The sequence below is a fragment of the Pelodiscus sinensis genome, chromosome 1 (assembly GCF_052426305.1).
Source record: "Pelodiscus sinensis isolate ZL-2025 chromosome 1, ASM5242630v1, whole genome shotgun sequence".
Lineage (NCBI taxonomy): Eukaryota > Metazoa > Chordata > Testudines > Trionychidae > Pelodiscus > Pelodiscus sinensis.
Genome location: NC_143052.1, coordinates 252,491,122 through 253,644,554, shown reverse-complemented (window position 1 = coordinate 253,644,554; position 1,153,433 = coordinate 252,491,122). Strand labels below are relative to the sequence as shown.

General features: G+C 42.6%; 7 protein-coding genes, 1 long non-coding RNA gene and 1 pseudogene across 14 annotated transcripts; 4 read left to right on the top strand and 5 right to left on the bottom strand.

The window, feature by feature from the left end:
* The first annotated feature begins 17,900 nt into the window (after positions 1-17,900).
* On the top strand, positions 17,901-77,863 carry TM9SF2 (transmembrane 9 superfamily member 2). The gene is made up of 17 exons (XM_075918754.2): positions 17,901-18,194; positions 24,616-24,683; positions 26,326-26,419; positions 28,805-28,932; positions 38,331-38,460; positions 44,940-45,064; positions 47,224-47,335; positions 56,009-56,088; positions 56,181-56,289; positions 58,832-58,964; positions 59,200-59,319; positions 65,408-65,465; positions 66,086-66,245; positions 67,594-67,745; positions 69,065-69,176; positions 69,773-69,944; positions 76,515-77,863. Exons 1-17 carry the CDS (start codon positions 18,063-18,065, stop codon positions 76,580-76,582), a joined length of 1,953 nt encoding a protein of 650 aa, XP_075774869.1. The 5' UTR covers positions 17,901-18,062; the 3' UTR covers positions 76,583-77,863.
* A 26,743-nt stretch (positions 77,864-104,606) lies between these two features.
* On the top strand, positions 104,607-365,103 carry CLYBL (citramalyl-CoA lyase). 2 transcript variants are annotated; one of them, XM_075918756.2, is made up of 8 exons: positions 104,607-104,747; positions 258,688-258,877; positions 333,829-334,017; positions 337,496-337,597; positions 339,523-339,616; positions 341,011-341,178; positions 346,372-346,496; positions 364,454-365,103. In XM_075918756.2, the coding sequence occupies exons 1-8, from the start codon at positions 104,683-104,685 to the stop codon at positions 364,547-364,549; spliced, it is 1,029 nt and encodes a 342-aa protein (XP_075774871.1). In that variant the 5' UTR covers positions 104,607-104,682; the 3' UTR covers positions 364,550-365,103. The 2 variants fall into 2 exon arrangements, with proteins under 2 accessions (XP_075774871.1, XP_075774870.1); XM_075918755.2 differs by having other exon boundaries at positions 339,523-339,643.
* LOC149525733 (uncharacterized) lies at positions 321,754-323,540 on the bottom strand (annotated as a pseudogene).
* A 42,274-nt stretch (positions 365,104-407,377) lies between the features above and the next one.
* Positions 407,378-414,453, bottom strand: ZIC5 (Zic family zinc finger 5). The gene is made up of 2 exons (XM_014573319.4): positions 413,121-414,453; positions 407,378-407,916 (listed from the first exon to the last, which is right to left on the bottom strand). Exons 1-2 carry the CDS (start codon positions 414,322-414,324, stop codon positions 407,471-407,473), a joined length of 1,650 nt encoding a protein of 549 aa, XP_014428805.4. The 5' UTR covers positions 414,325-414,453; the 3' UTR covers positions 407,378-407,470.
* Positions 414,454-417,348: 2,895 nt separating this feature from the next.
* LOC142827071 (uncharacterized) lies at positions 417,349-422,057 on the bottom strand. Its single transcript, XR_012901461.2, has 3 exons — positions 421,452-422,057; positions 420,686-421,173; positions 417,349-417,931 (listed from the first exon to the last, which is right to left on the bottom strand). It is a non-coding gene; the product is annotated as an uncharacterized LOC142827071 (long non-coding RNA).
* A 1,431-nt stretch (positions 422,058-423,488) lies between these two features.
* ZIC2 (Zic family zinc finger 2) lies at positions 423,489-428,557 on the top strand. The gene is made up of 3 exons (XM_075918753.2): positions 423,489-425,144; positions 426,832-426,995; positions 427,271-428,557. The coding sequence occupies exons 1-3, from the start codon at positions 424,145-424,147 to the stop codon at positions 427,559-427,561; spliced, it is 1,455 nt and encodes a 484-aa protein (XP_075774868.1). The 5' UTR covers positions 423,489-424,144; the 3' UTR covers positions 427,562-428,557.
* A 53,104-nt stretch (positions 428,558-481,661) lies between these two features.
* On the top strand, positions 481,662-956,899 carry PCCA (propionyl-CoA carboxylase subunit alpha). Of its 3 annotated transcripts, XM_075918750.2 has the most exons (24): positions 481,662-481,810; positions 498,772-498,849; positions 502,858-502,905; positions 503,012-503,080; positions 561,614-561,727; positions 563,677-563,730; positions 635,360-635,491; positions 648,360-648,396; positions 657,463-657,541; positions 664,615-664,717; positions 674,003-674,097; positions 678,751-678,901; positions 692,015-692,158; positions 693,620-693,694; positions 699,314-699,382; positions 700,875-700,950; positions 736,160-736,270; positions 759,401-759,503; positions 804,692-804,794; positions 849,787-849,885; positions 874,688-874,741; positions 937,479-937,619; positions 955,791-955,868; positions 956,535-956,899. In XM_075918750.2, exons 1-24 carry the CDS (start codon positions 481,739-481,741, stop codon positions 956,601-956,603), a joined length of 2,154 nt encoding a protein of 717 aa, XP_075774865.2. In that variant the 5' UTR covers positions 481,662-481,738; the 3' UTR covers positions 956,604-956,899. The 3 variants fall into 3 exon arrangements, with proteins under 3 accessions (XP_075774865.2, XP_075774866.2, XP_075774867.1); XM_075918751.2 differs by lacking the exons at positions 849,787-849,885; positions 874,688-874,741; positions 937,479-937,619; positions 955,791-955,868; positions 956,535-956,899 and adding an exon at positions 812,904-812,936; XM_075918752.2 differs by lacking the exons at positions 481,662-481,810; positions 498,772-498,849; positions 502,858-502,905; ... (1 more) ...; positions 561,614-561,727; positions 563,677-563,730 and adding an exon at positions 607,450-607,663.
* A 6,888-nt stretch (positions 956,900-963,787) lies between these two features.
* Positions 963,788-1,013,704, bottom strand: GGACT (gamma-glutamylamine cyclotransferase). 3 transcript variants are annotated; one of them, XM_014573321.3, is made up of 2 exons: positions 1,013,568-1,013,704; positions 963,788-964,901 (listed from the first exon to the last, which is right to left on the bottom strand). In XM_014573321.3, exon 2 carries the CDS (start codon positions 964,894-964,896, stop codon positions 964,423-964,425), a length of 474 nt encoding a protein of 157 aa, XP_014428807.1. In that variant the 5' UTR covers positions 964,897-964,901; positions 1,013,568-1,013,704; the 3' UTR covers positions 963,788-964,422. The 3 variants fall into 3 exon arrangements, with proteins under 3 accessions (XP_014428807.1, XP_075774863.1, XP_006122530.1); XM_075918748.2 differs by lacking the exon at positions 1,013,568-1,013,704 and adding an exon at positions 1,008,114-1,009,502; XM_006122468.5 differs by lacking the exon at positions 1,013,568-1,013,704 and adding an exon at positions 967,544-967,781.
* On the bottom strand, positions 1,012,212-1,086,681 carry TMTC4 (transmembrane O-mannosyltransferase targeting cadherins 4). 2 transcript variants are annotated; one of them, XM_006122464.5, is made up of 18 exons: positions 1,086,529-1,086,681; positions 1,082,779-1,082,994; positions 1,073,715-1,073,830; positions 1,070,321-1,070,537; positions 1,065,660-1,065,747; positions 1,049,128-1,049,225; positions 1,047,150-1,047,242; positions 1,044,646-1,044,807; positions 1,044,044-1,044,246; positions 1,041,525-1,041,696; positions 1,041,302-1,041,433; positions 1,027,199-1,027,278; positions 1,026,894-1,027,001; positions 1,026,652-1,026,793; positions 1,025,743-1,025,857; positions 1,021,994-1,022,106; positions 1,016,295-1,016,364; positions 1,012,212-1,015,772 (listed from the first exon to the last, which is right to left on the bottom strand). In XM_006122464.5, the coding sequence occupies exons 1-18, from the start codon at positions 1,086,667-1,086,669 to the stop codon at positions 1,015,621-1,015,623; spliced, it is 2,418 nt and encodes an 805-aa protein (XP_006122526.2). In that variant the 5' UTR covers positions 1,086,670-1,086,681; the 3' UTR covers positions 1,012,212-1,015,620. The 2 variants fall into 2 exon arrangements, with proteins under 2 accessions (XP_006122526.2, XP_006122527.1); XM_006122465.5 differs by having other exon boundaries at positions 1,082,900-1,082,994; positions 1,086,529-1,086,574.
* Positions 1,086,682-1,153,433: the final 66,752 nt, after the last annotated feature.

Genomic DNA, 1,153,433 nt, shown 5'->3' with positions numbered 1-1,153,433 from the left:
AGCCCTCAATGTGGCTCTGTGTTTGTATGATAAGACGTTCCAGGGACTTTATACTTATATAACCACTGAATGAAGAGCCTGTTCCAAAGCCTACTGACGTCAATAGGAGTCTTGCTGTTGACTTCAGTGGGCTTTGGCTGGTAATTCAAGTATATATGTATATATTCCTACAGATGAAAACTGAGGAACCCCTAAAATCCATCGATCCTGCTGAGTCAAACCAAACAACTGTAGATTTGTATACAGATTAGATGACTCATGAAATAATAACCAAAGGGAATGGGCGGTTGGTGAAGGTAGGGATGGGGGAGGCAAGCCCCAATCCCCACCCCAGCCCCACCTCTTTGACTATGGTCCTGCCTCCCTCGGAATCCAAGCTGCCTCCCTGTCCCCCCCCCACACAAAGGGAGGGGAGGTGGTTGTGTGAGCGTGCATGCCCCAGCCTCCCTGACCCAGAGCACGGGGAAGGAGGAGGACACATAGCTCCAGTTTCCCTGGTAGGGTTGCCAGGTGTCCAGTTTTGAACCGGACAGTCCAGTATTTGAGCTTTCTGTTTGGGAAACAAATTGAGAAAATATAAATGTCCGGTATTATCTAAATAAGATGTAATGTAGATGGTGATGTAATGTCAAGTGTGTCCGGTATTTCTGTTGAAACCATCTTGCAACCCTACTCCCTGGCCCCAGAGCATGGAGAGGGCGGGCGGCATTTGTCCCCAGCCTCCCTGACCTGAAGCACAGGGAAAGAGGAGGACACATGGCTCCAGCTTCCCAGGCCCCGGGGCATGGGAGGGTGAGCAGCACATGGCTCCAGCCTCCCTGGCCCCAAAACATGGGGAGGGTGGGCAGCACGTGTCCCCAGCCTCCCTGGCCCCGGAGCATGGAGAGGGCAGGCACTGGGGGAAACAACACCCTGCCCACAGAACCCCTACAGTAGGCATTCCAGGGGAGGAGTGTGGGTGGGGCCATGCTGGCCATTTGGGAAGGACGTCCATTCCAAAGGGGATAAACCTGTTTTGGGCACTTCTGAAACTGCTGAGATGAAGCGGTATGCAGAAGATGACCTAATACATATCATTTGGGTAATCCCTACCTGCGGTACATGGGCATTCTGAACTATTTACAGGCCTGTACACTGGGGTGTGTGTGCAAAGGGTGCGAATGCACCCACCGTGGCCCTTCATGGTCCACCATGGGGCTGATTCCAACTGACCTAGGGGAGGCTGGTGTAGTGCATTGCCTCAAACTCTCTCCCCTATGCTCCGGCCAGCTGGGAAAGACTGGGCCTGATTCCCCACTTCCTCACCCAGGAGTGAGGCTGGGGGCGAGACTGGGCCTCTGGGGGACAAGGCGTGGCTGCTGGGGGGCAGGGCTGGGCTGCTGGGGGTTGGGGACAGCCACGAGCTGTACCCACAGCTCATACCCCCCACAGAAAGTCCTGCATATGGACTTGATTTAAAAGAAAAGCAAGAAAGGAAGATGAACCCAATTCTCTGTGACTGTCTAGATTAGAATATCTCAAAAATCACTTATGCTTACACCAGTGCTTCTCAAAGTGCCGTCCACCGACCACTAGTGGTCCACAACCACCTCCTAGGTGGTCTGTTGCTCAAGCTCAGTTCCCCCCCACCAACTGGGAAAGAGGCGGTTGAAGTGGCGCTAGCACCAGCAAGCCATAGCTGGGATTATCCATTTCACTCTCTTTGCACTCCTCTGGGTGTCACCGGTTTCCGGGTGTACCAGGCCAATGAGGTAGGGGGCAGGGGCAGTCAGGGTCTTGCAATCTGGGGCAGAATTAGGCACCTGGGGCACCGCGAGTCTGGGGCGAGTTGCGGCTCTGAGTAGTGCTGTGGGCAGCAAGAGGCAGAGCTCACAACCAGGAAGGGGGATTGCAGGCTGGGCACCCTGAACTGGCCTGCATGGGGAACTAGTGGGCACCAGGTCTCTGCTGCAGTGGGAGCTGCCAGGGTTGTGTGGGCTCCCTGTGCACGGGGTGTGGCTCCCAGTGGGCTCCCGCAGCGCCTTCTCTGGAGACTTTTGTCCCAGCAGCGAGCGAGCAAAGGTTTAGTCCGAAGCAGGCTGCAGTGGCTGCAGTGAGGGACCCCCCGCAGCCGGGCTGCTGTAGACTTGACATCAGAGCAGCACCTGGTGTGTGGACGGACTCTGCAGAGGCACATGTAGGAGCCTGGCCTGGGTTCCAGCATGATGCACTCACCCCATGTCAGGGCACCTACCCCCTCTCCCCCCCCCACTTCACTGGGACCTGCCGGCTTGGAGCGGAGTGGCTGAGATTGCAAAGCACAGGTGACACTAACATGCACCGTGAATCAGTTTCCCTGCTCCTCCCTGCAGCCTCATTCTGGGCCGGTGGAATCCGGTGGGATGGCAGTGAAAGATGGGGTCATTTCTTACTGGTGAGAACACGGAGCCATTTGCTCTGCCACTCTCCACGGGCCAGGTTTAGCGGGGAAAGTTGGGGCTTTCTTTATCTCCCTCTGTGCCCTCCGAGTGGGAAGCTGGAGCTGATGCTTCATCCAGCTCCAGGCTCCCAGCTGCAGGGGGAAGGAGAGGAGGGGCTGAGCTCCCCCCTCCCCACCCTGCTGGTGGAACGCAGTGCAATGTAGTGCAGGCTGCAGGCTTCCCCCGCTGCTGACATTGGCTGGCCAATGGCAACAATGAGGGTGTGAAGCCAGGTACCCCTGCACCCCAATCCTCCTCACTCCCCCCACCCCCACCAAGGCCCCATACCCCCAGCTTGCTCCTACACCCCCCCTTGCTCCCTGAACCCTTCCTCCTGGCCATACTCTGTACCCTCCCTTGTTTCTGCATCCTCCCTCCGGGCCAGACACCTACTCCCACCCTGCTCCTGCACCCTCCCTCCTGGCCACACACTGCTTCTTCCCTTGCTCTTGCTCCTTCTCCCCTTACCAGACACTACTACCTTGCCTGCTTCTGCACCCTAACTCACAACCAGACCTTGCACCACCACCCCCTCCTATACCCCACCTCCCACCCAGATCCTGTACCCCCATCCCTATCCTACTCACTGGCAGCCCTGTTCCACACACTGAACCCCCCATTTTTCTCTCCACCCCAGAGCCTAAGGGGGACACAAAATCCACTATCTCCAGAACCCCAGAAATGTAAATATTGCCTATGGGAAGCCATGAACCTCAGTCCCCCTGTCCTTTCCCCTTGCCCTATGGGGTTGGAGTGCCAGAGATGAGGTGTCTCAGTTGGGGGCCACATCAGTGAGGGTTAGCGATTTTGGAGAAGTTTTTTTGCTTCTCACTTGTGTGACCCCCAACTGATTTTTCTGTGGGTCAGTGGCCCCTGACCTAAAAAAGTTTCCCCACGCCTGCCATAAATAAATAAAAAAACATTGAAACCTTGAATAAAGAAAACATTGAAACCTTAAATTAATATTTTACTATATTTAAAATGAAATTTGATAAATTAACATGAGAAAGTTAAAATGCTTAATCTATTTAATAATCTAAATTAAACCGAAGCTTCAGGGAGTAGCCAAGTTAGTCTGTAAGTGCTACCAGACCATTTGTTGTTTTTTCTAAATTAAACCATTCTCCCTAATTGCAGAACTAGCAAAATGGCTTGGGGATAATTATGTAATTAACAGTGAGTTTCCATTAGCAACTGGTGGTCTGCGGAAAGATTTGCATGGAGCCAGGTGGTCCACGGGCCAAAAAGTTTGAGAACCACTGGCTTACAGGATGCTGTAGCCAGATGCTTTGCAGTATGGTAAGTCAGTTGTTCAATTGGCTGCTAATGGAACAGGTTTGACCATGCTCCTTTTTAGGGAGTGGTGGATTTGTTTGATAGTATGCAGAGGCTTGGCAGGAATTTGCTTCCAAAATCACCAGGACAGGAAAGATTTTAAGCTATTATGCAGCAAAATAATAGCACCACCCGAGAACTAAACAGAAGAAATGAGGAAATTGTATAGCTTGTATAAGTATTTTGACTCTGAGCTTTATTTTGCACTGTTTTCTTTATTGTTCTCAATTTACTTATGCAAACTTGTTTTTTAAAAACAGAACCTGTAATGTTTGTACTTCTGCCAGACAGCTGACATCTTTTGTAAGCACCAAATAAAAACAGTAGGTCGTAAAAAAAAATTGCATGACTTTCCCATTATTAATGGGGTACAACTTTTAATATTGTAGAAGTTTTTTAGTTCTTTATATGCCTTTGATTGCCATATTAGCTAAATTAAAATTTGTTTACATATGGAGAGAGTACAGATAAACCCATTGACTCCAAAGCTAGGTGAAACCAATAAATCAGGAAGTAAATGAGATGGCTTAGCCAAAAAGGAATAGTAACAGTAAAAATCCATAATAATCATCATCATCTATATAGTAGCCCAGTGTCTGTGTGTCTGTGTGGACGAGCCGGGGTGCGATCAACCCCTCCCGGGAGGGAAGGGGGGCTCGGCGAACCTCTTCGCCCTCTAACAGAGTCCTGACTTGGGTCCCCGGTTGCAAGCCCATCAGTTGGGTGCGATCACCCTCTCCCGGCTGAGCCGGTGAGGGGGGTTCGGCGAACCCTGTGACTGTATCCTGTCCAGGTGGGGGAAGGGGGGCCGCGCTCCTAGTCTGGACCCTCCTTGGACTGATACCCGGGCCGACCCTAGTGTCCGGCCGTCACCCTTCGCTGACTCGTGTAGGCTCCGCTGAGGATCCGGATTGAATCCTCCAGGGGAATGGGGCGGGGGACCCGGTCCCGCCCTCTCTCCGGGTCCCAGCCCGGGGCCCTAAGCGCAGGGGCTCACTCTCGCCCCAGTGCGGCAGATGGAGGTAATTCCCTCTGTAACCCGTCTGCCCAGGGTTGCCAAAAGGGCCCCGCCCCGGGCTCCTTCCTCCCTTCCCGTGGTCCTTTGTTTTTTTTTCCAGTGTTTTTGGCCTCTATAGGTTCTTGTTTTATTTTCAAGGATCTCTCAAAATTAAGTCTTGGGTTCTTCTATTGCATTAGCTTCAGTTGATTTCTTCTATTTTGAAACAGTAAACATTTCTGTGTTTTTATTTCATGCTGTTTTGTGTAACCTTAAAGCCTCTCCTGATAAAGCCTGTGAAACTCGTTCTGTTTATTCTATAATAACCCCTACCGACTTTGGACTTCATCATAACCTCTGCTGTGAAATCCACAGCTGGGGACTTTGAGGGAAAAATCATCATGAGGATTCCCCGTGTAGATCCTCACGAAGAGTACATCTACACAGCAGGGCTAAAGCTGAAATAAGCTACACAACTAGAGCTATGTCAATTGCATAGCTTAAGTCAAAATAACTTATTTTGGCTTTTGGTGCTGTCTACACAGCAAGAAGTCCAAGAAAGAGCACTCTTTCTCTGACTTCCCTTACTCCTCATAAAATGAGGGTTACAGGAGTCAGAGTAAGAAGTCCTTTTGAATGGATCAGCCTGGACCTGGTGGGACTCTTAGAGATGATGAGCTCTGGGTGCCAAAACATCTTTGTTATTGTGGACTATTTCACTAGGTACCCTGAAGCCATGCCATTGTGGAATACCACCACCCCACCATAGCGATGGAGCTTCTCAAGCTGTTTTCGTGGGTCGGGATAAATAAAGAGATCTTGACCGACCAGGGAATTAATGTGTCTTCCAGGCGGATGGCTGAGTTGTGTCAATTGCTAAACATCCGTGCCCTCAGGACCACAGTGTATCACCCCCCAGACAGATGGCTTGATGGAACATTTTAATCAAACACTGAAGATGATGTTCTGGAAGTTTGTGGAGGAAGACCCCTGAAACTGGGATAAGTTCCTCCTGGTCCTACTGTTTGCAGTATACGAAGTGCCCCAGGCGTCTACGGGCTTTTCACCTTTCAAGCTCCTTTAGGGGGGGACATCTTCGGGGGATACTCAACCTCTTAAAAGAAAATTGGGAAGAGCAGAAGTCCTGGGTCATGGGCATTGTACCCTAAGTGTTGTAGCTCAGGGAGCACCTACAAATGTTGGGTGAGTTTGCCCAAACTAACCTCTTACAGGCACGAGAGATTCAGGCCCGCTATTGTAACCAGGGGGCGAAACTCGGATCCTTCGAGCTGGCAGACCATGTACTTCTCCTGCTGTCTTCTAAAGAATCCAACCTGTTAGCGAAGTGGCAGGGCCCGTTTGAAATAGCACGATGTGTGGGGCCAGTAGACTACGAGGTGAGACTAATGGGAAGGAAGAGGGAGATGCGAACGAAACCTCCTAAAGAAGTGGAAGACGCCTGAAGGCCTGCTGATTGCTCCATGCCCACTGGACCCGGAGTTGGGACTCTTAATTGAAGACTCCCCTAATCCACCCCAGGTCACCATGGGAGAGGAGTTGAGCCAGGAACAACGGGAGGAGTTACAGCAGTTGATCCAGACCTTCTCATGTGTCCTATCTACCCAACCCAGGCAAACCAGCATAATCAACCACCACATTGCCACCCTCCCAGGCCACAAAGTACGAGATCACCACCGGCCCTTGCCCAAGAAGATGTGGGGGGCAGTTCAAAAGGAACTACAAACAATTATAGAGATAGGAATGGTAGAGTCCCATAGTGAATGGAGAAGCCCTATTGTGCTTGTGCCAAAACCCGATGGAACAATTTGATTTTGTATCGATTTCCGTAAGGTAAATGCTATATCACGTTTTGACACCTACCCAATGCGGGTTGATGAGAGGCTGGGCAATGCTAGGTACCCTAGATTTGACTAAGGGATACTGGCAAATCCCTTTTACGCTGACCTAAAAGGAGAAGACTGCCTTCCCCACCCCCTTTGGGCTATTCCAGTTTTTGACCATGCCCTTCGGGTTACATGGCTGTAGTCACATTCCAGCGGTTGATAGACGGGCTGTTATGCACCCACCACCTGTATGCGGCCGCATACATAGACGACATAGTGACCTATAACCAGATATGATGTGAACACTTCCAGCACCTGGAAGCAGTACTGAAAACTCTGAAAGAAGCGGGTCTCATGGCGAACCCAGGGAAATGTCATTTGGGGTGCTGAGAGGGTACATGGTGGGATGACCCTGCGCCCCCTAATGGACAAGGTACAAGCCCTGAAGGAGTGTAAAAACCCCCACCACGAAGAAGCAGATACGCCAGTTTTAAGGATTAGCAGGATACTACTGCTGCTTCGTACCCGACTTTGCAACACTCGTGGTACCCTTGTCTGACCTCATGGGGACTATGTTTATACTGCCCCTCCCTTGCACAAAAACATATGCAAATGAGGTGAAGCAGGGAATATCACTGCACCTCATTTGCATAATTAATGAGCCTCTGTTTTTGCACAAGAGGCTTTTGCACAAAAAGAAGCCATCTACACGGCAAAAAACCCCTCTTGGGCAAGAGCCGTTCTTCTGTATTTTTTTCCAGAAGAACGGCTTTTGTACAAGAGGGGGTTTTTGCGCAAAAAGGAGCTGTGTAGATGGCTCCTTTTTGCGCAAAAGTCTCTTTCACAAAAACAAAGCCTATTAATTATGCAAATGAGGAACGGCAATATTCCATGCTTTGCCTCATTTGCATATGTTTTTGCAGAAAAGGCTATAGTGTAGACATAACCTAAGAGTTCAGAGCCAAAGAAGGTACGGTGGTCGCAGGAGTGTGAGAGAGCTTTTCAGACCCTGAAGGACCGGCTCATCGAGGCCCCAGTCTTGTTCCACCCAGATTTTTCTAAGACCTTCATCCTGCAATCTGATGCCTCCGAGAGGGGACTAGAAGCTGTATTGTCTCAGGAGATCAAGGGAGAAGAACACCCCATACTGTATATGAGCCACAAGATGTTTTCGTACAAACAGAAGTATTCAACCATAGAGAACGAAGAACTTACAGTGAAATGAGCAGTTGACGCATTAAGATAGTATCTACTGGGGATCCCCTTTCAATTAGTTACTGACCATGCCTCGGTAGGATGGTTGAACAGCATGAAGGAGACTAACCGCAGGATCATGAGGTAGTATCTGTCCTTACAATTTTATTCATGCTGTATGCAGCCGTATGATTTTAGTGTGGCCCACCGGCCGGAAAAGCCTCATATAAATGCAGATTTCTGCTTTCGAGTAGGGCAGGGGCCAGCCACCCATTTAAGGGAGAGGGTGGTGGTGACGGGGTGAATCTACCCCACACTAAGGGGCAGAGAGTTGCCCTGGCTCAGCTAGCCAAAAAGGCCCCACCCCCATAGCCCTGCTGGGCATGCTCCCAGGAAAGTCAGGGTATAAAAGCCCTGGGAGCCACTCAGTCAAGGTGGGCTGCCAGAGGGGAAAGAGCTCAGGCTGGAGGCACCCCCGACTCCAGGAACAGTGACTCCAGCAACAGGAGCAGCCACCCCAGGAGCAGCAGCCTCAACAACCGCCCCGGCCAACGAGGCCCTCCAGGAGGCTCCGACTCACCGAGCAACGCGCCAAGAGCTGAGCAGTGCACCAGGAATGGTAGGCAGTGGCCCAGGGCGGAGGATTGCTCTCCAGGAGCTTGGTGTGTTTCGGCAGGCATCCCCGCTGAGCAGGCAGCGGAATCCTCAGGGCCCTGGGCTGGAACTCAGTGGAGCGGGAGGGCCCGGGTCCCCCTACCTCCCTACCCCACACCAACCCTGTAAGCAATTGGGGAGGCTTGCCTTTGGACTAGGCCTCTGGGCCATATATACCCCAAATAGAGGGAACTGTGCTTTGATCCAGGCCTTCAGGCCATATATACTCTTGTTGCCAGGGAAAAGTCATTTAAAGCTATTATGTTCAAAATGGAGCCTTTTTAGATTCCATCTTGTTTCCCTTCTTCTCCCTGTGTTACCCTTTTCCCGCCAAAACCTAAGTGCACACAGTCACCTGCTCGGTGCACCCCGCACTATTGTTTGCACTCAGCCCAAAACTGTGCACTAGGCACTAAAATGAGCTGCACACCGCTCAGAAACTGTGCACCCCTCCCTACTGGAGTGCTGCACACGGCACCATTTGCTGCACACCACCCTTACCACCCTTTTCCCGCCTTGAAGGGCTTATAAGCCCTGACCAAGGAAGGGTTCGGGTTCGGGTTCGCCATTGTCCGTCTGTATTGTAGCCTGTCAGTCACTGTCTGCTGTCCCAAGTCCTGTCGGTGTCTGTTCGTCTCCCATGGTGATCCATTTTAGTTTGTGGGTTCTGGTATAAGGATTTGTTCGAGTGTGGGAGAGAGAGCCTCACGAGTATGGGAACGCCCCACTCAAGGATTATTGGCTTCTGCCACATGGACTCGAACTCAGTTACCATCATCCTTGCCCGCTGGATTGGACTGGAAGTCGAAGGGCTACCAAGCGCCGATCCCAGAGGGAATCTACCCGACTCACTGGAGGCAGAGATCCACCTGCAGGAGGGCCGTTCAACAGGACTACCTTTCCCTGTCAGCGAGGGACTCCCTGCTGTCCTCCCCTAAGGCTTTACACTAGCCACAGGGTAGAAGGTCGCAGGCATCAATCGCCATCTGCCTCTGATTTGTAAAGTATATTCCCCTTTGTTGTATCCGGGACTTATCTATCTTCTTTTCTTCTGGGATAGGGTGGGTTTACACTGTTGTTGTTGGTGTATGTTCTACTGTTCAAAATATATGGTTTGGCCCTAAACATTGGTCTAGCCTGATTTGTGGTTACCCAATCCAACGGTGATCAGATACGTAACACCAGGCCGAATCTGGCTTCTGGGAGGGGGACACCCGGCTTTAGGCCGTGGGCTTAGTCATTGCCATTAGCTTTAGCTCCCACAACAATTGCTTACCTCAGTTCCCCAGGTAACACTCTGATAGAGGGACATTTACAAGGAACTGAGCCTACAGACTGTGTTTGCCCTGTAAAAACGGGGCACTGACCCATGCTTTGGGGACTGCCAGACTGTCGAGTGGGCTTGCCCAAGGACACTACTATGTGTACCTTTTGGGTTCCTGGCTTAAGGCCTTTTCCTTGGTTGAATGATCGAGTGATTTGTTTTACATGTTTGTGGGTTCTTGTTCTTTAATAAAATCTGTTTGTGACCCATGTGTTCATTTTCTATCCAGCCCAAGTGGGGTGAAGATGCAGGAGAGAGGTGAACCTAAGATTTCTGAGCCATCTAGCTTATCTTAAGAAAACCTCATAACACTGGGTATTTGGGTGGCCCATGCCATAATGTGATCTAATTCTCTGGTAATCTAGACAAATGCAAAGTACTCCACTTAGGAAAGAACAATCAGTTTCACACATACAGAATGGGAAGTGATTGGGTTAGAGCGGGTGGGGGCCAGGGGAAGGGGAGAGGAGGGGAGAGGGATTGGGTTAGAGCAGGGGCGGGAGGGTGTCTGGCTCCGGGGGAATGGAGGGGGATTGGGTTAGAGCCGTGATCACCAGCCTGTCGATGGTAATCAACTGGTCGATTGCGGGGGCATGACCAGTTGATTGCGAGGCATTTCAGCCCACCATTCTATCCTACTCACAAGAAGAAGCCCGTGCTGACATTACCTCCAGTGAAAATGGAGGTAGTGCTCTGGCTTCCTGCGGTGTGTGTGTGGGGAAGTCCCACAGCTACGAGCCAGGTCCTGTGTCACAGGAAGCACGCAGGCTGCTCTTTCCCTCCCCTAAACAGCCAGCGCGCTTCCTGAAATGCTGGGTCTGTCGCACTGCTGGAGATTTTTCCCCCTGCTGCCTGCCTGCGCGGAGGGCGGGGTGTGTGTGGAGGGAGTAGGAATCCCGGGACTGCATACCAGCTCCAACTTCTCAAGAAGCACGTGGCTGTCGTGGGCAGCAGAGGAAAAGCACGCGCTTCCTGAGAAGTTGGAGCTGGCATTTAGTCCTGGGACTCTTACACACACAGAAACACACACAAACACACACTGCGCAGGCAGGCAGCAGGGGGAAGGAAGTCCCCGGCGGAGAGACAGACCCAGTGTTTCAGGAAGTGCACAGCTGTTTAGGGAGGGGAGAGGAAGGGAAGAGCAGGCCATGCGCTTCCTGAGACCCGGGATCCCCAGGTACTGGCTGAGCTGATCCTGTCCCCTCTCCCTAGCAAGACCCCATGAGTACCTTGCCTCAGCCCTGACCAGCACCCTCAGAGGCATAGCAAGGGAACAGGGTGGGACAATGGCCGCTGGGCGCCACGCTAGGGGGGCACCAGGATCGGGTGGGACCAGAGCACACAGGCTCATGTGATGCATAGCAGCAAGCTGGGAGCACGGCCGTAACAAGGACAAGGCGAGTGAGGCACTTGCCTTGGGCACACAGATAAGGGGGTGCAGTCCCGTAGCTGCGTGCCACGTCTGAGGTTTCAGGAAGTATGCGGGCTGCACTTCCCCTCCCCAAACAGCTGGCATGCTGCCTGAAAAGCTGGGTTTGTGGTACACCAGTGACTTCTTTCCCCCCGATGCCACAGTACCCTGTCCCCTGCCCCAACACTCACCAGCACCCTGCACCTTGCCCCAGCACCCACCAGCACTCTGTCCCCTGCCCTCACCAGCAAAGTTGGGGCCACATTAGTGAGGCTTGGGGGGGCTTGGAGGGGGTTTTTTTTGCATCTCACTTGTGCGGCCCCAACTGACTTTTCTGTGGGTCAGTGACCCCTGACCCAAAACAGGTCCCCTTTCATAAATAAAGACAACGCTAAAACATTTTGTGTTTGACATTTTGTTTTAAAATTTTATTTAAGAATGTAGCCTTGCCAACAAGCCCGCAATTGGAGCCAAGCCCCCATCTGGCCGCAGCATCATAACACTTCCTGCACCTCCCCAACTCCAAATCTGAGCCTATCGTACACTGGAACCCCCTGCCCCGAGCCCCTCACACACCCCAACCCAAACTCCTGAACCCTCACAGCCACAAGCCTGTGGCTTGCTCAGCACTCCAACCCTCCACCTGACCCCAACACTTTCCAGCCTGGAGCCCCCTCCCTGAGCCAGCATCTCCTTCTCTACTTCCTCCTCACCCAAATTCCCTCCCAGAGCTTGCACCTCTCACCTCTTCCCATACCCAAATCCTTCATTCTCACCCCAGAGCCCACACCTCCTGTTTTAATCCAATGAGAGAGGCTCTTGTCCAAAATGTCCTGAAATGTTATTTTTATCACTATATTTTGTGTGCTAAATTATATCTACCTATATAGATAGATATACAAAAATAAATATACAATACGTGGCTCTTCACACTCTATCCACCGCTATTTTGGCTCTTTGTCCACCCCGATCTAGACGGTGCTTGGTCCTGTCGTGAGTGCAAGACACTGGACTTGATGACCTCTCAAGGTCCCTTCCAATTCTAGTATTCTATGATTCTATGATAATGGAATGCAAAGTAGGACTGATAATATTCCCTTGTGACTTTCCATGTGTGTGCAAGCAGAGCCACCCCGTCCATAAGATGGTTTGTGACAGTCACCCTGAGCCTCATGGTTTGAGGGGCCTCGCGGACAAGGGTGGCCTTTGGGAATACCAGAGGACCTGGTGCCAGCAGCAGAAGACAGACTCACTCCGCACTCACCACCAGCTGTGGGAGCCATGGGAAGTGAAATGACCCAGACCCAGCCTGCTCTTCTCTGCCATCTTCCAGCCAGGTTGCTCTGCTTCACCACTGTGGCAGGAAGCAGAGTGACCTTGGTCACAGTGCACTCCACTCTCCTGAGTGACACAGCTGGGAGCAGAGAGGCCCAACCCCTGCTACCAGTGTTAGGCCTCCTGGTAATCCCCTGGGGCTGCATCACTCATGGGGGGGCAGGGCTGTGGGAAGGGGTGCAATAGGGGCAGGAAAAGGTGGAGAAAGGACAGATCAAGTAGGGGGCTTGGGTGAAGGGGTGCAATGGGAGCATGGCAGGAGCAGGAAGAGACAGGGCGAGGCCTGAGGTAAGGGGGGGACGGGTCCCAAACCCCGCACCGCTCTAGGGACAGTGCTGCATGTAAACTTATAGGCCTTTGGATAAAGTCATTCTCACTTTGACTTGTATGGTTCTATCATGTTTAAAGTCCCTTGTCCACCAAAACATTCTGACTTTTATTCTAATTTTGGATACTTTTTATAGGAGGCCTTCCCTCCACAGTATTTCATGTGCTTTTTCAAAGTAAATTTAGATTGTTATTATGAACTTCTTAGTCCTTATGCTTTTATTGAACCTCCATTTCTAGTCTGACTAGATGGTGAACTGTTCATATTTTTTCTCTGAAAACTGTTTGTCACTCAGTTATAATATAGATTTTCTCTAAGTATTCCAATCATGTTACTTATATTTTTTCCATGATTTTCTCCAGAAATGATGTGAGGGCATGAGCCATACTAGCATTAGGTTTTGGATAGACTAATTCTGTAAGACCTTTGAAACTGCAAAGTTCAACATCTCTACTGTGAATCTGATCATAGAACTGTATTAATGTTTGTATGTGCACTGATCTCTTTTAACCAATATGCTTTTCTTTTTCAATACATTTTAGTTTAGTTAAGAATTGGCTATAGGCATGTTTTTGGGTAAGGTTTGAAATATTAATTAACCTGGGAGGTAATGTGTCAGATCCTTTGGGACTGGAAAAATATATATATGAAAGTGATCCTCATCATATTTGACTTGGCTATCTGAGTGGAGGCCAAAGGCTCAGTTGCTTTAAGGCAGTGGTCACCGATCAGTAGATCGGGATCTACTGGTAGATCTTGGAGCCTCTGACAGGTGATCCTTACTAGTTTGGCCAAAAGGCTACCAAGTGCCAGCACTTCAGCTGCCCTGCCCCCTCTCCCTGCTGCTCATCTTCTGCCTTTTGCCTGGGAGTTGCCCCTCCCCCGGGGAGCCTCCTGCTTTCTGTGCAGGGGAAGGGAGGGAGAGGAAGAGGCTGATGTCAGCATGCCCTCTTTCCCATCCTGTATCCTATCTCCACCGAGCAGAGGGGGGGCACAAGAGGGTTTGGAATGGAGTTTGCTGGCTGCTTTAGGGAGTGGACCAAGGCCAGGCCAGGGATGACCCTGCCTTAGCCCCACTGCAACACTACCCAGGAGCCACCAGCAGTGTCCAGTTGGAGTCCACATCCTAAGATCCTACCCTAGTCATGAACCCCCTCGTTCAGCCCAAGCCCTTGTCCTAGCCCTGAGCACCCCTGCATCCAAACGCTGTCCCAGAACCTGCACCTAGAACCCCCTCCTACATCCCAATTGCCTATCCCAAGAGCAGCACCAAATCCCTTAATCCAAGACCACAGCCTGCACCCCGACCCTCTGCCCCAGCCTGATTAAAGTGAGTGAGGATGGGCAAGAGAGGGAGGACGGAGTGAGCAGGGGAGAGGCTCGGAGAAGGGGCGGGAAGGAGGTAGGACAAGGGTATTTATATTTGAGGTAGATCTTGGATTGCACCTAAATTCAAAAAGTGATCTTGTTCTCAAAAAGGTTGGAGTCCATTGCTTTAAAGGAACTGTGTTGGTGGCTTCTGGGTAACCAGTTAGGTATCACAGAGGCTGTTTTGTGCTGGCTTGGTACATCTAAGTATTGAAATAAGGTTGCTTGACTGGCCCAGGTGTTTTCCACACAGATTTCTCTGTCACACCCATACTCTAGAGACACACACCCTTACCCAATTCTTAGGGCTTAAGGTGTAATCTTGTTAATTTAAATACCCACCCTTACCCAATTCCTAGGACTTAGGGCGTAACTTCCTGCAGGTTTGCAGGATCTTTTACCACTGAGACACTTAAACAGTAATATCCTTACTAGTTATTTATTAGCAATTACCAAGTAAGCAGAATCTATATGCTAAAGCATGCAATGCCATGCTCACCAATCCTGATAAAGGCAGGCGAATTTCCCGTGTTGGCCAGGCAAAGTCAGTCTTGTCTGGATACTGGTTGCTGCACTGCATGTCACGGTCGTGCAGAGGAGCTGTGCTCTTAGGCTATGTCTAGGAGATGAGTTCTTCTTCCACGTCTTTTTCCTTCTTCTTTCTTCCATTTTCCTTTCTTGCTCGTCTCCTTCTTGGACTCCCCAGTTTATATAGTGAAACTTGAATCCTGTTTAGATATTCCTTAACCAGAAGCGGCCTGAGGCTGGCTACGGCAGCTGGTGCCCCAGGTGGAAGACGCGATCGGTGCCCCTGCCTGCACGGTCGCCAATGGCTGTGACGTAATCATTGGGCGCCCGGGCGCCCCATGACATCATCATTGAGCACCCTGGGCTGGCGGCGCCCTAGACGACTGCCGAGTCTGCCTATGCTCACGGGCCGCCCCTGTCCTTAACTAATTGATTTACTAACCAATTGTAACATACTGTAACAGAATTATCCAATCAATCAGAACTCGCCACCTTAATTGATTTGTACCTAGCAAAATTAATTATACAGAAATAACTAAAAACCAGACAGATCATACAGGCAAACAATAGGAAAGTGAAAACCATAATAATAGAATGAGGATTCCACAATCCATACAATTGATAAGGAATTTCTTGTCCGATGAAATGCTATTAAACTCAGTTTTCTTTACTCATCTTGAGATCTACTTCTTTACTGGTGATACTGAGTGCCATTAGGACGGAATCTTCTTCTTAACAGCCTGGTAGCACTCCAGGTAAGGCAAACTGGAAGATTATTTCGATTCCAAATTCAATTTCGCCATAGTTTAAGTACAAATTGGCTCAGTATAAGGCATCTAAGTGTGCCAGTGCAGCTTCAGCATTACCAAATGCAACAGCTCTACTAGAAAAACAGGAGAGCAACTGAAGCTGACAATTTAAAATCTGAAAGGGGAGCTATCTACATTGCAAATGAACTTGGGGGATGCACAGGCAGCAGTCAGAGCAGTGTAACAAGAAAATAAGGATTTGGCCCAGACAAGTAGTGACCATAAAATCTGGAGGCAGCAAATAGAGATTCTGGAAAACATGTTGGCTGCGTCTAGACTGGCAAGTTTTTCCGCCAAAGCAGCTGCTTTTGCGGAAAAACTTGCCATCTGTCTACACTGGCCGCTTGAATTTCCGCAAGAACACTGACGGTCTCATGTAAGATTGTCAGTGTTCTTGCGGAAATGCTATGCTGCTCCCGTTCGGGCAAAAGCCCTCTTGTGCAAATGCTTTTGCGCAAGAGGGCCAGTGTAGACAATGCGGTATTGTTTTGCGCAAAAAAGCCCCGATCGCGAAAATGGCGATTGAGGCTTTCTTGCGGAAAAGAGCATCTAGATTGGCATGGACACTTTTCTGCAAAAAGTGCTTTTGCGGAAAAGCATCCGTGCCAATCTAGATGCTCTTTTCCGCAAATGCTTTTAACGGAAAAACTTTTCCATTAAAAGCATTTGTGGAAAATCATGCCAGTCTAGACGTAGCCGTTGGGAGTCCAGAGGGACGTAGTAGCAGGAGTAAGAGGAGGTGTGAGTGTGAGTACCAGGGACACAGACACTTTGGAGGACTCTTGGAATAGGAATAGTTGGATGGACCCTGAACAGAGAATCCTGAATGCCCCTACTCCCTGATGCTTTTCCTGGGGGGCCCCATACCCCTGCGCAAAGGGAATTACAGGATTTGAAATTAAAAGCACAATAACTCAATCCTGTGGCTCCAGTTATTACAAGGGTAGTAACAAAAACAGAACCTGACGCAAATAATTCACAACGACAAGCGGAAATAAGGCAAAACATGACTGAGATTTCTGATATTACTCCAGATCAGGTATGGGCATGTGCTCAGTTATTGGGACTCCTAGAAAAGGACACAGGTCTGGGTTGGAGGGTAAAGGTGTTGTCATGGACTGGGTGGAGGCCAGCAGATTATGAGGTTTTGGCCCAGACCCATACTAATGCTTCTGACTGAGAAATGCTAAGCGGTGGTTAGGTGAAAACAGTGTTGTTGCTACTGGATGGGACTAAAATGCTCTTGGAGGTAGGGTTGCCAGGTGTCCGGTTTTCACCCAGACAATCCATTATTTCTGGCCACTGTCTGGTAAAAAAAAAACAGAAAATACTGGACATATAAAATGGACAGAAGGCTGGTGGGGACATTCTTTCCCTGCCATGTCTGGTGGGGGTGGGGAGAGTGTGGGGAATTCTTAAAGGTGCAGCAGCTGCAATGGCTTTTTTTTTTTTTTTTTTTTGCTCAACCAAGTTTTTTTCATGCCAGGTTCGGGATTTTTGGTAAAAGCATCTGGCAAGCCTAGCTGGAGGCTGCAAATTAGAAGTGTACGTTAGAAAGTATAGGTAGACATTTTTAAAGGTGATGCAGATCTTTACTACCGCATTGGTAGGCAAAAGACATGATAGTTAATAATATTGCGTATATTCTTACCACTTGCTTTCTTGAAACTAATTTTTAAGAACTATATGCACAATTTGAAAGCAGAAAAACAAATCTGTGGAATTAACTGAACTGTACTCTTGCATCCACAATTTCTGGGCCTAAAAAAAACCCATGATGTAGTTTCGCGGGAACCCAAGCTAATCATTTGGTCAAATGTTTATTTAGGTTCAGTGCTGTAAGAACCAAAGAGCAAGGATCTGCCACTTGCTGAAGAGGCTTAACTAAAAATACGTGACTGTTGCCAGTAAAGGTCAGAGAAATGTCAGTGACTCATGGGCAAAGTTACTCTCCAAAAGGCAACAGGTTTTGCGATTGCAAATCTCAAACGCGCCAGGAGGCGTCACGTGACGTGGGGCTGGGTGAGGGTGGAAGCGCCGGGACGGGGCAGTTTCTAGGTGGGCGCTTTGTAGCGGCCAACAATTGACTCCCCCGCCCCGCGCCCGGCTGCACGCGCCCAGGCCGCCTCTCCCTGGCACGTCACAGGGCGCTGGGCTGACAGCTAGCCACGCCCACCGCGCTAGGGGATCCTCCGCGCTCGCGCTCCCCGCCACGCGGGGGTTAATCCTGTTTCTATAGTGACTGAGCAAGAGGGGGACGTGACCCGGAAGTAATCTCTGTGAGCTCACGCCTCGCTGCGGGGAGTGCCGGAAGGTCAGGGCAGGGTGACGTGTCTGAGCCGGAGGACCGGAAGTCGCGACGGCGGTGCAGGAAGTGAATTGAGCCGCGGTGCAGCCGAGAGACCCGGCCCAGGCCGCCGGCCCCGCTCCTCCCTCGCCCGCTGCTGCTGCCGCGCGCCCTCCCCCACCCTCGGCCATGGGTCTCCCGCGGCTGCTGCTGCCCGTGGCGCTGCTGGCGGCCTGCGCTGCCCGCGGCGGAGCCTTCTACCTGCCGGGCCTGGCGCCCGTCAACTTCTGCGAGGAGGACAAGGCGACGGACGAGTGCAAGGTGAGCGGCGTCTCCCCGGCCCCCCCGGGGAGCCTGTGTCGCGCCTTCGCCTGAGCGTACTTCCGGTCCCCCCCCCCCCGCAGCATATCGCCGGGTCTGGGGTTATTGCTGGGGGTGGGTCGCTCCCTTCCCCCTTTCACTTCCTCTACACGCAGCGAGGCTCCTGGGGGGAACCTGCCAAGCCCACGTCAGCGTAGGGGCTGGGCTGAGGCTGCCCCTCGCTGGGCACTTTCCCTTCTCAAGGGGGTCTGGATGAATGTCAGATTGGTGCTAGGATATATACAGGGCAATGTTCCCGCTAATCTTTTCCAACTATGTGTGGAATAAATTTTAATGTGCACCAAGCGATATGTGAACACAAATCTAGCTGTGGGTGCTTTGCTAATGAGCTGGGCAGCATTTGCATTTCTGAGCACATTTTACAGGGGATACTGGTGGGGGGACTCCTGCCAGGATCTTCTGGTACCCCCCCCCCCCCGTGTTTTCCAGGAGCAGAGTGGCATCTGAGGAGAAGTTACTTCGGTAAAACATCTAATATAGTGCAAGACTTCTTGGTTATTGTATCTGTTCTGTAAGGGTTATTTATCTTGTATTTTAAACTAAACAGTACAGTCTCTGAGAATTCCCCTCATTTCACTGCAATGCTAGTGAATTGGGCTGCCCACTGAGAGCTCATCTGGATGCTTGATCCCTGCTAATGCTCTGCTGGGGTGTGAGATTCTGACACCCCCTCAAAATTCGTGTATGGGTTCTCTGCCCCCCCCCCCTTGCTGTTTCCACTTCACTTCTATTACTCAAACACTAATGTGCTTGGTGCTTTATAAGACTGTGTTTGCATTATCAATTCTCCAGGTATTAAAGTTTAAATCTTACTATGTGATAAAACATTGAAGAATACGTTCACCCAAAACAGGTAATCCTACCTAGAAAGATTAAAATCAGGTGTAATGTAAGACAGTATTTTCATGGCATGGATTAGTGTTAGGGCTTGGCAGTATTTGTGAAATAAGCATACGATGATGCAAAAGATCTTGAATACTATGATTGCATGGGATTGTTATACTTGAAAGAATTACACAGGTTGTTTTTCAGGAGGAGAAGGCAAAATGCCACACTTATTAATAATGCAATAGTGTTCTGGAATATATACATATATTATACTATACCCATATATTTGTGTGTGCACACACACACCATCTTCTCCTTATTTATAGTTACCAGTCTGTTGCTCACATTTACTCACTAAACAGGTTAGTTGAATGCAAGGGATGTTGAGAGAAACAGGGCTTCTTACAGTCTGGACAAACGCTCCAAGGTTTGACAAGACCCAGAAGCTTCATGTAAACATCAGTGTTCCCTCTAAGATTTTCCATCTATGAGCGGAGTGAGCTTTGTTTTGTGCACACCCACGGACGTCCCGTCCCCCTGTGTGTACTTCCAGATAGGGAGCCTCGCTATTCTTCTGAGGGCACCACCAGCTCCTGCCCCTGACCCCACATGCCTTTGGCGCTGATCGGCCTCTTCCTCTCCAGCCCTACCAGCTGCAGCCCCTCCTCACACAGTGCTGTTTCCATCACTGCCAGCTGGTAGTTTGTAGAGAGCTGCTTCCTTTCTGCAGAACTACTGAGCATGCTTAGTGCATCTGAGCGTTCTCAATAACGCTCAAGGAGCAGCTCTCTACAAACCACAGACCTAAGGTAAGACCCTGCAGCCTCCACAAATTTGAAGTGCCAGTGCCAGCTTCCTGCGGGGACAGGCGGGAGAGAAAGCACCGAGGCTCCCCACTGAATCTGGCTTGCAGGGAAGAAGCAGTTGCACATGCTGCCACTTCCCTTCCTCCTCCCCTGGCTGGGGGAGACAACAGCACAAGGATATGCTTCCTGTAAGTTTTTCTCACTGCTGGGCAGGGTGGTGATTGAGGAGGCTTGGGGTGCAGGATCTTGGCAAGACCCCTGCATCCACACCCCCTTGGCTTGGGGGAAGGGATGGAGTGCCAATGTGGGTTCCCAGTGCAGCCCCAGCCTCCTTACTCACTGCCCTGCTGAGACCACATACCCTAGCCCCTTCAGTCACCGCCCCACCGAGACCGCATACCCTATGCTCACTCACTCACTGAGATCCTCACGCACCACCTCTGCCAAAATGCCGAGACCTCCGGCCTCTTCACTCACTGCCTCTATCAAGACCCTGCAGCTCCAGGCTGCTCCTGCACCTTCTCTCCAGCCAGACCCCCAGCCTGCTCCTGCACCCTCCCCCCGCCAGACACCCAGGGTATGTCTACACTACCCCGCTAGTTCGAACTAGCGGGGTAATGTATGCATACCGCACTTGCTAATGAAGCCCGGGATTTGAATTTCCCGGGCTTCATTAGCATAAGCGGGGAGCCGCCATTTTTAAATCCCCGCTGCTTCGAACCCCGTGCAGCGCGGCTACACGGGGCTCGAACTAGGTAGTTCGGACTAGGTGCCTATTCCGAACTACCGTTACTCCTCGTGAAACGAGGTGTACCGGTAGTTCGGAATAGGCACCCTAGTCCGAACTACCTAGTTCGAGCCCCGTGTAGCCGCGCTGCACGGGGTTCGAAGCAGCGGGGATTTAAAAATGGCGGCTCCCCGCTTATGCTAATGAAGCCCGGGAAATTCAAATCCCGGGCTTCATTAGCAAGTGCGGTATGCATACATTACCCTCCTAGTTCGAACTAGGAGGGTAGTGTAGACATACCCCCAGAGAGGGGCTGGCAAGTGTAGTGAGCAGTGGGTGCAGCCCGCGTGTGCATATGTGTATATAAACTTATTTATAGAAAAAAATACTAAAACAGCCCTTTCCCAGTCAAAAGAATAATTAAATCAGAACTTTCACCAAAGCATCCTTATTATTACGGCTGACCCTAAGTGCCAATTTACTGTATCATGCCAACAGTTACAGGCAAGGTAAAAAGACATCTCACACAGACACACCCCCACATACACACATACCTGCAAAGTTTGAACAATAAGCTCTTTTTCTTAAAGACCTGTGCTGTGCTGCTATACAACACCAGTAATCAATGGTGGCAGGAATGGTTTCCTTGGCAAATAGTAATTGCTACTGTTCTCAAGATTGGCAAAACCTGACTTGCCACAAATGAACTGTTTATAGTGCTTTGCAATGGTTACAGAGATGGTGGCTGCCAGAACTGGAGCCAGCCAGGGCTGTGGTGCGGCTTCTCTGGGACTAAGGCTGCAGTGCATGATGACTGCCTAGTGAACTTATTGTAATATGAAGGATTCTGATGATTGTTTCCTACATCTTTGCTGTGATGTTGTGCTGCTTTCTTTTCTCTTGTATGTTCCTTCAATAGGAACTGTATCACATTCTGTGCCTTATACTCACTCCTGAAGTTTTAAAAAACGGAGGTAAGGAGAAATTAGTACAGAGTAACATACAAAAGACTTTTACTCTAGTTTGTTCATGGATAACAAGTAGAGCTAGTCAAGAAATGCTGAAAATTTCATTGGGGGGAAAAAAAACCTACTACTTAAAAAAAAAATTAAGGAAAGTAAACATTTTTCATGGAAAAAAATTATTTTGTCAGAGGTCCAGTTTTCCTTCAAAAATTGTCAGCTGTCCCTGGTGAAGAATAGGGATTTAAGGGAGTACCTGACTATTCACTTGCCCCTACCCCCTTTGCTGCCTATGGAAGCAGGAGCTGGCATTGGGGTTACTTGTACTTGGCTTAAAAGTAAACTACTCAGTTCCATGGACTACTCGCTTAGCTGATTAACCTCCATTTAACGTCCTTAATAAAGAATAGCTTTTAATCAGTATGGTGGGACTACAACTTTATTGTCCATTTCCCCTACTCCAATATTGCCATCTTTTGTAATTTTTATTATGAGACTTGCATTACATTTCCTCACAGGAAACATGAGTTTGCATCACAATGTCTGCTTTCACCTTTTTAAAAAAATTGTATTTGTAGTCCTCGCAATTGCTAGAAAATGTGAAGCAGGTGCACCCTAACAGCTCAGATGCCAGGTAGCAAATTAACTTTTTTTTTCTTGTTTGAGTAATGAATTGTATGTCATTATGGTGATTGCTTTGAGAAAAGACAAACAGAAAGACACACTTAGCAAATGAGTGTCAGTGACATTAATAGACCAGATTTCTTGAAAATGCTGACAAATGTTGAATACCAGATCACTGAACCATAAAAAAAACCCCACTGCTTCCTTAGTCTTTTGATGAAAATATGATCTATGAATACAATGATAACTCTATATGCTTTTTGCTTACAAAAACGCATGGGAGCAGCTGCCGTCCACCACGTGACCCTGGCCACCAGAACGGCTGCCTGGCTCTGTATCCCCTCCTACACTCTTCCCCAGGCCAGAATCCTCTCCTTCACCCAAACGCCCTCCTAGACCCTGCACCCAATCCCCTGATCCAGGTCACAACCCCTTTGTTCACCCCCACTCCCTCTCATACCTCACACCGTCTCCTGCACCCCAGTCCCTTAACCTGTGAACCCTTCTGCACCCAGCCTCCATCCTAGACCCCATATCCCCTCCACAGAAAATTGCAGCACTTGACCACTTTCCAAAACCTTGGAGTGGCCCCTCAGCAAATTTATTGCCCACCCCGGTATAATAGCTGTGAGGGGATGGAGCATAGTCAGAACAGATGGAATCTTCAGAGAATTTAACTGGCACATTCTAACAAACCTTTACTAAGTGTATGTGAAGTGTGATTTCCTTCTCCCAGCCCCCACGGTTTCTAGCTTGGCCAAACTTGGGGGGAACTTTTATGGGAATGGCAAAAGATGCCACTTTCCTACCAACTTTGACATCCTGTTTGCAAAAGCAACTTTTCATTACAACTTCTGTACGAATTTTTCATGTAGGCAAAACAATGTACTTTTTCTATACCGCATACTTTGAAGTTTCTGGTAAGTTGAAACTTTTTGAACAAACAGGAAAAACTCCCCATCTCTGCCTTCTGTGGACACCTGGAATGGAAAATTTTAGCTCAAATGGAATCTGAAAACTGAGTCTTAGAATGGGAAGTGTTAGGCAGCTTTACATATGGGCAGTGCTCATGGGCTCCAGTTTTGTATCATTTTTGGTGATGTCAAGGACAGTTCTAAACCTTCCTGGGCTCTGTGCTGGGAGTGTGGGGGATGGGACTGCTGTACTTCAGGAGGACATGGAGTCCAGGATGGCCTGGGGAGGGGGATCGTTGAGGAGGGCCTTGCATAGGGACATAAGAGATTAGTTGACTATCTGATTCACAGAAGTGTATTGGATAGTCAACTAGTGATACGACTAGTTGCTTCCCTCCCCTCTTGCGCTGTCTATCAGCAAGAGAGACACAATGGGGAAAGAGGGGGCAGAGAGCAGGAGCTGATGCTGGGGGGAGCTGGCTTAGAAGCTGGTGTCTCCCTTCCCCACCCAGCACCGTCTCCATGGGGAGGGGGCAGGTGAGGTAGAGGCACAGAAGAAACTGTGCGAGTGGGGACTGAAGCAGTTGCCGCTTCTGCTGCGATTCTCCTTTTGAAATGTACAAGAACCCCATTTCAAAGGCTGAGGTGCTGCAGAGAGTGCAGGGCCAGTGGGGTTCCCTGCTGGTCCCACACTCCCTGATGTTCTACTGCTTTTGAACAGTAGCAGGAGCCCTGCAGGGCTCTTGCTACAGTTCAGAGGCGGAGGTGCCCTTATAGACTAATTGAATAGTCAATGGAAATCACGTTGACTATTCAACTATTCTAAATGTAACAACCCTAGCCTGGCACTGGCATCAGCAAGTGACCTGGACTAAACCTGCCTTGTTCTCCCTACCTCCATTCCATCCCTGTTTTCAAATTCCTGCCACCTTCTTTCCGGCTTCTGCCCCTTGATGGTGCCAGGTTCCTGCTAATCCCCTTGAGGCATGGGTCCCGCCGAAACATGGAGCCTGGGGTGGTTGCCCCAGTCCATCCTATGGATGGGACATATCTGAAAACATAAGCCCAAATGTTGATGGGCCCATGTTCCTGAATATTGGTGGACCATGGGCCCCATAAGCCCATATAACTTGCCTCCTGTGGGAGTGCTACCAGCTCAGTCTGTAATAATGCATACCATGTTTTTTCCTGTATGTTGAACGTAATTTTAGTGAGATGCTAATGGTTTAACTAAGTAGTTAGATCAACATGTGTTTCTGTTCTAATTCAGAAGTACCATTTTTGAGCATGTTTTTTACTCCTTTGAAGTTTATGTACGACAGCTGTGCAGAGTGGATATGAAATGCTATCTTTCTGTGATATCAGAGTATTTTTACATCTACTTTGGGTAGGTGTAATTAAACACAAGATGAAAGGCAACTTTGAAGTGGCCATAAAATTCAACCCTAATACATACCTAGTTACATAATTTAGTGTAACTTTGCTAATTGTGTCTTTCAGTCTGTGATACAGCTGTTCGTGAACAGACTGGACTCTGTGGAATCAGTTCTTCCCTATGAATATACGGCGTAAGTGTACTAAACTTTATGTATAACTTCATTTGTCAGCTTCTGCAAAAGGCAGTCTCTCTGAAAGATTTTCTTAAAGTATGAATAGAAATCCAGTTTCTATCGTCTCTCCATGGCATAGATTTATTCTGCTGAATAGGTTTCATTTGACTGTTTTGTAACAAACTATATTTGTGAATACAGTTAGCCAAAAATGTGTTAGTAGTGCTGCTGTAGGTCTGCTGTTGCTTTGATTAACCTGCAACCAGAGTATGTTAAAATTGTACAGGTTGGACCTCTCTGGTTTGGCATCTTTGGGACCTGAATGGTCCCTGAAGGAAGGAGTTTGCCAGACCACAGGAAGTCTGGCATCAGGCTCAGCCCCAGGGCTCCCTTCCTGGCTCCTCTTCTGGGGCTGGGCCACAGGGGTTTCCCAGACCCCGATGGCCAGCAGCTTCCCAGGCCAGTAGCCCATCAGGCTGCCTGCCAGCTGAACTCCCAGCCACTGGCAACCTCTGTGGCTAGGGATCTCTGGTAGAGCAACTTCCATGGTCCTACGGCCCCTGATGTTTGAGTCTGTCTGGTCCAGCAACCACAGAGGTTCAGCCTGTAGTAACAAATTATATGATATGGAGATAGCCACAGTTATTTTAATCCGGGGGTAGCCGTGTTAGTCTGAATCTGCAAAAGTGGCGAGGAGTCTTGTGGCACCTTATAGACTAACTGAAGTGTAGGAGCATAAGCTTTCGTGGGCAAAGACCCACTTGATCAGATGCTTCTGACGAAGTGGGTCTTTGCCCACGAAAGCTTATGCTCCTACACTTCAGTTAGTCTATAAGGTGCCACAGGACTCCTTGCCGCTTTTGCAGTTATTTTAATGAGTATTAACTTCCCTGCCAACTAATTAATGCACGATGGAAAATGCGTTCAAACTGTACTAACACTATTGCTTCAAAGAATGCTGCAGTTATTATTAAAAAGGTTGTGTTGTCTTTGTATTTTAATAGATGCATGTATTGTGCATTGTGATTCAGCCTAGGCAATTCTGAGAATTTTCCAGTTAATCCAGTGGTGAATTAAAACATTGATTTTTTTTTTAAATTTGTTTCCTGTGTTCCAAAGGGGTCCTATATATATATATATATATATATATATATATATATATTATATATATATATATATATATATATATAGGACCCCTTTGGAACACAGGAAACAAATTTAAAAAAAAAAAATGTTTTAAAATTCCCAGAATTGCCCCCCCCTCTCTGTATGTGTGTGTGTGTGTGTGTGTGTGTGTGTGTGTGTGTGTGTGTGTATGTATGTATGTGTGTGTGTATATATATATATATATAAAAAAATTAATTTCCAAGTAGCAGTCCAGTGTTGTCCATTCTTAAAGCAGTTGTAGGACCCCATTTGTAGACTTAATAATTTCCTGGCTGAAATCCTAATGAGTATACTGACCTTCCAGTGTATTATTCAATTGTGTGTTGAATTGAAACTGAATTCTGAAATATTTGAAATTATGATAAGCAATCACTGAACTCTGCTCAAAAAATAAATTGCAGGTGTCTTAGATTTGACTGGCTGGGAAGATAAGGATTTTTTTGTACTGTTTATATTTCAGTCCTTGTTAAAGGTTGCATATTCTTCAATTTAGGTTCGATTTTTGCCAAGCAGCAGGTGAAAAACGTCCATCTGAAAATCTTGGTCAAGTATTGTTTGGAGAGAGAATAGAACCATCACCATATAAGGTTTGTGCCTGTTGTGAGGGTTTTCTGCTATATACCTTAGAAAATGTGAAAGTCAATCAATTATACAATTGTTCCTGATTTAAAGATCCATAATAGGTTCACAAAATTCTAAGCATGTATTTCAATTCTGTGTTGTCAATCAGACTTTTGGATTGTTCTTTCTGAACTGGTCATAAGAGGGGATTTTCAGGTCTCTCCTCCATGTCAGTCTTCTCTCTTGAGCCTCCAGTCTCTCTCTCTCCCTCCTTCGCCCTCCTTCTCCCTCTCTCTCTCTCTCTCAGGTCTCCTACGCTTCCTGCCTCGCCCTCTCTCTCTCGCCCTCTCTCTCTCGCCCTCTCTCTCTCGCCTCTCAGGGGACCACGGAGCCCAAATGGCCTTTTGGGCTCTGCGCTCCTCGTGCTGCGTGGGGAGCGTGAAGCCCAAACAGTCGCTTGCGCTACTTGCTCCCACGCAGCAGCCTGGCTGAGTGGCACAGAAGTTGGCTGAGCGCCATAGCAGGAGGTGAAGGGGGGCGGGGTGGTGACGTTCATGACCAGGGGATGGGGCCTGGAGCTGCACATCACCGCCTCACCCCCCTTCCCCTCCTGCCGTGGCGCTCGGCTGACTTCTGCGCCGCTGAGCTAGGCCACCACGGGGGAGCAAGTGACCGTTTGGGCCCCGCACTCCCCATGCAACACGGGCCGCCCAGAGGGAACAGCCAGCATTTCAGTGTTACAGACTCTCAGACATTGAGCTACTAAATATATGATGTTGTTTTTAAATACTATTGTGTGACACAAGGTGTAACACGTTAAGGGTGTAAATAAAATTGTATATCTAAGGATCCCTATATTACACAATTCTGTAGTTAGTGTCCATTCCATGTGCTCCTGAATAGGGATGTAAGCGGCTAGTCGACTATCCGATAAGCAAAAGCTTATTGGATAATCGACACACTAGTAGACTCCCCCTCCCCCCCGCCTTGTTGCTTCTATCAGAAAGCAGCAGCAAGGAGGGGGTAGAAGAGGTGGTGCTGGGGGAGAGCCGGCTTGAAAGCCGGTTCCCCCAGTTCCACGGGAGGGAGGAGGGGGAGCAGAGCAGGGGTGCAGCAGCAGCCTTCCACCTTTGAAATGCACAAGAGCCCCCTGCTGGAGCTCTTGTACGTTTCAAAGCAGAAGCGCCACATGGAGCCCAAGATTAGTGGGGGATTCCCTGCTGGCCCTGGGTTCCATGCAGGGTTACAATCTTTGAAATGGGCACTGCTGGGGGTGTCGTACGTTTCAAAGGCACAACACAGTGTGGCACTTCCGCCTTTGTAATGTAGCAACAGCCATGCCAGCCCTTGATACATTTCAAAGTAGAGGTGCCCTTAGCAGCTATTCAATTAGTTGATTAATCTAATTTTAACATCCCTACTCCTGAACTTGTGTAATTAAAACTTTCTAGCCCTTAGGATCATGGAGAGAATCTTGAAAACTTCTTCCATTTACAGCTGCTCCCCGAGTTACGACCGTTCACACTCTACGACCAAAGCTCCCATGAAGCGGGCGTAAAGGCGGTCCCCGAGTTATGGCCAAGTGTTTGGTCTGTAACTCGTTCGTAACTCAGAGAGAGGCTGTACACTTGATTCAGATATTGTCTTCCTGTGTTTTTCAGAGTGTCTCAAGTTGCTCTGAAGGTTGTGAACAGTTCTGTAAATCTTTGGTAGGGTGTTGCTTGTGCTTCTTTCTTTGAGCTGCAGAATTTGGCATTTTTCTGAGATACCGTGGAGTTCAGCCCTTTCTTACAACAAATTTTTTTTTTTTTTTTTAAACAAGGTTTATTTTTCCTCTGGAGACTTGCATGAATCTGACTCTTACTCTCCAGTTTTCTGCACAGGAAGTATTGTCTGAATTGCAGTGAGTGCTGCTTGCATTGTTTCATGGAGCTAAGCATTTGGGCATCAGGAACCTAGAGTAGGAGTTCTGCTTGCAGTGGGTAAACTCTGTCCATTTTTTACCTACCTGGACAGTGTTGTCGCTGCTGAGATCCATGGAGCCTCAGTGGCCTGGATAAAATAAAAAATATACGTTGATGTAAAATTCATTGACTATTTTCATCAATAGTTTGACATTTTAAACATTGAGGGATATGTGTGCCTGTGAGGAAGGTAGGAATAGAATAAATTATTGCCAGGAAGTCCAGGTATTCTTACTATCGAGTATGTGAAACCCTGATTATATTTGTAAAATATATCTGATCATAACCATAGATATTTAAAATACCAAGGTATTAGGGCTGTTTGCTCGTAGGTTTAATTATAAGTTAGATTTTTTTTATGTGGGTGTTTAGTATAACTTTTGAAATGTACCAAAAAATTCAGACTCTGTAAGATTATTCAACTGAAATCCTGTTGTCTTTTCTTAGTTTACGTTTAAGAAGGAAGAGAAATGTAAACCAGTTTGCACAAAAGTGTATGACACAAAAAAACCAGAAGATAAGCAAAAACTGGACTTTTTGAAAAAAAGCATGTTACTGAATTATCAACATCACTGGTAAGGTGTTTTTTTTTTTTTTAAAAAGAATAAATTGTCTGATTTAACATAATATGTCAAAAGGCGGTAAAGGTTCAGAATAATTGGTTGACGTTAACCAATAGAAATTGGAATTCTTCTGGTCTGTTCATGTGGAGGGGGAAAAGGTAATGTCATGTTACTTCTACATGCCTCTTCCTCTGCTTTTATTGAAACATGCTTGTCATAAATAGATTAGCTCATTTATATAGCTTATGGTTCTGGCTTTACTTTCTGTCTTCATGATAAAACTGCATATTAAATATGATTGTTGCTTTAAGCCTGTAGCACTGGTGGTGTAATCTATGTAGAGGTCATATGTACTCTGTCTTGAGGAAAAGCTTGAGTCAAAGGGCCTCCACTTTTTCCTGTGGCTTCCCTTTTGTTGTGGTTGGGAATACTGGAATCCATGGATTCTGTTGAGGGTATGGGCAGCAGAAAATGTAATGTGTCAACTTTAATGACAGGAAACATGTAGCCAGTAAAAATTAAGTTACAGATCATCAATGAAAGAGTACACTGTAGAAATAGTGTACGAACCTAGTGATTACATATAGCTTAACTGGGTTCAAGAGTGTCTCCCAGACTCCTCAGTCCTTTTGTCTTGAGGAGCTCACTATTTCCAAGTGAACTAGTTGCATTTACTTCTTGGACTAGATCCTTAGCTCCAAGTAGGACTGAATCGAGAATTGCTTCTCCCCTTGTGAGTTCCAGAACTATCTGCTCCAAGAAGCAGTCATTTAAGGTATCAAGAAATTTTATCTCTGCATCCCATCCTGAGGTGATGTGTACCCAGTCAATATGGGGACTGTTGAAATCCCCCACTATTATTGAGTTTTTTATTTTGATAACCTCTCTAATCTCCCTTAGCATTTCACTATCATTGACCTGGTCAGGTAGTCAATAATATATCCCCACTGCTATATTCTTATTATTGGAGCATGGAATTACTATCCATAGAGGTTCTATGTTTAATAATATTTGCAGCCTGGATATCGTTTTTAAAACAGAATTGGGTTGGTCTGGCACAATCAGACATGCAACCTGAAAAAGCATGTGTCTTCTCGAAGAGTTCATTTTCAGTGTATGTCTCGCACTTTCTGAAATATTAAATTCACTTGTTGTGAAAACATTTTTAAATGCTGTTATTTGACCCATAAGGATGAAGAGCTGCTAAAAGTGTAATTTCTAGATTTCTTTTTTCAAACTTATTTAGCATAATTAGTTGCCCATTGTTCAACAATCTATTTTTCAAGTTTGAATACAATGGAGAACTTCCTCAGATTAAACATTTTGAGTAAATTAGCTCTTCAACTGTAGTGTTGAGAGATGACCAGCATGTTTGATGCTACAGATAACTTGATAAAAATTTTTTGGCCCAAACAAGATGCCGCTCTACTGTTCAATAAAAAAATTGTCTTTCTAATATTGTGGTTTTTTAAATTCTTATTTTCGTGTATAGCAGGGTGGGCAATAATTTTTAAACAGGGTCCACTTCAAAAATTTTCAAAGTGTTCATGGGCCACCCTGAAAAGGGTGGGGCCTTTAAATAGCAGGAGTTGAAGGGGCTTGCTCTTGCCTTCAGCTTCCAGACAATGTGTTAGTGGGGGTGGGGAGAGCATGATCTGCAAGCCCTTTCAACTCATGCTATTTAAAGAGCTTGCACCTGCTGGGCAGCTGCTGCTGCATTGCCGGGCAGCCACCCGGAAGGTGCATGTCCTTTAAATAGAAGTAGTTGAAAGGGCTCACTCCTCCCTGGCAACACGTTAGGGGGTGGGGCCAGGAGCTGCCATATGGGCCAGATGAAAGAGCTTGGTGAGCTGGATCCAGCCCCCTGACAGGCTCTTGCCCAGCCCTGGTCTAGAGCATCTTTCTAATTCATCTGCAGGCCTAATTAAACAGTCTGTCGCTGTCTTAGAACTGCAAGTAAATCCATTTGGATATCTCTGACGTTAGTGCAAGGCGCCCACAACTCCAGCGCCACAGAAATGGCCAGTGCATCTTCAAAAGGAGGTCTAATCTGGAAAGAACAAGGCATGACTAGGGCATACAATCTGTGTGGAAGCAGCCCAAGGAATAAACTGGATATGCATAAGCGGTGATGCAGTGTGGTTCTGTTTCCATTACTAAAAATCTCCAAAGAACAGAAATGGTGTAAACAGCACCTTCATGGCTTAAAATGCCACAAGCTTAGGCATCTCCATAAATAAAATATATATATTCCTATCTCCTAGAACTGGAAGGGACTTTGAAAGGTCATCGAGTCCAGTCCCCTGCCTACACAGCAGGACCAAGTACCACCCCTGATGAATTTTTGCCCAAAATCCCTAAATGGCCTCCACAGAGATTGAACTCTCAAGCCTGGGTTTAGCAGGCCAATGCTCAAACCACTGAGCTAGCCCTGAATTATCATATTGAAACAGATAAGTTCATCTAGTACAGCATTTTGTGTGTGACTGGAGAGCTTTAGATGTTTCAAAGGAATGTGTAAGATCCCTTTAGTAGACAGGCTACGTCTACATTGTGCTTTCTTGTGCAAGAACATATGCAAATGAGGTGAGGCGATATTCATTGCCATGCCTCACTTGCATATGTTCTTGCACAAGAGCGCAATGTAGACGTATCTATATACTATCAGCTGCCCCTTCCATTTGTTTTCATCTTAATCTCTAGTAAGAGAGAATCTGGAATCTTATAGTACATCGCATACTTTAGGGCAGGGGTTACCAACCAGTACATCAGGCTCTACTGGTAGATCTTGGAGCCTCTGACAGGCGATCCTGACAGGTTTGGCTGGGAGGCTATCAAATATTGGCACTTTCTCTGCCTGTCTCAGCACTGCTGTGCTGCTCCAGCCCTCTGCCTTAGAGAGACCCTCCGGCCCCCTCCCTGGCACAGAAAGAAGAGGAGGGGGTGTTGATGTCAGGGTACCCCTCTCCCCATCCTCTAACCCATCTCCACGGAGCGGAGGTGGAGGATCAGGGAAGGAGAGAGTTTGCTGGCTGCTTTTGGAAGTGGTACAGGGCCAGAATAGGGGTGAGCCTGCCTTAGTCCACTGCACCACCACCTAGAAGCCCAGCTGGAGCCCACATTCCAAACCCCAGACCCAGACCTGAACCCTCCAGCACCCCAAGTCCCTGCCCTAACCCTGAGTCCTTCTGCACCCAAACACCCTCCCAGTGTCTGCACCCTGAACCTGCACCTCAACTCCCTGCCCCAGACTCAGCTCAGAACCCCTCCCACACTCCAGATCCTTTAGCCCAAAATCAGAGTCCACATCTCTCACCTTCACACCCCAGCCCTCTGCCCCCAGCCTGATAAACGTGAGGGAGGGTGAGGGAGGAAGGATGGAATGAGCTGGGGCAGGGCCTCAGAGAAGGGGCGGGAAAGAGGCGGAGCAAGGGTGTTTGAATTTCAGGTAGATCCTGGGTTGCACTTAAATTCAAGGTGATCTCGTGCTTAAAAAGATTGGAGACCCCTGCTTTAGGGTTTTTCTCCCAAAACGTGTTAGCATTAAGAACAGCAATTTTGGATGTTTCTGTTATCCATAAATGTCCAGCCTTTTTGAATCTTGCTAAATGCTTAAACTTAATACATTCTTAGGGAAAGGTATTCCTCCACCATATTTAGCATTGTTTGAAAGTGTTCCCTTTTTCAGTTTTGAATTCCGCTTTTAAGTTTTGTTCAGTATCCATGTATACTTATGGTATGAGACAAGGAGAGCAGAAACTTTCTGTCTACCTTCCAGTACTGTTAATTATATATGTCATTTCCCTTCCTAATTGTTTCCCTTCTAAGATAAAGGTCCCTGATCTTTTCACTCTTCACATGAGGTTTTTCCATGTCTCAAATCACTCTCATTTGCTTGTTTTGGACCACCTCTAATTCGGCGGTATCCTTTTTTTTTTTTTTTTTTTTTTTTAAGATGAGATGACTTTTACTGTACATCATATTCTGAATAAGGCTGCACTATCTATTTCCCATATTTTCTGTTACATCCTGACATGAAGTAGGATTAAATGGACAATTTGTCTCTAGCCAGCTTTGATCCATGAGAATACAAAGAGCCCTGCAAATCTGTGGTTATTCACTTGATATCTGTAGTTATCTGCACAATGGATGTTGATGCAGATATCCGTGGCTTTGCAGCCACAGAAATTATACAAATTTTGTATCTAGAACCCTGCAAGTTTGTGGATATCTGCTTTGTATCTATGGGTATTCACATCCAGGAATGTCAGTGCTGATATCCAGGATTCATGTTTGCAGATACAGAATTCTGTATCAGCTCATGGTCTAACAATGCTTTGTCTCTCATCCATGACTTGATTTATATAGGAGATTCTTGCAAGAGACCTTATGCAAGGCTTTTTGAGTGTCTAAACTGTCAGTGCATTATCCGTTATCCATTAATCTATGGGTGCACTTAGATGTCATACCTCACTATTAAAATTCTCTATTTTTTGTACCTAAATTGTTCTGTTTAGATTCAATTGTATGAAAATCTTCCAGGTATCTTATTCTTTTTTAACTCTAGCGCCTATCAATGTACCAGTACAGATGTCAGGCTTAATTGGTCCATAATTTTCCAAATTACCTCTTGGATCTTTTAAATATGACTTTTCTACCCTCCAATACTCAGTGATATTTTTTTAGCTGCTTTTAATTAAATTGAATATTTTTAGCAGCTAATCTATTACACATTTATAAGACCAGACAGAACCATTGATCATCTAGTCTGACCACCCGCATAACATAGATCTAGGACTTCCCTGAATTTTTTGGGTTTTTTTTCTTAACAGATGTCCTGTATTCAGTCTTGATTGAAAATTGCCAGTGATGGAGAATCCACCATAGCCTTTAAAGTTGTCCCAATAGTTAATTTCCTTTGCTGCTGAAAAAGTGTGCACATTATTTTAAGTCTGAATTTGTCTGGCTTCAGCCTCAGCTATTGGATTTTTATAGTTTTGTCTGCTAGATAGAGCCCATTATGAAACGGTTGTTCATGTGGGTACTTGCAGAGAGTTTGTTTAGCCTTCTCTTTGAGCCTGTTTAGAGCATGCTTTTTGAACCTTTAATTGTTCTCGTAGCTCTCTTCTGTATCCTCTTCAATTTATCAACATCCTTGAATTGTGGACACTAGAAGCCTACACAGTATTCCAGGAGCAGTCACACCAGAGATAAATGTAGAAGTAGAATAACTTCCGTGCTCATACTTGAGATTCCCCCCATTTATGCATCTCAGGATCACATTGTTTTTTGGCCAAAGGATCACATTGGGAGTTCATGTACAGCTGACTACCCACCAGGACCCCCAAATCTCTTTCAGATGCACTGCTTTATGTGGTAGTTCCCCAGCCTGTAAATATGGCCTACATTCTTGGTTAAATATGTATCTCTACAATATGTATTGTTGGCTTTTGCCCAGCTTTACAAGCAGTCCTATCTGTATCAGTGACCTGTCTTCATTATTTTACTGTTTTCCCAGTCATCTGTCAATTTTATCAGTAAGGATTGTCTTTTGTCAAGGGTCATTGATAAAAATGTTAAATAGCCTACAGTTAAGAACCAATTGCTGTGCAACCCCACTAGAAACAAACCTGCTCAATTACGTTCTGAGAACTGTCACTTTGCCAAACTTTAATCCATATAACATGTTCCATGTTAGTTTTGCATTACTCTAGTTAATTCATCAAAATATCATGTGGTATCAAATCAAATACTTTATAGAAGTCCAAGTATATTACATGAACACCGTTATCTTTATTGAACATACATATCAGAGGAAGACAATAAGTTAGTTTCATAGGATCTATTTTCCAGGTTGATTTGCAGTAATACTATTGCTTTTCTTTTATTATTGTGTAATAGTCCTATTTCAGCCATGCCACTTATTTTGCACTGGAGTAGTGTGAGGCTGGCACAACATTAACTGTCTTCTGGAACTTCCCCTTTGTTACTGAAAATCAGTTATAACAGTCCAGCATGCTCCTCAGCTAGCTCTTTTAATAACTCTTACATGCATGTTATTTGGATCTTCTGATTTGTCTCTAACTTCACTAGCTGCTGTTTAATATTCTCTATCCTTGTTCTGTCAGTTAATTACCAGTAGTTAAGATTTTTTTCCCCCCTTCAATACATATCCTGACGACCTGCTTCAAGATGGAGCTGCCTCTTCCTGCTGCCTGGGGAGCAGCAATTTGAAGCTCATGGGTGAATTAAACCTTGAGTACTTTTTTCTACCTAAAAGGTGTACTATTACACCTTAATGTCAGTGTAATGCAAAAAAAGTATACTAAAGAAAATACCAACCCATCTTATTGGCTTTACCTGGGCTTCCTGGAGAATTAGTTCAAGAAACTTCTCTTCTATAACTAGGGCCCTGCCATATTCATGGTCTATTTTGGTCAGTTTTCATGGTTCTAGTATATTAAATATTTAATCATTTCATCTATTTACATTTGAAATTTCATGCCGTTGTAATTGTAGGGATTCTGACCCCCCCCCCCCCCCCAAAAAAAAAAGGCGTGGGTAAGGAGGGGTCAGAAGGTTGTTGCCTTCAGAACTGGACTTCTGGTAAGCGGTGGCTGCAGGGTGAGAGCCCAACTCTGAAGACAGAGTCTTGCCAGCAGTAGTGCAGAAGTAAGAATGGCATGGTATGGTAATGGTGCATTTCTGAGCCTTCAGTCAGCAGCTGCCTCTCTCCAGCCATCCAATACTGAAGGCAGCAGCATAGAAGTAAGGATCGCATAGTATAGTATCGCCCCATCCTCTGCTTACTTCTGCACAGCTCCTGGCAGGGTGCTGGCTTTCAGAGTTGAGTGCTCAGTCAACAGCCGCTGCTTTCTGACTGCCCAGCTCTGAGCTGAAGCAAGGGTGGCAATACCATGACCTCCCCCCAAACTCTTACAGTTCTCCCCAGAAACTCCCTTCTGGATCAGGACCCCCCAATTTGAGGGAGGTTGATCTCTCACTGTGAAATTTGTCTAAGGGTAAAAACACAAGACCAGATTTTACTGGAGGAATCCAGATTTCTTAGTTCATGAAGAGTTTTTCCAGACTAGTGCCCTACTGTATAACTTTTATTTTACTGGATAACTTGGAATCGTGTGTTAGCATTGCTGGCCCACTGATTATAACAGTAAGACGCTTAATGGTAAAGGTGATTCAATAACTCAGTGCATTTTGTACCAATATGTAGCATTAAGACACAACAGGAAGTTTTATTTGTCCAATGATGCAAATAAAGTGACTGCAGCCTTTTGTCTTCAACCACTTGAAACATTAATGGACCAGTAAAACCTACCCTGGAGTGTTTTAATGCTGTCCTAATTACATCTATTGAATTTTTAAAAATTCTTTCAAATGATTTTCTTTTGGATTTTTCCTTCCACTATGGGGGAAAAAAAACTTCATAGTGGAAAAAGGAGTGGTGGTAGCCAACTTTTTTTTTTTTTCTTAAACGTGTATTTTAGTTGTTGACATTTTTCTTTTCCATTTATGTTAGCACTCCTGTCATATCCTGCTGTCTTGTCGTCCTCTTCTCCTGCAGCTCTTCACAGGGGGCTGGGTTGCTTTCAAGACTTATCTATTATTCCTAAATTGGAAACTTACTGTGCTCTTGATTTTTAGCCTTTTTAACAATAAAACAATCTTGTGAAGAGCTGCTGGAGAAGCAGCAGCTGAGCTCTGGAGGGAGGTGTGAAAACAGCTGCTTTTCACCTTAGTAGAGTAGCTCTCAACTTTTTACCCCATGTAAACTCACTAGTTAAAATAGTTTGTACAATCCAGGAAGCAGAGCTGAGCATGGTAAATCAGAATGCACTTGAGTAAGAAAAAAGACTGCCTACTCCAGCTGCCATGCATTTTCCCCATTTAACTCTTAACAGGATATCCTCATGTGTGGCAATTTTTTTTTTTTACTAGAAAAGCTGATGCTCAAGTGGGAACTCATCTGAAACACTCAATTCAGCTTTCATTAAAAAGTAGAAGCTGAAATATGCTAAGTAAACCCTATTGTAGACATGGGGGGAGGGGGAGAAGAGCCATATGGACCAGAGTTAAGGTTGTACATCAGGTACTGTGGTAGTGAGACTTCTAAGTGGAGAAGAGGGCATGCAGTGTAAGGTAATTTAATTTTTAACTTTTTGTATGTATGTGGGGCGGCAGGCTGTCAGATGTGAAACTGCTTCATTGCAAAGCTCTTTTGTGTACCAACTTAATGTGTGTTAATAAGTAAGCACAACTGAGACGGTCAGGAAAGTTAGAAGTGAAGTTGCTGTTACTTTTGCCCTTAAAAGGTATCTTTGGGTACATCTAGACTACATGCCTCTGTTGCCAGAGGCATGTAGATTAGGCTACCAGACATAGGAAAATGAAGCGGCGATTTAAATATTCGCCGCTTCATTTAAATTTACATGGCTGCCGCGCTGAGCCGACAAATAGCTGATCAGCTGTTTGTCGGCTCAGCGCGGTAGTCTGGACGCGCGGGTGGCGACATCAAAGGTATTTGTCGACCACCCAGGTATGCCTCCTGGGATGAGGTATACCTGGGTGGTCGACAAATACCTTTGATGTCGACACCCGCGCGTCCAGACTATCGCGCTGAGCCGACAAACAGCTGATCAGCTATTTGTCGGCTCAGCGCGGCAGCCATGTAAATTTAAATGAAGCGGCGAATATTTAAATCGCCGCTTCATTTTACTATGTCTGGTAGCCTAATCTACATGCCTCTGGCAACAGAGGCATGTAGTCTAGACGTACCCTTTGTTAGATTTTTAACATCAAGACTCAATTGGAGGTTTTTTATCAGATGAAGATGACTTGTGCATGCAGGGGGCTTCAGGATTAACTGTTGGTGTAAAAAATATCAGTTATATTGAATACTAGTTAAAACTAATACAATTATTTTCTCCAGAAACTTGCATATTGCACCAGCTCTACTCAGGATACACTCAGCTACCAAATTTTGTGAAGAAAAGCCATGACCTTGACAATATAGCCTAATTTCATGAGAAGTCCAATTAGAGAAATTGTATTAGACAGAAAAATCAAACGATATAAAATTAGTACAGTGAAATTTTTCACAGCAGCAGGCTTTCTACTTCTAGAGCAACAAAGTTCCCCCCTTTTTATGATCTGTTTTACTTGCCTCATTATTGGATTAACAGTCACTGGTGCAACTGTAACCGTTAGAATCTTAAAGGAATTGTATTGCTCCTTTCACACTTACAGAATTGCCAGGAGGAACACAATGAGGAATTTAATGTAGCATTGAAGATGCAATTTGTGTTCGTTGACTTTGTTTGCATTTTGAGCAAAAAACTATTACTACAGGTTAAATAGATTTAGGGCTTTTATATTTGTGTTTTTATTTATAGGATTGTGGACAACATGCCTGTAACTTGGTGCTATGATGTTGAAAATGACCAGAAGTTTTGCAATCCTGGATTTCCTATTGGATGTTTTACTACAGAAAAAGGTCATCAAAAGGATGCCTGTGTCATTAATGTAAGCTTAAAGTATTTTTTACTCGTGTCAAGTTCTGTATTGTGATATTCATATGCATGTTCAATTAATAGTGGCCATGCATTCTATATGCTCAAGTTCTGAATCTTATGGCCAGCAAGGTCCATAGTGTGTGTGCGCACCCCCAGAATCCTCTGTACAGATAATATAAAAGGGCAGAGCACCTCCACTGCTGTTCAGTTTTTCTCTCTGCCTCTTGACTTTGAGAGAGAGGCTTGTTGTCTATTATTTGACAGCTAGCAATCTTTTTCTTACCACTTATTTTAACTAGTTGGCATTTCTTTTGAATTTTCAGAGTGTTCTCATTTGCCCACATTAGACTTCAGGCTCCATGGTGGCCTCTACTTTTATCCTCTGGATTTAAATATTATCCCTTCTGTGAGAGAGCAGTGCATTTTTAATGGTTACATCTAATGACAGACTTTTGCTCATGTTCTGGAAAAATATGACCTCTGCAAGTCTCACTTCCAGAATCTGAAAAGACAGTGACTGCAAATATATTTCATTGATTGGTTCATGAGGCAATCGGCATCTGACCCAGCTTCTCAGTATCCTCCTGTACATGGTCCCCAAAAGTGTGATCACTGGTTTGCTGATTTGTAGGGCCTCATCTTCAATCTTGACACCAAGATGGACCAAATCCAAAAAGACACCATCTGAGATGGTACAGGAAGTGAATTGCAGTGATAGATCCTATACCAGGGACACTTGAAATAAAAATCCCACCTCCAGCACCACTTTTTCTCTTAGACTTGATTTTCAAACTATAATGACAACCCCTCAAAGGGCAGATCCTCTGCCTCTTAGACTTTTCCTCTTAGACTTTGCAGCTCTGTGTAGTTCCTGCCACAGTTCACTATCTCACTGCTGTGCCAGAGGGTCAGCACCACAGAAGCAGACTCTGTGGCAACTGATGGCTCTTCAAAGTTCCCTCCTCAGACAGGAGTGTGACACCTTCAACTTCTTATTCCATGGCATTATTGACATAGAAAGCTATCCTGACACCACAAGTCGTGGCACTATCCTCACAGCTAGAGCTTGAATTGTCACCATCACTTACAAAATGGTATCAAAACATCAGTACCAAACCACCACCTGGCACTGATGGCACTCGTTCAGGCCCTGATGGACATAATGGTTTTGCGAGAGCTGGAATCACTTTCTAATGGCCACCTCCATTTCCATATCTCTGATTAAACTCTTAGTATGGTATACTTCTGTAATCTTTCTGGTTACATCAAGGTCTGATGCACCTACCATACAATTTAGAATGCTTCTTTAATTAAGCCTCATCAGAAGCATCAAATTGTAGTAAGGACTCAGAGCAACAACATACATATTCCGCAGAACGTTTCCACGACCTACTTTAATCTTGTAAGAAGATTGAGTCTCATCTTGAAATATTGGGGTATTCACCAGACGAGACAGATTTTCCTGATCTTTACAACCAGAGCGACCGTGGCGAAAACCCACTTGCCAGCCCCTCACCGTGCATGCGCCAGACCTGCACTGCACATGCACGCACCGCCGGTGAACAAGACGACCAGCTGAAATCTACCCACCACGGGCGAGTAGATAAACGGATTTGTCGAGCCCTGTTTATGACCATATTTATCCATGCAGATGTGACCAGAATGTGGACCATGGTCCCATCAAAGTCAAGTTGGCTACAAGGGTGAAAGTCGTCATTTTAGTGTCTCTCCTTATGGCCTCAGTTACTCAGGCTACCCCCCAAACCTTCACAGTAGTACAAGGATAAATAAGAAGATGTTTCACCTCTGTGGAGTCTTTTAAGGGCCTTTGTCACTCTCATTATCCTCTCCTGAGGAAGTAGTCACCCTGCTGTCCCTTTTTTTGGAAAGTTTTAAAGGTTTCTTCAGAAGAGTTCTTAGTGGTCCTGCAAGTTTGAATGGAGAAGTTCAAAAATAGACCAACAAATTGGTGGATATCTGACAGTTTACCTCACCAACTACCAGGCCTTAATGGCCAGTTAAAACTTGGACACAACTACAAAAACAAAACCTTCACCAACAGTCTCTTAATGGCCTAAATTAGTTTCCAGCCTACACCAGATATGATGGACTCAAATCACCTTGTGGCCATCAAAATACAATGTGGCTGTAGAGGTTAGCCTTCCTTCAAAGTACATTTGGTGGTAGAGGGGTTATCGTCATAGTCTGAAAATGGGTGATGCCCTTTGCACATTGAAGGACTCCAGAGCAGCTATCCAATCAATTAGGGTTTACATTACATCCCTTAAAAGGAAATATGTCAGTAGTTCTATGGCCATATTCCTGGATTTTAAAATCCAGGCGATGTAGAAATTGCCTGAGACGCTGATAATTGGTCTCGGAATGAGTTTGGTTTGGTGCGCTCTCTGAAAGAGCCAAAAAATCTTTGACAGATAAGTAGAGTTCTAGTCTCTTGTCTAGAGAGTAAAGATCCAAAAATGCAAATCTGGTCATGAAGTCTACAGAGGAGCTGAACTACACGAGGATATAAATATCTCTTTCTGACTTGCATTCTTTTCCAATAGCCACATATGATATGCCTTGACCAAAGAATTAAAACACAAATGTTTTCAAAATATGCGTATTACAGAGGAAATAGAGCTGTTTAAATTTTTATGTATTAACACACCACTTCTTGCCAATCACTGCAATTGACAAATATGGACAGCAGTAAAATCTGGTATTAATGGGTTCAGTTTTTGACCTTGTTGAACATAAGAATGGCCATACTGGGTCAGACCAAAAGTCCATCTAGCCCAGTAGCCTGTCTGCCGACAGTGGCCAGCACCAGATGCCCCGGACGGGGTGGACCGAAGACAATGATCAAGCGATTTGTCTCGTGCCATCCATCTCCAGCCTCTGACAAACAGAGGCCAGGGACACTATTCCTACCCTCTGGCTAATAGCCTTTTATGGACCTAACCTCCATGAATTTATCTAGAATCTCTTTAAACTCTATTTATAGTTCTAGGCTTCACATCCTCCTCTGGCAAGGAGTTCCCCAGGTTGACTGAGCTATGTGAACAACTTTCTTTTATTAGTTTTAAACCTGCTACCCATTAATTTCATTTGGTGTCCTCTAGTCCTTATATTATGGGAACTAATTAATAACTTTTCTTTATTCACCATCTCCACACCACTCATGATTTTATATACCTCTATCATATCCCCCCTCAGTCTCTTCTTTTCCAAACTGAAAAGTCCCAGTCGCTTTAGCCTCTCCTCATATGGGACCCGTTCCAAACCCCAGATCATTTTAGTTGCCCTCTTCTGAACCCTTTCCAAGGCCAAAATATCTTTTTTGAGGTGAGGAGACCACATCTGTACACAGTACTCAAGATGTGGGCGTACCATAGTTTTATATGGGGCAGTAATATATTGTCTTATTTTCTATCCGTTTCTTAATAATTCCTAACATTCTATTTGCCTTTTTGACTGCCACAGCACACCGCGTGGATGTTTTTAGAGAACTATCCATGATAATTCCAAGATCTCTTTCCTGATTTGTCGTAGCCAAACTAGCCCCCATCATACTGTATGTATAGTTGGGGTTATTTTTTCCAACGTGCATTACTTTACACTTATCCACACTAAACTTCATTTGTCATTTTGTTGCCCAATCACTCAGTTTTGTGAGATTTTTGAAGTTCTTCACAGTCTGCTTCTGTCTTGACTATCTTGAACAGTTTAGTATCATCTGCAAACTTTACTACCTCACTGCTTGCCACTGTCTCTAGATCATTTATGAATAAGTTGAATAGGATTGGTCCTAGGACTGACCATTGGGGGACACAACTAGTTACCCCTCTCCATTCTGAAAATTTACCATTTATTCCTACCCTTTGTTTCCTGTCTCTTAAACAGTTCTCAATCCATGGAAGGACCTTCCCTGTTATCCCATGACCATGTAATTTACACAAGAGCTTTTGTTTAGGAACTTTATCAAAGGCTTTCTGAAAATCTAAGTACAGGCAGTCCCCGACTTACGCGGATCTGACTTAAGTCGGATCCGCAGTTACGAACGGGGCTGCCCCAGAGTACACGGACTGCGGGACCTCGCGGTCCTGCCGCCCGTGTACTCTGGGGCTTTCTCTGCGTCTCCCTGGTCTGCAGACCAGGAAGACGCAGAGCAAAGCCGGGAGGGGCTTGGGCAGCGGGGCACCCCAGGCGCACCTGGACTGCTCCGCTGCCGGCTTCCCCGAGGCTTTGCAAAGCCGCGGGGGAAGCCGGCAGCGGGACAGCCCAGACGCCCCGCGGCTGTCCCGCTGCCGGCGTCCTCAGAGGCTTTGCTCCCCGTCTCCCTGGTCTGCTGGTCTCCAGCAGACCAGGGAGACGGGGAGCAAAGCCGCGGAGGACCCAGGCGGCGGGACCGCGGTGCGTCTCGGTCCGCCGCCCGTGTCTTCCTGGTCTGCTGGGGTGGGGGGGGAGCGCAGCTAGTATGCCCCCCCCCCAGCAGACTAGGCTTTTCTCCGGACGCCTGTGGCAGAGCAGCTGGGGTGCTGCCGGTTGGTCCTGCAGCGCCGCTCTGGGCGCTACTGGTCCAACCCAGCAGCACCCCAGCTGCTCTGGTCCTGATTCAGCCGCTGCTGGTCAGTTTCAGCAGCGGCTGAATCGGGACGCCTGGGGCAGAGCAGATGGGGTGCTGCTGGGTTGGTCCAGTAGTGCCAAGGAGCGGCGCTACTGGAGCAACCCAGAAGCACCCCAGCTGCTCTGCCCCAGGCGTCCTGATTTAGCCGCTGCTGAAACTGACCAGCGCTGACTACAGGAAGCCCGAGGCAGAGTTGCTCTGCCCCGGGCTTCCTGGAATCAGCTGCTGAACAGTTTCAGCAGCAGCTGACTTGGGGACGCTTGGGGTTCTTAAGTTGATTCTATATGTAAGTCAGAACTGGCGGTCAGTTTCAGCAGCGGCTGAATCTGGACGCCAGTTCCGACTTACATACAGATTCAACTTAAGAACAAACCTACAGTCCCTATCTTGTACGTAACCCGGGGACTGCCTGTATACCATACAGGATCCCCCTTGTCCACATGATTGTTAACCCCTTCAAAGAACTCTAATAGATTAGTAAGATATAATTTCCCTTTACAGAAACCATGTTGACTTTTGCTCAACAAATTATGTTCTTCTACGTTTCTAACAATTTTCTTCTTAACTATTGTTTCGACTAATTTGCCTGGTACCAACGTTAGACTTACCGGGATCACCTCTAGAGCCCTTTTTAAATATTGATGTCATGTTAGCTATCTTCCAGTCATTAGGTACGGAAGCCGATTTAAGGGGTAGATTACAAACCACAGTTAACAGTTCTGCAATTTCCCAGTTGAGTTCTTTTAGAACCCTTGGTGAATGCCATCTGGTCCCGGTAATTTGTCACGTTAAGTTTTTCTATTTGTTCCAAAACCTCCTCTAATGACATTCAATCCAGGACAGTTCCTCAGATTTATCTCCTACAAAGGACGGTGCAGGTTTGGGAATCTCCCCAACATCCTCAGCCATGAAGACTGATGAAAAGAAATCATTTAGCTTCTCCGCAATGGCTTTATCGTCCTTGATTGCTCCTTTTGTATCTCTCTTGTCTAGAGGACCCACTGATCTTTTAGCAGGCTTCCTGCTTCTAATGTACTTAAATGATTTTGCTATTGTTTTTTGAGTTTTTGGCTAGCTGTTCCTCAAAATCTTTTTTTTTGCTTATTACAGTTTTACACTTAATTTGACTGTTTATGTTCCTTTCTATTTCTCACTGGTATTGGACTTCCATTTCTTGAAAGATGCCTTTTTGTCCCTCACTGCTTCACAACTAAAAATTGTCCCTTTTTGTCCTTCACTGAAACGCAACTAAAAGTTGGATGCGGCTGCATTCAGTCATATGAGCTCTGAGAGCAAATAGCCCATTGAAAGACATTTTGAAAGCAATGGAAAATGATCTAGTCCATTCAGTTTAACAGTTGAATCAAGCACAGAATTTGGTTCTGCCATAATTTAAGAGGGGAATGTTGATTTGAGGTAGTGTTTGAAGCATTTGATTTAAAAATATTTTGGTTCTATGTTGTAAATCTTATACACACACAAGCAAATAAATATATAATCAATTCACAGAATGGACCACTTGGAAGTCTCTAATAGACCAACATTTTTTTCCATCAAGATTCATTTGGGAATGGTACTTTTTAGAATGATCAGACATTCTTGAAGTGCTCTATGCATTTCTTTAAGCTTTATTGCAGCACCTCAGTTGAAAAGGGAAAGCATGAAAAAATGCTTGGTTGTACACTTCCAAAACTCACCAAACACCTTGTAAGAGAATTTGTAGGCTTTTAATGTTGGCAGTATATCCCTTTTAAAAATAAGTGTATTAATCGTGTTAATCTGAAATTCAGTTTTGAACTTTTGATTTTAAATTGTAGAACAGTTTTATCTCTGTTTTCTTTAATCGTTTATTTGGTCCACAGACAGAGTTTCGTGGAGAAGATACCTTTTACATATTCAACCATGTAGATATTAAGATATTCTACCATGTTGTAGAAAAGGAGGCAGTAGGAGCAAGATTAGTAGCTGCTAAACTTGAACCCAAAAGGTGAGTGCATTTAAAATGGATCTTTAAAATTACCACTTGAATAAATGTTTTAAGATGTATAAAAACCACTAAGTGCTGTACTTCAGTTCTTGTTTAAAATTCAGCTTAAGTTTTGCTTCTTGAGCTGCTATGGCTTTCAACCACAGGAAACTTATTTCACATCGTGAGCCTCTTTATAGGTGCAGGGCATACATATAGGCTGTCTACACACTGGCCACATAACCCGTAATAGCTATGGAAATGAGAGAAGTCAGAATAGGGAAATGCGCGGGGGATTTAAATATCCCCCACAGGATTTAAATAAACATGGCCGCCGCTTTTTTCCGGCTTGGGGAAAAGCCGGAAAAGAGCGTCCAGACTGGCGCAATCCTCCGGAATAAAGCCCTATTCCGGAGGATCTCTTCTTCCTACTTGCATATTTAAATCCCCCGCGCATTTCCCTATTCTGACTTCTCTCATTTCCATAGCTATTACGGGTTATGTGGCCAGTGTAGACACAGCCATAAAGTTCAAATTGACTTTTCTGGTAACCAAGGTGACCTACCTCGTGTTCTAATGTAATAGATCATTCTGCTAACTAGAAACCATAATCTGCTATTTCTATTTCCAGCACATTGAAAACATTGTATTATAGAAGTATATTCCCAGTGTGGGATTCTTCTTTTGCCAGTAGTTGGGGGACGGAATAAGATTACATTTTATGGTATGCATCAACACATTATTCCAGGGATGGGCAATCATTTTTGGTGGGGGGGCCACTTCAAGATTTTGGCAAGTGGCCAAGGGCCACACTCTTCTGTGTAGGAGATGTGGGGTCTAGGATTGAATTTGGGTGCAGAAGGGCACATGGGTTAAGGGATTGGGGTGCAGGAGATGGTGTGATGTCTGAGGGAGTTTGGGTGAGAGAGGGGGTTGTGACCTGAGTCGGGGTTGGAGTGCAGGGTCTGGGATGGTGTATGGGTGCAGGAGAGGATTCTGACCTGGAGGAGGGGTGTAGGAAGGGGTACAGGGTCTGGGAGGGAATTGTGACCTGGGGCAGGGGAGAGCAGAGGGTTTGGATTGTGACTTCGGGGAGGGAGTTGGGATGCGGGAGGAGCAGGGGTGCTAGGGGCAGGCTTTGGCTGGGGGGTACTTACCTAAGGCACCCCCAGGTCAGGCTGGGCTCCCTGCGTGCTGCAGTCCCAGATCACTTAGAGCTGCAGGCTGTTCCCTCCATGTGGCTCTTCAGCTCTGGGAGGGGGAAGAGGCTTGCGCAGCTCCCATCCCCAGGCCAATCTCTCTGCTCCTATTGGCTTGTTGTTTCCAGCCAATTAGGAGCTGAGAGATTGGCTGGGGGTGAATTCCTATTGGCTGGTGGTTTCTGGCTAGTAGTAGGTGAGGATTGGTCGTGGGGCAGGGAAATCACATGAAGCCTACCTCCAGAGCAGAGAGCTGCTGGACTGTGCTTTAAACCCACAGCAGCTGTGTGCCGAGGTTCCCGGCAGGGTGGTCCAAGGGCCGGATCTGGTGGCTTTGCAGGATCTGGCCTCCGAGTCGTATTTTGCCCAGTCCTGCATTACCCCATCCTGAACACTGGTGAATCAGTGTACAACTTTTGACATCTTCAGTATTTAGATATTCTAAAACATTGGTTCCTCCTCTACACTAGTTTTAATTTCCTGTTTTCCATGAACAGCAGAAAGAAGCAGCATGTATTACAATTCTGTGACCTTCTCACAACTTAGTGTTTTCTCCTGCTTCCTCTGGTGTATTTTTGTTGCTTTGCTTTTCCCTGTCGGTATAGTGGTGTTTGCTGTCTTGCAGGTCAAATACTAGTTGGTGGTGGTTGTTGTTCTGGGCTACTTAGCTGTTTTTCCAGCAAAGTTAGGCTGTCCTGTTTTGTACAACATAACTAAGTGACCTTTTCTTTCTATTATATGTTTGTAAACCTTACTCTTTCATAGAGAGGTGAAGATTAAAGAAATGATAGCATGTAATCTTTAAACTTTTTGCAACTATTTTTAATTGGTTTAAAATCTATTTCAAAAGACTTGTATATGAAGTTGATAGTTGAATGTCTTTAAAATTGCAAAATATGTAACTTTGATCTTGTAAAGCTATTGCTAATTAGATTAATGTATAAGTTATATAAATATCTGTATATATTTTTCTTCCCATAGCTTTAAACATACACATATAGATAACCCTGACTGCACAGGACCACCTATGGGTATAAGTAACAAGGCTACTGGGGAGATCAAAATTGCTTACACATATTCAGTTAGCTTTCAGGTAAGTGGTTTTTCTGTTTTGGAGGCCTCATTCTCTGATTGCTTACATTGATATTTTACAAGTTCTAAAAGATGAGTGGCTAGAATTACAGCAAAATATTTTCAGGCTCTTTTTAATAGCATGGTTCCACAATAAAATGCCTTTCAAGTTAGGGTCTTGTGGTCTTTCATTGAGATTTTCATAGCTGTCCTGGGGAGTTAGCTACCCAACTCTGATTAATTTAAATGAGGATTGAGTGAGTAAATTGCCTATTTGACTTTGAAAAATCTCATCTTTCTTGTCTATATAACTTTTCTGCACAGTAAAGCTGTCAGCCAAATACTAACTAAATCAGACCACTTTTGCATTTTTGAGAGAACTGTGTGGCAGATTTCAGGTCTGATGGTTCTCTTCTCCAGCTATCTCTTAGTTTTCTTTCCTCCCGGGCCTTCTCCCACATGTATAACTGCAAAGAATCAGGCAACTATTTTGTGCTACCTCTGCTCTCTTTTTGAGAGCACAAGCACCGCCACAGGAGTGCCCCTGTTGGGGACAAGGTGATGGCACAAGGTATGGCTTTTGATGTAACCGATTGAAGGAAAATTCCGCCAAGTATTGAAGTGTTAAGGTCCCTCTTACTTGTGGTCTGTAAGACCTAATAAAATAGAGAAGGGTTGCCAGGAAGACTGGAGATCATCCTTATCTTCACATATTAAATTACCTTCAGTGGGTATTTATCAGGTTTCATTTTTCTAGCCTTAAATGCCTGTTTGCCTGTATGCACATAGCTTTCTGCATTGAAATGGCAACTATCACTATATTGTGCGATGGATATCTGTTTTAAAATATTAGAAAAATAAGCAGCAACTTTAAAAAATGTATTTTCAGCTATTTATTTTAATAGCTATCAAATTAATTCAAAGAGCAGCGTGAAACCTTGGTATACAGGCAGTCCCCGGGTTACGTACAAGATAGGGACTATAGGTTTGTTCTTAAGTTGAATTTGTATGTAAGTCAGAACTGGCTCCAGATTCAGCTGCTGCCACTGAAACTGACCAGGGGCTGACTACAGGAAGCCGGAGGCAGAGTTGCTCTGCCCCCAGCTTCCTGGAATCAGCCTGATCAGTTTCAACAGCTGCTGAATCTGGAGCCTGGGACAGAACAGCTGGGGCGCTGCCCGGTAGGTTCCCACAGGACCAACCCAGCAGCACCCCAGCTGCTCTACTCGAGGCGTCCCGCAACAAAAGCCTGGTCTGCCTGGGCGGCTTTGCTCAGGTGTCCCTGGTCTGCTGGGGGGGTCCAGCGGCTTTTCTGGACCCCCCCAGCAGACCAGGGGGACAGGAGCAAAGCCGCCCAGGCGGCGGGGGTCCCGCTGCCTGGGCAGCTTTGCTCCTGGGCAAACGAGCAAAGCCGCCCAGGCGGCAGCTTTGCTCGGGTGTCCCTGGTCTGCTGGGGGGGGTCCAGCGGCTTTGCTGGACCCTCCCAGCAGACCAGGGGGACCGGGAGAAGCTTTTCTCACCCTGGAGGACACGAGTGGCGACCTGCTGCCCGTGAGCTCCGGGGTGAGAGAAGCCCCGTTCGTAAGTGCGGATCCGACGTAAGTCAGGGACTGCCTGTACTACACTACTGCCTGATTAAGCATGTTTGTTTAAACAAATCGGAGTTCCTTTAAAACTTATACTGCTTGTTGAAGGCTGTATAGTTGAAGTATGGTGAAATGAAGCTCTATGTCAGAGGTGGCCAAGCTTAATAACCCTTTGGAGCCATATATGGTAATATTCAGAAGGTGGAGAGCCATGGCACCCTTGCAGGAATGAGGCTTCAGCCCTGCACCAGGACTGGAGGGTTGTTTTTTTTTTTTTTTTTTTTTTCCCCCCCTGTAGGGAAAGAGGTCTTGAGGTTCTACAGCTTCAGCTGGCATGGGACTGAGCCCCAGTTGGCATGCCTCACAGGGTAGAAGCCCTAGCCTCACTTCCTTCATCACAACATCACAAAGCAAAATGGCTGGGTTTCTCTCCCGTTCTCCTGTCCCGTCTCCCCCCCCCCCCCCGCCTCTCTGCCCCAGTCAGTTTGGACATCCCTGCTACATATGGAAGTGGTCCTTGTTTTTTAAAATTTTAGTTGAACCCATACCACTTTCCAGAGGCTTCATGGAGAGAAATAGATGCACACTCTTTACACCAGCTAGCTCTAACCATTAGGTCATCAGTCAGTCCTCTTGTCTCCTGAGTGTAAGGCTTAGCAGCAGTTTTGCAAAGACTTTTCAGTAGCACTTCCTGCCTTTTAATAATATTGTGGAAATGTATGCTCTCTTACATGGCCAAGTTAGGATTCATTTGGAAATAAAATTCAAAAGAATTTTGAAAATGAGGACAAACGTAGCTCAGTGTAAACAGAAATATTGCCTCACTCTTGTCATAATATGTTAACATCTTCATGTTCATCAGATACAGACTATATAGAGATACTTTTAATTTGAACTTGAAGTAAATTTTATGCTTATTGAAGAAAGCTGAAAAACATGTTTTCTGCCCTGTTCCTAAGAGTTAAACATTTGGTCACCAATGCTCAATAAGGGCTAAAGTTTAATGCTCACTGACAATCTTAGGTGTTCTCAGGCTTTTGTAGTTATTGTTGCTTCCCTGTTTTTATTTGTCTTTTTTTTAATGGTTTTTAGTGTCAAGAGGTACATGTTTTGCACTCATTACAAATAGTTTTATATTTTGTAGGGCTAGTACACAATGCTATTAGTTTAAATGTCTCAGTTCATTATTGAAAAGTGAACTGACAATCTAATTATGTTACATCTACTTGTCTTGTATATAAGATTTATCTGATGTATTTTAAATATATATCATGGACGTGGTAGACAAGCACTCCTTCTAAGCAATATAATGTAAGAAACCTCTCTTACGTGGGTTAGTCTTACAACATGAACAGTATTTATAGCTTCTTGATAATTACCGAAGTGCAGAAATTAAATATGATTCTGAAAAGTTTTAATTTGTGTGAGGAAAATTAAGGTTGGTTATCCATTCATAAAATTCTAAATAATAGACATTGCTATATGAGCTCTTTCAAAACATGCCTAGCAGAACTGTGTGCTTTCCTACTACCTTTTACCCACTATGTTGCTGTTCAGAATGCTTTTGTTGGAGTTCTAAGAATTTAGCAAATGATAAGCTCATGCAATGAGGAGGATAAACAGCCAGCAGATGTGGCAAAATTATGTCTGTTCTAATGTGGCACAAGTCCCTGTTTAGAAACTTTCTTGCCTTATATTGGTCTCAGTTCATTGCCCATGGATGACTTTATATTTAGTGTCAGACGTAGCAGTGTTAGTCTGTGACTTGAAAAAAATTAGTCCTGTAGCACCTTAGAGTTTTTAAGGTGTTACAGGATCTGTCTGTCTGTCTCTCTAAAAATTTAGTGTCACCTTAGAGACTAACACATATATAATATCATGAGCTTTCATGGGTAAAATGCCCTTGTCATGGCTCCTTCCCCACTCTGGTATGATAAATGCATAAGTGGGGGCCAGAAAGTACCCCGAAACCTTATCTACCAGGCTTTGGTATAAAACTCCCCCTCCTGCCCCCCCCATTCTTAAAACCCTAGATTTTGGGAATAAAACTTCTGCTGCCACCAACCAAGTATTGATGTGAAAAATCAGGGGAGAGATCACTTGGGGAGTCTCAGCCCTAAAGTACAAAGCAGGACACAACCATTAACCAATACCAGGTTAATAAAAGAAAAGAGAGAACTTTTATTATCATCACACTATTCCTTTTGCAAGCATAATGCCTAGATGGAAAAGTAACAAATAATATACTCATGGAGAAACTCAATGGGCATAGAATTTAGTTACGAAGAAAAGCCAACCATTTTTTAAAAAGTGTACAGACAGCACATTTCATACTCAAACCATAAAACAATAAAACCTAACAGATTCATCTAAACTTTACCCTACTTACAGAAAGTGAAGAATTGTTCCTTGGAGCGAGAGACATATCTGTCTGTCTCAGAAACTGGAGGGAACTCTCTGGCCCAAGGAGGGAAAACCAAACATTCCTTTGTCCTAGTTTGAAATTCCTACCTACATTCCTATTGGCTGAAGGTACCTGGTTAGGTAAGGTTAACCCCTTAGTCTTCAGGCTGCTGGCTAACCCCCATGATCATGACAGCCCTTCATTAGGGTTTTTCCCCACGAGAGCTCATAATACTATGTTTTTGTTAGACTGAGGTGCTACAGGATCACTTGTTTTTAAGTTACACTAAAACGGCTGCCCCTCTGAAACATTTTTATATTTAGTGTTTGATAAGTCTCTTGCATGCATTTTTGACATCTTCACAAAATAAGCTTACTAGACAGCTTACAAATAAAGCTGAAATTGTCATGGGCTGTTCCTGCAGCTCCCAGCCACCCTGGGGCAAAGGGTTGAAATAGCAGTAGGGGCTGCTAAACTGCTCCCTTAGCATTTTGTCATGGTTCTAGTCTAGTGTGACCCCCAAATAAAGCAATGTTAGCCCCCGAGTATATGGACAGTCCTCTACTGGATCCCTGGGAAAGATTCAGTGTGGTAATTCTGAGCTCTCTTTTCCTAATGTCCTAGCTTTGGCCACTGAAGATATTTGTAGCTAGCAGTTACAGATTAGCGTTATGCCATTGTAGGCAGTCTAATCATACCACCCTTTCCATAAACTTATCAAGCTTAGTCTTGAAGGCCAGTTAGATTTTTATTTTTTATTTTTTTCCCCTACTGTTTCCCTTGGAAGGCTGTTCCAGAACTTTACTCCTCTGATAGTTGGAAATCTTCATTTAATTTCAAGCCTTAACTTTTCGATGGCCAGTTTATGTCCACATTAATACTTAACTTTAACTCTTCTCCTTCCCTGATATTTATCCCTCTGATGTATTTATGGAGAGCAGTCATAGCTCTCTCTAGCCTTCCTTGGTTAGGCTAAACAAGCCAAGTTCTTTGAGTCTTATCTCAAACGTAGGTTTTCTGTTCCTCTGATCATCCTTACAGCCAGCCCTTCTCTGAACCTGTTCCAGTTTGAATTAATTTTTCTTAAACATGGTAGACCATAATTGCACACAGTATTCCAAATGAGGTTTCACCAGTGATACTAACATTTCTTGTCTCTGTCAGAAATATCTCACCTGATGCATCCTGGGACTGTTAGCCTTTTTCACGGTTGCATCACATTGGCAGCAGCTTATAGTTATTCTGTGATCAATCAATATACCTAGGTCTTTCTCCTCTGTCACTTCCTGTTAAGTTACCAACGTAAAGCAAAAATTCTTGTTAGTCCCTAACTGCAAGACTTTGTACTTCACACTACAGATTGGGTCTCCCTGGTCCGGAACCCTCAGGACCTGAGCTTTCCCAAACCAGGGAGTTTGCGGGACATGGGGAGTTCAGTGCTCTGGATCTGAGAGGTTTAGCTCTGGCACGGGCTCTCCACCCTGTTGCCCTAGGGTTTCCCAGGGTTCCTGGCAGGACTGTTGGCCTCTGTCAGCCCCGCTGCTGCAGAGTGTTGCCTGGTTTCCCGGCTGGGGTCACCCGGCTGCTGCCAGCCCTATTGTGTCCTGGGTTTCCCAGCCACGACTGCCCAGCCACTGCTGCTAAGGCCACCCTACTGCCACTGAGGATTCCGGCCGCCAGCCCCACTTCAGCCAGGGGGTTCCCCGGCAGAGGCTGCCCAGTCACCCTGCTCCATTGCCACTAGGGGTTTCCTGGGGTTTCTGATCGGGACTACCCAGCAGCCCTGCTGCAACTGGGGACTCCCTGGTCACTTGGCCCAGCTGAAGCTGGTGGGTCCCCATCTGGGGTGGAAGCTCCCACCCACTGCTTGGTCCCACTAATGCCAGGGGTTCCCCAACCAGGGATGGGGCTCCCCAACTACCTTGGTTTGCTAATGCTGGGGATTCCCCAGGCAGGGTGGCATGGCTCCCCAGATGCCACCTGCGCCATCCAGGGCTCCCCAGCCCTTGCATTGCTCCTGCCTCCTGTGCTCTTTGGTCCAGCATCATCCGTGGCCCTGCCAGATCGTGGACGTTGACGGACCAGAGAGTCCTGGATTTGAGAGGTTTAGCCTGTATTAAATTTCATCCCATTTTTATTGCTCCAGATTACAAGGTCATCCAGATGATCTTGAATGATATTCTGATCTTTCTGCGTTTTAAGCAATACCGCCAAGCATTGTCTCATCTACTAATTATATAAACTTTTAGTGCCAACGTCACTAGTATAGGGATGCAAATGGGTAATCGACTAGTTGATTAACCAATAAGCCTAAATTTATAGATTAATTTAAAATCCTTGCTATTGAATTGGAGTTTCATGTGCAAATTCCTTTAGTATTTTTGGATGGGGATGATCCAGGGCTCCTGAGTTAGTCCCATTAAGTAGTTTCAGCTGGACTTTCACCTCAGATGTGGTAATTTTTGTGTCCCTATCCGCATTCCCATTAGCTGCTCTGCAACTATCTCCAAGATCTTCTGTTAGTCATAAGGAAAACAAAGGCAAAGTATTTTTTAAAATTATTTAGGCACAGCTGAACACCTAATCTCCTCAGTGGTTAGTAGTACCACTTTCTCTGGTTTTCTTTTTATTCATATGAGCATAGAACTTTTTATTATTGGCTTTAATTTCCTTTGCAAGGTCCAGCTCTGCTTGGATTTTGTTCATTATAATCTTGCCTCACCTTTGTTCTCCTTCTGTGAATAGGCAGAATCTCCCTGAAGAGATCACTTGAGCCTTCATTTCCTTAAGTGTGTTCTCCACATGTTCCAGCAAGAACTTAGCTATGCCATTTGTTCCCACATTTAGGACAATCCTATGCTCATTCGTGTCTTTTTCAGGGCCTGAGGTCCACACATTTTATTAAGGATGTTAGAGTGGTCATTTGGAAAATCGTGCAGTCGATACAATTTGTATCGACTACACGATTAGTCGATAAGGAGGCCACTCTGCAAAGCTGTAGCGGGGGTAGCTCCCGGAGCAGTCACAGCTCGCGTTTGCTCTGGGACTGCTGTAGCTCTGCATTTTAAATGTAGTAAGAGTCGGGACTGCTCAGTCCTGGCTCACACCAGGTCCAGCAGCTCTTGTTCTTGATGGCTGGGGCTGGCTGTGGACAGGGGCTGCTGCCATCAGTTTTATCACTTCTTATAAATGATGATGTTTACAGGTACTCTCTCCAGGATCATGTACATCCCACAGCTTCTGATCCAGTCATCTTCATTTTCTCTTCTACTGCTTGGGGACACCACTACTGCTGCTTTCTGTCTCTGTCATAGCCTTCCCATTTAAAGTCCTCTCAACGGATAAAAGGAGAACAAACGCTAAACACCAAAACAAAACATTAAATGGGAAAGCAGGTTGACTTGGTACTCTAAACCAGCAGTGCCCATTGTGGAAAGTAAAATAGAAGGTTCGAGAATGTGGCCAGCCCCAGAGAGGTGCAGAAACAGGCAGCCTTGTATTGAATATTTTTAACTTTTATTAAAATGCTTTTTAACTATAACTTTTTATTTATCAATTTTTTACATGCGTGGGTGCCAGATAATTATTAACAGTAACAACAAACAAACTGCAATACAATAGAGGAAAATACCCTGGGGTTTCTCTAAGTCTAAGTAATTATCAATAACAGCCCAGGGATTTTTATCAGTTATATTTACATTAATTTCACTCATGAGGTTTAACATCTATTTAAACTCCTAACTATACTATTTAACAAACTTCTAACTAACTTACTCTTAACACTATTATTTATCAAACCTTTAACTAACTTTACACAGCAATACTCACATTTATCAGACATACAAGAGACAACAGAGACAACAGCATATTCGTTATTCGTTACTCTCTGCAAAAGATTCGGTAGATTTGGTGAGCGGGAGGGGGTCCTCGGGTGATCAGCCCTCAGAACCTGGCTCGTGTTCTGCCTTCCAAGTGTTCGGGAACCCTCAACTGCATGCAGGAGGGGTAGCTGTTTTATAGAGAGAGCAAGAGCTTTCCCGCGCCTAGTTGTGATAGGCTTGACAGATTCAGTCTGCCTAGTGATAGGCTGAGGGGGAAGGGGAGGGGGTGAGATGGCCCTTGAGTGGCGCGAACTTTGTATGACCTTTACCTGCCTGGTGTCTTACTCCTGGTTTTTACTGATTTTAAGTCACATAGTGCAGGATTTTTGGTTTGAGGGGAAGGTAAACTTGGGCTAGGAAGGCTATGCACACGAGGCCTGGCCAGAAAAGAGCCTGTTTTCACACCCATGGGTCTGTTTTCCTGGGGAGTCGCAATGCTCCAGTCCGGCCGCCATTTTCTTTTCCCAGCTCGGTGTCTGATGTGCACATAGTGGGGGTGGGGGGAGTGGCAGGAGAGTGGACCAGTGCTTTAAATTAAAGGGGCCGCAACAAAATGTTCCCTGCGCTTTTTTCCCCCCTCAACAAAATGTTGAGCACCATTGCTCTAAACTATAAATTAAAGGTTTTATTGGTTATGGTTTGTCATATAATTTATTTAGTAATCTATGTTTTGTATAGTACTTCTTGAAAATTAACTCTTTGATCCCTTGATGACATTATGGTGCCAGAACACTCAATCTAAAAATATTCAGTTAATATTCTTAAACATTAGGAGAGAAAATTGTTTTCTGTGTACTAACATATACAATGTTTGTTTTTTCCAGGAAGAAGAAAAGATTAAATGGGCATCCAGATGGGACTATATTTTGGAATCCATGCCACACACCCATATTCAGTGGTTTAGGTGAGAAGTTTTAGGCTTCAAATATTACTGGACTTCTTTGTAGGAGCACTAGATGTTGGTTTTTGACAGAGGATTTTTTTTTCTTTATGTAGCATCATGAATTCCCTGGTGATTGTCCTTTTCCTATCTGGGATGGTAGCTATGATCATGTTAAGGACATTGCATAAAGACATTGCAAGATATAATCAGATGGATTCCACTGTAAGTCTGGCTCTTCTAAAAATCACACTTCTGTGGCGCGGGTAGGATATTTGTACAGCTTGAATTTTTTTCTCTTGAACTGGTAACCGCTGTGTTAATATTTGTCATTCTTGAAATCACGTTAGCTAGTTCTCTTGTAGGTTTTTTTTATTTGTATGCATATAAGACCTTAAATAACATAGGGCCTGTATTGAGTAATTATTTGCTGTTAGAGCATTTGGGATTGGGGTTGGAACGGTCATTGCTCTAAAATACAAATTTGTAGATGGAAGTTAGGTCCTTCTCTGAGAGACTGCAGCTAGTTTGGGCCATGTTGCTTTCCTTGTAAAAGTTTCTTCTTCGAGTGTTATTCCCTTTGTATACAGAGGGGTATGTTTACGACATGTCTGAGTTTGGAAGTTTGTTCCAAGCAGGGTTCATTGACCCATACATGCATAGTATCTTTCCTTGTGTTCCTGACTGAAAGTATAAGTGCTGGTCGACAAAGTCGAGTTCCTCTTATTGCCACATGACCTGAGTTGGACCCCTGTCCTCCTTTACTCTTCTTGCTTACAAAAAGACTACTTGTAGATATTTGTTGTGAATAGCTATCCTGCAGCTTAGAATTCTTACTGTACATAGTATAATATAATATAGAAATTGCTCTCCTTTCCCCCGCCCTCAATCCAGGGGAACTGCTTTTTCAGGGGGACGGGAGGCACACATCTCTGCAAAGTGTAGCATCTTTGTCCTTTCTGCCAAGAAGCTGAGAGCTCAGGTTGAGGAAGGACCTAATAGAAGAAAAATGTCAGGGGGTAGCCGAGTTAATCTGTACAGGATAAACTTAAAAAACCCAACAAATAGTCTGATAACACTTTAAAGACTAAAAAAACATGTAAATGGTATCATGAGCTTTTGTGGGAACTGACCCCACCCTGAAATGAGGCAAAGAGCTCTATTTTGTACTGGCCAAAGGAACCAATTTTATCTTCACGTACCTTGACCCACATAAACAGGTAATGCAAATAGCTGTGGAAACAGCTCAGCAGTCCCACAGAAGTCCAACACACCAGACAAGGGGTCAAAGAGCCTGGATCTCCTGGACAGGAAGATCTCCTCTGCAAGCCTTTGTATAACCAACTACAGGGCATTGTTGGCTAAATACATTTTTAAATTCCACCAGGCTGGTGTAGGTATTTAGAGACAAACTCTTTGGGTAAGATCAGGCCCAATTCCAGTTCTTGGTGGAGGTTCGTGGCAAAGGTGATTCTCCAGCAGTGTGCGCTTGCATGGGCAACACCAAGAATTTGAGGCCTGCACACCACCTCAGCAGAGATGTGCAATGGCTGCTTAGCTGCTCCAGGGTGGGGCTCTGGAGCCCTGTCCCAAGCTTAAGCCCTTCCCCAGGGCCAGAGCTGGAGCTGCGCGGTGAGTGGCAGCTGTTCCAGCAGCCCCAGTTGGGGCCGGGCCCAGAGCCGCATGGCATGCAGCAGCTGTTCCGACAACTGGAGCCACTGCAATTGCAGCAAGAAGCTCTCTCCAGCCGCCTGTGGGTACTGCTGCTGGATGTGACCTGGGAGCGTGTCATGGTGGTGGCCAACGAGTTCATGCTGTGCAACCTGCTGGAGACAGGTGAGAGCAGCCAGCGCCCAGCCCTTACTCCGGAGGCAGTGCATTCACATGGTACTGTCTTCTCCGGATTGGGCCACTAGCTTTTGGCCTCGCTCCTGACTGCCCCCTGCCACAGACACTCCCCAGAGACAGCAACTGCCAACTCATCCTTTGCCCTGGGGGCAGAGAGATCAGGACATGGGGCCAGTAGTCAAGGAAGTAGTCGACTATCTGATAAGCTTTTGCTTATTGGATAGTTGACTAGTCGCTTACATCGCTATTCAAAACCTCTCATGATTTGTACTAAACTTGTGAAATTTGCCTTTTTCAAAATGGCTGCTCATTTCCATTATTTGTAAGGGCTAGGGAGAGAAGTGGCAATAAGGAGGGAAGTGAATGCCAAGTGAAGATAGAAGCAGTTGCTGTAACCTGCAGGGAGACTATGAATGGTGATGGAGACTAGGGCCCCAATCCCAATAAATGCACTTATGAGGTTGTAGCCTCTGTTGGACAGAAAGGAGACACCATATTGATGTGTGTGAGTGGCAGTAAGATAGTGTCATCTGTCCTCAACGCAGTGGTAGGAAAATATTCCTTCTAAGTAACTAAGGGGAAAGCTTGCATTTTTTTAGGGTTGAATTTTGAACCCAAAACTTAGGAGTGGGTTACTTCCCCTAAATAGTCAAATCAAAAGGCAGATGGAAAAGCTATATTATCTTTTTCATTTCTTTGCACGTGAAGTTTTGACTTTTTTTTTTTTTTTTTTGAACGCCTGCACATGTTTAATGCTGTATTTGTTGTTAGTAAATGAGTACTGGTTAGTGCTATGTATTAATGGTTTATATTCCTTAGGTATCAAATGTGATTTTTGACAACTAAATGTCTATTTTAACCAAATAGCATTTTTAAAAAGAGATTTAATGCATTAAACTGGCTATATTTCCTTTTTCAGGAAGACGCCCAGGAGGAATTTGGCTGGAAACTAGTTCATGGAGACATATTCCGGCCCCCAAGGAAAGGAATGCTGCTCTCTGTTTTTCTAGGCTCTGGCACACAAATCTTAATTATGACTTTCGTTACTCTGTGTAAGTATTGGTGAGTGGGGTGAAGGGTAATTTTCAAAAAAATAATTATTTCTAATTGCATAAGATTAATTTATGAATTTTAGAAAGTGGAATTGGGAAAATGTGTTTCCTGATTGGTGTATACAATTGATATGAACACTAAGCTGTATAAAGTCATAGGAGATAAATTATACATTAACTAAAGAAAACTCAGATACACAATTTTAGAAGTGTCTTACAATTTTATTTCTTATAGTTTTTGCCTGCTTGGGATTTTTGTCACCTGCTAACCGAGGAGCATTGATGACTTGTGCTGTGGTCCTGTGGGTGCTGCTTGGAACTCCCGCAGGTTACGTTGCTGCAAGATTCTACAAATGTAAGTAAAAATTATATAAGGTGACAGGTTCTAAGTTCATTAGTCTAAATTATCATCACAGTAGAGTAGTGGCTTTTTTTTTTTTCCATTGTTGGGTATCTGTTTTCCCTCAGGAGAAAACAAATCCCACATACATGATTAGATAATTCTCAGTATATTGAAACCTGAGATTAAGCTCCTTAAAACCTCTTCTCAAAGCAGGTATTCTGTGAATCTTTTCAAAATGTGAATTAATTTCATTGCTGTACATTTATAGGAAGGAACACATTAATACTAAGGTGGTAATTTCTGACAGTTTTACTCTATTACAGACTTATGGTAATTGTTATTTTGGGATGGTATGTATTTGAAAACACAGAATTTAGCTTTTTTCCTTTTTCAGTTACCCTTTTCATTGGGGATGGCTCTTGTCCGGGAAATAGATGTCATAATGTCCTTGCTGATTCTGGAGGTCCTCCCTCTGGTGTGTTGGTGCCTTATGGTCAGGGCTCGATAAATTATGGAAAACCCTACTCGCCAGACTAAAAAGGGACTCGCCACCACCCCTCCCCCAAGTGTTCTTTTAATGGCATAAATTCCGAATAAGAATAAGAACAGTAATTACTAATAAGTTATTAATAAATATCACCCAAGTTGTTATTAATAAATATGTCATAAACCTCTACCTTTTCTCTCTGCTGCCATGTCTCTTCCCCTTGCTCCATCAGCGCCCCTGGTGCCTGCTGCCCCCAAATCCCTCACTCTCCTCTGCTGTCCTAACTCCTGCCCTTCTCACTGCCTTCAGCCTTCCTGAGACCTGCCTCCCTCCACCAGCCCTTCTCCCCCCTGTGCCCACTCCTCCAGTAGCCCCACTCTGATCATGTGAGCTACTACCCCTCCTCATCCCCTCTCCTAACACCTCCCTCTACACCTGCCCTGCCTCTCTCCTCTGGTGCTGGTCCCTCCCTTGCAGGTGTCTGCCCTTCTGCTTCACCCCCAGAATCCCCTGGCACCTGCACCCTCCTGGTGCCTCCCCCTTCCTTCACTGCCCCTGCCTTGCTCCATCCCTGCCTTCCTCATGCCCACCCCTTCTTTCTAGCCTTCTCCCAGCACCTCCTGCTCCAATCCCCAATGCCCTCTCCTCTCCCAGCATCACCCTGTCCCCCCTCCCACTGACACCTTCCCTCCTGCCCTTTTCCTCATTGTCTCCACTTGGCCCCCTGACCTTTGTCTCTCCTGCCCCCCTGTCCCTTGGTGCTTTCCCCTTCCTTCTTCTCCTGACCTCTCCTCCCCTCCCCTCAGCACAAGCCCCTTTCCCATATTTTTCCCCTCCGCTCAGCACAGCACAGGCCCAGGTCCCTACCTGGCTTCTGCCTTCCACTTTGCAGGGTTGCCAGAGCCTTTTTGAATCCGGCGGTCACCGGCTGTGACATCAGGACGCCACGTCATGCCAGCATCCTGGTGTCTGCCGGCATCCCGCTCTCTGGCTGGCCCCCCACGTCCTCGCGCCGGAGCTGCACGCAGGCAGCCCGGCGCTGAGAATCGCCGCACTTCTCCCTTCCTGGCAGCGCTCTGCTCCTCCGCTGGCTGGCGGATCGGATGGGGCCGCGCTGCCTATAGTGCGTAAAAACGGCCCACCGGGCCAGTACGCCCCTGCACTCGCCAGCTGGTAAAATCTACTCACCGCGGGCGAGTGCATTTGTCGAGCCCTGCTTATGGTAGCGAGCTGGTCCTAACTAAGCCATTCAAGGACTGCTTTGGGGGAGAGTTGCTGCAGGGCCAGGAATGCCATTCAGTCAACAGCTTTTCCTTACCTGCCTTATTTAGTTTCAGATATGACCTACTTATGACTGACTGGTGCTGAATCTCTTCAGACATGCTTTGGCTATTATCACCGGTTTTAAGAAGGAATTGCCCCAGATGTAAACTGGCTTTAGGCTACTGGGGTCTTTCTCCTTTTCCAAACTTTTCTAGTTTTTTAACTGTGGAAACAGAGTTTCTTCTTGACGTGATTGCTCATGTGCATTCCATGTAGGTGTGTGCACGCAGCGTGCACGCGTCATCGGAGATTTTTTTTTTTTTCCTCAGCAGTATCCGTTGGGCCAGCAGGGAGCCCCCTGGAGTGGCGCTTGTATATTCCCTTGCTGGCCATCCACCCACTCAGTTCTTTCTTACCGCCATGACAGTCATTGGAACAACCCTCAGCTCTAGCGTTAGCAATCACGCTTAAGTAGTTCTTTATCAGTTAATCACCATTGTTAGTTGTAAATTGAGTTGAAAAGACCGTAAATTTAGTTGTTTGTTTTGCTGGCGCCATGCGTCTGCAGCGGGGTATACACGGATTCAAACCCTGCAAGAAATGCAATCGGCCCATGTCCTGTGGTGATCCGCACTTGGCATGTTTAAAGTGCCTGGGAGAGGCTCATCTGTCAGAGAGCTGCAAGATTTGCAAGGCCTTTAAGCCCCGCATGAAGCGCGAAAGAGAGTTGTGCCTTAAGGTCATTCTCATGGAGGCAGCCTTGACAGCAGCACCAACATCGGACCTGGCACTGGCGTCGGTGCGAGATGCTTTGGCCCACTCTCGTGCCTCCCCGGCAATGGTCACAGTTCCTAGTGCCGCAGACTAAGAAGAGGCCGCATAGGGGCCGGTCTCCGAGCCACGTGCCCTCCATGCGCCCCTCAGTGGGGCACATGGCCCACAGAGCACTGAACCTGGACAATCTCTGTTGGGTGGACACTCATCCCTTCGCAGGGGCCTAGCCCTTCTGGGAACTTTGCGGAACCCTCCACCCCCGGAGGCCTTCGAGGCAGTGAGAGTTTGAGACGTCAGGAAACGCCATCCAGTGCAGTCTGTACACTCAGCCCCGGCACCCATGGCACCGACACCAGATGTTTCCCGGCATGGGGCACCCATGCCACCACAACACCACTGTGTGGCACTGACCCCGGCACCGAGCCCTGTGACTCCTTCCTTGGTGCAGCCCCTACCGTCTCCGGGCTCAGTCATGCTGCCACCACCTCCCTGGCACTGCGGCAAACCTGAGTCGATGGCAAGATATGCTCCGGTACTGGTGGTCGAACCCATGATGGCCCCACCCTGGTCAGCCTCTGAGTACTCATCCAAGGACTCCCTGGGCTTATCACCAAAGCCAGGGTGTGGACCCTTCCAGATCAAGTTTGGTTGTCTTGAGACCTCAAGCCCTGCCATCAGCTACTCCCTTGGCCTAATCCCCCACACCGGGGCAGTCGCTACCCCCTGCCAAGCATCCCTGCTGCGGTCGGGATGTGGAGTACCAAGCCAGCTGCCACCACCATCGGTGTCGGGCTCCTCACAGGCCCTGTGGGGATGACACGGAAGGAGTCCTCCTCATCCTCCCCGGATGAGACCCTGGGGGACACTCTACCGTCCATGTCCTCTATGGACAACAGGGCGCATCAGGACCTCCTCCATCGGCTGGCCCAGAGCCTGGGAGTCAAGGCCGAAAAGGTGTATGAGGATTTGGCACCCACGGACAATATCCTCCAGTTGGATGCCCTCCCCAGGGTGACCTTTCTGACCAATAAAATGGTCACTAAGATCTCCAACGGTCTCTGGCAAATCCTGGCCACTATACCCCCAATGGATAAAAGGGATGAGAGAAGATATTTCGTGCCCCGGGAGGGCAATGAGTACCTGTTCTCCCACCCGCCTCCAGGATCGCTGGTGGTACAAGCGGTCAACCAGAGGGAGAGATGGGGGCAACCTGCAGCCACCCCCAAAAACAGGGAGGCCAAGAAGACAGACCTTCTGGCTAGGAAGGCCTATGCATCTGGGTGAACCCAGCGCCGTATCGCGAACCAGCAAGTCCTGCTATCGCAATACGCATACAATACCTTTGCCTCCAAGGAGAAATTCACTGACCTGCTCCCAAGGAAATCCTGTCCTGAGTTCAAGGCCCTCCATGAGACAATACTGACTTCCTAAGGAAACTACAAAACATAGATAACCTCCCCAATAACACTATCCTTGCCACCATGGATGTAGAAGCACTGTACACCAACATCCCACATGAAGACGGATTACAAGCGATTAGAAACACTATCCCAGAGGACACCACTGCCAACCTGATAGCAGACCTATGTAACTTTGTTCTCACCCACAATTATTTCCAGTTTGAGAACAACTTATACCTCCAGATCAGTGGCACAGCCATGGTTACAAGCATGGCCCCACAGTATGCTAATATCTTTATGGCTGACCTAGAACAAGGTTTCCTCAACTCCCGTCCCCTGTTACTCCTTCTCTACTTATGCTACATCGATGACATCTTTATGATCTGGACGCATGGCCAAGAAACACTGGAGGCATTCCACAGAGATTTCAACAACCTACACCCCACCATTAACCTCAGCCTGGACCATTCCACACGAGAGAGCCATTTCCTGGACACCACAGTACAAATCAACAATGGAAAATTAGACACCACCCTCTACAGAAAACCCACTGACTCATACAGTTACCTACATGCTTCCAGCTCCCATCCAGCACACACCATACGATCCATCATCTATAGCCAAGTCCTTCGATACAAACGCATCTGCTCTAATCCCACTGACAGAGACCAGAAACTTCAGGCTCTCTACCAAGCATTTATAAACCTCAACTACCCACCCGAAGAAATACAAAAGCAAATTGAAAGAGCCAAACGAATACCTAGAAACCATCTACTACAAGACAGACCCAAGAAAACCAACAATAGAACACCACTTGTCATCACCTACAGCTCCCAACTTAAACCTGTCCAACACATTATCAATAAATTACAGCCTATACTGGAACAGGACACTAAAGTCCAAGAAGCTCTGGGAGACAGACCCATAGTCTCCTATAGACAACCACCTAACCTCAAGATGATTCTTACCAACAACCACAGGACATACCACACTAATACCATCCATGGTACTTTCCCTTGCAACAAACCCTTTTGCCAGCTTTGCCCACATATTCACTCTGCTGACACCATTATTGGGCCTAACCAAGTGAGTTATAAGATCAAGAATACATATTCCTGCGCATCTAGAAATATAATTTATGCTATCATGTGCCGAAAGTGTCCGTCGGCTATGTACATTGGACAAACATCTCAGACACTTTGCCAAAGGATCAATGCCCACAAAACAGACATTAGACAGGATCACAAAGAAAAAACAGTTCCTTGCCATTTCAGCCAGAAAGGACACAGTCTCAATGACCTAATCACATGCATCCTACTCCAGAAGACTTTCAAATCTCCACTTGAAAGGGAATTCTCTGAACTGGCATTCATGCTAAAATTCGACACTCTCCGCGGGGGGCTGAACAAAGACCCCAAATACCTTACCCTTTACAAAGATAGCTTCCCCAATTATCACCTCTAATACCATTAGCTCACAGACATCCACCTTTCCCCACCTCTAATGTCATTAATTCACAGGCATTCACCTTCCTTCCCCCCCGCATCCCCCTTCTGTTCTGAAATGTGATTTGTCCTTTTCATATCTGTTCATTTTTTTAATTGTATCGTTTGGTATATATGGTTGAGACTATTTTCTTCCACTATTTGATCTGAGGAAGTGGGTCTGGCCCACGAAAGCTCATCATCTAATAAACTATCTTGTTAGTCTTTAAAGTGCTACATAGTCCTGTATTATTTGTTTCTTTTAATATAGGACGTTAATTACACTATGGATGACTAAGCATCTGATTCTGCTTACATTATGTATGCTTTCTATTGAAACCCTAAATTTGGCCCCTACTAACCCAAAATGCATTTAGCTTTGTAGGGAGGAGAGAAGAAGTGTGTGTATAGTAAGATAACAATTCTGATCCTTAACTTATTTTTTTCCTAGCTGTAGTCTTAAATGTTTATTTTGATAGAAACCTATGTAATGGAGGAGTAATCCAATAAAGCAAATTCAGTTTTCCATAATTAAATATTTTTAGTCTAGTGCTTTGACCTTAATTTATTAGAATTCAAATAATTTTCTGCTGGCCTGCCTGAGTATAATTTTTAAATAATGTACTATTAAAATCAACTGTAATCTGTGCACTTAATACACATTTTGATAGTTCTAAAATATTTTAATACAGCATTTGGTGGTGAGAAATGGAAAACAAATGTCCTGCTGACATCATTCCTTTGTCCAGGGTAAGTTAAATCTCTAAATGACTGTTAAATTTCTGACACAGCTAATTTTTAAAGCTTCCCTTATACCTATAAATCTTTATTATCTTTTTGTGCCTGAGGTCACTTGAACAACAAGGTGCATTTAACAAAGACAAATGTGCTAATTGCTCGCTCTCTAGCTTTTCTGTGAATTTTGTTTACTCTCACTGCATGAAAAGGTAGATTTTGTAGTAGTAGCATGTCAGTAGTAAGTTTTTGAACAGGCACACTTCTTCATATATTTGTTTTTACTCTCTAGGCTGTTTCTCAGACCACACCATAGTTGGTCTTCTATGGTGTCATATACTGTACAACCCTTGTGTTTAAGTAGAAAAATTTATCACAGCAAGCAGTCTTCCCCTGAAGTGCAGTTAAGACAGGCATATATTTGAAACTGCTTGGTTGGAACGTCAGCTCCTGCTGGAGTTCAGTCCCACTGGCTAAGGAAAAAAAGACTAGCTTCACCTCTTCATTTGATATTTTCTGTGTCAATTGGTCTTAACATATATTAACGCTAAGAGATTAATACAATAATATGGTTTCAGTAATGTTAAGATAAATATTATTGGGCATTTTTGTTAAGCGTGTTGTATATTTTTCAGAATTGTATTTGCGGATTTCTTCATCATGAACCTCATTCTTTGGGGAGAAGGATCTTCAGCAGCTATTCCCTTTGGAACTTTGGTTGCTATTCTGGCACTGTGGTTTTGTATATCTGTGCCACTGACGTTTATTGGTGCCTACTTTGGTTTTAAGAAAAACGTAAGTGATTATGTGGGTGTATACTGCATGTACTGTGGCTATTGCAGTAACAGAGTTGAAAAATTCTTCTCTAGCCTCAGTTCCTTTAGCATTTAAATGTTCTAGGGATTCTACTGATTTCTTAAGTCCCTTTTAGACATTTGATACTGAATGGCTACGTCTACACTGGCCCCTTTTCCGAAAGGGGCATGCTAATTTGACAGGTCGTAATAGGGAAATCCGCGGGGGATTTAAATATCCCCCGCGGCATTTAAATAAAAATGTCCGCCGCTTTTTTCCGGCTTTTAGAAAAGCCGGAAAAGAGCGTCTACACTGACCCCGATCCTCCGGAAAAAAGCCCTTTTCCGGAGGATCTCTTATTCCTACTTCAAAGTAGGAAAAGGGGCCAGCGTAGACGTAGCCAATAGGTCTTTTTAGTTTAATTTTAGGTCTTAGTGTGGCTTGGTTTGATCAGTGGATTTTACTCCTGGCGCTTCTTTATATTAATGTTGGGGCATTTTAAATATTGATGAACCTTTCTTTAATTTCTAGTAAGTGTACTGATTGAATGAGAGTAACCACTGTTGAATTTCTTAATTGTTCATTCATTGCTCCCCCAACACCCATTATTCTTAATTCCATTTCATAAACTCTGAAGAAGGGTCGAGGCCTATAATGAAATATTTTGATATTCACTTCCTTAAGTGAAACACAGTGGAAGGCCATGTCTCATGTGGCAAAGATAGATATCTTTAAAAGAAAGACTTCATGGACCATTGGGCACAGTCATTTGTGTTGCCTTTTTATGTGGATTTATGCAAAAATAAAAAGGAACTGCTATCCAAAGCTATTGGTGCCCTTCATGAGTTACAAGAATAAACAAAATTAAATACCACTCATCTACTCTGCAAAACTTCCCTCTGCCATGCAGACCCAATTCATTAGTTTCAGCAGCTTACACTGCAAGATTCTCCTTGTAGAATGCCCTGAAAGTTGAAAACACAGAGCTATTCTAGATTGAGAAGTGCAGTTTATTCTGTAGCTGAGAATTCCTCTTTCAGATAAAGGGGTTCTCTTTCAGTGCCTGAGCTGATAAAACCTGTGGCAGTATGACACAAGCAGTGTTGCAAGAGATCAGTTGCTACATCTTTATTATAGTAATCTTTGAAAAACTGTTACCTAATTTATATTTGCTCTGAGGCTGTTGGCAGCTGGGCTGCAAGAAACAATGACAGCATGGTATTAGATGGCCACAAGTTGGTTGTTAAATACAAATTTAAATAGACTTTCACTACTGCTAGTGTCAGATGTATTTAACCATTTCGTATTTAACTATTACGTATTTAGGAATGTTTTCTTTACTTTAAAGGCTATTGAACACCCAGTTCGTACTAATCAGATTCCTCGTCAGATTCCGGAACAATCATTCTACACAAAACCATTACCTGGTATAATCATGGGAGGGATTCTGCCTTTTGGGTGCATCTTTATACAACTTTTTTTCATTCTTAATAGTATTTGGTAAGTTAACTTTTTTGAACTTCCACAACATGTAAGCTGTTACTGTTCTCTTTGAACCTTTAATTTTCTAGAGAGTTTGACCCTGGTAGTAGTGTTTTCTTAAACATTTCCATTTCTTGTGAATTAATCAATATTTGTCATTTAACATTCTGCCACTCAGAAAGCACTGCTTGTTTTCTTTTTTTCTCGTGTGTGTAGAGAAATATCTTTAGTTCTTACCAGCATATTGCTGTTCTATCCCACTACACCTGTGATTTCATACAGAAGTGCCTCTGCAGCTAACATTATGATAGATATTTGAAAAAATGGAACAGTATATTACATTGTTATTGCTTCAGGAGAACTGATTCTCTCTCTCCCCTTCCCCCCCCCCCCCCATCTTCATATAGGCATTAAGGACTAGTCCATTTGACCTTTCAAAATAACCCACTGAATACTCATCCCATGTCAGATGTGTACTCTGAGTGTGCTAACACGACGTTTCTCAACCAGTGGTACGAGTACCCTTAGCGGTAATTAAGAGAAGTCTGGGGGATACGTTAACACAATTGAAATTTTGAGAAAATTGAATTTGTTTTAAGTTTTACGGTGCTTTATTTTTGTACTTTTTACACCCAAAAATATCATCGCCTGCCCAGTTTCGATTAAGTTGTTTAAACAAATGTGTTGCGATGGTAGAAAAAAATGTTGTGTTTGCAAACTGTAGGTACTAGCGGGTACTTTTTTTTTTAAAGTGGGGGTTCTTCATAAAAAAGGTTGAGAAACACTGTGCCAACAAACTGCTCTATTATGAGAAATCTGCCATTCTTCTGGCACAATCTAGTTATCTAATCTAGAAGTAGGTGGCACCAATACACTAATCTAAAGTATTGGCATTACATATGTTTTACTGTCCTGCCCCTTTCTGACTGAAATGTGGATTGAAATCCTGGCCCTACTGAAGTCAGTGGGAGCTTTGCCATTCAATGGACTTCAATGGAACCAGGGTTTCACTGATAGTGTCTCCAGTCAATTTCTCTCTCCTTATGAACCTTCACATCTAAGAAAAGTTTTAGGTATTGAGCTTTTTTTTGCTTTCCATTTTACAGTGGAGCTGCTGAATCAAGCATTCCCAATTTGAAAAGCAAAGGACAAGTTAACTTCCACTTGTGTCCACATCATTGACACACTACCCTCATGAGAGAGAGAGGAAATACTGTTTAAACTTCAGGCTATATTAAATATGAACATCTTGTAATAGTACTGTTTTATCATATTGCAATGTATTTTAGAGGAAAGATAAAATGCTATTTTTTTTAAATCCTCTGTTTTGATTGTAGGTCCCATCAGATGTATTACATGTTTGGTTTCCTATTTCTTGTGTTCATTATTTTGGTCATTACATGTTCTGAGGCCACCATACTGCTTTGCTATTTCCATCTATGTGCAGAGGTAAGAAGTATTCTTCGCTATTTATACTTCATACAATATCCAGGACATTTTCACAAAATCCTACTTCTGTAACTGGAAATATTATTATTCTAGAATTTTAACTCTACTTGGATAGCTCAGATCCTGTTAAGATCAGCTAAATTGTGATTGGACACTCATTACTTCTAAATAAGAGTTCTTATTACAAATATTATTTTGAATTAGTTTGTACTCAGAGTACGATGGAGCTCCTCTTAAGTTATCCATCTCATTATTTTCTGTAGACATCAGTTGACTAGATAGAAGCCTTACTTTGTCAAAAGTATTTTCTTTCCGTGTGTATGCTTGTCCTTATGATATTTGCATGCACCCTAAAAAAAGGCTCTTGTTACTTGGTCTCTTATGTTTTTGGCCTTTTTAGTGTAGATCTTTTACTTTCTTATTCAATAGTATGTGGATCACATACTGTGATAGTATGTGATCCACAGTAGTAAAATTGTATCTTTAGCTGTTTAATGTTAAATACCCAGTAGGAAAAGTTCACCTGAGTTTTGCATCTAGTAATTGGCAATGTTTGGGTTTTCAGGAACTATTACTTATGTTTTCTTTTCTTCTAGGATTATCACTGGCAGTGGCGCTCATTCCTTACCAGTGGTTTTACTGCAGTTTATTTTCTGATATATGCAATACACTATTTCTTTTCTAAACTGCAAATCACAGGGACAGCAAGTACCATTTTGTACTTTGGTTACACCATGATAATGGTTTTGATCTTCTTTCTTTTTACAGGTATGTATATTGAAACCTTAATGCTTGATATTACTAGCTCTACTTTTAGTTGAGTGCAGTGGAACACTAAAAATATAAGTAAAAAATACCTGGATATTTCTGTGAAACAATAGCTGAACATTTAAACACTTGATTTCAGGTCAACTATTATTATTACACTAATGTATTTTGCTATAAACTCTGTACCCAGAAATCTCAGCCTCTGACTTCAGAGGATTAGAATAGTAACTGAAAAATCAAAGGTTAGTACAGTAAACTAATAGATCATTTGTGTTCACCTAATATTGCTGTTAGTAGCTCCTGCTGTTCGAAGTACGCTGCCTTTTAGCACATGCCTGAAATTGTCTTCCAAACATTCAGGCTTGAAATGTGGAGGGCTTTCCAAGGTTACAAGCACCAAAGTTTTTTAAATAGTAACCATATTAGGTACAAAAAATTCAAAAGGCTCATTTTATTAACTGCACATTTCCAGCATTTGTAAACTGATATCCCCTGCCCACCTGTAAGTTAAATACCTTAGCCTTAGTATTTCTGTAAGTCACAATTTATTATCTCCCTATTTGAATTCTATATATTACACATGAACCGCTTTAATCCAGCCAACCCTGGGAAACTGGGAATGCTAGTTTAAAGATTTTGCTGGACAAGGGAGGGCACTGCAGGGTCTGGGCATGAGGGGGATGAGGCACTTACCCGGCTCCCTGCTCCCAGAAACACACATGGCTTCATGCCCCAGGCCGTTTCCAGGTACTGCCCCTCATCCACTATAGGAGCAGCAGGGAAAACCCCACGGGAAGGACGTCACTGCACTGCCATTACTCCAGCTGGGGAAGGGAGAGTGGCAGCACACAGAGCCACTTCCTTCTCCATACTCCCAGTGCTCCTGAATTAAGGACACCCAGAGTACGGAGGTTAAAGTGTAATAGGTTACCCTCTTCCAACATACAAGTTGGAAGTTCTGTTCTTTTATTCTGACATCCTGCTTCTAGATCATACATGAGGGTCAGCTCTCCTATTACTGAGAACTCTAGGCTTGGTTCTTTTAGAAAACTTTCATTACTCTAATGTAGACCAGTTTTTAAATAGACTTAATTACATTGATTCAGACTTCTAATATATAGATATGATATAAATATGCATTTAAAACCTGTTTAAACTTTCCTTAAATGCATTGATTTTAAATTTCACTAACACTTTGTTCAGTGCAAACCAGACCTCTGTTATATTGTAATATTGGCCAGACGCCTAAGTGTATCTGCTTCACTGATAGTCTAGAGAATTATAATATTATACAGTCCATTCTAGTCATGATGGCTGTAGGCCCCAGAATACTGCATATAGTCAGGTATGGACTTTACTTCAGTTCTCTTCTCCAAGGAGGGCTGGTGGTAGACCCAGCATGATAGCCTCTTTGCATCTCAGGTAACATGCACCTGCCAGCTTCCACTTGCCCTTCATCTCTCAGATCAGTCAACATGTCAGAAGATGTAATCTGAGGACATTAAAATATAACCAGTGTATTTCCTGTTGCTCTACCCGCTCAGCCTGGGTTATGAATGGTGCACCAGCAGCTGACCATCAGCAATAGGCTGTGCAGTTTCTGATGATAATTATGAGGGCCTTTTTCAGTATGGGTTCAGGACAAAAAGTACAGGTTGGAGCTCTCTGATCCGGCACCCTCGGGACTTGAATGGCCCCGAACCATATGGAGCTTTCCAGGCCAGGGGAGGTTAAGGCTCTTCTCTGGGCCATGGGCATCCCCAGAGCCTGGGCTTCGCTCCCTGCTGCTGGCCCCATGCTGGAGCTCCCAGGGAGTCAGCCTCCTCAGGCTGGGATTCCCCCAAGCCACTGGCAGCCCCTCTCCAGCAGGGTTCCTGGAGGGGCTGGGGCTTCCCACTGCCACTGGGGTTCTGGACCACTCCTGCCAGGGGTCTCTTCCCCCCCCTTCCCCTCCGCCCCTGGCACTGCCGGCCCTGCTTCTACCAGGGTTCCTGGCTGAGGATTCCCCACACCTACTGTCAGCTTGGCTACTGCCTGGGTTCCCAGCCAGGACTGGGGATTCCTTTCAGCTGCCACCGGGGTTCCCCAGCCTGGGCCTCCCCAGGACTGGACTTCCCACCCACTGTAGGGCCAGCCCACCTGGGGCTCCCCAGCACCAATGGGACTCCCAGCTGACTCATGTACCTCGCCTCCATGGCTCTGTTGTCCAGCAATATCTGTGGTCCCTCCTTCCGGACCACGGATATTGCGGGACCAAAGAGTCCTGGATTTGGAAGGTTCAACCTATATAAGCATCTTACCTTTTATCTGCTATGACACTTTCCCCAATAATCTTTTGTACCTGATACTGAGCTCAAGGGGATGTGAGTTATATTAGACAAATACAATATACTTCTGGAATTCATATGCTTAATTTTATGTGGTACTAAGTTAGTGTCTCTGACTTGAAGTTTGGTAAGGATACAAATTGATATTCATACTTTAATTGAACACTTCCTATTTATAGTGCTCAGATTTTTTGAAATTTTGTAATCCTTGAATGTTGGTAAACGAGGTCAAATGCTCAAGCATAGTTCTAAATTCACTCTTTTGGTCTTAGAATAACATCCGTACTAGAATAGATTTCAGTCTTCTGTTTGTTCCAGTTCTTTTAAAAATCGATGCTCTCTAAAAACTATGGGGTTACTGAAATATGTTAGGAATAAGTGTTTAAATAAAGAAGGAGGGTTAAGAGGTATGTTCTTATCAAAACTCTAAATGAAATAGCTATTTACCAAAAACTGTTACTAAAGGCAAGTAGCTTCCTATGTCAAGATGATAAAGAAGATAAAAGGAAAAAATTGTAATTGTTGTATCAAAACTGTTCTGCTGCTGCTTACTCATCTGTTAAAAATTGTCAGTATCAGGAGGGGCTTTGATGGTGCCCTGCTGCTATGTCAGTGTAACACATGCTTCAGGCACTTGGTTCCATACTGCATTCCAGGTCATTGATCAAACTCAGCAGGCAGGATACTGGGAGCTACATGATAAATCTTTGTGATTCACAGCTGGGCCCACCACTAGTATCATAGTAAATGAGTCAGTTAAACATCACTAGTTTAGCAAGCGTGAAAAAAAATTACCATGATATCATTCATGATTCTTCACAGGATTTTACAGCAATGAGTTACTGCTGCATTTTCATCATGAACCTTGTCAAAAATTAAATCCGTAACTGTTGTCTTAAATATTAGTTGGCCCTTACACAAGTTAACGCTACAATAATTCTAGGTATACTAAGGCAAGATCAGCTATCTGCCTGGCTTTTGTCCTGGCCTGATATTTCTGGGAATATGAGGTTCTCGTAACAGGTGTTATTGAAACCTCTGTGTCAACCATTTTTCTGGCATTAGCTGTAATTTGAAGAAATAATATGTCTCCTTACTGAAAAAGGGTGGATAGAACTATTCTTAATTGCAAATTAAAAAGCCCTCTCAGACATCAAGGAAGGAATTCTCCCATAAATCAGTCTTTGTTTTGAAACTTCAATTCAAATGTGTCTTGAGAATTAAACCTCTTTCAGTATATGATAAAATACTAGAGGGCTGTGCCCTGATCGCTGTGCTTGCTAACCCCCCTCTCTTTGGCTGCAAAAGGAGCTGCCCCCTGCTCGCTACCCTCGCCAACCCCCTTCTCTGTGGCTGCTGTCACTGTTCCTGTGGACTTTTCGATGTCTTTTTAAACTTCATTGTCTTTGAGCATTTTTTACATTATAACATTAACAGAACAGCAGTTAAACTTATATTCTGAACTGTAGTGTTGGAAAATCCACACCTCCGTTTTGAACAGCAGACATTAAAAAATGAAGTTTGAAAGCCTTAGGTCCACTCAAGAATTAGGTGTCCATTAAAATTTTTGTAAACATCCTTATTTATATTAGATTAGTAATATAAAAATCTGCCCTGCTTGATATTCATGTCCTGCATGACATATTTAAATTCTACATAATCTAAGATGCTGCTTCAGTTGGAGAGCCCAGAGGGATTCTGCTTCAGGCACACATGCACCCTGTCTTTGATTGGAGATTTTTGGTGGCAGTGCACATTCAGAGTGTGTCCTACACATCTTTTTGCCCCCTAAAAAGGCTATAGATGCCTCAACTCCTTTTCAGCTGCCTTCCATCAGAGATGGAATTTCATGTGTGCCTGTTTTCTCTTGAGTTAAAACAGTATATAGGGTTTGTTCTTTTGTACTTTATAGTTGTTGGAACTGTTACCATTTTCTCCACTCCCCCACCCCTCCACTTCGCCTGCCTCAAATATTTTCCCCTATCAATGTGTCTGTATTTTTTCCCTTGAATCTGGAACGCCAGACTCCCTGGGCTTTTAAAAGGGGTCTCCAATGTCAAGAAGCTATTCCTGTCCACCACAGGTATTTTCAATGCATGCGTTGCTTGGGAGACTCTCATATACCTAGCAAATGCTAGATTCTTTCTTTAAAATCAGGAGAATTAAGTCTGAACTATTGATGATGAGGGAGAGCCTTAGGATCAGTTTGGATCTGGATACAGAACCCCCCTGTCCAAGAGATCTTTTTGCTTCAGTTAGCACCCCGTCTTTGACAAGATCAGGGTCAGAGAGAGCTTCCAAGGTGAAAGCTGTTGTCTTAGAATACCATTTGAATCAGAATGTTTTGCAACTCCAGTCATGGCTCTTCAGTGGTTATTGGGACTATAGACATCCAGTTCATTGGGCATAGAACGTGTTAAATAGCAGGAGGAATTTACAAGAGACACTTAACTTCCAGAAATAGAGAAGATTTCTTCATTGGTATCACCATCTTTTTACCTGGCCAATTGTCTTTCAATAGCCATGGATTATTTGTTGGAATTGAAAACCTTGGGTCTCTCTGAGTTCTATCAAGTTTCACTTTTATTGTCAATAACAGCTTTCTACTTACCAGTAGATAGTTTCTCCATTTTTGCACATCTGACCAGGATGAGGTTCCTGAATTATCATTGTAACCTTTCTCTGCAAATTAGAGAGAGAGAGCCTACTCTGCTTAGGGTTTCAACCTTACTCTCAACAGGTGTCTTAATTCAGAGGCTGGGTCAGCCAGACAATGCTCTCAGGTTCAGAGGGTAATCAAAAAGGCACAAATTGCTTAATGCAAATAAATGAAAGGTTTATTAGATATTACAGGTGATAGAAAAAGAGAAGGTTTACAACATCCCTTTGACTTGCTGGGAACTCCACAAGGCACCTTGTACAGTTCCAGGTCCTTCAGAAAGTCCAAAGGGCGTTGGCAACATTAAGTGATATATAGCCTGTACACAAAATGCTAGAAGCAGCAACTAACGCTGTGCTAAAGATGAAACCAAAACAAACACCTGCCTCTGATGTGATTCCCATGGGCTGGCATGTTCCCCCCTGAAGCTTATCTAAACTATGCGGTGAACTCCCCCACACTAGGCACAGCCTATCACTCTAACAAGCTAGCTAGCTAGGAATTTTCCTTGCTAACTGCAGGCCAAAGCCTGTTTTCTAGTTTGCAGACATGAGAACTGGGAAGATTCACTAACTCCTTGAAATACAACAACAGGTAGTTGCTCAGAAAGCTTTCTCATGAAACAGTGTGGTGTCTCCCACATTGTTCTATGAAGATGGCCTTTTTGGTGGCCTTCTCTTCTGCACAGTATTGGGAACATTGGGATGCTAGTGGTATGCTCTCTATTGTGTGTTCCAAGGAAAATGTATCATTTTGATCCTTTCCAAATTTTTAACCTAAAGTTTCTTATGAGTTTCATGTTAACCAGACTATTCACCTTCCAGTTTTCTTTTCTAAGCTGCAATAGCTTCTTCAGTAGACTATCTTCCATACACTGGTTGATAAAATTGGCCTTTTACTTGGTCAAAGCCAGAGTATTCAGGAAGTATCTTAGACTTTTGTTGCTATTCTGGATAGGTCTAGAGGATCAATGTAATACTATCTTTATACGTTTGCATGTAGTTTGAAACAGAAATGTGAATTGCTTTGCACATGCTTAATCTAATTATTGCATCAACTGAATAGTGTAATGACCAACTGAATGTCATTACATAGCTGATCACTTGAGCAGATGCAGTAGGGAATGGTGTAGTTGGGGAGCCAAAAGGGAAATATTTTAAGGAGGGAAATGAAGGGCTGGGGGGATATGGAAGAAGGGAGTGAAGGGAAAGAAAAATGAAGAACATAAATGGTACTGGTCTTGAAGATGAGTATATACTTCCACTGGATGTAATGAAGCACTTAACCAAATTTCAATCAAATTTTTGTTCATTAATATATAAATGACATAGTCTATCTTTGTGCAGGCTTTCCATTGACATCAGTAATTAATAAGTTGTGGAGGGTAGCATAGTCCTAAATTTATAGGCTAGTCTACAAAATAATGTAATTTGGTCCTACACACAGAATGAGTTTCTAATTTGTTAGATCTTATATTAGTTGTGATAATGTGCAACTTGGTTTTGAAAGAGAAAATTCTAGCTACATGAACACTTTCATATTTGTGAATCTGCTTCTTGAAAAACTTTTTTTTTTTTTTTGTAGGCACAATTGGATTCTTTGCATGTTTTTGGTTTGTTACCAAAATTTACAGTGTGGTGAAAGTTGACTGAAGAAACCAGAGACTGAAAGTTGGCACAGAAAAGATTTAATCTTCATTAACATAATTTAAAGACCTGTTTTTGGTGATGAACTTAAGCTTTATCAGAAATATTGGCATTCTGTTCCTTGGGAATGATATTGAGTACACCTTCTCAAAACACTTTTTCCACAAAAGCGTTTGTATTGTGATTTAACAATCTGTTTTCATTCAAATCTTCTTAATGAAGACCAGAGTTAAATATTGTATGCATTTGTAAATATAACTATGCTGTAATAGAAACATTAAATTCTAATGACAGAATAGAAATGGCTGTATTACACAAAGATATTGCTGATTAAATTGTAAATAGGATTTTCTAGACTTGGTAGGTGGGATGAACTATTTTTCTTTTGAAGGAAATGAACTTTTTATCATACTAACTTTAACAGATGTCTCCAAGTTGCTGTTTTGGATGTGGCTTTTATTTTGTACTAGTGATATGTTCATAAATATTCCAATTTCTGTGACTTCATTAGTTTCAGTGTTATTGGCCTTTTAAACTATGTGCCTCTGAGTCTTTGACTTTATAAATTCATAACCTGTTGTAAAATGTCTTCAATGGGTAATTACATAAGTTTATGAAGTTATGTAAATACAAATATATTGACAAGGGAGGTTTAAAATTATGTGAAATCTTATTGAATTTTACTGTATTTCATTAATGTATATTGACTCATCTTTTGACCCTAGGGGAAAATATCAGTTATGTCCTAATTAATGTTAACATGATTGTGGTGCATGAAAATGAAATTAGACAACTACATGTATGCACCACAGGATTAATCCAACCCTTACCCAAGCTACTTTTTCTATGAAAACATCATCATAAGTGGAGAAGATCATTCTCTGCTGATTTTTCTTAACTGATCTTAATAATGCATAAACCAACTGTGGCTACATCTATTTAAGCCAAAAAACCTGAAAGAACAACACAAAAAGAACCACTGTTTTTGCCTCGTTAAGAGAAAACTAGATAGTTCCAGATGACTGACTAGAGTTAATTATTCCACAGTAAATGTTAACAATTGAAATGTTATCTGATTCAATAATTTAGATGAACAGTATTATGAATCAAACAGCAAGAGCAGCATGTTTCCCACCATATGATACAATTTTATTAAACTGCATGTACTAGTTGTCACTCAAATTATATTTTGTTTGATTTTTTTAATGGTATGCTTTTGTAAAAGATCTTGCCCTAATGATGATTGAATGCTGAATTAATAAAAATATCATTGGTTAAGGTAACTTATTATTAACGTATCCAATCTGATATGTAAACTACTTAAGATAAAACAATTTTCCAAGTTTTCTGTTTAAAAATAAAATACAAATTGGGATAACTTTTGTATTCTTAGGTCATCTGGTTAAAACTTAATTTTGAAATATTTAGACCCCTATTAATTTATAAAACTGGATATATTTGCAAAGTGACAAGTATGCATATCTATCACATCTAAAAAATGTAAACATTTTAATTCAGTGAAATTGGACTGTGCCCAACTGATTAATGTATAAGCAAAAGTTTATAGGTTAATGCTATAGACTACACACATTTCTCTTCTCCCCTCTGCCAGTAAATTTTTTAGCAGCCTGGCCAGAAGCCCAGCTCAGTCCTGACTTGCGATGGTTCTGGGTCCTACCCCTGCTGTGGCTCTGCATTTAAAGTGTATTGGGAGTCGGGCAGGCAGACAGCCCCACTCAGTTCTGGCTCACACCAGGTCTGGGAGCCCCAGCAGTGCGGGGTGGCAGCAGCCCCCTCTCCGACGCCCCGCCCCCCCCAAGGGCTGCTGCCACCCTGTACTGCTGCCTCTTTATCAGAGGCAACAGCACAGGGTGACAGGTTTTTAAACTGGCTCCCCTCGCAGACCAGCTCCTACCTGGCACAGGCAGCAGCATGGAATGGCAGGGGACTCCTTGGGAGTGAGGCATACTAGCTGCTGGCCTTGCCCCCAGGGTCTATAGAATAGTTGACTATCTGATAAGAATTCATGAAGTTACACGACTGTTCAAGTAACCAATATTAACATCCCTAGTGCCCACAACAAACAGTATTTACTTCTTAAAAGTATAAATACACCGCTTACCACAACATCCTAACTCTGACCCCTGCATTGTTATATATTTTGTTACTTTGATTTAGGGATAGCTTTAAATGGATAATTTAAATGCATTAATAGAAAGGGCTTTTCTTTTTCTAAAATAGCTATAATTAGAGCCCATCAGAAATTTGCCAATGAAACTGATTTCCATAAAAAAAGTCAGTTGACCAAAAGCAATTGGTTTCTGTGCAGCCTAGATCATTTTCATCATGCTGTTTTCACTATTGATCAGCACAACTCATGTCAATTTGTTTGGGCTAGTCTGCACTACCTTGTTATTGGCATGACTATGGCTACTTAAAAATACACTGGGCCAGCAGGAAAGTGACTCCCACTAGTACAGTCCTATGTAGACGCCACTTTAAGTTGATGTAACTTTTGTCAGTTGGGAGTGCCTTTTTCACCCCCGAGTGATGTAAGTTACATCGACTTGAGTAGTGTGAACATGCCCTTAGTGGGTGTGAGGGAGAGTTCCTACACTACATACTTTACTTTGGAAACAATAGTATGTTTGCTTGTTTATAAAATAAAACCCTATGGAATTTTCATTACCAGAAATATTTAGTCTGAAATGGAATGCTGTAGAGGTTCTTGGATGATTTAACTGAATGGAAGGTTGAAGGATAGCTCAACAGCTTGTTCTGATCATAAAATGAAACAATGTTGGATAAAACTCCAAATCTTTGTCAAATTTTAGTGACTTATGCCCAAATTGATTCTGTGAAGCTTGAAAGAAATACAAAATTCTCCTGTGAACTCTGAAAGCAATCTTCAGGTCAAACTCCTTTTACAAACTAGTTACTGAGATGGCTAAAATAGAGCTCTGTAAAGGAAACTTGTTCTACTCTGAATTAGCCAGAGGCTACCTCTACACAGCAGTGGTTTCTCTGTGCAGTTTTCAAGTGCATGTTTTGCATTTTAATACTTAATCTACTATACTAAAATGAATGGTCCTGTAGCACATTAGAGACTAACCAAAAATATAGATAGTACCATGAGCTTTTGTGAGCACAACCCACTTTTTCAGATGAATGGATCAAGGAGTTTAGAGGTACACGTATACAGCAGAAAAATCTCACTTAAACACTACCCTTCCCTACAGTCTCTCTCTCATTTCCTTTCTATTCCCTCAATGCTGTTGTCTTCCACATGCCATACCCTATGCAACTCCCTGCTCCTCATCTGCTTACCACCACCTCCAGAATTAATTGTCACCATCACCTCACTTAGGCTATGTCTACACTGGCGGCTTCTTGCGCAAGAACATCTTGCACAAGGCTTCTTGTGCAAGAAGTCTTGCACAAGAAAACATCCACACTGCCATGTGCGAGCTGTGCTTTTGCACAAGAGCTCCCATGGCAGTGTGGACGCTCTCTTGCGCAAGAAAGTGCTGATGGCCCTGTTAGCCAATAGGGCTTTCTTGCGCAAGAAATCCCTGCCGAATGTCCACACTGCCCTCTGATAAAAAAGAGCGTAACTCTTGTGCAAGGAGCCCTCTCTTACCACCCCATACTGTAAATTTCCTTGTGCAAGGGCGGACAGTGTGGACGCTCTGCAGATTCTTGTGCAAGAACGGCCGTACTTGCGCAAGAAGCCGTGAGTGTAGACATAGCTTTAGTGTCTTGCACAAAGTTTTCATATGGGATTCACAGAAAGCTTTTCCTGTAGATAGATTGTTCTATAGTGGAGATATCTAAAGAAATCTTAGAGGACATTTATCCTTATGTCAAAGCAGGTACTATACAGAATGTAATGCTTTGAAGCTAACAGGGGTTGTACCCAAAATGCTAATGCCATAGGACTACATTAAAAGGGTTTTTTAAATGACAAAAAGTTAAAATCCAAGTTTTATATAGGATTAAGTATAACCAGGAGTATTTTTGGAAGTTCACTCTTAGAAAACTGTGTAGCGTTCATAAGTTTTATTCCAGAATTTTTGTTCAGGTTTCTAAGTCCTGATTGATTCTTAGACCACAACCTTCAGAACTTAGCTGCAAGACATTCAAATAAATTTCTTTATTTTCACAGTCCTCACAGGCTTACAACTTAAATTTAAGACTGTTAATGTGTCCATATTCAAAACCACTATTCGGCAGCTCAGTTTACTCAGCTCAGGTCCTAATTTGTGGGCAGGAAAAAAAGCATTTAGCAATGTAATCCATTTCTGTATTTGGAGTATTACTTCAGACACGTGTCATAACTTCTACAGTGTGTGCACATCTGTATCATGATTTCATGAAACTTCTTTAACAGGGCCATTAGGATGGTATGGAAGGGGCAATTTGCCCCAGGTTCCACATTTGTGAGGGTGCCTGAAATTGAGTGGCAATGTGATGTGCAATGTAGGGTTGCAGCATTACTTAAGTTTGGCCTGACCATCCCTGCATCATAGTGGGAGAAGCAGCTGGCCTAAGACATACTGTCTCTCTCTCAAGTTTGGCCCAGCTGCCCCTCTAAGGAGCTATAATCCCATTCTGAGACTCCATATACCACAAGACTACACTCAAATTTGGCCCCTTGCGGGGGCAGCTGGGCCAAACTTGTGTGAGTGGTGGTGTGTCTTAGCATGTAGGGTTCTAACACCTTGAGCACCCATGGGACATAAGCCATTACTGTGGGGGTTGGTCAATGGGCTGCCTCTCCAGCCTCCTCCTCCTGCTTAGCTTCCCCTCAGTAGTAATATTTTTGGAAGGGTGGAGACCTCAGTTTCACATATTGTCCTGGGCCCTTAAAAGCTCTGTGCACTCCTGCTCTTTAGAAAATGTTTGATATTGTGATTGAAGTAGATCTTACAACTGGCATGTCTTGAGGCTTAATAAGATGAAGTATTGTCCAACAGGAAAGAAATTTCTCAGAGACTCATAGACTTTAAGGTCAGAAGGGACTATTATGATCATCTAGTCTGACCCCCTGCACAGTGCAGGCCACAGAATCTCACCCACCCCCTCCTAGAATAATCCTCTCACCTATATCTCAGCTATTGAAGCCTTCAAATACTTTGAAGACCCCAAGATTCAGAGAATCTTCCAGCTGTGATCTGTACCCCATGCTACAGCGGGAAGGCGAAAAACCTCCAGGGCCTCTGCCAATCTACCCTGGAGGAAAATTCCTTCCCGACCCCAAATATGGCAAAGGAGCTCTCACAGACTTAGTTCTAGGCAAAGTAAATAAAAATATTAGACCTCAGCCTTTCCAATATAAAAGTATGTCATATATATAAAGGGAAAGTGCACCAGTGTGGATAATGGTTTTCAACAATTAGTCCACATGGAAGAGGAACTGAAAACATCTTAAGTATTAGTATGGGCCTGTCTTCATTATTGGCCAGATTGATAGGGCAGCAATTAATCCAGTGGGTGTCAATTTATCGAGTCTACTATAGCCACAATAAATTGGCCGTCCGTCACTCTTCTGTTGACTCCAGTACTCCACCTCAACAAGAAGTGCAAGAGGAGTCAACATGGGAGAGCTCCTATCGACACACCACAGTGAAAACACCACAGTAAGTAGATTTAAGTACGTTTACTTTAGCGATGCTATTCACAGAGTTGAAGTTGCCTAACTTAGATTAATCTCCCCCTGTAGTGTCCAGAAAGACAGAACACAACTGGTCTCTGGTATATATGATACTGAAGAAGTGGGAAACCTTTTTTGTGTTGGGGCTACTGGCCCACAGAAAAATCAGTCCGGTGCTGCACAAACGTGAGACGTAAAAAAAACCCCTCACTGACATGGCCCAACTGAGAAGCAGAAACACTCCCACATAATCCCCATAAACACACCAGAACCTGGGGGGGCCAGGCAGCACTTTACTGTGCCAGCAAGCAAGAGAGGGAGTGAGTGGCAGCGTGTGGATTGAATCTGGCTCTAGCTTGTTTGACTCCAGCCCATGAAGCTCAGGGCTCCTCCCCCAACAGTGGGGAGCTGGTGCTCCAGCCCTACGAAGGTAGCTGAATTGGGGGGGGGGGGTAGCAGCTGAAGTACTGGCATGGGCTCCCCAATGCTGGAGGGGTAGCCCATGCCTCAGGGGCTGGATCCTGGCAAGCCAGGGGCCAACTATGGCCCCTGACGGGTAGATTTACAATGAAACATTTTGTCCTGGCATGGGGCCCCCCCAATGACATGGGTCCCTCATGCCAGGCAGTCCAGCACTATGTCCCCCCAGGTTGTGGCCGCTTGGACAGGGAGGGGGAGTCCATCTGTAGAGAAAGCTGTGGGGTGGGGGCAGAAGAGCAGGGAGACTGAAACCTCAGGACAACCAGCAGGAGATGGCAAGCAGCACAACATGGTCTGGAAGACTTCAGAAGAACACAGGGCAGTCACACAGCTGGCCAGAGCAGTGCTCTGAAGCAGGAAAGTGCCACTTCTCTCTGGCTGTAAACTACCCAGTATTCCTCTGAAGGTTCCAGTCCATGTTCATGTTGCTGGCTGCCTCTTGGTGAGTGGCTGCCACAGGGTGAAGAGAGCGGCTGGCCGTGACTGGCATGGTACGGTCGGGGATGGAGAGACTCAAACTGCACAGCCAGCAGGAAAAAGACACATGTTGAAGTGGGAATGCACTGCTCTCCAGCAGCTGGCTGCGCTGTCCCCTCCTCAGTCCTCCAGCCCCTGTAATGAGCTGCTATTGGCTTCCACCTGGTGAGTGGCTGCTACCTGTGGTTGGGGGGGGGGACAACTGTTGCAAGGGGATGTGGATTGCAACTGCTTTAAACACTAAGGAGAGGGGATCACCACATGGGAGTGTAAAGGATTTTTTATTCAACTAAAACTGGGAAGGGAGGGGAATCTCATTCATACATTCAATCACACTTACAGTCCCAGGCAGGATGATAAGGCGAGCAGAAGGCAGTTCATATTCTTTGATCTTCCCAAGTTGACTCCGCTGGCCAGGCGATCCGAGCAGAGGGCGTTCTGGGAGGCTTCACTTGATAGTCCACCACCACTGTGTCTCTGTCCCTCTCTCCTTCAAGGATCAGCCACATGCAGCCTCTGAGTCTAGGCCTCTTGGGGCCGTGTGCACACCCTGTTGGGGGCCGTGTGCACACCCTGCTGGGGGCCGTGTGTATTGTTGTTTACTCCTGCTATTTACCTCAGACATTCTTCTGCACTCACTCAGGGAAGGGGTAGGGGGTTAACAGACAACACTCCAACAGTTTAAGGAACCAAATAACATTAACAGGTGAGAAAGAACAACCACCATTTTAACTGTCTATTTACTTCTCCTTTGCCTCCAAAACCCTGCCCCTTGATCTATTGATCATCCCATTTGGTGATGTCGTTGGAGGGCAAAGGTTACCTGTTGAAGGCGTACTACTCTATTTACCAATCTACGAGTATAACAACATAGACATAAAAATACAATAAAGAACACAATTAACAATAACAAGAGTCCCACAATAGGGTGGACCAGAACTCGTAGGATAGATCTGGCAGATCCTGACCACCCTTTAAAAATGTCTCACCAATGATGTTGAGTAATTTGAACAGCCTCATCCCCTATTTCTACGAGGCGTTAACTTTGTTGAATAATGTGTATTTCTTTATTTTTAATTTGTTGTGCCACAGCTTTGGCTTTCTTGAGACTATGTTGGGCATCTTTTTGTAGTTCAGCCCAAACAGCAAAGTTAATGCTTTGGGGGGGGGGGGGTCGGTATGACCATATAACTGCTTGTACAGCCAAATTCACAACTGGAGGAGGCAATAAGGCAGGTGAAAATATACCATCCACTACAACCCCGATAACGTTAGATACACAACAAGTATAATTACTGGGTGCACACCAAGAAGCATTGGAAGATGGGGTCCACACCACTGCAGTAGATAAATTTGCTCGAACCACACACATAAATAGTGGACTAGGGGTCAATACCACTACCGGTTCTTGTAATCGCTGCAACACACACATGGTTTCGGCATCCCATGGGGAATAACAGTAATCTTTGGCTGGTGCTTTGGCAGGACATATCCATTGACCAAAGCTTGGGCTTACACACTCTTTGCCTAAATTTAAAAACCCCAGTTGTGGGTGGTGATGGTTGTGAACACTGCGGGGAATCCATAGAGACGGTCCTAAAGCTTGGGGCATAGGAACCAGGGTACACAGGGTAAAGTGTGGGGACTTTTGGGGAACTGCCAATAATGACAAAACCCCTGTCCATGGCCCCTTAGGCACATAGGATATACGGTGAGCGTATTTCCAATCGATTTCAGTAAAATGCTGTTGCACCACCTCTGGAACCAAACCCTGGTCTAGGAGGGTACGTTGCTGGAACCAGCTTACAAACAAAACTTGCTGAACTGTTAAACACTGTTCTGCCCAAGAATGATTGACAAAAGATTTTACCAAGGCCGAAAGGGTATTAGTTAACAGATGGAGGGGTAGAACCCCCATTGAGGCAACAAGACTCTGCCCAGCTGCCAAGTCCTCTGAAATACTAGCAGCCGTTTTTTGGGCCTTTTGAAATAGGGACCCTGTGGCAGATAACTTGTTGGCCACTACTTCAATATCTACAGCATTTAAAATGCCTGCTCCCGTGCCCAAACCTCCCAAAACCCACCCTCCCAAATCCCGCTTAGCACGGTAAGAGGGGTTAAGAGCTAATTTCAACCATGCTTCTACCAGGCGAGAACAATTGGGCCACACGGTGGACACATTAATTAAAGACATGTCAAATTGAATCCGATACAAAACCAATTGAGCCACCGTAACCGCTTCCGCCTGTAGAGAGGGAATTTGGGCACAAATTAGAGGTGACGGCGGAGCCCGAGGGACTATCCGGCCAGGTACCCATCCCCCCCGCAGTTGCAACAGCCATCCTCTAAATCTGCGGTTCTGGCATCCACAGTTTACATATAAGTTTAGAATACCTTTGACACATGGCTCTATCACTTGGACACTGCTATCCCACCATTGGGACCACAAAATCACCCGCTGCTGTGAGCTCAAGTTGGTGGAAAGAAAAATGGAGGAAGTAGTGGGATCCCACCTTTGAAGCCGGGCTCGAAGCCGGTTGAGCCAATCACAAGTTGTAGTTCGTGCAACCATATTAGTGTGCTTCCAGATTCCCTCCCACCAGATAGAGTTGCTTGGGTCAGCAAAAGATCCATTGCCATTCTGCCAGATCAGTTGAAGGGTTACTGGGCCTATCCATGGAACCCAAGGTGTACATCGTGTGTGTAGACGAGTATTATAATAATCTCCTATTCTTGATGGGTTCCCTCCCCAATTTGGTCCTAAGTGGCCACATGGGTCAATTATGGGTAAGGCGGTTCCATCAGCAGTGGAGGCAATAATTTGCAAAAAAAAAAGGCCTTAAAGGAATGGAGGGATTCTTGTCTACTGATTTACACCACAGAGTTGAATTAATGTTGGAATGGTTCACATGCGTGCCTGTTGTCTCATTCCACCATGCGGTCTGTTCTGCAGGTGGTGGGAAAAACTGCAAGTCCAAACGCCCTTGAGCTCCAGGATACTGGCACCATCTGTTTTAAAAGAAAACTCACATAACCAGATTAACATAAAGCATGGTAGTTTTCTTGAATCGCTGACACTCGCTTCAGTTGACCATGGTGAACCAAATGTTTTCTGGGTGAGTGATTGTTTGGGCTTCTGCTAAGGAGGTGGCCTGTCTGTGGGTGGTGGGGTAACAAGGGCAGCCTGCTGGACAGCATCCAGCAAGGCTTCCACGTCTGCAGGTTCCCCAGGCCTCCATCTCCCTATTGCCTGCTGTATATACAATGGGAGACCCTGTGCAATTAGCCTTAATTCATCCACAGGTAAAGCTATTTGGGCTATGGACGTGGGGGTACCACTCCTTGCTGCAACAGGCACACCCCGACCACACAGACATGCCAGGAGAACCATCCTTTCCACAAACCTAGTGGGGTCTTCCCCCGGTGCGGCAGCTGCTGAAACCAGTTCCGCCAGCAATGCTCATGGTCCCACAGCTGATGTCATTCCCATCAGCATCTCAAATATATCTTTGTGTGTGGTATCACAGGCCTGCTGTCGGGCCACCCCCGCTAAGTCTCCTCCCAATCCGGATGCAGCCTTGAGTACCTGCCGAGCCTCTGTCATATTTAGGCTCTGATCCAGGCACAAAGTCACTAGATCTCGGGACCATCCACTGAACCCAGAACGAGAGGGTCCTCCTAAGGTTTTGGCCAACTCCACCGCCTGTGCAGGGGTCAACTCAGTCTCTGCCACTGTATGCCCAATATTCAGGGCCTCTCCTCCCCCTTGGGGCATGGGCCTATAAGTCCGGACCACCCTCCGGATTGCTGCAACCTGATGTCTGAGATCTGGCCCTCCAGGGTCTGGATCTGGGTGATCCAGGTCACCCCAAGTATCCCCATCCCAATCTTCACCCCAGTCTAGGGATTGATCATTTCTCTTAGGAAGCCCTAAAGCTGCTACTCTTCCCTTAGAAAGCAGCCTTCCCTCTGGCCTACTCTCTCCCAAAACTAACTCCTTGAGACACTGCACCCTTTCACTTAAAGTTCTATTCTCCTCCTGGACATGCTCCCGTTCTTCTTCTGCAGCTGCCACTTGTATGGCAGCAACAGAAAGAGAAGAGGCTTGGGCACTGGCTGTAAGCGCCTGAGCTTTCCATATATCTCGTTCTTTCTCCAGTTCCTTCTTCTGTTCATTCAACTGCTCCACATCCTGTGCTAGCTGACTCTTAGCTGCCTGCCACTGATGTACTGCCTGCCATAGCAGCCAAGCAGCTGCTCTCTCCTTACCTCCCTTGTCTGGCTTATACAACAACACATATTTTTCCATCATTAGTTCCAAATCAGTCACTGAAGCACCAGAGAGCACCGCCCCTTGAGTCCAGGGGTCAGCCCCTTTACTTTGGATCCATTCCCTCAGGGGTCCGGGCGTAGGTGCTGCACTACACCCTTCTCCTCCCTTCTGGGAGTCCTTTACACCTCCCTTTCCTTTACCCCAAATGGGCATCTTGTTGTCGGGAACCTGGACTGTGTGCCGTGGGTTGCTAGCCTACGACGTTTCAACGCACCCCAGTCCCCCAAAGTTCACCGTCTCAACTTCCCGTGGGGAAAGGACTTTTACTTATCCCCTCCTCCCTGGCATCTCCACCAAAAATGTTGCAAGGGGATGTGGATTGCAAATGCTTTAAACACTAAGGAGAGGGGATCACCACATGGGAGTGTAAAGGGTTTTTTATTCAACTAAAACTGGGAAGGGAGGGGAATCTCATTCATACATTCAATCACACTTACAGTCCCAGGCAGGATGATAAGGCGAGCAGAAGGCAGTTCATATTCTTTGATCTTCCCAAGTTGACTCCGCTGGCCAGGCGATCCGAGCAGAGGGCGTTCTGGGAGGCTTCACTTGATAGTCCACCACCACTGTGTCTCTGTCCCTCTCTCCTTCAAGGATCAGCCACATGCAGCCTCTGAGTCTAGGCCTCTTGGGGCCGTGTGCACACCCTGTTGGGGGCCGTGTGCACACCCTGCTGGGGGCCGTGTGTATTGTTGTTTACTCCTGCTATTTACCTCAGACATTCTTCTGCACTCACTCAGGGAAGGGGTAGGGGGTTAACAGACAACACTCCAACAGTTTAAGGAACCAAATAACATTAACAGGTGAGAAAGAACAACCACCATTTTAACTGTCTATTTACTTCTCCTTTGCCTCCAACAACAACGGCTGTGAGATGGAGAGCCTAGGTCGGGGAGGGTCGCTGATGGAACTGTATCCTCCCCCCATTCAGGTAGAAAAGTTGAATAAGTTTCTTCAGAGAAATTAAACTTATTTTTCCATTCATGCATCATCTAAACATTTTATTTTTACACATTTTCAACATCAAGTTAATGCAAATACAAGTTTTCATCTAGATCAGAAGTTCTCAAACTGTGCTCCAAGATCTCCATTCAGTGGACTGAGGGAAGGTTATGATGTTTTTTTATATAAATCACTCTTATCCAAAGCCCTTTACAATAGTTAGCTAATGGTACAAACAATATTTGGAAAAATCAAGTGATCCACTGAGACCCTCAGCAATTTTCAAGTGGACTGTGAAAAAAGTTAACTACAAAAAATCAAGGTACCTCACTTTATTTTCATTTACTTATTATTTATAATATAGGAGGAAGATGAAGAAAAAAGAATGAAAAATGGAAGGGGTAGGAAGAGTGAATGTTCTTTTTTTTTTGTCTGGATCCCTAGGGTGGGGGGCAAGCCAAAAATGAAGTTGAGCACAGAGCCCCACTAACTCTAAATCTACCACTGCCCACCAGGCCTTAGGTTCCCCAATGAAATTTGGCTCTAATGTTCCTTCTTTAAAAAAATTACTTGATTCCATCAAATCTCTATCGAGAATTTTAAATGTTTTTGAAAATTACTTCTCTTCCCATTAACACTTAAAGGCTGTGTCTAGACTGGCAAGTTTTTCCAGAAAATCAGCCGCTTTTCTGGAAAAACTTGCCAGCTGTCTACACTGGCCGCTTGAATTTCCACAAAAGCACTGACTTCCTACTGTAAGAAATCAGTGCTTCTTGCGGAAATACTATCTGCTCCCATTCAGGCAAAAGTCCCTTTTGTGCAAAGCTTTTGCACAAAAGGGCCAGTGTAGACAGCTCAGATTTGTTTTCCGCAAAAAAGCCCCGATCGCGAAAATGGTGATTTTGCGGAAAAGCGTCCGTACCAATCTAGACGCTCTGTTCCAAAAATGCTTTTAACAGAAAACTTTTCCATTAAAAGCATTTCCGGAAAATCATGCCAATCTAGACGCAGCCAAACTGTTTTTATTAATGGTTCAGCAAAAGGTTCCAAATAGAAATAGGGCTTTAGAAATTATTCTCGGTAGTAGACTTGTAAACAAGTCAAGTGACTCATCTATGTCTTTCATACAAATGCCATTCCCCACCCCCCCTCCTTTATGTAAACAGCTTCTGGCTGCAGATTTGGTCCTTCATAGAAGAGATTTTGAAGATCCCAGTTGACCTGGCCAGCAGCCTGGTAATCCTCAAATCATCTGTTTTCTGAACTAGTAGGATGATATCACTGAAAAGGCTTGTTAACAACCTTCTGTCTATTGCATTAAAGATAATTCTGCATCACTATGAATATCTTAGTTGGACTTTAAGACAAGGTTGCATAGAGCTGCTCTTGCTGACAAAGTTAAAAAGACTGTTGATAGAAAAAATTTGCATGGAAAAATACTCTTTTTCCAGTTAGCCTTGGGTTAAGCTGACTAGATTAGGGTACTGGCTAAATCTCTCTAACATTTTGTGAATCTATTTCCAACTTTTTTGTGTTTATTAAAACAATTCCTTATTTTAGAGTTATAAACACAATTATACTTTCCATACCGATTGCTGTGCTGAATGATTGCTATTTTCATATATAACGATCTCTTGTATAAGTGTATATTAATAAATATTGTAAGAAATAACAGATTTAAGTAGTTTAAGTTTTCACAGACGTGATAGAAAGGCTTTGATTTGACAGGAAACAAAATAGAAAATGCAATGATCAAATACATTAGCAAGTCTCTTATAAGTTGTTATATCAGCCTCAACCAGTCCTTACAAGGATAGTTAAAAAAAAATTTATTGTAAAATGAATACTAAGCCCAGCTACACTGTTTTGTTACATATGGAACATAATTTGATCCTGATGAGCTGCTTAATCCACTATTTTAGTAATAGTAGATTAAGAGATTTATATTACATAGTGACGCGGTGTATTGAGTTAAAGATCTACTGGGGAACGTTTACAGGAGCCATTGTCATACTAAAAGGAAACATCATATGTTACAGTGTCATAAGTACAGCCATAATGGGCAGACCAAAGATCCATCCAGCCCAGTATCCTCTCTGCCGACAGTGGCCAATACCAGATGCCCCAGAGGGAGGGGACACAATAGGTAATCCTCACGTGATTCCTCCCCTGTCACCCACCTCCGGAGGCTAGGGACACCATTCCTACCCATCCTGGTGTTGCATAAATTGCTGGTTTCGTCCCCTTGGAGGCTAGTCTGATTTACCCCAAGAAGAGAGTCACACTTTCAGGCTGGGTCCAACTCAAGTTTATTGGTTGCAACCAAGGTACGGCTAAGGAACTCAATGTTCAAATCAGAGCCGACCCCCAACATCTCATAGGCAGGGGTTTTTATAGGGTTCACATCTTTCCTGGTTTAGGTGCCTTAACATGATAGGTTACTTCATCTTTGACATTTAGCATTCCTATAGGTCAGGTTAATTTTCCAAATGAGGTTAAATACAGTGCCTACTTGCTGAACAATGGGCAAGCCATACTTCCCTTTTTCCTTTCCTGCTTGAGCCGGTCACAAGTTTAAAGGATGTGGAATCTATCCATATCTCTACTTAACAGAAGACTGGTTTCACTTCCCCTCGTCTCCTTATTATAAGTTATTACCTGTGACAGGCCTTGACCTTTGTCATGTCTTACTCCTATACAAATAGCAAATATATCTAAGCATTAGCAATGTATGTATATTGTACGTGCCCCTCATAGGGGAATCAATGGCTCCGGGGGATTTGACTTCCCTTTTACACATCAATTCCCCCCTCAAGAGGCTTTCTCTTTCTTATACCTCATCAGTTTCTTCTTTGGCTAATCTTTGGTAATGTACAAGCATTTCACGGTTGACAGTAGTCAATACAGTGCGACATATAGAGGCAATTATACAAGGTATAAAACAGGGCATTAAGCATAATATAATCACAACAAAACAAAACTAAACAGGAATGTGTACCAACATAGCACAACAAGAGTTTTCCTCTTTTTCTTTGAAACAGTCGTGGTTCAGCATCATGCAGGGGAGAGGTTACTAGCACATCACCCTGTAATATTTCGATTCTTCTGGTGTCCAACAGGTGGGAAAACAGGACCAGAAGAGAGAGGCTTATCAGCAGTCGGGGTAGGATCATTTTGCAATGGGAAGCATTGGCTAACAGTCAGTTCTTGGCACTTCACAGCGCTGATGGACATAAGAGTCTTTATTCTCTGAGCCAAAAGCCAGCTAGCTCTTTTGGAACCAAGGTTATTTCCTAGGAATAAAGCAAACCGTAAAAACAATCCCACGCGGTTGCTTGATACCGGCCTTATCAAAGTGAGGCCTTTTTGGCATGTGGTTGCCAGGGGAACCAGGGTCGCAGTTACTGCTGTAGCATACGCTTCTCAGGCTGACTTAATGATTTGAGTTTGTCAGTCCTTAGCAAGATACCATGGACTGCCTCAGTTTACTCCTATAGTTCTTTTCTCTTGACTTTGGGGTTCTTCTTAATCTACTAGGTTAAATACAACAATTTAAGGGATTTTAATTTACTCTGGAAGTGCTGGTACAGCACTATCATTATTATAAATGTTAAAATCTAAACTCTCTACATAATTTGGCAAACACTATTCAAATCCATCCCCAAGATATTTCGTCGCCTTACTGGCACTGCCCATGATTATAGGTTTGACCTCTACTGCCTGGTTGAGTGCTGCAGAGATAGGTGTTTGGCATGGTCCACGGTGTTTCCCTATCTGTGTGTACCTCAGACGGCTAGCCCCGATATATCTTTGGGCACTGGCCACCAACTTCTTGATCTTTGCCTGCAGGGCCAGTAAACCCTCCTCTTGCTACTTACTTCCGCCGTGCCACTCAGCATCTCATGTGTAGTTATCTCCACTACCAAGGTGCGATATGTCCACATTCTATTGACGGTTAGGCCGCTTGATGAGGGACTGTTATGCACACAGACGGATATACAGAGGGGCAGGATGGAGTGATCTGTCTGGGTAGTCAAACACCAGTAGGTACCGTTCATTTGGACCAGCTCGATGTTCATTTGTTTTTCTATGACAACCACATCAAGCCTAGGCAGATTCGTCATGATGTTAAATGGGCAGGTACATAAAATTTCCTTATCAAAGTGGGTGCAACAATCCCTGGGTATAGGGAGGCTCCCACACCTTCAGAATAAGCAATGCCTTCTATTCTATCTATATGCCCTTGCTTTGGTACAAGCAGGGAGGTTACCATTCTGATCTGATCTGAGTGAGGAATCCTCAGAGAGACCAAAAACAAATGGTTGTACTATGCCCTGTCCAGGTGGGCCTTTGGGTCCTCATGGATTCTCTCTTTCCCTACTCCCATGGGTAGGCACAGGGGAGATTGGGGACTCACCACCATAAGAACTAAGTGGTAGTGGCTAAAGCTTACCTTATTCTTCAATACTGGCCTTCTAATTTCTTTATTTTACTTCTAATCCAATTAGCTTCTGGTCCAAACATCAGGTTAGGTCTACAGAGCTGGACAGATCCTTCAAACTATTTAGGATCAATTGATTAGCTTGGCTGGTGTGTAGGCCTTTACAGGCACTGGATATTACTGCATTTACAAGTCTGGATTCTCATACAATTTCTGGGCTATGACATAAGTGTTGCTGATAGGGTTACCAGGCTCAAACCAATCTGCGATGGTATCTGCTAAGCCTTGTCATTGCCTAATCAGGCATTTGCCAATTTGATTAACCAGTCTAGCACACAGCTGGTCTGTACCAGTGTGGAACAACATCAAGGTAAGGATCAGTGACAGTTGTCCTTATTCTGGAACAGGGGCCTGTTCAGGGCATGGTGCACAACTGGGAGGCTCCATTTTGTCCTTAAAGTCCTGGTTGATGATATCCAAATGAGGGCAAGTTAGCAATGGCCATTAAAACAAAACTAGTCTGGTGGGAAGGAGCTAGTACTGTCTCCCATCCTTCTGTTCACGTGATGTACTCCTTGCTTCCTTCCAGTTCTTTTTGTTCACCTGTGGAGACATTGTTAACATTCTCCTAGCCTAAACAATTTTCTATTCACAACATTTGCAGTACGTATTACAATTAAGACACACAAGACAAACTTGGACAGAACACAAACACATGTCATGACACAGAACCATGGCATTTTGTTGTTGTTTTTCTTCAACTGGCGCCAGCGCTTTCTGATGATCTGAAAGACAAGAAAACATTTCTCCCCCCCCATCGGGGTGGCCTATTATAACTTAAAATACTGCCTAAGATCTGCTAGGGGAACAGGTTACAGCTAGTTCCTTACCATTTTCATGTGCGAGTGAGCTGCAACTTTCTGAGAACAAGAGCGCTTCATCGGTACTCGTGACCTTTCACTCCCTTGAATTACCTTAGAGTTGCTAGCCCTCCCCAACAGTGGCATGGTTCAGTTTCCCTCTCGTATTGCAGACCGGGCTCTTTTTTTTTTTCCTCTTATGATCTGTCTTGATCCTGCTAATTTACTTTTCTTAATTACACAGATTTGTCTAGCATTAATTTGGTAAGGAGAGTGGGCTTTCTAATTAGCCCCCACACTTCCTAATTCTTTTCAGTATATGATTTTCATAACATCCAGGCTGCAGCAGTTGAGTTATGCTGCTGGCTCTGGGGTGAATCACTTGCTCATGTTCTGTAAGGAGATTTATGTTGCAGAATGTGTCTCCTTGTTAGGGCAGATTTAGTTTTTAGTGATTACATCTTCACATTCAATTTCTACTGGTTGACATTTGGGTGGCTTTTAAGTTACCTTCCCCCACGCCCTCAAGCCAATTATAACGGCGTGTGAGGGAAAGGTTTTAACTGTTTGTTATTTTTTTTCCTCTGGATGGCCCCCACTCATATGTTGTGAAACATCTTTGGGTTGCCTGCGTTTCTAGCCGTAGAGGCTGTCATTTTCTATTTGCTAAGAAGGGCTTGAGAATTTCCTGAAGTTGCTTGGATTCGATCCTTGCTCAAAGCCCGCATTCCCTTTTCAATCTCATAGCTTAGGAAGGTGCATATTTGGGCCTTCTCTTGTGAAACTTTATATCCGTTCTTCCCTAGGGCATTCAACAGGGGCTCCGTTGCCCTTTTTCCCTTTTGCATATCAGGACTGGTAATCAACAAATCATCAATATACTGGAGGAGAGCTATCTCAGGGTGCTGCCCCCTCCAGTCTTCTAAGTCTTTTTGCAATGTCGTCCCAAAAATATGGGGGGATGACACAAAACCCTGGGGCAACACAGTCCACAACAGCTGGGTTTTGTGATGCATCTTTCAAGCATCTTTCAAGTCTAATACCATAAACACTGTTGTGTCTGCTGGAATTTGTGTTAAGATAGTGTGTGGGTTGGGGACCATAGGATGGTCTACAAGAACTTTCTTATTTATTGCCCGTAAGTCTTGCACGAGTCTATAAGAGACGCTATCCGGTTTTGGCATCCCTAAAATAGGGGTGTTGAAGGGAGAGGAACTTTCTACTACCTAGCCATATCTTTTGAATTGTTCGATTAATGGCTTTAAGCCTATCCAGCTGGCTTTTTTTTTCTCTCTCAGGGGATATGGCTTTACACCCACAGAGCCTTTTCCTTCAATGAGAGGAATTCTTACTGGAGTCACAAACTTTGCTCGGGCAGGGGTCTCATCTGCCCATACACATGGATTGACTCCTTCTAAGACCTCAGTCCCTTTTGTCTCTAACAGCATCTCAGCTGCACAGAGAGCCATCTGGTAATTTGAGCCCTGTTTCACCGGCAGCTGCACTACATTCTGATCACTACGGAAGAAAATTTTAGCTTGCAGCTTAATTAGCATATCTCGCCCTAGCAGGGCAACTGGGCATGCAGATGAAACAACAAAGGCATGCTCTAACATAATTTTTTTTTCTAATCTTCGTGAGGAGGGGTCTACATACGGGTAGCCTGCTTCTCTTTCCCTCAATTCCTTCTATCGTCACATGCTTTCCACTTTCTTTAGCTGAAGGGGGTTTTATGGGGATCATAGAGAACGTGGCTCCAATATCCACCAGAGCCTCATAGTCCCTGCCACCCACCCTTATTTTTACCATGGGATCCTTTCGAGCTTTAGCTCGTAGGGTGGTGGCCTTAGATCCCGGTCCCTTTCAACTAGATTCTTCTCCGGAGGATTCTGCCCGCATCTGGCGGTTCTCCGGTTGTCTTTTCTTCCCCTTTGCCTTCTATTTTTGGGCAGTCTCTCTTCCAATGTCCTTTTTCCCGTCAGTGCACACATCCATCAACTGCTACCCGTCCCTTTCCTTTCTGAGGGGGCCCCTTATGGTCCGGCCTCTGGTTGCTGGAGAGTGCTGCAGCCAGCACTGCCATCTGCTTCTGAGCTCTCTTATCTTCCCTCCTCTATTACTTCTCTAAGGGGGCACTGATGGTATGATGATCCCGGATCTGATGGGCCTTTTCGCAAGAAGTATTTTTTTGCCCGAATTGAGTAGTCCACCCTGTTGGCTCAGCCCCCCTCACTTCAGCCTCTGCAGGGGGGGCTGAAGTGAATCCAGGACCAGCAGGAGTCTGATAAGGGGGGGGTAACTTTTCAGATGTAAGTTCACTTATGATTTCAGAGTTACTGTTTCCTCCTGAAGTGGCAGGAGAGGAACAATTCTCATTCTCTCTAATAGGGCTAGACCCTCCTGAAGAAGAAGGGGGTTTCCTCTTCTTTCCATAGGACTCAAATTCCTCATCACTAGAGGGAGCCAGTATTTCAGGGCTTTTACCTCCCAAGGTCTTTACCTTTGCAGCCATGACCTTACACACACCCATACTACATTTTAATATCCATTTTGGTCGATCTGGACGTGGAATAACCAACAATCAATATATGGGAAGTGATCCCACTGTCCGTCCCGCGTCACAACGCTATGTGTTAGGGATACCAGGTTTACATCAAAGGAGCCCGTATCTGGCCATCCGACACCAAAAGTAGGCCACTCAAGTTGACAAAATTTAATTAACTCATCTTTTGCCATTTTTACTCTATAGTCACTTTTAAAATTACTAAAATTCTGCAACATGCATCCCAATGGGGTTGCGGAGTTTTCTATCCGGGAACTTCCCGAACCCATGTCTATATATTTATTATACACACACACATGCAGGCAACAAGCTTTCACCACGGCTCCGTGTGTCGATGGAATGACACCACACCAGCTTTCAGCATCCGAACCCAGAGGGTCCAGCGCTTGGCTGTCTCACTAGAGACACCGGTGTGCCCTTGTGGAACCGTGACACTTAAGACAGGTCTATTAGACAGCAACAAATATAGACAAACAGGGGGCTTGGAGACTCGCTGGGTCACGAGGTTCGGCTGACCCCCCTTGCAATCAAGAAATCCTGGTCATCGGGTTTCCCCTTGCAGGATTCTTGGGGCGGCTGGAGTCAGCTTAAGTCTCAGACCTGGTCAGCGACAGTCATGCTTACACACAAACCTGTGGTTTCACAATTTAGGTTTCCAACAAATCATTAAAACAAAGAACAAGAGTACTCCTACTAAAAACAAAAGCAATCCACTGGAGTTTTCCTAACTCCTCATAACTTCCCCACGCAACCCACGGGTTCATGGTGTTCCTTCTGGGGCTTACAGAGGCTTTTACCATTCGGGTGCGACCCGCCTACCCTATACGTGTTTTCCTACCGGATACACCGTGTTTATTCGAAGTTCCTACTGTCCTCGAAGGACAGTTCTCGAATTACCAACACTACCCAAAACACAGGGAATTATCGGTATACTCACTCTGTCTCTGCCCCGGCGCCTTCTCTTCGGACCTTACAGCCTAGTTGACTCATTCAATAGAGACTCCTTTAACTTTCCGGATGTCCCGACTCACGCTTTCGGTGCCGTGACGGACTCAAACAGTCCGGTGTGCACTTCACGGTCACCTACGGCGAATCTTGTCGTCCGACTCCGGAGTAGTCCAAGGGAGGTCCCATCTGGGTCGCCAATTTGTTGCATAAATTGCTGGTTTCGTCCCCTTGGAGGCTAGTCTGATTTACCCCAAGAAGAGAGTCACACTTTCAGGCTGGGTCCAACTCAAGTTTATTGGTTGCAACCAAGGTACGGCTAAGGAACTCAATGTTCAAATCAGAGCCGACCCCCAACATCTCATAGGCAGGGGTTTTTATAGGGTTCACATCTTTCCTGGTTTAGGTGCCTTAACATGATAGGTTACTTCATCTTTGACATTTAGCATTCCTATAGGTCAGGTTAATTTTCCAAATGAGGTTAAATACAGTGCCTACTTGCTGAACAATGGGCAAGCCATACTTCCCTTTTTCCTTTCCTGCTTGAGCCGGTCACAAGTTTAAAGGATGTGGAATCTATCCATATCTCTACTTAACAGAAGACTGGTTTCACTTCCCCTCGTCTCCTTATTATAAGTTATTACCTGTGACAGGCCTTGACCTTTGTCATGTCTTACTCCTATACAAATAGCAAATATATCTAAGCATTAGCAATGTATGTATATTGTACGTGCCCCTCATAGGGGAATCAATGGCTCCGGGGGATTTGACTTCCCTTTTACACATCACTAGTAGCCATTGATGGACCTAACCTCCATGAATATATCTAGCTCTTTTTTGAACTCTGTTAAAGTCCTAGCTTTACCACATTCTCTGGCAAGGAGTTCCACAGATTGATTGTGCACTGAGTGAAGAACAACTTCCTTCTGTTTGTTTTAAACCTACTGCCTATTAATTTCATTTGGTGACCCCCTAGTTCTTATATTGTGGGAACAAGTAAATAACTTTTCCTTATTCACTTTTTCCACACCAGTCATGATTTTATAGTCCTCTATCATATCCCCCCTTAGTCTCATATTTTCTAACCTGAAAAGTCCAAGTCTTTTTTATCTTTCTTCATATGTGACCCGTTCCAAACCCCTACTCAATTTTTGTTGCCCTTTTCTGAACTTTTTCCAATGCCAATATATCTTTTTTGAGATGAGGCAACCACATCTGTACACAGTATTCAAGATGTGGATGTACCAGGATTTTATATAGAGACATTAAGATATTTCCTGTCTTATTCTCTATCCCTTTTTTTAATGATTCCTAACATTCTGTTTGCTTTTTTGACTGCCACTGCACACTGAGTGGATGTTTTCAGAGAACTATCCACAATGACTCCAAGATCTCTCTCTCTCGAGTAGTTGTAACTAAAGTAGTCCCCATTATATTGTATGTATATTTGAGATTAGTTTTCCAATGTGCATTACTTTACATTTATCAACACTAAATTTCATTTGCCATTTTGTTGCCCAATCACTTAAGTTTGGTGAGATATTTTTTAAGCTCTTCACAGTCTGCTTAGGTTTTATCTATCTTGAGCAATTCAGTATCTGCAAATTTTGCCACCTCACTATTTACCCCTTTCTTTAGAATAGATCATTTATAAATGATCTATTCTATAAGTTGAGTAGGATTGGTCTGAGGACAGACCCTTGGGAGACCCCACTAGTTACCTCTCTCCATTCAGAAAACTTACCTTTTATTCCTACTTTTTGTTTCCTGTCTTTTAACCAGTTATCAATCCATGAAAGGACCTTCTCTCTTATCCCATGATAACTTATTTTGCTTATAAGTCTTTGGTGAGGGACCTTGTCAAAGGTTTTCTGGAAATCTAAGTATACTATATCCACTGGATCCCCCTCGTCCACATGTTTGTTGACCCCCTCAAAGAACTTCAGGGCTGCGTCTAGACTTGCCAGCTGTCTACACTGGCCGCTTGAATTTGCGCAAGAACACTGACGATCTAATGTAAGATTGTCAGTGTTCTTGTGCAAATACTATGATGCTCTCGTTCGGGAAAAAGCCCTCTTGCGCAAATGTATTTGCGTAAGAGGGCCAGTGTAGACAGCTAAAAACTGTTTTGTGCAAAAAAGCCCCGATGGTGAAAATGGTGATCAGGGCTTTCTTGCGCAAAACCGCGTCTAGATTGGCACGGACGCTTTTCCGCAAAAAGTGCTTTTGCACAAAAGCATCCGTGCCAAGCTAGACGCTCTTTTCCACAAATGCTTTTAACGGAAAAACTTTTCCATTAAAAGCATGTGTGGAAAATCATGCCAGTCTAGACGTAGCCTACCAGATTAGTAAGGCATGATTTCTCTTTATAGAAACCATGTTGACTTTTGGCCAACAAATTATTTTCATCTATGTGTCTGACAATTTTATACTTTACTATAGTTTCAACTAATTTGCTGGGTACTGACGTTAGACTTACTGGTCTATAATTGCCAGGATCACCTCTGGAGCCCTTTTAAAATATTGATGTCACATTAGCTATCTTCCAGTCATTAGGTACGGAAGCCGATTTAAGGGATAAGTTACAAACTCTGACTGACGTATAAAGATCTCTGCTATTCTTGGTTGAAAGATCCCATCACTAACAATGTTAGGTGCTGAAACAGGCTCTAGCTAGCCAACCCTAAAAACAACTTTTGATGCAGGAAATTTCTACAACTACTGCCTTATCCTTAACCTTCTCTTGTTAAGTCATTGAGAAATAGTGGCAAAAGATCTAACATGACAAATAATATACTCTGACATATTGCACCATTTGCTCCCCAGTTTTACATTGGATCATGGACATCCAGAGTAGCACTAATGGACAACTTCCTTGTGGAAACAGATAGTGGGCAAATATCAGTGATTATAATATGTTTGTCAGTATCTTTTAACAACTGAAAGTCATGGGGTCCTAAGAAAAGTACTGAAATGTATTAAATACAGTTTGTGTGTCAGCCTATTTTTATCTTTTTATTTCATTTCTTTAAATGTATGTGAAAGTACAAAGAGAGTAAAATGGTGCCCAGACAGAGCCATCTTTCACCCAGCCCTCCCTGGAGTGGGGAGACTACATTGAGTTTGAACTGGAGAGTGTGTTCCCCTACTGGCTAGGAGAGACTCACTGCTCTATTCTCAGCAGGGAGCTACTGCGGTAGCTGAGGGAGAAGAGTTTCCCCGCACCAGGCAGCTCTGTGCGCAGAGCCCTGAGACCCTAGCTGGGCAGAACTTATTAAGCAGCTGTGGGACCATGTTACTGTGCAGCTCAGAGGGGACACTGGAGTGGAGTCCCAGAAGCCTAACAAAATTGTTTTCATATGGTTTGTTTAATTTTTGTTTAACTCTGTTCAGTCTGTAAGAAACTTTTGAAATTATTTACTGTCCCATGTGAGAGTGAAGGAATGTATGGTATGCTGAGATAGGAGGTGGCAGGATGACCAAGGAGTCGAGTGGTGCCAACCAAATTATCAGGATCACTCGGACAGCTGGAGAAAGGCAGATTGACATCCCTAAAGTGAAGACATACACCTCTGAAGAGGAGATAAAAAGTGGAGCTGGAGAGGCAAAATAAGAACTGTGCTGCACAAGCTCCCTCACTGGCTTTTAGTTACGACTATAGAGCAGACTTCACTCTGTGGTCTCAATGTCACTGGGTTACAAGTAGAACCAATGGGATCTAGCTGAGATCAGGGGAGAAGTTAGGCTCAACTCTGATTCAAGCCCATCTGACCCAACCAAATCATTTTCTGATCCAACCAAACCCTTCCCCTGGAACCTGCCTACAGTGTCAGTACAATGATGAATTCATGGTCTGCTCCTGCTATCCGCCATGCCCTGTTGTACTGTATGTGAGCTGCAAAGTGAGGGACACTGTAACTCTTCAGCACATTTGCTCTGCAACACACACAGCAGAATGAGCTGGTGGCAGTCAGCAGGAGTGATTCACACAGTTGCTGCTACCTCCACAAGGGCTACGTCTACACTGGCATGATTTTCCGGAAATGCTTTTAACGGAAAAGTTTTCCGTTAAAAGCATTTTCGGAAAAGAGCGTCTAGATTGGCACGGACGCTTTTCCGCAAAAGCACTTTTTGCGGAAAAGCATCCGTGCCAATCTAGACGCGCTTTTGCGCAAAAAAACCCCGATCGCCATTTTAGCCATCGGGGCTTTTTTTGCGCAAAACAGTACTGTGCTGTCTACACTGGCCCTCTTGCGCAAATGATTTGCGCAAGAGGGCTTTTGCCCGAACGGGAGCAGCACAGTATTTCTGCAAGAACACTGACAATCTTACATGATATCATCAGTGTTCTTGTGGAAATTCAAGCAGCCAGTGTAGACAGCTGGCAAGTTTTTTCACAAAAGCAGATGATTTTGTGGAAAAACTTGCCAGTCTAGATACAGCCAGGCTACGTCTACACTGGCCCCTTTTCCGGAAGGGGAATGTAAATTTCACGAGTCGTCGTAGGGAAATCCGCGGGGGATTTAAATATCCCCCGCGGCATTTAAATAAAAATGTCCGCCGCTTTTTTCCGGCTTTTAAAAAAGCCGGAAAAGAGCGTCTAGACTGGCCCCGATCCTCCGGAAAAAGTGCCCTTTTCCGGAGGCTCTTATTCTTACTTTGAAGGGCACTTTTTCCGGAGGATCGGGGCCAGTCTAGACGCTCTTTTCCGGCTTTTTTAAAAGCCGGAAAAAAGCGGCGGACATTTTTATTTAAATGCCGCGGGGGATATTTAAATCCCCCGCGGATTTCCCTACGACGACTCGTGAAATTTACATGCCCCTTCCGGAAAAGGGGCCAGTGTAGACGTAGCCTGGCTGTATCTAGACTGGCAAGTTTTTCCACAAAATCATCTGCTTTTGTGAAAAAACTTGCCAGCTGTCTACACTGGCTGCTTGAATTTGCTTGAATTTCCACAAGAACACTGATGATATCATGTAAGATTGTCAGTGTTCTTGCGGAAATACTGTGCTGCTCCCGTTCGGAGTTTGACGACTCGTGAAATTTACATGCCCCTTCCGGAAGAGGGGCCAGTGTAGACGTAGCCACAAGGTATATAGCGCTTATGTTAGCTTAGTTAGATTAATTCAGCGTCCATTACACTGCAGCACTTACATTGGCTGTTGGTTATCATTCATATCAATTTCATGACTTCATGGATAGAGCTGTGAATTTGACAAGAGTTGTGCTGTCACGCAAAAGCCTGTAAAACCTCATTTTTGAGGAATAAGGGCTCTTGCGCAAAAAGGTTTTTTTCTGACAAATGGCCCCATCTACACAGGACTTTTTATCACAAAAACCTCTTCCGCAAAAAGGATCAGAAGAAGATATGCAAATGAGAGCATGAGACATGCAAATGAGCACCCATTTGCATTTCCTCTTCTGCAAACACCCGGGCTATGTCTACACTGCAGGTTTCTTGTGCAAGAATTCTTGCACAAAAAGTTCTTGTGCAAGAGTGCGTCCACACTACCATGTACTTTTGCGCAAGGGAGTCCATGGCAGTGTGGACACTCTCTTGCACAAGAACACTCTGATGGCCATTTTAGCTACAGGAGTTTCTTGCGCAAGAAACCTGTTGCCTGTCCACACATGCCTTTTTGCGCAAAAGGGTTTATTCCTTGTGGGGAAAGGAATAACTCTTGTGCAAAAAGCCCTGTGTTCTTATGCTTTACAGTAGTTTTTCTTGTGAAAGAACGGGCTTATAGCGTGGACGCTCCACAAATTTTTGAGCAAAAACTCTGGGCTGTGTCTAGACAGTCAAGTTTTTCCGCAAAAGCAGCTGTTTTTGCGGAAAAACTTGCCAGCTTTCTACACTGGCTGCTTGAATTTCCGATCTCATGTAAGATTGTCAGTGTTCTTGCGGAAATACTATGCTGCTCCAGTTCGGGCAAAAGCCCTCTTGTGCAAATACTTTTGCACAAGAGGGCCAGTGTAGACAACGCGGTATTGTGTTGCACAAAAAAGCCCCAATTGCGAAAATGGTGATCGGGGCTTTCTTGCGCAAAACCACATCTAGATTGGCATGAACGCTTTTCCGCAAAAAGTGCTTTTGTGGAAAAGCATCCGTGCCAATCTAGACACTCTTTTCCGCAAATGCTTTTAAACGGAAAAACTTTTCCGTTAAAAGCATTTGCGGAAAATCATGCCAGTCTAGACATAGCCCTGTAGTGTAAATGTAGCCTGAGAGGCAACCTGGCTCCAGGCAGGAAGCTGCACCCGGAACTGAAAGCTCAGGCTCTCATCCTCCCACACGCTATGAATAGAGGGTAGTGTGGACATGAATTACTGTAGTAATTATTGTGGTGGTTGTAAATTGACCTAGCACTGGTTTAGGTATGTTTCTAATTTAGACATGCCCTGAGTTGGAAAGTGATCTACCAGTCATCCATCCCCATGTCTGATTGTCATACTGCAGAAAATCCATAGCGAGCTGAGTGCCAACTACCATAGGGCTCCTAATACTATTTTAGATGTTGCCTTTTTTCCTCTGGTGACGTGTTGTCACTGCAGACCAGGCTTCAGCAGGAAGCAGCATAGTTTAGAGGAGTGGTATTGCTGAAGCAGTACAAGTCCTGGGGCGTGAAGGATTTCTTTCTCCAGAAGAGAAAGCCATGGCACACAAGAGAACATCTCCCTCCCTGGAGTTGTGGCTGCCCTACCGGGCTGAGGCAGGGACCCAGAGTTCATGGCTCAAATAGTAAAAAGCTCCCGTACAGACAATCTGCTGGGTGCCTCTACGCGTGCTGGCCAGCTCCCAGGACACGCATGGCACCAAGCTCTGAGAGGACCCGGACTAGCAGCAGCACCTGCATTGTGGCTACAACTTCAGGGGCAGCAAGGGGCCCTCCCTTAGTTTTGCCAGACGCTCTCCCAACCCCTCAGCCCTGCCCCCTCCTCTGTCCCCCCCCCCCCGCGCCAAAATTACCCGGCTCGGATTCAGAGGGTGGAAACTAGAAACACGGGGACTAGCTGCCACTGGGGGGAATCCCGTGCGCTCCGGGAGAACTCGGCCATGGGGCCGCTTCAGTCTTGGGGCGCGGGCGAGGCGGCGGCAGGGAGCCAGGGCGCTGCACCAGGCGGCAAGGCCCAGCCGGGAGCGGCGCAGACCCGCCCTTGCCCAGCACACGGAGCCCCGGCTGGGGGGAAATCTGCGGTGCGCGCTCTGCTGGGGGCGGGGCCTGGTCGGGGACCTGTGTCCCACCCGGAGAGGTAAGGCGCACAGACCTTTTAGGCCCACGTGTCGGCCGGGACCGGGACCCACGTGGAGCGTCCCCCTCCTATGGGCCAATCAGCCGGCCGCTGAGCAGGGCTGTGTCGGTCGGAGCCCAACTTTGGGGCCAATAGGCGACGGGGGCGGGGCTGAGGCGACGATGGCTGCAGCGGCAGGGGTGCTGCGGCTCCTGCTGGCCGGGCCGGGTCTGAGGAGGCGGAGACTGTGAGTGACGCTGCCAGAGCCGGGGGGGAGGGGGGCGCTGTGCTCACCCACCGGCCCCACAAACCCTCGCCCCTCCCATCCACTCCCCAACGGCCGCCGCCAACGGCCGCGGATTAACGACATTCTACAGGCTCCGCAGCGCCCCGCTCGCTCCGCCAGAGCTGCTCATTCGCCTCCAGCGCCTCTGTGCAGCCCCGCCCCCTAGCGTCTCCGCATAGCCCCGCCCCTCACCTCCTCGTCCCTCCCCCCACCCGCTCGCCACTAGTGCCCCTACGTAGGTAGCCCCTAGAACCGTCTCCTCCCCCCACTCGCCTCTGCATAGCCCCCTTCCCCCAGGGCGCCCATTAGCCCTGCCCCCGAGCCTCCTCTGCCTGCGCTCAGGCCTGATTCCCTGCCCCCACCTACACAGCCCTCCAGAGCCCCCGACCCACTGCTTCCCCGCAGCCCCCACTCACTGCCTAGGACCCCCCCTTGCTGCAGGAACACAGTAAGGCCCCTCCCTCCCTCCATTCAGCGCTGCTCCTTCATTCAGGTGCTTCAGAGGGGTCGCCCAGCTAGTCTGTAACAGGAAAACCTTAAAAAACAACTAACAGTCTAGTAGCACCTTAAAGACAAACAAAGCATGTAGCTGGGATCATGAGTTTTTCTGGGCACAGCCCACTTTGAAGAAGCTTAAAACATAACAAATAGTCTAGTAGCATTTTAAAGATTACCAAAACATGTAGCTGGGATCATGCGCTTTTCATGGGTACAACCTACTTTGAAGAAGTGGGTTGTACCATGAAAAGCGCATGATCCCATCTACATGTTTTGGTAATCTTTAAAATGCTACTAGACTATTTGTTATTTTTTAAGTTTTTTTCATTCAGGTGATTGGCAGTGACACATACCCCCTTTCAAACTTAAGTGTCCTCCCAGGCTCCCTTGCCAAAGCCCCACTCCTGACAGTCTCTATATGGCTGTAGCACATCTAGTTATTAACCCCACCATCACTTCTGTGCTCTGGCTAAGCCCCACACACTGCTGTAGGAACAAATAGAAAAAGTTACTAGCAGCTCAGACAGTTGTTTTATTACTCATTTCTACCCTTCCTTTTAACTGTCCTGTGCAGTCTCTGAGGGGGTGAGGAGCATGCCTGTACATAAAAGGATGTGGAAATGCCCATTATGTTTCTGGGAGACTCAGGCTACCCATAACTCCTGTCGCTTATGAAGCCATACAGCACAAACCTTGACAGCAACATAGAGTGCTCTTACAAAAGGCTCAGCACCAGCAGAATGACTGTACAATGTGCAGTTGGTAGAATAAACATTTGCTAGAGCTGCCTTTTTGGCAGGTTAGACTTGAGTGAAGAAAATATTCTCATCATAAGTGCTGACTTTGTGGGGTTATCTAACCACTGCTCTGTGCCAGGCCCTTTCCCCATCCCTGCTCTGTTTCTCCCTCTCCCACCTTGATCCGCCTGTCTCCTGAGTGTACTCCCTCTCACCTCCTGTGCGGCACTGAGAGGGGCAGTGGGCAGAAAGTGCTGGGAGGGAGGAGGAAGAGGAAATGATCAGCAGAACTTGCCAATGAGCAGAAGGTGCTGCTCCAGCCCAGGAGCATCCATGCCTTTGGCCTCTGATTCTAATGTAGAACACAGCAGCGTGCTATGACCATAACATTTGTGAAGCCACAAGGAAAACTTTTCCTGGGGGAAAAACAGGGAGATAGATTGCCCGGTGATTTTGAGCAGCCAAACAACAGGGCTTTTAGAGGGTCATGAGAGGGAGAGAGTCTTTTTATCATCTTTGAAGCAGCATTTTGAAAATGAGCCTGTAAGTGGAATTTCAAAAATTGTTAGGACTTTAAAAGAGCAGGGATGTATGCCTGTGTTCCTGGCTGCAGGGCAGCTAAATAGAAACTGTTTATCAGAGCAGCCATGATGGGCATTGTGGGACACATTATGGATCACCTCCTGGAGGCCACATAGGGCAACATAAACAAGTGTGTCTGCACTGTCAGTGCACCACTCTAATTTTGTTGTAAAAGTCTCTGTGCTTGTCAAGGTAGTTTTATGATTATGGTGAATCCAGAGTGTTAAATTGGCAGGAGCATTATATTTCTGCACTTTTGTTGATGAAACCTGACTTTTATTGACAAAACTCAATTTATACTGAAAACCGAACAGAATTAAACTGTAAATATTATATATGTTGCCGTTGCCTTAAACTGGGACTAAGGAGTTTTACTCAGGGTCATAAAACATTATTGTATCTGGTAAAAATCATTTCTGGTAAATGCCATGCCATCCTAGTCCTAAATCACTACCAGTATGCAATGGATCAAAGAGGGGACCTAGATATGAAAGGTCCTGTATCCCATTCTCTGAGCCATCCAATCCTAAGGTTTTGGGACGAGATTGAAAAAAGACTTTTAATTTACAGTACTTGGCTTGAAGGAGGATGGCTGAACAGATTAATCAGATTATCCCAACAGATTTTGGAGATGGTTAGTTTTCTCAAAAACTTTCTAAATGAGCTGTAGAAATATTTTTTTCAAATACCTAATAGAAAAGGCCCTCACACAGTGAGATTGTATAAATATGACAATTAAATAAGCTGGCCGTAGTAAATCTGGAAAAGTACTTATGGAAGACAAGCAGATTTTTAGCATCAGAGTGGGATAGGTAGTCAAGGGTCAATTGACTTCAGTTATTAAAATTAAAAATGTGTGGTTTGTTCTGAGAGCATAATATAGTAGATATTTTAAAGTTTATTATCGAAATTGTGTGCAATTCAAAAGTAATTGAAACCTAGAAGGATATATGAATGCACAACAGGAACTCAGGTGCTATTATGGTAACTACAAGAATAAAGCTAGAGAGGTTTGTGTTGCACAAGAGAGAAATGCTATGAACTGACACAGCCAGAATTAATCCCTTGGCAGTTTCAGTAGCATCGTCCCAAAGAAAACCCAGAAGGACCCTTTCTATACAGATCCTGTGTTACCCATCACTTTTTCAATTGCAATTTCAAATGCCCTGTTTCAGAGAAGGCAATAAAAACATTTCTAGTGTGCAGAACTGTAAATGCCAAGGCTTCAGATAGCCAAACATTAAGGTTTGAATGTTTATACTGTACCATAAAGGAGTCAGAAGTCCCCTGGGAGGCTGTGAGTTTATAAGCACAAACTAATTGATGAAAGAAGTCTATAATGTTTGTTGGCTGATAACAACACTATACCATTGGCACGCCAAGAGTTGCTCTTGCCGCTATCAGTTCTATGTGATGCTGCATCTGGGAAATGTGGCTCCCTCACTTGATTCCCTCAGGAAACCAGTAACCAGACTTTTCAGTACCTAAACCAGGACTAAAGTTTTGTTTTAAGCCAGCAGTAATGTTCCATCACGGCTTTCCTGTCTCTGTTTACATCGAGGCTTTAAATTAATGCTCTTTAGGAAAATAATCCTCTTTCCTATTTATATTATGCCCTGAACTTTTTTTATTCTTGCCTCAGTTGGTTGCCTGGTGCGTCTTTTTTTTAGCAAGGTGTGTGTAATGGTCAGTCTGTAGCCAGCTGTGACTCTCTCCACCATCTTCTCTTTAGTGCTACCTATTTCTGCATAGAAATTGCTGGGAATGGCAGAAGAATTGAATTGAGATTTATATGGAGAGGGCTTATTCCAAGGCTAGTCAATAGCTAGAAGGAAAGACTCTCTTAGTGGGACAGTAATAGGAATGTAGCCATGTTAGTCTAGTCTAGCTGAAACAAAAAACAGGACTATGTAGCACTTTAAAGACTAACATTCTTGGTTTATTAGGTGATGAGCTTTCATGAGCCAGACCCACTTCCTCAGATAAAATTGTGGAAGAAAATTGGCACGACCATATATACCAAAGGGATACAAGACCTGGTTCCGCTTGCTAGATGACCCTTCTATTGCAGAGAGGAAAACATGGGTTTGATAAACTTGAGGGACAGATGTTGGGCCTCAAATTGCTTTCCAAGACCTGACTCAGAACAGTTGTCTGATGTGGAGAAGCAAAAAGTCCTTGCTGTGCAATAACTTAGCTGAATGGGAAGAGAAAACACAGGGGGACATCTTAAAGCAGTGGTGGGCAATAATTATTTATGGGGGGCCACTCCAAGATTTTGGAAAGTGGTTGAGGGCCTCATTCTTCCATGATATTAATGGAAGAGATGTGGAGTCTGGGATGGAGGTTGAGTGCAGAAGGGAGTTTGGGGTAAGGGATTGTGGTACAGGAGGGAGAATGGAGTCTAGGTGGGAGTTTGGGTGAAGGAGGCAGTTGTGACTTAGGGCAGAGGACTGGAGTACAGGGGTTTGGGATGTAACCTAGGGTAAGAGGGGATTGTGATCTGGGACAGGAAACTGGGGTGCCAGATCTGGGAGGGGATATGGGTGCTAGAGGGGGCAGAGGGTTTGGGTATGTTGATAGCGGGGGAAGAGGGTTGGGAAGGGCTGGGGTACCAGAGGCAGGCTATGGCCAGGAGACTTACCAGCCAGAAGCCAAAGCAGCCTGCCTGCCAGCAGAACCAAAGGCTTGCACAGCTTTAAACATTTGCCAGCCAGTCTGCTTGCCCAGCCATGTGCTTCAGTGAATAACTGAGCTGAGGAGAGGGGATCTGGTTCTTTTTGTTTGCCTATTGTCCAAACAGGCAGCTTCCATTGGCCAGTTTCTGGCCAGAAACTGGCCAGTGGGATTGTGCTAGGGGTGGGGACAGCTCCGAAGCTTTCCTCCCTCCAGTTTTGAAACAGAAATGGGGCCTGGCAGCTGCATTTCTGAGTGATATGCAGGGCTGTGGGGCAAGCAGGGGAGCCTGCCTGGGGCACCCTGCTGCCTCCATGAGCTGGATCTGGTGCCTTGGCCATATTTTCCCAATCCTGGCTTAAAGAATGTGCAGTCCATGCATGTGTTCACTGAATTAAATTCCATGTGTCTTAGTCTTTGCTAATGGGAGACTGTGTAGTTATGGAAACAAGAGCAGATGCTTTATGGGGTTTCTGAATAATGGCTGCACATTTAATCTAGAATCTTTCCAGGCAGTGGCAGTAAAGCTAGGTGCTTATGTATCATGCAATGAGTAGGAGATAATACCTAATTAGATAGTGGGGTTGGCAGGTTACAGTGATTAATTGATTCTATATAGAGAGTTTTTCTGATCTGATAGAATTATTTTCATCAGTCACATAAACTGTTCCTCGTGTTGCTGTGACATCATTGTATCATTAAGAATCTGCTTTTTAGAAATGCCATCAGAATACTGAAGAGCAAATGTATGTTTATGTATATAGGAAGAGACCTGTGTGCAAACCTGCAAAATAGTTTCCCTCTGTTTTTTTCTTGTTCATAATGTTCCAAAGGGCATCTTTTGGGCTGGAATTTTCTATAATTGGTATCTGCCCAAAGATAAATATTTTTGAAAGTTTAAACAAAATTATTCCAGGTAATACTTTTGAGTTTGGTAAAGGAGAAATATGTGCTATTCCTGGTTTTAAAAAAATTTAACCACACTTTTTTTTAGATAGGTTTATAGTAAAAACAATTGATGATTGAAGCTTGGCACAGACATAGTCCTTCCGGGTATACTTGGTCTAATACTTCTATATTTAGGATAAGTGTAAGACTAATTTATAGCATTGAGAACTTACTCGTTTTTAGCCCCCTACTGTTCTCTATCTCAGTGGTTCTCAACCTTTCCAGATTACTGTACCACTTCCAGGAGTTTGATTTGTCTTGTGTGCCCCAAATTTTACCTCATGTAAAACTACTTGCTTACAACATCAGACATAACAATATTAAAGTGTCACAGCACATGATTACTGAAAATTGCTTACTTCCTTATTTTGCCTGCATGAAACTTTAGTTTGTAATGACTTTGCTAGTGCATTTTATATAATCTGTTGTAAAAACGGGCACATATCAAGTAGGGATGTAAGAGTTTAACCAGTTAACCGATAACCATTAGTGTATCAGTTTCCTTTGGGGTTAAACTTTTCTGCCATGCAGGCACAAGCTGGCTGCCACCACACGCTCTGCAGCATAAGGCTTATACTTTAGAATCTGCAAGATAGGGTGGCAGTCAGCTCCCCAGGAACTGTGGGGGCACCCCTCCACCATTCTTCCCTCCCTAGTCCCACCCAGACAAAAACAGTTAACTGTGTAATTGCTAGGATTTTTAATGGTTGCATGTTTACTTTTTTAAAAACCTTTTTTACATCCCTAATATCTAGATTAGTTGATGTAACTCCTGGAAGACCTATGGGTACCAAAAACAGTTTAGCCGTGTAATTGCTAGGTTTTTTAACGGTTACATAGCTACTTCTTAAAAACCGTTTTTACACCCCTAATATCTAGAAGAGTTGATGTAACTCCTGAAAGGCCTCTATGTATCCCCCAATGGTACATGCATTTCTTGTTGAGAACCACTGCTCTATTTCACTACAGGAAAGTGCTGCATCTTTATTGTTTATTTAGGAATGCAAGTTTGTGGCTCCTTGGAAAGCTAATAACAATGTAGTTTTTCATAGATAGGACACTGGAGGGTGCTAAAGCAATGGGAGCTGAAATTAACTAGGACATTAAAAGTGTGGCGTGTGTGTGTGTGTGTGTGTGTGTGTGTGTGTGTTAGTCAAGAAATAGTGTGTGTGTGTGTGTGTGTGTGTGTGTGTGTGTGTGTGTGTGTGTTAGTCAAGAAATAGTTTGATACTTTGTTAGTTTACATGTGTTCACATAAATGTTGCAATTCCTCGCTGGTAGCAAATTTTGTTGTTTATTGTTTTTACATCTTAACTGAGACCATCGGTGAAATGTTAAATGTGTCTATGCAGATGAGGTATCTCTTTCCTAACTTTTTAGTGGAAGTAACTATTTGTGTGTTTTTTCAGACTTAAAAAATTTTCTGTTCAGCATTCTGGGATGAATTGTGTTTGCAAGTGTGACTTCCTAATGACAACATTTTTAACTGGCAAAACAGATAGAGACTATTCATATCAGAATCTGCACATTATACCATGTAATTCTGAGTCATTTAAAATAATCTTATCACAAACTGGAGATGGTAAAAGCCACATAATGGTTCATTTGAGGGAAAATATGTGTTAAATTAGAAATAAATACCAGTAATGGTCCTGATCTTTTTATCCATATTTTTGTATGGCCTTTGTGCCTCTGTGGAACTAACTGAAGTCAAGGAACAAAGGGTCTGCCTAGGTGGATCCAGTCTTAGGACCAGCACAGATATTAGTAATGAAGATACACAAAATATTTCCAAATTAAGTAGAATCATAGAATCACATAGAATCACTGGAAGGGACCTCAAGAGGTCATCAAGTCCAGTCCCCTGCCCTCATGGCAAGACCCAGTACCGTCTAGATCATCTCTGATAGATGTCTATCCAACCTGCTCTTAAATATCTCCAGAGATGGAGATTCCACAACTTCTCTAGGCAACTTATTCCAGTATTTAACCACCCTAACAGGAAGTTTTTCCCAATTTCCAACCTAAACCTCCCTTGCTGCAGTTTAAGCCCATTGCTTCTTGTCCTATCCTCAAAATCCAAGGAGAACTGTTTTTCTCCCTCCTTGTGACAGTCTTTTAGATACCTGAAAACCACTATCATGTCCCCTCTCAGTCTTCTACTTTCCAAACTAAACAAGCCCAATTCTTTCAGAGTATTTCTACACAGCAAAGTTATTTCCAAATAACTATTCTAGCATCTACACAAGCCAACCACTATTTTGAAATTAATTTGAAATAACAGAGGGCTTATTTTGAAATTGGTAAACCTCATTCCACGACGAATAACACCAATTTTGAAATTGCTACAGTAGACTTCCGATAATCTGGCACCTTTTGGACCTTGGTGGTGCCAGATTATCAGATTTGCCGGAGAATCAGGAGATCTGGTACAGATGCACGGCTTAACAGCTGGCCAGGACACAATCTCCCTCCCTCTCCCCTCCCCTTTCTTCTTCAGTCTCCTCCGTGCTGTAACCTGATCCTCCTCCCCTTTCCCCTTCGCTGAAGCAAAACGCTCTTCTCCATACTGTAACATGATCCCCCTCTCCCCCAACCTTATGTTCCGTCTGGTTACAGCCAGCACCTGTGTTGAGCGGCAGGCTTTTTAATCAGCTGGTCAGGAGCGCCTGGCATTTTGATGCCGGAGTACTGGGAGTGCCGAACAGTTGGATGCTGGACTATCAGAGTTTTACTGTATTTTGAAATAAGGGCTATGTAGACACTTATTTCGAAATAGAGGGCCTCCAGCCCTTCCCTGGGTGCACTGGTGGCCACTCTGGCCTCAAGCAAGAACACTCCTCTCCCTCCCCCCATCACCGGAGCCCTTAAAGGGATAGACTCTGGTCACAGTGCCTGTACCACCTCCAAGCCAGCCAGCCCAGAGCCAGCAGTCATTGCCTCTGACCCAGTGGCCTCAACACATGAGCAAGGAAGCCACTGGCAGCCAGCCCTCCACCGCTCCCCAGGAGCAGTCTTCCAGCTCCGAGGAGCCTGCCAGGGCCCGGAGAAGGTGGGCACCTTCCTGGTCCACGGTGGAGATCATGGACCTTATTCAGGCTTGGGGGGGATGCCCCCAATGTCCATGATCTCCAACTAGATGGAGGAACATGGCCATCTATGGCAGGATAGCTGCCAGCCTGGCCACCAAAGGCCAAATGCGAACCCAAGAGCAGGTTTGCAGGAAAATCAAGTTAGTCCGGCGAGACCCCCAACCCTGAGCCCTGAGCTTCCCCTCCCCCTTCTTCCCCTTGCTTCCCCTTTTCAGCTCCCTCCCAGGTTTCCTCTCCCACCCTCTCTCCTCTCCTCTCCCACCTCCTTTCCTCCCTGGTCTGCTGGAGGGAAGCAGCTAGTGCGGGGTTGCCTCACCCCATTTGTAAGTAGGGATCCGATGTAAGTTGGATCCATGTAATCCGGGGACTGCCTGTAATGCTGTAGTGTAGACATATCCTCAGTCTTCTCTCATAGCTCATGTTTTCTAGACCTTTAATCATTTTTGTTGCTCTTCTCTGGACCTTCTCCAATTTTTCCACATCTTTATTGAAATGTGGTGCCCATAACTGGACACGATACTCCAATTGAGGCCTAATCAGTGCAGAGTAGAGTGGAAGAATGTCTTCTCGTGTGTTGTTCACAACACTCCTGTTAATGCATCTCAGAATCATGTTTGTTTTATGTGCAACAGTGTCACACTGTTGGCTCATATTTAGCTTGCGGTCCACTATGACCCCTAGTTCCCTTTCTGCAGTACTCCTTCCTAGACAGTCACTTCCCATTCCGTATGTGTGAAACTGATTATTCCTTCCTAATACTTTGCATTTTTCCTTATTAAACTTCATCCTATTTACCTCAGACCATTTCTCCAGTTTGTCCAGATCATTTTGAATTATGATCCTATCCTCCAAAGCAGTTGCAACCCCTCCCAGCTTGGTATCATCTGCAAACTTAATAAGTGTACTCTTTGTGCCAATATCAAAATAGTTGATGAAGGTATTGAACAGAACTGGTCTCAAAAGAGACCCCTGCAGAACCCCACTTGTTATGCCCTTCCAGCAGAATTGTGAACTATTAAAAACTACTCTCTGAGAATGGTTATCCAGCCAGTTATGCACCCACCTTGTAGCCCCATCTAAGTTGTATTTACCTTATTTATTGATAAGAAGATCATGTGATACTGTATCAAATGCCTTATTGACAGGGCTCAACAATTAATGTAATCTGCTCGCCCGTGGCAAGTAGATTACAAGCCGGCACAACCGCACAGCATGGTCTGCGCATGTGCAGTGCGGTCTGCTCATGAGCACTGTGGTCTGCGCATGCTCAGCATGCCAAACCGTGCAGCTGGCGAGCGGGGCTTGCCGCGGCTTGGCGAGCCCTGCTTATTGAAGTCTAGGTATACCACGTCCACATCCATAACCATTTTGTTATGGTTTCCCAAAACAATGCCCCCCAATCTTTTTTTCGTTTCTCAGGGTGTGTGGGTGAATAAGTGTTTGTTGGTATGATTGCGTGGTTGGCATAAGTACATAAGAATGGGCAAGACCAATGGTCCATCTAGTCCAGTATCCTCTCTTCTGACAGTATGCAATACCAGGTGCTTCACAGAGAGTGAACAGAAATGGTAATTGTCAAGTGATCCGTCCCCTGTCACCAATTCCCAGCTTTTGGTAGATGGGTAACTTCTTCTCCCCTTCCCAGACATGTTCTCATGATGTGTACTTGTACGGTTGCCACCTTGTCTATTCTTACCAGTTTATTTTCTTTCTCCTGTCCTTTTAGTTACATTGCTTATTTATAAAAATTATCCACTTTTTTGTTTTTTAATTCTTTCCTATGTTTTTCCTCAATGCACATCCCTGAGGGACCTTGCCTTTCTCCTGATGGCTTCACTTCTGTACTACTCTATTCATCAGATGATGATGTGTGAGAAATAGGAAATTGTATAGAGCATCACTAGAATCTCTTGCGAACTGTGTGTTTGAAGACTTTCCAAAAATCATATATTATAGAATCATAGAACCATAGAGCTGGGAGAGACCTCAGGAGGTCATCAAGTCCAGCCCCCTGCCCAAGGCAGGACCAAACCAAATTAAATCAACCCAGCCAGGGCTTTGTCAAGCTGAGACTTAAAAACCTCTAAGGATGGAGATTCCACCACCTTCTTAGGTAACCCATTCCAGTGCTTCACCACCCTCCCAGTGAAATAGTTTTTCCTAATATCCAACCTAGACCTCCCCCACTGTAACTTGAGACCATTGCTCCTTGTTCTGCCATCCGTCACTACTGTGAACAGCCTTTTTCCATCCTCTTTGGAACCTCCCTTCAGGAAGTTGAAGACTGCTATGAAATTCCCCCTCACGTTTCTCTTCTGAAGACTAAACAAACCCAAATCCCTCAGTCTTTCCTCATAGGTCATGTGTTCCAGCCCCCTAATCATTTTGGTTGCCCTCTGCTGGACTCTCTCCAATGCGTCCACATCCCTTCTGTAATGTGGGGCCCAGAACTGGACACAATATTCAGATGTGGCCTCACCAGTGGTGAATAAAGGGGAATAATCACTTCTCTGGATCTGCTGGCAATGCTCCTCCTAATGCACCCTAATATGCCATTAGCCTTCTTGGTTACAAGAGCACACTGTTGACTCATATCCAGCTTCTCATCCACTGTAATCCCCAGGTCCTTTTCTGCTGAACTGCTATTTAGCCATTCAGTCCCCAGCCCGTAACAATGTTTGGGATTCTTCCATCCCAAGTGCAGGACTCTACACTTGTCCTTGTTGAACCTCATCAGATTTATTTTGGCCCAATCCTCTAATATATCCAGGTCACTCTGGGACCCTATCTCTGCCCTCCAGCGTGTCTACCTCTTCCTCTAGCATAGTGTCATCTGCAAACTTGTTGAGGGTGCAATCCATCCCCTCATCCAGGTCATTAATAAAGATGTTGAACAAAACCGGTCCAAGAACTGATCCGTGCGGCACTCTGCTAGAAACCGACCGCCAACCTGACATTGAGCCGTTGATCACTATCCATTGGGCCCAACAGTCTAGCCAGCTTTCTATCCATCTTACATTCCATTTATCCAGTCCATACTCCCTTAACTTGCTGGCAAGAATATTGTGGGAGACTGTATCAAAAGCTTTGCTAAAGTCAAGGTATATCATATCCATTGACTTTCCCATATCCACAGAGCCAGTTACCTCATCATAGAAGCTAATCAGATTGGTCAAGCATGACTTGCCTTTCATGAAACCATGTTGACTGTTCCTGATCACTTTTCCCTCTTCCAAGTGCTTCAAAATGGATTCCTTGAGGATCCCCTCCATAATCATTCCGGGGGCTGAGATAAAGCTGACTGGTCTGTAATTCCCTGGATTGTTCTTCCTTTTTAAAAGATGGGCACTACATTTGCCTTTTTCCAATCATCCGGAAAAATATGTTCAGTTTCTTTCCTGTTTTAGCTTTATTAGAAATGTGCTGAGCTTCCTTGTTCACAAATATGGAATAGGTTCTAGGGGAAAACCCCTTTTTGGGAAGTAACCGAAGTATAGCTCTGCTGAAAGTTTGGTGGTTTTTTTTATAAACTAAGTTTTAATTGCTCAACAGAATAGGGACACATGAGAATGTAGGGGTGGAAATAACAGTAGTGCTGCAAGTGTAAGCAAGCTAAGTTCATATGAGCCAGAGGAAGAAATTTGGCCCTAAATCACAAAAAGGGACTAATCCCAACTTATTATCCTCCCGTTTTAAATATTTTCTTCTTTCATGTCACCACTTATTGGAGAGTAGTGGGCCATGTTAAGTGCCTTGGCAAAGGCACCAGCTTCCCCCTACCCCAAGCCCTGCCCTCCCACCACTCTTTCTCCCAAGTGCTGCCCCTGCCCTGCCTCTTCTCCACCCCTTTCCCTGAGTGTGACTTGTCTCCACTCCTTCCCCTCTCTCAGAGCATCCTGCATGCCACAAAAAACACTGTTCACAGTGGACAGGAAGCTCTGAGAGGGAGTAGGAGTTGATCGGTATGGGGAAGAAGGGGGCACTTGGGTGCTGAGCACCTGCTAATTTTTCCCTGTTGGTGTTCCAGACCCAGAGCCCCCAAGTAGATGGTGCCTTGGTGATATGTTGGCCCATGTCCTATTCACAGAAAACCATTTGTTATGATGCTAAAAGGCTTTTCATTTGTTCAGTTTCTGAACGTTGTGCCTTCTTTTATCCTTAGAGATTTTGCACTACAGGTTACACCTCTGAAAACTGGTACTCTCTGGTCTAGCAACTTCTGTGGTCCAGCAGGACCACAGATGCTCCGGGACCAGAGAACCCTGGAACCTAATGACAGGAGGGTCAGCTGCCTGGTCAGGGTTGGGAACAGCAGGGTAGCAGGAGTCCCACAGTAGTGCTGGAGCCAGGAACAGGAAAAACCTGGCAGCCTGCAGCAGCGCGGAGCCGGGGACTGGGAACCTCGGGTGTCCACGGCAGCGCTGGACTGGGAGCTGTAGAATCCTGGCAATTTGCGGCAGATTGGAACCAGGAGCTGGGGAACTCCAGGTGCTCACAGCAGCATGGGGCCGAGAAATTTAGAAGCATATGTGCCCATGGCAGCGCAGAGCCAGAGAACCCCAACAGCCAGCGGCAGCGTGGGATCGGGTGATGAAGCATGGCACTAGTGGCAGTGCAGAGATGGAGGAAATCTGTCTGCTTGCAGCAACATAGGCCAGGACTGGAGAGCCCCGGCTGGCAAAGGTAGTCTCAACCCAGGACGAGTGGCAGTGGAGCAGGGAAGAGAATAGAGGGGGCCAGAGGCATGGGGCTGGTTGGCTTAGGGCCCTGGAAGGGGATGCTTACCATGGTCTAGAAAATTCTGTTGTTCGCAACCGGCAGGTCCTAACCGTGCTGGACCAGGGAGGTCCAACCTATATTATGGTACCACCCTTTTAAATTAAAATATTTTAATTTCCCATTGTATGGTGATTAAAGGGGGCTATAACAAATGTACAAGATCATGCTGAGTTAGATCCTACAAAGACACGCATAATTTGTTCCTATTTACTGAGGGAAGAAGGGCCATAAATTCTTCACAGGAAGTGCTAAGCAGCTCATCAGATTGAGCCTTCATGTCTATCCTGTGTTCTTTGCACTGGATGTTTGTAAAGTGATGAACTGATTTTAAGTCTGCTCTCCAGGTTTTTAAATCCCTTAATGGGAAGCACTAGGTAATATTTGAGACTTTCACTGTATGCTTCACCTCAGCAGGAAAATATGATACTAGCAACTTTTTAGAGGTTCCGTTTTTGATCAAAAAGTAATTGAGTTTATCAGTATTTGCCCCTACACTGTGATGTTTGCTGCTCCTCAGCTCACCCCTCTCTACTTAAAAGTAAAACATATGAATACTTTTTTTTCTGATATGTTTTTAGTTTTAACTTTCCTCAGTTCCTGTTCAGGGCACTTCTCTCCAGTCTCTATATTAAGCCACCTTGTTTGGCATGTTAAAGTGTTTTATTTAGCATTCTTATTATGTTAATCGGACTGGGTCTAAAAGTTTTTAAACAGGACCCTAAGCATCTCATTGGGATGGTAGCACTTAGTAAATAGTAGAATATTTTTCGCTTTTCTACCTCACATGGATGTGAAGCCCAAGAAGTTTGTAGTATGTTACACCCAAATGGTGGTGGAAATTAACTTTGACACCAATATATACTAAACTTGAAGTGAAGTCCCCTGTTAATTTCTCCATCTTTTCGTTGAACACTGCTGTGTTACCTCACAATTTTCCTATAACCCCTGTCTCCTGTAGCATAACTTTGAATTATCCATTATCATCATTAGCCAGACAAGGCAGTCGTGCAGTGGTGGGCATCCTACGGCCTATCAGGGTAATTTGATTGAAGGCCACAGTACATTGTGCTGACATTGACTGTCCACCGGCTAGACCTCAGAAAACTCCCAGTGGCCAGAGGTGGAGCCTGCAGGCTAAGGGGAAGCAGGGGTATGCTGACCTGTGCTTCCTGTAGCTCCTATTGGCCAGGAACACTGAACTGTGGACAATGGGAGCGGAGAGGAGCAGTGCCGATGGATGGTCAATGTCAGTAAAATGCCTTGCAGCCCATAATCAGATTACCTTGATGGGCTGCATGCAGCCCACAAGATTGCCCATCACTGCTCTAGTAATCTTTGTCTTCCCTTGTATGCTCCTACAGACTTGATCAATATACAGTACTATCATGGATTGAATAACTGAATGTCCTTCTCTTTATTCTGCTGTTTTAATTAATCACTGTTAGCATCAGGAGTTCCGCAGTGGAGAAAGAGAAATGATAAAACTTTGAAGAATTCAGGGTTGATCTCTAAATTTTAATGTACTCTTTGCATTTAAGCAGTTAATAGATACATTTTATATTGAGCTTTCAGGTGACCTAATTTCCCTTAGTACTGTACATTTAGCTTTACACATCTGCACCTAATTTGTAAAAAGGATTTAATGAGAAACTTCAAACAGTTTAAATGTCAATTACAAAGAAAGCGAGGTTTTAAAGTTCCAGTAATCTGTCCATATTGGTCATCGAAACATGATCCCAGGTGGATGTAATTCAAGACAGATGGCATTCCAAAGGCACAATTACAAAGAGCTTATATATTTTCAACACTAACAAGCTGTCATGCTATGTTGTAGCTACACTTGCAGTACAGTATGACTACAATTACTGTTTTATCTGGTGTGGACTTGATATTAAGAGTTTTAATTCATCACTCTTTAAACAGTCAGCGGGTGTTTTAGGGTACATGGGGTGGGGCAAAATTATTTTGTAGGATTAATGTAGATATATTGGTTCTGTTTTTATCTTAAAAGATGTTGTTTACAAAAAAAGGGAAGAAAATGGAGCATATGTTGAAAGCTTTGTAATATAAGCTAGCTCATCACAGGGTTATTTCTATTTTTTTGCAATAATGAATTATTGTACTTTTAATAATACTTCATAACTATTTCCAAGGAATCAATAAAAGTCCACAGCATTCTGGATGTTTTCAGATGACTTTTTAAACTGAGAACCTATGAAAGAAAGTTTTATTTATCTGGAAATTTTAAAACTAAAGGGATTGACTATGACTTCATTTGTACTGGTGTAAAACAAAAGTAGCTTCCACTTAGATAAATCAGGAGTCATATGCCCAATGTATAAAATCATCTTTGAAGTATATGTAAGGGTCCAATTATGAGTTTAGACCCATGTTTTAGGGAGGAGTTAAACGTACTAACAGAAAATAAATGAAGGATTTATTTTTAATTGAAATCATTAGCTGTGTGCTATATTTTTAGACATTTAAAAGTTATAAAATTAAATCTATTTGGTAGCAGTTTAGACAGAGTATTAATCAAAATTTAAGATGTCTTCCTACATTCAGGCATTTTTTGGTTACATTAAACATACACACCTACAGATACCCTGCTGAACCTATAAGGGTAAATATATATTGAAGAACACACATTTTATGCTAATTCAGCTACATCTCAAGTAAAAAATGTTGAGGAATGAAGAAAGGCTAAGATATTTGTTAATTGAAATGTCTGATTTAAGTGGTGAGTGCTTTGCCCATGAATTTAAAAAAAAAATCAAAGTATGTTGTAAAATGTTCTCAGATAATAATCTAAGATTATAATCTTATCCTGTTTTCCTGCTTGGAAAAGATGCAAGTTCTACTTGATGTGCAAAACCCTACAAAGAAAGAAGCTGGGCTTCAGAGCCACACTTGAAACAAAACACCAATTTTACCTACAATTTACTAGTTTCCTCATTTTATGCAGTGGAATTTGAAATGGCCTCTAGTAATTTTTTAAACAAAAATACAAAACTCGTTAGCACTGTTTTGGCATGTCATGAATCATTAAATCTTTTACCTAAATTCAGAAGTAATTTGCAGCAAATATAATCAGAGGATTTTGTATATTCCCCTCCCCCTTCTCCCACCAAGTCTGCTGGGTTGTGATCAGTTTTCAAAGCATACCATGTCCATTCCAGTAGACTGGGAATAAATACTTGTTAGTTCAAAAATTGTCTAGGTATAGAAAAACTGTTTTCTTTTGGCTGACATTTTGTTCAGCATAGTCAGCAGTGATGAGTAGATAAAAGTATTTGAAAGAAGGAAGGAAAGCATCACCTACTTAGATTTTTATTTTGTGCAAATTAAATTACAGCTAAATTTTTCTACCTATATTTGATACTACAGTAGTAAGTCTTGATCTCTGGTATTTTTTTCCTGGAAGAATTCTCCCTCTGACTTACTTCTACTCTTTGTATGGATAACATACTGCAGTCATATGTTGAAGCAAGCTTCACTTTAAGACTTAAACTAGTCATTAAAGATTGGGTGGGAAAGTTCCTTTGCACCTGGGAAATTAGGAGAGCAGAAGCAAGATACATGTCCGCATCCTTTCCCTGTTGGTTCTTCACCTGTGAATTTGAACTGTGGTGGTAATAAAAGTTTTGTGGACCTCGTTTTATGTGAGCCCATTAAGCAACATGAGAATTTGGGATTAGCTACCCTTCATATTTCAGAATACTGAAAGGTGCCATTTATAAGTTTAAAGTGCCTGCAGGAAGGCAAAACAGGCTTGTAAACTTAAACTCTAGACTCCAGAAGGTAACAGGTCTATAGTGTGGGCTACATAGTACTCAAAATTGCAAATGTGCTTTATGGTATGTTTTTTTTTAATTGGAAAACATCTGCCTATAAAAGCTGATATAGCTTTTCAGACTTCTCACCGGTGTTGTTACTATCTCTTATGTCATAGAAAAGACATGATTGTGAATGGCCTTGTTACAAACCCTAAATTGTTGTTACAGCACCAGCTGCTAGAGTTGAAGGCCTATTATTTTTTATTCATTATAACCTACTATTTTGCTGACCTACTAATTTAGCTAGTCAGATTTGTTTCTGAAAGATGGGGAAGGAGTTGATCTGTTCAGGAGTATTTTACAATCTTGAAGCGTATTACATGGAGTAGGCCTTTTTGTAAAAAAAATCTCAAACTTTTTATTGTTTGAAATAACAATGAATAACATTGTTAGTTATTTAAGTATGATTTTCCATGTTAGTATTGACAATGGTCTGCAGTAGAGCTACAGAGGAAGATGTTAAATGTCCATTCATGCAATAGACTCTAATGGTTCTAACGCAGTGAGCACGGTCTGCTGAGTAAAGAACACTCTGAGTTTCTGTAAGTGCATTAGAGACTATGAAAGGTGCTAGAATGGCAGCCCAGGAAAACTGAAGTTCTGCTATTTGTTCACAGAACGGGTACAGCTTTTCCCCACCAAGTTCAACCATTATATTTCATTCCAAACCTTGTGGAATCACTCAAAGCTATTTCAAAAGTCACCTGGAGAGAGAAACTGCAGAACTTTGGTTTCATTTACAAATTTTGACACTTTGAGTAGATGTTTAAACAAAGACCTGACCTGGATAGGCTGCCACTTTCCACATTCTAATGACATAAAAAGCTAAGCACTGGCTACTCAGAATACTTAGAGCCCACTCTGTTAGCCTCATTTAGCATGGACATTCTAATTGACAATATTTTTTTCTCCATTTTCTCCCCTTTTCTTTCTCTCCCCATCCCCTCTTTTTCTCTGCTATTTATTTGCACTCTGGACCCCTTAACTCCATTCATCTGAAGAAGTGGGTTGTGCCCAAGAAAGCTCATGAGACCATCTACATTTTTTGTTAGTCTCTAAGGTGCTGCAGGACTATTTGCTGTTTGTAAAGTTTTTTCTAGGGACATGATATAAGATAGTTCTTGCCTTGTGCTAGCGTCTCTGGAACTGTCAGTTGTGATGGTGTTTTTTGCGGTTTGAAATTTTGGACTCAAAGGATAAAAATTAGGCACCTGAATCTATATTTATTCACTTAAATAAATGGGCCATTTTTCCATAAATGCTGTGAATACAGAGTTCGCATTGATTCTAATTGATTATTCTCAGCTTCCCTTGATTGTATTGAGATTATTCTTGGGACTAAGGTAACTCAAATACATGTTTAGAGGCTCAGACCCTAAATTCCACAGAAGATGGGAGAGCTACACAGAAGTAACCAGGAATAGAATTTGGTATTTATAATTTTTATTCTAATTTTCTAAGTGTAAGATGTAAATTAAATACTTAGATTAGTGTGTGTCATTTAAAATAAGGATGTTTATGAATATTTTGTCAGTAGTTACTAATGGTATTTCTAAAATAAAATAGTTCAATGTGTAAATCAGTGTCTAAAGATATAATTCTTCTTGAGTATGTCAGTATTAAAAACTATTATTCCGAAATTTTCTTTGTTCTATCTTCTTCACTTACATAAGTTGATCCACTTGGTCCACAATCCTGCATTGAGTTGAATATAGCCCCTGGACTTTTGCAGAGCTGATTGCAATACTCAGACCTTGAAATTTACCTTTAAAAGACAGTTACAAGATTGTTTGTTAGTCCGCTGCTTTGATGTTATACATATGTTGCTAGTTGACAAGATTGAAATTATTTTTCTTTATGCTCATGTTGGGTAGTACCTTACTCTTTATAAGTCATCTCATTGATGAGTTACTCTGTGAATTACTCACTATTCCTTGTGAATATCACACTCTGGCTCTTAGTGCATTGGATGTTCAGTATTTTGTAACAACATGTACATGATTGCTCTCTTGCAGAGGTCTAAAAAAAATCTATATTTTTCTTGTAAAATAAGCACAATTACTAGATGGCATTTAATACATTTGCACAGTAAAATGTTAAGATTTTAAGTTTAAAGTTAAAAAAGGCAAAAGTAAAGACATTAAAAATTATTTATCTTGCCTTTTAAATACAAACATACGTATTTGTTTTGTTGCATTAAATATTGGGTGGTTTGTGGGAGGTGGGTTTGGTTAAATCTGAAACTTATTACTCAAAGAATTTAAAATTGTTGGGTCAGTGCAAAATATTGACTTCAGCATACTGAAAGCATAAAAACTTTTTTGTTGGTAACTAGTTTTTGGAGAAGTTGATAGATGTGAAAAACATTTAGCAGGGTTGTTGTGTTTTTTTTTTCCTTCCCGTGAAGCTAAGCTACTGAGGAAATCTTCCTACTGCTGTACGCTGCAATATGTCAGAAACACCGTTATGTTATAGATGCATCATCATCTAAAAGGAAAAATTGAGTGTGGGTTTGAAGTCGACAAGTGATGAAAGTAGCCCTGAGGTTGTCAATTAGAAAGCCAAGGCCTGGAACTGATAAGTTAATGGGCATTCCCCCTCCTCACCCTGTTCCTTCACCTCCTCCCCCCTTTTCAAGTCTGCAAGACCATTATTGCTCAGAATATAAAAAAGGCATGTTGGTATATATCCTAAAAATATATCCCACTAACAATATTCACTTAAATACCAGTTGCCTTTGTTTGCTTATGACTTTTTTAGTATAAATAGCTAAGCCAGGAAAAATGGAAACATGGCAAATAGAAAATACTCCTCTCTCGAGTTTTGTTTTATGCTGAGTTTTTCTTTTTAATATTAGCAGACCACTTGATGGGACCATATAATATTGTTTAATGGTGTTGCAGGGTTTGTTTTCTACCCCATACTGGCTAGCAGGTTTTAAGATGTGGAATTTAATTTTTTAATTACAAAATTATCTTCCTCTGGAGAGGCAAAATGGCAGCAAGTTTTCTTCTTGAAGTGGCTATTAGTTGTCCCAACGTGAATTTTTTCTTTTTCACTGTTTAAAAAAATAGGTGATTTTTATCAGTTTGTTTAGATTTTAATATTTTGAGGTATATTTTATTATATAGTTTATAGGAGAGAACAAGAATAAACAAAAGCAGTTTTAAAGTAGCCATAGATAGTAGCTGAGACTTGTACAATGCTGTGAAGAAGACTTTAGTTCATTTTAATTTTTTAAAATTACATTTATGTAATTTTTTAGTGCTCGTAAAAGGTTTCATATTGACATCCCCAAAGTGTGAAGTCCTGTATCCACAGCATAGCCATTTTTACAGATTTTCCATATAACTCTGCCTCAAACAGAATAATAAGGGTAATTCTAAGCCCATGTTTACACTACATGATAAGGTTGAATGTATTAAAGTAGATTTCTTGCCACCTGGTTTTATAAAGTCAGCGGTCCATGTCCCTATTGTGTGCAAGAATTCAACATAGATCAAAGTACTGCTACCCCAGTAGGTAGACTGCCCTTCACTTTGAGAGCAATGTCCTGTGGGTAGCTATCCCACAGTGCCTGCAGTGCTTTGCATTCTGGGTTATATTCCTGATGCATGTTGGGATAAAAAATGTGCAGCAGGTGGTTCTGGAATCATGTGGTCAGCATCCCATAATACGCTTGTCTAGTCTCTTCCCCTCCTTCTTACTTGAGATCAATGGGAAATAGTCTTTTCATGCCTAGGGGTTGCGACTGCTCTGGAGAATAGGGTCATAATTCAAAATGATTTGGACAAATTGGAGAAATGGTCTGAGGTAAACAGGATGAAGTTTAATAAAGACAAATGTAAAGTGCTCCACTTAGGAAGGAACAATCAGTTTCACACATACAGAATGGGAAGCGACTGTCTAGGAAGGAGTACGGCAGAAAGGGATCTAGGGGTTATAGTGGACCACAAGCAGAATATGAGTCAGCAGTGTGATGCTGTTGCAAAAAAAGCAAACATGATTCTGGGATGCATTGACAGGTGTGTTGTGAGCAAGATATGAGAAGTCATTCTTCCGCTCTACTCTGCGCTGGTTAGACCTCAGCTGTAGTATTGTGTCCAGTTCTGGGCACCGCATTTCAAGAAAGATGTGGAGAAATTGGAGAGGTTCCAGAGAAGATCAACAAGAATGGTTAAAGGTCTAGAGAACATGACCTATGAAGGAAGGCTGAAAGAATTGCGTTTGTTTAGCTTAGAAAAGAGAAGACGATAGCCATTTTCAGGTTTCTAAAAGGGTGTCATAAGGAGGAGGGAGAAAATTTGTTCATCTTGGCCTCTGAGGATAGAACAAGAAGCAATGGGCTTAAACTGCAGCAAGGGAGGTTTAGGTTGGACATTAGGAAAAAGTTCCTAACTGTCAGGGTAGTTAAACACTGGAATAAATTGTCCAGGGAGGTTGTGGAATCCCCATCTCTGGAGAAAGTTAAGAGTAGATTGGATAAATGTCTATCGGGGATGGTCTAGACAGTATTTGGTCCTGCCATGGGGGCAGGGCACTGGACTCGATGACCTCTCGAGGTCCCTTCCAGTCCTAGTATTCTATGATTCTATGCCCTTTTTAGCCCTGGTTACCCTTAGCAATGCGACCATGAACCCCCTTCATGGATCCCATTGTGCATTAAAGCATTATGATGATGATATTTACCTGGGTGTGCCTAATGATGGAGTATAGCACTCCAGGAAGAGGACAAATCTGGGGATGCTATGGACATGCTGGTCATGCAAGCCCTTGAGCTGAACGAATTGAAAATGCAATTGACATTGGATCCTCTGGAATAGTGGAATGCCAGTTGTGGTGCCATCGGACAAGTACAAACTGGTGGGACTGCAGGGTGTTACAGGTCTGGAATGATCAGCAGTGGTTGCAAAACTTCTGAATGCACAAGGTCACTTTCATGGAACTTTACAGATTGTTTTCCCCCACCCTGAAGTGCAGGAACACCTGAACAAGACCTGCTCTGACAATTGAAAAGTGTATGGCAATTGCCCTGTGGAAGCTTGCAATGCCAAACAGCTACTGGTCAGCTCGGAATTGATTCGGAGTGTGGAAATCTACAGTGGGGGCCGCTATTATACAAGTAGCCAAAGCAATCAATACCATTCTGCTACAGAGGGTAGTGACTCTAGGAAATGTGGATGCCACAGCGGAGGTCTTTGCCATGATGGAGTTCCTTAATTGCAGTGGGGCAATAGATGGCATGCACATCTTCATCTTGGCAGCCAACCACAGTGCTAAGGAGTACATAAACCTCTAGTGGTACTTCTCTATAGTGCTACAGGCACAGATGGATCACAAGGGCCATTTCACCAACTTCAGTGTGGGATGGTCAAGAAAGGTGCATGATGCGTGCATCTTTACAAACTTCTGCCTCTTCAGAAAGCTAGAAGTTGGAACTTTTTTCACAGATTGGAAAAATTAGAATCAGAGAGGTGGAAATGCCAATAATGATCTTTGACAACCCAGCCTACTCATTGCTTCCATGGCTTATGAAACTATACATGGGCAGTCTGGACCACAGTAAGGAGCAGTTTAACTACAGGTTGAGCAAGTGCAGAATGGTGGTGGTATGTGCTTTTGGACGTTTAAAAGGAAGGTTTAGGAGTCTAATGACTAGATTAGAGTTCAATGCATTCAACATTCACTTTATAGTGGCAGCCAGTGATGTGCTTAACAATATTTGTGAGAGTAAGAGGGAAAGTTATCTATCGGGAGGGGGTAGGGCTGAGTCACAGTGCCTAGCCAGAGACTTTGAACAGCCAGACACCAGGGCAATAAGAAGAGCACAGTGTTGGGCAGTGAAAATCAGAGAGGCTTTGAAAGAAAATGTTATGACTGGTCAGTTTTGAGAAACATGCACGTTGCTCATCCCCATGCATTCAGTGTGTTTACCTTTAATCCTTCACCACCCCAGCCATACAAGCAATAAAGAGTCTGTTGTTCAGAAATCGTGTGTCTTTTTATTTAGGGAACACAGCAGGGACAGAAAAGAAGTCCATGGTGGGACCCTCATGTTTTGGGGGAGGGATCAGAAATGCAAGAAGGACCACTTTTTTGCTTCGTGACACTCTGGAGGTTGAGTGTGAGGCTGCCCTTGACCCCCTCTCCTCTCCTGTATCCGAGGGCCCTTGGGGGGGTGGGGGGGAGAGAGGCTATGGAACTGGGTGAGAAGGGAAAGTTGTTCTGCAAGGGAGCTGGGAAGCCCGTTCAGGTACATGTCTTGGAAAGCTACCATGCTCTCCATCACAAGCCTCAGGGATGACAAGACATTATCTTGGTGCTTCACTTCCAGTGTTCTGCACATTCTCTTTTCTTGACACTCCATTCGCATCTCCTCCAGTAGTGTATTCCTCCACTTGGTTACACACTCCCTTTCCAAGTGGGTGGATTGCTCCTTGAAAATGTCTCCTCTTATGCATTTTTGCTCTCGGATTTGTGTGAGCCAGACAGATGGTGGAGTTGGGGGAGTACACAGCAAGCTCCCTGTTGTTCCTGCTGTAACAAAAAGTTTTGAGGGCACACATTACAGGAGATAAATTGTGTAGCCTAAAATCTAATCTGTTAACATATGGCAAAGGTCCCTCTAAAAACAATGGAGATGTGTTGTGTGCAAAGCCAAAGTTATTCTTTAAAGCAGCCACTATACAGCAAGTACACAATGGAGTTTTCAAGGGAACATCTGGACTCACATAGTTTGGAGGCAGGCATGGTAAGGAAACTGCCTGGGCACAATCCTGCGGGTGGGAGGAGGAAAGGGGTATCGTTCTGCTAGTGAGACAGGGTGGTGGCTCACGCGAGTTCCCTTCTATGTGTGGGCCAAACACCACTGCCTGGGGGAGTGCTACTTTCCCATCCCGCTGGAGCCTGCAGGTGAGAGGCCGGGAGGGAGTACTAGAGGCTAAAGCCATGCTTCACTGGGAATGGGCAAATGGAGGTTAGCAGCAGAGGCAGAAACTAATAGCTTCCCTTCCTTCATCCAAGTTGCCATGTAAGGTATCAGTCTTCGAACCACACAGATAGGGAGCTAATGCTGACTGAATGTGGCCAGAAATCTGGGCCTTATGCTGCAATGCTTTGTTCTGCAATGATGCAAGATCACTTACATCTGGCTTGGCATGAGAAGGACAGAATAAGGCAAGCCTCCCCAGAAAACTTGTGAGAAGTATCAGAGTTTCTCTAGGAGAGCTTCATGGATATCGGCATGGAGGATTCCTGCTCCATCTTCAGGAACATTAAAAAGCCCCCCACGCTGTGTAGGCACAGAGTATGCCACACATCACACCCCATTGCTTTAACCTGCTTGTAGCAAGAAAAAAAATGTTAACTCCCCAAAAGTGCCCTCCCTGGCATCATTGCCCAATTGTGAGACATCCTGGGAGGAGTGGATTGGCTCCAAGGTGATGAAAAGTTCTTGGCTCTCACTATTCACCTGCGGATAACTATCTTCCTCCTCCTCTTTTTCCTCCTCTTCCTTCACAGTCACCACTATCACCAATCCAATCACCATCACCACCATGTCCTGCATGCTGCTGCCCTGATGAATATTTTGGGGGGGATTCCATGGTCTGGCTTGGGAAACTAGTTGGGTGCCCTTAGGATTGAATACAGCTGCTCATAAGTGGCATGTTTGCAGCGATGCTCCAGACCATCCATTTGCCTCCTTTCTTTTGGTAGGATGGCCTCGGCTCATTTATTTTCACTCATTACTGCTAGGCATCCTTGGTATATCCTTACTCCACTATGAACTTTGTGATCTTCGCATAGATATCTGTATTTGGTTTGCAAAAATCGACCTTATGCAGCTAAATTTGACCTAAACTCCTAGTTTAGGCCAGGCCTAAGTATGAGAAGGTAGTTCAGTCTCCTCTCTAGCCTACCAACAGCCATGATGTTCTTCAGTGACGTCTGCACATGTGTTTAAGGGCAATGTTTTGTAGTCACTATTCATCTAAGGCACTCAAGTGCAATTAAAAAATTATGGCATGATATGACCTCCAAGAGCTGATTTTTGGGTTGGTGATATTGAGTTATTATCAATTGCATGAGAGGTTCATATTCCTCTCCTCTTCTGCCTCTGATTTTTAAGAAAAATAAAATACATCTTAATTGAGACTTAATATGTTATTCTATAATGGATTTCACTAAGATCTATGCACCAAATTTATTAATTTTCTTTAAGATGTTGAGTGGTAGCTCTTGTCCAATATTTTCTCATAATTTTAGACAGGTAGGAGACTTAAACAAGCGGGATTGAACCTGGGACTTGTGGAGCTTAGTGTATCAGCCTCTACTGAATGAGCTAAAAACGATGTGTCTTTTAGCAGACTCATTTATCTCTAAGGCTATGTCTAGACTACAAACCTCCTTCAAAAGAGTACTACAACTAGTACTTTCAACAAAGCAAGCAGCATTTTTGAAAGAGAGCATCCAGGCAGTCTGGATGTTCTCTTTTGAAAAAGCACAGTTTGGATTACATAGCGCCTTTTTTCAAAGGACTTTCGAAAAAAGCCGTTATTTCTCGTAAAATGAGGTTTTTCGTGGTCAAAAAAAACTGCCACATTCTTTTGATTTACCTTCAAAAGAACACGGCAGCAATCTAGATGCAGGGGAAGATTTTTCAAAAATGGCCACTTTTTTCAAAAAAACCTGTAGTCTAGACACACTCTAAGTGGTCTTGATCACACTAGAGTGAACAGAGCACCACATCCAAGAGGTATGTGGGTTATGCTTGCTCAAATAGATAATGCTGAATCAACAAAGTACATATTTCAGGAAAATAATCATATATTTCCAAACTTCTTCCATCTTTTTTTTTTAAACGTCTGTACATCTACCAGTCTAGTGGCACTGACCAGAGTACACCCATATACTATATGGATGCAGTTTAACTAAATCAATCACTTCCACTGTAAAAGGTAGACTTTTCAAGAAATCCCTAAACTGTTCGTCAGTTTGTGCAGCAGCATGTTGCTGTCTTCCCTTGTCTTTGTTAAAACAACTTTTCCTTGTTGTTAATCTGCTTTTGTCGGCATAAAGTCTATATCTCTGTCCCACCCAGAAAGTGGTTTATGGGACTGATACTTTTTGCAGTTATTAAGTAGACCTTCCTCCCTCCTCTTTGTGAATGGAGCCTTCCCATTTCTGCTATCTATCTATTCACTCAGTATATGATGGGTCAGGAGAATATTTTTGTTCTATCCCTCTTTAGAGGAACTGAACTAAGAGAAAACAAGCAACAAAAAACTAGAAACAAGTGTAGGTTCTTCTGCAAAATATAGTGAGATCTCAGTTATCTGACTCTTCAGATGAACAGTCTGAAAATAAAGGGTACAGCTTATTCAGCTTTGACTTGGAACATTTTAATTGAAAAAATCAAGAAATCAAAAAGAAAACAAAAAGATACATCTCTGACTTCTTCCAAAAACTCACTGAAAGTTAAGTGTGACAAAGAGATCTAGGAATTCCCAGGTCCTGAGTCCTTAGAAGAAATACAGTAGTGGATTTTGGCTTTACAGATAAGAAAAGTCTGTTAAATTAATTATATGAGACTCAATAACATCAACATGGTCCCTAGAACAGATTGTCTCAGCCCTAACTAAAGGACAGCCATCATGCTGGAAAAAGCAGCTGTGCTTTTCCTAGAGCAAAAAAACAAAATTTGAATGTGCCAGGAAAAGGCAGCATTCCTTGGGACAGTCATAGGTTATTGTCAGTCTTTGTGGCTGTCCACTTCAGGCAAAGCAGTTACTACCATTAAAAAATATAAGTACACAGAATGGAAAAATAAAGACATTAAGCATTATCACTAACATCCTGTAATTAAATGTGTGTACATACTGGTGTTACTGAATGATAGTGGTGAATTAAATACTATATATAAAATAAAATTCTGTATTCTTCCCAGCTATGCTTTAACTGTTGGAATTTACATGCACATAAAGTTTCAATGAGACACGTCATCTAGTCATCGTTCAACTGAATTGTATTCTTTAGAGAAGCCTTAAAAAAAGAATAAAAGAAGTAATTGACTTATTCAGATAATAGCAGCTCTTAAAACAGAGACAATTTCAAACCAAATTTAGATCCTTCTGGAAATCAAATAATACTTCAGGTGGTCCCTTTTCATATTCTAGGCCAGGAATCACTCAGTTGGCATTAGGGCCAGTGCCAGTTTTCAAATCCTCCTGAGGGGACAGTGAGCACCCCTCTCTGGCAGGGCTCCAGACATGGGGTCTTTATGCAATTTTCCGATGTGTCTTCCAGCCTGCGTGCTCCCCACTGCCTCCCCATTCATCTCTGACCGTCACTCCTGGGTGAACGAACCCTCCTCCCACCCCGGGTGGCTCCAGCACCACAATCGCTAGTGCATTGGGGCTAGAGCGGCTTTGTACTACAGCTGGCACATCCCGTTTGTCTGAGAGAGGTATGTGCAGAACCGTCCCGTCCATAGAATGGTTTGGCATGGCCACGCCAACTGTCCTATCAACAGGATGGTCCCCCATACTCAGGTTAGCTCATGGGACCCTGGGTGGGTTGGGGGCCAGCAGCAGGGGTTGGGCCCCAGGCACTCGTTGTGGCAGGAGCCACTTTGAAGTGGAGCTACATAGCAGCCTGCTCTTCTCCTCTGTCCTCTCCCAAGCCCGCCCGCTCTGGAGTTAGGACGCTCCACTTCCTGCCACTGGGGCGAAATGGCATGACTGGGCTGGCCTGGGTGATGGCAGCAGAGTAGAGGCTGCTGCATCGCTCCATTTCCCTGCAGCTTCTACTTCTGTGATAAGTGCGGGGGACCCGACCCAAACAGCCGTCCAGTGCCAGGCCTTCTGGTAATCCCTGAAACTGCATCCCTTGGGGGGGAAAGGGCTTGCATAGAGTTTCCAGGTGTCCGGTTTTGAACTGGACTGTCCAGTATTTGAGCTTTCTGTTTGGGAAACAAATTGAGAAAATATAAATGTCCGGTATTTTCTAAATAAGATGTAAAGTAGATTGTGATGTAATGTCAGGCATGTCCGGTATTTTTGTTGAAACCATCTGGCAACCCTAGGCTTGAGGGAAGGGGCGCAATGGAGGGAGGGCAGAGTAGGGGCAGAAAGAGGCAGAGTGGGGGTAGAGCAAGGGCTGAATTGGGATGGACGGGTACACACACCCACCCCAAGGCCACAGGGATTTGCATGCCAGCAGCCCTGAGTGGGCTGGATTGTGGAACTGCTTGGGCAGCATGTGTTTGAGATCCCTGCTCTGGGCCTCAAAGCTATTTTGAAGGGTTGACATCTTAGAGGCTTGCCTGACCATCCCCCTTTCCTGATTGTCCCATTCTAAACAAATAATAAGGAAGGTCTATAGATGAGAGGAGACAATTAGTAGGCATGTTCATATCAAGCACTGGTAAAGGAACCAGTAAATAATGTGAACTTTTTTTTTTTAACCAGTTGTTTTTGATTTTTTTCAAAATTTCATCAACAAATTCAAAAACCTAGCACTGGAAAAAATCTGAAATAAAAAACTAACAAAAAATTGATGCAAAATAAAAATCTGGAAAAATGTTACCATCTGTATTCACAGTAGTGTGTACATAGCAACACCAGGTCATTAGGAAAAGAAAAAAACTCCATAATGAGCTAATCCATAGTCAGGCAGCTTATATTTCTGACAAGTGACAATAAAGCTTCTGTGGGTGAAAACTTACATAGTCAGATGAGTCCAGTGCAAACCCGACACAGGGATCCAGGGATTCAGCCATGAATCTTGTAACCAACTGAATGAGAAATCAAATTCTCTGTCTTTTACGTAAATATTCAGCATGTGGGACAGCCTACAGTGATATTTAGTTATTTCTTCCAGCTAATGGGCAACTCCAGAAAAGTTGTTCCGAGCACTAAGAATGTAAGGCCTAGGGCAGAGGTACCAACCATTTTATATGGGGACTGGTAAACCTGTTCACAAACTTGTGGCTGACTGGCAATTTTTCATATTTGCATATTCATTATGCAAATAACAAATATGCAAATAAAACATTTCGGCTGTATTTCCCTTCGCACCCTTTTCTGGAAAAGGGATGCTAATGAGACACTTTGGAATTGCAAATGCCGCGGGGGTATTTGCATGAGCATGGCTGCCGCTTTTTTCCGGCTTGGGGTTTGCCGGAGAAAAGCGCCAGTCTAGACGGGATCTTGCGGAAAATAAACCCTTTTCCGGAAGATCCCTTATTCCTACTTTGTTCTGGTGGCCAGTGGCAGGGCCTGCACCATGGCTGCATCTTGAGCAGCCAGGGCCTTTGAAAGTAGGAATAAGGGATCTTCCGGAAAAGGGTTTATTTTCCGCAAAATCCCGTCTAGACTGGCGCTTTTCTCCGGCAAAACCCCGAGCCGGAAAAAAGCGGCAGCCATGTTCATGCAAATACTGCGGGGGGTATTTAAATCCCCCGCGGCATTTACAATTCCCAAGTGTCTCATTAGCATCCCTTTTCCGGAAAAGGATGCCAATGTAGACACAGCCTTCCTGTTTGTCAAAATATGTACCTCTGCCCCCTCATACGCTCCAATCCTGAGTCCTGCGGTCCCCCCATATTATTTTATTCGGCCCCAGTGGCCAGGGCAGCCGCCCACCAGATGGAGCAGATCCCGGCCTCTCGCCGTCCCTCTCCTCCCTAAGCTGGTCCTAGCCTCCTCCTCTCCTCCCCCCCCCAAAGGCCTCGGCCTCGGCCTCCCCCGCCACACAGCCATGGCAGATCCCAGCCTTCCTATCAAGTGGCCAGCCTACCTCCTGAGCATGCCCCCCCACCAACCACACGTTTGCGGCAGGCCCCAGTCCTCCTGCCAGAGCAGGACCCAGCCACCCACCACACTGCTGTAGTGCAGGCCCTGCCCCCAGCCACCAGAAAAGGCCCTGGCTGCTCACCATGCAGCCACGGTGCAGGCCCTGCCACTGGCCACCAGAACAGGCCCCACCACACAGCCATGGCCTAATTGCCCCCCTCCGCCCCAGCACCCCAGCCACTCTCCACTTAGCCCCACCAACCAGGCTGTGTAGCAGGTGTTGGAGCTGGAACCAGGGCCATAGTGAGGCTGCCCTGGCCTCCAGCTCTAGCCCTGCCTGATACCCCACTCACCCTGCTCCTGCACAGTGAAGTGGGCAGAAGTGAATTCCCTTATAGGGAACCCCAGTGGGCGGGGCTAATCAAAAGCTGGGGGCGTGGCTGGGCAACGAGCCACGGCCTGGCAGATCGGGGTTCATGGCCCGCCACTGGTCCACGAAAAGTTGGGAACCAGTGGCCTGGAGAATGCACTTCCCTGTTTTCTCACTCGCTACTGGGAAATCAACTTCTATGACTGGCCAGTGATGCCAGCTTATATTACTCACTTGTTAAATTTTCAGACACTTTTATGCGTCTCTCATGCTTTGGAGGAACTCCCTTGCAAACATGAACGAAACTATCTCATTATCCTCTTTCAGCTTCCCCACTTAAAATTCTTCTTTGCCATCAGACTGACAACAAACTTGGCAACAATTAGGCTACTGGTGTGCTGAGGCCACTACTTATCATACGGTCTGTCACATTGTTTCTTACTACGCCACTCTGTATCTATCTGTTGTCTCTTTTTTATGCTTTGATCATAATTTTTTGTAATCTTTTTGTTCTGTTTGTACAGCACCCAAGACAAGGGAGCCTGGTGGTACCATGTTAATTTCAATAAATAATAATAAATAATTTTCAGAGACATGCAGGCCTGCTGATGGGGCAGGGCGGGGGAGAAAAGGCAACTGCCCCAAGGCCTGGTGATTTAAAAGAGTTTGAGGCTCCCGGGCACCACTACTGCTACAGTGGCAGTGGCTGCAGCCAGAGCCCTGGGCCCTTTAAATCACTGCAAGAGCAGCAGGGAGCACTGAAGGGCTGGTGGGGGAAGCTGGCCCTCAGCCCCAACCCTTCTGGGAGCACAGAGCTAAGCACCTCCACCTTGCCCAGGCACCCAGCAGTTCTGTTGGCTCCACTGGAGACATGCATTGGGGCATGGGAATATGCCAATCCTTTGCACTCTCTCAAGGCCCTGAGCCAGTGGCCATTTCCATCAATGGGAATCTGACCATTGACTTCAAAGGGCTTGCTATCAGTCCTTAGCCAAGATAGTTTGTAGGGCAATAAACACTGAAGTAGACATAAGGAAAGAACAAGGAGGGAGGATCGGTGGTGGTGTCGGAAGGGTTTGTAGTTCCTTAATCAAGTTCATGATGTTGAGCAAGACAGAGGCAAATTAATTCTCCTATTACATCAGCCATGCAGACAATAGTTCTTTCAACTGAAGAAAGGCTGATATTTTGTCTTTGATAATCCATGTATCCATAGCCCCATTGTCACTAGGACCAATCCACCATCCAACACAGACAGACTGAACATAACTACCCAAAGACTTCGATGGTAAAATTGATCACATATGGCCCCTCAAGAGTTAGATAATGTTCTATTAACCATCAAGAAAAGTCATGCAAACCATAGTGCAGGATCTGGAAAATGTTCACCACATATGACCAGAATAAACAGACTCAGTGGCTGTGTCTACATTGGCACTCCTTTCCGGAAAAGGGATGCTAATGAGACCAGTCGGAATTGCAAATTCCGCGGGGGATTTAAATATCCCCCATGGCATTTGCATTTACATGGCTGCCGCTTTTTTCCGGCTCGGGGTTTTGCCGGAGAAAAGCGCCAGTCTAGACGCTATTTTCCGGAAAATAAGCCCTTTTCTGGAAGATCCCTTATTCCTACTTTCAAGTAGGAACTTTCAAGTAGGAATAAGGGATCTTTCAGAAAAGGGCTTATTTTCCGGAAAATCGCGTCTAGACTGGCGCTTTTCTCTGGCAAAACCCCGAGCCGGAAAAAAGCAGCAGCCATGTAAATGCAAATGCCGCAGGGGATATTTAAATCCCCTGTGGAATTTGCAATTCCGACTGGTCTCATTAGCATCCCTTTTCCGGAAAGGGGTGCCAATGTAGACACAGCCAGTGACAATATCTATTGGATCTATACTGAATTTCTTTCCTTAGGCTTCAGCAAAGGACTAAAACCTCATTACCCTGTGCAAGTTGCAAGTAATCTCCATCAGGCTTCATTTAAAATCTGCTAAATCAGTGTATTTTCATTGATTACAATAGGGTTTGGATCAAGCCCTAAGTACTTTACAGCTAAAGGAACAAAACTTCTGCTTGTTACATTCTCTTTTTCCTTGGACCAGTAGTGAGACTACATTCAGTAGCCAAACACTCATCTCCATCTTGATCTTGATTAAGGAACTACAAACCCTTAGGACAACACCACCAATCCTCCCTCATTGTTCTTTCTTTATGTCTGCTTCAGTGTTTATTGCTTGTCTGTTAAAATATGCTTCCCATTATTAATGGTCTCTTGGGGTATGTCTACACTACCACCCTAGTTCGAACTAGGGTGGTTAATGTAGGCAACCGAAATTGCAAATGAAGCCCGGGATTTAAATATCCCGGGCTTCATTTGCATCTTGCCGGGCGCCGCCATTTTTAAATCCCCAGTAGTTTGGACTCCGTGCCCGCAGCTACACGTGGCACGGAGTAGGAAGTTCGAATTAGGCTTTCTGATTACCAACCGGTACACCAACTACCGACGTGTACCGGTAGTTCGAATTATCCTAATTCGAACTACCTACTCCGTGCCGCGTGTAGCTGCGGGCACGGAGTCCGAACTACCAGGGATTTAAAAATGGCGGCACCCGGCAAGATGCAAATGAAGCCCGGGATATTTAAATCCTGGGCTTCATTTGCAACTTCGGTTGCCTACATTAACCACCCTAGTTCGAACTAGGGTGGTAGTGTAGACATACCCTAAGAGACTTCATGCACAGGTACCAAGTTTCCATTAAACAATCTATCTCAAGTTCCTTTTCAATAAGATGGTCCTTAGGCCACCTCACAAATGTCTGTCAAGTCTGATACAGGGAGTGAGACAAACTTTGTTTTGTTACCAGACCAGCAGGTGAACTGTGGCAGCCCTTTTCTCTTTTTTGTTCTTCTATTTGTGCCTTATTGAACGTCTCTTGCTTTCTGAGTTGTCTTTGCGACCTCTCCCCACCTCTCCTTTTTGTAGATTTAAACTTTAAAAAATAATTGCGGGTTGCATCCCTTGCTCGCTACACTACCAACCTCCCCTCCCGCCCCCCACTTTCATTTTTGCAGCCAGAGAATGTAATGATGTCATTCTGGTGCTGGGAGGGAAAACGTTTTTTATATATAGAGAGAGATTAGATGATGGCAGCTGTTAATTTTATTATCCAATTACATCAGTGCTTATTGAGACAGTAATCCCTATTAGATAGAATTGAGTACATAACTAGACATTTAAACAGTTCTTTATAAGCATATGGAGCAATATATAATACATACATATTAATAATCACTTTGTAAAGTAAAATATTATGGCACGTCTTTCCCTCCCCCATCACTTCTTGAGGTTCTCTGCTAGAATCCTGAGAATCTTGTATTTTTGGAACCCCATGTCAATCACACTTTTTCCTGCTGTTGTAGACTGAACAGGACGTAGGCCATCAATTCAGCTTTTTAAATGGCCAGAAGGTTAGCTGTTGAATGAGGCTAAGGGTGTATAGTGAGTGAGAGAACTTAAAATAGCTTTGCAGATATATGAAATGTAATTTATAGTGGAAAATACCCCAACAAACAAACAAACTTGGAATTAGTGTAATTTATTCTGTGTGACGCAGGCAGTCTCACAGCCTTTTTTTCTGAATGTGCTTTCAGTATCCTTCACTGTTATTTCTCTGGACTTGCTGCTGATCAGTTTATTTTGTAAGCTCTTCAGGGCAGTGCCATTGTCTTAACTAAAAAGTAAGATACAATCCACCCCATGATGGTATAGACAAATGTTAAATAATGACATAAAGGCATCATCAAGTTGTCATTGTTGTCTGCATATTCAATTAAATGTTTTATTTTTTCCTACTGTTACATAACTTCTACATTAAACACTCTATATGGCTGGAATCTGTGGTCATTAAATGTATTAATTCTGTCCAGCACTGTTGATCTAGAAATCCAGACTATCTTCCTCCATTTCACATGTTATATTTAATAAAATTAACTTAGTTTATTTCCAGGACAACTGAGACCATTTTGTTCTCTGTGATGTGTCAGAGCTCTCAGGGTAAGAAACTTAATTCTGAATAAACCACAAGAAGTACTTTAAAATAAAGATTTTGTTAAAGTGAGCTAGTGCTTGTAAAGGGTGCCAGATTTTAATTACAGTTGGCATTTCTGAGTATACTGTTGGCAATGGTGAACATCTTGCTGAAAAAAGGCATAAATTTTGACACTGGCAATATGGGAGTCCATTGTAAGAGACAGCAAACCTAGTTCCATTCTGCTTTAATAAACTAGCTTAAGGGAAGAAGATGAATGATGAACACTTTATTTAAATATTAAGTGTTAAATATAAAGTTGTAGTAATTTCAGACTTACATGGTATAGTGATTCAGATTGTTAGAGAGCAGCATATAGAATAGCTTCTATCAGTCTTTAAATAAGCATGCTTTATATGGGAAAATAGGATGCTTCATTACAAGAAATAAGGTTGGCATCTACCAGGTTTTCCATTAAGTTCCAGGTCACAGACAAATAAAGAAAGTATGTTAGGGAAAAAACCCTTTTTAAAAATAATTAGGGAGATGTCTGTTTTGTTCACCAGATGGAAAATCAGTAGTTGTGGGTGGTCTGTGCTGGATGGGGCATCTCACAATTGGCAGAAGTATGCATTTAACTTTTAAAGTCCTGGGACAAAATGTGAAAGTAATTGACTGTTCAAAATACTCGCTTTCTGGATACATATCAGTCCTTTTAAAACCAAGATTGGTGAGTTTTTGTCATTTCTTACAGAAATGCTCAGGGTATTGAATTCAGGCCTATTTGTTATTTTTGGTAGCTATTTATTAGGGATGTCTTATTGTGATTATACATGCATGCTCATGTACTTGAATGCACATAGTAGCCCTACCAAGAGTTTTAGAATTCTTCATCAACGTGTTCTGCTTATGCTTTTCATAATATTGTCAATGTTTGCAGTGTCCAGGGCACTTTGTAAACTGTTGGTTAACATGCTTTTATTTGTTTTTGTTGAGCTGATTTCTTTTTAAAATCCAAACCAAAAGATGTACCATATGCCAACACTACATTGCTTAGAAGATTAAATTGACTCCCTTTATTTTGAAGCAATTTTTTGAAGTAAAATCTCCAAACAATATACAGGAATATGAAGGTATAGTACACTTCTTGTTACACCAATACACTTCTTTTTTTAATTTAAAAACAAGTTCAGACTAATATATGTAATATGAGGCTATAAATACACTTGAAGACCTTTTCTTTGGCAATATGTAACTTTGATTGCAGATTATGAATGAGGCATCTCATCACTCCTTTCTAGCTACCATGTTAATTTGAAATATATAATTTCAACATTGGGAGTAAATGTTAGAAATAACTTGTGGTGATTTGAATCAAGAGTAACATATTTTATTATCTAAACGGTGTGAAGACTTTTTTTGTATCGATTGACATCACCACTTAACCAGTTATACACAATCCATTTGAGAATGAGCAACTGCTTTATTGGTTGGCTTACTTTATAGACAAGTTATTTGTAGTTGTATATGTAATAACAGTAGTATGTGGCTATAAAGAAGTGTGTGTAGATAACAGATACAGAAAATCTCTCTATATGTGTAAAACTGATCCTCATTCATTACATATAGTGAAATGGGGGATTAATTCCTTTGATTGCATAAATATTTATGAATCAATTTAGTACATTCGCTACAATATATACACCATTTATTTTACTATTCATGAAATGCTCTGTATATTTCCCTGCATTTTTTACAAAGCTGCCCCCTAGAAAAGACACATAGCACTAGCTTTGAGACTCATGCATTGCATGTACTGTGATGTGGTGTTTTCGTTGCAGGAGATAACTGTGGTATGGCTTAATGTTGTTGTCAGCCCAGAAGGCGAGAGAGTTAAATGTAGTTAAGGATACATACTTATTGCATGTACTCTCTGACAGTGTTTGGTGTTTTAGGAGAATTACGCTGAATCTTAGGGTTCATCTTAGTGTTTCTCTTAGCTCCCTTTGAGGGGGAGTTTTAAAAATGAGTTATATGAATAGTATATTGGTTTCTACTTTAATTTTTTCAAATTATATTCCTTCATACTCAAAATATTAATTATAAAAGTATAAAAACTATTTTAATGTGTGAGGCACAAACTTCAAATGAGTTAAAAAATCCAAACTGGAACACAAATTGGTTCTTCCCAGGCAGCAAACATGCTTGGCTGTTGATATGCTATAATTTTCTGCTTTCCTTAGTAAAAACAGCAATTACTTATTTGTTCCATATCCCCCCCGAAAGCACAGATGCTACTCAGTCTGTCCATTTTCTGGGCACTGTTTTTTTTTTTAAACATAATTTAAGTCAAGTTTTACACTTGCCTACTATACTATTAATAGCATCTATTTTAGGCTCATGCCAGTTTACCACTAGCACGAGAAAATAGTGTGTTGGAATTACCCGTGACTGTGAAAATATTGCTTATTAGTAGTGTACAAATGTTTGCTTCCAGATGCAGCTTTGTGAAGAAATTAGCTACTCTTAGAAATCAGTAGGAGAGTTGAAATACCTGCATAGTCATGGTAGTTAAGAGAACAGGACTTTGGTTTACCTAGGTTGCTATCTTTTTTTTAACATCTTGTTTGTCGTAAATACTTTTTTTTAATTGTCAGGGTTTTTGTACATTTTATCTGTTAGTAAAATGTACATATTTCAAAGCAAAAATCTTGGGTGAAATCCTGCTGCTATTAAAGCCAATGTCAAACTCCTATAGACTTTGATAAGGAAAAATCAAAATCAGTTAAGGTTGCTAAGTGACAAAGATGTATTTACCTAGCTATCACATAATTTACAAAATCAAGTACATAAACCCAAATAAGTAAATAGTTCATCTTTTGCTACCCACATAATAAACATATTTATTTCTTATCAAATGCAAAGAAATGCATGACTACCTTAATTCTCTGGCATATGGATCTTTTGTTTGAAATCTTAAATTCAGTACTTACATATTTTCTTTTAAGGACTACTGTTAACTGAGCTGTTCATTAATTGGCATTAGAACTTTTGGTAAAGTGCTTAATTGCCATTTTTAGTTTAATATTGTAGATATAGTTTAACAGACAGCATAGAACACTAATTTATGGTAAAATATTGTATGTTTGTGGACTTTCAATTGAGGCTTCATTATGACTATCGAGTCTTAGTAACTATCTGCTTCCTTGCTCTGAAGTTGGTGGGATTTTTTTCTTGAGCAAGGGCTACAAGACTGGCCCTTAAATTAGTCCTGTTAGATAGACTCTATGTAGAAAATTTTCAACAGACAAATCTTTCCATGTAGACAGATTTATATGAAGAAAGAGGGGCAGATAAAATATGGCCCATGGGCCAGTTCTGGCCTGCCAAACTACCAGTTCTGGCCTAACACCATCATGTGGTCCAGCAGAAGCCTTGGGCATGTTCCAGGCCTTCTGCACCTGTAGTGGAGCGGAGTGGCTGCCCACTGACCCGGAGGTGGAGCAGCTCTTCCAGGAGCCATTTTGGGCCGAACCTAACCCCTCCCAGTCACCTGACAGGAAGCCAGGAGGCATGACCAGGACTATAAAAGCCCAGCCTGAGAGCTCAGTCTGGGCCCAGCTTCTGGAGGGACCAGAGGTCTGCCCAGTGCTTCCTGCCTGGGAGGCTGAGGACTGGCTTGGAAGGCTGCCCTGTGCTTGAGGACAGGCCTAGACCTTCGGCTGTGCCTGACCCAAAGATCCGTCCTGAACGCCTGGACCAGCCTGCACCAGCCTGCACCCAGGGACTGGCTGGCACCACTGGAGCTGCAAGGGCCCGAAGGCTGGCCTGGACCTTGTTAAGGTTAAAATCCTAAATAGTTAAGTGGAGGTGGACTTCACATGCTGTCCCTAGCATCACACAATCTTGCAACATAAGGCATACAGGCCAGAATAGGGTGGAGCCCAGTTGTTCACAGAGCTTTCTGTTCCTGCCACTGACTTAAGTAAGGCCAGCAATCAATTTGGACCCTCTAGAACTGCCTATTTGACCTCAGGGTCAAAGACTTACTGAGGGGCTCAGGTCAGAAATTGTCTGCAGGCTGCCAAGTGGATGTTGGCTGCCCCAATGAATGTTGTAAATGTGGATTTGAGGCCTGTGATATCCTTCAATCATGTGGTACAGAGACTGATTTAAACAGTAGATTACTTAGCACGGTTAGTAGTAATTCTGCAATTTCGTATGAGTTCCTTCAGAATTGTATGTGACTGTGTAATTAAAGACTGTATTATAATGTAAATGCACAAGGGAGCAAATTATGGTTACCCAGATAACCTTAATTCAGGTATTTCCTAACTCTCATCCTCCTGTTGCCCTTGTTCTCACACCCACTGGCTCCTAGTGTCTGTCTTGTTGCCTAGACAGTTCCAATCTCCCCTCCTTCACCTAACTAGTCATCTGATCTCTGTACCTCTCTGCCAGTTGGCTCCCGGTCCTAATCTCAGCTTCCTTTCTTAATTGGCTCCCACACTTCCTTTCCTTACCACATCAGGCCCAACCTATCCTTCCATCTCATCTTCCAGTTCCAATCTCTTTATCCAACTAGAGCCCTCCAACTCTTAGTTACAATTTATATCCCCACTTCAGTTACATGTGTGAGTCTATTGTTCCACTCTACTCCTTTCCCTACACTGGGACTGACTGTTCCCCTCTGCCCATGCATTTGAATCAGATGGCTTCCTCCTCAAAGCTGCTTGGATGACAGTAGGGATGGGTCAATGAGAGCAGAGGTGAAATAGAGCTGCCTGCTCTCAGTTCCAGTGCCATTCTGGTCAGAGTAGCTGGGAACAGCAGTTATAGGCAAAGTATTTTGAGCCCCTGTAGTCTGGGGCTGGAGCGTGACCTGTTACTCTGCAGGAATGACATTTGTGTAGTGCAGCTATATGTAAGAGTAGAGAGGGAATGGAGCATGCTTACTGAAGACAGAACCTTCAGAGACTTTAGAGCTAAAATCTAAGATGATTTTATAGAGCATGTGCAAACTTGTAACCTCATAACAAGTCTTAATTATGTTAATATGATCTATTTTCCATAAAGCCATGTGAGTTGGTATTCTTGGGCAGTACTTCCTGCAGTATCTCTTCTCCACAGTGCTTCCTTGCTGTGGCTCAGCATGGCCTCCTGGTGGCACTATGGGAACATCAGCCATCCCAGGCTCTGCAGACAGGGATTCTAATCGTTGCTCCTTTCTATAGCCATCTGCAGAGAAGCAACTCCCAACTTGGAATTGCCACCGGGAGGGATTTTCAGGAGATTTTGCTACCAGAATCTTGGCTATGGAGGAGTAGGTCTGAAGAGCTCTTGCTTTGGTCAGCTGGTGATGAGCACCCATGGCAGCTGACCAAAAAGGGGAGTTCATAGCAGCACAAATCAGTGCAAGACCCTAGACCACAGCAAGGGACCCTAGCAAACCCCAGTTATAGTCCCTAAGTGTAGGACTCCAGACTGTGATCTTAGAACACCCCAGTGCATTGAAAAAGTAAAACAGCAAACACAAAATTTCCCTTAAGTTACTGGAGTGTCCCAGGAATAACTTTTTGTATCATAAAGTAGGGGAAGTAAACAAGGGAACAGCCATTTTAGACTTGCTTCTGACCAAACAGGAGGGAATTGGAGGTTGAAAGGCAACATGGATGAAAGTGATCAAGAAATGATACATTACATGATGCTAAGGAAAGGAAGAAGTAAGAGAAGCAGAATAAGGACAATGGACTTCAAAAAAGAACACTTTAATAACTTAGAGAATTGGTAGGCAAGGTCCCATGGGAAGAAAATCCAAGGGAAAAGGAGTTCATTAGAACTGACAGTTTCTCAACGAGATAATACTAAAGATCCAACAGCAAACTATCCTGATCTGAAGGAAATATAGGAAAAATAATAGAAGGCTGATATGACTCTAATAGGGGCTCTTTAATGGCCTGAAAATAAAAAAAATCTATAAAAAGTGGAAAAACGGAAGAATTGTTAGAGTAGCACAAAAGTATAACATAAGAATGTAGGGACAAAATCAGGAAAGCTAAGGCACAAAATGAATTAAACCTACCAAAGGACATAATAGAACCTCTTCTAATTGCCTATAAATGTATTAGAAGCAAGAGAAAGCATGGAAAGTGTAAATCCTCTACTTAGTGGGTAAGGAGAGGTAAGAAAAGTGGACATTAAGAAGGCTTTGGTGTTTTTTGCCAATTTTCTTCAGTCTTCACTAAAAAAGTTAATGGTGACCTGATACAATTAATATTAATATCAAGGAGGAAGTAACAGAAACCAAAATAGGGAAACAGTCTAAAGATTATTGAGCTAAGTTATGCGTATTCAAGACATGGGGCCAAATGAAATTAATGCTAAGATACTTACAGTCTGGAGAAGGGCAAACATAGAATGTGTTGTTTTTTTAAGTCTTACTTATATTTGGGATGTCTCAATAAGATCTCACACTGTATTCTTGTGAGTACAGGGTTTAGGGGTCTCACTTTAGGACTTACGGTCCTGCACAGAAAAACAGGATCATAGAAATGTGGAGATGGAAGGGGTCTTGACAGGTCAAGTCCAGCCTCTTGAGCTGAAGTAGAAACAAGTAAACCCAGACCAATCCTGACAAGTATTTGTTTCCATCCTGTTACTAAAAATCTCCAATGATGGAGAGTCCACAACCTCCTTTGGAAACCTATTCCAGTGCTTTGCTATTCTTGAAGTTTGAATGTTTTCCTAATGTCAAATCTTAATCCTCCTTGCTGCAGATTAAGTCCACTGCTCCTTGGCTTTCTTTCAGTGGACATGGAGAGCAACAGTCCTTAACATATGTGAAGACTGTTATTTGGTAAAGATTAAATATGCCCAGTTTTTTAACCTTTTCTTGTCACATTTTCAAAACCATTTTTGTTGCTCTCCTCTGGCTTTTCCAGTTTGTCCATATCTATCCTAACATGTAGTGCCAAAACTGAACACAGTACTCCAGCTGACACCTCATTGATGCTAAGCATAACACTGAGGCAGGCAAGATACAGCCCGGGGCTGAATCCAGCCTTCCAAGCCTTTTGATCTGATCCACGCCTACCCTTGCAGCAGGGAACAATGCCAATCAAACTGGCTAGCTGCTCCATGTTGCTCTCTGCGCTGAGGGGAGAAAGGAGGGAGTGAGAGGCTTTAGCACACTGTCCTTGCCACCCAGCAAAATCTCTCAGTTACTATTGGCTGGAAACCATGCAATGGGAGCTGAGAGATTTTGCTGTGGGCAGGAGAAGGCAGTATAATTTCTCAGTTCTCATTGGCCAGTTTCTGACCAATAGGAACTGAGAGATTTTGCTGGGGGTGGTGCATGAAGCCTCTCCCTCCCCTCTTCTGGCAGATGGGATCTGCTTAGGTAAGCCCCTCCTGGCCAGAGCCTGCCTCTGGTACCCCAGCCCCTCCCTCCCAGACTCTGCATCTCTCCTAAATCCTCCCCCAGGCTGTTACTTTAAAAATAATCTCACTGGAGACCACCCAGGATTACACTAGTATGGGTTTATTTCCACTAGGTAAAACTAAAGAGGAGAAAGCAGCCACCAAAGATTTAAGCTAAAGAAGATAGAACTCTCTCTCACACACATGCACACACAGATAAGCAAGCAAGCACACACCCCTCGATTCATTCACTCATTCACACCCATTCATTCCTGCCCTCAGGCAATCACACACTTACACAGACATATGGGTCACAGAAGGAGCCAAGGCATGTGGATCCTGGAGGGTCTATCTGCTCATCATGGCTGTGGAAGCTGATCAGGGGGAAAGACACTGGAGGGGAGCTTTTCAGGATCAGTGGAAGGGAAAAAAAAGAGTTTCACATGTGTTCCTTCTCTTTATATAGTGTCTGAATGGCTCCTGTGACTCATTCACCTTGTCATCAGGGAGCATACCGAGACTTCCCTTTATCCAGGAAGGAGCATGGCCAGACTGTGATGAGTTAGTGAAATGTGGTCCATTGTTCCAAGTCTTCTTCAAACACACTCACACTCTCTCTCCATTCACTCAGGGGAGAATGCAGTTTAGAGAAAGTTACAAGCAAGGTCGCTGAGAGTTAAAAAGATTACAAAGTTGCAGTTTACAGTAAGTTTGAGAATTTACAGATTACAAAGCTTGACAAAGATCACAATGAGTTACAGTTTAAAACCTTAGGGTATGTCTAGACTACCACGTTTTGTCGATGGAAGTTTTGTCGACAGATATTGTCGACAAAACTCCATCGACAAAGAGCGTCCAGACACATTGAATTCTGTCGACAAAGCAAGCTGCTTTGTCGACAGAACTCCGTAGTCTGGACGCAGTGTTACAGGCAATAACAACTTCTGTCGACAGAGTTCTGTCGACAGAAGGTGTTATGCCTCGTAAAATGAGGTATACCAGCGTCGACAAAACTGCTGAGTTCTGTCGACATTATGTCGACAGAACTCAGCGGTAGTGTAGACGCTGGTATAGTTTTGTCGACAAAAGTCCACTTTTGTCGACAAAACTAGGTAGTCTAGACACACCCTTAGACATTACGCTTTGGTGTAGCTTCAGAAAATCCATGTGCATAAATCTAGTGAGCTCAGGCGGAGGCTTTTTTATGCAACACAGGCCAGAATATTTTCCTGCACCTATACCCCCATCAGACTCTGCACCTCAATTCCGTGCCCCAGATCACAGCTCCCTCCTTCAACCAAACTCCCTCTCAGACTCCACCCCAATCTCCTACCCTGAGCTCCTTTTTTTATGATACATGATGAAACATGATAGCAGTTTTCAAGTATCTGAAAGGGTGTTATAAGGAGGAGGAAGAAAAAATGTTCTCCTTGGCCTCTGATGATAGGACAAGAAGCAATGAGCTTAAGTAGCTGCAAGGGAGGTTTAAGCTGGACATAGGGAAAATCTTCCTTACTGTCACGTGGTTAAACACTGCAATAAATTGCCGGGGGAGGTTATGGAATCTCCATCATTAGACTAACAGATGTATTGGAGCATAAGCTTTTGTGGGCAAAGACCCACTTCGTTAGATACATCTGACAAAGTGGGTCTTTGCCCATGAAAGTTTATGCTCCAATACATCTGTTAGTCTATAAGGTGCTACAGGACTCCTTGTTGCTTTTGCAGATCCAGACTAACATGGCTACCCCTCAGATACTTTCCATCATTAGAGATATTTAAGAGCAGGTTAGATAGACATCTTTCAGGGACTTGGTGACCCATAAGGGCAGGGGACTGGACTTGATGACCTTTGGAGGTCCCTTCTAGTTCTAGTATTCTATGATTCTGTGATTCTGCACCCAACCTCCATCACACAGCCCCTCCATAGAAAAGTGCATCCCTTGCCCACTTACCAAAATCTTGATGTGCAGTACTTTGCATTTATCTTTATTTAATTTCATCATGTTGATTTCAGACCAGTTTTCCAGTTTGTCAAGGTCGTTTTGAATTCTGATCCTGGTCTAATCTCTAAGCATGGAGTCATTTGTAAATTTTACAAGCATACTTTCCACTCAATTTTTCAAGACATTAATGAAAATATTGAGCAAGACTGGACCCAGGCTGATCCCTATGTAATTACATTTGCCTCACGCTTCCAGTTTTGACACTGAAACGTTGATAACTATTCTTTGAATAAGGGCTTTTAACCAATTTTTCATCCATCTTACACAAATGTCATTTAGACCATATTTAGTTTGCTTATGAGACTGTCATGTGGGACTGTGTCAAAAGCCTTATTAAACTCAAGATATATCATATGCACTGCTTCCCAACTATCCGATATTCAGTAATCCGCCTCTAAATAGCTTTTAACCTGTTCTTTCCCTATTTTGGCTTGCTTTCTTCTTCCTTGTTATCAATATTGTGTTGTATTGAGTCTCAATTAACCTTTTTAGTGAAGACTGAAGAAAATAGTCATTAAACACCACAGCCTTCTTGATGCCAACCATTATCAGTTCAGTAGAGGAAGTACACATTTTCTTTGTTTGTCTCTAGCTCAGGGGTGGCTAATAAATTTTACAGGTGGGCCACTCCAAGAATTTTGGTAAGTGGTCACGGGCTGCACTTTTCCATTATGTTAATGGAAGAGGTGAGGGGGCAGAGACGGAGTTTGGGTACGGGAGGGAGCTCTGGGCAGGGATTGAGGTGAAGGAGGGCATGCAGTTCTCAGAGAGAATTTGGGTGCAGAAGGTGATTCTGACCCGAGGCAGGGATGTAGGGGGGGGGTGTAGGGCCTAAGAAGGAATTCGGGAGCAGGAGGGGCTTGTGATCAGGGGCAGGGTTAGGAGTGTCCGGTGCAGGCTCTGGTTGGAAGACGCTTACCAGCATAGGTGGCTCTCAACTGATGGCACAGCAGAGCACTCAGGCAGTAGGCTGCCTGCATACCATGGTGGCCCCACGCCATGGCTGTCAAATGCTTCTGGTACGTGTATCTCTGCATGCTCCTTGGGGGAAGGAGCAGGTCTCTTCATACTACCATTGCCCGAAAGCACTGTTCCCACAGCCAGAAACTGGCCAATGGGAGCTGTGAGGATGGGGCGTGGGTCAGGAGCAACACGGAGACTCACTGCGCCCTCCCCCTAAGGGGCACAAACTACTTACAGGGACATGCCAGCAGCCTCTAGCCATGGTGCTTCTTAAAGTGGCGGGAACCTTGACAGACAAGCAGAGTGCCTGAGTGCCCTGCTGGGTCAGAGGACATTTTCTTCTGGTCCCAGTCTTGGAGGGTTATGATGGGCCAGAGAAGAATGTTTGGTGGTCTTGATCTGGCCCACGGGCCATATTTTACCCACCCCTGCTTTTGTACTGTATTCATAAAACCTCTTCCAGTTGCCTTCTATGTCCCTTGATAGGTGTAACTTATTTTGTGCCTTAAACCTTTCTGACTTTTTTCCCCCTTGTTGCTTGTAGTGTTCTTTTGTATTCCTCCTTAGCAGTTCTTCCCATGGATTTGCCAAGGGAGCTCCAGCCCTGAAACACCCACTGGGTCGGTGCATATGCATACTGGCCAGTGAAGTTGATCCTGAGCAAGGCACATGTGTGAAGAATGGCACACCAGAACTCTAGAAGCCATTGTGCCTGAGCACAATGCCTCTGGATGCTCCCAAGTAGGGGAGAATAGCTCTATATCACCTAAAACACAGGTCTCTGTTTTGTAAGGTACAATATAATCACCTGTCATAATGGCACCCATAGCAGAGAATATTTTAGAAGAATATTTCTTCCTAATATTTTTTAGGAATATCAAAATGTGATGAGAGAATACTAAATTAGAAGAGATCAAACAGAGGAAAATGAAAGAATTTCCTGGATAATTTGGAGTGGGTTGGATAGAGGAAGTATCCTCAAAAGTGTGCATGTTTCTCCTATTAAATTTTAGAAAATGGACTGTCTGTATTTCCATAGTAAAATTGCAAATATTCTAATTCAAAGAGAGGTGATTGGTTTTCAAAAATTGACTAAGACTGTCTTTTGGGCATATTAATGAGTTCCAAGACTATGTTTACTTTGGGGATAAAGTGAGGGAAATTCAAAACAGACTCAATAGGTCAGATCTTGAAGAAGTATAAATTCAATACACCAATAAAGCTACTCTGTTTGACATCAGCTGAGGATCTATCCTAATGTTTTTTTCTGATTATCTTAGAGAAAGCAGTTTCCAATAACCTTTCCTAGAATAAAAATGTCTTCTGTGTTCCCTTCTGAGGACATGAAGATTTTTCAGCCAACTGGGAAACCAAAATTAGTAACATACCTTTAAATTGTAATGAATTCTAAGAAATCCAGGACAGAAAATTACAAACCCTCCTTAAATGTTAACAAGCTCCACAAATTGTAAAAGACACACATTTGTGAAATATCCATTCTAAAGTTGAAGATAATAACAGAGTTCTGGACTAATTATTTATTGCTGATCTATATATATTTCCTATTCAGAATTTACAGTTATTTGTGTGGCTTTAAAAAAATTATTTAAAGCAGAATAATTGGTGCATAAAAACCAGAAACATTATTTTTAACAGGCCACTAGGTGGCAATCATACCTTACTATTAAAAGAAGGTCTAATATTTTGGCTATTGGAAATTTTCACATGGTTTTAGCGAAAGCTTTGATGCTTTTGATAACTAATAACTGTTGCTTGATTTTTATATTTAGTGGCCTTGAGTCAATTAAATGCAAAAAATAAAATATCTTCAAATCCTCTTGTTTGGTTACATTTTACAGCTAGCCAGTGTATGCATTTGTAAAGTAATTGACAGTGGCAAATGGGTACTTTTTTCTTCTTGTCTGACATTAGCACATTGACAATAAAGAAAAAGGGGTGGGGCAGAGACAAAAAGCTGCTTCCCCAACCTTAAATGTATTTTTTGTGCCAATAACACTGCTTTACCAAACTGTATCTAATATTTGGCTCTCTTTTTCACAATCTACACAGCTGGTCAAGAGCCCAAACTACACTTTCCAGCTGTCCCTTAGCTGTGCATATTACTATATCCCTGATATTCATACCTAATCCTACAATGTACTTTTTGTAAGTAGCTACAATTTCAAAACAAAAAAGATCTCTTTAAATAAATATATAGGTACTGGTTGATTTATATTCGTTTTTTTTTTTTAAATAAAAACAGCCATATTTTTTGCAAGGGGCCAATAATATTGTACAGTACAAACAATAAATGGCATAGGTTCTATATTTGAAAATTTCTTTATTAAATGTAAATGTTCATAATTGAATTATATAAATATTAGCAGTTAACATTCATATTTTATCATCAAGTTATTGCATTTTTTATCACTAACTATACAGAAATGGATACAGAGGCTGTCTGAGAATGTATACTGTGTAAGGGAGCAAGAGTGAGCCTATCAAAATTTAGTCTGGAAATAACGGGCCAAATTCTCTGTTTAAATAAAGTGATGCGACTCCATTTACTTCAAAGAAGCTTTGACAATTTCCACCGATAGAGAATCTGTCCCCACAATTTGATATGGGATTATAGCTGACATCTCTTTTCTGTCACAGGATCTGTATTACATGAAATTAAACAAGTTTTTATGTAATTTAGTGTTATGTTGTACCAAGAATAAGTGAGAGTTCCTGTTTCAACCATGCTCCATGAAGATTAATCTGATTGTTGTCTGATGCAGTTCTATTTCTGCTTCTTGGTGAGATGTTCAGAGCATGCATGCTCAAGTGATTCATCTCTGCAAATCTTAGCTGATACAACAACATTGCAGCCCTACTGTTAAGGTTAACCTGTGCACTGCATAAGGACAGCAGATGGAAATTCTGGTTTGGGACCACTGCAAAAAAATAAAAACATGTTCCAAAGGGAAAAGGATCTTGTATTTCTGTGTTTGAACCTTTGATCTTCATTCACGTCTGAAGGAAAGAGTAGACCTTTTGCTGAAGACACATGGCTTTGCATCTGTGAAAACACAGCTGTATGTAGCAAAACAAAATGGGTGAAAAATACAATGGTTTTGCTGTGTCAGTTTGGCTGCTAATGTTCAAATCCTTTACAAATATTGTCTTTTGATGGATCTTTTAGAAATTGTCTCTGACTTTACACCATTGTTTACTGAAGTTTTATTCTGCCAGAGTTTAAAGTTCATAGGATTGGGTAAGATATCTGCTTTATAGCTTTTGTTAAAAGTGAGTTTATAAAATAGTTTGGCACTTTGGTCAACAATACTATTTTCCTAATCGTGTTCTAAATAAATTAGATGAATGTATGCCAACTTATGAGGAAACTTAAATTGACAAAGTAGTCCTAAAAAAGTAAGCCTTGACTCAAGAAGAAATACCTTAAGCAGCATAAATATTATTGTAGTTAATATATTGTCTTTCCTGAAGTATCTCAAAGAACTTTCGTACATAGATTGTTCAGTGTCTTTATTCAAATTTCATTACATATGGGCGTTGCAGCAGAATTGCTGGTAGGCATGTTTCTGCTGTCCCCATCTTCTCTTTGGCATACAGTGAAATGTGACCACATTTGCTTCACCTTCAAACAAACTCTGGTTGCACATTTGTTTCATAAGTCTAGTCAAAATTGTCCCCCTCTAGTGAGTTTATTATGCATTTCTCAATTCTTTTCTTAAACCCAAACCACTAGAATGAGGTTATTGAGAAGCTCAAGTTCTTTTTTTTTTTTTAGACAGAAACTAGCTCTCATGGCTGAAAAGAAAAACTTGAAAATATGAATTCCAAATACACAGAGATCAGAAGACATATAAAAATGTTATATTTCAAATCTTGTTATTTGTAACCTACTCATAAATTTGGGGAACCTGATTCATGAAGTTTGAGCTCTTGGTAATATCGCTCCTTGCTCTTAAATCTCTCCATGGAGTTACAACCTAATTCAGGAATCACAGGCCAGATTTTTGAAAGTATGCCTATAGGTGCAGATGAGCACTTTGGGAGCTTATCAGAACAGCCTCAAAAGATTAGGACTGATTTAATGGGACTTAAGTGAGGACCTCGCTCAGGCTTTGGAAATCTGGCTAGGTGCCTCTTTCTGCATCTTTAGACATCTAAAATCCTGTGAAAATCTGATTCTTGTCTCTACTCCCCTCCATATTATCTCACTTCATATAATATTTCTTCTTTAATTGTTATTTAATTCTTTAATTTTATTGTTTAATTCTAATTGTATTGTAAGGCATTTTGGAATACAATTTGTCTAAAATACACTATCTAATATTCATGCTTGTGACTGTGATTTGCATTAGTGTCATCTATCTCTAGATTGAATATAAGGGATGAGGAATTAGTTACTTTATCAGTTCCTTTGTATGCCTGTATCAGTTCCTTTGTTTTGTACTGGAAGAGTATAAGGGACAAAATGGCTAGAAAGTACTGCCGTTTTTATGTTTCAAGCACATGGCACGGAGTGAGGAGATTTAACATTGTATTCATAACTCTGCCATAGACTTTCTGCGTGATCTTGGGTGAGTCACCAACTTCTCTGTGCATCAGTTCTATATCTATAAAATGGGGCTATTTCCCTAATTGACAGACTGCTAAGGATAAATTAACTAATGTTTGCATAGAGCTTTGAAATCTTCAGATGGAAGATGTTATCCTGCGATTGCATAGGCACACTTCTGAATTGTATAATGCATATAAGCCGCAAGGTTGGGAATGTGATTTGAGAAAGCAAGAAGGCTGCCAACTGCAATTTTTTTGTCATCGATATTTTCCTTTTCCTCAGAGGGAAAAAACTGGAAATGGAGCTGCGGGCAGGCAGACTCCTCCCTCACCATGAATTGCCTCATAGCTTTTTCTCTGTAATAATAACAACTTCATGAACAAGTTGTTAAAAAGAATGAAAGGGTTTTCAAATATTAATAATTACAACAACTCTGCAGCAAGCAGAAATTTTTTTCTTTGAAGTCGTTGCTTCCCTCCTCGTCCCTACCCCCACTCCCAAAGAGAGAAGGGGGGAAAACAATTGTAGAGATCTAAAGCAACTGAGGAATGCTAAGCTGAGGTCTTTCCTCTCTCTTGCTTCCCCTCCCCCTAGGAACAGTGAGTTTGCCCCTCTGTATGGAGAAGTTTACTGTAATATGGTAATCTCACTTTGTAGCCACTGGACGGTGTTATAGATAGGGAGACAGTAAAGGGGGAAGAAATAAGGAGTGCTCATGTAAATAATTAGGTCGGGGACAAAATCCTCTGTAAAGGCGCAGCTTATGTGTTTCAAAGAAACAAAAAACACCGCTGCATTTTATTTCTGGACCAGTGGGTGTCACCACAGCCTCTGTTTTTAAGCCTTGAATAGGACTGTTGTAAATCCATTAATTTTTCAGGTAAAATGAATCAAGATTTCCTTTTGATGTTTCAGTTGCCTAATTTTATATTCTGGGTGAAAAATTCTATCCTGCCCTCTGCCTTCTTCTATTCAAAATAAATAATTTTGAGATAGATTCGATATAGACACCAAATCAACTTGTATATGGTGGGAACCTTAATATTTGACTCAATTTAACTTTTTAAACATTGTGATAAGCCCGTTTTAGTTATATGAAAAACCACAAATGGTGAAAGCAACGTATACTATCTTTTTTAAAGGCAGCCACTCTAGAATGGGGGAAGAGGGAGGAAGAGTATTGCTAATAAAAGTAACACAAATTCCCATTCAGTAATATATTTCTTCAAAACGGCATAATCTCATAATATTAACTAGCTTCACTCATTAATTGCGACTATAAATGGCTATTAAGTTTTTTTAATTTACTTTTGCCTACATCATGTTCGTTTAAGGTATATTGAACATATTGATTCATACAGTCTCTTGCTAGTTAGGTATAGAATCAAGATATTTTCCTCTTCAGTTTTTACAAATGTATTTTTTCTTAACATTTTCCGAAGTTATGGGATGGCCATGTTCCCACAGTGCCACTTTGCAGTGTATTCACAGCAATTTGCAACTGTTGAAAGCAATTCAGAGTTTCTTCTGAACTTAGTGAAATGCATAGATATGTTAAGTAGGAAAAAAAGTGTCTTCTGTTTCACTGCATATGCTAAAAGCACAGCTTGACTTTTCCCCCTGCATTTGTTAGTCACATCCTGTTGTCCATTGTTTTGTTGTTTGTTGGTGGTAGTGAATGCAATGTATTTAATGTTAAAGTGACAGTGTTTCTATTTCTTATAATATGACAGAAATCATGCAAGGCTTCTTAAAAAATTATAGTGTAAAATTGATTTATAACAAATATAAATGGCAAAAATGAATATGTAGGATTATATCAGCTAAGTAATTGTTGGTAATTTTTTGAAAATGCTTCTGAGTGCTTTGCAGTTGAATGCATAAAACTTGACTGTTTTTCATGTAATAGGTTACATGTTCTGTACCTTTTTTCCTTTTTGAAAGAATTAAAATATTGACCACGGGCCATTATAGGTTAATTTTATTTATTTTTAAAACATGAGCTGAAGACCACAAGAAAGCTGTTTATAACAGATTTCTTTCCAACACTGGAAAGAGAAAGTGGCTACGTTATTTTCAGATTATGAGCATTTGAGAGAAAGAGAAACAAATAGACTCCTTTAGAGAAAGGTGAACTGAACACATTTAGAAACTGTACAGGTTATCATAGTATTAATATTCCAAAATGATGTTATTAAAGATTCAGAGAACACATTTATGATGTTGTTATGGCAACTGAAATACTTAGTTGAAATGTGCATATCTAGAACGTAAGATTGTAAAAAAAAATTTTTTTTTTAAACAGCAAAACAAGAACCACATTGTATCTGGTAATTCAGATTGAACAGTGGTATCCAAATATGATTCCTCTTACAGCTACCATTCAAGGTTACTTAACAGTAGTTGCTTTTTTCAGTGTCTTATGATGGTGATGCCCAAATGAAATTGGCTATAAGGAATTACAATGTTAATTACGATTAAATGTGGTTTAGGGTTTGTTATTTTTTTGCCATTTGATCTGTTGGAGCATGATATTTGATTAGCTATTGTATTTGCTCTTTTATAATATGCAGCTTAATCTTACATTCCTTCATTCTCACATGTTAATGGTTCCTTCTGTCTGTTGTATATCTCCCCCTTGCCTCCCTCAGGAATATCAAGACTGCTAGGACTGAAAATAGTAGAACACTCCCCTTAAACTTTTAAGCTATTAAATTTCATCCCTTTTTGAGAATCCGATTACATTTTTTTTTTTAATGAAGCCATAAAATGCACACTGCATTTTCAGCTTTAGGTCTTATTAAAGTACTGGCAGAAATATTTGTGACCAAAATATGTTGAATAGTGCAGTAACATATTTCAGAAACAAAAACTATTACACAACATCTAAAATGAATGAATTTACATAATATCAAATTTCAGTGCATTTGTAGGTTGTTGGCTTTGTAATTCTGGAAAAGTTGTTTATTTTGCAACTTTTTTTATTTACATTTTTTATAAAGGAGGTAGTGTTACATGAACCAATTTTCAGATGTTAGTGAAAAAAGACAAATGAAACTGCATTACTTGAAATCTCAAAAGTTTGATATCACTTATTCATAAACAGTGCAGTCTTTACTCATACAAAATGTTTGAAGTCAGTGGGAGTTATTTCTGAGTAAGTTCAAGCCCTGTATTAGCAAATAATTAAAATAAGTATTTTTTCTTTTTTAAAACATTTTCTGTAGCAGAGCATTAATTGTAGTTTAGATTTTCCTGCAGTTGCTCTATTGTTAATATATTCTTGTCATGAAAAACTGAGGGAGGCAGGGAATTCAAGGTATTTAAGTAATATTAGTTTTTGCTATTTGTTTAAAGAAAATCTCCCACCAAAAAACCTAGTCTTAATCACTATTATATCTTTAAATAATTCTGAAAAATTAAATCTTATTTTCCTAATATTTTGTGCCTAAATTTATTACTTTAATACATAAAATTACTTGACATTATTTAATTGGACACGAGGGTGTGATAAATGAATTTCCGTTATGTGATGGATTAATTGTTTTCCTAATACTTTAAAGGCTGAGATCCAAACATTTTTCCATTCTATTGCAAAATTAACTGCAATAAATCTGTCAAACCCAATTATTCATTTAAACATTCCACACTAATTAAATCTGCACATTTGTGTATATGCATCAGTGGTGGGGGTGCAGAGGGAGAGAGAGGTGTGTATATGGGGAATTTCAGTTTTATTTTGTTTGCTTTTAAAAATAATAGTAGTTTCAAACACTAGTAGCCAAATTTGTCCTGGAAAATATGTTTAGCTAAATATTCTAACATGATAAGCCAGATATGTTTAGACCCAAGCAGTTAAATCTCCTGGTCACATTTTCACGTTTTAAAGAAAGGGAAGTATAATATTTGATGTTTGCTACCTGAATAATGGGTCTTTCAATGGTTTGTTGATGTTTTTAAGGTTTCTAAACAAAGTCAGATGTGTTAACAGTCTTATTAACAATGTTAAAATGGAATTAACAGCTTGTGGATACTTTTAGAGCACAATAGCATGTCAGGGTACTCTGTTCCCTTATAAATTGTACCCTGCTGGTTTTCCTTTGTTTCATGTCCAATCAGCAAACTAAAGTTTTGTTGAGACAGAAGGCAGTTCAAGTGTTCCTGCTCCATCTGAGGGGAGGAGCTAATGTGGAATTTATCATGAGACCAATCCACACACGGCTAAATCGAAGAATGATCCTCAAATTTGGAATAAGGGCTTTCTTGACCTGCTTGGCTCTCTGACCTCTGGCTTGCCATTTTGTCTGTTTAAAAGGCTTTTCCTATGTTGTAGCTTACTTTTATGGTCCTTTCAGTGCAACAACAAAAGCTTTTGTTTATTTAAGATGTACTTAGTTTAGATTTCTATTTATCTTTGTGACTTCTTTTGTAATTCTGCTGTTTTGTAAAGATTTATTGCTGAAATAGTATTGAATCTGACTTTATGTAGATAACTTTGATTAGAATTTTATAATTCATTTTAGACCACTTAGAAATATTTCTGAATTTCATTGCTCTTTATTTTTTAAAATAAAAAGATTATCAGCTATTGGTAGACTTGAGTTTACCAAATTTCAGTTGGTGCTAAGGAAAATGTCTATTTTATTTTTGACTCTCTTGGATTTACTTCATGCAATCCATGCTGAACTCCTCAGGAGTGTTGCCTGTCAAAGGAAGGCTGTTTATAAAAAAAAATACAATTATAAAATTATATAATTGTTTTATAAAAAATAAAATTATAAATTTATTTGTTCAATTAAAATTTAATTTTTGTTTGTTATGACTAGAGTAATCCTGGATTAATTCTCTTAGGAGTTTTCTTTAAAGTGGAGTGGTGTCACAAGTGAGGAAACTATTAGACACTTTGTATTAGCTATGATAATTATACTTTCCACTCCTACAGCACTTCCATTCAATGATCTCAAAGCCCTTTACAATTCCAAAACTGAGCCAAATAACACTCTGTGAGATAGAGAGGTAGTATTATGTAGGCAAGGAAACTGCAAGTTAGTTGCAGAGCTAAAATACACCCCCAAAATCCTGACCTCGTCTTATTTTTGAACCACATAATCATATTTATTAATGTAATACACTTATAAAACTGTACAGGAAATGTTGAAAATATTTATAAACGTGTTTAGTAACTGCATTGCATTAAGGAACTTTGAGTGCTATTAATACTTTGGAAAATAAAAATATATTATTATTTTTTTTAATTCTTGCTTGGCAAATGGTGTTTTAACCTATATGTGTATGCTTCAATTAGAGAAATATGACAGTACTACTGGATATTCTGTTGGTACATTATGTGGCAGCAGCATTAGTGCATACAAACATTTTATCAAATAATAGCATATACAAAATAGAACTACTATTGCTGTCAAATTCTAGAGGTAAGATTCCCATTAAGGCTAACTACTACTAAAATAATCTTATTAATCTATACAAAAAAGTATGAGGTATTAACAAATTATTAGGAAAGACAAAATATTATCTTTAATATTAAACAACTCTCTTGTACCTTGAGAGCTGTGCGTTCATCGATTCTTCTGTGTCTGTAACTTTAGCATGTTGAGCTACACTGTCTCATTTATTTATAAATAGCTTTGTGTTACATATATATAGTTGTAATAATGTTTTTCAGTCATTGTCTTTGAAAGCTGGTTGTCCTGTAGGTTTATTTTCTGGGTCTCTGGGGCTATTGCACCACAGCAATAATAGCATGTAATGGCTTCCCACCTGCAGAATTCCCTGTGGACTACAAACTTCCTAACAAACCTTAGCTTTTCATAATCCTGTGGCAGATACATTACACATCTACAGAGTTTATTGTCATAATTTCAGCATGTCAGTTGGTTGGATGAATAGTTATGTAAAATTAGAGACATGCCAGATACTGTATGTCACGATACACAAAAAATGTTAGAAATGGATGATGTGAGAGGGATTGAATTTTTCAGGGCACTAAAAATATTAAGAGATAGCATACTGCCCCCACTGCCATTGAGAAATACTCTAGCATTTCATGTGGAGAACAGTAGGCTCTAACTGTGATTTCTATTTTGGCTGGTGATGATCATTATGACTTACAATATTCCAGAACATCAGGTCAAATTCAGGCCTTATTTGTTTTTGTTTTTGACACAGATTCATATACATAGATACCGCTGCTTTTAGAGTATTAGAGAGTGAATTCTGATAGTCAGTGTGCTGACCAGCCTCTCTACCCAGAACTACTGCTTTTGTCTGTGAAGGATCAGCATAGCGTGAACTCTGGGTTTTGAAGTAACTTAAAACAGTTGTGCCCTGCTGAACTACCCCTTTCCTTTTGTTCACATACACAGATGAAGCTCCCTGAATTTGGACCATTATGTCCCCATGTTTCTCCTCTAAGCCATCCAGAAGATAAGAAGGAAAATAACCAGCCAAATATTACTTGTTTGTTTTGTGTTGGATAGAGGGATGTTTCACTTCTAATTTAAGAACCTTTTAAATATCATAAACTCGACAGTGCTTTGTAGTTTGTGTTTTGTTCTGTCTGCTTGAAAAGTGTCATGATCAGATATTACTGTGTGCGTATTTATTTTATGTAATGCTCTAAATGTAACTTAGTCACTTTTTTCCACATACCCTTTCCATGTTGGAAGGTGTAATTAGTGATACAAATAAATAATTTCTACTGTTATGCCAAACAGTTTATTTAGTGCCTTTTCTATGTCCCCATAGAGCCAGGCCACATCCAGCAAGGTGGATTTATCTGCATTATATGTAGGGTTAAACACATTTACTTGTGATTATGTTTATTTCATCCTCTGAAATAATTATGCAGAGGCTTTTAAATGGCTTTCACAACTATGCTACTCATCTGTCTATGTGGTAGAAGATAACATTTTAAATCTTAAGGTTTTAAGTGTTTTTTTTTTCTAAAATACAAACTAATGAAAGAAGCCTATACAGGATCATTCTGACAGGTGCTGAACCTCCTCCACTCCCACTGTAATTAGAGCTTTTGAGCATGTTGAGCCTCTAACATGACAAGGTCCTTAAAGAGACATCTACCTAATAAGATTAAGTACAATTTGTTATTCCTTAAACTCATCAATATTATAGTTCTCAGATTATTTTAATATCAGTTTTATACAAGTAAAATGCAATGTTTAATTTATATGTAAATATTCCTTAATAGAAGTGCTGGATTAGTAAGTATTGTGTTTTATGTTGTTTACAAGACTATTTCAATATTATGTATGGAAATATAACATTTAATAGAATATCCAGTCATTTAACTTTTACTACAGGGTAAAATGTGAATGTTATATACATATTTATATTTTATAAAATAAAACGGTATAATAGCTGGAGAATACTCAAACGGAAGAAGACATTTTAGTCTCATTTTAAAGATTATATAAGATGACAGGCTAAGTAACTAACTATGCGCAGTGCTATTATGCATGATAAAAATGTGCATTGTATTTTAGTATGAAATTTCTGGTATTGAGAGGTGCATTGTTTCTGCTTATCTTTAATACATTTCTACAGAGTGAATAGTTGTTAATTGGATATCATGTCCTTTTTCATTTTTTTGCTAATAAAGAGACAGTTGTACTGAGAATGAGTAATGGGATTTAAACTTGTTAAGAGAATGTCCTGTGTTCATGGAAAATACTGTATTACAATAATACTTTGCATTTTTATTTTACTTTCCAGTGAATAGCTCAAAAGGATTTTACACATATTAAGGGCTAGTTTTGGCCACCCTTATTCACATTAAACATTCTTAGTCTGCAAGTTGTTCTGGTGATTTAAATGGGAATACTTACACACACATTACTACTTGATATGAGTGAAGGCGGCACAATGATATAAATTAGGGTTATGCTCCATTGCAACCAATGAAAAATAACGTATTTAAAAAATTCAATGTTGAGCCAAAGAGCCTGATCATCTGAGCAGTTGAGAACTTGCTGCAAGGATTCCTCAATGGGGATTCAATGTGCTTTAACCATTATAAGTATATAGTGTTACCATTCCTACTAGTTATTTACTGGAAAAAAAGAATTAAGTTGATCTAGATTTCTTTTTTCTTTCAATTTATTTTTAAGTTTTAATAATGTGGAAGCCTATATTAAAGTCTACGCTCTTGGTAAAGCATAGCATGATCTATATAGGTTAGCATCTGGTAATTTTATACAAAACTATGTATAATATTAAGGAATATATTGATCTCTTGTTGAACACAAATTATCCCATTAATATTTGTAAAAGTTGCACAAGTGTATTGTAAGTAAATAAATCCCACAGGTTAAACCACAAAAGTTAAGAGACAGACAATTCATTACTGCTTGAAAAAACAAAACATAACTGAATTATAAGACTACATTAAATCCAAAAGAACTTGTACTTATGGCATTAGGACAAACAAGTCCCCAAAGTATTCTCAGCTAATATCCCCATAGAGCAGTTTCCAGTTACCAAGGTCCATCTCAGATTAACTGAGGTCTTGTCTACACTAACCCTCCCCTTCCCCCCCATTTCGGTCTAACCTATGCAGCTTCAGCTACACAAATAGCATAGCTGAAGTCGATGTACTTTCCACAGTATATTCTGTGTGATAAGGTCTTTGGGACTGTACCTCCATCGACTCTGGCTATTTTTCTCATCCTGGTGGAGTACTGGACTCAATGGGAGAGTGCTTGGAGATGAATTTATTGTGTCTAAGCAGATGCGATAAATCGACCAGTAGTGAATGGATCGCTGCAGTGTTAATCCACCATGAAGTGAAGAAAAGCCTTTGGTAAGGGCAGAGAAAGAAGATATTGTTTATTGTCCATACCTGTTGGTTGAAACAAAGCATGAGGCAGATCCAGACTTATTTGGGATGGTCACATAAGACCTGATATAAAGCCTATCGAAGTCAGAGTATTTTTGGATCAAGCCCATAATGAGTAAAATGCCTCCATGGATATCATAGTTGTGGAGCAAATGAGGTTTTGGGGAAAACACAGTCTGATTTTCCTATTGAACAAAAAGTGTCACTGGCACAAACAGACATCCTCAATCTTGAAATACATACACCTTTCTTAAGACTTATTTAGACATTACAAGATGCATAGTTGAAGTCTACCTGGCAGTGTGATTCTTGGTCAGGTTGAGTGACAGAGACTTGGATAATACTGTATGTAATGATTTCACCAATGTTATGTACAATTAAGCTTAAATCCTTAGTTTAATATGCTATATTCTACTTAATTCTATGCCAGATAAGCTTTTATTTAAGACAACTCGAATAAGAAGTGAAAACTGTGAAGTAGTTACAGTTAATTTTCCTTGTAGAGAAGTAAACTGGCTTCTTATCTTAAGAGAAGTAGAAACAGGTGTGAGGTAACAACATGGGCACACATACAAAGGCAAAGAATTTTTCCACCCAGATGGTGCTGAAAAGGAAATGATGCAAGCCAGTAGCATCCTGGTGTGGGACTTGAAGGTTGCAAGGCCTTGTTAAGATCTAAGTACATATTTTGATTCCTCCAGAGATGTTCAAAGGTATTGTATCAAATTCATAGCCTGGTGATTAATATAAAATAGATCCTTTAATATCACTGTTTTAGTTAGCTGAATTAGGGAACTCTTGCAGTGGATGTACATGAAATTAGAAAATGCTATATAAAAGAAGAGTGCACAATCACATTGGGTTCTTTTTAATGATAAAATCAATAATAACAGCAAACCCTAACAGGCATTTTGGACCAATATCAAATTTAATTTTTTAAAAAATTACTATTTGGCTTTGAATGTTGGGAAATTGGGAAACCCTCTTAAATGAGGAAACAGTTTTATTTATTTATTTTTGTAGTCCTGTAACAGAAAAATGGCCAAACTGTTGGACTGATTCATTTTAGATAAAACAGATGGGATTCTCGGATCATGCACCGTTAAGCCTTTCTTTGGAATTCGCGCCACTGTGACCACAGAGCCCAGATGGCGCTTAAATCTGTCATTTTTTAACAACCCTACGTTTTTGATTTTATACCCAAACATACTGAGCTATTTGTGATTAATTACTGTCCAGATATGTTTGTGCTACAGTAACTAACTTAGGGTTAACAATAATTTTATTTGGAGAAGCTTAACTACTAGCTAATGTCTAAGCAGGTGAAAAAGGGCTCTCTGGAAGATAACTCAGCCATAGGTGTGGTATGGGCAACTTAGATCTTCAGATACTGATACTGCATAATAGAAAAATGGTATGCTTCGCTAATGTTTTCTATAAATAAAACAGAATTTTAGAAGGCGCACTTTGGTGCATGATAATATCTTGAAGCTTATGAAGGTGGCATTTGCCTACTGCCTTAAGTTTAAATTTCACCAAGTCTTCCATTTGCGGAGATTAGAACACAGCCGAGAGACAAACTGATTATTGGATAGCTATCAGTGTTGCCTTTAAAGAATTTTACTTTTCTGTTATCTGCACGTTTAAAAAAATGTGTCTGACATGGTGATGAACAACTAGTTAGAGCTCTCAGTTTTGCCTCCAAAAGGCCCAGCCCTTTTTTTGCTTGAATGTAATGGTTTTTTTTTTTTTTTTTGCTTTAATGTAGATATCAAAATATGTGGCCAGTAGGCTTGAAATGCTGCTGCCCATATTGGCTAGACCAGTTGAGATTTATACGTCTGTGAAGATAATTTACTTAAGAGGATATGTTTTCTTTTTCTAAGTTAAACATAGTTTGAGGTGGCTCTGGAATCATCCAATACAGAAAAAGTGTATGACCAGGTTTTGAACCTGAAATGCTAAAGTTTCTGGGCTTTCTTGAACTTTGTGAAGACATTGTATTGCTCTTATCATGTGAGAATATTAACCATTGGGTATATGTCAAATTCCTTTCCACTGTTAATGGCCACATTGGAGTGGTTGTCTATATCACTGATGCTTTATACATTCATATTCCAGCTGCTAGCTCCATAAATAAAAACAGCCGGTAATGTTAAAGATATCACTGTATCCAAGCTCAGTCAATGGATAATGCTTTTTTCAAATGTTACACTATTTTTCTGAGGCTCAAATAGCCTTACCTCACATGAGGCAGGAAGTCTAAGAATCTCTGGTGACAGAGTACATTTGAATAAATTTATGGAATTTTCTTTTTCATATGAATTTTCTGAGGAGATTTTGGTCAATGAAGGTTTAAATTATCTCAGAGGAAAATTAAATATTTTGGCTCCCACTAACTGTAGGAATCTATTTTGAGTTAACCAATGAAGCAATGTTGGGTACTTATTTGAATAAATGAGTAGATCTCCCTCTGATTCTGTAGGCTTTCATTGCCATAGTTTTTCAAAATTGTTATATCCCATCCAGAAGATTCTGGGATAGGTCCCACTGGTAATACACACTTACATGAATAGCTGGTGACAAGGTTTATTTGGACCAAGATTGGTCAAGATGATTTAGACTTACCTGAGAAACAAGTTTTGGCATTCCTTAATTTTAGCTGAATTTTATGGCTCCTTAGAACACTTTTTAATGAGTTCTGTGTAGGTTTGAATGGAAAGCCACCACTCAGTGTACTTCCATTACCATTATTTCCTTGTGGGGACAATTGTAGGCATTTAAAAAAGCCATTGTTTTATTTTTTTTCTTGTAGTCTGATTGGAACAGGATAGGGAAGTTAAGTGCAGATAGTCAAACAATCAACAGAAACTAATGGGGAACACCTCTGTTTTTTAATGGAAACTTACTGCTTTTATGATGTGAACAGAAGTATAAGAGTGGGATAGTTAAGATCTACTGAAAACATTCTGGACTTGTAAGACTAGTTCAGATTTTTTTGTTTCCATATACAATCACATTTTCCGTTATTTCAGTGAAAATCTTGCAGAAATATCCAGTAATCACATACTGTGGAATGCTGAATTGATATTTTCCATTTATTTAATAAAAAAATAGTATTTATATATTGATGCCTGCAGCAATTTACAACTACTTGGCCAAGCTTGTATGTGGAGACAGAGCATAGGATCCAGAGATGGGCAATGCTGGGACTCTGAGTTACTAGGGGTCACTGATGAGGGCTCTGAATACTTCAGATGATGTATTTAACACCATTTAAACTGTCCAGAATGAAACTGAAACCCATAATGCTGGTTTGTGCTAATGTTTCTGGCATTGTGAATCTTCTAGGGCTTCTGGTACTGCCTCAATCTACAGTTACAACAGCCATTTTGGGATAAAGTTTCTTATAATGCACAGATCCTCCATGTAAAATTCCTAATGTTCGGGGTCTTTGAGTTGTGTTGGCATGTGGTGGTGGTGAGGGGGTGTGGGTATGAGAGAGATCACTGCAGATGTAAATATATCATAAGTTAAATAAATATTTGCTGTAGAACAGAAACAGCCAGGAGATATGGTGACTGAAATGGAAATGTTCAGGGCAGTAGGCCTCCTTAACTATTGCAAATTTAAGAATTTTGAAAATGAATCCTCTAGGTATAACTTAAAGGACAAAAATCCACACTCAAAAACATGACACATTAAAAGTTAATGTGAAGTAATTGTTTTATGTGGTCTGCAGTAGTTTTGGAACTTTATGCACTGATGAGTCACAAGTTTAAATTTAACCCTAACCTCACCTAAGCCCTAAATTTCCTCCCTAATTGTTGTGCAATCTGTGAGGTCTGTTTTAGAGCAATTATATTAACTTGTTGCAATAGGTTAACATTTGCTTTTGCTTTATGATTTAATGATAAGTTGGCAGAATATTGAATAGCTTCTGGAGGGTTTTTTTGTTTGCTTTGTTTTTGTTTTAAAGAAGGATAGGTGTTTTTGGCTTTCAGGAGTCTAGCTATTGTCTCCTCCATTGCTTTTTTGAAACTGATTTTCATATCTAGTGTATAATAATTCTAGACAGATATAAATTGTATATTTATGAATATTTTTCTCTTTCATAATTGATACTATAATATGTACCATGAAGAAAGTGTAGATAAAATACCAAACTTCAGTACCATGTTACTTTGTGGAGATTATTTTTATTTTCAAATAATAAACCTGAAATAGGAGTTCATAGAGGAAGAAATGATAGACCCTTAATTTTAGAGCACTGGCAGGCCTGTCTGTAATAAACAGGGGATAGGCAGTTCAGCTGTTATCGGCTGTAGGAGTCCTGATTGGAAATGGCAATTGGAGTCTTCTTCCTCCTGATGAATAATTCTGTTTGGTAACAACTCAATTGGCATTTAATGATAAAGTCACATAAGATGATGCTTACATGAGTCAGAATGACACTGCTGTGGTTTATCACTTCATTCTGAACCTTAAGGAAGACTCTCTTTTATTTCACTTTCTTTGTCATTCAAGGCTTGTATGAAACACCATTAAAATCAGTTTAGCAACAAGAATTGGTATCGCCTTGAATCCCCTTAAACTTAATAATTATAGTGTCTTTGACAAGTATGGGCTACAGTTTTATTACTTATTTGTTACTACAAATACTGTACACCATATTAAAATTTGTGTTTACAATGCCAAAACTTTTTTTAACTTTTCCATATATAGTGATGCTTCTTTAAGGTCCATTTGAAGGTAATCTTGAGATTCCCATTACTGTTGGATAGATACAGCAAACTGTACCACTATCTGAATTTTCAACATGTAGGACAGTTTTAACTGTGAGGAAACCAGTGTGCTCAGCTGGACAGCTCACACAAGAGTGAAGTCTCATTGACTTGTATCATACTGCTGTGGGTTAGTTGACTTGGGCTGCAAGGTTGTAAAATTGTTGCATAGACATTAACGCTTGCGCTAGAGTCAGGGCTCTGGAACCCCAGAGGGAGGATGGCCCCATAGCCTGGTTTCTAGCCTGAGCCTAATCATTGACACAGCAATTTTCACCCCTGCAGCCTGATCTTGTGAGTCTGACTCAGCTGACCTAGGCCCTCTATGTGCTGTGGGATTTTTGTTTCAGTGATGACCCTCCGCAACAGGATGGTGTTGATGGCCTTGACCCCTATAGAATCATAGAAACATAGGGTTGGCAGGAGACTTTGGGAGGTCACCGAATCCAGCCCCCTGCCCAAAGGAGGACCAACCCCAACTAAACCATCCCAGCCATGGTTTTGTGAACCCAGGACTGAAAAACCTCTAGGGATGTAAATTTTACCACCTCCCTAGGGAACCCATCCCATTTCTTCTAGTAAAACAAGTAAAACAGTCAAACCTGCATGAGCAATGCCCAGCTGTGGATCTCCCCACACTGAATTGGTTCCCAACGGAGCAGTAGCCATCTGGCATGGTGAGCTTCCAGAGAGCAACGACGACATGCTTCTGCGGGGGTGGGGGGAGGGTTGCAAACAGATGCCCTGTCACCTGAGGGCGGGGGTGAGCCAGTTGCAGAAGTCCAGGAAGGTCTAGAGCCACAGTTGGTTGTTCTAGCACTGTAGGATGATGTGGTCCCACCAGTTGGAATTGGACTCCCTCCACCAGAAGTGCCGCTCCATAGTGTGCAGATGATGGAAGGGAATTTGGTGCATCAGGAGTGCAAAGTCCTGGGTGAAGGGGTCTTTGAGTCCCAGCTGGTCATTGTAGTCTTGAAGTACAATGTGGCAGTATGGATAAACTGCACGATAAGGCGCAGCAGGAGGCCCAAGAGCCTGGCACTGCTTTGCAGCAGCTTCGGCTCCATGCTGGAAGTGCTGTGGCATCCGTAAAGGCAAAGCATGCGGCATGAGTTTGCTGTCCCTCAATGGGATAGGCAGTAGAGAAGTGGCGTCTGAGACGTGGCTGTACAGAGGAACCCCTTTAAGCATGAGTCTCAGCTAGCATCAGGAAGCAGCTATAGGAATTGACTGCTATCCTGATGCCTTCCCCAGAGTGCTTCTGGGGACTTTAAATGCAATTCAGGCTCCAATGAGTGTGAATACACTATTTCGATATAATTCTGTTCTCTTTCAATGGTGCATTTTAGTGTGGATGTGCTATTAAGAAATAGTTATTTTGGGATTTATTATTTAAATATAAATTATTTTGAAATAATTTCCCAGTGTAGACATGTCCCTAATTGTAGAGATAAAATATCAGTGTTGGATGAAGAAGGGACAACCATTGTTATGGTGCTTTGTTCTGTGGTTCCTCTGGGAATAGTTCTTAATAACAACCCAAATGTTTGGCTCTTCAAGATGTTGTCATTATAATCAGAAGAAAAGTAATCTTATCTTGAGTGAGTTTTTTTAAACCTCTTCATAATGAATTCCCAAGTGCTTTTTGGCCATCGATATTAAAGCTTGTATGTTTGTAATTTTTCTGGCAAACTGCCTTTACTAGAGAGGATATAGTGTTTTCTTGGTACTTTGCCCGAAGTAATTTTGCGAAAGACTGTGACTGTATTTAGTACATCTCTTTCATTTGAGACAAGTCATTGTAATTGCTTTTGATCACAATCAATTTACGGTTGGTTTATCATGCTTTCATGGTGCGTATCTACTCAAACATAATAGCAAAACTTAATGGCTACTGTTTTACTTCTACATAAAATATTTTATGGCCTTTTTCTGCAGCAGACATCAGGTTTCAATCATCACTGCCCCATAGAGAGAGAAAAAAGTTGGATGAAGAACTATCAAAAATCTTTAACTACATAACATTTTATTTCAGGTCAACTTCCCATAAAAGATATTAAAAGTATTTTTGTGGTTTATTCTGCATGTTAACAATTTTAGAAGGGCAACAGTATTTTTGGAAAACTGTATGAAATGGAGAGGTTAATTCACATAAGATGTTTTAGGTTAGTCTTTCATTGTAAATGTACGTAATAGTATCTTGAATGGCACCTGGATGGGAACATGTCCACATTCTCAGGACTCTTGTTTTTAAAAATCTTACAATTTGCATTTACAAAATTGGAATATCTGATGTACAATAATTGACTTTTAAACATTACACATTGTGAATGAGACATCAAATACACAAACACAGGGCAATTCATATTCCTTAAATAATATATTTTGTCTGAAGTTCTCAGCTGAAAAGTTTAATTAAAGGGGAAACTTTGACATACTGCTGAGAAGATTAATTCACATTAAAAAGGTGAGAGAACAGAAAATTTAGTTCTAATCTAATTAACACCAATTAAAAGTTGTAAAAGAATTTGCACCAGCAAATTGTTAATTATGCATCAATTTGCCTTTTCTGTGGACCACCCCTCTCTCTCTGCCCTCCCCCACATACACAGGGAAAAAAGAAGAAAAAAAGTAAAAAGAAAATCATGTCACATTTTGTTTTAGGATACATACAATGGGATGATGTTCCTACTATCATATTTCATATGTCCTGGGCAATATCTTTCTAGTGTTTTGGTTTGTGTTTAGATTTTAGCAGAATAACATTCAGTTTAGTTTTGTTGTAGTTTGAGGACATATGTGCAGTAGTGATATAACCAAATTAAGGCTTTACAAAAAACTGTCGAGTGCATACATGCATCATGTTTCCTAATACTAACGTATATATTACAATTATTTTATCTGTTGTTTTTTTCTGATATGGTACTCAGAAGAGAATCTTATACTTTTGTGGGGATCTTGTAAAATTTATATCTGGTACTGACTTACTTCTCTTTGAGATATTATGTATTTTCTCAGATGGGCGAGCTGAGAAGCAGTGTTGTGGATTGTGCATGCTGGCATTAACCGAAAACATTGCACAGTATGCAGGCACAAACCATTTTATAAATTGGGGTCCTTGCATCCTGCAAGCCCCTGTTTTGGCTGTTGGTAAGGTGATTGCTCTAAATGTTTTTAATGTTTAACTCAGCAGTTGAAACTATAGAATGCAAATGAACTTTTCAAGATTTTAAACTGCAGAATTTTGCGTCCTGTTTAGAAATAGTGCTAAGGTAGCACAACAGTTGGATTCTCATAAGCGTGTTATTTTGTAATAATAGTTTATTGAGATTGTGTATGAGATTATCTGGTAATAAATAACATTTTAGTCCAGATGCATGAACTCTGTATGGACATTTTAAAAATGGGAAGTCTCAATATGCATTTTTCATTTCTTTAGCTGATGATAAAGTGGTTATAATACAGTACTTACTGTCTGCTGTTTTAGTGGTTAATGCCATTTTGAAAATTTACCAAGATTTTTTTAGTATGGTGCACCCATAACAATAACTAATAAGCAATTAGTCCATTGTCCTTATAACTACTTTCCCCCTTTACTAAGTAAAGAAAATGCAACACAGGTCTCCTTGATAGGTTTTTGTCTCATCACTACTTTTAGCACTTTCCCTATTGCATACCTGAGAAGTCTATCCTAAGGATTAAGACTGCATTTCAAACCTTATTAGTGTCAGTAAAAGCTTGGGTTTGCTGAGGCTGATGCCTAAGTTAGGATTTCAAAATATGTTTGTTACAGAGGAATTGCAGGCCATGTGGTAAAAAAAATAAAATAATAATGGAGGGAAAGCAAATCACTTGCATCATTGTTGGCACAGATAAAATATCAACTTAGGTTAATGTGAGAGATGGCCATAAAGGGAGAATTCAGATGCTATTGTTCATAGAAAGAAATATAGGTCTTTTTCATTTTTACGGATACAAAATTAAGTAAAATGACTAAATCATACAAGTAAATTACATTTAATATAGAATTTTAAAGTCAAATTGTACATATTGGGAGAAAAAAGACATCATGATGAAGGAACAAAAATATTGTTATTACACTGTTTAGTTTTTGGTATCAAACATTATAATTAAGGTTATAAAACTATTTTAGTTTTTAAATTAATATTCTGTTTTCATTTGGTCATAACCCTACAAAAATTAGATAGCACTATAACAATTGGAAACTGTTATTCTTCCATGCACCCCTTCTTTTTCTCTATGCCATGCTATTCTTTACTTTTGTAATTTCTTTGTACAAAGCATTACAAAGGTATTTTACAAAGAAAACAAACCAGTAGCTAGACCATTAAGACTGTATTATATATTTGACCAATCATTTTATAAAGAGTGATACAAGCTTTTAAACATAATCTTAGATCTTTGGAGAATACTTTAGTTTTTAATATTTCTGTGACCTTCTTAAGGGGAATGAACAATTACTTAGAAGTGTCAAAGTGGTGCCTGGAGTTTTAGCTGTGTGATTCCCATTAAAGTCAGTAGGAGCCAGGTAGCTAAAACTCAACACAACTCTGAAAACATACTCCTTGTGTAGTGCTAAGTAGTAAGGCAATTCTCTGAACATGGTCATGGTATTTCTAGTGCATTTGCTGTCTTTATATAGCTCTCCAGGGTTTGTATTTTATCCTGAAGTTTCACTATTCTATGAAGATAAAAAAAATATACACTTATGTTTAGACTAGTCTAAAGGTACAACTGTATTTGAAATGTCAATTTTTATATATTTCTGTAATAAAATGTAATGCTACAAAACCAGTTTTACAACAATTTGTAGCTCCAAGCTTGTTCAGAGGAGGTCTTATCACCAGTTCTTCAAGGGACAAGGTAGGTTATTGGACCAACATCTATTGGCAAGAGAGCGAGAGAGAGAGACAAGGGAGGGGCCAACAGGATTATAAATACTCTAGTCCTGTCATCTTTACAGGTACCAGAAAGTCCTTCACAGATTATCACTAATGGTGCCAGTCTCGACCCTCTTTGTTTGCAACACTAGTGACCACACGGTCCAGCCTAAGTGCAAGGCTGAAATAATTCTTCTTACACAGTGTTGATTCTATTTCTAACAAATGGGGTGTAGAGGCAATCCAGAAGGGCATCCTAGTTAAGTGTATAGAATTTTTCTTCTTTTTTCCCCCCCTAAACAAATTCTTTGAATTTGAAGTGCCCCTAAATTTGACAAAGTAATCTTCAGAATATACATCATGTCTATGAGGCTACGTCTAGACTTCAGGCTTCTTTCAGAAGAAGTTATTTTCGGAAGAGATCTTCCACAAAAACTTCTTCCAAAAGAGAGTGTCTACTCACAAAAGTGCATTGAAAAAGTGAAACGCTTTTTCAAAAGAGACCGTCCAGACTCACATAAAAGGCCACCCGGAACCACTTCAGACAGGGCTTTAGGTCACCAGTTGCTTCTGAGTGCTGGTGCTGGAGCTTTGCAGAGACACTGTGCTTAAAGGGACAACCCCCCCTCCCCCCGCGGAGAGCCATTTCTCTGCTTCTGCTGCATGTTTGCTACCTCTTCGAGTAACAGCAAAGCTCTCGCAGTGCCTACTGCGATTGACCTGTTTTTTTGGGTGCCATAGCTTTTCTCTTGGTGCCACGGATCCAGAGCTGCCCCTGGGCATGCGATGGCCCCACATGGCCATGCTGCAGGTTTTGCAGCACTTTGTGCCATCTGTGAAGAGGCGTTTCTGGAGGCTCAACACTAGTTCTGACTGGTGAGACCTGTTGGTCATGGAGTAGTGGGATGACCAGCAGTGGCTCCAAAACTTCTGCATATGGAAGGCTGTGTGCCTGGCTCACCCCCACCCTCTGGAGATGCAAGACACATTTGCGACCTGCCATCCACCAGGAGAAGTGGGTCTCCATCACCATCTGGAAGCTCGTCACCCCAGACAGCTACTGGTCGGTGGGCAACCAGTTTGGCATGGGGAAGTTCACCATCAGGGCCCTCCTCATGGAGGTAAAATAGTGGTAGAAATGTACCCGTGTTAGTCTGGTGTAGCTGAAACAAAATACAGGTCTATGTAGCACTTTAAAGACTAACAAGATGGTTTATTAGATGATGAGCTTTCGTGGGCCAGACCCACTTCCTCAGATCAAATAATGGAAGAAAATAGTCACAACCATATATATCAAAGGATACAATTTAAAAAAAAAATGAACATACGTGAAAAGGACAAATCACATTACAGAACAGAAGAGGGATGTGGGGGGGGGGGGGGAAGGAGGTGAATGCCAGTGAGTTAATGATATTAGAGGTGGGGAAGGGGAGATGTCTGTATTAACTCACAGACATCTCCCCTTCCCCACCTCTAATATCATTAACTCACTGGCATTCACCTCCTTCCCCCCCCCCCACATCCCCCTTCTGTTCTGTAATGTGATTTGTCCTTTTCATGTGTGTTCATTTTTAAAAAAAATTGTATCCTTTGGTATATATGGTTGTGACTATTTTCTTCCATTATTTGATCTGAGGAAGTGGGTCTGGCCCACAAAAGCTCATCATCTAATAAACCATCTTGTTAGTCTTTAAAGTGCTACATAGACCTGTATTTTGTCTCATGGAGGTAAGGCACTCTCACTGTGCATCGTGTCTTATCCCCTGATGCCATGGCTAATGAAGCTGTAAACAGGCCATCTGGACCCCAGCAGAGACCAATTTAATGCCCACCTCAGCCAGGCCCAAATACAAGTTGAGTGTGCCTTTGGCTGCCTCAAGGTATGGTTCAGACGCCAGCTGACCTGCCTGGATGTGGGGGGCACAACATCCCCAATATGGCGGCGACGGCATGTTGTGTCCTCCACAACATCGTGGAGAGGAAGGGGGAGGTCTTCCTACCAGGGTGAGGGGGGCAGATGCCGGCCATATGGGGCAAGCCTTCCAGCAGCTGAGGACAGCTGCCATCCAATAGGTGCATCAGGCACGTCTTTCAAGAACCCCAGTAACTCTCCCCAGGGCCTCCCCAATAGGAGCCTTTGTCTTGCTGCCCTATCTCTTCCCCACCACAACTCCTCCCTTTACCCCTTCTCTGACCTCTCAATAAACACCTGTGTTGTTTCCAACCAACCAAAGACTGTAATTTATATTACAGTAAAAAAAGGTGTGCAGGGAGTGGGGGGCTCATAACCTGGAGAGGAAGGGGGTGGCTAGATGTGCCACCTTGGGTGTGGGCACCTCATCAGAGTTGGGATTGGAAGGGTCCGGGAACCATAGTGGCGTGGGCAGGAGGTGGGGCTGGAATGAGGTCAGGGATGGTAGGGGGGGCTGGGGGAGGAGGCATAGCCATCCCTTAGGGAGGTGGTATGGACATGGCATGGGCATCAGCTGGGGAGGGAGCAGAGGCATTGCATGGGGGGGCAGGCAGAGGGGGAATAGGCATAGCAGTGGGGACAGGAGGGTGGAAGCCAGGAGCAGCAACAGTGTGCCATCTGCACGACATGATGGCGCACATGTATCATGCTGCTGCTTTAGCTGGTCCAATGTGCAGTTCTGCCACTCCAGTCCTTGTGGACCTTCTGTGCCAGGGTCTGCTGATGCTGACATGCTGGTGCATGAGGTCTTCCTGGACCCTGGCGCGCTTTCGGATCCCCCGGGCTCTGGCAGCTGGCATGGATGGCATGGCTCTCCCCTCAGTCCCAGCTGGTCCGGCTGTGGAGAACACAAAGCAGGAGAAGTGATCAGTCATCCCTGCAGACACTGTCACTGAGGCTGTGCCCTACTCTGTGAACAACAACCAACAGTCTTCGGGGCAGAGGAGCCACAAACAACCAACAGTCTTCAGGCCACAGATAAGCAGTCAAGGGAAGTGTCCGGCCACAGTGGGATCCTCTCATGGACGGCAGAGGAGTCGGGAGGAGTCTGGCCCTCCCTGGTGTCCACACACACAGCGCTGCCCACAGGAGTGGGTGGTGCCTTGCACGTGCAGGCATACCCGTGTGATGTGTGCATCACTCCTTGGTGTGTCTGGGGTTGTGCCTGAGACCTTGTGGCTAGCCTGCTTCCAGCCATGCCAGGTGCTGGGAGGGCCTCCCTCCCCGGAGCCAGATGTGTGTGGCATCCCCTGAGCCTGGTAACAGGATCCTACCTGTTCTCAGGGGCTGCCTGCTGCATCCACATGCCACACACTAACGCTGCACGTGGTTGCATGTGTACAGACTGCAGCATGATGTCCAGCCCGAGCGACATTTGCACCGCGTCCCCTGTGTGCCCATCTCCCCCATCCTGTGTGTGTGATAAACGAAGACTACTCACCTGGCTCACCGCCACTGGCTTGAGGGACAGAGTGACAGTGTCCATCTCCTCCTTCTGGCCTAGTCCTGCTCTTCCTCTGCTGTGACCTCCAGCTGGGCAACGACAGGGGTCTGAAGGCCAGAGTACACCACAATGAGTGGGGAAGATGTTTCCCCACCTCCCAGGATCTGTTACAGCTCCCGGTAGTAGGGGCAGGTGTGGGGTCCTGCCCCTGAGCATGAGCTGTGCTCTCTGATCCAGACATATCCCTGATGGAGCTCTTTCACCTTACTCCAGACCTGTTTCAAGGTCCGGGGTGGGTGTCCGCGCTCTGCCAGAGACTCGGCTATACACTTGAGTATCTCGGCGTTGCAGTGCTTGGAGCGGAGATCCTGCAAGGTGTCCTCCTCGCTCCACAGCTTGAGGAGGGACAGGATCTCCACTCCAGACCAGGAGGGTGTGTGCCTCTTGGTCCCCCTGGGTGGGTCCTGGGACCCTTGGTGCTGCTCCTTACGAGGGCCAGGAGGGTCGCAGGGGGCTTGAGGCTCTGCCATGGTTGGCAAGGGCTGTGGTAGGGAGAACCGCGTGGTGAGGTGCTGCTCTCAGGCCAGCTTCCTGCCACAAGGCTTGTCCAGAGTGCCTGCAGCTTTAAGAGTGGCACCGTTTTTCCAACAAAACTCTGTAGTGTAAACATACCCGTAGTCTAGTCCTAAGCAATGAAGGAACAATAAATCCTGGTCCTCTCAAAGTGATAAAGCCATTAATTTAGTTTTTACATCTGCAGTTACACTCACTTATATCCAAAGTTGTCTGTGACACTGTCCCCCTATTTTATGAAAATACATTTTTAAATATGAATATGCACAACTCAGATAAGCTTTATGCAAAATGCAGCCTGTAACATGTAATTGAAAAGCCTATAATCCACTGAATGTGGATATTCTATGTGTGTGCATGTATCTTTCTTGTATGTGAAGTTAGAAATATGAAGTATAAATCTGCTTATTAATCTACGTCTTCTTGTGAAAGCCATTAGTGGTACTTAAGGAACATAATGGCCCAGTGCTCAAAACAATGATCTGTAGTTTTGTTTTTCCTGTAAGGCCAAACTGTGGTTGGTCCTACAAAGACACATGACCATGCCACATAATGCTGGAATCCATCTTGAATTTTGTACTCTTCCTTCCCCCCTCCAGATTGAACAAAGGTTTCCCTCCCTGGGGAAATTCTGTTGAAGGGATGAGTAGCAAACAACAAATGTCTTCAGCTATCTTAAAATACTGCTTGCCTCCATAAGAGGACTTGTGAAGAGACCTGGAAACAAAGAAACTAACAAAGGAGAAGATGTTGGAGCAGGTCAGAGAAAAGATCAGCTCTGGCTTGAAGAATTTTACCTGAAATGAGGATTAGGATGAGGAATTATGTTTTGTAATCATGTCTTTAGTGTATTAGGCTTAGTTGATTAATTTTGTTTATTTTAGCTTATTAACTTACTTTGATCTGTCTATTACTACTTGTTATACTTAATAAAATTACTTTTGTTTGCTATCAAACCCAGTGTAAATAATTGTTATGAGGGAGGGGGAATTAACAGTTATGCATATCTCTTTCATTGACAGAGTGAACTTTATGAGCTTTCCATGTGTAAAATTTATATAGAGTAAGATGAATTTATTGGGGGTTTAGGTCTCTATTTGGGGCTGTGTCTCTTGGTGCTGTCAAGTCCCTGTAACTGAGTCCTCCCAGAGCTGAGCTTTTATATATGTCTGTGAGAGCTTCTGGCTCAGATGGACAGGATAGTGGGATGCCCCAGAGGGAAGGTAGGTGGGCTCAGTGGTATGACCAGCACATTGGGTGACAGTCTCAAGAGGATTTCTTGCATCCAATCTGTCACACTATCATGCAAGAGAGACCACTTTCTCGCTGACAGACTACTCCGGTTTGTTTACTTAATGGCTCCTGAGCCATGGAGCTTTGTGGCTCCCATTGGCTGTAGTTCGCCATTTGCAGCCAAGGGAACCCACAAGGCTCCATAGCTGCAGAGCCATTAAGTGAACAAACTGGAGCGGCCTTTTAGAAGCTTTCTCAGAGTGGGAAACATTGTCCTAGTGGAATATGTATCTAATTGTTCAGGCACTGATTAGGCCACTGTTATAATTCCTAACTGACATGTCTATTCTTTTTCTGACTGACAATTAGAATAGCCTTACCTTTAGACATTTCCTCCAGTGAAGATCCATGTCTACAGTTAATTTCAAATAAAACCATCCTTTATCTAACTCCAGACTTAGTTCCTGAGGAGAGCTTAGAATACTTTTAGAACCAGTGTCTCCCTCCCATTTTTCTACTTCAAATTCCAAATCCTAGATACAACATAATCGAGATGTTAAATGATACATGAAGTTCTGTTTACACTGTACTAGAATGCTGAGTCAAATGTTCCATTTGTTTTATATAAGAATTACAGGCAAGGATTTAAGGCTTCTAAAATCTTTTATTTCATGATTAATTTGAACAACAATTTTCTGGATACATCAGCTTTCTAATAACATTTTAGCAGCTATATTCTAGTTAGAAAAAGAACAGAACTATATATAAAGGGCTTAAGAATGATAAATGGTCTTTGATTTACATTTTTGTTAATCATGAGACATAATGTCCTAATTCAGAGCCCCTTTTGGACACAGGATGTTTTGGGTTGAAGGGTGGAGAATCCTGCATGAATGGAGGAAGACTTTAGAGCAGAGCTAGTTTGATAGCTGAAAAAGATGGGCAGACTATTGACTGGACCACACATAACGTGGGGCAAAGGTTTCTTGGGCTTGCAGAGGGAGGGCAACTGTGTTTTATGGCTGGGGAGAGGGGAATGAGACCAGAGGCTGCCTCAAAAGGAGAATGGGGGTCAACTTTGGAACGCTGACTCAAATCCCAGGAATGTGAGGTCTGAATGGCATAAAGGTGCAATCCGTGGGCAGGGGAAGCTCCTTTGTTCCCCACAGCACCCTCTGTCCCCTAGAGGAGGTGAATATCAGGTTGGATTAGGACCTGTTATGGGTATGGTACTAGTCACTCCTTTTTGAGGGAGGCCTGCAAATAATTTGCCTGCACCATCAAATTGACTTTGGTGAACTGAGGTGTTTTTCACCTTCTTCACGTGGATTGTCAGGGAAGACCCTTTTCTGGTAGGAAGAAAAGGGAGTAAAACCATATGTTGCAATTTGTTTTGTAAGTGTGGGACAGATGTCCAGTGCAGGTACTCCATAGGGAAGGCATCCAGGGACCAGATAAATGCCTGGGTAAAGGACTTAAAAGGAGGTGCTAGATAAAAGAGCAGAATGAGGGATAAGTGTTGCAGACTCCTATGATTGGTGTGGCAGAGAGCCTGCTTCCCCCCACTCCATTCTCATAGCCCACCTTTGCCATCGTACACAGAGGGCGGATGGCAAGGTCTAAGCCAAGGCTACTCAACTTTGGAAGCCCCGGCGGCCACAACGATACTCACAGCACATGCCAAGGGCTGCAACTTAAGTGTGGTTGCATATATATGCAAACAGCTTCTTTCACACTGACAGGCAGTGTGAAAGAATACAAAGATTAAAGCAAAACTATACAACACGCAGGCCCCATTTAAGTCAGTTCTGCTGATATTAATAAAATGCAGTATTTACCCGATCTCCACCCATGACAGAACTTTTAATGAGCAATGACAGTCCAGAAATTTAACTACTAAAACGCATATCAACAGAAGACCATTATATTGACTCACCATTGAGGAGCGTGTTTCCAGTGGAGGCCATGTTCAAAGGATCCTACCTGCAAGCTGTGTGTTGAGCCCCATAAAAACCGAAACCGCCCTGCTGGCTGCAAACAAATGGGCCGCGGGCTGCATGCAACCCACTGGCCATGTGTTAAGTAGTCCTGGTCTAAGCAATGGGTTGGCTTAGGGGGACTAGGATGGAAAAAGAAAGAGGGACTTGTGGAATCCTTGGGTAATGATTTAAATGAAACTGGATTTGTCTGCACTGTACAGTTCCTTGGCCAGGTAGTCTTAGACATTTTATATAATAAAGTTGCAGCTGGTTTAAAATCCATTCCAGGTGTCCCCTGTTCTTTCTGCATACTCACAAGTGAGTGGTACTAATAAGAGAACTTAAAATTATAGGCAAAGAAATAAATGTTTCTCTAAGTCTTTTTAATGGGTTGCATCAAAGAATTAAAATCCAGACACCCATGAACTTCAAAACTTGTGTCCATCTCTAATTTTCAGGCCATGGTAATAGCACATATAATAGCTAGCAAGTGAATAGAGTTGACTTCTATCACAACACCTTTGTGAGGAAAGTGATTTATGCATTCTTGATAATTGCCAATGGAATACTAGCATTTAAAGTTGCATGTTACAGTATTGAATGTGTATTTTGCAACATATAGTTTGTTCATTATACAGAAGTGAAGTACATTTTGAGTGAACAAGAAAGTATATTTTCAATGAACTAAACAAAGACATTTAAAGAAGTACAAGTAAGGATATTGACACACAATAAAGAATTTATATTCAGTGTACGAATAGACATAATTAATTCAAATATTGAGCTGTTAAAAAGAATAAATCAGAGTGGGTGTCTGTATCAAGCTTTATAGCATTCAAGAGTTTCTTCATCAGTATGTTTTCACAATGACAAGAGAAAAATATTTTAGAATAAAATGTATTTTGAAATGTAATCAATATGTACAGAGACACGAGCAGAATCTATGGAATAATCTGTACTGGATGCCTAAATTTTCATGTGACCATGTCAGTGACAACTTATCAGGAGACCAAGTGCTCCCACTCTTTTTTTCATAAAAAGGAGCGGATTGTAGCATTTCAGCTTTAATGTAAATGGATGGATCCCAGAGACTACAGGTGTCAGCGTGTAAGAATGCTCAATCTTGATACAACCTGCTGCCTCATCCTGTAGTCTGCAGAGATCACATCACCATATTAAAGGTGAGAGCAACTGTGGTGCATCTTTTAAAATTCTAAACTGCACTTAGGCCTTGTCTAGTCATATGCGGAGATCGATGCTCTAGCTATCAATCTTCCAGGGTTTGATTTAGCTGATGGCACCCCCATCAACCCTGGTACTCCACGGGGCGGCGACGAGTAAGGGAAGTCAACAGGAGAATTTCTCCTGTCAACCTCCCACAGTGGGGCTGCCCCAGAAATTTGATTTAAAATATGTCGACTCGAGCTACTCAATTCTTGTAGCTGGAATTGCTTATTGTAAGTTGAATTTCTGGTGTAATGTAGACCTGGCCTTAACATTCATATCGACTACCTCAAATTATAAGGTTATATTAATTAGATTCCCTGAACTTCCTTGTGTCATTCCCGCAGTCCTGTGTTGAAAGGTCACACCTTTTAAAACAGGCTTTGTATGGAACTACTGACCTAAATCATATGATACAGCCTTACTGTCAAGGCTGGAATAGCCAGGCTGCCTGTCACATGCACATTAGCATTATCCTATTGGAGAACTGTCTCAAAGGGGTAGTCTCTATTCTATTGGAGAATGTATGATGATCTTGATGATCTTAAAAGTCTCAGAGGGGTAGATGTGTTCTTCTGTAACTGAAAAAAACGTTTAAAACTGAATAGGTCTGCAGCACCTTAGAGACTAACAAAAAATGTAAATGGTATCATGAGCTTTCATGGGCACAACTTCAGATGAAGAAGTGGGTTGTGCCCACGAAAGCTCATGATACCATCTACATTTTTGTTAGTCTCTAAAGTGCTGCAGAACTATTTGTTGTTTTTTAAGGTTTTTGATTATCTTAATTACTATGTGACTCTAGAGCAGGGGTTTTCAAACTCTGGGTCACAGCTTGTAAGGGCAACATGCTAGCTGGCTGTGAGATGCTTTGTTTACCTGAGCGTCTGGAGGCATGGCCACTCACAGCTCCCAGGGGCTGCGGTATATTGTTCCTAGCCAATGGGAACTGCCGAAAGTGGTGTCCTGGGCCACACCACTTCCTGCAGCTCCCGTTGGCTGGAAACAATGTACTGCAGACACTAGGAGCTGCGAGCGGCCATGTCTGCAGACGCTCAGGTAAACAAAGCATCTTGCAAGCTGCTAGCAGCTTGCTGTTACAAGTCATGACCTAAAGTTTGAAAAACCCCAGTCTAGAGAGTGCCTTTTGTGACTAAGGGTATTTCTACACAGCATACTTATTTCAAAATAAGCTATTCTAGAATAGTTATTCTGAAATAGCTTATTTTGAAATAGCACGTCTACACTGCAGGAAAGCCTCAAAATTAGTCATAGGCAGGCTTCCCTAATGTAGATGTGCTATGTTGATTTAGAGCCCCAGGAGGCATTGGGGATGAATAACTTAGAATGGCCCTGGTGAGGGACTACAGGCAGTCCCCGGGTTATGTACAAGATAGGGACTGTAGGTTTGTACTTAAGTTGAATTTGTACTTAAGTCGGAACTGGCGTCCAGATTCAGCCGCTGCTGAAACTGACCAGCGGCTGATTACAGGAAGCCCGAGGCAGAGTTTCTCTGCCCCGGGCTTCCTGGAATCAGCCGCTGATCAGTTTCAACAGCAACTGAATCTGGACGCCTGGGACAGAGCAGCTGGGGCGCTGCTGGGTAGGTCCCCGCAGCGCCGCACCTTGGCGCTGCAGGGACCAACTCGGCAGCACCCCAGCTGCTCTACCCCAAGTGTCCTCAAGTCAGCTGCTGCTGAAACTGATCAGCGGCTGATTCCAGGAAGCCCGGGGCAGAGCAACTCTGCCTCGGGCTTCCTGTAGTCAGCCGCTGGTCAGTTTCAGCAGCGGCTGACTTGGGGACGCCTGGGGCAGAGCAGCTGGGGTGCTGCTGGGTTGGTCAGGTAGCGCCGCTTCTAGGCGCTACTGGACCAACCCAGCAGCACCCAAGCTGCTCTGCCCCAGGCGTCCTGATTCAGCCGCTGCTGAAACTGACCAGCAGCGGCTGAATCAGGACGCCTGGGGCAGAGCAGCTGGGGTGCTGCCGGGTTGGTCCAGTAGCACCGAGGAGCGGCGCTTCGGGACCAACCGGCAGCACCCCAGCTGCTCTACCACAGGCATCCGCGAGAAAAGCCTGGTCTGCTGGGGGGGGTGCACTAGGTGCCCCCCCCAGCAGACCATGGAGACACGGACGGCGGGACCGAGACGCACCGCGGTCCCGCTGCCCGGGTCCTCCGCGGCTTTGCTCCACGTCTCCCTGGTCTGCTGGCGGGGGGGTCCCAGCAGACCAGGGAGACGCGGAGCAGCTTTTCTCGCCCCGGAGGACGCCGGCGGAGGGACCGCGGCGCATCTGGGCAGTCCTGCCGCCCGCGTCCTCCGGGGCGAGAAAAGCCCCGTTCGTAAGTATGGATCCGACATAAGTCGGATCCGCGTAACTCGGGGACTGCCTGTATTTCAAATAGCAGCAGTGGAGTGTCTACATACACCTTATTTCGGAATAGGCGTAATTCCTCGTAGAATGAGGTTACAGATTTTGGAATAAGCTGTCTGTTATTTCGAAATATTGGAATGATTGTGTAGATGCTCACATTGTCTCAAAATAACGGTGCAGTGCAGATGCACCTATAGTTAATCAGTGGTAGTGTTTGTGTAATTGTTGTCGTCATAGTAAAAATATGCATCTAGTTAAGTTACAGAAAAGACAAGTAAGAAGATTCTTGTCCTTTCTTTACACTAAGTATCAAACTGCTTGCAAGCAGTAGATGAAATAAGAAAATCATTAAATTGCTTTTAATAGACTTTTTAGTTTTAAAGACGTAATGGATTATGGTTATGTTTCCTTACTTGAGAAATATTTGAAGTCTATAGAGACTTAATCTAATTTTCATCACATACCTGGTTAGGGATCAGGTTATATGGCTATAGGTTTCTTTAAGTAGTTTGAAGCAGGAGGGGGAAGGAAGCAAGTCATTGAAGCCTTGGTAAGTTCTATGAGAATATGTATTAAATGCTTATCTCTGTTGTGGGTGTCTAGGTATCAGATACTTGGTTTACTGTGTGAGGTTTAATGCTTTTCTTCTAATTTCTAATGAACTTTACCACCAGACTACTTGATCATGACTAAGCCTATGAACAATGCAAATGGAATTGCCCCCTGATGGTGAGGAATGGGGCCCAGATGGCCCTTAAAAGGTGATAATTAGGAAATATAGCATATCTGAGTAGCTAGAAAGAGGGAAATTTGTTAAAGACAGTCAATCTGTTTGAAGTAATGGTCTTACCCTTAATTATATAGATTTTTGTTTTGGATTGCTTTAAAGTAAATTTTCCCAGAAATATTTTTTTGTAACTAAAAACTAGAAACCACTGATTTTATTATTCTTTGTTTCAAATTATTTTGGAAATAATTTCTTCTTACATTGTCTTCTAAAATGAGTATCAGACGTGCTGTGTGTGTGACAACAATATTTTAGGTCATATTTGCTCTTAAGGTGTAAAACTGTAATGAAAGTGAGAAATACTGTGGTCGATAGGCATGGGTTGTCTAATATCTATTTTATCAAGTTTTTGAAAAAACAGATGTAAATGATAAAATAGTGCAGTTTAGGACTGCGTGGAAAGATTGGGGCACTGTTTTCTTGCTCATTGCCTTTCTGGGTTAACAATATCTGGATTTATATTTCTTTGTTTAATCTCTTGATTATGAAAATGCTGCATGCCAGAAATATTCTTGTGTTTTAAGAAAAATTTTCAGTTAGCTGCAAATTGTATGAAGCCATGTAAGTTCTAAATTATAACTTAAGTGCTAATGACAAGTACAATAAAGATATTTAATAGCTCCCCTTTTACAGTTGTCATAGGAAATTATATTCTACATTGACTATATTTGTCCTGTTTAGTGCAAGAATAATGTCACTAAGATGGGAAGTAGCATTCAAACTGTTGCCTTCTGGAGGTTGAGGGGAAGATGGAGAAGAACCACTTATTAAATCACTGTCACTTCAATAATTTAATGAATGAAAAACTGATTGTTCTGGTTAAAACAGCTCAAGTCTATGCTATGAATTTCACAGAATGAAACTATAAAGACTATTATTTCATTTTTGAACATTGAATTCAAGCTTGAATTAAAGTGTCAAATTAAGTCATTTAAAAATTTCAAACAATAAAATTTCATGAAATTGTTTGTTTTGCTGACATTTACAGCTTAATCCATTTAGTTAGAAAAGTCTCAGCGGGGTAGCCATGTTAGTCTGTAACTTTAAAAACAATGAGCAGTCCTGTGGCACCTTAGAGACTAATAAAAATATATATAGTATCATGAGCTTTCATGGGCAAAATCCAGTTCCTCATGTGAGCTCGTGTGTAGAAGTGGGTTTTGCCCACAAAAGCTTATGATACTATATATATATATATATATATATATATATATATATATATATATATATAGTTAGTCTCAGAGGGTATGTCTACACAGCAACATTATTTCAAAATAACTAGCCTTATTTTGAAATAATTTAGGGGATGTCTACACTTGCACCCTAGTTCGAACTAGGGATGCAAATGCAGGCATTTGAAATGGCTAATGAAGCAGGGATTTAAATAACCCGCGCTTCATTAGCATGATCTCACCAGCGCACTAGTTCGAATCACAGCTGAGTCAAACCAGGAAATGCGCACTGGGACGTGTTAGTTTGAGCCAAACCCCTTGGTTCGAACTAACATTATTCCTCAAAATGAATAACGTTAGTTCGAACCAAGGGGTTTGGTTCGAACTAACACGTCCCGGCGCGCACTTCCTGGTTCGACTCAGCTGTGATTCAAACTAGCATTCCGGCGAGATCATGCTAATTAAATCCCCGCTTCATTAGCCATTTCGAATGCCTGCATTTGCATCTCTAGTTTGAACTACCGTGCAAGTGTAGACATACTGCTAGTCTGTGTCTACACAGCAGACAGTTATTTTGAAATAATTCAAAATACTGTCTACCTGAAGGACTTCTTACTCCGACTCCTGTAACCCTCATTGTACGAGGAGTAAAGGAAGTCGGAGGAAGAGTGCTTTACTGTATTTCAAAATAAGTGCTGTGTAGATGCTCCCAATTTTAAAATAAGCTATTTCGAAATAAGCTATGCAATTGACAGCTCAATTTGCGTAGCTTATTTTGAATTAAGTCCTGCTGCATAGACGCACCCACAGGACTACTCGTTTTCATTTAGTTGAAATGCTTTCAAAACAGAGGCAAAGTTGTGTCTTGGATTCACTATTTTTGAAGTATTGCTGACAAAATGGTTAGAAAGGCTTTTTAACAGGACATTTCTTCTATAGAGCCTCTTGTGAAACATGTTGTTTTAATCTAGATTCTGACATCCATAAAAGTGGTATGTGAGAGGGCCCAAGTTCTACTCCATGATCCAGATTCTGTCCATGAGAAGTCACACTAAAATTTCCCAAGTACAGGGACCCATAATAATGAATTGTAGTACACGGTTGGGGCCCGTAAATACTAACTCATTTAAATAAATACATTTAATAAATAATAAAGTATACAGTGTAACTTGTATAGTAAAGAAGTGTCAAGGGAAGAGAGAACATAAAGAAATGAACTGAAAAGAAACAATTTCTCAGAATCTTCCTGTGTTTTAATTTTGTAAATGTAAATGTAGCACTGTGACATATTCAAAAGCCATACAAACATATATTTATTTTAATTATCACTTTTGATTTGTATAGTAAGTAATTCACTCAAGCAGCATCCCTCCAATACTTTGAGTGCCCTTATAATATTGACAAGTTCTCCATAACTCCACTCTTTAAGTTAGTGGGTATTAAATTATTTTCAGATATATTGTTTAAAAAGTAATCTTGGTTGACTGTTCACTGTAAATATGTTCATGAAATCTGTTAAACACGTGTCTGTGATCATCTTAAATACTCAGGTGTTTTTGCAATTGTAGACCTCAATTCAGGAAAGCATTGAACAACATGCTTAAGTGCTTTCCTGATTTAGGACTTGAAGTGTGGAAATAGAGTTGAGGAAATATTCTACACATTTTCAGAAGATAACATTAGAAATGAGATTTTAAAAAATAATAATTATAGTAGTTACTATATATTACTACTTAATATAATATATTAATATAGTAGTTAAAATCAAGTCAATATAAATTTAGCAAATGTGTGTATGTAAGTGGAAACAAAAGGGTCAAAACCTACATTTTCAGCCCTTCCTCCCTAAGGGTATGTCTACACTACCCCGCTAGTTCGAACTAGCGGGGTAATGTATGCATACCGCACTTGCTAATGAAGCCCGGGATTTGAATTTCCCGGGCTTCATTAGCATAAGCGGGGAGCCGCCATTTTTAAATCCCCGCTGCTTCGAACCCCGTGCAGCGCGGCTACACGGGGCTCGAACTTGGTAGTTCGGACTAGGGTGCCTATTCCGAACTACCGTTACTCCTCGTGAAACGAGGTGTACCGGTAGTTCGGAATAGGCACCCTAGTCCGAACTACCAAGTTCGAGCCCCGTGTAGCCGCGCTGCACGGGGTTCGAAGCAGCGGGGATTTAAAAATGGCGGCTCCCCGCTTATGCTAATGAAGCCCGGGAAATTCAAATCCCGGGCTTCATTAGCAAGTGCGGTATGCATACATTACCCCGCTAGTTCGAACTAGCGGGGTAGTGTAGACATACCCTAACAGAGTAATACTCCATTGAAAACAATGGGGCTGTCTATGAAGTAAAGCCCCCTTCCTAAAATTGGCTGTGGACAGACTTTTTCATCCTGCACAGAGCTGTTTGTACAGTCAGTACTAAATAGTTAAAAATCGGGACATATGTGGAAAGTACCTAAATAAGTCCTTTTGGCCTGCATATATTTTAGATTTTACTGTGTAAGGAGTTAGAAGAACAATGAATGTTTTTTATTTGCCTTTAAAAAACAAACAGGTTATATTTAGTCTCAGGTCCTGGTCTGGTAAACACTTTTGCACATGCCTAACTTTACCCATAGAAATCAATAGGACTTCTATCCTTGTGGGTGATGGATATGTGTGTCGAACATTAGGGCCAAAGTGATGTGTAGTTGATGACTGGCTTAGGAGCGTTTCATAAATATATGTGACTATCTTTCAGAAGTTCTTATGTTTCCTTTCTTTCAGCGCATGTGCTTTCCGCTTTAGAAGGCTTTATCCACATTTCCTGCCTTAAAGAAAGGTTTTCTTTCATCTTGTCAGTTGGTTCACTCTCGGGAGTCTCTTGGGTGCCATATTCCTTTTTGTTCTAGCCACTGTAAGTCAAATAAGCATTCTTGTCTGCTGGTCACAATTGAGCTATTTCCTATGGTTGTTGCATAAACATTTTGAGTTCCTTTCTGTTTTATGTGGAATGTTTTGGTTTCTTCCATTACTCCTTAGTTGATTTTAAAAAAACAACAACGTTTTTTATGTCATTAATTTTGTTTAGGTAGTAAGAGGTGGGGTTTTAATTTCTCTGTCCCCACCTCACCCCACCAAAAAACATTCCATTTTTTATGATTTTACAAATAATTTAAGAATCAGATTAATTTTGCACATCTGGAAGGACTTGGATAGTGATTTCATTATGGACTGATGGAATTATTAATACCTGTTCTGTTTATTATAATGATTTGGGGATAGTTAAAGGCCTTACAGCTGTACACTACTGCGGGGGATTGTGCTGCTACTTACATGTGCTTTTTATACTCTCTCTGAAACCAGAAGCACAAAGTGTTTCTAAATAATTTATATGTTCTGTGTACAATTGTGGAATTTATAGTGTGATTTTGTCAAAACAGATATATTTGTTTTAATTGTGTGGATGCTACTTAAAAACTTTCTTTTACATTGCTAGGTAGACTTTGGACATGGGCTGGCTCCCAGGCTCTAAGACCCTCTGAGGTTGGAGGGTCCTACAGCTCAGGCTCCAACCTAAGCTCAGAAGTCTACATAGCAATAAAGTGAGCCCAAGTCAGCTAGTCTAGGCCAGCCTGTGTGATGGTTTTTTGTTTTGTTTTGTCTTTTGTTTTGGAGACATACCGTTAGTTGGGGTGGAGGGTTAACAGTGGTGTGTGGCTCCCTTAGAAGTACCTTAAATCAATAGATTAGCCTGGCAGTGTCGTCTCAGAGAGCTACCTTTTGTTCCCAGTAAACCCTTCAATACATATCCTACGCTTTTTTTCCAATAACCAAAGGTAAAGGCTCTCTCTAGGTGGCTACACCTAAGAACACCATGGTTCTTGCTCAGTAGATACTATCACAACTCGGAGTGAGTTGCACCTGTGTTCTCTTTCCCAGCCTCTTCTGTGGACACCCTTTCCAAGGGAAAGGCCTTGGCCTATGATCTCACCAAGTTGAACTCTGGGGTTCTCCAGTGTTAAACTGGATCATCTGGCTACAGCTTTCCCTCTTCACTGTCCTGCTATGCTTACAGGCTGAGCAGTGTCTTATACTCACTTGTAGTCCCTCACAACTGCATCCCTTCAGGTTATACTACCTTCACTTCTTTTTGTACACCCTGCATTTCAGCCACTTTTAGGCTATGTCTACACTGGCGGGTTATTGCGCAAGAACATCTTGTGCAAGGGTTCTTGTGCAAGAACTCTTGTGCAGGAACCAGTCTACGCTGCCATGTGCAAGATGTGCTTTTGTGCAAGAGCATCCATCGCAGTGTGGAAACTCTCTTGCGCAAGAAAGCTCTGGTGGCCATTTTAGCCATACGGCGTTCTTGCTCAAGAAACCCCTGCTGCACGTCCGCACTGCCCTCTTGCGCAAGAGAGCTTACACTTGTTAGAAAAGAGTGTAGCTCTTGCGCACGAAGCCCTCTCTTACCACGCTGTACTGTAAATCTTCCTCCGCAAGAGCGGGTGGGCAGTGTAGACACTCTGCGGAAAAACGGCCGTTCTTGTGCAATAACCCACCAGTGTAGACATAGCCTTAGACTGGGTCCTGGGATGGTAAAATCCTGTTTCTAACCATGCTAACATAACAGGACCAACTGTTGTTGGTTCTTGCAAGACCACCCTCTTTTCATGCGCCTGTGACTCGTGGCTGATTATAGCAACTCAAAATAACTTCTTCCAAACAGACTTTTTATTGTCCATTTGCACCAAGGTAAACAGGGTTAAATTCATGACAAGCCTGAACATCTGGGGCTTACCTGTCCCTCATCACCTCTCTCAAAGCTTAGGGAACCTCAGCTATCTCAAGCACCACCTGTTGAGCCCCTACCTTAGATACCCAGGGCTGATGCATCCTCTCCCTATTTCAGTAAATCTCCCCAAGAGCTGATACCCTCTCCCTCTTTTGCCTTTAGGTAGGATTTTTTTTAACAGCTTAGTGTTCTTTTAATGTTAGTCTCTGGATTTGGAAATACAGGCCTGTGAGATGGGTAGGAATTTCCCAATGACTAGCTCACCAGTTGTTTCTCTTGAGGACCCTTGATATCCTGCCTGGAGATAATTTATCATGTTATTGGTTTTTTTTTCCTGCCAGTTCCACCTCTTCAACAGCTTTCTTTGATTTAACTCTGTGAAGTTACTTAGAATATTGTGCAAGTAAACTGAGGCACACATACTGTTCATAGAAATAATGCAGCTATCATCTTCGTTCTTCACAAATGTGCAAGATGGGGAAAATTAAAGAGCGAGTTGCCTTGCTTTTCCTTTATTGTCTCCTGCAGGAAAATTACAAATTCATTTCCTGCATGACACACATCAGAGGTCTGGGGTGTGAGATTTCTAAGAACAGACGTCCCCATCCAGGGGCTCTGATGTGGCAGTGTATCATAGGGGAACTGATATAACTTGGAAATATGCCTTACAGGGGCCTAAAGGAGAGCAAGAGCCCCTGTTACGCCATGTCAAAATTACCCAATCATTGGATAGAGTCTTGGTTTCTCCTTCTACACCATGGCTTAACCCCCCCCCCTTCCCCCTCCACACACACACCATGTCCTGACAGTACAGCTGACCTGGCACAAGGGATGTTATTTATTTCTGGTTTTAGCCAGCAGCAGTTTTTGACATTGCCCATTCCATTCGCCCTAACTCTTCCCATAGCAAGGGGAAAGTGGGGAGGGTATTGTCCCTTGGTTGGATGTTTCAGGATTCAGTGTCTATAGGTGAAGAAGAGTATTTCCCAACCCTTGCTCAGGGCAGTGCTTTAAAGTGCTACAAGCTCAAGTGTTTTGTGTAGGTGTTATATTTTAATGTTCTGTTACATAATCAGTACTGCCAACCCCATGTATTTAAAAATATAGATGTTAAAAATCATTAATTTTTCATTGCATCTTTTCTTCTTTGTTTCAGTTTTACCCTTTGGACTTCACATTTTCAAGATTTAACTCTGAAATTTACTTTTTGTAAAAAATTGAAAATTATCACATACGTTTTCTGGAGCTGAGGCTATAAGAAAAACACCAAATATTGGATATTGTAAATATTGAATAAACTGAAACTCCAAATATTGGATAAACTGAAACTCCAAAGGCAATATATTAATATTCCACAAAGCAGAGAGGTGCAAGTGCCCATGCTGGTGTGGCTGATTGGGGCAATGATCTCTGTTTATTTTTACCTTTTATAGGAGAGCAGTTTCTCTACCCACATGTAGTAAATGTTTTGTCACCCTTCATGGCATTATGCAAAGTCCATACAGTATATTTGTTCCTGGGTGTGTGCAAACTATTAATGGAAGTGACATATATCTAGGAAAGAGCAGACCACTCTTCATAAGTTCTGTGCCCTCATGTGGCTGAGGCTTTGGATCTTCAATCCTTGTAATGTTTCACAAAAATATACATGACCATACATTTGACTTGTGCAGAAGGTTTAAAGCAGATTATTTTAAGAACCATTGAAGCATGAAGCAACAGATTTCTGAGTATAGTCTTAGTCTGCATTTGCATAGTACAGTAATGATTTCTAACATCTATTTTAGTTTGGATTTAGAGAGAGAGAGCCAACCTCCAGTGAAGTGTATTACCATGCTTTGACTTTTGAGCATTGTGTAGGAGGTTTAAAATAGATTATTTTAAGAGCACTACAAGCCTGAAACAGCATTTCTGTGATTACAGCTTTTTTTAAAAAATCCTTTACCCAGAGCAGTAGAGTAGTGAATATTAACATCTCTTTTAGTTTGAGTTTAGAGACAGAGCCAACCTACACTGAATTGGCTTCTTTTGATGTTACAGTATTGACTAAGGGGAGGGACAGATGGGACAAAAGTCCTAATTGCCCAAATTTACAATAGAGTCCCAGGAGCGGCCATCACAAAAGAAACGTTAATGCAGTAAAGAGCAAATGGAAGGAAGCAAAACCCTATTTATGGACAATTCAAAACCTACATCAATGTATTTAAAACTTCTTGCAGACTGTGAATACCTCGCTTGTCATAGTAGGATTTATTTATTTCAACATTAGCCATCATTCTGCATGTCTTACTGTACTTTCAGGATTTGTAAAATAAACTGGAAAATGTAACCAAGCACTGGGGATAAAATATTTCCGATGGCCTTGGATGAGCATTCTTAAAGTTATCTGATCTGAAATGATTAATTCCTCATGCACGTTCGCTACAGCTGCAACTGGAACATTAATTTTTCTAGTGATAAGAATTGGGGGATATCTGCAAATACAACAGATGGCTGTAATGTTTCCATGTTTCAGCCATAAAATGAGGGGCAAAATGTCACCCACCAGCATCCATCCATCTATCCTGTAACAGCTCTGTTAAAGTGTCAGTAGTCGTAATCATGATTGCCCTGGTTTCTTTTCTATTTCCATATACACATATACTTACCTGTATCTCTGTTTATTCCTATTTTAAAATCTTTCTTTCATGTCTGCTACTGTAGTTAGTTAGGAGCACACTGTAAACTGAATTTTTTTTGTAAGAAATGTGTGTCCCTGTTTCATGCTGTAAGATCTCCCCCTAGTTAAACATGTTTTAAGAATTCGTATATTTCATATATTCACTATTCACTGAACATCGTTACCTTTTTTATAATAAAGGGTATAATTAGGGATTGCCATTTTAGCCTTCACATTTACATATTATTTAGGGCTATTGATTAATCAGATTTAACTCATGCAATTAACTAAGAAAATGAATCACTATTACTCTTAATTTTAATTGCATTGTTAAATAATAGAATACCAATTGAAATTTAATACATATTTTTGATGTTTTTGTACATTTTCAAATATATTGATTTCATTTATAACACACAAAAGTATGCAGTGCTCACTTTATATTTATTGCAAATATCTGCATTATAAAAATGACAAAAGAAATTATATTTTTTCAGACTACCTCATACAAATACAGTTGTGCAGTGTCTTTATTATGAAAGTGCACTCTGTTTAACCCACCGTTCTGCCTTCCATTTCATGTTATAGCAGTCTTGGATGATGACCCAGCACATGTTCATTTTAAGAACAATGCAAATAAGGTACCAATGTGAGATTTCTAACATAGCTACAGCACTTAACCCGAGGTTTAAGTATCTGAAGTGCCATCCAAAATCTGAGAGGGACAAGGTGTAAAGTCTACTTTCAGAAGTCTTAAAAGAGCAACACTCTGCTACGGAAAGTATAGAGCCTGAGCCACCAAAAAAGAAAATCTGGTTGTATCTGACTCAGATGATGAAAATGAACCTGCGTCAATGTGCACTACTCTGGACCATTATTGAGCAGAAACTGTCATCAGCATGGACAGGTTCTCTGGAATGGTGATTGAAGCATGAAGGGACATATGAATCTTTAGTACATCTGGCATGTAAATACCTTGAGATTCCAACCACAACTGTGTCATGTGAATGTCTGTTTTCATTTTAAGGTGACATTGTAAATAAGAAGTAGGCAGCATTATCTCCTGCAAATGTAAACAAAGTTGTTTATCTGAGCAATTGGCTGAACAGAAGTAGGACTGAGTGGACTTATATGCTCTAAAGTTTTACATAGTTTTATTTTATTTACAAAGTCTACATTTCTAAGCTAAACATTCATGATAAAGAGCTTGAAATACAATATTTGTATTTTGGTGAATTGAAAAATACTATATTTTTTGCAGTGTGAATATTTGTAATAAAAATAAAGTGAGCACTGTACACTTTGTATTCTGTGTTGTATCAGATATCAATATATTTGAAAATGTACAAAATATCAATAATTATTTAAAGAAATAATTCATTTTTAATTGCATAATTACTTGGCATTTTTAACCGCATTGTTATTTATCTATTTTATTATTTGTATTGCAGTAGCATGTGACCAATTATGGGGCCAGGAGCCCATTGACCTACGTGTTGTACAAACAGAAAAAAAGATGGTCTGTACTTGTAAGAGCTTACAGTCTAAGTAATTAGTACTTAATTCTTTTGTTTAACTTGTATATGTGGTGGTTGCTTCTTAAACTGATCAGATTCCATTGTTATATAATTGATAGATATTTAGGATGATACTTATTTGAGATGTGTGCAATAGTGCCTTTTAAGAGTTAAGCGAGTAGGAAATTGTTGCAAATTTAGAGTAAATTTTGTTTTCTTTTTCACCCTTGTTATCAAAATTGATAATGGCAACTCTGAAAGAGTCACATCCTGAGCTGAAGCTAATGCGGGATGAAAAAGCTTAGCATCTTGTAAGATCAGTGGTAGAGATGTAAGATCAGGTCTTTATGTTCCAATCCTAAAAACATTTGCATACATTCATGACTTCTGGCACCAATGAAATTACTCACTCATCTAACTAAAGTTGTGCGCATACACAAGTGTTTCCAGAATCAGGTCCTTAATAAGCTATGTTGGATAAAAGTTAGATACTTGAATTTAAAAAGAACCAGTGCCTAGAGGTGTAACTTAATAAACCTTGCCATCACCTTGACTTTAACAAAAACTTCTACAATACTTGTCTTAATGTGCACAGCTGTAGAGCCCCATTGTGTGAGGTGCTAAGTGCCTCCTGCCAGGTGTTGAGGGCTCTCTGCACCTGGCAGGAGGCATTTAGCACCTTGGAGGCATAGACTTCTAATGTGGCATTTATTGTTTGAGGTATATATTTAAACTTTGCTTAATACTTTTATTATAAATAATAAAAATAAGGGTAAGTACACTTTCCATTTGTAAGAAAGATGCATTGTTTTTCATAAAAAAATCATAGAAGTTAGGGATGGCAAAGACCAGTGTGAGATTTTTTTTTCTTGCAGTATATCTATGAGCACTTTGTCAGGTGTAAAAGGTCCAAGTAACAAGGCTTCCAGCACTTCCCTTGGGAGACAGTACCAAGGATTAATAGATGTTTTTCTCCCTCCCGCTATTCAACTTACATTTTCCATTGCTCATTTTTATCACATTACGTATAGCTAGAGATGATTGAAAAAAATCATAATTTTCAAAATTGAATTCATTTTAAGTCAGGAGATTTTCCAAAATAAACATTTTCTATTAATAGTAATAGTGTTTCATTTGGGAATTTTTCCTCACTATTTTTCTCTGCTTTTTTCTATTTTGCCACTGAAAAGGAAAAGTGGAAAAATTACAAATTGCAAAATGAAAAAAAAGTGTTAACATTTTCACTTTTCAGTTTTATAATAAATAAAAAATTTTTTGAAAAAAAATAATTTTGTTGTGAAAATTGCTGATTTAGAAAAGGCCATTTGCAATTCAGTTTTTTTCTTAAAAAAAAATTCAACCATCTCTTCTAGTTGCGAATAATCCTTTTCCTTGTTCAATTGCTTTATTGTATCCAGTGGCTTTTTCCATCTATATTTTGTTTAAAAAAGATAGTTGCTTGGGTGAACTGAGAGGGAAGGTAGAAATAGCTTAGGAAGCTTCCTCTCAATTACCTAACCCACCTGTGCAACAGCAGCAAGAATCCTACCTACCACTAGGAAGTAAGCTCAGATACCAAACAAGCTACCACGCTCCAGCCCCAAGAGAGATAATCAGACTGTTTGCAAGGTAGTATCTGTGAGAAGCCTGTCCTAGCCAGCAGCACGCACCGCTTCTCTTTAGAGGAGTTTTTTTCCATGTGTTCCAGCCATGAGCCATCTTTTCCTGTGCCAGATGGATGGCTCAAGTAACCAATGTGTAGCTGGCACTGTTTCATTCTCTTCTCCGTCCTCCCGCAACACAGCTCCAGTAGAAAAAGCAGGATTTAGCCTGTAATTATGAAGGACTGCCATCACCTCTTCCAGATTATTAACCTCTTCTGTGCTGACTGCTTATACCAGTGCTGAAATACCATTTGTCAAAACATATCAAAGGAACATATTTACATACATATGGCAGCAATGTGAGTGTCATAGGCATCTTGCACCTTATGTGTTGTTATACAGTAAAAGATTAGTTAACAAAGATACTAAAATTCATTCCCTCCTTCCATTTTGGTTGTTAGCACTTTCAACAGATTAAAAGTTTTGTATAGAAACTTTAGTTCCCATGAACCAAATTTTATTTTTAAAAATAGTTGTTAAATGCTATGCAGGATCTAGTTTCAGTCCCTTAAAGTGGTGTCACTTATTGGTCCTCTGCTAGATAACATTTCAAAGTCTGTACATTTAGTTATGAAAAGTCATGGGTTAAATGATTTGGGAATAAAATGTCATTTGATGTGACAGAAGTGAACCCTTTGGATGCTTGCATTACTCCTAGGATTTTCTTTTCACTTACAGGTTTAGTATAAAGTCATAATTTTATTAACTGAGAGGGAAAAAACATTCTGTTTGCTGACATTTTTATCTAATTGCTAAATTTATTCTGTGTTGCTTTGTAAAATTTTTAAACTAGTGAGATTGGGAAGGCAATGAAAGTAAAACATGAACTTGTTTTTCTTTTATAGGTGGTGTTTAAAATGTAAGAATAGTAGAGAAGATTAATTGTTGCTTGCAGCTAAACAGATGTTAAATTTTAAAATTATATTACTACAGTGTGTCAGCATAAAAGCTCTGTGTCCCAAGTGTGTCACCTTTTTATGTTTCTGTTGACAAGGTTCACATTTTATAGCACACTACCAGAAAGTGTTGACACATATTTAGATCACTGATTAAATGTTTTAAAAACGTGCCACTCAGAAACTAACCCTGATGATCTTCGAAACAGGCATTTTGAGTATTTGAACGCATTTTTCTTCATCAGGCAGGCTCTAGGAACAGTAATATTAATTAACAACACTTTTTGTTGTTTTTGTACATGGCTATTTTATGTACAGAACTATGGATGCAATATGCCCTCAGTCACATAATTTCTTCTGTTTTTCTTCAGAATTTGTAAAGGAAAGTTGCTAAATTACTTGTTAATACTCAGAGTAAGTTAGCTGGTGAAACCTGAAATATAAAAAAGTGGATTTTTATCCTTGTAGTTTTTTGATATTTTGACTCGTGTTTGAGCCATACAATTAATAATACACTACTTCCATATTATATAATTTATTTTGTCTAAAAGAGAGTAAGTACTGTCTTAAAATGTCACGGTTGTGAGTTAGAGCCAACTCCTGCAATTCATTCTCTTGAGTCAGAGTCAGAAACATGCACCTGTTTGAGCATCTTTGAAATCAATGAAGTCAGTGAGGGCTTCATGCAGAGAGAGGAATCTGACCATGAGGATCAGGGCTTTAGTGCTCAATCTTGCTGAGCGCTCCTAATAAGTACTGAGCATCCTTGGTTCCCACTGACTTTGCACTTTTCAGCATGTTAAGTTAATGCACATATGCAAAGGTGTGAATCTATAGCATGTCCTATATGGTCACTTCTATAATTCAGTGAAAGTTTCATAGTGCAGCTTACAACATAGTTGCTTCAAAGTGTTTGACATGATTAAAATAAAGCGTTTTGGTTTTTTCATTCAAAATGACTTTATTTCAATTGTATTAAAATATTTTAATAAGGTTGGAAACTAAACAAAATATTTTCTCTGGCTTCAAACAAATTATAATTTGATCCACACTGTTTTTTAACTTTTTTCAGAATTAAAAAAAAATGGGCAGAGTCAAAATTGTCTTTTTTAAAACAATTTTGATAAGATCAGCAAACCAAACAAAGTTATTTGTATAGCTTTACATGCAAGGCATAGCTACTGACATACCTCTGTTTTGGATGGCTTCTATTGGCTTCTTTAATGGAACAATACACTTTTAATGCAGTGTAGTCGATAAGTGAGTATTGAGGAGAAGGGAAGAAAGACTTACTAAAGACATGTATTTTTAGTGATGTGCAAAGAAGAATAACCGGGACTTCTTTATGATGTAAAAAGTAGACCTGAGAATTTTGTCAGAAAAATAACTCATTTTTTATTTAATTTCCATCTTAGAAATTCAGGTTTTAAATATCCGAGAAAAACTAAAGAATTAGTGAAATTTTGACATCACAAGAATCAAATGGCAAAGCTGACCAGCTTGGAATGGAGGAAATTGTTAGTCAGACTATATAAAACTTTGTAGATATTTTGTCTATTCATTTTTCAAAACCTTTCACCTTGTACCAAGAAGTAGTAAAAAAAAAGGGACACAAGTCCTAATTTTTATATCAAAGTCTAGTGCAAGTCACCTTTTAAGGAGAGATTAGGAAACAGATTTTTTTTTTCTATCTTTAGGAAGTAAAATGATCCAGCTCTGTGGGGAGTTCAGTCTTTGCAATTCTAAGGCCATGTCTTTAATACAAGGAAGATTGATGCTGTTGCAATCGATCTTATGGAGTTCAATTTAGTGGGTCTAGTAAAGACCGGCTAAATCAAACTCAGAGAGTGCCTCCACCAGTGCAGGTACTCCTGCTTCTCATGAAGAGTAAGGGAAGCTGAGTGGGGGAGCGTTTGCTTCCATCCACCTTTCCCTGTGGAAACTGTGCAGAAACTTGAATTAAGGTACGTCGACTCCTGTAGCCAAACAGAATCCCCCCCTCCCCCGCCCACGAAACTCTGTCTTCAAAGGCTCCAGGGCCTCCAGAGGTGCTGGAATAACTATGGCCCTAGATGCTAGACAGGAACCAGATAACAGCGGCAATTGGGCCAGCAGACGATCGGGGCTTCAAGCTGCCCTTGGCTGGTACCAGTAATTGATATACCTACACACCGTCCCAGAAGAGGAATCTGCTGCCCCATCAGTAAAGAATGTCCGGCCCTAATGATTTAGTGACCTCCACCTCACAGGTGCAAATTAAGCTTTGGACCCCTTGTGGGAATGGGCTTCACAAAGACGTTCCAACTTAATTGGCATTTTAATGACAAGAGAAGTGTCTACGTGACCACAGGGGTATAAAGTGGGGCCCTGTGCTCCACTCTAATTGGAGATCCAATCATATACCTGCTGGTCAGGCGGTCCCGAGACTTTAGGGATGCCTTCGTCTCGTACCGACTGCTTCCTGTCGGGATTGAGAGGAACACTGGCTTCGCCGGAGTAAGGATCGCAGGGGTGAGAATATACCTGCTAGGTGTCTATTTTGCGTGCATTTCAATAAGAGCTCAGAGAACCAAAAGGGTTCCATGGTACCTTTAAGTGACATTGTATTTTTCTGTCTTGTCTTTGTAGTGGCTGTGTTATCTGTAACACAGCAGTAACATTTAACAGCTAAGCTTGCCTTGTAACAATAAAATAGTAACTGTTTAAGCTGTAACCTAACTCCTCCTATTGCTGTAACAGAACCAAACAGAATCAAAAAGAACCATAGCCAGTTTGGCTATCTTGCCACTGTCAGGGATAAACGCAGTAAGAGCTGAGCGTTGAGTCGTGCCGCCTCCACGGGGTAGACTCTTGGGGCACCCGTCAGCCTCCTTGGCTGCCTGCTGTGAAGGGACTTTGTTCTAACAGTTAAAGACTCGGGTGTATTTTTGGGGCACCTGTCAGCCTCCGTGGCTGCCTGCTGCGAAGGGACTTTGTCCTAGCAGTTAAGGACTCGGGTGTGATAAGGCTCACAGACCACTCATTACCCCGGCCACCGGTTAACAACTCCTGCTATATAAATTAGCATATGCTAGTATAGACTTATTAAACCAGCTGAGAATGTCGTGAGCAAAGCCTCCATATTACTGATGTAATACTGTTCTATTTGTATTCCCTTTCAATTGCAGACCATCAGACTGCAAGACAAATCTGTGAATGTGATGTTGCACACAATCTATGCTATCTAGCTCCCACCCCTTTGCGGAGCCCACTCTATGCAGACATGAGGACTTCCACTGAGTCAGGCAAAGGAAGACTATAGTACAGTTGCTATAGCACTGTGCTTTATCTACATTTGTCCTTCTGCATCTTTCTCTTCACAGATCTGTCAGGGTTCACACCCTTTCTGTTAACAGAAAGGGGATCATCTGGCTCTTGGAATTCAGGGAGATTTATGACCATCATATTAAAAGAAATAAAATAATAAGCCTCTAGGAAAAAGGAGAGGTAATGATAACTGTTCCAGAAAACACATTTAAATAGTCCAGGAATCAGGATACATTACATTTCAGAGAGACTGACCAAATGGGTCTTTGCCCATGAAAGCTTATGCTCCAATAAATCTGTTAGTCTATATTTGTATAAGGTGCCACAGGACTTCTCGTGGATTGACTAAATACGCTTTTTGTCACCCATGGTGGTATGAAAAGAGAAGTAATTATATTAGTATATATAAAATAGGTTTGGTATGGTAGGTAAATGATACATGTGGCCATTATATTATGTCGGGATAATTAATGAGGGAACATTAACTTAGGAAACCCCTAGGCTCCTCAAGAGGAAGACTTACACTATTTGGTAAAGGTGGATCATGAGATGATAAAGCTTCCGCAGAGATTAACTCTCCTGGCAAGGTAGTTTCATGTTCTAGACAGTTACTTACTAGATAGAATATAGGGAAATGTACAAGAAATACATGGCCATTTAAAACTTCCCATTGGGACTGCTGTAAAATTTCACACTCCATTAAATTGTAGCCAAATATATGCAAAAATGGAATTTTTAAAATGCATAGGATAGAATTTTGGACCTTCCATTGCAAAACTCTTCATTTACTTATATCAGGCCAGGTTTCACCTATGTCCGTAGTACCCCAAGAGTAAGAACAGCTAGTTCACATAGTTCACAGCTATGCAAAATGTGTCACAGACCATGAAATCTACTGTCCTCCTGTGATATCTGGCCTTTTGTGTGCTTTTACTCTATACTATACAGATTTCACAGGGGAGACCAGTGTTTCTCAATTTGAGGGTCTCAACCAAAAGGGAATTGCAGGGGGCTCAGAGGGCTATTTTAGGAGGGTCACAGTATTGCCACCCTTCCTTCTGCACTGCCTTCAGAACTGGGCAGCTGGAGAGGGGGTGGATGGAAGGTTGGCTATGTGCCAGCTTTGAAGGCAGCACCCCACCAGCAGCAGTACAAAAGCAAGGGTGGTAATACCATACACTTATCCTTCTGTATTGCTGCTTTCAGTGTTGAGTGGCCAGAGAGTGGTGGCTGCTGACTAAGAGCCGAACTCTGCAGGCAGAAGCAGAGTAAAGGTAGTAATACCATACCATGCCATCTTTACTTCCATGCTGCTGTTGGAGTTAGCTTTGCATTCAGAGCAGGATTCCTTGCTAGCAGCCACACTCTCCACGTGCCCAGCTCTGAAGGCAGTGCTGTTGCCAGCAGCTGCACAGAAATAAGGGTCGGAATACCGTGACCCTCATACAATAACCTTGTAACCCCCCCCCACACCCAGCTCCTTTTGGTGACAGACCCCTACAATTACAACATTTTGAAATTTCAGATTTAAATAGCTGAAATCATGAAATGTATCATTCAAAAAATTCCATAGCTGTGAAATTGACCAAAATGGACTGTGAATTGGTAGGGCCCTAAATATAGTTATACCCGGGGCGGATGTAGGGCAGGGAGAGCGGGGTGGCCGCCCCGGACTCCGCGCTTCAAAAAGCCCTGCACATGCGCCGTGGCGTCACCGCGCATGCGCCGTGGCGAAGGGGGGCCCCGCAAAATTATGCTGCCCTGGGCCCTGCAAAACGGTCATCTGCCCCTGGTTATACCTATCATTCTCATAAGGGGCTCGTCTAGACTACGGGGAAGATTTGAAAGAGGATATGCAAATTCCACAGGAATTAAATTTGCATATCTTTTTCCAGTCTCACTTTCAAAAGCAGAGCCCTTCGTCGAAACCCCCACCCCCTTTGTTGAAAAGCCTTTTCTTCAAAAAATGAGGTTTACGTGGTTTTTCGATAAAGGGGAAGGGGTTCGCCAAAAAAGCTGCATCTAAACTACTTTCACTTTTGAAAGCGGAATTTGCATATCCTCTTTCGAATCTTCCCCATAGTCTAGATCTAGCCAAGGTGAAAAATAGGTGAGGAGCCACATTTTTGGTTGGTTAACTCTGTTGACTTCAGTGAAGTTATGCCAATAGAGATTTTGGCCCAACATTTAAGGAAATGTGGAGAAACATGTATAGGACTTAGAGATATCTGATCATAGCCATGGAGATGGGATTTTCAAAAGCACTTAGCCTTGGCCTAACCTTATTATAATTGAAGTCAGTGGGACTTCTGCCATCGACTTCAGTGGAAGCAGAGGTAGGCAAAGACTGAAGGTGAAATTGTGGACCTACTTAAGTCAATGGAAGTGATTCTGTCAACCATTGGCAGAGCAATATGGGCATTTCCAGTCAATGTCTTGATTAATTTGGGGTTTAGAAATCACCTTCCAAAGATGGATGACAGTAGTTTATTATTTTTTAAAAAGGCAAAGATACTGTAGCTTCAGGAATAAATAGCATTACATCAGATTTATGTAATTTGGAAGGACAGAAAAGCCACTGCTATCATTTGTTGCCACCTTGTCAGTAGAGCCGTAGGCAACAGTCTTTTGTAATAATTCAGGTCATGAGCAGTAATAGGTAGGAACACCATTAGTCTGTTTGAGAATAACCCGTTTTTATGGATTCTTGGAGCAGTATCTAACACACAAGAGAAAATGAGCCAAATTATGACAGCCCTCTTTGGGTGTATGACCAGCCTACCCCTGGAGAAGGAAGCCATAATCTGGATACCAATGGTCCTGTATTACAAATAGGGAGATTGGTTAATGTTGCTGGCAACACGCCAGATCCCAAAAAGAGCGTACCCATTGCCTCAAGTCAGCATGCATCAACTTGGAACTGTGGAGCATTGCTGCAGCAGAGCAGTATGTACCTGAGGAAAAGGTTAATAACTATGTTTTCTCTTGGAGGCATTAAACTATGTACTCAGGGTGCACAGGCATATTGCCTTAACTATCCCTGGTGCCCAACCTCTATTCTTTTAACCTGGCTTTATGTCTTAGAAATAAATAAGAGCCCTAGAGGAACATTGTGAGAATAGTTCAGGATTCACAGTGTATGTATCTAGAAATACATGGAAGTGTTAAAAAGCTAGTAATACATCTGCCAAATTTGAGGCATAATTTGTTAAAGGAAGTTAACAATTAACCTCATCAAATATTTGGATGTATGGATTACTAAAAATCTAGTTTAATACCCATTTTAAAAGCTATCACATGGGATTTTGGAGAGATGGAAAGACCTTAATTTCACATTTATTAGACGGAATAAGCCTTAACAAAATATACTTGCTGTCAAGATTTCTACATCTGTTTAGACTTGTTACATTTGTATCTCATCCTAAAAATGATAAGAATTAGGTAAGACATACAAAGATTTTATTTGAAGACAGAAGAGGGAACTGAGGGTATGTCTACACTACCCCACTAGTTCGAACTAGCGGGAGTTATGTAGTCATCCGCAATTGCAAATGAAGCCCGGGATTTGAATTTCCCGGGCTGCATTTGCATAAAGCCGGCTGGCGCCGTTTTTAAATGCCGGCTAGTTCGAACCCCGTGCCGCGCGGCTACACGCGGCACGGAGTAGCTAGTTCGGATTAGGCTTCCTAATCCGAACTAGCTGTACTCCTCATTCCACGAACTAGCCGGTATTTAAAAATGGCACCGGCCGGCTTTATGCAAATGAAGCCCGGGAAATTCAAATCCCGGGCTTCATTTGCAATTGCGGATGACTACATAACTCCCGCTAGTTCGAACTAGCGGGGTAGTGTAGACATACCCAGAAAGAAGGAGGTGTGGAGAATCAGGAACGAGGGAACTGGAAAGGGGAGGAAGGAGAAGGAGAAGCTCAGGGCTTGGGCTGGGAGTGGCACCGGCCTCTGTGGATCCCATCTCCATGGGTGCGGGGGCCTCAGCGTCCATGGGGTGTGTGTGGGAAGGATGTAGAGGGAGAAGCAGGAGGCGGAGAGGGTGTGGGAGGAGAAGTGATAGCAGAGGCTGGAGCAGGAGGAGGCAGCGTGCTCTGCATCAGGGTGTGCACATCATTGCATAGGGAGCGGCCCTGCGCAAGCAGCTCCCGCCAGCTCTCCCACCATAGCTGCAGGTCCTCCTTCACCCAGGAGTCGATGGTCCTGTGTAGGGCTTGTAGTGCCACCAGGTGCTGTTGCTGGTATTTGTCCATTGGACATGCATGCCTATGAAAGCCTCGGGTGTGGGAGAATGTTCCGGGTGGTGTGGTGCACCCTCCATTCACAGCTGGTCCGGCTGTGGAAAACAAAGAAAGATGGTCAGTCATCCCAGGGGACACAGTGCCTGAAACCTAGCCCCCTTCTGCAAGCCCAGAGCGACAGTTCTCAGTGCCATTGTGTCCAATGTCCTTGGAACCAGGCCATGTGCTCCCAGCCACTCCTCTCGCCCCCGCCAGGCTTCTGTGCAATCACAGGCTCCCAGTGTTGATTGTGGCCCTGTGTGAGGGGGTCACTCACCACCGTAGCAGGGGTCCGTCGTCTGTCCCCGGAATCAGTCCATTCCGCCCGCACAGGCCTCCGCTCACGTGGCGTTTCCCCTCTGGAATCTTCTGGTCGCGTTGCTCTCTTCGCCACACTACCCTCAGGCAGTGCCCAAGTCACTCGCTCTGAGCCCCCCTTCCGGGGGTTTGATGTCTCTCCAGCAGGCCTGTCCGCAGGCCTAGCAGGCTGGCCGTCCGAGCACCCTGGCCCAGCCTAACTCTCTAGCCCTGCCCTAGCTCCAGAGAGCGTCCTGCTCCCTTGGCAGCCAGGCTCACAGCCTTGCCGCAGGCCTAGCAGGCTGGCCGGTTGGCTGTCCAAGCGTCCTGGCCCAGCCTGACTCTCTAGCCCTGCCCTAGCTCTAGAGAGCATCCTGCTCCCTCGGCAGCCAGGCTCACACTGCCTTGCCGCAGGCCTAGCAGGCTGGCCGGTTGGCTGTCCAAGCGTCCTGGCCCAGCCTGACTCTCTAGCCCTGCCCTAGCTCCAGAGAGCGTCCTGCTCCCTCAGCAGCCAGGCTCACACTGCCTTGGCTGAAGCAGCCCTTCCCTTTTATAGCCCCCAGCTGGGCCTTAATTGGCCAACGCCGCCCAGCTGGGCTGAACTCCCTGGGCCTGCTCCAGGCTGGGGTTTGGCTCTTAAGGGGCCAGTACAGGGCAGCTGCCCTGTTACACCCTGCCTTTCAGCCTGGGAGTCCCAGCTGGGAGGCGGGTTGCGATCGCCGTTCTGGGCACCCCAGAACAGGGAGGCTTATTATCCCATGTTCCTTTTTTGGGAGACCATCTGGGAACCCTAGGTGTGAGACTCTGCCCCAGCTTCGGAGCTGCCCTCCTTGGCCCTGGCAAAAGCCTGGCGGAGCTCCTTGACTTTCATCCACACCTGTTCTTGGGTGCGGATGTAGCCTTTCCTCCCCAGGCTGGATGCCATGCGGCCATAGATGTATGCATTCCTGCATCTGGTGCAGAGATCCTGGAGGTTTGTCTTTTCCCCCCAAATGTCAATAAGGTCCAGGACCTCCGCACCAGACCAGGAAAACACATGTTGCTTGCGACCCCCGGCAGGCTCCTGGGAGCTGGCTGAATGCTTACGAACAGCGCGGTCGCTATGTAACTCAGTGGGGTCCGAGTTATGAACAAATCGAGTTATGGCTAAGTGTTTGGTCCGTAACTCGTTCATAACTTGGGGAGAGGCTGTAGTTATTTCAGAAAAGCAGTCATTATTCTGAAATAACTTTGCTGTGTAGACATACCCCAAGACATCAGCATGGATAACCCTGGAGTATCACATAGCAAACCCATGTAGTTTGGCAAGACTGAAATACTTTCGAGAAACTGATAATGCAAACTTATATCTCAGACTTGGTATACATGAGGAACAGTAAAGGAAGTTTTAAGCTAATCTTAATTTTGTGCATTTCCTAAAGTATGTCTATACTGCAATCAGAAGTGTGATTGCAGCATGGATCACCTACCCGTGCTAGCTTTACCTGTACTACCATGGCTAAAATAGCAGTGTAGATGCAACACAATGGCATCAGTTCGGGTTCTAACAAGCACACTTGTGATCCCTATAGTTCATACCCTCATTAATAACCCATACTGAAACCCAGGCCATCCCATCTACATTGCTATTTTTAGCTATGCTAGAGCAGGTAAACAGGGCCAGCTTTAGCAAGCGTGGGGCCCGATTCGTGAGGGCAGGGCCATGCATGCGCCATGCACCCGGGGCGACACTGCACATGCGCTACACGCCCGGGGCCCTGCGCATGCGCTGTGCGCTGGGGGGGCCGCACATGCACCGCGTGCCCGGGGCGGCACTGCACATGCGCCACATGCCCGGGAGCGGGGCCCTCTTAGGCACGGGGTCCGATTCCGGGGAATCGTCCGAATCGGCCTAAAGCCAGCCCTGCAGGTAAAGTTAGTGAAGGTATGTCTAACTAAGCCAGAATTTGAACCTGTATTGAACATCTCTCACCCTTGGAAACAGAGGGCTGTGCTATTGTTTTGCTAATAAAAAATTGAAGAACTCCACTAACAATGTGAATTTCCTTACAAATAGGGATTGGGGTTTTTAAAAAGACTTTGACATTGTTGTAAATCTACCTCTCTGAGAGGCAGTAGCTAGGTTTTTCCTAGAGGTGTCTGCACTGTGGCTTAGGTCAGCTTAATTATATTACAAAGGGTAGTGTAGAGAATCCTTAAGTTATACAAGGAGGGAAACTACTGTTTTTTTTAAAACAAAGGCATTTAGTTTTACCTTAATTGTTTTGGGAGCAGACCAACTAGCTCAAAAGTCCTATGATCCAACGATTGAATTCTGAAGTGCCATTATATAGAGAATCTAACTAATACTCTCTCAAAATATTTTAATTTATAATTACATCAAAGTATCAATATTATGTTGTATGCAGACTTATTCACCAGTGGTAAAATCTTGACTCCTTTTAAGTTAATGGAAGTTTGCCATTGACCTCACTAGGGCTAGTATTTTATTCATGCAATATATAAGCGTGAAAAATATGGAAATGTGTGTGCTGCTTCTACACATTCGTGTTTGTGGTTATGTCCAAGTTTTTAGTGCTTCTGGAAGTAGATAAATTGGTTCCTTCTGTAGGTGTTGTGGAAAAACTTAATTCTTGAACCCAATGTATTCATCCTAAAGTAGAGAAAGATTTTAAAATGTTAAAGATGGAAAGGTAAAATGTATTTGCATTACCTTCCAAAAAACATGGCATTGATTCATTAAGATGGCTACTGTAGCATAGCAATTTGGATAAGAGCAACAAAACAGTACTGTATTTAAGCTCAACATCATTCTTACCGGGCCACAGTTACTAAACTTTTGAATTAAATTGCATTGTTTCACCTTATGTGAAGTTCAGTGATGGTGTTTTTGTGTTGCTTAGATTAAAAAAAAAAATTAAAAGGAATTGTGAGTTAGGACAAGGATAAAACACTCAATTGTGATGTTTCATTTTATGTTGAATGTTTTAAAATGTAAAGACTATGCATAATATATAAGGGTATGTCTACACTAGCCCCTAGTTCGAACTAGGGTGGCTAATGTAGGCATTCAGACTTGCAAATGAAGCCCGGGATTTAAATATCCTGAGCTTCATTTGCATGTTCCTGGGCGGGCACCATTTTTAAATCTCCTTAGTTCGAACTGACTGCCCGCGGCTACATGCAGCAGTCAGAAGTTAATCCGAACTAAGTCCTTAGTTTGGATTAACTGTTACACCTCATTGCTGTATCTTGCAGTGTTGGGCCCCCTAATTAAAAAATACACCATGTACGAAAAGACAAAAGTTCCCCTTAGTTAAGCATCTTCCTATTTCAAACAGCATTACTTGTGATATCCCTTGAGTTGCTGTGTTACCTCGTCAATTGTCTGTGTCAATTAATCTGCGAGACAGCATCATTAAATAGTATTCATTATACTAAAAGAAATGGCATTACAACTCAAATGTAGCGTGACCTTTGCTGAAATAGACTGGTGGAAAATAATATTGTAAAAGGCTGAAGTGCATGTCAGGGTAAAGCAAAGCACATCAGGCCCAAACACAGGAATTTGTGTGGGGAGTGCAAACTGTGGGAGGAGCGGGTGGTTGCTCCACCCCCACAACCCAGCCCCACCCCTTGCCTCTCCTCGGGGAGGAAGGGAGGAATCAGCTCCAGGATTCCCCACGCCAGAGCACAGGAGAGGGAGGCTGGCAGCACGCTGCCTTTGCCTTTCCCAGACCAGCGAGAATCGGCCCCATGGCAGACCATGAAGGACCAGGGGCGGGAGGGTGTTCTCACCTTTTGCGCGCGCGCACACACACACACACACACCTCTGTACAGGCCTGCACATATATCAGTTTGGTAGAACTCTCAAGAAAACATTCCAGCCAAGGCAAAAATCTGCTAGTCCATTCTTGCCATTCACACCAAACACACACATCACTCTACTTCTTTCCAGCACATTCTCTCAAACAACCACACACACCCCACCAACTGCCTTTGACTTCAATGGCCTTTGCAAACATTGTGACTAACCTCTTTTCTCCTAAATAAACATGTCCAGTCTACTCTAGATTGTAAATCCACTTCTTATTCTAAATTTTGGGGAGATGTATTCCTTTCTTCTTTTTCACAATGGCTACGTCTAGACTGGCATGATTTTCCGCAAATGCTTTTAACAGAAAAGTTTTCCGTTAAAAGCATTTGCGGAAAAGAGCGTCTAGATTGGCACGGACGCTTTTCCGCAAAAGCACTTTTTGCGGAAAAGCGTCCATACCAATCTAGACGCGCTTTTGCACAAAAAAGCCCCGATTGCCATTTTCGCAATCGGGGCTTTTTTGCACAAAACAAATCTGAGCTGTCTACACTGGCCCTTTTGCGCAAAAGCTTTACGCAAAGGACTTTTGCCCGAACAGGAGCAGCATAGTATTTCCGCAAGAAGCAATGATTTCAGACAGTAGGAAGTCAGTGTTCTTGCGGAAATTCAAGCAGCCAGTGTAGACAGCTGGCAAGTTTTTCCTCAAAAGCAGCTGTTTTTGCGGAAAAACTTGCCAGTCTAGACACAGGCAAAATGAATGTGATTTTACTCAGCAATGAAATTATTCTCGGTATCTTTTGTGATAAGAGACATGGTTATACTCTAGTTTTGTTTTTGAACTACTGTGTTAGATCCTGCTTTGCACGTGGTTTTACTTAGGCCTGGTCTATACCTAAAATTTAGGTCAACGTAACTACATTGCTCAGAAAAATTTCACACATTAGTAATAAGTCAGCCTCCCATAGATGCAGATAGATTGGCAGAAGAATTCTTATATCAGTTGATCCTACTGCTTCTAGAGCGAGTGGATTTACTGCAGCAATGGAAAAGCCCCTTACATCACTGAAGTGTGTTACAGTGATCTAGCAGCATAGGTGGACTTGCAACAAACCCTGTTGCCAGCTTTGTCCACATATTCATTCTGCTGATACCATTATTGGACCTAACCAAGTGAGTTATAAGATCAAGAACACATATTCCTGCGCATCCAGAAATATAATCTATGCTATCATGTGCCGAAAGTGTCCGTCTGCTATGTACATTGGACAAACATCTCAGACACTTCGCCAAAGGATTAATGCCCACAAAACAGATATCAGACAAGATCACAAAGAAAAAACAGTTTCTTGCCATTTTAACCAGAAAGGACACTCTCTCAATGACTTAACCACCTGCATTCTGCTACAAAGACCTTTTACATCTGCACTTGAAAGGGAATCCTCTGAACTGTCATTCATGTTAAAATTCGACACTTTCCAAAAAGGACTCAACAAACACTTGAACTATCTCACCCATTATCAAGATAGTTTCCCCAATTATCACCTCTAATACCATTAACTCACAAACATCCCACTCTCCCTACCTCTAATATCATCAATTCACAGACACTTACCTTCCTTCCTCCCCCCCTCCCCGCATCTCCCTCCTGTTCTGCAATGTGATTTGTCCTTTTCATATTTGTTCATTTTTTTAATTGTATCCTTTGGTATATATGGTTGTGACTACTTTCTTCCACTATTTGATCTGAGGAAGTGGGTCTGGCCCACGAAAGCTCATCATCTAATAAACCATCTTGTTAGTCTTTAAAGTGCTACATTGTCCTGCATTTTGCTTCAGCTACCCCAGACTAACACGGCTACATTTCTATCACTATGCTACAGCAGTGTGACTGTTGTACTTGTAGTGTAGACATAACCTCAATCTTTTTAGTCCTTTTTCAGTCTATCTTTCAATAGGTTACTGTGCTGGTCTCTGTACTCCAGTTTTTAAAAATATAGATGACATTTTCTGTTAATCCCAAACTCGTATTAAAAAGAAGAAATGGTGCTTTGAAGAAAGGAAATTCTGTTGCAATTTAAACATTTAGCGATGTCTTCTCAAACTGCTTTTAGGCAGAAGATGTGTTTACAAGAAGCACTTCTCTTTTAAAACTACATTGGAAATTAGTGAATGGTGTTTACTTCCTTGTTCATAGTAGTGGAAAATACTGTTGCAGCTGTATACGGGACAAGAGGATTATTTCCATAAGCAGAGATTGGCATATGAGTTCCCAGAGTATTCTGTTCAATAGAATATACATTTTGCTCTTTTTTTTACAGTCACTAACTCCACATATTTGGTATCCTTCCATAAGTTTGTCGCATCTCTGTTTCCTGTCTACTTGTATTTTTCAGCTTTACAGTAAGGTTTCACTGCAATTTTTATTTTTTGTAATTTAAATGTGGAAGTATTTTACATAATGCTTGTTTTGGGGGGAAATTGTATATTGTCAAATAGGTAATCCCACAAAAACAAGGTTATCAAAATCCTCACCTGTCCATGTCTGTATTTTACTGTGCACACTTGCAAGGTTATTGAAATGTGCTCTTAGTTCCAGATTAGTAAAACAATCCTCTCCTTTCCTTCTTGTACTGTATTATCAACTGTCTGGATTTGTAATGTTGCAAGGTCACACTAAACCCTGTGTTTACTAGGTAGTTTCCTTTACTTTCAGCATAGTGGTTGGATCAATTTGATAAGATTTTATGGAAACAGTAGTGAAACTTATTATTTAATCAGCAGGATTCATATGTTAAAACTATTTTTGTTGAAACTGCATAATAGGCCAAGATTCTGGAAGACAAGAGTCTAAAACTTCTTCACACAAGGCACTGTCTGCCTGTGGAACTTACTGCCAGCAGATGTTATTAAGGCCAAAAATACAAATGGGTTAAAAAAAGAATTAGATAAGTTCACAGAGAGTAGATCTGTCAATGGCTCTTAACCAATATGGTCAGGGATGTAACTTCCTGTTCTGTGTGTCCCTAATTCTGACTGCAAACAGCTGGGAGTGAATGACTGAGGATGGATCACTAGATAATTGCCCTGTCTTCATTCCATTCTCTGAGAGGCACCTGGCACTGGCCACTGTCAGAACACAGGAAACTGAGCTAGATGAACCTTTGGTCTTACCCAATATGGCCATTCTAATGTCTAATATCTTCTGTTTAAATTGATGGCCCAAATAAGTCTTACAGTCTTGACATGTGATATAATACAATAAATACACCAGGACACTTGGGTTAAAATTGTAGTCTGCTAGATTCATCTGCTGCTCAAGACTTCAGTTCCAGAAATTTGTCTGGTAATTTGTCTGAGGTTTTTTTATATCAGAGAGCAAGTTTTTGGATTTAACCATATCTGGGCTTGTTTCCAAGTGAAGGGAAAGAAGAGAGAGAATCTTCATCAGTTTGCCCTGACCAACAAAGCATAATGCTGAAGCAGTTAGGAATGGCTGTTTCGCTAAATTCAGTAGCTGTGAAGGGCCTGTATTTGAGTCGTCTCCAGCTGTGACAATTACTTTTTTTAAGAATTCCAGGGAGCACAATGAACATTTAGCTATCAGTGTTTCCTTCTCCCCTCCCTCTCCAAAAAAAAAAAAGAGGAAGAAAAAAAATGAAAAAGAAAATGTTAAAAGGGCCTGTTCTTGCTTACATAAAGATTTTATTTTTTAAAATGTCAGGCTTTTATTATGTAGGATCTTTTTGGACTCTTACAAATACATTTGCTGTTTTTATGAAATTTCAGGATAAAAATCTGTTGGCTTTTACAAGACAGCATGCAAAAATTCTGGAAGGGAGAAGAGGAAAAAATGTTTGCCACTTTTATCATTAGTATGGCATTTTGCTTCAAATGAAAACTACACAACCCCTACACTTAACAGAATTACCCATATTGAATAAATTCCTAACTTTTTAGTTGTATAACAAATATATTTATAGAACAAACTTTTCATCTTCAGTTGTAAGGAAGTTTTTTTATTCTGAACACCAGAGTGTTCTGGCATGCAACAGCAAATTGTTAATGTTTCCATAACTGTATCCTCCATTTTTTCCCTCAATATCAGTGGAAAAGATTCTGTAAATGACCCTATATTTTCAACTGCTCTTCCAGTACCCCTCTGGTGGTTTCTTCTCCCATTTCTTCTCCCATTTCCTCTCTGTAAGCAGGGCTTAATGCTTTGTTCCTGAGGAGAGGAAGAGGGAACTCAAGGGTGTCAGCTTGGAGCAATGGAGCTCAGGTTTCAGGTCTACCTGCCAGAAAGGAAGAATTTGGGCAAGCTCAGACTTCGGTCCCCCTTCCTGGGGTCATGTCTTCATTTTTGTTGTTTGAGAGCCCCTGGTAAAGAACAAAAGAAACAATTTAAAGAAATGATTAAATAACTTCACCCTTGATATTTTCCTCAAGGCAGTTTTACATCTGTTATTACACACTATAGGTTGCACCTCTATAAACTAGGACTCTCTGGTCTGGCAACAAGCCAGGAAGCCTGTGGGAGGGCGGGGGGTGGCAATGGGGGGCCAGAAATGATCTCCCCAGTCTGGAAAAATCCCTCATCTGGGACCAGTCAGGCCCCGAGGATGCTGGACCAGGGAAATAAAGAGAGAGAGGTAGAAAAAGAGAGAGAGGTAGAAAAAGGAAGGACTAAAAGAATCAACATGGACATTAATGCAAGATAGCTTGTTGAACACAGGAAATGTCACATTAATAGTGCCAGGACAGGGATAGTGTATTATTGCTTCTTGCTATTGATCCTATGTCCAGAAAGAAAACTGCAGAATATTGTGTCCGGACTTCTGAGGATGCTATCTAAAGATGCAAAGAAAAGTATAAGGGAGGTCTTTACCATCTGTTCAGACAATAAAAATAAAATAAAAAAAGAGAGAACTTCTCTGTTGCAATCATTCTGAACTTTCTATGAATGGGTTTTTAGCACACTGTTTCAATTGAGAAAGAAGTAACAGCTAACACAGTCGTAAAGCATATAGTGAAAATACAAAACATCATCTGCAGCTATGAGATGGGGAGGCTTGTCTTGTAGTCTGGAAAGCATGGGGCTACACCAACATTGATTAGGCAATTCCCTATAGTGCAAAGAAGGTAGCTGCTGTGAAAGGGGAAGCCTAGGGAGTTGCAGCTATGCTGGTGAATACTGAAAGGAGAAAAAGCTATCTCCTGGACTGTGTCTTTGAAAAGCTTGGAGAATAAAGCCCAGTGAGCTGGAAGCTCCTGAAAGGCAGGAAACCATAACTAGGTTTGGGACTAGATGTCAGAATCTTAGTGAGAGAAAACTGTAAGATCTGTCTGGGAGATTAGACCAGGATAGAACAGAGCTCTGGGGATGAGAGAAAATGCCAGAGATAACTGGACTTTGTGTTATAAAATCATAGAAAGGTAGGATTGGAAGGGACTTTGAGCAGTCAAGTCCAGTCACCTATGCCAAAACCTAGACCATCACGGACAAGTGTTTGTCCAACCTGTGTTTTTTTTTTTAAGTTTGCAGGGACTATAAACCCTTAGGCCTTGATCACCTCTACTTTAGGATATTCAGATTAATCTTTTCCCCTAACCAGTTATTCTGAAGCAGCATACTATGGGGGTTTCTTGCTCCTATCTCAAAAGCATCTGGTACTGACCATTGTTAGACACTTAACTCCAGACTAGATGGAGTAATGTTCTGGCAACTGTCCTAAGACTGGACAATTGAATTCCAAATGTTGATTTTTAAAAGACCTGTAATATTGGGATCGAACTCAGCACTAGCTGAGTATATTTTTACTCATGTTTGGTTTAGTTGAAACTTTACAATAGGCTAGGTGCTAAAGAAGTTAATAAATCAAGAAACGCATATCAATATCTAGATGTATTAGTAAATAGATAGAAAATGGATAACTGAATTCTTATGTTTTAGTTATAGAATTCAAAAAATATTTTGGATAACAGAATCCTAGAAATGTAGGGCTAAGAAGGGGCCTTGAAAAGTTATAAATTCCAGCTTCCTGCACTGTAGCAGGGTCAAGTAAATCTAGACCATCCTTGATTGGTTGCATCCAACCTTTTCTGAAAAATCTCCAATGATTGGGATTCTACAATCATCTTGGAACTCCAGAGCTTAATCATTATCGTTAGAAAGCATTTCCTAATATTTTACCCAAATCTTTCTTGCTGCAGATTACTTCCTTCAGTGGACACGTTGGGTATGTCTACACTACAGAGTTAGTTCGAACTAACTTAGTTCGAATTAGTTAATTCAAACTAAGCTAATTCGAACTAACGCGTCTAGAACTAAAAACTAGTTCGAATTAGCATTTTGCTAATTCGAACTAGCATGTCCATATTGAGTGGACCCTGAACAGGGCTTAAGGATGGCCGGAAGCAGTGCCGGCAGGGCATCAGAGGAGGACTTAGAGCGTGGAGATGCTGTCTCAGGCTAGCCGAGGGCTGCGCTTAAAGGGACCCGACCCCCACCCCGGACAGACAGTTCTCAGGGGTGCCTCGCTTGAAAACCAGTCCTAGCTTGGAGTGCCCGGAGTGCCCACACTGGGCACATCACAGCACTCGGTCATCAGACCGGCTGCACTTGCCACAGTCTGCCATCTGGGGAGAAGGGGCAATTGGGGGGCTGCAGGAGAGCTTCCACCCCCAGAAGCCCGCAGAGCCAGCCCAGTGCTCCCCATCGGGGGCTTGTACCCCATTCCTCCCTCACCTCCTTCCACTTACCCTTCCCTAGCCCCCCTTCCTGATGTACAAAATAAAGATAACGTTTCTTCCAACATTGACTCTGTCTTTATTGAACAAAACTGGGGGAGACTGGGAAAAGGAGGTGGGAGAGGGGAAGAGAAAGGCTGGGAGAGGGGAGGGCAACTAACATGATCAGGGGTTGGGAACAGGTCCCAGATGAAGAGAGGCTACAGAGACTGGGACTGTACAGCTTAGAAAAGAGGAGATGGAGCGGGGACAGGATAGAGGTCTCTAAAAGCAGGAGTGGGGTGGAGAGGGTGCATACAGAGGGGATGGGCTGGGGGACATCGGGTGGGTGGCTCTGTGCCGTGCCAGGTGCAAGGTCTGCTGGCTGGGTGCTGGCAGGCTTGCACCTGGCACGGGCACCGTAGCCAGCCCGTGCCCCTTTAAGGGGTCCGGGGCCGGGAGGGGGGCAATAGAGTTTCCCTGGTGTTGGCCAGAGTGGCCACCAGGGAAACCTGGGGAGGGCTAGTCTCCCACTAGTTCGAATTAAGGGGCTACACACCCCTTAATTCGAACTAGTAAATTCGAACTAGGCTTAATCCTTGTAAAATGAGGTTTTCCTAGTTCGAACTAAGTGCTCCGCTAGTTCGATTTAAATTCGAACTAGCGGAGCGCTAGTGTAGCGCCTATGAATGTTAGTTCGAACTAACGTCCGTTAGTTCGAACTAACATTGTAGTGTAGACATACCCAAAGATCAGTTTATCACAGTCCTCTTATAACAGCCCTTAACATATTTGAAGACTGATATCAGGTCCTCCCTCAGTCTTTGTTCCTGAAGACCGAACATGTCCATTTAAAAAAAAAAATCTTAACTCATAGGTCAGGTTTTCTATACCTAGAAAACTATAGTTTTCTGGGACCTTTTCAGTTTGTCCATGTCTTTTCTAAAGTGTAGTGCCCAAAACTGGACACAGTACCCGAGTGGAGGCCTTGCCAGTGCTAAGAAGAGCAGGACAATTACCAGCTGGGTCTTAACACCATTAACACAACTCAGAATGCTGTTTTCCCAGCTGTATCACTTTGTTGACTCTTATTCAGTTTGGGGTCATCTATGACTCCCTTTTCAGCAGTTCTGCCACTTATTTCCCATTTGTGATGGTGCATTTGATTTTTCCTTCCTGTGTGAAGTACTTTGCACTTACCTTTATTAAATTTCATCTAATTGAATTCAGACCAATTCTCCATTTTGTCAAAGTCATTTTGAATTGTGATCCTGGCATCCAAAGTGGTTGCAACTCCTTTAAGCATGGTGTCATCTGCAACTTTTATAAGATACTCTCCGCTTTATTATTTCAGTCATTAATGAAAACATTGACTAGAACAAGACCCAAGACTGCCACCTTACGGGACCTCACTAGACAAGCCCTCCTAGTTTCATAGCATAGAATTGATAACTGCTCTTTGACTATTGTCTTTTAACTAGTTGTGCACCCACATTATAGTAAATTCATCATGAATTTACTATACTTGCTCCAGCTTGCTATTGAGAATTTCAAGTGGGACAGTGCCCAAAGCCTTCCTAAAATCAAAACGTATCACATCTTCTTTCCATGCATTCACTAGGTCAGTAACCCTGTCAAAGAAATATATAGCACTAGAAGATTTATCCAGCATTGAGTCCTTAACCCAATTCTTTTTTTGAGAGGGGAGGAGGTTGGAAAATAAAATGAAAATGTACATGCTTCATTTAAATCATTGCTCTGAGGTGGGGTTGGGGATGAGGGCTTCAGTATGCAGGCAGCCCTGGAGAGAGAGGACTAGCCCAGCAGCTTGGGGCAAGGTGAGAAGCGCCTCTCCATGGCTGCTGCAGCCACAGTGAGCACAGCCAGGGGGAGGGGTGCATGTTCCCTGCTGGGGCAGGTTCAGGCTCATTTGCCCTCTGCACTCACCTGCCAGAGTAAGGAATGCAGCAAACTGTGCCCTTTCCCCTTGCTCCCTGACAAAGGGGAACAGCCAGCAATGTTCCTGTATGAATCGGGGATGGGGGAGGGGAGTGTCAGCCCCTCCCTCCCTAAAGGGTTCCTTGGGGTTGGGATGCTCAAGGCTGGGGCAGTCTCAGGGGCTGGGCACCCCCAGCCAGCCCCTTTCACCTGCCTGGTGATTCTGACTCTTTTCTGTATGAGAAGCAATCCCATTCCGGGCACATCCCATTTTCCTGGCACAACCAAATCCTTGCCTTGTTTAAGTTATGATAAGAGGAAGCTGTATACCAAATTTGATTATCCTAGTTCTTACCATTTAGGAGGAGTTCTTGAATGGACAGACACAGACAAACAAACTCTCTCCAATATATAGTAGAGCTATGCATTTTTGTTCCTTGAGAAATGTGTATGTTTTTAAAAGTGAATCACATATGTGTGTGCTTTCTGTTTAATTTTTATAAAAATGTGGGGGGAGGGAGGGTGATGATGATGGGGTTTTTTTAAGCTGGGGAAAATCTCAAGCCTGCTGTTTTGTAGAAATATTTTAGTGTGTTTTCAGAGACAAAGATCAATCAGCTTCTTAAAATATAACACTTATTTTTGCTTATTTTTAGATTAACTTTCAACTAAACAAAAAAAAAGAGAAAACAACTATAATCTCTCCAAGCATAATGTATAAGAGACTGGCTTTGTAACAGAAGCCATTTTTACCCAACTCACAAGATGTGGTCTACAGAGAAGCTAAGCAGTCCTCTTTACTCCTAGAGGTGCAATGCTGAGGCATCAGTCTTACGGCTACAACCCCCTCACTATTAAGCTTGTTTCCTTTTCTTTGAGGGCCCCTGTGTGTCATTTTGGAAGGCCTAATGATGATCCCCCTTTTTTCCTGTTTTAATGTTGCTGTGAAGCCTTATTTTGTCACACACAGTCCTTCTAGTTGATGAAGAATGGAATGGCCTTCCTTCCAAACTTATCAAACTTCATTCTTTAGATGGGTTAAGTGTTGGAAAAGCATCACAAGTTGATTCCTTTTGCCTCATCCTTACCCCATGGGGGGCTGAGTGGCTTGCCTTTGCAACATGCCTGTTTTTCTTTTTCTAAGAGACTTTGCAGCAGTTGCAGGCTCAGTTGGCTGACTTAAACATAGGAAGATATAACAAGTAGACAATTACAGCAAACATTTCAGATTTTTTAAAAGATACAGTACATGGAGTAGAATTATAAATCATTTTGCTTAAAAATTATATACACTCATATAGCACAAATAGCCTCCTGGCTTTTGCTTTAGCCCTGAACACCAGCAGCACAACCTGCAGTGGCAGCTATAGTGTCCTCTTGAAGAGGGCATTGGGTGCAAGCAAAATTTACGTTTCTCTGAGAACATAACGGTAGAGAGTTCACAGTGATAAAATGAAGAGCGTATAGGACTTTTCTTTAATGGATAAAGAAGTGGGAGGATAATGGAGTCATTTAACTGCCTCACATTGCTTGATGTATGAAGGTGGATTCATGAGTAGTTCCCATAACGTTTTGCTGGTGGTTTAGTACACAGCATCATTACCAAGAGAAAAGGCTAAAGAACTGCAGAGGACAGGACGCTGGGCTCGTTTTTTTTCTTCTGTTTTTAAGAAAAGCAAGTCTTTGATGAGGTATAGCTGCAGGCTATCGTTTTACTTTTTATGTCAGCTACCTTTTGTCAGCAACTCATTATTGATGCTGTACTCTGTTTTAATTCACACTTCTCTGCTAATCAATTACAGCGTTTATCCATTAATCAGGTATTCTGACAGGGTCAATAACTACTTTTCAGTTTTGTGGGCTGATGCATGTTATCAAGCAAATAGCAACAGTCAGTAGATTAGTTTGGAACAGTATTATTTTCACAGGCTGGTGAGCATCCAGAGGGGTAAACATCTAATGAGGTTTTTGGTGATTATCCTGTTGTTGGACGCAGAATCAAAAACCTTAACTGCAGAACTCAACTTTCACTGGGGAGTGGGTGTGCATGCATATCTTCCGTTTTATTTGATTGTCTGTCTGTTTAATCTCGATCTCTGTGTTTATATATCTTATAATGTGCCCACTCAACTATGTAATTTATAACAGACTCAGATGTGGTAAATTATCACAGGAATTAAAAGTTTTTCATTTTAGCAAGTGGTGTAGATAACAGAGGGGGCAACATTTAATTGGACAGTTACAGTTTTGGTAGTTAAGTTACCATCTATAAGATGGTAACAGGTTTCAATTATCTTTTTTATGACAGATGTACCAACATTTAATTGTTTCTCATCAAGTGTGGAAAGAAAAGACACTTCTGTAGATTTTTCAATTCTTCTACATGTCACTTAGCTGTCTGCACCATTGTTTGAGCTCCTTTCTCTCATCCTTTTTGCAGCAATGAGTTGTGTCATTCCCTCATGATCAGCACTTTTGTTGTCTTTGTTTTTTGCTGTACCTCAGAAGTCCATCTTTTCTTTCATCTCCTTCCCATTCATGCATGAGGGAACAGTTGTGCTCTGTTGTGGGGATGTTCCGCTGGATTTCAAACAGTAGGGTTTCTTTTTATTCTGTTCTAAGTAGTACAATAGGGCTGAATGTCTGTTGCAGAATGCACACACTAATATGCCAGGTTATTTGGTTTCTAAGAAGTCAATAAAAATGCTACATTTAGGCTCAGCACTTGGCTTGTTTTTGCTGTTTGCCTTTCAGTCTTCAGTTATAAATCTGTTTGTTTGTTTCTGATGGTAAAATATAATCCTCCATATTAAATCCAAGCATGGAATCAACAAACACTTAAGAAAAAATGTTACTGGCGTTTGAGTTTTTCACATTAGCCGATTTGGCATCATCCCTGATAGGGAAGTGAAAACTGCCGCCAGATCTAATTAATGAGGACTGTAACAAGAAGTGGGGGGGAGGGGAAGATGTGATCATGAGTTGGTCTTGGCAAAACTTTCCTATTTCTGAAGACGTAACAAGTCTTTGCATTTAGAAAGGTAGCTTTAATGAATTTAGTTTTGCAGGACTGTTTTTCTTATATGTGTACTTGTTTTATAAATACTCAAAAGCCTTCTCAATGGCAAAAGATATAAAAAGCTAGATATATCTTAAGACATTTTGTTCTCATATTCAGGAACAATCTTCAAAATCCTTCTTAATGAGGTCATAAAAGAAAAAAAATCGAACAAGTGGTACTTGTGTACCTCTCTAGGATGTGTCATCGAGGTCACTTGCCACTAGGTTATCCTATTTAAAAAGGGATTGGGATAGTTCAATCAAGCATTGCATTAAGAGAGAGACTTTGATTAATTCCTTCTCCTCTGTATTGTGCTATGGATAATTTCAGTAAATTTGTGGTACTTTCTTCTTAGTCAGTGTTGAGGCTTAAAGTTCTTGATGCATCATGCTGAGTATTAGCATTTATTGGTCCTATTTGGCTCTACTAAAGAGGAGAGTAGGCTGCAGACAGCCCTCTAATCTTTGACAAGTGAGGCCATTCTTTCAACATTACTGTTATCTCTGGTGATAGAGAGAAAATGTTTTGTTACAGGTTTGCTGCAGGACCAAATATTGCATGTAAAGGAAGGGGAAGAATAAACAGTAAGTAGGCTAATGATTTATTGCAAATTTTTTGAAAGTAGAAACTGCTTTTATTTAGAAGGTGAGAGTCTGGATAACTTTTTTGGTTTCTGTCACACTGGGACAGTTTACAGTGTTAAGCTGTAAACTTAACTTTTGACATAATGGAAAAATTAAAATACAGCAGAATAACACAAGACTCATTATTATGGTTTTATTATTATTTCCTGTGTGACCTTAATTTTACTTAAAATGTATTCATTTTTAAAATTTTCTTTGTTTGATTTATTTCTTTTTTTAAGTGAAAAAAGTATTTTGCAACAATTATAAAAAATAGTGTACCTATAAGAGAAGGCTAGTTTCTTAGCAAAGCATGAACTTTTTAGGATTGTTATAAGTATTTCTAATGTTAAATATGCATATGTAAATTGTGAAAAATGTCTTTTAAACGTTTGAAAAGTTACATATTGACTTTTTAAAATATACTTTGCTCTCTTTCAAAATGCTCATTTTGAAAACGTGTGGCAGTTACTCTGGAGACCCAAGGCCTATTGGGTGTACACATATTTAGGCACTATTTAAAAAGTGGATTTTTGACTTGATAGACCGTAACGACTCCCAGGGAGCCACTATGGTCATTGTGTAAATCCTTCTTAGTTTTTGGTTTACTCACTTGATATACCGTAACGACTCTTAGGGCCGTTATGGTCTATTGTGTTAAACCAGCTGCTGAGCATGCGTACAAAGCTTTTGTGCCTAAAAATCCTCAGGAAGTTTTGTTGGAAGAGTGGTATCCATGCACAGGATTGCTTCCTTCCTAACTGAAAAAAGTTGTGGCTTTTCTTCATTGCTTTATGACAATAGCCAAAAGCACTAATGCACATTACAGAAGAACAGACAGCCAAGCATCAGATTTTTAAAATGAGCTTCTTTGAAGTCATAGACATTAAAAAAATCATCTGAAATCACCATATTAAAAACATATTAATAACTTTAAAGGAGACATTCTGATTTTTACACCTAAAATCTCAGAGAGATTTTTTGACAACCGAGTTATTGACCCTTGAAAACAGGGAGTTGTAAGTGAAAGGCTGATGCAGTCGTAACTATAGCAACACTGACAATGTTGCTGTAATTGTTAATTTTTCTATTTACAGTAATTAAGAAGCCTTCCTTTTAAAAAAAAACCCACATTTTTATTTCAAGCTGAAAGTATCACCATACAAATGTAGTATACGTAATTCTCAGGATGTTCTTAATATATCTGTTACAATGCCAATGAAAATACTTGGAAAAGTACTGAAGAGGGAAAGCACACATAAAATATTAAATATCACTTGATAGTAGGAATACAATAGCTCTTTTCAAAACACATATTTGAATCTATTTAGTAGATAGTTTAAACAATTGCTTTATACTGTCTTGAGCAAACTGAAAGTTATGTTTACGTATCTCATGTAATTTTCGGTCTAGATATAAGTGCATTGAAAGAGTGATATTCCTTCTTGCTAGAGTAGGTCCTTCCATTTATTTGGAGTTGATTTTTAGTGCATGGGAAGGGAATGGTTTAATTTATAAATGGTTTTGTTTTGACCATAGATTGGGTTGTTTGTGTGTGCCTTTTGCGCAGATATATTTCTTTGAAAGGCTAATTAGTGCTTAGGTTCCATGAAAATGAGCACTTTAAACATTCAGACCACCTCTGAACTGTGACACTGTCCCCAAATCCTTCCAGAAACCCACAAAAACTAGCTTACATTAAATACTGCTTCAGTTGAGGGACCCTTGGGAATTGAGGGTCCCTTGTGATGGCAGAATCTCAGCACATCGATGGCTGTCTCTTGTATACCAACATTTATTTTCTGAGAGAGTATTTTGGTTGCTGTTATAATTTTCTTTATAAGCTTGACCAGTAGTGAAAAAACTGAAAGAATATTAATTGAAAAAACTTCAAAAGTTGAATGATTCTGGAAAATGTAGCTATTTCTATTAATGGATACCTCCTAGCTCATTTGGGAACATGACCAGGATATTGGCTTTCTTACCCCCAAAGGATTTTTTAAGGATTTTCTGTGGGTTGGTAAGATTAGAGAAAAAAGACCTTCACCTGGGATGTCTTTTGTGCTCAGGTTGATTACAGGACACTGTCTTAATTTTATGAGTCTAGATTTTTTTGTTCCAGTGCTGCTCTTTTTAAGCCATTTTCCAACGGGAATGGTAAATACTTGTTTAATTTGAGCACAGCATGTATTTAAGTATAAAAGACAGTAGTTCTTCTATACTCTTATTCTTTGGAATTGGAAATTTTTGTATCTAATCTATTTCTCTGTTTCAAATCAATGGTTAGTTGCTAAGCTTTCCTTGGCTAGTTTTTTAGATAATAGTTTTTGGTTTTGGTCAGCCATCTGTCTCTCTGTTAATTGTGCTTTTTCTACACCCAACCCGGAGTTTTGAGAAAATGGGCCTCAAGAGTTTTCTAGCTAAAATTGCCTTTATTCATTTCCTAGAGGTGAGTACTTATGCCATCATAAGTTTAACCATTTCATGGGCACAGTGCCGTATACCGTAAAGGAGGTCAGAATCAGTGGTTCTGCATCACAAGGGGATATAGAATCATAGAATCATATCATAGAACCATAGAGCTGGAAAAGACCTCAGAAGGTCATCAAGTCCAGCCCCCTACTCTAGGCAGGACCAATCCCAACTAAATCAACCCAGCCAGGGCTTTGTCCAGCTGAGACTTAAAAACCTCTAAGGATGGAGATTCCACCACCTCCTTAGGTAACCCATTCCAGTGCTTCACTACCCTCCTAGTGAAATAGTTTTTCCTAATATCCAACCTAGACCTTTCCCACCACAACTTGAGACCATTGTTCTGCCATCTGTCACTACTGAGAACAGCCTTTCTCCATCCTCTTTGGAACCTCCCTTCAGGCAGTTGAAGACTGCTATCAAATCCCCCCTTACACTCTTCACTTCTGCAGACTAAACAGACCCAACTCCCTCAGCCTCTCCTCATAGGTCATATGCTCCAGCCCCCTAATCATTTTGGTTGCCCTCCGCTGGATCCTCTCCAATGTGTCCACATCCTTTTTGTAATGAGGGGTCCACAACTGGACACAATACTCCAAATGTGGCCTCACCAGAGCCGAATAAAGGGGAATAATGACATCTCTGGATCTGCTGGCAGTGCTCCTCCTAATGCAACCTAATATGCCATTATTAGCTACATAGTTCTGTATTTTGTTTCAGCTACACCAGACTAACACGGCTACATTTCTATCACTATAATATGCCATTAGCCTTCTTGGCTACAAGGGCACACTGTTGACTCATATCCAGCTTCTCATGCACTGTAGCCCCCTAGTCCTTTTCTGCAGAACTACTACTTAGCTGGTTGGTCCCCAGCCTGTAACAATGTTTGGGATTCTTCCGTCCCAAGTGCAGGACTCAGCACTTGTCCTTGTTGAACCTCATCAGATTTCTTGTGGCCCAATCCTCCAATTTGTCTAAGTCATTCTGGACCCTATCTCTGCCCTCCAGCATATCTACCTCTCCCTCCAGCTTAGTGTCATCCGCAAACTTGCTGAGGGTGCAATCCAGTCCCTCATCCAGGTCATTAATAAAGATATTGTACAAAACCAGTCCTAGAACTGAACCTTGGGGCACTCCGCTAGAAACCAACCGCCATCCTGACATTGAGCCGTTGATCACCACCCGCTGGGCCCGGCCTTCTAGCCAGCTTTCTATCCATCTTACCGTCCATTTATCCAATCCACATTCCCTTAACTTGATGGCAAGAATATTGTGGGAGACAGTATCAAAAGCCTTGCTAAAGTCAAGGTATATCACATCCACTGACTTTCCCATGTCCACAGAACCAGTTACCTCATCATAGAAGCTAATCAGATTGGTCAGGCACGACTTGCCCTTTGTGAATCCATGCTGACTATTCCTAATCACTTTCCTCTCTTCCAAGTGCCTCAAAATAGATTCTTTAAGGATCCTTTCCATGATTTTTTTCAGGAACCGAGGTAAGACTGACTGGCCTATAGTTCCCTGGATCGTCCTTCTTCCCTTTTTTGAAGATGGGCACTACATTTGCCTTTTTCCAATCATCCGGGATCTCTCCCAATCTCCACGATTTTTCAAAGATAGTGGCCAAAGGCTCCTCAATGACATTTGCCAACTCCCTCAGTACCCTCGGATGCATTAAGTCCGGACCCATGGATTTGTGTACGTTTAGCTTTTCTAAATAGTTTCTAACCTGTTCTTTACCCACCAGGGGCTGTCCATCTTCATCCCATCTCGCGTCACTTAGCGCATTAGTCTTAGAGCTGACCTCGTCCGTGAATACAGAGGCAAAGAAAGCATTGAGTACTTCAGCTTTCCCCACATCATCTGTCACTAGGTTATCTCCTTCATCCAGTAGGGGCCCACACCCTGTCTGACCACCTTCTTCTTGTTAACATGCCTGTAGAAACCTTTCTTGTTATCCTTTGCCAGTCGCAATTCCAATTGCGCTTTTGCCTTCCTGATAACCCCCTGGCATTCTTCAGCTATAGATTTAAACCCCTCCCTGGTCATTTGTCCAAGTTTCCACTTTTTGTAAGCTTCCTTTTTGTGCTTAAGTTCACCAAGGATTTCCCTCGTAAGTCAATCCGGTATCCTACCGTGTTTGCCTCTCTTGCTACGCATCGGGATGGTTTCTTTCTGTGCCTTCAATAAGGCTTCTTTAAAATTCTGCCAGCTGTCCTGGACTCCTTTCCCCTTCATGTTAGCATCCCGGGGATTCTGCCCATCAGGTGTCTGAGGGAGTCAAATTTTTACTATTCTCTTTTCTTCCTTTGGTCAGTATCCTGAAATCTACCATCTCATGATCACTGCTTCCCAGGTTGTCACCCACCTCTGCTTCCCCTATTAGTTCCTCCCTGTTTGTGAGCAGAAGGTCATATGGTAGGTAGATATGACAAAGGATTGACCAAACAGATACTTTTATTTTGTAGCTTTATGCTTTTTCTCCCCTTTTTTTCTGGTCACAAACTGATGTTGATGTTAAAAGGAAAAATTGTTACCAGCAAATCACTATGTGGAGAAACTGGGTATTTAGGGCAAGCTACAAGATTTCATCTTGGGTTAGCATCCACTTTAGTTCACATATTGAGCTCTCATTAATTTCCTGGGCTTTAGTACTTCTCCTGCTTCTCTCCAATCATTGGCTGTGAACTCATACTGTATCCTGATTCAGCAGGCTACTTCAGCATATGACTCCACTGGAACTATACATATACTTTGCATATGTGCTTAAGTACCATGCTGAATCATGCCATTCCCCCCTGCTTCCCCTCCCCACTCATACATACACTTTCAAGTGTTCTCCTCCCTTGCCTTCACTCTGAAACTCTCCCTTCTGTGTAACTTCCTTCCCTGCATGTATAAAAATACTTTGCATTCTCTCATCTACAAAGTAACTATCCATGGGTATGTCTACACTACCACCCTAGTTCGAACTAGAATGGTTAATGTAGGCAACCAAAGTTGCAAATGAAGCCCGGGATTTGAATTTCCCGGGCTTCATTTGCATCTTGCCAGGCGCCGCCATTTTTAAAGCCCCGCTAGTTCGGACTCCGTGCCCGTGGCTACATGCGGCATGGAGTAGGTAGTTCGGATTAGGTTTCCTATTCTGAACTACTGGTACACCTCATTCCACGAGGAGTAACGGTAGTTCGGAATAGGAAGCCTAATCCAAACTACCTACTCCGTGCCACGTGTAGCCATGGGCACGGAGACCGAACTAGCGGGGCTTTAAAAATGGCGGCGCCTGGCAAGATGCAAATGAAGCCCGGGAAATTCAAATCCCGGGCTTCATTTGCAACTTTGGTTGCCTACATTAACCACCCTAGTTCGAACTAGGGTGGTAGTGTAGACATACCCTATGACCTTTCCTATTTTTACAACTATTAGTCTATTTCCTTCTCTTTGCCTTTAAACTCTTTTAACTGGATGCTTAATACTATTGCATTTCCTTCTTCTCTTCTAAAAGCTTTGGGTCCATTCTAATCTAGTTTCCATTCTCTATGCTTCACTGAATCATCAATAACCAAAATTTCCATTGACTTCATTAGGCCTCGGGATCTTTACATCAGCCTCTCATTTCTTTTTTTTCCTCTGTCTTTGGCACTGCCAAGTCCATCTTCTCCCTTGACATTCTGTTCTCCTTTGTTTCTCCTGGCTTTCCTTCTGCCTCTCTGGCTGTTCCCTAAGGCTGTGTCCAGTCTCAGGGGGTTTTTCGAAAAAAGTAGCCTTTTTTCGAAAACTTCACCTGCGTCTAGACTGCAGCCGCGTTCTTTCGAAATTAAATCGAAAGAACGCGGCTTTTCTTTCGACGGCGGTAAACCTCATTTCACGAGGAAGAACGCCTTTTTTCGAAAGTGCTATTTCGAAAAAGGCGTTCTTGAATGCCAACAGGGCTTTTTAGAAAGAGAGCATCCAGACTCACTCGCTGCTTTCTTTCGAAAAAGCGGCTTGCTTTTTCGAAAGTACTGCTTGCAGTCTAGATGCTCTTTTTCGAAAGAGGCTTTTTCGAAAGATACTTTCGGAAAAGCCTCTTTCGAAAGAGGATTGCAGTCTAGACATAGCCTAAGAGTGTCTTTCACTGGTTCCTCCTCCATTGTACTCCCACTGTCCTATTTGCCAGGGCCTTCTCCTTGATCTGTTTTTTTCTTTCCTATCTGCACTGTATGACTCCACCATCTCTTCTGCCTCCTTCCAGGTTGTAATGAAAACTTACAGTTTGCTTCTACTTTTGGATGCTAGCTTTGCTCCTTCCAGCGTGTCCTAAAGGTTGCTGTCACAATCATCAGTTCTGCTTTTCCCTTTGAATCACTTCCATGCTCCCCATGGAGCTGTGCATCAAATTCAGACTTCTTATCCTCTCTCTCTAGGTCCTACATCTTGTACACCAAACCTCATAGATTTGGTTTCCTTGAAGGTTGCTTCTGTCCTCTGCGTTTTATTGGTGATGCTTGCATCAATACCCTCTCCATCTCCTTCTCTTACAAATGTCTTTGTGATTTGTTCCATGTTGCCCATTCAACTTAAATGACCTTTGAAAAAGTCTCTATCCTTACCGCCTTCAAAGCACTCCTAACCATCCCGTGCTGCAGCATAATCTACAAAGAATACCAAATGTTCACTGTGTAATAAAAATGGGTTGAATTGCCAAGACATGGGTATACCCCTCAATAGCCTGGTATCCTCACTTTTCACTTGTTTCTATCACTTACATTGTAAGGGATTCAAGACAGGACCCTGACTTTTATGTGGTTTCTTTTGAGGCTTATAGCACACCTATGGATTCAAGAAAATAATAAAATATCGTATTTTAAGAATAATGAATGAGTTTTATATTTCCCTTTTAGCATATACCCAGTGGGCTTTTTTAATTGTTACAGTAACTTCCTGGGGCAGAAGTAAATGTATCCCCTGATGTTTAAAATCAGCTCGGGATAAGGTAGTCTAAAGACATGAATGAGTCACGTGAAGCAACCCCATATCATGGAGAAAACATCTTGAATCATAACTGTTAGCATAAAAACAGCCTGCAGCAGGCATAGAAAGTAGGCTTAAACAGAACTTCTGTACTTTGCCAACGGAGAAGTGTGGGGTAGTGGGAGAGGCTTGTTCAGGCCAAACTGTGTCAAGGTTCTTTAGAATAGTAGCCCTATCCCCTGCGCTCAGGAGTCAGAGCCCAAGTTTCAGTGGAGCTGGACCATCTGCACAACTATTTTTAGTGCACTAGACTGAGACTACCTCTTGTTGATGGGTGATTTCCCAACATTAGCCCTTCAGACCCTAATCACCACCTCACAGCACAGGCAGATTTCAGCATGTTAGGAATGAAGAAATCATTGCACTTATGTGAGGGAGGTTTTCTGCTTACGTTTGTTGTTGTTTACTCCTTGTCTGGTCTGTACTTATACTGGATTGAATATTATGACTTTCGGGCCAAAATCTGGGTGTGTGCTTTTTACATGTGTCTGTTTTGTAAAGTCTGGGTTGCGTGCATGCATATCTGATTGGAACATTCTGCCATTCAGGTAAAACTCATCTGTGCAGGCGGCCCGATAGACTTTCTCAGGGGCCAGTCTGAGACTGAATTATGAACTCCTGTACTGAACGTGAATGCCACAAATCATCTGATTTGCTGCACTCCAGAAGGCCTTGGAGAGTAGGGAAAGAGTTGCTAATTGTGAGGGGAAAGAAGTGACAGGGGAGAGCTTGGCTCTGTTTTTCATCTGTGAGTACTCCAGAACCAGAGTACCCACAGAGTCACCCAGTGCTGGGCCACGAATGTTGCCTGATGATAGACTCCCAGATTACAGAGGTTTAACCTGTAGGTGAATGCAAAAGTACATGCTCACTTATCTTTGAAAATATGATCTTTAAACATTATTTTTAAACCCTCTAGTCTGTGCACCTTTTATTTCATAACAGATTGCCCAGCCAAGACCCATCTTAACTATATATTTTAGAAATGTTCATCTGTCCATTTGTGTATCTGTTTGTTCAAGAACTCCTCCTAAATTGTAAAAGCTAGGACCACCAAATTTGATATTCATCTTCCTTTTATCATAACTTAAAGCAAGGACAGGGTTTGGTTGTGCCAGGACAATGGGATGTGCACGGACTTTGATTGTTTCTCATAAAATGCAAAGGGAGAGGTCTGATAGGAAGGCGTTATACTGCAGAATGACCGGGGGCAGCAATGGGCCAGGGATAGGGACCAGGACAGCTATAACCCCATTGAGCCAGCAAGGAGCAGGGATGGAGAAAGGGACAGTTATCTACTATATATTTCAGAGAGTTTATCTGTTTGTGTCTGTCTATCTCCCAGCTGGGGGACATGCACCTCTCCCTGGCTGTGCCCGCTTCAGCAGCCATGGAAAGGCCTTAAGCAGCTGTAAGAAAGATCTGGGGTTGTCCTCTCTCCCCAGGGCAGCCTGCACACTGAAACCCTCAGCCCCAGCCCAGAACAATGTTTTAAATGAAGAAAAACAAAATTTATTTGAGTTAAGAACCCGAAAAATACTGGTTAAATCTTCTAGGAGGGAATACATTAAATATCAGTGAAAGAACTGATCTTCTTGGGCTTGATCAGTACTATTTAAACTATACAGGAGTGCACAATGTGCTCCCAGAAGCGCAATGAAATGTTTGGTTTTGGACTTAGTAAACTAGAAGGAAGACTTTCATTGTGTACCTTGGGGAATGAAGTAGGGATGTGAACAAGTAGTTAGGTAGCTGATTAACTGATAAGCCTGGGCTTATTAGTTAATCTTTTCAGCAACTCGCACCCCTCTCCCCACTGTATCAGACATGCTGATAACGCTGTATCAGAGGCCCCAAGTATCTGGACATGCTGTATCTGGTCCCACAGTATCAAAGGCAGCAAGTAATGGGTGGAAGCAGGAGCCGGTGCTGGGGGGAGCCTGGGCCCGCCATGGGAAGAGGCTGCTTCGCAGCAGCAGCCCCTGTCTGTGGGGGTCCAAGTTCCCCACGGACAGAGTCTGAAGAAGCCTCTGTCTGTAGGGGGCTGGGAAACACACACCACCACCCCATGGACACAGGCTGCTTCATGGCAGCCTTTCCCATCCATTCGCCCCCCCATGGACAGGGGCTACTGATACAGAGGCAGAAGTGCAGGGAGGCAGACTGCTGGTCTGTGAAGGGAGCTGTTTTTTAATTTGGCTCCTCTTGTGATCTGGCTCCCACTTGGCACCCCACACTGCTGCCTCTGATACAGTGCCAGCAGCACGGGGTGGCAGGGACTCTCCAGGAGTGGGGCCAGATTGTACTGGCTGCTGGCTTCACCCTGGGGACTACAGAATAATCGACTAACCACTAAGAATTTGTGTGGTTAATCGACTATTCTATTATCCACTCTCTCACATCCCTAGTACAAAGGGATATATTATAACTGTTATTGGCATTGCCATCACTTGTTACTGTCAATCTGTTTGCTACTCTCACAAATGAAGATACAGATTCCTTGATGGAGACACAGCCAGTTGGCCGGGCTTTTTTGAGATTGGCTTGTGGCTTAACAAGTAATCACTTCTGCAAAAATGCAAGCACATGACTGTTTTCTGTTTTCTGAGTTTATGACCATGCAGGTACAGGCCAAACACATCTTGCCTGTAAAAGGATTATGTCTCAATATCTTTAGAAATGTTATTTCAACGTCTCCGTAATGCTGAAGAGCACTCATGTGCTTTGGGGCAGTGGAAATCAACACATTTCCCCAATGGTATGCAGAGGTCTTCCAAAGGGTACTTCAACTCATCTAGATATTTGCCTATTTTTGCAACAGTCTACATAAAAAAACACTAGCAAAGTCAGTGAAAAATAAAAGTTTATACACTGACTTGTTTATACTGCTCTCTGTAAAATATATTGAAGTGGATATATGTTATTGAAGTTGTGGGGAGAGGCGAGATTTTATGGACATATCCACTGATTAGAAAATATTGAGATGTAATCCAAAATCAAATATGACAAATAGTTGGATATTTATTACCTAATTCTCCTGGGTCTTCCTTGAGGAAATGGTAACATAAAGAAAATGAATGAATCTCTCATCTGCTAGCAGCTAATAACTATGCAGCTACTGGAAAAAAGAAAAATAACCCAACTCTAGAGGGATCATTAAAAAATATGGGAGGTTGTTGTAATGGAAAAAATCACTCACCATTTATGTAACCCCAAAACAGACAAAAATAAATACATATTTGGTTATTTGGTTATCTTTTATGAAGCACGCACACACTCAAAAAACCCTCAACACACCCGTTTAATATTAGCATTTGATAAATATGTGCATTCAGAGATTTCACTCAAGGTAATAAAATCACTAGAAGCAATGTCATAGGAATTGTATTACTATGTAATATGATAACACTTTGTTAAATTTGGTGACTATTACTGTAGATACACCTTCTGATGGGGTAGAGAGGCAAATGGAGCAACTGCCCCAGGGCATGGTGATTCAAAAGTGCCTGGGGCTCACAGCAATGGTGGCACCCAGAGGCCCTGACCCCTTTAGATTTCCTCCAGAGTGCTCCAGGCTGTGTGTACGCAGCGGGAGGGGGGACGTGTGTTGTGCCATGGTCTGGGCAGCGCTAAGGACTGGCTGATCCTGAGGCCCTGCTCCTTTTGGGAGCATGGAGCTGCCCCCCTCCCCTTCCTGCCCACGTGGCCCATCAAGGTTCTATGTGTGGCTCGCAAGACATTTTGTTTACTGTTGCCCACACACAGGGTTGCCACATTCTGCTGATTTCCATCCTCATAGTTTTTTCCTACCAGTATAAAATAAGTGCACGTGTGCTGATTGTACACAATATTGACTGTGAGAGCCATGAACTTCCTCTGCATCCAGTCAAAGTCCTGCTAATGTTCAATTGGCACACCCTCAAATTCTAGGTACACAAGCCCAATTAGCAAAAGTACCCTATTCTCGGAGACTGTCTTAGTTATGACAATCTTGTGGCCCACTGAGATGAAGGAGAGCCACTCATGTAGCCCACTCACTAGCCTATGTTGCCAATCACTGCTGTAGATTGTCGCTTTAAACATATCACTGTTGAAGTAATTATTTTTTTCTGATATTTATGTAGCAGGAATCTGTAAACCTGTCAGTACTTCCTAAAGTAAATGAATAAATAATTAAAAACAAAATGGTTACCCAAACCAAAAAGTAGACAGTTACAAGCACAGGACACTTTTCTCCTTGTTGAGGGTTAGACACGACAGTATATAATTATATTTATTTTCCCTGACAGATGTTTGTCAGAACATGTGATCATGGCAGACGTGGGCTATAAGAAAGGAATTGAATAATGTGGTGGCTTTACAGATTTCCACAGGGAAGTTTTTGAGATGTTTCTGGAGCAATGTGGGAGAAAGTGCAAAAAATCTTAGATATTGAGTTTTATACTGCTGTCCATCACCATAGTATCTCAGCACAATGGTGGTGCTAGGTGTATGCAGACTATCCAGTTGCTTTGGGTCCCAAACTACTATTTCTCTCTCTCTCTCTCTCTCTCTCTCTCTCTCATGTGTTTGTGGAGATAATGAAATTATTATTTTTAAGAATGGGTAAAGGGTCCCTGCAAAATTTTCCTACTTAGGGCTAGTACCACATTTGTCTAAGCACTGAGAAATAGGCAATCAAAGCTGCTGCATTAAATGACAAGAAAAACTGTGGGCATATACCTGATCCTGTTTCTCCTTCTAGTTATTGTTTGTACAAAATCTAGGACATCTACTTACCTTACCAGTTATTTGCAAAATAACAGTATTTATTTATTTATTTTGTGTAGCCACCAACTGATCACACAAGAAGACTAAACATCTCTTTTTATTTGCATTTTAGTCTGCATCAAATACTAAATATTTTCTTGCATAAAATATGTGATTTTGTGATTTACTGCCCTTTCTCTTTTGTTTCCCACAAATATCCAAAAATAAGAAGAACATTCAAGTGAGACAAGGCTATTTTTAAATATATATATATATATATAAAGAGGAGGATTTTGAATGTTGTGCTGTGACATACTGGTATAGAAAATATAAGTGTTTAGGGGAAATAAAACATTTAACATAAGAAGAAGATCAAGTAAATTGGGACCAGTTGGGAGGAGCACAGCTTTGACTTCTGGATATACAGAAGTTTCAATCTGGCTTTATAGTGTTATTCAGTAAACCAAATATTATAGCTCCTATAACCACATAATCTAATGTCACCTGTAAAATACAGATAAGAAACTCCCACTGTTTGTAAATCATGAGTATTTGCACTTTGTACAGTGTAGTTTCAGTGTAATGGGTTTTAGTAAATGAGTAGGCTTTTTCTGTTTTTCCACCATTTTTAATAATGTCTTGCTTTGCCAAATCTTATTTCTTCATCTTCATTGTTCTTTCCATCTTTTCATTTTAATTTTTTGAAATCAAATGTTTGTGAAGTTCAAATGTACATTTTGCAGGTGATGTTGCCTGCAGGAAAATTGTGGAAATCTGGAATGAGGAGCAAGGAGCTTCTCTCATGAGTCTGTTTTGTTAGTCCTATGAGAAGGCAGCAAAGTGAATCGAAAAATTAATCATAGTATTTAATATATTTTCCCTCCCCATTGTTTATACTGAGCACTAGAACATAATATTGAAATCTGTCCTTTAATCACTGTTCCCCTTCCATCTTTCTCTCTCTCTTTCTGTCACACATGGGCATAGGTTTTGTTGCCTTAGGGTTGCCCTTGAGTGCTGAACTGGTCTGCCTGTAGCTATGTAGTGAAAAGAATCTTAAATTCAATGCTGTGAAAATGAATGATCAAGTTCACAATTTATTTGTGAGTTTCACAATATGTGGTGTTTTTCTTGCGCTTCCAGCTGCTAGATTCATGTTATGTGAAATGCTCAGCTTTCAGTTTTGGGACAGCTAGTTTCTGTCCCCTGCTAGAGAGAAAAGCTTGAAACCTGCTGGTTCAAAAACTAGAAAGCAAATAAAAGAGCCCCCAAGTTATTGTTTTTTAAATATCACAACTTTTTTAATCCATCTCATGTTTTAGGGGTAGGGGAACAGACTCATGAAGGCTTGGGGTTGGCAATAATTAAATGGCCTGTGCAAAGAGGTGTACAGCCTGGGTAATGGATGGAGGATTGGGGAATGATAGTAAAATTTAGGCCTACTCCTCTTGCCCTTTAAATGTTATCTAAGAAAGTATGACTAGTTAATATAGAAATCAAATAGATTCCTTTAACTTTTCAAAAAATAAAAATGAGTTGAAGCTTTTGTCAGATTTGTATTTACTGGAGACTTCTGTCTGCCAAGAGTTGCCTAATCCCTCCATTACTTTTTTCTTTTTAGCACATTAAACCTTAGAAGACAAAGCAGGCATGTCTAGAGCCTGGAACAGGCAATCCTATTTACTGCACTGCCATCCTGTAAAGTGGGCAAATAATATCTATTTCTGTAGGGTTCTTTTGAGGTTTAATTCTCAGATGAAATATGCGGGGAATAAATGAATTATTTATTAGTGTAACTATCATGGAAAGAATTCTACAAATCGCTAATGATCCAGAAGAGCAACAGAGGCATACACAATCCATTTGATTTTATATGTTTGCATAGTTAATAAAGACTAGTTGTGTATTACTTTTTCTGATTAAAAGTTCTGGAATTTCAGTGCCATAATAAATTAAGTCTTGTGATTGAAGTTAAGAGGACATATGTTTTATTGCTAATCAAGATGACTTTGGAGCATTTTAAGAAAATGTTATACTGTGCTTAAGGAACATTATACTAAAAATAAGAGTGATATTTCTTTAATTAAAACAGTATGGATATTGCTTAATGAATGCTTTCTTATCTGACTGCCTGGGCATTAAGGATTCATGTTGTTGCCTTTTATTAACTTGTGGGGTTAGTTAAAGAGCTGGTTAAAACAGTGAGTCCATATTAGGCAGCTATAAAATACTTATGCAGACATTTAATTGCTCTTATAAATCTGATTAGTTAAAAAAGTAAACACCAATGCTTGTTTTGTGCCATTCTGAGTAATATTTCCATATAATTCTTTTGCATTCAACCAGTTGCTGAAATAAGGTAAACATTGGTTAGAGTAGAGTGTTTGCAAGCTACTTTTATTTTCAAACTTTTTATCCAGCTACATACTTTTAATGTTTCTATCATCTTGAATGCAGACAGAGGTTATAGATCACTGTGTCAATAGACTGATATTGAACCAATCCAAATACTCACTGCATTATCCTGATTTCAGTCAATCAGGTTCACACATTGCATTTCAGTGTTATAAATATATAAACCATACTTCAGTAATTCAATATTATTAATACCTTGACATGTTTTCAGATATTCTTCAATATCTAATAACTTAGGGTGCGTCTTCACAGCAAGGCTTAACTTGAAATAAGCTACGCAAATTGAGCTACATCAATTGCCTAGCTTGTTTCGAAATAGCCTATTTCAAAATTGGGAACGTCTATACAGCATTTATTTCGAAGAAGAGCACTCTTTGTCCAACTTCCCTTATTCCTCATATAATGAGGGTTACAGGAGTTGGAGTAAGAAGTCCTCCAGGTTGACAGTATTTCAACGTTATTTTGAAATAACTCTCTGCTGTGTAGAAACGGACTAAGTTATTTCAAAATAACACTACAGTAAAGATTTGGTTATCCGACCTAAACGGGACCAGAGGATGGTCAGATAACCGGAAATGTCGAATAATAGGGACGGCAGCAGCAGCAGCTGGGGGAGAGGGGAGAGGGGAGCCTCCCAAGCGGGCTCCGCTCTTTGTCTCGGGGGCGGTTGGCACGCACGCTGCCCCCTCCCCGGCGGATTCTGGACGCCGCGTCCTCCCCTTTCCTCTTCCTTCCTCCTCCCGCAGGCTGCCCGGACATGCCCAAGGCCCCGGCGCTCCTGCTTCTCCTTAGCCCGGTGGCGCCCCCCCTCCCTTCCCTTCCTGCCTTGGCCCGGACTCGGGGCCTCCCGGACGTGCCCAAGTCCCCTGCGCTCCTGCCTCCCCTTGCCACACACCCACCTCCCCTTCCCTTCCTGCCTTGGCCCGGACTCCCTGCTTGCTCCGGCTGGGAGCTAGGCTCGCTCCGCAGGGAGGCAACTCCCTCACTTCCCCCACTTCAGCCTCCCCCTTCCTCTTCCTCCCCCGGGCCGCCCGGATGAGCCCAAGGCCCTGGCGCTCCTGCCTCCCCTTGCCACACGCCCCCCTCACCTTCCCTTCCTGCCTCGGCCCGGACTCCCTGCTTGCTCCAGCCAGGTCCAGGCCCTCTCCTAAAAGCGGAGCCACTCACGCGGCAGGACGGCCAGGATTGGGCCCTGAGTGGGACACGGGCCCAACATACTTGAGTGCCGGGTGCGTCCGCAGCACGGGCGTGAGCTGCCCCAGGTGTGGGGTGGGGAGGTACGGTTGCCAAGCCTGCGCTGCGTGCCATTGTGGTAGGAAGTGTCCCTGGAGCCCTGTGCCATCACGTGACAGGCAGCACCGTCGGATAAAATGGAAGGTCGGATTAGTAAAAGTCAGATAACCGAGACATTACTGTAGTTATTTTGAAATAATGTTGATGTGTAGACATACCCTCAGAATGTAAAACCTCTTGAATGTGTTTAATGAAATCTACAATAGTTCAGCAGCCTAAAACTCTTAACTAGGAGGAATCAGAATTCTGCTTTTCAGTTTAACAAAAAATATCATGCAATATTTTTCTCCATGTACCACTAGGTATTTTATTCTGTGAAAAGCATTCAACAGCTTCATTGCATGAACATGCTTCTATTCCTCAATTTTGCAGGGGTCTATGTATTTCACATATATAATGTGTACAGAACTTAGAAGTAAAGACAAGTTGGCTTGGATAAATTCCAGAAACAGTTGGAAATTGAACTGTTTCAGACTTCAATATAAGCCACAACCTTCCAGATGTTTAAGCACTTGCTTAATTTTAAGCATGTGAGTAGCCCCATTGATTTCATTGAGACTACTCATATACTTAAGTGTTTACAGGGTTAAGGTACAGATCAAGATAAAAAACTACTAGATTGTTTTGCTTTTCTTAGTGCAAAAGTAGATGGGCTTTATTCATCCACATAACTCATTTCTGTTTCTATGTCAATATACAAGAACTGCCGAGCCAAGTCTTGCCTTGTCTAACAACAGAAAGGCAAAGTTGCAAGTCATGGTAGAATGTGCCCTCCTTAGGTGAGTCTCAAGAGCACACACGTTTCCTCAACATAGTTAATACATTTGTCCCTCCTTATTTCTTCCACAACACTGGTCCTTCGTATACATTTTACTTTATTAGAGGTATGTTTCGTTGTTTCAATTAATAATTTTTTTTAATATTCTCAATTGATTAAAAGTCCATTTTTGGCCATGACTTGTTTGAACTTGCAACATAAATCAAAGTTACTATATTTTAATGACACTAACATTTTTCTTTTGTGTTTTACCATGTGGCTGTGTCTAGACTGGCAAGTTTTTCCGCAAAATCATCTGCTTTTGTGGAAAAACTTGACAGCTGTCTACACTTGCTGCTTGAATTTCAGAAGAGCACTGACAATCTCATGTAAGATCGTCAGTGCTTTTCCGGAAATACTATGCTGCTCCCGTTTGGGCAAAAGTCTTTTTCCAAAATACTTTTGCGCAAAAGGGCCAGTGTAAACAGCACAGTACTGTTTTCTGCAAAAAAGCCCCGATTGCAAAAATGGCGATCGGGGCTTTTTTGCGGAAAAGCGCGTCTAGATTGGCCACGGACGCTTTTCCGCAAAAAGTGCTTTTGCGGAAAAGCATCCTGCCAATCTAGACGTGCTTTTCCGAAAATGCTTTTAACAGAAAACTTTTCCGTTAAAAGCATTTTCGGAAAATCATGCCAGTGTAGAGGTAGCCTGTGTTTATGAGTAGCTAACCTGCATAAAAGTTTCAGAGGGGTATCCGTGTCAGTCTGTAAGGGCACATCTACACAGCAGCATTGTTTTCACAAAGGTTGTGCGGGACACATCAGGCTGACACCATTTGGGGGACATTCTGCTCACCGACATCAAGGCAGTGGAACCTCCCCTTCAGACAGCTGAAGGTACCTTCCACAACCATGCGGGCCCTGCATGGTATTAAAACGTTCTTGATGGGGTCCAGGTGTCCAGTGTAGGGTTTCATTACACAGGGGAGCAGAGGGTAGGTTGTGTCCCCTACAATACACATAGGCATGTCCAGGGCTCGACAAATTATACAATCTACTTGCTCATGGCGAGTAGATTGTAACCCAAAAGAGCTGGGTTCCGGCGATCTGTGCATGCGCAGAACGATCTGCACATGCGCAGATCGCCGGACAGCGTGGCTGCCGAGCGGGGCTCGCCGCAGTTCGGTGAGCCCTGGGCATGTCCACATCCCTGACTCTGATACTGCGGTTGAGGAAAAAAGTGCCGGTGTGCAGCTTCTGGAAAAGGCTAGAGTTTTGGAAGATGTATGTGTCATGCACTTTCACCGACTACCCAAAGTAGATATCAGTGAACCTCGGTGGTCCACGAGGGCTTGCAGCACCACAGAAAAGTACCTCTTCTGGTTGATGTATTTGGATGCCCAGTGGTCGGAGGCCCATATAGGGATGTGGGTGCTGTCAATGCCTTCCCCCCACTTCCCTTCGCAGTTGGGGAAGCCCATGGCGGCAAAGCCAGTAACTACCGTGTCTACGTCATCCAGGATGATGAGCCTATGCAGAAGGATGGTATTGATAGCCCACACCTCCTGTAGAAGGAGACACACAGAGAATCACAGGGTTGCCAGGACCCTCAGGACTTCCCTGAACCTAACCCGCCACCCATACATACATATACACCAGGAGCAACCCCAACTTGCCCCATCCCCTGGCAGGAATTTGTGAGGGCGGGACTGAAAAACCTTCCAGGGAGGGAGCTTCCACTCCCCCCTTCCCTAGAGAGCCCCATTCCAGCAGTTCACCACCCTCCTGGGACAATAACATGAGAGGGCCATACCTGCATGACCACGGCCCTGATGGTCCACACCGAACTGGTTCTCATCGGAGCGGTAGCAGTGCAGCATGGCGAGCTTCCAGATAGCAATAGCTACCCACTTCTGGAGAGAGGAGAGGAGGTGCCCCACAATGAACTGGGGGTCCTCTTCCTGCAGGGCCACAAGGGCAGCCTACAGTAATTGCACCAGGAGTGCAGCATGAGACATAATAGCCATTGACTGCTTGGAGAAAGGTCCAGCGCCATGGCGAGAGAGCTATCGTGTCCGCAAGGGCAACCAGAGCACACAGAGAAAAGGCTTTTCTGTCCCTCAAGGAGGTAGGCAAAGGAGAAGAGCCTGAGACTGGACTTTACAGAGGGGTCCCTTTAAGCATGAGCTTTAGATAGCCTCAGGCAGCAGCTATGGGAAGATAGTGCTTTCATGATGCCTTGCCTGAAGTGCTTCTGGGTGGCCTTATGTGCAATTCAACATCCAATGAGTGTAGAAGCTCTATTTCAAAATAGCTCAGTGCTATTATGATGGGCACTTTCTATGTAGAGGCGCTATTTCAAAATAAACATTTCTTAATAAAAATGGCTTATTTCAGAATAAGCATGCAGTGTAGACATAGCCTAACTGAAAATAAACTTAAAAAACAAGGTATAGTCCTGCAGCATGTTAGGGTATGTCTACACTACAAAGTTAATTCGAACTAACAGACGTTAGTTCGAACTAACTTTCATAGGCGCTACACTAGCGCTCCGTTAGTTCAAATTTAATTCGAACTAACGGAGCGCTTAGTTCGAACTAGGTAAACCTCAATCCAGAGGATTAAGCCTAGTTCGAACTAGCTAGTTCGAATTAAGGGGTGTGTAGCCCCTTAATTCGAACTAGTGGGAGGCTAGCCCTTCCAAGCTTTCCCTGGTGGCCACTCTGGCCAACACCAGGGAAACTCGTATGCCCCCCTCCTGGCCCCGGAGCCCTTAAAGGGGCACGGGCTGGCTATGGGGTTTGTGCCAGTTGCAAGGCTGCCAGCACCCGTGCCAGCACACCCAGCAGCTGACACCCCATGAGCCAGCCACCCGATGCCCCCCAGCCCTCCCCCTCTTCCCAGGACCAGCCTGGCGGCTCCCAGGACCCTGCCCGGGGCCACAAGAGTCGGGCGCCCGCGTGGTCTAGTGCGGAGATCGTGGACCTCATCGAGGTTTGGGGGGAAGCCTCCAATGTCCACGATCTCCGCACTAGCCACAGGAACGCGGCAGTGTATAGCCGCATGGCTGCCAGCCTGGCTGCCAGGGGCCACCAGTGCAGCCGGGAGCAGGTGCGCTGTAAAATTAAGGACTTGCGGCAGTCCTACTCCTGGGCCTGCCTGCCAGGGGCCGACCTGGAGGCGTGCCCCCACTTCCAGGCTCTGGACTGCATCCTGGGGGCTCATGCCGTCCCTGCCCCTCGGGAGGTGATAGACCCCGGGGCAGAGGGACCGCTCCCAGACACCGAGGAGGAGGAGGAGGAGGGCTCCGAGAGCCAGGAGCCTGCTGGCAGCCTGCCCAGGACCCAGGACCCCCGAGGCACCCCACAGAGCCGCTCGCCTGTGTTGTCCGAGGCCGGGGAGGCATCCACATGTGAGTACCATCATGCTCCCCTTATGTGTACGGGGGGCTGGGGCGAGAGGGAGCCCAGGGACTGTGCGCCTGGGCCTTGCCCACCACAGAGCAGCAGCTGGGGATCCTGCAGGGGCCCTGGCCTTGCAGAGGGGGGCTGGGTTTCACACACCTGGGCCCCTGGGGTAATTGACCGCTGTTCTTGTTTCACCACAGCCGCAGCACCTGGGGCTTCATCAGCCATGGCTGCAGTGGGTAGGTGGCATCCCCCACCAGGCACATGGGCATGTCCACGTCCCCGACCCTGATGTGGCGGTCGGGGAAGAAGGTCCCGTCCTGCAGCCGCTGGCACACGGAGGAGTTGCGGTACACCCTGGCGTCGTGTGCCTTGCCAGACCAGCCCACATTAATGTCCGTGAACTGTCCCCGGTGGTCACACACGGCCTGCAGGAGGACGGAGAAGTACCGCTTGCGGTTCACGTAACGGGACGCCTGGTGTTCCGGGGCATGGATGGGGATGTGCGTCCCGTCGATGGCCCCCCCGCAGTTGGGGAAGCCGAGGGTGCCGAATCCCCGGATGACGGCGTCCGGGTCGGCGAGGCGGACCACCCTGCGGAGCAGCACCCAGTTGATGGCCTTGACCACCTGCGGAGAGACACAGCAAAGTGCCAATCAGTGGGGCGCCCGGGTGGCTGGGAGCATTCGTGCCCTGGCAGTGCCCTGCGCCCCACTCCCAGAAGCAACTCCCCTGGCGGCGTGTAGTACGGCTGGGACAGACCACCCCTCCGGTGCGGGGCGCTTTCGCCTCCTCCCACCCCCCCTTTGTCCCTGGGGCGGCCCATCCCCTCCTTGCAGTCCCCTTTCCCCCCTGGCGCAGTGGCCGACGAGTGCCGTACCTGCATGAGCACCGCTCCGACGGTGGATCTCCCCACGCCGAACTGGTTCCCGAGGGATCGGTAGCTGTCCGGCGTGGAGAGTTTCCGTAGAGCGATGGCCACCCGCTTCTGGAGGGGAATGGCGGGCCTCATGCGAGTGTCCCTTCTGCGCAGAGCAGGGGCGAGCCACTCACAGAGCTCCAGGAAGGTGTTCCTCCTCATCCTGAAGTTCTGGGTCCACTGTCGGTCTTCCCAGCGCTCCAGGATGATGCAGTCCCACCAGTCGCTGCTGGTGTCCAGACGCCAGATGCGGCGGGGCACGCCGGTGCCGGGGCGCCGCCGCGGCTCCTCCACGGCCCCCAGGGTGGCCAGGCGGAGAGGCAGGGGGCTGACGTGCACCAGGAGGTGCCAGGCAGCCTCGAGCCATTGCTGGCAGGCTTGCAGCAGCAAGTCCAGAAAGTGCACCAGAAGGTGCAGGGCGAGCTCTGGCTTCATGTTTCCACCTGCGGCGGCCCCCCCGAAGGGAAGCACCGACACAGACAGGCTCAGAGACCAACACTTTGCTGTCCCTCGGCGAGGTTGGCAAGCAAGCAGGAAAAGCTGAGAACCGGCTGTCCGGGGGGGTCCCTTTAAGCACGAGCCTCAGACAGCAGCCACACAACGCAACTACTGACCTGATGCCCTGCCGGAACCGGTTTCAGCTGCCCTTAAATGCGCCCCTGCGTCCAATCAGTGTGGACGCACTAGTTCGAATTAGCAAAACGCTAATTCTAACTAGTTTTTAGTTCTAGATGCGTTAGTTCGAATTAGCTTAGTTCGAATTAACTAATTTGAACTAAGTTAGTTCGAATCAGCGCTGTAGTGTAGACATACCCTTAGAGACTAATAAAAAATGTAGATGGTATCATGAACTTTCATCTGAAGAAGTGGGTTGTGCCCGTGAAAGCTCATGATACCATCTACATTTTTGTTAGTCTCAAAGGTGCTGCAGGACCATTTGGTTGGGTTTTTTAAAGTTTTTAACCTGCATAAGTTTTGTGGGGGTTTTTTGGGGGTAGAGGTGGAGGTGGGGTGTGAATAGTCACTTTATTCCAGCATTATGGTATTGAAAGCAGGAATGGCACTTCATGGATTCTGTTGAATGTGTAAGGGGTTCTGTTTGTTTGTTAATTCTTAAGTAGGTTACTACTAAACTCTTCTGGAAGTTTTGGCTGCTTGAGACTCAGATTGTAATCACGGTAATTAGCACTGAATTTTCAAATCTTGATCTTGATCTTGACTTTGTCAATGCGTGCACAGCTGGATCAATGGCAAGAAGTGAAAGAGCTCTGTAATCTGTTTTGGGGACTAGGTTTGACTAAACAGAGAAGTGCAGTGTACAAAAGAGGGGGAAAGTGTAAATCTATATACTCATAGATGTAAAAACATTATTAACAGAATTTTGAAAGGGAAGTATCAGAAGACTGACCAGAGCAGAGAATTTACATTTTTTATAATGAGCTAATGGGGCAGAGTTGATTAAAGATGCACAAAGGAAACCACTTCTCAAAAATCACTTCTGCAGAGTCAACAAACATGAACCCTTTTCAGTGGAAATGCAAGCGTTTATATCTCTATATTTCGTATAGGCCAACCTCCTAAGATAGAACTTTATAGTGGATCTTTCCATATGTTCTGACAGTTCTGCCTCTTAAGATTCCAGGGTTCTTGTCTTTGTATTGTATGGTTTTGAGCACAATGTCGGTATATAATAAATAACAATAAAATATATTCAAAATAATTCTTTATTGGTAAAAGTTCATACATTCTTTTTAGAGGTAACCTACATAATCCTTTCTTTAATACATTTGTGACATTTATGTGTAAATAAGAAATCATTTAAATTAAAAATGTTGTAATAATCTATCACAAACTACTGAGATCAAACTGTATTATATCATTCAGCAATTTCTCCCAAGCAAACACTCTATAATATTTCTTTATAATGATACAGATAAAATGACATGTAGAGTGATATTAATAAAATATGGAAAGAGACGGACATATTTTATGTAAATAAATAAAATACATAAATAAAGGTTTAATGTTATATTGCATGTGATGAGAAATTAAGTTCAGATATTCCAGTCAAGTAAATTATTATTCTAACTACACCTTCCTTTTGTTAATGTCTCCATGTGAATGTCAATCTGTGACAGACAAATTCAGAGGGTTTTTTTTCATTAAGCAACTAAATTAGTGTCCCAAAGAACCTAAAAGTTCAGTAATGCTAAAAGTGAAAGGAGTATGTGTGGCACAGGTAAACTCAATGCTGCTTTATTGACATGGCGATTTATTCAAAGATTGTCACAGTTTAAAAGAAAATGAACGATCAGGTATACATCAAAAGTGTTTATTTGTTATTAATATTTTTAGCTGTTTTAAAGTAGTAGAATAAAAACTGGTCTTCTTCAGTCCAAACTATTGAAGAATGATGGAGCCCTGAATGTTCCTAAACAACAGGGTCAATGTAGTTGAAAGAACATGATGGGGTAAATAAAAGGTCATTTTTTAGGTTTGGGGCTGGTGGGAGGAGTAGGTTTGGTTAACTATTTAACCTATGATACCCTTTTATCATTTTGTTGTTTAGGGGGTCTATTATTTTAAGCCTTTGTTAATTAGCTTCTGGTTTGTGTTCACTCTTTTTTTTTCTTTCTCAGTAAGGTTCTGTTTTCTGGCTACATGATTTATATTGGATTTATTGTGAGAGAAAAAAGTTATAAACTAAAATAAAAATTCTGTGACTTTCATTTAGTTTTTTATTTTTATTAATTGTCCAATTTAAGCATTACCATGCCTTATTCTTCAATGGGTAGCTGCTCTACAGTGGCTTGCTTCAAACTATTCTTTTGAGATCCAGAGCCACTAGCTCTGAGGCTTAAATTTCTAAATTCATTAGGTTGGTTGGAGCTGTTTTTCAGAGTCCACTGCGGTGTCCCCTTTACTGTGCACATATATATATGTATATGGTTATTGGTTTGGAAAAAATGTTTAAGGTTTATAGTTTAAACATCTTAAAGCTTAAGAAGAGCCTGAGCCTGATTTCAGTCTTGCTTACTGGGGTTTTATACTTGTGTAACTGCCTCTACTTGAGTGGAATTAATCTTAATTTATATTATGATCAAATCAGGCCTATTGATGTGTTAGTATAAAATCATACATATTTCAAAATACTTTTATTTATTAGAAAAGATTGATTTTCCAAAGATTTGAAACCACAAAATCTGGTCTCTTTTAATCTTCCAAAACAAATAACTGTTGTCTTATATTTTGAGAGAGAAAAAGTGTATTCTTTGTTTAAAAAAACAGCAAAGAAATGCCCTTATCTGTTTATGAACAAAGGAAGAAATCAAAATGTAAAGCTGTGTGTTTGATATGTTGATATCCCTTAGTTTTTATTTAAGCATAATTGGATCTCTGATAGTGGTATTTGTTAAGTAGAATACCTTAGGAAAGTTCTAAATGTTTTTGGAAGTAAATATCACACATCTTGCCTTTTTAACATAACTTTAAAAAAAAACTTTACCCTGAATTTCCTTATGTTAGGACAAATGTGTATTTTCAGAAGTCCTGCATTCTGATTTTACAGCTTGTAAAGTGATCTTCTGTTTCCCATTAAAGAGTGGTTTGGTCTTTTTTTTTCCATGTTCACTTTTAACAATTGCAGGAAATTTGTTTTTCTTTAAAACTTTATTCCTTTTCTTTCTCCTTTTCTCTCTTTTTGATATTTTTATTTTCCTTTTATATGGAGAATCGTAGATATTGTCACTTCAAACGTTAACTGTTCCTCTTTTCTTTTCCTATACAATACACACTAGCAGAGATTTATTTTTTGCATATTCCTCCCCTTCCTCTGTGAGATATTGTAGTTCACCAAATTTAAAACACTACAGTATTTAGAATCCCTGCAGTGCTATTTTAAGTATTTGGACCTGGAAAGTGCCCGAAGCAATAACTACCTGAATTGCTTTTAATTACACAATATAGCTGCATCATTTTACTTCAGATTCTTTTTGATTGATGCTGTAAGGCAATTGTAACCATGGATGATGGGATTAAGTACCTCTTGAAGTGACTTTAGCTTCTTGTGGGAACAAAGGGAAAGAAGAGAACACTTAGCCTCTTTTTGAGCAAGCAGCCTTTTTTCACTTGCTATATAAAGAAATACAATTAACAAACATTATCCCCAGAGGTAAATTGAAATGTACATGCAGACAAGAACTGCTCTTGACTGCAATTAGACATATATGATCTGAGGTATTCTGGCCATTCATTAGTGCTAATTGTTTGAGAAACAAGCCTGCAGAACAAATGATTAAAATGTTAGTACCATAACTGGGATTATTAGTATGTGTGATAAAATTCATGTGCTGCAGCTGTACCAATAAAACTCTTTAGATTAGACAAATACTTAGCTTAGCTCAGTTGTGAGCTGTTAGTGTTTGCACAAGGCCCACTGGTGTTTATAACAAACAATGTATATCTTCTTTTCTTAATTGGAAGGAATTACTATGCAAATTGTGGTGTTTTGTAATGTCATATCATTTTCCTTTGCCTGTGCCTTTGATAAATTATTTGCCAGTTAATTCCTGATAATTTAAACAAAGTAAACCCAGAAATAGAATATTTCTTTTGGGGGGGTTTCATTGTTATTTTTACTCTGTATATTTTTAAAATCAAACAGGAAAAAATGTAAATGGTTTTTCTTAGGCCGCCTAGATTATACAAAGTTTTTTAATCTTGGTTTTCAGAACCCCTCAACTTGACCATCCTGAATGTATAGAATTGCACATAGCCAATGATTATGTCTCTAGGGCCAATATTTTGAAATGAGTAAATTTGAGTTAATAACTCCTGATTTAACAAATTCGAACTTGTGAGTCCACACTACGAGGAAGCCTCAAAATTAGTCTGGGGCAGGCCCCATTAATATGGATGTGCTACCTCAGACTTAGTGCCCCAGGAAGCATTGCAGAGTCATTAGTTTGAAATAGCGGCACTGGAGCATCCATACTACTGTTATTTCAAAATAACTAATTTGGAATTAATGTTACTCCTGATGAAAAGCAGGATTACAGATTTCAAATTCTGCAGCCCATTATTTTGAAATAATGGGCTTGGTCATGTGGATGCTGCATTTATAAATTCGACCTTCAGGGGGCAGGGGTTATTTTGAAGGTGTAGACCAGGGCTAAAAGTTCAGAAACTTGCACCAAGAGTGCTGAATATGACTTATTTTTATGAATTGTCTCATGTGAACTGAATTGTCTCATGTGAATGATCTCATCCAGGCTTTTTTGAAATGGTATCCCCAAACTTAGACTAGCACTGGTGTCTAGGCTTACAGAACTAGATGTGTGCCATTTCAGTCTGTCATTTGGTAGACACATTATAGCATAGCAGCTTTCTGGATTCACTTGGTCTAGAACAAGGTTTCCCAACCTATGGGTTGGGTCCCAAATATGGGTTGCCATTACATTTCAAAAGGGTCGCCAAGTGTCTTCCCAGGTGGCTCTCTGCCCTCCCTCCTCCCCCCATTTTTGAATTGCCTTGGGTCACCAAGTCTTCCTGAATTGTCAGAATGGGTCCCCATCTGGAAAAGGTTGGGAACTTCTGGTCTAGAATAATAAATATAGGAAAGGACTGGAAACACAGAGAGGTCCTGCCCTGCAAAAATGTATGCACATGGTTGACTTTGTGTAATGTGAGTACTAGTGCTGTTGACTTTCATGAGACTACACCCAGTGTGTAAAAACAATGAAGAGGACTGTGGCACCTTAAACACTAATAAATGTATTAGGGCATATGTTTTCATGGGTTGCAGCTCACTTGACGAAAGCAGCAGCAGGAGGGGAAGGGCAGCCGGGGAGGCTGCTTACTTGATGAAGGCAGCAGCATGGCAGAAGGAGAGGAAGGGGAGGCTGCTATGAAGCAGCCCCTGCCAGCAGCGGGCCTTAGGCAAAGGCTGCTCCTGTAGCAGCCCCTGTCCATGGTGGTGCTGGTGCTGGTGCTGGTGATGGCCATGGACAGAGGGCCCTGCAGATAGGCTTCTGCCCCAGAAGCCTCTGTCCATGGCCAGCACTAGCATCACCCATGCTGCTTCACGGCAGCCCTCCCTTGTCACCCCTCCCCAGCAGCCTCTGTCCATGAGGCGCTCGGACCCCTGAGGACAGGAACTGCTGCCATCCCACACTGCTGCCTCTGTATAGACTTAAAAGAAATGTATGCTATTTATAATTTATAAATTATAATTTATACTATATTTAAAGAAGTATATACTCATTAGGATATACTTAAAAGAAATTACAGTTTGTTAGCCAACTCCTTTTAATATGTCCATTTGTTTGGTTTAAGCTCAATCACTCATAGGTTTACATAATTAAGAAAATATCTATCCATTCAAAGAGATGCATGTGATTCAGTTTTCTTGAGGCTAATAATAGGGCTCAGCTAAGATGGTGATGATTATTCATTGTTACGGATATTTCTGTTAATTCAAAACATCTGCAAAAATGGACATAACTGAAACATTTGCTAATAGAACACTAAAATGTTAACATAGGCAATGTTCTGGGCCTAACTCCTGCCATCATCTCTTTTAAAGAAATATATAGGTAGATTCCCTAATGAAAGATGTTCCATTATGCCTCAAAATTTCACCATCTTTTTAAGTAGTATAAAATGAACATATGATTATGCAGGGAAAATACTCTTTGAAAACAGACAAGGAGTTTACTGGAGAGGAAAAATCCAAAACCTATGTACTGTACATCAAAAAGAATTATGTGTGAAAATGCTTATTGTCATGCCATAACATATATGTTATGAGCTCATTTTGGCCATGTTATCTTTTTACAAGAAAATAGGGAAAAGAATCTGTAATTATGTTTATCATTTGAGACCATTTTCCTGCAACAGCTTTTAAAAGAAAAAACTATGATTTTGTTTTAGATTTACTAAGCCTAAATAACTTGACAGTATATTTGTAAAAATAAAATGCGTTTTAAGAAACATACACTGAGCCAATGGAGCACCAAGATTCAAGAGTTTAAGGGAAATTTCCAGTAGTCCCTGGTTAACAAAAGGCTCAGTCTTAAAACTATGAGGTGATGGTATTTTAAATGGAGTAACACCACTGCTTCTTTAGATTCAGGTGTCACACTGCTGAACTGTCTAAATGAAAATTTAAACTCATAAGTGGTGACGGTTGACTCTCAATTTCTAAATCTGGTCTGAAGGTCATGACAGTTTTTCTTTCTAGAAGCTATATCATGGTGTGCTGTATTCAGAGAGAATCAGTGCTGAATAACATATGTGGTGTCTGAAGATATAAAGGGAAGCTACCTGGCCCCATAGCTTTATTTAATTACAGCTGGCAAGAAGTCTTATGTAACAGGTCTGAAAAGTGTTACATCTCATCTCTGTGTGCTCGGGATTATGGTTTTATTCACAGTTATCAATTTATTTTAGGTTAAACAATTAATAATAGATCGTTATTAAGGATGATTTAGAGCAGGGCTACTCAACTTTGGAAGCCCCAGGGGCCACGATGATACTCACTGCACATGCCTAACTCAAGTGTGGTTGCATATGCATGCAAATATATGCAAATAGATTATTTCACACTGATGGGCATGAATACAAACATTAAGGCAAGACTATACAACATACAGGCCACATTTAAGTCAGTTCTGCTGATATTAATAAAATACAATATTTACCCAATTTCCACCCCTGTGACAGCACTTTTAATGAGCAATGGCAGCTATGTTCAAAGGATCCCACCTGCGGGCAGCGGGCTGCGGGCTGCGGGCTGCGGGCTGCGGGCTGAGCTATGTGTAAACTCAAATCGCATTGCAGGTCGCAAACAAATGGGGTGCAGGCCGTGTGTTGAGTCGCTCTGCTTTAGAGGCTACTTGTCTATACCATCAGAAAAAAAAAAAACAGGAGTGTCCAGTGGGGCCTCAAGCAGAAGGGGCAGGACCAGTACACTTCCCTGCTTCTGCACCCACAGACCATGATTGGTCTGGTGGTGGGGGAGTGAGTGAAGTCTTTGCCCTCCCTAGAGGTTTTCCTTAGGCCGCCATGCCCCTGGCAGTGGGAGGAGACTTTGCACGCTTCCCCTTCTGCCTCCAGGCCAATCAGGGCTTGGGGACGGGAAGGAGGAGCATGTGAAGTCTTCTCCCATCCTGCCAGGGGAGGGGGCAGGGCAGAGGAAACTTTGCAAGCTCCCCCTCTTGCCCCCAGGTCAATCAGGACTTGGGGGCATGGCAGGCGCAGGGCCTCCGCAGGCTGGATCAACCTGCTGGAAGGCCAGATCTTTTGTTCACCTCTGTTATAGACTAACAATTTTATTATGGCATTAGCTTTTGTGAGTTGCAACTCACTACATCAGATACATGAAGGGAGAGAAAAAGAAACAAATAGTAAGGGTACAGAGATGGGAGTGTTACACATCAAGGGTCTGAGTTCTTTGACTTCCTTGTGTCTTTGAGAATTAAAGGTGGAAGCCATGAGAGAAAGAGAATAGAAACTAATTGCTCTGTCACCTCATATATGTGCAGACTTCTTCACTGACCTCTGTCACACTGAAAAAGGCTCTTTCTAATCTTCATTTAAAATTAAACATCTCCTCCTTCTCATCATCCCCCATCCTGAATATCTTGCCCAAAAGTGGGATTGAGTAAAGTTAACTCGCAGCCGTGCTAGTTCTTTCAATTTCTATTATCATTTGCACGTCTCCATAAGACAAGGAACATTAGTTATTAACAAAAAAATTGGAAGACGAGTATGAATCTCAATAATGTCACTTAGGTCCCAAGTATCAAGATCCCCGCTGCATGTTTCTTGAAGCTGCTGCAGTCATAGGTGGAAAAGATTTATGAATAAAGATAGCTCAAGCACTTCTAATAAATGATGTTTAATTTTTATTTAACAGCTCAACTGCCCTGTTGATTAGGTTCCATTTAGTGTTACCAGTCATATTACAAAAAATAGAACAGAAGTAGTCTCTTCCATGCTAAAAGGCCAGTCTACCAAGGTCAATTATATAACTGATGAGGGAGATCATGATATAGTTGCAATTTTCAGGTGGTCCATAGAGTTAAAATCCCAGTAGATCTTTCTTAATACATTTTTAGTAAACATGTTTTAATTGTGAATATAACAGCCTTGAGCTGAAGAAAGTCTGTCCTTGAGAGGGATAGTGATAGAAATGTAGCCGTGTTACTCTGGTGTAGCTGAAACAAAATACAGGACTATGTAGCACTTTAAAGACTAATAAACCATCTTGTTAGTCTTTAAAGTGCTACATAGTCCTGTATCTTGAGAGGGACTGTTATTCATTTCAAAGTATTGTATCTGACATTTTTATAGATTAAATTGATTGTGTCCATTTTCAAGCATTTGGAAGGTTTAGTTATATGTAATTTGAAGCAAACTTCTTTGGCACACTAGCGCTTTGGAGTGATCAAAAAGTAACAATATGGAAGATATTACATTAATGGAAATATAAAAGTATATGTATCAATGATATTTGTATCTTGATTATATATTCTGCATGTCACATGAATGACTTAATATTATTCCTACATGCTGTATATGTGTGTGATAATGCACATATGTGGTAGAAATGGCATGAGTTAATTGTTGAGTTCATTCCAAAGGAGTGCCATTAAAACCTTTATACCACATTACATCATGTCTTCTCTATAGGCCACATATTTTACAACAGGGTTTTTCAAACTTTTTGAAAGCATGAATCACATCTTGCTGGAGATCTACTATGTCTCCTGGATGTCTCTTTTTCATTCCTCTTCCCTTTGCTTCACAATTGCCTAACATCATTGTTAGGCATAGCTTATATAGAGGAGTATACTTTTTATTCTGCCCTGTTCAGCTTCTTATGCCATGTCCATCACTACAGTATCTAGAATCTTTTATTAGGTGACATGTTTGGCATCTGTCATCTCTGGTTCTCATTATCGCTGTGTCTCTATTAAGTTGTCATTTTTATTTAATAAATGCATAGATTCCAAGGCTAGAAGTGGCCATTATCATCATGAACTCCTCTAGTCCAGTAAAACATAGGCCAAGGAAGTTCTCCCAAAATAATTCCCAGAGCAAATATAGAAAAATAACCAATCTTGATTTAAAAATTATCAGTGATGGAGAATTTACATGATCCTTTGTAAATTGTTCCAGAGGTTAATTACTTGCACTATTTTTCATCAGATACAAATCGAAATACTAATTGATTTATGTATGGAATACTATGCAGAAAAACATTTAACAATTGTAGCTGTATTTAAATCCAGTTTAACAGCTAGAAACAGGCATTGGCATTTTCTGCGAGTCCTAGTATAGGCATAAAGTTCCCCTTCCCCAAAATCTTATAACCAGAGCAAGATTAGAGAACAAATCTTCATGCTTCATTATTCATAGTTGTTAGGTTTTTTTTAAAGAAAGCCATAGTTTATTAAGGGTGACAACACAAGCCTAAGTATTTTTTTCACAAGCTTGCAAACTCAAATCCCATGTTAGGTGCCGTGTAATAAAACTGGCCACCTACCTGATTGGTCACATTAGTAAAATGGAGCACTAATGAGAAAGTCCTGGACTCTAGAGATTTCCTCCCTTCTAATGAAAAAGGCACATTTTATTCAGGCTATGCCATTTTAAAAATCTTTGTTTTCACTCATCTGTAACTGTTGAGGCTGATTTTTTTTTCCATGTAGGGGTATGTCTACACTATAGCGCTAATTCGAACTAACTAAGTTCGAATTAGTTAATTCGAACTAAGCTAATGCGAACTAACGGATCCAGACTAAAAAACTAGTTCAAATTAGCATTTTGCTAATTCGAACTAGCATGTCCACATTGAGTGGACCCTAAACCAGGGTTAAGGATGGCCGGAAGCAGTGCCGGCAGGGCATCAGATGAGGACTTAGAGCGTGGAGCTGCTGTCTCAGGCTAGCCGAGGTCTGTGCTTAAAGGGACCCGACCCCCACCCCTGACAGAGAGTTCTCAGAGGTGCCCCGCTTGCAAAGCAGTCCTGTCTTGGAGTGCCCTGAGTGCCCACACTGGGCATATCACAGCACTCAGCCATCAGACCGGCTGCACTTGCCGCAGGCTACCATCTGGGGAGAGGAGGCAATTGGCGGGCTGCAGGAGAGCTTCCACCCCCAGAAGCCCGCAGAGCCAGCCCAGTCCTCTCCATCGGGGGCTCGTACCCCATTCCTCCCTCACCTCCTTCCACTTACCCTTCCCTAGCCCCCCTTCCTGATGTACAAAATAAAGAAAACGTGGTCAAAAATAGAATCTCTCTTTATAGAATCTCTCTTTATCGGGGAGACTGGGAAAAGGAGGTGGGAGAGGGGAATAGAGAGGGTGGGAGAGGGGAGGGCAACTAAAATGATCATGGGTTGGGAACAGGTCCCATATGAAGAGAGGCTAAAGAGACTGGGACTTTTCAGCTTAGAAAAGAGGAGACTGAGGGGGGATAGGATAGAGGTCTATAAAAGCATGAGTGGGGTGGAGAGGGTGCATAAAGAAAAGTTCTTCATTAGTTCCCATAATAGAAGGACTAGAGGACACCAAAGGAAAGGAATGGGTAGCAGGCTTCAAACTAGTAACAGAAAGTTCTTCTTCACAAAGCAAAGAGTCAACCTGTGGAACTCCTTGCTGCAGGAGGCTGTGAAGGCTAGAACTAGAACAGAGTTTAAAGAAAAGTGAGATGAAGTCATGGAGGTTGGGTCCATGGAGTGTTATTAGCCAGGGGGTAGGAGCGGTGTCCCTGCCCAAAGTTTGTGGAAGGCTGGAGAGGGATGGCACGAGACAAATGGCTTGGTCATTGTCTTCGGTCCATCCCCTCCAGGGTACCTAGTGTTGGCCACTGTCGGCAGATAGGCTACTGGGCTAGATGGACCTTTGGTCTGACCCAGTATGGCCATTGTAAGCTCAGGGTCGGGGGTCTCAGTGGACCACCTTGATTTTCATGCACACCTGCTCCTGGGTGGCCAGGCTGGCAGCTTTCCTGCCCTAGACGGCCACTTTCCTGTGCCTAGTGCGGAGGTCGTGGACAAGGTCCACGATGTCCACACCAGACCAGGCGGGTGCCCGCCTCTTGCGGTCCCGGGCAAGCTCCTGGGAGCCGCCAACCTGGTCCCGGGAAGAGGGGGAGGGCTGGGGGGCATCGGGTGGCTGGCTCGAGCCGTGCCAGGTGCAGGGTCTGCTGGCTGGGTGCTGGCAGGCTTGCACCTGGCACGGGCACCATAGCCAGCCTGTGGCCCTTTAAGGGGTCCGGGGCCAGGATGGGGGGCAATAGAGTTTCCCTGGTGTTGGCCAGAGTGGCCACCAGGGAAAGCTAAGGAGGGCTAGCCTCCCACTAGTTCGAATTAAGGGGCTACACACCCCTTAATTCGAACTAGTAAGTTCGAACTAGGCTTAGTCCTCATAAAATGAGGTTTACCTAGTTCGAACTAAGCGCTCCACTAGTTCGAATTAAGTTCGAACTAGCGGAGCGCTAGTGTAGCGCCTATCAAAGTTAATTCGAAGTAACATGTGTTAGTTCGAATTAACTTTGTTGTGTAGACATACCGTAGGTGTCCTCCTCAGGCTAGTTAATTTGGAAAGGTTTGGCCATTTCCATGAACAGTGATAAGGGGAAAATATGTTGTTTTGCACACGTTAAAAGATTTGTACAACTGTTTCATTGAGAAGCTGTACTGCTTCCAGGCTTTGGTACAGGGACCTGAAATTTGGTAGGAGACTCACTCTAGTGCAGCGTTTCTCAAACTATGGGGATGGTCTCCCATGGAAGGTGTGGGAATGTGTCAAAGGAAGTGTGAGCTGGTTGGGTGTGTTTTTTTAAGAGCTCTAGCTCTCAGCTACAGGTGCCTGGGCCTCATGTAGATGGGCTATGTACTCTTGGGAGACAGGGGTAAAGGGAGCACCTGGTCTTGGGCTCTATTCCCCTTCCAGTTCCTTAGAGGGAGGCAGCCCTGGCCAGGGCTCTTGCCTTTCTCCTTCCCAAAAACCATTTAGCTGAAGGCAGCAGAGCTGTGGCTGTCAGCCCCTGGGTGGCAGCAGTAGTGCAGAAGTAAAACTGGTAAAGGGGCACTAAGTCAACTGTGAAAACTAATATTGGTGAATATCACTTTGTCACCCTTTCTTCTGTGCTATTGCTGGCACCACACTGTCTTAAGAGCTGGGCAGCCAGCCAGCAGCTACTGCCTTTAAGCATTGTTCTCTGCTCTGTCTAGATGGCAATGTGATGGGTTCTGCCCCTCCTCCACCCTCGTGCCGCATAAAACTTGGGTACCACGGCAACCTCTGACCCACCAGCCTAGGATGCCACTCATCCTGTAATGCTGTGACACATTCTCAGTCTCACACTTTCACCAGCTCAGAGGTAGGGACACGCCCAGCTGTAATAATATATAGACAGGCTCTCTGACCAGCCCCTGCATGGGAAGACTGTGGAGTTTGGGCACTAACTGGCTTCATTGGTGTATACCCTATCTGGAAAGTAATTCCAAAATTATCCTGTCTTGCACTGCACAGAGAACGGTACAGCTTAAGCTGTATTCACCCACTCCCTCAACTACTAAAGATAGATTTTAATTGATTATAAGAGATATCAAACAAATCAAAGCAGGTCTCTTTAGTCAATAAAAGAAAACATCAATCTAAGTTGAACATATTGAAACATACTGAAATTGAAGATGACTAGCAAATTCACACCTTACATGTTGTTTTAGGCAATTTGCAGAGATTCTTGAGTGTAAGTTGCTCTGGTCTTGCAGTGTAAAATCCCAGGTATACCTTTCACAGACTAGAGACCCTTCTAGCCTTGGTTCAATTCTTCTCCCCCCGTTTATTCATTGTTTTTCAGGTGTTTCCTTTTTGTGGAGAGTCACTGGAGAAGAACCATATGATGTCTTTTCTATGTCTTAAATAGCTTTTGCATATGTCAGGAACTCTTTGTCTCCCAGTTTTAGTTCCCATGCCTTACAGTGGAAAAATACTAGTATTCTGTGATGGAGTCCAGTATCAGATGACTTGGTCACATGTCTCTGTAGGGCCATAGCAGCCATAACTTGTAGGCTGTTTGTAGCATGCTCAGCAAAGCTTCCCAGTGGGAGATTAGCATCTTTTAAAACCGATTGTTCTCCTTCCCAGCCAGCTATCTAGACTGATTGAATTATGCCTAGTGCGTGTTCCCCAGATGTAAACACGTTTGTAATAAATGCATAGATAATATTCCTAACTTCATATACAAAAAAATTATATATGCATACACAGGGCTCGCCAAGCCGCGGCGAGCCCCGCTCGCCAGCCGTGCTGTCTGGCGTTCTGCGCATGTGCAGATCGTTCTGCGTATGTGCAGATCGCCCGAACCTGGCTCTTCCCAGATGTAATCTACTTGCCCTGGGCAAGTAGATTACATAGATTGTCGAGCCCCTGGGTGTATGATGGACTCGGCACAAGGTTGGAGTGTGTGGGGGTGCAGGAGTATTATAGCAGAGGGGTAGTGATGTGGGGGTGTCAGAGTATGGATTGGGGTATAGGAGAGGCTCAGGCAGTGGGGTTGTGTGTATGATGTACTCAAGGCTTGGATGTGGGAGGGTGCAGGAGTGTTATGCTGCTGAGGCCAGATGGGGGTTGGGCCCCAATTGGTGGCTTGTTAGCTAGGCTTCATTTTAAATAAAGTAAAATATGTCCAACACAAAATCAACATTATCTTTATTCATGGCAGGGGTGGGGACACAGGCATGGCATCAGCGGGTTCTTCTCAGGCAAGATGGCGGCCAGGTCTGCTTTTTGTTCCCCGCGCTGCTTTAAGGATCCCTGTCCCAGGCATGGCTTCCCACTGCTCCGTTGGCCAGATTCTGGGCAATGAAACAGCGGAAAAGGCCTCCAGACAGCGTGTCTGGTCCTCCAGCCAGGAGAGGGAGCGTATGCACAGATCTGGTTCTGGTTCTGGCATCTTCCCCGATCGCACAGCGAGACTTGGGGCTTTCTCCAGTCTCCTACCCCCTGCAGGAAGCCAGCTCTGTCTCCAATCTTGTGGGGGGCACAAGGCTGTATCGCGGGGGGAGCAATGCAAGGCTGTGCTTGAGCTGCGAGCCATATATGGTTGCTGACCCCTGCCCTAAGGCTTAGTGTTATGGATGTTCCTTGTGGTGTCCACTCAAGTTTACTAAGTCTTAAGCCTCTGAAAATTGCAGGTTGCATACAGTGAATAGATGTTTGTTATGGCTCTCAGTGTTTTGTTCTGAAGATGTCATCTGCTGTGACCATGTTTCACATAGAACTTATGTGCTAACAGGATTGCACATGCTCCTTCCTAGGCTGCAGTGCCTGAGTAGAGCTTTTCTTGCAATTCCATCAGGGGCCACAAGTGGGAGCAGAGAGAATGTCTCTATTATTTATTGTTTTGATTTAATTACTGTTGTGTTCTGGCTGCCTCCACTGATGGCGCCCAGGCAAAATGGAGAAGGAAAAATCAAACTAATTAGTGGAATAAGAGCAGGCTAAAGGGTGCACCCTGAGGGGGTTAGGATTGAGTAGAACTAGGACAGAGTAGGAGTGAGAAGCACAGAGTAAGAATAAAAGGAAGCAGCCTGGCTGGAGACACTCTAAAGCTGGGGTCTCCACCCTTTTTAAGCGCGAGATCACTTTTTGAATTTAAGTGCAAGCCAAGATCTACCTCAAATCCAAATATCCTTGCCCCACCTCCTTTGTGCTCCTTGCCCCTCTGAGACCCCATCCCTGCTCACTCCATCCTCCTTCCCTCCCTCATCCTCACTCACTTTCACCAGTCTGGGGCAGCAGGTTGGGGTGCAGACTCTGGTCTTGGATTAAGGGATCTGGAGTGCGAAAGTGGCTCTGAGCTGAGCTTGAGGCAGACAGTTGGGTTGCGGGAGGGGGTTCTAGGTGCAGGCTCTGGAAGTGTATTTGAATGCGTGGAGGCTCAGGGCTAAGGCAGGGGCTTGAGGCATAGAAGGCAGTTCACGACTTGGGTAGGGGTTCAGGATGTGAACTCCAGTTGGGCACTGCTTACCTCAGGTGGCTCCTGATGGTGTAGTGGGGCTAAGGCAGGATCACCCCTGCTCTAGCGCTGCACTACTCCCAAAAGAAGCCAGCAAACTTGCTGTATTCCTAGTCCTGTTGTACCCCCTCTCTGCTCTGTGGAGATAGGATACAGGGTGGGAAAAGGGGGCACCGTGACATTAGCTCCCTCCTCTCCTTCCCCTGCTATGCACAGCAAGCAAGCAGGAGACTCCTGGGGGAACAGCTCCAAGGCAAAGGGCCAGAGATATGCAGCAGTGGGAGGAGGAGCAGCTAGCACTTGATAGCCACGGGGACCAACCAGTTAGAATCACCTGTCAGAGGCTCCAAAATCTACCAGTAGATCCCAAACTACTGGTTGGTGATCACTGCTCTAAAAGATGGAGTAAAGGGGGCAGGTCACCCTAACTCCAGCATTTCCTAACTTTTGAATATTTTACTTTGCAACCTTAATGTTCTTTCAGTGTAGTTTTTTAATGTATTTCTTTGTAAGATCGGTTTCTCATGACATAGATTCTGGTTTCAGTAGCTGAGGAGTTGTACCTCAGTAAGAATATCCTCTTCTAAAAAAACACATTAAATATTTTTTAAGTTGTAATCAGGAATGTAACTTAAATTCCTGTTTTTTTTTTCAGGAAAAGTTTCCCGCTATCAGCTGATATTCCTAAACTTGGTTTGCACTCCAAGCCTTCTCACAAGTATGTACCTAGGAGAGCTGTGCTATATGTACCTGCAGATGATGAAAGAAAAATAAAGAAAATTTCATCTCTAAATGTAGATTGTGCTGTACTGGACTGTGAAGATGGTGTGGCTCTGAACAGAAAGGTAATAAATAAATAAATGTGAGTGTCATGATGTCAGTGTTGATCAGAACATGTACAGGAAGACACTATTCTGGTTCTGGGGACTTTAAATGTTGGAGACAAAGACAGTGGGTTTAAGGCTTGCATTCACTTATCCTGAAATCAGTGCTCTGGAAATTAATCTCCCAGGGTTCAATTTAGTGGGTCTGATAAGGACCCACTAAATTGACTGCTGATGATGTCCCCATTGATCCAGTTACTCCACCAAGTTACAAGGAGTAAGGAAAGTCGATGGGGGAGCTGAGAAATTTTGTTGAGGGCAGGGGCAGTATGTGAAGCCTCCCTTCCTCTCCTCTCCCCACCCAAACCCAGAGTAGAGCCACGTGGTACATCCAGCCCACAAGCCTGGGACTGCAGCAGCCAGCCTGCCTCAGGTTCCTGGCAGAGCTGCTGGCTAGGAGCCATCTAGTTTAGCACCTCCTAGCCAGAGCCTGCCTCTAGCATCCCACCTGTCTCTCCCCTTCAACTCCCTGCCCCAGGCCACCATCCAAACCCTCTGTACCTCCTTCCCCCTTCTCCCAATCAGAACTCCCTCCCAGACCATGCACCCTCTCCAACACCCCTCCTCAAAGCCAGAATGCTCTCCTGCACCCATACCCCCTCCTGGACCCTGCGCTCCATTCCCCTACCCCAAGCCATCACTCCTCCCTCACCCAAACTCCCTCTCAGATCCCACACCCCCTCCTGCACCCTAGTCCCCCACCCCAAACTTCCTTCTGCACCCAACCTCCATCCCAGACCCTACACCCCTTCCATAGAAGTGTGGCCCTTCACCACTTGCCAAAATCTTGGCATAGCCCCCCCATTAAAAAAGTGACCAGATGTAGCTTTTTATAGCTTTCCTCATGTTGAATATTTTTATCTTGTTATCTCATTCATGTCATCTCTAAGGCAAACAATACACAGTAACTAAAGTATCTCTACATAATTTTTTCTAAATCTCTGACTGTTTCTTATCTGAATATTTTAACATCAGATGCAGTTGATTCTGCTACCCAAGTCTGTTTATTCTCCTGTGATGGTATAAACATAAACTTTGAATTGATTGGGTTTGTAAACAATGTATTGTGTGTGTATGGCTAAATATTGTAGGATTCATCTCTGGAAATTGTGCAGAATACAGAACAAAGAACACTGAAAGACACAGTTGGTGAATTGTAGATGCTGTTAAAGTCTGTCTGCTGAAGTTAGACATTTTTAAATTAGCAGGTTCAGATAGCTTGTATCCAAGAGTTTTAAAAAAGCTGGCTGAGGACTGCTCTGGATGGTAGTGTTGATTTTCAACAAGCCTGTGAACATTGTGGAAATTCCAGAAGATTATAAGAAAGCTAATGTTGTGCCAGTATTTGAAAAGGATAAATATTATGATACAAGTAATTATAGTCCTGTCTTTTTATATACATCCTAGGCAAGATAGTGGAGCAGCTGATCTGAGACTCAATTAATAAAAAATTAAAGGAAGGTTATATAGTATAATGAATGTGAATCAGCATTAGCCTATAGAAAATAGATCAAAGTAACCAGATAACTTTAAAAAAATCAGATTGTAAAATTGGTTGATGATGATGGTAATAATTTTGATTGAATATACTTAGACTTTGGTTAGATGTTTGATTGGAACTTCAGTACATTTTATTGTTAAAAAACCAGAACAATCTAAAATCGACATGGACCATGTTAAATGGATTAAAAACTGGCTGTTCTCTGGTAGGTCTCAAAATGTTGTTTGCACTATTTCTGTAACTATGTTGGTCCTGGGATATATGAGAGTTCAGGTAGATCTTTCACTGGGTCAATTTCAGTTAGTGAAAGAGACAAGCTTTGAAGCTTCACAGAGCTCTTCAGTCTAGGAAAGGTAATTAGAGTCTCCCAGCTAAATGCAAAGTGAAACAGACTGTTAAACATATGGACTACATCTACACTGCAGGCTTTTTGCGCAAGAACAAATGTTCTTGCGGAAAAACATGTGGAGCGTCTACACTGCATGTGCGTTCTTGTGCAAGTAAATTTACAGTAAGGCGTCAGAACAGAAGGCTTCTTGCGCAAGAGTTATTCCTCTCCCCATGAGGAATAAGCCCTCTTGCTCAAGAGCTCTTCCACAAGAAGGCAGTGTGGACGGGCATCGGGGTTTCTTGTGCAAGAAGCCCCTATGGATAAAATGGCCATCAGAGCTTTCTTGCGCAAGAGAGCATCTACACTGCCATGGACGCTCTTGCGCAAAAGCACATGGCAGTGTGGACATGCTCTTGCGTAAGAACTTTTGTGCAAGAACTCTTGCGCAAAACAGTTCTTGCGCAAGAAGCCTGGAGTGTAGACATAGCCAAGGAGTTAATGCATATTGCAAGAAACCATTCAAAATGAAATGGCTAATTAATACCTCTGCAGTCATAGGGCAAAGGAGAGTTTGTCTGCAATGATACTTAAGAACGCTACAACAGCACATCTGGGTCATTCTTCTCCCACCTCTCTAGTTCTCTCATCACTTTAGTCTCCTCAAACTGGGACTCTTAAGTGTAGACATACCCTCTTACCCTGGGTCCTCAGAAGGAGATCTCTCCAGCTCTGATTTAGCAGGCTCCTCTAGAAGACACTGCCTGTGGGCTACTGTCATGTAATTTTGGGTCATCTTCCCCAGTTGCCAGCCCAGATCTCAAAACGGTGCTGGGCCATGCACATGTGCTTTGGGATCAGTTCCACCTTACAAGGCTAAATATTATCAAATAAAGGTTTCCCCTTAATATCTTTTTGGTGAGATGTGAAGTTGTGCCTCTGACTAGAGTTGCTAGGACACCTTCTGAAATAATAAAGGTGCTACTTCTAATTGCTTTACTTAATTTCAGCTCAGACATGTACATTTGACTTGGTTACATTCAAGCGTTATTTTGCACTGACTCTCCTGAAACTGTTCTCTGTAGGATTGTATTGCTGCTGTTTTTCATATTACAGGTGAAAAAACAATCCCCTATGAGTTTGCAGGCATTTGTGGAAGTGCTTCAGGATCCTTTGGGGTGTACAGCCCTCTCTGTTAATAAGTGTTACTGTTGTCTCTGTCTAACCGCATACCAGTTAACCAATAACATGTACTAGCATTCAGAGTTACACTTTAACAATATCTTGGGCTGGATTGAGCCTCAAAGCTGCTCCCAGAAAGAGTCCCAGTCCCTTCTTACTCTGGAAGGGATTAGGTTATTTTACCTACTTTTGGAGTATTGTTACTTCTCCACCTTTCACCTGGCTATCTATGCTGGCTAGAGTGTTAAGGCTGGGGCAGAAGGCAAATCATTTGCACATGGGAGGGCAGTTGTTGCTCTGCTGTGTCCTGAAAAAATCAATTCGTTCTTTTGAACTGTTTAAAAAATAGGATTAAAACCCCTCCTTTTCACTAACTGTTCCATTATGAGCAGTGTCTACAGCAGAAATAACTCTGGGTTTGTTACAATTAAGAGCAGATCAACCGCCTACATGCTGATTTATAGTCATTTCACCCATAGGTATGCCTTCTACATCATTCTCAGAATCTGATCATGGGATCAGAATGAACAGTACACTGGAAAGACAGCAACCTTTCGATGCACTTTTGCCTAATCTGAGGCTCTCTGACTTTTTTCATTCCTTATCACTGATTAAAAGAGGCTCTTACATGTAGAGTAATACTGTGACTAAGTATAGTGTAGGAGATGAATTCATAAAATGGATCAATATGGCATATGAAAAAAATCCCTTACTAGATTATTAAAAGCTTTTGCAGCATCATAGAAAAAGCTTCAGTAGGTTTCCATAAATCTCTGGCTATTCCAAATATAATCAACAGCTTTTTCTGTTTTATGTATGATACTCTGTTTTTAATAAAGCCGGCTTAGTCAGTATTTATCAATGTGGCAGGTATTTCTCTAGGATCATAGTAAGAATTTTTTATAGTCACAGTTATGAGAGACATTGACAACTAGAGTGTTTTACAAGATCTTTGCTTTATTTATAATAAATTAGTGCACAGCTAATTGCCTTCCTATTACAGGGAAAAAGCTTGCTGACAAGTGTATAAGCAAATGATTAAATCTACACAAGCACTTGGGGGGTTATTTCTCTTCAAAAGATGTTCAAAATTAGAATGGGAATGCTGCTTTCCCAGGTGTCTTGCCATTATTAAAAGACTGAATAGCCTGAGAAATTTCTTCAGTAGGAATTGGAGGGTCCAAGAGTCCTTCTAGTTTAGTGTAGGGAGGTTGAACTGAAAGGAAAAGCTCTGCAAGATCTTTTTGATCTTTGAAGCATTCTGATGAATATAGATTTTTATAAAAGTTGTAAAGTGTTTTTATTCCCCTATTAATCCCTCCACAGTCCTAGAAAATCCATCTCTCCTGAATGGCAATCAAAGTTTTTTGTTCGTATTGTTTTACAGTACAAGCCTTCATCTGATGATTCACGGTAGCTCTAGTAAAGTCACAATATTCAGCAATTTTCTTCTTAATGAGATCAATAAAACTTATCTTTTAGCAAAGAGACTCTGAATTGCCATTTATTGCTTTTCCTTCAGTTCAAATGTATCCAATTAAGTTTGACTTGGACATGATCTAATGTAACTGACAAAAGGGTATCTAGACATGGTTGAGGGAAAATATCTTGGCTTAAATTAACAAAAATTGCATGCTAGAATAGATTAATCAAACTGGGAAATCATTTTGTTTTGTTTTTTAACTTAGCTAATGTTCATATAGCACTTCAAATATTCCAAGTACTGGCTCAGTCCCTGAGCCAGCAATACGCTGTGATAGAGTGCAGTGGTCTGCCCAGACACAGTACATTATAGGGGTGAAGCATGAACATCCAGAATTGTCAATTTGAAGTCAAGAGGAATCATGTGCATGCAGCACTTCCAAAAATGAGGCCCAAACAGTATACGTTGTACACTCCTACAAATAAAAAAACAATAGCCATACTGTGGTGAGGCAAAAACACTGAAGTACACCGTCAAAACTATAATGAACAATACAATGTATTGTACAGGTTGGCTGGTGTCTAAATACAGCAAAAGCTCTGTGGCCATTCAATATGTTCATACCTACAGTTGCAATCCTTTCCTCATCTGCTGCTCCTCACTTTGCTCCTATCTTGCTCTGGCTCTGCTCTTAGGCTTATCCTGGTCTGTTCCTCACACCTTGCTCCTGACCATTCTCTGCCACCTCACATTGCTCCTAGTACTGGCTTCCTTACCCTGTCCCTGGTTCCTGGCTCCAAGAATGACTATTGGCATGTCTTCTGGTTCCTGATCCTGGCTCTGACCATTAGTTTATAGTTCCAGCTCTAACTCCTGGTATAGTTACTGCTTCCTGACTCCAGTCTTAACCCTTGATTTGATCTACTACCCAGTTCTTCCTCTGCCCACTAAGCATGACAGTCCACAACCTAATTTCTAAGAACCAATGAAGTTCTGGAGAGTTCTCAAGGAGAATCTTCTTCCAATGACAGATCGCTACTTAAATGATAGGACATAGTAATACTCTTTTGATCTCCATTATTGATGAGGTGGCCTGTAAGCACTCTCTGTTTATTATCTTCATTCTCATAGATCATCCTGGTTTATGGATGATCTTTGACAAATGAAATAAGATGAGAGACTGTTACACTCTTGAAGTGCTGTTGTCTTGGACCACATAGACTGAATTTGGTGTTTAGCACTCTGAAAAAATCATATGTGCTATCGTATGTGCTTTGCAAGAGCTGTGGGGAAGTGTCCCCAGAATAATGGTATGGGAAAGAGCTGTTTCAAAGGCAGCTGGCTGGCAGTATGCCTGTATGAATTATTTTAGTGCCACTAGGGTTTTCTTGTATTGCTAATTATGTGTTAGGATTCCTAGAGCCTTGATTGGCATCTTTTATTATTTATATCAAAATAAATAAATATCAAAAGGTATAAACGCATGTTTCCCATTAAAGTGTATTGCTTATCAATTGAGATGTCCAGAGACATTTAAGATATATATGAGTATGATATATTTGTTTTTATTGTTATTAAGTATGAACTTTTAGCTTATTCATTAATGTTTGTACAGTGCTTCAGAAATGTCAAGCACTGCGAAGGTATAATTATTTTCTCAATTATAAATGTATAGCTTTGGTACAGCACTCTTCATCTGTCTCTCTCTTTAAAAGTATTTGTGTTTGTTGACTTAGACCAATATTCACTGAAAATTTCTAAGCGTTTTTTCCTTTGTTTCAGAGGGAGATAGAAGATCTCTATAAAGATTTGTGTTTTGATTAGTCAGTTGCACTGGATTTACATAGCACAAGTTTAAATATTAAATTAAAGGCTTCTTTTAGTTCTATGTAACAGTCCACCAGAGATTGCTTCTAAGCACAATAGCACTCAACCTGCCATCATCCAATTTGTGTCTTTTGTCTTTCAGACTATCTAAAAAAAATACAGAGATTCAACAACAAAGCTTGAGGAAAAACATAAAACCCGCTAGACAGTCCTTTAACATAGATAGTATTTCTGTAATCTGTTTCATAAAGCAATGTTTCTGATATCAATAACTCACAGAGATCATAAAAAATAACTTAGCTAGTTAGCTCTATGAGTGGCACAGAGCACCTTTTTATGAGATATAGTTGGGAGTTCATTTTTGTGTTTTGCTTTCTTGTTAATAGCATAGGTTGAAGCTTTCTAGTCCAGCACCCTAGAGACCTGATTAGTGCTAAACCAGAGAATTTTCTGTACCATGAGAAGGTAACCATGGCATGGGAGCTCAAATGCCAGGCCCCTGGTCACCTATCCCTCCACTTTTGTGCCCTGGCCCAGAGCTCCACAGCCACACCCAGCTGTGGTCCCGGCCTGGGGCAGTGAGGAGCACAGGCAACGTGGCCGCACCCACAATCAGCAGACATCCAGCTAACTAAAATCAGGCTGAACCACAAATGTTACTGGACCAGAGAGTGCGCTGCACTAGAGAGGTTCAACCTCTAATATGTTGATGTACAGCAGTCATTAAGCTAGCCTTCATCTCCAGTTAACAGAAATCCACATTACTTCACTTGTCCAATATACCATATTACATATTTAAGACCTGATCCAGGAAATTTTTGCATGAGTAAGAAATACTGGATCTGCCCTGATAATATATATTATTATATGTCAGAATGAAAATCTTGCCTCCCTCTAAGGCAGCTTTATAGTCATCTTTGGTAGCAAATATATTTTGTGTGTAGAATTGCTTAGTCATATCTCCCTTTCGCTAAGTAAATTTCAAATGTGATTCTTTTTTAACTGTGCTGTTGATTCCTCAGGTGTTCTGTGACAGCAAGGAATTCTGGCTTTGAGCTGTATACAGAAAATTTGTCTTTAGAACTTGACAGCCCCAGTATTCCTAAACTTTTATGTATGTCTATCAGTTCTCATTGCATTTATACTCTCGTGTTATGCCACTAGCTTTTCACTAAAACGTTTTAAATTAAACTCAATGATTGCACATGACAAACCATTCCCAAGATAGAGTAGAACCCCTCAGAAACCAGCCTTTTATTTCCATCTCCAACTAAGCCCACACTATGATATCTTCAATGTAGAGTGAAGTAACTTATCTCTCTTCAACAGAAGACAACACATTGGGTTACTTACTAGTGCTTAAAGCTCTAGATCTCACATAAGCTAACAGAATTTTTCCCTGTCTGAATCATGAAAAGACCTTACACTAAACAACAGCTTATAAAGCAAAACAGACAATTGTGTTGAACAGACTGAATCTTAGGTGCCCAAAATAACTGTGTAGCTATAGCTAGTTTACTAGAACTAATGAATGCCCAGAAATATGCATATATTGCACATTAAAATACCAGTTTAAACTTAACTTTGCAAAATGGCATGTGTGCATCTGGTCTCTGTCTTACAACAAAAAGATACACCAAATGGTATCCAGAATGTTAGGAAAGTCCATGCAGAGTAGGAGAGTGCTTCCTGAACATAGCGCTAAAACCACATGGCTGCTTAGAACTGAATTACAATACTAGTGCTGGCTCTAGAAACACAGAAATACCTAGAATGCTCCAACGCCAGCACTTGCTAAAAGATTTCAGTTCAGGCTAACTAAAGAAATGTTTTACAAGAAAACATCAAACATTCAAGTTTCTGTCCTGCTTTAAACTACTTTCGTGAGTTAAAAACAGAATAAACTAAACATTTTCAATCTACCACATTTTGACACCACTTTCAATACATTCATGCACACAATTGTTCTCCCACATGCATGTACACACATGTTCAGTGTATTTCTGTTCCCATGTAAAAGTGCGTGAATTTTCAAAATCCAGCAAGTTACAATGATAGGCTTTTATATTATTGGAACCCTGTCCTCGAAAACTGCCAGCATTTTCTTTTGGCTAGCAATACTACCCAGGAAAATTATAACCTGTCTGCCTTCCTGCTTATTGATAAACAAAGTGGCCAGCCTAGCAATGTAGCTTCAGGGGGTAATGAGTTAGTCTGTTACAGAAAAAACAACTAATGGTCTGGTAGCTTTATAGACTAATGAAACATGTAGATGGTATGAGGGGCTTTGCACCCTTTGTGAAAGAATAAAGAGAACCCTACTGTTTTGTGTGTTTGACTGCAATTTACATCTTTAAAGAGGTTAGATTGCCCTGAAATACATGTAGATGGCATCATGAGCTTTGATACCATCTACATGTTTTGTTAGTTTTTAAAGTGCTACCAGACTATTCGTTGTTTTTTAAGTTTATCCTGAACAGACTAACTCGGCTACCCCTCTGATGCTTCTGAAATACATGTTCAACTTCTGAACAGATGGATCTACTCTGATATATTACATATTATCATATAAACTTTCTGTTTTTCTGTCCCCCCTGCCAGAAAATATTACATTGCTATCAAATATTTGTCTGAAATGGAATAAATTATGCCTATATGTGTTTTTCCTACATTTACTATCACTGAAACACCAGAACACGGTGGCTGCGTCTAGAATGGCATGATTTTCCGCAAATGCTTTTAACGGAAAAGTTTTTCTGGTAAAAGCATTTTTCGAAAAGAGCGTCTAGATTGGCACGGATGCTTTTGCGCAAAAGCACTTTTTGCGGAAAAATGTCTGTGCCAATCTAGACGCAGTTTTGCACAAGAAAGCCCCGATCGCCATTTTTGCCATCAGGGCTTTTTTGCGCAAAACGGTTCTCAGTTGTCTACACTGGCCCTCTTGCACAAAAGCATTTGCACAAGAGGGCTTTTTCCCTAACGGGAGAGTCATTGTATTTGTGGAAGAACACCGACAATCTTACATTAGATTGTCAGTGTTCTTGTGCAAATTCAAAGCAGCCAGTTTAGACAGCTGGCAAGTTTTTCCGCAAAAGCACATGCTTTTGCGGAAAATCATGCCAGTCTAGACGCAGCCCATGAGTTCTGTTAATGATAGTTCTAGACAGCTTCCCATTTGGGAGCAGCATAAGTATGATGATCGTGACTTCACATATTGGGAGTATTGTTTTGAAAAAGGAGGGAGTGGGAAAGCTTGCCTCATTCTCTGACCATACCTCTTTACAGGGTGGTATTAGATTGCCTCCAAACACCTATATTAGAGCACATGCCAAAACTGGGAAAACTTATTTGCATATACAGGGCATCCCCACTATAAGTCGCCCTGATATATACCCGTTCCACACTAAAGTCATTGATGTTTGTAGGAACTGATGCGTTATAAGTCCTCCCATTCCCCGCTATAAATCATGCAAAACACTCTCCCAATATGCTTAAATGGAAGTCAGCTGCAGGAAGAAAATTCCCTGCTTTAAGTTGTTTCGCTGTAAGTCCAAGTTTTTTTGAATGTATCTTGGACTTTTAGGGAGGGTAGACTGTATTGGATTCCAAATATGATCATACATAAAGAGAACGATGTTCTACACGGGTATGTCTACACTGCACATTTATTTCAGAATATCTGATTTCAAAATAGAGCATCTACACTACAGAGAAGCCTTGAAATTAGTCCGAGGCAGGCTTCCCTAATGTGGACACACTACCTTAATTTAGCGCCCCAGGAAGCACGAGGCAGTAATTACTTTGAATGGCTCTGGGGAGGAGCTATCTCAAAATAGCAGCAGTGGAGCTACTGCTATTTCAAAATAGCTATTTCAGAATAGGCATTATTCCTCATGGAATGAGGTTTACAGAAGTTGGAATAAGCTGCCCATTATTTCATATTTATTTTGAAAGAACAGAATTGCTGTGTAGATGCTCGCTTTGTTATTTCAGAATAATGGCTGTTATTCCGAAATAATGCTGCTGTGTAGACGTACCCCAGCTGTGCATTTTCTTTTAGCCTAAGCAGGTTAGATTACATTTTTAACTTTGGCGCCAATCAAAGTAGGCAATATTTTACTAGATGATGATTAGCAATTATTTTTAAATACATGAAATGTCAGTTGTTTTAATTGTATTTTCATTGTCAGAGGGAGAACTAATGCATGTAAACACGGATTAATCTATTTGAATAAACTTTCCGCATAATCCTTACAATATGTAAGCAACATTTGTTATGCCTCAGAGATAGCATACGATTGGACTCATGAGACCCCATTTATCTTGCTGAACAGTTTCCTTTATAACTTCAAAGGGAATTTTATATATTTATACTGGTAGCAGGGTGTTAAGTGTAGCTAGACAGAAATTGTACCTCAGCTATTTAGTTAATGCCAATAGGGATTAAATTAGATTTTATAGCTGTTAGTAGAAGTCTGTTTTGTAACTAACAAGTGGGTTTTTTAAATCCTGGAAAGCATAATCCTATTATAAAACTGGCAGCTGAATTAACATTATCTAGGAAGCAAGTCTTCACGGATTAACATTTTTGACATTAACAAAGAAAAACTAATGCTACAGGGATTTTAGATGCTTTTCCCAAATATAGGAAAAAGGGAATGTGAACAAATGATAGAGGAAAAATGAGAGAGGGAAATGGAATTACTAAATGAAATCCAGAAATGGCATTGTGCTGCTTGTAATATGAAGCAAATACAATGAATCTGAAAAGGCTCTGCAACTGCCACTTCATATGTTATCCTTGTGCATAAATGTATGTGTGTCTTGTGTGTTAATTCAGAACTTTCTAATGTTAGTAAGAGGTGAAAACTTATCCTGTGACGTTCTCTGACACCTCTGTTCTCACTAGATGCATGGGGAGTTGAGGGCTCTCAGCACCCAACAGTAGAGTCCATCACCTAGAAATGTTGATTATGCTCTCATGGATTAGTTTGGAGAACAGCTGTAAAAAAGCCTATGTAAGTCTGTTTTAACCCTTTTGAGACAATCAAAGTTTCACTGCAATTTAAAATTTTGAAATATCTTATTCTATATATTAATAAATTGGAGACATAGGTTAGAGATAAACTACTGCAATAATTAGTATCTATGTGTGTCAATTAAAAGCCTGTATCCTATAAAGTCTTAAAGTTAAAAGACCAAAATTTTCAGTGGCATTTATTAATATGCCTACAGTATGAAGTGTTATCCACAAATGCAGCAGAAATCTTGTGACAATGAAAATGATATTTTAAAAAGTAACTTACTAATTCTGTCTGCTATTTAATACTCACTAGTGCTGAATACACCTTATATTGAAAATATGGGAGTGATGGATGTTTTTGTTAAGCCATTGAGTATCCCAGTGTGAACTAGGTGTTTTCAGAAGCTTCAGCCTATTTAAGTTTTGTGCAGTCAAAATGATGTGTCTCCTCTCCTGACAAATTGAACATATACAAGTGCTCAATATACTAAGCGTAACAATATGCTCTTGAAAAAAACTTTTCTTTAAATTATATTTTCAGAAGGCCTCCATTTTGTACATAGAAACTGTGTTTGTGTACATGTGTAAATAAGTCTTCAAAGTCATTGGGACAACTTTCTTGTTTAAAATTAGACATGTATTTAAATGTTTGCTGGACTGAGGCCCAAATACTTAGTTTCACAATTATCTACTAGGTCAGCGTACTAAGTTTTCATATACCCAAAATGAAGGTCTGATTTCAAAATTTGGTCCTATTTGTCTGGTATAAGCTGTACCACAAGAAGGATATGCTAACCTATGAAATACAGAAATGGTATAAACTTAGTAATTTGCCTAGTCTCAAACTCTTCTTTTAGAATGGATATTTGAAGGTTTTAGTCTCAGAGAATGAAACTTTGACTCCACTGAAGTCACTGGCAAAAACCCCTTTCACTTCATTTAGGCCAAGATATCATGCGTAGTGCATGTTATGTTCATCCAGTGATGACCTCTTACTTTTTTTTTTTTTTATAATGGAGATTGCCTCTCTCCTAGAACTGGAAGGGACCTTGAAAGGTCATCGAGTCCAGTCCCCTGCCTTCACAGCAGGACCAAGTACCATCCCTGACAAAATTTTGCCCCAAATCTCTAAATGGCCTCCGCATTGAACTCACAACCCTGGGTTTAGCAGGCCAATGCTCAAACCACTGAGCTATCCCTCCCCTATACTGGAGGCCGTGATAGTCACCTGGCCGCTATAATGGTTCTGTCAAAAAGAACTGTGCTCCAACTCATCTTAGAAATGTTTTTCTCTTCTACATGTTGAGAATTATTGCCCTCTGAAAGGATGTTATTAACAAAGGTGCTTTAAAATGTGCTAATATTATTTATTGTCCTAGGTCTGTGAAGTGGGGAGCACCTCCTGAGAAATGAGAGATGAGGGCAGGGCTGCTGACAGGTTCTGCAGGCCCCTTAGCAAGATGTATGAGAGGAGCCAGCTCCACTCCCCCAGAAAGGATGGAGGCTCTAGTAGAAGGGGCAGGACCGAGGACTGTTAGCCCTCAGCACTGCACGAAATGCCACTCTGGTGCTCTCGTGGCAATTTAAGGGCCCAGGAGTCTGGCCACGACCACGGCTGCAATAGCAGCAGTGGCAGCTAGGAGTCCTGGATCCCTCTGAATTGCCAGGCCCTAGGCCAATTTGGCCCCCCAACTGCTATCAGCAGGCCTGGAGGAAGGAATTCGTCCCCTGGCAAGATTAGTCCCTTCATTGGTGAAGTAGTATATTTCATGTCCCTGGCCCTGGCAATGTGTATTTTTGTTCCAGGCTTCATAAAACCACCCCTGTCCTTTAGATTATTAAGGTAACTACCAGCCCCTATAGCAGTTGAGTTTGTTTCTGATTGTGCTGTATGTGTTGGTTAGGAGTCAAATTTGGCCTCTAAGTTTGGATTGCATTTAAATATTGAGCTAGATCTTCCGCTGGTGTAAATTGGTTTAGCTCCGTTGATTTCAGCTGAGGTTATGGCCCAGTGTATCTAAGCAATTCACAACATTCCTTGCCTGTGAAAGAGTGGTTTCTGAGATCGGTGTATGATGCCTGATACTGAAAGTAAAGATTTCTCTTGATGAGACCACGGAAGAAAAAGATGTTTGTCTTGTCGGGGTACTTCTTCAGGGCCAGAATACGTATCAGAGACAGCAAACTAGTTTTAAACCCATTTTATCCCAAACTGGCGTATAACTGTATCACTGTTGAAGTAGAATGTCCCTCATCAGTAAGGATCTGGGAAGAGACAGAGACATAATGCAGCTGCTTCCAAGGACAAGTCAGGAGTTCATTGCTTGAGGTTTCTGTCAGAAGGAGTTGCCTGCATGCAGTGGTGGATTGAGAGTTAATGAGGGCCTGTGCTCAGCTTCATTTTTGCGGCCAAGAAAAGGAACATTCACTCTTCCTGTCCCTCCCATTTTCATTCTTTTTTTTTCATTCTCCTCCTATAAGTAATGAGAAGTAAATGAAAATAAACTGAGGTACCTTGACAGAATAGCCAGCCCCCTGGCCAAGGTGTGTGTGTGTGGGGGACAGGTCTGGGCCCTCAGAAGGGCAGGGCCTTGGGTGGAAGTGGTAGAGCTAGGGGCCCAGTGCAGGAGCAGAGGTGCCATAGGGGGCAGAAGAAGAAGACTGACAGAGCCCCCCCCATCCTGGGTTCTCCATCCCCTAGCTGCTCTTTCCCTCGCCAATAGGCAGCCAGTAGTGTTGCCAGATGGTTTCAACAAAAATACCGGACGCACTTGATATTCCATCACAATCTACATTACATCTTATTTAGAAAATACCGGGCATTTATATTTTCTCCGTTATATTTTCTCAATTTGTTTCCTGAACAGAAAGCTCAAATACTGGACTGTTCGGTTCAAAACCAGACACCTGGCAACCCTAGCAGCCACCACTCACCAGGTTGCAGCCTACAGCAGCACAACATTACAGGGGCTGATGGTCTCAGGAGGAGAGGGCAGCGCAGCCACATGGCCAGCTGCTGGAGAGTAGCAGCACTTTCCCGCATCAAAGTGAGGCTTTTTCCTGCCAGTTGTTTAGCTTGTGGGCTCTCCATCCCCCAGCTGTGCTCCCCCGCCGTGCTGCGGTAGCTGCCCTTCCCACCCTGCGGGAAGCCTCTACTCACCAGGTGGTGGCAAGCAGCACGAACATGGGCTGGAAGGCACTGGGTGGCAGCTGGAGAGAAGCGCTGCTTTTCTGCTTCAGAGCGCCACTTTTCTCCATTGCCCCGTGCTCCTCTGCAGCCTTCCAGCCCGTGTTCTCACTGCTCCCTGTCTCCTTCTGGCCCTCCTGAGGCTGCAAGTGAGTCTCCCTGCTCCCCTGTCCCCTCCCCACAGCCCTCTCTGCAAAGGGACTGGCCCCCCACAGAGCATCTGCCCCCTGCGCAAGAGGGGGCAGTCCCAGACCTGGTGCTGGACTGCTTGGCCCTGGGAGCCCTGTGTCATTGGGAGGGCCAGTATATTTCATTGTAAATCCACCCTGCCTTCATGCTTCTTTTTGTAACCACTCCTGTTCAAGGGAACAGGACTCATGTACATATTGTAAATAAGCAAATTACTCTTAGAAAACACCAGACTGTTCATAATAAATTACCAAAAAGGAAAGTGTCCTGCAAGATCCCAAATTCTGAACCTACTCAACAAAGGGACAACAACAGTATATAGAAGACCAGTTAATGCTATATAACTTGATTATTTACAAGTAAGTGAAAAGGAGCATTTGTTGGGTCATTTTAGTTTTGCTCTGGTAATGTTTGGCTTCTGAACAGATTAACTAGGTTGTGTTATGAGAGTGGTAAAAGTGAAACATCCATTGTGAAATCATTAATCATGTATGTGTCTTCCACTCAGTTTATTTTCTCCCCAAACAAAACAAAACAAAAATGATAATTTGATGGACTTTCGGGAACTAATTTGGGTTAGAAATCAAAGGACCTGATTCTCGTACTGCCCCTTTAAACCACTCTTGCAGTGTAAAGGAACTTAAAGTGAGAGTAAAATGTTTAGGTTACTAATCTAATCTAGGGACCAGCTCCTCAGAAGGACATAAACAAGCCTAGCTCCACTCAAGTCAATGGGTTAGCTGGGATGGTACCATGGAAATGTACATTTGTCTTTGCTTAATGTTATACCACCTGTATTGCCAACTTATGGTACTTTAAAAAAAACTTCCTTTTTTATCTTGACAATTTACTGTATGTATTGCTCATGTACTGCAAGAAGAAAAATTGTATGTTTTATTTACAGCTAATGCAGTTGTTTATCCACGATGTTGTCTTTTCTTTCTTACTATTTCTTTCTCTTTTATTTTATAATAGTCTTATACCATCCTAGTTAGCAAGCTTGATTCATGCCTCTTGACTTCACACTTCTGTCTTCAACAGTATGCAGTCATCAATGGTTATCTTAAAGTAGACATAACTTGTAGTTATTTTGTTGATTAAAGTATTAATCCTACAACATTTGTTGTGCTTTCCTTTCATATGAATTTCAGCCATTGCTGCCTATGCTTCCCCTCTGGTGCTATTCTCACCCCAATGTTCAAGTGTTCTTCCTTACAGTAGGAAAGTGTGGAAGTGGCACCACTATTTACCTTGCAAAGTACCGTTCAGCTTCTCTTAGGATGCGTTTACACAGCAGGGTTTAACTTGAAATAAGCTACGCAAATTGAGCTACATCAATTGTGTACCTTATTTTGAAATAGTTTATTTCAAAATTGGGAATGTCTATAGAGCACTCTTCCTCCGACTTCCCTTACTCCTCGTACAAGGAGGGTTACAGGAGTCAGAATAAGAAGTGTTCCAGTTTGACAGCATTTCAACATTATTTTGAAATAACTGCCTGCTGTGTAGATGTGGACTATTTTATTTCAAAATAACACTAATTATTTTGAAATAATGTTGCTGTGTAGATGTACCCTTAGTGTTGGCCTAAGACTTGTGCTGCCTTTGATCTGGTTATATCGGTAAAGGGGAGATTTTCAGAGGCACAGATGGGGATTTAGGCACTTAGGTTCCAGTGGCTTTCAGTAAGAGCTGATTGCCCAACTGCTCTTCCTTTTAGGGGGGAAAATCAACCCCTAAAATTAGTTACATTAATTCTTATTACAGAGTCTAAAATACTGGCTAGCTATAGATATAAATATCAAATGAGACAAGTGATTAGTTGGATATACCTTAAATACCCCACACCAGGGGAATCAATTATTTTTGTTACAGTCCAAATTTCTTGGTCAAGATATAGTCAAGGTCCACAATCCAGAGAAAATAATTAAAAAGTAGCAACTGTAATGATAATAACAAGTAAATAAAAAGATTTTGGTGTTTGTTCAAAAGCATCTGTCAATACAGATTTGGCTTGCAGTCCACTATTTTCTACTCCTGCTCTACAATATTAGGTAATAAAGAGCTTCTTATAGTTCATTTACTCTTGAGCCAGACTTTAGAAATGCAAGTACTGGATTATTTCCTTAATTGCATTGACCCACATATGGGGGTCTCTAATCACATTCTTCTGGTCCATCTTTGTAAAGTTTAGGAGGAGGAGCATCTGGAAAGTATTAAGAACTGTAGGTAGGATAAATAAGGATTCTTGGCTACGCTGCCACTATTGTGGTTGATGAGCTTTTTTCAATAATTATATATTTCCATAAAAGATGCAATGGTTATCACCAGAGATAATGATTCCCATGTCATACAAGTGCAATGTTCTACTGGTTTCCTTTTGTCATTTTACATGTCTCTTTCACAAACACTCACAACACTTACGGTTGTTCACCATAATCTCTTCTCTGGAGACATCGGAATGAATAAATTGATTCTTTATCATTCCTGTAGCTAAACCAATATATGAATATTAAGGTAGTGTAATACGTTGCTTTCTTAGCAGCAACAACAGTTGTAGAGTATTTCTTCTTGTGTTTCAAAGTAGATGCAGCTCAGCATTGTTAGAATAAAGTTTTTCCTTGCACCACTAAACTGTGCCACAATAAGCTAACAGCAAAACTTAAAGAAAGGAAACATACATGCTCTACTTGTGTGAGCAATCTCTGTAACCTAATAAGTATTGTTTATCTTTGATTTCACATCCCATTTTCCACAGAAGGAAAACTTTGTAAGACATTATCCTTTCTTTCTAACATTGAAAAACTTGTAGCCTTGTGTTGGGATTCTTTAAATACAGAGCAGTGTTTTCCCAAGCAGTAGTCAAAGTTGTGGTGCTATCCAAAAGATAAGGTTTAAAAAAAAAGGATGCTGTTGTGGTGTTTTATTTATACAAAAAAAAAATCTCCTTTCCCCTAGGGAGAAGTAGTCACCCTAAAAATTATTTTAATAAGAGAGGAGTTGTCAAATAGAGCAAAGGTATAATGAACTGTCTTGAAGGAGAAACCAAATATTAATGAATGTTGTTAAAATATAACAGAGAGGAAAGTTACGGGGTGAAACATTAAACAGAAAGAAGCTGCAGATTCCAGGCATTCCTTTTGATGGAGCATGTGAAGAAAAAAAACAGATGGGACTGTGCATCCCCTTTGAGACAACTTTACAGGTCATGGATCTGGCCTAAACAAAAGTAGTTTTCCAAGCTACTCCTTTTATTCTTCTAACCTTCATGTCAGAGCACCAGCAGAGTCCTGTAAGCAGTGGAGAGAGCCATTCTGACAATAGTCCACCCTCCTTCCTCTGGAGACAGATTACTCAAATTCCAGGCCATAGTTCACAGTAAAAGTATCTGAAAGGTATTCTTTATAGAATTCCCTGCCTCTCTTATCTGTCCTTGAATAGTTATTTCTTTCCTTCCAGAGTGCACCAGAAAATGGGTAACTCTGTAGTTTACCACTTTCTCAAAATAAAACCCTTTAGTGAAGTCTCCTTAATTTAGAGATTCCAGCAAGTGTGTTCAGTGTACTCTACAGTGTTAACCAGACAAGTGGCTTTCACCTGTGTGAGAAATCATGTGGCTGACTGAACATGCCTGTTGCTCAGAGCTATACATGCAAGTGCTAAACCTTGTTTCACTGCAGCCCTCGAGCATAGAGATTTCTTTGATTTAATGCAACTAAAGTGGCTACACAAAAAGTCTCTTTTTCTCTTTCCTCATCCCCCTGGAATCAGTCCACAGGCTCCAAAGACAGACTAATGAAAATTCCTAAGTAATGGAAATTATCAGAGCAGTCAGAGGTAAGAACTCTCCTCAAGAATGTTACATGAAGCTGGTGAGAAAAGCGTTATCATCCTTCTTCAGCTCTGTGTAAGATCAAAACTTGTCTCTTTCACCAACAAAGTTGGTCCAATAAGAAGTATCACCTCACCTTCCTTGTCTCTGTAATAGCCTGAGACCAGCTTGGCTACAACAATACTTCATCCAAGAGATTCCACTGAGAACAGGAGGGCCCTGTCTTCTGAAACAAATAGAATACTTAAAGAATACGTCTCCTAGAAGGAACTGTTTCCTTCTAGCATTTCAGTTTATTTTTTCTCATCTACACCTCTCATTTTCAAAGTACTGAAGAGACACAAGGTGGTGTTAATTCTATTCACTCCCTTCAGCCTGTTTCTTGGAACTGAAGCACTAGCAGCAAAGTTAAGGTTTAGATTGCAGCACAATAAATCATGTAACTCATACTGAAGTCAGAATTCCTGTCCCTGACAAGTAACTTCTTGAAAGAAGGTTTTACTGTTGACCTTAATCCTGTCTAATCTCCCCAATCTAATTTTATGTTCATATCTACTCTAGTCCAAGAGACTAGCAACACTAAAAACATTACTAAATTTGGAATATGTTCCCAACATTGTATGAGGGTCAGTAATCTCAGACAATGTAAATTCTCTGTATGGGGTGTCCTGGAATTTCAAAAGAAAGGGTTTGATAAGGGATTTATGTAATGCTACAGGAAAATGAGCTTAGCAGTCCTCTGATCTGTCATCATCCTCAAAGGGAACCTTCACAACACCTTCAAAAGATGAGCCTGGGAGTTTACATTCATAATTTTGTTCGATGCTTAAAAATCATGGTCTTAATGAAGACACTGGAATGATAAATTATCACAACAGCCTGTAACGCATTAGCCACCTCCATTTTTCTCCTGTGGCTACAGAGGTATTAAGGGGGCCATTTCACCTTAAGTCAGGGATGGGCAACCAACATCCCAAGGGCCTGATCCGGCTTGCCTTATTCCAGCTCATGAGGCTCAGGGGTCCCCTTCTCTGTAGCAGGGTGAGACAGCACTAAAGCACCAGTGCTGGCTCCTCACTGCTGGGCGGTTAGTCCTGAGCCTTGTAGGCTGGATCAAGGCAGATCGTGGGCAGTATCCAAGTGGTGGCTTCTGTCTGGCAGGGAAACGAAGTGCCTCTGTACCCGAATGCAACTTGCAGGCTCCACCCCGTTGCTCCCATTGGCTGGGATTTCCAGCCAATGGGAGTGGCAAGGAGGCGGTGCCCTGTCAGCCCAGGGTGGAGTGCAGCTACCTACAGGACTCATCCCTGGAGCTGCACCATGTAGCTGCTCCCATCCTCTGGCCCTTTCTCCTGCCTCTCCCCTCCCCCAGACCCTGCACCTTTCACCTGTTCCTGTACCCTCCATCTCCCTTGAGCACTCCCCACAACCCCAGCCCACTTCTGCACCCTCCTTCACAGACTTCGCATCCTCACCCTGCTTCTTCATCCTCCCTCCCACCTACACTCTGTACTCCCAGCCCTCTCCTGCATCCTACCTCCTATACCACCTGTTCAGATCCTTTACCCCCACCTCCAGTCTACTCCCCGGCAGCCCCCTCCTGCACATTGAACTCCTCATTTTTGGCCCCACTCCAGAGCTTAGCCCTAGGACCCAGAAGAATTAATCTGGTCCCTGAGCCTTGGCACCCTACCGCACACACACACGTGGCTGGAGCACAAGGGGAACCCTGGTGTCCTGAGTTGCATGAGTGAGGTGAGGATACATCTAGACTTCTCTCTTCTGCCGAAAGAAGATATGCAAATTTGGAGCTAATTTGCATATTTTCTTCCAATTGCATTATCGGAAGAGGTTTTGTCGAAAAAGAAAGCAGTTTAGACGTGGTTCGTTTGGGAAAAAAAACCCTTTTTCTTAAGAACCCTGCACACCTCATTTTTTTTAGGAACAAGGGTTCTTTCGAGAAAGGTTTTTTTTGAAAGAACCGCATCTAAACTGCTTTCTTTTTTGACAAAACCTCTTCCGATAATGCAATTGGAAGAAGATATGCAAATTAGCTCTGAATTTGCATATCTTCTTTCGGCAGAAGAAAACAATGTAGACGTAGCCTGAGTGTCTCTCTGCTTACTAGTTGGGGGTCATGGCTGTGAGGTTTTTTTTTTTCGTCTAGCTTGCTGTTTTCCCTAACTGTTTACTCTATGGGTCAGTGGTTCCCCCACACAAAAAGGGTTCCCCACCCCTGTAATGATCCCTTAGAATATTTATTATCCACTTACACTAAACAATCCAGTCCACCTTGTGTTTAGCTTAGACACTCTTGAGTACCCTTCCCAGACCTGAAGAACTCTGTGTAGCTTGAAAGCTTTTCTATCTCATCAACAGAAAATGGTCCAATAAAAGATATTGCCTCACTTTTCTTGTCTAATACCTTGGACCTGATGGCTATAATAACATTTTATACATCTCCCTTTTACTTCATAGAAGGCAGTAGCTACAAAAATTCATTTCTTATTTCCTGGGAAATTGTTCAATGTGGAAACATATTTAGCTAGATTGCATGTTAAGAAATTAACTCTTTCAGACCTCAGTGTAATTCAGTGGCATCTAAACACAGCTGTACAGCAAAAGTGCCAGCATTGGCACAAAGTGCATCTGAGAAAATGTCCTATTGTGCCAAGACTGTGACATTGCATTCTGCTGGAAATCTCTTTGGCCCAGTTTCATGCATACCTAGCAGATTTAGCAGATTGTGAAAATGAATGTTTTCCATTCTCATGGCTGATTTTTGCATGCATCTGTTCACTCTTCTAAATCTTAGCTACATGCTGTTATATGAATGAAAGACTGTATTTTTTTCTGTAGAAATTGGGGGTGTATCATGCATCACAATTTCTGCTTAAAAGTCCCGCACTTGTCTTACTATTGTTTAGAAAAATCAGAACGATAGCAGCATATTTTCTCGTTTTGCATACATATCCACTCTTGATGTTGTTAGGAGTTTTGCACATGTATTGAGGAGATAGTGTGTCCCCTACAACATAAAATAACTATTGGCATGTATTGTAAACATAAGTATTTAAACATGACATTTGCATGTAACATTAATAATCCCTTACATATTGTTACAAATCCTATATTTTCATTATGGTGCTAGGTTCAGATGTCACTTGTCAAGCTACTATAAGTGCACAATTAGGCCTTGTCTACAATACAGAGCATTGTTGACAAAAGGCAGCTTTTGTTAACAAACCAATGAATGTATATATACTGAGATGTGACTTTTGGTGGCAAAAATGCCCAGTTTTGGTGACAGCATAAAACCACCCTGACAAGAGACTTGTGGCCTTTTGTGTGAAATGTTTGTTGACAAAGTGCTAGTGTAGACACCACACTTGATTTTATCGCTTTTATTGTTCTTCAGGATGCCCACAATGCCCATCCTGATCGCTCTGGTCAACAAATTGAATGCCATGGCCCTGCAGCCAGGTAAACAACCATCTACCCTTCCCCCTCAGAAGCCCTAGGAATTTTTAAAATTCCATTTCCTGTTTGCTCAGTGTGGAGAGGTCTCATTGCATCTTCCCAGGTAACCATGCAGCTGCACGCATTAAGTGTTCTCCTGCTTAGACCACTCCAGGCTTGCTGAACCTGCTCAGTATATGGGGAGAGGTAGCTGTGCAAACCCAGCTGCACTTGAGCTATAGAAATTTTGATGCCTACTGGCAGATTTTTTGAGGTTTATGCAAAAAGAATTATTACCAAGACATAGAATCCTAGAATACTAGGACTGGAAGGGACCTCGAGATGTCACCAAGTCTAGTCTCTTGCCTTCATGACAGGACCAAGCACCGTCTGGATCATCCCTGACATATATCTGTCTAATCTGCTCTTAAATATGTGCAAAGGTGGAGATCCCACAACTTTCCTAGGTAACTTATTCCAGTGCTTAACCATCCTGACAGGAAGTTTTTCCTACTGTCCAACATAAACCTCCCATGCTGCAATTTAAGCCCATGCTTCTTGTCTTATCAGAAGTTAAGGAGAATAATTTTTCTCCCTCCTCCTTGTAACACCCATTTAGGTATTTGAAAGCTGCTATCACTCTTCTCTTTTTCAAACTAAACAAACCCATTTATTTCAGTCTTCCCTCAGGGCATGTCTATACTCGGAAGTTATTTCAAAATAACTCACCTTATTTCAAAATAACAAGGCAAGTATCCACACTACCAAGCCTGTTATTTCAAAATAATGGACTTATTTGAAAATAATAACTCCTGCTTGTGAAGAGGATTAAGCTTATTTTGAAATAGTTATTTTGGGAGTTATTATTTTGAAATAACCTGCTAGTGTAGACATAGCCTCATAGGTCGTGTTTTCTAGACCTTTAATCATTTTTGTTGCTCTTCTCTGGACTTTCTCCAGTTTCTCTGCATCTTTACTGAAATGTGGTACCTAGAACCGTAAACAATATTTCAGTTGAGGCCCAATCAGCACTAAAGGGGAAGAATTTTCACATCTTGCTCATAACACTTCTGTTAATGCATCCCAGAATCATGTTTGCTTTTTTTGCAACAGTGTCACACTTTTGACTCATATTTAGCTTGTGGTCCACTATAACACGGCATGACCCCTTTCTGCATTACTCCTTCCTAGTCAGTCACTTCCTATTTTGTAGGTGTGAAACTGATTGTTCCTTCCTAAGTGGAGTACTTAGCATTTATCCTGATTGAACTTCATCCTATTTACCTCAGACCATTTCTCCAGTTTGTCCAAATCATTTCACTCTATCCTCCAAAGCACTTGGGAAACTAACACAGCGAGGCACAGGCTATCCAATAAGTTTCTGGACTGCATTGGAGACAACTTTCTGTTTCAGAAGGTTGAAAAAGCTACCAGAGGAGAAGCTGTTCTGGATTTGGTTTTAACAAATAGGGAGGAACTAGTTGAGAACTTGAAAGTGGAAGACAGTATAGGGGACAGTGATCACGAAATAATAGAGTTCATGATCTTAAGGAAAGGTAGAAGGGAGACCAGCACAATTGAGGTAATGGATTTCAGGAAGGCAGATTTTGATAAGCTCAGAGAACTTGTAGGTAAGGTCCCATGGGAAGCAAGACTGAAGGGAAAAACAACTGAGGAGAGTTGGAAGTATTTCAAAGGGACGTTGTTAAGGGCCCAAAAGCAAACAATTCCGCTGTGTAGGAAAGATAGAAAATATGGCAAAAGACCAGCTTGGCTTAACAAGGAGATCTTGCATGATCTCAAAATAAAAAAGGAGTCTCATAAAAAATGGAAATTAGGACAAATAACAAAGGATGAATATAGGCAAGCAACACGGGAATGCAGGGGCAAGATTAGAAAGGCAAAGGCACAAAATGAGATCAAATTAGCTACAGGCATAAAGGGAAACAAGAAGACCTTTTATAAATACATTAAAAGCAAGAGGAAGACCAAGGACAGGGTAGGCCCACTGCTTAGTGAGGAGGGAGAAGCAGTAACAGGAAACTTGGAAATGGCGGAGATGCTCAATGACTTCTTTGTTTCGGTCTTCACCGAGAAGTCTGGAGGTGTGCCTAACGTAGTGAATACAAGCAGAGAGAGGGTAAGTTTAGAAGATAGGATACACAAAGAACAAGTTAAAAATCACTTAGGAAAGTTAGATGTCAGCAAGTCACCAGGTCCTGATGAAATGCATCCCAGGATACTCAAGGAGCTGATAGAGGAGGTATCTGAGCCTTTAGCTATGATCTTTGAAAAATCATGGCAGACAGGGGAGATTCCAGAAGACTGGAAAAGGGCAAATATTGTGCCCATCTATAAAAAGGGGAATAAGAACAACCCAGGAAACTATAGACCGGTCAGTTTAACGTCTGTCCCAGGGAAGATAATGGAGCAGGTAATTAAGGAAATCATATGCAAACACTTGGAAGGTAATAAAGTGATAGGGAATAGCCAGCATGGGTTTGTGAAGAACAAGTCATGCCAAACTAATCTGATAGCTTTCTTTGATAAGATAACGAGCCTTGTGGATAAGGGAGAAGCGGTGGATGTCATATACCTAGACTTTAGTAAGGCATTTGATACGGTCTCGCATGATATTCTTATTGATAAACTAGGCAAATATAACTTAGATAGGGCCACGATAAGGTGGGTGCATAATTGGCTAGATAACCGTAGTCAGAGAGTGGTTGTTAACGGTTCTAAATCCTGCTGGAAAGGGATAACAAGTGGAGTTCCTCAAGGGTCTGTTTTGGGACCCGTACTGTTCAATATCTTCATCAATGATGTAGATATTGGGATAGAGAGTACGCTTATTAAGTTTGCAGATGATACCAAACTGGGTGGGGTTGCGACTTCTTTGGAGGATAGGGACATAATTCAGAATGACCTTAGCAAGTTAGAGAAATGGTCGGAGGTAAACAGGATGAGGTTTAATAGAGAGAAATGCAAAGTGCTCCACTTAGGAAGGAACAATCAGTTCCATACATACAAGATGGGAAGCGACTGTCTAGGAAGGAGCATGGCGGAAAGGGATCTAGGGGTCATAGTGGACCACAAGTTGAATATGAGTCAACAGTGTGATGCTGTTGCAAAAAAAGCAAATATGATTCTAGGTTGTATTAACAGGTGTGTTGTAAGCAAAACTCGTGAAGTCATTCTGCCGCTCTACTCTGCACTAGTTAGGCCTCAGCTGGAGTACTGTGTCCAGTTCTGGGCGCCACATTTCAAGAAAGATGTGGAAAAATTGGAAAGGGTACAGAGAAGAGCGACAAGAATGATTAAAGGTTTAGAGAACATGACCTATGAAGCCAGGCTTCATGAACTGGGCTTGTTTAGTTTGGAAAAAAGAAGATTAAGGGGGGACATGATAGCGGCTTTCAAATATCTAAAAGGGTGTCACAAGGAGGAAGGAGAAAATTTGTTCCTCTTGGTTTCTGAGGACAGGACAAGGAGTAATGGGCTTAAAGTGCAGCAGGGGAGGTTTAGATTGGACATTAGGAAAAAATTCCTAACTGTCAGGGTGGTCAAATATTGGAATAAATTGCCAAGGGAGGTGGTGGAATCTCCCTCTCTGGAGATATTTAAGAACAGGTTAGATAGACATCTGTCAGGGATGGTGTAGACGGAGCTTGATCCTGCCTTGAGGGCAGGGGGCTGGACTCGATGACCTCTCGAGGTCCCTTCCAGTCCTAGGATTCTATGATTCTATGATCTTGTCCCAGCTTGGTATCATCTGCAAATTTTATAAGCATAGTCTCTATGCCATTATCTAAATCATTGATGAAGATATTGATTAGAACCGGTCACAAAACTGATTCCTGCAGAATCCCACTTGTTATGCCCTTCCAGCATGACTATGGACCACTAATAACTACTCTCTGAGAGCAACTATCCAACCAGTTATGCACCCACCTTTTAGTAGCCCCATCTAGGTTGTATTTCCCTAATTTATTGATAAGGTCATGAGACTGTATCAGATGCTTTACTGAAGTCTAGGTATACTACATCTACAACTTCCCCCTTATCCACCAGCCTTGTTATCTTATCAAAGAAAGCTATCAGATTGAGTTGACATGATTGGTTCTTGACAAATCCATGCTGAGTGTTACTTACCACCTTATTAAACATGTAGTGCAAAGAAAAGATAAAGAAACTGAAGCAGGTGTACCATAAAGTGGGGAAAGCAAACCATCACTCTGGTGCTGCACATTAGACCTGCAGAGTCCATAAGGAACTGGTCGCTACCCTCTGTGGTGTCTCACCTCCTCTGCTAAGAGCCCCAAGAATACTTTGTCAGGGCTGGAGGTGACTGAAAGAGGACTTAACCTGGAGGGCAAAGTTTTCAATGAAGAGGTGGAGTTAGACAATGATGTGGAGCTCCTGGCAGAGTTGTCTGGTGAGGCAGACAACCAGAAACTGTTCACTTCTCTGGAACTGTCTAGCCATTCTCAGCAGTTGCTTTCTAGTAATCAAGAAGCCTTATGTCTCTTGTCAGGGTGGTTTTAGGTTGTTGCCATAACTGGGTATTTTTGTCACCAAAAGTCACATTGCCATGTATATGCATGCACTATTTGTCAACAAAAGATGCCTGGTATGTGACTGTGATTTGCGTAATGTGGAGGTGGGTTCAAGGTATAGAAATGTACAAGGCTGGCTGTGTTTCTGTGTGCAGGACATTTCTCTCTGTAACTAATCAGTATTGTGGAACAGGGTGTTGATGCACGCTGAGATTGCATAGGAATCCTCCAGAGCAGTGGTTCCCAGCTGCTGGGCCACAGACTGGTGCCAGGCTGCAAAACGCTGGCTTCCAGGCTGTGGCACACTGCTGGGTCATGCCCATGCTGTGTAGATACACACTGTCCCTGCCAATTCTGCTCCTGAGCCACAAGACAATGCTGAGTCCCGCAGGCTGCCCCGCCCCAAGCAGCGTTGGCTCTGCTGGGCTGCAGGCAACATTGTGGCTAGAGCAGAGCCCCATTGGCATCCTGCTCCTCACTCGCTTCCCCCCCACCAGCGCAGGGTATGTTTACACTAGCCACCCTAGTTTGAACAAGGGTGTCTAACGTAGTCATTCGAACTTGCAAATGAAGCCCAGGATTAAAATATCCTGGGCTTTATTTGTATGTTCCCAGGCGCCACCATTTTTAAATGCCCGGTAGTTCGAACTCCCTGCCCGCGGCTACACACGGCATGGGCTAGGTTGTTTGAATTAAAGCTCCTAATTTGAACTACCGTTACTCCTGCAATGAGGAGTTTGAACTAGAGTTGCAGTGTAGACATACCCACACATAGAAGAGGCACGCATGAGGCTGTGATCCTGATGCTGCAGAAGGAAGATGCCACTGCCTTCAGGGAGCTGCTGTCCATGGGGAATGGAGGAGGTAGTTGCCCCTGTACTGCCCTGGGCTCGACAGGAGGGGTAGGCTGGTCACTGGCCGGCAGGGAGTAGGGGACAGATCAGCGGTTGGGAGGAACTTTGCTCACACGCGTATTATTGCCCCCCCCCCCCCAGCTATGGGGCGCTGATGGCTAGGGTTGTCAGGTGTCCGGTTTTGAACCAGGCAGTCTGGTATTTGAGCTTTCTGTCTGGGAAACAAATTGAGAAAATACCGGACATATAAATGTCCGGTATTTTCTAATTAAGTAAATTTTATTATTATCATGAGTATCAGTACATAGTTGCGTACTGCCTGGCTGGTAGACGTGCTCACGCTGCATAAGCATGTCTATCAGCCAGGCGGTATGCAACTACGCAGTAGAGAGGAGGGGTGGGGCCGGGGCCGGTACCGGGGCCAGGGCGGGATGGAATCCCCAGGGCCAGACTTGCCCCCGTGCATCCTGCTGGGACCATGCGCGGGATGGGCAGCACCCTGGGATCTGTATGTGTCTGGGCCAGCCCTGCTCCCTGCTGACCAGTCTCCCCCCTACCCCAGCTCTGCTGCCCCCAACCTCCTCCTAGCCAGCCCTGCTTCCCATCGGCCAGTTCTTTCCCCTGATCGCCCCGGCCAGCCCCGCTCTCCCTGGCTCCCTCTTGGCCAGCCCCACTCCCCCCCCCAATCCCCTTCCAGCCAGCCCTGCTTTCCACCAGCCGTTCCACCTCCCAATCTCCCCTGGCCAGCCCCGCTCCCCCTGACCTCCTCCCAGCCAGCCCCGCTCCCCTTTCAGCTGCGCTCCCATCTGAGATCAAGTGTGTCCGGTATTTTTTTGAAATCATCTGGTAACCCTACCGACGGCAACAAGCAGGCCAGGAACGTGGCCTGAGCAATATGCACTGCCTGCGTGACAAGCATGGTAGGGGTGGCCTCGCACGGTAGCTGTTGCAAAAGCTGCGGCATCGCCTGGATAGTCGGAGTGTCTGGTGGGCGGCTGTGTGGTATGGGGGAGCTAGGTGCCGAGACCTAGCTTGTTTGGGGCCAGCAAGGCCTCTTTCTCTCTCCCCCTAGAAATGCTCATGTGCCTGTGAGCGCCCTGGAGAATGCAGCGTGCAGGCTCGTACTAGCCCTTTTAGCAGCTTCCCTGGAGGCTGCGGGATGTGGTGCCAGGCTGGCTATGAAGGGAAGCCATCAGGCTGACCCATCCCGACTGGAACCACAGGAGGAGTTTTGATAAACAATACATTTCCTGCCATATGTATCATTTGGGGGTGCCCCAAACCTGTCACAAATGTTAGAGCAAATTTGGTGAATAGTTTCGGCCGGGAAATAAACAACCCCATCAACCCTAAAAAACAAAATGTTCAATTTTGCAAGTGTCAAAACAAGCTATTTTGACAGCTTGTTTTCAGTCAGTGTCTTCTGTAGACATCTGCAAACTCTGATCCGTTACAATGGCATGTATTTTGTATGGGTATAGATGCAGCAATAATTACCATAATGAATATGCAAGTATGCAAATAAAATGTTACTGGTCTATTAAAAGTTTGTGAATGGGTTTGCTGGTACGCGGTATAAAAACAGTTGGGAACCACTGCTCCAGAGAGATCTCTAGGAAAGCTTCATGAAGTTATTCAGTAATCCCCTGACAAAGATTCCTTGATAGAGCTACTTTATTTCTTCCCCCATTGTAGAAACTTTCCTGTGCCATTCAGCAATCATTTGTGCAAATACCAAAGCAGTACACAGGTGAGCAGCAGAGGGACCAGGGCAGAAACCACAAGCATGTCATTAGATATAGGAGTGAGATATCTGCTACCCTGACTATGGAAAAGTGTGGGAAAATTTTAGAATTATTTCCCTAGTCGGCTGTTCTTTTTCTCATCCAAAAGTTCTGTAGCCACTGTTCATCATCCCAGGGTTGCATGGCAATATGATCCCACCATTCAGTGATTGTTTTCTGAACCCAAAAGCAACAGTCCACTATCTGCAGCTGTTCAGTGAAGATCAAGAGCCATCTAAAGTTGCTCCTATCCATATCACACAGCATGTCAGGCAACTGGAAGTCTTCTTCACTTAGAAACTTATGATCAACTGTACTGCCTTCCCCGATGTCATGACAGTTATCAAGAGCAGTGTGGGATCCATTCCTGGTCACAAAGATGCTGAGGTACACAGCAAACAAGGGCCATTGAAAAATGTCATGAAAGCTGGAAGCCCATGGAGTACTGGGACAGAAAACAATGCATCATGGGACACTGAGCCTGGTTCCAAGATGCACCATGATCCACTTTGCCTTCCCGCAGGACCTACTGGCATACAGTGTAGAACTGAGCTGTGTGATAGATACCTGCATTCTTCACGCTGTCCGTGATAATACCCCAACTGTGGTCATGCACTGCTGACAGAGGAAGTGAATGTGAACATGAAATAATACTGATTTTTGTGATAGTTCTTTCTAGTGTCTACATAAATGTTGTCAACAAAACTCAGTAGAGTAGACAAGCCCTAAAAGTTTGTCTGAATATTTATGTGTGAATATTGTATCATTCTAATATTATAGAAATTATGTAGGCATATATCTACTGAACGTTTCTTATTTGCCGGCAACTAGCAATATAATGGATTTAGACAGGTCATGACTAACGCTAGTTTTTACATGGGACACTCCAAAAAGATCAGTAGCACTGCAAAATTGAAAAACATGTACATTCATGACATTATAGCTTTTTTCTGGTTTAATTTTACTATAAACATTTACTGTTTTGTCAACTTTAATAATACTAATGTTTTCTACAGCATCTTCCATCTGGAGGTATCTAAACATTTTGGAAACATTAATGTATCTAACAACAACTATATAATCCATTTTACAAATAAAGATCCTGAGGCACAGACAACTTAAATGTCTTACCAACCATCTCACAGGCAATTGGTGGCAAACTTAAGGACCCAGCTGGCCCACAAAACCATACTTGCAACCTTTGTAATGCTTTGCAATAACTACCTTATCAAACTGCTCTCCCCCAATTATTAGTGCTGTGTATGTTTTTATTCCCTTCTCGATGTGAAGATTTGTTGCTTTATCTGAGCCTCATGTTCATGGCACCAAACCTTATTTAAAATGCACCCATCTAAAAGGAAAAGAGCAGGAGACAAAGGCAGAAATGATATCAGTAGTAATATTGTGCTCCCTGCATGCTTACTGTGTGTGTATCCAAAGTATCAGTTATATTATTTCTCACAGATCATCATCTCTTTTTTTCTGTGAGGTAAAATGTATGGTTTGTTACTTCTCTAAGTCAACTTCTTTGCTGATTGGTGTCACAAACGGAATACTGGTTGAACCTCTCCGGTCCAGGACTTTCATCCGTGGTCCAACAGGAGCAAAGCTGGTCCAGCAGCTGGGAGCATGGCCAGGGCTGGGAGCAGAACTGAGTCAGCAGCCTGAAGGGAGGGAGCCCACCTGGGGCCTGCAGCAGGGTCAGTGGCTGTGAGGGAAGCCTGGGGGCCAAGGCAGGCTAGCCCCTTCCTGTACTGGAGCACTGCGCTATGCCCTAGAAGTGGCCAGCAGATCCAACTCCTAGGATGGGGGCCACAAGGTTCCATGTGTTGTTCCTACTCTGAGCACCAGCTCTGTTCTCCCCTTAGCCTGTTCCTGGCCAGTGGGAGCTGCAGGGCAGTGCTTGCAAATTGAGAGCAGTGTGCACTGCGAAGCTTCCTCCTTCTGTCCCCCCACTCAGCCTAGGAGCTGGACCTGCTGGCTGCTTCTAGAGTGGGTTCTGGGGAAGGAGCGGGACTAGGTGTTTGGTTTTGTGCCAGTGGAAAGCTAGCAGCCCTCACCGGACTCAGCAGAAGAATAACTCTAGCACAGTGCCTGTCTGGCACTAGATATATGTAGTTGTGCTCAAAGGAACATGAGGTTGTTGTAACTGGCCACTGCATAGTGGCCTAAGGAGAGCAAAGACCCCTGCACGGTACCTAGGATCTAAGTCTGCATTGGCACGTTATCTGTTAGACACATAGGCTAAATCCTGCCCTTTTACATAGGTGTTCTGGCAAGAAGAAAAGCAAAAGAAAGCAAAGAATATTTCCTCTTACCAACCCATCCCTCTGCACCCATATAACAACACCCCAAGATACCGTGTGCTGTTCTTACCCTGCCCAATGTACGTTCACTGCTTTGTGCTTAAGCATTCCCTATGAGGGGCCCTTGCTAATATGCCATGTCTGTTACTATTTTTGAGACCTCAGCCATCAAGCTGGGCATGTAGCCTTCCCTTTTAGTGTAGCTTTGTGCTGCACTGGCAGCATGACTCTCATAACAATTACATGTCTGGCACTGGCTCACTTCCACACTAGCTTGCCCAACCTCACCCATCCATGGCTCCAGCAAGTGAGAGCATAGCAAGTCCATCAAAAATTCTTCGTAAGGTCCACTCATCTCCAAGTTGATCATGACTCTCTGAATAGCCAGTAGAGGAACTGTATTCATATTTGGGGTGCCTTATATCTTCTCTACAGAAATGAACAATAAAAACTCATATTTTTATGTGTGGGTTTCATAACAGGAACTAGTGAAACATTAAATAAAACTGCTTTGTCATTGATTTACAACTGAATAAAGGTGGGTAAGAAAAACCTGTTTTTAATCAAACTTGTTCTGTTTCTCATTTTAAAATGTGGGTTTCTAAATGTTGCTGGCCCAGTTAGTTATGTTTCTTTCCATGATAGGGATCTTGTCTGCTTATTGCGGGAGAGTTCAATTACTCATTTTGGTGACAGCTGACAATACATAGTGGCCTTTAGGAGTTTGCCAAAGGTAGTAGGTGAAACTTTCAAGGGCACTTAGCCACTCCTGTACTACTTTGAAAATCTCAACCAGTGTGTCCTTGCCTCTGGATATGAAGCACCTAACAATACATTATTCCTGAGCAGCTTTCTCTGGTTGATGCTGAGTAGCATTGATAGAACCAGTTCTTGTTTGAGGGTATCAACCTCTCATGCCAGAAGGAAAAAATGAATAACATACAATCAAAATAGTGGGTATCCTATTTGCCATAGTGCATTGCATCCTAATAAAACTTGATTATTTTTAACCCATTACAAGCTGGAACTCATCATTCCAACCCCTGTAGTACTGATTTAAAATTAGCATTCTATTGAAATCAAAGGAACATCAGAATGCAGGATATATTATTATTAAAATATGTCATTCTTGCAACTCCTTGGATCCCTGCATCAAATCATGCTACATGAGTGTTTTCTGTACAGCAACTGCAAATGTTTCCATTCAGGATAATCAGTTATAACTAGGGCAGTTTCTTGATCATATTTTTACAAATGTATATTTGGACATGTAAGCCAGGGTGTACTTTTATTTCTACTAATATATTCCTATTTTAATGTTTAGTAGAATTGCACATACTTTGTTTTGACAGGTTTTTTTTAAATGTTCACATTGGTTTCACACTTTTGTGAAATTCTGCAAAGTCTGCTTAAATTTCCTGTTTAATATGAAAGTTTTGCTAAATTGGAATATTATAGCATTCTTTGTTTATGCTGTTATTTGTATACTGGATGTGTCGGAATACGGTCTTGTTTATGTGTTCCTTTCTTTACTGCTTTTTTTCTAGACAGAACTACAAAGTAATTAGAAATGATCATTTTCTCTTGGCAAGAAAAACTGTTAATAGTTGGAAAGTTATGTTTGCAGCATTGATTGCTAATAAAGCACACCTCTTTCTGCCAAAATTATACAATCCAATTATCAACATTTCCCCTGTCTCTCTTTCTATCTCTGCATGAGCCTTTCTCACAGAATGGGATTCACTTCTGGCTGTTTTGTTCGTGTGCTCTGTTAAAAAATATTTTCTACATCTCTAATTTCATCAAGATATGCTTGACTGGGATCATCAAAATCCCTGAGAAGAAGAGTTTTAATTCAAAGTTTACTGTGTCTGTGGTTGCAGCAGCTGAACAACTGAAAAGTCAGCTGGGAATTATGTCCCAGGAGTTTGTTAAAATTCTGAATTACTCTTTATGTGGGAGACTGCTGTAAATGGAGGGTTCTCCTGAAATTGCCAGTTCTTAAATGTGAGTGTTTAAGACTTATTAAATAATGTATGCGTCTCCATACAGTCTATAAATGTTGTATAGAGTTACAGAACAGACTGTATCCTGTTTAAAATGATTTGCATTGAAAAAGGCCTAGAAATATGTCCAGACCCCGTTGTTCCTTTTTTTAGAGACATGTGGCATACTTTAAGAAATCCTGGTCTAGCTGTAATGATAATAAAGATCTCCTTTTATTGCATTGCCAGTAGTAACAATATCAGATGCGAGCTCCTATTTGGATGAAATATCATATATGAAATTTCTAAGGAGCACATACAATCCATTATATCATGTCTAACACCAATTTAGTGGTCTGAGAGACAAATGTGTGTAAACCAGACTATGGATTTAGAAAGCAAAGGAATAAAGGAAAAGGAGGAAAAAACTATTTACTATAGAAATAAAGAATCACGAAAGTGAGGTTATAGAAAGAGTTATTTACACTAAACCGCACTAAAGGAAGCTAACCCTCAGGATTGTCAGTTTCCTGCCTAAATAATTGCTTTGCATCCCTCACTTTGGGTCTTTTGTCACACACTGTGTCCCATATTTGGGCTTTAGCAGGTTGAAGCTTACAAAGCTTAGAATAAAATGTAAATTAAATTAAAAGATACTGTGCCTTTAAAACCGGTTGAAATCTCAGTGGGATTACACACATAGTCTCGTGATCAAGGAGTATAGGTAGACCGCTGGGAAACACATTGTAGAATAGACATTTAGCTGGCCGTTTATGGCCAGGTCTACGTTACAAACTTATGTTGGTATAAATATGTCATTCAGGGATGTAAAAAATCCACAGGAGAGCTTCTCCCATTGTCACATCTATCACTAGAGCCCTGAAAATCCATAGATATCCACTTTATATCTGCAGATCATTTTTTCAGATACAGATATGGATGCAGATACAAATTTTGTATCTAGAACTTGGCAAATTTGCAAATCAGCGGATATGGTTGTGGATATCTGCAACTCTTTTTTACAGATGCAGATACAAATTTTGTATCTGCACAGGGATTTAGCTATCACCTCTTCTGGTGGTGAATTAATGACAGACATCAGTTTAGTAGTGTCTTCACTAAAGCATTATGATGGCTTTTTAACTGTAGATGTAGCCTAAATTTATACTGTTGCAGCAAATATTCACCTTTATAGAGCCATAGAATCATAAAATCATAGGATCATAGGGTTGGAAGAGACCTTAGGATTTCATTGAGTCCAACCCCCTGCTAAAAACAGGACCAATCCCAACTAAATCATCCCAACCAGGGCTTTGTCAAGCAGGGACTGAAAAACCTCTAGAGATGGAGATTCCACCACCTCCCTAGGTAACCTATTCCAGTACTTCACCACCTTCCTTGTGAAAAAGTTTTTCCTAATATCCAACCTAGACCTTCCCCCTGTAGCTTGAGACCATTGCTCCTTGTTCTGTCATCCGTCACTACTGAGAACAGCCTCTCCATCCTCTTTGGAACCCACCTTGAGGTAGTTGAAGGCTGCTATCAAATCCCCACTCCCTCTTCTCTTCTAAATAAGCCCAAACCCCTCAGCCTCTCCTCATAGGTCTTGTGCTCCAGCCCCCTAATCATTTTCGTTGACCTCCACTGGACTTTCTCCAATGTGTCCACATCCTTTTTGAATGGCGGGAATGGGTTCCAAAATTGAACACAATACTCGAGGGCTGTGTCTACACTGCACCCCTTTTCTGGAAAAGGGATGCAGGTTAGACACATCGGAATAGCAAAATCCGCGGGGGATTTAAATATCCCCCGCGGCATTTGCATTTACATGGCTGCCGCTTTTTTCTGGCTTGGAGATAAAGCCGCTTTTTTCCGGCTTGGGGCGCCTTGAAAGTAGGAATAAGAGATCCTCCGGAAAAGGGCTTATTTTCTGGAGAATCACGTCTAGACTGGCGCTTTTCTCCGGCTTATCCCCAAGCCGGAAAAAAGCGGCAGCCATGTAAATGCAAATGCCGTGCGGGATATTTAAATCCCCCGCGGATTTTGCATTCCGATGCGTCTAATCTGCATCCCGTTTCCGGAAAAGGGGTGCAGTGTAGACACAGCCCAGGTGTGGCCTCACTAGTGCCGAATAAAGGGAAATAATAACATCTCTAGGTCTGCTGGCAATGCTCCTCCTAATGCACCCTAAATGCCATTAGCCTTCTTGGCTACAAGGGCACACTGTTGACTCATGTCCAGCTTCTCATCCATTATAATGCCCATTATAATACTAAAAATGGATAATTAAAAAGGTGCATGACCCTGCACCCACCCAGAAAGCCACCCAGCTTGCTGGTCCCTACCCCCAGCACACACTGCATGTGCCCCACTGCCTTTGCCCGCATCGGGACCACACACAGCCAGCTGATACCTGTAGAGGCCTGGCTAACTGACTGTAGTTGTTTCCAGCTTTGAAATCTGCTCCCTTCCCCCCCAATGCAACTATATATGCCAGGGCCATGCTATCTGCCCCCAAACACAAATAGCCAGTACCTGGTCCTAGGACCCACAGCCCAAGCACCGCTGCCCAGAGACCCTGGGCCTGGGCCTGTATCTAACTCCCCCTCCCCGGAATTTACCTGTGCCCTGTATCCCCCACCACAGACAGCTGGTGCCTTTGTCCCCCACCTAGCCAACTTCTGTGCTGGGCCCCCATTGTCCTTGGCCTCAATGCCTCCCCTGCTGGCACAGACCCTGGTACCTGCCCCGCTGCTCTCCCACCTGGGCTCCCACACACATTAAAATTCACAAAAATTGGGGGAGATGAGAAACCCTCAAAGTAATTATTAAGATTAATTCATTTCAATGCTGGTATGGAGTTGTGCTAATAGCAGTAGGGAAACAATGAGTCAAATTCATACCCAGCGTAAATCCAATGGTTTTCAGTGTTGTTATACCCGAGATTAACTTGGCTGAATATGTTTAGCAAGGGAATGCGGATTAGTGGATGATTGTTTTGAACACTTGTGATGAGCTGTCCATTGTATCTGTTTCCCTTGGCTGCTGATACAAAATAACTGACAGATGAAATGTGAGATACTAAATTCTCCTCTTACGTGCTTGGATCTATTTTATTTTGTACCATGTGTTACACTATTGGAAATAGGCTAGAATCTGTAGCTCTTATTTACTACTTCAGTAGCATAAACACATACCACAACACCTTTTGGTGTAATTAATATTATAGTATCCAGTCTATGATGTGATCATTTTCATCAAAGAAGGCCACAAAAACCATCTGATACTGTTTTTGCTAGTCAGAGAAGAGATTAAAAGTGGGACGTTTATATTTTCAAAACTGGACAGTCTAAGTCAAGGGGTCGGTAATAAAACAGAGTGTATTCTAACATTGGTCCTTGGGTTCAGATTCATCCCTGTTTGGGGTGATCATAGGTTTAACTATCTGATAGCAGCGTTGGTGCACTGTGTTCAATGAATAGGGTGATCTCAGTCAGTTTGCAATGAGTAATGCTACTGTGCATAAAAACAGCAACACAATTGTTTTTGGTAATATCAGCAGAGAGCCAAGGGTTGATTAAGGTAGTACCTTGCATGGTCAAAATGCAGATAGACCTTCCAGAACAAAGACAACTGAATTCTGTTTAATGGTTCTTGAATTGTGCTAGCGGTTTGGATTTGGCAGGAGTTTAACATTTCAGTCGTGTGTGCTGTAAAACCAAATTACTGTTTTAATAATGTCAGATATTACTCTTTTGTAATTAGGCCCCAAAACACAGAAAACGTTTGTGATGTAGATGAGACTGTAATCACAAGGGCTGTCACTCTGGTCTGTTCACCAGTCCCTTTGCCCCATTGCATTATAAAAAAAACCACCCAGAAAGCAGCTCCACAAACCTAAAACCAGGATGCTCTTTTTTTTTTTAAATCTAAAATTGTTGAACTAGCATAACTTAGGCTGCAAGTTGTTTCAGTGCATGCTGCTATGTCAGTTTTAACTAATTCCTAATTCAATGGGAAAAAAAACACTTTTCAAACAGCCCCAGTCTAATAGTCGATAGTGTGAATTAGTCCATGGGACTAGTGTTTTTTTAATTTTCAGTGACTGTAATGAAGATAGCTTTTACGTAGCATAAACATAAATCATTAAACTAACTATTATTATTGATTATAATTCTGAGTTGTGGTGCTTGTTTTTCAGACAGGAGGTGCTGAAAGGATAGTCTGAGCTAGGCCTTTTAGTGTCTTCACTCCATGGCTGGCCTGGGTAGGGATGTTAAAAATGGTTTATTTTAGTAGTTGTGTAGCCACAACCATTTTTAGCAGTTACACAATTACTAAAATGCTCCCCCCAGGGGTGGGCCGAGAGCCAGTGCACTCCTAACTCCCGGCCCCACTCCTGAGGAACCCCTTGCCACCCTGCGCTTCAGCAACGCTGGGTGGCAGGTGGAGCCAGTCTGTGAGGGTAGCTGGTTTAAAAATTACAGAGGCAGCAGCATGAGGCCGCAGTAGCCTCTGTCATGGGAGAGCCCAGCATCCCATGGTGCAGCCTCTGACCACAGCGAGCCTCTGAGGGAAGCAGGGCCCAGTTGGAGCCCACATCCCAAAACCCTGCCTAGGGTTGCCAGATGGTTTCAACAAAAATACTGGACACACTTGACATTACATCACAATCTACATTACATCTTATTTAAAAAATACCGGACATTTATATTTTCTCAATTTGTTTCCCAAACAGAAAGCTCAAATACTGGACTGTCCAGTTCAAAACTGGACACCTGGCAGCCCTAACCCTGCCCCAGTCATGAACCCCCTCCTGCACTCCAAGCCCCTGTCCCAGCCCCGAGCACCCCTTCATCCAAATACCCTCCTAGAGCCTGCACCTGGAACCCCCTCCAGCACCCCAACTGCCTGCCCCAAGGTCAGCTCAGAGCCCCTCCCACACTCCAGATCCCTTAATCAAAGTCCAGAGCCTGCACCCCAACCCGCTGCCCCAAACTGGTGAAAGTGAAGGAGGATGGAGTGAGCAGGTGGGGGGGGGGTCTCCGAGAAGGGGCACAAGGGAGGTGGGGCAAAGGTGTTTGGGTATAACGTAGATCTTGGATTGCACTTAAATTCAAAAAGTGATCTTATGCTTAAAAAGGTTGGAGACCACCGGGTTAGATACTGTTGAAAAACAGCTTACTGGGGTTTGGTTTTGTATGTTGTGGCAGGATCAGGCCAGATGGCTGTTACAGAGTGAGAGAAAGACAGCCCAAAAACAGTGAAAGACCTGTTAAATAGAAGCAGAGGGAGGCAGGACAATTAGAAGCAGCTGGTAGGGAGCTGGCCCAGGCAGATTGGGGCCAGCTAACTTCACTTTAGGCCTACTGGAGGCCTTTAAAAGTCTCCCCTGTTGGACGCAGGGAGGAGGAAAGGTAAATGAGAGGATGGAAGGAGAGAAAGAGTCTGGGAGTAAGCCATAACAGCTTTAGAGCAGATAGCAGGGGAGGGAATCCTAGAAGGAGTGGCTGGGCTTTCTACCCCAGAAACCAGCTGCAAGCTCCAACCCCTGGGAAGGGGGCAAGCTGCCAGCCCAAGCAGTGGCCTGGGGAACAGGAATCCTTGCCACAATAGTCTATAAAGGAGAATGGTAATTGCATGCCAAACTGAGGCTCATTGGTCAAATGAGCTCTTCTTTCCCAAAAACCTCTCTCATCTCACACAGTTGCATTTATCTTGCGTATCCAGAATGGTGGGTTCCAGATAAAGTCCTTCAGCATTTATTTCCTGGGTATTTATCCTTTCTACATACCCTATTCTACCATCATTCATATGCAAGTAGTTCCAGTGAAATCTAGGGGACTGCTCAGGGAATATGGTATTATTCAAAGTGAGAGAAAAGAGGATATTAAGGAGAGGTCTTTAAAAGTCATAATGAATCAGTAATATTAGTAGTACAGTTTTCTACAAATCTAGGGAAATGTTTCAACAGTGTATCTAAGGCCTCTGTATTTAAAATCTTTCCATCCTTAAAAATGTGACACATCCTTTTCTCATTTTGAAGATGAGGGTTGCATTCCTTAGGGAATCTTTGGATTGTTTCTAATGAACATCAGTGATTTTTCATCCCATAAATTACAGATGAGCATTACACTTTGCTGTGGGCTAATCTACAGCACACTTTGCTGTTTGGAGATTGGGGGTTAGGAGGTAAGGCAAAGTCAGTTTGTTCTATACACATGCATCTCCTGGAACTCATACCATTATAAAGAGCAGTTGTGCTCTCCTATGCTGATTAATGAAATTAAAAGATGCAGTTCTTCTGCTTGATATGGTACAGAATGTGCCTGTTAAAACTACAAAGTTCTATTCTTTGATAAAATAACAGACCATTGTAAATCCTCTCTGTTTTTTTGAGGGGGGGGGGGTGTCTTTTGGGAGAGTTAGGGGGGAAATTTAAATCAAGATTTACCTTTTCTTGTGTGATTTTTACATTGTTCCCTCATATTAAGTCTCACAGGCCCTTGGGGACGTAATTATCCCCATAGAAGTTATTCCAGTAAATGGGATAATCGAAAATGTTTTTAAAAAGGTAATAAAACATACTGATTTGGACCAGTGTCCTGTTATCAAGTGCTCGAAGCCTCTGTCATGGATACCATGATATCATCAGCAGTAACATGAACCTCCATCACCTGTCCTGTGAGAAAGTCCACAGCATAGGCCTGGTTCTCCTGGAGATATTTCTCTCCCATTATTCTGTTAAGAAACTCCCCTCCATGGAAGAAAGCACAAGGCTAGTCCTCAGACCTTGGATCTGCCAGGATCTGCATAGATCCTAGGAAGCCAATGGGACATTAGGTCACAGAAGCCTCTGGAGTTTCTGGTGACGCCCTTTCTACTTGGGTGGTGCAGCTCCACTGAGATTCTGCAGCAAGTTCTATCCATGAGAGAGAGAGAGAACTGAGCAATGGAGATTGGCAGTATAATGTGCTCTTCCTCCCTCACCAAGGCCTGTCCGAGGATTATGTGTTCCTCCTCCCCAGCCCAGTCCTATCACATCCTGCCCTGATCTGCCTCCTGCTACCTCTCCTTCCCCACAGATTGCTGGAGCTCTCTCAGCTCAGTGCAGGGAAATAAGGAATGCCTCCACAAATCTGACCAGTTCCTTTGCCCCTACCCTCCCTTTATTCTCCATATCTGGAGGCTCCACAAGCATCTCTCAGGGGGTATAATTTGGTTTTCTCTTCTTTCTGATTGGAGGGCAGAGCAGTATGACCATATCTTAGAGAGTTCCCTCCAAGACCCTCTCTCTGAATGACGGATGTCCCTACTAGAGAGCAGGGCTAGTTAAGCTTATGTTTTGTGTATGAAAAATTTTTTTCTAAATGATTGGATTTTTCTCTCTAATTCTCTCAATTTAAAAAACATCCAAACATTCAGTAATGTTATTTCTTACATATATCTGTGTAGTTACAGTAGAATGAAAGGGAAACGTGTCTCCCCCCAAAGAGTAAAATTTATACACTTTCATAACAAGATGTTCTCAGTAGGAAGCAGAAGTATCACTGGCTCTTACTGCAGGCAACACAAAATGAAAATCTGAAAGGAAAAACTACAGCAGAGAGAGGAGGAAGTGACTTTGAGATGAAGAGGGAGAATACAAGTATTTAGACCATATCTGTAGCTATAAAGCCAGTGATAAAAGGCTCTCTCCTTTATATTTTCCTTTTTATTTTATTTTTTATATGCAATACAATACAAACATTACAACCTGGCTGACTCCTGCAGAGATGCCAGGCACTAGCATTGTGTCCAAAAATTAGCTTTATACATATGCTAAATTAAAGATTGGCAGCAGCAGCAGCACAAACCCCATATTGGCAGCAGTTTGCAAATCCCGTATTGGCAGTCTTCTCAACATGAAAGAAGGGAGGAAATACAAAGGGCAAAAAGCCCAAGAGACTCTATCAAATAGCAGCTAGTGCAATTTATAAAATATATGTATGAAAAATCCCAAAGCTACTTAAAATAAGAGTATATTTTTATCTGCACCTAGCCCAACTTAGGCAAAGACAGGGCCATCCCCACTGATACACAAAACATGCAGTGGCATAGGGCACAACAAAATCTGGGGCACCAAATTACCCCAGATTTCATAGTACCCTAAGCAGCCATATACTGCATATGAGCTCTGACTACCTCCATTCCTGGCCTCCCACCCCTGGCTCAGCATCAGTCTGGCAGCCCCCCGCCCAATCCCCCAGCCTCCCTCCCAGGGCTTAACATCCAGCTTCCGCTCACCAGGCAGTGGTGGGCAGCCCTCGCAGTCTGGAGGATTCAGAGGGAGCAGGGGGCAGGCAGGCAGCAGATGAACATAAGAATATAAGAATGGCCATACTGGGTCAGACCAAAGGTCCATCCAGCCCAGTACTCTGTCTGCCGACAGTGGCCAATGCCAGGTGTCCCAGAGGGAGTGAATCGTACAGGTAATGATCCAGCGATCTCTCTCCTGCCATCCATCTCCACCCTCTGACAAACAGAGGCTAGGGACACCATTCCTTACCCATACTGGCTATAGCCATTTATGGACTTAACCTCCATTAATTTATCTAGTTCTCTTTTAAACCCTGTTATAGTCCTAGCCTTCCCAACCTCCTCAGGCAAGGAGTTCCACAGATTGACTATGTGCTGTGTGAAGAACTTCCTTTTATTTGTTTTAAACCTGCTGGCCCCTAGTTCTTATATTATGGGAACAAGTAAATCTTTTCCTTATTCACTTGCTTCACACCACTCATGATTTTATAGACCTCTATCATATCCCCCCTTAGTCTCCTCTTTTCCAAGCTGAAAAGTCCCAGTCTCTTTAATCTCTCCTCATATGGGACCCGTTCCAAACCCCTAATCATTTTAGTTACCCTTCTCTGAACTTTTTCTAACGGCGGTATATCTTTTTTAAGATGAGGAGACCACATCTGTACGCAGTATTCGATATGTGGGCGTACCATGGATTTATATAAGGGCAATAAGATATTTTCCATCTTATTCTCTATCCCTTTTTTGATTATTCATAACATCTTGTTTGCTTTTTTGACTGCCACTGCACACTGCGTGGACATCTTCAGAGAACTATCCACGATGACTCCAAGATCTCTTTTCTGATTAGTTGTAGCTAAATTAGCCTCCATCATATTATATGTATAGTTGGGGTTATTTTTTCCAATGTGCATTACTTTACATTTATCCACATTAAATTTCGTTTGCCATTTTGTTGCCCAATCACTTAGTTTTGTGAGATCTTCTTGAAGTTCTTCACAGTCTGCTTTGTTTTTAACTACTTTGAGCAGTTTAGTATCGTCTGCAAACTTTGCCACCTCACTGTTTACCCCTTTCTCCAGATTATTTATGAATAAATTGAATAGTATTGGTTCTAGGACTGACCCTTGGGGAACACCATTAGTTACCCCTCTCCATTCTGAAAATTTACCATTTATTCCTACCCTTTGTTTCCTGTCTTTTAATCAGTTCTCAGTCCATAAAAGGATCTTCCCTCTTATGCCATGACAACTTAATTTACGTAAGAGCCTTCGGTGAGGGACCTTGTCAAAGGCTTTCTGGAAATCTAAGTACACTATATCTACTGGATTCCTCTTGTCCACATGTTTGTTGACCCCTTCAAAGAATTGTAATAGAGTAGTAAGATGTGATTTCCCTTTACAGAAACCATGTTGACTTTTGCCCAACGAATTATGTTCTTCTATGTGTCTGACAATTTTATTTTTTGCTATTGATTCAACTAACTTGCCAGGTTCTGACGTTAGACTTACTGGTCTGTAATTGCCGGGATCACCTCTAGAGCCCTTTTTAAATATTGGCGTTACATTAGCTATCTTCTAGTCATCAAGTACAGAAGCTGATTTAAAGGATAGGTTAAAAACTATAGTTAATAGTTCCGCAATTTCATATTTGAGTTCTTTCAGAACTCTTGCGTGAACGCCATCTGGTCCCAGTGACGTGTTACTGTTAAGTTTATCAATTAATTCCGCAGCCTCCTCTAGTGACACTTCAATCTGTGACAAGTCCTCAGATTTGTCACCTACAAAGGATGGGGTTGGTTTGGGAATCTCCCTAACATCCTCAGCCGTGAAGACTGAAGCAAAGAATTAATTTAGTTTCTCTGCAATGACTTTATCGTCTTTAAGTGCTCCTTTTGTAACTCGGTCGTTCATGGGCCCCACTGGTTGTTTAGCAGGCTTCCTGCTTCTGATGTACTTAAAAAACAGTTTATTACCTTTTGAGTTTTTGGCTAGCTGTTCTTCCAACTCCTTTTTGGCTTTTCTTATTACATTTTTACACTTAATTTGGCAATGTTTATGCTTCTTTCTATTTACTTCACTAGGATTTGACTTCTACTTTTTAAAAGATGTCTTTTTATCTCTCTCTGCTTCTTTTACATGGTTGTTAAGCCACGGTGGCTCTTGTTTAGTTCTTCTACTATGTTTTTTAATTTGGGGTATGCATTTAAGTTGGGCCTCTATTATGGTGTCTTTGAAAAGTATCCATGCAGCTTGCAGGTATTTTACTTTAGTCACTGTACCTTTTCATTTCTGTTTAACTAACCTCCTCATTTTTGCATAGTTCCCCTTTTTGAAATTAAATGCCACAGTGTTGGGCTGCTGAGGTGTTCTTTCCACCACAGGAATGTTAAATGTTATTATATTATGGTCACTATTTCCAAGCGGTCCTGTTATAGTTACCTCTTGGACCAGATCCTGCGCTCCACTCAGGACTAAATCAAGAATTGCCTCTCCCCTTGTGGGTTCCTGTACCAGCTGCTCCAAGAAACAGTCATTTAAGGTATCAAGAAACTTTGTCTCAGATGGCTGAAGAGAAGCGAGGCTTTCCCTTAAAAGCACCATTTCTCTCTAGCTGGCTGTACAGCTGCCTGCTGCTATTCCATAGTTCTCCTGTCCATGCTTCCCTCCCAGCCATGCTCTAGGTAGCCAACTCTCCCAGACTGGATGTCATTGCAGTAAATGGTGTCTGGTCTGGGAGAGTTGACAACCCCTTGTGTCCACAGCTTCAGATCCCCACCTCACTGCGGAGTGGCCACTCCGCCCCCTTCAAGGGGAGAGTACTGATGCTGGGCTGAGGTAGGGATGGCTCTGGGTAAAAAGTTCGAAGGGTCCATTCCCTATCTTGGGAGGGAAGTCCTTTTTCTCAGTTGCTATCAGGGATCCAAATGTAACTCTGGTATTAGTGGTTATAGCTAGACCAGCTTGAGTGGGATTGCGCACCCATATGTACCAGAGAGGAAGCTGTCCCAGAGGACCAAATGATCTTCTCAATTACATCAGTGTAAATCAGAAGTAACTATTGTAACACTAGAGTAAGTATAACAGCATCAAGCCTGATTGAATCAATTACTCCTTTTAATAAAATGTCTATTGGTCTGTCTCTCCATCCATGGAAACCCCCATTTTGTATTGAAGTGACTTGAACCTGTTTTACACTAATCTGAAATTGTTTTTTATTTTTCCAAGTTGTTTCCAGTCATTTTTGAGAAATGTTTTGTAGCAGGCAACAGTTTTGTTTACATACACTTATGTATAGCAACAACATCTCCTGAGTTTGTCCATTCTGGACATAATGCTTAGCAACTTCGACCAGTCTGCCTAAATTATTAATTCTAAATAGCATTGTTCCAGTTGCCCTCCCGATAAGTTATTAAAGTTTGCAACTTATCAATTGTGGCAAATATTTTTGCCTATATTCACCTGCTGCCTAGATTTTTTAGTAATTGTATCCAATGTGAAAACACAATGTTGCCCCTTTTTGACCAAGTAATGTGTCAGTATTCAGAGCTTTGCTGAGTTGTTTCAAAGAGGAGTTAAAAATGATGATAATCAGGTATTTCTTTGATGGGGTTGTGGGATTTCTTTGAAGCTGTATTTGGGGTCCACTTGCTGCAAGCAGTGCCTCCGGCTGGCCATCACAGGGATTATCTCTGCCAGCCAGTGCACCCTTTCCAGGTCGTGTCTTTCCTGTTGTCATCTCCACATGCAGACCTGCCTCATTCCAAGAACTACAACATTCTTTTTGTGACTCAGGCCCCTGGCTGGGTCACCATCTGTATTTCCCCCTTCAAGGGTTCAGTGGCTGATGAGGAGCGGGAACCCAGGCCTGCCCAGGATCCCTGAGTCAGGACCCACAGTAGATAACAGCCTCCTGTTGCATCTCTAACTTACCCCAATTACCTTGTTATAATTCCCTGAGCCACTTCCCCATGACCCCAGCACCTTCTTCATCCTTACCACAGGGCTTTCAGCCAGCAAGTCTGAGCAGCCAGCCAGGAGCTCCCTCTTGCTCCCCCAGTTCCTGCCAGCAACTGCTTTATCCAAGGTGCTACCCTTCCCTATAGCCTGCTAGAAACACAGTCCTCGCTATTTGGACTCCCCACAGCAACTGACCTTATTCTGCCATGCAGCTCCTTTTATACTAGTCCACAAGGTCCTGATTGGTTGCTTCATGCAGCCTCCCTCTAATTGGCTGCTTTCTGCACAGCCTCCCTATCAATGGGATGTGGCAGGTCCCCAGGGCCTCCATTAACCCCTTCACACAAGCCTTTAGAGATTAAACACAAAGTCCTGTTTCCCTGAATATACAATAGGACTCAATTTCCTTACTTGCAATTCCTGGCCTGCCTTTTGAGCCAACATTCTGCCCAAAAGAAGCTCTCTTTCTTGGCTTCCTCTCAGGGCCATACTACCAGTCCATTGCTATTTGGCTTTCTCATAGCTTTCTGCTGACTTTCTGGCAATCAGCCCCTGGGAAATGCCACTTATTTCTTCTTAGTTCTTGCTTAGGCCATCCATGTGGTCAGTGCTTTAGATGGTGGCTTCTGTTTCAGCTCTTGGACACCATAAAGGAGCTTAATTTCTTCTTCCATATCTTAGCACATTCATCAACTTCAGTGAAGTCTGTTACTGCCCATAGGTCAGATATGCTTGCTAGCAGTCACCAGCACTCCAGCACGACAAAACATATTCTAGCATAGATGGCCAAGTTTGAAGAGAGACATGGGGGCTATGGGGAGAAGGGAAGGGAACAGATTTCAAAGTAGTCACTTCAGGCTTGGCACTAATATGGAGCTATATCAAAGGCTAATTCCCAAGATGCCACAATGCAGGAATACAGAGAATGAGCATGTTTGAACAACTGGCCTTTTTCTGTTCACAAAGTGTTTCTGCTTTTGTAGGCATGACTCTCTCGTGCATCATTCTGGTATCATGCTCCCTGCTTGCTTGCTCACACTGAATTTGGAACTTCACCTTCACAGCCCTCCTCCTGCTTTCCCTTTCTCACAAGCACTGACAGCTTTTTCTTCAGTCTCAAGAGCTCTCTCAAACTTCTCTTCAAAAACTTTGATTTAGGCTGTCTTTGCAGAATTTTTCCAGCTTCCACAGCTCTCCCTTCAGGAAAAAAAAAGTGAGTTACTTGGGGCTGGCTGATCCCTTATCTGGAAAATATGTCTCTTTTGCTACATCTGTTGTTTTATCTGGATATGAACACCTGTTCCAGTAAGTCAAAGAATTTGACAGAAATAATCTCCTCAAGCTATTGCAGCTACAAAAGATACATCAAGAGCACAGGACTTTTCTGGTGGGTGTTTTTTTTCTTTTTTTATTAAATTATTTCATGTGGCCAAATCTCACAAAATGTTCCTGCTGCTCATGGTTAGGAGGGAGCATTGCTACTGCCTTCTTGCAAGAAGTGCCTAGGAGCTCAGAATTTCAGGCTGTGCAGGAACCGATGCTGCAGTTTTGGCTTCAGCTGCCAGATACCAGTGGTGGCAGAATGAGTTGTACGCTTTTGGCAGCCATTCAGCCTGATACCAACAAAAGCTGCTGCAAAACTTTTTGCCTTTGGAGTCTACTCCCATGTTGTGTCCAGCCTCTAAAGAGCAGGGAAGCAGCAGCCCTTGGAGCAGGCAGGTGGAGCAGCCAGGAGCTGGCGTAAGACAAGCAGCAGAGATGGGTTCTAACCACCCTTTTCATTTCCTGGTTTAGTGCTGCAGTTGGAGGGAGCATATATGACAGAAAATGGAGAGAGGAGAAGGGTTTCCAGGGCCACAAGCCCATCACTAACTGCACTCTCCCTGCTCCTTCATTGCTGCTGGATAGAGGGCAGGAGCAGTACAGTAGGGACAGAGATGGGTAGGGATAATATGGCAAAGCAGGTGCAGAGATTGGCATTATCGAGTTGGAAGGAGCTAAGCAGGGAAAGTATCTAGGCTACAGTGGGAAGTAGGGGAGAGAGCTGGTGAACAGGAAGTGTTGTTGGAAAAATACCCTAATATACTTTACATTTAGGGTTGCCAGGTGTCCGGTATTCACCCGGACAGTCCAGTATGTTCACCTCCTGTCCGGTAAAAAAAATTCAGAGAATACCGGACACCTGCAATGTCCGGTATTTTCTGAATTTTTCCCCGGACAGGAGGCAAAAATGCCGGGCACCTGGCAACCCTACAAACACTCAACGCCCGAGCACCCCTAACCCCCAGCACCCCCAGCCCCCATGCTTACCTGGTTCCAAAAGACCTAGGGGAAGACCAATGCTCAACCGCTCCCCTGTTCCTATCCCTGCACTCACTCTTAAAGGGGACATGCTGTTTAAATGCTGTTTTATTTTAAATTTTTTTTGGGGGGGGGGGGGGATTAATAAGTCCTTGGAGTCCTTTTATTTTTTTCAAGAACTTTGGTCTCTACCTTCCCCCCCCCCCCTTATTTCTCCCTTCAACAGAATTTTTTCCCGGTGTTTTTTGGGGGGGGGGCTTCAGTATTTTTGTTTCAACCATCTGGCAACCCTATTTCCATAAGTCAAAGGTTAAGGGGAGGAAAGAAGTGGACTATTGACACGTGGCCTCTGAGAACTCAGAAATCATAAAACAGAGAAAAATAAATAGCATGGTTTTTTTTTAAAAAAAACACATGATTTTTAAAGTAACTCCGTGAGATGTTTACAGTCTGTCTCTTGATTTTTTAATTTCTAGGGTTAGAAATAGTATTTCTTTAAAGAGTAGCTAGTGATATTTTCAACCTTAGCTGCACTATAGATAAAAGACTAATATAAATGATCGATTGTAAAATCTCTTACTCAGAAAGCAGTCCTCAAGGTTGTGATCCAAGCTTTGCAGATGATGAGCTGCATGAATGTAAATTCCAGTTAGGGATATATAGCACTACAAACTGTCATTTATCTGAAACAGATAAACGAGTGCTATGTTATTCATCAGCCAAAGTGCCATACCATGGTGCTAGTGAGTAAGGGTACATCTAGACTACAGGGTTTTGTTGACAGAAGTTTTGTCGACAGTATCTGTCGACATAGAGCGTCTAGACACATTCAGTTCTGTCGACAAAGCAAGCTGCTTTGTCGACAAAACCCTGTAGTCTAGACGCAACCCTACAGGCAATAACACCTTCTATCGACAGAACTCTGTCGACAGAAGGCGTTATGCCTCGTAAAATGAGGTTTACCAGCGTCGACAAAACTGCTGAGTTCTGTCGACGTTATGTCGACAGAACTCAGTGGTAGTGTAGACGCTGGTATAGTTTTGTCGACAAAAGTCCACATTTGTCAACAAAACTCAGTAGTCTAGACACACTCCAAGGGAAGAGAGTGACCTGAAGTAGAGCTCTATGTAAGCTCGAGGGCTTGTGTCTCTTACCAACATAAGTTGGTCCAATAAAAGATATATTATTTCAACCACCTTGTGTCACACCTATATTAGAATAAACTATTATTTTAACATGATGGAAAGACAAAATCATTTGAACCTGCCCTGATCTGCCTTTCTGCCACCTTTTCAGGATCAATACCAGAACATGGAGAAGATGCTATACCACCTCTTTCCTTAGGGCAGGAGGTTTATCTGGATACATCTGTGTCTCTTCTGTTTACTCTATTGGTGGAGAGTTCCTCATTCCAAGTACTTGTTTTTATGATTCTTTAGCATATGGAAAGTGGTGAAAAAAGTGTATTAAATGTCTCTGGATTTTGCACAGCTCTATTTTTGTTCAGTCTTTAAACTTTTTGTCCCAAAAGGATATTAAAATACCTCACTATGTTCTGAACTTGAATCTTGGTTCTATCACAAGATAAATTCTTTCTTGAAACTTCAACAACGACCATGTATTAGGTCAGTCAGTCCATCTCCCTGACAGAATAAGACTATACGTTATAGACTTGCTATTATTTTATCCAGTTTAGTTTTAAATGTGCCATGCAATCAGCTTCAACCATTTATCTTTTCAGACTATTGTAAAAACCAGTCAATCTCAGTTGTAGGATATTTTCCTGCTGTTCATCCCAAATTTTCACCTTAAGTTTATCCCTTAATACTAATCATACTCCCTGTTAACTACGCTTGATAATTCCTCCTCTTATTCTATATTCACGTATTAGTAGGTGTTTATTATATCTTCCATCTGAGTCATAGCTGAGCCAAGCTGTCCATATTTATTCTTTTTTAATTATTCTTTTTTACCTCTGTCCTTCCGGCCCATATTTCTTGCTCTTTTAGGAACTACTTCCAATTGTCAATCTCTTTCTTTTAATGAGATGTCTAGAATTGGGGTGGCGGTGGGGAATTACTGCAAGGTGTGATTGCACCAAAGCTCTATAAAGAAAGGGACATATTTACCTCTCCATTATTTGGCATGATGTAGCCTCATTGGCAATCTTTGCTACCATAAATCTTATCTAATTTTCCACCCCATGTTAGCCCTAACTCCCTTTCTGCATTATTGCTTTGCTGGCTTACGTTTCTCATGGGTTATCTATGTGTTGAATTTTGTTTCTAATCTCTGAATCCCTTTGTATTGTTTCTCATTCTTTAGTGTGTTTACAGTTCTTCACATCTGAATGCCATTCATGAGTTTCATTAACATGCTGTTGACTTCCTCTTCCAGATCAATTAGTGAAGGTGTAAATAAGAACTAAGACAGATGCCTACAAGAACACAATAGGCACTTCTCTCACTATTTTGCAATTTATAAATAGCTTATAAGTGGTTGGTCATTTATTTTTGTTTATGGTCCATGTGACAGTCTTGCTATCCAAAGCAATTTAAAGTTCTGTTTTCTTCAAATTAATTTTAATTAAAACAGAGATCTGGCATTGAATGCACAAATTGGATAAAAAATCACCGAAGTCTTGAAGTTTAAACATGTCTTGCAGTATGCAGTTGCTTAAATTGTCATTCTGACTCCATACCCTTTTTCTTAATTCCATTCTGCAATAGTTTGATATTGCAAGTATGATTAGTATTCTGTAAATTAGGAGTATCCGATTTGTCAGCTTTTTCATCTCAGACCACTGCCTGAGGATTTTGGAGTGGAAGGTGTTCACGCTGTAGGCACCAAGTCTGATTCTGCTGTAACTTGTTTACTCAGTAGATCTGGTCCGTCTGTGTATTCAAAAGCATAGAGCATGCAGTACAGCATGAAATCTCCATCTTACTTGCAGCCCATCAGAAATATTAGTCTAACATGATACTCAACTCTGTTGTGAATATTATTAGTATAATTTTCATGTGATAAATGTTGAGATTTTTTTTCCACAGTAAGAAAGGATTATGCATTTTATCTGGTGTAGGCGCTACTAGCTAAGAAGACATTTGGTACACACATCACTTTGCTACAGTAATGGGATAGATAACATTTTGCTTATAGATATTGGAGCATACTCTTCTTTGTACAAAAAGTGTCAAGGCATTTTTTTTGAAACCAAGCTATGGAAACAGAACTTCATCATTAGAGTTTGTCTTAGCAAGTATATATAAAGAAGAATTATTGGAACACAGTGTATCTTCCTTAGAAGAAGGGCTTAGTCAAGTTACAACCTGGAGCTGAAGAGGTTAGGGATAGAACCTGGAGATGAAGGGATTAGTTAGAACCTGGAGATGAAGAATCTCTGAATAATTAGGCAAATAGAAGCCTCAGGTAAGATTTGTTTGTTTAAACAGCATCATGGTCCAGACCACAGGGAAGATGGGGAACTGTAGTGCGCTCTGTTGTAGAATGCTCCCACTTCCCCATGCAAAACCTTGCTGGTGAAAACTAAAAGATATCTGCTTCATGTTGATGTAGACCGTTTCAAGAAGAGCTATGTCAACACAAACTAAATACCTTTTAGTCTGCACCAGCATGTTCTATATTGGGGCAATTAGTCAGGGGCAGCCCATGGATGTAGGCAACTTCGGCAGTTGTCTAGGGTGCCATGTTTAACGCGGTGCCCAATGATGATGTTACACCATTGAGGGCTATGGAGGTGGGGGCACCAATCGCGCATTCTGCCTAGGGCACCAGATACCGGCAGCTCTCCTTGAGCCGCTCCTGATTAGAGTGCAATATGTTAGAGCAGTAGTTATCAAACTTTTTGGTCCATGGCCCACCTTGTTCAACACAGATCTTTCCACAGACCACCAGCCAACCATGCCTGATGACAAAATGGGTTCAGGAGACGGTAACGGTACAGGAGCAGGCTGAGGGTAGGGTTCTGGGAAAGAGGGTGCAGGAGCAGAGTGCGGGGCCTTGGCATGAGGGAAATGGGGACACTTACCGGGTTCCACGCCCCCTGCAGCTCCCAGGCACTGCCCCCTGCTGCTCCATTGGCTGTCATTCCTGCCAATGGGAGCAGCAGAGAAAGCCTCTAGGCAATTGGTTTCCTGTTCTACTTTTCCCCCAGCTGGGGGGAAGGGGAGCGGCAGCATATGGAGCCACTTTCTGGCCCAGTGAGCTGGATCCAGCCCGTGAGGCTTGCTCCCCTTTTCTCCTTCCCCCTGCAGTGAGAAGCTGGTGCTCCACCCTCGCAGAAGACAGGGCATAGGACTGGGTACCAGCGCAGGCCCCCTGCTGCAGGGGAGGCAAGCCAGAAGCCCATAGCCCACCTGCAAGACTGGACCACACTTTGAGAGCCACTGCATTAGAGTGCTCTATGATTCACACCTCAGTAGCAGTGCCATGTAAACAAGTCCTGACTCCTGAGGTACTTAGTTAACTGAAATTGTCTGTCTCTAGTGCAAAGACACCATTGCTAAGGGCTGTAATTGCTCAGTCCCTCTGAAAAGCAAATCACCTTTTTTAGGTGCCTACATATGGACCTAAGAGCCTTAATTTAAGCAAAAAGGCTTGAAAAATGTTTTCTTTAATTACTTCCTAAATGGATATATTCTTCCTTATTTTCTAATTAAAGACAGATTTTAAAGGCACTTCAGTAGCTCAGCTATTTTTCAACTCATTGCTGAATTTGTCTTGCTTCTTCTTAATAGTAAGCATATGCTACTAAGAATTTTAAAGTGTGTAATCCCATAGCCATTGCCCTGATGAATAAACTTCACATTTGAAGACCAATTTAATACTAAGCCTCCTAACAAGTTTCTCAGACAGCACAATAATGATTACCATGAAATCTGAATAACATTAGCCAATATTGTGAGTAAAATAATTAACACATTATGCAAATTGGAGCTAATTTGAGTATGCTTATTAGTTAAGATAAATATCACAATTCACCTGAAAATACGTATTACATCATTCTAAATCATTAAAGCTGTAAGCCTTATTCTCCAATGTCTTGCACATTGTATAGTCATTTACACCTGTGCATAGTGAGTGCAAAGTGGGTGTGAAATGCTGCTAGCTCAGAATAGTAGAATTATACACCTACTTTGCACAAGAGTAAATGCCAAATAAGATGGAAGGCAGTGGCAATACAGTGGATATGTTTTTGTACTACAATTTTAACTGCAGAATCTACTCCTCAGAATTATGACACATAATTGTGCTACATTTATATTTTCATCAAATAAAAGGTTTTTTATATATATTTGAAAGCACAGCTAAAAAAATTACTATCCTGAAAGTATCATGGGGTATGTCTACACTACCACCCTAGTTCGAACTAGGGTGGTTAATGTAGTCAATCGAAGTTGCAAATGAAGCCCGGGATATAAATATCCCGGGCTTCATTTGCATCTTTCCGGGTGCCGCCATTTTTAAATCCCCGCTAGTGCGGACTCCGTGCCTGCGGCTACACGCAGCACGGAGTAGGTAATTTGAATTAGACTTTCTAATTCGAACTACCGTTACTCCTCATGGAACGAGGTGTAACGGTTGTTCGAATTAGAAAGCCTAATTCGAACTACCTACTCCATGCCACGTGTAGCCGCGGGCATGGAGTCCGCACTAATGGGGATTTAAAAATGGCAGCACCCAGCAAGATGCAAATGAAGCCTGGGATATTTAAATCCCGGGCTTCATTTGCAACTTCGATTGCCTACATTAACCACTCTAGTTCGAACTAGGGTGGTAGTGTAGACATACCCATGTAGATATAGGTTGCACATGAATAGAGAAGAGGTGATAATATTGCGTCCCATCTACATTACAGTACCAACTGAGAAAATTTCTATGAAGGATAAATAAGGCCCACAAAGTACAACAGAATCAAAATTTAGAAGGAAAAAGAAAAGTAAAAGATATAAGGAGAGGAGTGATAGAAATGTAGCCGTGTTAGTCTGGTGTAGCTGAAACAAACATAGTCCTGTATAAGGAGAGGAGGTGATTATTTTATTATGACTCCCTTCTCTAGGCTTGAGAGCCTGAGCTCGGGCCTGAGCACTCAATGTCTACTTAGTTATTTTCAGCAAACTAGTACAAGCCCCACTACGGGTAAGTCTACACTACAGTGCTCTTTCAAATTAACTTAATTCGAAATAGTTCATTTGAATTAAGCTAATTCGAAATAACGCATCTACACACAAAAACTATTTCGAAATAGCATTTTGTTATTTCAAAATAGCACATCCACACTGAGTGGACCCTGAACCAAAGTTAAGGCTGGCCGGAATCAGTGCCAGAAGGGCATCAGGTTAGGACTTAGTGTGTGGGGCTGCCTCCTGAGGCTAACTGAGCTTTGTGCTTAAAAGGACCCAACCCCCACTCCGGACAGACAGTTCTCAGGGTTCCCCGCTTGCTTGTCTACCTTGATGAGGGACAGCAAGTCTTGGAGTGCCCTGAGTGCCTGAACTCGGGATACCACAGCACTCGGCCACATGGAGCTAGAGCTGTCCCTGGGCACGCCGGTACGTCTTGTGGGGTCATTGCCATCAGCCTGGCTGCACTTGCTGCAGGCTGCCATCCAGGGGGTCCGTCATGGGGCTGTCAGGATTCAGGAGGCCCTGAGGGAGAGCGTCCACCCCGAGGAGCCCTCAGAGCCTTCCTGGTCCTCCCCACTGGAGGCTTGTGCCCCGTTTCTTCCTCACATCCTTCCACTTACTCCTCCCTAGCCCCCCTTCCTGATGTCAAATAAAAGACACGTATGTTAAAAAATAGAAACTGGGTTTATTGAACAAAACTGGGGGGGGGGGGGGATGAACCTCTGGGGAGACTGGGAAAAGGAGGTGGGAGAGGGGAAGAGAGAGGGTTGGACAGGGGAGGGGGAAACCTGGGAGGAGGGAGCTGGAAGGGGGAAGCAAGGGGAAGAAGGGGGAGGGGAAGCTTGGGGCTCAGGGTTGGGGATCTCTCCAGACCAACTTGACTTTCATTCTAACCTGCTCCTGGGTTTGCATGTGGCCTTTGGTGGCCAAGCTGGCAGCTATCCTGCCATAGATGGCTGCATTCCTCCGTCTAGTGCGGAGATCATGGACTTAGGGGGCATCCCCCCCCCAAACCTGAATAAGGTCCATGATCTCCACCCTGGATCAGGAAGGCGCTCACCTTCTCTAGCCCCTGTCAGGATCCTGGGAGCTGGCAGACTTCTCCTGGGGAGCAGTGGAGGGCTGGCTGTCAGTGGCTTGCTCGCTCATGTTTTGGGGCCACTGGGTCAGGAGCCCTGATGGCCACTGCTGGCTCTGGGCTGGCAGGCTTGAAGCTGGCACAGGCACTGTGGCCTGAGTCTACCCTTTAATGTCTCCAGGGCTGGGGGAGAAGAGAGTAAGTTTTCCTGGTTGTGCCCAGAGTGGCCACCAGGGCTCCCTGGGAAGGGCTGGAGGCCCCCTATTTCTAATTAATTGTCTACACAGCACTTAATTCGAAATAGCTATTTCGAATTTGGTGTTACTCCTTATAGAATGAGGTTTACCAAATTTGAAATAAGGATTCCACTATTTTGAATTTATTTCGAAATAGCGGTTTGCCTGTGTAGACGCTATTAAAGTTAATTCGAAATAACTGCTGTTATTTCGAATTAACTTTGTAGTGTAGACATACCCTACCAGAAGTCTATCAATCTAGGATAAAAGGCTCATTCCCAGATACAGTGTAGAATTCCTTAGATGCCTGACTCCTATTGAAAGCCCGTGGGAGTTGGACACCAAACTCCTGTTTTTGCTTTCAAAACTCTCCCATATCTACATAAGACAAATTTGTCTCTCTGTTACAACTCCCATTGCAGCAAGCAGAACTGAATCCTACTGGTTGAAGAGCTGTTGGTATGTCCTGTACCAGAGAAACCCAGCTAGTCCATAGTTAAGGTTGTGTACAGATTTGCGCAGAAAGCAGGATGTTGTCATCTTTTATTAATTGAGTTTAGTCTTCAAATTGGGTAAGTCACTTTTTCTTACTGGGCCAGTAGAATTTTCTGTTTTTTTCTATATTTTGTTTAAATATTTTCCAACTCTTGACAGAATGACATTTTAAAATGAGCCCTTTTAAAATTTCCTCTTAAAGTACAGTAAACGTCTGATAATCCGGCACCTTTAGGACCCAGGGGGTGCCGGATTATCGGATATGCCGGACTATCAGAAGGGGGGGCTATGAGGGGTCTGGGTTGGGGTGGGGTGGGGAAGATGCTACCCCAGACTCCTCATAGCCCCTCTTCCGATAGTCCGGCTCTGCCCCAGGTGTCCCCGATTCACCCGCTGCTGGTCAGTTTCAGCAGCGGCTGAATTGGAGATGCCTGTGGCAGAGCAGCTGGGGTGCTGCCAGGTTGATCTGGTTGTGCCGCCCCTCGGCGCAGCGAGACTAACCTGGCAGCCCCCCAGCTGCTCTTGGGGATGCCTGGGACAGAGCAGCTGAAGTTCTACCAGGTTGGTCCCGCAGCGTGGAGGGGCAGCGCTACGGGACCAACCCAGCAGCACCCCAGCTGCTCTGCCTCCGGCTTCCCCGATTCAGCTGCCGGTCAGTTTCAGCAGCGGCTGAATCAGGGAAGCCAGGCGCAGAGCAGCTTCAATTGTCCGGCTGCCCTGAGTACTTCTGGGTTCCCGATGGTGCTGGACCATCAGGAGTGCTGGATCACTGCATGCCGGACCAATGGAGTTTTACTGTACAATGTTTTCAGACTCCTCTAGTTAAAGAATGACAATCCCTAAAACAGGCCCACCAATGGGGGGGGTGTGTGCAAAAAAGACAGTTACCCTGGGGCTCCTTTAAATCGCCACTGGAGAGCCATGTGTGATGCTGAGGGCTGGCTGGGGTAGTCTTCTCTCCCTGGGGCAGCCTGCATACTGAACCCCTCAATCCCCAGCCCCACCCCAGAGCAATGATTCAAATGAAACATGTACATTTTCATTTTATTTTCCAAAAAAACAAAAATGAATTGAGTTAAGGATCTGAGTAACACTGAGTAAATCTTCTAGTATATAATAAAAGACAGCCCTTCCCTAAAGAGTGACAGAAACAATTGAGGGATCATTTAGAAGAATATGTTTTATAAACATTAGTCATGTGCACAATACATAGATGTCATAAGCAAGTAAGTAGCTGTAATCTTAGTTCACTACGTGCCCAGCTGTTACAGCTGGCAGGTTGTGTAGGTATCATGGTAGGAAGTGAGAGCAATGTAAAGGAAGATACATAGTAGCTGTATGGAATTTTTCAAGTCATTTTCCCTGGGCAGAAGGGATAGTATGGGATAAAGTTCCTTTACAATATAAAGTAAACAACTTAATACTTGACCTCGATCTTAAAAAATCATGAATTTTGAATCAGTGTCTCAGTAAAAATGGAAATACTTAGATTTGCAGATGGTAAGTTCCTGGCTGAAGTCTGAAAGGTCTATATTATAATGGCAGAAAATATGTCTATGTACACTTTCTTTCTCTGTCCATCTGCCATTCTTATGGTCTAGTGTGGGGGGTGCTTATATATACATTTGGACTGTTCACAGTCTGACTTCTCATTTCTGCAATGATGTTTGTCACAGAAAATTATAAACTTGTTTTGAAAAACAATTGCAAACTTGGTTATTGTGTGACTTACTAAATAATGGAGTGACTGCAAGGCAAGACAGACTTCCACGGAAAAGATCTACTTGCATCTGCTTCAGGAGAGTATGATGTCATTTCTAGTGGCTACATGTGTGTGCATATTAGGAAGAAGCGTATATTGACAAAGTTTGTTGGTATTTCCTAGAGTTGAAGATGTAGCAGTATAGATAAAAGAGAGCAAAAAATAATTAGAGCTTTATACAAAATTTGGTGGTGATAGGCTGTATTGTTTAGGAGGAGGTCTTGAACAGACAGACACACACACACACACACACAAATTCTTTAAAATAGTCTATATAGTCATTAAATCACAATAAGGCCCAGACTATGGTTTGAGTCTCTAAGATCTGTACTACTGTAATACAAATAATAACAGTAATAGCAAAGTAGTCCTAAGATTGTTCTTGTGATTAAATTAAGAATATGTATGCTATTTAAGTGTGTGAGTGATTTCTAAGGTCCAGATCCTCAGACCATGTAAATTGTTGTTGCTCCTTTATTGGCCGATTTATGTCAGCTGACCCTTAATCTTTCAATATTGCCCATTTAGAAAATACTCACAAAACAAAAGCTATGTACATTAAGTAACCTCTTCTGAAAGATTGCATTTCACATGGTCCTTTACTACCACTGTGTCTAAAAACTCTGACCCTAGCATTTAAATTTAAGAACCAGCCTATGAGTGTTGCAGAAATTAGATGATGATATGCTACTGATCTCCATTGAGCTAGAGTGTTGATGCTGTTATGTTGCTTGGTGGGTTGAGAAATTACTTGTTCTAAGGAACATGACTCTCATTGTCATAATAATTTTTTCTGCATGTGTGCGCTCAGAAACCTACCTTAGCACAGAGCACCTTTGTGAGTGGAGGCCTGTCTTGGACCTGCCTGAGGATATAGTTAAGTCTGGCATTCTGCGCATAGTGCTGCAGCATTTTATTATGATTGTCAAATTTCTAGTGAATCAGAATTGGTCTGTGCAAGGGGTAAAATAGAAAAGGCTTCTAGAGAGTCTTCTTTTGTGTGTTCTAGACATAATCTCCATAAATAAAATAAAGCAATAAATGAGGTAATTATAAAAATCTGTTAAAATATTTCTGTTTAGTACAGTCATGAAAGAGTCTAAAAGAAGCCAAATAAAAATAATTTTTAATGAAGAAACTGAAGTTTAGAAGCCACCAATAATGGTAAAAAGAGCCAAGAAGCCAGTTTAATATCTTGCTCTTCGGTTAAGGAGTACTTTCTGCACCAGACTAATGGCATAGTAAGACTTTTACCTGGGTCTTGCAGATGGCATATAGTTTTCATTTGGAAGCGTGATTTTTACAAACTGTTTAGTGTTCATGTGTCACTACCACTGTTGTGCCAGATTGCACCTGGCATCGATATAAACAAAGCTTTGGCAAGAATTTTTTCCTTTGGGATGGAGACATCTGATATTCAAGCTGAAAACATGTCAGTGCTTCAAGAGACTCCAAATAGCCTGATTTACCAGTATAATAAATTAACCCGCCTGGTGGAGTGTTAAATACTTTACAAACATCAACTGGAGGTGAGGGGGGAAATGGCAAAAACAAACAAAAACACTTCAATAACTTGTTTGTCTAGTGTCAGTGAAAAAAATATAGCTACAGCATGAGAAGATTGTGAGATGCTCGGGGGTAAAAAAAAAACGGAAGAGGAAAATGGAAACCAGAAATGTCTAATCTTTTGTGTTCTTTCCATAAGAATGTACTTTGGCAAAGAGACCAAAAGGTACAACAGGTAGGTAAGTTCTATATAAAATTAAAAGGAATCCCCCAACAAAAATATCTTTTTGAAAAATAAATTGAGTTAACTAAAAAGCTGTAAAAATACTCAATACATCGTTGTCTCTAACAGGATGGATCACTAAAAACACTGAAATGTACATGGATTTCCTTTAATGGTACAAGTTATCTCTAGATAAAGAGAAGGTAGACAAAAAGGAGGAAAACTACTAGTATTACCTCCTATGGCAAAGTAGCTGAGCTGAGCTTTTGGCATACAGAATTCATAGAGGGTAAGCTTTTTGAGGCAGGGTCTATCATTTATTATAGGTTTAAACAGCTCCTGGAACATAGGGCTCAAACTGGTTGTGGCTGCTTGGTGCTATTGCCATTGTTATTGAACATGTATATAATTATAACTAAAATAGGCACTTACAAACAAACTGGAGTTGAATATGAGCGTATGCTGTCTGAGAAAACACACATTTGTTCCTGGAAAAAAATTGCTCTTTGTGAATAAATGGACTAAAGCTGCGCTGAGTTACCATTCCAATATCCATCTCTGTTCAAATCTGTATTCTACAGTCTGCTGTGAATAAAATATGCTACCATGATTTATTATGATTCCTGACCACTTGGTAATTATTACAAAGCTTGTGTTTTGTGTGGATGATAATATTTGAGTTGGAAAGGCTGACTGCTTTTTATTTGAATAAAGATGGAGGACTTTGCTTATATTTAGACAGAAATTATAGCTGGTCAATGGGAAATGAAAGCTGGCCAAGAAACTGCCAACAGAGAACTGAAAGCTGTGAAACCTGGTCAAGAAGATATAAAGCCAAATAATCAAGATATGAAAGATGATGTTAAAGCAGAAATCAAATCACTCAGATGGAAATGAAAAGTACATTGGAAGAGGCTTTCTGGGGATCATGAAGAGACATACAAGTAATGAAATACTAATAATTATAAGTTGACTGCAGTGAATAAGACCACTAATTTGAAAATAATAGACCTTAACATTTCCAAGAAATAAAAAGAAAAAGGTTTTTGGCCATCCTGAAACTTTTGAATAGAGAAATAGAAGAGAGGTCCCTCCGAACCTTGCAAATGACTTTGAATAGAGTATCCAAGTTTTTTAGATCACTTGAGAGGTTACCATTTGAACGAGGGGCCAGAAAAAAAGAGACTTTGGGTCAAACACACATTTTACAAGGCTTTTCTATGCTGTTACATAGTATCCTTGCAGGTCAGAGCACTCTGCAGCATTCAGAATGGGAAGAACAGACTGTCCATGCTCAAGTGTTGTAGAAATCGACGGCATTTGAAGGGAGGTCTTCCTCCAAATTTCATTGAGCCTAATATAATATTGCATGCCATATGCATGGGTCAAGGGTTGAAGAGGCTTAACATAAGTCAGTGGTTCCCAACCTTTTTTATACCGTGGACCAGCAAACCCAATCACAAGCTTTTGGCGGACTGGCAACATTTTATTTGTATTTTTGTATATTCATTATGATAATTAATTTTAAGAGGTCACGTGTTATTTTACATTGCGTCTGTACACACACAGTACATGTCGTTGTAACGGATCAGAGTTTGTAGATATTTACAACAGTAAAAAAAATTCACAGAAAATTCCCCTCGGGCTGCTGGGTGGGGTAGCCCCTCCCCAGAGATGATTGGTGCCTGCAGAGAGAGGGCGCAGGGAGGGGCATCCACAGGGGCAGGGGGCATGTGGGGCACCCTATTTAGCAAGTGACATTTTATCAGGGACATAGGAGCTGGTGCCCCCAAGTGCTACCACCAGTCACCTCTGCCCTCTCCCCTCCTGCCCCATGGGGTGGGGGAGCTGCCACTGTATCTCCCCTGTCTCCTTCTGTACAACCCCTGCCCTGTGTCTCTCCCTTCCCCAGCCAGGCTGCTCTTGCTCCCACAGTCTCCCCCCACCCTCCCCTCCTCACATTCCCCTTTTCCCTCCTTGTGACCCCCCCCTCAGAGTTTCCCTCCATTGCACCCCTGCTCCCATCTGCCCCATAAGTCTCCCCTGAATCCACCTCCCCACAAGCTCCCTTCAGTGCCTCACACATCCCTGTTCCCTCTCACCTCCCTTATCTGCCCTGCCCCCCTTCAGTCCCCTCCTGACCTTCCCAGGGCTGGCTCCCCCCCACCCTGCATACACTGGGAGCTGATGACAGCTTCCCCAGGCAGTGATCGTAGCCAGCTGTGCTGGGAACAGCCTGGGGCCAAACCCTCCCATGCAGCCCCAGGGCACTGGGGGCCCTGCTCCAGGGAGGAGAGGGGAAGGGTTCTCTAGCCTTAGTGGAAGCCCTTGATAAATGGTTTGAGGGCCAGTCATTAGGTTCAGTTGTCAGAGTCCAGCGCAAGGAGGAGAGAAGTCCACATGAGCTATGAGAGAGCCTATACAAATTGACGAATCTGACAAAATTGACCAGTGAAATTAGATTCATATTGACACTGATTTGGGAGGAAACACCAGCCCATAAATGGAGGAAAATACATCTTAAAAGCTGAACCTGTGGAATTTGAGTCTGGTGTTTGAGAGACTGATACAATAAATTACATTCATATTAGGTTGGGAATGCAATGTTTCTAACACCATAATAAATGCCAGTAAAAGATTCTTCAAATTCAGTCCTGGAACATTCCCATGAAAGGAATGAATATATATGTATATGATACAGTCTTTGTATCACTGTAGTCACTGCATCATTGTTTAGAGATGCAGTTTGCTGCACCCCATAGACAAGTTGCCAGTGCCAGTGAAGGATGGATAGCATTAGCACTGTGCTTCTCCATTCACTGGTTCTCTCAGGGGAAAGTAACTTTGTTACATGTAGAAGTGTGCCCAGAGGATGTGCTAAACCTAATGTTTGGTTTGCACTGGCTGACAGCAAATGGAACTTCTGGGTGCCTTGCATCACTACAGCCCTCCTGTAAGTGGACTTTCTACAAGATGGAGACCTGGATTACTGTGGCTGAATCCATTTTAGACTGAATCCAGCCCTGAATCTTCATTAAAGTAGCTATGAACAGAGAAACAGATCCATAAGGCAGAGAGAAGTCTCCTTTTGTAGCAAGAGAAAGGCTGTAGCAGTTTAAAGTAATGCTCTCAAGATCAGAGTTTCCCACTCTACAGTCAGAGAGCTGGCTGGTCACAGTGTGCTGGCTTCTACTTGTTTCATTATTCTTAACTGAATTAAAACAGCTACAGCCACGTTAAATATTTTCTTAATATTACTCATGCATGTGACAAATTACAGTAGTTGCCAGAAGATTTTGAAAATAAATCCAGGAGAATCGTGTGATTATCAAGAAGAGGGCAAGTGGTCAATGGGAAAAATCTCTGTATTAAAATGCTGGCCATAGAATGAAAACATTTAGTTCTTGATTGCCCAATATTCCTGTTGCTTTTGAACAGCAGGTCTTGTGAGGAGTACAGCATGGTAAGTACTCTGCCACCCTATTATAAAAGATGTGTTGGTGTTTGCTAAATCCTTTGAACAAGAATCACATATTTACAAATTGACCATGATAAACTTGCAAATACTAGATTGAAATTGCAAGAACAACAAGAAGTCCTGTGGCACTTTATAGACTAACAGATTTATTGGAGCATAAGCTTTCGTGGGCAAAGACCCACTTCATCAGATGCACGTAGTGGAAATTCCAGAGGCAGGTATAAATATACAGGCTTAAGAAAAGAGTTCCAATCAAGAGTAAGGCTAGAGATAATGAGGTCAATTCAGTCAGGGAGGATGAGGCCCACTTCTAACAGCTGATATGGAGGGGTGAATACTAAGAGTTGAGAAGCTGCTTTTGTAGTTGGCTAGCCATTCACAGTCTTTGTTTAACCCTAAACTGATAGTGTCAATTTGCAGTTGAATTATAGCTCTGCAGTTTCTCTTTGAAGTCTTTTAAAGTTTTTTTTTTTGTTGCAGGATGGCTACTTTTAAATCTACCACTGTGTGTCCAGGGAGACTGAAGTGTTCTCCTATAGGTTTTTGTATATTACCATTCCTGATATCTGATTTGTGTCCGTTTATTCTTTTACATAGGGACTGTCCAGTTTGGCCAATGTATGTGGCAAAGAGGCATTGCTGGCACATGATGGCATATATTACATTGGTAGATGTGCTGGTGAATGAGCCCGTGATGATGTGGCTGATGTGGCTAGGTCCTGTGATGGTGTCGCTGGTGTAGATATGTGGGCAGAGTTGGTACCGAGGTTTATTGCAGGGATTGGTTCCAGAGTTAGAGTTACTGTGGTGTGGTGTATAGTTGCTGGTAAGAATTTGCTTCAGGTTGGTGGGTTGTCTGTGGGGGAGGACTGGTCTACCTCTCAAGGTCTGTGAGAGTGAGGGATCATTGTTTAGGATGGGTTGTAGATTGCTGATGATGCGGTGGAGAGGTTTTAGTTGAGGACTGTAAGTGATGGCCAGTAGTGTTCTGTTATTTTCTTTGTTGGGCCTGTCTTGTAGCAGGAGGCTTCTGGGTGCAAGTCTGGATCTGTCGATCTGTTTCCTCTGTTCCTCTGGTGGGTATTGTAGTTTCAAGAATGTTTGGTGTAGATTTTGTAGGTGTTTGTCTCTGTCTGAAGGGTTGAAGCAAATGCGGTTGTACCTTAGTGCTTGGCTGTAGACAATGGATCGTATGGTGTGTCCAGGATGGAAGCTGGAGGCATGTTGGTAGGCATAGCGGTCCGTAGGTTTTTGGTATAGAGTGGTGTTTAGGTGACCATCACTTATTTGCACTGTAGTGTCCAGGAAGTGGATCTCTTGTGTATACTAGTCCAGGCTGAGGTTGATGGTGGGGTGGAAATTGTTGAAATCACGGTGAAATTCTTCCAGAGTCTCTTTCCTGTGAGTCCAGATGATGAAGATGTCATCAATGTAGCGTAAGTAGAGGAGGGGCACTAATGGATGAGAGCTGAGGAAGCGTTGTTCCAGATCAGCCATAAAAATGTTGGCATATTGTGGGGCCATGCGGGTGCACATAGCGGTGCCACTGGTTTGGAGGTATAAATTGTCCCCAAATCTGAAATAGTTGTGTGTGAGGATAAAGTCACAGAGCTTGGCCACCAGTTGTGCTGTGGCATCGTCTGGGATACTGTTCCTGACAGCTTGTATTCCATCTACATGTTGGTGTAGAGAGCCTCTACATCCATGGTGGCTAGGATGGTGTTTTCTGGAAGGTCTACCAATTCATTGTAGTTTTCTCAGGAAGTCAGTGGTGTTGCAGAAATAGCTGGGAATGCTGGTGGCGTACGGTCTGTGTAGAGAGTCCACATATCCAGAAAGTCCTGCAATGAGAGTGCCAATGCCCGAGATGATGGGGTGTCCATTTCCAGGCTTATGGATCTTGGGTAATAGATAGAATAACCCTGGTCAGGGCTCTAGGGGTGTGTCTGTGTAGATTTGTTCCTGTGCTTGTGTAGGGAATGTCTTGAGCAGATGGTGCAATTTCTTAGTGGGATCTGAGGAAAGCGGCCTGCAGAATGTGGCATTGGAGAGTTGTCTGGCAGCCTCCTTTTGGTATCTGCCCTATTCATGATGATAACTGCTCCTCCTTTATCAGCCTCTTTGATTATAATGTCAGAGTTGTTTCTGAGGCTGTGGATGGCATTGCATTCTTCATGGCTGACGTTATGGGGCAAGCAATGCTGCTTTTCCACAATTTCTGCCTCTGCACGTTGGTGGAAGCATTCTATGTATAGGTCCGGTCTGTCATTTCGATCCTCAGGAAAAGTCCATACAGAATTCTTCTTCTTGTACTTTAGTGGGAGGGTATCCACGTGTCAGTGCACTGTTCAGTGTTGTCTTGAAAGTATTCCTTGAGTTGGAGACGGCAAAAGTAGGCTTCCAGATCACCGCAGAACTGTATCATGTTTGTGGGAGTGGTTGGGCAAAAAGAGAGTCCCCACGATAGGACAGACTCTTCTGCTGGGCTGAGTGCGTAGTTGGATAGATTGACGATATTGCTGGGTAAGTTAAAGGTACCACTATTGTGGCCCTATGTGGCAAGTAGGAGCTTGGAGAGCTTACAGTTCTTTTTCCTCTGTAGAGAAGTGAAGTGTGCAATATAAATCTCCCCTCTTGTTTTAGTAAAGTCCAAGCAAGTTTGTGTGAAAGGTTGGTTTTTTACGAGAGTCTCCAGATCTGAGAGCTCTTTTTTGATGTTTTCCTATTTGCTGTACAGTGTGCTGATCAGGTGGTTCCTCAGTTTCTTTGAGAGCGTTTGGCACAATCTCTCACCATAGTCTGTACAGTATGATGATTGCAATGGATTTTTCGCCTTCAGTCCATTTGGTATGATGTCCATCCATTTGCATTTGGAGAGGAAGATGATATCTGTCTGTAGTTGTGCAAGTTTCTTCATGAAGTTGATGGATTTCCACTCCATACAGCTAAATACAGTGCCTTGCATTGGTGACAAGTATCAGAGGGTTAGCCATGTTAACACGGCTAGCCCTCTGATAGATTAAAATTGAATCTAAGGAAATGGAAACTGTTTGATACAGATGTGCTTTCTCTTGGCCACTTGATCAGGAAGAAAAACATGTCCACTCATAAAAAAACAACACAGAGGCAATTCAGAGCTGACTGACCTCTCAGGTATAAGGAGTCTTATAGAGCCCCCTCCTCCTGTTATTAAATATCATTACACAGTTTGCCAATATAGAAAAAACACTGCATAAATTAATAGAGTATGGAAAACTGTTTGATTGTTCATAGAAGTGCAAATCAGCATTTGTGGAGTTCAGAAAAGCACATGTGACTGTGCCAAGTGCTGGCTTTTCTTTATTTTAAAACACCTTGCCTGATAGAGAAAGATTTAAGTACTTACATATTACAGATAGTTTTGTTTCAAGAAAGAGAAGGTATGGGGAAAGCAATTGGTTAATATAGACTTTCACAATGCTGCAAAGAGAAATGTTTGTGCCACCAGGAATAGCTTTATGACAACTATTAAAGCTATTGGCCATTTTTATGTATGGGAGGAAATTTGTAATCAGAGAACATGTATCTATACAGTGGTTTATTTACATTCCAGAATTCTAAAAGATAGTAAACTTAAACAGTTGTGGGAATTATATAAGGGCGATGGCCAAATCAAGTGCAGACAGAAACATGCTGATGTTTTGTCTAAAGATAAGGGTTTGGAATATTTCAGCTAATGCTTTTGGCAAGAAAGCATTATCTGAGCAAGGCTGGGATCAGTTCTTAGCAGATACACTGTCCACTACATGTGACACGCCAATCAAGAACAAAACAATAGTTCAAAAGTGAAATACTAGGTATCAACAAAACTCAGAGTTCCTTAAATACCCCAAGCTTAAACTGTCTGTCAGCAATTTGGAAAGCTATCAAGAGGTAGATTTCCCCATCCCCAAGACATATTGGAATTAGTGGATATAAGACAGTGCACCTTCCCACCAAGGAAACATCTCTGACATTGTCTGCTGAAGGATATGATCTGTCTTTGTGATTTTAAATGGACAGCATCCCATTCTGACTCTCACCCTTCCACATCAAGATATTGTGGCCCGAGGGCAGTGATTATCCCTGCAGCCCCAGCAGAGGGGAGAGAGAAAGACCAGGTCTGGATGAATGATGGACTGCGCATTCAGAATTCTCATCAGCTTGGGTTCTTCACCACTAAGCAAGCAGCTCTATGGCTTCAGCCTGCAGAATGGGTGCAGGTTCCCTCCTCCATTTGCAGCACGCTGACTCTTCTTCCTTAGCCTGGTCCACAGTAGGTCTTGTGAAGCTTGTTGATGCTTATGGGCTGGCTATTGCTGAATAAACAAGGATAAGTAGTTTGGCCCTCTGTGTTTTCTACTTATAGAGCTGTCATACAATTTGAGTACCCCCACTGAAGCATCTATTTTTGTAACAGATGCATCATATAATTCTAGTTTCTCAGTTGCTGTACTTCCCCTGCCATCTAGACTTTTATTGGCCTTTTAATTTTTCTTTTATGTTGTATTTCCTCATTTCCCTATATTTATTATGTATTTTTGGTTTTGGACATTGTATTAAAATAATGAAGAGATGACTAAATGGCTGTTTAGAACATAAATCTTCTCTGGTCTTTGAGACCCTTGATCTGTCCTTCACTTAAAATAATTGCATCAACAATCAGCTACTGAACATGGAGCAAGTCACTTTTCTCTTGCTAATATTTAGCTAGAATGAGGAGTATGCTGATAATATTAATTAGGAATGCCAACAAAAATGGACGTGTTTTCAATTCACACTTACTTTAAAAAGATGAGTTGCAAACATTTTCATTTTTAGCTTGTTACATATTATGCCACTGTTTTTACATAAAAATAATTCATGAGGACATATGGTTGAGTTCCTGTGACACTATAAAAAATGTTGCAGTGTTTCATTATTGATTACATCAGACAAAAAATTTTGTTGCATCATTTCATCATACAGCAGCTCATTCATACTGTCCGGGAAGACTAATTAACACTAATGCTTCTAAAGCATTTTCATTTGTGATGCTAATCTGTCACACAGTGAAAAGCACCCTCAGAAAGCTGGGGGGTGAGGGAGAAGTAAAGAGTACATCTTGCAGCCACCTGAAAATAGTGTGAGTTTGATTTGTTTTAATTGAAAGGTTGTTTACATCTCTTTCATAAGTGTTTATAAAAGTTGGCAGATAGAAGAATAGCCTCCTCAGTGGGTGGACAAGATTCTCTCATTGGACCTATCGTACATAGCACGCTTATCACACAACTTTTGAATACTGGTGCTACACACAATCTAAATGCATAAATCAAAATACATACAGGCTGTGTCTACAGTGCACCCCTTTTCCGGAAAAGGGATGCAGATTAGACACTTCGGAATAGCAAAATCCGCGGGGGAATAAAAGATCCTCCGGAAAAGGGCTTATTTTCCAGAGAATCACGTCTAGACTGGCGCTTTTCTCTGGCTTATCCCCAAGCCGGAAAAAAGCGGCAGCCATGTAAATGCAAATACTACGGGGGATATTTAAATCCCCCGCGGATTTTGCTATTCTGAAGTGTCTAATCTGCATCCCTTTTCCGGAAAAGGGGTGCGGTGTAGACACAGCCACAATGTTCACACACATGAAAAGTGCCATGAGAGCTAAGTATTGTTATTGCACACGAAGAGAGATTTAGGCTACATTTTAAGACTACAGGCATGTTTGTATACATCTCATCATAGTGACCTCCTTTTAAAATGCCACATTGCTTTGATTATATGAAAGATATAAATGTCGGGAAAAAAATTACACACAATTTGTAAAAAATATTTAAATCACTTGCAATAGTTCTCTCAGCAGCAGCTATCGTGGCTCCTCAGAGTTTCAGCAAATTTACGTAGTCCAGCATCCAGGAACTTTAATCAGGATACATAAACCCTGGATTCTGGGCTGCTGACCTTGTGGAATTCAGATTTTAATTTTCTGATTCCCTCACTTCTGTGGCGATTCAAGCCAAGACACCTCCTGACGGTCATATATGGAAGTTGTCCAACTCTGATGATGTCAGGTGGATGCCACTGAGTAACTTCAGGAGTCCACTCATTTCCACACTGGAGTGGGGGAGGTGAGGAAGCTCAGTGAGCCTAAATCAAAGGAAGAGCTGCCAATACATTTAGAGAGCTTTAAAATGTACTGTTCTTTTAAAACAGAAAAAAATATGAAAAATGCTGTTCAAGAATGCATTGTTTGATTATTGGAAAGAAACCCCATTTAATAAAATGCTGTAGGAGTAAGGCCTTTACATTTCCTAGCAAAGCATATTAACTTTACAAGTTAGTCCATAATGCAGGTTATTGAAATAATGGGCTTCAGTTTTCAAGATGATAGACCATGGAGAGCATATAAATACATTTAGTAGAGCAGAGAGAAAGAGGCAGATGTTATAGATGCATACAGTAAGAAAAATCATTGTGTTTTAATGAATGTCTCTCATCAGATAAGGGAAAAGGACAGTGTAAAAGAAGAAGGTCTCAAAAAAACAAATTGCTAGAGAAAAAAGCTTTTAAGGCTTCAGGGAAGGGGTTCTAAAAGAGAAGATGGAGGATTGTATTTCTCAGTAATTACCTAAATATTTATTTGCCAAAACTGCAGAAGAAGAAAAGAAGCACATAGATTCATAGATTCCAAGGCCTGAAGGGACTATTGTGATCTGATATCCTGTGTAAAACATACAGTACACTGAGTAGAGGTTTCCTCTCTCCTCTGAAACCTTCCCCCCTTTTTCCTTATCTTTTGTTTTCAGTACATTCTCTTATAAATTGCTTGTTTTATTTTATTGAAAGAAAATGTGTTTCAAAATAAATGAGACCACTTCATGTGTCTTAAAAAAATCTTGCAAACAACGAATTGAATTAAAAAACAGATAAAAAAATGGATTTCAGTAAAGAACGCTTTACTGTTTATATGAGGGGTTTTTAGATAGTTTTTTGGTCTGAAAGTCTTAGAAGCCAGACGAGAATATACTTTCAGAGGTTTGTTCATATTTTGGACTGGTGCAAAATAGAAAATAGATATTATGAACTATGTCTACTGTTTTGAGAAATGTTCAGCAGATAAACAAATTGTTCTGCATTGACATTTTTCTTTGCTTTCTTGAAAATAAATATGATTTTCTGTTCCATTTTCATTCTCTGCTGTAAACCTGAAACCAAGAGGCCTAATGTTTTATTTTACACAACTATCACCTCTGTTGAACCAGAGCTTATAAAAAAAATCAGGTTTTCCCTCTGCACAAACTAATTTTGCCAGAGTAACGTTCATTATTATGAATATTCAAGGGCATTTTGAAGAGTCAGATCCGGAAAAAGACATAATCTAGATTTATGCAGCGCTCACTAATAAAAATAATAAAAGATTTATCAGTGTCAAGTTGTTTAAAAATCCACTATAGGGAAGTAATATTAAATCAGAATTGCATATTTTAACCATGTTAATAGTGTCACAAAACATAATTCTAATTGTGACTATAGTGATTAATTTCTGTTGCTGTGTGAAACATACAAAGTCGTTAAGGCTGTCATGTACAGGACATCTTCTGGTCTACCATTGTAGCAGATGAAATTTTTGTATTTCAATATGAAGAGTTAAAGCAAAGAGATGGTAAAAGGCTAATGTCTCAGACATCAGTTTTAACATGTTTTCATTATTCACTTTAACCTCCTCTTCATTTTATTTTGTATTTATTCTGTCTTTTCATTAAGGAATGAAGGTCTTGAGAAAAAATTACTGAGTTTATCCAGGAAGATAAAGTGAAATAGAGATATAACTCACAAAACACAAGACATGTTTATAGGGATACATGCCTAGCCACTCCCATCCCAAAGATAATACAACTCTAACAATTACAGTAATGAGAGATTTGTTTGTAGAATATATTATCAAATACAAAAGAATATATAAAGTATAACTCTTATCCTTGTTGACCTAATACCAAAAATTCCATAAATCTAAGGGTCTTTGTTTAATTATTTCTTTATTAATGTTGTGTCCAGTGTTTGGGAGGATTGGGGGGCTTGTGTTTTGAGGTTTGTTTTTTTTTAGTTCTATGGCATTGCTCCTGTTTCAAAGCTGAAATTTCTATATGTTGACATATAATTTAAAATAAAAAGGGTGCTAATTCAGATGTTCTGAAACGGTGTTAATGCTACTATTTAAGTCATTTATGTAGGTGTGTTTATATTACGTAGTTTTATAAATAAGCCCAAGGGGCTCCTTCTTAGTTGTCACATTCTTCCTTGAATGTCGTATTCTGTCTGTCTTATCCTATCCGACAGTAGAATTGATGCCGCACTAATCCCTGGAAGTTTGGAACTAATGAACTAACTGCTGAGCTGCCGCCACGGAGCTTGGTCCCAAACTATACTGTACTTCACACTCGATTTATTCTCCAGATGGCGAGACTGTGCAGCCCTGCCGCGAGGGACCACCTCTTCCACTGGAGTGTAAAAGTGGACGGATGTTGTTTTCTTTGCAGATTTGATAATTCAGAGCTAGAAACTTGTGAAGATGATTAGTTATTAGCTTTAATGGGTGCCAATTGAACCAACTGCACGCATATTCCCTTCTTTAATTTCAGTGTCTCTGTGTCTTGGTGATGGTTGATTTATCTGCAGTGCTACGTCATCGAAACCTTTATCTTCCCAATTTGGTTGCAGTACATGGCAACAAAAATCAAACTGTGCCCTATGGAGAATCAAATATTAGAATGAATATAATAATACATTTATTAGCTACTGTTTCTACATTTAAATATGCACAGAATGGATTATCAAGTGAAAGATGTCACTCTAATGTACTATAGTAATATCACTATTTACAAGAAGTGTCAGTCATCTTTCTAGCTCGTTCTATTTTATAAGCATCCAATGTGTGTGGAATCCAGATACTAATTGGGCTACAATAATCCCAGACTATTTTGGGAGGGAATAATCTATTGAATTATCAGGTTTTCTCCTTTTTATGCATTCATTCATTCATTGAAGACAATTATCTTATGATACAGTGCTGACATATAGCACAGAGCAAATTTATTTAAGTCTGACCATTTGTAGTAGGGCTTTGGTAATGTCTTTAGAAAGAGGTTTATTCTTACACCAAAGGCCTATGTATAACCTGTATATATATGATTGCAGCAAATATAAAAGCTTTTCTCTATTATTAAATTGAGAGTAGATTAACTAAAAGTTTGAGCTTTTTCATATATTATGTAATAATAAAAACTATTTTATTGCATAATGATGCAGAAACAGTTTTCTTCCTTTTTCATCCATGTTTTGTGCTTTTTTTTTCATTTAGTTTCCTGTTTAACCATGACATTTTGTGTGGTAATCCTGTCTGTGGACCTGATTCTGCACCACTGAAATCAATGAGAGTTTTTCCACTGATTTAAATAGGGACATGTTATCCTGTTCAGGAATGGCTGAAGTACTCAGAATCTTCTGAGTAGCTAATACTTACCAGTCTGGTCTGGTACCTACCAGACTGGTCCATAATTAAAATGTACATAACTGAATTGGGATTTAGAGATCATGAGGACCAGGTGGATTTCATCAAGGAGAAAATCTTCTTCAATGCTGGGGTATCTCTATCTCTGAAGCGGACACAACTAAAATGTAATCGTTCTAAGAAAGTGAATCTGTTTTCAACCCAACAGATGGCATGCGTGTGTTAGCAAAACTGTAACATATTTCTCTATTAAAATATGAAAAAATAACATCCTTGTTGGTTGGTACAAATTCAGTGATGTTATTGATTATTTTGGGATATGTACCAAAGGGATGCACATTTAGTTTATGTAAATTACTAAAAGCAACAGCCTGTTAATAAGTGTTTTGTGTGGAAATATATACCTAGAAGGACATGATCTGTGTTTTTATGGGATGGGGGTTTACAGTCTGAGGGGGAAAACAACTAACAAGAATGCCTACTGCTCACTATTATAATTTGGAAAAAATCAGAGTGTATAGTTTTACTGTTATATGTGCTCAATTAGAATTGGATTCTTCTTTATTGCACAGTTTTGGAAGATCTTTAAAGTGGCTCATTATGTACTGAAACTGTGATCATTTTATCTGGCATTAGTTAAGAGCATAAATTGGTTTAGAGAATGTGTTTTAAACTATCACTCTACACCAGATCACAAACTTTCAGATCAGCTAAGAAATTAACTATTGCTGCTCTGACAATGAAAATTTAGTGGAATTTGAATTAGCCGGTGATGTCATCACATAGTGCAATTTGAAGAAATCAGAAGACAAACAATAGTAGATACCTTTGGAGTCCTTTTCCAGCTAAATATGTTTCAGTAAACTATGTGTATGTTGATTCCATAATGGTGGCAGCTAGAATTCATTTACAATAGCAATAACGTTTCTGATTGTATTGATATTTTAATGAAATGACCTCTGAATATAGCCTTGTATCATAGCATAGGGGTGTGTCTGTGTTGTCATTTTCTATCCTGCTGATGGGCATATGTTAAAACCTTTGGAGAAACATGGATGATAGTACAAAGCTGAAGGCTGTTTGATTCAAGTTTCATTAACCTTCAGCTTCATTATTCTTTCACTTTAACTGGTGAGAGTAATCACTTGCTTCTGTCTAAACTTATCCTAATTATTGGCAATCCAAGTCTTGTAAATCAGTACACTGCAGTGCTGTCTTAAACTGGTCTTGGAGACATATTCTGATCTGACCTGACAACTGGAAGCTACTGTTTCCTCACACTCTTTAACTCGGACCACATTTTGAAATCTCTTCTGCCTCTACTCACAGGCAGAGATTTGTATCCGTCTGGTTTAAATCTACTGTCATGTGTTGTCTTGCTGATTAGTATTAGTCTCATTATTAACTTTGATGATTTTTTTCTGTTTTCTCCTATTTTCTAAATAAGTATTTCTGTTCAGATGGCTGTATATTGTTAAAACAGTTTTTTAAGTAATCATGAGTCAGAAGCTTTAAAGTTTTATTAGTACCATAAAAACTCTTCACAAATGAAACTACTTTTGATAAGTGTTCATTTTCACAATGAGAATTTGTTAAGGGCTGTTGGCAAGTTGAAGGAATTTGTTTTTGAAACTGAAATTGGCAGGAAGTAGTGAGCTCAAGTGCTTTCTTTTCTTTTCTTTTTTTTTCTTTCCCTTTTTTCTTGACGCCAATAGAAGTGTTTCATTTCAGCAAAGGATGTAAGTATTCTGAATGCAAATCAAGTATTGGACAGATAAATAAACTTTCCTCTGTCACCATTTTTGTGAAGTGTGTCAGTTGGAAAATGTTTTTGGAGTTTTTATTTTTGTTGATAACATAGAGTATCTTTTTCACTATCAGTCAGAGTTTCCAGAAAAATCTGCATATTATTTTGGATTGCATGGTATTACTTTCATGTGTGAGTTGCCTACTCAACTGCAAGCATTCATACAGCTTAATGAATAAAAAGGATAATGATACATCAAAACAAAAAATAAGTATATAAGTCTGCATACTGATAACTATAATGTTATTGTGGTCCATTAGAATTATACAGATATTAATTGAAAATATTATTATTTTATGCAATTCTCTTATTCCATTTTTGGCTATATGAAAACTATTGGTATAGAAAGATGCCAGTTTAAAGATTTGTGTTTGTTAGACATTTTTCAATACCTTTAAACATGAAATTGATGTTTTCTTCAAGTACTGTAGTAATCCTATTATTAAGCAGATGTGAAAATTGAGTATTTACTATCAGTTGTAAATAGATTGCTAAAACTAACATTCTGGGGGTATTGGCTATGAAAGGTATAACAAAAGGCAAACAGTAATTAATATTATGGTAAATTGATTTTTATATTGTTGGCTTCATTTTTTCATCAGTTTGATATGATTTCTGCTCGGTAAGTTTTTCTATCAAGAGAAAATAAACTTAATTTTTAAAAATATGTATATTCTAGGGAGAAGCAAGGCTGACAGTTGTGAAAACACTGAAAGAGTTTGCGTTTGGCCAAACTGAAAAGTGCGTTAGGATCAATTCAGTGTCCAGTGGTCTTGCAGAACAAGATCTCGAGGTCCTTTTGAGGTCCAGTGTTCTTCCTTCAAGCCTGATGCTGCCAAAAGTTGAAAATGCTGAAGAAATAAGATGGGTGAGTAGTTATCAAATTGTCATAATCATAGTTTTGGATTGAAGACTTGGGGCCAATTTAGAAGGAGCCATAGGGACCAATGAGCTAGAGTTACAAAGAATGTTATCATGGGACAATGTTTGTATCTAGGAAAGAAAACACTAACATTTCCATTAAAATGTTCATAGTCTGGAGCTGTACACCAAGCATACATGTAGCAACATTAGTTTTTAAGGAAAACTAGTTTTCTTAGCACTGTAATTGATAAAAAGAATAACTATGTTACAATATGTTATCAAAATATAGAAGAAAATGTGTAATCATTTGATTTGTTCCATTCTATCAAACTCTGAACCTTCACTGACACCTGAAAAGATTCTGTATGTCAATATGTTTTATGTACATGCCTGGGAAGTTGTAGATGGAGAAAACATGTTAGCAACATATGAAAAAATGGGGAGGGAAAGGAAAAGGTCACTCCTTTGGGGCAACTAAAGGAACCAACAGGAAGCTTTTAACTAGTGTTTTTAATTACCACAGATATTATTTCCTGAACAGTTCTCTATTTCTTCCTTTTTAATTGCTGACAGGTGTGTTTGTGTTTCATGAATGACTTTTTAGCCAATAAAAACCTGAAATGTAAATGGTTGGCATGTCAAATTACTTAAGAAAACTTTGAAATAGGCCTAATTATGCTATAATTGTTTTAATTGTTAAGAAGAGGTACATTTTATTTAGCGATACCATTATTTCTGCAAAACGCTGCTAAGGAATAATGTTTCATTATGCAGTTCCATACTTTTGAAAACCACAAGTATAGGGAGTATCTAAAATTTATGTGACCTGCAATGAAAGATGTATTATTATCAGGTTTAATCCCAACATCTAACCTTGATCAAGCCTTTAAGATAGTATATGTAACTAAAACTGAACAAATATGTTAGTTATATTACAGTACTTGTCCATTTGTAATAGTGTACCTTCAGTCTTCCCTGTTTCTAATGGAAGGTATGTCCCCTTACACCACGATTTAATTAAATTAACTAGAAAATACCTTTCAAGGTTTACAACCATGTAAGTGTTAGACATAATTTGTCATTTATGAATATTCATGCTTCCAAAATGACAGGAGCCTCACTAGTACCTAATATTGGTTTTGCATTGGTATGAAATCTGAAGACTTTGTCCCTCCCATCCCCCAATGGCTAATTTTCATACCTATCATCATCCCATTTGAAAATAAAATAGCACTAGCTTACGTCTTATTGTCTGTATGTTTGATCTGTTGCATTTTGGTAACAGAGAACATGTTGGATTTAATAACACAGTTTTTAAAAATGTTTAATTTTTTGAAATAACAGAAGCCTTTTGCTGTTTATTTTTCTGCTCATTTTTTTATGTGAAACATAAAACCTGGAGGCTGATGCACAACTAAAAGATGGGCTTACTTGTTTTCTTTTGTGTGAGAATCTCTTGCTTTCCTTTTGTCCCTAGTATGGGTACTTGTTTGACTGGCATGGCTTATTGGACTATAACAAGCGTAACTCTCCCTCTTTTGTCATGGGACAATTCTCCCACAAATCCTGAACAGTGTGCATTCTTCCCAACACACTATTGGGTGTGCACTGGAATTGAAAGAATTGCTGAGGCCTGCTACTTCATCCCCTCCCCAATCTTTGTGTTTTTCCCCCTCTCTTTTTTCCCCCCTCCCTCCCTCACTGAAATGAACACTTTACCAGGCCGGAAACATTTAATCGTCTCCTTTTGAAAAAATTAATTGAAACTTCTCCACTAGTTACCTTTTGTATTAGTGCTTATAACAAATTATAAAAAGAAAGAGGAAGGAGACAGTATTTAATTAAAAATTCTCTTTTTTATCTTCAAAGTAAAAGATATTAAAATGGAGCATTTTTAAAGAAACCTAACAAGGTGGCTATTTAAATGTTTGAAATCTAACGAGTTCTTCCATTTAAACCTTCATCTAAGTTACCAACCCCTACTGTCCATTCATTTTTTTAAATTATTTTTAAAAGTCAAAATCATACAGGGATCTTCAGAACTAAAGCTGAAATTGTTTTAGTGCACTGCTTCCAATGTTCCTACTCTGACCTGTATGAAATTTACGATTTTCTATTGCTCTACCTAAGACACTGTACATATATGCATCTGAATTGCTGTGATTTTCTTAATTCTATATATTTTAGCTGACTTCTTTGGAGAAAAGTTACAGAAGAGATTTTGATGATGATGATGATGATGCACAGAAAAATGTGGGGAAGGCAGAATTCTTCATCGCGAAAAGCTGTGATTTATTTTGGCCCAATTGTAAAGTTACTGCAAATTGCTCGAAAGCTTTTTAAAGATCTCAGTGATTAGATTTTCCTTTCTTTTGGGGAGGGGTGAGGGAGGGAAGCTAAAAGGGGAAATAACACCTCTAATCCAGCTTCTGGTAAATAGGCTGCCAGCTTTTAAAATGAGTTTCCTTTCTATTAGTCAGAATATTATGCTAAGCCTTAAGCATTAGTTTTTTATGTTGCCATAGCAGCCTTATTCCTGCAGGGTTGTGACCTGTGATGATTACAGTACAAAGCTTATAGGGTCTTGAAACCCCCTTTGAAGATGAAAAGTCTTTGATGGTTTATATTTATGCAAATCTCTTAGATATGATTTACCCAACTGAGACTGAATGGAGAGATGATTAAAATTCCCTTTTCCTTTGATATCCATTAATGGTTGCATATTCCTTAAATTTAAAATGGATGCATGTGTTATTTTTGTCTTTATTTACTAAAATATCTTCTACCATACCTGTGATATGTTTATCTCCTCACAAATTACTAGATCTAGACAGACATAATAGATTTACAATATAGGGGTTTTTTTTCTTTTGAAAGGAGAAAAATATGTGCAAGAGCTTTTGTATGTTTCCAGATGATAGATTTTGGAATTTGGGCTACCCCACTGGCAGCTCAGAGCTAGCTGTGAACTGGTCTCATGGAAAAAATTGGAAAGCTTTGGTCTTCAAAGAATTAAACTTCCTTTTTAAGGCCTTCCTAGGTAAGCTAAAAATTATGAAGAAAAGCCTAGTGAACAAAGGGTAACGGTGCCGTAATGAATAATATGGATGCCACTTAGAAGACTGCGGAACAGTTACAGTGATGTTAGTATTAGACATGAAACAAAACAGGACGTCAGGTATATCAATACTTGATTGTTTTTAAGGGCCTGCTGATTTGCATTTAACTCCATCAGGGTGCTAGGTGTTAAGTAAATATTTTTACAATTAAACCCTTAAACTTCAAAATATACGGTAATATTGCAATTCAGAATTGTAGGCCTCAGAACAGACATGGTTGAAAGCTTGAGCATTTTTTTATTACAGTTCTGGTTTTGTTTTGTCATTGCAGCCAGGTGAAATGTCTGAAAAGGTGCATGTGCATGTGGATATTTGTAAATGAATTTTTTTCTTTAGTCACTTTTAATGTTGTTCTGGTTTTAGTTTACAGACAAATTTTTATATCACTTAAAAGGCCGACCACTTGTAGAACCAATGAATTTAATCCCTTTTGTGGAAACTGCAATGGGGTTGCTCAATTTTAAGGTAAGGAACCTTGATGTGGTAAAGAGTTCATATTTTATCCTATCGGCGACCTAGATGTATGTTAAATATTTTATGTCCTTTAAATAAGAAATGTATCTAAATAGGAGCAATGACAAAAAAGGGATTACAGTCCTCTGAAAAGTTTGTTTCTGTTTCTGTAAAGGCCATAACAAAATCCAAAATATGTCAGTAAAATGCCAATACCAGATAATACGTAAAGACCATATAATAAAACCCTGTGAAATAATTTTTGTTTTACTTTTACATTTGATTTTTTCAAAATATGGAGATATTCTTTGAAATTATCTGGAAAGCTTGAATTGTTGTTGTAAAATTGATTGTTTAGTAAGTAGCATAGTTGACTTTTTATAACTGTATTTATAAATAAACTTTTCGTCATTTCAGTAATTTTACCATAGTGTTTTTATTGTGGATTCTCATTATAAAATACTTCAAAATTCATATTATAGCTCTGAGAACAAATAATAATATTTCATATTTGTGCTCATAGGTGTGTTCTGCACTTAGAAGTGTAACTGAAGTTCTAAAGTACCCAACATCTGAACAACATGAATGTTTTATTCTCAGGCTCACTTAAATTCAAATTATATTTTTTCTTTGTCTTGTATAAAGATTTTCTAAATCTTCCTCAGTATTATTTGCAAATTGACTGACTTGATGCTCATGAAATACAAATGGCCCCCAGTCTCAGTATTTAGCCTGTGTTTCTACAGGGAATACCAATGATGATGAAATGGAAAATCAAATGCACTCACTGGAAATGCAATATTCTTCTCCTAAAGCTTCAAAGAAAAGTTTCAGAGTAATTCAAAACTTGTATATATAAAGTGTTTCAAGAGCTGCTGAGAAGCCTCATTGTCTATGTGTATATATATAGCAAAAAACATTTACTCTTACTGCATACCTTAAATATATCTTGGAAAATAATTTAAAATATTACAAGACAAACATTCATATTCACTGTCAGTACTCAGAGAGATTTTATTTTAAATTTAAATTGTTTAGAATTTTGTGTCTGTGATATTTTATAGTAGAATTCCTAATAAATACCATAGTTCTTGGTGCTGGCAGGAGAGTTTCATCTTAAAATATACTGTATATACTACTAGTACTACTAATTTCTTATCTCACCAGCTCTCCCATATGGATGCCCAGTAGTACAATTTGTAATTACATCTGTCTCTCTAGGCATACCGTATGTTTCAAGACTATTAATATCAAAATCTTTTTTTATAAAATAGTAATAATGTTGACATGTATTTTTTTATATATAATACCTTTAAATGCTGCTTGTTTTTACATTAATACACCTCTGCACTACTTGTTGCATTTTTGATTTTGCATACCTATCTCTTAGTTGTATTTGACAGTATTAAAGATTTTAAATTCTCCAGTAAAGAATTCTTCCAGTAAGGAATCCACAACACGTTGAAACCTCCAACTATTATTTATTTAATAAAAGAGATTCTGGTCTTTGTTTCTGATGCAAAATTATTACATGCCAAAGCATAAACTCTTGAGGTAAAGTACATGTGCTTATTTTGGACAGTATTTAATAAGTACTTAGTTTACTGTAATTACATACATTTCTGAAGTGCCAATCACAGTAGTATCCATGGCATTGTGGTAAGCTCATTCATATTTGAAGGGGAAAAAAAGGGTAAGAAATCCAGAATTGTATGCTGTAGCTACCGTATATATGTTCATATGTAGACATATTGTTTTAGATTTTGCTCTGCATCATTTTAAGATATTCTGTGCAGTTTAGTAGTGACAGTATTTTGTTTAGTTTGAGCTATTTTAGCTGAAAGAGTTCAAAATTTTGATAATAAAATGAGTTGGTACAATATGTTTCTGTCATCCCTGCATTCCAGGAGAAATTAATGTTGTGTTCTTATTTGAAGGCAGTCTGTGAAGAAACATTAAGAATAGGATCCCAAGTTGGCCTTCATTTGGATGCAGTAGTCTTTGGAGGAGAAGATTTTCGTGCCAGCATAGGTTCTGACTTGTTTATTTATTTAAAATGTATGACATTTGTAGTTGAGAATATCAATGGTATTTTAACCACTTGTCCTGACTGCACTCTAAAGAACTCTAAACATATGATTCTGCACATACTTATATTGGTACATTTTCCCACTTTTCTGCATAAGTTTTATTAATGTAAATTATGTCATTGAAATTTTGAAATCCAGAGTTTGATAAAACTGTGATTTACAAAACACCGGCTTTTTCCTATTCTTCTTGTTACAACTGTAGCTAAAATTTAAAAACCTGTTGAATAATTAAGCTTATTTTAAACTGTAATATTTATATGACCATCAATCTGTATATTCTCCCAAAAAACATATTTCAAGACAAATTTTCATGTCTGTTTTTAACATGGTTTACACTGAAGTGTATTTTGATATTACTCACAATACTTCCTTATTATGTTTAATAAATGTACTATAAATACTTTCTACATCAAAACAGTCATATCGCCTCATAGACTTGTGTTAAACTGGTACCTCCAAAGCCAGAAATATTTCAAAATTCCTTTTGTAAATTATTTACTAAACAGAGACATTATCTGCTAAAAGACTTTTTAATCTGATTGAGGTATGCACTGCTTAAAAACAACAAGTACAATTGAGAAGGATCAAAGTCATAATGAAATGTGTACATTTTCTAATGTAACAATTAACAACAAATTATTTATACAAATTGAGCATCCGTATCTGAACAGTGACCCTAAGGAAAAGAGAACAGATTTTTATTTTTTCACACCAAGATTCTCATGAGAATGTTTTTATCTGATAAACTGAACTCATGAAATCTTGTGAATGCTTTTGTCCCTCTCAAAAGTCATCCCATAATTTTTCAAATTTTCCCATCCAAATATTAAAGTTTAAATATTTTTCTAAGAACATCATTTATGGCAACAATCACAAACAAGGAAAGTGCAATTCTGTTCTCAGTGTGAGTTTTTAACCATTTTGTTAGACATAGTATGTCCATCTGTGTAATGCTTCTCTTGGTGTAACGCTTTTCAGTGCCATTACAATAAGTAATAGAAGCAAATAATTACTGAAGATGGAATCCTGCAGCCCTTGCTCAGCCAACACTTCCATTGTCCTCAGTCTCAGGATCTATGATTTGAACTAAATCATACCTTACATTTCTGAAGCTAATACACAAAGAAAATATTGTTTCTGGAAAAGTTTAATATTTGCTCAACTAAACTATGTAAGTGATTTCTGTACAACACTTGGTCAGGATACCTTTGTATCCCTCAATTTTTTTCTTTTAAAAAATGATATAAATGAAAACTCAAAGACATTTTCTATTGAAAAGTTTGAAATGAGATTTTAAAAACAAAGTTAATTTTTTTGTGTTCATTATTTTCTTAGGTGCTACAAATAGTAAAGATACTCATGATATTTTATACGCCAGGCAAAAAGTTATTGTCACAGCAAAGGCTTTCGACCTACAAGCTATAGACATTGTTTATATTGATTTCCGAGATGAAGATGGGCTCCGTAGACAGTCAAGAGAGGGGGCGCTAATGGGTTTCACTGGTATGGTTATCTAACAGTGTATTAAAAAAATTATGTATTTTCCTCAATATATATAGGTGCATTTTATGTCACTAAACCTGCAAACTAGTTTCTGTTCACAGATCCTTTGTTGATCAGTCAGTAATATTAAAAGCACGCCCAATTACTTATGCTTTTAAAATTGCAGACAAAAAAAATCAGGCTGCAAAATCATAGGCTGCTTTTTCAAAATCATATCAAATATATCACTACTTGTGTAAAGGAAGCCTTAGTATAAGATGTACCGTGTGTGGTTCCTCCTGACAGTTCAAATGAGAGGTGATATTGTGACTGTGATGAACAGTTTAAAATTTGTATTACTTTACTGTCTTTTTAAATGTATTTATTTATTTATTGTTAGGGAGTAGATCAACCCCCCAATATGCTAATTAGTATAGGGAAGTTATTGTCATGTTGTTTTCTTTTATTTGATTTTCCATATTCTGGCTCCCCTCCCAGTAAGCGCTTATGCACCTGGTGACACCTACAGGTACTGGCAGACTGCAAGGCCAACAGGCTCCTTTGCAACAGAGTCCTGTAACACTGATGGTAATTGGTATTTCACATCACTCACTATCACCAATGACACATTGCAAGAACCAAAAGACGGTGCTTTTGCAATAGAAATGTACCATTTCCTATACATTATAAAATTCTAAGAAATTAGTACTAACACTTTAAATTATTTCTTTCAAAAATTATAATTCAGATTAGACTCAAGACAGTTGCATATTTATTAGCTATTCATTATTGAAAGAATATATCCTGAAGTAATGATATAACAAGAGATGACACTTTTCAAAGTAAAAGTAATGGCACATGATACTTCAAAGCACTTTCATTATCTGAACAAAACTATCAAATGAAAATTAAAGTTAGTCTGAATGGTTCACACTTTGCTATTAAAAACAACACAGGATGCCTGAACAAGAGCTTTGTGTAAACTCAAAAGCTTGTCTCTCTCAGCAAGAGAAGTTGGTATAATAAAAATATTATTTCACCCACCCTGTCTCTCATTAAATTAATAGTAACTCTGGACTCTCTTCATCACAGACTCTGCCTGTTCTCTGTTGAACTTTTGTACTTGCAAAATCTGAATCTTGATTCAGAGGCAAAATTGTTACTGTACCAATGTGATGGAACATATTAATGTCCCTGTGGACTTTAAAGGCCCAATCCTATTCCTGCTGAAGTCAATAGGAATATGACAAAGCTCTTTGATTTCACCATCCGCTGATGGTTAAGACACCTAGGCCAACATTTTCTAATTTATTTAGGAATAAATAAAACAACCTAATTTGTAAAGGTATTGAGCATCTGCAGCTCTTGTTAAAGTCCATTTGAGTTGTGGGTGCTAAGTAGCTTTGAAAATTAGGCCATTTTATTTAGGTGCATAAATTAGAAAATTTTGGTCTTCACTAACCTTCTGATATTTGGGATCTGACAGAACGTGTATAGGAAGTCATCTGATATCAGTATGGTGGGGTTTTGGAGAAGTAACAGTGGAGCTACAAATTATTTAAAAATACGAAGTTGAAAGATTCAGATATGATGTTAGTAAAAAGTGGATATTTGACAATTTAGGGTGCCAAAGGAAGTTAATTCCTAACTGATAATGGAGGGTCTTTGGCCTTCCTAAATTAGACTTAAAGATCTGCAGAAGAGGCAGAACTCATTAACTTGAACTCATAGCCTTTGTTTTTACATATGTCTCTCCATGGCTAGAACCAGGAAATCTTGAAAATGCAATGTCTCATCATATAATCTGATAAACAGTCCAGTCAGATGTGAAGTCATAAACCATGAACTTCCACTGGGCAGAAAGCTGTGGATTGCTTTTGCTTAAAGACCCCCTTATTTCATACAGCTGTCTAGTAGCATGATAATAATATCTTGATGTTCTTATGTTAATACAAGATCTGATTACTTATTTCTCATGTATTTTAAAATCTTTTGGGTCAAGTCCTGCTAGTTTTATTCACAACTAATGCCACTGAAAACAACAGGTGTGACTAAAATGGGGTAAAGAGTTCAAGCAGCTAAAGAAATGGTTAATAATTAATCAGCAGGATACACAGAAAATAGATACTCTGAGGGCCAAATTCACTCTTCCTAAATTAATGCAACTCCAGAATACTTCAACAAAGTACTTACATAGGCTTGCAATAAATGTTAATCCTTTAAGTAATCAAAATATGTTTCTTGAAGTTTAAATAGTGTACACATCTCAGAAACATCTTCAGCATCTGTGGAAGTAAGCTGAAGCTCACAAAAGCTTATGCTTTAATACCCTAATAATTATTTTAGTCTTTAAAATGCCACCAGACTCCTTGTTGTTTTTCCAGAAATATATAGTTACTCAATATAAAATGATATTTCTATTTATTTAAATGCTTATATGAGCATCACCACTATAAGAGCTAAATTTTCTTCTAATTTTCCTTTAAATTAGGCATTGTAATCAGCCTATTGTTTCTGCAATAAATGTGCATGCATGTACTGGATGTTTTCAATCATCATTTAACCACTGTAAATTTTTAAAATACAGGATTACTTTTACAGCAGCATATGTTTTATAGTGCCATAAAATATGGACTTTAAATCAATGTGTTGTCTATATAAATGGTCATCAGTTTTAGGAATCTTTATATCAAAAAATAAGTAAACCTTAGAATAAAGCTTTAACAGCTGACTTACTCATTATAACTACTCCAGTGCTACATGCTGAGAAGCTAGATATAAATATGAAACACTATAGGTTTTCCTCTCTTTTTGCAGTCTTTTGTAGAAGACAAAAATGACACCATCATATAGTTACCTAAAGACTTGACAGGTATTGATTTAAAGCACGATATATCAAGTGGTACTGTAAAAAGGATTTCATGGTCATAAATTTTAATGTCTTCCAATTTTGCACCCTCTCAGTAACTTGTCAATAACAACAGTTCAGTTTAAAATATTTGCTTTATTCCTGCATGGCATTAAACTCTATTATACAGTTGTTTGGATACATAAGATGTGACAAAAGGCAACTCAGGCCATAAATCAAATGTTACATTATATTTTCTATAATCTGTTTGCCAATGGCACACTGGCACAAATAGTGGATTTTTACTATTAATACATTTTTAAAAACTAATTTTAATAAAGAAATGCAGTTGCCTTTTTAAAATAATGTATACAGGTATTTTTATTTGTATTGTATCAAAAGTCTTCGTTATAATGTTACGTACATAATTAAAATATTTTTCCTGGAAATTAAGCTTTGTAGACTTTACTATGAATTATGTACAGAACCTTCAATTTCAAAATTACCAGTTTAACTATTAAAAATAAAGCAAATTAAAACCAATAACAATAATAAAATAATATAATAATAATTTTACTCTAACTACACAAGTAAATACTTTAGCAAAAGAAGTGTTCTGGTTTTTGCATTCTTTTCAACAAAACAGTTCTTAAAAATACTTAAAAGTTTTAAACTATTTTAAATTATTTTTTCTATAGTAGATTGGAGTATCAGAATCTCCTAATGGATAGCCATTAGGATTACAAATAAAGACTTGTGTAACAGGAAATAAAATAAAATTGAGTTCTGTGGCAAATTCTTCTAAGAAATGTGATAATCTGAACAATTCTAACTTGTTTATAAAAATGTGGTGGACTAAACTGGCTCACAAATTTATTTTTATGTACCACTAAATTTTATGATTCTGTTGCATATGTTTGCTAATAATTTTTTCTAGTTGCTAAATTAATTAAAAGTGTATGATTCATTTCCATAGTAATATATATTAATTATTATATGAAATAATTTATTTATATACAATGTAGCCAGCTTTTAGTTTAAATGGGAATTTTTAAAAATACTTTTCTACTTAAAAAAAACCACAAGTTAGAGCCCAGTACCACAAACCTTTACTTACATGTGCCCTGATCTTCCACTGAGATCCACTAGCATGGACCTCTGCACTCATACAGAGTCCCATTGGATCAGTAAGGTACCAGATGGTGCAGGGGTCTGCACTAGCAGATTCTGACACAGGGTTGGGGCCATGAATAGTCTTAATTCACACAGGTAGGCTGACTGAGCAGCCTTTACTCACGTGAGAGATTCCAATCTTGAGTGGTTCTGGGAATATGAGTAATATGGGACCACTTCTAGAAGAAGGACTATTAATTTGAATAAGGGTTTGCAGGATCAGGCCTCTAATTTGTAGCTATTTTATTCGATATAAAGGAAAATTAATATCTCCTCCATGGACATTTAAGTAAAGAGGGATATTACAATACCATTTATTTATAATTAACATTTCAAAATTAATTGAAATAAAAAAAATGCAAAATCACACCCCATGTGAAAATTCCTTTTAAAAAAATTAAGAATGTAAAATACTATTTTAAAAATGTAAAACAAACAATATAGGCATTGTATAAGCATATATAGTATAGGTTAAAATTGAATACCTCACTCAGTAATCAAAAGTGAAAATCTTTACTAAAATTATGAGACAACATTTAATTTTTTGTACACACACACATATACAAAAAAGGATAAAAAGATGCCTATCTAAGCCTCTATGTACCTTTTAAGTTCATTAATATAATAAAAAGAAAAGTATTATTATACAACAGCAACCGCTAACGAATCATTATGGGAATGGGGATTCTGAATATTTTTTATTGCTAAACAATTTATTGTAATGTAGGGATTAATACTTTTGTAGAATTAAAAAAGCTATCAATGAAATATGGTTTTTTTTGTTGTTTAAATATTATTTTCAGGTTGTTTAATTTTTCAAAAAAACAGTAATTGTGGGTTTCTGATGCTATTTTTGTATAGCTACAAAGATATGTTATACTTAAATTGTTATTGACAATATTTGCCCAGCCCTTACACCTGTAATGACAAAAGGAAGATATATGGATTGAAATGGATGAGGGGAAAATGTATTTTTGATTTGTAACGAATATAACTTCTGCTATAGATATATTTGTTCATACAGTATTTAGCTAAGGGTTGTTGTTCAGTTTAATAATAATAGAAATCTAGTCAAATAAGTAGTTATTTAACATAAAGTTTGTGAGGCATTTAAGAGCCTCAAGTGGTTGGAACATTTTGCTGAACATCTGCTTGCTGATGCATGATTCCAGTGTTATTAATCTTCTTTGTAGGTAAGCAGGTGATTCACCCTAACCAAATTGCTGTTGTCCAGGAACAGTTCTCTCCAAGCCCTGAAAAAATAAAGTGGGCACAAGAATTGATTTCTGCTTTTGAAGACCATCAGCAATTAGGAAAGGTAAATATTTTGTTAATACCACATATAGAATACCAATCAGAATAATATTTAAATTTGAGTCTCAGAGGGGTAGCTGTGTTAGTTTGCAACTTTAAAAATGAGTAGTCCTGTGGCACCTTTTTGTTAGTCTGTAAAGTGCTACAGGGCTATTTAAATTTGAGAAAATTTGAAGCATGTAGTGGGGAGTGTTTGTTTTTATTTAAAAAACATACAGTAACATATGGTTTTATTAGCAAAATGTATGCCATGATAGCATACAGATAGAATATTTATAATAAATATGGACCTCAAATACATTTACAGATATATTTTCTGTCTTCCCCTGCATGTCTTAACTTTTATCCTTTAAATAAAATTATTTGCTGCTTAGGGAATTTCTTAAAATCATTTCATAGAAATCATGATGTTATTGTCAGATAAAAATAATTTGCAATTAAAGGACAGGTAGCTTGAAAGTAAAAATACATCCTGCTTGGCTTGGTATTTACTTGTGGGAAGAAATAAATAGTTTTGAAATTCTTTATTTAAAAAAAACTTTAAAATCTCTTTAGTTATAGGGGTCTGATTCTGCAACTGCTTACACATGTGAATAAAGTTACTTATGTGCATAACTGTTCGCTAAATGTGGCTCTTAATAATTAAAAGTGGGAACATTTTCTGTGTATTTGTAGCAATTTTTGGACTTGAGATTTGGATAGAGTGGAAAGCAAATTAACACTAGAATATGATTGTTCCTAATTTAGTGCATCATTGAGTCTCACGTTTCCTGCTCTGTGGGTTTCTGCTATGTAAATATTGCGGTGGTGATGCACAATCTGTCTCCACTTTGTGCCAGTAATACTTAAATTAGGGGTCGCCTGAAGGAAGATTTTATGCTAGTTGCAGCATTGTCAGTTAATTATCTTAAAGGTTATTTGCTATAATCCAGTTTGCCTCTTTTTGAAAGAAAAAAGTTGCAGTTAAGTACGTTTGTCTAAGTTACAGCCAAACCCAAGAACTGTGAAAAAAGCCAGGGGAGTTTTGATGTCCAAAATAGTTAATTGAACACAAACTGAACTGCTTGTTGTATATTTGTGCAAAATGTAAGTGCAAAAAAATCTTTATTACTTTACTTTGCACTTAAATAATATTATAATAATAAGCAAAACATCTTCTGTAGTAAAGTTGAATATACAAGAATCTCTACAGATATACACTTTTTACTGGTGGAGTATAAATGTTCCCAGAAAATTCCTTTATGATATATGGAAATACATTGGAAGTTATATATTCCCCTTTTGTACTCATTTCTAATGCAATAAAGATTGCATATTAGAAATTCTAGAAAGGTGATAGCAGATTTGTGATTTATTTATGCCTACATTTAAGAATAAAGCTATTACAAGGTAACTGTTATTGGTCTGCCCTTCACTATCTATGACATAGAGATATTACTGACATTATGGTATTTGGGTGCCAGTCTTCATAATTGTTTCATTATATTATATTTCTTTGTGCTTATGTCTATGCTTACTGTAAGTAATGTAAAGAGAGATTTTTTTATGCATGATTTTTAAATTTTTTTATATATACACACTATGTCTCTTACAAATGCATTGTGCTGGTCATATGCAATGCCAGTGGTGATGTTTTCCAGGGAAACAATAAGCAAATAAATAATAAATATTCAAATGACAGACTCAGCAGAATATTTATGTTTGCAGCTTCTACATCATGAGCCCATATTAATTTAGTGTCAAAACCCTATCAAAAGAGTACACCTGTAATTTACAAAATTAGTAGCATAAAATAACAAAAAAAACCTTACAATAAAGGCACTTAAAGCGCCTGAATTATGAAAACGTTACTATTCTAATTTGTTTTTAAAGTGTACTTTTAATGGTAGTTTGCCTACAAAATGCTGGTTTCTTGATTAGATCAGTGCTTTATGAAAGTTTTATTGTAACAATAACAAGCGCTTTTTAACTAGGTTAGAAGCTTATATAACTCTTTGGCAAATATAGATTTGCTTCTTTACTAAACAGTTTATATATTTTTTTATATTTTGCATCTAAGAGCTATCAAAAAACATGGGTAGACATGTTATTTTGTAGCCTAGCTGGAATTCTTTACATTTAAATACTACTAGGTTTTCATAACAAAAAAATGGTGAATAAATTGCTGTGTACTGTGTTTCCTGCAAACTTCTTAACTGAGTTTTTATTGCTATATTACAAATGTGTCGCCAAGAAAAGCCTGAACAATCTGATTACTTAATTTTTCCAAAGCAGAGGTGTCTCACAGGAGGGATCTCATGCTGCGTGTCCTAGAGAGATGTTAAAATTACAATAATAATTCTTCCCATCCCATCTTGTAAGAAATATTCCATATATTGCTTTTAGAAATCCTAATGTGCAGATAGTGAAACACCGCTCCTGCTTTTCCTTTTTCTTTTATTAAATTAGAACTTGCATGTCAGTAGGTCCAAAAATATAGCTTTGGTTCATACTGTTCAGTCTTGCATGTTTTTTTATGTTATTAATCAAGACTGAAAGCCTGGAAAAAATAAATGCAAGGGATTTGAGTGGATAGCTTGCTCTCAGATAAATTATTGGTCTTCAACCTCTAGGATCACAGTTTGTTGTTAATTGGTTTCAAAGTTTGATGCCCTTAGTCAACAGTAGTTTGCATTAAAATACAATAATCAGCTCTCATAATTTATCACAGTTTGACAGATACAATAGTCATAGTAATTTTTATTTGAGAAAAGCTAAAATCAGACTACTCTATCTTGGAAACAAAAATGCTTTGACATAGTGGTCCCTCCATGTGAGAACAGAGGTTAGCAAGAATTAGTATATCAGGTGGACTCTAGGATATTTTAGACACTCTTGTAGTCCCCTAGGAGAAAAAAAAAATCTGCTACCCCAATTTATTAGGAATAACAATTATGGGCATGGTCCTGTTTGCACTCAGATCAACTTTAACTTTTTAATAGTAGCTGTACACATTGTGTTTATCATTCCCTTTTTTTGTTGCCTATGCCTAGCTCCCAATGATAAACACAATGTATACAGCACGGATCCAAAAACTGACCACCATCTTGTATATTGTTTGTATTTATTGTTTGTACATTGTTGAGCTAAATTAGCATTCTTTGTAAAGAGCTTTGAGATTTGCAGATGAAAAGAGCTATAGGAAAGCAAAATATTGTTATAATACAGCTTCAGTAATTTTTCAGTGAGAAGTGCATTGTAAAATTGATATGATGTATGATTCTTAAGACTAAATTCAAGTGCAACCCCCATGAAAGTCTAAAAATGGCATAAAATAGATATTAGTTATAGATTGGATTCAAGAAGCAAGATTGTATATCTTGCACTTCAGTGGCATTCGGTAGGCCAAATGCTGTTCTCACTCTGGTTTAAATCTGGAGTAGTTGCACTGCACTGTACAGTGATACAAATCTAAATTAAATTAGGGCAGAAACTGAACCAGCTGGCATATAAAATGAATAACTCACACTCCAAAAAAGTAGGCTGAAGGTAGCTGGAAAACCTATTTAATAGGATGTGAGAAAAAAACAGCTCTTCTTTTAATATAACTACATTACACTTTATCATTTGTCCTCATTTTCTCAGACAAAATGCATCTTACTCCACTATTAGATGACTCATAAATTTGATCCAATATACTTTAAAAACCATAGAAGCTTTTGTTGTTTATTTATAATACAAATAGCATATGATTTTAAAATATATTCAGACTGTGTATTCTTGTGCAATTGGAATTGAAAATATTACATTAGATGCAATATAATTTCAGTAAGGGTTTTTAGCAGCTGTCTGAGTTGTATCTGATACGAAAGCAAAAATGACAAAAGGAGTGAAAAAGGATAAAAGTCCAGTTAAGCTATTACATAAATAATAAGTCATAAATAGTTTAAAGGAACCTGATTGGTCAATCAGGAAAAAAAAACTTAACATTACCTCAAAAGTCATATGTAAATTATGTGTAATTTAAAATTAAGATTAATAATTCACAATTCAAAGCTATAACTTTGAGTGCTTTCGACACCAAAGGGCCAAACTGAAAGAGTGAGAAAGAGAGCGCACACCATGTATGTATAATACTCTTAGCAGGCCTTTGGCATCTGAATGATATGTGAACTCAAGTGATTAGGCAAACTATGCAGTAGCTTTTATGGTCCTTCCTGGAATCCTTTTATTTACACAGTATCTGGTCTGCAAGGGAATTGCTTACAATGGCCCTGTCATAACAGTCTTTGTTTAGAAAAGTCTGAACCAAGCTACTGTATCTGCATGCTAGGACTTATATTTGGGAATGATCCAACTACCCTTGAGGTCAGTGAATGTCTTTCCCCTGACTGCAGCGGGGGTGGATCCAGCATACAGTAAAGATTCTGTCTACAGAATTTGGCTCCCACGTAGCTGTTGTTCAGGAAGAGGGCTGCTTCGCACCTGTGCCAATTGTATGTGTGTGTGTCTAGTTGTGAGGCACTCGTCCCCAAGCTCTTCCTTCATTTTACGCTTGTCTTAAAACAATATAGCACTACCTAACCTGATGGGAAGGACTATTCCATCTCCCCAAGAGGTGGTAGTGAGGTCTCCCATTAACCTAGTACTATCTACACTGGAGGTCGGGTCAGATTAACTGCATTGCTCACGGATGTTGATTTTTTTCTCATAAAATCTAGTCCATAAACTAGCATGTCTTATGCAGACATGTTTATTCAGAAAAGAGATCAAAGAAGTGTGCGATAGTACAGCGGGTGGATTTCCTCCTACAGAAAAGACTATGTGGGGGAAATCATGAACCTCTGTATTGTAGGCACTGAAATCAGATGGACACATTAGCTTGTTATTCCTGCATATGCTGACTCCCAGCTGATACTTCCCATTCTGAGCACAGTTGTGCCAGTGGGCATAGGCATGAGGCAGAAAGGTTCTTCACCTGCTTTGTAGTTCAAGCCTGCAGAAGCTCATGGGAGTGTCACGAGCTTGTACTCATGATTTGTTTGCTCCCTCCCACCCAACCAGGCCCTTTGTGGATATTGATCCTTTTTCCACTGATGCCCTGGGGCACAAGGAGGTTAATACAAACTGCAGCCTAGGCCCATACATCTAAACTGCAGTTAAATAGCCTCTTAGCGCAAGTCAGCTGGCACGGGCTAGTCGCAGGTGTTTTAATTACATTGTAGACATACCTAATGCCAGTTTAAAGGATCCTTTGGGTAAGAAAAGGTAGTCTATCTTCTGCAAGGTTCTAACTGAGTGCCTCACTCTTTCTAGCATCTTTGTATTCTGTATATCTTACGCATCCGGTTAGTTATTTAATGGCTGCTAGTTCCTGCCTACCCTGACAGGGATTAAAAAAAGAAACTGCCTAAGAATCCTGGATAGATTTGAGTAGGGAGGAGGGATTTCATTTGTAAATACTCTCCTGGGAAGAGAGGAACAGTAAACTTCATCCTGTTATAGCCAGGGCCATCTCAGGCGTCCACATACACATCCTCAGCTAGTCCTTAGTGATTTACTAAGCTGTAGAGACGCACCAATAAAAAAGGGGGAGTGGACCATGTCCTAGCTTGTCCTGATAACTTCTCTCTTTGAAAAAAGGTTTTTGGAAGAAAACAGGAGTTCAACTCTGCCTGACCTGTCAGGTACAAATGTAATCTTCCAGTGTTGACTTCTTTGAAAATCAGCCTAAATCCTCTTCTGCAGGAAAAAGTCATCTGTTTGTTGTAAGGAGGTTCCCTGACAAGCATAAACATATGTTCTAGATTTTGGAAAAACCTATACCTGGAAGTAAACCCAAACCATTCTCCTGAGCTCCTAAGCATAGGAGCAGAGGTTTCAAACAGTCAACTTTTTCCCTCCGTGAACTTTGCCTAAGGATTTGTACTTACTGAAAGTGGAATGTTATCTTTTTGAATTCCTGGGTCTTTTTCCATAGTCTTGTGGGGTCCTCTTAATATCCTCCTACTTTTTCCCCTTCCCAGAACAGTCATCTCCCCTTCCTTTCTCCCAGATCAGAAGACTTTTTTCTGTAAACTGCGTAACAGTTTGGTGCATTGAAAACATGTTCCCAGACCCAGACAAACAGGTTTTGATGGATTTATTCCATCTTCCTTGTAGCTTCAGAAAAGGAGATATCAGACCTTATTTTTATTTTAGGATTTGAAAGTGAGTGAATCATAAGACTTAGAAGATAAAACTGGAATGTTTTAGCTAGCAATGGATCAGAATATTTCCTAAACTTGATGTCTGCTTACACATCACTTTCTTTCCTTCCCATCAGAAGTACAAGAGATTTGCATTGGTTAGCTGCTATTTCCAGTTCAGCACCGCTCCATTAAGTCTGCTTTAGAGTGTTCACAGTCAGCCCTCCACTGAAAGGATCTTGCATAATTACTCATTTCAATAACAGATTCATAGAATCATAGAATACTAGGACTGGAAGGGACCTTGAGAGGTCATCGAGTCCAGCCCCCTGCCCTCTTGGCAGGACCAAATACTGTCTAGACCATCCCTGATAGACATTTATCTAACTTACCATATTTTCCGGCGTATAGGGCGACTGGGCGTATAAGACGACCCCCTATCTTTTTAATTAAAAGATAGGGTTTCATCTTATACCCCAGCGCCCCTCCGCCTCCTTTGCTCCCGGTGTCCCTGGTCTGCTGGAGATGGTCCCCAGCAGACCAGAGGCACCGGGAGCAAAGCCGCCAGGAGCGCCTGGGCTGCCCCCCCCCTCCGCCGGAGCTCCTCCGCGGCTTTGAAAGCCTCGGGGGAAGCCGGCGGGGGGCATCCCAGGCGCGCATGGGCTGCCCCGCTGACGGCTTCCCCCGAGGCTTTCAAAGCCGCGGAGGGGCTCCGGCGGCGGGGCATCCGGCGTACAAGATGACCCCCGATTTTTGGGGGATGTTTTTTAACTTCAGAGGTCGTCTTGTACGCCGGAATATACGGTACTCTTAAATATCTCCAGAGATGGAGATTCCACAACCTCCCTGGGATTCAAGTGTTTGACTACCCTGACAGTTAGGAACTTTTTCCTAATGTCCAACCTAAACCTCCTTTGCTGCTGTTTAAGCCCATTGCTTCTTGTTCTATCCCCAGAGGCCAAGATGAACAAGTTTTCTCCCTCCTCCTTATGACACCCTTTTAGATATCTGAAAATGGCTATCATGTCCCCCCTCAATCTTCTCTTTTCTAAACTAAACAAGCCCAATTCCTTCAGCCTTCCCTCATAGGTCATGTTCTCTAGACCTTTAATCATTCTTGTTGCTCTTCTCTGGACCCTCTCCAATTTCTCCACATCTTTCTTGAAATGCGATGCCCAGAACTGGCCTAATCAGCACAGAGTAGAGTGGACGAATTGCTTCTTTCTTTCTTTCTTTCTTTCTTTCTTTCTTTCTTTCTTTCTTTCTTTCTTTCTTTCTTTCTTTCTTTCTTTCTTTCTTTCTTTCTTTCTTTCTTTCTTTCAACACTCCTATTAATGCATCCCAGAATCATATACCCGTGGACAACAAATTGCAGTACTATATGCTCCCCCTGAGACAGCATTTTATGGAACTTTCCTCTGGCTTGCAATTTTCTCTTCTTCTATACATTGGAGGATCCTAAAGAAAACTGAAGGTCACACAACTACTTTCATCTTAGTCACCTTGATCTGGCCAAAGTGATCTTGGGGTGCATAGTTTATCTAAGGCTCTTTCTATCCTTATCTAAGACCTTACTCATCAGGACCCAGTAAGGCCCCATACCTAGGTCCCCTAAGTCACATGATCTGATTCATAGTAGGACCTTCCTGAACAGGTTGAGATCATGGTGGCCCAGCCCATGTTGCACACACATACAAAGAATAATTATCTTGCTTTCTATTAGGTGTGGGCACTTTTTTCCATGTGGTACATGACAATTTTTTCCCAACTAGACAGGACAGATTCAGGTTTGTTTTTCCACAGATTTCTGTCAGTGATCTAGCCCCTAGATCTATTGGATTGAAGTCTTTGCACAAAGTACCTTAGAGAAGAGACAAAAGAGAGCATCAAATCCAGGGACTATTACCCAGAGTTCATCTGCTAATCAGTGATCAAGACAGTACATAATGGAAAAGACTCTCTCAAGAAGCTGGTTCAGTTCACAAAACACAATTTAGGACTTTGATGATCAATAGAAACAACTTGAATTTCATTTGTGACCATTTAGAAAGCCAGTACAATATTTGGAGTTGCTGTGTAATATGATTGCTACAACTTAGGAAAGCAGATCCCATGTTCTATACCTGTTGTAGCTTGAGAGTGGTCTTCAGTAGTGTCCCTCAGATCAAGAACATTATAGCAATCCAGATGGATGGTCATAAAGGCTAGATGGACAATCATTAAAAGATCAAATGCAGATGAAAAAAGAACTTCTGCCCACCCCAGGGATCAGGGAGTATTCCTGAACTGCAAATCTTATTAACAAAGCATGAACAAACTCCTTTAGTATTGGGGCAGTCACTGTCCCACGTACCTCCAAACAATTAGCACTCTATGTTATCTGGATTGGCTTTAGTCCCAAATCACATTCTTCCAAGACTCAATCTCTGTCTCAATTAGGCACAAGGAAATAAAATGGCATACCGTCTGGGTTAAATGAAAGATACACAGAGCTACAAGTCTTCTACATACTGATAATCTTGCCCAGATTGTTTCATTATCTTATCCAGTGGTACATGTAGAAGAAGAGAGTAGAGAGAATAAAACCCCTTAGAACACGGCATGCTGTATGAGAGGTCTCAGCACGCATGAGCAATTGTACGCCATCACCTTCTGGGATCTTTCTGGGGGAAAAAACAGGAATGGAACCACTTGACCGTCTCTGTCATAGTCTAGTCAACAAAACATTACGGTCAATTACATCCAAGATTGCTGGCATATTTAAAGGAGTCAGCATGAATACCTGACTTTTGTCCATGACTGAGGAAGGTTACAGAGTCCATTGGAGTCTCTGTACCATACCTCAGTTGATAGTTCAAGGAAACGTGAAGACTCCAGATTATTAAGAACTGTCTTGCACTATCTTCTCAATAACTTTATAAAAACAGAATTTAGAGGCCAGGAATAATTAACTAGATTAAAATCCAAGATAGGACTTCTTGAGCAGTGGTCTAATGAAGACTTGTTTAATGGAAGGTGGCATTTTACCATCCTCCTTAAGGTAAGCATTGATTACCAAACCCAGGGGAGAAATGGTGCCAATTCACAGTTATATTCCAAAATAGCTCTAGGATCTCAAGAAGCAAAATCAATTGAAACTGAACAAAGGAGAATTTTTGTCCTCTCCAGTTACAGCCTTGCTCTCAACAGAAGGGCAATCCACTCTGCAGTCAAACTCACCTTCAAAAAATTAGTGTGGTTTTGATAGTAAGCCATTTTTATGATGTTTTCATGAGGTGGAAATCTGAATTTACCAAGCTATTTACCAAACAGAAGTAATCCACAGTGTGAAACTTCTTAGATGCTATTGTAGTAGAGAAGAAAAACTTCTCTTCCCCAAGAGCATGAGACTAAAGTTTTCTTTCAGGAAATCTTTTAATCTTGGAATGCAGTGGACCGACACTGGATCTCTTTATGCTGCTCCTTACATTTCATGTGTCACAAGTTAAGGAAAACTTTGAGGATCCCATATAAGGGCAGAATATCCAGAAGCTACTATACGAGTGTTCAAGAACAACAGACCATCATAGTGTACCATTTGACTGGAAGTAGAATGGCTTTCCAATTGTACATTATTCTTTTTTAGAAAACACTGATATCAGCTCAGGTCTATGTTTCCAAGAATGGTATAATGAAATGGGTCCTCTGTCCTAATGAGCACAATCATAACCCAAACTGAAGTGTTGTACAGTTTAGCCCTGACCTCTGATGGCCACTCCACTATGTCTTGATAGAGAATTCCATTAGTTTTCCCTAACATGTAATTTAAATTTCCCCCCTGCTGCATAAATCTTGTTCCTTTTGGTTTTACAGCAAGTAGTGAGAATAATTGCTTTCTGTCCTCTTCATAATATTCCTCTGCCTATTCATAGTCTGTAACATGTGTGTCTACTGCAGCAGCAGCCGGGGCCCTTTGCTCTTTAAATCGTTGCTGGAGTCCCAGGCCGCATGCTATAGGCAGTGCTGAAGACCTGGTGGAGAGAGGCTAGCCCCAGCCCCGCCTCTCACTTTCTGCCTAAGGCCCCACCTTTTCCAAGAGCACAGAGCTATGCTGCCCCACCCAGCCCAAGAGCCCGGCAAGTTTGTTGGCACTTTTGCTGACCATTCTTTTTGTTTACAGCCTTATTTGCCAAACTTTATCATTTTTGTTGGTCTCCTCTGAGAACTTGTTACAATTAAGGAATTAAAAAATTCCTTTCAAGCTTTGTTTCCTCTTGCTATCTCCTGTGTGTACCCTGCACTCCACCCTCCAACTCTCTTTGGGATAATGCTGAATACCAAGTAGATTCTCTAATATCCTATTCGCCGCTGCACACTTGACACATAAATGACTGGTTTTTTTTAATGTTTATAGACTGTTTGTTTGTAAAACACTTTATCTATTTGAGAGAAAATAAAATTTCAGTATAAATTCCTTGAGTCCAAATTTTGGCCCAATTTACAAGAGTGGGAAGGGGCACATAAGCCCTTTAACCCTGGCTATTCACCATGCAGTTTAGGAACGCTGCTCTGGGGTATAACGATATGAGGAGGGGAAAATGCCTGCTTTGCAGGCATGAGTTGTGGAGCTTCCCAGGAGACTGAATTGCCACCTAAATAATCTCCCTGTTCCCACCCACACAGCCCTGTATGTTTTGATTACCTTGTCCACTCTTCCCCCCTTTACAGCTAGAGCTGCAGAAGACTTAACAATTATGTCAACTTCTATAAAGCTCCAGTAGGCAGGGAGAGGGGAGTACCAAGTAGGCTCCTTCTCTCTCCATCTGAGTTATAGTCCTGTCAGCAAAGCAGATGTCTTTGGGACATGTAGGGCCATGGTGCAGTCTTTCTCCAGGCATTAGTTTGTTAGGGACAAACCACAACACCACATGAGTGACAGCAAGGAAGACCTGCCTATACTCTGCCTTCCTGACATTCCCCAATGCCTAAATGCCACATATGGCACTCCAGGGTATGTCTGCACAGCAGGGCCAAAGTTGAATTAAGCTACGCAACTCCAGCTATGTCAATTGCATAGCTGAAGTTGAAATAACTTAATTCAGCTTTTGGTGCTGTCTACACAGCAGGAAGTCAAAGAAAGAACACACTTCCTCTGACTTCCCTTACTCCTCATGAAATGAGGGCACCATGAGTCAAAGTAAAAAGTTCTCCAGCTTAACATTATTTCAAAATAAAGCTTGTAGTGTAGATGCGCACTGTGTTATTTCGGAATAATGTGTGTTATTCCAAAATAATTCTGCTGTGTAGACATACTCTCAGCTGAGCAGAGTCAGAGTCTCCACCTTTGGGAAGGAGAACACATAGTAGCCCTTCCCCAAGATCTGCTTTCACAGCTCGTCAGCCGAAGCAAGATGAAGGACTCCTGCAGCTTTGACATGGGAAAAGCTCTTGGGTGCACCAGGTCCTGTTCTTCGTAACACTGCACCTTTAGCTTATTACTCTAAAATGTTTTTACTCTAATGAGCGGGATTTTTGTAATGAAAATGGAATATATGCAGTATTGTTTGACATAGACATAATAAAGGAAAGTCAAGCAGGTCACATGACCCTGCCTAAAATTTGTAGACAACCACATTTCTGCGACTTCTGGCCGCAAGACTTTGGGGTAATCCTGTAAAATACACCCATATTTAAATACTCTGGAACAGATATTTGTTTCTAATGTACCAATCATAGTGTTTTCATAGGATCATCATTTCATGATTATTCATAATCTGACCTTGGCAGAATGAGTATGAGCCTCCTTTTTTGTTTTGTTTTCTTTTCTTCTTGTTACATTCCTTGCCCCATTCCAGTCTAAGATTGAGGAGAAATACTCTGGGGACTCATTCCCTGAAGTTTTAGGCACTCTCTGCTTAAATATCACTTCGGCTCAAAGAGTCACATCGACTCTCCAAAAGTAAGGCTTGGATAACCAGGAAATCCTGAATTGGCTCCCAGGTTATAGAGCAGGAAGAACAGAGGAAAAAGAGACCAAGGAGTGGGAGTGAGCCATGGAACTGAGACATTTTGCTTCAAGCCCAATCCACAGAGATGTGAAGTATCCCCAAATACTGTACATAGAAGTCAATGAGAATTATGGAAGCCCAGCACTTTGCAGCTGGCTCTCACCACTTCAAAGGACCAGGACTTTAATGAGCCTAGCTAAAGTGCTTGAATGGAGAGTTGGTGGTGTTCTGTGGTTGGCAGAAAAGTAGCACAACACGAGCCAGTTCTGACCCAGACACGAGATTCCCAGCTTGCCAGCTGAAAAATCCCATGTCAGACCTTCCAGAGTTGTTGCTTCCCTAGCTCCACACCTAAAAGGCTTTGGAGCTGACCAGGGCTGGCCTTACCATGAGGCGAACTGAGGCAGCCGCCTCAGGTGCCGGACTGGGGTGTGGGCACCACTAGGACCCCGAGCGAGGGGGCATAGGGGCATCTTTTGAGCTCCCCACCTCAGGTGTCAAAATGTTGTGGGCTGGCTAAACTCTTCTCCACACTGCATATAGACTTTTCCAAGTGGGCCCAGAAAAGTGGTGATGTGAGCACATCTAGTACAGGTGCAGCCAATCAGCAAATAGAAAGTATTGGATCAGGCATGTGTTGGGTATAGTGCCAAAAGAACACTACCTGTGATGTGACATTTTCCAATACATAAAAGGAAAGTATAACATCACCGGTTTTAATTCTTGCATCAATAAGGACATGGCAGTAAATTTCAGAGAGGGAAGCTGAACATTATAGTGCATTTCCAATGGAAAACTGTATATGAAAATGAGGAAATGTATAAACAGACCAAGGGAGAACAATAAAAACTATGAAGTTTGCACAAGTATAAAAGCAGAAAAGCTGCCAACCTTGTGAAAGCAGGCAAAAAATGTCTGTTTGCTGCTCAGAAATAGGGAAAAAGAGAAAGAGAATGATTTCCCTCCTGAAAGAAAACAAGAGCCTTTCTCTTCCACACTGGAACTGAAATGGCGTTTGCCATGTATGCAGTTGGGCTCACTTTTTAGGCCCTAGTTTCTGTGATCTTGTGGCGAGTCCAAGGTTCCTGTTGTGACATGTACAGGAATTCTGAACAAATATTGGGTGAGATTGTGGCTGACTCTTGCCTAGCTGTTCAGGAGGAGGAAGGAGCCAGAAATCACTTTGGGTATGTCTACACAGCAGCATTATTTCAGAATAGCTGACATTATTCCGAAATAACATAGTCCACATCTACACTGCAAGCCTTTATTTCAACTCACGGTATCCTTCATTTCATGAGGCGTAAGGGAAGTCAGAGGAAGTGTGTTCTTCCTTCGACTTCCTGCTGTGTTGACAGCGCCAAAAGTCAAGTTAAGCTATTTTGGCTTAAGCTATGCAATTGATGTAGCTGAAGTTGCGTAGCTTAATTCGACTTTTGCCCTGCTGTGTAGACGTACCCTTTGTCCTTCTTAGTGCAAGGACCACCAACAGTTACAATCATTGCATTCAGGGACATGTTAAAACATGCAGTCTATCCTTTGTATGTTGCATTGCAATCCTTTCAGGCTACATATAGACTGCAGGCTTCTTTCAGAAGAAGCTTCTCTGAAAGAGAGCTTCTGAAAATACTACATCCGAAAGAGACAAAACAATGGATGCTAAAACAATGGATGCTATCTTCCATGTAAGCTGTGATTACTATGGGCCGAGTGGCCACCAGGGCACCTGTGCTTTTTCCTCCTTCCTCTTCTTGCAAAAGAATTCTCCCTCTTTCCCATACACACACATCTTTTTCTGAAAGAGCTCTTTCGGAAAAAGGCTTCTTCCTCGTAGAAAGAGGTTTACCAATGTCAGAAAAGCCCTTCTGTTCTTTAAATTTTCTTTCAAAAGAATGTGACTGCAGTGTCGATGTAATTGAAGTTTTTCCGAAAAAAAACTCTGTACTGTAGACATACCCTCTGGCTAAGGAACTTTTGTTATTCTTCTATATATCTCCACATACATCAGGGAAGGGATAGCAGTAGTAAACCTGCCAAATATAGCTGTGGTTCTGTCCCTAACAACGTGCAAGAGATATACAGGTATGAATTTTATAAGGGCCTTGTTCTCTCTGATCAGTTTTACCCAGTGTAACTCTTACTATCTTCACAGGTGTGAGAATTTTTTAAGATTATATTCACTAAATATGAAACACATGAAATCTCCAGAGGAAGTCACTATATGGCTTGAGTTCCTTGTGCCTAGAGCTGGCATCTCATCTGTGTGAATTGCTTAAACAGAACTATACATTGTAAACTAACAGTTTTAAGACTCCCAGTGGCACACTCATTCCTGAAAAAGGTTTGGTTGTAACCCATTATACAACTATAACCACTACTATATGTCCCTTTAAGGGTACATCTACACTGCACAGCTATTTTGGGATACCTCTGGTATCCTGAAATAGCTACCCCACATCTACACAAGCTGTCCATTATTTAAAAACATTTTTTGAAATAACGGAATGCTATTTCACCATCCTGGTAAACCTCGTTGCATGAGAGATAAGGGATGGCTCCAAATAGGGTGTCATTTCGAAATTTGGCACTGTGTAAATGTGCCACATTTCAAAATAAGCTATTTTGAAATAGTTTTGAACTTAGATATGCAATTTGTGTAGTGTGAATTGCATATTTTATTTCAAGTTTAGGCTGCTGTGTAGATGCACCCTAAGATGGTATGGCTTCCATCCCATCATAGCCCCCACATCTTACCAGCTAAGGATTTGCTCCCTAATTTCAGAAGATCCTGTTATCTGTCCCAGCAAGTCTGTGACCTTGTTGCTTCTGACATCATGTCTCCCATGCCCCGATGCGTCCATAATTTGAGTGTAGGGGTAGCTTAGCAGAATATTGCTGAGCCTTACAATGGAAAGGGTATGTCAATCACTGGGCAAGAAGAAAGGATCCCATTGCATGGTGGTGGCAAAGGAGGGGATGTAAAGGTCTGAAGCCCAGGGTTACAGGAAAGGATAGGGCTGAGGCTTAGGGTAAGAGAGAGTAAGAGACTAGGGGATTCTATCAGAGGAATGCAGACAAAGAAAGGAAAATGGGGAAAGGAGAAAATTCTAAGAGACATTTACAATGACTCTCTAAACATAAAAGGTTTACCCAGCTCTATCACCAAGTGACCTTTTAGAATCTTTTTGATAAAAATTATAAACTTATCTCCGTGAGATACTGGAAAAAGACTGAATGGCTTATGATGCTGATTCTGTGGAGGGTTTGGAACATACTGGAGAGCATGTGCAATCTGAAGCCCCACTTGTTACCAATCATTTAAGGATATTCCAGTTCTTGCTAAAATGAGATTAAGAATTGCATCCTAATAAAGCATTTTAACGACTTAGAAAACTAAGTAAAAGGCTGGAAATATGAGCTTATTGGGAATGCTTGCCAGTAAGAAGATTCACATCTGGAACTAAACAAATCCCTAGTTTAACTTCACTCAGGTCAATGGCATTTATAAAAGAAATCTTGTTATCTTTATCTTAATGTCAAGGGAAATAAAAGGATTTTTTTTAAAAAAGGGAAATTCCATCAAGTGAAATTAGAAAGGAGAATTTAGGGTAATACCATAATTACTGGTATTGCGAGTCTACAGAAAACTGGAGGTGGAAAGAGCTACTGTGAATAGAATATATTCAAATTAGTTGCTTTTTTTCTGGATTTTAGCTCACTATTCCAAATTAGCAGGAAGGTGGAAATAATAACAAAAATCCTGCTAACTTGCTTTGTCTATTTTTTAAAAATGTCAGAAGTGCCTTTGACAGATGAGGATTCCTGCAATATCACTTGGGGCTGTCTTACTGCAAAGCTTTTCAGCTTCTGAATCCTATTTCTTCAACACAAAATGTTAAAGTTTACTATTGGGTTTAATAAAAGGAAAAGGAAACTAAAACATCTGGGCTGTGTCTACACTGGCATGAATTTCCGGAACTGCTTAAAACGGAATACTATTCCGTTTTCAGTTTTTCTGGAAAAGGAGCGTCTACATTGGCAGGCTGCTTTTCCGGAAAAGCCCTTTTTCCGGAAAAGCGTCTGTGGCCAATGTAGACGCGCTTTTCCGGAAAAAAGCCCCAATCGCTATTTTCACGATCAGGGCTTTTTTCCGGAAAAGACTACTGGGCTGTCTACACTGGCCCTTTTCCGGAACAGTGTTCCGGAATAAGGACTTATGCCCGTGCGGGAGCAGAATAGTTTTTCTGGAATAGCGGCTGATTTTGTACAGTAGAGCATCATTGCTTTTCCGGAAATTCAAGGGCCAGTGTAGACAGCTTGCAGCTTATTCCGGAAAAGCGGCTGATTTTCCGGAATAAGTGGCCCAGTGTAGACACAGCCCCAAAGTTGGGGGCTTAGGTTTGGGGCTCTTTAACACCAGATGTTTCTTACAGTTGAGATGTAACTACAGCTTGTGCATCTCATATTAACACTTGTAAGTGTGTTACATGAGCAAAGTACTGATAATGAGAAGTGACTCAAAAATCGGCTCAAGAGTCTTGGATAGTCACTGTTCAGACACTCTTGGTCAATCCTGTATAGAACATAGTCTGGTAAATTCTCCACAACAGGCACAACAGTCATATACAACATGGTCTTCCCTGTTAGAAATCCATTTTCTGAACAATGACATAATCTGCTAGTCATTGGGAACCAGCGCAGCTGAGGAAAGGAGCAGTGCCAGCAGCTCTGGAACAGCAGCATAAGGCCCTGCACACAAACCATCCTACCTGCTACAGAGTTCTGTCTAGATATTTCCCCAAAAAAGTCTAGGGACCGAGCCCTCTATTTCAGTTTCCCCACTGTAACGGATAATAAGAAGAATGGCCATACTGGGTCAGACCAATGGTCTATCCAACTCAGTACAGTATTCAGTCTTCTGACAGTGGCCAATACCAGATGCCCCAGAAGGAGGGATCAGAACAGGTAATCCTCACGTGATCCCTCCCCTGTCACCCACCTCCAGAGAAACAGAGGCTAGGGACAACATTCCTACCCATCCTGGCCATTCCTACCCATCCACCCATTGATGGACCTAACCTCCATGAATCTGTCTAGCTCTTTTTTGAACCCTGTTAAAGTTCTAGCCTTCACCAACGAATTCCGCAGGTTGACTGTGCACTGAGGAAAGAAAAACTTCCTTTGTTTGTTTGCTTCCCCATACTTGTAGCTAGCTCTGAGTTCTGCCAATGGAAGAATGTTGTACTTGGGCACAGTATTACTATCTTGCACTTTGTGAAATGTTAAGTGAAGGGGGCTAAGTGCTGGTATCTGCAGGGAAAGAATTACTAGTATGATGCTACAGTCAGCTAGAAATCATCTACCATGAAGGGTTGCTGAATGTAGACTAAGACCTGTAGCTATTACAGCTCACTTGTGCGTGATGAGTGAGGATGGTCCAATCTGATTTATAAAATGGGCCCGATTTTGTGCTGTAAGGTAGACTCCTTGTACCAGCCTACCAGTTATTTTAGAGCTAGTAAGGTTTTTCAGATTGGAAGCTAAATACATAAGATCTTTCCTGCCCAGAGCGAGGAAATGATGGTTTCATTAAATTTCTCCACCACCCCTTCCCCCCCCCCCTTTTTTTAAATAATTTGCCTGTTAAAGTTTGCCTGGCTCTTTCTGAAGTTATTCAGCACTAATCAGTTTGATTCATATGGGATCTAATGTCTCTGCTTTGATAGATGGGTGTTAAAACAAACAAAAACAAAATAACTTGTGATTTCGAAGGTTCTTTCAGGAAGTTTATATTTTCTGTTTTCCAGGGAGCCTTTACTTTCCATGGGAGTATGATAGACATGCCGTTACTGAAGCAGGCACAGAACATTGTGACGCTTGCTGCAGCTATCCAGAAAAAATGATCTGTTAAATGAAGTTCTTACCATGTGAGCAGAGAAGCAGTTTTAATGAAGGACTGTACTACTTTGGGGAAAATGAAAAGACATCACATTTAAGCAGAAGTCCATTTACATTTCTGCAGATCTGACATAATTTTTCTTGCCAAACTTGCTCATTACCACAATTATGTCTGATTTAAATTCCTGCTTGCTCCCGTGCAGCCCACGTGCTCCTCCTCTTACATCCTGGAGTGAAGTCATATTGCTGGGGATATGACATCACAACAATTATTATAATAACCACAGGGATTATGACTTCACTGGAGGACAGCTGTGATGACAATAACTCTTCTAAAATAACTAATGAAACAGAAAAATCAGGTCAAATACTTTGGTTTTGTCGGTGTTTCCCCCTTGTCCTATGATATTTGCTATAGTGTAGAAGTCCTTTTTCGAAGGGCAAATTCTTCTATAATTACTAAACAGTTGAGATTGTTGTTATGAAACTCATTTTCCCATGTGGGCTTTTTTCTTTGCCATAAATGTACAACTGTCATTAAAAAGTGAATGTGCCATAATGCGAGACTCTTGACTTCTTTTTTTTTAAGTGGCTGGTATTCAACCCCTTCCCTCCTGCAACCCTAAAGGCCCTGGTTGGACGGCAATAAACTTGTAAAGTTTCGAAGACACAATGCAGCAGAACTTGTGCATATGGTCTCGAGTCAGATTTGCATCACATTAGAGATACGGCTACAGGTCATGTGGGCCGTGTGGTTAACGGGCTTAGCAAAGCTGTTTTGAAGAGGTTAACCCAGCTTGTAGTAAGGGTAAATAAACATAACAACCAGCCATTGTTCTCTATTCAGCATGTACTCTTATATCGAAGGCTAAAGGGTATTGAAGCCGCAGAGGATCAACTTGTGGTTGCCAGAGGACTCCAATGAAGTTTGAAACACCAACAATCAGAGATTTTGTTTCTGTTCCTCATTAAATCATGAGCTTTTGTGTTCAGACTATGAACGACTGTTCTTTAAGAAATTACCAGAATGGGAAGTTTTAAACTATGCACCACCCTTTTCATGACCTACATAGCAGCGTTGCCGCTGCGCGCAGACACACACCGCGGGGAAGGCTGGTCTGTGTATTTAAATCTGTGTAAATAGAAAACAGTTGTTTTTAGTTTCATTTTTCACCGCCCCCATCGCCCCTTCGCTGCTGGAGCGGGCGGGCACCGGCCCGTTGGCTTTTGTTGGTTTGTTTTTTGTCTCCACTGGGAACACGTCTCGGTGCCGGGCGGGTGTGAGGCGAGAGCCTCGGGGCGCTACCGGAGCGCAAAGCCCGGCCCGGGAGCGGCTCTGGTCGCGTCTGCCCTGCCCCGCGCCCAGGGAGCGGGCTGCTGGGCCGCTGGGTGGAAAGGACCCGGCAGGAGCAGCATCCCCTCTGCCCCGGCCGCCCCCACGGACAGAGGCGGCGACGCCCGCGCCCCAGCCAGCCGGGGAAGGGGGGCGAGAGGCCCGGGCCCGGGGCTGCGCTAAGAGGCGGCTGTGAACTCGCCCGCTGCGCTGAGCGGGCCCCGCCCTGGCGGTGGCTCCCAGGGCGGCGCTGGCCTGAGGCCCCATGCGGAGTCCCCAGCTGCCGGGTTCTCCCGGGCGGGGCTAAGCCCTCGGGGCCCAGGCCGGGCTGTGCAGAGGGCAGCGGCTGATTCAGGCCCGGGGGCTGCGGCTGCTCTTCTCTGCCCGGGGGCTGGAGGGATCGAGCCGGGCCAGGGGAAGGAGGGAGGCGAGGGACGCACCGCGCCTCCCTGGCACAAAGGGGGCCCGCGAGGCGGGCTGAAGGGAAGGAGCCCGGCTCTGGGCAGACGCAGGGACCCCGGTGAGCCCTTCACACCGGGCAGGGGCTCCACTGCGGGGCGGGGCTGGGGAGCGCTGCGGGGCACAGGGCAGAGGTAACGAGCCCTGCGCCGGGAGAAACTGCGGGACTGGAGGAGGCGCGTAGGGTGCTAGAGCCAGCCCAGAGCCTGGGGAGCTGCGGGCGGGAGGGGCTGCTTGGAGATAGTAGCGCCGGTGTAGTGAGCAGGTGGCAAAGGGGCAGGGCCCGGGCGCTGGCTGGGAGGTGATAGAGCCAGTCCGGGGCCGGGGGAGATACAGGCGCAGGGCGCTGCCTGCGGCGATAGAGCCAGGCCAGGGGGAGCGAGCGGCATGGCCCGGGCTTGGCTGGTTTCTCTCGCCCCGGCTCTGACCTGCCGCACTCCGCGCAGACTCGCCCTGCGCCCGCTCCCCTGGCGCCTCGCCGCCAGCTCCCCTCTCACTTGCAGCAGCTTCGTGCCAGGGGCTGCCCGGCCGCTCTAGAGCCGGCTCCAGCCCCGGGGCGCACAGGGCAGGCGGGGAGCTAATAGCGCCCCTTGGGCGAGGGGCGGCGCCGGGGCCAGGCGGGAGGCGCTGGGCTGGGCTGGCGGGATTTCAGCCCCCACTTGGGGCGGGCTGGCCTGTTCCCGCGCCAGGCGCTGGAGCTAAGCTGATTGATGAACCGCTACCTGCCTCCAGTCCGCCCGCAGCTCCCCGCCCCGTATTAATTCTTGGGTGACTCAATTATGGGTAACACTGTTAAAACATTAGCCCAACTAATGAGAAACAATTACTTAGAAAATGAGCTGGGACAAGCTCGAGCGGCGGCCAGTGGCGGCTCTGCCCGCAGATTGCGCTAATAAATCATCAGGTGCGCTGCGATGCGGGCTGCGAGGCCCCGGCCCAGGCAGATGACAGCGAGAGCTTTGTCATCGCTTTGCATAATTTTTTCATTAATCTCAATAGGACCCGTGCGGCGCAGATTGGTTTAGTCCCTTAACACCGCGCCCGGGGGGAGGGGGAATCAAAACTAATGTCTTCATTGTTTTACTGGAGCCTTAATGACAATCTGTGACAGCCGCATGTCACTGTGCGGAGGCTCCGAGCAATGCGCGGGGGCGCGAGTGAAAAAGTTCAGGGCGTTTGGAAACCCAGGCCACTCCCGCCCCGTCTCAGCCCTGCAAAGCGAGCCCGCGGAAAGTCCTTCCGCACGCGAACCCCGGCACCCGCTTCTTGGAGTGACTTCAGGGCGTGCCCCGTTTCCAGACACGGAAACTAGGCAAATCGTCGCATTGGTTTCTGCGCGTGGGTGCGGGCTGGTTGCCTCCGGGCTTGTGCTGATTTTAGCCCCCGCCCCCAGGAAAATCCGGCTTCCAGTTCGCTTTTGTAGGGCTCGTCTCGTTCTGGAAAAGCCGCTTTGATTTTTCTCAGTTGACTTTGGGAAGCTTTAAGTGTTTTCCGTTTGCCTGCCTTCCTGCCTGCCTTTTTGCCCGGCTCGGAGGGCAACTGATGAAACAAAACAGATGATAAGATTAGCAGCGGGATTTTGTGCATATTAATGAGAGTGAAGGGCACCTAATGGGTTTGTGACTGTAGCGCGCTTGTGCGCGGGACCGGGAACTGCAGCAACTCCCCTGTGAGGTTTTCACGTTGGAATTAGGGGGAACGTGCAAAAGTAATTACCAGAGCACCACAGTGAAATGCCAGACGGAGCGAGCATCCATCCTTCCTTCCTTCCTTCCTTCCTTCCTTCCTTTCTTCTGTTTTAAAGGGAAAACGGAAAGAGCTGGAAAATAAAGTACTTTCCAATAAGTAGGTTAGCACCTGAACGCTACCGCGCCTCTCTCTCGATTTCGTTCATTAGTTAGCGGGGCATCTGCGTCTGAAAGTCCCAGGCTGAGGCTGAGGCTGGGGCGGGTGAGCCAGCACACTGCGGGCAAGGGTGCCACCTGCAGAAACGCGTCTCCCAAGCTGCCGGGTGACACTTGCAGCGGTTTTTGTCCGAGCGCTTGGGAGCCCGCCCCGCCCAGCTCTCCAAGGGCCCGGCGGCCCGGCAATAGCCACCGAGCACCTCTAGGCGCGTGGGCTCCGCAGCCTGGCCCTGGGTCCTCGCTCCCCTTTGCCGGGCAGCGCGTGGGAACCCCGCGGCCGCCTCGCCGCCTTCGCGAGCCCATCGCGCCTTGCCTGGCCCGGCGCGCGGCGCTTTGTCCCTGGGACCCCGCTCGGAGCCGCAGCCGCTGCCTTGGAAGCGGGAGTGTCGCGCGGGCCCCAGCGCTGGGAAACACGCGGGCCTGCCGGCTGCGTCGAGGAGCCGCCCGCTTTGCCCAGCCACGGGCACCTCTGGCCCGGGGGCGCCACCGCCTGGTCCCCTGCCCAGCCCGGGCAGACCCCTGGCCGCAAAGCTCCGCTTCCCTCCCGCCGATGGGTGGGGCCTGGCCTGGGTGGATCCAGGGTGGAGCCTGGAGAAGCGGGGCTGCCTGGTGCCTTGTCCCCGCTCCCCCGCCCCAGGGAAGCTGGTGCCCTGGGAACCCACGGGGCTGAGCGGGACAAACGGGAGCGCAAAGGAATCGAGTTGCCAAAGGCCAAGTCTAGGGACCGGCTCCGGAACTGCCCCTGGGCTCGGGGCAGACCCGCAGCGGGGGCAGGGAGGGCTGGGAGCGGGCCCGGGCCTCACTGAAAGCCGGAGAGCTGCTGCTCTGAGGACAGAAGGAAGAAGCAGCCCTCCCAGATGTGACTTAAGGGGCGGTGAGGCTGGGGCCGCAGGAGCTGGGCTCTTACCAGAGCTTCCTCCTCCGCCAGGCAAAGATCAGGGACATTTTGTGCTGGTCAAAGCCTGAGCCTGCTGCTGGGGCAGGCAATCAGGGGGAGGCTGAACAATTGCTCAGAACAGACCTGCTTCTCCCCCTCCCCTCCCCCTGCCTGCCCAGCAGTTGGCAGACTGGCAGCAACACCCCTTGCCCACGAGAGCCTCTTCACTAGGGACTGGCCACTTCCCTGGCTCACCTTGCCAAGCGCTCATGGCCTTGGGAGTTGAGAGCAGGTGGGCCTGGGGTGGGGGCCAGCACTGCCTCAGCTGCCTTTCTCATGGGCCAGGAGGAGTAGCAAGCCCCTGATGGCCAAAGCAAAGGGCTGTGACTCTCAACCACTTTGGGATCAGGGCCCGTTTGTAAAACCCTGGTGGCCAGTGGCAAACTAGGCACCGTCTGGCTCCCTAACAATTTCGCACCCACACTATGTAAGTGCTAAATAAGTAACCCTGTGCACCACAGCAGCAGCTCCCATGGCTCCTGGCACCAGGGAATGGGCTGGGCACAGTTACCCACTGGAGGTGTCTTTTCCTGGGAGGCCACTGAGGTTTGCCCTGGCCTGGCCACTTGGCACATAGGGGGTCACAGTCCCACTCACTCAAATGTGGCAGCTGGGCCAAACCCGAGTGTCCCTGCACCCTTGTGCACACAGTCTCCATGCCTGCAGCTAGGCCCAGCCAGCCTCACCGCAGGCTGCCTTTCCGGTGTCTGTGCAAGGCCCAGCTAGGCCTCCAATCCACCCACAGGGCTGGACCCAACCTCCCCAGCTCTCCCATGCAATCCTTTGACACATGGTGGTGACCTAGTTTGGGGTCCCTGCCATCCAGATCCCAGGAGCTAGGGGGACAACCCCTTACACCACCCCACTCCCATGCAGGCTTGCTACCACTAGCACATTCCCCTGCCTGGCTGCTGAGGCGAGCTGGGGGAGGGGAGGGCAGCTTTACTGTTTTAAACAGAGATGTTCAGGGTGCTGCTGGCTTTCTAGTTTTTGCCAGCCTGCGTCTGTGTGTCTGTCCGTCTGGCTGACTGTAATGGTGGCAGATCAAAGGCTGCCCCATGTCCTGCAGAGCCCACAACAATCCCACTCCTTTGTCTGCTGTTGCTAGGAGCCCAGGAAACTAAGAGAAAGTGTAAGGAGCATGTTAATCAGCCTCGTTACAGTACAACAATAACGTCTCTCTTGGATAGCCTGCCCAGAACCCCCAAACTGCCCCTTCCGGCTCTGGGACCCGAGGCACCTGTGCTGGAGAGGCCAACCTGTACAGAGCAATGTGATCATCCCAGGTCTCTCATGCATCTCATCCCACGGGCCAGAGAACACTGCGGCCTGAGAATGCCAGCCTCTCTTCTGCCCTTCAGACTAACCACTCAGCATCACCTCTGTGGACAGCCTGTGGAGCCTCTCTCTGAGGGAACGGAAAGTGCCCCATAACGTCAGTGCCAGAAGCGGGCGTAACACTCAGCATTTGACTGAGAGAACAGCAATGTCAGAGTACGTGGAGCGAGGAGAGAGCCGACGCTGAAATACCAACTGGGTTTGGGGTCGTCCAACGCCAAAGAAATTATGCTAGTAAATAAAAATAATGTGCCATGTTATGCACACTCATGTCCCTCAAAAGGCAAAGTGCTCTAGGTTAGCATAATGGGGCCCTATCTAGGCTTGGGGCCTCTGACACTCCTGGAATATAGCACTGCTGCTGCTGCTGCTGCTGCTATTAAGATTGGTGGCTCAAGCTTTAGTTAGCAGCTTCCTAAGCGAAACTTAGCTACCTGGGTAACCCCTTACAGTGAACTAGGACACAGTTTTTACATGGGGTAAATTAACACTGCCAACCAGAACAGCCTGGCTGTTTGGCACACTTGATTTTTCACTGCTACTTTCGTGCACATTAGTTTGGCAGCATTTTGTCCCAAGGCCTGGGCCTCCTTTTAGGCTTTTACCGCACCTTGCACACAGTAGGCTACCATCAGCAACAAACAACAGTAACTGTGCACTTGTGCTCATGGCACTTAAAGCCACAGAGCAGATTCATGTAGTGCTGGGGATGAAGATGTCTGCACACGTTTTTGAAAATATGTCCCACTGGTTCCTGTTTTATTGACCAGGTTTTGTCGCAAAGCACTATAGAGCAGGGATAGTCCATTACATTTTGTCAAGGTCCAAATTTCCTGGTCAAGATATAATCCAAGATAGACCCCATGAACATAATAATAAAACAACAGCAGTAATGATAATAATAGTAATAAGTAAATATAAAGATTTTGGGGCCCATTCAAAAGTGACTTGGGGAATCCAGATTTGGCCTGGGGTCCGCCTAATGACTACCCCTTGTAGAGCTTTGAGACATACATGTGAAACTACTCCCTGATAAAGAAGTAACCCTTGGCTTAAATGAGGGGGGAAGGAGGGAGCCACAAAAAGAGACATTTTAAAAAAGCTATGTGTGGTTGAAAACTCACTTACCAGCCTCCTCAGAATTTTTTTCAGCAGTCTTCTGAAATCCCACCCCTTTGTGTCATCACTGGAGGGAAGGAAAAGAGAAGAATTCTCTCTGCCCACCCTAGGCAAAGGCCAGGCACAAACACACTGCCCCCCACCTTACCAGGTGCCACATAAAGGGAGCCTCTTTCTCTACAACCACTGCCAGACAGAGGCCAAAAGAGCAAACCGGGCAGCGCTGCACTAGGGGCCATCGCGCGCTTCCCAAGGGCTGTTTGCTGGGAAACTGGTCCCCAAAACTAAGGGCCAAACCTTGCCCCTCTTGCTCAGGCCAAGCTCCCCCGGGCACCATGCATTGCCTGGCTGGAGCAGTGGTCTTGGGCCCAAAGGGCTTGTGTAGGGTTCCCCTCCCCAGTGAGAGGGTCTCCTGGTGTCATGAGGCCTGAGGGCCAGGACAGGCAGGACTGAGGCTGCTCTTAATGACTAATCATCCCTTAGCTTTGCCCAGGTGCTGCCACCTTTCCTGGCCATGGGGCTGCTGCTGGAGCAGGATAAGTCCCAGCCGGACTCAGAGTCCCTCCCCGGGTGCTCACTCTGGGTATGTCTACACTACCACCCTAGTTCGAACTAGAATGGTTAATGTATGCAACCAGAGTTGCAAATGAAGCCCAGGATTTGAATTTCCCGGGCTTCATTTGCAACTCCGGTTGCCTACATTACCACCCTAGTTCGAACAAGGGTGGTAGTGTAGACATACCCTCTGGCCTGTGGAGAGCAGCTGTGGTTTGCTGTGCACATGGGGCTTAAGGGCGATAAAAGAAAGGGGGGCAGCCAGGGAAAGATGCACCCCAGGCTCAAGCCCTGCATCTTGTTGTCAGTGTTTTACACAAGAGCCCAAAGCACCAAACTCACAGAACCATGACTGATCGTGATGTCTGGTTTGGTGCAGATGCCTCTAGCCAGGCCTTGCTTAGCAGGGCCAGGAAACCAGGGGCTGTGTTTAGACTGGCAAGGTTTTCCGCAAAAGTAGGTGCTTTTGCGGAAAAACTTGCCAGCTGTTAACACTGGCTGCTTGAATTTCTGCAAGAACACTGACGATCTCATGTAAGAAATCAGTGCTTCTTGCGGAAATACTATGCTGCTCCCGTTCGGGCAAAAGTCCTTTTGTGCAAAGCTTTTGTGCAAAAGGGCCAGTGTAGACAGCTCAGATTTGTTTTGCGCAAAAAAGCCCCGATTGCGAAAATGGCGATCGGGGCTTTTTTGCGGAAAAGTGCGTCTAGATTGGCACGGACGCTTTTCCGCAAAAAGTGCTTTTGCGGGAAAGCGTCCGTGCCAATCTAGATGCTCTTTTCTGCAAATGCTTTTAACGGAAAACTTTTCCGTTAAAAGCATTTGCGGAAAATTATGCCAGTCTAGATGTAGCCAGGGTGTTTATGAAGATGGCAGCTTAAAGTCATGAGTAAACCAAGTGTTGGCTAAATAGCACCTGAAAAGCTGTGATTGCTAGAGGGGCAACAGGCTCATCTGTTTCCCAGTGCACCCCTGGGCTGGCTTTCCATGTTTGGCCAAGGAAGCCCTATTTGGTGGAGATGTACAGGCCAGTTCTCTCTGGCTCCCCTCCTACGAGTGCGTGTGTGAGAAATGTGCTGAGTTTTGTTGGCATAACATTTCATTTTGGGGAAGAGGCTCATAAGCTTCTTTTGATTGATTCCTCTGCTATAAATTACCCTACATTGGGCTACATATGCCCTTGGGAATAAGCATAATGGAGATCAGGGCTGAAGAGACTGGGAGGGGGCTCCAAGCCCCGGGGCTCTCTCCCTCTGCATTGCATCTGAGCAGGGGGCCTCCCCTGTGCCCCAAGAGGTAATGAGCATAGACAGCAGTAGCCGCCCAACAGGGATTTTTACATTGCACTGATTGTTTTCGCAGCTGCATTTTAGGCATCTCCACCCGCCCCCACAAATACAGTGTTTCACCTAAGAATGTCATTTGAAAAATACACCCACAAGGAGCCTGCCAGCCACAGGCCTGCGAACATTTCAGGTCCACTTTACATGAATGTATTTGTTTGCACTTGCAAGTTTGTGGCTCTCGACAACCGTATGTGCGGCTGCACAAATCACGTATCAGTCGGAGGACACTGCAGGCTGGGTTTTGTTTCAGCCAGCACAGCTGTGAAGATGGGTTCTAAACACATTTCAGCTCAATCCTGTTTTCTGGCCATCCCCCAGAGATGTTTCAGGAAAAGCTGACAGAGCTGAATGGGCACTGGGTTCCCATTTGTCCAGCAAAGCAGCTAAGCTTTTTTATGCTGTGGGTGCTTGCAATTCAGTCCTCAGCCTGAAAATCACCTCATGGACCTAGACTATCCCCTTCCATGGTAAAAAAAACTTAGGGGAAGAGGAATTCACTCTGGAACTGTTGTGATCGCATCTGGAGCAACGATGCGCTCGCTGGGATGGATGAGGAGTGGACCATGTGTCCCTAAAAACTGAGGCTGCCTCTGCTTCCAGAATGATCCCTGTTGGCTTTACACAAAAGACTGTTTTATCGTGATGGTTGTGAACACTGCAGTGGGGTCACTTGAAAAGGCTGGCAGCAGCCACACCCTCCTGAGCCTGCCACATGTTGCCGGCCAGTCTTCCCCCATCCATGAAACCTCACAGCAAGCACCTCGCTGGAACCAGATTCCCTCTGCATGGAATCAGTTTGGTGTAGAGCTAAAGATTCTCCGGCCAGTGCAACAACTGGTGAGTTTCCAGGCAGATGGGCTGCCCAGTGGTTGTCCAAGGCACAGACTAAAGGACTGAGAATGAACGTGGGGTAAAGAGAGAAAGAAAAAGTGCAGCAGCGAGGGAGAGGAAGCTCTCATACCATGGCGGGTGAGAAGGATGAGAAGCCAAAGGAGCAGAGAAGCAAGTGAAGAAAAGGAAGAAAACAGAAGCCAAACCTGCAGAAAGCAAAGGCAGGGAAGCAGCTTTCTCTTCTGCCTACTTCCTCAGTAGGCCCAGCTCTCCTGTGGCTGCCTCCCTACCCCCACTGAAATAGCCACTCTCTGTCTTGTTTCCCACTTGGAGAACAGGGTCGTGCCATGAGAGAGTGATGGGCCAGCTTCACCCTCCAGCATTTTACTATCCAATCACAGGGAGCTTGTGCTGTTTCACTTCAGGCCTCCCTCCTTCCCCCACATCTTCCCTTACCTGGAGGTGGCACGTGTGGCCTTCCACAACACACAGATGTTCCCACTACTGCAGGACAACTCCGTGGCTAGCCTGCCTTCTGCAGGACTCGCCACTCCACCCACAAAGAGACATAGGCTGCCACTGACTCCTCCAGGCCTGCTCACCTCCTGCCTCTCCCTCCCCACCGAGGGGAGACAAGCAAAGCCACAATGAATGCTGATGCTGTGAGCACTACATTACAGGGGTGAGGCTCCAAGATGAAGTCACATAGCAAGACTGTCCTGAGTTGCCCACACAACAATCCAGACAGTCCCAACCAGGCCATGTTTCCACCGAACAGCATTCCCAGGCTAGGGTGAGGAAATGTGTAGAGCCACCCTTCTGGGCTTACTGAAGGATATGGCTGGTATTTATGTAAGCTTCATCCCTTCTGATCACAAAAACAGACGATCTGCAGCATAGAAATTAACTATGGTGCAAGAAATAACTGCCTCCTAGCCCAGCATCACAACTCTTTCCCCACACAGCACTCGCACTGACTCCAGTCACAGAGCTATGGGGTAAAAGGCCAACAGACTGAACATAGTCTCATTCTAATAAAAACACTCCCCTACTGTGGCAATTTACATCTGAGAGTCCAGAGGCCTTCACAAACATAAGTAAATCAGTCCTCATCCCTCCCTATGAAACAGGGCTCATTCTTTCCACTGTACAGACTGTCTGAGAAAGCACAGGGAGGTTAAGAAACTTGACAAGGTCCTTCAGGAAGTCTGTGGCAGAGCTGGGAACAGAGCTCAAAAGTTCAAACTTTGGTCCCCTGCACTAACCACTAGAGTAAGCTATCATCGCTATTCTTGATCAAAATCTCCTTAGGTCATGTACATTTAGAGATCCCTGCATGGGACTGGATTTCAGAACTTGCTAATTTCTGCACAGCCACCTAATTGGGTTTATAGATGGAAGCTCTTTCCCTTAGTCATTCCCTTTTTGCTGCTGGGCTTCTGGAACTAGCCCTTTTCCTGGTAAAAATACCTAATATGGGACAGAAGAATGGTCTTCAACTTCTTTTATTGCTCCAGGGACAAATTAGTCTGCAGCAGGCTGTTAGCTGTATCTCTTGAGTTACTGACAGTCATCGGTGCAGATTTAGACATTGTTTTATGTTGAAGGGGAGACCCTCTTCCACAATACTTGAGCATCAGTGACTCAGCAAGATATACAATAGTACCAGCCACAGTGACAGACCTCTTCATGTCACTGCCCTTAAGGCTCAGACAAAATTTATAGTATTTAAGGTTCTTATTGTTTATTTCTCAGTAACAAATACACAACAGACTAACATTTATTTTACAAGGGGCAAACAGTTCTTTCTTCAAAAACCATTAAAGCACTAACTTCTTGGTCACTTTCTGTCTAACACTGTGGTTTTTTCCTGAGGCCAAGTCTAGTCGTTAACTGTTGGTAGTCTTGTAGATGTATGTCATGTTTTTATCTACAGTAATCTATTAAAATGGCATAAAATGTTCAGTCATACGAATTACACAGTGCTTTGTGGGCATTGCTTGAGGTGAAAGGCATTATCCAAATTGAAAAGTGTTTTATTCAGAGCAGTGGCCTGGGTGTGCAGGTAGCAAGAAGCACTTTTCACCATGGGCAAACTGTGAATTGTGTTTGGAATTAATTTTTTGTATTAAAATCTGCATTGCTGAACCTCCTGCTGGTGGCCACCATTTTTCTGAAAAGTGACACCATCTCTGGCACTGATAATACGAGAGCTCGATCACAGACGGCAAATCAATTTCCTAGTGCTGTTTAGAAATCAGAATTGTATGGTGAGGAGCAGTACGAGCCAGCTCTTGCATTCTCTGCATACTTGCATGGCAGAGGGAGTGTGACATGTTCAAGGAACACAGACTTGGGTCCTTGCACATTTTAATGCATAAAGTTATCACTACTATATATTTGAGAGTGTTTGTCTTTGCATCTGTCTGTTTGATCAAGAACTCATCCTAAACTGTAAGAACTAGGACCACCAAATGCAGCATACAGATTCCTCTTGTCATAACTTACAGCAAGGTAAGAGTTTGATTGTGTCAGGAAAATGGGAATGTGCCCGAAATGGGATTGCATCTCATTAAACCAAACAGAAAGGAGTCAGAATCACCAAATCAAATGCAGTCCTCAAAATTGATATAACTGAACAAATGTTGAAAGAGACTGAATCAAGATGAGCCAGAAAAATAGCATGAACCTAGAAAAGGATTGCTTCTCAATAAACATTACAGAAAAGAGATAAACAGGAGAAATGTGGAGTAGTGCTCTGTTATGGCATGGCTAAATCAGTGCTTAAGATTTGAAAACTAAAAGAAAATGTTACTGGAAGCCAAATTGACAATAGCTTTTTTTTGTTAAAACATAGTGAATGAGAAGACTTTAAAGGGGTGAAGAAAAAATACATTTAATGGAATTCCCATTTTAAAAAATTAATACAAAATTAAATGGAAAATGTTAATTCTTTTTTATAAAAAAATCAAAATCATAAATAACTTCACAAAAATAATACTGTATTTTTTGAAAAATACAAGAATTTCAATAAAGTATGTATATTTTCCTTTTATTTAAAAAAAGTTGAGCTTAGAACCTGAGCAATTCAGGGTAAATCTCCTAGTTTTCATATAAGAAAGGAAACCGTTTTTAAAACTGACATTGCTGATGTCACAAATTACATGATTACTCAGCAAGCTGTTGGGCACCAGCAGATTCAGCAATCCCAATCTGAGTTCACAGCTTGCGGCCTGATCGCCCAAACCAACGTCAATTCTGTGCTACATGGTTCCAGGTCCTTGCTCTCGGCTTGTAAATTATAGAAAAGATTCTGCCTACATGAACTTTCATACAAGGTGCTGAGGGGAACGGACACAGCTTAATATATATACAGCTTTTAGGTCTGATGTTTTGCCAATGGCGCTTCTTTATAAACTTTTTTCTATTGCCTCCCAGCCTTCAGAACTGATTAATCTTAATCCAATCCTACGGTCATTTCACACACAGAACTCCCATTGAAGTCAGGGAAGTCCCATTGAAGTTAGAGAGTTTTGCATGAAAAAAGGAATACAAGATGGAGCTGTTCCCTTCATCTTTTAAAATTAGATATTTTTTGTTTATGTGCCTTTAACACCAACCCAGCATTGCTTTTATAAATGCACCTACAGAGATACCTTGACAGCATCAGCTTTTGAAAAATAAAATCACAAAAATTATAAGTATTGAAGCAGTAAAACCAATTAGCTCTTTGGTGGCACTTGCAGTCTGTTTGGTAAGCAATATTTTTAAGATCTGCTTCACCTCGTATTAATCCATTAGAGTGGAATCTTCCATCATATTCTTCCACCCAGGGGACAGGACTGTCTGGGCTGAGGGATAAATAATATGCATTACATGACCCACAGTTGGGAGACACACCAAGAGAAGGAATAAAATTGAGAGCTAAAGGTGAGAGACTCATTATGAGCTTCCCCCCCCCCACACACACACAACGGTGTGAGCCAAAGGTGGAGCGTCCAGCCTCCGCTTTGAATGTCCTGAGCTTTGTCAGTGTGTGTCACATTAAGGATGCGGTAGCAATTGCACATTGGCAGAGAGCTGGATTAGATAACAGACTCCATCTTTGCCATCTCTAAAGTCTCAGGTTCATATGATTCAAATATCACTATGTATTTACTTACATAGATGGGTGTAGCTTCCTCTCGTGGAAATGACACTGAAGCAGGGGATTTGTTTTTCCTCTGGAGAACATCCTTGCTTTAGTTACTGCTACCGTCACACACTAGTAGCTGAGCAATAAACATTCCCCCTTCCAGAAACAAGACTACAGGATTAGAGTCGCTGGGCCCAGGCCTAGACTACCTGATGGTGACCTAACATAGCATTTCCTCCTGGTAAAGTGGCATTGGCACCTTTGAAAACTACCGTGACCTCAGGCATCTGTACATCAAAGGCCATTTCCACAACCTGAGCTTCATTAGCGTTCACAGTTGAAGTTACAGAGCAGTACTTCCTCAGCCTCTAATGGAAAACACGCTGCTCCATTTGCTGCTGAAGTGTTAAAAGTCCCTCTTAGCATCAATGACTGTGCTGGGGCTTCATCGGTATGCTAGTAAAATAAAACAACTTGTGGCATGGGAGCTGAGTTCAAGCTGATGTCGTCCTTACTTTGGCAACACCTCATTAGCATTAATGGGAGCGCCAGGTGAGTAAGGACTGCAGCACAGGGCCCTTTGGGTCATTCCCTTGGCAGGGCCAGGCCCTTGACTGAATTTGCAGCTTCCTAAGGACTAAGGGGAGGATTTCACGTTTCTATAGCAATGGCTTGTGAAAAGGGGCTGGGATGTCAGAAGGGAGCTCTGGGGCCAGTCTTGCTGCAGAAGGAGACATGGAAGGACACACCCGAAGAGAGAGAGGTCGGTCAAAAAGGAAAGGTGGTTTTGTAGGGTATTAGGCAGGCACGCAGGAGATTTAGGTTCAATGCCTGGCTCTAACATAGCCTTTCCATGTGACCTTGGCTAACTCACTTAGGGTGCGGCTACACTGCGCCATTATTTCAAGATAACTAGAGTTATTTCAAAATAACAATGCAAGCATCTACACTGCCATTCCGTGATTTCAAAAGAATTTTGGAATACCAGACAGCTTAATCCGAAATCTGTAAACCTCATTCTACGAGGAATAATGCCTATTCTTAAATAGCTTATATCGAAAGAAGCATGCAGTGTAGACGTACCCATCTGCTACGTCTACACCGGCATGATTTTCCGCAAATGCTTTTAACAGAAAAGTTTTCCATTAAAAGCATTTGCGGAAAAGAGCGTCTAGATTGGCACAGAGGCTTTTCCGCAAAAGCACTTTTTGCGGAAAAGCGTCCTGCCAATCTAGATCCGCTTTTCCGCAAAAAAGCCCCGATCGCCATTTTCACAATCAGGGCTTTTTTGTGCAAAACAAAACTGAGCTGTCTACACTGTTCAGACTTTTGCCCGAATGGGAGCAGCATAGTATTTCCACAAGAAGCACTGATTTCTTACATGAGATCGTCAGTGTTCTTGTGGAAATTCAAGCAGCCAGTGTAGACGGCTGGCAAGTTTTTCCGCAAAAGCAGCTGCTTTTGTGGAAAAGCTTGCCAGTCTAGGCACAGCCTTAATGTCTTCGTGCCTCATCTCCCCCTCTGTAAAAGTGTGATGGAAATACTTCCTTTATGTGCCTGCTCTATTGAAAGCATAAGCTCTTTGGCTCCCAGACTGCCTTTTACTATGTATTTGTACTTAACGTAATGAGGTGGAGCTAGAATGTTGAATAGCACCTATGTGGGTGGTGTGGTTTGGGGGAAGCCTCAGAGCTGATTTGGGAGGGGCTTGTCCAAGGGAGAGAAGTATGAGCTACCATTTGGAAAGTGAGGCAAATCAATCTGTCACAACAAGCTGGAAGCAGAGGAGTTATGTTTATGAATGGGTGCTAGATGCTATGTGTATGAAAGATCATTAATAAGCCAGGGTAGGAAAGCAGAACCCAGCTCCATAGTTGTTTGCTCCTTTCCTCATTTTAAGTGTCCTTCTTGTGAAAGAATAAAGTGGTAGGTGTATTTCTCTCTGAATAAGGGAATGCTTTTCTTTAGTGCTGAGAAAGGCCTCCCTTTTTACTACTGGCAGTGAGCCTCCAGTTTGAGTCAGGCAAGAGGACTGATTAGTCCGGGGTGTGGCTATAAGGGATTACAAAACTAGTCTCCATCTGAGCTGTTCACTACAGTTTGGGAGTTTGCTCCCATTGGAAATATCCCAGAAGACTGAAGATCCTCTTCCATGTCCATGAGGCTATCAGTCGGGAGTCTGGGAGCATAGGATAACTCACATTTCTTCCAGCTCGGATGCTTGATTCAGCTCTGAAGCTTGCTCTGGGAATTTAACCTAACTCAGACAATTGTTCTAGCTTTAGGATCTTATTCCAGTGACGAGAGAGCCCGCGCCTGCTTCTGAAGCTCAAGTTTGTGGTGGGATCTCGGTGCAGATTAGGACCTAGAACTGATAGCAGACATCAGCTAAGTGGTTCAGTTACAAGCCTTTTTGCCTCACAGAGGGATTTATAAAGGCAAATCTGTTTCTCATGAAGCTGCTGCTGGAATTTTATAAATTAAGGTAATAGGAGTCCAAGGCAGCCCTGTATTAAGACCAGTGAGGCCGACAGCCACCATGGACCCCGGGGACAAGGGGAGGCTGGACGGGGTGAAGCCTCAGGTAGAAAGAGCCAGGCCTGGGATAGTCAGCCCTTAGCATCCCCTGGACCACGGCACCCCTCCCCCCACTGCTCGCAGAGCAGCTCTCGTGTGACGATTCAAAGAGGGACGGGGTTCCAGCCACTGCCATGGTGGCTGCCACAGCGATCAGAGCCCCAGCCCCTTAGAACGGCCAGGCCCTGGGGCAATTGTCCTCTTTGTTCCTGATCAGTGGGCATGATTAAAACCCCTTTTAGTCTATATTTTAATGGATTCCTGAGTCTTCCTGCCCTTTCCCTGTTCTATTTACAAGCATAGAATAAATGAAGGTTGTGGCTGCAAACATTTTCTTTTCTTACCCTGAGCACTGTCATTTGCAATCTCCAAAAAGACGTAACATCAGTCAGTAACAATAGTCCTGTGTCGTGTGTGTCCCAATAGTCTCCCCTACCTGTGTCATGTGTGTCCATGTGAGATGCAAGTCAGTGTAACAGGGCACAGGAAAGTGGCACACAGGAGTGTTTTGTCGAGTTTGTCAGTGTGGGAGTATTGCTCTGGAGCATTAATAGACACAAAAGTGTGTGAAAGAGCCCAAGCGAGTGTATTTTGTCTCTTGAGTCGGATTCCAGCCCCAATGCTCTGCATGGTACAGGATCACATCTGGAGGGCTAGTTCAAAAGCCCATCGAAGTCAAGGTGAGTTTTACATTTGGAACGGAGACAACATACTTGAAGTCTAAAAAACTTGGAAATACAAAACCGTCACTCTCAGATAATGAAAAGAGCCCTTCAGCTGTGTTGCCAGCAAGATTTGATTGAAATGAAGGCAGGCGATTGGGATCGCCTCCCTTATACCTGGCTCATCCGGCATGAAAACGGCAAAGCTTGCCAAACCTGTCAAACTCCATGACCTGCTGGGGCTTACAGACTTACCTCAGCCACCCCAAGCAAAACCCCAATTCCATAAAGAAACCTTTTCAGCCAGACCATCTGCCAGGGAGCCTTAAGCCAACAAATTAGTTATTTCAAACACCTCTCCATTCTGAGTTTTGAGATGCCTCCTGCCCCCCATCAAGGGGCTCCCTGGGAGTAATGTATTATCAAATACTCATTTCTGCAGAGCTCTACCACTGCAACCCTTGACAGCAGTTGAAACCTTCAGCCCTTTATCAGGCCAAACTCCTGCTGGTCCAAGGAGAGCTTGCCTGTGTAAGGACGGCTGGAGTGGCCCCTAAATTCCCAAGCTGCCTCCTATCCTGTGGATGAAGCCACAATGCAGTTCAGGGCACAGCATCGGCCACACACTTTGAAGCATGGACTCTTCCAGCTCACTTTGTTCCTCGCAATTGTGTCGTGCCCTGTGGCCCCTGCTACACACAGATCACTGCAAGGATCATGCCTGCCGTGGCTGCATGGTGCCAGGCCATGCTACCCCAAACCAGCTGAAACATTAAGGGAGAGCTGTGGGCCCTGTTCAGGAGCTGTAATGATGGGTGCACTCACAGCTACCTGGGTGATCCCTTCTAGCTGTTCTCCCTTCATTCTTGTGCCTTGAGAGTGAGAGTGAGAGTGAGGGTAGGGACAGAGACCCACACTAGTGCAGGTCTCACAAGTGTAAGAATCACGGGGCCAGTGATCCTGAAATTCCTTCCTTCTCTTCCCACTTGGAGTTTCTTTCTGCTCATCCTGTCCCTTAAGCCTCACCCTGTGCTCACCCTTGCCATCCTTCTATGGAAATGGACATGCTTATTTTAGTGAGGCCACTCCCATCCTGGACTTACACTCCTGACCAGCTCTCCACACCCACACACTCAGCCCCAGACTTCATCTGCTGCCATCCACAGCCCAACATATGGCTGATGAAAAACAATCCTGCAGTCGATACAAGTCTCCAGTCAGCTATACTGTACCATGGACTCCCGCACTTCCTGAGGCCAGTGCCTAGCGACCCCGTGGACTGCAATAACACCATTATTGTACATGTACCCACGGTAGGAAGGGATGCTAGAGTGGTCAGGCCTATTTTTGCCTCCCGCATTTTCAAAGGCTTCTAGAAATTCCTGCTTTTAAGAGTCACATAGTCGATTGTATATTATTCAGTTGCCAGGCCACGTTCTGCTCTGACTGGCAAAGCTGGCCATGAATCTTCAACCATTTTTCACCTTCATTTTGGGCTTGTTCCCCCTGTTGAGTGACGTCAGCAATCATCTGACTAAATTAACATAGCAGTGGGTAGTGCTGTCTCGTGTCAGAGGCTAAGTCACCATAATCCTTTCAGATGAATTCTGTGAAGACCAGTTGTTACATGTTCATGGTGATGGAACCATATATTGACTTAGATAAATAGTTGATGACTTTTTAAAAATCTATAAAACAGGTGGCAACCTCAGAGTACAATTTATTCAGTAAATCTGAGACACGCGTTTCAATGGGTAAGCACCGGTATTGTCAATAAAGCCAGAAATAAATCAAAATGATTTTCTACTTAAAATGTTGGAATGACTAATATAGCTGAAGACAAATTCTGCTGTGGTTTCAATACGCAATAATCTCATCAAGATAAAAACAGAGCCTTAAAAAAGACTTATAATGAAATACAGATTTTGAAACCTAAAACCTGCTGTAAACAGAAATCCTGTTATATTGTAGACCCATTTTAATTCAGATTACATAAACGGATCATCAGATTGATAACCCAAAGCATAATTCAGACCTGATCTTGCAAAGATTTATGCACTAGACCATGTAACTCTTTTTCTGGGTCATCTATGTCCTTAGAAATAGCAGAGGATAATGTAGTGGAGGGAGTGGTGCTTATTGTATTGAGAAAAAAGAATGACTAGTAAATTACCTTGGTTGGAAACTAAATCTGACTTTCTCGCTGCTGGCATGTGGAGTCTAGGAAGCAAAGCGGAGAAGATGGAACACAAATTGGATATGTTATCTCAGGCTGTAGAACAACTGGCCTCAAAAACAGACCTTATAACAGAGACAAATTAAAGTATCATAAAGAAAACCAAACACCTACCAGTGAGGTACAGGGCCGGAATGCCATGTACTGGGACTTCCCATGAGAGAAAAGGACTGAACGTACAGCATTAAAAATATGGCTCCGAAAGCATTGGGCCATATTTAGAAAAGGCATAAATGGTTGAGTAAGTCTCAGATCAGAAAGAGCATAAATCACTTGCTGTTGACAGTGTGTGCACATAAAAGCAGAGCTACAGTAAGGAAAGCAACTAGCAGAGGTGTGTAAGAGAAACCAAGAAGGCCTGGTGTATTTATGTGACACCTTCTTGTTCCTCTTGTTTGATCCTTTTCCTGCTACACTTCCATCCCTTTCACCCTATCACACAAATGTGCATACTGACTTTGAGCCCCTACACCAAAGGATATTCATCTCCAGGGAGAACTAGAAGTATTTTCATTACCTGACTTCATTCAAGGGTTCTGTTCTGGGAAGGCAACATCAAAGTTCTTCAGGAACTGCCTAAGAGCTGTGTTAGCAGAAAAGCCTGAACGTATGTTCTGAATCAGCACATTCCCTGCCTCGCCTAACTGTCACGCTTGTGTGGCAAGGATCTGCTTCTTTGAATATCTATTACTAGTGGCAATGGACAAGCCCAAAAGAACCTCGTTTGACTTTCAGATCTTAGGCTGAGTCTGCAGGACTAGCAGTTAGAAAAAGTCTCCCTTGGGACCTGAGGGAGCTAGCATTGTGTGGCATGCCTGAGACACACTAAAATGGAACTCTACGCTGACATGTTTAATGAGTCATGTTTCAGAGTAGGCCCAATCTTAAGGGGACATAAGAAAATGGTAGAAGCAAAATAAATGCCTATGTAAAATGTGAAAACTATATACTTGAAGATAATTGGGAAAATGTCCTCAAGATTCTACTCACTAGGAAAAAAATATCTGGTAGTTTATCCCAGCTAAAGAAAAAAAACCATGCACTTCGGTTTTGTCTGGCACACCAAAACCAACAATATCCAAGCTCCCCTGCTTTGTGGCTGGCTATGAAGCACTAGTCCCAGAGCTATGCATTTTGTTGCTAATTGCATTGATTATAATGGTGCATGGATAGTTGGTGTAAACACAAGGCAGCCATTTAGGCTTCTGCTCCATTGGAAAGAGGAGAGAAATGATTACCAAATGGAAGCAGAAAACATTGGCAGGAAGAGAGCTTTCATTTACAAGCTTGAATGAAAGCATCACAAATGCTGAAGATTAAAAGTTGTTTTCATAAGGACCCTCCAGTTTCATCCCATGGCCCTTGATTTAGTGTAGGGAACCCACACATTGTACTCTTGGAGCTAATTTCTATGCAAGAGGCAAAATGCAAGCTCAGAACCAACGTCTTATTCTGTGAATGGAGAAGACAGATAGATAAACGTGTGCTTGTCACGGGAGGGTTTGGAAAAGAAGGTGTTGAGAGCCTTTTGAGCAGACTATGATTCACATGCCATCAGAAGTGCCAGTCACCCGAGCCCAGTCTGAGGCTCACAGATGTACGAATTCACTGTTTTTACAGTTTATCCAAAAGAGCAATCCTTCCTGAGGAAGAGAAAGTCCAAGGGAGAGATTGCATTGAATAGCCTAATGATAGCAGCAAAAACCCCAAGACAGAGGCAGGGTACACTCCGCAGAGTTGGTTCCCTCCATTGTTCTACCCACTGCATCCATGGGCTCCAGGTTTGCATAATTTTTTAGAGTGCCCAGAATGGGTCCAGGCAGAGGCAGCTGATCCACAGGATGGACTGAACCAACCCCCCTCGGCCCTGCACTTTGGGAAACCTCATGTTTCAGGAAGATGCGAGTCCAGGGAAGCCTGGAGGTTGGAAGGGGACCTGGCACAGGCAGCAGCAAGCAAACCAAACCCTGCCCATCATGCCGCCAGTGTTGCTTGGGGGAGGGCCAGAAGTCAGAAAGAGGTGGGGTGGGGCTTTAGGGGAAGGGATGGAATGGGGGTGGGTTGGAGCAGGGTCATGGCAGAGACTGGGGGGTAGTGTGAGGTTGGGGAAGTGTGGGGTAAGGTTGTGGTAGTGTGGGGGTGGGGCAGGCTAGGGCTGGGTTGCTCACTGCTGCTGGCACCATTAACCTCTCATGCTGCTCTGGACCCCACAAAGCACACAGCCCCCCCCCCCAAGTGTGAGCCCCATGGTGGTTGCCCTGGTCCGTCCTATGGTCGGGACGGCTCTGGAACTCCTAAAACCAAACACTGGGGAAGAGGGGCCCACATTCCGGACCACTGGTGGAGAGTGGGCACCGTGGGCACGTGTAACACGCTGCCCGTCACGGCATCACTGAGACCTGAGCCTTTCTCCTATGCTTGAGGTCTCCTCTCAGTCCCAGGGCCAAGGTTAAGGCCAAGCAGGCTGCTGATTTACCGCCTTCCACAACTCCCCATGGTGGCAGAATGGGAGTCCAGCTGTGACTAACAGAAATCTGCAGATGCTCGTTTGAGCGTCTTTTTTAAAAACGCTTCCTTTTTTGTTTGTTTTGTTTTGGTTTTGGTTTTGGTTTTTTTTTTTCTTGTCTCGCCTCGTAGGGTTGCCAGGTGTCCGGTTTTCTACCGGACAGTCCAGTATTTGCACCGTCTGTCTGGTAGAAAAATTCAGAAAATACCTGACATGTGCAATATCCGGTATTTTCTGAATTCCTGGCTGGGTGCCAGACCGAAGCCTGGCGGGGGCGGGGGAGCAACTGGGAGGCGGGACCACAATTGGCACTAGGAGCCCTGTGGTTGTGTGCAGAAGCTGGGCGGGGCAGGGCAGGGGCCGAGACTCCCAGCCCCGCCCCCACCTCTACCCGACTTCTGCTCGCAACTAAAGGGAGTGCCTGCCGGGGGCATGGCCCGAAGGACTCCGGCTGTGGCCAGTGGCTGCACACACACACACACACACCCCCGCCAGGTCTGCTTCCTGCCCCCCTTTCTCTGGGCCCCCCTCTCCTCCCATCCAGCCCTGCGGCCCCTGGACCTCCCCCCCACCAGCTCTGCTTCCTGCCCCGCCCACCTCCCGGCCGGCTTTCTCCCTCTTCCCCCCCCCCCCCGCCCACGATCAAGCGTGTCCGTTTTTTTGCCTGGGTCTACCTGGCAACCCTACCTTCTCATGATTGACTGGTTGGGGCCACCTTAGTCCCTTCTGAGCAGAGAAGGCTGTAGAGCCAGGTTATTTAAACAGCTTAAAACACACACATGCAAAGTTGCAGGGTAAATAAGGAGAAACTGGAAGGGGCTGATTGGGTGAAAGCAAAGATGATAGAGCTTGTTCATAAAGCTTCTCAACAGGCCTCAGGCAATACAGTTATTCCAAGACTGATATTAGGCCACATCTCTGTAAAGGCCAAAGCTTCACGATTCTTCCAAAGGGGATATTGTCATCTGGCCCTGTAGCTATTGAGTCAATCCACTAGCTGTCATGGCATTCTAAATACAAATGCACAAATATGAAATCAAACCCTCACTGGTCTCCCTGCTTCCTCCTGACACAAAGCCAAGAACCAGACCATGCTATGAGGCCACTGAATCAGGGCACTTAGTACACAACAAGATCCTGTCTGCGGTGCCAATGGAACACACAGGAAATAACACCTTTGCCATCTCTTTGGACACAGCAGATCCACCACTGCACTTTACAGCAATGTCCGGGCTGTACTTCCAGTGCAAATGTGCTCTGCCAGCCACGGTTCCCATTGCCAATGCAACAGCTGTAGTCTGACAGTTTGATCTGATGTGCTGTATTTAGGAAATTTCCCTTCTAACAGCTGGCAAAAAAATCATTACCAGATGCTGCAAATGTGGCCTCTCATGCATCTAGCTGGAGCCCAAGTACCAGAAAAAACTCCATTTTTGACACCCACTTCTACTCAAGGGCTGGTGGAGCCAGGCTGACAAGTCTGTAGGCTGTAGCTACAAGGGGAGTCCAGCTCAGAGAGGGAGGTAGTCTCTCCCCTTGCAATTCCTCTAATTGTTATTGAAGCTGCAGGTGGCCCAGGGCTCCTACCAGCAGCTCCTTGTCCCCTGTGAAGCTATAAGCTTGGTGATGGCATCTAGCTTTATAAACAGTTTGACCATCTGGTAGGCAATCAGAAGGAGATAAACAAGCCCTGTACTGCCCACTAGAGCACATGGGGTAGACACAGATCCTTTGGGCATCCTGCTTGCCACCTCTAGATGCTGCACAAGGGTTAACAGAAATCACCTGGTATAGCCCAGGTCATCTGTGGGCTTTAAACCAGGCATGGCCAATTCCTATAGGCCAGGGGTTCTCAAACTTTGTGATACCACGACCCCCCTCTAAGTTGCTCGTGACCCCCTGGGGGTTTGGGACCCACAGTTTGAGAAACGCGGCTATTGGCCATTCAACTATCCCCACAACACAGAGGTGATTTTGGTTTACTGCTGTGACTCCCCATAGTCAAAAGTCTGCTACATGGCTCCCACTGTCCTCCATTTGGCACAACTACTGACACAACGCCCCAATGTTTAGAGTTTGCTTCTGAACAGAACCGTGTGAAAAGGGAGTCTCTATTTGCTCCAGCTTGCTCTTTGGATAGAAATATTATAATTTATATTATTGGGGGCCTAGGAGCCCCTACTGCAATGGGAGGCCCCATTGTTCATGGCACTTTACAGATAGAGTCTGAGAGAGTCCCTGCTCCAAAGAACGGGTGAAGAAATACACTTCCCAAAGTTACAAAGTAGGACAGTTGAAAAGCTGGGAATAAAACCCAGGCTATTAGTCTCAATCTATTATCCTGACACTGGACTCACTGTCTCTCTGACAGAGCCCTGCTCACTTCTTCGTGGTCATCAGATCAGAGATAGATACGTTTGGGGTGATACTCTTCTGTTTGGTGTTTTACTATGCACGAGCTGTGGGTTATGGCAAGAGATTTCTTAGGCTGGCATTCAGTAATGACACACCATGCTGTTCTATCTGAGCTGTTGTTTGGCTGGATTTTCTCCGATGACATGGCCATAGCAGCCACAATAATAGTAGTAGCCTGGTAGACCATGTCACTCAGATCTGATAGCTATTATAGGCATATGGAAAGAACAGCCAGAAAAGTGCATTCAGCCCACTTTCTCATTGGAGTTAATGTCCTTTATTGTGTTTGTATCGCAAGTCTTTGTGCTTTGTTTCAGAGAAGAAATCAAAGGCATTTCTCTCCTGTTTGCTCTCTGACAGTTCTCCAATATAGTAAAGTTTAAAAAAAAACCTTGTCAGGGACAAAAAATGTACTTTCAAGTGCTGTTTGGGATTTTCCCATTTCTTTCTTCTCTTCAGCTCTAGGTCTGCTGCAGGCTTTATGAAAGATGGAGAGGAATCACCTAAACCTGCTACTTCTGTATTCTGTGTACACGGCTTTTGTACAGATACCTGCCTGGAATGAGACAGGTGCAAGCCCATAATGTCATGATGCAGCATCCTTAGCATGATCATTGCTTTCTATTTCAATAGCTGCACTAACTCCAGAACTTGAAAAGCATCAATTTTCAATATGATCTAGATATTTGATTAAAAAACAACATTTTGAGGCTAATAGGGAGACGCCAAAGTGAACCCACAAGGAAATAGCAGTAAGCTCACAAGGATTAAGAAATTTGCTTTCCAGGAGGCCACATGGTTTGTTGCAGCACTTAAAGAAATAAAAAAGCTATTTTATGCTTGAAAATAAAGAAAACAAGGGATGCCTCCTCCCTGTTTATAGTGAGATTCAGGAGTATTACATTGTTATAGAAAATGTATGCCAACCAAACTGTAATAGCAGCAAAATACCTAGGACTACAGTTACAAATTGGATGCAATAACATGTATATACATGCACAGCTGCATTTTCTCTTTACCAGCTTTAAAAATATTCAATAATCTATGGAGGCCCTGAGAGGGAAAGATATATACTTCACGTTATCTCCATTTTACAGATGTGGAAAGTGAGGCAGGAATGTTTTGCTGAAAAGGAGATCAGTATTAGAGCTGGGATTAGAATGTGTGTGAGGGGAAGGGGTTTCTAGTTCTCAGGTCCATGCACAACTCATTAGAGTCTGCCGCTCTGCATACATATTTAATGGAAGATTTTTATTTTCCTGACGTAGGAAAGAGAGAGGGGGAAATCTTCCAGCTTCTGATTAGGGGCATTATTTCCTTAGGAAAGAGCTCATTAAACAGCCTTCCAATGTTGTGTTGTTCTATCTCCAGGGCACTATTAGGATTAGTTAGGTTTAAAATTCCCACTACTGACTAAAGTCTAATGTCCCTAAGTGGCCTAACATAAGACATGCATTTTTGAGTAGGGAATAACATCGATTGTAAATAATCATCAGCCATGAAGAGGATGAGATGGGCAGTATGGTCATGGTCATGTTCTGATCTGGGGGGCACCCACATAAATCTATATGCCAGCAGGATGTAATCAAGGTCACACTTCAGACAGTTAGGTTTTTAAACTCCTTACAAATGTTGCTCTTATATTGGACATTCTCATCTTCTTCTCTAGTTCTAGCCACCCATCTCCAGTATGAAGCAACCCGGCTAGTTCCCACTGCAGTCAAAGGCAGAACTTCCTTTGACCTCAGTGGGAGAGAGAATAGGCCTCAACTTCTCAGGGCCGTTGCTGTCTGTCTTGCTTTCTGAAAGAGAGAGGTGGTCTCCCTAGGACGTAGGCAAAATCCAATCTAGGGAAGAGAGGGGAAGTTTTATCTTCCCTTCCTCTTCCATGTCCGCAAGCTGTCACTGAGGGTTATTTTTCCACTTTTGAGCTCAGCCAGCAAGTCTCCAGAGTGGAAAACGGGTGTTTCAGGGGGAGATGAGGCTGAATATCTCTCTGCAACTGACTCTTTCTCCATCTCTCCAAAGCTGACTATGCCACTCCTTCAGCGTTCCCTCCAACATTGCAGAATGAGGAAGAGTGCACCTGGGTGGCAGATGGCACCTCCCAGGCACCATGCCAGCTGGATTGCCCCTTTAAAGGATTATGTCAGACAGGGCTTGAAGATGTGTGTAGCTTTATGTTGCTTTTTCATCTCTGGGCTGGAAGATTTCTGGGAGCATGACACAACTACGAGTTTGTAATTGGGCAATACAGACCTCTTCCTCAAATGGAAATGGGCAGTTTATAATCTCTGCACTGTGAAACATGTGAGTTAGGTAATCTTTGTATTCCAGGCAACATGACAGCAATCAAACCTGTTTATGGTTTAGTAGTGTCCTGCAAATACTCTTGTTTTAGACCCATTCTACTTAGGTGAGATCTGTGTTCCCCACCCCTTGTTGACTGAGCACTGCCTCAGTTACACACATCTGCTGGTGAGGCAGCATAACTTGGTAAAGTAGAAACAAATCCTGAAGAGTTAATGTCTGAACTTCTATAGAAAACGGCCCTAATCAATGATGCCTAGCACACCCTCACTGGTCATTGAAAATATTTTATTGCCAAAAAAGACTTGATGTATAGGTTTAAGTTTCACATATAGAGTCCCAACGTTTTCAAGTATCTTGGAGAATGAAAGAATGTTTATACAGGGGTATGAGAATCCGCTTTTTGTCATTATATATTTAAAACAACCAGTGGGAGGTTAGACAGGAGTTGCTCATTTTCCATATGAATTCTTGCTCTACTGTATCCTACAAATTATGTATGGGAAAGTATATTCCTGTTTTAATCTTAGATTATCAGCAAACATTTGACTGATAAAATGGAAACAAGATGATGCATTTCTCTTCAAGCTTTATACAATCACGCTTTTCATTACCCAGACGTCTTGATTACTATGTTACATCCCTCAACAAAAATATCTTCCCCTGGGGAAGATATTTCCTGGCTGGAGTCTGGGTCATTCAGAAATAAGAGTGTAAAAACAAAGGATTATTGTCAAAACCTCTCTCTGTGTGTAGACTTTAGAAAAATCCACCAAAGGCAAACGTGGAAAGCCAGGAGTGCACTGGGAAATGGCTCCTCCTGTTTCTTCTTTAGCAGTCACAGCTTTTCAGGTGCTATTTAGCCAACACTTGGTTTAGTCACGTTTTTAAAGCTGCCATCTGGTTTCCTGGCCCTGCTAAGCAAGGCCTGGCCTGAGGCATCCGCACCAAACCAGGCATCACGATCAGTCATGGTTCTGTGAGTTTGGTGCTTTGGGCTCTTGTGTAAGACACTGACAACAAGATGCAGGGCCCGAGCCTGGGGTGCGTCTTTCCCCGGCTGCCCCCCTTTCTTTTATCGCCCTTAGGCCCCACGGGCACAGCAAACCACAGCTGCTCTCTACAGGCCAGGGTGAGCACCAGGGGAGGGACTCTGAGTCCAGCTGGGACTTATCCTGCTCCAGCAGCAGCCCCATGGCCAGGAAAGGTGGCAGCACCTGGGCAAAGCTAAGGGATGATTAAGAGCAGCCTCAGTCCTGCCTGTCCTGGCCCTCAGGCCTCATGACACCAGGAGACCCTCTCACTGGGAAGGGGAACCCTGCACAGGCCCTTTGGGCCCAAGACCACTGCTCCAGCCAGGCAATGCATGGTGCCCGGGGGAGCTTGGCCTGAGCAAGAGGGGCAAGGTTTGGCCCTTAGTTTTGGGGACCAGTTTCCCAGCAAACAGCCCTTGGGAAGCGCGCGATGGCCCCTAGTGCAGCGCTGCCCGGTTTGCTCTTTTGGCCCCTGGGCTCAGTGTGTTTGTACCTGCCCTTTGCCAAACGCTGCGCCGCGGCGGGCGGGGAGGAAGCGCGCAGCTGTCCGGTCCCCTGGATGGGTCTAGCTCCCCTGCGCTCCCGGCAGACCACACCCCCTACCTCCGCGCGGAGGCGGCTTGCCAGGAAAATGCCCCTTTTGATTTTAACCCAGGTCAGAGCAAGGCGCGTTCAGTGCAAACCTTTCCCTTCTCCAGCCAGCGGGTGCGGGAGCGGACCGGACCGCGCTGTCCTGCCCCGGGGAGCACTTGCTTTTGTAGGCGCCCCGGAAAAAAGCCAACTCTGCCCGATCATCCCTGTAGACCTGCCTTAAACAGGCATCCCCCCCCCCCCAGTCTCTCTGTGCGAGATCCCTGCATGGGGGCCACCGATGGGGTATTGAGGAGCGCCAGCCTGTCTTCAGATTGGATGCATCCTGGAGCAGACTCGCCACTATTTGACTTCTCTAAAAAGGAAACGATCCCGGAGATATTTGTCGCCTGCCCTACGATTCTGCTAATTATAAATATAGAATTGGGGGCGGGGATAAAATGGGGGAGCAGGGAAAATTGTGCTCACACATATAGATACTTTAAGGGCGACTATTAAACACAACTATAGCAAAGGCTGAGGGGTGGGGGGAATCTCTTGTTTCTACGGTGGTTTAAAGGGAGGAAATGAAACCCGGTTTAAAGAAGTTTCGTGATTAACAAACGCTGCTAAATCCTTAGATCTCCAGCTGATGAATGTCCCCACGTACCTTGGGCATCTGCTCCCCTCAGGAACTTGACAGTGTCTTCACTTTCATGTTTTAAGTGATCTTCTTAGGGTTCTTGTATGTGAAGTTAATAGTTTTGTGCTTACGACCATGTTAATGTGGGTTCCATCAATGTATCCCTAAAACTTCACCTGTGAACCATGTCTGCCGGGCTGGTATCCATGGGAACGTGGTTCATTGTCAAGAACACGGAACGTAAGTGTCAAATAATCCGGGGACACTACTACCAATCAATGAAGGTTAGGTTCAGTGGTAGAACCGATAATTGGTTACATTTCTCCAACCTCTGCAGGATGTAACAAACGGCAAACGCAGCTGGCATATGAACATTGCCAACTAGAGAACAGAAATGTAAGTGCTGACAAAGTCAATGGAAAAAGCAGGGCTCAGTAATACCCTTGTGCAGCTTGGTCTGCGTGCTGACTGGGGAGATGGAGTAGCATAAAATAGTCAAAGATCCCCAGTGAACGGATGATGGACAGTTTGGAGAGAGACTTTTCCAGTGGCATGGAAGGGGAAACAAAATTCAAGGGCTGTCCCTGGAAATTAGGCTCTGTTGGCTGTGCTGTTTAAAACACCGGCTGGGGCTCTTTCCTGGCTAACCACCAGAAAACTTCAACTCAGAAGAGTTTGTTTTAGTTTACTACTCCCTGAGTACCGTTAACGAAACCCCTCTTGCGAGGCAGGAATTATTTTATTTTCAAGACTATCCCCTTGAGCCCGTCCGTAATTCTTGGGGGTTTGCTCAGGATTTTAAAAGAGAAGTTTTACGTCCCTCTGCCTTTTTGTGGGAATCAAATATTCCTGCATTCGCTGTTGAAAGCCCGGGCTGCTTTTATTTCATTTGACGTTGCCATTTTAACATACTCCCTTTTGCGTGTAACAGCTAGGCGGGGAAAGGTTCCAGGGCTGCTTGAAAATATTGTCTCCCCTCCTGCCTGTTGTGTGTGCTCCCAGCGCAACTTTCAAACGGGAGCTCCCATCTCCGGGCTAGGAGAAGCACAGAAGCCTGTTCTCGGGGCAGCCGGGTGTGCCAGGGAGCTGTTTTACAACTCGCCTTTTAAACAACCTTTCTTGTGGCTTCAGGAAAGATGAAAGAGGAAGGCGGCGAGGAGCGGGGGGGCTGGCCCGTGAATGTATATTAACTCCGCGCAAGCGATGCGTTCCCGCTATTCATGGCGCTAACTTCAGAGCCTGCGAACTAGTGGGTTCGCAAGGAAGCAGGCGGGCACTTTCATTCGGAAGCGGAGGGGGGCAGACCTTAGGGAAATCGCCAGAGAAAGGGCAGAAAGGAGGCTGAGCGCTAGAACCGCACCGCATCCTGGGCAGGTGTCGGAAGCTCTCGGTCCCCGCAGCCTGGGAAGGCACCTGGGGTAGGGTGGGGAGGACACGCGCTAGCCATAGATGCGGAGAGCGCCCCAGGCTCAGAGTCCCACCAGAGCGCCCCACCTAGTCTGGAGACAACGTTAAACACGAATTTGTTAGTAAGGGGTCACTGGGTTGTTTTACGCCCTCACTGCCGCCTTTGGACTCCGAAGCGCAGTTTGTTTACCCAAGGCACAAAAGCGACATCAAAATAGGACCCGGCCCGGCGTGCTGCGAGGGGAGGGGGGTGGCGAACGCCCCTGCCATAAACGCTAATATTGGCTGTAAAACAAATCGGAGCTTTGCAGCCGGAGGTTTCCACAAACCCCTCCTGGCACGTGCAGAATCTGCTTGTCATACCCGCATCAGGGCGCTCGCGGTTCCGCACAAACGCCTTAGACGCGAGGTGGGCCGCTGGGGAGGAATGAGCGCACCTAGCCCAGGCTGCGTTTGCACGGGGCCGGGGGATTAAGGCAGGATTCGCTTCTGCCTGGCTTCGCTCTCTGTGCTATTGCTGAGCACGTCTAGTTCGTTTCACTTACGAAATTTCACGTACGAAATTGCTGCTGGCCAAGCGCCTTTCCTTTTCGGGCTCTGGGTTCAGTAACGTTTTGCGTTTACGCTCCATAAAATAAGAGCAGCATAAATTCTACTAACGCAACCAACTGCTTTGGAGACCCTGGTCTGCACCGTTGTTCACACCTAGCAATGATGCCAGAGGGACCAAGGAAGAGGAACACTTGGAAGTTTTTGCAACTTCCGCAGTTAGAAGGACTTTGGTGAAAACTGGCAGCCTTTGGAAAGATTCCGCTCCATAGACTTGCCGAACCCAGCAATGTAAACATATTGCAACAAGACACCAAATGCAGCAGCAAAAATGATCTAGTAGCAGATCTTAAAGGACAATTCTGGCTGGGCCTCCTTGGTAGTTATACATCACCTTTGTCATTCAGTCAAAAATAGCCCTTTCTTGCCCGTCGGAAAGGGTTTGTCCCTGCAAACGCCCTCCCATAGAAAGTCGCCTTGAATGAAGCTGTTTGGCGAAACCTTTGCCAAATATTTAGTACCTATTTTATCAGCTAAAAAACTCGGTCTGATTTATGCTTTGGCAATAGATTTTGCGTTTAAACAGAGCTCACTAAAATGCATTTGAATTGTAAGCGGTTTGGTTTCGTCCTTCAAAAGCTATCGAGCAAAAAAAGGAACTTTATTTCACTGAAAGTGATGCCCGTCCCGGCTGCAGTCGTGCACGTCCCTTGTGAATTCCTCATGACAGACGCCTCCCTCGTGCCCCTTACAATCAGGATGGCTCGGAGTTGCAATCCTTGTAGGATTGAAAAGGGAAATGAGGTTTGATTTGCCTGGATTTGTAACCAAGCCTTTCCCACTAAAGCTGCCGGGGGAGAGGGGCTAGTTTTCGTTCACCATTTATTAAAATAAAACAAAATGGGACTTCTAGTTTCCTCTGCATTGTGATAGATTGCAGCACGTATGCAAAGAAGCATGCAAGTTTTGGCTACCCGCGAAGCACCATGATTTTTTGTTTCCAAAATGTGCACACTTCTATCAAAAAGGATTTGAAGCTACTAAGACACTAGCACATACACAGCGTCCAGGGAGCATTTCCCATTTGTATCCTCTCTGTGCTGCTTTACAAGCAGCCAGGTTAACGCTCTTCTAAATATTTCAGCGTCTCACTGCATGGCTTTAGGGTTTTCAAATCGATTGATTTGCATTTGGGGAAATGAGGTAAAAAAATCCCCCCCAAATCTGAAGTATTTTTTGGATACATGCAGTCACATTGCTCTGTATGCACTTTTAACATGGCGGTTGGAGTTTTATTTTCAGTGTTCGCTTTCCTTACATAACGCGGTGACTATACTCGATCCAAGGCGGCTCTCCTTACTCAAGGCTCTTCCATGCGGCTGTATTGTTGAGGAAGGCGAGCAGGAATTGGTTTCCCTAGACTGGAGAGCACAGGTTTTGTTACTGTGCACTGAGGTGGTCACAGACTTCCTTAATGCAGGCGGCACTCTGAAGCAGGGCAAGACTCTTTGACTCGGCAACCCTGAAAAGCAGGTGTGGGGGCTGCCTGCTTCCAAAAGCGGTTAGACCCACAGCTGCCGTGGATGAAACAGAGCCAAAGAAATGTTCGGACAGGCAACGCTTAGCCTAGGCTTAAAAAAGCAAGTCGGTCCGGAAGTAAAGATAATGAACATTACATCACACTTCAGTGATAACCAAATTGCCCCCTGTTCGTTGCAATGTTTTAAGGAGGTCAAAGTCTCATTAACCCTGTCGATTTTAAGTAGCTAAGGGCTGGCTCGTCGGCTTGGAAAGAAAAGCGCTATGTGGAAAGATGAATAGTTTGGAAACGGGCAGCACGTGAAGAATTGGCCCCGAGAGACCCAAAGTTTGGCAAATAGAAGGTCGAGGCTGGACCTGCCCCTATGCTCTATCCGTCCTGGCTTTGAAATAGTTTGTATCTGGTTTTTCATGCGTTCGTATTTCCCACTGTGGGTGGACCTGACTTTGAGTCGCGACCCTTCTGATTCGGCGTGGGTTTCAGTGACACCCTGGTCTCGCGAAGGTGGGTGGGTTCTTCTATGAGCTGGCCAAGCTTTTTCCAGAGCGCGGCGACGGGGGGGGGGGGAGAAATAACTTCAGTGTACTAAAGATCAACGCAGCTTTTCCTGGCCAGTGACACGCCTGTGGCACCAGAGTTACTGCTGTTCGTTCTGCCCCGCCTCCGCCCGCATAAGTCCCCAGCGCCTCGGACCTCCTGGGGCTTAGGCTAACTGGCTCTGAGTGGGTCTCTAGCCAGCAGCGCCCCGGGCAGCCGTGCTTGAGGGGCGGGGTCTGGGGAAGGAGCGTGGGGCTCCGTACAGGTGTTTTCTTTAAAATCCGCTAAGCAGCGAAAGGTTGCGGTGTCAGGGGTCCTGCTGCATCCACCGCCCTGCGCTCCAGCCGCGGCGCGATAGTGCCAGGGGCTTTGCGAGGGCGTGGGAATTCTCCCGGCTCGCCGCTGCGCTGGAGGGGGAAGGCAGCTGCCGGGTGTCCTGCCCACACCGACAGCCGCGTGCACCCGGCCCTGGCAGCGCCGCGCAGGCTGACAGGAGCAGCCCCGGTGCCAACAGCCCAGGCGCTTAGCCAGCCAGCCGCCTGCAAAGCCACCCAGCTCCCCTGTGGGACAACACACCCGCCCAGGGCCAGCCAGTCCGTGGCATCCCGCCGGCGCAGCCCAGCGTCCCCCGCCCCGCGCACCTGCACAGCCACACCTGTGCCGGGACTGCAGCCAGGCTCCGGCCTCCCTCCCCCGCCCTGCCAACGGCGCGGCTCTCCGCCCAGCAGCCCGCAGCCCCTTCCACCCCCGCTCCCCCGGGAGGAGTCTGACACTGAACTTCGATTCACTGGGAAAGTTTCTCCTCTCCGCAGAGACCGGCGCGTCCGGCTGAACGCCTGGAAAGCCGGCGGGGCGGGGGTCCCTTAAGGTGCATCGCCTCCTGCAGACCCTCCTCTCGAGACCTGCTGCCCTTCTTGGGGCGGGCGGGTGGGTGTCAGCTGGTTCCCACGCGCGGCACCGAAACACCCGTGGGAACTAGCTCACGCCAAGAGACTAGTTACTGCTTACGGGGCACGAGCGCGCACAGTCACAACACACACACACACACACACACACACACACACGGGAAAGCACCATTCTGCCCCTGGCCGGCACACGCTCTTCTCTCCCCCCTCCCCAGGTGCTCTGGTCTAGGACACGCACACTCCCGGGCTCTGGCCAGTGCATTTGCAGCTTAATGTCTGGTTTGTGCTCCTCGGGACCCCCGTCTGGCCCCTTTTGGGCTGGGGCTTGTTGCCCCCTTTCCCTTTTGCCCCTTCCCTCCGTCCCCTCTTCCCCCTTCCCCTCTGTCCTCTCCCACTGCCGCCTCCGCTCCTTCCCCTCCTCTCTGCCTCTGCTCCCCTCTCCCGCCGCTGCCGCCCGACCCGCGCTGGGCCCCGCGCTCCCTGCCCCGCGCCCTGGGCTCCCCAGCCATCTGGCTGCGGCACGGACCGGAGGGGAGCAGCCTCCTCGCCTGCGCCGTATTTGTTTTCCTTCCCCCCGAACGCGGGATGAAGACGTAAAAAGCTTTTTACACTTTTATTGTGACGGCGGAATAATACCCCGAGTCAACACACCCCGCAAACAAAAGTGCTTGTAGTACATGGCCAACCCCGCTGGGAACTGGGCTGCGGGCTGCTGCAAAAATCAAGCTCTTCAGTGCTAATTACAAATAAATGATGATGTGCTCACTAAGTAATTGATTTAATGAAGTTCCTATGAAACTATTAAACCCGGGTGGAGGTCAGGCGGGAGGCGCCCCAGAGCGCCCATTGTGGGATGTTTAACTCCACCAAGCTCCTCGGAAAGACATCGGGGCTAATAGGTGAAGTCACAGCTGCTCCGGGCTGACTTCTGGAGCACCAGGACTCGCTTCCCAAACAGCCCCAGAGACCGGCCCCGGCCCTCTTGGCGGAGGCGCTGGTAGTAACACCCGAGCTCCACCGGGCTTTGTTTCTGCGGCCCGCTGGGCCGGCGAGTTCTCTCCCCCAAACCCCACAGCGCATCCCGCCGCCCGCCCGGTCCCCCCAGTTCAGGCAGGCAAAGTTGATGTGTACTCACTCAAAGTCCAGCCTTGCCGGCTCGCCACTGGGCGCCTTCCAAACGTCTCCCGAGTCTAATTAGAGTGGGGGGGAGCCGATCATTGAACTTGCCTCTACAACTACAAGTCGACTGTAATGTCCCCCACTTCCTCAAGAAACTTAAGCTAGGATGCCAGGTAGGGTGCTTGGAAGGTTTTGGCAAGGTGCCTGGAATGGGAGTGTGTGCCCATTTTTACTTGAAGGGCTTTCTTTTTGAAAGGCCACTTGGAGCTCTTAAAGGGGTGAACCGCCAGTTGTGTGAAAGTTGGAGAGGGAGGGAAATAAACAAACCAAAAAAAAGCCCACCAGAGATTTTATTTTAAGACCCATCTTTGGCTTTTCCTTCCTGCTCCTCCGGCGGGACGGAAGGGGCTTGGCAGATTAGCACTGTTTGCCTTCCTTTTTTTGTAACTCCACATTTGCAAAGTTGGTTTTGAAATGGAGCCCTCGCCTATGTGTGTGACCCTGGCTGCATTTGTGATTTTGCTCTAAAGCGGTCCCAGCTTTCGCACTCTGCGCGGAACAAAGCCCCTCTAGTGCCCCTTTCTCTTCACAATCAATATCTAGCTCCTTTGTGGGTGTAAGAAGGAGAGTTAGAGAGGAAGAAAGAAAAGTCCTTGAGTTCTAACATCATCTATTTGTATTTGTTTAGCACACAGGCGATGCCTCCGAAAGGGAGGGCTGATTGGCATGTCCCTTTCATCCTAGGCTAGTGGTTCCTCCAACAAGAGGATCAAACCCTGCACTTTGCCCTTTTTTTAGCTGGACACTTTATATGCCTCGGGATTCTGGGATGCTACTGTGTCTGCCGCCCTATATTTACCATATACTTTACATCGATCCCATCTACCCCTGTCTTCAGATTTAGGTTGGCTCTTTATAGACTCAGCCTCACTTTTGTGTGGGACCAGACTCGTTTACATTGAGCTGGCAGTTCATTTAGTTCAGGTTTTTATAGGGTGCCTCATAGAAACCATACTTGTTTCTATTTTATGACCCCCTCTGTTTCCCCAAGCTCTCTCTGGAGAGCTGGGTCTGTAATTGCTTCTTATATAAAACCAAGATGGCACGCAGTCCCGCGGGGGGGGGGGGGGGGAGATGTGTTTTCTCCCGGTCCGCACCAACTTCTTCCAAACAATGCCCAAGCCATGTGGCTACCTACAGCTTCCACTTGGCAAAGCATCTGCAGGCTTCTCCTGTTTCCCGTCCCAGCCTAGAGTTGGCTGTCTACACTTGCGGTGGGAGGCTGGAACCCATCAATACAATCTTCCACATTTGCTTTCCTGAGCTGGGGAAGGGTTTTTTTTTTAGCGATTAATTTGAAACAAATGACGCCCGCATGTCTCTTGTTTGCCAAACAGGCTCTTGAAAATGTGCAAACACAGCCATTCACTTCGGCTGCCGGCACCCACTACGCCATTTGCTGCTGTTTGAATTCAGCTCAGGACCTCACCCCCCCCCCCCCGCTCCCCTCCTCCTCGCTCCCGCCCTAATATTCCTATAATACCCGTTGATTACTATATTCACGTTGTCTTTAATGCACGATACGGGTTTCTCTTCAGCTCCTCAATGAGAAGTGACACATGCACCGCGCAGCCCATGTGTGAGGAGAGCTCTGGGTGCAGAGATCTATTGACAGCACTCCGGCAAGGAGACAAAGCTGGAGTCTAGTGGAATCAGGCGCAGGCTTAATTAACACCATCTTAAATAGTCCAACAGGCACCGAGGACAAAGTTGAAGAAAGACTTTAAGGCTGAGTGCCCCTCGACAAGCTCTCCCCCCCCCCCTCGTGTCATTCAATATTTAATGCACCGCTTGCAATGCTACTACTGGTGCTCCTTTCTCAGCGAGTACATTATTTTTTCACGGTGCCCATGGCCAGGGAAAGCCCTTTAGGCAAAGAAAATCAAAATGTTTGTTGTTTTGGATGACTTATAACTCTTGTTGAACACAAGCGCTTCCAAGGAAGTCTAACAGGCGCAGCCTCCAAAGCAAACAACGGGACCCTTGTGACAGAGCCCCTCACAAAAAGCACATTGTGCGCCGGCCCATTCCCTTTCTCCGGGGCTAGATGGGTGCCTGTAGGAGAGGGAACGCCGCGATGCCATTTTACTTTTGAACTATTGTTTTTGAGTTATGCCATGTGCTCAAAAGGAGCGAAGGGGAGGCTGTTGCCAAGCTCCTGAGACAAACGAGTTGCCTTTCATTGAACTACCCCCGCGCTCCTCTACAAGGAGGTTTAAATGTCACCTCCATGTTTTTAATGGACACGGGGCTGCAGGGGCGACCCTTCAAAGCGCCTTCGTAATAAACGACCCTTATTAAATATGGCTCTGCCTGGGAAAATCACTTGGCAGAAGTGGGGGAGGGGGGCGCGCAGAGCTCGCCTTGCGAGAGACCTTGTGGGGAGTTGCCCCGGCTGCGCTCCGCGCTGGGAGGCAGAGAAAGCGGTGTCCCATTTTGAGTGCTTGGGTTTTGTGGAGGGAGAGGTCTGGGGTGTGTGGCGGGAGGGGGTTGTGCGCAGAGGGGAGAGAATCGTAATACAACCGCCTTTTCCTCCCCCAATTCCCAACCCTCCCCCCCCCCAAAAAAAAAGACGCTGAGTGAAAGGTTGGGGTGTTTTCCTCCTGACTTCTTTTTGTCTTTGGGAGAGTGGCGTCTGCAAGTCTGAGCTGGGAAGTTACTGATTTGCAGGCTGCATGTTAAGGCAGCCCATGTAAGTAATTTCTACGGGCATCCCAGCAAAGGAGAACAAATCGTTGACAAAGGCCAGCCCTTTCAATTCAGCAGCGTCGTTAGGGCAACCAAAAAGTATTCCTCCTATAATAAGTTCCACTTCAAAGGATTTCTCATTCAACGGTGACTGCTTCGCACTTTTATTAAGTCCGGGCTTTTTCACTTGGAGGAATCATCTGTTTGGTTATTTTTCATCGTGTTTATTTTTCACCATTCACTCAGTACTTGTATTAAATAAACAAAGAACAATCGCTCTGCAAATAAAAGTGCATAGGTGGGGGGGTGGGGGTGGCGAGAGAAGAAGAGCTCGGGATGGGGCTTTCTTCCCATGTATTTATTTGTTTATTTATTTAAGTTGCCCGCGATGGTGAGGGGCCTGCAAAAAGCACGAGATGGAAGCCAAAAAAATATGAGAGGTTCTGATGAAGTGAAAATTGACTGAACTAACACGGCATGAAACTAAAGGTCAATGCAACTGTATCTTAATAGAGTGTCTCGAATCGAGGTGGACTGTTTTGAATGCAGCCTGCTTTTGCTATCCGCATTGCCATAGCAATACTAACGCTCCATGTTGATGTACCATAAAAGCAGTAGTTTGAATTTCAAAGAACCTGCCTTTGAACTTCTCCCTGCCTGATTAGGCACTTGCGTTGTGTGTGATTGTGTGGCTGAGAGTGTGTTTGTGCGCGCGCGCGCGCGTGTGTGTGTGTGTGTTTATGCCACTATTTTGGGAAAGAAGGAGGGTGTAAGGCGCTCAGATCCTGCAGACATGGAGTGAGAGGGTTATAAAAGGTGGGATCAGACTGAGTGTAGAAGCGATACAACGTTCGTGTGGCTGAGCAGGATTGTACCAATTTGTGGCTGTTGATGTGTGTGTCTCTCCTGGAATACCCACTAGCCTTCCGGCGAAGGAGTACCTGAAATAGTCTCTTTGAGAAACTAGCAGACCATGTTTCCAACTGTATTGCCTTAGTAGCTCTGTGTGCACAAGGTGTAAGGAAAGCACTGGCTATGTCTCCCTTGGAAACAAAGCCTTATTCTCAAACCAAACTATCTGTGGCTGCGGTGACATTGCCACACATGTGCACACTCACGTGAGTGCGTACAAACTATCCCTCCGCCCCAAGACCTCAGCTGTATTGTACGTGGCTATCTAAGACACCCGCCCCTAGAACGTCTTGACATGTAATTTCCCACACTCACACGAATTTTCGGACTCTGTTAAAGTTTGGTATCACTGCCTTACCCCTCAAAGGACTGAAGAGCCCCTGCAAATAATAATGTGTGGTGAAATGTCTCACAGGGCTTAATACAAAGGTAGATGATTTAAACAGTGTTTGTTAGGAACACGTTTTGCCTAGAAAAGATGAAGTCTTTGATGATGGCCAACTTAGTGTCAATAAGTGGCTTTCTTTGAGACATATTCAGATGGGAACGTCTTGCTTGCCAATTGCCATAGAAATCTTAACACACCATGAAGATTGTCCAAGCGCCAAGCCTTCCGTTCTGGGCTAAATTACTTTGAAGTGGCGCAGGACGTGCACTGGTCAATTTTAACTCTATAGACTGGACAGAGAACACTAGGAGTGGGAGATTGTGCGTTTTAAAGCAGAAAATAAGAAGGGGAAACTTGTTTTATACTCTCTATACAAGATTCTGCTCATTGTCAGATATCTTTTATCTTTTATATTTCCCATGAATGATTCATGTCTTGGTGGCTTTGTGTTGCCCTCCTTTTCACAAGAAACTTCATTAGAGAGCTATAAGTTTTCCCATTGATTGGAGCTCTCATTTATGAGTGTTTTTCTGCTTCGTATGTTGGTTATTGTCATTTTGCTTGAAACAACTCTTTGCAACCTGTTTCACCTTTACCACATTTAACAAAACTGACTTAAAAAAACACTATAACCTTTTGGTTAAATTGTTATTGACATTTTGACCAGTCATTTTCAAGTATTGGGACATCACATTCAAAATTCCTGAGCTAGCTTTAAAAAACAAACAAAAGCAGAAAAAAATCTTCAATAAATACAGATATATTACTTTACCTATGCGTTTTTGTATATTAGCTTTTTCTCTGTTTTCATTTTCTGCACAGATATATATCAATGATATATTTTATGCAGCTTGCAAGAAGCTTCTTTGACATGATCTCATAACATATTAATATATTAAATATGTTACATAAAATGTTATGAGATCATTTATATAACCCAGAATAATTTGCTGTAACTATTTTTTTTATGCCAGGATCGCTAACAGTTAAACTATTCGATACTCTACATGCATGGTTTCTCATGAGTGCCAGAAAGGTCCAGCCAGCTACAACAAAATAAACATTCATATTTTAAGTACTGGGATTGTCAATACTGTTAGTTTCATTAGCTGTCATTGCAGAAGCGAGATGTAATATAGCAAATAGTGATCTATCTGTCTATCCCCCTGCATGTAAACATATTAGTAAAATGTTTAACTGTTTCATTATTAGGAGCCAAATCTTGTAACTCTTCTCTATTCAAGCGATTAGCCCGATGGACTTCCGTGGAAACTACTCACGAAAGTAAATATAGCAGAAATGGATGCTGACTGATTGACGATGATGTTTACTATTAGAACCTCCCCATTACATACCTTATTTGTTGACTGAAAATCAAATCTAAATAACAAAAAGAAACATTCTTCACTTATATTTTTGTTGGAATAATCACAGTATGTCACATGACTAAGAAAAATATCCTGAGCATTTGTCTTACTGTTCTTCACAGGTGTATTATGACCTGAAGTACAAAAGCATCATTATCTATCTATTTATGTATCTATCTATTGTATGTGGGTACTTGGTCTCTAGCTATCTCTCATTTATCAGTAAAGCACATGCAATACATAGAAAGAATACTTTTATTTATTTGCTTGATGATCATTCTTGCTTTCTTATGGTCGAGTTTACAGAGATGGAGGAGTTTTTTTTTAGGAGGTATCGTGTCATAAAATGTATGGGCAAACGTGTGACCTTATGTGTGGCATAGTACATAAAAATAGTAGTATATCCCCCAGTTTCATATTTTAAAACCCCTATAATGTAGTAATGTATAGTGCAATCTATTATTGAAAAATTGTATAAATTAAACAATTCGTTATAAATCAGTAAGAAAATTATTTCTAACAAGATTGTATTACATAAATTATCCTTTAAAAGTCCATACCTTACTTTATTATGTTCTATTTATTTGAATGGGCTTTGAAAGTGAAAAAAGCAAATAAAATAAACTTTAAAAATTATTTTCTATTCAAGTTTTCTTGATTTTTAAAAGAATGTCTGTATCTTTAAATTCACCATAACAATATGAAGACAACGTTGAAAGGCTTCCAGATTGACAGCACCATGCACTGTACTAATAATATAATATCTCTATAAACTATATATATCATCACCACACACTGCACAGAAGACATGCAGGAAGAGCTTGTTTTCACATTACATTGTTCATTCAAGTAAGCTGAAAAATATAATGATTTTTTAAACAAACCACGGAATCATAAACAACAATCAATCACCAAAATTAATAATATAATTCTTTGGTGTGTTCTGTACTCTTCCAGAAAAGGATGATGTCCAAAAATAAATTAATTCAACTGTACAAAATAATAGCAGTCACATACAAGTTAGTAACAATGACAAGACTACATCAACCAGTCACAGCACACAAAACAAATTTCTACAAACCCTGTGGGAGGGAAGGCTACCTGTTTACATATTCAGGGTCTCTGAGGATAAATTAGTGCTCTTTAGTTTATTTGTATGATGTTTATGATGGACTAACATTCTGCATGTGAAATGTGTCGTACCAACCGCAAATAAATTGACTAAGAGTTATCGTCATAGTTCCCTGACCTTTTTCCTTAATAGCTTGACAGCTATGCCAAAGGTCATGTACTCATCAGTTTTTTTGCTCTAACTACAAACCTTTTACATTTTAATATTTGTGACAATTGTTTTCCTCTTTTAATGTAACTGGCCACTACACATGGTCATTTGAAGATTGCCTGGAGAGGGGGAAGAATGAATTCAACCATAGTTTTAGGTGTTGAAAAAAATGTTGAAAAAATATGTTTTCAAATATGTCTTCACAATAGTATAAAAGGAGATTGATCCGTCTAAAAATATCAGCTTTCACAAGTGTCACAGCTTCTCATATTTGAAGATTTTAAAGTAATAATGGCTCTGATGTCCAAAGCACTTTTGACCTATCAACACACTCCACTACACACATGGTCTGACATAGCAAGATGCAAGATCTTCTTTTTTCAACAAACTTTGCAAAAAGGGAACTGAATTCACTTTTGAATTTTGTGCGCTATTTTAAAAAAATCACAGTATCACAGTTGTCAGAGAGCAGCAGTTTTCTTTTATTCTCCTTTTTTTGTCTCAGGACTCATCATGATACAACATTGTGGAGAAATGTTAAGAGAAATGCTGCATCTTTTTTTTTCTTTTTAAAAACCCATTTTCACATTGTATACAGCTAAGGGATAAGGAAACAAACCTACGTATACAAAATACTGGATTTGGGGGAACCTAAGGACTCAGATTAAAAAACAAAAGTTACAAAAGATCTGAATTGAAAGAGGGAGAAAAAATTAAAAATGTGTAACCAGTCCACGAGGTGCTGGAAATTCAGCAGGTGGGGCTTGTTTACAATCAAGAAGCCATTGTGGAATTGGGGCCTAGATAGGCTGTTAAGAAGCCCCCAGAATGGTATCTGAAGTATATAAAAGCCACTCCAGGAAATGGAGAGGGTCCTATCAGCTGGCAGGATTCAGAATGGGCACTCTTCCTCTCTCTTTCTCTTTTTAGAAACATCGCAATGGCATTGGCAGTGTATGATCTTGACAAACTGATCTATCCATTGAGCTCCCTTGGCATCCTCCCTATACCTGCAAACATGCAACTTGATTCACTGAGATAGTTCAGCTTGGTAGGTTCATTTATTATTTTGGATATAAAAGGGTCCAAGTGTCTTTAATTAAATTAGTTACGTTTACAAACACCATAGGGTTTTATATACTGAATAAATAGCGGTGAGTCAACATGACGACAATTTTATGCCATCCATTTATTTCAAGCTTTGTGTCCGCACAGTTTGCATGGTCCAAGTACTCCCAAATCAGAAAGTTGGTGTTTTGCTTCTAGCGGATAGTTCTTGTATCAGAGTTTCTATAAGCCTCTTCATCTTCCGAGTCAGAGGATGTAACGTTGCTGGAAGGTGTATGAAGGTTATTAGAAGCCCCACTGGCCTGACAGACGTACCACTCATTGAGGTTGGTGACCTGAGGGGAAAGATTGGCAGAGCGGCCCCTGGATGATTCCTGGGCAGGAGACAGGGGAGCACCTAGGGGGGTTCCTACAGACTGGTAACCGTGAGATCCAGGGGTAGGGGAAAGCGGTGGAGACTTGCAGTGTATCTTCATGTGCTTTCTTAAAGAGCTGGGATGCGTGTAAGATTTATCACAGCCTCTGACTTTGCAGTAATATGGCTTATCACTCGTGTGGACGTGGGAGTGTTTCTTTCTGTCACTGCTGTTGGCAAACTTCCTGTCGCAGCCATCAAATTCGCATTTAAAAGGCTTCTCTCCTAGAATTGAAAACATTAATAATTATCTTTTGGGGGAGAAATCCCAAATCTTGGCCATTTACATTTCAGATCCAAGCCATGGTTAGTTTGAAAAGAAACAAACAACAACACTAAGTGGAACATTTCACAGCTCTTATAAAACACGGTCCCCATGGAAAAATTCACTGCCAATCGTTTCTGTGCTCGTCATCAGGAGACTCATGATATGGTTGGGAAATAAGGTTACACCTGCCTGAGAGTTCAAACTGCGCTGGTGTCACATGAATAATATTTTGTAAACTGTGAAAATTAACTATGATTTTTCAAAAAGGCTCAGAACCATGAAGTGTTTACTTTTTCATGCACAATTTTTTTCTTGAAAATGAAAAATTGAAACGATGCGTTTAACAAACTACCCCCATCAATTCATTTGTCATCGAAGGCTGGCTTTGTCTATAGACTGGCATGTCTCGTCCTAATCCCTTCATAATAGTCTATGCTATATGGAGAATCTTTCCTTTTCAGAAATAAGAACAACACCTGTTTAAGTGCACCACCGTGACGTCGGGATTTTTGCAGGCCATATTTTAAATGTAGAACAATATCTATTCACCTTTATTCACAACCTGCACGTTAGTGACAACAATATACTGTAATAGCAATAGACAGTAATAAAGACAACAGTGGACTGCTATTACGGTATCTATTTACCTGAGGCTAATTTGTGTCTAAAAATCTATAGCAAATCTATTTTAATAGCTTTACGCATTGCTTAACAGTTAAAGTGGTTGTGAAAATCAGCCTCAGGCCTTTTTTGTTTGGCATACCTTTAAGTTGCACCGGGTCCTGTAATACAATACTTTGGTTCATGTGTGTTTTGCTACATATTGCTGTGCTCCAGATAAACTCTTTCCCATAGTTCTTGAATCAGGGATGTGTAAATGCCTATTATTGAAATAACAGGGAAAAATGTGCCATATCATTTTATTACAAATGGGATATAATTGAGAAGAGTAACTTTTCTTCTTTGTCATATTGCACGTGAATCTGATATATCTAAAATGCATAACACCATTTATCGCAAACATTTATTTTTAAAATCCTGAAGTTTTATGCCGTACGATATCTGATGCATACTTTTGAACACATTTTGTTCTAAATTTTCAAAAATAACAGTGTGCTGTAACCCCTACAATAGAACCACTTCGAGCTGTATTGAAGAAAACCTTATTGGTCACTACTCTTTGTATAGTTAATCTTACAGTAAAATATCACTTGAGGACAAGGAAGCACGCTTTTGATAATTGTCTGGTCCTTTTTTTGCTAACGCGATACAAACATTTCTTTCTATGTTCTAATTCCAAATCAAGTTACTCGGTTTGAAATGGTTCACATACATTTGCGCTTAGTCACAACTATCAGAACATGTCTAGTTCCACACAAAATAAACACTATTATCTCTCTCCTCCCCCACAAATTATGTTGATTAAGAAATCCAATCTGGTACTTTTAAAATGCAGTTTTCGTATACACATAAACGCCCGCGCACTCCCACCTCCCACCGAAAAGGATCTCACTACACGGATGAAGTCACTCTCTCTGTTCATTCTATCTGACATATAGCGAATCTATTGGGAAAATTTGGCTACATTTGTACTGTTTGACAAAAATATTAGATTTATAGATCATATTATAATTTTGTACTCCGAATAGTTTTAAGAAAAGCTATTTGACAGATAAACTGATTTGTATTATTCGCCTCAGACACGGGGATTGTTATTAAAAATTGGTTCCATCAGTGTTTCAAAAAAGAAAATGGTTCTTTTCGGAACACCTAGATTGCAGGGATCAAATTTCACAAAATTACAAACAAGAAAGATCCTGAGTTATATTTGGTACTCTGACGAAGCTTTTACGTCAGAGTTTAACCATTTGCAGATTGTTCCCGTTTAATATTGCTAGCTGGAAAGGATTTAAAGATACACAAGGGCATCTTTTCAAAGTTCTTCCGTGAATTAAAAAAATATGAAAACATTTATTTATTGCCAAACAGTGATACTGCTAAACATTTTCCTGTTGAGGGTCCACATTTTTAAGCCATATGTTCCATTAACATTATGAAGCAAACATCTTCGGGGATCAATAAAATATTTTGTTTGCAATAATGGATTAGTTACACTTTACAGTGCTAAACTATTAGACCGAAATAGTTTGTGATCATATTGTCCAGCGGAGCTTAAGAAGGGGGAAAACAATTCAAATTATAGATAAATTTCTCTTGTCCGGGGAGCTGTAAAAAAACGGTCAAAATCCAGTAATAATTAAACATAACATTATTATGGGTTATTTTAAACAATGACACCGAAAATTAATAATCTGTAAATCCTTCAAGCGCTTTGTGCATTGCCGAATGAGAGCTACATGGTAAAATACAATTATCTGATCTTTTCTTTTGACTTTCAGATTTGGGTCTTGCAAACATGGAAACAGCTATTCTGTGCAGACCTGTGTGCGCACGCGAGGAGATGGGCCTCCTAGCACAGAGCAGCCTAGCCCGAGGAATGCCCTAAAAACGACCCCTTTCTCCTTCCCTGGGCCGGGCTGCCAGCGGGCTGGAGGGACGCTTTTCTTTCGCGGCTGCAGCCCGGAAGGGGCAACTTGTCTGTTGCATCCTTCTCCTTCAGTTCCCGAAGGCTGCTGGTCTGCAATGGCCTCCAGTGGCTTGTCGTGTATATGTGTGTCAGTGTGTCTCTGGGCTCGCTATGTGTGTCAGCTTCTCCCGCTCGCGCTCTCTCCGCGTCCCGTGTGTGCCAGTATCTGAACTGCTCGCTCGCGCGTTCTGTCTCCAGAGCTCTGCACGTGGGGCTCGGGAGCTCTTTGCGTGTGTGTGTGTGTGTGTGTGTGTGTTTAGTAGGGAAGCATTTACATCGCGCTCTCCGTGCGTGCCTCTCTCCGTGCACGTGTATAGCGGTGTGCATTTGTGTCGAGCCAGCGCCGCGGATCTCGGTAGCTGTATTTATTTACAGCTGCTCGCCACTCTGCAGAGACCCGTCTGTCTGTGTGTATTTGCTACCTCTGGATGCGCGTGCGAGAGCTGCTGTACCTCCCCGTGGGCATCTCCGCAGCCTGGAGTGCCCAGGGAGCCCGCGTGTTGCCCACTCTGCTTGCGTGTCTCCGGACGCACCTCTAGAACTGCACTTTATCTGCCTCTGGCTGTCCCTCTGCCCTGCATCGGCGGCCACTAGCCAGAGAAGCTTAGGGTTTGAAGGCCCTCTTTCTCCAGCCGTGGCCCGCTTGCCCCAAGAAAGCGCCTCACCCTTGGGTTGCACAGCAAGGGAGAGCTGCCCCCGAAAACCGTCCCTTGCTTTGTAAGCAGGATGCCCAAGCGGGAGTTAAACCCAGCGGATCGCGGGCAACCGCGAGAGCCGGTCCTGGCCGCAAGCCCCCAAACTCCGTTGGCGCTGCTGTGTTTTGTGCCTTGTCAATGTGACTAGAGCTGCTCCCGCCCGGGAGAAGTTGAGAGCAGCGGTAGGAAGGGGAACGCGCTTCCCGAGCCATAAATCTGAGCTCCCTTTTAATTGCAAAAGGGGAAACGTGCTCTGTGGGCTGCCCTTTGTTGTTGTTTAGGGTTTCTTTTTACAAAGATAAATGAATAAGCCCGCTCCGCTCTCCCTCCCGGCCTCCCCACTCGCACTCCAGCCTTCTGCTCCCGGGGCCGGAAAGAGGAGAAGGCTCCCAAGTTGCAAATCATATTTTTAGAATTTGGCACCGTTCCCTTTTCATGTGCGGGGGGCATCCCCAGCGCCTCGCCGGGTGACAAGGACCAGGAGATAGTGGGGCTCGATAAGTGTCGTGTTTAAGTTTTGTTCTCCGAATCCTGGCGGCAGCTGGATACGGCTACGTTACAAAACCACGGTAGGGAAACCAGATCCTCGGAAATGCCTCCAGCATTACACTCGGCCCGCAATGCCATTAGCAAAAAGCTGTCAGCATGCCTGCAGAAGCAAGCCTTCCAGGCTCCGAACTGAACGGCCTGGGCAGCGAGGGCCGGGAGTCCTCCTCTCTCTGAGCGTTAAGTCTGGGCTCTTGTCCGACATATTCTGTAGATAAAATCTATGATCCTTTCAGCCACGGGCCATTTGGCTTTACATTGGAACAACACGTTGCCCGCTTTTCTCTTTGCAGCAACATACAATAAATCAAGAAAGCAATTATGTAAACTCCATTTCCTTAAGTATCCTCCAAGGAATAATATTTGTCTGCAACTATAAATCCCAGCTTCGTTCATTTTCCTCTGAGGGTTTTTTTTTTTTTACCTAAACCAAAATGTCTATGTGTAAACCAAAACAAGTCCCGTAAACAATCCCCCTCCCCCAACGAGGGACCCAGTCTAACGGGACACTTCCCAGAATCTGAAGGGTTTAACTTACGCGTCTTCTCAAAATCACAGCCTAGGCTGTGACTAGGTAAAGGCGGCTTTGAAGCTTCCTCCTCAAAACTACAGTAAGAAACTTCCTTAAACACACACACACACACACACCCCATCAACAAATCCACAACAAATGTTACTTATCTTGGAACCTTCAAGCGATCAGCGTTCTCTAGGGGAACTACCAAGAGCCCAGGTCTTTTCATTGCACCTAGCAAAGGCTTTTGCTTAATTTAAAGAGGAACTGCGACCCCGTAACCCTCCCCCTCCCAGCCCGCTTCCACTGAAACTCGGCCTGGGACAAGCCTCCCGTGCGTCCTCCGGCTGAGACTCTGGCTGGGGCAAGCCTCCCTCCTCCCTTCAGAAGCGCAGAAACCGAAGCACCACCCGGGATTTTCGGGTGGGGTGGGGTTTGGTCTGGAGTGGAAGATTTCCTTCCTCCCTCCCTCCCCCTCGCGTATTCCACGAGAGAAAGCGGGGCCTGTCGACGGGGCTGGCTCTTCTCCTCCTTCCTGGTGTGCTGGTTCCCGGGCCCTGCCTAATTTCCTAGCTCTACGTGTTTCTCGATTGGAGGTGTTTGCTGCAGGTTCCGGGTTTGGCTGTGCGGTGTGTGTGCGCGGGGGAGACACTGTGTGTGTGTGTGTGTGTGTGCGTGTGCGCGCCCTGTGTGCTACTGAATTACTTATTCATGAAAAAAGTCACATGTTTGAATGTCCGCGTGATGAGAGGAGGAAAAAAAAAACAACAAACCAGGCGAGGGAGGGAGAGAGCGAGCGAGGCGGCGGGGGATACCCACCTGTATGAGTGCGCTTGTGAATCTTGAGGTTCTCGGATCGGGCGAAGACCTTGCCGCAGCCGGGGAAGGGGCAGGGGAAGGGCTTTTCCCCGGTGTGCACGCGGATGTGGTTGATCAGTTTGTACTTGGCCTTGAAAGGTTTCCCTTCCCGCGGACACTCCTCCCAGTAGCACACGTGGCTGCTCTGCTCCGGCCCGCCGACGTGCTCCACGGTGACATGGTTCACCAGCTCGTGCATGGTGCTGAAAGTTTTCGAGCAGGGCTTGCGGGCGGCGCCGGCCGGTGGCGGCGGGTCCTGGTCGATCCACTTGCAGATGAGCTCCTGCTTGATGGGCTGCCGCATGTAGCGCAGGAAGGCCGCCGCCGCCGCCCCCGGGTGGTGGTGCGGGGCCGGGGGGTGCCCGTGGCCGGCCGCCGCCAGGTTGACGTTCAAGCCCAGGGCGCCGTAGCCGTGCAGCGAGGAGGCGGCCCCGTAGGGCTCGGCCCGGCCGTACAGCTCGGCGGCCGCCAGCCCCAGGCGCATCTGGCCGTTCAGCGGGTGGTGGCCGCCGGGGGGCGGCTGCTCGTGCAGCGCCGGGAAGACCGGGTGGGCCGCGGCCGCGTCCGACGGGCCGTAGGTGCCGGCGGCGGAGATGAACACGCCGTGGGGGTGCGGGTGGGGCGAGCTGGCCGCGGGGTGCGGCTCCCCCAGAGCCCCGTGCATGGCCGCGGCGGCGGGCAGCTCCCTCCGCAGGATGAAGTCCCTGGCGCTGCTGGAGCCGGCGCTGCTGGCGGCGTAGGGCGCGGGGTGAGCCGCGCCGGCCGGGTAGCTGCTGACCGCGGCGGCGGTGCCGCTCTGGGCGGCCGGAGAGGCAAAGGCGGCCGCTGTCTGAGCCTCGGGATGCGCCGCGAGAGGCTGCGAGGGGCTGAGTTTGAGGACGCTCGCTTGGGCCATGTGCTCGGGTCCGAATGGCGTGAGGGCCACGCCGGGGTCACTGCCCAGCTCCCCGGGGTGGAGGTGAGCGGCGGGGTGGGAGTGGACGTGAGGGCTCCCCAGCCCCGGGAAGCCTGTCATAGTCTGATGAGGATGGGGCTGAGCCGCTGCCAAATCCGCTAATCTCAGTGTCGGGTTCCTCTTGCTCAAAGGGGGCTCCATAACTACACACGCCAGCCCATCTACACTCACTGTTGTTATTTTTTTCCCTCTGCCCGCCTTCAAAAACATGTATATATTAAGCGGCTCTTTAACTTCTTTTGTCTCCGGCTCCGAACTCCGCTTATTCCTTTCCCCACTCTGTCCTCCAGCGATTGGCAGAGCGCTCACCACATTTCAGCGGCACAGTGGGAACCAGAGTTTGGAAATGGCACGGGTGGGATTGGAGGGAGCCGAGTGATTGGCAGAGGCCAGGGCAGCGCGATTGGCTCCCTTTCAGGCCGGCGGCTCAGCGGGGACCCGCCCTTACGCGCGAGCCCCCTCTGCTTGCTTTCCCAAAGTTGGGCTGGCCGAAAGTTCGCGCTGAACCGGCGAGTGCCAGCCGGCGTGCCAAAGCCGAGCGACTCATGCCGGTTACTCGCCTCGTAGTAATCAGGCCCCGGGATCAAACACGCTCTCTCACACACTTACTCAGTCACGGGACGCTGGGCTTCCCAGCCATTCCAGGAAAAAGATTTTTACAACTTAAAAAAAAAAAAAAAACCAACAACAACCCCCACACACACACACCCCCTTATGGCTCATTCTGCTTCATCAGCAATGTGCTTCTGTGTTTATTTTCAGGCTGCAGGCATTTTTACTCTTCTGTTCTTCTGTTCAGAACAACTCTGCCAATTGGAACAAGTTATGCAGGCAGCTGTTTAAAGAAGCCAAGCCATGAGATTGTTAAATTATGGGGAAATAATGTCTTGATGCAGCACTGGAAGACAAAATTTACACTCTTTAAGACTGATTACAGAACAAAGCACATTATTTGAGACAATAACTGCAGAAGCAGCGTATCTTAAAACTTACTTCTTTCGTTACAAATAAAGTAGCAGGCACTTGCACATACCAGTTTTGGAAGGGTCTGCCCAACGTGTATTGTCAAGCTTTATACAGAGATTTAGAACGCTTGCTATTCACAGACCATCGGGCAAAATAACTGCTCTGTTTGGCTCAGGTAAGGTGACCGGAATGATACAAGAGGATGCGAGACCCATTTTCCCTTACATATAGCACTAAAAAGGACCCACGAACAGCATATTTTATATAAAAACACCCCCTCTAAATCGCTCCATCATTTCTCACCGTTTCAATAAAAATAGCTGATGAGGTCACTAGATAAAAAATAAAGATGGGTCTTAAGGTTTTTTTTTTTCTTTTAGAGCATTAAAGTTAGACAGAATAGATAAATTCCATGATGCTGGTTCTTAACATTTAAAAGCCTCAGACCTTCTGAACTTGGTTCTGTGGACAATCTGTGAAATATTCTGAAGGGAAGAGTCTTATCGATTTTTATAAACAGGTGCACAACAGTCGAAGAAAATACTGAAAGTTTCCTTTTGGCTGAAACGTTGTGTTGTTCAGATGTCTTTTGCGTAATTTGGCCGAGATGGAGAACACTGTAAACAAATCCTCGAAAATTAAGCGAAGTTGAGACATAATTCGCTTCTTGGATATCTGTTAACTTTTTCTTAGTCATTTATAAAAGTGATAAGTCTATCCTTTGAACAGGAAAGGTTGATGTTCCTATCTTTGTGAGCTACAAGAATGCTAAATTCTTCTGCAAACCAAATAAAACAAGTTTACCGTCTTCTGCAGCAGCGACATATAAACTAGTAAGAACTATTATTATTGTTATAATCGGTGCTAAATTTGGTGTACATTCTGTACCGAGTATAATTTGCTTTCTCTAGTGGGAAGCTAAGTGGAAAGAAATAATCATTAGACCCAGAAATAAAATAAACGAAAACACTGCACGGAAACTTCAATTTTCTCTATATGTATAAATAAGAAACTCCCCTTTTTAACAGGACGAGAGAAAACCTGAACTGAGGATCAATGTGAAAACTGTGTCATCCTAGATCAGGGTATCCAACCCAACTGACAAAAATGTTATCTATTAAGGAGTAATTCGGGTTAGTTTGTCTGTTTAGTTTGTACATGTGTTTAAGAAAAGCCTGCCATTCCAGCTTAAGGTTGGGTAAGGAAGCAGAATTTGGACCATAATCTCTTTAGAAACAACAGTTCACTTTACATTTCCTTAATTCAGACTGGGGCTTGCGCATCACACGGTATTGTAGCTTTGTGTCACACAGGAATACCTGCAAAAAGTGTTGGAACCCCCCTCTAGAAAGCGTCAGCACTGTATGAAGATCTTCTGGGATTTTAGTCGGGTTAAAAGAAAAGAACAAAAATAAACAATCCCTTGCTTTTAAAATGGTCTGCTTGATGTTTTTATTGTGCAATAAAACTCTTTCTCTTCAAAATAGCTTTTTACCAAAATTCTAAGCACTGCGTTTTATTGAATTACTTGAGATTTAATGGTTTAATGGGTGAATGCATGGAGGAGAAGCTGTAAACGTGAATAATAGTATCGCAGCTATGCGGTATCTTGTACACGCCTCCTTGTACAACTCTTGTTAAACACAGCATGATATGTATCTGTCATCGATTTAATATGTCTTAATTCAAATATATCCCTCTGATCAATTTCATTTTATGGTGACTGTAAAATAAAGAAAATATGTTATGGTTAAACGATAGAAAAAAAGATAAACGAATGAGGTTTAAATAATCTCATGAAAACTCGTCAATTTCTGAGTAAACATAAACCATGGAATATGTAGGCAATTACTCGGGTACTTTGATTTTAGACGCTGGAATTTAAAAAAATATTAATTCAAACCAGTCAAATGACTATCTATGACTACTAACATGATTTAATATCAGGCCTAAATTGTCGTAAAGATTTATATTGTATTTATTTATGTATGTGTGTGAGAGTACACAGAAGATCACTCAAACACAGCATGTCTACGTGAGTATACACAAATACATATGTACATAAATAGGCACAGCTCCATCTCCAGAGAGTTTTAGAAACCCGAAAGTCCCTTTAAACGCTCCTGAATGGATGAATCTCTTGTCCAATATAAATATTTCAAATAAATGCCCAGAAGGCCGTTTATAAAAGCCAAAGAAAAGTATTCTTTAAAGTATTTTTTAAAATATTCTACTTAAAATATACATCTGTCTTGGCCTTTAATGTGTGCTTTAAATATTTTGTTGGTAGTTGTATTATGTAAATATATGCTAATGAGCACCAGCACCATTTATAGTCAATCGCCTTTAATGCAAATCTTATTGATATTTAGGGGAAAAGAGAACAATATTTTATAACATACAAACCTTCTGGGGAACAATAAACATGAGAAAACAATTAAAGCTTGCCTCAACAAGTCCTTAAAACCTGTTAGTAAAGGAAAGCTAAAGTAGATCCTCCCCCTCCCACACACACATTAGATTCCTTTTTAGCAAAACAGTCAACAAGACACCCCCAAACTTTCCTCAGCACCAAACTTGGTTAAACCTCTGCAAGGTTTGGACACATGCAGTGGTGTCTGTCAAGCCGGCCTCCTGTTCCTCCTGCAAGGTGCTCCCCGCTCCATTACCTCGCGCCTTGTAAGGCTGTATTCACAGAGGCTGCCGCAGAACGCGTGATTGCACGCCCTTAATTATTGAACAGATACAAGTTTCTTTCCGAAGGGTGTAGGCAATTAATAAACGATAAGGGACGTGAACGGGAAGGCTTTCTGGCAGCTTTACTTTATTTGTTTGTAGATTTGTTCTTGATCTAAGGGGAAAAGACGTACAGAATGGAAAATCCATGTTTATGGCAACGTAAATTACCCTATAGTCAGCCAGGCGTGGTTTATGGCAGGTTTATTTTCTGACAGGCAAGATATTGAAAACACGACAGAGTGTGTCTGCGAGGGAAGACTCAGGTTGGAAAGAGTTTCAAGTATTAATTCTATGGTAGGCTCTTCACACTAATAATGGTGGAGTCCTCAGAGTTCAAGGGTGACGCACCAATAGTCTCAGAAACTCTTATTAGAAAAGGATGTGAATGCAGAAAGAGTCGCAACCCCATTCTGGGTGCCGTATCTTGGGTAATAATTATTTGTTACCAAGAGCACTAGGGGAAAGAGCCCTGACAAAGACATATGTGTTAATAAACGGGAAGTATTTGTTGACATGAAGATTACCCATGCGCTCACATACCCTGTTTCACACCCCATCACTTTCCCCAAATTCAGATAGAAGAATAAAAGAAGCCAAGGTTGATTTGTTTGTACATTGCACTAACAATGGCATATGTACACAAGACAGGTCCTTCTCTTTGTTTCAAAACAGGGGTCTCTTTACACATGCCTGTTTTTGTTACAGGTTGTGTTGGGTGGTATTGCAAGTTCGTGAAAATGCCATCGAACTGGTTGTTGCTACAGAATAGATGTATATGTGGAATGTACAGTCCAGTCATTGAGAGGACGCTCTTGGCAATGATTTCCAAAAGTAGGACTTCTTGGATTACCACAAAGAAGTCAGAGACTTGGATTTACTTTTGGTCACACTACAGTGCGGGGGTTTAAGATTAAACGTCATATATTCTCGCATAAACACATGGGAGTGAAATGGCCTAAAGATAAAAAGCAGCAGATTTTGGGAGTCCAGATCCCCCCCACCCCGCCACCCGATGCAGTGCTCAACTGGATATAGTTTACACATGCTGGGTCTCTTTTAAATTTCAGCTGTTAACAATAAACGCCAACTTTCCATAGCCTCTTTTTCATATATCCAAAATGAAGGTAGAAGTCATCATCATGGTACATTACACATTGAACGTATTTAATTGAACAGTAGCCATTTAGTCCACAATGCTTTTGTGATAAAGGACTGATAATATTGTTTGAAAAAATAAAGACACTGAATCATATAAAATATGGCGAATGAACTACAATTATATTTCAAATATACTTTTATATGACAACAAAACTTTAAAAGCAGTCCTTTTCAATACACTAGCAATTAGTAAATCCATGTAATAGTTCTAATAGTCCGATATATCCCCTAAGACTTTTCTTAAATAGTAAAGAGTGCTTTACATGACACAGTGTTTATTAATTTTAGTTCAAATTTGGGCGTATTTTTCTCTGTATCTGTACATCAACGTTTGAAGAAGCTGTTGAGATAAATCAAATGGTGACATTTTGACGGCTTTACTTGTATAAGCAATATGGTTACCATATGGCATTGTTATTTATGAATGACAGCATAAATTGTATTACAAAGTCTATCGCAATAATAGTGCAGTTTATTGCAGAGCTGCTCTGCTGTCACTAGCATTTATAAGGCAACCTCCATCTGAAAAAGGTGTGTCAGTAAAATTACACATTCGTGTTTAACATCTTGCTTTTAGTGGGGTTTGGATTTTTTATTTTTACTGTTATAAAAATATTCCTGCAGGCTGGTAGGAGATTCAGAGTGTCTGGTGTGACAAAAATAAACCTGCGGTGCGATGCAGTAGCATAATAACTACTGTTAAAAGATTGTCCAAGTATTCGCTGTTACTTGGCCGATTCTTCATCTCTTTAAAGAAAAACCCCACTGTACTCTGCATCGCTAAATCACTGGCAAATTCATTTTTATATAGCAACTTTTTTATAAGTACAGCTGAGAGAACAATAAATGTTAATGGTATGAAAGAAAGGTGCTCCTTTGTAGGTTCCCTATAGGTTGTAGTGGGTTTTAAGAAATGGCATTTAAAAGTTACAACTTTGGCTGAGATTTTCATTATTTCCCTTTTCTTTTACATTACACTTCTATTAAACTCTGACAAAGAACTTTTGTTCCAAAGTGTGTTTTACAGAGGGAGGCTACAACACAACACATGTGGTCTTCACGGGTCATAGGTCGAACGGCCTAGAAGTGGCTAGGATCGGCAAAATCAAAGGTAACCTGCAACTTAATATCCTGTTGATGATCTTGTTGAATTTATGAGTGTCTGTGATACAGACAACGGTGCAAGTGATTCTGTTAAATTGCTCTGTTCTTTTCTGGTTAAATAGAGCATCCCTCCTTTACACTCCTTCTTTGTGCTCCATAAGGAAACAAAGCTCGGATTTTGTATTGAATTTGCGCACCTTATCTCTATTTTAAATAATGCATTCTATTTTCTTAACCCTAATATTATATAATATTAAAGGCGATCTCTCTCTCTCTCTCTGTCTCTCTCTCTCTTTCTCTCTATATATATAGCTTTAAATTCATCCTCATACAACCAACCCATGCACGGGTCTATATCAACTTTTATAATACAATTACTCCTCACTTCCAATGTAAACAACAATCTCGTGGAAAAAAATCGAGTTGAGTTTACATTCTAACAGTGAGCTGCTCTCTTAAAGGTTGGTACCTCGGCAGTAGAAGATTATAAAAGACGAAGACAATATACGAAGTTAGGAAAAATCCCTTGCTAGCACCCTCGCTGTATAAGCAATCGGTAGTAGTAAGAGCTGTGCAGATTTAAAGAGAAATACGTAACACTTACAAACAGGGATATGTTTCCCCAGTGAAGCGGCTGTTTGTTCTGCGGGTCTGACAGCACTGCACTGCGGGCACTTCCACAAACCTGTTGAAAAACTTATTTCACTAAAACAGTTTAGAAGGGAGTTTGACTGGCCGCTTTCTTCCCTCTAAAGAATGAGCTTAAGTCTGCATTTCTGGCAATGCCCCTGAAAGCGATTGCAGGTTTTCCCCCCCTCCTCTCTCTCTCTTTCCCTTTTCACCCTGTGACACGGGGGAAAGGGGTTTTGCGGTTCGTAGAGAAATAAAGCACTTCTTAGAGGGGACGGCGACATGACTTTGAACTTGGATCAGCTCCTCTGTTTCCTGCAGAGAGAGTAGAACTGGAGCCCTGAAAGAATAGCAAAGTGAGTCCAGCCTGCGGGGTCTCCGGCTGGAATTAACGAATTCTCCCCGAACTGTCCCAATGCAGCCACTTGACGCCGCAGAGCCAGAACACAGCAGCAGGGTGATCTGTGAATAAGAAAGAAAGAAAGAAAAAGGTAGGCATTTTGGATATGTTAACATTGTTTTTCTATGCAATGCATTTACCACGGTATTTTTCTCGGACCTTTGCGGGGGAGGGGACTCGTCCTTTCTCAGAGTCAGAATCTTCTTTTAAACTCTTCTGCTGAAAAATGGTCTAAATAAGTAAGCATATTTGGCTACCAGAGTTCATGATTATTCGATTTTTCCCGAGGCAGACAGCGTCGCTGAGTATAACTTCCACACATTGTGCTTTAACTCCCTACCTTTGATTCAGGAGCTATCCCTCAAATCCTCCTTTTCGGAACATTGTAGAGAAAGGACAATATAATCTATTCGCTGTCTGGTCGCATAGGCTGCAGGGTCAATACGAGGACAACAAATGCACAAATTCTGCAGTCTGGAAAGAGAACTTCTGGGAGCAGCACTCTCCCGTAGAAAGACACGTCCAAGGGACCGCTTGGAAGAACGGTTCCGGGCTTTAGCTAACAGACGAGTGTGTCTAGATTCATTTACAGTTTGTGGGTTTTAACGACCATTTTAGATGAGAAGGAATTCCTGTTATTCATAAAGAAAACCCTCGCGTTTTAGGAAGAGTAATAAACCCGTCGATATTTTTATGTTTCAGCTTGTTCCGGGGCAGGCTTTTAATTGCTTTTAACCATTTAATGGAGGGGAGAATCGTAATGTAAGCAAATCAGGGGAGAAAAGCAGTTTGCAATGCTGTTTTCACTTCGCATAAAGTTCGATACGGTACTATCATCACATCTAATCTATCTCTCTGTCTGTCTGTCCATCAAGCGAGTTTTTTTAAAAATCCTCCTCCACCCATGCAAAGTCCACTTCTGACAGCGGCTGTATATGGTGCAATACACCACAACGTGAGGACAGCAATGTCGCTGGTAATAGTATTTATTCCGCCTCTTTAAAAAAATCACTACATTTTGGGTTGATTCGCTCTGGTGAACACAGAGATGATTAGAGTGTAAACGTCAGGTTGAGTGCAGAAAGGTCAATATTACAAATATTATTTTTTAAAGCGCCTTGTTTATTGGATACTCGCCCCAACATGATTATTTTTCAGCCACTACAAAACAAACCCAACCAGGGGCCAGACATGTATTTACTGGAGGGGGAGGGGAAGCGGACTTGTTCGGTGTGCTGCTTTGTTCTGATTATTATTTATTGTTATTCTTATTCCTCCCCTCTAATAATACGGCTTTTAAAGCACAGCAAATTGTGTTGTTGCGGGTTATTGTTAGAAATTAGAAAAAAAAATCAAACCCAATGGCCTGAAAGGAGCATGCATATGCAGTTTGATTCTTCGGCTTCTAGACAAGTGGTTTAGCAGACCCAATAACTGTTGTTTGGTGTTTCTCTCTCTCTCTCTTTTCCTCTCCCAGATGAAATTGCACTGTCATCAATGCCCTGTTCCATTTCTCTCTCTCTCCCTTTAGAAGCTTTGGTGGATTTGTTTTGGTAGCAAAGAGGAAAAGGGGGAGGGGAGCGGCAGTATTGGCAGGTCCGTCCCCCCCTCCCATGTTCATGTTTTAAGCGCCTGGTTTGCTCCCCCCCCCCCCCAGACAACAAATGCAGGGTGGCTCTGCCTCTTCCCCCAGCAAAAAGGGGCTCGATAAAACCCCCGTTTCCATCCTCGCTCGCACTTGCTGGCTGGAGCTGCGGGCAGCCCCGCGCTGCCTCTCCCTGTGGCCGAGCTCGGGGGCGGGGTGGCTGGGGGGTGGGGAGGGAGAGAGTCCAGCGCCGCTGCTGCTGCTGCCGCTGCCGCCCAGGCTCGGTGCGAGAGGGGGAGGCGGGAAGGAGCCGGGCAAGCGCCAGCCGCGATTAGCCGCTCGGAGGGGGACGCGGGGATGGAAGAGGCCAGTGCGGCCAATGAGCAGGCGCCGGGAGGATGACCGGGCTGCTGTTAAAGGGGGCGTAGGAAGAGGCGCTGCCAGTCCAGTCAGAGAGTCAGAGCGAGAGGCTGGGAGCGGGGGGAAGGGGCGGGGAGGGGGGGAAATAAAAGCAGCAGCAGCAGCGCCCAGCGAAATAAACAGAGGAGGCGAGAAACGGGAGGCAAATAAAACCCCGCGTTGAGGGCGCAGCCAGGAGACCGGGCGAGCCCTGGACGTCCCCCCTCCAGCTCCTCTGCGAGTCCCGCTGCTGAGCCCCCCCACCCCACCCCACCCCCGCAGCGCGCGCGCGGCCCAGAGACCCCGCGAGGGAGATCACTTCTTTTATTGTTGTTCTTGTTTGTACGCCCTGTCCTCCCCCCCTTCCTCCTCCTCTCCCCGCCCCCACCTCCCCCTCCTCCGCTCAGACCCCACTTACAGAGCGGGGAGGCTGCGGAGAGAGAGGAGGGAGGACAGAGACGCGTCGGATTCCTTTCCGCGCTGGGAATTCGTGGCTGCAAGTTTTACTACGTGAGGCACATCTAATGCTCAGCCGGGAAGAAGAGGCATAAAACAAGAGAAGGGGGAGGGGAGGATCCCCCCCCCCAGCCGCCTAGAGCAGAGGGGAGAAAGTGGGGAGCCGGGGGAAGCCAGCGAGGCTGGGGAGCAGGGAGGCACGGAGGAGGCCAGCTCCTGGCGGGGTGCGGGGTTTTGCGGGGCTACAGGGCGGAGGGCGGCGGCAGTGACATTGCCTTGGCAGTGTGTGCTTGTGTGTGTGTGTATGTGCGTGCGCGCGTGACTTGCAGGGAAAGGCAGCGCGATCGCACCCCTCCCTCCATCCCTCCCCCCCTGCTCCCCCTCCTCTGCCCTGCCCGCCCGCCCCCGCCTCAGCTCCTTTAATACACTTTGGTTCTCCGCCTGGCTTTGGACTCTTCTCTCGGTGGCTCGCTCGGCGGCTGCTGGTGCGGATCGGTGCAGCGGGGGGAAGCCTGGTCCCTGGATCCTGCTGCTGGGTGTGCCCGGGAAGGAAGAGTAGCAGCCGGGGGGGGAGGAAGCGGAGCGGCAGGACCATGCTGCTGGATGCCGGACCCCAGTTCCCTGCCATCGGAGTGGGCACTTTCGCTCGGCACCATCACTCGGCCGCCGCCGAGATGCAGGACCGGGAGCTGAGCCTGGCGGCGCAGAACAGCTTTGTGGACTCGGCAGCCCACATGGGGGCTTTTAAACTCAACCCCGGGGCCCACGATCTCTCTCCCGGCCAGAGCTCGGCTTTCACCTCGCAGGCGCCCGGCTACCCGGCGGCAGCCTTGGGTCCCCACGCTGCCCATGTCAGCTCCTATTCCGGGGCGCCTTTCAACTCCACGCGGGACTTCTTGTTTCGCAGCCGGGGCTTTGGGGACTCGTCTTCGGCTGGCGGTCAGCACGGGATCTTTGGCCCTGCGGCCGGGACCCTCCATCACCCGCACACGGACGCTCAGAGCCACATCCTTTTCCCGGGCATCCACGACCAGCACGGCCCCCACGCCTCCCAAAATGTCCTGAACGGGCAGATGCGCCTGGGTTTGCCCGGGGAGGTCTTCGCCCGATCGGATCAATACCGCCAGGTCTCTAGCCCCAGGACTGATCCCTACTCGGCGGCTCAGCTGCACAACCAGTATGGCCCCATGAATATGAATATGGGCATGAACATGGCAGCTCACCACCATCACCACCCAGGTGCCTTTTTTCGATACATGAGACAACAGTGCATCAAGCAAGAGCTGATCTGCAAGTGGATAGACCCCGAGCAGCTGAGCAACCCCAAAAAGAGTTGCAATAAAACTTTTAGCACCATGCACGAGCTGGTCACCCACGTCTCGGTGGAACATGTTGGGGGACCCGAGCAGAGCAACCATATCTGTTATTGGGAGGAGTGTCCCCGCGAAGGCAAACCTTTCAAAGCCAAATACAAACTGGTCAATCATATCCGAGTGCACACCGGAGAGAAGCCCTTCCCCTGCCCCTTTCCGGGCTGTGGGAAAGTTTTCGCCAGATCAGAAAACCTAAAAATCCACAAAAGGACACACACAGGTAATTATGTTGGGGGTTCGAAGATTTAAAAATGGTTTGTTTGTCTAAAAATGCACTTAAACATGCTCCCGGGTGTAAACACTTCCATGTCAGCGTGCTGTTGCCTTTCACCGGGCGTTTTCTCCTGTTCTTTCCTTGTGAACGGATTTGTTTTTTTAATTTTTGCCAATTGATTTATTTCTGTGGTCATTTATGAATGTGGAAATATGTCAAGATGTGACTGACTTCTTCCCGTTTCAATGTAAAATACAAAGCGAACTCTATTCATTAATGCTGTTAAAGTAGGATGGTGATATGTGTCGATAAGATATTGTCCGTAAGTAATGTACACGTTTGGATAGGACTTCGGTGTGTGCCTGCCTATGTATTTTAAATATACAATAGCTCGTAGTAAGCGGCGAAATGCTGCTTTCTGGGAATGTTTTTCATTAAATTTAAATGGTGTGAGTTAAAGCAATAAAATGTCTAATTTAGAAAGTGTTTTTAAAGTCTCACGTGAGGAGGTGGTTTAAGGTGGCGTTGCAACAGTTTATTAAATTATGTAATAGGTAGCAGAGGAGTTGAGGTTCAGAAACTTACACAAAAAATCAGGTCAGATATGAGAGAAGGACACAATACTTCCTGGTAGTAAATTGCGTTAGCTGAACAATAACAAAACAAACGCAATATCCTGCTTCATATATTATTCATTTACTATTCCTCCCAGTTTAGAATTGTGCCAGAGTATTTCATAAAAGACGGACAAATATTTTAGCAACTTCGACTATAAATATTTACTTGAATACGGGTAAGATCTATAGGCCTATTGTTTCCTTAAGTGTTAAGAATGGTGCTAGGTGCCAGACGAGCTTTAACAAGGTTTAAAATTTGAGAAATTTATTTGCATGAAATGCCCGCACTTAAGTCATTGTGTCTGAGCGGATGTCTTTAAGAAACAATTTAGGTGCTAATGGAATTTAATGTTAAATGGCTCCCCCTCCAAACGGGGGGATGTTTGTGTTCTCACCTCCAAATTACTCTGACCATTTGGAATTCTGGCAAGAAGGTGAAGAAATAGAATGAAAATTAAATGGAGTATTTTACAGACATTTAGTTTTCCCAGCGGATGTGTGTTTACTTCGAAGATCCATCCATGAAATAAAATGTGTCTGGCTTTAACTCTTTTATTAATGGTTTATCGTGTGGCAGGATGCTGGATTTTATATGAAGGTGCAAACGGCTCGATTTTTAAAAACCGTTTTCGAGCCGACTGTCTGATAGCACCAGTTGAAACAAAAACAAAATCCGTAAATTCGCTGGAGCCATGTCGTGTCACCAGTTCTGACGCAGAGCTCCTGGCTGGTTTCACTGGGGAGTCCAGCTTAGAAAGCAATGGCAAGATATGGCCCCAATATTTTTTATATTTTATGATAAAACGTCTGCTCTGGAACCAAGTGATGAGTTGAGAGCTGCAAATCACGGCGCCATCAGAAATCAATCCACACAGGGCAATCAATCTTTTAAATCATTTTGGTGAATCGGACGTTTGGTAAAAAAAAATCATTAGAAATTGAAAAGGAGGGGACATACAATTCTTGCCACGCACCCCTATTTTAAGGCAGGCATTTGTGGGCCATTGTGCAATAAGTAGGGGAGAAGTCCAAGTGGATTGTTTACTATACCCAAATCCTCATTGTTTCTCTTCCAGGAGAAAAGCCCTTCCAGTGTGAATTTGAAGGCTGTGACAGACGTTTTGCCAACAGCAGCGATAGAAAGAAGCACATGCACGTCCACACTTCAGATAAGCCCTATCTGTGTAAAATGTGCGACAAATCCTACACCCACCCCAGCTCTCTGCGGAAGCACATGAAGGTATAAGGCCAGGGCAGTGTTGCCAGATGACATGCTCTGAGGGGGTCGGTCTGGGGGAAGGCTGTAGCTTGCATTCTCTGTGGTGGGAAGGGAAGCAAAACCCGGAGCCGCCTCGCCACCAGGTGATAAAGTCCAGGGAGCCTTTGCTTGGCGAAGGAGGCCAGCTGTGGGTCCCTGGGAGCGCGCTACCCCGCGATGGGGGGTGTGAGCTTTGGCTGGGTGCCTTGCGCACGGGGACACTTACTCCACCCTGTCTTGTTGCCTTTGCTTTGCAGGTCCATGAATCTTCCCCTCAGGGCTCCGAATCGTCCCCGGCTGCCAGCTCGGGCTATGAGTCCTCCACCCCCCCGGGGCTGGTGTCCCCCAGCGCCGAGACTCAGAGCACCACCAACCTGTCCCCGGCTGCGGCCGCGGCGGCTGCGGCGGCGGCGGCGGTGTCTGCTGTGCACCGGGGCAGCGGCGGCGGCGGCGGCGGGGGAGGCAGCAGCAACGGAGCCGGCGGGGGTGGCGGGGCTAGCGGCAGCCACAGCGGCCTCTCCTCCAACTTCAACGAATGGTACGTGTAGGGGCCCTGCCGGACTGCTGGGCTCTGGCCCTCCCGCCTGCCCTCCCACCGAGGGGGAGGAAGAAGCAGCCACGCCGGGAAGGTGTTGGATCGTGTTTGGTTTGGGTTTAAACCAGCGAAAGGATTAACAACTTCAGTGGCTCCGGAGCAGAGGAGAGCAACCCCCCTCCAGAGCCTCCAAAACAAAACAAAATCCGCCAGAGCTAAACTTTTCTTGGCCCCCCCCCCCCCTCCGCCTCCTTCCCTCTGCCCCAGCACCCTCCGTCCCGACCAGCTGTGTATATAGAGGACTCCTCCTTCCTCCTCCAAGGTGGTAAACGAAGTTTTATTGGATTCTTGGTGTATAGACGTTCGTCCCATTTGTAAACTACGGATTGATTTCCTCCCATGCCCACCCCCCAAAAGTGATGGACTTTTTTTCTTTTCTTTTTTTAGTTCAGCCATTTGAGAAAAAAAAAGTAACGTGGAAGAAAATGGTTTCTTTTGTAACTGTGATGATGAATATTGTGTTCCTTTTAAAGAGGCAACTTGATTGTAAACTTAATTCAACTATAGACTGGGGGAAAAACTGTGCCAAAGTTTCCATTCTGTTACACACACGCACACACACCACCAACAACAACGCTTGTGAATGTATTTTTCTGTTAGCTGGGTTTACATGTGATGTTTTAGTGCTTTTGCAAGTTCAATTTGTTAGTTCCTGTTTGGAAGATTGTGAGGAAAAATAAACGTCGTGCCGTTAGCTTTTCCCTAATAACACCCTTCCTTCTGTAAATACCTGTTACCATATTTATCCATTTGTAATTAAATTATGGTATTAACTTGCTACAGAGGAAACAGTATTTATAAAGAATGTTTCTTAACTATAAATATGTACAATTGTGAGCATAAACTGTTTCAGATTTTTTATTTGAAGGTTTAAGTGGTTTCATCATTTCTTGTGAGATGTTTTGAGAGTAATGCATACAGAAATATAATAAAATGTGTTGAAACTGCACGTGCTGGTTCTTTTTATGTCTAAAGGCTTTCTTGCACTAGATAGGTTTCACCTAAAGAATGAAATTCAATGTGGCTAGAACATGTAAAATATTTTTAAAAACTAGCAAAATCACCTTAGGGCGATTCTTTTAAAATAATAAAATGTCTTTAGTTAGGACAGCGTTAATTTTCCTCCAAACATCCCTTATTTTTTAAAAAAACAATCCCCTACATTATATGCTAATAAAACAATAACATTATATATCCGTGAGCTATATGTTTACATTGAATATAAGATACCTTGAGCTTTCCTTTGGAAAGTACACATTTGTCTCCTGTATTACTCAATATGTATCAAAATACTGTACACTGGACTGTTGGTGGATTCGAAATTCCCAAACATTGATCTAGAGGTGTGCCTTTGGTCGTGGCATTTGAAATTTATGATTATTTTTTTAAATTCTTAAAATATTTGTACAGTTTATATGAAAGTGACAAAAGGTAGCTTCATTTTTCTTTTAAAATGAATTTTAATAAATCCATACAGTGATTTTACTTCAAATGTATTAAATAAGTAACCAACACAAGGAAAGCTACAGGTATTAGTCGAGCGTTTGCAGGGAAAAAGAATAACTCGTGATCTTAACTCCTATGTACCGCTGGATTTTAGTGAGAGCCTGCAAGGATGTCACAAAGTACCCAGAGTTTCTGAAGGAATTAGATTTCAAATAAAAGGGGATTTTCCCCTTTAATGGGAAGGAAACAGCTTTCTCGGAATACCGGAATAATCAAGACACCCAAGACGTGTGTGGCACAGTTTGGGAATCTTGGAAAGCTTGGACTTTGCCAAACCGATTTCTAGCCACCTAGGTATGGAAATCAGGCTGCTCGAAGAGCCAAATCGTTCGAACGGGTCTCCTAGCGCCCTATTGTGGCTAGTCTGTTTTCAGCAAAAACATGTACAGATACGTTTGCCTCTCAAACATAGCCAACTACGTCAGCTTCCATTCCTTCCAGTTATTTATTTATTTACTTTTGTTCTCCCAGTTTAAATGACAATAGAAGTGTCCCACGATGGCTGGGGAGTTGAGTTCAGAGCGATGTGTTTGTGGGATCCTGTTTTCTTTCTGGATGGGAATAACATACGGATAGGAATGAATGATACATGCCCAGCAGGAGAAGACTAAAGCACATGAGGGGAAAAGGGAAGAAGTCGAGGAAAATCTTCCCAAATGCTGCTCTAGAAGCAAAGTTTTGGTACAACTGTAGACTGTCCTTTCTATACTGAGCCCTTCTGCTGGCTGGAGTCTGGCGTTAATTCGCGTTGCATAATGTAAGACCCTGAAGTAATCAAGTAGCTATTAAAATCTAATTTATGATCTGTAATAATATTACACGAAATTATTAAACCCGCGCACCGCCGATCCCTTGGAGATCTCACTGGAAAAGGCAGCTTGAGTGAAGTTTTTTTTCTTATTGAAAAATGTAACCTCATAACAACAGTCTTGTTCCAGGTTAAAATGTGTTTCAAACCGTGGTTGAAATTCTGGTTATTTTCGTAGCCTCCTCCCCAGCACCAGCAGCCAGTTCTTGTTGCTACCCTCTCTCAGAGCGGTTTGAAGCTAGTGGAGGGGAATCAGTATAGACATTAACTCAGAGCTGAAGGTACCATTGAAGAATGATTCCTCTGCTCTTTTTTAGTCCTAAAAACTCTTCCCCCGCGGGTTTGTGTTGAGTAGGAGGTGAAGTCCCTTGATCCTGGCAGGACAAGGGAGAACAAGGCTGGAGGAAGAGGCAGCCTCTTGCGACTCGAAGTTAGCCTCGGAGCCCTGGCTGGTCCACTCCTTCGCGGCTCAGGGGCTGGCCCGAGCATTCCGGAGCAGCTACTGATCGCTTCCGTGTACCCGCCAGGACAAACCTCGGGAGAAGTTTGCACCGCGCTGGCTAGCGACTGTGGTTTCGCCTCGCTGGCCCTGGCACCAGATTCGCCGCCCCTCAGCTTGAGTTGTGTTTGCGTTTCTTGCAGCCTCATCCCTGCTTTGGCGTGGGATCCCCGCCGTAGGGCCCAATAGCTATATGTTAAAATCCACACACACGCCCCCCAAACCCCTCGTCGCCACCGGAACCACAGCAGGGCCGCCCCCCAGCCCTTACTTCGGAGCAGCAGAGACAGAACAGTAACCCTCGTGCCCGACGCCTGGCTGACAGCGCTGCCTTTTCACGGAGGGCCCTGGGGAAGAGAGGGCAACAGCCGTGGTCACGAGAATGGCTTTTCCCCCTTCGCCTGACTGGCCATGAACTTGAACTTGAATGTGACGTGGCTCGCCGCTGCCTGGAGGACAGCGATCGCCTCCCCCTGTAAGGCTGCCGGGCTTTCCCAGGACCCGGGCAGGGCCCACGCCGTTGATGTTATTAATAGCAATAGTTAACGACGCATTGAACCCGCCTGTCCTCGCTGAGCCCGGTGACTTCTCTGGCGACGGCCAGCCCTGCCGCGTTCCCAGCGGACACTGTGCACAGCCACCCCCGGCTGGACAGCACAGCCCCCCGCGCCCGCAGCCGTGGGGCTGAAGGATGTCTAGGGACCGGGACCAAGGGCTCCGCTGGCCAGACCTCTGCCTCTTTCGCGCTGGCCCTTTCTCTCCCACCTTTCCCCCCCTTTCTCCTCTGCCCCCCTCCTCTCATTTCCCTTTGTCTCTCCGGGTGAGCCGGGGGTTTCCAAACCTGGAGAGTCTCGCTCGCTGCACTTTTGCACACCCTGAAAGGAAACCAAGGGCAAATTGCGGGCAAGGCCAGGAGCCCTCTTGGCGGCCCGGACCCCCTACTGCACCGCACCCCTCCTCTCGCCCCCGCGCACCAAAGAGCTGGAGACAGCAAGCTCCATTCCCCAGCAGACAAAGTACAGGCCAGGACGAAACAGGTCTGCAGAAGACCGGAAGCGCCCCATTGGTCTGTCTCACATGCACCTAGTTCAAGTGAAATTAGGATAGTGGGGGAGGGGGCAGGATTTCGCAGCTAAGGTGGCAGCATTCACCTCGAAAGCCACGATCTAGCAGAAGAGAAGCACAGGTTACGAAGTGCTTGCTGCCAAATAGCAGCTTCTTTTGCAACGAGGTAGCTGTAGGTTACACGGGAAATCAATGGAAGGCAAAACTGTTTTATCTTTCCCCCTTCCCCTACCTTTGGATTTTGATTCTTTCTTCACGTGCGCTGTTGAGTTCATCCAACGGTTTTACCTTTAGCTGGGTTGCTAAAACTTTTGTTCCCCAAGCTACAAACTAAGATTTAATTTATAAAAGCGTTTCGATATTGTCTCCTGATTTCACCCTGCGCCCGTGGGGCATATAGATTGTTTCGCGCACTTTGCTAAAACACTTACCTTGATCTGCACCTTTATTTCACAAGGCTGGAACAAATCAGACTTTTTAAGTACTATTTAGGAATCCCTAGGGGGAAAACCTCCGTGTGTCAGGGAGGCCAGTCTTCAAGTTATATATTTAATACGGTGTGAGTCATTTTATGATTTAATACCCAGAGCATGCTCCCTTCGGCTCAGCAAAATAAAAAATCCAACGTAAAATACAAGCTAAAGGTCAGCTTGCCTGGGATCAGCCCCGCAGAGAATTCATATGGAGAGTCTCCAAGATTGTTCAGTTTCATTCTGTCTAGACTTCACTAAGCCTGTAGCAGCCTTTTAAGTTTCTCCTTTGTTTTCAGAAACTCACACATTCTTTTTTCTGCCAATATGAAGACAGCCAGCGACACAAAACTGCTACCCAACTGCATGTGTACATTGGACATGCTAATTGGTACAGCGAGGTACGTATATTTTTCATCTACAAGCTTGGTCGGGTTTGGGGGGATTTGGGGCTGGTTTCTCCCCTCCAGTCCCCTGAAACACACGAACTGGAGGGCTTCTCCTTTCAGAAGCCGGCCGGCACGCCGGTAGTGTAGTGCAATCCGGGAGTAGCACCGATTAAAAAACACTCGAGGGCAGAAGGACTGCCTGCCTTACTCCGAAAGTTAAATTTAACTCAAGTTCTGCGAATGTTTACTTCCTTCATTCTGCGCCCCAGCCCCCCAGTACACGCTGAAAGGCTGCAAGATTTCCCTGCACAAAATGTCCGTGTTTAGTGCTTGCCCTTTTCAAAAGGGGTGCCAGAGGTTTCATGTCTTTATTTAATCAGACTTCAAAGTAATTGCTGCACTGTTGTCCTAAGGAGAGGAAACCTAACACAAAACGTACTGGCGATCTGACTTCCTACCAGGGAGTTGCACCGGGCAGTAAATAATAACAGGTTATTCCAAATACCTACCATCCCCTAACATTTTAGCATGTTTCAAATAGCTTTTTAATGACGCCCTCGGTGGGATTTTTTTATGGCCGCGCTCCACATTTCCGAGCTGCAAGAAGTTGTTAGTTTGCCATTTTTAGAACAACCCTCCTAAGTCTTGGTGTAACCCCAGGTGTGGGAGCCATCTGTTGCTTCCGAGAGGGGGAAAACACGGCTTTTCTGGAAACAATTTCTTAATAAACCAGGACACCTCGCCTTTTTTTTTTTGCCACCATCCACGCAGAGAACGGATTGAATTTTGATGCAAATGTCACCTCTTTACAATATGGTGAAACTGTGAACCTCCGTGTTTGCATGGGCATCTAGTGTAGGCTGGGGCCAGGGAAGAAGTGACTGTCAATTAGATTTTATATTTAGGGACCATTTTCTAGAGATGGAAAAATAGGTGGGCAACACAGGGTCTTTATGAAACATGGGAAATACACCTGGAGTCTCCGAGAGCAACGGTGCCTTTCCAGGGATTTCCAAGATGCAGCAATTTGATCTCTACTTTCTAGCTCCCCGTCTCGTCCTTTGATGCGTGGGGCACTGCTATACGGTAGCCAGCGAAGTGCTGGGGGTCTGGGTCATGAGGAGGGGAAGGGAGAAACCGCTTGTTGCTCTGGCCAGGAATGTAAAGTGGGTGGTTACTGGGAGGGCTCCTCTTCGCCCCCATTACAATGACCAGAGACAGACTCTGTGGATGCTCGAGTTCACACTCAAGGGACCCACTTCAGCCAAGCAACTTCATCAGAGCTGAGCTGGTGACTGACCATTTCTGTGGGAGTCCCGGCGGAGTTATGGTTGGATCTTCTCGCAGGAGGGAGATTGTTTTGCTTTGTTCGGGTTTCGATATAAGCCAGTTGTTTGTGGCGGAGAAAAGAGCAGTGTCCCTTCCAACTTTTAAAGTGTGTGTGTTTGTGTGTGTGTGTGTGTGTGAGAGAGAGAGAGAACAGCTCTTCCTCTCCTTCTATGCCAGTCTCAGGCTGTGGATTACATAGCAGTTTTAATGAGACGGCAGCTATTGCTGCATTAGGTGGTGCTAGTTATGAAGATGATCTGACCTGTTTTGATGAAGATGATCTGACCTGTAGGGAGAGAGTGAAAGGTCAGCTACATGCAGTGACCAGATTTCTGCTCATTCCTGGCGCATGCTGCTACGATATTGATCCACGGAGAAAGATAAACATAAAAGCCAGATCCTATGTCATGAATACTAATGAGTGTTGGTTCCAGATTTTAATTGGTGTTGACTTCTTTTTTTTTCCACGGTAAACATTTATTGCAGATCTCCATCAAGCCCATCTTGTCTGATTTTCCTTTTTCCTAGTACATCTCTCTTGTTGCAAATTTTCGCAGCAATTTACTTTCCCGAACAGCGAATATATAATCCCAGAGACGCTATTGCCTGTATTCATTTCCATATCACAGTTCACAGGGGGAGATATTACTGAATTAATTAAAATCTGAAATGCAAAAAAGTTCATGTAACAGTCACTATTTCGAGCAGGACCCAAATTTCGATCTTCCGGTTACTTATTCATTATATTCCTTTGTATCATTATGTGGTGAACTTGCTCTTATTTATTTTGTCTCCTTTCTGGACTGTAGATCGAGATTATCAGTATAAATAAGGAGGAAGATTTCTGTTCAGAGTCATCCTACTTCCTAAAATGTTACGAAACTAATCTTCCCTAAACTACTCAATTAGCAATTATCACGAAGAAGCACTCATTTTAAATTAACTTCCCTCTCTATTTTTCTCTGCTCTTTTTGTACAGAATAGATATGGGATCACATTGAAGGGAGCTCAGAAACGTTTCCAGAAATACTCCTCTTACGAATGTATTTGTTCATAATCACTTTATCTGCAAACTAGTATCTGAATGGTTTTGACTTCTGCAATTGACTAAATTAGGTTGGATCCAGATGCAGTTGTATGTGCAGTAGTAAAACCTCCCCTTCATGCTGCTGCTAACTTCACAGAGCCAGACGCACATTGAACAGCAGGCACAATCCTCTGTCCTAAAACAATGACCTCTACCAAGCTGACCTTTTGGAAAAAGTTACACTCACCGGTCACGTGGTTACAAATAATTGTCAAGCAAGTAGCTCCTCCAAAGATCTTTTCCCTCCCTTACACTTTTCAAGCTATTTTTTTTTTAGTCCTGGAGTGATTTATTATGTAACTAATTTTAGGGGATACAGTTTACAGCCTGAATTATTAGACTGAACACCTCTGGCTGACACCATAATGCATTTTTTTCTGCCTGCAGCTGTGAGTCACAACCCCATTTTCAAACCAAACCTCTGCACATTCCTTTACAATGTAGACTTCCTTCTTGCAAAGATCAAACATGTTTCAGCCAATGTGTTTATTTTAAAATACAGGAAAATTGAAACTAAACATGGGCTTGCAAGGAAAACAAATGCATCATTTATTTCCCTGTTCTCTTCCCTAGTTCCCCCTCCCCCCAAATAACCATGGAGCTGAACAGTCCTCTGAAATAAAACATTATCATAGCAGAGTCAAAACAATTGATTTCAACTGAAATGCTGAAACAGAAATGGAGCCCTTTGTTTTGAATTGCGGGTATGTTTTAAATTACACGTGGAAATGTCAGGGGAAAATGCTGTAACACGCGTTTCTTGGTTATTTAACTTCAGTACTACACTCCAAGCCAGACATACTAAGCAAAATACTGTCCGTATTCTGCTAAATGGTTTACCAAAGGGATTCCGGATTTCGATAGCTGCTCAGGGCCTGGTCTTTTGAAAAGCCTCACAGAATCGGGCCCTGTATATAGTAGATATCGCACCCGTCTATTGTTTGGGGGCTGTTCTCTATTATTTGCTTGCTACAGAAGGTGAAAAGTTCCAATCGCCGGTCCTACTTCTAAATTACTTCAAAGCCTTTAACGTGGGCTGAAAAGCCTCCTCGCTGCCCTGACTCTTAGCAATCTTCCTCTATATTAAGCATTGACTTTAGGTAAAGAGAGAGCACATTTAGCGGTCTGCTTTTAAGGCAATTTACTCCTCACTACCTCTCAAAACGCCTTTCGTAGGAACCCCTGAACTTCGAATGTAGCTCCTCTTTCCCCCTGCCTTTTGCCTTGCGCTGGATTCCTAATGTTCTGTTCTCCGTTCAGCCCTGCGCTCTTCATTCATCTCCTTACAGGCAGAGTCGAAGAATGAAATTTCAATATCAGGGAACAGGACAGACGCTCTTTCACTTATTAACTAAATCTGTATTACCCATTAGTACCAAAAAGACTAATTCATGGGAATCAGATCCAAAACTTTGCGAACTGATCAAAAACTTACTGGAACTCCGAATAATCGAATTAAAGATAATAATTGCAGTGTTGTATTTCTGCAGGTGAAAGGCTGAAAAGGTTTATGACTTTGTTTAACTGGAAAAATTCCAGCTTCCCTAAATTACTAATAAGAACACACGGATCACTTTTCGGGAAAATGACTTATCTGTTTGATCCTTTGTGATTGCAGTGTAACTTCTGGTAAGGCGTAAAGTACACATAATTTGGTCAATAAGTCAATGTTTATGTGTATGAATATATTACCAGCACAGTGGTAAAGGCACTGCATAAAATCTACTCACTCAATTGTTAGTATTGTAAGCTGAGCAAAGTGAATAATTAGATGAATGTACAGGTGTCTTATTTCTCTCCCTTAAAGTTGAATCTTATGGCGTGAGCTGGTTGTTTACCAAGGGTCTGATTTTTATTCAAAGTCCAAAGACGTGAACTTCAGCCTCTTTTAGGAGAGGTGGGACAGAAAAGGACTCGGTGCGCCGCATTGTCCGATTTGGATTGCTTTAAAAGTCTGCAAAGCCAACAAAGAAATCTTTAGCCAGCCAGTTCCGCGTGTAGAGACTGTCTGTTCCTGGGGCGGATGTGCTGAATATTTAGATATACTTGACAATGGGATTTTTTTTCTTCTGTTTCACCTGAACATTATAGGAGGCATTGGCTCTCATCCTTCGAGGGGCAGGGGGCTCTAGATCCTACTGACCGACGGGCAGGATCGGGCCACTTAGCACTTACCTTATATTACTATTTGTAATATTTCTTTTGAAGCGTATTACTGTATTTGAATAAAGTCGAGTAACAAGCAGCGAATTTCCAGTACACACTACCAAACACGAAGCGGGAACTCTTTCTACACGGGACAACAAGACTTCTCCATCAGACTCTGGGTCTTTACTTTTGCACTGCGACAGAAACCCATCTACATATGCATAACTTTTGAAGGGAAACCCTTGAACAAGATTTGTGATCTGCTGATACATTGTGAGGAGGAAAAACTCCACAACTGTGGATCTCTCTCTCTCTCTCTCACTCTCTCTCTCTCTCTTTTCACACATTCACATAAACACACCCACCAGTTGGGAAAATACTATTTTTTTCGGATGCTAACATAACTACATACCAAAAGTGTTTGCTGGCAAATAGATCGTGGTCTTTGAAAATTCTGCAACTGACTAGGTTGTTGGAAGTTTCTAATTGTGGGTTTGGCTAGTTCCTTTGGACAGACCTCCAACGCTGTTTTTCCTGGCTTTTAGTTCTTGGTAGACATTTTCCATAATTTTTTTTGTATGGCTTCAGCACTTAAAACGATCACTGAACGTTTACAGGCGAGAATGAATGTCAAAAGGTGCTATGTTTGGCTTGGTTTGCCTGCCTCAAAGGGGATGTCGCACTTAGGAGCTGATGCTTTGGGATGGGAGGCAGAAAACGCGGCGATACATTAGCCTTTATTTGTGCAGCTAAAATTTCTCCCCGGTTGGTGGTCTAACGGTTGTTTGTCCAGTATACGGCATAATATATTTAGCAACAATTTAAAAGTCGCTCTGGACTTTTGCTTTGCTTTGGATTCTTTAACCCGTTGATGCAGGCGACATGTAGCAAGGCTAACTGAAACAAGGATTTACCGAAAAAATCAATTTGCTAAACGTTTGCCTTTTCAAAAAAGCTATGTTCAAGACAACCCTAATCGCTTGTCTCTGACCTTCGCGTTTAATTTGTTTCTTTAACACCTTAATACTTCGAAGAACTAAGAATCAGTCCCTTTTGAGGTACATCAATTATACTGAGTCGTTTCTCTCCACTCTGCTCATCTGATGAAGTGGGTTTTGTCCACGAACTCTCATGATACTATCTATCTATATCTATCTATATATCTATATCTATTTGTTAGTCTCTAAGGTTCTACAGGACTACTCGTTTTTAAAGTCACAGACTAACACGGCTCCCTGAGACTCTGAGCAGTATTTGGTTTCACAATAGTTGTACTAAACAATTGTGAATAGGATAAACAAATATTGAAAATACGTATTGGATATATTCAGAATACAGCCGGGGGTCATTAGCTTTCCCTTACAGATTCTGTTTCATAATTACACAACTTCGTTGTCACCTCTGGTTCAGTGTAGGACAGTCAGATCAAATCCCCGAATTCTCCACCAGGCTGCTGCAGAATGGTTCCTAATTAAACTTGCTATTTGGGTGTCCCCTCTGCAAACCAAAAAACAACCGATCAGCTGGTAGGAGCTTTATTTAAGTATTTTCAAGTCCAGGGTCTCGCTCTGTAACTAGAGCGTGTTCTGTTGCCCAGCCCTGGCTCCTCTAGCTTGATGTCTGGACCTTGTGCCAAGGCGCGTATTTGCAGCAGATAAGTATGTATAACACACATGCGTTTTGTTAGACCTGATGGATGCTATTTTCCCTTTAATAGGTTTGTAGCAAACGAACACAATCGCACAATGTATTCCTTTTCAAGGTGCATTGTTAATCAGGTCTATTAAGAGTGCGCGGAGCTATTTCTCGCTCCTATTGAACAGTCTGTTGCTCAAACACAACAGCCAACAAGCGCCAGCTGCCTCAACAAAAGTAGAAACCTAACCCTTTTATGTCCTGTTTTCACAGAGCGGGGTAGCTGTGTTTAATTAAAAACATGGATGATTCACTGAAACAATGGGAACTCAAGTTCAAGTGGTGCTCTATTGATTTAAGATGATTTTACTAGCAATGGGTATAATTCCTTCTTTCTGCTTTCACTCGTGCTAAAGGGTCCCTTCTTTGGGCATTATTTGGGTGAATGGTAAAAGACAGAGATGGCGATTGCCTTAGAAACCTGATTAGCGCCACTTTGCTACAGGACAAGGTGTTTAATTTCTTAGCGCACCCCATATTTTTTGTCAGTTGATTCGCCACGGGGAAGCTTTGAAAGTAGCTCCTCACAGCAGGTTAAAAAGTGAAGTCTGCGTCCTGGCATTTAAATGTCTTTGTTATTGTGTCAAGGCAAGTTGTTGGGAGCGGCATGACCGGAATACTAAGGCTTGGCTGCGAGTGGCGGAAAAGTGCCTCGTGTGTGTGCGCACACTTAGCACTTCGGGAACAACTTGATCCCCGGGCCGGGCTCGCTGCCCCAGGGGAGATTTCCGGTCCGCTTCTTGGCCGGCTCAGGCAGACCCCGAGGAACGAAGCTGCGAGCCCTGGTCCCGGGATCCAGCGCCGGAGCCGGGCGACTCACAACACGTGGCACCGTGGAGACAGCGGTGCGAGCCCAGCGCTTGGGCGTTGCCTTCTGCGTCCGCATCCCGGGCAGGCGCTAACCCCCTCGCCCCCCGCGCTTCCCCCGGCGCTTGCGGTGCTGCCGAGCCACAGGGGCCGCACGGAATCCACGCCCCTGGCTTTCCAGGCGACTTCAAGAGAGGGCAGCGCAGCCCACTCCCGCCCCGATCAGGTGTGGCTGAGAATCCAACCCCCCCCCCCCCGCACACACCCCGCGCTGGCTGGAAGGCGCACCCAGGGCGCACAGGCCACCTCGCCTTGCCGTAGGTGCGCACCAGCTCTCCCAGCGGAGCCGCGGCGGGAGTGAAAACGCAACTCTCACCGCCCGGCTGCATCCCAGCCCTCTGAGAGCGGGAGGGCTCCTCGCGGCTCCTCGGGGTTGCAATGAGGGTGCATTGCCCAGAGGAACAGGCGCCCTCTTTGCAGTGCATCGGATCGGGCCCCGGCTGGCCCGGTGAGCGAGGAGCGCCCGGAGGCACATGCCTGGGAGGAGTCCCTTCCAGCCGGGAGAATCCCCATAGCCTCTTGCCCTCCAGTGCCTATGGCTCACTCCTCTCCCCACCTCCACTCCTGCCCCGCCTCACCATTCCCACTTCTCTTGGGCCCCACTTCCTACATTTCCTCTCCCTTATCCCCTCCCGACTTGCCCTCTCCCCCCTCCCCGTTGTTCTTGGCACAGCCCTTAGCTCCTGCAGTACTTGCACTCTTATTTCTGTCAAGAACCAGTAAAAACGTTGTCTTGACTCTTACATACTTTATGCCGGCCACTCCTCTTCTTTCAACTCCAACTGACAGGATCCTTGTTTCACAATGTAGCGATATTATTTGCAAAAGGAGATTTATGGAACATAGGGGTTTGGTGGGAGGAATGTAACACAGTGACTTCTAATGCAGGATGGATCTCAGGGTTTTTTCATTATTGATGCTTGCCCTGAGTAATCCTACCTTGTTGATAGAGGCTAGTAGGGGCTAGCTGAAACCTGGCAGAGCATACATGAAATCATAGGTCAGGCATGTCCAAAGTCCGGCCCGCGGGCCAATTGCGGCCCGTGTTCCGGTTTAATACGGCCCCACAGGTAATTTGGCAATATCTATCTTTTATGGCCCCCAGCGAATCCATGTGTATTGAGATGAATACATTGTAAAATCTCAGTTAATGTCAGTTGGTCTAAATCAGTTATAAATATATTTGGACACAATATGTATACTTGGTGTTATGTTCCTGTTCATATTTTTTGAACTTAAAAGTTGACAGACAACCTTTATTACCAATAATATGTAATGAACTTTACAATGTTCCTGACATATATTTCAGCTTCCTGGATTTTTTTTTTTCAGCTGGCCTTCAGATATGAAAGGCAGAGTGATTTAACACCTGTTTAGATTTGTCATCCATGTGACAAAATGAAAAGTATGCCGTTTGCAATAAACTTTGCATAAAATAGTTAATTTGCGTTTAATTTTAATGGTTCAAAGAATGTCAGGCAAAATGGTCGGCCCTCACGCATGTTCACTTCATAAAATCTGGCCCTCTTTGAAAAAAGTTTGGACACCCCTGTCATAGGTGATCAGTGGTTTATTTGTAGGGAAAGGAGAGGGAGTAATTCTTCCCAGCCTCACCCCAGGAGCAACCTACCTAATGACTAAATTCCCTCAAAGGATTTTTCTCTTCTCATTATATATTTTCAGTGGTTTACATTAGTTAGTAATTCTATTAGGAAACGTTTACTTCCCTCTGCAGCTTCCTGTGTGGCCTTCCACATCCACTCCAGTCATTTCACAAATGAATCAAGGCTAGACTGCCATAACACTACTCAATACCTTACAATTTGAGTAATCCCACAGAAGACACTGAAACTGCTTGTAGGATGACATAAGGTGACTAACAGGATCGAGGTGGCCCCATGTTATTAATTAAAATCAAAACTGAAGGTAGAGGGAAGGTCTGCCTTCTCTGTACCGAATGTGGGAAACACACCTGTGCATCTAGGAGTTTACAAATACAAAATCTTGGTTCAAATGTAGAGCTTTACACTTCATTAGACAATTTCATATCCTGTCACCAGCTATAAAGGTTTATTATGGAAAAATATTTATAATTTTTAAAGAATGTTATAAAAACATCAGACAATGTTGGCTCATTCAGCACATTATAATTTTTTATTTATTTTGAGCTAAATAATTATGGGCTCTTAAAAAAGCATTTAAACGTGTTAATGTCTTTTACATTAAATGTGTTAATGTCTACAAAAAAGTGAGAGAAAATAGTGTAATTTATTTATTTATGTATTTGTTTGTTCTTTGCATTTTGTAGCATCTAGGGAGCAGAGCCTCACTGAATAATTAACCATTGGGATAATTTATCAAAAGGTGTGGAGGATTCTCCATCATAGACAGTTTTAAAATCAGGATTGACATTTTCCTGAAGGCTATGCTGTAGGAATTATTTGGGATAAATACTGTTGCCTGTGCTAGTCAGGAGATGGAGACTGGATGCTCTCACATTTACACCAGTCCCTTGGAATGCATGAATTGTGCGAGGCACTGCACACATAGAACAAAAGGGATCTCAGCTCTGAAAAGTTTACAGTCTAGGCAACTAGTATTTGGCGAAGGTATTACTAATATTTTGTAGCTTATCTAGAATATTTTGTAGGAAGGTGGCTTTCCTTTCAAGGTCTAAGCCTAGTTACTAAGTAGGCCCATCGGAGCAGGGATCAACTGATATATCTTATAAAAGCAGCAGAAATCTGGAGTTAGAGAGTAGTGGCAGGAGGAAATAGTATTAGCTCATCTGGAAAGATGACTTGAGACCCAACTAAGAGAGACAGTTACTGAGGTTAGAGCTTGGAGGGCCAATGAGTGTCAGAACTAAATAAACTGTGCTCCAAGAAGATGTTTTAATTACCTCTAGGAGGACCATCATCTGAAATTTTCAGTCCAAGAAGGGAAATCAAGACAGGATAGTGCAGAATGACTTCCAGCCACAAGGGAGTACATTGGGGGTGCTTGGCTTTAGTACAAACAGAAAAATAGTTCCCTTGAGATTCCTGGGGGAGAGGGAGAAAAAATACTCTTGAATATTCTATCCAACCTTGCATGCTACATAAATACAATGTGTATATACATGTGTCATATGCAGATGTAACCTACATACCTAGTAGGGTTCACTGTCCCATGGAGCTCTGCAACCTAAGCTGCAAGGTAGCTGGCTTTATAACTTAAGCTGTAGCGATTCCTACACTAAGCTCCAGAGGTCCTAGGTTCAGATCTATCTGGTGGTGGTTATGCCTACTACCATTTACTTCAATAGAGCTGGATCCAGCTTGCTTTGTTTGTAGGAAATGCTCATCTTTTTATTTTATTTTACAAGTGAACTTTTGGGATTTATTAACCAATTGACAGCAAGAGCCTTGCACTGACTTTAAATGGCAGGTAACAAACAAATAATGCTGTTTGTTCTGATGGTTGTTTGTGGGGGATTGAGTACTACTGAGAAGTCCTTGCACTTTCATTTTCTTTAATTTGTGTTTACATGGATTACATTTGTGAGGCTTTGGAAGAACACCTACACAGGAAGTGATCCTTAGCAGAGCACAAACATCTCCTCTGAGAGCTTAACAAAGGCTCTGTTGTACAAAGCTACAGTAACAGAAACAGTCTTGCCAGAAGAATTAATGTCCAGAACACCAAACCGTACACATATTGAAGTATGTTTTTAAATTGACACCTGTCGAAGAAATAAGCATGTGTAAAGAATAATCCTTTACTGAACATAAGGTACAATGAAGTGTAATGTTAACCTACTATTGAAACTGCTATGCAAAATGATGACTTTTTCTGAGAGCTACACCAATCATTTCCTTCCAATGAAGTTCTGTTACATATTGTAGACAAAAGGGCTACGTCTAGACTGGCATGATTTTCCGCAAATGCTTTTAACGGAAAAGTTTTCTGTTAAAAGCATTTGCTGAAAAGAGCATCTAGATTGGCATGGACACTTTGCCGCAAAAGCACTTTTTACGGAAAAGCGTCCGTGCCAATCTAGATGCACTTTTCCGCAAAAAAGCCCCCATTGCCATTTTTGTGATTGCGGCTTTTTTACGCAAAACAAATCTGAGCTGTCTACACTGGCCCTTTTGCGCAAAAGGACTTTTGCCTGAACGAGAGCAGCATAGTATTTCCGGAAGAAGCACTGATTTCAGACAGTAGGAAGTCATAAGAACGGCTGTACTGGGTCAGACCAAAGATCCATCTAGCCCAGTATCCTGTCTGCCGACAGTGGCCAGCACCAGGTGCCCCAGAGAGGGTGGACCGAAGACAATGATCAAGCGATTTGTCTCCTGCCATCCCTCTCCAGCCTCTGACAAACAGAGGCTAAGGACACCATTTTATCCCCTGGCTAATAGCCTTTTATGGACCTAACCTCCATGAATTTATCCAGCTTCTCTTTAAACTCTATTATAGTCCTAGCCTTCACAGCCTTCTCTGGCAAGGAGTTCCACAGGTTGACTACACGCTGTGTGAAGAACTTTCTTTTATTAGTTTTAAACCTGCTACCCATTAATTTCATTTGGTGTCCTCTAGTTCTTCTATTATGGGAACTAATAAATAACTTTTCTTTATCAGCCCTCTCCACACCACTCATGATTTTATAGACCTCTATCATATCCCCCCTCAGTCTCCTCTTTTCTAAACTGAAAAGTCCCAGTCGCTTTAACCTCTCCTCATATGGGACCCGTTCCAAACCCCTAATCATTTTAGTTTCCCTTTTCTGAACCCTTTCCAAGGCCAAATATCTTTTTTGAGGTGAGGAAACCACATCTGTACACAGTATTCAAGATGTGGGCATACCATAGTTTTATACAGTGTCAGTAAGATATTCTGGGTCTTATTTTCTATCCCTTTCCTAATAATTCCTAGCATCCTATTTGCCTTTTTGACCGCCGCTGCACTCTGTGTGGAAGTTTTCAGAGAACTGTCCACGATAACTCCAAGATCTCTTTCCTGATGTGTCGTAGCCAAATTAGCCCCCATCATACTGTACGTATAGTTGGGGTTATTTTTCCCGATGTGCATTACTTTACACTTATCCACATTAAATTTAATTTGCCATTTTGTTGCCCAATCACTCAGTTTGGTGAGATCTTCTTGGAGTCCCTCACAGTCTGCTTGTGTCTTGACTATCCTAAACAGTTTGGTATCATCTGCAAACTTTATTACCTCACTGCTTACCCCTTTCTCCAGATCATTTATGAATATGTTGAAAAGGATTGGTCCCAGGACTGACCCTTGTCAGTGTTCTTGTGGAAATTCAAGTGGCCAGTGTAGACAGCTGCTTTTGCGGAAAAACTTGCCAGTCTAGACACAGCCAGGGTGTTTTGGAAATGAATGGTGGAATGACCAGACCCTAAACAATTATAAAAATTGTAAAATATTTTATGTTAATTGGAGTTGTATAATCAGTGTGTTTTACTGTCCCATAAAGCCTCAAAAAAGTCTCAGAAGTGGGTTGTGCCCATAAAAGCTCATGATACCATCCACATTCTTTGTTAGTCTCTAAGGTGCCTCAGGACCATTTGGTTTTTTTAAAGTTTTCTCAATTAGAGACTAACAAGACTACCCCCCTTAGTCAGTGAGATTAGTCGATACCGATGGTGTGTTGTAATGTATATTCTGACAGCCATCCAGGGTAGCCAACAGGGTTGTCAAGCTCTTGTCAATGTGGGGAACGGGGACAGCTCTGCACTCCTGGAGAGGGCAGGGCCTTGGCAGAAGGGTGGGGCAGCCAGTCTCCAGTGCTATCTGGAGGGCATGGTGGCCTGCCCTGCCAGCCCTCAGCTGCCCAGTGCATATGGCACTGCACTCCCACCATGATTCTAAAGGGCCTAGGGCTCCAGCCACTGCAGCCGGGAGCCCTGGGCCCTTTAGAATTGTCCCTTTTGGCGCCCGTTTGGTGGGTCTGCAGCCACCTGTATAGTCCAGGTGTTAAAACAGGAGATGTATGGAGTAAATGTAAGATAATTTGTTCGAGCCGTACACCGTTCAAGATATATCTTTAATGGTTTTTGTCAGAAGCTGGGAATGGGCCACAGGGGATGGATCATTTGAGGATTACCTATTCATTCCCTCTGTATATCGTATATAGAAACATAGGGGGTTCTTCCTCTATTTATACCACTTTAAGGTATTACCAACCACATTCAATAGCATTATTTAGTTTGTACTATCAAAGAAATAATGTACTATGTCTAAGTAGTAATAACATCAAAGTTAACTCATATAATTTTTATTTCCCAGTTTGGATCTCCATGAGAGAAGAAAGATTTGAGTAGCCACACACATTATGGATCTGATCCAAAGCTCACTGAAGTCAATGGGAATCTTTCAGCTTACCTCCATACAGAGGTACCCATGATCTTATCATGAAGCAACAGAAACCAATTAGATATTTTTATCCTTACAGTATATTTGTAACAGGGCAGCTGCCCTGTACTGGCCCCTTAAGAGCCAAACCCCAGCCTGGAGCAGGCCCGGGGAGTTCAGCCCAGCTGGGCGGCGTTGGCCAATTAAGGCCCAGCTGGGGGCTATAAAAGGGCAGGGCTGCTTCAGCCAAGGCAGTGTGAGCCTGGCTGCCGAGGGAGCAGGATGCTCTCTGGAGCTAGGGTAGGGCTAGAGAGTTAGGCTGGGCCAGGACGCTTGGACAGCCAACCGGCCAGCCTGCTAGGCCTGCGGCAAGGCTGTGAGCCTGGCTGCCGAGGGAGCAGGACGCTCTCTGGAGCTAGGGCAGGGCTAGAGAGTTAGGCTGGGCCAGGGTGCTCGGACAGCCAACCGGCCAGCCTGCTAGGCCTGCGGCAGGGCTGTGAGCCTGGCTGCCGAGGGAGCAGGACGCTCTCTGGAGCTAGGGCAGGGCTAAAGAGTTAGGCTGGGCCAGGGCGCTCGGACAGCCAATCGGCCAGCCTGCTAGGCCTGCGGACAAGCCTGCTGGAGAGACACCAAACCCCCGGAAGGGGGGCTCAGAGCGAGTGACTTGGGCACTGCTGGAGGGCAGTGTGGCGAAGAGAGCAACGCGACCAGAAAAGTCCAGAGGGGAAACGCCATGGGAGCGGAGGCCTGTGCGGGCGGAATGGACTGATTCCGGGGACAGACGATGGACCCCCGCTACGGTGGTGAGTGACCCCCTCACAATATTCCATTGCTATCCTTAAAAAATCCTTAAATATATTCCCTATTCCATTAATAGGGCTTACGCAGATCTTGAGTGATGCAGAGACCTCGGGTAGCCCATTTACAGAGAAATATATTTTACCCACCATGACTAGTTATTTGCCAAGTAACTCTTGGGTAGGTGCATCAGAAATACTTGGATAAACGACAAATATTTTGATAAAGAAATATTTTCATAAACAGTCCTCAGTGATATCAGCATTAGTTGCCGAAATGATCTGCAGTAAAGAGAGTGCAAATAAGGAATGAGCAGCTAGAACAGATGAACTTCTAAGTAAAAAACAGCTTATTTTCATTCAATAAATGAGACACGACAAATACAGACTATATTAGCTATTTCAGCAGAAATGTTTTGTCAGAGAATGGTTTCCATGAACTGTCAACAGCCCTTTAAGCATACAGCATTTAAGAACATTTATTTTTCCAGTTGTTATTCAGAAGTGTTTTGATATATGTTTCATTTGACCCATCCTGATTCTTTGCCATTTTCTGGCTGTAGGCACCTCATTTTACTGAATTTCTACATCTTCTACCATCAGTCTCTATGTAGTATTGTATCTCTTGAGCATATTGGGCAAAAGAAACACGGAACTATGTGATCTGAACGGCTGACTTGACCAGCTAGTGTAATGGCCTTGTCCTGTCCCCCTTGAACTCAATGGAAAAAGTCTGACGGGAGTAGGATCCGACTTTCTGTAGAAGATGTCAGGCTCTGGAAACTTGGCTGGAGCTTGAGCTGAGACTTGCTGCAGGGACTCAGCCTGCATTTGTCAATCAAAGTACAACATTTGAGCTCAGCTCACTATTCCAAAATAGTGGCTCACCATTTATTTTTTTCCCTAGAGTTTAAATCCAGATTGTAACAGCAATGCAGAAATATGCAGATTGGAATTGTACATACAGGGTGTGTCTAAACTACACCCCTCTGTTGGCAGAGGGATGTAAATTAGACACATCGAAAGTGCAAATTAAGCCAGGATTTAACTATCCCGTGCTTCATTTGCATAATGGCGTCCGCCGCTTTTTTCCGAAACGGGGCTTTTCAAAAAAACCCGACAGTTTAGACGGGGCATTTTCAACAGTAATGCTCTGTTTCAAAAGATTCTATACTCCTCGCTTTCAGAATGGGGCATTTCTGTTGAAAATGCCCAATCTAAACTGCCGGGTTTTTTCTGAAAAGCCCTGTTTCGAAAAAAAAACGGCAGCCGCCATTATGCAAATGAAGTGCGGGATATTTAAATCCCAGTTTCATTTGCACTTTTGATGTGTCTAATTTACATCCCTCTGCCGACAGAGGTGTAGTTTAGACATACCCACAGAGATGAAATAATATGTTCTCCACAAAATGATGTGTTAAAATGCTGCGTCTCAGAGCTTTATTGTTACTGGTTGTGACAGTGACTTAAAATTTACAAGTGAAGAAGATAAATAATGACATCAGAAACTATTCTTCTGTCCTTACAAAACAGGTTGAAATTATTAAGCATGATTATAGTTTTGTTTAACCACATTTAAAATACTGTTTTTTTGTTAAAAAAAAAAAAGAAAAGAAAAAGGGGGGGGGGGAGAATCTGATTTTTAGATAGATTTTTTTTTCTAGAAAACAATTTCAGACAAATCCTTGTTCCAATGAAGTTGATAGAAAAGCTTCTGTTGATTTCAATAGCACCAGAATTTGGCCTGCTGTTTTTCAAGAGTTTTCTATATATAATCATTACAAAATACTATACACGCTCAAGCTATTTCCCAGTGAGCTGGTGTCCACATCTCTCTCTCTTTCTCTCTTTCACACAGGGTATGTCTACACTGCAGAGTTTTTCCAGAAAAACTCCACTTACGTCCACAATTGCATTCTTTCGACAGACAGAAAGTTGAAAGAACACAGGGGTTTTCCCAACAGCAGTAAATCTTTTTCTTTAAGGAAGAAGCCTTTTTCCGAAAGGTGTGTATGGACAGAAAAGAGGGTTTGTTTGTTTTTTTTTTTTTTGTCAAAAGAAGAGGCCTCTAGGAAAAAGCACAGGTGCCCTAGTGACCACTCCATCCATAGTAATCACAACTTAAATGTGAGATAGCGTCCTATCAATGTGGACGCTATCTTTTGAAAAAGCAGATCGCTTTTTCAATGCGCTTTTGCTGTGTGGACGCTTTCTTTCAAAAGAAGGTTTTCCAGAAGATCTCTTCCAGAAAAGCTTCTTCTGAAAGAAGCCTGCAGTTTAGATGTAGCCAAACAAACACAATAAAAACAAAACAAGCAAAATACCACCAGAAATGTCACCATTTTATAAACTTGTGGGCAACTCATTAAGGAAGCCCATTTTTGACAAGGCATGGAAAATGAACTACCTTCAATTCCCTATCAGCTGTTCCTTCATGCCAGGATTAAAGAAAATAGGTAGGGTAGGATGGGGAAGGGCTTGTCCATCTAGTATCTTTCATGAATGTTTCATGCAGACACACAAAATGGCAAGTAAAGAGAAAGCTATGTCTACATTCTGCATACAGAAGATCTGACTACATGCTCCTTACAACATCATCAGGTGCCCATTTGGAAAAAATACAACTCTGATGCTTATAGATATAAAATATAGAAATGTGTCCAAAACATTTTCTTTTTCAGCATGTAAATAAAATCATTTGTCAATCAAAATATTTTGTTGCTAGGCTTCCAGGCTGGAGCTTGAGCTGAGACTTGCCGCAGGGACTCAGCCTGCATTTGTCAATCAAAGTACAACATTTGAGCTCAGCTCAGAAATCTTAGTTTTTATTTTTTTAAGCACTCATTAGGGACATTTATTCCACTTTCAGAAAGATTGGATTACAATTTACCATGATTAAACTGTAAGAAACTCCATAATCATTATAGGATGCTAACTACCACTATAGCACTTAGGAAATTAAGTCCAACATGAGACAGACTGGAAAGATATAGAGTTTATTGCATGTTTGTGTTACACCTTCAATGTTTTAGATGGAGCCAATTTTCAAACTCCCACACAAGCAGTTATGGGTGGTATATAAGACATTTTGAAAGACAAGTAAACACCCAAATGCATAGCATCATGTCATTAGATCAGTTAGGGAGGATGGAGACTGGGAAGGCCTATGAATCTAGACCACATAAACTGTCTTTTTAAGAAATGTCAGGTGGATGAGAGTCATAGATGAGTGAAACCAATAGCTAAGAAAAATTAGATTTATTAGCAAATAACGAAATCCATCAGGTACTGTAGGTAGTGTCAGTTGATGGTATGCCCACAGTACTGCATGCAGTAGTGGTTACCTCATCTCAAAAAAAGATATATCAGAAATAGAAAAGTTACAGAAAATGGCAACAAAAATATTGGGACACATGGAACAGCTTTCATATGAGGAAAGATTAAAAAGAGTAGGACTGTTCATCTTCGAAAAGAACAACTAAGGGAAGATATGATAGAGGTCTAGAAACGCATGAAGGTGAATATGTTACTTATCCCTTTAAATAATATAAGAACTAGGGTTGACCCAGTGAAATTAATAAGCAATAGGCTAGCACACTAAGGGGAAGTATTTCTTCACACAGGGCACAGTCAACCTATATCCCTCATTGCCATGGGATGTTGTGAAGACCAAATAACTGGGTTCAAAGAAGATCTCAATAAATAATGGAGGATAGGACCAAAATAGCTGGGGACCATGGGCGGGTATTAAAGGCTGGGGAAAGCTGAGCTTTCCCCAACAACCCTAGGTGGCCCCACCCATCCTCCACCTTCAGGTCCTCTCCTGCTTTCTGCCATCACAGACTGTAGGGTACGTCTAGACTACATGCCTCTGTCACCAGAGGCATGTAGATTAGGCTACCAGACATAGTAAAATGAAGCGGCGATTTAAATAATTGCCACTTCATTTACATTTACATGGCTGCCGCGCTGAGCCGACAAACAGATGATCAGGATGAGGTTTACCTGGGTGAGGTTTACCTGGGTGGTCAACAAATACCTTTGATGTCGCCACCCGTGCGTCTAGACTATCGCGCTGAGCCGACAAACAGCTGATCAGCTGTTTGTCGGCTCAGCGCGGCATCCATGTAAATTTAAATGAAGCGGTGATTATTTAAATCGCCGCTTCATTTTACTATGTCTGGTAGCCTAATCTACATGCCTCTGGCGACAGAGGCATGTAGTCTAGACGTACCCTCAGACTCTTACCCTGTTGCCAGGATTTCACTTTGGAGCTGGGACTTCCGGGGACCTGGCCTGCAGCTGGGGGCTCCAGGCAGCTAGAGTCAGGTGCTCAGGCCACTCTTCTGGTGATCAAGGGCAGGTCACTTGCCACCTGCCTGGTGCTCAGGAGTTGGAGGCACTTGGGGGGCTCACACTGTCCACCCACTGCTTGTAGGTTGGAAGCTCTGGGGGCTGTGCCACCTGCCCATCTAGAGCTTGGGAACTGTGCAGGCTGGATACCACAGGACTCATCCACCTTGTGCTCCAGGACTAGAGAGGACCATACCTACCCAGAGCTCTGTTGCTGGGGGAGACTGCACTATCTGGCTATACAGAGCTCTCGGGCTGAGGTCATGTGCCTGCCCATCTTCCCGGCACTCCGAGGCTAGAGGTGCTCAGATAGCCTGGGGTTAGGAAGGCTTGTGGCCTTGCTGCTCTGGGCTCTGGTTGGGGAAGAAGGATTGGGGCTGCACAGAAAAGGAGTGGGATAGGCTGGGGGCGGGGAGGAGGGGACAGGACAAAACCCATGCCAGGGACACAACCCTTTCTATAAGTGGTGCTAAACCTTCAACTGCCAGAAGTTGGGGCTGGATATAGAGGATGAAAGGATCAATCAAAACTGTCTTGTTCTGTTCATTCCCACTGAAACATCTGGCACTGGCCACTGTCAGAGTCAGGATAGTGAGTTAGATTGACCACAGTGTGAGCCTGTATGCCCATTCTTACGTTATGGTCTTATACTATACACTTTACATTAGTGCCAAATTTTTAGATGGTGTAAGTGCTCTAAGGGTACGTCTACACTGCAACACTATTTTGAAATAACTAGCGCTATTCCAAAATAATTTAATCCGAGTCTACACAGCAGGCAGTTATTTCAAAACAGTCTCAAAATACTGACAAGCTGGAGGACTTCTACTCAGACTGCTGTAACCCTCATCGTACAAGGAGTAAGGGAAGTCAGAGGAAGAGTGCTCTGTTTCGAAATAAGTGCTGTGTAGATGCTCCCTATTTCAAAATAAGCTATGTAATTGACATAGCTCAGTTTTTAGCCTTCTCAGATTTAATGTAGTAGAATTTGTCTGACTTAACTATTTTAAAGCTGAATAACTGACTCCACTACAAAACCTCGACCTGGAATTCATGAACCAATGCACAGATTATCATGCTTTATTAATACAGTATATCAGTAGTAAAAGAGAGAATTTTGATCCTATATTCTGTATTTTTCATAAGTTTTCACGAATAAACATGAGAAAACATACAAGTACAATTTTATTATAAATAATGGTGTACTAAAAATGTCAGTTAGGATATGAAACATATTATGTGTAGTTTATTAATTAGTATTTGTATGGTATGTGCAATAGGAGACAATTGTTGGTACCCACTATATTTAAGATTGCTAAATAATTTCAATCAGTCATGCTCCTTCCTGTGTTCTCTTTATCATTCTTCTCTGGGGCCTATTCTCTGTATTGATTAGGTTATAAGCCATGACAAAATATGTTTCTTTGGTTTGAAAAATAATGACTTGGATTTTACAGACATATGACTAAAATTTGTGTATTAAGCATAGGCAGCAGGTGGGCTGCTCACACAGGCTTGTTAAGGGTTCAACTTCCTAGTTCTGTGCTTCTTCACTCAAAGTAGCAGTGCTTGTATCATTTACAAGATGAACAGCCTTGGAGGAAGGAGTTTTCAAGCTCCACAAAATGATTAGTTCCAGATTTCTTCTTCTCCTTCCCCACCCCTCCATTCATCTTTTGAAATTCATTTTCTATAAGCAAATCTAAGAAAATTAGCATTAATGCATCATTAAGGTTGCAAGATTAAGCACTTTTAAAGTCAAGAAACTCTCATGCTCAAAGGTGCAATGGCAAGATTTATATGATCTTTGTCTCCCTCAAAATGTCTGTCAAATATTGTAACTGCAGATAGACTCAAGCTACAGTATTTAAATTTGGATTTTGATAATCTGAAAGTTCAGACATTCAGATAATCTGAAAGTTCAGATCCTTCCCATCCCCACCTCTCATGAAACTAGGTTTAAAATGCAACATTCAAATCTAAATCTGGGTTCAGATTCTACACATCTCTTTGATCTGGGAAATGTAAAGATTGAGGCTCTGCTACTAGAGTGACGACAGTTTCCTGCTTTAGGTACAGGGATCTGCAGATAGCAAACGTGAGCAAACTTTGGAAAATTCTGTTCTGTATATGTTCTGTGTGGTTGAGCTCAGTTTTCTCCCTCACCCTCATTTCATAAGCAATTAGGGGTCATGATGAACAAATACCCAGCATGGGTGTGATTGTTCTGTTTATCTAGGGGGAGTCTAAAAACAAGCATTACTTTTTTATCTTTCCCCAAACTAGGACTGAACCCCAACTTAAAGGGAGCTCTTTGGGGGCAGGGAAAGCCACCACAGGAAGTGTGAAGCAACTCAGTGACTGAAGCCAGCAAGAGGTATACTTTTCTTTTTCTAAAACAAATGATGCATGATGGTTATTGTGACAGACCCTCCCATGCTTTGTGAAATACATTAAAACTCCAATGGTCCGGCATCTGATGGTCCGGTACTCCTGATGGTCCGGCACCATCAGGAACCCGGAAGTGCTCTGGGCAGCCGGACCATTGGAGCTGCTCTGCCCCCAGGTTCCCCGATTCAGCCGCTGCAAAAACTGACCAGCGGCTGAATCAGGAAGCCTAGGGCAGAGCAGCTGGGGTGCTGCCGGGTTGGTACAATAGCGCTGCCCCTCGGGGCTGCGGGGCCCAACCCAGCAGTGCCCCAGCTGTCCCCCATTCAGCCGCTGCTGAAACTGACCAGCGGCTGACTCCAGGAAGCCTGAGGCAGAGCTGCTCTGCCCCGGGCTTCCTGGAATCAGCCCCTGATCAGTTTCAGCAGCGGCTGACTTGGGGACACCTAGGACAGAGCAGCTGGGGTGCTGCCGGGTTGGTTTCGCAGTGCCAAGGGTTGGTGCTACCAGACCAACCCCGCAGCACCCCAGCTGCTCTGCCCCAGGCATCTGGATTCAGCCGCTGTTGAAACTGACCAGCAGCTGAGTCCAGGAAGCCCGGTGCAGAGCAGCTCTGCCCTGGGCTTCCTGGAGTCAGCCGCTGATCAGTATCAGCAGCGGCTGACTTGGGGATGCCTGGGGCAGAGCAGCTGGGGTGCTGCCGGGTGGTCCCGCAGCGCTGCTCCTCGGCGCTGTGGGACCAACCCGGCAGCCCCCGAGCTGCTCTGCCCCAGGCGCCCTGATTCAGCCGCTGCTGAAACTGACCAGCAGCTGACTCCAGGAAGCCCGGGGCAGAGCAGCTCTGCCTCGGGCTTTCTGGAGTCAGCCGCTGATTAGTATCAGCAGCAGCTGACTTGGGGACACCTGGGGCAGAGCAGCTGGGGGGCTGCTGGGTTGGTCCCACAGCACTGAGGAGCGGCGCTGCGGGACCAACCCGGCAGCCCCCCAGCTGCTCTGCCCCAGGCGTCCCCAAGAGCAGCTGGGGTGCTGCCAGGTTGGTCTCGCCGCGCCAAGGGTCGGCGCTACCAGACCAACCCGGCAGCGCCCCAGCTGCTCTGCCCCAGGCATCTGGATTCAGCCGCTGTTGAAACTGACCAGCAGCTGACTCCAGGAAGCCCGGTGCAGAGCAGCTCTGCCTCGGGCTTCCTGGAGTCAGCCGCTGATTAGTATCAGCAGCGGCTGACTTGGGGACACCTGGGGCAGAGCAGCTGGGGGGCTGCCGGGTTGGTCCCACAGCGCTGAGGAGCGGCGCTGTGGGACCAACCCGGCAGCCTCCCCGCTGCTCTGCCCCAGGCGTCCCCAAGAGCAGCTGGGGTGCTGCCAGGTTGGTCTCGCCGCGCCAAGGGACGGCGCTACCAGACCAACCCCGCAGCACTCCAGCTGCTCTGTTGCAGGCGTCCCCGATTCAGCCGCTGCTGAAACTGACCAGCAGCGGCTGAATCAGGGACCCCTGAGGCAGAGCCGGACTATTGGAAAGGGGGGCTATGAGGAGTCTGGGGCGGCATCCCCCCCCACTCCACCCTAGGCCCCTCATAGCCCCCCCTTCTGATAGTCCGGCAAATCTGATAATCTGGCACCCCCTGGGTCCCAAAGGTGCTGGATTATTGGAAGTTTACTGTAGATTTATGGACACCAATACATATAACTCAAAGATTCTTGGGACAATTTGCCTCATTTCACGTATCAGTCTTAAAGTCTTAATCCGAGGAGTCTGTATATCTTATTTTGGTGTATGTATCATTCTTGTGTTTAAAGTTAGATACATGGAGTATGGAATGCTTTCTGGTTTTAAAAGTGCAAATGCGAGCCATCAAGGGTGTACCTCTCAAAGTCTGGTCAATTGTAAACAACCCTTTTGTCCTTTAAGTCAGGGCTACTCAACACACATCCCGTGCACTGCATGCGTCCTGTGGCCCATTTGTTTGCAGCCCACAGTACAGTTTGGGTTTACGCGGGGCTCAACACGCAGCCCGTGAGTGGGATCCTTTAAACATGGCTTCCACTGGGAACACGCTCCACAATGGAGAGTCAATATAATGGTCTTCTGTTGATAGGTGTTTTAGTAGTTAAATTCCTGGACTGTCGTTGCTCATTAAAAGTGCTGTCATATGGGTGGAAATTGGGTAAATATTGCATTTTATTAGTATAAGCAGAACTGACTTAAATGGGGCCTGTATGTTGTGTAGTTTTGCCTTAATCTTTGTATTCATGCCTGTCAGTGAGAAAGAAGCTATTTGCATATATTTGCATATATTTTTGCACATATTTGCAACCACACTTAAGTTGCGGCCCTCAGCATGTGCTGTGAGTATCACTGCAGCTCCCAGGGCTTCCAAAGTTGAGTAGCCCTGCTTTAAGTCATAGAATTGGTAGGGAGGGACATGTAACTCTCAACCAATGGAAGGGTGGAATGTAGAAAACAGAGTTCCTGCACAAAGGTGGAATCTATAAAATAATGGGAAGCTAAGAGCTTCTTTGTCTTTGACTGGCATGGCACATCCAAGAAAAGCAACCTGAGACACCAGGGAGAGGGAACTTCTCTGGTTTGAAGGCTTAGCTGGAACAAGAGCAGTTTTAGCATGGGTTTGTAATAAGGTTTTAGTGTTGGAATAAGCTAAGCATTTTCTGCTATTTTAAATTTGTATCTACTTTACTCTGCCTGTTTTCACTTACAACTTTTTAAATCCTACTGCTTGGCCTTAATAAAATCACTTTTATTTACTATCAAGTCTAGTGTAAATCATTGTTACCTGGAGGAGCAATGAGTGTGCACATCCTTCTTTCCTTGTTAAAGGGGGCTTACTTAAATAATTCATTTGGGGAGTGGGATCCCAGGAAGCTGGGCCCAAAACTGCATTTTCTTTGGACCTGAAGGCTACATCTAGACTGCCCTCTTTTGCGCAAGAGAATATGCAAATGAGGCAAAGTGGTGAATATTGCTGTGCCTCATTTGCATACTTAATGAGCCACCATTTTTGCACAAAGGGCTTTTGCACAAAAAGGAGCAGTCTACACTGCTCCTTCTTGCACAAAACACCCCTCTTGCGTAAGAGCCGTTCTGCCTGAAACAAAGCAGCAGAACGGCTCTTGCATAAGAAGGGGGGGGTTGCACAGAAAGGAGCCTTGTAGACGGCTCCTTTTTGTGCAAAAACTCCCTGCGCAAAATGGCAGCTCATTAAGTGTGCAAATGAGGCGGGGCGATATTCACTTCTTCGCCTCATTTGCCTATTCTTTTGCTCAAGAGGGGACAGTCAAGATGTAGCCGGAGAGTTTCAGTGTCTGTACTGCTCCTCAGGAGGGCAGTGATCTCAGCTCTGTTACCTGGGGGGAACCAGGGAGCTGGCCCAGCAGGACAGGGTAGCGAGAAGCCCCAGAGAGCAAGAAGGCGAGTGTCAGTGGCTTTGTCAGTACTCCAGAAAGCCTCCCCAAGGGTCATCTGTGACCTCCCCCTATCACAGTTATTATTAATACTAAGGTGAGAAATCAGGTATAAGAACATACCAGAGGTATTTCTAATGCTGTATTAACATGCCAAACTGCCGTACCTTTTGAAACCAACCTAGAGAACAAAACACCTTTTCCAACAATTGTGGAGAATCAAATTTAGATAAAATTGTCGCAAAAGATCTCTAGACACTTCCTCCTGTGAAGCATCCTGCAGCCCTACAGCCCACAAGTTTTAGATTAAAATAGCTTTCCCTTTTTCTTTTGTTAACCTCCATTCTTATGTAAAGAGCTTTTAATGCAGCTTTTCAGTATAGGTTCATATTTTCACGCTCCAGGCTCACAGCATTCCGACAGACTTTAACATTAATTTCCATAGTTTCAAATGTTCAGTTATTCTTTGTATGATCTCACTCTTTCTCCATATCTTTACTAGCAATGAAACTACATTTTAGGAGGTGTCATGCAATTCGAAGATATTTTTCCCCAGAGTAACTAAGTTACGAGTGGAAAAGGGCAGAATACACAGCAGTAGATGCACCTGTCTCTTCCTCAACTCTGTCTTTATATCTTCTTCACACCAAGCACAGTCAACCTGTGGGAAATTGTTTCCACTGTGATGTCATGCAGGCCAAAAGTGCAACTTCTTTACAAAAATAATTAGATAAATTCATGGCAAGTAAGTCCATCAATGGCTATTTAGCCAAGATGGTGATGCACACAGACCCATGTGGTGGGTGTCCCTAAACCTCCAGTTATTAGAAGCTGGGAATGGAACACAGGTGATGGATCACTCAGTAATTGCTTTGTTTTGTCCCTTCCATTTGAAGCCTCCGGCACCTGCCATATTGTCAAAAGATGGGCTACAGGGCTAGACAGATTATTGGGTGTGACCCAGTATGGCCATTCTTATATTCTTATGAATGTAAGCAAGTTTCTTAATCTGCTGTTGTTGGTCTGTTTTCCATTCTTAGCACTTTGTCCACACTCTTCTCCCTCTCATCAGTTAGAAAAGAGGAAAGGGGAAAAAGTGCAAAAGCAGTAGGTCCTGTGCGAGGGGAAAAAAAAAAGTCAGCCATTTATATACAGCTCAGGAAGCAATTGATAGTAAAAGCTCACTAAATCAAAGAAAAATATTACGTTATTTAAATAACAAATGTCGTAGAGCAATTATTGGAAAGTAATATTGACATAGGGACTGATCTTATTTCATGGGAATTCAGTGGAAGTTTTCCCAGGGACTTCAGTGGAAGCCAAATCAGGCCCAAAATCATTAACCCACTTAATTGCTTCCAAAAAGTCCATAGCAAACTCCAGTAAGCAAAGAAGAGAACATGTATTTTAGAAAAACTGCCACCCATAAACAATATTTGAATGGTACAAGAGAGCTGACTATTTATTTTCCATCCCCTCCTTCCAGAAATTACATCATCAGGAGCCATGCATTGTCACAGCCCATTGAACCTGGGAGCACAGGAGAAATGGTGTTTTATGCTACCCACACATAGTACTGAATTAACTGTGGGCTGCTGGTGGTAACAGTGGGGTGAACAGGCCCTTGTGCTTTTGAATACAAGTGTGGTATCTAGACTGAGTATGGAAAGCACTTGAGTAAGGTTACTGAGTTTCATTTTTAAAAGCTAGACTGATGTTGCTAAATATATAAATTTAATATGATAATGAGAAGCAATATTCAGTGAACAATTTAACTGAGTAGTTCAGCAAGGTACTTACAATATGTATGCTGTGTGTTAAGCTGTATAAGAAATTCCAGCTTGTCTTTATCTGACAGATAAAGGCCACATTTTAAGGTATATGCATGAAGTGGCAGTGATTGAAGTGTATGATAAACCTTTGGAATGTCTTGATTTTTCAGAACTTAATTTCTCTACCTGAGCATGAGGTTATATAGGCTTGTGTGTGTAGTATTAATGGAGGTCAGAATTTTCAAATGTGGATGCATAAAGATAGACATCTACACAGAATCCGCATGATTATTAAATGGTGCTGGGCACAGTCCTCCTTAACTTCATTGGGAGTAGTTGGTGCTCAGCACTTATGAACTTCAGACCTTACTCACATGCCTAACTTTAGGAACTCATATGTGAATGTTTGGAGCATGTTTCCATATGTGAAATATATGGGAAGATAAACCTCAAATAAGGATAGCAGGTCACCAGGGAGAAAGGACATCCATATAAGGGGAAGTGAGACTGATATTAAAGGGGAAGTGAGACTGATATTAAAGTATCAGAGGGGTAGCCATGTTAGTCTGGATCTGCAAAAGCAACAAGGAGTCCTGTAGCACCTTATAGACTAAAAGATGTATTGGAGGATAAGCTTTCGTGGGAAAAGAACCACTTTGTCAGATGCATGTACTGGAAATTTCCAGAGGCAGGTATAAATATGCAGGCAAGAATCAGGCTAGAGATAACGAGGTAAATTCAGTCAGGGAGGATGAGGTCCACTTCTAGCAGCTGATCTGGAGGTGTGAACACCAAGAGAGGAGAAACTGCTTTTGTAATTGGCTAGCCATTCACAGACACTCATGAAAATATTTACATGGTCATGCTGAGACTTTTTTAGGACAAGATGATAAGTCACAAAATATCTTCTCCTGAAAACAGAGACATAAACAGTAAAAACAAAGGACAGAACAGTGGTTTGCCATTAGTTATAAGAATGATTTGCAAAACATTTTAAGGGATCAGAAATGGAGAAACGTTATTAAAAGCACAGCTTGAGTATGTTTCAGAGCAAGAGTATCTTGTTACCTAATTTGTCATTCTCTTCAAATACTGTTCACATTATGGAACAAGAGAAGTTGAGGGCATAGATTTTTCACAAGCTTTTAAAGTAAGTTCATAAGGATACATGTGTAGTATGACAAGTTAATATACTGCAAGCAAGTGGGCACCCTTTTATATAGATTAGGCTCTTGTCCACTCCTGACATTTTTCCACTGAAGTTAGGGAATTTGGTGAGGCAACTAATGAAAGAATTTGGCTCAAATTAGTCATAGATGGAGACTTACAATAAGGAGGGTAGTTACTAGTTTAAGGAAAGACCACATTCTTTATGTAAATAACATGAATGGCATTACTCAAATCAAGCTATTCAGGTTTACAAGTAACAGAAATAATGAAGAACAATGCTGCCAGACACAAGAAAGATTTTATGATTTGAGCAAACACTGGCAGACATAGACAAGTGGGGAGAAAATGTAACAAAGAGGAAAAAAAGGAAACATACTGAATAGTAAAGTACTGGAATGTATGAGATAATGGTTCAGTCCGGCAAGATAATGAGAATCTCTTGGAAGGTTTCAAGTACCCTTAGCCCATTGATAAGCAACCTGAGGCCATGGGCCACATGTGCCCCATCGGGGTTCTATGTATGTCCGACAAGATGTTTTGTTTACGATGGCCCAGCATTGTCACATTCTGTTGATTGCCATCCACACAGGTTTTTCTCCTACTGGAATTATTAAAGTGACACCCATGGAAAACAAGAATATGTAAAGTGAGATGTGTGCTGATTGCACACAACATTGACTGTGAGAGACTGACACTCCTTCTGCATCCAATCAAAGCACTGCTATGGTTCAATCGGCACACCCCATAATTTCTAGGGACACAAGAGTAGTTAGAAAACTACTCTATCCTTGGAGATTGTCTTGGTTATGACAATCTTGTGGCCCACTGAGATGAAGGAGAGCTACTTATGTGGACCACTCACTAGCCTAGGTTACCCATCACTATCTTAGCCCCTCTGAACAGGTGCCCTGTGTCACTCAAGATTTGTTCCTATGGGGGGCAAAGCAGTGTATGTGAGAGTTAATGAACCTGGCCATTTTATAGGAAAGCTAAGCGCCGAGCAAGATTGAGCCCTTAATATGCTCTTTATTATAAAGCAAATAATGTAGTGCTCTTTATGGAATCTTGGCTCAGCACATACCTTAAAAGGCATCTATTTTCTCTGTGCAGTTGATATATGGCAGCCAGAGCCATCCTCACCCATACACAGAATACACAGTTGCTTAGGGCACCTGAAAATGTGGGGCATTTTGGGGGTCTTAATGTTCATTTACCTGCCTCTTCTTATCCCTGTTGTGTGGCTCTGCTTCCTCTGGAGAGAAGCTAATTAACTTAAAAATGAAAAAGCCTGATAGACCTATTAGCAGAACACCGAACCTGTGAAACAGCCATTCAAGTGGTAACGAAGCCATTTAACAGGCATTTTCCAACCCCAAGTATATATTGTCAGTTTCTGAATTTGCTGTGTTAGTCTACAGCAGTGTTTCTGAAAGTGTTCCGCAGAATCACTCTCAGAAACACATTAACTGGCTGCCCAGTTAGTTTATTTACTGGCGCCACGGCCACGGAGCCTCGCGGCTCCCATTGACTCCGTTTCATCCTTTGCAGCCAACGGGAGCCGTGGGAAGCGGTATGGGCTGGGCCACTGCTTCCTGTGGCTCCCCTTAGCTGTAAAGGACAAAACAGAGCCAATGGGAGTGGCGAGGCTCCGTGGCCATGGCGCCAGTAAATAAACAAACCGGGGCGGCCAGTTAATGTGTTTCTGAAAGTGATTTCATGGAACACTTTCAGAAACACTGGTCTACAGGACCTTAGTTTAAAATTTGTTTAAAAAATATTTCATTAGTATGTTGCTGAAGATTATAAGATCACATCTCTAAAAAATCACCCCACTCCCGGGGCTGCCATTGGGCGTAGGCGATCCAGTTCAATAGTACTGCATAGGGCCTCATAAAGCCTAAGGTGGTTCTGTGATCATAGGTGGATCATTGCTAAAAATTTACTATCTTTGTGCAAAATGCAATTTGAAAGCCTCGTAAATCAGCTAAATCTGAACTAATTTTTTTCTGGAATAGTCAAACACATTTTTCTGTCTTCCTGTCAAATTTATCTTTTCAAGCCCCAGCTCTTTTGTATGCACAGAAGATGAGAAAAAAAGGTAATATTTTATTTCAAATGAAGCAAATACAATTTGCACTCTCCTGCTGCTCGAAGATTGTTGAATTGTTGCTCAAACTTTTAATTAGTAATAAAAAAATCACCTTCAACCAGACAGAGAATCTGAAATTTCAGCCTAATGAGGAGTGATACTTCTGGAAAGTTCTATGCCTAAAAACAAAGGCAAACTTCCATCTTGTTAGTCTTGAAAGTGCTACATAGTTTTTCGCTTTGTTTTAAGTATACCTCATTCTTCAGCTGTAATGAATCATCATCTATTTCTTGCAAAGCCTAACATATAGACATTACATTCATTACAATTGTTAATTAAAATATATTTTATTGTTCTTTGGGGAACGCAGACTCAGAAACAGAAGAATAGGATCTGGCAGAGTCAAGGCCCAGAGCAACAAAGATACATTAGTGCCTAAAACTGAAATCTAGGTATCCAGGAACACTGTCTCCTGTATTTCTCTGATGCCTTAAGTCACATTTGAGGCCTGATCCAGTTGATGTGCTCAGAAGCTGCCTATTGGATCACATTCCAGTCAAAATTAGGCTAGAGGGAAGAAGGGTCACATGCCCCCTCAAATGCTATGGGCGAAGGGAAAAGGGGCCAGCAGCTGGCAGCACCGTCCCATCAGTTGGGTGGTTCAGGGCAACTGCCTCAGATCTCTCACTTTGGGAGGCCCCACTGGGCTCAGGGGAGCTCAGGGGACTAGAGGGTGGACTAGCACCAGCAGTAAGGGGTGAGCCCACCCCTGCACTCACTGTTAGCAGCAGGAAGTGGAGCAACCCCAGCCCTTTCTGCTTCCCTAACTCCTAGCTGCTTTGCTTGGGGAAGAGGGCTTGTGGGAAGGGGTGGAACTGCCCCTTGTACTCACCAGTGGTGGGAAGCAGAATATGTTGTGGCTGGGTTGCTCTGCTTCCCACTGCTGCTGCTGCAGAGTGTAGGGATGCCTGAGCCTTGCTATCAGAGCAAAAGCCCCCACTATTTCCCTGAGCCCCATCACTTGGGGGTGAACCTTGGGCAAAAGGGTGGAATGGATGCAGCGGAGGTGCAGGAAGAGGTGTGGTGGGGGCAGAGTATGGGTGGGGACAGGGAAGGGGTGGAGCAAGGGCAGGAAGAGGCAGGGAGGGGCAGAGAAGTGGGATTGGGGGAAGGGGTGGAGTGAGGGAGGGGCCAGGGTAAGAAAAGGCAGGGATTGGGGGACTGTCCTATGCTCCACAGCCTCTTAGGGACAGCCCTCCCCTGGGTTAGGTGTGGTACAGGAAGGAGTCACATGGGGTGTGGTGGTTGTGCAGCCAGTGCTCCCCTTGTGTTCCTCTCCAGCAATTGCCACTGGGAAGAGGTGCTCACCTTCTAACTTCTAGCTTAGTGGAAGAGCACTCCCCTGGGAAGTGGGATGGATACTCAGGCTATGTCTAGACTGCAGATCTTTTCTGGGATACCAGAGGTAACCCGGAAAAGCTCTACCTCATCCAAGGAATGTGTCCACTTTTCTGAAAAAAATGTCATAAAAGTGGACGCATTTTTTTGGCATCTCTGTAAATCTCGTTTTTACGAGAAGAAAGGGATGTTCCGAAAGAGCATTTTCCCCCCAAAATTTGGCCCCGTGTAGATGGGCCAAATTTCAGAAGATCCTGTTTCAGAAGTAAATCGGAAAAAGATACACAATTTGCGTACCGCAAATTGCGTTTCTTTTTCCGATTTATCTTTGTAGTGTAGACATAGCGTCTGATTCAATTTCCCCTCTCTGCCAGAGGTGGAGAAAGAAGATCCCCTGTTCAAATCCTACCTCCAGGGTCTCTGATATCCCAGGACGATGCTCTAGTCATTGGATTACTGAGTCATTCTCTGACCCAGCTATTAGTAAGTGTTTAGCCACAGTAGAGCAGCAGCTGCAACAGGAGAGACTAAGAAAGTCTCTTCCCCCATATCAGAATATTCCAGTGCTCAGTGGTTAGGGCACTGATTTTCTAAAGATAGGGATGACCCTTCAAGTCCTTGCTCCACTGTAGGGGGATGAATAGTATCTGGATTTTGCTCATTTCTGGAGAACCAACGGGCTAAAGTTACAAGGTGGTGGAGTGGGATGGCAGCTCCTTTTCTTTCAGCCATTTTGTGTGGAGCAAGGCAGGCACCAAACTCATTCCTACAAGAAATTCCTTAATATAGGTGACTGGTTCCTGTTTATTGATTCCTAAACAGGGATAGGTATCTCCCTAGCAGAGCCGGCCCAAGGTACGGGCCAACTGGGCTGCCGCCCGGGGTGCCCCATTGTAGGGGGAGCCATTTGGGGCTGCCGGGCCGGGCAGGGGCGGTACCACGCATGCTCCGCGTGCCTGTGGTGGCACCATGCATGCACCACATGTCCGGGGACAGGGACACGCACCCAGGGGCGGGGCCACGCATGCACTGGGCGCTCAGGGGTTGGGGGTGCTGCGCACCTGGGGGCGGAGCCATGTATGACTCGTACTTCTGGGGGCGGAGCCGCGCTCCTGGGACCTGGGGCACACGAATGGCTCGGGCCGGCCCTGCTCCTTAGAGCCCAGAGGGCGCAGGCACAGTGCACATTCTTTTTATCAGCATCTCTCACACTACTTAGTTTAGGGGACTTCCCACCTAATGATTTGGGTTTGCTGGATCACAGATTAAGTTACCCACTTCTAGAGCTCTAGTGCAAATCCACGGATATTCGCTTTATATCTGCAGGTATCTGCATCCATGGACATAGATTCAGATGTCTGCAGCTCATTTTTGCAGATGTGGATGTGGACACAAATTTTTTATCTAGAACACTGAAAATCTGTGGATATCCACTTTATATCCACGGGCATCCACGGATGCGGATACAAATTTTGTATCCATGCAGGGCTCTACCTATTTGCCTCCAGTCATTGTTTAGGGACCTAGGTACCTAACTAAAGATTTATAATTCTGGTTGTTTTGTAGTGTCTAGAAGTTAGGGGCATTGTGATGATTAGCATTGCAGTGCCTAAATCCAACTATGTATCCCACCCAAGTAATTATAAGGAACAACTTAGAAAATCTGCCAAATTCACTTTGGAATAGAGATGGTATTGTAATGAATTAACTCTTCTCCCTCCCCAAAAAATTAATCTCTGCAAACTTCGCATATACAGATGCTCACCTATAAGAATATAATGAAAACTTATTAATTAAAAATGGAAGCTAACGAAAGCTAATGAAAAGTGGAGGAGAATTTGGTTCTCTAAGTGCAGGCAAAATTAGTTCACACAGAAGACAATAAAAATACATGGACTACTTCACCAGATGAAGTTATAAACACAGAGGTGAAAAAGGAGAAGAAAATACAAGTGAAATGAGACCATATTTTCAAATTGTAGAAGCCAAAAACGTTGTGCTCTATCTATTATGTAGCCATATTTGTTTAGCTAATCATCACACCAACATATATAAATTTGTAAACTGTGAGTGCAAATGGATAACTTTGTACTTAATTATCTCTTAGAGGACACAACTGCTAGATTAGTGCATAGTTACAATAAATGAACAGGCAATTGTAGCTGTGCAAGTGCATGCACAATTAGTGAAAGACCTCCACTTTCCATTTATGAAAATGTAGGCCTTTTAGTCCATTTAATTTTCTCAAGATTTCTTGTATTGTAGTAAACTTTTCCTCTGTTTTTTTTTTTTTTTTCAAATATTGAAGATTGACTGGATTTTGCAGCAAGCCCATTATAAACACTAGATAAGTTTTCCTCCCAAACCTATCTATCCCATGTATTATGAAGTTACAAATAATGTGAAAACTAAAGCAGACATTTACAAATGTGCAGTGTCTATTAAGAATCCATTTATCATGATAGGACTTTACTTTCAGACAGATGCTAGAGTAGATCATGATTTGAACATAAGTCATGCATCTATTAGAGAGAGGGAAAATAGAAACAAAAATGTGAAAAAGATATTGAGAGTCTCCTTTGGTGGAAACAATGCAAAAGTAAATATAAACTTCAGTTTTAAAATTTTACATTCTTGTTTGTGTTAGCCTTGTCTCAATAACTGTTAGGTGCTGTGTTGGGTTATAATTTGTGCTCTGCTACAGATTCTTTGCCTGACCTTGCTAAAGTCATTTAACTGCTCTGCGTCTCATTTTCCTCATCTGTAAACAAAAATACTATTACTCTTACATGAGATGGATTTTGTGAGGATTGATTGAAGTATGTACAGTGCAATGACAATTGTTAAGGGCTGTGTTTTATTAGTAAGTCATTCATTATCATAATTTATGTGATAGGTGGGTTTGGCAAAATAGGCGCTGTAAATTAATCCATAAGTGAGCAGTGGTACAATGGCAACTAAGCCACTATTATAGAGTGTGGTGATGTGCTTATATTACGAACATACATATTGTTTTAATCTCTTCACAAAATAAATATATTGTATTATTGTAAGATGCTGTTACTTCAGTGAACCTAACTTTTGTATATCTATCTTGTCATTGTTTTGTAATTTATAAACAAGTCTCAAAGTAGGTTTAAAGCTTGCTTTTAAGGAGCAGTTCAGTAGTATAAAACAACAGTACCTCTGTCTCCATGTATTTTCCACTGTGTTCAGTCTCTTCCCTGAGGTGTTGGACTTCAGACATGTTTTATTAACATTCTAAAGTTGTACCCTTCTGACTAACCAGCCATTAGCTGGCTCACTGATCCTTAACTGCAGATCACTCTCTCTTATATAGGCTGCATTTCCCTTAGGTTCCAAAATAATTAGTCTCACGGCTATGGATGTGATTTCTGTTTAAAGGAATGTAGAAGCAGCACCTCAATCACTGCTGGTGAGTATCCTTATTCATGTTATGTGCCTTTTGTGGTTAGTATTTATAGAATACCATATTCTAATTCTAACTTAACAGTTAGACTAATACCAGAGAGGGTTACGTTTGCCTTCCAGCACAATTTTTCAGCACAGTGAGCAAGGAGTTACACATACAGAGCTCCCATAGCAACATGTTATTGTTAACTGAAGTTGTGTGCATAGCTTCATGTACTAAAAATTCACCAAGGACCAAATAAGCCATCAGATTGGACACCGGTCAAGTATCTGAGGGCAGAATATTCCTGTAAACACATAAGCAGATACTATGGTAATGGAATAGCCCCTAATAATGCAATATTACTATTGTAAGCTGCAGTGTTTTGGAGCGTTAATAAAGAATAATGTGCTTCTTTTTGTAAGGAGTGAACCTAAAGTGTTCATCATTACAGAACATTTGAATATCACTTCTCAAATAGTAGTGCATTGAAAAAGCCCATAAATCTAATCTATTTCAAAATCCCCAAATGAATGTACCTTTATTTCAGAATATGGATGGAGAGGGGAGAATGTAATCAGATACTGCTGTCTTCTTTCAGTCAGCATCCACATTTCTTTATCTTAAATGTTAATATTAAAGGGAAACAAAATGAGATCAATTAAAAAATCCTGACATTGATAGAATAGTAAAATCAATAGGTGTATTACTTATATAATCTATCTTCTTCTGGGATCAAAAGAAGAAACTGAGAGTAAAAATATCTGACAGCTGAAAAGTTTCATTTAATGTAGTCACTTTTAAAAACACTCAGGTAGATCCAGTAGTTCTAATTAAATTAATTAGGCAGCAAAAATGTTTAGCTGTTATAATATTTTACATTTTATCCAGAGGCTTTTATCTTACTGGACATATCAAAAGTAGTCATCTATCAATACTAAAAGACTAATTATTTTAATACTATAAACAGGATTAACTGTCCCAGGAGAAGCTGCTTATTGTTTCTTTATTTTTAAGAGAAATCAGGCAACATATTTTGACACAAGTAAATAGGAACTGTGCATAAATGAGGCACAAAAGAAGCATTAAGGATATAGGCCCAGGTCCCCAAATGAATTTAGGCTGTTAATTACCATTGGTAATTAAGCATCTAAATATTTTTGAGGGTCTGAGTCATGTATGTAAAATGAGAAAACTCAACCAGTTTAAGGATCTGATCCTTAAGTTTAAGGATGCTGAGTCCCTCTTGAGAAGTGCTTGAGTATCTTCAGCTCCTACTGAGTTCTGTAGCAGAGCCGAAGCTATATTTAGGAAAGCTACCCCATGCTCACTGTTCCCTCTTACTGCCTTCTGGGGCACATGCAATCCAAACAAGGAGGAGAGAGGTGCAAGCCTCCCTAGAAAGCCCCATGAAGTGGAGTAGCTTTTCCCCAGTGTGAGCCACATTGTAAATTACACAATCTTATCTAATAGTATGCCTAACTTAACACTTAGGGCTTAATTTGATAGAAATAACTTGCTTTTTTTGCTTATAACTTTTCATGCATAGTTCATTATAGATGCAAATTATAGCATTAAGGTGTCAGTTTTACTTAAAGATACAGCCACCTGCTTAGCAGTAAATACTAGCATTTGCACCTTCAAAATGGTAGGCTGACTGACTCCCCTTTAAAAATCAAGACTTTCAGTTTCAGTACCTATTACTTTGCTATAAGGATATGAGAACCTGTCAAAATCTTGATTAGATAAATATAATAAAAATAAATATTAGGAAATAAAATTGGAAATTATAATCTAATTTTGGAGAATAAAAGCAATCCCCTCTTTGTCTCTTTCTTTCTGTGTATGTGCCAGCCAACTTGTTACAAATGTGACTGTTATTCTTCAATGTGAATCAGATGTATAACAAGAGTCTTTTTATCTCTCTGGGTGGGGAATATTGGGACAATTTGCATATTTACTTTTTTTTTATTAAACTGCATCTTCCTTGCTAACTCATTTAAAAATGCCTATTTCAAACACTGGCTTTGATCTGGTTTCCTGGTAATTAAATTGCCTGCTTTTAAACTTCCATCATTTAAAATAATCCTTATTAAGACAATTTCCCCAAACTTCAAATATTGGTTTTCAATTCTTGTATGAAAGGAATTAATATGTTTGTTTCTGGATATATTTACTTAAACACAGGCTGGTTGTGCCAAACTATAAAACTGATTTCCTTGCCTCTTATATTAACTAAGGGCATGATCCAACAACTTCTCAACCTGTCAGAGGCCTTAGTCAGGCAATAGTCCTATTTGTTTCACTGGAACAACTTACATTAATACATCTACTCAAATGAATAGGGATTTTCAGGATTGGATCCCAAGGCATGCTACTTCCCTTGTAGGCAGAATGAAATAAGCATTCTCAGGCTGGCATTTTAGAAAATGTCTCTTGTGAAATAACTTAAATTCTCAAATACAATGTAAGTAAAGATTTATAATTATATCAGTGCAGATAAAAATATAAATACAATAACCTGTACATCCTGTAGCCTGACTGACCTGCTTCTCATCTGAACTTTAACAGGTCTGAGATGTTCTGATCAGAAGTGTCAGCAGTGTGCATCTTCTTAAGGCAATAAAATAGAAATACATGTAAAGAAATAGAAATACATGTTAGACACACCCATAATAAGTAATTAAATAAAATCTGTCAGTCTTTGTTTTCATTTGATATAAATATAATTACACATTCATGGTATTTTAAAATATCAATCTGGTCCTTCTCTAATTATACATTTGAATATATGGTAATAGTTTTGATTGTGAGATGGTTAAAAATCTGTGCCATACAGTATTAAAAAGAGATTAAAAGGCTTTTTGTTCATATGGAAATACCAAAAACAACATTTTGTTTAACCAGGATTTTATATTTCACTAGTTGAGCGATGACAGGGCTTTTGTAAAGAAAACCTTTCATCTTAAACATTCAGTGCTCCATCACAACATAATTACCCTAATTTGTATTCTGCTGCAGAAATAAGCTTTTTCAGTTTAAACAAATTAAGTGACAATCACTAAGCATACATGACCAGCATTTTTCCAGATAATATGTTATCTGCTCTAGCTACAGCTTTATCTTTATAAGTTAGAAATCCTGTTTTGTTTTCCTGATTTTTCTAAGGATTATGTTAGTCAGATTGTCTAAAGAGGCATTGTGGCTCATTGGTGAGGGCAATGGATTGGGAATCAAGAGGTTATTCTCCACTTTTTCCTCACTCATTGTTTGATCTTGAGCAAGGCACTATGGGCCAAATCCTTCCCTCATTTAGGCCCCAGTTCAGGAAAACACTTATGCACACACTTTAAGTGCATAAGTAATCCCATCCCTCTTTGACAAACCACTCAGGCACATGTTTAAGAACACTTGTGAATCAAGTCTGTTCATTTCCACTGACCTCAGCAAATGAAGTATGACCTGATATATAACAATTTATATCCTTTATAAATTGGGGTAGTGATATCCTTTCTCTGTGTAACTGTGGATGTCTAGCACGAACCAATCTCTAAGCCCTGGTATACACTAGGACTTTATTTCGAAATAACCCCCTCAAGGTTGAATTTATATGTGGAATGTCCACATTACCAAGCCTATTATTTGAAATAACCGGCCACAGAATTTGAAATCTGTACTCCTACTTTTCATCAGGAGTAACGCTAATTCCAGAATAATTATTTTGAAATAGCATTAGCGTGGATGGTCCGGTGCCGATATTTCAAAATAATTACTCCCTAGAGTAATTCGAACTAATTACCCCCCACTGATTCCTGGGGCTCTAAGTCTGAGGTAGTGTGTCCACATTAACAGAGCCTGCCTCGGACTAATTTCGATGTTTCCCCGTAATAAGGACACTTTAGTTCAAATTTGTTAAACAGGGAGTTCTTAAATCAAATTTAGTAATTTTGAAATAGTTTCCTAGTATACACATGGCCAAACTGTGATGAGAGTGTGAAGAAACTTCCCTATGGACAGTTTATTTCAAAATGATCTACTATGGTTTCTTGTGCCTTTCTTTGAAGCATCTGGCACTCACCTCAGAGAAAGGATACTGAACTGGATGGCCCATGGGTATGACCATTCCTGTAAAATCAGTGGAGTCAAACTGCTTTAAAATAAGTGCAACAACAAAATCACGCTCAATACATTCAGGCCCTGATTCAGACATGCACTTTAAAGAGTAAAGCACATGCTTAAGTGCTTTGCTAAATGGGGGCCTCTAAGACTAAAGTGATGAGTCTTTGGGTCTGTCTTCTCTGCAATAAAAAAATCTGTGGCACTGAGTCAGAGCCCCTCAGTCAACTGACTCAGACTTTCTGGAGTCAAGTTGCAAGGGGTGAGTCTTGGAATCCATACTCCAGCACCAGCCCAAAAATATACTCTTGCAATTTTTCAGCTCGCAGTCTGAGCCTCACAAGCCTGACTCCACTGACCCAGGCCAGCCATGCAACAGGTCTCTTTATTATAGTGTAGATGTCTAAGGGATAAGATCAGACCATGTGCAAGCAGTTGCAACTCCCCATGTACTTCATAGAGTTCTCACTTACATAAAATCTGAATATGGTCCCAGATATTTTATATAACAATACAGTAACAGGAAAAAAGTACTGATTTAGATACATCAGCACTGAAATATACAGAATCATCACAGATAGCATTATATGGCAGGACATGGGGCGCAAGAAAGGAAGGAATAGCTCAAGAATGAGCAAACTGAATGAGAAAGATCTTAGTATTATATTTCAGCAATGTGAGATTCCAATGATAGGTGAATATAGCATGTAGGGCCAAATTCAGCGCTGATCCAAATGGGTGGTGTACATTATACATTTAGGGACAGATCCACCATTGTGTGCCAGCTGCTTTTGCCCATTGAAGTAATGCAAAATGCACTTATGGAAATAAACTGGATTTACAACTCCTTAGCATTGCTTAGTGTGCAATGGTGAATCTAGCCTCCAGGGGATATTAATTGGAAAGAGGGTGTAAGTAGGCTTAAATGGTGAAACGGCATAACTTGTGTGGGTGTGCAAAAAACATCCAAACAAAACAACTTAATGTATACCAATTTGATACTTTATTATGAAAAATTCAGCCTTACCATAAAAGGTACAACTGAACTTGGCACTGGCAGTGTCAGAGGTGGTACTGTTAGCTTGCATTATTTTTCACTTCTCTCTTGGTTCTCTATCTTTGTAAGACAAACATGGCATGGCAAACAAATTACATTACTTTTGTATAGGCATCGAATCTAGGTTAGTGCAAGTTATATTATAGTGTCACTTTGCATTTGTTTCTGGCCAATATACAGCTAATGTTTAACATAAACTGCCATATATTCACCTTGAATGTGGTCCAGAAAATTCCAGAAATTGCCCTGCTTACTAGACTGCATTTATATGAATTTGGCCCTGTGTATCTTTTCTGCTGTTCTAGATTTTATAAATAACTTAACAGCTAGATGTATTGGCTGACTATAAGATTCAAACTGTCTTTCATAGAGCATTGAATAGAATGCGAGTACAGGTTGAACCTCTCTCAACCGGGACTCCCTGGTCTGGCAACGTCCGTGGCCTGGTAAGAACACGGATGTTGCCAGACCAAAGACACCCAGTGGAGGGCCAGAGGCAGGAGCCCTGCTGTGGGAATCTGGCTGAGCCAGTGACAGGGTGGCCGGAATGCCAGCAGGCTTGGTGGGGCAGCAGTCTGCTAGGGTGGGGCCAGGAATCCAGTGGCAGGACCACTGGGCTGCTGCAGCCGGGCTGATGGAGCTTGGAGCCCCGGCAGTGCGGCTGGTGCTGCCCCGGTAGGGCTGACAGGGTTGGGGACCCCAGTGGCTGAGCAGCAGTCTGCCCGGGGTTGGGGAGTAGTTCCAGTTGTGGGACTGTGGGCTGGCAAGGCTAGTGCTGCAATGTCAGGGCTGGCGGGGCTGAGTGGCAAGACTGTGGGCTGCCATGGCAGGGCAGCAGGGCTGGTTGTATGTGGAGAGCCCACAGGGAGGCCAGCCCAGGAGTAGAGCCATGCTGGGGGGCTGTGGGGCAGAAATAATCTTGGTCCAGCAAAATCCCTCCTTTGGGACCATTCAGGTCCCGAGGGTGCTGGACCCGACCCAGGAGGTCCAACCTATAGAAGGAAACAGATTACAGAGTACGTAACACACTCAAAAGATTATTTTAGCTTTGAGTCATTTAGGCATAGATTTGTCTGTTATGGTTTTTACATTGTAGAAACCTAGTATTCTATTTTGTTAGAGATGATACAGCAACGAGGGGCAACCTAGGCTAGTGAATGGGCCACATGAGTAGCCCTCCTTCATTTCAGTGGGCTGAAAGATTATTGTAACCAAGACTGTCTCCTAGGGTAGTTTTGCTACCTAGGCTTGCATACTTAGGGTATGTCTAAACTACATGGCTCCGTCAGGACGGCAAAGGGAAATGAAGCCGCGATTTAAATAATCGTGGCTTCATTTAAATCAAAATCGCTCTGTGCCGATCAGCTGATTGTCGCCTCAGTGCAGCAGTCTGGTTGGGGATCTGCCGAACACAGAACCCTTCGTTGGCAGATCCTTTATGCCTCATTAAATGAGGCTTACCGGATCTGCCGACGAAGGGTTCTGGGGTCAGCAGATCCCCATCTAGACTGCCGCGCTGAGCCGACAATCAGCTGATCGGCACAGCGCGGCAGCCATTTAGATTTAAACAAAGCCGCGATTATTTAAATCGCGGCTTCATTTCCCTTTGCCGTCCTACTAATCTACAAGGCTCCGTTGATGGAGCCATGTAGTTTAGACACACCCTTAGAATCTGAGGGATGTTCTGATTGAACTGTAGCAACAGTTGGACTGGATGTAGAGGGAGCACTTGGCTCTCACAGTCAATGTTGTGTGCAAACAGCATACATCTCCCCTGACATGCTCTTGCTTTAAGTCAATTTCACTTTTGCAATACTAATAGGAAAAACTATGAGGACAAAAACCACCAGAATCTGGCAACTCTGTGGGTGGGTGACAGTAAACAAAATGTCTCGTAGGCTGCACATAGAATCTTGGGCTGCAGGTTGCCCACCACTGAGATACAGACGCGAAGATTACAATTACAATATGAAGTTTCCTTTCCTGAGTTGTAGCATGATTTAATTTGAAGTTACAACTTACATTTTTCTGAGTAAATTCAGGCTTATGACCAATTCTCTGAGTAGAAGTCAATTTATAATCCCTAAAATTGTTGGGTTTTTTTGCAACCAGTCAGCATACTGAGAAAACATGGGTCCCAGTCTTGCAGACACTTTTGAACATGTTGAACTTTATGAATTTAAATAGTCCCCGATAATTCATTCAGCTCTCATCAGTAGAGTTACACGTGTACTGAAGTATTTTTGGAGAATTTTGGCCTTAGATTTTAGATTTTTTTAAAAAGGGATACTTATTTTGGAAGTTTAAACAGGTTTATAAATTAATGGCATGTAAGTCTCAAAACCAAATGAATCATTACATCAACTAGTTTTGTTTAAAGAGATATTCTATGATGATATATCATCAGTCATCTATTTTAATAAAGTGATATATTACAACATCTGTGACATATCCTTTCCAATAATTTTATGAATTTGAGTGAAATCTCCAATTAAAAATATTTAACAGACCAGGCATGTCTATGACGTGTTATTTTTAAAACTATGTATTTAGATTTTACAAACAAATCTGATATTCTTGATTCTGAATGGTACTTTTAAAAAAATGCATGTGCCTTTAATGAGTGGGAAGTTTTTATTAGAATTGACCCCCTATTGTTCTTGTAAATTTGGCAGCAATAACTGTGTAATTTTGGTCAATTAAATATTTTTTTTTTTTTATTTATATGCAATTAGTCTTTTTGGTAGACGATGAATGTAGCTTATGCTATACAATTATATAAATAAATAAATACAAAACAAATGTATAGGCTGAAAGCCAAAGTCTAATCATCCTAAAAAGTAGAAAGTCTTCAAATATAGATAAAGGTTGACTGGAATTCTCCTACACTTTCTCTTCTGTCCCTTCCCTGAGTAAAGTGTTCCTACCCTTGCTGAAGAAGGAAAATGACTTGCATTAGTCAATTTCCTACTGCATCAAGTTCTTTATACACCCAGTTGGCTGCAAAGTTTCTCTTTGCAGCCATGTGTCTGTGTAATCCTAGTACATTTCCCTTTGCAACTGTGGGGTGCCTCCTTTGATGTGGCACTGCAGGGGGTTGCCTATGCGTAAAGGAGGGCCTACAAATAGAACTCCTTCTGTGGAGCAAAAGAAAACATTGGTGTGATGTCATGTGACTTTTAAAAAAATATATACAGAGAAGGAACTGACATCCAGGTCTCAAAATTTTGTTATATGCTTTAATGATGTTATTTGGTGGCATAGATTAAATAGAAATAGATATCTCATCTATATCCTGAAGTGTGGGACATCTATTCTAGAGCTCTTTTCTGCTTTATCTTTCAGTGACTTTCAGGACTTTCCAGGGAAGGAAGAATTTGGGGTGGTAACTTGCTGGGTATTTCTAGTAGGATCTTTTTTGTTAAATGGGTTTATCTGTGACATTGATGGAGTAAATATATGATGACAAGTCTTTAGTCAACAAAGGTTTTTTGCATTAGGTTATTTACACTTGTATGGCTTGAGTCAGCATTTCTAATAATAGACACAATATTAAACATGTAATAGCAACAATGAAATGTCAGTTTCATTCTCACAACTCAATTTATATGAGGAAGGCACATAACTCATATTTTTCTCCATTAGCAAGCAACAGGGATAAAACTAGTACAGGCTGAAACTCTCTTAACTGGGATTCTCTGGTCAGGCAACATTCATGGTCCAGCACCGATGTTGCAGGACCAGAGAATCCTGGTGGAAGACCAGCAGCAAGGCCCCTGCCTTATGGCTCCCAAGTCCATTCTCCTGGCTCTTGGCTGTAGTACTGGACAGGTGGGAGGCCTCCAGAAAGCAGCCTTAACCCCCTTGCTTCAGGAACTGCTGGTCAGCCAGCTGGGAGTGCTGTGCAGTGCAGCCCCAGGCCACCCCCCACATTGTCCTCAGGTTGGGGGAGCTGGGAAGCCCAGCCCTAGCTCTTCCTCTCATAAAGAGCTGCCAGCTGGCCAGAGGTCTGACAGCCCAGTTCAAACCGCCCCCCCACCCCCGAGCAGCTTCCTGGGGGGCCCGGCAACCCAGTCTTGGGCCTACCCCCTGCAAGGAATCCTGGAGGGAATGGTCAGCCCAGCTCCAGCCTCTCCTTGGACAAGTGCACACGACATGAACTTTGGTGCATAAGACAAAACACACTCAGCTCACGGATGGGAAATCTTAGTGGGAACACTGGCAGGGAGCCATGGTATGCAGCTGCCTGGTCAGTTCCAGAGCTCCAGTGTGGTGCTTGCAACTGCCCTGCAGGTCCCAGAGGTCCAGTGCGGGGCTGCCCAGCAGAGTCAGCAGAACAGCAGCAGGTGGGAAGCCTTCCGGGAGGCCAGTGGCCGGGACAGGGGGGCTGGTGACAGGGGTCCAGAAATGTCCACCTCTGGTCCAGCAAAATCCCTCATCCAGGACTGGTCAGGTCCCAAGGGTGCTGGACCATGGAGGTCCATCCTGTATTCAACTGTCCACCATGTGCATCTTTTCTTTCGCCATACAATTTCAGTAAATTTATTGAAATGAGAAGTTAGAAAAATGTTGATAAATGTTAATAAATCTAGGCCAAAGCTTTCAAAATCAGGGGGTGATGCAAACAGGTGTTTGAATACCCATTTAGAGGCGTACACTGGAGTTGATCCCTGAGGGAATTTACAGAGGTTGGGGTCAACCAAGCACAAGTATCTGAGCACTCTAAGGGCATGAGAAACAGGCATTGTTTGGAAATTGTCTGAAAAGAAGTTCCAGAAGGGCTCAGAAGTGCACAATAATTGCTGCTGGCACTCAAAACTTAATTGTGTCAGAGGAAGTACACATTCAGGGTACGTCTAAACTACATGCCTCCGTCGATGGAGGTATGTAGATTTGTGTATTCGAAAAAGGGAAATGAAGCCGCGATTATTTTAATCGCAGCTTCATTTAAATTTAAATGGCTGCCCAGCTCTGCTGACAAACAGCTGATCAGCTGTTTGTCGGCTGATCGGGGCAGTCTGGACGCGCCGCGGTCACAAGGAAGCCTTTCTTGATCAGCACAGGTAAACCTGGTTTCACGAGGCATACCTGCGCCAATCAAGAAAGGCTTCCTTGTGATCGCGGCGCGTCCAGACTGCCCCGATCAGCCGACAAACAGCTGATCAGCTGTTTGTCGGCAGAGCGGGGCAGCCATTTAAATTTAAATGAAGCCGCGATTATTTTAATCGCGGCTTCATTTCCCTTTGCCGATCTGTCTAATCTACATGCCTCCATGGACGGAGGCATGTAGTCTAGACACACCCTCAGATATTGTAGCAGCACCCCCTCATTGATTGTTCTTGAGTGTCTGAACTCTAATAAAAAAAAAGACAGCATGAAGGTAGGGATTTGACTCTATGTAAATTTGAGAAAGTCAGATAATTTAACATAGATTTGCAGGATTAGTACCTAGGAAATAGTAATACTAGTCCATCAGTGCATCTGGTAATGTGTATCCAACACTAGTAGGTGAAAGTGAAAGTTTGCAATAATCTGACTATAAAGAAAGTTTCTTCCTTAACAGCGTCACCTGTAAATTGGCTTATGCCTAGAAGCACGAGGGTTTAATCTGTTCCAAACCTTTTAGACATTAAATATAACTATGTATCTATATTTTCTGAATGAGTATCCATTTTTGTGCTGTTGTAGGCCTAGCAATATTTTATGGCAAAGAACTCCACTAATTAACTTCATAATGTGTTCAAAAGTATTTTATTTTCTGTTGTACATTAGTTGCCATTCACATTTATTAAATATGCCCTTCTTGTTTTATTAGTGGAAAGAATAAACATGTAAACCAGTGACCCTTTCTACACTCTATTGTTACTTTGGGTTCCCAGACTTTTTACTGAGGTCCTTTGAAAATTTCCCTTCCAGTTTCCCTACAGTCTATGCTGTAGAGCAGTGGTCTCCAACCTTTTTTAAGATCACTTTTTAATTTAAAGGCAATACAGGATCTATCTCCAACCCAAACACCCTTGTCCCACCCCCTTCCCCACCTTTTCTGAGGCTCTGCATCCCTCCTTTTCCCTCCGCTGCTCTGCATAGCAAGCAGGCAGTGATAGAAATGTAGCCGTGTTAGTCTGGGGTAGCTGAAGCAAAATGCAGGACAATGTAGCACTTTAAAGACTAACAAGATGGTTTATTAGATGATGAGCTTTCGTGGGCCAGACCCACTTCCTCAGATCAAATAGTGGAAGAAAATAGTCACAACCATATATACCAAAGGATACAATTAAAAAAAAATGAACACATATGAAAAGGACAAATCACATTGCAGAACAGGAGGGGGATGCGGGGGGGGGGGGGGGAAGGAAGGAAGGTAAGTGTCTGTGAATTGATGATATTAGAGGTGGGGAGAGTGGGATGTTTGTGAGTTAATGGTATTAGAGGTGATAATTGGGGAAGCTCTCTTGGTAATGGGTAAGTTAGTTCGAGTGTTTTTTCATTCCTTTTTGGAGAGTGTCGAATTTTAACATGAATGACAGTTCAGAGGATTCCCTTTCAAGTGCAGATGTAAAAGGTCTTTGTAAAAGCAGGCAGCTCCTGCGGGACAGCTCCAAGGCAGAGAGTAGGAGCAGCATGGCAGTGGTGGGAACGACAGCTGAAGTGCTGACTAAAACCGTTAGGATTATCTGAGAGGTTCCAGGATCTACCAGTAGATTCCAATCTGCTGGTTGGTGCACTGCTATATAGTGATAATGGGCTCATAGAATCATAGGACTAGATAGGTATTGCAAGGGTCATCTAGTCTAACCCCTTCTACTAAGATGCAAGATGTGTTCTCTCTACATCAGTTATACTCAGACTAAGGCTCATGAGCTGCAAGTGGCTCTTCAATGTGTCTCCTGTAGCTTTTTGCATAACGTTAAAATGCTGTGATCTAACTGTTAATCAGTCTTAGTTATTAACCAATTGTAGTTGATACAATAATACTTCGCCATTTTGCTGCAAGTATATCTATCTACATAAAAACTAAATACTGTTTAAATGTGAACGTAGATCACTATAGCAAATAAAACAATGAATTAACATGATTGTGCTCTTTTGGATGCTGACTGCTAATATAGCTCGAACTACTGCGGTCTGAGTATCATTTATTTGTAACATGTGGCTTTCCAATCCAATCCAATCTCTTTTGGACAACTTCTACTGCAGGTGCTTACACAACCTGCCTAAGTAGTCAGAGCCATTATCCTACTGTTCTTACAGTTAGTTTGCCCCTGACTGAAATTTAATTTAAAGCTGGCATGTTGTAGTTTGAATCCATTGCCTCTTGTCCTTTCCTCTAGAGCAAGAGATGACAGCTTTTCTCCAATAGCCTTTGAAGTAGTAGACCACTTTCATATCTCCCCTATCTCTTTTTTCCAAGCATACCCAGTTCCTTCAGCCTTTGCTGGTATGGCTTGTATTTGATCCCTTTTATCATCTTTATCACACACCTCTAGATCCTTTCCAGTTTCTCTAACCATTGGTGACCAAAGTGGGCTACAGCAGCCAGCTGAGGCCTACACACTGTGGCTGTGTCTAGACTGGCCAGTTTTTCCGGAAAATCAGCTGCTTTTCCGGAAAAACTTGCCAGCTGTCGACACTCGCCGCTTGAATTTCTGCAAAAGGACTGACTTCCTACTGTAAGAAATCAGTGCTTCTTGCGGAAATACTATTCTGCTCCCGTTCAGGCAAAAGTCCCTTTTGTGCAAAAGGGCCAGTGTAGAGAGCTCAGATTTGCTTTCCGCAAAAAAGCCCCGACCGTGAAAATGGCGATTGAGGATTTTTTGCGGAAAAGAGCGTCTAGATTGGCACGGACGCTTTTCCGCAAAAAGTGCTTTTGCGGAAAGGTGACTGTGCCAATCTAGACACTCTGTTCTGAAAATGCTTTTAATGGAAAACTTTTCCGTTAAAAGCATTTCCGGAAAATCATGCCAATCTAGACGCAGCCTGTGAGTAGGGTGGTACAGGCAGTCCCCGGGTTACGTACAAGATAGGGACTGTAGGTTTGTACTTAAGTCGAATTTGTACTTAAGTTGGAACTGGCATCCAGATTCAGCCGCTGCTGAAACTGACCAGTGGCTGACTACAGGAAGCCGGAGGCAGAGTTTCTCTGCCTCGGGCTTCCTGGAATCAGCTGCTGATCAGTTTCAACAGCAGCTGAATCTGGACGCCTGGGACAGAGCACCTGGGGCGCTGCCAGGTAGGTTTCCGCAGCGCCGCATCTCAGCACTGTGGGGACCAACCCGGCAGCACCCCAGGTACTCTACTGCAGGTGTCCCCAAGTCAGCTGCTGCTGAAACTGATCAGCGGCTGATTCCAGGAAGCCCGGGGCAGAGCAACTCTGCCTCGGGCTTCCTGTAGTCAGCCGCTGGTCAGTTTCAGCAGCGGCTGACTTGGGGATGCCTGGGGCAGAGCAGCTGGGGTGCTGCCGGGTTGGTCGAGTAGCGCCGAGGAGCGGCGCTGCGGGACCAACCGGCAGCGCCCCAGGTGCTCTACCACAGGCGTCCTGAGAAAAGCCTGGTCTGCAGACCAGGTAGACGCGGACCAAAGCTGCCGAGGACCCAGGCGGGACCACGGCGCATCTGGGCGCTCCCGCCGCCCGGGTCCTCCGCGGCTTTGCTCCGCGTCTCCCTGGTCTGCTGGGCCCCCGCCCCCCCAGCAGACCAGGAACACGCGGAGCAGCTTTTCTCACCCTGGAGGACGAGGGCCGCAGGACCTCGGCGCGTCTGGGTGCTCCCGCCGGCCGCATCCTCTGGAGCGAGAAAAGCCCCGTTTGTAAGTGCGGATCCGACATAAGTCGGATCCGCGTAACTCGGGGACTGCCTGTATTATCTCCTCCTCCAGAAAGGGTGGGGAAATGGTTTTCTGCTATGACTTATGTAGGCAAAGAAAATCTCTAACTAGTAGCCAGTTACACCGCACACCAGGATGAATGAAATATACATTACTGGCTGTGGTGGACAGGTGTGCAATGGGGGCGGGGAAGACGACAGTATCCATGGCTAATACTTGCTGACCAGACCTAAGAGGCTCGCCTCCTGGGGGGAATAAGTCAGCAGTTCCCAGTAGGCTGGAGTGGCAGGGTGCTTGCATGGCCTTATGCCCTTGCCCCTGGCCGGCCCAGCCCGGACATTTGCTGGCTCATCTCCCAAGCCTGCTAGGAGGCTGCTGTCTCCGGAGGGGGCAGACTTGAGGCTCCCCGCGGTGGGGACGTGGGTACAGCAGCTGCACATCTTGCATCTTGGTAGGAGGGGTTAGACTAGATCAGGGGCTCCCAACCTGGGTTACGCATACCCCCAATGGGTACGGAAGCTTGTCAAGGGGGTACGGGGAAGATTTGGTAAATAACTAGATTATCCTAATTGAAATATTCCAAAAGTAGCAGTGTTAGTGAAAAAAGTTGTGGCTTCTAGAGTCTAGAATTGATTTCGTTTCCTATTGAATAGGGGTACGGGAAGGGTTACTAAAAGCCAAGCGGGTACGGGACGATAAAGGGTGGGAACCCCTGGACTAGATGACCCTTCCACTGCCATGCGGCTCCTACTCTCTGCCTTGGAGCTGCCCTCCAGGAGCTGCCTGTTTGCAAGCGCCCCTCCCGCTAGCGCGCGGACAGTCCCGCTCGCGGCGCCTGGGGCTGGAGCTCCGGGTCCGGGTTGGCAACGACTTGGAGGGGGGCGGGGCCTCTCTCCCGTGGCTGATCCGGGGAATCCCCGCGCGCCAGGCTCCTGTGCGGCTACAAGGCGGCTCGAGGCTGGGCGCTGGACGGCCTACGCGCTCTCTGACGCTCTCCCGCAGCCGGGAGGGGGCGAGGAGGCGGAAGGCGAGCTCGGATTGGCTGAGCGCGGAGCTCTGACCCCGCCCCCTCGCCGAGGTGAAAGAGCAAGCCGAGGCTCCGGCTGGCAGCAGCGATGGCGGCGTCCTTGCGCCGAGTGGCCGCGAGCACCTGGTGGCAGCTGGAACGGTACCTGCTCGCGCTACAGGTGAGCGCCCCCCTCCCCCGCGCTCTCGGGGCGCCGCGTGCACCTAGGGCGGGGGATGCGCGGGCGCGTGGGCGCGGAGCCGAGTCGAGCCCCGCGCGCCCAACGGGCGGCTGCCGGGTCCCCAGAGCTTGTCTGGTGCCGGCGGGAGGCCAGCGGCGCCTTCCCCAGGGTTAGTCCCTGGGCTCTGCTCCAGGTGCGCCCTGGGGTTTGTGCCCTGGCCCTGGGGGCGCTAAGGGCTTTTTCCTGGGCTGTGACAGGCTCGCTGCCCCCTGGAGTGGGCTCGCTTTCTCCCGCTCAGCTCTGGCGGCCACGGCACCTCTCCTTGCAAATTGCAGTGGGCACTAGTTGGTGTATGTATTGCACGAGTTACCGTCTTCAGGCTTTTGGACTTTCCAGCCACGATGAGGGGGAGGGGGAATCATTGCAAAGTGTTGTCCAGCCAGACACACACACAGGCAAGATCTCTTTTCTGACATGTTTTGCAGTCTATCAGGTGATAAACTGTTACTGCCTAAAGGTAGCTCTCAGGAAGGATGTAAGGGCAGATACTTGGAAATGCTGTCAAAAATATTAAAATTCTGTTGTAAGATATTTCATGCATCACCTGTTTCTAGACAGAGGTATTCATGTGCAGGCCTTGACCCTCCTTTAGAGAGGAGAGCAGTGAAGGACAGATCTTGGAGAGAAACTTGTAGAACAAAGCATGTGTCTTGTATAGCTCCCCTACATCTTATGAGCAGAATAGTGCACCCCTAAGTGCAGGGCCAGTGGGGCTTTCTTCCTGTTTACCCTAAGAATACTACAGAAGGCATGCAGTGTGGCTGCCTGTGATGCTTGAATGTTAGTTGCCTAGGAGTGGATATCTAAAGTAGTCAAGCTTAGCTTCTTGCTCTAGACGTTGATGTGTTAGTTAATTACAAAATTATACAGTAAAACTCCATTGGTCCGGCATCCAATGCTCCGGCACTCCTGATGGTCTGGCACCATTGGGAACCTGGAAGTGCTCCAGGCAGCTGGACGTTGGTCCTGTAGTGCAGCCCCAGGCTTTTTGGAGTCAGCCGCTGCTCAGTTTCAGCAGCGGCTGACTTGGGGATGCCTGGGGCAGAGCTGCTGAAACTGACCAGCAGCTGAATCAGGGAAGCTGGGGGCAGAGCAGCTGGGGTGCTGCCGGGTTGGTTCTGTAGCACCACTCCAGGCTTCTTGGAGTCAGCTGCTGATCAGTTTCAGCAGCTCTGCCCCAGGCATCCCCAAGTCAGCCGCTGCTGAAACTGAGCAGCAGCTGACTCCAAGAAGCCTGGGGCTGCACTACAGGACCAACCCGGCAGCACCCCAGCTGCTCTGCCCCTGGCTTCCTCGATTCAGCTGCTGGTCAGTTTCAGCAGCGGCTGACTTGGGGATGCCTGGGGCAGAGCAGCTGGTGTGCTGCTGGGTTGGTCCCGTAGTGCTGTTCCTCGGTGCTGCGGGACCAACCCGGCAACACCCCAGCTGCTCTGCCCCAGGCGTCCCCGATTCAGCCACTGCTGAAACTGACCAGCAGAGGCTGAATCGGTGATGCCTGGGGCAGAGTCGGACTATCGGAAGAGGGGGGCTATGAGGCCCCCAGACCTCTCATAGCCCCCCCTCCAATAGTCCGGCATATCTGATAATCCGACACCCCCTGGGTCCTAAAGGTGCCGGATTATCAGAAGTTTACTGTACTAGGATAATGAAAGGAAACCATAAGTGGAGGCAAAATGCGATATGAATTGGCCGTAGCTTGAAAGTTTTAAACTAAGAAGCCTATTACAAATCCAATTTCTAAACACCTCTTCAAAAAAATCTTATTTTTCCCTTCCGTGCATCTTGCTTATTTCATTTCACAGTGGGCCTTTTTAGGAAGTTTAATAACAATTAGTAAGCAAATTTTTTTCTTGAAGTTTGCTCCCGATTTGTATTTTCCAAATTGGCTTGAACTTAGAGAATCCAAATTTGAGAGATTGTAAATTTTCATTGTATAACTCCACCACAGTGATTCTCCAGTGCCCCATTTTAGACATTATTTTGCAGTTTGTAGTATAGCTATTTCTTTCTTGATAACTTACAGCAAGGGTTCTGATATTGGGTGTCAACCCTATTTTAATGGGGTCACCAAGGCTGGTGTTAGACTTGCTGGGGCTCAGGGCCAGAACCCAAGCCAGTTCGTCAAGGGCCAAAGCTGAAGCCCAAGAGATTCAGCCTGGGCAGCAGGCCTAAGGTTACATGCTCCCCCCTGCTCTGAACAGGAGCCCTTGAGCGGCTTCCCTCTTCCATTGCTCCCACTCTGACACAGAGCAGCAGAGTTTGCACAGGGTAAGGCTTTGGTTCCTCATGGGATCATGTAGCAATTTTTTTTTTTTTTGTCAAAACAGAAGCATGAGGCAATGAAGTTTGAGAACCCCTGGTTTAGGGTCATAGTAAATTGGCTTAGCTACATAAAACTTTAGATGCTATTAGAGATTGTACAGTGTAAATGACTAACTGATAAGCAGATGCCTATTGGTTAATGGGGTCGGTTACACTCAGCCTCCCAGGGAGGTGGCTTCATTGTGGCAGGGCAGGGCAAAGCCTCCTCCCTGGGAGCTGGGCACATGAGCTGCCGGCTCTGCTTCCGGTGAAGAGGCTTCACTGTGGGCTCGGCAGTGTAAAGCCCACCGTATGTGTAACTGCTGAGATTTTCAGTGATTACACATTTTCTATTACACGATTTTTATATCTAGATGCTACTCAGTTAATACTTGGAACAAGACTCTTTGCTCAAAACATTATACAAACTAACGTCTTTGCAGTACTCTAGTTCAATAAGTGGCACACAGCTTGCTGACCAACTTTTAAAGAAGTATAACTTTCTTCCCTCTTACATTAGTGGTTTTTAATTTTTTTTAAAAAAGGTTAAAGGTAATTGGGTAGCCATTTAAAAATCCTAGTAGCTACATAGTTGTATGCACTTTGGGCTCTGCAGTATAAAGCCTATATTGCAGCCGGTTCCCCAGGAGCCAGCTTATAATATATTTTAAAATATAATATAAGCCAGCTCCTGGCACACACCGGCTCCTCTTCCAGGGAGCTGGCTCTTTCCCTGTGCTGCAGGCTCTGATGCAGTGACAGTAGCGCAGGCTGGCAGCTGTCTTCCCCATGGTTGGGGCCAGGAGCCGACTGTACTGTGAGCTCTGCAGTATAAACTTTATATTACAAGGCCCACAGCACAAGGAAATAGCCAGCTCCCTGGAAGAGGAGCTGGTGTGTACCAGGAGCTGGCTTATATTATATTTTAAAATATATTATAAGCTGGCTCCTGGGGAACCGGCTGCAATATAAGCTTTATACTGCAGAGCCCAAAGTGCATACAACTATGTAGTTACTAGGATTTTTAATGGCTACCCAATTACCTTTTTAACCTTTTTTTTAAATTAAAAAAACCCACTAATGTAAGAGGGAAGAAAGTTATACTTCTTTAAAAGTTGGTCAGCAAGCTGTGTGCCACTTATTGAACTAGGGTACTGCAAAGACGTTACAGGCAGTCCCCGACTTACGAACGGGGCTTTCTCGCCCCGGAGCTCACAGGCAGCGGTCAGCCACCTCGACCTCCGGGGCGAGAAAAGCTGCTCCCGTGCCCTTGGTCTGCTGGGGACCGTCTCCAGCAGACCAGGGGCATCGCGAGCAAATCCGCAGCAGCGGCGGGTTCCCGCGCTTCTGAGGCTTTGCCGGAGCAAAGCCTCAGAAGTGGGGGACCCCGCCGCTGCTGCGGGTTTGCTCGCGGTGTCCCTGGTCTGCTGGGGACCGTCTCCAGCAAAGCGGTCCCATGCCAGAGCAAAGCCTCAGAGGCGAGGCACCCCCCGCTGCCGCTTTGCTCCCTATGTCCCTGGCCTGCTGGGGGGGGGGGCGTAGCTAGTGTGCCCCCCCCCCCAGCAGACCAGGATTTTGTTGTGGACCCTGGGGCAGAGCAGCTGGGGTGCTGCCGGTTGGTCCCGCAGCGCCGCTCTGGGCACTACTGGACCAACCCGGCAGCACCCCAGCTGCTCTGCCCCAGGTGTCCTGATTCAGCCGCTGCTGGTCAGTTTCAGCAGCGGCTGAATCAGGACTCCTGGGGCAGAGCAGCTGGGGTGCTGCTGGGTTGGTCCAGTAGCGCCGAGGAGCGGTGCTACTGGAGCAACCCAGCAGCACCCCAGCTGCTCTGCCCCTGACGTCCCCAAGTCAGCCGTTGCTGAAACTGACCAGCGCTGACTACAGGAAGCCCGAGGCACAGTTGCTCTGCCCCGGGCTTCCTGGAATCGGCTGCTGATCAGTTTCAGCAGCAGCTGACTTGGGGTTCTTAAGTTGAATCTGTATGTAAGTCAGAACTGGCGGTCAGTTTCAGCAGCGGCTGAATCTGGATGCCAGTTCTGACTTACATACAGATTCAACTTAGGGACTGTAGGTTTGTTCTTATCTTGTACGTAACCTGGGGACTGCCTGTAGTTTGTATAATGTTTTGAGCAGCTGGATGTGGTGTGCGCTCCCAGCATGCACCAGTTTTCAGCCCCTTTCCCAGGGAGCCGGCTGTGCTGCAAGCTGTGCAGTATAATCTTTATGCTGTCGAGCCTACAGTCAGGGATGGCAGCTGACTCTGCAGGGCCAGGACCAGAAACTGGCATGTAATGGAAACTGGTATGCTGATGCTTATCGGTTGACCATTTAATCAGTTAGGGTACATCTATACAGCGCACTAATTTCAAAATGGCTTATTTCGAAATAGCATGTGTACCCTACAGGGAAGCCTTAAAATGAGTCCAAGGCAGGTTTCCCTAATGTGGGCATGCTACCTTGAATTAGAGCCCCAGGAGGCACTGGGGAGTAATTACTTCAAATGGCCATGGGGAGGAGCTATTTTGAAATAGCAGCAGTGGAGCATCCACACTACTGCTATTCCTAAATAGCTGTTTTGGAATAAGCATTATTCTTTATTGAATGAGGTTTACAGATTTTGAAATAATGGAATTGCTGTGTAGACGCTCACGTTATTTTGAAATAATAGTAATTATTTCAAAATAACTGTGCTGTGTAGATGCACCCTTACACTCTTGCATCCCTATATTACATAGGGAAATATTAAAGTTTTTGCTAGAATTCTCTGGCTTCATCTTTGGACTTAATTGTCTGCTTGTTTTGTGGGAAGGTGAGTTCGTCTAAAATGAAATGTTGTACTTGGGATAAATACTTAAGTCATTGATCAAGAGAGAATGTGACTCTCTAACCTGGTGGTTAAGAAGTCCACCTGGGAGGAGAGACCATGGATTAGTGGCCTCTCTTAAAAAAATTCTCAGTTGAACAGCTTTAAAAGGAAAGTTTGAGGAAGCTTCACATCAGAATTTGCCATAGGTTGATAGTGTAAGACAGTGGTCCCCAACCTTTTGGGGCTGTCGGGCACGGGGCCGCTCATGTGCTGTGTGACCAGGGCAGGGCCGGCCCAGATCGTTTGGCGGGCACACATAAATGCCCCAGTGGGTGCCATGGCACCCGCGTTCACCGTGTTGGGGACCACTGCTGTAAGAGCATTCTGACAGGTGGGAGACATCTGCTCAGCTCCTCTTCTTCCATCTCTCTTGGCAGAGAGTGGAATTTACTTTGGATCTTCCACATCACAGATGAGTGCTCTAAACATTCAGTTTGGTTATAACATGGGTGTTGCCTCTTTCTCCACCCAGATTTTTGAATAGGACCTTATCTGGTAGGTAATCTCTGAGCATGCTTACTAGATTGGGCCCCATATGTGAGAATACTCTAAATCTTTCTTTTCCCAGTTGTGGATTGCTCTAGGATTTAGGTGCCTGGGCACCTAAATTTAAGTGCCCAAGAGAACTTTTGAAGCAGAAGATGAGGCGCCAGTGAGTTTAGATACCAATGGCCAAGCAAGAGTTTTGTGGATTATTGTGATGCCTAGTGCCATGTCTATACTAAAACTTTGGTTGATGCAAATTATGTTGGTGTACAGCTGCTGCTGTTAATATATTGCTTATACATTCTTGGTTCCTTTGAATTCCTACTGTGTGTACTCCCCAGTTGTAATTCTGTATTGATGCACCAGGGGTAGATATTCCAGTGTGCAACTTGTCACAGGCCTCTGAGAAATTTTGGCAATGCATGGTGGGATAGAAGCAAGTGGTGCAGGGATGATTGGGAGAAAGGGATCAAGTTCCTACCATGCAACTTCCTTTCTTTCATAATTTGAATGCCTCTTTTAAAAAAAAAAAACTGTGTAGCATGTCTTTTCAGTTCTCTTAAAAACCATGGAGCCAGCACAGGTCTGTGCTCTCATGAGCTTCATATACACAAGACAGATAATCGTCCAGTATTTGCAGAGACCTAGAAAGTCATTTCCTTTGCTGCTAAGGTTCTATTTCATAGAGGACAGATGGCCGAGGGACATGGTGAAAACTAATTCAAGATTGATTGCATTGTAGATCAGCTGCTGGGAGAGAGGTGCTGCTTCTGAGCCTGACAAACAAGCATTAACTGGTGGGATTGCATTGTAATGTAGGGTTGGGATGATGAGCATTGTCTGCAGAACTTTGAGGTGCAAAATATCATGTTCCTGGGACTACGCCCAGCTTATGGTTGCCCTCCAGCCCAGGGACATGGGATTTGTCAGTGCAGTTTTCATTGAGAAGTGAGTGGTGATCAGTCTGGAAGCTTGCAATCCTGGATTTCTACCCATCAGTGGGAAATCTTTGTGAATTTGGAACATCCACAGTGGGGACCCTTGTCATGCAAGTGTGTAGCACCCAGAGATGTAAGCAACTAGTTGACTACTCAATAAGCAAATGCTTATTGGATAGTTGAGTAGGAACTTGACTAGTTGCTCCCCTGCCCCCTACTCCTTACTGCCTCTATCAGAGAGGCAGCAAAGGGGGGAGCACGAGCCTGTGCTGGGGGGAGCTGACTTAAAGCCAGTTTCCCCTTCCTAGCACCATCTCTGCGGGGGTGCAGAGGGCAGCAGGGAAACAGCACGAGTGGGGATTGAAACAGTGCAGCTTGCGCTGGTCCCATTGCTGCTCCTCTCCCTCTGGAATGTACAAGAACTGCCTGTGGCTCTTGTACATTTCAAAGAAAGAGGCACAGAGGGGAACCCGTGCCAGCGTGGACTTCTTTGCTCCCTTCTGGCACTGATTCCCGCTGCCCTCTTCCCCCCCTCCCTTTGAATTGTATAGGAGCTGCCATGGCTCTTGTACATTTCAAAGGGAGAGGCGCAGTGAGATAACAAGTGCCCCCTTATCAACTAGTCGATGGAAATTCCATCGACTAATCTATTAGCTGATTAATCGCGATGTAACATCCCTAGAAAAGCCATTAATTGTTTCCTGCTATACTAGATTTTCTTAAAAATCATCATCTACATGCATCTGACGAAGTGGGTCTTTGCCCACGAAAGCTTATGCTCAGTTAGTCTATAAGGTGCCACAGGACTCTTCGTCGCTTTTGCAGATTCAGACTAACACGGCTACCCCTCTGATACTAGATTTTCTTAGTAATATTCAAGGGATGGTGGATGGTTTTGTGGCAGAGGTTTCTGAATTGAGATGGGGATGTGCGTGTCTCTAGCACTAGCCTTGCCACAGAGTGCATCAATAGAAATGGCTACTCTTTTATGCTCATCCAAGTGCTGATGGATCAATGGGGTTGCTTCACCAGCATCTATGTTGGCTGCTCAGGGAATGTGCATGAAACTCACATCTTTAAGAATGCAGGAATGTTCAGAAAGTGGCAAATGGGGATGTTTTTTCCTGACCAGTGGATCTGGCATTTAATTATTGTCAGTGCTGTTGTGATCACGTAGGACCTAACTCCTTGCTTTCCTGGCTCATGATGCTGTACATTAGCCACTTCAGTAGTATCCAGAAAAGATTTAACTGCTGATTGGAAGGTGCAGAATAAAAACTGAATGTGCTTTTGGTAAATTGAATGTGCTCTGTACAATAACAAGTAATGGGCGGTGCACACTCTGTATCATTGCTGTGAAGTTAAAGATGATCTGTATACCAAAAGTAAGTTTTATGTACTAAAAGTAGTGCGAAATAAGGTCAGGTCTACACTAGAGGCAAAGTTGAATTAAGGTGTGCCGCTCCAGCTACATGAATAGCTTAGCTGGAGTTGATGTACCTTAGTTTGACTCACCATGGTGTCCCCACTGTGGTGGGAGGGTCAACAGGAGAAACACTTCTGTTGACTTCCCTTACTCCATGCGACCTGGTGGAGTACCAGAGTCAACAGGAATGCAATCTGCGATCTATTAGTGCATCATTACTAGACCCCTGGTAAGTGTAAACAAGACCTAATGTTGTTGTATTTGTTTTGACTGTACAACTTCCATTCCATTAACTTCTGAACTAAGTTAACAAGGAGAAAACATTTGTATCCATTATGGTTCATTTTGGATACAAGTACAGCAATCATGGCACTTACAGGTCAGTGTGTGGTGTTCCCTTTACTCTCCTCTACCATGGAGAGATATGAGTAGGGATGAGTCTTGTTGCCAGGTGGAATATTGGAGGGTATAGGGAGTCCATTGATCACAAAAGGAGGCAGATTCAATGATCATGGGCACATCTGTCAATAAGTCTGTGTGTGCTACCAGAGAAGCCCCATTATATCTTGGTGCATCTCTCTCTCTCCTTTTCCTGCTGGGACCCCTGGCCCTTTCTCCTGTCTGCTCTTTTGTTCTCCATGCCATCTGTTTGCAGTTCATTGCAGCACTGACTTGCAGGTGCTACGTGGACATATCCTCCTATATCATCTTTCTCCTATTTAGGCCATATCTATACAGTGAGATAAAATCAAATTTATCAGAGTTGATTTCTTACCACCTGATTTTTGCAAAGTCCAAGATCCATGTCCCCACTATGTGCAAGAATTCCACGTTTTTTGAAGTAGTGCATCCTCAATAGGAAGACTGCTATTGAGCTTGAGAGCGATGCACTGGGATTAGCTATCCTACAGTGCCTGTGCTGCTTTGCATTCTGGGTTATACTCTCAGTGCACACTGGGACCAAAACTGTGCAGTGGGTGAGGTTCTGGGTTCATGTTGTCAGCGTCCAATAATGTGCTCATCTACTCCCTCCCGCCTTGCTTGAGATCAGTGGGAAACAGTCTTTTTGCACCTTTTTTTTTTTTACCCTGGTTACCCACGCAGATGCCATAGCAGTGCAAGCATCCCCCCCCCTCATGAAGTCCATTGTGCATCAAAGCATAGTGATGTTGATGTCTACTTTGGTGTGCCTAATGGCGGAGTATGTCGAGAGCGTATACACGTCACTCCAGGATGAAAATGAGGAGGAATTTCATGGGTCCATGGGCATGCTATTCAGGTAAGCCCTTGAATTGAGTGAATTAGAAATGCAGCCAACAATTGATCCTCCAGAAATGGTGTTAGACTTTTTCCAGTGCCATCAGGCAAGCACAGACTTGTGGGACTGTGTAGTCCTGCAGGTATGATATGATTGGCAGTGGTTGCAAAACTTTGCAATGTGGAAGGTCACTTCCATGGAACTTTGCAAATGGCTTTTCCACACCCTGAAGTGCAGGAACAGTCAATTGAAACCCAGTTTGATGTGGAGAAGCATGTTGCTATTGCCCTGTGGAATCTTGTAATGCCAGACAGCTACCTGTTTGTTGAGAATTGATTAGGCGTGGGGAAATCTACGGTGCGGGCTGCTGTTATACAAGTAGCCGAAGCAATCAATATGATTCTGCTACAGAAGATAGTGACTTTGGGAAATGTGGATGCCACAGTGGAGGGCTTTGACATGATAGGGTTCTCTAACTGCAGTGGGGCAAGAGACAGAATGCACATCCCCCACCTTGGTCCTGACCATTGTGCCAAGGCGTACATAATGCAAGGAATATTTCTTGGTGGTGCTGCAGGCACTGAATGATCACAAAGGGCCGTTTCACGGACATCAACATGGGATGGTAGGGAAAGGTGCATAACATGCACATCTTTAGGAACTCCTGCCTCTTTAGAAAAATGCACGCTGGAACTTTTCCCAGACCAGAAAATTAGAATCTGAGGTGGAAATGCCTACTGTGATCCTTGCTCCACTGGCTCATGAAGCCGCATATGGGCAGTCTGGATAGCAATAAGGAGCAGTTCATCTACAGGCTGAACAAATGCCAAATGGTGGTGGAATGTGCTTTTGGGTAGTTAAAGGGAAGAAGCTGTGTCCCCGGGAGGCTGTGTATGCTGGACTCAGCAGGAAGTTGCCCTGCCTGCCCTCTCACCTGCAGGTTCCTGCCCTGGCTGGGAAAGAAGCACTTTCCCCAGGAGAACCGCATGTGCCAGACACACACATCCTCTGCCCCCTTTGCACTGGGAAAGTAGCACTGTTGGGGGAAGCTGTGCATGCCAGACCTCTTTTCCCACCAGCAAGATCCTACCCTGGCTGGCTCCTTCCTGTGCTTGTCTGCCTCTGAATTGAGTGAGTCCAGATGCCCCCCTGAGAACTCTGCGTACCTGTTTTAAGTGTCTGCTTTAAAGCAAACATTTGGCCTTGCACAGAACACATCTCCATTGTCTTTACAGAGACCTTCAGTGTAGGCTAAGATGGTGGTAGTGTTCAGCTTAACAGTGTTTCTGCTGTAATGTGTACCCTTGTAACTTTTCATTGCTGCTGGGACAGCAGCCAGCTCACTGCATACTCCCCTTCTTTCAGCATCTGCCTGGCTGGCTCAGATCCGCAGGCGAAAACGCACAATGGAGAATATGTTCAGGGAACAGATGGACTGCATGAACTCTCTTGTGGGGGAGATGTGGGCAGAATGCCAGGACTGGATTGCGGTATGCCAGGAGAGGAGAACCACCAGGAAGCAGCAGGCGAGACAGCAAGAAACCATCTTTGCCTCTCAGACGACTGTGATGGGGCGCTTGGCTGCATGTCTGGAAAGGCCTCCTCCCAGAACCTCAGCCTTCCCAATTACAACAGTCCTTCCTCCCCATCTCTGTTGCTTCCACTCCCAGGGTCTGCTGGAGCCCAAGACACGGGGCAGACCTTGGGAGGCAAAAGGCTATCCCACACACATTTGAGCTCTGTGCCCTACTTCAGCATCTCATTTCTTTAATTTCCCAGTTCTTTTCTCCAAATAAAAACTCTTGTTCTCTTTATTGCTTGAACTGCAGGGGTGGGATGAGGGATTAGATGCAAACACAGGGACTGCAGGGGCAACCTGTAGAGAGCAACGTGGAACCTGGCCGTTCATAAACCTGTCCTTCAAGGTATCTCTGACTCTTGAGGCTCTCCTTATTGCACTGGTGTCTATCCAGAGGGGTTGCACAGCCAGGCACTCTGCCTCAGCTCCTCATCTGCCAGATAACTTTCCCTTTTGGTCTGGCAAATATTATGGAGCACACAACAGGATGCCACCACAAAGGGAATGTTGCATTCACTGAGGTACAACTGAGTAGGACCAATCCTTTAGATGTCCAAAAATCACATTTAGCCACCATTATGCCCTTGTTCAGACTGTTGTTGAACTCCTCCTTGAGGTGGTCTAGGCAACCCGTAAATGGCTTCGTTCGCTACTAGAGCAAGGGGTAAAATGAATCACAATAGGCTCCACCTCCGATTCTGATTATTCCGCATCTTTCAGAAAAGGCAGAGTGGGTCTCATTCTAGTATTCTGGTACCTCAGTGCAGGGGAAAGCCATTTGCTGAGTTTCAAGAAAGTGGCCTTGCACATTCAGAGGTTTTGCAGCCACTGCTGATCGTATTACAATGTGGTCCCACCAGTCTGAGCTTGTCTCTCAGTGACAGAACTGGGTTGCACTGTGTCCACAGGATTGACTGGTGGCTGCACCAGTGATGCTACATTTGATTAATCAACTAATTGAGTAGTCAATGGAATTTTCATCGACTACTGGATTAGTTGATAAGGGGAGGTGCTCACATTCCATTGAGCCTCTCCCTTCCTAGGTCCCCGCTTCTGCCTGTCTCCCTTTAAAATGTATAAGAGTGGAACCCTGCTCAAAGTAAGAATAAGAGCCTCCGGAAAAGGGCACTTTTTCCGGAGGATCGGGGCCAGTCTAGATGCTCTTTTCCGGCTTTTTTAAAAGCCGGAAAAAAGCGGCGGACATTTTTATTTAAATGCCGCGGGGGATATTTAAATCCCCCGCGGATTTCCCTACGACGACTAGTGAAATTTACATGCCCCTTCCGGAAGAGGGGCCAGTGTAGACGTAGCCGTGCAGTATTAGGGATGCCTCTGCTCCCCCCCAAGCAAAGACAATACTGGGGGACACCAGTTTTTAAGTCGGCTTCCCCCAGCACCAACTCCTATCTCCCCTTCCCCCTCTTGTTCCCCCCAACCCCTGGATAGAGGCAGCAAGGGGTGGGGAAGCGACTGGTTGAATGACTGTTTGACTGTCCGATAAGCTTATACTTATTGGGTAATCGACTAGTCGCTTATATCCCTAGGCTGCAGTAGCATCAATGCCAGACCATGCCAAGCTGAGATTCATTGTCCTCCTCCTCTTCCTTGTGGAGCAACATGTATACACTCTTAAAGTACTGTGCCATTAGGTGCACCAAGACACACATCAGCCTCACTATGGTTTGCTGGCTAATCATGTAGGTGATATAATTTGTATCGACTGGATGATTAGTCTAAGGGCTGCTCTGTGGAGCTGCAGTGGGGTGGTCCCGGAACTGGCTGGAACCAGGACTGAGCAGTTCTAGCTCCGGGAGCCACTTGCTGTGGCTCTGCATTTTAAATGTAGTCCTGGCTTGGGCGGAGCCCAGCAGGTTTTGTTCACAGCGGCCAGGGAGTGCTGCCAGAACAGCACCTGCGTACAGCCAGCCTTGGCTACCATGAACAGGGGCTGCTTGGTGGTAGCAGCCCCTGTCCACTTGGGCTGAGTTGTCCACTTGGGCTGAGTTCCCCACTGGGACCCCCATGGACAGGGGCTGGTGCCAGAGCAGCTTCTCCTTCTCCTGCTGCCTCTGATAAAGGAAGAGGGAAGGCAGCACTGTGGAGATGATGGGGGGGGGGGGGGGGAGGGGGAGGGAGGGGGGGGGGGGGGGAAGAGAACTGGGGGGGGGGGGGGAGAGAGAGAACTGACTTTTTTCCCATCCAAGGGGGCGGGGTGGGGTGGGGAATAAAGCTAGTAGTCGACTACTTGCTAACATCCTTATGTAGAAGTAGTTGAAATTACTTTGTCCAGCATGAATTTCTTTATCAACAGTGGGTTTCTATGCCGTTTGTTGGCAAGTGATCTAACTTGAACATGTCTTTTTGACATTGCCCATTGTTTCCTCCACTTTTGGATAGTCTAAACTTTCTTACTGGAAGACTTTGCCACCTAATTGTTTATCATTTTGTCCACCTAATCATTTAAACGTATCAAATACTGCTTCTAGTATAGAACCTTGTGACATGTTTTTTGTCACTATGGGAGCTCTGCTTTTAGCAGAATTAGTAGTAGTTAAACTTGAAATCTCATCACTTGGCAGAAACCTTCATTCATGGTAGTCATGTTGTGAGATTGCATGTTCTAGCTTTTGCACACTTGAATCTTTAAGAACAGCCATACTAGGTCAGACCAAAGGTTCATTTGTCCCAGTATCCTGTCTTCCAACAGTGGCCGATGCCCCAAAGGGGGAGTGAACAGAATAATCATTGCATAATTCCCTCTCCTGTTATCCATTTCCAGCCTCTGACCTCCTATAGTGACGAGGTGACACAGGAATTCCGGTTCCTAGTTCAGGATGGGCAACAAAAGAGGCCAGCAGTTAAAGTTCAGTAGCCATGACCCTGGTTCAGGGCGGGGCCACAAGCCAGTCAGCAGTTCTGAGCCCAGGCCCTTACACAGGGAGGGACAGCAAGCAAATCAACAGTTCAAGGCCCAAGCCCTGGTTCAGGGTGGGGCGGCAGGTAAGCAAAACAGACAGAGGCTCAGGCTTGGCTGTAGTCTGTGATGCTGTTCAAGCAGGTTAGTGCTTGGTCCTGTCTGCAGGCTGAGCAGGAGTCTGGCCTCCTTGTTCTGGCGGAGAGCCGACAAGCACAGGGGTTTTTCTCCATACAGGAGAACCTGTCACCCTGGGTGGTGGGGAGGCAGGCCCACCTGCTCCACTGCATCCCAGCCCAGGACCCTAACAGTGTCAGCATTGGCTGCCGCTGGGTCAGTGGGGATCTTGCCCGTGACACGCTGACCAGGTCGGGTGAGTCAGCGGGGTCCAGGCCGCAACATGCTGCCCCACCTGACCTCCATTTCATCAGCCGGCACTGGGTCCGTTATCCTTGGCTGTTTCCTACTTCCCCCTGGAGCCTGCCTGGTGTGCCTGCTGGTTCTCTGAGTCCTCTGCTGACTACGGCACTGGCAGGGTGTCCATAGGCTCAGGAGCTGAGTCACTCTCAGGCCCCAGCAGCACAGCCCAGTCTCCAGGGCCTGGCATGGCCTCTGGTCATCTGCCCATTCTCACAGCCTGGAAGTGGTTGGGGTAGCCAGGGTGCATCCCCGGAGTTGGGTAGCGGTCCTGGGGACCGAATCCAGTCTCCCTCTAATGGTGGGGCTGCCAGGCCTCTCTCTTGGGGAGGCTAGGGAGAGCATCTGGCCTGTTGGTCTCTGAGCTCTCTACCCCTGCTCTTATAGTCCCAGCTTTGCCCTTCTACTTCCTGGGAGTGGGGCAGGGTAGATCTAGCCCTGCCCACCACAGGGCCTCATGGAGGGCTTCCCCTTCCGGGTCAGCAGGAGGCCATACTGTCCCACTACATAGGTCCATGGTATCATAATGATATCTTGATATATTTCTGGATGCGAAGGAATATGTGTTCTTGATCTTATAACTCACTTGGTTAGGTCCAATAATGGTATCAAGAAAAAACTATTCCTTGCCATTTCAACCAGAAAGGACACTGTCTCAACGACTTAACCACCTGCATTCTGCTACAAAGACCTTTTACATCTGCACTTGAAAGGGAATCCTTTGAACTGTCATTCATGTTAAAATTCGACACTCTCTGGGCGGGATTGAACAAAGACCCCAACTACCTTACCCATTACCAAGATAGCTTCCCCAATTATCACCTCTAATACCATTAGCTCACAGACATCTAACTTTCCCCACCTCTAATATCATTAACTCACAGACACTTACCTTCCTTCCCCCCCCCCCCGCAACCCCCTTCTGTTCTGAAATGTGATTTGTCCTTTTCATATGTGTTCACTTTTTTTTAATTGTATCCTTTGGTATATATGGTTGTGACTGTTTTCTTCCACTATTTGATCTGAGGAAGTGGGTCTGGCCCACGAAAGCTCATCATCTAATAAACCATCTTGTTAGTCTTTAAAGTGCTACATAGTCCTGCATTTTGTTACCTATTAATGTTATTTGGTGACCCCTAATTTTTGTATTATGGGAACAAGTAAATAACTTCCTTATTCACTTTTTCCACACCAGTCATGATTTTATAGACCTCTATCATATCCTCCCTTAGTCTTCTTTTTTCTAAGATGGAGAGTCCTAGTCTTTTTACTATCTCTTTATGGTACCCATTCCAAAACTGCTAATCACTTTTTTTTTTCCCTTTTCTGAACTCTTTCCAATGCCAATATATCTCTTCGGAGACGAGGCAACCACATCTGTATGCAGTATTAAGTATGTGGGCGTTCTGCAGTTTTATATAGTGGAAATAAGATATTCTCTCTCTTACTCGCTGTCTCTCTTTTTGTAATGATTCCTGACATTCTGTTTGCGGAAGTCAAAAAAGCAGCACACTGAGTGGTTGTTTTCAGAGAGCTATCCTCTCTTGAGTAGTTGTAGCTAAATTATTCCACAGCATATTGTATGTCTAGTTGGGATTATTTTTTTCAAATGTGCATTACTTGACATTTATCAACATTAAATGTACCATTTTGTTGCCCAGTCATTTAGTTTTGTGAGATTTTTTTTTTTTTTTTTTTTTTTTTTTTGGAAGCTCTTCACAGTCTACTTTGGTCTTAATGATCTTGAGCAGTTGAGTATCATCTGAAAATTTTTCCACCTCACTGTTTACCCCTTTCTCCAGATCATTTATAAACCTTTCCACTTCACTAGTTTTAAAGAATACACTTAGTGCTTATAAAGAGTTGTTTGATGAGGGAAACTAATTACTTGGCTCTTGTTTTTAAACTACATGAAATGGAAAAAGTTGGATATTGAGGTGTGAACTGCTAATAACACTTTTGTAAATAAATTCCAAAACCAGATGTGTTGGTGGATATACAAGACAGTAGATGAAAATGTACTGTTCTTTTAGTTCTGGGCGCGTAAATTCAAATTAGCATTTTAGCTTGAAGTAAACTTGGTCTGAACCTGGTCCTTTAGTACTTTCTTAGCCACATAAAATCACTTTTGCTTACTTAATAGTTTCTGCTTCAGAAGCACTTGCTCCTAAGTTTGAGATGTACTGGTAGACCAGTGTGGTCAAGCTTTTCTGTCTGAACTAAGCTCTCTCTAGTTCTGGCAGTCTCTCCTAAGATGCACTTAATTCCACTTCTCCCCCTTTGTTTTAATTTTAGAAAGAAACTCCCCTTCTCCCCCCCCGGCCCATGTAAAACCATAGGGAGAAAAGCTATCCTTTTTAAAGGCAGTAAAAATATTCCAGGCTTATAAATTATGGTACTTAATTCTTCTTAAACTTGTTAACTTTAATCGCATGCAATGAAAATGTAAATTGCCATTGTTTGAAAATGGAATAAGTTTTAGATCAAATACAATACATGGGGAGATATTTTTCATGTCCAGTATTTAATGAATTACTTTTTTTTCTTGAAACTTCTTGAATTTTTTAATTTTAATTTTAGGAATTTTGAAGTCCTTTGTCTTCTTTGTAGCTTAAAATATTAGATAAATGTGTTGAAGAAATGCTGTGTTATAAATTCATTTTATTTAATCAGACATTTGTCATTTGAATCTTTATCCTCTTCATGTTTTTTGCAGTGTGCAGCACCTCATTCAAGATGTTACCTTATATCTTCCCGTACTTTTTACACAGCTGAATATGATCCCAATGAAAAGGTAAGTTATAAATCTCTTGACTATCCTGTATGGTAAATGTATGTTTGAAAGCCAAAAGTTAATATTTTCTCCAGTATTTATGTGAATACTAGTAGTTTTAGTGAGACTGCATGGTCACTGGCAAAATCACAGTATGACCAACTAGTGTATGTTACTTTGATATTCCTGGTTTTTAATTTGTGTTTTGTTTTAAACTGAATCACTTTGGGTACTCCTAAAGTTGGATTTAAAAAAAAATCTTATACTTTGGACAATTATCCCTATTCTTGTGAGTGTATTTGCACATGCCCTGAATATAATGTACGTTATTTCTTTTACGTTTTAAAACCTGTTTAAAATTATTCATTACATTACACTTAGTCATGCCTGCCTCCGGGAGGGGGAAGAGATGACAAATGAGTTATTCAAAGGGGCCTGGAACTCCTGGCCAGCACTGCCAATGCGGCAGCTGAGCCTCAGGCACCTATGAATTGCAATAGGAGCACTAGAGCTCTGCTCCATGCAGATCTGAGCACTGGGGAAAGGGCTGCACTGTCGTCTGGGTGTCACTAAAGCTACGTCTATACTATAGAGTTTTTCCGAAAAAACTTCACTTACCTCCACACTGCAATCGCATTCTTTCAAAAAAAAAAAAAATCGAAAGAACAGAGAGGTTCTTCCGACATTGGTAATCCCTTTTCTGTGAGGAAGAAGCCTTTTTCCAAAAGGACTCTTTTTGAAAAAGGCATGTGTGGATGGGGAAGAGGGAGTTCTTTCAAAAGAAGAGGAAAGAGGAAAATGCACGGGTGCCCTGGTGGCCACTCCATCCATAGTAATCACAGCTTAAATGCGAGATAGCGTCCATTCAGTGGGGATGCTATCTTTCGAAAAAGCAGATCACTTTTTTGATGCGCTTTGGCAGTGTGGGCGCTCTCTTTCAGAAGAAGTTTTTTCAGAAGATCTCTTCTGGAAAAGCTCCTTCCGAAAGAGGCTATGTCTAGACTGAAGGCTTAAGTCCCTTCTGGGGGTGCAGAGCCATCCCCCGCACCTTGCCTAGGGGCTGGGGGTGGTTGTCAGCCCTGCTGCACTTAGTCATTATTTTTGAAGAGGTGGAGTCCCCATTTCTTGAGAATCTCTGAAGTTGGATTGGACATTTATAAAATGACCTAATACGCCTCTTGTAAATCTAATGTTTACGAACCATTGGCATGCTCTGTGGGGGGGGATAAAGACACGACTTTATAAGGATAGCAGAAAAGAGTACCTCCTCAAATTTGAGGAGGTTTCCAGATTTTAGTGTGTGTCTGGCCCATTAATTAATTCAGGAAATAACAATTTAGCTTTGCAGCTACTAGCCAAGCAAAGCTCTTTCTAGTGGGAGGTTTGTTCACTTGGCTTCCCTCCTAAAGTAAATATGCTTGAATGATTTCAAATACTGTGACTGGATGTGCTCTTGTATCAAGGGATAAATATGGCAGTTGTGTTTCACTGTGGGGCATGTAAGTCAGTTGCTTCTATAGTGACACTTACATTTATGGCAAGGGAGGTCCCCTATATTAGAAAATGAAGGTGGGAGGGAAAGCATAGGAGCTTTTGAACACCTTCTTTTCATTGAATTTCATTGAAATTCATTCTTGGTGAATTTAGCCATAAATTTGCATGTGAGACATTTTCTCCAGGTTTTGACTATCACTTATTTGAGACTGCTCCCTATCTCTCTCTCTCTCCTGCTATGGTTAATTTCCTCTCTGTCTCTCAAGCATAGCTCTGCATTGATAGTGAAACAGGGTGCTTGGCTTTCCTCAAACTGTTAATTTGTAGTCCTGTGAACACATGCAGGGGGGTAATGGGTGTCAATGGAGTTCAAACACAGTTATCTGAACATCATTTAAAGAAAGTGAAATGGGCTGAATTTAAAGATTTCCACTAATTAGTGGAAATGACATACTCTGGAAAGACAGAGCGTGTTGCTCAAAAAGCAGTATGTGATGTTTATTGCCACATGCAAAACTTGTCCTCTTTAACAGCAGGCACAAGAGTTCATTGTCTCCTCCTGTTTAGTGTGTCTGTTACAAAATTGACTTATTTTATTTTACATAATTGTACTGGTTTATTTCTCAGTGGCCACTCTTCTTCTGGAATAACTGGCTTTAAAAAAAAATTGACCTAAACACCTTCCAAAGCAAGAAACTGAGGGGGTTGGGAAAGGCACTTCTATATTGAAACAAGTGTTTCTGCACAAGGAGATTTAAGGTGGCTTAAATGTGTACCTTCGTACATACTGGCTTCAACTTTATTGTATCAATAAGTATAATTAGTGTAATTGTCTTTGCACTGAGAAGGGACTGTCTCTTAATCATGCCAGTGTAGTTAGACACAACTCCTAAATCAAATTTAAACAACAAATAATCTTGCAGCACCTTAGAGACTAACAAAAATGTAGATGTTATCATGAGCTTTCGTGGGCACAACTCACTACTTCAGATGAATGGAGTTACAACTCCTAAATGTGGACAAAGTCAGAGTGTAAGCCTGATGGAGCAGCAAACTACAGTTCAGAGTTGGCAAAATTACATGTAAGGAGACCAATTTAATCATAGAATCATAGGATACTAGTGCTGGAAGGGACCTCAAGAGATCATCAGGTTTGGTCCCCGCCCTCATGGCAGGACCAAGCACTATCTGCAATCTAGTTAATCTCCGAGAGGTGTTTGTCTAACCTGCTCTTAAATATCTCCAGTAATGGAGATTCCACAGCCTCTCTAGGCAATTTATTTCAGTGTTTAACTACCCTGATAGTTAGCAAGTTTTTCCTAATGTCCAACCTAAACCTCCCTTGCTGCTGTTTAAGCCCATTGCTTCTTGTCCTATCATCAGAGGCCAACGAGAATAATTTCCCCCCCTCCTCCCTGTGATACCCTTTTAGGTACCTGAAAATCACAATCGTATCCCCTCTGTCTTCTCTCTTTCCAAACCAAACCAGTCCAATTCCTTTAGCCTTCCCTATAGCTGATGTTTTTTAGACCTTTAATCATTTATGTTGCTCTTCTCTTGACCTTCTCCAATTTCTCCACATCTTTCTTGAAATGTGGTGCCCAGAACTGGACACAGTACTCCAACTGAGGCCTAATCAGCGCAGAGTAGAGAGGAAGAATAATTTCTCATTTCATGCTGACGGTATTCCTGTAAATGCATTCCAGAATCATGTTTGCTTTTTTTGCAACAGCGTCACACTATTAACTCATTTAGCTTGTTCTCTGCTATGACCCCTAGATCTCTTTCTGCAGTACTCCATCCTAGATCGTCTCTTCCCATTCTATTTGTGTGAAATAGATTGTTCCTTCCTAAGTGGAGTACTTTGCATTTGTCCTTATTCAATTTCATCCTATTTACCTCAGACAATCTCCAGTTTGTCCAGATAATTTTGAATTAGGATCCTATCCTCCAAAGCAGTTGCAACCACCCCCAGCTTGGTATCTTCTGGAAACTTAATAAGCGTACTCTCTGTACCAATATTTAAATTGTTGATGAAGATATTGAACAGAACTGGTCCCAAAACGGACCCCTGCTGAACCCCACTTGTTATGCTATTCCAGCAACAGTTTTCCAGCCAGTTATGCACCACCTTATAGTAGCCCCATCTAAGTTGTATTTGCCTAGTCTATTGATAAGAAGGTCATGCGAGAGCATATCAAATGCCTTACTAAAATCTAGGTATACCATGTCCACCACTTTGCCCTTATCCACAAAACTTGTATTGCTGTCAAAGAAAGCTGTCAGTTTGGTTTGACATGATTTTATTTTTCCTTCATAAATCCATTCTGGCTGTAACCTATCACCTTAATCATTACTGATCTGGATTAATAGTCTAAACTTGAAAGGAAGACAATCATTAATGAAAGGTTTTTTCTTTTTATTTACAGAAGACCCATCTTGTAGAACTTTTATGGGAGCATTTGGTTTTTTTTTTTTTTTATATTTGTCTCTAAAAAGAAAAATGTTGACTTGTCATTTTTCTTCCCCATTCAGACGTTTGAGAAGCTTCTTATTGCCAACAGAGGAGAGATTGCATGCAGGGTAAGTTACAACTATAAAGCGTATTTCCTCCTTCCATTTTATCATGAACTTTTTTGCTATAAGATTACTTAAATACTGAAAACTCTCTCCCTTTTTAAATAAATAGGTGATTAAAACATGCAAGAAGATGGGCATTAAAACTGTTGCTGTACATAGTGATGTTGATTCCAGTGCCGTAAGTATAGTCTGTTCGTTTAGTCCCAAACCCTGTTTTATTTTAAAGCTTACTGAACAGCAAAGGTACTTAAGTGTTGTGCCACTCAGCAATGTGACATCTATTTGTAAGTGTCTGGGAAAAGTCTCTGGACTCTGCTAAGCCTGAAGAAGGTGTTCAGGCTCGCTAGACAATGTCTGGGGAGCAGATAGTGTAGACCTGGCCTTATATAGCAAATGTAAAATATCCTACACTATTTTAGATAATCTTTTTATTACAGAAGAAGAGGAAACTAATGGTTAGTCTTTTTTTTTTTTTTTAATTGAACTGGAAAAATGAGTTTATATTACTCCAAGTGGGGAAGGGAGAAAGAAGCAGTACAAAAATGATGAATGTGAAATTTGGGCTTCAAGGAGGAAGGTATGGAAAGTCTCTTTCTTTTATGGGGTGAAATTATGGGGAATGGAAAAGTTGGTGTTCCTAAAAAAACAAACAAACCCAATACTCAAGGACAGTCAAAAAACATCCTAGGAAACTGAATGTCTGAGGGTCGCTAATGGCATAAAGTCTCTCTTGGGTACTCATAGCCCCGTTGCCACTGTATCAAAACACCTCCCAGTCTCTCTATTGTAGTTATCCTCTCAAAATTATTGTGAGGTAGGGTATACTTCTCCCCATTTTTGTGGATAGGAGAATGGAGGCCCAGAGTTAAGGGCTTATCTACATAGAAGACAGAGGTGTGAATTGTGTAGCTTTCTGACTGCTTCTATGTGAACCATGATGACATGAACATGGAGACATTAGTGTAACAAAGTACATTTGAGTTCATGCCAGCTGCGTCTGCGTGGAACATTTTGAGTGCAACCCTTCAGGACACGCTTCAGTTTATACCCCTGTGGTCCAGACAAACCCCTAATGACTTACCCAAGGTCACATACAAAGACTATTGGAGAGCTGGAAATTGACTCTGAGCCCCAAAACCCAGTTAGTGTCTAAACTTCTTAATGTCTGCTGGCATTCACTCCTCTGACTATAGATCACTACAAAGGAATCAGCTGCGTTCCCTGTTTCCTATGTTTGAGGATTGGGAGAATGAGACTTCCTGTCCCCCTCCCCCACAACTACCACCACAAGACTGCGTGGATTGGGACAGTGACCATTTTAGGCAGCTCTCCCGAAACAAAACACCTACTTGGTGGAGGGAACACCCACCTTGCACACCAAGGAATTAGAGCGGAGTGTCTGCCCAATATGAGGTGAAATCAGGGTGACTAGTAGGATTCAGGCCACCAGACACTTCAAGTCTCCTGCCAAAATTAATGGGGGTATGGATGAGTAAAGAGACATGGGTAATCCCCAGTATTTACGATTAGAATATTTAGATTAAATTCTGTAAGCATTTGAATCCCCTGAATTGGAGAAGTTTGTGTTAGATTCCTAAGCTAAACTAGGTGAAGCTGACCCTGACCATTTGCTACTTAAGTTTACCTATATGAGTAGTCTAATGCTTTTACACTTTGCAACAATTCTGTTACTTTTTTCCTAAAATAACTTTATTTTTACTGCATTTTTTAAGAAGCTGTTTTATTTGCGTCTTATAGTGCTATAAAGCAGAAATGCCAGGTTTTAAAGCTGAAGCAAAACCTCTTAACAAATGGACACAATAAATGATGCATCATACTGACTATTGTAATCTGACTGACTTGTCTATAACTAATAGCTTCCTCTTTGAGGAGTGGCTCCGCTCAAGTGTGAGAGTATCACTGCACTTCTAATTGGAGATTTTAGGTAGCAGTGCCCCCAGTTGGCTGCGCACGTGGAGCTGCTGGCATGCAACGTTTGAAACAGCTTCTCACAGCCAACCATCCCTTCAATTCCTTCTCTCCCGCCATTGGCTTCAGTCGGAACCCAGCAGTTGTCCTCAAGCGTGCATTAGTGTTAGATAGTTGTTAGTAGCAGTTTTTCATCTTTGTTGTTCATTTTTAACAGTTCACAGTTGTAGTTTAATTTTTCTCCTCCCCTTAGGGCAACTAAAGTAGTTACTGCTAGTTCTAGGCTTTATGGTTCTTTCAGCAACTGTTTCCCCTGCTTCTCCCACCCCCGGGACATGCCTGGTTCACCTGGTTATAAAAGGTGTATAACCTGCTGGCTGTCCATTCCTATTTCAGATGGACATTCCCAGTGTGTCCACTGTTGGGGTGAGGATCACTGTACCGCCCAGTACCCCCATTTCTAACCTCAAGGACCAGAAAGCCAGGGTGCTCCAACTGAACATGATGCTCCTTGAGAAAACTGTCTGACCTGCTTTGGATCCGGAGTACACCTTACCGCCCAGGCAACTATCTCTTGGTGCTGCTTCTGAGAGAGTGGCTCCCACAAAGTTGAGCCCCAACGATTCTGACAGGGCTCAGGCGTCCAAGAAAAGATCCCACTCCCCTTGAGGGGCTGACTGCCCCTCAAGGAAACACTCTGCATGAGAGAGTTGCCTTGGCATCAGCTTCACTGAAGGTGCTGGAAAAGCAAACAGCTACCGGGTCCAGCATTGACAAGGGCCAAGACCCCAAGGAGATGGCTCAGTCCTCCTAAGGCACCAACAGAGGCTAAATAGAAGTCCTCCATGTTGTCGGCACCACAGTCAGTGACTAGACCACATTCGTCGGCATCACTGAGCGCTACCATGCCGCCACCCAAACAGCCAGCACGTGCATTGCAGATGAAACAAACAACAATGAGCGATACTAAGCACCTGGCACTGGCAATTCAACCTGCACTGCCTCAAGTCACAATGGTACCGGCTATGTTACCTTCCATATTGGTACCACAGATGTTCACCACAAGTTCTGAGCTCATGGTCTCCTTGGTACTGGGAATGCTGCTCTTTGGCACTGGTGGCACCCCACACACATCCACAGATGTCTCTCAGATTCTCCAATACAGTACTTACTGTCTACAGCATTCCAGTCTATCCCTCAGCTCTATCAGGATGCACATGGCTGCAATCGCAGCATTACTTTACCCCCATTGGTGGCCATTGCATCTTTATTCGTCCATCGACCAAATGATTTCTCATGGTCTTACATGTTTCCACCAGTGAGGGACCCAACTCCAGCATGGGACTTAGTGCTGAGAGCAGTAAGTTTAACAGGCAAATCCTTTGAGCCCTTTGCCACCTGTTTGCTGCTTCATCTCTCGAGGGTTTCCTTTTTCATCACAGTTACCTTGGCATGTAGGGTGGGTGAGTTAGGGGCCATCGTGACGGATCCTCCCTATACGTTCTTCCATAAAGAAATTCCTCCCAAAAGTACTTACCTCATTGCACTGCAACAAACTGATTTACTTACCTGTCTTCTTTCCTAAACCCCACAAGGACAGCAGGGAGGCAGCCTTGCATACCTTAGACATCCGCAGGGCAATTCCATTTTACTTACAATGCACAAAACCCTTCTGCAGATCTCCACAACTCTTTGTTACAGCTGCAGAGAGATCTCAGGGTTTACCCGTTTCAAAACTGACTATCCAGGTGAATCTTAGGATGCATACATCTGGCATACAGCATATTCCAACAAGAGCCCGTAGCGTCTATTCAAGCTCACTCCACAAGAGCAATGGTGGCATCCGCGGTCTTCCTCTAAGGCATACCAACTGAGGAAATCTGCAGAGCTGCCATCTGGGCTTCGGCACATACATTCACCAACCACCATGCTATCCAGACCTATTCCATTCTTGATGCTCAATTTGGCTGAACATTACTCTATCAGTTCTGGTCTCCCAAAGCTCCCACCACCAAGGACGACTACCACTTTGTAATCACCTAAGGTGGAGCACCCACAAGGACAGTCCTCCAAGAAGAAGGGAAGGTTACTCACCAGGTGCAGTAACTGGAGTTCTTTGAGATGGTTATTCCTGTGGGTGCTCCACCACCCACCCTTTCTCCCGTCTGCTTTGGAATCTCCCAGGTCTGAGACAGATAAGGAACTGAAGGGACGGTTGGCCACGCATGCGGAGTAACCATTTCAAATGTTGCGCACCAGCAGCTCTATGTGCATGGCTGACTGTGGGCACTGCTACCTAAAATCTCCAACTAGGCTTGCAGTGGGCGCTCAGACAGACAGCTAAGATGGAGCACTCAGAGGGACAACCATCTTGAAGTAACTGGAGTTACTGCACCAGGTAAGTAACCTTCCCATGTCAAATTTTGTTTAGACAAGTTTAACTTGGTATCCATTCTGGATTTGACATGGAAACACTGTAGTTACTGAAATAGGTTTTATGCACTGAATTAACTTTTCTGGCTCCATGTGAGAGTCTTCAAAACAGAATTCTCAAACTCAATTTACTTCTCAAGTTCTCCTAGCGGGCCAATAATGAATGTCACTGAAGAATCTTCACACACTCTCCCCACCTAAAGCTCTAGGAGGGAGTTTCAATGAGGGAGGGGCAGGCTCTGGGAGGCAGTTTGGGTGCAGGAGTGGTGAAGATCCACCTCTGGGAGGGAGTGGGGAGATGTGGGGTGCTGCACTTAGGGCACCTCCTTCTGGCAGTTGCTCTGGAGTTGCGGGGGTCTCGGCACATTTTCCCCCACTGTGGGCCTGCCACCCCCAGTGATTTTAAAATGCTCTGGGGCTCCCACTGCCATCACTGGCTGCACAGTGAGGCTAGAGTGGCTTCAGGCTGCTAGCATGCCTGTGAGGCTCAGGGGAGGTGTAAGTCTACATGTGCTGCTCCCTGCAGCTGGGGTAGCGCACAAACGCTCCTTTCTCCAGGCCACAGGGACTCTTATGCAGGCAGCTGCGCTAACCTGATTAAATAACTTCTGAAAAGTATTTGGCTGACTGAATTGTGGAACTGCTTAGGGCATTGAGTTTGAGACCTCTCTTTTAAATTTAAAATGCAACAGGAGGGATTGCTTGTAGGATTGGGAATGCTGATAACTATAAGCTACCATGGTTGTATCACTTGATCATAGCGAAACAATAAGTGAATAACTGCAAAAGATGCCACTTGGACCTCCGTTTTGGAATGTACAGCTTGATGCACTCTTTTTAAAGGGGCCTGAGTTATTTGTACTTATTTTTCAATAAAGCTTGCGGGGGGGGAATGAAATTTTATAATATAAAACTTTTCCATAAGTGGTCTTAAAAACGGTTCTTCCATACAAAGGCCATGGGTGTGGCAACACCAGAGCACTCATGGCAGCGGGGAGGGATGGGGATGGTGGGTGCTCATCATCCACTGATGGGCTGCACCAATCAGCTTCTTCTCCAGTTTCTCCTGCCAGCGGTAGAACAGCTGGTTAATAGTGGGCAGGAAGTTCTGGCAGGGAGGCGAAGAGCAGGCTCAGAAAGAGGTGGAGCAAGGGTGCGAGCATGCTTGGGAGAGGAGAGGAGAGGGCGGACTGGGTTCTTGAAGGAAGGGGTAGAGTAGGGACTGAGCGCTCCCAGGGATATCAGATGATCAGCGCATGTGCTTTCATAAGTAATCATACTTAAATGTCTGGAATTTTAGGCTTCTAGTGCTAGAAGCAAGTGCTGGGTCCTGCTGAGAAGTCCCCTCTAATGGTATAATGTGTTGCCAGGCCATGAGGTATTGAACTTTTAGGCTCTAGTCCTGCATGTTTTCTATGTGAGTGGATTGCTGAACTACAGTACAGTAAAGTTCTGCATCCATGTAGCAGTTATCCTTGAATAACAACATGGAACCTCTGGTTGTGATTCTCTTTTATATTTTGAGTAAAGGTGAGGTCAAGAATAAGGTTAAATACCAACTAATTGAATAGTCGATACATTTTGCATTGAATATTTGATTAGTTGATAGCGCACCTCCACCTTTGAAGTGTAGCAACAGCCCGAAGGCTGTTGCTACACTTCAAAAGCAAAAGCACTGCATGGATCCTGGGGTCAGCTGGGGACAGCCCCAGCTGATCCTGTGCTCCTCATGATGCTACCACTTTGAAATGCCATGAGGAGCCCAACACCGGGTTCCCCGTGGCATTTCAAAATGGCAGTGTTGCATAGAGCCTGCGGTCAGCTGAGGGACTCCCCCACTGACCCTGGGCTTCACGTGGCGCTGCCATTTTAAAACACCGCGAGGAGCCTGGGGACACCCTAGCTGGCCCTGGGCTGCATGTGGCGTTGCAAAGCAGCAGTGCTCCACGGAGCCCGGGGTTTGACCCCAGGCTTCAAGCAGTGCTGCTGCTTTGAAGTACCCCATCCTCCTCTTCCCCCGATAGAGACAGTAAGGCGGGGGCTAGCGACTAGTCAACTATCCTGTTGACAAACCAATAAATATTTGCTTATTGGATAATTGACTAGTCCTTCACATCCCTAGTTAAGAATTGAATTTTGGTTATCTTTGGGTCTGAACCAGGGTTTAAAATAACCTCCATCCAACCCTGCCCCCTAAACAAACAGTCCAACCCTTTTTGGATGGGATTGAATAGTTCACATTAGTGGAGCGAATTTTTTTGTGTGGTAAATTATATTCAATAAAACTTTCACTATTTTAAGATATTTGGAAGTTTAGAATGTTGGAATAAATCTCAGAGAAATTAATGGGCAAGAAAAAAGCTTATATCCTTTTGAAAAGTCTGTTTTTATATCTTCCTGAAATATTGAATACAGGTAGTCCCCGTCTTATGAATGAATTGACTTACAACTGTTAGTATTTATGACCAACCTCCCATTAAGCCAGTCCCTGAGTTACGAATGCAATCCGCGCTTATGAACAGTGTGGTCACATTTAAATAAATGGGGTCCGACTTACAAACAGATCGAGTTACAACCAAGTGTTTGGAATGTAACTCATTTGTAAGTCGGGGACGACCTGTAGCCATATAATACAATGTATAGTCCGATCATTATGATAATGACTCTCTGTCAAGAACATCAATATTCAAATTCAACATGCCAATGATCTGATAGAACACAAAAGTGTAAAATCTTGACTTTTTTTTTTTTTGAGGAATCACTTCAGCCATCATTATTTAGAGAAATAGGGTTAGCTTTACACATGCCATGAAGTCTGAAGATGAAAATACTAGAGAGAATATGTCCAGAACGAAGCAAAAATAAAGATGACTATATATAACTGAGAATATACTGATTTTAAAACATTTCATTAAATAGAAAAGTATCAGAAGTGGTATTCAGGATTTTGAAAATACCTGTGGCCCAGGGGAGGTGTGTATCTGTCAAGGAACAGGCAAGAGATATTGCTGGTTATGGGAATTCAAAATCTATACAAAGTAGTAGGTCATGATACACACTCTGGTCTTAAAACACTTGGCTAACGTTCAGGAAATATTTTATTTGAATGCAGTATAAGCATATGAAAAGTGAAAGTGGAAAGAAGATTCATTTTCCCACTTGATTGATTAATAATTGGGCCAGTGGGATTTTGCCTGATGTTTTAACAAAAAGAACTCTGGAATAAACCAAAAGTTGCTGCCTTTTATTGAGGAAAAACAAAGACGTTTCAGCCCAAAAGTGAAAAGTGCTTGAAAATAGGGATTTAGTCTGACAGTATGTCTCCTAGGTATAGCCTTGCTAGAGTAAACAGTATTAAAAGGAAATATTGTAATGGCTAACATAATGAGCTAAAAGCTCATGATAAATGAACAGGCTAACACTAATTAGATCTGAACAAAAGAAGATATAGCATAAAGCAGTGAATGAGAGATAATTTTATTTGGCATTTTTAACACAGCAGGGATTCTATAGCCATAGAATGTAATGAACTATAAATGACTAGAAAAATCCCATGGGAAAGTCATGTAAATCACTGGAACTCTGAACTTAGATGACTATTATACCTTAATGTAGGCTAGTTACTGACATTTGGTTGTTTTTTTTTTTTTCTATTGAAGTCAGGACTCCAGGTGTGATCTCTTTTTGTATCAAAGTATGTTAAAACCCAAATATTTTTCATGTTTCTAACTCTGTGGACTGGATATTTATATTTACCAGACATCAAAACATACTTTCCCTTGAGCAAAACTAAAGCTGACACAATATGCATGCCAGAGTTGTTTCTGAATTTGCAAATATCGTGCTTGTATAAAAACAATTACATTGGATTCAAATGTACTGTATTGGTGTAAAGGAATGGAAAAAGTGACTGGATGACCTAAAACTGTAGGTAACTTCTCTGTTTGTGTGTGTGGTGTTAAGTTCAGTACATTCAAAATAATTTAAACAAAAAATGATTCCTCTTTGGAAGGCTATACACAGTATTTTAAAAGAGTTAACCTCTAGTCAAGAACCAGGTAGCTCAGTCACGTATACTTTGTTATGACTAGTCCAATCTCTGTCTTAAAAAAAAAAAAAGTGCTTCTAGTTTTATTGATGATTGACTGCATAACCTTTAACTTCATGGTACACCGATGTTTTCTGATCTCCTAAATCTACTTTGACAAAAATAAAGAACACTAATGTGGGAGCTGAGTTCGTTGTCTGACTTCAGACTGTTAATCTTCCCACTTGGAAATGTTTGCCATTTGTGTCTCACTTTCTGAAAAATGGAAGCAAACACAAAGTTATGCTGTTATGTATCCGGTTTTGCTAAAGTATACAATTGTAGAGGTCTAATAGTAAACAGGCTGCAGGCAAACTACAAAACAAAGACAAACTTAAAACATACAGGCCTCAAAACACACACAAATATAATAATATAGACATGTAAATGTATTTGTAGTGCAGAAATTCTAGTGTGTATCTGAGAGGAGGGAATTTTGGAACTGTGGCTTTGGTTATTACAGTGTGGGAAAGGCATCTTGGTATCGTGATGCAAGTATGGGAGAATCTGCATACCGCAACATAATCTCAGGGATAAGAGGGGTAGCAATTTCAAGTCATAAGCACCATGGGGTATGTCTACACTACAGCGCTAATTCGAACTAACTTAGTAATTCGAACTAACGCATCCAGACTAAAAAACTAGTTAGAATTAGCGTTTTGCTAATTTGAACTAGCATGTCCACACCGAGTGGACCCTGAACCGGGGTTAAGGATGGCCGGAAGTAGTGCCGGCAGGGCATCAGATGAGGACTTGGAGCTGCTGTCTCAGGCTAGTCGAGGGCTGTGCTTAAAGGGACCCGACCCCCATCCCGGACAGTCAGTTCTCAGGGGTGCCCCGCTTGCAAAACAGTCCTGGCTTGGATTGCCCGGAGTACCCACACTGGGCACATCACAGCACTCTGCCATCAGACCGGCTGCACTTGCCGCAGGCTGCCACCTGGGGAGAGGGGGCAATTGGGGGGGCTGCAGGAGAGGTTCCACCCCCAGAAGCCCGCAGAGCCAGCCCAGTCCTCCCCATCGGGGGCGTGTACCCCATTCCTCCCTCACCTCCTTCCACTTACCCCTCCCTAGCCCCCCTTCCTGATGTAAAAAATAAAGGACAATTGTGTTCAAAAATAGAATCTCTCTTTATTGAACAAAACTGGGGGAGACTGTGAAAAGGAGGTGGGAGAGGGGAAGATGGGAGGGCAACTACAATGATGAGGGGTTTGGAACAGGTCCCATATGAAGAGAGGCTACAGAGTCTGGGACTTTTCAGCTTAGAAAAGAGGAGATGGAGGGGAGATATGATAGAGGTCTATAAAAGCACGAGTGGGGTAGAGAGGGTGCATCCAGAAAAGTTCTTCATTAGTTCCCATAATAGAAGGACTAGAGGACACCAAAGGAAAGGAATGGGTAGCAGGCTTCAAACTAATAACAGAAAGTTGTTCTTCACAAAGCAAAGAGTCAACCTGTGGAACTCCTTGCTGCAGGAGGCTGTAAAGGCTAGAACTAGAACAGAGTTTAAAGAGAAGTGAGATCAGTTCATGGAGGCTGGGTCCATGGAGTGATATTAGCCAGGGGGTAGGAGTGGTGTCCCTGCCCGAAGTTTGTGGAAGGCTGGAGAGGGATGGCACGAGACAAATGGCTTGGTCACTGTCTTCGGTCCATCCCCTCCAGGGTCCATAGGGTTGGCCGCTGCCGGCAGACAGGCTACTGGGCTAGATGGACCTTTGGTCTGACCCAGTATGGCCATTGTAAGCTCAGGGCTCAGGGTCGGGGGTCTCAGTGGACCACCTTGATTTTCATGCAAACCTGCTCCTGGGTGGCCAGGCTGGCAGCTCTCCTGCCCTAGATGGCCACTTTCCTGTGCCTAGTGCGGAGGTCGTGGACGAGGTCCACGATGTCTGCACTGGACCAGGCAGGTGCCCGCCTCTTGCGGTCCCGGGCAAGCTCCCGCCAGCCTGGTCCCGGGAAGAGGGGGAGGGCTGGGGGGCATCAGGTGGCTGGCTCGAGCCGTGCCAGGTGCAGGGACTGCTGGCTGGGTGCTGGCAGGCTTGCACCTGGCACGGGCATCGTAGCCAGCCCGTGCCCCTTTAAGGGGTCCGGGGCCGGGAGGGGGGCAATAGAGTTTCCCTGGTGTTGGCCAGAGTGGCCACCAGGGAAAGCTGGGGAGGGCTAGCCTCCCACTAGTTCGAATTAAGGGGCTACACAGCCCTTAATTCGAACTAGTAAGTTCGAACTAGGCTTAGTCCTCGTACAATGAGGTTTACCTAGTTCGAACTAAGCGCTCCGCTAGTTCCAATTAAGTTCAAACTAGTGGAGCGCTAGTGTAGCGCCTATCAAAGTTAATTCGAACTAACGTCTGTTAGTTCGAATTAACTTTGTAGTGTAAACATACCCATAGTGACTTGGAGAATATGTTCAAATTACAAATTCTAGTTGTTATTATAAAGTGGGTATTAAAATGACTGAATCATTGAGTACACCTATGCACATGGTTTTTACCTTTGTTGACAAGAACAGTGTCCTCCCTCCCAGATCAGATACAAAGGGAGAATCTTTAGGAATCCACTAGTTCCATTTCAGGCAAAAATACCTTGTGATAGTGGATTAGCTCAAGCCTAAAAAAAATAGTTTTATTCTATCTCTGCAAGGGGTTTGGGAGGTGGGATGAGTGGAAAATTCTCTGACAGAATAAAGTAACCAGTGACAAAGCAGGATCTTCAGAAGGACTCAGCAGGAAGCCTTTGAACATAATCCAGAAAATTTCGGATAGGGGAGTTGGAGATAAGCAGGATTGTTTTTTTTTTTTTAATTTATGTATGTAACTGGGTCCCTGTCCTTCAGCTTAGCTATAGGACCAAACAAAATCAGAGCAAACTGACCTACTGGGAGAGAAGGGCTGAGGAGAGGATATTGGTTGCAGGGGCTTCGTGTTTGAGAAGACACAGCATGCTATGGAATAGGGATACTCAACATGCGGCCCGTGGCCTATTTTTTTGCGGCCTGCGGTGTGGTTTGGGTTTATGCAGGGATCAACATGTAAACCCATGGGTGGAAGCCAAAATAACAAAGTAGTCAATATAATGGTCTTCTTTTGATATGTGTTTTAGTAGTTAAATTCCTGGACTGTAATTGCTCATGAAAAGTGCTGTTGTATGGGTGGAAAAATGCATTTTATTAATATCAGCAGAACTGACTTAATTGTGTAGTCTTGCCTTAATCTTTGTATGCATGCTCATCAGTGTGAAATAAACTGTTTGCATATATTTGCATGCACATGCAACCACACTCAAGTTGCAGCCCTCGGCATGTGCTGTGAGTATCATTGTGGCCCCCAGGGCTTCCAAGGTTGAGTAGCCCTGCTATAGAAGAAGGGTCCTGGATGTTTCAAAAGACTTGGACTCCAGCCCAAAGAATGGTCAGGAGAGGAATGTACATAGGCTTTAATATTTTTGTAGAGAACTATATTTCTTGCAGCTTTTTTTAAGTAAAGAACAATGGTGTGTTAGAATCTTATGCACAGCACGTGTGTGCGACACCTATTGTGTACTTTTGAAGAGTTAATCTCTGAATTCTGAGAGAACCAATTTGTAGTTTATATTTTTGTAACACCATTTTTGTATGTGCAGTGAAGTGGGAACATAATTAGCTGATCTCCCAATGTCACCAAAGGAAAAGTTCATTTTTTTTTTATTTTTCTATTTTATAGCTATATAGTAATAGAACACCTTATAGTCTTTAATGAAATGATAAAAGGTACATGATGGTCTCCCTTTAAATGATATTCGTTAGGCATATGCACTGTTGCTTAAAGGCAAAACCTTCTGCCCTAATTATAGCTATTATTATAATTGGTCATTTTCAGACTGAAGATTACAGCTTGGTCAAAAGTAACTTGCCCTTTGTCAAGAAGATATTTAGAGTAACTAAGGGGATGCATATGGTGAACAAGCAAGAGTTGGGATTTAATGTTCCTTGTTTGGGACTATTCACATCCTTGTTTGTTTAATTTTATTTATATAATTTTAAACTTGTATTTTACGTTCAGACCACTTAGTGGAAAATGAACTCTTTTCCAATGATGTACCATGTTGTTTATGTAGATGTGAACATGAGAGAGAGATTTTCACTGAATTCCTGATTTCTTTATCACCCTTCCCTCACCTGCCCCCCATAGTTGGATGTGACATTTGCCCTGGGCATCTCTGCTAAACATTGATATGTATGGAAATGCAGATACACAAATTTTCATTTTCAATGTGTTTTTCGGATATGAAGCTTGGTGTGTACTTTTGGTGAGTGAGGTTCATTTGCTTTGACTTGTTGACTTTGAGAGTTCCCTGCCCGGGTGAGCTGAACAGTGCCTTAGGCGCCTTTGGTAGGTGCAGGGGGGTTTATCCTGTCCATTATTTGGCAATAATGCCTTATGTGGGATTATTGGTTAGCTACAATAAACTATTGGCCGTTTTCATCACCTAAAAGAGTGTTTCTTATCTGCCCATATTTGTAGCAATGTAGCATTTTATTGTTAACAAGGAATGTTACAAATCAGCATTAATGAGACTTAATTTTTACATTCTTGCTTTTTAGTCGCTTGCAGCATATTTGCATAGCTTCTTACCTTTCACTCCATTCCTCTCCTTATGGCACACAAGGAATGAATCTCTCTGCTGACCTATGATTCATTCTTGTCTCCTGTTCTCAAGGAATACTAACTTGTGATGCGTAAAGACAAAAAAGAAGAGGAAAAACTCAAGATTTCTTTCAGTCCCATATGCTGTAATGACCAGATCCTTTCCTTCCCTTCATGTACTCCTATCTTATTATATCAAGGGGCTCTTGTGCATTTCAAAGCCATGGAGCCCAGGGTCAGCCGGGGACTCTGTCCTCCACTGATGCCGGGGTTCATGCTACGTTGCATGCCGTGAGGAGCCTGAGGTCAGCTTGGAGAGTCCCCAGCTGACCCTGGGTTCTGCGCAGCACTTCCCCTTTAAAACGCAGATCAGCTGTGCAGCAGGCTGCCCCTTTAAAATGCTGCCACTGTGGTGATTCAAAGGGGAAGCCATGAGTCAGCTGGAGAGCTGGGGGATCAGCTGAGGAGTCCCCAATTGACTCTGGGCTCCCCACAGCTGGGAATCCCCAGCTGATCCTGTGTTCCAGGGAAGTACCGCGTGGAACCCGGGGTCAGCTGGGACTTGTTAGCGAATCCCGGGCTCCATGACTGCCCCTTTGGAAAGCTGCCTTGGGGTTTCAAAGTGGCAGTGTGTGCGGGGGATATCGACTAGTCAAAATACTATCCGATAAGCAAATGCTTATCGGACAGTTGACTGATCGACTAGTCTTTTACATCCTTAGTCCATATGATGATGTGATTGATGTAGCATAAGTAAAGTAAAGGTGTTAGGGGTCGAGAGCTGAGGAAACCTTGTTCAATGTCAGCCATAAAGATGTTGGCATATTGTGGTGCCATGTGGGTGCCCATGGCTGTGCCACTGACTTGAAGATACAAATTGTCTCCAAATCAGAGTAGTTGTGAGTGAGGACAAAGTTTCAGAACTCTGTAATCAGGTTTGCAGTGCTGTCATTGGGGATGGTGTTTCTGATGGCCTGTAATTCATTTTCATGCGCAATGTTGGTATAAAGGGCTTCTACATCCATAGTTGCCAAGATGGTAGTTTCAGGTAAATTACTGATGTTTTGTAGTTTGATGTTTCAGTTAATTTAGGCACCCTCCCATTTCTCAATTTTAGGATTTCAGACAAAGGGGCCACCTCCTCATATCCAGTTCCTGGGGCTCATGGTGTAATCATCTGTGGGTTTGTGGGACCTTTTACCAGTGAATGAACCTTGCATAGTAATATCTTTAATCTCTGTTTATTAACAGTTTAAAAAAAGGGAACACAGATGCTAAGCATACAATGCTCACCACTTCCAATAAGTTAGATAAACTTTTCCTGATGGCCATGGTATGGTGGGCAAGGTGTTGAGCTCTGACAACTCTGATCTTGGGCTGTGTTCTGGAGTTGGGTTCTGAAAAAACTTCCCTTTTGGACTACAGTTTATATAGTTAAACTTGAGTCCCGCATAACTATACCTTAACCAATCATTTTAAACTAAAGTACTGTGCTTAGCTGGGCATGGGCCACTGCCTGTATCATGCTCAGGGATGTAAATGACTAGTCAACTATCTGATAAGCATAAGCTAATCGGATAGTCAACTAGTCACTTCTCCCCCTCTTGCTGCCTCTATCCGATGGAAATTTCATCGAGTCGGTAAATTTAGTTTAATCAACTAAACATCCCTAATCATACTATTTGCATTTATTTTTAGTCTGTTTTCAGATCAATATGGTTTACATTATGGTGCACCCACTGAATTGGGAGGCTATATGCACCACTAACAGAGTTTATCTTGTGTTGATTTTGTAAACTATGCAGATTACCTAAATTATCACAATTTGTACAGGAAGGTGCCCCATAGAATACTAGAATGGAACCTTGAGAGATCGTGAAGTCCAGTCCCTGTGCCCTCAGGGCAAGATCAAGGGCTATCTAGATCATCCCTGACAGGTGTCTGTCTAACCTCTTAAATATCTCCAGGGATGGAGATTCTACAATGTCCCTAGTCAGTTTATTCCAGTGTTTAACCATCCTGACAGTTAGGAAGTTTTTCCTAATGTCCAACCTAAACCTCCCTTGCTGAGGTTTAAGGCCATTGCTTTTTTTACTATTATCAGAGGCCAAGAAGAACAATTCCTCCTTCCTATGACACCCTTTTAGATACCTGAAAACCACTATCATATCCCCTCTGTCTTCTCTTTTCCAAACTAAACAAGGCCAATTCCTTCAGCCTTCTCTATAGCTCATGTTTTCTAGACCTTTAATCATTTTGTTGCTCTTCTCTGGACCTTCTCCAATTTCTCCACATCTTTCTTGAAACGTGGTACCCAGAACTGGACACACTACTCCAACTGAGGCCCAATCAGCACAGAGCGGAAGAATGGCTTCTCGTGTCTTGCTAACAACACTCCTGTTAATGTGTCCCAGAATCATGTTTGCTTTTTTTGCAACAGCGTCACACTGTTGACTCATATTTAGCTTGTGCTCCACTGTGACCCCTATGTCCCTTTCTACAGTACTCCTTCCTAGACAGTCACTTCCCATTCAGTATGTGTGAAATGGATTGTCCTTCCTAAGTGGAGTACTTTGCATTTGTCCTTATTTAATTTCATCCTATTTACCTCAGACCATCTCCAGTTTGTCCATGTCATGTATGCTTATCAGCTCTTTAAAACTAAGCTATAGCAAAAGCACAGACAGCTATGTTTAAGAGGAAGTAGCCTAACCATAGACTACATGAATTGTTCTTTAGCTGTTAAGAAGGAGTGTATTAGGAAATGTGTTAGGAAACATGATAATTTAGGATAAGCAGTGAAATTTGTAAGAGTAAAAATTCTCATCTGAGTCTCTAGCTCTTGAGTAACACACCAAATTTGGTGTAAGAGAAAAAAATGTCTTGCATCTAATTACAAGAGCCTCATCTAATTCACTAGCCCTTAAGAGAAATTTTTTTTTTGCATCTCAAATTAACCACAGAACTGAATAGACAATGAGAGATCAGGCCATAAATACCCTGCAGTAATGACTGCAGGTACCTCATCATCTACAACTCATTCTGGAAACTGTACTCACGACCTGCTCTCTAACGACAAGAGGCAGGAGGTCCATACCGAGGCAGGCATCATAACAGCATTCGTCGTCCTCTACCTGGCCAGTAGAGACATGCTGTTACACCTGATTGGGTGAGTCAAAAAATCTGACAGTCAAAAAACTTAACAAAAGATTCTGAAAAACGTAACAAAAAGAGTCTAAAAACCTAACAAAAATATTCTAAAAAATCAAGAAAAACAAAATAATCTTGATAAGCTATAAGATCAAGGATCCTCATAGTTGCAGTTCTTTAAAAAAAAAATCTAGAAGAAATTAAAAAACTAAATAACGAGTTAGCTGACGTCACTAAGCATCCTTGTAATCACGCTAGCAGAAACAGTTTGCTTTTTGTATTCTTCTTTTATTTTCTTTTTAATTCTCAGCTGTTATCTTTTGACTTTGTTATTCATTAAGTGGCAACATCAATAAAGTTATGCTCATTGATTAAGACACAAATTGATATTTGGTCTAAATTTATTGACGACTTCCCAGGTAAGCAAGAGGGCAGACCAGAGTTCTGCACAGTCCTAGCAAACCCAAGGGAAGGGGGTGGGTTGTTCAATCGCGACCACTTATAGCAGTCCAGATCATTTTCAATTAGGATCCTGTCCTCCAAAGCAGTTGCAACCCCTCCCAGCTTGGTGTCATCTGCAGACTTAATAAGCGTACTCTGTATGCCATCATCTAAATTGTTGATGAAGATATTGAACAGAACTGTTCCCAAAACAGACCCCGCTGAACCCCACTTGTTATACCCTTCCAGCATGATTGTGAACCATTACTAACTACTCTCTGAGAATCGTTATCCAGCCAGTTATGCACCCACCTGATAGTAGCCCCATCTAAGTTGTATTTGCCTAGTCTATTGATAAGGTCATGCAAGACAATATGAAGTAATTTACTAAAGTCTAGGTTTACCATGTCCACCGTTTCTCCGTTATCAACAGGACTTGTTATCCTGACAAAGAAAGCTATCAGATTGGTTTGACATGATTTGTTGTTTACAAATCCATGCTGGTTGTTACCTATCACCTTAGTATTTTCCAGATGTTTGCAGATGAATTCCTTAATTACCTGCTCCATTATCTTTCCTGGCATAGAATTTAAACTGACTGGTCTGTAATTTTCTGGGTTGTTCTTATTTCCCCTTTTTATAGATTGGAAACTATATTTGTCTTTTTCCAGTCTTCTGGAGTCTCTCCCGATTTCCATGACTTTTCAACGATGATAGCTACAGGGTCAGATATCTCCTCTATCTCTCCTTCAGTAGTCTAGGGTGCCTTTCATTAGGCCCAGGTGATTTTGAAGACATAACTTTTTATAGTAATTTTTAGCTTGTTCTTTTTTAAAACAATTTTTATCCACTAGAATTCACTATGTTAGGCATCCCTTTATCATCATACTGCTTGGTGAAAACTGAAAGAAAAAAGGCTTTAAGCACCTCTTCCATTTTCAAGTTTCCTGTTGTTGTTTCTTCCTCCTCATTGAACAACTACCCTGTCCTTGGTCTTCCTCTTGTTTCTAATATATTTGTAGAATGTCGTCTTCTTGCCCTTTATGTCTCTAGCTAGGTTGAGCTTTTGTACCTTTGCCTTTCTAATCTTGCCCCTGTATACTTTCATTGTTTGCTTATTTTCATCCTTTGTAACTTGACCTAGTTTTCACTTTTTATATGACTCCTTTTTATTTTTAGAAAAGTAAGATCTCCTGGTTAAGACAAGGTGGTCTTTTGCCATACTTTCTATCTTTCCTATGCAACTGAATAGTTTGCTTTTTGGCCCTTAATAATGTCCCTTTGAAAAACTGCCAGCTGTCTTGTTGGTTTTCTTCTTTGTCTTGCTTCCAATGGGACCTTACCTACCAGCTCTCTGAGTTTACTAAAATCTGCCTTCCTGAAATCCAAGGTCTCTATTTTGCATTCCTCACTTCTGCTACGTAGAAGGGAGAATTATTTCATTTTGCTGTTCTCCCCTCATACCATTATATATATTAATGTTGTGCTAGAGCAAATGCCACCTTGACGATGTTGCAGATCGATTGTGCACTCTGTTGGGAGAGTGGCAATGGCATGCTGACTATGGTGTGCTATGAGAGGGCTGTCCATTACTTCTTTAGGTAGGATGCAGATTGGGTGGGTGGTGGTGGTAGTGTCTTCATGTCTTGAAATTATTGGGACCAGTATTCCCTGTAAGCTGTGTGCATGTGCAGTCACTCAGGAGAGATTCAAATGGTGCCCTGTTGATTACAGAGCACTCACAGTTAGGGTTTTTTTCTACTAGTGGTGGTGTACATTTGCATACTTTGCATATAAAATTATTCTGCACATGGCTGGAAAGATTAGTGGTAACATTGATTGGGACCATATTAGTGGCTTTGTTTTATTTAGCTAAATATGGGTGCCTCCCCACTCAGGGATGGGGTGGGGGGGAAGTCCTGATTTTTCACACTTGTTATCTTGTCACTGTAGAGTTGTGTTTGTGTGTGTGTGTGTGTGTGTGTGTGTGTGTGTGCACTGAAATCCATGTTCACAACAATTCAGTGGTTGGAAACCCTGTGTAGAAAGGGATAGGGACTAAAACAGAGTGTCTTGTTTTAAAATTATAGTTGATTTGCTGACATTCAGTTTGGGGGTCAAACAAAACTATTTGAATTTTTTTTCAGTTTTAAAATGATTCAACTTTTCACTTTGAAATTGAGCAACACTTTATTTTGCTAAAAAAAAGTATAAAATAGTCCAAATGAAATGAAATGTTTTCTTCAATCTAAAACAGTTTTGGGGAGGGTAAATTTTTTTTTTTGTTTTTTGTTTTGACCAGTTCTAGTGAAACCGTAGTGGCTAACTGCAATAGTAGCTGCTCAGGAGCTGTGATTCCTGATGGTTTGAATGTAAATTCTATCTTTCCATTTAAAGGCTGGTTTCTATTACAAAGATGCCAGTTTTTCAGGGTCCATAGTGCTGCATTAGAGGCTGCACCAGAGTGCTCACAGCTGTTGTAATCCATGGTCTGTGAGAGTTCCCTGTGGGCCAATTTTCAGTGCTTGTGGAAGACCCAGCATGTGGAGTACCACAGGCAGCAGACCCTGGTCTTCTAGACTCTCCCCAGCCTGTTGATCTCCTGACTGTCCAAATCCTGAGCAGACAGGCCTGGCAGTCAGCTGACTGGAGAGCCTGGGGGGCATGGGCAGCAAGTTCAGTGGGCCTGCGGTGCCTGAGTTCTGGCTCCAGCAAAATTTGGGTCTGGGTCTCTCCCCTGGCTCCACTTACCACCCCCATGCACTTCTCCTCATGCGTCCTCTGACCATACTTCTTTCCTCCATGCCACTATGAATGCCACTTTCATAGACAGGTTCTGCGGTGGCATAGTGGCTAATGGCTCAAAGGGTGGCCTGGTGAAGCATATCAAGGACCAAATTCAGGTCCCACGATGGCACTGGGGGCGAAGGTTTGGACATATTTTCTGTAAACCTGTGAGAAAATGCTTCACCATGGGATGAGTGAAGAGAGAAGCCATCTACCGGCTCGTGAAAGGCCATGATTGCCGACAAATGGACCTGGATGGAGCTGATAGAGAGGCCTGCGTTGCTGAGGCCTACAAACTTCTAACTTGTATTGATTTCTGGGTTCTAAATTCTTTGTGGATCTGGACCTAACAGTCTTACTTCTGAATTTTGTGGTTTAGAGGTTAGAGGATAACCCTTTATCTTGTTTACTTGAAAAAACAAGACAAAATATCACACAATCACTCTGATAACTTGCTGAGAAATTAATTAGCAGCAGTATTAGAAACTGATTAGTGAACTGGGAGGAAAAATGAATGCATATTTTTATAGAAGACTTTAGGGGCCTATCTAAAAGTAAAGGAAGTCTTGTGTACCAGTGATTTTTAAAAACAAAGTTCCTGTTTCTGATTAACAAAAATTAATAGTATATAGAATCCAAATAAACACAATTTTATATTTTATAGAATGTTGCATCTTTACTTTGTATGCAGCATAATTAATATAGGTAGTATATTCTTTATTATTATTTATTAACTGGTGTATTAAGGGATATAGGCAATATTATACAGCGACAATGAAAAGATACTATTGTTGACTTCAGTGGAGTTTTTGTTTGTTTGTTGTGGATTCAATTACTATTGATGAAGATTGTCCCTAAGATAATTTGCATTTCTGCACAATCTGCTTTTTTGTATGTTCTCTATTCAGTTATTTAATGTGAATGCTTTCTGATTTCTTTATAAAGGAATACAATTTTTTCATGTGCAGTATCCCTCTTGCCATCTTCTTTTGCCAATGTCCAAAGATTGTTATATGAACATCATATAACAAGACATACTCCAAATTAAAATCTAATGCAGTCGTAATTCTGTGAACATGGTCATCACAATAGTGGTTATTTTGAATAAAGGGGTTGATTACTTTCCTTTGATCTAGCTCTGTTTTCCACATTATGTAGTGAGTCTTATTTAAACTTCATAAATTTCAAGTTGATTTTTTGACCAATGGAAACAGTAATGACTTTAAAGTTTTTACTTGTCCACAATTTTAGATGTAGATTTAATTTTCATGTTTTCTTTCAATAAAGACTATTATTTTGGTGTTGAATTTATTTGCCTTCATTATTCTAACTAATCTTTAATTTATAGAGATATCTATGCATCATGAATTTGAATTACATGTCACAGATAGAAAATCATGGTAACTTAAAAAAAGAACTCGAAGATACTTTTGCCATTTTTCATCAAGATTAACTTTCACTTGGTCTTCATTGACATTCCTCAAATTATTATGGAATGCTAAATCCAGTTTGGTTTTCCCATAAGGCAGTTGCACAAAGTTTAACCTACATTTCACTTCAACTTGTGGAAGGTTTTGTGAACAGGTTTTTCTTGAATCCTGATAATTGGTTAATTGTGAAATTAATCACATATCACGTTGCTAAAACTACTTATTGTGTATTTTAGAGTCCTCTGTACTGCCATATAGCCCTTACTGTATGGCTACATGTACACTGCGCTGTTTTATGCAAGAAATATGCAAATGAGGCAAAGCGTGGACTATCGCCATGCCTCATTTGCATAGTTAATGAGCGGCTGTTTTTTGCACAAAAAGGAGCCGTCTACACAGCTCCTTTTTGCACAAAAAGCCTCTCTTGTGCAAGAGCTGTTCTTCGGCATGTGTTTTCAGGAAGAACGGCTCTTGCGCAAGAGGGGGTTGTTGTGCAAAAAGGAGCTGTGCAGACAGCTCCTTTTTGCGCAAAAGCCTCTTGTTAAAAAAGCAGCCGCTCATTAATTATGCAAATGAGGTGTGGCGATAGTCTATGCTTTGCCTCATTTGCATGTTTCTAGTGCAAAACAGGCAGTGTAGACGTAGCCTATAACTTAGAAGTAAATGCTGCAAATTCTACTGTTACATCATTCTTTATAGCATATCCTCCAAGGCTCTTCTGTTTAAGCAAGAGTTTAGCAAAACCTTTGAGGTTCTGTTCTCTAAATGTGTTTATATAAGTAAGAATTGACAAGTAATTGTACTGAGAAAAACAGGAGTGGTGTTGTGACACTGATAGGTCCATTATGAAACTCTTGTCCCATTTCAAAACAGTCTGAAAAAGAGCATGAGAATTTCTGCTAAGTTCAGTCATGTGGGCTTGTTGAACATTATATTAAGGCATACGGCAGGGGTGGGCAATAATTTTTGAGTGGGGGCCACTTCAAAAATTTTTTTAAATTGTTGTGGGCCACCTGGGAAGGTGTGGGGCCTCCGATGGAATACCAGGAGTTGAAAGGGCTTGTGCCTCTCCTGTAGCTCCCAGGCATCATGTTCACCGGAGATGGGAGCTGCAAGCCCTTTTAATTCCTGCTATTGAAAGGGCTTGCTGCTCCGGCCTCGCTACTAGTGAGTTGCTTGGGAGCTAGGGACACGAGGCCTTTCAACTGCTTCTATTTAAAAGGCTTGTGCCTTCCTTGAGGCTGTTGCCTGCCAGCCATGAGGAAGGCATGAGCCCTTTAAATAGAAGCAATTGAAAGGGCTTGCGTGGCTCTGGCTCCCAGGTAACACGCTAGGGGGCAGGGCCTGCAACAGCCACGCAGGCTGAATCAAAGTCCTAAATAGGCCAGCTCTGGCCTGCTGAGTGGCTCTCCCCTTCCCTGCTGGCATATGTGGAAAAAAGTCGTTGATGTTAGTCCTTGCAAAACCACTTTTTACTACAAAATATACTGCATGTTTGAAGACTCGCTTGTCTTCCAAGAAAATGCAGTTAAATGTAGAAACATTCATTTTGACCCTTAACTGTAATGCTTCTTGATGTTCTCATCTTTCTTATCACTACAATTTTCGCTCACTTTCTTTGTTCCTATTCCTTATTCACATCTCTTGCCTTGTTCTTTCCCTAAGGTAGCAGTGAACAGGACCTCATCTATACTCATTGCTTTTTCTGTCCTGAGCCTTTTCCTCCTCCACAAATTCTGATTTTCATGTGGTCTTTCATGCATTGCAATCTGAGATGCACCACTTCCTAGAGATTCCCTTATGGTGAGAATCCATCAGAGCTGTACGTAACTTAACCCTTGAAAGCACTGAGTTGTAAAATTTTGCTTTCGTTTTGCAGACTTCCCTTATTTCCATCTTTGTAACATAGGTGATGACACATGTTGTCGATGAATGCCTGCTGACTAGGGTCAATGGTGGTCTAGATTAAAAGAACTGCATCCCTTCACTTAAGATGTCATTGCTTGGCTAGATGGCTATGCGCACACTAAACAATAAATATTGGGCCAAGGGGTAGTTCAGGCTACAAATTAGTGAGGGGTTTCTAGTAGTTGGAGGTAGAACAGGATTTACTCCAGGCAATAGTCCTCGCTTTCCCAAAGTCAGTATTCCTTCTACTCCAACTTCTTCCTTTTTAAAAATCCTTGCAAATAGCTAGCCCTAGCTGTTATATGTTGAGAAATTTAACCATTTTCAAAAGGACTAAGGAAGGGTGTGGAGTAAGGTTTAAGGGGGAGAAGGAAGGGAAACTGGACTGAGGGGAGCTGGTGGGAGCCTGGACAAGAATTAGAAGGTTGCTGCTCTCATCTTTGCTAGTAAAGGAGCGCATGTCATACTCTTGACTTGGCTCTATCATAAATTTTGTGGAAGTTTCTATTCAACTCCTGTGGAGAACTGGGCAGGAATACTGAATTTGTGGTTGTCTACTTTTCTGCCACATGGAAGGCCAAACTGTGTCCCTGACATCTTCATAATTCGTATTGGCATTTTTACTTTCAAATCTGTTGAGTATTTAGGGACAAAAATATCCTTTACTTGTAAATGCTGAAGTTTAAACAAATTTAGTTTTATTAATTTTCAGTTAAAATTACTATTAGACTTCTGAAAAATGTGAGATTGGGCTCTTGTTTGATTTCTTTAAAAATGAATTGCAGGTCTTTAGGCATGTCCTTTCCCTCCAGTGTATAGTACATATGTTAAAATGTGTAAATATTTGACATTTACCATGTTAAAACAAAAAGTCAACAAAATTCATGAAAATCTCTACTGAGAACTGCATTTTATCCTGATGGCCTGCTGCTTGAAATATGACTCCTGGTGTGTATTGTACTCTTAGCCCTAGGATTCAATAATGAGATTGAGTGGTATCTTGTGTGAGCACTCCTGAATGATTGACAGTGAGGTGATGTGAATCATCATTTATCAAGATATTATCATGCCTACCCTTGATAATTTCTCCCTGCTGTCTGGGGAGGTGGTGAGGAAAGATATGACTTTGTGATGTCAAAGTAATTAGTGTTTGTTGGTTTCCAGCTGAACAAACTGGGAGCTAATGATCAGGTAAGTGAAGCTAGAGTGCATTATATAGACAAAGTTGCAAGGACCTTGGGGAAGAATATGAAAATTTCTTGGGGGGGTATTTGAATGTTTTATGTCTCCGAATCGTTTGGTTTTATTTATTCAGTTGAGCCATATATACAGTTCCTAACGTAAGAATTCTTCATAGACTAGCTGTTTTATTTTGATGGCATTTGTTGATTTCTACACTTGGCCAAAGTATGTCTGTCTGCTGTAGAGTTAGAGGCAGACATACTATATTCATAAAATTTGGATACCCATATTCAACGCAGGCAACTGTTAGTTACACTGTATTAAAGAATTATGTCAAGGGTTGTAAAGGATTTTATATACAGTATATGATAAATTACTGAAAATCATTATGCTTTTTGCGCTCTCTGTATTTCCACCTCTCACTTGGTCACTTATTCTCTTAAATATATTTGGTTTGCTAGAACACTGAAAACACACAGATATGCTAGGATATTTCTGTTCCTTTGTAATCTGCATCTGCAACTTCACAGCAGGTACTTAACAAAGATAGTGATTTCCTAATGCAATTTAAAAGTAATGGGATTCCTAGGTCATTACTGAAATATATTTCTGAAACCCTATTATGTTTGTACATTTATTATGTTTCACACGATAGTGACGTTACAAGACCAGCTGAATATAATATAGCTACAAAATCACTTGAATCAATGGCTAGTGACCACAGTTTAATTCTCCATGTTAAGTGTTAATAATTAATTGCTGACTGTAATCAACTTATTGAAGAATTATCAAATATGCTTACTTTTAAAATCTTAAATTTACCCATTCATTTATTAATAAACATGTATTAATAGTATGTCAGCCCTCAAATTTTTTTCATAATTAGTAAGCATTATTCAAGGTAGACTATCTAACGAAATGCAAACAGAATTTAAGTTAATTTTAAGAATAGATTCCTGCTTTTTTTTTTTTCCTCCAAAGGATTCTTCATTGTTAAACCATCATTGCAAAATCATTAGGCTAGAATTTAAATATATGGCTTTGGTATATATTTGTATTTTACTTTCTTGGGTCTCATTCATTCCCTGCTCCCCCCTTCTTTGGTAAAAGTGAGTAGGCTAGAATTCCTGGCAGGAATTTGTCCACATTAATATGGCTCATCAGAGACATTATATTTAATTGGAGAGCCTGCGGTATAGTAGCAGGAGGCTGAAGGGAATTATTTAGCATTAGCAATGGCTCGTCTGGGAGTTGTGCACTAATCAAGGAGCTTGTCTGTTAGCTGTGGGGATGATGGGAATTATGACGATTATGACATGTTAGCACATGTCTATATGAGAACTGGACAGGCAATGAGTTAATCAAGAAATATATTAAATGGCTCCCATGCTGGTTCCTTATTACTCTGTATAGTGTCTGTCAGGTTGTGTACTTCAAAAACAGACAAAATTGCATATATATTTTTTTGCAGGTTAAGTAGTTATTTTTTAACAAAGAACCTTTGTTAAAAAATAAGAACCTTCTTGCTTTGAAGCATATGCATATTATCTACTTTCCATGTAAAAGGAACACTAAGTGAATATTTGGGCTTCAAGAGGCATACTTTAAAAATGTGCCTTTTCAGCCTGCCAGTAGTTATTGTGTGACTGTTTTGTGTACACAGGTCATCCAAATCTTTGCTTTTACTAGATACTACTTTTACTATTTTCTGCTGTGTAACTCTCTCATTTAGAAAATGCAATTGACTTGTTTATCTTTTTAAAAATGGAAAGCAATTCAGTAAGCTATTAATATTTAACACTTGGCAGTTACAGGGAAATAAAAGCATTAATCTCTTCCACCATCAAAATGCTCCAAAACTTGAAAAAAAATCCCCTTAGCTGTAGAGGGTGGTCTGTTTATGTGCCAGGTAGACTCATCCTGTGCCCAGCATGGGTAGAGGCATCCATTTCATATCTGTCATGAAACTATCAGTTAAAAATGCTAGAAATGTGCATGTTTCTAGGAAATAGAACTAATAAATTAAGTTCATTTAAAAAAATAAATTGAAATGTTGCATAAATCCGCAAGCAGACTGGATTAAATCTGTAGGCAAACTTATCTTAAAGTTACTGCAGAGATGAGCACAATTTTTTATTATTGTAAGCACTACCAAATTTAATAAAACTTTCTACCAAACTGTGACCTTCATGTATTAACTTAATTAAAGCAGTATCATGGATAGTACTCAAAGTGTTAACCTGTAGGAGGTTGTTATTGAAATCCATTATCTATGGAGTCAGTATTAGTGGTCAGCAGCATCAGAAGTAAAACTGCAAGTAAGACCCTCCCTTGGGTGCTGTGAGCTCAGCAGGTTAAACTGTCAAAGCTTCTTAAAGAACTGATAGTTAAACCCCCTGGAGTTATAGGTAAACCAATCATTTGCCGTCAGCAGGGAATATGACTTTATTTAGCAGGCAGAAAAAAAATTAAATGCTAACAGGAAAGAGGATTTAGTCAGAACACTCCTATTTGCAATACCAGGTTATGTATATACTGTGTACTTTGGCAAGACTTCCTTAGAATTCAAGGTTTCTTCTTTTATTCAATAGGAAACTAGTTATTTTAGTAATATCTTATAAAATAAAGGTGTTAAGCTATTTGACTTTTGAATATTTTATGCATATTGTAGAAGTGAATAAAAAAAGATTGCCTTTTTAAAAATGGGAGGAGTTGCCAATATGTAGAAATCCTAATTTTTATGAAATTGTTACAGAAATGAAAATAGTATAAATGTGCAGACAAGTTCACTGAATTTTGTATATAATATATCTTTATGAAACATTGAGCACATTATTTATTTATATTTTTGTACATTTTAAACACAAAATATTAATGCTATTATGGTCAGATCATAAAAAATACATGATGAATATCACAAATAAGGTAACATTGTTCTTAAAACATCTGTATTTTTGCCAGAGGAAGGTGGTTAGTTTGCCTTGTTTCCCTCTTTTGTAAAGGAATTTTTTTTAAACTGAACTCTAATGTTTTAGATGGTCCCAATTAATCCGTAAAACTAGCACTTACTGAAGTATGCAAATGGGAAATGAGAGCTGAGCCCATGCTTGTCTGATGACTATTTAGCAAGAAGCTGAATGTGGGACTATGCTAAACTGTAATAATCTTGGCAGTTGTCTGCTGGGAATGCTCCAAGTGATATTTTTCCCAGTAATTTTGACCATTTTTATTTTTTATTCTTGCTGTAAGGTTATATAGTACTTTAAAATAAAACACTGTTTAAATATCAATGACCTGTTTGCACCACCTTCAGCTTGGTGTAATTCTGCTGCACCTTACTAGCTAGATAAGCATAATGCAATGGACAACGAGGCTCAGCTGTTTTTGAGCTCAATCTGTTGAGGCAAAACTGTGCGCCAATATTTTTACCTTGAAGAATTGTTCAAAAAGTTCTAAGCAAGTGAAAAGGAGGTGGTTTGGGTTTGCAATGGAAACTGAATCTGTATTAACTGTATCGTTGATTGCAAAGTAAATACAGATTTCTTTTGATAACTGGAGTTTCATCAAAGTTATGATCAGATAATCTTAAAAATGTGCTGCTGTTGTGCCACAGAATTTATGAAGTTGGGGAGGATCTATTGTCTGGTGAAGGAGCTGGGCCATGGCCTCTCTGTCGTGCTGGCTCATCTTATGTCAGTTAGGGAATCTAGTGGTACTGTACATGGTAGACTCACCCAGTGGTGGTGCTAGCACAGCAAGAACCTGGATTTAGAGAGAAGACAGTGGATCCATGTACTCTTCTGCAGCATGTGCTCAGCAGAGGAGAATTCAGGCTGGCTCTAAAATTTGAGGTTGTAATGATCAACTAGTAATCTGTGAAACAGTTTTACAAGTATTCTGTTATACAGCAATTACAACATTACACGTAACTCCACATACACACTTGCTTGTTGACTTTTTAGGTTTATAGACAGATAGCATGTGTTGGGCAGTGTCACGGGCTAGGCCCCCCCTCAGGCTTACAGCCCTGTCATCATTGGGGTTGCCTGCCCGCGCGCCTTCCCCCCACCTGTGTTTCCCCATGGTCTGCTATAAGTTCTGTGAAAAGTTCGTGGCCTGCCTGAGAGCCCACTGAGTCTGTCTCCCTAGGTGCTATGGGACGGACACGAGGGCGGAGGGAGACTCGGGCCCGCCCGCACTCCGGGACCTGATCCAGGACCCTAAAGGCAGCGGTGCACTGTCACTGCCTGGTTGGTGGGGATTCCCCCGTAACTCACCAACCCTCGGGATCCAGTTGAGGCGCCGCTGTTGCCTTCCGCCCCCGTCCTGGGTCACTTCCTCCTCCTTGCCGGGCTCATCTCTTCTGCGACAAGTAGTGCCGCCTTCGCTGCCGCCGGTGGCCACTCCCACCATGCCGGGCTGGTCGCCCTCTGCCGGAGTGTGTCTCTCCCCCCTCCCTGCCCTCTCTGGGCGTCCTTTGAAGGGCCCACCTTGCATGGTCCCACCCCTCATATCCGGGCGCCGGCTAATGACGTCACCCGGGGGGGGGGGGGTGTCCCTTCCCGGTGACGTCTAGGTCCCCAGCTATCCCCGTACAGATGGGGCACGGGAGCCGGGGCACCGCATGCTGGCGGCCGCGTCCCCGGCTCCCAGCGCCATCTGCCACCGTTGCTTACTCTGCGGCCCTGCCGGCGTCTCCTTTGCCCCTCGCGGACTCGGGAGTGCGGGATGCCGTGGGTTCCTGGGCCGCAGGAACTGGCGCCCTGTCACAGGCAGCATAGTATAAACCCCTGTAAATTGTACTTATAGGTGAAACGGAGACCAGTATAATGCTATAACTAGCATTGTTTAGCTTCTATATGAAAAAAAAAAGAAAATACTATATGAAACACTGTTGTTTGCCTTTTTCATCTTTCTTCCTGGTCTAGGTTTTCTAAAACTCTGTATGTACAACCTCTTCTACCCAGCTTTGTAACTGGCTGGAGACACAGCTCAGTGGTTCTCAACTGTGGACCTCTGGCTGCTGAGTCGCAGAGGCTCTGGGGGCCGGGACTGGGGTACACTGCTCTCACTGCAGCTATTGGGAGAGGAGTGTCCTGCCCTGACTCTCAGCCAACCAGTGCGGGGCAGGGGCGGAGTCTCCTCCCAGCCATGGAAGAGCAGTTCCCTGTGCGGTATGAGGGCCTCTCCCAACAGCTGTGATGGGAGGGGGACACTGGGCACGGATAGAGGCAGTGAGAGGGGGGAGCACCCCAGAGATGGTGCTGGGGGAATTGGCTTCTGCCTTCCCCTCCTGCCCCCCACCTGAGGAGTGCCAGAGAGCATGAGGCAAGCGGGGACTGCTTGAGCAGGGCTCTTGTGCATTTCAAAAGCGGAAGTGCCTGCAGGGGGAACTGGCGCAAGCAGGGACTGAAGCAGTCTCCACTTGCGCCTCTGCCTCCTCTGCCCCCCATGGAGAACTGGCCTAAAACCAGTTCCCCTCAGCAGTGGCTCCTGCTCTTCCCCTTGCTCCTTCTCTCTGATGGAGGCAGCAAGTGGTGGGGAAGCTATTAGTTGAATAGTGACTCAATTATCTGATAATGATTTGCTTATCAAATAGTTGACTAGTCGCTTACATCCCTAATGCATGTATATGGGTGTGTTTAGTTTTAATTGCCCTAGTTTACATAGACAATCTCAATCTGTGCTGTGGAAGTGCGACTCAGCACTACAAGGTGAAATCACACTTAACAGAAAGATCTCAGGCAACACAGAATAATTGATAGGGCAGAACTAACTTTGTTATGCAGTATTGTAATGGCTAACATTGGGTTAGCATTTTGTGGTATATAGTGAGCTTGGCTTCAGTGCTCTAGATTACATCTTGATTTTACATTTTCCTCGTGTTCCCTTTAGTTAAAATGTGTCAACATAATAAACATATCTTGCGGAGTAAGTGGATAGACGGGCCCCATCAAATCCTTACCAAATAATCAGGGCCAGATTAAGCTCTGGAGTAACTTGACTGGAGCAGAATTCTCTCAGATCCAACCATTTACAGCTGTGTAAAATGCTACCAAATTATGCTACACAAGTAGAATAGCAAAAGTCAGTGGCAAAACCCTGGATGTCTTCAGTGGGAATGGTGTGAGGCTGCAAATGACTGGTATCTCCTGAGTTTGTAGGGTTAGACCTTTCAACCTTAATCATGTTTTAACAGTGTGTGTTTTCCTACAGTAGTATTCCCCAATGCGGTGCCTGCGGGCGCTATGGCGCCCTCCCGGCCATTTCTGTGTGCCCGCTGAGTGATCAAGGGCAGCCTCTGGGCGCATGGGCGGCGCTGGCCCCGGGTGTGCAGCACATGGTCGGTGCCGGCCCCGGGTGCGCAGTGGTTAGGCGGCCCCACCCCCGGGTGCATGGTGCAAGGTCTGTGCTGGCCCCGGGAGTGCGGCGTATGGGCGGTGACAGCCCATGTGTGTGGCACGGGGCGGTGCCGGCACTGGGTGCGCGGCACGTGGGCGGCCCCGCCCCGGGTGAGCGATTCGAGGGCTGTGCCGGTCCTGAGCTTGCAGCGTATGGACAGCGCTGGTCCCGGGAGCGCGGCATAGGGGCGGCGCCGGCCCTGGGCGCGCAGCACATGGGATGCCCTGCCACCGGGCGCACGGCACATGGGTGCTGCTGCCACCTGGGCACGTGGCACAGGCACTGGCTCTGGGCATGCAGCTTGTGGGCAGTGGCGGCCCCGTCCCCGGGCACACGGGACATGGGCTGTTCCATCCCTGGACGTGCGGTGTATGGGTGGCCCCACCCCTGGGCATGCAGCACAGTTGCGGCGCCAGCCCCAGGAGTGCGGCACATGGATGGCGCCAGTTCCGGGCACGCAGCCTGTGGGTGGCCCTGCCCCAGGGCGCATGCGCAGCCCCACCCCCGGGTACATGTGTGGCTCCACCCCCGGATGCCCAGCATGAGAGTGGCCCCGCCCCCGGGTGACCGGCAGCCCCAAGAGATTGGGGACCACTGCTCTAGAAGATCATGTTGCTCCTTGTGAATTAGTTTTGACACTGGCATGAGCCTGATGCAGGGTTTTTTCCCTTCCAAAGAATCATGGTGTGAAATCTGATTGACTTTTAAGACTATTGCTTTATTCACTGTACTAAATATTCATAGCTATTTAAAAGAAATAAACCATTTTGATATCAGACTTCACTAAAAAATCCAGAAGTCCTTTATGAAGGACATGTTTTTGTTAGGATGTTCACCCTTTGATTTGCATGCATTGAAAGAGCATAGTTGTTCAAAAGACTGACCATCCTACGATGTGGAAGACAGATATAGGTTCCTATCAATATGAAGCAGAAGCACAGTGCATGTTTCCTACTTAACTGTATCTTTTAAAAGAAGGATGACTGCAAATTGGGCAGTCCACTTACTATTTTAATTAATATCTGTGGATTTTGGCCCCTTTTTAAAATCTGGACACACCACTAAAGGCACTAGGAAATTATTTCAAAAGAACTAAATTTGAAATAACTCCTGAAATAATTTTTGAAATAAGCTTATTCCCCAAGGAAAGCAGGAGAACAGATTTCAAAATAACCTGCCTCTTATTTTGAAATAACGGGCTTGGTAGTGTGGATGCTCTGCTTATTTCAAAATAAGGGGTGTTATTTTGAAATAGCCCTGGTCTACACTAGGGAGTTAAGAGTCTGAACTGGTGGCTTAGAAGGACTGCAGGATAAGAATAACTATGGTAACTTCTTTTTTTTCTTTGACTATTTGGTGTGAGACTGCTAATTTGAAGACCTGATCCTGAAGACTACTGGGCATATTGTCTATTACTGAATTGTATCCTTGGCTTGGATGGGATTACTCATATAAGTAAATGCTATGTACCAAATAAGTGCTTGCAGGATTGTCTCTTGAAGATGGATTTCATTAAAATTAGATTTTTGTGTGTGTGTGTGTGTGTGTGTGTGTGTGTGTGTGTGTGTGTACTCAGTTAAGATTGTGTATGCTTCATAATAGGATTGCTGTTCGATCTGTGTGTGTATGTGTGTGTGGGGACTCGGTTAAGATTGTGTATGCTTCATAATAGGATTGCTGTTCGATCTGCTCATGATGACTTTATGGCTTGATTTATTTATATGCATAAGTGAATGTTACGTAGGTTTTTTTCCCCTACTAAAAGTAAATGTTGAGTATGTGTCTCATTTGTGCTAGTACTATTTCATAGTCCAGCTTCTCAGGGAGTTTAAAAATTCCTAAATATTTCATATTAGGATGAAATATCACCACAAAGTTGAAGAGCTCTGTGTAAGCTTGAAAGCTTGTGTCTCTCACCAACTGAAGTTGGTCCAATAAAAGATATTACCTTATCCACTTTACCACAGGGTTATGGCATTTATCTCAGCTGACAGGGTTATGAAAACTTAGTGTTACAGATTCATTATGTGCCTATCCTTCATATGTTATCTGTGTTTGTGAGAGAGAGTTAGAGAGAAATGGGATATATTTTTGCAAAGTAGTGAATTCAAACTTAATTCTCATTGTTGATTATTTTGGAGTTTTTCATACTACAATGCTTTTTTTTAAGTTACCTTACAAAGTGTTTACTCATTAGCTCCATTTCATAACTTGAGCTAATTGTAATTTTTCTTCTGGAGCTATATTATTCAGTTTGGGTCAGCTGAATGAATCCACTTATATAGATACGTCAGTTGGTGTGTAATATTGATTTGAACTAAAAAAGGAGCATGATGTGTTTGATCAGGTTTTGGTCCAAACAACACTCAAGATCCTGCAATTGTTACTTTTCAGATCTGGCAAAAACTGAATATACAAATATGAATTATGACCATAAAGTATAGAATCCAAAGTGGACAGAGGGACTGGAATAACAAGCTGCCATTTAATGTAACTGCAGCAGTATAAAATTCTGCATATGAAGACCTATAGATACAAAGGGTGACCTAGTCTGAAAAACTGGGACACTGGGGAAGCATAGAAATCTATTTCCTGAGGGATTGGGAGTGTATATTTTTTGGTGGTTTTATTTATTTATTTATTTATTTATTTATTTTTGAATTAGGCATTTACACTCAGGTAATTGGTATCTGTCACATGGTAAACATCAGCAGTTCTCTCAGGTGCGAGACTTGTGTGAAAGCAATGAAGGTGATATTGGCCCTTTGGATTAAAAAGCTGATGTGATGTATGTTTTCTCTTTTCCACTCCTCCCTGCAAATTAACTCTTACTTTTACATAGAGTAGGTGGGAGTTACCCTAAGGAGAAAGACACTTCTATATCATGACATGCTACCCATATAAATTATGATCTGTGTGAAAGAAATTAAGTCCTTTATAGTCAATATATGCTTGTAGAATTAGATGCCTAAGATAAATTAAAGGAAAATGCAGGACAATGTAGCACTTTAAAGACTAACAAGATGGTTTATTAGATGACGAGCTTTCGTGGGCCAGACCCCGTGGGTCTGGCCCACGAAAGCTCGTCATCTAATAAACCATCTTGTTAGTCTTTAAAGTGTTACATTGTCCTGCATTTTGCTTCAACTACCCCAGACTAACACGGCTACATTTCTATCACTAAGATAAATTACACCCTCATAACTTCTTTTAAATTATATTAATTTTATAGACAAGTAGTGCTATAGTGTTTCCATTCAATTTGAAGTGTTCTCATTACATATATGTAAACCGAATTATCCCTAACATTTTCCATGTTTAGAAAAATAGTTGGATTATACACACACAAGTCATTTGGAGCAACTGAATGACTTAATGGTGAAGATGACTACATTTACTCTGCGAGGTCAAACAGTAAATCTCAAGAGATTGTATGTAAATCCTGAACATAAAACCTGCCACTTGTAACTCCTATTCTATAATCTACTATCTAGATGAGAGAGTTTATTCAAGAACTCTTCCTAAACAGTAAGAAGTAGGATCACCAAATTTTGTATACAGCCTTCTCTGATCATAGCTTAAAGCAAAGTAAGGGTTAGGGATGTGAGGATACGTCTACACTTGCACCCTAGTTCGAACTAGGGATGCAAATGTAGGCTACCAAAATTGCTAATGAAGCGGGGATTTAAATATTCTACGCTTCATTGGCATGATCTCGCCAGTGTGTTACTCTGCTCAACAGCTGTTTCGAAAGTGAAAGTGCGCACCGGGATACGTTAGTTCGAACCAAGCCTCTATCACAGAGAAGCAGCAAACGGGGTGGCCGAGTGGGAGCTGGCTTAAAAGCTCGCTTCCCCCACCACCATCTCTGTGGGGGGGAGGGGCAAGGGGCGCAGCGGAGAAAAGGCACAAGCGGGGACTAAAGCCCATGTATATTTTGTATATTTCAAAAGCAGACGCGCCGCAGGGATCATGGGGACTACTTGAGTCCTTGATGGCCCTGTGCTCTCTGCAGCAGCCCACCCCTTGCTGCCTCTGAAAGGCAGCAAGGGGGAGGGAACAGGACAGTGCTGGGGGGATCTAGTTTAAAAGCACTGTCTTCCGGGTGCCAGCTGCTTGCCCCCTGCTGCCTGTATCAGAAGCAGCAGTGGGGGATGATAGGGAAAGCTGCTGCGAAGCAGCCGTGTATAAGGGCTACTGTTGCCAAAAAGCCCCTGTTGATGGCAGCCAGGGCTGTCTGCGGACATGGCTGTCCACCGCCAACAGAAACGGGTTGTTGGACTCAGCGTGAGCCGGGATCAAGCAGTCCTGGCTCACTCTGATTGCTGCACCTCTGCATTTTAAATTCAGTAAGAATCTGGCAGCTCTTGCTACATTTAAAATGCAGAGCTGCAGTGCAGGTGGCTCCAACATTAGAAAAAACATACCATTCTTCTCCAAAACAAGTCACTGGGATATTTAGTCAACTCACATTTGGATATGGTCTGGCTGTATGTACTCAAATCAAGTCACACAAATATTTTAGTACCTTTTATTAATAGAAGCTAACCACGACAACCTAGAAAGTTATCCAGATGAACTGTGCCGGTTACTTCATCATAGATTGTGGATCAGTTTTAGAGTGTCTTCAGTAGTGCTCGCTGGAATTTTTTAATTTTTAAAATTTTGGGGGGGAACAATGCTTCCTGACTTCAGTGACCAAACATTTCTTTACAGAGAAGAAAAAAATCTTTGAAAAAGTCTTGGTTTAGTATGTTTTCTATCTAACATGACTGGATGCTAGGCACTGTCTTTGGGTTCACTTACTGCTAGTGTTGGCTTGTGCTAGTTGCTCTGGGGAGTAGCTCTGACCAGGTATTTTACTGTCCTCTGAGGTGTTTCTCCCATAGTCCTCTTCTCATTTGCCACTCAAGGGACTCCATCTTCTTGACTCAGTTCTCCTGTCAGTTTGCCCTTTATATTTGTCCTCCTAGGGTGGGGGAAGAGGTATATATCGAAGTTTCCTCATATAAAATGGTAGTCTTCCCTTTATTGCTCTGTTCCTCTAGATCCTCCCTCTACTCCCAGTTCTGCTGAGGAGTCCTCTCATCAGCAGCCATGGCCTGATTTACCTCACACCTTGCTGCATTTTCTTTAAGCCTTCCATACCTCTGTCTTTTCCACTTCTCTAGGTTTGCCAGCCCAAACTTCCCCCTACAAGAGAGTAACTATAGGTTGAATGATGTCCCTGGGTGCTCCATTCTAGGTGCTGGTATGTCCTCTTGCTGGTGTCTGGAGACTTCTTCTAGCAGTGCCCTGCCATACTGCACATGCACAATGGTGTGTCCTTGTGTCAGTTAGTGTTGTGTGTGGTTTGGTGCCTCAGTTCCGTCTCTACCATCCTTGGCAGTAGATGGAGCTCCTTTATGGTTGCCCTTCTTTGACTTAAATCAACAAAAAAAAGTTGAAAAGGTCTTCAGTTTTAATTGTTCTCCAATAGGGATGTATCAGATAATTGACTAGTGAAGAAAGAAGAAACCGGAAGGGAACACCATCTAATGAAGGCATAGGATGCATAGTCCTAGGGCGGGATGGGGATTCCATGACCACTGCCCCCACAAGATATCGATGGGTGGTGGTGGTCGGGGACTCCCTCCTAAGAGGGATTGAGACATCCATCTGCCATCCAGACCTGGAATCTTGAGAGGTGTGCTGCTTACTGGGCGCTCGCATTCAAGATGTGACTGAGAGGCTTACAAAACTGATCAAACCTTCGGAATGCTACCCCTTCCTGCTTCTCCATGTGGGAACTAACGATACGGCCAAGAATGACCTTGGATTGTGGACTGTAGATTATGTAGCGCTGGGAAGAAGGATCAAAGAATTCGGAGCGCAAATGGTGTTCTCGTCCATTCTCCCTGTTGAAGGGAAAGGACTGGGCAGGGATCATCGAATTGAGGAAGTAAATGTGTGGTCGCGCAGGTGATGTTGCAGAGAGGGCTTTGGTTTCTTCGACCATGGGACTCTGTGCTGGTCACAAGGATTGTTAGGAAGAGATGGGATCCACCTAACCAAGAGAGGAAAGAGCATCTTCGCGGGCAGGCTTGCAAACCTAATGAGGAGGGCTTTAAACTAGGTTCGTTCGGGGACGGTTACCAAAACCCTGAGGGAAGTGGGAAAGTCAGATACCAGGAAGAAATGCAGAGAGGAACGAGCAAGAAAGGAGGACCCCTGATTTGATCGGAGAAGATAGGGTGATCAGCTGGTTATCTGAGGTGTTTGTACACTAATGTGAGAAGCCTGGGCAACAAACAGGAAGAACTGGAGGCCCTGGCCCAGTCCAAGAAATATGATTTAATTGCGATAACAGAGACTTGGTGGGATGACTCACATGACTGGAGCGCTGTCATGGAAGGGTATAGACTGTTCAGGAAGAAGAGGCAGGGGAGAAAAGGAGGAGGAGTTGAACTATACATAAGAGAGCACTATGATTGCTCAGAACTCCAGTATAAAGAGGGAGAAAAACCTGTTGAAAGTCTATGGGTTAAATTTAGAGGTGCAAACAGCAGTGATTTTGTGGTTGGTGTCTACTACAGGCCACCTAATCAGGTGGATGAGGTAGATGAGGCTTTCTTCAGACAACTGAGAGAAGCTTCCAGATTGCAGTCCCTGGTTCTCGTGGGTGTCTTTAATCACCCCGACATCTGTTGGGAGACCAATACGGCAGTACACAGGCAATCCAGGAAGTTTTTGGAGAATGTTGGGGATAACTTCTTGGAACAAGTGCTGAAGGATCTGACCAGGGGCCGTGCACAGCTTGACCTTCTGCTCACAAATAGGGAGGAAGTAATAGGGGACGCAGAGGTGGTCAACAACCTGGGAAACAGTGATCATGAGATGGTTGATTTCAGGATCCTGACCAAAGGAAGAAAAGAGAGTAGTAAAATACACACCTTGGACTTCAGACAAGCAGATTTTGACTCCCTCCGAGACCTGATGGGCAGAATCCCCTGGGTTGCTAACATGAAGGGGAAAAAGGAGTCCAGGACAACTGGCAGTATTTTAAAGAAGCCTTATTGAAGGCATAGAAAGAAACCATCCTGATGCGTAGCAAGAGAGGCAAACATGGTAGGAGACTGGATTGGCGTACAGGGGAAATCCTTGGTGAACTTAAGCACAAAAAGGAAGCTTAAAAAAGTGGAAACTTGGACACATGACCACTGAGGGTTTAAACGTATTGCTCAAGAATGCCGGGGGGTTATCAGGAAGGCGAAAGCACAATTGGAATTGCGACTGGCAAAGGATGTGAAGGATAACAAGAAAGGTTTCTACAGGCATGTTAAGGAGAAGGTGATCGGAGAGGGTGTGAGGGCCCCAATGGATGAAGGAGGTTACCTAGTGACAGATGATGTGGGGAAAGCTGAAGTATTCAATGCTTTCTTTGCCTCTGTATTCACGGACAAGGTCGGCTCCCGGAATAATGTGCTAAGTGACGCAAGATGGGATGAAGATGGACAGCCCTTGCTGGGTAAAGAACAGGTTAGGAACTATTTAGAAAAGCTAAACGTACACAAATCCATGGGTCTGGACTTAATGCATCCAAGGGTACTGAGGTAGTTGGCAAATGTCTTTGAGGAGCCTTTGGCCATTATCTTTGAAAAATCGTGGAGATTGGTAGAGATCCTTGATGATTGGAAAAAGGCAAATGTAGTGCCCATCTTCAAAAAAGGGAAGAAGGACGATCTAGGGAACTATCGGCTGGTAAGTCTTACCTCTGTTCCTGGAAAAATCACGGAAGGGATCCTTAAGAATCCATTTTGAGGCACTTGGAAGATAGGAAAGTGATCAGGAATAGTCAGCATGAATTCATAAAGGGCAAGTCGTACCTTACCAATCTGATTAGCTTCTATGATGAGGTAACTGGCTCTGTGGACATGAGAAAGTCCAGTGGATGTGATATACCCTGACTTTAGCAAGGCTTTTGATACAGTCTCTGACAATATTCTCGCCAGCAAGTTAAGGGAATGTGGATTGGATAAATGGACAGTAAGATGGATAGAATGCAGGCTAGAAGGCTGGGCCCAGCGGGTAGTGATCAAAGTCTTGATGTCAGGATGGCAGATGGTTTCTAGCGGAGTGCCCCAAGGCTCGGTTCTAGGACCGATTTTGTTCAATATCTTTATTAATGACCTGGATGAGGGAATGGATTGCACCCTCAGCAAGTTTGCAGATGACACTAAGCTAGGGGGAGAGGTAGAAACGCTGGAGGGCAGGGATAGAGTCTAGACTGACTTAGAGAAATTGTGCCACAAGAAATCTGATGAGGTTCAACAAGGACAAGTGCAGGGTCCTGTACTTGGGACGGAAGAATCCCAAGCATTGTTACAGGCTGGGGACCAACCAGCTAAGTAGTAGTTCTGCACAAAAAGACCTGGGGTGTTACAGTGGATAAGAAGCTGGATATGAGTCAACAGTGTGCCCTTGTAGCTAAGAAGGCTAATGGCGTATTAGAGTGCATTAGGAGGAATATTGCCAGCAGATCCAGAGAAGTGATTATTCCCCTTGATTCAGCTCTGGTGAGGCCACATCTGGAGTATTGTGTCCAGTTCTGGGCCCCCCCACTACAAAAAGGATGTGGATGTATTGGAGAGGGTCCAGCGGAGGGCAACCAAAATGTTTAGGAAGTTGGAACATATGACTTATGAGGAGAAGCTGAGGGAGTTGGGTCTGTTTAGTCTGCAGAAGCAAAGAGTGAAGGGGGATTTGATAGCATCCTTCAACTTCCTGAAGGGAGGTTCCAAAGAGGATGGAGAGAGGCTGTTCTCAGTAGTGACAGATGGCAGAACAAGGAGCAATGGTCTCAAGTTGTGGTGGGAGAGGTCCAGGTTGGATATTAGGAAAAACTATTTCACCAGGAGGGTAGTGAAGTACTAGAATGGGTTACCTACGGAAGTAGTGGAGTCTCCATCCCTAACTGTGTTTAAGTCTCGGCTTGACAAAGCCCTGGCCGGGTTGATTTAGTTGGGATTGGTCCTGCCTAGAGCAGGGGGCTGGACTTGATGACCTTCTGAGGTCTCTTCCAGCTCTGTGGTTCTATGATTCTATGATCTCTCTTCTGTGGCTCCGACTGACTTTTCTGTGGGTCAGTGACCCCTGATTCAAAACAGGTTCCCTGCCCCTCATAAATAAAGACAATGCTGAAATCGTTTGTGTTTAACATAATATTTTATTTAAAAATGAAGCCTGGCCAACAAGCCCCCAGTTGGGGTGAAGCCCTCATCTGGCCACAGCATCATAATACTTCTGTATTCCAAAACCTGACCCCAAATCTGAGCCTATCATACACTGGAACCCCGTCCCACACCTCTCACATCCCCAAACTCCTGCACCCCCGCATCCTCAGCCTTCTGCCACAACACTTACAGCATTCACACTCTGCAAATCTGTATCCTGAGTCCATCATACTCCCAACCTCCCTGCCCTGAGCCCCTCATGCATCCCAACCCAAACTTCTGCACCCTCATATCAACAAGCCTGTGGCTTGCTCAGCACCCCAGTGCTCCACCTGAGCCCAGCACTCCCCAGCCTGGAGTCCCCTCCCTGAGCCAACATCCTCTTCTTCACATCCTCCTGCATCCAAATTCCCTCCTAGATCTTGCACCTCACACCTTTTCCCACATTTAAATCCCTCATTCACACCGCAGAGCCCGCACCTCCTATCTCAACCCAGTGAGGGTATGGCTAGACTGTAGGAGTTTTCCTGGCAAACATGCTCTTTTGGTAGTCCCTGTATTCCTCATTCCACGTGGAATGAGGGGGCTTCCAAAAGAAGGGGTTTTTCCAACATTTGGCCCAGTCTAGACAGGCAAAATGTCAGAAAAATTTCTTCAAAGAGAAGGATTAAAAAAAAAGTGGTAGTGTAGCCGTACCCTGAGAGTGTATAAGGGCTGGGAATAGCAAGTGATAGAAGGGGAACAGAGAGGGCGGGGCCTGAAGGAAGGGGTGGGGTCTTGGGGAAGGGGCGGGATAGATTTTTGGCGTGTCCTGACATTTAAAAAGTGATCTTGGGTGTAAAAAGGTTGGAGACGACTCCCATAGAATATCAAAATGCATCTCCTCATGCATCTATGCTTGTTACGCCATCCATAACAAGCAACCATCACCTATCATTATAGCTCATTCCACCAGAGCTGGGGTGTGGTCCCTGCCTTGCTTGGATCTGGTCCCCGCAGCTCTGCATTAGGGAGCTCACGCTGGTGCTCCAGCCTCCCATTGCTCCACTCTGGGGCTGGAGCACAAAAAAAATCTACTAGACTGGCCCCCCTGCCCAGGCTTTGGTCCTTGTCAGTCAGGGGATACATCAGTGAGGTGTGTGTTTTTTGTGGGTATTTTTTGTTTTTGCTTCTCATTTGTGTGTGGTTTCCTCCCTCCCCCCCAAAAACAAAAAACAACCTGCCAAACTTTATGCTCTGACATCCGGCCTAATGCAGTGGGCCAGGCAGTCCTAGCTATAGTCTTCGGGCAGGGTTCCAAAGCCTGCCTTCACGGGACGGATACTGCTCTTCAGTCACCTAGAGTGGAGTATCCATGAGGACATCACTCGAAGTAGAGTTCCTCACCTTGTGCAGTAATCGGAGTTCTTCAAGATGTGTGTTTCCATAGGTGCTCCACTACTCTCGCTCCAAAGTAGGGGAGTAGGTTCTTCAGAGCTATATCCACGGTAGAGAAGGAATGGAGGCACTGCACGCGCAGCTAACGGCATGATGAGACACCACTTCACATGCACAGCATGGCAGGGCACTTCTAAAAGAAATCTCCAATTGCCAGTGTGTGGACACACCAGCAACTAGAGTGGAACACCCATGGGGCATGCATCTGAAGAACTCTCATTACTACACAAGTGTGGCGGGACAGACCGCCCCCGCCCCGCAGAGGCAGATCCGCCCTGCACTGACCCGGCGGTTGCGCTCCTGGGGGCAGAGCAGGAGGTGCGAGCGGTGTGTGGCCCCTGTACAGCGGCTGTGGCTCAGCTCAGAGGTGGGGGAGGAGCCAGCAGGGTGGATGCCGGGAGGAGTGATGGGGAAAGGGCGGCACGGTGTTTCGGCCGTGGCCAGGGCGGCCAGTGACATCACACCGGCAAGGCGCCGGTGCAGCATTTAAAAGGAAGAAAGCCAGCAGCGAGGGGGGGGGGGTGGAGGAGGAAGGTAGCAGCCTGAGAGGTACCCGGAGGGAAGCGGGACCAACCGAGGCTGGGGCAGAGCCAGAGCAGGATTGCGGGGTAGGAAGTAGTCCAGGGCGGGGCTTGGAGCCGGTGAGCTGGTGAGTTTCGGGCATTAGCCCCGCTGGCTGGACAGGATCGGGCGAACCTGTCCTTAGGGCCCTGGGCGGGGGCCCATGAGAGAGGGTGGGCCTGGGCTCCCTATTCCCACAGCCTGGCGGCAGCCGCAGAATCAAGCGCCACATACCAGGGCGAGAGACAGGGAACAGGACTAGCAACCGAACCTGGACAGGGGGAGCATGAGTGGGGTGGCTGGACCCGCGACTGACCGGGCGGTCGGCCGCCCACTCGTACAACAAGGTAACTCTCTCCTACTTGCCTCTGGCCCAAGAGTAATTTTTTTCCGAAGGAATGACTGCAGACTCCTGAAGCCTTCTCTGAAGCCTCTTCTAATTAAATCCCTGCCCCTTTCTCCTTTTCTAGATGCCACCTGGACAGTTAATTGACCCAAATAACCTTCTTAACCCTCCTGGCCTTGGGTGTGGTGGAGCTGGATATGAGGAATATTATTCATTGCACCTCTCTTTTTTTCAGCACTGTGCAGTGTACATATGTCTCCTCCCCACATGTCCGCATGGGTAAAAATAACAGGGTGGGTAGTGAGGCAAGTAGAACTATCTTTAAGTATGTGTCAAGTATCAGAGGGGTAGACGTGTTTGTCTGAATCTGCAAAAGCAGCAAGGAGTCCTGTGGCACCTTATAGACTAACTGAAGTGTTGGAGCATAAGCTTTCGTGGGCAAAGACCCACTTCGTCAGATGCATGTGTGTCACCTAGTAGATGTACTACATGGCTCCCTTATTTTATCAGTGTAGTGCCCTGCCGCCTCCCTGCTGCTGGATCCTTTCTCTATACAGGAAAAAACTCTGGCAATGGGGAAAAGCTCTGGTGAGGGGTGTGTATGGGGAAGTAGCAGGGAAAGGCTCAGGAAGGTCCCTGCTCCTGGAGCCTTTCCCCAAAGGACCTTTACTAACTTCAGGGAAAGGCTTCAGCTGTGGAAAGCAGCTAAATTCTTTCCTCATTGCTTCTCCCTCTGCCAGAGCCTTTCACTGACCCATTTTGCTATTCATACACTATAGACTTTTGCCAGTGGTGCGTAGAGTAGATGTAGCTTTATTGACTGAATAAACAAGGAATTTTTTGTCTTTTGAAGAAACTACAGTTGGATTGTATTTTTGTCCTTTTCATCCTGACAGTGCTGCTTGTTGTGAGATTTATGGCACCTGTCTCTAACACCAAGATCTAGAGGAATAAACACACAGATTAGAGTCCTTGTCTAGATTCTAAAGCAGGCATGTCAAACTCAAAGCCTACTGAGGGCCACACCAATGAAAACTGATAGCTTTCAGGGCCACCTAGGGTTCTCAGATGTTTGACCAAAAAAATTTGTTGTCAAGCGCAAAAAAAAAAAAAAAAAGCGTTTTAGGTGCCAGGCAGAAGGCACCAATATTAGACACCTGGTAACCTAGGGCCACTGAGGAAAATGTACTGTCAGAAAGTCATAGTTATTTATTATTATAGATTATGTTTTAGGTATATTTTATAATATTACAATAACTTGATGTGTAAAATTATTTGCTCATATTAAATAATTTGAAAATTAATTTTTCATAATTTTTAATTTAAATATACAAAATTTAAAAGTACCTTAAATTTATATGATATATAACTTGCTTTGTTGTAATAAAAACAAGTATAGACCATGGTTAACCTAATAGAACAGGCGTCTATGAAAATTTCAGATACTTTGTAAGTTTGAGGTTTTTCATGAAGATGTAATTCATGCAATTGCAAAAAATCAACATCTTTATTGATATAAAATTAATATACATTTTGTGATTTTATCTGGGAATAAATAAAAATCAAAACATTAACAAAATAACCCTTTCCCTTCCCCCCAGAACCAGGCAGTCTTATACCCCCTTCTAATCCAATCCCCCCCTCCGCTCCCCTAGAACCAGGCCCCCCCAACCTAATGCTTCCCCTTTCCCCAGAGCCAGGCTCTCTCAGCCCCCCCTTAAACCTAATACCTGGGTCCCAGAGTGACATTGCTAACTGAGGTACTGGGGCGGCGTGAATACAGCGGCCAACTGTGAGCGCCTGCTGGAGCGCCTAGTGCAGAGCACTCAGCTGGCCATGAGCGTGTGCGCAGAGCAATCCAGCTGGCTGTGAGTGCCTGCTGAAGAGCCCAGCGCAGAGTGCCCAGCTAGCTGTGAGCAGTTGCTGTGGCACAGAGCGGCCCGGCCGGTTGTGAGCAGGCACTCAGCCACATGCTCCGAGCAGCCAGTGGGCCACACTTCATTGTTTTATTAAAATGTTCTGGGGACCGCAGAAAATTTTGATCGGGCCACATGTAGCCCTCCAAATGCCAGTTTGACATGCCTGCTCTAAAGCATGGGTGGTTGGTACAATAGGCCAGGGGAGCCTCTGCTTGTCTTGGTTTTGCCATGGCTGCTGGGCCCCCAGTTGCAGGACTTGGGGAGGAAGTTCTTGATTTATTATGCCCCATCCAGGTTCTGGGGCAGCTGAAGAAGTGGCAAATACTATTCAGCTTCCTGGGTTTATCAGTAATCTCCCTGGACTTCAGGTTAATTAGTAAAGAATGCAGGAAGCTGAGTAGCAAATACTGCCTCCTGAGCCACCCTAGTACCTGCATGGAGAATAGCAAAAGTGTCCTTTTGGGCCTGGGGAGAGGAGGTATCCTATGACTGCAGCTGGCTCACGACTCTGGTGAACAGGTGGGGAGGCGTTTTGGACTTTAGCCGGCCTGGGGCTCCTCCAGCCAACATGTATGTGTGTCTAGGGCCTCCTTTGTGTGGGTGGTCAGCTTGAGTCTCCTTTCATGGGGGGAAGCAGGGAATATGGGGCTCTGGCCACATGGGGCAGCAGGGGTCTTGAAGATCCACAGAGGGGAGGGGAAAGGTGCACATAGGTATAAGGGGCAGATCCAGAGCTAGCCTCTCCTCTAAGGGATACTCTGTTCACCACCCACTAACATCTCCTATTGCATACTTGGCTGTTAGCATAAGTTCTTAACTATAAAGATGGGATATTCTAAAAGTTAATAGTTCTTCGAGTGGCCCCGTGGGTGCTCCACTCTAGGTGTCGGGTCCTGTCCCGGCGCTGCGGCTTGGAGACTTTTCATAGCCGTGCTCCGCCGGCTCACGCATGCGTGGCTCCCCAGGATAGTGTTCGTGCCTTTGATCAGCCGTGCGCGAGCTGGCAACCGTCAGTTCCTCTCAACCGCCTCAGGTCGCGGTCGGAGCTCCCTGATCTCTTCTTCAGTTAGGTTTTTAGATAGTTGTTACCTGTAAATAGTTAAAAAATTTAGATTAGCCGTGTTCCTGTTACTTATTACATGTTCTCTTGTTTAAAAAAAAAAAAAGTTTTTCTTTCAAAGCTGCTTCTCATTGACAAGCGCTGCAGCAAAGCGCTGAACTGTGAAATTGACTACCCACAGCGGGGGTCACAGAGGGATCAGTTTTTTTGTCTTTAACTCTGCTGACAATGCCAGGATCAACTGGTTTTAAAAAATGTTCAGTGTGCCGTGAAGCCATGCCCACGGCTGACGGCCATGACACTTGTATTAGGTGCCTGGGGGAGACTCATGTTCCTGACAAGTGCACCCATTGCCGTAAACTAACTTCGAGAGCCCGGAGGGAGCGGGAGATGAAGATAAGTATGCTTATGTTTGGCAAGGCATTGCAGCCTGACCCTATCCCTTCAGCAGCCATAAAAACCTCCCAGCACAAGAGGAGAGCAGCTTCCCCAGGACTGGCTAGCTCCACAAAGTCAAAGCTGTCCCCGATGCGCTCCCTCCCTGCAGCATTCTCAACCCCTGCAGCGGCTTCTAAGGTGAACCCCGGGGGGTCCAGACAACTTGCTGGGGCTGGCATCAGAGAGCCCCCACCATCCAGGGGCAGATCGGCTTCAGCGCCGATACCGGGAGCAGTGCCGCAGCAGACCAGCAAGCCTGCACCGGCTTCAGCTGCGCACGCTTTGAAATTGACAAGCGCTCTGGCGCCGCAATTGACCAGCCTCCCGGCACCAGCTTCAGCGGCTTCTGCGGCACCCAGCGAATCGGCGCCTATCTTGCCTGCCACGGCGGTGACATCGGCACCGTCTCCTCCAGCACCGAGACCTGAGGTGGGACACGCCAATGCCTCAGACTCGGCACCATTATTAACCCCGGCACCGGGTGTCCTGCCGGCACCGACATCAGATCAGCATCAGCAGCTGATCTCTCTGGCACCGTCCCACCTTCATTTGGTTCCTGGCTCCCCTGTGCTTCGGGGTAGGGATGGGACTTCAACATCTAGGAAGTCATTGTCAAAGACCCATCATAGGGACAGGTCTCTTTCTCCGCCTACTTCACCAAGAAGGCGAAGTCGCTATCACGGTTATTTTTTCCCCCCGCGGATTATGTACAGCGGGCATGGTTATTGGGACGCAGTGTACTTAGATGCACATCGGTCCCGTTCACGATCCTGGTCACCCTCCTGTCTTTCGAGGTACGGATCGGTGAGACGCTCTCCATGCCGCGTCTATTATATCCAACATGGTAGCACACGTTCTTCTCGACACTCCTCGCCGTCATGTTCTGAATGCTACTATGAGCGCTATCATAGATCATATGACGATTGCTCCCAGCGTCACCGTTCACCACCACATAAGGGATCTTCTTACACCTGCCAATCACCATTAGCGGAATACTTACCTCACCGGTCACAACCACTACGTTCACCTTCTCCAACTAAGAGTCCAACGATCCAGCTAGATCAATCCGAGCCAGAGGAGGGACAGCTGTCTGAAGCGGAGGACCCTAAAATGGAAACTTCCTCGGCGGACTGCCCATCTTCTTCCCCGGATGAAGCGATTTTCCCAGTTGACATATCTCCACCTGATGATCTGAAACATTTTGGTGAATCTCTTCAAACGAGTGGCAGACACGCAGGACATAGTTGGCAGATGTGCCTGTTAAGAAACATCGCCTTTTGAAGAACCTCCGCCCACAACAGGGTGCGAAGGTCGCGTTACCAATTGATGAGGCGATTATGGAAGTGGCGGACGAGATATGGCAAATCCCAACATCAGTTGCATCTACAAGTAAAAAAGCTGATAGAAAATATTTTGTTCCGGCGAAGGGGTTGGATTTTGTATTCAATCACCCCCAACCTAACTCGCTGGTAGTAGACGCAGCACAACGTAGGTGTAAGGCGCCACAGTACAGAAATACCCTTCCGGACAAGGACAATAAGAAATTGGACATCTTTGGGAGGAAAGTTTATTCCTCAGCTACACTTTTACTTCGCATTGCAAATTACCATAATTTCGATAATTATTCTAAACTAGCAGATTTGCTGCACCATCTCCCAGACACCAAGAAACTACTCATGAAGGCAATAGTACAGGAAGGTTACGCATCATGTAGCACTGCACTTCAGATTGCGATGAATGTGGCCAGCACAGCAGCTTGGGTCGCTGCTACTGATATTGCTATGAGGAGATCATCTTGGCTTTCGTCAGCAGGGGCGCCGAAGGAGTTGCAAAGCAAGGTTGAGGATCTTCCCTTTGACAAACTTAAACTCTTTGCTGCAAACACTGATGAGGTCCTCCACTCGGGAAAAGACTCACGCACCATGGGGATGGACACACCTTCCTTCAAACGGTGTTATTTCCCTTACCCACGGAGGTATGACTTCAATTTTCCTAAACAGCAAACACGTCCTTTCGACAACCAGCGCCCTAGACAGCGCCCCCAACGCAAGCGACCACAGCAGAACTGTTCGGGTAACCAGCAGTCGACTGAGCAACAGATTTGAGTTGTTTGTCGAGGATGCAAACCAAGTGCCCATAGTCAATGCGGAAACTCATCATCTTTTTCACCATCATCTACGCTCATTTTGCCACAACTGGTCTGCGATCACCACAGACAGATGGGTGCTAGAGGTAGTTCAGTCCAGCCTCTCCATCCCTTTTCTCTCTGTTCTCCCTACCACTCCCTCCTCCCCGTCCCTTTTCAGGGACCCCTCTCACGAGAAACTGTTGAAGCAAGAAGTTCAACGTTTGCTCACCATCAGAGCGATAGAGAGAGTTCCCAAGCAGTTTTGGGGAAAAGGTTTTTACTCCCGATATTTCCTCACACCAAAGAAGTCGGGAGGCTGGAGACCCATTCTGGACCATCGAAAACTAAACCGGCACCTTCAAAAGCAGCGTTTCAAGATGGTAACCTTATAAACCATTCTTCCGTCATTGAACAGAAAGGATTGGTTTGCAGTCCTCGACTTACAGGACACTTATTTCCATATAGAAATTCACGTGGCACACAGACGTTTCCTTCGTTTCCAAAATTGGGGAACGAGCATTACCAGTACAGTGTTCTACCATTCGGCCTGGCATGTGCTCCCAGGGTTTTCACCAAGATGTTAGCAGTGGTCCTGGCCCACCTACGCAGACTAGGGGTGGCGATATTCCCCTACTTAGACGCTTGTCTTCTCAAGGGGACAACTTGTATGGAAACAGGTCGTATGGTTTGGACAGTATCTGATGAATTTGCTACTCTGAGCCTTCTCAAAAACTGGAAGAAGTCAACGCTAGTTCCATCTCAAAATCTCATGTTCATAGGTGCGCGCCTCGATTCAACTGTGGCTTACGCATATTTACCGATGGAATGTTTTATAATAATCAAAGAATTGGTACACACGGTGGTTCATGCTCCAACAATCCCCACACGCGTCTGTCTACAGCTGTTGGGGCATATGGCTGCTGCCACCATCGTAGTGTGCAACGCAAGGTTACGTTTTCGTTGCCTCCAGTACTGGTTAGCCACGGTTTACATCCCGTCAAAGCACAGCGTCCACAGGCTGGTAGTGGTGCCGCAGTATGTCTGGGAATCCCTGCAGTGGTGGACCAACCCGACCAATCTCCTCACAGGCGTTCCATTTCATCACCCTCAGCCTACTACACAAATAACTACAGATGCCTCCCTCATAGGTTGGGGAGCTCACATGGGTAATTTCACGGTCCAGGGACGTTGGTCACCACGAGAAATGCTACTGCACATCAATGTGCTCGAGTTGAGAGCAGTGGGACATGCCTGCAAGCACTTTCAGTCAAGCATTCAAAAGACAACTGCCAGGATTTTAACGGACAACATGGCAACTATGTTTTATATAAACAAGCAAGGAGGTGCCCGATCCCGTTCTCTTTGTGCAGAGAGCATCCGTTTATGGAATTGGTGTATTATCAACAACACTGTTCTAACAGCTTCCTACCTGCCAGGTGTAGACAACTCAATAGCGGACTCTCTCAGCAGGCGTTTTCCACACGACCACGAGTGGGAGATCCGCACGGACGTTCTGAATCGTATCTTCGTTCAATGGGGATTTCCGACGATAGATCTGTTTGCGACAGAACTCAATTTGAAATGTCCCAATTATTGTTCGAGAGCCGGAATAGGACGCCACTGGCTGGGGGACGCCTTCCTTCTTCATTGGGGGACGTCATTGCTGTACGCTTTCCCACCGGCAGTATTAATTCCCAGGGTTCTTGAAAAGATCAAGGTAGACAAAGCCCGGGTAATCCTTCTAGCACCGGCATGGGCTCGTCAGCCTTGGTTCTCAATGCTCCACCAGATGTCAGTGAGAGCGCCATATCCGCTACCTTCTCTTCCGAATCTGTTGACCCAGGACAACGGATCTCTCAGTCATCCGAGACCCGAAGTTCTACACCTCACTGCATGGATGCTGGCTGGTTTACCAACTCCGAGCAATCCTGCTCTCAGCTAGTCAAGCAAGTGTTGATACATAGCTGTAAACAATCTACACGAACCGCTTATACAGCTAAGTGGGCAAAGTTCCAAGCATGGTGTATGGACAATAACGTGGACTCGCGTTTTGCATCTTTACCTTGTATATTGGATTATCTCCTGCAACTACATGACAATGGCTTGGCAATCGCATCGCTACGAGTACACTTGGAATGCATTAATTGCTACCATCATAGGGATGACGATATTTCCTTGTTTGCACACCGCACTACAAAAAGATTTCTGAAAGGACTCTCGAATCTCCACTCTCCGCGGAGGCCTCCTCCTCCCTCATGGAACTTGGATTTGGTCCTACAAACTTTGACTCGTCCCCCTTTCGAACCTTTAGCAACAGTAACATTACCTTTACTTACGATCAAGTTGGTTTTTCTCCTAGCCCTCACTTCAGCTCGCAGAGTGAGTGAGATAGCAGCTTTTATGGCTTTGCCGCCCTATACAGTTTTTTCAAAAGAATCGGTAACGCTGAGGACCCACCCAGCGTTTATTCCGAAGGTGTCTTCTGAATTCCACATAAACGAACCGGTGGTTTTACCATGCTTCTTCCCCAAACCCCATACCTCAACGCAAGCAGCATACTTGCATACGCTGGATGTGAGAAGAACGTTGGCGTTTTACATCGACAGAACATGAGGTTTTAGGGAAACAGACCGCTTTCTAGTGTCAGTGGCGAGTCACTCAAAAGGACAGCCTTTAACTTCTCAGCGTATTTCCAAGCTCATAGCTTTGTGTATATCCATGTGTCATTCACTGCGAGGGAAGCCTCTCCCCTCTCGCCCCAAAGCTCATTCAACTAGGGCAGTTGCTGCTACTACGGCCTTTCTCAGTGGAGTGTCCTTTTGCGACATTTGCAGAGCAGCAACATGGTCTTCGTATGCGACTTTTGTGAAGCACTACGCTATAGTTGATCAGTTTACTTCAGATTTTTCTGTGGCTACAGCAGTACTTAATCATGCTGGTAGTCTTGATTCCGGAGCGCTTTAATTCTGTTCTGTGTACTGCTCCGGAGTCACCTAGAGTGGAGCACCCACGGGGCCACTTGAAGAAGAAAAAGAAGTTGCTCACCCTGTGAAGTAATGATTGTTCTTCGAGATGTGCCCCGTGGGTGCTCCACAACCCGCCCTTCCTCCCCGCTCCGGAAATTTTTCTTTTAATGTTTCTTTTCAGATGAGCGGATGAGAGGAACTGACGGTTGCCGGCTCGCGCACGGCTGATCAAAGGCGCAAACGCTATCCTGGGGAACCACGCATGCGCGAGCCGGCGGAGTACGGCTATGAAAAGTCTCCGAGCCGCGGCGCCCTGATGGGATCCGACACCTAGAGTGGAGCACCCACGGGGCACATCTCGAAGAACAATCACTACTTCACACGGTGAGTAACTTCTTTTTTTGCAGGATGGTAATTCAACTGGAGTTGTGTCAAGGTCAGAGTTCCAGAGATCAATGTATGGCCATGGGAAACTTTCATAAGATCCCTTTTTCCCACTCTTTCATGTTGTGATGGGGCATGTCTCACAAACTGCATTTTTGGATGTGACATGGCATAGTTCAGATGGCGTGCTTTGAAAAACCTCCACCATAATCTGCCTTTTCTTACATTGTGAAATACGCTGCATGTCACAGTGATAGTCTTCTCTCAAAATTTGTATAAGTATTTTCTATTTGGATGTTTCTTGAATAGTTAATTGAAAAACATTTAAATAGATTATTTAGGCAGAATTATTCTAACTTCTATATGGTTGAACCACTAACTAAATATAGAATATTTCCTATGATGTATTGGTTTTAAATGTGGGAATTGAGGAAAAAATAATGCATATATGAGTATAATCTGTTGATTGATTTTTGGATTCCCACACAAGAGTACACCAAACCCACATAGTGTCATGGATTGCTAAATTTTGCCTTTAAATGTGAGTTAGCTGGAAGATGTGTGTGATATCATGTTTTGGTAGATCCTTTTTCACTCCCCTTTCAAAGAAACTTTGTCTTTTGTCAGTCATGACATGAGATATCTAGTCATTTTAAAATGTGTTCTAGATGTATTAGTTTTGGAGATTATCAGCAACCTGTATGTAGGTATAAGACAAGACTTGCTGAAGACTGGTGTTCAGGTTTCCCCTCCTCCCCCCACTCATTTCTTTGAAGGGAGGATCACGCAGTATTGTTAATTTAGAGCAGAAACTCATGTACCTCAAAAACATCCATGTAGAGAAATGAAGTCCAAGCAGGTTCAGAAGTTGTTTAAGAACCAGGTTTTTTTTCATTTGGAAGTAAATAAAGGGAAATAATTACTCCCTTGTGGAGTTTAACCGTAAGTTGTTATGACTAAAGTTAAAAAACCACATACTCATTATCAGGGCTTGACAAATTCTGGAAAACCCTACTCGCCAGACAAAAAAGGGACTCGCCACCGTCCCCCCCAAAAAAGTGTTTTTTTTTAATAGCATAAATTGCTAATAAGAATAAGAACAGTAATTACTAATACGTTATTAATAAATATCACCCAAGTTATTAATAAATAACTCATTAACCTCTACCTTTTCCCTCTGCTGCCATGTCTCCTCCCCTTGCTCCATCAGCTCCCCTGGTGCCTGCTGCCCCCCAACCCTCCCCTGTTGTCCTGACTCCTGCCCTTCTCACTGCCCTCAGCCTTCCTGAGACCTGCCCCCCTCCACCAGCCCTTCTCTCCCCCCTGTGCCCACTCCTCCAGTAGCCCCACTCTGATCATGTGAGCTACCCCTCCTCATCCCCTCTCCTAACACCTCCCTCTACACACCTGTCCTGCCTCTCTCCTCTGGTGCTGGTCCCTCCCCTGCAGGTGTCTGCCTTTCTGCTTCACCCCCAGAATCTCCTAGCACCTGCACCCTCCTTGTGCCCCCCCTTCTCTCACTGCCACTGCCCCCTTTGCTCTCTTTTCCCCTGATACCCACCCCCTCACCGCCCTCTGCCCCCGTTCCCCTCATGCCCCTGTGCCCTCACACATGACTTGCTCCATCCCCACCTTCCTCATGCCCACCCCTTCTTTCTAGCCTTCTGCCAGCACCTCCCCCTCCCCCTTCTAGCCCCCAGTGCCCTTACTCTCTCCTCTCCCAGCATCACCCTGTCTCCCCTCCCACTGACACCTCCCCTCCTGCCCTTTACCTCATTGTCTGCACTTGGTCCCCTGGCATTTGTCTCTCCTGCACCGCTGTCCCTCGGTGTGTTCCCCTTTCTTCTTCTCCTGACCTCCTCCCCTCCCTTCCCCTTAGCACAAGCTCCTTCCCCATATTTTCCCCCTCCCCTCCACACAGTTCAGTCCAGCCCAGTCCCTTCCCCTCTACGTTTTTTGCTGCCCCAAGCCAAACATTTTTGGCCGCCTCCCCCCTTTTGTTTTCTTTTACACGTTTGCATTTTGCAATGGGTTTTGCTTGTTTGTTTTCATTTTTGTCCTAGCATTTTAGCCCTATAAATAGCAAATAGCATTTTCATTTGTTTTTTCCCATAAAGGTAAAGGCGCTTCAAGTGAACTCCTCCTTTCATTAGCTGCTGTATCACAGCAGCCGTTTGCCTGCCCTGTCCAGCCCCTCTCTATGGACAGGCACCCCTCTCTTCCGACCCACAGGGGAAACAGGGTGCAGAGAGCCAGAGGGGTGAAGGGAACAGTGGAGAGGGGTACAGGGGTGGCGCAGGAACGGGAGGCACAGAGCCAGAGGGGTGCAGGGTGCGGTGGAGGCATGGGGAATGGGACGTGGGGAACGGGAGGGGCAGAGGGATCGGGGTCTAGGGGCAGTGCAGGGAATGTGCAGCACAGAGCTGGGGGGGCAGGGATTGGAGGGGTGCAGAGTGCAAGGGCGGCGCAGAACCAGAGTCGCAGGGAAGAGGGAGAGCAGGGGATCCGGGGTACAGGGAAGCAGGGGTGGCGTGGGGAACGGGCAGGACTGAGACAAAGGGATGCGGGATGGGTGCAGTGAGCCAGGTGGTTGGCCAGGAGTGGTCTCTCACTGGCGAGGGGGTTGGGTCCATGGCAGGACTAGAGCCGGCAGGGCAGGGCCTGGCTGTGCCGCAGCCAGCTCCTGGGGCGACGCAGCCAGGGCCGAGCTGCCGCGGCCCTTTAAAATCGGCGGGGCCATGTCACACTGGCATCTGCCAGCGTCCCACCCTCTCGCTTGTGCCCCGCCTCCTCGCACTGGAGCTGCACACAGGCAGCCTGGCGCTGAGAATCACCGCGCTTCCCCCTTCCCGGCGGCGCTCCACTCCTCCGCCCGGCCAGCGGATCGGATGGGGCTGGCACCGCTCGTAGTGCGGGCTTTGAGCAGCCCATCACAACGGCCCACCGGGCCAATCCACCCCTGCACTCGCCAGCTGATAAAATCTACTCGCCACGGGCGAGCGGGCAAGTGCATTTGTCAAGGCCTGCTCATTATAGGCATTTATAACTGGACAGCTAATGCAACTTGAATTTCAGAGGACACCCCTGAAATTCACAATGCTTATGAAGAGAAATGTATTGGAATTTTTTCATGAAATGTAGAAAATGTGCATATAGATTTTTATGGTCTCTTCAGAGAAGGGAATTTTACAGTGTTGCTATGTATATCTGCTTATTGTGAGATAACTTGAAGGTGCTATTGTAATATAGATTGAAATAATGGCTTTGTAATAGCGACCCATAATTCTGGGTAGTGTACTGTATATGGTTTAGTTATTGCTATCTTATTCCAATGTTACTTGCTGACAGTTATGTAATTTTATTTATGGTACAGTACATGAACGTACTGTACTCATCAGGACCCTATGTGTTACATAAGTAATATGACAGTTCTAATAGGTGTTAGTGTAACAGAATCATGACACATGAATGCTAGTATGAAATTGGTCCTAAAAGTTTGACTAGAGCCAGTAAATAATCCGATACACAAAAGATTCATACCCGTGCCAGATTCCTTTAGTGTTTCAAGAGGCTGCCATTAAAGTCAACAACTGCCAACATTGATGACAGAAGGTGGCATGAAAAGCTTTTTGGCTTGGCATGCCGAGAGTCTCTGTGTGCCATTCCAGAGCAGAACAGGCAAAGTAAGTCTGATAAAAGGATGTTGTTAATTCTACTTTTTTGGTGTGCCTACACATGTGGTTAAGCAAAGGAGGGGAAGGACTGAATTGATTCTCAGCTATGAAGTGAGTGCCACATGCCAGCAATTAAGAGAAGATTGAGAGATAAGGGAAACAACCAGGAAACAGGGGGAGGAAGGGAAAAGGAAGAGGACAGGGTATGCTAAGGGATCAGAGATAGCACAAAAAAGGGGAAGAGAAGTATAAAGAAGAGAAGAAAAGACAAACACAAAAATGTCACTTTTGATTCTATTACCAGTATTGTGAAATAGATGCATTTATGTGTTTTGAGTGTCTGTATTGCTTTTGTGTGTTTCTTTTGGTATTCAAAAATGGTTGTCTAACTTTTTGATTATTTACTATTGTGCTTTTTTAATGAAGGCTCCAATGCTACCAACATTTACCTGCTTAGCGTCACTCACCTGAGCAGTCCGGTTAAAGTCAGTAACATTACTCATGAACTTGAAGTTTTAAGCTTGTACATCTTGACAAACTGGGGAAATAGTCATAAATAAATACAGGCAGTCCCCGAGTTATGTGGATCCGACTTATGTCGGATCCGCAGTTACGAACGGGGCCCTCCCTCTCCCTGGTCTCCAGCAGACCAGGGAGAGGAAGCAAAGCTGCGGAACACGTGCTCCGCGGCTTTGCTCTGCTTTGCTCCCCGTCCCCCTGGTCCGCAGACCAGGGGGACGGGGAGCAAAGCAGAGCAAAGCTATGGAGCCTGAGGGCAGCAGGACAGCCACGGCGCGTCTGGGCTGTCCCGCTGCCCCTGTGATCCGCGGCTTTGCTCCGGACGCCTGTGGTACAGCAGCTGGGGCGCTGCCGGTTGGTCCCGTAGCGCCGCTCTGGGCGCTACTGAACCAACCCAGCAGCACCCCAGCTGCTCTGCCCCAGGCGTCCCCAAGTCAGCCGCTGCTGAAACTGACCAGTGGCTGACTACAGGAAGCCCCTGCCCTGGGCTTCCTGGAATCAGCCGCTGATCAGTTTCAGCAGCAGCTGACTTGGGGATGCCTGGGGTTCTTAAGTTGAATCTGTATGTAAGTCAGAACTGGAGTCCAGATTCAGCCGCTGTTGAAACTGATCAGTTTCAGCAGCGGCTGAATCTGGACGCCAGTTCCGACTTACATACAGATTCAACTTAAGAACAAACCTACAGTCCCTATCTTGTACGTAACCCGGAGACTGCCTGTAGACTGAAGTTCAGTAAGGACAAATGCGAAATACTAATCTTAGGAAGAAATAATCAATTGCACAGATACAAAATGGAAATGACTGCCTGAAAGGAATATTGCAGAAAAAAGATCTAGAGGTTATAGTGGATCACAAAATAAATATAAAATCAACAATATAGTACTATTGCAAAGGAAGCAAACATAATTCTGAGATATATTAGCAAGAAGGAAGGAAGATGCAAGAAGTAATTTATCCACTCTATTCAGTATAGATCAGGCTGCAACTACAGCAATATGTCCAGTATTAGGCACCACACATTGGAAAAGATGTGGACAAATTGGAACCAGTACAGAGCAGAGGAACAAAAATGACTAAAGGTCTAGAAAACATGATCTATGACTAAAGCTACAATTTAGTCACAGAGGTCCCAAAAGTTATGGACTCTGTGATTTCCAGCGATCTCTGTGACTTCGGTTTATGAGAGCTACTGGATGCCCCCACTGCCTCTCGTGGCCCCTGCAGCTGAGCTTCTAGCCTCCACCGGGGAGTGCCCTGAGCTCTTCGTTGCTGCAGACCCCTGGAGGTATGGACGGCAGGTGTAATTCACAGCTTCCAACTACTGCAGGCGGCTCCTACTTCCTGTGCAGCTGCCCTATTTCAGGTGGTGTAAGGACACACAATGCTCATTTTGTCACTGATGCTTTTCGTAAAAGTCACAGATAGGTCACAGCTTCCATGAATTTTTCTTTGTCTGTGACCTATCTGTAACTCTTACTAAAAGCATTCGTGACAATTTTAGTCTTACCTATGAGGAAAGAGTAAAAAAAAAATTGGGTTTATTTCATCTGGAAAATAGAAGGGAAGACTGAGGGGGCATATAATAAGTCTTCAGATATGTAAAAAGTTGTTATAAAGAGAACAATGATATTGTTTTCCTCAACCACTGAAGATAGGACAAGAAATAATGGGCTTACATTTCAGCAATATGTATTAAGAGTAGACATTAGTAAAAGCTTACTAACTATAATAGTAGTTAAACATGGGAACAAACTACCAAGGGAGGCTGTGGGATCTCTATCATTAGATATTTTAAGAACAGGTTAGAAAAACAACTGTCATGAGGATTATTAACACTTAGCCCGGTGTAGGAGACTAGATTAGATGATCTATTAAGGTACCTTCCTGCCTGACAGTCTATAAGGATGCATGCAGGTTTTGGCCTTAGAATATTCTTGCTTTTAGTGCTTAATGAAAGCTAATGTCTAGGTTAATTTTGGCAATCTCTTGGCAATCTAAGAATTGTTTTGTGTGTTTTCAAACAGACATTATTAAAATCTCCTGCGTAAAGACTTGGGTATAGTTGGAATAGCTGCATAGTAAAAGCTGTGAGAGTTCACATGTGGTAGATTAGATATTCCAAAAAGTAATGTGCATTCATAGATCCTGATTCAGGGAAGTACTTAAATACATGCCTCATTTTGAGCACATGAGTAGTCCTACCAATTACAATGGGATAAAACATTATCTTAAAATTAAGCATGAATTTAAACACCTTGCTGAATCTGGAGGTGTTAGGGTTTAATTCTCAAAATAGCCTAACAACAAATGAGAAACAAAACTTGGGTTCAGAATAGGCTCCTCTAAAGTATCAGGGCATTGTGCTTCTACTAGAAATATTTTGACCACCTCTTCTTGAATGTTTCCTTCTCAAGCAAACCATTGTGCCATTAAACATTTTTGCTGCCTCTTTTGTCATTTTCTATATATGTGCATTTCTCTACCTTCTTTTTCCTTAAATAATCCTTTAGTATGCAAGAGGTCACATTATAGAAAAATCAAAACTCTGTTTTTATATATAACCATATGAATTGACAGCTTCATACTTTAAAAAAAAAAATAGAAAATTATTATGCTGTTGGAGTAAGACTCCTAAAAGAAGAAAAATCAAAGAACTGAAAATTGTTCTACTTATTTTCATGTAGTTTCATGCAAGTGTCCAACTTCTATGGCATTTTTAAAATATTGGAATAAACTAACGAACAAGCCTTCAAGTGATTTGTATGAATGCTGGAGGGCAAAAACTGATATATTAACATAGACATTGGCTTTAAAAAAATAATCTTTTAACAATTTTGCAAATTGCAATTAAACATTTTTCTTTTATCAAATTATGTATTTTTAAAAACAGAAATATGTAGATAAAAATCACCTTAGCATTCCCAAATCAATGCAAAGATTCTCTCCTCTCTCTCCCAACTAACTGAAAACAACCTAAGTGTGTTATGCAAATGTTCCATTTAAATTTCTCCAAAACATTTCTCTTTAATTGTTCATATAAAATGTGGGGAAAACTTTTAGACTTTTTATGTTAAGATTTGACTTAAAATGTATTTGACAATTGCACAAGTGAAGGAGGATACAATGGATCAGGAATAAAAAATGAGCCTGCTTAAATAATTTTCAAGATTTTCTGGTTCACGTGTAGTGATATTGAACTCTTTAGTCATAGGCTTTAATTTGTGCATGGTGCTGACCTGATGCTGTGCAGGGACACTCACTGCATCCCTTCATTCAATTCACTCTAATTATCCCCAACTTCCTGGGGAGCCTGCTTAGAACTGGCCATGAATGTTTGTTGTTAAGTATTAAGATATTAGGCTACCCTGGTTACATGTAACAAAGTAGTTTTAGGCTGTGAATTTACATATAGATTATCAGTACAGGAAGCTGAAATTATATTTGTCATTATTTGTATGTGATTAAATAAAAGTATGTATTGAAATAATAGAACATTTTGATAGTGTCTTAAGCTTGGAGCAAATAAAATGTGATTTAATGTTATTTTGAGTTCCTGTACATTGTTGTTTAATTTCAGTGCACATTTTCGAAGTGTATGTTAATTATCTTTGAAACAATCAGTTTTGTGTGCATATTTCAGTGTGGTGGTAATTATATTTTCTGGGAGCATCTGTTAATGCAGAATTTTGTCTCTTCAGGTTCATGTGAAAATGGCGGATGAGGCTGTCTGTGTTGGCCCAGCTCCCACCAGCAAAAGCTACCTCAACATGGATGCCATCATGGAAGCCATTAAGGAAACCAGGGCCCAAGCTGTGAGTCTGAATGAGTCTATCTGCTGCAGCTGTTTCATATATAGAAAGCTGAAAAACCAGAGTTTGTATTAAAAAAAAAAAAAGTGATTGAATATGCTATTCCAGTTAGTTCATGTCACATGAGTTAAATGTGGCCGAAATCGCTACTGGAAATCAAAGGCTTTGTAGCATCTGGCAGTGCTGGTCGCTGATCCTGCAGGTGGCTGCTGGATTCAGCTTTCACACCAGGGAGCAGCTTCAGTTCATTCCCAAATTTGCTTGGGGAGAAAAAAACCAATTAGTTTTGAGCGCTAACCCTTTCCATGCCATAACACTTTTTCAGTGTTTTTATAAAGTGTGTCCAAAAAGGCTTTTGTTTAAATTCAATTTTAATCATTTTAAAAATTACACACATAATTACACTTGCAGAAAGGTAAATGGTGCATTCAGTAATTATTTTTGTTGTTTGATAATGTTGACAAAATGCACATTAGCATAGACGGGTAAATACGGCTGCTATTGTGTCTCCCGCATCCCCATAGGCCAGAGATCCAAAGTTTAATAGAGATTATATTTGAAAAAACAAATATACATATAACTGATTGGAATAATGCTTTTTGCTGTGGTATGTAGTGAATTAAATGCATTATGTACAAAAACATCTTTAAATAAAATTTGATGGATGGAGTCAGTCAACACCAGTAATTACCCTGGAGTGGCTCAGTTAGCATTATCATTTCTTTTGAAATAAATGTGTTTCAAATGGTGCTTGCAAAACAAAACAAAAACCCCTTGAAACTGAATTTACAAGGAGTTCTGATGCCCACACTGTTCAAGACACAATGCAGATAAAAGTAGTTTATTCTTTAATCTTTAGTCTTTAAGAAGGTTTCTTTAGTTGACTGTTTATGTAAAATTAAAAACAGTGCTGTTTTTGTATAATTTTGCAAAATTTGTACTAGAATGGGGATAGCATGTTGAGATGCATAATTTTGATCTGAGGACATACTACTTTTATCCCTGCAGAAAAAGCAGAGTGCATTATCCCATTGATCACTAGCAGATCTAGCTGCATTAGAGGTGGAAGAATTTCTAATGGCAGGGTTGTGTCCATGAAAACTCATGATACCATCTACATGTTTTGTTAGTCTCTAAAGTGCTGCAAGACTATTTGTTGTTTAAGTTTTTCCAGTTACAGACTAACTCTGCTGTCCCTCTGAAGCACTTCAACTACTGTTAACATCGTATGCTAGAATAATTCTGGGAGAGAATACAAGATGGGGGGGGGGGGATTGTTGGAGAGGACTAAAAAGGGTGTGGTTGAGTATACACATGGGGTATGTCTACAGAGCAAAGTTATTTCGGGACGCCAGAGGTATCCCGAAATAGCTACCCTGCGTCTTTTGAATGCATTTGCTATTGCGAAATATTGTGGTCGTGCTGTTTTGCCATCCCTGTAAACCCATTGTACGAGGAATAAGGAATGGCTCAAAATAGAGCTGAATTTCAAAATTTGGTGCTGTATAGACCGCACGAAATGACAAAATAAGCGATTTTGAAATAGACTTGAAATAAGCTACTATTAATAATAAGCTATTACTTCGAGTGTCGGGTGCTGTGTAGACGCACCCATGGAGGTATATGTAATAGGAGAAGCGTGCCAAAGAAAAACAAACAAAAAAGATCATCTCTGTACCTATGGAGACAGTGCCTCTCTTCTATCATTGACAAGAGGTGCTTCCTCCAGAAAAGCTGGTTCAGTCAATGCATGTTAGCAGATGTGATTTGGGAGCTCCAAATCACTTAACCTAGACTGAGGACAAACAGTCTTGAAACGTTATGCTAATTTAAATAATAATCGCTGAGACAAATGCCTCATCTTGACAAATGTCTAACTGTGTATTGCTTTCTAGTCTTTGAAATCTTAAATTTTAAAACTCCTCCTGGCTTTTTTTTTTTTTTTTCCAAAGGTCCACCCAGGGTATGGATTTCTTTCAGAAAACAAAGAATTTGCCAGGCGTCTGGTAAGGTGTTCCCCTCTCCTCCTCGCCCCCCATGAATCTTTTACAAAGCACTGGCATGGGAAAGTGTAGTAGATCCATTGGGAACCAGTGTCTTAGACTGAAAACATGATTGTTGCAGCATATGTGGAGATTAAACTGAATGTATTCCAGAACAGTTCTCTAACATGAAGAGTGAGATTGTGATTGAACGTACTTGAAATATCAAAATACCAATTCATATCACGTTTAAAGGTTGTTACAATAAAGGGATTTTGTGGCTTTTGGGGGGTAGAGAGAATGCATTTTAATGGTATCTCTGGATTTTTGCATTCTGGGGAATGGAGAACAAGGGTGTTGAAAGGATTTTTCCATTACAAATTTGAATTTTAGCACGTACTGAAAAGTATGCATATTCACATGTCGTTAACTATGTTTTCATACTACAAATGCTGACTGAATTTATTTAATTTATTTTAATGATTGAACCCCAAAGATTTAGTCTTGCAGATACCTTTATTTGGTATTTATTTGCATAAGTGATTTGTATGATTGGGCTTAGAATGAAAGAACCAAATTCAGCACCAATAGCTTGATTTTGCACCCATTGAAGATAATGATAAATCCTCCATTGTTTCCAGTGGTGTGGGATCTGACAGTTTTACTGTAGTCTGCTTCTCAACTTTCAGTAGAAAAGTGTTTTTGTGTCCTGTGACCCAGAGGACCACTAGAGCCAATGGGGCAAAAGCTTGCCTGTTCTTTACAAGCTACTCTTTTCTCAATCTTGAAAAAATCACTACTCCTAATATATAGCTTATCATTATGCAATGCATGTACGTATGCTATTAGAAATAATGTAACTATATTTTAAACTAGGCATTATGCTTTTATTGTGGAATTGAGTTATCAGGGGAACCCTGTGTCTCTGTGCTGGCCAGTTCAAGAAGGAGGGAGTGGACATCCTGGCTAGCTGTTTATTTAGTGTTGCAATAGTAGACAATTGAGCAATACAACACAGAAAAGTCATTGGAAACCATCAAAGGTAAACTGTAAACATTACTTGGAGGTGAAAAGAGAACATTATGACAGGGGATTGCCCTGACTAGAAATAAAGACAGAAGACAGATGCTCTGTATCTGTGGAGAAGGACATTGCATCCATTTGCTGAGGAGACATCTTGTTGAGTGGGGATTTTTTCATAAAAATTGGATCTTGGTTCCTGAGAAACTAGCCAGCTCTCCTACATACTGAACCTTTGGAGAGAAAACTACTTTATTAAACAGGAAAGGTAACTATTAATAAGTGTAAGCCTTAGTTCACATTTTATATTTTTGTTTTGTATTTTAATAATTTATTTTCATCACTCACATTTCTAGTGAGTCTGTTCTTTTATAAATAAATCTACTTTTGTATTATAGTAGTTCATAAGTTCTGTGCATTATATAGTAGCGATAACTTAAGATAAAACTGTTAAACAGGGGTACCATGCTCTTTTAGGAGTCAAGGTTTGGGAATTTCTGAGAGCATCCCCTCTCAGGGGGCTACATATCACATGAGAATACCTCAAGGGACTTTGTGGGTTGGGATGTGCCTCTCCTTATTTTGCAAGGTAAAAGCAAGGCTGACATAGCCCAGAGCAGTGCCTTTGCTACTCACACGCTGATGGTTTTAGGGACCTAACTCCTACCTACCACAAGCAAAACTCCCCTACCTCCAGCAAGAGGAAGTGACAAGGTTACTCTCAGTTCTGGATATCCTGAGAACCATCACCGCTCCTACCATGTAATTTATTGCATGTTAGTTGAAAAGTGTGACTCTTTTAGAGCTCGTATATTTTAAGTGCTAAGGAATATTTGTTACCATTTTGAAATGAGAAGTTAAGAGTATTTGTCCCCTATTATTTACGTTGGAAGCATGGGCATAAAGGAAAATACAAGAACGAAGAAAAGATTTGTGACTTTACAGATGATATTGATAAATAGTCCTTGATTTTCCTTCTTTGTGCTCCTTTTTGTTCTGGATTCCAGTGATAAGATTGGGGTGGAAGTGGGGGCTTAGTTGTCCTTGCCATTCAGTTTTAATGGATGCCATCCCCCAGTAAGAAAATTTTATTTGAAAATAGAATACAGAACCTTTGCTATCCCTAATCATCGTGCTGTAAAAAGCAGACCGATAAACAAGAGTCCAGATTCTGCATGTTGTCAAATGCATCCTGAAAGCTGTCAAACTCCTTTCCTTCTACTGAAGTTGGAAGGAGTTGTGGCAACGTGGTACCTTACTGGTTTGCCTCCCAAATCTAGTAAAATGTCTTAAATTTTAAATTTGTGCAGCAAACAGTTTTTATCATTCTAATTGCTCTTACTGTATGAAGAATAGTATCTTGGCCAGACCTCAAACTGTCTCCTTTTACTAATGTTGTGTTTAATTTTAACTAAATTCTGTTATCACTAGATTATGATAGCATGATAGCTAGTTTTAGTTGTCTGTTTCTGTAAAAATAAAAGAAGAAACAAAAGTATTTGCTCATGTTGTATAACTATTATGTCATATATTTTGCTGCCAAACTTTGAAATTTGATAGTTTTTATCCCAAACTGGGATAATAACTGGGCACGTTTTCTAGTAATCTGGTGGTTATTTGGTGGTGTGGATTACAGTTTGGGTGACAATCTGAAATGGTCTTTTGGCAGGGTTAAGTAGAATGAAGCAAAGGGGATTTCCTCTGCCGCCTCCTCCCTGATATCTAGAGATGGTGTTAAGATGGTATCTAGAAATATAATCAGGTCTGGCTGGCGTGAAAGAATTAAAATGTTTAAATTGTTTATTTCACACATTTGCTCACTCTATTGGTATATAAAACCAGAATATGATGTATAGTGCTTTTCATTAATTTTTACTTTTAAAAAATGCTCTACATAAAAGTTGTACTTAAGCCCCAATCTTGGTCTCATTGGGTGCAAACTTATGCTCTGAGATTCCTTGTTTTTCTTAATGAACACTGTTGGTATTTCTGATGCATGTATTTAGGCTAGAGATTGAAAACTCATACATTTCTCTTCATTCCTATCAATCACAACTGTCCTGAATTAATACTAGAACTATCAAATAATTGCAGGCATTAACTGCAATTGGTATGTTGTTTTTTTTTTAATGGCATTAATCATATATCTCTGGATGAGGAGGGAGGCATTGGCTGCAGAGAGTCCTGACAGTGTCATACCAGGCACAGTGGTAGAGATGTAGCCGTGTTAGTCTGGGGTAGCTGAAGCAAAATGCAGGACAATGTAGCACTTTAAAGACTAACAAGATGGTTTATTAGATGATGAGCTTTCGTGGGCCAGACCCACTTCCTCAGATCAAATAATGGAAGAAAACAGTCACAACCATATATACCAAAGGATACAATTTAAAAAAAATGAACACACATGAAAAGGACAAATCACATTACAGAACAGAAGGGGGATGGGGGGGGGGGAAGGTGAATGCCAGTGAGTTAATGATATTAGAGGTGGGGAAGGGGAAATGTCTGTGAGTTAATAGTATTAGAGGTGATAATTGGGGAAGCTATCTTTGTAATGTGTAAGATAGTTGGGGTCTTTATTAAGTCCGGTGCGGAGGGTGTTGAATTTTAGCATGAATGCCAGTTCAGAGGATTCCCTTTCAAGTGCAGACACAGTAACACAAAACTCCTCCAGAGGGCAGGAAGAGAGGAGGAGAGAAGAGGAAGTGGCTCTCATCCTAGCTCCAGCAGAGGAGAGAACTTGACACTACCATGCCCTATTGTCCCCAGTCATCCCCTTGCTCACAAGGTACCCTATAGAGAACAGTGAGCTCAGCCTTCCTGCAACAGCCTCTCCTCACCCATCTGCCTTGTCACCCCTAGCTCTCTTGGACTCTTTCCTTGCACGTTTGTTCATGATCCCTAAACACAGAATTCTAAGATGAAACTGTCTTCCTCTTCGAACAGATGGTGAGCTCAGGAGAAGCACAAGAATTCCCCCTTCTGCACAACACCTTTCCCATCCCCAGAATACTGGCTGTGAAATTTAAGAAAACAACAAAAAAACTTCTTGAATAAGCCAAGGCGCTGCTAAAGGAGACCTATACAAAATAGTATACATAATAAAGGCTAACCCAGCAGCAGTAGGGGGAAAAGAGCCTCCTGCACAATAAACTGGATTTTACATCCCTAGTCAAATTGGTTATTGATTAAAGGGGTCATGGGCATGGGGGGTGGAGGGCTGGACTGGCCCTCTGACCTGCTGAGACACCTGTGGGGAGCCCAGGCCCACCCACGTCCAGAGCAGTCCCTGTCCATGACAGGCCCCACATGGGGCTGGAGCAGCCCCCTGCCCTTGGCAGGCGGGGAGTTGCTGCAGTCCCCACCAGTTAACTGGAACCAGTAAGCATCACCATTAAGTGTGATGGCTTACTAGTTAACCTTTCACATCCATACAATTGACTTCTCTGCTGACCGCTAAAATCCTGAGGTAAAATACATATCCATAGTGAGGACTGAGTGGATTTGTAGGGTCTAAAGCAGGGGTAGGGAACCCTTGGCTGGCCTTGATTCGCCCTGTGAGGCTTGTCCCCTCTTCTTCCATCTGAGCCAGGGCTCAGCCCCGAGCCAGACTCTCCCTGGGAAGGGGGAAGAAGTAGCTCTGTGTACTGCAGGGGAAGCACTACCAGTAGGCACTGTTCTCCCCTCTCCCCCCGTAGCTCCCATTAGCTGTGATTACCTGCCTGTAGGGAGCACTTTTCTGCAGTGTGCAGAATCATGCAAATACACCTGGGCTCCTCTTGAGAGCTATGCCAGATAGGTGCCCTAGATCCCCACCTTGCACCCCAACCCTAGCCCACTTCTGCACCCTTCCTTGCACCCAGATCTCTCCATCCTGTACCAGCCCATTCCTCTCTCTGCCTCCCATCCAAGTTCCTCACTCCTGGTCTAAAGTTTTAGATTTATTTTTGAGTGTATTGCATGGTGTTAAGTATCAGAGGGGTAGCCGTGTTAGTCTGAATCTGCAAAAGCGGTGAGGAGTCCTGTGGCACCTTCTAGACTAACTGAAGTGTTGGAGCATAAGCTTCCAGCTTCCACCCCACCATCAACTTCAGCATGGACCAGTCTACACGGGAAGTCCATTTCCTGGACACCACGGTGCAAATAAGTGACGATCACATAAACACCACCTTATACCGAAAACCTACCGACCGCTATGCTTACCTGCATGCCTCCAGCTTCCATCCCGGACACACCACACGATCCATTGTTTACAGCCAAGCACTGAGGTACAACCACATATGCTCCAACCCCTCAGACAGAGACCTACATCTACAACAAGCATTCTGTAAACTACAATACCCACACGAGGAAGTGAGGAGACAGATGAACAGAGCCAGACGTGTACCCAGAAGTCTCCTGCTACGGGACAAGCCCAAGAAAGAAACCAACAAAACATGACTGGCCACCACCTACAGTCCTCAGCTAAAACCTCTTCAACGCATCATTAGTGATCTACAACCCATCCTGGACAATGATCCCTCACTCTCACAGCAGGCCTTGGGAGGCAGGCCAGTCCTCGCCCACAGACAACCCGCCAACCTGAAGCATATTCTCACCAGCAGCTATACACTGCACCATAATAACTCTTAACTCAGGAAGCAATCCATGCAACAAACCTTGGTGCCAACTCTGCCCACATATATACACCAGCAACACCATCACAGGACCTAACTAGATCAGTCATACTGTCACTGGTTCATTCTCCTGCACATCTACTAATGTAATATATGTCATCATGTGCCAACAATGCCCCTCTGCTATATACATCGGCCAAACTGGACAGTCCCTACGTAAAAGAAACAATGGACACAAATCTGATATTAGGAATGGCAACATACAAAAACCTGTAGGGGAACACTTCAATCTTCCTGACACACAATTGCAGATCTAAAGGTAGCCATCCCGCAGCAAAAAAATTTCAGGACCAGACTTCAAAGAGAAACTGCTGAGCTACAGTTCATCTTCAAGTTTGACACAATCAACTCAGGATTAAACTGAGACTGAATGGCTAGCTAACTACAAAAGCAGCTTCTCTCTTGGAATTCACACCTCCAGATCAGCTACTAGAAGTGGGCCTTATCGTCCCTGATTGGATCCACCTCATCATCTCTAGCCTGATTCTGGCCTGCATGTGACCTGCCTCTGGAAATTTCCACTACATGCATCTGACGAAGTGGGTCTTTGCCCATGAAAGCTTATGCTCCAACACTTCGGTTAGTCTATAAGGTGCCACAGAACTCGCCGTGTTTGAGTGTAGTTACATTAAAAACAAACAAAGAATTCTACATTTGTAAGTTCAACTTTCATGATCGAGATTGCACTATAGTACTTGTACAAAGTGAACTGAAATATTTTTTACAGTGATAATATTTGTAATAAAGTACAGAGTAAGCAGTATATACTTTATTGTTATTTAAATCAATATATTTGAAAATGTAGAAAACATGGAAATATTTAAATGGTATTCTGTTTAACAGTGCGATTAAAGCAGGAATTCATGGTGATTAATTTTTAAAATGTTATGATTAATTGTGATTAACCTTTTTAGTCACTTGACAGACCTAATTAATATATAATAGCATAGGTTGGATTTTTTTTTTTTTTGTTCTCATTGATTGCTCTTCATACATAACAGTAATGATAAACATTTATCCTCAGGTGTATATATGCATCAGAAACCATGTCCTACAGTTTTACATAGGTAAAAAAAAAAATATACTAAACATTGTAAACTCACTTTTCTGTCTAAGAACAATGAATGAAAGCAGAACTTTGTCTTTAACACATCAAAGGTCACTTCACATGTAATCCTATTGTGTGATTTGAACAAAATCATGCTTTTTTGTTCATTATAGCTAAAATGATTCATGGAAAAATACATAGTGGCTAACAGTTCTTAAAGGAAAAAAAGTAATCTGCAGTGATCATAATGTGCTCGTCAAATAATCTGTTTGCTTGATTATTTCCCCTGTTTTTCCTGCTTAATTTCTTTTATTCCCTGAAGCAAATAAATAAAATGAAGGAGCATACGTTTGATGAGTTGGGTCACAGGAGTCCCCCTTGGGATTGTCACCCAGTGTGCTGATGGAGCCACGGAGCCTGCCAGCCTGTTCTCTGGGGTGCTCCACCACCATGTCTTGCTGGGACAGAAGCTTTGGTTTTCCCCAGACAAGGCACAGATTTTAGGTAGCCACCTCGCAGCAGAGTAACACAGACACTGAACCAGCTCAGTTCTGGGAGAATTCCGTTATAAGGACTTTGACAGCACACCCCACCCCCGAAAAGGACCCCCAAATAAATCTGTCTTACTATGTATAAAAGTTTTACATAGAGAAAGCTCATGATATCATCCCCCTTTATCAGTGAAAGAGGGAGATGCACAGTGGTTCCTTTCCTCCCCAGGTAACAGTTATTTACACTGGGCTTGATGAAAAACAAATGCTTTTATTAAGTATAAAAAGTTGGATTTAAGTGGTTGTATGTGAAAACAGACACATCAAAGCAAGTTACTAAGTTAAAATAAATAAAAGATGCCCGCTAATTCTAAAATAGTAAGAAATTTGTTATCTGAAATTCTTACCCAAACATCAGAGGGGTAGCCGTGTTAGTCTGGATCTGCAAAAGCGCTTTTACCCTAAACGGTTCTTATCTCAGGCCAGAGTTGATCTTTCTCTGACCTGGGCCCAGCAGCTTTGCCTTCATCCTTTTGCTGCAGTTCTTTGTTTCCAGGTCTCTTTATGTGTATCCCATACACATAGGAAGGCAATAGGGTAGGAAGGCAATTTAAAAAAGCCAGCTGAAGATAAAAACCTGATTGCTTTCCATCTTTAAATAGACTTGCTCCCAGGGTAGGAGCTCTTTTTTCTCTCTCTCCATCCCCATGGAAAAATACCAGATTCAGGATGGGTTCCAGTACCACATGGCACGATCACATGTCTTTCTAGGACCAACCACAGTTTGGGTTAACAGGAAAAGTAAAACTGTTCATGGGTTGTTGATTTGAGTACTGAGTTATTAAGGCCCTAAAGCATCACTAATTAACACATTTAGAACTAAAAACAGATTCACGCTTCATATTTCAAACTTGACATACAAGAATGATATATTTGCAAAAATAGGATATACAGATTCAGCAGATAGTAAGTTTAAAAATGTTACATGGTCTGTTTTACATAAAGTATCTTTGAGCTTTGCATATCCATAACTAATTTTCATAAAGCCTATGGGGCTGTGATTTTTTTTAAAAGTACTGTTAATTTAACAATCTTTTGAAAAAAGTGAAATTTATTTACACCTGAAAATCTCAGGTAGTGTTTGAAAGGATCCTATCAAAGCCCATTACTCGAAGTCCACTTAGTCAACTCTCTAGGTTTATCCATTCCATTTTCCTCTGATGACTTAGAAAGGTAGTGGTTATTTTTTTTTCTGTATTTCTTAATAAAAATTTAAGGTCTATTTCTCAGATATTAATACTTTTTTATGATCTTGTAACTTTAAATAAATTGGTGAGGTAAATAACACTGAAGTTTGCTGTACACAGGGTACTTATATTTTCTTAAACAAAAAACAAAACTGATATGTACATTGCCAAGCAAGTGTATTTGGTAGCTGAGAACCTTGTTTTACATTTTAATGTTGTTTCACAGGTTTGATATTTCCAGCCTGTAACTCTGTTAATGCTTTATGTAGAGTGTTTTATTAACTGGGGCTACTTAATTCAATGCACAAATAGGTCATTACTTGTAATTGTAATTATAAGCATAAACTACAAGTAATCAACTTGAGTTTTGCTGGTGGAATAATTGAATAACATCCTGTATAGACAGAAATCTAAAGATGGAATTGTAAAATTTCCTTTCCTAATAAAAATGGATTTTGAGCATGTTTTACTATGTTTACATGGAAAAGGTTTTCAAAGGCACACATGACAGCGAGGTGTATAATTTAAGTGAAAATTGATGAATAGTTGTTGGGCACCTAACTCTCATGCCCTTGAAATCTGTGTCTGTGTTATAGAGGGAACTGTGGAGACCCCCCTATGTTTAGGTCACATAAAAATTCCAGTATTAAATGGAAAGTGTTCTTCTGATCTCTTTGAGAAGTTCTAACATCTGCATTTTTTGCAACAAGCCTTTGAAATTTGGCCAGGGGAAAGCTCTCTTGCTAGAGTCTTCTTTCTGACCCATGGATCTGTTATACATTTTTTAAAATAGCCATTTCTCTTTCATTGCTGACATTGTCAGAAAAACTTTGGTAGCTTGCTAAAATAACTGAACAAACAGTCTGAGACAGGACCATGCAGCAGCAGCAGCACCATGACTACTATCCTATACACTGCACTGTGAATGCCTGGGAGTTAACAGATCAGCTATATCAGTGCAGGTGGAGAGAACTGAGCCAGAAAACCCCTTTAGTTTCCCTTACTCCGAGCATAGACCTTGCATGTTGTCTCAGTGGCCCATTCTTCTCTGGGGGCACGAATAAGGCAGTAGTTTCCTCAGCTCCGAGGGTATGTCTAGACTGCATCCTTCTGTCGGCAGAGGGATGCAGAATAGGCAGGTCGACATTGCAAATGAGGCAGGAATTTAAATATCCCGTGCCTAATTTGCATTAAAATGGCCACCATGTTTTGCTGACTCAGCACTTTGTCAGCCAAAAGCAGCAGTCTAGAGGGGGATCTGTAGAAAAAGAAAGCCTTTTTCGACAGATCCTGTAAACCTCCTGGCAGGAGGCATAAGGAATCTGTAGAAAAAGGCTTTCTTTCTCGACAGGTTCCCCCTCTAGACTGCTGCTTTTTGCCGACAAAGTGCTGAGTCGGCAAAACATGGTAGCCATTTTTATGCAAATTAGGCATGGGATATTTAAATCCCTGCCTCATTTGCAATGTTGACAGAGGGATGCAGTCTAGACATACCTCTAATGAATGAAGGAGAGAACAGGTGTCGGGCTGGGCTACTTCCACCATCCTCTGGATTCAGCACCTTGCTCCAGCAGCCTATCCATTCCCTTACTGGGATTACCAGCCTTCTCCTGTTACTAGGCAATACAAGTTGGTCTTCCACGATCGGGCATCCTTGGAACCTGACCAGTCCTGAACAAGGGAGTTTGTCAGACTAGGGGAAGTTAATTCTGGCCCTTCTGCTGCTGGCTTCCAGGAAGTCCTAGGGAGCCTCCAGCTTCATGACCGGCTCCTCTCTTGGCCGCCTACCCCACTGCTTGTCACTGGGATCTGCTCCTGGCCCTGGCTGTGAGATCTCGGATGCAAGCCCCTTAGTCACTGGACTGGCTCCACTTCCAACCCTGCCTGGGCTCTAATTTTTTAGTCCTGAAGCTCAATTGGCACAAGTCTGTGCTGCAGTAATGACGATTCAAGGTTCAAACGCTGCTGCTGCATTATGGGGTAGGGTTAGTTGACATAATGGTGTCTTCTTTTTTACCTTAAACTAAACAAAACTAGGAAATCACTATGAAAACTATGTTAAAAGAATATTTAGATTGCAATTGAAAATAAGGAAATTCTGGATTTACATTTGCAGTGCAACCTTAATTCTGTTCCCTTTTGCATATATAACATGGTAGTCAGTGTGATCATCTTCTATTTTTTCCACAGGAATACTGTTCCATTTGGTGAATGGGATAGATGCTCCAAAGAGAAGACATGCAATTTTTAAATTTAGTATTTTCTTAATTTTTGAGTGCTTGGCTTTGCAACTAAATAGTATGGATTTAATAGGATTTTGTGCTATTTCAGGGATCAGCAACCTTTCTGAAGTGGTTGCTCATCAAACACTTATGTTAGTTCATCAAACTTCATTTTAAAGTAAAACTTTAAACTTTTTTGGGGGTTGAGGGTCACTGACTCACAGAAAAATCAGTTTTGGACCACACAAGTGAGAAGCAAAAAAAAAATATATCTGCCAAAAAAAAACCCAACCCTCATGATATGGCCACCTTTCTCTTCTGGCACTCCAGCCCCCACAAGGTGAGGGGCATGGGTAGGGAGGACTGAGGTTCAGAGCTTCCCCTAGGCCAGATTTACTTTTTTGGGATTCCAAAGTTAGTGGATTTTGTGGACACCCTTAGGCTCTGGGGTGGAAACAGAAATGAAGGGTTCAATGTGTGGGACAGGACTGCCAGCAAGTGGGATAGGGATGCAGGATGGGGTGAGGAGGGCAGGGTCTGAAAGGGAGTTTGGCAGCAGGAGAGAGTGTGGGGTGGGTGTACGAGAGGGGAGGCTGGGAGTGGGAGGGGGTGGAGGGAGTAATGCAGAAAAAGTCAAAGGGTTAGAATGCAGCCAAATAGCTGGTTGGGGAGGGTGGCAAAGAAATGGGGAGTAAAGAAAAGTGCAGCTTCTGCAAAGTAAAATTATATCCCCCCACCCTTCACTTCTTCCCTCTGTTCCAGCCTTGTTCCCTTGAATCTCCCCATGCTCCTCAGTGCAGCTCCTCCCTCCTCCCATCCTGCTCCTTCAACCTGATTCCCCTGCATCACCCCATGTCCCTCATTGCAACCCCTTCCCCCTCCCATCCTGCCCCGGCATCCTCCTTCACCCCTCCTGCTCTGGCAACCCTGTGTCCTCAGCGTGCTCAATGGCAGGGCAGCAGCGCTGGGGTGAAGAGTAGGGTTGCCAGATGATTTCAACAAAAATACCAAACACACTTGACATTACATCACAATCTGTGTTGTATCTTATTTAGAAAGTACCGGACATTTATATTTTCTCAATTTGTTTCCCGAACAGAAAGCTCAAATACTGGACTGTCTCATTCAAAACTGGACACCTGGCAACCCTAGTGAAGAGAGGTGTGGGGAGCAGTGTCTCTTTCCTGTCTGGACCAACCCTTTGCCGGCAGGCTGTGACTCCGGGTCTGGGGCAGGCAGAGCCTGGGGCTGCCCAGGGCTGACTTCAGCTCTGCTGGTTGCAGAGGGGTTCTGGGTAAGGGGCCCCAGAACCTGCGGGGAGCTGCCTGTATCGCTGTGCACCATGTGTACTGGCCGCCCAGCTCTGGTTTGGCAGAGCAGGCCCTGTCCCACCCCCTCCTGAAGCAAGAAGCCTGTAGCCAGGAATGGGGGGAGGGCAGGGGCAGCCCCAGGGACATGTGTGTATCTCTCCGGCTCCCCAGCAGGAGGCTGGAGTTTGCAGCTGCATGGCTGAGGCTGGAGCTGCAGCATGAGCTCCTGGCTGCTTGGGTGGCAGGGATGGGGCTGAGCTCCTGCCACGAATGCCATGGGAAATTGGCTCGTGTGCTGTTTGTGGCACGCATGCTAGGGGTTGCCGACCCCTGTGCCATGTAATGTACGGTAGTAGATCTGGATGAAAATCTTTTATGAAAACTTTTTTGTGTTGTGATACAGATCTCACTCATGTAATATTCTGAAGGTTTTTTTATGAATTATTTTTGTTTTAGTGCTGTTCTGGTAATTACTGTACAACATGGCAGAGAAAAGGACAAAGGAGCCAATGGCATTTTTTTAATTTTTTGAAAACTGTATTCAGATTCTTGGTGTAATTAAATTTAAAAAAAAAAAAAACCTTAACAGTATAACTGAAGAAACAAGATTATGTATGGACATAATCACATGATTGTAAACTATTAGGAAAGACAAAGCTATTACCTCAAACTATTCATTCCTTTTGTCTCATCCTTTGCAATAAGAATTAGAAGCCTGTACCTCCAGTGAGCTCAGTGCAGATGGACCTGTGCTTCCACAGAGCTAACTGCAGAATTGTCTGCTTTACAATGTAAGCTTTGGGGGTAGGAAGTAGAGACTTCCCCTTGTGTGTATAATATGTCGTGTACATTTAATGACACTGTGTAAGCAAGTGGGAGGATTTAATTTTGTTTGAAGGAGTCTGCCTTTGACTTAGTCTTGACAAATTTGTGATATGTGGTGGTGATAGGCGCCTTCGTGCTAGCATAATCATATTGAGTCACAATATGCAGATTTTCTCAGAGCTTAAATAAAGGAAGGAAAATTTGACATACCACTTGCTTGTTTTGACCCTTATCTTCCTTTAATTGTTCTCCCAAATATAGTATTTAAGGTTGAAACATAATGACTTGAACTTTGTTATCCTTTGGCTACATCTATACTGCACCTCTCTTTCACAGAAGCTTATGCAAACGAAGCGCAGATTAGCATATTGCCGCATTTCGTTTGCATAATTAATTAGGGGCCATTTTGCGTAAAAGACTCGCTTTGCGCAAGAGGGTTTTTTTGCGCAAAAGCCTCTTTCGCAAAAAAGGCTCCTAATTATGCAAATGAAGCATGACAGTATGCTAACCTGTGCTTCATTTGCATGAGCTTTTGCAGAAGAGGGGTGCACTGTAGACGTAGTCTTTGGGAATGTTTGTTATGAAGAGTGATAAAAGAATGTGAAATAGTTCTCCTTCAAAAACTGCCTATTACTTGACTACTTAGTGTGCATTGTCAACTGAACCCCAATTCCTTCTCTACTGAACCCCAATTTCCTTCTCTACTGGGTTTCACTTGAGTCAGACAGTCAGCAACACCTCCATCTCTCTCAAGTTGCAGATAGCTACCCTTCTTTACAAACTATTCTTCATGGGAGGTCAGTAAAGGTAGGGCTGGGGGAAGCAAGCCGCTTCCCTGCCTCCCCGGGGGGAGGTGGGGCAACATGCCGCTCTATCCCCCCTCAGCATGGGGAGGGCAGGCATGCATCCCCAGACTCCCCTGCCCCAGAGCACATGGAGAGAGGGCGCTCAGGTATAGCAACACTCTGCTCCCAGTATGCATACAGTAGGTGTTCTGGGGGCGGAGTGTGGGCGGGGCCAGTCTGGCAGTTTGGGAAGGCAGTGCCTTCCTCCGCCTAACATACCAGATGCTCGTGCTACTCTTCCTTTTATTTTGTTCTCTTGTTTATTCTACCTTTTACCCTTTACTTTTTTTTTCTTTATAGTTTTTCTTCCACCAACTCTGTTTCTGGCTAGGGATATTAAGTAGCGTTTAGCTAAACAAGTAGTCAATGGACTTTCCATCAACTGAGCAATCCTGGCTCGCACTGGGTATTTGACTGCTGCGCCTCTGCTTTTTAAATGTAGTAAGAGCTGCCTGGCTCCTTGCCTGTCACCAGCTCATGCTCCCCCCCTCCGTTTGCTGCCTATGAGTCAGGAAGGGGAGGGATGCGAGTAGTTGACTAATCGACTAGTCGCTTACATCCCTACTTCAGGCAGACCTCCACTCTGAATAACAGCTAAGTATGCCACTCATCTCTTTCCCTCAGGCATTCCTGGTTCCTCTAAGTGCTGTCACTGTGGGTGTTCCACTTCAGGTGTTGGGGCATCCTTGTGCTGATGATTGAGACTTTTCATAGAAATGGCCTATTGCACTGCACATGCACAGATGGCATCTGGTGCTGTTGGCGCCCATTGAGTGCATGCGTGGTACAGTTCCCTCATTTCCTTCGGTACTGTCATCTGCAGCAGATGCTACCTGCAGTCACCCTCTCCCTGCCTAGAAAAATGATAGAGACCTTAAAAGCCTTGAATTCTCTTCATTCCAGTCTCAATTAACTTCCTCTTTTCCTAAAAAAACCAATCAAGATATTGTTCCAGGCCTTCCTGCCTGTTTGACTCCCTCCCTGCCATGACTTACATAGTCAAACATGCCAGACTACATATGAGATGCCTACAGGCTTGGCTTCACACTTATTATGTAGCACACGGTCAGTCAGTCATTCCCTTCATAAATAGCTTGCGATGCCATGCAAAGTGCAGGATACCTTAAAGTGGTGGTTGTAACTGCAAAATGTCTGCTCAAGGATCCCATTTAAATGAAAAGCTTCTATCATAATTATCAGGAGTTCCATGGGTCGTATAATTTTTCCCATGGAGTGCTTTTCAACAGGAGTTCTGGCACATTTGATGAGGTGTGCTGTACCATAGGTTTGTGGAATTCTGATTTGTAAAATTCATTATTTTTTGACATGCTGTATAACCACAATAGTATTTTTGTTAGGTTCTCCATAATGCTGCATAGTTCTTCTGAAATGTTTTCCTTCTTCTTCCCCTCTCCTTCAAACTATATCGGGTTTATAGAATAAAATCAAGATTTTTTCTGGTTACTTGGAAAATTGCATCTTGAGGTGTACTATTTTATGTGTATGTGGGAGTGGCAGGGGTGATAAGTGGTTTGCAAACAAATCACCAGAAAACTTCTCCTGTTTGATACTGGTAATACTATTACTGCTCTCATTGGCTAGTTCTCTATTCAGTTATTGATTAGGATGACACAGTCAAGCTTGCCTTGTTTACAGTAAACTTCCAAGCTGTCTGTTATGATACACTTGTTAGCTTGTAGTTTTCTAGCATAATTGAAGTGTAGTTTTCTAGCATAATTGAAGTTTTTGTACAGTAACTTTCAGACTCTGGTTATGGGCCTGTTCCTGCTCTTAAACTGTTTTAAGTTGATGGCAAAATTCTCATTGACTTCAATAGAGTAGAACTGAGCCTGAAATTTATATTACAAAAAAAAAAAATCAATTTTTTACAGTTAAAGCAGATCATATACTTTTGAAATAAGAGCTCCTGTTACCACACACAGAAGCAGATGGAAATTCAACTTATAAGGAGACAGTATTCTAATTAATTGATGTATTCTAATTAATAGATATCTGATTTTTTTTGTTTATGGCATAGGAGAACTTACTATAACAATGTTTGGGTTTTCTGTAGAGTCCGTCTCTATGTGCTGTGGGCAGAAATAATTAGATGATTACCACTGTTTACTTAGGAACTTATCCACATAGTCTTCGAATACTTTGTTGAAGTATAATGTTTGCAATATGCTGATTTACTAAGTGGAAACTTCTTTTTGTGTGCTCCAAACTTGCATCCCACTATGTGACATTTACTTAGTCCCTCTTATATGTTCTATAGTTTATAGTTGCTTTTCATTAATCTTCAAAAGTTGCCAAAACAAAGCTGAATAAAATGAAATGAATACTTTCGGCAATAGATGTTTACTAGTAAACAGTTTTTGTGAATAATTAGTGTACTGTTTCTGGTTAAAGTGTCAGAAGGTGGTTGTTGTTTGTTTTTTTTTTCTTCAAAGAATTTGATCTACTGTTATTTTTGTATGTAAGTATGAACACCATGGTACAAATACAGTATGTATTGATGGTAAAGATTTTTAAAAGTGGATGACTAAAGCTCCTAGATCAGGGTTGCAGAACCCTTGCACTCCAGCCCAATGGAGAGGAGGGCGCTAAGGCTCAGGGCTTCCCCCAGGTCCAGTTTAACTCTTCCAGAGGCCTGAAGCTAGTAGATTTCATGGGGACTCCTAGGCATTGAGGTGGGGTCAAAATTGAGGGGTTCAGTGTGTAGGAGGTGACTGCCAGGGAATGGACTGGGGTGGAGAGTTGGGGCCTGGATGGGAGGTAGGGTGCAGGAGCGGGATAGGGGCTGAGAGGCTGGGGGGAACGTGGTTGCAGGAGAGGGCAGGTGTTGTACCAATAAAAGCAAGCAGGATCTTATGAGGGGGATAAGGCAAAAAGCCACATTTATTGTAAAGATAATAATAAAAAAATAAAGAAAAGATAGAAGCAAACAACGTTGTTTAACTACTTATTCCTAACACTACTTAACCCTTATACACTTGTGTGTGTGTGTGTGTATATATATATATATATATATATATATATATATATATATATATATATAACCATTCATTCATACATCCATTCATTCAAGTTCTGTGTATAGTTACCAGCCTGGAAGTTGCTTGTGACAGAATACTGGCCAGGTACTCTGTACACACAAGTGATGGTAGTGGGGAGCGAAGTCCTGATCAGATGCGCATCTGAAGCTCCTGGTAGGCTGGCAGCAGAACCTTGGACTCTGATTCCATAGTTTTTTAGTCCAGTTCTTATAGGAATTTTTTCCTATGCCAGTCTATGGAAATTGCTGCATCATGCTGATGTCTCCAGGGTGGCTGCCAGGTGCTCGTCAGTGATCTCATCGGGTGGACCTCCAGTACTTGGTTTTCTCCACTTGACACCTTTTGGTTGCACTGGCACCTGACGCCTTCTTCAGCCTTTTGTTGCTGTATTCTCAGGCTGGCACCTCTCAGAACCATTCACTCATCATCCAAGCACTCTCTCTCTCTTACATACATTCCCTAATTAATGTTTCCCATACAATATTTTTGTATAATAATAACTTTACATATATCAGAGTTGTAGTTACCAAAAGTTTCTGGGTGGTATTGCTTAAAACATTCTCTGAGTGCTGAATAAAATTACAATGTTTTAAAGAGAACAGGCGTCAATTATGTAACAATGCCCTTAGTCAATTACAGGGCTTGGCTCCCATAGCAGAGTTAGTGGCTTGACAATGCATTGTTACAATGTATCTCTGCAATGTCAATTTCAAGCAGCCCCTTGCACAAGCTTGAGCATGCCCTGGAGCACAGAGGGAGGGCTGTTTCTGGCTACATAGGTTTATATTCTTAACAGTTCTAAGTTACATGACCTAATACATTATATTCTAAAGGGGCAATAATAATAATAAATCTAAACATTAACAATCTTAACAAATAATAATAATAATAATAAGAGGGAGAATTAATAATAAATCTAATACACTTTAAGTTGTGGGGAACAAATTATGGGGAGTCACTTCCATTTGGAGGAATCATTTTCAATACGAGGCAGTCTAGATCCAGCTGGTGGCTTGCCTTGTTCCGGCCTGTGAGGCTTGAGGCTCCCCCCCACCCTCTCAGCAATTGGGAGTTGGTGCTGGTGCTCTAGCCACAGTGCCCCTTGTGTGGCTAGAGTGCCAGTGCTAGCTTTCCCTGCTGTGGAGGGGGGAAGGGGACCCCCCCAAACTCCGTGGGCCAGATCAAGGCAAGCCATTGGCCAGATCTGGTGTATGGACCATAGGTTCCCCACCCTGTCCTAGATAGATGTAGTTGTATAACTATAGATAAATTTGTCTTCCCTCCCCAGCAGCATATTCTTTGCTCGCATACGTGTTAATGTGCACAGAACTGTGCCTGTTTCTCTTGCTGACATAGCTATTGTCATTGGGGCAGCTTAATTATACAGAGCAGCTACACAAGACATCTGTGGTGGCACAGATGCATCGGTACAACTGTGCCACTGTAACATCTCTAGTGTAAACTATGTAAGCATCTTAACTATTCAGTAACTGAGAGAAGGACATTATTAAAATCCATGAGTAATTAGACAGCCCTTGCTGAGAGGTGCAGCCTTCAAGTATGTGGCCTACGTCTTCTAACTGCCCATAAGAGTAAAGTGGCGAATTAAAAAAGCCTAGCAGTACAGTTAATCACTATTCATATGAGGTGATTTGAGTTTTACCGAAATATGTCACTCTCAGGTCAAAACCAGTGGGTTGGGCTATGTCACGTTGCTGAATTGGAGGGAAGCAGCCAGATCGCTGCTGCACCCCTAGGTGGGGGTGTTGGCCCCAGAAATTGGTGTGGGGGGAGCCATGTGGGGTATTGAATGGGAGATTGTTTGTTGATCTTATGTACGCTATTTATGTGAGTGTATAATGTCTGTGTGTGTAGGTAGGAATCTGTAATCTGTGTGGAAGCTGAATATTTCTGTGAATGTGGTTGAGCATTGCTATGGACAGGCTGAGTAGTGAAGCCCTGTGGAACAATGGCCCTTGATGGCCCAAAGACACACCTAAAGCAGGAGGGTGGAGACCCAAGAGCTGCCAGCAGAGAGAGGCTGAGGACCAGGTGACCGGCTGAGACCAGAAGAGGCCAGGAAGGAGGTATAAAGAGGCCATGCAGTCGATGCCATTTTGTTCTCAGCTCAGCACTTCATCCCAGAGGCAGCACTGCAGGGATTGAAGAGCCCGGAAGACCTGTGAACCCATCCTGATCGTAGGATGTGCAATAAGAACTTTTAAACCAGCAGCTGTAACATCTCTGCTAGAGCCTGCATCGAGAACTGGGAGATTCGGTGCATGTAACGTACTGTACTTTAATAACCTTACTCTCATGCTTTTCTTTCCTGTAATAATAAACCTTTAGATATAGATTCTAAAGGGTTGGCCCAGCGTGATTTGTGGGTAAGGTCCAGAGGGTAAATTGATCAGGGATCTGTGGCTGGTTTCTTGGAACCGGACAGAACTTGTTCGGGGTAGGTGGGATTGGGTGCTAGGACCCCCCACTTGTGTATGAGGCCCGGGGCCATCTGGGGCACGGATATTGCTGGGGTGTCGGAGGGGTTTTTCTCGTGAGGCTTCAGGCAGGCAGCTGAAGCGCTCTGTGGGACTGGTTTGTGGCCTGTGTGGAAAGGTCACCAGTCGGGGGCTGTAAGTAGCCCCGGATTCGAGCAATTCGCCCTGAGCGGACGCCCTCAGCTGTGCCCAGACACGGCTCGGTCAGTCACAGGCTATTAGATCTGTCATGTGATAGGCGTGGCTGTATTTGAAGCTTCTTTATCACTTAATATGCCAGCAGCAAGAAATACTGATATTGCTTTAGACTACTTGTCCAAATTGGGTGTCTCGAGTTGAGTGGATTAAACATATCTTTAAACAGAGGTAGAAGCGGCATTTCATGCATCTTAAGGAACATATTCTGTAAGCTTCAGAGGGGTAGCCGAGTTAGTCTGTAACAGGAAAAACTTAAACAACGAATAGTCTAGTAGCATCTTAAAGAGTACCAAAACTTGTAGATGGCATCATGAGCTTTCATGGGCAAAACCCACTTCTTCAGATGAGACTTTACATTTTGTTAGTCTTTAAGATGCTACTAGACTATACATTGTTTTTTAAGTTTTTCATATTCTGTAAGGTCATTTGTTTCCTGATGTCAGGAGACCTGTTGTTGGATACAACCGGCAGCCAGGCCAGATTGGTCAGTTTGATGAGTACAGGCAGTCCCCGACTTACGCGGATCCGACTTATGTCGGATCCGCACTTACGAACGGGGCTTTCTCGCCCCGGAGCACGCAGGCAGTGGTCCCGCCACCTCGACCTCCAGGGCGAGAAAAGCTGCTCCCGGTGCCCCTGGTCTGCTGGGGACCGTCTCCAGCAGACCAGGGGCACCGGGAGCAAAGCCGCAGCCGCGGCGGGTTCCCACGCTTCTGAGGCTTTGCTCTGGCAAAGCCTCAGTGGCGCGGGACCGCGCCGCGGCTTCGGCTTTGCTCCCAGTGTCCCTGGTCTGCTGGAGATGGTCCCCAGGAGACCAGGGGCACTGGGAGCAAAGCTGCAGCCGCGGCGGGTTCTCGTGCTTCTGAGGCTTTGCTCTGGCAAAGCCTCAGAGGCGCGGGACCCTGCCGCGGCTGCGGCTTTGCTCCCGGTGTCCCTGGTCTGCTGGAGACAGTCCCCAGCAGACCAAGGGCACCGGGAGCAAAGCTGCAGCCGCCCCCCCCAGAAGACCAGGCTTTTGTTGTGGACCCTGGGGCAGAGCAGCTCAGGCGCTGCCGGTTGGTCCCGCAGCGCCGCTCTGGGCACTACTGGACCAACCCGGCAGCACCCCAGCTGCTCTGCCCCAGGCGTCCTGATTCAGCCGCTGCTGGTCAGTTTTAGCAGCGGCTGACTTGGGGACGCCTGGGGCAGAGCAGCTCGGGTGCTGCTGGGTTGGTCCAGTAGTGCCGAGGAGCGGCAGCACCCCAGCTCCTCTGCCCCAGGCGTCCCCAAGTCAGCCGCTGCTGAAACTGACGAGCGCTGACTACAGGAAGCCCGAGGCAGAGTTGCTCTGCCCCGGGCTTCCTGGAATCAGCCGCTGATCAGTTTCAGCAGCAGCTGACTTGGGGACGTTTGGGGTTCTTAAGTTGAATCTGTGTGTAAGTCAGAACTGGCGGTCAGTTTCATTAAAGTGCTACATTGTCCTGCATTTAGTTTCATTATAGGCATTTATAACTGGACAGCTAATGCAACTTGAATTTCAGAGGACACCCCTGAAATTCACAATGCTTATGAAGAGAAATGTATTGGAATTTTTTCATGAAATGTAGAAAATGTGCATATAGATTTTTATGGTCTCTTCAGAGAAGGGAATTTTACAGTGTTGCTATGTATATCTGCTTATTGTGAGATAACTTGAAGGTGCTATTGTAATATAGATTGAAATAATGGCTTTGTAATAGCGACCCATAATTCTGGGTAGTGTACTGTATATGGTTTAGTTATTGCTATCTTATTCTTGCTGACAGTTATGTAATTTTATTTATGGTACAGTACATGAGCGTACTGTACTCATCAGGACCCTATGTGTTACACTAACACCTATTAGAACTGTCATATTACTTATGTAACAGAATCATGACACATGAATGCTAGTATGAAATTGGTCCTAAAAGTTTGACTAGAGCCAGTAAATAATCCGATACACAAAAGATTCATACCCGTGCCAGATTCCTTTAGTGTTTCAAGAGGCTGCCATTAAAGTCAACAACTGCCAACATTGATGACAGAAGGTGGCATGAAAAGCTTTTTGGCTTGGCATGCCGAGAGTCTCTGTGTGCCATTCCAGAGCAGAACAGGCAAAGTAAGTCTGATAAAAGGATGTTGTTAATTCTACTTTTTTGGTGTGCCTACACATGTGGTTAAGCAAAGGAGGGGAAGGACTGAATTGATTCTCAGCTATGAAGTGAGTGCCACATGCCAGCAATTAAGAGAAGATTGAGAGAGAAGGGAAACAACCAGGAAACAGGGGGAGGAAGGGAAAAGGAAGAGGACAGGGTATGCTAAGGGATCAGAGATAGCACAAAAAAGGGGAAGAGAAGTATAAAGAAGAGAAGAAAAGACAAACACAAAAATGTCACTTTTGATTCTATTACCAGTATTGTGAAATAGATGCATTTATGTGTTTTGAGTGTCTGTATTGCTTTTGTGTGTTTCTTTTGGTATTCAAAAATGGTTGTCTAACTTTTTGATTATTTACTATTGTGCTTCTTTAATGAAGGCTCCAATGCTACCAACATTTACCTGCTTAGCTTCACTCACCTGAGCAGTCCGGTTAAAGTCAGTAACATTACTCATGAACTTGAAGTTTTAAGCTTGTACATCTTGACAAACTGGGGAAATAGTCATAAATAAATACAGGCAGTCCCCGAGTTACGTGGATCCGACTTATGTCGGATCTGCAGTTACGAACGGGGCCCTCCCTCTCCCTGGTCTCCAGCAGACCAGGGAGAGGAAGCAAAGCTGCGGAACACGCGGGCAGCGGACAGCCCAGACGCGTCTGGGCTGTCCGCTGCCCACGTGCTCCGCGGCTTTGCTCTGCTTTGCTCCCCGTCCCCTGGTCCGCAGACCAGGGGGACGGGGAGCAAAGCAGAGCAAAGCCATGGAGCCTGAGGGCAGCAGGACAGCCACGGCGCGTCTGGGCTGTCCCGCTGCCCCCGTGATCCGCAGCTTTGCTCCGGACGCCTGTGGTACAGCAGCTGGGGCGCTGCCGGTTGGTCCCGTAGCGCCGCTCTGGGCGCTACTGAACCAACCCAGCAGCACCCCAGCTGCTCTGCCCCAGGCGTCCCCAAGTCAGCCGCTGCTGAAACTGACCAGTGGCTGACTACAGGAAGCCCCTGCCCCGGGCTTCCTGGAGTCAGCCGCTGATCAGTTTCAGCAGCAGCTGACTTGGGGATGCCTGGGGTTCTTAAGTTGAATCTGTATGTAAGTCAGAACTGGAGTCCAGATTCAGCCGCTGTTGAAACTGATCAGTTTCAGCAGCGGCTGAATCTGGACGCCAGTTCCGACTTACATACAGATTCAACTTAAGAACAAACCTACAGTCCCTATCTTGTACGTAACCCGGGGACTGCCTGTATACAAACCCCACACTACCAGATGGGATTAAAGGACAGTATTGGGTATATGTGGTCCCGCCCCGTCTGCATTGCAGAGCATATTCCAATTGGACACATGGCTGAAAAGGAGTAACCCAAATGAGAAGGGGAGACACTGGGGAGGAGGGTAGACTTATCTGGAAAGTCTCCCTGAGGGATAAGCTGAGACCAGTCATGGCTGACAGTTTGGTTTATTTTTCTTATCTGGTACCATGCGCTGAGAGAAGCATACGATAGTGGGCCATCTCTTTTACGTCAGCAATCAGAACTTCTGAGTGACTGGCATTCTAGTTCTGAAGTGCCAGACTGCTCTCTAAACTAGTTGGGAATGATATTAGGAGGGTCATTTGTGAAGTATAAAACTGTCCCTCCACATCATGAACTGCTGCTCCTACATGTCACCTTTGTGTAGTTGTTTCACAGGGCCTTAGAAATATTGGATAAAAGGTGTTCCACGTGGAGTGAGTATAACACAGGCAAATTTTTATTTAAATATGGGTCATTCCATTATAGCACGAGATTGTTGGTAACTCTTGTGTTAGGCCCTACAAGAGAATAGTGACAAAGAAGCAAATGTAAGGAGGAAGTCCTATTTGCACTAAGAAAAATTAGGTAACCATATCTGCACTGATAGAGAATTATCTACTTTGTTTCTGCCCCAGTCAGAAAAGGAATTTTTAGAGCTCTAGGAAATACTTTTTGTGGGGGGCAAAAATCTACAGGTTATTCCCCCTGATTTTTAGTGTTGTTGGGGAGGCCATCAGGATTCACTGATGGCTTCAGAACTGTTCCATTGGTATATAACAGGGGTCCCAAACTTTTTGACACAGGGACCAATAAATACATTCACGAACTTTTGGAGGACCAGTAATGTTCATTTGCATATTTGCATATTCATTAACCAAATAATGAATATTCAAATAAGTTGTTTCTGGTCCTCCCAAATCTCCCAGTGCCACTTTAGCAAAGCTTTTGGTATGGTCACCCGCAATATTCTTGCCAGCAAGTTAAGGAATATGGATTGGATAAATGGGCTGTAAGACAGAAAGCTGGTTAGACCAGGGTTTCCCAAACTTTTTACTTTAGTTGGAACCCTTTTTTTTCAGTTCTGCTTTTTGCAGCCCCAAAATATAAACACATGAAAAACAAACTGAGAAAATACCAGACATATAACATGTCTGGTATTTTCTCAGGAGGTAAGTTGTATTATTACTTGATGTATCAGTTTGTAGTTTTGAACTGCCTGGCTGGTAAATGTGCTCAGGCTGCATGAGTGTGTCTACCAGCCAGATAGTTCGCAACTACTCGAGAGGGTGTGTGTGTGTGTGTGTGTGGGGGGGGGGGGGGACAGTAGAATCCTGTGCTGGACTAACTTGTGCTTTGGGGGGAGGGAGGGGAAGAACGGGGTTGGGTCAGTCCCACTCCCTGCAGGCCGATTCATTCCTCCCCTCTGCTCTCCTTGCTACTCCTCTGGCCAGCCCCACTTCCCCCAAACCCCTCCCGGGCAGCCAGTTCTCCCCCACTTCTCCTCTCAATCTCCCTTGCCCAGCCCCGCTGCCTGCGTCCAGCCCTCCTTCCCCCACCCCGCCCACATCTTCTCCAGCCAGCTCCCTGCCCCCAACCTCACCCCCCCCCGGCAGCCCTGCTTCCACCAGCCCCTCAATCTCCCCAGCCTGCCCTGATTCCCCCATCCAGTTCTGCTTTCGGTGGCCAGCTTTCCCCTCCTCCTCACCCCAGAATCCCCTGGCACCTGCACCTTCCCTTAGCCCTGCACCCTCCTGGTGCCTCCCTTTTGCCCTCTTTTTCCCTAATACCCACCTTCCTCATGCCCACCCCTTCTTTCAAGCCTTCTCCCAGCACCTCCCCCTCCAGCCCCCAATGCCCTTTCCCTCGACTCTCCTCTCCCAGCATCACCCTGTGCACCCTCCCACTGACACCTCCTCTCCTGCCCTTTCCCTCATGGTCTGCACTTGGCCCCCTGCCATTTGTCTCTCCTGCACTCCTGTCCCTTGGTGCCTTTCCCTCCCCTGCCCAAGCCCCTTCTCCTTCCCCCCCTCCCCCCCACACCTCTCCTCGCCTCCACTGCCGCATGAGCTGGTTCCCTACCTTCTCCTTCCACGTTGCGGGGGCGGAGTCCGCACTCAGGCCCCGGAGGCCAAACCCGGAGCCAGCCAGGCCCCACAATGTGCCTCCCGTGGGTTTCAAAACCCCGGGCCGTGACGTCATGTCACGCCCGGGCAGCCTCCCTGCCCATGTGCAATGCCACGCGCCAGGCAGGCAGGCGGGCGGGCGGGGCTGCACACAACAGGGACAGTGTGGGGCCGAGGGGGACGCTCTGGGGGGGGTGGGGTGGCTGGCGGAGTGGGGAGTATCCAGGGCCCGCTCCAGGCAGAGCAGGGGAGAGACCCAGCTCCACATAGTGGTGGAGCAGGGCCCTGGCTCTTAACTCGCTGGCACTTCCGGGTGCAGGGGCGTGGGGCCCGATTCGACCGAATGGGTCGAATTGGCGTAAGGGCCGGCAGCCACTAGGCACGCTGAGGCCCAGCATTTTTTCCCATAGTTTGGGAAACGCTGGTATATAATATTGCCCTAATTTTAGGATAATAGCTTGCCAGGGGACAGAATAAATAGTGTTAGTCCCCTTTGCCCATCGGGTGATTTAGTATCAAAATGCTGCTAATATTAGGCTAGAGCTGAACAGATAATTGATTTTTTTGAAATTTGGAGATCAAGTAGAAAAATCCAGAAAAAACGCTGTTTCCTGTGAATTAAAACAGAAGCAATCTGCTTGCTTTGCCACAAGAAATATTTGACTCGTTTCCTGAATGCCAACTATGAGTGTGACAAACAGAAGAGTATGGACTATTTCTCTTCAGCTTGTGACAGTTTTGGTCTCATAATAAACATCAAGAAGACGGAAGTGATGTACCAGCTGCACCAGAATAGCCTAATGTAGAGCCTGGTATCACAATGAATGGCCAGACCTTCTAGGTAGTGGATGCTTTCATATCCCTTGGTAGCACATTGTTACATGCAGGTCACGTCGATGACGAAACCAACATTAACATTGTCAAAACAAGTGTAACCTTTGGCAGATTATGTGCAAATGTGCAGTAGTGCTGATGTATCAATGAACAAGCAAAACTGAATGCCTACACAGCCATTGTTTTGCCAGCTGTGATGTAGGCATGTGAAATCCTGAGTGTACAAATACCACATTATGAAGGTGAATCACTTTCATATGGACTGTCTGAGGAAACAGATGAGGGTAAGATGATGGGACAAAATTCAGGATACCGAGGTTCTCATATGGGCAGATATCGTAAGCACCCACATAACCAGGGCTTGACAAACTATAGAATCTACTCGCCTTTGGCGAATAGATTTCAGCCGCGCGCACCGTTTACCGGCAGCGCTTGCATGCACAGTGCGGCTATTGTGCATACGCAGTACAGGGCTAGTGAGTGGCTTTCGCCACCGTTTGTCAAGCTCTGCACACAACTCTATTGATGAAATTACAGATGAGTGGGCAGGTTATGTCACAAAAATATCTGATGCGTGACTGCCAAAAAAAAAAAATCTTTTTAAGTGTGAGTTACAGGAGGGAAAACTCTCAGGGAGACCGGTTATCCTTGAGGCATTTCAGTGTAAACCCAGAGATTTGTGAAGATGTCTATCTGGTGAAGTCTCATCCATACTGGAACTACAGTCTGTGAGCAGAGAACTGCTGAGGAAGAGCAGAAACATCAGCAGTGATAATCTCACAACACCAGCATGTCTGTTGTTAATCAACCAATAGCAGAATTTCTTTTGTTTAGTGTGCAATAGGCAGTCCAAAGTTCAAATTGGCCTGATCAGCCACTCACATATACACAGAAACCAAACTAGTCAGTGATGTTATGGCCATCTTTGAATTCAGAGGTTGAACAACAATAATCACAAAATAGCATCCCAAAAGCCATATTCACCACTGTTACAGGACTGTTGTGTTGTACAAAGTATGCCTTATGAGATACTAGTTAGAAGGTTGCACTCTATTGAGCATTATTGTTCTGTCAAAATATATTCACTATTGTATATGAAGTTATATGAGATTTTGCTGTAAGTTTGTTACTGATGCAAGTTGTTTGTCTGGGAAATGCCCACCCCTACTCTTCAGTAGCATCAAAGCATCCAGGTGTTAAGTGACCATCATTGGACCATTCACCAGTAAAGGAGTTGTAAACAAGAGACTTAAGATTCACATGAAAAGTTGTTACTGAAACATATATACCATGGAGTAGTTCTGTGGTACCTTAGAGAAAGTGAGTTTTGCCCATGAAAGCTAAGGTGCTAGAGGTCTTCTTGTTGTTTTTAAAATTAGACTCTAGGTACATCGAGACTGCAAGGCTATTTCAGGATACTGGAGGTATCCTCAAATAGCTACCCCATATCCCGGACCGGACCGAGCCATTCCGGCACCTCGGGCAGACAGGTTAATTGCACCCCAGGTTGGGAGAGGGCGTATGCGCGGCCCCACGCCAGTACGTGGGGGAGAGTGTGCGGAGCTGGCAGCGGCAGGACGCATGTACCCAGCCCAGCCCGGCTACCACTGCTGGTGCGCAGCCCGGGGCCACCTGGGGTGGGCCGAGCCTTGCTGTGCAGGGCCCTGCGGCCGCGGGAGGAAGGGCGCTGCTGGCCGGCACTGCGGGGGTTAATGCGGCCCCTGCCCCGGGTAGCCGCTGCAGGGTGGATTCTGGGAGCTGCTGCAGCATGCTATCTGGGAGCCGGGTGCGTGGTGCCTGATGGCATCTATAAGGGATGCTGCGCACCCCTTACAGCTGCTATCAGGCACCCCCCCATAGGTTGGCACCCCGGTCAGCTGCCCGGCTAGACCATGCCTTAATCTGGCCCTGCCCACATCCAACGAATGTGCCTGCTATTTTGAAATAATTTTCAAAATAATGGACGTGCTATTTTGGCATCCCTGTAAACCTTGTTCCACAAGGAATAAGGGATGACTCGAAATAGTGCTTTATTTTGAAATTTGGCACTGCATAGACATGCCAAATTTCAAAATAGACTATTTTGAAATAAAATCGAAATAAGATAGGCAATTTGATTAGTGCAAATTGCATATCTTATTTTAATTTTAGGGTCTAGGCGTACCCTCTCATGGCTATCCCTGATACTTGTAAACACTGCTTTATCCCCATGACACAGCAAGGATTTTTTAAGCACTTGGAGGAGGCTATAAAAAAGGGACAGTGACATCAGCTCTTCTCCAACAGAAAATTTGAGCTGGGAGAAGTGGTCCTAACTGAAAAAACTTTCCAGTTAGCACACACTGCTGTAGCTTTTGGGTAGGAGAAATCTTATTGCTTCAGACACATCTTAGCATGATAAAGTTTAGGAATTAAATTGTAATTTTTTCTTTCTTTATTTTTGTAACCAGTTCTGAATATCTGTGCCTGTACCACTTATAATAATTTACAATCTATCTCTCTGTGGTTAATAAACTTGTTTTTCTCTAAGCCCATGGGATCTATTTAAGCTACAATGACTGGTGCATATTCATACCTTTTGATTGTACAGGCAGTCCCCGGGTTACGTACAAGATAGGGACTGTAGGTTTCTTCTTAAGCTGAATTTGTACTTAAGTTGGAATTGGCATCCAGATTCAGCCGCTGCTGAAACTGACCAGCGGCTGACTACAGGAAGCCCGAGGCAGAGTTTCTCTGCCCTGGGCTTCCTGGAATCAGCCGCTGATCAGTTTCAGCAGCGGCTGACTTGTGGACACCTGGGGTAGAGCACCTGGGGTGCTACCGGGTTGGTCCCCGCAGCGCCGAGCTAGTTCGAACTAGCGGGGTAGTGTAGACATACCCTGAAATACTAAACTAACTAACCTAACTAACCTATTTGAGGAGGTCTGACCTTCCGCCAGCCTGACTCAAGAAAATGCTAGATTATATAAAATAGAGGGAGCATAGCCTTCCGCTAGCTTCTCTAGAAGAATAACTTTACAGGACCACTTGCATGCTCTCTTTCTCTCTCTCTCAACCTAAGCTAAGCCTATCCCGACGGAACCGACGAACCCGACGAAGACCCGACGCGACAGCAACTGCTGCGCGGCAGAGACTTAAATAGTCTAGGTTCATGCATATTCATTAGGTTCCGTGGTATGATCTGATTGGCTTAGAAAAGATGCTTAACAGCATGATTTAAAATCATTGGCTGACATAAGATGCTTATGAATATTTATAGATTATTCAAATTTCAACAGGTATACTAGCTTTGAATTTTAAATCCTAACAGCTTTGTACACAGGTAGCTTTAGTACGTGACAAGATCTTGAACTAAAATGGATGTCAGTAGAATTCTCAACTTAAGATGGAGTTTTGGACTCCATTTTGAAATATGGCATGTTTACATATATACTGGTTTCACATGGGTTTTACATTTATAAACATAATGAGTGGATGTATATTCATTCAGATATTTCAGTCCTATATCATTTACATGCACTGTACAAGGTGATACATTAGAAGCTCACATTGGATATTACATCTGCATTCACTGGGTTACAATACTTAGCAGTTGGATTGTTACATATTTGTTATACAACTGTGGAGTTGTTACATTATTCTGCTATTCTGCTTTACAAGGGAGGCTGGGAGTATGATGGGCTCAGGACACAGATTTTCAGTGTGTGGATAGTGAAGGAGTGTTGTGGCAGAAGACTTGGGATGTGGGGATGCAGGAGTTTGGGGATGTGAAAAGCTCAGTACAGGGGGTTCTGGTGTATGATAGGATCCGAGTTGGGGTCTGGACGGGTACAGGAGTGTTATGATGCTGTGGCCAGATGGAGGCTTGGCCCCAATTGCGGGCTTGTTGGCCAGGCTTCATTTTTAATTAAAATATTATGTCAAACACATAATGTTTCAGCATTGTCTTTATTTATGAGAGGGGCAGGGAACCTGTTTTGGGTCAGAGGTCACTGATCTGCAGGAAAATCAGTCAGGGTCCACACAAGTGAAATGCAAAAAAACAACTCCTCCAAACTCCCCCCCCCCCCCCCCCCCCCAATCCTCACCGATGTGTCTGTGAGACACCTCACTCCCCTGGCACTCCAGCCCCATGCAGGGGAGGGTAGGTAGGACTGAGGTTCAGGCCAGATTAACTCTTCTAGGGTTCCAGGGTTAGTGGAATTTGTGGGCCCCTCTACACTGAGGTGGGGCCAAAAATGAGAGATCCAGTATGCGGGACAGGGCTGTCAGTGAGTGGGATAGGGATGGGGGTGCAGAATCTGGGTGGAAAATAGGGTACAGGGGTAGGTGTCTGGTCAGGAGGGAGGGGGCAGGACCAGGGTGCTGGATGGGTTCTGGCCAGAGGGCAAGGAGCAGGGTGCTGGTGGGTGTCTGGCCATGAGGCAGTGGCAGGGTGCTGGTGGGGGTATGCCAGGGAGCAGGTGCAGGATGATGGTGAGGTCTGGCCAGGGGGCAAGGAGCAGGGTATGATGTCTGGGCAGGGTGCTGGTGGGGTCTGGCCAGAGAGCAGGAACAGGGTGCTGGTGGGGGTCTGGCCAGAGAGCAGTGTGCTGGTGGGAGCCAGGCCAGGCCAGGGGGCAGGGTGCTGGTGGGGACTTGAGCAGGATGCAGTGGAAATCTGGCCAGGGGGACGAGTAGGGTGCTGTTGGGGTCTGGACCCCACCAGCACCCTGCTCCTGCCCCCTGGCCATATCCCCATCAGCACCCTGCCCAGACACTATCCAGCACCCTGACCCGGCCTCGTGGACCAGGCCCTGTCAGGGTCCTGGGAGCTGGCAGACTGCTCTTGGGGAGCGGTGGAGGGCTGGCTGCAAGTAGCTTCCTGGCTTATGTTTTGGGGCTATTGGGTCAGGGGCAGTGATTGCTGGCTCAAGACTGGCAGGCTTGGAGCTGGGATAGGCACTGTGGCCAGAGTCAACCCCTTTAAGGGCTCCAGGGATGGAGGAGGGAGAGGAGTGTTCTTGTTTGAGGCTCGAGTGGCCACCAGGGCACCCTGGGAATGCTGGAGGCCCCCTATTTTGATATAAGTGTCTATGCAGCACTTATTTCCAAATAGCTATTTCGAATTTGGCATTATTCCTCATGGAATGAGGTTTACCAAATTCAAAATAAGCCCTCCACTATTTTGAATTAATTTCGAAATAGCGGTTTGGCTGTGTAGACACTAGTAAAGTTATTTCGAAATAACAGCTATTTCAAAATAACTTTGCTGTGTAGACATACCCTCACAGAAAGAGGGTGTGAACCTTGTGTGAAGAAGTGTCCCTTTTTTACCACTGGAGGAAAGAGGAAGAGAGCTGGAAAGGTAGGTTCTCACGTCTCCAAAGTCCTTCCTCGCCTGGTGTTTCCTCTCTCAAACCTTCTGAAAGGGGTGAGGAGCCCAAAAGGTGTTACTAATATAAGTCTTATGAGCATCCAAAAAACTGTTGCCTGTAGTTGAAAGCAAACCAGCCGCAGGCAGCCCTTGTTAATTCTGCTGTTCTCAGTACAGATGCCTCTGTGGCCCCTGAAACAACAAAGGTTTTGTGGGACTTGGCTCTGCATATCTAGATATGAGGCATGTTAAAATTAACAACAGAGAATGCATGGGATGAAGAGATACAGTTGCTCAAATTTCTTTGGTTAAACAGAGTATAGATCTGGAAATTGACATGTCCCGTCAAATAGCAGTTATTGTTAGGATAATTCAGGATTCTTGTGCCTTTAATCAAGGGACATAAATGTCACCAACATTTAGATGTGTTTGCAAAAAAAAAAAAAAAAAAAAATGTACTACACCAACGAATCCAGTGTTCACTAACAAAAAATCCTCCTTTGCCAGAGTTTTACATGACTCCTTTTCCCAAAAACTAAGTAACCCTTAGTTGTTCCTCACAATGTTGTGTATCAGAATTACAAAACCTTTGAAAATGCGGTGTTCTACTTAGGTTTTATCTATAGTGGTATCATGAAGCACCATATTAATTAAGAAAAAGTACTTTTTTTTGGGTCCCTTAAACCTAGGAGATATTTTTTCCAAACTATATTAAGGTAGGGAAATGTCGCAAGGATTGTGGTGGTGGAAACTGGTTTGTATGAAATGATGGAGGGGAATTTATTCTTCGGGCTAACTTCCTACCTTGGTGAATATTTGCTGACAAGAGAGTTAGTTGTATTCAATTATCTGAAATTTGACACTTAATTTTTTTGAATTTACCAGCTACATTTCTGAAGCAATAACGTTTTAGTCAATCTGATTAAGTTTTATGAGGATGCCAGTGTGGTTGGTATAATTGTGTACACATTTCTGATTGATTAAATAAATGTGTGAAATGCCAAATAATTTTCTTAACTTTTAGGTCAGAATTAGTAGGTAGCAAAAGACTTCTGGATAGCAGCTCTGTTACTGTTTAGCAGATAGGTCCTTTAATTGTCACTGAATTGTGACTTTCAGTACATACAGGGTTAAGTGAAAAGATTGCAGTAATCTAGTGAATATTTTTCCTTGAATGTGCTCATTAGCAGTGGCAAGTCTAGGTTTTAGCACATGTCAGTAATTTACATTTCATTGCTGAGTGGCTGCCCTTGTTCAAGAGTTGTTTCTAAGCCTGATGAATATACTTGTATTGGGAATAAACAGAGTAGAAGAATTGAAAGCCAAATACCCTGCCAGGCTTTTCAGTAGGTTCTGAAGTTTCCAGTGGATCACTGATTAGCAATGCATGGAGCAGTAAGAAAATGCAAAGATGCGGTCTACAAAACTTATTACAGATAAGTTATCCCGTTAAAACCTTTTTAAAGCTACCTGTACATTCATTGTCACCATATTCTTTCTTGGCAGGCCTCCTCTTACTATGGAAATACAATGTATTAGACAGAGGTGAGCAATGCAGTGTCAGCCATGGTCCTTTGCCCCCTCCTAACTACTAAGCAAAGTCTTATTGTTATGCAGTGAGTCTAAAGAAACAAAAGACCTGATAGGCTTTACAGCTCCCTGGGATCAGATTACCGTGATTTGGATCCTTGTGAATATTTGCTTGGGACTCATTTCTTTCCTTCTGCCTGATTTGGTACTAGCTTGTTCTGGCTTTATTTGAAGACTTGCACAGATCACAAAGTGTAAAAGGAAATGTGCGCACACATGTAAAAACACAGTGTGGTTGGCAGCTGAGGTATGGGGCAGGTTTTAAAAAAAAAAGCTGAGAGTTGTTTTGAGAGATTGAATGTAATACTTTCTTGTGGAAAAAATTTATTTAGATTGGTACTAAAACCAGTCTCCCCAGAAGATTATCCAGAAGTATTCCTGATGGAGTGATATTTTTACCATTTTTAAATCTTTTTGGCAGTTTACAGAATGCTAATTTAGAACATTTGTATTTTGAAATGCTTTGTAGACAGGATATGCCATGTTTGAGGGATGTAATAATTCTATAAAAACAAATGAATTTAATAATATGTAGCTATGTATGAAGTTACACAGATTATCAAGTATTTTTATTGCAGATGTCATGCTCGAAAAATACTGACACTCTTCTGAATGGTGAAGCTTTGCAAAACAATGTTGACACACTCATGTTCTCTTTAAAAAAAATAAAGGGCTTGAAGTCTGTGATGTGCAGAAACTATTTTAACAGAGGATTTCAAGACAAAATATATTTCATTAATGGAGCAGGGGAAATACAGTGGAAAGTATTTTTAATAATGATGTGGCGTTATAGCCCCCTAACCACAAGGGTTTCAAACTAATTCAAGCATCACAGAGCTGGGAACTTGGGAGTGAGTTTGTTCTATGCCCACATTTCTTGTGTACATTAATGTTGCCAGCATGCCAGTATGCAGACCAGTTAGGTTTAATGAGGCTATTTCTTGCTTGTTTTTCCTTTGTCCAGTCAATTGGGGTCAGCGTCTTTAGTGGTTTTTGTCTCCAAGTATTCTTGCCGAGTATATCTTACAAGCTAATACCCATCTTCTTCATATTTTCCTTCAGCATCTCAAACCACTTTTTTGAGTAGTGGAGGAGTTCTTTGTGGTCTTTGTTCCATTACTACTCACTCTTCTATTCTCTGTGCACTGTATCCCAGATCTTGTTGTTTCACGTGACCCATCCAATTCAGTGAATATGCTTAGCTTTTCAGTGGGGGGCAGCGGATGACACTCTCCTCCCATATTCTCTATAGATATTTTATTATATCATCATGGCATAACTATAATTTATTTTGTAGGTTAAGGCATGTGAGATTGCTGAAAAGGTTATGATTTACTAAATATGATTATCCTGTTTGTATATATCCTATTTGGGAATATTGCCTATGCTTCTATTACAAATATGTTTACACCTGGGGAACGCCCATTAGATTGAATGCAGTCAGTCTAGATGGCTGTCTGGGAAGGATGGTTAGAGAGAACAGAATGTCTTAGAATATGGTAATCTCCTGGTAGCGAGTCATCGTGGTCTCTCACTGACCTGGAAGAGGAAACTCTCTTGGAGACCCCTTGGTGGGTGGTGCCAGAGCTGGTCCCCTCCAGAAGAAGCAGAAAGGCAGGGCTGGAAGTATAAAAGGAAGAGCTCCAAGCTTAGTTGGAGCCCAGCTGCCAAGCAGGCTGGAGGCTTTGCCCAATCTCCCTAGGAGGAAGGCCCCACTGTGCTGCCCTCAGAGGGAGGACTGGGTTAGGCCTCCAGGGCCACTGCTAGGCCCATAGGACTGGCCCAGGCTGCCACGGCCACTACCAGGCCCCGAAGACTGAGCAAGGCCGCAGAGACCACTGCCAGAGCCCAATGATTTGCCAGGACCTCCAGGACCATTGCCAGACCCTGAAGAATGGGCTGGACCACCTGAACCCTTTCCTGAGCCAGACTTGGAGCCCATGGACATGCTGCCAGCACCTTCGTCCCTGGTGGACCCTGCGAAGCCGAGGTGGAGCCAGGTAGGAGCCCAGGGGTAGCCAACCAAAGGTGGGCAGAGGAAATGGAAGTCAGCTGGGTGACATGTTGCAGCCAGGATCCCTGCTGACCTATGACCTGGGTGGCGTATTGCGTCTAGGATCCCTGGCAACCCATGCCAGCTTACACTGCCACTGTTAGGGCCCTGGGCTTGGATGCAGTGGAGCAAGTGTGCCTGCATTCCCTCTGCAAGCCCTCCCCTTGGGTGGCAGTTTCTCCCTGTAGGGAGAAAACCTCTGCACCTGTCAGCTGTCTGCCTACAAGAAGACCCGACCACTGTGCCACCTGCAGACAGGCCTGGGCTTTAAACTGCTTATATGCTTGTTTGCTGCCCTGCCCTGGCCCAGGGCCTGGGCTCATAAACTGCTGCTCAGCTCATGGAAAGTACTGCTCAATTGTTTGTTTGTTGTCCTATCTGAAAAAGGGTGTAGCCTCTATAAACTGCCCCAGACTTCTGCTGCTTGTAGTGAATCAGCATGGCCTCTCGCTGCCTGGAACTATTACATTCGCCCAGAGGAACCTTTTGGGAAGCCTGACTCTGGCCCTACAGAGTCATGTTACCATGTCACCTGGTACTGGACTCCATTATAATACTAGTGTTTTTGCACTAACCGGGCCTGGGAATCAAAGTTCCTGATATATGCTAAAGCTATTTAAGGCAGGGGATTGACATCATAATGCTTTGTTCTTCACTGACTCCCCACCCAAAAAAGAAAACAGCTGAAAGTATCAGGGATGGTCAAGACTATACTGGGTCCTGCCTGAGGGCAGAAGACTAGACTTGATGACCTCTAGAGGTCCCTTCTAGTTCTAGTATTTTATGATTCTATGAGAAACAAAAAATTGAACTAGAGGAGGAAGGGGTGAACTCGGACCACAGGGTTTTCTAGCCTCTGAAAGGAATATTTGGACCTTATGAATCTCTGCAGTCTTTCTAAAACAAAATTTAAGGTAAGAATTTGCTACTTGTAACCATTTTCTTTAGTATACTAAACTTAGATTGCATTTTGGTTTTTTTGGCTAGGTAATCTACTTTGATCTGTTTGCTATTCCTCATAATCACTTCAATTCTGTCTTTTCTACTTAATAAACTTGCTTTTATTTTTTCTAAAACCAGTGTGTGGAATTCATAACTGGGAACAAAAATCTGTTGCATATCTTCCTCCACATTGAGGGAGGAGGTGAATTTCATGAGCTTATGCTGCTCAGTTCTTTATGAAGCAGAAGATGGTATCATTTTGGGTTTTTCTCCAGGGGAGTTGCATGCCCTAGGAACTGGGAGGTGCTGCTGCTGTACCTTCCCATATAAGGGCTGAAAGAGCAAGCTTGGAGAACTTAGCAACATGTCACAGCATTACAGGGTAAAAAGGGAGCCCGGACTGGCAGATCAGGCGGGCTCAGTGGTTACCATATCCCAGGTGATATCCTGTGAGGGTGTGGGGAACCTTCGCAGAGGGTTAACTGCATCATGGCTCTTACTGTTGCATTGCTTAACCTGTCAACCTCTCATCTTATCTAACATCCCCCAGAGCATTCTCACTTTGGCAGTGTGAAGTACATTTGTTGTTCTTTTCTCTTCCTCATTGGCCAGCATTCCAACTCATGCTCATGTTTAGCCTAATCCTGATCTTACACATGTGTCTTTTTAGTTTGTTTAATTTAAAACTGACAAAGTTTAATAACTGTGCAGTAAATGTCATTGTAGGCATATTCTATATGTAGGATATGAAATAAAAAAAAATTCAGGTTCTAAAATCAATCATTGTGGAGTTAAGAAATGTCAGAATTAAGGCTGCTCTAAGAATCTTTAATTTGGCTCCATCTTGCCAGTGCATTTTGATAGTTGTTAATCACATGATCACATACAATTTGCTTGCATGGTATCTCTTCATCATTCAGTAGGTCTTCAATATTTATTTTTATCTTCCATGTGCAATGTGTAATCCCATGGCTTGACGCATGCCAGCCAACCCAAAATAGAATACAAAATTATTAATTGCCTAGTGGGTGTTTCTTTGGCACTTATCACAGTATGAGTACTTTATAAATGTTAATGAATTTGCCTTCACATCACTCCTCTGCTCCTGCCATTTCCATTCCTTGCCCCTCTGCAGTCCGTTACAGCCTGGCTGCTTCCTCTTTTTTTTTTTTCCTTCTACATGATTGAGATGCTTGCAGCAGGAACCCGAAGAACACCCAAGATACTTTCGTGGGCACTGCCCACTTCTTCATATCTGAAGAAGTGGGCGGTACCCAGGAAAGTTCATTATACCATCTACATGTTTTTTTTAGACTTTAAAATGCTACCATACTATTTCTTGTGTTTTAAGTTTATCCTGTACAAAATAACTCGGCTACCCCCCTGAAACCGAAGATACTGTTTATGGCCCATCAGCTGTTGAGAGCATCAGTTTCAGAAAGAACTTTTGCTTAATTCCCTGTAGCTTTGGCTTAAGTACGCTTATTACAGAGCATTCTACAGAGAATTTTAACTGTCAGACTTGTAAGAAGTATCTACTGAGCTTGCGCAGATTGAACTTTCAGAGGTAGATTTCTTGGCCAAATTTGGGCATATTTTCACAATAATGGAAAAAAGGCCCATCTTTGACACTAGAATACCAACTTCAGATTTCTTGTTCCAAACTATGGTGGAACTAGATTCCCAGTGAAATAGCTGTAGGGCAGGGGGAAAATGTCACTTTTTCATTCTTGGAAACAGCTGAACCATTTTCGTTGAAGCTTTTCCAAAAGAATTTAGCTCAAGGTAGATGCCTGATTGGGAAAACTTCAATACAAACTGATAAAGTATGGCTGAAGTACAAGCAACAAAAAGAGTCTTCTAATGGGGAGTCAGACAATTTTAACTAGAGTAGGAATTATAATGGGGACCAGTTTCACCTATAATACTGAAACCTATATAAGAAATAAAAAGGTGCCTATGATAATGAATTTGTCATGCTTCAGCCACAAAGTTTTTGTTATATTTCAAATATAAATAAAATGGGTACATTATATAGTAGGTTATTTCTTGTACGTTTTTAAGGGTAGCATTCTTTTTTACCATATTTAGTTACTTTAACTAAACTACACAAAACACTTTTATAGTCATTGCAATGTGTGATAACTTCAGGGTTCAATGCCCCTGTACATTTTTCAAATTATTAGCTTCTTAATGCATACGGCTTTAATTTACCCCCTAGTGATATCCTTAAATGGGTTTTCAAGAATTTTGAAAGTGGACGACTATAGTTGTGCTTCAGTGCTGGTCCTGATTGCTGACATAGAATTTCTTAAGTAGCCCCTACAGTTAAAGGGATAGGAGGTTCAAACATCTCCTACGGCAAAAGCTAAAGTTTCTCTTGAAAATAGATTTGAATTTGGTTTCTTAGAGTGTTTTTGCTCTGTTTATTTCTGATGACTTGCCTGTTGCTTTTTTGAATGGCTTTTCCTCAAAAATGTTACTTTAAAAAGTTGAATGCGTTAACTGTGATTGTTCTGATAACTTAAAAAAGTGTAAACCTATTGAAAATGAGCTTTTAAGATTTTATTCAAAGACCATTTATAGCATAAGTCATTTGTCAGCAGTTGTATGAGGCTATGAATATTCCCAGTGACCAAGAAATGAGTACAGACATTGGTCTTAAATCTGTATAAGAAATTTTGCTAAATATTTGCTTAACTAAGTGTCAGAAAGTTACAGAAACATTGATTTTAATTAAAAAATAGTACAGTGAATCATTTTCAGGAGTAAAATGTCAAGTGCTGGATTTTTTCTCATGTAAGTGTATTAAGTTTGTACTCGGTTCCAACCATTTACATTTCCACATTTGTGTTGCAAAGATGTTGGTTTATGCTTGATTTTTGAAGACCTCAGTTATGCTCTTTATCTTTCAGCAAGCTATTGCACTGTTTAATATATTTTGTCAGAGTGAAAATTATTTAAAAATGTTTTGAAATTGAAGTTCTTCTTTGAGGATGTCCCCGTGGGTGCTCCATTGTAGGTGCTGGGCTTGCCCTGGCACTGCAGAACGGAGATTTTTCTGGAGGCAGTACCCAGCCGGACTGTGCATACGCTGTGGCATTCGCGCTTTTTTGCCTGAGTGTGTGGTCTGGCCCCCACCAGTTCCTCTCAACTGCCTCAAGCTGCAGATGGAGGGAACTGCGCTCTTCTTCAACACGCCTTGTTGTGAGATTATCTTCTGCATAGTTCTTTCCTCTTTGTAATATAGTTATTATCCCTCCCGTTCATTTTTTCTCTTAAATTTTTTTTAGAATAATATATATATAGTTAGATACCTTAGAGTTTGACTCTACCCCCCCAACGTTTATACATAGTTATATTAATAATATACAACCCGTTCTCTTTATTTATTTTTTTAAAAAAGGAAGAAACAAAGGAGAAATAAGAAAACTCTAAAAGACCAAAATAATCATTATGCCGTCGTCGCCTGGATAGCCATTCCTCCTGTATCAGATGCCTAGGAGAGGCCCATGTCCCCCAGAAGTGCCTACACTGTACTAAGCTCACTACAAGGGCCAGAAGGGACAGGGAGATGCGGCTGTGAATGATATTATTCAATAAAGCACTTCAACTGCCGCACCCTGCTTCTGCCTCAGAGGATCAGCGCTCAAAGCGCAGGGCTTCGTCTCCCTCAGAAGCTTTGCTCAAGAGATCTCGGGTGTCACCAACCAGATCTTTTCCTGCTGTCTCGCACAGCATAGTCAGCTCTGGAGACAGGCCTAGCACTTCCGGCACAGTGAAATCGTATTAAAAATTACCTGCGGTACTGAAGCTGACGAAATTGGGAGAAATGGCACCATCTGCGGCACTGAGGGTTGCATTGGCTCCGCCTGCACCCAAGCCTCCCACACCGGTGACCAAACCGGCACCAAGAGCATCATCAGCACTGATAGAGACGACATCGGCACTGATTGGCGCTATGGCACCTAAAAACCATGCAGCACCGCTGAGTGCAGCACCGCATCCATCCACGGGAGGCGCCGAGACCCCAGAACCGACAACTCTGAAGCTGCTCCCGTTCACTAGTTTTTTCACCGGCACCATCTCCTTCTCCACTGGCACCGCATTCTCCATCTTATCCCGGTAGCCATCATAGGTCTTCGTATTCTGCATAATGATTACCATCTCCTTTTCTTGCATCATACCCTGACCACGGGAGACATCGCCATCGCTCCATCTCTCCTGCTTCCTCCAGAGCTTCTTACATCCGCTCTCGCTCTCCGCACTATCCGCACATTCATCATTGGCAGTATACCTAACCTGCTTATTCTGAAATACGCTCACCATTGGACAGACTCTACCACCGTGATGACCTTCACCATCATGACTCTCGCAGCAGATATTCATATCATTACAGATCCAGGTCTCACAGGCGATCTTGCTGTGACTGTGCATCCTTCAGGTGCTCGCCAACTCCGGCTCCCCCTACTCCAACAGGGCAAACTACATCTCCACCTCAACTTCCCTCGGAACCGGAGTATATCCATCTTGAGCAGCGGCCACCAGAGGTGTCTCCTGTTGACTCTTCTTCCCCAGATGAAGCTGTTATCCCTGGGGACGTATCTCCACCAGATGACCTTCAACAGATGACCTTCAGGAGCTTTTAAAAAGTTTTTGCTATCAGCCAGGAAATACCATTGGAGGAAGTGAAAGACAAGCAACATTGTCTTTTCAAAAATCTCCAACTGCAGCACAGATCAAGACTGGCAATTCCTTTGGATGAGGCCATCCTACAGGTTGCTGAGGAAATTTGGCAAACGCGGGCATTCGCACCACCAACTAACAAGAAAGCTGATAGAAAATACTTCGTCCTCCCAAAAGGAACAGAATTCCTGTTCACCCATCCCCAGCCCAACTACTTAGTTGTGGACATGACCCTCCACAGGTTCAAGACTCCATAATATAAACAGGCAGCATCAGACAGAGATACGAAAAGGTTAGACTTGCTGGGTAGAAAAGTATACACGTCGGCAACACTAATGCTCAGAATTGCCAATTAAACAGCACACCTATCCAACCATGTCTTCGACACATTCTCTAAGTTGACTCCATTGATGGACCATTTACCGGACTCTAAAAGGCCCATTTTAAAATCTGTGTTTCAGGAGGACTATACGTCAGCTAGAGCAGCCCTCCAGATAGCCATGGATGTGGCAGATACAGTGGCCCGTTCTACTGCCACTGCGGTGATCATGTGCAGGGCATCTTACCTTCAGGCAGTGGGAGTCCCCAAAGAACTACAAAATAAGGTTGAGGATTTGCCATTTGACAGAGAAAAGCTGAGAAGACCGACAGCGTATTGCACTCCTCAAAAGACTCCCACAAAACTCTTAGGACATTGGGTATGTATACCCCTCTGTTTAGAAGGCGACGATACACTCCATACCAGCGAAGATATGATTACCCGTATGTTAGACAGCAGTGGTGGTAGTAACAACAAAGAAATTTTGACCACCAGTGCTTGCGGCAAAGACCTTAACGACATTGAAACATAGGCAACCGTATGCAGACCCCATCAAATAACAAACAGCAGGTCAGGGGCCCCCTTGGTTGGGGGCATGCAAACAGTTTTCTACAGCAGCAACGATCACCACACCCTAATTTTCCACCAACATCTGAAACCATTTTACCATCTATGGGCCAAAATCACTATGGACAAATGGGTGATGGAAATTGTTCAATCAGGTTACACCATCCCCTTCATTGCCATTCCTCCCACCACCCCTCCCACCCCGTCCCTTTTCAAGGACCCATCTCAGAGGCTCTGCTACGCATCGAGGTCAACCATCTGCTCTCACTAGGGGCAACAGAACCAGTCCCGAGCGAATTCGAGGGCAAGGGGTTTTACTCTCACTATTTCTGCACTCAGAAAAGTCAGGAGGATGGCAACCGATACTAGACCTCTGCTACTTGAACAAAATTCCTACAAAAACAACGATTCAGGATGATCACACTAGCTGCTATAATTCCCACGTTAGATCGCGACGACTGGTTTGTGGCCCTCGACCTCCAGGATGCCTACTTTCATGTTTCAATCTATCCGGCACACAGAAGATTCCTACGATTTGTTGTCGGCATGGACCATTACCAGTACAACATCCTGCCATTTGGCCTCTCGCCCGCCCCCAGAGTATTCTCAAAAATCCTGGCGGTAGTTGCAGCCTATCTCCGTCGATGAGGAGTGATTATATTCCCATACCTGGACGAGTGTTTACTCAAGGACCACACTGCTGTCAAAATACTCGATATGATTCGCATCACCAGACAGTCCTTTCACGCCCTCGGACTTCTCGTCAATGAACAAAAGTCCATTTTGCATCCGACTCAAGAACTGGAATTCATAGAGAGCTTGGCTGGATTCAACGACATCCAGGGCATACTCACCTCTGCAGAGATTCAAAGCTATCCAAGAACTCATTCAGATCATCCAAGGCAGCCCCAATGTCCAGCTCATCACTTGCCTGAGATTCATGGTCACATGGCCGCCACCACTTATATGGTATGTTACACTAGGCTACACTTCTGTGCCCTTCAGCATTGGCTGACACTAATGTATAATGGAACCAGACACGATCTTCACAGATCGGTAACTCCAGCACAGTCCGCCCTTCAATCACTTCTCTGGTGGACAAGTTGCAAGAACCTTCTTTCTGGGGTACTGTTTTGTCAATAGCAACCCCAGCACCATATCACAGCTGATGCCTCCCTTCTAGGTTGGGGAGCACATATGGGTATGATCTCGCCACAAGGCCGATAGTCAGCACCAGAGACTCAACTCCATATAAACCTTCTAGAGCTACGAGTAATTTTCAGAGCTTGCAAACACTTCCACGAACATATTCAAGATACGACGGTGTGAATCCTCACAGACAGTGTCACGGCCATGTATTATGTGAACCACTAGGGCGGAGCTTGATCCCTCTCCTTCTGCATGGAATCAATCTGATTTGGGAATTGGTGCATTTGCCACGGAATAACACCTGTGGCATCCTACTTACCTGGAACTACGAATGTCACCGCAGACTTTCTCAGCAGACACTTTGCCATGGAGCACCAGTGGGAACTACATGACACTGTTCTCCACATCCTTTTTCAAGCATAGGGAATTCCGTTAATAGACCTCTTCACGATTTGTTGCAACAGAAAGTGCCACAAATATTGTTCCAGGGCGGGCTTTGGTCCAGGCTCCCTAGGAGATGTATTCCTTACCAACTGGAACAGACCTCTCCTATATGCCTTTCCTCCTACAGTCCTCATCCCCAAAGTTCTGCAGAAAGTAAAGTAAAATGGAGCCAGGATCATATTGATAGCCCCAGCATGGGCGCATCAGCAATGGTTCCCCTTCCTCCATCGCGTGTCATCACGCAGATCGTTTCTCATCAGAAACCTCATGCCTCCCCACGAGAAACAACTCTCCACATGCTCGATGTTCGAAGGGCCCTGGCTCTTTACATAGACCCCACCAAGCCTTTCAGACAGACCAGTCGTTTAATTGTGTCCCTAGCTGAGAGATCTAAAGGACAACCTATATCCTCCCAACGAATTCCCAAGCTCATAACCACCTGTGTAACAGAGGCCTATACTTCTAAGCACATTCCACTCCCAATTCAACCTCGGGCCCATTCTATAAGAGCTAGGCCATCAAAGTAGCCGTTTCTCAAGGGCGTCCCCTTGAAAGATATATGCAGAGCGGCCACGTGGTCCTTACAGGACACTTTCATTAAACATCATGGCATACTTCTGAGGAGGCATTTGGATTCTGCAGTGACATCAGAAGTGCTCTCTACAGGAGATAAATAGGGACTCTGTTTTTTCCCTCCTTCTGGCTTGGCGAGTACTGCTACTCTTCGAGATGGTGTCTCCATGGGTGCTCCAGTATCTGCCCTCCTCCCCGCTTCGGGGTCTGTTCTCTTCTTGTGTCTTATAGATTCTGAGGTGGCCTTGAGGAACTGGCGGGGGCTGGATCGCGCACTCAGGCAAAAGAGAGTGAACGCCATGAGATGCCGAGGCACATGCGTAGTGCAGCTGGGTACTGCTTCCAGAAAAATCTCCGTTCTGCAGTGCCGGAGCAAGCCCAAAACCTATAGTGGAGCATCCACAGGGACTCCATCTCAAAGAACAACAGTTACTGCACTGAGGTGAGTAACTTTACTTTTTTTTCCATAACGGAGCAAAAAAGAACTTTTTCACAATTTTTTTCCTATTTTGTCACAAGCAGTAACACATATACTACTAGTTACATGCTGTTTTCTTCAGGGAAAATGAACATAGCTTTTAATCCTACTCTTAATTAATGAGTCACTTGTACTGAGGGATAAGAGAGTGAGGTCTTTTCCCAGTGAATATGTTCAGTACTTCTATCAGGTTTCCACTAGTCCAGGGATTAGGAGCTCATGATCAAACACCAATATTTGGGAAATAGGGTGTTGGAGAAGAGGCAAATAATGTAGGAAGAAACATATATTTCATTAGATTAGGCTTGGCCCCTGCTACAACTTATGTTTGTTTCATACTAGTGGAAGTTACCTGGTGTTGCTCTGGAAAGTGGAGGAACAAAATTTAGAAAAACAGTAGTTCATTATCATTTTTTGAATGGTAGAAAAGTTGCACTGAGTTCTATAGGGATTAAAATATATACTAAAAAAAGTATAAAACAACCAATTTTACATGGTATCAAAAACTTTATTGTAAACTATATTTTTTGTTTCATTATTCTTAACAAATATGTACAATTTTTTTCTGCTTCCAACTCTTGAACACGCAACATAGAGTTGTCCATGTGAAAAGCAAGATGTCTCCAAATCAATTCCAGCTACTTTAAGTGACTGTCCTTGCACTTTGTCAGTATACGTTGTTGAAATATAAGTTGACAGTTGATATAACTGAGGTGAGGAGCCTTAGGGGAGGGAGGGGGAAGGGAGCTGCGTGCCTGCCACTGGCGCCTGAACCTGTCCTCCGCTTCCTTGTCCCTCTGCCGGCCTTAGTGAGTGACTGGCCCCACCGCTTCCTCTGGGAAGCCACTTCTCCTTGCACTGCCAAGCTCTGTGCAGCCCCAGGAAGAGGTGTCGGTCTCTCATCTCTTCCCTCCCACAGTACCTTAAAACCTTCTCCTGGATAAAAGGTTATCCCATGCAAAGTTTGGTTGCGGTAGCTTTTATAGTGACCAAGTTATTAGTGCACAAACATTCAAACATTCTCCTTTATATATTAGATTATCAACCATACCATACATGAAACTGGTTTCTCATGTGCTGGGTCTAGCTTATGCACATTGGAACAATGACAGTATATCTGTGTTTGAATCTTTTATTCCCATGTGTGAGAGGAGAATTGACATTTGGTCTTTAGAGCATTTGCTGCCGTCTGTCTGTGGACTCACCCTCAATGTGAACCTCTCCATTGCTATGTCTACACTATGTAGCTTTTAGTGACAAGATTGTGATGATACTAGGTTGTAAAATCCTGTTTAATTGGTTAACTGGTTAAACATATTGTATCTAAATTTTGTGTTCAGTTTCTGCTTTATACCTGCGGCTCATTTTTGTGGATATGGATGTAAATGCTGTCAAAGCTGTTCCGAAATCTGGCATTTCATGTGTGGAAGGTATGGGCCCACAAGAGACTTTAAATATCCTGCCACTAAAGACTTCTGTTTAAAAACTTCCCAAGGACTCCCTTAGATTGATATTGCTGCCACCGCTCCAATACAAAAACCCCTTGGACAACCCAGGAAGATGCATTTGGGAATTTATTCCTGTGGGTTACCCTTAGTCTTTTTAACACTCCCTGTGAAGAGAGCTTGAAATAAATTATTTTTTTCTTAATTAACTGGCTTTGCTGTCTTAGGCATGTGCACACAAAACCTCTTGCCTTATAAAACACAGGAATCCACTCCTGTTCTTAAAATCCATTATTTTGGAGGTTGTTATTGAAATCCATTATCTATGGAGTCAGTATTAGTGTATTAGATGACTTTTTATTGACAAAACAAAGAAAACATACTTGGGTGAAATATTATTTGGTTGCAAGGTGTTTCAGAGCAACTGGGAGAAGGAAGATAATGTCACAGTATTGCTTTTCTGGGTTTCAGTTTGGACAGTTACTGTGTAATGCGGGTAGTTACATGTGCTCAGCACAGAGAAGTCCAACAAACCTAAAAATAAAGAAAATAACTTGATCTCATCTGACTAAACATTCCCTGTTTTACAGTAATTCCTCACTTAACATGTACCCGCTTAACACGTTTTTTATGATAGCGTGATTTTTTTGGGGAACATTTTTCAAACAACATGACCCCGTACCTGCAATAACACGATTTCCCCTAGGGCTGGCCAGTGGCTGCAGCTTCGCGAGGCTTCCCCTGCCTCTCTGCTAAGCGGCAGAGGTTTGCCACTCGCAGCGCTGTTCTCCGGTGACCCCCTCTGGCCGGACGCAAGGCACATGGCCAGAGGGGGTCACCGGGGAACGGCACGGTGACCGGCAAACCTCTGCCACTTTGTAAGGAGGCAGAGGAAGCCTTGCGCAGCTGCCCGCGACAGGCCAGCTGAGGAAACCGAGCTGCCGGCTGCAAGACCCCCTTCCCTGTCCTCCCCTTCCCTTCCCCAGAGCCAAACACCTCCCCAGCCCCTTTCTCCCCCAACCTTATGTCCTGGTCCCAGCTGCTAACAAGTGCAAGCTAGAGCCGCAAGCGCAAATGCAACCCCCACCTTTTCCATTTTTTTCAGTGTGAAAATTGACTCCACATAACACGTTTTCACTTAACACGAACATTTTCAGAAATGCATCTATAGTGTTAAATGGGGAATTACTGTATTCACATACTTTTTGCTAAGATTTAGTCCTTCCCATGGCATGGATTTGCTAGATACTCTGTGCCCTGCTCCCTGGTTCAATTCATGTCTCTCAAGCTCTCCTGTGGTCACACACAGACTGGAACAGGAAGGTCACTGCTTCTAATTAAAAAACCCACACTTTTCATTGGTTCTCTTGGCTTCCTGCCAACTCACTTCCTGCTTCCCTAGAATTTCTGGAGACTGTCTAAAACCCACTGTCCATTGTTTTAACCTTTACAGGCAATTTAATTAACTGAATGGCTGGAGTGTCCAGAAAAGGATATTAGCCCTTTCAGTCATCACAGATGCAGATACAAATTTTGTATCCAGAACCCTCCAAATGCGTGGCTATCTGTGTGATATTCACACCCGTGATATCTGCATCCATGAATGTCAGTGTGGATATCCATGGCTCATTTTGTTGGATACAGATGCAAATTTTATATCCATGTAGGACACTACCCATTATGCTAGGTGCTGTACACATAATTTAAGAATGATCTGTGCTGTTTTACTTCAGATTCTGTTAATATCTGAAAAAAGAGGAGCAAATAGAAAACCAAATATGGCTCTTTTGTCTTTCCCAAAATACACACAGCTTTTAAAATTAAAATGAAAACTTAATTTAAAAATTTAAAAACGTGTAATTACTCATGTCAAGAAGATTTGTTTTTGTTTTGGTCAATTTCACTTAACTGTTCATTTTAACAATCATCCATCTTCTCTGCTCATTGATTGGCGTGCATATTCTCTTTTTATTTGATTGGTCAAGAAATCTTTACATCATCATATGTGATGGTGAACTCTGGAATCCCCAGCAGTAAAAATGGTAAAGAAAAAGAGATGACGAGTACCAAAGTTTTCAAAAGGCATGGACAGACTTGTATGCATTTGTGGATAGGTCTAGATCACCAGTGTTCTCTCTCTCTCTCTCTTTCTCTCTCTCTCTCTCTCTCTCTCACACACACACACACACACACACACACACACACACACACACACACACACACACACACACACACAATGAATTTAATAACAAAACATGCAGCATTTGCTATAAAATACCCTGAGGGTGATGCTCCAAAAAAAGCCTTTAAGGAGCTGCAGCGAAAAATGAACATTGACCAAAATAGCCTGCTGGTATGGTCAAAAAAAGGTGGGAGCTTAAATTCCACATTTTTTGCAGTCTCATACAGCATTATTCAGAAGGGGAAGCCTTTCACGGATGGTGATTACATGAAGAGATTGTATGCTAAAAATTGGACATGAACTGTTTGAAGAGTTTCACAAAAAGGACAATATCTTACAGAAAATTCAATATATGCCATTGGCAAAAAGAGTTCATGACAGTGCTGTGAAAATGGGCCATTGAATTGACAAGGAAAAAATGCAGTATTTGAGAACAGCTACTTTTTGTTTGCTTTGCACAAGACAACCGACATGTGACGTTAATCAGTTGTGTATTCTGGGATGATCTATTTGTGGAAATGCTGTGAAAGAAGAAATGATTTAGGCTATGTCTACACTGCAGGGTTTTTCCGGGATACTGGAGGTATCCTGGAAAAACTCCGCCACGTCCAGGGAACGCGTCTGCTCTTCTGACATTCTTTGAGTTGCTCTTTTGGAAGCCCTGTAAACCTCGTTTCACGAGGAAGAAGGGCTCTTCTGAAAGATGAGGTTTTTCCAAAATTTGGCCCTGTGTAGATGAGAAAAATTTTGGAAAAGCCTCTTCTGAAAAAACAATCGGAAAAAGGTACTGTAAATTAGTGAATATATCACGTATCCAAGTATAACATGCATTCATGTATTACCCGCAGTTTTTCTATTTTATGTAAAAAATATATTAGAATACCTGTGGATGTACATAACCCGCAGATTTTTGTAAAGAACAATAAACGACCAAAATCTGTGTTGGCTTCTTTTCATTAGATATAAACATATAATAGAATAGTAGGGTATGGTGAATCATCCTTTCTATTTATGGTACCATTGAAACCCTAGACTGTCTACGGTACTGTAATCGTCCCGACTTTGAAGTTGTTGGCATTCGCCAGTACAGCTATTGCTTGCATGAATGGCAAAATTATACTGGTTTTGCCTGTCTATGAACATATTATCACAGAACAAAGCCGTGATAACAACTATCGTATTGAAGAGGCTTCTGCTGCCTTCATAAAAGAATCTGGTGGTCTTTAATGTGGTTGCCACTTGCCAGCAATAAACATTGAAGATTATGACGTCATGCAGCCTGATGATACTGGGTCTTGGTATACTGGTAATGAACCGCGGCTGAGGCCACTGAGCTATAAAAAGCAATAAGCACTATCCTATTACTGGTATAGAAGACCTACGCCAACCACAAAGTTTTAAAACTTTTTCAGTTTAAACAAATATAGTCCAAGAAAATATTTTTAAATGCCTAAGCGCAAATCATATACAGCCAATTTTAAACAATCTTCTGTTAAATATGCAAAAGAAAATGGCAATAGAGTAGCAGGCAGAAAATTTTCCATTAAAGAAAAGTCTGTTCGCGAGTGGAGAAAAGAAGAAGCGGAGATTGAGAAATTAAATCCTCACAAAAGAGCGTGCTGAGGAAATAAACCAAGTGGCCAAATCTAGAAAAAAATCTCAAAGTGGGTTCTTGCACAGAGAGAGAGCCAACGTGCGGTGTCAACAGAAGTCATAAAGCTCAAGGCTCGATTTATGGCTATGGAGATGAAAATCAATGTTTTTCATGGAGGCTCAGGTAACTGGATTTATAAATTTATGAGACAAAACAACCTTTCAGTTCGAGCACGGACAACTGTTGGGCAACAGCTTCCTGATGAGTGGGAGAAGAAGATGGATGATTTCAAAGATTTTGTCCATAAAGAAATTAACTAGCTGGGCCTATTACTTCAACATGATACAGGTAATATGAGTAAAAATCAAATTGCATAACACACGGACATATACACCCCGTGGGGGGTGAGGGTGCATGGTAGGGAAAAACTTGGACAACCTGTGGGCTATATTCACTAATTAAAAGTACGCAAATTGCGAAGCACAATTTGCGTATCTTTTTCCAGGAAAAAAAAAGGGTAGTGTAGACATAGCCTGAGATATTACCAATGAAAAATCAAACAAGGGTTTAAAGGCATCCTTAAAGTTGTGATGAACTTACTAAATGACAAAAGTAAAGTTGGACAAGTTTGTGTCTCTGTATTCAGACAGTGCACTAGCATGGTTGGCAAATACAGGGGATTCCTTACTCTTGTCAGAACAGCTGAACCACCCGCTTTTGAACTTTCATTGCATTGTGAATCAGGAGGCACTCTGTGTGCAATCTTGTGGAACCGAACTCAGAAATGTAATAGGACTGGTCATTTGCATTGTCAATTGGATTCTTGCCAGAGCCCTTAATCACTGTCAATTTCAGTCACTGCTCAAGGAAGTAGATTCTGAATACCTTGATCTATTAACGTATAATGTTCGCTGGTTTTCGCATGGCAAATTGTCTCATTTTGCTGCCTGCATTAATGAGTTTAAGCCATTTTTAGATATGAAGGGTGTCAAACACACCGAGTTTTCAGACTGTGACTTGTTGCTCAAGTTTTACTATCTCGTTGTCATTACCAATCATTTGAATGAGTTGAACTTTTAAGCTACAAGGGCAAGGAAATATAGTCCTGACTTTGCAGCAGGCAGTGTTTGGATTTGAGTCAAAATTGACTGTCTTCATCAAAGATAGTGAGATGGGAAGACTGGCACATTTGAAAAGATTACGAATCTTTCATGATTCGTATCAGAGAAAGAATTCAAGTAACTGCCTTGATTTGTAGCAGCTTGCCAGCTTTGTTTCTGAGCTCCTGATGGCATTCAAGTCTTGTTTTGTTGGCTTTTGCAAGTACAGTGCCCTGTTTAAATTAATGATTCATCCACATAAAGCAGTGGTCCCCAACCTTTCGTGGCTGCTGGGCGCCCAGGGGCGGGGCTGCTCACATGCTGCGCTTCGGGGTTGGGGCTACTCATGTGCCATGTGCCCGGGTGTAGGGGCTGCCCACGTGCCCTGAGCCCAGGGACGGTACCGTGCATGTGCCGTGCGCCCGGGGCAGAGGCTGCCCATGCGCCTGGGGCCAGTACTGCGCATGTGCCGTGCGCCGGGCGTAGGGGCCACCCACGCACCTTGAGCCTAGGGCCAGCACCTCACATGTGCCGCGCACCCAGGGCAGGGGCTGCCCACACGCCCTGGGCTGGCACCACTCATGTGCTGCGCGCCCAGGGCAGGGGCTGCCCACGTGCCCTGTGCCGGCACCATGCATGTACTGTGCACCCGGGGCAGGAGCCGCCCATGCACCACGCGCCTGGGGCCAGCACCACACATGTGCTGTGTGCCAGGGACGGGACCAGCCCAGATGTTTCGGCGGGCGCACATAAATGTCCCAGCGGGCATCACGTTGGGGACAACTGACATAAAGCGTCCATTGAAGAACTAGATTTGACATTCATTCCAGGGATCTCAGTCAGCAATTTGGAAATGGAAATGGCAGATTTCAAGGAGTTGAATATCTGGGTGGAAAAATTTGTCAAGCTGAATTCTGATTTGGAGCACAATGATTGGAGCTCCAAATGATACTACACCATGCAGAATGTGTGTTTGGCCTTACTTTCACTGTTTGGCTCCACCTATATGCGTGAACAGGCTTTCTCTCATTTGAATCTCATCAAAGGTAGTTTGCGCTTAAGACTGTCAGACAAGAGCCTGAATACATGCATGAAGCTGAATTTGATCAGTCATGATGTAAACTTCAAAGAAATGTGCAAAAAGATGTAGCAGCAGAAGTCCCATTAAATAAAGTCGTTGAGTACAATGTTTCATTTATACTGTTATTAATCAGCACTTCAATTATCAATAATATTAAGTTGCATATTTTCAGTCATGCAAATGGGCATTCTTATACTGGCTCTTTGTTGACCACTTGTTCTGAATTTTGATGTAGCTTGGCTTTTTGGTTTGAAAAGGTTGCCAATCCCTGCTCTAGGTTAAAAAATGTTCAGAACGTTGGTGTAGATTGGGAAACACAAATAGTCCTTTGTAGTAAGCCAGCTCTACTTATACTGCTGATTTGCAACTCAGCTTTGTGCTTGGGCAAAGGCAATACCAGAGAGTGTGGAACATTTTTTTTTCCTGAGGGGAAGGGGCAGGGCGCAGTGGCAGCCAACTTTGAAATGTACAGGAGTTCCCGCTGGGGCTCTTGTATATTTCAAAGAGGAAGTACCGCAAGGCGCCTGGGGCCAGCGGGGGACTCTGTCCCACGATGGCCCCAGGCTACATGAAGGCGTTCCTCTTTGAAATGAACAAGCACGCCACATGGAGCTCTGGGCTAGTGAGGAGTCCACCACTGACCACAAGCTCCATGAGGTGCTTCCAGCAGGGACTCTTGTACATTTGAAAGTGGAAGTGGTCGCATGGAACCTGGGGACAGTGGGACTCCCTGCTGGTCCCGGGCTTCATGCAGGGTTTCAGTCTTTGAAATGCAGAAGAGCCTCTGCTGGGGCTCTTGTACTTTTCAAAGGCAGAACACGGAAGTCCTTATCGACTAATCGAATAGCTGATGGAAATCCCATCAACTATTGGATTATTTAATTGAGATTTAACATCCCATATTTGTTCCAGACAGAAGTTAGTGATTTCCTTATGTTCACATATTTTTCCAATATTATAAAGAACTTTTTGTTAGATCATCCAAAATAAGTGTTAACTCACTTTTAAGATACCACCTCTGATTAATAACGTTCTTTTCTGGAAAATGTGGAGAAGATTTTCCCCTTGACATTCTTGAATTAGTTCATTGAATGTTCCCCTTGAATTAGTTCATTGTGCACAGTTGGTCATACCATTTCTTTTTTAATTTTGTTCTAATGTCTTTTTAGTTTTTCTCTGCAGCATGACATTCAATCAGTTTACAGAGGGCAGAGACTGTCATGAACACACAATCTGTTTTTATTCTTGTATTTGTTTCGACGTTTTGCACATTATATGCTATTTATAGTTTAACTCATGAATACAGCCATTCATGTAATGACTCATTTTAAAAAATTGAATATATGCCATTTTACTCAGAGTTCACTGTAGTTAACAAAATATTCTGTTAGCAGTAGAAGACAGCTAGTAGCAATACCAATTTAATAAAGGTTACCCAACATTTTCTGTTAGAAATGTCTGTTTCCAGTTTCTTATAATTTTGTCATACTTCAACCCTTTGGGCTCTCTCTTTTTTTTAATGTTTGCCCTGTCTCAGGGCTTTCTGTAAAGTTTCAACGAAAACCATAGTCTCATAGAATACTAGAACTGGAAGGGACATCAAGAGATCAAGTCCAGTGCCCTGCCCTCACGGCAGGACCAAGCACCTTCAAGATCATCTCTGGTACATGTCTATCCAACCTGCTCTTAAATATCTCCAGTGATGGAGATGCCACAACTGTCCCCAGCAATTTATTCCAGTGTCTAACCACAGTGACAGGAAGATTTTTCTAATGTCCAACCTAAACCTTCCTTGCTGCAATTTAAGCTCATTGCTCCTTGTCCTATCATCAGAGGCCAAGGAAAACAATTTTTCTTCCTCCTCTTTGTAACATCCTTTTTACCTGCTATCATGTCCCCTCTAGGTAGGTCCTCTCTTTTCTAAACTTAACAAGCCTAGTTCTTTGAGTCTTCCCTCATAGCTCATGAATTCTAGACTTTTAATAATTTTTGTTGCACTCTCTAGACCTTCTCCATTTTCTCCACATCTTTCTTGAAATGTGGTGTCCAGAATGAGACACAATGCACCAATCAAGACCTAATCTGTGCAGAAGAGTGGAAGAATTATTTCTCCTGTCTTGCTTTGCAGAGAGGCGGGGGAAGCCCCTCGCAGCCACTGGGGATGGGCCAGCTGGGGAAACCCAGCTGCCGGCCTGCAAGCGTGGACGGAGGAGAGGAGGCAAGGCGTCAGGCAAGGGGGAGTCAGCAGGGAACGGTGCAGCGAGTGGCGAACCCTCCACTGCTTTGCAAGGAGGTGGGGGAAGCCCCGTGCAGCCTCCGGCAATGGGCTGTCTGGGGAAATCATGTTATTCCGGGGACGGTCTTGTAATTCAAAAAAGTTCCCTAAAAAAAATCATGCTACTGTGAAAACTTGTTAAGCGGGCATGTGTTAAATGAAGAATTACTGTATTCTCTTCTGATCCTTATTGTGGAAGAGGTTTTTGGGAAAAAAACCAGTGTAGACAGGGCCATTTTTCATAGAAAACCCCTTTTGTACAAGATTCTGTAAACCTCATTTTTTGAGGAATAAGGGGTCTTGTGCAAAAGGTTTTTTTTCCCCCAAAAATGGCCCTGTCTACACTGTATTTTTTTCCACAAAAACCTCTTCCACAAAAAGGATCGGAAGAGAGTATGCAAATGAGAGTGTGAGATTTGCAAATGAGCACGTCATTTGCATTTCCTCTTCCGCAAAAAACAAGCAGTGTAGACGTAGCCTTGGTGATTACCTGTTCTGTTCACTCATTCTGGGGCACCTAGCATTGGCCAGTGTCAGAAGATCAGATACTGGACTAGATGGACCTTTGCTCTGATCCAGTATGACCATTCTTATGTTCACAAAGTGACACCTCCAAATTGTGTGTGTGTGTGTGTGTGTGTGTGTGTGTGTGGGCGGTGGGGGGGGGGGGGAGATTCAGCAGCAGTAGTATGACCTTTGTTTGCTTGGTAGCGACCCAGCGGGAGATAGTGGTGAGTTCTAATTCAAGCTATCATGGCCATGCAAAGTGCATCACAGACCATGGAATCTGATCTTTTGTGTGCTTTTACCCTATGCTATTCAGATTTCACTGAGGAGACCAGTGTTTCTCAAATTGGGGCTAATGACCATAAAGATAGTTGCAGGGTTATTTTAAGGGTGTGGGGAATGACAATAATTGCGCTTTCAGGGTATGTCTACACAGCAAAGTTATTTTGAAATAACTTTTCTAGCGTCTACACAGCCAAACCGCTATTTTGAAATAAATTCGAAATAGCAGATCGCTTATTTTGAATTTGGTAGACCTCATTCTATGAGGAATAACGGCAAATTCGAAATAGCTATTTCCAGGGCTCGCTAAGCCGCGGCGAACTCTGCTTGTCTGCCGCACGGTTCAGCACTCTGCGCATGTGCAGACCGCGCTGCACATGCACTGATCGTGCTGCAGCACCGTGCCGGGCTATAATCTACTCGCCTGTGGCTATTTCGAAGTAAGTGCTATATAGACACTTATTTCAAAATAGGGGGCCTCCAACCTTCCCACAGTGCCCTAGTGGTCGCTCCAGCCTCAACCAAGAACACTCCACTCCCTCCGCCCCTCCCCAGAGCCCTTAAAGGGATTGACTCTGGCCATAGTGCCTATGCCAGCTCCAAGCCTGCCAGCCTGGAGCCAGCAGTCACTGCCCCTGACCCAGTGACCCCAAAACATGAACCAGCAAGCGACTGGCAACTAGCCCTCCACCGCTCCGCAGGAATCTGCCAGTTCCCAGGAGCCTGCCAGGTCCCGGAGAAGGCGGGCGCCTTCCTGGTCCAAGGTAAAGATCATGGACCTTATTCAGGTTTAGGGGGGATGCCCCCAATGTCCATGATCTCCGCACTAGATGGAGGAACGTGGCCATCTATGGGAGGATAGCTGCCAGCCTGGCCACCAAAGGCCACATGGGAACCAAGGAGCAGGTTTGCATGAAAATCAAGTTGGTCGGTGAGACCCCCACCTCTGAGCCCTGAGCCTCCCCCTTGTTTTCCCCTTCCAGCTCCCTCCTCCCAGGTTTCCCCCTCCCCTCTCCCATCTTCTCTTCTCCCCTCTCCAACCTTCTTTCCCCAGTCTCACCAGAATTCCATTCCCTCCCCCACCCTCCCAGTTTTGTTAAATAAAGAGAGTTTGTGTTCATGAAAATGTGTATTTGATTTGACATCAGGAAGGGGGGTTAGGGAGGGGTAAGTGGAAGGACATGAGGGAGGAATGAGGCACAAGCCTCCAGTGGGGCAGACTAGGGATGCTCTTAGTGCTCCTCAGGGTAGAAACTCTCCCGCAGGGCCTCCTGGATACCGACAGCTTCCCAATGGACCTCCTGGATGGCAGCCTGCAGAAAGTGAAGCCAGGCTCGCAGCAACACGTCCAAGAGAAGCAACAGAGTGCCATGGGGTGCAGAGTGCTGTGGTGTCCCGAGTGAGGTCAACCAGAGCACGCAGAGACAAAAAGCTTTGCTGTCCCTCATCGGGGTAGACAAGCAAGCAGGGAAACCTGAGAACTGGATGTCTGGGGAGGTCCCTTTAAGCACAGACCTCAGATAGCCTCAGGCAGCTGCCTCACACAGTAAGTCCTGACCGGTGCCCTGCCGGAACTGGTTCTGGCCAGCCTTAAATGCGATTCAGCGTCCACTCAGTGTGGGCACGCTATTTCAAAATAGCAAAATGTGCTATTTCAAAATGCATTTTGTGTGTAGATACTTTATTTTGAAATAACACTGTAGTATAGACATACCCTCAGAGCTGGGTGGCCATAGTGCAGGTGCTGTGGGTCAGGCGTCCAGCTCTGAAGAACATGTACTGCCAACAGCAGTGCAGAAGTGAGGAGAGTAGTACTGCAGCCACCCCTGAAATAAACACGTAACCCTGACACAATTCTTTTTTAGGGGATCAGGAACCTTACAGTAATAACACTGTAAAATTTCAGATTTAAACAATTGAAATAATGAAGTTTACAATTTAAAAAACCCTGTTTCAGGTTGAAAACTCTGGATCAGGGAAGTCTAATCTGTATTATGAAATTGACTATAATGATGAGTTATCATGATACCATGAGTTTTCACGTGCTATTTGTGTCCCTTAATATTGAGGAATTCCTCATGCCGTCTTCCTTAGGAAACAGGTGAATATTCTTCATGTGTGTTATGGCTGGGGTAACTGAGCAGTTGCTTAGGTCAGTTGTAGTCTCAGCTCTACCAGAACTCTGTTCTGTGTTTCAAGTCTGTCTCTTGTTGATCTAGTCACACTGCCTTTCAGAATGAATGTACTGAATCTACATCAGGCCTGGACAAAACACTTTCCACGGGTCAGATCTGGCCCACCGAGCCACCTTCTTGCCCAACTGATCTGGCCCACCGAGTTCCAGACCTTCTTGCCCCACCCCTTCACGCCACCCAGAAAAGCAGCTGCCGGGCCATTTGTTTTTCACAAACTATGAGCAGGGGGCAGGATGGAGTGGTGCTTCATGGCTTCTCCCACCCACAGCACAATCCCATTGGCCAGTTTCTGGCCAATGGGAGCTGCCTGTTTCAAGAACAGGCAGCACGTGATGCACCTCTCTTTTCAGACTCTGCAACTTGTGTGCGGGTGGGGAAGGCTCCTGCCTGAAATACATGCTGATGGAAAGCTGCTGGTGGAAAGTCTCGGGTAAATCTCCCAACCAGTGTCTGCCTCTGGCACCCCAGCCCCTCCCCTTCCTCCCAGCCCTCTGCCCCCCAACTCGTGCCCCCCATGCCCCACATAAGCCAAATCCTTTGCCCCCCTCATAAGCCCGTAAGACCCAGCACCCCAATCCCTTGCTGTAGGTCACAAACCAAACCCCTGCACCTCAATCCCCTGCCCTGGGTCACAACTCCCTCGTGGCCTGGGTCACTACCTAGACCCCTTTTCCCCAGTCCCCTACCCCAGGTCACAACTGCCTCCTTCATCCCAAACTCCCGCCCAGACCTCTCAAGCCCTTCTGCACCCCAAACCCTTACCTCAACCTTACTTCTGCACCTAGCCTCCATCGCAGATCCCTCATCTCCTCTATTAATATCATGGAAGAGTGTGGCCCTCAACCACTTTCTAAAATATTGGAGTGGCCCCCCATCAAAAATATTGCTCACCCCGATCAACATGATAGTTCATGCTGTTTGTAATGCCTGGCCTACATTGCCTTTAGTAACCCAGAAGGGAAGCCAAAATTCCCAGTGATCCACATTCCTTTGCTGTCCAGTAAATAATTGTATAAACCTGTGGTGTCCAACAAATTCTGAAGCAGTAGCCACTATAGTGGGTTCCCTACCTCTGTACTAGAGCAGTGTTTCTCAACCTTTTTTTTAATAAAGTACCCCCTTTAAAAAAAATTATAAGTACCCCCAGTACCTACAGTTTTCAGACACACATTTTTTTTTCTACCATTGCTACACATTTGTTTAAACAACTTAATCGTAGCTGGGTGGGTGATGAAATTTTTGAGTGTAAAAAGTACAAAAATCATAAAGCACTGTAAAACTTAAAACAAAAATTCAGTTTTCTCCAAATTTTAGTTGTATTAATGTACTACCCCCCCAGACTTTTCTTGAGTACCCCTAAGGGTACTCGTACCACTGGCTGAAAAACACTGTACTAGAGTAACAGTCTACTTACTGCTGTGAGTTATTCCATTAACTGGTGGGGTCTGCGATGTGGTTATAAAATCTGCTGCTAAACTCTGGGGGGCTCTGTAATAATACAATTCCTATTTTTTTGCAGTTTGTTTTTCTAAAAATAAAGGAATGACATAAAACTACATAGGATCTACTGTGCTAAAAGAATGTGAGGCTTGCAAAATCAAGTAATCAAAAGGAAATGTCAAGATTAAGGTTGCCTGTATAGTCTTCATTCAGCGCTTTGTGCATAGTGCATTATAATTTTTTCTTTAATAGTGTTACTACTGTTGTTTAATCACATACTGTTTGTTTGCACAATCCCAATCTCATTCCGTGTATTAAGTAGGCAAAGAGTAAGGCAGATGTTTGCAAGAAGATAAGGGGTTGTAATAGGTGCGGTGTAAAAGGTGCAGTAATATGTTTCATTGGGGCCCAAGAGAGCCAGATTCTATCCTCAGCTGTCACAAACTTTCTGTGGCCATATATAAAATACTAACTTCCATCAGCACAAGCTACATCAGCATATTGCTTGTGCCAGTATGTTCTTGGCTGTTTGTATTGTCATATCTGTGTTCACCAAGCACCCGCTAAATTTTTTCCATCCATGTGTGGAATACATTTTGTTAAATGCGCCATGGAATGTGCCTCATCTGGACGCGGAAGTACACTGTCAGGCGACAGCAGGGAAGACAATCTCCTCTCTCCTTTCTCCGCCCAAAAGCAACTGCAATACAATGTACTAAAAAGGAAAGCATCATTTTTCTTTGGCATACCAAAGTTTCAAAACTGTATTAAGTCGATGTTTAGTTGTAAACTTTTCAAAGAACAACCACAACATTTTGTTCAGAAAAAACTTTAAAAACAACAAAAAGTCTAGTAGCACCTTAAAGAATAACAAAACATGTAGATGGTATTATGAGCTTTTGTGGGCACAACCCCTTCTTCAGATGAACATTTCATTTACAGAGGATGTTCATTCCCAAAGTGTTTGTAGCTCTGAGGTTCTATTGTATTGCATGCAGTTTTTTGTGCTCCCGTTTCTTTTTTAAAACTACCACCAGAGCGAAAAATCATGAAAAACTGTATATCCAAATTCCAGATCACCTCTTTCCCTCTCTTTTTTTTCCCCCTTCAGTTTGTGTGTATGTCTTAGCTCTAGAGACATACAAAACTGGCAACTAGTCTGTTCTGTGATACTAAGGGTATGTCTAGACTACATGGCTCATTTCATGAGGCATACCAGAGCGGTCGACAAAGGCTTCCCTTGTCGACTGCGACGCGTCCAGACTGCCCCACTGTGCCACCAAACAGCTGATTGGCACAGTGCGGCAGCCATTTTGATGTAAATGAAGTGGCGATTATTTAAATTGCCACTTCATTTTCCTATGTCTAGTAAACTCATCTACATGCCTCCGTCGACGGAGCCATGTAGTGTAGACATACCCTAATAGTACTACTCCCAGCCCTGTTGAAGCATCTGTGGAGAGAGAGGGAGTTTGATGGTTTTCAGTGGGTTGGAAAATGGCAGCTCTGGAGTTGATGTTGAAATGGTCTTTACATTTTTTAACTTTTTCATACTCTGGATTCTATGTCCATTTAATGCCCTTGTGGAGGTGAATGTTAAGAGTTTTGTGTGAGCTGCATAGTTAGTATGAATTTGCTGACATAATCCAGCATGCCTACCAGCCTTTGTATTTTCTTTTTATCTTCTGGTCTCAGCATGTTCACTGTTGCTTGAATCATTGATTTAACAGGTAAGGTTCCCTTTGAGGAATCTCTTCCAAGCATGTTGTCTACATTGTTTGAAATTTGGTCTTATTCAGTTTAAGATTATTAGCTCTTGCAATTTGCAGTGCTCTCCTCAGTTGTTCCTGATGTTCAGTGACAGTGCCCCAAATCAGGTCATCACTGTACTCTTTAATGCCTGTCAGATCTTCAAGCAGCTGGCTCATTTTCAGTGATCTACTTTGAAGCCAAACAGATTCTGAAAGGCGGTTTTAGGAGGTGGTATTTCCAAATGCTGTGTTGAAACTGCAGATCTGTTTCCTCAGCATCCAAGAGGATCTGCCAGAATCCTGCATCTAAGTTGCTGAAAAATGCTTGCTCCTACCAACAGAGACTATAGTTCACTTCTTGTGGGCAAGTGGAATTGTTCTCTTTTATGTTTTTGTTCAGCTCCTTAGGGTTCATACACAGTTGTAGCCTGCCTCCCTTTTCTGTCCAGTTATTCAGAAGTAAGCCCAGTCTGTTTTTCTCTTTGCCGAATGATACCATTTGCTGTCACCAATGTTCCCTCTAATCTTTTCCATCTAAGTATGGATTTTTTCCATCCATGTACAGAATAATTTTTTTATTTGAACTGATGCATGTTCACGTGCATCACCAATAGAAACAAAAAAATCTAGTCGTGGGTGCTCTACTAATTACCTGGGCAGCATTGGAATTTCTCCTGAGTGGCTGCACAAGCACCTAGCTTACAGGGAACACTGGCTCTCATGTTCTGCAGCTCTTTTTCTAGCCTCTCTTTGAAGGCTTGTGTAACATTTCATCTAGAGTGTGATATAGACTATGCATCTTCTCATAACTGTGTTTTGTATGGTACTGGAAAGCGCTTGTGTCATATGAATACATCTGGACATATTAATACTTTCTGATTCTTTGTTTTCGTGACACATATCCTTTTAGTTAAATTAATATGTGAAGAGCCAAATGACCATGGTGCCTATTTAATGCACCTCACATGTGTGCAGGCCCAAGACTGGTTGCTTACTTCTGCATACCACCACCAGGTCTTGTAATGTAATTTCCCCCTTATATTTAAAATTCAGTGTGCAGTCTTTCAACACTGGAATTTTTCCTTCATTATACTCTTTCACAGATACTTTTGACTCTTCAACTTATACATGCTCTTTATCGCTCTGTTTTAGTATACTACATATATTTGTGTCCCGGTATCTTATCTTGTATGTCATGTAAGTGCCACTTGTGTACTTTTACATGCACACTTTCGTGTTTCCTCTGCACATTTTAGCATCATGGTTGGGGTTTTTACAGTTTCTGCATATTTGCCTGGGCACTTACTGTATTAAGGGTGGTTGCCATATTGCTAGCATTACTTCCCACTGTACACGTTTCTGTTCATGGATAATTTAATTTCTGTGAAATTTTCCATTAACAATTTTAAACTAGCAAGGGACTAGAAGCACTAGTGAGTTTTACCATTCTTTTCATAGCATGTGTAAACTTTACAACATCATGCATACATATGCATATTATTCAGACTTTTGCTATCAGGAGATTCCACTCCATCATATATTTTGTTCACAACTTTCTTACTAATTAGCTTGGGCACTGTTTAGAAGAGGCAGAGGTTAGTATCGGCAATTTAGAGTTGAAATTTAGATAGTAATATTGATGAAAAATACAAATTCATGTAATGGATATTCTAATCAAAATGTTTTGGTGTTTTTTAATACAAGATAAAGGGCCAAATTCTTGCTTTCTTTTACTCATTCAAGTTGGTTGTGGAACTGGGTGAACTTATGCCTGAGGTGAATGTGATTTGGTGGAAAATCAGTGTCACATATTTCCAGTGCCTTTATTTCCAGAGATGTTTAAATCAGCAACTATAACACTTCTCTCAAGGAGGGGTTGCATACAGATGTGTGGTTTAAAATAAACCTCCACACATTTGTACTCAGGAGGAGGAAGAAAACCTGTAATACATTACCTTGACATACTTTTGAACAGTTAAACACTGAGCAATTGGAAGGGAACAATAAATAGCAATAACAGGAAACTTTTCAGTGAGCTTGTTGGTACTAGCAGTAAGAGAAAGTTTATCTTCCGTTAGGAGATAATTAGCTAACAGTTTTGGCCAAGTTTTGTGTGCATAAGTTGAAAGGTTGCTTTTTGTTATAGTAAACAATTTTTTTTCTCTAAGGTGGTTCATTTGACTGCTCTATTAGTTTTCGAGGCTCTGAAGCTATATTATCTCAAATTTCCTCTATTTTTAAAATGGTCTACCAGTACTGCTGTATTGTTGGATGTTGTAGTATATACATTTCTATCATTGTAGTATATACAGTGTTGCATGCACTGTAAATGTGATGTGTATTTAGATCAGTGGTCCCCAACCTTTTGTGGCTGCTGGGTGCCCAGGGGCGGGGCCGCTCACACGCCACACTTCCGGGGGTGGAGCCACACATGTGCTGCGCGCCCAAGGTGGGGGCCGCCCACGCGCCCTGAGCCCAGGATCTGGCACCACGCATGTGCCACGCGCCCGGGACCGGCATCACGCATGTGCCGTGCGCTGGGGGCGGGGCCAGCCCAGATGTTTCAGCGGGAGCACATAAATGCCCCGGCGGGCGCCATGGCACCCGTGGGCACCGCGTTGGGGACCACTGATTTAGATGTCTTTTTTTACTTGTCTTAAAGTTACTTATGGTTGTATAGATATTGAAAGATCTTAAAACACTTTACAACCTTAAACTCATATATTTAAAAATGACTTCTTCTACCAATGGAGTGCCTATAGATGAACAGGAGCATAGTAACAGTGTACTCTTAATTTAAAAGCAGGGAATGAAGAAGAGTACTAAGTCCAACTGAAAAAAGCAGAGGGTTTTAGGCAGGCAGAGTGTAATTACCCAAATTAGAATTGGTTAGGACAATGGGCTTATAGCCTTATTCTTATGAAAAGTGCCACTGGATATTTAATTACCACCTCAGTTTTATGCCATTTGAAAACTGGGACCTCCCAACATCATGATGCTCCAACCACCCTGCTGTGACAATAGCTCATTACTGATTTGTTGAGACAATGCCACTTACTGAATCACCAAAAGCACTATTTACACCACCCAGTTCCACAACCGACTTATATTGGGCAAGACATTTGTTCTCTCTGACTCAGGTTTTCAGTTTGCAATATGAGTATATTGTTGCTTATTCAGCTTTGTAACTACTGCAAGATCTCTGGTGGAAAAAGTATTGGAAAAATATTGAATGTTATTGATTATTATTTGACTTAGAGGCATTCCCTTCAATTCCGATTCACTCTTATATGATTATTGCATAAAAAAAAAAATCCTGTGACTACAAGGCTGAGATTGTAAAATCTTGGAACAGAGACTTTTAAAAAAAATTCTGTTGGATACAGCACTTAGCACAAATTGGTCCTGGTTCATGACTGGGTATACGAGGCACTATAAACATAAATTCTGTTGAAATATTATTATTTGTATTATTATGGTTATTTGTCAAGTTCCAGTTGTGCTCATAGCCATATAAATTAAGCAAAAGCATCATCTTTTGCAAAATTGAGAACAATTGCAAACACTCCAGAGAAAAAAGTTTAATTCTTGTATTTATTTGAAGTCTTTCAAATAAAAGGCTTCATGTTCTCCTGTGGTACTGAGTGAACAAAGTAACAGTTGTAGGATATGTAGATATGTTGTATGCACATATGAATTTTAAATTGTAAAATACAGGTTTGTAAATTACTTTAATTTTTCACTTGGTAAAATATGAAATGTAAAATACTCATAAGAAGTGATCTCAGTTTCCTATAACATGAGATACTAGTTTAGCATAAGAAACACCCCATCCTCTCCATCATGAATGCCTGGTTTTCATTTAGTGTAATGTATATTTTTATATTAAACATCTACTTCAGTGTTCTGTGCCAAGTGCAGTTATTGCTTCCAGACTGACAGTAAAACAGCTTGGAAAATAAAGTACTGGTAACTTTCTCTACTGCAGATAGTACAATCACTCTTGGAAATAGTTCTTCTTTTCGAAGAGATAAATGATAGGTATTAGATTAATCTTAAATTCCCCCCCCCCCCAGACTTTTTTTGGGTGCACTGGTGGAATTAACTAATACTCTGTGAAGAATAAATTTTATGTGGCTGTTTATAAACTGGAGGAAAGTTAAGTTGCTTACTAATTGGTGTAACTAAAAGGGAATTGGTGGAAATGGTGTTGCATATGTTGTACATCAAGTGGGTGAAGAATTTTTTTTCTACTGTGCAACGCTTGCATCTTGTGAACAACAACAACTATCCAAAAACTTGTACTAATGGTGAGACAGATGCTTCCTTTGCCTTTGGCAAAATCCTCTGTCACAAATGGTCTTGCAATGAAGAGAAGTGATAGCACTTTTTTTTTGCACTAAAAATTAAAATGGTCCTTACAAGTCTAGAAGATTGAGATTACGTTTCTTAGTGTTTGCCATTTCCTTTGTGCATACCTGATTTCTTCTCTTTATCTTCATGTAATCAGCAGCTATATCCATTTCCAGAATATAATTGAACGTAATGAAGAAAGAGGTTGGGCTGTTAAGCCTCTGCATTCTCTGCTCTTTGTGCTGAGCATGGTGCTAAAAAGAGATGAGTTAACATAAACCTGAGTAGGCTGTTTAACCTTTTTTCTCTTCTGGAAATGTAGATGCAATAACATTTGCAGCTGAAAAGGCTCATTCCCAGTTTCTAATGTTCAAGGATGCAAATGAAGCATTTTGTCTTTAGTGTAGCCTGGAGGTGTTATGCAAGAAAACAGAAAGAGGTTTCTAGGATTAGTTCCACAGATTTCTTTTATCATGTAAAAACCAACCCTGGTTTCAGTGACATGAGCTGAAGAAAACAATATGGAAAACACCCAGGGAAAATTCTTACATGTTTCTGCTGTTTCTACCTAAATTTTCTGAGTGTTCATTACTTATGAATACTTAGTTCTGTGGTGGTGCATAACTTTAAAGTGAACTTGGTATTCTTTTTGGGATCTTCACTTAGTTGTTTTTTAAAAAAAGTATTATTGAGACACAAATATTAATGATCAATTGTGCTTCTATGCCATGTAAATTTCTGCACACTTAAATTTTATAGTAGATTTTCTTTGTTATAATGTGCTTTCTGATGACTTATGTGGGCCAATACAGGTTGGACCTCTCTGGTTTGGCACCCTTGGGATCTGACCACTCCTGAATGAGGGTATTTTCTGGACCAGGGGAAGTCCCTTCCCTAATGACCCAAGCTGCCCTGATGCCCCTGGACTAGGGCTCCAGCCCAGCCCTGCTGCTGCCCCAGTCTTCTGGGGCTCTTTAGTTGTCACTAGAGAACCACAGCTGGAGCTTTGCAACCAGGGCCAGAACTCCACAGTTGAGGTAGGGGCTGGAGCTCCCTGGCTGCAGAGCCCTGGTCCCATTCTGGCCCCAGCAGCTGGGGAGCTCCAGCCCCAGTGGCAGCTAGGGAGTTTTGGTTCCCACCCTCTAGTCCTGGCCAGGGAGCTCCTTGGCTGTCGCTGGAACTGGAGCTTTCTGTGCGGCCAGAATGGGGCCAGAGTTCTGCGGCCAGGGCTGGATCTCCCTGACCACGGCTGGGCTGAAGCTCCCCAGCCAGAGGAGCAGAACTCCATACTGCCGGCTCTGTGTGCCTCCTCTCCCTCGCAGTGTTCTTGCCCCACCACTAGACCTCCCTGTTCCTGGGCTCTGTGGTCAGAGAGTACCAGTTTAGGGAGGTACAACCTGTACTACATTTGGGTTCTTGAGAATTGTACTGGTATACCAAAAAGATGATTACATAGATGACTGTTAAGGCTTTGATTTGGTATTTTATTAAATGAGATTTGGCTATAATATTAAAATGTAAAGCAAATTTTTGAAGGTTTAGAGTTCAGATGACATTTCAGAAGTCATTTAGCTTGTTGAGAGTGCAGAGAAAGTTTCTTTTATTATTTTTTTTTTACTGTTGTACTCTCTCATTGTTAATGATATTTGTGTTCTTATTGCATTTCTACAATGGGAAATGTCTTCTAAATAAAGAAAATACAATTTGTGCATATTATGAAACTCTTGTGTAATGGTTAATAAATGGGTAAATTAATACATACTGTACAATAATATGATTTTGGAACACTTGTGCCATTATGAAATTAATATCAGAATATTTTTAATTAGTTTCTAACATGTACTTTTTAATTTAAGTATTTGTGCCTTAGATGATGCTGACTGTCTAAATCAGCAGTGGGCAAATGGGCTGGATCTGGCCCGCCAAGTGCATGGATCTGGTCTTCAGAGGCCCTGCTGCTCCCCTGGCCAATTAGGGCTTTGGGGCAGGGAGCACCCAAAGCCTTCTCTGCTCTGCCACCGCCCTGTGAGCAGCATGTGGCACTTTGAAGCGCTGTGCGCTGCTCCTAGGGGCGGGGTGAGAGTGGAGGAGGCTTCGTGTGCTTCCCCACTCTCCCCCTCCCCGGCCAATCAGGACCTGGGGGTGGGGGAGCTGCGTGAAGCTTCCTTCACCCTGCCTTGGTCCTGCGAGGAGCCCATGGCACCTTGCAGGGTGGGAGGAGGTTTCCTTGATTGGCCTGGGGGTGGAGGAGAGTGCCAACCCTCTAATAGGGCATGGGTGCCTAGTGGGAAGGGAGAGTAAAGAGGCTCCCCCACCCCCAGACCAGTTATGGTCTGGGGGTGGGGTAGCCCTGCCCCTTCCTGTTTAGGCCCTGCCCCTTCCGTGATGGCCCAGGGCTTCTTCAAAAAATTTTGAAGTGACTCCCAGGCAAAAATTATTGTCCACGCCTGGTCTAGATATATTATGACTGCTCCTTGATCACTACCTAAGTAATTACATATTTTTCTTCTGAGACAAGCAGTTGCAAGGGTAGTTGAAATAGAGTATTAGAATCTTGTGTCCAGTCCATAGTGGATCAGAAACAATTGTTGGAGACCATATTTAAACTTTAAGCATGGGTCTATATAAAACAGAATTCTGGAACAATTTGACCTTTTTAGTGTTAGTTCTGGTGAAACTGTATATAAATATAGTTTAAACTTTGTGCCTATACTGTCTTTGCAGCCCATTACAGAGAGGGCAAGAGTTTCAGATGTTGGGTGCAACTTCAGATAGTCATTTAGCCAGAAATAAATGTTGTTGCAAATTAATCTTTTTATTAGAAGTGTTGAATGTTTGCCCTATAACACCAATAAAATTACATACATAATCTATCTAACCTACAGGTCTTACGTCAAGCCTAAGCTTCCTATGAACAGGATACAAAATAAGACTCTGTGATCATTATATATTGCCATAACTATGTACATGCAGTCCCCGGGTTACGTACAAGATAGGGACTGTAGGTTTGTTCTTAAGTTGAATTTGTATGTAAGTCGGAACTGGTACATATTGTAGGGGAAACTCTAGCCAAACATTTCCCCAGAGCTCAGTTTTATTCTCCCACACCTCACTTTCCTCAGTCCTTTATTCTCAAGCTGAGGTGTCTGCTGAGAAAAGCTGCTCCGTGTCTCCCTGGTATGCTGGGGGGGGGGGCGCTAGCTTCATGTCTCTCTGGTCTGCTGGGGGGAAGCAGCTAGTGCGGGGTTGCCTCACTCCATTTGTAAGTAGGGATCCGATGTAAGTCGGATCCATGTAACCCGGGGACTGCCTGTATATGTTAGACTATTACTTGGAGTGAATAATAGGCTTAAATTCATAGTAGTTCTCAAAATGTGATGGTGATGTTTTATGGAGGAGTATAAAAATAAATCTTATTAGTCCTTATTACAAAACAAAAACATAAATTTCAGCATTGCAGTTGGTTGAATTCCAAATTGATTGATTACTCTTAAAAAAATGTTAAGGATTTCAGGATTTTAAGTGGGTATCCTATCATGGTCACATTTCCCCCCACTGCTCATAGTTATGAAAGTATTTTTAATGTTTCTATAAACTCAATTTTAAGAAAAGCAAAAAGCAAATTTCTTAAACCTAGTTTCATTTTATTTAAAATGGAGTTCCTTCTTTTTTCAACAACATTTTTCTAAAAAATATTTTTAAGATTAAGGCTATGTCTACACTTGCAATTGAAAGACACAACTTTTGTCATTCACGGGTGCTTAACCATCTGTTCCCGCAATCAACAAAAGTTTTGCAGTGGCAAGAACAAGTGTTTACACTGCTTTGTTGGCAGGACCACTTTCCTGCCTACAAAGTCAAAATTACTCATGGAGACTTGAAGTATTTTGTCTGCAAAAGTGCTGACAAACTGTATTCACATGTGCCAACTTTTAATGACAGAGCTGTGTTGTCATTGCAGAAAGCTGTGTAGTGTAGACATAACCACACTCTGACATGTAATAGTTACATCTACATTAAGAATGTTAAGAAGCAGGTAATTGACTAATCATGTAGTCGATACAATTTGTACTGTCTACACAATTAGTTAAGAGACCCCACTTAGTTGATAAGCTTCCAGGTGCACACACCTACCTCCCCCCTCCCATGGGGGAAAGTGAGTAGCTGAGTAGTGAGTTACAACCCGGTGGGGGAAAATGAGTAGTTGAGTAATGACTTACAATAGTTGATGTAGTTGCTTACATCCCTAGTCTACATTAGTCCATAAAAAATAATATTCATAATGGAAGGTACAAAACTAAAACATTATCACAGGATAACTTGATTAAATTACCATTCATTAGATAAATATAAAAATTTGTGTGTGTGGAAAATTTCAATTATAGGATAATTTATAGGACCAAATAAATTTCTTCTAGAGTCCTTGATCTAAAAGATACTAATGATTCATTGTGATAATAACTTTCATATCATAGCAAACCACAGTACTGCAAAGGATGGGTATATCTTCTTTAATTAGAATCTAAAAGATTTGCATAGTTGTGGACCACTTGGACCTGCCTTGTGCATGCTCCATCTGGCCAGAGACGGCTGTCGTAGTCCCCTTTATAGTGGCGTTCTGGGAGTCCACATGGAACATAAGGAGCCATGTGGTGTTCAGGTGTGGACTCTGAGCACGTCTACGCTGCAATAAAAGATATCCAGCTTTCCCTCAACCCACTCAACATGACTCAATCACTCCTTACTGCATTCATGATCCTATGTGCCTATGCAGGAGGCAGAAATTCATGATGAAATGAATTGTTTGTAATACTGTACGTTTGTTAGATTTTTTATAATAAATAACATTTATTTTCTTTTCTGTCTTCAGTCAATTTTTTAGTGTTCAGAATTATAAAGAACCATAATTAAACAGAGAAGGAAGGCACCTAATAGGATTCTCCTCAAAAAGCATGATTGTATCATGATAAAATGATAATGGCAAAAGGCCTTAGGAGAAAGAGAAAAGTGGAAGTTCTTGACATTTAGTGTAGTGGCAATTTGACACACTCTCAGCCAAAAGGGATTTGGTCTGCTTTTTTTGGTATCTTTATTTGTTTAATTTTCTACAGCATCATACGTTTGTTTCATATGTGCGGAGTCCTGCATTTTGAATGATCTTGCGTCACTTCATACTGTTAAATCATTTTTGGAACAATTTAGGTGGTGGAAAGAAATGGATGGTGAATGGACCCTGTGTAGCTTGTCTAGCTTCATAGGGGGGATGAAGAATAGGTGGTACTTTCAGCTGTTGAGATTTTCAGAATAGTTTAATGTAAATATAAAGGTTTTGAGATGTCAGATGCATAGGATAGTGAGCTAGTACATGTGTCGAAAGGGGGATTGTTTCCCTCTTATTTTTAGGCAGCTCAGTTTTTCAACTAATTTTGAAGATAATTTTTTAAAAACCATATTGGGTTTTTTAAACCATATACATACTTAACTATCTTTCACTTAACATATAGGAACATTGTGAGTCTGTCACAACTCCTGAAAATGTAGAATATAGACTTATTATTTTCTAAAGTGAATAGGCGTTCCAGGTGTCCGGTGTTGACCCAGACAGTCCGGTATTTCCGCCTCCTGTCTGGTAAAAAAAAAAAAAAAATTCAGAAAATACTGGACACCTAAAATACCGGACACCTGGCAACCCTATGACACACTCAGCAACTGGGCCCAGCCCCTGGACCCTTCTCTCCCCCCCCCCACCCCTCCCCCCTCCCCGACCGCCTGCTTACCTGGTTCTGCAGGGAAGCTGCTTTCTGGCTCAACCAAGAAAACAAGATGGCTGCCAGCAAAAAGCCTAAAGACTCCAAGCAAGGGGAAGCAATGGCTTCCCTGGGTCTTAGTGCTCAACTTCTCCCTATCCCTATTTTGACTCTGCATGCACTTAAAGGGACCATGCTGTTTTAATGCTGTTTATTTATTTAGCTTAACTCTTGGGGTCCCCCCCTTTTTTTTTGCTCAACAACGTTGGTCTCCCCCTTTCCCCCTCTCAACAGAATTTTTTCCCCTGTGTTTTTTTTTTGGAGGAGGGGACGGATGGGGGGGTTCGGTATTTTTTATTAAACCATCTGGCAACCCTAAAAGTGGAGTGGATTCACTCATCTAGAATTTGTTGTTTTTAGATAGGCTTGCTTGCATTAGAGAATAAAAGAGTACAGAAGTTTTATCTGTTGGAACTATGGATTCTGTGCAGTACAGTGAGAAATGGTCTGGCCTGTAGAATCCAGTCAATGACTTCTTTAGTGCTCTTCTTACAGAGAGAAATATTCAGAAGTTGATCCTTTGAGCTGCTGAACTCTGGCTCAAATCCAGTAAAGGGTCCCAAGTCACTGGGGAGCACTTACATCCTCAAATAATTTCCTGAACTGGGGGTCACAATACTCAGGTGCTTGTAGAATTGAGCCTGTAATACTTTCCTCTAGGCTTCTAGGTGAAGATATTTTTTCCTCACGTTTTTTAGTCCTTCTCTTACTTTGTTTTCCTGTATTCCTCATCCTCCTCTTCCTTCCCCACTTTTCTAAAATATCAGGGTCCGAGCTGTCAAAGATATATGCAATGTCTGGCACTTCTTGTCAGTGAGATATGTGCTTCATTGTCTGAAGAGGATGAATTTTGAAAATCTGTAATAATGTAATTGTTCTGGCTCCAACTTTTGGATCTGTATAACATTTTCCCTAAGTATAAGATGCTAGGAAACGGTTATGAAAATTACATTTTACATATAAGAAATCCCAATTTTATTGGCTAGGATCATAGGGAACAAATGAGGAAAAATCATAATTCATAGTACTAGTTTTAATTTTTGCCACCCTGTTACCAGCTGAATATAGAAAACCACATTTGTAAGAGTTTGCTTGTCTGGAGGATGCATGCAAATACTATATTTTTCCATATTCCAGTATTTTCAATATTTTTTAAGTTCAGTCTTCAAAGTCTTTTAAATTGTTGAATATAAGACTTTATACTTTCATTTTGATGTTGGGTAAGGCTTTGGTTTAAAGAATGCATAATGAAATCCTGAACTGTATTATACTTTAGCAAGCAATCTTTATAAGTCACTTGTGGCTATTTCAATCTTTGGTTAACTGGACTCCTTTCACTTGAGGGATATTTCTAATTTTCAAGCTGGAATACTTTGACTTTCTGCTGTTTTCTTTGGCCTGGCTTTGATTTATACAGACACTGATTTATACAGGCTTTGAATCTGTGTGTATGCATGTTTAACAAGTCCATATACATTTTTAATGTACCAGCTCAAATGCTTTTTATATTTTAGTTATGTTTCTACATAAATATATTATTTTCCATATAAAGTTTCATTAAGAAACTTTGATTTTGCTTGTATAAACCTATAGAGAACTTCTGCTTAAGGATGTTTTTTCTAAATTTAAATCTTCATTGTCTCCACAGGCATCAGAAGGTGTCACCTTTATTGGACCTGACACACATGCTATTCAAGCTATGGGAGACAAGATTGAAAGCAAATTATTAGCCAAGAATGCAAAGGTCAACACAATCCCTGGCTTTGATGGAGTGGTCAAGGTGAGAAACTGTTTAACTGCTCTCTCTCTCTTTCTAGAATCTCACATTATTTAAATAAAAGTACCACTCTTTCCAAAGGTGTGATATGTAATTCAATTATAAATTCAATATTCTAACTTCAATAGAAAATCCAATTGAAAAATGTCATGATACTGACATTTTTAATGGTAAAAATGCTTCTGAAGAGGAAGAGCTGTTGGAAGAATAGAATCAATTGTCAAATATTAAGCTGTACGCAGCAAATGGCATACAAAGTGTGGTTTCTCAAAACACTCTCTCATGTTTTCAATTGCATTTGAGATAGGTTAAGATGGGGAATATGAGTAAAATACCACCAGATGTGGGTTAATGTATTTTTGTGTGCACGTGCATGTGTGCATATATACTTTGATGTGTGTTTTTCTTCCTTCACTTTTTTCCAGTTGTATTAACTATTGGCGTGACTTAGGTAATGTTTTGCCAAAGCTAATATGTTAAGTATTTTGTTGGCAGCACAGGTTTCACAGTGGCAATTGCAGTGATACACCATGTGCATTTTGTATTTCTCCTCAGTATTGAGTCTGTCGTATACTGCCACATATTGTGAGGCTGTTTCTGTGTTTTTTTAAAAAAAGCTGTTTCTTTTCTTGCAAAGTTATGGGCAGTGTTTATTTGCTTTGAGTAGGAATTCTTATACTATTTCTCATATCTTGTTCAACCATCTTTGTTGTGTTTCTTTGTCTCTTGTACAACGAAATGAAAATGTTTTGATTTCATCTGTCCTTTGACATATTGATTGTGATGTTGGTCTTATATTTTTCTGCCTTTGCATATGTCTGTTTATCGACTACAGATCAGGGACAAATATTACAAAATGGATTTCACATGCTGAAACTTCCATGTTGTGGGGTGAAATTTTTCATGCTTGGTCTTCAACCTCAAGTTGAATTTTTGGAGCAAATTTGAGCAAAATTCCCTTCATTTGTTTTAATTATTGGAAATTTATTTCCTATTTAAAAAGCTAAAATTGAAAAAGCTGAAGTTATAATCTTGACACTCGGCATTGACCTAGTTCTCTCAAGGCTTGTGCATATTATGAAATATTTTTGCATTTTGAAGATAATAGTGAAAAAATGAGTTTCTTGATATAACGCTGTCCATGATTTAGGACGTTGGGAATTGAATGCAAAATATTAAGGCTGTAAATTTAAAGTGTAGTTTAGGTTAATCCTCTTCCAAAATAGACTAAACTAACCTGCTCGAAAGCATTTTATGCATACAGTGTGTCCACTCAACGAGTTGGCACTAAATACTCACGCTACATCTACGCTACAGCAGAAAGTCAGTTTAAGATACACAGGTCCAGCTGTGTGAATAATGTAGCTGGAGTCGACTTATCTTGAGTAGAGTTACCACAGATTCTATACTCTGGGGCGATGATGAGAGACACTTTCTTGTTGTTTTCCCTTACTGTACTCATCCGGGGGAGAGTAACAGGGTCAACAAGAGAGCGATCAGTGGTTAATTTGGCAGGTCTTTACTGGCCCAATAAATCAACCACTGATGGATCAATCTCAGAGCTGTAATGATAGCTATACCATACGAAAGACTCTGGGCTTTTCCACCTGTAGACAAATCATAGAAGATGAGGGTTGGAAGAGACCTCAGGAGGCCATCTCTGCTCAAAGCAGGACCAACTCCAACTAACTCCAACATTTATTTGTCCTGGTTTATGCAGATCACTAGCATTTATCATCATGTCAGTTAACCATGGAAGAACAGGAGGTAGAGAGGATGTGGTGGAGGGAGAAGGCGACGTTGAAATACCATGTCCTATGGACTGTGATCAGAGGTAGCCCTTCACCTCTAAGTTCCGTATTTTCACTAAACCTGCCTTTTCCTGCAGCAAGAGAAGCCATCTTGGCTTTTATAGAGGTAGCTTTGATTCCATTATGCTTTCCCCACAGCAAGAGAGAGCTCTACACAACCATTTTTTCTTATGTGGACGCCTCTTTGATTTGGCCTGAGAATGACCTAGATAATGACTGGCTGGATTCTAGTCACTATGGATCTGCACACACTAGGCAAAATAGCATTGTTAGTGCTGGTGATGGAAGTGCCTGGGGCCTGTGATGTCTGACTGCGTTCACAGATAAATGTTCACAGGCATTTTACAATGGCATTATCATCAATGAGCATACACTGCATTGGATCAAACCTTTACAAAGCCTCTCCCTATATTGTGATAGAAATGTAGCCAGAAATATAATCTATGCTATCATGTGCCGAAAGTGTCCGTCTGCTATGTACATTGGACAAACATCTCAGACACTTCGCCAAAGGATTAATGCCCACAAAACAGATATCAGACAAGATCACAAAGAGAAAACAGTTTCTTGCCATTTTAACCAGAAAGGACACTCTCTCAATGACTTGACCACCTGCATTCTGCTACAAAGACCTTTTACATCTGCACTTGAAAGGGAATCCTCTGAACTGTCATTCATGTTAAAATTCGACACTTGCCAACAAGGACTTAACAAACATTTGAACTATCTCACCCATTACCAAGACAGTTTCCCCAATTATCACCTCTAATACCATTAACTCACAAACATCCCACTCTCCCTACCTCTAATATCATCAATTCACAGACACTTACCTTCCTTCCTCCCCCCCCCCCCGCATCCCCCTCCTGTTCTGCAATGTGATTTGTCCTTTTCATATTTGTTCATTTTTTTAATTGTATCCTTTGGTATATATGGTTGTGACTATTTTCTTCCACTATTTGATCTAAGGAAGTGGGTCTGGCCCACGAAAGCTCATCATCTAATAAACCATCTTGTTAGTCTTTAAAGTGCTACATTGTCCTGCATTCTCCCTATATTGGTGTGCTCTCAGCTTGTGCAGTGCTAATGCTGATGTCAGTACTGATGTACTGCAGCAGTAACAGGTCATCTCCCATCTATTGCAGACTACTATGTCCTGTCTTCCAGCAACTGCTCCATGCAATGTTTGGAATACTTAGCAACAGTTTAGCTGTTACTTAGCTGAACCCTTCCCTTCTGAGCGCCTTATCCCTCTTTTTAACTATCCTAAGAGCAAATGAAGACTGGAGCTGGAAGAAATCCATTGAGTACAACCCTTGGAGTTAAATATTCATACACAGCTTTTATTTTATGCACACAATAATCACGTGTTTATGGTACCTTTAATATTAAAAATTAACTTAAAATTGTTTTGTTTAATATTTTTAGGGTCTGGTTGTTTTGTGCTATTGTAATAATCAAGCCCACAAAATCAGGAAAAACGGTTAGTTAAGCACTAACATCACAACTAATAAAACTAATGGGGGAAATGAACTAACTATATCTACTTTTTCCTGAGGCCTGTGTTTGCTTTTTTTTTTTTTTTTTTTTAATAATTAACTCAAACTCCTGGAAACCCAAAAATGAATGGAAAGAAGAACATTAGTCAGCTATTTCTTAGCATGTGGATAATAGGCAGATGTACATTACCTTTATGCCAAATATAACAAATGCTATCTCCCAGCCTTCAATGTTTTAATGAGCTCAGCACCTACTTGAATCAAGAGCAACATCCATCAAAACTTCTGTCACCTATCCTGCCCCCGCCCCAATCGACATAAAAAACCCCTCACAAATCAGATTACATTTCCAACTTTGTTTATTAATTATTCTTGTGAGGTTCTTGGATACAAGAAATGACCTATAGATATGCACACTAGGCAACACTGCTCCCACATGAAATAAAGCCTTCAATAAAAGAGAGGTTGACTTGACTGGGAAACCCATTTATTGTGTTGTCCATCTTGATTGCAAAGTGTTTCAGCGCTTTTAGTCTCTTGTAGTTTCTTGATTAATTAGTCAGCATGCAGAGCAGCTCTGCATTCCCTTTGCCTGTTCACCAAGGCAGTGAGGAGCTCAGTGGATACTATCACAGGGAAATGAGGAGCTAAATCATGGTGTTTAGGTCACAGACTTGTAGCCTTTCTAGTAGCCACCCACTTGGCCAGTGAGCAGGTGTGCCTTCAGGCTCTTCTGTGTTTGGAATCCCTACCTAGCCTTTCATTAGGACAAGACAGTCATAAGGAGTGGTATTTTTAAAGACAAAAAGGGCTGTTAAGTTCTCTATTTTCCCTGTAAATCATTGAGAATTGGGTGCCTAACTCTCCTTTGTACCTAAATCTGTTCTCCTTTTTCCATGCTAAGATGACTTTCCTTTTTCCATTTGGAACTAAAAATGCCTTCACACTTGCTGTGTGAAGAGGATTTTGTGTAATATTGTAAAGACAACTTCATAGGTTAGAAAGACTGATCAGGATGTTTTTTTTTTTTTTTTTTTTTTTTTTTGGTGGACAAAAAAACATAAGAAAGATCTAGTGCTTCACTGTCTTGTTCAATTCAAGACTGCATTAAAGACAATTCAGGGCAACTGCCCATGCCCTGTACTTTGGTGGGGAGCAGTCTGAAGGGCTAGTGGGGCACAAGGTGCTGGCAGCAGAGGTCGGGCCTGTCCCTGCATTCACAGCCATTGGTACGAGGTAGAATGACTCAGCCCCAGCTTGCTTTGCTACCCTAACTCACAATCATGTTGCTTGGATAAGGAGGCTTGGAGTTAAAGCATGAAACCACCCTGCACTCTCTGGCAGTGTTGAGAAGCAGAGAAATGTGGCTGGGAGTTGGGGGAGTGGAGAGGCTAGGGACAGGTCGCTCTGCTTCCTGCTGCTGCTGCTGAGTATGGGAGTAGACCTGACCCCTACTGCTAGTGCCAGGCCCTCTGCCAGTTCCCCTGGCCGTGTTGCTCATGGGAGGGCATTTGGGGGAAGAGGTACAATGGGGGCAGAACAGGGGCTGAGGCTTGGGACAAGGAGTGGAGTGGTGATGGGTCCTGGGGTGGAGTGGGTGTTATCCCAGGCCCCACATCTCCCCCCTCTCCCCAAAGATGGCTCTGGATGGAAGACTGTTCCCAGGGGAGTGATCATCATAAATGAAGTTCTGAAGTCAAGAGTGGAAGAGGGAGATGAAGGGATCACTGAAGATATAGAGTATTGGGAGGAGCAGCAAAAGTGAGTTGAGGAGCAAGAAAAAATAAGAGCACAGCTGCAGGTGAAAGCAGGATTATGCAAGATGATGAGGTTGAGAAGCTTGAATCTGATGGAGTAAGATAAATGGAATCAGTAGGGGGATTCAAGGTTGTGGGGTGATTGCTTGAGAACTTGAGCAACTATTTTGGTTGGACTGGGATGTGGCCATAGGGTTGCCAGGTATCCAGTACAGGCAGTCCCCGGGTTACGTACAAGATAGGGACTATAGGTTTGTTCTTAAGTTGAATCTGTATGTAAGTCGGAACTGGCTCCAGATTCAGCTGCTGCCACTGAAACTGACCAGGGGCTGACTACAGGAAGCCAGAGGCAGAGTTGCTCTGCCCCCAGCTTCCTGGAATCAGCCTGATCAGTTTCAACAGCTGCTGAATCTGGAGCCTGGGACAGAACAGCTGGGGTGCTGCCCGGTAGGTTCCCACAGGACCAACCCGGCAGCACTCCAGCTGCTCTACCCAAGGCGTCCCGCAACAAAAGCCTGGTCTGCTGGGGGGGAGGGGGGCGCACTAGCTGCGCCCCCTCCCCCCCCAGCAGACCAGGGACACCCGAGCAAAGCCACCGCCTGGGCGGCTTTGCTCCTGTCCCCCTGGTCTGCAGGGGGGAGTCCAGCGACTTTGCTGGACCTCCCCAGCAGACCAGGGGGACAGGAGCAAAGCCGCCCAGGTGGCGGGGGTCCCACTGCCTGGGCGGCTTTGCTCCCAGGCAAACGAGCCAAGCCGCCCAGGCTTTGCTGGACCCCCCAGCAGACCAGGGGGACAGGAGCAAAGCTGCCTGGGCGGCTTTGCTCCTGGGCAAACGAGCAAAGCCGCCCAGGCGGTGGCTTTGCTCGGGTGTCCCTGGTCTGCTGGGGGGGGTCCAGCGGCTTTGCTAGACCCCCCCAGCAGACCAGGGGGACAGGAGCAAAGCCGCCCAGGCAGCGGGGGTCCCGCCGCCTGGGCGGCTTTGCTCAGGTGTCCCTGGTCTGCTGGGGGGGGGTCCAGCGGCTTTGCTGGACCCCCCCTGCAGACCAGGGAGACCGGGAGAAGCTTTTCTCGCCCCAGAGGACACGGGTGGCGACCCGCTGCCCGTGAGCTCCGGGGCGAGAAAAGCCCCGTTCGTAAGTGCGGATCCGACATAAGTCGGATCCGCGTAAGTCGGGGACTGCCTGTATTCAACCTGACAGGCTGGTATTTTCAGTTCTTGTCCGGTAAAAAAAAATTCAGAGAATACCGGGCACCTGAGATGTCTGGTATTTTCTGAATTTTTCCCTGGCCAGGAGGCGAAAATGCCGGGCACCTGGCAACCCTACAAACACTCAGTGCCTGGCCTCCCCCCCGAACCCTTCCCTGGCTCCCAACACCCCCCAACCCCAGCCGCCATGGTTACCTAGTTCCTCAAGGCTGCTAGCACAAAATGGATGTCAGCCAAAAGACCTAGGGTAAGCAATGCTTTCCCCTGGGTCTTAGTGCTAACTGCTCCCCTTTTCCTATCCCTGCACTAATTCTTAAAGGGGACATGCTGTTTTAATGTTGTTTTATTTTCAATTTTTTTTCTCAACAACCCCCCCCCCCCATATTCCTTCCTTCAACAGAATTTTTTCCCATTTGGGGGGGGGGGGTCGGTATTTTTGTTTCAACCATCTGGCAACCCTACCTGGCCAACATCTCAAAATCTAGGTCAACATGGCGGTATCACTCAGAAGTATGAATAATGCACTCCCCTGAGCCACATAACTATGTTGAACTAACTCACCATGTAGCTACAGATTGGATGAAGAATGCAGTAGTGATGTAGCTATGTTGTCTCTTCTTAGTGGAGACATGACATTAAATGAGGGAAATGAGAAGCAGAGAGTCCAAATAGAAAGAAGTGTTACAGTAATAATCCAGGGTTTCTTGCAGTGAGGGAAGCAACAGAAGGCAAGGTTTTTACAGGTTGCAGAAATGAAAGGGAGAGCCCTAGGTAGAGAGGAGGAAGAGATGCGGTAGTGAAAGACAGAAGTGGGGAATATTAAAGGAGGAAAGTTTTCATTGCTGGGTAATGTCCATTTTACTTGTACAGAAATTGCCAAAATACTGAGTGTGGGTCCAATAGGTTAATATCTGTAGATGAAATCTTCTCCCCTCTGAAGTTGGTGAGAGTTTTGACAGATTTAAGTGGGTTGAATATTTTACCATAGGTATTGTTTTGTTTATCCTGGCATTTTTGAGTTGTGTGCCTATGTTAAAATGCCCCTTACCCTGTTGCAAAATAAATATTGCCACTAGAAGATTTACCTGATATTGCTAGAGTCCTTAACTCAATTGTTGTTTTAATTTAAATCATTGCTCTAGGGGTGGGGCAGGGGATAAAAGATTCAGCATGCAGGCTGCCCTGGAGTGAGAAGACTACACTAGTTCTCTCTTACCACAGCAGGTTGGGGCCAGGAGAGAAGCGCCTCTCCATGACTGCTGCAGCTTCTGCAGGCACAGCTGGAAGAGAGCTGTATGTCTCCCAGGTGGGGTATGTCCAGGTCTGTCTGTCTCCTGCACTTCCCAGACAGAGTGAGGAATGTAGCAAACTGTGCACTTTCCTTCTCTCTCTCTGACAAATGGAAAGAGCCAGCAATATCCTCGTCCAAGGGGTGGCAGAGAGGTTCAGCCTCTTCCCACCTTCCTGCTGCTTTCCCTAAAGGGTGGTGGTAAGCTCTGGACTGGGGCAGCCCCGATTTTGTTTGTGTGTGTGTTTGTGTTTGTGTTTCCAGTTAGAATCACCAAGCAGGTGAAAGGGGCTATCTGTTTTCTATATGCTTTATGAAAAACTATCCCATTCCAGGCGCATCGCATTTTCTTGGCACAACTAAACCCTGATCTTGCTTTAAGTTATGATAAGAGGAAGCTGCATATAAAATTTGGTAGTCTTAGCTCTCACTGTTTAGGAGGAGCAAAATACAGGACTATGTAGCACTTTAAAGACTAACAAGATGGTTTATTAGATGATGAGCTTTCGTGGGCCAGACCCACTTCCTCAGATCAAGTAGTGGAAGAAAATAGTCACAACCATATATACGAAAGGATGCAATTAAAAAAAATGAACACATATGAAAAGGAACATATGTGTTCATTTTTTTTTAATTGTATCCTTTGGTATATATGGTTGTGACTATTTTCTTCCACTACTTGATCTGAGGAAGTGGGTCTGGCCCACGAAAGCTCATCATCTAATAAACCATCTTGTTAGTCTTTAAAGTGCTACATAGACCTGTATTTTGCTTCAGCTACACCAGACTAACACGGCTACATTTCTATTACTGTTTAGGAGGAGTTCTTGAACAGACACAGGCAGATGCACAAAGAGACAAACTCTCAAATATATAATAAATCAGTAACTGCTTACCTATTAGTTTGAATTTTCCAAGTTCCTGTATGCTACCAAACATTTCCATTCCTTAAAAATATTATGTATTTATTAATAATTACAGTTTGGATCTCCTTGGTCTAACACTCTCAGGACCTGAGTGGTCCCGAACCAGGAAATTTGCTGGACCAGGGGAGGTCAATGCTCCCCTGCTGGCTGTCGCACTCCCAGACTCCCACTGCCAGTGGGGGTTTCCCAGGTTCCCCTGTTTGGGTCATCCTGCTGTGGCCAGCCCTGCTCAGATGCTGCTCCTCCTCCCTCCTCCACTTCTCGCTAGGGATTTCCCAGCTGGGGCTCCCTGGGCCGTTTGGCCCCGATAAGCTGGGACTTCCATGGTCGGGACCACCTGGCCCACTGCCACTGGGGGATATCTGGGGTTCCCTGGTTGGAGCTGCCTGACTGCTGGAGCCAGTTCTGCTCCTGCCGGGGTTTCCTGGGGTTCTTTGGCTCTGGTGCCTGGCCCTCTTGCTGCAAGGGGTCCCCAGCCAAGGCAGGGGTTCCCCTTTTGCTCCCTGGCCTGGCTGATACCAGGGGTTCCTTGGCTGGGGCGGAGGCTTCCCGTTCACTGCCTGGTCCTGCTGGTGCCGGGGATTCCTCAGCCACTGCTTGTCCAGCCAGGGCTCCCCAGCCCTGCGTTCTCCCTGGTGGCTCCCTCTCTCTGCCTCTGGGGCTCTTTACTCCAGCAACATCTGTGGCCCTGCCAGATGACAGATGTTGCTAGACAAGAGAGTCCCAGATCTGGGAGATTCAACCTGTAATAAAAATTGTATAGCTCTCAAAGTCTCTCAGGTAGTCAGCCTACTTCATATGTCATCTGAAGAAGTGGGTTGTGCCCACAAACGCTCATGTTACTATGTATATATTTTGGTTAGTTGATAAGGGTATGTCTGCACTAGCCCCCTAGTTTGAACTAGGGAGGCTAATGTAGGCATTTGAAGTTGCAAATGAAGCCTGGGATTTAAACAGCTCGGGCTTTATTTGCATCTTCCCGTCTGGGCGCCATTTTTAAATCCCCTTAGTCCGAACTAACTGCCCGCGGCTACACGCGGCAGTCAAACATTAACTCGAACTAAGTCCACGAGGTGTAACAGTTAACTCGAACTAAGGAGTTAGTTCGAGTTAATGTTTGACTGCTGCGTGTAGCCGCGGGCAGTTAGTTCGGACTAAGGGGATTTAAAATGGCGCCCGGACGGGAAGATGCAAATAAAGCCCGAGCTGTTTAAATCCCAGGCTTTCATTTGTAACTTTGAATGCCTACATTAGCCTCCTTAGTTTGAACTAGGGGGCTAGTGTAGACATACCCTAAGGTGCTACAGGCAGGAGCAGCCTGAGGCCGGCTGCAGCAGCTGGCGCCCTAGGCGGGGCGACGCAATCGCCGCCCATGTCTGCACAGCTGTCGATGGCCGTGACGTCATTATTGGGCGTCCAGGGCAGCAGTGCCCTAGGTAACTGCCTAGCTCACTTAGGCTCATGGACCGCCCTGGCTACAGGACCATTGTTGTTTAATTTTTTTAAGTTACAGACTAACATGGCTACCCCTCTGAGACTTTTGCTTCATCACAGTAGTTTTACTTTTTTCCTGTCTCCATCTGCTGGTACCTGGCAAAGGGTAATTTAAACCAAATAAACAGGTAAGAAACGGCTATTTAATTTAACAAAAATGACTTTTTAATGGCCTTTTAATTTAGATGGTAAACTCAGCCATTTGTAAACATATAATAGTCAACATGACACTACCTTTATATCACTTTTTAATAAATTGTCCAAACTAGTAAAATAATTTATTATTATAATAATAAAATCTGATAGAATTGTACAGTTCTTTTATAATTAATCTGTTCTAAACTAAAACTAGTGCAGCTTATGTGTATTTATAGGAAACATCAGTACGCCAGTGAAACCTTTGCAAAACCCTTAAATCAATGTAAAATGTGTTTTAAATACTCATGTTTTCTTTTTGTATTTTCCATACATGATCTTATACATTGGACTGTACATTATTTGTGATGCTGATTTTTTTTCCCTATTGGCAACTATGCAATGTGTCTGTCAAAACTACTCAGCACCAATAATCGAAATATAACGGTCTTCAATTTTTATTAGAACTTGGATACTTGACATATTTAGATAAGGTTCAAATAATATGCACAATAAAAATTTACTATTTCAGAGAAAGAGATCAAAAGTCAACTGCTAGAGACTAGATTATATCAGCAGTTAGTGCATTTTTCCAAACATTTTCTGTCTTTCCTTTTTACACAGTTCTAAAACAAACAAATTTTCTGTTTCTAAAGCAGATCTTGAAAGCTAAAAACATTGAATATGCATTTAATTGCCATTGTAAAGATATAATTTTAATATGTTAGAGCTGTTAAAGATATTGATGTTAAAATAGTGTAAATAAGTGATATCCTCGGTGGGCAGACTTCTCGGATCTGTTCTTCTCACTGTTCTTAGGATAAAATGATTTGAGGGAATTAATGCCCGTCATTTTGCATGCTTTATTTTTTAAAATTGTTGATTATATGTATAAACCAGTCGTGACTGAAAAATTGTCTTCCAGTAATTTGCTGCTTGTCTTTCTCTGAACTTGCAATATACATTAGCCACTTGTTTGCTGGTAACTAAGTGAAAAAATTTACCCTATTTACTTCCCCCTCTCCCAATTCTAGTTTGCAAATATATGACTGAATTTGCAAGAGAAAAGAAATGTAAAAGTTTCCTTCTTGACTATAATCGTGGCTCTTCATCAGTCATCACTCTTCCTGCATTTTGTTCAAGAGGCTCTAATTGTCTGCATTTGGCAGGTTTAACACTTCCTGACAGAGAGGCTATTAAGGGGAAGTATTCTCGCATAACTGTCACAGGCTGGAACAAAGAACCTTCAAACTCAATGTGTGGAAACCACTAACATTTCTTAAATGACCCTTTTCATGCATTTTTATCCCTCTAAGCTAAAATTTGGAGAGTGCAGGGTCATGGAAAGCAGCAAGGTGTAATAAAACAGTAAACCTTGATTTTATTTTGCAGATTTATCTCTGACTTAAAAACAATTGTTATTTGAAAAAATCTCATTAACAGATGTGACTGCTTGGAGTAAAAAGACTTAAAACTGATGTAGCTTTCAGGACTGCTTTGAACTTAACAAGCACCGATTTGTGGAGCAGACTAGCTAATGAAAGGAAATTAAATTTTCTGACAACTTCCCCTGCCAGCCTCCTTATTCTTCATGGGGTTGTTACTAGGTACTGAAGACTTTTAAAGAGGATTTTGTTTTATTATTGGACATAAATGAACCAGGTATGAACATTTTGTACGTATTTAAAAAAAAGTTCTGTCCTGGGTGCTTTTAAAAGGAATTGCCTTGAAAGCTTTAAAAATATTGAATTTCATTTCAGTGTTCGTAAGTCAACCCCTTAAGATTCAGATGCACTTAGCAGCTGGTGGTTTCCAGACATTACTGCCTTCCATTCAAATCTTTTAATTTATATCACAGAAAAGTATAAATTTTAGGAAATTTGGTTGGAATTTTCAAATTTTATTTCTTTTTACAGTAACATAATGGGAAAATATTGTGAATGAAGGGAAACAGAATTTAACTACTTAATGAGATGTGAACCTGTGCTGAAAGTACCTTGGGAGAATCATTTTACTTCCTTTGGCTTCCTTCCCACCCCCACTTCATTACACTTTCCTTTCCATAATATGTGTCAGGTGACGCAATAGATGATGACAACGAAATAACTTTACTAATTAATAGTATCTTACAAACGGTTTTTGATGGTGGGAACCATAATTAAATGTATGCATTTCATACAGCAGATCAGAACCCTAACAAGTGAGATTAAAGCCTGGAGGCTAAGAACTGTAAAACTGAAGCTAATGTGAAATTTTCCCAAATAAGGTCTGCAAAGATTTAGTCCTGAAAGAAATTCTGTAAGAGTAATTCTAAATCTTATCCAAACAATAGAGAATCAACTCCCCCTGCTGACAGCATCTGGGAAAACATGATACACAAATAACAGGACAGAAACCAGCTAGCAATGGACAAGCTTTAATGATCTGATTTATGATCCATTATTGATTGTAAACTTCTTAAATTCTACCATTTAAATTCTTTCAACGGCAGAAAATCATTTTGAGATTCTGGTAGTGCTTCCTGTCAGCTGATTGCTTGCTGCTTTGAGTTTCTCAGTATAATAATGATGAGATAGAATTTACATTCCACTTATGGCATTAATTTTACATTCCTCTGACTGAAAAGGGTCAGAAGGTTGTAAAATCAAACATTAAATGAATCAGAGGAGACAGTAGTGCAATATATGGCTGCCCTAAGGACATAGTGCAATGGCTGATGGGATTAATGTTTGGTCTCATTTCCTGCTTTTACAGGATGCAGATGAAGCTGTCAGAATTGCAAGGGAAATTGGTAAGTTCTTAAATTAGCTATGGTGGGATTTGTGTGCCTCTCAGCAGACATGGTAGACTAAATTGAATGTGTAATAAGTAATCCCTGAAGAACAAATAATGTTCTAATGGTTTTTAAGTTCCCTCGTGTCTTAACACCCTATCTCTTAAATCATCATATTTTAGCTTTACAAACTGATCTTTAAAGACTTGAGTACATGAATGAGTTGCAGACAGGATATAAGACACAGCGGTTAGTTTAAAATGGAATTTATTTTTAAAGTATTCATGAAATAAATATGTTGGTAGGCATGATACAATTCTCGTTAAATGGAAGATGACAGAATGATGCGTATGCACTTCATTCTTTGTCATTATTTATTTGGACCACAGTTGGCATGAGTACAGTCTGGGCCACCAGCTTTTCTGCCATCCCATGCTTATTAAAATCAAATCCTCATTCTGCTTGAAGACATTATAGGATGCAAAAACCTATCTGGGACTCTTATTTTAGCTAAGACCAAGTGTAATGTGTGATAGATGACTTTGATCCTCATTTAAGCTCCCATTGAAGAAAATATTTGTGTACATACGCGTGCACAGCACATTTCATTAGGGTGTGCACCCAAGGAATTTTATTTTTTATTTTTTTTTAAAGGCGAACATTTCTTGAATACTCAGTCATAAAGGACATGCTGCGAGCGAACACGGGCTTTCTATACATTTCTACAACATCTATATTACGCAATTTGGAGCTTATTGCATAATACAAGAATCCATACTTTAAAACTAAAAGAGCATATCATGCGATTCAATTAAAACACAAAGCCACTTTTTTTTCTTTTTGAGACATTAGGGTGTGCCTGGGCATACCCCCTGCGCATGCCTATGTTTGTGCATGTGCTTAAAGATAAGTCCATGCTTAAGTGCTTTTCTGAATTTTGTCCTAATAGTGTAAAGCAGTAGTTTTCAATCTGTGGTCCATGGATCTCTGGGGGTTCTGCGGACTGTGCCTAAGTTTTACAAAGGGTCCACGTTGCCTTTTGCAATTTTGTAGGGATCTGCAAATGAGAAAATATTGAAAACCACTGGTATAAAGTAGAAGTGATAGCCCATATAGGTTCAGCCTAAGGACTTGTCACTTAAAGGAGGTTTTTCTTGTTTTTTGTTTTGTTTAATTGTATAGCTACACCAACATGAACTCCTACCATGGGTGCTGTACTTCACCAGTCCCAAACGTGACTAGTGCTTTCACACCTTAGACTGGTTTTAAATTGGGATAATTTGGGAGCTGAAAAATGCCTCTATACAAGTACAATGTATTCCACTGAGAGTTTTCACTTGTGCAACTGTATTGCGTTGGTTTAACTGCACCAAAAATCTCAGGTGTAGACAAGTCTTAAATTTAATTCAGCATTTCTGGCTTACTTTTATGTCACTGTTGTGAGATGACTGATCACTCAGGCTGTGTCTACACTGGGCCACTTATTCCGGAAAATCAGCCGCTTTTCCGGAATAAGCTGTGAGCTGTCTACACTGGCCCCTTGAATTTCCAGAAAAGCACTGACGATCTACTGTAAGAAATCAGCTACTTTTCCAGAAAAACTATGCTGCTCCCACTCGGGCAAAAGTCCTTTTTCCGGAAAACTGTTCCGGAAAAGGGCTAGTGTAGACAGCACAGTAGTCTTTTCTGCAAAAAAGCCCCGATCGCGAAAATGGCGATCGGGGCTTTTTTTCCGGAAAAGCGGATCTACATTGGCCATGGACGCATTTCCGGAAAAAGGGCTTTTCCGGAAAAGCATCCTGCCAATGTAGACGCTCTTTTTCCGGAAATACTTATAATGGAAAACTGTTCTGTTTTAAGCATTTCCGGAAAATCATGCCAGTGTAGACGTAGCCTCACTGTCATTCAAGCAGAAATGAAACTAAGACAAGATTAGTAGCCAAGGTAGAATTTAAGTAGGAGAAGTTGTTAAATAAAATTGTGCTTATATATTATGGAACCTTTTGGTACTTTTAAAAGTTATACACATCTTTCTCAGATTCATTTGTATCTTTTGGCTTGCAGAGTTGTTTTTGTTGGATTTGTAACCACTCATCTAAAAGGCTACCTACAAATGTTTCTGTAAATTTAACTGAGTATTTTGAGTGACATAAACAGCAAGGGGCACTGGTGCATTCCACATTACTTTTAAAACTTATTCTCACTTATTTTTCATGTTTGATTCCCTGATATCCTCTTGATCTGTTTCTTTTTCTCATATGATTGCTCCAATAGGCTGATGATATCACTTCAGCCTTTTAACCAAGATGGGCATTGGAGACAATTATAGGGAGTTATGCAGGTAGCGGCAGTTTTTTCTTTTGGTTGTTGTCATCATCTTTTTAAAACTAGGGTTTAAAAGTTTTCCAAATCCTGCTGTATATTAAAAGAAAAAAGCCACTTTCCATTCAGGCCTCTACTAAGCTGAAATAGTTGAATTCCATTACCGTTTCTAAGACTACGTCTACACTTGCAATTGATCCACAAAACTTTTGTTGTTCATGGGTGTTTAACTCTTCCATCCCACGAATAACAAAGATTTTCCACAACAAGTGCAGTTCTGAATGCTGCTTTTTCAGCAGGAGTGCTCTCCTGTAGATGAAGCAAAAGCCTCTCTTTTGGGGTACAAGTATTTTGTTGGTAAAAGTGCCAATAGTGTTCACACACTTTGACTTTTAGTGACAGTGCAGTATTGATACCACCTTGTCTCTAAAAGCTGCATAGTGTAGACATACCCTAAGATGATGTATATTTATCAGCATGGTTAAGTGAGGTGCATCATTTCATTATGAGCTGGTGATCTGTGTTATTAGGGGACCTAAAATGAGAATACAGGATACAATTGAAATCTATAATATGTGTAATGCACCTGTACCCTTTTGCTGTTTGGCGCTTTTGGAATATATTTAGAATGTTTTCAGTTAACCTTTAACAGTGTTAGTCAAAACAGCCTTACTTTTAAAAAAAATATGTTAGAGATAGTTTTTGTAAAAAGCAAAAACCTGTTCTGATGTCCACTGGAATGCATATATCAGTGTTTAGCATTCCACCCAAGTAATGCCCCTGGCTGATAACACTTCCTTCTCCTCAGAGGTGCATTTTGATTATCTGACCATTAGCAATACTGGCTATGTAGCATGCAGTGTCAATGTTCTATGTAGTACTGCCTGTAACTATCTAAGATAGACGTCACCAGCCTTTTTAAGCACAAGATCACTTTTTGAATTTAAATGCAATACGGTGTTTACCTGAAACCCAAACACCCTTGCCCTACCTCCTTTCCACCCTTCTCCGAGGCCACATCAGGATCACTTATCAGAGACTCCAAGATCAAGCAGTAGATCCCAATCTAATGGTTGATGTACACTGGTCTAAGACAAGGCTAACAAATATAACTTGAAAGAAAGAAAAACATATTTTCTTGTCTAATCATAAATTAGCCTAATATATTTCTTTCCCACTTTGAATTGGTGTAGCATTCTCTTGCTTTTCTTCACTTTGCCATTCTCTGCCCTGCCCCCCAAGAAATTAGGATATGATGTGTGTCATTTCTTGTTTCCTCTTATCATTTGCATGTTCTCTCTTCCAATACTTTTTTCTTTTAATTTTACTTCTTCCATAGGTCTTTCTGTAATATATGACCTTGCAAACTCTTCTCCTTTACCATTTTAATAATATATTTATTCTCTTCTGCCATTACTTCTGATGGGTTTGTCAGTCTTTTCCCTTGTTTTGTTATTGTGGTCCATTCTTGCTTTCCTCTTCTCTTACTGCTCCATTTTGAAGAGTTCTGCGTGATGTAAACGCAGAGGAATTAAATCAGCAGGCATTGTCTTTTGGACAATCTCTTGGCTGTTCCTTCTATTTAGGCTGTAAGTCACAAATTGAAACTCTCCTGATCTCTGAAGCATGGTCAGGATCTAGTAAGTTTCACTTTGTAGCTTGCAATCTGAGTGAGCAAAACTGCTAGAAACCAAAGCCAATATAAAACCAAACAAAGCCTGTACAAAAACATAGTACAGTAAAACTCTGATTGTCCGGCATCTGATGGTCCGGTACTCCTGATGGTCTGGCACCATCAGGAACCCGGAAGTATTCCGGGCAGCTGGACCATTGGAGCTGCTCTGCCCCCAGTTTCCCAGATTCAGCCGCTGCTGAAACTGACCAGCAGCAGCTGAATCAGGGATGCCTGGGGCAGAGCTGGACTATCGGAAGGGGGGCTATGAGGGGCCTGGGGTGGCATCCCCCCACCCCACCCCGGACCTCTCATAGCCCCCCCCTTCCGATAGTCCAGCATATCTCATAATCCGGCACCCCCTGGGTCCTAAAGGTGCCGGATTATCAGAAGTTTACTGTAGCTGAAAAACATGATATTGTCATGTTTCAGTCCACTTACAGCTAGCTGATGTTAATGTTACTTATAAGAGTCCCTTTTCAGTATCCATTTTATTACTGTACAGTTTATGGTCTACAGGCTGCAACTTTATAAAAATAACTTAAGATAACATTTGACGATAAGATGTACTGGGATGTACATACATATGATGAAAACTGGGAATTAACAGCAATAGGGAACCATCACAAGTCCTTGTAGACTCCATTAGCCACTCAGATACTGAATATACCTAACTGCAAAGACAGAACAGGCCAACTTAATGATGACAGTTATTTTATACAACATCTGAAATCTACCAGGCTCTGTGTAAATTAGGCAAATAGACTTGTATATTTCCAGTGCCCAGACATGTTTACAGTCCTGGAAAATATAATGCACCGGAAAAGGCACCAGACTTTTCACCAAGATTTGGGTAAAGTCATGAAGCCAAACTTTGGCACATAAAGGTAAATCTGTGGGAAACAATATAAGACCCAACTCTGGTCAGATAATTTGTCCCTACCTGGAAGGTTAATTTAATCCTTGCTGCCAAAATATATGATCATAAATGCTATTGGTTTTGAGTTTGGCTGGATTTTTTTTATTGTTGCTAATCATTAATCCATGTGCATTTATTCTGGCGATTGAGACAGTAGCCAATGTCTGAGAGGTGCAGGTAATTAGTACAAAAATGAGTAGGATGATGATAATTAATGCCTCGGCTTCTTTCTTCCAACACAAAACCTCCTAAACCCCAAGCCAAGGCATCCTCATCTCCTGTATAACAGGTCTGCCAGTTCTGCTAGGTTTGCCAGATATCAAAAGGGCCCCCTTGGACATAAGCTCCATCCTTGACCTGAGGCCTATATCATAGATAGACCCTAAAGCCATATTTAGACATATACATGAACGTTTTCTGATTTTTCAGAAATGTTACCCCCTCCCCCCAAATTCTATTAAAGTGAAAGGCAGCTAGTGTTCTTAGCATCTTTGAAAGCAGGCTATTTTTGTGTTTTGTTTTTGCATCTGTATGTAGGAAACTAACCTTAAACATAAAGTTTTGAAAAATTTGGCCCTATTTTATTATATTTTTTTAAATGTTTTGCTGTCTTTTGACATGAAGCATTTATAATTTACATTTCAAGGGCCATATCTTCTTTTAGTGGGGATTGAAAACAATTTAAGTCACAGTTCAAACAGTACAGTATTGACAAACCCAGAGGCTGAGTCCTATTTCATGTGACTGCATCAACCTAGGGGATGGTATTTTATTCACATAAAATAGGACTCAACCTCTGCTCAAAAATCACATGCAGACTTTCTTGAAATTTGAAAAAAATTGGGTATCCATTTTCCCCTCCATTTTCATTTTTCCTTTATTTCAGTGTATTTCTTATCTACTATTTTTAAACCCTGTTTTAAAGAGAACTGCATATCCCCTACTAACTGGCCAAACTGCGAGGAAATTTTTCAATGGGAGACCTGTTTCAATCACATTCTAATGCAGAAGTAAAATGTGGCACTATTATCTGGGTTTGTTAATACTGTGCTGTTTGCTCTATGACTGAAGTTGTTTTCAGTGCTAGCTGAAAGAAGTTAGGGAGAAACCATTGTGGTATTTGTAATTTTTCCTAATACAGACAAAGCCAAAGAAAGATAAATATTTAACAAAAACACTCACATACATACATACATGCCACTATTACTCTCTCCTCATCACTTCATTTCAGGTTCTGACTGGCAGCAGAATTTGTAAGACTACTGCAGAAATTTTTCCCTTACCATAGAAAGTTGTGTGTGTATATTTAAACTCTTTCTTTGTAAATCTTGTGCACTTTTTACACATATGGTAACTACCTATAATACTTATTTGTCACTTTATATACATGTACAGCTAATATGAAATCCATAGACATAAAATTGCCAAAAAGCAGCAAAAAAGTGCTGCAAAACTCAGTGGGTCATGCCAATAACAAAACCCCTTTACATTTTGTGGTAAGTAACCCAGTTTAGTTATCTAGATTGAGATTTGATCTACAGGTTTTATAATATATAAACATATATACTATACTGTACCTCATTTTTTGTAAAACTGAATGCCAATACAATTATAATTATTCTTAAAATGGCTGTAGCTCCTGTGTATAAGTAAAATCAATGAGTCATTTAATTGAATATAATGTATTATACTAGGCTGAAATCATTAGCTTTATTAGTAAGAAGATGAACTCAAGCTTCATCAAGTGGTATTACTATGGCTCACATAACATTATTTTTTATTATTAACATTAGATTGGAACATAATTATTGTCATACTAGATCAGACTCATGTTCCATCTCATCCAATATGATGTCTGTGATAGTGGCTAGATGATTCAGATAATGGAGTAAGAAATCCACAGTAGGCAGATGTAGTGTAATCTGCTCCTCGCAATAGGGTTCATCTATCTTTAATAGTTAGATATTAGGTAAAGGCCTTAAATATAAGGCCTTCCAATATCCTTTTTAGCCTTAACGATGATAAATCTGGGATATTCTTTTCAACCATAAAATGTATAATCCTCTTTTGATTCTTGCAAAATTTTTGGCTTCATTGATGTTCTGCAAGGATTTTCTTTGATCAGTTTTAAATTTGCTGCCTCAGATTCATTGAATGTCCCATTGTTTTTGTATTACCAGGCAGAATAATTCAAAAGCTTCCAATCTGCCCTCTCTAGACCATTAATTTAAAATTTTTTATCATGTCCATTTTTATTCAGCTCCTTTCAAAGGTAGAAAACTCAAGTGTTCTCAATTTCTTTTGTGTGAAAGTTTTTCCAGGCCCTTTTATTCTTACTGGCCTCCCCTGAATCCCTTGTAATTAAATAGATGTGAACTAGGGATGCCAAAGTGTAGTCCACTACATGATTAACCAATAAAGCTTGGATTATTGGCTAATCTTATTGACTACACACATTGCCCCCTTGCTGCCTCTGTATCAGAGTCAGCAAGGGTGGAGGAAGAGGGAGCTGGTGCCCATGAGGAGCTGGCTTTAAGCAGGTTCCCCAAGAGCACCAGATCCGCCTGTCTTCCATCCCCACTCTGCTGCCTCTGATAGAGAGGTGGCAGCATGGAGGGTGAAGGCAGCAGGCTGGAGCCAGTACGTGTGGGGAGCTGACAAATTTTGGCTCTCTGTGCGTGCTGGCTCCGTGGACCCCCCTGCACTCCTCCTTGCTGCCTCCTACAGAGTCAGTAGGGTAAAGGGGAGGCAGGAGCTGGTGCAGGGGAGGAGTAAGCTTAAAAGCCGGTTCCACCCAGCATCAGCTCTGCGGTGCTGCCTCCCCTTACCCCAGCCATGTTGCTGCTGCTCCCACTCCTGGGGACTATCGAATAGTCATGTAACTGATAAGATTTAATGCAATTACACGGCTATTCAATTAGACTATATCTAACATCCTTAACGTGAACTATTTGAAAAGTGAGGGGCAGAATTATTCACTATTCATAGAGCTAAATAAGCAAACAGTAAAAATTACAATGAAACTTGTTGGAGTCATTAATTTGGGCATTCCTATTTTTTACTCATATCCAAATATTCACTTTTATCCCCAAATATCTTAAATAGTGAAATTCCCAAATCCATCATTCAGAGACAAATGTTCATTTTGCAAGGACAGGTCAAGATTTTAGTGCCAAGATAAATCAGCTGAGTTAGAGTTTGCTCTAATTAGCACCCTCATAAAGTATGCTTGCAGTCCTGTGGCATACGAAAGGTTGTGAATTTTTTCCCTATCTTTGAAAATATCATACTGTCAAAGAAGCTATTCCAGTCTGATCCTTAACTACCATATGTTTCACAGATTAGTGTAAGAGAGAGGCAGATGAATCAATGTAAATAAAAAATGACTTTTGGGAAGTAATTTGTAATCCAAATAATTATGCTACATGTATTAAGCTAGCTCTCTTGCTCTCTCACACTCAGAAAACTTTTAGAGGCAGACTGAAAAATTTATATTCAATTTATCTTATTCTGAAACTAAAACACTACTCAGAATGAGCATGGGTGTCTGATTTTGTCCCTTAATTTGATGTTAGCATCACATCAGTTTGGAGAAAATGCTTCTGTTGTCTTCTTTTGGTATATAATGTTCAGTGTTCTTTATTCACTTGTTTTAATCTTAGTGTGGCATGGCTCTTTAGTTATGTCAAAGAAATAGCACTGCGCCATATGCTGCAAGGTCTGAATATGTAAGTTGTTGCTGTTGGCTTTTGACTAATAACATAGAAACATTCCTTCTCTGTTTCTGCTGATAAAGTATGTTTTAACTTCATCAGCAAAATATTTATTTCAACAGTAGGAAGGTAACAACATTTATTTGTAGAGTAAAATTAACTCAGAAGTGAACTACATATTTTTTTTTATAAATCACTTTTCTACTTGGGTTCTATTCACTCCATATTTTATAGGGTGAAGGGATAAGCGAAATAGAGAGAACCACTTTCTCATGGTATCGTGAATGTACTTACCGAATTAACAGTGTAATCTTAAAAAGGGGAAAAAAAACTATGCCAAACAGTTGTTTAATAAACCAGTTATTTTTGTCTGCTGCATTATTGGACATGTGGTCAGTTGTCATGTTCATATGAGCAACTGATCAAAGTTTGAACTTCTAATTGTTCCCCACTGATAGGCTATCCTGTCATGATCAAGGCCTCAGCAGGTGGTGGTGGGAAAGGCATGAGAATCGCTTGGGATGATGAAGAGACCAGGTGAGATGCTGTCCAAAAAACTAGTCTTGATAAATACTGCTGTTACCAAAGTTCCATTAAACCACTGTGAACTGACAATGAGATACCAAATGTGAAATGAAGAAATTGGATAGTTTCTGCTTTTATCCCTTTTGTAGAAACAATGTGGAAAGTGTGCACTGTACTCTGGTGGCTTCTTTATATATAAACCAGCCTTTGCAAGTATTGCAAACAATTTATAACTTGCTGGAATACGAAAAATCTGCCTTTCTATTGCAGCTTTATTTATTCTATTAATCTGTTGTAAATAATATTTGTAATATACGTCTTTGAATTTGTAGCATTGTCAGTGCATAAAGTAAACAGTTAAGTCCCAGTCTTGCAAACATTTATTTATGTAATTAGTTCTCTTGAATTCAATGGGACTGTTGACTGCTAGTATATAGAAACACATTGGTTAGTGTTTTCAGGATCTAGGTTGTTACTAATATTTTAGTACAAATCATGTAATTGTTACCAATAAACTAGTTATTAGTGTGTGTCCATGAAGAAGAGAGTATATTAAACTCACCCCAAAAGTTTTCAATTTTTTATAATAGGACTTTCCACAAAATACTGAGCCCTTCATAGCACTTTCGAATACATTGAAAATATTTCAGAATGCTTTTTTCTGTGACCTAATAATCAGGAGTCCAGTTTCAACCTAATATGTTAGTGATATCACAGAATGATGCATTTTAGGATGTCTTCAGTACACCAGAATTTGTCAAAACACTTTCTCAGTGAGGAAAAAAGATCTAAGTTGAGGTACATTTTTTCATAATTTATTTTTAAGTTGAATGCAATCTGCGCTAGGGCTAGTGGAAAATCCAACACATGAATATGTAATTAACTCAGATTGATTTTACTTTATAAATTCATCTTTAATGAACTACATCTAAGCATACACAGGCAAATTTGTATCTATAAAAAATGAAATGAAGTATAGGTTCTAAAATCTGGAAGAAAATAAACAAAATGAATTCCAAGGAGTAAACATATTTTACATACAAGGAAAACAATCTTATTTGTTATGTTCATTTCTTGTAGCTTCTTTATATTTTAATCAAAATAGGAAATTAAGGATAGCATTTTAGAATGAGGCTCTGGGATAATATACTTCATATTTACAAGACTGTTTTGTGGCTTTTACTTTAGAAATCAGAATTATTCCCTTGAACTTGTACAAAACTACTTTTGTTGTACTAAAGCAAAAGAGATTCACTTCTGGGTAACTTCTTAAAAAATGAAATGCAATATGAAGCCATGATAGTGAAGAGGTTTTAAAACAATGTAGATAAGTATAGGTGTAGTTAGAAAGTTCTCTAACTTTCTAGCAGATGAGTGATATCAACATAATCCAAGTAAACAAAAGTCACATGGCCTATTTTATTGATAATGAGGAATCCTCTGGCAACTTAATTACTAACAAATTTATTTAGGCATAAATTTCATGGGTAAAAACTACTTTGTCAAATGCATGGTTCCTTGTATCTGACAAAGTGGTTTATATCCACAAAGTCTTATGCCTAAATTACTCTGTTAGTTTTTAAGGTGCCATAGGACTCATTGTTTTTGCAGATACAGATTAACATGACTGTCCTCTGAGATTTATCTTAATGATGTTGCGGTAGGACTTACAGCTAATGGGAAAACTATTGGAGTACCATTCAGTGTTTGTTACTGTTTACCTTGGACACTGCCTCACAGATGGTAATTTTACGTGTCTTACATTTGTCCTGTCTTCTCAAAGTTTCCTTACCCCACCAAAGTGTAAAAGTGGTAGGAAAAAGAACATACAGTCACTAAGAAAAAAGATATTTACAGATAAACGATATTTACTAATCAAGAGGAAATTCCCATTTTATAATTCACAACTGAGCAACAGTGAAGTCTAAATTTTAATTAAAGTTGGCTAAATATGTCGCTGTCTGTTACAGAAAGGTAAACTGATTTTAAAAGTGAGGGGAAAATATGATTTGGAGAGCAGAAATATTAATAGGATACTTCTCTAATTTTTAATAGTTAACATTGATATATGTGTCAGTTAAAACTGTCTAAGAAATATAGTAAATTACGTTTGTGTTTTGTATAGCCACAAGAGAATAGTTTCTGATTTTAATCGCATGAAGCCTATTGATTTTCATTTTCAAAGGGGGTGGCTCCAGAGAGAAGCATTTTGCTGTTCTTACCTTGAGTTTCTTGTTCTGAATGCAGCTAGGTTGGTAATGACGAACAGTTGCCATCTGATTAATTGCTAGTATCCTGTGGGATGAATTTGTAGTCTCAGTCCACTTCCAGTTTTAAAAAGATGCCAATTTCTAGTGCTGATAATCTAAGCAGAGAGGCCAAAGACTTAATAAACAAGGTGACTGAATTATCCTCTCAACATTAGAGGGAGTATTTCCAGAAAAGTTTGGTAACATATTGATGAGCATATATATGCAAATTCATGTTGCTTTTGCCCCTGGAAGGTAGTTCTGAGTGCTGTGAACATAACACTTTCCATAAGTTCTAAATTCATTTGAGGTAACTTTGTTCAAAAAACAATTACAGGTTGAACCTCTCTAGTCTGGCATTCTCAGGACCTGACTGCTGCCGAACCAGAGAATTTGCTGAATCACAGGAGATTGGTATTGTCTAGCAGCATTACAGCATATTGGGCTCTTAAAAGATATGTAGGGATAAATTAGAGCTAAATAACAGCACAGAACACTGAGAACTGAGACTGGGGGCTGTAAACAAATTTTATGGGAAGCTTGGCCACACCCGTGATAAGTAGACATCCAGGTAACTAAAATCATGCCAGACAGACCACAGATGTTGCTGGACTAGAGTGCTGGAGTAGAGAGGTTCAGTCTGTACTTTTTTTTTAAGGATATAGAAAATTAGCAGGTTTACCTGGCATTGCTTGGGACCTTGACTCAGTTAAAAAAAAAAAAAAAGGAAAATGTGCATACAATCATTTTGATAACACTGTATTTTTGAAAAATATAGTGTTATTTTTATGAAGTTTAATTTTAGTCATTTTTTTAAAATACGAATTTCATCAAGTGTATTTTTTTCTTCATCCCTATAAACTCTTATCATTTTCTACATTTTAACAAAAAAGGGCTATAGTCAATTTGGTTTCCAATAATATTGTCTCAGTCTTAAGAAACCCTGAGATTTTGTTATTAATTACTCTTACAGATCACACTCTTTTGAAAAAATTTCTGCCTACATTTTCTTTTATTTCCTACCGTTATTCCTAGTTACACCTTGTTCTACTGCTTTTAATAATTATATTCTCCCTTTAGTGTGTATACTCTTCATGCTTTTGGAAAGCATCTCCCATCGTTGGTGGGGGGCATTATGGACTCATCCGGTGGAGATGATGAAATGTGTGAAGAAGGCACTGGGTCTTCCCTCTGTGAGTCATCCAGATCTTCCATCTCCTCCTGTGTAACATCAGATCTCATTGACTCAGGTGGCCTGGGGACCACTGTTTAAGGTCTATGTGCCACTAGTGGCTGTGGTGCTGGTGCTTGAGCCTTCTTTGAGCCCTCCCATGCATCCCATCCCTGCCAGGGTTGTGGAAGTGGAATGGGAGAGAACCAAGGAAAAGGCTGCTACATCTGGGGCTGAGCCATTTGCTGTTGTTGCTCTATTTGAGTGATTGGTTTTGAAGAAGAGTGTTGTGGGGAGAAGGTGATCTCTTCATTCTCTTCACTGTCGTTCGAGAAGGGAGAGGCCAAGCGTGTTGGCATTGCCAGCCTGATTGGTTCCTCTAATGTTGGTGTGGCTTCAGTACCGAATAGCAGTGTGCCCACTACCGATGTTACTGTGAGATCCTGATGCATAGTCAGTGGCCTTGGTGGAGGGAAGATAAGTTCTTCAGTGTGGAGGGCTGTGGCTGTTGCACTGCCATGTGTCCCCGCACACTCGATGTAGTCAGTAATGGGGAAACTTCAGTACTTGGAGCCAGTACTTCAACAGTTTATGTACCGTCAGCTCTGATGGGCCCTTGTCCATGCTGTGATGCAACAGTTTGGGCACCGGTTTTGTCAGTGCCGATGAGGTGGATACCGACAGCACAGTGGTGGTTTTCTTCAGTTTGGGTACCAAGACTACAGGGTGTGTAATTTTAGCAGACATGGCCCCTTGGGGTTTGTCCGTACTAGACTTCCCCAGTTCCTGCTCATCCTCTAAAGCCTGTACCTTGGGTGAGGAAAGCTTACACTGAGGGGATAGTTTCTTCAGTGGTCTTTCCGCCGAAGGGGAGGCATGCTTTCTCTTGACCATTTTTGTGCATTCCCTATATCCCAGTGATGGGCAATACTTTTTGACTGGGAGGTGGGGGAGCACTCCAAGAATTTGGTAAGTAGTTAAGGTCTGCACTCTATTATATTAATGGAAGATGTGTGGGTTCTGGGATGTAGGTTGGTGTTGCAGAAGGGAGCTTGGGGTAGGTGACTGGAGTGTAGGAGGGGGTGTAAGGTCTGGGAGGGAGTTTGGGTGAAGGATGGGGTTGTGACCTGGGGCAGGGGATTGGGGTGCAGTAGAGGGAGTGTACAGGATCTTGGAGGAAGTATGGGTTCAGAAGAGTATTCTGACCTGGAGGAGAGGTGTAATAGAGGGTGCAAGGTTTGGGAAGGGATTGTGGACACAGAACTGGAAATAAAGTGTCTTTGCATTTCCAGCATTAGAATTGTATTTTTCCCATTAATTAGTATTTGGTTGGCCCCAGTTTAGATATTGTTGTGTCACATTTTACCCTGAGTCTCATACTTATACTCTCTGTTTCTGCCCAGAGAAGGTTGCTTCTGTAATTATAGTGAGGCTGAGCTTTGTATTGGAGGCATGCAGTGGTCCTGCATCATTCCATTTGAATTCAGCCAGCAGCAAGGAAACTTGTTGTGGTTTCTGTTTTACTGAATGCATATATCTTGCCAAGAAGTGTAGTCTAGGTGGAAAAAAAGACATGAAAGATGCCTTACAGCATCCCTGAAGCACCAGTCTAGCATACAGTTCAACCAGAGGAGTGCAGATGCGATCTTTTCACCATCCTCTCCTGAGCGGCCAGTGTGTTCTTCAGCCATGGCAAGGATCTGAGACAGTATTTCCTAATGATCCGGGTTACTGGGACACTAGTTGAGAATTGAATCAAAGGGAAGAGTGAAGTTTAAAATTAATATAATCTTTGTATGGCTTTTATTCAGACATTGTCTCTGCCTGGCTGGTGTAATCTGAGTAGATCTTGTAGTCCCCTTTTAAAATGAATGAAATCTACTCATTTATTAATATTCTTCACTCGGTTGATGGACACAAACACAAAAGGTTTAGAAAACACAAGTGTAAATAAGGTCAAAATACCTAATTGAGACAATCACGTATTTTTAGGTTTTACAGATGTATAGATGAGGTAATTAGGCATATTGATTTTTTTTGAAACAAGCATTGCAGTCTGGATTTTTAATTAGCACATGCTTCAGTGAGGGAAAAATAAAGTAGTCAATCAATTGTGCATAATGCTATCTGATATAATGTTTATAAAATCAGAACCTTTGGTTTAATACGAAAAATGTTCAAAATCAGTTCTGATAAATACAGATGTATCTCTGTGTATGGCTCAGTATTTTGCACCATTCTAGTTTTTAATTTTTTAGTCAGATCAGCTACAGGGGTCTCTACTTGTATACAGGTGGTATAACTTTGTTGTAGAGAGCATGAATACCTTCAAGATCATTGTTCTCTTGAATAAATACATTTAATGTATTGAAGTTAAAAAATAAAGCTGGCCAAAAAGAATAACTGAATGCATACTAAACAAATTCAAAATATTTGTAAACTATAAAGCGACCATTACCTGTATGTATATTTTAAAGAGGATGATAAAGGTACCATTTAAAAATAATATTCAGAAAGGGTCACATTCATCTATTCTACAAAATAAGCTGTCAGGAAGACTTTGTTTAGGACATTGAACTGGGTTTGGAAGAGAAGAAAATCACAGCTACCTCCAACGGATAGGCAAGTGATGATGACAGCATCACAACTTCTTCCCTTGCAACCATTCCAGACCATAGGTTAGAACAGTGACTCCTACCACTCTGCACGCGTGCTATTAGGAATACTACATTCCTGCAGTTGAAGGTACAGTGGCTTGCTACCCACCTCCCCTGTGAAGTGGCTTGTCTGGGCCAGCGTGAAACCTCTTTGTGCTGTGTGAAGGGGTTTCAGAGTCCATCATGCAGCCTTTTGGACCCTGTTCACCATGCACCTTACCCAGTGGAAATTGTACTTAAATTTGTGTTTCACTAGTCCTATCCCAGAACAGTAACTGCTTTATCATGAAAAATGAAACCAAGGCATTCACTATCTCACTAATTAAACAAATGAAAATTTAAATTGTTATATAGGAAAGAGTAAAGAAAGACAGGAGGGGAAATCATAGTAGGAGGCTTAGTGCATGTAATATAAGGCTGAGTTCTACCATAGTTTTGGGGGGGAAATTACAAACATAGCTAAGTATTGTGTTAAAAATTGTGCATTTAGTAATATGTGAAACAGCTGAATTTATAGAGTACAGCATTCCAAATTTGTCCTCTCATTTAATTTTTATATAAATGTCCTGTGGCTCTGCTACTGTTGAGTTTTTGAGATGTTGCAATTCTTTAAATTTGTAGTGGACCTTTTCAAGATGTAAATATTGTATTACATAATTATTTTTAAAATTTTACCATTTTTTTAACCAAATTTTTCTGATGGAAAATATATAACTTGTGCAAAGTTGTTCAAACTTTTCAACTCCTCTGAGTTCTTTTTTCTTTGAAAGAGAAATTAGTGAATTCTTACTTTCCTTCTGCCTATCCAAAAAAGCGCTTATTTTTGCACGCCATTAAAAATGAATGTACACATAGTGAATCTTGTCTTTTTTGTGCTATATACATTAGCTGATGGTGGTCTGATTTAAGAGACTACAAAAACTCCCACTGACTTATATGGAAACGACACCTGTAAGAGGATTAATTTTCTTTATTGTCAGCCTGTTTTGTTTTGTTTTTTTTTTAAAGGGAAGGATTTAGATTTTCATCTCAAGAAGCTGCTTCAAGTTTTGGTGATGATCGACTTTTGATAGAAAAGTTTATTGATAACCCTCGCCACATAGAAATCCAGGTTTGTACCTTTTCCATTTGAAATGATCAGACCTTGAGAATGTGATTAAATACCTACTATAACTACAAGCATGGTCAAATGTATTATGACTTTAAAGAAATTAATGCAGATATCAACCTATATTCTGTTGTTCAGAGACAGTGACTTGGATTCGCTTGCGCTCTCAAGCTTCTTTCAGAGTAGATTCTGGAGATGGAAATTCTTGCAAACTCTCTTTTACCACTGCATCATCCTTTCTGCTAGAAACCAGATAGGTTTATCACAACTTGAAAAGTGCATGGCTGATAAAAGCTAGTGAGGAAGGGGTTTGCAACCAAGGTGGCTATGTGAATTGCCTGTCTAGAACATCGATTGAGCTATCTCCTGCAGCAGGGCTCTTACAGAGTATCCACCATAACTTAAAACTCCCCTGCCTGACAGAAACCATGAATGAGGCTATATTTTATAGTTATATTTTAGCCTCCTCTTCTGTTAGCATCAATTAATTTATCCCAGAGCCATCACTTGCGTACTTCAGATAATAAAATAACATATTCGCTCCTAGTTCCCTCTGCTTTCCAGGAAGATGGGAGAAATGGTGTCCATGGCTCTGTCCGAACTTCAAAGATCTACCTGCCCCTAAAATTCTCCTTTGTTTTTCACCTCTTCATCTCACTATCAAATCATTCTTCAAGCTAAGGTGATATAGACTCAACTTCCTCCAAAGCACATTTAACATTTTCTTATTTGTCCAGAGAGGATTAGTTAATTCAGTCACATACGTTAGAGACAACACAGGAAAATCAAATAAAGATAATTGATGGTTCTGATGACAGAAGATAAATATCATTTGAACTACATGCTTGTAGTCACTATGAAGTCAGTTGAACCACTTACCGTGTGTGTAGGAGTATACAGCTGCTATTTACTTGAATAGCTGAGTTACAAAAGAAGACTAATTTTCATTTTGGGACAGATCCCAAGTTGGTGTAATTTGGCATAGCTCCACTGAAGCAAATGGAACTACCCCAATTGCCCTTTGTTACAAGCAGTTCTTTTTCAGACTTGAAGATAAATATTGTTTGCGTCAGAGACACTACTCCTCTTACAAGAATCCACCAAATCAGAAAACTTAAAACACACCTCTGTTTTGAAAATTTAAAAAGTTAAAGATGTTTTAACCAGTGGAAAAATGTGTCTTCTAAAGTTTATGTATTAGAAGAATAATATAGCAAAATACTAGAACATTTTCCAAGACAATTTCCTTTCAACTTTTAGCCAAGAACAAGACATTTGCAGCCCAAAATGTATCTTTGAAATAGGATATAAATTATCAAAAAATAGAGTTTGAGCAGAAGTGCAATTTCAGTTGCATTATCTTTATCACTATTATATTTAGAAATGCAGCTGAAATTTTAATATTGTGTACATTAGCGAATTGTTCAGTCTGTGCCATTAATGGGTGTATCTCATATTATGCTTGATTCATACTCTTTAACTAATATCTAAGTCATATTTACACTAATTTCAAAGTCAAAACATTATACCAATTGTCTTATCAATTGCACACAATTTTTTGGAACCTTTTACATTTATTTAAATTATGTTAAAACTTTTTGAGAAAAAATGTCTTTAGATTTGATTAATGGATTTTCACACATTCTTCAGTAAAGTACGGTGGTTGTTCTGACTAGGGATGTAAATGAGTAGTTGAGTGTTTTGACTACCTGATAAGCCTAAGCAGCCCCTGTTCATGGCCAGCCCCGGCTGCCGCAAACAGAGGCTGCTCTGGGGCTGGCTGTGGAAAGGGGCTGCTGGATCTTGTGTGAGCTGGGACTGAGCAAGCCCAGCTCAGTTCTGGCTCGCTCTGGTCCGGGACCTACCCCCGCTGTGCCTCTGTAGTTTAAAGGTAGTGTGAACTGGTCTGCCTCTGTGCCTGGCTCCTACTTCATGTAAACTGCAGAGCTTCAGTAAGGGTAGCTTCTGGACAAGTGCAAGCCGGGACAGAGCACCTTGCCCTACAAATTGTATCAACTACATGATTACTCAGTTATCCACCTCTTAACAACGTTAGTTCTGACACTGCTTGTATTGCATCCTATTTCATATGGAAGCAGAAACATATTCGTATAAAACTATCCCCTAAAACTTCCCCCAGTTCTGCTAAAGAAGAAAAGTATTTATTACATCATGCTTATGTTTTGATTTAGTCATAAAATGTGCCTCTAGCTCAGTTCTTATGATTTACTATTTCAAAGTTCAAAACACTGGACATAGAATATGTTGTTGAAATAATTAAGTTGGAGTTTTGCATACAATTCTAACAAACCTGAATGGTATTCTTAAGTTTCTTTTACTGTTTTCTTAAGATTATAGGTAAAGTAATGCTAATAAAAATGTTCATATATATTTATAACTAATTATAATCCAATTCCTATGTCTTATTGTGAGTTTCCTGGCCTATCAGAATTTTGAAGAATCAAAGTTCTGAAGCACAAGCAAGTGCCATCTTTCTTCAGTATGTTTGCATTAATGGAAACCAAACAGTACTATGCTCAGGCATACAGATTTTGGTAATTGAATGTATTTTTTCTTATCTTATGAATGGGACTTAATTGTGGATGTAACCCCTAATGAATCTCTTCTGACAAGAAATGTGTGTGTCATTTTCCTTAATGGTAGTGTCATTTGTTTTTCCGGTCCAAAATGCAAATTCCTTATAATTTCTGTCATATGATTTTTGCACTGAGCCTTCAGATACTTTGACAGCAGTTCAGTAATTTAATGTAAAAAAAATCCCCTTGCTGATTATGTGAACTAGTAATTAAGATAAAACAACCTCCCCTCCCCCCAAAAAAACCTTTAGCAGTGTCAAATACCGGTATGTCCATTCTAACCCAAAAGGCTTAGTATGACCTGTTTTTTTTGGCTTATAATTTTCTTAAACACGGACTTGATATGATATTAAAAAAAAATGAGCATATATTGAATCTACTATGGATGAAGGTTAAAGCCAAAACTATATTGTGGCTTTTCAGTGATCCTGGACTGGTACAGTGTGAACTGGTAAGGTTCACAGAACACAGTAGAGTTCAAACCAAACCTATATAGCTTTTGGCCCAAATTTTCAAAAGTAACTATTGACTTTCAGGTCACTCAACTTTCTTGGGGGGCTCAGTTTTAAAAGGGTTTGGTTTTTCATTAGGTGTTGAACATCTAGCATCTGAAAATCTGGGCTTTTGGACATGACTCAAATTTGACAATCAAAATTACTATTCACTTTTGAAATTGTAGACTCTTATTCTTCCTTTCCGACACCAAATACAATTTCTTTGGTCTCTGGAAAGATACGAACATTTAACAGCTGACATTTTATTAAATTTTAATGTTTTATAAACAAAATTTTAATATTAAATAGTATCAAAGTGACTCCTCATATGTGTAAAATTAAGCACATGCATGTATGGTTATAGGCTCAAGGGCCTTGAAGTACTTTGTTCCTCAACAGAGGTAATGTTGGCAGTCAAATTGTTTTTTATAAAAAGTAAAAAAGGACAACCTCCTTGTTTTTCTTCCACTTTGTCAAACAAGTAAGAAAAACCACCCAGGTGAGTTGATGGCAAAATTTTCTTTCAGTGAATACAGTGTCGGATCAAAAGTGCTATAAAATGCATAGTGCAACTAGCACCTGAACTGGGCTTGTAAGACTATTTTAGAAGCCTGAAAATGGATTCTGAAATTAAATTGATTTTTAAGATTCCCAGTTCAGGAAAACTGTAAAAGTCAATGGGATTTAGGTATATGCTTAAAGTTAAATATGCTCTCAAGTGCTTTATAAAATTGGTACTTAATTTGCAATCCTTTTTTATTTCTTATTAAATAACCCTGCCTGCCTTATTTGGCTTTATATTTAAAAATGTTAGCATATTTCACATTTTAGAACAGTGTCGTTTTATAAATCAAATAATATCTAAGATCAAACAGGATACCATTGATTTTTATAATTTTGGAATAAGCATAATGAATTATAGCATTTATCCTAGTAATGCATTATAATACACCTTTAACAATCTAGTTTATCATTTTAAGTTTCATATTCTAATCAAGTTTAAGAGATTGACCTTGATTCATGTTGAGATGGCTAAACATACAAACAATTTGAGAACAGATGCCATGTATTTATTAATTTTGAAGTAACTTTTAAACAGATTTTTTTTAACATTCTTGCTCACTCCAAATTCCTACATACTTAAAAATGTAAGGGGCTTCCTGTGCTGAGGTAGAAAACAAACATTTGTAAAACATAAGAAAAAGTTGAAACAATTAACCGGAAAAAAGAGTCAAAAGAGACTGTAAGAATTGAACTGACTTTTTGAGTCTTGTTCTCCTTGAATTTCTAATAGGAAGGATCTCATTTTAAAGTAAGATCTCAGTTTAAAGCAAAGGATCTCAGTTTAAAGCAAATGTCTAATTGTATAGTTTTTGGCTAAAAACCAAATATTGCAACTGGAAATGTCATTTGGTTGAATTCAAATAGGGAGTGCAATACATATTTTATTATTGAGTATAATGAGGTGTCAGTCATAAATACAACTATTTAGTTAATCTTGCAGCTTTGCAAAACTATCCCTTTTTCTTCAGTAATTTTTTAAATATCTTAGTTTTATCACCAGTAATTATGAAAAATACTGTAGATGGAACATATATATTTTTAACTAGAGGTGGATAGGAATTTCAATTCACCCTTGTAGTGATTAAAGACTTTTATTTACACCTTCTGTAAATGCATTTTGGCAATGAAATATTTTCTGAAAGCTATTTTATTAAACACTTATTTTTGTTTTGTTTCTAAAAATAACCTGTGATGATGGGCTCCAGATAATTACCCAATTCTGGATGTTCTTTTGCTTACTCTATTGAGCAAGATGGCTAAAAGCAAGATCTTGAGCCTATCAAGTACTTATCTCTGCTTCTTATAAGCCAAGTTTGTTGATAGTGATAAAACAATTGTTTTAAGAAGCAGAGTGCAAATGTGAGTAATGATACAAGCAGTTTCCTTAGGGACTATAGGTACTTTACAGCAGGGCAAAGGAGTAGGAGTAGCCAAGTGGGTTTCCTCACTAGGAAGGAGATAAAAAGAGGGCTGATCAGATTTCCCCTCCTCCCTGAAAATGTGTATGTAAATAGGGGGAAGTAGTCAGATTTAAAAATTGATTTTTTTTCTATTAAAAAACTGTTTAAATGGAAAAGTCCCAATAAAGGGATCTGAAATGGAACTGATCATAGAAAAGCAGAGCAATGAAGCAACCACTGTAGTTACAGAAGAACAATTCCATTCAAGGAAGCAAGCATGCTCTGCCCTTTGGGTGTTACACTGTAAATACTATTTTTAATAAGCCTCCCCATCTCTAAAGACACTTCAGACTTCATGGCTCCAGTAACAGTGACAAGGCCAAGAGCCATGGGCCTTTTTGAATCTCGAGGCCCAAGAGCTGTTGCCCTCTTTTGCTCCCCGCCGTCAGCATGCCTGGCCCTGCTCTGTTGTATTGTCTATCCTTCTGCTCCAGCACAAGTTAATACACCCTGAAGCTATGTGTTGTGTAGCTATATTTCCTGCAGTGCACTTCAGAACCTTCCTTTCAGGAGATTCGGGGACCAGCAGTATAGGTTGAACCTCCCAAATCCAGGATGCCGTGGCATGGCAACATCTGTGGTCTGGTAGGGCCATGAATGTTGCTAGACCAAAGAGCCCCAGAGGTAGAGAGCAGGAGCCAGCTGGGAGAACACAGGGATGGAGAGCCCTGGCTAGGCCAGCAGTGGGTGGACCAGGTGGTGGTTGAGGAGCCCCAGCCTGTCTGGAGAACCCCTGGCATCAGCGGAGCCAGGAAGGGGGGAGGAGCCCTACCCTAGCTAGAGAACTCCCAGCATCAGCAAGACCAGGCAGTGAACAGGGAGCCCCCTCCCCCCAACCAGGGAACTGCTGGTGTCAGCCAGGCCATGCAGCAAACAGGGAGTCCCTGCTCTGTCTGGGGAGCCCCTTACAGCAGCAGGGCCAGATGGTGGCCAGGCAGATCTGGGGAAGCCCCAGTGGGAGCAATACTGGCTATGGTAGTGGAGTCAGTGGTGACCAGGTGACCTCAGCTGGGGAACCCTAGGAAACCCCCGAGTTGCAATAGGCTGGGTGGCCGGATGGGCTTGGCTGGGGAACTCCCCGGTTATTGGGGCCAGGCGGGGCTGGTATGGCCAAGCAACCCCAGCCAGAGAACCTGCAGCGGGGCTGGGTGGCAGCAGATGAGACTTGGCTAGAAAGCAGCGTTAGCAGCATCTGGTGGCCCCGGCAGGGGAATCCCTGGCAGCAGTGAGTGGGAGGCCTAGCTTTGAGAGTCTGGGAGTGGGCAACCAGCAGCGGAGCATTGATCTCCCATGATTTGGCAAACTCCCTGGTTCAGGACCGCTTAGGCCCCGACAGTGTTATACCACGGTAGTCCAACCTGTACTTCAGAAATTCTTATGAATCTTTGCTCCAGCTGCATTTATGCTCTACAGGGCCATTGGGAAACGGGGCTCAAACACCAGTACAAAAAGAAAAGGCATTTATGTAGATTTCTCTTGTGGATCCCCCCAAGTTCCTCAGGTTAAGTGGAGGCAAATTAAGCTCCATCCTCACTTCTGTCCCCTAAGGATTCCTATGAAAATGTTGAGTTTGCTGCTGCAAGTGGCTGACATGGCCCTACTCTAACGAAGCACATTAATGTAGATTAACTTTAAACGCATAAGCTGTTTTCTCAGACTTTTCTCTCATTTGACTAGGTTATTTCTGCATTAGTTAACAATTTTGCTGTTGATGCATGAGCTGTAATAGACTCTAGCTTACTCTCTCCTAGATCTCTTTACTCTGTGGTGCTAAAAGGAACAATAAGTTTTTAGATAGATAGATATAGGTGCTGAAGTAAGCTGATAGGGCTGAGTTCCCACAGGTTTTTGAGTAAGATGGCATTATTTTTATCTAGTCAATTTTGAGTTCAGAACTGCACTTTTAAAGGTTGAGGATTGGCACAGACAATTGTAAATAAGGGAGGGAAGCCTAGTGGCAAAAAGTTTGTCGGGGAAGAAAGTATGCTTCATGCATACAAACAGGGGAATTGCTCTAAGACTAGGTAGCAGCAGATAGGATAACGAGCCTTGTGGATAAGGGAGAAGCGGTGGATGTCATATACCTAGACTTTAGTAAGGCATTTGATACGGTCTCGCATGATATTCTTATTGATAAACTAGGCAAATATAACTTAGATAGGGCCACGATAAGGTGGGTGCATAATTGGCTGGATAACTATTGTCAGAGAGTTGTTGTTAACGGTGCTAAATCCTGCTGGAAAGGGATAACAAGTGGAGTTTCGCAAGGGTCTGTTTTGGGACCCGTACTGTTCAATATCTTCATCAATGATGTAGATATTGGGATAGCGAGTACGCTTATTAAGTTTGCAGAGGATACCAAACTGGGTGGGGTTGCAACTTCTTTGGAGGATAGGGACATAATTCAAAATGACCTTAGCAAGTTAGAGAAATGGTCAGAGGCAAACAGGATGAAGTTTAATAAAGAGAAATGCAAAGTGCTCCACTTAGGAAGGAACAATCAGTTCCATACATACAAGATGGGAAGCGACTGTCTAGGAAGGAGCATGGCGGAAAGGGATCTAGGGGTCATAGTGGACCACAAGTTGAATATGAGTCAACAGTGTGACGCTGTTGCAAAAAAAGCAAATATGATTCTAGGTTGTATCAACAGGTGTGTTGTAAGCAAAACTCGTGAAGTCATTCTGCCGCTCTACTCTGCACTAGTTAGGCCTCAGCTGGAGTACTGTGTCCAGTTCTGGGCGCCACATTTCAAGAAAGATGTGGAGAAATTGGAAAGGGTACAGAGAAGAGCGACAAGAATGATTAAAGGTCTAGAGAACATGACCTATGAAGCCAGGCTTCATGAACTGGGCTTGTTTAGTTTGGAAAAAAGAAGATTAAGGGGGGACATGATAGCGGTTTTCAAATATCTAAAAGGGTGTCACAAGGAGGAAGGAGAAAATTTGTTCCTCTTGGTTTCTGAGGACAGGACAAGGAGTAATGGGCTTAAAGTGCAGCAAGGGAGGTTTAGATTGGACATTAGGAAAAAATTCCTAACTGTCAGGGTGGTCAAATATTGGAATAAATTGCCAAGGGAGGTGATGGAATCTCCCTCTCTGGAGATATTTAAGAACAGGTTAGATAGACATCTGTCATGGATGGTGTTGACGAAGCTTGGTCCTGCCTTGAGGGCGAGGGGCTGGACTCGATGACCTCTCGAGGTCCCTTCCAGTCCTATGAGTCTATGAAACAAGATAAGAAGTAAAAAACAAAAGAAGCCTCAAGGATTGAGGATAGCCTGAGCATAAATTAGAGGATTGAGTTTAGAGTAGGATTGCATATATTTTCCTTTCTTCTGACAGTTTGAAATGCTCATGATCATTTGACAGTCCTATGCTTCTGGCTCGTATGCTTCTCCAGTTAAGATGTGTGAAATGGGACTCTCACTCTTCACCATGTGTCTTGCTCTTCAATTTACCAAGATTGTAGAGGCTGCAGCAACTTCAGCTGCTTAGGAGGCTCCATGAAACAACCAGTTACATTTTCAGCTGAATTGCTGGAGAAATCTGGATGTTATATTGCATATCTCCTTCTTTTTCTGTCATTTTGACCGAGAGAGTTCAGTTTGTTTTTGAATACTTGTTTCCTATTTAAGGGACTCTATATTGTGATTAGCCACTGAGTAGGCTCTATGAGTAACGGTTTCTGAACGCTTTTTATCCATAGATCAATAGCTAAATTTGACATCTTTTGAGATTGTACTCCCTTTTGTTATTATAGGCTGATGTTAACAATATACTTATGTTTGCAATACTATTTTGGGAGCTTACTATATCATTTTGTCCCCATCCATTAATTTTTCAGCTTCTTTCATTTAATTAACTTCATTTTTGTATTGCTCACAATGTTTGAAATGTTTGGAGTGTCCCCTCCTCCCCACAACAGCCAACATGCATAAAATAAAAAAAATAGTGGGGATTTTAGATTTTCTAGAAAGAGAATGTTCATTTCTGTTTTCAGCATGCTTTGGGAGAGTCTGCTTCTTTTTAATGTTTAATTTTGGTGAAACATACATTTGAACACTATGCCATACAATTTATGGCACACAAATCACAGCTCAGGAATCTTATGTTGGAATAATAAAAGGCCAAATATATGTATTTGTTTGTTAACAGCAATATATTCTACTAGGTTTTGGCAGATAATCATGGCAATGCTTTGTGGCTGAATGAAAGAGAGTGCTCCATTCAAAGAAGAAATCAAAAAGTTGTCGAAGAGGCACCAAGGTAAATATAAACTTTTTTCCTTGTATGATTTTATGAGCACTGATTATACTTCAGAGAGCTACTACTTTTACATAATGTACAAATACGAACAGTTTTTATTTCATTAAAACATCATAAAGACAAATAATAATATTTAAGTAACTAATGTAATTCTGATTCAGAGTTTAGTATCCTAGTATTCTGGTCTAGCTGCACATTGTTCATTTTATGTCAAGTTATTACAGTTTTTATTCAGAATTTTGTATAAAATATATATTAAGAATACTGGTCAAGTAGTTGAGACATACATTCTTCTTTTGTAGTTATCTGCTTCCAGTGAGTGTTGAAGCCAAATGATGTCTCAAATGCACTGTTTTTGAAGATGTTTGATTGCTACATTAATGGATAGAATGGCAGAATCTGGCCCTGTTACTCAAGTGTTTAGTAGCTTACTCCATAGCTAGTCCCAAGTAAATTAATGATCTGTAGTAATTAGGACCTCTAGCTAGTCAATGTTTCTTAATTCCATTGATTTCATTAAAGAGTTGAGGCACGTTAGGTCTTCACAGGAATGGGTTTAAAAGCTAATGCACCATCTTACAACATGCTATAAAAGGTTTTCACCAGAAAAAATATATGAAGAGAAAAGGAAGTGGGAAAATCAGGAGTATGTCCCAAACTGCATTTAATTATCTGTTATTACATGCAACCACATTTATGCCCGAATTTGCAGTTGTTCAGTAGTGCAGAACAACATTGTACAGTGGTTTAGGGTGTGCACATCCCATGGGCATTTAGGATCATTGTAAGTTACTTGAGTTAAAATAATTCTGAAACATGGAGAGTGCCATAATGTATTACAAATGGAACTTGAAATTTTAAAAAATGATTATACTGTAACTTCCAAACTCCATAGTACCATAAAAGAAGGGAATTTTCATAGACTTGTTAGTATAAGCTGAGGTATAAAAATATATTTCAGATGTAATACTGCACCTCAGTTCTCAGAAACAATCTGCTTTATATCTGGATGAAGTGAGAAGGAATATTTTGAAAAATATTTTGTTCCAAAATTCCATCCATGAACAGAGATGCTATTGGGATGAGGAATAACATTTTCTCCAGTGCATCCTTGAAGCCATGGACACAATACAAGAAGTCAATTGTATTGTCTTTGATCGGCTGTACAATAACTTGAAGAAGGTCTCATAACCGAAATGTTACATCTGATCCTATTTTCTTTTCACAAGATAAAAGCATCAAGAAGTCTTTTTGTTCTGCAGCCTTCATGTTGCCAGAGGAACTATTTAGTTAAAAGAGTAACAGGTGTATGAGGAGGAGGAGGAATTGAAGTCAAGTTTAAAATGTTACATTTTTAAATGGTGTGTAATTAGGTTGGAGAAGAGGCTGTTTAGGGTTATTTGGAGGGGGATGAATGGTTTAAAAGACAGAAAAACAATATATGTAAAAAGTAAAGGCACTGTAGGGAATAGGAAAACCTCAGTTAATTAACCTAGCTGATTGCAGAGATAATCTAGTCATTTTAGGGTATAAAGCTTAACCACATGGCAGAGATCAAGTTTAGCAGTGTGAAACTTCTGTTCCATTCTTCAGCTGCAGCAGGAGGCAAACAGAGAGACCTAAGATATACATTTGGCAAACATAGGAAGATACTACTGTAGTACAGGGAAGTAACTGTCCTTTTATTCGTAGGAGAAATAATAATGCTTGTTCTTGAAAAGGAGTACCAAGGCTATAATTCCAAATTAGAAATGTGCTGCTCTTCATAAACCATTCAAACTGTGCGCTGCAATTGATGACATCAACGGAAGTCCCTTTATTAAATTATAGCTTGTTATGTAACTTGTTGCTATGCATTATTCTGTTACCAAATCAAAATAATAGACCCCCTTTTCTTTATACTTCCAGTGCAGAACCATGCTCTGGTAAAATGTGTTCATTGCAATCCTCATCCCTGGGTTCCCTGTAATCTCACCAGAGGTATTAAACCAAAGACTGATACCTTTTCTGAAATCAGACATTTTTTCAGACAGTCTTTTGTTATATATATTGCCAGCAAACAGGGATCTCATTCTATAAATCTAGAGAGCTTCTTTTAATTTGCCAAAAATTTCTGGTTTATATCTGTTCATATGAAGTAGCATTTTACCTATAAAGTAAAGGTCTCCCTCATTGTCTCTGCTTAGTCCAAAATTTTACTCCACTTTCCCTTTGCTTGATGTCAAACATAACTCATTTTACTAGCCCAAACGCTCTCCTCATTCATCTTTAACAGTTTTTCTTTCAATTAAGTCAAAGAAAATACTGTAAACTAGGGCCCTGATATAGCATTTGACTCTGTCTAGCCAGTTCTCTGTGATCATGTGGAGCCCTGTGAATTTCATTGGGATTCAAGCAACTACCAGGGCCCTTCTATTTTGGTTCCTTTTGTACATTTGGGGCCTATTTCTATAAAACAAGCAACAGATACACAAACTCAGTGTTGGAATTAAATGATTACTTTCCCTTCTTAACACCATGCACTTTTTTTAACCAGTCGTCTGTAAGCAAAGGCCTTAAAACAACTTAAGGCAAAAATTCTCATGTGGCCTAGTATTGGCTAAAACCTAATATTATATTTTTCTTATTTTATTTTCTTGATTATAGTTCTGATATGTTTCTAAGAAAATTGCAACGAGGGTATAATATATATTTTTGCTCATTGTTTTGTTTCTAGTGTAGTAAAAACTAAGTGTGCTTCTTCCCCCTTCCATTGCTTAAGCTTGAAACAGCACGTATCATTTAGCTGATTGCGCATGTTTTAGAAGCTGTAGTAAAAAGAGGAACTAGTTGTTCAGATCCATTTCTCAAAGACTAGATTGCACGTACTACATGAGTCAGGGAATTTTATTAATTGCTTAAGTAAGCTATACTGGTGGTCGTTACTGAGTGGAATAAAGTTGAAGTATGCTAACCAATAACGCTGCAACACGAAGCTAAGCTAACAAATCAAGACATACCAAGTTAGATAAGGAAGTCAAAGAAAGTTATAAAAAAGGATGCTTAGCCAACGCCCAGGGTCGACTCTTCTTTGAGCAATAGCTCCCTAGTCGAACGTGCTTGCAAGCAATAAAATGGAGTTGGACCCAGCCTGAAAGTGTGACTCTCTTCTGTGGGCAAATTGACTTAGCCTCCAGCGGACGATCCTTGCAATTTATGCAACACTAGTAAGAGAAAAATATGATTTTTTTTTCATTTAAGACCATGTTCAACATCTCCTAGAGAAAAACTTTCCATAGCTTTAGTACAAGCCAAGAAAGTTTCCCTAGATGTAGGTTAACAACCTAGGTAGGTTAATCTAAATTTGAACTTGTGTAGTGGAGAGGAATCATCAGAATATATGTTTCCTTGAGTTAGTAAATTCAGTGGCCTATTGGAGGTAACATATTTTGTTTCCTGAGGTGAGGAAGCTTGACTGTTGGGGAACAACCTTAGCAATGGCTCCTGAGGGAGTAGCTGAGCTGTACTTTGGAGCAGAAGAACAACACTGAATGGTGGCCATGCTGTGTTGAAGGGAATAAATCAAAATCAGAAATCCACATAACTAAAACTTGCAGTTTAAGGGTAAAGTTGAGACAGAATATTTAGGATATGAAGGGTTAAGTTACAAACTGTCATTGGTTATCAGATTCAATATTCTGAATGCCCTAGATTCTTTCATCACAACCTTTGCTGCATGCAAGAAACCCAAATTAAAATAAAACACAGTACAGATGCTTATTCAAACCTTATGAACTTTCAAAGTTTATCATAACTTGAATTAGAGCACAAAGCTATGAAACAGCCATTTACTTATATTTCAAACAGATGCATAAAACAAGATAACCACAACCCTAGGGTGTACTCTTCTTCATCTAGGCATTAATGTTTCCGTAGTACATCTATTGTCTGCAGATTTTATCGTTGACCAGAATTGTCGTTAATGTTGCTTTTTAATAATTAGAAGTGCCCTCCAAATAACTGATGACTTTTTAGGTTATGTTTTTTAAAGATCTCAGTTTTGTACCACATGTACATTGATTTAATTTATATCTTGAAAGCATTTTCCTGTTCCCCATCTTGAAGGTACTCTCAATATTGAAATGCACTAATACTTATTACCAAGAGTGCTGAATTTTGAATTTAATCTTTATTTTTTGAGAAATTTAGAATGAAATAATCCCTCTCTCTAAGTTTTAAAGTTATTAACCTTCTGATCACAAATGAAAGTTTAAGAATTAATAGTCCTTTAGCAATTTTAAAGGAAACTTAATTTGTATTAAGATAGGGTATGAGTGTAAAGCACAGTATTTATTCCTAATTAATTCCCTGTATGATGAAAACTGCAGAAGAAGACACTCTTATTATGGAATAATAATAATTATGGAATAAGAATGTCTATGCAGGGAGTTAATTAGGAATAACCCTTCCAGAATAACTCCTGGTGTAAATAAGCTCTTAACTTTATTCACTAGCATAGATATAATACAGTGTATTTGACTGACCAGAAATGGTGTCCTATTTGATATACATGAGATGTTTTGTTTCCCTCTTTTGTATGTAGCTTAAGAAAAGGTTGAAATGGTCCAATGATGTTTTTGTAGCTAAAGAAAGGTACCTTTTCTGCCTTTGTAGCACTTTTCTGGACCCTGAGACACGAAGAGCAATGGGAGAACAAGCAGTAGCTCTTGCCAAAGCAGTAAAATATTCCTCTGCTGGAACTGTAGAATTTCTTGTGGATGCCAAGAAGAATTTCTACTTTTTGGAAATGAACACTAGACTTCAGGTGAGGAAAAACAAGTGTTCAGCTTTTGAGACAGGATTATTTAAATTGTATATATCCCCTGCAAACATAGAGCTTTACCTCATAAAGACCAATACATTTGAGTAATTGTACACTGAAGTTATTAGGTCTACTTTCATAAGAAAGGTAATATGTAAGGGCCCATTTCTGTAAAGAATTGTGCACAGCATTTAGAAATGAGCTTTCGGTGTTTTGTTTTTTGTTACACTTGACCTAAAGGCCTTGCAAGAGGTCACAGTTAAATGCTACTTTGAACTCACAGTAAGAGTACATCTACACGGCGGGGCTTAACTCAAAATAAACTACGCAAATTGAGCTACGTAGCTTATTTTGAAATTGGGAGTGTATACACAGCACTTATTTCGAAATAGAGCACCCTTCCTCTGATTTCCCTTATTCCTTGTACAATGAGGGTTACAGGAGTCAGAGTAAGAAGTCCTTCAACTTGACAGTATTTCGACATTATTTCAAAATAACAACTTGCTGTGCAGACATGGACTAAGATATTTTGAAATAGCACTAGTAATTTTGAAATAATGTTGCTGTGTAGACGTACGCTAAGTGGCTAGCCTCTGGACTTTGATTTTTTTCTCCCTCTTGGTAGCAGAAATTTCTTCAATAAGTTTAGTTTCCAAAAAGTAATAGAAGCTGCTCTAATATTCAATTGCTATGATTTATCTAGTGCTAATCTAGGCCAAGCATTACAGAATGCTTGCTTGTGTTTAGAAATATTTGCCTATCAGAGTTCAAGTAGCACAGAGATAATCAGTTCCTTCTTGTCAGGGATTTTTATTCCCTTCCCCTGGTATTCAAGCTGATGGGACAAGTCCACCTGCATATCTCCTCCTCTTGGATGTAGGGAGGAGCAATCAACAATTTTTTGTCCTTTATTTCACAATGGCTCAGTTGGGCTACGTCTAGACTGCAGAGTTAAATTGGAAAAAGATTTGCGTACTGCAAATTGTGTATCTTTTTCCAATGTTCTTTCTGTATGGTGCCAAATTTCAGAAAAACCTGCTCTTTTGACACATCCCTTCTTCCTCAAATAAGGTTTACAAAGATGGTGAAAGAGTACGTCTGCTCTTCTGAATTTTTTTTCAGAAAAGCGGACACATTCCTTGGACGCATCCCAGAAAAGCGCTGCAGTCTAGATGTGGCCTTGGTTTCCATAGGCTGCCTTGTGTGCAGGACCTAGCACCTTCTGTAGGAAGCCAGCTTCTCTGTTAATTAATGCTTCTCTCCTTGATGAGCTACATAGGCTTACAATGCAAAAACTGAATCATGGTTACATGTTACATGACATTAATTTAGGCAGTACCCTACAAGCATTTCATAAGCTCTAAACATATTTTTATAAATCCAATATCTATTTTAATACTAGCCAGAATGGTTTCCCACTGTGCATTCATCAGTGTTTATTTGGAGCCTATGGACCTTGGCATAAACTGGCACCTGACACGTCAGACTCAGAGGGCCATATACCTGTCTTCCATTCCATCAGCCTACACTGGAGAGACGACTGAAATACAAATGTGATTGGTAGAGAACCCTTGGGCTCAATTCTCTCTGTAGCTTTTGTTTATATCATTGTCTCTGTCTGTAGGTTTTGTTCTGTAATATGTGGAGGTAAAACTCTTCCAGTTCCTCAGCATCAAACTCATTCAGCTGTGGATATCTCCAAATTGGCAAGAAAAAAATCTATCAGAATGGAATGAATGCCATCTACTTCTTTCAAATATTGTGTAAGCAGTTTGAGAGGTTCCCTCTAATAGTAGGCCCACTCTTTCCAAATCTTAAGAAATTTACTAACCTTAAATTACAATACTTATGTACATTCTCTAATTCTGCGATCTATTTTGGCTCTGTATTGTCTGTAATTAGCTTTTCAGTTTGAGGCCAGAGAGTAGTAATTTTCTTTGTTTCTTCTCCAAGCTTTTCCAATTGATCTGTCACTTTCTCTAGCTCTCAAACTTGAATTTCTGTTCCACTAACAGATATGTAACTAGCATCTAGTTTTTCCTCCTTTCTATTTAGAGCCAAACATAGACATGCTAATGAACCTTTTCCAAATTTAACTTAGGAACCAGGAGAGTCTCCAGATGTCCATGTATTTGCACTCACTTCTACTGGTACATGCTTCAGCCTTCTGCCTCCTGTAGCTTGTAAATGCTTGTTAATCAGGATTGCTAGTGTGTTTGCTCTCAGTGTTTGTTTGTACAGAGCTCCCTGCATTTAGAGAAACTTTCCTTGAGGGGCAGTTAATTAATAGGTAGTGCTTTTTAACGCTTGCCCCATGACACACTTCAGGCACAGTTCCCTTTATCTTTTGGCATCATCAAAATTCATCCCAAATAAAATGTGCAGTTATGTCACAGCCTTCATTTACCCCAGAATCATTCCAGTTAGATCTAGTTGGGATTTTTCTACTATATGGTTTTTGGTCAGAAAATGATGATTCATGTAAACAGAAACTATTAATGGAAACATCTATTTCAACAAACTTTCATCAGGAAGGTTTCTCAGGTCTTAGGATTGGATGTAGGGAGGAGGAGAAATAGGCCGATCCATGTCAGAATACCTCCTAGCAGTGGTTAGGTCATTCACTTGGGGTGTGTGAATGCCCGGGTTCAAGTTACTGCTCTGCTTGATTTGGAATAAAGACAAACTTGGATCTCCCACATCCCAGGTGAGTATCCTAAGCATTACAGCCTCACTCTCTGGCCTCATGAATGTTTAATTATTCACACAAAGCAGAACAGCTCTAGCAAAAGTGAGTGAGGAAGACTTGAAAATAGTCAGTATCCTGGTGTTTAGGGTATCCATCTGAGATGTGGGAGACTCAGGTTCAGATTCTTACTCTGAATGGGACATATCAGGATTTCATATCCCAGTGTGTGTCCTGACCAGCAAGCTATTGGCTATTCTGTGGTGGGTTGGCGTAAGCTTACATACACTGAACTGCCTGGGTGGAAATACTGGCCTCAATTCCAAACTGCTTACTTACCTTCCTTAGGCATGCAGAACATAGGTCAGAAACTTTTGAAATCTGTCTTACCCTATCATGCTGGTTTTTATTTATTTATTTATTTTGTCGGGTTCAATCTTTAGATCAGCTCCTTGGGAGTATTATTTTTTACCACAAAATCCGGTAAACAAGCAAAAAATAAAGGATTCTTATGTTTCTTTTTATTTCTGTGCTAAATGTTGCAATACAGAATGAAGCTAGGAGATTGAGAAAGCTGGTGCACCAGCTATATGATTTCTACTATCATTTACATGAGTTTGTTACAGATGTTTTACTCTCAATCAGTGGTTCAGGGAAAGTGAATTATTATTTGCTGTCAGCAGAAAATTTTTACATCTAACTGTCCTGCCATCTGCTGATGACTACAAGAGGATCTGAGATCAGCTAATTTTTAAGGAATAAATCATTCTTGCTATCATGCAGAAAGTATACAGACTTAGATGCTTCCCATATCAGTTACAAGTGAGCTTGCTGTGTATTGTCATGTATTGCACATTTGGAATAGCTTTCGGGCAGTTACCACTGTTAGGATTGTTGAGGCAGAGCAGATGTTGCATATTTGATACTTCAGAGCCATTCAAGGTGTGCATTGGTTCATGGTGATTAGTTATCATTTGGTTAAAAAAGTAGTCATCAGAAATAGTATAGGCATGCTTTGAAATAAATAAAAAGCAGAATCTCAGTTCTATAGCCTTCCGAGCTTGAGAGCTGGGTCAAAATTTCTCTTTTTAGTAAACACATTCAAAGTTATTTTCTTGCTATATGATCACTTCAGTTGAAATATTTCTATTTGGCTTTTTATCTACAGATATTAATGCTTGTGAATAAGACATATATGTAATGTAAAGGTGTGCAGTGTTGCTAAATTTCCTCTAATGTAAATCATCTGATCAGGGCAAAAAGAAAGTTTCAAAGTGTTAGAAGTAATTGTTTGTAGTACTTCACATTCAGAAACTTTAGCCACTTAATTTATGGAAAATGTATTATGTGGTGTCCAAGATATGACAACATTTACTTAAGCAATTTAGTATGTATAATCCTGGGATTTAGGCCAATCTGCAACATTCATTTTAAATCAGGTTTGATTAATATAATATGAGTTAAAAGATTATTTCTATAAATCGGACTCAGAATGAGATGGAAAATATTGCATGTAGTTCATGAGAAGTGATTGTTACATTCTATTCTCGTGTAACAATTCTGTTGAATATTTTTATAGCATACAATTTTAATTTCTTCTTTAGGAAAAAAGAGAAATTGGGGTTAGATTGTAGTAAGGGAGCATTAGTGTAACATATTTGTAGTAGATTTACTACAAGAAAATTATATTAAGAACATAAGAATGGCCGTATTGGGTCAGACCAAAGGTCCATCAAGCCCAGTGTCCTGTCTGCCGACAGTGGCCAGCACCAGGTGCCCCAAAGGGGGTGGACCGAAGACAGTGATCAAGCGATTTGTCTCATGCCATCCACCTCCAGCCTCTGACAAACAGAGGCCAGGGACACCATTCCTACCCCCTGGCTAATAGCCTTTTATGGACCTAACCTCCATGAATTTATCTAGCATCTCTTTAAACTCTGTTATTGTTCTAGCCTTCACAGCCTCCTCTGGCTAGGAGTCCCACAGGTTGACTACATGCTGTGTGAAGAAGAACTTTCGCTTATTAGTTTTAAACCTGCTACCCATTAATTTCATTTGGTGTCCTCTAATCCTTATATTATGGGAACTAATGAATAATTTCTCTTTATTTACCCTCTCCACACCACTTATGATTTTATATACCTCTATCATATCCCCCCTCAGTCTCCTCTTTTCCAAACTGAAAAGTCCTAGTTGCTTTAGTCTCTCTTCATATGGGACCCATTCCAAACCCTGGATCATTTTAGTTGCCCTTTTCTGAACCCTTTCCAAGGCCAAAATATCTTTTTTGAGGTGAGGAGACCACATGTGTACACAGTATTCAAGATGTGGGTGTACCATAGTTTTATATAGGGGCAGTAAGGGTATGTCTACACTACCCTCCTAGTTTGAACTAGGAGGGTAATGTAGGCATACCGCACTTGCAAATGAAGCCCGGGATTTGAATTTCCCGGGCTTCATTTGCATAAGCCGGGCGCCGCCATTTTTAAATCCCGGCTGGTTCGAACCCCGTGCCGCGCGGCTACACGCGGCACGAACTAGGTAGTTCGAACTAGGCTTCCTAGTTCGAACTACCGTTACTCCTCGTGGAGTTCGAACTACCTAGTTCGTGCCGCGTGTAGCCGCGCGGCACGGGGTTCGAACCAGCCGGGATTTAAAAATGGCGGCGCCCGGCTTATGCAAATGAAGCCCGGGAAATTCAAATCCCGGGCTTCATTTGCAAGTGCGGTATGCCTACATTACCCTCCTAGTTCGAACTAGGAGGGTAGTGTAGACATACCCTAAGATATTCCGTGTCTTATTTTCTGTCCCTTTCTTAATAATTCCTAACATTCTGTTTGCCTTTTTGACCGCCGCTGCACACTATGTCAACGTTTTCAGAGAACTATCCACGATACCTCCAAGATCTCTTTCCTGATTTGTCGTAGCCAAATTAGCCCCCATCATACTATATGTATAGTTGGGGTTATTTTTTCCAACGTGCATTACTTTACACTTATCCACATTAAACTTCATTTGCCATTTTGTTGCCCAAACACTCAGTTTTGTGAATTTTTTTTGAAGTTCTTCACAGTCTGCTTCTGTCTTGATTATCTTGAACAGTGTAGTATCATCCACAAACTTTACTACCTCACTGCTTGCTCCTTTCTCTAGATCATTTATGAATAAGTTGAATAGGATTGGTCCTAGGACTGACCCTTGGGGGACACCACTAGTTAGCCCTCTCCATTCTGAAAATTTACCATTTATTCCTACCCTTTGTTTCCTGTCTTTTAACCAGTTCTCAATCCATGAAAGGACCTTTCCTCTTATCCCATAACAATGTAATTTACACAAGAGCCTTTGGTGATGGACACACGTATTACATATGTGTGCTTTTGTGTTAGTGCTTCCATGTTTATTTCTATTATAGCAGTGTTCCAGATCTATTGCACACAACTATGTTGTTTGTTTATTGTAAAAGTGTGAGCCCTGACATTATTATATACAAAATGTCCATCACATGTATAAAAGTACTGTCCAGCAGAAAAATTCTTGTTTCTCTCATCAAAGTATGAACAACTTTTGCAAAATGTCATGCTGGTAGTTATGGTATGGCATTCTACTGATAACACTCAGTGCACATCTTTAAAGCTGTGATTTTACTTTTGAAGAGTTTTTTCCATCCTTGTATGCTTCTGTATTTTGTTTGCTTATTTTATACTGCTCTGATGAAGATAATTGAAAGAAGGAGACACATCTTCCAGAATAGCTAATAGTCCAGGGTTTAGAGCACTTACCTGGGATGTTTTAAAGTCTCTACTCTGGATTTCCAAGTACTAGTGTCAGTCTTTATTTTTTTGTTTTTTAAAAGAATAATTCAACACAGCTGTGACAGAGTGGGACTCACCATTGTGGTGTCTCCTGCATGCTGTCATGGGGATTAGCTCTGTTTGTCAGTATGCCTCTTTCTGTTCCTGGACCCGTGTCACTTCCAGGAGCACAGTGTCCTCTTTAGGACAGTCCTCTGGCTATGCTGCACTCTGTGGAAATGTCACAGTTCAGTCCAGCCACTTTCTCAGTGGTGAGTGGGGGCAGAGAGGGTGGACCTAAGCCCATCCACTACTTCTGATCTCAGCCCAGGAACCCTGTAAATGACTGCTGCTTGGAGCACTGCTTGTGTTGCCCCTTCTGACTCCTCAGTAGATTTTGCTGGGCCCCTTCCCTGCAGCCTCCTCACCCTCTTTGCCCTTGCCTGAGAGCTTCCACCTCCAAATCCCTGCAGTCTATCAGGAGCTGCCTTTAGATCCCTAGGTCTCTGCCTGCTGCACTACTTCCTCCATCCAGTGCTTGCCAGTCCTGTAAGGCAGCCAGTCTTCTTTCCTCTTCAATCTCCAGGGAATGTAGCTGCTCTGCTCTGCAACCGTTTTATAAGGGTCTGCCCACTCCTGAATGGCTGCTCCCAGCAGCCCTTCTAAATGGCAGCTTCCTGTGCAGCCTCCCTAGTGCTCTATTAATCTCTTACGAGCCTGCTTGGAGCACATGCCCCATCACAATACCCTATGAATGTAAGTATTCTATAAATGGCTCTTATTGTATCTGCTGTAACTGTTGACTGTTGTATGTCTGTATAGCACAATAACGGAGAAAAATATTCTTTCAAAGTAAAGTTGCTGTAAAACTTAAAACAAAAATTCACTTTTCTCCAAACTTCTGTTGTGTTGCTGTTCCCCTCAGACTTCTCTCGAGTACCCCTAAGGGTACTTGTACCACTGGTTGAGAAACATTGTTCTAAAACACCAAAATAACTAAGCTGGGTCTCCCATGTTGCAGGTGAATACCCTGATCAGGGGGCTGTTAGCTATGGGTTGGTCTTTTTTTATTTCTTTTGTGAAAAATGTTGAAAGGTCTCAGTTTTGTCCTGATACAGAATGGGAAAATGTTTTGAAACCTTAAAAATGTTCATGGGGACAGGAAAACTGATTTCCGTCCAGCTGTTGTAATGAGCATAGTGTAAATATCTAGGTAGATAGAGCCAAAAGTTGTTTCCTACTACTTATTGGAGATCTCTGAGAAAGTGATAGTGATTTTTGTTTGTTTGTTTTTGTGAATGAAGGTATGGCAGACACTGTATCAGAAGATTGCAATATTAAGAAATATAAGTATCTCAAAAGAAAATTTAAAATGACTAAAACTCATGCAATTTGTTCAGGCATGTTGTTCCTGTTTCTAAACATTGCATCCATTTCACTTAATTCACCAAAGAGGTATAAAATGGTAAAGAGTTGAAGTTGTTACTAACCTGGGCTGGGTTTGAACTATTGACCTGGAGGTGAAAGGTTTCTTATCTTGTTACCAATCCCCTAAGCCTCCTAGAATCCAGTCTTCACAAAGTTTATGCCAGCTGTTCATGACTGTTTGTAGAGCTGGAGAAAAGGGTGGTTTTGCTACCAGACATCAGTCTTTCATAAAGAAGTTCACCTCACAACAGTTAACTAGATTTTACTGTACTCTTGCTTCCGTAATGTAGCTTGCATTATTTAGTTGCTGATTGCTTTGCAAACTCTCAGAAAGAACTACAGAAAACTTTTCTAATTGTTGTTGACAGAAGAGACTGCATTGTTTCTAAAGTCACTGAATCTGACAGGTGCCATTAGTAGTGTTGCCAGTGCTTGAGGTAAGTCTCAGACCATGTCTACGTTAGCACTTACGTAGGCAAAACTTATGTTGCTCAGGAGTGTGAAAAAAAACACCCTAAGTGATTGTAAGGCTGGCATAAGCACTTGTTCACGTACTACTATGTCAGTGGGAGAGTTCTCTCCTGTTGGCATAATGTGGCTGTGCAAGCACTATTACAGCCTGTAAGTGCAGATGTGGCTGGAAGGGTGGGGGAGGAGTTGTTGAGAATGGCTGCCAGTGGGTAAAAGGTGCTGAGGGGAGAAATAGGAGGAGATGGGGGAGTTTGGCTGCTGGTGGGTGCTGAGCAACCACTAATTTTTCTCTGTGGGTGTATCCTTCACAACCACCACCACCACCTTGTCCTTGCTGCTCATGTCAGAGACCTGTGATTTGGGCTCCTTGGTGACATGCACCTCATTTTATAGGTTTATGACTTGCCACTCGATCAGTTATGTTGGGCTCCCTGGTTTTGTGATATGCCTGCTGCAGTTCCTTTGTTTTGTGCTTCTACTGATCCCCATGATGGTACTCCTTCTGAATCACCCAGATGTCCATGTTTTTATGGCTGTTCAATTGCTGTGCCTGCACAGTCTTTTCTCACAGGCCTAGGCCATCCAGTCTCTCCTGTGTGCTCCAGGACAGAATGTGTCTGCTGTGCATAGCCAGCATCGTCAGCTGGGCAGTTGCACTCAATAATGGAGAGCTACAAGGTATGCTCGCCAAGGTGTACACTCTGAAAAAATCATTTCAAAAATTCACAGGGTTTTAAAAGGCAGGGGTGGTGGTTCTGGTTTCTGTGACCCCGGACAGTGGATTTTACAATTGTGACCAAAACTGTCAGTTTGGGATATTGTGGGAAAGCTGCTGGAGAACAGTTAGTGTTAGTATAGCTGTCTATATTCACACTGCATTGTCCTCAGTGTGTCAATTATTGCTCAGAACTACTCAGGGAGCTGGTATTACTACATGGGTGCAATGATGAACATATGTGGGGGAAGACAAATTAAAGCATAGGTTTGGCCTACCCTAGTGAGTGAGGTTGACTTAAGATGTCTTCCATTGATATAACTCACTGCACTGGCTTAGTAACTCCACTTCTGCAGGAGGCTTACATGTTTATGTTGATGTGGTTAGATTAATGCAGTGTCCGTGTAGACATTGTGTTGCTTACATCACTATTGCTGCATTTCAGAATGCCCACAATGCCCCCTCACGCTGACAGTGAAATCAGTGCAAGAGCTCCTGGTTAGGACATGCATCACTGATACAAGGAATGTAGTGTTGATATGCAAAAGTGATTTAATTACTGTGGTGGCTGTATATCAATGTACCTCAGGCTAGCTTAATTTTGGAGAGTAGATTTGTCTATAGTCACACGTGTAGCTAGTATAGAAATGTAGGTTGGAAGAGGGAAGGAAAATTTAAAAAGAAGATATAAGTCTACTATATAAATCTACAAACTATGAGAGTTTGTCTGTCCTTGAACAAAACCGATGAATGAACTCTTAAGCGGTAAGAGCTAGGACCACCAAATTTGGTATATGGCTTCCTTTTATTATGACTTAAAGCAAGGCAAGGGGTTGGTTGTGCCAGGAAAATGGGATGTACCTGGAATGGGATTGCTTGTCCTAAATCCATACAGAAGACAGACAGAGTCACCAGGTAGGTGACCCCGACTCTGAGCCTCCTTCCCCCAGGTGCCCTTTATGAAGGGTGGAGTGGAGCTAAAGCTCCCTCCCTTTCCTATTCTTATGGGAATATTGCTGGCTGCTCCCCTTTGTCTGGGAGAGAGGGGAAAGTGCTTAGTTTGCTGTATTCCTCACTCTGGCTGGGGAGTGCAGGGGACAGAGGAACCTGGACATGCCCCAGCTGGGAGACCTACACCTCTCTCCCTGCTGTGCCTGCTGGAGCTGCAGTAGTCATGGAGAGGTGCTTCTTACTTGACCCCAAGCTGCTGCGATGAGAAAGGGCTGGGTTTGTCTTTTCTCCCCAGACTAGCCTGTATATTGAACTCCTCACCCCCGACCCCATCCCAGAGCAATGATTTAAATGAAGAAAAATATAAATTAGTTGAGTTAAGGACCTGAGCTATGCCAGGTAAATTTATTATCACAAAAAGTAAGAACAATCTCTAAAAAGAGTGAAAATAAAATATAATAACCTACTGAAAAATATATATTAAATGAGGAAATCAATTTAAAGACAAACAGGTAAAAAAGTAGGAAATAAATCCAAGACCACCATGTTTAAAAAATATTTAGTGACATTATCACAATTACTTCAGGGGAAAAAAAAGTTTGTTTCCTTTTTGGGTGTCAGTTGTCACCTTTACCATTCAGTTACATCTGTAAGATTAGAGCCTTAGGTACAGATCCTCTACATGAGCTCTGTCTGTGTGTGGATACTTGAATCCTTGTGGAGCTTATTACAGGATCAGGGCCATAGTCTGAACAGGATAAAATAGTTTTATACTTGTTGTGTTATAGGCTTATGCTCTGTATATTGCTAAAAATGTGCAAAACCCAGAAATTTCAAAGACTAAAAATAATTAATAATTGACTGCTTCATGCCACTGAGATATTTAATTAAAAATTCAACTTAAAATATACAGTACAGCTCAGTTTCCACTTCATTTTACGGATTATATTTTGGAGATTTAACCACATGAGTGTTTTAACAAAATATTTGACTAGGAATTTCCAATAAAATAGCATATAGATTAGTTCCAATGTAATATGTATATAAAAAGCTTGATTCCCATATTTTCTTAATAGCATTTTCTTCAAATACAAAGGGAGTATTCTGAAGCAACAAGATAATATTGACCAAGTCAAAGAGCCTTATTGTAGAGTAGATTAAATAAATGTTTGTGAGTCTTAAGAACCAAACAACAAAAATATTTCTTTTTCCAGAAACATTCTATCCTTTTTTGATCATCAACAATAAAACTGAAAACACAATGATGCTATTGTGCTTGGTATGCTAAGTGTGATCCAAGAAAAATGATGAGGCTAAATAATAAAAATGTCTATTTTTACAGAAATCTTGCATTTTTTTAGTATTAAAATTCTCAGAATATTCTGAAGTTAAAAGTATTTTTTTAATTTAAATACTAACTGTGAGAGCAAATGTTCTTGGCCAAATAATTGATATATACATAATTTTCTATTAAAATTTATTTTAATAAAACATTAAATGCTTCATTGTAACACCACAGGGTAGTTGCTGAATTGTTTCCCAATTTTTTCAAATAGGGTTATTAAGTATGACATACTAAGAGAGTATCATATTCTAGGTAAAATCAGGATGAATCCCAAAGGTATGTTATTAAACTGCATAATCAGATCTCTATTTTCAATCCCATGTCTATGCTTCAAAGAATAGGTGCTTATTTCAGTGATGATTTGTCATTAAAATTATGTCAAAATGTCTTAAAATGTTGTTGAAACTATAAAAACACTCACAACACACACAGGGCTAATTATGGGTGCCATCTGTTTATTTTTACAAAGCTTTTTTTTTTTTAAGACCAGTGCATCTTCTTGCTCTGATAAACCACAAGATGATTATAATGACTAACTGTTTTACTTCAATTAGTGTATTTGAAGTAAGTAAGACAACTGGTTTGTTCATTGACCTTTTCCTGTGTCACAAAATGTATAAAATATGACATCTCATGATAGAGAAATCATTGTGAAGTGCATTTTCTTAAGATATTTGACCCTTAGAACAAAAACATTTTTTAGTAAAACTGGCAGTTCTGTCAGATTTTTTACTTGGGAAGTTGTAATGGTCTCATTGTGTGTATCATATGCTAATACGGTATGTGTCTTTGATTATGTCTACGTAGTAGGACAATAATCTAAATTCTTTGAGTGCTTTTTCTTTTCATTACATTTCATTTCACAATTGTACCACAATGACTTCTTAGAGACTGATGTAAGTTATTTTCAGTTTACAGTCACGTAAAAAATGTATGTGTGCATGCGTGTAAGTTTGAACACACACCCAGTCCTACCCAGCTTTAATGTGAACGATGGGTATTCCCATGATAGCATCATCCAAAGCCGTTAACAGCAATTTGCTGAGAGAGCAGAGTGACTCGACTGGTCCAGCCCAGCTATTGTGCCTGCTAAGCACTACACAGCTAAGTCTGGAGGGAAAAAAAACTGAAGGATCCATCTGCTCATTTCTGCTACACTGCGCTGATGTAAGATTACGCTAATCTGGTTGCTTGTCAGGACAGGTTAGTGAAAGCAGGCGAATGGGTGAGATTTAGGGTAGACTAGCTCTATGGAAAATCGTAAGCTGCTCCTGTACATGCCATGTTAAGTGTAGCAGAATGGGTTGATTATCGGCTACTTTGAGGATTTCAGTTAAAAGACATTACATTGCTAGATTAAAAATGAGTCCTTTTTAAAACTTCCAAACAAACAAGAAGCTAACACATCTGCACTAAATACCATTGTGTTGTGTAAAAAAAGTTCATACTTTTTGCAGTTTGCTTAGTTAATTGAATTTACAAATTATTTATTTTTATTATTTAGGGATTTTTTCCCCCAGAAGAAGATGGTTACTGTTGTCTCTGTTGTGTGTGTATGAGTTTTGTTTTTGGCTTTGCTTGTTTCCTCAGTTTTGTTTGGTGAAGAAAGCTGGGAGTTGAAAATTAACCTGTTTCCCATTTTTGGCTAGTTTGTTTATCTGTATTTGTTTATGATGGGTTTTTTTGGTTGTTTTTGTTACCTACTGACTGTCAGTTCTTGACCTTGCAGGTTGAACATCCCATCACAGAATGCATTACTGGCCTGGACCTAGTCCAAGAAATGATCCGTGTTGCTAAGGGTTACCCTCTCAGGCACAAACAAGCTGATATTCCCATCAACGGCTGGGCGGTTGAATGTCGAGTTTATGCTGAGGTAAAATAAGTGGTAAGGGGTGGAAAGCTGTATGTGGAGCAGTAATACCCAAGTGTAGCTAAACATCAAGGTTGAAGTCAAGGTTAATAATTTGAGATTTGTGATTTACTGTATATAATACAACTGCTTAAAGAAAGATTATATGGATTTTTATGTTCTTATTCAAAAGAATACACTGATATCAATATTGCCAAATAGTTTCTTCTAAAAATGTATCTCTTGTAAGTAGCCAATAATCATTTCAAAGGAAGTTCACTGCATATTCTCAGCCCAATTTAATATGATGATTGGGTTTTATTCCATTTTCTTTTGAACTAGTATTCCAGGTTTTCTTACCTCCACATTTTTCTTAAACCTTTTGACTTCCAAAATTTTACCCAAATATTTAAGCTGTCAAACTTCTAATGGTACCAAAACATGTGCTAATAGTCCAGGAAGGACATTTGCTCTTCTGAAGTTACATTTTGCTTTATTGACCAACTTGGAAAGTGAATTGCAAAGCCATCAGTGCTTGTTTACACTTATATTATGACTCCCCATACTAGTAAGAAAAAAAATCTGAATTAAAAATTACTTGTACATTAACATGTTACAAGTATTGTTTTTGACAAATGGAAATTTAAACTTTTCCATTAAATGAATGATATTCAAATATTGTCATTTTAAGAATGTTAATGCTTAAGGCAATAGTGTATTTAAAGAATAAAAAAAACATCTTGGTATATATTTTCCCCTTTGACTACTGCTGTTTTTATTGCCCAAGACATCTTAATTTCTCTTGTTCTTCTTGCTTTGTATTTCATAACAAAACAGTTTGCTGCTTGTTCTGCTCATAATGTGATGTATATGACTTTTTGAATGAAGAATACATGAATTTGTGATTTGAATGACTATGCATTGAATATTGTTAAGGTGGCGAACATTGAAAATTTTTGCTCAGCTATATTTGAGCATTAGGAAGTTTGAACAACAGAATCCTATTTTGCCAAGAGTATATTGTTGTTAGCCACCGAGTTTGCTGTACTGGTAAGTTTGTAAGTAGTATTATGTGGGAGATTTTAAAAGGCACAAAAGACCTAATTCATAAAGAAAGTCAAAGAGAGGGCAGCTCTTAACTACCCTTTTTGCTTTGAAAAACTACTTGTATGTCATCCCTCATGCCCCCACACTTACCCCCCCCCCAAATCAAAGCTTGAAGATGGCTTAGGAGTTGATAAAGACTTCACCAAGCATAATTACGCTTTTCTGCTTTAATAATTGCCTTTCAGAAACTTGAGGTTTTCATGTGTGTTCCAATTTAATAGAAGAAAAAGGGAAACCAGACCCAAATTAAGTAATTCTGGAAAAGAGAATGTTAAAAGAAATAGAAATAGAAGCTGTTAATTTTGCAACTATTTAACCTTGTTTCCAGTATGTTATATCTTTAAATTAATGCTTTGTCATGTTTTGCTTTCATTTCAGGATCCCTACAAATCTTTCGGTCTGCCATCTATTGGCAGATTGTCTCAGTACCAAGAACCACTATGTGTGTCCAATGTAAGTGACTTAGGCTCTGATTTTCCCAGGTGCTTAGTCCCTCTGACAATCAGGACCTTAGTTTTTATCAGTTGTTAAAATTAATTTATGGAGTTAATACTGTTGTTGGTACTAATTTTAAAAAGATATAAAAATATCGTGCTAGCCATATGGGATTATAAAGATATAAAGTTTGGTTGGGTTTTGGAATATTTATATTTTCTTTTCCATAGTTTAATCCTTTCAAACAAATCTCCACATGAAAGTATGATGTAGAGCAAACAGCATAATCAGATGTTGAATTAACTCTTTAGCTGCTAAGTACTGAATATCCCATAGAGAAGCTGGATTACTATTGTTCAAATTTTCAGCCTTTAAAAAGCAAATATAGTTTTACACTAGAAGAAAAGTGTTTATTACACATTTTGATACCTAGTCTAACTATTCCCAATGATTGCTTAAGAAACAGTTTTCTGCTGCATGAAAAGAACAGGGATGTCTTCTTTCTGTATAATCAAAGTAATAAGTAATAAATCCACCATGTCAGCTGGTGGAAGAATAAGACACTACCATCTGTGAATATGATTATTCAGTGTGATTACTTGCATGGAAAATAGTGAAAGATTATAGGAGGAATCCTAAATTTGGAGATGTTATTGGATATATGATTTATTTCACTTCTTAAATTGTTTTTGCCCATATGCTTTCTAAAGGGACCTGACCCTTTCTGTGCTTTAAGGCTTCATGCTGTGTTCAAAGCCTGAAAGCAGAAGAAAAAATTGTAAAGATTTAACAGGCATTATGTGACGTTAAATAGAAGATAAGAAAACAAGTATCATGGGATGTAGCTAAACATTTTTTTTAATGAAACAGAGTGTATTAAATAAGAATTTATAATGATTACTCTAGTGGTTGTTAGACAATTTTGCCATGTTGTAATAGCTAACAGGGTGTCAAACATTTTGCCCTTGCAAGTTTTTGCAATTTGCAATTTTCCAAACGTGAGACCTGTTGAAAGTACAAGTGATAATGGACAAACTATACCCCCTACAGTCTTTGTCCCACCAAATCTTTCTTCAATTAATGTTGCAGCAGGAGTTTTATGTAATAACATTTGCGCTTGTGAGCCATCCATAGAAAGAAAAAACAATTAAAATGCCTTAAATGTTCTGCTTACTGCTGTTATTTGCTTGTGTGAATGTTGCATGTCAGCTAAATGGACCACGGAACAGATAAAGTGATTGGGTGCAGGAGAGTGCACACCAAGCTTTGTCTATCATTATTGCTGGGAGCAATCAAATTGATGCCAGCAGGACAGTAGACGTGTTGACAGCTGTAATTATGTATCTCCATGGTGATCACTTTTGGCCTGTCATGGAGGCCCACAAGTCCCCTCCCTTGCAAGTATTTAATCAGATTGGGCTGTCACTTGTCAGGTAGACAGGGAGGGCTGGGATTTGTGCTTAGGGGGAGAGGTGAATTGAAAATGAAGGGTGGGAGATGGCTGATAGCTTCACGTGGCCCGTCGTGGTACCGAAGAAAGAAATTTTAATTATTCTGGATGCTTCAGAGAAATGGTTTGAGGATCTCATACAGAGTAGCTTGGCTGTTTTCTTTCTGTTTACTCTCGTTGGCTTATTAAAAATAGCTGTTCTATTTTTATTTCACAAACCATATATTTGGTCTGTTCTTCTGTGGCAGCAAAAAATGTGCAACACTGGAGATTAATTTGTCTTCTGAGGATGTCACATAATTAAGAATAAAATTGATTTGACCGAAGAAGTTGAATATTCTACTGATGCTATTAGTATTTCAGCATTTCTTTTATAAATTCCTGTTTTCAAAAGGTAATAAGTTGTCAATTCTCTCTGAACTGAAATTTGGCATGGAAGGTATCAGGAGTGACATCTTACAAATATTATTTAAATGTGGCTGTTTTTCAAATTTAAATAAGGTAAGGGTATGTGAATAAGTGGACAGAAAGTAGAAAGGGGACTAGAAAAGTTAGGAAGATGGGGCCTTACGGAAATGTTTTTTTCTGTGGTCTAAGAATTCTAGATCGGGTTTGTTTTTATTTTATTTATAATATATAAAAACTCTTTTGAAATTTACCAGTTGCAATTTCAGAATATGAGTTTTAGGGCTAGCAAGTACAAGGTACCTACAAAGAAATCATCAGTATCATCAAGATTGTGACAACAGAAACTTGTTACTCTTTTTTCACCTTGTAACAAGATGTGCTGCAGTTGGCATTAAGATTTGAAGAGTTCCAAAGCCGCTCTTCTCTAATGTGAATAACAATCCTTTCTTTAAAGGTTCCTATGTCGACAATCTGTGGGAGTAAGGCTCCCAACTCAGCCCAACAGAATTGGGCTAATGGGGCTTATGCTGGAGCTCTGAAAATAGTTGTGGAGTTAACACTTTGAAGTTGGGGCTGGAGTTTGGGCTCTGAAGCCTGAGGAGGGGAAGTAAATCTTTCTCTCTCTTAGATCCCAGTATTGCAATGAACTACGTATGGGTGTAACCCTGGTTGTTTAATTTAGTGGTATTCCATGCTGGCAACATGGTCTGCCAGCGCACTGTTTAGGTTTTCCTAGTACACTTAAGATTTAGTATAGTAATACACAATGGCACCTCAGTACTATACCACTGAAACTGTTTGGCCTATGAAAGGATCTTGAATTATATACTTCTTGTAATATTTTTTAAATGCTGAGAAAAGGAAAAACTTTTAAGTACACGTAATAGTAATAAGCATTACTCTCATCTGTCAATATAAACACACTAGAGCAAGGATCTTTGAAATAAAGATTTGTGCCACATCCAATTTTAATCGCTGTTGTGGTGTAGTTTAAATAAAAAGTATTTCCTTTCTGGCATGAGTTTGTCCTTTGTATTTCATTTTTCTGTATTTTTTATGAAGATTAAATTTTAGAGGGTATGAAAGATGTTATTATTTACAATGAGGCCCAAGGTGTATACAGTATATACAGTGGAAACATATTTTAGTGTGTTAAGCATGTAGTGGGGAGCTGGGATGTTCTAATTTATAATCCTGGTTCTCCCACTAACAGCCAGTCACAGCCAAGCATAAACAGTGGCTGCTCCCATTTATTTCAGGAGCAGTTCCATCTGCTTAAAAGGTTCAGAAAAGGTCAACAAAAATGATTAGGGATTTGGAACTGGTCCCATATGAAAAGAGATTAAAAGACTTGGGCTTTTCAGTTTAGAAAAGAGGAGACTACTAGAGAATATGATAGAGGTCTATAAAATCATGACTGGTATGGAAAAAGTGACTAAGGAAAGGTTATTTACTTATTCCCACAATGTAAGAACTAGGGGTCACCAAATGAAATTAATCGGCAGCAGGTTTAAAACAAATAAAAGGAAGTTTTTCTTCACCCAGCGCACAGTCAACCTCTGGAACTCCTTGTCAGAGGACGTTGTGAAGACCAGGACTTTAACAGGGTTCAGAAAAGAGCTAGATAGATTCATGGAGGTTAGGTCTATCAATGACTATTAGTCAGGATGGGTAGGAATGGTGTCCCTGGCCTCTCTTTGTTTGAAAATGGATGACAGCAGAGGGATCACATGATGATTACCTGTTGTGTTCCCTCCCTGTAGGGCATCTGGTATTGGCGACTGTCGGTACATAGGATACTGGACTAGATGGACCATTAGTCTGACCCAGGATGGCTGTTCTTATGTTCTTATGCTTATTTCACATCTGAATTTGTACCTTCTTTATATGTTTTCTCATTGTAAAATTGAGATAATATTTGTATACTTCACAGAGGTGTTGTAAGCATTGTTTATCTGATGTGCGTGTGGTGCTTTGGAACTGAAAAGTGTTATATAAATGCCATGTATTATTAGAATTTGTACACAGGTACAAGAGCAATCAATCACATTATATATATGTTTGTATGTGTATGTATTGTGCAGGAGAAAAAGCAATATTCTGTCTATGGGATGAGTCTTGACTGGCTGTGTGTGTGTGTGTGTGTGTGTGTGTGTGTGTGTGTGTGTGTGTGTGTGTGCGTGCGCGCGTGAATATATTCACTAAACTGTAAAATGGGGATAACAATGTCATCCTCCTCACAGTTCTGTTATAGGGCTAACTAATTGCTTATAAAACATCTTTCTTTCTTATAATGAAGGTGTCGTTGAACTGTAAATACAAATATATTAGGCATGTATTAATATTCAGTTAAAGTGTTTAACAAAGAAAATAATATTATTTCACCCATGCCACGATATAGTTCTCATTGAGGGAAGAGCTACTAGAATATCTTTTAGGTCATTTGGATAATAAACTCATCATCCTGCCCTCGTGTGGTTTCTGTAGGCAAGAGATTCTACAGTTAGTCCCTTGGTGACTGCCTAAATTAAAATATTAAGGTCTAAAAGTCATTTATGTTGACCTTTTGCTGCCTTGCTGCAATCAGATGAACTGCTGTTTATTAGAAACATTCTTTTCCACAGGTGAAGATTAAAGTGAGTTTCTAGGTCCCACTTGCCACTCCCTTTACAATGTAAAGGTATCAAAGCCCTGGTGTTTCAGCAACTTCAGTCAGATCCTTCTCTTCTTAAGATCCCTGGAATGCATTTATCAGTGTTAAATTACTTTGATTAGTAGGGTTTTTTTCAGTTCTTTAGATTTCAAAGTTCAACAGCAACAATTTAATAAATATTTATTTTCCAGAAATTGCTCATTTTTAAAGTTTTATATGGCTAACCTCAGTGCCACACTGATGAAATCAAACTGAGAGATGAAAACAAGAATCAGCAATATACTAACTGACTTGTTGGCTGGTTAACAGCAATCAGTTTCTTCAAAAGAATTTTTTGAACTTGTGCTATTTTTTTCCAATGAAAATTGTGGAATCAGAGCTTTAATTGGGGCTGTGTCCTTACAAAGCAAAGCCATGGAAAAAGCTGTGTAAACATTAAACCCCCAGAGGAACAGCAGCAACAGAAAAAAAGTGCTTTATACTCGAGAGGGTGAGGCTGAAAAGGAAAGTGTTACAGACATGAAAGCTACAGGACTAGTATTCCTATAGAGCTGATAAGCAGAGCTCCAAAGTTCCTGCTGAATGAGCCTTAGTTGTGTCCCCAGTAGAGCCCTCAGAAAGGCAATAGTGGGACACCAGGGATGTGATTACATACGTATGTAGAAAGTATGCGCTTACAAGGGGCATCTTTCATGCCAGGTGTCAGTTGGAGGAATAATTACAAACGTATTTTATTACAGTAATTAAGTCAGCGTTGATTGCATTGAGAGTACAGGTTTGGAGTTGTATAAACCACTATAAATTGATAGTTATCAAAAATTAAATCTGTTTGCTTTAGATTTTACAAGAAAAAAGTGAGTTTGACTAACAGTGTAAGTGTGCATTCATGTGTATTTTGGGTTAATTTTTCCCCCAAAGGAGAGAGTGATTCTTAAGTATTTTTCTCACAAGGGGGAAGTGGAAGGAGATTTTCTAGTACTTTGTGAAACACTATTTTACCTTCTTATAAAATGTGTAAAAGTTTCAAAGTACAAGATGTACATCTTCCGTGAGGTCAAAACTTAGTGTTTGTTCCACTGTGAAAATCTCTTTTCTCTGTCTTTTTTTTTATTTTTTATTTTTGAAGGTGCGTGTTGACAGTGGAATACAGGAAGGAAGTGATATTAGCATCTATTATGATCCTATGATCTCAAAAGTGAGTTGATTTTTATATGTTCTAATATATATACATACTAGCGGAGTTACCCGTCATTGCTCGGGGAAGTGAAGGAACACAATTTAGAAAAACAGTAGTCCATAATAATTTTTTGAATGGTAGAAAAGTTGCACTGAGTTCTATAGGGATTAAAAAAATATATAAAAAAAGTATAAAACAACCAATTTTACATGTTATCATCAAAAACTTTATTGTAAACTATATTTTTTGTTTCATTATTCTTAACAAATATGTACAAATTTTTTCCGCTTCCAAGTCTTGAACACACAACATAGAGTTGTCCATGTGAAAAGCAAGATGTCTGCAAATCAATTCCAACTACTTTAAGTGACTTTCCTTGCGCTTTGTCAGTATACGTTGTTGAAATATAAGTTGACAGATGATATAACTGAGTTGAGGAGTCTGAAGAGAGGGAAGGGGAAGGGCGCAGCACGCCTGCCGCCGGCGCCCAAGCCTACCCTCCGCTTCCTTGTCCCTCTGCCGGCTTTAGTGAGTGACTGGCCCCGCCGCTTCCCCTGGAAAACCGCTTCCCCTAGGAAGCCGCTTCTCCCCACACTGCCAAGTTCTGTGCAGCCCCAGGGAGAGGCGTCGGTCTCTCATCTCTTCCCTCCCACAGTCCCTTAAAACCTTTTCCTCGATGACAGGTTATCTCTCCACCGGCCTTAGTGAGCAAATGTCCCTGCGGCTTCCCCTGGGAAGCCACTTCTCCCCGCACTGCCAAGCTTCGTGCAACCCTGGAGAGAGGCGTCGGTCTCTCATCTCTTCCCTCCCACAGTACCTTAAAACCTTCTCCTGGATAATAGGTTATCCCATGCAAAGTTTGGTTGCAGTAGTTCTTATAGTGTCCAAGTTATTAGCACACAAACATTCTCCTTTATATATTAGATGTATATTTAAAAAATACTAGTTTTTAGATATAACATTTTTAAATGTAGAGATGTTTTTAGTAATGAATCAATATTTCAGAGCTGCTAGATGTACTATGGATAAAGGAAACATGAACAAGATAAGAGGCTATATTGAAAACAAAGCTTAATATGGAAGAAAATGTACTAATATGTCTGATCTCACAGAAATTAATTTACAATTTTCCTTCCTTTTTTTGTTCTTGCTGTGTTTTCTGATTCCTACAAGCATTTTAGTTTAAGAAATTCTGAATTAAAATACAAGAAAACAAAATCTTAAGAAATGTGGAAATTAAAAAACAAGAATTAGCAACCTTTAATCAAAACATTTTTTTTGTGGCTCCAAGAAGAACAGGGAGCCAGATAATGACATGCTTAAATCATGCCAGAGGGCTGAGAGGCCTGTATTGTTTTGGGGAAGGGCTCTAGTAGACAGATAGTGATTTGTGCCAAATGTTTCTGTTAATGGAAAACTTATACATATGATCTGTGAAGGTTTTTTTAGTAACATAATTTAGAAAAAAATCTTGAATTTCTATAGCTAACATAAATACCTTTGTTTTTAGCTAATTACATATGGGTCTGATAGAACTGAAGCATTGCAAAGAATGGAAGAAGCTCTGGACAATTATGTAATTCGAGGTAACTACAGAAATTTGGGTTCCTATGGTGGTAGGCTGGCATCTATTTCAAGAAAACAGCTTGAAAATGTAGTAATTAGCAAATTGAGTAAAGTTCCTGCTTATTAAGTGCAAATTAAACCAAGAAAAGCTTGTGTTAATTAATCTGAGAAGATACATCAAATCTAAAGAGACTTCATTTTTTCCTGCAGCATTTTTAGTTGAAACTCTAATTAGTTAAATAATTTAATTAAATGACTTTCAAAAACCGATAAGAGCTCTTGCAAACTCATGGTAGATCCTGCATTTATTCTTCATTTGTCCTGTGAAATTAAAAGGCAAGTATTTTGTAAGAAGTAATCATTCATAGTACTTTAGTATATTTATTGTATTGCTATAATACCCAGGCTCACCAACAGAGGGTGGAAAATGGGGCAGTTTCTCCGGTAACCATTTATTCAAAAGGGCCCAAGGCTCCCCCTACTGCAGGAATGTTGGTGGTGGCCAGAACCCCAGGTCCTTTAAATCTCACCAGAGAGCTGCACGGTGCGCTCTTGGTGGCTCTGAGGGCTGGATGCCTCAGCACTGATCCTTCTGGGAGCATGGAACTTTCTGCGTCCCCCTCCCCCACACCTTGCCTAGCTGCCTGGCGGCCCCCCGATAGTTCTACAAGCCTGTGTGATGTGGCTTTTTCACTCTAAGGGGTGTTGTTAGCACTGTGGCAATGCTGTATCATATGCTGTCACGTTACTGGATCTTGAGGGGAGCAGCCAGATCACTGCTGCACCCATAGGTCGGGGTGTTGGCCCCAGAAAATGGTATAAAAGGGGGCCATGTGGGGTGCTGAATAGAAGCTTATTATCTGATAATCCTATGTAAGCTATTTATGTGGTTGTATAATGTCTGTGTGTTTAGTTAGGAATCTGTAGTCTGTGTGGATACTGAATATTTCTTTGCATGTGGTTGAGCATTGGGCAGAGCCCGGGCCTGTGGACATGCTAATTAGCGAGGCTCTGTGGGACAATGGCACTCAATGGGCTAAGGACACACCTAAAGCATGAGGGCGGACACCTAAGAGCTGCCAGCAGAGAGAGGCTGAGGACCAGGTGATCTCCTGCAGCCAAGAAGAGGCCAGGAAGGAGGTATAAAGAGGCCATGTGGTCGACACCATCTTGGTTCTCAGCTCAGCACTTCATCCCAGAGGCAGCAATGCAGGGATCGAAGAGCCGGAAAGACCTGTGAACCCATCCTGATCCTAGGATGTGCAACAAGAACTTTTAAACCAGCAGCTGTGACATCTCTGCTAGAGCCTGCATCGAGAACTGGGAGATTCGGTGCATGTGTAACGTACTATTCCTTTAGCGACCTTACTCTCATGCTTTTCTTTATTGTAATAATAAACCTTGCTAAAGGCCCAGCGTGATTTGTGGGTAAGGTCCAGAGGGTAAATTGACCAGGGATCTGTGGCTGGTTTCTCGGAAGCGGACAGAACTTGTTCAGGGTAGGTGGGATTGGGTGGTAGGACCCCCCACCTGTGTATGAGGCCCGGGGCCATCTGGGGCACGGATATTGCTGGTGTGTCGGAGGGGTTTTGCTCGTGAGGCTTCAGGCAGGCTGCTGAAGTGCTCTGTGGGACTGGTTTGTGGCCTGTGTGGAGAGGTCGCCAGTCTGGGGGCTGTAAGGAGCCCCGGATTTGAACAATTCGCCCTGAGCGGACGCCCTCGGCTGTGCCCAGACACGGCCCGGTCCGTCACATATGTGTTTGGACAATATTTAGAACTCTAGGTGCTGGCAGTATCTGTTTTAGCTGTCTTTCCTAGCCCAACTCTTTATGGAACATGGATGATTCTCCCATGATAGATCTTGACTCTTTCTCCCCCCTCCCCCTCTAATATCTGGAGAAGGTCTTTATTTTTCCTCTGAACTCAAAGGAGAACACTGGAAGAAATGCTGTGTTGGAGAGAATTTTGTTCCACTTTCCAACCTCTGAAGACCCCCGGGGAGGCAATGTAGGGCTATCAAGGCTTAGGTTACCTCTTTGGGGGTGTGGTGGAGAAGGTGTTCTTCATTCCCTTCCAACCTGAGGTCCAGGGATAAAGGAGTAATAGCTGGAAGATATATATTTTTCATCTCATCTCTCCTGGTATCTGAACAGGATAGCACCAGGAGTTGCGAGGTGTGGGGCTGGGATTATACAGATCTTCTCTCAGCCAAGTAGCAGAGAGTTAGAGAAGTGGAAATGCCTGGCTCATCACCTAGGCAATGCTAGGTGTATGGCTGTAGACTGTGAGCCAGGGTTTACTGCTTTCAGTAGTATATGAAGGGTGCATCTACACTGCACCTGTAGCTCAAAATAAGATGCGTATCTTATTTTGAGTATATTTCAAAATAGACAGCTATTCTGACCAGTCCCTTAATCCTTGTGGAACGAGGTTTACCAGGACATCAGAATAGCAAGCCTGTTATTTGGATTGCATTTCAAAATAACAAGCATGCTGTTAGGACACGGAAAATGTCTAGGTGTACCCTAAGAGATTGGGAGAAAGTATTTACTAACTTAAAAAAGAATTGTCTCAATGAAAAACATGAACTGCATTTATATGGCAGATTCGGGGCTATAACATGCTACTGATTTGAAAAAAGAGTTTTCTGAAACAAATGATACAATATGGCCTTTTCTATTTGATACATTCGTATCATGTTTGGACAAGCTGGAAAATAATAATGTAAAATGTGGGTTACTGCCTCGACAGATTTTAAATACCTTTTATTAAAAAAGCAAAGAGAATGGCAACATTGCAATTTGAAACATGTTTGCATTTGTATATTTTGTTGTACTCTTTGCAATAATTGATAATTAATATAGGTTTAATCTACAATCTTATGTTCTCCCCCTTTATTCTGCAGTAGTTATTATACAGTCTTATTCATATCACAGTCTCTTCTAACTTCCTGCACATTTGAAGTAGAAAGAGAAAATTGTTTTCCATGCATAGAGATGGAAAGGATCAAGTTTCCTTAAGCACAAAAAGGAAGCTTACAAAAAGTGGAAACTTGGACAAATGACCAGGGAGGGGTTTAAATGTATAGCTCGAGAATGCCGGGGGGTTATCAGGAAGGCGAAAGCGCAAATGGAATTGCGACTGGCTAAGAATGTGAAGGATAACAAGAAAGGTTTCTACAGGCATGGTAACAAGAAGAAGCTGATCAGAGAGGGTGTGCGGCCCCTACTGGATGAAGGAGGTAACCTAGTGACAGATGATGTGGGGAAAGCTGAAGTACTCAATGCTTTCTTTGCCTCTATATTCATGGACAAGGTGGGCTCCCGGACTAATGCGCTAAGTGACGCAAGAGGGGATGAAGATGAACAGCCCTTGTTGGGTAAAGAACAGGTTAGGAACTATTTAGAAAAGCTAAATGTACACAAATCCATGGGTCCGGACTTAATGCATCCGAGGGTACTGAGGGAGCTGGCAAATGTCATTGAGGAGACTTTGGCCATTATCTTTGAAAAGTCATGGAGATCGGGAGAAATCCTGGATGACTGGAAAAAGGCAAATGTAGTGCCCATCTTCAAAAAAGGGAAGAAGGATGATCCAGGGAAGAATAGGCCGGTCAGTCTTACCTCGGTTCCTGGAAAAATCATGGAAGGGATCCTTAAGGAATCCATTTTGAGGCACTTGGATGAGAGGAAAGTGATTAGGAATAGTCAGCGTGGATTCACAAAGGGCAAGTCGTGCCTGACCAATCTGATTAGCTTCTATGATGAGGTAACTGGCTCTGTGGACGTGGGAAAGTCAGTGGATGTGATATACCTTGACTTTAGCAAGGCTTTTGATACGGTCTCCCACAATATTCTTGGCAGCAAGTTAAGGGAATGTGGATTGGATAAATGGACGGTAAGATGGATAGAAAGATGGTTAGAAGGCCGGGCCCAGCGTGTAGTGATCAACGGCTCAATGTCAGGATGGCGGTCGGTTTCTAGCGGAGTGCCCCAAGGTTCGGTTCTAAGACTGGTTTTGTTCAATATCTTTATTAATGACCTGGATGAGGGGATGGATTGCACCCTCAGCAAGTTTGCGGATGACACTAAGCTGGGGGGAGAGGTAGATATGCTTGAGGCCAGAGATAGGGTCCAGAATGACTTAGACAAATTGGAGGATTGACCACAAGAAATCTGATGAGGTTCAACAAGGACAAGTGCAGAGTCCTGCACTTGGGACAGAAGAATCCCAAGCATAGTTACAAGCTGGGGACCAACCAGTGAAGTAGTAGTTCTGCAGAAAAGGACCTGGGGATTACAGTGGATGAGAAGCTGGATATGAGTCAACAGTGTGCCCTTGTAGCCAAGAAGGCTAATAGCATATTAGGTTGCATTAAGAGGAGCATTGCCAGCAGATGCAGAGATGTCATTATTCCCCTTTATTCGGCTTTGGTGAGGCCACATCTGGAGTATTGTGTCCAGTTCTGGGCCCCCCCACTACAAAAGGGATGTGGACATATTGGAGAGGGTCCAGCGGAGGGCAACCAAAATGATTAGGGGGCTGGAGCATATGACTTATGAGGAGAGGCTGAGGGAGTTGGGTCTGTTTAGTCTGTAGAAGTGAAGAATGAGGGGGGATTTTATAGCAGCCTTCAACTTCCTGAAGGGAGGTTCCAAAGAGGATGGATAGAGGCTGTTCTCAGTAGTGACAGATGGCAGAACAAGGAGCAGTGGTCTCAAGTTGTGGTGGGAGAGGTCCAGGTTGGATATTAGGAAAAACTATTTCACCAGGAGGGTAGTGAAGTACTAGAATGGGTTACCTACGGAAGTAGTGGAGTCTCCATCCCTAACTGTGTTTAAGTCTCGGCTTGACAAAGCCCTGGCCGGGTTGATTTAGTTGGGATTGGTCCTGCCTAGAACAGGGGGCTGGACTTGATGACCTTCTGAGGTCTCTTCCAGCTCTTTGGTTCTATGATTCTATGATGATTCTGTATTTATATGAACTAAGCACAATAAAATTTTTAAGTCTCAGGTTTGGAAATTATAAGAATGAGTATATTTCAGCTGTGCTCAGATATTAAGAGACAAGAGTAGCATTTTTATGATTTATACAGGAAAAGGGGACTATAAATTAAAATTAACCAAAGAGCGGAAAAGTCTCACTTGTTTCCTCATTGTAGGAAGGAAATAGAATTTATTTTAGTTTTGAGATTGTCTAGTTCCGAAGGGTACTGGATGGTTTGACATGGCATTTGAAAGTATTGTATTTGTGGTAGTTGGGTTAAACCGCATATGCATGGATGAACTTTGGGTTTGTCTACATAGTGCTGCAGCGTGCTCTCTAGGGAGTATGATTTGTAGAGTGCTGTAATGTGTTATGTTCTAAGTTGTCGTAGGACATACCCCATGGGAATGGGGTAGGTTTAGGGGATAAAATAAAGAAAGAACAAGCTAAAAATCACCTAGAAAAGTTAGATGTCTGCAAGTCACCAGGGCCTGATGAAATGCATCCCAGAATACTCAAGGAGTTGACAGAGGAGGTATCCGAGCCTTTAGCTATCATCTTTGAAAAATCATGAAAGACAGGAGAGATTCCAGAAGACTGGAAAAGGGCAAATATAGTGCCCCATCTATGAAAAGGGAAATAAGAACAACCCAGGAAGCTACAGACCAGTCAGTTTAACTTCTGTGCCGGGAAGGATAATGGAGCAAGTAATTAATGAATTCATCTGCAAACACCTGGAAGGTAACAAGGTAATAGGTAACAGCCAGCATGGATTTGTAAAGAACAAATTATGTTAGACCAATTTGATAACTTTCTTTGATAGGATAACAAGTCTTGTGGATAAGGGAGAAGCAGTGGATGTGTATATTTAGACTAGTAAGGCATTTGATACGGTCTTGCATGATATTCTAATTGATAAACTCGGCAAGTAAAACTTAGATGGGGTACTGTAAAGAGGGTGCATAACTGGCTGGATAACCATTCTCAGAGAGTAGTTATTAACAGTTCACAATCCTGCTGGAAGAGCATAAGATGTGGGGTTCTGCAGGAGTCTGTTTTGGGACCAGTTCTGCTCAATATCTTCATCAATGATTTAGCTGATGGCATAGACAGTACACTTATTAGGTTTACAGATGATACGAAGCTGGGAGGGGTTGCAAGTGCTTTGGAGGATAGGGTCGTAATTCAAAATGATCTGGACAAATTAAAGAAATGGTCTGAGGTAAACAGGATGAAGTTTAATACAGACAAATGCAAAGTACTCCACTTAGGAATGAACAATCCGTTTCACACATACAGAATGGGAAGTGACTAGGAAGGAGAACTGCAGAAAGGGATTTAGGGTCATAGTAGACCACAAGGTAAATATGAGTCAACAGTGTGATGCTGTTGCACATAAAACAAACATGATTCTGGGATGCATTAAGAGGAGTGTTGTGAGCAAGACACGCGAAGTCATTCTTTTGCTCTACTCTGTGCTGATTAGGCCTCAGTTGGAGTATGGTGTCCAGTTCCGGGCACCACATTTCAAGAAAGATGTGGAGAAATTGGAGACGGTTCAGAGAAGAGCAACAAGAATGATTAAAGGTCTAGAGAACATGAGCTATAAAGGAAGACTGAAAGAATTGGGCTTGTTTAGTTTGGAAAGGGGACATGATAGTGGTTTTCAGGTATCTAAAAGGGTGTCACAAGGAGGAGGGAGAAAAATATGTTTTCTTTGGCCTCTGAAGATAGGACAAAAAGAAATGGGCTTAAACTTCAGCAAGAGAGGTTTAGGTTGGACATTAGGAAAAACTTCTTAACTGTCAGGATGGTTAAATACTGGAATAAGTTTCCATGGGAGGTTGTGGAATCTCCATTTTTTGAGATATTTAAGAGCAGGTTAAATAGACATCTATCAGGGATTGTCTAGATGGTACTGAGTCCTGCCATGAGGGTAGGGGACTGGACTCAATGACTTCTCGAAGTCCCTTCCAGTTTAAGGGTTCTATGTTTCTATGATTGTCTGTGTGGACCCTCCTGGTATAAACTAATGCAATCTTGTTTCAAACATAAATACATTAATGTACTGCTATGTCCTTTTTAGTTCTTTGAGTAGTATCCCTATGGACATCAGTGATGCCTACTGTAAGTGGTACAATAAAAAATATGTTCTGTATAGGGAAACAATTTCTTTTTTCACCCTCTTCCAAACTCCATTGTCATGGATGTGGTAATCCATGGGGTTGTTAGCATCAAATGAGATCTACCCCCTGTGAAAGTGATTGGAAATGATTGGACCTCTTTGGGAGGAAAGCAAATTCCTTGGCTATGCTAGTTACAAATAGCTAATCATCAAACCTTAATAATAAATATGACCTGAATATTATATGAAATGTAAGAGTTTTATTGATCAACTTCCAGAGTTACAGCATGTCCCTAAAGCAGTCCATTCAGCTATTAAAGATCTTCCCTTTAAAGGCACTAATCTCTTTGTGGAGAAGATGGATGGCTTTCTCCAGGCCCTTGAAAATTCCACTCTTTGTTTATTAGCAATCTGTACACCCAACATAGTGCTTTTATGAACCTCACAGAAAAAAAATCTAGGTTCCTCAGAAGTAAACCATCAGTTCACATCTTTCCACACTGCAACCATCCACTTTCAAGTACCGATTTTGATGTGTTGATAGAACTGTGCTAGATTTGACCAGCATCTCCAGTCCTGTTTGGTTATTGTCTTGCTATGTTCCGCAGAACCTGAGCATGCATAGTATCAGACTGATGGATTTTGGAAATTGTTCACAAAGTGTATTCCATTTACTTTACTTCCTTCTCCTGTTCACAACACTTTCTCTATCCCTTTTCAGGGACCCTTCTCGCGAGACTTTACTAAGACAAGAAATAGATCACCTCCCCCAGTTAGGAGTAGTAGAACTAGTACCTCAATATCTACAAGGCAAAGCTTTTTACTCTTGTAATTTCCTAATATCCAAGAGGAAGAGAGTTTGGAGACTCATACTAGATATATAGCACTCAAGAAGTTTGTTATAGTTCAAAAATTTGAGATGGTCACTTTAGCAAGAAAATGGGAGAAGTGGGTTGTGTCCATGAAAGCTCATGATATTATCTATATTTTTGTTAGTTTCTTAGATGATTCAGGACCATTCGTAATTTTTTCAGTTATAGATTAACATAGTTACCCTTCTGGGACTCTAGCAATAATTATTCCAGCATTGGAACATGGAGATGGGTTTTCAGCTCATCATCTTCAGGATACCTGTTCCATGAGATTTACCCTAGGACAAGAACATTGACAATACAAAGTACTCTACAGAGTTCCAGGAGTGTTTTCTGGGGTTATCTCAATAGTGTCTGCTCATTTATGTTCCATGGAGATCATGATTAATCTCTACCTGGACAATTGTTTCCTCAGAGCCCACTCCTTCAGACTTGCTGGGTTACCAAAACCAAGATAAACTTGTTCATGCAACTGAACCTGTTAATCAATGCCCAGAAATTAACCCTGACTTCAGTGCAGTGCCTGGAATTCATAAGAGCCATCCTAAACTCATTACAGGCCAGAGAATTCCTATCTCAGCTCAGGTTCCTCATTTTGCCCACGCTCATGAACACTGTTCAAAACAGCTCCCAAATATCAGTCAGATATATTAACTCTGAAGGTGCATGGCAGTGAGAATAGCAGTGGTATAACATACTTAACTTCACCTATGATGTTTCCAAATGTAGTTCAGTTCAGCTTCCAGACCAAACAGAGACAGGCTACATAAGCCAGTCACTGTCCACCAAGATAAAGATATTCCTGGATTAGTGAAGAGAATGGGCAAATGTTTGCAAAGGGATCCCCTGTTCTTGTTTTGATCACCGATGTATTTCTCATACAATGAGATGCCTGTCTAAAGGACTTTAAAACACAAGGCAAGCAGTCATCCATGGTGATGTTCTTTCACATCAGCCTTCTCAAGCTCAGGACATTCAGGAATGCCTGCTCCCATTTCCTCGTGCAGATTAAGGAAACCTACATGAGAGTCCTAACAGATAACATACCATATATGTACTTCCAAAATAGACAAGGAGGAGCCCGTTCACTATCCCTCCATGCAGAAGCAGTAAGGCTTTGGAACTAGTGCATCTCCCATGACATAGTATTGGTGTCTTACATTCCATGCACACACAACTTAATATCAGATAGTCTGTCACAAGTTCCCACAAGGGATGTGAATGGGCAACCAACCAGTTAACTGACACTCAGGAGCAGCCCAAAATGCTGTGGGATCCTGCTTAATTGGTTAACTGGTTAAATGGGATTTTACATCTCTAGTTACTCTACTATCACAAATAGGAGAGAAACCCAGGAGTATTCCATGACCTATTCAGATCCTGGGGGACTCCCATCACAGAACTGTTCATTATTCACCTGAGCAAGAAATGTCTATGCCACTGATCCAGAGCTGGGATGAGGTAACTTTTTCTGTGTGATGCTCTTCTTCCCTGGATGAGAATTTTCTCTGTGCTTTTTCTCCATTTTCCCTACTACTGAAAACCCAATTGAAAATAAAAAGCAAAGGAGCACATATCACGATGATTGCTCCCTCTTTGCTGAGACAGACTTGATACCCTTACAACTCATGATGTGCACACTAATCTGTCACCAATCTACTCCATACTTTCTCTTGTAGTGCAAAGGTTACATTCTGCATCCAAACCTGAGGAATCTTAACCTAAAGGCTTAGCTCCTTTGTGATTCCAATGCATAGAAAGCCAGTGCTTGAAAGAGGTACAGAGATATTACAGCAATCACAAAGTCCTCAAGTGCCCTATTTACTTGGAAAAATGGGTGCGCTTCCCAAGAAATCTCTCTGTCATCTGTGATTCTTCTAAAGACCCTAAAATATATACTGACTCTGAAAAAGTTGGGACTATCTCTGTTTTCTAAGGATCCATCTAGCATCTATAACAGCTTTTCACTGACAAGTAGAAGGATACCTTGTGCTATCACACCCATCCACTGATTCCTTAGGGTCATTGTAAACCGTTTTTCCAAAGCCCTAACTTCCCGTCCCTACATGGGATATTGAAAGACCTGAGCAGACCTCTCTTTAAACCCTATAACCACTTGTTCCTTATACAGGGGGTCCCCGACTTGTGACATGACCCATTCCTGGGGAAGCGTCGCAAGTTGGGAGCGTCATAACTTGAGCCCTCATTTATTTATGATAGGCATTGTGCGCTGAAGATGTAAGTCGGGGATTTTCATCCCCTTCTGCATTTACAAAAATGGTTGTAAGTGCAGAGGTCGGAACTCGGGCTATCACATGTCGGGGGCCTCCTGTATACCTGGCAGTGAAAACAACCTTCTTGGCAGCAATGTCTCCTTTAGACTAGGAGAATAGTGGTTCTGATGGCACATACCTCTCCATAGTATTATTTTTGGGACAAGATTATAACTCAGGCTACACCCAAAACTCAGCGCTATGATAACCTCTCTTTGCCACTTGAAAGAAGTGATTCACCATCTGACTTTTTACCCACAGCCTCACCATGACAACAGAGAAGCTATATGACATGCACTGGATAACAGAAGAACTGTGGCTTTTTACCTGGATAGAATAAATTTTTTCAGGAAGTCCCCAATGGTTTTTCCTCTTTATTGCAGAAAGATCCAAGGGTTTAGCAATTTTAGCCCAGAGACCTTCCAAGTGAGTCTTGCTTTATATCAGACATTGTTATCAAGTTTGTAATTGATCCCTCTAGTTGCCATTCATGCACACTTCAGAAGGACTGTATTCTCATCCATTGCATTCCTCTGTCCCTTGCATCCCTCTGTCCCTATCTCACAGATCTATAGAGGAGAGATAGGGTCATCAGTCCACACTTTGGCAGAACACTGCAATTGCTGGGGACTCCACCTCTATGGTACTTTCATTTGTAACAGAACTAACCCTGAAGACCTGATGGTCCAAAAGGGGTACTGCTCAGGAGTCACCTACAATGGAGCACCTACGGGAACACTACTCCAAGGAGTTGTTTTTCTGGCTCGTCAAGATGTGTGTCCTTATGGGTTCTCCACAACCCATCCTCCTCCCCTCTGTTTCATAGTTCTTATCAATGTCTTTGTGGTAGAGAAAGAACTGAGGGGGATAGCTGTGCACAATTGCTAGTCTTCTGCAGTTCTCCAATCAGCAGTACAAGGATGCAAGTGCACCCATAGCAAAGCACCTGTAGGAACATCTTGAAGAACCATTGTTACTTCACATGGTAATTATTTTGTCATTGGGTCGTTAGATTGTAATATGTTAGTTCTCTACCACTTACAACCTTTTACTTCTCACTGCTTTACTGTATAAACAAGCCGTCTGGAGATAAATCTTGGTCCAAATGCTGTCAATAGAAAAAAAACTCCCAGCGACTTCAGATGGGACTGGTATTTGGCCTACTGTAGCAAATTGTTTATTCTCTCATACTGTGTTCAGAAAATTATTTTAAAGTAAAACAACAAAAATGTAGTACTTGGGGTTTTTGGATGATTTGATTACTTCACTTTATATTAATGATGCATAATGTTATAAATGACAGAATGTAATGCTCATGTGAGTCGGTGTTTAGTGTGAACCAATATAGCACAGCATGGTGTCATGATAGTGAACAATAAATTTAGGGTTTAAATGGAAATCAGGTATGTTTGCATTCAGTACTTACTGTTCACATAGCTAGTGCATAATCTGAAATGGAACCACTAGGCAGAAATAAAGGATATACTATAAAGCAAGTGGTATGTATTAGCTGCTGAAAATCCTTGTTTGCAAGTCTACCCAAATCATCTTCAGTAGCGTTGCAAAGATTTAATAGACTCAAACTGATTTTTTTAACCTACATGTATATCTGTTGTGACAGACCCTGCCCCATGCCTTATTAAATTGACTTATGAATATAAATATGCATAACTCAGAGATGCTTTGGACAAAATACCTCATGTAACTTATTGATTTTAATGTTACAGTCTTCTGCATCTGTATGTCTTATTTTGGTGCATGTAGCATTCTTGTATGTAAAGTTAGAAATATGAAGTATGAGATTATAATTTTAATGGTGCTCCAGAAGTCTTGGGGCGATGAACTTAACAACTTATAGACTGCCTTGTTTGTCCATTTAGTCCAAGTAGTGATTTGCTCCTAGGAAGAAGTTTAACTTCTGGGCCAGGAAAGATAATGGAGCAAGTAATTAAGGAATTCATCTGTAAACATCTGGAAGATCAGGTGATAGGTAACAGCCAGCATGGATTTGTAAAGAACAAATCATGTCAGACCAATCTGATAGCTTTCTTTGATAGAATAACAAGTCTTGTGGATAAGGGAGAAGCAGTGGACATGGTATATTTAGACTTTAGCAAAGCATTTGATACAGTCTTGCATGACCATCTTATTAATAAACTAGGGAATTGCAACCTAGATGGGGCTACTATAAGGTGGGTGCATAACTGGCTGGTCAACCATTCTGAGAGTAGTTATTAATGGTTCATAGTCATGCTGGAAGGGCATAACAAGTGGGGTTCCGCAGAGGTCTGTTTTGGGACTGGTTATGCTCAATATCTTCATCTGTGATTTAGCTGATGGCATAGAGAGTACACTCATTAAGTTCACAGATGATACCAAGTTGGGAGGGGTTGCAAGTGCTTTAGAGGATAAGGTCATAATTCAGAATGATCTGGACAAACTGGAGAAATGGTCTGAGGTAAATAGGATGAAGTTGAATAAGGACAAATGGAAATGCAAAGTACTCTACTTAGGAAGGAACAATCAATTTCTCACATACATAATAGGAAGTGGCTGTCTAGAAAGGAGTACTGCAGAAAGGAATCTAGTTGTCATAGTGGACCACAAGCTGTGAGTCAACAGTGTGACACTTTTTTGCAAAAAAAAAAAAAAAAAAAAAAGGCAAGCAAACATGATGAGATGCGTTAAGAGGAGTGTTGTGAGCAAGGCACGAGAAGTTCTTCTTCCTCTCTACTCTGCAATGATTAGGCCTCAGTTGAAGTATGGTGTCCAGTTCTGGGCATCACAATTCAAGAAATTGGAGGTCTAGAAATGAGCAACAAAAATGATGAAAGGCCTAGAAAACATGAGCTATGAGGGAATACTGAAGGAATTGGGCTTGTTTAGTTTAGAAAAGAGAAGTCAGAAAGGGGACATGATAGCGGTTTTCAAATATCTAAAAGGTATTGCAAGGAAGTGGGAGGAAAAATTGTCTTTATGGCCTCTGATGATAGGACAAGAAGCAAGGGGCTTAAATTGCAGAAAGGGAGATTTAGGTTGGCTATTAGGAAAAACTTGCTAACTGTCAGAGTGATTAAGCACTGGAATAAATTGCCTTTGGAGGTTATGGAATCTCCATCACTAGGGATATTTAAGAGCAGATTGGTTAAACTTCTATCAGGGATGATCTAGGCAGTGTTTGGTGCTGCTGTGAGGGCAGGGGCCTGGACTACTGATGTTAAATATTGGTTAATTGAATAGTCAAGTAACCTCAAGAATTCTTATCAGTTAGTCGACTATATTATAGTTCCCAGAGGTGGGGCCGGCAGCCATTGCACTCCAGTCTCGCTCCTGAGGATCCCCCTGCCACTCCACTCGAGCTCCCCTTGAGGATCATCTCCCGCCTGTCACCCTGTGCTGCTGCCTCTAATAAAGAGACAACCGTGTGGAGTGGCAGCAGCCCCGGTGCAGGTTGGGTCTGAGCTCCCAGGCCTAGTACGAGCCAAAACTGAGTTTGGCTGCCTTCTCACCTGGCTCCTAATACACTTTAAATGCGGAGCAGCAGCAGGGGTAGATCTTGGACCCATTTCAAGCCAGGACTGACTGCTGGCCAGCCTGTTAAAAATTTACTGGAAGGTGGGGGGGGGGGGGAGAGGGGGAAGGAGGGAGGGAATATGTGTAGTCTATAGCTTTTGCTTATTGGTTAATTTATTACGCTATTACATCCCTAGACTGGACTTAATGATCTCTTGAGGTCCCTTCCAGTTCAAGAATTCTATGATTCTGATATTGGACTATACCATGTTGTACTGGGATACCAGTTTCAACTGGTAATTTTCCATGGAAGGGAGGTATGTAGAACAAAAGATGGTCTTTTCAGCTTGGAAAAGTGGTGACTAAGGGGGAATGTGATAGAGATGTCTGAATGGCAACAACCTGGTGCCAATTAAACCCTTTTACCTATTTTAGTATGTTAATTCACATGTCTATCACTACTTTTCCTAAAGCCTTATTTAGTAATATTAAGAAAAAGTCTAAGTTGGAAGCGTTGTCTTTGGCTTCTGGGCAGCAAGGACAACTGAAAACCCAAGTCAGAATAAAAAATAATTTTTGACTTGAAGGCTTGCCTGAAATTAAGGATGTAAATAGTCATTTAAAAAAGTAACCATTTTTAGCAGTTACATGCTTTGCCAGTTCTGCAGCATCAAGCTTAAATCAGCTTTATACTGCAGAGTTTGTAGTGAAGCCTCCCTTGCCTGGCTCCCAGGTAAGTGGCTTCTCTGTGGCAAGGGCTGCCAGCCCCGGGGAGCCAGTGTGTAACCTGTGGCAGGGAGGCAAGGCTGGGCCCAACACGGACCCACAGTCTCTGTGGTTGACGAGAACTGATAGGCATTACCCATTTAGGGTGATGCTTGCCAGTTAGCTGGTTAACCTTTCACATCCCTACCTGAAATAAGAACAGTTTTTAGGATACATTTGCAGTAAATTTTAGTGTTGCAATAAGTTTTAGTGTTACAACCACTTAAATCCTACTGTTTGTACTTAATAAAAACAGTTTTGTTTACTGTTAAGCCAAGTATAAATAATTGTTACCTGTGTGGAAGAGTCATTGTGCATATTCTCCTTTCGTTGATAAAGGGAGCTTGCCTAAATGAGCTTTCACTGTGTAAAACTCTTATATAGAGAAAGATGGATTTATTTAGGTATGGATCTCATTTGGGTGTTGGTTTCCTGGGTGCTGTGCCCTAGAACTGCATCCTCCCAGATCTGAAGTGGTTCAGTGTCTGCATTTCTTTTCAGGGGAGGTGGTTACTCCAGCTCTGTGCCTTGTCTGGGGAGACTAGAGAATTTGGTCCAGCTGGACAGGTGGTGGGGAGCACCAGAGAGAGTAAGAAGGCAAGTGTCAGTGGCACAGTCAGCACACAGGGGAACAGTTCCAACAGGTCTTCTGTGACCTTCCCCCATCACATCTATAACCCAGAAAAATGCCAGGACATTTATATTTCTGCGTGACATGTAAACAATCACACCCAAACTGTCTGTAATAAACCAGGTCAAGTGCCAGACCACTTTGATGATGACTGTCAATGAATTGCTAACCTCTGTGTAAAATTCACTAAATGAAACATGACCAAACCTAACTATGTAGTAGCAGTTTCTGAATTCAAGTTTATAGGGTTTTTTTTCTGGCCTCTCCCTTCTTTACAGCTTTACTCAGTTCTCATAAGAACAGGTAGGAAAAAAGCAGAACAAAGGGGAACTGTTCAGTTTTATTTATCATAGTATGATAAGAAAAACCATCACTGTGGATAGTTCTCTGAAAACATCTGGTCAATATGCAATTGCAATAAAAAAACTTAACAGAATGCTAGTCATCATTAGGAAAGTGATAGATAATAAGACAAAATATCATATTGTCTCTATATAAAGCCATGTTATGCCCTTGAATGCCACATATAGATGTTGTGCTCCATCTCAAAAAAGATATATGGAAATTGAAAAAGGTACAGAAAAAGGCAACAAAAATGATCAAGGTATGGAACATTCCTCATAGGAGGAAAGATTAGTAAAATAGTCTTTTCAGCTTGGAAAAGTGGTGTCAAAATGGGAATGTGATAGATGTCTGAATGACAACAACCTGGTGCCAATTACACCCTTTTTTCTATTTTAATATGTTAATTCACATGTTTAGAACTACTTTTCCTAAAGCCTTATTTAGTAATGTTAACTCCCATAAAATAAATATTAATAAGCAAATAAGTAAGCAAACTATTTACAAAATTTCTAATTAAATCAACACATTCCTATGCTACAAACTAACAGGTTACAGAGATTATAAGGAATTTGACCCAGAAGATATGTTATGCAGAACTAATGAGGATAAGCAAGAGACATAACAAAATAGAGCAACTCCACACTTACTATTTTTCCAAGGATGCAAAATTGAAGGGAAAGAGCATGTCTAAGGGTAGTGCCTGCTGTGGCTGAAATCCTTACCACCATCCCACACCCGTATTCATTTTACATAGCCCAACAGTAACTGGTTATTCCGGTTTTTGATCTGAGGAAGTGGGTCTGGCCCACGAAAGCTCATCATCTGATAAACCATTTTGTTAGTCTTTAAGGGTATGTCTACACTACCCCCCTAGTTCGAACTAGGGGGGGTAATGTAGTCATATGGAGTTGCAAATGAAGCCCGGGATTTGAATTTCCCGGGCTTCATTTGCATGAAGCCGGCCGGCGCCATTTTTAAATGCCGGCTAGTTCAGACTCTGTGCCGCGCGGCTACACGCGGCACGGACTAGCTAGTTTGGATTAGGCTTCCTATCCGAACTAGCTGTACGCCTCGTGGAAGCCTAATCTGAACTAGCTCGTCCGTGCCGCGTGTAGCCGCGCGGCACGGAGTCCGAACTAGCCGGCATTTAAAAATGGCGTCGGCCGGCTTCATGCAAATGAAGCCCGGGAAATTCAAATCCCGGGATTCATTTGCAACTCCGTATGACTATATTACCCCCGCCCCTCCCCCCCCCCAGTTCGAACTAGGGGGGTAGTGTAGACATACCCTAGAGTGCTACATAGTCCTGTATTTTGCTTCAGCTACACCAGACTAACACGGCTACATTTCTATGGTTATTCCAGTGCCTCAGAAGATCTGATGACCTGACAACTTACTAGCTAAAACCTTTTTTACAGTTTCAACATGTAAATCACTCTGCTAGAGGGCAGGAGAGAGAGATCCAGAACATTTCCCTTTCCATTTTCTGTGCTTATCCTGTGACTTTTCTTCAGAGAAAGAAGAAACTGTTATTCCTGGGAAACCTGATACTCCCTTTATGGAAAAGCAAGCAAAGAGACTCCTCAGTAAGTTTGGTGTGAAATCCTAGCCCCATCAAAATCTATGGGAGTTATGCCACTGACTTCAATAACACAAAGATTTCATCTCATGAATTTCTATGGATCGTTTCTGCTTTTCCTTCATTAATCCACCTCCGCAACTTTGAATTGTCTGTTTTTGTCAATTTGCAGCACAAACTTAACTGTATAAAGGTTGTTGCTTTATTTTGTTTAGATGCACACAAAATGCAGTACAAGAGAAGTGAGAAAATTGATAATTATTTGAGTGACAATCCAAGACCTCCACTTCCAAATCTTCTGGTAGAAGGGATCATACAGTTGTTTAAAATGCCCATATTTTGTAACCTAAAGGAGGCATATGTTTCTTCCCAGGTATACTAGATACATTAAGCACAGGCCTGGCCAAAGAGTTTGCAGGGCCGAAGGCAGCACGTTGTGGTTGGCTGAGCTGCACGGCCGCACGGCTCCCAGTCAAGACAGTGGGTGAGCAGTTAGATGGGCAGGACTGGGCAGTGTGGGTCCCTGAATGTGTGGGGAGCAAGATAACTGCCTCGCTTGCCTTGCCCAAAGGCTTGGCCTGATTAAGCAAATGTATATTTAAAATTTAACATGCAGGTATTTTAAAAATACAGGCAGTCCCCGGGTTACATGGATCCGACTTACATTGGATCCCTACTTACAAACAGGGTGAGGCAACCCCGCACTAGCTGCTTTTCCCCCTAGCAGACCAGGGAGACGCAAAGCTGGCACCCCACCCAGCAGACTAGGGAGACGCAGAATGGCTTTTCTCAGCAGACACCTCAGCTTGAGAATAAAGGACTGAGGGAAGTGAGGTGTGGGAGAATAAAACTGAGCTCTGGAGAAATGTTTGGCTAGAGTTTCCCCTACAATATGTACCAGTTCCGACTTACATACAAATTCAACTTAAGAACAAACCTACAGTCCCTATCTTGTATGTAACCCGGGGACTGCCTGTATGAAATTCTCTTAACTGGCTGACAAAGGATTTAGTGGGAATCAGGCTATGTTTATTTGATAAAGTCTTTGTCTCATGACAGAATAGAGAGAAAAATAAAAACAGTTAAGAAAGCAATAAGCAAAAGTATTAGTAAGATAACATTAAGCTCAAATTTATAGGGCACCAGTTTTAGCTTAGGTCTTAAAATTTAATGAGTTTATAAGACTCAGCATACTTTTTGGGAGAAACTAGCTTGTTTGACAAGCAACACAAATTCTGGCACACTTTTGCACAGCAGGAAATCACTGTCCTGCATTTATTTAAAACTGAGTATTCACAAATACCAAACTATCCCTAATCTCTAAAGAGACAGTGATTTCTAATGGGATAATTTCAAGAAGCTGATTTATACTGTAATAATCTGAACTGCATTGATAGATACGGAGCTTCAGTTTCTGTATGTTAATGTTATAAAAGTGCAGAAAATTATGAAATTCCTTCTTAACTCTTTGGCATTTAAATCCCAATATTAAAAATTAAAATCTGGGTTTTGGTCTTAACATAGTCTACATATTTTTAATTTAAAATGTTAATGTTGAAGGTTTTTTGCTTGATTTATTAAACCACCGTTACATCAGAATGAAAACTACTTTGTAATCTCCAAAATGGAGCTGGCACATGGTAGCGTCTCATATAGTGAAGTCATCTCCCATCTAAATCCCGTAAGTAGTAGAACATTTAGTTAAAGCACATTTTGAAATTCATGCATTGTATGCTTATTGTTATATCTGTATGAATTTTCAAAACAGCGAAGTAGCACCAAATGCTGTCCTTTAAAAAGAATAAAACCTACTTAGATCTGTACATCATTTTATATTCATATTTTGTGCTTTATACAAATTGTCTGTTTCTTTCTATGTAATAAATTGCACAGCCTAAGAGGGGAAATTTTAGTTATATGGTATTTTAGGTGAACATCTCCAGGTAAAAATCCATTTGAGTCTTTGAAAATTTCCATGTTAATGTTTCAAGAATCACACTATGTTCACTTATTCTTGGGTGGTGGGGTGGAGTGCAAATGGATGGCCCAGGGGACTGCAAATGGATGGCTCAGGGATTGCTAATGGAATATGAAGCCTTTCACCACTTCTGTGTCACTATCTCAAAGGAGGCACAGGTTGACAAGGACTTTTATTACTACCGTTTTTTAATGGCTGCTTGGTGACCTGCATGATGAAATCAGTGGTCTTACTTCAGTTCCTGGTGGATAGGTATCCACCTGGAACAAAAGCCACCATTAGGATCATTCATTATAGTCTCATTAGAGAATCTAGGGACTAAAATGACATGGTGACTGAACCTCTTGGAGAGATTGTCCCTCCAAGCCATATTTGAGTGGGTTGAAGAAGCTTCTTGTGTACCTCTTCTGTGAGCAGATAGAATACTTTTGTTTGCAAGTGATAGCAATTCAACACCTTTCATAAGCACTACATTTACTTAAAATATATTCATAGTGGTTGACTTCAGTACATTATAGGCCAGAGATCTCTTACTTCAATACAAATTAGTCACACTAGTAGACACCATTCAAAGCAGCCCCTAAATAGTTGTGAAGCTTTGTGTCCAACTCTTGGGACATATAGCAGCAGTGTGAAAGGGTCCGTCCCCCTACCCTGGCGGTCCCCCTTTCTTCTCGGTCCTTGTCTCGGATCTCCCGACCGCGCACCCTCAGTTAGCATGGCCGTGAATTTCTTTTTGTTGCATGATCACCCCGCTTGGGGGCTGAGGGGGGCCTGGGCCTGCCCTCTCTCCAGGCCCCAGCCTAGGGCCCTAAGGTGGGGGTTGTCTCTCTGGTACGCCACCCAACTGGCTGATGGGGCTAACTTCCTCAACGCGTCAGCCCACAAGCGGTTCTCCGTCTGCCCGACCTGGGTTGCTTCCTCACCCTCAAGTGTCCTGGCTCTCCCTTAGCCCTCCGCTCCTTGGATTCTTGGTTCTTCCCCCCCTCGATCCTCTGTCTCCCCTTTTACGGCTGCTGCGCCCTCCCCTGCGCCGGTGTCCAGGGCCGCCTGCCCTCCCCTGCCCCCCGGCGGCCCTGCCTGCCCTTCCCCTTACTGCGCCTGCGTCCGCGCAGTAGCTATTGGAGCCCCAGGTGCATGCACGGCCCGGGGACAGGCTGCCGCCCGCCGGCTCCGCTTCTGCTGCCAGCTTTGCTCTCACCGCAGCAGGGGACGGGAGCAACTCACCCTGCTTCGTGCGGGGGTCTAGTGGTGGGGGCGCGTTCAACCCTATGGCTCCGTCACACTGCTCCTCCTCTATATGGCACCATCAGGCCCTCTGGCCTCTTTCAGTCCTTCTACGCTGCAGGAGAGGAAGTCCACGTTCTGGTGGGCTGCCCCTGGACAATGTATTACTTGGAAACAGTATGGCTGTAGGGCTAAATACCATCTCATTACTCTCACATTCGTGTCTTTCATGGACTGGATCCACTTCATTGGGGCGTGGTCTGTGACTAGCAAGAAGTGATCACCTAGGAGATAATAATGTAAGGTTTCGATAGCCCACTTTACCATCATGGTCTCTTTCTCTAGGGTGGCATAGTTTCTTTCTCTGGGGAACAGTTTGCAGATACAACACCGGGTGTTCTTCCTCCCCCAGCCCCTGCAATAACATGGCCCCCAATCCTATCTCGGAGGCATCTGTCTGTACAATAAAGGGCCTTGTGAAGTCTGGTTGTCTCAACACGGGAGCCGATATCAGGTGCTCTTTTATGTCTCTAAAGGCTTGCCTCCCCTGTTCTGTCCAACGTACTGTCTGCGGTTGGTTGTTTCTGGTCATGTCTGTTAAAGGGGCGGCTAATGTTGCGAAGTCCGCTACAAACCGGCAATAGTATCCCGCCAATCCCAAAAACTGTCATACCTGCTTCTTAGTCGACGGCAGGGGATAAACTTGCTCTGTGCTCACTTTGTCCACAAGTGGCTTTACTTGACCCCCTCCTACCGTAGGATACTTCCCAGTGCCCAAACTTACACTTTTTGGGATTGGCTGTTAAACCGGCTTCCGCCAGGGCCTCCAGTATGATATTTACATGGAGGAGTTGTTCCCATATTGAGCTGAAAATGATAAAATTGTCAATATAAGCAACTGCGAATTGCTGATGGGGGGTATAACACTAAGTTCATCAATCTTTGAAAGGTCGTCGCCGCTGCCCCGTGGAGTCCGAACAGCATGGTCGTAAATTGATACAATCCGAAGGGGGTTGCGAAGGCGGTTTTCTCTTTAGCTTCAGGACTCGGGGATCTGCCAGTACCCCTTGGTAAGGTCTATAGTCAACAGGTACTGCGCCTCCCCCACCCTTTCTAGCAGTTCGTCCACCCGGGATATCGAGTACGCATCAAAGCGTGAGATTGCGTTAACTCCGCGGAAGTCTATACCGAATCTCATTGTCTTGTCGGCCTTCGGGACCAGTACTATCGGGCTTCGCCATTTGCTTCGGGATTCCTCAACTACTCCCCATCGCAGCATCATCTGAAGCTCCTGCCGTACAGTTTCCCACAACTTACTGGGCAGGGGGAGGAATGCGTTACGGCCCTTCTTACCAGATTCAGTGTGTATCTCGTGTTTGGTCAGACTAGTCTTCCTGGGTCTAATAGTCAGGATGTGCGGGAATGACCTTAGTACTCATTGCATGTCTTCCCGTTGTGAGGTCCCCAGCTTCTCCCCTAGTTGGGGGAATCCCTCTGGTGCGTCCCATGGTCCTAAGTCCATTTCCGGGGGCTACGGGTCTATCAGGAGGGCCTCCCGTGGTTTCCATTTTTTTAGCAGGTTTACATGGTATATCTGGGAGTCTTTTCTTTTCCCGGACAACCTCATTTCATAGTCTATTGTCCCGACTCGGCGTATCACCTCGAATGGGCCCTGCCACTTGGCCAGTAACTTGGATTCACCTGATGGTAGCAACAGTAATACCCTATTCCCCAGTTCAAATTCTCTCAAACAAGCTTTCTGATTATATTGGGTTTCTTGTTGTTCCTGCGCCTTCTTTAGATTGTCCCTAGCGAATTCCCCTAGGGTACATAGCTTTTCTCTCAGCCGTAATACATATTGAATGGTTCCCTGACCCCATGAGTTCTGTTCTTCCCACTGCTCTTTCACCAAATCTAGTATCCCTCTGGGCTGCCGGCCATATAATAGCTCAAAAGGAGAATACCCTGATGACGCCTGGGGTACCTCTCTAACAGCGAATAGTAAGGCCAGTAATAGCCTGTCGCACTCCTGGGGATCATCTTGTATGAATCGCCTCAACATTGACTTCAGTGTCTTACTAAATTGTTCAACCTGACCATCCGTTTGGGGATGGTAGACGGATGCGCGGAGGGTTTTAATTTGCAGCATCCGACACAATTCCCTCATCAGCCGGGAGGTTACATTAGGACCTTGGTCCATTAAGATCTCCCTTGGGAGCCTGATGCGGGAGAAAATTTTAATTAGTTCTTCTGCAATCACTGGGGTCGTTATGGTCCGGAGAGGTACTGCCTCTGGGTACCGGGTGGCATAGTCTATTACGACTAATATGAACTGGTGGCCCTGGATGGACCGTTCTACAGGCCCCACTAGATCAAATGCTATCTTCTCAAATGTCACCCCAACCACAGGCAGGGGAACTAACGGGGCCCGCACCACCTGAGCCGGTGCTGTTCTCTGGCATTGAGGGCGAGAGTCACAAAAGTCTCGCACGGCCCGGTTTACCCCCGACCAATAAAACCTCTGCACAACCCGCTGTTGTGTCTTGTCCCGCCCTAAGTGGCCCACACAAGGACTGGTGTGAGCCAGTTCGAGGACCCGCCACCGATACTGAGCGGGTACTAACAATTGACTGCCTTGTGCCCCTCCTGGGGAGGCATTACCCGATAAAGTCTGTCCCCTTGTACCTCAAAACGGGGGTTCTGATCGTGATCCTCTTCCTCCTGATCGGTCTCCGGGGGTCCCCTCGCCTGCTCCCAGGCTCTCTGGAGGGATGGATCTTCTCGTTGGAGTTGAAGGAAATCCCCTACATCTAGCTCCAGGTTGAAAGGCAGGATGGGAGTCTCCCTTGGGGTTATCCCCTCCTCCTCGGCCATTCTTTCCAGGCCTTCGTTCGATGCCTTCTCCCTTTGGGCTACCACCTGTACCTTTTTTTCTGGTATGCCCCTCCCCCCCCGGCACGTACTGTCTCACCCCCACTGCCGTAGTAACGGGCCTAACCTTGGCCAGTCATAACCGAGCAGGACCAGGTAGACCAGATTCGGGGCTATGGCCACCCTCCAGTGCTCCTTACACTGTCCATCGTTAATTTGCACCCAAGTCGTTGGGTAGGAACGGACGTCCCCATGGATGCACTGCATCCAGATGGGTTCACCCGTCGTTGCCCCTCCCCCTGGGCAAAAATTATCGCCAACCCTTGATTTAGCTGCTGTTTACAGATGCCCGTCCCTGCCGATCTGCTGATCTCTGCCTGCTCTGGGAGCTTTGAACGGCAGCTTAGAGAGAACTTTAGTGCAAAGCCCCAAAGGGTCCTGAACCCCCGACATGCCTCCTGCGTGTGCAGGGTCCTCAGTCCCAGTGTTGCTTCCTCTCACTGCTGCCAGCTGGCACAGCCCAACCTGCTGCCAGGGAAGTGGGGGGAGTGCCGGCTGCTCACACCAGGAGAGCCTGTCCCACCCGGCTGAGCCCTTCTGTTATTCTGCTATTTCCAGTGTGCTAGAACTTTGTGGGAAGCACTCTCCCAGCTACAGTACAGACCTACTCATATTGGTCGAAACAAAGATAAGTGGGAAGAGCAGCTCTTATGCCTCGGTTTCAACAACTCTAAAATTGGCATAATGATTACCTCCTTTGTAAATTATTTTAAGATCTGTAGATGAGAAGTGCTATCTAGAAATTAGATGTTATGGTGGAGGAAGGGGATAGGGTACATGTTACTGGGATAGGCCTGGATTTTCTGGAAATAAAGCAGACAAACTTTCATTTAAATTAGTATTGTATAGTCATAATTTCCCTGATGCATGGTCTTGATCCATTTATATAATGATTTATCCAATATTAACTAGTTAAAATACCCTTAACTATGCATAATAAATTACTGAGTGAGACAGTGTGGGTAATATTTTTTTATTGGATTAACTTCTTTTGGTGAAAGAAAAAGTTTTGAGCTACACACAGCTCTTTTTCAGGCCTGGGAAGGTGCTCAGAATATCAAGCTAAACACCATGTAGAACAGATTTCTTTAGTGTAAATAATTGCCTATATTCTAAGAGACAACTCAAGCTATAATGTCCTGTTAATAACTTTGTAGTCATAGAACAAAAAAGGAGGGGGTTACTGGGTTACAGACCGGTGTTCCCAAGATTGAGGACATATGTGCTTGTTCAGATGTGTGCCACTGTACCACTCACCAGTTGCACCTCTCCCAGAGAGACTTTCCTAGTGCAGAGACCCCAGCCTAGTCCCCCCTTGCTGGGACCCTGAGTGCTGCTCCCAGGCAAGGCCCCCCATTTCGTGGGGAGAATTTGAGTCCTGCCCCCTTCAAGGAATGTTGCTCCATGGGAAGCCTGTGTGCAGGGCAGGTTCTGCCCCAGGCTGCTCCCTGTAGGGCTGGCTGTGAGTCCATGCCTGGGGCAAAGGGAAGCTGCTGCCAATGCCCAGGATTTATAGGGTGCTGGGGGTGGGCTAGTGACATGTGGAGATCTGGGGGGGGGGGGGGAACTGTCAGGGGGCTGAAGTGGATAAGGCATTCTGAGAACCAGAGGAAAGTGGTGGGGGAAGAGGAGTGTGGGATGGGGGAACAGAGGTTCAGGGGCTCCCTGTCCTTCACACAAGCTGCCCTGGGAAGAGTCTCACCTTCTCCTCATGAGATGTTTTCCTTACCAGTGCAGATGAAGATTATCACCACCACAGAGCAATCTGTATCATAAACTGATCTCCCTCCACATCCCATGCACCATACCCAAGTAGTCTATTTCATGGATTTAAAACAGGGCTCTAAAACTGCCTCAAAGAGACCTAGCACATCACAAATAGAAAGCGTGCCAGATCCCTGTCACCTACGCATGTTTTGTGTCTTGTCCCAAGGGCAATACTGGATGAAGGAATGCAAGCCATCCCAAGACTGTAGGTGAGACAATATATTTCTTCTGTGAGTAATGTCCCAAAGGGTGCTCCATTTTAGATGCTGGTGCATCCTCATGTTGTCAGTTGGAGATCTTTTCTAGTAGTGCCGTGCTGTGTTGCACAGTCACAGTAAGTATCCTTTGATTGTGAGCATGGTGCAGCACCTCAGTTCCTTCTCTACTGTCCTCTGCAGAAGACGGAGCTCCTCGTAGTCACCCTCTTTAGGCCTAAAACAAAAAGTTTGAAAAGTTACTCAGTTTCACCCTTTCCCACGTTTTTAGACTATTCTTCCCTGTTTTTCTTCAAAAATTAAAAAACCCCCCAAAACTTAAAAGTTCATTTTCCCGCTCTCTCTCCCCAGTTCAGTATGCCTGGTTCACCAGGATTCAAGAAGTGTGATTCATGCAGAGATGCTATTCCTGCCTCTGACGGTCACTTCTCCTATATAAAATGCCTGGGAGAAAGCCATCTCTCTCAGAAGTGCCTGCACTGTTCCAATCTTATAGTGCAGGCAAGACATGACTGAGCAATCGCCTGAAGACCTTTCTCTAGAAGAAAACCCTTCAACCAACTCAGGAGTTCTCTCCTGCCTCAGTGAGGACTCAAGAAAGGGGGAAAAAAATTCCAATTTCAGAAAAGAAAAGATTCCTCCTCATCCTCAGACAGGGAAAAGGCCGGGACATCTCCAGCCAGATCCCTGCCCCCGGCACTGAGTTCCTCTAGAGACAGCACTGCCAATAAGCCTGGCGCCTCCAGCACCATGCTGGTGAAACATAGTACACCTTCCAAACTGGAGTATTCTGAATGGAGGCACAAATCTTGGGCACTGACATCAACATCAGCACCAATAGTGCCATTGCCTGACACAAACTCAGCACCGAAGATAGTGTTGAAGTCTGCCTCTGCCAACATGTTGCCTTCGAGGTCACCAATGCCAACGCTGCTTCCAGCACTGACAGTGGCACCTACCAAAGTGGCACCACATAAGAATGCACCAAGGCACACCACGGCACCATGTGAACAAATTCAGACAGATGTATGGTCGTCACTGTAGTCACTGGCATTGTCAGCCCATTCAATCTAGTCCCCTAGATCATTGGCATTGTCAATATCATTTAGTGATGCGGATACAGGACCACAAAGCAGGGTTCTCATCTCAACACTCCTCACCAACACAAAGATGTCCTCCCTGAGAGTCACGTTCATCTAGGTCCACCCAAGTACCTCCCTCTCCGCGCTGGTATGGTCATCACTGGCCATACCCACCACCTCCATATCCAAGCCAATGACCCCCATGGGATGCATGGTCAGCTTACAGGAGTCATTACACTGCATCTTCATCTCCTGCAAAAAGACCTGCCAAGTGTCCTCCACACCAGGCTCATGACACTGCACCCGACTCTCCAGAACAACCAAAGTCTGAGAAGGAAGAGCCCATGTCAGAGTAGTCTGTCCCCCCAACTAGTCTTCATCCCGTGATGAAGCAGTCATCCCTACAACCCCAACTCCTACAGATGACCTAAAGCAGTTTCAAGAGTTATTCAAATACGTGGCCAAAGCACAGGAGATAACTCTCCAAGAAGTACAGCCCTCCACATCTTTGCTTCCCCTCAAAGTAATTCTTTGCCTTGTCTCAAAAGAGACACTCAGACATCCCACCCACCTCTGCCCTGGGATCTTTCAAAGGTGGAAGATAAAAAAACCCACTGGATCCAGTGGTTTTTCTGGAATCAGCAAGACTACCATCTTTTGTCTTTGAACAAAGTGGTAATCGCTATGCCTCCCACTCATCCTTACAAACTCAGGCAGTTCCAGAATCGTCTCTTTAGAGTTGCTGGGGAACTATTAATTCCTAGGTATGTGCACTTGAAGGCTTTTTCGGTATTGAAGCAGAATGAACTCAGAAAAAATGGATGAACAATTTTCACAAAACAGAAAGAGATTTAACCAACCAAACCACTTTTAAAGAGGTGCAAATTGTTCTTATCAGATTTTTGTAACTTGAACAATCTAATTCACTATTTTTTTCCTTTCTCCCTTCTCCCCCCCCCCCCCCCTTTCCCTTATTTATTCTTGGATCTGAACTTTTAATACTCCAGTCATCTGAAGAAGTGGGTTGTGCCCACAAAAGCTCATTATATCATCTATATGTTTTGTTAGTCTTTAAGGTGCTGCTGGATTATTCATTGTTTAAGTTTTCACAAAACAGTCACTCTACATTTGACCTCTTAGTTTTCATCCTCAAAGGAAACTTTCAGAACATCTTCAAAAGACAAGCCTGAGAACATAAATTAATATCTTTGCTGGACACTGAAAATTATGATTTTAATAAAGACTGGATTAACGGTTTATTGCAAAAACCTGTACCTCACTAACCCCTCTCCTCTTTTTTTTGTGTCCTGTGACTGCAGAAGTGTGAATGGGTCGCTTGACCGTGAATAGTCTCAGTGAATAAGTGTTAACTATTTTCCATAAATAATTTCTTTCACCTGATATTTAGCTGTACACTCTGAGGCCTTTTCTCCACTGCTGTAGTATTTCAGTGAAGACACTCCCTATGCTGATGGGAGGAGTTCTCCTCTCAGGATAGTTAATCCAATTTCCTGAGTGATATTGGCAAGGTTGATGGTAGAATTCTGGTGGTAAGCTCAGTTTAACTACTTTGTTAAAGAATGGGGATATTTCACATCCCAAACAACATAGTTATAGCAACCTAAGGGTACGTCTACACTTGCTCCCTAGTTCGAGCTAGAGATGCAAATGTAGGTGACCAAAATTGCTAATGAAGTGAGGATTTAAATATCCCGCGCTTCATTAGCATGATCTTGCTGGCACGTTACTCCACTCAACAGGTGTTTCAAAAGTGAAAGTGCGCGGCGGGACACATTAGTTTGAACCAAATCCCTTGGTTTGAACTAACGTTACTCCTCATTTTTTGAGCATTCTAACTTTCTCATGTTAGTTGATCGAACTTTAATTTAATTAAAGTAAAACATTATATCCAACACAGAAAGTTTCAATGTTTTCTTTATGACCGGTGTGGGGAACCTTTTTTGGGTCGAGGGCCACAAAAAAGCAAAAATAATTCCTCCCAAATCCCCCAACCCTCATTGATGTGGCCCCCAACCGAGACACTTCATTCTTTTGGCTCTCCAACCCCCACAGGGTGAGGGGAAGGTGCGGGGAGGATTCAGGTTCATGGCTTCCTGTAGACTAGATTTACTTTTCTGGGGTACAGAGTTAGTTGGTTTTTGTGAACTCCCTTTGGCTTTGGGGTGGGAACAAAAATGAGGGACTCAATGTGCAGGACAGGGCTGTCAGTGAGTGGGATAGGGATGCAGGATCTGGGTTGGAGATGGGGTACGAGGTCTGCAAGGGAGTTTAGCAGCAGGAGAGGGTGTGGGGTGGAGTATAAGAGGGAGTTTTGGAGCAGGAGGGGGTTGGGGCAGTAGCAGCGTAAAAAAGGTGAAAGGATGAAAATGCAGCCAAATAGCTAGTTGGGGAAGGAGGCGAAGAAGTGGGAGGTAAAGGAAAGCGCAGCTTCTGCAAAGTAAAATTGTATCCCACCCCTTACATCTTCCCTCTGCTCCAGCCTCACTCCCCTCAGTCCCATGATTTCCCTCAGCCTGATCCTCTGCATTGCCCCATGCCCCTCAGTGCAACTCCTACCCCCTCCCATCCTGCCCCCACATCCCTTTGCCCCCAGCATATTTAACAACACGACAGCAGTGCTGGGACTCTCAGTGCTGGGAGCAGTGCTGAGGTCAGGAGGGGGAGGGAGCAAAGTCTTTTCCCTACCTGCCCCAGCCCTTTGCCCACAGGCAGCATCTCCAGGGCTGAGGCTGCGGCAGGCAGATCCAGGGGCTGCCCAGGGCTTGCTTCAGCAGGGCCAGGTGCAGCAGGGTGCTGGGGAAGGGGCTCCCTGAACCATAACACAGCCTGGCTGGGTACAATGGGGTGCTGGGGAAGGTGTCTCTCTGACCCATGGAGAACAGCACAGCATAGCCCTGTCTCCAGCGCGCCATGTGTGCCAGCCGCCCAGCCCCCTCACAGAGCAGGAGGCAAGACTGAGGATGCACATGTGTGTTTGCACATGCACTTCTGCCCCCCAGCCTGCAAGTTAACAAAGAGGAGCAGCTGCCCAGGCAACTGAGTCTCTTTGATTAAGTCCAGCTGGAGCGTGGTGCAGCCTCAGCGGGCTGAATGCTGTGGCCAGCTGGGCTGGAGCAAGGAAGGCCCCAGCTACACTCCACCACCAGAGATCCCTGCAGAGATCCCAGGTATTTGGGTGTCCCATTCTAAGATGCAATCTGCTTCTCTTGTGGAATGCCCTTGTTTGGTGAAGGCAGTTTTAAATGTTTTATGATCAGGGCTCCACAAAGCACGGAATCTACTTGCCCGTGTTGAGTAGATTTCAGCTGGTTGCACCGTGTGCCCCATTCACTGGCGCTTTGCACATGCGCAGTGCCGGTCTGGCGCATGCACGGTGCGTGGCTGGCGAGTAGCTCTCGCCAGGGTTTGTCAAGCTCTGGTTATGATTAATATCCCAGTCTCTCTCCCCAGAGTATATTCTGTGGTATGCAAGAGTTCCTATAGCGTAAGTTGCATCTCTGCACATCAAGGTTCCCAACCATAGAATAATACTAGGCCTGATCCTGGGTAAAAGCACCTGTCAGTCTTAAAGGTGGTAACTGGAAATTTATAAGCAATCTTATATCAGGCAACAGCTACTACCCATCCATCAGATATTCTGTAGAACACTCATATGCCAGCATTCCTTGGACACCACAATGAGATCTTAGACAACATTGTATGAGAAACACTGGGATAATCACCTTTTCCTTCAATGATCCAGTAACCACCATAGACACATTAAGGAATTTGTTATCTACAGCCCAGTCCTCAGATACCATAGAATGTCACTCCACACTGTAATCCATATGGGGTGTCATTAAACAACTACAACTTACATGTGGTCCTGTTAATATCTGGAAGATGTTAGCAGCAGCCAGACTCCACCAGCAGAGATCATGATTGACAGTTGGCGACCACTCTTACAGTCAAACGAAATGGAATACATTACCTACCCAATGTAATGACTTGTAAAATACAGTACTAGAGTATTTTTTCAGACTAACATTGCTAAATTATCATCAGTCAATTCAAATTCCACATAAAATGAATGTTATGTTTTAGCAATCAATAAGTATGCAAATAAAGTTCTTTCCATTCCACTTAACACAATTAAAATTCTCAGCAAGTTAAATATATTGAATTGTTTATCTGTGGCGAGCCATGTAGGGCTCCAATTAAGTTTACATGGATAAATGCAGATTTGTGTTTGTGAATGTCAAGCTGACAGAAGCTTAATACTGTAAAAGGGCTAATCAACACTGAATATGTTTAGTGTCAGTAAATATTTATTGTGAAAATATTGCTCATGGCACGCTAAGGCACAAAACCAAGTTTATTCTGCTTTTTAGTGACTAAACACTGTAATTTGTGTATCATCCCATCCACATCTCTTTGCTTTGTACAAAATTATTTTTATCACATATCATTTTGGTGATGGTGTTTTGGAAAAGAACAATACATGAACTTGGTTGTGTTTTTTTTAATTAATTAAAAAGGGTTGAATTCATTAGTACTTGTGTTTTTGTTCCATGAGTATATTCCAGATAGCATGGGGTAGGACCAGGCACAATGCATATAGGTATACAATATGAAGATTTCATCATATGACTCTGACAGTGGATTTTGGGCCTTCTGTTCCTATACAAGGCTATGAAGAATAGTAATCAAACTATACCAAATTATGTGGTGGTTTTGCAATGTCATAGATGTTCACTAGGCAGTAGGTTCAGATCACAAAATTAACTGTACCCAAGTAATGTTGTATATATTTTTAGGTCTCCTTAAATTAAAAGCTAGGGCCTTAACCCAAAGCATCCTCATACTGTTTGAGGCTGCTGCTGAGGAATGTTGACTGAAAATTAATAGATAGTAATAGATAAAAACTTAAAAGTACATCTTAAGTAGATATTTTGTTGCATTCATATTTTACAATGGACAATATGATGGAAAGAAGAAAAAAAGAAATAAGGAAAACCCAGCTTTTGGCAACGACTAGTAAACTCTAGGTATTTTACTTCAACGTGTGTATCTGCACTTACAAAAAACAAACACAAAAAACCCATGGTGGGCCCAAGTCAGCTGATGTGGGCTCTTGGGGCTAAGGTTGCAGAACTATAAAATTGCAGTATATTAGCTTCGGCTGGAGCTTGAGCTTGAGACCCCTAAAGGAAGACAATCCCTGAAAGGCTTCACTCTGAACCCAAATGTCTACATTGTGGTTTTATAACCCTGCAGTCCAAGCTTTGCAAGACTGAGTCAATTGACATGGCCCAGCCATGGGTGTCGTATTGCAGTATAGACAAGGGGTCAGAGAGGGGAACAACAAAGTTGTGATTGTGACACTTATTTATATTGGCAACTTTTTTAACAATGTGAATGAGAGGTGGTTTTATGAAGGAAACAAAATAGAACTGAATTTTAGTGATTTTTGGCTTACGGTTTTCTTGAATATAAAATGTGGGTTATTTTCATATTTGATTTTTTAAAAAACTCGTGGGCTGATGGCAGAATTAGTCAATTGCAGAAATGATATAATATAATTCAGTTTAGTTCCTAACTTTGCATGAATTAAGCAGTGCCTGTTGGCCTCTGTTTGATCTTGTAGGATTGGGGGCTAATGTCTGGCCAGTGTTTGGGAAGCAGCAGGTAGTCAGGAGCAAGCTGTTCTAGGGGTCCATGTTTCTGAAGCCTGGCAGTTATTCACACACAGATGAAAACCTTATGAACTTTGACAGAGGTCATGCTAAATTGCAAATCTGAAACTTCTAGACTTTTGAAGACTTAGGGTGGCACATTATTATTTTTCCAGTCTGTGATTAGGAACATCATTGAAGTTGTAAACTCACTTTTAAGGAGTAGATCAACCATCCATTCATTGTTTAAATGAGTCATCTTGGAAACAATAGGACAGTCTTTCATGGTACTTTGAAAGAAAACTATTGCATATTAAATTGCTAATTTACATATGTAGAACACGCAAATTACACCAATTCCCAAACACCTAGGCTTGTATGCTTTTATTAAAACTATAAAAGGTCTTTTAGAGCTGAAATCACTGCAGAAACCTCTGGGTTTTTTTCTGTTGCACATGGTTTGGAATTAAGATACCTGTGATAGTTTTTTATTTCAGGTCTTTTGGGGCAATCAAATGAGACACTAAGAACTTTGTCATCTGTCATCAGCTATCATCTCAACAGGGATCTTACAGCAGTTTAGGAAAGAAAAACATGAGATGATATGGTTTCGCATTGTAACGTATTACATTTTGCATTCGGTGAAAGTCCAAAAACACTGAAGAGCTACTCTGTTGTGTTTTTCATTACAATTCTGAAACTGTTCTTGAAAATTTATCATTTTAACTTAATGGTAGTTTCTAGTCAAATGGGAAAATGAGGGGGAAAGTCAATAGTTAGTCTTACACTTACCTAGCTCTGCTCTGCAGTATTCAAAATATAATTATATTTATTCTCACATTCATTTATCTTCTGTAACAGTTCTCTGTGTTTTTACTAAGCTGTTTATTGGAGGTATATAAAATGGAATGTGTTAAATGTATGTAAACATCAGAGGTGCTTGGGTGACCTCATCACCCAAGTTGCATAGAGTTTCGTCTTCTAATCATGTGGTCAAATTCTTGTTGTTGAACTAGATGTAGGGTGCTGGTTAATGGCTCATGAACTAATCTTTAGAGCTACAATATTGTTTCGTAAGACCAAGTCAGATTCCATGTTTTGAAAGTGGCCTCAGTATTGGCCACACAGACAGCTAGAAATTTCACACTGGCAGCAGACTGTAGAAGGAAAGTGTTTTATAAAAGTATGTGAACTGGGCTGTGCATAAAATAACAAGAATGTTATTCATGTTTCTAAAGTTGGAGAAGGAAAAATGGGATAAAATAATGCATTAAAAAGCCCATGCACTGTATTTCTCTAGTGGTATCTCTATTTAAAAAAAAATGTAAATAGTTGTGCAGTTCTGAAGTTTGATTATATTTTCCTATTCTGGTGAGAATAGTACAGCAACGTTATTTTTAGTCAAATAAATGGAAAATTACATGTTGTGTTATTTATATAGTCAATGTAGTTTTCAGAAACAAATTATGAGTGGAATGTAAGTTTATTTTTCTAGAATAGTGATAGAGATGTAGCCGTGTTAGTCTGGTGTAGCTGAAACAAAATACAGGACTATGTAGCACTTTAAAGACTAACAAGATGGCTTATTAGATGATGAGCTTTCGTGGGCCAGACCCACTTCCTCAGATCAAATAATGGAAGAAAATTTTCATGTGTGTTCATTTTTTTAAATTGTATCCTTTGGTATATATGGTTGTGACTATTTTCTTCGATTATTTGATCTGAGGAAGTGGGTCTGGCCCACGAAAGCTCATCATCTAATAAACCATCTTGTTAGTCTTTAAAGTGCTACATAGTCCTGTATTTTTCTAGAGGTTGTGATATAAGAGATTTTTGTTTAAATGAGAAAATAATAAAATGGTTTACCTGGTCTTTCACTCTGTCTCTCTGGTAGATGCTCTGCCAGCACATAGATTTTATTGCAGTGCAGAATGTTTCTGAGGGAGCTCTAGATTAAAATACAACTTGTATGCATGTGCGTCATATTGTGGGAGACTGTCAGAAGCAACAAAGTACAGGATCGTGTGGGGAGTTCTAGTGGGTGATATTGGAGTTCAATTTACCAATAGACGTTGGCCTTCTGTGCCTTCTAGCAGTGAAAAGTACTCCTTTCTTGTTAACACAATGTCCCCAAAAAGCAGTAAGATGAAGAAAAAAAATAAAGTATAAGATGGGAGGAGAAAGAGAAAATGATGAGCAGAAGGGAAAATGCAAAACCCCAAGAACCAATATTTTACCTTTTATCCCCATTTGTGTCTCATAATGCTAAGGGGGAGAGACAGAAGGTAGTGAAAAACTTGATTAGAGATTTGTCTGGGCAAGGTCGAATAAGAGGACATGAAGATTGCATTTTAGAGAGGATGGTCTGCAAGTATGAAGAAAGCACAGATAAGTCTCAAAAAAATTAAGATCTCTAGATAACCAACATGAATTATAAATGACAAAATTAGAGTGCTTCAGACTCATTAGAGGGAGAAGGTAAGTGAGATAAAATTCATTGCTGTGTACATAACTTTCCCAACAGAATGTTTCTAAAACGTAAGAATGGCAAGGTGGGTGTGGTTAACTGGAAACACTGGGCTTATCAGTATGGCACTGATACTCTGATGAGACCTCTCTCAGCTATCTTGAGGTACTGACTAAGGATGTTAAATTTAGATTAATCATGTTATTGAATAGTTGATGCAATTTGCATTGACTATTTGATTAGTCGATAAGGGCATCCCCGCATTTGAAATGTAGCAAGAGTCCTGCTGGGGGAAACTGGTTTTTAAGCCAGCTCTTCCCAGCACCGGCTCCTGCTTGCCCCCTCACTGCCTCTCTCTGCTAGAAGCAGCTAGAGGGGAGGGGGAAGTGATTAGTCGAGTTGATTATCTGATAAGCATCCGCTTGTCGGATAGTCTACTAGTCGCTTACATCCCTCATTCTGACTGTATCTGCTTGGACAGAGGCAAACACCTTATAGTATCTTTTTGCCCTTATTGATTTCATTAGGTTTTGGATCAGGGTCTGTCAGAGGTGAGAATTGCAAACATTCATGTCTTAATTACATTAAATTATCCAGAAATAATGACTGTCTAAATGCTAGGTAGATCATCCTCCTCAAAAAATGATTGTCAGTGCCATGGTTGCCAAATTGGTTGATATGAATTCAGCATGAGGGGAAAAAGCACTCCCCAAATACATTTTGTTTTGTTTTGTTGTTTCTCAGGATTGCTTGCGATTAATATATTCCTCTGATTTGACTCAATGCTTTATTTTTTAGGTGTGACTCACAATATTGCTTTACTGCGAGAAGTGATAATCCATCCACGCTTTGTTCAGGGGGATATCAGCACTAAGTTTCTTCCTGATGTGTATCCTGATGGCTTTAAAGGTTTGTCCTCTCTTGAAATATTTTTGTGTGTAAAAGATTCCTTTCATTATTATAATTTCTGTTTACTTATAAAGTGAATCAGTTTTTCAACTTTTAAATGAGATTATTTATTTACAAAATGTTTGTAATTTTTAACAGGTTGTAAAATTGGAATTATTGTCATTGAACTTCAAAAAGAAATTTTTGGCTACCATTTGAAAATTAAAATAATAGAGTGGAAAAATATATATTTCACATAATCTGATTCTTAAAATGATATAATAAACATCCTCCTGAACATGGGCACAGTCACAAGAGGTGGCAAGCATTTGTAACTTCTGTTGACAGATGGGTGGTCAATGCAGGGCTGGCCCGAGCCGTTCGCGCGCCCTGGGAGCGCAGCGGCACCCTTCGGCGTGCGACGCATGTGCAGCCCTGTCCCCGGGCACATGACACCCCCCTTACTCCTGAGTGCCCAGCACACGTGTGGCCTCACCCCGGACGCGTGGAGCATGTGCAGTGCTGCCCCCATCCGGCCCAGCAGCCCTGCGGGGCGCCCTCTACAATGGGCCACCTCGGGCAGTAACCCTTTGGCCTGTACGTTGGGCCGGCTCTGGGTCAATGGGAGTTTTGAGGCTCTAGCATCTTGCAAGACATACCATATCACATAGGATCCTGTAATATCATGGAAAATATACACTAATTTCTTGTTGTTAATATTAAAATAGTAAGTAATTGAAGTAAGGGGAAATATTTTCTTTGTATTCATATAATCTCTGGAAATTTTTTCTGGAGAATACAGTTATAATTAAAAATGATCTGGATAAATCAAAGATGCCTATATACAAATGCAAGAAATATGGGGAATAAGCAGGAAAAACTTGAAGTGCTAGTAAAAAACCACAACTATGACATAGCTGGTAACACAGAGACTTGGTGAGATAACACTGGTCTACAATTTTTTAGAAGTCGTCTGCTTCAGAGATAAAATGTGCTATTTATTATGTATTTTGATGTGCTGAATTCAAATATGACAATTAAAACAACTGGGCGTATAGCTGATGGAATGTTTGGATAATGCACAGTCTACTTTTTCTTCTTTGACACACCTTTCCCAACTGGAGGCACCATGCAGAAGTAACAATTGCTGGTATGATCTCCTGGCTCTCTCCAAATCATTGGCACTGCAAAAGGCATAGATTTCCTTTCCCTGTTCAACCACTGGTGAAGATTTGTTGCACAAGTGTTGCAGCATATGTGTGGGGCCCACCTCTTGTCCTGATCTCCAATTTTGCAGCCAAAATAAAGGAGATATGCTTTCTTAACCATAGTGGTTATACTGCGTTTTTGTGATGCAAAAGTCACTTCACCACAAATATAGCAGAAGTTATCTGCACTGTTCACACAAGTATGAGGCATCTCTGTTCACTTTGGCTAAACAGAAATGTGTCCCTTTGCAAAATCAAACACTGACAAATAAGAGAGCATGACACTATGATTTCTAGAGCTGATATAGGGCAATTTGTTCAGCAGAGTGATGTAAGCTTCGTTATGATTGCATCATCCATGACTTTAGGAATAACATGATGCAATTCATATCATGTATGATGCAATACCAGATTCAGATTGCATCATTCATTGTTTTGCCTGAAAAGCAAGTACTGTCCAAACCCAGTCATAGATTTATTTATAGATCCAGTCAAAGATGTATTTTAGTCATTTCTGGTTTAAATTGAGATCCTTCCCTTTATAACTCACTTATCCTCTGTCATTCGCAAGTCAAGGGTCGTATATACTGACCCAATAGCATATCTTGAAAATTAGAGCCAATCAACAATTTTAAGCATTCGCTAACCTTGTGAGGAGGGCTTTAAACTAGGTTTGTTGGGGGCAGGTGAGCAAAGCCCACAGGTAAGTGCTGCATGTGCGGGACTGGGAGATGGGTTGGAAATGGGGGGGACTACGGCCTATAATGGCAAGGAGAAAGGAGGGTCAGGGCACAACAGGGAGGCAAGATCAAATCAGTATCTTAGATGCCTATATACAAATGCGAGAAGTATGGGTAATAAGCAGGAGGAACTGGAATTGCTAACCAATAAATACAACTATGATATCATTGGTATTACAGAAACCTGGTGGGATGGGACGCATGATTGGAATGTTGGTATGGAAGGGTACGGCTTGCTCAGGAAGGACAGACAGGGAAAAAAGGGAGGAGGGGTTGCCTTGTATATTAAAAATGTACACACTTGGACTGAAGTGGAGATGAATGTAGGAGATAGCTGTGTAGAGAGTCTCTGGGTTAAGCTAAAAGGGGTAAAAAACGAGGGTGATATCATGCTAGGAGTCTACTACAGGCCACCTAGCCAGGTGGAAGAGGTGGATGAGGCCTTTTTTAAACAATTAACAAAACTATCCAAAGCCCAAGATTTGGTGGTGATGGGGCACTTCAACTATCCAGACATTTGTTGGGAAACTAACACAGCGAGGCACAGGCTATCCAATAAGTTTCTGGACTGCATTGGAGACAACTTTCTGTTTCAGAAGGTTGAAAAAGCTACCAGAGGAGAAGCTGTTCTGGATTTGGTTTTAACAAATAGGGAGGAACTAGTTGAGAACTTGAAAGTGGAAGACAGTATAGGGGACAGTGATCACGAAATAATAGAGTTCATGATCTTAAGGAAAGGTAGAAGGGAGACCAGCACAATTGAGGTAATGGATTTCAGGAAGGCAGATTTTGATAAGCTCAGAGAACTTGTAGGTAAGGTCCCATGGGAAGCAAGACTGAAGGGAAAAACAACTGAGGAGAGTTGGAAGTATTTCAAAGGGACGTTGTTAAGGGCCCAAAAGCAAACAATTCCGCTGTGTAGGAAAGATAGAAAATATGGCAAAAGACCAGCTTGGCTTAACAAGGAGATCTTGCACGATCTCAAAATAAAAAAGGAGTCCTATAAAAAATGGAAACTAGGACAACTAACAAAGGATGAATATAGGCAAGCAACACGGGAATGCAGGGGCAAGATTAGAAAGGCAAAGGCACAAAATGAGATCAAACTAGCTACAGGCATAAAGGGAAACAAGAAGACTTTTTATACATACATTAAAAGCAAGAGGAAGACCAAGGACAGGGTAGGCCCACTGCTTAGTGAGGAGGGAGAAGCAGTAACAGGAAACTTGGAAATGGCGGAGATGCTCAATGACTTCTTTGTTTCGGTCTTCACCGAGAAGTCTGGAGGTGTGCCTAACGTAGTGAATACAAGCAGAGAGAGGGTAGGTTTAGAAGATAGGATTCACAAAGAACAAGTTAAAAGTCACTTAGGAAAGTTAGATGTCAGCAAGTCACCAGGTCCTGATGAAATGCATCCCAGGATACTCAAGGAGCTGATAGAGGAGGTATCTGAGCCTTTAGCTATGATCTTTGAAAAATCATGGCAGACAGGGGAGATTCCAGAAGACTGGAAAAGGGCAAATATTGTGCCCATCTATAAAAAGGGGAATAAGAACAACCCAGGAAACCATAGACCGGTCAGTTTAACGTCTGTCCCAGGGAAGATAATGGAGCAGGTAATTAAGGAAATCCTATGCAAACACTTGGAAGGTAATAAAGTGATAGGGAATAGCCAGCATGGGTCTGTGAAGAACAAGTCATGCCAAACTAATCTGATAGCTTTCTTTGATAAGATAACGAGCCTTGTGGATAAGGGAGAAGCGGTGGATGTCATATACCTAGACTTTAGTAAGGCATTTGATACGGTCTCGCATGATATTCTTATTGATAAACTAGGCAAATATAACTTAGATAGGGCCACGATAAGGTGGGTGCATAATTGGCTGGATAACCGTAGTCAGAGAGTTGTTGTTAACGGTTCTAAATCCTGCTGGAAAGGGATAACAAGTGGAGTTCCTCAAGGGTCTGTTTTGGGACCCATACTGTTCAATATCTTCATCAATGATGTAGATGTTGGGATAGAGAGTACGCTTATTAAGTTTGCGGATGATACCAAACTGGGTGGGGTTGCGACTTCTTTGGAGGATAGGGACATAATTCAAAATGACCTTAGCAAGTTAGAGAAATGGTCAGAGGTAAACAGGATGAGGTTTAATAAAGAGAAATGCAAAGTGCTCCACTTAGGAAGGAACAATCAGTTCCATACATACAAGATGGGAAGCGACTGTCTAGGAAGGAGCATGGCAGAAAGGGATCTAGGGGTCATAGTGGACCACAAGTTGAATATGAGTCAACAGTGTGATGCTGTTGCCAAAAAAGCAAATATGATTCTAGCTTGTATCAACAGGTGTGTTGTAAGCAAAACTCGTGAAGTCATTCTGCCGCTCTACTCTGCACTAGTTAGGCCTCAGCTGGAGTACTGTGTCCAGTTCTGGGCGCCACATTTCAAGAAAGATGTGGAGAAATTGGAAAGGGTACAGAGAAGAGCGACAAGAATGATTAAAGGTCTAGAGAACATGACCTATGAAGCCAGGCTTCATGAACTGGGCTTGTTTAGTTTGGAAAAAAGAAGATTAAGGGGGGACATGATAGCGGTTTTCAAATATCTAAAAGGGTGTCACAAGGAGGAAGGAGAAAATTTGTTCCTCTTGGTTTCTGAGGACAGGACAAGGAGTAATGGGCTTAAAGTGCAGCAGGGGAGGTTTAGATTGGACATTAGGAAAAAATTCCTAACTGTCAGGGTGGTCAAATATTGGAATAAATTGCCAAGGGAGGTGGTGGAATCTCCCTCTCTGGAGATATTTAAGAACAGGTTAGATAGACATCTGTCAAGGATGGTGTAGGTGGAGCTTGGTCCTGCCTTGAGGGTGGGGGGCTGGACTCGATGACCTCTTGAGGTCCCTTCCAGTCCTATTATTCTATGATTCTATGATTTTCATTCTCAGTGACCCAGAATTAGTAAAGTTTAACTACATGTATTTCAGAAGCATTTTGGCTGTAGAGCAGTGTACTGCACACGACTGGAATACTGGTACAGAAGGGTACTACTTGCGCAGGAAAAAAAAGGGGAGGAGGTGTTGCCTTATATATTAAAAATGAACACACTTGGACTGAGGTGGAGATGAACATAGAAGACAGACTTGTTGAGAGTCTCTGGGTTAGGTTAAAAGGGATACAAAAGAAGGGTAATGTCATGCTAGGAGTCTACTACAGATCATTTACCCAGGCACAAGAGGTGGATGAGGCTTTTTTTAAACAACTAACAAAATTATCAAAAGCACAGGATTTGGTGGTGAATGGGGGACTTCGACTATCCAGACATATGTTGGGAAACTAACACAGTGGGGCACAGATTCTTCAAAAATTTCTTACACTGCAATGGAGACAGTTTTTTATTTCAGAAGGTTGAAAGCTACTAGGGGGAAGCTGTTCTTGATTTGATTTTAACAAATAGGGAGGAACTGGTTGAAAATTTGAAAGGGGAAGGCAGCTTGGGAGAAAGTGACCATGAAATCATAAAAGTTCATGATTCTAAGGAATGGTAGAAGGGTGAACAGCAAAATAGAGACAATGGATTTCAGGAAGGCAGATTTTAGTAAACTCAGAGCTGGTAGGTAAGATCCCATGGGAAGCAAGACTAGGAGGAAAAACAACTGAGGAGAGATGGCAGTTTTTTAAAGGGACATTATTAAGGGCCCTGGACTGGCCGCCCACTGAGCTGGAGGCAGAGGAACCCCTCTGGGAGCCATTTTGGGCCCAGCCTAGCCCCTCCCACTCACCTGCCTGGAAGCCAGGGGGTGTGGCTTTGGCTATAGGAACCCTGCCTGGGAGCTCAGTTGGGTTCTAGCCTCTGTGGGAGACAGAGGCCTGCCCAGAGCTCCCTGCCGACGAGGCTAAGACCTGGCTTGGGCTTCCGATGGCCTCCATCCCTGAGGCCGGCAAAGACCTTCCGGCCTGGGTTTCAGAGGCTTGGCCAGGCCTGCCAGCAGAGTCACCCTTTGACCCAGAAGAACTAGAGGCCCTGCCGGTACCTGGGGACCCAGAGGCCCTGCCAGTACCCGGGGAGCCTGAGCACCTGCCAGAACCAGAGGACCTGCCAGACCAGGAAGATCTGCTCGAACCCCGATGCCTGCCTGAACCCCGGGACCTTGAGGACCAGCTGGAAACTGAAGACCTGCAAGCCACTGCAGCCTGGGTTGGGTCGCCGAGGCCCTGCTGGGATGACACCATCCTCAGCTCCCCGACTGACCTTCTGGGAACACAAGTACCTGCTGAGTGGGAGACGGGAAGTGGCCCAGGGGATAGCATGGACTGGTAAAAGTCCTAGGCCAGCACGTTGCGGGCTGGAGACCCTGCTGAGCCAGCAGCAGCGGCCCTGCTGCATCCAGGGCCCTGGGCCAGGGTGCAGTGAAGTGGGTAGGCCTGTGCCCCCCCTGCCACCCACCTACCGGGTGGCAGTCTCCCCCTCACCACCACTGCAGGTGACCAGCCAGCCTCCTTCCTGAATAAGGAGCTCCCCAAACCTGTGTTATTGGTAGCCACGCCCTGAACCAGGGCCTGGGCCCCTCTCATGTTGAACTGTTACCATGGTTGTTGCTGTCCAGCCTGAAACCCGGCCTGAGCTTCTTAAATTGCTAAACTGTTACTTGTTGCTCTGCCCTGAACCAGGGCCAGGGCCCATTTAATTAAGAGTTATTGCCCTGCCTGAAGCAAGGCTTGGGCTTCCAAACTGCTAAACTGTTTGTGTGGGTTTATTCGTTGCCCTGCCTGAACTAGGCTGGGGCCCTGTGAACTTGTAAACTCTTTATAACTGGGAGTTATTTGCTGGCCAGCCCTGACCTAGGGCCAGGGCCTCTTGAACTGACTTTGGTGGTTGCCTGCCCTGCTCCAGGGCCAGACCATTACAGCGGGAACTAATTGGAACTCTTTACCCCAGACCCAGAGCTGACGCAAGGCTGGGCCCCTAAACTAGTTGCCTCTTGCCCTAACCTGAAGCAAGGCTGTGTTGTGGACTTACTGACTTGGGGACTATTTTAAGTAGCGGGTGTATGGTGGGGCAGAATGGCCACCCACTGAGCTGGAGGCAGAGGAACCCCTCTGGAAAGCCTACCCAGCTTACAGGCCCAAAAGCAAACTATTCCACTGTGTAGGAAAGAGCTCACCTTGGATCAACCAGGAGATCTTTCATGATCTAAAAATAAAAAAGGAGTTGTATAAAAAGTGGAAATTAAGTCAAATTACAAAGGATGAATAGAAGCACATAATACAGGTAAGCAGGGGCAAGATTAGAAACACAAAGGCACAAAAAAGAGCTCAGTCTAGCTAGAGGCATAAAGGATAACAAAGAAGATGTTCTACAAGTATATTAGGAGCAAGAGGAAGACCAGGGACAGGGCAGGCCCATTGTTCAGTGAAGAGTGAGAAACAATAACAGGAAACTTGGAAATGGCAGAGGTGCTTAATGAGTTATATGTTTCGGCTTTTGTCAAGAAGATGGATGGTGATGGGATGCCTCACATAGTGAATGCTAGTGGAAATGGGGTAAGTTTAGAAGTTAAAACAAAAGAACAAGATAAAAATTACTTAGAAATGTTCGATGCCTGCAAATCACCAGCGCCTGATGAAATGCATTCTAGAATACTGAAGTACAGGCAGTCCCCGGGTTACGTACAAGATAGGGACTGTAGGTTTGTTCTTAAGTTGAATCTGTATGTAAGTCGGAACTGGCGTCCAGATTCAGCCGCTGCTGAAACTGATCAGTTTCAACAGCGGCTGAATCTGGATGCCAGTTCTGACTTACATACAGATTCAACTTAAGAACCCCAGGCATCCCCAAGTCAGCTGCTGCTGAAACTGATCAGCGGCTGATTCCAGGAAGCCCGGGGCAGCAGCTTCCTGTAGTCAGCCACTGGTCAGTTTCAGCAGCGGCTGACTTGGGGATGCCTGGGGCGGTGCTGCTGGGTTGGTCCAGTAGCGCCGCCGCTCCTCGGTGCTATTGGACCAACCCAGCAGCACCCAAGCAGCTCTGCCACAGGGTCCTGATTCAGCCGCTGCTGAAACTGACCAGCAGTGGCTGAATCAGGACGCCTGGGGCAGAGCAGCTGGGGTGCTGCCGGGTTGGTCCAGTAGCGCCCAGAGCGGCGCTACAGGACCAACTGGCAGCGCCCCAGCTGCTGTACCACAGGCGTCTGGAGCAAAGCCGTGGATCACGGGGGCAGCAGGACAGCCCAGATGCGCCGTGGCTGTCCTGCTGCCCTTGGGCTCCGCGGCTTTGCTCTGCTTTGCTCCCCGTCCCCCTGGTCTGCAGACCAGGGGGACGGGGAGCAGAGCGGCGGAACATGCGGGCAGCAGACAGCCCAGACGCGCGTCTGGGCTGTCCGCTGCGTGTTCCGCCGCTTTGCACCCCGTCCTTCTGGTCTGCAGACCAGGGGGATGGGGAGCAAAGCAGAGCAAAGCGGCGGAACACGCGAGCAGCGGACAGCCCAGACGCATCTGGGCTGTCCGCTGCCCGCGTGCTCCGCCGCTTTGCTTCCTCTCCCTGGTCTGCTGCAGACCAGGGAGAGGGCCCCGTTCGTAACTGCGGATCCGACATAAGTCGGATCCGCGTAACTTGGGGACTGCCTGTAGATGATAGAGGAGGTATCTGAGCCTTTAGTTGTTATCTTTGAAAAATCATGGAAGTCAGGAGAGGTTCCAGAAGACTGGAAAAGGGCAAATATAGTGCCCATCTATAAAAAGGGAAATAAGGACAACCCAGGAAACTATAGATCAATCAGTTTAACTTCAGTGCCAATGAAGATAATGGAGTATGTAATTAAGGAATTCATCTGCAAACATCTGGAAGAAAATAAGGTGATAGGTATCAGCCAGCATGGATTAGTAAAGAACAGATCATGTCAAACCAATGTTAGCTTTCTTTGATAGGATAACAAGTCTTGTGGATAAGGGAGAAGCTTTGGACTTAGACTTTAGTAAGGCATTTGACAGAGTATCACATGATCTTCTTATCAATAAACTAGGAAAATACAATCTACATAAGGCTTCTATAAGGTGGGTGCATAATTGGCTGGAAATCTGTTCTCAGAGAGCAGTTACTAACGGTTCACAATCATGCTGGAAAGGCATAACAAGTGGGCTTCTCAAAGGGTCTGTTTTGGGGCCAATTCTGTTCGATATCTTCATCAATGACTTAGATGATGGCATAGAGAATACCCTTATAAAGAGCAGTGGAGGACAGGGTCAAAATGATCTGGACAATCTAGAGAAATGGTCTGAGGTAATCAAGATGAAGTATAATAAGGACAAATGCAAAGTATTCCTCTTAGGAAGGAACAATCAGTTTCACACATACAGAATGAGAAGTGACTGTCTGTGGAGGAGTACTGCAGAAAGGAATCTAGTGGTCATAGTGGACCACAAGCTAAATATGAGTCAACAGTGTGACACTAAAAAGCAAACCTGATTCTGGGATGCAGTAACAGGAATGTCAGCAAGACATGAGAATTCATTCTTCCGCTCTACTCTGCACTGATTAGGCCTCAGTTGGAGTATTGTGTCTAGTTCTGGGTACCACATTTCAAGAAGGATATGGAGAAATTGGAGAAGGTCCAGAGAAGAGCAACAGAAATGATTAAAGTTCTAGAAAACATAAGCTATGAGGGAAGACTGAAAGAACTGGGCTTGTTTAGTTTAGAAAAGAGAAGACTGAGAGGGGACATTATAGCAGTTTTCAAATATCTAAAAGGGTGTTAAAAGGAAGAGGGAGAAAAATTGTTCTCATTGGCCTCTGAGGATAGAACAAGAAGCAATGGGCTTATACTGCAGCAAGGGCGGTTTAGGTTGGACATTAGGAAAAACTTCCCAACTGTCAGAGTGGTTAAAAACTGGAATAAATTGCCTAGGGAGGCTGTGGAATCTCCATCACTGGAGATATTTAAAAGCAGGTTGGATAGACATCTATCAGGGATGGTCTAGATGGTACTTGGTCCTGCCGTGAGGGCAGGGGACTGGACTCGATGACCTCTCAAGGTCTCTTCCAGTTCTAGTGTTCTGTGATTTTGTGATTCCGTGAAAGTGGAGAAATGGTCTGAGATAATTGGGCTGAAGTTCAATAAGGACACTCCACTCTAGAAGAGAACAATCAGTTGCACACCTAAAAAATAAAAAATAACTGTCTAGGAAGGAATATTGCAGAAATGGATCTAGGGGGCACAAAGTGGACAACAAGCTAAATATGAACCAACAGTGTGGTGATGTTGGGGAAAAAAAAGCTAACATTCTGGGATGTATTAAACAGCAGTGTTGTAAGACATGAGAAGTAATTCTTATGCTGTATTGTGCACTGACAAAGCCTCAATTGGAGTATTATGTCTGGTTCTGAGGATTACGTTTCAGGAAAAATATGAAAAAACTGGAGAAGGTCCGTAGAAAAGCAACAGAAATGATAAAGGTCTAGAAAATATGACCTATGAGGGAAGACTGAAAGAACTGAGTTTGGAAAAGGGAAGACTTAGAGGGGACATGATAGCAACTTTCGAGAATCTAAGTGTGTCTACACAGCACCCTAAACTTGAAATAAGATACACACTTGTGCTACGCAAATTGTGCATCTTATTTCAAATCTATTTTGAAATAGCTTATTTTGAAATTTGTCATGTCTAAATTTTATTAGAAAAATATTTTGAAATAATGGGATGCTTGTGTCGATGTGAAGTAAGTATTAGCCGTGCAATATACACTTACTCTAAAATGGGATTAAAAGGAAGAGGGAGAAAAATGGTGATAGGACAAGAAGGCTCAAATTGCTTCAAGGGAGGTTTAGGTTGGATGTTTGGAAAAACTTCCTAACTGTCAGGGTGGTTAAACACTGAAATAAATTGCCTAGTGAGCTTGAGGAATCTCCATCAATGGAGATTCCTAAGAGAAGTTTAAAAAAAACATCTGTGAGGGATGATCCAGAGATGGTGCTTGATCCTGCCATAAAGGCTGGGGTTGGATAGGATGACTTCTTGAGGTCCCTTCCAGTTCTAGTGTTCTATGATTGTATGAAATTGAGTTGTTTTGTTGAGAAATTAAACTTGTCAGGCACTTTGAGGGATTTTTTATAAGGAGTTGTTATTGGAACCCCTTGTCATATCTGTCTAATTGAGAGATCATGCCCATATACATTCTATATCAGATGAAGTCTACACTCCCTGATAACAGACAAAGACCAGTAATGCCAGTGACAAAAAGGAAGCAATTTAGGTCACATCTTTACTATAGATCGTTTTTCCAAAAGAAAGTCTAGACCTTCCTGACTTTCTCTGTAAGGCCCTTTCACAGAAAATTCAATCTCGAAACAGTCATTTTAACTGACTGAGGACAATGTATTGACCACATCTACTTATTCCTTCCTTTGGAAGATGCCTATCTGTCTTTCTCAGTATTTGGAAAAAGATGGTGTCAGACAAGTGAATGCTCAGCACAATGAAGGTGGAATCTGTTAGCCAGGTCCATCTCCCTTTTCTGAGTCCCCTCCTTCTCTGCATACCTTTTATGAGACCTTTTTCCTGAGACAATTTTTATTTCAAGAAGTACAATCTCTTTGGAATTGGGAGCAGCTGAGGAAGTCCCTTACCAACTGAGAAAGAAAGTAATCTGTTCATGATATTTCCTGGTCTCTGATTTTTCTGGTGGTATTCATTTATTCCAGATCTAAGGAAACTGAACTGTGTCATCAGAAAAGCAAAGTTTAGAATGGTCACCCTGGCTTCTTCCCTGGGGAGTAGAATTTGAATGGTGCCTTGGATTTGCAGGATGCATACATGTTGCAACACCTCTCTGCTACAGCAAGTTATTTTGATTAATAGCAAGCATCAACAATTATTGTCACATGATGCCCCCTTTTGGGCTGTTGTCAGCTCCAAGAATCTTCACCAAGTACATCTCAGTCATATAATATGTAACCATTTAGATATTTCCTTATCTGGATGTTTGGCTAGTTAACAGTACATCAGGCAACCCTCAAGTCCAAGATAGTATGTGTGTCATCAGGCAGCTGTTCTCTCTACAACTATTTCCTCAGCCACTTATTCCTTCCTTCCCTCCTTATCTCCCCTCTCTCCCTACTCTCTGAACTTCTTTGTCTGAAGCAAGCAGTTCCATTTTAAACTGCTTACACAGCCCCTCCCCCATCTGGTCAGCTGATCTCGCTTACTGCGTGGGAGCTCTGAGTCTTTGCATGGTCTCAGTAAAGGGCTGTGTGGTCATGCATCTGTGCAGCTTACAGGAAACTTAGGTGTGGACCCTCTCCCAGGCTTTTTGTTGCCTATGCTGAGAGTTAGGGTCAACCAGTAACAGCCCATCCTTTTTGTTGTTGGATTTATGATTGCATTAAAGCTGTTCATGACCTTGATAAAGTCTCCCTTCATCAAACCCAGTCTGTGTCATCTGCTATTCTGAAAATCATCCAGATAGTGAACACTACACCTCTTACCACATAGTACTCATACTTAACGTGAAAACATGCATAAGTTCGGTGTCAAAGAACAGACTCAAATCATTGTAAGTTAGAATACTAGAAACAAATGGTTATGTACAAAATAAATCTTAGCACTGTTGTGTTCAGTCCCGTTCACAAAATAAGTGTATGCTCCTTTGTAGGATTGGAACATAAATTTTAATTGTGTAATCTCAGTTTTGTATTATTTCTATTTAATTTTATTGTAAAACACTGAAAATAAAGATACAAACAAAATTGATAGGCTTAAATTTTTTTCCTTATTTTCCCTTCTTCCCATAATTCATAGAATCAGAAGCAACCTTGAGGGTCAGGAGGTCCAGTCCCTGACAGACCAAGCAATATAGACGATCCCTGACAGGTTTCTGTCTAACCTGCTCTTAAAAATCTTCTATATGGAGATTTCACAACCTCTCTAGGCAGTTTATTTCAGTGTTTAACCACCTGACAGGAAGTTTTTCCTAATGTCCATCCTAAACCTCCCTTGCTGCAATTTAAGCCATTGCTTCTTGTTTTACCAGAGATTAAGGAGAAAACATTTTCTAATTCTTCCTATCTTTTAGGTACTTGAAAACTGTTATATCCTCTTCCAGTCCTTTTTTTTCTAGACTAAAGAAACCTAATTCTTTAAATCTTCTCTCATAGGTCATGTTCTCTAGACCTTGAATCATTTTTGCTGCTCTTTTCTGTAAGTTTTTCAATTTGTCCACATCCTTGCTGAAATGTAGTGGCCAGAATTAGATACAGTACTCTAGTTGAGGACTAATCAGAACAGAGTAAAGCAGAAGAATTACCACTTGTGTTGTGCTCACGACACTCCTGCTCATCCATAATAAGGCTTGCTTTTTTAGCAACAGCATCACATTGTTGACTTGTATTTAGCTAGTTGTCCACTGTGATCCATTGTGGCAATACTTCCTCCTAGGCAGTCATTTCCCATATTGTATGTGTGTTACTGATTGTTTCTTCCTAAGTAGAGTACTTTGCATTCGTCCTTGTTGAATTTCATCCTACTTACCTCAGACCATTTTTCCAGTTTGTCTAGATCATTTTGAATTCTAATCAATCTTCCAATACACTTGCAATTCTTCCCAGGTTGGTGTTATCCACAAACTTTATGAGTGTATTTTCTCTTTGCCATTAGCTACATAACTGATGATGGCTGAGGATCATTGTTCTTCCATTTGAGCATCAATTTTAGAATGTTGTCTGCCCAGTCCCAAAAGATACTGCTATCCTCAGTAATGTCAAACTTCCTGGCTCAGAAGAGTTGGTGTTTGACATACTTTCCAGTCAACCCCCAATTTTTTAGAAAACTTGAAGTTAGCATCCATTTATATTAATCTAAATGTAAATTATGCATTGTACTTTCCATTTCATTAGTTTGGTATTTAATTTTTGTTCACCCTGAACAGAAAACAATCACTATGCTAGTATTAAATAAAGGGAGTGTGTGGTGTGGTGTCTTTTGTTATTAGTAGGAAACTTTTTTTCTGACAAAATGCAAATGAGATTGTTATGGAAAGAATGACCTTTTATGTAATTTAATTTGAAGTTGGTTACGTAAAGTAATTGCAAGAACCTTTTTGACTCAGCTTGGGGTATACTGAAATAATATTGATTTAAACAGTCATAACATCAGAGAAATTAGAGAAAAATACCACTACTTATTTTTCCTGAAACAGTATTCTGCTATTCAGTTGTAATGGATGAGAGAGCAAGCTAGTTTTAATAACTCAACTAGCAGAGCTTTCGTCAGATTTAAAAAAATTTAACTTAAAAAGGGATACCTCTGTAGCATATCCTTCTCTGATGAAGCAGGAGGAAAATCTGTGGAAGGGCTAGAGAATGTGCTGTGCCAATAGGCGATGAGGAAAAGGTGTCTTTATGCCACCTTCATGCCTCTTGGATTTGGGGTCGCTCGGGGATATAGCTACTGTATAAATTAGAGGAGCCCCAGAGTTCCACAACAGGGAATTCACAAGAGGGCAAGGCAGGGCTATGTATGTTATGTCTAATTTCTACCCCTGGAGTAATCATTTCATCAATTGTGGCCCCTCTACCATGTGGAAATGGCATAAATGAAGGCTGGAGTTTAGTGTAGGTTGTGCACTGGCATGAGAGCTGAAAAACAGGAGATGCTATGGGAGAGGACTATGCCTAACCTGGAATAGGAGTTATAAGGGAGGTGCAGAGCTGAAGTTTATAATGTTCCAATTTTCATTAGATTTGCCTTTATTTCAATAACTTTATTTGATGCATCAAAGTGGTGGTCTCAGAACTGCTGTACTTTTGATTGGCAGAGGAAAATGAATCTGTTTATTTTATTCTCTAAAGGATATGGGAAATCTAGCCAAGCCGAGTGCTGCTAAATGCTCTCTTCCTTCAACAGTTAACCGTCCTTAACATATCAACTGCTTATTTTCACAGCAGTTAATGAGATTTTATAGCTCATGTTATATAACACAACTTATTAATGATTGTGGGGATGCAGCAACATTCAGTGGATTGAATAAAGATAAATTGGGAACTGACTGCCTTTTTTATGGGAATGTAAAACATACATGTTGTCCAGGGATTTACAATATGCTGGTGCCAGGGTATTTTTGGGAGGTGGCAGTTTGTCTTTGAAATTCAGGAGCCACTGCTTCTCAAGTGTCTACTTTTCAAAGAGAAAATGTTTTTCTTTCTATCTTGCCACTGCTATGAAGAGTGCTTCAGAGGTGTCTTTACTTTGCAGGTCTCACTGTTGCATGACTAATGCTAAGGGCTGAATTGTGATTCTGACGAATATTATCAAACTATTTGAGTAATTCCATTACAATCAGTGAGGGCTACATGTGAGGACAGGTAGTATTCAATGTGAAATAAGGATTTTGCTACATAATCCTAACTTGAGATATTTGTCCCTGTTTAGCTTCTTAACTGGAAGTGAAAAAGCAGCTTAGTGCACACAGCACAGAACAAGAGTGGTAAGGTCAGGGATTCTGAAGTTTAGAACAATAATAATGAAAATAAAGCCAGAAAATTCTGTTCTTCCATAAAATAATTGTAAATAGGAGGGGAAATGTGTTTTTATTATTCTGTGCTTGAAATTGAGAGAGTTCATATGTGGACATTTCTTTGGCCATTGCTGATTTGCAAAAAAGGAAAATAATATTAAGGAAAGCAGTAAAAGGTTGACAGAAAGTTGAGGTGGGTCAGCAGTATTTTAAAGGAGGCATGCCATTTCTTTACCACCTCTCTCTCTTTGGTCCTATCTGAGTATTAATACTATATTTCCCCTTTAATTTATTTTCCCCATTTCTCCTTTATTTCTATTATATGTTTACAGTACTGTTTTAGTCATGTTGCTCCCAGAATATTGGAGACACAAGATGGGTGACTTGAAAGTTTTTCTCTTTCACCAACAGAAGTTGGTTCAATAAAAGATATTGGGCTTTACCATTTCAGTGATAAGGGGAGAGTATCTGCTTATTGTATTTTTTAAATTTTGCATTTGGATCCATGTAACAGAACAGGGATATGCAGTTGCAGTGTTGGTTCCCATGTTAATGAAATGGTCTAGTGATAATATACATACTCTTACCTTTTTGTAATTGGCTTAAACATAAGTGTTTATATCTATCACAACATGTCTTTAGATTATGAGTTCCAAGAATAAGTTAATAAAGCCTTTAATTCTGTGATCATACAAAACTGAACAATCTCATACTATTTGGCATCTAGCATAGTATGATCTATTGTATGAAGCAATAATGGATTTTTTTCCTGTAGTGTGTTTTTCAAATGTATAGCCATATGAAAAGCTGTATTCTTAAAGTTTATAGTAACGTGATTAACTCCATAAATGTTAAAACTTAAAAAACAACAAATTGTCTTGTAGTACGTTAGGGTATGTCTACACTACAGCTTTATTTCAAAATATCTTATTTCAAAATAGTTAATTCAAAATAAGTTATTTCAAAATAATGCGTCTACACACAAAATGCATTTTGAAATAGCGTTTTGTTATTTTGAAATAGTGCATCCACACTGAGTGGATGCTGAATCGCATTTATGGCTAGCCAGAACCAGATCCGGCAGGGCATCAGGTCAGGAGTTACTTTGTGTGGCTGCTGCCAGAGGCTATCTGAGGCCTGTGCTTAAAGGGACCCCCCCGGACAGCTGGTTCTCAGGTTTCCCTGCTTGCTTGCCTACCTACCTCGATGAGGGATAGCAAAGCATTTTGTCTCTGCGTGCTTTGGTTGCCCTCACTCAGGACACCACAGCACTCTGCAACATGGAGCCAGAGCTGCCCCTGGGCACTCTGATGCTTCTCTTGGACATGTTGCTGCAAGTGTGGCTGCACTTTCTGCAGGCTGCCATCTGGGAGGTCCATCGGGGGGCTGTCCGTGCCAGAAGGCCCTGCGGGAGAGCTTCCACACTAAGGAGCACTAACAGTCTCCCTGGTCTGCCCCACTGGGGGCCTGTGCCTCATTCCTCCCTCACGTCCTTCCACTTACCCCTCCCTAACTCCCCTTCCTGATGTAAAATAAAATACACATATTTCATGAACACAAACTCTCTTTATTTAACAAAACTGAGGGCAAGGGAGACAGAATGAAACTCTGGTGAGACTGGGAAAAGGAGGCAGGAGAGGGGAGAAGAGAGGATGGAAGAGGGGAGGGGGAAACCTGGTAGGAGGGAGCTAGAAGGGGGAAACAAGGGGAAGAAGGCGGAGGGGAACCTCAGGGTAGGGGGTCTTGCTGGACCAACTTAATTTTCATGCGAACCTGCTCCTGGGTTCGCATGTGGCCTTTGGTGACGACGCTGACAGCTGTCCTGCCATAGAAGGCTGCGTTCCTCTGTCTAGTGCGGAGATCATGGACGCTGGGGGCCTCCCCCCCCCCCCAAATCTGAATAAGGTCCATGAGCTCTACCTTGGACCAGGAAGGTGCCCGCCTTTTCTGGGCCCCGGCAGGCTCCTTGGAGCTGGCAGACTGGTCCTGGGGAGCAGTGGAAGGCTGGCTGCCAGTGGCTGGCTGGCTCATGTTTTGGGGCCACTGGGTCAGGAGCAGTGACTGCTGGCTCTGGGCTGGCAGACTTGGAGCTGGCACAGGCACTGTGGCCAGAGTCAATCCCTTTACGGGCTCTGGGGAGGAGGGAGGGAGAGGAGTGTTCTTGGTTGATGCTGGAGTGGCCAGTAGGGTACCCTGGGAAGGCTGGAGGCCCCCTTTTATTAAAGGTCCAGTTTCTAAATAAGAGCTGAAGTTGGCTGTGGTGATTCAAAGGATAGGATACAAACCACAGTTAATAGTTCCACAATTTCCCATTTGAGTTATTTCAGAACTCATGGGTGAATTCATCTCATTCTGGTGACTTCTTATTGTTTAGTTTATCAACTTTTTTCTAAAACCTCCTTTAATGACACCTCAATCTGGGTCAATTCGTCAAATTCGGACTTAAAAAGAATGGCTCAGGTTTGAGAATTTTCCCTACCATCCTCAGCTGTGAAGACTGATGCAAATAATTTATTTTGTTTCTTTGCAATGGCCCTACTGATCATTTAGCAGGCTTCCTGCTTCTGATGTACTTAAAAACTATGTATTGCTATTACTTTTTGAGTTTTTGGTAGCTGTTCTTCAAATTCCTTTTTGGATTTCCTTATATTTTTACATTTCATTTGACAGACTTTAGGTTCCTTTCTATTTTCCTTTTTTATTTCCTTAAGATACTAGATATAAACACTGACTATCTCAGAAAGTAGCTTTAAATATAATTGTATAAGTATATTTCAAAGGTATCTAATTAATTTATTTATCATTACTTTATCATTGTGTTGTTTTAGTATTATGCTCATCTTGTATGTTGTTTCATACATAATCAATATATATTAAATAGATTTAAACTATAGGATTATCTCTGTGTGTGTGTGTGTGTGTGTGTGTGTGTGTGTGTGTGTGTGTGTGGTCATCTCAAAAACGGTTTGGCATTAGAAAAGGTTCAGAGAAGGGCAACTAAAATGATTAGGGGTTTGGAACGGGTCCCATATGAGGAAAGATTAAAGAGACTGGGACTTTTTAGCCTGGAAAATAGGAGACTAAGGGGGCATATGATAGAGGTCTATAGAATCATGAGCAGTGTGGAGAAAGTGAATAAGGAAAAGTTATTTACTTGTTCCCATAATGTAAGAACGAGGGGCCACCAAATGAAACTAATGGGCAGCAAGTATAAAAGGAAGTTCTTCTTCACACCGCACATAGTCAATCTGTGGAACTCCTTGCCTGAGGAGGTTGTGAAGGCTAGGACTATAAAAGGGTTTAAAAGAGAACTAGATAAATTCATGGAGGTTAGGTCCATAAATGGCTATTAACCAGTATGGGTAAGGAATGGTGTCCCTAGCCTCTGTTTGTCAGATGGATGGCAGAAGAGAGATCGCTTGATCATTACCTGTTTGATTCACTCCCTCTGGGACACCTGGCATTGGCCACTGTTGGCAGACAGGGTACTGGGCTGGATGGACCTTTGGTCTGACCCAGTATGGCCATTCTTATATTTCCTGTGGGACAACAGTGTGTTGTCATACTACACTCTGTGTCACCACACCCTCCCCCCCCCCAACTCGGAAACAGCCTCTTGCCACGCTACCATCTACACGGGCAGGCTTCCCGCTGATTCTGTCCTCTTCACCCCCAGCCCTACCCACTGCAGCCCCTCCAAATTCATATGCAGCGGGAGAGTGAATACATTCCCCCCCATAGCCCTTCAAGTAAGTGTGAGGGTGGTGTGGTGCATTGCCCCATCCTTCCTCCCCCATGCTCTGGCTGGGGGAGGTGGAATCCGGAAGCTGTGCAGCCTCTTCCTTCCCCCCTTCCCAGTGCTCGGGGCAGGAGACACAGAAGCCATGAGCCTCTTCCCTCCCCAGTGCTTGGATTTGGCAGAAGCCAGGATCCGTGTGACTGTGGGAGTTGCGCATCCTCTTCCTTTCTCGGTGCTCCAAGGGGATGGGAGCTGTGATCTGCACAGCCCTGGGAGTCACGCAGCCACTCCAAGCTTTTGCGGAAAAACTTGCCAGCTGTCTACACTGGCTGCTTGATTTTGCGCAAAAGCACTGTCTACTGTCCAAAATCAGTGCTTCTTGCGCAAATGCTTTGACGTTCCCGTTTGGAAAAAAGCCCTTTTCCGGAAATGCGTTTGTGCAAAAGGGCCAGTGTAGACAGCTGAAAATTGTTTTGAGCAAAAAAGCCCTGATGGCGAAAATGGTGATCAGGGCTTCCTTGCGCAAAACCGCGTCTAGATTGGCACGGACACTTTTCCGCAAAAAGTGCTTTGTGGAAAAGCGTCCATGACAATCTAGACGCTCTTTTCCGCAAATGCTTTTAACGGAAAAACTTTTCCGTTAAAAGCATTTGCGGAAAATCATGCCAGTCTAGATGTAGCCAAATTGTAATGGGTTCCAGTTGTCACATTATGGAACAGATTGTAATGGGTTCCAGTTGTCACATTATGGAACGTCCTGTCTGGACCACAGGTTACATGTTAAACACAGGAAGCAATTTTTTTATGCTTTTACATTTTTTTGTTATGTTTTTAGGCCTGGTCTATATTTTAAATTTAGGTTGTTATGGTTATATGTTGGGTATGTGGAAAATTCATACCTTAGGGTATGTCTAGACTGCATCCCTCTGTTGTCAGAGGGATGCAGGTTAGGTAGGTCAACATTGTGAATGAGGCAGGGATTTAAATATCCCATGCCTATTTGCATAAAATGGCCGCCATGTTTTGCCGATTCAGCACATTGTTGGCAAAAAGTGGCAGTCTAGAGAGGGATCTGTCGAGAAAGAAAGCCTTTTTCGACAGTTCCTGTAAACCTTCTTGCAGGAGGCATAAGGGATCTGTCGAAGAAAGTGCTGAGTTGGCACAATGTTGACCTGCCTAATCTGCATCCCTTGCCGACAGAGGGATGTGGTCTAGACATTCCCTTAGAAAAATGTAGCTATGCCATCTAACTTCCAGTGTTCATAATGTAGGTATGACCTTAGACTTAAAAAAAGACTCAGAAGGGCCCCCCAGTCATGCTTGGTTTTCTGTTTCTTTAAATTATTCAACAACTGCAAACCATGACAAAGCAAAAACATATTTTTCTTATAATTTTAGTAGTAGACATGCACTTACCATCACATTCTGATGTGAAGCTGTTTCAAGATATTGACCTTTGTTCGCTGTTTGGAGTTTGGTTTTTATTGAAGATAGAGGGAGAAAATAGTTTTTGAATATGGCAAGTACAAAAATAATTATTGATTTCACTCCAGATGAAGGTCATACAATAAAACCTGCAAATTGGGACCTTTATAGTTTTTTGTCATTCTTATATTCAAGTTGGTGTTATTGTACTCATCGGAGCATGTTCTCACACTTAATGGCACACATTATTTTGTTCACACACACTTGTTATGATTTTTTTAAGGTAAAAGGAGATCTATTTTCACCATATCAGGAACTCTGCTTTTTATTGGGTCAAGTCATGTATCACTACCAGTTTAAAGAACAATACAAAATCTCATCACTGATAAAATTTACACATTTAGGGTCAGTGTTCCCTCTAATTTTTTCCATCTATGGGCAGAATAATTTTGTAATGTGCCCCAAGGCATGTGTGGATATGTAAAACAAATGTGGATGTGACAAAAACACATGCTGTTACATGTGGGTGCTTTGCTGATCAGCTGATCAGGACCTAAGTACTCAGTTTACAGGGTACACTGCTTGGCATACAGAGAGCTGGAAGCTCTCTTTATTTTATGTGTAATAGTCAGATCATTTTATTTATGAAGATGTGGAATCATATGTGTCCAGTGGTGCCCCCAGCTGCACGCATGGGGCATTCCTTTGGCAGGGATGAGAAACAACAGAGCTCACTGTCCTTCTGTCCACTCAGGTTTAGGCCTGCTGGCCCTCCATTGTGATGGGAACGCAGTGGGGCCAAAATTGTGCGAATGGTGTAGCAACCTGATGTGACATCCCAGCTGTCACCTATGTACCAGATCATAATGCCATTTGCTCAGTTTAGAAACCGCTGCCTCTCCTCATAATAGCCAGCAGGGACAAAGTTGACTGGACAGTGCTGTCCTGTTTTACCAATACCGTGGAGGTGGTTCCTGTCCAAGGGTTCTTTGGGGAGCCTGCCTTGCCTTGCTTCACTTCCAATACTCCATGTCACCTCTCTGGGCTAGGGAATGACACTGCACCTGGGCGGGCTGGGCTGCACTGAAAGATGGGCTGAGCATAGTGTAGATTCAGTAAGCTGAGAAGAGTCGAGTTGGTACATGAGGGATGCTCCACAGAAATTGATGGTGCATAGTACCTCAAACATTTCTGGGGTGTCCCTCTTTTTTCCAAGAAGTTTCAACTTGGAAACTCCAGTGATTTTATCTGCTCCTTAGATTGGCAGAGGACATCCCTGTTTTGAAACCATGCTGCATATAATTATAGTAAACCGTGCCACAGTAATTTTCAAGGATATATGTTATAGATTTCCCCCCCAAAAAAGTACTGTTCTGACTTTGATATCAGTGGAAATTAGCATGCACTAATAATGATCAAAAGTAGAATGTGAATAAGACTGAAGACCCTTTTGAAGGGCTTACTTGGTGATCGCTATATGGTTTTTGTGGTCTACTGTACCTGTAAATAGAAGCTCTGCTTGACGCAGAGACAAAGCAGTGTAAAGCTTCCTCAGAGGGCCATCACTGTGATGAGGTGCCGCAAGGTGAAAGGGGCTGGCTGGCTTTGTACCCCCCACCTCTGTCTGGGACTGCCTCAGCCCTGATCCTCCCATCCCCCAGATGCTCTCTTAGCCTCTTCTGGTTTCTGTTACTAGCTGTAATAGGGGTGACAAGTAATTTCAGTTCCAGATATTTCCAGTGGGATATATTGCTTTCAGAGAGGGAGATCTATCTGTAGCTTTCAGAGCAGGGGTTGGGAACCTAATACCTGGTAGCAAGATGCAGCCCTCAGCTTGCCTGAGTCCAGCCCCTGAGGCTTCCTTCCCCTCTCCCCATGCTGATACTTCAGCCCTCCCCCCTTCCCGCTGTCCCACTGTAGGGCTGGAGCATAGAAAATCTACTAGCCTGGGTTCCCCTAGGCTCTGACAAGTGAGTGGAATGTGGGGAGCATCTTGTCTTTCTCCTTAGTTGGGGGCCATGTCAGTAAGGATTTGGTTGTGGGTTTTTTCCCCACTTCTCACTTGTGTGCAGCCCCCTGACTGATTTTTCTGTGGGTCAGCAGCTCCTGACCTAAAAAGGTTCCCTGCCTATGTTTCAGAAGGTAAAGTATTGAAAAGAATATTGCATATGCTGAATAAGTTCTAATGTACAGATGGATTCTTTATCAGCATGAGCCACAATATGTCAATTGGTGACATTTTACTAATGAAAACAAGATGCTACAGCATCACTTAATTTTTTTCTTTCAGTTGTCAGATAGTTTTTAACATAGACACCAGTGTTAACAGTAGGGCTGAGCTGTATGAAAACATACTATTTAAATCCTGGAACTGTGAACGTCTGCCATCATACGTGTTTCTTAATTTAGGGGAAAAATAGATTTCAACTACAGGATTTAAATAGTGTTTTTACTGATTATTATTTTGTAAGTGGATAAAAACACTAAATTGGCTCATGATTTATAATACTTTTTTTAAATTGTTTTTGAAAACTAGGACACAAATTGACAGATTTGGAGAAGAGGGAACTACTGGCAACAGCAACTTGTTTGTATGTGACTGAACAACTGAGATCGCAGCAATTTCTAGGGACTCCAAGGTAAGTTCATTTCTAGGAACTACAATGTGCTGAATGCATTTCTTAATGGCATCTTTCCATGCACAGTAGGAACACTGGTGGGAAGCTACATGGTTCCTTAATATAGTCTGTTTTTTCAAAATCCAAATGAGCTTTAGCTTACATTCTGCCCCTGCCCCCCAACCCCAATAAGTTATACATAGTTATTTTGTCCCACATACTAGCAAACAGGAACAAAAAAGTGTTACGAGCCAGAGTAGTAATTAATGCACATCAGGAGTCCCATTAATGCAAAATGTTGCTACATTAGTAACTAACCACAAATTGAGCATCACAAATTTTCCATGTGCCTGTTTTGAAGTGATCTCAGCATTTTGGGACAGTATGAATATTCAGCTGCATAATACATTTTCAGAAAATGTTGTGGATTCATGAGTAATTCAGTACCTTAATGAGGAGACATTGTTCAGAGTCCATTCATTTGTAGGTATATTATGGCATGACTGTCCATGTAGTGCCCCATGATGGCCAAGCGTAGTACTGCCAGTGTCAATTCCTTCCCTAAGGTGGATGGTCTCAGCGCTCCAGATAGTGATCTGTGCTAGAGATGTGGCTTATCTCTCTACCCAAGTTACAGATAAAACGTAGACCTTCTGGAATAGCAAAAATCCAAGGCTGTGTCCAGAATCAGGGTTTTTTTCGGGAAAAGTAGCCTTTTTCCGAAAAAACTTCACCTGCGTCTAGACTGCAGCCGCGTTCTTTCAAAATTAAATTGAAAGAATGCGGCTTTTCTTTCGACGGCGGTAAACCTCATTTCACGAGGAAGAACGCCTTCTTTCGAAAGTGCTTCTTTCGAAAGAAGGCGTTCTTGAATGTAAATAGGGCTTCTTCGAAAGAGAGCATCCAGACTCACTGGGTGCTTTCTTTCGAAAAAGCGGCTTGCTCTTTCGAAAGTTCCGCGTGCAGTCTAGACACTCTCTTTCGAAAGAGGCTTGCAGTCTAGACATAGCCCAAATGAAAAAGTCCCAGCAAACAAAATGGTCCTTCTGCCTTTGGGGAACTTCCTTTTCAGCCAACTCTGAGCTAATTGTCTGGGTACCTGTGACAGGCTTTTTGGCTCTGGAATAGAGTACTTGGCCCCTAGGTTGATTCTCCTGGCTTACCATTCTTAGCCTCTTCTGGTCTCTGTTCCCTGCCCCATGTAGAACACTGGTTCCCCTGTAGTGCCTGGATGCCTTCAGAGCCCGGCGCAGGACCTTACACAGGAGCCTGCCCGCTCCCTGAGGTTCCAGATCCCAGACTGACCTTTCTGTGCTTTTAGAAGGTTTATGTCTCCACAAAGCTGTCACCTGATCCTCCTTAGACTCACCCTCTGGTGTGGAAGCAGCTAATTAATTATGTGTGACACTGGTGTGGCAGGCCCAAACTCCCCTAAAGAAACCAGTCATTTGGTGCCATGGTATCCAATGCTAAAAGACTTAATTCATTTTTTTTCACTTTGGAAGATAGTGCTTGTTACCGCGATGATGTACACAAATCTTACTGGTCGTGGGGCCCAAGATCTTAAACTGGAGCCTTCCTTATTGCATTTCAGCACCTGACTGTCTTTTAGTTAGTGTTGTTATTTATGATAGTCACATAGTTCAATTGAAAGTTTGCAATAGTTGCATACAATTCATCAATATTTCAGTGTTGTTCTTTTTTTCTTTTTCTTTTATATTGTTGGGATTAATGGCTTTTTTAGCTACATGGTAGGCAGAATGGAGAGTAGACATTCAAATTCTGTACTAGTGGTTTGATAGAATATTTTATTATAGAGTGTTGGTGATCTGCATAAACCAGTTTTACAATGATCAGAAATAAATCAAATGCTGGTTTCTAGGCATCTTTATTTTTATTTCAATCCACAAACACAAATAGTACCATATGCTTTTTTTTTTTTTAAAAAAAGGATTTGTAGGCATTAAGGCTTTCTACAGCATCTGTAAAGGAAGATCATTGCTTGCATTATGCACCCACATAGGGAGAAAGGAAGTATATTTATTTCCCTGAATGGGTTACATCCTCCAAACCCCATAGTGCAAGGAGAAAAACAGCATACATAGGACCATTGCTTCTTAACTTGGGCAAAATGAGTGAGCAGTGGCAGTGAGGGACCAAAGCTTTAATTTTGTACTCTACATTGGGCAGCATGGAGAGTAAATTAATTTACTAGTAGTAGAGAAAAGTAATCCATTACTTTTACCCTTTAAAGATGGAGGGGAATCATAAAAAAATGGCTCTCAAAAGTCCCAGTTCATTTCTTCTTTTCATCTGGCTCTGAAAGAGTTTTGTGTTCAGACTGTTCTCCCAGGATATTTGATTTATTGAGCTAGTCATTTTTACATTTTTGGTTTGAAGGAAAACAGAAAGCTCTTTGGACAAGAGTAGCGTCTTTGTTTATGCAATGCCTAGCATAATGGGACCCTGACCTCTATATGCTATTGTGGTACAAATATAATAATCCCAAAGTTTTGGTGAACTCAGCTACACTGGAGTATCATCAGGAGATATGACTGGAGTCCTGTCATCATGTACCAGGAAATAGGGGTATCAGCCATAGCAAGTAGCTGGGCACACTTGAGGCCTCCCTTTGAGTATTGCGTGCCCAATTTAATCACAAGGAGAAGTTAGAGAAGCCAGTGACTAATCATTCTAGTCTCTGATACCTCTGAAAGGAAAATTTGGAAATTATTTCCCATATCCATGCAATAGCCACAGAGGCATTCATGAGGAAAAGGTTATTCTTACAGCTCTAGAAACCTTTTTGATCAAGGTAAGTTCCTCTTTCCACAGTTCCTGGGAAACAAGGTTCTCGTCATTCTGTTCTAACAATTGGAAGGCTCTGGTGTAAATGGGTATTCCTGGAGTTCTAAAGTTATAGCTCAAGAATATAGACTACATATGCTGATTATACCCTGTACATCTCATTGTATCCAAAAGCCTTAGGACTTTAAGATTCTTGCACCAGTTGGTATGCTAGGCACCTGAGAAACCATTCATAGAAGTTACAAGAGGCATGAGGGGAAATGTGCATGAGCCTTTTCTGAGGAAGATTTGCAAAAGTAAATTTCCGTTATTTTGTAAAGGCATCCTTTGGTTGAAAGGCAATACTAGATTTGTTTCCACATAACACCTGAAGCTGTTACTTTATATGGTGGGAACTTTGAATCCTGCCTATTTTTCTACCACAGTAATTAAACTCTACTTATCCTTTACCTCTCTGCTTCTGGGATTGACTACTTTCCGCTTCTCATGAGTAATGAATGAGGGGTGAAACACTACACAGAATGAGAAATTTCTTACTTTATAATTTCCTTTAGCAACTTCTCTTCAAATTCACCCCACTCTGTAAAGGGAAACTTAGATATGTAGAAGATGTCTATATATTCCATGGAAGTGAACCTTCCAGTCTGGTCAATAGACTTGGGCTCATGAGGCTCATGTTAGCTAAAAATAGCTGGGTACAAAGCCCTTTGACGTTGTGGCTTGGGTTGGGGCTGAAAGCACAAGAATGAACTCCGCTAGCTCAAGTCTGTTAACTAGGCTGAGAGGCTTACTTCCACAGGCTGCCTATACATAATGATAGTGTCTTATTCAATTAACCTTACTTTATATCAAGTTGTCTTAATGCTAGTAATAGGTTGCTAGAGTGTTTATGCAACTAGAGAAGAATTTTTCTGCTGCCTTGAGCTGAAAGGCGCAGAGCTTGGTTCTGGATTCTTCAGTAACAGCACTGGACTGCCTCTGAAATCTACAAGTGGGAGTCCATTAATGAATGAGGAGAGAAACTTCTAACAGAAAATTATCAGATGAGAGATTTCTCAGTTTGTACATGCAGGAAAAGAAAAAAAAATCAAAAGTTCCAAGAGTTACAGAATCTTTAATATTTTATGCCTAAAGAAAATATGGTCTGTGAGTGTTAGTCAGCTGTACAATTTAAAAGAGAGAACAAATTCAAATAATTTTAATCGGAAAGTCAAATTTGTACTGTTATGGGAGTAAGCCATCTTGGTAATTCTGCCATTTCTCTCAATGGTCTTGGATAGTGGCAAGCCAACATAAACACACCCAGAGCTTAACTGTTACCTTTCCCTTTGAGTTCTGTTACACAAAACTCCCCCTTTCACATCCTTTCAGCATGAGAAAACAAGTCTGAGAGACCTATCTGAGTCTTATCAGCTAATGGTGAATGTTATTACATACAGCCCCATGTCCCACTGAATTGGTGCATTAGTTTAAGAAGGCAAAGTTGAGAATCACAGCTTGAAAGATGGAGATGTATTGCCATTATGAGGTGAGGATGAGATTCTTTGTTGTCAGTGAGGCGGTGTTGTATATTTTCTGGACTTTCACAGAGAGCCCAAGTTGATCCTGTCTGACTATGCCCAGTAAGCAGAGTCTTAATGAATTTCTTGTAGCTTTCCCCTTAAGTTTTTACAAATGAGTGCTCTAAAGGCCAGTATTTACTTACTGGTGAACAGCTTCACAGTCAGTATCCGTTTTTGAGGCATATACTCTTTGTTACAATATAGTAAAATCTTAGAGATCAACACCAGAATTATGGACTGACTAATCAACTGGACACCAAGTGAAACTGGAACGCTGAAGCAGAGACAAAAAAAAACCCCCTAACCAACCAACCAACCAACTAACCAAATACTATACTGTGCTTGTATTGCATCTTAAAGAAAGGCACATCTGAGCTTCCTGTCTTCCTGCACCCTCCCAATGTGCGGGCAGCCACTTACAGCAAGACACCAGGACTGCCAGCCCAAGGAAGCTGGAGGCAGTCAATAGAACAGGAGCAAAGCAGCCTCTGACCGTGCTGAGGCAACTCCCGCTGTGGGCAAGAGGCTGCTTTCGTGGCAACCTTCCTGCCTCCTCCACTACTATCTCTATAAGAGGAAGCAGTGTGCGGGTGGGGCAGGCAGCACCATGGAGCTGGTGTTGGGGGAACCAGCTTTTAAGCCAGCTCCCTCCCTCCCCAGCACTGGCTCCTGCTTCTCCCTCTCACAAGGGGGGGATGTGACTATTCGACTAGATGAATTCATAAACCTAGGCTTATTGGTTGATTGTCTAGTCCAGTGTTTCTCAATCTTTTTTTAATAAAGTACCCCTTTAAAAAAATTATAAGTACCCCCAGCCTCTGCGCTCTACCCAGTGCCACTCCCCTCTCCCAGAGCCAGGCACCGGACATATGGTAACCCGACCTTTGAAGTGCTCACTCCTACCGACTGGCCCTGCCTCGGCGGTTTGTCTGCAGGGAGCAAGTGGCCCACCAGCACCGGGCTTGTCCCGTGGTGCTGTGCACGCCCACCTCATCCTGGCACCCCCCCCCCCCCAGCATGGTGCCCCAGGGCAATTGCCCACCTTCACTACGCCACTGATGCTGGGGGGGACCAATTTGGAGCAAAGCTTATTGTGCCACTTCACGGCCTTTTAGCTCCTTTCTGTAGCTCCACAGGAAAGGGGCAATGGGGATGCATTGTACCAAGCTGCTGGTGGAGGTGGGGGTAATGTGCGTCTCCAGGTTCAGCTGCCCTCCCCACTGGAACACCCCGGGGAGGCTGCCAGAGAGGAAACGAACTAGGAGAGTGGCTGTGGAAGTGATTTTTTTTCTCTCTGCTCAAACCTGGCCCCCAGCTTGGGACTGCCCTAGGTCTCACCAGAGCCACTGCCGCTACAGCCACGTGCTTTCCCCACCAGCGCTGGGGCACGTGCAGAGCAGTTGTTAACATCCAGGCACACGGCTCCGAACATTCAATTTGACAGGCATGTGCTGCTGCGCCCTCCCCAATCCCCTTTGCAAAGCAAAATCCTGGACATTTTTGGCCAAATTTCACTTGTGTTGATGTACCCCCTGCCCAGACTTCTCTCATGAAAGGGTACTTGTACCACTGGTTGAGAAACACAGGTCTAGTCGACTACTCGTTGACATCCGTAGCCCAAAGTACGCTTTGTTCAGAGTTACAAACATTTGAGAGTTACAGACAAACCTCCATTCCCAAGGTGTCCCTGAATCTGAGGTTCTATTTTAGTAGCACTGCCTGGTGAGACCAAGAACAAAAAGAAGTAAAAAGGTGTACTGATACTCACAAAAGAAGTAAAAATAATATTACCAATGATTTTTGAATGATGAAGCCTTTTAAAGGAAAAATCTGTAAAGATAAATATATATTGTATATTGGGGTGGGGAATATGTGGCTCGCAATCTGCATCCAGCCTACTGCTTCATTTCAACCAGCTTGTGGCAAGACAGCACTGCAGGCTCGAAGCCCTGAGCCTTGGTACCCCAACTACAGGGAAGCTCTGCATGCTATACTTGCTTCTAGTTGTCAGCTCCACAGTTTCTGTTGTCTGGGAACTGTGGCCAGTGGGAGCTGTGGAGATGGCACCTGTGGGTGCAGGCAGTACCCACTGTATGGAGTCACATGGCTCCTCTGCTTAAGGGCCGGATATGGTGGCCATGCCTGGGAGTAGCGTAGAGCCAGGGAAGGCAGAGAGGCTGAGGTAAAGCCCATCTTGCAGTTGTCCAGAATCCAAACCTCCTCCTGTGCCCCAACCCTCTGACTTAGGTCAGAACCACCTCCCATGCCCTGTTTCCTTCCCAGAGCTCTCACACCCATCCTGAGCCGCCTCATGCACCCACACATTCTCCTGGAACCTCCTCCTGCTCCCCAGCCCCACCCTGAATCCCACAACTCCTGCTCTACCCCAGCCCTGAGCCAGTTTCTGCACTTGAAACCTTTTGGCCTCAGTCTGGCACCTCCTTTTGCACCCTGGAACCCATACCTCCAGCCAGAACTCTCCCTCTCCTGTGTCCCCTCCCTCACTCTGAAACCTTCATTTCTGGCCTCACCCAGAGCCTAAGAGAAGCCTCAATTCTCCTCCTCCCCCAATTGGGCTGTGTGTGGCCCCCAATATTTTTTTTTCCTGTGGGTCATTGGCCTCTGACAGGAAAAAAAGTTCCCCGCTCCTCCTGTGTACAGCATTATTTATAATGCTTATGCATTATTCTTTTTCTTTGTTTCCAGATCCTTTCACCCTGAGTAAATTAAAGGATTAATTCCTTAGGTTGACTTGATGTACTTTTAGCCTCACTGTTTCTTCCAAGTACCCACCATGTTTTGCATTAGAATTTCCCTTTAACAGCTTTATTAATTTTGGATCAAGTCTGTTGCAAAATATATCTTTACCAGTGTAACTGGGGAGGGCTGTCTTGTGCAATCTTGTGCACAGCCCTACCATTGGTGATGTGGGATACTATACAACTCTGGGGGAGAGTTAAGACATTGTAACATACAAACTGCTACATCCCTTTTAAGACTATTGCATAATTGGCCCTCTTCTTGTCTAGTCAGTCCTATCTCCTTAGATCTAGAGATGCTCTGTGTCCCAGGGGAATAATAAGGGACTGTCATTATGGGCAAACAAAGTACATCTTGCTCTGTATAGGAGAACCATTGCAAATGGTTTGATGTGTGTAAATAAGGAAGAAGAGCAGAATAAAGACCTATATTGGCAGCGGAGCAAAAAGATTATCTGTTTGATGATTTTAGTTCTTCTTTGAGAGATGCCCCCAGGGGTGCTCCACATCAGGTCAGTGTGCCGCCATCGCACCCAGGATCAGCGTCTTCAGAGCAGTGTCCCTGGGGCTGCACATGCACACGTCTCTAGCCAGGAGCTCTAGTTGTGAGCTCATAATATGCGAGCCTCTTCCTTGCCCCAGTTCATTCTCTACTGGACGGAGCTTGGCAGTGTTCCTTACCTTGTTCAATGTTTAGCTAAGAAACTCTCTTGTAAACTGTTTTTTACTCCAGTTAGTTAATAATCGGGAGTTAATAGTTCATTGTTTTCTTTTAAAAAAAAGACAGGTTTTTTCCTACTTCTAGTTTCTCCTTTGAGTTAGACTATCAGCACTATGCCCGGCTTATTGGGATTTAAGCATTGTTCCTCCTGCAATGACCCTATCCCGATGTCCGAGGACACACGCAATGTGTCCTCTGCCTTGCGGATGCACATGTGTCACAGAAGTGCCCCCATTGTGCAAAATTAAAATCTAGAGCTTGACAAGATAGACACTTGTGACTTAAGCACATACTACTGGAAAAAAAATCATTACGCTCTGCCTCTGATCCATGGCAAGATTCTGAGACCCCGCCGACACACAAGGGCAAAAAGCCCACGAAAGAGCAAGCTTCTTCATTGCCTCAAGATGCTACGGCACCCAAAAGATGTTCACTAGCCCCTTCGGTGTTGAGAACAGTGGTCGTTCCATGCCTTGGCCACTGAGTGTATCCAGCTCCAGTGGTACCACAACAAGAGTGGGTCCCTCAAAACTGAGGCCACAGACTTTAAGCTGCCTGCCTCCTACTTTGTGGCACCGTCCAGCACCAGTAACACCTTGCTGGCACCGCAACCAATCCCTGTGCCGAGCATCATCTCCGTGCCATCTACTGGTACTACAGTGGCACTAACAACATCACCGGTGCGCTCAGTGCCAAGACTCCATCCGGCACCACAGATTGCCAAGGTGCAACCAACCATAGCACTGTCAACTCCAGCCCAACAGTACATGCTCCAGAGAGACATGCTTATATCATCAACATTCAGTTTGCCTTTTCTCGGCACCGAACAGTCTCTGGGCTCCCTGGCACCAGAGCCAACCATTTCAGCAGAGAGATTTCCAAGCAATTCAAAGGACCATTCCATTTACTCTCCAGAACGTATCCACCATACGCTAAGCACGGAGACATGCCTTCCTGGTATGGAAATCCCTGAATGCAACCCCTGTTGTCTTATCCACACTGGCAAAACTGGAGCTCATGGCAGTCCCACCATAGATACCAATATTCTAAGAAATGTCAGAGCATACCCCAACATTCTCCTCCACCTCTGTCACCACCTCCTCAGTGTCAACAATCTATAGAAGACAACCACAGCAACCCATCTCCTGACATGTCTCCAGACACAAATGATTATTTTTCACCTTATGAAGCCGTCATGCCTACCCCCCCAACTACTGCTGATGACTTCTCCCATTTCCAGGATCTTTTTAAACAGGTTTCTGCTTCAGGAGGTTACTGAGAACCAATGTGAAATGACAGACATTTTACAGGAAAAACTTTAAAAACAACAAATAGTTTAGTAGCATTTTAAAGACTAACAAAACATGTAAATGGTATCATGAGTATTCATGGGCAAAACCCACTTCTTCAGATGACCAAAGTATAATGAGTCCAGATCCGAGGATAAATAAGGGAAGGAGAGAGGAGAGAAGGGGCAGGGAGGTAGAAAAAGAGAGACAGAGAGTAGATAAAACTTAAAAAACAACAATTAGTCTAGTAGCACTACAAAGATTAACAAAACATGTAGCTCAGCCGTGGCCAACCGGAGGCTCATGAGCCACATGTGGCTCTTCCCCCTCCCCCAGGGTGCGACTCGCAATGCCCCCCCCATGGCTCGTAAGCCGCCCCCACACCCCCCAAAAATGGCCCTCTCCCTTGGTGGGAAAGGAACAGGTTAGGAACTATTTAGAAAAGCTAAACATACACAAATCCATGGGTCTGGATTTAATGCATCGGAGGGTACTGAGGGAGTTGGCAAATGTCATCGCAGAGCCTTTGGCCATTATCTTTGAAAACTTGTGGAGATTGGGAGAGATCCCGGATGATTGGAAAAAGGCAACTGTAGTGCCCATCTTTAAAAAAGGGAAGAAGGACAATCCAGGGAACTACAGACCAGTCAGCTTTGCCTCAGTCCCCGGAAAAATCATGGAAGGGATCCTCAAGGAATCCATTTTGAAGCACTTGGAAGACGGGAAAATGATCAGGAATAGTCAACATGGATTCACGAAGGGCGTCATGCCTGACCAATCTGATTAGCTTCTATAATGAAGTAACTGGCTCTGTAGATATGGGAAAGTCAGTGGATGTGATATACCTTGACTTTAGCAAAGCTTTTGATACAGTCTCCCACAAAATTCTTGCCAGCAAGTTAAGGGAGTACGAATTGGATAAATGGACTGTAAGATGGATAGAAAGCTGGCTAGAATGTCGGGCCCATCAGGTAGTGATCAATGGCTCGATGTCAGGTTGGCGGTCAGTTTCTAGCGGAGTGACTCTAGGATCGGTTCTAGGAACGGTTTTATTCAACATCTTTATTAATGACGTGGATGAGGGGATGGATTGCATCCTCAGCAAGTTTGCAGATTACACTAAACTAGGGGGAGAGGTAGATATGCTAGAGGGCAGGGATAGAGTCCAGAGTGTCTTAGACAAATTGGAGGATTGGGCCACAAGAAATCTGATGAGGTTCAACAAGGACAAGTTTAGAGTCCTGCACTTGGGACGGAAGAATCCCAAGCATAGTTTCATGTTGGGGTCCAACCAGTTAAGTAGTAGTTCTGCAGAAAAGGACCTGTGGGTTACAGTGGATGAGAAGCTGGATATGAGTCAACAGTGTGCCCTTGTAACCAAGAAGGCTAATAGCATATTAGTTTGCATTAGGAGGAGCATTGCCAGCAGATCTAGATAAGTGATTATTCCCCTTTATTCAGCTATGGTGAGGCCGCATCTGGGGTATTGTGTCCAGTTTTGGGCCCCCCACTACAAAAAGGATGTGGATGCATTGTAGAGGGTCTAGCAGAGGGCAACCAAAATGATTAGGGGTCCAGAGCACATGACCTATGAGAAGCAGCTGTGGGATTTGGGCTTCTTTAGTCTACAGAAGAGAAGAGGGAGGGGGATTTGATAGCAGCCTTCAACTTCCTGAAGGGAGGTGCCAGAGAGGATGGAGAAAGGCTGTTCATAGTAGTGACGGATGGTAGTACAAGGAGCAATAGTTTCAAGTTACGGTGGGGGAGGTCTAGGTTGGATATTAGGAAAAACTATTTCACTGGGAGGGTGGTGAAGCACTGGAATGGGTTTCCTAGGGAGGTGGTGGAATCTCCATCCCTAGAGGTTTTAAGTCTTGGCTTGACAAAGTCCTGGCTGGATTGATTTAGTTGGGATTGGTCCTGCCTTGGGCAGGGGACTGGACTTGATGACCTCCTGAGGTCTCTTCCAGCTCTATGATTCTATTTTATTTTGGACAGTTCCATAGGCTAAGAAACAACAATGTAGAGCTATAATCGTGTAGCGACATACAATTTCTAGCACAGCCGTACAAGCAGCCTTAGATGCTGCAGGTACGGCAGCATGTTCCACTGCTACTGCTGTGGTCATGGGGAGAGCCTCTTATTTTAATTCAACCTACTTTCCCAGGAGATTTAATCCACCATAGAGGCTCTTCCCTTTGGCGGCAAAAAACTCTTTGCAGCCAATACTAACAACATGCTACAAATGTTTGTGTGCCATGGATTTATACAGAGGCAAAATGATATTTTTGTGTTATCTATCCCTTTCTTAATGATTCTCAGCATTGTTTATTTTTTTTGACTGCCACTGCAGTTTGAGTGGTTGTTTTCAGAGAACTGTCCACAATGACTCCACAATCTTTTTTGAATAGTGACAGGTAATTTTAACCCAATCATTTTATATTTATAGTTGAGATTATATTTTCCAGTATTCATTACCTTGCACTTATTAACATTAATTTTCATCTGTCATTTTGTTATTTAGGCACCCAGTTTTGAGAAATCCCTTTGTAATTCTTTGCAGTCTGCTTTGAACTGAACTATCTCGTGTAGTTTTGTATCATCTACAAATTTTGCCACCTCACTGTTTATCCTTATTTCCAGGTAATTTATTAATATGTTGAATAGAACTGGTTTCAGAACAGACCCTCAGGAACACTGCTGTTTACTTCTGTCCATTCTGACCAGTTACAAGTCCACAAGTAAACCTTCCCTCTTATCCCATTTCAGCTTACTTTGCTTAAGAGCGTTTGGTGGTAGACCTTGTGAAAGGCTTTCTGTATAGACATGACTTCTAGAACTTCTTTTGGCTAGAGAGGATGATTAGTGAATATCATGAAGTGATTCTACTACCCAGCTAAAAGTATTTGCTCCCAACCCCTGCCAGCCTGATAAGTGGAAAAACTAGATTCTACAATTGAACCCAAGTCCCTTAGATGATTGTGTGAACCATTATTTACAAGGAGCTGGCCAGATTCCACTGTGCTGGCAAATTGAGTTATATTTTCATTAGGATCAAACACACAGCTTGTTGCAGCTATTCTCAAATAGATTGGGCTCTTTGTTAGAACAATCTGTGTGACACATGCATAATACAGGTTGACAAACTAAACACTTTAGTAAATGTCTTGGCTGTATCAAAATGACTAGCTGCCATGAATGGGACTGTAACATGGCTCGAGCGTATGCCGGTGAGTTTCCACTATTTGCATGAGTGTGTATGCACAACCCGGCACCAACCCTTATGGGTAAATTTAACAACCATTAATTAGAATTACTATTGTAAATAAGTAAAATAATATGGTAATAGAACAGCAGATTTTTTTCTGTTTATACAGTGTAACTTTTCCTTGTTTTTAAGCTGAACTGACTGTTCTTTCAACAATTTTCTTGGGGAAGCTGGAACAGATTTTTTTTTCCAATCTAATTAGCTAATGAAATGCTTTGCACCATGAGGGTCAGTTACTAGTGTGATTATTTAACTGTGATATTCAGATAATAGGAGCGCATATTTTCTACAGGAAGCAGCTGTGAATGATTGATGATTGTTTCATTGTTCAGCTTTCGCTTATTTTACATAGAACTGTCCCTGTTTATTCAGTAGGCCAGTTTATTGTGAAACTGGTGCCACCCACAGCTGCTGAACAGATTTACAGCTTCTAGTAAAATTTTGAGGCCTTCTTGACAGAATTCGATCTTGTTTCAAGTGGAAACATATTTAGCTAAAGTGAATCCAGCTTATTTTATGCCTGTTTGATGTAGTTGAGCCTCTGAGACCTAGCTGATGTTGTACAGTTGAATCTTCACATTTTGGCTTCAATCTTGTTTTCATTAGTGGCTTGGGAAGGGAATAGGAGAGAGTCTCCAGGTGTGGCTACATCATGCTATCTCATGGGTCTACTAATGTAATGTTTATACTTCTAAACCCAATTGCCAACAGCACTTCCTATGTGTTGCTTATGTTGGCTGCTAAGCATATTTTCCTAATTTTTGTATGGGTTTTACCCTTTCATCATTTATGACTTGGAAAAAACCAGTGAGACTACATGCCCATATTACCTGATACTGCATGTAAAAAGAATGGTAATGCATTACAAATATTATCCTGCTTGGAAAGAAGAGAGATTTTCTTTGGTCTTGTGGCTGAGGCAGAAGACTGGGAACCAGGAAATCTAGATTAGATTTCTAGCTCTTGTTGTGTGACTTTGGACAAATTACTTAACTTTTTTGCCTCATCAGTTAATTAAATTAATATTTTTTATAATACAGGAGTATTGTGAGAATATATTCATAATGGTTGAGAAGAGTTTTGAGATCCTCCAGTGCAGTGTTTCCTAAAGTGGGTCGTGGGATCGCTGTGGGAAAGCTAGCGGCTTTCCCACAGTGATGAGAAACACTGCTCTAATGGAAGACATTTAAAATTATTGTGTTCTTTTATTTTATATAACTATATGTATTTGGTTAACTGTGATAGGTATTAAAATATGTGTCCAAAGAAATGCATCAACTTTTAAGATGTCTTCAAATGTTAACATAAAAGTATTTTGTTTCCATTAGTAAAAGCTGATTGTACAGTACTGTGGGTTGAAAAGACTCTCATTATATTTCTGAAACAATTGATTAATAATTTTTTAAAATAAAGTTATAACTTACTAAAGCCATGATGCTGTATTCAAAATGAAATTAATGAACTAAGAAAACTGAAGTATTCGTAAGAAGTCTTTTTGTGAGTTATTGTCGATTTGTATCCAACAACTAACATTTTGAAGTAAAACCTCACCAATGCTCAGTAAGTAGTGGGAAGGGTGAGTCATAAATGAATTGCTTGCAGCTCCCTAGCCTTGTGTCTGGTTTTCCCCATTCTTTGTGTAGTTTGGAGCAGCCATTTAGCTGTTCAGGGATCAATGGAGTGCAGCACCTTCAGGTATACTTGCTCCCACCCAGCATGTTGATGGGTTTAGTAGAGTGTGGTATAGAGTCCATTCTGTGCCAAACAAGGATTTTCCTGTGCTGGTTAATGCTCTGCCTGCCTGCCCAGTTGAAGAAGCTTTCTGTCCCCTTTGCATTAGTGAAGAAGCACAAAGGGCCCAAAGCAGGAGCCAACACGTAGCTCATGATATTAAAAAAAGTCAATGTTATAAAAACAGACTTAAATTTAGTAGAGTATCTATGCAGACCACTTTTAAGGAGCTAGTGTTCTCATTTGTGGAAAAGTCTCAATCATCAGTGAATAGTATCAGCAATGTGTTATTTTTATAGAGCTGCAAATTGTAAATATATATGGTAAATAAAGCTAAACATTTATACTTCACAATACTCTATGGATACCCTTCTGGTATGAAGTAAAGATAAAACAATTTATTTTCATTTGGTATGGATGACTAAGTACAACCCATTTATGGCTTTACTTCATTCCACCACTTCTGAGTTAAGAAGTCATCCTTAACTCATGAAAATAACATTCTGTCAGTCTAGGTCCCGATTTTCTAATCTACAGCTCAAGCATTGCTTTCATGATTTATTATGATGCCATCAGAACTCCTTGATGTATTTATGGAATCATTACAGGTTCAGATGAATATTCCATTATTTTTTCTTTTTCCTGTATGTTACTAAGAATCTCTTCCTCTCCCACCCCTGCACGCCTTCTCTTTGTAATATCTTTTCATGTGCTTGGATATACTTATGTTTTCCCTATGATTTTTAAAGCAGTATTTGTTTTGTACTTTTGACCTCTCCTAATAAATTATTTTTCTTCTAAACCTTTTCTATGTTTGTTGTCGTTCCCTAAAGAAAGTTAAACCAGCTAGCCTATATCATTTTTTAGCTGTCGTCAAAATTTGTCATTTGTTATTCTTCGTGTTTGTTGTTCAGCTACTTATGATAAAAAACAGTCAGCGTAAACACGCTGAGGTGCAGCTATATTAGATAAATTTTTAGCTACAAAATCTAACTAGAACTAAAATAAAATTTAAATGTTACAAGAGAACATGTTAATGTATCATCATGACATAGTTTTCAGGGAAAGTAAGTATCTTGAGAGTCAAATATAGGGGGATGAAGGGTACATACTGTTTGGAAGGAGAGCATTTCCTCAGTGTAACAGATGAAGAAAAATTCCCAAAGTCAGTTGATCTTATGTTTATATTTGGGAGTCTATTGTGCTGATGGTTATGAAATTGGTGGAGGAAAATAGCACTGGGGGCACTCACTCATGAAGTCTTTGGAATTACCCGCAATAAGCATTATGAAGGCCTGAACTTGAGTGTGTATTTCTTCCTCATGTAGGCCTATAGCAGCAGGCACTACTGCAGCTGAGGATGCAGACATAAAAACCAAAGCCTTCCTGCCTCTCATCAGAGAGATGACCCTCCTCATGCCCTAGGATCATTTCCTATTGGCTTCCTCACCAAAAGGGGAAATGACATCAGCAGCTGTAGGAGCCTTCACACGCTTGAAATTACCAGTTACTTAGCTCTGAATTTTGAACTGTGTGTGTGTGTGTAGGTGTGTGTGTATGTAGTTTTGTACTATATTAACCATTGGTCACTGGTCCATCTTAATCCTACTTCAGCCCTTCAGCTGCTAAACCTTTACCCTTCTAGGTTATTGAGCTTCTTACCCTCCTCTTTCTGCTTTGTCTCTCCTTTTCCCTCTCTTCTCCTTGGTTTCCTTGCACCTTATCTACCCTCCTTTCTGAGCCCACAATCCCTTCCTCTCATCTACTTCAATACCATTTAATGTTGTTTTTTATTATAATAAATGTTTGTGTGTATACACATGTATGTGTAATATATATGACACAGAATTAACATTGAAACACCTTCACTGGGACTACTCATATGAATAAAGATAAGAACTTAAACATTAGCATAATTAGACCCTTAGATTGTAAGCTCTTTGGGAGCATGGACTGTGTCCTCCTGTGTGTGTTTGTAGAGCACTTAGCATATTTTGGATGCTATTGCAGTATACATATTAACAACAACACAAATGTTGCAAAATTGGGAAGAGAAGGAGTCTCATTTAATATTGTCCTTTAAGTTCTGCATACTTTTTTATATATATGCTAATTTTCCATTTTGTAATGCATTTAATTTATGGCTCGCAAAAACTATAGTTAGGCAGAAAATATAGAGTTAAAGGGATAGATAATATATTTATACATGTATTATGGAATATTACAATTTTAAAAATTTCTCTTTTCTTTTATTCTGCTGCAGGAGTGGGATGGGATATAGAATAGCCTCATTATTGTAGGAGTATTTCTCTGTTCCCTGCAATGATTCCAAAAGCTCTTGCACACTTCATCAGTATTATTGTAATTCTTTGGCTGCAGGATATTTGGCAGCTGTTGCACCCCACTGGCAAATCCTATTCATACTTCTCTTCCATTCACCATTGCCATTGGAGAATTGATTTCTCTCTCTCCTGCTCTAACCTTTCCCAATTCATTTTGGATTGTTCAATGTGAAACATTTTAATTTCATATCATACAGCCATTCAGCTCACAATCCTTTTTTAACTTGTCACCAGGGTAACAGCATAGCATGCTTTCTTTAGGCAATCAAGTTTTTATTTCACATGCTTAATGTTGCATTAAATGTTTGCATTTTGTTTAACCCCCTTACATACTTAGAACTGCAAATATGTTCTGTAGGATAATGAAGTCTCTGATTTCAGTGTCCAGTCTTCATAAACATTGCCTTATTTGAAATAAAATGTCAGAAGATGAATCCAGTTAATGAGAAGATTATTTAGTAAAATCCCAAATGGCTGAATAGGATAAGCATCTGTAGAATGAGAACAAAAGTTTTCCATTGGAAAAACATTCCAGATGCTTATAATTGCTGGACCTGCACAAATGAGAATTGCATTTACCTGTGTGTGCTCATAATTGCATTAGCGCATATAAATTATTAGCACTGCAATAACATAACGAAGACATGAAAAGCATTCTCTACACCAGTCAGCCTGTGAAATTTACATACTTGACATGTATAATACTATCCTCTGAACAGCAAGTGATTTTAAATAAGTAAAAAATTGACTTTAATATGATGCACTTGACTAGAGAAACACATCATGAAAAACTCAATATTTTCCCTTCACTCCAAACATCATGGCTGTAACCACAAGTTCCACATCTGTAGTTTTGGTAGATATTGGAAGATGAGAATAAAAGGAGTGAATATAAAATACCAAACTTTAAATTAATTAAAAAGTAAAATAAAACAAAATGCACATTATCTCCTGTTGGTTGCTTTTAAATAGGACTCTGTGGGACAAATCTACCTTGTCTTGCTCTGATCAGTAGGGCCAACAAGTTTTTTTCCCCATGTTCAGGTATTTCTTAAAAAAATTTAGTAAATATTCTTAAAATGAATAGACATATGTTACCTGCTCTGATAATTCTTCATTTTTAAATTACTATTTAAAGCAGGGATCGGCAATCTTTTCAAACCAAAGAGCCAAATTAAATAAATCAGAGCAATTGGTCAACAAAGAGTCAGTATAAGAATGCCCATTTGCATGAATGAAGATATGCAACTTAATATTATTGATAATTGAAGTGATGATTAATAATAGCATAAACCAAACATTGTACTCAAAGACTTTATTTAATGGGACTTCTGCTGCATCATCTTTCGCACATTTCTTTGAGGTTTACATCATAACTGGTCAAATTCAGCTTCATGCATGCACTCAGGCTGCCTTCTGTCAGTCTTAAGTGCAAACTACCTTCAATGAGATTCAAATGAGAGAAAGCCTGTTCACACATATAGGTGGAGTCAAACATTGAAGGTAAGACCAAGCTGACATTCTGCATGGTGTTGTATGTGACAGGAAGTTTTTTCCAAGTTTGCCGAATCAGATTGTCATCATGCTCCAATTTCGTCATGTCAATCCATTTGTACAGTTTTGTCAATTCTGCACTTTTTCGAGCAAGCATTCTAAATCAGAATTCAGCTTGATGAATTTTTCCACACAGATACCTGACTCTGTGAAATCTGCTATTTCCATTTCCAAATCGTTGACTGAGACGCCTGGAATAATTGTCAAATCCAGTTCTTCAACTGGTGCTTTATATGGATGAATCATAAACTTAAACAGAGTGCTGTGTTTGCAAAAGTCAACAAAAAAAGACTTGTATGCCATCAGGAGCTCAGAAACAAACCCGGCAAGCTGTTGTAAATCAAGGCTGTTATTTGGATTCTCTCTCTGACACAAATCAGAAAACATTCATAATCTTTCAAAATGTGCCATTCTGCCCATCTCAATATCTTTGATGAAGACAGTTAATTTTGACTGATATCCATACACTTCCTGCTGCAGAGTCAGGACTGTATTTCCTTGCCCTTGTAGCTTAACGTTCAACTCATTCAAATGACCAGTAATGTAGACGAGATAGGAAAACTTGAGCAACCAGTCACAGTCTGAAAGCTTGGTATGTCTGATACACTTCATATCAAAAAATGAGTTAATCTCATTAATGCAGGCGGTAAAACAAGACAATACTTTGCCATGAGATAACCAGCAAACATTGTGCATTATTAGATTAGATTCCAAAAACATCACTTCCTCATGCAATGACAGAAATGGACAGTGATTAAGGGCTCAAGCAAGAATCCAATTGACAGTGAAAACAACCAGTCCCATTATATTTCCAAGTTCGGTTCCACAAGATTGCACAGAGTGCCTCCTGATGCACAATGCAATGAAAGTTTAAAAGTGGGCAGTTCAGCAGTTCTGATGAAACAGTAAGGAATCTCCTGTATTTGTCAACCACAAAAGGGGCACCATCCGTACATACAGACACAAAATTATCCAACTGTACTTCTTTCTCGTTGGCACAGTTCATTACAGTTTTAAGAATGTCTTTGCCCCTTGTTTGATTTTCCTTTGGTAATATCTTAATCATTTCTTAATGCACAGCATTTCCACAAATATATCATCCTAGTATACACAACTGATTAACATCACATATGTCAGTTTTCTTGTCCAAAGCAAATAAAAATAAGAAGCTGTATTCAAATGTTGCATTTGTTCCTTGTCAATTTGATGGCCCATTTCCCCAGCTCTGTCATGAAGGCTACGTCTAGACTGGCCACATAAGACGGAATAGGCATGCAAAGCAGGCAAGTCAGAATAGGGAAATCCACGGGGGATTTAAATATCCCCCGCGGGATTTAAATAAACATGGCCACCACTTTTTTTCCGGCTTGGGGAAAAGCCGGAAAAGAACGTCTAGACTGGCGCGATCCTCCGGAATAAAGCCCTTTTCTGGAGGATCGCGCCAGTCTAGATGCTCTTTTCCGGCTTTTCCCCAAGCCGGAAAAAAAGCGGCGGCCAAGTTTATTTAAATCCCGCGGGGGATATTTAAATCCCCCACGGATTTCCCTATTCTGACTTGCCTGCTTTGCATGCCTATTCCGTCTTATGTGGCCAGTCTAGACGTAGCCGTGGAGTTTAAATTCCCACCATTTTTGACCATGCCAGCAGGCTATTTTGCCCAATATTCATTTTTCTTTGCCTTTTTTTTTCACGTGCCACTCTTGGGATATTTTATAGCAAATGCTGCATGTTTTGTCATTAAATGCCATTCAAAATTTGGTTTTTCTTTGTTTTAGGACAGTTTTGCATTACAAATGAGACAGTGTGGAGATCCAGACCTATACACAAATGCGTATAAGTCTATCGGCTCCTTTTTAAAATTTCAGTACTCATCATCTCTCTTTCTCTTTGTCATTTTTGCTATAAGGGGGCCACAGAGTTCACCATCATGTATGATGATGGGAAATTTCTTGACCAATCAAATAAAAAGAGAATATGCATAATGCCAAATGAGTAGAGAGAATGAATGGTTGTTAAAATGAACAGTTACAGGTGAAATAGACCAAAAAAAGACCATCTTGACATGTGTAATTATGCGTTTTAAAAAAAATTCAGTTAACTTTTCATTTTAATTTAAAAAGTTGTGGGTATTTGGAATGACAAAAGAGCCATATTTGGTTTAGTTCTGAGCCATATTTGGCTCTAGAGCTAGAGGTTACAGATCCATGATTTAAAGCTTTTATTTCTTTGGTTAGATTTTTTTTCTTAGTTACATGGGTGTAAATATAAATCAACTCCATAGATTTAAATTTAATTGACACCAGCATTATGAAGGACCAAGTATGATTTAACAAGATATCCTGACTTTAAAAAGCAATGCTTAAATTATTACATGATTTTGACTTTTTGGAGCAATAATATGAACATACACCCCATGTCTTTCAAAATCTAACACATTCATGATTTTACCAAAAAAATGCATTTGCTTTGCTGTCCCATTCTAAATGTTAGACGTTTTGATTTGATACAGCTTTTCTGTCTTGATGAATTGATTGCTTATGATAGAGACAGACCCATATAGTTTGCTTTGTAAGGATTCTTTTCTTTTAATGGCATTGAGCTAACCATACTAGGATTTAAGTGCCATTTATTCTATTAATTTCCAAGCTCTTTCCAGTTTCCTTTTATTTCAAGTTATACTATAACTATGAAATGCTATTATCTGCCAAAAAAGTGGTTTGGCAAGATGTGTTACTGAATTTTGCCAAACATATGGGAACAGTTAATTTATTGATTCTTTTAACCTCAAGGGATCTGTTGCAGAAAGTATATTACCTTTTTTTCTAATGTATTTTAACTAAAAAGGGCTATTGGCTTAAAATTTGATATGCTAATATACAAGTTGAATTTCAGTACAGTTATGCTCAATTTGAGTGTAGAAGACTGAACTGGAACTTAATTTTTTTTAAGTGTGTCAGGTCACCTCTGTGTAATTTTCTGTGTGTTATTAAAAATTAAAGAAGCATTTTTCAGATGGAAAGAGAGATTAATCCCTTCCTCATATGCTTGATAAGGCACTTTCATGTACACACTTTAGAGAAGCATAATCTCAGAAAAGGATCATTGTCATTTCTCTGATTTAAGTAGTGTGGAGTTTTCTTCAATTGCTCTTTTTCAGAAGTGTTAAGCTAATTCTCACATCATTATAATCATAACTAGGATAATGTTCCTCCGAAACATGTCAATGTGCATGCACTTTCTGAAACGGGGATGTGGTTCCCTTTTTCTTAGCCCAGTTCTGGTCTAATGCCATTGTAAATTAGGAGGAATTCTACTATTCTACTATGCATTCCACTATGCCAGTAGTAATGCCTGTGTGAAACTGGTGTAAATAGGGTCACAGGCCTATTTGTTTGTACATTGTAATGTGGACTTCTGATATTGGAAGAGGGTTTGCATGCATGCTTCACTAATCTGGGCCTTTAGTGAGTAAACCAGCTCAAACAGATGGATATTTATATTTGTTTAATGACACTCTCTTTACTGTATTTTGCTGTGTCATACTCTGGCATTGTATTTACGTTTAGGCCAGGTCTATATTATTTCTGTTTTCAGAGCTGGGCTCCCACTTGTAGTGTTAATTCAAGATTTGACGCAGTCTCAGGAGTATCTGGAGTTCCTATTTTTATGTGGGGTTGGGCTAAGCAATACGAGGTGCTGTTCTGAAACACTTTGACTCAGCAGGAGTAATTTCCCCCAGCCCATGTTACCCACTTTTCTTTAAAACAGTGTATGTGATCACATAGTGTCCCTGCTACAGTGCAGCTCCTCCTCTGGCCTAGTACCAGCAACACCCAACAAACCAGAGATTCTTCCTTACTGGTTTCCCCTTAACACAGTTACAACCCCCCCCTCCCTTTGCTTCCTCAGTCCCCGAACAACTTCCCACCTCTGCAGGCTCCCTCCACCTCCTTTGGGGCCACCTCTTCTAGCCCCTCAGTCCCCAGTGTATCCTAGTACTAGTTCAAGGCACCTGTTCTTCCCAGGTCCACCCTCTGCCATTTCATCAACCTGCAGCAACTTTTCCTTAATTCCTGGCTTCCCTCATCTGCTGCTACAATAGCTTTCCTGGTCCCAAACACGGGCTATCCCAAAGCCTCTTCCCCTACTTCATATTTCTCCAGCTCCCCAATCTCTCAAAATCCACTCGCTTCAGCTTTAGCTCCCCCTTTCCTGACTTTATCTGCAAATTACCTCCATTCTGATTCCCAACTTGAGAATGCTTAGACCCTCCTTTGCTCTGAGCCCCATACAACTATGAGAACTCAGCTTCTAGTGCTCCACAACTTTACTACCCTCTTGCTTCCCTAGTACTCTTCTAATATATAGGCATCTTCCCAACAGGTGGTTACAGGACTGATGGCTTTTCTCCTTCTCTTTGGTTTTCAGGGGATTGCAAGCTTGTACACTTCCCGATTTCTGTCCTTTGAGAAGCTACCAAGTGGGGATGCTGCTCCCACAGTCCCAATAATATTGGGAGCAAAGTTCTTCAGGGATAGAGTCAACCACACTCACTCCCCCCCCCCCCTTACAAAGAAGAGATCAGGAAATCACCACCTTCAGTAGGTGGGCTTGGCTTGCATTCTGAGGGAATCTACATCAAATGTGGGCAAGAAGATGCTGAGCGTAGAGAGACTGTGCCTGCTGTGATAGGGGATGCCCTTGAGTCAGGGAGGGAGAGCGTAGTGAGAGGGTTGAGTTGAGTGGGAAGGGGAATGGCCCTCTGATTCTGAGTCTCGGAATCTCTCCTTGATGTGTCTCCATCCTTGTGTCTGCATATCTGCCAGACAGCTGGTATTTGAAATTATAGTCATTGTATTCTTGCCATTCACTGCTCCCTGCTCACCTGCTATTGGAGATTTTCCCACTGAGTTTGCAGGAAGCATCAAATAGAATACGATAGACTGTGGAGTCTGGACCAAAAGTATCAGTCATGTAGGTTTGTTGAAGCCAATGTGGCCATGGATCTCGTGTTGTTCCTAACCCTGTGATTCCTGCTTCTGGAAATGATTTTCTGTGTTTTATCCATCTTTCAGAATAATTGTTTACCGTTAGGATTTCAAATACTTTGTTGTTTGCAAGTCAGCAAAGTATAATGAGTGTGAAATTTGTGCAACTTTCATTGAGTATTATTACTTTTTAATTATTTTTCAAAGTATGGTAAGTTTATTTTTCTCTATTTTGTCATCACTGAAGTAAAGTTTGATAGAAACATATTTGTATGTGTAAGTTTACAAAGAAAAAATAACAGTATTATGTATAAGCAGCTAGGAGTCCCGTGGCACCTTATAGACTAACTGAAGTGTTGGAGCATAAGCTTTCGTGGGCAAAGACCCACTTCGTCAGATGCATGTAGTGGAAATTTCCAGAGGCAAGTATAAATATGCAGGCCAGAATCAGGCTGGAGATGATGAGGTGGATTCAATCAGGGAGGATGAGGCCCACTTCTAGTAGCTGATCTGGAGGTGTGAATTCCAAGAGAGGAGAAGCTGCTTTTGTAGTTAGCTAGCCATTCACAGTCTTTGTTTAATCCAGAGTTGATTGTGTCAAACTTGAAGATGAACTGTAGCTCAGCAGTTTCTCTTTGAAGTCTGGTCCTGAAGTTTTTTTGCTGCAGGATGGCTACCTTTAGATCTGCAATTGTGTGTCCAGGAAGATTGAAGTGTTCCCCTACAGGTTTTTGTATGTTGCCATTCCTAATATCTGATTTGTGTCCATTGTTTCTTTTACGTAGGGACTGTCCAGTTTGGCCGATGTATATAGCAGTGGGGCATTGTTGGCACATGATGGTATATATTATGTTAGTAGATGTGCAGGAGAATGAGCCAGTGACAGTATGGTTGATCTGGCTAGGTCCTGTGATGGTGTTGCTGGTGTATATATGTGGGCAGAGTTGGCACCGAGGTTTGTTGCATGGATTGGTTCCTGAGTTAGAGTTATTATGGTGCAGTGTGTAGTTGCTGGTGAGAATATGCTTCAGGTTGGTGGGTTATCTGTGGGCAAGGACTGGCCTGCCTCCCAAGGCCTGTGAAAGCGAGGGATCATTGTCCAGGATGGATTGTAGATCACTAATGATGCGTTGGAGAGGTTTTAGCTGAGGACTGTAGGTGATGGCCAGTGGTGTTCTGTTGGTTTCTTTCTTGGGCTTGTCCCGTAGCAGGAGGCTTCTGGGTACACGTCTGGCTCTGTCAATCTGTCTCCTCACTTCCTCTTGTGGGTATCGTAGTTTACAGAATGCTTGTTGAAGATCTTGTAGGTGTAGATCTCTGAGGGGTTGTAGCATATGCGGTTGTACCTCAGTGCTTGGCTACAAACAGATAGAGTTGTCTGGCAGCCTCCTTTAGGTAATCAGGCCTGTCCATGATGACAACAGCACCTCCTTTGTCAGCCTCTTTGATTATAATGTCAGAGTTGTTCCGGAGGCTGTGGATGGCATTGCGTTCTGCACGACTGAGGTTACCAGGCAAGCAATGCTGTTTTTCCACAATTTCTGCCTGTGTATGTTGGCGGAAGCATTTTATGTAGAGATCCAGACTGTCATTTCGGCCCTCAGGAGGAGTCCATGTGGAGTTCTTCTTCTTGTGCTGTTGGTGGGAAGGTATCTGTGTGTCAATGCACTGTTCAGTGTCGTGTTGGAAGTATTCCTTGAGACGGAGATGGCGAAAGTAGGCTTCCAGATTACTGCAGAACTGTATCATGTTCGTGGGGATGGCAGGGCAAAAAGAGAGTCCCCGAGAAAGAACAGACTCTTCTGCCGGGCTGTGTGTGTAGTTGGAAAGATTGACAATATTGCTGGGTGAGTTAGGGGTACCACTGTTTTGGCCCCATATGGTCCTTTTTCCTCCAAGCCGGAAAAAAAGCGGCGGACATGTTTATTTAAATCCGCGGGGGATATTTAAATCCCCCGCGGATTTCCCTATTCCCACTTTCAAAATTAGCATGCCCCTTCCGAAAAAGGGGCCAGTGTAGACGTAGCCTTGCTGTCTACTCTTTTGGTGGTGTGGCTGCCCCCAGTGGTCTCTCTGCATATTGCTGCTCCCAGTGGCCACTCTCAGTATCACGTCCCTCCTTTCTCTATGCCTCCCTTTCCATGTTATAGAAAACAGTCCCATTCTTGGCACTTTCCATTTCCTTAGCACAGCCTGATCTTTCTTTAAGCTAGGATAAGAGGAAGCTGCATAGCAAATTTGGTGGTCCTAGTTCTTAAAGTTTAGGAGGAGTTCTTGAAGAAATGGACTCACAGGCAGACAGTCAGACATATAAATTTCGACAATATATGTAGATATAGCTAATACATGCCTCTTATTTTGGAACATCATGGCCACAAACTGTAATGGTGATGCCATAAGTCTATTCCCTATTTTACTTCAGCATAACTCAGCTTTCCAAGGAAACCGCTTTCTGTGCTTGTTTTTTTTTTTTTTTTTTTTTTTTTTTTAAGGCTCAATGAGACTTATTCCAAAATTAAATGTACTCTAGGTACAGTCAGTCTTAACTTTTTTGGTAACTTGGTTTAAATTAATTTATTTTGGTGATTTAAATCACCTTGATTTTAAATCAATCCACCCTGAACAAAATACAAAATAAATTATGTTTCCTGATTTACCAATCAAGTGCACAACTGTGGTTATACAGCAAAATAAAACCCCCACCCATGGCAGTGAGTCTCAGAACCTGAGTCAACTGACTTGGACTTGCAGGGCTCATCTTACAGGGCTACAAATATAAGCATAGACGTACAGAATTGTGCTTGTGTTTTTAGCCCCATAGTGTAAGCCCAGGTCAGCTGAAGTGAGTGCTGAGACTCACAGCTGTGTGTTTTGTTTTTTGTATGTAAAGATACCCACAGACTACTTTGGATAGTTTTTGGATCACAGACATACCCTCTATATGCAAAATATCAGACAATTAAAGAAAGTTTTTATGCTTACAATTTCGCATTGATTAGTGCATCCTTTGTTCTCTGAGGGTATGCCATTTTTCTGACAAAACTAGAGTTACGTCCACACTGCAATCGTGTTCTTTCGAAAGTAAATCAAAAGAACAGAGGGGTTTTTCCGACAGCAGTACTCCTCTTTCTATGAGGAAGAACGCCTTTTCTGAAAGAGCTCTTTTGGGAAAAGACATGTGTGGATGAGGAGGAGGAGGATGTCTCTAGTTCTTGTCTCCTTCCAGCTCTTAAAGTTACAGGCACCCGGGACAAGCCTTGTGGCAGGAGGGCAGCACCCTGACCACATAGCTCTCCCTGCCACACAACTCAGAGGCATGGCCGAGCAACAAACCTCCCGAGACCCATTTGGCCCTCGCAGGAAACAGTCCCAGGGCTCCGAAAACAGTCCCATCCAGGGTCGGCAAATGCCGTGCGCTCTCCTGATCCAGGGCAAAGATCCTGTCCTTCCTGGAGCTGTGGGAGGAGGTGGCGGCCACCCTGCAGGATCCCCACTCCTGGAGGCGGAATGCTGACGTTTATGGCCAGATGGCCGAGGCTCTAGCTGAGAGGGGACACCACCCCTGCACCTTGGACCAAGTCAGGAGTAAGATCAAGGAGCTGTGCCAAGGATACGTCAGGGCCATGGAGCGCAGCTCTCGCTCCATGGCAGGACCACACTCATGCCATATTACAAGGAGCAGCACAGAATCCTTGGGGGTGGTGAAGCCCTTTCCACTCCTGTAACGGTGGACTTGGGGGTCGAACCACTCATGGTCACCCAGCTGGAGCTCCTTGATGAGGAGGAGGAGGAACAGCAACTGCAGGAGGAAGACATAGCCAGTATGGTCACCCTCACCCTGGAGCCAGTACCCCAGGCCCTGGACATCTCCCAGTCATCCTCTGATTCCGGGAATGGATCATCAAGTGAGTGCTGTCAGTTTTACACACATACACAGGGCGGGGAAGGTGGGTGCAGAGGGGATGGGGAGTGATTGTCACTTGGGCTGCTCGTCCTGGGCAGTGTGCTTCACTTCATGCATGTGCAAGCACGTGAGCAGCAGTGTGCACCATGTGGCCTCAGGAGCTAGCCCTGGAGCATCCCCAGTCTCTTGCTCACAGGCAATGTGGATGCCTCACACATGTCTGACCCCTGGGGGGATGCCCTACCACCACCAGATACTGCTGGAAGCAGGCTGGGCACAAGGGCACGTGCATGACCCCAAGCACTCCGAGGAGTGCGGGGCACAGCACACGACCATGCCTGCATGCTCGAGGAATCACCTGCTTTCAAGGACAGCACTGCCAGGGGCAGATGTGTGTACAACCCCCATGGAAGGCCAGGCTGCTCCAGGTCCCTCTCCCACCCATGAGATCCCATTGTGGCTGGATATTTCCATTGCCTGCTTGTCTATGGGACGGGGGTGGGAGGTAGCGGGAAACATGGTCCCCTCGGGACCTCTGTGAGGCAGGTCCTGCTGTGCAGACCACACATGGCCTGGCTCACAAGACCTCACCTTGCTTTGGCCCGAGGACTATTGGTCACTGCTCACACAGGAGAGCACGGCCTCTTGCACAGTGTCTGCATGGAGGACTGACCGCCTCTACTTCTTTTCCTCCACAGCCAGACCAGCTGTCACTACAGGGCGATCCATGGCAGAGGCAGCCGCCCGTCCCCATGGGAGCCACAAGCACAGTAGGGTCCACGAGGACCTCATGAGGGAGTATATGGCCATCTTGTATGACATGCAACAAACCCTGGCCCAAAAGGTCCAGGATGACACCAAGTGGCACAACCAAATGTGGGACCAGCTTGTGCGGCAGGGCAAAAACTTGTGGGAAGTGATGGCACACCCGGCTCCTGTTCCCATTCTAGTCCTCACCACTCCAGCCCCCCCGCCATGCCTATGCCTCCTCTCCAACCCCCCCAGACATCTCTGAACCCACTCCAACCCCCCCATCCTGCCCACCCTCCTATGGTCCCAGGCCTCAGCCACTGCTGAGTTCACCAAGGTCCCTGGATGGCTCCACCAGCAGCCTCACATACCACTCCCAGCCCTGAACCTCTCCTCTCTCACCCTCCAGTTTCTCTGCCTGTCTCCTCCCTCCCCCATCCTGGTTCTCTATCCCCCTTCTCCCCAGTTCCTGTTCTTTGAAAAAAAATTACAAAGTTTTTGTGGTTCCACTCAAAACTGGTGTGTTTATTAGGAGTACAGGGAAGGGGAGAAGAGAGGGGTTGTGGTTGAAAAGGTATAGGGGGGCAAGGCAGAGGCCCCTAGTGGTGAGGCCATAGGAAGAGTTACTAGGGTCCTTCACAGAGACTCTCCCTCAGGGCCTCCCGGATTCACACCCCAGCCTGGTGTGCCTGGCGGATGGCAGCTGTCCGTGGCTGCTTGAAGGACTTCCCTTCACGGTTGGCCTCTGTTCCCCACCCCAGGAAGAAGGCCTCCCCCTTGCTCTCTACAGTGTTGTGGAGAACACAACATGCCTCAACCACCTCGGGGATGTTGTGCTCCCCCATTTTAAGGCGGGTCAGGAGGCACCTGAACCGCGCCTTGAGGCTCCCAAAGGCGCATTTCACCCGTGGGCCTGATTGAGGTGCATATTGAATTGTTTCTCACTGGGGTCCAGGTGGCCAGTGTAGGGCTTCATGAGCCATGGCATGAGTGGGTAAGCTGCATCCCTGATGATGCACAATGGCATCTGGATGTCCCCCATGCAAAAGACCCACTGTGGGAAGAATGTGCCAGTCTCCAGTTTGTGGTGGAGGATGGAGTTTCAGAATATGTGGGCATCATGTGCCCTGCCTGACCACCCGATGAAAATGTCCAAAAACTGTCCACAGTGGTGGATGAGGGCCTGCAGCACCATGGAGAAATAGCCCTTCTTGTTGATGTATTTGGCTGTTCAATGATGTGGTGCACAGATCAGGACGTGGATTCCATCTATGGCCTCCCTGCAATTGGGGAACCCCAAGGAGGTAAATCCTGTGATGATGGGGTCCAGGTCTCCGAGACAGATGACCCTGTGCAGAGGATGGAGTTGATGGCCCTCACAACCTGCAGAAGGAGGCAGACAAAACAGAGAATGAGAGGGAGTGTGTGAGCCCTTGGGAAGTGCCCACCTCCTTTCCCTCCCCTCATCAAACAGCCCAAGAGCCACCCCTCCCCCCACAGCAGGGCTGTGTGAGAGCGGGATGGCACAATCCCCCAGGGACAGGGCTTCCCTCCCTTCCACCCCCCCACACCTTGCCTTTTCACTAGGGTCCCCCCTTTTCAGTACTTCACCCCCCCTTCAGGGACTGCAGCCCGAGAGTGCCTTACCTCCATAAGATAAGATGGTGGACTTCCTCACACTGAACTGGTTGGCCACCAGCTGGTAGCTGTCTGGGGTGGCGAGCTTCCAGACAGCGATGGCAACCCCCTTCTCCAAGGGGATGGCAGGCTAAGGTGGGTGTCATGTCGTCGGAGGGCAGGGGTGAGCCAGGCACACAGCTCAATAAAGGTGGCCTTCCTCATCCTGAAATTGTTGAGCCACTGCTGGTTGTCCCAGTGCTCCATCACCAGCTGATCCCACCAGTTGGAACTGGTGTCCATCCTCCAGAATCATTTCTCTACCATGGGTTGTGGGGGCAAGGACATTGCTCCCACATCCAGGCAGAGGGACTCACAGATGAGCTCTGAGTTGAGCTGGGGCAGGACCGTCAAGTCGGTCTGCACAAACTGCTGCAGAACCTGCAGCATGGTAGTGTGTGACCAGGGGCAGCTCAGTCTCCATAGCAAAAAGAGTGCCGTGGTGTCCAAAAGCTGGGCAACCAAAGCACACACTGCACAAGCTTTGTGGACCCTCCGAGGGGTAAGCAAGCACACACCAGAACCTGAAAAACGGCTATCCAGGGTGGGTCCCTTTAAGCATTCATCTCAGATAGCCTTAGGCAACAGCACCTGTAGATATCTTGGTAATAAAGTGAAATTTTTTTTAAAGTATTTTGTAACACATACAGGGCCACCAATAGGTTGTGTGTGTGGTGGGGGTGGGGGTGGGGGTGGGAGGGGAGCGTAGCTGTCCTGTGGCCTGCTGATTCAAAAGGGCCTAGTGCTGCTAACCACGACTACTGTGGCAGTCAGAACAGGTGATAAAAAAGAAAAAGGTTATCAATAAAGATTAAACACATTTATGGTTTATTTCTGTTACCTATACTTGGAGTATAGAATGGCAAATCATTGCTTTGTTAACCTGCATATTCTTCCCTGAATACACACTACACATATTTATTTGAGTCACATTGCAAGGGGGCTTTTATAAATCAGTGCAGATTTTGCCCTTTTAATGGTTATCACAGCTGTAGCTCTGAAGTTATAATTATAGTATGAAAGTTTTTTTTGGCTTGAGATTGTAACTAGTTTTGTTTCAGCAGCTCATGAAGGAATAGGAATCTAGAGCCTATCAGTGGGACGAATCTGGCCCACCAAGATCTCTCATCTGGCCCATGCGGCAGCTCCCGTCCCTGTCCACTAGTGCATTGCCTGGAAGCCAGGGAAATGTGAGCCCTTTCTACTGCTTATATTTAAAAGGCTCGCCCCTTCCCTGAGGCTGCCAGTCAATGTGTTAGCATCCACCGGGAAGGTGCAAGCCCTTTAAATAGAAGCAGTTGAAAGGACTTGCAGCTCCTGGCCCCACTGCTAGCACATTGCCCAGAAGCCCTGAGCCCTTTCTCTTGATTCTATTTAAAGGGCTTCTGCCTGCAGGTAGGCTGCCCAGCTGGCACAAGCCTTTGAAATGGAAGCAGTTGAAAGGGCTCGCACCTCCCCAGCAGCTCCCACGCATTGCATTAGCAGTGGGGCTGGGAGCTGCAAGCCCTTTTAATTGGTTCTATTTGAAGGGTTAACACGTTGCCTGGGAGCCACAGGGCAGGCATGAGCCCTTTCAACTCCTGCTATTTAAAGGCCCCAACTCTTTTGCCTGAGGTCCCACCCCTTCCGGAGCAGTCCACAACCACTTCCAAAAATTTTTGAAGTAGCCTCCCCTTCAAAAATTATTGCCCACCCCTGTTTTATACTAGTAAAGAACCAAAGGAAGCATTTGTCTGCATAAACAGACTCTTGTACCCACATAATACTCCATTTAAGTCAGTTAGTACTCCATACCAAGTTGCATAATACAAAAATAGTAGAATGTCATCTTCCATCTGAAATTGCCAGCCATACAGGAAAATTGTGTGTCTGTGCAGCACTTTATAATTTTAAATTGCTGCATCATGGATAGGTTTTAAACAGCATATAGAAACTACACATATAACAAAGAACTTAATAGAAAAGTAAGTAGAAATTAGTGAGCATATTGGAAACAAGTCAGCCATAATTACTTGTTGTATAAGCCTGGCACAAATTAAGTAGAATTGGATCACAGTAAGCTAGTATTTGGATGGAAGATACTCAACTATTTCTTGGCTATTAGAGATGTGGTGTTAGTCATTAATTAGATGGTGCTGAACCATTACCTCAACATGATATTGGGAGAGGCTAAACTGCAAAGAATGTTCTTAAGATGTGCTGTAAAACAGGCCTTGATTACTTATGGACATTACATTTCCTATGGACTTTTTCAAAAGAACGTAACTTTGCCAGCATCCTGGCAAAATTCCATTAGGTATGTTTTTACTGCCTAAATTTCCTTCCCCTACAGTTCAGCTGACTACAGTAGCCTTCTTTACTTCCTGCTTTAGGCTCTGATCTGGAATAACATGTAAGCATACTTTTAAAGTTAAGCATGTGCTGAAGTGTTTGGTTGAATTGGGGCCCTGTATTATTGTGAATAGTAGCTGTTTATTTTTGAATGAAGTTCTTGTCTATCTAAATATATTATTTAGATTAGTATACTTTTCCCAGATTAAATTTGTAAATTACTTTGAGGCAAGATATTATTAAACAGAACAGAACAGAACAATAGAAAGCAAGGTGGGTGAAGTAATATCTTTTATGGATCAGCTTCTGTTGGTGAAAGATATGAGCTTTCAAGCCTACACAAAGCTCTTCTTCTGAAATTGGTCCAATAGAAAATATTAGATCAGACTATGTCTCTCTAATATACTGGGACCTACACAGCTAAAATAGAGTACTGCATAGAACAGATCACTTGCAATTGTCCAAAAAGGCAGCCTTAGGTTTGGTTCTCAAATCCATATTTAGTTTTTTAAATAGGTAGCCTGATGTTGAAAAGTGCTGAACAGTGATGCATTATTGATAAACTAGGCAAATATAACTTAGATAGGGCCACGATAAGGTGGGTGCATAATTGGCTGGATAACCGTAGTCAGAGAGTTGTTGTTAACGGTGCTAAATCCTGCTGGAAAGGGATAACAAGTGGAGTTCCGCAAGGGTCTGTTTTGGGACCTGTACTGTTCAATATCTTCATCAATGATGTAGATATTGGGATAGAGAGTACGCTTATTAAGTTTGCAGATGATACCAAATTGGGTGGGGTTGCAACTTCTTTGGAGGATAGGCACATAATTCAAAATGACCTTAGCAAGTTGGAGAAATGGTCAGAGGTAAACAGGATGAAGTTTGATAAAGAGAAATGCAAAGTGCTCCACTTAGGAAGGAACAATCAGTTCCATACATACAAGATGGGAAGCAACTGTCTAGGAAGGAGCATGGCAGAAAGGGATCTAGGGGTCATAGTGGACCACAAGTTGAATATGAGTCAACAGTGTGACGCTGCTGCAAAAAAAGCAAATATGATTCTAGGTTGTATCAACAGGTGTGTTGTAAGCAAAACTCGTGAAGTCATTCTGCCACTCTACTCTGCAATAGTTAGGCCTCAGTTGGAGTACTGTGTCCAGTTCTGGGCGCCACATTTCAAGAAAGATGTGGAGAAATTGGAAAGGGTACAGAGAAGAGCGACAAGAATGATTAAAGGTCTAGAGAACATGACCTATGAAGCCAGGCTTCATGAACTGGGCTTGTTTAGTTTGGAAAAAAGAAGATTAAGGGGGGACATGATAGCGGTTTTCAAATATCTAAAAGGGTGTCACAAGGAGGAAGGAGAAAATTTGTTCCTCTTGGTTTCTGAGGACAGGACAAGGAGTAATGGGCTTAAAGTGCAGCAAGGGAGGTTTAGATTGGACATTAGGAAAAAATTCCTAACTGTCAGGGTGGTCAAATATTGGAATAAATTGCCAAGGGAGGTGGTGGAATCTCCCTCTCTGGAGATATTTAAGAACAGGTTAGATAGACATCTGTCAGGGATGGTGTAGACGGAGCTTGGTCCTGCCTTGAGGGCGGGGGGCTGGACTCGATGACCTCTCGAGGTCCCTTCCAGTCCTATGATTCTATGATTCCCATTACTTTCAACAGTTTGGAGCTTGTGAGTATTAAGGGTTTTCGTGGCTACTTTGGCAACTAAATAGGCTCTTAAGTCCTTAACTTTAGGCACTTGTTTTTGAAAACTTTGGCTTACCATCAATTTTAATGGGTGACAGATTTCTTTGACACTGAACCTATAGTTTTGAAGAAAGGCAATTGAACATTATTGTATTTTCTGCCAAGATACTTCTATCAAAGAGAAAGACCTCACTTTGTTCCCAAGTATAATAATATTTAATCTCTGTATATATCACCTTGCTCTATCCTGACTGTGTTGTAGCCAAAGTCAGAGTCTCAAGAACTTCTAGCCAAGAAGTGAGTCTTAATAGCATAGCCATATTGACAAAAGAAATGACATGTCACAATAACAAATGTGCTTTGATTTTTGTTTGAAGTGGTTAGCAGTGAATCAGAGGCAAATACCTAACATGTTGGCAAATTTCAAGACCAAAGCCCCCAAGGAAAGATTTTCAAAAAATTATCAGGTATTCAAAGTTGTCTTTTATAAATGTCAGGGTTGAATGCTTAGTATAGTACCAAGAGGCCTTACTACATAATATTTTACTAACACTAAAAACTGAAACTTGAGGGGGGTAGCTGAGTTAGTCCCTACAGGATAAACTTAAAAAACAAAACATAAAAAAAACCACCCCACAACTGGTCTGGTAGCACTTTATAGAGTAACAAAACATGTAGATGGTATCATGAGCTTTTGTGGGCACAGCCCACTTCTTCAGATGACTAGTTTTGAGTTTAGGATGGGTCTGCACATTCTAAATTCAAAACTTTGGTCATCTGAAGAAGTGGGCTGTATCCATGAAAGTTCATGATACCATTTATATGTTTTGTTAGTCTATAAAGTGCTACCAGACCGATTTTTTTTTAAAGTTTACTAAAAACTGAGTTTAAACAGTAGCAAATACAGGCCAAATATCTGCATGACGAAACTATTACCAAATTAAACAGAGTTGGCATTATCTGCTGAAGAAAGCTCAGACATTATAATTAGACTATGCAAATCCACTTTATATCTATGGAGTATTTTTGCAAGTTGGATGCAGATTCAAATTTTGAAACTGGACAGGATTCTGATTAGGATAGCCAAGGTAATCCAAATATGATTGTAACATACTGAAGTTTTGTGCAGGCAGGCTGTGGTTTAAGTCACTTTCACTTCTATGTGCATTATTGCAGTTACTCTTGCCATTTTACAATAAACTATAAAAGGATTACAGAAGAAGATATAAAATGCAGTGAGCAGCGTAATACATAGTAATTCTTTTCTTTTTTACTGCTCACTTAACTGCTATGTATTCCTTAACATGTCAGCACCATTGACTGATAGAAGAATAGTTTACACGAATAGTCTCTACTCCCACAAGTAGCCCCCTTAACTTGGAAAGATCTGTTCACATTAATAATGTTCGCAGGAATGTGCTAAGTACTCACATTATTTTAAAATAAATTCCTAAAGTGTATTCGTCAGAACACTTGTCTCAGGATACTGTATGTCACCTACAAGGATGCCACAGACAAAAATAAGGAGAAGCATCTCTTACCCAGCTTTAGGGGTTTTTAGTGTTTGAATTTTTTTAAGAGGTTATAACCATTGTGCCAGAACCATTGAGCAATTCAGTCAGCCTTTATCTTATAAGCTAGCACATTATGACTAGCGCAGACTTTTTTTTCTGTGACCTACTCAGAACTGTAATGTAATTTGATATAGTTTTACTCTTGGTTTATATATATATATGTCTGTGTATATGTATATTAGAGAGCAAATGTGTTTTTATATGTGTACATGTGATATACCTGCACACGTTTGTGTATATGTAAAATATATGAAGTCATTGAGTACAATATGCCAACATTTTAGGCCTTTTTCACATAATTTTAGTACTTAAAAATATCCCATGAAAGTGCTGCTTTTATCTTTTCTATGCAGAGATGAACTTTTATGTTGGAAAGTGTTGAAAGTACTCAGATAGTGAAGCTTAGATTTTGTTTTGTTTGGCAGTACACGTCTGCTTATAATTCCTTTAATCTATCCATTCCATGCTTTTATATTCATCTTGATAGCTGAAGGATTTTTCTTTTTATATAAACTTATTAAATTAATAATGCTCAAAAGTGTGAGGCTTTTCTTATTTGGGGGAGGGATATCGGAAGATGGACTCTTGTGTGAGCTGTTAAATTTCTATTTGCCTTTTAAAAAAAAACCCCAAAAAAACAATTTATATGGTAGATCTAAAGTTTCATTAAAATTGCTTATACCCTGTCCCAGGCATTTTAAGTGGGCCATCTGTCTAAACATCTCTCTATTTTTTTCTGATCATTTCCTCGACTTATTCATGAGCCATGGGAGGGCTCCTTTGTAGTCTCCATGTAGCTGGTTCAGTCTACCCCCACTGAATACATCTATGTGCTTGCATAACATATCTTTTCACAGTGCTGGAAATTCTCTGAACTTGGTTCAGATGAATGGCCCACTTTCTGAAGGTCTTTTTTTCCCCCCTGCAAAGATTTGTATGCAGAAACTGACCTCAGTGGCTACAGAATCCAGCACATTATTCTTGATCATTTTACAGGCCACCTGCTGTGAAAGTTATGATGAAGGATTTCTTAATGATTCTTTGACCATTAACATTGTTTTAAGTCAATATTTCACTTTTATTTAACTGCTGAATAGGTAATTGCACAATTGAAAAACAGCTTTACTTAGTGTCACATAATCTAGTTTTGCAATGCTCATAATCCCTGATAATTGGAGAATTTGTTAGGATAGTTTGAGGTCTATATTTACCTAAAATTTTATGCGGCAAAAATATAAAAAAGTAAAGAGCATTTGTAGGATTTTTTTTTTTTTAGAACATTATAGCTCACATTTTGAATGGTAAGAAATCTATACTCACTTTCATGACCCTTTAGGAGCTGGTGACATTTATTGTAGCCCATTACATCATTAACAGCAATCGGGAGACAGGAGTTTATTTCCCACGCACTACAGAAAATTGTAGTTTTATTGAGCTCCTCCATTCTGATTGGTTGGTGACAATCAAAGTGGACAGGCCTGGGGCAGAGCTATTACTTGATTTGCTTTTATGAATGTCTGTTTTCCTTGGTTGCTTGTTTTTTACTAGAATAGATAAAAGTTTACTAATGTGTGTTCTCAGGAACACAATAAGTGTGTGTTGATGGAAAATTTCAGCAGTTACCAGTTTCCCTCACTGAAAATGCATTGCAGCAAAGAAAACCAGAAGCATAATTACTGCTGTTTATGTAATGTAAAATAAACCTCTTATTGGTTGTGGGGGGAGTGAGAGAAAAAGCATTTCCTATTGAACTACATGTTCCAATAAACATTTGGATTAACAGGATATAAATAATGCAAATTACTGACCATTTTTCATATCATAGTCTTAAATATTTTGGCAATTGAAATAATTATAGAAGTTACTCCAATACTTAGTTCCATGTTATCCCCTTGCTCCTAGTGTGCGTCCGTCTGTTTTTATTTAATATTTCCCTCAGAAGGGGATTTCAAATTCAGAGGCTCAGAATTATCTTAACTTCATAATATCTGCATTGTTGTGGACCATGCTCATCTCTGCCCTATATCCACTCCCTGTTGGTACTGCCTCTGCTTCCTTCCAGCTTTGGCCCTTCCTCTGCAGTTCTTTATCCCTCTCCTCCTATGCATGCTCACATAATACTCATCTCTCATATACAATAGTCCTTGAGGCAACACGCCTCTACTTCATAACCATAAGCACATCCCCCACTCTGCATTTGTTTCCATCAATATAGAAAGGCTGCTTCTGGAAAGTGGTGCTATTTTGGGATACTTCTGATATCCTGAAATAGCGTTTTCCACATTTTGACAGTGAAATAGCTTTCAAAATAATGGCATGCTATTCTGATCTCCCTTTAAACCTCGTTTCACAAAGATTAAAGAATGCTTCAGAATACTGCTCTATTTCAAAATAAACTCAAAATTATTGCGTAGTTCAAATTGCTTAGATTATTTTGAGCGAAGAGTGCGGTGTAGATGCACCCCAAATCAACCATTATTTTTGCAATTGCCCTAGTGCCATAATCCTTTGTGGTCCCAAAGGATTGTGGGATTTGTTTGAGTTCCATCAAAGAAAGCTTGTATGAAACTTTTAGTCCCAGTTGGAATAAAGGTTGTCCCATACACTTTTTAATTGCAAAAGTGTGTTTGTGTGTGTGCATGCATGTGAGAGAATGTTCACTTAAAAAATGCTTTTGGTCTGGTACATATATATCAAATTTCAACCCAAAATAAGAACAGAAGAACAGCTGAACTGGGTCAGACCCAAAGTCCATCTAGCCCAGTAACCTGTCTGCCAAAGGTAGCCAATACCAGAAGCCCCAAAGGGAGGGAACACAACAGATAATCATCACATGATCCCTCTCCTGTCATCCATTTCCAGAGAAACAGAGGTTAGGGACATCATTTCTACCCATCCTGGCTAACAGCCATTGATGGACCTAACCTCCATGAATCTATCTACTCTTTTTTGAACCCTGTTAAAGTCCTATCCTTCACCACAGCCTCTGGAAAGGAGTACCACAGGTTGACTTAGCGCTGAGTGAAGAAAAACTTCCTTTTGTCTGCTTTAAATCTGCTGCCTGTTAATTTCATTTGGTAACTCCTAGTTCTTATATTGTGGGAATAAGTAAGTAACTTTTCCTTATTTACTTTTTCCACACCAGTCATGATTTTATAGACCTCTATCATATCCCCTCTTAGTCTCCTCTTTTCTAAGGTGAAAAGTCCAAATCTTTTTAATCTCTTCTAATATGGGACCTGACCTGTTCCAAACTGCTAATAATTTTGGTTGCTCTTTTCTCAACTTTTCCAATGCCAATATATCTTTTTTGAGATGAGGTGACCACATTTGTACAAAGTATTCAAAATGTGGGCATACCATTGTTTTATATAGAGGCAATAAGATATTCTCTGTCTTATTCTCTATCCGTTTTTTAATGATTCCTAACATTTTATTTGCTTTTTTTCACTGCCACTGCACACTGAGTGTATGTTTTCAAAGAACTATCCACAATGACTCCAAGATCTCTCTTGAGTAGTTGTAGCTAAATTAGTCCCCATCGTATTGTACGTATAGTTGGGATTATTTTTTCCAATGTGCATTATTTTACATTTATCACCATTACATTTCATTTGCCATTTTATTGCCCAATCGCTTAGTATGGTGAGATCTTTTTGTAGCTCTTCACAATCTACTTTGGTCCCAACTATCTTGAACAGTTTGTGTTCATCTGCAAATTTTGCCACCTCATTTTTTACCCCTTTCTCTAGATCATTTATAAACAAGTGGAATAGGATTGGTCCCAGGAGATCCTTGAGGGACTCCACTAGTTACCTCTCTCTACTCTGAAAACTGATAATTTCTTCCTACCCTTTATTTCCTGTCTTGTAATCAGTTATCAGTCCATGAGAGGACCTTCCCTCTTATCCCATGACAATTTACTTTACTTAAGAGCCTTTGATAAGGGATCTTCTCAAAGGCTTTCTGGAAATCTAAATATACTATATCACTCGATCCTTCTTGTCCTCGTGTTTGTTGACCCCCCCTTAAAGAACTCTAGAAAGGCATGATTTCCCTTTACAGAAACCATGTTGACTTTTCCCCCAACAAATTATATTCATCTATGTGTCTGACAATTTTATTCTTTACTATAGTTTCAACTAATTTGCCCCGTACTGACATTAGACTTATCGGTCTGTAATTGCCAGGATCACCTCTACAACCCTTTTTAATTATTGGCGTCATAATAGCTATCTTCCATTCATTAGGTACAGAAGCTGATTGAAAGGATAGGTTACAAATCACAGTTAATAGTTCTGCAATTTCACATTTGAGAACTCCTGGGTGAATGCCATCTGGTCGTGATGACTTGTTAGTTTATCAATTTGTTCCAAAACCTCCTCTAATGACACCTCAGTCTAGGACAATTCCTCAGATTTGTCACCTAAAAAGAATGGCTCAGGTTAGTGAATCTCCCCCAATATCCTTAGTCATGAAGACTGAAGCAAATAGTTCATTTAGCTTCTGTGCAATGACTTTATCATCTTAGAGTGCTCCTTTAGCATCTCCATCGTCAAGGGCCCCACTGGTTGTTTAACAGGCTTCCTGCTTCTGATGTACTTAAAAACATGTTACTATTACTTTTTGAGTTTTTGGCTCAAGTTGACATAGTTGATATAGTTGTCAAGTTGATATAGTTACAAAACTCTGAAAATGACCCTTGAAAATGGAAATGCTTGTATAATCTTATCTAATGTTCTTCCTTTATAAGAAGTTAATATACAACCACACACACAAAGTACACTTTAGCAATATTAGTGTGCCATGTCACAGAGGCATGTAATAAATGCATATAAGATACTGATGTGAAGGAGAAACGCTCTTGGTTTTCACACCTCCACATCAGATGCTAGAAGTGGGCCACATCCTCCCGGACTGAATTGACCTCATTATCTCTGGCCTTCCTCTTTATTGGTACTCCTTTCTTTTCATGTGTGTGTATATTTATACCTGCCTCTAGAATTTCCACTACATGCATCTGACAAAGTGGGTCTTTGCCCACGAAAGCTTATGCACCAATAAATGTTAGTCTAGAAGGTGCCACAGGACTTCTCGTTGTTTATGCATTTTTAGTTTGTTATTTACAAATGTTGTTGATATAGATAGCTCTTCTAGGTAAGATCAGTTGGGAATTTTAGAGTGGATCATACTCAGGAGTGGATGTTTTTGAGTCCAAGGTCATGATTTTCAGAAGTGTTACATGATTTGTTAGTAATGTGGGCATCTCAAAGGAATGAAAATACAACCTGTATACTGCATAAATGTGTTCCACATGCGTATGTAATACATATAATAGAATCATAGAATATTAGAGCTGAAAGGAACCTCGAGAGGTCAAGTCCAGTCCCCTGCCCTTTCTAGACTGTCCCTGACAGGTCTTTGTCTAACCTGCTCTTAAAAATATCTTCAGTGATGGAGATTCCACAGTCCCCTAGGCAATGAGTTTACGAAGGGCATGTGTATTTGTATGTAGTATGAGGAAAAGAATAGGTACCTGTGGAAAATGAATTCCAATGTTATCTATGTAAAATTATTATACAAGAATAAAACTAAAAAAATTAGGAAAAAAGATGCACAGATTATTTAGCAAAGTTGTGGCTTTCAGAGCAAAAATAAGACTTTCTTAAATTTTCCTTTTTAAATACAAAGGGGTACACTACCTTGTTACACTTAGGTATGTCACAGTGTGGAAATACAAGCAGTCGGATGAGTCTTTGCATGTATGACTCTATAATGTGATCTGTAAACCCCTTACTAAATGCAGATGGGGCGGGGAGGAGAGTCTCTCCTATTTACAAGCAAGCAACTTAATTATAAACCCACACAGCTGCCAGTCTTGAAGCAGGCACACACAGCTGTGACCAATAGAGGAAACAAGACCTGCTATAAAGGGGAGAGTGCAGAGAAGGAAGTGGGGGCAGAAAGGTTTGGGATAGCAAAGTGGTGACACACCAGGTTGCCTCCAAGAAAACAGTCAGGAGACTGAAAGAGACTGCAAGACCAAAAATGAAGGGTTGATAGGCTTGATTGAAGGCGAGGGTCCAGGAACTGAACCCTCTGAAGAGTCAGTGGCAGGGGCCCAAGTGTATGGTGAGCAATAACAGGTGATACAACAGATGGGGCAACTCAAGTAAACAGTGGGACATTTGTAATTAGCTAAAAATTAAAGTCTGTGTGGTAGTTTTGAGAAAAGTACAGGCAGTCCCCGACTTATGCGGATCCGACTAATGTCGGATCCGCAGTTACGAACGGGGCTGCCCCAGAGTACACGGACTGCGGGACCTCGCGGTCCTGCCGCCCGTGTACTCTGGGGCTTTCTCTGCGTCTCCCTGGTCTGCAGACCAGGAAGACGCAGAGCAAAGCCGCGGAGGGGCTCGGGCAGCCCAGGGGCGCTTGGGCTGCCCGAGCCCCCCCCTCCCCCCCCCGCGGCTTTGCAAAGCCGCAGAGAAGCCGGCAGCGGAGCAGTCCAGGCGCGCCTGGGCTGCCTCGCTGCCGGCTTCCCCGCGGCTTTGCAAAGCTGCGGGGGGGCTCGGGCAGTGAGGCAGCCCAGACGCGCCTGGGCTGCTCCGCTGCTGGCTTCCCCGAGGCTTTGCAAAGCCGCGTGGGGGCTCGGGCAGCGGGGCACCCCAGGCGCGCCTGGGCTGCTCCGCTGCCGGCTTCCCCGAGGCTTTGCAAAGCCACGGGGGAAGCCGGCAGCGGGACAGCCCAGACGCCCCGCGGCTGTCCCGCTGCTGGTGTCCTCAGAGGCTTTGCTCCCCGTCTCCCTGGTCTGCTGGTCTACAGCAGACCAGGGAGACGGGGAGCAAAGCCGCGGAGGACCCAGGCGGCGGGACCGCGGTGCGTCTCGGTCCACCGCCCGTGTCTTCCTGGTCTGCTGGGGTGTGTGGGGGGGGGGCGCAGCTAGTACGCTCCCCTCCCCCCCAGCAGACTAGGCTTTTCTCCGGACGCCTGTGGCAGAGCAGCTGGGGTGCTGCCGGTTGGTCCTGCAGCGCCGCTCTGGGCGCTACTGGTCCAACCCAGCAGCACCCCACTGCTCTGGTCCTGATTCAGCTGCTGCTGGTCAGTTTCAGCAGCAGCTGAATCAGGACGTCTGGGGCAGAGCAGATGGGGTGCTGCTGGGTTGGTCCAGTAGTGCCGAGGAGCGGCGCTACTGGAGCAACCCAGCAGCACCCCAGCTGCTCTGCCCGAGGCGTCCTGATTTAGCCGCTGCTGAAACTGACCAGCGCTGACTACAGGAAGCCCCAGGCAGAGTTGCTCTGCCCCGGGCTTCCTGGAATCAGCTGCTGATCAATTTCAGCAGCAGCTGACGTGGGGACGCTTGGGGTTCTTAAGTTGATTCTGTATGTAAGTCAGAACTGGTGGTCAGTTTCAGCAGCGGCTGAATCTGGACGCCAGTTCCGACTTACATACAGATTCAACTTAAGAACAAACCTACAGTCTCTATCTTGTACGTAACCCGGGGACTGCCTGTAGTCTGACTGGGGATCTGATAAGCTTTCAAATATAAGGGCCACAGGTGACATGCAGTGGGGCATGAGGGTTCACATGCCCCAAACGCATCATGGGCAGGAGAGGCCAGGTAGAGCCAGTGGGAGGACTAATGGGGAAAGGTCTCGTGCCCACAACTGAAGTCCACCTTCCCTCACACTCACTGTCATCTGCAGGGCAAGCGGAGCAATGGCCCCAGCTTGTTGTATTCCCTTGGCCGTGTTGCTTGGGGGAGGGGCAGGACTGCTTTGCACTCACCTGTGGGAAGCGGAGTGATGTGGCTGGGGGAGCAAAACAAGCTGGGTTCATTGTTCTACTTGCCCCACCACTGCCAGTGAAGCTGTTGCCGGCACTGTACCCCTCCTGGGGCCTGTTTAGTCCCCTGGACTGTATTGCTTGGCTCGGGAGAGGAGAGGAGACGAGGCAGAGAGAGGGTGGAGCAAGAGTAGGGAAGAGGAAGGGAGAGAGCAGAGTGGGGTGGGGCCTAGGGCAGATGCCCCTTTTACCAGTCGCCTCTATTATAGGCTATTGTGGAGGATGGTGATCTGTTCTCCATGTCCATTGAAGGTAGGGCAATAAGTAGCAGGCTTAATTGGCAGCAAGGAAGAGTTAGAAAATGTTTTGATTATAGGTACAGTTAAGCTCTGTAATAGGCTTCCAAGGGAGGTTGTGGTATCCCTATCAATGGAGGGTTTAAGAACAAATATCTGTTAGGAATGGTCTAATTTTACTTGGCCCTGCCTCAGGTGAGGAGGCTACATTTAATGACTTTTTAAACCTTCCAGACTTACATTTCTGTCATTCTATAATTAGAATAATATGCAATGATACAATACTTCGGCTATCTAGCGGTTATCAAACATTTTGTAAGTATCACAGCAGGGTTGAATTTTAAGAAGAGAGTTAAATATGGATAGTTCAGTGGCTTTTTACAAGGTCTCTTTCTGTGCCTAAGAGGCAGCCCTGGAGACCAATTGGCACTTAAAAACATCAACTCAATGAAATTCAGACCCTCGATCAGCTTGAATTACTATTTATTTATTTGTGCTAAATTTGTTCCTAGAATCCCCAACAAGCCTTTTGAACTTGTCATTGCTCAGATATATAGGTCTCTCCAAAAATAGCCTCTCCAAAAATGTTCAACTTAAATTAAGACACAAGTTAATATAACAAACTATAGGGAACATGGAAGGCAAGATAAAAGGAACAATTCTACATAATACATGTTTAGACATACAAATTACAAATATAGTTTAAAGCAAAACAGTTACAATATTTTCTACTTTTTCTTAAGCCTGTCAAGACTTGAGTTCCAAGTTATAGTTCCCTTTCTGTATCTTTGTCGCCAGCTTGATGTAACATCAAAGATGCAGTTCCCTGGATTGTTTTCAGTGTGTGAGGTCATAGGCTGTTGTGGGAGGAATTTAGAACTCTGAACTCAAGTCTTGGCATTTAAAAACCTTCAATTTATTGTATCTTCAGAGATCCATCAATGTATGAAATGTGTACAGGCAGTCCCTGGGTTACATGGATCCGACTTACATCGGATCCCTACTTACAAACGGGGTGAGGCAACCCCGCACTAGTTGCTTCCCCCCAGCAGACCAGGGAGATGCGAAGCTAGCGCCCCGCTCCCCCTCCAGCAGACCAGGGAGACGCGGAGCGGCTTTTCTCAACAGACACCTCAGCTTGAGAATAAAGGACTGAGGGAAGTGAGGTGTGGGAGAATAAAACTGAGCTCTGGAGAAATGTTTGGCTAGAGTTTCCCCTACAATATGTACCAGTTCCGACTTACATACAAATTCAACTTAAGAACAAACCTACAGTCCCTATCTTGTATGTAACCCGGGGACTGCCTGTATATTTAAAATAATGTATGCATATTGGTTTGGCTGGATTTGTATGCTTTTGTGTTTAACTGGTCTTTATCTTAGATTTGTTGTAATTATGATGTGAAGGGGATGGTGAACACTTGCTCTTTAAGTTCCAATTAGTCTTTTCTTTTTTTCAAGTACCATTCCTCATCCTTCCCTAAATTTTCTCCTCTATTTTTTTCATTCTACAGTGAAATCTTTGTTATCCGGCACTCTGTTAACCAGAAAACTTTATTAACCGGCATTGCCCCCAGCCACAATACTGTCACATCTTCAGGTGCACGGCCCTGGCTTGGTTTACCATGATTGGCTTAACAATTTTTTATTTAAGAAGTACTAATAATCTTTAACTCAAAATAAAAATGTGAGACCAACTGCCTCACATTACAAAACTACCAATATTAAAAACTTGAGTTTCACTATTATTGTCCATTGGTTTTTCCTAGGTTGATGGGACCCTCAGATAACTGAAATTTTTAGATAACTGGAACGCTTTAATCCCCGAGTGTGCCGGATAACGCAGGTTTTACTCTATTTGCAATATTCCTGCAACAATGATGGCTGGATTCTGGGATTCTCCTCAAACTTCATCAGTACGCTTCATATGCAGGATGTCAAGGGAAAGCAGAAACTATCTCAAAAGGCTTCTCTTAAAAAGTTTTCTCTTTATATGCCATAATGGACAAAAAAATTTATTTGGTAGTTTTTCCAAACACTGACTTTGTCGGTAGGATTAGCGATATTTAAAATCGTTGATGAAGACCTTATGAAAAAAGTTCATGTGATTTAAAACTGGGGAAAACCTTAAATGCTGTTAAAATATTATTTTTCCTTTGCTTGTTTTAGAATTTCTCTTGCTAAACTGGATCTGAATAACTGGGATCTGTCAGTACAACTAGGAGATGGAACTTACTCTGTTACAGTTTCAAAGTACGGATCAATATTCTCTGTAAGTTTTGCTCATTTTCTAAGAAATGTGAGGCATTGAGTCAGTATGTATTATTCTTGATTTGTGGTGTGGATGTCTCATCTGTTCAGAGCACTAGCACAGTTTCATATTTGTTTCATCTTCTGCAGGAGGCCTTACTGTAAATTACAATGCCATCTTCCATATGCTAATTAAGTAGTACATTTCCCATACGGGCCTTTATGTACATTCCAAAGTCAATGGAATATTTTTCTATTCTACTTTCTTCTTACATATGTTTTCTAATTAACAAAATTGTTGTCTAATGCCCTACTTGGAAGTAAGCTTTTATGCTGTGCCACAAGAGATATTTGAGAGCAAGTAATTAAACTGCAATTTAAGATACCGGTACAAATCAAACAGACTAACTGGGAAAAATTCATACTTATGTTGGAAGGGATGACCATTAAAACTTAGGGTGCAAATATAGTAATTAGGAACAATTTGCTAACACTTCATTTTTTGTCTGTAAACTCTTTGCTTCAGATGGAACAAAATACATGATTTAGCTTTTAAAAATCTTGCTAAACAATTTATTTCATCTTATAACTTTCACCCATAATATCACAAAGCATTGCATTATGTTAGGATTATGGTGGAACCATGGTTGATGATGAAATAAAACTGCGCAAAATCAAAAGTGGGTTAAGTTGGAGGGTTGAGAAGAAAAGCTTTTGTAGGAAACTGTTTTTATAAGTCTCTGTAGTGCTGATTTTAAAGCTTATGTGAAAATTTTGTTTAAAAGTTATTTTTAAAAAGAGCAAAAGGTATGACTTTAATTTGAAATTAGTCAGAATTTAGGTAGCCATTCAAATTTATATGAATTTAAGTATATTTAATATTTAGATTTTTTTTCTTCTTCCTGGTTTAAATGAGGAAAGGGCATGGCTGACAACTCCCTGTCAGCACTAATGGCTTCTGCCCCAATTATCTGCCCCATGTGAAGTATATTGCCAAATAATATAGGAGCAGAGAAGCAAGAGGGAGTGGTTATAAATTGAAATACCTTCTGAAGGTGGAAGAGCAGTTCAGTCCCAGATCAGAGAGGTCAAATATAAGGAAGGACAAAGATTCATGTCAATAGCATCGTCGGTGCCTCTTTTCTCCCTTGTCTAGATCCTTTGCCACTGAATATTTATTATGTGTGGCAAAAAGTAGTTTTAAATCCTGACTAGTTCCTGGTTAATACCCTCCGTTTTTGTGAAGATTCCATAAACTCTTTGAAGAGTACAGTCCTCAGAGTCTTGGTGTTCCGTTGTTGTATAGCTGTGGGAATTGTCCTTGATGTAGAATTGTGCTGTAAGTTGTAAGGTTTTGTTTTCACATACATTTTCCCCGATTAACTAAGAGTGTTTTTAACTAAGTTAATTGTTGCAAATTTGTGGTTTTTTTTGTTTTGTTTTGAGGGCTTTATTTCAGTTTAGTACATTGGGTTTAAAGTAGTAAATTGAGCAAAATAGAAATAAGACCGTTTACATATGGACTTTCACCAGTTTAAAAATACACCTTTAATTAAACTGGTGTAGGTTTGCGTGAAAAAGGCCTTTAAAACCAGAATTACATTTCTGCCCCTTGTAGTTACAAAGATCATCTTAAAAACATGAAAATGGTACCTTCTAGAGTCTTCAAGGAGGCTGGCACCTCTGAGAGGTGTGAATTGCACTGTTTGTCTCAAACGTATAAAAAATGAAGAGTACGATTTAAATGCCAGGATTATTGTTTTAGCAGGGAAAAAGCGCATGTGCTTATCCCACAATTAAAAATGATCTCCCTTGCCTTCCCAGCTGTGAAAAGCCCCAGCTGTCCACTAGCCAACTGCCAGAGCCTCTAGCTTCTTCAGTGCCAAAAACAGCAACATATTAAAAAGTGAAAATGTTGTGACAGTCTAAAATAAATGGAATTTAATAAAAAAATAAATAATGCAGGAGGAGTGGTACTGATTGAATTAGGTATGAACAAACCTCAATGTATTAATTTAAATGATACTGCTCCAGAATTCCCAGTGAACCCTGATGCAGAATTTAGGTCCAACTTGTCACTAATCTCTTTGGTTCTATATGCTATTCAAAAGACAGTATCACCGTCATAATCAAAGGGTAAAGAGTATGATCTAGGCAAGAATGATTAACTTAAAAGTAAACTTGTTTTCAGTAGTTTAACTGTAACTTATAGAAATTTATTATTGTTTCATGCCACTTTGCCTAAGAGAGGCCAAGGGGCAGGGAACAGGAAAGCAGTGCTCGCTGGAGTTCCAACGGGGAAGAACAAGATGGCCCTTGGGGTTTCTGCCCTTGTCCTGGGTAGGTAGCATGGTTCTGCTTTTCCCCCAGGTTGTGTTGACATGAAGCAGATGGGAGCCCTCCTGGGCATCCCCACACAGTGTCACAGGCAGATATGTAATAAAATACACAAGGAAATGAGAGAGGAGTAACTGGAACCCGTGCAGTCTAAAGTGTCCACCAAATGGACTGAGAGCTAGTAGCCTTCTGGGTTCTAATTCTAGGTTGGCAAATAACTTGCTATGTACTTTGGATAAAATACTTTATTTCTTTATATTTCAACCAACCTAACTGGAAATGAGATGAGATAGGTGAATCTCACCGATGATCAAAGGCTGCATCTGACCTAAACATCTCTGAGTGCAAATATATTAAAAAAGCAAAACACAACCCTGGTGATTGAACAGCAAAAGGTAACCATTATTCAACATCAAGATTATGATAAAATCAGATTACTGGATAATTAAAGAATGACACATCATTCTGTGTTTATAATTTTCTGTCAAAGTTCTTCTTGCCCTCTCCTATGCTCATGGATTTTTTTGGGAAACTGTGCTACATAAAACAAGATCAAATCAAAACCTTCTGAAATGTTTTTAAAATTGCATTGAGGAAAAAATCCTCTTCAAACGTTAAACAAGAAAAATCAAATAAGTGCCAAAGTCACTTTCCTGAGAATTGGGTGTAATGTACTATGGAAAATGCAAAGCTCAACTGCACTGACTTTCCAGTCAGACTTTTCACCTAGAGTGTGAAGAAGCAGATACAAGCCACGTGTTGAACTTTTCAGTGTACTCTTCCATGTTGTCCTGACATATCTCAAAGGTTGTGACAGAGATAGCTGAATCTAGTGTATGATTGGATAATTCTGTGATCACTGAAGGGAGCATCTGCCCAGCATTGTTTGGTCCCTGGGTCATCTTTTTAGTTTTCTTATTTTATTGTTATTGTAAGAGTAACAAAGAATATTGTGCAACATCAAACAACAACTTTTTCTAATCTGTTGAATTTTTTATACTTGTCTATCTGTCCAGCCTGCTCACAACAGAACTCCCATCATGTCACACTCTTATTGCAGTCTGACCTAAAAACTGAGAGGTATGGCTTCCCAAAATGTACCTGCTCAAGAGCTCAGAAGTTTACAGCGATCACTATAAAATACTACAGATGTTTAAAAACAAAATGTTCTGTTTCTTCTGCCTACAATAGGGGCTGGAAAATGAATAGATCAAGGTGTTTTACAAAGAAAAGAAGCTTGCCCATCCCCATTATTCTTCAGCCTCTCCAATACTTAACCAATTTGTGCAAAATGCTTTAGTTGAATTTTCTGGTTTCAGGTATTATCCATGTCACTTCACCTATATGCAGCTTAACTATTCCAGAATATTATACTCAAGTTGGTTTATTTAAAATCTTGTCCACTTTAATGAGATCTGTTTTCTTATACAACATGAACTCAATAATTTAACTCAGTGTTTGTTTTCTTTACTTGCTTTATCCTTTTGAATTGATTGCCAGAAGAATCTATGAATTGGCTGATCATCACATTTTGATCATTGAAAAACAAAGTCTTTGACTCCAGCTCTTAGTTTTCCTATCAGTTATATATATTTCCCCCTATCTGTCAAGAAATTATCCTATCATAATACCAACATCAATTTTTAAAACCTTCTGTAAGCCAGCATAATGCAGTGGTGCTGGAACAATTTGAGAGTGGGGTTGCTGAGTTATGCACCCCCTTCACCTGTTTATGCCCCTCCGGTGGTTGCCAACTCCACCTGACCAAACCAAACCAATGCCATTCACAGCAATGGCATTTGGTCCAGGAGAGTTGGCAAGCATAGCCCCTTGCTTCCACAGCAGGGGGCAGCTGATGAGCCCTGGACCAAGGCCAGGAGCAGAGCCCCAGGCCGATGGTGGGACCCTGGGCCGCAATGGAGCCTCCAGGCTTTGTGGCCTGGACCCTAGGTCTGGTGAGCTGTGGAGCCCGTGAGGGGACCCTGAGGACTGGTGGAGTCCACAAAATCAGTGGGTAGCAGGACCCTGGAAGGTGGCAAAGCCAGTGGATGGAACCAGTGGAGGCCCAGTGGGACCCAGGGCTGGCAATGCAGGAGGGTGGTCAACAGAGGGACTGGCACCAGGGCACAGGTGGCATAAAGTAATAAAACAAGTCTTTTTGTTAAATTTGGACTCAAATATTTCTTTCAATGTATGGTACAATCTAAGCATGAAGCATAACAAGTTGTATTACTCAATTAGTTTATTACTCAATTTGCATAAATTATTCAATACAGTTTTCTTGGTGATAGGTGAAATCCATCCCTCCCTGCATTACAGAGTGGTTAGAAAATTTAAATCGACCCTGAATCCAGATTCAGTGAGCATGGCTGCTGTTTAGTTCTTGTATCACTGCTGCGGTTTTAAGCCATGGTTTGGAATCGTGTCAGCAGACTCTCCAAGCCAGTTGCACAGGTATTTCAGAGGCTAAGGCAGGGGTGGGGAAACTTTTTGTCGGGGGCTCTTGACTCACAGAAAAATTAATCAGGAGCCAGGGACTGTGGGGAGGTGGCGGTAGGGGAGGGGGACTGGAGTGCCAGCATGGACTCCCAATGCTGGGGAGGCTCTAAGCCTCAGGGGCCAGATCCAGGCAATTCAGGGACCGCATCCCACCCCGGACCAAGGGATCCATGTAAGGGTGGATTTGTGGCCTGTCTCTGCACCACCTTTATTGTGATCTTCAACTCCAGACTATTCAGAGCGAGTGTGAAGACCCTTTTGTTCTGAACTGCAAAAAGGTTGCCACTTGCCAAGATGGGCCTGGAGTCTCCCAGAGTCAGGATCAATCTCCTGGAGACGATTGAAAGCAATCTGAGAGATTTTAATAGGCTATTTTAAGAAAATGACATGAATGATGATAGGGAAAAAAAATCTTCCAAAATAGCTTCAGTTACAGTTTACAACCCTAAGCTGCAAATAAGGAGTGCCCTACTCAGACATTTTGCCAAGAAACCGTCTGTGTAGGTGCTGGTTAGGGTGTAAGTGATGTGAAGGGCCTTGGACTGACCCTCTGCACTGTGAGTGAATGTCATACCTAGTGAGACTCGTTCATCTCAGAAAGTTATGTGTAGTGAAATAATTGTTACTTTTATTATAAAATTTAATAGCCAAGTGGTAGAGAAATGTTAAGAGGTATAAACAAGGGAGAATTTAAATACAATGGTCCAGCATCTTCTTAGCTTTAATTTATTGAATTCACTACTGTATAATTTTCCTGTAGCAAAGTAAAGGGTTTAGTGATGAACAAAAGAGTGAGAGAGAAATAATTACATGATTGTTAGAGTCCTCTTTTCACTTCTACAACCCACCCTCTTTTCTTCCCTCTATAGTTTTAAGTATTTCTTTCTTTTATGAATATCTCCAAAACTAGAAAACAAGAAAGCAGTTTGAATTAGTATCGTTGTTATGGCAAAGATGTTGGCAGGGTGGGGAGGGTTTTATTATTATTATTATTATTATTATTAATTTTTGGCTACTCTCACTGTCTTCACAAAAATAAAGGGTGAACTCAGTGTTGGACATCAGCATTAAGTAATTACACTTTAGAAAGCATGCTGCTTTCTCTTTTTTTGGTGGTTGTTCAGAATTTTACAGCGCTCAGAAATATGTCAAGTGCTTTAGAGTATAGATTAGAAGATATGGCCCTGCCTAAAGAGTGTACAGTCTTTGTTGCCTATTTACAGTTCATTTCTCACTATGTAGGTTGAAATTCTTATATTACATTAACAAAGGATTTTGCTGCTATGCTGTATGTTATCACACATATTTTTAAAATCTCTTTTGGTAAGGTCATTTTATATAAAATGTCAGATTTTCTGTTTTAATCTTGCACATTCCCTGTGTATGTAAGAATTCTCTGCAGCATTTCTTTGCACTTAGCAATATTTTTTCTCCTTTTTAATATTTGAACATGTACCCCATCCCTCTAGGATTCTTCATTACTCTATTGGGTACATATCTTATTCGCTGCTTAACCTCACCTTCTCCATTTAGTTAGCAAAGAGTTTCCAGATGTTTTCATTTACAGAGTAACTTCGTATCACTGTATTTGTGACAAATGTAAGCTATAAAACAAAGTGGCATGAAGAAGGTGAAGAAGTTTAGGAGTCACTTCTAGCAAATGGAAACTTGATCTATTCCCAGTGGGGATCTGTGTAAACCAAAACACTAAATAAAATGGCTAACAACAGCTCAGTTAACTTTTTTTTGGATTACTGTTAAAATAGGCTTACATTTTTGCATTTTTCGAATCATTTCCTAAATTGAAGAAAAGGAAATTGATATAGAAATGAATATATGTGGGAACCAGATGTGTCTTGTTCAGAATAATGACAGGTTTATTAATGAATATGTTAAAGATATGGTTTTTAGGAGCAATAGCTTACATTTTCCAACAAGATATCCATGTTTTACATGTCTAGTTGGGTGGACAGTTGCACTTGCATGCACATTAATATTTTCAAGAGCAAAGCTATCACTGTTCACATAATCGAAAACACAAAAATAAGTGAGAGTTTGGACTTGTGAATTGTGGAGACATGATCATTATTAAAATATACAGTTATATAGACAGCATGCTGTTGTCATTAATTGACTTTATGCTGTATTATGCTGTATTGCCAATATACTGTAATTAAATGGCTATATGCCTGAATTTAGTTATTGTATGTATGTGTAACTAATTATGCTTAATTTTCAAATTAAAAAATGTAATTAATTAAAAACATGATCAATCCTGTATTCATTTGCTGTAAATTGAGTTACTAAGAGAGAGAATTGAATTTTCAATTGGTTTGAAAATATTTCCTTTGTTTAAAATCTTTTAAGAAAAAAATTGAAAATCGCCCAGAATCATGTCAACTGTGACAAAATTTGTAAAATATCTGTTATAAAAATGAAAAGGGTAAAATCTCTACTGTTATAAAAGGAGAGGCGTCTGTCACGCCGTCTGTCACAGAGAACATTTCAGAAGTTTTTAGGAGGAGGCAGACCCCAATCCCCTCCTACAGCCCCGGCCCCTACGCTGAGGCCCCAACCCCACCATGTGGAAGGGAAGAGCATGCAGATCCCCTCCACACACACAACAGGGAGGGGAAGAGTGCATGCACACCCCAGCATCCCCAGAGCAGCAGGGAGGAAAAAGGCCGCATGGCCCCAACTCCTCCCCCCCCCCATTCCTGGGAGCAGCAGGAAGGGAGATGGCCATGTGGCCAGAGCCATCCCAAGCCTCCCCGCCCCTGGGAAGAGCAGGGAGACAGGAGGCCACAGGTACGTTTACCATCACAATGGGGAGGGTAATGCTAGCATAATATAAAATGTAAATTGTACATAAACAAGTTGTATGTGCCCTTTAATTCACATATTATCTAAACGCAAGTATATGTGCAATAAGTATTCAGAAAACTAATGGCTTCTCTCAAGACCATCTCATATTTATACAAATGTATAACAGATTTGCCAGACCTGTTTCTATAAAATAAATTATCCAATTGAAAAGAATGAATAAAAATAAGACTATTACTATAAAAGTAATTTATAGTTAATGTCAATGTGGAAGGTGTGCTTTAGGCATTTAGTAATACAAAGTGAATGGGGCACCAGGGCAAAATTTTAGGGATGTACCAGTCGATGTGATAGTCAAAAATCTGTAAGGATTAATAATTTTGAGGAGATAATGTTAAAAATTTAAGATAATTAGTGTGTCTTAATTTAAAAATAGGCTTTTGCCTGTCACTAATTTTCTTTTTGATTACAGAGTACTTTGTTAGTTTGAATGAAGTGACACAACACATTTGAGGGCACAAGTAGAAGGGGACAGGTGTGTTTCCACACAGGATAACTGATCAGTTTACAATTGTAAGCAGAAAAACTTTCCCTACATTTTACAAACTGTCAATGTTTCACTTGAAAAGTTATGCTCCTAAGTGTGTAATCACTATAGGGGCTCATCTAAACTACATTCCTCTTCTGAAAGAGGAATATAAATGAGCCCGATCAAAAATGGAAATGAAGCACAAATTTACAAATCTTGTGCTTCATTTGCATAATTGCGTGAAAGCGCGTTGTCGAAAAAGGGTTTTTTGAAAAAGAAACCGCAGTCTAGATGGGGTTCTTTTTGGGGAAAAAACCCTCTTTTTGGAAAGAACCCTTACACCTCATTTTTTCAGGAGAACGGGTTCTTTAGAAAAAGGGGTTGTTGATTTTTCGAAATAACTCTATATTAGACTTCTTTAAACCCATTTTTAAAAAAACGCTCCCATGCAGTTATGAAAATGAAGCACAAGCTTTGTAAATCTGTGCTTCATTTTCATTTTTGATCAGGCTCATTTACATTCCTCTTTTGGAAGAGGAATATAGTTTAGACATAGCCTAGGTGTGCAACTATCCAAGCCTCTCTCTTCTAATTACCAGTTTCTGCAGATGCTTACATTGTTCTCTGGAAAATATTTCTACTTATTAATATGTGTAATTATACCTTAGGGTATGTCTACACTACCCTCCTAGTTTGAACTAGGAGGGTAATGTAAGCATACCGCACTTGCAAATGAAGCCCGGGATTTGAATTTCCCGGGCTTCATTTGCATAAGCGGGGAGCCGCCATTTTTAAAACCCCGCTGGTTCGAACCCCGTGCAGCGCGGCTACACGGGGCACGAACTAGGTAGTTCAAACTAGGAAGCCTAGTTCGAACTACCTAGTTCGTGCCCCGTGTAGCCGCGCTGCACGGGGTTCGAACCAGCGGGGTTTTAAAAATGGTGGCTCCCCGCTTATGCAAATGAAGCCCGGGAAATTCAAATCCCGGGCTTCATTTGCAAGTGCGGTATGCCTACATTACCCCGCTAGTTTGAACTAACGGGTAGTGTAGACATACCCTTACTGTGCACTTAAAATACTTCATATCTAGTACTGTCCTACCACAGTCTCTATTTCGGGAGCCAATGCTGGCAGATATAATTCTTAATTTAATGAGGGTAGTCCAGCAATAGCTTTCACATACAATTAACTTAATAAAAATAAAAGGTATAAGGAAAACGTGTATCAGTATATAATTTCTATTGGTATAAAAGTTGACCATTCTTGTCGTCTTCTGCCTATACAAAGTTTGTAGGAGTTTTTTTTTCTTTAAAGTACCTAACTTCTTTTTGTGCATATACAAGGTTGCAGAATTTGTGGATATATGTATGTATTTATTGTGTTTTGCAAAAGTTCCATCATATATATAAATATAAAAAATAAAATCTGTTGGGTTACAAAATGGCCCACTAAACTTAATCTTAATAAAAAAAAAAATCTCATATCCTTCCGAAGTTCTCTCATCTACCTTCTTGAATTGTATACATTTCAGTCCTATCCTGAATTCTCCTTTTTCTAATGGGTACAAAGCTAACTTTCCTTTTCACCACATAATAAAATATGTTATCTACTGACACATATTATAGTCTTATGTACCTTGTGCATTGCTTCAGTAGCATTGTTAATATATTGTGTCCAGAATTATGCACAGTGGCTCATCTTGGAAGCACAATGTTCTTGAAAGCCCTTCGTATAAGAGCTATAAGGATCTTTTGTTATACGTCAGTCTTTTACAGCTGTTTGCTTAATCTCACCTGCAGCCATTTGGAGATGGCTTAAAGGAAGAAGGGAATTAAAGAGATTGAAACGGAGTTCCATTGAAGACAGTGTAAGCAGAGGTTATTCTCTGCTCTCCCACCATTTTGTGTATGGGACAGAGTTTGAAGAAGGTGTGTTATTTTGACAGAAAGGGAACTGTTGTCATTTTTCTCTGATTTATGTAGATTTTCTCCTTTAATATGCTGAACATCCATCTTCTAATATGTTACTGCTTTCTTTATCGTCCTTCCTCCGTTCGTGGCATAAGTTAGGCAAAATTTAATGCTGAGCCTAGTATCATTTTCCATTGCTCTCAGAACTGGTTGCTCAAGTGCAACTCAGAATTTTACTGTTAACACCACAACTATAGACTTCTTCATTCTTTTAGTATATCAAGTATTTAAAGGACGCTAATAAAACTATGTGTTCCATCGTCAAGTCGTTTTGTCATCATCAGATAGTTAGAATTCATTAAACATGACTTCCACTTTGGCAGTTACTTCTGATTGGTCCAGAACAATGTACGCGTGTCCAGTTTTGGGAAAAAAAATCTGTACTTATTCTACTTTGTCTTTAACAATGCCACTAGAGTATTACTCGATAAAGAAATAAAACATGTTAAATATTAAACTTGGATGTTTTTCTTTTCTGTAGCAAAGACTCCTTTTTTGTAATGAGTAAAATAATCTGAAATTATATTCTTTTCCCAGTATTTTAAGGAAGAATATTTTATACAAAGAACTAATGCCTTATCTAATAGTTATTAGGGTTGTAAAATCCTGTTGAATTAGTTAACCAGTTTAACTTCACCAGTTAAACTGAATTGATTAAATGGAAACAGGTAGGATACTCGCATGGGCTTAGAGTTGGCAGCCAGTTGCAAGGGCCCTGCGGGACAGAGCAGCCCTCTGTTTGTGGTGGACTGCGGGCAGGAGGCTGCTCCCCGGATACGGGTTACTTTTTAACATCCCTAATAGTTATGCAACTTATAAATGGATGAGAATAAATACCTGCTAATGTTGATAATAAAGAAAAATGTGTAATACATCTGATAATTTTTGGTATCAGATTTTGTTCTCCATTTTAGAATAGTTTTGCAACAATGCTGCTGTAGTTCTGCAATTAGCCTTGTTTTTCAAGGAGTTGTAACTGCTGTAAAACTTGCCTGGAACTGCAGTCTGGAACTGAAGTCTTATCCTTTGAGTAAGGTTTAAAACAAAGATAAGAAAAAAAGGTCTGAAAAATGTTAGAATGGCATATGCTTTAGCAGTTTAGAGAACACTTCAGTTTGGAGCACTTATTTTTCTTTCAGACTTACAATCAACTTTTTAAAATACATTTTGAAGAATAGCTTCTTATAATGTTGAATAAGCTTACCAATGGTCAGTTTTTAAGTATTTAGCCAATGAAAGCTGATTACTGATTATCTACTTAGTTATCAACTTGGTGGCTTCATAGGATGATTTTCTGTGATATAAGAGGTAGCATTAAGTCTATTCTACATGCTTTACAACCCACTAATGCTTGGTGTTTAAATTATTGAAAATATAATCTAAATAAAATGCATACGAAACCAGAACATACCATTTGCTGTCTTCAGAAATCCTGTTGCTTGGTAGAACAATGTTTATTGTGTTTCTGCTCTCTTCCTTTCTCTTTATGGTCTTTTGAGATTAGATTGTAAACTCCTTGCGGGCAAAGGCATTGTCTTTTTATTTATTTATGTGCCAAGTGTAACTATGATACACTATTAAAAATGATACATGATTAGTTCAGGATTCCTAAGATAAATCCATAAGTAAAATATCTCTTGGATTCTTTTTTCTTCACTGAGTCATATCCAAAGCTATTTTTTAAGAAGAGCCCATAATTTTGGAGAATGAATAGATGAAAAATGTTGTGAGCTCCTCCTGCTGGTTCAGCAGCAGCAATAGTAGTTCTAGGCGAAAGCATGTTAACATATTATTAAGAGCCTGGCTTAAATCCACAAAAGAAGCAGTTTAACTCTGCAACTCCTGGCTGAAGTTAAAACTTCAATTCTGTTGTCTCATATGAACATATTTGAATATGCAGCATCACACTTTGAGTCTGGGATCTCCCGATGCCTAGGCACATAACAACTGGGAATGGGGTAGGGAAATGTAAGGTAATTTCAGCCTGGAGTTGCTATCTTAGCTCTAAATTTCCTTGCTTTTTTCAATGCAAGGCAGACTATTAACATTACTTTAATGTAGTTTTCATGGTTGATAAAAAAAAAATAATGCTGTTGTAATGGCTAGATGTGCGTCAGCTGTGACTAAATGTTTTGATGTAGTCTTCTCAAAAGACAGACTAGAGCTTTCCTTTGAAATATGTGAAGCAGTTTTAGACACAGCTTCTCAGATGGATCTAATTAGTCTTTCATAGAACTGGATGTCCGTTTGTTGCAGCTGAATTCTCATTTCATTCACCCATAACTAGAAACACCTCTCTTCAAACGTGTTTCTTCAAAGAATGAGGGGTTTAGGATTCCATGTTTTACTGCTTTTTGATGTTGGTTTCCCTTTAACTGAGAAGACCTTATGTTTATACAACTGTTATTATTAAGAAAACATAGCTTTGTTCATGAGAGTTCATTTTGTATCAGTGTTGGCTATTGATGGAATTCAGAATCTGTTCAATAGATCTTGATGTACAAGAATTGTAGGGAAGCTATATGTTTGGCTATTAAGTTCACTAAAGAAAGCTGAATGCAAACAGAGTGTTTAAAACAGGAAGCACTTTTTTTCTAATAAGATGGAAATAAAGATTAAGGACTATCAGTTATAGGATTCAAAAGTAAAGAGTAATCATATTTATTATTCAAGCAAAATTGCTGCTAAAAAGAGCACTTTCTCTACAGTTTTATATGTCTTTAATGCAGCGTTCACTACCTGAGAATGAGAAATATTGCAAATACGCTGGGTGGTAAATGTTTGGTGAATTAATCTGTTCAGTGAATGATATTTAGATACATCAGTGGTTGGAAATACTTAAGAGAAAGGGGTCAGATTCTCTTCCTACTCACATCCCCATTTGGCTGCTTTTACTAGTGACAATCAGCTGTTTGGATATTCCCCTGGAGTAGTGTTTCTCAGTGACTGCTGCATCACATCTGTGGCACTATGGTATGAGAGTATATTTCAAACAGGCATACCAGGAAACGAGAGTACATGCTGTGCAGCATTGACATTCTAGTATGATGATGTTTTATTTGCAATAAATAAATATTGACTCATTGAAGGGTAGAATGTGGCAGTAGACAGGGCAGTGATGTTGGGAGAACAATTCTAAGGTTTGTAATGATTATTTTGTTTTTAAACTTTAGTCATAGTTGGGAGAGTAGCAATGGGAAGTGACTAAGTAAACGTAGCTAAAGGAAGTGATTTTTTGGGAGGATTGAAGGAGGAAAGTGAATTTGCTAGGCATACAGAGGGAAGTATTTTTCTAAAATAGTAAAACTGAACTGGATCACTGCATGTGATTGATATAGAATATAAAATGGATTCTGGCATGATATTTTTATGTCAGGACTCTGGTGAAAGTATGTTAACCTCAAGGGCAAATCACAAATGGTTTATGGAGTCACCAGAAAGATTAAATGGAATTATACCTCCTCTATTCAAAATGCTTGTGTTTTATGAAATGTTCGACATGTTAAACGACTATTAAGGATGCAAAATGAAGCATTCAGAATATGGGAAATGCCAGATTTCACTTGTGCTTGCCCAACCTGAATTCATCCCTCTTGTGTGTTTGCATTGCATTGGTCTTGATTACATATTTTTCCACAGGACCCCTGCCTCATTCAGCACAGGTGAATTAGTGCTGTGCAGTGAAGGAGAATATTGTCTGCTGGCTCACTACTTTATTTGTTCCAGAAGTTGGCAGGTGTGTAGTGAGTGAGGCAGGAGATTACAGGAAGAAAAAAGAGGGTCTCATGGTTACAGCAATTGAATGCTGCCCTGGAAAATTGGATTATATCCCTGTTTCTGCTACAGATTTTCCAAGAAAGGCAACTAAATTAAAACAGTTTGTTTTACAGGAGGTCATTAATTATTTGTTCTTCACTTTTCTGGTGCCTGCCTTGAGACCCTGGGGTCTGATTTGCAGAAGCTCTAAGTACTCATAGCTGCCACTGAAGTCAATGGGAGCAGTTCTTTGAAAATTTATAGCGTTATGAAAAATCAGGTGCTGGATGTTAGGGATGTCATTTTGTAGACTACGTGGTTAATCAATAAGTCTATGCTTATCTGTTAATCTTGTCAACTACACACATCCCCCCCCCCCCCCCCGCTTGATGCTTCTGTATCAGGGGTAGGGTAGAGGGCAGGAGCTGGTACCTGTGCCAGCTACTCATGAGCACCAGATCTGCCTGCTCCCCACCCCTACGCTGCTGCCTCTGATAGAGAGGCAGCAGTGTAGGAGGCGAGGGGGGCAGGCTGGAGCTGATACACATGGGAAATTGGTTTTCAAACGCATGCTAGCTCCATGGACCTGTCAACCTCCCCTCCCCCTTGCTGCTTCCTATAGGGGCAGCAGAATGGGGAGGCAGGAGCCGGCTGGCTCAATAGCCAGTTCTCCCCAGCACCAGCTCCATGATGCCATCTGTTGTCCTCCCCCCATCCCGCCCTGTGCTCCTGCCTCTTTCAGAGGCTTTCAGAGGCAGTAGCATGGGGAGGGGCCAGGGGCAGCTGCCGCAAAGCAGCCTTTGTGGCGGGCCCCAGTTCCCCACGGACAGAGGCTGCTCTGCATCCCCTAAAGCAGCCTCTGTCCGTGGCAAGCCTGGAACAGCCACAGATGGAGGCTGCTTTGCGACAGAAGCCTCTGTCCATGGGCGGAGGAGGGGGGGTTCGAGCTCCCCATGGAGCAGTCTTTGTCATGGGGAGCTCGGACTCCCTGCGGACAGGGGCTGCTGCCGCCCCATACTGCTGCCTCTATCACAAGCATCAGCACAGGGAATCAGGCACCTGGTCTGCGGGGAGCAGGTTTTTAAACCTGTCACCATATGCTGCTGCCTCTGTTACAAGTTTTCATGCGGTTACACGACTATTCAATTACACGATATCCAACATCCCTACTGGAAGTCTCAAGTTCAGCACCCAAAATTATTGAATACTTTTCACCTTAATCTCCTTTGTGGCTCAGTTCCCCTTAACTAAAGCGTGGCTGTTAACATCCCTTCATTCCACAGGAGTGTTGGAAACTACATTAGTATTTATTAGCACTCAGATACTATAGCCAGGAATATGGGGGAGTGCGGGGCACTGCTTATGTGACTGCGCCCATGTGCCTCCTCCTCATGCCTCTGCTAGTCAGGGGGAGGGCTCCACCCCTTTTTACCCCCACTCTACCCCACACACTCCACTCGTACCCCATGCCCCTGAGGGACTAGGGAGGGAGGGAGAGGCGAGAGCAGGAGAGGCTGGCGCTGACAGTAGGAGTCTCCCCCCACCCTACACTCACTGACAGTGGGGTAAAGAGGAGTGAGCTGGCCCCAACCCGCTCTGCTTTGCTGGCTCCCAGCTGCGCCACTTCGCTTCCTGTTGCCAGTGAGCGCAGGGGCACTCCTTCCCTTTCCTCCACGCTTCCTTCCCCAAGTGACACAGCTGGGAGTTGGTGGAGCAAACTGGGGTGCTCCCCCCTCACCCCTATTGAGTGCAGCAGGTCCTCACCCACTGAAGCCTGCACCAGGGCCCCCACTAGTCCCTGGGGCAGTGGATGAGTTGGACTCTGCCCACTGACTGGTGGCCTCTTGCCCCTGCCCCTTATGGCATTTGGGGGACAATTTGGCCCTTTGTGCCATCACACATCTCTCCTGACTATAGTGATGAGTGCCATAAAAAAGCCCATGAGGAAATCAATAATTCTGTCTTCAGAGTAGGATTTGAATAATGATCAATAATTAAGGTGTATGGACACATCGAACACTGAGGAGACAACAAACTATTACATAACTCTTCATAGATAAGAACCTCTATTTGTGCACTGAATGGGCAGGGGTCTTGTGGAGAAAATATGTGGTCATGTAATTAAAGTCTGTATCATAATGCATGCATAGAAAGGAGACAAATTAAGATCACAGAAACACTTAATATCCTCTCTGATCTGTTCTAGAGGGACTATCTCTAGGGATCCAGGTCACACTCTGTTCATTCATTCCTAAGCTTTGTTATTGAGACTATTTTCAGGAGTGCAAATTTTAATGTTAGGCAAATTGATATGATCATCTCTTCAGAAGAAAGTAGCCTTAGACTGTAATCAAGTCATTTCTCATAGGACAATAAAGACCCAGCATATTATAATGACCTTTGGTCACTACCATTCTAGGTAATACATGAATTAATATAATGTAATGTCCTAGAGGTTGAAGATTAACAGTTACCTGTCCATATGTTATCCAGTTCTCCATAAAGCAGAAAGTGCTATTCAACACTTGTGATAGTTGTGGAATGAGACTGTTGTGCAGTGTCTGTGCTAATACAAAATTGCTGAATGCGAAAAAATATATTTTGTGAAGCTTTTTTTTTTTTTTTAACTTATGGGTTCAAAAACTTAGCTGTTGTAACTCAGCATGGTTCTGTTGAAGTTGATGGAGCTATCTGAGGATGTCCCCCAGGAAGTTTGGCATATATTACGTTTGCTGACGTAAGTGGAAAGAACTACTAGAAAAACAAATTACAATTACAAAAATGACAGTAAGATGAGCGTTCTTTGTATACAGCTCTAGCATTTTTTGAATTGTCGGATCTGTTCTATGTTATACTGTATTTGCCTTTGTGTCTGTTTTTGTTTTTTGTTTTTACTTGGAGTGTATTTTACAGAGTACGTACTACTTTGCTTTTTCAGCAGTTTCTTATCTTTTTACAGAGGTAAATTCTAAAGAAATCAGTTGCAGCGATTCATGGATGAATTCAAGTTTTATATGTTAAGTTACGTTTGGTCTAGCTTACTCTGTCACCTATACACTGTGGCTACATCTATACTGTAGGCTTTTTGTGCAAGAACTGTTTTGCGGAAGAGTTCTTGTGCACATATCTTCCACAAGAGCACATCCACACTGCCATGTGCTTTTGCACAAGAGCACCCAAGGCACTGTGGACGCTCTTTTCCGCAAGAAAACTAATGGCCATTTTAATGATAGGGGCTTCTTGCGCAAGAAATTCATGTTGCCTGTTTACACTGTCCTCTTGTGGAAGAGCTCTTGCGCAAGAGGACTTACTCCACGTGAGGAAAGGAATAACTCTTCTGGAAGAAGCCCTGTTTTCCAACGCTGTACTGTAAATTTACTTGCTCAAGAATACGTGTGCATTGTAGACAGCCAGCAAGTTTTTGCACAAGAACAGCTGTTCTTGTTCAAGAAGCATGCAATGTAGACACAGCCTGTGTGTCTTCTATTTATCAGCATAATGCAGTATTAAAAATCAGAATTTTTAAGACCGATTGTTTCTTTTTATATAAACATATGGGCAACATGGCTCCTGATGTTTCATTGTGTCTTCAAACTCTAATAAAGTATGTAATAATTCTTTTCTCACTTATGATAATAAAATCTTAAATAGAAAATGCTAAGCTAAAAATAACTTTAAGTATCTCCATAAATTAGTATATTAAATAATGACATTTTTGTGTGTTTGCTTAAATTAGCTAAATGAAATACAACAGTTTAGACCGGAAGAGGAGCTGAACTGGATCATCCCATTCAAAATCACAATCCTGGGTGTTTACGATGGATACAACCTTTGAGGAAACCTGAATCCATTTTCTAAAATGGAGCTGAAGTGCAACAGTAAAACTAAACTACTAAAACTCTGGCAAAGTTCAGATTTAGAGCCAAACTGCAACTTAGACCTGTCTCTGATTAAGACTTAGACTAAACTAGCACTTATGTCAGTAAAACTTTTGTCTCTTAGACATATTTAAAAACTACACTCATGAACAACATAAGTTTTTCTAGCAAGAGCGCTCATATGAACAGCACTCTGTTTTCAGTAGACCTATCCCACCAACAGAGCTCCCACCACTTGTTGAGCTGGTTTTATTAGGTCGATGGGAGAGTTATTTACTATCAGCATAACATGGCTACACAAGAGCTACTAAAGCAATTCGTAAAGCTATGCCACTATAAACTTGTATTTGTAGATATGGATCTTTTCTCCCATTCAGTAATGGCCTTGAGACTAAAAGAGAAGAAATCTTTGTTGATTGCAGAAAAAATTAATTACCATTATGGAGAAAATATATCGTAGAGCAACCCTTCAGCAGATGCTCACTATGAATGCCTATTGGTTGTCTTCTCCAATGAATGTCTCCATGCTTTCTTTTACCCTGTTCTTTGTACATAAATGGACTCCCAAAAGATCTGTCTTTCTGTAAACCCATTATCATCTTCCTACTGCAATGATTTGAACTTAGTTATAAGAGAGAGAAACTTAGAACTTGTCTTCACAAACATTTAGCTTGCAGCAAGATGAGCTGTGAATCTACCCTGCTCTAGTATGCTGTGGATTAATTGTCCATACGGAGCCTACTCGTGCACTGGTCCACAGCTGACTAGTGTGGGATAGATTTGCATTTTAGCTTACTGCAAACAAATTATTCATGTAGACAGGCTTTCAGTAATAAATTAAACAAACAGTTCTTCTTTGGGGATGTCCCCGTGGGTGCTCCACTATGGGTGCTGGGCTTGCCCCGGCGCCGCAGACGGAAGCTTGTCATGAGCAGTGTTCAACCGGACTGTGCATGTGCCGCGGGCTCGCGGCTTTCGCGCTCTTTTCTGTCTTGCGCGGTCCGGCCCCCCTCCAGTTCCTCTTCACCGCCTCAGGCTGCAGATGCTTGGAACCGCGCTCTTCATTTAGCTCACTGAACTAGATTATTTCTAGTTCTCTTCTTGTACATACACCCTTACTTCCCCTTTTTCCTTGTTTTCTCCTTCTGTCTCTCTCTCTCTCTCTCTCTCTCTCAAAAAAAACCCCACTATTGTACGGGAGTAAGAATAGAAACCGCTTACTGTTCTTACCTCCCGCTTCTCAGCTGTTCTCCCTTTCACCCCTTTCTCCTTTCACTCCTTTCTCCCTTTCACTCCCTTTCATCCCTTTCTCCCTTTCACCTCCCTTTCACGTAGTTGCGTTCCCTTAAAGAGAGAAAGAAAGATAAAAACAACAGATAAAGACAAGAGAACAGAGTCATTATCATCACATTACCATTTACTCAGAGATAAAACTCGGCTGCAAACAACAACTGCCTCAAGGCAGCCGGCGAAATGTCAACTGCCGGCTTCAAAGAATGTGGCTCTTGCCGGGAGGCAATGCCAGCCTCCGATGGCCACTCAGAATGTATCCGTTGCTTGGGGTAATCTCATGTCCCCCAAAAGTGTACCCACTGCATCAGACTCACCTCTAGGGCTAAGAAAGACAGAGAGAGGCGTCTGCGAATGCTTCTCTTCGACAAAGCCTTGCAGCCGCAGCAAACTGTTTCTGACCAGCAGCCCCGCCGGGCTTCCTCCCCGACTACTATACTCACTGGCATGATTCTCCCCATGCCTCCTCCAGGCTGCCTCCATCATTTCTGGCTGCTGCACCTTCCCATCGCAGACATCACTACAGGCAGCTCTCTGTGTCCCCTGCTTCTGCCACGGCATCAGACATCCACTCCTGTTTGCCCTGCTCTCCGTACCGTTACCGATATTACGCCCATTCCAACTATCACCACGGCCGCTCACCGCGACATGACAAAGGTCATTGTGGAGTCCGCCACTCTCGAGACTCCTGCAGCGGCTACTTCTATCGATCACGTTCTGCCTACAATTATCCATCACGCAGATGCTCTCCAACTCTGGTTCCCCTTACCCCTCCGCACCACTCAGCATCACCACCTCATCCTCCATCAGAGAGGGATCACACTGCCTTTGGGGACCGCCTACCAGGGACTTCTATCCCAGACTCATCCCCGCCAGAGGAGGCAGTCACACCAGGCGACAGCTCTCCACCAGATGACCTCCGTCAGTTCCAAGAGTTGTTTAAGCGAGTAGCCATTACACAAGAGATTCCGATACAGGAACTCAAGGACAAGCAACACAAGCTTTTCAGGAATCTCCAACTGCAGCATAGGTCATGCCTGGCCATTTCTCTTGACGGCGGCATCCTGGAACTGGCTGATGAAGTGTGGCATGCTCCAGCGTTGGCTCTTCCGACCAACAAACGGGCCAACAAGAAATATTTCGTACCACTGAAGGGCATGGAATTCCTCTTTGCCCATCCACCACCTAACTCCCTAGTAGTCGATGCAGCTCAACAGAGGGCTAGAGCCCCACATCTCAAACAGGGCTCTGATAAGGATGTAAGAGACTGACCTCCTGGGCAGGAAGGTCTACACTTCAGCAACGCTACTCCTCAGAATCGCCAATTACTCAGCGCATCTCTCCAATCATGCCTTTGATACGTTTTCACACCTCACCCCCCTCATGGATCATCTTCCTGATTCTAAGAAATCGATCCTGAGGTCAGTAATCCAAGAGGGCTACACATCAGTGAGAACGTCCCTCCAAATAGCCATGGATGTCGCTGATACCGCTGCTCGCTCCACTGCTACTGCCATCGTTATGCGCAGAGCTTCTTTCCTTCAAGCGGCGGGAGTTCCGAAGGAACTACAGGCCAAAGTCAAGGACTTACCCTTCGACAAGGATAAGCTCTTTGCAGAGACCACGGACTCAATCTTACATTCCTCTAATGACTCCCGAACGACTTTGCGAACTCTAGGGATGTACACTTCCCCCCTTTAAGAGACGCCGGTACTCATCATACCAGCGCAGATATGACTACTCCTACATCAGACATCAGTGGCAACAACAACACAACAAGTTTGATGCGTTGGTCGGGGGTGAGCAGACAGTCAGAAGCAGCATCATGAATCGTACAACACAGCTCTTTCACCATCGGCTGAGGCCCTTTCTACATCAATGGGCAAAAATCACTATGGACAGATGGGTCCTCGAGATTGTTCAATCTGGCTACCCTATCCCTTTCATAGCCATCCCACCAACCACCCCTCCCACCCTGTCCTTCAGGGACCCCTCTCATGAGACCCTCCTCCGACTAGAAGTCGACCACCTTCTCTGTCTGGGTGCCATAGAGCCAGTCCCAAAGGTTTTCAGGAACAGGGGCTTTTACTCACATTATTTCCTCACCCAGAAGAGGTCCGGAGGTTGGCGCCCCATCCTAGCTCTCCACTGTTTGAACAAATATCTCAAGAAACAACGATTCAAAATGATGAATTTAGCTGCCATAATCCCTGCGTTATATCCACAGGACTGGTTTGCCGCCCTCGACCTCCAGGACGCCTATTTCCACGTCCCTATCCATCCAGCTCACAGGAGGTTCTTGCGCTTCCTTGTGGCAAAGGACCACTTTCAATACAAGGTCCTCCCCTTCGGGCTATCGTCAGCCCCCAGGGTGTTTTCAAAGGGTTTATCCGTGATCACGGCCTTCCTCCGACGCCAAGGGGTACTCATCTTCCCTTACTTGGACGATTGCCTACTCAAGGGCCCTTCTGCACACGAGGTCTCCCAGATGGTTCACCTCACAAGGCAAGTCTTTCAGTCGCTCGGACTCCTCCTCAACGAGCAAAAGTCCATCTTGCGCCCCACTGAGAACATCAAGTTCATTGGGGCCCGCCTGGACTCACTTGCCGGCAGAGCGTTCCTACCCTTACAGAGGTTTCAAGCCATCCAGGACCTCATTCACACCATCACCGTCAGCCCTACCGTTCCTCTCATCACATGCCTCAGACTGATGGGCCATATGGTCGTCACAACATATGTGGTGAAATACTCCAGACTACACTTGTGCGCCCTTCAGTACTGGCTGACTCTCGTATACGACCCCACCAGATACGATCTCCACAGGCCGGTGACGCCACCACTTGGCGTTCTCCGATCACTCCTATGGTGGACCAGCCACACAAACCTGCTGGCAGGTATACCTTTCCATCGACAGGAGCCACTCCATCAAATCACAACGGATGCCTCTCTACTAGGCGGGGGGGCTCACATGGGCTCCCTCTCAGTCCAAGGCCAATGGTCCTCACAAGAAGCACGGCTACACATAAACCTTCTAGAGCTACGCGCCATTTTCAACGCATGCAAATTCTTCCTCATCTACATTTGAAACACCATAGTGAGGGTACTCACGGACAACATCACAGCCATGTATTACGTAAATTGCCAAGGTGGCGCTCGCTCCCATTCCCTATGCATGGAAGTCATCCGCTTTGGAACTGGTGCGTTTGCCACGGAATAACACCTACGGCATCCTACTTACCTGGCACCACAAACGTGATGGCAGTTTTCCTGAGCAGACATTTCCACGTGAAGCACAAATGGGAAATGCACGATGGTGTCCTACGCAAGATCTTCCAACGTTGGGATTCTCCCCGAGTGGACCTTTTTGCAACTCCCGCCAATACAAAATGCCGCAAGTACTGCACCAGGGCAGGCCTAGGCCGTGCATCCCTGGGGGACGCCTTCCTTACCACTTGGCGCGGACCCCTCCTCTATGCATTTCCCCCCATACCTGTGATCCCCAAAGTCCTTCAGAAGCTGAAGGCGGACAGGGTAACACTGATACTCATAGACCTGGACTGGCCTCTCCAGCACTGTTTCCCCTTCCTACACCGTCTCTCCATGCAGACACCAATCCGCCTTCTGCCACTCCACGATCTCCTCACGCAAGACCGAGGACGCCTGAAACACTCCCAGATACAAATGCTGAACCTAACAGTATTGTTCCTAACTGGCTGACTCCATTCGAATCTTTCTGCTCCGTTCCAGTCCAACACGTCCTAGTACACAGTAGGCGACAAACTACGAAAAGAAAAACTTACCTTCACAAGTGGCGCAGATACTCCTCCTGGTGTACCTCGAACCACCACAATCCGATAGATCCTTCGATTCCCTCCGTCCTGGGCTATGCGTTGCACCTAAAGAACAAAGGCCTCACGTTAGCCTCACTCCATCATGGTGCACCTCGCAGCAATTTCAACATTCACATCACCCATAGATGGCGTTTCTGTCTTCGCCCATCCTACTACTAAGAGATTTCTCAAGGGCCTTACCAACATGGCCCCTCCGCACGGCCCAGTCCCACCAGTATGGAGCCTGGATGTAGTCCTTGACACCCTAATGAGGCCGCCATTCGAGCCTCTGGTGACTGTACCCTTGCATTTCCTCACTTTGAAAACCGCTTTCCTGCTTGCCATAACTTCAGCACGCAGAGTGAGCGAGCTTCCCGCCATGGTGGCCATGCCACCATATACAATTTTCTATAAGGATGGAGTAGTCTTGAGACTACACTCAAGATTCATACCCAAAATCGTCTCACATTTCCATGTCAACGAACCAGTGATCCTGCCCACTTTTTTTTCCCGAAGCCCCATGCCTCACCACGAGAAGCGGCCCTACACTCCTTGGATACACACAGGGCCTTAACATTCTACATAGATTGCACTAAACCTTTCAGGCTTACGGACCACTTATTCGTCTCCTTGGCACACAGGTCAAAGGGTCAACGCCTATCTTCCCAGAGAATTTCCAATCTCGTAACCTCATGCATAGTGCAATCGTATGCAACGAAAGGCTTACCCCTTCCGTCCCAACCACATGCTCACTCCACTAGAGCCACGGCCACATCTACAGCGTCTTCATAGAGGGGTATCTCTGGAAGACATCTGTAGAACAGCGACTTGGTCCTCACATGAGACCTTCGCCAAACACTATTCTATTTCCCTACTCACTCGTTCAGAGGGGGCAGTGGCGACTGCGGTACTCTCCACAGCGGATAAATAGTGACTCCTTGCCCTCCTTCCGTTTTGGCGACTACTGCTATGCAGTTACCCATAGTGGAGCACCCGCGGGGACATCCCCGAAGAAGAAAGCGAAGTTACTCACCTCCGGTGCAGTAACTGTCATTCTTCGAGGTGGTGTCCCCGCGGGTGCTCCACGACCCGCCCTCCTCCCCGCTTTGGAGTCCTCTCTCTCTCTGCTTTTGTCGCTTACAGACTCCGAGGCAGTTTCGAGGAACTGGCAGGGGGCCGGACCGCGCAAGACAGAAAAGAGCGCGAAAGCCGCGAGCCCGCGGCACATGCGCGGTCCAGCCAAACACTGCTCATGACAAGCTTCCGTCTGCGGCGCCGGGGCAAGCCCAGCACCCATAGTGGAGCACCCGCGGGGACACCACCTCGAAGAACGACAGTTACTGCACCGGAGGTGAGTAACTTTGCTATTTTCTTTTCTTACTTTCCCGTGGCTAATTTCCAGACAGAATCATTTTGGATATAGGGCTAAAACCTGATCCTTAATGTGTGTACCTCTTTCTTCTGCAGTTCATGGTAATCTGATCTATTATGATCTATTTGGTCTTAAATACAAGAATATTGACAGATATTGTACTTTAAAACTAGCTTTAATAACAGTTGTTAAAGTGTGGCCTCAAGCATTGTGAATCATAATTTGATACTCTCTTTCTCTCTAGTTATACTTTTATAAACATACATACATACACACTCTCACAATGTAAACAAATCCACAGATTTAGATAGCCTTAAGTTTCATTACTGTAGGAATGCTGCTGCAGTCACTTGCTGCCCTTTTATTGATATGTTAACATTGTGCTTATAGCAGTGAACCACGGAAAAGGTTCAGGATTGTTCTCTCCTTGTTGTAATACAACAGATCAGTTTTATGAGTAAAAGGTTCAGTTTAATTTTCCTAGCAGACCTCTGAAACTAAAGAACCATTTTCTAATTCACTATTATTCTGTACTTCTGGGGTAAATCTACACAGCGCTGCATAGCTTAAATTGCATAGCTTATTTTGAGATAGTCTATTTCGAAATTTGGCACTGTATACACCGTGCCAGATTTCAGAATAGACTGCTATTCCGACAAGTCCCTTAATCCCCAATGGAATGAGGTTTACCGAGGCGTTGGATAGCAAGCCCGTTATTTCGAATATATTTTGAAATAACAGGTTTCTTGCTAAGACATGGAAAACACTATTTTGGGATACCAGACATATCCTGAAATAGCACCACTGTCTAGACATACCCCGGGTGTCCCTAATTCAGGAACATGTGTGGTATGGACCTCGGCAGGCTGAAGCGGTTCTGTGCGCTGGTACTCTCCCTCTCTTCCCCCAGCTGTGAGAACAGAAGCATAGTGACATGCTCTACTGAAGGCTTTTCCCCCATAGTGGGCTGTTTTCTTAAGGTCCTTGATCATTCTGTGATACTGTACTTTATTTCAAAGGTCTTGCTTTGAACTTTTGGCAAATGGTGGCAGAATCAGACGTAACAATTTAGGTGGTAATAGCTCCAACCTCAAGTGACGAGGCTTATTAAGAACTTTGGATGACTCTAACTTAAGAAATTTCTGCTCAAATGTGTTCCATTGAAACTTAGCAATCCTGTCAATGGGACTTCATAATTTTCTTTGGAGTTACTTTACAGGAAATAGTCAACCCATATTTTTTACTTATATGTTGAAATGGATCACTGGCTCTTGACTGGAAAAAGGGTTCTAAATACACCTTTGTTCAATTCTACTCACTGAGTATTTTTTCCATTTCCATGGCAACTGGGAGCAGGTCCAGTCTTGTTATTTCACAGGCCAGGATGCAAAGGCTTGATTCATAGGAAAATGTTTCTGTCTCAAGAACAGTAGCAACAATAATTCCAGACTATTTTTTCCACAGTAATGCTGTAATACAAAATATTTTAAAAGGCCTTAGTCAGTGTCTGGCCCGGCTCTATACACTTCACTTACTGAAAGTCCCCAACGCTGCAAAGGGTGGATGTAATTTGATGAAATTTGATGCAAAGAGTGAATGAAATTCACTCATATGCACTAAGCTTCCATTTCCATACTAACCATGAGCTCTGTCTTAATTCCAGAAAGGACACCGAGCTGACAGCAGGAACAGTTTAGATGTCTATCGGCTAGGCATGTCACTAAGAATTCAAGAAGGGCCATGCTGTATCAGACGAAGGGTCCACATAGCCCTCTGACTTGTGACAGTATCCACTGCCAGATGCTTCAGAGGATTTGAGCAAAAGCAAATTTTATTGAGTTATCCATCCCATCATCCAGTCCCAGCTTCTAGTAATTAGAAGTTAGGGACACCCAGAGCATAGGATTGCATTGCTGATGATCTTGGCTAATAGTCATTGATGGACCTCTTTGCCATGAACTCATCTCGTTCATTTTTGAGTCCAGGTATGCTTTTGGCCTTCACAACATCCCCTGGCAATGAGTTCCATGTGTGTTAAAGTATTTCCTTTTATTTGTTTTAACCCTGCTGTCTTTGAGTGACGAGTGTTGTTTGAATGAGTAAATAAGTCTTCGTTATTCACTTTCTCTATGCCATAAATGATTTTATAGACTTCTCTCAAATCCCTCTTTAGTCATCTCTCTTCCAAACTGTATAGTCCCAGTCTTGTTAACCTCTCCTCACATAAAAGTTATTTCATACCCCTAATATTTTTTTCCCTTTTCTGTACTTCTTCCAACTCTAATGTATCTTTTTTTTTTTTTTTTTTTTTTTTGAGTCAACCAGAATTTCATGTGGTGTTCAAGATTTGGGCATACCATGACTTTATAAAGTGGTGTTATAATATTTTCTCTTCCATGATCTATTCCCTTCTTGGTGGTTCCTAGCATGTTGTTAATTTTTTTGACTGCCACTGTACACTGACTAGATTTTTCAGAGAACTATCCACAGTGATTCCATGATCTTCCTTGAATAGCAACAGCTCATCTAGTGTCTATCATTTTCTATGTACAGTTGACATTATGTTTTTCAGTATGCATTACCTTTCATTTATCAACACTAAATTTCATTTGCCATTTTGTAGTCTAATTACCCAGTCCACTTTGGACGTAACTGAGTAATTCTGTATGTGTGTAGACTTTATTGCCTTAATGTTTGCTCCTTTTCCCAAACCATTTATGAATGTGTAGAACAGCACAGGTCCCCATACAGATCACTGAAAGACCCTGCTATTTAACTCTCTCATTGTGAAAACTGACCATTTATTCTAACCCCTTGTTTCCTGTTTTTAACTAGTTGCCAATCCATGAAAGGACGTTCCCTCTTTATCTCTCTGAATTCTTGCTTTGCTTAAAAGCCTTTGACATGGGGCCTTATGAAAGCCTTTGTGAAAGTCGGAATATGCTTTATGCACTGGATCATGCTTGTCCCAGTGGTTCAGCTATTTTCATCACTTAGACCAAATTCAGTGTGCCACTTAAGACTAAATTACTCTGCCCTAATTTCAGAGTTGATACCTTTTCCAGCCTTCCTTAAGCTATTTTGTTTGATGGAGAGTGCATCACTCCCTGGCTCCATCCGTTGACCAGTGGCGGAGAGGACAGTCTGGTTCCATCAAGGTAGTGGGTATTTTGAAAACCCCTTCTCTGTCTCTCTTGATTTCATATTAATAAGTTTATTGGAGATTCTTTTGTGTGGTCTGTTGCTGGAATCACAGGGAATATCTGTAATCACTGTTGTCAGCTTTTTACATTGGGGAGCCCACAAGCAGCCAGTATTACACAAGGCATTTAACCCAGGCCAGATCACAAAGGTGGAGTACCTCATAAACTCTAAGGCCAGAAGAAATCACCAATGTATCTAGTGCGATCTCCCTTATACCACAAGCCACCAAATTCCATCTAGTTACCCCTTTGTGAAATAAACAACCTGAATTAAATAAGCCTTATAGACTTTAGGAGACTAAGCTATTGTTTGTCACAGGCAGAGAATAGGAAGAACTGAATTACACCAATGCCCCAAGCCTCCACAGTGGCAGAGAATTGTTAGATATACACAGATGATCCTGGGAAGCAACCCGTGTGCCATGCTGCAGAGGAAGGCAAAATAGGGTTTCTGCCAGTCAGACCTGAGTGGAAATTATTTCAAAAGTTAATAATGGTGATGAGTTAAATTCTGAGCATATAAGCAAGACCTACCAGCAAAGCATTTGAGAGTGAATTTGCTGTACTGCCTCAGATCATGAACCTTCTTTCTTCTAGTGTCCATCTTCAGCCATGATCATCTTTAATCCTTTAGAGGAAGGAGATTAGACAAAAATATTTTCTTCCTGATCTCTTCCTGACCTTCAGTTCTGAACCCTGTAATTTAGGATCAAAGACATAGGACTAAAATGGATTTCCAGAGCTGCTGAGCATAAGCCCCTTGATAGGGTATGCAACCCCATCTTACAGTTCACCCATAAATTTATCAAGCTCTATCTTAAAATTAATTAGATTAACAAAACTCCTATTGGGAGATTGTTCCAGAATCTTCTGTGTGACTCTTCTAACCTGTTTACAATCAACCAGTCTCTCCAAGGAAATACAAATTGTAGTTTTTACTGCTAGCTGAGAAATCTTCTCCTCTTACGAGCTAGTCTCATCAGTGGCGCACAAAACTCCCAGGCAAACTGACTCTGCTTGGTGAGTCTGGATTAAGCAGCTCTCTTCTTTATGTAGGGTAGGACACTCATGAAAACCATACGTTTTTGGAAAATTCACTGTAGCCTTGTAACTGAATGCTCAAAGGGAGTTAGGATGCTAACTTCCATTGATTTCTACCTCTTTTTGAGCCTTCAATCCTGAGTGCCCGATTCCAGTGCTGCTGAGCTCCAGCAGTTCACATTTTTATCAAGTGGTATTCTGATGCTTAGCACCAGTGCAAATCAAGCTGTTACAGTCATTGTTATCTGAAACATCACAAACCAGAAATGAAAAAGACACTACTTTCTATTTCCTTACTCATTGGACTAGTTCAAATAATAGTTCAGAAGCATGAGACAAAGTTGTAGTAATTCCAGTTGTTCCTAAATGACCAGGAAGACTTTAGTTTCAAAGGGATAGGACCATGTTAGTCTGTCTGCAAAAACAACTAGGAGTTATATATTTGACATAAATTTTTGTGGGCAAAAACCACTTCTTCAGATGTATTGGAGTGGAAGTTACAAAGGCAGGGAGATAGATTAGATTAGATTAGATTAGATTAGATAGAATCTCCTAGCATGTCAAAAGAAGGGAGTTGCATGCTTTATCAAGTGTAGGACCAGTATTAAGGAGGTAATTCAGTCTAGTTAGTACTGGTCCTACACTTGATAAACAAGCAACTCCCTTCTTTTGATATGCTAGGAAATTTTATATTCTATCTATCTATCTATCTATCTATCTATCTATCTATCTATCTATCTATCTATCTATCTATCTATCTATCTATCTATCTAAAACTAGGATTCATTTTGGCACAGCCCTGTATTGCAACATTCCCTGTTAAATAAGATTTAACAGTTGCCCATGGTGGAATCTAAATAAATTTCTTCACATTTTAGTTTTTCATTTACCTGAGTGTCTTCATTCAGTCTTATGAAATGCTTAAAACTTAGTGTTGCTAGACAAGTAGCAATTATATCAACAAAACATTTTTTTAGTTAGGCTCTTTATTAACCGATGAATCAAACTACAAAAATATAATGGTTCAGCAAACTATAATCACACCTTCATTCAAAAATATGCTCAGATTGTGATCAATTGGAAGAAATAGCTCTGCCTTCTTTCAAGAGACAAAATATAAGAGGAAGAAAAATGGCACAAATTATAGGCGAGATGTAGTATTAGGTTATACCTCAGAAGAAACAGATAATTTTGGGGAAAAGAGAAGGGAACTAGTGATGTGCTAGCTTGCAGAGGGTTCTGCTTCTGATAGAGGGACACATCCAGCACCATGGCTAGCTGTGAGAAGCTCTGTTTAAACAAGGAAGAGATGTGCAAAGTTGTCTGAGAAACAGAGGATTCCCTGGCTGGTTGCTTCTTTGGACCCCTCCTGCTTACCTGACTCATAAGCTATTCAATCCTTCCTTTTCCAGGTTCTAGACTCCCTATTTGCTCCTTGTTCCTATCCTCCTTATGCCAGACCCTGTTTTCCTGCCTCACTCCAGCTTCCTGTTAATATGCCTTAACATTGTGGCTCTGATCCACAGCTTAGTCCCTCACTCTAACCATTAGGCATGACCCCTAACACCTTGGTCTTTATATTAGGCACTACTACAGTATAAATAATATTAGACATGCTTACTCCTCAGAGAGAACTTTTCTGGAAAACATTCTGTATTGAAACAATTTTTGATCCATTTCATGTTTATTGAATTTGTTTTCTGTTTCTAAATTAGCAAGGAGGTTTTCATGGAAACAGGTTCTTAGTTTTTCAGAAGATAAATCATAATCCTGTTAGTTACATCATAATAATCTCCACAATCTGTGGAGGTAGGCCCTAAGTGCAAAGGTACTGTTTGCATGCAGATGTCCTTAGCAACAAAGAACAGGTTAAGAGAAATACAAAACCTGGCACCTATAATCTGGATTTGTTTTCTAATAGACTATTACAGTTTTTTGTGAGAAGTTTGTGGATTTTAAGACTATAATACAAACTAATGATGGGGTTTTTGGGGTTTTTTTTTTGCCTGTTTCCTCAATTTCAGTTTTACCTGCAGTGTATAACGTCACATATTTGGTAACACAAAAAGAGTTAGGTGTCTAAATTAACTATGAATGTTTATTTTAATGTTATTTTACATAATTTTGCATGTGAAAGACAAAGAAGCCCCTTAAAGCTGTATTTTGTGTCAATAATTGTTCTGTAATAAATGTAATCCTTTATGAAGTCTCATAGTACATTGAAAATACTGATTTGAAGCCACTATTACATGAATCCATATTTTGTAGAAATAGGTGTACAAGTATGCAATAGATTTCTACCATGTATGTGGTGAATGATTTTATGTATTTGCTAAAATGTATAGTGTGGAGTATTCTTGTTAATTATGTAGTTTTTTAAAAATATTTCCTTTATATATGATTTTTGGAAGTACACATTAAGGGCAATATGCATTTATTGATACAAGAATTTTTCACTACAGTTGGTATCATAAAGGTACTTTTCTGAAAGATACTGCACTTACCAGAAGGAATACTGCTAGAACTAGTAATCTCTCTCATAGTGGAGGAAACTCTTTTTAATAAACACTTATTTCACTTTAAAACTCATGCATATCGTAAAACTGTCTGTATGTTCTTAGTCACTGGTAAATTCCCCTACCACAGTTAACAGAAAATAACAAGAGTTAGAAGGCAGTAGTTTTAAACCTAATAATTTTAACCTATGCCTCCTACTGTGATAGGTCTCTATCTGTATGCCATTCAGAAAGATAGATATGTATTGAATATTATTTATTCTTGTAAGAGGACAAAGTATGGCTTTTTAATATATGATTTAATTTGAGTTACAAACTTAAATTTTCAATGGCCATAGGTTTGTGATGCTTTTTTCCCTCTTTAATATAAAAACTGAAGAATGATTTGAAGGGAAGGTGGGTTGGATGGGTGTGCTCAGTTATTCAATGCTTTTGCCAAAAATTAGCTTCTTCTGCTACTTAAAATAATTCTATACTTAATATTATTTAGTTAGGATAGCAACATAAAACCTGCACTATCCTTTTCTTGTATGTGTTAGCATGTGCTTGAGGAAGTTTTAAAATGTCTGAAATAAGATCAAATGCATTAAAATCAGGGGTATAAAACTTATAAAATGAAATTACATAAGTCTAAAGTGGCATTCTTAATAAATATTCCAGTGCTTCAGAAGAGGCTAAAATCTGTTCCAGTAGAATCCAATGCCAAGTGTTATAAGTGTACAGTTATTAACCATGAAGATCAGCCTTTCTAGTTCAACCAATATCATAATTTCTGCCTGGAAATAAATAATGCAATTTTTAGTTTGCTTCTATGGATATTTATTACAATCATATAGATGAATTTCCAGAGAGAGTTCCTATTTCTTATTAGCAGCAGTGAAAATTTTGAATTTTTCTGTTATCTTAGCTTGCCTGTAAGTTTCACTATGCCAAAGAAAAATTCTCTGGATGAGAAATGTTTGCTTTTCTTGTCTGTTTGTATATGCTGTTTTTAATTATAATTAAGCATGACTATTTACGTACAAAATGGAGCTTATTTTTTGACTTAGTGAAGTCATTTCCCCAGATGTAGCCATAGACAATGAGCTCTGTGGTTATTATGTAATGTATTTCGTTATACAAAACAAATAGGTGTAGGGTGGTCGAAAATCAATAAAATGGCACCCTGCATATTAGCTGCAATGCTGTGGCTACAAATTCTTCATCAGGAAGAATATATAGGGGAAAAAAATAAACAAAAAAAGCTAGATCAAAAGCAATGTGAGGAATTAATGTGGAGAAGATGAAAGAGGCAAACAATAGAGTAGATGTAAGCAGAGGATTAAATAAAGCAGAAGCATTTTTTTTTTTGTGGGCCAGATGAAAAGACATTGAGAATAATTGTTATAGGAGGCCAAGTAGTGGCATCAAGTTGAAAATGACATATATTTAATGGCTGCATGAAAGACAAGGCTTGTCCATGATTTGTGCTATAATTAATTTCCCCGGTGTTAGCTTACTAATAGCTCTGTTAGTAAAGTGTACCACCTTTACTGTGACACTCATAAAAGCCTATTTAGTTCTGTCAGAAGTTAAAATATCAAGAAGACATCATTCAACATTAAATAGTTAGTGTCATCTATTTTATTTTAAGCCAGAAGATTTACCTGGCATTGCTCAGGTCATTCATGGAATTGGGCTGCTAGCGTGGCAGGGGATGGTTGCAAGTTGGAGGGTGAGAAGGGGCTCAGGGTAGGGGTTTGGAGTGCAGAAGTCAGGGCAGAAGCTTGGAGACTTAGGGTAGCAGGTTGGGAGGTGTGAGGGGGCTCAAGGGAAAAGGTGAGGGGCTCAAGGCAAGGATTGAGGGTGGATGTTGGCCGCTTCCCCGTGCGGCAGGGGCTGAACAACCCTCCCACTAGCTGCTCCCCAGAGTCATCCCAGGACAGTGTGGGCCACATGGCTTACCTGCTGGCTGCTCCTCAGGGCTAGCTAGCTGCTGCCCAGGGAAGTGGGGCTGTGCTGCCCCTCTGTGGTCATTCTGAGGTATAACTGTCTCTGCTCTCATCCCTGTCTCTTTTCATGTTTTAGAAAACAGTTGAATTCCAGGCACATCCCATTGTTCTGGCACAACCAAAATCTGACTTTGCTTTAAGTTCTGATAAGAGGAAACTACATACCAAAATTTGTGGTCCTAGCTCTTACCATTTAGGAGGAGATCTTGAACAAAGGGATACACAGACAGATGGACAGACAGACGCACAGAGTCTCTCAAATATATAGTAATATATAGGGATAGATCTTCAGTTGGTGTAAATAGGCATAGTTCCATTTGCCTTCTGCCCATTTGCATGTGCAGTATTATGTTATAACTAATCTATTTAAAGGTGATTTTAGGGAAATAGCAATCATGTTGCTACAATTTATTATATTTATTATTTATTTCAGTAAGTGGGAAGTTGCCATGATGCAGAATAAACCAGAGCTATAATTAGGCAAAATAGACTCTTCATTTTCAAAAATTACTGATATTGTTACTAATCATTTAGAGCTAGATTGAGCCTTTGCACGAAAGCCCTGAATAAAAGGTGCGGGGGGGGAGGGTGAAGAGCACACAAAGGTACACCATCCCTAGGAGAACCTCGGGGAAGGAAATGGGATTCAGAAATTGTTTCTTTTTGTTTCTTTTTCTGTTTCAGTGAAGAAGGTAATTTATGCAGTTCTTTATAGGGTGTAGCTTAATCTCCTTTCCCGTTTCATCAACGTTTAGCTCAGTCCATTTGGTTATAGGTGGGAGCAGCAGTTCTGCAAAACCTGCTTACTTCTTGTACCTTGGAAGGCACACAATGGGATCGAAAGGAACCATATTACCCTGCATCACCTTGTTAGCACCAGTGACAAATCTGACGCTTTACGAAATGCAAAGCAAACCATCATCAGACAAAGTAAAAAATTCTGCTTTCATGCTACATATATTAAAATCTGTCAGAAATATATTACATCTGACAACAGCAGAACGTCACATTGGTTTCTGGCAGGCTTGTTTTCAGAGGCGGAAAGCAGCGTCACCAGAATCTGCCTGCTCTGATGGGAACAATCATTCAGAGGGGTGGAGAGTTAAGAATGTAATGTATTCCCTCTGTATGTTAATAGTTCTGTATTTCTCTGGGAGGTGGAAGGCTGTTTTCCCTCTGCATTTTAATTTTTTCCTCCTTTTTTCTACTTTGAACATTGTCCCGGGCATCTGAAATAAGGACTGAAGCCTGCAAATTAGACTGCTCAGTGCAGCAGACGAAGAAAGAAAAGCAAATATTAACATGTCTAAAAAGTGACAAACTAACTGGAGTCAATTTCATGTTTTGGGGGAATCTGTGATTACTGTGAAAATGAAATTTTATTTCCTTTAAAATCCTAGAAACTGAGATGGAATAGTTCCATGTTAGGTCATCTTGTCCCTGTCCCTGCCAATATAAGGAAGTTTATTATGGAACACTTTATTTGGTAATCCAATCTAGTTTAAAATGTCCCTAACTTTTTCACCTGGGGGAAGTTTTTCCAGGACCTAAAACATGCATGCATATTGGTTAGGGGACACAGGTGCTCCTAGAGTTACAAACACCTGACTTACAAATATCCACACACACAAACAAAAGCTCACCTACAGCCTCACGGGAGCAGGCAAGAGGCACAAGTGGTGGCACGCAATGCAAGTGCTGGCTAGAGGACTTCAGAGGGAGCAGGAATCCCAGAGGGATCACACAGTCAGTAGATGAAAAGAAGCGGTGCTTGAAGGGGAAACCTTTGCTTCTCTTCAGCCGCCCTCTGCACAGCCTCACCTGCTCTTTGGGGGTTCTCCAACTTGGGAGCTTGGTATAGCCCATGGGGCAGAGGGGGTGCCTGCAGAAGCCTGCACAGAGCTCTTGCAGGGGTGGGAAGTTGGCAGCTGGGGGATGCCTGCAAGTCTCCTTCAGAATCTATGCCTACCTCCTCATCCTCCTTTACTTAAACCTGCCTTTGCTCAAGTACCAGCATTCAAGGTTAAATAAAAAGCTATTTTTACTATTTTTCAATGCAAATGCACAGTATTTGAGCTACATTATGTGTTAAATAGGTTTTTGTGGGCTAGCCTGGGAACCTAACTACCTCTTATAACATAATTTCTATGGGAAAATGTTTCCGAGTTCCAAACAACTGACTTACAAATGAATTTTTGGAATACAACCTATTTGTAAGTTAGGGATTTAGTGTAGCCTGCTACTTTATTAACACTAGGGAGAGGTGCAGTATGCCATCTGCCCTGAGGTCTCTGGTATACTGTACATTTAACTAGATCCACTGCAAGATCTAGGGCTATCTGCCATATAACCAGTAACTCAGGGTAGACCCTGCTTAGCCTACCCTTACGATTCAGCTCACTTCAGAATCCTCTCACACTCTCTCCTGTCTGTGAAAAATTCAGATCTCACATTCACCAAGAATACTTACCAGTGAAAGGCCAGATTCTTTTTACTCGAGCCCTGCATTTTCAGGCATACATTCTGCCCCTCTCTTTTCTTTCAAGCCACCTGTTGCACTACTGGTCCAATCAGTATTTCCACATAGGAATACCGGGTGGCATTCAATCATAAGGAAAGCTATTTGTACGCATGTCTAGAAGTTTTTCATGATAGCTTAATTTTCCATTCTCTTAATTTCATGTCAATATTCCTAGTTATAGTCCCAAAGAGAATTCCTGTAAAAGTCTTAGCAGATTGTTAGTGATTTCTTGCTCCACTCTCAAACAGTTTGTTTTGTTAGTCAAACTCTGTGACTGCCTAATAGTTACTACATAGTGGTATCTACCAGTTAATGGTTTAAAGTGCAGCTGCGGCAGTTCTTTAAACCGAAAGTGCGGCCATGGCATAAGTGCTGGGAGAGAGCTCTTCCTGGGCCTTGTGTAAACCACCTCTGCATGGGGAGTAGTTAGCAGTGCTGGGATCACAGCTTCCAGTGCTATAACCTAGTTCACACTGATGCTTTATAATGCTGTAACTTGCTGCACTTGGGGGAGTTGTGTTTTCACACCCCTGAGCCAGAAAGTTACAGCTCTCTAGACTTGGCATAAAATTTAGTTTTCCTCTATACTCGGAATAGCCAGTGTGGGATTTTCAATATCCCTGTGTGATTAACTGTAAGCAAATTATGATCTTTTAATATTGACCCCCCCCCCCCGGTTAAATTTTAAAAATGTTCTTCATAAACTAGTGCAACCAGTCAATGATAATTTTTGGTGTTCTGCTCTGCACTGCCTTCTGTTCGTCAGTCTGGGTACGTCTATACTTGCTCCCTAGTTCAAACTAGGGATGCAAATGTAGGTGACCAAAATTGCTAATGAAGCGGGGATTTAAATATCCCACGCTTCATTAGCATGATCTCGCCAGCACGTTACTCCATTCAACAGCTGTTTCGAAAGTGACTCCTCATTTTTTGAGGAGTGACGTTAGTTCGAACTTTGGGGTTTAGTTCGAACTAATGAATCCCGTTGTGCACTTTCACTTTTGAAGTGGCTCTGACCCACGAAAGCTCATCATCTAATAAACCATCTTGTTAGTCTTTAAAGTGCTACATAGTCCTGTTTTTTGTTTTAGCTAGACTAGACTAACACGGCTACATCTCTATTACTATTCTTTAGTTATTAGTTTCACCTCCCTTTCTCCCCTCCCTTTTATTACTATCCCTTCTTCCTCTTTAGTATTAAATTATTTTTCCCACTGATATATTTGTAAAAGGGTTATCATAATTTTTTGTTTGTTTTTGCTTCTTTTACACAACTATCTTTTCATCTTCCTCTCATGGTTTGCATCGCTACCTTGCCATTTTTAGGAACAGTTTATCACTAACCATATGTCTCTGAGCAGTCCCTCATGTAGTCACATTTCCCCTAATTATTTTTAAATATTTGGTTGCATATGCTGTATAACAACTAATACTTAATGTAAACTTTCATCTTAAGCCTTCCCAACCTCATTGCATCCTTTGGATGTTTTGCCACCATCCTCATCTCCATGGAAAGGGAATTGGAATTAGTTACCTAGATGAGAAAGGAGAAGATTGCTAAGATTCTCCTCCAGTTGTTGTTCATGAGGTGATGGACTGTTTTGTTTCCACTGTAAAGGGTCATTTGAGGACAAATACAGCCTCTTTGTCTGGGACCAGTTCCTGGCTATGGAGATGGTGGGGATATGTTGTGCAAATAGGAACAAGATTTGTGGAGGTTGTCGGGGGTTGAAAACCCCTTCTGTAGAGCTCTGCTCAAAAGAGGTTCACAGCTCTAAGGGGGAGAGGCCAGAGGCTCCATTAATGTGCAGATTCACCAGTCTTTGACCTCTCCTCCTGAGGAATCTGCATATGGGCCATGGCTAACGATTTCAGCCTACAAGACTAGAAAAGTCTTTGTGAAGTGACTCCTCAGGCTTTCTGATTCCCAAGTGACATGGTGCCTCTCCTGCGTAATTCCCCAAAGCTCAACTTGATTATGTGGGCTAAGCATTGGCTCAGGATTTGTGCCTTTGTGCTTAAACAAAGTGTTTGCAGAAAGTAGGAAAAATGTTAGTATTCCTGAGGCCTAAAAGAGGCTTAAAAGTATAAATATTAGTATCCATAGTTAGTTTTCATTATTTTCCTATCACTGGAGTTTTACTTGGCTCTTGTGGTTCCTGTGGAAATTCCTGATTCTAGAATTGGAGCGGTTATTGGTTACTTCTTCGGAGGTTTAAAAATACAGGAACTTCTGTTTTAACCACTCATGTATGAGTAAGGATAATGGTGTAACTGAAAAATCCCAAACAAGCCAGCATTATTCAGAGACAGAACTAAGGTACCTTCTTTAGGAAATAAAACTTCAGTTTTCATTGTGACAGTAATAATAAAAAACAAATGCATTTGTATTTGAGATGGGCATGCAGTTTTATGTTGTTTAAACAGGCTCAGATAATATTTGTGGTATGTTCCTGTTAGATTTTGGTGACTGAGGTGTAGTGTGTATTGTTGTATTTCATCCTCCTACAAATTTGACACTTTAAAAATTTCTTTAATTTTGAGGGATTCCTCCAGAATTCTTAATTGTTGCTGTAAATATGTCTTTCTGACTTTGTTTTACTTATGTAGTGAACTGTGAGACTCGTGCCAATGTATATTTGCAAAATGTTGAATATTTGTAGGTGTTTTAAAATAAAGAGATTGTTTTGGAGGTGCTAACTTTGTAGTTGCGGTATTGCAGTTGTATCATGAGGTCTCTGTGATGAGGAAATTATTTTTGTTTAATTCTAAAGGATGTAGGTAATCTGCCTCTAATGCCAAAGTATTTTAGGGTGTGCACTTTACTTTTTCCCCTACGTTTACGTACATTGGAAAACTGAATGTTCCAAACAACTTCTGGAAACTTTTCCACATCAGCTTAATATGTACTAAAAATGCAATTAAATGTGTTCAGTTGAATACATAAAAGAAAGATAATTAATTAATGTGGGAAACAATTTTTTTAAAAACATACTGTTGCTTTGTTTTTAGCTGATACATTTAACATTTCACGTTTGAATTTAACCCTGGAACAAAAATCAGTAGCAAACTATTAGCACATAATTGTACTTATTGAAGATACCAAAAAGCTCAGAATTCATACAGCATTTATTTGCACAAGATATATCTGCTTCTATTAATGAGTGCATGCTAAACAACAGTAAGTCATTATATGCTCAAATAAATAGGAATAAAAGTAGAAATGTGGTGGTTCTTTCTATATGAGTCCTATCCTATGGTATCCATGGAGTGTGAGAGAAGTGTGTTTTTTTTCTGCTTCTCAGTAGGGATGAAATAGTGTAGTTGACTAACCGATTAACTGATAAGCAACGCTCATAGGTTAATGTAATAGACTACATGCATTTTCCCCCCTCCCCCACCAGTAAATTTTTTAGCAGTCTCACTAACAGCCTGGCTCAGCAAACCCTGAGAAGGAGGAAGACACTCCCCCATATTCTCCTTGCACAGCAGAGCTTGGGAGGGGGGGAGCAGGGGGGGCAAGCTAGTAGATTTTGTGTGCTCCAGTCCCACAGAGGGCTAGAACAGCATCACAGGCTCCTTAATACTGGGAGGGGATCCAGCCTCAGGCCTGAGGTTCTCCACCCCTGCTCTAAATCCCCAGATGCTTGTTTTTTAGAATATAAGCATTTTCTTTAACGGATATGATCTACTCAATATTCCTATAGGTTCTGACTTCAAATATAGTGATTCATACAGATCATGAATAAAATAAGTAATTTATAGTGGTTCACCAAAAGGCTAGACCAGCTGGTATGAGCCAGCTGCTTTGCACTGTTTCAATGACATAAAACAGTGATCAACCTGGTTTACGTTAAACCACGCTTACAGCTGCTTTGCATCACAGGAGCAGCACAAAGCAGCCAGAACATACCAGTGAATCTGTCCCAATGTCAATAAAAATAAATTGACTAATATTATCTCTGCTGAGAACAGTGCAAACTTGTGAAAGAACACAACAAACCTAGTGCCCTGTCTTCACACTCTGACTGAAAGCTGTCCATCCAAACTTAAGCTGATAGAAAACCTAAGTCCTTTCTTATATACTTAAGAGTATTATTAAGAAACAATCAATTGTGCAAAAACAATCACCTTAGAAGACTTCTTTCTAATGTTTCCTCAAAATCCTCCAGTGCTGCAATGCCAACTAAGAACTTGGCAACAGCTAGGCTGTGGGTGTGCTGAGACTACTGTCTATCACACTGACCAGTACTGTATCATTCTTTCTTTGTATTTCCCTGTCTGTATCAAACTGTTGCCTCTTATTTTATATCAAGACTGTAAGATCTTTGGGGATAGGGACCATCTTTTGTTATTTATTTGTACCTAGTGTTCTGATCTATAACTAGAGATCCATGGGTCTATGATAATATAAATAAGAATAATAATCTTGCCATGTTTCTTAAGGACAAGAAAACAATAAAGCAGCTGCCAGAGCAGACCAAAATACTGGCCAGCAAGCTACTGAGATGGCACTTTGGGGCTGAACTTCTGCAAGACTTACATACAATCTGGTAGCAGCTACAGTTGACATCTAAGTCTAACCAAGGATGAAGAGTGAAATTCAAACACCTCAATTCTGCAAACAATTGGTATAGGTGTAGCCTGAACAACAGTGACTCATCGATTTAAGTCACGCAAATTCACCTACGTGAATAACATAGCTGAAGTCAATGTAATTAAAGCTACTTACCTCAATGTCTTCACTGCGGTGAATTGATGGCAGACACTCTCCCATTAACTCCACCTGTGTTTCTTGTTCTGCTAGAGTACTGGAGTCAATGGGAAAGCGCTTAGCTGCCGATTTATCATGTCTATAATAGATGGATAAATTGACCCCCTGCTAGACTGATCGCTGCCTGTCGATTGGTGGGTAGTGTACACATGTCCTGAAAAAACATCACAAAGGCAAGTTACCAGACTCTGAGCCCTCGCAAGAATACATACAAGTCTAGTCATCTGTGATTCAGATGAAGTTAACATTCAGAAACTGAGTCAGAATGCTCTGTTAGGGTGGAGATGATGCAAGTCAGAGGCTCCGAAGCATGTTTGAATAGTGAAGCATGGTTCAAACACTGCTTCATTTCTGTGTATTGTGTGGAAAAGGAGAAAATGTGGACAGTGCATCGTTTCTACTATATATTTACCATTGTTGAAGACAAATAGGGCCAAATGAAGAAGTAAAATATGCTGTGTGTACTAAAGAGAATTCAGGGAAAATTTCCAAAGGTGACAGGGACAGCTAAAGCTCTAATGCTTAAAGTGGCAGGCAAGTTGGGGGGAAAAAAATCACATCATGCGAAAAATGAGATAATGTCTGGAGATAAGAGAGGAATGGTTTTGCATGAAGCAAGTTATTTGATCTACGTAGCAAGGAGCTTCTATGGAAGCTGAAAACCAAGACAAAACAGTTCTTTGTGAGATTAATTAGACCCTTACTGGTTTAAGTACTAAGGCTCTCTCTTCCAGATATGAATTAAATAACTTAAGAGCAGAACCTTATGTCCAAAAACTAAGCTAGAGAAAGGGATAGAAGCAGAAAGCCAAATCCACTGGTCAGAGAACCATCTGACTCAGTGGGAATGTCACAAAGTTCTATAATTAGGCTTGAAACTATTCTATTTTTAATCGGTAAATGTCACTGAATGTCAATTTCACTGTACAAACAAAGCAATGAAAAAATATTTCCATCAATGATAATCAAAAGGTAAAGAAAAATGCTGCTTGAGAACTTATTAGAGTTTGATTTAAGGATATTTATGTGTATATTTTGATGTGATTATGACAACTTGTGTTTTCAAATAGTTATATGTGACAACTTTTTGAACCTCAGTATCCATTGTCAGTAAATAATTATGTGATTCCCAATATCTGACTCCTCCATAATTTCCTGAAATTGTCAAATTTAACAGATAAAATTGAAAAAAATGTGTATGAAATGGCTTTGAAACAACTGTGAAAAATCTAAATACAGAAAACAAGCTTAAAAATAAAACACACCTCAAAATTAAAGCAGAAATTGAATTATGGTAAGCCTGTCCATGCTGTTGTTTTAACCAAATCCAGTGTTAATAGCTTGTTAAGATTTGAAGATACCTCCCTCAAGACAGAGGCCATTCAGACACTATGGGCTGACACACTAGGACAACAGTACAGCTGAGTGGTTGACAAACACTAAGTAGTAAACAGATGAGCAAATTTTGCAGCACTAATCTTTTCTTAATTTTTGCTCTGAGTTAATGAGACTACAACAACCAACCAGGAAGCTCCCATGACCCCTGTGGGCACATGGCAGGTTTAGAATGTGCATGATCATTTGGTCGGTTGGTCTGGCTGTAGTACAAAGTGAAAGAAAGAACAAGGTTTGGGCTTATGACTTTCAGTTGCTTATGTTCAGTTAGGAATAAATTTTCCTCCGTAAAGAAAACTGAAGCTGGAAATACCATGAAAATAGATATTTCTGAAGAGTATTATTTACCGTACTCACCCGTGCAGGACATTTTGATGAATGTATTCATACCACAGTATAAAACTTGACTTATTTAGGCTAGAACCAGAACATCAATCAACAATCACAGCAATGGTTAAAAAATATCTAAGAGAAGCTGCAGAAAAAGTGCATGAAAGCAAACAGGATAGGCAGGGCCTTTGGGGAACAGTACAATGGCACACAATGCAAGGGCAGATTGGGAAAGGCAATAAAAAGAAATAGCTCATATTGAGCCTGCTAGCCAGGGCTTTCAAATAAAAGCTGGATGATCTAAAGGTTGTATGATAGGAACATCTTTGATACAAAGTAACTAGTCAGTGATAAGGTACCTTATCTGCATGCGTATGTTGACAAAAGTGTATTCACAAGAATTTAAACAGAAATCTGCTCTTTTCCCTCTCTTTTTTCTAATGAACGCAAGGTCAGCATTAAATACCTTTGAAGGGTTGTCCCTGTACTCTCAAAAAGAAGTTAAAATATGTGATGTTTCAATCTCATTAAAAGAGTCCCTTTTTTTTACAACTTTTCTTTTGTTCATATTTTCACTTACTTCTAAAAAAGACCCCAAGAGAGAGTTCTAGCCTCTATATCACTTGTCCTGAAGAAAGCTCAGCTAACTATTTATAGATTCTGCCCTTTTGTACCAAACTAGATCAAGCGATTTATTCAGTGAATGATTTCAGGAGAAAAAATTATTTGCTCTAAGTGTTATCAAGGCAGCCTTTTACCTACTATGAATGAGACCAGAAGATTCTGAATTGCTGGGCTCTTACTTCAAATGCACATTTCTATGTTGTATTGAGTACCATTTCTTTCAGATTTTCAAAGCATTTTAGTACATGTATAGAGTGGGCAGCCCATAACTGCAAGGTCATTTTCCTCCCCACTAACTCAAATGTACAAACAGTCAGCTCCATATTAGATTTCTTTTTGTAAGTTAACAGATTCATGTAAATTGTCAATAGGGACTTGCTATATCTCACTTTGGAAATGGGAGCATGACAGTCTAGGAGGTAATGGGGAAGGACTATAATGAATATCAGCTCTTCAGGCTGGTGTCAATGGAATAAAACTCAAAACAATGAGGCTATGTCTAGACTGCAAGCCTCTTTCGAAAGAGAGCGTCTAGACTGCACGTTGAACTTTCGAAAAAGAGGCTTGCTTTTTTGAAAGAAAGCATCCAGTGAGTCTGGATGCTCTCTTTTGAAGAAGCCCTATTTACATTGAAGAACGCCTTCTTTCGAAAGAGGAACTTTCGAAAGAAGGCGTTCTTCCTCGTGAAATGAGGTTTACCGCCATCGAAAGAAAAGCCGCGTTCTTTAGATTTAATTTCGAAAGAACGCGGCTTGAGTCTGGACGCAGGGGAAGTTTTTTCGGAAAAAGGCTACTTTTCCCGAAAAAACCCCTGAGTCTGGACACAGCCTGAGAGAAAAACAATGGCATTTATCACTCTGATCAGCAAGACACTACCCCAAGTCTGTGAGGGTTTGCTTCATTTTTTTTTCCTTTTAACTTGTGTCTGCCGCCGCCCCCCGCCCCCAACTGATTTTTCTGAGTCAGTAGCCCCTAGCCCAAAAAAGGTTCCCAACCCCTGAATTAGAGGTTTTGTGGGCTAAAGGTTTGCCAAGTTAAAATGAACTTATGCATATTATCCATGCATGTTTGTTTATGTGGAACTCCTTTAGATATCATATATATTTGCTGCCTTCTCCTTTTGACAGTTATCTTGAATGAAATTATTTAATGTTAAAATTTAAAAATGCTGCTTATTAAATGTCTTTATTGTGTTGTCAAAAAAGGGAACAGCACAGACTATAACTATGGCTTTGCTGTAGTGGTGTTTTCCTCCCATTTACTGAGAGAGATTTTGTTTCATGAAATATAGATGATTTTGGTAAACTTGATGTTGTTATCTGTGATTTATTGATTGAACATATTCTGGGTATTTTGAAGGTGTGACTGAATGCAAGATAAAATCCCCATTATTTTCTTTTTATCTAAAATGTAGAGTTGAGATAGTTTGCATAAATAGCATTTTACATGATCAAAGCACTCTACAAGCATTAATCAACATGATGTAATTGTATAAATGGTATTTTTACTGCCTTTAAAAAAACCCTCCATTGTTACTGTATGGTCCATGTAGCATAATACAATATTCAGCAGTTTGTGACAATATTTTTAAAGGGGGGGATGAGGGAAGATAGCCCAGCTAGAGTAAATGTTAGAGAACACAATCAGCATTATTCTCATTACTAACTTTGTTTCATAACTCAGCTTGTTTGTCCTGATGTAGAAAAATTCTCTTATTAAAAAAACTCAGTGATGATTTTTTTTCCCCTGAAGTCTTTCAGGATAGCCATAATAGAATGTAAGTGTGAAATCAGTCCTCTGATTAGCAGTAGATTGAGGAAAAACATGACAGAACTTGCAAAGTTTGACTGGACTTTGAGATGTAACATGAAAGAATTAATTACTGCTTCATATTAATCAAGACAACAATGCAAAACCCTTCATTAGAAGCACAGGGAAAGTTCTTCCTTGGTCCTTGGAGAGGATATTATATGCAAGGCCTGTGGTGTGGGTTGCAAAGTGTCACTGGAATTTATGTGCATTACTTGTCTAATTGCAGTAAATGTAGCATGTCCAGATAGATTTAAAAGTTGGATGGGTGTTTGTTACTTGCTGGAAATCACTTGAAACCTCACTACTCGGAGGCAGCTGTTCACAGGTCCTTCACCTCCTCCCCAGAGATGCCTAGAAGACTCTGTTGTTGGACCCTGTCTTTTATGGCAGGAGCAGTAAACATGACAGGTTGTTTGGGAGCCATCTGTTTTAAAATGGTTTCTGCTTGGTATGCAGCAGTGAACTTGAGATCAGTGTTCTGTCCGTCTTCATGGTAACAGTCTCTTGTTTGGTGTCACAACAGGTGGAAGTTGATGGGATGAAACTAAATGTGACCAGTGAATGGAACCTGGCTTCACCCTTATTGCCTGTCACCATTGATGGCACTCAGAGGACTATGCAGGTAAATTCACTGATACATTATTTATGGAAATGATTGCATTCCTTCAGATATAAACCCACTATCTATGTGAATGGATACTAAATTTGATGCATAACAAAAAAATACTGTATGGCTCTAACATAATCTTTCTCCCTCCATTTAGCAAACCTGGAGCTTTATTGACATGGATTTCTAGAGAAAATATTTGAGAAGATGATATGTCAGAATACTTTTTATATTAGAAGCCATATCACACTTTTTTAGTGTGTCACATTTCAAGGGACCTTACATATTGAACCTGAGATTTACCTATGTTTCTCACGAGTGGTAGTGTCTCCTCACTTTTATTGTTGAAATAAGAAGTATAAATTTATTGAAGGAACAAATCTCAAGTTATTCCTGCATGAACAATTTTACACGTCCATCATTTCAAATCTTTCCAGATTGAAAGGCAAGGACTGCATCTTTCCTATATTGGCTTCAGTAGAGCAGTGGTTCTTAACCAGACATATGTGTACTCTGGAGGTATGCAACTCATCTAGGTATTTGCCTAGCTTAATAATAGACTACATAAGTAGCACTATAGAAGTCAGTACAGACTAAAATTTCATGCAGGAAATTCTGTTCTATACATGATAAACTGAAATGCAAGTACAATATTTATATTCCAGTCAATTTATTTTATAATTATATGCCAAAAATGAGAAAGTAAGTAATTTTTAATAATAGCATGCTGTGACACTTCTGCATTTTATGTCTGATTTTGTAATCAAGTGGCTTTTTAAGTGAGAGTTGGGGGTACACAAGACAAATCCAACTCCTGAGTAGTAGTTTTGGAAGTTTGAGAAACACTACACTAGACTACTTACAGAAGTGCAGCTGCATTAGGGTGGCTGTGCTGCTGTAAGCTCTCTTGTGTAGCCAGAGCCTCATTTACTAAATAAATTTTGATCAGGGTGTATGCAGACCCTATAAGTTATAGAAAAGTGATTATGATTCTGAAACCCTGGAATAACTTGAAAAAGGTTTAAATTTATTAGTGATTGAGCATTTAAAAAATTACTGCTGAATGTGTACATTTGTTTTGCATTTTTATTCTTGGCAAATGCCACAATAATGACTTTTCCATGTGACTAAATTGGAACTTCAGCTTTGCACATCCAAAACAGCTGTATTTTTAAGCATGGTACATGTAGGGAATAAGTGACATTCTCACTAACTGCCCATATATACAAATAGGTCTTTCTAGTACATGTGTGTTTTTTAGGAACTATTTGAAGTTTTCTTGCAAGGTAGGTGCAGATGGACATCCTTCTCAACTTTTACTTATGTTCTCCATTGTCAGAATGTACCTGCTTTAAATTTAGAACTAAATCTTTAGTTCTTCTTCAAGTAGTGTCCCTTTAGGTGTTTGAGCACCGCTCCACTTTAGGTGTTTGAGCACCGCTCCACTTTAGGTGTTTGAGCACCGCTGAGCCTCAAGTCACAGAATTATGTTTCAAGTGCCCTCGGTAGGCTGCACATGTGGAGCAGCTGGCAAGTGTCGTTTGGAGCAGTTACACAGCATATGCAGCCATCCGTCCCTTCAGTTTCTTCTCTGCCACTGTTGGCTTTGGTCAGAACCCAGCAGCTGCCCTCAGCAATCTGTTAGATTGCTAGTTAGTTGTAGAAATTAGATAGTGATTTGTTAGTTAGTTCATAGTTGTAGTTAATCATTAATATTTCTTACATAAAAAAATCTTTTTGTTGTTCCCACTGTTCCAATAATTTTTGGACATGTCTGGATCTCCAGGTTTTAAAAAGTGTCTGACTTGCAGACTTTTGATCCCAGTATTTGATGTACACTCGCAGTGTATCTGGTGCTTGGGTTAGGCACACTCTACTAGAAAGTACACTGTAAAAAGCTTATCACAAGAACCAGGAAGGGTAAGGAGCTTCAACTTAAACTTCTTCTCCTGGAGAAGTCACTCCATCCAGCCTCTGATCCAGAGCATATGACACCACCAAGACAACTGTCTTCAATGATGGTGTTGGAGAAGGCAGCTTCCTCAGGATTGAGCTCCACAGACTCTGCTTCATCAACAATTTAGATGGTAGTGTAGAGAGTTACACTTATTAAGTTCACAGATGATACCAAGCTGGAAGGGGTTGCAACTGCTTTGGAGGATAGGGTCATAATTCAAAATGATCTGGACAAACTGGAGAAATGGCCTGAGGTAAATAGGATGAAGTTTAATAAGGACAAAAGCAAAGTACACCACTTAGGAAGGAAGAAACAATCAGTTTCACACATTTAGAATGGGAAGTAACTGCTTAGAAAGGAGTACTGCTGAAGGGATCTAGGGGTCATAGTGGATCATAGGGTTGCCAGGTGTCCAGTATTCTACCAAACAGTCTAGTTTTTGCACCTTCTGTCAGGTAAAACAATTCAGAAAATACCGTACATGTGCAATGTCCGGTTGTACCAGTCTCGGCCGACTGTACCTTCCGCCCCTCCCCCTCTTGGGGGGTGGTAGCTTTAATGTTACCTGCGTGCCCTTACTACGGGTCGTTGGGGCGCTTCTCTAACCTTGGCTTCTCACCCCCCGGGTGCGGGCAAGGGAAAGGCGGGCCCGGGCCCGCCCTCACTCACGGGCCCCATCCCAGGGCCCTAAGGACACGGAACAGTCTAGCTCTGGTCCGGCTGACGGGGCATCTTGCTGTAACGCGTCAGCCCACCAGCCCTAAGGGTCTGGCCTGGGCTGCTTCCTTTCCCCGCCTCTGGCGCTGGGAGGCTCACCTTGCCTTTGGCAGACAGGCTGCCGGCACTGCTCCACCCAGCAATCAGGGGATCGATCCCGCCTGCCTGTTGGGGTCCCCACCGGGCCCTTAGGTTCTGGCTCGTGGTGCCACCCCCAGACCTTCCCCCTGGCCACCTGTCCTCTCTCCCCTCCCCCCCCCTTTGCCATGGCGGCAGCATTTTAAAGCGTCCTGCCGCTTACGCCCTACCTGACATCATCGGCATGGGCGAGGGCGGGGCTGGCCGGCTCCGCCGCGGGTTTCCTGACGTGCGGGGCTCCCTGGGTGGGGGAACGCCCCCACGCTATCCCTGCTCCTGCCGCCATGCTTCAGGCTCGTGCCGGGCTGCCTCCGCCCGGATGCCGAGCAGCGCCTGCTCGGCGGGAGTCGCAGTGCGGGGCGATGCTGCCCCGTCACACCAGTATTTTCTGTTTTTCCGGCTGGGTGCTGGACAGAAGCCTGGCAGGGGTGAGGAGAGTGGCTGGGAGGTGGGGCCATGATCAGTGCTGGGAGCCTGTGGTAGCGTGCAAAATCTTGGCGGGGGGGAGTGGCTGTGTGGGTGGGGTTTTTTTTTTCTCGACAAATGTTTAGCCTGTGTATTTTTGTGGCAACCCTATTGGACCAAAAGCTAAATATGAGTCAACAGTGTGACACTTGCAAAAAAAGCAAATATGATTCTGGGATGCATTAACAGGAATGTTGTGAGCAAGACACGAGAAGTCATTCTTCCGCTCTACTCTGTACTGATTAGGCCTCAGTTGAAGTATCGTGTCCAGTTCTGGGCACCACATTTAAAGAAAGATGTGGAGAGATTGGAGAAGGTCTAGAGAAGATCAACAAGAATGATTAAAGGTCTAGAGAACATGAGCTATGAGGGAAGACTGAAAGAATTGGGCTTGTTTAGTTTGGAAAGGAGAAAACTGGGAGGGGACATGATAGCGGTTTTCAAGTATCTAAAAGGATGTCACAAGGAGGAGGGAGACAAATTGTTCTCCTTGGCCTCTGAGGACAGGACAAGAAGTAATGGGCTTAAACTACAGCAAGAAAGGTTTAGGTTGGCTATTAGGAAAAACATCCTAATTGTCAGAGTAGTTAAACACTGGAATAAATTGCCTAGGGAGTTTGTGGAATCTCCATCTCTGGAGATATTTAAGAGCAGGTAAGATAGACATCTATCAAGGATGGTCTAGGCAGTGCTTGGTCCCGCTGTGAGGGCAGGTGACTGGACTCTCAATGACCTCTCGAGGTCCCTTCCAGTTCTAGTGTTCTATTTATTCTATGATTTTATGGTGTTGGAGATGGCAGCTTATTCAGGATCAAGCTCCATAGACTCTGCTTTGGCACAGTCCTCAAAGAAATGTTCCCACTCTTCATGCACAGGTGATTCCCCTGCAAAAAATGTGCTCTGTCAAAGAAATTGGCACCAGTGGCACCCAAGGCACCGGACCGTAAGGCACTGAGTATGAGATGACCCAAGGAGTGAAAGACCTAGCACAGATCAGCTCTAAGGTAGCTTCCCAAGTAAACCCTAAGTTTGCTCCGTTGGCATGTCCTCGGCCTCAGCACCAACAAAACCTCATTCTGCCTCAGTACTGAGCGCCTCCATGCCACCACTTGCTGCACTGTCAAAACTTGCCAAGCAGTTGGCACTGCTGGTACAGCTGACCAGACCAGCACTTCCACTGACACCAGCCATCCTATTACCGTAGTCATTTACCACTAATGCAGACCTCTTAGTTACCTCGATGCCCAGAACACGGCTGTTTGACCCCAATGGCACTCCAACTACCCCTTACTTCAGCTTATCAACCACGCCAGTGAGATCAGCATCCCTGCTCTCAAGAGCTGAGGAGGAGGAATCCTCTTTGGGCCTCCACACTCCTCATTGCTTATCACCAAGACCAACACAATAGCCACCTCAGTGGCAATCTCCTCAGTGGGTGCCCCTACTGATGCCAGTGCCAGGTAATTGGCCATACTGGGACCCATCGGCTTAGCCTGTTCCACAGCCTGCTCTCTCATATGGATTACAGTCTTCTCCAGCTTAATCTGCCAATTAATCTCTGGCTGAAGTGGAAGATGACCCTAAAGTGATACAGGAAGAACAGGTAGCTCACTAGCACTGGTGCACACATCTTCATCCTCACCTGATGATACCACCGTGCTCCTACCATCCACTTTAGAGGACAATTTCAGGTCCTTTCAAGAACTCTATAAAAGGGTTGTGGACTTTTTAGGGATTTCTCTGTTGAACCTGCCAGAGACCCAACGCAGACTCACTGATATCCTCCATGCTTTTCCTACTGCCAAGTTTTAAACCAAGTTTTGATGGACCCTGCTATGACCATATGGCAGACTCCAGCCACTCCTCAAGCCTGCAGAAATTCTGATAAAAAGTATTATGTGGCACTACACGGAGCAGACTTTTTATTTTCTCATCCCACTCCAAATTCCTGAGTTGTGGAAGCAGTAAATCAAAGGGGACAAGCAGAGCACTGCACATACTGCACCCTATGATAGGGATTGGAAACTCCTAGATTTGTTTTGAAGAAAAGCATATTCATCACCCACCCTCTAGTTCAGGATAGCAAATTATGCCGCTTTATTGGCAAAGTACATACACAATGTGTTTGAGCCCATGTCATTGTTTATTGACCAGTTTCCAGACAACAAATGAGAGCAGTACAAAGCAAATATCAGTAAGGGTGCACTTACCTCACACCCTGCACTCCAGGCTGCTCTAGTCTAAGTGGATGCGGCGACACACTCCATCTCCACCATGGTAGTCATGTGGCAGGCTGCTTTTGTTGGAGTTCCCCAGGGAAGTCCAAGATATGATAGAAGATTTGCCATTCAAAGGTTTCAGATTATTTGCCAAATCCACTTATGCCTCTCTATGTACTTTGTATGACTCCTGGTCTACTCTGAAAACTCTTGGGATACATGAGTCTTTAATCAGGAGAAGACTGTGGAAATTCTTTAATCAGAGATACAAAGCCACTCTCTTCACACAGCCTCAGAGTCACTATGACAACAGGTACAGACAACGTCAGACTCAGATGGAGGCCGTCCATAGATCAGTCATCAACGTCTCAAACTTCAATATCCAGACAAATGTTTTGAAGGGATGGTCAAGGGCCAGAGAGTCCCAAACTTTCAAGGGAGGATCCAATCACCTCTATCCCATTTGGAAACTGCTTAGTATCCTTCTATCCAGCCTGGAATACCATCGCCATGGACCAATGGGTGCTAGAAATTGTGCAAACTGGTTATTGAATCCCCTTTTCGTCTACCCCTCCCCTACACACTCTCCTCACCTATCTGTCTTCAGGGAACCATCTCACAAGGTTGCTTTATCCAGGCTGGAATACCATCACCATGGACAGATGGGTGCAAGAAATTCTGTGAAGTGGTTATTACCTCCTTTTTCATCTACCCCCATCATGGAAGGCTAGGCGAGGTGCACCATCGGCTCTGTCTGTGTTGCCTTACCCTGTAACCTGGCCCCTATCCATAGCCTCTATCAGCGAGGCAGGTACAACTCAGCGACCTGGTCTATAATAACCCCAGTCAGCGGGGTAGTAAGGCCCAGGAGCCAAGTCTAGAGTAACCCCCAGTCAGTGGGGTGGTAAGGCCCAGTGGCCAAATGAATATTGCAGTAGAGGCACACTCCCCTTTGCGGGGTCAGGGGACTGGAGTAGGGGGACCTGGGCCCTCCCTCTTCATCAGACCCCAGCCCAGGGCCCACTCAGTGGTGGACATGTCCCACCACTAGCTCAGTGGGGAATCCGCCCGAAACATGCTGAGCTCAGCGGGAGCCCTCCAGCTCCCCACCCTGGGCTAATTCCTACCCTGTCCAATGGCCGGCTTCTTTCCCACCTGCGTTCTCCGGGCTAGTCACTCGCCCTGGTGTCTGCTTGCTGCGGTAGCAGATGCTATGTCTGCTGCTACGGTGGTGGTGCCAGCTGCTGCTGTGGCGGCTGCAGTTGCTGCTTCGGCTGTGGCTACAGTTACTGCTCCTGTGCTTGGGCAGGAGCTCCTTTCCCTCCCATGGCCAGCCCTGACTGAGCTGCTCCCCTGGCTTTTATACTAGGCCTGCAGTTGGAGCATGCCCAGCAGGGCTGTGGGGGAGGGACCCTCTCTGCCAAGCAGGCCTGGTTAACCCCTCCTGAGCCAGTGGAGGGTTGGTACATCCCATCATACCCCTTAAACTCCCCCCCCACATACCTGTCCCTCTTCAGGGACCGATCTCACAAGGTCATTCTCATGCAGGAACTGTGTCTCCTCTTGCAGTTCAGAGCAAAAGAATGTGTACCTCAACAACACAGGGGAAAGGGTTCTTACTCCTACTGTTGTCTTACAAATAAGAAAATGGGAGGATGGAGACCCATCCTCGACTAATGCAACCTCAACTGGTTCATCCGCACACAGCATTTCAAGATTGTAACACTTTCCACAATAATCCTTGCCTTGGAGAAGGGAGACTGGCTGTTGACCCTCAACTACTGGACACGCATTTTCATATTGCAATATACCCAGCACACAGATGATACCTATGATTTGTTATTCACAACTGTCATTTCCAGTACAGAGTTCTTCCTTTTGGACTTTCCACAGCTCCTCTGATCTTTTCCAAGGTCCTGGCAGTGGTAACGGCACACCTCTGCAAACTGGGAATTGTCATCTTCCCGCTATGTGGACAGTTGTTTCCTGAAGGGGTCATTTTACCATGACACAGAAACAAGCAGTCACCATAACCTGAGCCCTCTTCAACAAGCCCAACCTGCAGCTATATCTCCAAAAGTGCACACTAACCTTAACCCAACAGTTGGAGTTCATCGGTGCTCACCTAGATTGTATGTCCGCAACAGCGTCAGTCCCTCATCACAGATTTCTAGTTCTCACAGATCTTGTATCAAGCTCACAGAACAGATCATGGAAAACCTTTGTCTACAACTGGTAGGCCATATAGCAGCAGCTACATTCATGGTCCAGCATATTCAACTATAGATGAGACCACTACAGATGGTAACAAAGAGTATACAGGCAAACGATCACCACGTCGACAAGTGGCTGCCTATGCCAGCCAAAATAAAGGAGTCCTTATCCTGGTGGAAAGATCTCCAATGTCTGCAGTAGAGTCCCTTTCCACTCTTAAACACCGTCTGAAATGATCACTACTTATGCTTCCTTCATCGGCTGGGGCATCCATATCAACCATCACACTGTCTACGTATGTTAGTCTCCAGAGGATTCCTGGGACTGAGAGTGATGCACAATATATGTCAATGCTTTCTACCTTTGATTCTGAACAGAACAGTTCAAATTTTTGACAATCTTATAGCAATGTACTATATAAACCTTCAGGACGGGGCCCACTATTATCCACTGTTTTCAGAAGTGATTCAGCTATGCAAATGGCTCATTCCTCACAACATATATATGATAGTCATCTATTTACCAGGCAAGGACAATATCGTGGCAGACAATCTCAGCAGACATTTTGCTCTAAATCACAAGTACGAACTCAACACCAAAATGCTAGCCTTGGTATTCAAATGGTGGGAATACCTAACACTAGACCTATTTACAATCAGCACCAATAGCAAATAATTATGTAACTGCTCTTGGGTGGGCCTCAGTCCACAGGGGGAGCCTTCATAATAAAGTGGGATGAGCCCCGCATGTATGCTTTTCCATTACTACCACTTCTCCATCACATATTTCTCAAGATAAAACAGAACGGAGCCACTATCCCAGACAGACCTGGGGTTTCCTTATCACCTCCAAATGACAATAACAGCCCCGTGGCATTTTCCATTTGTCCCTCGCCTTTTCATGCAGAACGAGGGTCAACTATGTCACCTGAACACACAGACTCTGCAACTTTTCCATTTTTGTTCATCCCAGTGTCAAATGATTTATGAAGGGAATTCAAAATTCATATCTGCCTATAAAGACTCCCAATCCAGCCTGGGACCTCAGTGTGGCATGTATACGGGCACTAACAGGTAAGCCATTTGAACCTGCTGGTTAGCTGCTTACTATTACACTTATCCATGAAAGTGGCCTTTTTAGTAGCCATTACTTTGGCAAGAAGGGGAGGTGAGCTTGGAGCCCAGATAGATGCCCCTTTATACAATGCTTTATAAAAACAAAGAGAAAACAGTTTCTTGTCATTTCAGCCAAACTGGGCATTGTCTCAATGACCTCACTGCATGCATCTTACTTCAAAGAGACTTTAACACCAGACTACAAAGGGAAACCTCAGAACTGTCATTCATGCTTAAATTTGACACTTTACCAATGGGCCTTAACAAAGCTTCCTTACCCATTACAAAGATAGCTTCCCTAATTATCACCCCTAATATCATTATCTCATAGACACTAACCTCCTCCCCCACATCCCCCTCTGTTCTAAAATCTGATTTGTTAATTTTATATGTGGTCACTTTTTTTTATTGTATCCCTTTGGTATATATGGTCATGCCAATTTTCTTCCACAATTTGATCTGAGGAAGTGGGTCTGGCCCACGAAAGCTCATCACCTAATAAACCATCTTGTTAGTCTTTAAAGTGCTGTATCGTCCTGTCTTTTGTTATAAAAACAAGGTCATTCTCTGTCCGCATCCCATGTTTCTCCCTAAAGTACAGGTTGAACCTCTCTAGTCTGGCACCCTTGGGAGCCTGACTGGCTCCTCTTGTTGCTGATTAATAGGAAGATTAATTGTTTACCAAAACATGATATTTGAACTTGCATCTTAATTTAATTTTGAAGGCACAGAATATTGCCATAGTTGGACATATTTACTGCTCGGTGGCTGAGTCCTCTAATAGGTTCTTTGAACTACTAGAATACAGTCATCATATGAAATGCATGCAGAGGTGATTCTAGATGATGAAACATATGATGAGAAGTCTGATATATAACAAAAAGTGAACTAAACATAGTTATTCTTTCGCCTTGAGATATTATCTGTAAACTTCTGTTTTGTTCAGAAATCCTGTGGCTTGAAAAGTTATGGATGTTTTAATTGTCTCTATGTGTAAAATTATGGTTACAGTGTGATTAACCCTTGATATCTGCTCATTGGGATCCAAATTGGATTTTTGTTATGTTTCTCTAAACTTATTCCTCTGCAAGGATCACATTAGACTAGCGTGTTCCTATAGGTCAATTTATCCCCAAAAGCAATTGATCCCTGAGTCTTAGCGTATCTTCCTTCTGCAAGTCTTTGCCCTGGAGCCAGTTAAGTAACTAATATAAATGAATCGAATAATTCCAGCTGTGCTTTATTAATTTTCAGACATCCTAATTTTTCTTCATAGTTTCATTCATTTAAATTTGTTTAACCAGTATATTATTTGTGAACATTCCATTTCTTTTGAAGATTTATTTATGCACCTGGAGCATGATCCTGAAAGGTGCTGAGTTCTCTAAATCTAGCAAAGCCCTTAAGAACATAAGGAGTGAAGAAGGAAATAATTTTCAAATGCTTTGTTTTAAAATGTATTTATGCAAATTGTAGACTAGATATTTAAATCGTTGCATATCTGTTGCCCTCTTAAAATAAGTAATTAGACGTATGAATCTATTTTCACTCATTTGCTAAAGGATTTAGGCTCAAAATGTGCAATTAAAGGAAGAACCAGTCTAAGCAAAGAGTAGCTCAGTGACTTGGAAAAAATGGGCAGATACTGGAAAATACCTTGATCCTGTAAAGTTGAAATCATTGGGTTCCTGTTCTTAAAATTAATGGTGTGGTTAAGTTCTTTGTTGGCTAGGAGCCAGAGTTTTAAGCATCTTGCTGACAAAAATCTAAAAATAAAATATTGATGAGAGTTCAATGGCTCCCCTCTCCCCATAGATTCCTTTACTGATGAGGTGTCTTGGATAGTTTTGCTTGTTACAATTTATGTATTACTTGGGTTTCAAACCCTAACTACAGGAACTTCAAAACATCCTTGTGTGATTGTTCTGTTTAAGCTGTCAATGAGTTTAGAAAGGTTTAGTGAGTGATGTGCATGAAGACTGATTTCTTCCAATAGTACATAGCTACTATACAGACTTTATTACTTTCACATTGAAATGAGTGATGCGTCGTTTTTATTATTATCGCAATGAAATAGAAATATTGTGTCTGCATCCAACTCTTTTTTGTAGATGAGAGAACAAGCTTGGCTTTTCTCAAAGCTTATAAGCAGGGCTCACCAAACTGCAGCGAGCCCCGCTCGCTAGCCGTGCTGTCCGGCGATGTGCGCATGCGCAGATCGCTGGAACCCGGCTCTTCCAGGTTACAATCTACTTACCATGGGCGAGTAGATTGTATAATTTGTTGAGCCCTGCTTATAAGCAAGGGTTGGAAGCCTCAGGCCTGGGGCTAGATGTGGCCTCTGGCTTGTCTGGATCCGGCCCCAGAGACTCAGAGCTTCCCCCTAGCTTTGGGGAGCCCGTGCTAGTGCTCCAGCCCCCCTGCTGCTCCACACAAAATCTACTAGCCTGGGCCCCCCTAGGCTCTGGTGTCTGAGGGGAATATGGAGAGTGTTTTTGTCTTTCTCAGTCAGGGGCTATGTGTACTATACTAGATAGTCTGGGGCACTGCTGAGAGGGTCAAATCCAGGCAAGTTACTTTAAACCAGGGCTACTTGCAGCCCAAGACTGAGGTTTCCCTTTATAAGGCCCCAAACCAATCACACACAGCACTTCGTCGGCCACTTTGGCCAGCAAGAAGTTGCACAGCAAATCCTCTTAGACTCTCCCGTGTTATCTGTGCCACAACCAGCACCACAGCGTACCCAGATGAGAGGTTATAAAACCAATCTCACCAACTCCAAACAGGTTCCCCCAGTCCCAAAGGACCAGCCACAGTCCCGGCTCAATTTATACCTCAGATCTTACTCAAAAGACCATGGTGTGCCAGCCCTTTAGAATCGAAGGGTACGTCTAAACTACATGCCTCCGTCGACGGAGGCATGTAGATTAGACAGATCGGCAGAGGGAAATGAAGCCGCGATTAAAATAATCGCGGCTTCATTTAAATTTAAATGGCTGCCCCGCTCTGCCGATCAGCTGTTTGTCGGCAGATCGGGGCAGTCTGGACGCGCCGCGTCGACAAAGAAGCCTTTCTTGATCGGCACAGGTAAACCTGGTTTCACGAGGCATACCTGTGCTGATCAAGAAAGGCTTCTTTGTCGACGCGGCGCGTCCAGACTGCCCCGATCTGCCGACAAACAGCTGATCGGCAGAGCCGGGCAGCTATTTAAATTTAAATGAAGCCGCGATTATTTTAATCGCGGCTTCATTTCCCTCTGCCGATCTGTCTAATCTACATGCCTCCGTCGATGGAGGCATGTAGTCTAGACACACCCGAAAATATGAAGGTTTATAAATAAAAAGAAAGAAAAGGTTGACAGTAGGATTGTGAAAGAAAGCACATTACAAACATCAATCACCAAGTTCTCGATGCAGGCTCTTAGCAGAGATATAACAAACTGCTGGCTTAAAAGTCTCTTGAGTACATCCTATGTTAGGATGGGACAACAGATTCTTCCCAGCCCTCTGTCCATAGCCAGGATGCTTCTGAAGTCAAGAGCAGGATTAAAGACAAAGATGAAGGCAACCCCAGGATCCTTTATTAATCTTGCCCATGCAGAGGGAATCCATTGTTCTCCTGAGTGGTGGTAACTCCCAAACTGGAGCTGATCACAGAGATCAAGTGACCCATCCATGTACCCTTAGGTGAGCAGGCATGGTGTGCCTGCTGGTCTGCAGGTTCCCAGTCACGTTCCTCAGGTGTTTATTGGCAACCTTGAGAACCATTGTCCATGCAGGATTACTATTCAGCACAGCTATTCACTGACTAACCATTCCTCACAATAGGTGGTCGATGCCTATTGCTGTCTCCCAGACAGAAAACATTTAAAATATAAGTACAGAGCCCATTATCATAACTTTACATATAAAAATCATACAAGTATATGAGTAGCATAGACAGAATCAGCTAAGCACAAGCTTTCATTAGGCACCTCACTTGGCCCACTTTGCACAGAATTTGGGGCTAACACACAACAGTGGGTGCAACAATGATCTGCCTGCTCACATGAAAATCCAGTAATATTTCACCACCTTAGTGAGGTTTTTTTTTTCTTTTCTCTTGTGCGTGGCCCCCCCACTGATTTTTTTTGTGGGTCAGCAGCCCCTAACCCAAAAACAGTTCCCCACCCCTGGCTTATAGGATCACTCTGTGCTTTCTCATTTGCTCTATAAGTCCCCAGTCATCATAGCAAAAGGAACTCATTGGTGTTTTTTCAGACATGACAAAAGAGGTTGCTATGCAGTAACCGATTTTCGTTCTCTCACCTGTCACCTGTTCTTGTAATTGAAGTAAATACAAGAGATCTCTCCTCATTTAAAAAACAGACAGCACAACCTGTCTCTGCACTCTTAGCGCCTCCACCAACCCCAAGAAAAAGAAAAAGCATATCAGTGAATTTTGCTAAAATATGCAGTGTTGTATTTCAGCTTCTTTTTTTTTTACTCATAATCTCTGTTGTGTGTCATTCTCTGTGCTGTCTCTCATTATAACCCTATTTCTAGTTGTGTAAGCAGAGTGGTGTGTCAGCAATTCCTCTTTCTCCATTGCAGTCCTAAGCTCTGAAACCTGATTTTATGTCAGAATAAAACAAAAGTTTCTCTACTTTTTTTCATTGAGAGAAAATGTTCCAGGGCTTAGCTTCTTGTACCAGGCCATCCGCTAAGTCAGAGGTCTCCAACCTTTTTAACCACAAGATCACTTTTTCAATTTAAGAGCAATGCAAAATCTACCTCAAACCCAAATACCTTTGCCCCACTTCCTTCCTGTCACTTCTTTGAGGGCCTGCCCGTGCTCCACCCCTTCTCCAAGGCCTCACCCTGCTTGCTCCATCCCTCTTCCTCCCCCATCCTCATTCACTTTCACTGGGCTGGGATAGAGGTTGGAGTGCCGGCTCCGGTCTTGAGACAAAGGATTCAGAGTGTGGAAGGGACTCTGGGCTTAGCCCAGGGTGGGGGGATCAGAGTCCAGGAGGGAGTTTCAGGGTGCAAGCTCTGGGAAGGAGTTGGGATTCAAGCGGTGTCACGTCTGGGGCAGGAGGTTGGATGTAGGAGGAGGTTCAGGGCTGGGACAGAGGTTCAGGAAGCAGGCTCTTGCTGGGCATCACTTAACAGCTTCCATGGGGTGGAGCAGTAGGGTTAAGGCAGGCTTACTCCTGCCTTGGCCCTGCACCACACCTGAAAGCAGTTGGCATGTACAGCAATGTCACCATGTGGTGCCCCTCATCCACAGGCACTGAGCCCACAGCTTCTACTGGTCACGGTTCCCTGTTTTTGATCAGTGTGGAGCCCCCTGCTCTGCCTCTCTCAGGGGCTACAGGGGCATCTCAGCCATTTCCATAAGCAGCTATTACCACAGGAATAATTACTCCAGCAAGGACAGGTTAGGATTTGAGAACTCACTGTTCAAAGAATTAAATTTAAGCATAAGAGAGAAATGAAAATTATGAAATGCACAGACCAATCACAACCCAAAAATAACCCATAGTGCAAGCAGTAAAAGAAGTAACAGCAACTCCCCATGTGTGTGTTGGGTCAGGAGATGAGAGAGAAGGACAGTGTGTGTTTGTGAGAATGACAGAGATACACGCAGTGCATGAGAGTGACAGAGATTTGCATTGCCAAGCTCCCTCCATCCCCTTCTCTCTGTGTGGAGATAGGGTACAGAAGAGGGTGTAGGAGGGACACCCTGACATCAGCACCCCTCGCCCCCCCCCCCCGCTTCTTGCTCCCACACCATACACAGAAAGCAGGAGGGCAGCTCCAAGGCGGAGGGCAGGAGCAGCAATGACAGTGGGTGGAGGGGCAATTGAAGTGCCAGCACGTGATAGCTTCTTGGCCAAACCAGTCAGGATCATCTGTCAGAGGCTCCAAGATCTACCAGTAGATCCTAATCTATTGGTTGGTGACCACTGTACTAAGTGCTCTCCCATGGTCTCCCTTTTCACTCATGGAGGAGTAGATTAGGGTTGAGTATTTGACCAGTCCAAAAATAATTGGTTAATTGGCCAGTCAAATAATGTCAAATGATTTAAAGCACTAATTTATAAGTACAGTAACAGAAAAGAATAGAACTTTAGAGTCTCAAATAAGCTTACCTTTAGATAATTATACCTAATTACAAAAAACCCCAGTTAATTAATGAGATACTTTAATTCAGAAAAATGAAAAACAGAGTGAAATAATTTTCTCAAAAATGAAAAAGTAATTATTTTTTATGTTTTAATCAATGTTAGGTTGGTATTTAAATATGAACATTATTCATAAAGTGAATGAAATTAAAAAACACACATTGCATCTATAAAACAAATAATACATTAAAATCACTTATGCAAGACAGGCAGCAGGCCAACTCTTCATGCCATTTCATGGCTGTGCATCTTTTCTGTTTATGTTGGGGGCAGAAATGTAATGACTTTGAGCCACCCTCTCCTTTTCCCACACCCTTCTGAGTTTATTTCTATATTAGGTTTTAAGCTTTTTGGGGTAAGGACTGTGTCTTCTAACTTGTTTTAATATACTTCGTAAATGACATGATATACAAATCAAGGTATACATACGTACAATGTTTGTTCTAGAAGATTTCAGCCAATCAAAATGCCTAACTTACAATTAATTAATTAACTCTCACCAAAACTTTCCCCCACAGATAACATTATATTGCAGTTAAAGTGAGTGATCAAGATATTTCAGTAGATTTACTAACAGGTAGCACGATAAGGCTGTGAAAAAGGGAGGCCTCTTGCCTTCTTCATGGCATTCTTGCTGGAATATTTGACAATGTGTTACCATGTTCAAATAACAGATATCTGGTTACATTATTTGATGCATTGACTGACCAGGTTGCAAAGTCTAGAGAAGGCTACACAGGGCAAACCAAAGATGAGGTGATCCATCTGTGAAAAATCACTCTCAAGAATCACAGAAAGGGAGCTGAGGCAGGATAATTTCCAAACTCAGCAAAGAAAAAGAGCTAAGAAAATGGGCAACTTGCTTGAGCCTCTTCATTCTCCTCTCTGTCCTGTACATACGTGCAGATTTTTCTAGAGACAGCTCCAAAAGGACAAGTGTTAATGTTCTTCTTATATCTCTACAAATAGACCAAAAATGACTGTTCAGGATTGAGGCCAACATTCCAGCTCCAGTACTCAATCTTCATTGTCCTATTTGCCACCAAAGATGGCCTCATTCCAGTTTCTTATGTGGGCAGTTGAGTCACATGGAAAAAGACAACTGGTATCTCTTCAGAGGTGCAACTCATGGGGCCAACCAACTAACACATATCTAATGATGAGGGAAACTCTCACTGAAAACTATAATTTTCCAGCCATTTTCATTTTGACTTCAAAGAGATCTTTATAGAGGAGTGAAAAATTCTTGGCAAAGACTTGGTTAGCAAATTTGAAATCTCTGTGGAGCTCTAGAACACAGAAATTCTTCAAACGCCCTAAAATTGGTGCCACGGGGACATCCCAGGCAAATCCTATTGAAGGGGATTTCTTCCCAAGAGATCCCACAGACAAGAAGAGAGAAGCCTCCCTTAAAGGGATTGTGAAGCCTCATCAGCATGCTTTAGTCTGTACATAAATAGTTTTACTGCATATAATCATAGCAATAATTAACTAGGTACACTTGCAAGCACTTGAATTATCTGCTTCAATTTGTTAGATAAGTCCTCCCTCTGAGTTGGTTAGAGATTAGTTTCCCCCATGCAATAGAATGTGATATTATCAGCACAATATTTCATTGTTTACAAGTGAATGGTTTGAGAAGAGACTGAAACTTCCTTTGTTTCTAAGATCAAAGGAGAAATAGGATTGTGAAAGCTCTATCATAATTTTCTCCAGAAGAGTTACAAATCCTAGTGACTAAGAATACTTGATATGAATGGTTGTAAGGAAATTGTTCACACCCAAATAACAAAAGAATATGTATAGTCAAACATTACCTTCAATTAGCATTACCTTCAATCAAGCTTCTCCTCTGATACACAAATTCTCCAGTATGACGATGCGCTCTTTTGAAAAAGAGCAGAAATAGGTACCACAATAAAGTTAAAAATGCAATATGCACGGGTGATAGGTATCATAGGCACAGGAAGACATTCTCTTTCCAAATTGCCCAAGAGGGCCCCATCCATGCTCTACCTCTAGGCTTCCTTTTGCCTGCAGCAGGTGGACTGATGTCTTGGATGGAAATGGGGGTGTTTCATGGGTGGGAAGACCGTCCAGGTCATGCAGCCTGGGAAAGCTGTTGTTGCGCCACTACCTGGTTGCTGCCTGATCTCCATGCAACAGTGGACTCTGGGGTTGTGAAGCAGGTGCCAGTGGCCATAATAGGGGAGAGAAGGCATTTGGGAGACAGCAGCTACAATGAGTGGGTTGAGGGCAGTGGGCACATAAGGAATGGGGTTAGAGGCTGCCTCCCCAAGACAGGGGTTCATCCACCACCCATGGCAATATGGTAATGTGGGAGAAAGAAGGGGGGCAGACAAGAAGGAGAAAGAATCAGGGCATCTGGAAGAGGGTTTGTGCTTAGCCCCAACTGGGGCCATGTGAGGTGTGGTATTACACGGTGATGTATTGTCTGCACTGCATGACAATTTAAAAATACAAGGCATCCCAGCGTATGAAAATGTGTGTAGGGTTTCAAAACTTGTTAACCAACTATTCTGTTATGCAGTATTGTTGTATAATCATGTTAGTTCCAGTATTTTAGAGAGATAAAGTGGGTAGCATATAGAAAAGCTCCATGGAAGCCTGAAAGCTTATGTCTTTCACTAACTAATGTTGGTCCATCTTGTCTCTCTAACTATTCTGTTATGATTTTACATAATAGCATGATTTAGAGGAGAGCTGATGACATTTTGCCAGGAACAGGCACAAGACCCAATAGCTAATCAAGAAGGCATTGCTGAAGTGTTTAACTAAACAAGTAAAACAGGTGAACATGTTCCAAGATGAGAATTGCTCCCCAAAACATGGGTAAGTTTGTCTCATTTGGTGGTTATACTATGTAGTCTTTAGACAATAAATCTAGCTAAACTTCAGCTAGTCTTGAACATTCTTAATTATGAACCCCAAGTGTTGTCAATCAGTTGGCACATGAACCTCTCTACTGTCAGGTGGAAGGATTAGGTGATCCATCTCTTGAGCTTTACATTTCCCAAGTGCACCCAACTACCCTGTAGTTGAATAAATTAATGTAGCTCTAATTGGTAGTTATTGATGCAGTTTAATAATTTATACTGTGTAACTCTTAACAGCTCTTCAAGGCACAGCCCTGGTTAGGCAAGTTCCTTAATGCAAGCCTTCTGCAAGTATCAGAGGTAGGAAAGGCACGTGTGCAGACTCTTGTTGCCTCCAGCAGATCTTTGAGGTCCAGATGGATCAGGGCTGGTTGTGGGGGTTACCCCAGGTCTCATGCAAGTGTGGAGAACTGTGAAGGAAGAAATTTGGGGAAATTTTTCTAATAAAAAATGGTTTTTTGCCATTTCTCTACTGTAGGAACAAATCACATGCAGGTATAGTCGATTATTTTCGTAGATTAAATCATCAAAAATGTCTAATAATTTTGGATGAATCAGTATTTGGGTTTCCAACATGATAAACCTCAGAATTGATTTTGGAAAAGTGTTGGTACCCACAATGCCAGTTGAATCCAGTGAACATTTCTGAAAATAATTGTGTCAAATTGGAAACCCATTGATGCACTGTACAGTAATGGCTGCTTTTAAAAAAATTAGCTATAATATTTAAAATGTGTTCAGAATATTCACACATTTTATCGGGCTGATATATTATTGTAATTATTTTAGTTATTTTTTAGACTTTATTCTTTTCATTTTACCCCATTGTTTTTCCTTTGTACCAAGCATTGCTATATATTATAAATGCATGCCAGCAATACACCAATAATATGTACATATTTTATTTCTAAAAACCCAAGCACTCTCCAGTCTTACCTTGAGCAAATGAAGTAGTTTTCAGTATCACAAAATATAATTTGTTGGCTAGAATTTAATGTATTTTTTCTTGTTAGTGAATAATCCTTTTGACTCAACACATTAGTTGTTCATTTGTAAACAAAGCAACTGCTATTGGTCTGTTTCAGTTTCTTTGTTTGCAGTAATTTCTTCTCTCCACCTGCTCACTGCAGGTAGTCTGCAGATCCAAAAGTATCTGAACACTTTTGGCAAATTCCTTGAGATATACATTCTAATGCCTGTATCTGTTCAGTGTATCTTGTCTGTCTCTCCATCATATATTATAGTTTGTGGGGGAGTTTTCCATCCCTTACCCCTCATTTATAATTTATTTCAATTTCATTTTTATCTAAAGGTACTCACCCATTGCAGGTTTAAATACTAAGCTGATCATAACCCTACTGCGTCATACATTGAATAGCTCACTGATACCCAACTAAGTGGAACTAATTTTCTATGGCAAAGCAGAAGAATTTGTCATACAAAACTCTTGTAATTTAGTGGGAAACACCAGATTGAACTGATTCCTTGTAAAATGTTTGCATTATTCCATATAGTCAAAGAGATGTGTGCAATTGCATTCATATCTGTACTTGGATGGATTTACACTTCATAATTATATACTTTGTTAATTCAGATTACATCCTGAATGTGCATGTTATATTTGTGTTTGTATATAAATACATACATACAACATAATATATACAAAACCACATGTATATAATATTAATAATTATATGTGAATTTGATAGGTTTTTTAATTTAAATGCTTTGTAAAGTTAAAACATCTTTTCCAGAAGTTTTTTAGTTTAGTTGTCTGATGCAAGAGTTCCCATGGGGGAAAAAAAAGTACTACAGTTTTAAATGGGATTTTGTTAACTTAGAAGCTGAACCTGTAATAATTTAATCAAAAAGAAAAAAATATTTTTTTAAATCCTATGATTCATACATACGACATAATGTTACTATTTTTACTGGAGAAAATATATTTAGGCTTTGTGAAAACAGTGGAAATATGCTTTGCATTAATTATTTTCTGCTTCAGACCTCTAAGCAAATGTTTTGCAAGTTATATTTTAAAAGATTTTTACATGTTGCATGAAATTAGCCATTCTTTCTGGCTGTTTGCATTTGATTACTTTCCTGTTATCACATGTAATATGTAACTGTATTAGAATGTATAGTTCATGAAAATATACAACTTAGAGTAGGTGGAAACTGATGTATTCTTTTTCTAAAAACATAGAAAATAGAAGTTACTGTTAGTCACCTTCTTTTATTTTCCTGAAAACATCAGTTGCATTTACAAAGCTCAGAAACAAGCCCACCAGTAGAACAGAAATAACTCCTTTCATTAAGCTTAAAAAATCTAATCGCATTTAACAGCTGAGATTTATTTACAACTGTAATTTGAAACATTAATTATGATAATGTGCTGACTTCTTTTGTAATAGGCTGTTTCAAAGCCTGGCAGTTTTCTTTTTGGTCTTGGTAGCATATGGTTGATTTGGAGAGTCTATCCACTTTTTTGTTTTTAATATGCCCAGAAGGAAAATTTATTTTCCCCCCTCTGTGTTTTTTAATTTTCTTCTCCTTCCCCCACCCTGACTTATTTCTCCTCACTCAGTTAATTTGAGGGATGGATTTTAGTGCTTACAGTGAACTCTTAATACCATTGAAGACTGAATGCTGCACTGCATATTGGATACAGTGCAAGCAGGTGCCGTGGGGACTTCCCTTACTGCAGTGTCTATGTCCTTTCAACGACGACAGGCTAAATAAGGGAGAGGGTATTTATCATCTTATACCTGATGCTGTGGTTATGGAAGAAAACTTCTGGGTATCAATATAAATTTGGATTTAGGTTGTAAATTCTAGTTTAGATGTTTTTGAATTTATTTTCTAGATGATTCAACAGGTATTACAAGTAGACATTTTAGTGGTGAAGTCCTTGCATTCTTTAAATCTGACTTGGTAAATCTCCAAGCATGCAAGAATATCTTACCTGTGAGTAGTCTCATTTGAAATAAAAGGACTTATCATGTGAGTAAAGACTACCCACATGAGGAAAGGTTCCCAGGATCTGATCCATAGCTACAAAAACCCGCAAGACCATTCACAATACTAGACGATTGCTTTAAAAATATTTAAAGGAAAAATAGAGACAATTTTTTTTGTTTCATGATCCTCTATAAAATGAGTGATGATAGTAGAGCCCCCAAAATGGAAATTTTATCAGACAGTGAAATTATTGTTAATGGCCCTTTCAAGAGGACAAAAGGGCAGCACAATAAGTGACAGCACTTTAATGAGGGTGGAGGGCAGTCCAAGGGAAAAAATTAAATCCCTTAGGTTATTTTTTTTTTCAGTGTGCCATTTTCTGACAGCTTATCAAGTGGTCAGTGCTTGTTTGTTTTGGCATACTGTTCATTCATTGTAGACTGTCGGTACTTTGTTCTTCTTTGCAGTTTCCAAAACCTGATTGTGTTTATCCTAGACTGTGGGAAAAGTGTATATTCCTGTTTCCTTTATAAAAGTAAATGTCAGGTTTTGTATGAAATTTTATTTCCCATATTTTCCATTCCATTAATCATTATTGTTGAAAAATGTCAGGCCTTGGCACATCCTTCTATGTTTTTATATGATTGTACAGATTGCGGTGTCAGTATGTGACCTATTTGCCAAAAACAAAACAAAAAAAAAGCATGCAATTTTAGCCTGTGTAGGAAAGCTATTGCTTGTATCTATAGAATATAGCTGTAAAGCATGCTATATTGTCAGAGAAGGGACAGCATTTAACTTAGTACTGCTATTGTGTAGCATTTTGTCACTTCATTGTAATTGTTTTTAAAATGTGAACATACTAAAGATAGCTGTCCGTGTTTGCATTTTATACCTTTCCTTGCAAAATAGTGTATATTCTTCCATACATATCTATACACTAGACATATTGTATGAGTATATCTCTTTAAATTTAGAGCCATAGTATGTATTTTTACACTTCTTTAATTTGGTCTTGCTTCAGAAAAATAGAGAGATGACAGAGCAAATCAGAGAATTAGTATTGTGCTAGTATTAACTATTCATGTTAAACAGTCGAGCTAATTATATTAAATATTATAATCTGTAAATCTGACACAGGAGAACATTTCCTTTATTTTACAGGTAAACGCGAAAAGCTAAATTATGCCAAAACACTTCTTCCCGTGACTTTGCTTTAGAAATATAACACAGGTTGAACTGCTCTAGAATGGCACCCTTGGGACCTGACCAGTGCCAAACCAGAGAATTTGCTGAATCACGGGAGGTCAATATTGTCTAGCAGAGTATTACCAACACTTCCACTGGTTATTGGGCTCTTAGAAGACATTTGGGGGTAAATTAGATCTAAATAACAGCACAGACCACAGAGTGCCAGGACTTGTGGCTGTAAAAAACTTTATGGGACTGCAAGAAACTTGGCCACACCTATGATAAGTGGACATTTGGTTAACTTAAAATCTTGCCAGATTAGAGCATGCCAAACTAGAGAGGTTCAACCTGAATTAAATATAATAGTTTGATCTAATGTAGAATTTATCTGTGAAATGTGTGTGCTTTGTACAGCTTTTGCACTGATGGAGGAAAAGACTCAAAAGGAACTCCTTGTATATTTCCTGTATTGAGGTTATAGGTAACCCCTGTATAACCAATAATGTACTTCCTTTTGTACTGTCCGGTACAGGCCTGGGCAAAGTAGGGCCAGTGGCCAGATTCATCCCACCAAGCCACCAGATCCAGTCCATGGACGAAGCAGGAAGCCTCAGGCAGGCTCGCTGCTTGCCCCACCCCCTCCTGCATACCACTCAGAAAAGCGGCTGCCTACTCATTTGTGTTTCACAGCTGGGGTGAGGGGGTGAGGCTTCATATGCTGTCCCCACCCCTAGCATAATCCCATTGGCCAGTTTCTGGCCATTGGGAGCTTACTGCATGCCCCTTCCTGTCCTAAGTCACAACCCAAACCCTTCTTTCACCCCAAGTTTCTTCCACTCCTCTCCCGTGCCCCAGGTCATAATTGCCGCCTTCACCCAAACTCCTTCCCAGTCCCCACATGCCCTCCTGCACCTCAATCCCTTACCCCAAGCTGTCTTCTGCGCTCAACCTCCATCCAGACACTTTGCCACCTCCATTAATATCATGGAATAGTGTGGCCCTTGACCACTTTCTAAAATCTTGAAGTGGTCTCCATCAAAAATTATTGCCAACTCCTGGTCTAGTGGCTTAATGACAGTGTGCTCTGTGAGAGGTTAGAAATTTGAGCAAACAGCCTCAAGCCCAGTAGATAACCATATGTTTCACATTTTTTTTCTGTTTTCAAAGAAGGAGCCTTGTATGCATGCATATTCAAGCACCCTGTCACAAAGAGGAGATGAAAATATCTCTTTAGGATATGTGACATGCTTCACATATACAGAGCTGAGACACTGAGTACATGAAGTGAATGTACATGCACGTGCTATCGACTCACAGACCTTAGGGTATGTCTAGACTGTGGGGGTTTTTCAGGATACTGGAGGTATCCTGGAAAAACCCTGCCACGTACAGGGAACGCATTTGCTCTTCTGCTTTTTTTCGCAGAAGAGCAGACGCACTCTTTCAGAGAGCCCTGCATACCTCATTCTGTGAGGAATAAGGGCTCCTCCAAAAGAGGAGATTTTTCTGCCATTTGGTCCTGTCTAGACAGGGCCAAATGGTGGAAAAGCAATCGGAAAAAGCTATGCAAATTGCGGAGTGCAATTTGCATAGCATTTTCAACAAAAGGCTATAGTCTAGACATAGCCTTAGAGTTGGAAAAATCCTAGGGAGTCATACCACTACAGGATTAGAAGGGATCACAAGAATCATCTAATCTAACCCTCTGCCAATGAAGCCTCCTTTTGAAAACTTCCAGTTTGTAGGGTTGGGCCAAAAGAAATTAGATGAGGTTCAGAGTCCTGAACTTAGAATGGAAGCATCCCATGTACTGCTACAAACTGGGGACCGACTTGCTAGGCAGCAGTCCTGCAGGAAAGGATCTGTGAATTACAGAAGAGAAGAAGCTGGATATGAATCAACAGTGTGCTCTTGTTGCCAGGAAAGATAGTGGCATATTGTGGTGCATTAGTAGGCGTATTGCCAGCAGATCGAGAGAAGTGATTATTTCCTTCTATTTGGCAGTGGTGAAGCCACATCTGGAGTATTATGTCCAGTTTTGCCCCTCACCCCACATTGCTATAGAAAGATAAATTGGGGAGAGTCAGGCAGAGTGCAACACAAATTATTAGAGATCTGGGCACATGACTTATGGGGAGAGGCTGAGAAACTGGGCTTATTTGTTCTGCGGAATAGAAGAGTGAACTGGGATTTGATAGCTGCCTTTAACTACCTGATGGGTGATTCCAAAGAATATTAAGCTAGGTTGTTCTCAGTGGTTGCAGATGATAGAACGAGAAGCAGTGGTCTCAAATTATAGTGTATGAGGGGGTCTAGATTGGATATTAAGAAAAACTATCTCACTAGCAGGTTGGTGAAACACTAGAACAGATCACCTAGGGAGGTGGTGGAATCTCCATCCTTTTCAGTTTTCTAAGGTCAGGCTTGACAAAACCTTGGCTGGAATGATTTGCTTGGGGTTGGTCCTGCATTGAGCAGGGAGTTGGACTAGATGATTTCCTGACATCTCTTCCAACCCTAATATTCTATGATTCTGTGTTTGTTTTCAGCACTCTTCAAAGTAAATTTGTTAAATCAAAAACTGTAATTTGAGTTTATGCATGAATCAGCTTCTTAGCATTGAAGCTTTTAAATACATTTTTGCATTATACTTATTCAGTGCAAACGTATTTCTCTACATGCTTTTTGGTTATTTCCTGCAGGCCTTACAAAAAGAAAATAGCACTGCTTCAATTTACAGAGAAAACTCCTAATTAATTTTTACACGTTTCTTTCAGTGCCTCTCTCGAGATGCAGCTGGAAACATAAGCATTCAGTTTCTAGGCACAGTGGTGAGTATTCAAGATCTACTACACTATTTTAATGCATACATAACATAGAACTTCACAAGAAAATAGGCAATTCATAATAACTGCATATATAATCCTGTGTTGATGATTTTTTTCAATATCTGTTTTAAGATATGTTTGCTTCAATGTATAGGATTCATAAAACCCCCATTCCAGATATTTCAAACTGGATGGCAGCAAAACTGTCCTTCCGTGAATGCCTCAAAATGTTTCTATTCCACATTTTACTTCACGTGAGTGTATATCTTTTTGGCCCCTAGAAGGATAAGGTGTAAATGAAAGTACACTTTTAAGAAATAATAGACTTTAAACTTGTATTGTATTGGAATATATTCAGATTTCATTCCATTTTTTTCCTTCCCCCACTCTATGATCAGCCACTGGTGTTCTGACATCTTTCTCTGGGCCCAGGGTTGATTTTTTCACTTTGTACACTTCACCCTCAAAGCATTGTAACAGTCATCCTCCCAGCTAGGGAGAACTAGAGGGCAATAGTTTTTTTTAATGGGTGATTCAAAGCACTTTCTCCATCATCATCATCATCTCACTGTACTCTGAGGAGCTGAGAGGGCTCTTTCTACAGCCAGATCTCTAGCATGGGAGGACTAAGTAATCAGACTGATCCTCTGCCTCTTTCTTTTATCTTGGGTACGCATTTGAAAGATGGAAAACAAAATTGGGTGTTAAGTGATAGATGCTTCTAAGTCTGTGTACTCTGTATCAAAATGGTATCTTAATTCTCTCAGTGGTTAAAGTGATACTTAAAGTATCATAATTGAATTTTTCCAAGTTAATTATAAACTTAAGGTTTTGAAGAGGAAAAAAAAGTAAAATTAAATTACCTGTAATAACACCTGTTCAGGGGTTGTGCTTTTACTTGGGTTTCATGCATTACCAATCACATTATTGGTATTTAACAATCAGCACAAAATGTCCTATTTTTGAAGTTGGGCTTTGGCACTGGTCATTTATTTTGCAGGAAAGGATGTTGCTACGTGGCTGATAGTCTTACCTCAGAAAAAAAATACTTCAGGCTGTCTCACATAAGCATACTAACACACATCTTGGTTGTTTAACAGTAAAACATCAAAGTAAACTTTAATCAAAATTCTATTTCTCAGCCTCAGCAAACTTTGAAAGGTACTGGTCAAATCCATGACTAGTGACTTTCTTTTTTTAAGTCAGATGTGAGTATGTGTTTTAATTATTTATTACTATTAGTATTAATTTATAATATGATAATTTCAGGAGTCCCATTGATACACCAGTACCTCATTGTGTGGTAAGCTCTGCAAACGCAAAAAAGGCAGTCCATATCCTAAAAACCTTACAGTCTTAATGTGCTTTTAGCTTTAAGAAGGTGAGAGTAAAACAAATAGTGTACATTTGTTTAATTCGCTATTGCTGACGACTACTATCTTAACTAAAACTGATATTTATTAGCTCACGTTGCTTTAGCAGTCCTGCATCTTTTCAGAAAACCTAATTATTTAACGAAGAAGAAAAAAAATATGTTTTTGGAGAGGGGGAAGGAGGAGAAGAAGTTAAAAGAAAGCCACTTAGTGTGCACTGTCAGCCATTTAATGAATATGATGTAATATAAACTAGTCCTGACATGTTTCGTGTTGGTTGAAGGTAAAGAGAAAATTTTAATCAGCAGATTAGAGAAACAGTAATGGATACAAACCTTTTTCTAAGTCTGCTTTCCAGGCTCTATGTAAGATATTTTCAGGGTTTAGAAGCAGAATTGATCACCCCATGCTATGGAAAAAGTTAGCATTCTTCTGACTTGTGATAGGTGAAAGTTGGAGGGATGCATGGTTAAATAAGAGAATTCTGAACTTTGTCGTCTTTGCCAGTTTCTTGGTACCTCAAAGTCCTCCTCTCTACCTGTGTTGCTCTCCATGGTATCTATGCTCCTCTTCATGCTCCTCACCTTTTCACCTTCCTTCCTCATGTCTTTATTTTTATTAACTAATTTCCTGCCTTCCCTGCACGTCAATCTAGTGCTCAATATAGAAGAAGAGATTTAAAAAAATCAGAACTGACATATTTGTCAGCTGTCACTGAGCACTTTGTTTATGTACTGTGCCCCTTTTCTATACCATGTATCTGAGTTTTTCATCAGATTATACACTCTGGGCCAAGAACAGCATCTTCCTATATGTTTATAGGGCATAGGGAAAAGGGCTGGTATGGATTAGTGCTTTTGGAGCTCTGCTATAATATTAATAATAATAATAACTAACAAAATATATTTCAAAGCCAATAAAGAGCATCCCTTTCTCCACTTCTAGAATCTGTTTTTAAGAACTCCAGTATGTAAACATTGTCTTTAGTAGCAGAAATAGGGCTAGTCGGTGCATTAGGAGGTTGGCTGTGAGTTTTTTCCCCTACGAACACTGTATGCTTGAAATAAATGTTTGGTGATATATGATATGTAGATTCTTCAGTATGGGTATGTCTACACTGCCACCCTAGTTCGAACTAGAATCATAGAATCATAGGACTGGAAGGGACCTCGAGAGGTCATCGAGTCCAGTCCCCCGCCCTCCAGGCAGGACCAAGCTCCGTCTACACCATCCCTGACAGATGACTATCCAACCTGTTCTTAAATATCTCCAGCGAGGGAGATTCCACCACCTCCCTTGGCAATTTATTCCAATATTTGATCACCCTGACAGTTAGGAATTTTTTACTAATGTCCAATCTAAACCTCCCTTGCTGCACTTTAAGCCCATTACTCCTTGTCCTGTCCTCAGAAACCAAGAGGAACAAATTTTCTCCTTCCTCCTTGTTACATCCTTTTAGATATTTGAAAACCGCTATCATGTCCCCCCTTAATCTTCTTTTTTCCAAACTAAACAAGCCCAGTTCATGAAGCCTGGCTTCATAGGTCATGTTCTCTAGACCTTTAATCATTCTTGTCGCTCTTCTCTGTACCCTTTCCAATTTCTCCACATCTTTCTTGAAATGTGGCGCCCAGAACTGGACACAGTACTCCAGCTGAGGCCTAACTAGTGCAGAGTAGAGTGGCAGAATGACTTCACGAGTTTTGCTTACACAACACACCTGTTGATACTTCCTAGAATCATACAGGCAGTCCCCGACTTACGCGGATCCGCCTTATGTCGGATCCGCACTTACGAACGGGGCTTTTCTCGCCCCGGAGCTCGCGGGCGGCGGGACCGCCCAGAGCGCAGCGGTCCCGCCACCACATCCTCCAGGGCGAGAAAAGCTGCTCCGGGTCTCCCTGGTGTGCTGGGGGGGACTCCCCAGCACAGCAGAGAGACCCAAGCAAAGCTGCACAGGCGGCGGGACCCCACTGCCCGTGCGGCTTTGCTCCTTTGCCCCGGAGCAAAACCGGACAGGCAGCGGGGTCCCCCGCCTCTGCGGCTTTGCTCCTGTCTCCCTGCTGTGCTGGGGGGGCGGGGACTCCCACCCAGCACAGCAGGGAGACAGGAGCAAAGCCGCAGAGGCGGCGGGACCTCTGCGCCTCCGCGGCTTTGCTCGGGTCTCCCTGGTCTGCTGGGAGGGGAGGGGGCGCAGCTAGTGCCCCCCCCCCAGCAGACCAGGCTTTTGTTGCGGGACGCCTGGGGTAGAGCAGCTGGGGTGCTGCTGGGTTGGTCCTGCGGGGACCTACCCGGCAGTGCCCCAGCTGTTCTGTCCCAGGAGTCCAGATTCAGCCACTGTTGAAACTGATCAGCGGCTGATTCCAGGAAGGTGGGGGCAGAGCAACTCTGCCTAGAGCTTCCTCTAGTCAGCCGCTGATCAGTTTCAGCAGCGGCTGAATCTGGAGCCAGTTCCGACTTACATACAAATTCAACTTAAGAACAAACCTATAATCCCTATCTTGTACGTAACCCGGGGACTGCCTGTATTTGCTTTTTTTGCAACAGCATCACACTGTTGACTCATATTCAACTTGTGGTCCACTATGACCCCTAGATCCCTTTCCGCCATGCTCCTTCCTAGACAGTTGCTTCCCATCTTGTATGTATGGAACTGATTGTTCCTTCCTAAGTGGAGCACTTTGCATTTCTCTTTATCAAACTTCATCCTGTTTACCTCTGACCATTTCTCTAACTTGCTAAGGTCATTTTGAATTATGTCCCTATCCTCCAAAGAAGTTGCAACCCCACCCAGTTTGGTATCATCTGCAAACTTAATAAGCGTACTCTCTATCCCAATATCTACATCATTGATGAAGATATTGAACAGTACGGGTCCCAAAACAGACCTTTGAGGAACTCCACTTGTTATCCCTTTCCAGCAGGATTTAGCACCGTTAACAACAACTCTCTGACTGCGGTTATCCAGCCAATTATGCACCCACCTTATCGTGGCCCTATCTAAGTTATATTTGCCTAGTTTATCAATAAGAATATCATGCGAGACCGTATCAAATGCCTTACTAAAATCTAGGTATATGACATCCACCGCTTCTGCCTTATCCACAAGGCTCGTTATCCTATCAAAGAAAGCTATCAGATTAGTTTGGCATGACTTGTTCTTCACAAACCCATGCTGGCTATTCCCTATCACTTTATTACCTTCCAAGTGTTTGCATATGATTTCCTTAATTACCTGCTCCATTATCTTCCCTGGGACAGACGTTAAACTGACCGGTCTGTAGTTTCCTGGGTTGTTCTTATTCCCCTTTTTATAGATGGGCACAATATTTGCCCTTTTCCAGTCTTCTGGACTCTCCCCTGTCTTCCATGATTTTTCAAAGATCATAGCTAAAGGCTCAGATACCTCCTCTATCCTCTAACTAGAGTGGCTAATGTAGGCATTTGAACTTGCAAATGAAGCCCGGGATTTAAATATCCCAGGCTTCATTTGCATATTCCTGGGCGGGCGCCATTTTTAAATGCCTGTACTTAGAACTACCTGCCCGCAGCTACACGTGGAACGTACTAGGTATTTCGAATTAGAGCTCCTTGCAGGAGGAATAACGGTAGTTCAAATTAGGAGCTTTAATTCGAACTACTTAGTCCGTGCCGCGTGTAGCCATGGGCAGGTAGTTCGAACTACGGGCATTTAAAAATGGCATCCACCCGGGAGCATGCAAATGAAGCCCGGGATATTTAAATCCCAGGCTTCATTTTCAAGTTTGAATGCCGACATTAGCAATCCTAGTTCGAATTAGGGTGACAGTGTAGACATATCCTATCTTGCTTGCATATGCTATTCATCACTCTAGAAATTGCTTAGTAAAACCATTTTATATGATTTTAATATTCTATTGAAAGACGAAAAATAGCTTCAAGCATTCTCTGTTTCACGCGTACACAAATTCATCGTGAGTTTCAGTGCTGCAAGCAGCATGGTGCTACTTAGCACACACACCATTTACCTTTCCATCAGCACATGTTTTTAGAACCAGCTGATTGGGAGCATAGTCATCCAACTTGTCATGAGGGCATCAGCTCAGATAAAATAATTCACTTGATTCTTTGACATTAGACAGTAAAAACAGTTTTGCTACTGGTTTTTTTTTTATAAGAAATGAGTCTCAACGTCATTGTGCCAGCTGATAGACACTGAAGAGAAGCAGAGAGTGCTTCTCTGTTAGAAACCTAGTTGGTAACCCATGTGGTTAGTTGATGGACAGGAGAATTCAGCTTTGGTAGAAACACGTGCAATTTAAAAAAAAGCTTTGATTTGATTATTAATGCATAATATATAGTAAACTTGTGGAAATGTTCTGTTAAGTAGTATCAAAGGTACATGTTTTTGCTGTTTTAAAATGGAAAAAAATCATGCTACTGTTTCCAAATGAAATAGGATGACGAGTTTGATTTCCACAGTGTTGACATAATTCAGATGATCTAAATAGGGTTTTTTTTGTAATTCTTTCCTGTTACTGGACATGATGAGAATTTCCTTGCTATTTGGGCCTTTCTCTTAAGTTAGTTCATAGTGGCATTAGACAGTTTATGCATAGAGTAATAGTAACATTGAGGAGACACAGACCTGGATCAGGGCCCTGTTGCACTAGGAGTAGTAGAAACAGAATGAGAGAGGCCTGAAAAAATTAAAATCTAAGAAACAGATGTATGCAGGCAGAGAGGGAAAGTATAAGGAAACCAGGAAAACAACTCTTTCTCAATTACCTCAAGACATTGATTCTACTCTTTCTCTAAAAACTTGAAGATTTTCAACAATAAGAGATCTAAAATTAGGCTTATAATGCCTTATTTAGGCATGTGCCTGATTATCAAAAGGTACACACCCTAGGTGCACCCATTATCTTCTGCTGACCTCAGTGGGAGCTGTTGGCTCCTCGGTACTTTTGAAATCTGGCAAGGCTGTATATATAGATATAGGTGCCTAACTTTAGGCTCTGGCAAAGATTATTACCTCACATAACTTTTGATATCCTATGTTGCAACTCTGATGAGTCCTCCTGGACCCAAACCTTTTATCCCACATGCTCATAAGAACATAAGAACGGCTATCCTGGATCAGACCAAAGGTCCATCTAGCCCAGTATCATGTCTTCCAACAGTGGCTAATGCCAGATTCCCCAGAGGGAGGGAACACAACAGGCAATCTTCCCGTGACCCCTCTCCTGTCAACCATTTCAAGACAAAATGCAGAGTTGGGATTGGGCAAAGTTTAGGCATCATCTCTTTGTCTCTGGACGTCTAGGCACACACTCCAGGTGCAGACGATCTCTGAAACCCTTCTGGCAGAGGCAGTCCCTGAAACTGCTGCTGGTTCTCCCAAGCCTCCCTGGAAGCTGGTACACTCTTCTAGAGTTCCACCAAAGCTGTTGACCCTCATGTTTACTATTTTTTGGGGGGGGGAGGCACTATGGAACAGAGTAAACAAGTCTCTCTAATGGATCTAAAAGTCACTGTATTCTTACAAAGCAATTTAAAAAAACAGCTCAAGAGAGAAGCTGCAGAATTTGCTTTCATTTGCAAATTTAACACATTTAACCAAGGTTTGAACAAAGACATGAACTGGATTGGCCATTATATTCAACACCTTAATGACATCAAAAGCTAAGTATCAATCACTTGCAGCCCACTCTGTTTGCCTCATTTAGCCCAGACACTCTAACTGACAAGATTTTTTTCCTTCTCTTTCCCTCCTCATCTCCCCTCTTTTTCTGCTATTTATTTGTACCTTTGGACCCCTTGCTCCATTCATCTGAAGAAATGGGTTGTGCCCACAAAAACTCATGATACTATCCACATTTTTTGTTAGTCTTTAAGCTGCTGCAGGACCATTCGTTGTTTTTTAAGTTTTTTTAAGTAGCACATAGACTTCGCAGAGAAATTTTTAAACAGAGGTTCTTTGCTCATAGAGAAAGCACAAGAGCAAGATCTACAGATCTGTGGAAAATCAACACAACTGGCACAAATTTCTTCGCTAGCATCCTCACTACTTTTGGGTTTTCGCTGTTCTTTCAAAGGTCCCAGTACCTCCTCCTTTTCAGCCATAAGGGCCTCTGTCTTTCCTGCAACAAGCTTCCCTTAGATTGTTCAGAATTGGTGGCTAAAAGTTTCCCCATATGTCCCTTTTTAACAGCAGCTCTGAATACCTTTTTCTCTACTCCTTTTTTGCTATGGAGTTTTCATTATTCCAACCCCATCCCCTAAAAGCAGTCTGGGAGAACAAACTTCCTTTAATATTCTTAATAGTTCTATCAGAGCTGAGTCATTCAATTTTAGCAATTTTTTGTTTGTTCTGTACTGACTTCCAGACAGGTTTTGTGACATATGTGACCAATGTTTGCTAGCAAAATAGCTGCTTCAATACACATCGAAGGTTAGAATTATACACAGAGTTTGTAAAATCAATCAAAATTAATAGTTTTACTTAGACAAATTCACCAAATCATCACATCCTGTTACCTGGCTTATTGAATACTTGTTGTTTTGTGTACCTATAATAAATCTGTGAATTGTTATAGATTAAAGCTAGGGCTACAAGAACATAACTCTTCAGTTTTTCTCCTGATAATGGGCTTGCATGAGTATTTGTTTATTTCTCAAACTCCTTTCCTGTAAAATTGCTGATGCTTATAAATTGTTGGGGAACTTTTCAAGCAAGATTTAGTCAGTTTTTTTCTTCTGTTGTCTCTTTCTTGCATGCTTGCATGATCCAATTAAGCAGTGGCAAAGAATGTGAAGCTTTCACTGCTTTGAAACTATGACTCAGGTTACAATGGGTTATGTTTAATAATCTGCATTTTTTACCTATACATATCAGTCCAATTCTGATCATGCTTGCTTTTCAATATATAGTACTTCTGAAATTTCAGATTTGAAAGCATGTGTGGATTTTCAAAAGCAATTTTGAAATCTGTTAAAGCTACAGATTTTATATTTAATGGCATGTGCTGACAGTATTAATAGCAAGGAGAGAAATAATGTTGCCCTCTTTTTAATCTTGCAAAGTCTACTCTAGTTTTCCATGGGTCTTTTTGTTGTTTGGTTTTGTTTTCCCAAAATACCTTTCATTGTGTTTTTCCCCACATCAAGAGTTAAAGTTTGCTCCTCCAGAGTAAGTAGTGGGTTTGGCCTCTCGAGCCTGAAGATCACCTGGGAGTGTTGCTAGTATGAATTGAGTTCCTCTGAAGTCATAGCAGTCATTGGACTCATCCTTTTTTACTCTAGTATGATTTCTGGCAAGGGAGTTAGTGCAGAAGGGACTCTAGGGGAAAGTTAATAATTGCACCAGGAAATATTATTTTATGTGTGTATTCCTTTGAGTATGATAGCTCACATACTCTGGTCTGCTGTCACTCCAAAAATGGAGACCATGTATGCTGCTCAGAGCAGGGAGTGAGTGCCATACAAACAATTCCCTTTCAGTTATGTTCCATAGTTTAAAAACATAATAATGTATTAAGATGTATTTTGGAGGTGGGATTACAAAAAGTGCTTACGTAATTTGAGTACAAACCTCCCTGAATGTCGATAGGACTTCTGTTCCTAAATCACTTAGATGGTTTAGAAAATCCCAGCTGGAATCTCAAAGAAGTAAGTAAATACTAATGTAGTTCTTTGTGATTAGTTGTCTTTCTTTTAAAAAACAAAAAATCCTCAAGAAATTATTTCTGTTTATCAGCTGTAATATTTGAATAATTCCAGTTAATCTTTGAAGTTCGTGCTTGTTCAGAAATGGGCAGGGTCCCAAGTTTGTTGCTTCAGTTGCTGAAAAGTTAAGTTAGAATGCAGAACAGTATATATGTGTGGATTGGACTGACTATCTTTTGTAATGGCCAAAAATACCCCCAATTCCTTAAGGCCTAGATTTCAAAAAATGGGGTTACAGCCATTAGGTACCTAAAGTCTTATTCAGGCTGAATACTGATTAACTCCCATTGGCTTCAGTTGTGTAGAGCTGCTGGGTGCCCAGTGCTCTTTGGAAATATGGAGAGTTGCTTAGGTACCTAAATAAGGACTTAAGAAACTAAGTAGCAGTCAGTTATTTAAATCTTGGCCATTGTATTTAAATGAAAGCTTAACATTTCCAGTGAGCATATGCAATGGTGTCATTCGTAGGGTATGAATGTAGTATTTGAATGTCCCAGACAAATGAACAGTACTTTGTAACATCCTCTGTATTTTGTTTGATTATACTGCCTCATATTCAGCTTCTTGATGTGTTCCACACCAAGGACAAGGGTTTGGTCTTGATGGCTTCTTGAAAGATAGGTTAATAGGTTACTAAAGCATAGTTTAATTATTTTGCTATGGGTGAATTTAAGACCTACAAGCAGTGGTTGAATACTGCCATATGAAGATGATTACATCATTGTGAATGTTGAGCCTTTCTTTTTTGAGGAAGATTCCTGCTGCCAAAAAAACCCCAAACATATGTGTATCCTGCGTTTTTTAAACAGCTTTCTGATAGCTGCAGCTTTGGCATTTACCCAAGAGCTGTTTAGGAGATATTAATTTATATGGCTGAGAAGCTTAACTAGGATCTTAATGAAACAAAGACATGATGAAGTTAGTAAAGCTAATTTAAGTCTCAGAATGTACATTTTAAATTAAGTTTTTATTGATAATAAATATACTTTGTTTCTCATTAGTCTTCTAAGCATCAGCGGTAATATCTGTAAAATAAAACATGTTTTACCAAGATTTAACATTAAGAACGCTATTAATATGACCCTTGGTACAGGAGAACAATTAGATTTCAAAGTGAGCATTTAAGATGTAACAGCGATTAATGACAACCATCGAAAACAATTTTGAACTCCATCGGTTTAACTCAGGAGGGTAAACTTAATATGATAATATATCTAGTTGAATTGTATCAGCTTAGCAGGAAAGTATGCAAATATGTGACCCTTACCTAGCATCTAAATGGATGCTGTGTTGATAGATTTATCAGTTCCATTAAAGAACTTTAGGGAACTTTGGAATTTCAGCAATTGTTCCCTTGGAGGCTGAAAACCAAACCTGATCTCATACTGGGACCATTCTGGTCTGCATATTTCCATAATTTGCCTTTGCTACTAATATGACAGCAAGAAGCAAATAACTGTTTCTAATAATATCAAATAGAGTTGTGGAGGACAGCATTTTAATGTAGTAAAAGACCTCCCCGTGGGGTTGTTATTGCCACTGTAGAACAGCAGTTACACAGTTGCAACAATAGTCTCTTAATTGATTCGTTTAATTAGCAAGAGATGAAGCCTGTGCTCCATCTTGTCTTCTGATATCATGGGGGCAGCTAAAGAAAGAATTCTTTGCATTTGTCATACTTTATACTCAGGTATAAGCACAGTAAATGCAAAGTTCCAAATTCATTTTCCTGCAAAGCAAAGTTTGAATTTTTTTTGCCTTTAAAGATTTATATTATGTTTTTTATTATTAAGGTCTGCTTCACTCTTGAAGTCTAGGAACAGAATTTATGACAAAGCATTGATGTATTAGCGGAGGAAATTTGTAATCCAGATTTGCTTGCATTTTTAACCTAAATATGCAAGAAAGAACCATAGGAATAGTGGATCATTTTATTAACAGTTCACTAGATTTTGTCTGGAAGAAATAAGGTCAGATTACTGAAACTGGCCATCTGCCTTGTGCCAGATTTTTAGTTGTATTTTTGTTTCCCCTCTGGATAGACAATGAATTTACATGGCCACATGGTATAGTCGATAGCATGTGTGAGAAAAGAGATTCTCTTTGGGCTTGATTGTGAATAAGGATATGATAATGTTTGTTTCTGGGAAATGAGGTAACTTTTATTCAGTATGTTTTAAAGGCATGTAAAATAAAAATAAATATATTTATTTTTAATTTTCTTTTCTTTTCCTTAGTTTAGTTTTTGTCTTCTGTTCAAGGTTATTCTTCCTTATGGAGGGAAAATATTTCTTAGAAGAAGACACACTTCTTGTTAAATGCTAATTAAGAAAACGAAGGTTACATTGGCATACTTCCATTGTCATAATACTGACCTAAAATAAAAGAACTCTTGTAAGTCTAAAATAAATGACAATAGGGAACGTGAAATTCATCCATGTGCTCAGAAGATGGAAGATCTGTCTCTCTGTTTTTATAGTGAGTGCTGCAGCACACAAGGTGCTGAGTTAGGAAGCACTGTGCACTTTGCTGATCTCCATGTAGCATAGGGATAATGTGCTATTGAAATAGGCCATCTTTTTGAGGGACTGTAAATGAAGAGCCGGTTCGTTTACAATCATTAAGGTTCTCGTGGCAATTTGTACAAGCCCCATAGCACTTTCCATTCTCAATGTGTTGGCCAAATTCCACGTTGTGTAATTACCATCTGTCTACATAAATTCCCACCACAGTTTCAGCAGTATTTGGTACTATGCATTTCCTTCTTAACCTGTTATGGTGCTGCTGTGCATTGTTAACAGCTGCAGTGGATGTATTTCAAATGCAGGTGAAGTGGTTCCTCTGCATTTCTTCAGTGATTTTTTGTGATCTCATTGCCATGGTGTCTGGGTACTGTGGCAGTCAGATGTCACCGATGTGGTATCCTAACAGGTCTTCTGCCCCATCGATGATAACCAGTCAGCTGTGTGTTCGGCCCCTCTTTATGATGCATTGGTTTGTGCAAGTAGCTAACACAGCAGAGTCTGAGAGCCCCCCCCAAGGACCACAAAAACGGATAAGGATTGAAGGCACCAGGCCAAGTTGACTGTAGTCAAAACACAGTTCTAGCTTCTCTAGATCAGATACCAACAGTTAGACTAAGACGTATGTATGCTTGTTACAATGGACACGACTCAGTCATTGACATGGCATCCCCACTATCCTCTAGGTCAAAGACAGTTACCTCAGGGTACATTTTTATACACATGTTCAAACAAGTTACTTTTGATGCATCAGGTTGCCACCTTCTGATGTTACTGAGATATCACCCATTACCTTGTACATGGGGGTTCAATCATTATCTATCATGCAGTCAGTTTAGATCCTGTCCTGAATCTGGGTTGGTATGTTCCTATTATCTGTGGGGAGTGTTTTGGTACCCATATGTTTTTTCACAAGGTGTTCTGCTACAACCCTTCTGAAATATGCTTATGGCCTGCACTTAGTACTTCTTAGGTATGAATGCTTTTGTAATATCAGTCCTGTTCTTGCCAACTTCTGTGTGCAGGGGCCTGCCTCTTGCTCATAGCTTCACTTCGCTTTATTCTAGTAAAGTCTTGATCATTGCTGTCTGGGCCTCCGGCCTTACACCAGACCTGTGATACCTGGGCTTGTTTCAGGCCCTCATCTTACTACAGCTATATGATATAAAATATGAAATTAACATGGTCACAAGAGACAGCACAAATAGCCTAACTTCTCAACTTCACTAACCCATCATGAAGGGAATCTATAGACAAACAAATCTTTGACAAGAAAGCTTAACCTTGAACATTGCTACAAAATTCAGTAAACCTTCTGATCCACAACTAAAAGCAGACAGTCAGAACCTTCCAGTGAAAACACCTAGCTTCTCCATCTGGATAGTTTGTACATCAAGGGGCTGTGAAGTGAAATGTGTCTAATGATCTCTGTCACTGTAATAGGGAAAGAATCATAAGAGGAGAGGTCATCTCTAAAGTAGCCACATCCCAGCTCTTAAACTGAAGACTTGTATCACACCTTGAAGCAGATGGAAGACCAACCTCTGAATCTAGGTGTAATGTGTTTATGTACTTACCTAGATCAGCTCTAAAATTCATCCTTTTCTGTAGCTCTAAGCCTTGTCCACACTTGGTTGTCTCTCACCATGACTGTTATTGCCACAGCCACTGCCTCTGCCACCTCCTTCTTTGTTGGTTTCCTCTCAGGCCTGCTGCTGATAAAATAATCTCTTCTTTCTGCTGTGATTTATCCCTCCCTTCTGAATTTGCTCACTGCCTTCTATGTGAAGTTCAGGTTTCTCTTCCTTTTCAAGGCTCTGAACTACTTTGGCCTATCCACATCACATTTCCTTCTATTTTGACTTCTAAGCATCCTTTTATTCAGTCTATCTTCTACACTTGTCTCCACAGCCAGTTCCATCTTACCCCTGTGCTCAGACTCTCACTTTTCTCTTGTGCCAGTCAATCGCCTTCTCTTCCTCCAGGTTTTCTCTAAAACATACTTTTTTCCCCCAGAAGAGTCATGGTCTTTTCCAATTGCTGTCTTGGATCTGAGTTTACAACATACTCGTATCATTCTGTCTAAGGACCCTCTGTAGGAGCTATGAAAAAAGGAACAGGGAAAAAAATGCAATAAAGAGAGGATAAAAAATTGTGCAGCTTGGATGAAGCAAAGGTAATGAGTTAAAAGACAGTAGCAGAGAAATAGGCAGGAGCTTGATTGGGCCGCGCATTGAAGACATGGACAAGGAGCGTAGCTTTGATATAGAAGTGGAGAGGAAACCGATGAAAGGAATGTACCTAGTAAAAGCAGGTGTGGGCAAAATAAGAACATAAGAACGGCCGTACTGGGTCAGACCAAAGGTCCATCTAGCCCAGTATCCTGGCTACCGACAGTGGCCAGCACCATGTGCCCCAGAGAGGGTGGACCGAAGACAATGATCAAGCGATTTGTCTCCTGCCATCCCTCTCCAGCCTCTGACAAACATAGGCCAAGGACACCATTTTATCCCCTGGTTAATAACCTTTTATGGACCTAACCTCTATGAAATTATCTAGCTTCTCTTTAAACTCTAGTATAGTCCTAGCCTTCACAGCCTCCTCTGGCAAGGAGTTCCACAGGTTGACTACACGCTTTGTGAATAACTTTCTTTTATTAGTTTTAAACCTTCTACCCATTAATTTGATTTGGTGTCCTCTAGTTCTTCTATTATGGGAACTAATAAATAACTTTTCTTTATCGGCCCTCTCCACACCACTCATGATTTTATATACCTCTATCATATCCCCCCTCAGTCTCCTCTTTTCTAAAATGAAAAGTCCCAGTTGCTTTAACCTCTCCTCAAAATACAGCCCGTGGGCCTGATCCGGCCCACCAAGCCACCAGATCCAGCCCATGGATGCTGCAGGGAGCCCCAGGCAGGCTCCCTGCTTGCTCATCCCACCCACCCACTGCTCAGAAACATGGCTGCAGGGCAATTTTTCTTTAAAAACTGTGAGTCAAGAGGGGAAGCTTTAGGAACTGCTCCCGCCTCCAGCACAATCCCACTGGTCGGTTTCTGGCCAGAAACCAGCCAATGGGAGCTGCCTGTTTCAATAACAGGCAGCCACGAAGCATAAGGGGCTCCAGAGCACATGGCTGAAGCCTAGGTGAGGGGTGGGGGTGGGCAGGCAGGGAGGCTGATTCAGGAACAGCTCTGGGCTGGTAAGTCTCCTGGCAGAGCCTACTTCTGGCACCCTAATGCCTTGCTCCCTGAGAGGAGGGATAACTCAGTGGGTTGAGCATGGCTTGCTAAACACAGGGCTGCGAGTTCAATCCTTGAGGGGGCCATTTAGGGACCTGGGGCAAATCTGTCAGGGATGGTACTTGGTCCTGCCATGAGGGCAGGGGACTGGACTGGATGACCTCTCAAAGTCCCTTCCAGTTCTATGAGATAGGTATATCTCATTATTATTATTATAACCCTCTGCCCCCCCCCACTCCTGCCCTATACTCCACATACCCGAATCTTCTGCCTCCCATACCCATATCCCCTTCCCAGATCCAGCACCTCATCACCTGCCCCAATCACAGTCCCCTTCTGCCCTAGCTCACAACCCAAATCCCTGCCCTAGGTCACAATCCAACCCCTTCCACCTCAGTCCAGTGCCCCAGGTCACCACTGCCTCCTTCACCCAAACTCCCTCCCTTACCCCAAGCTCTCTTCTGTACCCAACCTCCATCCCAGACTCCCTCACCTCCTCCATTAATATCCTGGAAGAGTGTGGCCCTTGACCACTTTCCAAATTCTTGGAATGCCCCTCTCCCCCGTCAAAAATTATTGTCCACACTTGTAGATAAGGTAGATAGTTGTCTGTAGCAACATTTAGGAGAAACGTAAGGAATGACAAAGTGAGAGGCCAGAGAAGAGTTTGTAGTAATTGAGGTAAGAAATAATCAGTGCAGGAAAAACTGTGCATGCAGGAGAGACGGGGTAGAAAGAAAGAGATATTTGGAACTGTTGTAGGAATTTGAGAGAGTCCGTGTGGAAAGAGATGAAAAGGGCACTATGGTTCTGTGCAGAGAAATGGGCTGAACAGTGAAATTAACAATGTCCTATAGTGATAGAACTGTGAACATAGATGAGCAAAACTAATTGCTCTAAATTTTCTCTTAATCGCTGCAGAATATATTTAAAACTATATTTTCACTTCTGTAACAGGTCTCTCAGGAACCTCTGTTTCTCTGAAAAGCAGCCAATCTGCCTACTCAGTAGCAAATAAACACTGGAACAAGCAGGCAGTCCATCTCTTCAGTTCATTCATTCCATTTAATATTTATAACCATTGACCCTCAGAAGTTAATGGCTGCATGAGAAGTGAAAAGCAGAGCAGTTGTGGCAGGCCCTGTGGAGCACAGGAAGTATCATGCATGTGAGGCCATCTCCTAAATGCCACTCCTTAGTTTTGGAGAGATGCCACATTTGCAACATGCACAGGAAGTATTAGCATAGCAAATTGTATTATGAGCAACAAAACCACAACAAGGTCCTTCCTGTGACTGGTGGTAGTATGATTTGGGAAGAGATAGAGAGGAGAGAGGTCAGGACAATGGAGGTGGAAGGGGAAAGTCCACTGTTATAACAACAGTGAAAACAAATTGCCTGGGTGTCCAAGTGCTTCAGCACAAAAAATATGGTAAAGCTAGCTAAAGAACAGCATTATTCCATCACAGCTGTGAAGTCCTGACCCACCAGGCTCCTCCTCTCATCCCAATTCCTCCTAAGGAATCATTTTTTATCCACAGTACTTCCACACATTAACTCTCCCTACATTTTTCCTTTGTACCAATGCTAGAGAAGGACAGGAGAAGTGATATTAGCTTTTGAAATATCTAAGGCCGGGTCTATACAGGTGGGTAAAATTGATGCAAGATAAGTGAATTGTGTAGTTGGAGTCGGAATATCTTGCATCAATTTTCTGGGATGGCCCCACAGCAGGAGGTTGCTGAGAGAAACTTCTTTTACTCCTCATTCCGGGGTTGACCGGGATGCCCTGAATGTTCAATTTAGCGGGTCCTTACTAACCCTGCTACCAAACACCAGAAGACCGACTTCTGGAGCACTGATCTTTCCAGAAATGAAAACAAATCTTAACTTAATATTCTGCAATTGGTCTCCCAGTGCTTAAGATTCTCAGGATAGGATGTCTTTGCTTGCCAGCACTAAATGTAATATGTTTAAAAAATAATGCCTAATGCAGTACGAGGGTGCTAGAAATTCTCCTTCCCTCTTCAGAGTTGGAAGATCAGCAAACAGTGCAATCAGATGTCAAAGCCAAAGCCAGGGCTGCAACATTCTTTGACAGGAGACAAGGAGATCAGAGACATCTAGATAATGTCGGAAGTGTTTTGCACTCAGTTTGTTCACAATCTTACGCAAGAAGGGAAATATGAAATCAGGCTATAGTTGGCCAGATTATCAACCTCATATGATGGCTTCCTGAAGCAAAGGCTGCAGTGATCCTTCCCTCAAAGCACTAAGCCACTTAGGCCTCACTGTGAGAGTCATTTACATGCCCATGACTAAAGGGTTACTTGCCCAAGGCCATATAGTGAGTGAATCCATGATTCTGGGATTAGAACACAGGAGTTTCATTGCTCCTAGATGAGTCCTTTTGATCACTCAACTGCAAGTATAGCAAATCCTAGGTCCAGTGAGTGACATCCATCATACATTTGCGGCCTTATGAAGGCTAGAGAAAAGTTTCAAAAACGTATTTAGGAATTATAAGTATATTAATTTGTATGGAAAAAAGGGAGTATAGAAGAACAAAATATACGTAGAAACTGAATTTAAGTATTTTTATCTTGAGATACTGTTGAGTTTATTTGAAAAGCAGAGAGAGTGTAAAGAAGAGAAAGCAACTTTTACAAAACCCCATTCTGATACACCAACAGTATCCTGAATGAGAAGAGATCAGAACCTTTGGTTTTAATCTAGGAAGAGTTGGAGACCCATCCTAGAATAATATATATGCTGCAGAATGTAACTGCAAGATATTGCATGCATTTGAAGATCAAGAGAGCTGACAGGCTGATGCTGCTTAACCTGTCAAAATCCAGCTGGAAGGTGGTGATGGAAGCTGTAGAGAAGGTTAAGAAGAGATTAGCACCAGAGATAAATGGAATTCTTGAAATAATCCACCATTAGTGCCCTGAAGAAATAAAGGTTTAAAGAAATATCGGTAGGGTGCCCAGAGAACAGCAAAGATCTTAGACCTGACGTGTCAGGCAAATAGAATCGCTATCCAAAATAGAAGGCACTTTTTCCTCAGTAGAAACTTTAGATTTATGTCCTTGTTAAAAGGAAAGTAATTTCAGTGGTTGTATGTAATATCACCATTTTCACGGGAATAGTACGCACATAATTGCTGGAAGAAAAACTGCATGAATGCCAGGGTCATCAAAGCATGCTTCAATAACATAGAAATTTAGGCTATTTCTACACCACAGAGGGTTTTTTTTTTTTTTTTTTGAAAAACAGCTGTTTTTCCAAAAAAACTAGTGGAGTGTCCACACCTCAAGTGCATTTTTGCCCCCCCCCCCCCCCCCCAAAAATCGAAAGAACAGAAGGGTTCATAGAATACTAGGACTGGAAGGGACCTTGAGAGGTCATCGAGTCTAGTCCCCTGCCCTCACGGCAGGACCAAGTACTGTCTAGACCATCCCTGATAGACATTTATCTAACCTACTCTTAAATATCTCCACAGATGGAAATTCTACAACTTCCCTGGGCAATTTATTCCAGAATTTAACCACCCTGACAGTTAGGAATTTTTTCCTAATATCCAACCTAAACCTCCCTTGCTGCAGTTTAAGCCCATTGCTTCTTGTTCTATCCGCAGAGGCCAAGATGAATAAGTTTTCTCCCTCCTCCTTATGACACCCTTTTAGATATCTGAAAACTGCTATCATGTCCCCCCTCAATTTTTGTCTTTTCTAAACTAAACTAACCCAATTCTCTTAGCCTTCCCTCATAGGCCATGTTCTCCAGACCTTTAATCATTCATGTTGCTCTTCTCTGGACCCTCTCCAATTTCTCCACATCTTTCTTGAAATACGGTGCCCAGAACTGGACACAATACTGCAACTGAGGCCTAACCAGAGCAGAGTAGAGAGGAAGAATGACTTCTCGTGTCTTACTCACAACTCACCTATTAATGCATCCCAGAATCATGTTTGCTTTTTTTGCAACAGCATCACAATGTTGACTCATATTTAGCTTATGGTCCACTATAAACCCTAGATCCCTCTCTGCCGCACTCCTTCCTAAACAGTCATTTCCCATTCTGTATTTGTTAAACTGATTGTTCCTTCCTAAGTGGAGCACTCTGCATTTGTCTTTATTAAACTTTTTCCTATTTACCTCAGACCATTTCTCCAATTTGTCCAGATCATTTTGAATTATGTCCCTATCCTCCAAAGCAGTTGCAACCCCTCCCAGCTTGGTATCATCTGCAAACTTAATAAGCGTACTTTCAATGCCAATATCTAAATCATTGATGAAGATATTGAACAGAGCCAGTTCCAAAACAGACCCCTGAGGAAGCCCACTTGTTATACCTTTCCAGCAGGATTGAGAACCATTAATAACTACTCTCTGAGTACAGTTATCCAGACAGTTATGCACCTACCTTATAGTAGCACCATCTAAGTTGTATTTGCCTAGTTTATTGATAAGAATATCATGTGAGACCATATCAAATGCCTTACTAAAGTCTAGGTATACCACATCCAGTGCTACTCTCTTATCCACAAGACTCGTTATCCTATCAAGGAAAGGTATCAGATTGGTTTGACATGTTTTGTTCTTTACAAATCCATACTGCCTGTTTCCTATCATCTTACCACCTTCCAAGTGTTTGCAGATGATTTCCTTATTTACTTGTGCCATTATCTTCCCTGGCACAGAAGTTAAACTAACTGGTCTGTAGTTTCCTGGATTGTTCTTATTTCCCTTTTTATGGATGGGCACTATATTTGCCCTTTTCCAGTCTTCTGGAATCTCTTCTGTCTCCCATGATTTTCCAAAGATGATAGCTAGAGGCTCAGATACCTCCTCTATCAGCTCCTTGAGTATTCTAGGATGCATTTCATCTGACCCTGGTGACTTGCAGGCATCTAACTTTTCTAAGTGATTTTTAACTTGTTCTTTTTTTATTTTATCTTCTAAACCTACTCCCTTCCCACTAGCATTCACTATTTTAGGCATTCCTTCATCAGACTTCTCGGTGAAGACTGAAACAAAGAAGTCATTAAGCATCTCTGCCATTTCCAAGTTTCCTGTTACTGTTTCTCCCTCCTCACTGAGCAGTGGGCCTGTCCTTGGTCTTCCTCTTGCTTCTAATGTATTTATAAAAAGTCTTTTTGTTTCCCTTTATTCCTGAAGCTAGTTGGAGCTCATTTTGTGCCTTTGCCTTTCTAATCTTGCCCCTGCATTCCTGTGTTGTTTGCCTATATTCATCCTTTGTAATTTGTCCTAATTTCCATTTTTTATAGAACGCCTTTTTATTTTTAGATCATGCAGGATCTCGTGGTTAAGCCAAGGTGGTCTTTTGCCATATTTTCTATCTTTCCTACACAGCGGAATAGCTTGCTTTTGTGCCCTTAACAATGTCCCTTTGAAAAACTGCCAACTCTCCTCAGTTGTTTTTCCCCTCAGTCTCTCCTTTTCCCATGGGACCTTACCTATCAGCTCCCTGAGCTTGCCAAAATCCGCCTTTCTGAAATCCATTGACTCTATTTTGCTGTTCTCCCTTCTACCTTTCTTTAGAATTATGAACTCTGTGATTTCATGACCACTTTTTCCGGAATAAGTATTCCTCTTTCTACAGGGAAGAATGCCTTTTTGCGAAAGTGTTCGGATGGGGAAGAAGGTTTTTTTGCACAAAAAGAGGAAAGAGGAAAAAGCACAGGTGCCCTGGTGGCCATTCTGTGCATAGTAATCAGAGCTTACTTTCAAGAAAGCGTCCATGCAGTCTGGACGCTTTCTTTCACAAAAGCGCATCTGTTTTTCAATGTGCTTTTTTAGTGTGGACGCATTCTTGCGCAAGAAGTTTTTGCAGAAGATCTCTTCCGATAAAAACTTCTTGTGCAAGAAGCCTACCGTCTAGATGTAGCTTTATTGAGATGGTAAGCAGAAGAAAAAGAACAGGAAGATAATGTAATTTGATCATCTTTAAATTGTCAATGGTTCAACCATTCATTTCTTATTCTTTGTTATCCTCCAACATTGGACCTTGCTTATTTTAATCTGAGATTCACCATTTCATTATTTGCTAGAATACAGCAGAAGCTTAGTGTTGAGGGGGAAAAACAATAACTGCTGCATAGTTCTCATTTAAACAGAATCCCGGAGAACATGATGGGAGACAAAGGGAATCAAGCAGCTGTGACTGCCCCAGAATTCAGGAATGATGTTATTAGAAAAGCTAATTTGCTGAGAGTGAATGTAAAGTACATAAAAATTACATTGGATTTTTGCAGAGACTGTTTTAGTTAAGATTCTATAAAGCCTGATCTATTCCAGAGAAGTTTAAAAAAAACTCTGATCAGTTTTAAAATGGTCTTTACAAGTAGTTGGAGCTATATTGTAGAACTGGATCCAGGGAGCATGAACCATCTTCAAAACCACTTTCAGCACAGAGGGAATGCTGGGAATCTATCCAAACATAGGGAGAAACAAGACTTCTACGCCCCTTCCTTATTTCTTCTTTTGGCTTGGTTCATGGTATATTCAGTCTCCTATGGGTACTAATTGTCCTAGAATTATATTACAAATGGCATTGAACCGGTGTCAGTCATTCAGGTGTTAGTCTCAGAATCAAATCCACAATGACGCTTTCCTTGTTGACAGTCTTGGTCTTCTGCTCGCCAACATGACTAATACTGTAATTTTAGTGTTCTTGGATGATGTCTTTGTATCTCAGTGATAACAGTGATTTGAGAGAGAGTAGGACAGTAGTTCATAGGTCCCATGAAAGATCTGGGTCTCTGTTTCTCTAGATCTAGGGGTCTAACTGGGTTGTGCTGTTCTTTCATCCTGATTTGCCTGATAGCTTTTCATAAAATGTGCAGCTGACATGTGGATGTGCTGGAGTGTATAGGATGATGGGGCAAAGGGACATGAGCATTCATAGCTGTTAGGAGTTTCTCTTTCACATTTGTCTTCGGTTTGTGGTTCTAGAGGGTCTTCAGTGGTATTGCCATTTATTGTGGTGATGTTGCTTACCACTCTGTTGGAGTTGGGCACTGGTGTTACATCCTGGGGTGTGGATGTGCCTTCCAGTAATTTGGCTAGGGGTGATAGGGCAATGGAAGATCTGAGCAGCCCCTTTAATTCCATTTTACAAAGAGGAGCTGGGTGAATTCCCATCAGCTGTAGCTGCCTTGAGTGCTTCTGTGTGTGCAGGATTGTAACAGTGAAACTCCTACTCCCGGTAAAGGGAAGGAGGAATAAAGAGGCTCTTTTAGCTCCATTCCTAGGTGTGCAAAATATAAATACCAGAGTTGAAATTCAGACTGGATGCTTTGTCTACCACCTGCTTTTGTACACAGTAATAAGTATCATAGGAGTCAGTTTTTAATTTGAGATACTCTGGTCCTGTTTTGATACACAGCATGAAAATTGAGTGGTATTTCAGTTCTTGGTTTAAATATAGAGAGATGGAGTCTCTTGTCTACTAAGGTTTAATTGTAGACCAGATATAGTTAGCAGAGAAGTCCCCCTGCATAAAGGAGTTCCCCAACAGCATAGCTGCCTTTTGCACCAGCTTCTTAACTCCATCCCCCTGTACTCTCAGGAAAGGGTAAGGGAGGGTGATTAAAGACACAGGATGTGCTGGAGCAGGATTCCGCTGTGCCCTGTTTTTCATTGATATCAGTTAGAGCAGTCTCCCAGAGCTGAGCCCAGAAACTTGTATAGAACAAATTAGCACTTTTATTTAGTGTCAAGATTTCATGATATAACATATGACTAAGACTGGCTTTAAGATAGTTAGTCCTTAATATTGTTCTCCCTCCTCCTCTCATGCTTTCATGTTTGAAGGCTCCATTAGTGTCCATAACAGTGAGGGAGTAATGCAGATGGTAAACATTTTTACCGCAGAACACCAACAGTGAACACCATATCACTGATTTAGTAGTCTCTGTACTGTGCTTGCTCAGCTGTACATAATCACTCTCATTTCCTTCCCTCAGGTTTCTGGTCTGTTTAGGGAGACTTCACCAGCAAATTCAATGTAATTTCATTGACATCACCCAGCTATTGCTCAGTTTCCATATGTACTGCTCTGTGGAGCTAGAGGCTCCATGATGAGAGAGTATAGATTGCTTTGTGTGGTATTCTGTGACTGCAGAAAATGCAGACTCACTATTCTTACTGTAGTACATTTATTCATTTTGAGGAAGGGACTGTGTCTGCTTTTGAACTTGGTGCTGCACCTAAGGTAATGGGGCTTTTCAATGCTACCATAATATGAATAATAATAATAATCCTAGGGAATTGTGTTAAGCCTTCCCTCCTGAGCTTTGTGGGCCAGCTGCCACAGAGGAAGCTACAGTGGATTTATTACAGTTCGCAGACTATTTGTAAAGTTTTCTTCCTGGGCGTGTAAGTAAAATTGTGCAAGGCGGAGGTGTGATTAAGGGTTTTAACTCTATTTATGTAGTTCAAAGCAATCTACACTTTGAACAGAATTATTTTATTTATTAAATGTAACATAATGAACCTTAAATAGATGTGAGGTTACCATTTCATTTATTTATTTAGCAACAACAAAATAACCAATGTAAGATGCAGTTGGATCACATTCTTTATCAGAGTATAAAAAACAATCTCTGGCGTATGTTTCATGTCAATGTTATGTGCCTAAAATATAATTGTTTAATTTTGGCCCATTTCTTTCATATATTTCCATAAACCACATCAGGCAACTATTTGGGTTTGTTGCTGTTCTGGCTTTTCTTCTTCTTTTTCTTCTTTTTTGAAACAATTCCAAGTTCTTGGTTACAGGCAAAAGCTTGCAAAGGGTTTTTGTTTGTCAAATGGAGAAGATCAAAACTATCTGAATTCCTAGCCAAGTTCTTGTTCTCTGAAATAACATTTTCTGGACAGAGAATCTGATGCATAGTAACTAAAAACGCTGGATAAATTCATTTGAATAATCTGAGCTTAAAGAAAAAAGCAAAACAAATACTTTTTAATTCTTGTGCTTTTTTTTATTTACATTGGCGTTGTCTTCCTCAGATAAAACATTTTGATATTAAGCAGTTCTTCTAATTTTACTGAGTTCTGTTTCTTTTTATGGTAACACACACTGTGCAGGAAGGCCATTATACTGAGGAAAAAAAAGCTGTCAGCATAAAAGAGAAAGTTAACATTGCACATTTGTCTTTGTTTATGGGGTTCCTGGAATGTGTTGAGAATTAAGCCAATTGATGGTTTAAACTATTCTTTACAATGCGTTGGACAGCTTCTTCATATGTTTGTCTAATCACAGGTATTTCTTTAAAAGGCAGATGGTAAAATATATCAGTAAAAAGTATCTACCATGTTTCCTTTATATTTTAGGATTTATGAAGAAAAGTCAAACCATTTCTAAAGACCACCTACAGTACTTGTATTCCTACAGTGTGAGGGATATGATTGACAATACATTTAATTAACCCCTATTCTCCATTGTAAAAACACTGAAATGACTATTAAAGCACATATAGGTCTGTGACTGCATTCTCTGGTCTCAGATAAGCCACAGGGCAGGCTTGAAAAGCGTGAAAAAAAACCTGTAGCATTTATTGAGGCAGTATCCCCATACCCCTCCTCAGCAGGGGATTCCCTGAAGCAGTCTTAGTAGGCCCCTCAGGCCTCTCCCAAACAGCACAACCCACTCTTTCACAAACAAGCAATGAAAAATACTCTGAAAACAAACCCAGTAATCATGGGCCTAGCCTGCCTTGGTCTTGGCAGTGTGCTTTCTCTGTAGAAATCCTGAGCTGATCCTTTCCTTCAAGGAGCAACATATAAGATCTGTTTTCTGTGGTTGGTCAGCAAGTGAGCTGCCTTTTTCTCTTTTAATTTCTCCTTTATCCCTTGATAGGGAGTGTGGTGGGGCTGGGTTAAGTGAGTAACAGCAGCTCATTAGCCCTTGTTGGCCATGGTGTAGGGTTGGTATACCCTATAATGTGGTCTCAGAATGAAATCTAGCTTAGGTCAATAGACAGTACATGAAAATCAGTGTTGTCTAATTGCTGTTCATTACAAGTGACCTGTGCAAAATGAATTTGTGATTTCTGTCCCATTTCATAATGGATTGGTGTCTACATCACAAATTATCATCCATTATTTGGCATTGTTTACCAACTCAGCAGAGAGGCCAAAGATTATATGTACATATGCGACCCACACACCTTCTGGGTATAATATACCATCCGATGTAGTGGCACTTAGACCATTTACATGAATGTGCTTGCTGAGATTCAGCTGGCTTTTAGTTCAAATAGTAGAGGCTCATGCAGTAAGCTCCTGAGGTCCCAGGTTTGGTTCCTTCTGTCAGCATTACGTATAGAAACTTAGCTATCTCATATTTTTAGAGCTCACCTTCTGCTCTAAAACACTTTTGAAGCATGCAGATAGGGAAAGTAAAAAGTTTGCAATAGTAGCTTAATGCTGGGCAAAAAGATATTACATGAGCAAGACACACACGTGATTTTAATTTTTTATTTTATTGCATGGAATTGTACTTCTGACTTACCTAAACTGAAAACTTCCATATTCAGTTCCATATTCAGTTCATACCTGAAGTCAGGAAAATCCTGTTGCCCTCTGAAATGTAAGTATGCTAATTGAACATCAGTTGCCTTTTAAGAATTCCTGTCTAGCCAGTCCTTCACCAGAAAGGAGGTGTTTAATGACTTAGACATGAAAGGTAAGTTCCACTATTAAAAGATGATCGCAAGTGAGGGAAGGAAAGGGAAGGTGACTAGCCAGGAAGGATTAGCCTGAGTCATAAATTTCCTGAAACTACTTGAGCAGGAGCTTGAGAAGAGAGAGGTTACTCTCCTAGAGAGTGTCTTTCAAAAACATATGAGCTAGTTACAAGCAAGTTTCAAAGACCAGAGAAGAAGAAATTATTGTGGAGTTAACACAACGTGCTGCCTTATAGGATCAGAGAGAATAAATGATGTTAGGGATAGAAAGGTTTCCACTATCCCTTACGAAAAGCAATATGCATGGTACCAGTAAGTTTAATGTGGTAGTTTCCAAATCCTTTCCATTGGGGAAAATGGAGCATTTAAAAAAGCTAATCTGTTTATTTTCTATGGCTACGTCTACACTGGCCCCTTTTCCGGAAGGGGCATGTAAATTTCAGCAGTCGTCGTAGGGAAATCCGCGGGGGATTTAAATATCCCCCGCGGCATTTAAATAAAAATGTCCGCCGCTTTTTTCCGGCTTTTTTAAAAAAGCCGGAAAAAAGCGGCGGACATTTTTATTTAAATGCCGCGGGGGATATTTAAATCCCCCGCAGATTTCCCTACGACGACTGCTGAAATTTACATGCCCCTTCCGGAAAAGGGGCCAGTGTAGACGTAGCCTATGTGTTTTCCTGTAGGTAACATCACTAGATATTTAAAACCCTGATTTGATCAAGAAAGCCCAGAGTAACTGTTATAGATAATATATTGGGGACCACATATTGTCTGATGTTTTTAAAGAGAACAGTACCTTTTATTCTGACCCAAGACAGGTAAAACCAGTGTGAGTGACAGCCTGGGTAGTGACCAAGTGTGAAGAAATAGACTGCAGTTTCTGCTTAGAAGAGATGATACCGAAAGCTCTACAGATATAGTGTAGGTACATAACATGAAATGGCCCAGAAATGGCAGGTACATTCACTGCTACCTATATTAGCTTGAGTTAATATATTGTGAAACGTATTGTGTAAACATAAGTGCCTGTGTATCTGCATTATGAGGTAGCATGAGCCTATGATTGTCTGATTTTCATTGTGGTTTGTTACAATGGATTCCTTCACAATCCTAAGCAGTGTATTTTTCAGTTGTGTTAGTGTCAGAGTTGTATGGGCATAGACACCACAGTAAGCAAATTTCCAATTTCTATATGTAATATAACCTTCACCTTCTTTCTACAAGGATAAAGTATGAGCAGCTTCTTCTATGGAACAGCCATTACACCAGTATTCAATAAGACCGATAGTGTGGGTTTTTTTATCTGTACACACTTCTATTTAAAGGAGGCACTTAGAGCTATTTGGGTATCAATAGTTCAGCATATCCCCACATTAATAGTATCACATTTTTATTTTTTGTGTGGTTTCCAAAATATGTCTTTGGACTCAAAAGCTAGAAAATATAATTGCCTCTACATCCTGATAAAGCTTTGGCATCTAGAAGTGACTTAAGAAAAGGGAAGATTGAGTCTATAGTTGCTGTTCCAGTTTTGTTCTGAATACTTCAGATATTTTCTTTCTGCCAGCCCTTTGGTTCAACTCAAGGAACAGGATTGGGATTTCCTGTGCTGGTCAGCAAACGTGTTGTTTAGCACCGGGAGTAACCCCAACAGCAGACCCTGTGTAGTGCTGCTCTGGGACTAACTCTGCTTAAATACAGCTGCTAACTGGAGTCAAAGTTTAATTGCCAGTATGACATTTGACTTTATAGTGAACTGGAAATAAATTCTGAAGCAAGAAATATGTGTTATGCCATTGTTGTTTTTTAATTCTGTGATTTGGTGTTTCTTCTGATGACCAAAATATATATTTCTGGTAACACTGTGATTATTTAATTGAACTTTATAATATAGTCCTGTTTTTTGTATCTATCTAATATCAGAGGGTATGTCTACCCTAGCTTGTTAATTCGAGCGAGGTAGGCAAATGAGGCAACCGGAGTTGCAAATGAAGACCGGGATTTAAATATCCCGGGCTTTATTTGCATATTCCCATCCAGTCGCCATTTTGAAATTTCACTAGCCCGAACACACTGCCACGCGGCTACATGCGGCAGTGAAACGTTAATTCAAACTAAGGCCTTAGTTCAAATTAACTGTTACTCCTCATGGAATGAGAGAGTTTGGGCTAGTGAAATTTCAAAATGGCAGCCAGACAGGAACATGCAAATAAAGCCCGGGATATTTAAATCCCGGGCTTCATTTGCAACTCCAGTCACCTCATTTGCCTACCTTGCTCGAATTAACGAGCTAGTGTAGACATGCCCAGAGTGATTTGTTTTAGGGAGGGAGAGGAATAGACTGAGAAATTGACTTGGGAAAATAGTTTTTAAAGTAGAATATTTTTCTATCAAATTATAGAACTGTACTCTGCTAGTTGAAAGCACATAATGAATAGGAAGTGAGCAGTAATCTATCTGCCTCTGTCTGAGCCCTCATATTTCTATTTATCACAGTGGGAGATTTTAATATTCAGCTGATGGTATTTTATATTTTGCTGATTTTAAGGTTCAGATAGTGGCACTTAAAATCAATTTGACTGGCTGAATGAGAAATAAGGTTTTATGAGAATTAATGAAATCATGCTATTACGAATTTTGAAGTAGGTGATGTAAACAGCATTGGAAAATAGTTTAATGAGCTAGTTTAGCTTCATTTCAGAACTCAGTTTCAAACATATGAAAATCTTGCTCAATAAATGGTAATATTCCACCTGATATTTAGAAGTTGCCCAAATGAATATGACCATAAGTGACACAAATATGAATAAAATTTAATTACTGCACTGTTTTAATAAGTAATGCTCTCTATTCAGTTTTAATGCAAATTATGTCTGCCCACCCCTCGATTACTCTCTATTTTTCATTGAACATCTAGCCTGTCTCCACTAATTTCTCAAAATACTATGGTTAATCATCCTCTGGCTTTGTGATTGGCTCTGACTCAGCAGATCAAGACTTTAATCGTCTGGATTTTTCATGCTTTGTGAACATTGCTGGTTTAGGTTATAGCTCCACTCGAGAAATCTGCACTTTGTTCTGGTGAAGAGTGGCTTGTTTATAATTTCCATCCCAACCTAGCATTGTTTTCTGGGGAGAATGAAAACACATTTTTGTACTTCGATGATACTATATTTGTGATGAATTTGTCATTGGGCTGTGATAACTACATATAGTGAAGCATGGGGCACCAACTTATGAACCAGTGTTCTCTTTAGAAATCTGGAGGAAAAAAAAACCTGTGGTCAATTGATGTTCCTAGTTTGATTTCCCCCCATTCTTCCATTTTTTATATGAAACTTAGCATCCATAAGGCTTTGTAAAATGCTAAAATGCTTTTTATTAACTGTATTAAAGAAATCAAAACACAAAAGGGTTATAAAATTAAGTCACTGTAAACAAAAACAATAAAAACAAAATTCCCATCACATATATGGTCACGATAGGGAATCCACTGATTGCTAAATTCACCTGAAAGTGCTTAGGGAAATTCTAAGACCCTAAATTCAAAAGTTTCCAGTTGTATATATTTACTGCTACATTGTCAAAGGGTGAATTGGCCCTTTCTAAGGGACTTTAGGCTAAGTTTAATCTGGAATTAGTTTTACTTGCCAGACCATGAGGGTTAGTTACATCATGGTGAGCACAGAACTGAGAACCAGGTCTGAAGGAAGATATAAAAGCAAACTATGCTCAATTGAGAGACCTACAAGGACTTGAACTGCTGGGGTAGAGCAGACAAGAGACCTGCTGTAACCACTCTTCTTTTGACACTGTCAATCTAATTCTCTTTGTCAAAAATGAAGGATGATGATTTTTAATCTTGTGGTTCCCCACATAAGAACAGTCGTCAGGATAGATGAGCAGTTGCACCAAAGAAAATTATTTGAATTCTTAAAAACACTAGCATGGAACCACTTAAGAGTCTATTCACCCATGTAACCATATCAACAACACTTCATGGTATCAGAGATAGCTTATTAATGTAAAGCCTGATTCAGAAAACCACTTAAGCACCTGTTTACATGCTTTCCTGAGTTGGGTCTCGTAAGAATCAACATGGATACTTTTTTATTCTGATCTGTCACAGAAGATCCTCAGCCAAAGTCTCTATTGGAGTTTCAGTTCCATATCCAGAATCTGTTTGATTAGGATCAAGGAAATTTGAGGTTTCCAGGATCCATCAAAGTTATCTCGCCTCCACCTTGTCTACAGCTTCCTTCCTCTCCCTTCTCCACCCCCAACAAATATTGTCTATTCAGTGATAAATTACAAGATGAATAATATCAAGTGATGATTTCTTTGTAACAGTCTCTTGATAAAGAAAACTATCTGCATTGCACCTCTAAAGAGAACCACCAGCTAAGAACAATAATCTGATTCATTGCAACTCCCTCCAGAATCTCAGTGCAGGCAGGTCTACACTTAAAATGTTATAGTAGCACCATTCAGATGCTACTACACTGATGATGTAGTTTCTCCTGTCAGTGTAGTTAATCCATCTTCCCAAAAGGTGGTAGTTATGCTGAAGGGAGAAGACTTCTCAGCAACATAGCATTGTTTACATCAGGAACTAGATCAGTATAACTGCATCACTAAGGGGTGTGGATTTTTCACATCCCTGATCAACTTAGTTATGCTGATGTAAGTGTGTTGAGTTGAGAGAAGACCTAACATTTATCCTCTTCAGATACTGCTCTATTCTCATAAAATGATAGCCTATCACTCTGTGATTTAATCCACAAAATGCCGTTGCTACTGATTGACCTTTTGGTGTCCTCTGATAGAAAAGTTACAAATCAGATATGGGATTTCCTCCCCTCCTTCATATCAATGCCTCGAAAAAGAACAAATGTACCTGATTTCCCACTGCCATCGCAGGTTGAGAATAAGATGGTCAGTTACTACATTGCCAAGGTCATGTTATTTTAGATATACAAATAGTTTAGGTAAATTAAGGTGTTAGTCAACTATCATGCACTGCTCCAAAGATATTGCTAGGGCTATTTGTGAGGTCCAGGGCAACAGCGGGCTTCTGTTCGTCAGCTGAGCTACAGGAAATCCCAGTACAATGTATTCTGGTTTCTTTGGCCCAATTATAATGCAGGTTAGAGACGGGACAGCAATTTTTCCCACCAGTCTTGCATTTAAATGCATTTCTGGAGACAAAGAAAATGAGAGTTCCCACCTTCTGAAGCTATTGCTCTCCAGAGTTTCTTAAAAATGTGAATCTCTCCTTGACATCATGATGGCTTGTGGCCATCATAGCTCATAATGGGCCTCCAAGTAAGTTTGGCTCTAAGTAGGTGTATGTAATTTAACTAGGTCTGGTTCTACTAATGAACTAGACGAAGAAGATGATAGATTCTCACACTAAAAGAAGCAGTCACTTTACCACATGGTGATGTTAGCATGTACCTGATGAAATCTAGTGGTGGGCAGCATATGACTAAACAAAAACAAACACATTCTTTCTTGACAAGAATCTCATCTTGTGTAAATCATCATAGTTCTATTAAAGCGATCAATTCCGGAATACACCAGCTAAGTATCTGGGCCTGTGTATTTAGTATTATTTCTTCAGCCTTACTGTGTTGTGTTTACCATATCATACCAAAGAATGGACCTTACAGGGAAGGAGAGGAAACAGATTAAAAATGCTTAGAACTTCACTCCACAAAACAGTCCCACTGAAGAACATGGGGATTGCTCAATGAGCAGTACCTTATTGTACCTGCATAAAGGCAGAATCTGATCCTAAGGCACAAGTACTTGGGTTATTTCTATGGCCTGGTTTTCAGAAATGCTGAGGCACCACCAATTATATAATTAGTGGAAGTTAGAGGTGCCTAACAGCTTTCAGAATAAGGTCACTATCATTGTGGGTTTCTCTACAGTTTCTAACTCTGACCAAATTATTCCTGTCAGCTAATAGAACTATAGACCTTTTTTCTGCAGATTTGTCTGTAGCTCATCAGTGACATCTTTACTATGCAGGCATGCATGTTGGCCCAGTGGGAGTTTCAGTTCACTTGTTATGAGTTATTTCCAGGCTTTGGACAAATAATACCTCATACAGAAATGGTGTTTAATGGTTATGTCAAATACTTTTTTTAGTGCACATAATAAAAGCCAGGTTTTCAAAGATGTATCCGTGTCTTAGCGTGGATGTAAATTTGTGCGGCTACCTTTTATACGAGTGAGTATGCATTGGGTGATTGTATGAAAGTGCAACCAGTTAAGTGGCCATTTGCATGTGAAAATATTCAGTAAGGCTACGTCTACACTGGCCCCTTTTCCGGAAGGGGCATGTTAATTTCACGAGTCGTAATAGGGAAATCCGCGGGGGATTTAAATATCCCCCGCGGCATTTAAATAAAAATGTCCGCCGCTTTTTTCCGGCTTTTAGAAAAGCTGGAAAAGAGCATCTACACTGGCCCCGATCCTCCGGAAAAAAAGCCCTTTTCCGGAGGATCTTATTCCTACTTCGAAGTAGGAATAAGATCCTCCGGAAAAGGGCGCTTTTGCCGGAGGATCGGGGCCAGTGTAGACGCTCTTTTCCGGCTTTTCTAAAAGCCGGAAAAAAGCGGCGGACATTTTTATTTAAATGCCGCGGGGGATATTTAAATCCCCCGCGGATTTCCCTATTACGACTCGTGAAATTAACATGCCCCTTCCGGAAAAGGGGCCAGTGTAGACGTAGCCTAAGTCTATGCACATCAGTTGACACACATACTGTAAATTAGACATGTGAAAGTGCCCCAACCCACATGAATATAGTTAAAAATGTGATCGTATATGGTACTTTTTGAAAATCCTGACTGATTATAGTGATGTAATACAGGAAAGTAACTTCATCCAGCAGCGAGGAAGAAAGAAAAATGTTTTAATCAGAACAACAAAGAAAATCCACTCATATTCGTAAATTAAAGGCTTGATAGTGGTTGGTTTTACTTTTTTTAAATTAAAAAGTGAAAAATTAAGTCTCATAGTTAGCACACTTGCGCCTGTTTCAAATGATTTAATTTCATCATTACTTATTAAATAATGCTGTTTTACTATGGAAGAAGAACTTTATTGCATTTATAGAACAATGGCTGAGAAACAGCATGGCTGCTTATATCACAGTGATGTTGGAATAGTTTAACTACAAATATTTTTAATGTTCAGTGTGCTGATGGATAGATTAATCCTACTGCTGAAAGTAATGGCTCACTTGAGTAGTATAGGGGAACAATTTAAGTGTCAGTTTCACAATGAAAAAAGTCCTCAAAGGAAAAGGAAGCAATTCATTCACAATGGGACATGGTGCAGAGGAGGATAACCTGCCTTCAAAGATTTTTGTTTTGAGTATTATAATGTTTAATAAATAGTTTACTTCAAAGGCCTTTGCTTTAAAAAAAGACGTTTTCCTGCTATTCTTGTTCATTGGTTCAGAGTTGCTATAAGTAGCTCATATCCTGTCCTCTGTGGTCTCAGGTGGTTAGCTTTTGTTTGTAAAACTGAAGCTTCAGCTTAAAGAGTGTGTCACTGGTTTAAATTATTAGGAAGTTGACAATATATTTCAAAAAATGATGTCATTTTTCATCAAACTTTGGCTTTTCACTTATTATAAGGCAGAGGCTGTATGTAGAATCAGAGCATTTAAAAATAGAAATTTTCTGAGAAAAAAGTTTGTACACGCTTCTTCCCCCAAAACAAGTACTCTATTTTTTAAGTATTGTAAACATTTCTATACTGTTTGTTTCCCATCCACTAAGTATTGTGTCCATTACCTGTGTTTCATTGATGAAAAGCTGGCTTAGGCTACAAAGGAAGGACTGGATATATCTCAAACAATTGCTCCTAACAGTCTCTGGTGCTGGCCAGATGAACAAAGCAGTAACTCAGCTCTCCCCTTCCTTTCCTTTTAATTTCCAAGCTTTTAAAGTCCATTTCAGGACAGTAGTTGATGAGCAGTGTTTTACTATTCCCTTCCCAAACACCACCATCGTTACCACCAGTTTCCTTCACTGGGAGCACAATTTGGAGATTCAAATAAAACAAAACAAACAAAAAACCCACTCCAAGCCCTAACATTTTTCATGGAACAGGGCCTACTGCTGAGATCTTTTCTTCTGCATGCTCCTATCTTCATCCCAGCAAGCAAAGATGAGAAGGTGTTTTATAATAATTGGACCTACACATTTGCTTTCATTGTGACCTCAACTGTAAAAAGTATGTAAAATTTCACATAAAATATCCCAATAACCTATAATAATGAATATTGATGGGAAAAGGTACTAAAGGATGACAGACAAAATTAGTCTACATAAAAAGCCTTCTATAAAATTGAGTTATATTGTGCTCTATAAAAGCTTAAGATGTGGATCTGGAAATTAATGAACCAAAATTGGTCTGTTGCCTATTAGACCCAATTGGTGAACGAAAAGAGGCCCATTACTCTCTTTTTGGAGTGACTTTTGGAGGGAGTACAAAAGAGCAGGCAGAACGACAGGCACAAGCTTCCCCATCATGGCTGCCATCCCCACCATTTCCTGCGACCAGGAGCGGCCCGAGGCCGGCTGCAGCAGCTGGTGCCCTAGGCGAGGTGGCACAATCGGCGCCCCTGCCTGCACAGCCGTCAATGGCCATGACGTCATCACGGGGGCCCTGTGGTGACATCATCATTGGGCACCCAGGCCAGCGGTGCCCTAGGTAGCTGCCTAGCTCACCTAGGCTCACGGGCCGCTGGTGCCTGCGGCCCTGGGTCTTTGTTGTGCTGATCGTGAGAGATCTTGATGGGACTGATCCAGATAAGGATCCAGATAATATAGCCACCTCTATTTGTTCAAGCTGAATCTTGTGCACTTTCAAAGACATGCCTGGGCAATATAGGGCTGGCAGGCCAGAAGCAGCATGCGAATGCAGTGGGAAGCCTCAGGCAGACTCCCTGCCTGCCTCGCCCCTGCACACCACTGAGAAAAGTGGCTGCTGGGCTGTTTGTGTTTCGTAGCTAGGGCCAGGGGAGAGGCTTCATGCACTGCCCCGCCCCTAGCACAATAGCATTGGTTGGTCTCTGGTCAATGAGCTACTGTTTGAAGAACAGGCAGCATGCAAAGTACCACTTCCTCCTCCCCTCAGGCTCTTATTCACAGAGGCACATGGGCCCTGCAGCCTGTGTGTGGGTGGAGCAGGCAGGGAGACTGCATGAGGAAACTGTTGGGCTGCTGGCTGGGTGTCACCCAGGTGAGTCTCCCAGTCAGAGCCTGCTTCTGGCAACCCAGCTCCTCTCTCCCCTCAACCCACTGCCACTCCACATAATCCAAACCCTCTGCTTCCCTCTTGAACCCATCCTCCTCTTCCCAGATCCTGCATCCCAACTCTTTGCCCCAGGTCACAACTCAAACACCTGCACTCCCTCCTACACCCCTGCCCCAGTTCACAACTCAAGCCCCTGCACCATCTCCTGCAACCCAGTCCCATGTCCTAGGTCATAACTGCCTCCTTCACCCAAACTCTCTCCCAGATCCCACAAGCCCTCCTGAACCCCAATCCTTTACCCCAAGCTTCCTTCTGCGCCCAACTGCCATCCCATCCATCCCAGACCCCACACCTCTTCCAATAATATCATGGAAGAGTTTGGCCCTTGACTATGTTCCAAAATCTTGGAGGGGCCCCCACGTGAAAAATTATTGCCCACTCCTGCTCCAAGATGAAATGGGAATCATTTAAACAGCAGCAGCAATAGTTCTAGCTCATCTGCCGAAACACATTCTCTTTCTCATAGGGGACAGTTATTATCATATTTTAAAACCATTTAAGGGATGGTCAAACAAGGGAATTTTTCTTCTAGAACTCTCTCCAGGAAAAAGTGGGAAAGGAAACAAGGCGTGATGTTAAAATGAAAGCCTTACTTCTTTATATTCAAATGCTTTAACTGTTTTTTCTTCCTTTCTGTATTTTTAATAAAAGGTTAAAAGGATTTTTAATGGAGTTTACCATGTTTTTAAGCAGGCTGATCCCTGACCTGTTTAACACTGTTTAATGTTTAATAATGGAAGAGTTTTTAAATATTGCTCCCAGCCTGCACCATGCTCTGGCAGGGGAAGGCTTCTGAATGTCGTTGGTGTTCGGGAGTTTCTAGATCCACCACCCCAAACCTGCCAACAGCTGAGTCATATCCAGACATGTCATATCCACACCTTTGAAGGGTGTGTTAGTCTTCTATGTCTGGGACCTAGCAAGCTGGGCAGTCTTCTTTGACCAGAGACCTTGTGGGGGCAAGCCTGAGTACTCCCCCAAATGCCTTCCCCCGATCCTATTCAATTCTAAGAAGAAAAAATTCAGACACAGCAGACCGGTGCTGGACTGCGAACCTCTGGCTGCCAGTCTGTGGCGGCTATGGAGGCTGGGGTACACCATCCAGTGCCTCTCCTCCCGCTGTTGGGAGAGAGGCGTGTCTCTCCTGCCCCCTCCTCCCCCCAGCCAGCCAACTCTGGGCTGGGGCGAGGTCTCCTCCCAGACACATAAGAGCAGTTTGCTGCATGGTGGGAGGGCCACGCAGAGCCAGGCATGGCAGTCTTAGAGCAGCAGCAACCCAGGCAGCAGTGCTGAGCTGGCAGCTGGGAGGCAGCACAGGGCTAGGGGAATGGGACAGGCATTGGGAGTTCCAGGGGCGGGGCTAGTGCTGGGGGGCTCTAAGAGGCGTGGGACTGGCACTGAGAGGATTTGGGGGAAAGCTAACACTGGGAGGTTTGGGGGTGGGGCTAATACTGGGGAGCTCTAAGAGTTGGGGGGCTCTCAGTGTCAGGGGGTGACACTGGGGGGGCACTGGAGCATCTGGGGTGGGGAGTGGCACTGGGAGGCTCTGGAGGCTGGCTAGCAGTGGGTGGCTATTGGGGGCAGGGCTGGCATTGGGGGCTCTGGGGACGGGGGTAATATTGGGGACTGGGGGCTGGCACTGAATGGGGTTCTGGGGGTGTTGGGTGCAGTGAGGCTCTGGAAACAGGAGACTGGCACTGAGGGGGAGGTGGTCTGGTGGTGGGAGGCTGTGAGAGTGGGAAGCTGGCACGGAGGGGTTGGATGCAGGGGACTCTAGGGTCAGTGACTGGCACAAGGGGTAGTGGAGGGGTGGGGGCCTCTAGGGGCTAGGGTTGTCACTGGAAGTCTCAGGGGGCTGAGGTATACCACAGCCACCACAAACAGCTCGCTTTAGCTGTGGCAGCCGCCCGCCATGTGGCGACTGCCGGAGCTAAAGCCGGCTGTTTGCGGTGGCTCTCAGGGTCGGGGCTTTGGCCAACCGGTAACATTTTATTTACATATTTGTAGTTTTGTTATTTGCATGATGAATATGCAACAATGCAAATAAAATGATACTGGTCCACCAAAGGGACTTACGGGGTAAGTTTGTGAATGGGTTGCTGGACCGTGTAAAAAAAATTGGGAATCACTGCTTTAGACCATGATAATTCTGAGCCAGAGAAATAAAATTCTTCCCACTACACATATTTAAAGTCATGGCTCACAAAGTGATTCTACCTTTGAGATTCAGCAGGAGGACAGCAAAGAGAAATTACTCTGTTCCAAAAGCAAGGCAGAATTTCACAATCCCTTTTAATTCTTCAATTCTTCCTATAGGGAAGGGATAGGAAAATTCTGTTTGAGAGAAAAGACTAAGTCTGCAAGTCCATTTTAAAGAGCCCCAAGGATGTCATTTTTATGTTTCTTAGGGTATGTCTACACTGCAAAGTTAATTCGAAATAACAGCCATTATTTCAAATTAACTTATTAGCGTCTATACATGAAAACCGTTATTTCGAATTTAATTTGAAATAGCAGAGCCCTTAATTTGAACTTGGTAAACATTATTCTACAAGGAGTAATGCCAAAATCTGTATCGCTGTGTCTCTGAGTGAAAGGAAAGCAAAAAAAGAAAGACAAAACATTAGTCCTTGGCAAAGGAGAATGCCTTAATTTTAGATTATAAATGTTGTTAAGCAATGGAGTGGTGCTCTTACATTGAGTGTTCAGATATTTAAGGTGATGCATGTGATATGACAGCTTTGATTTTTTTTTCTTACAACAGAATTGACTCAAATATTAAATTAATTTATGGAATTATTATGCAACTATATAAAAATTTATAATCCAAATGTAATAATTTGAAGTAAAAACCAATAATTTGATCAAGATAGAAAGATCAAGTGAGTGAAACAATATCTTATCCTAAAAATAAATTATTCCTGTTCAGTATTGGTTGAGCTGATAGTGTCACCTTAAATTACTCTGCTGCCCCATTGGCAAACCTTAGGGTTTGGGAACTCCTGCAGTTTCAGTAGCTTTCTGAATTGAGCCTATGTTGTATTGATTTCAGTTTGTCACTGCATGCAGTCAAAATGTAAATTGTGCAAGCTTCTTTTCTGCTTGTGCTAGTATTTTAGATGAAGTAGATCTCCAATGTACTGTATACTGCCTATAATATTTTCAAGTTAATTTTTATATTGGTGTTTTAAAATTACAGTAAGTAGTGTTCATATTATTTCCTAAGGTAATTATGGAAGCTTAATCCTAAGCAAGTAAAGAAAGGTCTAATTAGGACACAAAGCGTTCTAAGTCAGGTATTATGGAACACTGCATGATGAAAGGCTAAAACAGGGAAAAGACAATGCAGCATTCCAAGATACTATCCTTGTTTTTTATGTGGAATATTTTTCCCCAAGCTTGCAGATGAAAACAATCCTAGCTTTTATGTCCAATTGTAAAATGTGTTTTGTTTGGGAAATAAACTTCCATGTAAGTTAAATTGGTGTACACATTTTTGCTGAGAAAGTAAACATCAGTTCAGATATTGTTTTGATAAGGTACATGAATGAAAAGAAAATGGTGAGCTTAGTTGATTACACCAGATATGAACTACATAGCTCTAGTTTGTATAAAATTGGAAAACATTTCTTTAGAAATAAATACATAAAATACATCAGTATTAACCCCAATTAAACAGAGAAATTTGTTTAGGTATGCTTGCTTCTTACTGAAAGGGACATTTCAATAGTAAATCAGCTGTAAAGTCTATGAACAATTATATCCTGGAAGGATTTTGCAGTAATATACTTCCCTAGATTTTCTGTGAAATAAAACCAGGCTTGCTCAATAGATGTGCAAGTTGACAAACTTGCCAGAAGGAAGGATCAGTACTTCAATAGCTAGGGAAATGATTGCTGCAGGGAATGTCGGAGATGCAAGGTGACATTACATGTGGCTTAAGAGAACAGCACACCAAGCTGGGTAAAGGCTTCAGTGGAAAAACAGGGGCTGCCTTGAAGATACTGCTATCGGCTTGTAGTAATTTAGGGGGAATTTTTCAAAGGGCAGTTAGGCACCCATCACCCAGTGCAAGTCAGTGGGAGAACTTACTTCCTACTGTGTCTTTGAAAATCTCCCCCTTAGACTTTTTTAGCTTAAGAAATATCCAGAGTGAAATTATTTAGCTAACCAAGGACTCTAGCTCTTTTATGTAGTTAATAGCAGAAGTGCATCAAAAATTCTGCCTTGATTTTCTTTTTATGATTTTGAATACACATTGTATATGTCTGAAAAATTATTGATTTGGATCAGTTGATTATACAGGCAGTCCCCGAGTTACGCGGATCTGACTTATGTCGGATCCGCACTTACGAACGGGGCTTTCTCGCCCCGGAGCTCACAGGCAGCGGGACCACCCAGAGCGCAGCGGTCCGGCCACCTCGACCTCCGGGGCGAGAAAAGCTGCTCCGGGTGCCCCTGGTCTGCTGGGGACCGTCTCCAGCAGACCAGGGACACAGGGAGCAAAGCCGCAGTGGCGGCGGGGTCCCGCGCCTCTGAGGCTTTGCCAGAGCAAAGCCTCAGAGGCACGGGACCCCGCCACCGCTGCGGCTTTGCTCCCCGTGTCCCTGGTCTGCTGGGGGGGGGGGGGAGAGGGGTGCAGCTAGTGCCCCCCCCCCCAGCAGACCAGGCTTTTGTTGTAGACCCTGGGGTAGAGCAGCTGGGGTGCTGCCGGGCTGGTCCTGCAGGGACCTACCTGGCAGCACAGCTGTTCTGTCCCAGGCTCGAGATTCAGCCGCTGTTGAAACTGATCAGTGGCTGATTCCAGGAAGCTGGGGGCAGAGCAATTCTGCCTCCAGCTTCCTGTAGTCAGCCCCTGGTCAGTTTCAGCAGTAGCGGCTGAATCTGGAGCCAGTTCCGACTTACATACAAATTCAACTTAAGAACAAACCTATAGTCCCTATCTTGTACGTAACCCGGGGACTGCCTGTACTGTTCTTTTTGTTCTGTTCAAATGAAAAATGGAGATGTTGTGGATAACATTACAATTATTTAGGTGTCTATCCATGATCTCATGTCTATCATGAATATATTGAATTGAGCGTATTAACTTTTACTTTGTGCTTTCCACAATGTGGATTTTCCCCCTTCACTTCATTGTTCATTTTAAAAATTATTTTTTGAAAATGAAAAAAGTTTACATTTAAATTACTCTGATTCAGAAATCACTGATAAGGCAAAGAGAAATGCCTTTCAAGGAATAGTAGGAAATTTTTAATAAGAATTGTATGTCAGATTTTTAACTTCATGCCTGTCATTCTGCTCAATACCGACTTTATCAGAGGAAGAAATATTTAGTTCATAATGGGACCAGTCATTAATTTTTCAGAGGGTTACTTCACAGTGAATGGCATTATCTGTGAAATGTAAAATCACAAACAGGAATTGTTGTGTAAAACCTAGATGAAAAACTAAAATACTTTGAGCAAGATCAGGCCTCACTTCAGTTACATTTTGTTCATACACCACAAAACACACATTTCTGAGTATTGATTGTGTTCATTTACTACAGTAAAGTGCATTCATTGGTAACTACCTGCTGATACTGAATCAATTTTATGTGAAGCATAGGGCATTATTGTCAGGTAGGGTAAATAATATTGATTCCATTTTAAAATGAATAGAGCATAAGGAAAAATTAATTTAGTTCTATGAAGTTATTTAATTATGCTTTATTGACTTTTTTAACAGTGAAGGTCATGAAAACATATGATATCATGAGGAAAGATGCAGCCACAGGGTTACAAGCTACCCTTATACAATGACAGTGTACATATTTTCTTTCTTTAAAAATGTTGCTGATGTAGTTGATTATCCTTAATGTAGCATCCTGATTGGTTAAAAAAGCTCTGCTGCACACATTCCTTATTAACTACAAAAATACAGTTCCTCAGTTATACTTAAACCTTTTTTGTTTTACTTTTATTGGACTAATTTTAAGGCTTCAGATATTCTGAAATATATATATGTTTTCTAGTTCCAAAAAAAGTTTGACTCACAAAAAGAGCAAATAAACAGAAATAGAATAAAAAAGTAAACCAACCCTTTGTTTAATTTTCTTTCTACCTTGTCTGAAATAGAGCAATGAGGACAGATAGATGCTACAGGAAAGCCATTACACATGTAAGCTATGCAGACATTTTCTTCACAATTGTTTTTACAGTTAACATCTTACAATGAAATATTTTCTATTCCAATAGCAGTCTGGATGTTAACCTACAATTGCTTTAAATAATTTTGATCTGCAGAGTCATATAAATTTTACCCTAGAATTTTAAAAGAATTGGTCAAGTTACTTAACAGATTTTTGAATACTAGAGAAGTTCAAGAGGTCTGGAAAAACTTAGTTTAGTCATAATTTAAAAAGAGGAAACAAGATGACTCAGGTAACTATAGCTGGTTATTCAACAATGATAATAGGAATCAATCATGGACTAACTGATATGGATGCAATCAGTGAAGAATGAATCAGAGTGGAATAATGAATGCCAATCAGCGTGATATGATGGAAAATAGGGACATATTGAACAAACCTGATATAATTCTTTGAGATTATACATTTGGTTAAAAGGAACTGTTGCTATTACTTAGATTTTGATTTAATACTGCACAAAATTTGCATGATACAAAATCTAGGTAGGATATACTAACCTGATTAAAAACTGTCAAACTAAGAGACCTCAAAACACAGTTGTAAATGGAAAATCATCATCTAATAGACGTACAGTATTCCTAGTGGAGTCCTACAATGATCTGCTTTTGGTCCACCATCGTTCAATATCTCTGTCAGTGATCTGGAAGAAAATGTAAAATCATTGCTGGTAACATTTGCATCTTTCAGTTGGTGGAGTGTTAAATAATGACAGGTCAGATTAGGTCTACAGAACAATTGGGATTGGTTGGTAAGATAGACTAAATAAACTCAAGCAACGTGTTGTCATACAGCTAAATGCAATCTCCTATCTCGTAAAAACAATTTTTGGAGATCATACTGACAAGATGTTTTGGAAAGGGATAATTCAAATGGTCTGGGGACTGACTCCTGGGTTACCAGCTGAACGTGAGCTCCCACTGTGATCTAGTGACTGAGAGCAAATGCTAACCTCAAGATGTATAAGCAGGAGAATATGTAGGAGGCTTACTACTGCATGTCACATTGGTGAGACCATACCTGAAACACTACAGGTTGGACTTCCCTGGTCCAGCATGGTTGGGACCTGACCTGTCCCAAACAACAGAATTTGCCGGACCAGGGGAGGTCTCCTGTCACACTCTGAGCCAGTTGGCTCTCTGCCTCTGGCTCCCTCTGCCCTCTCTCCCACTCTGCTGCTGTTGGCTCTGGCTCTGGGCTACCTTTGGTGGCTGGGGTTCTCCGGCCCTGGCCTGTACTGCCACGTGCAGCCAGATTTCCTCAGCCCTGTGCTGCCATAGTCAGCTGGGCTTTTCCAGTCCCTTCCTGCTCACTGCCATTGGTTGTTGGGGTTCTCCGATCCCTGCCCCCACACTGCTGCAGGCACCTGAGCTTCTATGGCTGCCAGCCCCATGTGGTCACTTGGGGTTTCCCAACCCTTGGCTCTGTGCTGCTGAGGGCTGCCAGGTTTTCCGGTCCCTGGCCCCAGCACTGCTGTGGGGCTCCTCCTGCCATTAGGCTCTGGCTATCTGGTCCAGGAGCATCCGTGGTCCTACTGGACCACAATGTTGCCGGACCAGAGAGGACCAGATTTCAGAGGTACAACCTGTATATGCAATCTGGTTTACACACTTTCAAAAAGACATGACAAATTGGAAAAAGTCAGAGGTGAAATTACTTTAAAAATCTTACCAGCATGGGGGCTCACCTCCGGGACTCTGGATGGAGAGGGGCCTTGGGCGGAAGTGTGAGGTCCAGCCTCCTTCAGCCAGCCTTTCAGCCGTATATGGCACATGCTGCACAAGGCTCTGGCAAAAGGACACTTTTAAATCACCGCACCCTGGGAAAGCTGTCCCTTTGGTCAGTCACTACCCAAATAAGAAACAAGCAAGAGATTTTTTTGTTTGGTTGGGGTTTTTTTTTGAACATTTCAGTAAAATGGCATGTTTTTCAAGCCTGCCTATTTATTGACAGTGAGCCTAAGCATGTTCTAATGTGAGTGAATGTTGCCATTGGGTTTCATGGAAGCAGGATTGGGCCCATAGTTGGCGGTAATAGTTACTGAGAGCTTTTTACACTTTTTTTTTTTTACTTTCTGTAAGTGGATACTTATTTAACTATAGATTTTTCAAGAGAGGGCTCTGTCATACCCCAGATCATGTACAGGTTGTCTTCGCTATAAGTCGAAGATATGTTCCAAAAACCTTGGACTTACAGTGAAACAACTTAAAGCAGGGAATTTTTTCCCCACGTCTGACTTCCATTTGCGCAAATTGGGTATTTTTCTGTGACTTAAGAGTGGAGAATGGTAGGACTTACAACACATCAGTTCCTACAAGCATCAATGACTTTAGCGCGGAACAGGTGTATACCGGGGTGACTTATAGTGGGACACCCTGTGGTGCTTTTTTTAAAAAGGTACCTTCCTCAATGGCTTATAGACTTATAATTAAATATAACAATTCATGTCAAAACATTGGAAGGTGCCTCTTCCCTTAGCAGATGTTGGCATTGTTATGTCATTGAAAACAAGGCTTTTGAAGATCTATATTATTTTTCTTTTTCTTTAAGTTATTCGTCAGTTATAATGTATCACCCGGACCACTGGTCAAACCAAAGTGCATGTGCTCCTTTGTGAGCCTTGTACGGTTAATTGTCAATGGCCTAGCTTTTATGGCTGTGGAAGTGCCACTTATTCCAGCAAATTACCTTTGCAACATGTGTACCTACTTGTTAGACAGCTTGTAGTTACCTGTGGGCTGAGCACTGTTTATTGCCACCTTTATTCTTTGTGCACCTGCACAAGTCTTCTCTGTGGAGAGCAAGCTCCAAAGTAGTAACCACAATTAAGCCAAACTTTTTCCCTTTGAAAGATGGTAAAGACCTGCTCTTAATGGTATTGTTACTATTAACTACAGCTACTTACTAATTATAAGAACAAGAGGAGGAAGGCTGGTTACCTATTTGGTATTGTGTTTTTATTTCAATATACAGCCTGCCTGTGTCATCATTGTATTAATGATATATTTCAGATCTGAGCAATCAGAAATTGTTAAAATTAAACATGTTTAAGTATTAGGATATTGTTTTGTTGTGCCTGCTATTGCTTGTTCTATTCTCCTTTGTGCCTTCTTTTCCTTTAGTCTGTGTGCTCTTGGGACCAGGGATCCGTGACAAAGTTAATGAGAGCTGGTTAAAAAATACTGACATTTTCTTCTAAAAATTGATCGCATTTCGCAAAATGTTCTCGTTCTTCACCTACCTGTACTGCTAAATAGCCCTCTGTTATGGGCTGGGGAGAGCGACTGAGGCATGGCTTTGTCCATTGCTAAATTTCACAAGTACAAAATAGCAGGGCAAATGGTCACACATATGTAAATATGTGTATACATTAATTTTAACCTTCATTTAAAATATTATAGCACATGATGGGGTTGGTTAGGTTTCCTGTTCACAGCAGTACATACAACAGGCTTTTTCCTCCGCTAGACACCTTGATACTGCAAACTCGTCTATGACTAATTGTATAGATGTGAGTAATCCCAGTGCCCTTCATGGGTGGTTCACATGTGTGAAGTTAAGCATGCGTGTTAGTGTTAGCAGGATCAAGATCAGACTTCAAATCTGAGTTACTGCTTAACACTTATAGGGTTTTCCCAAGTCCTTCTCACAAGCCCTATCCGAGATATGGAAACAGTCACAAAAGGAATTTCTGGTGTGATGAGAACAAGAAACAGTCTATTGATAACATAACTAATCTGCTCTTCCACATTAGAAAATGGTGTGTTGGGAATCCAATTCTGCCCACACAACAGGTCACTTGACTGTTTCCATTATGAGGCAGCTCTCATTGGGCTTTTAGTTAAATGACAGGTGTAAAATTAAATGTTTTCAGTATGGATTTGCCTATAAATGTGAGCAAGGGTGATGAAAGTGATGCATTAGATCACTGTAACATATTGACATTATCAATTATATGTTATTAAACAGCTAAGCTAACTGAATGATTTACCTTGTGTTTAACTGCCTTTTTCAATTAAAGGTTGCAAAATGCTGGGGGACTGGGGCACAACATTAGAAACCATATATTTTCTCCTGTTAACACTAGCACTGCTAACATTCAAGTGATAGGAGTGTTGGCATTTTGCTGCAGGCTGTAATGGGCTAGTTTAAATGGTCTAAAAAGTGATTAATGATTAGGAACAGGGCTGTTACACAGCTTCACAGCTCTTTTCCTCAGTGCATTTCCATTTATGGCAGCTACCTGCATACTAGAGAGGTGTTATTTCAATGTAGTCAACACAGGGTTTTTTGTTGTTTGCTTCCCTTTGTTTCCATTTCATAGGTCCCTTTGGTTGTCTAGATTAGATATAGCTAAAGTTTCCTTACAGTTGTAAACTTCACTGATAAAAGAGGATTATCCACAGCCTTTATTAGTCTAGTGCCCAAAAGCTAAACTTTTGAAACTGAGGGCCACGTTTGATGAGGTAGGGGATTTCTTTCCTGTTATCAAACTATACTTGGTATAATTTAATATAAGCTGTAACACATTACATAGGATATCTTGAAATTAATCAAGCAACTGACTTTTCAGCCAATAGACAATTTTTTGATAACTACGTTAACTTCCAAGTGATAGAATTTTCAGCAAACTACTACAGTAAAACTCCAGTGGTCCGGCATACAATGGTCCAGCACTCCTGATGGTCTGGCACCATCTGGAACCCGGAAGCGCTCCGGGCAACCGGATAATTGGAGCTGCTCTGTCCCCGGCTTCCCCAATTCAGCCGCTACTGAAACTGACCAGTGGCTGACTCGGGGAAGCGCTACCCCGGCTTCCCCGAGTCAGCCGCTGGTCAGTTTCAGCAGCGGCTGACTTAGGGACACCTGGGGCACAGTAGCTGGGGTGCCGCCGGGTTGGTCCCACAGCGCCAAGGAGTGCATCTCCCCACCTCCACCCCAGACCCCTCATTGCCCCCCCTTCCGATAGTCCTGCATATCTGATCATCCGGTACCCCCTGAGTCCTAAAACTGCCATATTATTGGAAGTTTACTGTAATTTGCAAGTTATCACTGCTTTATTATAAACCTGTAAAAATGCTACATGTGTATGTGTCTATTTGCGCGTGTGTGTTGCTTTGGGAAATGAAACAATAGAATTTTTCTGAAGCTACTACTAGAGATAATGAGTTCCCTTTTCCCTATTATGCAGAATTGAATCAGACACAATGGAGTAGAGGTAATTGAAATAGTATATCTCTGCATTGCTTACAGTCTGATATTGGCAGTATGTTGGGTTGCCATTCATAGTCAGCATTCACCCAGATTTTCTTGCTACAGTCTCCAAGATACTAACCTATTTCCCTACACGTGAAATGGGAGAAGTGTGGTAACAATTGACAACAGTTATTTCATGGGTGACAACAATGTGAAGATAATTCTTATCCCCCCACTGCTGTATTGCTAAATAAAAACAGAATTTTGTCATAAGTTTCTTGTTTATAAAGTAGAGTCTTGGTACTTCAAAAGCAAGGAGTACGCTCTGCCAGGCAGATCTTAATAAAAGAAGCAGCATATACCACTGATAAGAAAAGTTGCTGACCAGAATCCTGAATGTGCCTTTTAGGTGGCAGAGTTTTCTGAAACATGAAATGTTGGAAGGCTCAGTAGTCAGCTTCTCTTTTATAATGGTCTTGTTGCCTTCGAGGGACACTGATCACCCAGTTCCTCCTGATTTTTTTCTGTTAAGTTGCTTGCTGCCAGAATGCCAACAAGTTATAAAGAAAGAACATCACTGAAACACTATGATACCAAAATGGATTTTTCAAAAATTAAGAAAAATAACAGAGCATTCTTTTCAAGCACTTTTTCCATACCACAAAAGGAACACTGTGTTGCCAATTAATGTTCTTGCAATTGTGATTGCAAGTTGTAAGTGTGTGTATTCATTTTGCCAAGAGTATTAATTTCAAGGTGGCTTCCCTGTCACACGGGGAGAGGAATTCCCAAAGATTTTGTCCTTTATAGATATAAATATAGATATTAATTGAACTGAATATTGTAACATATGCTGGAGACCATTGCTCACTCTAAACTGTGTGGCAGCACAGCTTCACGGGTGATTAATCCGCTCCACCCAGTCAGAGGCTGAGGGCCCCCTACATGGAACGGGACTGACTGGGTGGGGCAGATTAATCACCTGTGAAGCTGTGCTGCTTAGAGGGAAAACTGCTGGAGACTACTTTGGATCAACCAGGAGATCTTACATGATTTAAAAATCAAAAAGGAATCATATAAAAAGTGGAAACTAAGTCAAATTATAAAGGATGAATATAAGCAACTAACAGGGGCAAGATTAGAAAGGGAAAGGCACAATACGAGCTCAATCTAGCTAGACACGTGAAGGGTAGTAAGAAGACATTCTACAAATATATTAGAAACAAGAGGAAGACCAAGGACAGGGTAGGCCCATTGTTCAGTGAGGAGGGAGAAACAACAACAGGAAACTTGAAATGACAGAGATGCTTAATGACCTTGTTTTGGTTTTAACCAATGAGTTTGATGGTGATGGGACGCCTACCATAGTGATTACTAGTGGAAATGGGGTAGGGTTAGAAGTTAAAATAAAAAAAAACAAGTTAAAAATTATTTAGAAAAGTTAGATGTCTTCGAGTCACAATGTCCTGATGAAGTGCTTCCTAAAATACTCGAGGAGCAGATAGAGGAGGTGTCTGAGCCTTTAGCTATCATCTTTGGAAAATCATGGAAGCTGGGAGAGATTCCAGAAAATATCAAGTCTTGTGGATAAGGGAGGAGCGGTGGACATGGTATACATAGACCAGGGTGGACAAAAGGGACTCCTTGGGCTGCAACCAGCCTGCCAAACAAGTTCATCTGATCCATGAAGGCCCTGCCACTCTTCCTACTCCCAGGCCAATCACGGTCTGGGGGTGGAGGGAGCAAGTGAAATCTCTTCCTCCCCTGAGAGGGGTGCGGCACTTCTAAGCATCGCACATACCTTGAAGGACAGGGGCAGGGTAAAAGGAGACTTGCACGCTCCCCCCTACCCCAGGCCACTCAGGGCGTAGGAGTTGGGGGAACGCATGAGGTCTCCTCCTGACCTGCAAGGGGCTCAGCACTTAAAGTCAGCCACCAGCTGTTGCTCCTGAGGGGCAGCACACAACGTCTCCTCCCACTGCCAGAGGCACAGGTGCCTAGAGGGAGCCGCCAGCTGTTCAGAACAGCTGGCAGTTCTTGCTGGGGGTTGGGGGGGGCAAAGACTTTGCATGCTCCCCCACCACCAGACTACTCAGGATATGTGGGTAGGGAAGCACGGAAGTGTCCTGTCCCCGCCTCTTCCACATGTAGCCCTGTCCCTTCTGGGGTGGCCTGAGGCCACTTCAAAAATTTCTGCAGTGGCTCCTGGTCAAAAATTATTGTCCGCCCCTGACCTAGACACAGTCTTGCATGACTTTCTTATCAATATACTAGGGAAATACAATCTAGAGGGGGCTACTATAAGATGGGTGCATAACTGTCTGGATAACCATTCTCATAGATAGTTATTAATGGTTCATAATCATGCTGGAAGGGTATAACAAGTGGGGTTCAGCAGGGGTCTGGTTTGGGACCAGTTCTATTCAATATCTTCATCAACGATTTAGATGATGGCAGAGAGCAGGGTACACAAGCCAATTTCCCATGGTATATAGGGTGGGAGCTCAGACCTGTGCCTCCCCCACATACAGCAGGGAGCTCGTGCTGTGGCTCCAGCCTCAACAGCCGAGCTGCAGGCTGGAACAACAGCTCTTGCTTCCTGCTGTGGCAGGGAGCAGCAGGGGTGTGTGCACTTGTCCCTGGAACTGCCACTGCCCTGCCTGAGGTTGCAGCTGCAGGGACCTAAGGGGTTAACCCTCCTCCCCACCTCTTGGCTACAGGCTTCCTGCTTCAGGAGGGGGTGGGACTGGGCTTGCTTCACAGAGCCGGGGCTGGACAGCTAGTTACACGTGGAGTGCAGGAGCCTGGGCTGCTCCCTGCGAGCTGGGTGCGGGTTCAGATAGCCCCTTTCCCAGCACCCCTCTGTGCCTGGCTGAGGTGGAGCCAGCCCTGGGCAGCCCCAGGCTCTGCCTGGCCCAGGCCCAGAGCTGCAGCCCAAGTGCTAGACCAGGCAGGGAAGAGTCTCTCCCCTGTTTCTCCTTGCCCCAGCGCTGCTGCCATGCCAGTGAGTGTGCTGGAGGCACAGGGATGTAGGAGCAGGAAGGGGGTGAAGGAAGCTGCGGGGTCAGGATGGGAGGGGCAGGGATTGCACTGAGGGACATAGAGTGCTAAGGGGATCATGGGGGTGAGTGGATCGAGGCTGGAGCAGAGGGAAGATGTGAGGGGGCATATAATTTTACTTTGCAGAAGCTGCACTTTCCTTTACTCCCCACTTCTTTACCTCCTTCCCCAACTAGCTATTTGGCTGCATTCTCACCCTTTCACCTTTTCTGCATTACTCCCCCCACCCCCTCAGACTCCCTCTCGTACCCCTCTCCACACCCTCTCCTGCCGCCAAACTCCCTTCCAGACCCTGCCCTCCTCACCTTGTTCTGCACCCCAGCTACCGCCCAGATCCTGCACACCATCCCACTTGCTGGCAGCCCTGTCCTACACATTGAACCCCTAATTTTTGTTCCCACCCCAGAGCCTAAAGGAGTCCACAAAATCCACTAACTCTGGAACCCCAGAAAAGTAAATTTGGCCTATGGGAAGCCCTTAAACTTAGTCTATACCAGTGTGGAACATCACCAAGGTAAGGACTAGTGACAGTTGTCCTGGTTCTGGGATAGGTGTCTGTTCAGGGCATAATGCACAATTGAGAGGCTCTATTTTGTCTTCAAGGTCCTGGTTAATAATATCTAAATGAGGGCAAGTTAGCAATGGCCATTGTTTAACAAATGACAACCATGCCTCGGGTTACCTTTGTCTGGGCTTTAAGTGGTAAGCCCCAGTGGGAGTCAGTAGGTCTAACTTCAGTAGCCTAATGTTAGTGTTTAGCTTTTTTCCTATAATATTCCATACAAACTTTAACTCAGAGGACTGTGTATTCTTTGTCCTTGTAGTGTTCATGTTGTTACAATAAACAAAATGATTCTGTGTGAATGAGGGGCGGCCCAAGGCCGTGTATTCCCCATTGCTATTAGCGTGTATTTTTCTTATGTATGTGACTTGAAGGAGGTTACGTTGACTAGAGTCACTGTTTTTCTTATAGGACCAAGCATGGTTCACAGATGTTTAATTGATAACTCATGCAATTCTATAATTCTTGAGGCCTTTTAAGGCATCAGGCACCAATGAGTAGCAGGGCAAGTAGCTGTTATTGCAATGGTGAGGTTACTAGTTTTTTTATTGTTGTGGGCATCTTTACTTAAATATGCTGATGTCCCACTTGCCTGTGTTATTTCTTATAGATTTCTTATTATCTCTGGCTCCTCAGAGCTATTAAAGCAAAACTAATCCGGTGGGGGAGAGGGCTGGTACCCCACTCCCAGTCTTTCTGTTCATGTGATGCACTCCTTGCTTCTTTCTAGTTTCTTCTTTATTTACCTGTGGAGACATTGTTAACATTCTTCTAGCTTAAACAATTATTAAACTATCATCCTTTACACTGAATTTAGAGTTGTTAATTAATTGGTCTCAATTATTAATTTTGTTGGTTTAAATTCATGCTTCTGCTTTACTCAAATTATCCTTTCATTAAAACAATATCTTACACACAACAATATTTGCAATACGTATTACAATTAAGACACACAAGACAAACTTGGACAAAACACAAACTTATTTTGTCATGACACAGAACCATGGTTTTTTTGTTGTTGTTGTTTCTTCAGCTGGCACCAGCGCTTTCTGATGATCTGAAAGACAAGAAAACATCTCTACCCCCATCGGGGTGGCCTATTATAACTTAAAATACTGCCTAAGATCTGTTAGGGGAACCTGTTACAACTAGTTCCTTAACACTTCTATGGGCGAGTGAGCTACAACTTTCCGAGACCAAGGGCGCTTCTGACCTTCTACTCTCTCAAATTACCTTTGAGTTGTAAGCCTTCCCCAACAGTGGTATGCCTCAGTTTCCCTCTTGTACCACAGATCAGGCTTAATGTGTGAGGCTATAATGCTTTTCCTTAGCACAAGGTGTTGGTTGGCCAGTTACTGTTCCTGCAAGCAAAAAGCTTTTATTTTTCCTAAAAAGAATCATATGTACAATGTTACAGGCTTACTTATGAGGGACAGTTGGTTTCACAGTTCTTCAGAACAGAAAGGCAGTCTGCACTCACTTACAACCTTGGATCTGAGAGCAAGCTAAAAGTGTTATAAACTCAGCCTTGAACAGAGACACAGTGAAGTTTCAGAGTTTGGATTCTTAAAACAATAACTTGGTTTTCTCAGAGAGCAAATTTAACCTTGAAAGTTGAATGCCTAACAGAAGCACTAATTTGTGCCTTGTCTGTTTGCAATTTTAAGCAAGAGGACATTATCTAAAACAAAATAAAACTAGTTCATTTGAAACCTACAAAGTAAAGTTACAATATATAGAGCTCATTTTTTTATGCAGTTAACCAATTAAGTTTCAGTAGAATACCTAATTTTTCTTGCAGATTTAACAAAAGTGTCTGTAGACAAATGTTTACATTTGATTGTTTCTTTGCCTAGATGGTTTGCACAGTGCTTAAGAAAGAGACTGCAAAGAAACGAGGTGTTATTTTTAAAGCAGGTTTCCCTTCACATATTACAACAATCACTTAATTTCTTTAACTATGCCCATAGGGCTCTAAACTTTTTGCTTTCTCCTTTCACATGCTTTTTCCTCTTATGATACAGGTTTATCTACTATTAATTTGGTAAGGAGGGGGAGCTTTTTAATTAGTCCCTCACACCTTCTGATTCCTTTTAATAGGTAAATCTGACTGTTTATTGCAGTCAGCTATTACTAATTTTAAATTTCTCAGTATAGGGTTTTCATAACATCTGTGCTGCAGCAAAGTCTGTGGTGTAAATAGAGTGCTCATCTTTGGACAGTCATTTTCTTTTGGGCTATTCCTGGTGGCAACTCCTTTCCCTCTAATATGGGCTTAATAATTGGGAGAGGAGTGTGAAGTGTTATGGCTTGAGCTTGGGTTAGCTTTTCTGTTTCTTTTAGTGCTGTGTAGGCTGTTAGAAGCACTTTTCATAAGACAAGTAATTTAACTGTGCCCCCTGCCATAACTTCGAGCTAACCTGTATGGGACGGCGGGGTACTGTTTCTACTTTTTGCCATAAGGCATAGGACATCCCTGTGTTTCCCACAGCGAGGTACAAATGAAATGGGGCATTCGGGTGAATCGGACCCATAGACTGATAAGTGTGTATCTCGTTATCAGCTGTCTCAGAGCTTCCTCATGGGAGGGGGCTCATTCTCAGCAAACATGCTTCCTGAGCAAATTATATGGGGAGTAGGTACGAATTAAGATTCCCCATTTTTCTAAATCTTTATTAGTTCACAGACCGGAGCCATAGCTTCGGCTGGAATGCTGTACTGTTTTATCTTGGTTACAGTGGAAGGCGGGAGAGCGGGGGCTTGAGCTAGCAAAGTTCTTAAAGCCAGCTCCAAAAGCTCATTTTTTTCCATGTAGGTGCTCCATGTCCTTATTTAGGGTTCGCACCCGGGTATCCAGGTTCTGGCATTGTTCCCAGAGTTTGTATCGCTCTCTCTGTACCCTTATCAGCTCTGTTTCTACGTTCCAGTAGCTAGTACAGGCTGCTTGCCACACACCCTTTAACAGCCAGATGCAAGCGCCTTTCCCTAACATCTCTTTATCCCATTTAGGGTTTCCCCATCCCTCTTAGGCAAACTCCTTTTCTATACAGCTAAAATCCATGTCAATCGTGACTGGCTTCATGCTGCTGTATTTGAACCAATAGCACAATCCTGCCGACTACGCCAATTCTGTCAGCCAACGGTCAGGGCAGTGTGTGTGTGTGTGTGTGTGTGTGTGTGTGTGTGTGTGTGTGTGTTTCCGAGAAAAGGTTTAACGTCTGTGTCTTTACTGCTAGGACCGGGGTCCCGTCGCAGAGGGTGGCCAGCAGGCCAACAGACGCCCCTTTATATAGGAAGAGCTTATTACACCTTAGATTTTAGCTGCTAGAACACAAAGTTCCTTCGCAGTGGGCAGCCTGGGGAAGGCTGAAAAGTGCCCCAACGGATCTGTCACCTGGGAGTGACACAGATCCAAACGCCCAAGCTCTCCCTATGTCTGTCCCTTTATGACCGGCTGAAGTTCTTTTAAATTGTGCTTGGTTCTATTACAGCAACTGAAGGAGTCAGGTTAAAGCTTAAACAGTTACAGGTTTATTAAAAGACTTATAAAAGCATATGGTTACAATGGCTATTGCTCTCTTTCTTAACTCTTAACAAATACAGATTTTAAAAATGGTTACAAAGAAAATAAAGATAGAAAATAGAAATAATGGTACTAAGTGACAGCTTAATCTTTAAAGAGCTCTAAGTCTATGTGTACACTTAAGACAAAGGACCACATCTAGGTACAATTTTTACCCCTTTCTGTGCCTCTCAACTCCAGCGTGTCAGGTCAGGGCCGGTCTCTCAATTCCTAGGAAAGACGAATACGAGGTGGGCGTCCCCTCTGGAACCTCGGGAGATCAAACACCTAACCCGACCAGCAGATAGATGTTAGTTTGACACTCAAAGTAAATGTGCTGCTGGACCCATCTTTATACCTGGGGGCCCGTATCCTCTTTCTTATCTAAGAGGCTAAATTGTACGGGTCCGTTTTGTAGCGCCAGTTCTTACAAGCAAGTTTCAAGTTAATTTACACTTGCAAGAGAGGAAGATAGCTAAATTAGGAGTGCCGGATATTCTTTTTTACTAGGCGAGAGATTCCTCCCCCCGCGGATGGCTGTGTGTTCATATCAATATGGGTTAAGTCAAAGACACTCCTTAGCAGCCTCTTGGTCAGCAATTGGCATATCTCTGTTTACAGCCATTCACAGTCACAGCAGCCTGGGCCTTCTGCTCTGTGTGCCCTGTATGCTCCAAGCAAGCAAAAATGGATGTTACAAAGGGGGTTCCTGTCTAGCTACACCGATCCCTTCCCCTCACCCCCAGGAGTGAGGTGTCTCAGTTGGGGGCCACATCAGCAAGAGTTGGGGGTTTTCAGAGGCTTTTTTTGCTTCTCGCTTGTGTGATCCCCAATTGATTTTTCTGTGGATCAGTAACCCTTGACCCAAAAAAGGTTCCCCACCCCTGCCATAAAAAAAAGTTACAGAAACATCTACAAAGAAACCTACAACTATAGTCTGTCAAGCTCTCACATGGATCCCACAAGGAAACTGCAAACGAGGAAGACCTTGAACAACATGGAGAAGATCTACTGAGATTGAAGGACAACAACTGGGGTACTTCTGGAGTCAGCTAGAAGTTTTGTCTCAAGACAGAGTGAAGTGGAGACTTGTAGATGACCTATGCTCCACTCAGTGGTTTTAAGAAGACCCCTGCCATAAATAAAGAAAACATTGAAACCTTTTATGTTGGACATAATATTTCACTTTATTTAAAATAAGGTTTTATAAACTAACGAGAGAGTTAAAACACTTAATCTGTTTAATAATTTAAATTAAACTGTTCTCTGCAGCTGCAGCACTAGCAAAATGGCTCGGGCACAATTATGTCATTACTGCTGAATTTCCTTTGGCAACTGGTAGTCCACAGAAAGGTTTGCACTGACCTAGGTGGTCCATAGGGCATAGGGTGGAGAGAGCTCCTCCCCCTCTCCCTGGAGTGAGGCATATGCCAGAGCAGGAAGGTTACATCTTGGCACGCCACTTCAGAAAAGTTGCCTATCTCTGCCATAGAGAGTTTAATTATTAAGTTTGCAGATGATACCAAGCTGGGACGTGTTGCAAGTGCTTTGGATGATAGGGTCATAATTCAAAATGATCTGGACAAAATGGAGAAATGGTCTGAGGTAAATAGGATGAAGTTTAATAAAGACAAATGCAAAGTACTCCACTTAGAAAGGAACAATCTGTTTCACACATACAGAATAGGAAGTGATTGTCTAGGAAGGAGTACTACAGAAAGGGATCTAGGGGTCATAGTGGACCAGAAGCTAAATATGAGTCAGCAGTGTGACACTTGCAAAAAAAAAAAAAAAAAAAAAAAAGCCTGTTTCTGGGATGCATTAACAGGAGTGTTATCAGCAAAACACAAGAAGTCATTCTTCCGCTCTACTCTGCGCTAATTAGGCCTCAGTTGGAGTATGGTGTCCAGTTCTGGGTACCACATTGCAGGAAAGATGTGGAGAAATTGGAGAAGGTCCAGAGAAGAACAACAAGAATGATTAAAGGTCTAGAGAACATGACCTACGAGGGAAGACTGAAAGAACTGGGCTTGTTTAGTTTAGAAAAGAGACTGAGGGGACATGATAGTGGTTTTCAAGTATCTAAAAGGGAGTCACACAGAGGAGGGAGAAAAATTGTTCTCCTTGGCCTCTGATGATAAGAAAAGAAGCAATGGGCTTAAATTGCAGCAAGGGAGGTTTAGGTTGGACATTAGGAAAAACTTCCTAACTGACAAGGTGGTTAAACACTGAAATAAATTGCCTAGGGAGGTTGTGGATTCATCACTGGAGATATTTAAGAGCAGGTTGGATAGACATCTATCAGGGATGATCTACACCAGTGTTTCCCAAGTTTATTTGTCCATGGAACCCCTAGGGTTGCCTTAAAAAATAAAAAGCGCTCACTTCATTTCGTAGTGGGGAAAAAAAAAAGAGCTCCGGCGCAGCGATTCCCACTACGGCTCTATCTGTTTAAGAGGGGGAGGGAGAGTGCCGGCTCTTCACAGAACCCTTGTTTTCGCAAGCACCAATTTGGAAACACTGATCTAGACAGTGCTTGGTCCTCCTGAGAGGGCAGGGAACTGGACTCGTTGAGGTCCCCTCCAGTTCTGGTGTTCTATGATTCCCAGATTCTGTGATACAGTATATTATGGTAGCTTCCATCTTCTTACCATCTAGTGGTCTCTTAACTAATCAGCAACAACTAGGATTTTATTTTTTAAACAAACTTTTGTATGATGGAAAAAATTGTATTTCTGTTCTGTGGGAGGATCAGCAAAACATCTGCTGTGGATAGTTTGCAAGTGTTACCTATTAATTCAGGCTTCCAAAGAGAATGTTCAAAAGCTTCAGGAGGTAGCCACCTTAGTCTGTACAAGATAAACTTAAAAAACAACAAGTAGTCTGGTAGCTCTTTAAAGACTAACAAAACATGTACATCTTTCGAGGACACAGCCCACTTCTTCATGTTGTTAGTATTCACAAGTCATTCTTTCCCAAATAGTTTTCTTTAGAAGCATGTGTCAATATTCATTACACCTATTTTTTAGTTTTCTGTTTATTTTTTAGTTTTCTGTTTAAGCTCAAACACTTCATTGTAGAGTCTGCTTCGAAATCATGATGTAAAAATTATTTTTCCCCTAACCATCAATACAACACTCCACTCCCCCTCCCCAATTTAAGAAGTACTGCTCATGGGCAGGTTTCAAAGAAACCTCATCTCCATATGGTTTTACTCGATAATCCTTTATCCACCATCTTCAGCTCTCATTCCCTTGCTTTCTTGCCTGTGGCTACGTTTCTATCTCTGCATCAATTAGCACAGTGATTTATACAACAAGCAAGCAGTTTAGAGGTAATGGTACACAATTAACATCTCATTCCACCATAAAGGGTATGCTAAATACCCCAGTCACTGCTTTCTCTGCCTTGAATTGAAATAAGTGTTTGTCCTAATTCATATGCTATCTGATGTGAAGTGGGCCTTCTTTGTACTGCACTACACCATTAATCTAATTATAGATAGCTGCAAATGAAGTGCTGTCTGAGCACAGAGACTAAAGAAAATAGCGCTTTTGTCATTTAGCATGACTCTGTAAAGCAAGATCGCACTTTACATGGCACTATGGCAAAATGGAAATCTGAATAATATTGCTGCCTGTTGCATCTTTTCTAATTACAACACCATTGCAAACACAACTGGGCGCTGATATAAATAGAGCTGTAGATATGCTGTCATGTGGGTTGTAGGAGAAAATCCTCAGAGTGCTGTTGTATTAAATGATGCATCCTGATTGACAGCTACCTTGAGACTGCGCTGATGGAGTTGTCAAAGCATTATGCTAACAGGCTGCTCCAGTGACTGCAGATGTACAAAGCTCTGTGGCTCACAGAGCCTTCTAACTGCTATCTGTTCATTTCACCTTGTTCGTCTGGGTTGTAACTTCAAGAGAAGGACATCTACAAGCTTTAATTCTGTATGTTTTTGATACTGACTATTTAGCCTTAGCCTAAAGTGAAGGGAATGTATTTTGCATGGCTTTAACCCTTGTTAGTTTTTTTTAGAGTGTTAATTATGTATCACACAATGAATTGGAAGTGGGAAGCATGACTGAATTGCAATTCTAATTAAGTTTTTGCTGCTGGACTATGTAGACTGTACTGTATGATGGTGATTTTCTCCTTCTCCCCTCCCCCTTCTTGGCTGCTTTTAAAAGGCTCATGGTTTTTATGGCTATTTTGACTGTCATTTTCTAGCACGTGCAGTGTTTACTCCTACACTATATTAGGGATGTAGTTGTTTGTGAGGAGATCTTAATATTAGTTTTGACTACCACAGTGGGGTAGTAAATTGGCTCCAGAACAACCAGGGCTCAAAATCTCACTAATCTGAGACTTACTTTAAATCTCCTTGTTGAGTTAAGATGTCCATGTCTCTAAGAGAAGATAACTGCCATCTTTAAGTAGTATGGAATAAATACACAAGCTTTCCTATTTATTTGTCATGGCAAAAATATAAACAAGGATGTGGTCACTGCTTTGGAATGTAAAGAGAAATTAACAAAAAAGACACTCTGCTGATAGCAGTTCAGCATTAAACATTGCTTATTATTGACTTGAATGATCACTGAAAATGTGTTACTCATGAGTTCCTGATGATCAATTGACACCTGTTAAATGACTTGTGACACAAGGAAGCATACTAAGAGGGTTAAAGGGAAATTAGCTAGCTAATGCAGCCTATTCAGAAATGGACATTATTCTACTGTATACAGCATAGTTATTTTACTGAAAATAATCAAGAATCACAATGGGCAATTTATTTGATGGAAGCTGAGCAATTTACAATTTTTATTCTTCCTACCAGAGAAATGACAGGTTTTAAAAACATGACTGAATATAATGATAAGCATTCTATTAAATCTGTTTCTGGTCAGCAATCCAAATAAGTTACCTAAGTTACATATGTATAATAGTGTGTTAGATTGCTCTATAAAATATCCAATGGAGTTTGAGTGAGTACAAGTCATGAGAACATGAGATTAAAGTATGTAGGGAAGATCATATTTAATTAATTAAAACAAGATATAACAGGATACAGCTTGAGCATCATACTTGCAGCAGATTATATGATGTCATGCTTTCTCGGCTACTGAGTTTTTCTTGAAGTGGAAATGTATTTTAGACATGTGCTTATGACCTCTTTATATCCACAGTTGGTTGCTTACATTTTTTCTTTCTCTTTTTACCACTTATTTTACTTATGAGATTTATACACTAGATTTATGATAAATATATACAGATTTCAATTTATTGCCTTTTGTACCTTTATTTCTGCACATCTGTTGTTATGCCCTTTTTCTCAAAGACTTAGTTGTAAGAGGTGGGTTTGCATTACTATAAAATTCATTTGCCAAGAGACGTAGGCCAGCATGGTGTTACAAAGTATGTTGTTACAAAGCATGGTGTTACAAAGCATGGTGTTACAAAGCATGGTGTTACAAAGTACATCGCCCTTCCCTACCACAGTTTTTGTTTACTGGTGGTGGCCTTCAATAATCCTGTGAAAAAGAAATGCCTGTTTTCTATCCAATTGGGCTGCATGGCTCCAGTCAGGTACTTTTTTTATTAACATTACTTTGGCTGGTAGACTTACCCTCTGAAACCCTGCAGAGTGGAGCATTGACCAGAGATGACTACTGATGAGTTCATATCTGGTCAATGGCAGATTTCACTGCTGCTAGAGTCCACTGACAAGTTGCTTATAACTTCAGTAGATGTTTCTTCTGGTTTAGACCAATGGAAACTTTATGGTCTTCACTTGTAATCTAGCCTTTGCAGCGTTCCTCATTCTCCCCATCATCCCTCTCCCACCCACTCCCCCCAAGAAAACAACTTAAAACATCTGGAAACTTCCACTTCAGATGTTAGAATTTTAATTTAATTAAGCAAAATGCAACAGTATGTATTTTGTGATGTAGAGTCTGGTATGTTCTTAATTGTCTTTGTGTTAGAAGCATTTGTAGACATTGTTTGATTTATTTTGGTCTTCCTAAGGCCTTTGCAGTTCTCATCTAGCCACAAGTTTATGTCTCAGTTAGGATCAAGTGCTACTGACCTGCTCTCTGAAATATAGTATCTGATAACTAACAGATAGCTTTACAAAGGAGTGTTTATGTGAGGATTTAGTGGGGTCCAGCAGAAAGTAGAAATACATCAAAGATAACGTTAAAAAAAGAACCTTCTCTCTGGTGCTTTGTCTTTTTTATATTCTGAAAGTTCATTTGTTAGCCAATTGCACCAAAAAAGGCCTTTCCTGAGAAGTTTACTGTTGTTATTTTGTACTTTTTGATTATATTAGCTCTCTTATTCCCACACCAGACTAAAGAACAATAAACAAATACAAAAGGAAAAGAAACAACTCATCAATAACAAAGACCTGCATTTGAAAGCTGTTAGTTTAGTGACTCTCACATCTCATTCCAAGCAAAGCAGGAATCCTGCAGAGAAAGGAATGTAAAAGTTATGAAAATTATAAATATAGTAAAGCCTGAGTATTTGGTTGGTAGGAATACTATACTGTGGTATGGAAAATTGAGCTTTAAAGTGTAACATCCAGGATGACACTCTCTCCATCTGCCCTCCCCACTCCCTCCTGCAGGTTTTTATATGGATGGGGAACTACTTCAAGTATTGGAGCCTCAGTGATCTGTTGTAAGATGGCTTGTTCCTTAGAATTAAAGCAGATTTTTTTTTCGAGCACTTGATGTTTAAATTTTGAGGTTGGGCAGCCCAGAAGAATTGATCTCTATAACACTTTAAAAACCTCTAAGACTTTTTTAAAAAACAAGTGGAGGCTAAGTATGACATTTGAAAACTGTATCTATGTAAAACCATACAGTAGTGCAAACCAGACAGCTAACTTATTTTTGTTTTCTTCTAAGACCTAGTTTTTTTATTATTATTTTCAAACTATGAGTACAAAGCAGACACTAACCATGGATACTGAAACTGTGCAATTTGATGTAATTATATTCCCCCCCATAGATTTAATGAAGGACTTTTAAGTATAATTTATCTCTAATAAATAGTCCCTCTGTACAGAATGTTTATTAGATTGACAGCAGAATGCACTCTGCTAGCATTTTTCCCCCACCACTTATGACTCAGATGAATTTAAATAGGAGCAAAAAGCTTTTATTTGCACTGTAATTTCACTTAAGGATCATATCCTTCAGAAACTGGCAGACACTTGTATGTCTTGATTGCAACATACACACTCAAGAGTAAAGAAACATGCATAAGATGTTATTATTTGACCTGTCACATTGTCGCAATTCAGTTTGCAACTTATGCTATCAAATCTCCTCTAGGCATCTTCTCCCATCCCCCACAATTGCGCATACATGCACACGCACAATTTTTTTTTGAAAGGGACGTGGCAAGCGGCGTACTGCATTCAATTTAGTCATTTGTGCAGAAAAGCAAAAATCTTACCTTATGTTGTTTTTGAAAATGTTCACTCCACATACTAATTGACATCATGGTGCCAGCAGTAGGCTTTGAGTTAAAGTAGCTTTTTGTATACAAAGTGGTACTGGCTCATATGTGCAGCATCAGTCATATCCGAAGTCTACATATTTGGGGGAGAGTCCGAAAATCTCCATATGGTGTGTATGGCTTTGGTCATTGTTGTGGCACATGACTCAGTTTAGAGGTTTTATTTGTTTGATATGAATTATATCTCATTTCTGATCAATTCAAAACATTTTCTAACCACATACACTTTTTACTGCACATGTTCCATGTATCCGTGCAGCACTTGTGAAGGATTATAACCCTCTCTTAAAAGCAAACAATGTATATTTTCAGAGAGCTGTTTTTTAAAGATTTCCACTGCATTTAATTAGTTTAAAGTTGTCTCGTCTGAGTATTCTATTTTACTCCCTATAGAAGCAGAAGTTAGACTCTCCTTTGCCTTCCTCTGTGTCATTTTGTGTAAAAATAAGTAGAAAGACTCCATTTAACAAAACACTGGTTAACTATTTCAGTAGACAATATACTTTTAAAAAGTGAGGTGTTCAACTTACCTCATCAAAATACAAATTTGAATTTTATGAACTTCACCTACAATACTTATTACCGAAACCTTTAAAAAAATATTAATGAAGAGAAAGCTGTTCTTCACTCACTTGATACTGGGAGATAAAGGCTTTTGTCACAGAGACCTGCTGCCATCTACTGGATTTCTACATGCAATTTCTTCACAGACTGAAGAAAAAACTCAAATTCAAATGAACTGTCTAGCACAAGTTTCTAAGAACTAAAGGAAAAAGGAAAACTGGCATACACATGTACATAGTGTCAGAAAGCTATAGTTTAAAGGGATGCTAGTTCTGGCCCTGGTGTTTTGTTTTATAATTTATAACACATAATAGAAGTATTTCTTTTCTTTTTAAATTAGACAGAATAGTTCAGATTGTACATGGCACATCACCATTATACTAGGGGTTCCATTCTTTTTTACTTCACACAGAATTACAAATGAGGAATTTCCATGTCTTGGATGCATCACTGTGCTTGTACATGGTAGTATGGAAATAGTCTGATTAGTTTTGACTGCAAAAGCTGAATGAATAGTTCAAAGTAAAGTAATGTTTAAAATTCATTCACTGTTAATAATCTAAGGAGGCATTAATAATTCTGGGTTAAGATCCAATTCTGCTCACTTACACTGGTGTGTATCTGAAAATATTCTGTTTAATTACTGCAGCCCCAAACCAGGGTAACTCAGAGTATGTCTAGGCTACATGCCTCTGCCGACAGAGGCATGTAAATTAGACTACCCGACATAGTCAATGAAGCAGGGATTTAAATATCCCCTGCTTCATTAAAATAAAAATGGCATATGAAGTAGTCTAGACATACCCTCAGAGTAGGATTTTGTGAGAAAAAAGATATTGATCTTTTAAAAAAATAGTTTTTAAATTCATTTTTTTTTCCCTTTTGGAAAAATATTTTAACCTGAGTTTTAAGCTGATATTGCTCTTTTATTTACTCACTGCTGCTATCTTGGATTGTCCAATATTATTTTTTTCCTGTTACTCAAGTAGTGAAAATTGTGATACCAATTTCAAACTTTAGACAGTTCCATACAATATAGATGATGTGTCCATGTACAAAATATACTCTAAGTAATCATACAGTGTAAGTCTTTTAGATCGTTACAAAGAATTTGCATGGGATTAAATATTTTAGAACTTTTTTTTTGTCTTTTTAAGTACAAGTTACGAATACTGACCAAGCTTGCTGCAGAGTTGAGTAAGTACATGCCAGAGAAAACAGAGGAGGATACAACAAGTATTTTGAGATCACCGATGCCAGGAACAGTGGTGGCAGTTTCCGTAAAGCCAGGAGACTTGGTAAGAGAGGCTTTTTTTGCTATATTTAATTTTATATTATATCCCACACAGTTTCCTCCCCAGTATAATTGAAAGACTGAGCTAGTCTCCTTCAAAGGACTTTCTTTTGTAGCATCGTCTGGAGAATATGATTAACTATGAGCATTATTTGATTCTTTTTCCGTATCCATTGTTTATTCCTCTGTTTAAGATGTAGTCTCAAAAAGCACATTTCAGATTACATAGGAACGGGAGAGGAGGAACTTTCATATATGGGTAAGAGCAAAAACTCATCTGACTAGCATGTAATCCTGTAACAAATTCCCTGGCAGGAAGAAACGTGTTGTTGGTTGTGGTAGGGGAAGTTTTTGATTTTTCTACCATGGACCTGTTAAGCAGTTGTCAAATGCCACCTTCATGTTTAGGTGAAACAGGATAGATGTTAATGTGTACTGGATAAGAGTTACTTAAAAAGCTTCAGGGGGTAGCCAAGTTAGTCTGTACAGGATAAGCTTATAAAACAACAAATGGTCTGGTAGCACTTTATAGACTAACAAAACATGTAGATGGTATCATGAGTTTTCATGGGGTATGGGAGCACCCATGCCCTGGAAGAGGCGTGGCATGCTCCCCCATTCCCAGGCCAATCAGGACCTTGGGGCAGAGGATCACAGGAAGCTTCCTTGCAGGGCTGGGGCAGGGCGAAGGAAGCTTCACGCAGCTCCCCCGCCCCCAGACCCTGGTTAGACTCGGGGCGAGGGAGCACCCAAAGCCTCCTTCTCTCTCTCCCCTGTCCTGCGAGCAGCACGCAGCGCTTCAAAGTACCACGTGCTTCTGGCAGGGCAGGAGGAGGCCTCATGCGCTCCCCAGGCCAATTAAGGCCTGAGGGTGGGGGAGCACCCGAAGCCTTCTCTCTTCTGTCGCAGCCTTCTCTGCCCTTCTCGGACACTCCCCTACCCCTACCTAATTAGCCTGGGGTGGGGGAGCAACAGAGCCTCTGCAGGCCGGATCCACCCACTTGGCGTTCTAGATTCGGCCCGCAGAGGCCCTTTTGCTCACCCCTGATCTAAGAGTATATCTGTGCAGTAAAAAAAGACCACCAGCAACAAGTCTTCAGAGTTTGAGTCAACAGACTTAGGACTTGTGCTGCAGGGCTCAGAACAGCTCAGACTGGGGCGCAGACTCTGGAGTCTGGGCTGTAAAACATGATGAAGAGAGGATCTCAGAGACCAACCTGAGCCCAAATGTCTACATGGCTGTTTTTAACCCCAGAGCATGAGCCTCACGAGTCCAAGGCAGATTACATCTGCCATATTTGGTCTGGTGTGCAGGAAACTCCTTAGAGACCAGAAACAAGTCACCGGGACCAGATGGCATTCATCCAAGAGTTCTGAAAGAACTCAAATGGGAAATTGTGGAACTATTAACTGTGGTTTATAACTTATCCTATAAATCAGCTTCTGTACCTAATGACTGAAAAATAGCTAATGTGACACCAATATTTAAAAGAGGCTCCAGAGTTGATCCTGGCAATTACAGCCTGGTAAGTGTAATGTCAGTATTGGGCAAATTAGTTGAAACTATAGTGAAAAATAAAACTATCAGATACATAGATGAACATAATTTATTGGGGGGAAAATCAACATCGTTTCTATAAAGGGAAATCATGCCTTACTAATCTACTAGAGTTCTTTGAGCGAGACAACAAGCATGTGGACAAGAGGGATCCAGTGGATATAGTGTACTTATTTTCCCAGAAAGCCTTTGACAAGGTTCCTTACGAAAGACTCTTAAGTAAAGTAAATTGTCATGGGTTAAGAGGAAACGTCCTCTCATGGATTGATAACTGGTTAAAAGACAGGAAACAAAGGATAGGAATAAATGGTAAGTTTTCAGAATGGAGAAAGGTAATTAATGGTGTCTGCCAAGGGTCTGCACTAGGAATAATCCTATTCAACCTATTTATAAATGATCTGGAGAAAGGAGTAAACGGTGAGATGGCAAAATTTGCAGATGATACTAAACGTCTCAAGATAGTTAAGACCAAAGCAGACTGTGAAGAGCTTCAAAAAGATCTCAACAAACTAAGTGACTGGGCAACAAAATGGCAAATGAAATTTAATGTTGATAAATGTAAAGTAACGCACATTGGATAAATAATCCCAACTATACATACAAAATGAAGGGGATTAATTTAGCTACAACTTCTCAAGAGAGAGATCTTGGAATCATTGTGGATAGTTCTCTGAAAACATTCACTCAGTGTGCAGCGGCAGTCAAAAAAGCAAACATTTTAGGAGTAATTAAAGGGATAGAGAAGAAGACAGGGAATATCTTATTGCCTCTGTATGATCTATGGTACGCCCACATCCTAAATACTACATACAGATGTGGTCGTCTCATCTCAAGAAAGATATATTGGCATTATAAAAGGTTCAGAGAAGGGTAGGCATGTAAGCAACCAGTCAACTAGTTGACCATCTGATAAGCAAAAGCTTATCGGATAGTTGATACACTAGTCGATTAGATGCTTCCCATCCCCCTTGATGCCTCTATCCAAAAGATGAGTAACGGGGGTGAAGAAGAGAGTGTGCTGGAGGGAGCCAACTTAAAAGCCAGTTTCCCCCAGCTCCAGCTCTGTGGGAAGGGGTATGGGTGCAGGAGTGGTGTTCTACTTTTGAAATGCCGCATGGAGCCTGGGGCTAGTGGAGAGTCCTCCCACTGACTCTCGGCTGCATGTGGCACTTCTGCTTTGAAATGTAGAAAGAGACCGCCCGGCTGTTGCTACATGTCAAAGGCAGAAGTGGTGCGCAGGGGCTCTTGTGCATTTCAAAGATTGAAACACTGTGCGGAGCCCTGGGTCAGCGAGGGACTCCCCGCTAGCCCCAGGCTCCATGCAGTGTTTCACTCTTTGAAATGCACAAGAGCCCCTGCTTGGACTTTTGTACATTTCAAAGGCAGAGCACTGCGCACCACTTCTGCCTTTGAAATGTAGCAACAGCCGGGTGGTCTCTTTCTGCATTTCAAAGTGGAAGTGCCCTTATCGACTAATCAAATAGTCGATAGAAATTCCATCAACCATTCAATTAATTGATTAATCTAATTTTAACATCCCTAGAAAAGGGCAACGAAAATGAATAAGGGTTTGGAACAGGTGCCATATGAAGAGAGATTAAAAAGACTGGAACTTTTCAGCTTAGAAAAGAGGAGACTAAGGGGGGATATGATAGAGGTCTATAAAATCATGACTGGTGCGGAAAAAGTGAATAAGGAAAAGTTATTTACTTGTTCCCATAACGTAAGAACTAGGGGTCACCAAATTAAATTAGTAGGTAGCAGGTTTAAAACAAACAAAAGGAAATTTTTCTTCACACAACACATGTTCGGCATGGGGAAATCCTTGCCAGAAGATGTTCTGAAGACAGGACTTTAGGGGCACGTCTACACAGCAGGGCTAAACTCAAAATAAGCTATGCAACTTGATCTACGCTAATTGTGTAGCTTAAGTCAAAATAGCTTATTTCGACTTTTGGCGCTGTTTACACAGCAAGTGTTTCAAGATAGAGCACTCTTCCCCTGACTTCCCTTGCTCCTCGTACAATGAGGGTTACAGGACTCGGAGTAAGCAATTATCCAGCTCAACATTATTTTGACTTATGTTGAAATAACTGCTTGTGCGGAGATACAGACTATGTTATTTTGAAATAATGTCATGCGGCTATATAAACATAGCTTAACAAGGTTCAAAGAAGAGCTAGATAAATTCATGGAGGTTAGAAGTCAGTGAATGGCTATTAGACAGTATGGGTAGGAATGGTGTCCCTATCCTCTGTTTGTCAGAATCTGGGAAGGGATGACAGGAGAGGGATCACTTGATGATTACCTGTTCAGTTCAGTCCCCCTTTGGGGCACCTGGCATTGGCCACTGTCAGCAGACAAGATACTGGGCTAGATGGACCTTTGGTCTGACCCAGTATGGCTGTTCTTATGACCATTCCTGACTTCAGTGAGAGGCTGAGCACAAGCTAGTTAAGGACCAACCCCAAATTACAACATGCTTAATCGCAAAAGGTGTTACCTTATAAAATGGGGGTGAAGCACTACATAGGGGGAGTTGGTTTGCACATTTCCATGCTGCTATCTCTACTTTTGCACATCGTGCATATGGACACTTCTCTCTGTCAATAGGAAAAAAGAGGGAGGAAGTACAAGCTCCAGATGTAGAGTTCCAGAAAAGTGGGTCTTTGCCTCCCTATGTTTATATCAAGTGTGTGTTAAGAGCTATCTGTTTGTATTATGTTAATTGTATTTAAATCAAACCTGTGTACAGATATACTCACACATGCAATTTGAACTAATTCTAGTTTGGTAAAAATGCAATTGAAAGGAGAACTCCATTGTATCACATGGTAGAGATATGAATATACTGTTACAATTGCTGCTTGTGGCAAAAGAAATTATGTGTACCCTTTTTAAAATGGTTGAATTCCTTTCACCACTGAAACTTACCAAACCCTAATGACCAGGGGGTGACTTTATACACAGGAATAGCTCCATGCAATTATTCACTTGTCTAAAGTGAATCGTGTGGGAGTGTCTGCACGATCAGGGTCTGTAACACTCAGATGCCTCTTTCACAAGCATTCAGAAAAGCTTATTAGGAAATCATGTATGCTTACACCAAAGTATTCGCAATCTGTCCAGAATGAAACTGAATCATCAGTTGTTAATAGTGAACAAAACTGCTAGTTTTGAGATCTGCCGGAAAGCTGATTGGAAAGCTGACTCCTTACAATAGATTCGTCATGGCACCTGAAACCCACGGCTTCAACATAGGGGCGGTAAGAGTTGCATAGTGTGTAAGGTACTCAGCAAATATTTGTTTTTGTGGTGGGAAAGATAATGTTTTCAAAATATTTCAAGATGGAATTGTTTTTGTTACCTTTTTGATTGATAGTATAAATGGAATGGGTTTAAAAAGGTTAATTCCACTGGCTGTTATAAAATGTTTTCCTTGTGTCTGACAAATATTTTGTCTTCTTGAAGGAATAGAACTATGGGGTTGGGGAAGGGGTTTGGGTCCATGGCCAAAGAATTAAAAACCTCACTCTACAAATTCACAAGTGGTGCGGTACAAGAATGCAAGTGGTTAAATAATACATGTGGATTTTTTCCCCTCTCTTCTTCTCCTGCAGCTTTTTGCTGGAGGCATTGAGCGGCAGAGTACTTAAACAGCATAATCTGTTTTTGTGGACCTGAGGCTGTCAATGCTAATTGTGTGGCTTTAATTACAAAAACACATTTTGTGTTATTGGAAAGAGTATAACTTAAATCCATCCTTTCCAGGACTAGTGTTAAAACTTAAGCCATGTCTATACTGGAAAGGTTTGGTGATGAAAAGTGCTGTCGACATGCAAAAGTAGCCAAAACAGAAAACTTGCCAGACCTGTTTTTCTGCCACCCTTTGTCGACATATCATGGCCATAATGTTAGCTCTCATTGACAGAAAGAGTAAATCAATGTGGATAGGCATTCCACAGTGCCTGGTGTCACGATCAGTCGCTAGACACTGTGGGAACACATGGCATAGTGCTAGGTATTTGGGGAATGTGAAAAACATCCCATCAGCCACCTTTTTGTTTCCTAGCCCCACCAAGGGTTTCCAGCTAACTTTTACCACTTGAATGACAGTGCTGCGCTCTCCACCATCTGCTGAGAGAAATCATGGATCCCAGACTTCTCTCCTATGTTGCATCCAATGTGCTTAGCTGCAATAGAGCTATTTGTGCACTTCCTAGAAGAGGATGATGACTCACATACGGACAACAATGTGACAGGGACAGCAGCAAAGTGGCATTGCAATGGGTTGTCACAGATCAGCTGTGTAGAGTAGAGCGTCGCTTTTGGGCTAGGCAAACCAGCACTGAGTGATGGGATCGCATTGTCATGCACACGTGGGATGAAGATCAGTGCCTACAGAACTTTTGGATGCATAAAGCAACCTTCCTGGAGCTGTGTTCTGAGCTGGCCCCAAACTGCAGCACCAGGACACCTGCATGAGAGCTGCTCTCTGGATAGAGAAGCGTTTTGCCATTGCTTTGTGAAAGCTGGTAGCTCCCGATTGCTGCCATTCAGTTGCAAATTAGTTTGGAGTGGGGAAGTCTACCTTTGGGGCAGCACTTCTGCAAGTGTGCAGGGCAATAAATTGCATTTTGCTGCATAGCATGGTGACTCTGGGAAATGTGGATGACATAATGGCTGGCTGAAATGGGCTTTCTAAACTGCGGCAGAGCAATCGATGGTACACACATTCCCATTATAGCGCCACCTCACCTCTATGGCAGGCTGGACTTTTTGAAAGATCATACTCCAAAGGTGGTGACTACATGCTTGTTGCTTACGTAATTTGTATGAGAATAAGGGTTACGTGTTTGGCCATGATGGAACAATGAGACACGACACTTCAAAAACCTCAAGACTTGAACAGTTCTTCACTGATGAGATTCAAAAGCTCAGGAGAGCATCTTGAGAAATAGCCACCCCAGTTTCCCTGAGAAGATGCCATGAGGACCACCATGCAATGAGCCAGACATTGGGAAATGGATTTTAAAGTTCCTGGACGTTTGCAGATGGGAGGGGCACATCTGTTTATGTGGCTGCAGAGCAAGAGCGGCCCGAGACTGGCTGCAGCAGCTGGCGCCCTAGGTGGGGCGGCGCAATCGACGCCCCTGCCTGCACAGCCGTCAATGGCCGTGACGTCCTCATCAGGCGCCCAGGCCAGTGGCACCCGAGGCAGCTGCCTAGCTCGCCTAGGCTCACGGGCCACCCCTGCTGCAGAGCAGTGTAGTTAAAAGCGCTGGCCAGAGTGGCTAATTGGGCATTGAGGGAAACACACTGGAGTTCAATAACCTCGAGAATAACTCTAATGTAGTACACACTGCATGATTGCCAATAGTAAAGAGATGGTTAGAGACAAAAGTCCCTTGCAGAGGTGGAAGTTTTTGTTGCCAAATCTGGGCATTTGTTACAACTTTTGTCATGTTGCAATGTGAACGCCCTCTGGGTTTTGTCACCAAAAAGGGCTTTTTTGGTGACAAAACTTGCCAATGTAGACAGGGCATTAGAAAAGGAGCTGAGATGCTATCAATCATCTATATTGCATAAGCAGTGAAATGGTATGATTCAGATGACATGCCTTAGCTGTCAGAACTAGTCACTACAGCTGTTCAAAGTACAATGAACAGGGAACTGTAGCTCTGAGACATAAACATCTTTTTGTCCCAGTGCTTAAATGTATTCTGTGTTTCCTTGTTTTTCAGGGTGACTAAAGAATTTAAGTAGTCTTTATATTTCTAGCTGTATTACCAGTTAAAATTATAATGGTGTCTGAATACAATGCAGCTGCAAGCAGGAAAAATGTTCCTTGTTTTCATTCAGCTTATAGCTATTATATAAAACAATATTGTTAGTAGTGGTTTCAAGGTAGTTTTGACTTGGGAACTATGCTAAATTTGTTTGGAAGATGATATGCCAGTCTCTGCACCATGACTGACTGTGCTCCCAAAGAGATCATTTCAGAGACTTCATCGGGAGATAGTCTCCATTAGAGATAACATTACAATAGAGAAGAAACTCCTAGTGAAGGAGCACATCATCTTTGTTTGGCCGAATTTACAGCTATATTTATTATCAGCCATTTAGTCATGGTCATCTTGCTTGGCCAGGTAAAACTTACGGTGTTTGTAAGTTTCTCTTTGCATGTCCATAGCCAAATGAGACGCCAGCTACTGTCCTCTTCATTATTTTTTCTCAGATTTTTAATATCATTGGGTTTTTTTTTCATTCTCTTGTCTACTATTTATGAAAAATGCTTTGGGCTGCTGAAGCATGATAGAAGGCTGTATATGCATGCCCCACCGAATCTAGTAGCCTGTTTGAAGTTCACTTCTGTCAAAGAAGTAGTGCACAAGCAAGAAATTCATTTTCTGTTTCCAGAAGTCTTCAGCCCTTAACGATTCCCACTAGGGGAAATCACTATTTGTCTCATGAAGAGGAGTAAGACTTCTGGCAAATTTTTTAGCTTGTTCATTGCTGGGGTTTTTTCTTTGCCACTTTCCCCACATTATTAGAGAGATGTAATTAAATGTCACTTACTTGTCACTGGGAACAGCTAAAACCAAAGTAAAGTGAGCAACAAAAGCATTGTGAATTTGAAAACTCTCTAAATGAGAATAAGCTATTACTGTACTTAGCAGATGAGTCTTCAATTTAACCTTAACTTTTTTATCTTATTTGTAATGATAGCACTGTCCCTCTGGTAAAGCACATCCATTTTCATGTTCTCTGAAGGGGTTATTATAAAGAAGAACATATCAGAATGAAAGCTTGTTGTAAAAAAGCCATTTGGTATAGTCAGAATTCAGGACATTGGCAATGTTAAGTGAGACAGGAGAGGTTATACGCAATCAAAATCATAGACTAGGCATTGATCTTGCTCACATTGACTTCAATGGGAGCACAGATGGCCCCCAGGCACAGATTGTGTACATTGCCATCTTCATAAACCTCCAGTAAAATGCTACAGATGCAATTTAATCTTGTAACAATTACAAAAACTGTAATAAAATCTAAAAACTCATTCTGAGCTGCACAGAATTGAGTATTAATCACTGAGGGTACAATAAAACAGTGTCTACTAATCCTTAGTATATTTTCCCCCCTCTGGTATTCTGCTTTGAGCTCAGTGTGTAAAGAATCCTGTAGAGTGATATCTGTGGAATATGGGAAGCAACAAGATATTATGGTTCTGTGGACAGAGCTCAAATGTTGTGTCATGTATACAGAAACCCTGCCAGCATGCTTCCAAAATAGGTTCTCTTCATAACTCTTTTGAGTTTGCTAATCATTATATACAGCAACAGTAATTGACCATAAAGTTCTCAATGGCCTTCTGAATATATTAATATTTTTATGTCTTCAATATTGCTTGTATCTGAAATTCAGACTTTAAAAAAATGCAGTAATTAGAAATAGGTGGCATTAATAAGTCAGACACTGTTTAGTAAGCTGCATAAAATAAGTTTAATTCTTTTCTTTGGGCATCCACAAATATATACAAAAGAAAAGTGATTGTGGATAAAATTTCCAGTCATTATACGGATTTAATTTTGTTTATTTGTTTGCATATTATTATAGCCATAAGATCATGCTAGACATTTTTCTATATGTAAGGATTGTTTTCAATATTTTTTATAAATAAATCATGATTTGGGAACATTATCATAAGTCAAATTACCTTTTTAAAAGGATATTTCTCAGTTAATGAAACTACCAAGGCTTTCAAAGTGAAGCTGTAATTTTCAATTTAAAACTTTGCTTGAATAGCAGAAGTTTGTCTTTCGGAGAATGCACAAGACAGTTTCCCCCCAAATATGGATTCTATGGAAACTAACTGATATGAATAATTTCAGAATTAAGATTAAAATCGTAACAGTTGTTTAAAACTTTTGAAGTAAGATGTGATGGGTAAATTCATTTTGCAAAACTTCTTAATGCTGCTAAGCTAGAAACAAATTGGGAGATTTTATTTTAAATTGAATTCAAATTATCTGGCAGAAAAGTCTAGAAAAAGCTTGAATGGATCACAAAACATATCCAGTCAGAGTATTTCACTTAAAATATTGCAAGTGAAAAAACAAAATCTCCACAATTCTGCCACCCATGCACATATTCCACATTATATTGTAAATATCTGTAAAATAAAAGTTTGAGCTTTTATATTACCTGTTGCTTTTCACCAGTTCACTTGCAATTTTAAACTTTATTTGCAATTTACTTCCAAAAATCTAAGGCAGAGGTGGGGAAACTCAGGCCCGGGGGCCAGATGTGGCCCTCAGCTTGCCTGATTCTGGCCCCCAAGGCTCAGGGAAATGTGGGGAGTGTCTTTCTCCTTCTCAGTCATGGGCTAGTCAGTGAGAGTATTTGGTTTTGTTTTTTGTTTTCTTTGTTTTTTACTTCTCACTTGTGTCTGGCCCTGACTGATTTTTTGGTGGGTTAGCGCCACGGCCCCCCAATCCAAAAAAAGGTTCCTCACCCCTCATCTAAGAGAAGTCGATTTGATTTTTTTTTTACTTTATGTCAATAATAATTTTTATGCCAGCTGTAGAAAATAATCAAAATGGAAAACAGACGGAACTGGGTTAATTATTTAATTGATACCTTTTACACAGAAATCTATGATATTATTTAATATACCAGAATATTTCACAAATCATACACAGTCTCCCCTCCGGTTGTGTATAAACCCAAAGTTTTCCCTGGTTTGTTGTTACTATTGCTTCTTTCTGTTCAGTTCTTCCCTTTTGTATGTGTGTGCAATGTTCCCAATATGTATGCTAAATGTATTTTTGTAAAGTGTGCTTGGTATGAGCTTGATGAAATGTGATAAGGAATCTCACTTGCCATTTTATGATTTGTTTACATTTCATTATAGTTTCTTTGTGCCTTATTGTAAGGAAAATTATCAGTTAAGTGAATCTGAAACCATTTTTACAATTTCAGAAAAATGATAACATTCAAATAGCAAAAGCACACCAATATTCCTACCAGTCTGACACCACAAGCTTGAAGGCAATAGTTTAATTTATTTTTATATTGTGATTTATTCCAATAAGTCTACCATTTCAAATTGCTTGCACTTGTTGAAAGTATATTTTGTTTTATGTAACATTTATATTGGCTTAAGGTTGTATTCTTTTATATACAGTTGACTTAAAGAAATATAAATACAATTATTAATGTAAACACACAGATTGAGGATTGTTTGGGAGTAAGGATTTATAAAATATTGTAACAGTAAGAAACAATTAATAAATAATTAGAAAGCCTTACAAAAGAAAAATGTATGGATGCCACTCTAAAACAAATTCATAAGAACTTTTAAAAGATCTCTTATAAATCAAAAATATTTGTGTCTAGAACTGAAACCATCCTTTCTCTGAGGCTGTCAGGTCCATGTATGGGTTCATCATAACTACTACCACCAAAATACACATACCCAAACTTACCCAAAAAAGTTTTGGAAATTTCTGAAACCACTGGGAATATGAGTGTTTTGGATAAGTGGGGATGCAATGACTAGTGCTCATTGCTGTCAGGAGGACACCACTGACCTTTGGTTAATCAGAGGTCAGAAAACCTTGGATGTGCTATACCTATGTTCATTCATTAAAGGAGTGTGGCATAAAAAGTTTAATAATCATCTGTCAAGCAGTGTTAATTGCTGCTAATTATAATTTCAACTCTATAGCTTCTGTTTCCAAGTTAATTTGGAGGAAAGGGAAAACCTGCACTAATTATTTTACACAGATTTGGACAACGTCAAGGAATTTCAATTGCTGTTCATCCAATTCCTCCTGATTTGTTTTCTACTTAGGTGCTTGCTGCCAGAATGTCAACAAGTCACAGAGAAAAAAAGTCATAGAGAGGAAGGGGGAAGAGGGAATTATAGCAAATGGACTAAGTTTAAAAAAATAAGAAAAGTAACAATGAGTATTATTTTCTAGCACTCTCCTCAGTGCACAAAAGGAACAAAGCTTTAGTATATCAGATAATATTCTTGCAACCATTATGATTATAAATTGCATATATTTGTAATAGTTTGGCAAGAATATATGCAATATTTTGCAAGTTCAGGGTTGCTTGATTGTTGCTTTATTATTTCATAGTCTCCCGTTGTCCGTTCTCAGTATACATAAATATGTAGGGATGCGAATGTGGAAATTAGGGCAATATTGGGGGATAGTTACCAGCCTCTCTCTTTCAGGCTCAGAAAAGAGACAGGAGTAAGTAAAATTGGATTCTAACTGCGCTTTTAACCAAATCAGAGATGCTTTTTGCTTATGGATGTTACTGGGCTTTTTCTTCTGATCTAAGAATCTTAAAAGTGTATTGCATTGAAGCACCTGTGTTCTAAATACAATGGTATTAAAAATGTAATTGAAGGATTTTCACTTTTGTAGACAAATCAGCAGGGTTGATATTGATTCATCTTTTTAGGGAGCCACCGTGCACCAGAAGGTGATACTGAGGAGGGCCCTGTAAGCCCTCAGAGCCTTCTGTCTAATTTGGCAGAAAAACACAGAATGTAGGACAATAAAAGAACTATCCTGTTCCACAAGAAATCTTCATCCCACCCACCCCCTTCTCAAAAAAAAAAGACTTAATTTTTTCAGCTGCACACAATGATCTTGTGCTCACTGTTGCATTGAACACAGTTGCTGTCAGAACAGGCAGGAAACAGTTTTCTTTTAATTGCTGAAATCATTCGGAAATGCTTCATGCACTGCTTCTATACAGCAGATGCTGTGCATTAATTGGCCTGTGTAGGACTGACCCAAGGTTCCTTGCAGCGGGCCCAATTTTAGGCAGAGGGTTTAAATAGCTTATTTATTATTTTGTAGAACTTGGCATACATTGTGTACCCTTGCACGTGTTGTATTCATGGTCCGCAGTTTCTAATGGCATGTGGGTTTCCAAACCTTTGTTTCTCTGGTAATGTACTAGCAGCAGGTAAGCTCTAAATACCATCCATCAGAAGCTAATTTTTTATCCAGATACATCAATGACTGATGAACCTGTCTTTTGTATGGATGTTCAGCACAGTAGAAAGCCATATGCCACTGGCACTGGTTCCTATGCCTTCTTTACAGTTGCTAGAGTGTACATTAAAAAAAATTCTCCTGCATTTACAACCCTTTAGTCTTTTATTTATTTAGCAACTAGCACTTTCTCAAATAGCTCTATTTTTTTTAACACCAGAAGGGGATTTAGGTCTCTTAAAAGCAATCTGACAACTACTCTCATTTTCTTTATCAGGAATATTACTGCACACCCTTAATAGGGAACCTTGTTTTGTTGCTCCCCGTCTGTTCAAAACAGACCTTAGCCCATTAGAAGGTCCTCCCTTGTGTGGGAAGACCACAGCTGTTACTGTAAATCTCATCCAGTAACTGTATCACCCCTATTTTGTGGCTCTGAAGGATGAAATTGAGAAATGGAATACTGTGCAGTCATCCTTTACATCTCCAATTTTAGGCCTTTGCACATCATTTTCATGCTTTTATTCCAAATCAAACAACATTAGCGAACAAAACTACCTTCTGCTAAATGCCTAGCATGGAGGGTAGTTTCTACCATCTTAATAGAGAAATTAAAAAAAAAACTTTCCTCCCAGAATTTTTGTGGTCTTCTCAAGGTTATTCATGGTTTGAAATCCAAAAGGTAGATGCTTAAGATGCAGCACAAAGGAAACAAGAGGTTTGTGTATTTCACAAACACAACTTTAAAAGGGTTCTGTTTCTTTAAACCTTTGTGAAAGAAGTGGATCTAACTTCTTATGAAGGATATTGAGGGCTTTCATCAGAAATAAGAAGTGGCTTAAATCATTAGCACAACAAAGCAAACTATAAGCTTGAAGATAAAAGTCTCTGGGGAAAGAGTCCTCTGAAAATAAATGGGACTTGATAGATTTCCATATCATTTATAACTTCCCTTAATTACACTTGGAAGACTTGCCAGTAAAACTGGAAAATTGGCAGCCTATATCCATTATAGTAATTTTGCCGACCATGGCAAGCAGCTGGCTTTACTGGATTTTATTTCCCATCACTTACAATTAATCATCAGCTGGAGATGTCTGAAACTCTTCAAAACGTAGCAATTCTGTGTGACATTCAGGCCTCCTTAAAATGCTAAAATCTGCTGAGTAAATGGGCTGAGTTTTCCTTCAAGCTAACTCATTTTGGTGCAAAGCAGGCTGCTGCTTAATGAGTGCCACTTTGATAATCGGATGCGAATGTGAACCTTGACCTTATGTCAAAGGAGAGGACGCAGTAAGCTGGATGAAAAATACAAGATTCAGATCTACAAACTTTACACCAATTAGACATAGAGTGGAGAAATACATCAGTGCTGATTGGGTTTATCAAAAAGACTTGTGGGACTTGTGACCATTTTGGAGGCCTAACATTGAAGACATCCTGTCACAATCATTAAGTCTTTATCAAATGATTCACAAAAGTCTTACAAACATGTACTATACTCACAAAGATCTCTCATAGTAATGCCCTCAGATGTGAGTTGTCTTATTGTACCTCCTGAATTTTAAAGAGCCATCTCAGGGAGTACAATTAATCCTTATGTTCCTTCTGTATGCATAAGGAAAATAGTTTAAGGTTGCTACTTTTCAAGTTCCTCTTCCACTTCTCATCCTGAATTATTTGGTTAAAAAAACATTGAAGACAATCCCACACTTTGTGTGCAATCTATCTTTAAAATTGGATAAATAAGACCCATGCAGTCCCTAAATTATACAGAGAAAGAGTTAAAATGTTATTTGCTATTCTCAAATGTTGTATCTGTATTGTTACAAGTAGTTAGATATTAGGTTCTCTTCTCTTCATTTTTGAATCTGCTTACAAAATAAAAATGAAATTAAAAAGTAAGCCATTGAAATATTCAATGTTGCACTAAAAATGTGTTCTAGAAATTAAATGTGATTGGTTCATTTTCATATTTACATTAAGCCAATCAATTTAAATGTAGATTTTATGTAGCATAAATCTAGCAACCCCCTCCCCCCCAAACCGCACTCTTTAGTTTTGTTTCTTTTTAACAAAAGGAACACATTGATCTGAATCAATGCAAATTAATCAGAATTTGGGTTTTTTAATTTTTGTTTTGACAGATTTGGGTCATCAATTTAAAATGTAAAGACGATCATGAATCAAAATTGGATTTCACTGTTTTAAACATACAAAGGGAAGAAATAGAACAAGTGAAAAAGACATAGTACTTTAAAAAGCCCAGATTAATCCTTAAATAAATGAGGAAGGAAGAAATTGTACACACTATTAAGATCTTCATTTACAGGCTACATAATACATACAGACTAAAGGATACATACAATTATGTAATGAAAGAAGTTGGACAAAGCCCAAAAGAGTGAAAGAGAAGATAGATACAAATGCCTAATTTTGGGATTGTACAATGAAAGGAATCATAAAGATTTAACCGAAGAACAGTGATTAAACTCCTGGTCGTAAGTGATACTTTCACCAAAGTAGTTTTAAGCAAATTGTACATTATCAGAAGTGCTGTCACAGCATTTTAACTTTGGGTACCTACCAAAAGTGTGCTCTGCCTTCTAAAGAGTAAGAATACTAGATGTTGACTAAGTTACTTTGTGTGGTTTTCTTTCTTTACAAAGACCAGCTCTACTATTGTCAATCCCTGTAAGCACACGTCTGTATCAAACACAAAAATACAACACTCAATTTGAGGCACCAAAACAGAAGACAAAGAATTCGGATCACTGATTTTTCACTTGTTTCCAACCATTTTGCAGTGCACTATCTGAGGTGACAACTCTACTTACGATTCATATAGTAAATAGGGATGTGACTGTTTACCCGTAAGCCTCACCCTTACCAGGTGAGGCTTACCGGTTAAGGTTAACTGGTGGAGGCTGGAGCAGCTCACTGCTTGCTGCAGGCAGGGGGCTGTTTCAGTCCTGTTGGGGACCTGCCAGAGGTGGTGTTCTGGTCATCCGGAGCAGTCTCAGTCCATGGTGGGCATGGGTGTCCTGCAGTCAGGGGCTGCTTTGGATACTGCCTCCTCCCCTTGCCCACTCTACCTTTAATTAATTAACTTGTTAAACAATATAGTTAACCAGTTAAACAGGATTTTACATCCCTAATACTAAACACATTTTTAAGCTCTGCATAAACATTAGCTGATTAATGTGCAGATCATCTGACCAAATGATCCATTTTACAGACTGGAAAACTAAATCACAGATGACATTTGAGACTACTTGAATACCTGGAATTAGGCACCAAATCCATATTTAGACCCCTAAATGCCCAGATGTTTTTAGAGTTCTTAACTAGCCACAGCTCTCATTGACTTTGCAGATTTAGTCTAATTTTGAGAACTGAGCTTTGAAAATCGTGGCCTAAGTGATTTGCCCATGGCCACATTGTGAATCAGTAGCAGAGCTTTGATGAGTATTTATTAATTTCTGGAGCCCAGTCCTTGGTTCAAGGCCCTTGACTGAACTTCTTTTTAAAGAGTATAGTAATGTAATGGTCTGAAATCTCTGAATTTTCTTTCTTCAAGGTTGGTGTCTCAGCTGTAACTAAACAGTAATGTAGGTGAGGTTGGTTTTGACACCTATGAGGAACTTATCCATTTTTTTGTTGTTTTGTTTTTAAACTAAATGATACATTCATAGCTTCTACAACCCTAACAAGTTCACTGATAACGCTAGAAATGGCTGAAAGGTCCAGAGCAGGGAGTGGGGACAATGAAAGTAAGGTGCAGGAAAGAGAGGTGCTGGAAAAAGCGTGGAGATAGAACAGCAGGTGGCTGGAAGAACAATAAAAGATAGGCAGAGATGAGATACAGACATAACTAGTAATAAAAACCAGCATTTGATGCCATACATAGAATCCTAGGGTGTTAATGACTTAAACTGCTCACCTGACTCTTATGATGGAATTTCTTGTTTGTACAGTTTCATGCTAATTGCTTAGCATAGCTGGTTAGAATGCAGGGTTCTTAGAGCAAATCTCTGCTCTTCCTCCAAAACTCCCATATTGCTGTTACGTCTGACAAAGGGATAATGCAGTAACTTCTTTTAGTCTAGAAGTAATGAGTCCTGTCTCGGAATCCTGACTGTTGCAGCATTGGACACACATGAAGCTTTGTAGCCAGTTTAAAAGTACACTGTTTATTCTAGCCCAGAACAGAGTTAGGGAAGATGCCTACCTTCAGTACATAATGACAAAATATATTCACATACCTGGTCTTTTGCTGGCTGTCCTCATTCCACTCTGCTGGATGCTACCCCATCACTAACTGGTCCTATGATACCAGTTTGCTGTACTCTGAGACAAGCAGCATGCCCAGCACTGCATTACACCATCTCTTGGCATCACTGTGAATCATGTCCCTTTATGCTAATGTACTAGTAAATTCCACCATCTGAACAGTGCAGGAAAGAACAGAGTTCAGAGGCACTAACTACACTTGCACTATAGGAGTCATAAGGAAACCCACTAAGTTCACTCAGATGTCTCAGAAGTTAATCCTTACAGGCACTAAACAAAACCACAAAAGTGCAACTGTGTGTGCTCAGGGCACAGGGTCTGTTAAGTAAATCTGTTGACTGCCATCTCTGATGATCATCACAGGGTTTCTAAAAGAATCTGTGGGATTACACCAGGGAAGAATTTGGACCTCCCCCTCCAATGATGGGTAACCTCCATAACAAGCATAAAGCCTCAAGTGGCTTATTTTGTTTGTGCAGCATAGTCAAAGTCCCTGAAGAAAGAATCTGATTCTTAGCCACACTCAGCGCAAAAGTATAGCTGCACAGTGGGTTGCTTATAACCTTGAGCTTGTATATGTCTGTTAGGAGAGTGCAAATAAGCAGAAAGAGGAAACCTGAGAGTTTCCCTTTAAGAGCCGTCAGCTGTGGTGAAAATTGTCATTTTGCCTCCAAGAGCCCTCCCAGATGGATAAAAATTTGGTGTTTCCCACTAAGCGGTCCAAAAGACATCAGCTACCATCCAGATAGTGACATGTGCAAAACAGTACCTTCTTGCTCTGTACTAGTCTGCTGGGTGTTGTCAAAGGCCCTAGTCCATGCTCCAGAGAACTAATGCCAAGAAACTTACTGGCTCTTGAATGAGGATTATTATCCATATGGATCTAAGCCAGGGAAGTACAGCAGTGGCTCCACAGTCAAAACCACACAAATTAATTTTTGTTCTATCCATCATTGATGTCTGTGACTGCTGTTGGAAAGTGTGAGTTTGGAATGTTCAGGTTACAAATGTGAGATTGGAGAGGAACACTTCATTTTTGTTTTGTTTTCTTTTCTTCTCCTTATTCCCCACCTCCATGTAATAGATTCCTTTTCTGTTTTAGTTTTGATTAGCTAAAGGTAACCATGGCATGTCACACTGCTTGTGCTGTGGACTTCTATGTGACAGCTTGGTTTCAGGTGTTCTGTGAAAATTGTTTGAGCTTAATAAACTTGGCCTACGGAATTAATTACTTTATTCTGCAGAAAGTTCAGAATGTTTAAATCTTTGATACTTATTTCTGTACTCTATATTTTACCAGGTCTCAAAAGGACAGGAGATTTGTGTAATTGAAGCCATGAAAATGCAGAACAGTCTGAGTGCTGCTAAAAGCGGCAAGGTATGTTTTGTCTCATCTTTTTAAACTGCATAAAACTTGTCAAATTGGACAGAATTTATGGGGGGGGAGGAAGAGAAACGCTGTGGTAGTTTAAAGCATTAGTGCAATTGTTTTTTATTTTCTAGATCTTTCAAAATGAGGGGCCTTTAATTTTTAACGTTTACATCTGCCTGGAAAGATGTTGAATAGTTACGAGATTTAGATGACACAGCATGAAGTGGTTTACAGGCTTCAAAAAATAATGTAAATGAGTTCTTCATAATGATTTGTTCCTTAAGATATCACAATTCAGATTGGTTTGAAGGCTCTATGGCAAGTTCTCCAAATTCTGTATTTTCAGAGAGCAGTTAGAAACAGAGATATTTTGCAGTTAATTAAGTGCACTTTAATTTCATATTGTCCTGATATATGATTATGGAATAATTATGGAAAATACTTCAGTAGTGTCAGTGAGTAGTAGTGTTTACCCTAGAACATATTGCTTTTAAAAAGTAACAGTTTTGAGACTGAGCATTTTTTGATGAGGTTGTTAAATGTGTAGTGTCCAAAAGTGTTTACAATCAGGCATTTGCATTAATATAGGTTGGGCAAGCTGAATGAACTAAAAAAGTTCAAAGCGATCCTTAAAGGGAAGATTTAATAATTATTTTCACCTTCACACTGTAGGTGAAAACTGTGTGCTGTAAAGCTGGTGAGACTGTTGGGGAAGGAGATCTGCTCGTAGAACTGGAATAAAACATGCTTCCTTCATGTCATCGCACAGTTCAATTAACTCTTTATTTCCACTCATAATGCAAAATGAGGATATTAATACAGAGAAATGTGTGTAACACATTCCTATGTAGCAAATTTTATACTGTCATATTTATTGCATAAATGCATAACCATGATATTCTCTGTACAACAGATATAAAGACTGCCAATGGATGTCAGATTTTTATTTCTATAAATATTGTACATATAAAGATTTGTAATTCTCCTGATTTTCAATATCAAATACAAATCAATAAAATTGAACACTTCTGCATAAATATTGAGGCCTCATTGAATGTATTTTTAAAGTAGACATTTGAGTTCAGCCACTGTAATAGGTATCATTTCAAATGTGCATGAGCCCTATCATATAAAATAGTTAAGTAAAAAAGTAATCAGTAAGCAAACAGAGCAATTTCTCCTAGACGGAGCTACTCGTTGTTTGATTTCTGTTCAGATGCATTGTAATGGACAGAATTCCTTAGAATTGTGAAGCCTCTCCATATAAAAAGTCTGTAGATTTGCAAATTGAAAAATGGTGGTGGTAGGCTTGTTCCACAAGACAAAAAAAGCAGCAAATGTTCCAAACATAATCTACTGTTGGTTGATGCTATAAGGAAGAGAAGCAAGTCTGTATTCCTCATGAGAAAAAAGGAATTTATGTACATCTCGAGTAATCTACTGTGATTTTTACAAAGCTGAACAAACTGTGATGCTTGGTGGGAAACTTTCCCCTTCCCCATTTCCTCATATTACCTCTAGAGCCTCTGGCCAGCTGAGGCGATAATCAGGTACATTTTGTGGAAAACATTTTCAATTTGTTTATAAAGGAGCATTTCTTCCAGATTTGTGATTTACCTTTGACTACAGGCTAAAGAAAGTGTGAGCTAGAGTGTTGCTGAAAGCTTGTACCATTAGGGCTCGTCTACATTGGCCCCTTTTCCGGAAGGGGCATGTTAATTTCAGAGGTCGTAATAGGGAAATCCGCGGGGGATTTAAATATCCCCCGCGGCATTTAAATAAAAATGTCCGCCGCTTTTTTCCAGCTTTTAGAAAAACCAGAAAAGAGCGTCTACACTGGCCCCGATCCTCCGGAAAAAAAGCCCTTTTCCGGAGGATCTTATTCCTACTTCAAAGTGCAAATAAAGTAGGAATAAGATCCTCCGGAAAAGGGCTTTTTTTCCGGAGGATCAGGGCCAGTGTAGACGTTCTTTTCCGGCTTTTCTAAAAGCCGGAAAAAAGCGGCGGACATTTTTATTTAAATGCCGCGGGGGATATTTAAATCCCCCGCGGATTTCCCTATTACGACCTCTGAAATTAACATGCCCCTTCCGGAAAAGGGGCCAATGTAGACGTAGCCTTACTGGTAATTTGCACTGTAGCTTTACAAGAACACCTTTAAGCAGACCGTAAGACTTGCATTACTTTAGTGACAAATAACCAAAGGCAAAAGAAGTTGTACAAAATCTCAAAGAATCCTCATTTGGAGTTGGATCTTTTTTATACTCTATTCCAGACTAAATTAATGTTTCCAGCATCCTAACATGCCTGAGTAAATAGTGGTTAATGGCCCTTACTGTCAGCGTGATTTCTGCCATTCAAGAGCTCAGGAGGCTGCAGGTAAACAGGTCCCATGTTTAGACTCTACCTGCCATGGAGCTGAATCTTCCATTTAGGTAGCTGTGCAGAGGTTTCTCTCCAGCCTCCCCCACACATGTATTAAACTTTATTCCTGTTGCCTACAACTCTCACAAACCTGATTGCTGTATTCTGTCCAAGTGCTTCTCCCATAAACCTAGTTCTGTCATCAGCCCTGCTCTGTATTGTATTCCTACCCAAAAGTAAGTACCTAGGAGGGGGTCAGTAGGTTTTTGTGTTGATTTGGGGAGCAATACCACCAGTTTCTCTCAGCAGTTAACCAGTACAATTACTAGAAGGATCTTAGCTAGCATGCCAGGGCCCCCTCCATAATGGGGATGAAGGGAAAAATTGTCAAAATGATTTAAGTTAACTGTGTGCTTAAATCCCCCATTGACTTTGTTAGGAATTTTTCCCAAAGGTCCACTTTGCTTGTTTGATCCAAGAGTTATTTCCATTTTGGGCTGAAAGTGAAGTTAGAGCCTTAGTAGCAGGGTATTTCCAGATAGGTATTATATCATAAGGCCAAACTCTCTGGCTGTGTCTACATTGGCATGATATTGCGCAAATACTCTTTAACACAAGAGTTCTTGCATTAAAGTATTTGCGCAAGAGAGCATCTACACTGGCATGTGCCTTCGCGCAAGAGCATCTGTGCCAGTGCAGACGCTCTCTTGCGCAAGAAAGCTCCGATGGCCATTTTAACCATCGGGCTTTCTTGTGCAAGAAATTCATGTTGCCCGTCTATACTGGCCTCTTGCGCAAGAACAGTTGCACAAGAGGACTTATTCCTGAGCGGAAGCATCATAGTTCTTGCGCAAGAAGCACTGATTTCACACATTAGAATGTCAGTGTTCTTGCGCAAGAACTCCCCACCAGTGTAGACAGGCAGCATGTTTTTGTGCAAAAGCGGCCACTTTGGGGCAAGATCATGCCAATGTAGACACAGCCTCTATGTCCTTGATTTCTGAGTTCCTGCTGCCTCAAGCCCTTAGTGATTTGTCCAAGGGCACAGAAAGAGTAATTTAGGCACTTCTGAATCCTATGCTGACTGTGCCCTAGTCTACCCTACAGTTTGGTTGACATAAAGCAACTTACATTGACCTACTTGTGTCTATACTATAGCCTTGCTCTGACTGATGAACGTGCCTCACTGCATCCCCAGAATTTTACCTCCACTGGGTTGGCGAAGGGCTTATGGCATAGTATAGTGATGCACAGTTAGCGTAAACACTGTTACTTACAGCAGCTGTTGGCTTTCTTGTCGTCATAGCTATGAAATGGATAAGAAAGCCCAGCTCCCCACCTGGAGCCTGGCTGTATCTAACCTCCTGCTTGGAGCCTACCTGCCCCCTGAGCCTAAAGAGATCACAGCTGATGGTGAGAAACTGCATCTGTCTTCTCCCCTTCTCTCACTGGGGAGCTGAGACCTGGGTCTTAGCTGCCCACACTGCTCCATTTGTCATTGTAAATAGGGATGTTAAAATGCCTTTAGTTGTGTAAATGTGTAACCGCTGCATTTTTCAGCAGTTTCATCTTTACATATGGGGGAGGCGGGTGGTAGTGATTGTAGGGAGCTGGCTTTTAAGCTGGCTCCCCATAAGCACGAGCTCCCATTTCCCTCCTGCCCTGTGCTGCTACCCCTGTGGGAAGCATCAGTGCAGGGGAATGAGAGACAGAGCAGGCAGCTCCGTGGAAGCCAGTTCCCTGCACATTCTGGCTCAGCAGAGCCGCATTCCCGCGTGTACCAGCTCCCACCTGCCTCCTCACCACCACACTACTGCCTCTGTAAGGCGGCAGCACAGCCTTCTCCCCAGGCACACGGGTGGTGCATGCTGATACCGGGGGGAGGGGGGAGAGGATGGGAGCTGTGAGTAATTGAGAGGGTTAACACATGTACTTGGATACATGTTCACATCTCTACTTGGAAGTAGAAAATGCTCCTTGTGAGGATGCACCCCCTTAGCCCCTGGGGGTAGTGTGTCCATCAGCCACCACAGTAAATTAGTGCTGTGGCTATACACTGACCTAACCTATTGCCATCTTAAGATTGTAGTGTAGATGTGTCCTATACTCAGACTACTATTCTTTAATAGTGTATCCAGTCCAATGGTTTAGTTTTAAAGAAGTGTGGGATAAAACTATCAGCCTAGTTGCTGTATTTAGCATATTGATTAAGCATTCCAGGAAAAATGGTTTTAGCCATTTCTGACTTTTTTGTAGCGCTGTGTCAGACAGCCTGAAATAAAAGCTCCAGTAGTGGCATGTTTAAAAGTACCCTATAGAATTTTCTCATAGGCACCTGCATGCAATACATGTTATAATTAAAAGTTTAGTTATTAAATAAGACAGAGCATATTCTTCCCTTGTTCAGTATACAAGCCTTCCACTGACAGTCATGGGATAATTTTCTATGGAGTGTCTTATGAAGAACCTGAATCTCACTGGATGTGCAATGTGACTTAGTCTATGGACTACATTACACATGCCCCCCTCTCGCTGCCCTCCTACCCCCACCATTGACAGATTTGTACAATGAATGTAGGTAGCATTCTGACTGGTTATTATATGCAGAATAGAAGACCTGCTACTAGGTATCAAGCAGCAAGAGAAGTGTTTGCCTAAACCAGGGGTCGGCCACCTCCGGCACCTGTGCTATGAGAGGCACACACAGCCTAACCTACTGCTGGCACCCTTTCCCAGCAGGTTAGGCTGTGCACACAGTGGCTCTGCGCTCGGAGGCACGGCCCCTGAACTGGCTGCAGTGCGTTCTGCTGCCTGCAAGTCTCTGCCCCACCACTGCATGTTGTAGGGCCCCTTCCCCCACAGGGACCTGCCTGCACTGCATGGGGCCCCAGGTCCAGCTGTGCTGCTGCCTCCTTCAGGCCTCTGCTGCAGGGGGACCTCCGTGCCTTGGAGCTGGTGGCGAGTGGAGCAGGTGGTATGGCACCAAATGGCCCACAGCTGGTCGAGCTGCTGCAGCCCCAGCAGGCTACGGGAGGTGGGAAAGAGCTTGGGGCCCAGCCTGTGCCAGAAGGTGCTGTTCCTACTGCCCTGGCAGCTCCGAGGGACCAGGCGAGGTGCTGAGCGACCCCTGCTTGGCTGCCCCCTCTGCCAGTGGGTGCTGTACAAGCCCCTGACCCTGCACTCTGGCCACACTTGCTGCCAAGGCTGCACTGCAGCTGCCTGCCACGTGGTGCAAAAACAAGAGCCCCCTTCACCTCCTCATGCCCAGATCCCCACTTCCTCACTCATCCCCCTGCTCCCAGCCAGAAAGTCTGGCTGCTCCTGCCCCCTGGCCAGACAGCCTGCCCCTAGCCTAGGGATATTAACTATCGGTTAATTGAATAGTCAAGTAACCTCATGAATTCTTATCGGTTAGTTGACTACTCTATAGTACCCAGGGGTGGAGCCAGCAGCCAGTGCGCTCTGGACCCGCTTCTGAGGAGCCCCCTGCCACTCCACGTTGCTGCCTCTTTATCAGATGCAGCAGCATGGGGTGCCAGGTGGGAGCTGGTCTGTGAGGGGAGCCAGTTTAAAAACCAGCTCCCCTCAAGGACTGGCTGCCTGTTGCGCCAACTGCTGCCTCTGATACAGAGGCAGCAGCCCCTGTCCGGGAGCGGTGTCTGTATCTCCTGGACCCAGCACAAGCCAGAACTGAGCTGGGCTGCCTGCCAGCCTAGCTCTTAATACCCTTTTAATGCAGAGCCGCAGCAAGGGTAGGTTCTGGACCCATCACAAGCTAGCAATGAGCCAGGTTGCTGGCCAGCCTGCTAAAAAATGTACTTGGGGGTAGAGGGAATACATATAGGCTGTGTCTAGATTGGCATGATTTTCCGGAAATGCTTTTAATGGAAAAGTTTTCCGTTAAAAGCATTTTTGGAACAGAGCGTATAGATTGGCATGGACGCTCTTCCGCAAAAGCACTTTTTGCAGAAAAGCGTCCGTGCCAAATGCAAAAAAGCCCCGATCGCCATTTTCGCGATCGGGGCTTTTTTGCGGAAAACAAATCTGAGCTGTCTACACTGGCCCTTTCACGCAAAAGCGTTGCACAAAAGGGACTTTTGCCCGAACAGGAGCAGCACAGTATTTCCACAAGAAGCACTGATTTCTTACAGTAGGAAGTCAGTGCTTTTGCGGAAATTCAAGTGGCCAGTGTAGACAGCTGGCAAGTTTTTCCGGAAAAGTGGCTGATTTTCTGGAAAAACTGGCCAGTCTAAACACAGCCATAGTCTACAGCATTAACTTATATGCTTCCGCTTATTTGTTAATCTACTACACTATTACATCCTTACCCCAGCCTGCTTCTGCCCCTACCCCCTGGCCAGACACTCTACTCCCAGCCTATTTCTTCACCCTACCTTGCCCCCTCACCTCCTCCTACACCCCACTTCCTGCCCAGATCCTACACCCCCTCCCTATCCCACTCACTGGCAGCCCTGTCCCACACATTGAACCCTACATTTTTGTCCCTACCCCAGAGCCTAAGGGAGTCCACAAAATACACTAGAACCCCAGAAAAGTAAATCTAGTCTAGGGGAAGCCCCTAACCTCAGCCCTCCCTGTCCCTTTCCCTGACTCCATAGGGCAGGAGCACCAGAGGAATGAGGCATCTCATATGGGTGCCACATCAGTGAGAGATGGGGGTTTTGGAGGAAGTGTTTTGCTTCTCACTTGTGTGGTCCCCAACTGATTTTTCTGTGGGTCAGGGATAGCCGGCCCAAAAGAGGCTCCCCATCCCTGCCATAAAGAAAGAAAACATTGAAACCTTTAGTGTCAGACATAACATTTTACTTGCTTGAAAATGAAGTTTCATAAACTAACACGAGAGTTATAACGCTTAATCTGTTTAATAATGTAAACCATTCTCCCTAGCTGCAGCTGGTTCAGAAAATAAGGTCACTCAAGCAGCCTGCCCTTGCTTCCCCTATCCTCTCCTTACCCCAGCACAGAGATCCGTGAATAAGTTAAATCTTGGTATGCCACTTCTGAAAGGCTGCCGACCCCTGCACTAAAAGGGTAAGATATGGATCTTAATTTATTCATTAATGAAGCTGCTGTAAGTAGAACTATTATTGACTTTAAAAAGTATCATGGGCACTTAGACCCCTACATAGAGGTGAATAAGTCAAATCTCGGCACTCCACCTTTGAAAGGTTGCTGAGCTCTAGCCTAAACAGTGCAAAGGAAAAGGACTAAATTATTTTTTACATTAAACTAAATAACACAAAGCACTAATGCATGATTAACTAGGGCCTTAGGGTATTTTAAAACTCAAAATTAAGAAAATTTTTCGCTTAGGAAAAAAAAAGTAGTTTTCACATATTTGTGATTTTTCCATTGAAGATTTCCCAGCGATGTTTCAGCAAAATACTTACTGATATACTTCATATGTTATAATGTACTAAACAGTTAAAATTAGCTTTTAAAAAGTCCCCAAGCACACATTTACTCAGTAGACTGTAATGGCACCAAATGTGCTGGTATGGTCTAGTGGGAAAAAATAAAAATTTAACTCCTCTACAAGATTTTATCTTAATATGTTTTATAAACCCAGTGGATCTTACAAACAATTGTTACAATCCAGTTACAATTTAATAGACCAAATTCAGATCAGTTGGTTATACAACACAGTGAGAGAAGTTCATTCTATTTTCAGTCTTTTCTGTTTCACTTTATTTTTTCTATCATTTTTTCTTACAGCACTTGACACAGATGTAATTGTTTTCTTTTCAGACATTTGCTGACTGAGGATTGCTGTGCAGTAATCTGAGCTGCTTTTTCAGTGTTCTGAAATCAGCCATATTTCATTATCTGCTCTTGCAGTAGCGTAGCAATACTGTTTTATAAAACTGATAAAACAGACATGAAAATGTACCAGTTACAGTGAAAAATCTTCCATTCAGCTGCCCTTTTATTTTGACTTTACAAGGAAAAAAAGAAAAATCACCACAAAGTATTTTACTCACCAATCAAAAACAATTTTGCTAGGCTTGGCACCAGTCTGTATCTGTATGGTAATGATGTTAGAATCAATGAGTATATGGTTGGAAAGGCTACAAAAGGCACTAGTGCTTCAATACAAGAATTCTAGATTTATGTGAGGCTTGTGATCAATAGGTATTTAGTGAATTTTCTTAATACATTTTGTTACCTTCCATTTTTAATCTCTATTTTTACGTAGCACATAATGAAGACCATGATTCCCCAAGGAATCATAATTGTCATAGTAGGGAAGATTTATCCACTCTGGCTGGTAGGTAGCTGTGCTGTACACAAAGCATTCCATAATGCTGTTAACAGCTGGCCTCTCTTCAGGTGCACTGCTTTTACCTTCCCACTCTACTACTTCAATTCTCACAGGAGTACGTTGATACATGTCTGGGCAGTCTTCAAATTCATCAAGGAATTGCAGCATCTGGTCATCAACAGAATATATCTCTCCAGTAACATGGTATCCCATTCCTGGGATGTTCAGCAAAAAAGGGATGTTATATTTTCCTGCAATCACCAAAGGGTATTTCTCCATGGTGCGTCCCCTGCCTTGGAATTTTGCTCTCCCAACGGTACTGTTTAACATGTGCCAGTGGTTGGGCTGGCCTTTTTTAAGGGTTCCATAAATAAAGACACGAGCCATTCTACCTACAGAACAAAAAGACCAACATAGGGTATTACTAATAATCTATTTCATAAAATATCACACTGAATTTTCAATCTACACTGTGTACATGCACACAAAACTATTTAGACATATAACTAAGCAAGGGAATTTCTTACATTACTCTCCTTAAACATAAATTGCAGCATCTGCATCTATCTCTCTTGCTCAAGTCCAGCATAAAAATTGTTGGGAAAGATTAACAGAATTTTCCAAGTAAGCAGATTAATTTCTACTCTCAGTACAGCAGCCACAGTGACCAAGTGGATTTTTGAACCACAGTGAAACTAGACCATTTCTTGGATCTTTCTTTCACTTGACTGCATGAGCCTTGCTACAGGGCTACTTTGTGACAAACAAAAAGCAACCCAGGAAGCTATTTTAGTTTCCAAAACAACTGCACTACAGTGTACATGTCCTTTACCAAAACCGATGTGGAAATCTTTTAGTCATGTTCAAGTACTGCACAGTAGCAGTCTATAACTGTTCCACTTCTAATTATTACAATTGGGAAGGTTTGGTGCAGGGGATTTTAAGATTTCCTTTCCTTTATTGGGATTAGTGATAACAATGACAGTGTCATAGCAACTAGGGTGCTTTCCACCTCAGAGGAAAAAATGTATGGCTACCGTTACACCACATGTAAAAGTCCTTAATTTCACACTGCAGAAAGTGCATTGCTGCCCTGCAACAGGAGCAATACACTTCAGCATGAATTTTGGGCTAGCTGTCACACAGGTACAGTGGCATTAGTCATTGAAAAGCAAAATTCAAGTGTTTGAACACAGCATCATGCTACGTTGCCTGAGCGCGTTTAGCTAAGGACACAATAAGACTTATTTTTTCCATATGATGTTGCACGCTTGGTTCCAACATTAAAGCAAGAGCAGAGCCTTGAAGATGTTTATAGTAGCAGTGACCTGAGCTCTGGCCTGAGGAAACAGAGGATGAGGAGCACCACTGATTTGAGCGAATTTTACAACTGTGTGCCACTAGGCTCAGTCCCAAAGTGAGGCACATCAGAAGTATAGTGGCAAAAGCACAGCATGATGTAAGGTTATTTCATGTAATGTGCTGAAGAATTTACTGTAACCTCAGCTTTCAGAGTCAGCATCTGTGAATTCAAACCAGTAAAAATAATACTAGTACTAGCTTATTTTTGGAAGGAAGGGGTATGCAAGGAAAATTAGATCACAACTGAGTCACTGCTAATTGAAAGCAATGGTCACAAGTGCAAGGACTTGTTAGACTTAACCATTTAGCAAAAAAAATGTGTGCTGGGGTGCTTGTAATAACTGTTACATGACTACTTACAGCCTGGATAGTACAAGTTGAACCTCTCTGGTCCAGCACTCTCAGAACCTGAGGCAATTTGCAGGATCAGAGGAAGTCCCCTGCCATTGCCCCCCTCTCCCCAAACACAGTGTCCCTTCCTGTCACTGGCTCTGCTTCTGGGCATGGCAGGTTCCCTGCCTCCAGCCAGTTGTGTTGCCTGCCATGGCTAGGCTTGCTAGACACTGGTCCCACCTGTTTTGGGACTCCTGGCTGTGCAGCAAGGCTCCTGACCATGCCACTGCCCTTCCCCCTGCCACAGGGCTCCTGGGTTCTCTGGTCCAGGAACATCTGTGGTCCTACCAATTTAGGAAAGTACAAGCTGTACCAGAGGACAGTATTCTCACAAGCTGTAGCTGGGGGAATGCGGAGTGGTAAGGGGGGTGAATGGTGAATTTGTGCTCATGAAAATGAAGCAACAAAACAACAGCCTGACATCAGCTGGTGCAGAGGGCAAGTACAGTATGTGGTGTTTAAGCCCTTGCCATTAGACTTTACTTTTAACTTATATTACCCTTCCTACACCACTCCTGTCTTGCTCTTGAACACAGGCTGTAAGTACATTTTCTGTGTCTTGGTTTTATTTTGGAATATAGCAGTCCATAGGGGTTAGTATGGAAGAAAGAGGTGGCTTTATAAAAAATAGCTTCATCATTTCTTGGCAATCTCCCCTTTTCTCCCCATTTATTTTCTCTGTAACAAAAGCAGTTTCAAACTGTTTGATACTCTTCTAAATTTCACCATCAGTCACTGAGCTGCTTGGAGAAGGTCTCATTTTCACCCAACACAGCAGTCTGTCAGCTACACAAACCTAATACTTATTTTTGAAAGTGCTTTATTAGACGAAACTCAAACAGTAAGAAAACCTTTAAAGCAAAATTGAATTAAATGTATTTTCTGTGAATTATTCTTATTTTAGTGACCATCAGATATTTATGGCAGATGCATTGGAGCTGGATTATTTAGAAGGGCACATTATTGGTCTACAGGATAATTTAAAACAACCAGCAGCTCTTTAGACAATCTGCATTATGCTATTACTTCAGTAAGGAAAAAAATGTCTATTACCACAATATTATATTGTTTGCCCAAAACAAAATTAAAAAAAAAACTTTCCCCCCCACTTGGGAGAAAAAAGTCACCCTGATTTACTCTGTATTTTGTCAGAATACAGTATAATTTAGTTCAGTATAATTTACCATTCATGACATCAAATGAGTTTTGGGATACAGATCATTCCCTTACAATAAAAAGATCATTAATATTCAGTCCCTTTTATAAGAAAAATCATTACCTTTCAGCTTGTGTTTTGAATAACAAACACAGATCCTTCAGGAAAAAACCTGTCCCAGTGGGGATTGAGAGAGGATCAGAGTTAAGCACTGAAACATGCAATTAATTCCCATTAGGGGATTAGGGCACTTGTGTTCACTTTGAATCAGAAAAATGAATTGTGAATTAAATTGTTCACAACCAAGAGGTTACTTGTCAGAGTTAATAAGTTAAAATATAAAAGGAGAAACTAACATGCACACAAAAAGCTCAATAGTAAACGGTGCATCTGTAAGAAAAAGATATGCTTCATTTCCATTAAACAAAAGATTCTCTACTGTACATCTGAGGCTACTCTTTGAAAAAGTTTCTTATAGGAAGACCATTACATGAGAAGTGTATGCACTAGATTTTTTTCCATCAAAGTGTGCTTGAATGTTTAATATCATTTTATTTGAATCTATTTAAAAATAGTGCAGTCCCAGCGTCAAGTTTCTGACATGGTGTTTAAAAAATGAATTTATCATGCAAAGATAAGTAGGAAATGGAAGTTTCAATCACTGTCCCTCATCTAAATGTAACTTCTCTCTAGTGGAACAAGGCCTGACCTGCTTTCCCTCAAAATGTGTCACTTCTTCAAAAACACAATATAACATGGTTACACTACTTTGCAGTAAATGATTCACTTACTTTAAAAGAAATCATTTATCCACCCTTCTACTTTTGTTAAAAAAAATTAACTATAGTCCAACAAGAGCAGTGAACACATGTACTTGAAGAAGATAAATGCTGAATGTCGTTTCCTGCAAATACAAGTTATACAGTTTTCTGCATAATAAGTAATAGTTCCATCCTGGTTGTTGCTCACTGCATCATAGAAAGAGTTACAAATTATCATCATAATGTCTGATCACTGTATTTTATTTCAATAAATTTTAGCCACCTTGTGGCAAGAGAGCAGAATCTAATTTTAAGACCTTCAACAAAATTGCTAAGTCACACACTACAATAGTTGGAAGATATACTCCTAGACTGAATATTCAACAGTGAAAACAAAAAAGGTACCTCTTCAGGCAACCCAGTTTGACACTTCATCCCCCTGCCACCGTAGCCTACAGAAAATCAGACACTATAACGTACAACTAGCTTCCTGGCCAAAACAAACCCATTCAAAAGTACTTTCATGAAATATTCATACTACAGTCATTAAAATTTAATGACATGGGAATATGTGAGTGAAATCTGTATGTCATCTCTTCAAACTATTTCTTTTAACTATGAGTGACAGTCTGTCAAACTGTTAACGCAACCTATCACTAGTCATTTTGTCAATATTAGGCTTAAAGACTAGAAGGTAAAGTAACGGGGTTTTCGGATCATGAAATTAGAAACTAATGGGGTTAGAGTAAAAACCAGCTATAAACAATGCTTGAAAACAAACAGCATTGGTGCTGAACATGAGCAGTATCACCGCTTAAATATCGTATTCACTCAGCAGCCTGCTTAATGACTGAATCTCTGCTTAGTGCTTCCCCCCCACCCCCCAACCACCTTACCGCCTAACTATTGAAACACTATGTGAAAGTGATGGCCAGATCTACTGCTAAATGTTAGCTTAGTCAACCTGTAATTGCAGATTAGTCTAAACTGTCATAATTAGACTCTTTGTTCCAAGGCTGTCTCTAAAACAAAACCACTACTATCCTTTTGCCCAGCTGTAAATCCCATAATAAAACAGCCTTTCCATGATTTTTCAGACAATTATTGGATCTGTCTAGGGGGGTTAAAAAGAGATTGCAGTAACTAGGGATGTTAGGTACCATGGTACCAGCAGTTGGAATTTTACTTTGTTGAACTATTTTCTTGCAACTAAGAAACGTATCCATTTCTCTCCCTTTATACAGTAACATTATTTTCCCTAGAGAAAAATTCTTAATGTTGGCTCAGTGACCAGATATAGTTACACATTAATTCTTCAGAAGTTTCTTAAAACTGTAGGAAACAGGTGAAAAAACAAAATGCCTTGAACTTTAAACTTGAGCTCAGTCTGTTTGAATGAAATGAATTTTAAGGTCACTCTTCACTCAATGCTAACTTTCAAGAAGGACCAACATGCCAGAATGGACTCTTGGGACTGCATCCTGTTGGTTCTTTGATGCTTTCATTTTGTTACTTGCTATTTTCTTTATAGCACAGACAAGGGCTTCCTGCTTGGGCCGACCCCTTTCCAACCTTGCTGAATACCTCAGAAAAGTTTATGGCAAAACACCTTTCTTACATTAACCACAGAGGCACCAGTGAAATGATGGTTCCTTTGAAATCAAGAGGTTATGGTCTCTTCTCAGCAGTTGTTCTCTCAAACTATGAAATGCTGGTTTGTGAAAACAAACAACAGCATTATAGTAACCAATGCCATGTTGGACACTACTGGGAAATACCTGGAACACTGCACCTCCCTATTTTACAGATTACTTTTCATTTCACTATTAGATATTTTAGCATTCCTAAACCTAAGCATTACTGTCCTGAAGAGATTTACAGCTGGCAGCTAATAGCTAAAATGTCCCCTGTGTCAGGAATTGCAATGTTGTGAAAGTTCCTAGCACTGACTCATTAGCAACATTGTAATAAATCGGCCAGATTTTTGTCACATTCACTTTGATGATACACAGAAGCTGAAGTGCATTTTTTTCAGATATTAAAAAATATGATTTTTTCTACCCCAAAAGTAAACCGTGTCTGAACAAATATGAAAGTGTCTTAATGACCATCAATGAAGAAATGTACAGCTTATAGCCCTGCTATATAAATATGCCAGAGTCACCAGCCTACAATCTGATCTCTACTCTTGGACATTAGGCTTCCGTTTTTATATAAATCTGTACATGTTTTTACAGACAAAAGTGCTAGGGCACTGTTTCACTTTCCGTAGAAAAAAAAGAAAGTGGATTTAAAGCCAAATCAGCATTAGAGAAAAACATGGAAAATAACTTTGCACAGAATACCACACCTTGTTTGTGCCCAGTGCAGGCACAAATGCATGCAGCAATAAACACCATACATCCCGCATTCCTACAAATAAGTGCCCACACCCAGTAAAAGCAGAATACACACAGTTTTAAATCAAGAATATTTCCAGTTATTTCACAGAAATGTTTGATCTGCTTTATTCTAAAAGCTAAGATGATTTGAGTGTGACTGAAAAAAAAAGAGAAGGTAAGAGAAATGGAAAGGATATATGGAGCACAACAGACTGCAAGATTCTGGGCTTGTCTACATGGTGCATTAGTCTGCCTTACAGGGGTGTAAATTCTAGTGCGCACCGGTGCGAGACACAAATGACTCATGTAGTCCCTGCTGCGACGCACTAAAAGTTCCCTTGGACACATCAATGTTCAATTTCAAATGGTACCACATTAATAAAAATTAGGGAACTTTTCGTGTCCACCAGCAGGGTCTACATGGGCCACTAGTTCCAGGGATGTAAACAAGTAGGCGACTATATGATTAACCGATAAGCCTAGGCTTATCAGTTTATCTAGTTGACTATATGCATTCCCCCCCTCACTTCCTTGCTGGCTCTGTATTAGTCCGTCACGGACAAAGGCTACTTCACAGTGGCCGCCTTCGACTGACGGGGGGTGTCCAAGTTTTCCGCGGACAGGGAATGCTGTCAGAGCAATCTCTGTCCATGGTGGGCCCAGGCTGGCAGCTGACAAAGGCTCTATAATCAGCAGTGAAGCAAGAGTACACTGGCTGCCGGCCCTGCCACTGGGGGCTTCAGAATACAGGCAGTCCCCGGGTTACGTACAAGATAGGGACTGTAGGTTTGTTCTTAAGTTGAATCTGTATGTAAGTCGGAACTGGCGTCCAGATTCAGCCGCTGTTGAAACTGATTAGTTTCAACAGCGGCTGAATCTGGATGCCAGTTCTGACTTACATACAGATTCAACTTAAGAACCCCAGGCATCCCCAAGTCAGCTGCTGCTGAAACTGATCAGCGGCTGATTCCAGGAAGCCCGGAGCAGGGGCTTCCTGTAGTCAGCCACTGGTCAGTTTCAGCAGCGGCTGACTTGGGGATGCCTGGGGCAGAGCAGCTGGGGTGCTGCCGGGTTGGTCCAGTAGCGCCCAAAGCGGCGCTACAGGACCAACCGGCAGCGCCCCAGCTGCTGTACCACAGGCGTCTGGAGCAAAGCCACGGAGCACAGGGGCAGCGGGACAGCCCAGACGCGCCGTGGCTGTCCTGCTGCCCTCGGGCTCCGCGGCTTTGCTCTGCTTTGCTCCCCGTCCCCCTGGTCTGCAGACCAGAAGGACGGGGAGCAAAGCGGTTGAACACGTGGGCAGCAGACAGCCCAGATGCGCGTCTGAGCTGTCAGCTGCCTGCGTGTTCCGCCGCTTTGCTCCCCGTCCTTCTGGTCTGCAGACCAGGGGGACGGGGAGCAAAGCAGAGCAAAGCGACGGAACACGCAGGCAGCGGACAGCCCAGACGCGTCTGGGCTGTCCGCTGCCCGCGTGCTCCGCCGCTTCACTTCCTCTCCCTGGTCTGCTGGAGACCAGGGAGAGGGCCCCGTTCGTAACTGTGGATCCGACATAAGTCGGATCCGCGTAACTCGGGGACTGCCTGTAGTCGACTAACTGCTAAGAATTCATGGGTTAGTGTACTATTCTATTACCCTAACATCCCTAAATAGTGCAACACACTAGTGCAATATAATTTAAATCCTTTGAGTGCAGACTAATGCACACATAAACAAGCCCTCAGTGATCCAATTCAGCATTAAAAGAGAAGATAACTATTTTGTAGCATTTCATGAAAGACTGGAAGGATGGCCAGATCACTGCCCAGCCAAGTTCTACACCTCTCTCTGTCTCCCCAAGAAGTTGAAACACATCTCCTAGAACGTGCTCTTAGTCTGGAAGAAAGAGTTTAAACAGGCAGGTTCCTGTTTCAGCCTTCTGAACATCAGCTGACTTCCCCACCAAGACATAGTTGCTTTGGATGCCTTTGTACCTTTGTTCTTGCCAACATAAAAGATGAACAAAGCATTGGATTCCTTGAGAGACTTTGTTCTGTCCCAGGTAAGATTTAACACTGCTGTGAGCGTACAGGTGGTGCCATCTTCTTTACTATGAGGTTGTTTGGGTCAGTTGCACTGTGAAGTCCTGATTTAAGTTAAAAACAACTTAGAAGGGAATTCTGTACTTGTTCCTAAAAATATTTTCTCAGGAAATAATTGCAGAAGCAACTTATTGATTGGCTAGGAATTCTCACTGAGCCATCTTGTAGAGATGATTGTCACAAGAGGGCCCAATTTAAATAAACAGGAAATACAAAGAGCCATAGGCTAAAAAAGCTGCTCTATTACATGTTTCAGAAATAAATTCAGCTTCCAGCTGGGGCTCAGTAGTTTGAGAGGGCTGGCAGAGTTTCACCACTGCTTTTACAATTCAAGAAATGTGGATATTGAACGTCAAACCCTCTTTTCCAGAAGAAGTGTGCAGAACACCCAACAGAGCCACATGAAAATACTGAGGCCTTGATGAATCTGTCAAAAAAAAGAAGGACCAGAAGGCCTTAATTGGAACTTTTGCACTGAGCTCATGTTCAGCACTGCTGAAACTTAAGCTGTATCATACAGAAGTAGGTCCTACATTTGGATTAACAAAATCAGCTGTTCAGAATAGCCAAATTCATTAATTTCTATTTTCCTGGCCATCAATAAAAACTTGTCTGGATCTTGGCAGAACACTGGTAACCAGGACATCATGTAATCTTTGATGAGGAACAATCACTATGGAAGATGGACTGACAAGTCCGCTGAAGAGGAGAACCAAGGCTTGTGGAGCTACACAGAGCTCACTATTCTTGATTTTCTTGGCCACTAAAGCTAAAATTGAAGGAAAAAAAAAGCATGTGTGAGATCGCTCAATTACAAAGGTATCTTGTGTTTTATTCTCAATGTTGAAATCACAACATATCTAAACTGTTGCTGTTATGTTTGATATATGCAAGCCAAACTAAGAATCCCCTTTGGGGCGGGAGCGGGGCTGACAAGCACTAAAAATTGTCTATCCAGCTCTTACTTCCCTGGAGAGGGTCCTGAGAATCAACACGAGCTTGTCATACATACAGCATATGCTTGAACTGCTGACTTGATTGTGGCCAGATTTGCTGCCCTGGGGTTCCCGAATTGCGCTGGAGCCATAAGATGGGACCCACATACCAATCTGTGCACTTAAGCATTGAGCGGCCCAGTATATTAACAGGAAGGGCTACTTCTCCATGGTGCTGCAGGCCTTGGTCAACCACCGTGGACACTTCATGGACATTTTTGTTGGGTAGTGAGGCAGAGCACACGATGCCCAGATTTTTCACAACTCAAGCCTCTACAGCAAGCTGGAGGTGGGCACATTTCCCCCCTTCCCCGCCCCCTGGGACTCTGCGGTTGAGGACGTGCAGTGCATTGTAGGGGACATGGCCAACCCCCTAATGCTGTGGCTAAGGAAGCCATATACCGGACACCTGGACCCCAGCAGGGACCAATTGAATGTCTGCCTGAACTGGGTCAGGATTCAGGTCGAATGCGGCTTTGGCCGCCTCAAGGCAAAGCTCAGGTGCCTGCTGACCCACCTCAATGTGGGGGAGCACAACATCCCCGAGGTGGTCGCGGCATGTTGTATCCTCCACAACATTGTGTAGAGGAAGGGGGAGGCCTTCCTTCCAGGATGGAAAGCCAGATGCTGGCCGCAAGGGGCGAGCCTTCGAGCAGCCACGAACAGCTGCCATCTGCCAGGTCGCGCATCTGGAAGGCCCTGAGGGAGAGGATCCCTCAAGGACCCCAGTAACTCTCCCCAGGGCCTCCGGCTTGCTGCCCTGTCCCTTCCCCACCACAACCCCGCCCTTTGTCCCTTCCTTGACCTCTTAATAAAGATACCTGTTTGATTTCAATAAAATGAACTCTGTATTTATCTTTCATTAAAAAAAAAGATGGGGAGGGGGCTTGGAGTGGCATGGGTGGCAGCTGGATGTGCAACCTCAGGTGCAGGGACCTCGTTGGACTTGGGGTTGAGTGGGTCCAGGGACCACAGGGAGGTGGGCAGGAGGGGGGGCTGGAGCAGGGTTAGGGATGCCGGGGAGGCAAGGGGAGGGGGCATGGGCAGTGCTTGGGGAAGGAGCAGAGGCATTGCATGGGGGCCAGAGAGAGGGGGAATGGGCATAGCAAGGTGCTAGGAGGGTGATAGACAGGAGGAGCAATAGCAGACGGGTGTGCCATCATTTCTCTCATGACAACACACATGCTATCGCACCACTGCATGAGCTGGTCCTAGGCATGGTTCCGCCACTCTGAGTTCTCCTGGATCTCCTGCATGGCGCACAGTATGCTAACGTGCTGGGGCATCAGGTTTTCCTGGACCCTGGCGCACTTTTGGGTCCCCCAGGCTGTGGCAGCTAGCATGGGTGGTGTGGCTTCCCCTCAGTCCTGACTGCGGAGAACACAAAGAGAGAGAGGCAGTCAGTCATCCATGCAGACACTTGTCCCTGACACCGTGCCCTCCTCTGAGCAGTGACCAACAGTCCTCGGTCAGAGGAGGAGGAGGATGTTCCAGGAACAAGAGACCCTGCCTCCCAGAGGCCCCGAGGTACCCAGGAGACCATGATGCCTGCTATCCTCCTCCCGCCCCTGGCAAAGCAAGCAAGGGAAGTGTCTGGCCAGAGAGGGGCAGCAGAGGAGCTGGGAGCAGCTTGGCCCTCCCTGGGGTCCACACACACTTCTGCAGCTCACAGCGCTGCCGGTGGGAGCGGGTGGTGTCTCGCACATGCAGGCATGCCTGCGTGCCGTCTACAACACTCCTCGGGGTGTCTGGGGTCATGCCTGAACCCTTGTGGCTAGCCTGCTTGTAGCCATGGCTGGTGCTGGGAGGGCCACTCCCCCACGGCAGGACATGTGTGGCCTCCCCTAAGCCTGGCAGTAGGATTCCACCCTTGCTATGGGGCTGCCTGCTGAGTCCGCATGGCTTACGCTAACGTTACATGTGGTTCCATGTGCAAGGACTGCAGCACAATGTCTAGCCCAAGCAGCCTGAGTGATACACGCATCCCGCCCCGTGTGCCCGCCTCTCCCACCTTATGTGTGTGACCAACAGAGCACTCACCTGCAGATATCTCCCCATCATAAGATGAGGCCTGGGAGACGTCCTGGGTGACAGGCACCAGCTCCAGGGACAGGGCGATGGTGTCCCGTCTCCTCCTCTTGCTGCTGGGCCTGGTCATCCTCCTCCTCCATCGCCGTGACCTCTGGCCGGGCGACAACGGGGGTCTTGAAGCCAAAGTCCACGACGATGGGTGGGGAGGAAGTTTCCTCATTCCCAAGATCTGGTGCAGCTCCTGGTAGGAAGGGCAGGTGTGGGGTCCTGCCCCTGAGCATGAGTTGCGCTCTCTAGCCCTGACATATTCCTTACGGAGCTCTTTGACCTTACTCCAGACCTGTTCCAAGGTCTGGGGTGGGTATCTGTGCTCCACTAGGGACTTGGCCACGCGCGTGAAGATGTCTGCATTGTGGTGTTTGGAGTGGAGATCCTGCAATGTCTCCTCATCATCCCACACCTCGAGGAGGGACAGGATTTCCCTCCAGACCAAGAGGGTACTCGCCTCTTTGTCCCCCGGGTGGATCCTGGGACCCCTGGGACTGCTCCCTGTTAGTGCCACAGGGATCTCAGAGGGCTTGTGGCTCTGCCATGGATGGCAAGGTCTGTGGCAGGGAGAGCCACACAGTCAGGGCACTGCTCTCAGGCCATCTTCCTGCCACAAGGCTTGTCCAGGATGCCTACAGCTTTAAGAGAAGCCAGGAGACAGGAACTACAGTGTTGTGATTACTGTGTCCACCAGGGCACCTGTGTTATTTCCTAGAGGCCTCTTCTTTTGAAAGAAAACCCTCCTCCCCATCCACACATACCTTTTTCAGAAAGAGCTCTTTCAGAAAAAGGCTTCTTCCTCATAGCAAGAGGATTACCAATGCCAGAAGAACCCCTCTGTTCTTTCGATTTTTTCCTCGAAAGAGCGCAATTGCAATGTGGATGTAATTGAAGTGGTCAGAAAAATGGTTGTTTTTCCAACAAAACTCTGTAGTGTAGACATACCCTGGGGTGACTTCGTAGCAATGGCCCGAAATAAGGGAGGTAGGATTCAGGGTTAAAGTTTCACCGCTGTGGACAACACTGCAGAGACAGCTGCTGAGTCACTAATGAAATTGTTGGGGATAGCGTAATGTTTAGCAAAGGTGTAATTAGACGACCACGGTGCAGCTCAACAAATGTCACATAGAGGAACTCCCTCGAGAAAAGCTGTAGAAGCTGCTACTGCTACTAATGGGCTCTTGGTGTCTCTGGCAACGGTTTGGTCTGCAATGAGTAGCAACGCACAAAACGATGAGTTTGGAGATGCGTTGTGCAGGGGGACACTTGCCTTTAGAACAATCAGCCATCGAAATCAACACTCATTGAGATTTCCAGAAAGGTCGTGTTCTATCGATGTAAAAGGCCAGTGCCCTACGTACAACTAATGTGTGAAACCATGTGTCTTGGTAGGAAGAGTGAGGCTTGGGGTAGAAGGTTCAGAGGATGATAGGCTCGATGATGTGAAAATCTGAGTTTATTTTTGGTAGGAAGGCTGGTTGAGGGCGGAGTATAACCGCCTGACTTGTAAATACTGTATGGGGAGGTATAGCAGAGAGAACAGTGAGTTCCCCTTCCCTGCATGCAGATGTTATTGCTACAAGAAGGCAACTTTGGTGGTTAATAGCGGCAGAGGGCAGATCGCTAAGGGCTTGAAGGGTGGTTGTGTTAGGGCATCCAAAACCATTTCTAAATTCCATGGTTGAGGCAGCTCTCTATGTGGTGGGGAGAGATTTATCACCCCTTTCATGAACCTACTAGTGATTGGGTGAGCAAACACCAAATAGCCCTCTGCTTCATGTTGGAAAACAGTGATTGTAGCAAGATGAACCTTGAGAGATGACAGCACTAGGCCGGAATGTTTTAAATGCAGGATATAGTCGAGACAGAGGAAAGGCGTAAAGCAAGTGAGCACTCAAGTCAAGGAGAAAAGCATCTTCCAGGGATCTCGATCCAATGCCCGCTCTGGAGCAGTAGTATCAGCATTTCACGTTTTGATGTATGGTGAATAGGTCTATGGTTGGGAAGCCCCAAGAGACTTCTTGTAGCACCCGAAAATGTAGTTCCCACTTGTGGTTTGTGACAAAGTACCTGCTGAGTGTGTCAGCAGTGGTGTTGTCTTTGCCAGGTAGGAACCACACTAGAATCGTTACGTAGTGGTGGATGCACCAGTTCCATAGGTGTATTGCCTCTGCACAGAGGGAACGCAACCAAGCTCCTTGAAGGTTTATGTAGAAAACCGAAGTCATGTTGTCACTAAGCACTCTAATGGTGTAGCCTCGGATAAGAGTGACAAAGTGCTTGTATGCATTGAAAACCACTCTCAATTCTAGGAGATTGATATGGTGGGAGGTTTCTTGTATGGAACAATGGCTCTGAAGGAACTGCAGGTGAAGCCTGGCATGCGCTACGACATATGTGGTAGTTGCCATGTGCCCCATGAGTTGAAGGCAGGAAAGTATGAAAATAGTGGGGCTTGTGGAGAGGACCTGTAAAAGATCCTGAATAACCTGAAATCTATTTAACAGCAGGTAAGCTTGGGCAGTAGATGAGTCTAAGCATGCACGGATGAATTCCAAAGATTGCTATGGAGTCATCAATGATTTTGGGAAATTGATTATAAGGCCAAGAGCATCAAAGACTGCTCTTGTCATGTTGATAGACTGCAGCGAGTCATCAAAGAATGGGCCCTTGATCAAACAGTCGTTGAGATGAAGATAATGATTCTGGCTCAATGGAGGTGGGCCGTTACGACCGCAAGTGCCTTCGAAAAGACTCTGGGCACCGAAGACAGACTGAAGGGTAAAGCTCTGTATTGGAAGTGTTCAGCTCCAACGAATCTTAGGAAATGCCTGTGCACTGGATGGATTGTGACATGAAAGTAGGCATTCTGCAGGTTGAGGGACACAAATCGATCCCCGCTGTCGAGAGTTGGGTTAAGAGATGCTAAGGTCACCATCTTAAATCTCTGTTTGCAAAGATGTCGGTTGAGATGGCAGAGGTCTAATATTGGCCTCCACCCACCTGACATTTTCTGGGTAAGAAAATAATGGGAATAAAATCCCTAGTCCCTGAACTCTTTGGGTACTACTGCTCCGATGGTGAGGAGGTGCAGGACCTCTTGCCTCAGAAGCAGGTCGGGGAGGATGGGGAAGGAAGAGGGAGCAAAGTGAAGGGAATTGACTAGTTGGATGTTACTAGTTCAAGGAGCCACCGATCAGTGGTGATGAAGGTCCATCATTGTTGGAATGGTCTTAGATGCAGATAAAACAACCAGGCCTTTTCACACTAGTGACCAGTGAGAGGAATGGTTTGCAGGCCCTTGACCAGCATGCCAAACTTGCTGCCAGTTATTCTGTTGGTTAGATGTCATATTGTTCTGAGGGAGTTGTTTCTGTGGGCACTGTTTGGTATGATGCTGATCAAATGGTCTATGCTGAGGTGCAGAGTAAGGGAAGGGCCTATGCCTCTGGTAAGGAGTATAACATTTGTGTCTGTATGGTGGTGTGTACATGCCCAGTGTTATTAATGTAGTTCTTGAGTTTTTGCTGAAGTGGAGTTTTTCCAGTTTTGTCTACCAATAGCTTTTGTCTATCGAAGGGGAGGTCTTCCACTTTCGATTGTAATTCTTTGGGTACTCCTGTGGACAGAAGCCACGAGTGAAACGAGGAGTAACGGTAGTTCGGACTAGGAAGCCTAGTCTGAACTACCTAGTCCGTGCCGCGTGTAGCCGCGCGGCACGGACTCCGCACTAGCAGACATTTAAAAATGGCGGCGCCTGGCTTTATGCAAAGGAAGCCTGGGAAATTCAAATCCTGGGCTTCATTTGCAACTCCGGTTGCCTATATTACCACCCTAGTTCGAACTAGGGTGGTAGTGTAGACATACCCTAAGAGTTGTTAGCTTTGTATAGTTATCGAAGTAATGATTCTCCAGGAGAGCCACATAGTCAGCCATTCTCAAGGTCAGAGTAGCCAATGAATAAACTTTCCTGCCAAAAAGGTCCAACTGTTTACTGTCCTTGTTGTTGGTACTGTTCTTATATTGTGGGGCCTTGGCCCTCTGTTGCACCGCGTCAACCACAAGGGAGTTAGGTTGCTGATTTGTGAATAAAAAAATCCATCCCTTTAGCAGGAACAAAATTTCTTATCAACCCTCTTGTTGGTCGGAGGGGCAGGAGGTGGTGTTTGCCAAATGTTGTCTGCCACTTCTAAAATAGCCTCGTCAAGTGGATTTCTGAGAGGGCTGCAAATTTTTTAAAAGATGGTGCTGATTTTCCTGTACTTCCACGAGCTGGGCCTCCTGACTATCCACAACCCACTTGAAAAGATGCTGAAACTGGAGATCATCGGTTGGTGATGAGTCTCCCAGAAACACTGCCTTGTTGGGAGAAGACAAGGATGGATACATCGGAGAAACTCCCTGCGGTTGTTCTTGGTCAGAGAGTTGATCTTCCTCAGGTTCAGAATGTTGGAGTGCCTGGGATGCACTTTGGTAGGAGTGGGGGGAGGGGTCTCGTGTCAGCAGAGGTGGGCGAATTAGTACGGCCAGGCCTGGGCTCTGATCGATAGCAGCAAGGTGACCAATGACGGGAATGATGCGGTGAGAAGGAGTGATGTGTAGGGCAACGGCATTCATAATAGCTGTGACCATGGTGATGACTATAGTAATGTCTGGCAGGCAAGGAATTCTTGTAGGAGTATAGGCTCCTACAGTCGTCATGGTAGCGAGTATAAATGGAGAGATGGGAGATCTAGGTGACCTGGATCCAAGTCTGGCCGGCACAGGAGATAGGGATTTTGCTGGTGCTGATAGTAATAATGGAGTGAAAAAGAACTGCGTGCCGATGAGCCCCAGTATTCAATCGTAGTTCAATGCTGTGGTGGGTCCACAAGTGTGGCCAATGGAGCTGGTGAAAGGAATAGAGACTTGGGAGAAAACGTGATATGCTCTGGACTGGGGGAAGGAGTGATGACCCTGAGTGATTTATGGTGGGTCTTAGCCAGTGCCGACGATTGCACTAATCCTGACTGGTCTGTAGGTTGTGTATAAGGTGTAGTCAGTGCTGGTGCAGGAGATAGTGCCAGCGTTTGCTGTGCTGGCAATGCCAATCATGACGACTGCACCGACGGTGCCACTGCAATTGTCGGTGCCAAATCTGGCTCTGAGGCTAGTAGCAGTGCCGCAAATGACGCTGGTACTGCTGGTGGTGATTTTCGTGGTAGACTCGGCCCTGGTGCCAACGTGCTACAGCTTGGGGTTTTTTTTTCCGGACGCCGAGTAGAAGCCGTCCCTGAAGTGCCCAGCTTATCTCCAATGCTAACATGTGTCGGTGGCAGCGAGTAAGTTGGAGAGGGCCTCTTTTTCACGAAAGTACAAAGCCCTGGCTAGATGACCCGGTGTTTCTTGGCTCTAAGAGAGTCCAATCTAGGCAGGGAGGGCTCCATCTGTGAAGGCTGTAATGCTTTATTAAATAAAAAGCACTTTGAGCCTCATCTCCCTGTCCCTTCTTGCTCACGCTATTAACACGGAGCAGAGAGGGCATTTTTGCGAATATGCCACTCGCCTAGGCACCTAATGCAGCAGGCGTGCCTGTCTGAAGCAGGCATAGGTTTCTGGCAAGCACCACATTTTTTAAAAACTAGGTGATCCCTGCATGGTTCTTCCTTCAGAGATTTTCTCTTCTTTCTTTTGTTAAACATGCAATACTGCGATGTCCGTGTATCCCTTTTTTTTTTTAATGGCTATAAACCTACTGCTAAGATTAACCAAACTAAGACTGTTAACTATCAAACGATTAACTAACAATTATTTAATTTGAGAGGATCTGAGGAGATGAAGCTCACTCCGTCTGCGACTGAGGACAGTTAGGAAGAACTGGAGGAAGCCAGATCACACGCTCTAAGAAATGGTGTGTACGGCACAAGGCACCTGATGCACCTGCGTGGTCTGGCAGACCACTGCTGACGAATCTCCAATCTGCAGCGCTGGGACAAGGCCGACACCTAGAGTGCAGTACCCATGGGGACACCACTCTAAGAAGAACCGTTCGATACTTTTGCTTTCACAATACTGCTTACTGGTAATGCTATCTTTTCCAGTAACTCATCCACCCTGTCATACACTGATGTAGGTATTGCTTAGGACCAAGTTTATCTAGCCCTCCTCCATCTTACAAAGATACCAGATGCTACACATTAACATCAGTCCAAGGAGCAGCAAGTTCATAATACAGTCTTATCTAAAACTGTTGGCAATAGAATCTTTTTGAATCAACGCTGAGGATGATGTACATCACCTGTTCCAGGGTAAGAACCTTGCTAACATGTGGATAAAAACCTGGCTACAAGGCCAATTAGATCTTTGTTATACAACTGAGCTCCATGGCATTTGCAGCACTACTTGCATAGGTAAAAAACTTCCAGCAAACGTGACTCCCATGCAATGGAATGCAGAAAGCAGACCAAAGATCTCACCTACACATTTGCACCATGCCTACAACTCCCCTCTACACTGGTTCTGCTCGCTGGAGACTGAAACAATGAGGATTGTAAAATAAATAGCTTTTGTTGATGTGAGCTACATCCAAATGATGCCTGTTATACTTGTAACTCTAGTGTGTGGATACAAGATGTGTAAAATGTATCTAGTTTAAGCAAGGCCTATTAGCTACTGATTTAGCTAGAAAGCAATTCATCCATTCACAATTAGATGGTTTTCTTTACAGACCTTAGGATCTAGAAACACTATTTTTATTTAGACTGAAAGCTTACACTGTGTAAAATTTTAATCTGCTGTGGTCTGATTAATTTATTAAGCACACTGGATCAGTCTCACAAAATAGGTGTTTCACACTATGAAGGAGGGGAGGTGGATATGCCTCACATTGGACAAAGGCAGGAAGAGTTGTAAAGGAAGCTCCACAGCACCTGGCAACCCTATTAAGACTGAAGGGAGGGACCTGCAGCTTGCTGGCATAAAAAAAGAAAGCAGCATGCTTCAGAAAGTGGCTGCTTTTACCAATGATTCTCGACTCTTAGGCACAGAGGACCTAAGGAGCGCGCTGAGTAACTGTGAACTAGGAGGAACTTGAGGAGCAGCCAAGCCTGAGGAGAAGTAGTGGACTGAATGCAGTTAATGGATTTAGAAATATATAACACGATTTCACAGAGGTCAGCAGGACTTGAGGAAACTGGAAGCAAAGCACTATTTTGCTTTAGATTTTACAACTTCATAATTAAGCATATAAAATAACATAAACATAAAAAATTATATTGTTATGGACTGGAGAAATTACTAAGGGTATGTCTACACTAGCCCCCTAGTGGAATGAGGTGTAACAGTTAATTCGAACTAAGGACTTAGTTCGAATTAACGTTTGACTGCCGCGTGTAGCTGCGGGCAGTTAGTTCGGACTAGTGGGATTTAAAAACAGCGATCGGACAGGATCATGCAAATAAAGCCCGGGATATTTAAATCCCAGGCTTCATTTGCAAGTTCTTATGCCTACATTAGCCTCCCTAGTTCAAACTAGGGGGCTAGCGTAGACATACCCTAACTGATCAAAATTAAGAATAATCATTTTTCAAAATATACACAACTGTCTAAATGAACAATGCAGCCCAACAACTGTGTGAAAAAGGATTATGCTCCCATAACCAATCTACATTGAACTCTGATTCAATTAAGTATACAAATTGCTGGGGCAACCTTTCCATCTCCAAGTAGATTATGTTATAACCTTTAATAGAATTTGCTCTGTGTCTGACTGCAATTATCTAGGGATACTTATGAGCCTTTATTAATCATGCATCAGCACCATCAGGCAAACATTTACTTATTGGCACTTAATTAACTGGAAAAAGCGAAAACAAAATCATACAACGCAGCATATCCTCAAAAGTATTTAGGTGCCTGTTTCCAAAACCCCACTCAGCTGCCCCAAGTACATGCCTAAATGTATTGACACTTAAGTTTCCACTGTTAAAGTCTGCCATATGCTTAAAAATCTGCTCATGGTAGTATACACAGCTGTTGAAATCCTAATGTCAAGTGCCTACCTTATAGTGGAATCCTCAACCGAGGCATTTCTCCACCTATCTCACCTGCGGGACACAATCAGGTAGGCATTCGCAGGCCAGGTCTACATTACAGCCTAAAATATGCAATTCCAGCTACGTAAAAAATGTAGCTGGAGTCGACATATCTTAAGCCGAGCCTCAGTGCCATCCTCCCAGCAGGAGGTTGATAGGAGAAATACTCCTGTCAACTTCCCTTACTCCTTTCGAGGAGTAGGCATTTCTGTGTCAAAGGGAGTGCCCATTGGGTCTTTACTAAACCTGATAAATCAAACGCTCAAAGATCAACTACCCTAGCGTCGATCTTCTCCATAGTCTAGACATGGCCTCAGAGGCTATCTAATAGACTGCCTCACAAAGGAGAGAAGGCGGTGATTCCTTTATAAGCTTCAGCTCAGTAGTTAATCATCCAGCCTGTTGGGACCCAAATTCCAATTCCTTTTCTAATAACTATTTAATTTACACAAAGTAGACTATGTTCAGTAAAAGGAATAAAGAACCATTTTAGTATTTCCCATAGTCTAGTGGTTAGAGCACTTTTCTGTGATGCAGAAGATATGAGTTTCATGTCAAGCAGAGGTGAGATCTGAACCTCTGTCTCCACATTCTAGGAAGTATTCCAGGCAAAGATTATAAGAGAGGCACCATCACTTTTTTGTTTTGTTTTTGCATGCCAAGAAAAAACCTAGACAGCTAACTGCCAGAGAACGTTCAAGGTAGTGCATTCCAAGCAGAGATAGGTGCCTCTCTCTGACACAGAATTTCCTATGGGCTAGCTCAAGCAGCCTCTCACTCAGCACACTGGCTTTTGTGGATCCTATCCTCAGGCACCTAACGTTCCCTATGGACTGCATAGGAACCTTGGGTTCCTAACTCAGGGCTGTGGCTTCCATTAGGTTGCTGGGTGCTTATAATTAGGTGTGGCAACACTGAGCTTAAGTTTCCTTTGTGGATTTAGCCCAATGTAATTAACGAGGTACTGAGCTAAATTTCATTGTAAATAGAATAACAGGCATAAAATTCAAGATATAGGGAAAACAGAAACAGTACAAAATATTAAATCCATTACAAAAGAAAATATTTTGTGTTTTAGTCATCAAATAATATTTAGTTCTGCCCTAAGTGCAGGGGACTAGACTAGATGACCTCTCAAGGTCTCTTTCAGTCCTACAATTCTATACCAAAATAAGTAATTCCAGTGAAAAAACATGAAATGACCAATTTTAAGTGTCTGCATTCTGACATCTGTTTAAAAATGGAGGGCTAAAAATATTAGTGAAACAGTTTGTCATTTCACAATTCAAGATTTACTTTGGCATAACTGTCAAGTACAAAAAAGCATATTTCTGAACATGGAACGCATTACATTTTTTACTTTCAACACCTGGTGTCACCAGAACAACACTGTACATTTCTATAAAAGCTCTGGAATTGCATATGTCTTGATTTTAAGATAGCTGGCACATAAAAATAAAAGCAAAAAAACAAAACTGTTCCATAGAAAATTAAGAGGCATCATGCATGAACATGACTATATTCACTAACACAGTGGTTGTCAAACTACAGGCCACGACCCAGTACTGAGTCGTGGAATGTCAGGCACTGGGTCTCGTTACTTAGGATGATCTGGTGACTAGCTGGGGTGCTAAGGCAGGCTACCTTCCTGTCCCGGCATTTTAGACTGCACTGCACCCCAGAAGTGGCTGTCAGCAGGCCCAGCTCCTACATGGGGAAAGAGAGTGCACAAAGTTCTGCCCCAGTCCCAAGCTCCACCCTGGCCCCAAGCACTAGCTCCATACTCCCATTGGCTGGGAACCCGCTGCTGGCAGCTTCTGGAGCACAGCACGGTCTGCAGTGCCAGGAGAGGCAGGAAGCCTGCCATAGCACCCCTGCTGTACGCTGACCGGGAGACACTCAAGGTAAGCCCTTCCTGCCCCTGCCCTGACCCTCACCCCCGAAGCTGGAGTCCCCGCCTATGCCCCAAAGCTCTCATCTTCAACCCTACACTAGTCAAATTATGTTGGGTTGGGGGCTTCAACACTTTTCTTCAACTGGGTCATGAGAAAAAGTTTGAAAATCACTGCACTAACAGGCCACATTACCACACAACTGTTCTTGGTAGGTCATTTAGCAATGGACTCTACATGTCAATGTTTTCAAGTCTTTGTTAGAGTCTTAGTGACATAAAGACAGGACAAAAGCAATGAGAAATAAGGTGTGAAAATCTCCTATTTTGATTAGAGTTGAATCCTGGTCCCTGCTTTCCTGGTCCTGATCAATACTTGTTTCTAAGTATGTGCCAACTATGACTTTTTTCCACCTAATCTTTGGCTAGATGAATCCAGTCACTTGAAAGATCTGTTAAGAATACAGAGATAGGAGTATTTTTCTGCTTTTCTGGAGTTCCTGTTTTCAAAGTAATAATTCTACAGCTCAGAACTCTAAAGAGCCCCTTTCCTTAACTACTTTCTGCAAAGCAAATTGACAACCCTGTAAATAATGAATAAAGGCAGAACTGGTGACCCTGTATTTCATTAACTAAAAAAGGTGAAGCTAGTAAACACATGTAATTTTTCCTATTACTTTAATGGATAGACAAGGTAGAAAATTTCCCCATGTAAAATTTCCTCATTGTAAAACCCAAACTGAAGTTTGGCAGGCAATTAGGCCATAGAATGGTATAATCAGCTTGAGCAGTCAGAAAACAGAAAAGGTTTTTTTTAAAATAGCTTTTGAAGCAGGCCGTTGCAAATGCCCATAACTCTGAAAATAAATTTAATAAAAATATTTACTGTGTATAAATTTACATTGAAGATTGAAGACATTGTAGTGTAACAAATGAATGCTCTCTTAGAGCTAAAAGAGATTTTTTCCTTTTAAAAAAAATATTACACAGGAAAATCAAAAAGCTACAATTAAACACATTGTCAAGATACTTTTCAACTCACTGTTTATAACAAACATTTTCAAACTGTTTCTTTACTTATTTTTTCTCTGTTATACATATACTGACTTATTATTGCAGGTTTCTTCATGAATATTGAGCTACTAATGGCTTTGTTTTTATATACATATTTAATATTGTAAAAAGCCATCCTTGACAGCAAAAAAGTAGGAAGCTGAACCTAAATAAAAGTGGTGGCAAGTTTCTAACAAAAGAGCCTTTTCCCCACAGTTGCTTGAGTTAAACAAGCATTTAAAACTTAAAACTTTTGAAGAGTACAGGCAGTCCCCGGGTTACGTACAAGATAGGGACTGTAGGTTTGTTCTTAAGTTGAATCTGTATGTAAGTTGGAACTGGCATCCAGATTCAGCCGCTGCTGAAACTGACCGCCAGTTCCGACTTACATACAGAATCAACTTAAGAACCCCAAGCGTCCCCAAGTCAGCTGCTGCTGAAACTGATCAGCCGCTGATTCCAGGAAGCCCGGGGCGGAGCAACTCTGCCTCGGGCTTCCTGTAGTCAGCGCTGGTCAGTTTCAGCAGCAGCTGACTTGGGGACGCCTGAGGCAGAGCACCTGGGGTGCTGCTGGGTTGCTCCAGTAGCGCCGATCTGCTGACCAGCAGCGGCTGAAACTGACCAGCAGCGGCTGAATCAGGACGCCTGGGGCAGAGCAGCTGGGATGCTGCCGGGTTGGTCCAGTAGCGCCCAGAGCGGCGCTGCGGGACCAACCGGCAGCGCCCCAGCTGCTCTGCCACAGGCGACGGAGAAAAGCCTAGTCTTCTGGGGGGGAGGGGCGTACTAGCTGCGCCCCCCCCCCAGCAGACCAGGAAGATGCGGGCGGCGGACCGAGACGCACCGCGGTCCCGCCGCCCGGGTCCTCCGCGGCTTTGCTCCCAGTCTCCCTAGTCTGCTGGAGACCAGCAGACCAGGGAGACAGGGAGCAAAGCCTCTGAGGACGCCGGCAGCGGGACAGCCGCAGCGCGCCTGGGCTGCCCCCCTGCTGGCTTCCCCCGCGGCTTTGTAAAGCTGCGGGGGGGCTCGCGCAGCGGAGCCGGGGGAAGCCGGCAGGGGGGCAGCGCAGGCGCACCTGGGCTGCTCCGCTGCCAGAGCCCCTCCGTGGCTTTGCTCCGCGTCTTCCTGGTCTGCAGACCAGGGAGATGCGGAGCAGCTTTTCTTGCCCGGGAGTACACGGGCGGCGGGACCACGCGGTCCCGCAGTCCGTGTTCGTAACTGCGGATCCGACATAAGTCGGATACGCGTAAGTCGGGGACTGCCTGTATTCATTGGATTGCTTGCTAACTCAAGAAGGTTTTAAAATCATGATTTGTTTGGAATCCACAAGGGGAATGGGTATTCTTGATTTAGTCCTAAGTGGAGCGCAGGGTCTGGTTGAACCAGACTGTTTGGAAATAGTGACCATAATGTAATAGAATTTAACATCCCTGTGGTGGGAAAAACACCTCAGCAGCCCAACACCATAGCATTTAATTTCAGAAAGGGGAAATACACAAAAATGAAGAAGTTAGTTAAACAGAAATTAAAAGGTACAGTGACAAAAATAAAATCTCTGCAAGCTGCATGGAAACTTTTCAACAATATCATAATAGAGGCCCAACTTACATATATACCCCAAATTAAAAAACACAGTCAGAGAACCAGAAAAGTGCCACCGTGGCTTAACAACCAAGTAAAAGAAGCAGACACAGATAAAAAGATATCTTTTTAAAAGTGGAAGTCAAATCCTAATGAGGAAAATAGAAAGAAGCATAAACTTTGTCAAATTAAGTGTAAAATATAAGAAGAAAAGCCAAAAAGAAATTTGAAGAACAGTAGACAAACACTCAAAAAGCAATAGCAAAATGTTTTTTAAGTATCTCATAAGCAGGAAGCCGGCTACACAACCAGTGGGGCCCTTGGACGATCAAGATACTAAAGGAGCACTCAAAGATGATAAAGTCTTTGCAGAGAAGCTAAATTAATTCTTTGCTTCAGTCTTTATGGCTGCGGATATTGGGGAGATTCCCAAACCTGAGCCATTCTTTTTAGGTGACAAATCACCGAGACTAAATGGCATTCACCCAAGTCTTCTGATAGAATTCAAATGGGAAATTGCGGAACTATTAACTGTGGTTTTAACCTATCCTTTAAATCAGCTTCTGTACCTAATGGTGACACCAATATTTAAAAAGGGCACTAGAGGTGATCCTGGCAATTACAGATTGGTAAGTCTAGCTTCAGTACAGGGCAAATTAGTTAAAACTATAGTAAAATATAAAACTGTCAGACACTTAGATGAACATAATTTGTTGGGAGAAAGTCAACATGGTTTCTGTAAAGGGAAATCATGCCTCACTAATCTGCTAGTTTGTTGACTCCCTCAAGGAACATGTGGACAAGGGGAATCTGTTGGATATAGTATACTTAGATTTCCAGAAAGCCTTTGACAAGATCCCTCACCAAAGGCTCTAAGTTGTCATGGAAAGAGGGAAGGTCCTCTAATTGATTGATAACTGGTTAAAAGACAGGAAAGAAAGGGTAAGAATAAATGGCAAGTTTTCAGAATGGAAAAAGTAATTAGTGGTGTCTGCCAAGGGTCTGTACTGGAACCAATCCTATTCAACCAATTTATAAATGATCTGGAGAAAGGGGCAAATAGTGAGACCCAGAACTGAACTTGAGTTGCTCTCTTCTTCTCTATTTGATGCTATGTCTAGACTCTAGACTACATCCCTCTGTCGACAGAGGCATGTAGTCTAGACCTAGAGTGAGAGGATATGTAAGGTAACTTTGAACACTAATACCTGGGCTTTGTTGATGTGGTTTGCCACAGGGTTCAATTCTCTCACTTCCTATAACTGGTGGAAAGATAAAACTAACAGCACCTCTACTTTTGTATTTATTTGTCTGGGCCAGGATTTCACTTGAGGAATTTGTCTAGATAGAAGGCCCAGACAAATGAATACAAAAGTAGAGTCTAGACATAGCATCAAATAGAGAAGAAGAGAGCAACTCAAGTTCAGTTCTGGGTCTCCCTTTCATTGTTCACAGACTAATCCAGACCCCTATCTAGTTCATTGTATCAAAGACAGCTGTGCAGCTAAAAAAAATAATTATAGATACTTTACATCAGAGGTCCCCAACGCGATGCCCGCGGGTGCCATGGCGCCCGCCGGGGCATTTCTGTGCACCCGCCTAGTGCCCAGCATTGGCCCAAGCTATTCGTGTGCCCCGGGCACCCAGTGCATGTGCAGCGCCTGCGCAAGATGCGCGGCCCCTGCCCCGGGCATGTGACGCATGCACGGCCCCGCCCCCAGGCACCCGGCAGCCCCAAAAGGTTGGGGACCGCTGCTTTACATTTTTGTCTAATGCCAGAAGTAGATAATCAACTAGGCAATCATAATGTGTGCCATATACAGGCTTAAAATATAAAATTAACAATTACTGGTTTTAGGCTCATGCCTCTCCAGGAACCTTTCTGATCATGTTGTTAGTGGATTTTTTTACAAGTAAACAAATATACTTACTCATTTTTCTTTCCAAATACACATTCTTTTGTTCTAGTATTTAGTTTATTGCAAGTTGTTCCTTTTGAAGTTCAGCTATATATTATCTGACCTATTATCCCCATTCCTCCCTCCTTACCCAATCTTCCTAAACATAATTTTACTGATGTTCCACTTTTCCTCTTTTCTCTTCTTGTTAATATGTACAGTGCTGTGCAAAAACACCCTGTACAAAAGTATTTTTATTTTAGCATACCATTTTTTTACCACGTGATTATGACTAAAAGATTTTAGAATACACATTTTGGTTTTTAAATGATCTTATTGACATCTATTAATGAGGGATTTCTAAAATACAGATCTATATCTAATTAAATGTACATTTTATTGGCTCTGCTGATTGCAGCCTTGTCAATTAGATTACATCAATGTAGGACACTGATGAACAACTAATAAAGGAAATCGGTACCTACAGAGCAGTGGTGGGCAATCTGCAGCTCCCATGTGGCTAATCAGGGTTCTACGTGTGGCCCACAAGACATTTTGTTTACTCTTGCCCAAACACAGGGTTGCCAGATTCTACTGGTTTCCATCCAAGTAGGTTTTTACCCTACCAGTATTACTAAAGTGACGAGCACATAGAGGAAGAGCATGTGAAGCAAGATACATGCTGACAGCATACAACATTGAAAGTGTCTTACACTCCCTCTGCATCCCATCAAAGCAATACTACAGGTCAATCGGCACATCTTGCAAATTTCAAATAAGCAAATGCAGTTAGTGATTATATCCTTTCCTCAGAGACTATCTTGCGGCCCACTGAGATAAAGACAGACACTCATGAGGCCTACTGACTAGCCTGGGATTGTCCATCACTGCTTTTCCAACGCTACTGATGTAGAAACTGTAGACAAGATATGCATTTAGTTTTCTAGACCTGCAGAAAATTTAACACTCAATCCTACAAAAATACAGTTGTAACTTTCTTCACATATGTAGTCCAACTGAAATAAATGGAATTACTCACATGAGGACAGTTATGCATGTGCACGGATATAAGCAAGAGTAGGGACATAACAAATAGAACAATGTAGGTCAACAAAGATTTCCTAGACAGACAGTTAAATAAATGGTTATATTGTTGCATCTCATACAATATGCTCCACAAATTGCATCAGCAGTAGTTCTCCCCACAATCCAGAAATAATTAGAAGTTCAGATCCAAGAACAGCTGCCCAACTAAATACTAAATTCTGTGCATGCTGCTCATACTGCTGTTTTTTTACTGATAACACAAGCACAAAATTACTGGGGAGTTTGTGCCTTGGAAGAGATAAAAACATTAAGCTTAAGAATGTCTTCTGTATAGACCCTAAAAATATTTATGAACACTTTTTTTCTATTTTGCAGGATGATGCTAGCAGAACAACTTGAACACATTAACATAGAATCACTATTACCTAAAGATGCCAACTGCTAAAGAACCAGCAAAAGCCATAGGAAAGAACAGATTTTAAAAACAGGGAAAAGCAGGTTAAAATCTGCAAAACAAAAACTATCCCTAAAAAATAGCTGGTGAAACCCATAAGCTAAAAATCTAAAATCAGATATCTAAAAATCAAATACATGACAGATTTTCATAATCTAAGAGTGCTCTTGACCAGTGACTCGAAAGAAGGACTGGTGAGCCTAGCGAGGACCAGGTTAAATTATGCCCTGATATTATGGGGGCTAGGAGGAGCAGTAGCCTCCCTCATGAGTTTGAATTCCTGGATTTCATGCTTGAGGTCTGCTTAAAGCTGCATGCCAGTAATTCCAGAGGCATTTCTTAAATGCAACAATCTGAGCTGCTTGCAAGCTTTGCCTTTGGGGCAAGGAGTTTGTTATGAAAAGAGGGAGGAGCAGGGTGATTAAGAATAACAAAAGGCTGGTTATTCAGGTAATTAAATCATCCATAGATCATCATAAAAACATTGATGGATATTCCACTTATAAGATGGGGGAGGGGGGAAGAGAGGGAGAGTGTAGGAATGACTATTGTGCTGAAGGGATCTGCATTTGAATATCTGCTATTAAACTACCTCTTTTTCAAGAACATTTATGAGAAAACAATAACTAATCCAAAGCTGACTGCAAAGAATTACAAAGGGATCTCACAAAACTGGGTGACTGGGCAACACAAGCGCAGATGGAATTCAGTGTTGATAAGTGCAACATACATAATGAACATGGCAAAATGTAATTCTAACTATAGATACAAAAATGATGGGGTCTAAAATAGTTGTTACAACTCAAGAGAGATCTTGGAATCTTTGTGGATAGTTTCCTAAAAACATCTGCTCAGTGTGCAATGACAGTCTAAAAACTAAAAAGCTAACAGAATATTGGGAATCATTAGGAAAGGAATAGATAAGATGAAAATACCATATTACCTCAATATAAAATCATTTTATGCCCACATCTTGAATACCATCTGCAGATCTGGTAACCCCATCTAAAAATAGATATATTAGATTTGGAAAAGGTACAGAAAGGGCAACAGAAATTATTAGGAGGTAAGGAACAAATTCCATATGAGGAGAGATTAACAAGACTTGGACTTTTCAGTTTGGAAAAGAAATAATTAAAGGATGAGGGGATATGTTAGAAGTCTAGAAAATCATGAATGGGGTAGAAAAATAGAATAAGGAAATCTTATTCATTCTTTCACTAACATAACACAAGAAGCTGAGCCAATTAAATGTATAGGCAGCAGATGTAAAACAAACATAAATTGTTTTTTCACTTTATGTAACTATGTGTAACTCTTTGCCAGGAGATGGTGGAAAGACCCAAACTATAACAGGGCTCCAATAAGAACAAAATAAGTTCAAGAAGGATAGGTCCATCAATGGCTACTAAGCCAGAATAGGCAGGGATGGTGCCCCTACTTTCTGTTTTCCAGAAGCTGGGTATGGACGACGGGATGGATCATGATGATTGCCTGTTCTGTTTATTCCTTCTGAAGCACCTGGCATTGGCCACTGTTGGAAGACAGGATACAGGGCTGGAAGGTCCTTTGATCTTACCCAGTGTGGCCATTCTGATGTTCTTATATAGAGCTGAAATGTATGTGCCCCTGCTGTAACCAATTAGACCTCACTCTCCTTAAAGAGCTGAGACAGAGCCTAGGAGTCTTGATGGGTTCTTTCCCTCACCACAGAGTATCAAAGTAAGAATTTATATTAAAATTTTAAGGCTAACCAGTGTCCCTTAAGTGACTTGCAACAAGTTGTCAGAATATGTTAGTGCTAGAGCTGAGCGAGTCCAGTATTTACTTAATTTTCTTACTTTTACATAGGAATTAGATACAGTGCTCCTGTCAGCTAACTGCTAAGTTGTCTGCCAAAAAAAGCAGAGTTTTCCAGTGCCTTGGTAGCCCATGGATAGAGATGATGCACGGTAGGGAGGGCAGATGGGGTTGGTTCCACCCCCCACCCCAATTTGGTGCTTGGTTTGTACTGAGCATGCTCAGTAACACTGCTGAAACCTCTGTCCTCAGTCCACCTCTCATGCTTGCACTCTTCTTCCCTCCCAACCCCCCCGCACATCAAGGCATGCACAGGTCTCAGTGTTAGCATGAATTAGGCTAACCAAACTAAAAAATGCATACAAATCCCTTATTCCCTTTTTCCTGCCTCCACAGTGGGTTGTCTATAGGCGAGAATTGGCCTTTTCCCCAAGGCCTGTGAGAGTAAGGGGTCATTTTCTAGGATAGGTTGTAGATTGTTAATGCGTTGGAGGGGTTTAAGTTGTGGGCTGTAGATGATAAGTAGAATTTTGTTGTTTTCTGTTCTTGGCCTGTTTTGAAGTAGTTCATGTCTGGGTACTCTTTTGGCTTTGTCGATCTGTTTTTTCACTTATCTGGATGGGTATTTCAGTTTTAAGAATGCTCTATATAGATCCTGTAGGTAGGTGTTTATCTCTCTCTGTGGGATTGGAGTAAATCTGGTTGTAGGGCTTGGCTGCATACAATGCATTGAAAAATGTCTGGGATGAAAACTAGAGGCATGAAGGTACGTGTAGCAGTCGGTAGGTTCCTGGTATAGGGTGGTGGAAATGTATCCATTATGTAATTGTACTGTAGTGTCAAGGAAATAGATCTCTCATGTGGATCAATCCAGCCTGAGGTTGATGGTGGGGTGGAAGTTGTTGAAATCCCTGTGAAATTCTTCAAGGCTCTCTTTGCCATGGGTCCATATGATGAAGATGTCATCAGTGAAACATTGTTCAAGGTCAGCCATAAAGACATTGGCATATTGTGGGGCCATGTGAGTGCCCTAACCTCAAACAAATTCTTTCCAGTAACTGTGCAACACACTTCCATCATAATCATCCAGAAACCCACCCCTGCGCTAACACTGCCCACACATCTACACAAGCTATTTCATCACTGGACCCAACAACATCAGCCACTACATCAAGGGCTCAGTTAACTGTATATCCACTAATGTGATCTATGCCATCAAATGCTAGCAATGACCCACTGCGATGTATATTGGCCAAACTGGACAGTTTCTATGGGAAAGAATTAATGGTCACAAATCAGATATCTAAAAGGGAAACACACAGAAACCTGTTGGAGAACACTCCTACACAGAAACCTGTTGGAGAACCTGCTTGGCACTCATTAATGGATCTCCAAGTCACCATGTTGTTTCAGGCCAATCCCAGAAGCCAAATATACAGGGAATGGTTAGAACTTAACTTCGTTCCATTCTGAAAAGAATCAAACTTGTAAATGAACAGGGATATCTGGCTGGTTCACAAACTATCTTCCAAATCCTAATTACTTAACCAAACAAACAACAAAGGTGCTAATTGTTCTTATTAGCCTCTTGTATCTTGAACAATATATTCAACTGTCTTTTCTCTCTTTATTTTTTTAATGTTATCTCCTTCCCCCCTCCCTTCTCTTATTTATTCTGAGATCTGAACTTTCTATACTCCAGTCATCTGAAGAAGTAAGTTGTACCCTCTAAAGCTCATGATACCATCTACAGGTTTTGTTAGTCTTTAAGGTGCTACTGATCTATTTGTTGTAACATATCTGCTGTACTTTGTACCATTTTTGTAATCCTATTGCATGTTATCAAAGATTAGGCTTTTACTTGCTCCTTAACTAATGTATTATTTTTTTACCTCTGCTCTTGCTATTTAATCAAAAAGATTACAGGTGAGTAATGCCACGTCAACAACCCTTCCATCTAACTTCTAATTTCCATTTCCTTTTAGTTTCACCCTGCACAATGTATTCCAAGAATCATATCTTCAGCATAATCACCTCAAACTGTTCATCTTCCCAGGCTTTAGGCTCCTCCGTAGGGGTGGTCACTTCCACTTCGGATTTGATTTTGCTCTATTATAATAATCCCTTCTTTAATTTTATCCTTTCCTTGAAAATCTCCTCCTTGACATCTCCATGAGCAATAATTTTTCTTGATCCCTCCTGTGATAACCTTAGCCACCTCACCCAACTGTTGCGTATTACAACTCTATCCTTGCCTCATCTCTCACTGATTTTTCTACCCACATGTCCAGATACACAGAGTTCAAAGCCTACTGCAAGCATGGGTGGCATGTATAATAGGCCAGGGAAGGCTCTGTGCCTAGGGTTGCCAGATGGTTTAACTAAAAATACTGAACACGCCCTCCCCCCAAAAAAACACAGAGGAAAAAATTCTGTTGAGAAAAAAAAGGGGGGAGATCAAAGTTGAGAAAAAAAGGACCCCAAGTTAAGCAAAATAAAATAAAATAAAATAAAAAATAAAACATCATGACCCCTTTAAGACAAGCCTTTGACACTTTTTGCCGGCAGCCATCTTGTTTTTCTGATCGAGCCAGAAGGAACCAGGTAAGTGGGGGGGAAAGCAGGGTTGGGGGGGCGGTTTGGGGGGCCCAGGGGATGGGCCTGGTTGCTGAACGTGTGTTTGGTATTTTCACCTCCTGTCAGGGGAAAAATAAATCAGAAAATACTGGACATTTTTGGTGTCCGGTATTTTCTGAATTTTTTTGCCTGACAGAAGCCGAAAATACCAGACTGTCCGAGTCAATACCAGACACCTGGCAACCCTACAGTCATAGAATATCTGTAATACGGAATTTACAGTATTTTCAATATGCAAATGGAAAGTCATAAAAGAACCTGTTGCCTCATTACTACCTAACATCTATTCACTCCAGTCCAGCTGGGGGGCAGAAGGATCTTTCTAGCCACTAGAAAGCATTGTTACTCAATCTAAAATTACTCCATAACCCCTGAAGCACAAGAAAAGGAAACAACATCATGGTAAGAAGGTTTCAATCAAAGCACAGAGCTAGTGGCTGTGTGAAAGCAGGAACTGCAGGCCAGTGGCAGCAGCTTGGGAGCGGACTTCAGAGGAAAGGCCCGATAGGGAGCAGCCTATGCTAACAAAGGGCCAGCACTAGCCGCAGGAAGATGATGGTGTGGAGGAGACCCAATGAGGGGACCGTGCACACTTTTAATGGACTGCCTCTTCGGGCTGAGTTAGAAATCATTGGACTAATTAATTTTCTTGCAGCTGTTAAAGTAATTGCGCTAGTATTTTTTGTTACACTATCACAATCTGTGCATTAATAGGGACCCACAGAGAAGTAGAACTGAAAGGCTTGCCTCTGAGCTTACAATATACAGATCATGCTACCAGACATCTAGAGAAGTAATTTTCACCTTTTTTCCCTACTCAAAGACCACTATAAAATTTCAAATGGATATACAGACCCCTTTGAAAATCTTAGGCAGATCATGTAAACCCCCTGGGGTCTATGTACCAGAGGTTGAAAACCCCTGATCTAGAGGGAACACAGTATGCCACAGTTTTCACAGTAAGACCTTGCGGTGGAATTGGACACAACTCAGATAACTTTCCTTTAACTCTGAAGAAAAGATGATTACCCATTCCTGAGCTACCTATAAACACATTCTGCTTGCTTTCTTCCCTCTTCATTGAAACAATCTCTAATTTCACTTTAGTCTTTTAACAAAAGAACCTCCAAATGGACTTGATCCTCATATCACAACTATCAATCAGCACTTACTTCATCATCAATAGGTCTTCCTTTCTGGCAAGCTGAGGTATAAATCTACAAACTAAATACTCATGACCAGCTTTTAGACCAGTGTGTCTTAAACTATGTTCCGCGGAACACTGGTGTTCTGTGAACAACTCGCACGTGTGTTGCGACCTCTTCTTTGTTTTTGTCTTTTTTAAAGAACATTTTCATAGGTATTCTGCATAAAAAAATATTATTGTTTGGTGTTCCATGGTCTCAAAGACACTGTCTTAGACTCATCACAGAGGGTATTTAAGCATATCATAGCACAGGTGCACAAAGTATGCATAACCTTAAACAAAAAAAAGTAGAAAAGAAAAAAAATATGATTAAATGGTAAAATGAGAAAGATCAGTCAGGAAAGGGTAACTTTCTTTAAATGGAAATCCAGTTCATGTGGAAAGGCGCATAGTTTTGAGTGGTAAGATGGAATGTGAAGAAAAAAAGCTAAAGGAAAAAACTAATATTTTAAGTATATCAGACAGGAACCCTGAAAATCAATATTTATAAAAAAAGAAACTCCAATACACAGAAAGAAATACCAACAATCAGAAGGAAGAAACTGAAGGTTGAGATATGTACTTAGGAGCAGCTAACTTAGCTGCACAGTAAACATACATAACTAGCATATGCATGCCTTGCTCTCAAAACAGTTCATATTGAATGAGAAAGGGTGCCATGATCCCTACCATGGCCTTCATTAACAGTAAGATACACTGAGGCTAGCTACGCCCCAAAGTTTTCAGACAAAGGTGCCTAAACTTAGGATCTTAATATTAATATTTATGTCACCAAATAAGTGGTTTGATTTAAATCGGCTTCGGTACCTAATGACTGGAAGGTAGCCAACGTGACACCAATATTTAAAAAGGGCTCTAGAGGCGATCCTGGCAATTACAGACCGGTAAGTCTAACTTCAGTACCGGGCAAATTAGTCGAAACAATAGTAAAGAATAAAATCGTGAAGCACGTAGAAGAACATCATTTGTTGGACAAAAGTCAACATGGTTTCTGTAAAGGGAAATCCTGTCTTACTAATCTATTAGAGTTCTTTGAAGGGGTTAACAAACATGCAGATAAGGGGGATCCAATAGATATAGTATACTTGGATTTTCAGAAAGCCTTTGACAAGGTCCCTCACCAAAGGCTCTTGTGTAAATTACATGGCCATGGGAGAAGAGGGAAGGTCCTTTCTTGGATTGAGAACTGGTTAAAAGACAGGAAACAAAGGGTAGGAATAAATGGTAAATTTTCAGATTGGAGAGGGGTAACTAGTGGTGTCCCCCAAGGGTCAGTCCTGGGACCAATCCTTTTCAACTTATTCATAAATGATCTGGAGAGAGGGGTAAGCAGTGAGGTAGTAAAGTTTGCAGATGATACAAAACTGTTTAGGATAGTCAAGACAGAAGCAGACTGTGAAGGACTCCAAGAAGATCTCACCACATTGAGTGATTGGGCAACAAAATGGCAAATGAAATTTAATGTGGATAAGTGTAAAGTAATGCACATCAGGAAAAATAACCCCAACTATATGTACAGTATGATGGGGGCTAATTTGGCTACGACAAATAAGGAAAGAGATCTTGGAGTTATCGTGGACAGTTCTCTGAAAACTTCCACGCAGTGTGCAGCGGCAGTCAAAAAGGCAAATAGGATGCTAGGAATTATTAGGAAAGGGATAGAAAATAAGACCCAGAATATCTTACTGCTCCTGTATAAAACTATGGTACGCCCACATCTTGAATACTGTGTACAGATGTGGTCTCCTCACCTCAAAAAAGATATTTTGGCCTTGGAAAGGGTTCAGAAAAGGGCAACTAAAATGATTAGGGGTTTGGAACGGGTCCCATATGAGGAGAGGTTAAAGCGACTGGGACTTTTCAGTTTAGAAACGAGGAGACTGAGGGGGTATATGATAGAGGTCTATAAAATCATGAGTGGTGTGGAGAGGGCCGATAAAGAAAAGTTATTTATTAGTTCCCTAAACAGAAGAACTAGAGGACACCAAATGAAATTAATGGGGAGTAGGTTTAAACTAATAAAAGAAAGTTCTTCACACAGCGTGTAGTCAACCTGTGGAACTCCTTGCCAGAGGAGGCTGTGAAGGCTAGGACTATAACAGAGTTTAAAGAGAAGCTAGATAATTTCATGGAGGTTAGGTCCATAAAAGGCTATTAGCCAGGGGATAAAATGGTGTCCTTGGTCTCTGTTTGTAAGAGGCTGGAGAGAGAAGGCAAAAGACAAATCGCTTGATCATTGTCTTTGGTCCACCCTCTCTGGGGCACCTGGTGCTGGCCACTGTCAGCAGACAGGATACTGGGCTGGAAGGACCTTTGGTCTGACCCAGTACAGCCGTTCTTATGATTTGCAGAGGATGAGAAAGCATCCAAATCTGAAAATTCTGGTCTATGTTTTTAAAAATAATTTATATTAGTTGCAAATTGAGAGTATCTGAGTTGTTTTTCTATAAATGTGCACATTACAAGATTGGATAGTGATGGTTGTGACAATTTTCTTCCACTATTTGATCTGGCCCACGAAAGCTCATCTCCTAATAAACCATCTTGTTAGTCTTTAAAGTGCTACATAGTCCTGTTTTTTGTTTCAATTACAAGATAGGGTACACCATCTTAGGAAGCAGCAACTCTGAAAAAAAGATTTGGGAACAGTGGTGGATAATCAGCTCAACATGACTCTTCTAGTAATATGATAAGAGAGAGTTGTCCAAGAGAGCATAAACAAGGGATTCTTGAGTAGGAATAGATAAGTTAGTTTTATGTGTATTTGGCAATGGTATGATTGTTGCTAGAACACTGTGTCCAGTTCTTGAATAGTGGGCACCACAAAGATCTTGACAGACTGGAGAACAAAATATTCAATAACAGTCTGTTTAATCTAGCAGAGAAAGGTCAATACAATCCAATGGTTGGAATCTGAAGCTAGCTATGTTCAGATTGGAAATAACTCCACTTTATTTTTTTTAAACTATGAGAGTAACCATTTGCAACAATTTACTTTGGGTCATCATAGTGTATTCTGAATCACTGACAGTGTTTAAATCAAGATTAGATGGATTTCTAAACAATATTATCTAGTAATTATTTTAGAAGTTCTGTGGCCACTGTTTTACTGAGAATGAAATCTTTCAACATCCCTCCAGCTCACTGGTTCAAATCCATCACAGGTCAAAGTAACTGACAAGTCTGTGCCATCAATTTGCAGTTTACTGGCCTGATATGATATAAATGGGTCTTTGTTTCCTTCAGAAGGGGTGCCACAAACTGAGCAACCCTTTCAATCCTAGAAGCATATCCAGATTGAGAAAAACTGCAATGCAGCACTGAGTTTTGTCAAATCTAGATATATTCCTAAATCCAGTGTGATACAGTACTTTGTCTTGGAGATGTGTTGTGTACAGATACATAATTCTTAAACAGGGAGGCTATGTCTACACTGCCCCCATTTTGTGCAAAAAATATGCAAATGAAGCGAAGCGTGGAATATTGCTGTGCCTCATTTGCATAATTAATAGGCTCCGTTTTTGCACAAAAGGCTTATGCGCAAAAAGAAGCCGTCTACATGGCTCCTTTTTGTGTAAAAACCCCCTCTTGCACAAGAGCCGTTCTTTTGCATTTTTTTCAGGAAGAACGGCTCTTGCACAACGGGGGTTATTTTGCACAAAAAGGAGCCACGTAGACAGTTCCTTTTTCTACAAAAGCCTCTAGTGAAAAAACAGAGCCTAATTAATTATGCAAATGAGGCATGGAGATATTCCTCGCCTCACCTCATTTGCATGGTTTTTGCGCAAAACGTGGGCAGTGTAGACATAGGAAGAGTAAGAGCAGGAATGTCAAACTTGAAGCCTACTCAGGGCCACACAAACGAAAACTGATAGCTTTCAGGACCACCAATGTACTTCTATCGGAAAGTAATAATTATTTATTATTATATAGATTATGTTTTAGGTATATTGTATATTTTTTCAGGTCTTGTTTGAATATAACACAATAATTTGATTTGTAAAACTGTTGTTATTTGCTCATATATAATAATTTTTATAATTTTTAAATATAAATATAGGTTCTTTTTAATTATTTTTATATGATACATAACTTGTTTCGTTGAAATAAAAACAAGTATAGACCAAAACAATAAGGAAGAGACTTATATTTCAGAATAATTGCTTCAGCCTGGCAAATAATAGCCTTTGAATTTTCTTTAAAGAAACACATTGTAAAACAGGTACATGCTGATTTGTTTTTTGCCCTGTAATTAAAATATGACATCTGTGTTGGCTGCCTTATTCTGCATCCATACCCTCCTCCCCCGCCTGCTTTAAGTGTCTATTTGTCCCCAGAAGGATTACCAAAACGAATCGTGTGTCTTGCAAAGCTGGCCATTATGCTATCCTTAGGATTTCTTAAACTTTGCACTTTCAAAGGTACATGTAATACTATTACACAGATAATCCAAGCAAGACCAACAAGTTAATTGCCCTTTGGCTGACTGATGTACAAGTGCCTATTTATTAGCAATATTGATATGCCTCGGTTACCCTTGACTGGCTGGTTCTTCTTAGATATAAAACTGGATAATTTCCTTTTCCTTTTTTATCTTTAAAGCAGATGTTATTTGAGCCAAATGGGTATCCTTCAGAAATTGGAAACCCATCCCAATTTAAGTCTATAGAGCAGAAAATGAAATAAGGATAGGTAAGATAGATATCAGGTTTGAAAAGTGGGAACTGATGAGCTAACAGCCAAAACATTACAAAAATATTAGTTTCTAAGAAGCAGGAAGTCTATGAGAGACATTGTTGAGTCTGCTAGACTAGCAGAGAATAAATGGAAAATTAAAAGAGAATAAAGACATTGCAAAGAAGATAAGTAATTTCCTTTCCACAGAAACTGTTCCTCAACTTCTATAGATGTATTTAAGATGAGGTGCTAGAACAAAGTGATAAATCTAAAAGCAACAGGTGCAGATGAAATGATTCATGGGTTTGGAAGAAATTTCAGAATGAACTAGGTGAGCTACTACTGAAGTTAAGCAATGTCATCAAAATAAATTCTCTCCTAGGGTACGTCTAGACTACATGCCTCTGTCGCCAGAGGCATGTAGATTAGGCTACCAGACATAGTAAAATGAAGCGGCGATTTAAATAATCGCTGCTTCATTTAAATTTACATGGATGCCGCGCTGAGCCGACAAACAGCTGATCAGCTGTTTGTCGGCTCAGCGCGATAGTCTGGACGCACGGGTGGCGACATCAAAGGTATTTGTCCCAGGAGGCTTACCTGGGTGGTCGACAAATACCTTTGAAGTCGACACCCACGCGTCCAGACTATTGCGCTGAGCCGACAAACAGCTGATCAGCTGTTTGTCGGCTCAGCACGGCAGCCATGTAAATTTAAATGAAGCGGCGATTATTTAAATCGCCTCTTCATTTTACTATGTCTGGTAGCCTAATCTACATGCCTCTGGTGACAAAGGCATGTAGTCTAGACGTACCCCTAGAGGACTGGAGAGTGGCAAATATTGTATCTTTTAAAAGCACTAGGAATGGATCTTGGAATTACAAAAAAGAGTATGGTCTTGAACATCAGGAACAATGGTTGAAACCGTATTTTAAAAAAACAGAATAATTAACACTTTGAAAAATGTGAAAAGGGAGTGATTAGCATTGCTGCTGCAAAGAAAGACAGACCCAATTTTCCTGTCCTTTTGACCAGCTTCACACAAAATAGAGAACATTTGTTCAATGTGTAATAGATGTTAAAGGGGGAAGAGGGAGAGTGAAATCCATAAGGAAAGGAAATAACACTGAAAGTATTGTAAAGCCATTACAAGGATTAATGGGTCACCCTCACCTGGCTTCACTGAATATCTTTTTACATTTAAGTAAATGAGAAGAAATTTAAAATTGATAAAAGGAAACTTTTTTTATCCAATTCATCTGTGGAACTCACTGCCATTAAATAGCAGTGACGTCAAAAGTTTGTAAGATCTTTTAAAGGATAAAGACTTATTGATAATAAGAACATCTAAAATAACATAGGTAGGATAAACAACAGATTAAAACCCACTCATGTTTCAGGACATAAGCCAGCCACAAAATGATGGGAGTGAAGAAAAAACATTCCCTATCCAGGAATAACTGTTCACTGTAGTTTCTTGTGGACATATGCAAACACACTCACACCCCATCCTGTGACACATCTTGTACTGACCACGTTTGTAGCTAGAATACTGGACTAGACTAGAGGGTCCCACTGGCTGATTTGGCAACGCCTACATTTGAAGGAAATCATTTGACAAATATTAACACAGTAGTACAGTTAAAGCAAAATGCAGGACAATGTAGCACTTTAAAGACTAACAAGATGGTTTATTAGATGATGAGCTTTTGTGGGCCAGACCCACTTCCTCAGATCAAATAGTGGAAGAAAATAGTCACAACCATATATACCAAAGAATACAATTAAAAAAAATGAACACATATGAAAAGGATAAATCACATTTCAGAACAGGAGGGGGATGCGGGGGGGGGAGGAAGGAAGGTAAGTGTCTGTGAATTGATGATATTAGAGGTGGGGAGAGTGGCATGTTTCATATGTGTTCATTTTTTTTAATTGTATCCTTTGGTATATATGGTTGTGACTATTTTCTTCCACTATTTGATCTGAGGAAGTGGGTCTGGCCCACGAAAGCTCATCATCTAATAAACCATCTTGTTAGTCTTTAAAGTGCTACATTGTCCTGCATTTTGCTTCAGCTACCCCAGACTAACACGGCTACATTTCTATCACTATAGTACAGTTAGGTACTTAAAACTCAGGACATATGAAAATTAAACTAAGAACCACAAATCAGACCCTTGCGTGTGTATATAATACAGTACTCTTGATTCCATTCCAATTGGTGGAAAAAAACTGTATGCTATCATATTATTTAAGAAACAGTATGTGACATCATGCAAATAACACTTAATTGTATGCTTGTACAAGGGGAAGAGCGAAAGAACTTTGGTCCAATGCCGCCCCCTCCCAACCTAATGCCTCTTCCCCTCCCCGAGCCAAGGACTTTCAGCCCCCTCCTAACCTAATGCCTCCCCCCTTCCCCAGAGCCAGGCACTCCCAGCTCCCGCCCCCCATCTAATGCCTCTCCTCCTCCCCCAGAGTCAAGGACTTCCAGCCCCCTCCTAACCTAATGCCTCCCCCCTCCCCAGGGATAGGCACCTCCCAGCCCTGTCTCTAACCTAATGTCTGGGTTCTGGAGCCATCGTCATCACGTTGTTGCCGCCGCCATGCTTCCTTAGGCACTGGGGTGGCATGAGCACAGCGGCCAGCCGTCTGTGACCACGTGCTGGGGGCCGTGCGCAGAGCTGCCCAGACAGCCGGCCTTGAGCAGTCACTGCTGGCGCCATGCACAGAGCGGCTGGCTGGAGTGACTTGCACTCGGCCACGTGCTCCAAGTGGCCAGATGACTGCACTTCAGTCTTTCTGAAAATGTACTGGTGGGCCGCAAAAAACTTTGATGGGGCTCCAGACGCCAGTTTGACATGCCTGATTAAGAGGATGTTTGAGCAGAACTGACCTGGAGCATCTCTATACATTATCCTTAAATATTTAGTTCTAAGCTCAGATATTTGCTGTACCTTAAGGGGTGAAGCTTTCCATGGCAATTAACCATGATTCAGGGTTGTTCCTTAAACTATGTTTTTCTTTTCACTTTGATGGCTGTTTTATACAGCTTCAAGCCAGGAAACACTGCAGTTCAAACAAGACTCTGCATTTAGGCTTTTCAGCAGGGGTTCTTAAGTCATTTTTTGCCATTTCCAAGCAGAAAGGACATTTAACACCCAATTCAGTAAGCAAAGCTTCTTACAAATAATTCACCCCTGAGGCCGCTGCTCTCTAAGCCATAGAGCTTCCTTGAATCTCAGAAAGCTCCTGCTTCAAAAGTAATACCAAACATAAAACTGAATGCAAGGGCAATAGTCTAGTTTCTATTATGAGAATCTTTATGAATCTCCCTGGTACCAGCCTGCACTGAACTTGGAGGGAGGAGCACAAGTTGCAGGATTAAAGAGTTTGGAGTAGGTAGCAGAATACCAGTCAATATACATGTGGCTGAAACCTCAGCTGCAGTTGCAATATCTCTGTAAGTAGTTCTCTTAATAAAGAACAGTTTAATTTTAGAAATATTGAGTTTGTATGTTATTACCTAGAACATGGTATATGAAACATGATGCAAGCAGTCACTAGCAAAACCCACAGCAAGGAAAAGAGTGTAATTAATAGGCAAAGCAGCACCTAGAAACAAAACAAACAAGCAGACTGAAGGGACTCAGACCACTGGAAATGCTGGATTTCCACACAAAAGAATCTTGTACAATCATGAAGCATTAAAAACAAGAACTGAGTCTGCATACAGAGCTCCCCTTGAGGGAAAAGTGAGCAATAAAAAAGGAAAGAAAAAGATAAGAGCTTTTTAGATTTTCATGGGGGAGGGGGAAATTCAAGAAGTTAGAAACTCACTTTAGCCAGGAAAAATGTTTGAAACTCCTAGACAACTGATTAAGTTTTGAGTATCATGACCCCAGACTGAACGATATTGTGTGGAGAAACGTTTTTTTAACCACAAACCAAGAAGATACAGTACGAAGCTGAAAACTGTGGCATCCACCTGTTACTTTGAAGACATCAAAGATTCCCTAATTAAATGCAAGATCATTTGTGGAACTTTAGATTCCAGTTTACAAGAGAGACTGTTGAGAGAAACTGGGTGACGCTTACCAATTAACCACCAGCCTGGAGGAGTTCCCTGCCTGTGGTGCAGGGAGTTGGGCCTGGCCTGGCCCAAGTCGCCTCTGCCAGCAACAGGCATGGCCAGGCTGATGCAGCCCCCAGCTAGGGATATGAATGGTTAACCGGTAAGTATCATCCTTACTGGGTGATGCTTACCAGTTATGGTTAACCAGAGGAGGCTGGAGAAGCCCTCTGCCTACCATGGGTAGAGGGCTGCTCTTGCTGCTGAGGGATCCTCAGCTGAAGTTGCAACATCTCTGTAGGTAGTTTTCTTAATAAAGAGACAGCTTAATTTTAGAAATACGGAGTAGCCCCAGCTATGGCAGGCCCAGACCAGCGCACCATGGGCAGGGGTATGCCAGGCCAGCCAGAGCAGCCCCTACCCATGGCGGGTCTGGCCCCGCATGACTGGAGTAGCACACAGCAGGTGGGGACGGTCCAGCCCAAGCAGCTCCTGCCTGTGGCTGGCCCAGCCTGGCCGAAGCAGCGCACTATGGGAAGAGGTGCTCCAATCTAGCAGGAGCAGCCTGCTGCTGCAGACTGGCTGGGGCCTCTCCGCCCACTACTGTTTAAGTGGTTAACCGGGTTATACATAATGTTTAATTGACTGACTGATTAAATGGGATTTTACATCTCTAATTATAAATATTTGACTATGACATCAGTGACTGATAACTAGATTCCAAAAGATTTTGCATGTCATCTTTTACATAAATATTATAACAACACTATGAGAGGTGTAGTGTAGGTCCTTTTTGTGCCCTTCTAGCATGACTGTGACTGCTAATAACTACTCTCTGAGAAGGGCTATCCAGCCAGTCATGCACCCACCTTATAGTAGCCCCATCTAGGTGGCATTTCCCTAGTTTATTGATAAAAAGATCATGCCAGACCATATCAAATGCCTTATTAAAAGCCTGGTATACCTAGACATCTCCCTTCTCCAGCGGTGGGGGCTGACCTTGTCTGTAGGGTTGCCAGATGAGTGCAACAAAAATACCAGTCACACTTGACATGACATCACAATCTACATTGCATCTTATTTAGAAAATACCAACCATTTAGGCTACGTCTAGACTGGCATGATTTTCTGGAAATGCTTTTAACTGAAAAGTTTTCAGTTAAAAGCATTTTCGGAAAAGAGTGTCTAGATTGGCACGGACGCTTGTCCGCAAAAGCACTTTTTGCGGAAAAGCGTCTGTGGCCAATCTAGACGTGTTTTTGCGCAAAAAAGCCCTGATCGCCATTTTTTCCGATCGGGGCTTTTTAGTGGAAAACAAGTCTCAGCTGTCTACACAGACCCTTTTGCGCAGAAGTTTTACGCAAAAGGGACTTTTGCCCGAATGGGAACAGCATAGTATTTCCACAAAAAGCACTTACAGTAGGAAGTCAGTGCTTTTGCACAAATTCAAGCGGCCAGCGTAGACAGCTGGCAAGTTTTTCCGGAAAAAATGGCCAGTCTAGACACACCCTTAGATTTTCTCAATTTGTTTCCAGAACAGAAAGCTCAAATACTGGACTCTCTGGTTCAAAACCAGATACCTAGCAACCCTGCTTGCCTTGGCCAGGAACCTGCCAGCAGCAGCAGCCATACCAGTTAACCTAACCATGGGTTCACTGGCCATTGGGGATTTAAGGCTCCCAAGGGCAGCCCAGCGCTTACAGACAAGTCAGGCTAAAACAAAAGCGGGCGCCTCGCCCTGGAACGCGCATGCGTGGGGGAGCTGGGTCTCGCGCCACGCTGGGTAGTTCCCGACGGCACGTGACTCCTCTGCTGGCAGGCGCCAGTAGTTTAAATAGCAGCGTTCGAAACGAGCCGATTGGTTACCAAAAGCAGCGCGAGCCCCCTAGGGGCACGTGACCGCTTTGGCCCAATCATTTCAGTCCTAGCGACCCCCTCGCTCCGCTTGGGATGGGGAAGAGACGAGTCCCGCCTGTTAACGATGACAACTGCCCGCCCGCCCGCGCTCACCCGCCAGCGCAGTTGCCCGGGAAGTTTCACGCTGCGCGGTGCGTCCTTCCGCCGGGCTGCTGCCCGCTCCCCTCGGCTCCTTCCAAGCTCTGCCACTGGAGGGCGGCGTCTAGGCGAGGGCAGCGGAAGGCCGGGAGGGAGGAGCCGGGCGGCGGCGGCAAAGGTAAGGGGCGGAGCCAAGAGGACGTTGGCATGGAAACGCCCTTCCCGCCCCCTCGGGAGCGTGCGCGATGCTGGGCCACGTGACGCCGGGGCGGGGCCCAGAGCGCTGCGGTCGCTGCCCAACTCAGCTGTGGCCGGGTAGCGCCGCTAGGGCCGCGCCGTGCTCGGGGGCAAGCCCAGGGAGAGCCCCGCCCCCCCGCCAGCCCACGTGCGGTTCAGTTACAGGCCGGTTGAAACTCTGCGCATGAACAGCAGCGCCGCGGGACTCCGCGCTCGTGCGCCTCAGCCCAGTACCCCGAGCAGGCCGGGCGCTCGCTCAGTCAGCACCGCCCCTTCCCTTGCTCGTGGCCAGGATCCCGCCCTGACACACACCAACTGCTCATGTCGCACTCCCAACAGCCATGCAGTATTCCCACCCCAGGCCCAGTGCTCCAGGACGCGCTTCGTGCAGCCACAGCTATTTGCGTCTTTGAACAGTACTTCACCTCTACTGCAACCTGCTTCCTGCTCTGGCTTGCTTTCTTAGTGGGCTGTAGTCTTCCATATTGCAAAATATTTGTTAGTAAAGGGCACATTTAAGAGAGTCATCTAAAGGACTTTGAAAATACAAGTACTATTCACTCACTGAAAACTGTTCAAAGCAGGGATCGTGTTTGAATCCCCAGACATCGTATCTATGCTTGTTGGAGGTTTGGTAGGCATAAAGAAACAAAGTTTTTAATTCGAACACTTGGGGTTTTAGCAATATGCTACAATTTAGGGCTTGAAATTTGGAAAAGAAAGGACAAACTAAAAAACACATCAAGATCTTTACACATTCACAGTCATTTGCTTATTTTTAAACACTCTTAAGATTGGACATGATGAAATAAATGACCATCTAGCAGAAAAAAAATTATATAATCTAGTAATAGGCAAAACTAGTTCCAGAACTATCTTAGAAAGTTCAGACAAAGAACTAAGCTATTTTTTTAGATACTAGATCTTTGTATGAACAGTAATCCCCCACTAACTCCACCCAAATGTTGATATCTTTCTTCCTTATTTTGTCTTTTATAATCTCATTCCTTTATCCAGTTACTGTTACCATTTGATCTCCCCAGGTAATATGTACTGCTTGTAGCCCATTGAGGCTACGGCTACACTGTATCCTCCTTTTTCTGGAAAAGCTTAGGTAAATGAAGTGTGGTGTGGAATATCACCATGCTTCATTTGCATAATTAATTAGCAGCTGCTTTTGTGCAAAAAGGAGCTATGTAGATGGCTCCTTTTTGTGCAAGAGGGGGTTTTATTCAAACAGGAGCCATCTACACAGCTCCTTTTTGTGCAAAAGCCTCTTGCGCAAAAGTGGCTAATTAATTATGCTGCACTTCATTTGCATAAGCTTTTCCAGAAGAAGGCTACAGTGTAGCCATAGCCTTAGACCTTAGTTCAAGAAGTGTAGGAATCTTGATGTTAGAGAAACACAAGACCAGGATGTATATCCTTAAAAATAACGCATCTATTTTTATACAGGTGCATAATATAATTATCTCCAATTTTGCAGATGCATACACTGTGGCTGGGAGACAGTAAGGCTAACATTTTCAAAAGCTGAGTACCTCAATTTCAGAGTAGGGATGTAAGCAATTAGTTGACTATATGATAAGCATATGCTTATCAAGTAGTGACTAGTCATTTTCCCCCTCCTCCCCACCCACAGATACTATTGCCTCTATCAGAGAGAGAGAGAGAGGCAGCAAGGGGGAGGAGCAGGAGCTAGTGCTAGGGGAACCAGCTTAAAAGCCAGTTTCTTCCAGCATCATCTGTACAGGAAAGCAGGAGGGGAGGCAGAGATGCAGCGAGGAAACGGTGTGAGCAGGGACTGAAGCAGTCCCCACTTTTGCCAGTCCCAGCTGCTGCACCTCTTACTTTAAAATGTACAAGAGCTGCCCACAGACTGCTTCAATCCCCGCTCAAACGAGTTCCCTGCTGCTTGCCTCTCCCTTTGAAATGTACTTGATTAGTCAATAAGGAAGGTGCTCCCTGTCCTACTGTGACACTGCCTTTGAAATGTACAAGAGCTGCCCACATAGGGGGAACCTATGTGAGGGTGTACTGAAGCAGTCCCTGCTCACGTGGGTTCCCACCTGCACCTCTCCCTTTGAAATGTGTAAGAGGTGTGGGTGGTTCTTGTACATTTCAAAGTAAGAGGCGCAGCAGGATAGCGAGCACCTATCAATTGAGTAGCTGATGAGAATTCCATTGACTCAGTTGATTAACTGAAATTTAACAACCCTAGTTCAGACCCACACCTAGGCTATGTCTACATTGGCCCCTTTTCCGGAAGGGGCATGCTAATTTTTCAGATCGTAATAGGGAAATCCGCGGGGGATTTAAATATCCCCCGCGGCATTTAAATAAAAATGTCCGCCGCTTTTTTCCGGCTTTTAGAAAAGTCGAAAAAGAGCATCTACACTGGCCCCGATCCGGCCCGATCCTCCAGAAAAAAGCCCTTTTCCGGAGGATCTCTTATTCCTTTGAAGTAGGAATAAGAGATCCTCCGGAAAAGGGCTTTTTTCCGGAGGATCGAGCCGGATCGGGGCCAGTGTAGACGCTCTTTTTCGGCTTTTCTATAAGCCGGAAAAAAGCGGCGGACATTTTTATTTAAATGCCGCGGGGGATATTTAAATCCCCCGCGGATTTCCCTATTACGATCTGAAAAATTAGCATGCCCCTTCCGGAAAAGGGGCCAATGTAGACGAGCCCCTAGAGTTTGATCTTCAGAGATACTAAGACCTGACATTCGCAGTTAAAATCAACAGTAGTGGCAATTGCTCAGTACATCTTGAGTCAGGCTCTAAATATGACAAATTTGCCATTCGAAAAAAATGGAGACTCCCAAAGTTAGTGAATACTTCTGAAACATTTCTGTGTCAAAATTTCAGTGATTGACAGTGGCAGAAGGGCACAGTCCTTACTTCAATCTTGTGCTTTACTCCAGTTTGTTGGAACTGAAAGTTTTATTCTTTTTATATTATCTTAGGTTTACTAATGTAAGGTCATATATAATCATATTTAAGATTGTAGTAAATCAAATCCTTTAGTAAAGTATATATCTCCTATATTTCCTTGTTCTAAAGTTTTAGTAAGTAAAGAGACAGGATCTCATATTGTGTCTGTGTTAATGAAGATTAAAAGAATGTTAAAGGCTGAGACCTTAATTGCTTGATTTACAACAACTCTTTGTCTTACCAATAATGTTGATGTGCCGCATAGCCTTGAAAGTCCTTGTAATATTGCTTATGTTTGTATGAAAGGGGAATGAATGTGTCGAGACAAGGTGCAAAGTTATTTCTCAGAACCAGATGGCCAAAGAAAGGGGGTGGGGGAACAAGCATGGGTGAAAGCGAGACAACCTGGTGGCAAAGAAGCCATCTATAACCATCGATGCATACCCCTACTCATAACACGATTGGATATTGGCAGATTGACAAGCTTTGAAGCAAGCGGGCACCCCCGAAAGATGATTGATTACAGTATGAGCCTTGGAAAATGTTTTGGGAACAATGACATAAAAAAGATAACGTTCCGGTCACAAGCTGACAGAGTAGAATACATTGATTTCAACAGAGAAAAGGATTATAAAAGCAGGGTGCTTTGCTATGGAACTTTGGGTTAGTCTTGCCACCAAATCCAGAGGAGCATCGGACTGATCGACTGACAAAGGCCCTGCTCCCCCGTGTTCAATCTAGCTGGCCACTAGATTGATACAGACTCTGGACTGGTAACTATGACATCGTCTGGCGAGATTTTGTGTGTATATTGTTTGTGTGTATGAGTGATTGAAAAGCATATGCAACTGTTGTATTCTTAGTAAATGTGGCATACTGCCTTTTCCCCTATAAAAGATCTTGTGTGCTTCGTTTAAGCAGACAACTTTGGATTGCTGGATGAGATGAATGAAATCATGCAGAATGGTGATCCTCTTGGAAACTTTGGCAGACAGTTCTCAAAGACTCCTAATGCAGCAATTTGCTACAGAGAGCTCTATCATTCAAAGATTCATAGACATCAATAAAATCTTAAGACTTCTGTAATCAAAAAGCAAGCCCAAGAAAACCCCCACCACTCGTATCTAAGTTTAGCATAGTTGACTTTTTTATACTATTACTGTACCTTATTTATTGTATTGAAAAGTTCTACGTGTTTGAATGGTGTTAGTAGGGGTCTACACTATTTTATTCTTTATTTTATGTGTAAAATGTGCACTGTATAACCTGCCATTGTAAAAAGGAACTGTGTAGGCCAGGGGTGGGGAATCTAAAGATGTTGTCCCTGGCTTGTCTAGATCCAGCCCCTGGAGCTCAGGGCTCCTCCCCCCTAGCATTGGGGAGCCTGTGCTAGTACTCCAGCTCTCACTGGCTCCCGCCCAACTGATTTTTCTGTGAGTCAGCAGCCCCTGACCCAAAAAAAGTTTCCCTGCCCCTGATTTAGGAAAAAAGAACACTGTCATAGATGAGTGTGGTGAAGTTGTGAATGCATCACCTTCCTTAGTCCATGATTTCATATTGGGGAATTTTTCCCCATAAATGTTGTTTCGATATCCATCGTCTTTTTCAGGAACACAATACCCCATGTGAACAGGGACTCCCTGTATATATTTTTCTCTTGCAGGCAATATTTTCTAAACATTTTAAAAAGGTACATTTGTAAATATTTAAATAATCCTAATACCCTGAGAATGAACTGCAAATTGGGAGGATAACATGGATTGGCTATTCTATTTAGTGTTAGGAATGTTAAGTAGTGGTTAATTAGCTAATCAAGGAGTTCCGACTCTCACTAGTTCCAGGACCACAGCAGCTCTGCATTTTAAATGTAGTAAAATCCTGCCAGGTCTTTGAAGTTGGCTCCCAGAGAACCTGCTCCTGCTTCCCTCCCTCCCCCTTGCTGCCCCAGATACAGAGGCAGCAAGGCAAAGTGGGGGGGGAGCGAGTAGCGACTTGACTACCTGATAAGCCTAAGCTTACAGCCCTAGTTCTTGAAAAATATATGTATTTTATATAAACAATCTTATACATTGGCTTCTTCAGAAGCCAATTGAGCTCCAATATTATACTCTGGCTTAAGTATATCGTTATGTTCATGTAAGTGATTACCTTTCAATTTTTATTGCACTAAATAATGAATTATAAATTAAAACAATGAAGACCAACACAAAGATAAATGATGTTAAATAGCCTGAAAATAAATCAAGAAGAGATCATAAGATTGGTACTAGAAAAGTAAACCAACATTTTAAATACTAACTTGTAAAAAAGAGGAGGTCCAATCCATCAGAAATTCAGAGTAGGAGGACAAGTCAGCATCCCAAGATGAATGCATATAATGCTTTGCTGCTTAATGAAATGCAGATTTCATGCCCTTGGTATCATATTGATCTATTGGATTAATACAAAACTAACAGTACATGCCAATAAGGATGATTATACATATGAACTGCATGACAAGAACAATAATTTAGAACTTAATTACATCAGACATGAATAAACAAATATGGCTTTTTCTGTGAAAAGTCATTTCTTTTGTCTGCTAGAAACTAGTTTCCATAGCAAAATCCATCTTTTTTTTTTTGGTCTAGAGGCCTATTTAACACAATGTCTCCTACATCTGATGCATATTAGTCTGAGCTGTAGGACAGAATATAAAATATCTATAAAAACTTGCCACTTGTATTTTAGTTAAAAATGTGGCACGCTTTTACAAGCAAAACAACATTTTAAAATGCTGTACTATAGATGTAAAATATTTACGTGGTATTCAGAAGGGTAATGTCATGTAATATTCTTTACTATGGCAGACATGCACCTTACGTATTAAACAGTTTCATATTTAGGTGAGTGATATATTAAGAGTATTCCAGAACTGCCTATACAATATTACCACACAAGTTAGGAAATCTGCAAATATTGCATGAATCAGTTTCTTCCTATGGAAAAAATATAGAACACAGGGACATGAAGAAAGAGGTAGTCAAATCTCAATTCTCATATCCAACAGACTGTCCTTCACATTTCTTTATAAAAAGATAAATATTTACTGAAACAGCAATATTACAATGAGCTAAAATACTAGCACACAAATAGCATTTAACTCCCTCCTTAGTGCTGCTAAGTTTGAAATGCAGCATACTCCAATAGTGAGGCTGTTCAAGTATCTTAGTTATTTCCATATAGTATTTTCTCAGTTTACAAATCAAAAGACTTTTCCTCCTAACCATGACTTTAGCAAACACATCCTAAGATCTGAAAGCAAATCTTGAGTTCTTTCAGTTCAGTGCCAGTAGCAAAGGATTCTGCGGGCTAGTTTCTGTGTCAATTACACATGCACAACAGCTTTGGGCTTAGTTCATCCCTGACACAGGGACTCCAAGTTGCAACTTTCTGAACCAGTGGGAGCTACTATACTCAAGAGGATAAAGATTAACCCCTGGCATAGACGTTTGCCCTACCATCTTACCATAAGGGTTACAACAACTTTAACCTGCTATTTGGGAATGTTTCTAGGGGAACTCCGCCAGCAGAGGCTGATGGGGAAAACCTTGGATCGGCACTGTTAAGACACTGCTGCCCACTTGTTACACTACATTGCTCTGGGAAGACTCTGTCCTTAGGGTCCTTGCACCCTAAAATACATTGACCAAGTGCACCATCACATGTAGTTGATAACCCTATGCTTGTCAAATGATTGCATTTACACTTTTGCCAACTCCAGATTTGCCAACGAGTTTGCGCCAGCACAAATGAGGACAGAATTTGGACCTACAGTTGTAATGTTTAACTATTCTGTTGATGTGCTATGCAAATGGAATCCATTTCATTCTCTGATGTGAATAGCTATGACTGCATATATGTAAGGAATCACATTTTCAAGTAGGTGAGTGCCATTTTTACAGTCACTTTTTGCATTTTAATATTCTACCCTGCTACTAAAAATCAGATGAATGAGTCAACAGCATATGAAAATAAACTTTGCTATTTACTTACTGTGTTGTGAAGAAAAGTTGTGAAACTCAAGCCTACATTTCATATACCCATGTCAGTGTATTTAATGGACTTTAAAACAGTTAAATTAAAAAAAAACCAGAAAGATAACTAATATTGAGGTGAAATTCTTGAATTTACAGTTGCGTGAACTAAAAAAAACCCCATATATCCAATATAAGATCAAATCAAGTATTTGAGTGTGCATTGGTGGTGCTGTAATTTTTAAAAACTGTGTGACTGAATCTTTTACATGGTTAAAAGTATCCATGTAACATTTAAAATGTATGTAGCATGCACTGAAAGCCTAAAAAGAAACATCAGACATCGCCTTTCTTTTGCAATTGTTCCAGTTTTCTTTTTAAGAGGCTGTAGTTTTCCTTGGTCCCGGGTGCAGCAGGGTCAAGCTTCAGAGAGACTTCATAGTGTTTCTTGGCTAAGTCAAGATTTCCCCAGCGATGGTAAAGCACAGCTGAAACAGCAATGAAGAGTTTTCATTAGCAATATTGTTGAATAATGTGCAATCTTGCCAATCACTTGGAAAACGACATTAAAGCATTTGTTTCCAATAAAGACTTTTTTTTTCTGGTTAGTGGCACAGTAGTAGTTTGTTCTTCTGCCAGCTGCAGGAGCAGAGCTTGGGGAAAGAACCAGCCATAGAATGATGGAGGAATGAATTATGTTGTAGTCATAATTTACTGTATTAATGTGAGTTCGTAAAGGTTTATAAGCATAACTCAAATGAACCAATTTGCAGCCACTGAAGTTCAACCATTTCTACACTACTATGTGCAGCCTGTCTGATCTATCATATCATGTGACAGCTTTCAGTGTTTGATGCCCCATTTCCTTGATGGCTTTCTAGAAATTAGTCAGAATAGAAATCCACCCAGCAGGAACAGTCTCAAAACTGCTTTTTATACACAGTGAACATAAGGGAACAAACAGTGCATTTGAGAAAAGTTTGCATTTGAGGAATTGGAAAGGTTCTTACCTAAATTACCATGATAACTAGCTGCATTTGGATTGGCTTTAATTGCCTTGAGGAACAAAGCTTCAGATTCCTGAATAATTTGAAAGAAGATGTCAACAGTATAGGTTACTATTGTAATACACACAATGCAAAATGTAGTACACACAATGCAAACACTATCAAAGATTTCACAAATTGTATTAAATTGTAGCCATATTTTCTCATCTATACAATATAATACCTTCCCACAATGCTATATATAATACTGCCTGAACACTTGCTCTCCACCAAATATAAACTGCATTAATACTTCCTACACAAGCACCAAAGTATCACAAGCTACTACTATTTTAGCAAGCAACAATCAATATACACTACAGTTAAATTTGCACAGCTGTTTGCATTTTATTCAAATTTTCACATACTTCTAAAGCTTCAAAATATTAATCTTTTAAGAAGTTTCCCCTGCTTATTCTTGGCCGAAGGTCATATTCCATTTTATATTGCTTTTCAGTTTTAAGAAAAAGCTTTTGCCTTTTAAGTTACATTCTTCCCACTGTTATAAAAATAACCACTTTTTAACTATTAAAACAGTTAAAGTAAAAACACATCTGAAGCTAAGGTCTGAATATAATCCAAATTGAGGAACAGTACCAGTATTTTAAAAGATAAACACTACAAATCACTGAAAAAAATCACTACTTCTGAAAGTGTCCTCTGAGCATTGTTGACTTTTAGAAACTTTTTAGAAGAATAGTCTTCTCATGACACCAAGCATTCAAAGCCAAGATTATAAGAATCTGGTCAGTTTCTTAACCACTTCCATTTGTATCTTCCTGAAGCTAGCTACTAGTATGCAGACTTTTGCTCTGTGTCCAGAGAATCTTTCTTGTTAAAAAATATATATATTAAACAAAAAGTTAAGTTTACATATTTTAGAAAGATAATTTTAGGTAGTTTCTGTGCTGCTGTACATTTTAGATTCTTCGACAGTCTCCAGCTCAGTTCCCAGGCAGAACACTAAAAGGTAGCTCTAAGACTGTCTACACTAGAAAGTTTTGATATTGAAACCTGTCTTTTGGCAACAAAACAGTGAGAGCAATGGGACATTTGTTGGGGGAAAAATTTCCACCTCTATGAGAGACTTTATTTTCCCCTTCCTTTATGTCAACAAAGAGACAGCATAGGATCTGCTGTTTGTTTTGTAGACAGACCTGTCTTCCACCAGTATTCTACAATGCCTGCCCCAATGGCTCTGCTCAGTTTTGAACTCTGCTGCCCTGTAGGCATGCAATCCTCCCCTTTCAAAGCTCCAGGAACTGACAGCTGTGTGAGCTGCTCTCTTTAGAAAGAAAACAAAAAGCAAATCATTATACTGCTCCTGTTCTTCCCTGCACAAGGAACACTGGGGCAGGCAGAATGCTGCTGCAGGAAGGGAGGGGGACAAGCTGCTGTGCTACATTACATTCCTCAGCATGGAGAGCTCTAGTGGAGAACGGAAGGGAAATGCCAAGATGTGCAGGGATCAGCCCTGCCTTCCCACCTCACATACCCACAGTGCATTACTCACATTGTTGATGGTACCACCAGTGTGAGCATGATCTGTCAACAGAGGGAGCAAGTGTGAACATCCTCTGGTGATTTTTGTTTTGGCGACTTTTGGGTGTCAACATATGCTTGGCTAACAAAATTTAGTGTAGACATACCCTTAGTGATATGTTTTGTGTTCCCTGAGTCTGTGGTATATCCATATAGCAGCTGGGATGTGTGAGTCTCATTGTGGACAGATAGGCTAGCTCTGCTCAAGCTGAAGCACTCAAATCAGCAGTATGGCTGCTGCAACATGAACAGCAGCTTGGGCAAACTGCAAGAGTGTAATGCCAACCAACATCCATGTATGTATTTAGCAGTTAGCACAAGCCACCATCTGTGCCACCTCAGCCACAATGATATTTTTTGGTGCTAGCTCGAGCAGAACTAGCATGCAAGTCTACGTCTATCTATGCTGGGAATTGTACCTTATAGCTGCCGTGTAGGCATACCTTAAAGCACAGAGTCACTGTCCAATGCATTGTCCCCTAGATGACTCACTGGTGTATAAGACCGTTACATCCTAGGCCACAAAACCAAATATAGGCTGTCCTGTGAGAGAAGTTCTATAAGCAGCAATAAAGGCCTATTCTGTTCTTACTTGGAAATAAGTTACTGAACCCTGTGTCTGAATTCTTTGAAGTGTGAAAAGTAGCCTTTGGGGACAGGATTGGCATACATACATACAGACGCACACTCACACGCATGCACACACAGTTTTCCCTAAATTCAGGAGCAGGTAAAACGTAAAATATTATTTAAGTCACCCTTCCCACAATGTTGGAATCTCTGCTGTCTTTGTTACATCATCCAATATGTTGGACAGTCTAAGATTTTAGACTTCTACTTTTTCCATTATGAAGATACAGCCAGAGTGCATAGATGAGCACAGTTACTTCAATAAATTGCTCTTAGCCACATAGCAGGAGCAGCAAATATAGGAACTCACTCCTTCTCTATCCAAGTATTATAATAGAGTACAGTTATTGTGTATGGTATTCCCCAGAAAACTTAATAAAACAAGTTTGCAGCTGAATCCCATTACCATATGCCTTCTGGCACATACTTACTGAAAAGATTTTATTGCCATTGCATTGCTCAGCAGTTAGTTGAAGAGAATCAGATGGCAGTTTAAGAACATCCCATTCATATTACTAGAGATGTGCATTAAATTAACGTTTCAGTACACTGGGCAATATTTCAGTTGGTCTGGACAGCCAAATCTTTAAATGAAGTGTTGTAAGGATACTTGCAGCACGGTTCATAACAAAGGCTTTGAAAAGGCATGCCCCTTATTCCATCCGCTGCCCCAGTTTCAGCCCAAAATTGGAATTTGTTTTTGCTCAAATATGGAGACTCACTGAATTAGCCATTGGGGCTAACATCTTGTATTTCTTGAATAAAAAACACTGTGGATATAAACATAATACTTACTTTAAAATCATTAGTGATTGCTTCTGAGATCTGTGGCTGCTTTGTCCATTTCAAAATGGAGCATTCTTAAGAAAGGAAACTAATTTGCTAAAGCAAGATCTCAAATAAGAAGTTCTATCTTTTGTATCTCAGGAGTTACATTTCTGTAACAGCAAGTCATCAATTCTGGTAAAATGCAAAGTAAATTTGAAATGAAAGGGAACACTGCTATAATCATACTGAAAGAAAACTTAGCTTTCAAGCTGGCAAGACACTTGCAAATCAATAGAATGCTTCAAAAGGAGTCTAGATAGAAAAAATACACCTAGTGTGCTTCAAGGGTGTAACTGACACTTTAGCAACTCTTATGCAGACAAGTTTATGAAAATATCTATCCATTGAGTGCTGGAAACCATACCATCATTCAATCTTTCTCCCCAACACAAATTGCACTCAACATTTCTAGGCACTTGACACATTCTAATCTTGAATCTGTTTCCTAGAAGAAATCTCTCAAATATATCTTCTCTCTGTCCTTACAGTTGGAACTCTTGTCCAGGCTCTCGTCATCTCCCATGTAACCTATTCCTCCTGATGCCTACATTCCTTCCCTCTAGTCCGTACAAAATGTAGCTGCTAAGATCATTATCCTTCCATACTGAACAAAGCACATTAGTCCCTTCTTGAAATGCTTCCACTTGCTCTCCCCTGCTACACCACACCCAGCTCAAGTTGCCTATTAGTGCCTTTTAAGACCCTGCATAACACTACACTTCCCCATTGATCATACCACTTTCTGGTTCCTTCCACTCAATTAATTATGCCAATCTCAGAGCCCCATTTTTTTCCCACAACCATCTCTGTAATATTGTCCATAGGACTCCACTGCAAACAGAATGACTTTCCTGAGCTGGTCATCAAAGCTGTTCCCCCTCTTCATTTTTAATTCTTCTCTGAAAGCGTGTTTCTTCTGTGACAATTACAGCAAACTTGCTTGTTAGTCTTGTATCATTCTTTTCTTTCCTTTATCTCGTTTTTTAAAAAGTCTATGCTCTACCACCCTGGTCATTAGCCTTGAGAACAGCCACCTAATTCTATTGATGACTCTGTTGTCTCTCATCCAGGAGAGAAGCCCAAAACTAACCTGTAATCTCCTCAGACAGGATATTTGTCTCTGAAAACAGTAATAGACATTAGCAGCCATTCAACATGGTTAAACATCTCAAATATAATATCTTATGACATACTCTCTTCTGGAGAAAATCAGGAAATACAAAGACAACCAAGTGAAACAGCGATGGCCATACAGACATTAATTAGCAAAACTAGCAACAGCAAGTATTGCTAGTGCTAAGGGAGGACAAATAGAGAGAAAAATATATTTTATTCTGAAAGGCTTCTCATGAAATGCTATGAGTCCTGCTACAAATCAAAGGACCCTATTAAAGCAAACTTGTTTATATGAGAAATCCTAAAAGCTTCTCAAATTATACATCTCTTCCTGTCACTTACATTTCAGATGATGAGGATGAACACAGAGGCAGCAAGGGCAACTACATTTATTCATAGTAGGTGGCTTATTCTCAGTCAGTGATTCCAGAAAACAAGATTAACTTTTGGCTCTTTAACAAGCAAACATAGCTAAGACACCTTTGTGCCACGTATGTACAGCTGTGTGTCACTGCTGAGCCTTTTGCAAAACACTCCACAGATGCAGGATTTAACTTTTTGCTTGCTTGCTCCTAAATTATCCATTACAGAAAATGAGACCAAATGGAACAGTTAAATGCATTTTCCTTGCTGCCCTTACATTATGTAGTCTAATGTTTTTTTATTTCTCCTTCATGCTGAAGCAATAGTGCCAAATACTGATGAGAATATTTAATCAATAGACTATTCCTTTTTACCCGGGGCAGTCAATTACTTTCAGAAACAAATGTCTAGCACTTATCAGATGAATTGTGTTTACTTTCTTATTTGCAGATGTTTTCTTAATGCTCAAGTACAAGGACTGGTTGGTTCCTTCAGTCCTGTCCTGTCTGCAGACTTGAACACATTATTTGGCTTCTATTTTTCAAAGTATTCACCACAGCAAATTTAAATTAAACAAAATTCACAAAAACACTATCCCAACATTTACCCATTTATTCTCATGACACAGTGGGTATTAAGGAATTATCTCTATTTCACATTTGGAAAACAGACACACAGAGATTTAAGTATCTTGCTCAATGTCACATGGGGAGTTCTGTGGCACAGCAGGACACTGAACTCCAATTTGCTGAGTCACAGACCAGTGCCTTCCTTCCACAGATTTCACTTTTAATGCAAAAATTCACATCACTTCCCTTTACATCAGCGGGCGGGGAACATCTGGCGCATGGGCCACATGGGGTTCGTCAGTTAGCCACTGGCAGACCACTAGACACTTTGTTTACCTAAGTGTCCATAGGCATGGAGTCCTGCAGATCCCAGCGGCTGTGGTTCGCAGTTACTGTCCAACAGGAGCTGTGGGAAGTGGTGCAGGCTGGGCCACTGCTACTTCCTGCAGCCCCCATTGTCCAAAATCAGCACAAAGCGGCCACTGGGAGCTACAGGGCTCTGTGCCTGAGAATGCTTGCTAAACTAATTCTCTGGTGGCCTGCCAGCAGCTAACACTGATGAACTAACCACGTGTGGCCGGCATGCTGGATGTTCCCCACCCCTGCTTTACGTACCTTATATTTCTGTGATTTTCCCAGTACATTTGCCAGAGAAAACATAAGAGAATGATCATTAGGTATCAGTTCCAGGGCTTCTCTTCCAACTGCTTCAGCCTGTGCTAAGTTCCCTGGGAGTGCATAGCATGAGGAAAAAGAGAAGGGAGAGAAAAGAAAACATAGCTATGAGCATATGTATACTGTATTATATATAAAGCTGTGTTTCTCTCATGGAGGTCACAGATTCTGGCACTTTGAGACCTCTGGTACTTCTAGGGCAGGGCTTGCACAGCTGCCAGTCACAGGATCACAGAACAGCGATCCTCAGCCACTGGATTGGCAGCTAGGGTTGAGTCATCCCCTGCCAGTGTTTCCTCTAATCTTCTATGTCCATGTGTGGAATGACTTTTGTTATGTGCATCAATATGGAGGTGATGTAACATAACAGAAGACATTCCACACACGGACAGTGTTTATCGGGTGGCACCCAAGGGGTTGGAGTTCATAGAATCATAGAACCATAGAGCTGGAAGAGACCTCAGGAGGTCATCAAGTCCAGCCCCCTGCCCAAGGCAGGACCAATCCCAATTAAATCAACCCAGCCAGGGCTTTGTCAAGCTGAGACTTAAACACCTCTAGGGATGGAGACTCCAGTACTTCCCTAAGTAACCCATTTCAGTGCTTCACCACACTCCTAGTGAAATATTTTTTCCTAATATACAACCTAGACCTCTCCCACTGCAACTTGAGACCATTGCTCCTTGTTCTGCCATCTGTCACTACTGAGAACAGCCTTTCTCCAGCCTGTTTGGAACCTCCTTAAGGAAGTTGAAGGCTGCTATCAAATCCCCCCTCACTCTTCTCTTCTGCAGACTAAACAGACCCAAATCCCTCAGTCTCTCCTCATAGGTCATGCACTCCAGCCCCCTAATCATTTTGGTTGCCCTTGGCAGGACCCTCTCCAATGCATCCACATCCTTCCTGTAATTGGGGGCCCAGAACTGGACACAATACTCCAGACGTGGCCTCACCAGAGCCGAATAGAGGAATAATCACATCTTTGGATTTACTGGCAATGCTCCTCTTAATGCAACCATTAGCCTTCTTGGCTACAAGGGCACACTGTTGACTCATATCCAGCTTCTCAACCACTGTAATCCCCAGGTCCTTTTCTGCAGAACTGCTACTTAGCCAGTTGGTTCCCAACCTGTAACAATGCTTGGGATTCTTCCATCCCAAGTGCAGGACTCTAAACTTGTCCTTGTTGAACCTCATCAGATTTCTTGTGGCCCAATCCTCCAATTTTTCTAAGTCACTCTGGACTCTATCCCTGCCCTCTAGCATATCTACCTCTCCCCCTAGCTTAGTGTCATCCACAAATTTGTTGAAGGTGCAATCCATTCCCTCATCCAGGTCATTAATAAAGATGTTGAACAAAACTGGTCCCAGAACTGAACCCTGGAGCACTCCGCTAGAAACAGACCGCCATCCTGACATCAAGCCGTTGATCACTACCCACTGGGCCCTACCTTTCAGCCAGCTTTCTATCCATCTTACTGTTCATTTATCCAATCCACATTCCCTTAACTTGCTGGCAAGAATATTGTGGGAGACGGTATCAAAAGCCTTGCTAAAGTCAAGGGATATCACATCCACTGACTTTCCCATTTCCACAGAACCAGTTACCTCATCATAGAAGCTAATCAGATTGATCAGGCAGGACTTGCCCTTCATGAATCCATGCTGACTATTCCTGATCACCTTCCCCTCTTCCAAGTGCTTCAAAATGGATTTCTTGAGGATCCCCTCCATGATTTTTCCAAGGACTGAGGTAAGACTGACCGGCCTATAGTTCCCTGGATTGTCCTTCTTCCCTTTCTTAAAGATGGGCACTACATTTGCCTTTTTCCAATCATCCGGGATCTCTCCCGATCTCCATGACTTTTCAAATATAATGACCTCAATGACATGAGTTCATGGTGAGGGGGGTCTGGCTGGAAGTGCAGGGTGGGGCTGGTGATGAGGGCCTGTTTGTGTCCCCTCTCCACCCAGGCTATTTTTAATAAAAGTCACTGACAGGCTGCTGGCAAACAAAAATTCACCAAAGCCTGCAACCCATCCTTGAGTTTTACTAAAACTAACCATGACAAAATCTGGAACTTATAAATAATGCTCAAATTACTTAAAAAAAAAAAAAGCAGGTACTTTGTAAAGACCCATATTGTATATTTCTGCTGATAAAGAAAATGTGATAATTTGGCTAAAGCGGGCCTTATAGAAACAAAGCAATACGCCTTCCTGTTTTGAACACACTTTAATAGAAAGTATGAGTTGAATTCCTTCCATGTAATGGTTTTAAGTGTTGCTCTGTAGCATAAACATGTTCATCCGACCATGATCCAGCTGAGGAACATCATTTTAATTTAAGAGCTTCATTTTCTGCTATGGACTCTGGTTACTTTCATAGGAAGTAATATCCTTCCCCCAGCCCTCCCTGTTGTCATCACTTCAGTTTGAAAATCTGATTTGTACACGGAAAACAGGCACACCAGCTGTCTCCACAATTCCTTGTGGATGCAAAATAATGCCAGCAAAATCAAGCCTCAATTGAAAAATCAAGCTCCAATTAGTAATGTTTTGTGGCCTCATATTGCTTCTGAAGTACAACTAAATTTACTATTTCACTTCCACATTTCAAAGCTCCCACTGTTTCACTGGAGATTCTGAAGTGTATAGAATTTCTCAGTAAGTCAGAGGAAGCAACAGCATGAATCTGTTTCAGAAGGCTGTAAGGCTTTTAAAATTTAAGTGTGTAACCTAATCCAGTCTATGTCCATGTTCACTATATCCAGAGATGCCAATACCTTCCCTAAGTTTTTCATAATTCTCCCAATTATCACATGCAATTTTGAAATTAGCAATTTAGGCTTATATCTAATAATTTTCAACCCAAGAACATACACATGCAGGCACAAAAAGTGTGCATGTGTGAGAAAGACAGACTGAGACCAGAAACATTCACCACCACTTGGTTCCAAAGAACACAGCAAACAGCACTGCCACCGGAAAGCTGCCATGACTCTGAAAGAGTTGGGGCACTGCTGGGATTCACTATCCCAGTCACAGGCTGTGTGTTGCACCTTAACAGTCCCAGATGAAGCCTGTGAGACTATGTTAACGTGCTCTAGATACCTAGAACATGTCAGCAGACAGAAGAGTTAGAAGGCAACATGCCTGTGGCTTGAACAGTGAATACAGCACCCCAAACTCCATTGACAATTGCAGTGACTTGCTTCCTATCAGACCCTCACTGCTCAGGCTGTAGGAGAGAAGGAGGAGGGGGAGAGGGAACATGACACAGGAGGAAGAAAAGGGAGTGTCAATGTTGGGAAGGAGGTCCACACCTGGAACTGACGAAGCTAATCATGGGCCCTATGTGGCACAGAAGGGCAGCTTTCCTAGTGCCAAACTTTCTTTTCTCCCTGTCTGGGGGAAGGGGAAGTCAGGGACACAATATAGGAGTGCAAACACCCACCTTGGCCATAGACAGGAAGGGGCGGGGAAAGAGATCCTTGTTTCTTTGAGAGGAAAGGAGAGAGAGGTTCAGGTTTCTGTGGGGTAATGGGAATAAGGAGAGAGGAGTCCAGACTTCAACATATACTATTCATAAACATCCCTAAAAATCTCAGTCAGGTTTGTATTTCTGCTATTCTTCTATCTCTAACTTCAAGGTTTAAGTAACCATCAAAACCCTTAATATACTATACCTGTATTATCAAGTAATATAATCATGTTGTTCCAAGCCAAACTGTGCTCTGGTTTCAGAACTGTAGCATTCCTCCATGCATTCAATGCATCTATGTGGCGATTCAAATCTGCATACTGAAAGTAAGGCAATCCACAGTAATTATGTCCTGATTTGCTTTTGTTCATGCTAAAGATGGTACAGCCATGCTCATTTGTCATGTTCAGTGTTCCCCATGCTTTTTTCATAAAAGGAGACTAAAACACTTCTTTATGTAGTATCAGAATACTATCCCATTCAGTTGATAAGGGTGCACTAAAGACAGTATAAAGTGTTTTAAGAGTAGGAGTATTCTTAAATCTTGAGAGAAATTGCTTTTTGTAAAAAAAAAAATCACAGATTTTCCTTTTGCTTTGCTTGTATGATTTGTGTATTGTTTTCAGATATGTATGTGCCAAGAGGGAAAGGATGGGCATATCCATCTTTCTTTAAAAAAAGAAATCTAAATAAAATATTGACATTAATCTGCATTGAATTTTTCTTTTTGGTATAGCTCTGTTACACTACAGATTACTGAAATATACTGATATTCTTTTAGAACTGAAGCCAAGATTTTGAAAAGTAACTCCTGGAGGAAAAGGTAGATTTGTGATACACAGAAGCTAAGATTATCCACATCATTTTTATTTATATGTTTTTATATGAAAAAGTAATGACGACTCAGGAAGTATGGCTCTTTTGTTGAGGAGAAAGAAGTAGGTTCAGGACTGACAAAAGATGGCCTTGAGATCACCCCCAAATCTACATATAAGAATATCTGAGCCATTTTCAGTGTTGCACAATAAAGCAGAACTTACACTGAAATCCAGCAATCACAATTTAAATAACTTTTTAATCATATTGCCACAATTTCATTCCAAAACATACTTACCAACCGTCCTAAATTGTAGTAACAATCTGGGTATTTTTTTCTGTGCTTAATTGCTGTCCAGTAGCTTTGTTCTGCCTGTTCAAACCTTCTTAAACTGTTCTGCACAATTCCTAGATTCATCCATGCAGCAGCAAAATCAGGCCTAGGCAAATTTTAAAATATATTTTAGCATTTGAAATACAAGATTCCATTGTACTATTTGTGATCAGTTGATGCAAACATTTTTCTTTCTTTTAACATACTGTATTTGCACAGCTAAAGACAGCAGCCCCTCTGCTTCCTGGAGCTCATTTCTTTCTTTCAAGATGTTTCCAAGGTTGTTCATGGCGTGTACATATTTGGGGTTCAATCTAGAATATAAAAGAAATTTGTTACAGGGAAATAAAAGTTCTGTAGTTATTTCCTTTCCTTTCAGCTAGATAATTAGCTATGCAATATTGCAACATATTCCTGCTGAAATCCAAAGCTCAACATTTTTTCAGTCTTACTGTGGCTAAGAATCAAAGAACTTTCAGGATAGCCTAGTGAAACATTAAATTGAAAATACCTTACAGCTTCCCTGTAGTATTTGATTGCAGCTGTTTGGTTGCCTTTATCAGCCAAGTTTTTGCCAACATTGTAGTGCACCTGAAAATACAGATAAAAATTATATCCATATGTTCCCGATAATAAGATATATTGTAGGACTAAATTGCTAGCATTTCTGGCTGCAAAATCAGAATCCACTTCCTTCCATGCTGAACCTTTTCATGGCTGCTTTTCTTTTTTCATGCCTCTAAGACTTCTTCTCCCCATGCTAGCAATCAGGCCTGAGTAAAGTTGCAATTGATTCCTGAGATATGGACTCTATCATAAAAAGGGCAATAAAAGTCTGAGAAAGAAATGGACAAAGTTGGGATATTTATACCAGCTACTTTGCTTCCTGATATTGCAATGAAGTCATACCACTCTGAGATAATTCTAAAAGGGATAGAGGAAAATAGAGATACGTTAATAGGAAGCTATTTTCGATCCTGATTAACAGCTAGATTGTACCATGTTGGCATGGCCCATTTATGAAGTGCATCTTACTGCTTCCATGTAAGCAGCCAGTCAGCTCCATTGGCCACTGCACAAGAGACTCAGGGACCAGCTTCCTTGCCACCCATGTGTCCTCTCAGGTGAACAAGGACAGAGTCATCCCTGCCTTCTAAAAGTTGCAATTCTGCTTAGTCCAAATGTTTGCTTCTCAAGGAGAGCTCCTGATACTGTACGCTATTCCACTGTGCACCCAGGTAATTAGACTATCGTATTTTAAATTCTGCCTTCAGAAACAAAAAAACACCTTAAATGGGAATATGCTCTCACAGGCTCCAGAAGAGCATTTTTATTTCCTATTTAAACATTTACAACCTGATGTAACATTTCATTATCAAATCAATATTAAAGCAAGATGTTAACTTGAAACGATCTGTTATATTATGCCCACACTCCTTCACTAGTTTTAACAGGTAATTATCTTCTATTAATTAATTCCTTACAGCTGTTTAACAGCATAGTGTTCTCAAAGAGGTGGGTGATTGGAAAGGTAATCTAAAATGCACTGTAATATTTTCGAGATACTGTAGAGTAGAACCTCAGCTAAGATAAGCTAGCATGGCTCCACTGAAGCTAATGAGCCATCCCAATTTATACTACCAAAGATCTGACCCTGTATATTTGTCTTCACATAATATCATAGAAAGAATGGTTACTTACCTCGTAACTGTGATTCTTCAAGATGTGTTGCTCATGTCCATTCCAATATAGGTGTGAGTGTGCAGCGTGCACACGCTGTCAGAGACTTTTCCCTCAGCAGTATCCCTAGGGCCAGCAGGGAGCCCCCTGGAGTAGTGCCGATATATCAGCCCATATATCCCCCTGCTGGCCCCCTCACCTACTCTGTTCCTTCTTACCGGCATATTCCAGATAAAGTCCGGTGGGCATGGATTTGGAATGGATATGAGCAACACATCTTGAAGAATCACAGTTACGAGGTAAGTAACCGTTCTTTCTTCTTCGAGTGATTGCTCATGTGCAGTCCAATATAGGGGACTCCAAAGTAGAACCTAACTAGGCGGCGGGCCGGATGTCGAAACCACGGAGGAGTTAAGGACCGCCCTACCTAGGGCAGCATCCTCGCTGGCCTGATGGGACAGCACATAATGGTTGGCAAACGTGTGGACCGAGGACTATGTGGCAGCCCTACAGATATCCAGGATGGGAACCTGCGCTGCAAAAGCGTTGGAAGCTGCCACAGCTCTCGTGGAGTGCGCTCTAAAGATCGGGGCTGAAAAACCCGCTAGAGAGTAGCACTCCCTGATACAGGCGGTTGTCTATGAGGCGATCTGCTGAGCGGATACAGGTTAGCCTCTCATGCGTTCTGCGATGGCTACAAAAAGTTGTGATTTTCAGAACAGTTTGGTCCTGTCTAAATAAAAGGCTAACACCCTATGGACATCTAACATGAGTAAAGCTTGTTCTTTCCCAGACGCATGCGGTTTCGGGAAAAAAAACTGGTAAAAAACATCCTGGGAAGTGTGGAATGCAGAAACTACCTCGGCAAAAAAGCTGGATGATGGCAGAGCTGGACCTTGTCTTTAAAAAATATTGTGTAAGGGGGATCTGACGTCAACACCCTAAGCTTAGACACCCGCCTCGCGGATGTGATTGCCACTAGGAGGGACACCTTATATGATAGGTGAAGGATGCGTACGTGGCTAGCGGTTCGAACGGGAGCCCCATACGTTTGGATAGTACCAGGTTTAGGTCCCACTGGGGGACGGGTTGCCGGACATGAGGATAGAATCTGTCCATTCCCTTTAGGAACCTGTTGACCATAGGGTTGGCAAATAGCATTTTCCCCCCTTCCCCTAGGTGGAAGGCCAAAATGACCGATAAGTGGACCTTAATAGAAGAGGAAAAGAGATGCTGGAGCCAAAGGTCCAACAGGTAATCCAGGATCAAGGGGACTAGTGCCCACCTCGGGTGTACCCCCTTCTAAGAAGCCCAACAGCAAAACTGTTTCCATTTAGCGAGGTACGTAGTTCTAGTGGAAGGTTTTCTGCTACCCAGAAGGACTTGGACTTGTTGAGAGCACTGGAGATCCTCAGTCACTAACCATGGAGCTTCCATGCTGTCAAGTGGAGGGACTACAGGTCTGGGTGGTGAAGCCTGCCCGAGTCCTGGGATATTAGGTCTGGGACTAGTGGGAGGATTACAGGCCTTTCGCATGAGAGGTTGAGGAGGGTCGAAAACCAATGCCATCTGGGCCATCGTGGGGCGATTAGAATTAATGATGCCCTGAATTCCTGTACCTTCAACAGTATCCTGTGAACTAGTGGGAAAGGCAAGAAGGCATACAGCAGGCCTTGCGGCCAGTAGAGGAGAAGAGCATCCCCTAGGGACTCCCTTTCCTATCCCATGAGGGAGCAGTAAAGGGGGCACTTCATGTTCTGCCCTGTGGCGAACAGATCCAGATGGGGAAATCCCCACACACAGAAGATGGATTGGGCAATGTCCCAACGCAGGGACCACTCGTGGCTCACAAACGATCTGCTCAATCTGTCCCCCAGGACGTTCTGTGAGCCCGGGAGGTACGAAGCCATCGGGTGGCTATCCGTCCCAATGCAGAGTTCCCATAGGCTGATCGCCTCTGAACACAGGCAAGGTGAACAAGCTTGTTTATATAGGCCACCCTGCTTGTTTATATAGGCCACCGCTGTCGTGTTGTCTGACAGGATGAGGAGAGTCTTGCCCCTCAGGTGGGGAATGAAAACTGCACAAGCCAGCCCAACCATCCTGACTTCCTGATGTTGATATGCAGGGAGACTTCGTGGGGGGACCATGTACCTTGATTGTGCAGCTCTCCCAGGTGGGCTCTCCAACTCGTGTCTGATGCGTCTGTGACCAGTCGGATAGACAGGACTGGTTGGGAGAATGGGACTCCTGCACAGACTTTCGCTCGATAGGTCCACCACTCCAGTGCAAGGAAGACAAGAGCGGGGATGGTCAACACTCTGTCCCAGGAGTGGACAGCCAGGTTGGGGACTCGCGATAGCCACGTCTGAAGCTGGCGCATGCGCAGCCTGGCGTGTTGCACTACATAAGTGCAAGCGGCCATGAGGCCCAATAGATGCATACAAGCCCGAGCACTGGGAAGTTCTGGAGCGACCTGACTACTGACTGTAGCATGTGAAAGCGGGATCTGGGTAGAGAAGCTCTCTGAGACCGGGAATCCAGGGTCGCACCCACGAATTCTATTGTCTGGGTAGGAGTTAAGGTGGATTTGTCCAGGTTTAAAAGAAGGCCTAGTTCTTGAAAAAGTTCGCGGACTATGGCAATGTGGTCTCTCACCTGGGTTTCCGACTCCCCTCAGAAGCCAATTGTCCAAATAAGGGAATACTTTGACTCCCCTTTTCCTGAGCTCAGCAGCCACCACCACCATAAATTTTGTGAAGACTCAGGGGGCCGTAGAAATACAAAAGGGGAAGTCTGTGAATTGGTAGTGGTCCTGGCCCACAATGAATCACAGGAACCTTCGGTGGAAGGGGGTGACTGAAACATGAAAATAAGTGTCTTTTAAGTCAAGGGCAGTGTACCAGTCTCCAAGGGGTAGGGAAGGAACGATGGACGCCAGAGTCACCATTTTGAATTTTGTCTTGACAATTAAGAGATTTAGAGCTCTGAGGTCTAGGATTGGGGAAAGGCCCCCTTTTGCTTTTGGAACCAGAAAATAGTGGGAATAAAATCCTCTGTTTAGAAAACTGAGAACTTGTTCTACCGCCCCCAAGGTGAGAAGGTGGCAAGACTCCTCTTGTAACAGAGCCTCGTGAGTGGGGTCCCTGAAAAGGGAACAGGTAGGGGGTTGGGAAGGAGGGGGCAAGTGGAAGGGAATTACATAGCCTGTTTCTACTATCTCCAGAACTCATCGGTCTGAAGTAACAGACTGCCAGGTCTGGAGGAAACTGGATAAATGGTCCCGGATGGGTAACAGGGAGACTGGTAAGAAGCCCTCAGGGGTCCCGTCAAAAGCCCTGTCGGAGCCCAGGGGGCTTATTGAGGGGGTCTCTGGTTAGAATTCGAGGCTGGGCAAGAGTGGCGCCTATGGTTTCTGTCATTATTACCCCTGCCCCTACAATGGGTAAAATCGGGGCGTGGGCCCTGTGGAGGCATTCTAGGGGCATTCCTATTAGTATATGAATGCCTCTGGTTGGCAGGCATGTGAAGGCCCAATGACTTTAATGTGGCTCTTGTGTCCTTCAGGTCATGGAGCCTCTGGTCAGTTTGCTCAGAAAAGAGTGATGTGCCTTCGAAAGGGAGGTCCTGCAAGGTGTTTTGGACTTCCGGCAGCACTCTGGAGCCCTGGAGACACAAACTACGATGCAAGATCGCTCCGGTGGCCATGACTTGAGAAGCCACATCAGCCACATTGAGTGCTGCTTGTAGCACCATTTGAGAAATTATTCTCCCCTCCTCCTGAAGGGCCCTATATTCCGCACGGGAGTCTCTAGGAAGCAAGTCTGTCCATTGATGCCCAGGTGTTGTAAGCATATCTGGACAGAAAAACTTGTTGGTTGGCAATTCGGTACTGGATGCCACCAGATGCGTAGACTTTTTTGCCCAGTAGATCAGCCTTTTTTGCTTTCCTGTTGTTAGGGGTGGCCGCAGGCTGACCCTGCCTCTCCATCTGATTGACTGCCTGGAGTACTAACAAGCCCGGGGGAGGACAGGAGAAGAGATGTTCATTACCCTCCTGGGGGACAAAATAACTCCGTTCCACATGCTTATCGATGGGCGGGATGGACGCCAGGGTCTGCCACAAGGTTGCCGAAATCTTGGCCACCGTTTTGTTGATTGGCAGCGCCACTCTGGAGGGGGTATCTGCGTGCAGGATGTCGACCGTTGGGTCTGAGTCCTCAGATACCATGTCTGCCTGGACTCCCAGACTTTGGGCCAGGTGGCAGAGGAGGTCCTGGTGAGCCCTGGCATCCATGGAGGGCATGGATGGCGTAGAGTAGGCCAGTGCCTCATCCGGGAGGAGGACGATGACCCTTTTGCCATATCGCCCACAGGGGCGTTTGTCCAGCCTGGATTGTCTGAAGTGGCTACGGAAGGAGAGGGAAGAGGTTGGCTCACCGGAGCCGTGCTCTCTCATAGGCCTGGGGATGACAGGCCCAGAAGTAGCGAGTGGGTCGACGTGGGGGACCGGACCAAAGGAGTCACTGATGGAGGGACTCATGGGCACAGGGATTGGCTGAGCCCACTGTTGTTTGTACCGGTGCAGAGAGGTACGGTGCTGGGACCGGTGCCAGGAGCGGGAGCAGTGACATGAACGGGTCCGAGAGGCCCGTGAAGACCATGTAGAGTCCATGTCCGAGTCAGATGAGTACTCCGAGGTGGGCCATGGCAGTGCCAATGCCGATGTTAATTGCCCTGCGGCATACTGAGACATGGCTTCCAGTTTGCCACGGTGCCGAGACAAAGGGGGAGGCCTGATCAAGACGGGATCCCTGATGGTAGGTACTGCAGTGCCAGGGGCTGATAGCGGTGCCGGGCGGGTAATCTGCGTTGCGTCCGATTCCGGATCCATTGCTGGTGTGGGTGGCAATGGCACCAGTGTCACAGTAGCCGGTGCCGGGGGAGATGCTGCGTGTGCCACATGGCTCTGCTGCACCTCGTGTCCCGTGTCACCAGGCACCCTAAGAGGGGAGCAGTACCGGGCATCCCCGTGCCGTCTTGAGGGTGCCGGAGTGGGCAGAGGTGAGGGAGAAGAGTCTATAAGGATCCTTGCTCTCTCCAAAGCCTCAGGGGTGGACAGGTCCAGGAGATCCTCTGTAGGACTCACATCCCTCTGGTGGGAGAAGTAGTCACCCGACCTAGAAGGCCCAGGCTGTGGACTGGCTGGCGCCATGTGCCCCACTGTAGAATGCACGGAAGGTGCGTGCTTGGGCAGGGACCGACCCCTGTTAGGCCTCCTCTTGTGGATTGGTACCGGCGACTGGAAGTGACATCTGGCCCTACGCGGTACAGGGGAGGCACGGTGCGCGGAGCTGTCTCGCACTGAAGCCGGTGCGTTGTTGGAGCTCGGTGCCGAGACCGCTGCTGGTGCCAGCTGGAGTGCTGCCTCAATCAGGAACACCTTGAGTTGCGACTCGCGCTCTTGTTTGGTCCTGAACTTGAACGCCTTATGAATCTTGCACTCGTCTGTAATCTGCGATTCTCCCAGGCACTTCAAACACAATGAGTGTGGTTCATCACACGGCATAGACTTGTTGCACTTCTTACAGGGCTTAAAGCTTTGCGAGACAGGCATGCCCTGCCATGGGGCGCCACGGTGGGGTAAAAAGAAACAACAAATGAAAGACTTTAAATAAATTAACAGGTACTTAACTGAAGACTGGAAACAAAGGGGAAGAACAGTGAAGAAATGACTCAAAGACAAGCTGAGGGTTGTTCCAACAACCCTCACAGCGGTAAGAGGGAACTGAGTGGGTAAGGGGGCCAGCAGGGGTTTATATGGGCCGATATATTGGCACCACTCCAGGGGCCTCCCTGCTGGCCCCAGGGATATTACTGAGGGAAAAGCTTCCGACAGCGCGTGAACACTGCACGCACACACCTATACTGGAATGCACATGAGCAATCACTCGAAGAAGTATCATAGAACACTAGAACTGGAAGGGACCTCAAGAGGTCATCAAGTCCAGTCCCCTGCCCTCATGGCACAACCAAGTAGAATTATGAAATCAATACAAGCAATTATCAAGCTGGCAATGTAACTGAACACTGTTATATGGCAGATTGTTTTTGAGCACTGTGTATCAGTGTTGTTCCCCTACCCAAAACCAATGTTACCGTACAACAGATTCCTATGGTTTTTTAGCCAGAGACAGTAAAGGAGGCATATGACACAATTTCTTTAAAAAACAAAATAAAAATAAAATAAAATAAACCAACCAACTTCTGCTCCCAGCCCCAGCGCACACTGCATGGTCAGCTCCTGACCCCCATGGACAGAGGGGTGCTCCCAGGGACCAGTAAGCACTAGCTGTTAAGCGTGATGCTTACCAGGTAACCAGTTTACCATTCACATCCCTAGTTCAGAGTTGCCTTCTCTATTACAGTTGTATATATCATGAGACAACTATACATTAATAACATGTGCATAATGTTTTGAAGAAGAGGAGTGTTACGGTGAGCTTTGTTAGCTATACTAGAGCAAAATCCTATACTAATCCCAAAATTCCTAAAAGTCACAAGATAGGATTCTGACTTTGCAAGTGATAATATCCTGCATAGCTAATTTGGTTGGTTTTTTCATTTCACTTTTAGAATGCATGTAGAATAGAGGGACTGATATTCCATTTTGTGAGATTATAGCTCACACATATGGTCATCTATTAATCAATATCCTCTTTACATCATCTGAGATATTTGAGGTGAGAGGATACTGTTATCTGACAGAGCAAGCATATAATGGACTTTATCTGGAATAGCTTTAATATACTTATTAGAATATTTATGGTATGGATGTGGCACATTATTTTCAATTCAGTTCCAGACAACACACTTACTATGCCATTTGAAATCTACAGTACTGCTTTGCAGCATATCAAGCTAAGCCTCTTAACTTCTAGAATACATAATGTTTTGGTGTTACTCTATTCAGTAATCTCTGAATATGTAATGAATGAAAAGGAGATGGTTAAGCTCATCCAAGCAACTGTTTAATTTTGATGCAAGAAGTACATGACAACTTCTGACTGGGCCTAACTTGCTTATGATGTATATCATTAAAAGTTGTTAATCATTTTATATCTTGTAATTGCTTGAATAATGCATAAAAGCCGGGTCTGACATGGTTGCAAGATGACTATTAGGCACTATTGCCAACCAACCTCAAGTGTTTAAACTCATGAGATTTTGCTTGAAAATATGAGGGCTGTGTCTAGACTTGCAAGTTTTCCGCAAAATCATCTGCTTTTGCAGAAAAACTTGCCAGCTATCTACACTGGCTGCTTGAATTTCCGCAAAAGCATTGACGATCTCATGTAAGATTGTCAGTGCTTTTGCGGAAATACTATGCTGCTCCCGTTCGGGCAAAAGTCTTTTTCCGAAAAACTTTTGCGCAAAAGGGCCAGTGTAGACAGCATAGATTTGTTTTCCGCAAAAAAGCCCCGATCGTGAAAATGGCGATCGGGGCTTTTTTGCGGAAAAGTGCTTTTGCGGAAAAGCGTCTGCTAATCTAGACGTGCTTTTCCGAAAATGCTTTTAACGGAAAACTTTTCCATTAAAAGCATTTCCGGAAAATCATGCCAGTGTAGACGTAGCCGAGATGTAAAGAAATAATAAATGGTGGGTTCTTTTATTTGTTTTTAGGACTGTTAAGATTCACAGTTCCAAGCTTTTCTCTGCGTTTATGAGGCTTAGAAGTTAGGAGCTTTTTAAAATGAAAGCTGAGAGCCTCATTTAATCACATGGTTCCAGGTACTCTGACTTTAATATGAAGTTTTTTGTACAATAAAACTGCTAAATTTGGAAACACTATGTCGCAACATAGCACAAATACCACTTTGACCACATGGTGATGAAGGCTTTGGAAGAGCTTAGAGATTGTTGTTATTAATAACAAGAAAAAATGTTATACACATTAATCTTAAGGAAGCTAGTATAGACTCCAAACATCTTATCAACTTGTTCTTACCTATGTAAGAAAGTTAAACAGTGAATTAGCAAAACAAATGAGAAATAAACACTTCTAAAATGTATTTTTATTTAGTTTAAGTAATGAGAAGGTCTGAGTTGGATTAAAGTAACAGGAAAAACCAATGTGTGGAACTTAAGGGGGTTGAGTATGTTGCTGTTTTTTTAAAAAAGAAAATGAAATATAAACTATACTACTGTCTCTTCAGAGGAAGTAGGAAATAATGCGGTGAAATAAAATGACAAAATCATGCTAGATCGTGCTAAGAAACTGGCAAAGGAATCAGATGGCCAAGATAAATGGTCACTGATCATGAAAGCAAAATGAAGAAAGGTTGAGTGTAGACAAAGAAAGAAAATAGTGCAGCAGAAAGGATCTGGGAGTCAGCCTTTGGGCAACTAGTTTAATAGTTCATAGACTCAATTAGCTTCATAGCTTCAGCTCCAGAGCAGGCTGTCTCAAGAGCAGGCAAGCAATATATATATTTGGAGAAAAGGAGAAAAGACAGGAGGAAATGCTAAGCATGCAGCACTACCAGTTTCTCAGATAAGGATTCCAAACAATCACTGAATTAATACAGACTAAGTATCTGGTATCTGCACTGAAAATCAAAATGCTAGCTATTTGTGCAAATACTAGAGTAACATTAGATGTTATGAAGTGAAATTCTAGAGATTAGTTTGTGATGAATGGCCTAAGTGTCTGATTCAATGTCACCAGGCAAGAGGCTGAGACAGTATGAAGCGAAAGCAGAATTTTGGGAAGCACAAACTAAGCACAACCACTCGATAGCTTCATGGACAAAGGAGAAGCAGAATGCCTGAGGCTATCCTAGATATGTTTCTGAGAGTGTCTGTCAGCAACCACTTGAAAACAGATGGAAGACATAGACATGCACTGAGCGCCAAGGCGAACCAATTTTTGGATGCCAAATACACATATAACCCAGCTGCCCCTTAGTCACCATCTAAATTACAACATTAGAGGACTTTATGAAGCCACTATCTAATTGGGAATAACAAATTGTTATTAATTATTTTGAAAGAGTTATTAATAGTCAAATAAAATCATTTCATTTATTATTTCTAATAGAGTTTTCTAAAGAAAATCAAGAAACAAGGAGCGAATTTGCAGTCTGTAAACTTAAAATTCTGGGACTAGTTTAAAATGATTTTTGCAGCCAAACATATTTATTTTCTAAAAGGCAAAAAGGAGTAAATATTTTCTGCCTGTTTAATGGCTGTGTTGTTGCAGAACTACGTGTCAGTGGCAAGACTCCAATTTGGCTTTTGATCTAGGCCCTTTATAAGCCTGTAACACTGTAGTATTCTAAATCTCTAAGATAACTCTAACCACAGAGCAAGGCTAACTATGTATATGCTTTCTTCCTGCACACTTGCAGACTTTTCCTTCTTCTGAACCCTTTTTTAAAGTGTCAAAATATTTGTGGTTTGCTCATAGGGTTTTATCCATTTACAACAAATTTTAAATCACAGGGCCAAAGCTGGTGATATGAGAGACACAGTTCATCTACCTGAGCCAGCTAAGTCTATTGCCCCAAAGAGGAGATTCAGTACTCCGCAGGACAATCTGAATTCTTGTTAAGTTTTTTTGTCACCATGCTACCCTGTTGTGAATCGATATTCACAAGACCTGGCATACACTACAGCATGCTGGAACTAAATTCTATGCAGAGACTTCAATTCTACATCAGTCTGGTGTAGGAGATTGAGGAAGAAATATGGCAGCTCCATTTAAAGTGAGTTAAACATGAAAATGAATAGTAACGAGTGTCTGGTATTTATTTTGACAGTAAACTTATGTTACACTGTTTGCACACTTATGGCTTTCAATATGTCACAGATTTTGGTTTTGAAAACCAAATTTACATTGTAGGAGAGGTCAAGATGGAAGCCAGAGGTTTTAGTATCTTACTGAGAATCATCTGGGGCTTTTAGAACTTGGATTGGTAAGGAAGACAATTTGGATTGTGGGTTAAAACACAAACTGGATTTTTCTGCCAAAATAATGAAGTAAAAGCAGTGAACTAGTTAATTTAGATATTTAAATACCATCTTAATGTTTCAGTGTTAACACTCCACTGATACGAATAGGCAGGTTACAGCCCTAATAGCTATCATATCTGCAGTATCAGGAAGATAAAAATAGAATCAGTTATGATTTGTGCCCATTTTCAGGTTTACTTTTTTTAATTATAAGGATTGGAAACATAATTGGAAAAAAGGCAGAAAAAAACCAACTCAGATTGTAGTGCACAATTCTGTGGTAGTGGGTGAGAATTCTCCAATCATGGAAAAATGATACCCTGGCAGTGTTTTTATATTCTTTAGTAGTTCTCCCCCCCCACACACACACACAAATGCTGCAATTGGCAGTATGTTACTATGAAAACAATCCCTGAGACACTAACAGGATAGGAATACGAAGGGCTGAACTAAAGTACTGGGAATTGTAACTATGAAGACAGAAGAGTCATTTCCTTATTTTAAAATGTGACTGGTTGATTAGGAGAGTTGATGGACATCTCCCCACCAATCAACACTAATCACACTCACTCTTACAAACCTATTATGACAGAATATTTTGAGAAGGGTGCAAGCAGGTACAAAGAGAGAGATTGCATAAGCTTCATTTTTATTTTACAGTATTTACTATTCCTCCAGAATGAGAAATTCTGAAGTGATCATTACAAAGCAGATGTTTGCCTACAGTTACCACATAAGAGAACCTCAGAAGCAAGTAGTTTTTGTTCCATTTATTGAGATTAGGAAGTAGTGGCTATAGATGTAAAATCCCATAGTGTCAGTTAATATGTTAAACGTTATGTTTAATCGGATAACCACTTAAATGGGAGTGGGCTGGAATGGGCCCCCTGCCATGGGTAGGGGCTACTCCGAATGGGCTGGAACACCCCTGGCAACCTGCATTGTGTTGTCCTGGCCAGGCTGGATCCACCTTGGCTTCAGCTGAACTAGAACACCTCTGCCCATGATGCATCAGGCTGGGCCTACCATGGGCCCTGCTATGCTAGAGTGGGCCCCCCTGTCCACTTTAGGCAGGGGGCTGCTCCAGCCCCCACCAGTTAACCATAACTGGTAAGCATCACCCACTAAGGGTGATGCTAACCAGTTAACCATTCACCTCCCAAAGGGTACGTCTAGACTACATGCCTCTGTCGCCAGAGGCATGTAGATTAGGGTACCGGACGTAGTAAAATGAAGCGGCGATTTAAATAATCGCCGCTTCATTTAAATTTACACGGCCTGCCGCGCTGAGTCGACAAACAGCTGATCAGCTGTTTGTCGGCTCAGCGCGATAGTCTGGACGCGCGGGTGTCGACATCAAAGGTCTTTGTCGACCACCCAGGTATGCCTCATCCCAGCTGTTTGTCGGCTCAGCGCGGCAGCCGTGTAAATTTAAATGAAGCGGTGATTATTTAAATCGCCGCCTCATTTTACTACGTCCGGTACTCTAATCTACATGCCTCTGGGGCCAGAGGCATGTAGTCTAGACGTACCCTAAGAGTGGTACGTCTCACCTTGTTGTAAATGTGGGCAAAAGATCTTTTTAAAGGTATCCCCTGTATAGCTCTCTTGAATTAATCTGTATATTTTTCACTTCTCCAAGTTGAATGTTTATATTAATTTTGTAAATTAAGCAGTTCAAACATTCAATTTCAACTCCACAAGACTTTGGGTCCTGATCCATATTTTCTGTGACATTTCTAGACTATAGAGCTCTGAAATTCAGTAAGCCGGTAAGATATTTTTCTAGGAAGATGTTGCCCAATGGAAATCTCAACTAGTATGCGCAAAATGTGAATGAAATTTAAACTGCTCTTGTACGTCAAAAAAATGGCAAAAACCGTAATAGTTTACAAATAGAGAGATGGGGAACATTCCCTTCTTGCTGCCAGCCTGAAAACTCAACTGGGGTTGTGTGTCAAAATTCAAGCTTTATTTTTTCTAGGCTGTAAAATAATGCTAGTATTAGAAGGTGATGTACGCTGCACCTTTTAGAGTGGCAGCACAGAACTTACAGCCCAAGAATGTGGGTGGTTTACAATGGCTTTTAACTCTCCTGATACTGGGCTGCTCCAGGAGTTAGAGACCTGGAACAAACCTAGATAGCCCTGGGGACTTACATTATGGCCGACTCAGGGCTGCCCTATGGAATCCCGGTGCCCATAACTGACAAGTCCCCTCCAGCGTCACCCCAACTTTCCCCCTAAGCCAGGGCTTGCAAGGGGGTTATCTGAAGGCAGCCTTTGGCTGTTTTCTGCAGGGCCTGCAACAAGGGAATACTTTTCTGTCCATATTGGAGGCTTTTATGGCTCCTTTTCATCATTCTGGCCATTTTAATGGATGTCAAGGAGCAGAAGTGAGAATCACACCCATAGACTCTGCAGTTCTGTTGAGATGAGTGATTGAGTTCATTCTCCCATAGCCCTTGAGAGGCAGCACAGCTAACAGGAGAAAAAGCAGAAAGGTACTAATACCACTGAGGTAGACAAAAATAGGATTCTAAATACCCCAGCAAATCAGTTGAATACACTTTTAGGATTTATTTTTTCTGTTTACACAGACTATGAGACAGTTGTAGAAAGTCATTTATTTATGTGACTATTTCAACAGATGGTACTAGTTATGTATTTTGTATTTGCTCTTTTCTTACTTGACTCAAGGTCTTCCTTGAAGTCAATTTATTTTAATCTTTTTCAGTTTTGAATTGAAGTACTGTAACTTGCAATAGCTGAGAAGTTGACAATGCTATTACTATAATTCAGGTGTCCATTTTAGGCTTTGCTTTCACCAGGCTAGCACTGTACATGAGACACAGTACTGCAATATATACATGATGTGGAATATCACAAAACTAAATAAAAAGTGAGCATGACCAACTTACTTTAGCATTGAGAGGGCACACTGATAGAGCACTCCTAAAGAGCTGTTCTTCAGACCGCCACTGGTTACTACGGATAGCACACCGCAGCATGTTAGTCAACAGGATCCCAAGAACCGCAGCAGCAAGCATTTTCTTGAAGAAACGAGATATTGGGTTAATAATCATTGTTTTAAAACTCTTCCACTAGTCTTGGTCATCAACTTTATTGACTGTTCATTAGTACCTTTTTCTTAGCTTGTTTGCTCAACAGACCAAATCCATATGTAAGTAGCATACAGTAGCCAATACTGGGGAGGTAGAGGACTCTCTCTGCAACAGCAAATCCTACTCGGAAGAACAGGTTACTTGCAGGAAGAAAAGGGATAACAAGAAATCCCAGTCCCAGTGTAAGAATTCTGGAAATAAGAAACAGACTCACAATTCAGCAACAAAATTTAGAAGAAAAAATGTTTCTATTAATAAATATAAATGGTTCACTAGACATTTGGAGCCATTATGTGGACTTACCTGTTCTTGTCTATCTCCCATTGAATTTCAATGGGATCAGGATGCCTAACTCTCCCGGGCTTCTCTGAAAATCCAGCCACACTTCCCACAAAATTAAACTGGAGTCAAGCACTTGGATTCTGGGACACAAAATGACCCTAATAAACTGGAAATCATTATTTCTGTTCTCCCTGACCCAAATATACAGGCAATAAAACTATGATTACAGCTATCTACACATTTTTCAAACTAATATGTGACTAACTAAGGTAAAATATTTGAGTGTTTTAAAAAGCATTTTATTTGAGTGTTATTTAAAAAGCTAACTCAAAGATACATCGTAAAGTTGTTAAGGAAGAAACTGTACTTGAAATAACCCATTTTTCAATAGAAAACCTATCAAAGAAGTCAACTCTTCATGTCAAAAAGCTGCCCTGTTCATCATAAAGGAGACCCACATCAAGATAGCTATCTATTACTTTAAAACATGTATTTTTACACTTATTTTTATTTAGAATACAATTTTGGAACTTGAAATGAAAGCTGGGTCCACTCACTCCAAAATGAGCTAGGTCTTCACAGCATTTTCAATTTTTTTTTGTTAGTTTAGAGGTGAGCATGAGTGCTGGCCAATTGACTCTCTGTGTTGAAACAAAGGCAGAAACTTGGGCTTTCATTAGCCTTCCCTCCTCTCCCACTCCAAAAGGAAAAGGGAGTGGCTTGCAACTAAGCCTGACAAACACTGCAGCTCTCATTGGATGACCAGATCAGAGAAAACCCACTGACTAGCTCCCAACTGTGGAGGCAGGGTGCGGAAGGAAGTGTTGTTTCTGTCCACTGCTGGCCTGTAGTCATTTTGGCTTTGTTCCAGCCACACCCTTACCCCCTTCTTAGTTTACTAGCTCCCTTTGAGGTTATACTGATGGTCAAATTTTATTAGGGGTCTGGAAGAATTCCCCCCTCCCCCCGCACACACACACACACCATGACAAAAGACCACATGTGTGGGGATTCACCTTTGATCAAAAATCCAAGTAGCCTGATTTTGGAATTTATACTTCATATGTCACACATTTGTCTGCTGCATTATTTTAACACAGGAATGTGGATGGAGGGAGAATTAAAAATATATCCTAGGTGAGGTTCTTGTAACTCAATGGGTTTTCTTGAGCATGGGCCTCAATCACAGCTTTGTATAGTAAAGGGATCCATGCCTTTACCTCTCCTACCTCCAGTATTATGAGGGGAACAGGTTGGAGCTCTGACTTTTTGCCAGACTGCCTCCGTAGGCCTAGGCCTTTGAGACTTGTAGACCCTGTAGCTACTGGCACACACTTAAATCGCACACTGAACAGACTTACCAGATAGTTTGGGAGAGAGTTCTTTGCTGATTAATAGTTTATTAAAATTGCAACTTATGCATTTAATCATACTCTGGTGTGTGTGTGTGTGTGTGTGTGTGTGTCTAACTGCTTCTGTGTCTATATTAAATGAGAGAGTACTGACTTAGTAATGACTTAAGTTGTGCAAACTGGTAAAAGCACAGGGGAAAGGGAAATATACAATAGATCATTATTTAGAGGGAAAAAATTGGCACCACAGAAGATGATAAAACTTTAAACAATGGATTAAATTGTTTATATAATTTGAAAGCTGACAAATTTATCAGCTAAGGACATTCAAAAGTGCAACCTAAACATATCAGGAAAGATGTTAAATTATTTTATCATATTAAAGGCTTCTATTTACAGATGCTTTTGGGTTGATTTTCTATGAAGTACAATTTTCCCCACAATTATTTTCTCAATAACCCTTCATTGATAAAAGAATCATCACTCTGGGATAGCATTTTATTTTTAATCAATGGCCAGAATCACTACATCTTTTCAAAAAAAGGGCCCCTTTTTGTTATTACAAAAGAAGAAAAAAGAATTGTTAAAAGAGGGGCACAACACACATCAATTACACTCTGCTCTGACCACAAATTACTTTTTACCACCTACAGTGCTAAGATTCTCAAAATGCCATTTCAGGAGGAAAATAAAGCAGCCATCCATACTACTTTCTACAAGTTTGCTTCCCAGTAGTCAGTGCCCAAATTGGGATGAAACTGTAATAATAGCTATAAATATTTATTTGAAATACATTTGCTAGATATTGGTTCCAGTGAATTGTTAAAATGATCAGTACTAGATTTAACAAAATAATATTGTACTTAACCTAGTGTGGAATTTAAAATTCAGCACTGTCTCTTACCTTCTCTTATGGCTGTCTTGTGAGCACAGACCTTGGCATATCAGGCCAATTAGGCAGAACCAAAGTGCTGCTAGTGCAATTATTCTCCAGTCACTGACTGATTTAATAAGGGGTATGCAGCCCATTGACCAATCAAAACACAGCCACCAGGGACACAGCAGCAACCATGCATTCAGCGAATAGTAGTAATTATAGTTTATAGCCTGTCAGTCAAAGGAAAACAAACATTTATTTGATACTAAACTTCTGAAAAAAAACTAACTTCAGCAGTTTTCTTTGTGATCTTTGTTTCCCTTTCCATCCCCAAAATGTATCTTCTAAAATACTAAGTGTCCTAACTGAAGCGCTGCATGATTTCAATTATGTACAGGTCCATTCATTTTGAATTTTTAAAAAATCATAATGATTTTTATAAAAAAAATATTTCCATACGCTGGATGCTTTTTTTTATTGAGGATGGGAGATCCAATTGTACATAGCCCTTTGTCCCATCCAGATCCACATATATAATCTCCCAAAATATGAGGCAATGTGAAAAAAGCCCAGCTCTATTATTGGGTATTTTTTTGAACTTGTGGAAGTACGAAAGTTTTGTGACTTACTCTCACAAACAAGCTGTCTGCAAACGAAGCTGGGTTGTCTACTTCAGTAAAAGCAGGTGGTCCTGTACCCATAATTCTCCAACGCATGCAGAGCATCGTGGCCCCTCCCAACAACAGAAGAGTTATCCTGAAGAAGAGTCCCTTTCTAAACAAGCCACCACTCTACAGGAGAAAACAAAAGCAGGACAAATTATTAACACCTTCAAAACTTCTTCCCACCCATTTAAAACAGAAAAATCTGGAGAGAAGATGGTATTTGTGTATTCTAAATATCAAATGGCATAAATGTTTTATAGACATTGAACAAAATTTTCCTACTTGGTATCTACTTGTTTTAAGGCAACTTTATAAAGAAAAGTTCTTGAGGAAAAGCACTGTGCTTTCTTTTGATTGTACAGCATCTGGTATATTGTAGGGGGTTTGGGAAACAATAATCAAGAAACAATAATGAAGTCTGAGAATTCCCTTCTTTCTGGTTTTATTTTGTGGTGTTCACTCATTTGAAAAGAAAAACTTATTGTAAACAAAATTTTATTGATGAATTACAATAAAAAAACAATTTTTCTTTAAGAAGCATCTCTACCAGTCTCTGGAAGTTTAAGTTATTTCTCAAGTCAGTTTATGTCAAGGGGTTTGAGGAAAAGATGTAAGATGTAAGTATGCATAGTGCATGATGGAAAGAACAATAAGCTGAGAATTAATAGCAATATACTGTGAGCACTTAATTTTAAAAGTATCTAATTAATAAATGCAATTGAAATATTTAACTATTGTTAACAAGTGGGTTTCTCCATTTCAATCTATTCACTATAAAAATTATATGAGTTAATACATGAAAGCTGTCCAGTTAATTAGGGAAACTGGTGGTAATTATTTTTTTAAAGTGTGACTAAACCAATGGGCAAGATATCCATTCTTAAAACAGCCCCTAATGGTCCATTATGACTTCATTTTTAGTACATTCTCCACTAAATGTGGTTAGGGAATTTTACATGAAAATCATCATGGTAGAGAGAAAAAATTTTAAACAAACAAAAGCTAGAAGTGTCACTGCTCTTTTGTTCAAGATTGAGGCTTAAATCTGAAAAGATGGTCTGGACCTAAATTTTGATAAAAAGAAGTTTAGTGTTTCTTTAGCCTCGGGGAGAGCGGACTATAAGAAACTTGAAAGTGTCTATATACAAAGACTTAGATACATTTTCATACACAAATCAGAAGAACTTTTGGAGGCTAGAGAAGCTAAAATTAATGCAATATTAATATTTTCCTCCTTATTTTCAAGAAATAACCGGCACTTGTAGTTTTCCCACACATAGCCTAACGATTTAAAATTGTAAACCAGAAACAATGTTTTAAGCTCTTCCAGTGACTTTCTTTTACCTTTGAAGCATTTTCCTCATTGAAACTCTGAAGTGGTTCTACTTTAGTCCCCTACCGATCCCAAGACTCCTCACTTCTATTAAACTGACTGACATTAGTCAAATTACACTGCTGAACTCTCTATTACTCCTCTGCTGCTAGAAGTACCCCTTTCCCTCAAGCTAGCTATCTTTGCTCAAATTGGCTGATTCAGTTCTACGGAGTCCACTCTCATTTACTGAGATCCCCCCTGAAGCTCCAAAGGGTCTTTACTGCACACTTTATCCTTGCAGAGCTTATGAAAGCTCCATAGAAGTTAAACTAAGCACCAGGGGAGCAATGGGTCTCTAAAATTTCGCACCACGCAATGTCTAATGAAGATTTTTCTGCCTTGTTCAACCCTCCCCAAAGGAGGAACAGATAATTAATTTGTCATTAGTAACTCACTTCTCTTGAGGGACTATCCAATTGCAAGCGAAAGTTTACTCAATGCTGGGATGTGCTTACCATTGCATGTGTGACATGCCAGATTTAACCTAAGCTGATAATGGATGAGCTAGAGTTCACTGTTGTCATTTGTTTATCCTCCAGTGACTGCCAGTGGATTAACTGGGTTCTCATTCACAGCAATACTAGGAAGTCTCTTTCTTTCTTGTCAAGTTGCATTCTGGGCAAAGAAAGTATATGAGCTGGATTGCCAAAAGAGAAAGCGATTCTCTTATGCAACAAATACTGTTGTACATGCTGTAAGTTGCTTTTTCCGCCTTATTTTATTTTGTGAAGCTAGATAAATAATTCTCTCTTTGCTTTGCCAAAGAAATGTTGTCAACCTCCAGTTTTGGCTTCTGGTTATTGACCAGGGAAACTGGTTTTGGGACTGATTCCATGTCAGAGGCAGCTTTCCTAAATACTCAGACATTGCTTCTTTTATATTGCAGTGAAAAGAGTAGGCGTAAGTCTGGTGGATACAACAGTACTCTACCATGGTCATCCATGTTGCTGCAGATATGTTCCAGACCATTGCCTTGTTTTGCTGACTCTGAAATTATAACTAGTTTTTTTTTATTTCACTCCCAGAATCTTCAAAAATTGCATCCTTTTTATTGCCTGAATAGCCAGAATGAACTAAGATAGAGTGCACTCACCTCCAATGATTTGTCTTTATGTAGTACCTTTTGAATAACTTCCAAAATATTTAGTCTGTTAATCACCAGAGCATCAAAGATAGCGTTCACACCCTAAATAACAGGAACAAAGAAGAACTCGTTTATTCAAAGGATATTTTCAAAAATCTTACTGCTATAGCGAATTATTGTACAGCTTAATTTTGATTCCGAACCGGTTACAAATGGATTCAGCCAATTCCTCCAAGAACTGAACAGAATACTGTAGGAAACCATGCCTGTAGGAAACTATGCATATGTATATAGACAGCCAGGCTCCTGGCTTGTACATGTATAACAGGAGGCATGAGTAAATTACCTCCTCCCCAACCCGCCTTCTGTTCTCCTCACCCCTTTTGCAGCCCAGGGTTTGCAGTCATAGGGACTAGTACAATAAAGTGGTTTTTTTTTAAAAGGCACGCAACCCGCAATTCTGATTGTGAAACACCAAGCATGTTTTGGCTGCATGGGTTCAAATTGCCTTTTCCTTTAAAGAGACACACAGGTTGCCAGAGCAATAGCTTAGAGTTACAAATGATCCAGGCGGGGTTCTCATTGAAATTGCCACAATGTTAAGTGCCCAATCCTACAAGGTGCTAAAAACCACTGGCGAAATTCTATGGCATTTTGCCAGACAAAAACCTTAAAAACAGGCTAAATAACTGAAGTTAATGGAGATCAGAATCAGGTCCTATATAGCCATCAACTCTCAATACCCTTTTATTCTGACATGCTATTTCATGACAATGTATATGTTGCACACATCCTATCTTTACAATAAAAAAGTTCACAGTACTTGTGCATGAAGGAGGCAGGGATCCAGCTAGAAAGGGACATTTCAGCATGAGGCACTATTCATTTTTACATTTGGCTTCTATGGATCTTTTTAGCCTTGTTTTTACTTCGTTTGGCCTATGATTCTGTTAGTGTGAAGCCCCTATCCCCGAGGTTGGGGACAAATATAATCATCCTGAAAATGCAACATCAACAAAGGCAGCCAGAAAATAAAAGCTTAGGCATCTACTCAAACATTATTGTCATGTTAGTGTGAGAAACAACACACCTTAAGTTAGAGAGCCACTTATGTGGCTCCCACACATGACACACTGATGTCTCCCACACATCCCTTACAAGAAAGCAAATCTATTTCAAAACAATTCTGCTTATGCTCCAGGATATGTCTTCTGAAATTTATTTTCTCTTCTTTAGACTAAGAATAATATGAACAAGGTTCTTCTTTCCTTAAGTATTCATCTGTTCTACTATGCCACCCTGCCCAGTTATAGCTGCAGCTGTACAAATACAGCCCAATTTTGGCATCTCAGTAGGCTACTGTTGAAGTAATTGGATTATCAAAAATAGGATGACCTCAGGTGAGTAAAAAGATGCAGAAGCACATGAACTTAAAGAAGGTGCCTATTTAAATTTGTGCTTAAAATAAGAAAGATGATCAGTAAAAAGGATACATAACCAGAACAGCCACTTTGAATCAGGGAGTGTCAATAGTTGTTTAAAAAAGGGATACAGGGCATTTGAAAACTTTCAGCCATTTATCACAATGGATTTAATGAACAATATCCTTTGCAGATTTGCTGGCAGCAAGGGCCCAAGATGACAATCAGACATGCAAGAACAGAGGTACCCAGTGTAGCACAAACTGAAACTGGAATTATACCACCTACAAAGAGGGCAAGTAGAGACTTCTATAGGCACATGCAAGCTAATCACAGAGACACAAAACAAGTACAAAATGAATCACGTTAGACACACCAGGCACCATAGGAAAAGAAAGCCTGGCGAGGTCAATGTTTAACATTCATAAGCCAATTTTCTTAACAGGCTGATTAATGCAGAAGCACAATCCAAGCTGTTTCTGGATATGAAGATTTGCAGCAACATGTATGCAGTAGTAGCTTATGGATACTCAGGCCAGAATTTAGTGGTTATGTAGAGACCTTACCAGTACTGTAATTCCTTGTTCTTTGCACAGCATGGCTATTGCACCAAGGAGAATACTCGCCAGTACCCAGAATATAGAAAAGTGGTTCCCTTCCTTATCTGTCAATGTAAAATATGACATAAAAATGGTGCATAAACCTACATTAACACTAGAAACTTTACAAAAACACAACACTGTTCATTTTCTTTTTAAATCTTTTTTTTCCTCTTATGCCTAGTGAGAGATTCACCATTTAAGACTAGAGGGCACCAATAAGGCATTTCTCCCTTGCCAGTAGATGTTTAGTGCACAATGGACACAGAATCTCTCTTTCTGTTTGGTAGACATTCTTGTCTCTCCAATTCTAATCTGACAGAAGCGCCACACAGGTTTCCAAAGCACATTATCTTCAAAGCCTAACTCCCCCACCCCCATTCCACCATGCTGGAGACACAAATTTATCATTCCCAACTTCTGGCCTTATTACTAGCCAGTCTCCCTGGCTGCCTGAGAATATGAAAGTAAAATTCATCCTAATTATTAGATATGAGGTATCATCCACGAGTCTTATTTTAACTGTTTCTTGATCCGCAAGGTCCATGGAGTTAAAAGCATCTCCAAGGCTGATTTAAGTAGTATATCAGGAATACATCATTAACTACGCATGAGGGAATTCTGGACCAAAAAATTTAAGTTCTGCACACAATATTTTAAAATTCTGCAAATTGTATCAATAAACAAACATGGAGGTTCCAGCATGGCAGTCGGAAGCATTTCTGCCCCGCCTCCGGACACAGACACAACAATGAGGCTGCAACCGACCCTGACACTAAGCACAAGCAGGCAGGCTCAGTCCAGCAGAATCCAAGTGCAAGGGGTGATCCAGGTGTGGGATTAGTGGGTTCTGTGTGGGGCAATCTGGGTGTGTTCAGGTGTGGAACAGGATTTGGAGGGGGACTGTTCCAGATGCAAGGGCAAAGGGATTCTATACGTGAACGTGGTTGGGCCAGGAGTGCTGGAACAATTTTTATAGGGGAGGTGCTATGAGCCATTGAACCAAACTGCGAGCCATGTCCACAATGGAAGCAGCTCCTTGTAAGAGAAGAGGAAGTCCCGTCCCCCCCACCCCAACTGGGACTAGCAGCTGAGTCCAGTGCAAAGTAGAAGCTACCAGCTGAGACTTCAGTCCCAGTGCCCCTCTCTACCAGCTGATCCAGGTGCCTGAAACAACATACCTGCGCTGCTGGGGAGGGGTGAGTGAACTCTCTTTCAGTCTCCCTTTGCTTCCCATTCAGATAGGCATTTTTTTTTAAATCTACTGGGGCCATGAACTCCATGCATATGCAGTGGAACAGAATCCCCCCAAAGAGTAATTCATAATTTAACCAAATGTCACAGAACTCAGCAACTCCAGCGTCTGACTGGAGGACCAAAAGTGCAACAGTTACATTTTGCAGTCAGGAAGCACACATTATAGCAATTCAGGGTCAGTGGGGGGACAGAAGGGGACTACTGTAGACAGGAGCCTTCAAAGGCAGCATATTGCTTGGCAGCTGATGCTTTCAGGGCAGCATAAGCAGGCATTTCCAATATAACCATCACAACATGCCCAACTGTTTCAAGACACTTATGTATTTAGGACGTTTATCCAGGGACAGAGATTTTTAAAAGAACCTATGCCAAATTAATATTTATGAATCAATGTTCCATTCCATACCATATCCTGTCTTCAGAATATTTTTATTCAGATGATTGCAGCAGGCTTGGGGGGAGGGGTGTAAATGTTTTCAGTGTGTATGGGGTTTTTTTTAAACAGTTTGGTGTAGTTTTTCCACCTATCAGATTGCTTTGGAAAAATTAATATCAGAAGCAGTATGTTAGAATAAATATCTTAAAAATAATAAATCAGTAGGAGTGTAATATTTAGTACCTCTGGCACTTTTCATGCATGAGATTCCCAAAGATCTTTATTAACAAAAACCCTGGAAGTGCAGTGACTGTGTAGGAAGAGAAACTTTATGGTATTAGCAAGAGATCACACATACAAACCCTTGCAGCATTTTCTTCTCCGTACCAGTTTGGGAAGGGAGGTGGATGTAAGAAACAGAATGGTGATCAGGATATCACTGAGATTACTGCATCTGCTCTTTGGAAAGGGCCATTGGGTCTTATTCCCACCTGTTAGACACTGGACCATGGGCCATCTGGCTTAGTGATTCAAGTGAGAGTTCTAACTGGTAAGCTGAGCTGGGTCCAGGTTTGGCAGAGCCCAGGAACCAGGCAAAGGTCAGAAATGGAGAGATAGGAGCCTAATGCCAGAGCCATAAGCCAGAAGCAGAGCCAAGGATCAGTACCAGAGAGGGAGGAGCAAAAAAGGATCCATGGTTGGAACAAAACAGGAGCAAGGCTGGAATAAGAACAAGCACAGCTGAGGGCTTGAGACCCACTGAGCAGCCAGAGAGCTGATGTTGCTGGGTTCAAAAGCCAGCCAGCTGCCCTTCCTGAGCAATCAATCTGGTAGCCTGCTGCAGACCCACTGTGCTTCTTGGGGTGCCAGGACACTGACTCTGCTGCAGGCCCTGCTTCCTAACAGCATTGAAAGAGTGTCTTCTAAAGGCCTCAGGTCCTGGTTTCTTCAAGCAGGTGCAGTGAAAAGAGTGCAGGTTAGGGTCATGGACATGTTCTCACAGCTTTCATCTAGGCCCTATCCCTCCCAGTCAATTAAATACCGGACCCTTCACCATCATCAGCAAGAGTCCAAAATTTACCAAACCATGTATTCTTCCTGCTCTTGAATTGGTGGGGCAGGGCAGTGAAAGGCATTTGCAGTATGTGGTTTTAACAGGGAGCTATGGAATACAGGATGGACCATGTAGGGATCCCGCTAGCTGAAGGTTACTGGATTAATCTGTTCCATAATCTTACAAGGCCCCCTAAAGTACTGGTGGCCCATCTTTGTATACAGGTGAGCAGATCTAAGGTTCTGGCCAAACAGCCAGACCTTATGCCCTACGGAGAAGGTGGGGGGATAGCTGGCAGTGCAGATGAGCAGATAGTGGGTAGGCTGCCTTAGTGTCTTCTAACCAGCTTTTAAGCATTTGGTACACCTGATGGGTATGAGCACTAACATCAGAAATTGCAGGAACTGGGAACTTGATGGGGATTCTTGGGGGAAGGGGAAGTGAAAAGGGAATCTATGCTTAGCAAAACAAAGGGGAATGTTGGGTGGAGATACTAGTAGTGTTGTTGTGGGCAAATTCTCTGTGAAAGATAAGTGATGGTAATTAAGAAAGATGTTCCAGAAACAGACTGATCTGTTCGGTCTGACCACTGGTTTTTGGGTGGGAGTCAATCGGAGAGACCCTCCCGTCGACTTCCCTTACTCTTCTCATCCAAGATAGAGTAACAGGGTCAACAAGAAAGCAATCTGAGATTGATTTGGCAGGTCCTCACTAGACCTGCTAAATCAACCACCAGTGGATCGACTGCAGTGTCGATCTGGGCTGTAGTGCAGATGTAGCCTGTGTCAAATGTTTCTGGTAGCAGGATCTGCAGTTCCCATAGGGTTGAAAGTGTGGCACCCCCTGATGCCATGTGCACCTCCAAGTTCCCAGAGCCACTACCAACTCTGCTAAAGGAGGACTGGCCTGGGAGGGATCCATGTTGGAGAGACGGACTCCTAGCCTTGGGTTTTTTTGGGGGGGGGGGGAGGGAAGATGGGGCGCTGCCCAAACTGGACCATGGGTGGTATTGCATAGTGGTCAAAGGGAAAATTCGGCCTGTTACAGCTGGGTACCGGGTAGACAAAGTCCAGGAACGAGTCAAGAATCAGTAGCCAAATGCCAGAGTGTAATCAGAGTTGTAAATCAGAGGCTGAGCAGGGGATTGGTTCTGGTGACAAAAGCCAAATGCCAGAGATTGAGGGCCAATCAGCCAGGACAAAGCAGAGGACCAACACTGGAAAAGAGCCAGAGAGGAACCAGGTCTGGAGCAGAACGGAGCAGAGAACTGGAAGCAGGAATCAAAATAGGAGCAAGCACAGCATGATATCCATTGAGCAGCAAGAGAGCCGCTTCTGTGCTTAAAAGTCAGCCACCCTTCCTGACCAATCATACGGTGCAGTCAATCAGGTAGCCTGCTGCAGACTAGTTGTACTTGCTGGATTGCCAGTAGACTCCTTCTGCTCCAGACTCTGGTCCCTGTCACCACCTAAACAGTCACAGCCAAACAGAAAGGAAAGGACTTGGAAATACAGATAGTATACAAGCAAATGATATTAAAACAAGCCAAATTAGTCTCTGGCATAACTATGCTGAAGATTCAGGAATATATTTAGCAAGCATCCAACTGAAGGGTAATTCCCATGAAGAATGGAAATATATACTTAGGAAACTGAAAGTTTCTGCTTATCTTAGAGAAAGGATGATCTTATGATCAAGGTACTTGACCAGGACTCAGGCTATTCAGTTCAAAGCTCCCAACTCTGCTACAGGCTCCCTGTGTGACCCTTAATCTCCGTGTGCCTTGATTTCCCATCTGTAAAATGGGAGTGGCAATACTTCCGGTCTCCCATCCTTTAACCAGGTTTCCTTTTTAGAGTAAGACCTTTCTACATATTGATATAGCATCTTGGGCCCTAAGGGTGCTATTGCAACATAATGAATATGAAAAACAAAATTAAAAGCCTAATTAAAAGGATTGTAGTCAGTTTTCCAAGATGAATAATTTCACATCTACTACTAAAAAGAGTTTTCAAATTGATAGCCACCTTTTTCTCCAACTCTCTATCATCATCACATATACATGGGAGCAACATTTCCACATGAAGATAAAGCTTATGTTTCTCCGTACCATAGATGTATGCACCTATTGTGCTGTAATGCTAGAGGCTAAGAGAAAATCAGCTCTAGTTTCCAGCTCAAATTGCCAGAGTCCCAGATAGATGATAGTCTGGCACCTATTTTGCATTTTTTTTTTTTTTTTTGCTCTCTTACATACACAAGCAGCAGAGACTACTTGGGTATACCTTGATTCTCAGAAGCCAGAATCATCTCAGCACTCCAGGTATAACTAGGTGAAATACAAGCACTCTTAGATGGTGAAAGTGCTCATCAAGAAAAGAAATAATCAAGATCCTCTCCTTCAAAACTGCAATTCTGGCCCTTTATTTTCTCTTGCTCTCTCAAAATGACAGTTCTGTATTGTAAGGATACAATAAGGGTGTAATATAAGAATCAGTCTGAATACACTTCAAGGAGAAAGTCTTTAAATACGTATTTTCTTGTGTTTTTTCTTGGGTCAGTAATTTTAATTTTTCATGCAGAAGTGTCAGTAGCAAGCTAGGCTAGAAAAACAGACGCAGAAGAAAGGCTATTCGCAATGCCACCAATTAACTTCTGAAAAGGTAAAGCACTGTATAACAGTTAATTATTGTTATAAGATACACACATACCAACAGAGGTAATCAATTTAATGAAGCACATTTCTTTAACATTGCACTGCTTCCTACTAGGAAGATCTTCTGTCAGAAAAGGAAATCAATCTTTGGTTGGCACCTATACCTACTTGAAAGCAGTACACCATATTGACAGTGGGCATAGTGCCATGCTAACAGATGGGCATGATTGTAAATAAGCCAAAGAAACAAAGTGTGCATTACACATTCCTGTTAAAAAAGCTGTAAATCTATGCAGTATTTTGTACTTACACACAAAGAAATCTTAAAACTGCCCTTCTTAGAAGAAGGTGTGAGTCTAGGTGACTGAATGAACAACCCATATGAGCTGGAGGAAAAAAAATACTATGTAATGATCATCCATTCAGATTTCTGTGGTGGGTTAACATTTCTAAATAATTCTGCATACACAGGGTCCTCCACACTGTGGAATTAATTAAGCCTAGGCGTTTCTACTTCAACTGATAGACAGTTTAGATTTTAAGGTCACAGCAGCTATGTTTTATTAGTGTGATTCAACAAGAAAAAAAAAGTTAAGCAATCTCCTGAACCAATAAGCCACTCCCAATTTTTGGGCTGGCCAACCAAACAAGAAAGAAAATCTCTCCAGAGTACATAAACCAGCTACATGAAACAACCCACAGCCCTCTGAATACCAAATGTAGTTTCAGTTTTTCCTTCTTTGAGAAAAGGCCTGTCCATTTCCATTTACACACAAGGCTTAGGTGACCGATTTAAGCTACTTTCCTACCACTTCAGAGAGCTGAAGTAAGAATTCACTGGTCCAAAGAGGCAAAGCTAGTATCTGCAGCTGGGATTTAACCTCATATCTGTTTTAAGACTAAAACCTCATCATTCATCTCCAGTACTTTGACTCAATCTAGCATTGCTGTTCAGTTAAACTACGTGTTCTCTTAGGACATCTAAACTTCAAGCTGGAGGTGGTGGTGATTTCCAGCTCAAGCAGACACCCACATTAGCTTGCAGTTAGCTAATGCACTAATATAAAATATAGCCACAACAGCACAAGCTGTGAGAGGGGTTAGCCTGGAAAAAAAAAAATCAGGCTCCCAATATTTAACAACAAAAGAAGAGTCCTCTGCCAACTGCTAAACAGCTAAAAAAATAGTTCACAAAGCTTGCTTCAACACAATAATGGTGATCTTCATGTAGAAGAGACGAGCATTTTCCATCTAAACAAAACATGAGTAATAGAACCCTGTGAATGCATGTCACTCTACTTTAGTTTGAATGTCATGCTATGTGAAAGACAACAAGAGGTGGGTGGGAAAGATTAAGCAGAAACTTTAAACTCTGAATAAAAGCAAAAAAGCAGAATAAAGTCATTTTAGGATGTCAGCAATGTAGGAATCAAGGGCATGATCATTAGGTTAATATCTTGGCCAAATATTCACATGCAGCAAATCTCACGAGTAAATCTCACTGTATATAACACAACTATCAAATTCACAGAGCAAATCACTCACAACAGGCCTGATTACAGAGCTAAAGACAAAGCAAGGCATGAAGAACATTACATTATAGATCTCTTTATTAATTCCTCCAAGTACAGTGCATTAAAATTCAAGCAACCTTAAGAAAGTCAATAATCCAATAATCTACATTTATTTTACAGCAGCAATTCCCATCTGACGGTCCATGGACTAGTGGCGGACCATGAATGGCATGGAGCCCCGCATGGCAGCCTTAGAGCAGCCACTACCCAGGCAGCAGCGCTCAGCTGGGAGGCAGCACAGGACTAGATGGGGAGGAGGGGAGGGCGGGACAGGCGCTGGGGGCTCAAGGGGCAGGGCTACTACTGGGGAACTCTAAGGTGAGGGCTCTAAGAGGCAGGGGCTGACACTGGGGGGCACCTGGGGTGGGGAGCTGGCAGTGGTGGACTCTGGGGTTGGGCTAGTAGTAGAAGACTTATGGGGGCAGGGCTGGCACTGGGGGGCTCTGGGCACAGGGCTAATATTTGGGCTTTGGGCTAGCACTGAGAGGGGGCTCTGGAGGAGACTGGGTGCAGTGGGGCTCTGGAAACAGGAGGTTGGCACTAGGGGAGGCTGGTGAGGGGGCTTTAAGAGGCATGGGGCTGGCACTGGGGGGCTCTGAGGGTGGGAGGCTGGCACTGAGGGGTTGGGTGCAAGGGACTCTGCAAGTGTGTGTCTGGCATAGGGGGTAATGCAGGGGTGGAGGGCTCTGGGGTTAGGGCTGGCACCGGGGGGCTCTGGGAACGGGGTCTACCCCAGCCCTCAGAGCTGCCGCAAACAGCTGTGGCAGCCGCCGGCCATGTAGCAAATACTGGAGCTGAAGCCGGCTGTTCGCGGCAGCGCTGGGGACTAGGGCTTTTGGTGGATTGGTAACATTTTATTTGCATATTCATTATTTGCATAATGAATATGCAAATAAAACTTTACCGGTCTGCCAAAAGTTTGTGACTAGGTATAAAAAAAGGTTGTAAACCACTGTTTCACAGGATTTACTACATGCAAACAATTGTCAGCTCTTGATGTTTCCAAAAGCCAGAGTAGATTTTCAATGACAGATAAATATGTTTTAAAATAGAATTCAGAGAGGTACCCGTGTTTGTCTGTTTCAGTAAAAACAAGGAGTCTGGCAGTACTAATACCCTAATAAATGTATTACCTTAAGTGCCACCGGACTCCTTTTTTTTTTTTTAAATAGAGGGAGAGAACGAGAAAAGGAGATTCCAAGGGAGCATATTATGGCTCAAGAATCCCTCAGGATATGGAGAAAATAATCTATCTTCTCTGGAAAGAGTTTGGACCCTTCAAACTGGAGATCTTCTGCAGCTCTTTGGACAACCCAGAAAGGTGTAGCTGAAAAGCCCACCTTTGTACCACTGTCACAGGGACCAGGCTGCTGTATCAGCTATGTCCAGTGCTGTTTCTAGTACTAGTCTGGCTATTAAATGAGCCTAAAAATGACCTGAAATTGCTCCTTTTACATCTCCTCCAGTAAATGGCCCAGAAACACATTCAGTTTCCCGTAATTAATAAACTAATTTTGCCATGATAGGTTGGTAATTCACAACTTTACCTTATAATGTTGCTGACACAAATACCGTGTTGCCAAGCCCAACTGTTTGGAGTTGATGACTTGGCATGATGTTGCTTGATTCACTATGATGGAGTTGGGTTGTGGATGTTGGAACAGGCATCCTGCCTCTATGGGACGGATGTAGGGATGGGGTTTTTGAGGTCTAATGTTGGTTGGCGCAATGGAGGCTGCTATCTGCGGGATGATTTTGGTAGGCTCTGGGAATCACATCACTAATAAGAAGGGCAATTCTGGATTAAGGATGTTAAGTAACGGTTAAGTGATGAGTCGAGTAGCCGCTGGGGCTCTTGTACATTTCAAAGGGGGAAGTCCCGCTGACTCAGGCTGCATGTGGCATGCCAGCTTTGAAATGTACAAAAGTCCCCAGCGGGGGCTCTTGTACATTTCAAAGTGGCAGTGCAGCATGGAGCCCGGAGTCAGCGGGGGACTCAGAGTTGCCCACTGACTCCAGGCTCCATGCTGTGCTGCCAATTTTAAATGCCAGGCTGCAGCTGGAGTCAGCTGGGGAGATGTGCGGTATTTCCCCAGAAACCTGGGGTCATCTGGAGACTCCCCAGCTGATCCAGGGTTCCACGGAAATGCTGGGCTCCACGCATGGCAGCACCGCACAGCTGATCCCCAGCTCAGCTGTGCAGCGCTGTCCCTTTCAAATGCTGAGGTGGCATTTCAAAGGGGTAGCACCACACAGCTGGGTCCAGGATCAGCTGTGCAAGGCTGCCCCTTGGAATGCCACCTCAGCATTTCAAAGGAGCAGAGCCGCACAGCTAATCCCAGGCTCAGATGTGCAGCACCACCGCTTTGAAGTACCTTCCCCACCCACCCACTTTGCTTCCTCTATCTGACAGAGGCAGCAAAGGGAGAGGGAATCAATTAGTGGACTGACTATCCAATACGCTTTTGCTTATCTCATAGTCAACTAGTCCTTAACATCCCTATTCTGGATGAGGAGGAGGGGTGCAGAATATCCACCAAGTTGTGAAGTTTATCTGCCACCTCTTGTATGGGAATCTGCAGTTCAGTTGCCACCGCTTGGTACAAATCAGAACATTATTAAACCCATCACCTAGTGATGGGGGGAAGGAATTACAACCTCCTCTGGTGGAGCTAGGGAGAAATTTGCTTCCCCTTCAAGCCCTTCTTTCTGTTCTAAAAATGCTTCCTCCTTCCCTGAGTCACAGGCTCTGGACAGGCAGGCTGCAGAAGACCACCTGGTGGACTCTAAGAGACACGGGATAGCCATGGTACATGGGATGTGTATGTCACCCAAGAATCGCAATATGGCCATGGGGACAAAGAAGGGACATGGGTGAAGCAGTTACCCAAGGGGGCCCACATCACACTTGTGGGTTAGCTCAATGGAATTGAGGACAACTCTTGATTGGGATGGAGGGCCACAATGAGGAGCCAGGGAAATGACCTCCTCCTGGCCACTGTCAAACTTGCCATTGGGTACAGACCATACTGACCAGGGTATTTGGTGGTCCACAATCTGGAGCTAAAAGCAATTCTGGGTGCAGGAATGTGCTTGGTACCAAGTAATGGGTATTGCGGTTCTTCCCCAGCCATCAAATCTACCAGAACTCATGTAGTATCCTGAGTTTACACAGTACCATGATGTCCATGGCTATCTGTCCCACAATCCAGACAAAACACACATGTGAACCAAACCAGAAAGTGTGTTAGAATACAACAAACTTCAAAGAAACATCCTTCTCTCCTGAAAGTTTTCCAGGTTGACAGCTTCTACTTTCCCACACCCTTGGAACCTCACCCCTCCCAGGGGGTGGCAGGTCCCTTTCTAGACCTTTTCAGGTCCACCTCCCAAACCAAAAACTTCTTCACATGCATCCATTTAAGAGACCAGATACCAGAAAAAAAATGTCACATTGCGCAGCCTGGCTGATATATACCTGTGGAAGAAAAAAAAAATTACGTTTTCGGTGTGTTTCCTAAAAAAGAGACTGTATCTTCATCTAAGCTGTCTGAAAATGGCCCAACTCTATGTGCGCACTAATGCATTACTAAAGGGGCTTATTAATGTTAGCCTCTATGAAAGATCAGCTAACTCTGACACGCACAAGCAAGCCTTGTATGGGTGAAGGAAATGGCCTACTGACTGACTGGTGGAAATGAATACTCCCAAAGAATATTAGGCTATAGCTATGTATGGCTAGAAACATGAGTCTGCCAAAAAGAATGCCAAAAATGTCTTAATAAAGACAATTCCCACAAAGGAAATCGCCATCTTGGTCAGAGTTAAAAGACGATGTAATATCAACAGTTAACTGAGACTTAATCCATAGATCTCCACAGGGTCTCCAATTACAGTTACTGACACACACACTTACATTTCTGGACCTTATGATTAAACACCCAAGTTAGCAGGCATAAGGAGAACACTTCAAGTTCAGAGATAAAAGGATTTCAACTATGAACAGGAAATATTTCAGTTTCTATTATTCCAAGTGCAATTACACTTTGAAAATTAATTATAGAAGAAGCTCAGAATTACAAACACCAGAGATATAAAGGGACTGGTCAACCGTCACCTCATTTGGAACTTGAAGTACACAATCAAGCAGCAATAAAGACAAAAAAGCAAACAGTACAATCCTGAGTTAAATATAAACTACTAAAGAACAGGGATGTGAAGAACTAGTCAACTATCTGATAAGCATTTGCTCCCCCCCCCCTTGCTGCCTCTATTAGAAAGAGGCAGCAAGGGGGTGAGAAAGAGGAGGGGGACTTCAAAGCGGCAGCACCATGTGGAGCCTGGGGCCAGACCCCGAGGTCCACACGATGCTGCCACTTTGAAACACCGCATGCAGCCCAGGGCCAGCTGAGGTGTCCCTAGGCTGCACGCAGTGTTTCAAAGTGGCAGCACCGCATGGAACCCAGGGTCAGTATGAGAGTCCCAGCTGATCCCGGACTCCACACAGCACTGCCATTTTGAATGCCATGAGGAGCCTGGTGCTGGGCTCCCCACGGCATTTCAGAGCGGCAGCACTGCACAGAGCCCGGGGGAGTCCCCTGCTGATCCTGGGCTCCACACGGCCCTTTCACCTTTGAAGTGTAGCTAAGGCTGTTGCTACACTTCACAGGTGGGGGCACCCTATCAACTAATCGAATAGTTGATGCAAAATGCATTGACTATTCAATTAGTTAATTACTCACAATTTAACATCCCTACTAAAAAACTTAAGAGAAAGTTTAAAATGATTTGACAAGGTATGGAATCTGCTTCTGTCCCAGTTTCACTTAAATTAAGACGATTAAAAGCAGCATTTTTCTTCTGCATAGTAAAGATTCCAAACTTAAGTCACTGCTCAGTTATAAACTTTTCAAAGAATCACCATAAGGTTTGTCAGTTATGAACAATCTCTATTCCCGAGGTGTTCACAACTCTGAGGTTCCCTCCTATTGAGTGTAAAATGGTATCTTCTTGCTCAACAGGCCCATTCTTTCTAAATATTTGATCATATGAGCATACAGAGAGACAAAACCCTGCTTTTGTGGCTTTTTTACTCCTGCATGACCTGCAGAACCAACACACCTAAGGAGCTGTCTATACTGCAACCAGTGGTGCAATCTGCAGTTCAGTTGCAGCACCAGATGTGCTCTAGCTAGCTCTCTCAAAAAAGATATGAGGACACTGAAGTGTGGGCTAAAGTGTCAGCTGAATATGTGTGCCTGACGCCCAGGATACACACACACTTGTGCAGCTGGCGTATCAGCAGAACTGTTTACAGACTCTCCTACCTGTGTGCAAACCCACCAAGGAAATCGGCTCACAGGTATCACTGAGGGCCTAAGTGAGTCATCTTTATTATTAGTGAAGATGTGTGCAAAAAAAGAACCCAGCTTGAGTCTAAGGAGGAGGGATATGGGAGTGACCTGCCCCAAGTCATAAGCCAAACCCTCTGTACCCCATCCTGTATTCCAGTCCCTAGTCACAACTCTTTCCCAGACCTTAACTCTTTCCTACACCCCTCCACCAGATCAGAACCCTCTCCTGTATCCATACTCCCTCCCCCAGACCCTGCACTCCCTCCTGCACTCCTATCTCTTGACCCACGCCAGAACTACTCCTCTCTCAGAAAAAAAACCTCCTAGACCCCATGCCCACTCCTGCACCCTAATCCCTTGCCCTGAGCTCTCTTCTGCACTCAACCTCCATCCTGCACCTCCTCTTTTAATACCACAGAGTGCAGCCCTTGACCATTTACCAAATTCTTGGAGTGGAGTCCCATCAAAAATTATTGCCTCCTCCCATCCCCTGGGTTAATCATCTTCCCCCCTCCCCCCCCCCACACACAGAGCTGGGCATGCTCCAGCTGGAGCTTGGGTATAAAAGCTCAGTCTGCGTTGACAGAGGGGAAAGAGGTGCAGAGAGGACCACCTGCACTCCCAGGAAGAGGCCAGCAAGATGAAGCCAAACCCTGACAGACAGACAGGGGACATCACAGACATTAGAGAGGCCAGGGGATCGCAGAGACTGAGACTTGGGTAGGAAATGACCCAGGGGAATTTTCCAGGGTAATGGACAGAAACAGTTCAGGGCTTGGCGTGTTTCAGTTGGAAACCTGACAAGCCAATGACAGGTTTACCTGCCACCAATAGGGCCCTGGTGGAGAAGGAGAGAGGGCCTGGGTCCCTGTATCCTGGCCACCACCTACTTGAGGCTCACCCCACCAATGATATTAACTCTGGCCATTATGCCACACTCCCCTGACCACAGGGGTGATTGTATTGATTTTGGCAGACAGGCCGCCCCACACTACCATTAAGGTTAATAAAGGACTCTGCCTCAGGAAGTGGAATACCCTGCCCCACAAACTTGGCTGCCTTGTTCCCTGCCCCAAAGTGTAACGGGGTGTATCAGCCCTGCAACAGAACTCAGACACACTAAAGCACGAAGTAGCATTTTGCAGCCCCTTTTCAGACTAGAAGCCCACTTGAAGAACAGAACCAGCCTGTGCCAACATGTGTGGAATCTGGAGGGAGACGCATCCTCCTGCAATCTGTGCTCCTCCCCTCCAAGTTCCATGCAGCCTACTACAGAGCCTAATGATGCTTTCCACAGTATCTGATTACATCTGTAAACACACACATTTATGATTTATGATTCCCCAAACTGTATCTGTGATATATTAGCTGAGGCAGCTATGGAAGTCTCCTAGGTGAAGGGAACTGAATTCAGACTCATCATCAGAAAAGTATGGATACAATTCTTGGGCAGAAGCCTAGACTGCTTTCCCCAAACCAGTGCCAAGGTGATGGTACGAGGGCCATCATAAACTCAGAAAGATGAATTGGCCTAGAAGATAAAATACAGGTTGATTGGACTTTCCCTGATAAGCCAATCTAATAAAAACTAATTATATCTGTTAACATCAAATATTCTTAAAAGATCAGTTTTCATGCCACATCTGTTCCACAGAATACACTGGTTTAAGTACTTTATAGAAATTTGCCAAAAGCACAAGAGTCGTCAGTTTCAAAGATTAACCTAATGGGAACTTGGTTTTCTGAAGCAGTGTCTTGCGGTGGCCATCTTCTGACCTCAAGGGGCAAGGATGAGGGGTTAAGGATAGATGAGACTGTTTCTTTCATGGAATTTTTCTTGAGCTTTACTTTTTCTGTCTCCTGTGAATAGTACCATGAAGACAGTGTCTGCAGTACACAGCTTCCAAAAGACTACCCAAGCAGTACTCTTTATCCCCTCTACACAATGAAGAGTTCCACCAGATTTCTGCACAATATGGCTAAAAATGTAACTAAGGCTCCTTAAAACAACCTGTCTAGTCTTTTTGTATTGCACAGTCAGAATATGTATGATCAGAATCTAAACATTCTTTTCAATAATTTTCAGTCTTACTGAAGGAATATTTTTATTTTAAAGTCTGTAAAAGTCATGCTAATTTCTTGTTCCTGTGGCCTCCAAGTGATGTTTACCTCTGCCACATATCTACCAGCATCAACAGGTCTCACAGAGAGTCATTGCATGCACAAAGTTGCCTTTAATTTATTTGATGTAGTACAGAGCAAGGAAACATAGCATAAGGAATAAACATAGCATAAGGAATAAATTAAACTAATTCCTCAAGAAGTCATCTACTCCAATCCTGCCCACAGAGGCAGAATTAAGTACACCTAGAAATCCATGATGGTGTTTGTCTAACTTGTTCTTAAAACCTCCAATGACTTTTCCTGACCCACATGCAGAGAAATTAGAAGACAGAAAATACAAGATGGTATCTGGCTCACGCTTGTGAGAATGATAGTGTAGAACAGGTGTGGGGAACTTTTTTTGGGTCGGGGCCACTGATCCACAGAAAAATCAGTTGGAGGCTGCACACAAGAGAGAAGAAAAACAAAAACAAAAAACCCCTCACTGACTTAGCCCTTAACTGAGGAGAAACACAATTCCCACATTCCCCTCGCACATTAGAGCCTAGGGTGGCCCAGCCTAGTAGATTTTGGGTGCTCCAGCCCCGCGGTGGGGTTGCAGGGGGGCTGGAGTGCCAGCATGGACTCCCCAAAGCTGGGGGTGCCTTGAGCCTTGGGGACCACATCCCGGCAAGCAGAGGTCCGCATCCTCTGATGAGAGTTTTCTGATGAAACACAGTTTAGTTGGCATAGCCACAAGCTACACAAAAATTTAGACGTGAACACTGACATTAAAAATAATTTAAGTAGCCAGTAGGGTGTCATATCTTAGAGAAGTAATATAACAAAGTTCTTCTACCCCAGAACTCACACAGCCAGTAAATAGGCCTTAACCCCATCCAAATTTTTGGCAGAAGCTCATTAAGATGCTAACGCCAAATTTGCAATACTCTGTACAGATGTATAACTTCATAATCATACATTCATATATTCTTCTATAAACTTCAGGTAAATAGGACCCCAAAGTATCTGTACTGCCAAGTAACTTTCAGATCAAATACCATACCACACATTTGGAATAGCATCTCTGTCTGAAAGGACTATGCATATTAAATATAGTTACAGTGAACTAAAGCCTATGGGCCAAATTCTGTACACTTTAAACAGATTACGAGCTGGCGAAAACCTTGTTCTAAGTTAAAACTTCCTTGAGATTGATTGGTACAAATCTACCCTTCAAACAATAAGTGTAATGATGCATTATATCACAGATCTGCACTTAAGAAAAATGGGTTATATGAACCTGCCCAGGAATTTAGGATTGAGAGCGCACAGGGGGTTTTGCTGAGTATTATTTTGCATAAGGGGAAAGCATGTATGAGAGAAAATATAAGACCAGAGAGAGAGCAAGAGCGCATGAGCATCTGAAGAAATCTGAGTTTGTACACATAGTATAACCCCCTCAGAGAAGTAATATTCTTGGTGAGAGTGCTGACAGACAATTCTGGGCCTGTAAACAAACTTTTTCTGCCTTTGGCTCCTCCTGCATTTGGAGAAGCAGGATTTGTTTATTTACAAGGCATGTACCAAGGCTGCATAGAAAAACAGACATCAACTTTTTCTCCCAAATGGAACACTCAGAACTCTGAACATTATTTAACTGGAAGGTAAATTATGGGGTAAATGCACAAGCACTTCTACTGAATTCAGAGGGACTAATCATGGAAATTAAATAAGCAGGACTTGAATGTAAATTAAAATACAAGTCAGACTTATAAAATTCATTTCTATATAATGTTGACAGGCATATCAAAAAAATTAAAAAGGAAAGTTAGTCTGTCATTCTGTACCATGAAATATATCTATGCCTTTATGTTCATTAAAAAAACACCATGTAACAGAACATATATTTTACGTAAAATGTATGTCTAATTTAGAACAGAAGACAGGTATAAAGTTTTTCTTTCCCTCTAGTGACATGCACCTGTTAAAAACAGATCTTCTGTATTTCCTGATAATTTGAGCAGTAAAAATTGCTCATGACAAGCTGATAGTTTAGTTTACTGTAATTTACAGAGACTGTGAAAAAAATAAATTACACAAAAGAGGCAAACATAATGCTTACTTTCTCTAAAGGCTTTACAGTAGCCAAGGAAAGACAACAAAAAGAACAGGGCACACAACAGGTCTGCTCTGCCAACAATCCCTGAAACCTTGGAAAAAAGAAAAAGAAAATAAAAACAAAGTAAATCCATTTTATCAAAAGTATTTATTAAAGAAAACATGAGAAAATATACAAGTATAATTGATTGAAAATATAAAATGAACATAATCACTGTCACTTTTTCCATTTCTGTGAACTGTTTTAATAAATGTTGTAAGACCAGAGACATTTTCCCTGATTTTGGCGGAACATTTGTTTGACAACAAGAAGTCAGTGGATGGTTTCGCTTTTACCCCCAGAAAATTTACTAATTAAAAAAAAAAAGAGAGGATTGTGGGCATGATCCAAAGCCTATTCAAATAAATGAAAAGTCTGCCATGGACCAGGCCATAAATGTGTATAATTCTTGGAGACAACTTTTGGGCACTAGCAAACATGCAGCTGTGGCACCTCAAACTGGAAATTGAAAGAAGAATTTTACACTTCAGAAGAGTACATTTCATGTGCTGTAAAGACAGCTTTAACCTATAAACCAGTGTTTCTCAAAGTGGGCCGCAGGCCGCTTTGTTTATCTAGCTCCAGTTCACCATTTCCAGCCAAGGAGAGCCATGGGAAGCACTGTGGCCTAAGCCACGGCTTCCCACACCCCTCTTGGCTGGGAACGGCTAACTAAACCATGAGGCTCAGTGGCTGCGGAGCCTTTAGATCGGGGTGGGCAATAATTTATAATGAGGGACCACGCCAGGATTTTTGTAAGTGGTCAAGGGCCACACTTCTGTGGAGGGGGCGTGGGGTCTGGGACGACAGGTGGGAAGTAGAAGGGAGCTTGGGATAGAGGACTGGGATGTAGGAGGGACTGTGGGGTCTGAGAGGGAGTTTGGATGAAGGATGGAGTTATGATCTGGGATAAGGGCTTGGGGTGAAGGGTCCAGGAGGGGTTATGGGTGCAGGAGAGGATTCTGGCCTGGGGGAGGGGTGCAGGAGGGGGTACAGGGTCTGGGAGGGAGTTGTGATTTGGGAGTAGGGTGCAAAAGGGGGCTTGGGTGGTGATGTGGAGTGGGGAATGGGGTGAAGGAAAGGTTATGGGTACAGGAAAGAATTCTGACCTGGGGGAGGGGGGCAGCAGGGGGTGCAGGGTCTGGGAGGGAGTAGTGACCTGGAGAAGGTGGGGAGAGGGGATACAGAGGATGCAGGTGGTGGTCTGAGGCAGGTAGTTGGGGGAGAGAAGGGGTTGGGCTCTGGCTGGGAGGCACTTACCTAGCCAGCTCCCAGTCAGCAACTCTGCAAACTCCCTGCCTGTGTGCTGGATGACCTGCTCCATGAGCCTCTGCTCCAGCACAGGGAGGGAGGAAGTAAGGGGAGGGGGGGGAATGAGGAGGCTTCTTTCACTGCCCCTGCCTTCAGCAAAATTTCTCAGCTCCTATTGACCAATGGGAGCTTGAGGATTTTGCTAAGGCATAGGAACAATGCATAAAGCTTTCTCCTCCCTGCGCAGAGTGCAGAGCAATTAACAGCCTGCTGTTTAAACCGGCTGCCCGTTCTGTAGCGAGCGTGTTGGCAAGGCAGCCGTGGGCCGGATCCAGCCCGCTAGCCGCCTCTTGCCCACCCCTGCTTTAGATGAACCAGGGTTTCCCAACCTATGGGTCAGGACCCAAATATGGGTCACCATTACATTTCAAAAGTGTTACCAAGTGTCTCCCCAGGTGGCTCTGCCTCCTCTCCTCCCCCCATTTTTGAATTGCCTTAGGTCACCAAGTCTTCCTAAACTGTCAAAATGGGTCCCCATCTGGAAAAGGTTGGGAACCACTGAGATAAACAAATCGGAGCTGCCTGTTAGCAGGAACACTGCTATAAGCCAAGCGAGCCAATTGTTCATGCTTTAAAGAATAAGCTGGACTCCACTTACTACAGCCAAAGGCAGAGAGTGGATGACGACCTAGTGATCTTCCCCCATTCTCTACACAGACTTCTTTATATAATCTGAAGCAGTTACATATGGACAACCCACACAGTGGGTCTGTACCTATAGATCCAGATCCAAATCCCTGAAGCCCTTCCAGGAACTTCAGTGGGTTTGGCTTAAGCCTTTAGAGTGTTAGAGCACACCTTTGCTAGTGCCCTTGGAGCAGCTATTCACAAAGGCACATTGGAAATAGGATTGGACCCACCTGTTGTCATCCTCCTCTTACCCCAATTAGGGAGAGGACTCAAGGACTACAGAGACTGCTCAGGCTATGCTGCTGCTCTGCCATTTTTTTCGGGAGGAGTGGAAAGAGAATTCCTCCTCCGCTAGTCTTCTGTTGGGCAAGGTATGGGTTTCAGAGTGAAATGTAGACTCTGGAGCAAGCCTGCACTTTTCTGACAATATATTAAAGCAAAGGGCCCTGTATTACTTGTTGTCTCTGACTTCAACAGCACTATTTGGGTGAGACAATGGTGCAGGATCAGGCCCTCAGTTCTCAAGGTAAAATTAAAACTGTCTTAAGATCAAACTAGCTATCAAAGTTCCACCTCACAGGCAATATTTTACTACTCAAATGTTAACAGGAAGAACACACACTTTTATTTTGTAAAAGACATAACTATACAGCAGTAGTTCTTAACTGCTATTTAGAAAAATCACACTGACATAACAAATTTTATATTTAAATCTACCAAGACTAAAATATCCATTTTATATATGAAACCTTTTAGTTTCCTTGTGTTTATACATAACAAAAATCAAAACAGGAAACTGACATTCTTCACAGTTATCAGATGTCAAAACATGCCATCTAATTTTAGAGATGGGTTGTCATAATTTCAAGGCAATTGATTTTTTCAGCATCATGGGAGGTGCTGTTTGAATGGTTAGAAATACACGTGTATGTGCTGGAAGTACATAATGCCTTGACTATTACAGTAAAAGACTTACAATTCATTGTTTAACAGATTAAGTACAGCTGTGCATCATCTGACCTTAGAAAAGCGTGTTTATTTTCAGCAGGTTAGGTTCTTCTTTCCGAAACAAACAAATGATATGCTTTTAGTGCCAAATCCTGCAAGCTCATACAAACAGACCCCCTGCACACATGCAGATTAGCTTGCAGAATTGGGGCCTGAGTAACATTTAGAGCCCATTTTAAACAAATATGTGATTTGCAGAATCACAGCAGGAGAAGCAAAATAAATAGTCTGTATTCTCAAGAGGTAGGTAGCAGCAACTTTATCATTCAGGTTGCACTGAAATTTCACTTTATATTCCCAGGAGCATAGAAGCTGCACTTTCCATCAGGTCTTAAGAGCAGCCAGGAACAGTTTTCACTCCCAGCATAATAACTTTATACTGATAGCCACTGTTTTCTAGACTGTTGAAATGCAGAATGTTCTGGTCACACACCCCTTCTAAGGGTGGGGGACAGGAAAACCTGATGTAGAGCTCTGCACCCAAGGATTCTACTACCTAAAGGCAATTCCCCAGCAAGTTGTTTAGTACAGCTGCCTCTCTCTGTTTCACCATCACCATGGTGCAAAAGTGATGGAGCAGGGCCAAGGATCTGATTCAAAGAGGTGGAATAAATCCTTTTGCTATGAATGGAAAATAAATGTTGTACCAAATTTAAGATCACTTACTTCTAGGGCAGAGGCTGAAAATTAGAATTAAAACTCTTTAGTAATTTACAAAGTAGAAGCAGTTAAAATGACTCCTGTTAGATTATGCATATTCAAAGATTTTAAGGTCAGAAGGTACCATCTGTGACTATTTAATCTGACCACCTGTGTAACACAAATCATAGGACTTTCTTGAATTTATACCTGCTTAAATTCAATAACTACCATTGAACTTATAGCCTCTCTTTTAGAGAAACATTTAGTTTTAAATTAAGATATTTCCATTGATGGAGAATCCAACACAATTTTTGATAAACTACTCCAATTTATCCTCACTGTTGAAAATGTGCACCTTAGTTCAGTCTGAATTTATCCAGCTTCAATTTCCAGCCACTAGACCTTGTTACTCCCTTTTCTGCTACATTAAAGAGTCTATTACCAAATTTTTGTTTTGTATTCTTACTTCAGACTAATCAAGTCAGCCCCTTAACCTTCTCTTTGTGAAGATAACAGATTGTGTTCCTCGAGTCTATCACTATGTGGCATGTTTTCCATGTCTTCGGTAACTATCATGGCTCTCTTTCTGAACCCTCTCCAATTTATCAACACCTTTTTCAAACTGCAAACACCAGAACCAGCCTCTATGTTCCTGCAATGCTGCACCAGCACCAAACAGAGAGGCAATATAATCTTCCTGCTCCTAATTGAGATTCCAGTTTATATACATAAGGCAAAAAGGAATTAGCAGTGATTAAGCACTTGCATGCAGTTTCTTCATGCCTCTCTCCTCTGCTACTCATGTCCAGCAATGTGCTCTTCAGCCACTAATTAAAGATGGATGGCCTGAAACAATAGAGCATTTATAATCTACTGTATTTAGATCATTTACTTTTACTGCCCTAAATAACAACTTGCCCTGTAGAATCACTAACTTGTGAACATATTAACCATATTATTACGCGTGATTAATTAGTGTTAATCAGAAACTTTGGAGATATAAAACGTTATATAGAGATCTATTAGGTACTTACACATTCAGTATGCACTGGATGCACAGCAAACAGTGAAGCAGCTAGAAGAGATGCTTTTGGAGCAAGATTTAGCCTTCTTCCTTTACTGTTGTATTGTAGCCCACCCAATAATATCGAGAAGACATCAACCATTAACACAGAAATAGCACAATGCAGTATTATATTGAGGACATGAAAGCCCACCGGGTGAAAGCCTCCAGCAAAAAGGTAATTAATTCTACATAAAAACAAAAACATTGAGATTAAGAGTCAGAGGAGAGCTTGAAGATACACAAAGAAAAACTAAACACCCTTTAGAGAAACAACCTTTATATGAGAAGCTTACTATGAAAAGTACATTTTAAAATACTATCTAACACGTGCATCTTACCATTGTTCTATTATACCCACAAGCCCCTAGTCACAAGGCCCAGATCCTCTCAGAGGATTTCCCTATTTAATAACACCCAGATCCTTTCACCAGTCCCAATCTGTAGCAGTCAGTCACCCATTAATGCACCACCACTACCTTTACAAGACACCACCTAGGAAAAACAGCAAGTGTGGCTATTTATCGGTGCATAACTGTAAAGTTGCATGTCCTAATGCTCTGGGACACCACCCTGTGTAAAAATTAGGAGGTTGGAGAGTCCTGCAGAAAAGCAGCCCAACCTTATGGAGGGCACAGGCGAACTTCAGAGGTAGTGTGTGCATATGCACATTCCTGGAAGTGCAAGCAGGAAGGATGGTGTAACAAAGTGTTCTTTCAGATAAATCCTTAAAAAATGTATTCTTTTTTTAAATCTACACCACTCACACACTCCTAACTGACATGCAAGGTATGAAAGATCCTATGACACTTTCAGTAAAAAAGTAAAAGGGTTCCACAACATTCTTGACCCAATTTTTTCCCCCCACACTGTGTATGGCCCTCTCATTGCTGGGCTTTCATTCTCCACACCAGTGGTGTTCTACACATACAGTTACATGATGTGCTTTGGGATTTTGCACAATGAAAAGGCACAACAAATTATCATCATCAAATGGGCATAGGCGGAAACAGCATTATTTCGGGGACACCTAATGGGTGTGCATGGAAAGAGTTAAAGAAGGCAGGTTGAAGAAGTATGTGAAGAGGGAATTGGTAGTGGCCGGGTTGTTTGGATGACTATTCTGTGTAGGAGTTTATACTAGGAAGGAAAGCTGAACGGGGCGGAGGGTTGTACCACAATTTTCTGTACAATATAAGCATTATGTTAAAAACTTACAGAAACTAAATACAGATAATGGATTTCATCCAGTGTGTCTAGCCAACATGCATCTGGCTCAAGTGGAGTCCATTGTGATGATCTAACCTGTTATAAATGCACAATACACATAAAAGCAAAGTCTTAAGGGAGTTCGGGAAGGCCAATTTGTTACTTGAAGAAATACCTTTTCACTGGCCACCTACATGTGCTCCTCTATTGTGTCATGTTTTTTAACATATGTATATATATTTTCTGTTTAAATTAGCCAGGGCGTTACTGGAGTTAGAATGAGTCTTAGAGGCCTGAAGAGGAAAAGAATCATTTTATAACAGGATCTATGCAATATACGGAAGCCTATATTAGGCATTTACATTATTTATAACTGCGGTGCCTAGAAGCCCAAACTGAATCTAGGCCACACTGTATTAAGCATATAAATACATTGTCACAGATGGTCTAAGGATGTAAGCGTGTAACCATTTAAATGATTAAGCTTATCGGTTTCTGTTACAGTTACACACTGGCTCCCAGCCCTGCTCCCAGGGAGCCAGCTGCTGCCCATGCTGCAGGCTCTGTAGTATAAAGCGTATACTATGGAGCCCACAGCGCAGCCAGCTCCCTGGGAGCAGGGCTAGCAGCTGGAATGTGTCGTGCAGTGCAAGCTGCTCCCAGATGCGGGCAAGCCAGCTGCACTGCAGGCTCTGCAGCATACGCTCAGTTTTTTAACTGTTACATGGTTAGGAATGTTAACTTTAATTTAATCAACGAACTGACTAGTCGATAGAATTTCCATCAACTAGTCGATTAGTCAATAAGCGGGGAGGCCGCAGCGGGGTTAGCTCCCGGCCCCAGGAGCTAACCCTGCTGTAGCTCTGCCTTTTAAATGCATTAAGAGCCGGCAGGCTAAAAACAGGCTGAATAAAGGCTGAAGCACAGCAGGAGGGACCTGGTGCGAGCCTAGACATCTGATTTCTGGCTTGCGCACCCTTCGCTACGCATCAGCTTTTTAAATGTATTAAGAGCTGGCAGGCTCTAAATTCATTTAAAAAGCAGATGTGCAGCGCCTGGTCTCCACTAACCTCTGCCTCCTCTGGAAACGATGCTGGGGGGAACTGACTTTTAAGCTGGCTCCCCACAGCACCAACTTCTGCTCCCCACCCTCGCTGCCTCTCTCTGATAGAGGCAGCAAGGGTGGGGGAAGCAACTAGTTGCTAACATCCCTATACAGTATACACGGTTACATTTGTACTTGTTTTATACATCCCTAAGATAGTCACAGCCCTTCCTCAATCATGCAAGGAGGAAAAGGTGTCAAGGTTGCACACTACCTCTGATCTCACCATTAGAGTTAGTGTCAAACCGAAAAAGGGGAGTAACTGTCCAATACCACCTACTGAGAACAAATGGGTGTGAAGAAGTCTGGATCTGCCCACCTTATACATTGGGAGGAGTGGCTGACAAGGCTCACAGCCTGCAGTAAGCAGCTCCATGAAAAGGCTGAAGGAACTTACTTCAAGCCTGCTCCTGGAGCTACCCCCACTGAGACTCAGCAGAGCAGTCCTCAGCAACTAATCATGTAGTCAATATAAACTGTATCGACTACACGATTAGCCAGCTAACCACAATTTAACACCCTTAATAAAAGGTCTATGTATCAAGAAAGTCCATTGTGCTGCCCCTCTGCATAAGGGTGAATTTCACACTTTGATTCTGAACTGCTACACACTGTGGGACATAGGAGTTCATCTGCATGGAGCTTATTGCAGGATCAGGTCTCGGGAATTAAGCAAGGTAGTATTTTTACAGGTCGTCCTCGCTATAAGTCCAAGATACATTCCAAAAACCTAGGACTTATAGTGAAACAACTTAAAGCACCACATTTTTTTCTGACAGGTGACTTCCATTTGTGCAAATTGGGGCTTTTTTCTGTGTGTGACTTAAGAGCGGGGAATGGGAGGACTTATAGCGCATCAGTTCCTACAAGGACTTTAGAGCAGAACCGATGTAGACCGGGGTGACCTATAGCAGGGCCACCCTGTACTGCAAATTAGTTGTAGTAGAAATTTCACTTCCCTCAAAGTCTCTTACTTTCCAAAACAAAACCAAAAGTCAGTTAACAAAATAAACGACTGAGTCCAGTACTATGGCATGACACTAGGTCTCACCTGAAAGTTAGGACCGTAAGTGGTCGATATGATTTGTGGCTGGTATTGCTGCTGAGTTTGCCACCCCAGAAGTCATGATGCCACAGGTCACCAAGTGGAGTTTCTGCCCGGAGGTCCTGGAAGAATATATGTTTAGCATCAACACTGTTAACATTTCAGTTTAGATAAATCAATTGGATTGAGAACAGTTACATACAAGACAGACCAGCACCAGCATGACCATACTTTATAGACATTTTCTATTAAGCGTTTTAGTGTTTGGAATAGTTCCCAGCCTTTTCAATACCCTCTTGTATTCCTTTAATTATGGTGGACTAGATCCTCAGCTACCATAAGTCAGCATAGTTTCATGAATTTCAAATGGAGCTATGCTGATTTCCATCAACTGATGTTCTACCCCAATAGATTTAATGGAAAATATTGTAAAAAAAAAAAAATATATATATTATTTTAGAGCTAGGATCTTTGGAAATAGGAACAGCACAAGTTGTTGCAAACTACCATTTTTTCTACTAGCACCAGTAAAAAACAATTAATGTGAGCAAGAAAGATGTAAAGCAAAAGATTAAAGAGGACAACCATTGATTAGCTCTTTTTAAAATCTTGTTGGGTGGCTTCCTTGCCTTTCACATGACACCATTCAACTAGTACTCTTTGTTTCTGACATATCAAGCCTATAAGCAAGTTCCCCTGTATCGGTGGTCTCCAATCTTTTTAAGCACAGATCACTTTTTGAATTTAAGTCAGTCCAAGATCTACCTCAAACACAAATATCTCTGCCTCGCCCCTTCCTCCAAGGCCGTGCCCAACCCACCCCTTCGCCAAGGCCCCGCCTTCCTCACTCTGTGAAGATAGGATAGAGGAGAGGCACAAAGTGACATCAGCGCCCCCTGCCTCTGTCTCCCCCACCCTGCACAACAAGCAGGTGGCTCCCAGGGAGACGCTCTGGGAAGGAGCAGTAGGGCAGCGGGGAAAGGGGCAGCTGAAGAGCCAGACAAACCAATCACGATCACCTGTCAGAGGGTCCAAGATCTATTGGTAGATCCTGATCTACTGGTTGGTGACCACTGCCCTATATACTACTTACTCTACACTTGAATAGCATCTCTTTTATGACAAGAGGTACAAAAATATATTTGTGCTGTGCTAGCAGATTTTTAACCAACATTGAAAATAGTACTCAACATCAGCACTATGTTCATAAAAATGCAAACTATCAGTTTTACATAGTCTCTAAATGCTGCAACTAGGAAACACTTTGCCCAATTTAATCCAAGTTTATTTTTTGTCTTGAGTTGATCACAAGCAGGCAAAGCAAAATATCCAGGAATATCTTGTGATTGGATTTCACTTACTTACGACCTGAATTCTCCAGACCTCAGAAATGCTGAACTTGTAGGGATAACATATTAATGTATTGAAAATGATTCCTCCAAATGGAAGTGACTCCCCATAATTTGTTCCCCACAACTTAAAGTGTTTAGATTTATTAATTCTTCTTCTTATTATTATTATTTGTTAAGATTGTTAAATGTTTAGATTTATTATTATTACTGCGCCTTTAGAATATAATGTATTAGGTCATGTAACTTAGAACTATTAAGAATATAATCCTATGTAGCCAGAAACAGCCCCCCCTCTGTGCCCCAGGGCATGCTCAAGCTTGTGCAAGGGGCTGCTTGAAATTGACATTGCAGAGATACATTGTAACAATGCATTGTCAAGCCACTAACTCTGCTATGGGAGCCAACCCCTGTAATTGACTAAGGGCATTGTTACATAATTGACCCCTGTTCTCTTTAAAACATTGTAACTTTACTCAGCACTCAGAGAATGTTTTAAGCAATACCACCCAGAAACTTTTGGTAACTACAACTCTGATATATGTAAAGTTATTATTATACAAAAATATTGTATGGGAAACATTAATTTAGGAATGTATGTAAGAGAGAGAGAGTGCTTGGATGATGAATGAATGGTTCTGAGAGGTGCCAGCCTGAGAATACAGCAACAAAGGGCTGAAGAAGGCGTCAGGTGCCAGTGCAACCAAAAGGTGTTAAGTGGAGAAAACCAAGTACTGGAGGTCCACCCAATGAGATCACTGACGAGCACCTGGCAGCCACCCTGGAGACATCAGCATGATGGAGCAATTTCCATAGACTGACATGGGAAGAAATTCCTATAAGAACTGGACTAAAAAACTATGGAATCAGAGTCCAAGGTTCTGCTGCCAGCCTACCAGGAGCTTCAGATGCGCATCTGATCAGGACTTCGCTCCCCACTACCATCACTTGTGTACAGAATACCTGGCCAGTATTCTGTCTCAAGCAACTTCCAGGCTGGTAACTATAACAATACACAGAACCTGAATGAATGGATGAATGAATGTTTATATGTATAAGGGTTAAGTAGTTAAACAACGTTGTTTGCTTCTATCTTTTCTTTTTTTTTTTATTATTATCTTTACAATAAATGTGGCTTTTTGCCTTATCCCCCTCATAAGATCCTGCTTGCTTTTATTTGGTACAACAAACTGGCCCATTGAACGCTGGAAGTTTGGAGAAAGTTATGTAAAATAGTTTATTCGCCTTCATGGGATTATACTTGAAACATAACTGTTTGCTTTTTCTTAAGTGTAAGAAATTCGCATCTATTGGAAAAGTTATTCATGATTTTCTCCACTACAACAGAAAGTGAATACCCAGAAATCCCTAAATATTTGATTAGAAGTAGCCTATGCATAGCAGGGTGCTGTACTTGAAAAGGTCAATTCTTCTATATAGCAGCACATGGAAAAGATACTTTTCAATACTATTCTAGAAATTCCTGCTAATCTAAGTTTGCTTTGCCAAAAAAATAAAGACAAACCATTGCTGTGCACCACTAAAAATATGGTTTTAAATTACAAGGAAGCATCTGGAAAACAACCCTGAACACCAATAAAAGCCAATAATTTAATGAACCACAACATGGTAGGCGTGGGGCCAACTAACACTATATCTTTCATTAAAACAGGAAAGTATGGTGGGGAGGGCTAGCAAGTTAACAAAAGGGTCATACAGTGGTACCTAAGAAAACACTGGCAAAGCAAGGCTAATCAAATCTATAGAAAACTTTATTCTGTATTTCACACAGAATGAAAATAAAATATACCATGTAGTATTTTGTAAAATAAAACTGGCATTTATTAAGCTACTTTCCCTCCTCACCAATTCATAACCACTCATCTCTACATTTTTAGTACTGATTTAATATTCTACATGTTTCTCTAACCTCTTTATTAAAATCTTCTAGTGTCAATAAAATCCGGTTCAGTTTCTAAAGAAATGTGCCAAGATTTAGATCAGGAAATAAATTAAACTGCCATATTTTTCAAGGGTGGGCTGCATAAATAAAAATGAGGTTGTTTAACCAATAGATTTAGTTTCTTCTCCTTGCCTGCTGCCAGAATCTTAGAACAGCTTTATTTACATTTGTGTGTGCTGATAAATGTTATTGTTTCAGTTTGTCAGGTAAATGTGGAAAGACGTTTGGGGAGGAAGATTACAAGTGTACAAACTGGATTGAAACAACTACACACACCATTACCTTGGTTTAAATGTCAGTTTTTTTAAGAAAATGAAACTGCATGATTATCCCCCAGTTAAAACTTTGCAGAACCATATTTTCCCAGAAGTATGTCATTTTACAGATACAAAGATTACAGAATGTATGGTATGTATTTACATTTTTCTAGCTTAGGGTATGGCTGACAAACACACTACAAATTACTTGAGCAATGATAATTTAGTAGGATGCTGAAATGCAAACTGTGGTAGACTATTTTTATAATCAACCATGTTTTTTTCAAAACACAGAGCATATTTTTTTCCAGAAGGCTTTAGGGCCACCACTACGGTATTCTTCTCTTCATTCTTTTGGTTTCAAGAGCATATGGGGAGAGAGACTTTCTGTATCAATTCCTTTTCTTTTTGCTTTATGTACCTCTCTTACCACCTCTACCACTCTTATTTCCAGCTATGTCTATACTGCAGGGTTTTTTCCTGAAAAAACCACACTGTGTCCAGGGAATGCGTTTGCACTTCTGCTTTTTTTTTTTTTTTTTTTTTTTGCAGAAGTGCAAACGCGCTCTTTCAGAAGCCCCTGTATTCCTCCTTCCACAAGGAAGAAGGGGGCTTCTGAAAGAGGGTCTTTTTTTCCTGACTTTTGGCCCAGTGTAGGCAGGCCAAGTGTCGGAAAAGCTTCTTCCGACAAAAGAATCAGAAAAAGCTACTCAAAATGCGTAGAGCATTTTGTGTAGCTTTTTCCCACAAAAATTTGTAGTCTAGACCTAACCTCCTAGATGAAACTAGGTTCACTAGACTAAGGTCAGGCTCCACTGAACAGCCCATTCTCACAAGTTGTTACATGGTCCCCTTGGGAGGCATCTCTGGAACTGAGAACACAGTATCTTGTAGGACCACACCTTAAACTGTCTATAATAAGATTTTATACTTTAAGGTATCCAATCAGTTCTGAAGCAGTAGCCACTACAATGGCTACTGCTATAGCAAACCAGCCACTCTCAACCAGCCAAATAGCCAAACATGGCTAGTGTTTTGGAGACCACAGTTTTAAAATCATGTAGCTTGAAAATTGGCTAAGGAATGTAAACAGTCATTGGCCAAACAGCTTTTTTAAAAATACAAGATTCTTACTACATTAAAAACGGTGGGATTTTTTTTAAAAAAAAGCAAATATGTCCTTTATATTGTTTTCTATTCAATCAACTGTTGCTGTTACCACAGGAATGTTACAAGGGAACATGAAACACACTCCCTCCCTTAAGCTGGGGTTTACCTTATGAAAACCCTTGGGAATGCTTGCTGAGTGAAACTCACCATCAGGCAATCCTGCAAAGTCTTCTGCACAAGAGTAACCTTATCCACTTGGTCACCCATGGGAGTCAATGGAAAGCCTTCCACTGCCTTCAGGACCATAATCTGAATCACCGAAGCCTATGGTAAAACTCACAGGACTTGATCCACAAAGGGATTTATGTGTTTAATTACCAGTTTGAGTGCTTAAGTTCACCATTGTTGTTACCTCTGAGATTCTCAGAAACTCCACTCATCTGCTGCCTAACCCTGGAGGTGCTGAAATTCCTTAAGAGCCCTAGCCCCTTAGGCACCTCAATTTTTGCTATTGCATATCCACAAAACGCCTCAATACTGATGATGCTGAGCTGCTCAGTCCCCTTGTTTATGAACATAAGAACAGCCATACTGGGTCAGACCAAAGGTCCATCCATCCCAGTATCCTGTCTGCCAACAGTGGCCAATGCCAGATGCCGCAAAGGGAATGAACGGAACAGGTAATCATCAAGTGATCCCTGCCCTGTCACGCATTCCCAGCCTCTGACAAACAGAGGCTAGGGACACCATTCCTACGCATCCTGGCTAATAGCTAGGATGGGACCTATCCTCCATGAATTTATCTAGCTCTTTTTTTGAAGTCTGTTAAAGTAAGGATGTTAGGAAGTGAGTAAATAGCTAATAGTGTAGTCGATGGAATTTAGATGACAAGGGAGGAATTACACTCTCCCCCCTCCCCCCCCCCCCCGCTGTAGCTCTGTAGTTTAAATGTAGTGAGAGCCAGGCGGGGTAGCTCCTGTACCCGAGCCAGGACTGAGCCAGGCTTGCTCGGTCACAGTTTGCATCAGGTCCAGCAGTCCTGGAGGCGGGGGAGAGGGAGAATGCAAGTAGTCACCTTGATTACCCAATAAGCATAGGCTTATTGGGTAGTCAACTACTCGCATACACCCCTATGGTAAAGTCCTGGCCTTCACTACATCTTCTGGCAAGGAGTTCCACAGGTTGATTGTGTGTTGCATGAGATAGTACTTCCTTTTGTTTGTTTTAAACAAACTACCTATTAATTTCATTTGGTGATCCCCTAGTTCTTATGTTATGGGAACAAGTACATAACTTTTCCTTATTCACTTTCTCCACACACCAGTTGTGATTTTATAGAGCTCTATCATATCCCCCCCCCCTTTTCTAAGCTAAAATGTCCCAGACTTTGTAATCCCTCCTCATATGGCATGCCTAAACCCTGGTAGAATCCTCAGACTAGGTATTCCCCTACCTAACTCATTTCTGAGGACCAATCCAATAGGCCTGCTCAGAGCACATCTCGCAGATCTGGTATGACTAAAAAGGACAGCTGGGGGAGAGCAGCTAAGTTCCTTGTTAGCTGAGTGACCATTTATTGAGCCCCACTCATGGTTCCAGTGCAGGCAGAGAACTCAGCTGGGGGAGGAGCTGCTTGCTTCTGACAGAGGAGCTTAAAGAGCAGCAGGGAGGAGAGATAAGGAGGTGGGAAGAAGGGAATAAGCAGCTGGGAGGAGAGTTGCAGAGTAGGGACCTTTGGGAGAAAGAGGAAGTAATTGGCTGGGAGGAGTCAGAGGGGAGTTTGGAAAGTCTGGTCTGCACTAGGGGAGAAGAGAGAGGCAGAAACCCAGCACTGTCCTCGAGCATCCTGAGCTGGGAAGCGGGGTGGGGTGCAGCTGACTGCAGGGAGTTGGTGGGGAAAAGGAGGAATGGGTGGGTGCTGGCTTTGGGGTGAGGTGGAGGCAGGAGAGAGTTTGTGATTGTGTCCTGGAGTGAGCTGGGGGAAGGGTGGAGACTGAGTTTGAGCTGTGTCCTGTCCAAACTCCCAGCTAGACTGCTGGTGCCTGCATGTCTGAGAAGCAGGATTTTATCCCAGCCCCCAGCTCAGCTGGGGAGAACAGATTGCACAGGAGTAAATGGAGGGAAGGGAGTGGGTGGGTGCTGGCATCTGTGCAGTGAGGTGGAGGCGGAGGAGAGGCAGCTTGTTTGGGGTGGCCTCCTGACTCGCTTGCTGTAATCCAGATAGCACTTTTCTCTGGTTGGGCTGGAGGGAAAGCAGGCTGCATGGGGGGGTGTGTGTGTGTGTGTGTGTGTGTGTGTGTGTGTGTGTGCGCGCGCGTGTGTGTCTGCGCGCGCGCGCCCAGATATTTGCATAATTACAAACAAAGATTACATAGGTGTTAATAGTACAAAGTAAGAGAGAAAGATTAACAACAGATTTTTTTTGGAGTGTTGCAGATATCTAAAACTCTGATCTTAATTTTTTTATCCTAATTAAAACACGGTAAATTGTATTGCATTAAGACCAGATCTTTCTTATATGGTAGAGTTCTGGCTCATACAAGTTAGAAGAAAGAAGTATTAGGTGTGATGCTAGTTTTCTAGTAGGATGAAACCTTCTTTGCAAGCTCTTTGAAACATGGATCTGTCTATGAACCCTGAAGCCATGTATTAATTTGCAGTAGGGTTTCTAATCTGAGTTGGTGACACACACAAGGTGAAAGTGTCAAACCAGAACTTGTATCTGTTTTTACGGGCCTCTTTCACTTGTTCTTGTATAGCATGAATCCCATGTATAGCATGGATCCTAAACATTCCCCAGAGAAACCACATAAGCCTGACTGAATACCTTTTACCCTCCTTTCCAGTGTCAATAAATATTGTATTAATATTTGCAAGGAGAGCATGACTATTTCTAGCTGACTCATAAATTAGTTTATCATCTTAAAGCTGAGCTATGTGTGGATAATATACATTTTGGTGTATTTACTAGCTTGAGTTGTTAGAAAGGATGATAATACATGTACTGCAAGGGTAGTGTTCATTTTCTTTTTTATTTGATTTCATATTAAACATTGTAAGCATTGCTCCATGTTAACAATCCTTTGTTTTAATATATTTTTTCCCCACACTGTTTAAAGTTATATATGTTTTTTGTTTCTATTGGTGATGCACATCCACACATACTCTCAATATTGATATAAGAAATTTCAACCCGACCAAAAGAAAATTCAACCCCTCATTTCCTCCCACCCTCTGGATAGAACATGCTAGAGGAAACACTGGTGAGCAGGTCAAGATTTTTGGAGTTGCGTGTGTATCTCCTTATACTCAGTAGCCCAGTCATTCGAGTACTCATCTGAGATGTGGGAGACCCAGGTTTCAATCCCTACTGATCTGCAACAGGAATTTGAATCCAGATCTTCCACATCTCAAGTGAATAGCCTAATCACAAGGGTACTGCTGATAATGGGGTAGAGGGCTCTCTCTCTCTGTTTTTTTCATAAGCAAGGACTGACCAGAATTGTGTATCTAATTCCATGAGAGGGTTCATAACTGTGAATCTTGAGCAGAGGATGGCACCGCCCTCCAGTCCTGAGTTAGGAAACCTAACCGTTTTTAAGGGACAGGACTAAGACCTGCCGCTCTCCTTGGCATCTTCCATCGCCTACTTTAGGTGATTTCCTGCTCATCAACTGGTTGGTGTCTGTGAATCTCTTCCTCAAGTACCTGACATGCTCCATACAATGCATGGGAAGCCTGGGTGCCAAGTATAGTGCTATTAATTCCACTGGGCATCTAAATTTCCTTTGTGGATCTAACTTCAGTGATTTTAATGGGAATAAGACTGCGTCTGTAAATAGTTTCATGTGCACACGCCAAAGTGCACAAGTGTCCTCAGGATCAGGCCGAAACATTGTGCACATCTAGCCAATTTCATCCTCAGTACATAGGTGAGCAAAGCACATTTCATTCAGAATAGATGCTGCTACTCTTCCTTGATAACATCAGTGCTGAGCTGGCCAATGGATCGCAATTGGATAAAGAGAATTAAGCCAGGGCAAAGTAATCTATTTGTTCATTACTGCTTCCTTGTTTGTGGACCAGCATCAAATCAAGTAGTCAATAAACCTTTGGGAGTAAGGATTCATTAGATTAGTGTGCTCTTTCTGCTTGCTTTGCAACAAAGCAGTAATGTATAACTTTTGTCCAGCGTTTACAGAAATAGTGGCTTACTTGTTAAAACGCTTTGCACAGTCAGATGATAATTTTAAAAAAGGATGATGGCAAAGGAAAAATTGAACTCCACATTTTTATTTTCTGAGGGTCTAATTTTGGGCCCAATTAAATTGGCAGTATCAGTTTAAGTTAATTATTTTTCTACTACAACTGAAGTCAGGATAAACACAAACCTTATTATTGAGGATAGCTTCAGAGTCATCAAAGACAAAATCTCCATCGTAGCTGTTAGCAAAGCACATGCAGGAAAGGAGTCCAACAATAATTTTAGCCCAATAAGAGGGAAGCACAAACCATGATATTTCATGATCCAAATTAAATTCTGACTGTGCCATTCTGTGAAATGCTTGTTTCGACTGTGGAGCTCCAGCATTATGTTGGCTGCAAATCTGAAAAACAAATGCAAAGTATAGTTACATTTAAAACACCATTTGCTTTGCTTAAAGAAATGAAAATAAGAAAACATGGCATTTTACACAGGTGAGATGTAATTCTGAAATAAATTAGAGTAAAAAGAAAGATTTTTTTTAAATTACCATTGAAACCTCTTTGAACATAATTTCACATTTGGGAAAAGTAGAAAAGCATGGTTAACTATGGTCTGAGTATTGAGCTGAGTTATAATCCTTACTCTGACACATGCTACTTCAAAAGCCTTGGCAAGTCACTCTACTTTCTGGACGCAAGTTTCCTTATTTTTCCAAATAAGGATACCACACATTTCATAAACACGTGCTTTGTGAGGATTAGTACGTGCTTATGAAGTTCTTTGAGGGTGATGAATACTATGTACACCAGGGATGTGTTAGAATACATAGTTAAATAGTTAACTAAAGAGCCTGGGATCGTCGGTTAAACTTCACGGTTACACACAACTCCCTGCACTGCTGCCTCTGTATCAAAGGCAGTAGTGCAGGGGTGGGAAAAGCAGGTGGGAGCTGGTGCTCACGGCGAGTCAACTTTTAAGCAGGCTTCCTGTGAGCACCAGCTCCTGGGGAACACAGAGGCAGCAGTGCAGGAAGGGGGCAGTTAGGAGCTGGCACTCACGGAGCTGCCTCCCCCTGTGTATAAATGTGTAACCACTGAAATTTCAGTGGTTATACTTTTACAAAAGACAACACTTTTTACATCTCTAATGTACACAATTACACCAGTTAGGACACAATAAACCCAAGTACATCCATTGATGATACAGCTGTAAGTGACGTGTCGACTATCCGATAAGCAAAAGCTTATCGGATAGTCGACACAATAGTTTCCTAGTCGCTTCCGCCCACCTTTGCTGCCTCTATCATAAAGAGGCAGCGGGGGGTGAGGGGAGGGGAGGGGGAGAGAATGGGGTGCTGTCTTAAAAACCGGTTTCCCCCAGCTCCAGCTCTGTGGGAAGGGGCAGGGGCGCAGTAGCAGCGTTCGACTTTTGAACTGTACAAGAGTCCCCACTGGGGCTCTTGTACACTTCAAAGCGAAAGCCCCGCATGGAGCCTGGGGCCAGCGGGGGTCTCTGAGACCCCGGCTGGCCCCCTGCTCCATGTAGCATTTAAATCTTTGAAATGCACAAGAGCCCTTGCTGGGGCTTTTGTACATTTTAAAGGTGGAACGCCGCAGGGCCCTTCTGCCTTTGAAATGTAGCAATAGCCCAGCAGGCACTTGCTTTATTTCAAAGAGGAAATGCCTTTATCGACTAATCGATTAATTGATGGCAATTCCATCGACTAGTTGATTAGTTTTAACGTCCCTAGTTGATGAAACATGAAGAATCTAACTTTCCAAGGACTCCATATGTGGAACTACAGGGACTTCAACAGGAAACGTACACAGAATTCTTAGAAAATTAGGTCCTACAACTGGCATTCAAAAAAAATCAGTCAAGAATCGGTCTGTCAGTTCAGATTAGATGAATTCCTGGAGGTTTCATCACATGACATAATCTTTAATTCCTGGAGACTCCAGGATAATCCTGGAGGATTGGCAAACCTGGTCAAGAATCACAAGTTTAAGATTCCATCAACAAAATTTACTAGGTCATGCAGTACATCATGCATATTTTATAATATACATCTTACCAACAGAAAAATAAAATAGGTTCATAACCAGATACCTATTTAATAAGGAGAAAGAACAGCAAATATATTTTGCAACTCAGCTTTATTAATGTTATCAAAATCTTAAGTTTTGCATTCCCTGCCTTTATGATTTTACCTATGGAAACTTAGTAGTGGGTTTTTTTTAAATTCAATCTCTATCTATTTTAAGATGGAAAAAGTCTAAAGTAGTTTTGTGGAGTCTGAAAGCTCTGCTAGCATAGCCAATGGAAGCAATAAACTTCCTTGCGCTATAACTGTCAATCTTGAAGAGCTTATCAGTGGAACTCATAGGTTCCTTGAAACCGACTACATATTCCTAGCCTGTGAAATTAAATGTGCAGGTGAACACACACACTCCTGAGATGTGCCCCTCAAGCTCTCTATTGTGGTACACAAGTCTGTTGAGATGCAGGTGTTAAGTGGTATGGACCTGAGAAAGACAGAGGAAAACAGTGGGGAAAAAAGAAAAAAAAAAAACTATCAAGCAGAGAAAAATAGACCAACCACCATAACAAAATTTATTTTCAAATGTAATCCACTCTTCATTTACAATCAATGAAAGATTAAAAGTGTAATTCTTAATCACAAGGAAGCATATACAATGCTACCACTTTCATACTGCAGGGATGACCACTATAGAAATACTTAATACAAAGAAATTTCACTAGTTGATCATAATTCATCTTTCCCAGAAAATTCTCCCTTATAAATGAGGAAAATGGAAAACAGCAGCCAGTATACTTGCCATCATTATTTAATAGGACCTATATAAGGGATAGGTCAATTTTGCTTCATTATGTGGGCAGAACTGTTAAACGCTCAGTATGAATACTGAATCTGGGGAAAGAAACATTAACACACGTTTTGTTTGTTTGAGCAGGACTGAACCATGTGCTTGATACCAGGGGATCATACCACCTGGGGTCTGATAACTGCTCTCTTTCTGATACATTGATGGTGCATATCTCCATTTCACTGTTGACTGGTGTGGCACAATACCTAACAAAAATATCATTCTCAGAGGTTGCTTTCTAGGTCAAAGAAAAGTTGGGTATTTAATATATTACATATTGTACACCACATTCCACTAGCTGGCAGCGTATCTAAACATACTGCTGGAGCTTAAAACTCTACTGTAACCGAAACAGATTCCTTTGATATTTGTGAATTAACGACGGTGTGCCATGTCAAACGGAACCAGCCGTTTCTGCCTGCATGAGAGTGCCTCTCTGATCGGACAAAGGAGATCCGCCCATGGTCCCCGTATAAGAATATAGCTTGCCAAGAGCATTGTTTGGGGAATCAAGAAACTTAATCCTAGTTTCCAATGACACAGCAGAGAGAGGCAGAGAGCTCGCCCTCCGGAGCCTGTACTCGGAGGACTTTTCTGCTGGGGAAACGGCAGCAGGGGAGCGGGAGAAGGCGGGGAATGAGACCGGTGCAGAAAGCACTTCGAGAGTCAAAACAGCTCCCCACCACTACACACACACACACACGTTTCCAGAGCTGAAGCCGCGGCTCGCACGCTGCCCAGTGCATCTCTTTTGTGCTGGGAGCGGCACAGGGACGAACGAGGGAGCGGGGCTCGCCACGCCGACCCGGGTCCGCGTTGCCCCCCGCCGCCCACAGTGGCAGAAGTGGGGCGCCAAAGACGCACTCCCCGCCTAGCGAGGCGCAGAGCAACCCTGGCCGGCTCCGCCGGGGGACGCCCCGGAGCCCCTGCCCGGCCCCAGCGCACTCGCCGCGGGGTGCACGGGACACCGGCCCCCCTGCAGCGCCCCCTGCCCTAGCCCTGGCCCCCTGCGGCAAGCGCAGCAGGCGCGCCCGGCCGAGCTTTACCTGCAAGGAGACAGCGCCAGAGCGGCATCTCCCACCCGGGCTGCGAAACTCTGCCCGCTCCGCGCGCCCGGGCGCCGCTGCTGGGGCGGGGGAGGGGCCCCGCCGGGGCTTCTGCCACCTGAAAGCCTCCTCACAGCCCATTGGCCCGCGGCCTGCCCCACCCCCTCCTTCGCCCCGCCCCTCCCTGCGTCTATTGGTGGCTGCCGCCGTGACGCACCGCGGAGCGAACAAAGGGGGCGGGGCGGGGAGAGAGAATGGAGCGGAGCTGGCTCAGCCGGCGGCCGCGGGAGCAGGGGGCTGCGCTGGGCCACACCCCGCTGCGCTACACACAAAGAGCGCGGGGAAGCGGCGGCCGCCCAGCCCGCGCTGCGCAGGCCCACTCGGCTGCTGCCTGCTGGCTTGCAGCTTGCTCCTCATTCACAAAAACCTTTGTTTCCCTGGCACGGGCGCGTGTGGCTCCCTTTGCGCGCGTGTGTGCCGAGCCGTGCGCAGACAGGCACGCAAGGACTGTACTTTTACTGATCTGTTCCCCCCCCCCACCCTACTTTATTATTGACCGCGGTCGTTTGTTTTATATTGAGATTACACTAGTGCCAGGCAGGAGAAGGCCTTGTCCTCCCCTCCCTGCAAGGAGTTTACAGTCTGAAAGGGCATTAACAAGTGGGGTCCCACAGGGGTCTCTTTTAGGACCAGTTCTATTCAACATTTTCCCCAATGATTTAGATGGTGGCATAGAGACTATGCTTGTTAAATGTGCACATGATAAGCTGGGAGGGATTGCAAGTGCTTTGGAGGATAGGGGTCATAGTTCAAAATGATCTGGACAAACTAGAGAAACTGAGGCAGTTTAATAAGGACAAATGCAAAGTACTCCACTTGGGAAGGAAGAATCTGTTTCATATACACACAGAATGGGAAGCCACTGTCTAGGAAGGAGGACTGCAGAAAGGGATCTAGGGGTCATAGTGGACCACAAGATAACTATGAGTCAACAGGGTGACATTTGCAAAAAAAAAAAAAAAAAAAAGAAGCATGCAAACATAAGTCTGGTATGCATTAATAGGAGCGTTGTGAGCAAGATGCAAAAAGTGATTCTTCCACTCTATTCTGCTCTGATTACACCTCAGTTGGTGTATTGGGTCCAGTTCTGTGCATTACACTTCAAGAAAGATGTGGGAAAAATTAAGAAGGTCTAGAGAAAAGCAACAAAAATGATTAAAAATCTAGAAAACATAACCTATGAGGGCAGATTGAGGCTATGTCTAGAGACTGCAGGCATCTTTGAGAAGAAGCTTTTCCAGAAGAGATCTTCCGGAAAAATTTCTTTCGAAAGAGAGCATCCACACAGCAAAAGTGCATCAAAAAAGCGATCTGCTTTTTTGAAAGATAATGTCCACATTGATTGGATGGTATCTCACATTTAAGTTGTGATTACTATGGATGAACTAGCCATCAGGGCACCTGTGCTTTTTCCTGGAGGCCTCTTCTTTAAAAAACAAAACAAAACCCTCTTCCCTGTCCACACACGCCTTTTTCCAAAACAGCTCTTTTAGAAAAACGCTTCTTCCTTGTAGAAAGAGGTTTACCACTGTTGGAAAAACCCTGCGTACTTTTGACTTTCTGTCAAAAGAACACAATTGCAGTGTGAACATATGTGTAGCTTTTCCGGAAAAATAGCCATTTTTCTAGAAAAACTCTGCAGGGTAGACATACACAGAAATAATTGAGCTTGTTTAGTTTAGAAAAGAGAAGACCAAGAGGGGACATGATAGCAGTTTTCAAGTATATTAAAAGGTGTCACAAGGAGGAGAGAGAAAAATTGTTCTCCTTGGCCTCTGATGATAGGACAAGAAGGAATGGGCTTAAATTGAAGCAAGGGAGGTCTAAGTTGGACATTAGGAAAAACTTCCTAACTGTCCAGATGGTTGAACACTGGAATAAATTGCCTAGGGAGACTGTGGGATCTCCATCACTGGCAATATTTAAGAGCGATTTGGATTGACATCTATCAGGGATGAAGATGGTGCTTGGTCTTGCTCAGGGAAGGAGAGGGGGGATTGGACTTGATCTCCTGAGGTCCCTTCCAGTTCTAGTGTTCTATGATTCTATGAAAGAACCTTAAAGGTTTAAAATAGCATCTGTTCTCTTTTTCTTCACACCACACCTTTCTCCTTGGAAATATGTTTTTTTCTTCATGGTTACGTATAGCAAGCCTGTGGAATAAGATATTATAAACCTGTTACAGTAATAAGGCTATGAAGCAGAAGAAAGTCTCAAAGGGGTAGCCCTGTTAGTCGGTTAGTAACTTAAAAAACAAGTAATCAATCCTGTGGCACCTTAGAGACTAACAAAAATATATATTGTATCATGAGCTTTTGTGGGCAAAATCCACTTCATACAAGAACTACAGACAAGTGATCAGGGTACTCACCCAGGACTTGAGGGTAATAGTGAATGAGTCAACAATGTGATGCAGTTGCAAAAAAAAAAAGGCTAATATAATTCTGGGATATATTAATAGGAGTGCTGTTTGTAAGACACGTCAATGAGGTAATTGTCCTACTCAGCTCAGCACTGGTGAGGCATCCTTTTGGAAAGATATCTGCAAATTACAGAAGAAAGCAAAATATATATAAAATGTAGAAAATCCGAGTTATGAGGAAAGATTTAAAAAATGGAGTACACTTAATCTTGAGAAAAGAAAACTGAGCAGGAATCCAAGAATCTTTAAATATGTTAAGAGTTTTAAAAGAGGACTGTGATCAACTGTTCTCCAGGTCCACGGAAGGTAGGATAAGAATTAATGGGCTTAATCTGCAGCAGGTAAATTTAGATATTAGGAAAATCTTTCTAATTATAAAGGTAGTTAATCTCTACAATAGGTTTCCAAGAGAAGTTTTGGAATCTCCATCATTAGAGGTTTTGAATAATAGGTTGGACAAACACATGTCAGGGAATGTTCAGGTTTATTTGGTTCTGCCTCAGCATAGGGGGTTCAAAGTGACTTAAAGTCACTTTCAGCCCTACAATTCCATGATTCTGTGATGAGTTTTAGAAACTTTTAATGAAAGGGAAAGCAGACACAAATAGACTGAACATTTGCAACCGAATAGACTTTGTATTGAAACTCCAAATCATCCCTCCTGCCCTATCAGCATCACCATTCATGACACAAGTTGCCTTAGTTGGCAATCTCCCTACATATCTATACAGCAACCCTACAGCACAATGTAGAATCATAGAGTCAAAAACAGCAAATAGTCTAGTAGCACTTTAAAGACTAACACAACATGTAGATGGTATGAGCTTTTGTGGGCACAGCCCACTTCTTCAGATGACCAGAGTGTTGGAAGTCCAGAATCAAGAATAAATAAGAGAAGGGGGGAGAGGTGAGGGGAAGGAAAAAAATAGGAGGGGAGGAAAAGAGGACATTGGGTAGATAAGTTTCAAAGGGATATAGACTGGCTCTGCTAACCCTTTGAAACTTATCTACCCAATGTCCTCTTCCCCCACCCCCCATTTTTTGGGGGGAAGTGGGATGATAATCTAATGGAGTTCATTTTCAGCAAGTTTTCTTAATTTTCAGCCTACATTTTCCATATTACTCAAGGCTATGCCTCACTGAGCTACTCAAAATAACTCCTTTCCCTCTTTGGTGTGAAGACTTCAAGTATTGTAAACTGTTGCCCTACTAAACTATTGTACACATCCCCAAATCCAAAACCCATCTAAGCAACACTGCCTATGTACATCTTCAACTTCTTTAGCCTGAATGATCTCAGGAAAACATTCCTATTCAGAAAGGAATGCTTAAGCATACATTTAACTTTAAATACATGCTTAAGTCCCACTGAAATTAACAGAATTTAATCATATGCTAATGTGATTCGCAGTTTCTTCTACTGCATAAATTCCCGCAATTGGTAGATTAATACCAATTGAGTAATTTTATATTGTACATTGTTCTAAAGAGGATTCGACACTATTGTTTGCTGTTCTATTTTTGTCTACTACTAGGTCATTTACATCATGTCTTGCCAAGTTATTTTGATCAATACTCTGATACATCCGTGTAGCTTTGATTCATGCTTAGTAAATGGAATTTCATGTAGTCAGTGTAAGTTTGCTAATATTATCAGCTCTGGTCAAATGTGCACATCCCCCCACATAACTACTATATACCTTTGGCCAGATCCTCAGCTAGTGCAAATCAGATTATCTCTATTCACATCAGTGGAGCTGTGTTGATTTACAGAATTTCACATTCTGGTCAACACATATTAGTCCTGCTTTCTTGTTGTTTTCAGTGTATTTAATTGGTAAATTTCTTTAGTCTTGTTATATCACCATCTGTAATGTATCAACTTGTCACACTGACCTTCTGTTCTGTTTCAATTAATCAGATGAATCACAGAGCAAATACTTGTTTTAGGAAGAGTTCATTATGTTGTCCCTTCAAAGTCTGGTTCAAATCAATTATATTTGCATAATTTATCTCCACTTCATTGGCTTCACAGCAGTGCTACTCCTACAATGCTTTATTTTAAAACAGTTGTTTCTAAATACAACACTTTTTAAAAACTCTGAAATTTCTGGAAATGAATATCTGGAGTGAGATTCTACGTACTCTGTAGTTTTCTCAGCATATTAAGTTGATCTGCCTAAGTAGATAGATCATCTTTGTTTTAGAAATATAATGATGCAGGCCTGGCATGAACAAAAGCATTTGTAAGAAAGAAAAAAGTGTACAAAATAAATGATATTTTTAAGGATAGGCATAATGTTACTGATACTGTAATTATTATGCAAATGTGAGGATGTAAAGTTAGAATGGGAGTACTATGTTAATAATATATTAAGTTTCTGAGCATGCCCCATACGTCCTATATATTTTCAGAAGCTTGAAGAAGCAGTAGTTGAATTGGTGTTTCAATAGTTAATAAGTTAATAAGGGTTCAGAGTTTTCTCTCTCCAATGAGCCTACTTCCTGAATATTTTCTGAACATGACAAAATGTACTGCACTGTATAATGTTTGGGCATCTTGTCTTTTATTTTATTTTATTTTATTTTTAAAATGTAATAATATATGTGATATCCTTTAAAATTGTTGTAAGGAATAAACTCTTAGGCTACGTGTACACTGCACATTTATTTCAAAATAAGCTATTCCAGAAGATAACTTCTGAAATAGTGCGTCTACACACAAAATCCACATCAAAATAGCACATAGCTGTTCACACTGATTGGATGCTAAGTCACATATAACACTACCCAGAGCCACTTCAGGAAGGGCATCAGATCAGCAGTTACTTTGTGTGGCCGCTGCTTGAGATTATCTGAGGCTCTTGCTTAAAGGGATCCTCCTGAATAAGGGATCCTCCTGAATCCTCCTCGAGGGACAGCACAGCCTTTTCGTCTGCCTGCTGCAGTTGCCCTTGTGGGCACCTCAGCTTGCTAGACATGGAGCTGGAGCTGCCTCTGGGCAGTCTTTGGCTATTGCAGCTTGTGCTGTAACTTGTGCAGCAGTTTCTGTAGGCTGCAGCCCAAGCCCTGTAGGAACCCAACCCCAGTTCCTCTGGAAGACCCTCCTTGGATCTCTGTGGGCACAGATCATGCAGCTGGATCCTGCCCACCCTCCCTTGCACACCGTGCCCTGCCGCTTCTGGCATCTGGACACCAGTGCAGACTTGTGGGACCGCATTGTCATGGCTCCAGAATTCCAGGATGAGGAAGGACACATTTCTGGAGCTCTGTGAGTGGCTTTCCCCTTCCCTCAGGTGACAGGACACTCACATGAGATCCACCATCCCCGTCCAGAAGCATGTCACAATCGCCCTCTGGAAACTCACAATGACAGAGAGCTACTAATCTGTTGGGAACCAGTTCAGTGTGAGGAAATTGACTATTTGGGCCATGCTCATGCAGGCATGGCATTCTCGGGCTACTGTTCTGGGAGGCGGGAGGGAGGTGGACTGCAGGAATGGGGTTCCCTAGGGAAAGCAGGAGTGGGAGTTGGGGTTGCAAGCCCCCTTCCTGGAGAGGTTTTTTTCAGTCCTGTCCTCACAAAGCCCTGCCGGGGGTTGGTATGTGTGTGTGTGTGGTGGGTGGGGGAGGGGGAATGAGTGTGGTCTGGGGGAACTCCCAGAGGCCCTGGCACCCCCGTGATTCTCTGTTTGTTTGTCTTCTTCTGCCGGTGGTGAGGACCATCAGCACCATCCTGCTGTGCAAGGTCATCCACTTCAGCGATGTGGATGCCATCATCACCGGGTTTGCCCACATGGAGTTCCTCAACTGCGGGGGAGGGGCAGGGCTATTGGCACCCACATCCCCATACGGGCCCCTGACCACTGGGCATCTCTCTTCATCAACCGGAAGGGATACTTTATGATGGTCCTGTAGGCCGTCACAGACCACTAGGGTCAGTTCACCAACATCAGTGTCGGGTGGTCAGGGAAGGAGCATGACGCACGTATCTTTAGAAACTCTAGCGTGTTCCAGAAGCTGCACACTGGAACTTTTTTCTCTGACCTCATCATCAGGGTTGCAGATGTGGACATGCCCATCTGCATGGTGAGGGACGCAGCCTACCCCCTCCTGCCTTGAAGCCCTACATTGGCCACTATGACTCCTCTCAGGAACACTACAATGCCAGGCTCAGCAGGCCTGCATGGTCATGGAGGGTGGCTTTGACCATTTGAAAGAGCGTTTCAAATACCTCCTCACCCGGCTGAACCTCGGGGACGGCAACATCTCTCACGTGGTGTCCGCGTGTTGTGTGCTCCACAATATGTGCGAGTGGAAGGGGTGGCATTCCTGCCAGGGTGACCACATCAGCAGGGCCTTTGAGCAGCCATGCATGGCTGCCATCTGGAGGCCTATCAGGGGGCCATGTGCATCCAGGAGGCCCTGAGGGAGAGTATCTCTCTGGGGTCCCAGTGACAGTCTCCCTGGGTTGCCCCACTAGGGGCCTCTCTGCCTTTCCTATAACAACCCTCCTCTTCCCGGCTCCCCCCTTCACTACTGAGACAATAAACAAAAAGCTTTTTTGGGGAAAAAATAAAATATCTCTTTCCTTTTATTTGCAGTCAAAGAAACTGGGGAGAGACTGAAGAAAGAACCTGAGGGGGAGAAGGGAGGAGACCCAGATGTCCCGGGGACTCCTGAGTGTGTGTGTGTGTGTGTGTGTGTGTGTGTGTGTGTGTGTGTGTGTGTGTGTGTGTGTGTGTTTTTAGAAGTGGCTTGTGGAGGGAGGGTGTTCCCACCAATGGGTCCTGGGCATGGCAGGCCTCTCCAGATATCTTGTGGCCAATAGAACAAGGGTCCTCTGGCAGCTTCTGGGGCTGTGTGGCTAGGAGTGGTGTGGCATGTGCTCCCACGTACACAGGCTGCTATGTGATCCCTGGGCTGCAAGGGCCAAGTGAGGAGCGCCAAGCTACCCTTCACCTCCCATCCTTCCACCCCCTGTATGAAGGGAATGTGATGGCAGTCACATGATGTTCCTTCCCTGGCCTTGGATGATGCTTAGGACACGTCCACAGGGAGGGGCACCGGCTCCAGGGTCAGGAGGGTGCTGATACTAGTCTCATTTGGCTCCTCCTCCACCATCACCACCCCTTTCTCATCTCTCTCCCTCACGAGGACAATGACAGGTGTCTCAAGTTTAGAGTCCACAACCAGGGGGGATGAAGGGACTGCCCCACTTCCCAGGATGTGGTCCAGGTCTTTAAAATAAGGGCAGGTGTGGGGTTCTGTCTCGGAGCAGAAGCTGCCCTCCCTGGCCCTGGCATATGCCTGGTGGAACTCCTTAACCTTCATCCGCACCTGCTCCTGTGTGCGGATGTGCCCCTTGCTGGCCAGGCTCTCGTCCATCCGACCATAGACGTCCATGTTCCTGCATCTGGTGCAGAGATCCTGGAGTTTGTTCTCGTCAACCCAAACCTCAATAAGGTCCTAAATCTCCACACCAGACCAGGAAGGTGCATGCCTGTTTTGGCCCCTGGCAGATCTCCTGGGAGCTGGGTGAGTGCTCATTTTTTTTTAAAAAAAGCAAGGCAGTGGCAGCTGCAGGGTGGCTCAGGGCTTTCAGGGCCTCCTGCTAGCCACGGCCCTTTTTGTGGAGGCTGCAGGTTTAAGGGGTCTAGGGAAAGGTGGTGGTGAGCAGGTAATAGAGTTTGGCTGAGTGTGGAGAGAGCGGCAAGCAGGGCACCTGGGGAAGGGCTGGAGGCCCCTTATTCTGAAAAAATTGCAGCTGCCCAGTCAACACAACCCCTATTTTGAAATAACTATATTGGAAGATGCGTTATTCCTCACAGAAAGTGGTTTACAGATTTCGGACTAAGCCGCCCATTATTTCAAAATTATTTCAAAATAACTCTGTTGGGGTATGTCTACACTACCCCGCTAGTTCGAACTAGTGGGGTAACGTAGGCATACCGCACTTGCAAATGAAGCCCGGGATTTGAATTTCCCGGGCTTCATTTGCATAAACTGGGCGCCGCCATTTTTAAATCCCTGCTCGTTCGAACCCCGTGCCACGCGGCTACACGCAGCGCGAACTAGGTAGTTCGGACTAGGCTTCCTAGTCTGAACTACCGTTACTCCTCATTCCACGAGGAGTAACGGTAGTTCGGACTAGGAAGCCTAGTCCGAACTACCTAGTTCGTGCCGCGTGTAGCCGCGCGGCACGGGGTTCGAACGAGCAGGGATTTAAAAATGGCGGCGCCCAGTTTATGCAAATGAAGCCCGGGAAATTCAAATCCCGGGCTTCATTTGCAAGTGCGGTATGCTTACTTTACCCTCCTGGTTCGAACTAGGAGGGTAGTGTAGACATACCCTTGCTGAGTAGATGCTCTTGTAGTTATTTCGGAATAACGGCCATTATTTTGAAATAACTCTGCTGTGTAATCCTTATTGATTAGTAACACATTGGAAAGATACAATTCAAAGGGAAACAATAAAAGACTCACTTGTCAAGAAATAGGACTTGATAGTGCAGTTATATTCATATGAATGAGCAGACCCAATAAAGGATCACTATTCACATGTAAAGTTAAATGGCATTCTTAAATATTTTTAAACCAAAAAATAAACAGCTATCAAATGTTTCTATAAAGTAGTAAGAAAAAGAAAGAAATACATTACTCTACAGGAGATTGTGAAATTCATTCATGTGAAAACACCGCAGAATATGAAAATACTTTTCTGAAATGTAGAAGGTTAGACACTGCCATTATATTGTGCTCTGAACTATCCAGGCCCTCGACACTCTGCTCTTCTTTCCTCTTATTCAGACAGAGCCTAAGACAAGCCTTAGCTTTCTCAAAAGTCAAAAAAGCTAACTTCTTCCCATCTACAGTAAATCTAAGCTTTGCAGAAGTACTGATGCAATTATAGCAGCTGATATTAAACTGCGATTTAGGCATCCACAGATTCTTTTGTGCATCTGTGTAGCTCTTGCTAAATGCAAAGTTGTACTCAACCATGATAATTTTACCTCATGTACCAGATACTGAAATGAAAATAGCTGTCAGTGTTTAGAACAAAACAGATAATGGGGGAGAAAATGTAAATGGAAAGTGGAATGCTTTAACCATTTTCAAAGCGGGATCAGATTTTCTTCCCAAAATTGTTTCAGTCATCTAACACAGTGGTCCCCAACCATTTGAGGTTGCCGGGTGCCAGGGGGCGTGGCCGTTGGCCCGCCGGGCGCCAGGGGGCAGGGACACTTGCGTGCCCGGGGGCAGCCCCCCCATAGCCGCATGCCCAGGGGCGGGTCCCCCCCATAGCCATGCACCCGGGGCCAGTGCCCCCTCGAAGGGCCGCGTGCCCGGGGCCACCGCTCCCCCCCGCAAGCGCCGTGCACCCGGGGCCGGCGCCCCCTGCAAATGCTGCGCGCCCGGGGCCGGCGCTCTCCTCCCCCAAGCGCCGCGTGCCGGGGGCCGGCGCTCTCCTCCCCCAAGCGCCGCGCGCCTGGGGCTGGCGCCCCCTGCAAGCGCCACGCGTCCAGAGCGCGGGCGGCCAATCCGCGGCACTCCCGGGGCCGGCGCTCACCTGGGGCCGGCTCCGGCACCGCGCATGCGCCATGTGCTCGGGGCCAGGCCAGCCCCGAGCACTTGGCAGGCACATGCAAATGCCCCTGCGGACGCCATGGTGCTCACGGGCACCGTGTTGGGGACCACGGATCTAACATCTCAGAAAGACCAAATATTCTAAGATTATATAATTTAAAATTATTTTCTAAGCTTAAATTTTGTAGGAAGAATTGAACTATCCTTCGCCAAAATACCTCCTACAGCTTCAGTGCTGTCAGAAACAATTTGCAATTCATTATGTTTCTCCATTAGTTTAACAGTCTCTTTTACACGGGTAATTTTCAAGACTGCTATAACTTGCTTACTAAAAGTGATTGAAACTTGATTGTGCACCTGAGCTGTGTTAGGTAATATGTATTAGGAGATGAGGGAACAAAATGGACAGAGCACAATTTCCTGACTGCCCAAGCTGAGATTAAAAGAGCTTTCCTGGAAGGGAACGTTGACTGATAAGAGAACAAGAAAACAAATTTGGCCTTCTGAACACTTTCTGCTGTTACAAAATTGAAGGTTGTGGGTTTGGTTCACAGTTGCAGTGTGCCATGTGTAGCCATTTGTACCAATGCAAAGTGAGTGGGAAACTGAGCCATTATGATCTGCATGGGTAGTGAGTGAAGGCCCAACTAGGGAAGAGAAGCCCTAGCCCCAGCCTTTCCCCTTCCAACACAGGACCTGCCCCTTCCACAACCTCCCCTTCTTCCCCCCACCCGTGAAGCCAAGTCTGGCTCCTACTACAGGTTACTGCCCTCAGACTGCTTAGTGTCCCCCCTCCTTGTGGGTGATGTGGCCTGACCCCTTCCAGCTTGCCAGAGTGCCTGGGGTAGCCACCTGATCCTTCTTAGCCAACCATAGAGTCAGGCTACCGCACCATGGCCCTATCCATTCCAGATGGCTGGGGAACCAGGCTGCCACGCGTTAGCTCCAGCCCTTCTGGGTGGCCGTTGAAGAGTGTAAACAGTTTTGGGAAGTCAGTGCCTTTCCTTGCCTGCGTAAGCGGGGTCAGGGTAAACTCTATCCTGACATCTGGTGGTGAACTGTGGCAAGTGGTGCAAAGAGACTTCAGGGGCTGAGCCCAATTTGCATAGACACACCCACCCTGTCTAGTATGTGCTCACAGCAGCCCAAATGGTCACTTTGGCCACTGTGGGATCCCCCGTCTCTCTGTTATTGAGGCAGGGGGGATAAAAGTGTTGTTACCCTGATTAGGCGAATCAAGGACAATGGAATGGTGGAACTGTTTATGACAGAGGGATTTGCCATAACCTAAGTAGCACTCGCTAGACAAGGGGCATGGGTTCCAAACCCAGTCAAATTGAGAGAGGGCAGGTCCAGGTTGTGCTGGGTCCTGTTAGAGGGCCTGAAGAACACTGATTACATTCTCTTCACTATGGAATATCAGAGTTAATTTGGATTCTATTAGGAGTCTAGTTGTGAGCTGTGAAGTTAACTTTACTATGGGCCAGTGGTGCACTAAGGCTCCTCTGTTATGAGCTGAAGTCACCGTTGCTGAGGGGAGCCTGGTGCTGTGCTGCTGGGCTACTAGCAGAGCAGCTTGCAGAGAACAACCAGCAAGCTCAGGCGGACAGCAGAGCGGTTTGCTGGGACGACTGGTGAGTGCAGGCAGACAGCAGATGTAGCTGGTGGGGGTGACCTGCGCAGCTGATGGGGATGACCTGCAGCGGCTGGTAGGAGTGGTAGCAGACAGCCAGCGGAGCAGCGGCAGGAGCGACCAGCCAGGAGCGTGGTCTGAGACGGTTGGCGGAGCCAGACAGTGAAGGTGGCTCACTGGATGACCAGACCACGTAAGGTGCATCGATCTCCACCCCTCCAGGTTGGGATGGTGAAACTGCCAGGTGAACTTTTGAACCCTGGGGCGGCACTGACCCGGGCAGATACTTTTGGGGTTTGGACTTTTGGGACTTTGGGGGGATTTGTGGCTGGGGGGAGGGCCTTTACTCGTGGTCTGTAAATCCGAGTTGTGGTGTTTCCCCAATTTAATGCAGATGTCGGTTACCTCATGTTATTAAAGGTTTGCTACTATACTGAGGCTCTGTGCTTGCGAGAGGGGAAGAATTGCCTCTTTTGAGGCACCCAGAGGTGTATGTAAGATTTCCCAGGTCACTGAGTGGGGGCTCGCTGGGTGCATGTAAGATTTCCCAGGTCACTGGGTGGGGGCTCGAGCCGGTGTTGTATTACCTTGTTGGGAGGAGACCCCTAGATACTGAACCCGGTCCTTTCTGCTATTTACTTGGCCTGGCAGAAGGGTTACACCTGTGTTACCTGCTGCCCATGTCGATCTGGTAGCATTTGAGTTCCATGACTAGCCAAGAGGTCTGATGCTTTGCTGCTCTTGTATCTTCTCATTTACACCAGATCTGAGTGGATGATAAGCATCAGAAGGATGACATTTGGTAGCAACTAGTATAAATAACTAGATAAGATGCAAAGCAGCAGTCAGTCCAGCCTCATGCATTTTTCTGTATGTATGCTTTCTTTTCCCTCTTTTTAGTAAGGATTATATTGCAAACTAAGGTTCCAGTCTTGCATCTTGTTCCATGCTGGTGGACTTCTGCCATGGGCATGGCCAAGCCACATGGTCAGAGCCCAAAGGAAAGAAACAGGAAAACATTTAGATTGTCTTTGATGCTCAGCCCAAAAAATAAGGGAATACTTGAGAAATATAATAAAATAACCCTCCTATAGGTGCTCGAACTAGGGATGGGGTGTGTGTCCTGCAGCTTGAAATGGTTTCCGTTATATCCATGATTCACAGTTTAGTTCAGTGGCTGTCAGCACCCCACTGTAAACATTTTTCCAGCACCCCAGATCCCTCCATATAGCTAAAGCTAAATAGAAGCTTAGAACTCTTAATTCCAAACAGCCAAGCATATGACTTATGCAAACACACTGTGAAAATATTAAAAACCTTGTTAGAAACTCACAAATCAAAATATATGCCTTGAAAGCATTCTTCCAAAGGGCAGAGAGAAGGTTTTTAAACCGGTTTCTTTCTGATAAATATCCTATTTAAGGCAGGGTGATGAGCAGCACCTGTAAAGAACAGACAGTAAAATCTCTTACAAAGCAAAAGGAAGGTGTGTAAGCTTCTTTCCTCAACATCAGCATGGTGACAGCCTTGTTATATTTATTAAAATTATTGTGCTTTCTGGATATTTTGTATTACACCTTGAGTTCTAGGTAGGCACGGCTATAAATCTAAATACAGTAATTAAACAAGTACATTTTTGTGTCTGCTCATGTAAGCACTATGTAATTTAGTGCATATGAGTTACTGTGCAATGTAATTAAAGTACAGTAGCTACTTGTAAATACCATTACTCTTCCCTACATTCTTGTTCTGCATAATTTATGGCTGCTATATGATTTTTGCTTAAAAGAAGAATTGGCTTTAGCTTAGCTCGTTTCATTCAAAGATCTCAAAGGGCTTGGCAAAAAAAGGGGAGGATCATTATCCCTGTTTTACAAATGGAGAAGCTGAGGAATAGAGTGGTAAAGTGATTTACCCATAATTACACAGTATATCAGTTGCAGAGCTGGGACTAGAACCCAGCTCATCTGGTTTCTTAGCAACATCTCTACTCTTCTGAATACACAACTTACTATTAATTATTTATTTGTACTAAGGTCAGCAATGGATTAGCCACTGAGTTAGCAGGCCTGTGTTCAGGGGACTTGGCCAGTTGGAGGGCCCTGAAAAAATGGGTGCTCTGATCCGTTCCTCCCAGGATCAAGGTGTAGGGACTTTCCAAACTCTGCCTGCCCAGCTCTCCGGCCAGGTGGAGGAATGGGGCAGAGCAAGCCCCTGCACCTTAACCCTATTTCCTTGGCAGAGCATGGTCAGGAGAAGTGACTTTAGACTGAAGGGCTGTGGGAACACTTGCTCTGGTCCATGGCTCCACAAAAACTTAATTTACCTGTTTGATATGGTAAAACCTTCATGACAAGCCCCACGGTGCTAGGCACTGTAAAAGCAAATAACAAAAAGACAGCCTGTTTCCTGAAGACTGTATCCTATGTCACAAACAGTATTAGTCAGTCATGCAGGCTGCTTGACTTTATAGTCGAAAATCTTTATAGTTATTTTGTGTGTGATAGAACTTCTGGGGATTATGGTAAGGTCTATCTCTGCTACTGTTCTCCAAGGTTATGTCTTCACTGCAAGAAAGATGTGTTTCAGCTACAGCAGGATAACTGACACTTGTTAACTATCCCAGTTTAAAACTCTACTGGAGACGATCCACTATCATTTCTGTTGTAAGTACCTAGGCTAGGTCAACAGCATGTCCACATCTATAGTTCAGTTTGCTTAACTACTATGTGGTAAAAACCAATGCAGGCAACCCCCGACTTACAACCACCCGACTTACAACCCCGGGATTTACAACCATTTTTTCCATGCAAGATAGCTCCTAAAACCCCCTCAATTTACATCCGCAGCTCATATTTAACACGGCATAAGATGCAGACTCCACACGTCATCCCAAAACAGGAAATGCACAAGATCAGTCAGACTCACCAGTCTGCATCTGCTGCTTGACCTGTGCACATCTCCGCCACATCGATCTTCACTTTTTAGTTATTTTTGTGCATTATTTGAACTATTTAGTTTAGTTTTCCTCCATTTCCGTAGTCAATTTTGGTATTTTTAGGGTATGAAATGGGTTTCCAGGAATGGAAACGCCATTTATAACATTGCGCCTATGGGAAATAAAAGTTTGACTTTCAACGGCTTGACTTACAACTGTTCTCCAGGAACCAATTAGATCATAAATGTGAGGGTCGCCTGCAATGTTTTGTCACTATGGAGTTTTACAGTAGGACAGCTAACAACCCTGAGTTATCTGGTGGCCAAGAGACTTTTTTTTGGCAGCGAAGACAAAGCCTAAAATGATCTAAAATAATTTTGACTTTTGCAAAGAAACCAGTGGGGAATGCATGGGGGTGAGTTTAGACCTGGGTTATGTGAATTCCATGAGAACACCAGGTGGCTTTATTAGTTCAATTTGCTCTAAACCAGGCATTTTTCATGGTAATAATTCAATTGATCTTTTGCCTCAGGACTCCAAATACTGATCATTAGGGTTGCCAGGCATCTAGTTTTGATCGGAACCCCTGGTAAAAAAGGGACACTGACAGGTCTGGTCGACATCACCAACCAGGATGTTAAAAGTGCAGCAGGGACCTGGGACTAGGCTCTAAACAACTCCTGAAAGCAGTTACCAGGTCTCTGTAGCCCTTAGATGCAGGGTAGCTCTCATAGGCGTGCACAGCACATTTCATTAGGGTGTGCACCCAAATAATTGTTTTAAATGTACTTTGACACCCCCATTAGCCACACCTCTGACCCCTGTTAACCATGCCCTTGGCCCCCATTAGCCATGCCTCTGGAGATAACCCTCTCCGGGCAGGATGGGCACATAACCAAAAGTAAAAAGTGTTATGTGACCCCTCTCAGGACTTTTCCCACCATCCTCCTACCAATAGGGATTAGTTTGGCCCCCACCAACCCTCCCCCGCCCCGTGCAACTATCCTGCAATTGCATTAACCCAATGTGTGTGACATTAATGCGGGGATGGAAAGGCTGGGGGGCGGGGGGAGGGAAGTGTTCCCTCTGAGATTTTCCTCCCATGAGCAGAATGAATTTTGTGTTGTGCACCTGTACTGAGTTCATGTGGCTTCTTTGGATGTGCCACTATGGCATCCAAGTTATTAATAAATATCTACCTTTCCACTTTCCTGCCATGTCTCCTCCCCTTGCTCCATCATCTCCCCTGGTGCCTGCTGCCCCCCAATCCCTCACCCTCCTCTGCTGTCCTGACTCCTGCCCTTCTCACTGCCCTCAGCCTTCCCGAGACCTTCTCCCCCTCTACCAGCCCTTTTCTCCCCCCTGTGCCCACTCCTACAGTAGCCCCACTCTGATCATGTGAGCTACCCCTCTTCATCCCCTCTCCTAACGCCTCCCTCACCTCTCTCCTCTGGTGCTGGTCCCTCCCCTGCAGGTGTCTGCCCTTCTGCTTCACCCACAGAATCCCCTGGCACCTGCACCTTCCCTTACCCCTGCACCCTCCTGGTGCCTCCCCCTTCCCTCACTGCCCCTGCCCCTTTTGCCCTTTTTCCCCTGATGCCCACCCCCTCACCAGCCTCTGCCCCCATTCCCTTCATGCCCCTGTGCCCTCACACATGACTTGCTCCAACCTCACCTTCCTCATTCCTACCCGTTCTGTCAAGCCTTCTCCCAGCACCTCCCCCTTCAATCCCCAATGTCCTTACCCTGTCCCCTCACCCACTGACACCTCCCCTCCTGCCCTTTTCCTCATTGTCTCCACATCTCCCCTAGCATTTGTGTCTCCTCTACCCTGTCCCTTTGGTGCCTTCACCTTTCATCCCCCTCACCCCTCCCCCTCCGTACAAGCCCCTTCCACCTCTTCCCCTTTCCTCCTCCTCCACTCTCCCCCACTGCAAAAGCCCCTTCCTCTCCCACCCCTTCCTCTTATTCCCTGCCCCCCCTTACCTTCAGCTTCTGCTTTACAGCTTGCCGGGCTGGAGTCAGATCCAGTCCAAGCTGCAGGGCCGGGGAGGGGCACCCCCAGGGAGCCACACAGTGCTGTAGGTCAGGGCCCGGGCCGCAAAAATGGCTCGGGCCACCATCTGTAGTAGGGTCCCAGCTGCTTTTGGAGCTGGGCCACAGGGTTTTAAAGTTCCCGGCGTTTCCCCTCTCAGCTGTTGCGTGGCATTTGAGGACACCGTGCATGCGCTCTCTTTGCCCCACAGTGCCCAGTAGATGGCTGTGGGGAATTTAAAGTGAGGGGCTGTGGTGCTCCGTCACAAATCCCCCTCTTCCTCCAGCAGCTGCTGGCTAGCCCCAGACATTAGGGTGTGCCTGGGCACACCCGGCACACCGTGTGCACATGCCAATGGTAGCTCTGCCTGCTGCTCCTGCCCTGGTGCTGGCTCCACAGCTCCCATTGGCCAGGAATTGGGACCAATGGGATCTGTAAGGGTGGTGCCTATGGGCATGAGGGCAGCATGTAGAGCTTCCCTGTTTACCAATGTGCTTAGGTGTGACCACTTCTTGGGAGCTGCAGTAAGTGCTATCAGAACCCTGTACTGCAAGCCCTGTTCTGTATCCCAAACCCGTGCCCCAGACTGGAGTCCCCTCCCACACTCAAAATACCTCATGGAGTCCACACCCTTCAGACACCTATCCCCAGCCCTGAGTCCCCTTCTGCACCCCAACCCTGAGTCCCCTTCTGCACCCCAACCCTCTCATCCCCAGAGCCCACATCCCCAGCCAAAACCTTCATCCAACCCTCTGCGTCAGCCCAGTAAAAGTGAGTGAGAGTGGAGGCAATGGAAAAGTCACATGGCCATTTTTGGGGGCTGGTCATTTTTTTATACATATCACCAAATAAGTTAACTCATGTCAGCCAAAAAGTGACACATCACTTTACCCACTAGAAATAAACATAACACAGACAGACTCCAATCTCATCCCCCAGGCAAGTATTCAGGAGAGCTTTCAACAATTCAGCTCTTTGAACATTTTATGGATGCCTTCAGGCAGACTCCATGAATATAAGAGTTTCCTGGGGGCTATCATTTCCTCTGTTTTTCATTCTTGTAGCATTTTCATTCCCAGTGAAGTGAGGATTGTAAGGAGTTGTTCTAGCCATTGCACTAGTATCTATACAGGTTTCTCAGTGCTATGAAATGGTGGGAGTGCTCATGTACTTCAGATGTCAGCTGTTTTAAAGATGTTTACCTGTCCCATGGTTAACAAAATCAGTGTTTTCTTTCCCTGCTGCATAATTTTAGGGCTATCCCTGGTTAGAGAAGTTGTACAACCCTTTCTATATCTTTAAACAACTACAGCTAACTCACTTCCCCCTACAATTATATACATTTTCTGCCTCAGATCAAGTGCCCTGCTGTGAAAGTTGCCAGACGCGCTGAACTATCACTGACGTCACTGGTAGTAAAAGGTGACAGCCACATTCATTGCAGGAGGCGCTGAGCACCATACAAGATGGTGCTCCAAATTGTATATATACAAACTTTCTCATAAAGCCTCTTTTCCAGCATGACTTATTTTGAGTTTAATCTTGTGAGATACTGACAGCCTCTGAGGAAATACTCTGTGCCTGAGAAGATCATATCCTCACTAATACCACAATCCAGTATCTCTGATCTCACATTTCATCACTAGGACAGTAATGAAGATGTCACTGACACAAGATCACAGATTCAGTGGTCCAAATTCTATCCTGGTGTAAGACAACAGAGTAATTTCTATAGGTTATTTTTCTAAGTGAATGAACCATTCTGAAGGGATAGACCAAACAGAAAGGAGACAGCTTCTATTTATACATGGAAATAGATTTATCTTGACAATCAGCAATAATGGGAAAAGAAATGCAAGAAAAGTACATAAGCTGCGGCTAGTCTTCTACTGTCCAGTAAATGTACACAATACAGAGGTTTGTAGATTATGATTCCCATTACAGATAAATTAGATTAAATGGGAACTAAGGCTAAAACCCTATACAACTCTCAGAATGTCAGTGTACTTTAACAGTATTTTTATTAAATTTTTCTATTAGCACATTGACATGCCTATTATTTCATATCATGTACAATGCACAGCAATACCTCAAAAGTCAAACCAACAATATGCAAACACACACACATTAGAAATTTAAGAGTTATGAACTGACTAGCCAAACATATACCTCATTTAGGCTATGTCTAGACTACGGTGTTTTTCCAGGATATATCCCAGAAAAACTCTGCCGTGTCCAGGGAATGCGTCTTCCTCTTCTTTTGCTGAAGAGCAGACGTGCTCTTTCAGAAGCCCTGTCTTCCTCCTTCCACAAGGAAGAAGGGCTCTTCCAAAAGAGGACGTTTTTCCAAAATTTGGCCCAGTGTAGACGGGCCAAATTTCGGAAAAGCCACTTCTGACAAAACTATCAGAAAAAGGTATGCAAATTGCGGAGTGCAATTTGCATATCTTTTTCTGATAAAACATTGTAGTCTAGCCATAGCCTTAGAAGTGGAAGAACACAATCAGCAACAGACAAAACAAAAACAAAATTACAACTCATCTCAACAAAAAAAGCAGATAGAGTACAGAACTTTGTTAAACTAAAACTATGAAAAATAAAGAGAAACAAGCATTTTTCTTCTGCATAGTATAGTTTCAAAACTGCATTAAATCATATTCAAATCACAACAAGAAAGAGCAACCATAATGTTTTATTCAGAGTTATGAACATTTCAGGGGTAGGAAAAGCCTCATTCCTAAGGTGTTCATAATTCTGAGGGTCTACTATATCACAATAACGTGGTTTAAAAAATTGTAAACACACTGGTTTAAAAGATGGGGACAGAAGGGAAAAAAGGAGAGGGAGGAAGGGAAAATTAATATCACAGGGTATGTCTACACTACAGTATTATTTCAAAATAGTTATTTCGAAATAGCTTATTTCAAAATAATGCATCTACACACAAAATGCATTTTGAAATAGTATTTTGCTATTTCGAAATAGCACGTTCACACTGAGTGGACTCTGAATTGCATTTAAGGCTGGCTGGAACCAGTTCCAGCAGGGCACCAGGTCAGGACTTACTGTGTGGGGCTGCTGCCTGAGGCTATCTGTTGTCTGTGCTTAAAGGGACCCCCCAGACAGCCAGTTCTTAGGTTTCCCTGCTTGCTTGGCTACCTTGATGAGGGACAGCAAAGCATTTTGTCTCTGCATGCTCTGGTTTCCCTCACTCGGAACAGTACAGCACTCTGCAACATGGAGCCAGAGCTGCCCCTGGGCACTCTGGTGCTTCTCTTGGATGCGTTGCTGTGAGCCTGGCTACACATTCTGCAGGCTGCCATCCGGGAGGTCCATCGGGAGGCTGTCAGTATCCAGGAGGCCCTGCGGGAGAGCTTCCACCCTGAGGAGCATGAAGACCCTCCCTGGTCTACCCCACTGGGGGCTTGTGCCTCATTCCTTCCTCATGTCCCTCCACTTACCCCTCCCTAACCCCCCTTCCTGATGTCAAATAAAATACATGTATTTTCATGAACACAAACTCTCTTTATTTAACAAAACTGGGGGAAGGGGGAGGATGAAACTCTGATGAGACTGGGGAAAGGAGGGGAAGAGAGGAGAATAGAGGATGGATTAGGATTAGGGTGGCAAGGGGAAGAAGGGGGAGGGGAAGCTCAGGGATTAGGGGTGGGGGTCTCACCGGACCAACTTGATTTTCATGCGAACCTGCTCCTGGGTTCACATGTGGCCTTTGGTGGCCAGGCTGGCAGCTATACTGCCATAGGTGGCCGCATTCCTCTGTCTAGTGCGGAGATCATGGATGTTGGGGGCATCCCCCTCAAACCTGAATAAGGTCCATGATCTCCACCCTGGACCAGGAAGGCGCCCACCTTCCCTGGGCCCTGGCAGACTCCTGGAAGTTGGCAGACTAGTCCTGGGGAGTGGCGGAGGGCTGGCTGCCAGAGGCTTGCTGGCTCATGTTTTGGAGCCACTGGGTCAGGGGCAGTGACTGCTGGCTTCCTCAGGAAGTCAGTGGTGTCTCAGAGGGTATGTCTACACTTGCTCCCTTCAAGCTAGGAATGCAAATGTAGGCGACCGAAAATGCTAATGAAGCGGGGATTTAAATATCCCGTGCTTCATTAGCATGATCTCGCCGGCACGTTACTCCGCTTAATAGCTGATTCGAACCAGGAAGTGCGTGCCGGGATGCGTTAGTTTGAACCAAACCCCATGTTACTCCCAGCGCACACTTCCTGATTTGAATCAGCTGTTGAGCGGAGTAACGCGCCAGCGAGATCATGCTAATGAAGCACAGGATATTTAAATCCCCGCTTCAATAGCAATTTTGGTCACCTACATAGAATCATAGAATAATAGGACTGGAAGGGACCTCAAGAGGTCATCGAGTCCAGCCCCCCGCCCTCAAGGCAGGACCAAGCTCCGTCTACACCATCCCTGACAGATGTCTATCTAACCTGTTCTTAAATATCTCCAGAGAGGGAGATTCCACCACCTCCCTTGGCAATTTATTCCAATATTTGACCACCCTGACTGTTAGGAATTTTTTCCTAATGTCCAATCTAAACCTCCCCTGCTGCACTTTAAGCCCATTACTCCTTGTCCTGTCCTCAGAAACCAAGAGGAACAAATTTTCTCCTTCCTCCTTGTAACACCCTTTTGGATATTTGAAAACCGCTATCATGTCCCCCCTTAATCTTCTTTTTTCCAAACTAAACAAGCCCAGTTCATGAAGCCTGGCTTCATAGGTCATGTTCTCTAGACCTTTAATCATTCTTGTCGCTCTTCTCTGTACCCTTTCCAATTTCTCCACATCTTTCTTGAAATGTGGCGCCCAGAACTGGACACAGTACTCCAGCTGAGGCTTAACTAGTGCAGAGTAGAGCAGCAGAATGACTTCACGAGTTTTGCTTACAACACACCTGTTGATACAACCTAGAATCATATTTGCTTTTTTTGCAACAGCATCACACTGTTGACTCATATTCAACTTGTGGTCCACTATGACCCCTAGATCCCTTTCTGCCATGCTCCTTCCTAGACAGTCGCTTCCCATCTTGTATGTATGGAACTGATTGTTCCTTCCTAAGTGGAGCACTTTGCATTTCTCTTTATTAAACCTCATCCTGTTTACCTCTGACCATTTCTCTAACTTGCTAAGGTCATTTTGAATTATGTCCCTATCCTCCAAAGAAGTTGCAACCCCACCCAGTTTGGTATCATCTGCAAACTTAATAAGCTCAGACTAGAGAGCAAATGTAGATGTACCCAGAGATAACTAGAAGTGCTGGTAGTATAGGGTCTGAGGAGACAGTCAGCATAACCGAATAATTCTGCTGTAAATGTGCCAATGGCTGAGATGATGGGATGTCTAGGATTTTCAGGTTTATGGATTTTGGGTATCAGACAGAATTCTCCTGGTCAGGACACTGGGGAAGTGTTTGTATAGATTTGGTCCGAAGCTGTGACAGGGAGTTTCTTGAGCAGATGGTGTCGTTTCTTTTGGTATTCCTCAATGGGATCAGGGGAAAGAGGCCTTTTGAACGTGATGCTGGTGAGTTGTATGGCAGCCTCCTGTTAATATTCTGACCTATTCTTAATGATTACAGCATCCCCCTTTGTCAACCTCTTTGATTATATTCTCAGAGTTGCTTTTGAAGCTGTAGATAGCGTTACGTTCTGCAAGTCTGAGGTTATATGTCATCTGATGCGGTTTGTTCATAATATCAGCCAGTGCACTTTTAAGGAAATAATTAATGTAGAAGTCCAGACTGTCATTTGGAATGTCAAGAGGAGTCCACATAGAATTCTTCTTGTAGTGTTAGTAAGAAGGATCCTATGGGTCAGTGCAATGTTCAGCGGTGTGTTGGAAATAATCCTTCAGTGGAGGCAACACAAATAGGCTTCCAGATCACCACAGAACTGTATCATTTGTGTTGGAGTGGCGTGACAGAGAGTCCCTGAGACAGGACAGTCTCTTCAGCCAGGCTAAGCATGTCGTTGGATAAATTAACATTGTAATTAGGTGAGTTGAGGGTACCATAGTTGTAATATCCTATCACATGTAGGAATTGACATAGTTTATTATCCTTTTTCTTCTGTAGGGAAGCAAAGTAAGCATTGTAAATGGCTTATCTTGTTTTTGTAAAGTCCAGCCCCAAAGAAATTAATGTGGTAGCTTGTGTTTTGGGTTTTTTTTATGAGTATCTAGTTTTGAGAGCTCATTCTTGATTTTCTTCTATTTTTTGTATAGGATGATGGTTAGGTGGTTCCTTGGTTTCTTTGACAGTGGGTGGCACAATCTTTCACTGTAGTTTATGTAGTAATGGATTTTCACTTTCAGTCCATTGGGTATGATGATCATGTGTTTGTACTTGGAGAGAAAGATTATGTCTGTTTGTATCTTTGTGCAACTCAAGCTGCGCCATCCCACCAATTTTATAATTTCTTCAGGGACCACTATTTTGTGCTTAGGTTCAGCAAGTGTTACTATCAGATGGTGGTATCATGGTCTGTATCTAATTTTTAAAGTGGGGTGAGGAACTTATAGCCCCCCTGGCAGCACTCCAAGTTGAGTGAGTGTCAATCTGCTGTTTGCTTCTCAGTTGGGAGCCAGGTCTTCTCCTTTGTGTATGACTCCTAACTGATTTTTTCTGTGGGTCAGTGGCCCCGTTTAAAAAAATTAGAATCCTCACCCCTGTTTTAAAGAATTAGAATAAGGATGAACAAGTCACTTCAACAACATAACAGTTGGTTTTATTCATCTCTCAGAAACAAACCATATTATATTATTTAACTTTGTAGATTTGGGGAAGGCCCAGTATCTCCTCTCCACTCCATCCTCCACTCATCGTCTCAGGCTTGTGAGTAAATACCTACAATTACCTCAGTGGAAGGTCATTTTTGATGGATTGGAGGTGTGGAAAGGGGTGATCTTCTTTACTTCTAGTGTAGGGTGAACTCTTGAGGAAACTTTAGGGGAACTAGAAGGCTCAGCATAGTACAAAAGCAGAATCTGGTGCATTTCACTGCTGGCCCTGTGGTTAAAATCCAGCCCAGTGAGCAATAACTGAAAATGACTCCCATGCACTACCTGTTCAGTGCAATGAGTTAGGTGGGTCTCTATCCAGTAGTGACTTCTTTGATAATTGATACATTTGTTCAGTTTAGCAATTAAAAAGATCAACAGGTGGCTTGATTGCAGTGCATAAGTAACAGGAAGAATATACAGGTACTAAAGGAGTTTTTAACTTAGCAGATGAAGGCATTACAGCTGGAAGCTAAAACCTGACAAATAAAATTTAAATTAGAAAAAAAAGATATTATAGTAGACTAACAAGGAGGCTAACAACATATTGGGCTGTATTAGAAGGAGCTAACAGATTGAGGGACATGACTATTCTCCTCTGTTTGTTTATTTGGCATTAGTGAGGCCACATCTGGAGCATTGCATTCAGTTTTAGTCCCCCCACTACAGAAAGGATGTGGACAGAGAGCAATGAAAATGCTTAGGGGGCTGCGGCACATGACTTATGAGAAGAGGCTGAGGGAGCTGAGCTTATTTAGTCTGCAAAAGACTAGAGTGAGGGGGGATTTGATAGAAGCCTTCTACTACCTGAAAAGGGGGGGGGGGAGATTCTGAAGAGGATGGAGCCAGACTATTCTCAATGGTGGCAGATGACAAACCAAGAAGCAGTGGTTTCAGATTGCAGTGGGGGAAGTTTAGGATGGCTATTAGGAAAAAACTATTTCACTGGAGGGTGGTAAAGCACTGAAATGGGTTGCCTAGAGACATGGCTAGCCTGAGGCAGGGGGCAGAGCCTGGGGCAATCCAGCCCCCAGCACCTTAGGCACAGGACCTGGTGCAACCCCCTGCCACATGCCCCACACCCACCGTGCCCCACTCCACATTTTCCCCAAGCCACCCTGCTCTTCCTCATCCCACATGAAGCCCCTTCTTTTGAGCAACATGAGCCGGGAAATTACTGTGGGGCCTGATGCAGGGTGGCAGCAGGGGTCGGGTCCCTCTGCATTCACCACAGCAACAGAAGCTTAAGTGACCCAGCAGCCTGCTCTGCCTAGAAGATGAAGGCATAAGAAGAATCAACGGCTCCCAACCTGCTGTGCTCCACTTTACCATGCCTTGGCCTGTTCCCCCAAGACCTCTATTGATCGGGGCAGCAGGCTGGGCTTGGGCAGGAGCTAGGAAGTGGAGTGTCTGGCCCCAACCGTAGCCCCAGCCTGCTCCCCTGAGCAGTGCAGGACTCAGGGGAATGGGCCAAGGCTTGGCTATGGCACTCCACTTCTTGCTCCATAGTGAAGCAGAGCACACTGGGCTGGGAGATGGGTGGCAGAGGGAAGATAAATGGTATGGTATCTACTGATTCAAGCCAGGTAATCCCCAGGATGTCCTGGGTCTCGCAGTTAACATGGAAGCCTAGGTCCCTGAGCCTCTCCTCCTAAGTCATGTGCCCAGAGCCCAAAATATTTTTGTTGCCCTCTGCTGGACCCTCCCCAATTTGACTCACATCCAACTTCATAGGATGGTTGAGGCGGTCGCTGTGGATGGGATGGCTCTATCTAGGAATGCAGTGGAATCTCCATCCTTAGATGTTTTTAAGGGCAGGCTTAACAAAGCCCTGGCTGGGATGATTTAGTTGGGGTTGGTCCTGCCTTGAGTAGGGGGTTGGACTAGATAACCTCCTGAGGTCTCTTCCAACCTTAATCTTGTCAACTGATCTTTGTTCTGTTCTGTCTCTTCTGCTAACTCGCTCTATGACCTCAGCTCTCTGTCTCAGTTTTGTTTTCTGTAAAGTGAGGATAATAAGGCTTATTAACCTTAACAAAGCAAATCTACTGATAAACAGAACTATATAAATGCTAAGTATTATCATTTTATCTCTGGTGATCCCTTCTTTGGTAGCAGTAGATGCATGGCAGGATCCTGAATCCCCATCCTGAGATTTACAGCTGGGCTACGTCTACACTGGCCCCTTTTCCGGAAGGGGCATGTAAATTTCAGCAGTCGTCGTAGGGAAATCCGAGGGGGATTTAAATATCCCCTGCGGCATTTAAATAAAAATGTCCGCCGCTTTTTTCCGGCTTTTAAAAAAGCCGGAAAAGAGCGTCTAGACTGGCCCCTACTTTGAAGTAGGAATAAGAGCCTCCGGAAAAGGGCACTTTTTCCGGAGGATTGGGGCCAGTCTAGACGCTCTTTTCCGGCTTTTTTAAAAGCCGGAAAAAAGCGGCAGACATTTTTATTTAAATGCCGCGGGGGATATTTAAATCCCCCGCGGATTTCCCTACGACGACTGCTGAAATTTACATGCCCCTTCCGGAAAAGGGGCCAGTGTAGACGTAGCCCTGTGGTCTTATTAACTGTTTCCTGCACTCTGATAAGCACTTTGTGACTCCACAGCATTATCCAAAGAAAGGATTGTCTCTTAGCCTCTGTTTCTATGGTATAATGTGATCACTATTATACTGTAAACATGAAATAATAATAATAATAATATTTCTGTCAAGCAATTAAAAAATTTAATCGTGTGATTAAAAAATTTAATCAGCTGTGCTGCTGCTGCCCTGCGTTCTGGGGAAATGCCATGCGGAGCCCGGGATCAGCTGGGGAGTCCCCAGCTGACCCCGGGTTCCAGGGTTGCCCCTTTGAAATGCACGGAGGTGGCGTTTCTAAGGGGTGGCTGCAGCACAGCTGATCCTTGGCTCAGCTGTGAGGTGGCTGCTCCTTTGAAATGCTGCCTCTGAGCATTTCAAAGGGGCAGTGGAGACCGGGGTCAGCTGCGGAATCCCCAGCTGATCCCAGGCTCCGCATTGCTCTGCCCTTTGAAGCACTGCAGTAGCACTTCAAAGGGGCAGTACAGCATTAACACCTGCGATAAACACGTTAATCCTGCACTCCATTCATCGCAGGCATTAACACATGTCAATTGACAGCCCTAATAATATTTAATAATAATAGTAGCCCAATATTATGAGTACTTAGGACCAAATCCTGTGGATGATCTAAGCCAACTATCGGCCTCCTGCAAGGCTCATTGAACTCAGTGAAAAGATTCTCATTGACTTCAGTGGGTGTTGGATCAGAGCATGTTGAAAGAGGGACTGCAGGCTTGGGCCCCATTTTAATTGTTATATGCATATATTAATTTAATTGTCATAATGGTATGGTAGCTACTGACCCAGGCCAAAATGTTCCCAACATGATTATAAAATTCCTGTCACATGTATGGCATTATATAAATAGTATTAATAATAGTCTCCAACCTAAATGTACACGATCAGTTTTCCAGATTTGTATGATCTGATGGTTTACTTTGGAACTAGCCAATGCTGCTACTTCCTCAGCTGGAAGATTTGTGGTTATATGCTATAAAGTAAATTGTTCTCTCTCCTTGCCATTATCTATTAGAGCATAACTATGCTTCCTTCTTAGCACTTCCACCTTCTGTAGTCCCAGTTGTTAGGAGAAAAGGACCAGGAAACTAATTTACATGTCCCACATGGCAGAGCACAGTACTGTACCATTAAGCACCAGCCTGTCTAAATTCTCCACTAAAAATGTCATTGGGAATGCTGCCAAGTAGGAGCTCTCACTATGAAGTTAAAAGATGTTGGGAGCTAGGTTTTTTGGTTTTGTTTGTTTTTAAAGGGACAAAATTCTGATATTATATAAATAGTACTTAATTTAATTAACATTATCTGCTACACTGAAACAAAGCATTTTAGCTTTGGCTCAATATTTGTATTCAGTAAATGGCTTAGAATTAATGTTCCGCTAGAAATCCATTACTTAGACATAAAGCAAAGCTGTATTAATAGTACCATCTAATTAGTACCTAATAGTTTTTACCTTATCCCTTCAATGTGAAGGTGAAATAAAGCATAAAAAGTTGAATGTATGTTAAATTTCTTTTTGTTTGAGGACACCCTACATCTTTTCTAACACCAGACACACCAGTGTCCCAAGGTTTATGCAGTGATAAACGAGTTTCTATTTTTGAAATCTTTAAACTTGTATGCAACTATAATGACCCCAAATGTCTGGACAGACTGACAGATCTGGAATTTTGAATATTTTGGGCTCATCCCTAGAGTGTATCATTGTAATTTCACACATTAAATGACTTTGGGAGAAGTCTGGAGTGTCAGATTCCAGATGTGTCTGTTCATTCAGGCATTTCTGCTATCTTCATTGCTGCACACAAGTTCTAGATTTGAGAACTAGAAAGCCTTAATAGTACAAAAAACTGAGGTCTATTTTTTATAAAGATGAAAGCTTAAATATTGTAAATTCATTCAATACTTACTGAGAATGTGTGCTGACAAATACAATGAAGTCAGAGGGTAGCAATAATAAGTGCATAACAATTCATTATTGGATCACTTTTATTGGTGAAAACCTACTTGCAAGAGAAATTGCACTGGTATTAATTTCAATATTTATGCAAGTAAATCCTCAGCAACATGAATAAGTATTCCACTGTGAGGCTTAAAGAGTGCCATTAAATTAAATTGTGCCAGTAAAAGGTAGAGTTGCCATTGTTTCATAACCTGAAAGTTCATTGTCTCGCTGATTTGTTGTTATCCTATCCAAACCGGACAGATTCCTACTTTGTACAAACTGGTCTTTGAATAGTTTGTAGGATCAGTGCCGCTTTTGGGGAAAATGGCACTCTGGGCAAACTTGCATTTCCCCCCCCCCCCTCCCCGTGCATGGTGTCCCCCTTCTCATTTTCCTTGGAAGCTGCTCAGTCCTTTGCTACTCTGAATGCAGGGCTGTTGTCTCTCCCCCTTGCAAAGGGAAATATCTCAGTCCTTCTTGGCCAAGCCCTACCTTTATGAGCTACATGGATTATTTTAGATTAAATATTTTCCCCAAGATATGACACACAGAAGGCGGCTGCTGTTTTTGAATGGCATCCGATTGTGAAATGAAATAGTGGGTAAAAAAACTTGAGTGGGTCACTTGCCCTTCAGTGGGTTCTTCCTCCACAGCTGAGCTGCTCTGCAGAAGCCGTGGCAGCAGCGCTTGCCCCTGATGCCTGGTACTTGGCCTGCAGCTCATGGCGAGCTCCATGCTATCAGAGTACCAACTTCCTAGAGATGTTTAAACTCCTGAGTATCAGCCTTTCATTAGCATTTACATAGTTCTCTTGTTCCCTGATAGTTTCTCCTTTGTGTACTAATGAAGAAGGGTCAGTCAAATGGGAAATGCCAGAGTCCACATCAGCTATCAGTGTGTGGGAATTGTCTGGGATTAATAGTAGATGCCTTCAATTATACCTATATTTCTGGGCTACGTCTACACTGGCCCCTTCTTTGGAAGGGGCATGCTAATTTTGAAAGTGGGAATAGGGAAATCCGCGGGGGATTTAAATATCCCCCACGGGATTTAAATAAACATGGCCGCCTACTTCAAAGTAGGAATAAGAGATCCTCCGGAATAGGGCTTTATTCCGGAGGATCGGGCTAGTCTAGACGCTTTTTTCCGGCTTTTCCCAAAGCTGGAAAAAAAGCAGCGGCCATGTTTATTTAAATCCCGCGGGGGATATTTAAATCCCCTGCGGATTTCCCTATTCCCACTTTCAAAATTAGCATGCCCCTTCCGAAGAAGGGGCCAGTGTAGACGTAGCCCTGGTCTGTATGGAATACATAAGACCTTGGTTGCACCTGTCTTTAATGGTTCCTATTCTGGTAAATTTAGGTCTTTGGCTTGTGCTTTCACAGTTTCTACTGCCCTGCATATTTGGAGAGCTGTTTCTACAGTTAAGTCTCCTTCACAAAACACACTTTCTCTAAATACATTGTCTTTAATGCCACAAATGGTTCTCTGACCAGAGATTCTGTCAGCTCACCTAAGTTTCAGGTTTTCCTGAGTTTTCTTAATTCTGTGACATGTTGCTCTATGGTGTCATCAGCTTTTTGCATGCATGTAAAAAAATGTGTCTCAATGTTCATTCCTTTTTGGCATGCAATATTCCTCGAATTTAGTCCTTATTTTATTTCATGCTTTCACTTTCTTCAAACTTAAAATTGTTATAAGTATCTACTGTTTGCTCCCCAAAAGTGTGCAAAAAGATTACTGATTTCACTTTATCATTTGTATTCTCTACCCCATGACTACTAAATAGAATTCAAATATTTGTCAGATTTTTTTTTCAGTTCTCTGCAACATTGCATAAAAATTGCAGATGCAACACATCCAATTTTGCCTTTTCTCCCTTCTTTAGCTGGTTGAGTTACTATTGTGCTAACCGAATACAGTACATGCAAAACCCTCTATGCCTGGTACTCCGTATGCTTCTCTGATGCCTCCCGGTGTCTTTGCTTTCAGTTGCAAACACCTGACAGAGTTAACTTCAAAATTACTGCAGTTTCCTTCTTAGTCAGCATTTCTGACACCACATAATGATCTTGCGGTTCATTAACAAACCAGTGAATGAGAAAGGAATAAAACTTTAATAAAACTGGGCAGCTTCTGTGCTGAGCTGCTGCACATAGTCAAGGAGTGTTCCCAATCCCTGACTCCAGGGCACATTTCCAAATTTCCATGCTTGTAACAGAATTCCTTAGGAGGGTGCATCTCCAAATCAGTCTTTCATAAATATGTCTCTACAGAAGCCAATAGGAATTTTACCTATTGAACATTAAGATAAAACTGAGCAAGTACTTCAGGATTTGGCTCTTCATTTTCACTCATTTTAGACTAGCAATGGACTCAGTGGGATTTGAAAACAATTCCAAAAATCCCATTGACCTTCAATGGGATCAGAGTTTCAGTGACAGGCTATGTCTACACTACCAGGTTACTTGAAAATAATCACTCTCAAAATAATTATTTCAAAATAAGCTTATTCCTCTTCACAAGCAGGAGTTATTTCAAAATAACAAGCCCATTATTTCAAAATGACAGGCTTGGTAGTGTGGATGCTTGCCTTGTTATTTCTAAATAAGGGGAGTTTATTTAGAAATAAACACTACAGTGTTTCTGCAAGAAGAACATGGTGAGAACTTTAGCTTCTGGCCAACACCACACAAGCAGCCCAAATTCTCCCTTTTCTTGTTAATATGCAAATCAAGAACATGGAAAGAAACCCTTTATTGCATGCTAGTGGCTAACTGAAAGCAGGGCTCAGAGAAACAATGAAAACCAGTAAAAATGCATATAGCTGTTTCTAACATTGATCTTATTTTTAATTGTTGGCATGAAGCTGCAGATCAGAGGCCATGCTTTTAGCAATGTATTTAAGGTGCAAATCTTTTACATATATTATTGAGTATCTTAGTAGAACAGCTATTTATGAGGGCAAAAGATTAGCTATTTATGGCTTGTGAAATTTGGCCTCTGCCAAGAGATAACCTAGTTATTTATTGTAGTAAATAAAATGTGCAGCCACCCACTAGATGGTGGCAAGGAGCATGCTTTACATATTTGTTTACAGTAGTTCATGTGCTGTCATTTAGCAAGACACACACACACACACACACACACACACACACACACACACCTGTGCAATAGCTGATAAAATATTTTTGTTGCTACTTTCAGATGTCAGAAGAGCAGGAATAGGGGCAAGGATAAGGCCTAGCTGTTACTGTGCATACATATATCTGCACTACAGATGGAATTCTGGGATACTTCAGTGGCAGAGCCATGAGATAGACAGATGGCCCAAGACCAGAAGGTTGCAAAGGCTAAAAGGGTGCACAAAACTAGCTTGAAATTACTCTGATAGCCTGACTAGTCACAGGACAAGTGGAGTTTCAGAGTTCCCAGTGGATTCCCTCACTTCCTCAACCTGGCATTTCATTAGTCCCCATGGTAACCCCTGTGAGGCGGTGGAAGGGGGAATCTCAGACTTTACTGCTCATTCAAATCCCTTTTTAAATCACGTTCACCATGTTACTTATGAGCTAAATAAACTGCTCCTGGGGTGAATTCTCCACCACTGTGTAATGCAGAATTTTGCAGAAATTTTGCAGCGAGATTGGGTGTATTGACTAGAGGGACCCCTGCAGGTGGGCTTTGTGGGGAGCAGGGGTTAAGGGTATCTGGTCCTCAATCTGAGCTCTGGAGGAAGCATAGAAACAGGAACTGAGTTGTAATTGGGGTTTCTTTAACTCTACTCCTGGGGGAAATTTTGTATGTATCTGTATTGTTACAGACATACTTGCTAGCAGGTATTTTGAAATAAATTACCAAAATAATTGAAATTGGTGTGATTATGTACTGTTATGTTGACAAAAACATTTGAAGAATTGTACAGAATGTTTAATTTTTTTGATGCAGAATGCCCCCAGGAATAATAAACTAACTCCTGGAACTGGTAAGCTGTCTACATGGCTGACTATCTATGTGACCTGGCTATTATATTCCTCCCTTTTCTTGTGTCTTTATGATCCTCCGGTTTTGCATCACATCTGAATTTAGCCTGCAAGCTATTCAGGGCAGAGTCTGTTTCTTCACTTATTCCTGGGAAGCCTGTAGCTTCTGGAATGGTACATGCAAAAATGGTGGTGAGAGGAGTAGGGAAGATTGTGGGGGTTCCTCTCTGTTGCCAATTGGTTGTTGTCTGTGTTTTCAGCCAGAGGTGCTGGAATAATTTATCTAGTGGGGATGCTGAGAGTCTATGAACCAAATTATAAATGCAGGGATGCTGCAGTGCCCTCAGCAACCCTCATTGCAGCACTTATGTTTTCAGCTGGTGGCTCCCAGTGTCATTTGGGGCTGTTAGTTGGCTGTTGCCAGAAAGTGTAATGCTGACCCTTTGCATTGTTTCCTTCCTTCCCAGTAAGCTGAACTTCCTGTGCATTATTACCTGTCAGCTATCGCCAGCCCCACTTGCATATGCAAGCTGGTGTCCCAGATGTGCCCTCCATAAAAGCTGGTGACCATGGAATCACTCTGGCATTATTGCTGAGGGCACTGATTGCAGCTCTATGGGAACAAACACCAGCCAGTCCAAAGAGGGGCCCAGACTCCATTCCTGCTTAGCATTTGGCTAAGGATTTGGCTCAGTGTACATGTGTAAATCACACACTTAGTGGGTGTGGTTCACTGTCCCGTGTAGTGGTGCTTAGATCACTTACAGTGAGAGATAAGAATGAGTGAGCTCTACAGCCTAAATCAGGCATGGCCAACCTGAGGCCAAGCCTCCTCCATGCCCCCTGAACATGGCCCACACCTCCCGGCTCCCCTGTGCTCACCGGGGCAGGGAAGCCATCCGGATCAGAATGGCAGATCCAATATGGCAACCACAGCTGCCGATGGGAGCCTGCTGAGGCCAAAAAGCCTTCTTAAAGGGCCAATCCTTTTTTTGTTTGCTTTTTTTTTTGCTCTACAACTTTTTGGGGGGCTCCTTTTCTTCTTTTGAGGGGCTCTTTCTCCAGCCTAAACTGAGAGCCAGTTGGCTTTACAGCTCAAGCTGTGGCAGCTCCCTCACTAAGTTCCAGAGGTCCCAGGTTCAAATCTGCCAGGTAGCAGTTACACATGCAGGAGGTTAGAATATTCCTGGAGAAGAAGAGAGATGTTTAAGAAAGATTAGTTTGATATGCTGTTTGGAAATAACAAAATACACAGAAATCTAATGCAAAGAAATATATTTGTGTGTGTTAAGTCCTTTTCCATAGTCTAAACAAAATGCTAAGGAACAGTTTAAATAAAACATAATTTACACGGATGACCAAGTTTACGTTAAAAGGCCTATTATGTATGTGTATTTTTTGTAAACCATCAGTGATTAAAAGACCACTATAGAGAATAGGTCTCAAGTACATTAAGGAAGGCTGATATTTCCACTTGCATGTAGTTAGGTATATCAAAAACATCTGCAAAATGATGAAGAGTGTATGAGAAATGTCTCCTCTTCTGCAAAAAGCCAGTTAAAGCCATGAAAAGTATAGATAGAAGTTGGACCTCCCAGGTTCAGTACCCTTGAGGGCCTGAAAGGTCCTGAACCAGGCAATTTACTGGACCAAGGGAGGTCAATGCAGCCACTGGCAGCAGAGGGACCAGCATTGATAGAGTGGGAACTAGGGAGGGGCAGTGTCAGGAGAAGAGACAGGGTGGCTGCCAAACCCCACGACCAAGGGTGAGAAGCTCAGCCCCCTGAGAGCGTGCTGAATCCCTCAGCTGCCGGGCTGTGCTCCCAGCCCTCACCATTGGCCTCAGAGCTTCACTTCTGTCCCTGAGCTGCAGAGCTCTGCAGCCATCTTGCCTCTTTCTCTGAGTGTCCCCCTGCCTTTGCTCTTTCCCCTCCCTCCCTGAGCTTGAGTGCTGCAAATGAGCCTTTTCTGGCACTCTGGGAGTGTGGGGGAGGAGTTGCTGAGTGTGGGGCCTTGGCTTTTCCCCATGAGTGCTTCTGCCCAGGAGCACTCAGGGGAATGTGGAACCACAGATGCTGCCATTATGGAAGTCCAGACTATAGAGATCCAACCTGTAACTCTTAATTCCATTCTGCACACACAACTATGTAGACAGGGCAATCCCTAGGAACGCACAGAGTGCAGGGCAGCCCTCCCCCCTCCATCCACTGCAGGCCTCACCCCCTCCTTGCCTCTGTTCCACTCCTATCCCCACTTCATCACTTCCCCAAGCCCAGCCCATGCGCTACCTTTTCTTACCCTTGCTCCATTCCCTCTCACCTCCATTGCACTCTTTGGCTGTGTCTACATTGGCACCCTTTTCCGTAAAAGGGATGCTAATGAGACACTTCGGAATTGCAAATTCCGCGGGGGATTTAAATATCCCCCGCAGCATTTGCATGAACATGGCTGCCGCTTTTTTCCGGCTCGGGGTTTTGCCGGAGAAAAGCACCAGTCTAGACGGGATCTTGCAGAAAATAAGCCCTTTTCCGGAAGATCCCTTATTCCTACTTGAAACCATTAGGGATACTTTAGGAACATAATGGCACATACTCAACCAACGACCTGTGAATACTCTTGTTTGTCCTGTGAGCTCAAACCATGGTTGGTCTTAGAAAAACATGTGATCATGCCACCTTGTACTGGAATCCATCTTGAATGTGGTACTTTCCCCTGGAGATGGAGAGTGTTAAACATAGGACTCCTGGTGAAAAGTCTATGGGAATGAAAAGCTATTAGATCTTTGTCTTCAGCTGGCCTTTGAAAACTGCCTCACCTATCCTAAGAGGATACACGTGCAGAAACATTGGTAACAACTCTAAAGAGCTCTGAAAAAAGAAAAAACCAAAACCCGGTAGACCCAGGCCAGAGTAACTGTTTAGGCCTTAACTTTAGGATAAGAATTTACATGTAATAAGTTTCTTAATGGATCAGAATTAGCTGGCCTCTTTTGTTTATTTTAGCTTAGTGACTTACTTCGATTTGTCTATTTTCACTTGCAATCACTTAAATCCTACTTTTTAGACATAATAAAAACACTTTTGTTTATTATCAAGCCCAGTGTAAATTGTTAGTGGGGGTAGGTGGTGAGCAACCTCTGTGCAAATCTCTATAATTGATAAAGGGGGCTGGCGTTATGAGCTTTTTCTGTGTAAAATTTTCACACAGGGTAAAATGGATTTATTTGGGGTTTTAGTCCTCTTTGGGATCTGTGTCCTGGGTGCTAAGCCCTCATAGCCAAGCCCTCTCAGAGCTGATCTGGTTCAATGTCTGTGTTGCTCTGCTGGGGTTTGGTAACCCCAACTCTGTGCCTTCTCTGGGGGTGACTAGAACTTCTGGCCCAGTAGGACAGGGTGGTGAGAAGTCCAAGAGGACAGGAATGTGGGCATCAGTGGCTTGGTCACACTAGAGGACAAACCCAATGGGATTTCTGTGATCCAACTTGTCACAGCTACACTCCGTACTAACAACAGGAACTGGAAGAGTCAAGAGAATTCGAAGAGCAATGAAGATGTTGGGAAAGCTGTCTGTGAGTCTGAGTACAGAAATAAATGTCAGTACATTGTGGTATAAAACATCATAGAAGTCGTTGCAAAATAGCCTTCAGTTCACTGCACAAATCTACTGCATCAATATCTTTTGAATGTTCATGTTGTAATGCCAATTCTAGCTTCAAGCAATGTTCTAATAGTTGTTTGGAAGTCTTATTTTGCAAATTGTGCACATTGTTGAGGAAATCAAATATTTAATCAAGCGTCTGTCTCTGATCAAATCATTCTTTAACTGACTGGATTGTCATATTTATGACTGAAAAATAGGTATACTTTGAATTTTTTTTTTGGATCCTCAACTGATTCATCTTTTGCCTCATATGTGAACTGTTGCTTCTTTTTTTGAATACGTGGTTCAAAGTCTTTTGGTAATTCAAATTCTTCAGCAAGTTCATTAGCATCTATTAGTGTCTTTTCAAATGCTTCATCATGCCTTCATTCCTCCAGAAACTTCTTGGTCTGTTGCAGCTATTGTATATCAGAATGTATGTTGAAGTTCTTTGCCTGAAGTCTCTTACTGGTAAGCAGTGTTCCCTCTAACATTTTCTATCCTTGGGCGGGTTGAAATTTCTTATGTGCAATACCAATATTGAGGTACTTTGTGGATGTTCACCACCAATACAAACAATATATATATTTTAAACAGTCCATAGGTATGGAAGAAAATATATTAAAACAAGGGATTGTTAACAAGGAGCAATGCTTCCAAAATGTATTTAATATGAAATCAAAAAGAAAATGAACACTACCCTGGGAGTACATGTATCATCCTTCTTAACCATTCAAACTAGTAAACACACGAAAATGCATATTATACACACTTAGTTCAGCTTTAAGATGCTAAACAAATCTATGAGTCAACTAGAAATAGTCATGCTCTTCTTGAAAATACTACAGGGTGCACCTCTAAAATCCGGGATTCTCTGGTCTGGCAACATCCATGGTCTGGTATGATTGTGGATGTTCCATGATCAGAGAGTCCTGGTGCGCTACAGGGGGAAGGTGGGAGCAGGATCTAGTGTGCAGCTCAGTTGAGATGAGGATGGAGACAGGAGCCAGCACGCAGCTCATTTGAGCAGCAAGGGGTGGGGTCCAGGAGCTGGCGTGTGTCTTATCTAGGCTGTGAGGTGGGGGAGCAGGGAGCTGGCGTGTGGCTCAGATGGGCTGCGGGGGAAGTCAGAAAGCCTGGCAGAGGGAGCCAGCAGCAGGGGGCCTCAAATGGCCTCCCCTGGTCTAGAAAAATCCCAGGGTGGACCTTCCTGGTCTGGCAATCTGTAATGCACTATTTACTGACACTGGAAAGGAGAGTAAGAGGCATTCACTCAAGCTTATACAATTTCTCTGGGGAATGTTTAGGCTCCATGTTATACAAAAACAAGTTCTCCTGGTTTGAAACTTTCATTGTGTGTGTGTCATCAACTCAAGGAGTAGATGCCTCAGAACGAATTAACACATGGCTGCAGGGTTTGTAAACAGATCCATGTTTCAAAGAGCTTGCAAATAAGGTTTCATCCTACTACAAAACTAGCATCACAGCTAATACTTGCTACTTCTGACTCATAAGAGCCAGAACTCTACAACATAACACAGTTCTGGCTTTAATGCAATACAATTTACCATGTATTAATTAGTAACACAGGATTTTAAAAAATAATTAAGATCAATTTTAAATAGCTGCAACACTCAAAAAATTCTGTTAAAAGAATTTTTTTCTTTCTTACTTTAAGCCATTAACACCTATGTAAACTTTTTGAAATGTAGTCATGCAAATGTCCTGGCATACACATACCATGCCATGTTCTCTCCCTCCCCCCCCCAACCCAAATAGACAGAGGACTGCAGCAAGTGAGTCAGGAGGACACCCCAAACAAACTCCCCCTGCCTCCACCTCATTGTGCAGATACCAGCACCCACCCATCTCCTCTTTCCCTTATCTACCCCTGTGCAATCTGCTTCTCCCAGCCCAGACAGGGATACAATCCTGCTTCTCAGAATTGCAGGCATCCCACCAGCCTAGGTGGGAGTGACTGGACAGAGCACAAATTCTCCACCCTTTCTCTACCTCACCCCAAAACACATAGCACAAACTCTCCACTTCCACTCACCCCAATGCCTGCACCCCCCTATTTCCTCCACTTACCCCATGCAGTCAGCTTCCCCCTCACTCTTCTTTCCCAGTCCAGGAGACTTGAGGTAAGTGCTGGGTTTCTGCCTCTGCTTCTCTCTCCTCTCCAGGTGGAAACAGGACTCCCCAAAATCCCCTCCCTTCTGACTTCTCCCAGCCAATTACTCCTTCCCACCTGGTCTCCCCAAATTCCCCTACTCTAGCACTCTCCCCAAAGCCACTTATTCCCTCCTCCTTATCTCCCCTCCTTGCCTGCTTTCTGAGCTCTTCCGTTTCAAGCAGGAAGCTCAATTGGAAGCTGCTCAGAGCAAGACTGTCCCTCTCCCAGCTGATCAGCTATGCTCCCTGCCTGCACAAGAGCTCTGAGCCTCTGGCCATGGCTCATTAAACAGCTGCATGGCCGTGCAGCCATGAAGCTTACAGGGAACTTAGCTGGTAAGATTAATCTCAAACAAGTTATACCACAAAATTAACAAAACTATAAATTTGAACTTGCAAATGTTATTTGCAAGAGCTTCTGCATCTGCACATGCTGTATTACCCGATGACACAGTCCTTCAAACAAACAAGTCAACTCATGGACCTCCAAACAAACAAACAAGCTCAGCACACAGTATCTTTCAGGCAATCAGCAAGTACAAAACGCAAACACACACTATATACAACTACTTACCCCAAAGGTCACATAAATGCTCCACCTTCACGGATATTTAAAAGGCACCGCTTTTAAATTTTTATTCAGGATCTGCATGCGCCCTGAACTGTCCCGCTCCCCATTGGCTGATTCTCTTCCCCCCCATCCTGGGCCGTCCCCGCCAGCCGATTCTCTCCCGATCTCTCCTGGCTAGCCCTGCTTCCCCTGCCAGCCCTGCTTCCACCGGCCGGTTCCCCAGCCAGCCCTGCAATCTCCCCCAGCCAGCCTCACTGCCACTGCCAGCCGGTTCCCCCCCCCGTGCGATCTCCCCTGGCCAGCCCCACTGCTCCCGCCCCCCCGGCCAGCCCTGCTTCTGCCAGCCAGTTCCCCTCCGCCCCCACAGCCAGCCCTGCTTCCGTCGGCCGATTCCCCTCCCTATCTCCCCCGGGAAGCTCCACTGCCCCGACCCTGCTTCCCTGCGGCCCATATCCAACATTCCCTCCTCCCTCCACAATAAGAGCTCATCTGGTAACTCTCACTATGCCTCTGCCAGGAGCCTGAAACATACGGCTGCATCCGCCCAGCCCGGCTGAGAGCTTGGGGAACCCGCTGCTGCACGGGCAGTCCGGGAGCCTGGAACACCCTGGCAGACATGCTGAGCCCCGGTATTTTTTTTCCCGCGGCCTGGTACTGGGCCGCGGCCCATAGTTTGGGAAACGCTGGCTTAGACTATGCCTGCACTACAGAGTTTTTGCAGAAAAACAGTTGTATTTCCACAAAACCTTATGGAATGTCCACACCTCAAGCGAATTTTGGCACAAGAGAATCGAAAGAACAGAAGGGTTTTTGTGCAATTGGTATTCCTTTCTACGAAGAAGAACGCCTTTTTGTGAAAGAGTTCTTTTGCAGAAAGGGGTGTGAGGAGGGGATGAGGGTTTTTTTGCACAAAAAGAAGAAAGAGGAAAGAGGAAAAAGCACAGGTGCCCTGGTGGCCATTCTGTGCATCTCAATCAGTGCTTACTTTTGAGAGAGCATCCATGCAGTCTGGATGCTCTCTTTCGCAAAAGCGCATCATATTTTCGATGCGCTTTTGCAGTGTGGACGTGCTCTTGCTCAGGAAGTTTTTGTGGAAGATCTCTTCTGACAAAAGCTTCTTGCGCAAAAAACCTGCAGTCTAGACATAGCCTTATTCTCATCTCTGATTTTGTTGAAACTATTCAGCTGCTGAATATAGATCTTCATCACTTAGTTCTCTGTACTCCCAAAGTAATCAAAAAATTTGTCGCAGTGACTCAAATGGATGTGTAAGACCAGATTTGATGGAGTCAATAATAATAAAACAAAACAAAACAAAAAAATTGACTCGATAGTGCCTTTCTGCCTCAGATTGAGATGTTAGGATGTGATTGGTGGAAAACTCAGATGAAATTAGATTTGTAACTAGCTAATTTGGCGTAAGACAGTCCTCGGCAAGACCGTCCTCGGCATGGGCGGGGATGCTGACATGGTGCGAGGCATGAGCAAAGACAGCGTAGTAGCTGAATTTTCTGCGCCCTTTCAGCTATATGCCTGAGGCAAGTGCTTCACTCGCCTTGCCTTTGTTATGGCCCTGGATGAAATGTCAATACTCTATGCAGAAAGGTGACCAAGCAAAATCCCTTTACAGTAACAGAATTAATTATGACTTTCAAAACCTCTTAACTATGCAGACTGTAAACAGCATTTCATAATGTAGAATAAGTAATCAGAGAAGCTACTCCAGTCTCTAGTCACGCAGACGACAACTTGGATGTGACCAAAAAATTGGCGAAGGCCCGAGGTCCCACAGTTATTTAAATCAGTTTTTTGTAGTTGTGTATATATAGCTAATTTTGTTGTCTCTGTTATAAGTGCAAGGTGTATAATGAATGGAAATGGTTAGGTAGAAAAATGTCAAAATTTGAGGCCCTTTTGTCTCCTGAGGCCTGGGCCAAATGGCCTTCCTGACCGTCACTCCCCCCCCATAGGGCCTGCTGTTGGTTTAACATATGGGAGATTTGATTGGATCTGCAGGGTGTTGGACAGTTTTGGAATGAAAAGGGAGAGTACCATACCCCTTGAGCTAGAAGGCAGTGAGCTTGCCGGCTCTAATTCCCTCTATCATGAAATTAAACATTTGCCTGGTGTTTCTTGAGCCTTTTGACCCATCTAAAGCTAATTTTAATGCCAGTTCTATAGGTGATCTCCAGCATCATTTACTTTTCATTTAAAGTCATAACATTTGTGAGTAATTTCAGTAGCCTTATTCTGTACTCAGCACCTGGTCCAAAGCTCGCTGAATGCAAGAGGAGCCTTCCCACTGACTTCTGTTGTCTTTGGATCAAGTAGTCAGCAAATATGGATCAAATACAGAGGGGAAACAGCTTCTCATAACAACGTCTGCTGGTGATCATTATGTACAATTAAGTTTTAAAATATTATCCCCTTCAGCTTTTTCTCTGGAGCAGTAACTTTGGGGACTCTTCCTCATGTTAATAAAAACACATTTAAAATATCGCTAGTGAGCCTGCCTGCTGTTACCAGCTGCAGCCTGTGCTATTACATTATGCATGATTCTTGACTGCTCAGAATATGGGGAAGTGGAGGAGGGGTAGGAAACACACACAAACAAACCCTAGCAGTCATTCATTAGTGATTTCCAATATTATGCTAAGCGTTTGCAGATTATTACTTCTGATAATGATGATAACTTAGTGCTATTTACATATTTATAAACATGTGTTGCTAATAATGAGAGAATGTACTCTTATTCGGTACTAATATAGCCGGTTCAAAATTTATAAGCAATGAGATAGATTTCTGTCTAGTGCATTTGCTTGGAAAGAGACTCCATACTGAACAGTAGAGTCACGTACAATTTCTAGATAATTTATCCTTCTCCTTCCTGTCATGCTTACAGATTTTGATAACTAGTCTTGAATCACTGCCACTGATGCTGATTCACCTATCCACATTTAACGCCTACACGTGTTTTTCCTATAGACTCATCTGACTCTTTCATCACACCAACAAAAGTTGGTGGGTTTATTTGAGCATTTGTCCTTTTTATTTTTTTTCCATTTTCCCCCAGAGACTTCTTTTTTGTTTCTCTTTTACTAAAGAAAAATGAAAGGCTAATTTCTACAAAGTACTGAGTGTGCCGGTGGGAAGCAGAAGCTGTCTATTCCCTCTTTAAAGGTACACAGTACCTGAATACTGACTCAAGAAAACAGTCCATGGACCACCATGGGGGAAATGGGAGTGCTCAGCAGCTTCCAGAGGCAATTAATACTTTACAAGATTGTTCTTACAGGACCTGATACTGTAAGGTGTTGAGCATTCCCTGGTTTTCAGGGAGCTGTTGTTTCACCATGTTGTTTACAGCCATCCTAGGAGCTCCAGAATCTGGGAGACATATGTTCTGCTCTATCTTGGTTTGAGGTAGGCCAAAATTGGGGGCAGAGTTGTTTTAGGCTACATCTACACTGCAATTCTATTTTGGGATACCGGAGTATCCTGAAATAATATCCCACATCTTCACAGCAAGCTCGACATTTTGAGCTCCCTATTCTGACATCCCTGTAAACTTTATTCCATGAAGAGCAAGGGACATCTCAGATTAGTGGGCTATTTCAAAATTTGTGCTCTGTAGACAGCTGAATTATGAAATAAGCTATTTTGAAATAAGATTGAAATAAGCGATGCAATTTGCATAGCTCAAATTACATATCTTATTTCAAACTACAGTCCAGTGTAGACATAGCCTTAGTGTAAATTACCAAATGAATTCATTGTGAGAAAAACTACTAAAGAATTAAGTGCCAATTATTTTTACTTTAAAACGTATCTATTCCCAAATTTTTTCAACTCAAAATTTGTGGCATAGAATTGCACTTAATTTTCATAATAACTCTTTGCTTGTTCAAACATTAACTAATTAGTTCTTACAGAACTCCTGTGACAGAGGGATGGAAGAAGGTTATTTTAATCTCCATTTTATAGGTGTGAAAACTGAGATTGATAAGTAATTTAGCCAGAATGGGTAGGAATGGTGTCCCTAGCCTCTGTTTGTCAGGGGCTGGAAATGGATGGCAGGAGAGGGATACTTTGATTACCTGTTTCTGCTCATTCCCTCTCAGGCACCTGGCATTGGCCACTGTCAAAAGAGAAGATACTGAGCTAGATGGACCTTTGTTGTGACCCAGCATGGCAGTTCTTATGTTCTTAAATTGACTTGTTCAAGGCCACACAACAAGCAAATCCAAAACCAGGATCATAACTCAAGAGTTCAGAATCTCGTAATTGTGTGTGTTTATTTCATGCATTGCCTCCGTTAGAAGTCTTAGAAAAGGGGAGGATCCAGTAGAATGCAAATAGTCAGTGGATGATGTTTGCATTGTGGGCATAATTAATGTGAAAAGCTGAGATTGTGGGCATAACAAGTGAGGTGTACTGGGATTGTGGATGGGTTGAGTGAGGCTTGTGAGTATTTTCATTCTCTTCCCAGTCTGCCTTCTGTGTTTGTACAGTGATATATATGTATATGATTGTAGACACATTGTACAGATCTAGCAATCACTGCCATATTCTTGTGCACATCAGGTGTGGGGAGGAATCAATTTCTCCTACTTGCACAGTCTTCAGGTGAAAATTGTTGCTAAGTAGTAAGACATGGCATGTTTTTGTTGCAAGAGATTTTGCATGAGTTAGTTGAATTGCCTTAAATTACATTTTAAAGAAAAAACTACAGAGGGGGTTTAAATCTATTCTTATTTCTGTTTGACCATCCAAGTATGCATAGGGTTAATCTATAAATAAAGCTGAGTGTCTATGGTCTGAGTGAGATCTTCCCCTACCGGTCTGGTAACCACCTAGCCAGCACTTTCTGCTTCCTGGATGTTTAATGTCAAGAATGCATTGGTAAATATTAGAAGTTACATTATTATTGTTATATATAGTATATATTGTTATATACTAGAGTATTAAGTGAATGATTATATTGTTATATTAAAGAGTGTTAGTATACCATATTGTTATAGAGTCTGGGTATAGTTACACTGTGGGGTGGTTTTCGCAGAAGGTATGCAAATTGTGCTCACATTTGCTTATCTTGTTCCGTTAAAACGAGGTGTAGAGGGGACTTCCGAAAGAGGGTTTTTTTTCCTGACATTTGGCTCCGTGTAGATGGGCCAAATATCGGAAAATCCTCTTCTGGAAAAAAAACAAATGGAAGAAGATATCCAAATGCAAGTGTAATTTGCACACCTTCGAAAACCTGCCCCCCCCCCCACAGTGTAACTGTACCCTCTGTGTCATTTATTTTTTGTGCCACTTCCCCCTTTTACCAGTAACCTTTATTATATCTATTTCTATTATTGTAACCATTTGTTTCTAAATAAATATTATTTCTGTTTTTGAAGACCTACTGCTTCTTGTCTATTCTCAATCGGAGGGTTGGATCTGTGTCCTTTCAAGAGTCGGAAAGGCTAGTTTGATTGCTTGGCAATTCCTCTAGGGTGGGCCACAACCTTAGTTACCAGTTTAGACAAGTTACAAATCAAGGTTTTAAAAGCATTATTTCTAGATAACATCATTGGTATAGTAGAATTTGTTTTGAATCTTCTGGTAACAGGCCATCTTACTGGGGAGCAGAAATGAAACACACAAGATACCTTAGGGCTTCCAGCCCAAAAGGATCTATCAGTCAGAAGCTTGATCCTCTGATGTGTTGAGCCAATGGCAGCTAGTGGGCACTTGACCCCTACCAAAAGCCATTCACTCAAGCCAGCATCATGCAAGGGGAAATAACACAGCTGCCCAAATCTTGGTTCTTTCATGGTCCCCATTCCATCAGAGAGTTCATTATTTCATTCCCAAGTATCAAGAGAGAGTGAGCTTGTAATTGTAATTTATGAAATAAGGTACAGGTTGCACCTCCCAAAACCGGCTCTCTCTGGTCTGGCAACACGTTCCTGGATCAGAGAGCCTTGGTAGCCTAAAGGCAGGCAGGCCATCTGGGAGTGGGACTGGATTGAATTCCGTGGCAACTCCTGACAGCCTGCAGCAGCAGGATGGGGCAGGGCTGGTGGCATCCCCCAGCAGCCCACAGGTGGCATCCCCCAGCAGCCCACACCGCAGCAGAGGGGCTAGAGTTGGCAGCAGCCCTTGGCAACCCGTGGCACTGGAACCAGGGCCAGTGCAAGCCCCTGGCAGTGCAGGACCTGGATGGCGACAGTCCGTGGCTCAAGTGGGACCAGAGCCTGAGCCCACAAAATTGGGACGGGGGCTGGTCGCAGCCCATAGCAGTGCAAGGTTGGAGCCCCGGGGAGTCTGTGGCAGCAAGACCCGGGCTGGAACTAGTCTCTGGTGGCTGGCAGCAGTAGAGCCAGAGTTGGACCCACAGCAGAGCAAGGGTGGAGCCAGCAGCAGACTGACAGGCAGTTTGGCTGGGGTGGTGGCAGTGGTGCCAGCAACCCAGCAGGCAGCCTGGCTGGCAGTAGTGCCTCTTCTCCCCCCCAGAGCTGGCAGTGCTGAGGGTCAGCAGGTTGGGGGACAGTTGCAGGGGATCTTCCCTGGCTCAACAAATTCCCTGGTTTGGGACCGGTCAGGTTCAGGGAGGTCCAATTTGTATCACCATCAAACTGAAGATCTAGAGTTCTGTACCCCAAAGATTAAATGAATGGATGCCACTTTTTTGTCCATAGCAGACACTGCTTCCTTCAGTCTGAACATTCACGAACTAGTTTGTCATTATCTTTTCATTCTTCAAACTCATGCTCCGCAACCAGTAGTTGGCAGGCAAGCAGGAGCAATCTCTTTTGTATGATGCTGTGTGCAGTGTAGACAAAGAATCATTGTGTATGGCTTGTATTTCAGACTCACAGAGAACTATTGCAGTCTAGTCAGGGAAAATGCAGAAAATAGTTGAACTAGTGTTAAAAAATAGAACCTTCAAAATAAACAAAATTAAAATTAGCACGGAAGATGATCAGATATGTGACTTGCCTACTGATGAAGAATATTCATCCCCACTGGGTGTATATTTTGGAGAGAGTGTGGAACACCTCTAGCTATTTTTTTCCCCTTTTGTTCCCTTTTCGTCTGTAGATCCAACTATCCCCACTGTGTGCTTTGATTCTGAGCAGGAGGTATCTTTGGCAGTCCACGAATGCCTTGGCAGTGGACCAACTGTAACTGTGAAGAAGTGAAACAAATTATACTTAATGACTTCTGTTTTATTCTTTTTTAAGCTCCAATCATTTCTGACATTGTTGCGCTAGAGCTGAGAAATATTATCCTCCTTTCATAATGTTAGTCATAGTATTCCTATAGATTTCCTCTTTCCCTGCTTATTGTTCACAGGTATTTTCTTCCCCTCCCCCCAAATCAGTTTTTCAGCAAGAGTCAGGGACAGACCTTGACATGTTTCTAGTATTCATATAACACAGTTTGTGATGCCAATTCTTCCTGTGAATTCTGGAGATATTCCAAGTTTTCGGGACAGTAAGCTGAAATTTTGGAGCAGGTCAGTCAAACATCAGTCTTCATTTTACTTTGCTACAGTGACCACAAGTGCTCTGCCCTCTGCCTTTCTGCAGTAGCTAATCTCTGGCTGGTCTTAGCTATAGACCTCACGCTGGTGGAGATAGCTGAACTTTTAGAAAAAGGTGAAAGCATGAGCTGCCTACTGCTATTATCAGTTGTAGAAGCTGCTAGGTTCCTGGCCTTGGACAACAGATGTTCATGAAGTACCTGCCAAAACAGTGTTTGGGGAAAGGATACATGTGTTACTTGGCACTAAAGAATTAAGGAAGTCAATAGGTTGCCGGCTTCTTCACTTAACATGGTGATATACAATGAAGTGAAAGATGAGACTGTGCAGTCCCAAAGTCATGCAGAGAAGACAGATCTAGGAAAGACTTTCCAGAACTGTCAGTATGGTACCCAGTAGTGAGATGAATAGAAATTTTTCATAATAGTATGGTACTTGCATGATGCACTGAAGAAGAATTAGTATACTGATAACAGCTACTGGTTGTTCTGTAGTACAGTAGGGACCCTTATTACAGAACAGAATTTATCATAAATAATGCAAATTGCCTGCATAATTTCTCAGTACAGGGGGAAAATTGACAGTCATAATGGTTTGCTTGTGTAACCGCTAAAGCTTTCTTTCTTTGTACGTCTTCTCACATACTGAATAGGATGTTATAACATGTGAAGATGCTAATTTAACAAAATGGTTTTTAAATGCCCTTAGAAGTAAAAGGCAAATTTGCTTTCACTTTAATAAAATGCAGGCCCATAGGCAGGAATTTCTGTGGGTGTGTTTGTGTGCTTTTTTGTGTGAATGTGGACCGCAAAGGTGTGAATACACCCTCTGTGGTCCCCTAAATAACTGGGGAAATCAGCCCCTGCCTTCCCCCAGTTGGCCAGAGCATGGGGGAGAGGGGCTTGGGCAACACACGGCTCCTGCCTTCTCCTGGCTGGCTGCAACATGCTTACTTGGGGAACCATGGGTAGGTGCTTTCACACACCTCCCGCCCGCATACAGGCCTGAAATGCTACTATTAGGCATAACATTGCCATTTAAAAAAATCTACACAGAAGTAATATTTAAGCTACTAATAAAAGCTAGGAAAGTCAGAGCCAGCTTTTTGTGCTCAGGATAAGTATGGCAGATGTCTCCAAAGAGAGGTTAATCTCACATAATAGATATGGGACTTTATCTTCTCTTCTAATGTAACAAAAGCTTGTGGTAAAATGTGAGCATGTTTGGTACCTTGTATTAAGATCTTTGGGAGCCCACAGCTTATTTTGTAGTTTCAAAATATTATTCTTCATCCTCAGTCTCCGTTTCACACCAGTAACTTAAGTTACTTCAGTTCCCCTCGCTGACCTATAATGTTTTTCTTACCACTTTGAACACACCTTTTTACTCAGCAATTTAATTTGAAACTACATGAGATTTTTCCTTTATTTTTCTCATTATTCTCATCTTCCCAGCATTCTGCCATGGAAGCTGTCATCAGAACAACGAGGTCAAAACTGAATGACACTCTAGGGAAGCCAATATACGTAAATAGCAAGTGGTGTCATTCTGGTGCTGTCATACAAGATGTTGCTAGGAAATATCTTGGGTCCCCGATAGCTGTTGTTATTTTGAGTACAAAGTAGTGCCCCAGCAACCTCTCAGCAATACAAAAATTATTAATTGCTTGATGCGGTGGTTTTCTAATTTATATTTACATGCATTAGTTCTTGTGAGGAAAGATGAGAAAGTTCTCTTTTAAAAATAAGGGAACTGTGTTTTCATGCATTTTGGGGACTTAGACTATTTGAGGATTTCTCCGGTGTTTTGTTTTTCTTTCACTGAACAGGAAAGCAAGATCTGTGACATCCAAAATAAGCTGGCAAATTTCACTGCTTCAATTGCTACAGGCATATTACAACTTCCTAATCTGCCAGTGCCATCTACTGTATGTGAATTAAAAACAAACAATGCAGGAAAAATTATAATTTGCAGAAGTACAACCTTCTGTATATTTACTAAATGACTGCATTCTGAGTGGAGGAATTGCAGTGAACAGATGCTAACTGATCCAGCAACATATGCCCTACAGTGAGAATAATGTGGCAGTCTTTGCTCTACTTGATAAAAATATATATATAATAGCCTTAAATTGTTTCATTTTATGTGCTATAATGAACATTCATTTCACTGGAAGTTCCAATAGAAAAATCAGCTCTAGCATTTATACAATTATCCTTAGGGCTTTGGTACAATAAACGCTTTGGCTATACCTACTGGCATTTATTATACAACAGGGATATTTATTCCCCATTTTGCTATGTTGTATAGAAAGAATATTATTACTACATATCTCTTTGTTACTTCCATTCCAATTGCTCTCTTGTGATGTAATTCAGAATTGAAGTATTTTTCATTAATGTGGTTTGCCATGGAAACTCACATTAGATAAACTTTGGCTGGATTTGTTGGTAATACATAAGACTTCTTTTTCTCGGTTATCATTGGCTTCCTGGCAGTGTACTTATTTTCTAGCACACACTTTGCTGCAAATGGAAACAAAGCACAAACTGTCATATTAAAATACATTTGTTAGGACTTGTCAGGAATTGTCCAGCCAAATGTTTTCCCTTGGAAAATACTGATTTGTCAAAACCAAAACCATTTGCGTGAGTCTGTTTGGCTGTGTCCAGACTCCATGCCTCCGTCGACGGAGGCATGTAGATTAGCCAGCTCGGAAGAGGGAAATGAAGCCGCGATTAAAATAATTGCGGCTTCATTTAAATTTAAATGGCTGCCCCGATCTGCCGATCAGCTGTTTGTCGGGGCATCGCGTCCAGACTCTCCCGATCTGCCGACAAAGAAGCCTTTCTTCATCGACACAGGTAAACCTGGTTTCACGAGGCTTACCTGTGTCGATGAAGAAAGGCTTCTTTGTCGGGGCATCGCGTCCAGACTCTCCCGATCTGCCGACAAACAGCTGATCGGCAGATCGGGGCAGCCATTTAAATTTAAATGAAGCCGCGATTATTTTAATCGCGGCTTCATTTCCCTCTTCCGAGCTGGCTAATCTACATGCCTCCGTCGACGGAGGCATGGAGTCTGGACACAGCCTTTCAGTTAATCTCCCAGTTAAAAAAAAAGATTTTGACAATTCAGAAAAGGTCAAACCAAAATGCTTTATGTAACCCTGCTGCCAGGTAGCGCCAGCAGCAGCCAGGACTGGATTCAATATCTCCATCCATCCAACACAGAACTGGCTTGAGCCACCATCCTGTTACCTGGGTGCTTCCCTGGTGCCCAGACCATGGCTCTGCCCTGCAGGAGCGGTCCGAGGCTGGCTGTGGCAGCTGGCGCCCCAGGCGGAAGGCACAATCAGCGCCCCCGCCTGCACAGCTGTCAATGGCTGTGACGTTATCATCGGGCGCCTGGGCCGGCGGCGCCTTAGGCAACTGCCTAGTTTGCCTAGGCTCACGGGCTGCCTCTGCTGCCCTGAGGTCCTGCTTCTGCCTGGCCTCCTCTCCCAGGGTACCACCCATGTGCCAATCTTGTTCTGCTCCTTCCCCTAGGCCTTCCTGCCAGCTGCTGGCCAAGTCCTTCCTCTCCTCCACCTCCTTCCCCTGCAAGACACCCACAACCTGCCACTTGCATCCTTCCTCTCCTGCACCGCCTCCCCATGAGGGTCCCCTCATACACCATTGGCTGAGTCCCTCCTCTCTTCTACACATCCTTTCCCTCAAGGCCCCCACTGCTCAAGCTCTCAGTCCCTTCCCAAGCTGAGCACTCCTCCTGCCCAAATTGAACAAGTACAAAAACTTGGAGGGAGCATTCACTGCCTCCAGGTACCCCAGTTGTTGCCTGATGCTTACCAAGAGGACAAGAGCAGTGAGCAGCAAGTGGTGGGGCTCTCATTGAGGAGGGAAGTGGAGTAGAGGAAGGGCAGGTGGTAGAGGTCTTGGATAAAGAGTGGAACTGGGACAGGAAGAGGTGGCACACAGGCAGGGCCATCAGGGCCCAGGCCTCCCTGCTTTGAAAGGTAGTGGGTTGGTGGCTTAACCTCCCATGGCTTATTATACTCACTAGCTTTGAGTGCATGCTTGAGTCACATGCAGAATATGGATGGGACAACTCTTAAGTTTAAGCATCTTGCTGAAAGAAGGCCAAGGGCTTTGTCCTGATGAGGGAAAAATGCTCGAGTTTGGTTGCCCTCAGCAATAGCTTGATCAGCTAAAATTAAGCGACAAGGTATTCCTCTGCATCTACGCTAGGAAAAAAATTAGTCAGCTTTAGCTACCAGATACTTCCCTAGTCAAGACAAAATCTATGTGACTTGCCCAAAGTCACACTAAAGTCTTTGATACGGCCAGGAACTTAACCTACATCTTTGAGTCTATCTACTGCCATAACTATAATATCATGCTTCCTTATAAACCACAAAATCCGTCCAACTTCCAAGTAGCAAAATTTCAATTAATGTACTAAAATTATTATTTGAGCTAGCTGACATACATTGTACAACCTTTGACATTTCCTTTCTGATTATTATTGGTTAAAATTAAGAAAAAAATCTGGATACCATTAAAATCTATAGCTATGTCTGATGGTATTTATAAGAACACTTAAATGTTACAAGGTATGTTATTTCACAGATTTGTTAAGCTTGCAATATATGTATAATGGGTCATCTCATAACTCTGTATGTACTAGATTCTAAAAAAAAACAGTTGGTGGGGATGACCTCCATGGACTAAATGTAAGATAAGGGAGTAAGCAAACCTTCCTTAAGACTTACATAATTGTAACGTAAACAACAATGAAAATGACTAAGCTTTTACTAAAGTAAGAATATATCTGACTATTGACCTGGGAGAATGTTTGGCATTGATTTCTTACTTTGACATTACAGACACTACTTAGGAGAGCCTCAGAACAAATGCTAAAACTACAAATATTGACTTGTTTTTTTTTTTTATAGAATGTTTAACCCACAATCATCAAGTGCAGGATTAAAAAAGTAACTTAGGTGCCTAAACTCTATACTTTGGAGCCTATGTCTCAAGTTTAGGTGTCTAAATCCCAATTGGCTCCACAAAACTCCTGCTGAACTCTGTAGGTGCCCAAATTAAGTTTTCACGGTAAAAGTTGCCTACATGCATAAGTTTCTGCCTTTGGACATGTGCACTGCTGACTTACCATGGGGCTACATCTACACAGCAGGGCTATCAAATCAGTATCTTAGATGCCTATATACAAATGCGAGAAGTATGGGTAATAAGCAGGAAGAACTGGAATTGCTAACAAATAAATACAACTATGATATCCTAGGTATTACAGAAACCTGGTGGGATGGGACGCATGATTGGAATGTTGGTATGGAAGGGTACGGCTTGCTCAGGAAGGACAGACAGGGAAAAAAGGGAGGAGGGGTTGCCTTGTATATTAAAAATGTACACACTTGGACTGAAGTGGAGATGAACGTTGTAGAGAGTCTCTGGGTTAAGCTAAAAGGGGTAAAAAATAAGGGTGATGTCCTGCTAGGAGTCTACTACAGGCCACCTAGCCAGGTGGAAGAGGTGGATGAGGCCTTTTTTAAACAATTAACAAAACTATCCAAACCCCAAGATTTGGTGATGATGGGGGACTTCAACTATCCAGACATATGTTGGGAAACTAACACAGCGGGGCACAGGCTATCCAATAAGTTTCTGGACTGCATTGGAGACAACTTTCTGTTTCAGAAGGTTGAAAAAGCTACCAGAGGAGAAGCTGTTCTGGATTTGATTTTAACAAATAGGGAGGAACTAGTTGAGAACTTGAAAGTGGAAGACAGTATGGGGGACAGTGATCATGAAATAATAGAGTTCATGATCTTAAGGAAAGGTAGAAGGGAGACCAGCACAATTGAGGTAATGGATTTCAGGAAGGCAGATTTTGATAAGCTCAGAGAACTTGTAGGTAAGGTCCCATGGGAAGCAAGACTGAAGGGAAAAACAACTGAGGAGAGTTGGAAGTATTTCAAATGGACGTTGTTAAGGGCCCAAAAGCAAACAATTCCGCTGTGTTGGAAAGATAGAAAATATGGCAAAAGACCAGCTTGGCTTAACAAGGAAATCTTGCATGATCTCAAACTAAAAAAGGAGTCCTATAAAAATGGAAACTAGGACAAATAACAAAGGATGAATATAGGCAAGCAACACGGGAATGCAGGGGCAAGATTAGAAAGGCAAAGGCACAAAATGAGATCAAACTAGCTACAGGCATAAAGGGAAACAAGAAGACCTTTTATAAATACATTAAAAGCAAGAGGAAGACCAAGAACAGGGTAGGCCCACTGCTTATTGAGGAGGGAGAAGCAGTAACAGGAAACTTGGAAATGGCGGAGATGCTCAATGACGTCTTTGTTTCTGTCTTCACCGAGAAGTCTGGAGGTGTGCCTAACGTAGTGAATACAAGCAGAGAGAGGGTAAGTTTAGAAGATAGGATACACAAAGAACAAGTTAAAAATCACTTAGGAAAGTTAGATATCAGCAAGTCACCAGGTCCTGATGAAATGCATCCCAGGATACTCAAGGAGCTGATAGAGGAGGTATCTGAGCCTTTAGCTATGATCTTTGAAAAATCATGGCAGACGGGAGATTCCAGAAGACTGGAAAAGGGCAAATATTGTGCCCATCTATAAAAAGGGGAATAAGAACAACCCAGGAAACTACAGACCGGTCAGTTTAACGTCTGTCCCAGGGAAGATAATGGAGCAGGTAATTAAGGAAATCATATGCAAACACTTGGAAGGTAATAAAGTGATAGGGAATAGCCAGCATGGGTTTGTGAAGAACAAGTCATGCCAAACTAATCTGATAGCTTTCTTTGATAGGATAACTAGCCTTGTGGATAAGGGAGAAGCGGTGGATGTCATATACCTAGACTTTAGTAAGGCATTTGATACGGTCTCACATGATATTCTTATTGATAAACTAGGCAAATATAACTTAGATAGGGCCACGATAAGGTGGGTGCATAATTGGCTGGATAACCGTAGTCAGAGAGTCGTTGTTAACGGTTCTAAATCCTGCTGGAAAGGGATAACAAGAGGAGTTCCTCAAAGGTCTGTTTTGGGACCCGTGCTGTTCAATGTCTTCATCAATGATGTAGATGTTGGGATAGAGAGTATGCTTATTAAGTTTGCAGATGATACCAAACTGGGTGGGGTTGCAACTTCTTTGGAGGATAGGGACATAATTCAAAATGACCTTAGCAAGTTAGAGAAATGGTCAGAAGTAAACAGGATGAAGTTTCATAAAGAGAAATGCAAAGTGCTCCACTTAGGAAGGAACAATCAGTTCCATACATACAAGATGGGAAGCGACTGTCTAGGAAGGGGCATGGCGGAAAGGGATCTAGGGGTCATAGTGGACCACAAGTTGAATATGAGTCAACAGTGTGATGCTGTTGCAAAAAAAGCAAATATGATTCTAGGTTGTATCAACAGGTGTGTTGTAAGCAAAACTCATGAACTCATTCTGCCGCTCTACTCTGCACTAGTTAGGCCTCAGCTGGAGTACTGTGTCCAGTTCTGGGCGCCACATTTCAAGAAAGATGTGGAGAAATTGGAAAGGGTACAGAGAAGAGCGACAAGAATGATTAAAGGTCTAGAGAACATGACCTATGAAGCCAGGCTTCATGAAATGGGCTTGTTTAGTTTGGAAAAAAGAAGATTAAGGGGGGACATGATAGCGGTTTTCAAATATCTAAAAGGGTGTCACAAGGAGGAAGGAGAAAATTTGTTCCTCTTGGTTTCTGAGGACAGGACAAGGAGTAATGGGTTTAAAGTGCAGCAAGGGAGGTTTAGATTGGACATTAGGAAAAAATTCCTAACTGTCAGGGTGGTCAAATATTGGAATAAATTGCCAAGGGAGGTGGTGGAATCTCCCTCTCTGGAGATATTTAAGAACAGGTTAGATAGACATCTGTCAGGGATGGTGTAGACGGAGCTTGGTCCTGCCTTGAGGGCGGGGGGCTGGACTCGATGACCTGTCGAGGTCCCTTCCAGTCCTATGATTCTATGATTCTATTTTGGGATACCAGAAGTATCCCGAATTAGCTATCCTATATCTTAGAAATGTGCCCATTCTTTCAAAATATTTTTCAAAATAATGGGCGCGCTATTCCAGCATCCTTGTAATCCTGATTCTGCAAGGATTAAGGAATTTGGCGAAAAAGCACTTAATTTCAAAATTTGGCACTGTGTACACAGCGCCAGATTTTGAATAAGCACTTTCAAAATAACCTTGAAATAAGCTATGCAATTTGTAGATGCACCCTAGGTGCCCATGTGCCTATTTCCTGTCCCAGAGCAATTTATGAACCAAGGAAAGACAGGCATCCAGCGACCTAAGTCCCTTCTAAGATCCCACCTTGTGTCTAGCTCATTGTTGGTACTAGCAGCGAGGAGTCCTGTGGCACCTTATAGACTAACCTAAGTGTTGGAGCATAAGCTGTCGTGGGCAAAGACCACTTCGTCAGATGCATCTACAAATTGTTGGTACTGCATCCCTAATTCAAAATAGCATTTAAACACCTGCTTAAATCCATCAAAAAGTGCATAAGCATGCACTTAAATACCAGTACAGTTAATGGAAATTGAGCACATGGGGAAATGCTTTGGTGAACAGGGTTGGATTGCTGTACAAGGGCTTCTTTAGATAACAAAATAGAACAATAATAATAATTTTCTCCAAATTACCTCCTTTCTCTCTTGATTTATAAAAGTACTACTTGTTCTTTTGAATCCTTTCACTGTTTTGTTTTTTTACTACCCTTATATTTTCCCCTAGAAGTTATTACCTAGGCTTTAATATTATGTGACTATAGAATTTTCTATGGAATTCACTCTTACTGCGGAATTGTTCTCCAGAATATCAGTTTTCATTAAAAAAAACCCTCTAATGTTTAAGTATGCAAAGAAAACATGAACTAAGTATAAACTGATGCTGTTACATCTGCCAGAGTTTGCAGCTTGAGAGGGGTAAGTCTGTAACTTAAAGATGACAGTTTAAAATGTCAGTCTTGTTAACTATTTAATTGCTGACCATTTCAGCAGAAATAATCCAATAGTTTTGCTTATCCTATAACCCCTACAAAAATCAACACAGGAACTATTTAGCTGACCATATTGTTAATTTTAATATTTATTTCAATAGAATGTAACATTTAAATAGCCACCGAATCTCCCCGATTTTTCACTAGCATAATGTAGTATCCAGATATTTTGCTACAAATATAGATCCCATTTGACAAAGAGCGTGCAAAGTTTTGCCCATGCAATCTGCAGTGCTTTTGTTTGTTTGCTTCCTTACTTTTCCATTTCCAGTGAAAGGTTTTCATTTAGCCTCATATCTTTGAGAAGCCCTTCATGAAACTACATAGTCTCCTATTTCTTTGATCTTTTTCAGAGAAAGTGCAGTTTGTTCTGCTTTAATACAGTTTATCTTAGAATACCTTGATCCTTGACTACAGAACAACCTCTTTGGTGGTTCTTTCACGACACTTGCAGGAGAGATGACCCCTGTAGAGGGGGATTTTTTTTACTTCCCCCTCTGTCTGTTTTTGGTAAACCACTGCAACACTATATCCTTGTGCTTCACTATACTTATGGCCTATGGATGGAGTGCAGCTTCCCTCTGGAATTCTCTTGACCCCATACAGAAGAGTATGTACAGAAGGGTATGTCTCCACACTATGTACAGTAAGGAACTGGGAAAGTGTGGGTCTAAGAACCCAGTCGAGCCAAAAATATAGACTGAATTCTGGAAACAATTAATCTGATATTGGTCTCCTTTTTGTGAACACTTCTTATTTTACGACCAAGACCCAACATATTTTCATAATTTTGTAAAATATATTTTTTAAATACTGGGATTTTGCATTGTTTCAAATACTTTTTCTCCTTTGAAATTTGCATTAGACTCATGCTATGTAAATAGAATAAAATGATTTCTTTGTGCTGGGTTCCCATGATTGTATCCATTAGCAAAGCAATTTCTCTTATCTGCATAATTTTCTCTACTCTTCATCTTGTGTTCAAATAAATTGAACCTATTGATCAGGAAGATCATGAATACAGTCCAAATGATAGGCTTATTAATCTTCTGTTAAATTTATAACTGAATTCATGAAATGCATTTGATAAGTAGATAGACACAGAGAATCTAGCATAGCTGCGACCTCTTTGCTAAACACGTGTTTTGACAGAGGTTCATAACAGGGCCGGTCCACAACATTTTGGCATCTGAGGTGGGGAGCTGAAATGATGCCCCTATGCCCCCTCGCTTGGGCCAAAACTTTGAAAGGTCTCAATTCTGCCTTCTTCCTGTTCTACTCCTCTCATGGTACCGTGCATTTAGAGCAGAGAGAATACAAATGCACCAGCAGAGCAGACACAATTTTCTACACTCTGGATCCTAGTGGTGCCCCTCCCCCCCCACAGTCTGGCACCTGAGATGGCTGCCTCAGTTCGCCTCATGGTAAGGCCAGCCCTGGTTCATAGATAAAAAACAAGGCTGTAATACAGATCTGCCAATTACACTGTTAACATGAAGACAGGATCTTCACTAATTTATACAGGCCTGTATGGGGGGGAAGGGTGCACGAGGCAGCTCTGTTAGGGCAGTGGGTCTGACTCAAGATCCTCCTCCCCCCACCCCCTGCAATGGGGATCCTGTGCTGGTGCTCCAGCCTCGCTCTTCCTCCCCAGCCCCCCTGCGAGGCTGGAGCGCCAGCACCGGCTTCCCACTGTGGGGGGTAGTGTGGGGGAGGGAGGAATAGAAAAAGCCCCAAGCCTCACTGCATGATCTGGCTTGCTGTGAAGAAACACTCATCCTCCCCTGGCGGAAGCTTTTCCCACTGCTCCCATTGGCTGGAATCCTCCCGCTGCTTCCTTTGGAATCTGGCCAATGGGAACAGTGTGAGGCAAATAAATGCTCCCCTATCCCTTCATGCCCAGACTCCCACTCTCCATCCCTTTCCCACACACCCCTACTAAGATAACTACCTCCAACCCACTCCTGCACCCTCTCCTGCTCCTGTATCCTCCCTCCTGGCCACACATTGCACTTTCTCTTGCTCTTGGCCCCTCCACCTGTCCAGACAGCTTACACCCAACCCATTCCTGAACCCTACCCCTGGCCAGATACCTATCCCACCCCTCTTCTGCACCCTCCCAACCCACTCCTGAACCCTCCCCCCAGTCTGTTCCTGCTTCCTCTCTTGCTCTTGCCCCCTCCTCCTGGCCAAACACCCTATTCCCAGCCTATTCGTATACCCTACCTCCCATCAAGACCTTGCACCCTCACCCGCTCCTGCACTCCACCTCCCACCCAGATTCTGCACCTCCATTCCTCTTGCTGACAGCCCTGTCCTGCATGCTGAACCCCACATTTTTGTCCCAACCCCTCAGAACTTAGGGGCGGGTTCCACAAAATCCACTCACCTGGGAGCCCCAGAAAAGTAAATCTGGTCTATCAGAAGCCCTGAACCTCAGTCCTCCCTGTCCCTCCCCCTCCCCAAGGGGGGCTGGAGTGCCAGAGGAGTGATGTGTCTCAGTTGAGGGCCACATTAGTGAGGGCTGGAGTTTTTGGAAGAGGTTTTTTTTTTTCTTTGCTTCTCACTTGTGTGGTCCCCAGCTGATTTTTCTTTGGGTCAGTGGCCCCCGATGCAAAAAAGGTTCCCCATGCCTGCCATAAATAAAGAAAACATGGGAACCTTTTGTGTTGGGCACAAGTTAATATTTTACTTAATTTAAAATGAAGTTTGATAAACTAACATACGAAAGTTAAAGAGCTTGATCTGTTTAATAATTTAAATTAATATTTCCTTTCTTACTGGTTAAATTAAACCATTCTCCCTAGCTGTAGCACTAGCAAAATAGCTCAGGTATAATGATGTAATTAACGGTGAGTTTCCATTAGCAATTGATGGTCCACAGAAAGGTTTGCATTGAGTCAGGTTGGCCACGGGACAGAAAGTTTGAGAAACACTGTGCTAGGGGGATCAGAGAGCACAGTGTTGCGGAGGGATGGGCAGGCAGGGCTGGTGGCAGTGTGGTGGGGCCAGGGGAAACAGTGCTCCCCACCCATGAGGCATGGCCTGGAACTGGCCCCACTGGCAAGAAGCCCTGCCCACACTCAGCTGGCATTGGCTTCACCCAGCAGGTAGAGCAGCAGCAGGCAGAGGCAGCCAACGGGGTGAGGGACCATGGCAGCCACACTGCCTTCCATGACCCCAGAAGGTAATTTCTATAAAACCTTTATTACTCTATAAATTTGAGTATGTTATTACAAAATCATTTTACCAATCACAGTTTCCACTCAAATTTTTCATTAACCTCTCTTACACACACTCAGTGCATGACTATTTTGAACTCCTTTATATTTAAAAAAAATTGCAGTCCACATTTACAAAAAAAGCACGCTCCCACAGAAATTCCTGCTTACAGGCCTGCTATACATTTTCTCATAGCAAAAGAGCCATGCATCTCTCCTGTCAATTAGATCATCTTATCTCGCTCCCTGCCAATAGTGGAATATTCCCTCCACTCCATATAGAGTGTTTTAAATAGACTGGTAGTGAAGACCCACATAGATGCTGTTTCCCACTAAAATACTGGCACCTTTTCAATTACTCAATACGAAAGATTACATTTACTGAGGCAAAGAATAGTCTGAAAAACTACACGTATGCAATGTGGTGGATACAATTGGTGATGTGAATCCTATAGAATTTCCAGAGCTTGAGGTATATGTGTTTTGAAGTTATAATTTGCATTTAATATATATTTTTAAATGTTTATAATAATTTGACATATATTATAACCATTGATGGGTATGTGCACTACTAATGTCTCATTTTTAATTATTTATACGTTATATATTAGAAAATCACAGTTGTATTAGATTTCTGGTTGCAATTTGCTATCGCTACTTGGAAGAAGCCTGAATCAAACCTGCATTGAGGTGCACCCACAAGAGTCTGAGCAGGCCTCACTGTGAGAGCCATTTGAAAAATGTGTTTTATTTTCTATAATAAAATGTCAACAAAAGCACAAACTTTTCATTTCTTCAACTTCTTTTGCTGATTTTCTTTTTGGGGTGGGATTTCATGAAAAAGAAGTCTTGATTACCTTTACTCATTGGCTTGTGTTCATGGCTATTAGGTCTTCAGTATTAGGAAAGGCAAAGAGACTTTCTGGCTTCAATGACATAGTCCCTCTGTCACAGATTATCTACATATTTCATCTGATAAATTTGATATGCTGTCATTTTCTGCCCCATTTGTATGGCAGGACTGTGATTGTTCTTTATTTTCTTTTTTATCTTAATTTTAATTTGTTCAGGATAGGTCCATCCAAAATCCATAAAAACTTGTAAAACGAGGAACTGTTGGTAGCACTACATGAACCAGTACATGTAGTGAATTAGTACACGAGCAAATACAATGTATAGTATGTGTATTTTGTAGCCACTTTCAACTAACCTCCTTATATAAAAAATGAGTTCAAACAGTTCATAACTATGAAAGCCAAAAAGGGCTGGATGTGGGACAAAAGAGGAGCTGTTTGTGCAAAGATGAACGACAAACACAAATGCCCATCAGGTTTTTTTAAAAGTCTTATACATCTCTTAAAAACAATGTATCAGTATATCCTTATAGTTCATATTTATTCAATTCATGTGATAACCTCCATAAAATGCTATTTAGTATTGCTGCCAATATTAATGCTTTACAGAATGAGGCATTCAGCAAGTATCATGGCTTCAGGCAGTTTTTCCATATTTAAATGCTAGGGAGAAACATGGAATTTGCTTTCTGAATCAATGATTTTCAGAGTCCAATTTTAATAAAAGCATTGTACCCTGTAATTTTATCAAGTATCATGTAGTGTGTTTTCTAGTGAAATATTCTGCTTCTGTATTGCGGTATCACTTTTACTCTATTGAAAATCAACACATTTACTGCATTCATGTTTAACTGCTACTTATCTAAATTCACTTTCCTTTTTCCCCATTCACATGATAAATTTTAAGTACCACTAGTAGACTGATAAAGGTGTCCTAAAATGCTAAAATCAAGTATAGAAGCTCTAGAAGGGTAGGTTTACACTTGCCCCCTAGTTCGAACTAGGGAGGTAAATGAAGCATACCGAAGTTGCTAATGAAGTGCGGGATTTAAATATCCTGTGCTGATTAGCATATTTGCAGCCGGTCGTCATTTTAAAATGCTGGTAGACTTATTAACTCACCACGTGTAGACGCGGTAGTCCGATCCAAAACCCTTCCCTCGAATTAACTGTTACTCCTCGTGCAATGTTACTCGTGCAATGAAGAGTAACAGTTAATTTGAGGGAAGGGTTTTGGATAGGACTACTGCGTCTACATGCGGTGAGTAATTCGGGCTACTGGCATTTTAAAATGGTGACCAGCCACGAATATGCTAATCAAGTGTGGGATATTTAAATCCCGTGCTTCATAAGCAACTTCAGTATGCTTCATTTGCCTCCCTAGTTCGAATGAGGGGGCAAGTGTTAACATACCCGTAGTGTGGTTCAGTTACCAGGAGTATTGACCATGTATAAAACTGTAGGGAGAAAGAAGAGACTTGATAATTTTGGATCTCAACATGACTAGTAATAAGGCTGTTTCTTGGAAAGTGCTTCCTCTTGGAACAAGCCAAATAAACCAGCATTATCTAATCACCAAAACACAGTAACTGTAGGTGTTCGTTGTTTGCCTTGACACTGCATCTGTTCCTTCATCATTTGCTGGTTTGTGTATTCATATTCTACCCAGTGTTTTACTCTTTTGAAGTATACAAGGCACAGCTGTGTAAGCACTTAGAGAAACAATCATTTTTCACTTCTTATACTAAAGGTGAAAATACATGCAGTTAATGTACATAAGCCATTACTTTGATTACTATGTCTGCTATAAATATGTCTGAGAAGCAAAGGGAAAACCCAAGAGGGAACTCTTTCAGGATACTGTTAGGGCCAAAGTGGAATTTCATTAGGGACTGCTTCAAAGTTCTTCTTGTCCATTAAGGAGGCTTAAATTACATTTCACGAGCCATTCTATGCAGCTGCACATTCTATGCAGCTGCACAATTACATTACAGCGGCTTGCTTGGAGAATGAACTCACTGTACAGTATGTCAGTTATTTGTAATTTTGTACTGTGCTTGACTTTTACTTTAATGTATTGCCATTTTGCAAATTTATATTGCCTTATTCAGTTGCAATGATACATTGAAATCTGGAGAACACAGAATACTTCTATACAATTACATTATCTATAAAGTAACAAGAAGTCACATTACCCAGGGTATGAAATTTGCTTTGTACATTTTCTATTTGCTTGATAGTAACTTTTCCCCTGTTGTGTGAATAGACCAATTTGATAAGGAATGTTAAAAAAAATTAAGAGAAAGTAAAGGAATTAGCTAGTTGAGAGTGGCTGAGTTGTAGAGAAATTGGGGATAATCTTTCTTTCATTAGGAAGAAATTAATATTTAAATATGTATTGTCAGGATTTGGTCAATTACCACCTACCTGACCGCTGTACATGTATTTTGTGTCCCTTTCTTTTCATACTCTAAACCTGATTCTGAGCAGTACTGCATGGTATAGTGTCCATGTTTTGCAGAAGTACAACAGTGTGGAAAGGATATATCTTGAATAAATCCTGAACTTGGTTGTTGTATTAAGATGATACTGATTCTATATTTCTTGTAAACAGCTCAAGGCAGATACTGTGATGCCAAGCCAATGGAGCCAGATCATCCTTTATATGAAGAGGGTTAAAAAAAAAAGCTCTGAGGGGAAAACAAACAATGAATTCTCATTCATGCAGTTCCCCCTACACCATTCCATCAGAGGCCTGGGCAAAGAGTTTGGCTCTACCCCTAGAGAACTGACAGGGAGTTAAGTTCTACAAATCTGCGGATCATGAATGGTTAGTAGAATCCTGGTACTTCTGAGTAGAGACCCTGTGTGCCTCTGTACTGTTTTCATGATACTCTGGACTCTACGGCAGCATGCCAACTTCTGCAGCCGTGATCCCAAAGTATGGTCTAGGAGTCTCCCATTAAGGAGCATATTTGAGCCACCCTGATCAGATCATGGTGAACAGGTCGGCGTGAACTGATCCTTATCTTGGTAAAACCAGTGGGTTGATTGCATGGCTCTGTTGCCCGGTAAGCCTCCCTTGCCCTTAGCCCACCTCCTCACATACAGTCCTCATAGTGCAACTCTAGAACTGCTTCGGTGAAGTGAGGCGAATGGGGCATGATGCTGCAGAGGAAACATTGCATTGCTCCCAGATCAGATCCACTAGTTGTATTTGGTTATATACACGTGACGTGCCCATGCATGTGAACCTCAACAATCACCATAGCAGCAAATCTGATTCTTATTATTATATTTGCCCTCATGGCAACATAAAAGTGTTTTATAACTAGTCTCTTTTGTGGAGCGACAGATAGGTTTTCTCCAGTGAAGGGGAGGAAGGAGCAGCCAGATCAGAATAACATAAAAATATTCTCCAACTCACAAGACTTCACTGACTCATTGAGAAAGGTTCAATGGGAGCAATCAAGTAAGCCTCTTTCTTCCCTATCTCTTTTGAGGCTGCTGGGAAAGGATACAGGATAAAGTTTCTCCTGAGAATTCTATTCTTTGTGACTTTTCACATTACTCTGACTACAGGTTGAAACAGTCTTTGCTTATTACTTCTAACACATAAAATAAGAAACCTATTAAATAAAACTTTCTATGTAAGTGTTTTACTGGTATTTTTGTTGTACGGCACCTCCATTCGCTCGCTAAATTAAGGATTTTGTAGAAAACTAAATACTCTACAACCAGAAGTTAAATATCTTTGACTGGAAGGCATATGAGCTAGCCCTCTGCTTAAGCTCTAAGAACCATTGAAGTAGAATATATGAACAATAGAATAGATATTCTCCTTTTGTGTGAGGACTTGTCAGTATGGGTCAAATACCAGACTTTGAAATTCACACATATTGAAAATAAAAATGATAAATTATCCCAGTGCCTTGGCAACTGCCTTTTGCCTCAGAACCCTGGCTCCCAGCTGGAGTTTTGGCAGCGTCACTTTAAGTTGCCCGGGGAGCAAGCAGATCACAGAACTCCAGCTTTTCTTCATGGCTAATGTGAGAGGCTGAGTACCAGTGCACTGGAGAAGTGAAAAGCCCAGAGGGAAAATCAGAAGCAGGAAACTATTCAGGTTAGAACAACAGACAAAAATTCAGTGACTATTTGTATCACTTTCTCATTTTGGGAGGGACTGCATTATGCAAGTTGAAATCTTTTTTATAAATCTGGGTCAGGTGGACAAGAAAGATTATCCTGTTTAGGGCTCCCTCCTAATCCTCCATCACCCACCCCCACAACCACTAATATATAAGTATATGTTCACTTGCATATATAATAGCAATATTACCACCGAGCAACCTGGATGATTGACGCAATAGTTTACGTTACCATTCTTATATTTGAGTAACATTCCTAAGATATTCTGAATACAATATTAAAGAAACTGCATCTAAGTCACTTCTCACAGACAGAAGAAAGGGATTCACAGTCAATACATTTGGATAGTGATTAATTCTTCAGTTAGTCCCCCTGAAGTCAATGGGAGTGTCTGAGGAATAAAATACCACTGACTTTGAACAAAGGTGGCAGAATCTGGCCCATGTTTAGTCATTCTAGTGCCATCCCCTAGTTAAACATCATAGGATCATAGACTTTTAAGGTTAGGAGATATCATCACTCTCATCTAGTCTAACCTCCTACACAGTGTAGGCCAGTGTAACCTCACCTACTTACTTTTGTAATAGACCCCCTAACCTCTGGCTGAGTTGAAGTCCTCAAATAATGTTTTAAAGACTTCAAGTTACAGAGAATCCACCATTTATACTAGTTTAAATCTGCAAGTGACCGGTGCCACATGCTGTAGAGGAAGGTGAAACCCTCCAAAGTCTCTGCCAATCTGACTGGGAAAGAATTTACTGTAGTTATTCAGACCCCTCCCAATCTAGTGTCCCATTAGTGGCTGTTGGAGATATTTGCTGCTAGCAGTCAGACTGACTACATGACATAGGTGTCTTCTTAAAAACCATTTGCCTTTTAGCAAAAATCATTTGTCTTTCCCCCTTTAATTTGATATTACAATATTTAAACAAACATTCAGTATTACAGGATTTACCTGGCATTGCTTGGCCTCCTTGTGGAGGCTCAGGGCAGAGGGAGGGGAGTCCTAGGAATCACAGCTGGAGTCTGGGAAGTTGGGGCTGGCGGCTCGTCTGAGGGAGCGGGGCTACACTGTCTGGCTCTGGCTCCTGGGTGGGGGGGCAGGGCCCGCATCCACTTGGGAGTGGGAGGGTGGAGCTGGGGGCCCATTTGACTGCAGCCCATGTCTCTTCTGTGATTAAGGGCTTTGGTGTAAGGGGGCCATTCACATATGTCAGTCATTCGGGGGCAGGGGGGGGGAGAGGTTTGGAGCAGAGGGACCATTTACCTGTGGCTGGTGGCCAGCAATGTGGAGAGCCCTGGCCCCAGTTGGCCACTCTTCCTGGTGTGACCACGCCCTTGTGGTCACCCTGTGGTATAACTGTCCCCCATGCTTGCTGCCCCCAGTGGTCATTGTGGAGCATAGCTATTCCTTCTCTCAAACCCCTCCCTTTCCTTGTTTTGGAAAACAATCCTATTCCAGGCACTTCCCATTTTCCTGGCACAACCAAACCCTGACCTTCCTCTAATCCTAACTTAAAGCAAGATACAACCACCAAATCTTGTGTGTAGTGACTATTGTTTAGGAGGAGTTCTTGAACAAACAAACGGAGGGACAGATGCAAATTCTCTAAGATAGATGAATAGATGATTTGGTATTAGCTCACTAATTAATAAAGTCATTGGTCTTCAGCACTGGAATCTATTAGACCACATTATGAATATTGTCTTGTAAACAAAAGGCATCCTCATGCTGTTACTTGTTAAAATCTACTGCAGAAAATACTAACGAGTATTCTTTCAAATTAAATGCAATACAATAACTAAACTTGAATGACTAACAATTAGTACTTTTAAATATGAACATATATACAGATATTTTGTTAGTGTAAGTTGTCTTCAAGTGTTCAAACTAGTGCATGTTTATGCTTTGAAGAATTTTATGGGCTCCAGACAAAGGGTATGTCTACACTGTGGGGTTTTTCCGGGAGGTATCCTGGAAAAACTCCACTGCATCCAGGGAATGCATTTGCTCTTCTGCTTTTCTTGGAGAAGTGCAAACGTGTTCTTTTGGAAGCCCTGTCTTCCTCATTCTATGAGGAAGAAGGATCTTCCAAAAGAGGGAGATTTTCTGAAATTTGGACTAGTGTAGATGGGCCAAATTTTGGAAAAGCCTCTTCCAAAAAAAAATTGGAAAAAGGTGAGCATAATGTGGAGTGCATTTTGTTTAGCTTTTTCTGAAAAAAGCTGAAGTGTAGACCTAGCCAAAATGATGAAGGTCTTGATCTTATAATTCTGAAGAAAATATAATTATTTATAGGCTGTATGATTGTTATACCTTAAGTTTTGCAAACTCAAGTAGGGTCTTTTATTAATGAAATATTTATACACTGACTTCATTTCTCCTTCACTATATTCTTGATTTACATTGGTGGAAGTGAGCAGGGAATCAGACCAGTTGTTTTCATGTGGCTTTAAGAATGTGCTTTTGTTATTTTTTAAATTATAGTTTGTTCATGGCAGTACAGAGAAGTCTGATAAAATATGCAAATGCCTGCTGAAAGGTTGCAACTTAACACCAGAATTCACTAGAACCCCCAAACAGAGAATAAAAACAGGCAGTGAGGCATAACTCAATACACCTTGCTTAAAACTAGCTCTTTCCTGCCTGGCTGACATTGATCAAACACTTTTCTACAGAGCCCCTGGCTTTGTAAACAGGGCCTGGAATTTGCAATTTCAACACAGACTTCAGTACATCACATATTTAAATCCTATTTTTATTATACTGAACAGTCCCATGAATACTTTGGCAGAAGGGAGCATGTCATCAGTTATCTGCTACAAAACAGATGCCTGTTTAATTATCCCATATTCATTTGGTCTGAAATATGCTCTCAAATAATAAACCAATCTATTGATGCCTTGCATGTAGGAATAATTCTGAGGCAATCACAATGATTCAGTTTCACGTGTACCAGAGAATGTCAAAGTTCCAGTCATTGCTTGGCTCTGTGTTGTGTTATTCATCCCATTTTTTAAGAGAAAAACACCAAGGAGAACTCATTTAAAAACACAAACAAAATTAAATCTTAATATGAAAGTTTTCATTGATTGAACAACCTGATATTGTCTGAATTCTTTTGGATCTACTCTACAGTTACAATTGCTGACAGTTTCAAAGATGTTTGGCATTTAAAAATGAAGATAGTCTTAGTGAAACTTTTAAAACTAACATGTTTAGGAGCCTTTGAAAATCCCACTAGGCACCTGAGTACTTATGAAAAATCTGGCTTTTGGTACATGTGAAGAGGATTACTAGTAATTTCTGCTTGTGCCTTGTGTTAAAGAATGACATCCACAAATGCCATCTTTGGTTTAGCTAGGCATTTACCTTTAATTTTTGTTAGAAATGCTAAAATGAGAAACAAACAAGCAAACAGCCTGAAATAAAGCTTATTACCTGGAGCAAAAGCATACATAAAAGCAGAGCTGAGCCAGCATAAAGTAATTGCATTTTTAATTATTAAAAGCAATAAAATGTATTACATGCATAATGGGCTTCTCGAATAAACCACTAATACACACACAAACACGCCTCAGCTACAGTGTTTCCTTATTGTTATACTTAGCAGAATCCATTTATATACTTTTGACAGATACCAACGTTTATTTAAGCATTTTTAAAGATTTTT

Bases quoted from the DNA above. Each gene is read 5' to 3' on its own strand.
- TMTC4 (XM_006122464.5), bottom strand. From the start codon at position 1,086,669: ATGGGCTGTGAGGAGGCTTTCAGGTGGCAGAAGCCCCGGCGGGGCCCC. The intron at 1,026,794-1,026,893 runs GTATGTTAAAAG...AAATTTGCCTAG, and splicing joins TCTTTAGCTGTGCAAATACA to GCCTGATTTTGCTGCTGCAT. The intron at 1,015,773-1,016,294 runs GTAAGAACCTTT...TTGCTGTTTCAG, and splicing joins TAGTTATCATGGTAATTTAG to CTGTGCTTTACCATCGCTGG.
- CLYBL (XM_075918755.2), top strand. From the start codon at position 104,683: ATGGCTGCAGCGGCAGGGGTGCTGCGGCTCCTGCTGGCCGGGCCGGGT. The intron at 337,598-339,522 runs GTAAGGAACCTT...TCTTATTTGAAG, and splicing joins TGGGGTTGCTCAATTTTAAG to GCAGTCTGTGAAGAAACATT. The intron at 341,179-346,371 runs GTATGGTTATCT...TCTTCTTTGTAG, and splicing joins GGCGCTAATGGGTTTCACTG to GTAAGCAGGTGATTCACCCT.
- GGACT (XM_014573321.3), bottom strand. From the start codon at position 964,896: ATGGCTCGTGTCTTTATTTATGGAACCCTTAAAAAAGGCCAGCCCAAC.
- ZIC5 (XM_014573319.4), bottom strand. From the start codon at position 414,324: ATGTTTTTGAAGGCGGGCAGAGGGAAAAAAATAACAACAGTGAGTGTA. The intron at 407,917-413,120 runs GTGGGTATCCCC...TTTCAATTCTAG, and splicing joins TCACAAGCGCACTCATACAG to GAGAGAAGCCTTTTAAATGC.
- PCCA (XM_075918750.2), top strand. From the start codon at position 481,739: ATGGCGGCGTCCTTGCGCCGAGTGGCCGCGAGCACCTGGTGGCAGCTG. The intron at 481,811-498,771 runs GTGAGCGCCCCC...TGTTTTTTGCAG, and splicing joins GGTACCTGCTCGCGCTACAG to TGTGCAGCACCTCATTCAAG. The intron at 937,620-955,790 runs GTAAGAGAGGCT...ATATTTTACCAG, and splicing joins CCGTAAAGCCAGGAGACTTG to GTCTCAAAAGGACAGGAGAT.
- TM9SF2 (XM_075918754.2), top strand. From the start codon at position 18,063: ATGGGTCTCCCGCGGCTGCTGCTGCCCGTGGCGCTGCTGGCGGCCTGC. The intron at 26,420-28,804 runs GTTTGTGCCTGT...GTCTTTTCTTAG, and splicing joins TAGAACCATCACCATATAAG to TTTACGTTTAAGAAGGAAGA. The intron at 66,246-67,593 runs GTAAGTGATTAT...TTTACTTTAAAG, and splicing joins ACTTTGGTTTTAAGAAAAAC to GCTATTGAACACCCAGTTCG.
- ZIC2 (XM_075918753.2), top strand. From the start codon at position 424,145: ATGCTGCTGGATGCCGGACCCCAGTTCCCTGCCATCGGAGTGGGCACT. The intron at 425,145-426,831 runs GTAATTATGTTG...TTTCTCTTCCAG, and splicing joins CCACAAAAGGACACACACAG to GAGAAAAGCCCTTCCAGTGT. The intron at 426,996-427,270 runs GTATAAGGCCAG...TTTGCTTTGCAG, and splicing joins CTCTGCGGAAGCACATGAAG to GTCCATGAATCTTCCCCTCA.